Source organism: Pogoniulus pusillus, chromosome 20, assembly GCF_015220805.1.
Source record: "Pogoniulus pusillus isolate bPogPus1 chromosome 20, bPogPus1.pri, whole genome shotgun sequence".
Taxonomy (NCBI): domain Eukaryota; kingdom Metazoa; phylum Chordata; class Aves; order Piciformes; family Lybiidae; genus Pogoniulus; species Pogoniulus pusillus.
In genome coordinates, this window is record NC_087283.1 from 1,551,176 (window position 1) to 2,530,000 (window position 978,825).

Genomic DNA, 978,825 nt, shown 5'->3' on the forward strand with positions numbered 1-978,825 from the left:
AACAGCTCCCGCTGCCCGGGCAGCAGCAGTCCCGGCCAGGCTGGCAGCGCTGCTCGGGACCGTGCACTCCTCTGCCTCCCGCAGGGAGCCGCCCCGGTCACCGCGCCCGCCCTCCGGCCCTGTGCCAGCCTGCAGCACACCCACCCAGGGTGGCTCAGAGCGCACAGATTCAAACAGGTTGGAAGAGACTTCTAGGATCAGGGTCATCGAGTCCAGCCTATCACCTAACCCTTCTAATTAACTAACCCATGGCACTAAGTGCCTTATTCATCCTCCTCTTAAACACCTCCAGGGACGGTGACTCCATCACCTCCCTGGGCAGCCCATTCCAATGGCAATCACTCTGTGAAGAATTTCTTCCTAATGTCCAGCCTAAACCTGCCCTGGCGCAGACTGAGGCTGTGTCCTCATGTTCTGTCCCTGGGAGAACTTCCCCTCTGGCTTTCCGAGCTCTGTCACTCAGAGGCTGGAGGGGTTTAAGTGGCTTTTGAAGCTTTATTCCCCGTCTCCGTTGCACTGCGGTCCTGTGGTGATGGCGTTACGGTAGGGGGCAGTGCCGGTGTTCTCAGCACTATCCGAACGGGAGAAGGAAAATTCAGGGATCAGAACGCCTCAGCAATCAGGACCTCTCTTGGCATGACGAAGTCATCAGCCAGGAAGTTGATCCAGGGCAAAAGGTGGCAAAATAAAAGGGCTCCTAAAGATTTTTACTGGTACATCAAGTAACTTTCAGCACACCTAAATAAATAACAACAGACAATGCAGTTTGGCCTATTTGTATTTTATTACAGAGAAAAGGCAAATAGGACATCAGTTCATAGAGGTGAAAACAGAACCGAATCCAGAAAAAAACAGCTTTCTGTGAAGCTCACAGTGGTGAAACTGCAACACTGGAACTACATTTGTCAACCTAAGAAAACCTTCTTGTACCTAAACTGAAACTGAGCACATGGGAATACAAACTCTTGGAAAGAGAACAGTCAAACAGGTACCACTGGAGCTGTTCTGCTAGTAAAACGGTAATCTTATTTTGCAGCAGCATTCCTTCCTCTGGATCTACCAAAGCTAATCTTCTTGAAAAGAAGAACTGCATCCACAATACAGAGAACAAACAAAATGAGCCCAAACACCTACAAAAACAATCAGCAGGTTAGTTTCCCCAGGCAGTCTCTACCTTCTGCCATACAGACTCATCTACCATTTCAAAGAAGCAGTCAACACATTTTCCTACCTTGTCCCTAGCCTTCTAAATGCAGGTGTGATGAGAGACCTGACCAATTAAATAGCACCCATATTTAAAACACATCAGCAGCTTTGTTTGATGTTTGTGTGAAGCCCTGCAGTGCTGTGTTCTCCTGGAAAGCTAAGCTTTATGCCAGACAGTGCTTTTATCCTAAATGAAACTCTCTTTGTCTCTTTAAGGACTGCCTAATGAATGGTATTGGCCTGGAGGAAAGTCAAAACAAGCCCAGCAGGAAAAGAACAGTGCTGCTGTCCTATGAAGCTCTGAAGGGGAAAACTCTTCCAGAGTGAAGAAAATGTAAGTATTAAAAAGAAACCAAACCACAACTCCAGGCAGACAACTGAAAACTGTCTTTGCGGAACAGTCACACAGTGAGCTTGCTCAGTTCTTACCCTTCAGCCCAATCCCACATGCACACAAGTTTCTTGGATGTTAAGAACAAGTTCTGCACCATGAAGGTGCTAAGACACTGCAGCAGGGTGCCCAGTGATGCAGTTTGGGCCACATCCCTGGAGATATTCAAGCTCAGGCTGAAGAGGGCTCTGAGCAAGCTGCTCTAGTGGAGGATGTTCCCACTGAGTGCAGGGTGGTTGGACTGGATGAGCTTTGGAGGTCCCTTCCAACCCAAACCATTCCATGATTTGGTTTTAAAATGGAGCTGTCCTAATCAGGGGAGCACTGCTGAGGCAAGCTGAAAAGGTGGACGTTCTGCCCAAACTTGTTTTCCAAGCTACTTGCTTAGTCTCCTGCTTTCAACCTCCTTTTTATTAACTTCACTCCTGACATTGCAGCAGAGATGGTCACTTCATTGCTTAGGCTGTCCCTGCCAGAGAAGACAGCAGCTCTCCACCTCACTCTTCTCTTCAGCTGATTCTCAGAATCTCAATGTGGCAAGGTCTGGATTTCTTTGGTTTCCTGGCACATTTGATGTTCTCTTATACTTTGGGAGACTCACACACTTTCAAGACTAAGGGTCTTCTTCCCCTTCTTAATGTTAATTAGCTTTCCCAGGATAAAATATTGCTTAAAGTACTGAAGTGGTTTGCTTTTAGGTACACAAAAAAAAAAATCTTAGAATTATAGTATGAAAAATGTCAGGAAAAATATGGAATCATAGAATTGTTTTGGCTGGAAAAGATCTCTGCAGTCATCAAGTCCAACCATCAATGTTGGGCTCAGCATGTCTGTTAAAAAAGTGTCACCTCTTTTCATTGGGGTTGTAAGCAAAAAAGGGAGCTCCTGGAAGAGCTCTTGCTTAGGTCAGAGAATCTAATTGATTCTCACTCAGAAGTTCAAGCTCTGGAAGCCAATGCAGTTTACTCAAAGGAGGTCTAGGAGTTTCCAGTGTTTCTGTTTACAGATCCTTATAATTTAGTAATACTAAATACAGTACACTGAATGAACTTATATAGTATATTAAACATACTATTAATTAATATGTTTAATATATTAAATCATGTAAGGTATTCTAAGTCTAGTACTAAATTACTAATGATCTGAGGATTCTTATTTTCAGTGCACTACAGTGAATGTGCACTCATCTTTTTTTTCTGCATACATTCCTCCACAAGAGTCAGTTTCATGGCCTTACCAGGATGGAAGCCTACCCAGCAGCTGCTACCCTACCTCCTGTAAGGACTGCAATTTGTTAGTAATGCTCCTACTTACTCCTCCAGCCAGTGTCCCATTGTTGGTCTTGATGATTACTGCAAACAGGCACACAATGAGCAGGAACAACGCTGCAATCACCGAGTTGAACATATCCTGCAACAGCCAGTGGAAGTAAAAGACTTAACTCTGCAGTCCCATCCCGAAGGAAAACCTGAGTAGCTCCCAATATCCTGCGATTCCACCAAAACTGCTGGAATGACAGCCACAGCCATAGTGACACCCACTGGTCCCAGGTCACAACCTGCGTTTGCTGACAACACTTCCTCATTCTGCTTTGGGCTGCAGTTTGGCTGTCACGTTTATGCAGTTTGGCTATGCCTGACAGACTACAGCAGCAGTAAGTTTAGAAGGGAAGGCAGAGAAGAAGGGCAGTAGTGCTTCACGTCAGTCATAGAATGGTTTAGGTTGGAAGTGACCTCAAAGCTCATCCAGTTCCAACACCCTTCATTAGGCAGGGACACCTCCCACTAGAGCAGGTCGCTCAAGGCTTCATCCAACCCGCCCTTGAACACCTCCCTGGGCAACCTGTGCCAGTGTCTCACCACCCTCACTGCACAGAACTTCTTCCTAACATCCAATTAGGAAGAAGTTCTCCCCTCTGCCAGTCCAACCCCATTCCTCCTCATCCTGTCATTACAAGACCTTGTCAATAGTCCCTCCCCAGTCCTTCTGTAGTTCCCTTCAGATACTGCAAGGCCACTCCAAGGTCTCCTGGAAGCCTTCTCTACTCCAGGCTGCAGAGCCCCAACTCTCTCAGCCTGTCCTCAGAGCAGAGCTGCTGCAGCCCTCTGAGCATCTTGGTGGCCACCTCTGGACTGGCTCCAACACTTCCATTTCCTGCTTGTGCTGGGGGCTTCAGAACTGCACCCAGAACTGCAGATGGGGTCTGAGGAGAGCAGAGCCAAGGGGCAGAATCCCCTCCCTTGCCCTGTGCCCACACTGCTCTTGCTGCAGCCCAGCACAGGGTTATGTCTGGGCTGCACTCACACTGCAGGCTCCTGTTGAACTTTGCATCACCCCAGAACTCCAGGGCCTTTTCCTCATGGCTGCTCTCAGCCATTCCCCCCCCAGCCTGGAGCTGTGCTTGGGATTGCACCATTTGATTGTGATGTGAAAAGTGAGAAGTGCAGTACCATGAAGTTATGCAAATGATGCTCCTTAGAGGAAGGCCTGTTAAGGGCTGCCTCTGCAGAAGTCGATGCAGGGGAACAGTCATCGAGTTAGAAGAGTGGGTTCAAAGAGACACTGGGTTTGTCGTTAACGTTACAGAACCAGTATCTGAAGTGATTGACAACTCTCTGGACAGGTCCAGAGGAGGCCACGAAGGTATTAGGAGGGCTGGAGCACCTCTTCTGTGGGGACAGGCTGGGAGAGTTTGGCCTGAAGGAGAAGGCTCTGGGAAGTAGTGCTTCAATAGCTGCAAAGGACCTAACAGGAGGGCTCAGGAGGGACTGCTTAGAAGGGCCTGTGGTGACAGGGGGACAAGGGGACAGGTTTGGCACTAGAGCAGGTTAGATGGAGGCCGGACATTAGGAGTTCTTTACAGTGAGGGTAGTGGAACACCGGCACAGGCTGCCCAGAGACACGATTGAGGCCCTGTCCTGCAGACATTCAGCCCTGGTGTGGCCCTGGGCAGCCTGCTCTAGCTGGAGGTGTCCCTTCCAACCCGCTGCACTCTGTGGCAGGCAGGCAGGGAACGGGTGAGGCCGCCCCGGTACTCACGGCCAGCGGCCAGAAGAACCAGCGCAGCTTTCTATCGAGCTTGAGCAAGTAGAGCAGGAAGAAGAGCGCGGTGATGATCGCCTCCATGGCGGCCAGCGCCGTGAACGCCCTGCGGGACCGGGAGACCACGAAGCACACCAGCGCCACCAAGGCCATCACCTGCAGGGACAGGGCGGCGAGCGTTAACCGGCGGCTAACGGGCGTCAGCGCCGCCCCGCTCCCCGCCCTGCCAGCAGCGGAGGGGCCCCGGAGGGACCCTGCCTACCGTGCGGGTGAGCTTCAGGGCGCCCCGCGCAGAGCAGGGAAAGTTGGTGTTCAACAGCGCCATGGCCCCAGAGCGGGCCCGGCCGCGCCGGGCTGAGCCACCTGCGCAACGGGGGCCGGGCTGAGCCACCTGCGCGCTTGGGGCCGGGCCGGGCCGCGCCGAGCCACCGGCGGACTTGGGGCCGGGCTGAGCCATCGGCGGACTCGGGGCCGTGCCGGTCCGCGCCGAGCCACCTGCGGGCTTGGGGCCGGGCTGAGCCATCTGCGCACTCGGGGCCGGTCCGGTCCGGTCCGTGCCGCGCCCCCTGCGCACTCGGGGCCGGTCCGGTCCGGTCCGCGCCCGACCGCGCCCGCGCCCTGCCCCGGCGGCGGAAGCAGGCGCGCGGCGGGCGGAAGCGGGGCGGGCCGCGCCGGTGGCCGTGGCCGCGGCGGGGATGGGACATGTGGCGGCTGGGGGCCAGCTGGGCGCGGCCCGCGGCGCTGCGCGGGGCCCGGGCTCGGCGGGGAGCGGTAACCGGCGTCCCCGGAGCCGCCTGCGCGGGCGGAGTGGCCGCGGGCTCCTCGGCGAGCGGCCTGGCGCTGCGCTCCCGGCCCGGCCCCAGCGGCGCTGGCGGCTGTAAGTCCGCGGGGGAAGCGGGCCCGGGGGTTCTGGGCAGCGGCAGCCCCAGGTGGACGCAGCGCAGGAGGAGGGCGGACGGGGGGGCGCTGACAGCCGCTCGGTAAGGGCGAGGCGGTGGCGGCGGTGCCGGCCGTGGGTGAGGGGAGCGGAGGGCACTGCCCACGTCGTTTAAAGCTGTGCCACATCGACGGCATCGCTGTGAGGAGCCTGCGAGCCTCTGCGCCAGGCAGAGCAGGGCTCCCCATTCCCTCTTCTCCAGGCTGAGCAAATCTGCAGCTGCCCTGTCGTTTTGTGGCTCGGATAACCCTTGTGGCCCCCCGCCAGCGGCCCAGCCCTGGCCGTTCGGCGCGCCCGTGTGCCCGATAAGCGCCGGGAGCCCCTGCGCTGCTGGCACGGGTTTCACACGGGCGGCTCGGAGACGCGAGGCGTCTCCCATGGCCATCCCGACGGTGCGCTTACCCAGCTGGCTGGCGTAGCCCTTTGAAGTCAGGGGATGGTGCGCTGTGATTTCCCTTCCCAAAGTTCCTTTTTTCCCTGATGGGAACTCGTGGAGGAGCAGCAGTAACAGAAGTCTGCTCAAAGGCAGCAGGCACTCACTGTTTGACTTTTGGTAGTGGCAAAGACAGTGGAGAACTTAAGCTAAACCCATGTCAGTGTGTGCCACAGCCTGTCTGGTGAGGTTACTGTGATGGTTTGGGAGTTACCTGCCCCTCTGCACACCCAGACCAGGCTCAGCCAGCTGGCAGGTAAGGAATGCAGCTTTACCTTCCCAGCTTAGCACAAGATACAGGCAGAGATTTACAACACATCACAAATAGTTACAGCTACAGACAGAAATAGACAAGTTAAAGGTAGTGCAGAAACACAGCAGCCCTCCCAGAAACCAGAGTCCCCAGCAGGGGCTCCCAACCTCCTTCTTCCAACTTTCCACCTTCTTTCCACTCTACCTTATCCCAGAGTCTGCCTTACGTGCAAGGTGGCAAGGAGGGTTAGAAGCAGAGTGATTAGTTGGGTTACACAGATCCAGGCAGAGCAGCAGAAGCCCAGGGAGAACACAGACACCGACTGACAGACAGAGACTCTCTTATCTATATTTGTGTCCTTGATACATCTCAGCAAGCCTATGAGTGCAGTAGACATCAGCATTGTTTCACAGCCTATAATCTATTTTATCTCATTGAAATATTCCAATTAGCTTCAAATCAGCACAGTTACCTACAACGGCTAACTGCTGTTTGTTTCTTTGCTAGATAAACACCTGATAAAAGAAGATGACAGGAAGACAGTTGTAAGTATTTGTGTTTCGCCCAGGGAACTATGTAAAAGCTGCCACCTTTTAGTTGCTGTGAACAGCCCTGCCCCTGAGGTGGATGTGGGTTTTTCTTGGATTTGGAATCTAATTAATTTTCAACTAGAGCAGGGTAGATTTAGGTTGGACATCAGGAGGCAGTTCTTCACAATGAGAGTGGTAAAATACTGCAACAGGTCAAACTTGATGGGACCGTGAGCAATGTGCTCTAGTTGGAGATGTCCTTGCTGACTCAAGGGGCATTGGACAATATGACCTTTGAGGGTCCCTTCCAACCTGATGTGTTCTATGATTCTGTGGTTACTTTGAAATATAAATTATTTTAAGACAGATACAACAAAATTCTCTCAATTTATTTCATTTGCTCAGGCATCTGAAAACAAACAGAATAAGGATTTAGCTGTCTGATGGGTGCTGGAGTTACTAATAGAGTTGGTGCTTACGTTTAAAGTTAAGTTGAAGTCTCTGAGGTGAGTTGAGGTACAGTGCTGGGGAGCCACAGTCCCACAAGTGACCTTCAGAAGCTTTTGGGGCCATGAGAGGGAGCTGGGAGTTTGGAAGCAGTGGCAGGCAGCTGGCTGCAGGAGTACCCAAGAGCAGGCTGCCCTTGCCTGCTGAATTACTGCATGGTTTAGGTTGGAAAGGATCTCAAAGCTCATCTGGTTCTAATCCCCTGCTGTGGGCAGGGACACCTCCCACCAGCCCAGGTTGCTCGAGGCCTCATCCAGCCTGGTCCTGAGCACCTCCAGGGAGGTTGTGGAGCACAGAACCACCCAATGTGATCAAAGATCAAAGATCACATTGGGTGATTCTGCGCTCCACAACCTCCCTGGACAACCTGTGCCAGTGTCTCACCACCCTCACTGCAAAGAATTTCTTCCTAAGCTCCAGTCTCAATCTCTTCTCCTCCAGCTTGAGGAAGGCCATAGGTGAGTTCAGTGGACAGTTCCATCCTGTGTCCAGTCTGTGCTTGAAGAAGAGGCAGTCAGTGTGTGTGAGGGAGGGAAGAAGTGGTGGCCTGCAGGGAGTCTCAGCATCCAAAGGGATCCCTAGCATCTCCCTGTAAAGCAGTTTGTTTCCATTGTGAGGCTGTTGCACATCCACCTGGAAAGAGTGGCCTCTGCAGGTGGCTTTGCTGCTGTCTGCCAGCCCGGTTTGTAAAGGTGCTCCTGTCTGTCCTCAGATCTGCATCGAGGGGAACATTGCAAGTGGAAAAACAACCTGCCTGGATTACTTTGCACAAACCACCAGCATCGAGGTACTGGCTGTGTGCTTTCTCCTCTCCTTACCTGGTCAAGCAGCTGCTTGTCTTCACAGACCTGACAGCTGACTGGGAAATGTTGTCCTTTGCTGGGCTCACCAGGGAGGAGCTGCAGGTTCTGAGGCAGGGCACTGGAGAGTCACAGCTATTTACAGTCACAGAGAGGAAGTTTAGTGCAGGCTTCCTGTACCTCAACCAAAGCTAAGATCAAAGCTCAGTGAGCAACTGTTTGTGTTTCCAGCAGGCCAGGGAGCCTGCTGTGGGGTTCCTCACAGAAATGCTGGGCTGCCAAGTGTGGTTTGGTGATTTAACAGGACTGGTCCTTATGCAGTAAATAATTGCTAACAGAAAGGGTCTGAGCTGGAAGTGCAGCATTTTAAGCAAAGCCAGTTACCTTCCCAGGCCTGGCTGTGCAGCACTGTTGGAGTTTCAGCCCATGTCTGAACCAGAGAAGTCTCTTGTGACTTTAGCTATTCAGAACAGAAGCTTTTCTGGTTAGTTCTGTGGGAATTCTGATGAATGCCTTTGGTGTGTTAGATCTCTAAAGTGCAAAACCACAGTGGGGGCAGTCTGATCCTCTCTTCCTTTGTGGGCAAGTGTTACTTTCTGGGAAGTTAATTTCATGGCCAGGTTGGAAGAGAGCTCCAAGCTCACCCAGTCCAACCTAGCACCCAGCCCTGGCCAACCAACCAGACCATGGCACTAAGTGCCCCGTCCAGGCTTGGCTTCAACACCTCCAGGCACAGCAACTCCACCACCTCCCTGGGCAGCCCATTCCAATGCCAATCACTCTCTCTGCCAACAACTTCCTAACAACATCCAGCCTAGACCTCCCCTGGCACAGCTTGAGACTGTGTCCCCTTGTTCTGTTGCTGGGTGCCTGGCAGCAGAGCCCAACCCCACCTGGCTACAGCCTCCCTTCAGGGAGCTGCAGACAGCAATGAGCTCTGCCCTGAGCCTCCTCTGCTGCAGGCTGCACACCCCCAGCTCCCTCAGCCTCTCCTCACAGGGCTGTGCTCCAGGCCCCTCCCCAGCCTTGCTGCCCTTCTCTGGACACCTTCCAGCACCTCAACATCTCTCTTGAATTGAGGAGCCCAGAACTGGACACAGCACTCCAGGGGTGGCCTGAGCAGTGCTGAGCACAGGGGCAGAAGAACCTCCCTTGTCCTGCTGGCCACACTGCTCCTGAGCCAGGCCAGGATGCCATTGGCTCTCTTGGCCACCTGGGCACACTGCTGGTTCATGTTCAGCTCCTCTCTACCAGCACCCCCAGGTCCCTCTCTGCCTGGCTGCTCTCAGCCACTCTGTCCCCAGCCTGTAGTGCTGCTTGGGGTTGTTGTGGCCAAAGTGTAGAATCCTGCACTTGGCCTTGTTCAGCCTCATCCCATTGGCCTCTGCCCACCCATCCAGCCCCTTTGTGAGGAAATGGACTGGGGGATCTTGAAGGTCTCTTCCAGCCAAATAGATTCTGTGCAGCTGGCACTCAGCTAAGCCATTCTGTCCCTTGTGTTGTACCAGTTCTGACTTGAAGAGGGGAAATTCTGTCCATGTTAACTGGGTAATCAATCAAGAGGTTAAATTTGGCAGTTGAAAGTACAAAATGTATTGTGTGATGCCATTCCTCTGTTTTTTGAGAGTGTTCATCATTATCTCCTTGTATGACAGGATTCAGTTGTTTTTGGTAAGCTTCCTAATACAAGTCCTGAACACTCTGCCTTACTGAGTGAGGATTCATCATAAATAGTTACAGTTTTGGGTTTGGAATCTGCAAGATGATTAACTTGGAGTAATTCTTTTTGCTAAGGTTTTGACAGAACCAGTGGCTAAGTGGAGGAATGTCCGTGGTCATAACATCCTGGTAAGTGGCAGAAACCTCCTCTACAATTACAGTTACTGCATGGGGACTGCTTTCCAGGCAGCAAAACTGTTGGAGAAGGAGTGGTTGTAATCTTAGACAGCAAAAAATAGAACTCTGTGATGCCAAAATGTCTTTTCTTGGGATTAATGCATGCACCAGATAGAAAGGTTGCATGTAACAGAGGGCACTGCCAGGGCAGGTCAATGGAACCTGGGCTGCATCCACAGCAGTGTGGCCAGAGATGGAGAGGGGGGATCCTGCCCCTCTGCTCTGCTCTGGGGAGACCTCACCTGCAGGATTGTATCCAGCTCTGGAGCCCTCAACACAAGAAGGACATGGAGCTGATGGAGCAGGTCCAGAAGAGAGCCATGAAAATGATCAGGGGCTGGAGCACCTCTGCTGTGAGGACAGGCTGAGGGAGCTGGGGGTGTTCAGCCTGCAGAAGAGAAGGCTTCAGGGAGACCTAGTATTGGTCTGCCAGTTCCTGAAGGGGCTGCAGAGGGAGTTTGCAAAGGCCTGCAGGGACAGGATGACAAGCAATGGTTTGAAATGAGAGCAGAGCAGATTAAGATTGGATGTTAGGAGCAGGTTCTGCACCATGAGGGCAGTTTTGATGGGTGCTGCTGCTTGCCTTCCCTTCCCCCAAACACCCTGCTTGCTTTATAGCTTTGTTGCTGCTTGGACTCACAAAACTGTCTGGCTTGTTCTTGCTTCCAGGGCTTAATGTACCAGGATGCATCAAGATGGGGGATAACTCTGCAGACTTACATCCAGCTGACGATGCTGGAGCAGCACACCAAGCCCATGGTGAACAACCTTTTCCTTTTAATGGGAAACAGAGAGTTAGATGCAGTTCTGAGCAATACCAGCAGACACCAGAGGGCTGGAGCACCTCCTCTATGAATACAGGATGAGAGAGTTGGGGCTGTTCAGCCAGGGGAAGAGAAGAAGACCTTAGAGCTGCATTTCACTATCTGAAGGGGGCCTGCAGGAAGGGCCTGTGCAGATAGGATAAGGGCAATGGTTTGAAACTGCAGCAGGGCAGGTTTAAGTTGGACATCAGGAGGAAGTTCTGCACAGTGAGGGTAGTGAAACACTGGAGCAGGTTGCTCAGGGCTGTGGTGGAGGCCTCATTCCTGGAGACATTCAAGATCAGACTCGATACAGCCCTGGGCAGCCTGCTGTAGTTGGAGGTGTCCCTAGTGGCTGCAGGGGGGTTGGACAAGATGCCTGTTGAGGGTCCTTTCCAAGGCAGTGCAATCTGTGAAAGAAGAAAACATGCTGCAGCATGTGGAGTGGTGACTGTGGGCTTTTGCTTTGCAGGTTGCCCCTGTGAGAATGATGGAGAGGTCAATCCACAGTGCCAAGTACATCTTCGTGGAGAATCTGTACCGCAGGTATGGCCTTGCATCTGCTGCTGGGCTTTTGGGGCTCTACCAGATGATAGCTGTCCACAGCTGACTGATTCCTGATTGCCAAACTTGCATCTGAGTGGTCTGGGAAAGCTGTCAGCTCTCTGCTAGGGTGGCTGTGCTGCCCCTTGGTTGAGTAAAACCTGTAGAACGTGAGCCCAGGGAGAGCCTTTTCCAGAAGTGCATTCAGAGAATCCCTTAGAACACCAGGTGCTGAAGTTATCTGCCCTCCAGCTGAATACAGAAGCCTTGCTTAAGGCAAAGCAGACACACACTGAGCAGGTGAAAACCCATGAGACTGTGAAGAGAGACACTAGGAGAGGGAGAACTACATAGTGCTGTCCCACCTAGCATTTCTTACAGCAGGACTTGGAGTGCCAAGCAGGAGCTCAGGTCAGATGGTATTGCCCAGAATCAGGATTCATAGGACCAAAGGAGAGTGCTGAGTACAGAAAGATCAAGAACTGTTGGTCTCTCAGGTTCCAGGCTGCCCAGGGAGGTTGTGGATGCTTCCTCCCTAGAGGTGATCAAAGCCAAGTTGGAGGAGGCCTTGAGCAACCTGGGCTAGTGGGAGGTGTTGCTGTCTGTGGCAGGGGGTTGGAAGTGCATGATCCTTAAGATCCCTTCTAACCCAGACCACTCCACTCTGGGATTCTGTGATCTTTGAGGTCACTTCTGTCCCAGACCACCCTTGGATTCTGTGGTCTTTAAGATCCAACCTAAGCCATTCTATGAATCTATAAAATGTCAATTTTGTGAATGAGGTCCCTGCTCCTAGGTGTGCATGGGACAGAGACCCAACCTGGGCTGTTTTGTCCTGGAGCATAAGACTGAAACAGACCATTTCAGGCTGGAGGAGATGGGGGTGTGCAGCCTGGAGAAGAGGAGGCTCAGGGCAGACCGCATTGCCCTCTACAAGTACCTGAAGGGAGGCTGTAGCCAGGTGGGGTTGGGCTCTGCTGCCAGGCAAGCAGCAACAGAACAAGGAGACACAGCCTCAAGTTGTGCCAAGGGAGGTCTAGGCTGGATGTGAGGAGGAAGTTGTTGTCAGAGAGAGTGATTGGCATTGGAATGGGCTGCCCAGGGAGGTGGTGGAGTCACCGTGCTTGGAGGAGGCACTTAGTGCCATGGTCTGGTTGACTGGATAGGGCTGGGTGCTAGGTTGGGCTGGATGAGCTTGGAGCTCTCTTCCAATTTGGCTGATTCTAGGATTTCCTAGGTGGGTGGTTTGGAACTTGCCCTTCATAGAATCCTAGAATCAACCAGGTCCCTTCCAGCTTAAACCATTGTGTGATTCAGTTTCTGGTGAGACCTTGCTCTAGGGGAAAGCAGAGGATTGCTGAGGGGCAGTCTTTCAAAGGGAGAAGAGTCCCTCTACCTCTCACACAAGCTCTTCTCTCTGAGGAAGCACAGGGGGAAGGAAGAGCTGTGGGACTGCCAGGAGTATCAGCTCTGACCCAGTGCCACTCAGTGTTTGTGTTTGGCTTTGCAGGCTCCTTCCCAGGGAGACAAATAGAGTAAGATTTACGACGCTGTTGGAAGGCTCAAATTGTGAGCAATTGCTGTGAGCGTCTCCTGCAGGAGCGTCCCAGGTCTGCCAGCACTGCAGAGCTGCGATTGGCACTGAGGGAGGCACTCCTGTTAGGGCGAAAACTGTAGGAGGCTGTTAAGTGTGTGCACGTGAGTATGCCTGGCATGTGCTAGGGTAAGCTCTGTGCCCTGGGACTGCAGGGAGCTCTCTGACACGGAGCTTCACTTCTGCACCAACAAACTTCACTTGACAGGAGTCAAATGTCAGCAAAGTTTGGCCATGAAAATAGCTTTCTGTGTCTTTGAGGAGCTTGAGTCTGATCCACAGTCCTCACAGGAGGCCCCCTGGACATGGGGAAGGCACAGGAATGGTGTCTGCAGGGCAGGTCAGTGCAGAAGTGAGCTGGAAGTGGCTTCCAGGAGCAGACTAGCAGGGCTTTTTCTCGTGCCTCGTTCCTTCTGTCTTGCCCAATTCCCTCCTATACCTGGAGAAGGGCAGCAGAGAGTGTTGGGCCTCTGTGTGTGCCTGCTAGCCCGAAACACAACTGCTGCATCAGAGCAACACAGACCTGTCCCATTCGAGAGGCAAGAGATTCAGCTGGAGGGCAGATAGAGAAGGGGTAGTACAGACTGGGGCTGCCTTTCTTGCCTGTTGGGGTGGAAATTGTGTTCTGGATTATCACAGAATCATACAGTGGTGGGAGCTGGAAGGGACCTCTGGAGATCATCCAGGCCAACCCCTCTGCCAGGACAGCATTACCTAGGGCAGGTCACACAGGAACACATCCAGATGAAAGTCTCCAGAGAAGGAGACTCCACAACTGCTCTGGGCAGCCTGCTCCAGGGCTCTGACACTCTTAAATTAGAAGTTTGTTAGAGAAGAGAGAAGGAGAATGAGAAAAAATGAGCTTGCTTCTAGTATCTGTAGGGTCTGCACAACAGATCTTCTTCTCAGGAGGGGCTGGGGGAACTGGAGCTGTTCAACCTGGAGAAGAGAAGGCTGAGGGGAGACCTTATTACTCTTTTCAGCTCCCTGGAAGGTTTGAGCTAGGTGGCAGTTGGTCTCTCTTCCCAAGTAACAAGTGCTGGGATGAGAGGAAATGGCCTCAGGTTAAACCAGGGGAGATTTAGGTTGGACATGAAAAGAAGCTTCTTCCCTGAAAGGGTTCTCAGGCACTGGACCAGGCTGCCCAGGGAGGTGGCTGAATCCCCATCCCTGGAGGTGTTTCTCTAAGAGGCAGAGATGTGCTGCTGAAGGACATGGTTTAGCCCCAGCCTTGGTAGAGTTAGAGACTGGTTGGAGTGCATGATCTGAAAGGTCTCTTCCAACTGAAAGAATTCTGTGATTCATATGTGCTGGAGTAGATTTGGAGTCATTTTAGTCAGCTGAAGACCCTCAGAGTTTGGAACTGATCTCTGCACACCGTTGCCTGTTCTGTTTTCTCAGTGGGAAAATGCCAGAGGTGGATTATGTTGTCCTGAGTGAATGGTTTGACTGGATCCAGAAGAACACTGACATTTCAGTGGATTTGATCGGTAAGGTGTGGGTGGGAGCTGCAGGGGCATGTTCATGGGTGGGAGGAAAAAGAATTGTTTCTTGGGTAAACAATAATCCCATCACTCAGGTAAGAAATCATCACTTTATTCAGGCAGTAAACAATACCACTGCTCGGTGCAAGAGTGGCTGCAGTGTGTGACATCAGAGCACAGATTTGGGGGTGGTTCATGGACTGATGAATGCCAAAGGAGAGGTTCAGTGGTGGGGCTCAGGTCAGGATTCTTCCCTTCTGGATTTTGTGAGCCAATTTGTAGCTGATCTTTATTGTAACTTTTTGTTTTCACAGTTTATCTGCAGACTTCTCCTGAAGTTTGTTATGAGAGGTTAAAGAGGAGATGCAGAGAAGAGGAGAAGATCATTCCTTTGGTACTGCAGTTCTTAAGTACTTCCAAATGTGTAAAACCAAGGTGGTGTGTTTTGTCCCTGGGCATCTCTTACCTGAATCCCTCTTTTGTAGGAGTATTTAGAAGCTATCCATCAGCTGTACGAGGAGTGGCTCATCAAACACACACTGTTTGAAGTTTCCTGCCCAGTGCTTGTGAGTAGTGTTTTGTTTATAAGCAGTTAAGCCTGTGGCAGAGGGCACACTGCAGCTGGAGTTCTGTTTGGGGTGACAGGGAAATCAGCCTGCTCTTCTGATAACCTCTGAAGAAGGAAAAGCTTAGAGAGGAGTTTGCAGCTATCCATGGAGTACAGCATAGAGGCCTGGGCTCCCGTCTCTGGTGGAATTTGAGGGTCTGTTCCCTGTGCAGGGTTAGACATGGAACTCCTCAGGGACAGAAAGCTCTGAGTGTCACAGGGCAGCTTAGGTTGGAAGGGACCTCAGAGCTCATCTGCTCCAATCTCTCCACCATGGGCAGGGACACCTCTCAACTAGACTCAGCTGTTCAAAGCCTCATCCAACCTGGCCTTCAAACACCCCCAGGCAGGAGGCAGCCACAGCCTCCCTGGGCAGCTTGTTCCAGAGTCTCACCACCCTCATCCTGGACAACTTCTTCCTCAGCTCCAGTCTAACCCTGCTCTGCCTCAGCTTCAAAGCATTCCCCTTTGTCCTGTCTCTAGACACCCTGATGAAAATTCCCCTGCAGCCTTCCTGTAGGATTCCTTCAGGCACTGGCTGGCAGCTCTAAGGTCCTCTGGAGCCTTCTCCATGCTGAACACCCCCAGCTGCCTCAGCTTGTACTGACAGCAGAGCTGCTACAGCCCTTGGATCATCTTTGTGGCCTCCTTGGCTCTGTGTCCTTCTCATGTAGAGGACACCAGAACTGGGGACAGTATTGGAGGTGTGATCTGAGCAGAGTAGAGCCAAGGGGCAGAATCCCCTCCCTTGCCCTGCTGCCCACTGATTTCTCTTAGCTGTGACTGGTGTTAGTGCAGCACTGTGCAGAAACAAAGCCCTTGTGCAGCCTGCAGTTCGCCTCTTGCCGTACCAGCCCTGTTCTCTGTGCTCACAACCCCCATTTTGTGTTGGCAAGGACTCCTAAATCCATCTTCTTTCTTCCCAAGGTCATTGGAGCTGACCACAACATGCAGAAAATGATAGAGAAGTATGAAGAAAACCGGGACCAAATCCTGAACCCATCTAACAGGCAACAGCAGTTATAGGAGTCTGCCACTGCTGCATTTTAAACACATCAAGTCTGATCTGGGGACAATTTGGGGTGTTTTTAATATTTATAAATAGTAGTTTGCTGCTTTTCTTCCTTTTCAGTTATGGTTTGTAGAATGTTGTGAACTTGCTGCTCTGAGATGTCCAGACCCAAATCCCTAATAGAATATGAACATCTCTTTTCTGTGATTAGGTTCTCTGCCAGCTTCCCTGTGTCAGTTTTAGCCAGCTAGAATGTGGCTTTCTCTCTCTTTTCCCACTTTGCTGCTTCCTCTAAAGCAACCTAAGTCTCTTCTCACTCTTTCTTTTTCTCCAGACAACCCTATTTTTGTATTTAGAAAGAAATAGCTCCAGCAGAGCCTGATGGGGTGGCAGCAGCAGAATATACAGGAATCATTTCTGGAACTCATTACACATGACAGGTGTGCTGGACACAGCATCTTTATTCAAGGGTTTGCTGTCCCTTCCCATGTGTAGTTTCTGTGCAGAGGAAGGGTGGGGGGGGTATTTAATACTAGAGAATGAAACAACCCCAAAGAGGTTGTTTGTTCTATGTCATAAATGTGAGATGTTTGCAGTCTGCTCTAGCTGTGTAAATTAAAATGAAAAAGAATCCTGCAGTCACCATAAAGAGCTGGGTTGGAGCCTGGCCTTTATTTGCTTCTGTTTCCTGAGTTAAAACACAGAATGGTAATAGCCCCCACAGGGGGAAGAGACAGCTCAGAAAACCCCAAATCTTTAGGAAGAACAGAGAGGTACCTAAAAGAAGATGAAGGAGGTTGTAGTGGGTTGACCTAGCCAACAGCTAGGCACCTCCACAGCTGCTTGCTTCCTCCTTCCTCAGCAGATCAGGGGAGAATATGAAGAGCAAAATTAAGAGATCTTTTTGGGTTAAGACAGAGTGTAAAATAATGAAAGAAGGGAGGAAAACCCAGTGGCAGGAACTTGCCACCTCCCCCAGGCCCGGTGACCTCTGAGCAGTGGCTACCTTGTTGGGCAAAACCCCCTCCGGATGGTCTGGATTGGAAGGGACCTTCAAAATCATCCAGTTCCAAGCCCCTGCACTGGCAGAGACACCCCCCACCACCCCAGGTTGCTCAAGGCCTTATCCAGCCTGGCCTTGAACACCTCCAGGGAGAGGGCATCCGCAGCCTCCCTGGGCAACCTATTGCCGTGTCTTCCGCACTGTAAAGCGGTGCTGAGTGACCCAAACAGCAGCTCCTGGTTAGTTGCCGCTTTTACCTTTAGCTGCTTTCCTGTCCCTTTGGCCTGGGCAGCTCAGCCGCTGGGGCTGGAGTTAGAAAATGAGAAAAACCCTGTGCCAGGCACGACTCAGCAGCAGCCACCACACTGGGGTGTTAGCAGCAGCTGCAGCCACACAGCCCAACCACACTGCCCCAGGGGTTGCTAGTAAGGAAGTGCTCTCAATCCTAACGTTAATCTGTGTGTGCATGTGCAAAACAATCCGTGTCTCCCAGCCCCTCCCAAAGCTGAAGGCACAGCTGAAGCTTAGCTTGCTCCAAGCTTCATTGCTCCTACACTGCTGGAATTAGATGGTGACAAGATTTCAATAATCAGTCATTAAGAAAGCATTTTAGCTCCTGAAGCTTTTCTAGCATCTGCTCCTCTTTTTGAGGGATAAAAGTGAATTGTTTCTAACTTTCACTAAATTAATTCCAGCTAATACTTTACCTATATTAAGTTCATCTAATATATTTAGCTTCATTAATTCCAGCTAATGTTTTACCTGTAGATGAGGGTACAAACCATCCTAACGTTCAAGTGCTACCAGAACAGTCCCTTTGAAGCAAGCAGCATGCAACTGTCTGCCAAGGTAACAAAAAGCACTTTTCTGCCCTTCTAGGTATGAAAACAGCACTGAAGATGGTGCTGAAGTGCATCTGCAGTGACTGTGCTGCTCTAAATTTAATTACATGTTCTGTAGCACAGTTTCTCAGTGCTGAGGCTCCAGCTGACAGCTGATCTGATCTAGCAGTCCTGTTCCCTTTCCTTTTCACCGTGCCCTCAGCCCATCTCTAAAGCTCGCTGCGACCCTTCTCTGAGCTGGTTTCTTTCCTGCCACTAAAACGTCAGAGAAGGCAGGTTTTTCCCTGCGTGTAACCCGTGCTGAGGTAAGTGGCAGGAGCAAGGGGAAGGGGAATGGCAGGAGGAGCTGCAGCTCCCTCTTCTGACATCAGTCGAACCATCGCAGCTCAGTGCTGCTCTCGAAACTCGTGGTAGCCACAAGCAAAACGTCACTGTCGAGAGGAGATGGAGCTAGACCCTGGGGTAAGGTGACTCTGCAGGAGTGAAACTCTTGCAGCTTCAGTTTTGCATCAGCAGTAAGTGGTCGCAGGGCTGGTTCCCTGTGTCCCTAAAGGAATCTTGTGGAAGTTTCTGAACTTCTGCATGATTAGCCGAGAGCACAACTGCACAGGAGTGCAGTGAGAGCACTGCAGCACACTCCATAGCAGTGGTAAAGCTGCAGGGTTGGTGCTGCCAGCTTAGGAGCACTGACCTGATTCTACTGTACAGCACCTTACAGAATGGCAGGGGTTTGAAGGGAACTCTGGAGAGCTGCAGCAAGATCACCCAGGAACGCATTCAGATGGGTCTTGAAAGTCTCCAGAGCAGGAGACTCCACAACCTCTCCTGGCAGCCTGCTCCAGGGCTCCAGCACCCTCACACCAAGGATGTTTTTCCTCATGCTGAGGTGGAACTTCCTGGGTTACAGTTGGTATCCACCACCCATTGTCCTATCACAGGGTACTGCTGATAAAAGCCTGGTTCCTTCTTCTTGACACCCACCCCTCAGATATTTAGACACTGATCAGATCCCCTCTCAGGCTCTCTTCTCCAGACTCAACACCCCCAGGTCTCATCCTCTCCTTGTCAGACAAATTCCAGTCCCTTCATCATCCTCTTAGCCCTCTTACAATCAAAGAACCCTTCAGGAACAGGTCTGTAAAGCAGGGTTTCTTGATGCTGTTTTGACAAAGCTAGTATTGCAAAGATTATCAAGGCCAAGAGGGGAGCAAACCCCAGGCAGCTGAGAACTACAGCACAGCGAGAATCAAGCCTGATGGCATAACATTCCTGTGTCTGTTCTGTCAATAATGACATAAGGCTCCTGGAGTTCACTGGCTTTGGAGTGATGGGTCCCCAGCTTCACCTCACTGGCTTCAGAAGAGTCACCTTCAGGCTGCAAGGGGCTCCTTTTGCCCTGGGCACTCCTTAGGTGTGAGGACTGGACATCAATACTCCGTGGTGGGACATAGGTGAGGTGAGGGGGCTCTCTGATGTGTATGAAGTGCTCAGCAGCTAGATGTGCAGCAGGAGCAGCCACGAAGAGTCTCTTGCCAACATCATCATCATCAGGATCCTCCATGCTCCCAGCAGCACAGCACAGATCTGAAGATGGCTCAGGATGTGCAGCTGCTCTGTTCTGCACCTGAGCACTGCTCGGGTATGTCTGTGGCATCCTGGAGTGGTTCACTTCTGTCGCATGGCTATCACCTGCAGGCACATATGACACCAAGTCGGGCAGGCCAGTTTCCTCTACTGGGTACATGAGGTCTTCCTGAGTGTCCTTGATCTGGAGTTTTGTGAAGGTTAAAGACAGGTCACAAACCTCCTCTTCCCTAGGGAGGCTGCAGTTTTGGACAGATGCAATGTCCCTGTATGGCATAGACTTCAGCTCGCTGGGTTCATCAGCAGGATCTGAGTCTATGCAGTTCATGGCATCGTGAATTGCTGCCTCAATCGATTCTGCAGGGACTTGCTGAGCTCTGTAGGCCAAGGGGGTTTTGCTGCCACAAGAGCCATCAGCAAACACTGCAAAAGCTGGTGGACCACTTGCTCCTGGGGAGAGCGGCACAGGCCTGATCTCATCTGCAGCTGGCTCTGCCGTGGCTGCCAGCACACACTCCTCACTCAGGCTGGCTCCTGGCTTGTTTTCAAAGGCTTCTGGAGAAAGGTTCTCACCAAAGAGAGGTGCTTGCCTTATGAAAATGTCACTGTACTCACTCAGGAAGTCCTCACTCTCTGAGCACTTGCCCGACAAGCGCCGAGAGTCGGTGCCTTGCCTTTGGTGTTCCTGAGGCCTGGTAGTGGATGGAGCAGCTGCTAACTGAGGCACCTCGGCTTGGTTCCTTAGGCTGCTGGCAGTGTCAAAGGACATATGGCTGTGAGCTGCTGGCTGCTGTTGAGTAGCAAGGCACAACTCTGTGTCACTGACTGCTTTATTCTCTCCACTTTCAGCCTCCTCTTTCTGGGATGTCTGATCTTCATGCTGATGATGCTGGTGCACCTTTGTTCTCTTCTGCAGGGTCTTCTCCACGTTGCCATGTTTCTCTTCACTCGTCAGTTCAAGGATGGTTTCACACTCAATCCTTGCCAGGAATATTTCAAATGCAGTCTGCTTTGTTTCCTCATTGTTCCTCTTTCTGACAAGTGAAAACTCTGTTGCTGTTGTTGCAGTGTAACCTATTTTCTCCAGCACTGTTGTGACAATGTCATCTGGGAGCACTGACTGAATGTAGTAGACGAAATTACCGGTGAATGTCTGAAACAGAACACAGCAGAGGAGCACTGAGGGGGTGTGGGTGGGCAAGGGAAGCATGAAAGACATCCTGAAAGGGCTTCAAAAAATCACTTAAATCTTTAAAAATCCCAGGGTCCTAGAGTGACTCCTGAATCAGTGAGGTGCTTCTGTCAGCATTGTTCTATAAGCCTCTCAAGCATTACAGCTTTGCTACCACACAATAATTTTGTGAAGTGATGTCAGTTTAAACCTGCTGAGATACCAGCTGAGAGCATCAATATTCAGAAAGGAAGGGAGAAAATAATTTCAGTCAAACTAGAGGAACTCAGCAGTAAGTCTTAATGTGCTCTGCTGAAGAGTGGAAGCTTTTTTTAAACCACCGAAGCTTCAGGGAAAAAAATCACTGAGGTCTCAGCTTTTCCTAGGCACTCACTGTTGGTTCTATTTCTGAACTGGTGACAAGGCTGGAGCAGTTCCTTTTTCCATGGTTCAGGTGTCCCTGCCCATGGCAGGGGCGTCAGAACTGGATAATCTTTAAGATCCCTTCCAACCTAAACCATTCTGTGAACCTGTCACTTTCTGCATCAGGTCCCTACCCTTAGGTGTGCATGGGACAAAGCCAGAGCACGCAGCACTTCCTCTTTTGAAGGGGATTTTCCTACTCCACCAGCTCCAGCTGTGAGAGCTTGGATAGGTGGTAAAATCAGCAGTGCAGAAAGACACTGCCCAGCTGGCCCCTGGCATCAAACTGTTAGTCAAAGTGACAGCTAACGCTCAAAAGCATCCCGTCCTTACGGGCAGATTAAGGTTAAAGCTCAGAGTAATGCAAGCCTGTCATTGCCCATTTTTACTTCCCTACCATCTCACCACGACAAAAGACGTCTGCTTCCAACCCCCTTAACTGCTCAGCTCTCCCCGGAGGGTCCCTGGAGGAACGGGCTCCTACGAGCAGCCTCGCACCGTTCAGGTCACCCCTAGCACTTCCGAACGGGCTCCTAAGAGCTGCTCCGGGGGCCGCGGGAGTGCAGCACAGGCCCAGCAGAGGCCCGGCCCAGCCTCTCAGGAGCTTGGGCACCACGGCTCTTCCCTACCTTCAGCGACCTGATCTCCTTTCTCCACGGGCAGAGGAGGAGGTTGACGCAGAGCAGCTCCAGCACCTCCAGCGCCCTGAGCAGGTCGCGGAGGACGCTGCTGCCCCGCTCGCCCCGGGCCCGCCTGCACCGCTCCGCCAGGCTGCACACGTCCAGGGCACCGGGCCGCCCCACGCCTAGGAGCCGCCGGGCCCTCGCCTTCAGGGAGGCTTCATGGCACACCACCAGCTCCCCCTGCGCCGCTCGGGCCGCGTAGTAGCCCAGGTAGTCCCGCAGCACCTCCTCCTCGGCCGCCGCCGGGTCCTTCATGGCGGCCTCAGCCCGGCCGGGCAGCCCGCCCGCAGGCGCTGTCCCCGGTCGCCATTGGCCCGTCCGCCGGCGCGCAGGCCGCTCAGTGGCCTTCGGAGGTGTCAATCAGGGCGGGCGGGGGCGGAGCGGGCAGCAGGCAGAACTGAAAGTGAAAGGCGGAGGGGGCGGGGCTGGGCATGCGGCGGTGCGCGCGAGGGAGCGGCTCCCGCGCGAGGGAGGGGGCGTCACGTGGCGGGAGCCGGCCGCGCGCGGCGCTCGAGGCCAGTCCCGGCTCTTCCCGCCCGGGCTGCGCTCGAGCCACCTCTGCGCGCCCGCTGCGCGCTCCGGCGGGGCTCGCGCCCGCCCCCGCCCCTGCCCCTGCCCCTGCCCCTGCCCGCCTGAGGGCTGCGCTCGCGCTGCGCACCTGGGGGTGACCGCAGCCGTTAGAGCTCGCGGCAGCCGTTAGAGCTCGCCGCAGCCGCCTGCACCTTAGTTCTGTGCTGTAGCTGCGCTGGTGCCTTCCGCGGCCGCTCCGCTGCCTTGGCTTGCCCTGGGCCTGCATTTGGCTTCATATGTGGAGGTATTCTGCCTCTCAGCACTGCTCAGGCCACACCTTGAATCCTGTGTCCAGTTTTGGGCTCCTCAATTCAAGAGAGATGTTGAGATACTGGATCGCGTCCAGAGAACTGCGACGAACCTGGTGAGAGGCCTGGAGCACAGCTCTGAGGGAGCTGGGGGGGTGCAGCCTGCAGAAGAGGAGGCTCAGGGCAGAGCTCATTGCTGTCTGCAGCTCCCTGAAGGGAGGCTGTAGCCAGGTGGGGTTGGGCTCTGCTGCCAGGCAAGCAGCAACAGAACAAGGGAACACAGTCTCAAGTTGTGCCAGGGGAGGTCTAGGCTGGATGTTAGGAGGAAGTTGTTGTCAGAGAGAGTGATTGGCATTGAAATGGGCTGCCCAGGGAGGTGGTGGAGTTGCTGTGCCTGGAGGTGCTGAAGCCAGGCCTGGCTGGGACACTTAGTGCCATGGTCTGGTTGATTGACCAGGGCTGGTGCTAGGTTGGGCTGGATGAGCTTAGAGTTCTCTTCCAACCTGATTGCTTCTGTGATTCTATCCGGTGATCTTATTGTAGGTCTTTGTTACATGATGGGGTTTCTGATGAGTTTCTGTCTCACTGTGACATGCCAGGAGCAGTGGATTCTCCTTGCTACGGCAAGCCTTGGGCTTGCATGAATGCAGTCTTCCCCTGTGGAAAGGGGCTCTGGTGTGCTGCAGACAAGCTGAGTTTCTCTCTGACTTGCCAGGCAAGAGGGCTTTCCAAAAGCATATGCTTCTGGTCATCATTCCAAGTGAAAGATCATTGGGAAATACTTCTGTAGAATATGTTTGGATAATTGCTTTATAAAAATTGCTGATCTAGCCGAGAGGGAAGGGGGGACAAATCCCTCTTCTTCCACCACATGTTCAAACGAGGCCATCTGGCCATCTGCTGCCATATCTGAGCTTCCTCCCCTGCCATATGTGCCTGCATATGCAGACAGAGTCTTCGCAGGGTGCCTGCAGGCAATTCAACTCCCTTCTCGCCATATGGGAAACTTTCCTGACCCAAATGAGGGGTTTGGGTTTCAGGTTTCTGCACGCTGGCTCCCACCGGAGGGGACTGGAGTCTTTAAACTCCGACGTTTTCATTAACATATAAATTAGCTGCAGTTTATTAAACCCTTGTATGTTGTAGTAGAGTGATGCAGAGACTCTTGCTTTGTTGTTGGTCCTTCTGAGTGTTTCATATTTGCATAAGCCAGTAAGGCATGAGATCTCTCACTTATCTGCCCCCTCCTGATCTAAGGCCATTTGCTGAGTTTAATAAGTCCTTTTCCCCCCCCAATTCTCTGAAATCTTCAAGATCATCCAGTCTAACCTTTGACTGAACACTGAAGGGTAACCATGTCCCTAAGTGCCAGGTCCATAGGTCTCTTAAACACTTAGCATTGGTGTTAGAATCACAGATCGATGCAATGGTCTGGGTTTGGAGGGACCTTAACAGTCATCTAGTTCCAACCCATTGTGCCACCAGCCCAGCTTGCTCAAGGTCCCATCCAAGCTGGCTCTGAACACCTCCAGGGAGAAGCCATCGACAGCCTCCCAGGGCAATTTGTTCCAATGTCTCCCCACCCTCACTGTGAAGAATTTCTTCCTGATCTTCAGTCTAAATCTCCCCTCTTCCAGCTTAAGGAAAGAGGCAGGTGATCCCTTCTAATGCATCCTTTCACACCAGCTCAGTGCAGCTGATAAGCACTCTATTGTGTGAGAGCTGGGATTTTAATTTACAGGAGTCTATGGTCAGAGTTGTGTGTAGGGAGGATTTCTCCTGTTTAAGGAGGGGAATGCTGTCAGACTGTATCATGAGCAGTTCCATCAGTTAGAGGTGGTTGCCATTCAGGAAGTACACTGTTACCTTGCTGTGCTGGAGTATTTCTGGGAAGACTGGCCTGTTACTTCCTGGCTTTCCCTCTTTTCCCTTGGTGGTATATTGCATTTCCCTGTCTCCTGACTTCAGTAGTTTTCAGAGTGTGTGAGGGTTTCTGATGCTTCTTGAAATGCCTGAGGCTATTTCAAGGGTCACAGTTTTCACTGTAGCAGTGTTGCAGCCTCTTCCCTTCCTGCTCTTGGTGATCTGGGCTGATCCTGATCAGGGCACACTCTGACTCCTCCACTTCAGCAGGAGGGACCTGACTGCTCTGATGGACGCTTGTTCCTTGTACAATCCAAATGTAAGTGCCTGAAGCACAACGTTGCTTAGTCAACAGTTGCTTAGATGCCTGATGAAGAGGAGGCCAAAGGCTGTAGGCAATCCCAGAGCTAGTACCGACACAAAGAGCACAGAAGCTGGTGAATGCAGGAAAGTGCTTTACTAAAAGCTTTGTGTAAGGAGCTGTATACTGAAAATGAAGCAGGAGAGATGACTACAGAAATACAGCATTGTTACCACAGAGGAAGAAACAGCATGGCCAAACAGTTTGCTTTCTGACGGTGATAATGGCATCAATGAAAGCCTGTGTTAAGCCTGTTTTAGGACTGGCAGTAAAACTCTGCAAGAGTTTAGGGTAAAATCTGATGTGAATTTCTTAAGAGGAGCATCAGGAGACATCATGTCAACTTTGCTGAGATTCGCAGACTCGTTCAGGTTGGAAAAGGCTTTTGCCCAGTACCTTAAATATTCTCCAAGCCATGAAAAGATGTTCTTATTGCATCATTACAGCAACACTAGCCCAGGAGTAGCAGCAGAAGCTGCCAGAGCAGCTTTAGAGCTCTGCACTGGTTTTGAATGTTGTGTTTGCAGAGGTACATGGGTTGGATTTATAAACTTTTTTCCCCCCACAGATTTGCTGGCTGTTACCTGGTTGAAAAGATTAACCTGAGTAGAACACTCCAAGCCACTACTGCAAGTGATCAGGGTAAGTTATCACTGAAGGCAGTACATTTACTTTTAATTTGGCCTTTGTTTGTGCTGAACGGCAGAACTTCTGTATTTAGTGGTAACCTGGCCAAATGCTACAGGGTGGCAGTGTATGACTGGGTTGGCTTGCCCATCCGTGTGACAAAGACAGTGGGACGATTCTGATGGACAGGTGCCTGCTTGTAAACTCTGTGTAGATGCTAAGTAGATGCTTTGGCTCCGCGAGGCAGTGTGCCACAAGAGGGAGCAGCCAGCTGCGTGTAAGGATTGCTGCTGCACAGCATCCAGAGGAAAACGCGGTGGGGAGGGCTGACTGCTGGCAAACCAGAGACTCGGGTTAGTTTTCTCTCATCTTAATGATGCATTTCTGTCGTGAGGTAAAATGCAAATCTCTCGTTTTCAGCGGAGGCCTCCTTCAAACGAGTTTCCTTTTTAGCCACAGACAGAAAGTTAGTGGAAGGGCAGGAAATCCCTCCCGGGTTAAGAGCCAAGCAGGTTGAAAGGATTTTCCACAATACACAAAAGATGCAAGCATCTCTAACGCAGCAGAAGCTTGCTTGCCTGCCAGGTGTGAAAAGCCCTCTCTGCCTGTCTTCAGAAGAACCTTCAGGTTTGCCTCAGAAAGAGACTCTTTTCTGGGGGGGAAATCAATTTTGCCTTCTCATAGTTATCAGATCTCCCCTTCCACCTCCCCAGCAGCAGCCTCCATTAAGCTGAATCTGGTCCCAGTGACTTTCCCTGTTCTAGGCAGGTCTCCAAGAGTTGCAGGAAGACTTCAGCTATGAAAGCATGTCCTACTCTGCACAAATAAACCTCTGTGCTCTCTTTCACTTCTCGCTTTACTGCCAATAAAACTGGCACATTTCTGTGGGGGATCTCATTCCTGGCTCCTGAGAGATGCTGCAGAGTTTTGTCTCCCTTATTGCAGGACACTTTACATACCTCAGAAGTCTTTCTGTGCAGAGCAATACCTGTTAAAAACAGACCTGTGAAATGCAGCCTCTGCTGTGGCAGTGCTTGTTTTGGGTAGAGCATGATGAGAATACTGAAAACCTTGAAGAACCGACACAGAATTCTGTTCTGATACTTGAACAAAACAGATATTTACTCATCTACTTAGCCAAAAAAATCCATACTTACCTTATCATGTGCATATGAGTCAGTAATGGAATCATTTATACAGCAGTAAAGAACCATGTAATTACTTCCCATATAAGTATTAATTATCATTGTGTCAGTCTTTGGAGTGGTGAATGATGATTACAGTGGAAAATGATTTAGTATTTACAGAGAACCTAAGTGCAATTTGGAGAATTTGGATGAGGCTTCCTTTCAAACACTCTGATGTGCTTACTGATTTTGACACAGCCTTCAGTGGGGGTAGCAAACTGGAGGCCATGTTACCAGTGTAACAATGAACGCCTGTCAAAACACCTGTAAGGGATTAAGTGGAGCTCAGCCGCTGATAACTCTGCTAACCGCTACTGGCTGAAGATGTAGCTCAGTCCTTGTGTGGAGAAAGGGGGTTCTGTACCATGCAAGGTTAAACTCTCTGCTGTTCCTGCTGCTGTGCATCTGCAACCTCATAGAATCCTGGAATGGCTCAGGTTGGAAGGGACCTCAGAGATCATCTCCTTCAACCTCCCTGCCATGGGCAGGGGCACCTCTCAACTAGACTCAGCTGCTCAAGGCCTCATTTAACCTGTCCTTGAACACCCCCCAAGGAGGAGGCATCCACAACCTCCCTGGGCAGCCTGTTCCAGAATCTCACCACCCTCATACTGAAGAGTTTCTTCCTCAGCTCCAGTCTAACCCTGCTCTGCCTCAGCTCCAAGTCTTTCTCCCTTGTCCTGTCTCTAGACAGCCTGATGAAAAGTTCCTCTGCAGCCTTCCTGCAGGATCTCTTCAGGTACTGTAAGGCAGCTCTGAAGCCCCTCCTGTACATGCTTAGCAAATGGCATTGTGGGGGAGGTCCAGGTTTATGACCTAAGATTTGTGGGTGGCAAGGCTGGTGCCCATTAAAAGGGGTTTCTGCACAAAGTGAGGGTCTCTGTTCCTGTGCATGCCAACGTCACTACATACTACTTGCATCACACTAACATGTTGCTAGAGGTCAAGGGCCTTTGTAACATTACAGGATGCTTGCTGAAGAGACCTGCTAGTGCCAGAAAATGCCATCCTGCACAGGAACTGGCATGAAGCATCTTCTGTGATTCCAGGAGCTGCCCTTCCCTTGGCTGCAGCAAGTGCCCAGGAAGGACATGCAGCTCCCAGGCCTGCACACAGCTGCAGCACAGCTCTCATAAGTAAAGCCAGTTGGTCTCTGGGGACTCACTGCCACTTCTCCATCACTTGCTGCTGGTTTCTCTTGAGGAGGCCTTTGCAGCAGGCTTGGCATGACTGGCACTGACAGACTGGCACTGACAGTTACGTCTGGCAGGCAGAGTGCTGTCTCTGTCTGCTGAAATGGACTTTCAAACAAAGAGTTAGGCAAAAATGCCAACACACTGAATGACATCTACTAGTGACACCTACCAGGACAACACAATGTTCTTCTTTTTCCTTCTGCTCTGCACCATGCAGAGCAGCCTAAAATCAGCAGGTAGACCTACCTGGCTACCATGTATCTGCATCAGGAGTGGCTGATTTCAGCGTGTTCTAAGATGCTTCAAAAAAGTCAGCTGCTTTTGATGCTGTGTGATGCCATGGAACACTTTGAAGCACAAAGAAGGAAGCTTAAGTAAACTTTCAACAGTCACTGTGTAAAAAAAAGGTAAAACCCCATTGCATCCCTGTTTAAAGATATAAAATAGGATAAAGCTTTCAGAGGGTTTATTCTTCCTTGGAAATGTTTGTTTGTTGGTCTGAGTTCTTCAGGGTAACTGAAGGAGAGAGCCACTGACGTTCACATGATTTGGTTCAGAAGGGTCTGGTAGGCAGTGGGAGAGTTTTTCAGTACTTCCACTGGCACAAGTGGGATGGGGATGTTCTGTTCACACACCACGGCCTCGTACCGGGGAGCAGCCTCCAGAGCCAGAGGTGACACAGAGATGGAGGAAATGGGCTGCTGCAGCTCCTGCAGCCTGGCTGCGTGATGTGCAGCCTGTCCTGTAGTCCCAGCTGCTGCTGCTGCTTCTTCCAGGCTACTGTTCAGAGGTATTTCATTTCTTTGGCACGGGTCCGTGAGAGAGTATGGAGGGGGATCATCTGTGGGGATATGGATTTGTGTGGCTCCTGGTCCCACGCATTCATCGTAGCTGAGAAGAAAGAGTTTTTCATTAGACTGCTGTGAAAAATGCCACAGTATCTTACTGACAGCATCACAGGGGCAGGCCCCCATCCTTGCTTAGCCTGCCAGGTGAGACTCCTGAGAACAGAAAGCTGTAACAGCACATCTCTACCTGCCTGAAAATAATCCCTGAGGTGGAAGTTCAGCCCCCATCCTCCTGCACGAAAGTAACCTCTGTGGCAGCACTGCTGAGCTCAGCTCCCTGGGCACAAGCCCAGCTCCTTGCAGCTGGTTATGCAGGAGGAGTGCTGGCTCAGAGAGCTGTGCACACTGCAGCAGTCACCACAGGTGTGACACAGCACGGGCTCCTTCCTCCTCACAGCTGCTTCTAAGGAGCCAAGTTAGAAAATGGCTGGGGAAGAGGAAGTGGCCTTGGCATTCTGCAGTTATGAAATAACCTCTAGAGAGCTCTGGATGGTGTCTAGCAGAGGCTCACAGGGAGTGGGGTCCTGGCTCGCAGGTCTCTGGTGTGCAGTCAGCAGTTACACGAGGTAGGGTCTGGGGTGCACATCTGTGCTGGCAGGGGCAGCAGGATGTTTTCACAGAGTGCCTGGTTGGAAGGAACCCCAAGGATCACCTTGCTCCAACCTTTCTAGGTAACAGTGGAGTTGCAATGAGCTGGTCCAGCACCCTGGCAAGCTGAGTCTTCAAACTGCCCAGTGGAGGGCAATCCACTGCTTCCCTTGGGAGATGATTCCAATGTCTGACTGTGCTCATGGGGAAACATTTTCTTCTGGAGTCCAATGGGAATGTCCACAGCAGTAACTAAACCCCATCACCCCTTGTTTGTTCCATGGGACTCTTTGTCAAAAGGGAGTCTCCATCCTCCTGGTAACCACCCTTTATGTGCTGGTCTGTGGTCACAAGGTCTCCCCTAAAGCTTGCTGAGGTGCAGCGCTGTGATGAACAATGCTGACAGACTCATGCTGGTCATTCAGAGACTCGGAAAAGCCCCATCATGTCCCTCCCCAAATGGAGGCAGACTGCCAGGCAGACTGCTTTGTGGGATCTTCCTGGGAAGCCAGATCAGGTCTGTTTGCTGTAAAAACCCCAAACCAAACAGCAAATCCTCTGCCTACTCAGTTGACCTGAAAAACAGTTTTGTGGAGCCAGGCAAATTAAGAACCCATTTCCTCAACCATGCTAACTGCAGAGCTATTAAGATCTAGGATCCTTCCTGAAACTCAGGATATTTAGCATGTGCCTTACCAGTAGACTGCAGGCAGTTGTTCTGCTCTTGTAACTGCATTACTGCCAGGCTAAATCCAAGCTAATAAACCCTGTTTGTGGGTGATAAGTGGCCTGCAGCAAGGCAGCTTGTATAGGTTGTAGCGAGCACAAATCTACTGCCCTCAACCATGGAGGACTTGCCTTAGAGAAATACTTGGCTCTTCTGCATTGGTTCACACCTTTCCCTTGGAGCACTTTTGGTCATTCCTAGCGTGGGTGATGAAAGTGGGGTTTAGGGAAGGGAAAGGTAAGGAAGTGAAATCCTAGTACTAGATTGCTAAACAGACAGAGTCATAGAACGCATCTGCTTGGAAGGGACCCTCAAAGGTTCAACCCCCTCTGCACTAAGCAGGGACGTCTCCAACCAGATCAGGTTGCTCAGGGCCCTATCAGGTTTGACCTTGAATGTCTCCAGGAATGAGGCCTCAACCACACCTCTGGGCAACCTGTTCCAGGGTTCCACCAGCCCCATGGTAAAGAACTTCCTCCTCCGGTGTTGTTATTTTTACTTCCCTTTTATGCTTTATATTCACGAGGACAATGCTTTTAAATTCAGATGAGAACATTTTGATTTCCCCATTGGGAAGAATGGCATTTAAAACACAAAGCTGCTCTGAAGATCCTCAGCAGGGCTGCTAGGTACTCCAGAAACAAGCCCCAGCGTGCGGGAGGTCAAATTGGTTTTGTATGGGATGTACAGAAGATTTTAGCCCAGCCTCTACCAAACCTGCTGAAGCTTCCAAGCATGCCTGATACTCTTTCCAAAGACCTCAGACCTCCACCCCTCATGAGCTGGGCTGAGGAGAGGAAGAGACAGTCTGTGCAGCAGTACTTACTGTGAACTGCATCTTCACTTGATGTACAGTTTGCTGCCCCAAAGCCCAGTGAATGTATTTAAAATCCAGCCACAGGTTTTGACTGAGGCTACTGAAGAGCACCTACTGGGTCTTGTTACCATAGTAAAAGAGTTTCAGGTTGATAAAGACCACAGTAATACTCAAGATGAGGTCTCACCAGGGCGGAGTAGAGGGGGATCTGCTGAATACACTCTTCCTAATACACTCGAGGATCCCATTGGCCCTCTTGGACACAGGGGCACATTGCTGTCTCATGGATAACTTGTAACCCACCAGCACTCCCAGCTCCTTCTCCACAGGGCTTAGTTAACTGCAGAATGAGCTGAAGAGCTCACAGGAAGCATAGTTCATTTGGTGCTAACCTCTGTCACTCATGGAACTCCACAGAGTGGAAAAATCCTCCTTTGGGCCTGTTTCAAAATGGAAATGGAATTGGTATAATCTTAGACCTGTCTGCTAAAGAAATGTATTCTCAGAGCTGGCTCACAGGAGGCTGAGCTTGTGCTGGGAAGTCTGGCCAGCTGCCCACTCAGGCTGTTGCTTGGGTGTCAGCTGCCTTTTATTAGTAAAGACTGGTGGGTGTGGGTCCAAAAAACAGCCTCGGTTTTCAAGTGGATTTATAGGAAGTTGTACAAATTGAGATGCCAGGATCAGAATCATTTTTCACATGTGAGCTTTCTGCTCAGAACATTTACCCCATCTGTACAGGGCCATTTATTATACAGTGTGACTCTGTCATGCAGGAAGAGCTGCTTGTAGAACGTGCACAGAATAGCAAAAGCAGAGGTGTGTGGGTGGTGTGTTCACACCTGCACTGCACAGGTGTACAAGCAGTCAGACAAGGGCTGGTCTTAATACCAGTTACATCCAAACCAGTCTGCTTAAACAGGAAGAAAAAAAGGGAAGTACTGCATTCAGTTTTGGGCTCCCCAGTTTGGGAGTGACAGGGATCTGCTGGAGAGAGTCCAGCAGATGATGGGTAATGAGGGGACTGGAGCACTGCCTGATGAGGAGAGGCTGAGGGACCTGGGGCTGCTTAGTCTGGAGAAATGAAGACTGAGAGGGGAGTTAATCAATGTCTATAACTACCTGAGTGCTGGGTGTCAGGACAGGGAGACAGGCTCTGCTCACTGCTCCCTGGCATAGGACAAGCAGCAATGGATGGAAGCTGCAGCACAGGAGGTTCCAGCTCAACACAAGGAGGAACTTCTTTCCTGTCAGGGTCCCAGAGTCCTGGCACAGGCTGCCCAGAGAGGCTGTGGAGTCTCCTTCTCTGGAGGCTTTCAAGGCCTGTCTGGATGCGTTCCTGTGTGACCTGAGCTAGATTGTGTGGTCCTGCTCTGGCAGGGGGGGTGGACTTGATGATCTCTTTGGTTTCCTTCCAACCCCTAAAATCCTGTGAGCCTGTGAAAGGAAGCAGAGCTGTTCTACCCTAATCTGCTGGTTGTAAGATGCAGAACTGATGTTCTGCTTCAAGTGGCTTCTGTTGGTTCACTGGAGGGAGTAAGTGAATTCCTTCATCTACTAGCCTCAAGGTATGTGAGGCACACAGAAGAGACACAGATAACCTCAGGTGCAGCTGCTGGCCCTTGTCATGGCTCTTCCTGCAGGCATCCAAATGTGGAAGGAGCTACAGAATTTCTGGAATAACTTTGGCTAGTGTGTTTTCTACCCAAGTTAACCTTCCCATGCAATGACAGCTGGCTGATATTTGAAGGTCACTTCTCCGAAGGTGCCACACAATAATCTAGGCAAGTGTGGCTCTCCAGAGGAGGTGAGTTAGACAGCTGCAATGGCAAGCATCCTCCTTCACAGATGGCTGAGACAGGATGAGCAATCTCCATCCATCTCTCCCCATGCTAACTGCAGTATAGTTACTAGGTATGAGGTGTATCAGAAAGGTGTCCTCTTCAGTTCTGCTGCAGTACCAGGGCTAAGAAAGCTCAGAAAGGAGACTTGCTGAGAACCACAGCTTTAAAGATTTCCTGAAATTTTGTTTCTCTTTGATTTTTCTGTTTACTGTATCTCAAGTTCAGTAATACATGAAAGTTCTTTAAAAACTATCTATTTTTTTTCTGGAAGTGAAAATCTGACTGGTAAAATAGTGTCTTTCAAAGCCATCAAAATCATACATTTTAATGTGAGCAGTGGTAAATAAGAATTTGCTGTACCCGTGCCTGTATTTAGTAAAATATCTGCTAAGGAAAACCTGAATTTATACTTGAACTAACCAAGTTTTGTCTATATTTTGAGTTTGTGTGAGCTGCATATTTGTAGCAGGTATAGGTCTAACAGTTTCTAGGCCTAACAGTTTTGTTTCTTTGCAAGTGCAGGACTAGAACAAACCTTAAGGAAGTGCTTACCACGGAGGTGAATCAGGATACATGACATTGACCTGAGAAAGTGTATCCAGATAGGAACCAAAATCAAAAGCTGGGGGAAACTCCTCCATACAGGTGGATCTCAGCTCTCCAAAAGAGCCACCATAGGAGAAGCCATCTGGAGCTGGAAAACACACAATTAATACTTGCTGGTTTTATCCTGCCTGGTGGATATTCTCAGACATCATCACTCTTCACACCACTGCCATAAATCAGAAAACCAAACCAATCTGAGGCAGAAGAATCAGAGTTCACAGGAGCTTTCTATTCCACTAAAAGCAAGTCAGCATCATCTGTAGTCACAGAATGGTAGAATCCTAGAACAGCTCAGGTTGGAAGGGACCTCAGCTCATCTGCTCCAACCTCCCCACCATGGGCAGAGACACCTCTCAACTGGACTCAGCTGCTCAAGGCCTCACCCAGTCTGGCCTTGAACACGTCCAGGGAGGAAGCAGCCACAGCATCCCTGGGCAGCTTGTTCCAGTGCCTCCCCACCCTCACTGTAAGGAATTTCTTCCAAATCTCCAGTTTCAATCTGCCCTCTTCCAGCTCAAAGCTGTTGGTCCACATCCTATCACTACAAGCCCTTGTAAGAGGTTCCTCCACAGCTTTCTTGCAGGCTCCCACTAATGTACTGACTACATTGATGTCCTCAATGGCATCATTAATGATGATGACAGCTGAAATTATGTTTTGATGCACTGTGGCTGTGCTTATATTATTCTTAAGTTATTAACTTCTGTGGTCAGAACAGAAGTCATTGCCCAGCCCTTGTAGGCTGGTCCCCACTGCAGGAGTGGTACCCCTCCAGGCTTTCCAACACACTGAGGTTACGTTCTATGCTGTAGCAAGGCTCCAGTGGAATATGGAGATAAACTATCAAGAGTCTAGTGATGGAGAAGAACTCCCACAGCCTTCTGAGGGAAAAGAAGCTGTTTATGAAATGCTGTTGGCACTGGCCTTGTTTACATTAACCACTAACTACGGAGCTTGCACCACGTGAATTCAGAGACAGCATGGAGATGCTATTCAACACCAAACCTGCCCCTGATCTGCTTATCCTGGGTTTTATTTTACTTTTTTATCCCTTGCACAGATGCTTTTTGTTGCCCATAGCACCAGATAATAATCGAGCTAAGCATTCTCTTGCTCTAACTAGCTGGCTTACCATAAACAGCATCTCTCCTGGGGTGCGGGTGTCTTAAGCGGCCATCCTTTCGCAGGCTGCCCACGATGATTGTAATGCAGGACAGAAATAGCACAAGTCCAATCACTACTCCAGCCACCAGGAGAGGTGAAACAAGTAAACTGGTATCGTTTCCATTGTCACCATAGCTGGGGAACTCACTGCTTGGGCTGCTCTGGTTCAAGTGAACTTCTGTACAGTAGAGAAGGAGAGAATGTGTCAGTTGTAAAGAGAGACAAAGCGAGGTTATACAGATGCCAACTCAAAGGGCTTCAGAGCCCTAAGAGACAGCCTGAGGCAGATTCACTGTTTGAATTCATGCTCATATGGACACATTTCTTTACAGAAAGGGTTCTCAGCACTGCAACAGGCTGCCCAGGGAAGTGGATATAGTGCTGAGGGATGTGATTTAGTGGTAGTGGCTTAGTGGCAGTGGTGGGATTGAGAGTTCTAGGCAAACAGCTGGACTTGATCTCAAAGGTCTCTTCCAGCCTCAACACTTCATCAAACTTCTGTGAAACTTATTTATTAGACCTGTTTCTGAAGATGGCTCTGTTGAGGAGTCACTCAGCAATCATTTATCTGGGGGATTGCCCTGCTGGCATCAGTAAGGATGTTGTGTAATTTCAATTGCTTCTTTCTGGAAAGATTCTCTGTATCACAAATTGACTGATGCTGAAAGAACTTCAGTGCACCATGTGAAAACTCAAAAATGTGGGCTCTGAGCAGAAGAGAACAACTGCACATTGTCAGTAGGGGTGAAAAGATTCTGGGGCTTTGCAGAGAAAGTTTTGGGCAAGAGTAAAAGAGAGGAGCCTACTCTTGTAGGACAGGGCATGCTCGTGCTTGCGTGATATGCCAGCAGCCAACAAACTGGTTTGGAGCAGAGTGGGAAAGTTTGAACTGGAAGATCTTTAAGGTTCCTTCCAACCCATTCTATGATTTTATGAATTTTACATGGAGGGATGCTGGCAGATAGCTTTCAGCAATCTCTTCCTTTGGGATTTATCACTTTAGTGTCTTCAAGTCACAATAAGCTTAAAAAGAAGATGATGGCTTCAAGGCAATGTGTATTATCGTTGGTTACCACTTGACATTGAGGAAACTGATGAGATACAAATCCTGGGGAATTAGCATGTAGTAGGGCTTTTGTTAATTATTTAGAAGCACTTGGCTGTTGGCTTGGAATTTTTAAGAGCAATTGAGATAACTGAGAAATGAGCTGCTACAAAGCATTTTCTGATTCTTCTGAAAATTAAACTGATTGTAGCATTAAACCAAAAAGGTAGGGAAAGCCTAAATGCTCTTAGCAACAAAGAGCTTTTGGGTACAGATTGGGGTAGATTCTGCTGATCTCATTGCCCTTGCACTAGAGCTAAACTTCCTCCAAGTTCTAATCATGTTTCTCATTTGTACACTTGGATTTTTTAACTCTCTCTGTTATGTGTCCACCAGGTGTCTGCTCCTGCTGTTTGACATATGTGTTCATCTTGTTTATTTTTTTCTTTGCAGATTTTGTCTTTGAAAGATTCAAAACATCCCAGCAGAGCCAGTTAGTTGAAATCACAACTGCAGAGAACTGACACCTGAACTAAAGGCACAGGTGGAGCACATTTTGCTACTTTGGCTAGTGAAGATAAAAGGGAAGAATCAAGGTGTTTGCTGTCATGAAGAGAAGATGGGTCTGGGATGTGAGCTTGCACTTTTGGAGAGCCCTGTGGTGCCAACCCAGTGTGAGTACTGATATTTGGTCTTGTTTTACTTTACAGGTTCTCTCTCTCTCTGGTACTCTTTCTTTGTACTCCAGGTGTTATTTTTTTATTTCAGCCCATTTATCTAGCAAATTTTCAGGGCTGCCTTAGCTGGAGCAGGTTCCCCAAGGAGGCTGTGAATACCTCTTCTCTGGAGGTGTTCAGGACCAGGTAGGATGAGGCCTTGAGCCACCTGGATATAAAAATGCTGTGTTGGTTTCATTCACAATAGAATATGACCCTTATGTAAATCTCCTAAAGAGAAAAGCAAGAGCAGAGTGCTGCTTGGCTGGTGTTTTTTTTGAGGTGAGTTGTATTTTTTCCATGAAAGTGAAAACTGTGACTAATACATGCATAAATCTAAGTAATTTGTAACTCATGTTTAGAGGATTAGCTGTGCTGGATGTACAAACCACTGCTTTTATGCAGGGAAGGGAGCTGTGTAAGCAGGCACAGCACAAATGGAACACGTTGGCTGTTGCAGTCATGGGTACAATGCAAGGGGCACATATGGCTGGGTGAACTCTTAATTTACCATGGCAGTGCTAGCAGAGAGTTGCCTCCTCTCTGCCTTGTGTTGGCCAATGAATTATCAGTCTGCAGACCCCTTTCAGTAGCACCTGATACTATTTTACCTAGCACTCCTGCATCTCAACAGGCTAGCTTGTAAAGTAACTCCAGGGAACTGAGTTGGCAGTTCAGGATATGGTTTGATGGCCGTGGTGGTGTGAGGTTGATGGTTGGACTCTGATCTTAGAGGTTTCTTCTAACTGAAACAACTGTCATAAAACTCTAGAATGATAGAATGGGTTGGGTTGGAAGGGAACTCAACTCAAGCTTTCTGTGGCATATGTTGTGCTTTCTCCTCATTAACCTGTCTTTGAAGGGAGGTTCCTTATGCCTTTCAAACAATGCTGAAGTTTCAGCTAGGTTAGATCTACTCAGAGTGAAATGTTTTGGTGTGCAGATGTGTTACAGGAGTTTGGTTCATCCAGTCCTTTGTTAGGAGTGGCTTCTCCTTCTCTGGCTTTACCTGCTTGTATCCTAGATGAGGCAGAAGGGGAGAGGGGAGCACCTCATGTAAACAAGAGTCACTTCTCTGTGTAGTGAAATAGTTGTGGATATTTTAATTATCTTTTTTTCTAAGGACACATCAGCTCTAGAGAAACTGCAGTGGTTTTTGTAATTGCCCCTTTGATCTTTCTCCCTGCATGTATGTGTTCTAATCATCCTTACAAAAGTGAAAAATCAAATCCTCCCTAGGACATGAGGCTGTGGGGGCACACTTCAGTTTATCTGATGCTCTCGGCTTCAAATGAATGTGGAATGTCCTTACAGGTACAAAAGCTGCTTGTGACCTTGAGCAGCTCAGCCAAGCCAGAAGGGGTGGCCTCTCCTCTGAGATCCCTAACTCTGCCTTTTTATCATGTCTGCTGGCTATCAGATAATGACTTTTCTCTTCTTGCATTGACATCCTTATTATAGAGCCAGAATGAGTAAGATTGGATCACCAGCAGCCTGCAAATTGAGAATGTCAGAAGCAAAGCGAAGGAGGCTGCACAAGGGCTCAGCAAATAAATCTTTTCAACTGCTCTGGCTTTAGGGTATTATGTTGATGTCACAGCAGTGTGTATAGGTGCTGCTTCAAATTAACAGGGAAAAATCTTCCCATTTTCAGATCTGTGCTCTGTTTTATCAACATGATAAATACCCCTGCAGTGAAAGGAATCACTCTAGAGGTGTAACAGCCTACTTAGCAAGGGACAATGTATTTCTTCCCCTATTTTCTCATATACAAACATCGTTGAACTAACACAATTTTATAAGCAGGACCCAAACATATTACTTTTTTCAAGCCCTCTGTGTTAGGGCTTGGAAATAACTATGATGAGAATCCTGTTTCACCCCTTAAAGTAAAGCTGCCTGCACAAACTTGGATCCAGCTTAGGTTGGATGTGGCTTGACTGGAGCAAAAGCAGTAAGCAATTTTGTTTCTTGAGACAAAGTCTGGTGGTGTCCCCAGCATAAGGACATGGAGCTCCTGAAGCAAGCCTGTGCAGAGCCACAAAGATGCTGCAAGGGCTGGAGCACCTCTGCTGTGAGGACAGGCTGAAGGAGCTGGAGTGTTCAGTCTGGAAAAGAAAAGACTCTGGGGGTACCTTAAAGCTGCTTTCCAATACCCAAAGAGATCCTGCAGGAAGGCTGCAGGGGGACTTCATTGGGGTGTCTGGAGACAGGACAAGGGGGAAGCATGTGAGATCGAGGGCAGAGTAGGTTTGCAGAAGAACGATTGACATTAACTGCTTAAAAAATAGTGACAGCTGAAATAGTGATCCAGCTGGTCAGGAGCAGGCTGCTAAGATAGAAACTTGTTAAATGCTCTTTCTTGAAGAGGTGATAGCATATGTGGTATGTCTTAGCCTTTCCTTCAAGGTGACTTAAGTTTTAAAAAGAATTTAAATGGTTTTGCAGTGTTGTTCTGCGCTGCTATATGAATGATGGTGTTGCTATCAGAGAGCACACAAAGCCTGTAGTATGACTTATCATTATCATTTGTATCTGTAAAGGCTTCAGCAGCCTCTGCCTGCATAAATCAAGAGGTTTTCTTACACCATTCAGAACTGATTTTTGTCTAAATAGGACCAGGACTTCAGCTCAGACAGCTGCAGGAATGTCAATAACTGCAAACAGGTATTGATCCTTGTGACAGTTTCAGTCACCTAGTTTCTTAGCTGAAAGGAGCCACCAAAATTCAAGGACAAAGATCTATGGAAATTAAATTACCCAAAGATTACTACTTGAAACCCTTGGGGTGAGGGAATTCCTTTCTTCAAAATCCTTAGTGCTTACTCTAGGAGACCTGTTGGGTAACTGAGTACAGGACTTGCCTTGCAGCCAGACACCATCCCCTGCATCTGCTGTGTCTGCACACCATGGATTCTGCCCTCTCTTACTTATCTTTGGCTGGCAGGCTTGCAGGGGAGACCTACACCACTGAAGGGCTGGGAGAAGTAAGCTCCTCCCAGCTGACAGGTAGTGGTGTTTCTCCTGGAGTATCACAGAATAGTAGGGGCTGGAAGGGACCTCTGAAGATCATCCAGTCCAATGCCCCTGCAGGGTCGTTTACAGAAAGCAACACAGGAATACATCTGGGTGGGTTTGGAATGTCCCCAGAGGTAGAAGCTCCACCACCTCTCTGAGCTCCTGCTGCCTTGCACTTGCAGCTCATTTTGTAGGTTCCACATGATGCCTTCTAATAAATAATATCCTGTTGGTTGCTCTTCCATTTGAGGTGGCAGAGAAGAGGGACTTTAAAAACAAATGAACCAACATCCTAATCTTTAGGTGTAGCCTTTAGAGAAGTCCATTTGTTCACCTTCTTTTGGAAAGCACAGTCTCTGTGTGTGTGTGTGTATTTGCAATATGAGATGCAGTTTCTACTTCAAGGCTAGCTTTAGCATAGGGTAAACATCCCTAGCTGTTAGAAGTGAGGGAGCTGCAGCTGGAAAGTCAAAAAGGGTCCTGGGCTGTTCTCCAAACACTGGCTAAGACAGACTGATACTTACAGATGCCCTGAGAACCACCTTTGTATGCTGCTGCACCATTTCTCTCCAGGCAATGAGATGTCTGTGGCTGTTCTTCTCTGTTCTCAACACTAAGCTATTAATTGTTTTCAAAAGGGATTTAAATAAAGAGAATTTGAAGGAGAGAGAGCTTGCAGTGTGCACTGTTCTGCACTGCTGCCAAATGATGCTGAGTGACAACAGAAAGATGCAGAGTGAGGCTAGAAGAACTGGCTGTTTTCTGAGCACTTTGGTTCTTAAATGAGAGTCCATTTAAATAGTTATTTATATGGGAAAGCTGATCAAATTTTGGTTTGAAGAGGTTCTATAAATCCCCTGCTGAGGAACAGTGTTGCATGTATGTTTGAACCTCTGTGATGTCCACAGAGCGCCCTTGGCAGTGTCTTAACCTGGAGTACTGACTGTTTTCTAAGGGTAGCTACTTCTGATGGCCTTTGGAACAAAAGGGAGCAGAAAATGGTCAGGCCCAGAAAAGAAGTGTGCCCTCCAGGGATGGTGCTGAATGGACTAACTGAAAGCATTCTGGGTCCTGCCCAGAACGACAGGGAAAGGGAAATACCATCCAGCTTCCACCTTCTGGCAGGAGTGGTGCTCGCCTCAGAGATGTGCTGTCTATCTGTAGTCCAGTGTTAAAGGAGCTGCTGTTCTTGCAGTTCATGGCATAACTGTGATTCCAGCCCTGCTCTCTGGGATGAGGCAGAAGGATTTGCCAAAGTCACAAGATGATGATGAAAGGAAGAAGTTGCTTGGATGACTGAAATAATTGATCTGTTCACATTTACTGTGTTAATACTGTCCCGTGAAGGCCCCCTGGGGCTGAGATCACAGATTTTTTCACCTAGCAGTATAGTTTCCTACAACACCAGATTTTAGGGTTGAGCCAAGGAAGACAGGGTTGATGACAAAACCAGATGGCCTCATTTCTAACAATATACCTGAGCCTGTAAGCACTGAATGCTTGTGAAGGTGTGAGCAACCTTGGTGATTTAGAAGAGCTAAGAGTGCTCTGGGAGCTTTTTTGTTCTGAAGGCAATGTTACTGCTCCTATTCCTCTTCTGTGTTTCTTGGAGATAAACCCTGATTGAGAAGACAGATTAGAGACAGCCTAGTAAGGTGCATGTTTACTCCTCGTGCTCCCCTTTAGCGCTGCTTGGTTACCCAGAAACTCTGCAGAGGGAAGCATGGGCAGAAGCTCAGCAAATGACTGTGACTGAGAGAGGAAGTCCTGAGCAGTGTCAAATGCACTAATTTACCAGCTCTGTCAGGATGATTACTGACTGGATAAATGATGGCCCTATTTCCTCTCATTAATTTAGCACAGGGTTTCTTTTCCCTTACTCTCTCACTGATTATGAGGTAGGTGTCTTCTGCACTGCTACTCCTCTGTCCCAGGAAGGCTTCAGCATCACAAGTTCATGAACCATTAGAGGAGGAATCAATACAATGTCCAGTCAAATTATCCTGTGCTCTGGCTCGGCTGCCTGCTCACCTCCCCATTACTCCCACACGAGATGACAAAGAAGCAAGCAGACCCTTCAGCAAGGTGGGATTCCACAGAAGCAAGATGTCAGTGAGATGTTCAGGGGGCTTCCTGACACCATTTTTACACATGCAGGTTTTAATGTACATGCACAATGATTCTGTCTTATGCTGTGTTAAGTCACATTCTAAGCCTCCCACGTTTCCCCTGCACTTGCCATGGCCTGTGGCAGAGGGATGAGTTACCAGCACACTGTTTCCCTAAGCTGAGAAATTACTTCTAATGAATATTGCATGGGTTATGTGCAGTTATAAAACAGGGAAAGAGAGATGTGTCACCTAAACATGCTTTGATGGGGCTTTAATTGATGCTTTCATCTCTTCTGCAGTGCAGATTTATTCCTGATGGCACTGTGGCTGTTACGTTTTTTTTCATCTTCTGCATTATATTCTTTGGGAAATGTAATCTTTACACAGAGGTTTTTTTCAGTCCTGGAGTCATAGACTTGTAGAGTCATAGAATTGTTCTGGTTGGAAAACAGCAACGCTGCTTACGCTCTAAAACAATAGTCTGTTGCATATTTATGTAATCCTAGTGATGTTTCCTTTCTCCAGACAACAGACATTAAGATGCTGCATTCTCTCTGTCTTGTCTGTGGCTTTTTACCATCAAGTAAACTTTCTGTCTTCGTTAACTCGTGTTCCAGGGAGTATTTCCAGAGTGAGTGCTTTGTGAAGTCCACCTTGACTGCTGCCTCCAGCATAGTGCTCAGGGAAAGAAAGCATTTGGAGCCCAACAAAAGCTTGTGGGCTGACCTCTTAGTGACTGTATCTTACCAAAGTGTCTTTTCACAGCCTGATCTCTTTGTTTCTCTACCAGTTATGCCCTTGTGTCTGCTTTTGCTGTGCTATACCACGTAGTATACTCTCACCGTGGAGAATCGGATGCCTGCAGCAAAGCATGTGTGAAAAGGAGTGAGCTGAAAAGCAGAGGGATCCACATTTGATTCTCATGGTATTAAACTAGTTTCAAGACAGAGCAATGCATCTCTGAGCCAACAGTTTCCTTCTGAGGAGAGAACAATGCTATCTGTAATCCCTTGCTAAATGCAAATCAGTTCTGTCTCTCTTCTGGAGACTGTTTCCCTGAGTCAGTGGAGTTCATTTACATTTTGGTGACATCTACAAGAATTTTGCCAACACAGCTCATTACTGCAAACAGTGTGGCAGTTCTGACATTTTCCTATCCTCAGAGAATCCCCACAGTGTCTGCTGTTCTTCTCAGACTCCAGGCTTGGCTGGCAGAGGCATGCAGACAGCAGCACCAGCCTTAACCATGGCCTGAGCCAAGCTACCACAGCTTTTTATAGAATCATGGAATTGTTTGGGCTGGAAAAGCCCTCTCGGATCATTGAGTCCAACCATCAATCCAGTACCACCACAGTCATTAAACCTTGTCCCAAAGTGTCATGGCCACAGGCTTCTTGAACACCTCCAGGTAAGGTGTCTCCACCACCTCCCTGGGCAGCCTATCCCAATCCCTGGCCCTCTTGAACAATGAAATGTTTCCTTATGTCCAACTTAATCCTCCCCTGGCACAATTCCAGGTCCTTTACTCTTGTTCTGCCACCTGATCCTAGGGAGAGGAGACCAACCCCACCTCACTGCAACCTCTTTTCAGGAATCTCTTTATGTTACCAAGCCTCACTGGACACTCTCAAACAACTGTGATTCACAGAAGTAGTGACTGAGACTGGGGAGGAGGAAGAAATTCTTGACAGTGAGGGTGGGGTGGCTCTAGCACAGGTTGTGCAGGGAGGTTGTAGATACCCTCTCCCTGGAGGTGTTCAAGGCCAGGTGGCATGAGGCCTTGAGCAGCCTAGGCTAGTGGGAACTGTCCCTGCCTATGGTGGGGGGCTGGAACTGGATGACTTTGAAGGTCCCTTTGTGACCCAAGCCTTCCTCTGATTCCATGATTCAGTGGCCTGGGAGGAGCCTGGATACAAATGTGCAAAGAGATTGTGAAATGCCAAATTCCCTTTCTTCTGTTGGAGCTGCTTTCATAGGAGATCCAACAGACTTAATGTGAAGTGCGTGGAAACAAAAGAATGCATTCAAAATGTAATGATTTCAGTGGCTGTGGTCACTGAAGAGCTCTTATATTCCTAGTGCAGATGTTTAAACAACAGTACTGTGCCTCCCTTGGAGTCTGCTTTTCTGACAAGAACAGTCCACAGTCGAAGTCTGGGAACTATTCAAATATATCTTCCTCAGCCAGATAATGTCAATCATCCTGGTGGGCTCCAGACAGGATTATCTAGAGAGAACTCTCCTTAGGCAGGATTACCTACAGGACTCTACATAAAGCTGCATAGAGAGAGATGGAGATTATTAATCTAAATGGCCTCTGTGCTTACTAGAAGTGGAATCTGCAGGATTATCTGGGTAGATGCAGCTTTCAGCACAAATATAAACCTGGCTCCTCTTAATAGGGGGCTTAAGTAAAGTCTTCATGATGTGAAGGAGTATCAAGAAGATGGAGCCTCCCTTTTGACAAGGAGCCCCATGGAACAGATAGTGGGTGATGGGGGGTAAGTTACTGCTGGGGACATTCCTATTGGACCCCAGAAGAAAATGTTTCCTCATGGAAACAGTTAAGACACTGGAATCATCTTCTAAGGGAAGCAGTGGAGTCTCCTCCACTGGGCAGTTTGAAGACTCATCTTGCCAGGGTGTTGGACCAGCTCACTGCAACTCCACTGTCACCTAGAAAGGCTGGAGCAGATGATCCCTGGGGTCCCTCCCAACCTGGCATTCTGTGAAGTGGTGTAAGGACACTCGATGCCTCTGGTTCTGAAGACTCCAGTCATGCAAGTCTTGGAAAGAGGGAGCAATGACTGCGTGGGTTATGACCATCTTTGGCTTCAGGGCTGCAAATCCTTTGCTTCCTGAGGGAAATGTGTGTTTTAAAGCTGTGTTATCTAGTGCTGAAGGCTCAAAAACCCAAACCCACAGGTAACCTGATACTGTAAGATACCTAAAATCTTTGTAGGCATCTAAGATTCTGTGCTAAATGTTTGGCTGGAGGAGCAGAAAAAGAGCAGGTGAAGGCAAGTACAGCTGAAGTGCTACAGGTCAGCACTGCTTTGATTGCTTGAGCAATGTATGGCTAACCCTTTAGCAAAGATGCTACCTTTTGATTTCCTCTCATGGCAAGGGAATTGTTAGCTTGGTTTTCATCTGGGACAAATCCATGCATTGCTTCTCAGAGCAGCCTCCCTGGAGTACCTGCAGTACAATACAGAGCTTCTGTTTCTGGTTCAAGAGGCTTTAACAGGGAAAAATAACTTGGTCAAATTAAGAAGAGAGCACAAGGAAAAGAAAAGGGGAGAGAGAGGAAGAAAGGGACAAGAATGTTGTTTTTCCACGTGATGACTGACTGACACAGGAAGGAGTAGGCAAATATAGTCATGCTTGAGACACACTGACTACTTCATCTTCTTTCCCATCAGCCTGAATTTCATAGGAGCTGCATATTGAATGAAATGCTCTTGTCAGAGTTTTGCTGCTTAAATGGTAAAGTTCCCACAATAAGCTAAGGAAGTGATTAATTGTCTCTGATAGCTAAGATAACTCGGGTAAAAAATAACTGAGTTGTGGGGCCTTATAATCCTGCACTATAATTGCTCTGTGTGTGTGTGTCTGGTGGTAAGCAGGTAGTCACAGAATGGTTTGGGTTGGAAGGGACCTCAAGGATCATCCAGTTCCAACCCCCTGCCATAGGCAGGGACACCTCCCACTAGAACAGGTCGCTCAAGGCCTCATCCAACCCAGCCTTGAACACCTGCAGGAAGGGGACATCTTGGGCAACCTGTTCCAGTGCCTCACCACCTTCACTGTAAAGATTTTCTTCCTAAGCTCCAGTCTAAATCTCCCCTCTTCCAACTTAGGGAAGGCCATGTGTGAGTAGAGGGGGACCATTACATCCCTTGACCTGCTGGCCATGCTATTCCTGCTGAAGCCAGGAACCACTGAACGTCTCTGCCACTTGCTCATAACTGGACAAGTAATCATGTAAGAGTTCCAGCGTGGCTGGGCTGCCCACAGTAGTGGTGGATATCCTCCAAACACCATGGCCTCCTTCTTACAGCAGAGGGCCAGGAGGGCTTTTGCCAGGTACTGATGGTGAGGCTGCTGTGGATGAGAAAGAGCTGTCAGTCCTTTTTTTGCTTCCCCTTTTGTAGGGACTTTTGCTGAAATTCTTCCTTAACATCATCTTTTGCCCTTCCCTTTTCTGAGACCCTGCCAACCTGCATAGCTGATCAAAAATCAGTCTCTTCTCCTGAAGGTGCACTGAGCCCACATGGTAGTGGTTGCTGCTACAGGGAGACTCTGTTACAGACATTATTATATCTGGGTTGATAAATGCTGGAACAAAAGGTTCTCATTTTATTCCCTCCCAAAGCCTAAGTACATGAATCCCGAATATTAGGTTAGGCATTAATGACACAGTGGGCAGGAGGTGATTTGGAAGTCATTTCCCTTTCACTCTGTCATTAGTCTGCTTCTGTAGCTGATGAAGTGCCTGTGTTGGGAGAAGCACATCTCACCCATTCCCCTTAGCCGCAGACAAATCCCAAATCCCTTGGGGTGAGTGTGTGCAGAGTGAGCACATACAACAGGCTGAGGCTTTCTCTGACCAAAAAAGAGAGCTGCTTGACAGAAACTTGCAATGGCTGCCCTGTGGGAAGGCTTTTTGTCCTTAAACCTGCACACTGCACAACCTCTCATGCTTTTGCATTCTCTAACCTGAAGCTGTGTGTTTGAAGGCCTGAACACTCACACCAGAGCTGCTAGTTTAGACCTAGGTACCATCAGAAAGAATATAGTTAAGTCCAAAGTGAAACACCAGAAGGAGAAGACTCCAGGAGGACCTTAGAGCTGTGTGCCAGTGCCTCAAAGGAGCCTACAAGAAGGCTGCAGAGGGACTTTTCATCAGGGTGTCTAGAGACAGGCCAAGGGAGAATGGTTTGAAGCTGAGGCAGAGCAGGGTTAGTCTGGAGCTGAGGAAGAAGCTCATCAGTAGGAGGGTGGTGAGACTCTGGAATTGGCTGCCCAGGGAGGCTGTGGCTGCCACCTCCCTGAGGGTGCTGAAGGCCAGGCTGGATGAGGGCTTAAGCAGCTGAGTTTAGTTGAGAGGTGTCCCTGCCTGTGGAGGGGAGGTTGGTGTAGCTGAGCTCTGAGGTTGCTTCCAACCTAATCCATTACAGGGTTCTATGATGACCTAGTCCAGTGCAAAATACAGACCTACCACACTTCTGTGATGCATCCCAGTGCTGGGAGGAGACTGGAGGGCCTGCTACACCAGACTAAACCACACAGTCTTTCTGTGCAGGTTTTCTGATGGTGCTGAGCTTCCAGTAGCTCTTGCTGTGCTCAGCACAACCAACACATGACAGAGGTGGTGTGGCACTTGTCTGAAACTCTTCTGTGTCTGAAGTGTATCTGAGGTGACAGATGTTAGTGCCTCACTGGATGACACTCTGCTCTCAAGCTGATAACAGCAAATCAGTCTTTCCATTGAGTAACACTGCCTTTCCTCCAGGCACTTTCTACTTTGTGTGCCCTTCTGTAACCACTGCATTTAGGGGGAAAAAAAGGAGGTATTTACATGTATTGCAAGGAGTTTGTTGCTACTCACTACTTATTTGATGCACAGCTTTCTAGGGGGGGCAAGAAAAAAAGCACACTTATGTGCAATGTAAATTGCTGAAAGGTTTTTTTGTGATCCAGGCAAGATGCAAGATCACCAAGCCTGAGTTCACTTTAAGTGTTCTGTGACCCCACCCAGTATGTTCTCTCAGATAAAAAACCAAACCACATGTCTGCCTCTTCCTCAGCAGAGATTAATTAGGAGTTAAGAGCATAAGAGCCTAAGGGTCTTGTCCAAATTCAGGTTTTGTGTGTCCTCCCGTGCCTGTTAACTGTAGCCCTTCTGGACTCTCAGTCATAAACTCAGAATTTTTCCTGCCTCATGGATCTGACCTGAATCCTGCTCTGCTTAATGGGCTCAGATCAATTCTGCAGAGTGCCTGCGTAGCCTGGGTGCTTGAACTCCAGTGTGAAGGCAGGTAGCAGGTTGTGACAGTCAGGGATCTGTAGATTAAAGGGTGCTGAGGGCCCTATGCATGTTGCAGAGAGCTTTGGGCTTGGTTCTGTTTTGCCTCAATACATCTGTGTCCGTTAGAGCATGGATTGTCTGAGGCTCACTCCTGTAACTCAGGTCTTGGTTTTTGCTCATCTGACGTGCATTGCCACTGGGTGTCAATCTGCTCTCCCTTTGTAACTTCTGGCCTTTCTGGAAAGTTGTGCCTACCTTCTTCTGTGTCCAGTGTTGTGCTCACTAAAAACCCCAAGGCTGCAAGTTATTTCTGGTGGGTCATTAGTGACAGCAGTGTGTCACCCCTGCAGAATGGAGGGCTAAAAGGAATATGCCCTCTTAGATGCTGCTAGTTACAAAGTGGGTATTTGAAAAGGAAGTTTCAGAGGTAAAGCTCTAGCCTGTAACCACTATGGGAAATGAGCAAAAAGCTGAGCTGGTTACATCACTAAGTTTGCTAGCAAACAGCAATTGTTGAGATGACAACACACTTCTGTTCCTCAGAAATCTGACTTACCAGAGCAGTGAAGCTGGCAAGGAGTTTGGAGAGCATGTCTTAGGAGAGCCTGAGTCATCTGGAATTGTTTAGTCTGAAGAAGAGAGACTGAGAGAAGACCTCATTGCTCTCTGCAACTCCTTTGAAGCAGGATGGAGTGAAGCTGGTGTTGGGCAGGGCAAGAGATAATGGCCTGAGGCTGCCTCAGGAGTTGTGTATGCTGGATATTAGGAAACATTTGCTTGCTGCAGGAGTGGTCAGGCTTTGGAACAGGCTGCCCAGGGAGGTGGTAGCTGCCATCCCTGGAGGTGTTTATGGTCTTGTAGTCCTGGAGAAACTGGGTAGAAGGTTGGACTTGATGGTCTTAGAGGTCTCTTCCAACCTTAATGACTCTGTTCTCTCAACTTGCTTGCATCAAGTCTGGTTCTAAACCAAGTGGCTGGAGCCACCTGCACTGCTTCTATAAGCTCTCCTGTGACTCTGTAAGCACACTAGGTATATCTGACTGGGTGGAATTCCTACCTCTCCCATGCCCAAACATTGTTTTAATCAGCTGGCAGTTCCTTTGTCTACTCACATGAACATTTCCAAATGCAGAGTGCCCAGACAGCAGTCACTGCTCTGCAGAGCTGCCAGTGTCTAATTGTTTCTGGCAATGGTGACTGCTTTTTTTAATCTCCCCCCTCAACTGGCATTTCAGAGCTGCAGCCTTCACAATACATTAGCTTAATGCATTTTGAGCTCAACCATTCCCACCACTGCTGCTATGACAGCTCTTCTACTGGAAATCAGCATGCAGTGGAAACGATTCAGACAGATGAGTAAATAAACCTCTAAACAGGCACAACCCAGATCACATCTCGCATCCAGCACATCGCCGCAAACACCGCCTGGCTGAGCAGAGGGTTCTGCGCCCCGAGGTGGTGCAGGCAGGTGAGGGGTGACTCACTTGAGCATGTCAGTTTGATGGACATGTAGTCTCTGCCACAGTCCTTCCTGTAGCGACAGCGCAGCCAGTTCAGCAGGCAGAGTCCGGCGCCGCACTGCAGCTCCTCTTTCTTACATGGCAGGATGCTCTGCTCAGCTGGAAGGAGGAGAAACAAGAGATGACTTTGTGTGACCAGCAACTCCTTCCTCAGCGCCAGAGCCGTGTGCCTGCTGCATGGCAGCCTTGCTGCTGCTGGAATCCTTGGGTGGATAAGGTCACTCTGCCCTCTTTGTCAGATGTGAGAAGGGTCTCAGGCTCAAACAGGCTCACAGGATATCAGGGGTTGGAAGGGACCCAACAAAATAGAGTCCAACCCCCCTGCCAGAGCAGGACCATACAATCTAGCTCAGGTCACACAGGAACACGTCAGAGAATCAATTAGGTTGGAAGAAACCCTCAAGACAGGCCTTGAAAGGCTCCAGAAAAGGAGACTCCACAACCTCTCTGGGGAGCCTGTGCCAGTACTCTGGGACCCTTACAGGAAAGAAGTTCCCCCTTGTGTTGAGCTGGAACCTCCTGTGCTGCAGCCTCCATCCAATGCTCCTTGTCCTAACCAAGGGAGCAAGTGAGCAGAGCCTGTCCCCCCTCTTCTGACCCCCAGCCTTCAGAGATTTATAGACATGGATTAAATCCCATCTCAGTCTTCTCTTCTCCAGACTAAGCAGCCCCAAGTCCCTCAGCCTCTCCTCCTCATAGCCCTCTTCTGGACCCTCTCCATCAGATCCCTGTCCCTCTTCTACTGGGGAGCTCAAAATTGAAGGCAGTACTCAAGATGAGGTCTCACCAGGGCAGAGTAGAGGGGGAGGAGAACCTCCCTTGATCTGCTGGACACACTCTTCCTGATACCCCTCAGGATCCCATTGGTCCTCCTGGCCACCAGGGCACATTGCTGTGCCATGGATGCTCTCCCCCAGCACTCCCAGCTCCCTCCCCACAGGGCTGCTCTCCAGCAGATCCCCTCCCAGCCTGTACTGCTGCAGTTGATTATTCCTCCCCAGGTACAGGACTCTGCACTTGTCCTTGTTGAACCTCATTAGGATCCTCTGTGCCCAGCTCGCTCTGTCCAGGTTTGCTGCCCTGCTGTTCCCCATCATTGCATGGTGCTTGAGACAGATGAGGCCTGAGTGAAGCACACCAGAGCAATCCTACAGGTGCTATGGCTCTGAGGCCTACTGACTGACAGGCTTTAGCATCCAGAAGAAACCAACCCATCATTGCCCCAGCATAACACACAAAATAGATAGATGAAGGAGGAAAAAAGATCTTGCATAAATGGAGTGGATTAAAGGCTCTAGTCCTTAATATAACTCTCTCACAATCTCCAGTTTGGCAGTTAAGTGTAGGAACTCACTCTGATTGAACTGGGAAGGATTTTTGGAATCATCTTAATAAAGCTCTTTGTAAATTTATGGAAATGCAAACTCAGGTTTGTTTTTTCAGAGATGTGAAATCCTATATAGAAGGGCCTCAGAGCTGAACTCAGGTTGCTTGATGTGAGCAATCTAAACCATTCCAAACACAGGCGAAGGAAACTTCAAGCCCAACTTGATTAACATTTGCTCTTCAAAGGACACAGAGGGCCAGTGTGCAGCAGGTACCTGGCTGAGGACAGACAGTTCTGCTGTATCATGGCTTTGTTTGCTCGCCAGTGTTCTTAATGTGGAGCCTTTTGCTCACCCTTCCTAGCTACAAAATCATGCACTCTGGAGTAATTGTTCCTGATCTCCAGTTCTCCACACAGCTGTTCCAGGAGATGTCACTGCAGTTATAAATACCACTAGCCCCAAAAGCATCCTGTTACAGGAAACCTTGGGCTGCAGGCTTGTACCTGGCAGCTCTGCAATCTAGAGACCAACCATCAGAAGCCCTGTGAGGAGAGGCTGAGGGAGCTGGGGGTGTGCAGCCTGCAGAAGAGGAGGCTCAGGGCAGAGCTCATTGCTGCCTACAGCTACCTGAAGGGAGGCTGTAGCCAGGTGGGGTTGGGTTTTTCTCCTAGGCAAGCAGCAACAGAACAAGGGGACACAGTCTCAAGTTGTGCCAGGGGAGGTCTAGGCTGGATGTTAGGAGGAAGTTGTTGTCAGAGAGAGTGATTGGCATTGGTATGGGCTGCCCAGGGAGGTGGTGGAGTTGCTGTCCCTGGAGGTGTTGAAGCCAAGCCTGGATGAGGCACTTAGTGCCATGGTCTGGTTGATTGGCCAGGGCTGGGTGCTGGGTTGGGCTGGATGAGCTTGGAGGTCTCTTCCAACCTGGCTGATTGTATGATCAGATCATACAGTACAGGTCATAGGTGGTTACTGTATTTTTGGGGCAGTTTTAGGGTGAAATGGCACAGAATTCCAGCAATTAAAATTGTGGGGCTTACTGCCTGGTTTGCTTTGGGTTTTTTAGAGTTATAATTACTGTTTAGCTGCTGCTTCTGTCATATTTTTTTGTTGTACCAAACACAGTCACTGTGTAAATGGGAACAACTTTTGTTAACTCTAGACTGGTTGCAAAGTCATTGCAAGTAGCTAAAAAGAATTCACCTGCAAGAAAATGATATAAAAGGGGAAAAAAACTCCAATGTATTAGAGTCCTGGTATGCATCTTACATTTCTATCTTCAAACTCCATTAGGAACTAAATAGACTTCATGGAAGTGAACTTGATTATTTCAAACCTCTTTGAACTTGCTTTCCACTCTCTCTCATTCACTGTTCCTGTTTGTATTAGTTAGACGCAATCTTCCTCTGTCACTAGTTACGATTTCACCTTTTTTGGATGTAAGGTTTGCTACAGTTCCTGCAACATAAAATCCCTGTTATACTTTTCACTGCTTTGCTGGCTCTGCTCTGAAAGTCACTGGAAGAGAAATGCCTCTCTGCTCTCATCCAGGAAGCAATACCACGCTTTCTGTTGCTGCTAGGTGTTGAGCTGTGTCAGTCATTTTGGGATATGATCTCAATGAGAATGCTAGAAGATCACTGTGATGTTTTATTGTCTTCAAGGACAACCATGAAGATTTTAAACTACAAGAAATTACTTGGGCAGGTCCAAATGTTTTGAATTGAAAAGCACTGGAGGACAATGACCTCAACTACATAATCATATGCAAAAGTAACAGTAGAATATTGCAGTGGTGGAGATTGTCCAGCAGCAAGTCTGTTCCTCCAACCCCAGAACCAAAGATGAAACTGAGATTTGACAAGGATGGGGAAAAAAGGATGGTACAGGAGAAAGCAGCTAGTGCAGTATCTTGTTAACAAGGATCAGTGCCAGACAGCTACCAGCCCAGGGAGGGCTTGCTTTCTGCTTCAATTGCTGGGTAATCTAAAGCAATCCTTTGTGTTTTTTTCCCTGCCAACCTTTCTTCCTTTTTCCCACCCTCAGTGTTGTCCAGACACCTGCAATCTGGAAGGACAAGGCCTGTTGCTTTCTGCAGTATCTACTATGATAAAGTTTCAGCCTTAGGTCTTTTAAGTAGTAGTAATCCTGTAACAATTTCCATTGCCTAGAAAGGTTGGACCAGATGATCCTTCACATCCTTTCTAAGCTGGCATTCTGTAGGTCTATAATTCTGCAGCTGCTAAAAATAAAGCTAGGATACTGAAAACCTGTACAGATGAGATGTTTACAGAACTGCTTCTCTTAAACATGAAACTAAAAAGGGACTAATTAAATAGGAGAGATGTAAAAGTTAACATCACCCACTCCCTTCCATTTCACTACTACTTATACTCACAGAATCATAGAATTGTGATGGAAAGCCCTCTAAGATCATTGAGTCCAAACAGCAACCCAACACTGCTATGAGCACGTCAAACCATATCCCCAGGTGCCATACCCACGGGTTTCTTGAACACCTCCATGGACAGGGACTCCACCCCCTCCCTGAGCAACCTGTTCAACCCCTGATCACTCTTGCAGCAAAGATATTTTTCCTCACCTCCAACCTAACTCTCCCCTGGCACAATTTCAGACCATTTCCTTTCCTCCTATCACCTGATCCTAGGGAGAAGAGCCAAACCTCACCTCACTGCAACCTCCCTTCAGGGAGCTGTAGGGAGCAATGAGGTCTCCCCTCAGCCTCCTCTTCTCCGTGCTAAACCAGCTCAGCTCCCTCAGCTGCTCCTCACCAGCGCTGTTCTCCAGGCCTTTCACCAGTTTTGTTGCCCTCCTCTGAAGAAAGGCAAGATCCTAATTCATTGCTTCTAATGAAAGAAGAAAACAATTGCTGAAAGGAAAGTCCTCACTTTAATGCTAGAAGTAAAAGGATTAGCATGCTTGCCTCTAAAACCAGTAATTAAAAGATAAGAAACTTATAATTGAAGAGGCCAAAGAAGCAAAGTGTCCTAGAAGCACTATTTGCATTAAGAACAGTGCTGAGTGGCTGGAATGTCCTCCAGTGACTTCCTTAGCACAGGTCCTTGGAGACTGCAGTGTTATAGCATGTCAGGATTTCTACAGTCTGAGGGATTTCAGGAGGTTCTAGTAAGATGTGGTTTAAGTCTTGCAGCTAAAATCCCTCTTTGCATAAATGCTGTCAAAACCAGCTCAGTTGCTTCTGCCAGCTCTGAATTTGAGGCCAGATTTTCAAAGCACCTAGAGAGAAAGACTCTTGAGCAGGCCTTACAAAAATGCATAATCGGGTGTCTGCCTCTCCTTGAAAGAGGCTTTGCTTTAAGGTGTTTGGGCATTTACTGCATTTTAGGTGCTTCAGCACCTAGCTCAAATACAGCCATTGTATAATAATGTCAGCCTGCAAGAGTTGCTAGCACCTTACCCCTTCTCTGAGAAATTTCTTAGATCAAGCTTGTATCAGTTGGATCAGATTCCCTTCAAAAACTAAAACATTTATTTGCAAGGACTCTAACCTGTATGTTTGCATAGGAATGAATTCTAATCTATCATTCTTTCCACTAAAAAAATAAGTCAGGAATGAGAAGTTCAAGTCAGGAGAAGCTGCTGAAGCCAGAGCACTAAGTCAGTGGTTACAGTAGAAAGGAACGATTTGGAGTTATTAGTCTACATCCTCATAAAGGAGGATGAGAAGTTGCAAGCTTGGAGAGAAAGTGATGCCTTCCTAGTGCAAATTCCAGTCTAATAAATGAAAAGGTTAAAATATACATACTTTGATGTAACTGAGATTTGAAGCCATCATAAAATAAATTGATTGGCAGATACTGAGCAGGGTACCACTTACTAGGGCAGAAGAGTTCTGAGGTGTGGTTCTGGTGGCATTTGGACTTGGTGATCCTGAGGGTCTTTTCCAACCTAAATGTTTCCGTGATTCTGTGGCCTCTTTTCTGCAAAGAGGGACTCATTCAAGCTTGAAGTGCAAGGTGGAAAAATACAGTGCTGATGTTTTCTGAAGGAACCTAAGGGGAGAGATGGGTTCCTTCAGAAAATATCAACAATTTGAGGGGGAAAAAGTGAAAATCAGTGAAGGAAAATTAGGAGCAGATTATTCTGGGGATTAAACTTTGCTGTGCACTTAGAGATGAGGAGGCAATTGGAGTGTGCTTCTGGTACTGCCTGGCATCACAGGCACATGTGGTTTCCGGCACTGTCTGCTCAGAGAAGAGGGAGGCTGCTAAGGGGTGGTACATGTTGGCGCTTTGATGACTGACACCTCTCAAGACACCCCATAAGTGGCAGGAATGCACTGCTGCAGGGTGCAGAGGTCTTAGTGCACTCTTCTCTCCAGGACACCAGCTCACAGCAGAGCTGCCGTGCACAAGCTTGAGGCAATTCTCTGTCTTGCTGAATGTCTCTTATCTGCTGTAGCCAACAGAACCACTTGCCCAGAACCCAAATCACCCAGTTCCAGCTGTGTGAACTGCAGGTGTGTGTGAACCTGATGTTGCATTGATTTGAGTGCTGGCCTCAGCTGGCTGAGTTTGGAGACCACTCTGGGAAACATGCAGGATTTGCCATCAAGAACAATAGATGTGCAGAGCATTTTGTTCTTGCTGTGCATGGAAAGATTTCCTTTTTTATGGGTAGAAGCTTGTTCAACCTTCCTTTACCATCCTGAGGTCTCAGAGCACAGCTGGCATCCAGCTGTGCCATTACTGTGTATGAGGTGAACACTGAGGGACAGCATCCAAAGCATCTACTCAGGGGCCTGCTGGTTTTAGAATCAGAATCCTCTGTGCTTTTTGTAGTAAGTATGTCCCTGTGCCTAGCTTGAGGGTGGCTTTCATGCAGAAAGAGAAGGCAGTCACACTAAGAACACTTCTGTTCCTTCTTGATTTAGTGAGATAATTCTGTTTAGTGAGCCTAAGTCTGTAAGATCTATAAAGGTTAAACCACAAGAGTTCTAACACTGGATTTTAAAGTGCTATCTGCACATTTTATAGTTTTGGCTTGCCTGCTCCATGCATCAATATGAATCTTCTAGAGATCGTGCTGACTTCTCACTTTCACAATCACAGATACCTGACCAAAAGCTGCACTTTGCAAAGAAAATTCTCAGAAAGAAACAGCTCAAACAACAAATTTTAGTAGCAAATTTCATTTCCTATCAGAAAGTTCCATTAAATACTGGAACTATCAACCTGGCTTGGAACTGTGTGGTTTAAGCCACAGATCTGAGTATTTACTTGCCTGAACTTGGCTTTTCATCTCTGTCCTGTATGAGAGCAATATTCATTAGGCACAGCTGACTCAAGGTGAGGAGAGCTGCAGCCCTGGGCTTCTGCACTTAGAAATTCAGTGTTGGGCAGGTGACCAGCTCTGGTACCTGGCATGCATGAGCTACATGTGCATCACATAGCTCAGGAACGTAGTCTGCAGAGCTCAGCGGGAGTCTGGCGTGATGCTAGTCTGCTGCCATGAGCTCTAGAAAAGCTTTCTGTTGTCGTTGTTATTGGCTGAACTGCAGTCAGTTAAGGCTAAAGTAAAACAAAAGCACTGTCTTAAGAACACTGAATTTTGAAGAGACATAGGTATCCACCTGGCAACTGGGGCAACAATCAGACTATTCCTGCTGCAACAGCTCCATTACAAAACTCCACTGATCTGAAATGAATGCTACACCAAGCTGTCTTGACGTGAAGAAGCTGTCTCTCTGGGACAGGCAACAGCAGGGGAAAACCTGAGCTTGAGACAAGAAATGGATAAGAAATGTTATTTTGATGTGGATCCCCAACCTAAATACATGCTGGCTGCACTGGTGATGTCCAGGTGGTCAGAGAGAGAACAGTTTTCGGCAGCTACTGATTTTGCACTTGCTCTTGAGCCCAGCTTTAGCATGATTTTTTTTTCTGGGGGTTTAAGGCCTTACCAGGCAAATCTGAAAGATCTCATTCTGCATTTACTTGGTTTTGAACTGTCTTCAGCTTTATCAGTCGACTCTGCTCCTAGTCACCATGGCTATCTTAGTGTTAGATCCTCACAGTTGTTGACACAAGCTGGTCCTGACACCCCGAATAACTTCTCCAAGCTAGTAGGTTGTGGCAGCAAACACTGAACTTGAGAATATTTCTTGTCTGTGAATGATGGCAGCTGCCTAACATTGGCCCTTTACGTATACTCCAAAGTAAATCAATCTTTGCCCCTTCTTTCCTTAAACTTCAGGTTTAATCTCATCATTTCTCTCTCACCCAGGATGGGCTTGGAAGTTGTTACCTATGTCATAAGCTGTGCTGAAATGTTGTAAATAGTTTTTTCTTGATCTGAAGTACTTGTTTTGAATAGTTGTGGGTATGTTTTTATCAGCATGCATTCCTTCATCTCAGAGATTGGACACGCTGCTTTGATTCCCTGCATACATGTGGCTTTCTGCCAGAACAGGACCAGTAACAGGAGCAGAAGTGCCTCCTATAATGTTTTATTTCCTTTTTAAAAAAACCCTTCATGTAGTACCTACACAAAGCACTCATAAATAGCAGAGTGAAAGGGAGTCAGATGTCAGGAGTTTTTATGTCAATGATTGGAAGTAATTTTTAGCCACGCTTATTTCAGTGGTACCAAAATGGTATCAATTTTGACTGCTGTCAGTGTGCTCAATTTGTTAGCAGCTATGTGCTAACTTCTTGTTGTGGGAGAAAATGCTGAAAAAGGACTTTCTTTTTCCCCTTTAAAGAAAAAAGGAAATATGGAAGATGTGAAATGTTTTACGTTACTCTATCTCAGGCAATTCTCTCACTTGTGTGAGCTCTGTCTGTATAACAAGCACAAGGTTAAGTCCATTTCTGTTAACTCAGTTGTTTCCTTAGTCAGGAAGCTATTGGCTTTTTAATGGATTGATGTTTATCTGCTAGAGGACTTTAAATATAATATTCCTACAGCTGCACATAGCTGCAAGGCATGACAGTAATGCAGTTAAAAAAAAAAGAGACTACTTACAGAGATTGGAATAATTGCTGCCTAGTCCAATATGGATGGAGCTTCCAGAGATGAGAGGAAGATAGATGAAAAGAACTAAGGGAAAAATGGGGGAGGGAGAAAAAAGGTCCTTAATTGCAGTTTGGTTTTGTTTCTGCTGTCAGCTGAAGACACGTTGTGCTGTCAACCTGCACTCCCTCTCTAGGGCAGGATTACGTGTTTTGGACGGTCACTGCATGCACAGATGTAGCTTGAATAGGGGTGAACGAACCAAACAAATCCTTGCTTGATACTTCCAGGAAATCACTCCCGTTTAGGAAGTGTTTTATAGGGCTCGAATGACTCTTAAGTCCCAAAGCCCGTTCACAAACAACACTGCCTTACGTAAATATGCTAACTATTGCTGATCAGTCGTTTCCCGGTCTCTGACACAGGTTTCTGCCCCTGTGAAACACAACTGTTCCCTCCTGTCCGTGCATCTTGCATGCATTAGGAGCGTGTGTGTGTGTCAAACCGGGCTGGAATAAATTTATTCCACAGTTTGAAACACATCTTCCCCCTATGCATTCAGCTTTAATATTTATAACTTGCACTTCAAAGATTGATAATTGCAGGCACCAGAACGCACGCACGAGTAAAACGTGTCCTACATAACAATACGTTTGGGTTTCTGAGGAGATGGAATCGTTCGCCCCTGCACCCGCACGCAGCCTGGGAGCCCCCGCCACAGCCGGGCGCGGTACGGCATTAGCAGGGACTCTGCCCAGGCTGCAGTGACCCCCGGATGGAGCTGCGGGCTGGCCCTGGGCTCGCTGCCGGCTTCTGCCCCCCAGCCAGCTCCTCCCCAGCGGCTCTTCGCTGCGGGCCTCCCCGGCCGCGCTTGGCTGCGAACCGCGCCGCGGGGCAGCTGCCGCCGCCGCTTTCCCGGAGCGGGTTCCGGAGTAACGCAAACTTTCCGCGGACAGCCGCCCCGGCCCCTCGCCGCCGCAGCCCCCAGGAGCAGAGCCCTGCCCGACAGCCGCCCCCTCTCCGCGCCCGGCCCGCCGCCAGTCGCGCCTTACCCCAGCACACAGGCGCGGCCGTTATCTCCATGCGCCGCGGCTTCCCGGCGGCTGGCGGCGGACAGCGGGCGGCGAGGCGGGCACAGCAGCAGCCGCCGCCGACAGACGCGCCCCGCCGCCTCCTTCTGCCAGCGGGGCCGGAGCGGCGGCGGCTGGACGGAGCCGGCGCCCATGGGCGGAGGGCGGGGGGAGGCGGGTGACCTCCGCCCCGCGGGGGCCGGCCGCAGCTCCCCCTGCCCTGCCCTGCCTCCAGCCGGGGCGAGGAGGGACGGAGTCGGGGCGCCGGCCCGAGGGGAGCGGGGTCCTCGGGGGGCAGCGGGGCTCGGGGCTGGCACAGGCCGCACGGCGGAGCCGCCTCCCCCGGGGCGCTCCGCGCCGCGCATCTTCGGGGGCTTGACTCGGCCGGGGTGGGGGCCCTGGATTCCTGGGGCCTGGAATGACCCCGGCCCCGCGCCTTGTCCTCCCACTGCGGTCGCTAAGGGAAAGGAAGTGTCAGGAGTGCTGCGGGGATTCGCTGCCTGGGTGAGGAGCTGTAGGCGGATAGCGGCTTCCGAAAATTGAGTCCAGCCGCGCACTTGGGCTGGAAGGGAGGGAACTGCCTGGGAATAAACCCGCGGGGATGGACGGGATTATCCCAGCAGTGCGGCGAGGATAAGTCGCTGCGGCTGGGTGGGGGCCAGGAGAGGACTGTAGCACTAGTAAGTGCTAAAAACACTTCCTAACTATGAGAGTTACTTGTTACCGGGAGTCTTGGAAGCTTTTCTCCTTGTGTCTTGTAAACGCACAGCAGTAGAGACAGAGAAAACGGGGTTGCAGAGACTGCTGAAGCCCGTGAGCTTTCCTGAGTGACTCTACCTCTAGGAAAAGTCTGGCACCAGCCGCTGAAGGATGCAAGAAAGAAGACTTTGTGTAGGTGCTGGCAGCAGTTTGGGTGTTTTTTTATAACCAAGTTGCATTGGCAGTTTCTCCTTTGCAAGGCTTAGACCTGCATGTGCTTACAGAGTGGTCACACTGCTCCTGCCTTGAGGGAAATGGAAGCCCCCGGAGCGTGTAGACATCCCTCTTCACTTCCCTGCCCACTGGTGGCTCTAAAGTCTGGAGAACAAATTCTCTGGTATTGAAAGAACTATACCACTAACATCTAGGCTGCTTAATTTCCCTTTGTTTCAGTAGTGATGGACTCAAGACTTGTGACGAAGTTTGGAGTGAATGTAAAATTGGTTAACTCTTCTGTGAGGTTTCCTGCTGTCATTGCTAACTTATTTTCTTGGGGTTTTGGGTGTCTCTCTTTTTCTATTTATTGTTAGATCTAGGTAAGCATTAAGCAAGCCTAAGGCAGCTGAAAGGAACATTTGCTGGAAGTAGTGCAAGCATAGAAACAATAAAATTGTTTCAGTTGGAAAATAAAGATTCTTAGGTCATTGAATCCAAGCATCAGCCCAACACCACCACGGGCATTAAACTACATCCCAAAGTACCATGTTCACAGGTTTCTTGAACACCTCCAGGGGTGGTGACTCCACCACCTCCCTGGGCAGCCTATTCCAATTGCTGGCCACTCTTGCAGCAAAGAAATACTTTCTAATCTCCAATCTAATCCTCCCCTAGCACAGTTTCAGGTTGTTTCTTCTCTTTCTATCACCTGATCCTAGGGAGAAGAGACCAACCCCACCTCACTGCAACCTCCTTTCAGGGAGCTGTAGAGAGCAAAGAGGTCTCCCCTCAGCCACCTGTTCTCTTGACTCAGCAGCCCCGGTTCCATGAGCTGCTCCTCACAATACCAGCTTGTGGTTATGACTCAAAGGTACCTGTACCTGGTGCCAAAACTGTAGTATCATAGAATCAGTCAGGGTTGGAAGGGACCACCAGGATCATCTAGTTACAAACCCCCTGCCATGCCCAGGGACACCCTATCCTAGATCAGGCTGGCCACAGCCTCATCCAGCCTGGCCTTAAAACATCTCCAGGGGTGGGACCTCAACTGCCTCCCTGGGCAACCCATTCCAGCCTCTCGCCACTCTCATGTTGAACAACTTCCTCCTCATGTCCAGTCTGAGCCTATCCATCTCCAGCTTGGCTCCGTTCCCCCCATCCTGTCTCTCCCTGAGAGCCTAAAACATTGCTCCCCAGCTTTTTTGTAGCCCCCCTATGAAAGGCCACAATAAGGTCACCTTGGAGCTGCTGCTTCTCCAGCCTGCACAGCCCCAAATCTTTCAGTCTGTCCTCATAGGAGAGCTGCTGCTGCCCTCTAAGCATCCTCATGGCCCTTCTCTGGGCACGCTCCAGCATGTCCACATCCTTCTTGTAGTGGGGGCTCCAGAACTGGATGCAGTACTCCAGGTGGGGTCTCACCAGACCTGCTGGCCACACTTCTCCTGATGCAGCCCAGGCTTTCTGGGCTGCAAGTGCACACTGCTGGCTTCTTGTCCACCAGCACACCCAAGTCCTCAGGGCTGCTCTCCAGCCGCTCACTGCCCAGGCTGGATTTATGCTTGGCATTGCCTCGACCCAGATCCAGGACCTTGCACTTGGTCTTTTTGAATCTTGTGAGCTTGGCTTGTGCCCACCTCTACAGCCTGTCCAGGTCCCTCTGGATGGATCCCTGCCCTCCAGCCTATCTGCTGTGCCACACAGCTTGGTGTCATCAGCAAACTTGCTGAGGGTGCCCTCAGTGCACTCAGTGCCTGGTCCTTGATTAACATCTGTCCTTCCAAATGCTGTTGCAGCTGTTACCTTGTGATTCATTTCTTCAACAACTCAGAATATTTGACTCCTTGAAAGACTTCTTTATTACTTCAATAAATGGCTTCATTTGGGGTTCTGAGTTGTGCCATAGGGTTGTAGAATGCTTCGGGTTGTTAGGGGCCACTCACAATTCCTGCTGCTGCTATCTTCTCTTTCTACTAATGTCACAGAACAAGGAGGACCAAAGCAGAGGCTCGGCTGGTTGTGGGCCTGTGTGTCCAGTCAGAGTTCTGTCACTTTCTCAAGAACTCTGCCTTTGGAAGCAGGATGTGTGACTGTCCACCCTTTGACACAGGAATCAGGCTCAGCACTAAAAATCCTGTGTTTGTGTGATGAGGTCCACTTGCAGTCCCCACAAAACATGGATACCTGCTCCTAAGTGAAGGGTATCTGTTGTGTCAGGGAGAAGACCATGCCTGAAAGATGGTTCCTCAGTGGGGAGCCCTTACCCTGTACAGGCAGAACTCAGCTAAGGTTCAGAGCCTCACTTATGTGCCTCAGGTATCATTCATAGAGTCACAGATTGCACTGGGTTGGAGAAGGCCCTCAAAAGTTATCTTGTCCAGCGCCATTGCAGTCAGCAGGGACATCTCAACTAGAGCAGGCTGCCCAGAGACACACGTCAAGGCTGATGTTGAATGTTTCCTGAGATGAGACCTCAGCCACAGCCCTGGGTAACCTGTTCCAGTGTTTCACCACTCTCATTGTGAAGAACTTCTCCTGATGTCCAGCCTAAACCTGCCCTGCTCCAATTTCAAACTGTTGCCCCTTGTCCTGTCTCTACAGGCCCTTCTGAACCGTCTCTCCCCAGCCTTCTTCAGGGTCCCCTTTAGATACTGAAATGTAGCTCTAAGGTTCCACCCAGAGCCTTCTCTTCTCCAGGCTGAGCAGCTCCAATTCTTGCATCCTGTCCTCACAGCAGAGGTGATCCAGCCCCCTGATCTTCATTGCCTCCTCTGGATCCTCTCCATCAGGTCCATGTCTGTCTTGTGTTGAGGGGCCCAGAGCTGGACAGAGTACTCCAGGTGAAGTCTCAGCAGCAGAGGGTCAGAATCCCCTCTCTTCTGCTGGCCTTGTTGCTTTGGATGCAGCCCAGGCTGCCATTGGCCTTCTGGCTGCAAGTGCCCATTGCCTGCTCATGTCCAGCTTCTCATCCAGCAGCACCCCCAAGTCGTTTTCTGCAGGGCTACTTTCAATCTCATCATCCCCAAACCTGGATTCATATTGAGGATTGCCCTGACCTAGGTCATGGGGAAGGAGAAAAGAAAGATGAAATTTAAGGCTTCACACTCCCAACTAGTTTCTTGATTACTGGTCAGAGTAACCCTTGTGGAGGTTAGGAGTTGTGTGGTTTATTTCTTACGTTTTTCCATCCAGATGGACACTGAAGCTAAATATTTGGCATTTACTAGCAGTAATGTTTTTAAGAGAGCCTTGTGATGGAGAGCTCTTGTGGAAAAAAGACCTCCCCCGCAGCGTTGTTAGTGTAGGCAAGCATGTGAATCTAGCGGTGCATTTGTTGACCTAAAGCCAAAGCACACGTTGGAGGAAGCCAACATGGCAGCAAAATGTCTGTGTGACCCAAAATAGGCTTTCTCTGTCTGAACCTGTTGTGTGCTGGCAAGCCAGGCTCGGTGTGCTGTGGCAAAGGACAGGCCCTGTCGTTAGGTGTGGTTTGTGCTTTCCCTATGGGTACACAACCCAGGATCTCTCTGCTCTGTTGCTGTTTTATTTATGAAGTGTGTTTGAATCTGCAGGACCTCGAGAAGAGGATAAATAATTTACAGATTTACAAAGGCACAAAGTTCTTCGCTGGAGCTGGGAAGATTTGCCCTAATTGTAAGGAGGAGGTGCAGGCTGGAGAGTAAAATGCTTGGGGACAGCTCTGAGGGTCGCAAAACCCCTGTGCTGCTCAAACCTGTTTTCACTGGCATTGTACATGCAAAAGTGAGGGCAAAATAAATCCCTGAGGCTCCTGCCTGGGGAGAATTGCTGTGAAAGGCAGAAACCAGGGACAAAAAAGAACTTGCACAGGGGGTGATTGTAATGCAGCCAGATTTTTACATGAAATGGCTTAATGAAAATCTATCAGCACCCTCCAGGTTGTGCTCTCCCTTCTATCTTGACAGGCTGGCACCATGAAGGAAGTGTGAGACCTTTTTTAATGGTTACAGGGAGAGTGCAACATATTCTCTTGTTTAGGTTTTCTAACCTGTGGAAAACAAAGTGCAGTAGGCTAAGCAAACTGGCAATTAATTTAAAAGCTCGAGAGCAGAGAAGTTCATTTGCTAAGGAAGAGAAGCAGGGTTTGAGGTGATTTGAAGAGGTGGGAAGGCAGGGCATTGAAATGGCTTTGCAGAGGAATGTGAGGCAGGCCTGGGGACAGAATGAACCAGAGCAAAGCAAAGAAAAAGGAATGGCCCCAGAGAGCATCACGATACAAAAGGATTGGAGCAGGGTTTGGGATAAATGTCGGTCTCTGACAGCTTGGACATGGTGTTTAATGTAGAGCAAAGAGCAAACAACAGTGTGGCTGCCATCAGCTTTTGTGTATCCTTTTGACAAAAACAAGATCTCCTCAAAATTGTGGATAAAATGATAAAGGAGCAGCTGTGAATGACCACTCTGGGCTATAGGTGAGCAAAAAAGCAGGGCAACTGGCTGCTGGATGGAGAGGGAAATGATGATTTAAGTATCAGTGGAGAAAACAGAAAGGAATTGAAGGGGAATGAAGCCACAGGCAGCTGGAGTTAGTGGCTTGTAATCATGAAGGACACTTCTGTGTTCCTTAGTACTTCAAAGGACAGTTGACTTTTGCTGGAAGCCCCGTGGAAAAAATGTCACAGGTACATGCACCTCACTGATGGCTCTGTCCTGCTTGCTCTCATTGCTTCACAAGCTGGAACCATAACCATGGCTTTGCTTCTTCATCTATATTTGCTCCGGGCTTCACTCAAAATGTACTGGCTGTCACACAGGGGCCAAAGGAAGCAGAGGGCAGTCAGGCTTTATTGTCCTGTCTTTTCTTTCTCTGGATACCACTGGTTCTTTGAGATTTAGTCTAAATCCCAGGTAAAGCAGAGGGAGTGCAGCTGAAACACAGGGAGATTTGTGTATTGCTGATCAATTCTCAGGGTGCAGATCACACAACCATACAATCAGCCAGGTTGGAAGAGACCTCCAAGCTCATCCAGCCCAACCCAGCCCTGGCCAGACCATGGCACTAAGTGCCTCATCCAGGCTTTGCTTGAACACCTCTGGAGATGGCAACTCCACCACCTCCCTGGGCAGCCCATTCCAATGCCAATCACTCTCTCTGGGAAGAATTCCCTCCCAACATCCAGCCTAGACCTCCCCTGCCACAACTTGAGACTGAGTCCCCTTGTTCTGTTGCTGCTTGCCTAGGAGAAGAGCCCAACCCCACCTGGCTACAGCCTCCCTTCGGGTACTTGTAGAGAGCAATGAGATCTGCCCTGAGCATCCAGGCTTAACAATCCCAGCTCCCTCCCAGCTCCACTAAAACCTGCACAAAGTGTCTGCCCCTCAGCCATGAAGCTACTGTGGTGTGTTCTCTAAACAAATGTGATGTCTGAAATGATCACATGGCCAGCAAGAGGCACCAGGGAGATACATTATTTAGCACCCTGCCTCCCGCTGAGCTTTGGGCTGGAGCTCAATCCAGCCTCAGTGGCAATTACCTTTGTGTTTTACTGGGGGGGGGTTCCCAGAAATGGGGTGCAAAGCCATGCTGAGGACACTACACTGATTTTTTTTTTTCCTGTCACTTAAAAAATCATTTTGTTTCTGACAGTGTGAACTGACAACAAAATGAAAACCTGTGCCACCCACTTAGGGATTTTGCCCCCTTTGCTGGCTTTCTTTTCATAGATTCATGGAGTGGGTTGGGTTGGAATCGACCATCAAGATCATCCAGTTCCAGCCCCACTGCCATGGGCAGGGACACCTCCAGTCTCATCCAGACTGGCCTTGAACACCTCCAGAGTGGGAACATCTACGACCTTCCTGGGCAACCTGTTCCAGTGTCTCCCCACCCTCACTGGAAAGATTTTTTTCCTAATCTCCAGTCTAAATCTCCCCTCTTCCAGCTTCAATCCATTCCCTCTTGCCCAGGGTCTCGATGTACATCTTAGACTTAGTAGAAACCAATATCCAGCTGCATTTAAATTCCTGCTTCTGTGTGGCAGGAGCTCCAAGATGAGATAAAGAGGAGTATGCCCTTTTATTGATGGGAGGGGATTAGTCTTGCCGTGAAGAGATTTACTTACAGAGCCCATCTATCCTGAAGCAGGCAGGCTGGGCATGAACTTTGGATTGGGAGCTGCATCCTTAGGAAGGCTTGTGATCTGAGGGGATGAAATGGGCATGAGAGACAGGGAAACCCAGAGTAAGTGGGCATGTCACTGCTGAGGGTGGGGCTGGCAGCACTGTTTCTCTAGGTGAGCCCTACTCATGCTGCTTTATTCCTTCCTTTGACTACTTTTGTAGAAATCCATAGTCAGTGTTTAGCCTGCTCAGGTTTCTTGGCAGGGGAAGTGTTGCACTCAGAAAAGAGTGATTTAGGTGTGGCCACATGCAGCAAACCCTTCAGTTTCCTCAAACAAATGAGATGTGCAAAAGATAGGCTTGTTTAGATTGAATCTGAACATCACAACTACCTGCAGGTGGCAGAAGAAAGGCAACTGTGCTCCCTAGAGATAGGGTCAACTGGTGGGTGGAGCAGCGAAACCCTGCTCAGATGAGTGCATTGGAAGGAACAAGATCAACTGCTCTAATGTTTTCTGTGTCACAAGCCTGCTACTGCAGCTTGAACTGTTCCCATTACAGCAAAACATTATTGAGAGGACTCAAATGGCTTGCCCAGCAGGCCAGGGTGGTAATTAGGCTCCCACCAGCATTTCTATGGCAAAGATATCTTCAGGGTCCTATAACCCAGCTTCCAGAGCTTTATTTGGTGCTTGCAGTGTTCCATCTGGCGGTTAGCATTTGTCCATAGATTACAGAGTGGAGCTGTGCTCTTGTGGTCTCTGGGCTTCATCTGAATGCTGCTGTGTGAAGGCTGCTCGTTTTGTGGCTAAAAAGGAAAGCTTTGGGACATTGACTCTTTAATGCTGCCTGCTGTGAGCAAGCCTTAAGTGAGTGCCCTGTAAACAGTGTCTTGTCACTGCAGGGTAGGGACATGTCCCTGGGTAGTTTCTGCAGCCAGAGCTCCTGCCACTTCAGTGATGCCTGGAAGTAGGTCCTGTTTATACTGGTGCAATGTCCTGTTTATAGTGGTGCAGTTCTAGTGTCTTTGAGAAGCATCAGAATAAAAAGCATTACCTAAACACACGGAGTGCAGAACCTTGTGTGTGTGTGTTACCTTTGCTTCTCTGCCTAACTGGAGTCCAGCCTAGCCCAGTTGAAGTGTGTCAGCTCTTAAGTTTAAATTCTGCTTGTGAATACTCCCAAGGTGGATTCTTTGGGCATCAGCCCAGACAGCTACTTTTATGTCTAACTATTTAGCCATCCTTTGGGGTCTTCAGACTGTCCTGGGATGAGCTTTCCATGGTCTAAGGAAATACTAACTAGAGGTGATTGTGTTCCACAAGTCCTTTCGTGTGCTGTGAAAGATTTGAAGCAGAGTGCCTTTGAACCTGGTGACTGAAAGCTTCAGAGGTGGGCTGAAATTTGAAAAGCTACCTTGGAGCTATGCAGGACAAATAACTGCTGTGGCACAGGATAGGGGAGGCAACGGCCAGAGAAGCTTTCAGAAGGGAGTCCCACTTTCTGCACTTGATGTGTACAAGCTAAAATTTACTCCTGCATGGTGCAGCTGAGATGCAGAAGGAAGTCTGTGTCATGGTTAGGATACAAGCCCAGAGCTCTGCTCTTGCAAACAAGCTTTATTAGTGCAGATTGCTTCTAAGCCTGCACCAAAGGCAGGCAGCTTTGCATAGGCTTCTTTGGTGACTGCGTCATTTCTGCCAGCCATCCTTCTCCTGGGAGGCCATGTGGTGCTTCCAGTTGACTCAGAAGTGATGTATGTGACAGCAGATGGATTCTGCACAGCTATGCCCATGGAATGCCATGTCAACATCCCCACAAATCCAGATGCTGCAACAAAATCCAAGAAAGCCCATTCTGACTGGAGTAGAATGAAGCAGTGCTGAAGAGAGCAGCTAGCTAACTCAAAGGCTCTTTAGCACAGGGAGCAGAGGAGGCTGCCCATGTTCACTCTGTTATGGCTCTTCAGCACAGGCCTAACTCTTCTGACAAGCTCAAAGTGATGGCTCTGCCTGGCTTGGAGAGCAGTTGTGCCAGGTCCATGCAGGGACTGAGAGACAGAGCTGAGTGTGTCCAAGATGTGATTGCTCAGTCGGGTGATGAATGGTCACTGCCAAATCAACAGCGTGAGAGAATGATTTTGTGCCAGTAGGGGGCAGCTCTGCTGCCTGGCATTTCTGACTGCCCTTCATCTAGCCCTCTGCTGGCTTCCTAGGTGTGCTCCTTGATGCTAGCTCTTTTGCATGGTTGACTACCTTGGTGGATCCCTGCTAGTCTTGCCTTCTGCTTCTGCTGTCAATTGCTGTTGAGTGCTAGAAGGCAGCACACCTAGGCCTGGCCATCCTGTGTTTCTGACCCTTGTCTGGGCTGCACAAAGCTGGTGGGTTTTGCTGCAACCTCCTTCCAGGGAGCTGTAGAGAGCAATGAGGTCTCCCCTCAGCCTCCTCCAGACTCAGTGGTCCCTCAGCTACTCCTCAAGAGCTCTGCTCTCCAGAGCCTTCCCCAGCTGCCTTACGCCGTGTTGCTCTCAAGCACAGCATGGTCAGGGGGCAGCGCACTGCTGGTGTCCTCTTGCCCCCTGTGTTTCAGTGGCTGCAGGCCCCAGCTCTTGGTACTTGTCACACAGCCAATGCTGGAGTCATTAGTAATGACACTGGGAAGTATCAGCATCCATGTGGATGGCTCTTGCCCAGCTGGGTGACACAAAGGAGGGCTTTGTGGTCTCCCCAGCTGTGTCACGCACTTGTGTAGTCTCCATCTATCCTCTCTCCTCTTCAAACAGTAATCCCCAAGCAGCAGCAACTTCACTGCAGTTGTGCTGGCTGCTGTAAGGGTGCAGAGCTCCTGTCCTTGCTGCCCCTTGACCAGGCCAACACAGTGCAAAGGGGTCTGACTACTGAGCTGGTACTGACTTCAGGTTGTCACTTCTGCTTGGCAGTCTGCCAAGACTGCAGTTCTGGGAGGAAACCCTCAGCTCCTGCCAGCTGCAGGTTCTGGTGCGATGCTCTCTGGCTCTCCAAGGAGAAGGAGGCCTGGCAGGGTGAGAGCTGCAGCCAGTGTGTGGCTTGCTCACAAAGCTCTGGTTGCTGGCTGTGTTGTCCATGGGCATCTGTGGAGGACAGAGGAGCAGATGGCAGCAGGATGGGACCCGTGCGCATGGGGGGAACAGATGTGAGTGGAGCAGGCTGAGGAGCCTCAGCTGCTGCAGAGGCAGGGACAGGCCCTGTTCCTCAGGCTGCTGCCTGCGGCAAGCCTGCCACAGCTGCTGCTGTGCACTGCACAGCTCCATGGGGCAGGAGAAATTACTCCTTTTTCCTCTCCTGTTTCTGCTCTACACATTCATGTGCTGCAAGGTTTCTCTTCCATCCTCTGAGGTTCTCTTTTGTCCTCTCTCCTCCTCCTAACAAGATTTGCTTGCTGTCAAAGAACTGCTCTGGGGCATGTTCTTTTGCAAAGTTTTGCATTCTCCAGGCATTCAGGAGGGTTCCTGGGGTGGGAGTGCAGGGACTGACTGATTGCTTTTTACACATCCTGAATTAAATCCAATTGCAAGATGTCTCCGACTCAAGCCATCCATCTAATTGTGTGACAAGTGATTTCAGGGAGCACTCTCAGCTTTCAGGTGGGCACTGCAAGGTTCTTGGTACTGTGTTGTTTTTTTAACTGTTTTGCTTGTATGGCCCCTTGGGAAGATTTTGCTGCATGTGGGTATCATATAAAAAAGAACAAATAAAGGTTGGTGGATAATGCATGAGTTCACACCCAAATGCCCTCATTCAAGGCAGAGCCCAACTGCTTTACATGGAAAAGAAAACGTCTTCGGTGGTGCATGAGGAACTCCTGATTAGTAGCTGCAGTTTGCTTAGGAAGGAAGAGTATCCTAAAGAAGTAGGCTTGGCCAATGTCCTTCTCATCAAAATCAGTTTTCAGTCTTGGGGGACAAACCTGCAGGACTTTGTCTCCTTCTGGCAAACAGGAAAAGGTGCCCCCCATAGGGAGATCTGGACTGACGTTTGAATAGAGACATCTGGAGCTCGCATCCTTTCCCCAGAGCTGTTTCCCTGCCCTTTGTGCCCTTCAGAACTCTGCCTGAACAAGATCACTGCTTTTGCCGTTAGAAATCCAGGCTTCACAGCCTCTCTGGCTTCTGGAGAGGGCTGAGCTTTCTCATGAAGGCAGCGCTAAAGCCTGCAACCGGTTGAGTTACTTTGTTCGATTATTCAGTGTGTGGAGCGGGTCTGAGATGTTGCTGTGAGCTGCGGGAGCTGAGACTGCTGCGGTCCCTGGCAGCGGAGCAGCAGAGTGGGAGCTGTCCTTGCTCAAGAGCTGGGCTCGAGTGCCACCAGGCGTTGGCTTGTGCCCATGGCAGCCGCCGCTGCCTGCAGCTGGCCGTTTGGCTTCTCCTTGCTCCAGCTGGTGAGATGCCAGAGCACCGACAGCTTGCACTCATCCCAAACTTGCTTCTGCTTTTCTGCTCTGTCTTAATGCATCTGTGCTGTGGGGTACAGCTTGCGGCACTTGGTGCTGCGGTGAAAGCACAGAATGGAAGGGACCTCTGGAGAGCATCCGAGTCCAACCCCCCTGCCAAGCCAGGGTCACCTAGAGAAGGTCATGCAGGAACACATCCAGATGGGTTTGGAATGTCTCCAGAGATGGAGATTCCACCGTCTCTCTGGACAGCCTGCTCCAGGGCTCTGTTACCCTTCCATTAAAAAAGTTCCTCCTGTGTTCAGATGTGTGCCTGTTACCCCTTGTCTGGTCACTGGGCAGCACTCACAACAGCCTGGGCCCACCCTCCTGCCACCCACCCTTCAGGGATTGATCAGCATTGCTGAGATCCCCCTCAGTCTGCTCCAGACTGAGCAGCCCCAACTCTCTCAGCCTTTCCTCATCACAGCCCTTTGCTGTTCTCTCTCCAGCAAGTCTGTGTCCTTGAGCTGGGGAGCCCAGAACTGGATGCAGTACTCCAGATGTGGTCTCACCAGGACTGAGTAGAGGGGGAGGAGAACCTCCCCTGACCTTCTGTTCACACATCTTGATGCACCCCAGGAAGTCATTTGCCTTCTAGTCACAAAGGCACATTGCTGGCTCATGGTTATTGAGTTCCTTTAATGTCTTTGGCACTTCTAAGTTCTTTGGTTTTGTAGGGAGAGCAAAGCAATTGTTCAGGGAAGACGTTTTGGAGTGGTGGGAGCTGGACTCACATTTCAGTGTGTTCTCTCTGCACAAAACTAGTCTTTAGATGTCCCAAGAAATATCTGCAGTGGAGGAGGTTTTCTGCAGGTCAGAGTAGCAGATGGCTACGCTGTGCCTCCTTTTGAACCTCTCCATGTGAGAACCTTCTGCTTTGGAGAGGGCGTTGCAGGTCAGACCCTGAGCTCTGGTGAGGCTGCCAGAGAGCTCTTTGGACCATTTGCAGTCCAGCTGTTATTGACTTGCTGGAGAACTTTACTTGGCTTATTTTCCAGAGACGTTTGCCTGGTGAGCTCTGCTCTGCTCCTTTGGCTAACTTCCTTCAGACACTGCCATTTGAGCAGAGGTTGCTTTCCATGAGAAGAGGAAGAACTGCAGACATTTGAGCTGGGCTGTGGCACTGAGGAAGGGGTTAACTGGAATGAGTCTTGTGAGAGAGCAGGTTGGACAGCTGCTGGCTGGGGAGAAGGGGAAGGAAGTGCTGCTTTTCCCAATTCTTTCAGATCAGGAAGGAACAAAGTCAGGAAGCTGAGGGAGGTCAGTGAGGGGATTTTTGTTGTTCATAACAGAGTTTTGCTTTTCTTTTTTTGCTTTTCTTTTCTTTTTTTCCTGGTGGAGACTAACAGAGTGTATTTGCTGGTTTGTTTTCTGTCATGCTGTTGCTGTGGACTAGAGCTAGGCTAAGTCATCCACTTTGATCTGATCGGGCTCTGATTCAGTTCCTGCTAAGACTCAATGACGTGTTCTGCAAGTTGTGAGGGCTTCTTAAATGGCAAAGATGTTACTTTGGTGCTTTCTTTCATTCCAGGAGGCATGTCAAGGGGAAAAAAAACAAGAGCTTGATTTCTTACTCCCTCCAGTGTGGAACAGTTATTAAACAATAGGAAGGGGGAATAGATCAGGAAAGATGGTGGCTTTAGGTCTGTCCTTCCCTCTCCTGAGATGTGATGGGAATAAGTCTAATTATCATCTCTAGCCAGATGGAGTGGTCTGGCTGCATGGATTTGGTTGGTTGTTTCTTTGCTTTGTTTTTTGGTTGGTTTGTTTGTTAACTTGCATTGGGTATTTTTGTTTGTTGGTTGAGTTTTGTGATTTTTTTGTTAGTTTATTTTTTGTTCTTTGTTTTGGTTGTTCTAAATATTTTTGTTTGTTTTGTTTCATTTTATTTGTTTGGGTTTAGTTTGGTTTTGTTGTTTGGGGTTTTTTTGTTTGCTTGGTTCAGGTTTTATTTGTGGGTTTTTGTGTTGTTGTTGGTTTGGCTTTTTTGTTTGCTTGTTTTGTGGGTTCTGTTTGTTTGTTTTGGTGTGGTGGTGGTGTTAGGGCAATGAAGCTAGTAAGGGGCCTGGAGCACAGCCCTGTGAGGAGAGCCTGAGGGAGCTGGGGGTGTGCAGCCTGCAGAAGAGAAGCCTCAAGGCAAACTTCATTGCTGTCTACAACTACCTGCAGGGAGGCTGTAGCCAGGTGGGGTTGGGCTCTGCTGCCAGGCAAGCAGCAACAGAACAAGGGGACACAGTCTCAAGCTGTGCCAGGGCAGGTCTAGGCTGGATGTTAGGAGGAAGTTCCTGGCAGAGAGAGTGATTGGCATTGGAATGGGCTGCCCAGGGAGGTGGTAGAGTCACTGTCCCTGGAGGTGTTGAAGCCAAGCCTGGCTGGGGCACTTAGTGCCATGGTCTGGTTGATTGTCTAGGGCTGAATGATAGGTTGGACTGGCTGAGCTTGGAGTTCTCTTCCAACCTGGTTGATCCCGGGATTCTGTGTTCTGTGAGTTGTCTGTTGGCTCTCTCTTTGCTCTTTCACTGAACCTGCTGTTGCTGTCTTTCTGACAGTGTATTAGCAGTGCTAGACTAGAATCAGCTAATACCTGCAAGTATTATTCTTCCCTTCAGTGAGCAGTGGAAATCCCTTTTGATAACAGATTCTTATCAGAGAAGTGTGGGAGTGTATCAGATGTTAATATTCAAGCAGCTCTTCATCGCTTCTTTGATCCCTACCAAAGATTCTGATCCTTAAATTTCTGATGGGGTGAGATTGAAAACTTTTATTAATTGGCATGAACTCCTGTGTCTGTATCTAATAAAACAATACTTGAAAATACATTTTTAGGGCAGAGATATTAAAATGCAGATTAATTAAGTGAAGAATAAAAACCTGTGTGAGGCTAATCTCTGCTATGAGCTGCAAGGAGCTGTTTAATCAAATTCTTTCTGTGGAAAACTGCATTTCATTATATCATAATTAGCACATCTATTGTGCTTTTAATACAACCTCTGCTCAAGTGTGTTTGAGGTGGAGTTTGCTCATGGCAATTAATGAGAGAGTTGAGTTTCTTTTTTTTTTTCTTTATTCTAGACTTTGTAAGTTACAAGTGACAAAAATTGGGATTTTTTTTTTAAAGCACTAGAATAATCTTTGGAACATACTGGGATAATCATTACTAATATACCCCAGTTAATATGTAATTAATAGCCACAGGAAATGGTAAGAAACTATGCAAATTTTAGAGGTAATTTGTGTTTTGTTTTTTTTTTGTGGCACAGGTCTGTTCTGTTGTGTCCTATCCTAATTGTGGCAGGAGGGAAGGCTGCAGCTTTCTGTGTGCTGCAGAGCAATCCTGCTGGCGTGTCTGTGGCAGCAGGGCAGATTCTCCCCAAGGTCAGGTGACAGAAGCAGAGGAAATAGCCTGAAGTTGCGCCAGGGGAGGCTTAGATTGGAGATTGGGAAAAATGTTTTTGCTGCGGGAGTGGTCAGGGATTGGAACAGGCTGCCCAGGGAGATGCTGGAGTCACCATGCCTGGAGGTGTTCAAGAAACCTGTGGCCAATGTATGTGGGGACATAGTTTGATGGTCATGGTGGTGTTGGGTTGATGGTTGGACTCAGTGATCCTAGAGGGCTTTTCCAGTCAAAACCATTCAGTGATTCTAAGGTGTCAGACATACTGAGCAGGTGAAAACTCACCAACGTGAGGAGTGACACTAGGAGGGAGAGAACTAGATAGTGTTGTCCCACCTAGCATCCAGGGGTGGCATTTCTTGCAAGCAGGTGCTCAGGTCAGATGGTATTGTCCAGAATCAGGATTCACAGGACCAAAAGAGACTGCTGAGCACAGAAAGATCAAGAGCTCTTTGCCTCTAAGGTCTCAGGCTGCCCAGAAAGGTTGTGGATATCACCACCCTGGAGGTGATCAAGGCCACGTTGGAGGAGGCCTTGAGCAACCTGGGCTAGTGGGAGATGCCCCTGCCCGTGGCACGGGGTTGGAACTGGATGAGCCTTAAGGTCCCTTCTAACCCGAAGTATTCTGTGAATCAGGCCAGCGGCTGGGGTGGGGGTGGGCTGCAATTTCAGCCTTTCCTCCACTGAGGTAGCAGGTGGTGGGCACTTGAGTGGTTTCCCCACAGATGGGTGCCTTGTGCTGAGGCAGGGTGCTGGTACTCTGTCCTGCAGTATGTCCTCTACTATTTGAGAGAAGGACTTTTCCAGTAGGAAAAAGAGGCAGGATCTCAGTAAACATGGTGGTTTAGAATCCCTCTGATGCCTGGCTGCTAAAATGCCAAACATCTGCTGGAAATGGGATGCATCCTGTAGCACTGGCAGACACGAGTCCTCCAAAGTCAGAGGGTTCAACCTCACCAGCTGCTGAAACCAGACTGCACTGTTGGGCTTTTTCTCTTCCATACCCCAGGAGCTTTGCTGAGAGCTTTCCAAAGAGTGGGAGAAAACTTCTCTTTCAAAAAGTCCTTTGGCAAATTTGTGGCTGGTCTGAGTTCTCTTAGATCCAAGGTAGCAGAGGTTGTCTGGCTGAGCTCAGTGGGGTACAAAGCCTGGTGTTGTGAAACTCACTGATGCACAGAAAATCCAGTGTAAGATTGGCTTTTATGTAGTAAAACAAGACACAGCAGTACAGGAATTAAAAAAAACCTTCTTCAGTGCAAACATCTTTATACAGTGGAACTTGGTACAGAGTTCCTTCAAACAGCTTTATAACACAGGCTAAACAACAGTAGTTACAGGCAGTGCTATCTGCCTGGTGCTTACCAAAGTACTCTACCTACTGCTTTAAATGATCCCATAACTAACCTTTACCTTTAGATAGCCAATACCTTAGTTACTGGTAAGATCCCTAAACTGTAAGTATTATTAGTTAGCACTCTTTCTAACATACTAACGTGTGGAACCTCAGCAGAATGCACCTGGTGCTGGATTAAGCAAACCAGAAGTAAGTGAACCCAAGGGAAATAAAATGAAGTCATCCCACAAGGTATTTTTTAAATAAAGAATATATGATCCACAGCTGATCTAACTGGACAGAACTCTGTTTTGCTTTCCTTCAGCTCATAGCTGAATGAGTGATTGCATTGGTGATGATTGTGAGCATCAGTGTCCAGCTGAGGGCTGAGGTGGGCAACTTTTTACAGCAGGGAGAACCGATGTAGTGCAACTACCTCTATATAATATATATAATGTAATCTTATATGTAATATAACATTACATGTATGATAGAATGGTGTGTAGATATAGTTATATATATTATATATGATCTTACAATGTGTTGCTTTTTCCTGCCAAGAAAACATTTTGGGGGGAGGCTCAATCACAGATGACCTAAGTAAGTGAAAAGCAAATTCATGAGGTTCCACTCTACTGATTTAGGAAAGGAAAAAAGTAAAACAAAGGAAGAAAAGATAAAAAAGATTTAGTATTACTTGGTTAGCTACCAAAATTAAATAACCAAATCAACTAAACTAATGCATCCAGCTCCAGCAGGGATCCTGCGCGGCGCGGCTCCCTTCCGCTGAAGGTAGCAGGAATTTGCATTGCCAGAAGCCAGGGACAGGCCATTGTCTCAGGCCTGACGGACAAGTCCAGCACTGCCCGGGGCTCTTTTGACTTCCTGCATGGGAAGTTTCATTCTGTGGCTCTTCATCAGGTGAGAAATGAAAACACAGGCTGACCAGGGACGCGATAGCTGGAGCTCCAAAGCCTTCCTTCTCTTTGCAGTTGTGTTATGCAGACAGATGTGTGGGTGTGTAGCATCCTGGCGTGGAAGCCTCCAATGTTTTCCTGGGAGGGGAATACCCGTTTTACAGTACCTGCTTAGAAAAGAATCACAACAGTTTCACAGTAATGAGGCCCTTTGCTTGTTCCTGAAAAATACACAGTTGCTTCAGTAATGTTGAGTTAGAGAACATCTTCAGCCTCTTTAAGCATCTAGAGAGACCTACATTGCCATCGAGAGAGATTTACAGTGCTGAAGCCTTAATGCTCCCCTGATCTCTGCTTTTCCTGCCCTGCCCTGGGTAGCACATTTCCTGCCCCCATTGGGTAGCACTCAGATCCTATTGACAGAAAGAAAAAACATTTTTTGCTCCTAGCTGGAGCAAATTCTAGGATGGCAGAAAGGTGCCTGAAATCACCATCAGGCTGTGAAAAATGGCAGATGAAACCAGATTGTGCATCTAAAAATCCTGTCTGATTTTATCTGTAGTAACTCAGAGCTGTAGTAGGAGACTATAAAGCAAGAATAATTAATAGGTTGGAAAGAAAGAATAACCCTGTCTCTCTCTGAAAGTGATGGAACAATTCCTGATATCAAGAGATAGCCCATATGTTCCTCCTCTGCTGGCTGAGCAGAAGTGTGCCATGTCAATAAAGATGTTAGGGGGGGGAGGCAGGCAAAGCAACTGGCTGCAGACACTGGGGATTATGCAAAACACTCCTTTCCAATGCCACCAAACCTCTCTGACCCACTGGGTGGTGACCTTCGAGACTCATTGAGGGACACAGTACAGAAGGAGTGAAGGAGGGAGTGGGGACAAAGCCGCTTTTAAAGGAGAAGTCTCTATCCAGACAGGGAGAGGAGCTGTGTCCTAGAAAGCTGGGGCAGGTCCTCGAGTGGCAGTTGTTGGAGGTGTTAGCAAGGACTGCAGTGCTGGGGGAAGTCCACAAGGGATGAGATGTGTATTTCTTTTTAGCCCTGCTGATGGCAGGTTTTTATCCATGTCTGTTTGAAATCCTTGTGTGGCTTAGCTGAAGAGCTGTGAGTTCTTTGGCCATTGGCAGGTTCTTGATGTCTTACCTGTAGTGGGAGGGAGGAAATTCATGGCGAACATGAACTTAATACACAAAATCTTCGTGGGGTTCTGACCCATACAGCTCAGCTAACATTTTAAACCTGGGCCCCCAGTCATTGAGAAAGTCATAATCAATATCTGAGTCTGAGGAGCCTGATCCCAAAGAACTGAGAGATTCTGCAATGGACTCGGCACCTTCATAGCCGTAGATGTGAAGGGTGTCATATGGCAGCAAGTCCCTGTCATTATCAGCTTCGTCCTTCTTGACTTCGATCATCATTTCCATTTCTCCAGCACCAGAAGTTATGTTTCCAGGAGGCTTCTGGACTTGTGCATATGGAGAGGGAACTGCTTCTGGCTTCATACCGTTCTTGCGGACAGAGTTGAGTACAGACACATCATAGCTGGTAGTATCCATTTCACCACCACCTTCTTCATCATAGGTGACAAGCTGCTCATGGATCTCTGCCACGTTCCTCCCCAGGCCACTCAAATCCTTCTTGTGTCTTTTTCTTAGAAGAATTAGCAAGGTGATTACTGCAAAGAGAATTTAGGTGAGCACATGTGAAGGGAGAAGGCAAGGAAGTAAAAAAACAAACTGCATTTAAGATGTGTGACACAGTCTGAAGAATTCTTTTGCTGGAGTGAATTTTGTGTAACACATTTATTTAAAGGATGGCTTAAAATACCGTTCAACTACAGGATTTGTGTGGTCTCACAGCAGTGACGCCTGAACAGGAACTCTACAACTGAACTGGGAGGTGGGGGTTGATCTCCCTAGGATCAGGAGGAGGAAATGGCCTGAAATTGCGCCAGGAGAGGGTTAGGTTGAAGACTGGGGAAAACTTCTTTGCTACAGGAGTGATCAGGGATGGGAACAGGCTGCCCAGGGAGGTGCTCGAGTCACCATCCCTGGAGGGGTTCAAGAAATGTGTGGCCATGTCACATGGGGACAAGGTATAATGGCTGTGGTGATGTTAAGTTGATGGTTGGACTCAGTGATCCTAGAGGGCTTTTCCGACCCAAACAAGTCTATGGTTTTGTGGTCTGGAACTGGAAGCACAAATGCATTGTCAGAAGTTCACTGCATCAGCTGCTGCCTTGGACTGGTAAATCTTTTCATTCCAAGCAATAAATGCTACTGATGTGATGATTACAAAGCAGGCCTCCTCCCAAACAGGAAAAGCTATTGCCCTTCTCTGCTAGATAACAAATACAGCCAATAGCTGTGTTATAGATTCCAGACTAGCTCAGCCTTTGGAAACAGGAATCCCACTGGCACTGCCCCAGCACCAGTTTCCTGTTTTCTAGCTGCACGTGAGCCTGGTAGCAGGAAGCCAAGCATAGATTACAGCTATTATAGAGAGGTGCCAGAACCTTCCCATCAGTGTGAGCAGTTTTGGAGCTGAAACTGTGCTACCAGGCCAGCCAGAAAGAGCAGGTGAGACAAGTCACTAGGTGCAGTATTTCTGCCTTTATGACCATTTGAGAGCCACAAAGCTTTTGTAGATCTTGGCTAGGCAAAAGCAACCCAAATCAATCTCCTCTTTTCATGTCAGACAGGGGAGGTGATTCTGCCCCTCTGCTCTTCTCTGGTCTTGTGAGAGCCCACCTGGAGTACTGTGTCCAGTTTTAGTGCCCCCAGAAGATGGTGGTTATGGAACTGTTGGAGTGGATCCAGAGGAGGCCACCAAGATGGTCGGGGGCTGGAGAACGTCTCCTATGGGGACAGGCTGGGAGAGTTGGGACTGCTCAGCCTGGAGAAGAGAAGGCTCCATGGAGACCTTACAGCAGCCTTCCAGTAGCTGAAGGGGCTACTGGAGAGCTGAGGAGGGACTTTTGACAAGGACTGGGGCTGACAGGATGAGGGACAATGGCTTTGAGATGGGAGAGGGGAGGTGGAAGCTGGAGATGAGGAAGGAATTCTTGTCTGTGACAGTGGTGAGACACTGAAACAATTTGCCTAGGGAGGTGTTCAAAGCCAGGTTGGATAAGACCTGGACCAACCTATTTCAATGTGAGGTGTCCTTGCCCATGGCATGGGGTTGGAACTAGATCATCTGTAGGCTCCCTTCCAATCCAGTCTGTGATTCTATAAATCTGTGAACGTGACAGAAGCCAAATACTTACTGATGATTGTGAAGATGCAGATAAAAATTGCCACCAGTGCTTGTATGCTGACTCCAACTTGTTTAGCTCTTTCCTCACAAAAGGTGAAGTTGCCTTTTTCGTTGCACTTGCAGACACTGACGACAAGAGTGTTTGTGCTGCTGAGCTCGGGGTCACCGTTGTCTGAGATGATGACAGGCAGGTAGTGGATTTTGGCAAGCTCACGATTGAACTGCCCATACCTGACAGTGATATTGGCTGTGTTGTCTGGAAGAAGTAATGACATCTAATTAAGAGCTAATCCCTGCCAGATTTCCCTCATAGATTAGCAGTCACTTGGTCTATTTTCTCCTCAGAGTCAGCCTGCAGGGGACCTGGTGAAGTTCGGGCGGCAACAGTCAACATTTTTGTTCAGGGAATGAAGCCTTTAAATTGGGCTGCATCAAAAGCAGAGTGATCAGCAGGGCTAGGGAGGTGAGTCTGCTCCACTGCTCTGCCCTGACCCCATCTCAAATCCTGCATCCAGTTCTGGTGAGGGATATGAGGTTGCTGGAGCAGATCGAGAGGAGGCCATAAAGATGATCAGAGAGCTGGAGAACCTCCCCTCTGGGGGTAGGCTGAGGGAGCTGAGGCTGTTCAGCCTGGAGAAAAGAGGGTGCCCAGGAGACCTTATAGCAGCTTGCCAGTACCTGAAGGGGCCACAAGAAAGCTGGGAAGGGACTTTTGGCAGGGGCTTGTAGTGATAAGATGAGGAGCAATGGCTCTGAGTTTCAGAAGGGGAGGTTCAGACTGGGGATCAAGAAGAAACTCATTCCAGTGAGAGTGGGGAGACACTGGAACAGGTTGCCTAGGGAGGTGGTGGATGCCCTTCCCTGGAATTGTTCAAGACCTTGAGCATCCTGGGCTAGTGGGAGGCGTCCCTGCCCATGACAGGGAGGTGGAAACTATGTACTTGAAGGTCCCTTCCAACCTAAACCGTTCTGTGGATCTATGAAATTGTTACTTAGCCAAGCCAGAGCAATCATAGGGCATGACTTCAGCTTTTCTCCCCTGTGTCCTAGTCTTGCTTTGGCTAGCTGACAGAATGCACTGTAGGGGTACGCTACCGTAGTTCTCTATCAAGGAGAAGTTGCTGTCTTCTGTGGCCAGGGAGTATTTGAAGAAACCTCTAGGTGATATTTCATCCTTGTCAGTAGCTGAAATCCTGATGATTACCTGCAAAGATGGAAGAGGTCATAATTTTCCATGTACATTGCCTCCAGGGATAAAATTGTATTTATCATCCCTGGGGGTGTGCAAGAAATGTGCGGACATGGCACTTTGGAACACAGCTGAATGGCCATGGTGGTGGAAGTTTGGTAGTTGGACTGGGTGATCCTAGAGATCTTTTTCAACTGAAACAGTTCTATGATTCTAAGCTAAAACTGGGTTTCATGTCTTGTATAACCCTTCAGTGAAGGGCGGGACAAAGCTGTGCTGGAGGCTGGAGCATGCCTGCTATTGAGGACCTGCTACAAGAGTTGGGGCTCTGCAGTCTGGAGAAGAGAGGGCTTTGATAAGACCTTATAGAGGCCTTCCAGTATCTGGAGGGGGCTACAGGAAGGCTGGGGAGAGGCTATTGACAAGGTCTGGTAATGACAAGATGAGAGGTAATGGGTTTAAACTGGCAGTGGGGAGATTCAAACTAGCTGATAGGAAAGGGTTTTTTCCAGTGAGGGTGGTGAGACACTGGCACAGGTTGCCCAGAGAGGCTGTGGAGCACAGAATCACAGAATGTGATTGAAGGTCACATTCTGTGCTTCTGTGCTCCACAACCTCCCTGGAGGTGTTCAAGGCCAGGTTGGTTGAGGCCTTGAGTGACCTGTTCTAGTGGGAGGTGTCCCTGCCTATGGTGGGGGTTTGGAACTGGATGATCTTTCAGGTCCCTTCCAACCTAAACCATTCTATCCTGTGATGCTCCTCTTCAAGGTCTTCCAAGGCAAGTAATTTCCTTCTAGATGTTCATAAAGAGCAGTCTTTCCCCTTCATCCACAGGTGGGGACCAAAGAGGACATATCACCTAGGTAAAGCATAATGTGGGAATGCAGAAGAGTTGTGGGGTGCAGGTGCAGAAGAGCTGTGGGAACAGAGTGAAGAGGAATAAACAGCAGGCAGATCCTTACAATAACAAACCTTGGTTCTCACAAGCAACTGGCTGCCTTATCTCAGAAGAGATAGATAATGGACCCCTTGGTAGTGAGGAAAACAAGGTGTGGTTTGTGCTGATGGAGTGGCTTGCCTCTGACTAATTATGCTAATGTGTAGGCATGTGCTCTCCTGGCCGAGTGTGTATATTCAGGCTGCTACATAAATAAAGTGGTCTCTAGCATAATTCACACTGAATCATCTGGAGTCCTTGGTAGTTAGGCCTTGACCACGTTGGTCCACAACAAGCAGAGATTTACAAGCAGCACCATGCTGCAACAGCATAAAAAGCCATCTGCTCGGAGACATTTGGCTCTTTTGATCCCGAGGATGGCTGCCTTGGAAGAGTTCACTTCAGAAGTGTGGCTGCCATCTCTGAGTGCCATGCTTGTTTTCACAAGCTTCAGCCTGGGCTAGAGTAGATGTAAAACACGTAGCAGAAGTGCATGATTCTGTCCCAAAGAGATATTAAAATCTTAGGTTAAAGGTGAAGCAGTTCCTTCACTGTCCTGAGAGATTCCATCAGGGAGTCAGACTAATGGAGCCTTTTAATTAAACAGGGCTGGGTGTTTGTGTGTGAGGCCAAAGATGTAAACTCCTACCCACCAACACTGTGTGTGCATGGGGATGCTGCACTGTGATGGAGAGCACAGAGGAGTTCTGTGCAGCAGTGCTTCTCTCTGTGTTTGGCAATGCTGTCCTTCTTGGCACTACCTAGGAACGCTTGTGGAGGGGCTGCTGCTGGGCTCTTCTCACGTGTAATGGGAGACAGAACAAGGGGGAATGGCCTCAAGCTGAGGCTGGGGAGGTTTAGATTGGACATTAGGAAAAAGTTTTTAGGAAGAGAGTGGTCGGGGACTGGAATGAGCTGCCCAGGGAGGTAGTGGAGTCATCCACCCTGAATGTGTTTAAGAGTCGTTTGGATGTGGTGCTTAGGGATATAGTTTGAGGTGAATCTTGTAGAGTAGGGTTGTAGGTTGGACTTGGTGATCCTGAGGGCCTTTGCCAGCCTTAATGTTTCTGTGAGTCTGTGATAAAATTCAGCTGCTGGTTCCTGCCCTGCAGGAGCTGGGCACACTTCGTGGTTCAGCTGCTTTTGTCCTGCACATGCAACAGCCTATGGGGAGAGGAACTCTGCAGCCCACCTGTGTGAGCAGAGCAGAGTCAATATGCCCAGGGCGTAAAGTCCTGCACAGAGATTTCTGACCGCTGATGTTTGGGAAAGCAGTGAAATGATCAAGTGCTCGGGTATGAAAGTTGAGACTAGCTTCTAGTGGAAGCCATCTGTCACTTGGAGTTCAGCGGGAAAGCTGCCCTCCTGTCTCACCGTTCCTGCTGCGGCATTTTCACACACGCGGGGCTCTTCGGCATAAACCAGCTCGGGAGCATTGTCGTTCTCATCAGTGACTATGACGTGGACGTGGGCATGTGATTCTCTGTCAGAAAGGCGGCCTGGAATGACAGCAGCAGCACAGCTCTCTTGAGATGGCTGGCACAGAACTGGGGCTGTTCAGCCTGGGGAGCAGAAGGCTCCAGGGAGAGCTGCGTTTCAGGATCTGAAGGGGGCTTACAGGAAGGCCAGAGAGAGACTGTTCAGAAAGGCTTGTAGGGATAGGATGAGGGGCAACAGCTTGAAATTAGAGCAGGGCAGGTTTAGGCTGGACTTCAGAAGGAAGTTCTGCTCAGTGAGAGTGGTGGAACACTGGAACAGATCGCCCAGAGATGTGGTTGAGGCCTCATCCTTGGAGACATTCAAGATCAGTCTTAATGTGGCCCTGGGTAGCCTGATCTAATTGGAGATGTTCCTGCTGACTGCAGGGGAGTTGGATAGGATGAACTGTGAGGATCCCTTCCAACTCAGTGCTCTCTGTGAGTCCCTGTGCTGTCTGCATCCTGCTCTTTCTACTGTGTCCACCTCTGCCTCCTGCTTGATGAACATGGAGAGTTTCTAGCTCCATCATTAAACTGAACTTCTGCTTTGACAGATTCAGTCAGTTTCCTAAAACCTGCCCATATCTGTATTATTGAGTATCTTTCACCCTCTAGAAAAGGCCAACCTGCCCCAGACCAACTGAGGATTGGCCCCTGGGCCTGCCTTGCTCCCTGAACCTGAGCAAAGCTCTGCAGAGCTGCCTGGGCAGCAGCATGTGAGTTGGATCTTGAAAATCCATCTTAGTGGGTGAAGATGGATGGGACATTTCTGCTCTTAACCACAGGCTTGGGCTGTTTCCCAAGCTGCTTCCTCTCCTCATGCCCTTTTTATTCCTTGTAACAAACTGAATGCCTTTCATAACAGCTCGGGGCTGAATCTTTAAAGGGTGCTTGCCCTATTTGCAGGTACTGCCTGGATCTCGAATGTGATTATGCAAAGCCTGCAAGCAGCCTTTTTGCTTGCTGGTGGAAAGAGGTTGCCAGGTTGTTGTCTTTCCGTTCTGATAAGATAGAGCCCTGCTGTAAAGCTGTGCTCTGGTTTCTCTCAAACAGGGAAATGGAGAGCACTTACCATCTTCAAGGATTTCCTGGGCTGCTACAGTGATGTTGTATGAGGAACTGAATTCTCTGTCCAGGGGCTTGGGAAGTTGAATAATTCCTGTGTCAGATACCCTGACGTAGTCTCCGTTAGGACTGGCTCTCCGCCGGGTAAATCTGAGGGTTGTGTGAACAGGGATATGTCAAAGCATGGCTGAGAACACTGCCTTGGCTGCAGCTCTTTGGGCTGCAGGGTCAGAGAGGTCCTGCCTGACAAACTGCATTCATATCTTGACCAGGCAGCCTCAGAATGCTTCCCTTAAATTATGCAAGCTCTGAGGATGAAATATATAGGAAGAAATTCCTTACAGTGAGCGTGTAGAGACACTGGCACAGGTTGCCCAGGGAGGCTGTGGAGCACAGAATGTGATCAGTCACATTCTGTGATTCTGTGATCCATGACTTCCCTGGAGAGGTTCAAGGCCAGCTTGGATGCGAGGCCTTAAGTGACCTGTTCTTGTGGGAGGTGTCCCTGCCTGTGGCAGGGGGTTGGAACTGGATGATCTTTGAGGTCCCTTCCAACTAAACCTTTCTATGATTCTGAAAAGCAGGGCCAAAGTGTCACTTGTTGGTCGAGTTGGATCCCTGAAGGAGCTCCCCACTGCAAAGCAAGATGACTGAAGCTGGTGTCCCGTTACCTGATCTTGCGCTTAGCTGCGTCGGGGTCGTGTGCCCAGACTGATCCCAGTGTCCGTACTTCTGGGTCGTTTTCCTTGACTCTAAATTCGTATGGCAGCTTGGTGAAGACAGGAGGCTCATCCACATCAGTGACTTCAATGGTGACTGTTGAAATGCTCCTGGAGCCACCAGATTTAAAATAGCGGAGGTCAACTGTCGGGTCTGTTGCCTCGATGTCAAACCTGTATTCTGCTACTTTTTCAAAGTCCAGGGCCTAGAAAACAGACAAAAGCAGGATTTATTCCTTTGGAGATGGAGAAGCAAAGTTTGTATTGGGCTAGCTGAAGCTCTGTGCTCCTGATCATGCCTAGAAATATTACCAAGTTGTATCTTAGACAGGGTCTTGGGAGAGCATTTCCAAACAAATTTGCTGCTGGGGCAGCTGGTGAGAAATGACTTCCACTTCCTTGTTTTTCCCATGGGCTGAGATTAGAAAAGGAACCAGACAATGGAAGGAAGGCCAGAAGCTGGGAGAGTAAGCAATGTCCAAGCCATCGCTCCTTTGAAGGCTTGGGTCCCTGGGATGGTAAGAGCCCTGTGAAGCTCACAGTAGCTGTCTAGGGTGACTCTTGTTTAGGTAGGCAGTGTGAGTGGAAGTCATCCTGCTGCTCTAGCAGTTCAAACTTCACCCCAGGTGGCTGTTTACTGAAAACTATGGTACATGCATGGCCAATGGCATGTCATAAAACTATGGAATGACCTCTGCCCACTGCATGCTAAAAGATTAGCTGATTCCAGATGTGTGTGCGTGAGGTCTCTTACTGCTCCTCGTTGGGGTAGGAATTGCAAGCAATGTGTTCCTTGGGTCCTGGACAAACCAGGGAAAGGGTTGAATTTGGGGAAGGGAAAGCTGTTTACACCTGGTGTGACTACAGCTTTACTGCTGATCTTGGAATACTTGTTTCCTTAAAATGTTGTTCTTAATGACATTTCTAGTCCTGCCAGTCAGGCATCTGGGAGAGAAAAGCACATTCCTGTCAATCTGAGGATTGCAGGAGGTGATTCATAATCCTTCTTCCCTTTTCTTTTCTTTTTCTTGCAGTGAATCAAATGAAATCAATGAACTCAGCTTGACAGTACTCTGCATAATGCAGGAATGTCCCTTGGTACAAATCAAGCTGGTCTGATCTGAGAATGAAAACAACCCAAAGAGTAAACCCTAATCAAAGCTTTGGAGAGTCTGTGCTCTCCTGGAGAGTGATAAGGGATTAGTGGGGAAGCTCTGAAAACATTGAGAGGAAAGCAGAGGAGCCGTGGCTCAGGCTGGGGCAAGTGCCAGACTGCGCAGAGCACTCTGCAGTGGTCAGGTGGACTTGTTTACATTTTCTGCTTTGGTTGCACTTGGGCTAAAGAAGGGAAGGATTTTTGGACTTGGTTGTTTCAGCTCTGAAAGTCACTGACTCTTAGAAGCAGACTGAGGGGAGCCTGAGGTGTGTGCCCAGCATATCTGCCACAGTCCCCACTGCTCTCTGCGCACATTCGAGCTTTTCTTGGGAGCTTTTCAGGCGAGATGGACATGTGAATCAGCAGCTGTTTCTCTCACACAGCTTACAGGACAGGATTTTCAGGATGAATGTGTTGAATTCAGACTTCCACTCATTTCCTCCTGCCTCTAGTCACAAAGGGAAGCAAACACTCTTGTTAGGCAGGGCAAACCCCAACCCTATCCTCTTTGTTAGTGGCAGATGTACCTTTTTTGGCCTAATGATTCCTTCATTTGTGAATGGATTTGCCACAATTTCAAAGGTGTCCCTGTAGTCTCCTCTGACAAAACTGTATTTCGTGTTTCTGTGTTGTGGTTCATCAATGTCTTCTACTTTGACTCTGCCAACTTCTCCTCCTACTGAAATGTTTTCAGGAACTTTGAAGTGAAATGATGCTGTTAAACGACAACAAGAAGAGAAAAGGAGTCATAAGGAGTGTGTACATGGAGGTTAGAACTTAGTTAAAAATTGGTTTTAGTGTATAGACACACAGAAAAAGATTTCCTGAAGAGCTCAACATTCTAGGCCTCTACAGTCAGAACTTTGATGTATTTTTTCATATGAGTATAATTAACTCTTCAAATTATCCAAGTGAGGAAACTCATCTTGAGTTTTATCTTCTCCTCTGGGTGCACATCACCCGGGTCTGCAATACAGCAAACCTTCTGAAGAGCTAAGATCCTTTCCTTAGGGAAAGGTGTGCTGAACTCTGCCATCAGGCTGTCACAGCTGTGCTGCCCTGGCAAGGTACTCACGGTGTTTGAACACGGGGAAGTTGTCGTTGATGTCAGTTAAAGTGATAATCACTGTGGCTGTGCTCGAGTCCCCAGAAGACCCTGGAGCATCTTTTGCTTTGACAACGATTTCGTAGGTTGCTTGGTTCTCCCTGTCTAAGTCAGCCCTTGTTGTGAAGATCACCCCTGTGAAAAAAGCCAGGGAACAGAGTCAGGTGTTGTGGATTGTTTTGGTTTAGACAGCAAACTTTGGTCTTATGCCACACGTTCAGCTTTCAGTAGCACTTTCACAGGGGTAGGTTTCTAAGGCTGGCAATGTTGGAAGTCTTGCTGTATGACTGCTTATGGGGGAGATTCTGTACAGTGCATCTCTGTACGCCGAGCTTTGCTGCTTGGAAGCAGTCTGACAATATCTAAACTTAGTTATTACAGTGTACTTTGTAATCAGAGAATCAGGGAATTGTTTGGGTTGCAAAAGACCTCTAAGACCATCCAGTCCAATCAGCAACACAACACCACTGTGGCCGTCAAACCATATCCCCAAGTGCCATGACCACAGGTTTCTTGAACACTTTGAGGGATAGTGACTCCACCACCTGCTCACTCCTGCAGCAAAGAGGTTTTTCCCAATTTGCAACCTAACCCTTCCCTGGCACACTTTCAGGCCATTTCCTCTCACTCTCTCACCTCCTACCAGGAGAAGAGTGCAACACCACCTCACTGCAGCCTCCTTTCAAGTTGTAGAGACCAGTCAGGTCTCCCCTCAGCTTCCTCTTCTCCAGACTCATTAGCCCCAGTTCCCTCAGCCATCCCTCACAGGACTTGTTCTCCAGACCCTTCACCAGCTTCGTAGCCTTTCTCTGGACACCCTTCAGCAACTTGATGTCTTTTTTGTAGTGCGAGGCCCCACACTGAACCCAGTATTGAGCACCTCTTGTCTGAATTGTTTGCTGCAGAGTGCCAGTGTGGTCACAAGAGACACAGTATTTTTAAACCTGGGTGAAATTTAAACAAGGAAATTCAGGAGTCATCGATTATGGGATGCTGCTTCAGAATTGCTGTATTTCCTCTTCCTCTTTGGTCAAAGGGATGGTATCAGTGCTGAACTGGACACACAACCTTGCATTGGCTCTTAGTCTCTTAATCAGGGAGGAAAAAATGAGCTTTTTTATTTCTCATGTACTTCATGGCACCTGATATCCCAGCTTCATTAGCTCCTTTCCGGATGCAGACAGTGGCATTGTATGACCATTTCCAAATTACGCTTGCTGTTTCTATGTTTGAGTTGTTATCCAATGTGCCCAGAACGGAAAAACCTTAAACCATTTCCTTCCAAGGACAACATGGGAAGACATTTGTGCATCTGACCTACCAGAGTCATCCACTGTGAAGTACTCATCTCCTTTAATGACTTGGTAGGTAACTGTAGCGTGGCCTGTAACTGTTGGGTCATCAGCATCTACAGCTGTCACTTTGGTGACCGAGGTTCCTACGAGGAGATGTTCAAACAACTACATTTAGTATCAAATCTGCTTTTTAACCAGAGACACTACGGGAAATAGGTGATGGAAGGACCTACCCACTGGTGACATTTCTGGGACAGATCCATTGAACACTTTTTGTACAAAGACAGGGACGTTGTCGTTAATGTCATAAACCTTGATGATGAATTTAGAGGGGGGCTCCAGGGACTGGTTGTTTCTGCGGTCAATGATGAGAGCTGTCAGCTCATACTCTGCTTTCTTTTCTCTGTCCAGCCTCTCAAATGCATAGACATCACCACTGGTTTCTTCCACTTTGAAGATGGTGTTGGCATATTCACCCTCTATAATATACTTGGCGTTGCTGTTCCGGACGCTTGATGTGATCTAGGAGGAGCAGAGAGAGAGAAGTCAGCTGTGGCATCTGGCTGCAGCAGTGTCACCAGCAGATGCAAACAGGACTTCCAATACCCAAGGGGAGCCTGCAGGAAGGGTGCAGAGGGACTTTCATAAAGGTGTCTAGTGACAGGTCTAGGGGGAATGGTTTAAAGCTGAGGGAGAGCAGGGTTAGACTGGAGCTGAGGAAGAAGTTCTTCAGTGTCACAGTGGTGAGACTCTGGAACAGATTACCCAGAGCCTTTGTGGATGCCTCCTCCCTGGAACTGTTCAAGGCCAGACTGGATGAGGCCTTGGGTAACCATGGCAGGGGTGTTGGAGCAGGTGACCTCTGAGGTACCTTCCAACCTGAGCCATTTTAGGATTCTGTGATTGATTGATTCTTTAGACTCGGGTAGAAACCAGAACAGTCATCAAGACCTTGGATAGTGGCTGGTGTGTTGCTCAACAAACAGCACCACAGCAACTAGAACCATGCAGGGTTATAGGAGATGAAACCTGCATCCAGAGTGGAACCTGCTTGCTTATTTATCAAGAAACATTTTTTTTTTTGAGATCAGGTCTCCTATTTCCAAAAAATAGAAATTTTTCATGCAGTTAACACATATCACTAACCTCATTGTGTCTTATCATCACTTTGAGCTGCTCTTGTTTGAGAGTAGTCTTCTGAGCTGAGCAGAGATTTTGCTTAGACTCCACAGAACTGCAGAACCAAATCTATATTCACAGCTTCTGAATTACAGAATCAAATCTCATTCACAGCCACTGCCATTATTCAGCATTAATCTCTATTGCTTAGCATTCCTTTGGCAGAATTCCTGCCATAGCTGACAGCCTTCTTGTGTTTAGTTGTGTGCAGGGTTTTTTGTAGTCAGTCTTTGGGCTTGTGCAGTGACAGTAAGATTAAATCACCACTCCACAGATTTTAAAGTTCAGGATTAGATGCCATGAAAAGGGATGGGGTGAAAGGAATGAACATGAATCAGTTCTAAAATCTTAATTTAACTCAGTCCTAAATGGTTTTGCACTTTGTTTAACCTGCACATAGTCTGATGATTATTCCCTTCCTATGTTTCACCTGTCTACAGACACCGATAGAATCACGGAATCACAGAATGCCAAGTTGGAAGGGACCCCAAGGACCATCTGGTCCAACATTTCTAGGTGATAGTGGAGTTGAAATGAGTTGGCCCAGCACCCTGGTAAGCTGAGTCTTCAAACTGAACAGTGGAGGGGAAGCTCACAACTGTCCATGCACTGCATCAGCACTTTCTGTTTCTGTCTGCTGGGGCTGCTGGAGAGCAGTTTATAGCTCCGGAGATCATAACATCCTAGGTAGGAAGACATCTCAGAGTTCAGCTACTCCAATCTCCCTGCCATGGGCAGGGACACCTCTCAACTAGACTCAGCTGCTCAGGACCTCATCCAGCTTGGCATTTAATACCCTCAGGGTAGAGACATCCACAACCTCCCTGGGCAGCCTATTCCAGAGTCTCACCACCCTCATACTGAAGAGTTTCTTCCTCAGCTCTGGTCTAACCCTGCTCTGCCTCAGCTTCAATCCATTCCCCCTTTCCCTGTCTCTAGACACGCTGATGAACAGTCCCTCTGCAGCCTTTCTGCAGGCTCCCTTCAGGTACTGGCAGGCAGCTCTGAGGTCCCCCTCCCTTGCTCAAAGGTAGGATTTTCTGTGCCTTCTTTCACCATTTTTATTGATTTACTTAACGGAAAAAGTAGAGACTTGCAGGACTGGGGATGAACATACAAAGGAGAGCATCCAAAGCCATGCAAGATAAAATTGAACTGTATCAGCATGTTCCTGCAGCTGTGGCTCAGCTCTGCCACGCTGCTGCTGCAGCCTCTTGCAAAGAGTTTAGCAAGTGTTCGATCCTGCAAACGCAGTGCACCCAACACAGCCCCTGCAAAAGCAATCAGAAGCATTCCATGGAGCACAAAGGGAATTACTCTTAGTTAGGATGGCTCCAGGAATAGAAGCTTTCTCCTCAATCTGCTGCTGAATTGGTCTGAGATGAAACAGAGATGCCCTGTGTTTGCAGAGAGCACCCTGTGGCCTCTTTCCTCTCCCTCTCGCTTCCTGCTAGTGAGCTGCACCCATCCAGAAAGGTCTGTTTCACTCTGCCCTGGCAGCCTTGACAGATGCTGATTATTGTACATAGGAGGAAAAGGGAGAACTGCATTTATCTGAGAAGTGTCAGAGTAGCTCAGTTTGAAAGACTAGATTGGAAGAGCTTTGTCTGGGTGATATGCATTTAATCACAGGGATCTGAGTGCTGCCCTGAAGAAAATGAGTTTGCCAGCAGGTCAGTGCTTGTTATTAATTAAAAAACATAGTTTCTTTCACTTCACGAAACAATTTATTATGTGACACTGTTTGTAAATGTAGCATTCTTGTTTTGTATCCAGGCTGAGTGAGGTGAACTGCATGTTTTTGGTGCATATGGATTTTATAGCATCATTGAAGAGTTTCGCTTGGGAAAGGCCTCCAAGATCATTGAGTCCAACCCTCAATATAAGCCTGCTGTGGTCATGAAACCATATCCCCAAGTGCCATGGCCAGATATTTCTTGAACACCTCCAGGGATGGGGACTCCACCACCTCCCTGGGCAGCCTGACCACTCTTGCAGCAAAGAAATTTTTCCTCATCTCCAACCTAACTCTCCCCTGGCACAGTTTCAGGCCATTTCCTCTTATTCTATCACTGGATACTAGAGAGAAGAAACCAACCCCACCTGACTCCAACCTCCTCTCAAGGAGCTGTGGAGAGCAATGAGGTCTCCCTTCAGCCTCCTGTTCTCCAGGCTAAACAACTCCTTTCCCTCAGCTGCTCCTCGCCAGCCCTGTTGCCCTTCTCTGGACACACTTCAGCACCTCGGTGTCTTGCAGTGAGGGGCCCCAACCTGAACCCATTGCTGGAGGTGCAGAGGTAGGTTTTTGAGCAAATCTTGACCTCCATCAGCTGCCAGCCTGCCTTCCTAACTGTGACCCTGCAAGCCATGCAGACGTTCCTGCACAGCAGAGGCTCTGCCCTTGCTGCTCTCTGCAATGGATTTGTATTCCCCAGAAGCAGGAGAATCCGTGGGACGTTATCTTTTCTCTTTCCATCTGCTGACTGCGTTTCAGTGCTAGCAGACTGCTGTTTACCTTGCCAACGTGGTGTGGCAGTGGTGTGTCGATCTCCTCTTTGATGTGCATTTGGTTCCATATCCAGTCTCTCTTCAGTCGTTTGTGGCTGGCACTGTTTGAAGAGAAGATTTGGGTTGTTTCCTGGCTTTCTTTGTCAGCAAATACTGGAGTGAGGAACAATGAGAAAAGCAGAATAAGGTGGTTCATCTTCTTCTGGAGCCTAGGCAGTGAGATAAAACATGAAAGCTCTATAAATAACAACATAATAACAGAGCACACATAGAAGTGCCAATGGACTTTTCTTCCACAGGCAAGTTTGGTTCCTTTCTGTGTTTCCTTCCATTGCCTTAGCATCAGTTTGCAACATCAGTTTTCTGACTTCTAGGAAACAATTTTAACTGGATGTCAACTTAAACCCAACAAAACTATTACACTGAAATAAAAACAATGTGCAAGCCTTGAATGACAGCATCAAAGCAACCACCTGAGCTGACCCAAAAATTAGGCTGAGAAGCAAAGATCAGCCTGTGTGCATGGTCTGTTGTCCCAGTCCAGAGGACTCCCAGGTAAGGCAGGTTTGGAATTTCAGGCACAGAATTAAGGCACAAATGGTGTCAAACACATAGGCTAGTTTTATTGCATACACACAAGGATAGGGAGGGATGAGGAGAGGGAAAGAGAAAGAGAGGTGGGGGAAGAAGAGAAAGGAAAGAAAGAAATACCCCCACGCAGAGAGAAGAAAGGTCACTCTGGAGTTATTTGGTGTCCGGAAAGTCCATTTGAAGAGAGTGAGTGGGGAGTGCTCTGCAGGCTGGAGCTTCTCTTCTTTTCCCTGGCTGCCTCATTGAGTGTGCTTGTTTTTCTGAGAGTCACTTAGCATTTTCCAGGAGTGATTTGCTTAGCCAGGCCCACTGTAATGGGCATGCTGGGTGTGGTAGAGCCTTTCCAGAATTGGGCCCTCCTTGTCCGACCGGACAACAGGAAGCCTTCACCTCCTGCGTGTGTTAGGTGACAGAAGCTCAGTTGCAGGTGTGGTGGTCTAGAGTGGTGACTGGCCCATAATGCCTCATTATTCTTTTGGGAGGCCACTCATTTTTCCCCCCATTTTTGTCTTCCACCTATTTCAATCTGGACAGATTGCTTGCATTGTGCGACCCATTCGTTACCCAGGTTGTCACTGAGCCTCACACCTAGTTGGGGACCCTCAGCCTCTGGCAAAAGGAAAAGAGAGGGCTCATGATTCCAGTGTAACAAATCCCTGTCCAGTTTGCTGGTAGTGTTGTGTAAGCTGTGATTCCACAAATCCCATAATGCCCCTTTTTGGCCGTAGCCCCTTCAGCAAAGGGTCCAACTGCAGTCTTCGGACGCTGCAAATACGTTGTTATAATCTCTCAGAGGACTACAAAAGGTACTATTCCTTCTCCCCAAATGACTTCTGTGTTTGCCCAGTACAATACCAAGCTCCTGTATCGTTTTTCCATTCATGAGTTTGAATATAGCCTCAGCCATTTGGGCACCAAGCATCAAAAGATTCATTTTTGTTTGACCAAAATCCCCCAAAATTCCTGCTACAACCAGCTTCACTTCTTGGCTGTGGCTTAAACAATATCTCCCTACGGTGGGGAATTGAACTGTAGTGTCATTAATCTCACTAGAGTTACTCATAAGCTGCCCTGGTGTAAGAGATATGGAGGTCCACAGCCAGCTTGATAGCCCTAGAGGTCCTCCACAAACCCAGCAATTGCTTGGGTGAGGTGGTGAGACACTGGCACAGGTTGAGGGTGGTGAGACACTGGCACAGGTTGCCCAGGAAGGTTGTGGGGCACAGAAGCGCCCAATGTGATCAAAGATCACATTGGGCGCTTCTGTGCCCCACAACCTTCCTGGAGTTGTTCAAGGCCAGGTTGGATGAGGCCTTGGGTGACCTGTTCTAGTGGGAGGTGTCCCTGCCTATGGCAGGGGGTTGGAACTGGATGAGCTTTGAGGTCCCTCCCAACCTAAACCATTGTATGATACCATTCTCAGCTGAAACCATCCTTCTGTATCGCAGGTTAATAATAACAAACTTTAGGCACAACTTCCCTACCAGACAGAGAAGTTATTTTAATGTAGCAAAGCTGATTTATTTTCTTACTAAATTTCCCCTTCCCAATATAAAGGACTGCCAGGGAACTTTACCACTCAGGTAATCAGACTTTAAATTGCACATAAATGACTTTCCATTAGCTTTTAGGAGCTGTCAGCACGTTCATCAAAAATAAAAGCATTAATTGTGATCGAGATGTTGACATCACACAGGTTGCTAGATGTGAGATTAAATTAATATTTTCAGCAGGAAGGTGGCTGAGATGCTTCCAAAATTACTCTTTGGTAACTAGGCAATCAGTGTCATCCTGTGGTGCAGCATCACTGACAGTAAAAAGATTTTATTTACCACAAAATATTGCTTTCCTCTTTCTTGTCTTCTAGCTTGTTGTACATAAACTGAGGAACATTCTTCCACCTTTGTGCTTGCAGGAAATGACTACAAAGGTGGCTTTGAAGTAGCTTTTTAATAGCTAAGTTGTGCTTTGTGCAGTTCATGGGTTTAGCTGAAACGTTTGGGATTAGCTGGTTGTTTGCATTTGAGAGTTGGGGCTCTGCAGCCTGGAGAAGAGAAGGCTTCGAGGAGACTTTGGAGTGGCCTTCCTGTATCTGGAGAGGGCTACAGAAGGGCTGGGGAGGGACTACTGACAAGGTCTTGTAATGACAGGATGAGGAGGAATGGATTTGAACTGGCAGAGGGGAGATTTAAATTGGATGTTAGGAAGAAGTTCTTTCCAGTAAGGGTGGTGAGACACTGGCACAGGTTGCCCAGGAAGGCTGTGGATGACAGAATCAAAGAATGTGATCTTTGTTCATGTTCTCTGATTCTGCGACCCACAACCTCTCTGGAGGTGTTCAAGGCCAGGTTGGGTGAGGCCTTGAGCAACCTGTTCTAGTGGGAGGTGTCCCTGCCTATGCCAGGGGGTTGGAACTGGATGAGCTTTGAGGTCCCTTCCAACCTAAACCATTCTATGATTCTGTGTACTTATTGACACAGTATCATAGAATGCTTTTGGTTGGAAGGGACATTAAAGCTCATCCACTTCCAACCCCCTGCCATGGGGCAGGGGCACCTCCCACCAGCCCAGGTTGCTCAAGGTCTCATCCAGCCTGGCCTTGAATATCTCCCTGGACAACCTGCTCCAGTGTCTCCCCACTCTGGCTGTAAAGAATTCCTTCCTAATCTCCAGTCTAAGTCTCTCCTCTTCCAGCTCAAAGCCACTGCCCCTCACTTTATCATAGAATCATGGAATCAACCAGATTGGAAGAGACCTCCAAGATCATTCCCCAGCTTTCCTGCAGTCCCCTCCAGATCCTGGGACGTTGCTGTAAGGTCTCCCTTGGTTTGCCTCAGAATATTTTGAGGAAAATGAGTAAGATTTAGTTGTTTTGCTCTGGTTTCTTTGAAAACACGAAGAGGCTACAGCTGGAAACTGGGAGGCATTGCTGTGGTTCTGATGTGATGGTGTGAGTCTGTCTTTCATTCATAGAGCTACAAACCAGGATAGCCAAAGGAAACCAGCTGGGTGACTTCAACTGGTCCAGGCTATGCTTCTGGAAAAAGCAAGCTGTAGTGTTTAGAAAGCCCCTTTCTGTTGTAGCTCTGGTACAGTGGAGGTCTCCTGTGCTGCTGTGGTGAAGGGATGAGTTGGGAAAGCTGAAGACAGTGCTGCCCACTTCGCTCCAAGCAATACCTACACAAACCTCCTTGCAGAAGGCATTTTAAATTTAGAGAGTCCAATCTCCCCTGGAGCATACTGGTCTCAGTCCAGTGCTACTTTGTGATGAGACATTTGGTGTCTCCCCAGCAGTATTTTCCTAGTGTTTGCCTCTGTTCCTGCTCAGTTCAGAGCCTCTGTCAAACTCCTCAAGGTACTTCTCTTACTGCTGCTGGGAAGTAACAGCAACTCTGAGACCTCTGGTGTCCTAATACAGGGCCACTGCTTATCAGAAGCCGAAGCCCCAAATTCTTAACCAGTTTATGGTTATCTGTATAGGAGGTCTGGGACTGTGGCAACATCCTGATAACCCCTGAAGATCCACACAGCAAATTCAAACTCTCCTTTGAAGTTGATGGCCTGTCTGTGTCTCACCCTTCAGACCTTGTTTGAAGCTTGGCCACTGGTACAGAAAGTGATAGGCTGAATCTCTTCAAATATATGCACATTTCATCTGAAGCTTAAGCTACCCTTCCCTTCTGCAGCTCCACCTCTGTGTTCTTAGATTTTAAGATGGCTTCACTTCTTCTAGCTCCTCAGAAATGAATTCATGGTGATTGAATGGTTCCTCTGAGCAGTGTGCTGGAGGTCAGTCTGCCTCCTGCTGTGCACTGAGGCAGAAGAGCCTCTTGCAGGAAATGACTTCTGCTTTGCCTTTGGTACCTTTCAAAATGTCTCATCCTGGTAGGAAGAACACTCCACACTCCAGCACCTTGCATGCTGCCCAGGGACATTTGATGTACATTGCTCCATGGGACAGTGTGACTCTGAGAAGACTTCCTCTGTTGTACCATGCAAGTTTTGCCTTCAGCAGCTGGAAGTCCACTGCTGCCCAATCTGTAGCTGAATTGTTCACTATGCTGGAGAGTGCCCTGCTTCGGCAGCATGTATAAGCACTTCAGAAGCAGGACCCTGAGGAGCAGTAACTGGATAAGGGCACTGTCCTGGTGTGAAGGCCACGTTCCATGGATGTTAGCACTTGACAAGCTGTATTAAATGCTCTCTCTTTTGTTTCTGGCCGTGCTAGTTTCTCCCTTGCAGCAGATCTCATTTGAAATGCCAGAGAAAGCAGCAGATTCCCATGCCTGAGCAAGGGAATGCATTCCCATGGAGTCAGAAGCAAGAAGGCTTCAGAGGGATGACAGGTGGATGATGTGTAGGGATTGGCTTTTTGCTTCTCATCTGCTGTGGCAGATAGGGCTAAGAAGAGGAAGTAAGATGCGCCCTTTAAGGAGCCCTGTGAGCACAGGCTGGCAGAGAAGGGGCCAGCACAGCATGCACTGTGGCTGAACCATCCCACACCTGGGTCTTCTGGCACACTGCTGGGAGGTCCCACCACTGCTCTACCTTACCACACAGTCTCCAGTTACACCCCTGTGTCTCCACCAGATTAGAGCAGTAATTCAAACTTCTGTTTCAGCTTAAGCAGGGACCATAAATGTTCTTTGAAGTTAGCAGGAGAATGGTTTATTCAAATAGCTACGTTTCTTGCTTTGCTCTTAAATTTTCCTTTAGCAAGTAATGGGTTTTTCACCAGCATTAGTCATTGTATGTGCTGAATTATTTCAGCAAATAACTCTTTGTCTGCAGGGTACTGCAGGCAGCTAACTGAGGGATTCTGCTATTCACGCCGATTTATGCAGCACATGGCTCACATGATGCAGTTTCTTCCTGCAGACTGGGAGCAGTTATTAAAACAAATGTCAAGTGGTGATACAGACAATACTCTACTAATTAGAAGTTTGCATCCATGGAGTCCTAGAATGGCTCAGGTTGGAAGGCACCTCTGAGCTCATCTGCTTCAACCTCCCCACCATGGGCAGGGACACCTCTCAACTAGACTCAGCCGCTCAAGGCCTCATCCAGCCTGGCATTTAACACCGCCAAGAAGGAGGCAGCCACAACCTCCCTGGGCAGCCTATTCCACAGTCTCACCACCCTCATACTGAAGAGTTTCTTCCTCAGCTTCAGTCTAACCCTGCTCTGCCTCAGCTTCAAACCTTTCTCCCTTGGCCTGTTTCTAGACACCCTGATGAAAAGTCCCTCTGCAGCCTCCCTGTAGGCTCCCTTCAGGTTCTGGCAGGCAGCTCTGAGGACCCCCTGGAGCCTTCTCCAGGCTGCACATCCTCAGCTCCCTCAGCCTGTCCTCACAGCAGAAGTGCTCCAATCCTTGGGATCACTTTTGTGACCTCCTCTGGACTCCCTCCAACAGCTCTGAGTCCTCCTCATGCTGGGGACACCAGAGCTGGCTGCAGTATTGGAGGTGGGGTCTCAGCAGAGCCTCCTCATTCCTCTAAGCAAAGTCCTGCAGCTGGACAAAAAGCAAATATTCCCTTCAAAAGGTACAGCTGAAGCACAGAGGACTTAGATGTGCTTGTCCCCTCCTGACAGTGGACTGGGGTGAGGAGTAGCAGCAGTCCAGGATTTCGCTCTCCCCATTTCTTCATCTGGTTAGCCAGCATTGCTCTTAGCAGCTGCTGGCTAGCCCAGAGAAGGACAGCAGCAAAGCAGTCACCGAGGTGTAATCGTTACCTTCGCTTCAGCTCCAGCTTGGCATCGAAGCTGCACCACTGTGATCCTCCTCCGCTCCCTGGGGCTTACAGTGCCAGAAGAGCTGAGGGCACACAGTGGGATACGGCGAGAAGGGGAACTGGGGAAGGTCTTCAAACTCTGGTAACATTACTTAAAAAAACAGTGATGTGTGCAAGCTGGGTGGTTTTGGGTTGCATTTTCAGGCATGGTTTGTGTCGGGAGGTTATTCAGTGTTCCTTTTGTTTCTTCTTAAGGCCTTCTTGTCACATGTCCTCAGGAGCACACAGTGATTCATTCTGAGCACAGCCCTGCCTGAGGACGCTGGGCTGCCTCTTCATTTCCAGATTATTGAGCTGATTTAAATGGGCCCAGGGCCTGACTACCTGCTATTATAGTTTTGATTGTCCTTATGTCGATTTTATGCATCTGAAAAGTGGTTCCCACTGATGACTAAACAGTCAGGAGTGCAAAAGCCTACCTGAAAACTCAGTATAAATTGACTTTTTATATGCATGGTAGTACCTCTGAGCAAATAGCCACTTTGATGACTAAACAATCTGGAGTGCAAATGCCTGCCTGAAAACTGATTGTGAAATGACATTTTATACCTGTGATAGTAGCTCTGAATGAAGAGCCACTTCAGCAATATCTTAACTAAACCTGCTACTTAAACAGGTCCAGCACATCACTCAGCATTGTGAGAGCACTCCTGAGTGCATTTGGTGCTGTTCAGCTCCTAGTGTTAATGCTGCAGCACTGGATCAATGCAGCTGAGGAGATCACAGAACCATAAATGGTACAGGTTGGAAAGGACCTCAGGAGATGACTGAGGTGCCCAGTGACAGTGGCCACAAACTGAAGGTTTGCTACAGGGATAATGTGTTCAGAGCTTTTCCCACCTGCCCTTTGCTTCTAGATGAAACCTTCATACCAGAGAGGTTTCCCAGTGCAAAGCTTCAGCTGAGGAGTTCTGATGAAGGACAAGTCCCCATCCTTTGAGGAACTGCTTGCAAGAAGTATGAGTTCTTTACATTTCTTTTTTTGTAAGCACAATGGAGCTGTGTTTACAGTAGATAAGATTATTTCTTTTCCCCTGACATTTTCCTTCAACCAAAGCTCAAGAGCACAAGTATCTGTCTTGAGCACAGGTCACAGTAATTGCTATTTACTGTGCTAGAAGTCATCTGGAGCAGGGGACCCACGTCCAGCTGGCTGTGTGCTCTGGCCCTTCTGTCCAGGTGATTCTGCTGGATAACTGAATGCATTTATATTTCCTCTGAACATCCACTTTGAGGCAGATAAGGAAAGCAGTTCCACATACACAGATCTCTTCTGACTGGGCAAGAGGCTAAAAACCCAGGGTGTGTCTGGATCTGGTCTGCTTTGCAATTAGTATTCAGTTCTTTATTGGCTTTTAAAAAGCCAGTAAATACTGAATACTAAAGCCAAATGTCAGTTCATTCTTCTCTATTTCCTGCCCTTATTGACCTAGACTTCCAGACCAGGCTTAATTAACTCTGAGACCTTTTCTGCCCACCCCTCCAGTTAGTCTTTTCCTGGACTGCTTCCTTTGTTACCATCTCCCATATGTTTTGGGGTGATACAAATGATATTATTAGTGCTCTTATGAATTTACAATGAGCCTTTCAATGGTTTTTGCTTGCAGCTTAGATCTTTGTCAAGAAAAATCTTGTTTTGTCTTTCTTGAAATCCAAATAAAAATTAGGGGAGCAAATTCCCAGCTGCTAAAGGGACCTGGGAGGTCTGAAAAGTCAGACCTCAGGCGGAGAGAAACTTAAAAAGCTGAGGGAAGCTGTTGTGTTCCTGACTTCTTTTCTGCATGGAACTGTTCCCATCTGGGAGTGCCTGTGATTTGACAGAGCACAGTGTTGTGTTTTGCTCCACTATCTATGTGCTGTCTTGAGCAGGTCGTTAGGCTGATGAATTTTACAAGCCCAGTTCAGAGTCGCTGGGGGAACCCACACCCGAGTAGAGACTGCTTCATGAAGCAGATTGCAGCCGCAGGCAGCTCAGCATGTGAGAGGAGTGATGCCCTTGCAAGGCAGGCCCTGCTTTTCTTTCCACCTGGTAGGAATGCTTTGTTGAAGTGACACAAGTGAGAGCCAGGGGCTTCTAGCTAGGTGACTGGAGTCATTTCTGCTCACAGGTCTGCTCAAGCCAGCGCCCAGCATCTAGGCTGGTGGCTGCTGCCCTGCTGGGGCTCAGTGCAGTGAGCACAGTCAGGGAGCAGCCTGCAGCCCCCTGGGAGCTGACAGCTTTAAAGCAACCTGATTGTTTGGGAAGTTCTTCTTCACAGCAGTGCTGCACTTGTGGGTTTGCTGCCTAGATCCAAAACACAGCTGGAGATCTTTCTTAAGCTGGAGTGGGATTTTTTTTCCACCGTCCTTAGTTAGTGGCTGTGTAAGTAGAACTTTTAGTTCTCCCACAGCTCGCGTTTTAATCACAGCCACTGAAGCCCCTTTCTTGTGGGGAAGGAGGTCTTCCTCTTCATGTGAGGAAGCCAGAGATCAATCCATACTTCTGTGAGATGGTGACCCAGCTCACCAGCTCAGGGCAGGAAAATGATGCAATCTGTTCCAAAGAGAAACGTGACTCTTTCTTCCTGTGTGAAACTTAGCTCATCTCCCAGTGCAGTTAGTGGAGGGTTCCGTATCTATTCTGATCCCAGACTTTCACCAGGGCAGCTGCTGGCAAACCCAGTGTGCAAAGCAAACGTGGTGCTGCAGGTGACAGAGCCCTGCAGCAGCCTTGTCACTGTCCAGTCCACCTTTGTGTCACTGTAAAACCAACTCAGCACAAAAACCATTTCTGCCTCTTTTTCTTTTTTGGTGCCCTTTGCTTTCTGCCCTCTCTTCTGCATTTCTCTGCTGGCTCCATGTTTTAGGTGGGGTGCACTGCTGGTTTGGGTGATTCTAACCTAAATCAACAACACTGAGCAAACAGCCAACGTGTGGCATTCCGCTGGAGGTTTGGATTCGTTGATTAGATGGTGGGAAGTCTGATACCTCTTTAGTGGTAGTAACTGACTGGACTAACCCTGACATGATTAGTCTGCTCTCCTGCAGACAGATCACACATACCTAAAAGATAACGAGAAGAAAAGCTAGTAAGACACTGAAAGTCTCTTCTGAATTCAGGTCTAGGCCTGCAGGTAGGCCACAAAGAGAATGGAGAAGCTGACCTAAAACTGTGCCAGTGAAGGTTCTGCCAGTGAAGCTGAACCCATCACAGGAACAGCTCCCATCAATGGCAGGATTTCCTATCATTTGCAGGAGAGCAGCCTTAGGCCCTTGGTCTCCTTTAGCAGTATGTTGTAAGGGAGACTTTCCACTCCTGGAGGACTTCCACCACACAGATTCGTAGCAGATAGCATCATAAAAGGAAGGGGAAGAGGAAGACTGATCCTACCAAAGTGTGGCTTAGGAATGTAGACAAAGGCAGGAGAAGCTGAACTGCATCCTCCAGACACACTGTGGCAGTGGAATTTCCCTTTGACACTGTCATACACAATAGGGAGAAGAGTCTGTGTGTACTGTAGATAAACCACCTTGCACCCTGTGAACTTTCCCAGGTGGCAGAAGGACCATTCCAGGTGTTCCTGGTGGGCTTGAGGAGAGAGGAAAATGCAGAGAAATGGCTTAGTACAGCCAGGGCAGAGCCAGATGGGCTGCTGATGTTTTGGGAGTCTGGTGGTGTGCTTCTGACTCCAGTGTGTGACAGAAACAGGGAGCTCTTCCTCCTGACGTTTTGGCAGAAGAGAGGGGTGAAAGCCTGCAGGAACGGGAGGGGTTTTGTGCCAAGAAGGCAGGGAACATAAAAATGATCTCCTTAGATTTTGAAAGATAAAGAATTGAGAGCACTTCTCCTTGTGGCCTATCTGTAACCCAAGTGGTGCTCTGTAACTCTTTGTGTTCCAGCTAACATCAGGATGTTACAGAGAACTTCCTTAAAATACTCAGTGAAATCTTCAATTCAAAACCTGCCTAGTTCCAGAGAATCACAGAATCAGTAAATAATGATGGTTGGAAAACCCCTCTAAGCTCATCCAGTCCAACCACCACCCCACCACCACCAGGGCCACTAAACCATGCCCACAGGTTTCTTGAACACCTCCAGGGATGATGACTCCACCATCTCCCTGGGCAGCCTGTTCCAATGCCTCACCACTCTTGCAGTGAAGAAACATTTCCTAGTATCCAGTCTAAACCTCCCCTGGTGTAGCTTGAGGCCATAACCTCTTGTCCTGTCAGTAGAGACTTGGGAGAAGAGGCTGACACCAGCCTCACTCCAGCTTCCTTTCAGGTAGCAGTAGAGAGGAGGCTTTCTGACACACCTGGTGTTCAGGTGCGAGTTCAGAGAGGAGTGAAGCTCACTGAGTGGCAGGGCTCGTTGTGTTCTGGTGCTGAAGACCTGTAACCAGATTCTTCACAGATTTTTACTCATTTGCTTATGTTCCAAGTCCAAAGTGACTGCAGAATCAGGAGGTGGTTGGCACATGCACATTCCTTTTCCATGTCGTTGTTCCCAGTGCTGTTGGTGGGGTTCCTTGGTTTGCAGTGGGCTCTGTACTTCGAGCAAGGAGAGACCTGGAGCAGGATGCCTCCAAATTTCTTGGCAGCAAAAGTGGTGGCTTCTGCTCAGGAGTGTAGCAGCAGTGTTGTCTGCTCTGTTTGCAGTAGAAATATGCCTGCAGGGGCCCTTCAAAGAGAAGTCTGCAGATGGATCAGGCAAATGCTCAGCTGTCCAGTTCTGGATTTGCTCCTGATCACATTCTGATCAGCTCTTCAAAGGCACGTGTGGGGAATTGCTTTACCTTGGTGCTTGTGAGCTGGGCACCTCTGTCTCAGTCTATCTCCAGCTGACACAAACAATCACTGTCTGCTGTGTTCTGTGGTAGGAGGGGAACCAGTCTTGGCAGGGCTAAACTTTGAGGGATTTTTGATTTGTAAACCCAGAAGGATAACAAAGGGGGAAATGTTTGTTTGTTTGCACACACCAGTGGCCAACGAATTTCCCCCAAGGACAGAGAACCTCTTACTTTCCTTTTGACACTAACGTTTGGACCTCTGATTTAAACTTCTAGAACCTGAGCAATACCCAGACTGGTGAATACCTGATAAAAATAACCAGGAAGGTAGCTTGCAGACAGGAAGCTGCTAGAGATAATCAGGGAACCTCTTCCTTAAGAGAAAATATAAAGTATTAGCGGAGCTGATTCTGGAGTTCTGCAGACAAACCCCCTGACAGGGAGAAAGGCTTTGAAAATAGTGTTTCTGTTTTTCATCTGAAATGTTAATTGGAGCAATGGATTGATGGGTGCACAGTGAAGGTCTTTGTTCCCTGAGCACCCTAAATCAGAGGAGCTTCACAGCCACCCCAGTGCTTTGTACCTGTATCCTGTTTTCAGCTGTTTCTCTCAACAGAGGCAGGATGTGAGGCAAGCCTGGCAACAAACCTGCTCACTGTTCGGGCAGAAGGTCCTGAAGGAGACTGGAACGTCTCTCCCGGAAAGAAAGACTGAGAATTGGGGCTTTTTAGTCTAGAAATGATCAGCCTGAATCACAGAACGTTAGGGGCTGGATGTCATCCAGTCCAAAGCCCCTGCCAGAGCAGGATCACCTAGAGAAGGTCACACGGAAATATATCCAGATGGGTCTTGAAAGTCTCCAGGGAAGGAGACTCCACAACCTGTCCAGGAAGTCTGCTCCAGGGCTCCCTGACCATGAAGAAGTGTGTCCTCAAGTCGAGGTGGAACCTCCTGTCTTCCAGCTTGTACCCGTTGCTCCTTGTCTTATCACAGGGCACCACCAAGAAGAGCCTGGCCCCTTTGTCTTGACACCCACCCCCCAGGTATTTATAGACAATGGTAAGATCCCCTCTCAGCTTTCTGGGACTCAGCAGCCCCAGGGCTCTCCTCAGTGCTGATCAATACTTAAAGGGTGGGTGTCAGGGGGATGGGACCAGGCTGCATTCAGTGGTGCCCAGTGACAGGGCCAGGGGTCACAGGCACAAACTGGAACACCAGAATTAATTTAAGGGTGACAGAGCCCCACAGCAGGCTGCACAGAGAGGTGGTGGACTCTCCATCTCTGTAGACATTCCAAACCTGCCTGGATGTGTTCTTGTGTGACCTTGGCAGGGGGATTGGTCTGGATAATCGCCAGAAGTCCCTTCCAGCCCCTACCACTCTGTGTTTCTGTGGTGCTGTACAAGGCTGCCTCCGTGGCACTGAGCCTGCATTTAGTGCTGTGCAAGCGCAGACTTGTAGCTATTTCATTTGTTTTCAAATGTTTAAGGAACAGTTTAATGATCTTGTGGTAAAGAGCAAAGCTTTGGGGGATGCTTCTTGTTGCACTGCAGTGCAGCTACAGCACTGTGAAAAGCAAAGCCCAGGTCTGTGGGCAAGGCAGGAGTGATTTGTTAATTGTGTTTATCTTTTGCTTTCAAATTAATTTGCTTTATTGGTTGTAAGTTCCCATTCTCCTCTGTAGTATACTAGACTGTTCTATGGCTTTCATACCCTAGATTAATCCTGTGTCCTTTTCTCCTGTTGGCCACCCTTTATTTAAGGATAAAAAGTACCTCCTGGAGGTACCAGAGATAAATTGCAAGTCAGCATTTCTGTGATTTGTTTCTGCTATACTGGTGGTTGTTACAAGGCACAAATTAACCTCAGATGAGGAGCTTCTGTAAATCATTGAAGTATCCTTGCTTTTGTCTCCTATTTTTCTCCTGCCTGAACATCTGTAACACTGTGTGCTTTTACAAATGCTGATGTCATGATTTATAATCAGGAGAGGCAGGCACACATTGATTAACTGCACCTTTGTTAGCTGCAGTAGCAACCAACTTTGAATGTTTTCAGTAGCTAAGAGCAGAGCAGGTTTTCTTACAGAAATTAATCTCCTTCCATATCTTTCTTTCTATTTCCACCCCCCCCTGCATTTCTTCCTTTCCTTTATCTTTATTACAGTGTGACAAGCAGCACAGCAAGGTGCTGTGCACGTTGACAGCTCTGCTATTGCAGGATAGAGTTCTTACAGAAAAAGCAGTATCACTTCATCTCTTATGCATAAATGCTTTGTCTCTGCAAGCTCCACAGCAAACTTGTTAGCTCCAGGGACTTGCTACACAATCTTTAGGATAAGATAAAAGCCTTTTCCACCAACTTCTTGTATCAAGCCACTGCTCATAAAGTACCTTGTCAGGAAAAAAAAAACACCTTCTTTTTGGACCACTGAGATCAAGAAACTCCTAAAATCATAATTGCTGAAGGGGATGTAAAGCCTGGTGGTCTAGGGCTAGAATGCTAAAGTAGAATCACAGAATCAGTCAGGGTTGGAAGGGACCACAAGGATCAACCACTTCTAACCTCCCTGCCGTGGGCAGGGACACCTCACACTAGATCAGGCCTCATCCAGCCTGGCCTTAAACAACTCCAGGGATGAGGCTTCTACCACCTTCCTGGGCAACCCCTTCCAGGCTCCCACCACCCTCATGGTGAAGAATTTCTTCCTAACAGCCATTCTGAATCTCCCCATTTCCAGCTTTGTTCCATTCCCCCCAGTCCTGTCACTACCTGACAGCATAAAAAGTCCCTCCCCAGCTTTCTTGTAGCCCCCTTAAGATACCTAAAGGCTACAATGAGGTAACCTCGGAGCTTTCTCTCTAGATTGAACAGCCCCAACTCCCTCAGTCTCTCCTCATAGCAGAGCAGCTCCAGACCTCTGCTCATCCTCATGGCCCTTCTCTGGACACCTTCCAGCACCTGAGCCACTTTAAACTTGAGATGTAAGAGACAAAGTCCCCCATGTGTTCATGTCCACTGCCCTTGAAGCCTTGACCTGATTTCATAGCAGGAGGGATGTGCCCAGGCTGGCTGCTGGACACGATGGCTTTCACCTCCTCTTGGCACAAGAAAGTCACGGCTTCTTAAAGACAGACACTGAGGCAGCCTCTGCTTTGATCAAACATTGACCCAAGCACATGGCATGCTCCTGCCCATCAAAGCAGCACTGAGCTGTGCCTAAAGGCTTCAGAGATGTCACTTGCAGTATCAGTTCTGTCCCTTTCCCATTGTGAGTGAGCAGCCACAGCATAATCTAACCACTACAAATCAGGACCACAAAAAGAGCAGAGAACAGCTCTGCCTTTAAACAACCTGGGAATATCCTACAGCCCGAGAAAGCCAGAAAGTGGCTCCCTTCCAGTGCCAGCTGCAAGCAGCTCTGCTTTGTCTGCGCTAAGTTTGGTTTAAATGTTGTCAGTGTTAGGCCCAGGTGATTCTGTGGATATGGATAAAATTCATAGTCTGTCTGCTCACATTTCTTAAAGTTAAGGCATTAGAAGAGAGGTTTTGGTCAGGTAAAAAGCCTTTGAAATGAAGTTCATAGGTGAGAGACAGCAAATAACCATTCACCCTTACCTGAGCCAGAGCCAGCGGAGCTTTGTTTCGTTCCCAGGTCAGGCAAACTGAAACCAAGGATATCCCAAAATGTTCAAGCAGGAGGCAGAGAATGAAGATCAAATAGAAAAATCCACTCCAGTCTTCGTTAAGCAATACTGGGAGTGTTCAGCTCTTCAGTCTCCAAGGTTTTCCAGCTGGGAGTCAACCTTTTCCCATCCTGCATCCCGGTATCCTGTTATTGTTCCAAGTCTTAGTAATACAGTGAGAAAAGGGAGTGGAGGAAACAAGATAAACTTAGCCTTATTATTGCCATACCAACTTATTTGTTACTGGTTCTAATGAAGGAGCTGAATGAAAGGAAACTGGCTGAAAGAGAAACACAAAAGTTGGTAGGGTATTTAGGATTGTTTTAGAGAGAGTTTTAGGGGTTGGCAGACATGTGAATGGGGACTTTAAATAGTGTCTGATATTTGAGCAGCACAGGCTCTGCCTGGTTTGCACAAACATCATTTCCAAAGCAGTTTGGAGATTTCCTATCTGTAAGAATATTTTTTATACCTGCAAGCAAAACAAAGTTGGAGCCCTCCTATGAACGAGACCAGGTTCCTGCAAAGCTCTGTCAGTGCTGGCTGCAAAATGAAATTGAGCAGGATCTTTCCCAGGTGCAATTAGAACCCCAGAAGCAAGACGGTGTAAGTCAGCCTTCCAGAAGGAGAAAACGTTTGTAACATCTTGATTATGGTTAGTTTTCAGTCTTGAGCCCACTCAGGGCAGATTTAGCTTTGTGGTCATAGCTGAGGCTGGCACACCAAAGCCCAGGCTGGAGAGTCTCTGGTGGTGTTGCCCACATCAGGCTCACATCAGCACGTTGAGCCCACGCTGCGGAGCCAGTGGGCTTTGTCACAGTCTAGCCAGAGTGCCCAAACCCTTCTGTGAGGCATTCTTCAGTGCCACCTGCTGTATTCTGACCCTGATCTGTGTGCAAAGACTGAATGCAAGCAAAGGTCTTGCCCTGGCCTTGCAGAGGAAGATTTGTACTAAATAATGCCAAAGGAAGCCTGAGGAGTGTGGGACCTAACTACAAACTCCCCTTGTTTGAGACCAGTTGTAATAAATCATAGAATCATAGAATGGTTTAGGTTGGAAGTGACCTCAAAGATCACCCAGTTCCGATCCCCTGCCAACTGGCAGAGGGGAGATTTAAACTAGACGCTAGGAAGAAGTTCTTTCCAGTGAGGGTGGTGAGACACTGGCACAGGTTGCCCAAGGAGGTTGTGGAGCACAGAATCACCCAATGATCTTTGATCACATTGGGTGATTCTGTGCTCTACAGTCTCCCTGGGAGTGTTCAAGGCCAGACTGGATAAGGCCTTGAGCAACCTGGGCTAGTGGGAAGTGTCCCTGCCTATGGCAGGGGGTTGGAACTGGCTGAGCTTTAAGGTCCCTTCCAACCCAAACCATTCTATGATAAATTCTCTCTTGCCTCTGTTTGGCACTCCAGTCCAGCACAGGTGATGGCATCAATTTCCCAGCTGCTGGAAGGCTGAGGCTGGTTAGACTGTTACACCTTTTACGATGTCCAGCAGCAAAGATGAATGGCTTTTAAAAAGTGAGATGTGTTAATTATTCAGCAGAGTAAAGCAACTAATGAGGGGACCTTTCTCAAAGTCTTGTGTGAGGAGAGCAGCCAGGGTGAAGTCTCCTGACAAGAGAAGCCATTCCTGTGCCGTTGCTGAGAGGAGAGCAGGGAGGTTGCTGATAGGGTTTTGCAAGGAACTGGCAGTTATCTGGTAGGATGCAGCTCAGTGATAATCTGAAGTTCACAGCAGATCACTGCCCCAGAGATGATTTACTGTTGCAGATTACTTCACTTGCATTTCCAGCCGTTGGGGAGCCTTTGATGTCCACAGCTGTGGGGTTGGAAACAAGCAAGCTGTTGAGCTCATCTAAACAGAGTGGGAAGCAGGGAGCCCTTCACCTGCACTGCTCAGAAAAGGTAAAGGGCAAACCCCTGTTTTCTCTGTGTGTGCCCCAGGGCAGCAGGCCTGGAGTAGCAAGGGCTGTTTAGATGCCTGCTGAGTGAGCTGTTAGTTGACTTATTTTACCTGAGGAGAAACCCAAGGAAAGCAATGAGAGAGTTTCTCAGGGCTCTTCAGCATGCTGTGTTCCAGAGGCACTGAACACCACTCACAAGCTTCGAGGAAGATATTTTCATTTACATCTAGGAACCTCATTGAGTATCTCAGCACCTTCCAAGTTATGCCTTACAGATTCCATCACTGCTGAATGGATTTATTAATCCTTTCTGGCTACAAGGAAATGTCCATGGACATTTTAACAAATAAAGATTGTTTAGTCTGGAGAAAAGTAGGCTAAGGGGAGAGCTCACTACAACTGCCTGAAAGGAGTTTGCAGTGAGGTAGAGGTTGGTCTCTTTTCCCTAGGATCAGGAGACAGAATGAGAGGAAATGGCCTGTGGTCATGGCACCTGGGGATGTGGTTTAATGGCCATGGTAGTGTTGGGTTGACAGTTGGACTTGATGGTTTTGGAGGTCTTTTCCAACCCAAGCAGTTGTATGACTCTGTGACTCTTCTGACAATAGCTTTTGGTTACATCTTGTTTCAGGGTTCACTGCAGTGCTTGTTTGCTGTCCCATCTATGAAGTTCTCCTCAAAGAGCTGGTGGAAAGCAGAGGTGTAGGAACAAGTTGGTTGCTTTCCCAACTCTCCCAAAGTGCAGCCAAGCTGATCAAAGAGCTCATGCCTCTCTCTGAGCGAGCATGGGGCTTTTCTTTGCAACCACCTCTAGTTACAGTGACTTTCCACATGGTTAAGGGGCACAGCCACCAAGTGCAGCAACAGCTATTGACACAGCTGCAGCACAGGGTGTTTTATTTGCTTAAAAAGTCATCCTGACAGCGGACTCTCACTGGAGAAGGGCTTTGCACTTGGCAGCAGAGCCAAGAATGCTTTTGTAACAGTTCATCCAAGTCAGACCTAGCAGCCTGGCTTGCTGCAGCAGCACGTTACAGGCACAGTGCAAGGCAAGGTCTGCCAAGACGGAGATCCAGTCGCAGCAGCAGTCCTTGTGTCAGGGCTTTTATGACCACCAAAGAACTATGGTAGGGCAGAGCTGAAGCTTTCCTTCAGTTATTAAACCAAACCCAAGCCACTACTTTTGACAAGCTCAGGCCATCATTGTAAAATCTCTCCTGTTTGCAGTGTGCAGTTGTTTCTGTCTGTTGTCTGAAGCCTCTCGGGAAGAAGCTTTGCCTGAAGTTTGAAACCCACCAGTCAGAGCTCCATGTGGGGAGCAGAGTCTCTGCAGGACATGGTGTTGTTATTTCTGGGGCTTTAATCAGGGCAGTGCAGTGCTGTTAGTCATTTCCATTTGGAAGCTGTTTTCCTTTTTGTCACAGATTGAGGTGCGCATCCTGGAGTGGGTCTGACTCAGCTTCCTTTGTCAGGTTTGTTAAACTGAAGAACGTGGCTCTGGATTTGGTGTTTATTAGAAGCTGTCTTTAAGTGACTGCTGAGGAATTTGAGTCGAAGCTGGAGGAATTGGCTGTTTGTGATAGCAATTTTGACAAGTGTTTTCTAGAGTACTGCTATTATAGCATCAAAGAATGGTTTGGGTTGGAAGAGACCTTTAAAGGTCATCTGGTCCAGCCCTCCTGCAGTGAGCAGGGAGGTTCTTTAGAGCTCTTTAACTTGATCAGGTTGCTCAGGCTATACCACACACATTTTATTAAACTGGCTCTCTCAAGGAGGGTTAAATCCCGTGCTACTTAATCAGGCAAATCTCTTCTCATCCAGGAGACCTCTGGCTGCATAAAGACTAATGACTACAGGATTTGCTTCTGAAATGCTCAGCAGGGAATGATCCTAAATGTTTTTTTCTTTTCCTTGTTTGGAAATTGCAGGAAAAAAATAGATGGTAGAAAGTGCACCCATATTGTATTAAACCAGGAGCTGTAGAATGAAACTGCCTCGTCACTGAACTGAGAAAGGAATCCTGGCTCCCTTGGGTTTGTTCCTTGAAAACACAATCCATAGGGATTTCAGCAAGCCTGCAGGCCAGCTCAGGCATGCTGACCTTGCTCTGGGATGGGAGTTTGAAGAGCAAGTCTAGTGCAGAGGTGTGAAGCTGATCAGAATGTTTCCAGAAATGTCTAGCATGAGAAAAAATAATCTTGAGCTCAGTAAAACCTTTTTTCCCTCCCAGAACTTATCTGCTGTGTCCCTGCAAATGGAAAGTCAAAGCAACACAATTTCTTCTTCTCCTTCTTGAACAAAGCTGATGGAATTTGCTCCCTTTTGTTCATTAACACTGCTGATTGCTTGTAGGTATTTATACATCCCACAGCTTTCACCTCTGACCGCTCCTGTGAATGGGAAGCTGGTGTTTGGATGTAGAGAGTTTCCCTCTCTGTGTTATGCCAGGTGTGAAGTGAGAGGGATAACATCCATCTGAAGTTCTGGCACAGTTTGCAGTGCAAACATTCTGTGTCTGTGGCGTTAATGTCCAAAATAAACAGAGCCGGAGTCTGCAGTGGGTGCTGGAGGGTAGTGCTGTGCAGCTGCTGGGGCAGGAGGGACCGAGCAGGTTTCCTTCTGTTTGAGAGCTTGTGGATACTGTGCTCATGTCTTGTGTGCTGTGGTTCCTCACTCTGTAAGGGATGTAGAGCATCAGGAACAGGGAGCTGCAGAGAAGCAGGGACTTGGCCTCCTCTCTTTCCTTCCTGCACTATTTACATCACTGGCACACCCATCCTGATCCTGGCTTTCATGTCACAAGCTCCTCATTAAAAGGTCAGAAGCTGTCAGCTGCAAACTCCTAGCTTCAGTGCTGGGGTGACCAAGGGTGATGGATCATGGTCCCTGCACTCAGCAACACTGGCTCTTGGGGTTGTTTGGGAGAAACAAGTCTGCTAGAGAGCTCTAAATCAGATTTTAGACAGACAAAGACTGAAATAATGCTGGGTTTTCTTTCAAAAAAGACTGACATTTTGGGGGGGGCTTTTTATTGTCCTGTCAGAGCTTCAAGGGAGAGAGCAAGTCAGACTGCTGCTGGAGCTGCAGGCTGCACACCATGTAACTGTCCTAGCCAGTGGAGAGGTGGCACCCCAAAAGCTGCAGCACCTTGTGATGCTGCTATTCATGTGGCTAACCAAGTGGCAGATGAGCTTTATCTTCAGAGTGAGATTTTACAGTTTGGGGTTGAAGAGAGCAAGATGCAACAAAAAGCAGGTCAGAGGCTGGGGGATGCCCACACACATAGGCACACACACACTCTGGCTGCTGGGTGGCCATGGCCCCTCTCGCAGCACAATGTGCCAGCCCCAGCTGGCTGGCAGCTCACAGTTGAGGCTGGCCAGATCTCTCTGGCATATGGTTTCTTGGAGTGGGAGAGAGGCTGTGCCACCCTGCTGTGGATGTATGAGGTGCCAGGGAAGGGATACAGCAGCAGAAGGTGTGGGGTCCAGGCACAGGCTGTCTGTGAGACTCGCAGGTTTCTGCCAGCCTTTGGAGCCGAGCTTCAGTTTGCTGCCACTCGTTAGCCAGGGGCACAGGCTCTCAGCCTGGGGCTCTGTTCTGTAAGGGCAGCGCACGGGCGAAGGGAAGGAGGTGCCTCTGCTTCCTGCACCAGCAGCTGGTGGTACGGAGCTGTCTGCGGGGCTGAGCCTGGCCGGGGAGAGCTGCTCTGCAGGCATTGGTGCTGAGGGGCTGGAGCGAGCAGCCAATGCACTAATGCCTTGGAAATGGCTCCAGTGTCTCTTGCTCATTTGCATGCACTCCTTCCGCACAGCCCCGCACTCAGGCTGCTCGGGGTGTGGTGCTGCTGCCAAGCGCTGTGCGAGCGCAGATGGTCGAAGTGGATCACTGGCAGTCCCCCACGTACCGTCCCTGCTCTGCAGTCTGCATCGTGCCTCTTCTAGCCACAGAGAATATGGGTAGCAGCTCCTAATGGCTTGGAACTCAGTCAGCAGAGATCTTTCCCACACGCACTAAAACTGAGCCACGTGTGGAGACAACATCAGCTACTGCTTTATTTGTTTGAGGTGCTGGAAGGTGTCCAGAGAAGGGCAATGAAGCTGCTGAGGGGCCTGGAGCAGAGCCCTGTGAGGAGAGGCTGAGGGAGCTGGGGGTGTGCAGCCTGCAGCAGAGGAGGCTCAGGGCAGAGCTCATTGCTGTCTGCAGCTACCTGAAGGGAGGCTGTAGCCAGGTGGGGTTGGGCTCTGCTGCCAGGCACCCAGGGACAGAACAAGGGGACACAGCCTCAAACTGTGTCAGGGGAGGTCTAGGCTGGATGTTAGGAGGAAGTTCCTCACGGAGAGAGTGATTGGCATTGGAATGGGCTGCCCAGGGAGGTGGTGGAGTCACCATCCCTGAAGGTGTTGAAGCCAAGCCTGGCTGAGGCACTTAGTGCCATGGTCTGGTTGATTGGCCAGGGCTGGGTGCTAGGTTGGGCTGGATGAGCTTGGAGCTCTCTTCCAACCTGGCTGATTCTATGACTCTAAGCACTGGAAGCTATTCTCTACTATGATGTCTTCTCTGCAATGATGCTGCTCTGCTTTGAACTGGGTTGAATTATGAATCACAGAATGCCAGGTTGGAATGGACCCCAAGGATCATCTGGCCTAACCTTTCTAAGTAATAGTAGAGTTGAAATGAGCTGGCCCAGCACCCTGGCAAGCTGAGTCTTCAAAGGCCACGGCCACATTTTCTGGACCACCTCCAGAACAGACTGCACCATCTCCCTGGGCAGCCTGATCTAATGCCTGACCACTCTTGCAGCAAAGACATTTTTCCTGATATCCAACTTAACCCTCCCCTGGCACAATTTCAGGCCATCCCCTCTCTCTAGGGAGAAGAACCCAACCCCACCTTCCTGCAACCTCTTTTCAAGGAGCTGTAGAGAGCAATGAGGTCTGCCCTCAGCCTCCCCTTCTCCAGACTCAATCTGCCCGGGTCCCTCAGCTGCTCCTCACCAGCTCTGCTCTCCAGCCCCTTCCCCAGTTTTGTTGCCCTTTCCTGGACTGAAGGACTCAGTCTCTAAGATGCCCTATTTCAGTGCCTGTGATCTATGGAGTGCAGTGGAAAAGTGGTTTTTAATTTTCTGGTTCCCTTTGAATGTCTGAGTTTGATAGTGCTGAGGCATGGGACTGGTCTCAGCAGCTCCATCCCACCACTGTAAATACCTCACTGCAGCCCTGCTGGGGGAGTAATGCAAGGTGGAAACCAGGCAATGAATAATGGAGAAACTCAAGCTTTAGGAATTAATGATTCATGCTGAAATATATCTGCCCTGGACACTTTCCCTTTGCTGGTATTTCATCTCCACCATACAAATGGTTCTGCAGTGCCTATTCCTGTGCACTTTAACAGAGATTAAAAAAGAATCAGAGCTGGTTGCTACCATGCAAGCAGACTGTCAGAGCAGAGAATGTGGACATTGAAAAGCACTGTGGAAATCTGCAGGCAGCTGAATCCTTGCTTTGACTTTCCAGGATTTACAGTAACTTTGGAAGTCCAGAGAAAGAGAAAAATGATTGATGTTGCTGGTGTGCAAAGGTTGGGCATGAACACTTGTGTTAGGATCTGTCTCCTGGAGTGTGCTCCTGAAAAATATACTGCTGAATTAACTTGTGTGTGCAGATATATTTACTGTAAACAAGAAGAAAGAGGAATGGTTATGAATCACTGCAAGGAGATTTGCAGCTCTTTTGGCTTGTCAGGAGTTTAATGCAGCAGAAAATTCTCCTGATTTAGCTTTAGAAAAAAATGTTGTTGAAAAGAAGACATAATTTTAAAGCACTTGGCTCTCCAGAGCCAGCCCCTCTTCTGAAGTCTGGTTTGGACAGTTAAGTGCTGGCTTTCTGAACGTGCTTCAAGCATCTGTGGCATGAAATGGCTGGCAACTGATAGAGAACCATAGAACTGTTTGGGTGGGAAAGATCCAGCCCAACCAGCAACCCACATCACCATGGCCATCAAACCATGGCCCCCAGTGCCATGGCCACAGGTTTCTTGAACACCTCCAGGGATGGGGACTCCAGCACCTCCCTGGGCAGCCTGTGCCACTCCCTGACCACTCCTGCAGCAAAGAAATTTTTCCTCATCTCCAACCTAACCCTCCCCTGGCACAATTTCAGGCCATTTCCTCTCCTTCTATCCTGATCCTAGGGAGTAGAGCCCAACTCCCGCCTCACTGCAACCTCCTTTCAGGGAGCTGTAGAGAGCAATGAGGCCTGCCCTCAGCCTCCTCTTCTCCAGACTCAATACCCTTCCCCAGTTTTGTTGCCCTTTCCTGGACTGAAGGACTCAGTCTCTAAAATGCCATATTTCAGTGCCTGTGATCTATGGAGTGCAGTGGAAAAGTGTTTCTTAATCTTCTGGTTCCCTTTCAGGATTTCTCAATTTCAGGACATTTCCTTTCATTCTGTCACCTGATACCAGGGAGAAGAGCCCAACCCCACCTGACTCCAGCCTCCTTTCAGAGAGCTGTAGAGAGCAATGAAGTCTCCCCTCAACCTCCTCTTCTCCAGGCTGAACACCCCCAGCTCCCTCAGCTGCTCTTTCCAGCCCTGTTCTCTGGACCCTTCCCCAGTTCTGTCGCCCTTCTCTGGACAGGTTTCAGCAGCGCAATATTGTTTGTCTTGCAGAATAACTCAGGGCTGCCTTTGAGGCCTGCCTGAAGTTAAACTGGAACAACAGATGCTGAGCTCAGGCCCTTCCTTGGCAGACAGGACAGTTCAGCTAGGGCAGGGATAACTCAAACCTTGCTCCTGCTCTCCCCTTAAAGCAAAGTTGTCTCTTCCCTGAATCAAAGGAACCTCTGTGCAGGTGAGGATCTGGGATGCTGGCATGTTGTGCTGGATGTTGGATGTTAGCACATTTCTTCCTTGGAGCAAGGCTGGGCTAAGATCTCATCAGAAAGCCTCCCCTGTGGCACTTGCAGTGCTTCCTGCCCATGTCCAGATGCCAAAGGAACTGGCTTTCTGGAAGAATGTTGTTGCTGTTTCCTCTGCTGACCTTGGCCCCTGCCTGCAGGTGTAGAGCAGCACAATGAGAAATGCCTTCCATGTGTTTCCTTGAGCATTTTGGGAAGGTTGGCTGAAGGAAGGCCTTGATGAAACAGACCATTATTAATCACCCCTCTGGAGCATTGTCACAGCCAGGGCTGCACGTAGGAGATGAGTGCTGAAGTGTTGTGAAATGTAAACATTAAATAGGAGCAGATTTCCAAATGCTGCCTTGCTGGAAACAGGGAGGTAGCTAACCTCCAGCAGTGCAGTGCAGTGCAGTGAGGCAGCAGGCTGGGATGTGCTGCTGACCCTGAGTGATGCTCTTTGGTGAGGGGAGAAAAACTTCTGCACATGGTATGGCTCTGGAGAAAGGATTTCAGTTGTGTCTCTACATGAGGAAAATCTTCTTTACTGTGAGGGTGAGAGAGACTTGGAGCAGGCTGCCCAGAGAGGCTGTGGAGTCTCCTTCTCTGAAGACTTTCATAGACCTGTCTGGATGTGTTCCTGTGTGACCCTGCTCGGGTGGAGGGTTTGGCTCGATCATCTCCACTGGTCCCTTCCAATCCCTCCCATTCTGTGACTGTATGACAGGCAGGTGTCATAAGCTCAGGAGGGGCACTGAGAGGGCAGAAGATGTCAGATCAGCACACAAAGTGCTTACTGCCATATCCTCCCCCTCAGGAAGGGAATTCAGGTGCAGGCGAGGTGAGACACGGCCCTTACCTGTCATAGGAAGCTGAAACAGCCAGCAAAGGGAGCATGCTTGATTTTTAAATCGAGGCTCTTCTTTCTCCTTCCTCCAGCACCTAAGCTCCTATTTATTAGCATTAAAATACCACCAGAGAAAAAGAATCCTCCCTTGCCTTATATTTTGCTTTGTTTCCCCACCAGCCAGTTTCTGAAGTGTGGGAAGAACAATTGCTGCCCGTGTTAGAGGTGCAGGCGAAACATTTCACTGCAGCCCCTACCTTTGCTTCAGCACAGGTCCCCACACCATGTGCTTCCTGCCCCAGGCTTTGTTACACAACGGAAATCCTTTCAATAGAGGCATAGATGGGCAAAACAAAGCAGGAGTTCTCTATGCAGAAAGAAAGAGAAGTTCCCATTCCCACATATTATTCTACTCATAGTGCATCTGATGGCACTTAGTGGCACTTTCCCTTGCACCACCATACCTGTGTCTAACTGAACGACTTCAAAAAGCTGAGAAATTGGTTGCTTGCTTAAAAAAATCCTCTTCTCCAGACCAAACAGCCCCAGGTCTCTCAGCCTCTCCTCATCAGACAGATGTTCCAGTCCCTTCATCAACTTCATAGCCTCCATTGGACACTCTCTAGTACAGTCCTGTCCATTTGAAACTGAGGAGCCCAGAGCTGGTCACAATGTAGGGGAAAAACCCAACAATCATTAGCATTGTCCCCTTAAAATGAACGGCAGCACTGGCAGGTGAAGTGGCAGCTCATGCAGATTAGTGACACAGGAAAATGCACAGCAGCAGGAAGATCTCAGCCTTAGGGTTTCGTTTTCCTGTGCCCATAGTGCCATGGTGCTTTTAGCTCTCAAGTCAGAAGGTGTCCTGGGCTTTTGCAGAGATCTAGCAGCTGGAGTTTGAAACCAGTCAGTTTGTTTTGTACACACAGAGCAATAGCAGCTACCCTAGAGATGGAAGCTGCATTCCCTGAGCTTTGTGGCCTGTCCCAAAGTCAGAGCTATACACAAAATAGTCCAGTCCTCATGCCCGAGGCCTTTGGTACTGATCATGAATCTCTGTACTGTGCAAAGGCAAACCCTGTTGTTAGTTGCCTCTGATTTGGAGAGGAAGTGACCTCAGGAGTAGTTTTGCTACTTGATGTGTGATTCCTTTTGGTTCTAACAGGAGAAGTAAATAGTGAGAATCGCAGAATCAGTCAGGGTCGGAAGGGACCTCAAGAATCATCCAGTTCCAACACCCCTTGCCATGGGCAGGGACACCTCACACTAGATCAGGTTGTCCAGAGCCTCATCCAGCCTGGCCTTGAACACCTCCAGGGATGAGGCTTTTGCTATCCCGCTGGGCAACCTGTGCCAGTGCCTCACCTCCTGCTTGGTAAAGAACTTCTTCCTAACATCTAATCTAAATCTGCCCTCCTCTTGCTTGGATCCACTGCCCCCCGTCCTGTCACTACCTAAAAAGTCCCTCCCCAGCTTTCTTGTAGCCCCCTTCAGATACTGCAGGGTGAACAACCCCAACTCTCTCAGCCTGTCTTCATAAGGACATGGAGGGGTCCAGCTGCAGTGAAAGGTGCTCCTTCCGTGGCATCTCTATGGGAGACTTAAGAGGAAGAGTGTAGATACCATGAGGTGTGAAAAACATATGGAGAAAAGGCATTGTCTACTTAAAGGTTATGTGGAAAGTACTTGTAATAATTTCTGGTTCTGAAGCTGCCTTATTGTGTGGGCAGTACTGACCCAGGCTGAACACTGAGTTGGTTTCTTTCTGGGATCCTTTCCTAAGCAGGCCTCAAAGATGGGAAAAACCATTGGATTTTTTCGAGGTGATATTCCAGGTTAATATTAGTAGTCCTTAATGCATTGTGGCAGTTAGAACATGAGTCGAGACTACAGTGTTTTGCAGAGGCAGCTGCCGTGAGCCTTGTGCCTGGTGGCAGAGGCTTCTGTGTACTGCTCTGGGCTCTGTTTTCCCAGGTCTGTTTTCACTGCAGTTTATTTTCCCCTCATACTGTTTTGTGCTGACCAACTCTCATTCCAGTGTTTAAAAAATGCACCCCACCTACAGTGATGAATGAAAGAGGAAAAACACATTGAATCCATCACTGCACAGAGTCTCCTGGGGAGCCACAAGTCAGAGAAGGATGCAGGAAGGAGAGCTGAAAGCCAGAGCAATCTTAAACGCACTTTTTGAACCTTGACAGGGCATTTTTGGTTACCTAACGGATGGTTGTCTGTCACCAGAGGCTGCTGAGTTTCTGAGCAGACCACTGTGGCCATGAATCTTATTTCTGGGGTAGGGACTAAAGACAGAAAGATAGGGTTACAGCTTCTGCTGAGCAAGCAGAGCAGGCACTTGAATGCAGCAAGCAAACCTAAACTTGGTTTTGCCTTCCCAGCAACAAAAACGTTTAAATAAGATCATTTTTAATAACTTGCTTTTAAATGATAACTTTATGTCTTTTATAATCCAGATTTAACTATTACTTAAGGTTAAGTAAAACTTAGCCTGTAAGCCCTATAAAATAAAATCACTTATGTAGGAGAAATAAAACTCAGCTTATTCCTGAACGCTTTGGTGTGAAGGCACAGCATGGGGAAGTTGTTAGCTGTACTTGCAGCTATCTCACTGCTGCAGTGGAAGCTGAAATCAGTCCTCAGCTCTTTCCATTCCAGATATTCAGCTGCACAGCAGCTTAAACTCATCTAAGTCTGGGCTACTGTGGTCCCATGTCCTGCCCTCCCTGTTCTCTGGCACTTCTAGGATGAGCACTGAGTTGGTTTAGGGGAGTGGTCTGGTCAAAAGCACTTTTTGATCAGACTGAATTCGCTCTGCTCATACAGCTGAGCCCAAGAAGGGACTCCTGCTTGATGCTGAAATGAGTTGTCTGTATCTAGGCACTGTAAGAGTGACACAGCCACACACAGAATCACATCAAGAGGTTTCTAACCAGAGTTTTACTCTTGCTAGCTTCATCTTCTGGTACCTTGACTGACTTTGGGTAGCCTCAAAACTGGTCCCATTTAGTTGGGACTGCTCAGAAATTTCAAGAGAGTAATTTTCCATAGGAGAAAAGGTCTGAATTGGTCCCACGATGCTGTTCACTGTTGTCACACATAAAGCTCTAATGGTCTGGATTGGTCACTGCTAAATCATTGTAGCTCTGTCATCTTCACTGATAGATTTACTATTAATGTGACACTTCAGTGGCACATTAAATATTATAGCCATTATTTAATCTCCTTTTAAAAATATAGCTTGGCTTATTAAGTGTAATTTGACTTCAGCTCTACTTGTGTAGCACATTATGCTAATACACATGCCTCTGCTGCAGGTGAAACTGAACTCCTCGTGAGGTCAGGATGGAGAAAGTTTTGCTAGCTGCCAGTTTCCATTGGTCTCCTCTGACATCCTCAGGCCCACAGCAAGGCAGCCCTGCAGCAGAGCACAGATCCTACAGCTTTTGTGAAGTGGGACCAGAACCTGGCCATGCTGTCCTTAGCTCTGGGCAGTGAGGAGTCTGAAACTTAAGTAGGGTAGGTTTGCAAAGTGTAACACCATGGTGCTGCTGTAGGGAGAAACTAAACGAGTGTACTAGAACTCTTGTCCTTGGAAAGAAGGACAGCAGCCACAGTGAGAACAGAATAGTCACATCATGTCCTGCCTTCGGGAGTGGCTTGGGGCTTCTGTGGAGGGTGCAGGATAGCTGTTGGCACAAATGCTGCTTCATTTATAGGTAGAAGATAGTAAGTAGGACTCTAACTCAGCAAATCCCATCTAGTCAGGCAATACAACTGTCTGACATCAATTCTTGTCCTCTTCTAGTGATGTCACTCAGGTGGAGTACTGGAGCCCTCAACACTGGAAGGAAAGTGTTGGACCTAATGCAGCAGGCCCAGAAGGAGGGCCATAAAAGTGATCAGGGGTATGGAGTACCTCTCCTGTGAGGACAGGCTGAGGGAGTTGGGGTTGTTCAGCCTGGGGAAGAGAAAGCCTCAGGGAATACCCAACTGCATCCTCCCAGTACCTGAAGGGGCTACAAGCAGGCTGCAGAGGGACTGTCTGCAAAAGCTTGCAGGGACAGGATGAGGACAAGGGATGGAAATGAGAGCAGAGCAGATTGAGACTGGATGTGAGGAAAAAGTTCTGCACCATGAGGGTACTGGAACAGTTGCCCAGGGAGGTGGTTGAGACCCCATCCCTGGAGATATTCAAGGTCAGGCTGGACAAGGCTCTGGGCAACCTGCTCCTAGTGGAGGATGTTCCTGCTGAGTGCAGCAGGGTTGGACTGGATGAGCTTTGGAGGTCCCTTCCAATCCAAACCATTCCATGATTCTGGTGTCTTCACAGCAGCTCCAAAGTGTAGGTATACCAAGAGCTTTTGCCTCACAACACAGGAGGTAAATAGCAGTAGTCTGGAAATCTCTGTTTGGGCTGGAACAAGCACAATATTGATCACAAAATGGCTTGGAAATGACCAGACTGAAAGATTACAGAACAGGCTTCTAAATAATGCTGAACTTGTCTGTTTGGTTGTGGTTTAAGGAAAAATATCCTTATCTCTGCTTCTAAAAGGACAATTAAATGAAATTAAGAAGGGCCTCAAAAGCTCATCCAGTCCAGTCCCCTCTGCAGTCAGCAGGGACATCCTCAACTAGATCAGGTTGCTGAGAGCCCTGTGGATCTTCACCTTGAGTACCTCCAAGCATGAGGCCCCTTTGCCCAAACTGATATTCTAACATGTAAAAGCTTTACCTGCAGTTACCTGATTCTATAAGAGACCAAGCCTACTTTTAGTGAAATGGCATTTTGCTTGAATCCCTTGTTCCATGTTGAGGTCAGGCTGCTTTTACCTTAGCATCACCTCTAAAACATGCAGTGATATACAGGCAGTCACAAATTGCCTCTTGTAACACCAGAAATAAAACCCTAATGGATTTCCATTGGATTATAAATGGCAGTGGTAGGAAGACCTTCGTAATTTTGTGTCTTCTCCTCCTCTGAATTACAGGCATGGTCTGTCCCGAGCAGGGTGCATATAAATATCTCTAATCGTTGTGCATTCCTTTATGTGTTCTCCATTATGCTTGTAATGTGTCTAAGGGCAGAAAATACAGCTCTGGGGATGCCAGCAGAGTGCAGCAGGAAAGCATTGCTGATGTTTCTGTGCCAGAGGGAGGAGCCTTGCAATAGCATCCAGCTGCCCTCTTTGGAGGGGTTGCAGGTTCCTGGATTCATACAATGGTTTGGGACCTTAAAGATGTTCTAGTTCCAGCCCTGCTGCCGTGGGCAGGGACACCTCCCGCTAGATCACATCACCCTGACCTGAGGGGGGCTGTAAACATGGCTGGAAAAACAGGCAGAAAAGAGGGGAGATTTAGACTGGAGACTGGGGAAGAAATCTTGACAGTGAGGGTGGGCAGGCACTGGCGCAGGTTGCCGAGGCAGGCTGTGGGTGCTCCTTCCTTGGAGGTGTTCAGGGCCAGGTTGAATGAGGCTTTGACAGCCTGAAGTGATGGGAGGTGTCCCTGCCCATGGCATTCCTTAGACCTCCTTTAGTGGTGCAGCAATGCTTTAAGGGCTCGTCTTTTTGTCCCGGAGTGGCTGTTGTCTGAGTTACACCTGAGGCCAGAAGACAGGCTTTTGGAAGCTGTCCCCTGCTTGGGGGTTGGTGGGTGCAAAGGCTGAGTGCGTGGGCAGCTGCGGGGCCTGCGGAGTGCACAGCAGGTACTGGAAGGCCACTCCAAGGTCTCCTGGCAGCCTTCTCTTCTCCAGGCTGCAGAGCCTGTCCTCACGGCAGAGCTGCTGCAGCCCTCCGAGCATCGTCGTGGCCCTCGAGAGAACTTTAGAGAGGAGGAACTGTTTCCTCAACAAGTTTTGGTGAGGTTTTTCAGAGCTGATCAAGAAAGGCAGAACTCAGACCCTTAGTGCCCCCTCTTAGGGACCATTTATGTAAATCACTTCCTCACCCTGGGAAACCCCTTAATAAGGGTCAGTTAAACTGTACTGGGCGGATGCAGGCAAGTGTGTGTGCATGTTAATTTGGTATAAACACAGTAGCTGGCATTCAAAGTGGTGAATTTCGATGCATGCAGATCAACATAATGCATTCAATTGACAGTTTGGGGAATCTGAATTTCAGAAATAAATCTGTCATGGGAATGAAATGCTGCTCAGAGACACTTGCCCCTTATTGTAGCCATAACTTAGCTTTCTTTTCTAAACTACAGCTGTTATTCTATTAGCTAAAAAAAAAAGGTTTAAAAAAATCAAGTACTCTGAAAGTAAACTGAAAACCCCTATCAAATAATTCCTCTCTGAGATGTCTGTTACATGCTGGGAGGTTGAGAACTACAGCTGGCAGTGCAGTAAACCTGATGGCAGCTTCACGTGGGCGCTGCTGATGCCAGTGTGGAGGCTCTGCTGTCCACCTTGCATTTCGAGTAGAAAGATTCACTTCCTCTTCTCTCCAGCTTTTTTGAAGCTTCATCATTTTTGTTCCTAACTTTCAAACTTTGCTGTTTCCTTTCTCATGACCTCAAAAAGTATAAGGCATAGCTTTTAGCTGATCAGAATAACGAGAGGGAATTAGACTACAAGAAAGCCAGGGAGGGACTTTTTACTAGGGCTTGTAGTGGTAGGAGGAAGGAGAATGGATTGAAGCTGAAAGAGGAGAAACTGAGACTGGAGATTGGGAAGAAATTATTAACAATGAGGGTGGTGAGACACTGGCACAGGTTGCCCAGGGAGGTTGTAGATGCTCCCTCCCTGGAGGTGTTCAAGGCCAGGTTGGATGAGGCCTTAAGTGAGCTGTTCTAGTGAGAGTTGTCCCTGCCTACGGTGGGGGGTTGGAACTGGATGAGCTTTGGGGTCCCCTCCAACCTAAATCATTCTATGATTCTATACTTAATATTCTGGTTAGAACCTCTTACTCTCCTTCCTTCTCCAGGCAGGGTTGAGAATTTAACATACCACCACCATCCTCTGCATGGTTTTCCAGAACATCCCAGCTTTATTTTGGGAGTAGGAAGCCTGCACAATTTTCCTCCACTTTCCCTCAGGCCTTTTTCCAATTAGAAAAGTGAGATGGGGTAAGTCTGTGTGCTAACTCAAAAGGAGTTTGCCCTTAGAAAGGGTGCAGTGGGACAAACAGGGCATCTGTCAGTAAATCAGAGTGATGGAGCCACTGAAACCCACCAGAGCAGCAGGAATGGCCTTGTTTTCCTGCCTTGCTCACTGGGAAAGGCTGAAGCTGTGATTGATGAGATACCTCAGGAATGCTAACAGTATCAGTCAGTTGGCATTTTGTTCCTGCTGCAAGCCATTCCTGAGACAGCTGAGGACTAAACCCCAGGGAGGCTGACACTTGGTGGAAGCAAGATTTGTTCCTGCATAATTCAACCATGGCTTCGGTGGAGTCCTTTTAGTGCCTTCAAAATGTGTGCTTTGCGCTTCACCCAGTCAGTGCTCATTGTAGGAAGGATGGCATGAGACAGCAGGAGTGAAAAAAGAGAGCAGACATATGGCTCTCCTCAGGAAAAGGAAACCCTAAGCTGCCCTTTTGGTTTCATTTAGCAGAGTTTTCCTTAAAGAACAGTCCAGAATGTGACAGAGTGAAGGAAAGTAGCAGCCGAGCTCCGATCTGCTCATCTGCAGTGGGAATTTAATTACACTTTGTTTTGCTTATGTAATTTCCTTCTTCCTCCCCTCCTGTCAGGCTCTTTTCTTGTCAAGGGATGGCTGACAAGGAAAAGATGTGGATAGGAAGCAGCTGAAAGCATTTGAGCTCTTGGGACTTAGGTAGAGAATGCAGACTTCCATCCAAAGCCTCCTCAATTCTTTGCTGCTTGATTTCTTTCCACCACTTTGAGAGGCAGGAGGGAAGAGGGCTAGGAAGGCAGGGCACACAACCAGGACAGAGGCAGCTGGTTTCGCTGGAGAGAAGGTCTGCCACTTGCCTCTGTGGCCAGAGAGAACAGTCAGCCTGGCACTGCCAGGCCGAGGGGCAGGTGAGCTCCACCTTCCTCCACCGAACCTCTGCATAAGAGAACAGAAATCCTGCTTGTTCTGCCGCCCGTGCCACAGCTCACACCCTGAGGAGAAGGAGGTGATGGTGCTGGGTTGCAGGCTTCCCAGAGGCTTGCACAAGCTGAACTAACAGCATAACATGGTAACTGTTTGCATCAGCTTGCTCATGCTCTCGAAACACTTCCCCCCTGTGCCCACAGCAATGCAGCTGCCTGTGTACTAAGGGCAGGCAGAGGATGTGCTGCTTGGACACATGTCCTGCTGCTGCCTTACCCAACACCTCATTTGCTTTCCCTTTCCCTTCAAACAAGCCCTTTCTCTAACTGGTTTGTGTCCAAACATAACCTTTGCTCCTCACCTACCTACAGTCAAATCACTACTCAGGTACTTCTGATTTTTCTACTGCAGGTGCTCAGCTCACTTGCAAACAAGATACAGTCCCCAGCTCTCTCCAGTGATGGTCCCCAGCTCTCTCCAGTGACGGTCTCCATCTCTCTCCCGTGAGAGTCCCCACTCCTCACATCGTTCACACTATTTTCCTGTCTCTTCAACCCATCTGTCCTTAATTCCCTGTCCTTCTGGCTCTCCATTGCCACTGCTGATTGTCAAGTGAGTGCTTGTTTCCCTGCTTCTCCAGTATATTGTTTCCTCATCAACTCATCTGGGTTTGTTTTTGTGCTGTGTGTAGCAAAACCTTCCTTTTTTGACTTTTCATTCCTTTCCTGATGTTTTCTGCTTTGTTTTGTTTGTTCATTGTGTTGGTTTGGGTTTTTTTTTGTTTTGTTTTAATTCTGCACCTAGTTCCAGCTGTCTCCAGCTCCTGGTCTGTCCTGCTGTCTCCCATTATTTAGCATTTACCTTTTGGAATTTTAACTGTCATCATTCCTGCCCCCCCTAGAGCAAGCTAGAGTAAGTGGGCAAAAAGGGCACAGAGAAAAAACCTTTTCCACGAAACATCTTGACCCTGAAAATCTTTTCCATGAGGTGTCTTTGCTCTACCATATTTTAGGGAAACACACTCAATGGATGTGAGCTTTACTCATGAAGTTAAACTCAGACATATTACCATGCCAGTTAAGGCTGTTCCTGGTTTACCTCCTTGCTGCACTGTACTGGGACATTCTGGCTCTTGGAGAAAACAAACAAACCCAGCTTGTAAACATTTGTAGTGACCCTGGGCAAAATGAGTTTGTTCTTCTTTCAGGGCACTTCTCAGAAAAAGGCAGAAGTGCTTTGGTTGGAAGGTTGACAGAAGTGCCCTAAGTGGCTAAGACCTGATGAGGTTTGCAGCTGAAGATGGTGTTCTGCAGGTCCCAGTGTCAGGCAGGGAGAGCCTGTGCTCTGGCTGTGACTGAAGGGCTCTGCACAGGGTTATGATATGCTTTTGCTTCCCTCCTTCTGCGCTTTAATGGAGCTGCTTTGCTCTGCTCATGCTTCAGGCCTGCCAGCTGGATAGGGATTTGTGTACCATCCAGGCACTCTTCTGCAGCATATTTAAATCCAGCAGCACCAAGAAGCACAAAGGAAATCTGCTGATAGATGTGTTAATTGGTGGTGCATTACGGTGTCTTTAGGAGAAGAGCACCTGGCCTGGCTGGAGTGTGCTGCCAGTTGGCACCACAGAGATACCTGAAAGTCAGGACAAAAACTCTCTGTACTGCCTGCTGTATCACACAGGTTTTAACCGTGCCATGCACAGAACGATGGCATCCAGCAGGAAGAGGCTCTCCACAGCATCTGAAGGGCAAACAAAGGGGAAGGAGCCTTGTTTGTACTGCAGCGGGATCAAAGGAGCTAAAACGCAGTCTATTGCACTGTTTGTAAAATAAAGATTCCAATTACCGAAGGTGGTGCTGCATCTGTGCTGCCCTGACAGCTCTGAGGAGAAGCAAAACAGCAGCTCTCATTGCATTAAGTTATTAATAATTGATTCTTCCTTGGAAATCTGCAGGCTTAGGCGTTGCACACACTTCTTGTGCAGAAGGCTGCTTTGGGTTAAGGCTGACAATTTCAGAAGTGCCCCCTTCCCTCTTCTCGTTTTTGAAGGACATGGAGTGGTCAGGCACTGGAGCAGGCTGCCCAGGGAGGTGGTGGAGTCCTCATCCCTGGAGGTGTTCAAGAAGCCTGTGGCCATGGCACTTAGGGTCACGGTTTGATGGCCATGGTGGTGCTGGGCTTGATGATCTCAGAGCAGGTACAGCAACTCAGGGCAGCTCCCGTGGCAGTACCAGCCTGACAGCTGGGACCATCCCCCCCGTGGCTGGAGCTACCCTTAACCCCCAGGTGCCTAACAGTGGCTGTTCCCCAGCTGCTCTGGGAGATTTCCTGAGGAGAGCTAGGACAGAATTGCTGCTTTGAAGAACACCTGAGCCAGGGAGTTTCTGAGGATTGCTGCATCGAAATGGGAAACATTTCTTCAGCTTGGATGGAGGTCTTCCTTGGGGCCAAACTGCAGTCTGCTGCTGGACTGCCCTCCTTGGGGCCAAACTGCAGCCTGCTGCTGGACTGACCTCCTTGGGGCCAAACTGCAGCCTGCTGCTGGACTGCCCTCCTTGGGGCCAAACTGCAGCCTGCTGCTGGACTGACCTCCTTGGGGCCAAACTGCAGCCTGCTGCTGGACTGCCCTCCTTGGGGCCAAACTGCAGCCTGCTGCTGGACTGACCTCCTTGGGGCCAAACTGCAGCCTGCTGCTGGACTGACCTCCTTGGGGCCAAACTGCAGCCTGCTGCTGGACTGCCCTCCTTGCTGAGGCCAGGCTGCCAGCTGCTGAATGCCCTCCTGCTGCTGAGTTCTGCAAAAAGCCCCGCATTCCAACAACTAATTCCATGCCCTGCTGAAAGTGTAAGGAAGATGTGGATGGATGCTTTTTGATTTCCTTAGTGCTAGGCCAGCCCAGCAGAACCTGCCTGTCTCTGAGAAATGCTTTTATTAGTTGGCTGTGATACGTCGGTGAATTAGGCCAAGCCAAATGTGCTTGCAGCCTCCTGCTGTGAGGATGCTTCACAGAGCCTTTTGCATACCTTAGAGCTGTTTGCACATTACACGCTACTTGCAGCCTATTTGTCCTAGCTTTGATCATGTCCTCGCCGACTGCATTCTGGTTGCATCCCCGCTCTGTCAGCACTGATCCTTTTCCCAGTGTTTTATAACAGCTCGGGTAGGAATTGTCTCGCAGGTCTCTAATTAGCATTCTCTGGTTACACTGCTAAGGCAAACCCTGGCTCTGTAACAGCGATGTGAAGGTATCGCTCAGGCTGTGCTGCCTAATAGGTGTGTGTGTGAGCAGTATGTGCTGCAGGACATGTGGGGCTTGTTCAGTTTGCCGTTTTCTGCTTGCTCATAGGTAAGAAAAGCACTATGTGGAAGGTGTATTTTTGATATTTTAATTAGTTTTTTTCTTATTCTTTGGAGCAGAGAATAGAGTTAGACTTGATGTTAAACTTCAAAAGGCAAAGCTGAATTTTAGGACAGGTGTCTTACTCTAGCAGGAAAGAATCCTTTGGCATGTGAGAGGTTTGATGCCACAGTGATTCAGTATGGACTCATTTCTTGGTGCTGGGCTACCTGCAAAATCCTTCCCCATCCTTCCCAGCTGCTTTCTCTCCTTTCTACTCTTCCTCTTCTAGCGCCTTCATTTTTCTTAGCATTAGATTGGATCTTAAAAGAAACTTCTTCCCTGAAAGGGTTCTCCAAGACAGGACCAGGATCCCCGGGGAGGTAGTTAAATCCTCATGCCTGGAGGTGTTTCAGAGAGGCAGAGATGTGATACTGGGAGACATGGTTTAGCACCACCTTGGCAGCGTTAGAGAGTGGCTGCAATCATTGATCTTGAAGGATTTTTTCCGGCCCAAATCATTCTGTGATTGAAGGTGGGATTCTGCTGCAGCTCTGTGACGAGTGCTGCCCTGCATGTCCAGCGGCAGATCTGTGCCTGGGCTGGCTGTGTGATGGCACAAGGAAGGTAGGGTTTGGCTGCAGCTCTGTGACGAGCCCTGCCATGCATGTCCAGCAGCAGATCTGTGCCTGGGCTGGCTGTGTGGGAGCAGGGCTGGCTCCCGTGCCTGCTGGTGGGGGCAGAGTGGCCGTCTGCTGTGCTTGCCAGAGATTTACAGTGAAAACAGCAAATATCTTTCCTCAAGCTGTGCTGGGAGACTGTGTGTGTTTAGACACATGCTGGATAACAGTGCAGCATCCCATGGATGCTTCCAAGTTCCATAAAATATCCCCTTAGCTTTCATTTCTTTTCCTGGAGAAGTTACCAGATGCCTCATTATTGTTCTGCAAAACAAGCTGCGTATTACCCATATGTTTCCTTCCTTGTTTTTTAGGAGGCAAACTAAATGCTGGTGCCCATTTGAAATGTTCATTAAATACTTTAGATGGGTTGGAAGTGAAGAGGGAGAGCAGAGAAAATCCCTTCAATGTGCAGCCAGGCTGATTGCAGAGTGCCTGGTGGTGCTGGGGTTTGCAGGGGCTGGCTGGAGTGGAAGCTCCTGGGTGGCACAGACATGGTGGGAAAGGATTAATCATCTTCACAGAGTTGCAGGAAAGGGAATATTTCATCAGGGTGTTAGCCAAACCCCCTGGTGAGAGGTAGTAAGAGGGTTTTGATCCTTTAATCTCCTTTCTGAAGAAAAGGAGATAGATTTCTCCCTCCAAGTCTAGGAGGGGTTATCAACAGATGCTGAGGTGGTGCAGGAACCAGTGAGAGCTTGGGGCAGGCTGCGTGTCTTATCTAAAGCTGGAGAAAGGAAGGGAGAGGAGCTGCTGGGGTGGAGAGTGGCTCAGGTGAATGGGGTTAATTACAGGTCTTTGGCTTCTGTTCTGCCACTTGACAGAGTCTCCACTCAGGGCATGAAGCTGTAGTACTGTGCACATCCTGCTAAAATGTGAGCACAGGCTGGGAGTGTCCATGGAGGGGCCAGGAGACTGCTCAGAGGCTTGGCAGCCCTGCCAGCCCTGCTGTATGAAGAAAGGCTGAGAGAGCTGGGGCTGAACAACTGTGAGAAGAGAAGGCTTAGGGCAGACCTTGAGCTATGGACCAGCACATAAAAGGTGGCTGCAGGAGGATGGAGGCTCCCTTTTGACAAGGAGCCCCGTGGAACAGACAAGGGGTGATGGGGACAAGTCACTGCTGGGGACATTCCCACTGGACTCCAGAAGACAGTGTTTCCCCATGAGCGCAGTCAGATGCTGGAATCGTCTCCCCAGGGAAGCAGTGGAGTCCCCTCCACTGGACAGATTCAGGATTCATCTTGCCAGGGTGCTGGGCCAGCTCATTGCAACTCCACTGCCACCTAGAAAGGTTGGAGCAGATGATCCTTGGGGTCCCTCCCAGCCTGGCACTCCGATTCTTGGCATTAATAGGGTGCAGCTATGCAGGTGAGTCTAGCTTGATGCATGGAATGAAGACGTGGCTGAACACTAATGATTGAGCTGTTAAATCCATAGCCGAGAGTAAATGCCAGTCAGAAGCAGGAGCTGGGCTCCCAGCAGTGGTGCCTCACTTCCCAAGCACTCCCTTTGGTGCTGACGCAGCTGCGCTGGTCCTTAGTGCTTCGGAAGAATTGAGGTGGAGCTGACAGGTATCCATGGTTTGCTGTGTTGAATTTTCAGGAAGAAGCTACTGTTTCAAAGTTCCTGACAAATATTTTGCTGTGTAGAACTCAGCCAAATGACACATAGTTCATTTTCCCCTCTTTGAATTCCTCAGCAATTCCTACTGTATTTCATCTTGATCTTGTAAATGGCTTTTTGTTAAACTGCCATGGGGGAAGGGGGACTCCTTTTGCTGGTGTTTTTTCTGGGTCCATTTGCACCTCTTCACCTAATGCAATGCTAAGATAAAAAGTTTGCTTAGCAACCAATGGATGCACTATAAAGAAGAAAGAAAATTATTCATGTCACTTATTGACACAGCCTCAACAATTCAGCTGTCAAAAGGTTGACACTTCAGTGGGTGGCAAGTGTGTGAGATTACTAATAGTGCAGTTTCGTGTCAGAGGGGAATTACCAGTTGCTCAAGAGCTAAATCTTGGCTGCTTTAAGATCAACTCAAGGGACCTGTGTCCAGAGGAGGGCAACAAAGTTGACAAAGGGTCTGGAGAACAAGGCTGGGGAGGAGCAGCTGAGAGAACTGGGGTTGGCTAGTCTGGAGAAGAGGAGGCTGAGGGGAGACCTCAGTGCTCTGCTCTCTGCAGCTCCCTGAAAGCAGGTTGCAGTGAGGTGAGGTTGGGCTCCTCCCTAGGATCAGGTGATAGAACATGAGGACATGGCCTGAAATTGTGTAAGAGAAGGTTTAGGTTGGGTATCAGGAAAAAATTCTGTTTCAAGAGTGGCCAGGGATTGACACAGGCTGCCCAGGGAGGTGGTGGAGTCACCAAGAAACCTGTGGCCATGGCACTTGGAGATGTGGATTAGTGCCCACAGTGGTGTTAGGTTAATGGTTGGACTCAGTGACCTTGGAAGTCTTTTCCAACAGAAACAATTCTGTGATTCCATGACTAGAGGGAAAGTGGAGCCCACGGGTACTTAGTGTACCTGCCTCACTGTCCAGGGAGAGAAGCATGCTCTGCCTGGCATTTCCGTGCAGAAGGAGAAGGAAAGGTGGCTCTGTGAGAAAGCTGGAGGGCTCCCTGGGGTCACACAGGGGTTTGTAGCTGCGATTTGCCTTAGCTGGGAGGGTCTGTGATCTGGTGGCCTCTCTGCCTTTGTAAAGCTACAGACGTTCAGCTTGCAGCACCGTTTAGAGGGGAAGGGCACTGTACATCCTGAGGGATGCTCTGTGACTTCGCTCCAGCTGCCTCTGCTCTGCTGCCGGAGTGCCGCTGTCTGTGTGCTGGTGCCTCCGTGCTGCTTTCTCTGCGGGAGCAGAATGCTCTCTGCGAGCCACCCACGCTTTGCCTGCCCCCTGCGGCCTGGGTCCTGCCTGCTGCCAGCTACAGGGCAGGGACTGCTGCCTCTGCTTTGCGCCGGCTGGCAGCACACATCTGTGACCTCCCTTCCATGCCTGGCGTCATTGTGCTGTTCCAGTCTGGCCCCGTGACACAAGAGAGAGGAAAATGGAAGCGAGGAGCCCTGCTCTGCCCCTGAGCGGCAGCAGGAGCTGTGAGCAGAATGCGGCCGTGAGGATCATCGCATCCCTCCCGTGCTGCCTGCTCCACAGGAGTTATAAAGCAGGCATCAGAGCTGAGGGAAGGGCTCTGCTCTGCCTCTCCTGCCGGGCAAGAGTTTGGCAAGTTAAGGCCACGATATGTGATCCAAATGTGTTGTTGTGGTGTGACTGACTCGGGCAGTGACCACCTGCTCTGGGTACTGCTGCTTTTGGCATGTAAACCCTCCCTGAGCAGCTGGGAGCTAACCATGGCCAGCCAGGACCAACCAAACCAGGAATGTTTGCCTTCCAGTGCTTTCTCTGTGGGCACACAGAACTGGATGGCCTCGGCAGGCCAAGGTCAGTCATCCCCTGGTTTTGTCTGTTCTCCTTCTATAAGGCAATGCTGACCATGGATGGCTTCATCACTTCCAATACTGAGTATAAAACCAGAGATTTGCAATGCCTGTAGCGTGCAGGTCTGCATGGGTGGCTGCACACATGCCAGGACAGTGCACACACAATAAATCTCAGTCCTGCACTGCCTACAAAATAAGCTATTTAATTACAAGCTACTGTGAGTTTGCAGGTGAATTTGATTCATGCCCATCATAACCTGCATGACAATAATGCCTCCACATCAATGAAAACGTTAACATACTTTACTGCATCCTTAATTTGTGCTGGTTTAAGGCAAATTTTAGCTGAACAGGAAAATACCACAGGGATTCTAATCATTAAATATATTGAAAGTATTATTTATGCTGCTTCTTCATCTGAGAGAACTGAGAGGAGACCTCCTTGCTCTCTACAGCTACTTGAAAGCATGCTGGAGCGAGGCCAGTGTTGGCCTCTTCTCCCAGATAACTAATGACAGGACAAGAGGTAGCAGCCTCACATTGCCCCAGAGGGAGTTTAGGCTGGCCGTTAGGAAACATTTCTTCACTGCAAGAGTGGTCAGGCATTGGAACAGGCTGCCCACGGAGATGCTGAACTCCCCGTCCTTGGAGGTGTTCAATAAGTAGATGTGACACTTTGGGACATGGAGGTATGGGGTAAAAGGCAGAACTTGATGATGTTAGAAGTCTTCCAATCTTAATGCTTTTATGGGGCTGGAACTAGATGAGCATTAAGGTCCCTTCCAGCCCAAACCATTCTATGAGTGCCTGAGATGTCTTGTCCTTTTCCTCCCAGCCTGGGAGTGCAGAAGAGCATAACTGGATGCAGGGAAGAGAGAACAGGGACCAACCTAAAAAAAAAAATCAGCAGTTCTTCCATCCCACTGCTTGTCAGCGGCAGGATTGTAGCAGTCTCCTCTCTGCGTGACCGAGTCTGGCTGCAGCCTTTTGCAGCAGCGCTTGCTGAAGGAGGAGTGCAAGACAGCCATCTGCTCCCTGCCCATCAGCCTGCACAGCGAGCTGCAGCCCTGCCTTGGGGTGGGCGCAGAGCTGCTTCTCCCAGAGCCCACAGACACTTGTGAAGGGACCATTTCATTCCTCGCCATGACGTTTATGAGCGAGGTAATTAAAAATGCACCGCCAATGTGCTTTAATTAATACATCAAGAGGAGAATGTAAAGCCCTTAGGGTGCCAGTAGAAGCTTCACCTTTAAATACAAAATGTACCTTACTTGCTTTAAAGTAGGCCTGGGAGAGCAGCAATTGTACTTATCTCAGCTGTTTTAGAAAGTTGCAGTCTCTTTGTAGCAGGTAGATAATGATTTCAGTTGCCTCTTTTCTTTTTTTTTTTGAGGTAGATAAGGAAATAAGAGCCTGGGTTGAAATGGAGCCCTGGTATTCTCAGAGCTGGGAAATGATCCCTGCTACTCTTTTGGTAGATAAATTATCTGAATAATTGCAGGAGAAATCCAGGCTCTGTGTGCAATATAAAACGCCAAAGAGGGCTTTTAAGGAGAAGAATGCTTTGCAAACTTTATTTTCTGGAGGCTGAAGGAAAAGGGAAAATACTTCAACAGGCCTTTCTGTGGAGCAGGCTATATTATTCAGCAAAGCACAATGGCATGGTAAATTAATTCTGCTGCTTATTCCTCTCGAGATCTCAGTCAGAATCTCAGCATTTAATGTGTGCTTCTCAGATTGTCTGATGTGCTCTCTGGGTTTGCTCGAAGCTGTGTTGACATTAAACCTATCTTATGAATATTCACCTGGGGAAGACGTGTACAAAACAGAGACTCGTGGAATGGTTTGGGTTGGAGGGGACCTGCTGCCTTTGCCTCTCCCAGTGCAGACAGTGAGTTCCTGCTTGTTCTTCTGGATGCCTCAGAGTGACCTCTGGGGGATAAACTGGGGCTGAGCCTGGCCTGGCCGTGCCATAGTGCTCAGGTCTGCTTCCTGGCATAGCTCTGGGATGCATCTTCTGCAGCCACTGGCTTGATCTGACCTTGCTGTCTTCAGTGGGCATAGACAAACAAGTTCATAGTTCCATGGAATGGTTGGGTTGGAAGAGATATTGAAGATAGTCCAACTCCAACCTCCTGCTACCTCCCACTTGCCCAGGTTACTCAAGGCCTCTTCCAACCTTGCCTTGAACACCTCCAGGGAGGGAGCATCCACAACCTCCCTGGGCAAAATGATGATAACTCACTTTTTCCCAGACCTGAAAGACATTTTGGTGTATTCCTGTTTTAGCAATGGTGAAATCAAGCTGAATGCTTGATTTTACAGATCTGGTGTTTTTCTTGAGTCACACCTACCTGCCTCCTAGTCCCATGTCCTATTGTCTTTGGCCATGACACAGAGGAAATTATTTTTTAGTTTGAAATTAAGAAATCTTCCGACTCAGCAGTCCCCTCTCCCCTGTTCCTTAATTTAAATGAGGGAAAGTTGATGCTCTGCTGTCTGCAGCAAATGCTAGACAATGAAACAAGCTCCTTGGGGATTCTCAAAAATGCTTTGGACCCACATTTTCCAAGTGGAGACCTTATACTCTTATTGGATAAGATGATACAGCTGATGAATGGCTTTTTAGATTGAGGAGGATGATGATAAGGTGGATTTGATATTGTAGCTATCATTGAGGTAGAAAACTTTATTTTTACTAGGAAATGTGTTTTGAAGAGTCTTGCTTGCCTTTGCTCTTGTGTCAGACATTGATAAAATGTGTACTCAATCAGAAGAAATGGGCTTGACTGGTGAGCAGTCTGCCTCATCCTGTCAGCTCTGAGGGGTGGACATCTCTGGAGAGGGCACTGTGCTGCTGTTTGACACTGAGAGCATCTCACTGAATTCAACAGGCCCAGGGGTTTTTGGTATCCTTTCTGAAACAGAGGTCATTTAAAGTTGCTTTCTTTGTCTCTCACACACAGCACTTGCTCAAGTTCTGCTTGGCCCCATGAGGACAAACAGCCAGAGATGGACCTGCTATGCTGAGGACCTCCCTTGTCCTACTGGCCACACTGCTCCTGAGCCAGGCCGGGATGCCAATGGCTCTCCTGGCCACCTGGGCACACTGCTGGCTCATGTTCAGCTACTATCTACTAGCACCCCTAGGTCCCTTTCTGCCTGGCTGCTCTCCAGCCACTCTGTCCCCAGCCTGTAGCCCTGCTTGGGGCTATAGTGGCCAAAGTGTAGAATATGCTTGTTCACCTGAGGCAGTCTGATTTTCCTGCCCTACCTAAGAATAGCCTTGCAGAATGCAGAGGATGCTGTTCCCATTGAACGCTGCTCCTGACTCATCTCTGGGGCAATGTGTTCAAAGCAAAGTGAGCTAATTAAAGTATGGCTCTGTGTGCATCAGAAACTCTGTGGTGTAATCATGGGATGTCATCTGGGGCCATTAAAGTATGAGATGTGGCTCAGTCTGGTAAGTGCAGAAGAATGATTTGTACTTGCTGCATTTTGTATGCTGTAGAGACAGGGTGAGCTCTGCAGCAGGGGAGTCCTTACAGCCTGAGAGGGTAAATGGTGGTGATGTCTGCAGGCCACTCAGCACCTCTTCCCAAGCTGGCACTCAGCTCACCTGCTTTTGTGAGGGAAAAGTTTTATCTGTAGTAATTTTTCTTAAGGAGAAGTTGTCTGCTGTGGTCACCAGAGGTTGTGGAAGGAGGTGGCTGGTGTGAGAGCAAATGAGAGCTCGGTGGGAGCTGGCTTGATGGCTGCTGCTACGATTAGTTATGTTTAGCATTGGGGCAAATCTTGATGTTTTGAGGAGGGCAAGCTTTGACTGAATTTTAGGAAGAAGCTCTTTACAGTGAGGCTGATGAGACACTGGAACAGGCTGCCCAGGGAGGTCGAGGATGCCCCCTCCCTGGAGATGTTCAAGGCCCGCATGGGTGAGGCCTTGAGCAGCCTGGGCTAGTGGAAGGTGTCCTTGCCCATGGCAGGGGGACTTGGAACTGGATGACCATAAGGTCCCTTCCAACCCTTCCATTCTGTGAATCTGAATATTTGGGTGGAGAATTTGCAGCCCCTGCACACTGCCCCCTCTGACTGTGGGGACGTGAAGTTTGCTCTCTCTGACAGCTAATTAAACCTAGTTCAGTATGCGTGTTGTAATCCGGGGGAAAAAAGAATCATCTTCTCTAATGGCTGGCAAGAGCTGCTGTAGTTAAAAAATACGAAATAATTAACCTTTAGTCCTCAGGAAGAAGTTGGTTAAGAATTCCTTCAGTGCCTGGGATGTCAACAGAGGGCAGTGTGACATTGCCAGCCGCATCTCCGCAGCGCTTGCTGCTGCGATGATTTATGTGAAGGCTCTTCCACTCAGTGTCCTCATTAAGCTTATTATAGGAGTAATAGCACCGCTGAAAGCAGAGGGAAGATGTAAAACAGAAGAGATTTTTACAATAGCTCGATGTGATAAAGGCAGGATAAACTGGAGAGTGTTTTAAGGTAATGGATGGAGTCAATTACAGCAGCATCCCAGGATCCAGGAGAGCAAAAAGGGTTCTGCAGCGAGCCACGGGGAGAGGTTATTGTTATGGAGCAGTTCCTAGTGGGGAATATTTCAGAGTTTGTTTGGTGTGCAGACCTCAGCCAGAAGGTTTTGGGCCATAGATTTTAGTTAGGTTGAGCTGTTTCTGCTCTCCCATTACTTGGCTGTCCTGGATGGCTGTGGTCTCCAGAGCAACAGAGAGCTCTGGCAGGACCAGCTGACATAAGCGGTGCTCCAAAAAGATGCCGCATGTCTCCCGTCAGCATCACCTGCTACTTTACTTGCTTCAGATTGTCCTCTCCCAGCTAGTGTCTTACAGCTGTTAATAACCACTGCCTGGGAAGGAGCATTTTAGCAGCATAGCACCAGAAAGGGCCTTTCTGGGTCACTGAGTTCAGTCTCTTGCTATCACAGCAAACCATATCACATAATCCCCTTCAGAAATGTATCACACTTCATTTCAGAGCACACATTGCCTTACTCCAGGGGTGACCTAGCTCAGCAGGCTCAGAAACACACAACCCAACCTACTTTTCTCTTCATCCACTCCAGCTTGCTGCCTGGCAGAGCTCGGGCAAGGAGACCCTGCCCAAAATACCTGGCAGAAAGTATAACTCTTTAATCTGTGAAGTGAAACAAACTCCAGCAAGAAGTCTTCCATTGGGGCTTTTTTTTTATGCATAAGAAAAATAATAAGGATTTGTGTACACCCTGTAGGAACGCCATGTTTTGTGCTCTGCCTGCTAGCTCTACAGCAGCAGTTAATTAACAAACACAATTCCCAGAGCTGTGTTGACATTAATCATTGTTGCTGGTGCACAAACAAAGATGTTTTGGCAGGAAAAGGTGCTTCGGTAGTCGAAGTTCTTGCTGTTGCTAAACAGAATGGCAGCGGTCGCTTAATCTCAGCTTAAAACATAAGCAATCATAGAACCCATAGCAGGCTGGAAGAGACCTCCAAGCTCATCCAGTCCAACCTAGCACCCAGCCCTGGCCAGTCAACGAGACCATGGCACTAAGTGCCTCATCCAGGCTTTGCTTCAACACCTTCAGGGACAGCAACTCCACCACCTCCCTGGGCAGCCCATTCCAATGCCAATCACTCTCTCTGCCAGGAACTTCCTCCTAACATCCAGCCTAGACCTGCCCTGGCACAGCTTGAGACTGTGTCGCCTTGTTTTGTTGCTGCTTGCCTGGCAGTAGAGCCCAACCCCACCTGGCTTCAGCCTCCCTTCAGGTAGTTGTAGAGAGCAATGAGCTCTGTCGTGAGCCTCCTCTTCTGCAGGCTGCACACCCCCAGCTCCCTCAGCCTCTCCTCACAGGGTTGTGCTCCAGGCCAAGTGGCTAAACCAAGGCTAAAGGGTGCAGGTTACTGCTGGAGTGTTCTGTTTGGACACAAGAGGAAAGTTTTTCACTGCCTCAAGGCAGACTGTTGGCTCCTGCCCTTTTCTGTCTGTTAGCTCTTTCCACTGTAGAAATACTCTTTGTCTCAAACTCAAGCTCTTCAACTTCTTGTGTGTTAGAGCTGCAGCTAAGATTTCTTGGCCAAAAGTTGGCTTATTGTCATTGTGTTCTCCATGCCCTGTGGTTTCTGTCTAAATAAAGTTACAGTGTGTGTCCATTCCACCTCACAGAGCCAGCAAAGGGAAAGGGCAGCCCTAAGATGCAGAGGGAAAAACAAAAATGTGTCCTTAATCATCTGTTCAAACTTGCATTTTCCAAAACTGAAGTGCAAGGTGTATGTCTGTCCTCATGAATCTCTGAAGACAGACAGAAAAGAACTTAGGGAATCACAGAATTGTTTCTGTTGGAAGAGACCTCTAAGATGACTGAGCCCAGCAGTCAACCTAACACTATCATGGGCATTAATCCATGTCCCGAAGTGCCATGGCCACAGGTTTCTTGAACCCCTCCAGGGACGGTCACTCCATGACCTCCCTGAGCAGCCTGTTCCAGTCCCTGACCACTCTTGCAGCAAAGGAATATGTCCTAATCTCCAACCTAACTCTCCCTGGAACATTTTCAAGCCATTTCCTCTCCTTCTATCACCTGATACTAAGGAGAAGAGACCAACCCTCGCTTCCCCCCAGCCTCCTTTCAGGGAGCTACAGAGAGCAATGAGGTTCTCCCCCCAGCCTCCTCTTCTCCAAATGAGAGTTTGCAACCATTTCACTAGGAATGAGCTTGTAAGGCAAGGCTAGGGCTGAAACGGGGAAGTGAAATGAGGGAGATGGGAGAACGTATGAATAGGGAGAATTGAGGGAAAAACTGTTTCAGAAGCTGATTTTATCTTAGACAAAATGAAGATAAGCAGTCAGTTAGCTGGCTGTGCTGCAAACTAAACTGAGATTTAGCCTGCTAAATGGCCAGCATGGCTTTGAAGGGAAATGTGCAGTTTGGATCCAGATCTTTACCACCGAATTCATTGCCTGGCGACTGCTTTCATTGCAGTCACAAGGGTCCTTCTCCCTGGCAGCTGATCCATGTGCTTGTTGGGGCTGTCAGAAATCCCAGATGTGGTTACAGATGTGAATGCAGATGCCCTCCTGCAGTTGGAAAGCAGCCGTGCATTGCTTTAAGTGCCGATCTCCAAAGCTTACTTGCTTGGATAATTCTTGCACTGCTTGCAGTGGTACAGGAGAGCAAAGCTCCCAGTTTGCAGCCCCTGGAGCATGCTGGATAAGCTGTGCTGTGGGAGAGAGGCTTTTCCTGCAGCCTGCTGATTTCTCATCTTGTTTACAAGCAGGTAGCCTGAGACAGCGTCGCTGCTGAACTTCCACCCTCCTGGAAGGACCCCAGCTTCCGAGGGTGGCTGAAACTCCGTGCTTTTGAATTGTAACAGGAGAGAGGGCTGCAGCAGGCAGCGGTTGGTATTGCTGCGTTGGACTCCTCTGCCGCTTCTCAGGGTGGCTGCAGCCCTGCAGAGGTGCTGCTGCGCGCCTGAGCTGCATCTGGAGCAGCTGTGTGTGCCTGCGCTCAGGGCAGGCAGCTTGCGCTGTGCTCTGCCTGCCGACAGCTCGGGAGAGGGCACTGCGGCTCCAGGGCTCGGCGGCTGCTGGGTGCTGGTGCAGGGCCCGTGCCTCCTCTCCTCATCCATCAGCGAGCCTGTGACAATGTCAAACTGTACCATTTCATAAATGTGAACAAAATACAGTTTAACAATCTGATTTCACCCCATCTCCAAACTGCTCGCAGACATCTTTCCCTTGACAGAATGCCTGTTGACTCAGAATTCATTCTGTGGGTTGATTTAACAATATGTTTGTTTGGTTTTTCCCTGCAGTGGAGGGGCAGGAGCCCCCACCCCAGGAGCAGCTCTGTAAATAGTTGTGTTGAGTGACAGATGAGCTGCTCCATGGTGCTGCACTGCGCTGCGCTACTCTGATTTATGGTACCTGAATGCTCCATGCCCGGCGCTGGTATGACGGTTTTATTTCTTAGGCAGATGCAGTCCCTATGCTTTATGCAGGAGCTAAAGGGATGAACAAAGCACCTCTGAAGGTATTATAAAAGCAGTGTCTACTTGCATATTGAGCAGAAGGAGGACAAGCTATTATTAAATGATTGTAGTGAAGAAGAACATTTCCTTCTGCCCTTAGGCTAATATTAAGTATTCTCAAGGTCAATTGTAAGAGGATATAGAGAAAGACAAGCAGCATAGGTGCTGTCAGTTGTATTTTCTGTTTTCATGTAGCTGCAGCCTTAAAATCAGAATTATTTATAGCCATCGTGTAGCTCCCTGTGACCCAGCTCCTCTGGTTCAGGAGTGCCTGTTATTTGCGCTCAAAAAGAAGGTGCAAGTTCCTCTTTGAGTCGCTCCTTTTTGTGCCTGCCAGACAAGAGGAAGTGCCTGAACTTTTCTTGGCTTCCAATTTTAATTGCAGTTTCTCTGCTGCGTATGTATTTCATAGAATCACAGAGCTGCTTTGGCTGGAAGAGACCTCTAAGGTCTTTCAGTCCAACCTTCACCCTGAGACCACCATGGCCATTGATCTTTTCATGGTACCTGGAGAGTCCTCTAAACAGAGACTGCTCAGGTAGAACTGCTCTTGGGCTATTTCTCATGTGCTGGTCGGCACGGATGTATACATAGAAACTCTGGATTTACGTTCAAAGGAAACACCTAGGTGCAAAGATGAGGAATTTGAACTTGAAAGGCAGATTTGCTCTTCTGACAGGCTTGTGCTGAAGATAGAAATGGCTGTGGCAGGGCACTCCCCGAGCTGGCAAGTGGGTGATGATGTTCTGCACACGGTGAAGATGCCTTCTGCCTGAGAGGTGGTGCTGTGAGCTTTAGCACCATGTGTGTAATGCAACACGTGGAGGTTAGGTGATACAGTTTAGCTTTGAATTTTTCAATGCAATTCAGCATCACTGCCACCAGAATCACTTCTAAGTGTTTTACTTTTAGGTATTGCTTTTGTGTGTGTGAAGTTTGCTGCTGGTGGAGGGCCACAGGAAAGACTCATTGCAAACACTGGGAGAGTTGCGGCGAGCGATTTGAAACGGAAAGTCTGTTTGTGCTCCCTTTCAGTGCACCTACTCACAAGCTTTAAACAAGGGTTATTCTGCCACTCTGCTGTTCATCACTCACAAGAGCATCATCTCTAACCTTTCAGCTGTCCTTCAGCAGTCACTTCACCTGCTTTTGCCTCAGTTTCCCGTTTGTGAAGTGCATGGAGATGGTAATTCTTGTCTACTTCACACGAAGCGCAGTAGCTGCTGGAAGCAGAAGTGCTGGCCCTGCTGAAGGCAAGGCGAAGCCAGCTGGGATTTTATACTAGTCTGATCATCCATTTAATTCATTAGTTGCGTGTTCATAGACTCATAGGACAGGTTGGGTTGGAAGGGACATTAAAGCTCATCCAGTTCCAATGCCCTGCCATGGGCAGGGACACCTCCCACCAGCCCAGGTTGCTCAAGGCCTCATCCAACCTGGCCTTGAACACCTCCAGGGAGGAAGCATCCACAGTCTCCCTGGGCAACCTGTGCCAGTGTCTCACCACCCTCACTGTGAAATATTATTCCTTATCTCCAGTCACATTCTCCTCTCTTCCATCTTCAACCTGTTCTCCCTCCTTCTCCCACTACAAGCCCTTGTAAAAAGTCCTTCCCCAGCTTTTTCGTGGCCCCCTGTCAGGTATGTCTTTGAATATGCAGTGGTCTTATGAGTGGCTGTGGCAATGGCAATGTATGTCCATCCACGTAAGAGACTTGGAGGTTTTATGTCACCTGGGTGTCATTACTTAGCAAACAGTTGGCCAATGAATGGATTTTCAGTGCTGGTGAAACTTGAGCAGTTCAGCTGATGGCTTTGTGAGAAAAGTGGCATAGGTAATCCAGCCTGTGAAAAATTACTCCTGTGGACCTTGCTCTGCAACTGAGGAGTTGATTTTTAAATGTCTGAAAGTTTTCAAGCTTTTTAATGAATGAGGCTGGTTTTCAAGCACATCTGAGGCAAGTGAGGCATGGCCTTCTCTTCAGCTCCCTTTGGCCCCTTGGCTTGCTTTTTGTTTGTCTTTTTTACTACTTACCATGTTTCACAATCAGTTTTGAATAGAAAACTGCATCCCAGGCAGCTACCTGGCTGTGCTTGTCATGTTTGTGAGAAGCAGCTCAGCTTCTTTGTGATATGCAGTTTCTGGAAGCTGGAGGTGCCTTGGCTTTTGGCACTGTAATGGTTTAGGAGTTACCTGCTTCTCCTCCTCCCCCAGTGAAATCACCCAGACTGGACTCAGCCAGCTGGCAGGTAAGGAATGCAGCTTTACATTCCCAGCTTAGCACAAGATACAGGCAGAGATTTACAACACATCACAAATAGTTACAGCTACAGACAGAAATAGACAAGTTAAAGGTAATGCAGAAACACAGCAGCCCTCCCAGAAACCAGAGTCCCCAGCAGGGCCTCCCAACCTCCCTTCTACCTTCTTTCCACCCCCTACTCTTATCCCAGAGTCTGCCTTATGTGCAAGGTGAGTTTGGAGGATCAACAAGGGGGATTAGAAGCAGAGTGATTAGTTGGGTTACACAGCAGAAGCCCAGGGAGGAAAACACAGACACCAAATCCATCAGATAGACTCTGTTACCTATGTATGTGTCCTTGCTTTTATCCATCTCAGCAAGCCTATGAGTGCAGCAGACATCAGCATTGTTCCCTTTTCACAGCCTGTCATCTAATTTCTCTCATTAAAATATTCCAATTGGCCTCAAACCAGCACAAGCTCTCACCCCTATGTGGCAGGGTGCTCTGGTGTGTGCTGAACTTGAGCTACCTAGTGAAGCTGCCTCTGCTTTAAAGCCAAGTGTGTGTTGTATGCTTTCCTGAAAACAAATGGATTCCAGAAAAGTAGTGAACACAGCCTTAATTGGAGCTTAATTATTGACTTCCTCTTTATTTGTGTGGAAGGCACTATCAGATGTATCATGGTGATGCATTTCCCTGTCTCAGCCTCATAACTCACCAGTCACTTCCAAACAGCCAAAGCTTGGTTGCAGGCGCATCCCCCCGTGTCCTGTTTTGCCCAGCTCCATCCCTCCTCACATTTTCATGCCAAATAGCTCAGTGAGAAGCAAACAGGGAATGTGACAAATGCTGAGAAGGTTTCTGCCTTCCTTTGCTGCCAATGGAGCACTCATTCTATTTGCAGGATGTCAAATGATGTGTGCAGGCAATAAGCTTGCCTCACTAGCAGTCAGTGGGGGGAAAGAACGAACCAGCAGTGCCTCTTGCCTGTCTTTACAAGGGAAGGAAGCGAGTAGATTCCTCAAATGCTGCTTTCCAAAGGCCACTGGAATTTTCCAAAGCAAACATGATTTGCTTCTTTTTTATTTAGAGGCATTTCTCTTATAATTTCAAAGCCTAATTTTAAGCCATTTGTTTCTTTTGATATACCAAATGATTATGATAGAATCACAGGCTCACAGGAGGTCAGGGGTTGGAAGGGACCCAAAGAGATCACCCAATCCAACCTCCCTGCCAGAGCAGGACCAGACAATCTAGCTTAGGTCATGCTGGAACAGAATCGCAGCATCATCCAGGTTGGAAAAGACCCCTAGGATCATCGAGTCCAACCTGTCACCTAACCCTTCTAATTAACTAACCCATGGCACTAAGTGCCTCATCCAGCCTCCTTTTAAGCACCTCTAAGGATGGTGACTCCACCACCTCCCCCAGGGCAGCCCATTCCAATGCCAATCACTCTCTCTGACAACAACTTCCTCCTAACATCCAGCTTAGGCCTCCCCTGGCACAGCTTGAGACTGTGTCCCCTTGTTTTGTTGCTGGGTGCCTGGCAGAAGAGCCCAACCCCATCTGGCTACAGCCTCCCTTCAGGTAGTTGTAGATAGCAGTGAGCTCTGCCCTGAGCCTCCTCTTCTGCAGGCTGCACCCCCCCAGCTCCCTCAGCCTCTCCTCCCAGGGCTGTGCTCCAGGCCCCTCCCCAGCCTTGCTGCCCTTCTCTGGATGCCTTTCAGTAGCTCAACCTCAATTACAGTATCACAGAATTGTTTGGGTTGGAAAAGCCCTTGTAGAACATCGAGTCCAACCATCAACCCAACCCCACCATGGCCATTAAACCATGCCCCCGGGTGCTGTGGCCACACCTTTGTAGAGCACCTCCACCACCTCCCTGGGCAATTAGGAGGTTATCAGCTGCCTGTTAATCTCACCCCACATATATCAAGGCACATTAAGGTGGCAAGGCAGGGGGTGTGGCAGCACTGGAATGGAGACTCTCCTGGAGTGTGCTATTTCCTATTCAAGACTTGATTTCACAACTCATCATTTATGTAGCCGCAGCTATACTGAGTTCCCTTGGGCTGCTCAGGTTTTCTGCTGGTGCAAGTGAGAGCAGAAGCTTGTCCTCTTGGATATTCTCAGCACAGATCCCACTTTGTGAAAGTGTCTAGTTTATGGATTTGCCTGCACTACTCTTCCCCCATCCCCCCGTCCCTTGCTAGGGCTGGCTTTTCCAAGGGGAGCTTAGTGTCATGCAGTTGTTGTGCTTTGGAGAACAGGTCTTATGAGGAGAGGCTTAGGGAGCTGGGATTGCTTCGCTTGAAGAAGAGAAGGCTGAGAGGAGACTTACTGCTCTCTACAGCTACCTAAAAGGGGGTTGTGGTTGGAGTGCAGTTAGTGTCACCATCAGTAACTTGTCCCCATCAGCCCTTGACTTTTCCATCCTCCTTGATGTGCTGGTCCATGCTGTGAAGGACACCATCATTCTAGCAAGGTAATTTCCATGAGCCAGTTCTTGAAGAGTGATGAGCAGAAGGAGCACAACTCTGGGGGGGCTTCTAAAAGCAAATGTCAGTTGTCTGGCTGTTATACATCTCTGCACCTTAGTTCTTCTACTTGACAGTAGAGAGTTGGGAGAGATGAAATTGGCATTCACTATGGAGCTGGGAAATGCAACATGAGTGATCATCAGGTCTTCCTCATGCTAGCACAAGTCATTTTACAGAGCCCAGCTCCACTCCTCTGCTTTACTATCAGTGTTCTTCCAAGAAACAATCCTCTCTGTGTTACCAGATTAATACATTATTTCCCTGTTTCTTTTTCCCAGCAGCCAGAAACATACCAGAGACATTCCTCAGTATCATGAAGCTTTCCTGTGTTCTATTACAATTTTTGAAGAGAATGTTTCTGTTGTGTAGTTTAAGTTGGACATCATTTTGGGTGAAACTTAGGTAGAAGGAGTAAGGTGTCACATTAGTTCTTTCCATTGCTGGCTCGGATTAAGGAAAGAAGAGAGGTTCTGACTCTGGCCCTGCATAATGGGATGGCAAAGGGAGTGGGGTTTGGAAGGGCAATCACAGATTTATGGAATGCTTAGGGTTGGAAGCGACCTTAAAGACATCTAACTCCAACCCCCCACCATGGGCAGGGACACCTCCCACCAGCCCAGGTTGCCCAAGACCTCACCCAACCTGGCCTTGAACACCTCCAGGGAGAGGGCATCCACAACCTCCCTGGGCAACCTGTTCCAGTGTCTGACCACCCTCACTGTCAAGAATTTCATCCCAATCCCTTCTCTTCCAGCTCCAAGCCATTGCCACTGATCCTGTCCCTACACGTCTTTGTCAGAAGTCCTTCCCCAGCTTTTCTTCTAGCTCCCTCTCAGACACTAGAAGGCCTATCTATTCTGCTTGGCAGCTGCTGTGGTTTCTGCCTCAAAGTGCAACAGAGCAGATTTCATCTCCCTTAAGAGGTGGTGTACCTGAATCCTGTGTTTCTCCTTTGATTTGGGAAAAAAGTTCTCTCTGAAGGGCCCCTCTTGGGCTGCTGGAGTTACACCTTGCCCCTGGAGTTAGACTGGGCAAGCTCTTCTGGCTTAGAAAGTGAATGCCACCTGGATGAACCAACAGTCTGCAAATGCTTCTGAACCAAGAGTTCATTCCTATTCCCCCTCTCATCCAGTAATTTAGACGGGGGAGCTTTTCCCTCTGGTTGTTCTGATCAGCTATCTGGCAGCAGCCCCTGTGTAGTATTGACGTAGAATTGATATACTAAGTTGCATAAAGTTTCCCCCTTGCATCTTAGGAAGAAAATAAATATTCCAAAGAGTAGAGGTTATGAGTCCCAGTGAAAAACAACACTTTGGCCTAACTGCACATGCAGGCTGGGAAATATACTGCCTTCTGTCAAGGAGGGAGAGCTATAAATGCATATTAGCTGAATCTGTGCCAGGCAGTGTGACTGTGCTTGGATCATCTCAGTGATAGAGCAAGCACTACTTCATGTCAACATAAATTTTCAGGTTATTTTCACAGTGGGGGAAAAAAAGAACTTGTTTCAGACCTACTGCTATGTTATAGATCAGAAATAGAAAATGATGATTGTATAAATTTGGAAGCCAGGACACTTTGGGAGGATGAGAGCTGGCAGACACCTCGCGCTACCTGTGGCAATTACGTGCGTCGTGCTTCTGCGAGAGCTTTATTTAAGTTTACGGTCAGCTGCAGAAATGAGGGAAGGAAAGGTGTCATGCCAGGAGTACAGCCTGCCAGAGGGGTGCTAAAAGGACTGTGAGGGCAATTCAACTTCATTAGTTTCTACTGAGACAAGAGCAGAGCAGAGCATTTAGAAAGCTGGTTCTTGTTTCATGTGCGCAGAGGACGAGTGGCTGTGAATCCACCTCCGTGGGGCTTGCCTGTCTGACAAGAAAGCAAACAACACAAACACCTTCAAAACCTGGCCCAGCTGTGGGTGAGACTGGCCTGGTGTGCTCTACACCTGCCCTTCAGCAGCAAGCCCTGAAGATAATCTCACAGCTGCCCTTAATTTAACTTGGAGCAAAATGCTGGGGCAGGTTTTAGGCTAGGATTGTAACTGCTCAACTCATGAAGGTTGCCAGTGGCTGCTGACAGGAGTTGTTCTCCTGTATGACAGCAGCTAGAAACTGCAGCCTGGAGAAGAGAATGCTCAGGGGAGACCTTATTGCTCTCTACAACTACCTGAAAGAAGATTGTAGCTAGGTGGGGTTGGTCTCTTCTGTCAGGCACCCAGGAACAGAACAAGAGGACGCAGTCTCAAACTGCACCAGGGCAGGTTTGGGCTGGACAGTAGGATGAAGTTCTTCATGAAAAGACTGATTTGCATTGGAATGGGCTGCCCTGGGGGAAGGTGGTGGAGTCAGCATCCCCGAAGGTGTTTAAAGGAGGCTGGATGAGGCACTTAGTGTCATGGGTTAGTTAATTAGAAAGGTTAGGTGGTAGTCTGAACTCAGTGATCCCGGAGGTCTCTTCCAACCTGGTTAGCGCTGTGGTTCTGTGATAGCCTTCTATTAGCATCAGCACCCAGAACAGTGATACAAGTACCACTGCTGTGCTTTGTTACCTTCCTGCTGTCATTTAATTGCTTGAGAATAGGTTGTCATAACAGCAGAGGCCCACGGCAACTGACTGGAGCAATCCCAGCTGGTGCAGTAGCCGTAGCAAAGTTCTCTTTAAGGAGGGAGATGATTGGTGAGGTCGTTGAGAACAGGGGTCTGTTATTTAGGGAAAATAGCTGTAGAATTGAGTCTCAGGAGAGAAGCTGAAGTTCCCTTATTTAACAGGAGCTAGGTGGAACAGTAAAAAGGTTCCCAGCACCAGGCAGACAAAAGTGCTTTGTTGTAAAACTCCTTGGTGGAGCCCTTGTGAACAGTAAGTGCACAGAAGGGGAACTGTGGGGCTTTGTTTGGGTTTCAGTGTGGGCAGATATTCTCTTAATGAACTTGACCACAAGCTATCTGGTTTGGTTTCATTTCATGAGGGGGTCTTACATGTTTTGGTTTCAACATGGGCAGATATTCTCTTAATGAGCTAAACCACAAGCCACCTCTTTGGGTTTCATTTAATGATGAGGTTTTGCATGTTTGGGTTTCAGTATGGGCAGATATTCTCTTAATGAGCTTAATCACAAGCTATCTGGGGTGGTTTCATTTCATGAGAGAGTTTTACATGTTTGGGTTTCTATGTGGACAAACAGTCTCCTCTGGTAATGAGCTTAGCCATGAGCCACCAATCTTGGTTTCACTTCATGAGAAGGTGTTATGTGTTTGGGTTTCAATATGGGCAGATATTCTCTTAATGAACTTGACCACAAGCTATCTGGTTTGGTTTCATTTCATGATGAGGTTTTACATGTTTTGGTTTCAATAGGGACAGGTATTCTCTTAATGAGCTTAACCACAAGCCACCTCTTTGGGTTTCATTTCATGATGAGGTTTTGCATGTTTGGGTTGCAGTATGGGCAGATATTCTCTTAATGAGCTTAACCACAAGCCACCTCTTTGGGTTTCATTTCATGATGAGGTTTTGCATGTTTGGGTTTCAGTATGGGCAGATATTCTCTTAATGAGCTTAACCACAAGCCACCTCTTTGGGTTTCATTTCACGAGGGGGTTTTACATGCGTATGTGCCGACCTCCCCGGGAGGCCAGGCAGCCTACTGCCTTTTGAATAATGATGGCATTAATCACTATTAATAATACATAGTGCTGACATGCAAATGTCTGCTTACATATGCAGACATGGGGGTTCAAACATGGAGATGCAAATGTTGGAGTGTTGGTGTTTGTTCCATTTGATGTTGAGGAACTCCAGGGGGAGTTTCTTCTCCTGAAAGAGCTTGTGTCTTATTTGATCACTCTGGGATGTGGCTTTAAGGAAATTAATTAGGTGGAGCAGAGTGGGCTCTGGAATTTATTTTCCGAGGTATTGGGTGAGCTGTTTGGTAATTTAGTTGTAATTTGCAGTAGGAGGATGGGTACACAAGAGGACAGAGTGTCAGCAGCCTGGGCTTGGTGCTGAGACAAAATAAGGATGTTTTCCAGAGGGATTTCTCACACAAATTGAAGTTGTAGCTGCCAGTCAAATCCCTTTTTCATTTGTGACTTGCAGCTTTTGCTCATAAATTTCAATGAATAACAAAGGAGGTTAAAGTCCTGCAAAAGACCATATTGAGCAACAAACTTCTTGTGGGGGAGCCCTTTCCTCTCCCTCACACAGATGGGAAATAAATGCAATCCCAGCTGCCTAAATCAGCCTAAAATTGCCAGACACCCAATTTTCCTCCCATAAGAGGAATCTTAACCTCCTAGAGAAGGCTTATATTACTTTTTGGATTCACTTATTTCTTTTGTATCAACGGAAAAAAATGTCCTCACTGCAAGAGTGGTCAGGCATTGGAACAGGCTGCCCAGGGAGGTGGTGGAGGTCCCTGGAGGTGTTCAAGAAATGTGTGGCCCTGGCAGCTAGGGGCATGGTTTAATGGTCATGGTGGTGTTGGGGTGATGATGATTGGACTTGATGACCTTAGAGAGTTTCTTCAACCCTGAACTGAGTCTTGCTTCTAACCTCCTGGATTTGGCTGCATTTGAAGTGAGCTCGTTTTCTTCATTTGGTTGCCTGATTGCAATCCAAAACTCAGTCTTGTGTTGCACAAAGCTCTGTCTGTTGCATCTAGCAGTGGCTTCAATCAGGTTTTGCTCCAGTGGTGGGGAGTGTGGTTAATGGAATAGAAAAGCTGTTTCATGTAGTTAAAAGTGGGGAAGAAAGTATTATTTTACAGCTATACTGGCAGTCTGCCTTGGATCTTGGGACCTTTGCCGACGTGTATTAGTAGTAGAAACGAATGTTCTCTCGTTGTAACCTCAGAGTAAAGCTATTGTTGTGTTTACTAGGCCAGAACTGCCCTCTGGAAGTGAAGTGTTGTGTTACTTGTACTCCAGAATGGGATCATTTGTTCTTTTAAGCTTTCTTCCCATGTTTTGTTGCTTCTCTGTTATGAAGCTTAATTACCTCAAAGGAAGGATGTGGTAAACCCACAACAGTTTTAACAGATGTCTAAATAATTTCAAAGGTTAAGAAAGTATCAGGGAGCTGGGGCTGCCAGTTTGCAGTGACATTGTGTGGGTGGTGTGTTTGTAGGTGGCTCCACGGTAGCACAGCTCTTTCTGGCTTCCCTGCGTGCCAGCTTTGCTTCAAAGCGAGGACTGTATTTGATAAGAGGATTTGGCCCTTCTTTCCAGGCACTCTGTAGTCAGCTGTAGCTTAATGCACTCTGCAATGTTCTGCTGGTTTGCTATAGAAAGATCAGTGTTTTCAGACTTGGGCATCAAGCAAAGGGCTTACTTATACATTCCTGTGGCTTCTCTTTTCGTCTTCTCTATGGCTCTCTCCTGAGCTATCTCCAGCTTCCTAATGCAGATGTTGGTAGCACAGAACCTTTAGGGACTGGGAGAGAGCTGCAAAAGCTCCTTAAGAAGCTGGATGACCACTCCAGCAGGGGAAGATGTGCTAGCAGCTTGGTGACTTTGAACTGGCTGATGTGTTTGGCCTTGGCTGTGGGTTGCATTACTCCTACATGACCCAGTGCTGACAAGGTGCAGTTTTTTTTCCCAGGGATGCAAGTTTCTGGAAGTGATGCTGCTTGTTTAGGGGTGGCATGACTATTTTACCCAGAGCTTCATGTTAATAGCAGACATGTAGTGGTGATGCAAGTCTTCTTAATCCTCTTTAAGCATTTATCTATTTCTTCTTTAAAAGAGTTGACAGGAAAGCAAATGATGCCCTGCCTGGTTTTCTTGTTCTCCTCTCAAGTTCTTATATAGACTCAGAGGCAGCCTAGGAGTCTGTTTTGAGAGGCATCATTCACGTCATGTCAAGGTTTCCAGAATGCTTGAAAATCTAAATTAAGCAGAATGGCAACACTGCCTGAAAATGATTTTGCTTACAAGTGAAAAGAGACAAAGACTGTGCTCTATGGGTTGTGCACCAGAGGGGAACTGCTGTTTTGGGTGGATGGATGGATTTGAGGTTGGCTCCTGTGTGTGGCTGTGAGTGACTGGATATATGTGAGTGGGAATTGCAGCTGCCTGCCCCAGCTGCACTGTGCCACCCCTGCAAGATCCCCTAAAACAGGTCACAGAGTTTCTGGTGTGGGGCTGGCTGTGAAGATTTTGCATGGCTGTACATGTTCTACTGCTCACCTTGCACGTAAGGCAGACTCTGGGGTAAGGTAGAGGGGTGGAAAGAAGGTGGAAAGGAGGTTGGGAGCCCCTGCTGGGGACTCTGGTTTCTGGGAGGGCTGCTGTGTTTCTGCATTACCTTTAACTTGTCTATTTCTGTCTGTAGCTGTAACTATTTGTGATGTGTTGTAAATCTCTGCCTGTATCTTGTGCTAAGCTGGGAATGTAAAGCTGCATTCCTTACCTGCCAGCTGGCTGAGTCCAGTCTGGGTGACTTCATTGACTCGGGGGGTGGGTAAGTCTCAGACCATCACATCTTTTTTTGGTGCCCCATGTTGGGTAAGGAATGAAGCTTTATATTCCCTGCTTAGCACAATATGGAAACAGATATTTACAATGTAGTATAAAAATATACAGCTATAGACAAGTTAAAAGTAATAGAGAAACACAGCAGCCCTCCCAGAAACCAGAGTCCCCAGGAGGGGCTCCCAACCTCCCTTCCACCTTCTTCCCACCCCTCTGCCTTATCCCAGAGTCTGCCTTACGTGCAAGGTGAGCTGGGAGGATCAGCAAGGAGGGTTAGAAGCAGAATGATTAGTTGGGTTACACAGATCCAGGCAGAGCAGCAGAGGCCCAGGGAGGAAACACAGACTCTGACAGACAGAGACTCTCTTATCTGTGTTTGTGCCCTTGCTTTTGTACATCTCAGCAAGCCTATGAGTGCAGCAGACATCAGCATTGTTTCCCTTTCACAGCCTATCACCTATTTTTACCTCATTAAAATATTCCAGTTAGCCTCAAACCAGCACAACTGCTACCTCCCCACATATTTTCTTGCTTGCTGTCCCGAGCCTTGCCTGTGTGCTCTGCTTCCTACTGAGACCGCACAAGACAAACTCCCCCTTCCTTTGCCAGCCTCCAGATAGCAGCAGCATACCTGCTGTCGAGAGCTCCTTGCTTTGCTTCTCCCCCTCCCATATTTATTGTGTTATTAATTCCCCTTCATAATATTAAAAATGTTAATTCTGTGTTTGCTAAGCCTCCTGTTTCCCAGGGAGGCTAAGCCCAAGCTCTTTAATCTGGCCGCACACCCTGCTGCAGTTCGGGAGCATCGTTACCGGTTTGATTGCTCTGTAAGGCACCTCCCCGAGCAATTACCAGCTGCAGGCTGGAGCTGTGGCAAGCTGCTCTCAGCCCTGCTCAGGAAGCCTTTGTGAGCTGGCCTGCGAGCCAGTGTCTGAGTGCTTGTTTGCTGAGGCCAATCACAGAACCCCAGGGGCTGGAAGGGACCTCCAAAGCTCATCCAGTCCAACCCCCCCTGCCAGCGCAGGGTCGCCTAGAGCAGATCACACAGGAACACATCCAGGCAGGTTTGGAGTATCTCCAGAGAGGGAGATTCCCCAGCCTCCCTGGGCAGCCTCTTCCAGAGTTCTGTCACCCTCACAGTGAAAAAAATCCTCCTCACGTTGACATGAATCTTCCTGTGCCTCAGCTTCCACCCATTGCTCCTTGTCCTGTCCCTGAGCATCACCCAGCAGAGCCTGCCTCCAGCCTCTTGCTCTCACCCTGCACCTCTTTATAACCACTGATGAGGTCACCTCTCAGTCTCCTCTCCTCCAGGCTAAAGAACCTCAATCCTTCAGTCTTCCCTCATGAGAGACTGACAGACAGCTCCTTGGAAGAGGGGTTTGCAGGAGAAAGCAGCTTGGGCAGGGTCTGAGCAGACAGGGAGGTGCTTGAAGGGGAGGGCAGCTCTGGTTGTGTGGAGCAACACAGCCCAGTCAAGGTCCCTGAGCAAAACTTCTCAAAGGTGAAGTTACTCCTAAAAGAGGGGACATGAAAATGTCTCTCTGGGGAAAGCACAGTGGGATGTCCTCTTCCTGCAGGGAGGAAGCTGATAAGTGAATCGTAGAATGGTTTGGGTTGGAAAGAACCTTGAAGCTCATCCAGTTCCACCCCCCTGCCATGGGCAGGGACACCTCCCACCAGCACAGGTTGCTCAGGGCCTCGTCCAGCCTGGTCTTGAACACCTCCAGGAATGAGGTGGTCTCAGCTTCTCTGGACAACCTGTTCCAGTGTCTCCCCACCCTCACTGTAAAGATCTTCCTAACGTCCAGTCGGAATCTGCCTTGCTGTAGCTCGGCACCATTGCTCCTCATCCTATTGCCGCCAGCCTGTATAGATAGAACTCCTCCAGGCCCCTTCCAGCTGCTCAGCCTGTCCTCAGAGCAGAGGTCCTCCAGCCCTCTGATCATGCTCCTCCTCTGGGCGCTCTTCAGCAGATCCGTGGCCTTCTTGTGTTGGGGGCACTGGAACTGGGCACAGTGCTCCAGGTGGGGTCTCATCAGAGAGCAGAAGGGTAGAATCAGACCTGCTGGCCACACTTCTTTTGATGCAAGCCAGGACCCTGTTGGCTTTCTGAGCTGCCAGCTCACATCAAGCACCTCATCCACCAGCGCCCTCAGATCCTCCTCATCACCCAGGTTGTATTTGTGCTTGTGTCTCTGCCTTTCACACTCCCTGCCTCTGCCACCCTTTGCTGTCTGGTGAGCCTGCTCCCAGGGCTATGGTGGCATACAGGAACTCTTTCTTTGCCTTCTGAGCATGAATTGCTCCAGCAAAATCAAAAGGTAGAAAAAGTGAGTTGTAGCTACTTAACCAAGGGGTGAAAGCAGGCTAAAAATAGCAGCATGTTTCTGCTGCAAAGGCAGCACTACAGTGGTGGCTGGCTGTGGGGTGGGCTTGGAGCTGAACAGGTGTGTGGGTGTCTGGAACAGGACATGGGATACTTTGTGTGCCATGAGTTAAAGGATGTAGGTTGCTACCCACAGTGACTTAGTTCAAGTGGCTTATATTTGGCACAGTATGCCTTCAGCTTACAGAAGGAAATGCTAAGCATGGAGCTCTTAGTGCTCTGCTCAGGCTTAGCAATTATGAGGAATAAAAAAAAATTACCAGAGCCTAAGCTCTTAGTTACAAACATGGGGAGAATGAAGGGACAGGAAAATTATAGCAACCCAGCTAAACCACTATAATTAAGGCTGAATTGCTTTTTGTACTACAGCATTCATGGAGTAAAATGTTGAAATAAATGAAAAGCAAAAGCTCAAATACTCTTTCTGACTTAAAATCTGGTTTATCTAACAATGTGTGTGTAACTTCTAGGTTTCTCTCTTCCTTCTCCTCTTCTTACTGATGATGCCCTGCCCTCCAGATGGAAATATGTCTGAGCTGCTCCAGGTGGGAGGACTGGGCTTGTTCTTGCAGAGGTGCAGCCCTCTGGAGTACTCAATGCCATGTATGAAAGGCTCCTAAATCTTTGTGTGGGTTTAAAATCCCCTGTGGTATGGAATCAGAGATGCTCCAACGTCCTTTGTGTTCAGATTAAGAGCCAAACCAGCAGATTTTTGGTGCTGGTTTTGCACAGTTTGTATGCTTGGTGAGTTCTTTAGTGAGGGTGCAGCAGAGGGAGAACAGTGGTTGTTCATACAGACACAGAATGGTAGGGGTTGGAAAAGATCATTGGGTCCAACTCTCCTGCCAGTGCAAGATCAGCCAGGGCAGGTCACACAGGAAAACATTCAGATGGCCTTGAAGGTCTCCAGAGGAGACTCCACAAGCTCTCTGGGCAGCCTGTTCCAGGGCTCCAGCACCCTCACAACAAAGAAGTTTCTCCTCATTTCCTGGGTTCCAGACTGTATCTGTTGCCTCTTGTCCTATCACAGGACACCACTGAAAAGAGCCTGGCCTCTTCTTCTTGTTATCCACCCCTTAGATATTTGCAACCTCTTTCATTCTTCTCCTCTTCATCCTAGACAGCCCCAGCTTTCAGCCTGTCATCATCAGACAGACATTCCAGTCCCTTCATCATCCCCACAGCCTCCATTGGTCATTCTCTGGTATCTCCATGTTCCTCTTAAATTGAGGAGCCCAGAACTGAACATAGGACTCTGCTCACAGTCTCACCAGGGCTGAGTAGAAGGGCAGGAAAACCTCCCTTGGCCTGCTGGCCACACTCTTAGTGCACCCCAGGAGACCATTGTCGCTCTTGGTCACAAGGGCATGTTGCTGACCCGTGGATAACTTACTGTCCACCAGAACTCCAGGGTCCTTTTCCATGGAGCTGCATTCCAGCAGGTCAACCCCTAATGGCTGGTTGGTTTTGTTTGTAGCTAACTTCATCCTTTCTGAACTGCCACACTTCTGCACAGCAGACCTGTCTGGCTGCCTGTGCATCTCCATCAGTCCCCTGCTGATAATGCTGGAGTCCAGGGGCTGAAGCTGACAGTAATGTAGAGGCTTCAGACATACTAAGTTCTGCCAACTTTGGAGAAAATCCTCAGCTGGGGGGTGGGGAAGAGCTATATTAAAGTCCCTGCTGGGGGAAAGTGAGGCAGAACCCAATCCATGTTGGCTTTGAGAGGCAGACCTAACCAGATTGAAGGTGTTATCAGCTGGGCACACAGGGACTGTGGGGAGAGGCTGAAAGTACATAGAGAGGAGGTTAGCAAATGCAGGACATGGGTCTTGCTGTTTGAAAGCTTGTTTGGATCAGCAGTTTTGAAATGGGAATACTTTCCAACGTGTGAGTTTCAAAGGCATCCCCACAGCTGAGGAGCAGAGGCTTTCTTACTGACAGGGAAAAGCACCACACAGAAGTTGGTGGAAGACTTATAAAGTGAGGGGGAAAAAATCCCCACATAGGAGAACAAATTAGTCTTTGTGGGTGCCGTGGAGGCAGAGAATTAATGTGGCTGAGTCAGGAATTATGAAAATAGAACTATTTTCCTGAAAACCCTGCCCTCAGACTCTCTCTCTCTCTATATTGATTTGTGTGTATGTATGCAGAACTAGTTTAGGTTTATTTACAGATTCTAATTGGATCAGGAACTCTTCAAAAGGCTGTTATGGCCAAATGTAGAGGTTTAGGAAGGCTAAGCTCTAAGCCCAGCTGTACCCCACTCTCAGTCAGGCTGAGCAGAGAATCGAGGGAACAGCAGGCTTTACTGGCAGAGGTGAGATAGGTGTTCAGCCATCATCCCTTGCTGGATTTCTCTGCTGTTCAGCTGCCTTCTGAGCTGCAAGCAATACCCAGAAGTCTGGATGCAGGCGGTGGAAGCCCAAGGCCAGTGGCAAAGCTGCCAAGCTCAGCGATGGCTCTGGACATGGCTGCCACAGGACAGGGACTGGTGGGAGCGACGCTGCCTCGGCCCCAGCAGGGGAGAGCCGAACTGCTGGGGTCTCCCCAGTTCGGAATGGCAGCCAGGATATGCTCCTGCCTGTGATATGCTCCAGAGTGGGGGGGTCCAGGTGCCGCTGGCAGCTCTCCCAAAAGCACCCCAGGACTTGCCAAGCTTGCAGGCTTGCACAGAATGGTGCAGCAGTGCAGAGAACCATCCGAAGCAGGGATGGTGTAAAACCGAGAGCCCTGTGAACAGGTAGGAGCTGTCCAAAAGCAGGGACAGTCCAAATGGGAATTCTGTCACGGCAGGAACCTGTGCTGTTGGGAGCTCTTTCAAGGTGGGAACCCCCTCACCTTCTCCCTTGCTCTATCCTTTTCTAGACCAAGTGTCCCTTTGCCACTCTGCACTGGGCAGGCACACCCAGCCGAGCACCAGCCCCACGCCAGCGCAGGCTCCCGCATGGGTCAGCACACCTGCAAAAGGCCTCCTGCCGCTCCCCCTTCAAGCCTGCAAGGCTTGTTCATGCCTCCTCCTCCCCATTCAAACCCCGAGTGGGATTTTGGAGTGCTCTGGAACAGTGGAGAGAATTCCTAGGCCGATGGGGATGTTCTGCAGGTGACACTGTGCCCATCGAGGCTGCAGGAGTTTAAGTACAGCTGCGTCCTGCATGGTTCTGACACGACGAGCCAGCTTTGTGCCTCTGCTTACCCACCTCGCCCCCCCAGCTGATAAACCACCAGGCAGCTCTTTGGAGACTGTAAGAATGACTTCTAGATCTTGCTTACATGAACTTGGGACTCCCTTTAAATTGTATCTCGGGCTGTGAAAGGATGGAAGCTGACGCAGGGCTGACTGCTCCTCATGTTCCTGCTAGATTGATTCTGTGAAGGGCGCAGCGAGGCCACCGATGAGGGCTGCTGTAAGTCCCAGCCAAGCCGAAGCTTGATCTCAGCATGTTCAGGAGAGGGGGGAACCAGGAGCTCACCCTGAATGGGAGCAGCAGTCAGCCTTTTTTCTCTGTTTCTCGATTCCCTTTCATGTAAGCTTTGCTGTCTCTTTGTACCCATCTGCTGCAGCAGCACTGTGCACTCTGAGCTTCTGTAACATTTAAGAGTTGTTCTGTTTGTTTCTGTGGCTGTGGAGGAGAGCTGGAGGAAGGCAGCTCTGAAAGTTCAGAAGCAAAAGAGCAAACGAGGCAAAGGGCATCCCAATTTAAGGGAGTTCAGAATTTGTTGTTAAAAACTTAGCTGGTTGGAAATCCTGAGAACTGAGAACGCAGTGGTCAGGTTGTTGTCTGCACCATCTGCCAGGAGCTTCTTGTAACCCTGAGTGTACCTTTATGGTGTCTCTGGCTTGTTGGCTGCTGGGCCCTCACTACAAGACAGACAGTGAGGTGCTGGAGCATGCCTAGAAAAGGGCAACAAAGCTGGGGAAGGGTCTGGAGAAGAGGGCTGGGGAGGAGCAGCTGAGGGAGCTGGACCTGGTTGGTCTGGAGGAGACCTCATTGCTGTCTACAGCTCCTTGAGAGGAGGTTGCAGCGAGGTGAGGTTGGTCTCTTCTCCCTGGTATCAGCTGAGAGAATGAAAGGAAATGTCCTGAAATTGTGCCAGGGGAGGGTTAGGTTGGAGATGAGGAAATATTTATTTCCTGTAGGTCAGGGTTTGGTTAGGGATTGGAACAGGCTGCCCAGGGGAGGTGGTGGGGTCTCCTCTGGATGCTTTCAAAACCCATCTGGATGTGTTCCCATGCAGCCTGCCTTAGGGTGATCCTGCTTGGGCAGGGAGGTTGGGCTAAATGATCTCTGAAGGTCCCTTCCAACCGCTACCATTCTGTGGTTCTGTGATGTCCTTGTCCTGTTTCACACTGGTCCACAGTTGGATTCAGTGGTCCCACCACAGAATGAAGTGAACACAAGTCCATGTAGAAGCAGCCCTTAGGACTGAGCAATAAGGTCATGTTGCTAATTGAGGGCTTTGCTGGACATGTGATTTCTTACAGCAGATATTTTCTGTGTTAAATTTCCTTAAGCTTAGCATAATTTAACACAGTCTATAAACAGAGATAGTCTGAGCAGCTACACAGCTCTGCACTGCTTTTGCCTTCTAAATTTGTGTGAAATGACCTCTGAAACTCCAGACAGACTTAGCTGAGGATGTGATGTGATAGCTGAGCAGGATAATTCTGAATGATAGCTTATGTTAAAAAATAAAAGAATCCTCCTCAACTGGAAGACAAGAGAGAAAGGGAAGAGATGTGCTGCCTCTCTCCAGGAGCTGTGCTGCATAAGCATCAGTGATTCCATTTGGTTTATAGATTTGCTTGTCAGTTTAATGGTTTATTATCAGGGATCCAGTCAAAGCTGGCAATAAAGAGAACATAGCTTTACTTTGATTCAAAGTCTGCAGCAGATATGCCAGCAGAAAGGATAAATAAGGCATGGAAAATATGCTGTTAATAAGAGGAAATACAAGTAGTGGTAAGAATATTTCACATGCTTTATTTTGGTTTCAAGCAGAGTGTTGAATACACTTAAATTATTAAGTCATAGTGAATAATACCTTGAGCATGGGTTGAAATATTCCCTTCTGGAGCAAACTTGGGTTTGTTCTTGTAAATCTGGTCTTATAAATAATTTGCAGAGAAGAGAAAGCCAAGCCAAACATGGTCCTCTCTGCTTTTGTGTGCTTCACAGAAAGGCAGTGTCTTCTGTGCGAGGACCTCGCTGCTGTTCCCTGCCAATCTCCTCTCCAGGTGGAGGTGTGATGTAGGATTTGTGTCATTCTGTCCTTCCATGGCCAGGCACAGTGTATAGGTGAGAGTGTTATGTGACCAAGTGCTGTCTCTCTCTTTTCATGCCAAAAGCCATGGGCTGGCCAAGCAAGTGGCTGAGGGACGGGCAGCAGGCCCTGGCTCGGGCAGTTAAGTGTGGTGTGCCCTTTTGGGCTTGTGCTCTTCAGCTAACTGCTGTGTGGATGCAGCTGCTGCTTGCTTACCAGGTTTAAAACAATTGCTTCTACTCCACCTTTTTGGGACAGACCAATCTGGAGGCTGGCAGAGAGGAGAAGCCACCTTGTTCTAGTTCACTTGGCAGCCTCACTCAAGCACAATGAGAAAGAATCCATATTCCCTCTAGCCACAGAGCTGCTCTTATGCCCACTGCACCGGAGCTGCGGGTGCCACCAGGGGCTGCCTGTAAGAGCGTCAAACCCTGGGTGCAGCTCCTGTGCTGGTGCTGGGGAGCTGGAGCAGCTGTGTGAGCAACCCCAGGGCTTCCTGAGCCTGCAAGGCAGGTGCTGCTGCGGCTCAGTGATCTCCTCCAGACCCTGGGGAGAGGCAGCCAAAGCGTGGGGAGCACAGTGCTGAACCTCAGAGTGAAGTGCAGAGGTTTTGGAGTTAGAAGATTGCTAATGGGCCAGGAGGGTGCAGTGCATGTTTGGTGCAGCTGGCACAGAAATCCTCTGGGGCAGACCTTGTTGCTACCCCATTGATTTCAGCTGCAGCTGGGAATATTTTGTGCTTGTATAACCAATGCCTGCCTGCAAGTCCTCAGTCAAGGTGGAAAACTTGTTTAATGCAAGAACATAGAAAAGTCAGTTTGTCTTCTCCCAGAGTGCCTGGGTTGAAAGAAATTGGTAACATCTGGGAAGAGCCAGGGACAGGCTTTTGTGAGGAGAAAGAAAGGAGAGCAAAAAGAGAACAAGGGAGCATTTTGGTGACTTCAGCTGAGAGGAAGGAGCTGAGCCAGGCAGCAGTGCAACAGTCAAGCAGGTTAGCAGAGGTGAGGCCTGGTAGTTGATCTCTGGAGTGTCTTCACATGTAGGTACTCAGTCTTGTAGTTGGCAGGTTGGTTACACTACCCTGGTGGAGCTTTTACAGTTGAATTGTGCTTCTCATGCTCTATCCAGATCCCAGACTCTGATCTCCTGTGCTTTTAATCATCCCTTGGCCTCAGTTTGCTGCAGTGGAGGCTTGCTTTGTGGTGGTTCTACTGCACTTGACACCAGCTGTGGGAGCCAAAGCTACATTCTGCCTGATTTTCTTGACCTGCTTCTTTTTGTCTACCTGGAGTCCTGCTCTGGAGAGATTTCCACTTGCTATGGAGTACATCTGTAATGTGACTGAGCGACCTGTGCTGGCACAAAAGCACATTGCTCTATAACTTCAGAGTGTTGTCTTGGGTGAGCATTTGTCTGAATAGGAGTCATCAGCATCTAGTGACCTTCCTTTGTCCCTGTCTGGATAGATGTGACCTGTTCAACTCTTCCATGGGGTTTGGAGACTGCAGTAAGACCTCTGAGTTCTGTGTAGGCAGAATTCCCAGGCTGTTTGAAAAGCTGTTAGGAGGCTGCTCTGAGTTGACTCAAGGGAAGCCTGGTGTGGAACTGTCAGTGCAGTGGGCCCAGAGCAGATGAACTTGTGCTTGTGTGGACACCTCCAGAGCCCTGCCACAGGGCCACTGCCGAGAGAGGAGGTGGTGAATTCAAAGGTGAGAGGCTGTGCATGGGGAAGGAAGATGGCTTTGGGGGTAGATGCAATTCACCACTTCCCTCTGCCTGCTGCAGGGAATATAAAAAGCAGAGATTGTGCTCAGCAGAAGGTGGTTGCTCTTGCTTCACTCCCCATCCTAGATGCCTCCCATTCCTTCCCCCCTCCCCTTTGCCCCAAGAGCTGTTCCTCTCCCGTTCTCTCTATGGCTTGTGAAATCTCCAAGACAGCATGTGTGAGGGAAAATGGAGCATCCAGAGGAAGGGGAACTGGAGCCCATAGCATTGCCTGTGCTCTGGAGCTGCTCCCTTTCCTCCAGCTTTTCCTGGTGCACAGCTGAATGCTTGAGGTGGTCACGCTTGGGTGCTGGTGGTTTATGGCAATTAGTGAAGGGTTGAATGGGATGTACTTGAGCAGGAGAGTCCAGTGCAGCACCCTGTGCAGCCAGAGAGAAACATGTAAGCCTTGGAAACTGGTTAGGTCCTCAGAGCCAAGGAGGAAGTGTAGCTCTGCAGTCTAAGGCTGCTGTTGGTGTGGCTGATAGCATCCTGTGCAAGAGTGGAGACTGGATCCAGTCTCTGAGCAGTGATGCTGGGACTTGGGAATAAGGCAAAACTGTTCCAAGGGAGGTTTAAGTTGGACAGCATGCTCTAGTGGGAGGTATGACTGCACATGGCAGAGACACTGGAACTAGATGATCTTTAGGGTCCTTTCCAAGCCAAACCATTCCATGATGATTTGCAGGCACAGGAGCAAGCCTGTGTTTCACTCCAATGCAGACCTCTGTGACAGGTGCAGATCAGCTCATTAGCTGGAATACACCACCTTAATTAGAGAAAGGCTGTTTGTGGTTGCATTTACTGTATGGAAAACAACATCATGCTAAAGAAGCACCAGCCAAGGTGGGGGTTGCAGGTTTTTAACCTATCAAACTCATGGTCAAAGTGGAGAGTAGAACTTATCTGTGGTGGAGGTTGTTGTTCTGTTTTTCTTTCCACTCCATGGCTAATATCTGTATGATGACCCTGGTGTGACTGTCAGATTGCTGCAATTCTGCACTTGGCACTCTGGTTGTGTGTTTGCCCCATGAGGGTCAAGGATGTACAAGAGCTGCTGGGAGTCTTGGTTGCATCAGGAATACAGGATGAGGCAGATGCTCCACACAGTTTACCTTCTTTATCTGAGAGTGAAAACAGCTACTGAAGAGGGGAGAAAGAAGGTTTTATGAGCCTTGAATGAAAATAGCTGTGCTCTGTCTCCCCATGAATGTGTGATCCTCTTTCTCCCTGCCTCCTTAGCTGTAAGAAGGTGATGTTGCTAATTTGTAATGTAGGAAAAAGCATCATGTGATAGACTCTGCTAATTACAGCATCACTCCTTGTAAAGCAACCATTTCCACAGACTTTATTAAACTGGGGGACAGTGAGTGCAGTGGAGGCAGCTGGCATCTCCTTGGCAGGAGCCCTCTTGAGATGGATTGCTTTTTCCTCTATGCCTCTTACAACCTCCCCTTGTTCTCTTGGCTGCTGATGTTCCCTTCTAATAGGACTCATCCTTTTCCTGCAAGAACACCAGAAGGCTGTGAAGAAGAGTTGATTGGCTCAGCTTCACATTCTTCTTGCTCCCAACTGCCTGTGCCTTTTAGGGCTTTGAAACTGATATGTTTCCCCCTTCCCCATCAGAACATAGCACAGAGTGGTAGAGGTGGAAAGAGACCTCTGGAGGTCATCAAGTCCAACCTCCCTGCCAAGGCAGGATCACTTAGAGAAGGGCTCACAGGAGCACATCCAGGCAGGTTTTGAAAGTCTCCAGAGATGGAGATTCTCCCACCTCTCTTACAAGCCTGCTTCACTAATCCATCATTCCTGAGTTAAAGAAGTTCCTGCTCGTGTTGAGATGTTCAAGTTTGTGCCTGTTACCCCTTGACCTGTCCCTGTGCGCCACTGGTCACATTCTCCTGACACCCACCCTTGAAGCACTGATAAACATTGAGGTGTTTATCTCTTGGTCTCTGTTTTAGACTAAGAAGGGAGTTTCAGAAAGCAATGAGGTCTCCCCTCAGCCTCCTCCAGACCAAACAATCCCAATTCCCTTAGCTGCTCCTCACCAGCCCTGTTCTTCAGACCCTTCACCAGCTTTGTTGCCATTGTCTGGGCAGGCTCCAGCACCTCAATAGCTTTAGGGGGCTTATCAGCTCATTTGAAGTCATATCAAAGCTCAGCCCTGTGCCATAATCCATCACACGTTTCTTTCTTTCAGGGTTCCAAGAAGAACAGACCAGAGGAGGATGGTGCATGAGGAAAGGTCTGACTGGTAAGCAGTGCCTGAGGGTATTTATTTTTGGGGATTTTGGTACAAGACAAAGTCCACTTGGCATACAAAATGGGAGCAGCAAATTTCCTCTAGCTATACCTGTACATTGCCAGGAGTAATTCATCAGACTGGTAGCTCTGGTGGTGGTGGAATGTTCCTGAGCCAGGCACTCAAACTCTGCTGGCTGTTGAGAGCTTGCTCAAAATGAAGCACTGCTGTAGCTGTGAGATACTCTGGCCTTCCATGGTGCAGACTTCTTCACAAAGTTACTAGCATGCTGTCATCTCCCACTCTGAAAAAGCAGTTTACAGAAGAGATCCTTCCTGTCAGTAGGAAGCTCTGCAAGAGCTGCACAAGAAGACAGTAACTAAATGCAGGGCTGGCAATGGTGTGCCTGTGGGTCTGGAGGCAGAGAAGTGGCTGGGGGGCAGCTGAGCCTGCTGAAATGCAGTTCTTCCTGGCTGTGGTGTTACATTAACCAGTTCACCCGAAAAGAGGCTCTGGATCACTTTGTTGCAGCAGATCTGCTCTGCAATGTAGAGCATAATGTCTGCACTGGGTTTTGGGTCTTACTCTTCCTGGTGGCAGCAGTAAACGCAGCAGCAGTGGCTTGCTTTGCTGCTTCTTCAGGCTCTGAATGAGATCTTTGGTTCTAGATCAGAGGGATAAGTTACAAATAAAGAAAAATCACTGTGTAAAACGTATTTTGGGGGGGGGGGGGGGGGGGGGGGGGGGAAGAAGGAGGGAATCAGATACATCTTGAGTTAGTTTATGTAGGAAGCTCTTGGTTAACAAGCCCTGCAGTCTGCTTTGTACAAGAGAGGCTCCCTGCTCATTTGTTTTGTTTGTTCCACCGGTGCCTACCTGCAGGAACAGGAAATTCCTGTGATAATCTTATGGCAATACCTTGGGTTGTATCATTTACTCCCCTTCTGAGGGAACTGTTGTGTTACACAGGGACAAAACAAGCACAGGCTGGGGAGGGAAGAGTGCAAACATGTTTCAGAGAGGGCTGATGGAAACCTTCCTGCCTGAGGCTGAATTATGACAAAGAATACTGAGTATGGGTTCGTGCATGGTGGTGTTGGGTTAGGACTGAAGCAAGTCCCACAACCTTCATGTAAGCCCTGCCTGCAAGTGTTAGGTGTCCAGGAGCAGTAAAGAATTTCTTCCCAATACCCAGCTTAAATCTCCTCTCTTCCAGCTCAAATCCATTGTCCCTCAGCCTGTCACAACAAGCCCTTGTAAAAACTCTTTCCTCAGCTCTTCTGTAGCCTCCTTCACATACTGAAAGGCTGCTCTAGGGTCTCCCCAGAGGTCTCTGCTAAGTTTTAATGACCTCATGATGTACTCCTGTGACATTACAGCTAAGTATTGCTAATTAGCTAGAGGGGCTAAACGTTTTTGATGATGGGCAATTGAGATTGCTGCTTTATTTAGTTCATCATTAGCTCGGAAAAAATACTTTTCCCCAGAGTAATGAACTGGTTGGCTGCATCTGAAAAACTGGATTAGCACTGTGGGTTTTTTGACTCCAAAGTAAATCCTTGTTTGCAGTACTTCTTGAAGTCTGAGGTAGGATGTGAAGCTTGAGGAGGGCAGATTTAGACTGGAGATTAGGAAGAAATTCTTGACAGCGTGCATGGCGAGACACTGGCACAGGCTGCCCAGGGAGGTTGAGGATGCTCCCTCCATGGAGGTGTTCAAGGCCAGGTTGGATGAGGCCTTGAGCAGCCTGGGCTAGTGGGAGGTGTCCCTGCCCATGGCACAGGGTTGGAACTGGAAGAGGTCCAAGGTCCCTTCCAGCTCAAACCATTCTATCTGTGAATGAGCCTGTGCCTAGATTGAGGTTCTTATGTTTGGGAAAGCAACTCTGTGTGTGCCACAACTGATGGCCAAAGTTAGCAGAGTTGAATTGGATGAATTTGAAGTGTTTGGTTGTCTTGGGTTCAAATGCAAGTTCCCAGAGACTCTTATAAATTTAGTAGACCCAATGACAATTTATAGAATTTATAGAGCGCCCTCCCCTCTTCCCCCTCCTTTCCCCAAAAGACAGGGAGAGAGATAAAGGTAGGGACACCCAAATAAATCAATCTCACTCGATTTGGAAGTTAAAAAGGAAAAGTTTAACAATAACTTAGAAAAAGGGATTGGAGGTAGGGGAGTTTACAAAGGATAAGGAAGGGAAAACAGCAAAATACAAACAGGGATGGATACAACCCGAGTAATGTGATGGTGTCTCTGCCTCGTGGCTGCCACGTGTTGTGCTGGTATGCAGTATCAGTGTGTGTGTGATCATGAACGCAGGAAGAGAGAAAGAGCAAGAGACAGGAGAACTCCTGTCTTTTATACCACAGGAAGTGGGGGGAGTGGGCTAACCATCACCTGGAGTGTGGCCCACCCCTGAGGAGGGGCCAAGACCCCTAGGGTCAGGTTCAGGGTCACTCCCCCAGGAGTGTTAACCCTGTACATTGGTGTCTGCCCTAGTTTGTGCTGAAGCTTTCTGTTGGATGAGGGGTTTGTGCTTTAAATAGAGAGTCCTAAGAGCCATTCCCTCCCGCCCCCATTTCACCTGGAAGTTGCCTTATATTGCGACGCCAATTTCCCTGGGTACCTTGGTGCTTCCTGTGGACTATGTAGTGAGGAGCTCCTGATGCATTTGGACAGCTTTTCAAACAGGTTGTCTGTGTGGAACAGAACTGTAGAAAATGTAGCCTTGTAGAAGGGAACTTGTAATTTGTCACTATAGGAATAGGAAAGCAAGCCCTGAACGTTCCTCAGCTTCCCGAGCAGTAAAACACACCCTTTCAACTCTGCCAGGCACTTCTTGCTTCTGGCACAAAGGAGGAAAGTTCAGCCACTGAACGTCCTGAGGGAGAGCTCTGAGCTTCCAGATCTGAGAGCGTGTGGGAATGTGTGTGAGGGGGCTGGTGGAGCAGGGAAAGCATCTCCTGCATCCCTCTCCCGAGGAAGCACATGAGAGAGGAGAACGATGACAGGCTCCTCTGATCTGCTCTCACTAACAGTTCTTACTTGGCCACCTAGCTGACCCGAGATAGCTGCCTCCCTTCTTCTCCTTTTCCCTTGGCTCTTGCACCAAGTTGGAAGTGCTGCTGCTAAGGAGTGGGTTTCAGCAGTAATCATGTCAACAGAAAGCACTGCGATCTGCAGGCAGGCCAACCCCTGCACTGTCCAGAGGCTCCTGCTTTCAATTGCCTGCATCTTGCAGCTCAGGATGGCTGCCACAAAAATCCTGCCTCTGTGGAGTACTGAAAACCTGCCTTGGGACACTTCTGCCCTTTTCCCTGTGCAGGCTGTTCTGTCACTTTATACAGGACAGTGCTATTTTGGAGACAGTCAGTGTGAAGTCTTCACCAATATCAGCCTCAGCATCTGTTGCAGTGTTACACCTGATGCAGCTGGCCTCAGCCCAGCCAGCCTGGGCAGATCCTTCTGCAGACCCAGCTCCAACACTCCCATCCAGCTTAGTGCCATCTGCAGCTATGCTATGGAGCTTTGCTCCAACCCTGGGCAGAGCATGGCTGCCCTAGAAACATTTCTCTGGATTTCTGGTGTATCTGTGGCTGCACCTGAGCACAGTACCCGAGTACAGTACCTGAAGCAGCTCTTGTCAGAGCAGCCAGAAATAGGTAGAAAATGCAAGTGAAGCCAAGTGATGTTGTGCCCTTCTCCTTAAGGAGCTTGCTTCAGAGAAATGGAGTCTGTGCCCTCTCTCCTTTATCTCCTGGGCTTTGGTGCTGTGGGTTTCAGCATGGTTTTAAGCAGCTCTACAGAAGAGCTCTGAGAGCAGAGGCAAACACAGAGAGGCAGATACATCTATGAGGCATGGAGGTTCATGTGATACAGAGAAGGGGACAAAACCTCTCTAGCAGCATGCAGCAATCACAGCAGTAAGAGGTGTACTGGTAGCAACAGTGTGCTCTTGAGGGTTAATAAGAGTGGTGCCAGTGGCATCATCTGACAGAGGAAAAGACCCACTGAAGCCTGGAGTGACAATGGCTGCTGAGACTTTCCTTTACAACTTAAGCTTTTGCAATCCTGTGCAGCAGAGACAGAATGAGAAAAAGAGAACTTAAACAGTTCAAATGCTGCCAGTTGGCATTGCTGACAGAATGCATGTAAATGGCATAAAATTAACAGATTATGTCCTGCCAAGTTGCTTCTTAATTGGTGTCATTCAGACCTCCTTAGCAGGCATTGTAACAGCACAAATTTGGTCTCCCCAAGGTTCTTCACTGCTTAAATAAGACAATGCAATTCCTTAGTAAGCCCCAGATCTGGAGCTACTTTTCCCTGAAATCTTGACTTGATAATAATGCCTTTGGGCTCAATCTTGCAAGGTGCTGAGTGTTTCAGCTCCACTGGCTTCAGAGGTAGATGAGGCTCTCTACCCCCCTTGCATCATCAAACGTCTTCCAGCAGTTCCTCTCAGACAGAAAGGGATTTTCCTCCTGAAGCCTGGGATGGAGAGGTGTGAAGGTAAAGTGTGACAGCTGCCTCTACCTTTCCCTTCTCAGTGGGGGCTGTAGCATCACTTCTGTTACACTGGCACCTTACAAACCCAATGATAGAAACTCTTTGGAAGTTATATGCCAGATCTAGACCTACTTTTCAGCCAATCAATCTAAAAGCAAGGTTAGTACCTGGAATGAGAACTTAATCACAGTTTGGTTTAAAGGGGAAAAAAATAACCCAATCTGCTCTCCATGCTGGCTTGATGGACACCAAGGAAGCCATTGTGGTTTGTTATGTTGCTGACCTGCTAATTAAAGAGGGCTTGGAAAAAACTCCCATCCTGACACTGGGGATGTTTTGTGGCTTATTCTGTGTGAGTCCCTAAATTGCCTTTGCCAGAACTAGCTGTAATAGCTTTAAATGTTAGACAGTGTACTTGGGATTGTATGATTAATGCCCAGGGCTTTGATACCTGCATTTCACTTTGCTATGGACTTGTTTGGCCTCCCTGACTCGATTGTTCTGTCTCCAGAATTAGTGAAACAAACAGGTTTAAAAGCTTTTTAGCTATTTTTAAATGGTTTAAAATCCCTAGGTATGAAATAAAGATCTGTGAAGCTATCTTCTGGGAGCTTAAAGTTCTTTGTGTCCTGGTAGTCGCTGGTACAGGTGTTACTGTAGGACCTAGAAATCTTCATGATGTCTTCCCTGGGCTGGATGCTGTTAATACAAACCAAACAGCACAGGAAATGGGATCTGTTCCTCACCAGCCACAAGAGCATTTCTCTGTATTTGATGTCCTGAAGAAGCAAGTGAACACAGGTGAGGTTATGGGCTTGAGGCATTTGGAAAGCCATCTCAGTACCTACCTCATGCCTTGTAGGATTTCAACTTAGAAGGGACCCACTCCTACTCCAGTCACTTACTGGCTCAGGAGTAAAGGGCATGAAGACCCTGAGAGAGTGCTTGGTGTAGCCCAAATGGCATTCTTTGACCACAAAAGGCTTCAGATTAAGTCCATCAAGAAATTTGTGACTCTCATCCACTGATGGCATCTGAAGGGAAGCAGATTGCCACTTCAAAGGACTCTAGTCGTGGGCAAATTGGTCTCTGCAAAGTAGGGGCCAGCACATGGCCTTTTGCCAGTCTGTGTATTGCTGTAAAACATGACCTAGGAAATATTTTTGGCCTGATTTTCTGAAACCTGTGTTCATCCTGTGCCTGAGAATTGGGATTTGTACTTGGGGAACTACCTGGTTTTTGCATGGAAGATGGATATGCTAAGGAAACTCTCTGAACACAGTTAAAGAGCCCAGTAAAAAAATGAGAGCTATAAACATCCTGCTTTGGCCATCGCCTCACATTGCATCAGTGATGGGAGGTGATTAGGAGCACTTTTAATATTTGCAGATGCCTATTGTACAATGGTTTAGGTTGGAAGGGACCTTGAAGATTGTCCAGTTCCAATCCCCTGCCATGGACAGGGACACCTCCCACTAGTCCAAGTTGCTCAAGGCTCTTTCCAACCTGCCCTGGAACCCTGCAGGGAGGAGACATCCACAACCTCCCTGGTCAAACCTGCTCCAGTGTCTCCCCACCCTCCCTGTAAATCTCTTTCCTTATATCAAGTCTCAATCTCCCTTATTCCAGTTCCAAGCCATTGCCCCTCATCCTTTTTTCTGTAAGCCCTTGCAAAATGTCCCTCCCCAGCTTTCTTGTAGGCCCCTTCAAGAACTGCCAGGCTGCTACCAGGTGTCCCTGGAGCCTTCTCTTCTCCATGCTGAACACTCCCAACTCCCTCAGCCTGTCCTCATAGCAGAGATTCTCCAGCCTCCTGATCATTTCTGTGGCCTTCTCTGGACCACTCCATCAGGTTCATGTTCTTCCTGTGCTGAGGGCTCCATGGTGGACACGGCAGGCAGGTGAGGTCTCACCAGAGCAGGACAGAAGGGCAGATTTCCCCCTCAGTTTGCTGGCCATGCTGCTTCTGATGCAGCCCAGGGTGCCCTTGGCCTTCTGGTCTGCAGCACACCCTGTGGGACAGTATCTCACTCAGTTGTGTGCTGTGCAGAGCTCTAAGAGAGGAAAGTGCCTTTGTTGCCATCACTGAGGTGGCACAAGGAGCTGTCCCAGTTGTCTGTGTCCCATTTGAGATCCATACTTCTTCAGACGTCCAGCAGAAGGCCTCATCTAGATTCAGTTAGCAGTGCTTTAAAACATGCATGCCCAGCTGCAGAGGGAGCAGCGTGGCCATACTGCTGCTGATTTGGCTGCTGGCCTGACTTTCTTGCTTTGCAGACTATTTTTTGGGTAGTTTGGCAAATCTCTACTTCTGGGCAGTTCAGCACATCTCCTAATACAGCATCAATTGAACTGTAAAAACTAATGGAGTGGAATGCATCAGGGCTCTAAAGGCTTGTGGCCAACCCCATATATCCTGTGCAGTGGAAGTGGCCAGCAGCTTTGGGTTTGCCACGCTGGAGCTTAGTCTTGAGCTGCAAAACTGTCCAGGCTGATGAAGCTGAGAGCAGCCTTGCAGAAAAGGACTTGGGGGTGCTGGGCAGGAGGCAGCATTGGGCACTTGCAGCCCAAAAGGCCAATGGCAGCCTGGGCTGCATCAAAAACAGTGTGGCCAGAGATGGAGAGAGAGGGGATGCTGCCCCTCTGCTCTGGGAAGACCTGATGTTTCTTGCCATGTAACACAGGGAAGCTCTGCTTTAAGGCCCCTGTTGTTGAGGGCTGCCCTTGTCCCTTTGCTGGATGGTGCTGCCCTGAGGGGAGGAGAGCACAGAAGGTGCTGGCTTAGTGAGCAATTCAGCAGAAGGGGGCAGGGGGGTTAGGGAGACCTTGACAAGTTTCTCAAGGGCTCAGCAAGTGCTCCTGAAGTTGACTTTAAGCCACCTTTGTTCTGCAGCAGCCCAAACTTTTGGCAAACAGATGTCCTCTTCTTTCTTCTGCTCCACTGCTTGTTGGAAGTGGTGATCTGTCACCATTAAAGAGTGCCACCTTGCTGAGCTATGGTCTGCCCAAATGCCAAGCTGGCTCTGCTGAGCCCTGGTCAGCCATGTCTTTCCAACTTGGTGCTTTGGTGGCAGGAATTCCTTGGGCTGCCTGAGTCTCCAGAATTAGCTGGTGTTCCTTCTTTGTACAGCCAGAGCATGCTGCTTACCTCTGACCTTTGGCTTTGCAAACCACCTGAATGGATCAAGTGAAAGATAACGGGAGAAGAGGGATGTGGGTGCAGTGTGCCTGGAGAATTCTCTGTCAGGAGCTGGCAAGAGGCAGTGCTAGGAGTTGAAGCAGTTGCTACACCAAAAAAGAGGCAGGCCAGCAGCGAGGGCTGCAGAGGGAAGGAAAGAGCTGGCTGGCTAAAGCCTGGGGGTTAGTGGGCTTCTGCAAGGGAAGCTCTAAGCAAGGCTTCCTTTTCCTCCCTATCAAATGAACACTTCTTGCTACCCTCTCCTCTTTGGCTTCCCTGATCAATTGGCCAACGCCACGTGCCTGGCACATCTGGCCAAGATGCTCTCTTCCAAGAGGGGAACATATGCCCTGCACCACGCTCTGCAGCCCTAGAAACTGTGCCTCCTCTACTGTGCCCAATCACCCTCCCTGCATGCCAGAACTGGAGGCAGTTATCCAGTGAGTGACTGCCCTTCGACTGTGCCCTTTCCTAAGCACCTCCAGCGTGGCCTCCTGGAGCATCTGCTGCCTCCAGCCTGAGGTGATAGAGGCCAGGTCAGTGATTGAGGCTTTCCAGTCAGCGTGGCATGGGTGTGAGTGCCATGAGCATTTGCTGGCTCCTGTTAGGAGGCTTCAATTTGTTCAGCAGCCTTTCTTCAGTGTGGGCATTAACACAATCACTCTGTGGCAGCATTTGCAGAGACAAATGTTGCCAGGAGCTCAAGATCCCTATCTAACACCAGCCAGCAGGCACAGATGTTGCGGTAGTAGAGAGGATTGGCAGTCAGCAAGGGATGAGACCGCAAACATCATAGAAAGCAGCCTCTGAATGCTTTGGGCTATGTCTGATCTCTCTCCTAGCCAGCAGCTCCATCCATGTATTCAGGGAGAACCGAGGGAACTGTTTCTTCTAAGTGTTTGTGTTCTTCAGTCATGTTTCACCATGTGGTTTCTACTACAGCTATGTAAATTGTCAACCTCAGCTCCCTCAGCCTGTCCTCACAGTAGAGGTGCTCTAGCCCCCAGTCATCTTCCTGAGCCTCATCTGGACCTGCTCCATCAGCTCCACGTTCTTCCTGTGTTGGGGGCTGTAGAGGTGGACAGAGTACTCCAGGTGAGGTCTCACAGAGCAGAGGGGCAGGATCTTCTCTCTCCATCTCTGGCCATGCTACTTGGGATGCAGCCCAGGCTGCTGTTGGCCTTCTGAGCTGCAAGGGCCCGTTGCTGGCTCACATCCAGCTTCTCATCCACCCCTAAGTCTTCTATGCAGTTCTAACGGCCCTTACTTCAGTGTGAGCATGGCACAGCAAGCTGGAGCCAGGAGTTTTCCTCACCTGTTACAAGGAAGGGAAAGAGTCAACAAAAAAGCAGAAATGAGGGTAGTGGAATGCTGGAACAGGTTGCTCAGGGAAGTGGTTGAGCTCCATCCTTGGAGGTATCAAAGCCCTGCTCACCTCAGAAGGGGTTGGACTGGAGGACCTCTGGAGGTCCCTTCCAAGCCAGCCCATCCTGTGATTCTATGAAATGATGCCCCTAGCTTACAGGTCGAACAGACAGTCTTTAACTAGGGGTGCAGCAGGAATACTTTAATATCCACTTTAATATCTTAATATCTCCAGCACATTTAATCTTCTGTACTCAGCGTGCCAGCCTTGTACTAAGTGTTATGGCTCCTATAAACCACTAAGTGTAGATTGTGCAGTCTATCATCATACTAATACTTGCTGAATTTATTAGTTCTCAGTCTATCCTCAGAGAAGCTGACAATGAATATTAACTAAAGCTGCTGCCACAGAAGCATTTCCCAGCGTGGTCTTGGTTGGTTTGTAATACAGTGAATATGTTGCAGTTAATGAAAAATCATCAAGTTGCATCTAGGAGCTTAAAAATGAGCTTTGAGCTGAGCTAGCCAAGGCATTAAATGACTTCATTGCAGTAAGTACATATGGGTATGGTCTGTATTGTTTCTGGAGGTGTAAATTCTTTCTTTGATGCAATTCAGACATCAGTAACATTTGTGGCAACTCCTTGTGCAATCCTCTTTGTCTTTATGGTCCATGGATTTGTCTCACTTGGAGAGGATGATGATGATGATTTATTCTTTTTATGTGAATAATTCAAGTGATTCTTTTCATTTTAATATGATCTAATCAGTATGTATCATGCATTTTAATGTAATAACAGTTTCTAATTATTTAGAACCATTATTAGTTTTCTGAGATCCACATGGGAATTAAATCAGGATGATTCCACTTGCCCCTAGCATTGCCAAGGAAACTTTTAGGCTGTGTTTTCTGGAGGTATTTTGAAGCCTTGAAACTAAAGCACAAATTTTCCCACATTTTGTCTCTGCTTTTGAGGATGGACACTAAAAAAACTGCTGTTGTTTTTGGTGCCAGTCTGATTACAAGCAATCTTATTTCAATTTGGTTTCTCAAACCAAGGTACCATTAGCTTGCTTCATAGATTACTTCTCCTCCTTTTCTTTTTCTGGCTTCCTTCTTGTGGTTTTAAGTGTTCTGTTTGGTAGGATGGAAGGGGAGGGACTAAAGAGCAGGTGTTTAAGTGAAGCTCTCTTAGTGAGGTGAGCCAACATGAGATGTAAAGTCCTGTTGACAGGCTGAGGCAGAGAAACTTCCTACAAGGGGGTTAAAGTGAGGTGAGGTTGATCTCTTCTGCCTAGGATCAGGTGACAGGATCATATAGAATCAGCCAGGGTTGGAAGGGACCACAAGGATCATCTAGTTCCAACCCCACTGCCATGGACAGGGACACCCTACTCTAGATCAGGCTGGCCAGAGCCTCATCCAGCCCAGCCTTAAACACCTCCAGGGATGGGACCTCAACCATCTCCCTGGGCAACCCATTCCAGTCTCTCACCACTCTCATGCTGAACAACTTCCTCCTCACGGCCAGGCTGAATCTCCCCACCTCCAGCTTTGCTCCATTCCTCCATGTCCTGTCACTCCCTGATAGCCTAAAAAGTCCCTCCCCAGCTTTTGCTGCCACTGAACACTTGGATAGGGATTAAGCAACAAGAATTTAGGCCCACCAGAGAGAGAGTGATTGGCATTGGAATGGGCTGCCCAGGGAGGTGGTGGAGTCACCATCCCTGGAGGTGTTGAAGCAAAGCCTGGCTGGGGCACTTAGTGCCATGGTCTGGTTGATTGGCCAGGGCTGGGTGCTAGGTTGGGCTGGACTGGATGAGCTTGGAGCTCTCTTCCAACCTGGCTGATTCTATGATTCTAAATAAGATCTCCATAAAGGCCTCATCATGCTTTAAAATCAGCACTGGATTGACAAAATACCTTGGCTTGCCCTCACCTAAGTCCTTCTGTAGAAAACCCCTGTGGTGGTTTGGGAGTTACTTACACACACCCCCCAATGAAATCACTCAGGCTAGACTCAGCTGGCTGGAAGGTAAGGAATGAAGCTTTATATTCACAGCTTAGCACAGTACACAAGCAGATAGTTACTCTTTTAGATTCACCCAGACTAGGCTCAGCCAGCTGGCAGGTAAGGAATGCAGCTTTACATTCCCAGCTTAGCACAAGATACAGGCAGAGATTTACAACACATCACAAATAGTTACAGCTACAGACAGAAATAGACAAGTTAAAGGTAGTGCAGAAACACAGCAGCCCTCCCAGAAACCAGAGTCCCCAGGAGGGCCTCCCAACCTCCCTTCCACCCCTCTGCCTTATCCCAGAGTCTGCCTTAGGTGCAAGGTGAGTTTGGAGGATTGGCAAGGGGGGTCAGAAAGCAGGGTTAGACAGAAGCAGCCCAGGGAAGAAAAGCACAGGTACCCACTGCGACAGAGACACACACTCTGTCTTCTCCATGTTTGTGTCCTTGCTTTCATACATCTCAGCAAGCTTCTGAGTGCAGTACTCATCAGCCTTGTTTCCTTTTCACAGCCTAGCATTGTAGCATTGTTTGCCTCAGTAAAGTATAGCAATTAACCTCAAACTACCACAACCCCTTTGGAGGTCCTGTGCTCAGACTTCAATCCCAGAAGGATGCTCCTTAGTTTCCACGTACACAGCAGAATCCAGAGTGTCCCAGGACAGTACTTTCCTACCAGTTTGTTTGCTGTGCTTTGGATGTGGCTGGAATGGCAAGGCAGCCTCTCCACCTGCACTGTTTTTCACTTGTAACAGCCTGGAGCTTTGGGGATTTCAGGAGAATTTGCTGCAGCTTTCTTTTTCATTAGACTTTATTCGCAGTGGAGGGAAACTCCACCAGCAGCCAGCAGCAGCATCCCAGAAACGAATGAGCTGATCCCAGCCTCTGACCTGGCACAGCTCTGAGGCAAACTTGTTAAATCCTGGCAATACAGGTGTGCCTCTGACTGCTGATTTTCCAGTTCAATAATGAGAAACATTGAGGTCATAATTTACAAATGCAAACCACTGATTAGCTGTTTTAATTAAATTAATAACACCTTAATATGCTTTGTGTGCCTTGCTGGGAGGACTCAGACCACTGTATTGCTTCAGGAGGCCTGAGGGATTTCTTCTGGCCTTGAGGCAGTGCTGTGTGCATGTGCCTGGGATGGGAGTGCTTGGGGTCAGGCTGGCAGAATTGTCAGGCTCTTGGAGAGGACTGGTGACTACTTCAGCACTGACCTCCATCATCTTCTCCTTTCCCTCTGCCCTTTGGCATTGTGGTTCTATTGAACTGGTGGAGTGAGGGTTATACCTTCACCCCAGCTGCTCTGCCATGGGTCCCATGCTGCTGACAGGAACATTTCTGGAGGTTTTTGGCACCTTGAGTACTGGATTCAGTTTTAAGCCACTTGGTACAAAGGGGCATTGCAGGCTGGAGTGTGTCCAGAGGAGGGCAGGAAAGTTGGTGATGAGTGTGGAAAACAGGGCTGGTGGGGAGCAGCTGAGGGAGCTGAGGTTGGTTAGTCTGGAGAAGAGGAAGCCGAGGGTAGACCTCATGGGTCTCCATCACTCCCTGAATGGAGGTTGCAGTGAGGTGGGGGCTGGTCTCTTATCCCTGCTACCAACTGATAAAGCAATAGGAAATGGCCTGAAATTGTCTCGGGGAGAGTTAGGTTGGAGATGAGGAAAAATGTCTTTGCTGCAAGAGTGATCAGGGGTTGGAACAGGCTGCCCAGGGAGGTGGTGGAGTCACCATGCTGGGAGGAACTTAAGAAACGTGTGACCATGGCACCTGGGGAGATGGTTTTATGGCCATGGTGGTGTTGGACTGATGCTTGGAATTGATGATCTTAGGAGCCTTTTCCAAACCAAACAGTTGTATGGTGTTGACATCTGTTCAGAGTGCCTGGTGCCCCAGCTGAAGCTACTGGGAAACATCTGAGCAGTCCTTGGGAAATTGCAGGGCTTTCTGCACTCTGCATTTCTTCTGTTTCTTCCAGCAGCCTTCTGCTTTCTTTCTGGAGGGCTTCATCTGCAAACCCTTTGGACTCACAGACCTAAGTATATGGGGCTGGGACCCAAGACATCAAAGTGAGAGAAATGGCAGCAGCAAAGGTCTGTTTGTTTCAAAGAATGGAAAGCTCCTTAGGACTGTTGGAAATCAGAGTCTGTGCAGTAGCAGGCTTTGTTCTACAGGGATGTAAAGCCTGATTTACTGTGTCAGTCTGAAGTGCCAAGGTAGAGTGGGCTGGTTTGACATCTCCACCAAAAGGTTAGGAATTCTTTAGCTCTGAGAGCTTACAGACAGGCATTCTCTGTATATGAACACTTGAGGATGTGCCAGTTGCAGGTCACAGGATCACAGATGTCAGGGGTTGGAAGGGACCCAAAGAGATCTAGTCCAACCCCCCTGCCAGAGCAGGACCACACAATCTAGCTCAGGTCACACAGGAACACATCCAGACAGGCCTGGAAAGGCTCCGCAGAAGGAGACTCCACAACCTCTCTGGGCAGCCTGTGCCAGTGCTCTGGGACCCTTACAGGAAAGAAGTTCCCCCTTGTGTTGAGCTGGAACCTCCTGTGCTGCAGCTTCCATCCATTGCTGCTTGTCCTATCCCAGGGAGCAAGTGAGCAGAACCTATCCCCCTCCTCCTGACCCTCAGCCCTCAGAGAGTTAAACATTGATTAAATCTCCTCTCAGTCTTCTTCAGACTGCACAGTCCCAGGTCCCTCAGCCTCTCCTCATCAGGCAGTGCTGCAGTCCCCTCATCATCCTTGTAGCCCTCCCTTGGACTCTCTCAAGCCCTGTCCCTCCTAAACTGGGTCTTTCAAGAACTCTGCAGTTCCTTGTAGGCCTCTCTGAGGTGCCCAGCAGCAGCCCAGCTCCTCTTCCATGGCAGTGCATTAGACTTTTAAGAACACTGAGCCTTGTCAAAGCCCAGTCACTCTCACAAAGCTCCTCTGCTGCTAGCACGCCGAGGAGGCCGAAGGAACTGGGTTGCATACCCTGGCACTCCATGGCTGCCATTAGCTGAAGGAAATGTCCCCCAGTGCCCAGAGGTAAAGCTGTGATGATTTTTGCCCTTGGCCAGGTGCACACTCTCCTAAGGGTCCGTAGCTGGTTATTGAGACCCTAAGCCATCATGTAGGCATCCCTGCTCAGATCTGTCCTACCCCAAAGTACCAGTGCATGTGTTTGCTGCTGTCACCTGCTTCCTTCCCCCAATCCATGTGTTCTGCAGGCTATTAAAGCAAGCCATGGTGCTCAAGTGAGTCGTAACAAGGAAAGCAATTACATCTCTCTCTTCATTCAGAGCACATAAGGCGCTGGGCTGCTCAGCCAGGGAGGTGGCATTTTCAGGCAGCACTGTTATTGTTCCACACACTCTGCAGCTGAGGGGTTTTAATAAGAGCTTTCTCTTGAAAGCCTTTCTGAAATATTTTTACATCTGTTCAGCTGAGCATCCAAGTGTGGAGGTACAATGCAGGTGAAGAAGGGTGTTAGCCAGAGCAGTGGCTGCTCCTGCCTGTGTGAAAGAGAAGATCTTGGCTTCTGGAGGCGTCGCTTGCAGTGTCCCATGTCCTAGTTACTAGTTATTGACCCAGTGGGCTGGTGATGCAGGGAGAGTTGTTTTAGCAGGGTATATTCTCAGATCCTGATCACCTGGACTTTGTTCACCACTGGAAAGTGTCAGAAATAAAGGATTACTTCTGGGAAAACAATCTAAGTATTTTTTGCAGATACAAATGTGCTTTTCTGAGAGGCATTTGCCACACAGGCTTGATGTCATTGGGACACCTATGCCAGTGTCTCACCACTCTCACTGGGAGAACTTCTTCCTAACATCCAGTTTCAATCTCCCCTCTGCCAGTTCAAACCCATTCCTCCTCATCCTGTCATTACAAGCCCTTGTCAATAGTTCCTCCTCAGCCCTCCTGTAGCCCCCTTCAGATACTGGAAGGCCACTCCAAGGTCTCCTGGAAGCCTTCTCTTCTCCAGGCTGCAGAGCCCCAACTCTTGTAGCCTGTCCTCAGAGCAGAGCTGCTGCAGCCCTCTCATCATCTTGGTGGCCCTCAATCAATCAAGGAAGACTACCAGCTCACAAGAGGGGCAGACCCTCTGGCTGCTTAATCTCCTGCACACTCAAATAGTTCAAATGCAGCTCCTCTAAAGTGGCAGAGGGAGCAGAGGGACTGCTGAGTGATGCAGATCTCTAGTCTGGGAAAGTGAGGAAGTGGCTCTGAAGCTCTCTCTGGGTTGTGCTGACCAGCTGCAGACTGAACACAGGTCTGACAGGGAGGCAAGAATGCTGTGAATGGGACTTCCCCCCCAGTGATGTGAAGCATTTTGAGGGTTTCTGAAGCTGTCTGCTGTCACCTCTCCAGTGACATGTGGGTGTTGTGTGGCTCTGGCTGTAGGAAGGTAAGCGGGTCTCATGTCAGGAAACGCCACCATCCCAGCCTGGTCCCATGAGGAGGAGGCTCTGGTGTGCTTGGCCTCCCTTCCTCCCTGCATCGTGTGCCAGAGCCAAGTTCTTTTGTGTGGGTTTCTTTTTTTTTTTTTTTTCTTTATTTTTCCTTCCTTTCTTCCCCTTCCTTTTGTATTAATCAGCTCAGGAATCCACCACTTCCCTTGGGAGTTGATTCCATTCTCTAACTGTTCTTATGGCTGGATTCTAATGAGAATCTCTGCAGGAGTAACTTGTCCACATCCCCCCTTGTCTTTTCCATGGATAGCTATAAGAAACCAGTAGGAACAATTCTCCAGTGTTCTTTGAGTCCCTGAAGATGAAGGCATTGGGAAGTATTTTGCTGTGTGGCTGAGATACATCAGTCAAAGAGTGTGACACAAGCCTAGAGTTTTTATATATGTTTGGGTCAGTGCAGGTTAAGCCATCAGAGTCTGCTGCTGAACTGTGTCATTACTTACAGCACCAAGGGTTACCAATGTTGGCTCCAGTTGCTGTTAGATGCGGAATTAATAGCAGCAGCTGAAGTTGCTACTTTATCATGCAGACATTAATGGCTTGGTGGGCTCATATTTAAGAATATATGTGAACAAAAAAGCAAGTTTTGAGGCTTTTTGTGCAGTTTTCCAAGCAGCCTGTAGAGATAGAGCCTGTTTGTTTTGGGGAAAAACCCCAAACTTAAGCAGAAGTCGCTTGAATTGTGGTGTTGTATGTGTAAGGATTGACTTCAGCAGGGTATAGTCTGGGAAAAATAGCCTGTATGTATATTTTGCCCTTTGGAGATGAATAAATGAAATGCCTTCCTGCAAGCAGCCTTTGATTCTCTTAGGATTAAAAAGGAGAAAGAGTGGAAAATGAAGCCCAGCATCTGCTTGCTTTGTTCAGCCAAGAATTTGCCTTTGAAGCACAACTGCAGGAAGGAGCCCAAGTGCGAAGGTCAGCAAGCGGCAGAGGCATCGCTGCCCTGCAGACGGGAGGGTGTACTGGTGGCTTAAGGACAAGGAGCTCTGTGTGAGGTCTCTTTCTTTCTGCTCCACACCAAAGGTTTTGAAATGCAGGACGTGTGCTCATGGTTTTCCACGGCAGCTCCCACCATGCTGTGTGTTTCACATGCCTGGGGGACTATCTCTCTGTGCAGTGTCAGGACTGGGGGAAGTGCTTTCCAGGATTTCCTTCCTGTGGCAGGGGGCTGCAACTAGATGATCTTTGATGTGTCTTGCAACCTGAACCATTCTATGGGCCTTCAGGGCACCCTAGATCTCTGTGTGACCACTGTTCAAAATGAGGGGGAGGAAAATAGTCTTGTCCCCAAGTCTAAAATGCTGTGAAATTCCTCTTTGAGTTTACATCTTGCTGCGAGTTGTTCAGGGCCAGGATTATTCAGGCACTGGAGGCATATAAATACTCCAGGTCGTGGAACAGGCTGCTCAGGGAGGTGCTGGAGTCACCGTGCCTGCAGGTGACTAATCTTCAGTCTGTCTCCCCTCTTCCAGCCCAAAGTCATTGCCTCTCATCCCTTCACTACAAGTCCCTGTCAGTTACTGGAAGGCTGCTGTAAGGCCTCCCTGGGACCTTCTCTTGTGCAGGATGAACAGCCCCAGCTCTCAGACTGCATTGCTGTGGTGACCTTACCTGGGTCTTCAGCCTGGAGAGGTGCCCCAGGTTAGGGTGGATCCCTCTTTGGCTTGAGTAAACTCACCACAACATGGATTTTTTTTGGGAAGTCAGGGAAAAGTGAAATTGTATTTCTTAGAGATGAAATATAACAGTGTAAGGAGAAACAAACTACTAAAGAAAAAGAGTGACCTCAACAAAGATGGGCAAGGGGTCAAGCGGCAGCGAAGCAGCAGCAGCCAAAACAGCAGCCGGGGAAGATAGCAGCAGGTGCAGCAGGAGCCAGCAAGGGAAAAGAAGAAGCTGTGCTTCTAGACATAAAGCTCTTGATGCTCCAATGGAATTCTGTTCACTTATCCATTGTTGCCATTGTGTGGCCTATCCCTAGATTCACCTCTCCACTATGCCTGAGCTAGACATCGAGCTCAAACGGACACAAGAAGGCTTTGAGGAGACCTTGTAGTGGCCTTCCAGTATTTGAAGGGGGCTACAGGAGGGCTGGGGAGGGACTATTTGCAAGGTCTTATAATGACAAGATGAGGAGGAATGGGTTTAAACTGGAAGAAAGGAGAGTCAAGCTAGATGTTAGGAAAGGGTTCTTTGCAGTGAGGGTGGTGAGACACTGGCACAGGTTGCCCAAGGAGGATGTGGCTGCTCCCTCCCTGGAGGTGTTCAGGGCCAGGTTGGATGAGGTCTTGGGCAGCTTGTTCTAGTGGGAGGTGTTCCTGCCCTATGGCAGGGCGTTTGAACTGGATTAGCTTTGAGGTCCTTCTAACCTAAACTGTTCTATGGCTCTATCTACTGAGGACTATGAGCAGTTGGAGTCTCCTTCTGGCTCAGTAATACAATGCAGTGGCAATTTTAATGTCTGGTCCACCCTTTGTGTTGGATGTTGCATCCCCAGCTGAGTCAGCTACTGGTGGCACAAAGAGAACAGAGTGGCAGGACCCCCTGAGCCATGAGGAGAGTATTCATATCAACAAAATAACTATTCATATCTAATCACCTCATGAGAATAATTGATGACTTTAATTTAGCTTTCCTTCATTTCTAGTCTCTTAGCAAGAAGCTAGTCTATACATGTTTAATAAAGGTCTAATTCCTATGAATCAGGGAGCCTTGTTTGTTTTAGGATGTCACAAGAACTAAATTTCAAACCAGAGCTCTCCCTTCAGAAAATACCACATTAATAATCCACACACATAAAAGAAGTTGTGTTTGGGGGGAGAATCCAGACAGGTAGATTTTAGGCTTCTAAAACATGGTGCATAAAAATGGCTCCAAATCTGCCATGGAAGCATTTTTTCTATCAGTGAATTGGAAATGTAGTTTCTGAGGGTAAAAACTCTGAATGTGTTTCAAGTCTCTACCAAAATTCCTCCTGCTGTGGGTAGCCTCTCTGAATCTGGGCACCAAACCCTAGCATGCATTTGAATCAGAATCCAGCTCAAATAACTTATTCATGTTGACTAAGGCTTCTTGCTCAAGTCTTGTTAATAGTTTAACAAGGAAGAAAAATGAAGCACAACCTCCTAGTCAATCCTTTGGGAGAGCTCTCTTCACACAGCCCTCATAGGAACCAAAGATAGGAAGATCTAACTGCCCTCCTTCCTTCTCTAGCTTTTATGTCAGATATTGAGGGAAATACCTAGAAGCTACAAATGGAGTGGGCATTTTCCCTCTTTCCAATGACATGCTTTTCCTGAGGTGGCTGCTTCTTGGAATCACAGAATCAAGCAGATCGAAGAGACCTCCAAGCTCATCCAGCCCAACCTAGCACCCAGCCCTGGCCAATCAACCAGACCATGGCACTAAGTGCCCCAGCCAGGCTTGGCTTCAACACCTCCAGGCACAGCCACTCCACCACCTCCCTGGGCAGCCCATTCCAGTGCCAATCACTCTCTCTGGGAAGAACTTACTCCTAATATCCAGCCTAGGCCTGCCCTGGTGCAGCTTGAGACTGTGTCCCCTTGTGCTGTTGAGCCAGATTTCTAGCTCAGACATGAACAAAATTGTTAACAGAGAAACTTAGAATTGGAAGCTCTGAGTGGAGAGGTGAACGTTCTAGGGACAGGCCATAGAATGGCTACAATATGATTTCACTGGAGCATCAAGAGCTTTATGTCTGGAAGCACAGCTGTTGGAGAAGTTGGACTAGGGAGGTTTGAGAGGCCTCTGGGCAACCTGATCTAGCTGAGGATGCCCCTATTTACTGCAGAGGAGGTTGGACTAGATGGCCTTTGGAGACCCCTTCCAACCCAGATGATTCTGTGATCCTTCAGGTCCCTTCCAACCAACCTAAGACAATCTGTGATTCTTTGAAGTATGGAATCTTCTACAGCAATGGCCACACTGAGTGTGGGTGTGCACAGATGCCTATGGGAGTGCAGTCCTGGGGGATGTTTGTGCATGAATCAGTCTCCACATTTAACTAAGCATATGGCACAGTGTTTCCAGCAAGGCAAATGATGTTACAAAGCAAGACCCTGCTCCAAAGCACTGCCACCTGGTCTGCAGCCCACTGAGGGACCCCACTTGGAAATGGCATTGATGGAGTGAATAACAGGCAGCAAGAGAGCAGCATTGTTCTAGTGCAAGGTCTGGGTAATGTGATCTCTGACGTCCTGCTGTCACTCTGTGTACTGCAGCCTGTTGTTGCCTAAATGGTGATCACTTGAGGCAGGACATTAAGACTCAAAAAGAAACACTGGATTTTACAATTAGGTTAGCAAGCAGCAGCAGTGGCATTTCTCCCCGTTGGTAATTACCAATCAATTATCTTATATGTTTTAAAAGATGATACCTCCCAGGGTGGTTCTACAAAGCAGACATCCTCAGAAAGATGTGAGACGTTCAGGGCCGTGCGCTAGAACGCGTGCAGTGGTTAGCAACACAAATGTTTTACCCCTGAAGCAATCCTTCTGTGCAAAATAGATTAAACTAAGGTCAGCTGGAGCAAAGTGCTGCTAAACATGGTTAGTGTAAAAGAGCTAATGGGCATGAAATTTTTATTTCTAATGAACTGAAGATCCAGGCTCTAGCACAGTGTTTTATCATCTGTTTATTCCCCTGCAGAGGGTTTTCCTCAATTCCATAGGCAGCATTGCAAGTGTGAAATAAACTCTTCCCTCATGAAGTGGTGACTGTGTGAGTCTGCTCCCCACAAATCATCATTTCAGCTGCAAGGTATTTGCAGTGAGCAAGAGCACTGCAATGACTTGCTTTAGCATCTGTAGAACTAATTCTCAGATCATCACAGGAAATCCCTTCTCCTGTGTTGCATCTCTCAGTGTAATCGTGGAGAGATGAGAAAAGAGAAATAGCAACTCTGGAAAAGAGAGACCCCTGATTGTACAGCAGTTACACGAGGGGTGTTGACAGGGAGCTGAACAGGCTTGGCTTGCCACTCTCAGAGCATGGCTGAGGAGCTGGTGTGCTTGCTGCTCCCTGGGCAGAGCCAGCTGCCATGCCTCACTGCCTCGCTCTTGGGTTTTTGCTTATGCTCTCTTGGTGCCTTGCATGAAGTGTTCGGGGGGAACAGCACCGTGAGGGGTTGTGATAGGTTGGACTCGTGGCCAGCAGGACAAGGGAGGTTCTTCTGCCCCTGTACTCAGCACTGCTCAGACCACACCTTGAGTGCTGTGTCCAGTTCTGGACCCCTCCATTCGAGAGAGATGTTGAGGTGCTGGAAGGTGTTTGGAGAAGGGCAGCAAGGCTGGGGAGGGGCCTGGAGCACAGCCCTGTGAGGAGAGGAGGTGAGGCTGAGTAAGCTGTGGGTGTGCAGCCTGCAGAAGAGGGGGCTCAGGGCAGAGCTCATTGCTGTCTACAGCTACCTGAAGGGAGGCTGTAGCCAGGTGGGATTGGGTTCTTCTCCCAGGCAAGCAGCAACAGAAGAAGGGGACACAGTCTGGACTTGTTTCAGGGCAGGTCTAGGCTGGATGTTAGGAGGAAGTTGTTGTCAGAGAGAGTGATTGGCATTGGAATGGGCTGCCCAGGGAGGTGGTGGAGTGGCCGTGCCTGGAGGTGTTGAAGCCAAGCCTGGCTGGGGCACTTAGTGCCATAGTCTGGTTGCTTGGCCAGGCCTGGGTGCTAGGTTGGGCTGGATGAGCTTGGAGCTCTCTTCCACCTGGTTGATTCTGTGATCTTTTCTCACTTGCATTTGCCTTGCTGGTAGACAGCTGCAAAGAAGCTGCCAGCAAACTGACGATGGTTTGAGGTGTAGTGCTCCCTAGTGACACCAGAGAGACCTGTTCCCACTTATGAATCCAGAGATGGGTGGGAGCAAGGGTAGCAAAGGTGTCTTTCCAGTTAGTAAGAACTAAGAGGTTGTTCTTAGTAACAAGCACTTGTAGTGAGCAGTTTGTTTTCGGTTTGCTGCTACTGCGAGGTGACTATGGGATGTTAGCGCAGTAAATGATGCCAATTCTGGCTGCAAAGGCTCAGGTCGCCAATTGTTTGGGTGATGGTTTTGCTGTTAACATTCACACTGTTTGGGATGATGTTTTCAGTCCTGCCAAATTGTAGTGCTAGTTGTAGATCAGATTGCTGCCTACAGGCTTCATAATCAATGCTACAGGTTGTTTTATTTCTGGTTGCTGTCAGCACTCAGGAGGTGTCCTAGGTATTAGCTTGGGCAGATGCCAACTACAAACATGTTATTTTGCATTTCATGACCTCAGGCTGAGGCTGGGGAGGTTTAGATTGGACATTAGGAATAAGTTTTTGAGGGAGAGAGTGGTCAGGGACTGGAACGAGCTGCCCAGGGAGGTGGTGGAGTCACCCAGCCTGGATGTGTTTAAGGGTGGTTTGGATGTGGTGCTTAGGGCTATGGTTTAAGGTGAATCTTGTAGAGTAGGGTTGTAGCTTAGACTTGGTGATGCTGAGAGGCTTTGCCAGCCTGCATGTTTCTGTGATTCTGTGATCTTAAAGATCTTTTCCAATCTGGTTAATTCTGTGATTCTGTGACCTGCTGGAAAGTGCCTCCACAGAGAAGAACTTTGGAATCAGCCCTGTTGAGACCACATCTGGAGTATTGTGTCCAGTTCTGGGCTTTGGAATTCAAGAGGGACAGGGATATAATGGAACATCTCCAATAGAGGCTATGAGGATGATGAAAGGACTGGAACATTTGTCTGATGAGGAAAGGCTGAGAGACTTGGGGCTGTTTGGTCTGGAGAAGAGAAGGTGGAGAGGAAACCTTCTCCGTGTCTACAAAAGTCTGGAGCCAGGCTCTTTGCAGTGGTACCCAGTGACAGAGTTTCCTGTGATGGCTCAACAAGAGAAAAGGTTTTTACTGTGAGGGTGCTGGAGCCCTGGAGCAGGCTACTCCTCCTCTGGAGACTTTCAACACCCATCTGGATGCATTCCTGTGTGACCTGTACTAAGTGGTCCTGCTTTGCAGGGGGACTGGACTTGACGATCTCTGGAGGTCCTTTCCCACCCCTAGCATTCTGTGATTCTAGTTACCCATGGGATTGTCTTCTTGCTGTTGCTGTGAGGGCCTGCCGGTAACTTAGCCAAACATTTGGCTTGCTCTGGCACGGAAATAAGCGTGGCCAATGCATTTTAAAAACAAACAAACAGCAAGCAAGCAAACTGTACCCCAGCTTCATTTCTGCATGCAAATACCGTGCTGGCAGGTGCAGATGGGATAATTGTGTGTGGCAATAATCACAGCTCATTTGCATGTGTAATCTCTCTATACAGTGATGGCATAGGTATAGCTACTGGTGCAAAAACTTCTCTGAAATCCAGGTAATTACTTAGAGATTGGTTCATCCCTGGAAGCATTTTCCCCTTTCCTGTGTCTCTTTACCCCAGAGGATCCCGCGGTAACGTGGCGCGGGTCTGATGGCATCTGTGATATTCTGTTGGGATCGGAACAAGGAAAGGTTATGTCTGAACACTTCCCTCACTCTGAATAGTTCCTTTCAGTTTCAGCAGGTGGAGAATGTAGATGAGGAAAGCACACCTCCCAAGCCAGCTCCTGCTTTGGCTGGGGAAGTGAAGGCAAAGAGGGAGGAGAAAAAGGCTCTGAAATGAAAGAGGAGAGAAACCCAAGCTGCTGGGGAAGGTGGCCCTCAGCGAAACAGCATCTGGGTTCAAAATGCAGGCTGCTGAGATTGCAGCTCCATGGCATTGCCCATCAAACCTGACAGGCTTTAGGGCAGCTCCAAATGAGAGCAGGGAGAAAAGTGCAAATGACAGGAAAGCGAGGGCAGTGGGCAATGGCTGGAGAGCTGCTTGTCACGTCTGGTCCTAGTGAAGCCTGAATACCACTTCATTATTGTCCCTTTGCTGGACAGCCCCTGCCAAAGGAACCTACAAGACAGGCTTTTCTTCAACACTGAAGCCTTATCCGTGTTGATTTCCAAGGTTGTGCTGCAAAGGCTGGGTGTAAAACTGTACTTTGATACTGCAGGGTTATTGCACGACCTTGAAGGCCATCTAGTTCCAACCCCCCTGCCCACGGCCATGGCAAGCAACATTTTCCTGTTGCTTGCCTATGAACCTAGGCAACTTCATGGTTTAGATCTATCACAGATTTGTCAGGGTTGGAAGGGACCTCAGAGGTCATCCAGTTCCAATCTCCTGCTGTGGGCAGGGATACTTCCCTCTAGATCAGGTTGCCCAGAGCCACATCCTTAAGTAGTTCTAGGGATGAGACTTCCACCATCTCTTTGTGCAATCTGTTCCAGTGTCTCACCACCCTTGTGGCAGAACTAGATGGTCCTTGTGGTGCCTTTCAGCCCTGACTGATTCTGTGAAACAGTGGAGAGGCTCTTTACATAGTGTATTTAGCTCTCTCTGTGTTATTAGATTTCTCTGCTTAGTGCAGTTTATTGGCTACAGAAAATCTGCTGACCTTTGTGATCCAGCATGAAGTCACTGTGTCAGATCCACGAGCTGGAGATATTCAAGAGCCATCTGGATGTGTTCCAGTGTGATCTGATCTAGGTGATCCTGCCCTGGCAGGGGAGCTGGACAAGATGACCTTTCAAGGTCCCTTCCAGCCCCTGTGATTCTGTGAGGAATTCACAGCATACAGTGGGAGTACCGAGAGAGCAGAACTTACTGTGAAAGGTCTTTCCCTCGGAGTGTGGAAGAACCTGGAAAGCTTGCCAGGTTTGCCATGCTGAGGAATTTCATTCTAATTCACACTGTGGCACTTCTCCCAGCGTGGTTTTGCTGTGCCAGTGGCAGTCTGTGTGCTGGAGAGCGGTGCACAGTGCGAGGTGGCAGCGATGCTTGCGGACGTTCAGGAGCTTTGCAGCCTGTCTTCTGTGCACTTTGTGTTCCGTGGAGGAGGAGTCTGTTTGTTAATAAGTTACTTATCATTTCTAGGTTCCCCAGAGTTCACTCTCAGGAAGCAGAGCAGACAAAAAAAGAGTAGGCCAGCTGGATAGTTTGGCTGTTCATCTTTTCCTGTGTCTTCAGCTGAACAGCAGCGATGACTTGTCCGCAAAACGAAATGTCAGGTTTGATTTATGTTAGTCTCAGAGGTAAAAGCCATCTCTGCCAGCATCTTGCTAGAACAGAACACTTATTTTTTCAGATATGAAAATGAGTCCCTGGGGGTGGCATACATGTGGAAAAGGAAGGCCTGTGGGCAGCCTTTCTTCCTTCTGGGATGCAAGAGCGTTCCTAAATGTGTCTTCTCAGCAGTCAGCTTGGTGGAGGAGAACCCACATCTGGCACCCTGGCACAGCAATGCACTATTAGATTAGGGAGGTACACACAGGCAGCTTAAACTACTACAAGGCAGAAAGCTGATTAGGGGCTCTGTTAATTCATTGGATTAAAATCAAAATGTCTTAGGAGCTACAAGACCTGCTGGAATTGGCACTCTGGATCATGCTGAAGGCTACTGCCAGTGCTGATGTCTGTAATCTGTACCTGTTGTATGGATGCCTGCTTTGATGTTTCCAGAGAAAGGACAAGGAGCTCTAGGAAGAGCTACAGAGTCACAGAACTTTTGGCTTGGAGAAGCCCTCTAAGGTCATTGATTCTTGTACAGGGTTAACCCTCCTGGGGGGAGTGATCTTGAACCTGACCCCTAGGTGGTCTTGACCCCTCCTCAGGTGTGGGTCTGAATGCTACCAGGTGATGGTTAGCCTACTCCCCCTTCCTGTCTAAAGATCCAGGGGGACTGCCTGTTCTCTCTCTCTCTTCCTCCCTGCCTGTCAGCGTCACCATTCCTCTTTTCCTGCTGCTCTTTGTCTTACCACCTGGCCATCACCACCACGAGGCAGGCAAAACCCATTGCCATCAAATCTGGTTGTGTATTTACATGTTTTGTACCTTGTTTCCCCTTCCCTATACCTCTGTAACTTCCCTACCTCATATACCTTGTATTTGTTGTTAAACTTTTCTTCCTTTAACTTCCAAATCACAAGGAGATTATTTATTTGGGGCTGCATACCTTTCCTCTCTCTCCATCTAATTCCTTTCACTTTTGGGAAAGAAGGGGCAAGGGGCATCCTATAAATTGTCATTGGTTCTAGCAACTATATCTGAGTCTCTGGGAAATTTAAATTAGAACCTAGACAAGTCCAACCAGCAACCCAACCCCACCATGGCCATCAAACCTGTTCCTCAAGTGCTATGTCCTCGTGTCTCTGGAACATCTCCAGGGATGGTGACTCCAGCACCTCCCTGGACAGTCTGTTCCAACCCCTGAGCACTCTTGCAGCAAAGAAATATTTCTTCACCTCCAACTTAACCCTTCCCTGGCACACTTTTCAGCACGTTTCCTCTCATTCTGTCGCCTGGTGCTAGGAGGAAGAGACCAACTCCACCTCACTGCAACCTCCTTTCAGGGAGCTGTAGAAAGCAATGAGGTCTCCCCTCTGCCTTCTGAGGCACTGAGGAAATGTCGTGACAGAAGAGCACCACTTACTCCCCATGCTTACTTGGTGAGTGAGTGGAAACTTCTAGGCAAGGAGAAAGTATCAGAAAGACATCAACAGAATCGGTCTGAAGGAAGAGCTGTGTAATCCGTGGAGTTTGCTATTTTAGCCTGCCAAAGAGACAGGTAGTCTTCAAATAGAAATAATTCTTGTTGTGGAGAGCAAAAGCATTCCTGAGAACCATCACTGTAATTTCTGAGGAGCTTTCTCAGGGGCAGCCACCTCTACCCACTGCTATTGGTTCCTTCCCCATTCACTGGTAACCAGTAGTACTCGGGAGGAACCTTGGGATAATACCTCTGGCTCTAAGCTGTATTAAATGTCATGCTTTTATCAAAGAAATTAATCACCCTTACAGTTAGGAATAAATAGGAACATTTTGGAATGCAGCAGCAGTCTTTTGTTCTACCCTGGACTGCACTTTCAACTTGTTTTATATGCTTTGACATTTGATTTTAATCAATATCCTAGGGTGCCCCAAGGTGTTTTAACCTGAAGGCTGCTAAGAAAATAAAGTGATAGATGAAATGCTTCCCCAGGAGCATTTTGGGAAAACTAGGCTATCAGGTCATCAGTATGTGGGGCCAATAATGAAAACACAGAGTAAAAGCAAAAGCAGGTTCAGTAACCCACTGAAAACGCATCATTTATCCTGCCCTATCTGTGGCACTGTGCACACGTCTTGGAACCATCACAACTCCTCTCTCTAAGAATATCCATGGAGACCTTCTGCTTCCTAAAGAGAGAGAGAGAGTTGTTTGAGGGAAACCTAAAAGCAGAAACTATGATTCTTCCACAGCCAACGACTTAAGTTTTGTTCTCTGTACATAAACCGAGGCTAAAGCTGAGTTGAAGAGGCAGTGGTGCAAGGAGAGAGCAACAGGAATCTGTCTCGGAGCCTGAATGATGCCTGCCAGTTCTGTGCAAGCTTCTCAAGCTGTTTTGCTCTTGATTAGAATGATAGTAGTAAAAGCACAGAAAGTCTCAGCGAGGGTGCAGCATGCAAGCTGCATCTGGTGTGGGTGTTGAGGTGGCTTGTGAAGGGTGCGACTGAGACCTGTAGAGCTGCGGTGGGGTGAGATGAGTGCGGCTAACATCCAGCATGCGTACAGGCTGTAGAGCTCTGCAGATGTCCTTTTGCTGTGTCTGTGATCTGAAGCGTGCTTAGGCTTATCTCAGAGCAGCTCTATCTCCTCCTCAGCTCTGTTAACTCCCCACCAGCGCCTCTCCTCTAGTGGTACAGGGCACAGCAGCCTTGCTCAGCAGCCCCACCTGCCCTCCCGCTGAGGGTCTCACTGGGGAAGGGGTCTGAGCAGACTTCTAGCTCTCCAATGTGCTGCTGCACTGGGAAGGGAATGGAAGTGAGAAGGGCAGCTAGTGAACAGAGATGTCTGTCGTTCAGACTTACAGAAACTATATGTTAAAGAGGTGACTCAGAGCCCTGCAGTGCCCTGTAAGAAAGAAAACAGCCTAAATCCATAACCCCTAACCCTAAATAAAGGTTTTTCTAGTGTGTTTTTACAGTTCAGATAATTGCACATCTTTCTCCTTGAGGAGAAAAAAGAATCCATGCAAAACCCAGTCATGAGGAATCCCAAATGCTGTCCTTGTGCCATCGTTGTTGTGTACCTTTGTGCAGTCTCAGAATAGAGGCAGAGCTCTTGTGAGTGCTTTAAGAGCTGATTGTCACTTGTGAGGGAATGGTCACCATGGACATCAGCTGTTCAGCTGCAGGAAAACATTGTTTGTGGAGCTGCAGAAAGAATAATGGCTATTAATTTTGATCTAGAGGCGCTGATGCAACAAGCATCTACTGCCAGGACAGTGCTGAGCTTTGGGCAAGTCCTCTGACATAGGATTAGGTACTCTGCCCTCCTCAACTAAGTTTTCCTCTCTCTGTTTGTGGCACAGTTATGTAGGTGGAGATAAAGCACGTTGTTAGAGCTGGAAGGGTTTAAGGGCTTAAATCATAGTGCCAACTGTCTTCTGTTTTATTAATTCTCCGATCAGTTTGGTAGCATCAGCTGGAAAATTCCTGTGTTTGTACGCTTTCATTTTTTGTTTAGGCCTGCCCAGATTGCTATAAATCACTCCTGGTGTAAGGTTAGCTAATAAAAACCTCATGAAGGCCTGAAAGCTCCAAACAGCTCTTCTTTACTCAAGGCAAAGCATTCGTCTCTTGCATATCTGAAAGCTGAAGGTTTTATTGCCGCTCTGAGAGTTTGCTCCTTTAGATTTTCTTTGCAAAAATAAATTAACAGGAGCGCTGTGGAACACACTTGAGTTTGTTTCACAGTGGTTTTAGCACGCTGTGAAAAATGGCATCCTATTAACTGCCTTTTGTTTTTTTGCCTGGCTCACTCACTTTAAGGTAATAGGACAAAATATGACATAACCTGAACTCCAAGTACATGATCCAGTGAAATCTTTTCTTTCTCCTGTACCAATGGTAGCTGTTGTAAATGCAGAGCACCTTAACACCATGCAGTGGTTAATCTTGAATTCTTAAGGGACAGCTCACAGTGATTGGCTTTCCACATTCCATTCCACACGCTCTGATTCAGAGTTTGCTTTCAGGGTCTTGCCTTTCCACAGTAGCCTATCCCATAGACAGTCAGTCCTGCCTACTGTGACAGCATTGCAAAACTCTGTTTACAGCTATCTGCCCATCGATCCAGAAGCAAAGCAGGGGCTGAAAAACAAGAGCAGCTGTCAAAGCCCCAGCACTTCCTTGCTGATGCTTGTAGTGCACAGGGTGAGATGCAGAAATGCTGGTACCTATTGCAGAGGTAGTACCTGTCAATTCCTATCATGCTGTAATCCATTCAAGAGCAGTATTCATTTCTGCTCTCAGCCTGGAGAAGAGAAGGTGCCGAGGAGACCTTACAGTAGCCTTCCAATATCTGAAAGGGGACTACATGAAGGCTGGGGAGGAACTACTTACAAGATCTTGTAATGACTGGATGAGGAGTAGTGAGTTTGAACTGGAAGAGGGGAGATTCAAACTAGATGTTAGGAGGGGGTTCTTTGCAGTGAGGGTGGTGAGACACTGGCACAGGTTGACCAGGGAGGTGTTCAAGGCCAGGCTGGATGAGGCCTTGAGCGACCTGTTTTAGTGGGAGATGTCCCTGCCTGTGGTGGGGGTTTGGAACTGGATTAGCTTTGAGGTCCCTTCCAACCTAAACCGTTCTGTGGTTCTATAATATGCCTGCAGTTTTAGGATGAGGGGCAATGGCTTCAAACTAGGGAAGATTAGATTTAGATTTGGATGTTAGGAACAAATTCTGCACCATGAGGGTAGTGGAACCCTGGAACAGGTTGCCCAGGGAAGTTGTTGAAGCCTTATCCCTGCCAAGGCGAGGCTTGACAGGGCTCTGGACAACCTGCTCTAGTAGAGGGTGTCCCTGCTGACTGCAGGGGGAGTTGAACTGGATCAGCTTTGGAGGTCCCTTCCAACCCAGAGCATTCTGTGATGCTCTGATTAACATCTCTCTATATGGTATTGCTCGATAAGCTCTTGCTCTGGAGTCTGTAGCCCTGGCTGTACTTTGAGCTACAGTATGGATTGAATTTCACCTATGCTGAGCAAAATATGAATTGTGTGAGCTGAGGTAGCATGGACCTCAGACACTTGGGGAAGCAGTCAGGGATGGAGAATTAGCAGGTCACATTGCTTGTGATTAAGCACACACAATTACGTTCTCCTTCGTTTGCCTAGCGACAGGAATGTGGCTGTGTCAGGAACAATTCCCTTGGAATATCTGGTGCTCCAACCCTTGTTTGGGAAGAAACTTTCCTGGCCTCCTCTTTTCCAGTTGTTATTCCTCATCTTTTCCTATATGGAGATGATGAATTCTGTTCCATGCAGTGGTGCATCCCATACACATAGGAGCACAGAATGGTTTGGGAAGTACCTTCAAAGGTCCAGCCCCACTTGCTGTGAGCAGGGACATCTCCACTAGGATCCTCCACCTCTCTCCATCTCTGGCCACGCTTCTTTTGATGCAGCCCAAGCTGCTATTGGCCTTTTGGGCTCCAAATGCATGCTGCTGGCTTGTGTCCAGCTCCTCATCCCCCAGCCTGGATTGATATCTAGGACTGCCCAGACCTATCTGCAGGACCACATCCTTACAGTGATCCAGCTACAGCAGTGTGTCTTAGATGGAGACCTCAAACCTTTGTGAGAGCTCTATAGCCACTCACCCTTGGGAAATATATTTGTGTGTGTGTGTGTATATGAAAAAGCAGGAAAGACTGAAGCTCAGCATTACATGTCCTTGAAGAAAGCATTTGAATCCTTAACTGAGTGCTACATTAGAGGCATTACAAATATAATCCATGCCTTCTCAGGATAGCTGTGGATTATATTTTGCTCTCAAATTGAATTTGGGAATTAAGGGTGCTGCAGTTGCAAGTGCAAGATAGCAGAATTTTGGCTTTCTGCATTTCAAAGCAGAATATTTCCATGAGAGCCATTCTGACAAATGGGCCAAGACATAGCCCAGCCTTCTGTAAACGCTGCCAGGGCTGGAGCCTCGTCAGGTTTGAGCCTCCTGCTCTTCCCTACAAGCGAGTTGTGAAAACATGTCACTTTATCACTTGTCATCCAGGAGTTTTTAATCTCCCAGAGCATAACCACTTCAGAGGTGTTTGTTTCCTGACTCCGCTGGGAGCGGAGTTGTTGTCTGCTTTGATGTGCCGATCGCTCGGGCTGCCGAGGGACAGCGACGTGCAGGTGAGCTGAGGCATCCCAAGCGCCTGTGGGTGCTGGTGGGGAAGGCTTGGCCGTGGCTGGCGCTGGCGGTGCCCCGTGGCGAGCCCTGCCGAAACCGCCTGCAGAGCTGCCAACGTCGCTGTTTTGGTCATGGTCTGAGTTCTGTGACTGAGTGCAGAGCCTGTTGCTCCTGAGAGGCTGCTGACAAGAGCAGTAAGGGGTTGTGTAACGACATCTGGAGTTGGCTGTTTCCAGCAGATTGCTCTGAACGTTGCTTTCCTTTTCCTGCGAGGTGAGCACTGCTTTGGAGAGGCATCGCTCCTGCAGGCTTCCTATCTGTCAGCATGGGAACCGCTTCACAGAGCGGCAGGGCTTGCAAGGGACCTCTGCAGGCCATTCCGTCTGAGCCCCCGCCCAGGTAGAATCACCTGGGGAAGGTCACACAGGAACACATCCAGGCAGGTTTGGAATGTCTACAGAGATGGAGACTCCACCACCTCTCTGGGCAGCCTGCTCCAGGGCTCTGTCAGCCTCATTGTATTTAGATGGAACTTCTGATGTTCCAGTTTGTGCCTGTGACCCCTTGTCCTGTCACTGGGCACCACAGAAAGCAGCCTGATCCCATCCTCCTGACACCCACCCTTGAGGTACTGATCAAGCATTGCTGAGAGCCCACTCAGACCACTCTTTTCCAGGCTAAGCAGCCCCAGCTCTCTCTTTCCTTATTGCAGAGATGTTCCAGTCCCCAGGCATCACTGTAGCTCTTTCCTGTACTGTGTCAAACAAGTCCCTGTTCTTCTGGAATGGGGAAGTGCAGAACTGGTCACAGTATTCCAGCACTTAGGAATCATCAAGTGCTTAATGTTCTGTGCAGCAAAGAGTGCAGAGGAACAGCTGCTGACATTGTTCTCCCTAGAGTATGAGCACTGGCTGAAGGCAGAGTGCCTGACTGCTGGTTGCTCACTACACCTCTTCTGCCAAACCTTGGCAGCCTTTGCCAAAAATACACCAAACCCACCTTGATGGCACCAGCTTCCTTCCAGGTGTCTTGTGGAGCCTGATTTGACCAATTCCTTGACCACCTGTACTTCTGAAGATTAGTTTGTGTTGTTTGTTTTACACTCTTCTGAAGCTGTTCAGGAGCTGCCGTGCATTTAATGTGACAGCAATCTTAAAGCAAGTCCTGATTGTAAGTCAAAGTATTTGTGTGTATGTGTGTGGAAGTATAAATAGAATGCTCCCAATCACTTATTTATGAAGACTGCCTATGGTGGGAGGTTGGAACTGGCTGAGCTTTCGAGGTCCCTTCCAGCCCCTGACATTCTGTGATTCCATGTAAAGGAAATTGCCTGAAGGCATGTGCTGCTGCCTTGCTTCCTGGGTGTGCTTCAGAAACTAGTCAAAGTGCTGAGAACTTGCTAAAGCACAGGACTTCATGGTGGAGACCATCAGATGCTGGTTGGGAAAGGTTACGACAGCAGGGGGCAAAGCCTTTGCTCTGTATCTTGTCCTGCAGTCACGCTGCCAGACGCCCTGTCACTGCCTTCCTCTGCCTGCTCTCTGTAGGCACAACTGAGACCACAAGCTTAAGACCCAAAGAGCTTGGTGCTTACAGATAAGCAACCTGCAGGATTTGCTGCCTATGAAAGCCTGGGAATAAGCTGAGGACAGTGCTTCTCCCACATACAGTTTAGCAGTAACCTAGATTTTAATGCAGCATGTCTGTGTAGATATTTTACATATAGGCAGATCAGGCTTTGCTGCTTCACTTGAGCAACAAAGCTCAGGGATGCATTTCCCACCAGTTCTGGGTGCTGGTTGTTTTTAGACAGCTGCTAGTGTTTACTTTTTGCGTTGGGTAATCAGCTGGGAGGGGTTTTTTCCCCCCTCCTCTGCTAGTTCATGGTAGTATCTTATAGGACAGCATGCCCTAGAGCCCCTCTAAGCTCTTTGTGATGCACAAACAATCTCAAACCCCGGCAGGCTAACTCAGGCTGCTGTCTAGCTAAGTGCCTGTCCTTTCTCAGAAGCTGCTGCTGTTGTAGTTAGGTTTTGGTTGCGCAGATTCAGAACTGAGCACTGTGTGCTCTGAATGGCTGCTAGGAGAGTTCTGGCTGTATCGACCAAAGATCCTTAGGATTCTGGTGCAGCAGTTAGAAGAGTGTCAGTTTGCTTGTGCACAAGTGCAAAACTTGTGGTCTGGAGCTATGAGCCTCTGTTTCTGTATTCCCCATCTGTAGGGAGGAACAGAAATAGGTACAGTGGTGCCTGTAGGCATTGCTTGAGCATAACTGCCCCTATGAAAGCTCTGTGTCACTTAAAGTTCCCCTGGTGTGGAGGAATGCAGAGTATTTCAGCTACCAGTATGAGAAAAAGTTATTTCATGCAGGGTCCTTTTGTTATCTTCCTGGCTGTTGCTCTGTTAGCTGAGGCTTAAATCAATGTCTGTGAAAAAAAAAATCAGAATCTCTACATCCAACCAGTCTGTGTTGTCCCTATGGGATTTATCACGTCCTGTGGTCACCATTCAGTGAAAATCAAGGACTGGGAATCGTGGCTTCACATCAGTGCAGTCAAACCACTGCCTAAAACTGGAGTTATAATCCTTTAAATTTAATTTGGTGGGCAAATTGCAGCTGCCAACTCCTCAGTTTGATTGGTTGCAAAAAACAACCCAAGGTAAGAAGTTGCAAGTGCCAGGAGGCACCAATCCTGTAAATGTATTAGTACACCATCTGGAGCAGAGTGACCTTGGACGCTGTGCCTGGCCTTACTATCTTCCTGCTGGAAGTAATTCAGCTATTAATACTTGATTGAGTTTCTGCCTCTGACTAGACAGAACTTGTTCTTTCCCTCTCACTCAAGGAGCAGGTGACACCTCGTTTAATAACATATTAAATGTGCATAATAAAACATTTGTTGGTTTTCTCAGGAGGGGGAAAAAAGGAGACCAAATAAATATAGATTGTTTTGAAACTTACTGCGAAGGGAAGGAGCTTTCGAGGGTTGTGACAGCCTCACCTGAAGCATAGCAACTAATTTTAGAGATGTCTGCCTTTGAGCTATTATTTATCAGCTTTAAAAGAAGGGATTTAATTCTAACTTATTGTACCTTAAATCATTAGCAGGTTTTGGGGGGAAACAATGCCTGCCTTCACTTACTTCAGTACCGGTGAAACGTTACATTATCGATACAGAGCTGAACGAAAGGACTGGAAAGAATTCTATGGATTGGCAGGGAGTTAAAAATCAAGTGCTTCACAAGCTAATTTACGTCAGGGAGGTGAAGAGCATCAACCCTTTGGCTCCCTGGAAGTTAAATGCAGTCCCTACGTCACTGCAGCCTGCCTGCAGCTAGCACATGTGGGTAACTGCGTGCGTGAGGATGGGCTCCTTAACGTCACTCATGCTGCTCTTGTAGCAGTACAAGTGCCTCTAAGGGCTGATGCTTTAGGCTCCAAGTGAGGATCAGAAGCTGCCTCCTTACTAATCATGATAGGAGGAGGGTTATCAGCTATGCAGCTGACTGGATAGCAGGGAGAGATTCTTTCCAGGGAGGATGGTGAGACACTGGCACAGGTTGCCCAAGGAGGTTGTGGAGCACAGAATCACAAAATGTGATTTTTGATCACATTCTGTGCTCCACAACCTCCCTGGAGGTGTTCAAGGCCAGGATGGATGAGGTCTTGAGCAACCTGTTCTAGTGGGAGATGTCCCTGCCTATGGCAGGGGGTTGGAACTGGATGTGCTTTAAGGTCCCTTCTTTCTACGATGTCACCATAAAACTCTGAACTTTTCTTGTAGAGGAAGTATTCTGTGGTGATGAAAATGTTCAGTAGTTATACAGAACTCTGCACACAGCACATTTCATAGTTAGCAACACCTCTAGAAATCTCAAAAATGGGCAAAATTCCATGGTTCTGTAGGAAATGGTCTGAAATTGTGCCAGGACAGGTTTAGGTTGGATATTAGGAAAAGTGTCCTTTTCTGCAAAAGCAGGCAGGTAGTGGAAGAGGCTGCCCAGGCAGGAATAGAGCCCAGACTCTGAGCCGTGCCATTGGAACTAGAAAGTAGCATCAATACATGAGAGCTGCAGAAAGTGAAGTGTGAAATGTGAGGTTCTGGTTCTCCCCCAGTGTCATTGATGCTTTCATTCATGGGCTGAGGCACTGTTTGCAGTGCCTCCTGCCAAATCCATTTGGGGATTTTGACTGGGGGCTGTTCAGCCTGGAGAAAAGATGACTGAGGAGACTTTAGAGGTGCATTTCAATATCTAAAGGGGACCTGCAGGAAGACTGAGGAGAGACTGTTCTGAAGGCATTGTAGTGATGGGATGAGGGGTGATGGTTTGAAGGGAGAGCAGAGTAGGTTCAGGTTGGACATTAGGAAGAAGTTGCCCAGGAATGTGGTTGAGGCCCCATCGCTGGAGACATTCAGTATCTGACGTGATCTAGCTGGGGGTGTCCCTGCTGACTTCAGGGGGATTGGACAAGATGACCTTTGGGGGCCCCTTCCGACCCGGTGCATTCTGAGATTCCATTGCAGTGTCTTGTTTCCTGTTCTTGCCACTTGTTCTGGAAGCCGAAGTTAAAGCAGCTTTCAGGACCCCGGGAAGGGCTGTTAATGAACTCCAGCAGAGTGCCTGGGTAATGTGGTCATTCTTGGCACTCTGAGATGTGAGAAACGCAAAGCTGAGCTTAGCGGTGCTGGCTGCAGGCGGTGCCGTGGGAGGCAGGATCCACAGCTGATCCACAGCACGGAAAGGAATGGTTCCAATTAGTGGGGAGCTCCAGTGCTGCCGAGTGACTTCCTCTGCATGTGTGTGTCTGCAGAGCTGTACTTTGTGTTGTGGAAGAGTTGGTGTTTTCATTCTCCAGGTACTTGCTGCAATGGCATGAACACTGAGGCACAGCCACTGCAGTGTTGGCCGAGGGCTGGAGAGCAGCAGTGCAGATTTCCAGCTTGTGTGACTCTTCAGAAATGCCAGTCTGAGGCCTTGCATACAGACAGACAGAACTGGCTAAAAAGTCATTCCTGAGCCACGAGCAGCCCTTGGAAGGGAGGGGAATAGACTGGGCAGACGAAACAAACAATGCTGAGCGTGCTGCAGAGCCCAATGCTTGGCTCTTTGTTCTGTAGCTCTGCTGGAACACTGCTGAGTGATTTATAGCAGGGAGAGATTCATGACTCTCACATCCCCTCCCTGTGCTCCTACAGCCATACCTGAAGCAACCTTTCCCCCCAGCCTGCTTTATCCAAGTTGTTCTATCTGCTGTTGGCGTTCCTGTAGCTGGCACTGATGCTGCACAAATGTGGGGGTTCCTTGGGAACAATTGAGTTTTTAACTCTTAAAGACTTGGCCATGCAGCAAAGTTTACAGAATGCCAGCGTGGAAGGGACCCCAAGGATTTTCTGGTCATGGAATCATAGAGTGGCTTTTGTTGGAAGGGAACTCAGAGATCCATCGACTCCCACATCCCTGCCGTGGGCAGGGACACCGCTCAACTAGACTGGCTTGGCTTGAAAGGGACCTTCAACATCATCCAGTTCCAACCTCCTTGACATGGACAGGAACGCCTCCCACTAGCTCAGGCTGCTCAAGGCCTCATCCAGCCTGGCCTGAAACACCTCTGGGGAGGAGGAAGCCACAACCACTCTGGGCAGCCCATTGTAGAGTCTTACCACCCTCACCCTGAAGAGCTTCTTCCTAAGGTCCAGTCTTAACCGTACCATGATAGTGGAGCTGCAGTGGTCTGGCTCAGTATCCTCTCAAGCTGAGTCTTCAAACTGCCCAGTGGAGGGGAATCTACTGCTCCTCTTGGCAGATGATTCCAGTGTCTGTGCTCTTGGGGGAACATTTGATACCTTGGGGACCTTTCCATCTAGAAACTGTATTCCAGAATAAAAGTGAGTGATTGGCATTGGAATGGGTTGCCCAGGGAGGTGGTGGAGTCATCATCCCTGGAGGTGTTGAAGCAAAGCCTGGCTGGGGCACTTAGTGCCATGGTCTGGTTGATTGGCCAGGGCTGGGTGCTCGGTTGGGCTGGGTGAGCTTGGAGCTCTCTTCCAACCTTGCTGATTCTATGATTAATTCAGACTGGAGTTATGCTAGGAGGAAAAATCAGATTCCTGGTGTGTGCTGTGTTTATCCTGGGAGTTAAACCAGCAGAGCCAAGCAGAGTTGGCAGAAGGGAGTTAGGAGTGAGGGGGAATCTTCCTGTGCAGACAAACCTCAGACATGCGTCCCAGACCGGCAGGTTTTGTAGAGCCTGCTGACGGAGAGAAGCCAGCTCCCTGCCCAGACACTCTGCCAAGTCCCACATACTCTGAAATTTGAGGCTTTTTTTCCTTAAAGAAATCCATTTCCTCTGCCTAAGTTTTCTGCTGAAGAGGCATCTCTTCGGAGCACAGGCAATGGCCTGCTGCTTTTTATATGCCCCATAGGCCATTGAGCATCAAACTGCTGCACAAAGGCTTCAGCATTTGAGTTACAGTTGCTGGAACTCAGGAAGGAGGAAGTTCTTTTGCAATCTCTTAAGTAAAGTGCAGTGCATCAGAGGTTGTTATGTTGATGGTCCTTTACTCTGACATTTTGATTTAGTTTAAAATTCTGTTTAAACTCTACTTCTGGATCGTGGTACTTTAATTTTTTATTGGCAGTCTGTTTAGAAGTAGTCTACCCAATTTATTTTCTTTCTGTGGATTGGCTGACAAAAACACAAAAGTAAACAGTAGCTTGGAAATTGTCTCTGAAACATTAAAGAACTGGAGGACTGTCAGAGGAGGGGATTCACTAGGAGGATCCAGCCTCAGTAACTAAGACTTGGGGGTCTGGGCTGCTGAGAAGCTCAACAGGAGCTGAGTGCAGCCCAGACAGCAACCCTGTGCTGGGCTGCAGCAAGAGCAGTGTGGGCAGCAGGGCAGGGAGGGGATTCTGCCCCTTGGCTCTGCTCTCCTCAGACCCCACCTGCAGTCCTGAGTGCAGTTCTGGAGCCCCCAGCACAAGCAGGACATGGAAGTGTTGGAGCCAGTCCAGAGGAGGCCACCAAGATGCTGAGAGGGCTGCAGCAGCTCTGCTCTGAGGACAGGCTGAGAGAGTTGGGGCTCTGCAGCCTGGAGAAGAGAAGGCTTGGAGGAGACCTTGGAGTGGCCTTCCAGTATCTGAAGGGGGCTCCAGGAGGGCTGGGGAGGGACTACTGACAAGGTCTTGTTATGACAGGACAAGGAGTAATGGGTTTGAACTGGCAGAGGGGAGATTCAAACTAGATGTTAGGAAGAAGTTCGGCACAGTGATCTTCTATCACATTTAGTGCTTCTGTGCTCCACAACCTCCCTGGAGGTGTTCAAGGCCAGGTTGGATGAGGCCTTGAGTGGCCTATTCTAGTGGGAGGTGTCCCTGCCCTATGGCAGGGAGTTGGAACTGGATGATCCTTGAGCTTCCTTCCAACCTAAACCACTCTATAGTTCTGTGATTCTAATTCTACCCTCCTGCTTAGAAGATGAGCCGTCCTGCCAACAGCCATCAAGATTAAATGTCCTCTACTTAAGTAACTGCTTTAATTAAAATGCTACCCTATTGTAAATGTCTTCCTGCTGGTGGTGCATCCGAGCAGGCTTTGCACTGTCATCTCTGAAGAGTCAGCAAAGTGTTGCATCAGTTTTGGTGCTGGTTGTGGTCATTCTTGCTGCCCGCGGTTAGCAAGGAGTCCTCTATTCCATGACGATGATCAAAGACTGCAATTGGTACTTCTGCCTAAGGTGGGTGTGTTAGAACTGTAGTGCTGTGTCCAGTCAGTTTTGTGATTGTCAGGAAGGACACCAGGGTTTAATTTAGGCCCTTCTGAATTGCAGAGTGTGTGATTTTTCTCCCGAGGTGCAGGCCATGTAATCAGATCGCCAGGGAGTTTTGTTGTTCTTCCAGAAACACTTGAAGCCTAAAAATGGAAGCATCCAATCTGATAAAGGGCCAATCTTACAGATCTAGGGTAAGTTGCAGATGTAGGGAAGAAAGGATTGACTGCTCAAAGAAATGCTGCTGATCTTCACAGGCTTGGGTTTTGGTTATCTGAGGAGTTATTAGCTTGACTTTTATTTTGTTAAATAGAGTTTTGGTCTTTAAGCTGCTGCCATGTTTATTCTAAGGAAAAGTATAGTTTTCAAACCTACAAAGTGAAAACCTGCTTGCAGCCCAGATCTGTCCCGAGCCACCCTGTAATCCTGCAGGCAGGGAATTTCTAAAACAAATACCTGAGGCAGGAGCAACCCTTCTTGACAGGCACTGAGGCTTTTGGTTGAGAAATTTCCTCTGAATTAAGTTCAGCTGTTTTCAGTGCAGGGAGATTTCGTTATTCATTTAACTCTTTGGGGAACAAAATCCTTGCCCTGAAAGATGCTGAACTCCCTTGAATGTCTTTGCTGATTATGTACCACCAGATCAGCCCTACAGTTTGAACAGGGAGGACCAAATGCATGCCACATGTGAGCCTTTCAAATCCAGGGGAGCTATGCTGAGGGTGAACTTGGCTATCAACAACTTTTTAGATCTAAATTTCAGGGCCGTTGCTTAGATCCTTTTGTCCTTGATGTATGTGTCTTGTGGTTCATGAATGGAGCAGAGCTATTTAAATATTCAGGGAGCAAGCAGCACCTGTGAGAGCAGCAAGAGGCCTCTTCCTTTAAATGAGTAAAGCACCAAAGAGTTCTAAATGCAGGGAGAAACCTGCTGTGGAAGAGGCAAAATGCACAGACAGATCTTTAGAATCATAGAATCAGGCAGGGCTGGAAGGGACCACCACAAGGATCAGCCAGTTCCAGCCTCCCTGCCATGGCCAGGGGCACCTCACACTAGGTGAGGCTGGCCAGAGCCTCATGCAGCTTGGAGGACAAAAAGCAGGAAGATCTTCAGAACGTCTGTTGCCAAAAACCTAGGAAGGTTACTTTGCAAAATTGATGTTTTTTGAAAATAGCAAACTTGGAATGGAGCAGCAATGCCAAATCCTGTTGCTCTGCCCAGCTGCTGTGGCCCCATCCCTGGTGAGAGACAACCATGACTCATCTGCCTATCACTCAACATTAGTTTGTTTGTTTGGTTTTTTTCTTACTTATTTTTTTCCTTCCCTTCCTTCACAAAGGATGTTTTAAGCTATGGAATTGTTTTTAGTACTTAGGCACAGGAGCAATACCAAAAGACTCAAGGTAATTTTCTTCCTTTCTCTCATCAGCAAATTATTATTCCTGTGGCTTTCTACACATTTAGTTGAGTGGGAAAAGTATCCAAGTCTCCACTGTCTGTGCTTCCTACTAATCCATCATGGTGTGTGGGAGGGAGCAAGTGGCTGTGGTAGAAATGAAGTCCAGACTGAATATATTAAGTAGATTCATATGCCCTTATAAAGGCAACTATCAGAGGCAGGCTTTTAATAGAGTCAGTATTTCCCTTTGTACCAATGCAACTTCAATCCACTCAAGGAACTTCCCTATTTTTTTTTCCTTAAAATAGACCTGTGGTGCCTTGGAGGATATAACATTTAGAGTGAACAGTCTGCCTGCTTCAGAAAATGGGGCAAGCTCTTTGTCTCCTGCTCAGAGACAAGTGGGAATGGCTGCTGCCATGCTGAGGTGTCACTCTGAAGGAGACAGTCTGCTGGCGTAGCTGGGGCAACAAGGACTTAGCACTGCCAAGGATTTAATTTGGTTTGGATCCACTGTAGGGCAGGACTGGGTGATTTGTGTTTAATTTTTTATCTGAAGTATGTAACTTATTGTCACAAAGGCATTTACAGCAGCATTTTTAACTGAAACATTTAAAGGTGCATCATTGAAACTGTCAGACCTCAAGAGCTCCAGGGAGAACTTTTCCTTAAGCAAAGTCTCTCCTACAGCTGGCAGCTCCTTGGAGGTGTAAAATATGACAGATGATCACATTTCCCTCAGACTTCTCCTAGCAGGAGATCTGGAGCTCTTGAGTACATGGAGCAAGGCAGTGGAATACTTGGCTTCCTGAGAAAACACTGATCCTAAGCAGAGCACTGGCTGCAGTGGCTCTGGGCTGTGAAGAGAGCTGCCCAAATGGTGCCCCCATCTATCGTGCTTTTGGTTTCGCACTGCAGCCAGCAAACATCACTTCCTCACCTCGGAAGCGGCAAACAAAGCAGGCTGTGTGAAGGCAAGTCACAGGTACCACTGAGTTGGTGCCAATGACCAGTTTGTAATCACAGTCCAGACTAACCAGGCTGATCTTCTACAGAGAGCAAATTACTTTCCCTTATGATGCAGCTATAAAGCTTCTGTGAGTTAAACACTGTAAAGTCATCAAATTGCTCAGGTCCATCTCTGTTACTGTTGAATATGTTGTTTGGACTGCTTGTAAAGCTCTCTACAATTGCCTCATCTCTCATAAGGGTGTTGTGGAGTGGTGGGATGTATATCAAAGGTGCTCCAAGGGCTGGAGCACCTCTGCCCTGAGGACAGGCTGAGGGATCTGTGAGTGTTCAGCCTGGAGAAGAAGCATCCCCTTCAGGGGGACCTTAGAACTGCCCACCAGTACTTGAAGGGATCCTATGGGAAGGCTGCAGAGGGACTTTTCCTGAGGCTGTCTAGAGACAGGCCAAGGGAGGATGGTTTGAAGCAGAGGCAGAGTAGGTTTAGATCTTAGGAAGAAGCTCTTCAGTATCAAGGTGGTGAGACTCTGCCATAGGCTGCCCAGGGAGGCTTTCAATGCCTCCTTCCTGGAGGTGTTCAAGGCCAGCCTGGATGAGGTCTTGAGCAGCTGAGTCTAGTTGTGTGTTGTCTCTGCCCATCGTAAGGAGCTTGGAGTAGATGATCTCTGTGGTCCCTTGAGCCTAAGCCATTCAGTGCTTTGAAGGGACATAGCTTCCCTAATTCTTTCACAGCAACCATTCCTCTCTGAGCAGACTTAGCATCTACCAGAACAACTGAAACAAAACCCCATCATAATCCTCTAACGCTTGCCATGAATAACAGCAGGGCTGCACACTGATACTGAAACCAGATGTGCAGCACAGAAACTGTCTCTCTGGCCAGCACAGTCTTGTTCTTTCTGTGCATGAGCCCGCCTGAGCCACGCTCTTGACCTCTGAACAAAAATGCAGCCTTTGCTCTTTCTCCAGGCAGCATTCTTTTCCAACCACATCAGGAAAGTTCCCCAAAGTACTTACTTCTGATTGCAATTTCTGCTGACTGCAGCTCTGTCAGACTTTACACACAAAACATATGTTAGTGGAGCCCAGGTTTTAGCATAGAAGCTCTGCTGGAGCAGGATTGGAGAGGGTTGGTTTGTTCTTTAACGGCAGCCATCTCCCAAGACAGAGAGTTGTGCTGGCAGGTGCTGTGCAGCCTCCACAGTTTGTGCTGTCCTGTGACAGCCTGCAGTGTATTGCAATCATGCACCGTACATGTTGTGCTCTGAGGGTGAGGGAGCAGAGTATTCTATCTGTGTAAATTCTGGAGCATGTAAAGCCTGTGCTCCACATGCTTGTGCCTAGTGGCGAGTCAGCAACCTGCTCTCTGTCAGCTTCCCCTGCAGTGAAAGAACCTAAAGGACTTCAGTGCCCAGATCCTAAGATGTCCAAATGGGGCACATTTCTTGCTCTGTTGATGGGCTTTGAGCAACCCCCAAATGATAATCCAGAACTTCACTGAAGTGTGTAAACCTGAGCCTCTGTGTCAGTGGGAGCTCACCAGCCACGTTTCATGAGAGGAACCAGATGCCTGACTGCTTAAGCTCCTTAACCTCGTTGTTTATAGTGAAAAGTGCTTTATGGTCTTGGAGAGATGCTTTTGGAACTTCCAGTTTTTCCACTGCCATATCTGGATGTGAGCAAGATGTGAGTAGATTTGTTTCCTTCTTTAGCCAAGGCTGTGTGATGTTCAGGTGAGAAGTGATGCATGAAGGCAATGCCATCAGACCTTGTCGTCCAGGAGCACAAGAGCTTGGGTTTCACAGGCATTACGCTCATTTATGCTTTCAAACTCTAATCTTTCATCAGTGCCTGCCTGTCTGCTTTCTTTCCCCTGGCTCTCAGAAGCACAGGCAATGTTTTGGAGCGGCCTTCAGTGCAATTTCTTCCACATGTTTTTCTTTCAGGGTGATTATTTTGGCAAATGAGCAAATCAAGAGTTTGTCTGGGAGGGGCTGATCTCTCCACACATCTGTGCAGATGTGGTTATCACTGGAACGGACATCAGGCAGCCTGTATCTCATCAGCAAAGAGTTTTACTCCCTTTTCAGTGCTCATTGATTTCCAGGGAAGTACCTTGAGACTACCCAAAGGCTTTGTTTTCCTGCTCTGCTCCTGTGGGCTCTTTTACTCCCCTGAGCCCCTGGTGTCTGGCCTGCTCAAACTTTGGACCTCAGCTGAGGAAGCCCAGAGTTGTTACTCCTTGGGACAGGATTTTTGGGATGTCAGCACCTGCCCACTCACACTGTGGATGGCTTTAACTTCTGCCAGATGGCAGAATTCTCTTTCCCTGTGAGCTTGATTTGAATCTGCCTTAGCAAGCTAGAGGCTGCAAGCTCACGTCAGACATACCGAGCAGTTCTAAAGATGTGTTTTCCTGGAGCGTCCTTTCGTATTTGGAGTCGTAACTCGTTGTTGTGGCAGCCTAAGCCGGGAGGATACAGCCCATCAGTGCTAACTATTATCATGGGGAGGGGAGTTACCATCCTAGGCTGGGGATTTCTAACAGAGGAAAGAGTGAGTGAGAGGAAGCATTGGAATTAGCCAGGTTAGACCTGCCTGTGCTGAAGTGCTGAACGCCAGGCTTTGCACTCTGCTCTCTGCCATGTCTTCGGCTTTAAAAGCGCCTAAGAAACTTGAGCTTTAGTAAGCAACTAATTGAAAACACTGTTTTGCCTTTCAGCACATTCTAAGCCTACCTGCACAGTTGGGCTTTTTGTGCTGTAGTTCTCTGAGCCCTGCATCAGAAGCAGCTGGCAGAGGCATGGAGACATAAAGTACGTATGCTGTTCCTTTATCCCTCCAGGAGTAGCTCGGAGCTGGAGAGCATTTAGTCCAGTGCCTGTGATAGATTTTAGCTTCACTTGCAACTTCCTGTGAAGTGGAGGACCAGAGTGGAGACTCTTCTGGAGCAGTGGCCTTAACTGTGAGCTGTGACTGTTTAGTCTTTGGGGGTCTCAGGGAAAGCCCAGATAGTAAAACCAAACCCCCTTTTCTGTAAGGCTTTGTCTGGACTGCAAATGGAATTATGATGTATAACTGGGCTAACTTTAAACCACCTTGGCTGGGCACTGAGATCAGCACAGTGGCCTTGGTGATGAAACCCCAAAGCTTTTCAGGTGAGTTGTGCAGCCCATGCTGATGAGCTGCATAGCCTACAGCAAGCCGGTGGGGTGGGCTGCTGGTCAGAGTGTGCCTAGAGAGATGACCTGTGGAGGTTGTGTGTGGTGCTTGTTAGGAGCCGACTGACTTCTTGATGGCTCCCTTGCATCTTTTATAGAATCATAGAATCAAGCAGGTGGGAAGAGAGCTCCAAGCTCATCCAGCCCAACCTAGCACCCAGCCCTAGCCAATCAACCAGACCATGGCACTAAGTGCCCCAGCCAGGCTTGGCTTCAACACCTCCAGGGACAGCAACTCCACCACCTCCCTGGGCAGCCCATTCCAATGCCAATCACTCTCTCTGCCAACAACTTCCTCCTAACATCCAGCGTAGACCTGCCCTGGCACAGCTTGAGACTGTGTCCCCTTCTTCTGGTGCTGGCTGCCTGGCAGCAGAGCCCAACCCCACCTGGCTACAGCCTCCCTGCAGGCAGCTGCAGACAGCAATGAGCTCTGCCCTGAGCCTCCTCTGCTGCAGGCTGCACACCCCCAGCTCCCTCAGCCTCTCCTCACAGGGCTGTGCTCCAGGTCCCTCCCCAGCCTTGCTGCCCTTCTCTGGACACCTTCCAGCACCTCAGCATCTCTCTTGAACTGAGGAGCCCAGAACTGGACACAGCACTCAAGGTGTGGCCTGAGCAGTGCTGAGCACAGGGACAGAATAACCTCCCTTGTCCTGCTGCCCACACTGCTCCTGAGCCAGGCCCGGATGCCATTGGCTCTGCTGCCCACCTGGGCACACTGCTGGCTCGTGTTCAGCCTATTTCCTTTCTGACAAGGGTGTATTTTGTGTATGTTTATGTTTCTTCCTGTGTTTTAAGGTCTGAGGGATTTTTCATCCACTGATTTCAAAGTGTGTCGATATTACGCTGCCAAAACGCAGAGCTTGAAGCAGAGAGTAAGGAAGTGACTTACTGCAGCCTTCTTAAGAGCATTTAACAGCTCGCAGGGCTCCTAAATCCCAAGCCAAAGCTCTGTCTGGTAGGTTACTCTGCGTTTCCAGATTTCCTCCAGATAGAGCAAGTACATATTAAAAAGCCTGCACCAGAACGCGGGATTAGAAGGCGCTGTGCGTAATACAGTGTCCTCCGAGTATCTGAAGGGAGGGAAGCAGTTGGAGGGTGACAGTCTGTTCCCTGGCAGCTCCTGACATTTGTGTTAATTCTTTGCTGGAATGAAAAATAAGCCTTTTGAACTCCTCGTGTAAATCGAACTGGTGAAAAACCTGTTTCCAGCTTCCGACTAGAACACAGGAGCATCTGGGTTCGTGGAGGGCTGTGCCGTTTGGCCTGGGCTGGATGGGAGTTGTGTGGCTCTGGCACTTGAGGTATTCTCACCCAAGTTCCTCTACTGGATTTTCACAGGAGCAGCGCCAGTTCTGCAAGCATCCTCGGTACCACAGCCCCGAGCCCTTCTGCATCTCTGTCACCGCAGCGTCAGAGCCGTTAGGGGGTAGTGCCGGTTGTGCGCTTTACATTTGAGGAAGCTTTCTTGCTTTCATCTCTCTCTGACAGCTCCTTTCTGTCTGGGGAGTGTAACCTTTGCTGCTGCTCTTTGTGCAGCCTGACAATAAACCTCATCATCCGAGTGACTCGGGCCTTCATCTAGGCAGACACTCGTAACTAAGTAGGTACGAATTTCTGTTCAGAACCGGGAGGATTCCGCTCTGTTCACAGGCTTCAAGTAAAGCAGGAGTTGAGTACTCAGTCGGATGGGAGCCGAGGCTGGCTGCTGGTATGGCTGAAAGCTGTCACGCTGCAGGCTGTGTCCCTTGAGAGAAGCATGGGGAGAGCTTTCTCCCTCTCCCTTTGCAGTGCTGCACAGCCTTTGCCAGGCCTGCAGGTCTTGCCGTGCTGCAGGCTGCCTGGCAGGGCTGCCCGAGCTGCGGGGTGAGCCTCTGCCAGCCGCCAGCTGTCTCGCTGTGTTTCCAGACAGCACCTACCTGGCCGGGGCAGAGCAACACACATCCATGTTGGGCCCTTTGGAGAAGGCCTTCCTGCTCTGGAGGAGCTGAAAGCAGAACGGAGTGCTGTGTGGGGTTAAAAGCAGAACGCGTTCTTTCCCAGAGCAGAAACTGCTGATCCCTCCAGATGGCATGCCAAAAAACTTTTATTAGTCTTCCACAGGCTTTTTCACTTTTCCCTGATGCCTGCAAAGTGGAGAGGCCTCTCCCTCGGAGCTGCTTGCCAAGTTTAAATATAGGTCTCCTGTCTACCCGTCGCACGCTGGCTGCAACAAGGGGTTTGTGTTACCTGCCTTCCTTTTGTCCAGAAGATCAGGTTCGGTGCCTGTGGAGCTGCAGCCCGGCCTTGCTGCAGAAGGGCATTTGTTAGGACTGGCACTTTAGGACCTACTTTTGGGAACAGCAGGTAGGAGGAACTGACCCTGTGAAGTGACATCTGTAGACAAAACCCAACAAAGGCTTCTCCTCCCTTCATTTGACCTGCTTGAGTGCTATTTCGGATCATTTGACTGCCACTTCTTGTGCCAGCTGGCAGCTGTCTGAGGAGAACCACTCAGTTTTCTTGTTCCTTATGCACAGGTCCTTTCCCAAGGGGTAGGATGTATCTGCTAGAGATCAGGTGGCAGACCCCAAGTTGAACAAGGTTATGTGACAGCAACTGAAGCGAGACGTTGGCCTCTGCCATATTTAACTGCAAGATTTCAGCTGCTGCTTGTTTGAAAAGCCACTTGGACAGGAGTGAAAATTGAAGCTGGTTATTGATTGGATTCTTCTTTGCCTTGGGTTTAAGGAACAGAGCATTAGTGGAAGAAGTGGTATTATTTCTGGCCTCCTATTTGCATATCAAAAGGTGACATTTCAAACCAGAACCTTTAAAATATGCTGGTGGTTTCCATTCTCTTTGCCATATGTGAAGTTACAGCACTGTGCAGAGCTGTGTTCCATTAGCTGTTGGGGAAGAGTGAGTTGTTTGATGGCCCTTCCTAATGCTGTGGTTCTAAGGGACTTTGTGGTGAGGGTCCAGCAGCAGCAGCAGCAGCCAGTGGCTCACAAGTAGGGGGCATGGTGGCCCCAAACCTGTGGGCATCTGAGTTTTGCCTTTTGGGGTTAATGCTTTTCCCATTACTGGCAAACCCCAGGTAAGTGAGGAGTCCTCTCTCCCAGCTCCTGGCTGAGCTCACTGGGGTTTAAGCAGGGCTTTTCTTATTAGTGTTGCTTTCAACTCTGCTGGGATTATTGTGGTTTTTTTGTCCCATCAAATATTTAAGATTCATTTCAGTTGTAGGATAAGAAAAAGTGGCTTACCCCCAGCCCTCTACAAAAATCAATATATCCTTCTGGAGATTTCTTCTGACTTGTAATGTGAATTTGTGAGTTTGTCAATTTAGACATTGCAGGGAAAAACTGATTATACACACCAGAGATGTGAATCCGAGACAGCTGTGAAGACTCTCTTAACTGGCTTTCCTTTTCCCCTACTTATTTCAGAAGACTGTAGATTGTAAATTTATCCTCCCTTCTTCAGCACACAACCCCCAAGCTGTTTGAGACAGAAATGAACAAACGACTTTGGTGTAGCGCTGTGCACAATGAAGCTTTCCCAAACCCAAGCTAAGTTTCCTTCCGTTCTTTTTATTGATATTTAGAAGTATGTAAAGGGCTCTGCTCTGCTGTGCACTCTGGAGACACAGAATGTTACAAGAGGGGTATGGAGGTGCTGGAAGGGGTCCAGAGAAGGGCCACGAGGATGATCAGAGAGCTGGAGCTGCTCTGCTGTGAGGAGAGACCGAGGCAGTTGGGGCTGTTCAGTCTGGAGAGGAGAAGACTCCCAGGTGACCTCATTGTGGCCTTTCAGTATCTTAAGGAGGCTGCAGGAAAGCTGGGGACACACATACACACTTTTTAAGCTGTCAGATAGTGATAGGACTGGGGAGAATGGAAAAAGCTAGAAAGGGGGAGATTAGATTAAGACTGTATGTTAGGAAGAAGTTCTTCAGCATGAGGGTGGTGGGAGCCTGGAAGGGGTTGCCCAGGAAGGTGTCGGAAGCCTCATCCCTGGAGGTGTTTAAGGCCAGGCTGGATGAGGCTGTGGCCAGCCTGATCTAGTGTGAGGTGTCCTTGCCCATAGCAGAAGGGTTGGAACTGGCTGACTGTTGTGGTCCCTTCCAACTCTGACTGATTCTGTGATTCTAAAAAAAAGAGAGGCTGCATTTCTGAATCCAATGCTTGAAATAGTGATCTGAAAGCACTTAGAGAATAAAGGCAGAAGACTCTCCCCTGATTTGTGCTGGGAAAGAGAAATTAATCCCCAGAAAGGAGGAAAAAAGAAAGCTCTCAAAGGGGTGAAGGTAGAGTATTTATGCTTGGCCTCATTGTAAAGGGTTAACCCTCCTGAGGGTGGTCTGAGCCTGACCCCAGGTGTAGTGGTTAGTCCACTCCCACTTCTTGTCTAGACCCCTATAAAAACAGAGGATCTTCTCTTTGCCCTGCCTGCCTGCCAGCACCACCCATGTTCCTGCTGCTCCTGTTTTGCCACCACAAGGTGGGACCACCCCTTCCTGAACCTACCTCCATCCATTGCCATCAGTCTGGTTTTATATGTATTTTGTACCTTGTTTCCCTTCCCTGTGCCTCTTTGCAACTCCCCTCACCTTAAATACCTTTTATTTATTGTTAAAGTTTTTCTTTTACCTGCCAAATGGAAGCAAGACAATTTTTGGGGTGCCTTTCACTCTACATCTAATTCCTTTCTTTCCAAAGGTGGGGGGAGAGGGGAAGGCATCCTATTAGTGTATTGTTCTTCAATCAGACTAATGCACTGGTAAGAGCAGTGGAATTTGCATCAGGTGGCATTTGGGTGCTACCAAATGACTTGCAGGTTTTAGTGAGCTGAAGTTTGTAGGCTCTGCATGAGGTAGATGTGTTCTCCTCCTGCTTCAGTGGATCTGGACTTCACACATAGCCAATTTTTGCTGCTTGCACACTTTGAATGGGTTCTGCAGGTCCTGGTTGAGCTCTCCCCTGCTATTTTCAGGCAGGAGATGTTCTCCCAGGAGGTGTGATGTCAGATGCTCAGCAGCTCGGGCTGTGATGTCATCCTCAGCACACAGCAACAGCCAGCATAGAATATGCATGAGACCTGCCAAGCTGTTAGCTGGTGGCTCCCAAGCTCCCTTACACTTGGAAGGTCTGAGCTGTGCAACCGTAGGAGAGCTCTTGCCACGAGTGAAAGGAAAAGGCTGTTTGCTTAATACAAAGCATAAGAACCTTACATAACCAGCAAGGTAGCAGAGGGTGGTCCTGTCAGGGGAGTGACTGTGTCTTCATGCGCCTCTGCTTCCCTATGGTAAGGAAATGTCCAGAAGCCTCCCACTGCTTTGTTCTTCCTATCATCCGGAGACATTCACTGTGTCATCACAACACTTCTGCTGCCTCTTCCAGCCCTCCACTTCTACTGCTCAGAAAATGATCTCTCTTGGTCCACTCCACTCCTGGTTTGCTCTGTAATGTCGCTTTACTCTTTCTGAATAAGAGCAGTCCCAAGATTTCCTTGTTTCCTGACTGAGGTGCAGAAGTTCACTCCCCAGGGGGAGCCAATTACCCCTCCTGTGCATGCGTGGCAAGCCAAAGGTGCTTTGTCTCCCATTTCTTCTCTCTCCCTCTTTTCCTTCACTTATGTGGTGTCTGCTCCCTGGTTTTTGACGAGCCCTTAGCCTAGATGCTTTCACCATCAGGCCAGCCTTGTTTTCCCTGCACTGCCTCCAGTAGCTGAGCTCCCTCTCAAATTGAGAAATCCATTCCCAGAAGTGACCTTTAGCAGCAGCAGCAGCAGCATTTTGATCTTCAGGGAAGCCTCCTGTGGCTCCATAACCCAAAGGTTTGATCCTATCAGTCGATGACACCACCAGAGGGGGAGGGAAAGAGGGAAAGAGGGAAAGAGCGTGGGGCTGAGTGAAGTTCACCATGTCACAGTGCATTGACCAGCTCTCTGGCAGTGACAGTGTGAGCTCTTTCTGTTCTGCTAGAGGATAAAGAACTTCTCAGTGTAATTAGTAACCCTAACAGTTTGTTCTGAAAAAAATGGAATAATAATAGGGTTGAGGAATCAAAGCCATCGATTAATGTGTAAGGGCCCTAGACAAGGTGTGCAACAGTTCCAGCACAGAATGTGTAGCCCTTCTGGGCATGGTTCCATGGATTTTTGTACAGTCATTGTCTCCAGAGTGGAAAAATTTATAGGTAGGTGTTTGTTTGTTTGTTTCCCTTTAGAAATTCATCCACCAACCAACCAAAGCCCAAAAATCCCAAACACCAAACGTTTGTGAGCAGTGGCATTGCATCCACCATTCGTTTTGCAGCTGGCCTTAGCTCCCCTGCAGAGCTCCTGCTGGCAGCACTGGTGTTTCTGTGGTGCAGACTAGAGGAGTATTTTGCCCTCAGTAAAATTCCAGAGTCCTCACTGGCTTTTGTTTTTAATGCAAGAATGACTTTTAAATCAGAGCAGAGCAGTTTCAGATTGGATGTTGGGAACGAGTCCTGCACCATGAAGGTAGTGGAACACTGTAACAGGTTACCCAGGGAGGTGGTGGAGGCTCCGTCCCTGACTCAAGGTCAGGCTGGACAAGGCTCTAAGCAACCTGACCTAGTGGAGGGTCAGAGAATGGTTTAGTTTGGAAAGGACCTCAGAGCTCATCCAGCTCCACCCCCCTCATAGGCAGGGACACCTCCCACTAGAGCAGGTCACAGGATGTAGCAAGACACAGCAGGATGTCTCTGCTGACTGCAGGGAGCTGGACTGGACGAGCTTTGGGGGTGCCTTCCAGCCCAACCCATTCCCTGATGATTCTGTGAGTTCCAGAGAGGTACCTACCACCCCTCCCTCTCCTGTGCCTGGATACTTTTTGGTTTGTTTTGCAAAATGGCAGTCTTGGAGCAGGAGGTGTGAAGGGAGGGATTAATTTCCTCAGAGTTTAAAATAATTCTAATAAAGGCTCTGTAAAATGTATCTCATAGGCCTAATAGCCTCTGTAACAAACAATGCTTTGGGGAACAATAAATTGTGTAATGATAGTTCTGCTCAAATTGGCTAAATCATTATGTGTTGCAAAATGTCAGCCACTGAGGAAATCATCACTGAGCACACCGCGAGCCTGCGATCTCCTAACAGCCTGAGATCATAAAAGCAAAACTGGGACTAAAAACATTTCAAAGATGCCAGAAAGAAAAAGCTAACAACTGCCTCTCCTACACTCTCAAATTTACCTGTGCTCCCCAGGAGAGCATGAAGGCATAATCAATCAGAATAAGGCTTTCATAGATCCTCCTGTGATTAATCTAATTATTTTGGAGAGATCAGATGCGTTTGCTGTTGATGTAAACAACAGTTTGATTGAAGTATCAAAGGTAAATCAATAGGCCCAGAATGTGGATCAAAACATTATAAGCTAGGGAGCTTAGAATCAATATTTTCATGAGGAGAGTCAACAACTGGGACTGCTGTGCTTAAGCTCACTGAATAAATGTACTATTTTCAGGAGACAGTTGTCACAAGATGAGGCTCACTGTATCTGAGGCGTTTGCCTTTCCTGCAGATGAGCTTCTCAAAACGTGCAACTAAACTTTCTAACCACAGAAAGCAGCAGCAAAGCTATGCAGGGGAAAACAACTGCTGTTTTCAAACCACTCTTGGCACTTGCAAACCTTTAATCATCAAAGAGCAGCAGCCCAGATAATCCCCACTGCCTCCCTTCCTGCATCCCTGCCCTACAGGTCCTTGCTTAGCAGAAGCCTCCCACTTGCCGCTGCAGAGGAGCCCAGGGGCTGTTGGTAAGGTCTACTCTGGCAGTTGAGTGCTGATGGTGTTCTGGGGTGCTGAGGTCCAGAGGAGGCAAATCCTGGAGTGGGTGGTGGAGCACCCAGCTGCTTCTCAGTACATGTGGCACTGGGGCTGGGCACAGCTTCTACAAGCACTGCCAGGTATCCCTGACTTGTGTACGGGGGAAATGTTTTAGTTCTTGGGGGGGGGCAGGGCCTGGTCATAGAGGAACCAGAGGATTTTCCCCAGACTGCCAGAGATTCAAGAGAGAAGATCACCAGTGGCACTGCCACCCAATTTCAGCTCTGCAGGCTTGCTCTGCTCGGGGTTCTGATGTCTGCATTCATCTTCCCTAGGCAAATGTTGTTGAAAGGATGGCAGGGGAGGGTGCCATAGAGGGGGTAGCTGTAGGAGCAGATTGCTCTCTTAAACTTCACTGGCAATGTGGTATTGGAGACAGCTGTCCTCTCTTTCCCTTCAGCACCTTTTCTCCCTGTCCTCTCCATTACTGTGACTTTAATGATCCTGATGCGAAGAGCAGCATCTTGTTGTAGGTCTTTTGATAGGCAAAGGTGAGCAAAGAATGCTGTTGGGAGCCACTCCTGGTCCTTACTATTGTGCCAACCCTGTCTGTGACTCTGAAACTGCTGCAGCTGATGTGGTGATAGAAAAACCTTCCCGTGAAGCAGAGCTAAACTTGCCAGGAAGCATTTCACACGTGGGTTTTGGAGTTCAGTCTAAGAAACAATGTAATGCTTGTCCCCGAGTTCCTGGGCTTTCCAAAGAGATTGTGAAGAACTTACTGCTTTCAAAAACAGTCTTAACCTCTCTGACACCTCAGTTTTTAAGAAATCTTAGAGGAGAGGTTGTGAGCACAAACAGGAGCTCACCGGCTCCACAGGTGACCAGGGTCAGCTCTCGGCCTCCACGCACAGAATCCTCTCTGGTGCAGGCTCTCTGTGGATGCAGACGTGTTTAAGTGACTGCAAGCAAGGAACACATCTCAAGAAGGTCACTGCAACATAGTCTGTGTCTCAGATGCTTCAGGCTGTATTTCTAGTCTGTCTTTTAATTTTGTCTCACTAGAAAAGCTTTCAGGGCTGCGTTCCAAGATGCAAGGATCCACCCACACGCACTGGCAGCACAGGTTAGCAGGCAGGCTGTGGTGGTGGTGTTGTGTAGCATCTGAAGGCTTTGGAGATGCTGAAGATTCAGCTTGTCACACTTCCACAGAGCTGCTTTCATTCACAGGCTGATGCAATCCATTCAAGCCAGATTTTGAGGTAGAAATAGATGTCTCTGGAGAATTTTTGAAGTGCTTGGGTGTTTCTTCTTGGAAACTAGATGTTCAGATCTTGGTGGAAAGAACACTCAAGGCCTGACTGCATCACAAAGCACACCAGTGGCAACAATCTGCCTGTGGTTCCAAACTGAGAGAGGATGGTTGCAGCTGCTTCTCACCTTGGATTTTAAGTGACAGCCTGGAATTGCTCCTCAGCCAGCCACACATTAAAAATGCTGCCTAAGGACAGTGGCACTTCCACTCTGAATGTCTGACCCTTTTCACAAAGTTCAGTGTTTGAAGTTGTTCGGTATTTTATCAGTCTTGTGCTAGCTGGAAAACTTAAGCAGAATCAGTTTGGAAACAGGTTAGAGATTCCCAGGTGGCATTGGGTTGGAAGGGACCCTCAAAGGTCATCTTGTCCAACCCCCCTGCAGTCACCAGGGACATCTTATAGAATCATAGAATCAATCAGGTTGGAAGAGACCTCCAAGATCATCCAGTCCCACCTATCACCCAACTAGAGCAGGCTGCCCAGGGACACACATCAAGTCTGATTTTGAATGTCTCCAAGGATGAGACCTCAACTACATCCCTGGGCAAACCTGTTCCAGTGTTCCCCTGCTCTCGTTGTGAAGAACTTCTGCTGTCTAGCCTCGCTCTACCTCGTTCCAGTTTCAAACCATTGCCCCTTGCCTTATCGTCACAAACCTTCCCCAGCCTTCCTGTAGCCCCCTTCAGATACGGAAATGTGGCTCCAAAGTCTCCCTGGAGCCTTCTCTCCTGCAGGCTGAGCAGCCCGTGAGTGGGAAGGCATTTTGTGTTCTGAGATGTCAGCTGCTCCTTCAGCCCAGAGCTGGTTTGTATCTGAGTGTAGGACAGCTCCTGGCAGGGATGCTCTGTGCCACTCTGAGTGCTTCCACAGCCCTAAATGAAGCTTGTTTGTTATTACCTTGTGTAAGGATTTTCACTCTCAGGGCATTCTGAGAGCAAAAGATCGCTTTGATCCGGGGCTATGCTGTAGCAGCCATGGTAACATATCTCCCAAGGTATGACTCTTCTTGCTGTGCATTTTTTTTTCTAAGCTGCTTGTAAGCTAGCTGAAGCTTCTGATTGGAATTTTCCAGACAAAAGGATGCTCAGGAGTGAAATCTGTAAATTAGGTGGCATTTTTTCCTTTGGATTTGCCTTAGGGCCCTAAAATAGGAAGTATTATGGTAGGTGCTTGCCTCAGCGGTGAGGGAGATGGGAAAAGATTGATTAGGCATCAGCCAAAGTCTGCCTGAACTGCAAGGAAAGATGCAGCTCATATCCTGAGCAGGATACATGCTGCAACGAAGGCATGTGGTAGAGTCAGGGCCCTGACTAGGCATCAGGCTTCAATAATAAACAGGATTTCAGCAGGGGTTCCACTAAGCCAACACCAACAACCATTTCCCACCTACTTTAAATACTCCTTTGCTGTTGTGTGTAAACTTCTCATTCGAGGTAAAGGTAGATTACATTTTCAGATGTTAACATTAACTGAAGCCAGCTACATTAAAAATAAATCACTGCTGGAGCTTGGTGCTGAAGTAGAAAGTGCATCCTGAGCTCTCAGTGCTTTCAGGGCTGCAGAGTTTGACATTTGAGCAGTAAGTGAAACCTTTCCAGCCCTTTTTTCCCCTCCCTTGCCCCACTTGTCAAGTGTAACCCCAGCAAACATTTTAGCTGAATATCTGATGGCCAACATAATGAAAGAAACTCACTCTACATTTAATCTTATCTCCACGTTTAACATTATCCCTGCCCTGGCTAAAACCAGCCTGCCAGAGGAGAGGTAGCTAAGGATGTTTTCACATGTTTGACTTCAGTGAGCTGTGGATCAGACCCAGCAATATGCTTCCCTGTGAAACTTTGTTGCTCCATTTAGCAGCTGCTTCCAAACACAATGGGAGGCTTTCAAAAATATCTTTGTCTTGAAGTGTTCGGCTGGAGGCATAAAAGAGACTTTGATAACGTTAGGGGGGGAAGATAACAATGTCTATCTCTGTAATGATGTCACCTTATCTTTAATTAATGTGGAGTGCTGTCAGATCTTTTCTGAGATAGGAGCCTCTTCTTTGGGTAAGACTTTTCCTGAAACAAACCCATCAGCCAGCAGAGCTCTTTTAAAGAGGCTTAATGCAGCTTGTTCACCAGGCCTGAAGGCATCCAGGATCAGCTCCTGTCGTTCCCTTTGAGGCAGGAGAAATAAAAAGGCCCCTGACAGAAAGATGGAGCTAGCTATTACTGATAGTGGTTGGGTGGACAAACTGCCCTTACTCCAGAGAATCAGCTGGCCTCAGCTGAGAGTGTTTTAACCAGAAGTGAGCCCAAGTAGTTCCCCTGCATCTGAGCTCTGAGTAGTTTCAGATTCCCAACACTGCCAACATCCAGACACTTCAGACAGCTTTGGTATCTGTAGTTCACACCCACATCCATAGTACCCAAACCTCATGGAGCCCTTATAAAGATTAGAGTCCCTTCCTCACAGCACAGCAGATGTGGTGTCCTGTACTCTCTGACCTGGAGCTCCTTCTATATGCAAACAATGCAGTCTGTCATCCATTGCTTCTTCCACTGGTGCCACCAGTCTGACTTTGATTCCTGGTCTGGTCAGCAGCAAGGGTCTCTGGTATATCCCAGTTTCTAGCTGCTCTCTCCTCTTTGCTTCCAGCTCCACACTTCTGTCACCTCAGCATTCCCCTCATCCTGGCTGCCCTTCCATGGCCTGAGGCTGGCAGAGAGGAGGGGGAGAAGCAGCAGCAAACAGCCTGCTTGTGTTCCCTGGGCTCTTGTGCCCAGCATTTGCATGGCCAGAATCTCCGTTTAAAGACAGGTCCTGATCAAATCAGATCCAGGAACCACAGAGTAACTGGGAAGTGTAGTTGTTTGCTGTGGCATTTCCAGTGTCCCCTTTGCCATGGACCTGGCTGACTCCTGGATCAGGAGTCACAGCTAATATCCCTCGCTTTTGAAAACCAATCACCCACCTGGCTAAGTGTTTCCAGGTGATCCAGAGCTGTGATGAGCAGCAGCAACCAGCCTGTCCTGTGGGTTTGCTGGAGTAAGACATAGGTGTGAATGCAAATACCTCTGGGCTGAAATGGTGAGGAAGAAAAAACTCAGGGCCAAAGCCAGACCACTGCTAAGTATTCTCCCCTGGCACAACTTCAGGCCATTTCCTCTCCTCGAGCCTGATCCTAGGGAGAGGAAACCAACCCCCACCTCACTGCAATCTCCTTTTGGGGAGCTGTAGACAGCAATGAGGTCTCCCCTCAGCCTCCTCTTGTTCAGCCTAAACACCCTCAGCTCCCTTATCTGCTCCTCAAAGGCTTCTGTTGCCCTTCTCTGGGTACTCTTCATCCTCTCGTTGTCTGTCTTGGAACGAGGGGCCCAAAACTGACCCCAGCATTCAAGGTATGGCCTCACCAGTGCCAAGTGCAGGGAAGCAATCACTCCTCTGCTGTCCAGACCTAAAGAACAGGTCTTCTTCTCTAGTTTCCCTTGGAGTGGAGGACCCTGTGTGCAGTGGCTTGAAGCGTTTTCCTGTGTAGAGGAGGCAGACAGTGTGACGTGCTTTCAGCCTACAACACTCTGCTCCCTGTCGTGTAAACACATAACAGCTTGCTTCTACCTGAAATCTCTGCTGATGGCAGACCAGGTTGCCTTGAAAGTAAGAGGGGAAAAAATTAAGGAGCTCACTTTTCTCTCTGGTTAAACAACAGATTTGTCTAGGAGCTGGCAAAATTGTAGGTGTCAAGATAGCTGAGCACACTTTTATGTGTACAATTTCCCGTCCATATGTCTGCTACTCCTTATTTTGGAAAGGCTATAGCAGTTTTAGATCAAACCAGGCCATCTGTGCAGTGATTCAGAAATTGGAGAAGAGCTAAACTTGTCTCTCTGCTCCCCTTGCTGTGGTCCATTCAGACTGCATGACCGACTTCAGCTTTTGCTGGCACCTTTAAAAGTACAGCGCATGGCACTTCTCTGGCTGCTTTGTGTGTCCTGGGAGCTGGACCAGTGAGGGCAGTGAGACTCTGCATTAGGCTGCCCAGGCAGGTTGTGGAACATCTCCTCGCTGGGGGTGTTCAAGGCCAGGTTGGACGAAGCCTTGAGCAGCTGAGGTGTCCCTGCCCATGGTGGGTGATTGAAGTGGATGGCCTCTGAGGTCCTTTCCAACCTGAGCCATTCTGCTGTTCCATGAGTCTATGTCCACGATGGCCTAGTGCCATACAGCATCTGCCTGTCTGAAGAAGGGCAAGTCTGCAAGCCCTTTGTGCATGCCTGTAAAACTCACTCCTACAGAGGGAGCATAAATGAGTGTCAGAGAAGGTGGCAATAGCAGGGACTGAAGGAGTTGGAGCAAGCTGCAGTAGCCTCTGGAAGGGAATTTTCTGGGAATGCTGCTTTCCTGGAGGAGTTGCAGTGCTCTGCAGATGAGTGCTGTCCTGGGTCTTGTGCAGCAGCCACACAGCTGCGGTATGGCTGTAATGGCAAGTGTAAATGACTGAGTTTGTTCCAGCAGAGTAAGCTGGCAGGGAATGTGGTGGTGTGGAGGGTGTGGGTGGTGGGTCAGAGCATGGGGTGGCTGTGTGAATGCTGCCCTGTGCTGTGGCAGGCAGCGATACAGGACAGCAGGAGTAGGGAAGAGATTCTGCTGCTGTACTTGGTGTGGAGGAGGCTGCTCCATGAATACTGGGCTCAGCCTCTGGCCTCTCACCAGAAGGACACTGAGGTGCTGGAGCTGATGAAGGGTCTGGAGAACAGCACTCGTGAGGAGAAGCTGATGGAGTGGGGGCTGTAGAGTCTGGAGAAGAGGAGGCTGAGAGGAGAGCTCATTGCTCTGTACAGCTCCCTGAAAGGAGGCTGAAGTGAGGTCAAGACTGGCCTCTTCTCCCTAGGATCAGGTGGTAGAAGGAGAGGGAATGGCCTGGAATTGTGTCAGGGGAGGGTTAGGTTGGAGATGAGGAAAAATTTCTTTCCTGGAGGAGTGGTCAGGCATTGGAACAGGCTGCCCAAGGAGGCAGAATGTGATAGAATTGTTTTGGTCGGAAAAGGTCTTTAAGATCATCAAGCTGCCAAGACCACCATGGCCATTAAACTGTGTTCCAAACTGCCATCTCCACAGCTTTCTTCAACATCTCCAGGGATGGTGACTCCAGCATTTCCCTGGGCAGCCTGTTCCAATGCCTGACCACTCTTGCAGCAAAGGAATTGTTCCAAATCTCTAACCTGAACCTTCTGGCTGTTTCCTCTCGTTCTCTGGATCAGTGTGGTGCCGTAGAGGTGTCACTCCATCACCAAAGCAAGTGGAAGAGTCTCAGCTGCTTTAGTTTATCTCCTGCTTTTTTGAAGCACCTGATGAAAAAAGGGGCTTGGAGACCCTCTCTGCCTTACCCTTGCCTGTGTTTTTCCCTCCATCAGGCATACCTCTGTTTGATGGAGAACTTTCTGTTCAGTTCCGTGAAGCAAAGGAAGGACTCTGGGTCGTGCTGTTCCTCTAACACTGTCTGGGAAACAGGAGCTAGATTGAAGTGCACCAGCATGGGACAAGCTGTTTAAAGGCTTAACAGTCAGGCACAGAAAGAGTCTCCTTCCTGAGGATCTTAGAATGGAAAAAAGCAGGGGGGGAAAAAGAGAGAACAGAGCATGAGAGGGGAAGAAAAAAGAACAAAGAAGTGCCTGTCCCAGAGACTCATCAGAGGTCAGTGGCAAAGCCGTGGGCAGACACGTGCCCCCGACTGCCTCTCTGGTACCCTCTCAGGCTGAGTCTTCTCTGTTCTAAAACTGGGCAGTGAGATCCTGTTCAAAGGATCTGGATGCAGCTTCTGTGCAAGCCTTTTGCGTGTTTCATCAGGACACTCTGCTGTTGTGTGCACACAGATGTACTCGGAGATGGAAGGGAGAAGGGAGAGCAGAACATCCTGTGGGGCTTCTTTCACCATCTGCTGAGTTCTAGCTGCCATCTGTAAAGTGAGAGTGTTTGTGTTGTTTAGCCTTTGTTCAAAATGAGGGGGTTTTGCCACAGTGGCTTCTGGTATTATCCTGCATGAATGGGGGAAATATTCAACAGTTTGGAGCCAGCGGCTTAAAACAGTGACAATTTAGGGATCTGAAAGACCCAGTTCAGACAGTAGTTTGACAGAAGAGTTTGACATCATGCCTGCTGTAATCACCACTGAGGAGTTCAGCTGTAACCTTTCAGGTTTGTCTGAAAAGGCAGAGGCTTGTTGAGCAGAGCATGGGTGAGGTGCAGGTAACTGGAGTCATGGTTACCTAAGCAATTGCTCTGCTCCCCAGAAGTGCTCTTGCTTATGTGGTCTGTCCATAAGCAATCAGAAATGCAGAGAACCTTTCTGAGCTTGTTCCCAGCTCTGCTAAGCGTGTGCCATGGGACACAACCAAGCACAAGCAGCACAACGGGGGGAGGTGAAAAGCCTGGTTTCAGAAGGCAGAGCACTGACTTAACACTGCTCTCCTGTCTTTCCTGTATGTAGCTTATCTGAAAGATTTCCCAGCCTCAGAGGTGTGATTACTAACAGAATTTGCTAGCCTGAGCTAGTAAATGTGCTGTGGTCAAAAATATTTGGCTTAGGTAAGAACAAAAAGAACTCTCAAATGGACCATCATGACCTAGGCATGTGGTAAGATGTTTAACCCATGATGAGATCACGCTAGAGGACTTCTCACGTGCTGAGTGGCTGTTGAAGGTAGCTTATCCAGCTGCTGGAATACAAACTTTGCTGCTTCACAGCCATAGTGTGAAGACTAAACCTCCCTATAAGATGAGGACTAAATTCTGTCCAATAAATTAAAAGACAGAATCACCTAAGTTTGCAATTCTTCTGTCTCTTAATGCAGTCTGACTCCCTGAAGTACACAGATCAACAAAAATATTGTAGCATCCCCAAGAGCTTTCTCACTCAGAAAGAGCTTTTCCTGTATGGTTCTAAGCAGAATTGTTTTCAAATATTTGAATTAGCTGGAAATTTGTAACCATTCTCACTGTGAGAGAGAAGATGAAGTGGAACATAAAGTGTATAGGCACAGGCTCTCTCCCTGCTTTCAAGGACACAGAAGAATCCAGCAAAGACTTGCTTTATGTTACCTGTTTCTGAGGTAGTTTCAGGTGGTTTCATTTATTGCTAAATCCTAAGGCTTTTGCAGGTGGATGGAGAAAGGAGTATTTGGGGGCTGAAGTTAGCTGGGATGCTACAATTAGCATTGGGAAGGATAAAAGCTCTGCAAGCTCCATTTGTTGCTGTATTCTTTAGGCCTGCAGAGTGAGGAATAGGCTCAGCAGTGCTTTGTTTGCTCTTTCAGTGCAGCAGTTAGATCTGTGGGTCTTGCTACGAGACTGGCCCATATAAACTACTGCTAATTTCTGCCAGGTCTGCAGGCTTAGAAAGCTGCCAGGTGTTGATGTGGTGCTGTTTATTAGTTTCTCTTATGATTATTAAATCAGTCCTCCAAAAGTGACTGCATTTGGCACTGAAGTTAAGTTTAAAGATTAGGAATCCTGAGGGTTGTGTCTAGCTTGATTTTTGTTGTGCACTAGTTCCTGAGTAACCATTTCCTTCTGGAATAAGACAGAAGTTCAGGGTGAGACTCATACATGTACAACAACATTTTTGGATCGAAAATTCTGCTGCAAGCAAGTGGGCATTGGCTGAAAAAGCTCTGCCTGGTCAAGATAATTCCTCACCAGGACTTCAGCAGGTCTTCCATCCAAGGGCTTTGGTTCCTGGCACACACCCTGACAGCATGCTAGGAGAATAAAGCTCTTGGGACTTGTAGTCAAATGGCCACTGAGCTGCAAAAGCTGAAGTAGTAGTAGTTGTTGTTATTTCACTGTGAGGGTGCCAGAGCCCTGGAACAGGCTGCCCACAGAAGTGGTGGAGTCTCCTTCACTGGAGACAATCAAAGCCCTCCTGGATGTGTTCCTGTGTGGCCTATTGTAGGTGGTTCTGCTCTAGCAGGGGGGTTGGACTGGATGATCTTTTGAGATCCTTTCCACTCCTCTAACATTCTGTTGTTGTATCTGGTGGATACAGGACTGACCTTAGTCTGTCAGTGCTTGAAGCCAAGAACTGTGCAGTATGGGTTTGACTGGCCCACCTCAGAGGAATATGGACAGAAGCCAATTCCACGTGGCTTGGCTGGAAGAGCCAGGCTCTCTTCCCAGTTCAGACCATGGGACAGCATAGACACAGCATCTCAGATGCAGCTAAACTGTGGTTCTGACACTAAACCAAATGATCCTGTCTTTGTTGTTGTCTTGGCATGGGTTACCAGAGGAGGTGTTGTGTGGCTTCCCTCAGCTGTTATGGGTGTTGAGAACTGAATCAAACACAGCAACAGTCTCTCCTGGGGAGAGACACTGAAGTGACTGAGAGTGCAAGGATGCAGAATAGGAAGAGAGAAATAAAAGCCTATAAACCAGCCAAAGATTCAGAGAAATCACCACACAATAAAGAGCAAAGAGCAAGAGAACAGAGGTATGAAAAATCTTGAGTGAGTAAAGGAGGATCAATTCTCAAAGCACGCTAGAAGGGATTCTAGCACTGAGCCAGGGAACTCAGGTTCAAAGTGTGGTTATTCCTCTGTGAATAACAGCAGGTTTGCACGGTGTGATGCCAACAGGAGCACCCTGGAGAAAAAGAAACCCTCCACGTCTTAGCAATTAAGCAGGGTGACCTTTTGTAGGCTGAAGCACATTTGTACATCCCATATCTCAGTATTTATTTGCACAGGAACATCTGGTGCTGGCTCATCCTGGAGGCAGGTTTCTGGGCTGGGCTGACTGTGGGTGCAATCCAGCTCCTGTGTAACAGTTTCTCCTCTGATGCAGATCTTCTCCAGAATTGCTGTTAAGAGATGAAGAGGGAATCTTGTGTTCTGAGAAGCTGCCTTTGCTGCAGCAACAGCTGTGAAATTCGATAGCATCACCGTGGCCTCTTCAGATGGGTTTATAGCAGTAGCCTGTAGCTTAACCCTGCATCATTTAACAGCTGGAGGAGTCTTTCAAGAAGAATTAAAATGATGTTTTCAGAGAATTTGATATTTTATACATGAGTTTAATTTTTTTTATCAGATGGGAGCAGTGAAGACAAAGATGCCAAAAATAAAAGCCTGGCACTGGCCACGCAGTTTTGCTCCCTGATGCACCAATTTGCATACCTATTTGGAAAGGAACAATGCCCGATTTAACTAAACAGTGCTCTTGTAGGCCTTCCATCCTTGATGATCAGCCTTGGAAATATTCAAGTGAACAGGCTATTGACAGTCTTGACTAGGCAATTAAACCCCTCACCACTTACTCTGTTACAAATGGATTGCATCAACCGGTAGGAAAATGACTTTGACTGGCCTGTGTGGCTCCACCTGACTTGGAGATAAGTTGCCTCCCAGATGTCTATTCCCTTAACTAGGTTCAGAGTTGTCCTGTTTAGCTTTTTACTGCTAGAATCTGCTGTTCTGATGATTTATTAAGCCTATTTATATGATTACCAATCCTTTTAAGCATGGATAGTTGTGAATGTGTTGGAGTGGGGAGGAATAACTGACATTACGTCTCTCAGCCAGATAATTAATTACCATTACCTGCTGTATGATACATCCCATTCCTTTCACAAAGCCCCCTGATATTCTGTCATTTTATTATTATCATATCTCTCCTTTTGACAAGCTAAAAAAAAAGGCAACCCAAAACATTCCCTGTTGTTGAAGGAAATTCATCTTCCTTTCTACAACAAATAGATTGTCGAGCAAAAGCTGCCAGGTAGCAGCGTAGCAAAGGGCTGAAATTGCAGTGCAAACAAGTGACAGTAATGTAGCTAATCATTCAGAGGTGACATATGTCCAGCTGCTGCTCTCTGCCTCTTAATGCCATGCATGTCTTGTCATTCAATTCAGGCTTGCTCTCAGGACACCTCATTATTAGCTGGATGATCTCCATCTTTAACAACTGTACCTAGCAGAGCCGAGGCTTCAGATCGAGCCCTGAGATGCATTTAGCTGCCAGCCTGCTGTTTGTGCTTCATGGGAGGTGCTTTGCTTACCCATCCTTTTTAATGGATTACAGCACACTCACAGCTGGACTCTATTCCTCCAGCTGGTGCTCTAACTTTGGCCTCACCCTCTCAGCACAGTCATCTTTCTTTCTGTGCTCCAACGTTTGTTCTAAAAGAGAATCATAGGAGTGTTTGGGTTGGAAAAGCCCTCTAAGGCCATCCAGTTCAAGCATCAACCCAGCACCACCATGGCCACAGGTTTCTTGAACACCTCCAAGGATGGGGCCTCCTCCACCTCCCTGGACAGCTTGTTCCAATCCCTGAACACTCTTGCAGGAAACACAGTGTGCTGCTTTGTGGCCAACTGGAATATTTTAATGAGAAAAAATAGATGATAGGCTGTGAAAAGGAAACAGTGCTGATGTCTGCTGCACTCCTAGGCTTGCTGAGATGGATGGAAGCAAGAACACAAACATGGATAAGAGAGTGTGCCTATCTGTGTCTCTTGGAGTGTGTATTTCCCTTCTGCTTGGTCTGTATAACCAATCCTTTTGCTTCTAACCCCCCTGGCTGATCCTCCCAGCTCACCTTGCACGTAGGGCAGACTCTGGGATAAGGTAGAGGGGTGGAAAGAAGGTGGAAGGGAGGTTGGGAGCCCCTCCTGGAGACTCTGGTTTCTGGGAGGGCTGCTGTGTTTCTGCATTACCTTTAACTTGTCTATTTCTGTCTGTAGCTGTAACTATTTGTGATGTGTTGTAAATTTCTGCCTGTATCTTGTGCTAAGCTGGGAATGTAAAGCTGCATTCCTTACCTGCCAGCTGGCTGAGTCCAGTCTGGGTGACTTCATGAGTGTGTGTGTTGGGGGGGAGGGGACAGGTAACTCCCAAACCATCACACACCATTTTCCTGATACCCAACCTAAACCTCCCCAGCACAATTTCAAGCCATTTTCTGGAGGAGAAAGAGGACTTGTATCCAGTGCTGTGTGCTCCCAGCAGTGTTCACTTATTCAGGATGTAAGCAACAACCACTAAAATATTCTAATTAGGTTAATTTTGTCAGACACAGAGGTAAGAAACACATTTGTCACTGAGAGTTCCAAGCCAAATGCCATTTGTCTGCCCCGGCAGAGTTCACGGAATCCGAAGCTGTAGACATTTACTTTTAATGGCAAAAGCTGATTGTTTGCATTCATGATACACTAAAAATAAAGGATTGAGCCATTTTAGTAGAACTTTTCATGAGGTTAACAGCTTATTACCTGTAGCTCTGACTATTGACCATATATATTATATCCCAATGGCCAAGCGAGTCTCACAGTGTAATATCTAATCATAAAATTTAGCATTGAGAGAAGACATAAAAGCATTATCTTATTTTCCTATCTGCAGCTCTGATTTGGCAAAGACTAATAAAAGAAAATGCAATAAAAATGTCCAGGTAAATGCCTGGCTTGTGATGCTCATAAGTCCCTCTAGAAATCACAGTTCTCTTCTCTCCGCAGCCTAAGTAATATCTAGTAAACAGAATTATGGTTTCATTCACTGCTGTCACATAATGCTGTGCTTTACAACAAGTGCAATTGTATTTCTTCAGGAAAAGGTTAAGAACAGTGTGGAAAGTACATTCCCTGAGGGCCCTGGAGGCTAGGATAATAAACTCCTTGTCCCTTATGTGCTAGTGAGGCTGCAAGAATAAATTCCTTGCATTCAGAACAGCAGAATATTTATTTGAGAAGTGCTATGCTAAGAGATTTGTTTGGGGATACATTTAGGGGAGATGTTTTATGCACTGCATAAATACAAGCACCCAATGGCTTGACTGTATGAGTTGAGCATGATTATAAGCCACGAGCCAAGGTCCCTCAGGTTTTTATAGTATGGCAGATGAGAAGGAATCATCATAACCTCTAAGAGTTTGCAATTTCTGCTGAAAAAGGAAGGACTTGGCTGCTTTTCTGTTTATTGTTTTTTGGGAGGGAGTTGTTTCTTTTCCTCCTTTCCTCCTTCTCAAAAATTGTGAGTGATCATGGATCTAGAGTTCTGTGAGCATTGCAGCTGGCAATGATCACCTTAGAGATCTTTTCCAGATGAAACAATTCTGTGATTCTAGAGTAGAAGCAATGATCACCTTAGAGATCTTTTACAGCTGAAACAATTCTGTGATCCTAGAGTAGGAGCAATGATCACCTTAGAGATCTTTTCCACTTGAAACAATTCTGTGATTCTAGAGTAGGAGCAATGATCACCTTAGAGATCTTTTCCAGCTGAAACAATTCTGTGATTCTAGAGTAGGAGCAATGATCACCTTAGAGATCTTTTCCAGCTGAAACAATTCTGTGATTCTAGAGTAGGAGCAATGATCACCTTAGAGATCTTTTCCACTTGAAACAATTCCGTGATGGAGGTGTTCAAGAAAAGACTCTGTGATGCACATAGCCCTAGCCAAACAACCAGGCCATGCTGCTAGGTTGGACTGGATGAGCTTGGAGGTCTCTCCCAACCTGGTTTATTCTATGATTCTGGAGTAGGAGCAATGATGCCCTTGGAGATCTTTTCCAGTTGAAACAGTTCTATGATTCTACAGAAGGAGCAATTTCTTTGCTGCAGGAGAGGACAGGGATTGGAACAGGCTGCCTAGGGAGGTGCTGGAGTCCCCATCCCTGGAGGTGTTCAAGGAACCTGTGGCCATGGCAGTCGGGGCCATGGTGGTGTTGGGTTGTTGGTTGGACTGGATGATCTTAGAGGGCTTTTCCAACCCAAACAACTCAATGGTTCTATAGCCAACTTGACTCAGCATTATGAGCAAAACACTTCATAACGTGCCAAGCACATGTTATGGATTCAGAAATTGGTGGGGTGTTTTTGTTGTTTCTCCATGTTGAGATTCCAGATGGAAAGCCATAAAAAAGTAATGTTAAAGATTTTTGATTTAGTGAGGTTTCATTATTAAACCAAAGAGCACTGTTTTGTGTTTTAGGAAGTAGCTAGAAAATCAAAGCACAAAGCAGAGTGGCACTCTTTGAGCAAAGCAAGCTTGCCTCTTCCAAGCTGTGAGTTCTTTTTGCACTGGGCAATGATGCTCAGCTTTATAACCCATAAAAAACCCCTAACCTAGGTCATTCTACATAGTGAGGGAATGCAGAAAGCAGTTAGAATTAAATGATGTGTTCTATTCTAACAAGCCCTTCTTGAGGTTATTTGTTTTCTGGCACATATTCATCAGCATTTGCCTCTATAAATAGCACTGCAGAACAAACATTTTGGAAAGCTGAATTTGGGGAGATTGACCTTATTTAAAAAACAACAAAAAGTAGCTGATTAGAGAGGCAGATGTGGCACTGAAGTGACAGGCAATAAACAGCAAACATTCTTAGCAACTAATTGCAAGCTTAAATTTCCTTATACCAGGTAATTGTTAAAGGATCAGAAGTAATGAACAAATTAATGGAATTTACAGTTTGTTTGCAAATAACTTGTTTACAGGAAGCACTGTGCTTGTCAGGTGCAATTAGTCATTGCCAGTTCTGTCAGTGGCTGAATCTAACCTGACAGGTTCCTCAGTGATGGTTGGTTTGGATCAGCTCTTCTGCCTTAGCTGCTTTACAGACACTCCTGCCTACAGGATAAATCTGATGAGGAGCGACTGAGGGAGCTGGGGATGGTTAGTGTGAAAAAGAGGAGGCTGAGGGCAGACCTCAGTGCTGTCTACAGCTACCTGAAGGGCCATTGTGGAGAGGCTGCTGCTGGGCTCTGCTCACAGGGAGTTGGAGACAGAACAAGGGGGAATGGCCTCAAGCTGAGGCTGGGGAGGATTAGATTGGACATTAGGAAGAAGTTTTTTCATGGAGAGAGTGGTCAGGGACTGGAATGAGCTGCCCAGAGAGGTGGTGGAGTCACCTAAGGGTGGTTTGGATGTGGTGCTTAGGGCTATGGTTTAAGGTGAACCTTGGGTTCTAGTCTGGCCTTGGTGATGCTGAGGGGCTTTGCCAGCCTGCATGTTGCTGTGATTCATTGCAATAACTAATATAACGAGCTGCTTGCTGGCATTGCTCTCTGCACCAAATGGCACAATGAAAACAGTTGCCTTTGACCCATGCAGAGAGCGATTCCCTCTAACTAGTTGTTTCAGTTGGAAAAGATCTCTAGGATCACCAAGCCCAACCACAGAGCAAACACCACCCTGGCAATTAAACCAGTTGTTAGTCTCGGTGTTTGGTTTACCCAAGCTGATCACCTTCACATGGAATGAATGAGAGGCAAGTCTCCTGGTTTAACAGCTCTGAAGGGTTTTGGCTTTTTAAATCTAAGTCCAGTGGCACCCAATTAATTTGACCTTCTTTCCTCCAATACACTAGTTTCCCTCTAACTTGGCCTTGTGCAGTCTAGCTGAGGAGGATGAAGATTGTGAAGCCTGGAGACAAAAGCCAGCTCCCTGAGAAGCCCTCTCCCTTCAAACAGGAGGGCAGGGCTGACTGACAGATCCTTTTGTAGATACATTCATTCTCATGAGATACGAGGAGCTGTGCACATGGACTCTGACCTGCTGGAGTCACAGGTTTCAGAATGTAATTATTTCTCTCATTGGGCTTTTGGCCAAAGTTTTATAATGCAGCATCCTCTGAAAGCCTTTGTTTAGTTCTCCTTGGTAGCAGTAGTGACTTTCAGCCAGGACTGTGGAGGTGGTGCCAAGATCTCAACATGTCAATAGGTATTTATTGCTGCTGAAAATCAGGACCTTGTCAGGGCATGTGCTCAGGCTCCAGCACATTAACCTTACCTGGGAAGGAGGAAGAGAAGGAAGGGAAGGAAATAATTCAGAAGGAAGAAAGGAGGGAAGAGGAAGAAGGAAGAAGGGAAGGAAGGAAATAATTTAGAAGGAAGAAAGGAGGGAAGGGACAGAAGGAAGAAAGGAGGGAAGAGAAAGAGAGAAGAAGGAAAGGAAGGAAGTAATTCAGAGGAAAGGAGGGAAGGGAAGGGAAAGAAGGGAGAAAGGAGGGAAGAGAAAGAGAAGAAAGAAAGGAAGGAAATAATTCAGAAGGAAGAAGGCAGGGAAGGGAAAGAGAGAAGAAGGAAAGGAAGGAAATAATTTGGAAGGAAGAAAGGAGAGAAGGGAAAGAAGAAAGAAGGGAAGGAAGGAAATAATTCAAAAGGAAGAAAGGAGGGAAGAGAAGGGAAAGAAGGAAGGGAAGAGAAAGAAAGGAAATAATTCAGGAGGAAGAAGGAAGGGAAGGGAAAGAAGGAAATAATTTGGAAGGAAGAAGGAGGGAAGAAAGGTAGCCTTTGCTGCCTCTGAAGGACAAGATGTCTCTTGCTGAGTTGCTGCTATCTCTTCTGTGACTAATACTCTTTATTTTAAAGCAGCTTCTTCAACCCCTTACTATTTTCTTTGTCTTGTGCTTCCCACAGGCATCACAGGTTGTGTGATGGCTTCTGCTTGGTTAGGTGAATAAAGAGACAAACGGTATTTTCCCAAGTATCCCATGAATACCAGTGCCTTTGTTAATTTCCCTGCTGTTAACCGTTGCAGCCAGCAGACAAGTGGCTGAGTTCTAGGCAAGAGCGGTGCAAGCAAAAGGGCATTTCCACCGAATGGGGATTGGTAGTGCACTAAAAAGGCTTACTTCAAATCTTCCTTCTTCCCAGGTGCATTTCTTGCACCTCTTTGCACTGACAGTGTTCTGCTTCACCTTAACTTCGGGGCAGCCCTGGTCTGCTTGCAGAGGGGCAGTAACACAAGAGAGGAAGCTGGCATTTGCCTGCATGAAGGCATGGAATAGTTTTCAGTGAGTGTAAAACTTTTCAAGAGCTCCTGAAGTGAAGAACTTGCAGCAGACTGTGAGCAGAGAGTGACTGAGTGCATCCTAATTGAATTGTAAATTTTGCAACTGCCTAATTTATTTGTCAGAAGAGATGAAATCTACTAACTCTTTTTTTCCTCACCAGGGGAGGTTTTCATGCACGTTCTTCTTCTTTTGATGGGGTAGAGTCACAGAATGGTAGGGATTGGAAGGGACCTCTGAGGATCATCCAGTCTGTCCTCCCTGCCAAGGCAGGGTCACCTACAGCAGTCACACAGGAACATGTCCAGATGGATCTTCAGTGTCTCTAGAGATAGAGGCTCCATGACCTCTCTGGGCAGCCAGTTCCAGTGCTCTGTCACCCTTAAAGAAGCTCCTCCTCATGCTTAGATGTAACCTCCTATGTTCAAGTTTGTGTCACCCCTTGTCACTGAGCACCACTGAAAACAGACTGGTCCCATACTCCTGAGCCCACCCTTTGGGTACTGATCATCACTGCTGAGATCCCCCTCAGCCTGCTCTTTTCCAGGCTAAAATTCTCCATTTCTCTCAGTCTTTCCCCATCACAGAGATGTTCCAGTCCCCTCAGCATCTTTGTAGCCCTCTTGATGTTTCCACCAGCAAGTCCTTGCTTTGCTTTCTGGTAGAGCTGAGTTCTACATCTGCTCCTCTCCTTCTCACAGTAACCCAGAATGGGAGATGGAAGCAGCAAGAGTATAACAGAATGGGCAGGTTTGGTAGCCTTGCAAGAGATGTCACCTCAGCACAAAAGGTGTAGGTGAGGTGTGTGTGGCACATCAGTATGACCACATCCAGCTGCCAGGGGAGCATGAATGCAGCCTCCCTGTGGGGATGAGAGGAGGGAGGTTGCAGAGTGAGAGTTGTGTCTATGCTTCCTACCCTTCTTTTCCTCAGAGTGCCTGGGCACAGACCCCTTTCACATGGCCTGCATTTTCCTGCATGACCAGCACAGGCAGCAAGAAAGGATGAATTGACCTAATAAGTTATTTTGATCTCCTCTGATGTGCTAAAAAGAAAGCTGTAAAAATCAGCACAGGCTGGTTCCAACTTGCAGCCATGTAATAGCTTCTAATGCAGTAATTTGATTAATGCTCTGTGCTCTTTCTTTAGTTTTCTCTAATGCACCCTGCAGAGCTCTCCTAAGCGTTCACAATATACACAGGAAATGAAGTGACAAAGAATATGCTGTGAGCTATTCATACCAAGCAAAGCAGAATGAAATACAGTATTTGTTGGCAGAATAATAAGCATCCACATGCAACTGCTGCATGCTGGCTAACAATTTAACAACTGTTTGAGAAAGGAGATTAACTATATTATGTGCCTCTCCTGACTGTAACTGCTACCTCATTACATAGCAAAATAGGTGCCATCTGAGCCAGGATGAGCCCTTTAAAAATCAATATAACTCTTTAAAAGCAACTTAGAAACTTCTAGACAGCCAGCTCAAATCACAGGATCGGTGCCTGCTCTTTAAGTGAGAATGCAGAGCTAAAACTTTGGAGAGAAGCCCTGTGTGTGGAAGCAAAAAGCATGGCCCAGGTCTCATTATCAGAGAGCAAAGGTCTGTCTTTTCTCATCAAACTCAGATGGATGAAAATCAATCCTCAGTAGAGCTGTTACTGGGGCACTGAGGGACAGCTGTGAGGATCTAATAGAGCCTCTGAGCTGAGGTAAAGAAACAAGATCTACTCTTCCATCTGAAGGCAGACAAAGTGTTTTCAGCTGCTTGCTTCAATCTACCATGTAGTTGTGCGGGTTCACTCCGAGCCAAGCAGCACTGATCTGGCTGCAGTCTTGGTCTGATGCATTGTTAGTGCCGTGCAGTGCCACCAGATAGGTTAGAGAGGATAAACATGTGGGATTGGCTTTTGACTCTGTCCCACGTGACATCCTGGTCACCAAACTGGTGATAAACATGGACTTGCTGGGTGGAGCACTGCTGGATAAGAAATAGGCTGGATGGTGGCAGGCAGAGTGGTGACCAAAGGCACAGTGTCCACCTGGAGACCAGGGCCAAGTGGCTTCCTCAGGGGTCAGTGCTGGGCCCAGTGCTGTTTGACAGCTTTACCAGTGGTAAGGACAGAGCAATCAGTGCACCCTCAGCAAGTGTGCAGCTGGCACCAAGCTGTGTGGCACTGTCGACTTGCTAGAGGGCAGGGAACCATCCAGAGGGACCTGCACAGGCTGCAGAGCTGTGCCCAGGCCAACCTCATGACATTCAACAAGGCCAAGTGTAAGGTCCTGCACCTGGGTGGGTGCAATCCCAAGCACAGCTCCAGGCTGGGTGGGGAATGGCTGAGAGCAGCCCTGAGGACAAGGCCCTGGGGGTCTGGGGTGATGCAAAGCCCAACAGGAGCCTGCAGTGTGAGTGCAGCCCAGACACAACCCTGTGCTGGGCTGCAGCAAGAGCAGTGTGGGCACAGGGCAAGGGAGGGGATTCTGCCCCTTGGCTCTGCTCTCCTCACACCCCACCTGCAGTCCTGGGGGCAGTTCTGGAGCCCCCAGCACAAGCAGGACATGGAGCAGTTGGAGCCAGTCCAGAGGAGGGGTGACAGCCATAAAGGACTTCTTATTTCAGCATCTGAGTAGAAGATCTGCAGACCAAGTATTCCACTCCATCTTTGCTCTTCTTTTCCTTGGTAGTGTCATAACTCCCACAGATCTTTGCAGAGTGCTCTTAGGTGACCTGCAGCTTCTGCTTTTCCAGGAAGAATTCTGTCATGCATCTCAAGAGCATCACAGATTCTCAGTCTATTTGTTTATCTTTTTTTCCTGTGTCTTCTGATGCCATTGGCAGCCCAAATGTTTGTTTGGAATTATCCTTAATATTAGGGAATCAATCTGCTTGATTCTGGTTCCAGGATGTAAAATTGCTCTGGTCAAGAACACACCAAGGCTGGAAACCAGGGCTGATTAGTCTGGAGGAGGCTGAGAGGAGACCTCATTGCTCTCTGCAACTCCCTGAGAAGAGCTTGGAGTGAGGTAGGGTTGGTCTCTTCTCCCTGGTATCAGGTGATAGGACGAGAGGAAATGACCTGAAACTGTGCCAAGAGATGTTTAGGTTGGGTATCAGGAAAAAAACTGTTTGGAATTGGATTGGAGCAGGCTGCCCAGGGAGGTGGTGGAGTCCTCATCCCCGGAGGTGTTCAAGAAACCATGGCAACTGGGGACATGGTGTAGAGGCCATGGTGGTGTTGGGTTGAAGGTTGGACTGGATGATCTCAGCAGCAATTTTGTGATCCTGTGTTTGAGACAGTGGTGTTCACCGAGCCCCTGACACACTGCAGCTGCCTTGCAAAGCTCCTTTTGTCCTGCAGTTTAGAGAAGTGTTAAATATGGATGAGAATTGTCCTCGATTGAAAGATGCTATCAGGGATTAAATCCAGGAGGACTTTTGGTTGGTTTTTTTAAGTGCAGCTCCAGCAAAGTGATAAATCAAGCTCCTAATTGTTGGGGAAACAATAGGAACTCTCTAAGCTGGGTATGTGTCAGCAGGGGCTGCTTCTGAAAAGCATCTTTGCTCCTCTCCCTGCATCTGCTGCATTTGCATGACTGAGCTGTGTCAACTGTTAAAGATAATCTGATTATACAGGTTTACAGAAGTGAAGCAGAGGCCAAGAGAAGTCTTCACTTTTATTAGTGACCTGCTGGAAAAAAGCTGATATCTGAGAAGAGTAAAAGACATAAAGATAACAAAACCTAGAAAGAAGTGCACAGCATCTGGAGAAGGGCTACAAACGGGACTGGAGCAGAGGGGCAGTTCTGTTACCCCACTCGTGGGTTTATGGAGCATCTCTCTCAGGCATCTGTGGGGGAGTTACACCCACAGCATGTCTGGGGGCTGGTGTGAGTTTATTGCTTGTCCCATGGAATTAAAAATAATGATCATGGTCATCATCACAGGTCTTTGGGTTTTGAAGCAAACAAAATGCTGCTACAAAGCATGTAAGGGTCATGGAGTACTGGCACAGGCTGACCAGAGAGGTTGTGGAGTCTCTTCCTTTGTGATCCTCAACCTCCCTGGAGGTGTTCAAGGCCAGGTTGGAAGAGGCCTTGAGTGACCTGTTCTAGTGGGAGGTGTCCCTGCCTATGGCAGGGGTTTGGAACTAGATGATTTTTGAGGTCTCTTCCAGCCTAAACCATTCTATGGTTCTGTGACCTGATGCCAAGGCTGCTGCTGCTGAACAGGGGGCTCCCTGCCTGTCCAGCTCACTAAACCACCAGGAGTGAACTCCATGAGGCAAAATCCTCTGCTGAGATGATGAGCTACTGATGCAGAGGGCTGAGGTGGGGTGCTGGGGGAACCGAGATGGCACATTTGGGGCTCTCAGGCTGCTGAAGCAACACAACATCCTGAGGTACCGAACCAGCAGATCTGCCTCAGACTGTTCAGCACCACGCAGTGCTCTTGGATTGCTTTGGAATGATCTCAGGAAGAAGTTCTTCATGGAAAGAGTGATTGCCCATTGGAATGAGCTGCCCGGGGAGGTGGTGGAGTCCCATCCCTGGAGGTGTTTAAGAGGAGGCTGGATGAGGCACTGAGTGCCATGGGTTAGTTAGTTAGAAGGTGTTAGGTGATGGGTTGGACTGGATGATCTTAGAGGTCTTTTCCAACCTGGATGATTCTGTGATTTGTGAAGTGGTTTTACCCTGATTTCATAGGAAAAGAGCTATTTTCAGTCCCTCTCTTTCCCAGCTATGAGTCATCATTCTCTTGTGGCTTTCCCCATTTGCATTTCACCATTTTCACTCTGATTAGGATTTGAAACCTTGCAGCAGTGCTTTAAGCAGGCTCTGCTCTCCTCAGGTGGCATTTCAGAGTGCCACACACACACTCGGCTGCTCTCTGCAGACTCTAACAAACGCCTTGCACCGTTTTCTTTGCCTAACACCTAGACAGAATTAGTAGTCTCTTTCTTTGCCTTCCCCTCCCTCCAGACTCCAGCAGATGATGGTTAAATTATTACAAACCTTTCAGTGTGGTAGCCCTAGGCAGGGGATGGAAAATGAAAGGGCCCAGAAAGTATCTGGGAACTGATTATCTTTGTTTAAATTTTCAACCAGCAGCTGCAGTGAATTTTTCAGAGTCCATTTAACACTGTAGAGTTTGGGGGTTGTAAGCTGCTGTGTTTTATTGGCCCCAGACAACAATAAATAATACAGTTCTGGTTTCAGTGGTAGGGGAAGCTTTGCCACTTTTAAATTAGGTCTTGGAGTAAATTTTAAGTTAATGAAATTTAAAGCTGTGATTTGTGTGAGGATCCAGAACATTCGCTCCTTCATCTATTCATCAGCTCTTTAATTACCTAGCATGCATGAAACCTGTATTATGTCTCATTATTGAGAGATTAATTTTATGAAAACCTCTGAGTGATACATCATTAGAGTGACTCCTGGATAATGTATAGTCTAACCTTTCCTGCTAATCCCACCACAGAGCAGGAGAGGCGAGCTGGCAGCTCTTCTGCAGGGTTTGAGTCCTTCTGCTCCCTTGCAGTATTATCAGCTCCTGGCAGATAGTTTGTCTCTTCTGCTGGTTTCTAATCCTCGCTTGTGTAGTGCTGTCCATCACCCTGAGCTGCACCTGCCTGTGGCTGCCAAGGGTCCTCCTTGGCCTCCTGCTCTGCCAGGCACTGCAGGCAGGGAGTAAAGGAACCTGCCTGCCTCTGAGGGTGAAACGCTTCCTGCAGGGAAATGAGATGGAGAGACTCTGGCATTAGAACGGGCTGCCCAGGGAGGTGGTGGAGTCCCCATCCCTGGAGGTGTTCAATAAACCCGTGGCTGTGGCACTGTGGCACATCATTTAGTGGCTATGGTGGTATTGGGGTGATGGTTGGACTGGATGATCCAACCCACCCCAGTCTGTGGTTCTGTGACTGCTTGCCAGACCTAAACTGGAGCAGTGAATCTTCAGTAAACAGGAGAGCTTTGATTTAGATGTTCTGAGTCTTACCCTTCTGCCCCAGGGAGGGTTAGGTTAGAGATTAGGAAAAACTTCTTTGCTGCAAGGGTGGTCAGGGATTGGAACAGGCTGCCCAGGGAGGTGGTGGTGTTGTTCCTATCCCTGAAGGGGTTTGAGAAACCCGTGGGCATGGCACATTGGGACATGGCTTGATGACCAGTAGACCAGGGAGCTTTGATTTAGCTGTTCTGAGTCTCACCCTTGTCCCTCAGCCTCAGTAGTAACTTCTCTCCTTGTCCAGTTTGCAGTGTGTGCTCTGCTCACACGTGTCCAAAACAGCTGCTTGGGATACTTGTGCCTGTGCTGGGCCACAGCTTGGGGTGGGTTCAGCACCACTTGTGCCCAGGGCAAGAGTCTGTTTGTGCTCATCCTCCAGCTCCTCAGCCCAGTGGTGCTGGTTCCCCTGGCAAGGACCAGGTCAGAGGCTGCAGTGGATTTCAAGGTACCTGGCCTGAAAAGCAGGGGGAGAGCTTTAAGCTTGCTCAGGGCCCCAGCCTGGCTGGGCTTGCAGCTTGAGCCATGCAGTGCTGTGAGCAGGGAGGCAAAGAGAGGTGAGCTGCTGTTGCAAGAGATGATCATCAGTGGTATACCCAAAGTGCAGTTCCTCAGGGGATGTTTTGCCCTCTCCTGGTCTGAGCTGTCTTCTTTGCTGCCAAGCACACATGGTTTCCCTGTGCTTCCACTCCAGCAGCGCTCCCCTGCCCCCTTCCTGCGGGGGCTTTGTGGCAGCCGCCTCAGAACTGCCTTGCTGCATCACCTCATGGCACAGGCCCACAGGCACACTCTGCTCTGAAGGAGCTGCTGGCAGGGTGCCATGCAGGGTGCCATGCCTGCAGACTGCTTTGGCACCTTCTGAGGACGATGCTCAGAGGGCTGGAGCTGCTCTGCTATGAGGAGAGACTGAGGGAGTTGGGGCAGTTCAGTCTGGAGAGGAGAAGGCTCCCAGGTGACCTTCTTGTGGCCTTTCAGTATCTGAAGGGGACTACAAAAAAGCTGGGGAGGGACTTCTTAGGCTGTCAGGGAGTGATAGGACTGGGGGGGATGGAGCAAAGCTGGAAGTGGGTAGGTTAGATTCAGACTGGATGTGAGAAGAAAGTTGTTCAGCATGAGAGTGGTGAGAGCCTGGAAGAGGTTGCCCAGGAAGGTGTTGGAGGCCTCATCCCTGGAGGTGTTTCAGGCCAGGCTGGATGAGGCTGTGGCCAGCCTGATCTAGAATGAGGTGTCCTTGCCCATGGCAGGGGGGTTGGAACTGGCTGATCCTTGTGGTGCCTTCCAATCCTGACTGTTTTTATGATTGTAACTTCTGCAAAGGCTGCAGCTTGGTGACTGCAGTCTGGGAAATGCTGCCTGCCCAGCATCTTTGCAGTGCTGTGCCCCTGCCAACCAACCTTCCACCTCAGGGGCATTTCATGGATAACTTGATAGGTCCTGATCATTGTCTGCCATATGTGCTTCTCCTCTGTCCCTGCTTGTAAACCAGGAACCTTAAATCAGAGAGAGACTGTTCCTGAGAGAGTCTAGAGACAGGATGAGGGAGAATGGTTTGAAGCTGAGGGGGAGCAGGGTTAGACTGGAGCTGAGGAAGAAGTTCTTCAGTGTGAGGGTGCTGAGACTCTGGCACAGGCTGCCCAGGGAGGCTGTGGCTGCCTCCTTTTTGGGGTGTTCAAGGCCAGATTGGAGCAGAGCCTAGCTGAGAGGTGTCCCTGCCCATGGTGGGGCAGCTGAAGATGATCTCTGAGGTCCTTTCCAACCTGAGCCATTCTGTGATGCAATGATTTAGGACACTGTAAGGTAAGAGAATATTTGTATGCAGTGATCCCTCCTGCTGCGCCTCTGCTGGGCTTGCAATTAGCACTACCTCATGGTAATCAGTGGTGGAGTTGTGGAGCTATAATTAAAACTTCAGATGAGGAACAATGGCTAAAAAGGACTTCTCTTTGCCCTGCTCAGGCTTCCTTAATGGTAGTGTCATTAATGATAAAGAGTAAAGGGGCAAGCTTTGAACTGTAATGTTTTGCAAAGCACGGTCTGTGCTCAGGGGGAGCTTGTAAAGGTAGCTTTCCTTGGGGCTTCACAGAAAGCTCTCTGTGGCCAGCAGGACACTGCATGGAGCACAGTTCCCATCAGACAGGACCTTGTACTTCTAGAAAGACAAAAAGCCCGAGTGGGAATGGATTCAGTTCCAGTGAGTGGATCAGCTAACAGTGCAGAGATCTGGGGTCTGCTTCCAGAGCAGAACTTGGAGTGGTTTTGCATTTGATAGAAACCTTTCTGGCCACTTTCCCAGGATACATGTTAAGAGCAGCTCAGGGGTATTTAATTGCCACTCAGGACATCCTGCTGACAGCTCCACAAGTCCAGTAGCCCACTCTATAGTGTGTCAGGTCAGAAATGTTTCCCACGGAGTGCAGAAGCTCCGTTCTGGTGCAGGGAATGGCTGATCTCCTTGTTGCTTTGATGCCTGGTGGCTGTGGATCGAGTCACTCGTTCAGGTAGTGGCCCCTGCCATGAGTGATAAACCTGTCTGTGGTTGTCACAGAAATTCTTACCATAGACCACCTTGCACCACTCTCTTTTCCTGATGGAGGTGCATTTTACTGAGGACAAGGGACTCACCTTCCTGTGTTTCTCATCTGATCACTGTTACTGGAGATCTGCAATCTAGAAGACCCAACAGAGAGGTGGAGGCTCCTGTGGCAAGCTCAGCAGTTCCTGTCCTCCTGCAGTTTGCTGTCTTAACGGACTGGGCAAGTAGAGGGTGCAGGAGAGGGAAGTGATTTCTCTTTTGCCATGGGTTGAGTTGAATCTTCTGCTGATGCTCAGTGCCATGCTGCTGTCACCCAGGCAATGATGTCATCAATCAGCTGGAAACTTGCAGCCCACCGTGGTCTTTTCCAGAACAAATGATTCTGTGGTTGAATGATTGGCATTGGAATGGGCTGTCTGGGGGGGATTGGAATCACTGTCACTGCAAGTGTTTTTAAAGGGACTGATGTGCACTTGGCCATGGTTTAGTTGATTAGGTGGTGTTGGGTGACGGGTTGGACTTGATGATCTTGAAAGTCTTTTCCAGCCTGATTGATTCTGTGATTCTGTGGCATGGTCTAGTGGCCATGAAGTTGTTGGCTAGAAGGTTGCACTTGATGGTCTTTTCCAATCTTACTGATTCTGTGCTTCTGTGACTCTAGGGGTCAGAGCACACAGACTTGTAGCAAACAGCTCTGAACATCAGAATGCACACAAGTATCTGTGGATGTCTCATGGCCTTCTAAATAACACCCACTGCAATTTCCACTCCAGAAAGACATCTGTTAACAGCAAAAGGAGAAGCACAGTTTTCTCTTTCCCAAGGAGTGCAGCAGATAGGTGAGCCTGGAGTGATTCCTTTTTCTGAATCTTCTCAGTATCTGCCAGCATTGGAGCTGCCTGATTTAGTCATTCAGAACCAGCTCCTGCAGGAAATACTTGCAAAGGGCCTGCTTGATAAATACCAGAGCTAGGATTAACCTGAGTAAAGCTGGACTTTGTGCTGCCTTTAACATGTGAGCTTACAAGATGTGTCCAACCCCCCAGACATCGTGGGATGGGGCAGGGTTTATGGTTACAGAGTTCTGTATTCTAGCACTTTCTATTTCGCTGAACAAAACATTCCTTTCTGAGTACCCAGGAGAGGCTCTAGAGCAAATCTGCAATTCAGAGTGACTGGTTTATGTCATTCTTTTCCAGCACCTTTTCCTCCTTATAAATTGTCACCAACCAGTACATGCCTTTTATTTTTTCCCTCAATCATGTCAACTAACAAATCTTAACCTGTATCTGCAAATTAAAGGCAGAAGAAATCAATTCCAAGTGCTTAGTTTACCTGAACTGAATTGCAATGGCTCTTTTGAGTGAACTTAAGTCATGTGGCTGGTGTTCTGCAGCTTGGTGACTGTGAAAAAAACCAAACCAACCCTACTTTGATTTTCACCATTAATATCTTTCTGAACTTATATTTTTTTCCCCCAAGTGCTCCAGTGTCTACTCAAAATCTGCAGTTTGTGCAGATGTTTCTGGGCAGCATGAATGAGGCTCCCTATTACTGTAGCTGGTACCACAGATAACTCACCTTTAGCAAATCCAGGAGTATAGGCTCTCTGTTTTTACCTTTTTCTTCCTTTTTGTTTTGGTGAGTAGCTACAGATCTTATACTCACAAGTCTGAGAAACTGAAAGGTCTGAAAATCGTGGAGCTGCTGAAGAAAATCCAACAGGGGCTCACAAAGAAGGGATGCTCCAGCCCCCTCATCATAAAAGTAGAGGTTTAGAAGCTTGGGGCTCTTTAACCTGGAAAAGAGAGGACTGAGAAGAGATTTCATTAATGCACATAAATACCTAAAGGGTGGAGGTCATGAGGGTGGGGCTGGGATCCTTTCAGTCGTGCCCAGTGATAGGACAAGGGGCAACAGGCACAGAACACTTAGACTTAAACTTCTTTACTTTGAGGGTAGCAGAGCACTGCTTAGTCTGGAGAAGAGAAGACTGAGAGGGTATTTAATAAATGCTTATAAATATCTGAGGGCTGGGGGTCAGGAGTGGGGGGGACAGGCTCTGCTCACTTGCTCCCTGGGATAGGACAAGCAGCAATGGATGGAAGCTGCAGCACAGGAGGTTCCAGCTCAACACAAGGGGGAACTTCTTTCCAGTAAGGGTCCCAGAGCACTGGCACAGGCTGCCTGGAGAGGTTGTGGAGTCTCCTTCTCTGGAGGCTTTCCAGGCCTGTCTGGATGTGTTCCTGTGTGACCTGAGCTATAGTCCTGCTCTGGCAGGGGGGTTGGACTCGATGATGTCTTTGGGTCCCTTCCAAGCCCTGACATCCTGTGAGCCTGTGATGCTGCTCCAGGTGAAGCTGCTTTAGCAAGGAGGTTGGGCTAGATGATTTGCAGAGCTGCTTTCTGACCCCTACCGCTCTCATTCTGTGAGATTTGTCTCCCAGAGCATTCGTGAGATGTAAATGCAAGAGAGGTGAGCACAGAGTACTGAAATGCAATTGTAGCTTCCAGGAAATATCTCCTGGCTCTCTTCCCCCTTTTGCTTTCACAATCTGCCACTCTGGGCTAAGAAAGGCAGGAACCTGAGTCAGAGCACACTGCTGTCTTCTCCTCACGTGAGACACCTCTGCAGTCATCACCTCTGGTGTTCCTGTCCTGAGCAGAAATAATTGACTGATGTTACAGTGCACTGCCTCAGCTCTGTCTGTACTTGCTAGCTGTGTGTTTAGAGTTCACAGGTTACAAATCTCAAGCTCTGTTTGTTGGCTGAGTTGCAGAGAGCCATTCCTGTATTTGCTATCCTTAATGAACTGAGCCTTCATGGTACATCTTGTGCACCAGAAGAGCAGGCTGTACTGCAAGCTCACATCCTCCTGAAATCCATTTCAGGCTGGGGGAAGACATTAAAATCAATTTAGCAATCAAGGATTTTCAGATCTAGCCCAGCAAAATGACTAGAAGTAGAGAGTTGTAAAGACAGATGGGTACAGAGCCAAAGACCCAAAATGTAACACTCTGTTTTGGTGACAGTGAAAGTTCTTTGAGTCAGCCTGCTGGGCATGGTTACTATGCACTTGAAATGTCTTTCTAGATGCTATGGAGCAGGAAAAGGCTCTGTCTTGAAGTATTAATGAAAGTTACATAGCAAAATATCTCACACCCATCCACCCCACTCATCTCTCTGTCCTAGCAGTGGTTCTGTTGTACCCCCTGGCGTGTAACACAGTTTGCTCTCGGATTGGAGTAGAGCACTGAAGCTTTCTCTCTGGATGCATCTGCACCTGAAAAGAGACTGTAGCGAGGTGGGACTTGGTCTCTTCTCCCTAGGATCAGCTGATTGAATGAGAAGAAATGGCCTAAAATTGTGCCAGGGGAGGGTGTGGAGAGTAATAGAAAATTCTTTGCTGCAAGAGTGGTCAGGGATTGGAACAGGCTGCCCAGGGAGGTGCTGGAGTCACCATGCCTGGGGGGGTTCAAAAGCTGTGTGGCCATGGCAGCTGGGGCCGTGGTTTGATGGTCATGGTGGCATGGACTCGATGGCCTTAGAGGTATTTTCCAAGTGAAACACATCTGTGATTTTGTCTGTGGTGCTCTTTTGCACCCAAGCTGTTCTCCTGCCAAAGGAGGCTGGGCCACCTTCCTGCAGCTTCCAAGCAGCACTTACCTGAGCTCAAAATTGTTGTGTGCCGAGCGTAGAAGACACACCTGAGCTTTTCCACTGCCTTGCTTTGCAGTCCTTACTGGGAGCATTTGTTATCTGAGGGGCACTAATCCGACTCTCCTGTCTCTGTACTCAGAAGTGTGATGTTTGGGGAAGGTTCCCAGGCTATTGCCGAGTTCTTGCAGCGCTGCTGCAGGAAGGGAGCCTGGTGATGAGCTGTGTCATGTGTGGCTCACTAGATAATAGCAAACATTCTTCCTCGCTGTGCTGTGGGATTATCAAAGGCTGTTTTGTTGCTAGTTAGAATTTTTCTGGATTAATGAAACAGATCACAGATCACTGCATAGCAACGTGCCTGAAGTCCATGAAATGTTTTCTGAATAAGGATTGGATCAGGCCCATTGAGAATACAAAGTGCTGGAAAGAACATGGTGTTATTTTACAGCCCCTGCACTTGGTTGTTTCCTTGCAGCAGCCTTATAGCCTAACTAATTAGAAACTTGAGGTTTCTTTAGCTTGCTCTGCTTCTTTCATTCTTCCTAACAAAACACCTGTAAGATCCAAATCCTCTTCTCTACTCGGGCGCTTCTGCCTGGCATTGACTTCGGGGGCAAGCTTGTTTGGATGCAGACTGGTTCAGAGGGGAGCAGGGAAACTGAACAAAGTTTCAGAGCTTCCTGTAGAGATTTGCAGTCTGTACACATCCACACTGAGATTCTGCACCAGCTTTTGGTGCCTTCAACAACAGGATTTAAGATGGAGCCCAGGACGACTACTGCCTGTCTGTGGCATTCAAGTGTGAGAAGCCAAAGGGATGTTGTTAGCAGTTTCAGCTGTCTGTCAGCATTCCACTGAGGTTCTGTAACTCGATAGACAATTGCATTGTTGCTCACAAAGTCCATAGAACCTGGGGGAAGTGTGCATCCCCAGGCCCAGCATGAGCACCCTGAGAGCTGATCTTCATCAGGAGCCAGATCCCTCTCCCAGGCTGTGAATTCAGATCCAGAAATACCTTCTTGTTCTGAAAGTCTCTCTACGAGTCTCTCTTCACTCAAGGGAATACAAATGTGTGACTGCAGCTGGGGCCAGAACCTTCATTTTTAGCTCTTGGAATATGTAACTGCTGTCTGTGGTAAGTGGTGTGACTCTGTCCATGAGCTTATTTTAATCCCTGCCAAAAGATTCTTGCATAAATTTCTCTTTAGTCATACTTTTTTTTGGCTAGAATCTTTACTCATCCTCTGGGTTTGGGTCACAGTAGTTCTGAGATAGGTCTCCGAGATGAGCACGCACAAAACTTGTTAGAAATGCATTGATTTGGCCTCTTTCCCCCCTCATAGATCATTAATATCTGCTTCCATTTGAACTCAGAATCTCTCAAGTGATGCCTTTTCAGAAGCCTTTTCAGAAGTTCTTGTATACAAGCCCTTAGCTTTTCAATTCCTCTTGTGTTCAACCCCCTAGGTATTGAATTTCTCAGCTATGGGAGTTGTTGCTGCTTCTGTTTGGTCCTGAGAAAGTCCAAGTCTCTTAGAAGGGTTTTTTTGTTTATAATGTATGAATAATGAGGTTTGATGTGGAGGTGCCTCCCAATCATTATGTGGGGTGAAGGCACTAAAGAAGGCACTGGAACGAGCTGCCCAGGGAGGTGGTGGAGTCACCTGTCCTAGATGTGTTTCAGGTTGGTTTGGATGTGGTGCTTAGGGCTATGGTTTCAGGTGAATCTTGTGGAGCAGGGTTCTAGGCTGAACTTGGTGATACTGAGGGGCTTTGCCAGCCTGCGTGTTGCTGTGAAACTGGAGTCGATACAGAGAGTGCCATGCAAACACCTAGGGTGGCTTAAACCCACTCACATGTGGAGCAGAACGTGGAGCCTTTGAGCTATGGCATGTGAGGTGTGGGCCAGCAGAAGGGGCTGGAAATAACATCAGGAGAGGCTTTGCTGGCTTGGAAACATGTCTTCATTTCATGGGATGGAAAAACTGAAGCCATAGACATGTTTGCTCAATTAAGTTATTGAACCACTGCTTGAATTATTCCTGCAGTATGTTGTTTATTCCCCTGGTGATAATAGGAGCTGCTAATGCAAGCAGCCAGAGAATAATGGAATCACAGAATGGTTTAGGTTGGAAGGGACCTCAAAGCTCAGCCAGTTTCAACCCCCTGCCATAGGCAAGGACACCTCCCACTAGAACAGGTTGCTCAAGGCCTCATCTAACCTGGTTCTCAACACCTCAAGGGAGGTTGTGGAGCACAGAATCACAGAATGTGGTCTTTGATTCTATCATCCTTGATCACATTCTTTGATTCCGTGCTCCACAACTTCTCTGGGCAACCTGTGCCAGTGTCTCATCACCCTCACTGTGAAGAACCCTTTACCTAACATCCAGTTTGAATCTCCCCTCTGCCAGTTCAAACCCCTTACTTCTTGTCCTGTCATTACAAGACCTTGTCAATAGTCCCTCCCCAGCCTTCCTGTAGCCCCCTTCAGAGACTGGAAGGCTACAATAAAGTCTTCTCTAAGCCTTCTCTTCTCCAGGCTGCACAGCCCCAGCTCTTGTAGCCTGTCCTCAGAGCAGAGCTGCTGCAGCCTTCTCAGCATGTTCATGGCCTCCTCTCGATTCACTCTACCAGTTCCTTGTCCAGCATCCCCTGGTTTGTTTCAGCTTTGGCATTGACATCAACAGTGCAATTCTGGTTTTATACAGTTCCCATTTCCTCTCTAACCCAGATTGTTGCCCAGAACAGCCACACTGTCATTTTATCCAAATGAAATTAATCGAGCTGTCTCCATGCAGCAAGATGTTTAGAGTTAGAACATAAGGAGCTGAACTCCAAGCTCTTAATTTGCTCTGCCAAATTGTGCTGTCCTCCAGAGTGATAGGTTAGGAGGTTTTATAACTGCTCCTTTTGTTTCTGTGAAACACAACTCTCCAGCTCGGCCCGGGGTAATGTGGTGTGGAGCACACCCAAATGCGCTCTGTGTTTTGGTGCCACTCAGCTCACCTGCCTGCTGCCGTGCTGCTGCCAGCTTGCTCTCAAAGCACTGCCTTCTTGACAAGCAGGGCCCTGCTCCTGAAGGGACACCGTGTCCAAAGCTGTGCGTGGCTTTGAGAGCCCAGGACCCTGCGGATGGAGGGGAGCCCTGCAGGCTGCTGCCAGGCTTAGCACAGCAGCCTGGGGAATGCCCAGCCATGGAAATTAGCTGGCATAGCTACCATGCCAAAGCATCTGAGAGGACTGCCAGCTGGCCAGGCTGCTCATCTCTCTCTTTGCTAGGAATCATAGAATCAACCAGGTTGGAAGAGACCTCCAAGATCATCCAGGCCAACCTAGCACCCAGCCCTGGCCAATCAACCAGACCATGGCACTGAGTGCCTCATCCAGTCTTTTCTTGAACACCTCCAGGGACAGCAACTCCACCACCTCCCTGGGCAGCCCATTCCAATGCCAATCACTCTCTCTGCCAGGAACTTCCTCCTAACATGCAGCCTATACTTTCCCCAGCACAACTTGAGGGGTCCTCTCCCTAGAAACTTGCCCTTTCCATAGCTATTGTTTCTTCTCAGTTTGCTGCAGGTGAGGGCAGAATAAGGGAGCTCACCACGCTACACAGCAGGTCAGGAATTCGGCAAGAGGAGGCCTTGTTGGTGTTTATGAGGATCTAAAGGGTAAATGTCAAGGGGTCAGGCTCTTTTCAGTGGTGTCCTGTGGTAGGATGAGCACCCATGGGTACAAACTGGAGCTTGGGAAGCTCCACCTCAACATGAAGAGAAACTTCTTTACTGTCAGGGTGCTGGAGCACACTGCCCAGAAAGTGCCCTCTGGAGCCTTTCAAAACCTACTTGGATGTGTTGTGTGAGTGAATGATCACCAGAGGTCTGACATCCTGTGATTCTATGATCTTGAATCCTGTAGCTAAATGTATGTGTTTTTATAGATATACACAACCTATTGTAAGGTTTATATATGTTATCTATATACTTATGTGTTACTATAGACAAGTCCATGATCTTGACCTCCTAAATCAATTGCATTCTGCCTAGAAGTGTCACTTCTAAGAAAAAAGCCCAGCAACCTTTTTTAGCCAGGAAAAAGTGGGCTCAGTGCTTGTGTTGCACAGCAATTGCCAACCCCCCTTGGTTTTGTTAGAAAGAGACCTTGGGATCTCATGGCATAGGGCTGGAAAATGAAATCCAGCATTGAGTGGCCTACAGTCTAGTGGATTTTATGGGTGTGGACCTCCTCAGTTTTGGAGCAAAGGCACACCAGAGTCCATACCTCCCTCCCTTTTTGGGGTGGTGTTTGTTCCTCCAAGCCAGCTGTTCCAGCAATTGGCAGGGCCTTTTGGTCCTGTTGTATTGGCTTGTAGCACATGCTGGATCCATCTGCCTCTGCTCACTCAGAACAGGTCTGACTGAGGCTATGGTCACAGGATGTTAGGGGCTGGAAGGGACCTCTGGAGATGAGTGGCCTCATAGCAGTGTGGTTTGGTGGTGCCCTTTGGTTTGTAAAGATGTGCAGGAAGTGCAGGGCTGCTCTGTCGTGTTGGACACACGTCTGGGTCACAGATGGAGCACAGACACAGCAGATGCTCTGTGCCCAGGAAGCTTGGAGTATGTGCTGTGTTACTGTGATGGTTTGGGAGTTACCTGCCTCAACACTCAATACAATCACCCAGCCTAGACTCAGCTGGCTGGAAGGTAAGGACTGAAGCTTTATATTCCCACCTTAGCACAATGTGCAAGCAGAGATTTACAATATTTACAGCTGTGGACAGAGATAGACAAGCTAAAGGTAGTGCAGAAACACAGCAGCCCTCCCAGAAATCAGAGTCCACAGGAGGGGCTCCCAACCTTCTTTCCACCCCTCCACGTTATCCCAGAGTCTGCCTTACATGCAAGTTGAGCTGGGAGGGTCAGCAAAGGGCGTTAGAAGCAGAATGATTAGTTGTGTTACACAGATCCAGGCAGAGCAGCAGAGGCCCAGGGAGAGCACAGACACTGACTCTGACAGACAGAGATTCTCTTGTCTGTCTTCCTGCTTTTATGCATCTCAGCAAGCCTATGAGCACAGTGGACATCAGCATTGTTTCATTTTCACAGCCTATAATATCCATCTTCTCTCGTCAAAATACTCCAATTAGCCTCAAACCAGCACAGTACTTCAAGTGTGATGAGTAGCTCAGGGTTCCTGCACAGACTGACCTCTGTCAGCAGCCAGTGGAGCCATGTGTGTGCACTGTGCTATTTCTTGGGTTCTATGAGGAGGTTTAGGTTGGATGGTAACATAGATTTCTGTGCTGCAAGAGTGGTCAGAGATTGAAACAGTCTGCCCAGGGAGGTGGTGGAGTCTGCATCCCTGGAGGTGTTCAAGAAATGTGTGGACATGGCACTTTGAGATGTGGTGTAGTAGCCATGGTGGTGATGGGTCGATGGTTGGACTGGATGGCTTTTCCAACTCAAACAGTTCCATGATTCTAGATGTTCCAGATAGTTGCCTGACTGAGCTGTGGAATGTGAAGACATTAATGGGCAAGGGTCCCAAATTCTTTTTCCACCCAGTCAGGGCTTCTGTGTGAAGAGGAGGAGTATGTCCCCGTGGCTCTGGCTGCTTTAGAGTTGTTTCTAGCAAGAATCTATTCCAAAGTCAGGAGCAAACTCTGTCTGCAGGTGACCTGTGCAGAGCAGTGTGCTTGCTCTTTGGAGGGGAGGAGGAAGTGGTTGGAGGAAGCAAAGCAGGCATGGAATTCTAATGCCAGATTTTATCAATTTGTAAAGTTTAATTACTCATGCTTGTGATACCTCTGAAGAGAAATGGAATCCAGGTTAATCTTTGCAAGACATGCAGTAAAAATTATGTGTTAAAATCAAGCCCATTACTGTGATTACCAGATACATTTTTAATTAAGTCCAAAGTTGCTTGAATAGAGTTTTTCCTTATAGTACCTCAAAATGTTTGGACTTATTCATCTTTCTGAGGTTTATTTCTCTTCTATAAAGATCATGAACTGGGCTTAATTAGAAGTAGTAGTTATAATGTCATAGCAAATTAATTTCAGTCAACTAAACCGTCCCTTTGAGGATCACAGTCTCCACCTGTTGCTCTCATCAGGAGCTTGGAAATAGGCTCTGCTGATGAGTGAGCTCTCATTAACTGCATGATGAGCTGCTCTGCTGCCTCCATCACACTGGTAACACTAATAGCAGTAAGAGAGACTCGGAACAGCACTGGGGCAGGCAGAACACAACTGTGTTCCGTAGAGTCATAGGATGGGTTGGAAGGGACCTTAAAGATCCTCTGCTTCCAGCCCTCTGCCTGCAGGGACACTTCCCACTAGCCCAGGTTGCTTGAGGCCTCATCCAACCTGGCCTTGAACATCTCCATGGATGGGGATGTTTCTCTGTATCTCTGTTTGTTGCCTTTAAAAGTGGCCACTCAAGGCTCTTGAATCAGGTTCATGTTTAAGGCTTTTATGAGACAGTTTCTGACTCTTGCTCCATGTAAGTGTAGGCAGTTTACAAGTGAGAACCACAGAGATGTGTAGAATCATGGAATCACAGAGCTGCTTGGGCTGGAAAAGACCTCTGAGATGAAATTCAACCTTCAACTGTGGCACCATCAAACCATGTCCCCAAGTGCCATGTCCACACATTTCTTGAACCCCTCCAGGCATGGTGACTCCAGCACCTCCCTGGGCAGCCTGTTCCAATCCCTGACCACTCCTGCAGCAAAGACATTTTTCCTCATCTCCAACTTAACTCTCCCCTGGCATGGTTTCAGGTCATTTCCTCTCCTTCTATTGCCTGACACTAGGGAGAAGAGGCCAAGCTCCACTACTACTTTACTCTCCCAACACAGCTAGGCTTACATTCTCAGCCTGCATAAGCAGCATCAGTTTTTACATCAGAGTCTCTGTGAGGTCCCAAGCATAAGAAGCCATTTTTATTCTCAGAGATTTGTCTCAATGTTGGCTTGAAATGTCTTCCTTTCATGAATCTGTTGTAATTAAATGCCTTTCTTTTGAAGGCTACTGCACTAAATTGGTGTCTAAAATGGCAGAGGGAGTTTACTTGCCTAAGAGTAAACACACTGACTTCCTTCTAGATGGTAAAGCCTAAAGTAAGAGATGAGTTAATTGTAAGTCATGGCTCAAAAAATGCCTTTTGCTCCCAAATTCTAGGCTGCTCAGCATTCGTGGTAGGTTGTAATGAGCTGAATTCATTGGTTAAATTAAAAAGCTTTTTCTCAGATTCAGTGGCTGCAGCGTGTGTGCAATTGAACACAACTAAAATTGGAATTTACATTTTCATCAAGTGAATAACCACATGCTGAGGATTGCTCAGCTGCAATTTGTGATTATGCAAATGAAACAGGTTCTGCAGCTCGGCTCTGTACAATAAATGGGAGTGCCATTATGATGGATCAAAAAGCCATTAACCTTGAAAATTATATACAATTGACATGGCCATCTCTAAAACGTGTCTGAAAGCTGCTCATGGTCTCCCTTTCCCTCCCTCATGTGTAGGTGCCTTAGATTAGATTTAGCAAAATAATTCAGGATGAATAATTTATTAAATGAGCTCTGCCACTTTTTTGTTTATGAACTATCTGTAACAACTTGCTGGGTTCTTTATTCATTATTTAGGAATCAGAGAATGCTGCTGAATAATTCCTTGTCTGCTGACAAGGACATGGCTTACAGAAGCTGCTCCTGACTAGTGCTGGCTGTCTTGAAAGCCTGGAGAAGGAGGGGAGGCAGGCAGTGAGCTGAGTGACAGCTTCCCGAGGTGGAAGTCTCTTCCTTTGGCAGGCCTGCTGGTGAAGCTGTGGCGTTTGGTGGTGGCAAAGGACCAAGGGTGCTGGTTGAGAGCTGGCTGAACTTCTTTGTCCTTAGCACTGCTCTGACTTCTTAAGCAACCTCAGCCATTCACTAGAGAACCATAGAATCAGTCAGGGTTGGAAAGGACCTCAAGGATCATCCAGTTCTAGCCCCCCCCATCCAGTTCCAGCCCCCCGGAGCCACATCCTCCAAGGATGGATGGAGTTCCCACCACCCCCCTGGGCAACCTGTTCCAGTTCCTCACCACCCTCCCTGTAAAGGATTTCTTCCTAGTCTGCAGTCTTCCAGCTTCAATCCATTCCCCCCCACCCTATTGCTACAAGCCTTCATGAAAAGTCCCTCCTCAGCTTTCTTGTAGGCTCCCTCAGGTACTGGAAGGCTGCTCTAAGGTCTCTCTAGAGCTGCCTTCTCTTCATCCTCTCTCCTGAGTGTAAGTCAGCAGTGATTTAGATACCACTTCCTTAACATAAAGTATCCTCAGTTGCTGAGGCTGGTACTCTGTTGGAGAGAAGCTCTTTGTTATTCAGGAGTCTTATCTGCTCTAAATGTAATGTTGAGAGTAAGAAGTTGTTCTTTTTAACCTGAAAACTTAGATGCTGAAGCAGAGAATGGCAGCTGTAAAGTAGCTTTGTTTGAGCCTTTCCATAAAAACCCAAGGAGTCTGAGTGAAAAGGCAGAGAGTTCTCACAAACCTTCTCCATGAGGTGCAGGACTGTTGAGCTTTTCATTAGCTGTAGCTCTTCAGCCACTAGATGGTGGGAAAGCCCAATACGAGAGCACTCAGGGACTTGATCTGCCCTCCCAGGGTGAGTCCACAAGCAGGTATAACTGAACGCAGCAGTCTCCAAACCGCTGTGGAATGTCACCGTGAGGTGGCAGCTGGATTGTGGCATTGTTTGGACATCTCTATTCGAATCCACTTTGTGCTGGACAACCTTGCCTGCATCACCAGGGCAGCGGTGGGGACAGGAATTCCCTTCAGTTGCAAGCTTTGCCTAAGAAAGTGAAAAAGCAAAGGCTCAGGAGACCAGTCCATGCTAAATTCCAAACTCCCACAGACACATAGCTGGCAGTGCTGCTTTCCAGCTAGCTTCTCTTCTGCTGTCCTGCCTACAAAACACTCAGCACACCTCAGTGCAACCTGGAGTCATCCACTTTTCTTTTAGGATCTGAAGTATCTTGACTATTTTCTTGCAGTATCTGAAGAGGGCTACAAGAAAGCTGGAGAGGGACTTTTTAGGCTGCCAGGTAGTGATAGGACTGGGGGGAAAGGAACAAAGCTGGAAATGGGGAGATTCAGACTGGAGGTTAGGTTCTTCAGCATGAGGGTGGTGAGAGCCTGGAAGGGATTGCCCAGAGAGGTCATGGAAGCCTCATCCCTGGAGGTGTTTAAGGCCAGGCTGGATGAGGCTGTGGGCAGGCTGATTTAGTAGTGTGAGGTGTCCCTGCCCATGGCACGGGGGTTGGCACTGGCTGATCCTTGTGGTGCCTTCCAGTCCTGGCTGATTCTATGATTCTAGTACCTCCTGTGGTTGATAGTGGGAAGAGGAGCTGTGCATCATCCTCCCCAGGTACTGCAGGCAGAGGGGGCAAATCTTGCTTTCAGAGGGCAATGGCCTTTGCTAAGCTTTTGTGTTGTGTGTGTGTACATCTGGAGAAGAAATGATTTGATTTGATTTGAAAAGAAACTTCCCCAGGTTTATTAGTCTCTGCTTTGTTTTGAGAGACAGCTCCATAAATAACTCCTGTCCCTGAGATCCCTTGCCAGAATCCCTGCTGTAATGTCAGATCCATCACCTCACCAGCCAGCTCACCTCTCTTTTTGATCTTTGGAATAGGTTGTAGTCCCAGCTTCCAATGCAAATGGCTGTGACACCAGCCCTTAATGATTAAGGCAGCCTCAGCGCAGGCTTCAGGAGCATGGGATGCTGCCAGTGCCTTTGATTTATGTGCCCTCTTTCACTCCGAGTGATCTCCAAACACCTCTCATTTCTGGCAACCCTGGGCTGAGTTTAATGGGTTATTTCAGAGCCTATTCAGCAATAACTGTTAAGTGCTGAGAAGAAAGACTGAGGGATGAGTGAGATGGCCCAGAACTTTAATTATCTTAATGAACAGGTTTTTGGATGTAAAAGGAAGTCTGCCTCTAACACAAGTGGAACTTTGAACTTGAATTCCACCACTCTTTATGTTTGACAGTGAGGATGGTGGCAGTTTGCAGACTGGTCTCGTGTTCTGTGTGTTTCTGTGGGAGTCTGCTTAGGCACTACTGGTACAGAATCATACAGCTGTTTGAGTTGGAAGAGACCTCTAAGATCATCAAGTCCCTGAATGGGGACCCAACACCACCGTGGCCATTAAACCCTGTCCCCAGGTGCCATGGCCATGCATTTCTTGGACATCTGCAGGCATGGTGACTCCAGCCCCACCCTGGGCAGCCTCTGCCAACCCCTGACCACTCTTGCAGCAAAGACGTTTTCCCTAATCTCCTGATCTCCCCCTGGCACAATTTGAGTCCAGTTCTTCTCATTCTGTCTCCTGACACTAGGGAGAAGAGACCACCCCTCACACTTCTGCACTGGAACTTAACTGATCAGACAGAGTTGTTTGGGACACTGGGTGCAAAACAGCACCCTACCCCTCTGAGAAAAGCACTACTGTGCAGCTGCTGGACTTTGCCAGGATGCTAGAGGCAAACATGATAGTAGTCACACAATCATGGGGTGCCCCCAAGGATCATCTGCTCCAACCTTTCTAGGTGACAGTGGAGTCACAGTGAGCTGACCCAGCACCCTGGCAAGCTGAGTCTTCAAACTGCCCAGTGGAGGGCAATCCCTTGGGAGATGATTCCAATGTCTGACTTGCTCATGAAAAACATTTTCTTTGGAGTCCAGTGGGAATGTCCCCATCACCATTTGTCTGTTCCATGGGACTCCTTGTCAAAAGGGAGTCTCCATCCTCCTGGCAGCCTCCCTTTATGTGCTGCTCTCGCTTGCAGAAGGATTATTAGTAAGCAGGTATTCAAGACTCTGGTTTTACACCTGGAGTTTCTGTCTTGCCTAGGATAGAAACCAGAAATAGTGGAAAGCCCAACTGGGGAAACAGGAAGCAGAAAACCAGCATGAAAGGCAGATTGCTGTTGAGGAAATGATTGTGACATTATCCAGCGTGGAAGTTGTTCTTAAATGAGCAGTTGTGATCACACATACGTTGCCTCCTGTCATCTGCACCCCCTTGTACTCTTCTCTTGCCTCTTTGTTGTTGTACCTTTAAACCTTAATCATTTTTCCTTAGAAATGAAGATTGTTATTAGCATCTGTTGTGTCTGCATAATTACTGTGCCTGCTAAAAGGCTTATTTCTTTTATTTCCTGAGCTCCTCTACAAATCCTTGCATTGCTAATTAATGTATCTTACAAATAGTGGTGGAGTGAAAAGGATCATAAATTTTCAGCATCAACTAAAAATTGCCTTGTGGTGACTAATGCTGCAGTGGCTACCACACAAAGAAGAGCAGCAGAGGAAAGCAGGAGCTCCAAGCTGTCTTTCGCCCCACTGCCAAGGAGAGCAGGCTTCGGGAGTGTCTTTAGGACCTGCTCTTCTTGTGCCAATGACAGCAGAAATGTCAAGAATGGGTTAGTTTGTGGGTTTCAGTTAGGACAAACTGTTCTCAGCACTGGGGGCTGAGTAAAGGCTCCAGGGAGGCAGCCCTAGGGAGTGCTTCTGCTTTTGGTTGCTCTTCATATGCACTAGCAGGGATCAAACTGTGGGAGACGATCCTAGAGCCCTGGCACTGCAGTGGATGCCTCTGTATTGGTCAGTCTGAAGACTCAGCCTGACAGGGTGCTGGCCCAGCTCTCACCTGCAAAGGTTGGAGAAGAAGTTTTTTTGGGTCTAACCAGGTTTCCAGCCTAGTATGCTGGGAATTCATAGACTGGCTTAGGTCCCTGTGTGACCTGCCCCAGGTGATCCTGCTTGGCAGAGGAACTGGAGTCAATGATCTCTGGAGGTCCCTTCCAGCCTTACCATTATATGATAAACCTGACATGGGTCATATCAGAGGAGCTTAAGGAATGGTTGGAATCTTTCCATTCTCTCTCACCTCTTTTAGCTCTCATCCCACCCAGGCCATTGCCTTTGACTCAAAGGGCTGGTTCTAAAGCCGTGGTTAAGCTTTGGGAAGCTGCAGTCAAAGGAGATGTTAAGGAGGGATTTGAATAGCACCAGGGAGCTGCTCAGGTCAGCAGCAGTGTGCCAGGTATCTGGTGTTAGTCAGGCTCCACCAACTCTGAAGCATGCAGCTTCAGGCTGCAGAGGTCTGCTGGATCTTTGGGTGCAGGTGACCCTGCCATTTGCCTGTTTCTCTTTGCTGTTCCATTTGTGTCTAAAGGTGTGAACCTGTGCTCTGTCTCTGGCTCCATACAACGTTTCCCTGTCACCCCTGACTCGAAGCTAAGCAGCCTTGCCACATTGGACAAATGTCCTTTCATGCAGCTCTTCCCCCCCACCCCTAAAGTAATGTGACCAAAATGATCTCATTCTTTGGAAGTCTGAGCAGTGTAGAAGTTTGAGAGAGACAAAAAAAGAGACCTCTTAAAAGATATTCATTTTTCACAAGTGTAATGGAACCTCATAATTAATTTAAATGGAATTTGTTTTCCATAATGCAGATTTTTGGGTGGAAAGTGTGTCCTCTGAGAGAGGCAAGAGGAAACAACCTCTGTTATTTTTGATTACCTTTGTGTTTTGCTTTTTACTCATTATGCTAATGGTATGCTAATAACCTTCTTACATTAAGTTTCACTTTATGCTGCATAAACTGACAAATAGAGCAATATTTATCAAGCATAAATATTAAAAACACTATGAAGAGTCTGAGGCTTCTAATTATTATGCTAATTTATTTCTAAATTATTCTTGTATTACCACCCTACAGCTCACTGTGGAACATGGCACAAAACCGCTGCTAAAGCACCAACATTCTCTGTCCTGCTGATTAGCCAGTGAGTGGGACAGGGGAGGTGCTTCTGCCCCTGTGCTCAGCACTGCTCAGGCCACTCCTTGAGTGCTGTGTCCAGTTCTGGGCTCCTCAATTGAAGAGAGATGTTGAGGTGCTGGGAGGTGTTTGGAGACCTCATTGCTGTCTACAACTACCTGAGGGGTGGTTGTGGCCAGGAGGAGGTTGCTCTCTTCTCTCAGGTGGCCAGCACCAGAACGAGAGGACACAGCCTCGGGCTGTGCCAGGGGAGATTTAGGCTGGAGGTGAGGAGAAAGTTCTTCCCTGAGAGAGTCATTGGACACTGGAATGGGCTGCCTGGGGAGGTGGTGGAGTCGCCGTCCCTGGAGCTGTTCAAGGCAGGACTGGACGTGGCACTTGGTGCCATGGTCTGGCCTTGAGCTCTGTGGTAAAGGGTTGGACTTGATGATCTATGAGGTCTCTTCCAACCCTGATGATACTGTGTGATACTGTGAGAAGGGCAGCAAGGCTGGGGAGGGGCCTGGAGCACAGCCCTGTGAGGAGAGGCTGAGGGAGCTGGGGGTGTGCAGCCTGCAGCAGAGGAGGCTCAGGGCAGAGCTCATTGCTGTCTGCAGCTGCCTGCAGGGAGGCTGTAGCCAGGTGGGGTTGAGCTCTTCTGCCAGGCACCCAGGGACAGAACAAGGGGACACAGTCTCAAGTTGTGCCAGGGCAGGTCTAGGCTGGATGTTGTTAGGAAGTTGTTGTCAGAGAGAGTGATTGGCATTGGAATGGGCTGCCCAGGGAGGTGGTGGAGTTGCCATGCCTGGAGGTGTTGAAGCCAAGCCTGGCTGGGGCACTTAGTGCCATGGTCTGGTTGATTGGCCAGGGCTGGGTGCTAGGTTGGGCAGGATGAGCTTGGAGCTCCCTTCCCACCTGGCTGATTCAATGATTCATGTAGGAAACCTGCCTCTGAATTAAAAAAAAGCACTTGGTATAGCTGGGAGAAGGTAAAGAACTAATTTCTCTAGGATGTTTCTTCAGGAGCTGTCGAGCCTTCACTTTAAGTGCTGAGCAAATTCAAAGTGCTTTTTGATTTTAAAAGAGCAGGAAAGTTGAATAGGTTGGATGGAAACTGCACATATTGAGCCAAATCCTGTGTATTTCTTTCCATTCCAGAATATTTATTGAAGTCAATGAGGCTGTTCATATGGTTCAAGCGTGTGAGTTTTGGCCTTCCTCCTGCTTTCTTGGTCCATAGATATGGGAGCAGATGGAGTCTGCACATCTCACATCTCATCTTCATTCTGGTGCCATTAGGAGGCTGTGGAGAGGGACAAATCTCTCTCTGATGCAGGGTAGGACTGTGTCTCTGGAGCACATCCAGAGAAGGGCCACAAAGCTGCTGAGGGGTCTGGAGAACAGGGCTGGTGAGGAGCAGCTGAGGGAGCTGGGCGTGTTGAGTCTAGAGGAGGCTGAGAGGGGACCTCATTGCTCCCTGAAAGGAGGTTGCAGTGAGGTGGGATTGGTCTCTTCTCCTTAGGAGAAGGTGATAGGATGAGGGGAAATGGCCTGAAATTGTGCCAGAGGAGAGCTAGGTTGGATATCAGGAAAATTTCCTTTGCTGCAGGGGTGGCCAGGGATTGGCACAGGCTGCCCAGGGAGGTGCTGGAGTCACCTTCTCTGGAGAGTTTCAAGACCTGTCAGGATGCATTCCTGTGTGACTGGCTCTAGGTGATCCTGCTTTGGCAGGGAGGTTGGACTGATCTCCAGTGGTCTCTTCTAACCCCTACCATTCTATGATTCTATGCTGTAACTGCCAATGGAGTGTTTAAAGAACAGCACTGAAAGGTTCCTGATGGAAACATTCCTGGTGAATGTGGGGCAGGCTGTGGATGGAGTCTACCTGGACTGCAGCAAGGCTTTTGCCTGCCTTCTGCCAGGCACCCAGCAACAGAACAAGGGGACACAGTCTCAAGTTGTGCCAGAGGAGGTCTAGGCTGGATGTTAGGAGGAAGTTGTTGTCAGAGAGAGTGATTGGCATTGGAATGGGCTGCCCAGGGAGGTGGTGGAGTCACTGTCCCTGGAGGTGTTGAATCCAAGCCTGGCTGGGGCACTTAGTGCCATGGTCTGGTTGAGAGGATAGGGCTGAACTGGATGATCTTGGTTGGATAGGCTGGGCTGGATGGATGGATTGGACTGGATGATCTTGGGGGTCTCTTCCAATGTGGCTGATTCTAAGAAACACTCAACAGCAATTTTGAGTAACCAGTTGCAGCCTGAAGTCTTGTTTTTCACTGAGAACCAACTTTTCATCTCCCCCAGCCAGGTATTGATCCCTGTGTTCAGCAGAGGAAGTCACACTGACCTTCACTCTCTATCTCCACAGCATCCCTCCTTAGCTCTGCCTGTAATGAGCAGCGCAGAGGCAGAGAGTAATGAGCCACTGGCCACACCCTGGCTCTGCTGGCCTCCTGCCACAGCACTCCCAGGCTGCTGATAGATTTTTCTCTTTCATAAACCAGCATGGTAGGTTTAGATTGGACAGGAGGAAGAAGTTTTTCCTGGAGAGAGTGGTCAGGGACTGGAATGAGCTGCCCAGGAAGGTGGTGGAGTCACCCAGCCTGGATGTGTTTAAGGGTGGTTTGGATGTGGTGCTTAGAGCTAAGGTGAATCTTGTAGAGTAGGGTTGTAGGCTGGACTTGATGATCCTGAGGGGCTTTGCCAGCCTGCATGCTGCTGTGATTCCATGATCAACTCAAGAGGAGCAAAGACTTATAGAGTGGATTGAGCATTGGTGGGGACACCTTCTCCTTGTCGTCATCCCTGCCAAGCTGCAGTGCTGCACTGCAGGCAGGGCCACTTGGCAGGGGTGTACCCTGCCACTGCAGTTTATAGCATGGATTTTATACTTAAGCTTGTTGTTAAGGCTTAATTCCACACAGGGTGGACAAAACTTATCCTAGAACACTGTGACAAGGTGGGTGATGGACAGAGAGAGGGTTTGAGGTCTCTTGTCTGATGGCGAATCTGCTTTTGAAGCCACCTATGAAGCTGGGGGTTTTCCACCCTGGAATTAAATAAACTCTGTCTGCAGAGGTGTGTGAGGGAGGCAGAGGCAAAGGGATTTGTTTTGCCTTTCTTTTAACTTTTTGGATGCTTTATGTTCATTTTGCAATGGAGTCAGTCACACAGATGATAGCAACCCACAGCACAGAGCAATTGTGAAATCAATCAGTAATCCTGCAATTCTGAGCTTTGGAGTAACCTCCCAGGGAGGAAAAGAAAAGATGAAATGAAAGAACACCACAACATATTAAATACAAATCCAGAAAGATAGGTAATGTGCCAAAGAGGTTATTGCATTCAGGAGTCTTGATAAGGATGATTTAGCAGGGTGCAAAGATCACCTCTGCAGATCATGGAGGGAGAGGACTGTGGGGAGGTAAAGAGAGGCCTGCACAAAAAAGAGATAAGTGAGCATTATCTCTTTTAAAGCTTCGAACTTCCCTCATGCTTGTTAGCATTTGGTCTGATTTCCATAATCAGACTTCTGATTCTTCAGGTGCAGGCAGCACTCTGACCCTTGCTCACCTCTGCTGTCCAGCAGAAGCGGAACAAACCAACTGGAACCCTTTGGCTAACTTGGCTCTTGTTTGTCTGACAATGAAACAGTCTGGGACTAAATACTGGGGAGGGGTCTCTGAGTTGTGATCGATTCCAAATGCTTGGGGTGGATGGTTGGTTTCTCTCTACGTGCAGAAATTAACACAACATCTGTAACATTTCTGCATCAGACACACAATAGTCACAGAGTTGTCAGGGCTGGAAGGGCCCTCAAGCATCATGCAGTTCCAGCCCCTCTGCTGTGGGCAGGGACACCTCACACTAGGGCAGGCTGCCCAGAGCCACATCCAGCCTGGCCTTAAAAAGGGCCAGGGATTGGTTGACACCACATTCTCTATGCCACTGTTGAAATGCTGTCTTCTACCTCCCTGCCAGCAATCTGCCTTTCTGATTCTGTTGCTAGAGCATCTGCAACTGCCTGGGTCAAAAAAGGGTTTTTTAACAGCTCCAAAGCATATCATGGACCAGTATAGGTTGGGGGAAGGACCAGGAGGTCCTGGTAGATGTAAGGATGCCTGTGAGCCAGCAATGTGCCCTTATGGCCAAGAAGGGCAATGGCATCCTAGGCTGGATTAGAAGGGCTGCGGTTAGTAGGTTGAGAGAGGTTCTCCTTCCCCTCTCCTCTGCCCTACTGAGGGCACAGCTGAAATACTGTGTCCAGTTCTGTGCCCCTCAGTTCAAGAAGGACCTCAGGGAACTGCTTGAAATAGTCCAGCACAGAGCCACAAAGCTGCTGCAGGCAGTGGAACATCTCCTGTGAGGTCAGGCTGAGGGAGCTGGGGCTGGCAGCAGAGGAGCCTGAGGGCTGCCCTCAGTGCTGTGCTAAAGATGTGCAGGGCAGTGTCAGGAGAATGCAGCCAGGCTCTGCCCAGGGGTGGCCAAGGGCAGCAGAAGGGGCACTGGGGGCAAGCTGCAGCAGAGGAGGTGCCACAGGAACCGGAGGGGAAACTCTGTCACTGTGAGGGTGCTGGAATCCTGGAGCAGGCTGCTCAGAGAGGCTGTGGAGTCTCCATCTCTGGAGATATCCCAAACCCTCCTGGATGTGTTCCTGTGTGCCCTGCTCTGGATGATCTTCTGAGGTCCCTTCCCACCACTGGCATCCTGTGGTTCTGCGCTGTGCCATAAATTGCCTGTGTCACATTCACCATCCTCTACGAGCAGCTGCAATTCTTTGGGAGGTTTTTTCCCCTCTCAGATCAGTTTTTCTGAGCTATTTTGTGAATTTTACTGCCTGGAAATTTTCTCAGGGAACTTTTATTCTTCTTTTACTTTTTTCATCCCTTCCTCTTATTTCCTACCCCCCAGTTTAACTTCCTGTGAGTAATTGGACATGGCTGTTGTTCTTTCTTCAGGACATGCTTTACTAGAAAGACAAGTTTGCTCCCCTCTTAGCTCATTGTATGCCTGTAATTCAAAAGTGTAGGGGCCAGAAAAGAACCATTTAGAGATAGTGATAAAATGAGACAGGTCTGAGCTAAAAAAACAGAGCCCCATTGTGCTTAAATGCAGTAACTGCCTGGAGCTTCATTCTGGGACTAAAAATGGTCATATTTGGAATAGAAGTGAATGTCTTTTTTGGAAATGCAAACCCAAGCCACAGACTGATAATTAAAATATCTGTGAGTGTTGGAATGGTCAGCAAATAACTGCAGCAGTGTTCAGTGGGCAGTGCTGGCAACTAACAAATGCAGTGCCAGTACCAACTTCACCTGAGGCTGCTGCCACCCACATCAGGAAGGTACTGGATGTGACATGTTCATTTTGCATTGAGCTCTCATGCTGTAGGTAAGAGAAGCTTAGGTCAAAGTTGGAGGACAGCAGGAATTGCAGTGTGAGTGCAGCCCAGACAGCAACCCTGTGCTGGGCTGCAGCAAGAGCAGTGTGGGCACAGGGCAAGGGAGGGGATTCTGCCCCTTGGCTCTCCTCAGACCCCATCTGGAGTCCTGGGTGCAGTTCCTGAGCCCTCAGCACAAGCAGGACATGGAACTGTTTGAGCCAGTCCAGAGGAGGCCACCAAGATGCTTAGAGGGCTGCAGCAGCTCTGCTGTGAGGACAGGCTGAGAGAGTTGGGGCTCTGCAGCCTGGAGAAGAGAAAGCGTGGAGGAGACCTTGGAGTGGCCTTCCAGGATCTGACAAGGGCTTGTAATGACAGGATGAGGAGGAATGGGCTTGGACTGGCAGAGGGGAGATGTAGACTGGATGTTAGGAAAGGGTTCTTTTCAGTGAGGATGGTGAGACACTGGCACAGGTTGCCCAGGGAGGTTGTGGAGCACAGAATCACCCAATGTGATCAAGGATCAAAGATCCCACGGGGTGATTCTGTGCTCCACAACCTCCCTGGAGGTGTTCAAGGCCAGGCTGGATGAGTCCTTGAGCAACCTGTTCTAGTGGGAGGTGTCCCTGCCGATGGTGCAGGGGGCTGGAACTGCATGATCTTTGAGGTCCCTTCCAACCTGAACCATTCTTTGATTCTAATCATTTCTGGACAGGCTGGTGGAAAAGATATCTAAAATGCTAGTGAGGATGCAACTCTCATTTAAAGGATCATTTTCTGTGGCACCCACAACTTTCTTCTTTCATCTCACTGGCAGCACAAACATTTCCATCTCTTTCATTTCATCTTCTTCCTTCTCATCTCAGGTATTTATATGTTTGGATGGCCCCATCATGACAAAACCCAGCTGCCTCCCCAGTAGAAATATCATTTACAGTTTCTCTTGCTTTCTGCTCTCAGAGTCTTCAGGGAAATGGTCTGCTTAATTCATGGCTTTCCATCCCTTCATTTGTGTGTTGATGTGCGTGAGTGAGTGGATGTGCTGCGTAAAGATGCCTGTGACTAAATTATTGAGGGGAAGCTAAATCAAAGAGATTAAATTTGCCTTCAGGGTCTATTTAAAGTGCAGGCTGCAATACAGAGCTATGCATGCCTGTGCAGAGGGGCTGGGTGGGGGTACAGGCATCTGAGGTGAAGGGAAGTTCTCGTTCCCTTCTGTCTCAGTCTCTGGAGGAGGGAATCCCTGCCAGCACTGGAAGTCTGAGAGCCTGTCCCAGGTTTCACTGCCAGCCTGGAGCCCAAAGACTTATGCACAACTCTTTTCTTTTTTTGTTTTAAATGCAACTTCCAAAAGCTTAAAAAAAAAGGCCGGGGGGAGGAGAAAAACGTCTGCTTTGAATGAATCTGCCACATCTCTCTCTGGCTTACAGACATTGCCATTCATACTGCCAAGCTCTGGGGAGGGGAGCTAAAAGCAGCAGCCTTGGACTGTTCAAAACCTTTTGAAAGGTTCTTCTTTTTTCTTTTTAGTTTTTTCTTGTTTCCTTTTTTCCCTCCCTTCCTTTTCCCCCCTCCCTTCCTTTCCCCCCCCTTCCTTTTTTCCCCCCTCCCTTCCTTTTCCCCCCTCCCTTCCTTTTCCCCCCTCCCTTCCTTTTCCCCCTCCCTTCCTTCCTTTCCCCCCCCATCCTTTTTTTCCCCCTCCCTTCCTTTTTCCCCCCCTCCCTTCCTTTTCCCCCCCATCCTTTTTTTCCCCCTCCCTTCCTTTTTTCCTCCCTCCCTCCCTCCCTCCCTCCCTCCCTCCCTCCCTCCCTCCCTCCCTCCCTCCCTCCCTCCCTCCCTCCCTCCCTCCCTCCCTCCCTCCCTCCCTCCCTCCCCTCCTTTCCCCCTTCCTTCCTTCCCTCCCCCTTCCTTCCTTTTTTCTCCACTCCCTTCCCTCCCCCCCCTCCTTTATTTCCCCTTCCCTTCCTTTTTTCCTCCCCCCCTTCCTTTTTTCCTCCCCCCCCTTCCCTTTTTCCTCCCCCCCTTCTTTTTTTCCCCCCTCCCTTCATTCCCACTTTGATTCCCAAGAAACCTGTGTCCAGTGGTACCATAAACAAAGGGAAAGAGCTGAGCCCTGCCTTTGCACTGGTAGGAGACCATTTCTCCTCTTGCACTTTAAGAAGGAAGAACTCCTGGGGGAACCTTCCTGTTTTTACTAGGGTACAAAGCAAGGTGGAGAGAGACAGAATGTTGCTAGGTTCTGTGCTTGGGTGAGAAAAGAAGCCTTACAATATTTCTGTCCTCTCACAGCTGGTTTGCCAGCAGAGAGCTGACTGCCATGAAGTACCCTAGACTCTCTAACCTCCCTGACACTACCTGAGTCATCCCTCTTAGTCCTTCTGGTTCATCAGCTTGGGAACAGGCATTAAGTGTTTCAAACTGCTGCCCTCAGAAGCTGAGCCTGCACTTTTATTCTTGGTGAGTCACAGGAGAGCACTGGATGTGCTGGGAGCAGGCACTGGATGTGCTGGAGAGCAGGCACTGGATAGGTTGCAGAGCAGGCACTGGATGTGCTGGAGAGCAGGCACTGGATGGGTTGCAGAGCAGGCACTGGATGGGTTGCAGAGCAGGCACTGGATGGGTTGCAGAGCAGGCACTGCACTGAGGCACTCAGCTGTGCTCCTGACACATCACGTTTGTGCTCTGATAGAGCCCCTTCTCTTTGTCTCCCAAGTGTTACCCTACTAGGACTGATAGTTTTCTCTGTGTGTTGCCTGGGAGAAGATTTAGACTTCTTTTCCTCCAAGATGTTCACCTGGCAGATATTTTTCTCCTGTGGAAGCTGTCAGCCTTCCAAGCTCCTTGTGAGCAGTAGGCCTGAGCAGGGTGGACAGCTGACCGCCCCCACGACTGCTGTAGCCAGTGCCAGAATGTGGTCATCTGTAGCTGCATTTTTCCACAGCCACTTCACTGAACAAAACCTCCCAGGGCTATTTCTACCCTTGAGTAGCCACTGCTTTCTTCCAGGCAGAGAGTGGTTGTGAAACACTCTAATGTGCATGAAATGGTCCTTGCTTTGCCACCCTCATCACATTTATTGAGAGCTGAACGAACACAGAGAGCAAAACTGCCTGCTTAATCAACTCCCTTCCACAATTAGCAGTGCCAGTGAAAAGAAGTGAATGTGTATTATCCTGAGCCTAGGCTTTTACTGTCAGTGGGAGCAGCACTCCAGTAATCTATTTCCACCATCATCACAGGGACCTCTGGATGTGCAAGCAGCAGCTATAATGTGCCATATTCCAGCAGTCCCCAGCTGGAAAATGTTTCCTACCTGGGGAAATTACATTTGTGTACAGATAGATAGTCCCACTAATTACAGTGTCCTATTGATAACAGCACATGGCTTCTGAAAGAATGATGAGGGAAAGCTATCCTGCCTAAGGGAAAGGAAGCAGAGCTGGCAGCCTGCAAGCAGGGCGAGGCGTCACAGAATGGCTTTGGTTGAAAGGGACACTGGAGATCATATAGTTGCAACCCCCCTGCCAGGGGCAGGGACACCTCCCACTAGCCCAGGCTGCTCAAGGTCTCTTCCAACCTTGAATGCTTTCAGGGAAGGGACATCCACAACTGCCCTGGGCAACCTGTTCCAGTGTCTGCCAGCCCTTGCTGTGAAGAATTTCTTCCTGATCATCCCTCTTGCAGCTCCAGTCTATTACCTCTTGTCCCATCACTACAAGTCCTTATAAAAAGTCCCTCCCAAGCTTTTCTGTATCCCCTTCACGTCCTGGAAGGCTGCTCTAAGGTCTTTCTGGAGCTTTCTCTTCTCCAGGCTGAACGGCCCCAACTTTCCCAGCCTGCCCCATAAGGGAGGTTCCCCAGCCTCCTGATCATCCTCATGGCCTCCTCTGCACCCTATCCATGTCCTTCTTGTGCTAGGAGCACCAGAACTCAACACAGTGCTGCAGCAGAGATCTCAGCAGAGCAGAGGGGACAGTTACCTCCCTCCTCTGTCTTCTAGAGAAGCCTCTCTAGGATGTTAGTGCAAGAAATGTACCCGTGGTGGCTGCTGGCCAAGCTTCTACCAAAGCAGGCAGCCTGACCCTCAGCGTCATAGAATCATAGAACCACAGAGTGGTTTAGGTTGGAAGAGACCTCAAAGATCATCTAGTTCCAGCCCCCTGCACCATAGGCAGGGACACCTCCCACTAGAACAGGTTGCTCAAGGACTCATCCAGCCTGGCCTTGAACACCTCCAGGGAGGTTGTGGAGCACAGAATCACCCAATGTGATCTTTGATCTTTGATCCCATTGGGTGATTCTGTGCTCCACAGCCTCCCTGGGCTGCCTGTGCCAGTGTCTCACCACCCTCACTGCAAAGAACCCTTTCCTAACATCCAGTCTACATCTCCCCTCTGCCAGTCCAAGCCCATTCGTCCTCATTCTGTCATTACAAGCCCTTGTCAATAGTCCCTCCCCAGCCTTCCTGTAGCCTCCCTCAGATCCTGGAAGGCCACTCCAAGGTCTCCTGGAAGCTTTCTCTTCTGCAGGCTGCACAGCCCCAACTCTCTCAGCCTGTGCTCACAGCAGAGCTGCTGCAGCCCTCTCAGCATCTTGGTGGCCTCCTCTGGACTGGCTCCAACACTTCCATGTCCTGCTTGTGCTGGGGGCTCCAGAACTGCCCCCAGGACTGCAGGTGGGGTCATGGCACAGAATATGCTGCTGGGATGGGCAAAGTGCAGAGAGCAGAAGGAGGGGGCTGTGGAGTGGCTCTGGCCGCGGTGCAGGCACAGCAGGGCCCCCGCAGAGCAGCGTTAGCCTGCGAGCGCTGCGCTCTCCCTGCTGGGCTGCTCTGTGCTGCCGCGGACGGCTCCGCGCACACCCATGGCTCTGCTCTGCGCACACCCATGGCTCTGCTCCGCGCACACCGATGGCTCTGCTCCGCGCACACCCATGGCTCTGCTCCGCGCACACCCATGGCTCTGCTCCGCGCACACCCATGGCTCTGCTCCGCGCACACCCATGGCTCTGCTCCGCGCACACCCATGGCTCTGCTCTGCTCTGCCTGCCGCAGGACCGAAGGGCTGACAAGCCCAGAAATGATACTTGTAATGGAAAAATGAGACTGTGGCTTCTCTCCTAATGCCCAGGGATCTGAGGCTTCCTCTGATGCATACTAAGGAAGAGAAAAAAGAAGTTTTCAGGAGAGGAAAAGAGGCCTCAGAAAGCAAGAGAAAATCACCAGGAAGAGCTGACCTTGTGCCACGAGCATTTGCAGGGCTGTTGCATAACTTCATTTACTGAATGCTGCTCTTACCAAATGGATTGCTTCATTTTTCTTCAGAGCTGATTTACTGTGGTGTTTTAGCCCACAAGAATGCCTTCTGAAGCATGCAAGCTACTTTGCATGTGCAGTTCTCAAGGCCTTCCACAGCTCTTGTTTGGAATGATCTGATTCCCCTTTTGCCCTCTGTAGGGCTCTGGGTTCAGGCAATGCTTTAGCCAATACTAGTGATGAACTTAGAGAGGAAGTTTAAATGCCTCTGAAGAAGGATGACAAGGTTAACTTGCTTGTCTAGCAACGTGTAGTAACTTTGCCTTATCCAATAACCATTCACTCCCGTCACAGATGTGAGTAGCTGTTCATTGTGCTTAGAGCAGGTGAGATGAATCCTTTAGGATGGACCTGAGCAGCAGATGACTGTAAGTTTCACTGTAAAGCCCTCATCATACAGAGATTTGGACTCCATTTCATCCCTGTGTTCCCTTTTGCTTCCAGTGCAGTAGCAATTTATTGCTGTTCTTGTGCAGAAAGTGGTCAGAAAGCTTCCCCAAGTACTGGCAGAGCAAGGTGGAGTGACAGTGTGTAGTCAGAGCTGTGTCTCTCCTGGAGCATGGCAGTAGCCACACCACCCTGGTCTGTTTGCATTTGGGTGGAAACCCTTCCTTTTTGTGACAGATAACATCTGTTGTGTCAAGTTTCAGGTTTCAGATCCATGCAACCCTATCCTGCTCTTGAGAGATTCCTTTGCTGTAGTTCAGTCATCCTTAGCATCTCAACAGCTACAACTTAGGTTTCCTTCCCTAGCATTGCAAATACGGAGGAGGAAGGTTTCTAGCTTGAGCTGGTGTTTTAATTTAGGTTGGTAGGGACCTCTAGAGGTCACCTAGTCCAGCTCTTACTAGAAGTAGGTCCTAACAGAAAAGGCTGCTCAAGCTTCTCAATTTGTATTTTAGTAACCCATGGATTGGGCCCTACACAGCCTCCCCAGGGCCCTTAATTTTCTCCCCTGGCATTGAATAAAACTTTCTGTGCTGGAGGTTGGAATCAGATTACAAAATAAGTCTTTGGAAATCATCCAGCACCAACAATTGTTTGTTCTTCAAACCAAGAACCAATTTTACCTGCTTGTCATGAACCAGGGCAACTGTGCAACCATGTTGATCAAAAAAGCCTTTGGCTTCTAATGAAACTTTTTCTGTAAGAGCTGGCTGATTGTGAAGCTCTCTGGAAGGCTTTGAAAAGGTCATAGCCTCAATCCTCAGCTTCGAGGAGAATGTCAGAAGGCTTTAAAGGGTCATTTTATATCCAGCAAAACACTAGGTGATAAGGCTACGTAGTTTTAACTTGTCTTGGGCAAATATTTTCTCTGGGCTGCAAAAATGTTGTATTTATACTTTTAATGTATGCTGTGTTATTAAGCTCTGACATTAAACACCTTCATGCCAGTTTGGAGGCACTGAACTTTGCTAATCATACAGTCCAAGAAGGGAAGGGGACACCTGGCAGGCCTTGCAGTTCATTTCTTGCTTGCCATTAACTCCAGAGGTCCCTTCCAACCTCACCCATTCTGTGTCTCCATGACTGCTTAGTGTTGAACTGACCAAAACTTTCAGCAGACAAAACTGAAGACAGAGATAGAGGCTCATGGATTTTAACCTACAATAGCTACATATATCTGTTCTTAGAATCATAGAATCACAGAATCAACCAGGTTGGAAGAGACCTCCGAGCTCATCCAGGCCAACCTAGCACCCAGCCCTAGCCAATCAACCAGACCATGGCACTGAGTGCCTCAGCCAGGCTTGGCTTCAACACCTCCAGGGATGGCAACTCCACCATCTCCCTGGGCAGCCCATTCCAATGCCAATCACTCTCTCTGGCACGAACTTCCTCCTAACATCCAGCCTAGACCTGCCCTGGCCCAACTTGAGACTGTGTCCCCTTCTTCTGTTGCTGGCTGCCATCTTGCTGACCACAATTCCCTAGTGAAATATCTTCCATGTTTCACAGCATCACAGATTGCACTGGGTTGGAAAGGACCCTCAAAGGTCATCTTGCCCAGTCCCTCTGCAGCAAGCAAGGGCACTCCAGATCCATCTTTAAGAGGAAAAGGAGTGGTGTTGGTGATGCCAAAAGAGAGCGAGCCAGTTTTGATGCAAAGCCATGCATGTGAAGCCTTATTGGAAAGAGAAAAAAGAGAGAAGCAAACAGAGACATTTGTCTGACAGTGCCTCCTCCCTGGGTGTGCAGACAGCATTATCCCCAGTGTCCCTGTGGAGACAGCTCTGTCGCTCTGCTGATGGCTGGGCCCTGGCAGGCAAGGTAAACACCCAGAAACTATGCTGGTGACAAAGAACTTTAAGGGCATTGAGTAACAAATCCCTAGAAAAATGAAGTATTGTTTAGCTTCAGACTACTCGAGGCTGCCACATAAATTCAGCTGGGAAAAAAAGATAGTGAGGTCAAGGTTAAGGGGAGAATCCAACAAGTCAGCATTTACGGCACTTCAGCATTTATTGCTCCAGCATTGGTTGCTTAACCCTCCTGACCGTGCATGATATTGGCTCTCGGTACTCCTAAACTCTTCTGTTCAAATTATTTTCCTCTATCAGTTTCATTATAAGTTCAGGGACCTACTGCCCACCCCCGAGGTGTTTTAGGTAATTTGCACTCAAGGGGAAGCTCTGAGGTGATGCAAAGCTCCACAGGAGCCTGCAGTGTGAGTGCAGCCCAGACACAACCCTGTGCTGGGCTGCAGCAAGAGCAGTGTGGGCACAGGGCAAGGGAGGGGATTCTGCCCCTTGGCTCTGCTCTCCTCACACCCCACCTGCAGTCCTGGGTGCGGTTCTGGAGCCCCCAGCACAAGCAGGACATGGAAGTGTTGGAGCCAGCCCAGAGGAGGCCACCAAGGTGCTGAGAGGGCTGCAGCAGCTCTGCTGTGAGGACAGGCTGAGAGAGTTGGGGCTGTGCAGCCTGGAGAAGAGAAGGCTTGGAAGAGACCCTGGAGTGGCCTTGCAGTATCTGAGGGAGTCTACAGGAGGGCTGTGGAGGGACTATTGCCAAGGTCTTGTAAGGACAGGATGAGGAGGAATGGGTTTGGACTGGCAGAGGGGAGAGGTGTCCCTGCCGATGGTGCAGGGGGCTGGAACTGGATGATCTTTGAGGTCCCTTCCAACCTAAACCATTCTTTGATTCTTTAATCTGCTCTACTTCGTGTAGATCACTCATGTGTGCCTGGGTCCAGAGGAGGAATCTTGCAGGTATGTAGTAAAAAATGCAATACTCAGTTGATAGTTTCTGCTCCAGTAAGTGTTTGCCTTTTTTTACCACTATTCTAATCCTTTAAACTAGGAGAGATTCTGATTAGAACACTTTTGTGAAGGTAGAAGCTTTCCCCAGGCACTCAGGATCCAGTTTTCCCCATCAGAGAAAGGAATTGTCATAAGGTTGGTTTGAGCTGTGAATCTGTCTTGTTAGAAAAGAATTCTTCAAGATGAGTTATGCCTTTTTTTTCCCTCCCAACTCGCAGTGTAACTTCCCTCTACAGGCAGGAAAAACGAAACTCAGCAGGAACTCCCATTCTCCTCCTCCTCCTCCTTCTCCAGCTAAATGCCTCTCATACTTCGGAGGAGCCCTTTTGCCTGGCCAGCGGCTCTGACTTTTCCCTGCTGGTCTCCCAAAGACAAGTGTGCAATTAGCCTTTTCCTCGTAGGTTGATTGACCTTCAGCCTTTGTCTTTCCAGCTAATCACCAAAGCAGTCTAGCTGGCTGCCTCTCCAAGAGTGACACAGTGCTAAGGCAATAGGGAGGCTTCAGGCTGACACCCAGATGCAAAAGGACACTTTCCCCACTCTCTGCCTTCTGTCCCTTACGCTGATCACCTTGTCATAGAAATTGATTCTGAGTCTGTATCCTGAGGGTGAGAACTGCTGGACTGGGGGCTAAGAATCTACCAACTTGACAGTTCTGGCATTTTGTTTCCTCTAAGTTGCTCAAATGAACTTTTCAGGATATCTTCCTCTCTCTAGGCAACCAAAATGTTGTGGTTTAGTTTTCAGAAGTGCAACAGTGCTGGTAGAGGGTCTGGAGAACAGTTCTGGAGAGGAGCAGCTGAGGGGACTGAAGAAGAGGAAGCTGAGGGGAGACCTCATTGCTCTAAAGGAAGCTGGAGTGAGGTGGGGGTTGGTCTCTTCTCTCTAGTGCCAGGTAGTAGAACAAGAGGGAATGACCTGGAACTGTACCAGGGGAGGTTTAGTTTGGAGATCAGGAAACATTTCTTTGCTGCAAAGAAAAGGCATTGGGACAGGATGGCCCAGGGAGGTGGTGGAGTCCCAGTCCCTGGAGCTGTTGAGTAAAAGTGTGGATGTGGTGCTTGGGGCACTTGTGGGCTCCATGATCTTGGAGGTCTTTTCCAACCCAAGGCATTGTCTGACTCCCTGATTCCGTGATTAGTTGGGCTAGACTTCTCCCTCTTCTGTTTCGTCTGTCATACGACTCACCTGAACACGGGCGGTTCTCACCACTGCATTCAGCAAGTGCAGTGGTATTCAGCCTTGTGCAAAAGAGGGGATTTTCATCCTGATGACCCAGCCTGCTGGAAAGCAATTCTCCTTTGGGTTTTCCTTGTGCAATGGAAAAGCCTTTTCAGTCTTGCCAGAAAGGTTGGTATGAAGGCAGCACTGGAATCTTTATTGTTATTAGGAGGGGTTTTGCTTCTGGGCCTCCCTGGAAAGGCAGATGGACAGAGAGAGAAGGTGGGAAGTGTTACCCTCTAGTCACTCATGGTCAGGACTGGTTACATCAACACTGTTAGAGCAAAGCAATTACCTGCCATTACTGCAGCTTCCCAGAGCTTTTGTCTCGTGTGGCTAATTCAGGTTGCTGCTGAAGTGCCCCGTGCCGAATACATCTTCCGAATCTTAATAGCTTTGGGTGGCCTCTCCTAGCAGTGAAACAATTACAGGAGTTAGACATATTAAATTTTAAGTAGCAATTTCTCTTGATAGAAGCAGTAAACCTGTTTGACATGTAGGAGATGTTTTACAATGTGTGGCAAGACCCTGTTACGGTGCACCGAGGGCATGCCTGGCCTTTTGGGTTTGTGCGTAGCAGACATGCTGTAAACCCCACTGCTGTCATTGCCACATCTCTTTCTTTTGCACCCATGATGAACTCTCGGTTCCTAACCCTGGCGAAATGAGCTTTCAGGTACCTGCCTGCAGTTTGCAAGTAGCTTCTGCATTTTCCTGTCTCAGAGCTGTAAGCATGCATGCTAACCTGCTGCATAGTTTCGTTGCACGCTGCTTAAGTTGTGGTGAGTTAGCTGAAGAAGCTCTAGTGGGAGACAGTGTTCGAGAGCTGGCTATGGTCTGGTCACTGTGGGGTATGCTCAGTTGCCATGGTTATTTCAGGAAAATACATCTGTAATTAGCTAAGCCCTTGCACAGCTTAACTTGCACAGCAAACACAAATATGTGAGTGTGACACTTGTTGCACAAAATGAAAACTTGCTAATGTCTGATGATGATAAAATTAGAACTGAAATGTCTGTTATGCACAGAGTGGCAGCAAAGGCAACAGCCTTCATCTTCTGACATAAGTGACAAAACAGGTCAGAGAGACAGGTGATGTGAGCATCTGAATTCTGGAAGTGATCTCGTGGCGTTCAGAGTTACACAAGAGTGAACTTGCCTCTCTCTCCCCTCCTCTCGTGCTCTGGGTCACTGACAGGCAGCAGCAGGAGGTGACTGCTCTGGTTGTGCAGGTGAGCACTTTGGGGTTGGTTGTTCAGCTGATGGTCACTTCTCACAAGGTCTCTCCCAGCTCTGCTGTTTGTGTTTCCGTTGAAGCACTGAGGAAGTTGAGAGCAGAATCTGAATAATGCCTGCAAGGGAAGCAATCTGTCTAGTCACTTCTTGCTGCTAGCTGCTTAAAGATAAGGCTACCTTGACTAGGCTGCTGGGCAGAATGCATTAACATGAGATCTCAAGCATGCTTATGAGCCCCTATTTATAACATCTGGTTCTTCCCTGTGCTCTGAAGCCACAGAACAGCTGGTTCTTCCCTGTGCTCTGAAGCCATAAGGCAATCTGTTAAATAGCAGACAAGGAACAACCTTCATCCTCCTCTGCTGCCTCTCCTTTTCAGTACTGTTTGAGGTGCTCATGAGTGTGGAGCCTCACGAGCTAGAGCCCAACTGGAGTTTGTCTGGACTGTGAACAGTTTGGCTCTCAGGAATGATGGTTTTATTCTGGTTTGGAAAGGTCTGCTTGAAGGCAAGTTCCCAGAGTGTGGTGGTCAGCATAAAATAATGCAACAACACAAATTGTCCTGAAGGTGCAAGGGAGTTAAGAATGAGTGACAAATAGAGATAGCATGGCAGAGCTTGATAGTGTCAAGGCTTTTGTCTTTGACCAGTGAACACTTGGAACACAGCTCTAGCATCTCAACTATCAGGCAATGTAGAGCAGGCATAAAAACTTAGTGCTGGTCATTGACTGGATGTGTACAAAAGGCTGTGATGGGCATTAGATGGTAAGTGACTGCAGTGCAGTGTGGCTTTGAGAGGGAATGGACTGAGTAGTGTTCAGTGATTTCAGATCCAGCACCCGTGCAGGAGCAAAGGCAGAGGTGCAGGTGTGAGCTGTGGTGATAATGTGGCTAATGATTCTGTCAAGTCAAATGTGCCTGCTGACCAATATAAATGAGTGATCAAAGCCTTGTGACTAATGGCCTGCTGATGAGCCATAAATCAAGGTGCAATCATCCATCCATCTGGAGAGGGGAGGCCTAGGATAGTTGGGCAGTAGCCCTCAAGTTGGTGCACGTAGTAATATGAAAAATAACGAGCCTGCCAGCTTGAAGCAGTGGTTTGCTTTGGAGGAGCTCTCTGCTGGAATTTGGGCAGGCTGGGAGAGCCGTCTGTGCTGTGAATCCTGTCTCCTTCAGGGCATTGGAACAACTGGCAGCGCCTTGGCAGTGGCAGCAGGGCAGCGTGAGGAGGACTCTGTGATCCCCACAAGTGTCGTGCTCAGCTGTCACTTTGCTAATACAGCTGTTCTCTGCTGATGGAGTGAATGCCCAGTGCTGCTGTCCTGGACATAGGCATGGGTGATTTTGCTCTTACTGCAGAAACAAGTGGGGTAAAAGGCTGATCTCTACCCCAGGGTTTGCAGTCCGAAGCCAGCTGAGGCGAGACAGCAGCCAGGCAAACTGAGCACTCCGAGTTAAAACCGAGGCACTTTTGGTCTGTGAGATAAGCAACGTGCTGGTCTCTCTAGCAAACTAATCATTGTCAGGCTTTTTGTCAGCTTCACAGGAAAGAAGAATGGCAGAGCAGGCTTTGAAGGGAAACAATTCATTACTTGGGCAGGTGTTTATGGAAGCTCCTCTCAGTTGTGGTAGAATGGGAAGACACTTTTTGGTCTTGCCCAGGCTTAAGGAATCACATCTTAGAGCATCTCAGCCTGGGTATGGGGCAAGAGTCAGGGAGGCTGTGTATGCAGTTGGCTAACTTGGACTAAATTTAACAACAGAATAAGACTTAAGCCCCTGCAAGTTGCAGGGAGCTCACAGACGTGGGCAGGGGGCAGCTGAGAAGCCTGTTTAGTGGCACCGTGGAGGCAAAGGCTGAAGCAGGCAGGGCTTCAGGCACGCCAGCCAAGTGGCTGCTTTAGTCAGCAGCAGAGAAGCCAAGCACACAATTCAGGTGTAAGAAACCCAAGGTTCAGTGGTTCTGGTGCTCATGGGATCCCTTCTTCCTGCTGGTAATTTTCCCACAGGAGCTTGTTCCAGTGCAATTTCCTGGCTGTAGAGGATACATTTCAGTTGCACCCAAGCTGTGAAAACCTGAGCTTTCTACTTATTTTTTTTGTATTGCATAGACACAAATGAGTTTCACTGAAGTCAGTTTTGCTTTAAGGCAAAAATAGGTTGATCTTTTCTGCTTTTTGGTGGTGGAGGATAAGAGGTAGAGACAAAATGCTCTGATGCTAATCTCATCTTTGTGTTTTAGTGCCCGGACCTGGGCTGTTGTCTTTTGGCATCCTGTCTAGCCCACCTAGCCCAGTGCCTAGTGGCTGTGGAGTAGCTGCACAGGTTAATTTTCCTTCCTTATCTCCTTCCCAAGGTTTTCATTGGCTCTCAGGGGTAGAATCCCAGAGAAAATGTGCCCACTTAGAAATAAAATAATAGATAATTTTATTTCCAATCATAGTCTGGGAGCTCTTTTTGATGGTTCCTGTGCTGCAGACATTGCTACCAAGCAGATATTTCCACTGAGTGAGTCCTACTCACTCAAACTGTTGTTTTCAGACCCAGAAGTAGCCTTACTGATTTAAACAGCTTGAAAAGGAAACACCAAAAGCCTACAGCGAAGCAAAGCAGAAAGCAAACAACTCTTAGATTCTTGAAATGTAACCAAAGTACAGCCAATCTCCTCAAAAAATCAGAGCTGTTCATCCAGGCAGCATAGAAATATTCCTGCAAATAGCTTTTGTCTTAAAATACCTCCTTCCACTTACACTTTTACTATGAATTAAAGATTTCTGTTGCCTGTGAAGTTTACTCCACTGAGAAAATTACCATCTAGGCACAGGAAGTGTTTTAGGAGAGCACCAAAACAGACTGCTCCACACTGTCTGGACAGAGTGATTGCTGGTGGTTGTGATTTCAGAGTGTGGTAATCTAGCTGTGGCTCTAACTGGAGTGCTCACCCATCCTCCACACTGATTTGTCCAAGCAAATGGTTGAAGTGTTCCAGACTGAGATCTCCTGTAGCTCCACCTTGCTGCCCTTTCTTACAGGCACCCCGTAAACAGGTTGTCCAGGGAGGTAAATGGGGTCCCATTCCTGCAGGTATTTAAGGTGATGCTCAAGAGGACTCTGGGCAACCTGATCTAGTGGAGGATGTCCCTACTGGTGGCTGCAGAGGAGGTTGGGCTGGATGAGCTTTGGAGGACTCTTCCAACCCAGACTATTACTGTGTACAGTTCTGGAGCCCCCAACACAAGAAGGACATGGAACTGCTGGAGCCAGCCCAGAGGAGGCCACCAAGATGCTGAGAGGGCTGCAGCAGCTCTGCTGTAAGGACAGACTGAGAGAGTTGGGGCTCTGCAGCCTGGAGAAGAGAAGGCTTGGAAGAGACCTTGGAGTGGCCTTGCAGGATCTGAAGGAGGCTCCAGGAGGGCTGGGGAGGGACTATTGACAAGGTCTTGTAATGACAGGATGAGGAGGAATGGGTTTGGAGTGGCAGAGGGGAGATTGAAACTGGATGTCAGGAAGAAGCTGTTTGTGGAGCACAGAATCACCCAATGTGATCTTCGATCACAACCTCCCTGGGCAACCTGTGCCAGTGTCTCCCCACCCTCACTCTCAGGAATTTCTTCCTCATCTCCAGCCTAAACCTCCCCTCCTTGAACTACCCTAATGCCACGAGGTGCTGTAGCAACCACTCTGACTTCTGTTAATCATGTGCAAGTGTTGAACTGTCTTCTACTGTTCTTGAACTGTATTTTTAACGTTTAAAACCGAGGTGGTGTGAAACGTGGCCCCAAGCCTTGTCTGCCTGTGGTACATCTTGTTTGAAAACAAGAGGGATATTTGAAACACCAGCTACCCACCAGACAAGACAGAGACGTATATTTTAGCTAGATTTTAATTCCACACACTTGGAATTCCAACTGCAGGGCAGAGCTGTTTGTGTTAAAAGTGTCTTTTGTCCTATGTAAATTGGGAGGTAATTCCAGAGGCCCCTGCAGCTCCTAGCCTGCCACTGAAATATGGGATGCTGCTGCCTCCCTGCTGAAGCTGCAGACTAACAGCACTGAATAAATACCCAGCAAAGCTGCCTGAGCTCTCAGGTGTAATGCACACTTGACCTCCCTCTCTCCAGAAATGAATGAGACAGAGTTTGGATTTCTGTGTCCCATTCTTTCTTACATCTAATTAACCAGGCTGAGCTTTAACTTCCTAACTTCAGTAGTGCACAGCAGACTGGAAGAAGCTGTCTGTGCAGGCTTTGGGGATGGATGGTGATCAGATATTCTCAAGGTCAGACAACAGAATAACAAATCAGCAATATCCATATTGTATTGAGCAGCAGCAAAACACTGCTGCTAGAGTGCCAAGGGACTTGCATGGCAGCTGTAGACGTCCTAGTCTGTGCCAGTCCTTGGAGGGCAAACTTTGTGTAGGTTGGATTTTTGTCTTTCTTTTTACAGTCTGCATGGAAGGCTCTGGGCAGAGCCCAGAGCAGCCTTCCAGGACCTAAAGGGGGGCTACAGGACAGCTGGGGAGGGACTTTTTACAAGAGCCTGTAGTGAGGGGATGAGAGGTGATGGCTTTGAGCTGGAAGAGGGAAGATTAGCCAGGTGGGGTTGGGCTCCTCTGCAGGCAAGCAGCAACAGAACGAGGGGACACAGTCTCAAGCTGTGCCAGGGGAGGTCTAGGCTGGATGTTAGGAGGAAGTTGTTGGCAGAGAGAGTGATTGGCATTGGAATGGGCTGCCCAGGGAGGTGGTGGAGTTGCTGTGACTGGAGGTGTTGAAGCCAAGCCTGGCTGGGGCACTTAGTGCCATGGTCTGGTTGGTTGGCTAGGGCTGGGGGCTAGGTTGGGCTGGCTGAGCTTGGAGCTCTCTTCCAATCTGGTTGATTCTGTGATTTAGGCTGGAGATTAGGAAGAAATTCTTTACAGTGAGGGTGATGAGGCACCAGAACAGGTTGCTCGGGAAGTTAGTGGATGCCCCCTCCCTGGGGGTGTTTGAGGCCAGGTGGGATGAGGCCTGGAACAATCTGGTCTAGCAGAAGGTTTTAATGCTAGGAGGTTGAAACTGAATGATCTTGAAGGTCCCTTCCAAGCCATTCTGTGAATATATGAAACTCCACGAGGTCCTTGTGAGCCCATTTGTGCACCTTGTTCACAGGCTCACAGGATGTCAGGGGTTGGAAGGGACCCAAGGAGCTAATCGAGTCCAGCTGCCCTGCCAGAGCAGGACCATGCAGTCTGGCTCAGGTCACACAGGAACACATCCAGACAGGCTTGTTGGGGTTCCTCTGCCCAGCAGCCCTATTTGCCAGCATATTTCCCTTTTCTCCCAGTTTGGATCTGCTCAGAGCCTGGTGAAGGCTGCTCTCTGCCCTGTGCTCCAAGTGAAGATGTTAACCAGCATGGGGCCATTGTGGAACAGCAGTGCTAAGCTGCTGCTGGCTGGGCTTCAAACCACTGACTGCATGCTTTGAGCCCAGTGATCCTGCCGTAGCCCACTCCACCCACCCAGTCCATCTGGCCCCTACAAGGATACCAGCCTGTCCCAGGAGAGAGGAGAGAAGAGGCCACAGGCAGCACTGGTGGCATTTGCCCTAAGGACGTGGCCTGCTGGGGAAGCAGCACTGTTGATGCCAGGAGGTGCAGTTGGTGACTGGGGGCAGGGGAAGAGCAGTTTGACAGGCAGCTGAGCTGAAGAGGCTTTTCTGTAAGGGGGTTACAGGAGGGTGGCTGTAAATACAGATGTAAATCAGAAGAGAGATAGAAGTTAAAGATCAAAGCAAAGAGCAGGGACTGAGGGAGCCTGGGAAGGCAGACATGGGCTGGAAAACAAGTTAAAGTGGAGAGCTATCAAGGAGTTAGGCAGCTTCGATCTGGGAGAAATAAACAAGGTTCAAGACATACTGAGATGGAGAAATCATTAATTCCACATCTTCTCTATGTAATGCAAATCTGCAGAGACTGCATAAGGACGTTGTGCTACCAAGCTGCCTCTTAGCACCGAGTATGTGAAGCTGGCTGGGATGCCTCCGAGCAGCCGTGGTGCCGCCTGGCGTGTTAGGTGAATTGATATGCACAGCCTCACATTTTCCCGTCCAAATCAGTAAGCAGCAGCTCTGTTTCTTCCCTGCTAATTGAATGTTTAACTTGTTTGTCTGAGGGCAGTGACAGGGCAGTAAGAGGTTAGGAATGGATTTTGCTTGTGCTCTCCAAAGCCCTCAGCCATGGCTGGGTTGGTGCTTCCCCCAGCCTGGCTGGCTGCAGTGCTGCTTTGCAGGCAGATGAAAGGGTTGCTTTCGTTAGTAAAGCAAAAGGAAAGAGTTAGGGAAGTGATAATTATATGCAAACTTCTCCCCCAAGGGCGAAAGAGAGGGAAAAAAATAATCAATGTGTTGCAGGGTTTGTTCCCCCTCCCCCCCCTCAATATAATTAGTGACTTAATGATGAGAAAATTAGTGTACATATTTTCTTTGCAGGACTTAATCGTGGATGGAGTTTGTAGCTAGAGGACACTTTTTATATCATTCCTGCGACTAGCTGGGGCATCTGAGCAACGGGAGATGAGCAAACAGTGCAGCTAAAGAAACTACATTGTTTGGAGACGCATTTCCAGGCTGCTTCATTTGTGAGCTGGCTTTGTTACTGTTGCTTGAATTTCTCCTTTGCTTAGGCTGAAAATTCTTGGAGAGCCAACAGCAAAGCTGTGGCTGCAGTGACTGCTGGAGACACTTAGGAGCGAGCTCTGAAATGTCAAAGCGGTTGTGGTACTGGAGTTGGTTCTCATCACTTCAGGCACCTAAAGCAGTCTTGCATCCTTGTGCACTGGAGAGAGAAGGGAGGGAATCCTTTTGCTAGCAGAATGGGAATTTGGCTTACAGAATGGGAATCAGGTTTGCATCATTTTCTCTTTCTTGACTAGAGAAGTTAGTTCCACAGCCTCCCTGGGCAACCTGTGCCAGCAGCTCGCCACCCTCGCTGCAAACAACTTCCTAACATCCAGTTTCAATCTCTCCCTGCCAGTTCAAACCCATTCCTCCAACTACAACATTCCTTCAACTACAAGACCTTGTCAATAGTCCCTCCACAGCCCTCCTGTAGCCTCCTTCAGGTACTGGAAGGCCACTCCAAGGTCTCCTGGAAGCCTTCTCTTCTCCAGGCTGCAGAGCCCCAACTCTCTCAGCATCTTGGTGGCCTCCTCTGCACTGGCTCCAACACTTCCATGTCCTTCTTGTGCTGGGGGCTCCAGAAGTGCACCCAGGACTGCAGGTGGGGTCTGAGGAGAGCAGAGCCAAGGGGCAGAATCCCCTTCCTTTCCCTGTGCCCACACTGCTCTTGCTGCAGCACAGCACAGGGTTGCTGTCTGGGCTGCACTCACACTGCAGGCTCCTGTTGCCAGCTCCTTAAACATAGTCACAATTCCACCAATGGCTTTACAAAAGTCAGGCTCTGTTGAGGCTGGGCTGATGCAGAAGCATGAGCAGTAGCAGGTCCTGAGCCCTGCCCAGGAAGGCTAGCAGGCATTGTTACAGGGCAGGCAGAGCAAAGTGCTCTTGCTGGAGTAGCTAGAGGTGTGAATACAAAGAGAATGTGCTGCTGGACCTGCTCACTTGCAGGAAGGAAGTTCACCTGAAGGTTGTCTGCTGCCTACAGGACTGGAGGAGGGTAGTGGGCAATGGGCCCTTGGTGTGAGATGAGAGCAGGCAAAGGAGCAGTGCTAAAGTCTGTGTGCAGAGAAATGTTAATGTGGTCTGGAGGCTTGTGACAAGTGCAGCTGGTGCTGCTGCTTGCAGTCACTGAGTCGAGGGAAAGAGAAAGTGCAGTGCTCAGCTCTTCCTGTCATTTCTTCCTTTGTCTCCATCATGGTCACAGCTTTTGGAAGTGAAATGTGCCGAAACACAGAGGGCAATGCTTTGAGGAGAGGTTGCTTTTAAAGGGCAGTTGAGCCAAACCTGAAGGGCAGAGCTGTTTGTGCAGGTTTGATTTACAGGACTCGTGGGGCTGGTGCTTGTGGGGCAGAGTCCCCCCCGAAGGTCCAGTGGCATTTAAATAAACTGAGAGGGGCAGGGGCACTGCTCTGCCTGCAGAGCACAGGAAAGGCAGAGTGACAAATGGGCCTTGGGTGCACTCCTCCAAGAGTGCAGGGAGAGGATTTCATTTGGACAGAGAGCAAACAGCAGACAGCCCAGGAGCTGAGCCGTGGTTCTTTGGATGTTCCTTTCTACAGAAGAGTGGATTATAACTGAAATTAATTCATCTCATGGAGGGCAATGGTAATTGAGACCTCTCTGTATGTTCCATAGTGTGAATACTAATGTAATTAAATGCTGAAAATTAAGGATAGATAAAAACTTGATCTGACAGTAGCAACTCTGTGAAGACAAATTGCAGTGCACATAGCCAGTGCATGAATCTCTGATTAATTTATACAGCCCTTTATAATCCACTAAATAGCAGAATGCCAATTATTATGGAAACAAATTGTGTTTATATTAGCATGTCTGAGGTGATCATTGATCCCAAATAACATTATTTGAAGTCCAGGAGAGAGAATAATGAAGGAATAACATTCTGGCCTGCAGCTGTCCAGTGCATTTCAAAATGGAAAGTGAAAGTGGCACATTTGGGGGTTTGTGGATTCCATCCAGGAGCAAACCAAAAAGCTGGCTCCATGTCCAGCAGTCAGATTTGCTTGTTCTTGTCACAGGCAAATTGCTTCTTTCATCACCACCACCAAGAAAATCTCATGGAGGGGCATGGAAAGGGCAAATTTTTGTACTGAAAGCAGAGCATTAGGCAAGCCCTCACCCACCCAGAAGGTGGAGATGGACTTGATGGGAAATTCTCTTGAAAAACTAAAGAACACTGAAAACTGAGAGCTACAAACTGAGGAATGAGTGATTATTGAAAATAGAGACCCAGAGATGCATAGAGTTGATTGGGTTGGAAGAGACCTTAAAGACTCTCTAGTTCTAACCCCCCTGCCATGGGCAGGGACACTGTCCCAGTCTGGGGCCACGAGCAACCTGGGACTGGAGGACAGAAATGCCTCTTACCCTTTCCACTAGCCCAGGTTGCTCACAGCCTCATCCAGCCTGGCATATTCAAGCTCCCTGGGCAAGGAATTGCTGTGGCAAGTGAAGTTTGCAGATGCCTCTGGTTCTGAAGTAGTGTTGGAAGAAAGCTGGTGTTTTGAAAGATCCTGAGTTAGCTCCTGTGTGTTAGACTGAAACCATGAGGCTGTGGTAGAATCTCTTGGTTCTTCTTCTTCTATTTTTGGGCTTAAATTTCAACACTGGAAGCCTTCAGTCGATGGCAAGAAAGCTGCAGTCAGTGTTATTCCTGATGGGATAAACTCAAGAGTTCAGCAGTGCTGTTGGTGAGTGCAGTGACATCAGCACTGTGATACCTGCAGAATGTATGCAGTAACAGGAGTGTTTCATCATTGCTTGAGAGAAGTGATGAAGCAGCTGCAGCTCTTCCACCGGAGAGAAAAGGAACAATCAGAACACAGCCAGGAAAAAACCCAGCAGATACAATTGCCCTTTCCAAATTGCTCTTCCCCTCCATATGAGCTCCAATGGCCCTAACTGTTTAATGAAATGGCCACATTTGCATTCCAGATTTGAGAGCAGGCCTGAGAACTGCATCAAAATTTAATTTAACAGCTTGTTAATGTCAACCGCAGCTCAACACTGGGGCGGTTGGTGAGACAACTTTAATTAGTGAGCACATGAACCAGAGCTGTGATCCGGTTCCTCCAGAAGCACCACTGGAGGGGAGCTTGGTCTCCAGAGGCAGGGCATGTTAGACTGGCCAGAGAGCTGGGAAACACCTGCCTCGTGGCTTGGCACTGTGTGGGCTGGAGGACACCGAGGCACTTGTGTAAAGATGCAGCCTTTCAGGTCTGGGTGTGTAATCGTGTCCAGGAGTACCTGCACTCCTGAGTCCCTAAGAAAGCAGAGGAGCATGATCAGGTGATTAAGCCATAAATATGATTCTTGGCTTGCAGTAAATAACATCTGTGAGATGAGATGTGCCAGGGGAGGTCTAGGCTGGATGTCAGGAGGAAGTTGTTGTCAGAGAGAGTGATTGGCATTGGAATGGGCTGCCCAGGGAGGTGGTGGAGTCTGTGTGCCTGGAGGTGTTGAAGCCAAGCCTGGCTGGGGCACTCAGTGCCATGGTCTGGTTGATTGGCCAGGCCTGGGTGCTAGGTTGGGCTGGCTGAGCTTGGAGCTCTCTTCCAACCTGGTTGCTTCTATGATTCTAAAATCAAGCCTCCTTATCTGGGCCTCTGCCAGCCTTCTGAACTGCTCCACACTCCTGGGGAGCCTGGGCACTGTATTCTTTATACTTGTCTTTAATGCGTTGGTCAATGCAGCTCTTTCAGTAATATAACATCAGGTTGGCTAAGCACTACCTGGGGACCTGTGCTTAGCTTAATTTATTTCTGATGGCAGCTCCTTGTCCCTCTTCTGGTTGCCTCAATAATGGCTGCTCTTGAACGACCCACAGCTTATCTGTGTTCAGTGATGGGCACAGAGGGAAGAGGCAAACTCTTTTGCAGACTATAATTTCCTGAAATAATTACAAAGACTTGGCTGATTCCAGTTAAGTTTGCCCTGACATTCTGAGAGTGTAGCATGGGAATTAATCCACAAGGGCAAATTTCCCTTTCCCTTAATTTCCTCAGCAGACCTGTGGGTGAGACATCAAAACTGTTTCAGAGCCCCAGTTTCTCACTGCTGAATTTCTTAGCTGGAGAGCAGAAATCCCCTTTTGGGAGTGCCTTTAAATTGTCACCTGCCAAGAATTGTACACTGAGACTTGAGGGCTGCTGGAGCCCAGCTGAAGAGATGTGATAAATGCAAGCTGTTAAACAGCACAGTGAAAGATGGGAGGCTGGAGGGGGAAGAGACTGCAACAATAGGCTATAATCAAAGGCGAGGGGAAAGGCAGTGCCACACAGATACCTCTGAGAAATTTGTTAAACAAACTCAAGCTCTGGTGTAATTAGATGGCAGGATTCATTTCACACTGTGGGGTGTGAGTGTGGCAGCACCATCATTTGCCTTACATGAGTTCTGCACACCCAGCGAGGCGCAGTCTTCAGCCTCCACTCCCCATGCACATGCCTTAAAAGGAAAACCAAGTGGGTTTTATGCCTGAAGTGAGTATGGAAACAGAAATAAAGCAATTTCCTCTTAAGAGTAAAGAGATTCCTAGGCTTAGGGAGGTCATTGCTCATGCTTTGCTACCTGAACGCCTCTAAAATAGTCCTCTTGGCAGCTCCTGGTTTGGTTTTGCCTCGTGGAAGGATGTGGACACGCAGAGCGGGCTTAAACATAGTGGGATGGGGTGGCTGTGGCTGCTTCTCCCTTCAGTTCCTGCCCACAGCAAACGTTCCAGGAGTACAGGGGACAGATAAAGGGAAAGTTTACAAGCAGGATTGCTGCTACTCTCCTTTCCCATTTTCCCTGTTCTGAAAGGGGAAGGAGGGATGTAAGGAATACCATTAGATCTGCTGGCCCTGAACTCTGCCATACCGTTGTTATATCCCAGAATGTTAGGGGTTGGGAAGGACCTCAAAAGATCATCTAGTCCAAGCCCTTTGCTGGAGCAGGGTCACCTGGAGTAGGCCACACAGGATATGCAAAGAGCAGTCCTCCAGCTCCTGCAAGCAGAGCTCCTGCTGCTCACATTCCCTGTCTGAGAGACCAGACCCAAACCTCACCACGATACCTGTTTGTGGTATGTGCTTACTGTTAAAGCTCCCCAAAGCCTTTTGTGAAGGCTGGATGTCAAAATCCATGTTACCCACATCTGTTTTTTTTGCTGTACTTGCTTTAAATTAGATTTCTAGGAGTATCTCATAGTAGCTATGTCTCAGCATGCTTTGGCACTTGCCTGGGCACGGGTGTAAAGTGGTAAGGCACAGCTGGGCTGTGCTCTTGCTGCTGGTGGTGTCTGTGGCAGAGGACTGGGAGTGAGATGTCTGTGTCACATTGTATATTGGTGTGCTGATTCTTCACAATGCAGGGGACATACCCAGGCAGAGGGAATTTAGTTTCCATGGCTCCAAATTGCTTTGTGCAAATATTTGTGCCAGTCTGTGGGGTGCTTATGGCAAGGTGAGTCAGTGTCACCACAGCAAATGTCTATAAATATCAGAGCCAATACTGATGGCAACTTCTGCTCTGTTCCTGCAGCCTAATTATACTGTATACCTACATTGTTCATGACATTTTGAGATCATCTCTTGTACTTCTTATTGTTTCCAGATTCCAGGACATTTTAAGCAAAAATCCTTCCTGTCAGGACAGATCTCCACTGTTTCCAGCCATCCATCTGTCATTTGGAATAGTTTGTTTAGATCATAGAGTCAGGTTGGAAGAGACCTCCAAGCTCTTCCAGGCCAACCTATCGCTCAGCCCTAGCCAACCAACTAGATCATAGGATCAACAAACCATAGAATCAACCAGGTTGGAAGAGACGTCCAAGATCATCCAATCCAACCTATGATGGCACTAAGTGCCTCTTCCAGTCTCTTCTTTAACACTCCACCACCTCCCTGGGCAGCCCATTCCAATGCCAATCACTCTCTCTGCCAACAACTTCCTCCTAACATCCAGCCTAGACCTCCCCTGGCACAGCTTGAGACTGCGTCCCCTTGTTCTGTTGCTGCTTGCCTGGCACAAGTGACCAACCCCAGCTGGCTACAGCCTCCCTTCAAGTAGTTGTAGACAGTAATGAGGTCTGCCCTGAGCCTCACCCCTGAGAAGCTCCATACTGCACACCCCCAGCTCCCTCAGCCTCTCCTCACAGGGCTGTGCTCCAGGCCCCTCCCCAGCCTTGCTGCTGCCCTTCTCTGGACACCTTCCAGTGTCTTAACATCTCTCTTGAATTGAGGAGCCCAGAACTGGGCACAGCACTCAAGGTGTGGCCTGAGCAGTGCTGAGCACGGGGGCAGAATAAGCTCCTTGATGTTGAGTCAGAGACCTCTTCTTTGTGTGCCAGTTTCCCCCCGTTGTGAGGAGCTTTGCCTTTCTCCTTGTGCTCTCGAGTGCCTTCCTCCTTGCCAGCAGGTCTTTCAGCAGCTCTGCATCCAGGGCTGCCGTGTCACGAGGTGTGTGAAGCTTCATTGGAAGGCAGGGTGATCAGCCTTGTGTTGTTTGCTTATGGTTTTGGTCTTTTTTTTACCCTAACTAGAGAGTGCTGCTGTGGAGCAGTGGCAGTCCCAAAGGAAATCAGCTGATCCTTTAGGATGCCATAGCTGGGTAGCCTTCCTGAAAAAATGAAGCGGCAGCGCTCTGTAACTTAGCTCTCTGGAGGTAGCACTCCTGCTTGCGAAGCTGGGCTGTTATATATTCATGAAGCTGTGAATTCATTAACTGTGAAGCTGTTGTCTTGTCAAGCCCCTACTAAGAAATGCTAACATTCAGCCAGATGTCTGCTGTTATCTCCCCTTAAAAAGAACGAAAAAGAAGGAGATAGGAAATCTTTAATCTGTGCAGCAGACAGTCAGGGAAGTTCAGCAGTTAAAAGTCCACTCAGATACCTGGCACTTCTCATGGCTTTGAACATAATTATTGTGGCTGTGTCAGGAGTCTTCACTCAGCAAGTTTTTTGTCTCAGGAAATGATTAGAAGGATGTCTGTCACAGGCTGTTGGCTGAGCCAGGGCTCTGTGACACATTTGCTGCTGCTCTGTCAGTCTCGCTAGCAGAGAGATCCAGCTTCTGGGAGCAGGTCTTATGGGTGTTAGCAGAACATCAGGAGTCAGAATGTTTCTGGATGCAAAGGTGCCTTGATAGATCTTGCTGTGCTCTTTCTCAGAAGTTGCAGCTGGAAGAGGAGATTGGAATAATGCTTGCCCAAGGCTCTTAGTCTTAAGGTTGGCAGTGCATAAGCTGGGGAGCCAGATACTAGTTTTACTTAAGGATTCTGAAGAGCCATGTCTTCATCTTGAGTTTGTTGCTTTGTGACAGTGAGCCCAGCAGCTCTTGAAGCTCAAACTCAAGTTAAAAGCATGCCATTTCCTTCTCCTCAGCAGCAAGCCCCAAGCCTTGGCTTACCACCAGTGTGCTCAGACCAGCTGTGATGGTTTGGGAGTTACCTGCTTCCCTTCACCCCCACTCTTATGAAATCACCCAGACTAGAGTCAGCCAGATGGGAGTTAAGGAATGAAGCTTTATGTTCACAGCTTAGCACAAGATGCAAGCAGAGATTTACAGCTATAGACAGAAATAGACAAGTTAAAGGTAATAGAGAAACACAGCAGCCCTCCCAGAAATCAGAGTCCCCAGGAGGGGCTCCCAACCTCCCTTCCACCTTCTTCTCACCCCTCTACCTTATCCCAGACTTTGCCTTATGTGCAAGGTGAGTTTGGAGGATTGGGCAGGGGGGGCAGGAGGCAGATGGATTAGTTAGGCAGCAAGTTAGAGAGAGAGAGAGAGAAGTGCAGCCTAAAGCCAGAGGGCAAACTCTGTTATCTGTGTTTGTGTTCTTGTGCTTGTCCATCTCAGCAGGCCTGTGAGTGCAGTAGAGATGAGCATTGTTTCCTTCTCACAGCCTGTCATCTAACTCTTCTCACCAAAATATCCCAGCTAGGCTCAAACTAGCACACTGTGTTCAAGTCCTTTTTTTATCCATCTCAGCAAGCCTGTGAGTGCAGCAGACATCAGCATTGTGTCCTTTTCACAGCCTATAATCTTATTTCTCTCATTAAAATATTCCAGTTAGCCTCAAACCAGCACAGCTGCTTGCACCATTGAGTGTGCAGGAGCCATCCCTGGCTGTGGGATTAGCACTCTCAGCTCGCTCCTGTATCTCCAGCACAGCTCCTCACCTTCACATCAAATGGCTGTGACCTTTCTAAGTGGGGAAAAGGGAAAGGAAGTTTTCTTGGTGTTTCTGAAAGTCCTTGTCCTGGGCTCAGCCAGGATGGGGTTAAGTTTTTGCTTTGTTTTCTTTCCCCCTTCACAAGAAGCTGAACCATGACAGTTCTTTTCATTCCCCCCCAGAATCTAAGCAATAAATGATGCAGGATCTAAGCATTTCCAAACATTGCCATTTTCCACTTGAAAGTAATGCTGCTTTCAACTGTACAGGCAGTACCTGGCACTTCCCAGGTCCAGGCTGGAAGCTCCTGTATCAGCAGTGCTACAGAGACCTCGTAGCTTCTGTCGTGCCTGACACCTTCTTCAGTTTTCTCCTAACCGAACTTTTGTCTGAGGGGCAACAGCGGCTAAATGACTAAGAGAGGTTTCCTTAGGAAGCCCTGCTCCTCGAGGGCCCATTGAGATGTTAATCTTCATCCTGCTTCCTTACTTTGGACTCCAGACAGAGAGTGTAAAAGCAAACTGGGATACCTTACTTCAAAAGAGATTTTCAGCACCAGTGGTTGCTTATTGATTCAGCTGTTCATAAATCATTTAGAGATCCTCCTGCTGAACACATCTTTCAGACAGGATCCCTGATGTTGCTAAACTCAGCTCTACAAGCCCTCCCAGGCAATCCAGCCCAACAATGACTTGTTTGATCAAGTGTCTGCTTTAGCTTTGGTTTTTTTTCAGCGTGAAACCTTGATATGTTTTCAACTGAGTTTAGCTAGAGATCCTAGATTTGGGGTTTGAAGTGTTGCATCCAGCTCTGCCTTATTACAAACTACAAAGCAAAGCCAATCTTGCAGTGTTTGGAAGGATGAGGCAGATTGCAAGGAAACCCCAACCAACCCAACCAACCCAAAACTCTTGGAGCCGGGGAAATGCAAGATAAGCAACCTTAGTTCAGTCACTTGTGCTGCTGAATTAGGAACTGGAAGGCTGTGTGCTGTGTCATCACAGTGCCTAGACGCAGAGGAAAGCTGCTGCTTGTTCCTTACCTCTGCCACTCCTGATTCTGATTGCCTCAGTTTGCAGCATTAACAATTTGTTCTTTTTGAAGCATGATATTTGCAATTCTCCCCAAACTCATGAGCTGGATGAATGTGGATACATTTCCCAGCTTTGTCATGCATTCACTTGATGTGAGATATCAGGGCCACTGCTGTGAAACAGACAGGAGCAGAGCTTGATACAACAGCCAAACTGACCAGGGTAAGAGCATGGTAAGAACAGAAATTGTTCTTTAAAGAAGATGAGTTTAATGTTTGTTTCCCCTGGGACTCTTTTTTTTGTTCTAATAATAATAATAAAGCCCTAGGCAGACATCAGCCTGGGATGGAAAATGTCAGTCAGAGCAGTTAAAGTGTAGAAGCCTATTAGCAACTAAGGCAGAGTCTTCTGACAGAACATATCCAGGCAGACCTGGCTGAACATCAGAGCCAGTATCACTTAGCTGTGTTTTAATCCCAGTTCCACAGGCTCAAGCAAAGCAGATGTCAGCTGCTGGAGTGTCTCATGCTCCCAGGGAAGTGATTCCCTGGCTCAAGCTGATGAGTGTGGTATTACTTATTGCCATACCCTCAGCTGCAGTACTGTGTCCAGCTCTGGAGCCCTCAGCACAAGAAGGACCTGGACCTGTTGGAGCAGGTCCAGTGGAGTGCCATAAAGATGGTCAGGGGATGGACACCTCTACTATGAGAGTAGTTGGGGGTCATTCAGCCTGGAGAAGAGCAGGCTCTGGGGAGACCTTAGAGCAGCCATAAGAAGGATGATAGACTGATAGAACGGTTTGGGTTGGAAGGGACCTTTTCCTTCCCCCTGCCCTCGCACAGACACTTCTCACTGCTGCCTAGCACTGCTCTGTGCTTCAGAATAACCCCAGATATTTAAGGCTTTAAAGGTGTTTCCTCTACAAGAACTGCTGAATGTTTTATGCACCAAAGTCTAGTTTATAGCATTGCCCTCAGGCTTAGATCTTCCTAAAGTGCAAACAAGAAGGGATTTTCTTTAAATAATCTCTTAACTCCAGTTTAATAATTAAGCTTTGGAGCCTCTTTTATCCATAGCAGAGACAACTGCACCACTGCCAGCACAGTTCTTTCTCCTGTCTGACTGGAGCTAGTAACAACAGCTCTGTGTCCTCCTTATGCTGGGGGCACCACAGCTGGATGCGGTGTTCAAGGTGGGGTCTCAGCAGAGCCAAGAGGCAGAATCCCCTCTCTTGTGTTGTTCTGGTTTAGTTTGTTTGGGTTTGTTTTGTTTCATTATTATATTTTGTTTGTTTGTTTTCCTTTTATTTTTTCTTTTTTTTTTCTTAATTTTTTTCCACTCCACCTCTTGTTTCTCACAACTTGGAGCATCCTTAGCAAAAAGACTTCAGAGTCTTGAAGTGCCATCATAAGTGGGCTGCCCCCTGCACCTCCATAGTGCTGTGGTTTCAGTAAACAATCAGTCCCCTTCCTTTGGGTCTACCCTTAGTGGAGAGCTGGAGCTTCTGCCATGTCTCTGCAGCCATCACTTGACTAGAAAATGTGCTGTGGGCATCAAGAAATGTTCTTGATCAATGTCCAAAGTTAGAGCCTGTCCCTGACAAGCATAACTTCATCATTATGAGCCCAGGGGGTTATGTTTTGGCTTGTTTCTGTGGTTTGTTTTGCCCCATGAAGTGTATGTATATCTGTCTGTCTCTATCTCTCTGTCTGTCTCTCTCTCTTTCTCTCCATCTCACTCTACCCTTTTCTCTTTCTCTCTCTCTCCATCTCTCTCTACATCTCTACCCTTTTCTCTTTCTCTCTCTCTCCATCTCTCTCTACCCTTTTCTCTCTCTCTCCATCTCTACCCTTTTCTCTTTCTCTCTCTCTCTCTCCATCTCTCTCTACCCTTTTCTCTCTCTCTCCATCTCTACCCTTTTCTCTTTCTCTCTCTCTCTCTCCATCTCTCTACCCTTTTCTCTTTCTCTCTCTCTCCATCTCTCTCTATCCTTTTCTATCCTTCTCTCTCTCTCCATCTCTATACTTTTTTTCTCTCTCTATCTTTCTACCCTTCTCTCTGTCTCTCTCTCCCCCCCTCTCTGTATCTCTCCGTACACACACATGTGTAGATAGGTGAGGTATTGGTTTAGGCTCAGGATTAGGTTTGCTCAAAGTGTAGCTTTGGGACCTTTTTGTGCTGCACCCATCAGACTTGGATGAATTGCCTGTCCTTGCGTGGCTGTGACTTTTGGGTGGCTCTGAAGAGTTGGATGGAGCTGCATTTCTGAGGCTGTTATAAACAGAGACCAGTTTAAAACAAGCATTTTGCCTTTGGAGAGTGTTTTGCCTTCAACGAGTTGTCTTTTGCTGACTCCCATTGCGTTCAGCCTTTGTGGGCAGTGGTGTGGCAGGAGGGGCGAAGCTGAGGCTGTGCAGGCTCACGACAACATCGCTTCCAAGGCACTCTAAGTGCTGTGGAAGATAACTCGAGCAGATATTAGTTCCCCACTGTGCTCAGTTGTTACACAGTAGCTAATTAAAAGGCAGTTGACAAGCACACAAGACAAGCAATGCTTGTTGGAGTCCTTAGCAAGCTGAAAAATAATCTAATCACCCTAGAATTAATTTTGGCTGGGGTGCTTCCCTTGCAAATGGTTACCAGGCTGCTGGCTGGACTGGTGTGCTCAGGCACTTTGCTGCACGAAGCAGTACATGACCAGTTTAACTTTTCTCCCATGTAATGAAATGATACAAATTAAATTATACACACGCTCCCAAGTTCCTAGACTTCATTAAATACTGAGGGATTAAAAACTTGTATAAATTAATCAATGTGCTCTAATCCTAAAAGTTCTAAAATGAGCCCTTGAGGAAGTAATGTAATACCAGCTTTTTAATTAATGTGACACCAGAGATTCATTGTTCTAGAATGGAAGTCATATGTTTATGGGTTGTATTATCAGTGGAAAAGAGGGGGAAAGCACAGCAGCTTTACCCTTGGTGAGGAGGTGGTAGGTGCTTGCAACCTGTAAACACATAGAATGGTTTAGGTGGGAAGGGATCTCAAAGCTCAGCCAGTTCCAAGCCTCTGCCATAGGCAGGGGCACCTCCTGCTAGAACAGGTTGCTCAAGGCCTCATCCAACCTGGTCTTGAACACCTCCAGGGAGGTTGTGGAGCACAGAAGCGCCCAATGTGATCAAAGATCACATTGGGCGCTTCTGTGCTCCACAACCTCCCTGGGCAAGCTGTGCCAGTGTCTCACCACCCTCACTGCAAAGAACTTCCTCCTCATATCTCATCAGCTCTCCTCACCTTGCACGAGGTCACTAATGGAGGTTGCTAGCAGCATCCTGTTTTATTCTGCTAATTTTTGGTTAGCTCAGTTCCCCACCTGGCCAGTGAGGCCATGCTTCCATTATACAGAAGCATTTCTCTTTCTTGCTGGCTTCCTGTTGGAGTATTAAAGCAATTCTGTGTAAGCAAAGTATCCCCAGGACGTGCAAGAATGCTGTTGTTGTGTCTTCTTGCCATTGGGCTGCCCAGGGAAGTGGTGGAGTTGCTGTCCCTGGAGGTGTTGAAGCCAAGCCTGGCTGGGGCACTTAGTGCCATGGTCTGGTTGACTGGCTAGGGCTGGGTGCTAGGTTGGGCTGGCTGAGCTTGGAGCTCTCTTCCAGCCTGGTTGCTTCTATGATTCTTCTGTTTACTATTTCCATTTGCTGGAAATAAACTTTGTGCCTTTAAGAAGGGCAGGGGGGAGGTCGATGATGAGCTCATTTCTGATTCCATCACCTTCCTTGCATGACATTGTATTAAGCAAGGCAGATAGTGCAAAGGTCTTTGCTTTTCAATGGGGTTCCAGAAATTTGATAAATAAAAGTCACATCTAGTGTTGGTTATATTCTACTCACAGAGGCAAATTTTCCTATTAGCTCTCTTTCATGTTCAAATACTTCAGGGGATAGGCTGAGTTTTGAACTACAGGACTAGGTTTTCAGTATAAAAATGTACCTCTTATTGTGAACTGATTGCTAGAAGCAGGGTGGGGGAGTGATTTTTCTGTGATTTTTGGTTTTCTGTACTCTGGAGTAGCCTCTTGACACCGTCTTTTAGATCAGGATGAAAGGCTGCTTGTAGCCTGCTAACTTGTGTCTCTTGTTTCAGGTCAGTGCATCTGGAAGCAGATGGAGCAGTAATTAACGACAAGCAGCTCTCAGAAAAGCAAAGGTGAGTCAGCCTTACAGGTATTGGCATGGCTATGAGCTGGCTTGGCTGTGCCTGGGTTGGGGAAGGTTCAGAGCTGCTCCACAGCTGTTGAATTGACTTGTAAGGGAAGAGGGAGAATGCAGCCCTGCTGAGCCAAGTGCCAGCCTGGACACACCACCTCTGCCCATTTCCCAGCTTTGCTCAGTGTAACTGATAAAGTGTTTGTAGAGCCAATGAAGTATTCTGTTCTAGTTACCTCCCATGAACTCCTTCTGCCAGGCTGGACATTCCATCTCTGTTTCCTGGCTTTGCCTCAGTGTACTCCATCAAGTGTTTATAGATCCAGTGAAACACTTTGGTGTAGTAAGACTCCATGAGCTCTTTCTGTCCTTTTGCATTTGATTTCCATGAAGATGTGGTGAACAGCTGGGAGGTGCATTGGCTGCCTAGCAGTTGTAAGGCAGAGGTGCAGAACAGTACCAGCACCTATGGATGCTGGTTCTGGAAGTTGCATCTCTGCATACTCACAACTTCTGACAAGGACAGTGGCCAAGGAATAGAAATGACCTTCTGAAGCCCCTTCCAACACAAACCATTCTATGACACAGTAAAGCTCTGTGGAAAGATTTTGGCTGTAGAAAACTTCATTTAAGAAACCTTAATTGAAGTAGTGCAGTATTTTTTTTCTTCTGGGCATGACAAAGAATATTAAGTGCAGACAGGCAGATCTGATCGAGGTGGCATGCTTTGTGAGGGGCAAGTGGAGCTGTGCTACAGGCTTGGGGCACTGTGGCTGGAGAGCTGCCTGGCAGAAAGGGCTCTGGGGGCTGTAATAGGCAGGCAGCTGAACGTGAGCCAGCTGTGTGCCCAGGCAGCTGGATACGAGGCAGCAGTGTGCCCAGGCAGCTGGATACAAGGCAACAGTGTGCCCAGGCAACTGGATACGAGGCAGCAGTGTGCCCAGGCAACTGGATACGAGGCAGCAGTGTGCCTAGACAGCTGAATGTGAGCCAGCAGTGTGCACAGGTGGCCAAGAAGGCCAATGGCATCCTGGCTGGGATTAAAAGTGCTGTGGCCAGCAGGAGTGGAGAGGTAATTGTGACCTTGGACTTGGCTTTGGTGAGGCCACACCTCGAGTGTTCAGTTTTGGGCACTGCAATACAAGAGAGATGTGGAGGTGCTGGAGCAGGTCCAGAGGTGGACAACGAAGCTGGGGAAGGGCCTGGAGAATAAATCTGATGAGGAGCAACTGATGGAGCTGGGGATGGTTAATGTGAAGAAGAGGAGGCTGAGGAGAGACCTCATTGCTGTCTACAGCTACCCTAAGGGCCATTGTGGAGAGGCTGCTGCTGGGCTCTGCTTACAGGTAGCTGGAGCCAGAACAAGGTGGAATGGCCTCAAGCTGAGGCTGGGGAGGTTTAGACTGGACATGAGGAAGAATATTTTCCTGGAGAGAATGGTCAGGGACTGGAATGAGCTGCCCAGGGAGGTAGTGGAGTCACCCAGCCTGGATGTGTTTAAGGGTTATTTGGACGTGGTGCTTAGGGATATGGTTTAAGGTGAATCTTGTAGAGTAGAGTTGTAGGTTGGACTTGGTGGCCCTGAGGGGCTTTGCCAGCCTGCAGGTTGCTGTGATTCCGTGGCTGCTGTATCCCCTTCCTCCTATGGGAAGTGCGTGGGGGGAGGAGCAGAGGGGCAGAGGGCTCCCGTTCTGGCTGCTGTCAGCTCGGGCAGCCTGTGCTGCAGGATTGCTGTTAGCACAGTGCACAGACCTGCTTGTAATTCCCTGCTTCACACAGCACCATTTAGTGAAGAATTTGACTCTCTGGCTATCTTCCAAACCAATAATGCTGACCAAATTATTTTGAACATGCAGATGGTAACAAAAGGGCACCAGGTGTTGTTTTATTGTAATAAAGATGTGCAAACTTTTGCATCTCACCAAGTTATTTATCCACATAAATCATCAGGCCCCTCAGCTTCCTGCACTGCTTTAGTGGATTTTGAATAAGAGGCATCAGCTGCTCTGCCAGTGTGCCCTTCTGTGTGTGCCACAGATATTTTGCTTTGGGCTTATCTTCCACACTATGACCCAGAGAGGCATTCAGTGGAGCTTCTTTTTGATTTAAATGATTGCTGAGTGATGGGAGGCCCAGATGTTCAGTGGCTTAATTGCTAAATGTTAGCCTATAAAAGAGAGTAGGCAGTTAGGATCTGAAGGGAGGATTTTACTGCATATAAATGCTATTTGGTACATTAAGTGACATTATTTACATCCAATTTCTCTCTCTGAGGTGGCAACCTGAGGCAGTAAGTTGCCATGATGGGAAAATAGCATTTGGGTTCATATAATTCTGTGTCTGACTTTACAGACAGAGAGAAACAAACAAGCAAAATTAAATGGAGAGCAGAATAGCAGAATCTTAGGGGTTGGAAGGGACCTCAAAAGTCCTCTGAGTCCAACCCACTTGCCAGAGCAGGATCACCTAGAGGAGGTGATGCAGGGATGCATCCAGGTGGGTTTGGAATGTCTCCAGAGAAGGAGACTCCAGCAGTCAGCAGAATAAGGGCACTAACAGCCCAGCAGACCAGTGGTTGCTGAGCTTTTACAGGCTGCACTGTCTCGGATACAGGAACAACTTTAAACACAGCAAAATCACAGAATTCAGTGTCAGAGCCCCCCAAGAAGGTCAGGATCTGGTGAGGTGGCAAGAAGGGAATTTCATTTTCTTTCGATTGTCATGCTGATGTATGAACAAGAACCTGAGCACCTGGCACTGATTCAGTGTCACTCAGAGCTCTGCGCTAGCTGAAATTCCTTTTTGCAAGAGGAGAAATTAAACTGCTACCTTGAGGAGTTTCCAAATGGGGGTGAGCACTCTCTGAGCAGCTCAGCAATGGCTGGTGCAGCACAGCTCATAACTCTTCAATATTCAGGCAAAACTTCCATCTACCTCCTTTGATCCCTGCTCCTGTTCCCGAATGCTCAGGGTCACATCCCCAAACTGATTTTGGTTTTGTAAGTCCCTGTCTCCTGTTGGCAACCTGAGTTGGCACCGACCACTCAGGAAAGGTAGATTTAGATTGGATCTTAGGAACAAGTTCTGTACCATGAGGGTAGTAGAACACTGAACGGGTTGCCCAGGGAGGTGGAAGTGGCCCCATCCCTGCAGGTATTCAAGGTGAGGCTGGACAAGGCTCTGTGCAACCTGATCCTGTTGCTGGATGAGCTTCGGAGGCCCCTTCCAACCCAGACCATTCTGTGATCCTGTGAAGGTAAATTCAGCATTACCAGGAATAAAAAAGTCACCACTGAAACTCATCTGGTGGTGTGCAGGACCTGTGGCATCAGACCCTCTGCACCATGCTGATAGTGTAGCTGGTGGTTCGCACTGTTAGAGCATATTATGGGGTTCGCAAGCGCCTAAACTCTTGTGCCAGTCTCATCTCTTTAAATGCCTTCCCCCCCAAGCTGCATAGTTACTGAGAGCATAGAGCACCTGCAGACAGTGCTCACTGGGGCTCTCTAGCATGGCTTTGGAGCACACTGCTTCTGCTGGGATTTTATTGTGGCATGCATGACAGGCAGTGAAACTGTCAGGGGAGGGAGTGCTAAGGATACTGCTGCTAGCTCTGAAGGACGTGAGCAAAGGGTTAATAATGGGACATTTTTTGCAAGCAGGCCACACACAAACCCAGTTTCAGCTGTAATGATGGTTTTATCTTAGGAAACTAGAGCACTTCCTGACTGAATGCATGGACCAGCCAACCCTTTTTTTTCCCTTCAGTCCAGGTCTTCCATAATCACTGTCACTGGCTTTTCCCCCTGTGGAAAGGAAGGCTGAGGGATGACCCATTGCTAGTCACAGCACGTTGCTCTCACTGATTGGAAAGCAGTCACACACCACCAAGCATTTATTCTGTTTACTGAGATGTAACACCAAGGAACAGCAATTCACACCTGCAGTGAAGTTGTTATACTTCCCATTTCTTTTCTTTAGTCTATTTTTATCCTTCTTCATTTCTCCTGTTTCATTTTCATTTTTCTTCTTCTTCCCTCAATCTTCTCTGCCTCTCCTCCCCTCACTTCTGTGATAGGTGTCAGTGTCACCTCTGACGCCTCCTTCCCTTAAACCTGAAATGAAGGGTAAATGGTCAGTGGTAATTTCTCAGCTCTCAGGTGAGCTGAAATTGATGACTTTTCTGTTAGACAATCAGTGTGAATCTATCTGGCTGACACATGAAGCCTGCACACAACTGTATAGGTACTCACATGTGTGTAGCTCAGACCCAAATCACATCAGAAGCTGTGCAACTTCAAGAGGAGAGCTCCCTTCTTGCACACAGCCTGTTCTGTGAGGTCATAGCCTCCAAGCCGTGACTTATGAGGGGCAATGCCATGAACTAATCCTTGCCTGTGACTCATCAGTTCACCCACAGAAGCAAGTCCCAGAATATTTAAGGCTATTTTAGCAGAGGATCTGCATGAGAGAAAACATAGCTGGAAAACACTGATGTGTTGTGGTCTTTGGAAAGAGAGAAAGGGAAAAAGAAATTGGAGAGAGAGAAAGAAACGAGGGAGAAAGAAACAAAAGTGGGAGATAGAAGAGGAGAGAGGGAGAAAGAAAAAGGAGAGAGAGAGAATGAAATGAGAGGGAGGGAGAAAGAAAAGAAAGGGAGAAAGAAAATTTAAAAGTGAGGGAAAAATGAAAGTAGAAAAAAATGCAAAAGGAAAGGGCAGAGGAGCTCCCTGAGGCAGCATGAACTTTTGTGGGGGCGTTCCAAGCTTATTTTGCTTTGCTTGTAAGGGCCATAACCCGAATAAATAGGAAAGGTCCCACCTGCCCCATACTTAACCCAGCCCTAGAGGGTGAAGATTACTATTCTTACCTCTGCAAACATGACACTTACCAATATAATGTCTCTCAGAGGCACAGGTGAGCACAGAAATGGAATTGCTGAAATGATTCTGCTGTAGAAAGAAATGGAGACCTGGGTGGTTAAAAAACAAGTATTCCATTTGAGTTGGTCTGAAGTGCTGAATAATGGATGTGTGTGGGGGCTATGGAAAGGGTTTTGATTCCTTCTGCTGAAGATTAACATTCCCATTAGTATTCCACCTCTTCAGTTTTGCCTGGGGACTGCTAATTATATTTCTGAACTTGCAACCAAACAAAACCTTGACAGAAAAGCAACACCCAGATAACAGAGGTGGCTGTTTCTCCCTTTCTTCTTCCCTGCAAGCTGTGTGCTGTCCTCTCTGCAGCCCTGGCCTGCCTGCTCTGATTGCTGTGCTCTGCATCTCCCCACCCTGCTCACTGCTAAGCAAGAGCAGCCCCTTCCAGAGCTTTTGCAAGCACTTGCAGCCCAGTGCTGCGGGGCTGGAATGCTACTGCTGGGAACACAGAGTCGTAGAACGATTTGGCCAGCCCCCCTGTCACAGAGGGGACACCTTCCACTAGACCAGGTTGCTCAAGGCCAGCCTGCTTTTGGGCACCTCTGGAGTGGAGGCAACCTGTTCCAGTGCCTCACTGCCCTCATGGTGAAGAATGTTTTTCCTAATGCCTAATCTAAATCCTGCCTTTTCCAGTTTGAAGCCATGCCTCCTCACCCTCCCACTCCATGCACTTACAAGCTGTTCCTCTCCAGCTCTCCTGCAGCCCTCTTCAGGTACTGAAAGGCTGCAGTAGGGTTTCTGGAGCCTTCTCTTCCCTAGACTGAACAGCCTCAACTGCCTCAGCCTGCTGAGAGGATTCTGCAGCTAACGATGAGGTTCTGCTCCATAAGCCAGGACACTCAAAGGCTTTCTAAATAAAGTGTTATTGGAGCTTCACTTCTAATACTTTCCATTTGTGAGGAAGTTTGAAATGTCCTCCTGTTTTCTGCAGGGTTGTAATGATGCTGAGTGTCACGGGGAGATAGGAATGCTCTGTGCTGGCTGGTGCCCCAGGTGGAAGGCTGTGTCTGTTCCAGGACACTTTGCTGCTAAGAGCCTAGGCTCCAGTGGGAGCCAGGTCTTGTACCGTGGTGTTCGCTGCCTTTGTGTTTATGCTGAGCACTTCCATGAATAGTGCCTAAGCAGGGACATGTTGGGGAGGCTTTAGTGGAGAATTTGGTATAAAGCCTTAAAGCATGGGGGTTAAGCCTTTTTGTAATGAGTTGACTGCAGAGCTGGGTTGTGGCACACCCACGACTCCACTGTGTCCCTGCAGTGCCAGTGCACACTGGTGAGTGCCATCTTCCTACCACAGCACAGCAGCAGTGACATTGTCCAGCAGTGACCTAAAAGGCTGCAGAGAGTTGTTACAGTTCCATGGCAGTTGCTGTCAGTAAAAAAAATCTACCTGAAGGTGCTGGACATAACTGTAGACCTCCAAGTACTACTGAATTTCTTTATAGTTTATTTCTGCAACCTTAATTGCAGTAAATTTTGCCAAACTGAAAGTAACTTTCAAGGGTCTACCTCTGCTGCCCTCTTAGGAGCTTTAAATTGTGTTTTTATAATGAAGCTGTAAATTTTAAAGCTACTCCAACTCCACTTTTTACTGTGCCACAGGTTGTCCTCTTGCCGTAACAGTGCTTCGATTGCCCTGGGTCATTTTCTGTGCTGTGCTGCATGGCAAAGCTGCTAACGTGGCAGGAGGAGCTTTTCTTCATGGCATCCCAAGTTCTCTAGGTGTAGGGACATAAGGTATGGAGTCATAGAATCAACCAGGTTGGAAGAGAGCTCCAAGCTCACCCAGCCCTGCCCAATCAACCAGACCATGGCACTAAGTGCCCCAGCCAGGCTTGGCTGCAACACCTCCAGGGACAGTGACTCTACCACCTCCCTGAGCAGCCCATTCCAATGCCAATCACTCTCTCTGCCAACAACTTCCTCATAACATCCAGCCTAGACCTGCCCTGGCACAGCTTGAGACTGTGTCCCCTTGTTCTGTTGCTGCTTGTCTAGGAGAAGAGACCAACACTACCTGGCTACAGCCTCCCTTCAGGTAGTTGTAGACAGCAATGAGCTCTGCCTTGAGCCTCCCTGAGCATGTTTCTACTACAGATGCAAGAGAAAAGGTTTAATAGTGAAGTATTGATGGAGTGAGCAGTGTTTTCTTCTTCCACGTTGCCAAATATGAGCCAGCAGTGTGCCCAGGCAGCTGAGTTAGAGGCAGCAGTGTGCCCAGGTGGCCAAGAAGGCCAATGGCATTGTGGCTGGGATTAGAAATGCTGTGACCAGCAGGAGCAGGGAGGTGGTTGTGCCCTTGGACTCAGCTCTGGTGAGGCCACAGCTTGAGTGTTGTGTTCAGTTTTGGGCACTGCAATACAAGAGAGATGTGGAGGTGATGGAGCAGGTCCAGAGGAGGGCAACAAAGCTGGGGAAGGGCCTGGAGAATAAATCTGATGAGGAGCAACTGATGGAGCTGGGGATGGTTAATGTGAAGAAGAGGAGGCTGAGGAGAGACCTCATTGCTGTCTACAGCTACCCTAAGGGACGGGAGAGGCTGCTGCTGGGCTCTGCTTACAGGTAGCTGGAGCCAGAACAAGGTGGAATGGCCTCAAGCTGAGGCTGGGGAGGCTTAGACTGGACATGAGGAAGAATTTTTTCATGGAGAGAATGGTCAGGGACTGGAATGAGCTGCCCAGAGAGGTGGTGGAGTCACCCAGCCTGGATGTGTTTCAGGGTGGTTTGGATGTGGTGCTTGGGGCTATGGTTTAAGGTGAATCTTGTGGAGTAGGGCTCTAGGTTGGACTTGGTGCTCCTGAGGGGCTTTGCCAGCCTGCATGGTGCTGTGATTCTTGTGATTGATGTCTGCTGTCAGCACAAGTGTTTGAAGGTGGCTGTGAAGGAGTGTGGCCAGCAGGGTCAGAGAGGTGGTTCTTACCCTATTCTCTCCTCTTGTGACACCTCACCTTGAATACTGTCTCCACCCTCCCCACCTTGGGTAGGACACTTTCCACTACATTTGGCTGCTCAAGGCCTCATCCAACTTGGCCTTGAACACCCCCAGGGAGGAGGCAGCCACAGCCTCCCTGGGCAGCCTGTTCCAGAGTCTCAGCACCTTCATACTGAGGAACTTCTTCCTCAGCTCCAGTCTAACCCTGCTCTGCCTCAGCTTCAAACCATTCCCCCTTGGCCTGTCTCCAGGCACCCCGATGAAAAGTCCCTCTGCAGCCTTCCTGCAGGATCCCTTTGGGATCAGCAGGCAGCTCTGAGGCACCCCTGGAGCTTTCTCTTCTGCAGGCTGCACACTCCCAGCCCAGCCTCTCCTCGGAGCAGAGGCTGAATTCTTTGAATTTTCTTTCTTATTGAAGTGGTAGAAAATAAAGTGAGAGAATTTTTTGCTCCTTCCACACACCCCCCCCCCCCCGACCATTTTCTTTTACTCTCATTATGACTAAGGTCATAAAAGGTTGTTTGGATTAGAGTTAGCAGCTGAGCCTTGGTGGCATTGGGCTAGCAGAATGGCTGGGCTGCAGACAAGGCTGCTGCCTGGGTTCCCAGCTTTTGTGTGCTTGAGGGAAGGGAGTTTAGGGACACCTGTGATCTGTCAGCCCCTCCAGTTTCAGCATTGCAGACAGCTGAAGTAGTTTGCTGTTGTAACTACCTCTGGAGAGGCAGCATATGCTGCACTGAATGAAGTGTCTTGAGCTAAGCAAAGACACAAAGACAGCCCTAACTTAACACTTAGTTCAGCTCTGGCACTTGGTTTTCCCTAGGCCTGTGTTTGGTCTTTGCTGGCAGCGACTGCTCAGGGTGCTCAGGGTAGCTGCATTCCACTTTCCTGCTCGCTCTGTGTGTTCTTTAATTACAGTCCACAGCTAAGTGCTTTGGAGGCCAACTCAGCAGAAGTGAGTGCCTGTGGTAGCTGGGGCAGTGTGGATGGCACAGCCAGACTTCAGCCATCTTCAGAACAACAAATCCAAAGGGAAAAGCCAATCATCGTTGGTACTGTGACCTCTGGAGCACGTTTTATGTAGAAACAAGGTGTAAGGCTGCAGAGGAAACTGCAACTGCAGTGCTGGGGAGCACACATGTGCCACTGCTGAGGGAGCTTTTGACAAGGGCTTGTGGTGCCAGGGTGAGAGGCAGTGAATCATAGAATCACAGAGTGCTTTGGCTTGCAAGGGACCTCAAAGCTCATCCAGTTCCACCCCCTGTGCCACAGGCAGGGACATCTCCCACTAGAATGGGTTGCTCAAGACCTCATCCAACTTGGTCCTGAACACAGAGCACAGAATCACCCAATGTGATCAAAGATCACAATAGTCCCTCCTCAGCCTTCCTGCAGCTCCCTTCAGATCCTGCAAGGCCACTCCAAGGTCTCCTGGAAGCCTTCTCTTCTCCAGGCTGCAGAGCCCCAACTCTCTCAGTCTGTCCTCACAGCAGAGCTGCTGCAGCCCTCTGAGCATCTTGGTGGCCTCCTCTGGGCTGGCTCCAACACTTCCATGTCCTGCTTGTGCTGGGGGCTCCAGAACTGCCCCCAGGACTGCAGGTGGGGTGTGAGGAGAGCAGAGCCAAGGGGCAGAATCCCCTCCCTTGCCCTGTGCCCACACTGCTCTGGCTGCAGCCCAGCACAGGGTTGTGTCTGGGCTGCACTCACACTGCAGGCTCCTGTGGAGCTTTGCATCAGCCCAGACCCCCAGGGCCTTGTCCTCAGGGCTGCTCTCAGCCATTCCCCACCCAGCCTGCAGTCCTGCTTGGGATTGCACCCACCTAGGTGCAGGACCTTACACTTGGCTTTGTTGAATGCCATGAGGTTGGCCTGGGCACAGCTCTGCAGCCTGTCCAGGTCCCTCTGGATGGATCCCTGCCCTTTAGCAAGTCGACTGTGCCACACAGCTTGGTGCCAGCTGCACACTTGCTGAGGGTGCACTGATTGCTCTGTCCATGTCAGTGACAGAGATGTTAAACAGCACTGGGCCCAGCACTGACCCCTGAGGGATGCTAATTGGCATAGGTCTTCAGGTGGACATTGAATTTGGAGAGGGCAGATTGAGATGGGAGGTTAGAGATCAGGAAGAAATCCTTTACAGTGAGGGTGAGGAGACACCAGAGCAGGTTGCCTAGGGAGGCAATGGGTGCCCCCTCCCTGGAGGTGTTCAAGACTGGGTCAGAGGCAGCCTCAGCCACAGGTGGTAGTTGGAGGTGTCCATGCCTGTTGCAGGGGGTTGGAACTGGATGATCTTGAAGGTCCCTTCCAACCCAAAGCATTGTGTGATTCTAAGACTTGAGGTTACATGCTCAGACATAAGAAACTGGGAGTTTCTTCCCCCTAAGAGTATTTCATTGTCACACTCAGCTCCTAGCCTTTACATCAGTGCAGCATGCACAGGCTCAATTGCTTTGCATTTGCCTTGTGAGAAGAACAACTGTTTTTTGGGCCAGCCTTGTTTTGTAGAGTTCATCTTTCCCTTCAGCTTCCAAAAGCACTTCTTAGATTGCAGACATTGTGAAGGGCTTGTGCACTTCTCTCATTTAAGCTATAGATGCTCCCAGGTTTTCCTTGAGAATTAATAACTTCCAACAGCACAGGGACTAATAAATCTCTCTTGTGTTGAGAGTGCTGCATTGAGCCTTCAGCCTCACTCTCTGTACATCACTGCTGCAGGAAGGGTGTCAGCTGTGCTCATTCAGCCAAGGATGCTCACGCTGTGGCCCTTGGTCCTTCTGCACTGGGTCTCATTTCTGATGAGGTTCTCTCCATGAGGATGTTTCCAGTGCTTGCTGCTGTGATTATATTTGCCTCCAAACTGGCAACTCAGTGTCCAGCTGACTGGTGGCCACTGACACTGAGTTACCAGTTTGGAGGCAAAATTTTCTTTGTGGATTTCTCAGGCCGTCACCTTCTTAACAGTCAAACTACTTCATCTGGCAACTCCAAAGCAGATCTTCTAGGGGAGGTTATTTTACCCAAAAAGTCAGGCTTGAGGGAGCAGTTTCATCATTTGCTGACTTTCCAATCAGTCTGACTCCGACTGCATAAAAGGCTCCAGATCCTGGTTCCAAGATAGCTCAAAGGGCACTACTTCAGGCTAGGTGACACATCTTGAAGTGCTCCAGAAGGTCTTTACTGTCCCCAGATAGTATCTGTGTTGTCATCAGATGTATGCAGATGAGACTGAACAGTCAGGAGCAGGCAGTCTCTGTTCTGTGGAGTGGGTAAGGGCAATGATCCCCTTCTGAAGTAAGCCTGCAGACAATTGCTTTCCATATTCAAGTCAACATGGGTCCTGGATAAGAACAGTGCAGGGAGATCAGAGCCCTGCAGCTGGTGAGCTTCTCCATCTGTCTGGGAGCTTGGCTGCGTGGCACTGGGGCAGGGCAGCCAGCCTGAGCCTGGCACTTGCTTGCCGTGGGGCAGCTTCCACAGGTGCAGCCACTGAGGTGCCCCCAGAGCAGGCAGAAGTGTTTGCTTCTGCACGGGGAGATGGATTGCCAGAGCAGGCTGAGAGTCTGCAGGCAGCCTCCAAGGTGGCTCTTTGTTAAACGCTGTGAGTTAGGTGCAGTGTCAGAAGAGCCTCTCTCTGCATCTTCAGCCCTCAGTACTTGCTCGTTATCAGCCTGCATTGTGTTCCTGTCCTCACTGGGAGGATGAATCATTTCCAACCTGTGTGTTTGGACCAAGAAGTTTAAATCTGAGCTTTGCTGTAAGCTTGTAGTATTTCAGATTCTTTCCAAGCTGCGTTTGGCCTCAGCTGCACGAGGTGTTTACTGAGACCCAAAAAACCCAAAAGGACCATAATTTTTACCAGAGCACACCTGCAATAATGGCTCCCAGCATTTAATTTTCCCCTTGCTTTCCTAGCAGACTTTGTTTTGACACCTGTGAGCAACCTTCTCCAAATCAAAGGCAGCTTTTTCTCTCCCATGTCGCTGCGCCACCCAAGTTGAACCGACAAAGTCCAACTCAGAAACAGAGCAATTACAAACAGGCTTTCCTCCAGTGCTTGTGCTGGTTTTAGCTTTGCTGCTCTCTCAAGGAGAAATCTCTGCCTGATGTTCACAGCTTAGCATGCAAAATTAATAGAACCTGACAATTAGACTGAGCAAGGTAAAATACAAGGAAGAGATCCTTTCCAGGGTGCTTGGACTCAAAGATATTAAATCAGTTCCTTACTCTATAACTTTTGTTTCAGATCATGTTTTTGTTTAACACAGTGATCCTCAAATGTGCTTCTGGCATGATAAACAATAATTGGCTGTAGGCAGACTTCCCCCAGAGACAAAAGAACAGTCATTATTGCTGTGCTTCCTTCAATACGTACAGCTAGGCTGCCCTGCACAGAGGCACGCTTCAGCAACACAACAGACAGCAGAGTCATGAGGAGGGGGGGCTTGAGGAGCAAGGAAGAAGGAGGGGCTGCATTAAAAGGTATTGTCTGTGCTCCTACCATCTCGACAGGAGAAGATGCAGCTTGAAGTTCATCTTGTAACCTTCTGTGGAAAGCAATGGCTTTAGCATAGATGTAAGTCATAGAGTCACAGAAGGGCTCAGGTTGGAAGGGACCTCAGAGATCATCTGCTCCAACCTCCCCACCATGGGCAGGGACACCTCTGAACTGGACTCATCTGCTCAGGGCTTCATACAACCTGGCCCTGAACTCCCCCAACCACATGGCATCTGCAACCTCCCTGGGCAGCCTATCTCACAGTCTCACTGAAGAGCTCCAGTCTAACCCTGCTCTGCCTCAGCTTCAAACCATTCCCCCTTGGCCTGTCTCTAGACACCCTCAGGAAAGGTTCCTCTGCAGCCTTCCTGTAGGATCCCTTCAGGTACTGGCAGGCAGATCTAAGGTCCTCCTGGAGCCTTCTCTTCAACAGATCCAGCTCTCACAGCAGAGCTGCTCCAGCCCTTGGATCATGTTTGTGGCCTCCTCTGGACTCACTCCAACATCTCTGTGTCCTTCTTATGATGGGGACCCCAGAACTGGATGAATTATTCAAGGTGAAGTCTCAGCAGAGCAGAGTAAATGGGCCAAATGGTCTCTCTCACCCTGCTGGCCACAGTCCTCTCGATGCAGCCCAGCACAAGATTTGCCTTCTGGGCTGCATGAGGGCACTGCTGGCTCGTAGGCAGCTGCACATCAACCTACACCCTCATGTAACCAATATACATACACCAAGGAATGTGTGGCCATGGCACTTCAGGACATGGCTAAATGGCCATGGTGGTCTTAGGTTGATCTTTGGACTTGGTGACCTTTGAGGTCTGTTCAAGCCAAAACAGTTCTGTGACTTCTCTGGTTGCTCACTTGAAATATGAAGTGTTTGGCAGCATTGTGTAGGTGCACCACGATGCTGCATGGCACAGCAGAGTGACCTTTCATTCTAGCTGGCAAATCCCAGCTCCCTGGTGTCCACAGAGGGGTGTGTCACAGAATGGTTTAGGTTGGAAGAGACCTCAAAGTTCATCTAGTTCCAACCCCTCACCATAGGCAGGGACACCTCCCACTAGCCTTGAACACCTTCAGGGAGGTTGTGGAGCACAGAAGCACCCAATGTGATCAAAGATTCTGTGCTCCACAACCTCCCTGGGCAGCCTGTGCCAGTGTCTCACCACCCTCACTGTAAAGAATTCCTTCCTAACATCTAGTTTCAATCTCCCCTCTGCCAGCTTGGCATTCCTCCTTGTCCTGTCATGGTAGAGAGAGCTGAAACTGGTTAAAGGTGAATGTTGAGTCATGTAGCATGTATAAGCAGGCACCTACAGGTGCTCCTTGAACTGGATATTTGGACAGCTGGATCCTGGATAAGTTTTAGCTTAGGCAAGCAAATGAAGATTTCTAATCTTCAGTTGAGAGCAGGAGCTGGAAGTTCAAAACCTGTTTGCTTCCTTGTTGAGTGGGAGCTGAACTTCATCTAAAAATGTGGCTGCTTCTTTAGCATCTGAAAGGGTTTCTAAAAGCTGTCCTGGCACACTCTGTGATTTGATTGTAAAATACAGAGTAATAATAATAATAGCTGGAGCCTTTTTGGTACTGCAGATTAGAGTGTTATGACATTGAAAATCATGTGGCAAATCTTTGTGGTACTGAAGGGAAATTCTGAGGAGGTGGCAGCATGCACTTTCCAGAGCCCTCTGCCATCTTAGACTGCTTTTGCAAACATGTGCCTAACCAGATCATAGAATCAAGCAGGTGGGAAGAGAGCTCCAAGCTCATCCAGCCCAACCTAGTACCCAGCCCTGGCCAATCAACCAGACCATGGCACTAAGTGCCTCATCCAGGCTTTGCTTGAACACCTCCAGGGACAGCAACTCCACCACCTCCCTGGGCAGCCCATTCCAATGCCAATCACTCTCTCTGACAACAACTTCCTCATCACATCCAGCCTGAATCTCCCCTGGCACAACTTGAGGCTGTGTCCCCTTGTTCTGTTGCTGCTTGCCTGGCAGCAGAGCCCAACCCCAACTGGCTACAGCCTCCCTTCAGGCAGCTGCAGGCAGCAATGAGCTCTGCCCTGAGTCTCCTCTGCTGCAGGCTGCACACCCCCAGCTCCCTCAGCCTCTCCTCCCAGGGCTGTGCTCCAGGCCCCTCCCCAGCCTTGCTGCCCTTCTCTGGACACCTTCCAGCACCTCAACATCTCTCTTGAACTGAGGAGCCCAGAACTGGACACAGCACTCAAGGTGTGGCCTGAGCAGTGCTGAGCACAGGGGCAGAAGAACCTCCCTTGTCCTGCTGCCCACACTGCTCCTGAGCCAGCCCAGGATGTCATTGGCTCTGCTGCCCACCTGGGCACACTGCTGGCTCATCTTCAGCTCCTCTCTAGCAGCACCTCCAGCTCCCTCTCTGCCTGGCTGCTCTCAGCCTCTCTGTCCCAGCCTGTAGCACTGCTTGGGGCTGTTGGGGCCAGATCATTACAGCTGTCTGAGGGCTGACAGCTTGCTTTGGCCACACTTCTGAGGTGCTGTTAGCTCATCTTGTTTGAGGTCAGCTTGCATCTTCAGACCAGGCTGTACTTACTGGCCCAACTTCTCTTACATTAAGCTTTAGGGAATGTCTTGTTGTGTGTTCACAGATCTGTGGGCTGGAGCTGTGGTTATCAATATTATGTTTTCTCAGGCAGTGTGGAGCTGGTGCAGAGACATAAGAGCTGTGCTGTGTCCCCCACAGTACAGGTTAGCCCTGTGGGACAGGGACTTTGGAAGCCTTCTGTTCAGAAGAGGTGACAAAATGGGCTCTCTCTCTGGCACAGGGTAGCTTCCAATGTCTTTTTAGCTGAAACAAGGACATAAAAAGCATCTGGGAATAAAATATAGCTGAACAGATGAGATACACAGTCTGTTTTCTGCTCAGTAAAAATAGAGATCACTGTTCATTTGGGGGCTCTGTGATGCAGGAAGGGTTCACTTGCAGTGGAGCTGTAGCTCCACAAGAGTCCCAGAGCCCAGAATGCTGCAGTTACTCCCCAGCTTTGGCAGCTGTATTGCAGGAGTGTGCAGACAGCCAGCAGGTGTGTGTGTGCCAGGATGTCAGCTCAGTGGGAAAGGGGAGGCTGAGGGCAGACCTCAGTGCTGCCTACAGCTACCTGAAGGGCCATTCTGGAGGGTCTGCTGCTGGGCTCTGCTCACTGGTAGCTGGAGACAGAACAAGAGGGAATGGCCTTAGGGTGAGGCTGGGGAGGCTTAGATTGGACATTAGGAAGAAGGTTTTCCTGGAGAGAGTGGTCAGGGACTGGAATGAGCTGCCCAGGGAGGTGGTGGAGTCACCCAGCCTGGATGTGTTTAAGAGTGGTTTGGATGTGGTGCTTGGGGCTATGGATTAAGGTGAATCTTGTAGAGTAGGGTTCTAGGTTGGGCTTGGTGATGCTGAGGGGCTTTGCCAACTGCATGTTGCTGTGATTCTGTGACTTGGTGATGCTGAGGGGTTTAGCCAGCCTGCATGTTGCTGTGATGCTGAGGGGCTTTGCCAGCTGCATGTTGCTGTGATTCTGTGACTTGGGGATCCTGAGGGGCTTTGCCAGCTGCATGTTGCTGTGATTCTGTGACTTGGGGATCCTGAGGGGCTTTGCCAGCCTGGGTGTGTCTGTGATTTTGTGTTTACTAGGGTTCTTTTTCACCAGATGAACTGACAGACTGGTAGAACTTGGTAATGACTCTGAGTTCTGTCCAGCTGGCCAAGACTATGAGGAAAGGGTGAGATACTTGGGGTTGTTCAGCCTAGAGAAGAGAAGGCTCTGGGGAGACCTTATTGTGGCCTTTCAGTACTTAGAGGGGGCTTATACGAAAGGTGGGGACAGACTCTTTAACAGATCCCATTGCAACAGGACAAGAGGTGATGGTTTTGAACTGCAAGAGGGAGATTCAGACTAGATTGAAAGTCATTCTTAGTGTTGCAGGCTGTTAAATGCTAGCACAGGCTGCCCAGAGAGGTGCTGGATGCCACATCCCTGTCAACATTCAACATGCTGGATGGGGCTCTGGGCAGCCTGGTCTAGTTGTGGGTGTCCCTGCTGACAGAAGGGGGTTGCACCAGGTGAGCTGTAAAGGTCCTTCCAACCCAGACTGTCGTGTGATTCTAAGATGATCAAGATTTCCTTCCACACTGGGACTTATGCCTTGAAATCTGCAGAGAGATGCATTCCCAGCTCTCAACTCAGAGCAGGAATCAGCCCTGCAAAGATCACACTAAAAATACCAACTGCAAATCCCAGGAAGTATGGATATGGAAACTGCTTCACCAGCCTACCAATGTGTTAGGCTTAGCAGATGTCCTCCCCCCCAGCTTTGGTAAACATTTACATTTCTAGCTAGGTAGGTGAACACTTACCATTAGTTTCCTGCACTTGCAGCCATGCTTCAGTTGTGATTGCTGTAAGTATCTCTGCATGCCAAGAAACGCTGCCAGAGGAGCACTGGTCAGCTCTTTGGAAACACCTGGAGTGAGAACAAGTCTGCTTTGCACTTTGGGTGCTTTGCCCTTCTCTCTGTTTGCTTCCCTCATCTGAGGTAATGAAGTCTGCTCCTCTTTGGCAAGCAAGCCAATGGCTTTGGCACCTGGCTCAGGTTTACCTTTTACAAGTGTAAGGCAAGTCAGGTTTTATGGGGACACAAACTGTCCTGTGCTTCCCTGGGTCACCCCTGAAGGAATGAAATGCAGCTCAAGCCTTGCCTCAGTTTGGCTGTTCTGGAGGCCCCATGTGTCCTTGCTTCTTCTTCATTGGCACTCCAGAGAAACATAGAAGGGTTTAGGTTGGAAGGGATCTTAAAGGTCATCTAGTTCCAACCTCCCTGCCCAGGGTAAGTAAGGGAGAGTGCTCCTTGACAGGGCACTGATGAGGCTGCATCTCAAATACCGGGTTCAGGTTTGAGCCCCTCACAAGAAGAAGGACATTGAGGTGCTGGAGCCTGACCAGAGAAGGGCAACAAGGCTGGGGAAGGGTCTGGAGAGCAGGGCTGGGGAGGAGCAGCTGAGGAAGGTGGGGGTGTTTAGGCTGGCAAAGAGGAGGCTTAGGGCAGACCTCATTGCTCTCTACAGCTCCTTGAAAGGAGGCTGCAGTGAAGTGGGGTTGAGCTCTTCTCCCCAGGATCAGGTGATAGCACAAAAGGGACTGGCCTGAAATTGTGGAGTTTTGGGAAGATTTTTGTGTGTGTAAGAGTGATCAGGGACTGGAACAGGCTGCCCAGGGAGGTGATGGAGTTACCATGGCTGGAGGTGTTAAGAAACCTGTGGCCATGGCAATTGGAGACATGCCATGGCAGCCTGGCCATGAGGAGGAACTTCTTCAGCAGGAGAGTGGTGAGAGCCTGGCATGGGGTGCCCAGGGAGGTGGCTGAGGCCCCATGGCTGGAGGTGTTTGAGGCCAGGCTGGCTGAGGCTGTGTGCAGCCTGCTCTAGGGTAGGCTGTCCCTGGGCATGGCAGGGGGGTTGGGACTGGCTGATCCTTGTGGTCCCTTCCAACCCTGACTGATTCTGTGATTCTACAATGGCTGTGGTGGTGTTAGGTTGATGTTTTGATCTGATGACCTCAGAGGTTCTTCTCTAACTGAACCAACTCTGTTCTCTGTTTTGCTCAGTGAAGTCTGATTCAGGGTCCAGCTCTGGAGCATGAACACTGAATTAAACGTAGCAGTCTCTGGGTTGTAAAAGCAGTGCTGTTGTGCACACAGAAGGGTTTCAGCCCTTGTCCACGTAACAAAGCACCACCCAGAAACATCTGAAATGACAGCAGGCAGCTTTATTTTCCCAGCGAGCCATAAACATGACTGAGGAGCAGAAGAGTTAACGTTACGAGGTGCAGTTAGATGTTGTGATACTAAATGGAGAACACAGCAATAACTTCTCAGGGTGTCCAACTTATCTGTCAAGTGCACACTTTTCTACACTTGTACACACTTTGCTGTGGTTTATTGCTTTAATATTATCCTGCCAGATAGTTCAAATCATAGCGTGATGAAATGGCTCTCAAAGAAATCTGACAGCATAATGAAGAGCACTGTTTGTACACTGCTTAATGACACATTTCTTCAGCTCAGACTGAACAATTGCACTTTCTCTTTTGTTAGCTGAAAACGTACAGAAGGAGAATAATTTTGGTCAGAAAAAAAAAAAAACCCAGCCCCATGCTCAGCTTGTGTGGTTTTGAGCTACAGACATGCTTGGGGGCAAAAGCAAAATGATTTGAGCTGGAGCACTGTGTGCAGTTCTGGAGCCCACAGCACAAGCAGGACATCGAATCAACCAGGCTGGAAGAGACCTCCAAGATCATCCAGTCCAACCCATCACCCAGCCCCATCCAGTCAACCAGATCATGGCACTCAGTGCCTTGTCCAGTCCTTTCTTGAACACCTCCAGGGATGGTGACTCCACCACCTCCCTGGGCAGCCCATTCCAATGCCAATCACTCTCTCTGCCAACAACTTCCTCCTAACATCCAGCCTAGACCTGCCCTGGCACGACTCCAGACTGTGTCCCCTTGTTTGTTGCTGCTTACCTGGCAGCAGAGCCCAACCTCACCTGGCTACAGCCTCCCTTCAGGCAGTTGTAGGAGAGCAATGAGCTCTGCCCTGAGCCTCCTCTTCTCCAGGCTAAACAATCCTAGCCTCAGAGCCAGACCAGAGGAGGCCACAAAGATGCTCAGAAGGTTGCAGCAGCTCTGCTCTGAGGACAGGCTGGAACTGGCTGAGCTTTGAGGTCTCTTCCAACCTAATCCATTCTGTGACTCTATGATTGGTTTTGACCCTGAGTGTTACAAACAAGACTGAAGAGTTGATGTGGGGAGCAGGAGAGTCTCAATGCAGTGTTGCAGCTCAAATTCCCTTGGTGTGTAATTGCTGACCCAGATGCTTGTTGTATGAGTGATGAGTCTGAATTCACACAGAGATGGGCAGCTTTCCTCAGAGGCCTTTCCCAGCACTATGAGAAAAAACCAAACACCATTTGTTGCACTTGAAAAGTGTATGGGGTAGTCAGAGAGAAATGGTAGCTGTGACTTTGGGCTTTCAGCTGTTTTTTCCCTTGGCTCTGCTCTGGTGACACCCCACCTTGAATGCTACACCCAGCTCTGGTGTTCCCAGCATAATAAGGACACAGAGCTGCTGGAGTGAGTCTAGAGGAGGCCACTAAGATGAGCCAAGGGCTGGAGCAGCTCTGCTGTGAGGACAGGCTGAGGGAGCTGGGGGTGATGAGCATGGAGAAGGCTCCAGGGGGACCTTAGAGCTGCCTGCCAGTGCCTGAAGGGATCCTGCAGGATGGCTGCAGAAGAACTTTTCATCAGGGTGTCTAGAGAGAGGCCAAGGGGGAATGGTTTGAAGCTGAGGCAGAGCAGGGTTAGACTGGAGCTGAGGAAGAAGTTCTTCAGTGTGAGGGTGCTGAGACTCTGGAACAGGTTTCCCAGAGAGGTTGTGGCTGCCTCCTTTGTTGGGGTATTCAAGGCCAGGTTGAATGAGGCCTTGAGCAACTGAGTCTAGTGCAGAGGTGTCCCTGCCCATAGCAGGGCTGTTAGAGCAGATGGTCTCTGAGTTCCCTTCCAACCTAAGCCATTCTATGATTCACGTCATCTCCTCAAGGATGCTCTTGGAATCTCTTTGTAGCTGTTATAAAATCCTGAAAGAAACAGGCACCTTTCTGCACTGCAGCAAAGCCTAACAAATGGTAGACTGAAATCTGTTTGGTTTAATGAATGTTTAATTAAGTTATTTTTGAAGTTATATTGATGGAATTAGATTAAAGAGATCATTCCTTGCTGGAAAGTGGATTGCCCAGGCAACAGAGGAGCATAATGAAGTGAGTTTCTGCAATTTCATTAACAGTTCCCTTGATTACAACAAGGAAAGAATACAAACATTGTTTAAATATTGCAGTTTGTTCCTAATGAACACCCAAATGCAAACAGACATGGGCGTGTTGTGTGTCCTCTCCTGCTTCAGCTGCTCTTCTTTCAGGTATGGAATCAGAACACCATAGAATGCTTTAGGTTGGGAGGGACCTCAAAGCTCAGCCAGTTGCAGGGACGCCTCCTACTCATCCAACCTGGCCTTGAACACCTCCAGGGAGGTTGTGGAGCACAGAATCACCCAACGTGATCAAAGATCACGTTGGGTGATTCTGTGCTCCACAACCTCCCTGGGCAACCTGTGCTAGTGTCTCAGATACTCAGTGCTCAGATACTGGAAGGCCACTCCAAGGTTGCCTCCAAGCCTTCTCCAGGCTGCACAGCCCCAAGTCTCTCAGCCTGTCCTCAGAGCAGAGCTGCTGCAGCCCTCTCAGCATCTTGGTGGCCTCCTCTGCACTGGCTCCAACAGTTTGCCATTGGAATGGGCTGCCCAGGGAGGTGGTGGAGTCACCATCCCTGGAGGGGTTCAAGAAAAGCCAAGCCTGGCTGAGGCACTTAGTGCCATGGTCTGGTTGATTGGCCAAGGCTGGGTGCTAGGTTGGACTGGCTGAGCTTAGAGCTCTCTTCCAACCTGGTTGATTTTATGATTCTATGATTCTAAGAGCTGATTTAGATCGGATGTGAGGAACAAGTTCTGCATCATGAGGGTGCTGGAACACTGCAACAGGTTGCTCAGGAAGGGAGCAGTGAGAGGTGGCTGCTCCTGGTTGTGTTTAGCTGAGCAATGGTCTGTTTCTTACTGCAGAGAGCCTCTGGTGAGCAGTTGTGTCAGATGTTGAGGTTCCAGCTCAACACAAGGGGGAACTTCTTTCCTGTAAGGGTCCCAGAGCACTGGCACAGGCTCCTCAGAGCTGTTGTGGAGTCTCCTTCTCTGGAGACTCTCAAGGCCTGTCTGGATGTTTCCCTGTGTGCCCTGAGCTAGACTGTGTGGTCCTGCTCTGGCAGGGGGGGTGGAACTCAATGTTCTCTTTGGGTTCCTTCCAACCCCTGACACCCTGTGAGCCTGTGATGTGTCAAGGAAAGGAGCAGTACCAAAGCCTGTGGAGACCAGAGGTAGCCTGAAGGTTTTGGGAGGCAACCCAAGAGGTCTTCTTTTGTCATCTGGGTTGGAATCATCCTGAGGTACAAAAGCTGTTTGATCTTTTCAGAAAGGTGGCTCAGGCTTCGCCAGGGCAGGTTCAGGCTGGACATTAGGAAGAAGTTCTTCACAGAAAGAGTGCTTGGCATTGGAATGGGCTGCCTGGGGAGGTGGTGGAGTCCCCATCCCTGGAGGTGTTTAAAGGAGGCTGGGTGAGGCACTGAGTGCCATGGGTTAGGTAATTAGAAGGGTCAGGTGATAGGGCTGGGCTGGATGATCCTAGAGATGTTTTCCAGCCTGGTTAGCTTTGTGGTTCTGTGAAGCAGACCAAATCCCAAGGCTCTGGGCTGTTCCATATACAGACCTGGGTTTGGCTTTTTGCTTTTGATTTGCTCTTGTGTTGGGTTTGGTTTTTCCTTCCATCTGCAGGAGGTGAGCTCTCCCAGGGCTGAGGCAGACACACGTGTTTGAAGGTCAATGTCACTTCTCCTCTAATGCTTGCCAGCTGGCAATCTGCACCTGTAAATCCCTGAATTAACATCCTGGGTTTGAAACAATTAAATTTCAGGAACAATATGTGGCTGATTAACAGTAGTGGAACTTGGTGAAAGGCAAGAACTTGGCTGCTCCCTTTGAATTGCAAGCGTGTCAGACGACGTGACACGGAGGCCTAGCACTGCATGTCAGTGCCAGGCTGTGACAGGGCTGGGAATGGGTTTAACTGGCTGGCTTGGGGGAAAGCAACAGAATTTGCAGTTGTGTATCAAATTATAGCTCAGATTTCAGCTGCAAACAACACTCTTGTCAGGAAAGGTGGCTAAGTGAGAGCAGAGCGCTCCTTGGCTTGGGGTAGAATGGAGGCACTGCCTCGGATGCTCAGCAAGGCACAGCCTGTGCTGCTTATTCATGGAACCACAGAGTCACCCAAGGTGGAAGAGAGCTCCCAGCCCTGCCCAATCAACCAGACCATGGCACTAAGTGCCCCAGCCAGGCTTGGCTTCAGCACCTCCAGGCACAGCAACTCCACCACCTCCCTGGGCAGCCCATTCCAATGCCAATCACTCTCTCTGACAACAACTTCCTCCTAACATCCAGCCTAGACCTGCCCTGGCACAGCTTGAGACTGTGTCCCCTTGTTCTGTTGCTGCTTGCCTGGCAGCAGAGCCCAACCCCACCTGACTGCAGCCTCCCTTCAGGTAGTTGCAGACAGCAATGAGGTCTGCCCTGAGCCTCCTCTTCTGCAGGCTGCACACCCCCAGCTCCCTCAGACTCTCCTCACAGGGCTTGTTTTGGCAAGGTGAAGGCAGTAGAGCAGCTGCCTGTGAGGCCAGGCTGAGGGAGCTGGGGCTGGGAGCCAGGAGCTTGGAGGAGCCTGATGGCTGCCCTCAGTGCTGTGCTAAAGATGTGCAGGGCAGTGTCAGGATGCAGCCAGGCTCTGCTCAGGAGTGGCCAAGGGCAGCACAAAGGACTCTGGGGGCAAGCTGCAGCAGAGGAGGTGCCACGGGAACAGAAGGGGAAGCTCTGTCCCTGTGAGGGTGCTGGAACCCTGGAGCAGGCTGCCCAGAGAGGCTGTGGTATCTCTTCAGGACATATTCTAAACCCATCCGGATGTGTTCCTGGGTGGTCCTCCTCTGGCAGAGAGGTTGGACTGGATGATCTTGGGAGGTCCATTCCAAACCCTACCGTTCTGTGATTGTGTGACATCTCATAGAAGAATTTCTGCACTACCTCTAGACCTCCTCACTGCTTTTCAGGAAGAAGAAACAGCTTTTTAGGACAATTGGAAACCAAATCCTTTGCAACTTCTCAGTTCAGTCAGAAAGTGTTTGCAAGGTCAGCTGTGAACAATGACTTCTGGGTCAGCACTAGAAGGAGGAGCAGGTCAGCTCCTGTTTCTGTGTGATTCCTGTACTGGGCTATACATGGAAGCAGGCTTCAGTCTCCTGCAGGACAACCTGCTGGAGACAGGCTCCTACAGAGGCACTTATTTTTAAAGCATCTTTGTTTTCCTGGCCCTGCTTTCCAGTTGTTGACAGTTAACACTCTTAAAAATCTCTTCCTGCTAATAAAGCCCATAAATAAAATGCAAAATCTGGCTAGAAAAAAAGTGAAACCACTCTTTTGGAGAAAAAAAAAAGTTAATGGAAATAGCTTCTGTGTTTTTCAAGGTAGCCTGTAGAAATTATTACTAATGAAAGAATATTAATGGCTGGATAGCTTTGGAGGGACCTGAGAAAGCAACTTGACTACCTGTGTCACTCAGAGAAAGGAAATACAGCTTCTGACCCTCCCCAGGAACGTGATGGACTTAAGCTGGCCTTAAGCTGGCCATTTATTAATTAGTCTTCTCTCATCAGAGGCAAGTGACCTGCATGAGTTTGAGCAAACAGAAGATAAAAGGCAATTGTTGTCATAAGAAATCAATAATCAAACCCAGAGAGCCACACTTTAGGCTCTGCTGTCTTTGTGCCACTACAACTTCTGGCCTCTGCTCTGTAGGTTCCTTCTTCCCATTCTGGGAAGCCAGCAGCACTGGGTGGCTGCTGAGCTAACCCCCACCTGGGCATGGGCAGCAGCAGCACTGGGTGGCTGATGAGCTAACCCCCACCTGGGCATGGGCACCAGCAGCACTGGGTGGCTGCTGAGCTAACCCTCACCTGGGCATGGGCACCAGCAGCACTGGGTGGCTGCTGAGCTAACCCTCACCTGGGCATGGGCACCAGCAGCACTGGGTGGCTGATGAGCTAACCCCTACCTGGACATGGGCAGCAGCAGCACTGAGTGGCTGCTGAGCTAACCCTCACCTGGGCATGGGCACCAGCAGCACTGGGTGGCTGCTGAGCTAACCCTCACCTGGGCATGGGCACCAGCAGCACTGGGTGGCTGATGAGCTAACCCCTACCTGGACATGGGCAGCAGCAGCACTGAGTGGCTGCTGAGCTAACCCTCACCTGGGCATGGGCAGCAGCAGCACTGAGTGGCTGCTGAGCTAACCCTCACCTGGGCATGGGCAGCAGCAGCACTGAGTGGCTGCTGAGCTAACCCTCACCTGGGCATGGGCAGCAGCAGCACTGAGTGGCTGCTGAGCTAACCCTCACCTGGGCATGGGCAGCAGCAGCACTGAGTGGCTGCTGAGCTAACCCTCACCTGGGCATGGGCAGCAGCAGCACTGAGTGGCTGCTGAGCTAACCCTCACCTGGGCATGGGCAGCAGCAGCACTGGGTGGCTGATGAGCTAACCCTCACCTGGGCATGGGCACCGGCAGCACTGGGTGGCTGATGAGCTAACCCTCACCTGGGCATGGGCAGCAGAAGCACTGAGTGGCTGCTGAGCTAACCCTCACCTGGGCATGGGTGGTGCAAAGCCTCCCCTTTGCTTACAGCCTGAAGACAGAGATGCAGCAGAAGCACTCTGCCTGACACTTGGCTTCTTCAGGCCAAGTTTGCCAAGCATTGCCAGAATGCCAAGGCAGAACAAATAGGAAAATACTGTGTGCATATATCTAGTTATTAATTATAATAATTAACAAACTGGTGAATAGCCTTTCTACATACCATGCTCCTAAAGAGCAGAATTACCTGTCGTAGATAACTGGAGATGAGATAAATCTAGAGCCTGGACTTCCATCAGAGCTCACCCATGGTGATACCCAAACCAAACACCAGGACAGGACATTCGGATTTGAAGTGGTTTATATTTCTCAGAGGGAAAGAGTTCTTGCTGCTGAGGCAGGGCACAGAACACACTCCACTTACTCAGGTGTCCCAAAGCAGTGCTTGCTTCATCTTGCATGCAGGGTGACTAGGGAGGAGAGGATTGACATGTTGTAAGTGGTAAAGGGAGTGTGTGGTGCTGTGACCTGACTCTTGGAGAAGTCTTCTTTGGACATACTCAGCCCAAAGCTCATGGAACCTGCTGGCACTGGCTCGGGCTGGGCTCTTGTTCCTTTTTGTCATTGCAGGTTGGTCAGGGTAGGTCAGGACTGTGAGAAAGGACAAGCCTGCTCTGCATGAGGCTTGGGCATCCCTGGGAGGCATTGCAATTGGAAGGTTAGGTCAGGACTGTGAGAAAGGACAAGCCTGCTCTGCATGAGGCTTGGGCATCCCTGGGAGGCATTGTGTGAAGCTCATCCATCAGTTGTCTGTGGTTTCTAACAGCAGCCTTCATTTCCAACAGCTACCAAAATCCCAGGAGGTTTAGCCAGAGCTCCATGCAGAGACAACCGCAGCTGTTAAAAGAATTTCAGTTGCTTGCTGTGGTACCAATTTGTTGCTTGCTTTCATGAAGGTTTTAGCTTAGAAGCCATTCGAGATTCCATCTACTGTTACCTGAAATGTAGAGTTGTGACACAGTATCACAGTATCATCAGGGTTGGAAGAGACCTCACAGACACCCAAGATGATTTGGGAGAGGCTGCTCATCAGTTCAGCTGGGAGGTTCTGCTGCTCCATTTTTTTTCCATTGCACCAACTCTTCTTCCATGCACATGTTATAAGTTATTGAGACACAAAAAGTGGAAGAGCTCCAGGCCAGGTTGGATGGGGCCTTGAACAGGCTGGGCTAATGGAAGGAGCACTGCCCATGGCAGGGGAGATGGAACTGGGTAATCTTCAAGGTCCCTTTCAACCCGAACCATTCTGTGATGGTTTTATGATTCATTCTAAGCAAGGACTTTTCTGGGACTTACATTGCCCTTCCTGTAGCTCAGTGTGATCAAAAATCTTAGATGCTTGGCCTGAAAAGAAACAGCTACCAAATCCTTAGTTTTCTGCTGTATGCTTCAGTGTAAATGAAAGTTTTCTTCCCTTCTCCCTTTCTTCCTTTCTTCCTTTCTTCCTTTCTTCCTTTCTTCCTTTCTTCCTTTCTTCCTTTCTTCCTTTCTTCCTTTCTTCCTTTCTTCCTTTCTTCCTTTCTTCCTTTCTTCCTTTCTTCCTTTCTTCCTTTCTTCCTTTCTTCCCTTCTCCCTTTCTTCCTTTCTTCCTTTCTTCCTTTCTTCCTTTCTTCCTTTCTTCCTTTCTTCCTTTCTTCCTTTCTTCCTTTCTTCCTTTCTTCCTTTCTTCCTTTCTTCCTTTCTTCCTTTCTTCCTTTCTTCCTTTCTTCCCTTCTCCCTTTCTTCCTTTCTTCCTTTCTTCCTTTCTTCCTTTCTTCCTTTCTTCCTTTCTTCCTTTCTTCCTTTCTTCTCTTAATGCTGTTTCTCTATGAAGGTGAAACTGCAGTAGTGGATTCTCACATTGAACACAACAGCCATGACCAATTCCAAAGGGGTAATTCAAGCTCTGGCAAAACTCAGCCTCAGCTGTGACTTTCCCAGGGAAGGCATCTGGAAGTACCCATCATTTGCCCTTTCTCTGAGGAGAAGATTCTCTTCTAAGTCCCTCCTGTAAAACACATCTTTGCTCTTTGCAGCAGATCTTCCCATGTCTAGCTCACAGCCATTACTCTTGGTCTTTTCACCTCCAGCCACCTCCAGTGGTTCCTCCCTACCCTTGTTTTGTTGTTATATTTACATTCCACTGATACTTCTCCTCTGTGCAGTGTCATTTTCCACTGCCTACTTCTTCAAATGTGATGGCCTCAGACCCTTAGCTTGTGTAAATTAGATTAGCTTTCCTCTGGCGAGGAGTAAATCAATGGGACTGCTGCTGATTTACACCAGCTCAGGATCTATCCTGGTGTGTTTAATCAATTTTATAGCACCTCTCCAAGTAATCAATGGCATGTCTGCACTGTACTGAACTGTGGACTGGCTTTCAGCCTTAGGAGGAATTCTGGTCTTGGCTATGTTGATTGAATTTCGTTTAAAGTGAGAGTCCTGTGTGTGTACCTAGGGGCACAGCTTGGACTTTTCTCACCTAAATAGAGAAGAGTAATCATCCCTCTAAACAGAAGGCTCTATCTCTGTGTCCTCCTTACACGTTGGCTCTCAGGAGTGTTCATTACTGTTCTCTTCGAGTGCATTTAGCCAGAGGAGAATGGTGAAGAAGTAAAAAGGTGGCTTCAGCAGGGGATGAAAGGTAAGAGTTAACTGGGTTTAATTGCTGCCAGATTGCATCTAGTTTTCAAACGTTTTCTGGGGGAGGATACTCAGATTTCCCATCTCCAGCTGGTTTGGGTTTCCAAATCTCTGTCAAACTAAGCCTGTTTCCTTGGTAACTATCTCACTCTCCCACCTAAGTATAAAGACAATTACTTCTTTCTGCTGAGCCTCGATGGTGGAGCCAAAAGAGAAGGAGTAAGGTGAGGCTGCTGCAGAAGAACCCTCTGCCCAGATTCCAAGTGGCTGGGGCTCTGTGGGCTGTGTGAGGACGCCATGGATTAGGTAGGGACAGGGAGAAGGCAGTGCCTGCAGCATGCTTTCCTCCGTCCTTGGTCTGTGTGCTCCATCTGGGTGCAGTTTCACACATGAACAGTTGCAGTGATAAGTGAGAAGTGTGTTTCACATATGTGGATGCTCAGGAGCTCTGGGTTGTTTTGTCTTCTCAAGACGTTTTTCCTTCCTCTGTGGTGGTGCTGGACTGATAATCCCTGCAGCTCTACCTGCAGCCAGCTCTTGCTCTGAGATTAGTGGCCAAGATCACTGCAAAGTGTGACTGTGAGACCAAAGTCATCATTTAGAACTAGCAGCTTCTCCTGTCACTGTTTTCTTCTGGCTCTGGCCAGCCTAACTTAGGGTCCCTGCCCATGGCAGGGGGTTGGAACTGGAATATCCTTGTAGTCCCTTCCAACCCTGACTGATTCTATGATTCTATTGCTGGCTGCAGCTACCTGAAGGGAGGCTGTAGCCAGGTGGGGTTGGTCTCTTCTCCCAGGCAACCTGCAACAGAACAAGGGGACACAGTCTCAGGTTGTGCTGGGGAAGGTATAGGCTGGTTGATTGGCTAGGGCTGGATGAGCTTGGAGGTCTCTTCCAAGCTGGTTGATTCTGTGGTTCTTCCCTGTTGTGCTAAACCATGCAGGCTTCACCACGGGTTTGCGAGGTGGCCCCCAGGGCTTTCCCCTGCTTTTGCTGTAGGTTTCAGATGAGTTTGAGGACACTGCAAATGCCTATCTCAGCAGAAACTAAAGCATCATTTCTTCTGTGCTGTGACAAATTTAGAAGTGAAGTCCTTCTTTATCTCTGCCGTTGAAAATGTGCTTTAATGGCTGTTTGTCACCCACACTGATATGTATGATACACACTGGGGCTCCGTGAATGACTTTTTAATCAGTGTGACAATTCAGTCCCCTTCCACAAACTCCTTCCTTAGTGTACATTGTGTAAAGCAGCTGACACTTCCCTTATCATTTTTGTAAGACACTCATAGACTGTTCAAACAGGAGGAAGGCCTAAAATTTGTTCCCTTCTTCCTTCTCCCAATTATTAATCTTCCCACAAACTGATTTGCTGAATTGATTTTTCATTGCTTTTGTGATAAACTTTTAAACTCTAAGGCCTCTGTAACTCTTTGTGATACTCTTACAGATATTACAGCAATTATTTATTCTAATAGCTTCACCCCCCCCATCAGTCCATCTGCTTCCATGGATCTTTAGTTGTTCTCTTTAGTAGATGGACATTTCTCACACAGAGGTATGATGGAAACTGAGCTTCTACTCATGCAGCTCCCAACTGTCATTTCTTGTGTTTCAAGACTACTCTGAGAGCTTGAGGCAGTGCAAATATTCTAACCAGAGAACCAGAGACTCACAGAATGGTTGGGTTGGAAGGGACCGTAAAGATCATCCAGTTCCCACACCCTTGCCATGGGCAGGGACACCTCCCACTAGCCCAGGTTGCTCCTGGCCCCATCCAGCCTGGCTTCATGACCACCTCCAGGGAGGGGCAATGCTGGTGGTCATTACAACACTTTCAGGGCTCTGAAACTGCCCACAAACATTTGTTAATGAGGTTGGTCACTGCAGGTTGAATCAGGTGAGCAGAGGCCAATGGGATGAGATTGAACAAGGCCAAGTGCAGGGTTCTGCACTTTGGCCACAACAGCCCCAAGCAGTGCTACAGTGTGGGACAGAGAGGCTGAGAGCAGCCAGGCAGAGAGGGACCTGGGGGTGCTGGGAGAGAGGAGCTGATGATGAGGCAGCAGTGTGCCCAGGTGGGCAGCAGAGCCAATGGCATCCTGGGCTGGCTCAGGAGCAGTGTGGGCAGCAGGACAAGGGAGGTTCTTCTGCCCCTGTGCTCAGCACTGCTCAGGCCACATCTTGAGTGGTGTGTCCAGTTCTGGGATCCTCAATACAAGAGAGATGTTGAGGTGCTGGAAGGTGTTTGGAGAAGGGCAGCAAGGCTGGGGAGGGGCCTGGAGCACAGCCCTGTGAGGAGAGGCTGAGGGAGCTGGGGGTGTGCAGCCTGCAGCAGAGGAGGCTCAGGGCAGAGCTCATTGCTGTCTGCAGCTGCCTGCAGGGAGGCTGTAGCCAGGTGGGGTTGGGCTCTGCTGCCAGGCAGCCAGCAACAGAACAAGAGGACAGAGTCTCAAGCTGTGCCAGGGGAGGTCTAGGCTGGATGTTAGGAGGAAGCTGCTGGCAGAGAGAGTGATTGGCATTGGAATGGGCTGCCCAGGGAGGTGCTGGAGTTGCTGTTCCTGGAGGTGTTGAAGCCAAGCCTGGCTGGGGCACTTAGTGCCATGGTCTGGTTGGTTGACCAGGGCTGGGTGCCAGGTTGGGCTGGCTGAGCTTGGAGCTCTCTTCCAACCTGCTTGATTCTATGATTGAAAGTTGGAAGTGAAAACTTCAGCTCCTCCTCTCTAAGGTGATCCAAGGGTTACATCTGTAGGGTGAGCCAACCTATAACCCAGAGAGCAGAGAGGGAGGAAGCAGGAGGAAATTGCACCTCTAGCGAGCACACAATATTTACTTTGACTTTTATAAAGAGGTAATTTGCCAAACTGGAGGTAATCCCACCATGCTGTATAATTTAAATGTCACTCAGAATGTATGCTGACATGCAACTGATTAACAGCAAACTTTGGTGGCAAATTAATTAGTCTTTAATCCAGAGGCTCTATTAAGATGTGATGAGATAAAAATACTTCCCCCCCCCCCCCTTTTCCAGTAGTCATTCAATTAAAATGCACAGAATGATCTCGACCATCTTCTGAGTTTTGCATATTTTATTTAGAAGCCTAATAACCAAGTCTGCCTTCTATGAAAGTTGGCACACAGACAGCTAACTCCCAAGGCACAGCTTGGATTAATGTGAAGTGCTGGTGCTAAAAGAGCAATTGTGCATTTTCTAAAGGAAAGCCACTGCCAGTGAATATGGCTGAGATGAGCCTGGTGATTGTAACATCTTTTGTCTGCTGCTTACTCTGCCCTTATTTTGCTAAGTGCTCTCTCTCTGTAGTTTTTAGACTCCCATTTATCTTTCAGCTCCTCTTTGTTTCTTTCCTGAAATCAACGGCTCAAATAATGTGCCTTTAAAAAAATAAATAAGGAGTTTCTGCTCCTAGATGGAATTCTGTGTAAATAAGTGATCTTCTTGCAGTGCTCTTCTCCCTTCTCTTCTTTCCTTCCTTCCTTCTTTCTCTCCCTCTTTCTCTCTCCCTTCCTCTTTCTTTTTCCCTCCTTCCCTCCCTTCCTCTCTCCTTCTCTCCCTCTTCTCTCCTTCCCTCCTTTCCTCTCTCCTTTCCTCCCTTCCTCTCTCCTTCCCTCCCTCCCTCCCTTCCTCTCTCCTTCTCTCCCTCTTCTCTCCTTCCCTCCCTTCTTCTCTCCTTTCCTCCCTCCCTCCCTCCCTCCCTCCCTCCCTCCCTCCCTCCCTCCCTCCCTTCCTCCTTCACTCCCTTCCCCTCTCTCTCTCTCCCCCCCTCTCCCTCTCCCTGCCTCTCTCTCTTTCCTTCTCTCCCTCCCTTCCCCCTCCCCCCCTCTTTTGCAGACCAGAGTTCCTCTGCTGCCAGCTCTCCGTGGCAGTGGCTGTGCCTTTATGGTGAGAATGTTAATTATAACTTTCATAATAACTTTGATTTTCAGCACTGTGAGATGCATGCATCTTCTCTTTCTCTGAATCTAATGATGTGCTAAGGCTATACCCTTGTAAGGCATAGAATCCTAAAGTGGTTTGGGTTGAAAGGGACCTTCAGGATAATCCAGTTGCAACCCTCTGCCATGGGCAGGGACACCTCCCACTAGCACAGGTTACTCAAAGCCTCATCCAACTCCTTCGTGGAGAGAGCAGTCACAGCCTCCCTGGGCAGCCTGTGCCACTGTCTCCCCACTCCCACTGTAAAGAATTTCTTCCTAATCTCCAGTCTGAATCTCCCCTTTTCCAGCTTCAATCTGTTGTCCCTCATCCTGTCACTGCAAGCCCTTCTCAAGAGTCCCTCCTCAGCTCTCTGGTACTCCCCTTCAGGCACTGGAAGGCTCCTCTAAGGTCTCCCTGGAGCCCTCTCCTCTACAGGCTGAACAGCCCCAACTCTCTTTGCCTGCCTCCATAGTGGAGGTTCCCCAGCCCTCTGATCATCTTTGTGGTCTCTTCTGGATCTGCTTCAGCAGCTCCATGCCTTTGTTGTGTTGGGAGCACCAGAACTGGTGGCAGTGCTGCAGGTGAGGTCCCAGCAGAGCAGAGCAGATGAGGAGAATCACCTCCCTCATCCTGCTGCTCAGACTTGTTCCGATGCAGCCCAAGGTTCACTTAGGACCAGGGCATCACACAAGCTGAGATTCTGATCTACAAATGGCCATGAAAGTACTAAGCAAGGCCATGGGGCCATAGCCTTCATTTGCAGCCTTCCCTTAGAAATGGAAGAAGTTCCCACAGGTACCTTGTTCCCAACTCCCTATCTGCTTGGCATGTGCACAGCAATTGCTGTGTTGCTCTGCTCTCTCTTTGCAGTATTTCTCTGATACTGTAAACTTTCTTCTGAGCCTCTCTGGCTCACTTTCCAGCACTGAGAGTCAGCCTGCCATTGCTAAATGTCAGCAACACAACTGCCCACGCTAGGACTCAACACCTCCCCTCCCTCTGTCTGTCTCCTTTCTCTGTGTGGCGAATGAGGAATCTTCAGGAGAAGCACAGAGCTGCTTGCACTCTTGTGTGTCTCAGCCTACAGGACCTCCTCATACTGAATGCTGACTCTCCTCCTTTACTCTGCTCTCCTCAGACCCCACCTGGACTACTGGGTGCAGTTCTGGGGCCTTCAACACAAGCAGGACATGAAACTGTTGGAGCCAGTCTGGAGGAGGGCCACAAAGATGCTGAGAGGGCTGCAGCAGCTCTGCTCTGAGGACAGGCTGAGAGAGTTGGGATTCTGCAGCCTGGAGAAGAAAAGGCTTGGAGGAGACCTTGAAGAGGCTTTCCAGTATCTGAAGGGAGCTACAGGAAGGCTAAGGAGGGACTATTGACAAGGTCTGGTAATGACAGGATGAGGAGGAATGGGTTTGAACTGGCAGAGGGGAGATTGAAACTGGATGTTAGGAAAGGGTTCTTTGCAGTGAGGGTGGTGAGACTCTGGCACAGGTTGCCCAGGGAGGCTGTGGAGCACAGATCACATTGAGTGATTCTGTGCTCCACAATCTCCCTGGAGGTGTTCAAGGCCAGGTTGGATGTGGCTTTGAGCGACCTGTTCTAGTGGGAGGTGTCCCTGCCTATGGCAGGGGGTTGGGACTGGCTGAGCTTTGAGGTCCCATCCAAGCTAAGTCATTGTGGTTCTATGGTTCTCTGAGGTGACACTGCTCTCTTCACACCATTTCTAATATAAGCTAAGTCAAGAGCTTGACTTCATCAGACAAGACATGATTCCTGTTGGGCCTTTAGCCTCACTGTGCAGCAAAAGTAAGGCACCAAAGTGCCTGAGCTCTCTGTGAGCTTTGATTCCCACAGCAGTTGTCCATTTTAGCATAGGTATGTAATGTGCTATAGTAGGTCTCCATTCTCAGTGGGAAAGATTTCCTTGACCTTTACCTCAAGCTCTCTCCCCATACCACTGTTTTTCCTTTCTGCATTTCCTCCCTCTGCTTTCTGCTCATGTGCAATCTCCTGGACAGCTTCCAGCTGAAAGCAAGGTTGTCAAATGTGAGGGGAATGTCTGCTTTGCTACCACGAAGGCTGCAGCTGAAGTGGAGGAGGCAACCTCGTTGTTGTGGCTTTGTGTCGATTGGTGGCTGATGAGCTGTCTGCTCTGCAGGAGGCAGCTGCTACCACAGTGCTGAGAGGAGCCTTGCAGGACAGCATCCCTGGGAGCTCCCACACCCTTCCACAGGGGCTCAGGGCCACCTCCCACAGCTTCACAGATTGCTTCATGTTGGAAGGGACCCTCAAACATGTTGGAAAGGACCCTCAAAGGTCATCTTGTCTAACCCCCTTGCATTCATCTGGGACACCTCCAAGTAGATCAGAGTGCCCAGGGCCACATCCCCTCCTGCAAAGGAGAAATGGCTTTATTCAAGGGGAACAAGAATGGAGCTCACTGTTGTCACATTGCCTCACTGCACTGCAGATGTAGGAGGGATTAACCTGAGACAGCTTTGGGATTCAGGACCCCTGAACAAAGTGGGGACTGGGAAGCCCATCTGGGATGTGAGCAAGAGGTGTGGGTGGCCTGCTGCTTCTCATGCTTTGTGCTGGGTTTCAACAGTATCTGAACTTGATCATAAAACCCAACGTGGAGAGAGCTGAGCCCTAGCTTGGCCTGCAGCATTGTCTTTCACCTGCAGCTTAATGTTTTAAACAGCAGCTGTTTTACAACCTCTGGATGGGAGCTTAGCAGCCTTAATCTCTCTGGTCACCCTGTTGCTATCTGCTGCATGGCAGTTGGAGGCACAAGGCAATGAATGCTCTGATTGCTCCCTCCCTGGAAGTGTTCAGGGCCATGATGGATGAGGCCTTCAGTGACCTGTTCTAGTGGGAGGTGTCCCTGCCTATGGCAAGGGGTTGGAACTGGCTGAGCTTTGAGGTCCCTTCCAACCTAAACCCTTCTATGGTTCTATGATTATCAAACGTACTAGAAAGCATTACCATTGGCCTGGACTTCCAGGTGGGCAAGGAGAGACATATGAAGCAGTTCCTTTTGCTTTATCTTTGCTCCTCTTACATGCATAACAGTTTCTGTTGACCACTCCAGCAGCATAGGTCTGTGTTTCAGGGACCCTGCTAAAACACTGGTCAGAAATCTCCTGATTTGATAGTGTTTCTTCTTATTCAGGCTCACTGTATTGAGCAGGTACTCAGAATCTAACTGTGTAATCTAAAAACTTTCTGTCACAGGGAGTTCTCCAGACCATTACTTTAGAGGTCTCACCCTTTGATGGAAGAGTGCTGTTTGCTTAAACACTTAGCACAGCAGTTCCTTTTGTAAGAGGAAGAAATGCCTTGATGAGGTGTTCAGGCTTCAGATTCCATCTCATTACCATGCATGTGAGTATGAAGCATGCCACTGCTTCAAGTAAGGTTGCAGTATTCATCATAGCAGGAGTTTATAAAAGGATTTCCACTGAGCTGATCAGATACCTGTCTGACTTTGCTGACAGATTGAGTCAAGTAGCTTTTCACTTGCAGCTTGATTGGAGTGCAAGATTAATTTAGTGTCTCCCAAACCACTTTGCTGCAAATCCTTTTATTTTACCCTCTGTTTGCCCTGGAAAAAAATCTTAGTCTCTTTTTAACACGATGCATAATAGGCTGAGGGAGCTGGGGTTTCTCAGCCTGGAGAAGAGAAGACTCTGAGGGGACCTTAGAGCTGCCTTCCAGCCTGAAGGGATCCTGCAGGAAGGCTGCAGAGGGACTTTTCATCAGGGTGTCTAGAGATAGGCCAAGGCAGAATGGTTTGAAGCTGAAGCAAGGCAGGATGAGACTGGAGCTGAGGAAGAAGTTTTTCAGTACAAGGGTGGTGAGACTGAAACAAGTTTCCCAGTGAGGCTGTGGATGTTTCCTCCCTTGGGGTGCTCAAGTCCAGGTTGGCTGAGGCCTTGGGCAACCTGTTCTAGTGGGAGGTGTCCCTGCTTATGGCAGAGAGTTGGAACTGGATGAGCTTTGAGGTCCCTCCCAACCTAAAGCATTCTGTGATTCTATGCCTCAAGTTGGAAGGGACCTCAGAGATCATCTGCCATGGGCAGGGGCACCTCTCAACTAGACTCAGCTGCTCAAGGCCTCATCCAGCCTGGAATTGAACACCTTCAGGGAGGGAGCATCCACAACCTCCCTGGGCAACCTGTGCCAGGGTCTCACCACCCTCACTCCCAGGGCCTGTTCCTCAGGGCTGCTCTCAGCCATTCCCCACCCAGCCTGGAGTTGCATTTGGGATTGCACCCACCCAGATGCAGGACCTTACACTTGGCCTTGTTGAATGTCATGAGGTTGGCCTGGGCACAGCTCTGCAGCCTGTGCAGGTCCCTCTGGATGGATCCCTGCCCTCTAGCAAGTCAGCTGTGCCACACAGCTTGGTGCCAGCTGCAGACCTGCTGAGGGTGCACTGATTGCTCTGTCCATGTCAATGACAAAGATGTTAAACACTGCTGTGCTCGGCTCTGACCCCTGAGGGATGCCACTTGGCACTGCTCCCCAGGTGCCCTTGATCACCACTCTCTGCCTGCCTCCATCCAGCCAATCCCTTCTCCAGTGAGCGGTTCAGGCAGCCCAGGAGTCTGTGGTTATTGCCTGACAACGCTGTTACAAAGCATGCATTGAAATGCAATCAAGAGATAAGCAGGAGCCAATGTACCAAGGGCAGCGAAGGGTAGAGGAGAGCTGCTGCTCTGTGATGCTCTTGTCTAAAGCAGCTTGGGTAAGAAAGGGAACGTCCAGCAAAGGGTCTGCGAGGGAGCTCTGGAGTTACTCAGTACCACTAAGGGCAAAGGGGCGGCAGAGTCCTGCCCTGAGTTTCCTTCCAGGCTCTGATGCAGCTGACATGAGGAGCTTCTGTGGCAGCTGCTGCAGGCAGAGTCCTGGGCTAGCATGAGGAGGTTGGGCTCTGACAGCACACAGGAGCTGAGTGTGACCACTGGGAATGCAAATGCCCTCCCACAAAGAGTGTGCCTGCCAGGTGGGGCTGTGTTGCACACCACTGTTTGGAATCAGAAAATGACTATTTTTTCCCCCCACTGGCTTGAATGCCTGAAATGTTTAAGATAAAGTTCATTCATTTCAGGAGCTTCAATTACCTGAACTGATACAAGCCTCTTTGTACCTATTTCTCCTCTAGCACTGGCAAATATTATCTTCATTATTCATAGTGAATGGAATTTTCTGGGTTTGAGCCATTTGTTCCAGTATCTGAAATGGTTGTTTGTGCCAGACAAGGAACAAGGGTATTTCATCTGGGATGTTGTGTAGGCTTTTTTGCATGCTATAATTCTCTCATCTGCTTCCATTGTTTCAGTTCTTTCATTGTTTCTGCTAACATTTCTATCCTGCACAACCTCTGCAAAGAGAGGAGCTGCTTTCAGAGTAGACATAAAAGCTGGCAATTACCTTGTCTTAGCAAGTGTTTGCAGCCCAGTAAGTTCTTCAGTTGTTCAGTGGTACTGCAAATGGTCAGGCTCTAGGAATCAGAGTCTAAAACAGGGACCTCTGGTATCTTAGAATCGTAGAATCAACCAGGTTGGAAGAGAGCTCCAAGCTCAGCCAGCCCAACCTGGCACCCAGTCCTGGCCAATCAACCAGACCATGGCACTAAGTGCCCCAGCCAGGCTTGGCTTCAACACCTCCAGGGATGGCAACTCCACCACCTCCCTGGGCAGCCCATTCCAGTGCCAATCACTCTCTCTGACAACAACTTCCTCCTAACATCCAGCCTAGACCTCCCCTGGCACAACTTGAGACTGTGTCCCCTTGTTGTGTTGCTGGCTGCCTGGCAGCAGAGCCCAACCCCACCTGGCTACAGCCTCCCTGCAGGCAGCTGCAGGCAGCAATGAGCTCTGCCCTGAGCCTCCTCTGCTGCAGGCTGCACACCCCCAGCTCCCTCAGCCTCTCCTCACAGGGCTGTGCTCCAGGCCTCTCCCCAGCCTTGCTGCCCTTTTCTGGGCACGTTGCAGTACCTCAACATCTCTCTTGTATTGAGGAGCCCAGAACTGGACACAGCACTCAAGGGGTGACCTGAGCAGTGCTGAGCACAGGGGCAGAAGAACCTCCCTTGTCCTGCTGGCCACACTGCTCCTGAGCCAGCCCAGGATGCCATTTGCTGTGCTGCCCACCTGGGCACCCTGCTGCCTCATCTGCAGCTACTCTTTACCAGCACCCCCAGGTCCTTGAGTTGGGCTGTAAAACACTGCCAAGGAGAGCTACATCAGGGTGGAATTCAAATGTGCAGAGGTTTTCACAGAAGCAAAGCCAACAGGCTGTGGAAGGTGAATGAATACTGGGTGGGGCTCCCCTTTCGTTTGGGAGGTCCCCAAGTAATATCTCTCTGCTCTCTTAAGAAAGAGACAAGTTAGCATCTTCAAGATTCACAGAGTCAGACTTTGCGTTGTGCTGGAAGGGACCCTTGCAAGTCATCCTGTCCAACCCCACTGCAGTCAGCAGGGACAGCTCCGACCAGAGCAGGCTGCCCAGGGCCACATCAAGTCTGATCGTGAATGTCTCCCAGGATGGGTCCTCAACCACAGCCCTGGGCAGACCTGTTCCAGTGCTTTAGTACTCTCGTAAAGCACTTCCTCCTGATGTCCAAGCTACATCTACCCTGCTCCATTTCCAAACCATTGTCCCTCATCCCATCACCACAGGCCCTGGCCAGCCTTCCTGTAGGTCCCCTGCAGGTACTGAAATGTAGTTATGAGGTGTCCCTGGAGCCTTCTCTTCTCCAGGCCGACCAGCCCCAATTCTCTCAGCCCATCTTTATAGGAGAGCTGCTCCAGTCCTCTGATCATCATCGTGGCCTCCTCTAGACCCACTTCAGTAGGTCCATGCCCCTCTCGTATTGGGGGTCCCGTAGCTGGGCACAGTACTCCAGGTGAGGTCTGACCAGAGCAGAGAGGCAGAGTCACCTCTCTTGATGAGTTCCTGTGGCTTCCAGCCAAAGGGCAGTGCAGTCCTTGGCACAATGTGCCAGCAAGAGCCTGTGCCAGCAACGGGAGTGCCTGTACTGCTGTTTTGGGGCGGCAGCAGACTTCAGCAGGCTCTGCTTTGTCTCTGCTTTGTTACCACTAAGGGATTTTGTGGGGGTCACCTGCAAGCAGCAGGTGGAAAGTGGAATAAATGGGAACACTTTTCCAAGGCTACCGAGCTAAAAAAAGAACTTCTTTTCATCAGAAGGTCCCGAGAGAAGCCCTGAAGGGTTAACAATAAAAAGGAGTGATTCGGCTTGCAGGAGACGCTGCCCTCAAAACAGGGAGACCTCTGCGAGCCCTGGAAGTGTGAAGCAGAGCTGTGTTCTGGGGTGATGAGAACAAGAGGTGGCTCTTGGCTGTGGTGGGAGAGAGGACAGCGAGCAGGGCTGCAGGGACAGATGCAGAGCTGTCAGCTGGCCTCACAGCTTTATCAGTGCCTCAGCGGCTTGGAGCTTTGCATCTGCACAGCTCTTGAGCTCCTTTCTGCTCTCTCTCTCCCCCTTTACAGAACGAGAGGAGTCATTTCTGCCAGGTGAATGCTGCTGATCAGTGCTGGGGTGCTGCACAGGCAGGGAAACACTTCTGCGAGGGGCTAGCTCTGGAAGTGTGCAGGGTGCCGAGGAGCTGATCCTGACCCGCTGCAGTCTCCTGCCTGCAGAGGAAAGACTTCACATTTTGTGATGTTCTGATGGCAGAAGAAACCACTCAAGAATTTAGAGCCATATGTTGGACAGCTGCTGCCAGCCAGCCCAGCATGAGGGTGGAGCAGTCTGTGTAGACTCTCAGAGCAGCTATTATGTTGCTGGAGTCCAAAAACTGTTAAAAAGTGGGATATTGGTTTTAGCTGGAAAATTGCTTTGCCAAAATTGGTCCTCCCAGATGCTCCAGGACAATTTGGTGAAGTTAAATAACGTACAGAAGAAAAGGATGCTTTTACAGCTGCCTCCAGCCCTGCTGTCCCCAGCACAAGAAGGACACAGAGCTGCTGGAGTGAGTCCAAGGGCTGGAGCAGCTCTGCTTTGAGGACAGGCTGAGGGAACTGGGGGTGCACAGCCTGGAGAAGAGAAGGCTCCAGGGGGACCTGAGAGCTGCCTGACAGTACCTGAAGGGATCCTACAGGGAGGCTGCAGAGAGGCTTTTCATCAGAGTGTCTGGAGACAGGACAAGGGGGAATGGTTTGAAGCTGAGGCAGAGCAGGGTTAGACTGGAGCTGAGGAAGAAGTTCTTCAGTGTGAGGGTGGTGAGACTCTGGAACAGGCTGCCCAGGGAGGTTGTGGCTGCCTCCTTCCTGTGGATGCCAAAGGCCAGGTCAGATGAGGCCCTCAGCATTTGAGTCTGGTGGAGAGGTGTCCCTGCCCATGGCAGGGAGGTTGGAGCAGGTGGTCCCTGAGGTCCCTTCCAACCTGAGCCATTCCAGGATTCTATGACAAATTCACTTGGCAGTGAATTGCTTTCAAATGTCCATCTCTAAACACAAATAGAAATGAACTGAGCCAAACCTTCTGTGGGCTCCTTTGGAGGGAAGCATTTTTGATCTCTTTTTTCTTGGAGAAACTTTCCTTTTGCTTAATTGTTGTCAAAGCCTGGATCTGGGAAGGCAAACACCTCTGTTGTTGTCTGTCTGTACAACAGCTGATTTTACGTAGTTCCTGAGGACTTACTCTGAGCGTCCCTTTTGGAACTGACAAAAGCTCCCTCTCCCTCTCTCTTTTGGAATAGTCACCAGCTGTGTGATTTGCTTGCTTTCATTCATTCAGCTAATTCCCCCCATGTTGAAATAGCTCCAGAGCTGTGGTTAGGCTTCCTCCTGAGCAGAACTCACATTAGAATCCGGGTTTCTGCAGCGCCTGCCACTTCTGACGAGCGCTTCGGTGTCTGCCTCTGATCTCTTTACTGAGCAGTTTACAAGGCACTTGCAACTTCAGAGGGAAAAGAAAAGTAAGCAACAGCAACAGCTCTGTACTGTGCAGCGTGGTTGTCTTCCTCATCTTCACCTTGTCCTTGGTGAGGGATTGAATCAGACTGTATTTTGTAGACTCATGCTTCCAAGGACCTTTTGTTGCACTGGGGACACAGTCTCAAGCTGTGCCAGGGGAGATCTAGGCTGGATGTTAGGAGGAAGTTGTTGGCAGAGAGTGATTGGCATTGGAATGGGCTGCCCAGGGAGGTGGTGGAGTCCCTGTCCCTGGAAGTGTTGAAGCCAAGCCTGGCTGAGGCACTTAGTGCCATGGTCTGGTTGGTTGGCCAGGGCTGGGTGCTAGGTTGGCACTTAGTGGCATGGTCTGGTTGATTGGCCAGGGCTGGGTGCTAGGTTGGCACTTAGTGGCATGGTCTGGTTGATTGGCCAGGGCTGGGTGCTAGCTTGGCACTTAGTGGCATGGTCTGGTTGATTGGCCAGAGCTGGGTGCTAGGTTGGCATTTAGTGGCATGGTCTGGTTGATTGGCCAGAGCTGGGTGCTAGGTTGGCATTTAGTGGCATGGTCTGGTTGATTGGCCAGGGCTGGGTGCTAGGTTGGCATTTAGTGGCATGGTCTAGTTGATTGGCCAGGGCTGGGTGCTAGGTTGGCACTTAGTGCCATGGTCTGGTTGATTGGCCAGAGCTGGGTGCTAGGTTGGCATTTAGTGGCATGGTCTGGTTGATTGGCCAGGGCTGAGTGCTAGGTTGGCACTTAGTGCCATGGTCTGGTTGATTGGCCAGAGCTGGGTGCTAGGTTGGCACTTAGTGGCATGGTCTGGTTGATTGGCCAGGGCTGAGTGCTAGCTTGGCACTTAGTGCCATGGTCTGGTTGATTGGCCAGAGCTGGGTGCTAGATTGGACTGGCTGAGTTTGGAGCTCTCTTCCAACCTGGTTGATTCTGTGATTCCTTGACTTGCAGCCCACTGAGTCTAGTCTGGGTGACCTCACTGTGTGTGGGGGCAGGTAACTCACATACACATGGGAAAATCTGTCTTTGTTCTCAAAGTAGTTTAAACTCCTGACCCAAGATGTTTGGTCCAAGGTAGTCTGGAGCAGCCCTGAAGATTTGGTGGCCAGTGTTGTTCCTCCTGTCTGTCCCAGCTGTCTGTTAAATCAGGATGGATGCTTTACTCCGTTTGGAGAAAATGAAGTGCTAACAGAGAGTGCACCCAGAGAAGATTTATGTAAAGCACTTGTCCCTCTTTGGAAGACAAAGCAGTAGATTCAGGTTAAAACTGCCAATAAGGATCTTGCTGCAGATAAGCAACAGTGAAACCTGCCCTGTCAGCCTTTTGCAGCCTTGTCCTTGGGCTTGTCTGCAGAGGTGGGGGAGTGGACAAATGGCTCTAGCATCCTTGCTTGGCTTCTGGTTTTCAATTCTGTAGATTTCTCCAGGTGAGGAACTCCAGATAACCTCTAGTATAAACTGTGCCTCAGAAATCTCTTTTGCTTGCACATCTGTATGGTAATTTTAACCAGTACACACTTCTGTCTGTGTTCTTCGTTAAACCCCTGGGACAGTAAAGTCATTTGGAGATTCAGAAGCACATCCCAAATGTCTGTGGGTCAGTCTAAGAAATGAAGTCTACCTTAGCAAAGCCTCTTGATAATTTAATTTTCATCATAGGCTGAACTCATGTCCAAGACTATTCAAGTCACCTGCCTACAAGTGACAACCTTAAGGAGGAAAAGGAAACCATTACATTATCAACAGTCATGAAAAAGAGTACCCAGTGGGTCCCTGAATGATGTGCTTTGGAAATGTGTGCACTGTGCAACCTCCAGCACCATTTGTACTCTTCACAATAAGGATTAGTCAGAAGGTTGTGCTCAGGTTTGTGGGATGCATCTCTGGAGAGGGCAATAGAATCATAGAATCAAGCAGGTTGGAAGAGAGCTCCAAGCTCAGCCAGTCCAACCTAGCACCCAGCCCTGGCCAATCAACCAGACCATGGCACTAAGTGCCTCATCCAGGCTTTGCTTGAACACCTCCAGGGATGGTGACTCCACCACCTCCCTGGGCAGCTCTTTGCTGACCTTGGTTTCTGTGTGCTGAGGCTCATGCTGAAGTGAGGGGCACTGCTTTCACCTTGCTAGATAGAGCAGCTGAGAGAGGATAACTGGCCTAAGAAGGGTATGGGGAGACCTTAGAACAGCCTTCTAGTACATGAGGGGGCCTAGAAGAAGGGTGGGAAGGGACTGCTTACAAGGGCATGTAGTGACTGGATGAGAGGCAATGGCTTTGAGCTGAAAGAGGGAAGATTGAGACTGGAGATTAGGAAGAAAATCTAACTGGATGTTAGGAAGTTCTTTCCAGAGGGGGTGGTGAGACACTGGCACAGGTTGCCCAGGGAGGTTGTGGAGCACAGAAGCACCCAATCAAAGATCACATTGGGTGCTTCTGTGCTTCCCAACCTCCCTGAAGGTGTTCAGCACCAGGTTGGATGAGGCCTTGAACAACCTGTGCTAGTGGGAGGTGTCCCTGCCCATAGCAGAGAGTTGGAACTGGGTGATCTTGAAGGTCCCTTCCAGCCCAAACCATTCCATGATTCCCTGAGGAGGAGAACCTGTAGCACCATGATGGCAGCACAGTGTTAGAAGCAATTTGAGATCACAGAATCACAGATGCTTGTTTCCCACTCTCAGTAGTTCTGCTTTTCCCTAGTGGAATTATCCAAAGAAGGCACAGACATTACACCACCACCTGGCTCTCTTAGGTGGAGCGATGCTGTCAGCCAGGTTGCTCTGACTGATCCCAAGCCCCACAATGCAAGCTGTGACATTTGTTTTAGCAGAGAGAAGGCAGAAACATGAGTGTGTCACCTCTGTGTGCTTTATGATTTCATTTCAAGTTTTTATATGTCACTGCTCCTTTTATGATGTGCTTTTACCAGGAAGAGGAGGATTAAAAGAGAGCACAGAAACTGCTTTGCCTCACGCAGAGCAGACAATGCTTAGTGCTGTTTGCCTTTTAACATCTCACCATTTTATTCCAGCCTCTTCCTAACAGGGTTATTGTATTTTCTGGGGAGAAGTGTTGCCTGCACAAGCACTCAGTGACTCTCCCTGGATCACACTGATTGCTGGCAATGCCAGACTTCTCTAACCCATCGAAGCTACTATGAGGCTTGTCTGAGCAGTAGTAGGAAACGAGTTGTAAGTATGAAAGCATCCCAGGCTCTTGCTTAGCCAGGAGACAGCGTAACAGCTTGCTTTATTCACAACACCCAAGGAAACTCTCTGGATCTTAAATTGGATATTCATTTGGATTGGAGGGAGGCAGCTAAATTGGGCAAGCTGAAAAAAGCCTCAAGTCAAAAGCACCCACTTGTTTGTCCCTGAATGCATTCTCTTCAGGAGACTCTTCCTGCATTAGTTCGTGTTGGGGCTTCTGCCCCAGTCTAAGGTGAAGCATTTCCATGTGGGATTTCTGCCCCCCATCATGACAAAGAGTATCCATTTCCCAAGCACCTCTGATAAAAGCTGTTATTTAATCTGCAGTTCTGATAGGGCCAGAGGGAAAGACTGGAACAAACTCACTCATACATCTTCATTTCCTTGCTGTGATCCATCAGTTCATTATGTCAAGGTCAGAGCTAAATATTTTAAACTCTTTTTCTGTTACAAAATAGAAAATGCCAGGAAATGTCAGGATTAGGAGAGGCATTGGCAGAATCAGTGCCTGTGAGGAGAGGCTGAGGGAGCTGGGGGTGTGCAGCCTGCAGCAGAGGAGGCTCAGGGCAGAGCTCATTGCTGTCTGCAGCTCCCTGAAGGGAGGCTGTAGCCAGGTGGGGTTGGGCTCTGCTGCCGGGCACCCAGGGACAGAACAAGGGGACAGAGTCTCAAGTTGTGCCAGGGGAGGTCTAGGCTGGATGCTAGGAGGAAGTTGTTGGCAGAGAGAGTGATTGGCACACTGCTGCCTCATCTTCAGCTCCTCTCTCCCAGCACCTCCAGCTCCCTCTCTGCCTGGCTGCTCTCAGCCACTCTGTCCCAGCCTGTAGCACTGCTTGGGGCTGCTGTGGCCAATGGGTAGCACCCTGCTCTTATGCACACAATTTGCTTTGGACTTCTTTGTTTTTCTGAATTACAGCCAGGCCTTTGGCAGTGTTAAAATATCTTCCTCAGGTCAATAAGTTAATAAATTGAAACCCAAGGCAGCAGAGGCAGCCCAGAGTGTTCGGCAGCAGACCTCATCCCCTGGCAGCCCTGCTGCAGGAAACCTGCACACCAAACACACACTCAAGCAGATGTCTGCATTCTGAACAAAATATTTTTAAACATGCCTGTCTGGCTGACAGCTGGGAAGGTGGCATCGATCCCAGGAGAGGGGTTTTGGTCCTGTTGGGTTTTTTTCCCCTTTGAATTTCGTCTTGCTTTAATCAGAATTGATTTGCTGAAGCTCAGCTCTTCATTCAGCTACCTCACAGCCCTAACGTATGGCTTTGTCTCCAGACAGTTAATGAGTTAAGCACTTGCTAGGCTCTGCTTTTCCCAGCTGAGGCTTTGGGGGTTTAATACCTTCAGAAATACCTGTATGTTTTTTTTTCTTCTTAGGCAAGTGACAATGTTGTGGCAGTTGAGTTGAAAGCTGTTGTCAAAAGCATCTCTCCATAGACTATTGATCTAATTCAGGTTCCCACTTAGGGATTACAGTGATCAAATTTGACTCTTACTTTTATGTCCTGGAAAAACTTGACTTGATGAATTCACATCTTGCTGTTGGATGGTCTGTACTGCTTCACACGCCCCTGGCTGACCTGACCTGAGGCAGTGTGGCTGGGCAGCTGCCTGGCAGAAGGGGAGCTGGGGGCTGTAATAGAGAGGCAGCTGAACGTGAGCCAGCAGTGCAGTGTCCTGCAGCTGGGTTGAGGCAATGCCAAGCACAAATCCAGGCTGGGCAGTGCCAGGCTGGAGAGCTGCCCTGAGGAGAGGGACTTGGGGGTGCTGCTGGAGGAGAAGCTCAGCAGGAGCCAGCAGTGTGCACTTGCAGCCCAGAGAGCCAAGCAGAGCCTGGGCTGCAGCAGCAGAAGTGTGGCCAGCAGGGCCAGGGAGGGGATTCTCCCCCTCTGCTCTGCTGTGCTGAGAGCCCACCTGGAGTGCTGCATCCAGCTCTGGAGCCCCTGGGACAAGAGGGCTGTGGAGATGCTGGAGTATGTCCAGAGCAGGGCCAGGAGGATGCTCAGAGGCTGCAGCAGCTCTGCTGTGAGCACAGACTGAAAGAGTTGGGGCTGTGCAGGCTGCAGAAGAAGCAGCTCCCAGGTGACCTTCTTGTGGCCTTCCAGGATCTGAAGGGGGCTACAAAAAAGCTGGGGAGGGACTTTTTAGGCTCTCAGGGGGTGCCAGGACTGGGGGCAATGGAGCAAAGCTGGAGGTGGGGAGAGTCAGGCTGGAGGTGAGGAGGAAGTTGTTGAGCATGAGAGTGGTGAGAGGCTGGAATGGGTTGCCCAGGGAGGTGGTTGAGGCCCCATGGCTGGAGGTGTTTGAGGCCAGGCTGGCTGAGGCTGTGGGCAGCCTGCTCTAGGGTAGGGTGTCCTTGGGCATGGCAGGGGGGTTGGAACTGGCTGCTCCTTGTGGTCCCTTCCAACCCTGCCTGATTCTGTGATTCTGTATTTGACTTTGTATTGCCAGATCTTGAGTGTTTATGAAAACTGCCTGCTGCATATGCACAAATAATTTTTTTTCTCACTAAAAGCACATCCTTAAAGCACACCAAAACAACTCTCAGGTCAGTATGGGGGAGGGAGGGGAAATATTGCAGCTTCAGTTGAGGGCTGTGGAAAGTTAGCTTTCACTTGTTGCCCTTGGGTAAAAAATGATGAAGGCCTGCTCTGTAACCAGCCCAAGAAATTCCACATCAACAAAACTACTCGTTAAATAATAATAATAATAATAATAATAATAATAATAATAATAATAATAAATGCTAGCAGAGAAGCACTTGGAAAATAAAAGCAGTTAGCCAGAAAAGTAGGCAATGCAATGTACAGAGGATGTAGTAGGGAAATAAAACCCAGCAGGTATTTTAGTAGTGATGGTTCCATAGTCCTAAAACCTTTAACAGTCAGCTCATCGTGGTGCTTAGAGGAAAAGGGCCACAGGTACATCCAGTCCATCCTGAATGTTCTGAACTAGGGGAAGCTGGGGTGAATTTGGGGCATTTTTGGAGGAAGGAGGGAAAGAAGCATTAAATGTTCAGTGGGAAGTACAAGTAAGAAAGAAACAAGAGCTGTTTCAAGTTGTCTTTTGGTGCAAAATGAAGCCTTGCAGTGGAATGTTCAGAGTACATTCCACAGCTGTAACTCAGCTCAGACAGTCCCAGGTCTCTAGATCCCTTTGCTGTTAACAATTAACAGTGTCAGGATCCAGAGACCTAATTAATAAACTCTCAAAAAGGAAAATAACAGCTTTTTGCTGTTGGCTTCAGTGGGATGAACATTTCCTGCCTGCTTCATCTCTACCAGTGCAGGCAAGATGAAATATTTGAAAGCCATCCCAGAACTATTCTGAAAGCCATCACAGAAATATTCTCTGAGTATTAAAATTGATCAAACAGAAAATTGTCATCATTGATTCCCAGGTTTTGATTTGCACCCTTCATCCTTTCAGCTCCAAGTTGGGGCTGTTATGAAAAGAGAAGCCAGGAGTCTTTCTCAGATGTGCTGAAGTTGGGGAATTGAATCTTTGCCCTTTCAGTTCTGCAGGTTTGGATTGAAGAATGCTTTGAAGTATGCAGGGGGTCTGTTGCAGTCAAAATAGTGTGACCTTGAGTGCTGTGTCCAGTTCTGGGCTCCTCAATACAAGAGAGATGTTGAGGTGCTGGAAGGTGTCCAGAGAAGGGCAGCAAGGCTGGGGAGGGGCCTGGAGCACAGCCCTGTGAGGAGAGGCTGAGGGAGCTGGGGGTGTGCAGCCTGCAGCAGAGGAGGCTCAGGGCAGAGCTCATTGCTGCCTGCAGCTGCCTGCAGGGAGGCTGTAGCCAGGTGGGGTTGGGCTCTGCTGCCAGGCACCTAGGGACAGAAGAAGGGGACACAGCCTCAAGCTGTGCCAGGGGAGGTCTAGGCTGGATGTTGTTAGGAAGTTGTTGTCAGAGAGAGTGATTGGCATTGGAATGGGCTGCCCAGGGAGGTGGTGGAGTGGCTGTGGCTGGAGGTGTTGCAGCCAAGCCTGGCTGGGGCACTTAGTGCCATGGGTTAGGTAATTAGCAGGACTTGATGCTGGAGGTTTCCAGCCTGGTGAATTCAGTGCTTCTGTGAAGAGTGGTTTCTGTCCTCCAGTCCTGGGTTGCTTGTCCCGAACTGGGACAGCTGCCTTGGCTGCTATCCCCAGAAGTTCATGAAAGCCATTGTGGGTTTTGAGGCAGTAACCCCTTTGAGAAGCAGTTTCCCAGGTAAAGTTGTAGAAGCCAAAGCTGGCTTGTGAGGAATGGTTTTTCTCTGCTGGTTCCTTAGGGTTAGGAATTTTTTCCTGCTAAGGCTTGAGTAGCATGAAAAATGAGCAGTCTGGTGCCATCTGATTTCTAAATTTGCTTTGGGAGGAGGCAGAATGAGGCCAACCCCTGAATCATTTGGGCAGGCAGACCCTGACATGAGCAAAGAGGGAGCTTGGTTTGGAAGTCTGATGGCAGTACCTCAAGGAGAACAGGGACAGGGATCTGCTGGAGAGGGTCCCGCAGAGGGCTGTGAGGATGATGAAGGGATTGCAGCACTGCCTGATGAGGAGAGGCTGAGGGACCTGGGGCTGCTTAGTCTGGAGAAGGGATTTAATCAATGTCTATCAATATTTGAGGGCTGGGGGCCAGGAGGGGGGGACAGGCTCTGCTCACTGCTCCCTGGGATAGGACAAGCAGCAATGGATGGAAGCTGCAGCACAGGAGGTTCCAGCTCAACACAAGGGGGAACTTCTTTCCTGTAAGGGTCCCAGAGCACTGGCACAGGCTGCCCAGAGAGGCTGTGGAGTCTCCTTCTCTGGAGGCTTTCAAGGCCTGTCTGGATGTGTTCCTGTGTGCCCTGAGCTGGATTGTGTGGTCCTGCTCTGGCAGGGGGGTTGGACTCGATCTCCTTGGGTCCCTTCCAACCCCTGACACTCTGTGAGCCTGTGATGTTTAGATGGAACTCAGTACAGGTGGCAACAAGAACAAATACTTGATAAAGCTGCTCTGATGCAGCCCTCCTCAAGATCTGCTTTCAGCTTTGGCAGGCTGGTACAGCAGCCTGTGTTTGTGTCCTGGCAGGCTGCAAGGATGCTTTCCAAGGCCATTTGCCTTAAACCGTAGCTGGAGTTGCCTGACTCCATTTGGCTAAAACCCTTTTAAGACAAGTGTGGTGAAGTGCATTGATTTTGTTTTTTCCTGGGGAACCATTTAAAAAGCAAAAGTGCCTTTGTGTTTCATGCAGTCTATGGGAAAACAAAGGGATCCTGTCATCTGGAGAGCATCAGTGCCCTGTCTTCCTGAAGTGCAGTGGAGATCACAGCAGAGTGAACACTTAAAAGATCACCAGCTTGACACTGTCAAGAGAATTAGTCTAACTTTTTGCTTGAACTCGTCCCCACCAGGGGCTGTCTCTGCCTGCCCCTCTCTTTATGTGTGAAACCTGCAGCTGTGGTGCTTCACTTGGGCTGAAAAGCAGAAACCATGCAGCAACAAAGGGAAAAAACCCAAATCAGACCCATTGAAAGAGCACAAAATAGCTGCTGTTGTGCTCCCTGGGCTCTCTGCTTAAGAGCTCTATTCACTTAAAACAGTTTTCAGCTACTGAAACATTTGATTAAAGCCCATTGGGAAAAAGAGAAGCTTTTAAAAGTGCTAATTTGTGACTCAGAAAACTTGAATGAGTCTAACTATGAAATTCTCCCTTGCTCTGTCTCGATAATTATGTGGCTTGTTTGGGAGCATTTTGAGGCTCCTGTGCCCTTTCACTGCACGGCCTCTGCGCCTGCCTCTGCCTCGTGTGCTGAAGGCATTGGTGGGTCCGGAGCCGCCGTTCAGCTGTGAGCTCCCCCCGCCTGCCTTGCAGCCTCCGGAGGTTCGCAGTCTCCCTCAGAGCAGAGCTCAGATGTTCCTCGTCCTTCCTCTCGCTCGGCTCCGGCAGCCCGAGTGGAGCCCTGGCTCGTCCTGGGGCTCTGTTTGACTGCTGTGCACCAGGCTCTTTGTTGCACTGATGTCCTCTCGTTCTTAGGCTGTGCTCATGCCCATGGAATTTAGCACTTGAACCAGAGCGAGCTGCAGAGCGATGGATGTGTGCAAACAAGCAGGCTCTGCCTTGAGAAGGTAAGCGAGGAGGGGGTCAGGCTCTAGAAGGTGACTGTTTGAATCATAGAATCGACCAGGTTGGAAGAGAGCTCCAAGCTCAGCCAGTCCAGCCTAGCACCCAGCCCTGGCCAACCAACCAGACCATGGCACCAAGTGCCTCATCCAGGCTTGGCTTCAACACCTCCAGGGACAGTGACTCCACCACCTCCCTGGGCAGCCCATTCCAATGCCAATCACTCTCTCTGCCAACAACTTCCTCCTGACATCCAGCCTAGACCTCCCCTGGCACAGCTTAAGACTGTGTCCCCTTGTTCTGTTGCTGGGTGCCTGGGGGAAGAGGTCACCTCCCACCTGGCTACAACCTCCCTGTGCCAGATCTAACTGTGCCCCCCAGCAGCATGCTTGCAGCCACTGGAGCAGGATAAAATGGATTTTAGGGAAGGTACCCAGTGTTCCTAGCTTTGCCCCAAGTCAGGCAGCTTAGCCTGCAGTATCTCAGCCACTGCATGTGTCAAACCTCATTTATCCCTCATACTGAGGGCATCTCCTACATCTTCTACTCTTTTCTGCTTTGAAAGTTATTGGATGTCTTCTAATCCACTAAGTCTGAATTCTTCTCTCTTTTTGCAAGAGGAAACTTAGCACTGCATATCTTACAGATAACCCCACGACTTGGCTCTCACACCTCCCTTCTGCACTCAGCTGCTTTTTCTGAGGTCGTATTTCTGAGAACCCTGCTAGAGACAGCAGTTGTATCCTTGCCTTGAGAAGAGAGTTCACCCCCTCAGCTGACAGCTCCTCGTCTGCCCTCTGGCTGCTAAGTTAGTCATGGTGCATGATACACAGACACTTGCACACAGCCCACCAGGTGCATGGCAGCAGGCTTCTGAGCACTCCAATGCCTTCTTAAAACATGGAAAATGTATATTTAGTTACTTGAGGCTTACACCCTACCCCCCAGCCATAAGCAGATCAGGTGTGCATCATATCAAAACCAGAGCTGCTTCTGAACTTGTTCCTGTGCTACAGAATCACAGAATGGGTGGGGGTTGGAAGGAACCTCTGGAGATCAGAGTCATAGAATCAAGCAGGTTGGAAGAGAGCTCCAAGCTCATCCAGCCCAACCTAGCACCCATCCCTGGCCAATCAACCAGACCATGGCACTAAGTGCCCCAGCCAGGCTTCCAGCACCTCAACATCTTCCTTGAATTGAGGAGCCCAGAACTGGACACAGCACTCCAGGTGTGGCCTGAGCAGTGCTGAGTACAGGAGCAGAAGAACCTCCCTTGTCCTGCTGCCCACACTGCTCCTGAGCCAGCCCAGGATGCCATTGGCTCTGCTGCCCACCTGGCCACACTGCTGGCTCATCTTCAGCTCCTCTCTACCAGCACCCCAGGTCCCTCTCTGTCTGTCTGCTCTCAGCCTCTCTGCCCCAGCCTGTAGCACTGCTTGGGATTGTTGTAGCCAAAGTGTAGAACCCTGCACTTGGCCTTGTTCAATCTCATCCCAACCCCTCTGCTAAAGCAGGATCATCTAGAGCAGGCTGACAGGAACACAACCAGATGTGTTTTGAAGGTCTCCAGAGGAGGAGACTCCACAGCCTTTCTGGGCAGCCTGCTCCAGGGCTCTGCCACCTTCAAAGAAAACACTTTTCCCTTCCTGTTGGGACGGCACTTCTAGTCCTGAGAAAGGTTATGTTTGCTGCCTTCTTTCATCCTCTGCTCAGGTATCAGATCTGGTCCTTCAGTGTTGGTGGTGGTTTCAGAAGTGCCTTAAGCCTTTTGTCATTTTAATTCTTGGCAAAGGATTGATGTGGCACTGGTGCAGATGTGTTGGCACTCGAGAGTACCGACAGCTTCGATCCAACTCTTCCAGAGTCCCTGCACTACCTAAACTGATGTGTGCAGCACAAACTCTGCCCCTGCAGATTGGAGCAGCTGCTGGACTCTCCGTGTCTGACTTTTCTCCTGTTTGAAACTGGCAGTACTGCCTCAACTTAGCAGCTCCTCCTCAGACGTTTTCCAAACCCCCCCCAAGGTGCTTGGAAAATCCCAGCTCAGCAAATGCCTGTGTGTTGGCCAGGAGCTGAAAGCAAGTCTGGAGAGTCTTCAGTAGGTGGAGAGGAGTGCTGAGATAAAGATGCCCTCTCACACGTGTGCAGTGGGTAGGGGAGGCAGGAGGAGGGAGGTTGTGGTTGCAGGGCAATCGATTTTCCACAAGCTGCCTCTCTCTGTGTTCAGAGGAAAATGATTTTGCTTTATGTGAAGGAAGTTTTTCTAGAGGCAGGGAATGACTGGAGAGAGCTCAGCAGAGGCTGCGAGGATGATGAAGGGACTGGAGCATCTCTCTTACAAGAAAAGGCTGAGAGACCTGGGGCTGTTCAGTCTGGAGAAGAGAAGGCTGAGAGGGGACCTTAGTGAGGTCTACAGATATCTCAAGGGTGGCTGCCTGGAGAATGGGGCCAGGCTCTTTTCAGTGGTACCCAGTGGTGGGACGAGGGGCAATGGACATGACCACAGGAACTTCCATCTCAGCCTGAGAAAACTCTCCTGTGCTGTGAAGGTGCAGAGCCCTGGAGCAGGCTGCCCAGAGAGGTTGTGGGGTCCCCTTCTCTGCAGACAGTCCAAACCCTCCAGGCTGCATTTCTGTGTGACCTGTCCTAGGTAGGCCTGCTCTGTGGGGACTTGGACTTGGTGATCCCTGGAGGTCCCTTCCAAGCCCTGAGGTCCTGTTGCAGTCGTTGGCTGATGGGCTGGGAGATTGAAGGCCCTTCTCGGTCTTCAGGCATGACAATGCCTAGCAATTAGCTGTTCCAGAGCTCGATTATTAGTAAGCTATAAAAAAGTCTCTTGTTTCCATCAACAAATACGATTTCCAGTCATTATAGTCTGCAAGAATAGCATCAATTTAGGTGAGATTTTCCTCTCCTAAGCATTGGGAGGAAGAGTTATTCCCATATGAATTTAGAAGGATGATTAGGAAGAGACTTTTTCAAGATGGCTTTAGAATGAAGCAGCCAGACATAAGGATGTAAATCATGTTCTATGGGAAGAGAGGAAAAAAAATAGACCAGGCTAAGAATGCAAATCATATTCAAGGGGAAAATTCAGATCAATATTAGAATCTGCCTTGTGTGACTGCAGGAGCATAAAATTATCTGCTGAGCTGCCTGTAAAAATGACAGTGGAGAGGAGAAAAAGATTTCCAGCAAAAGATGGCCTGCTGATAAGTTGGCAGAGTTAAGCTAAATTGTAGCCCCAAATGTGGGTTAAAATGTGACATGAAAACAGCTGTGGAATACTTGTGGACAATGCCAGGTTCTAATTCCATCCTGTACTTTTTGTTTAGGCTGGGGCAAGTTAATTGTCTTCGTAGCTAGCTTGGGGCCATGTTTGGGATCTTTGCTGGGGGCAGAGCTGTGACAGAGATGTGTTTGTTCTTGCCCAGAGCCCAGGCCCTTTCTGTTCCTCACCCCACACCGCCCCACTAATCTAGGAAGGGTTTTCATTGTTATTTGCAGGCTGCCCAGGGAGGTGGTGGAGTCACCATCACTGGAGGTGTTCCAGAAACCTGTCGCCATGGTGGTTGTGATGGTTTGGGGGTTACCTGCTCCCCCACTCTAATGGAGTCACCCAGACTGGGCTCAGCCAGCTGGCAGGTAAGGAATGCAGCTTTACATTCCCAGCTTAGCACAAGATAGATACAGGCAGAGATTTACAACACATCACAAATAGTTGCAGCTACAGACAGAAATAGACAAGTTAAAGGTAATGCAGAAACACAGCAGCCCTCCCAGAAACCAGAGTCCCCAGCAGGGGCTCCCAACCTCCCTTCCACCTTCTTTCCACCCCCTACTCTTATCCCAGAGTCTGCCTTATGTGCAAGGTGAGCTGGGAGGACCAGCAAGGAGGGTTAGAAGCAGAATGATTAGTTGTGTTACACAGATCCAGGCAGAGCAGCAGAAGCCCAGGGAGAACACAGACACCAAGCTCTGACAGACAGAGACTCACTCTGTCTTATCTGTGTTTGCGTCCTTGCTTTTATCCATCTCAGCAAGCCTGTGAGTGCAGCAGACATCAGCATTGTTTCCTTTTCACAGCCCACAATCTAATTTATCTCATGAAAATATTCCAATTGGCCTCAAACCAGCACAGTGGAGTTGGGTTGATGGTTGGACTGGATGACCTCGGAGAGCTTTTCCAACCCACACCATTCTATCATTCTGTGGCTGCTTGGCAGACCTAAACCAGACCAGTAAGTCTACAGCAGACTGGAGAGCTTCGATTTAGATGTTCTGAGCCTCACTCTTGTGCCTCAGAGAGGGTTAGGTTAGAGATTTGGAAACAATTCCGTGCTGCAAGAGTGATTGAGGGTTGGAACAGGCTGCCCAGGGAGCTGGTGGAGTCACCATGCCTGGAGGTGTTCAAGAAACCTGTGACATGGCACTTGGAGACCTGGTGTGATGACCATGGTGGTGTTAGGTTGAATCACCTTGGAGGCCTTTTCCAGTGGAAGCAGTTATGTGATTCTATGCTGGAAGCTGAACCTGCACCACAGCACATTGCTGTTCTTCCTCCTTGCTTGGAGCCTGATGCACTTGGCAGTTTCTCACTATGGCAAGGGCAGTGGCAAGGAACACAGTCCCTGCCCTTTCTTTCCTTGCCAGACCTTTGCTTTTCGAAGACAAAGAGATGCAGATGAGCACAAGCGGGAAAGTGACTTATTGACAGGGAGCTTCATGTAACCCTGGGCTCAGGAAATGCCATGCATGTGAGAGCTGTGGCCATCTAAGCCAAGGCTTCCACCTGCCCTTAGAGAGTCATACAGACTGCCTCAAACTAACCTGCTTTAATTGCTCTGTACAGGAAATAAGGAGTGAAATGGGCGTTTGGGGAAAGGAACCCAGGGAGAGCTGGTCGGGGACTTCGCTTAAGTTCTTTTGATTGCAGCAGAAATCCAATTTCTCTTGCTGGAGGGTGACTTGCCAAGCAAAGCACATTAAATCACTCTGCTTCCAAGGGAGAGTCAAGCAGCAGATAGATACCCATGCTGGAGAGGTAAGATGTCTGTTACATGCTCATTACACATATTTATGTCTCGGCTGAAAACTGAAAAGCCTTCATGAATTTTAGATGCTTTAAAAGTGTTTCCAGGTATGCCTTTAGCTCTGCATGTACAAACTGCAGATTCCCTCTGTGCCTGCCACGTTCTTTAATACTTCACCTGCCCAGGAGTCATGGGAGCTTTGCTGCAAGATGCTAATGTGGATGGCAAGATGCTAATGTGGATGGCAAGATGCAACCAGGCATGTTAAAGGTGCCTGTTTGTGCTAGTGGCACAAGCAGTGACTGTCTGATCTCTGCACCATCAGCCCTGCCAAGGGCCTGGTCTGGTTTTGTGCAAATTGAGGACGTCTTTGTAGGACTTGCTGGCTTGTGTTGTGATGCCTTAGAGTCATAGAACCATGGAATCAACCACGTTGGAAGGGAGCTCCAAGCTCAGCCAGCCCAACCTAGCACCCAGCCCTGGCCAATCAACCAGACCATGGCACTAAGTGCCCCAGCCAGGCTTGGCTTCAACACCTCCAGCCACAGTGACTCCACCACCTCCCTGGGCAGCCCATTCCAATGCCAATCACTCTCTCTGCCAACAACTTCCTCCTAACATCCAGCCTAGACCTCCCCTGGCACAACTTGAGACTGTGTCCCCTTGTTCTGTTGATGGGTAGAACATCCACAGGCACACAGTGCCTGCTTTCTGTCATTGGGAGAAGGGATTAGGCTTTAAAAATCTCTCTGTTTCTCTGTTGCTTCTGCCCCAGGGGAGGCCTGGGTTTGCTGTCAGCAAGCATTTCTTTCCTACAGGACTGGTCAGGCACTGGAGCTGACTGCCCAGGGAGATGGTGGAGCCAGCATCTCTGGAGGTGTTCAGGAGACAGGTAGGTGTGGGACTTCGGAACATGGCTGGGGTGGTCTTGGAGGTGTTGAGTAGAAGGTTGGACTCGATGATCTTAGAGGTCTTTTTCAGTGATTCTCTGCTTCCATTCTGTGCCTTTCCCATGTAATGCAGGCCCTGGGGTGGGGTCAGCACACAGAACTGGATGTCAGAAGCACAGTCCCTTTTCTTTGCAGAAGGAAACGTTACAGACTTCTGATGCTGGGGGGAGAAGCTGCCCCTCCTCTGTCACAGAGCACCCAGCTGGGTAGTCCGTGGCAGTTGGTAAGCAGGTCACTCTGCATGTTTTCTTCAACTGGGTTTTTTTCCCCAATGATTCTATGATTATATTTAATTGTCCATGATAAACAAAGTAATCTTCAGTGAGGCCTCAGACTTGGAGCAGTCTAAAAGAGGAGACCAGAACCTGGGCTCTTGTGAAATCTTTTCTGTCTAATTTTCAGTGAGTATTGAGAAGAGGAAGATTAAACTCTGTGACTGTGGGTAAATCCCACAGCAGCAGCCTCAGGTTGTTTGAAATCAAGGAGCCCTCCTTTCTGTGCTAAGAGGACTGTGTAATGTATTTACAGAGGAGGTGTTACTTTGAAGCTGGGATCTTGTCTTTGATCAAAAGCACCCAGCTTCCCTCATGTCTCTCAGTTAGAGAGCACTGCTGTGAGGGGCTCTTTTAATGTTTTGGACAGCAAAAATGACATTTACATGGAACAGCAACCCAGGGAATGCCTGAGATAAGACAGTTTCAGCCAGGAGCTGAGAGAGTGTCTCCCAAGCAGGCTGTAAATCAAGCAGAGGCAGGAGCACGTCCCAGCCGCGCTGCCTCCCTTACCTGCTGTTCAGTACAGGGCGGATAAAGGAGGGCTGTCGGCGCTAATGTGATGAAAAGGGAAACATGTGTTTGAGTTCTTCTAGATGAAAGTACTGTTAATCAGTGGTACAGGGGGGAAAGGGGGGCAGTAAATGCTCCTAATTCAGCCTGCGAGTTTAAGAAGTACAAATATGCCACAGCAGAGCTGTTGAATCCACAGAGGGAGAGGGCAGAGCGACTGACAGCGCAGCAGCGTGGGGTTTGGTGTCTAAGGAGGAGAGGGAAGGCACAGAATGGTAGGGGCTGGAAGTGACCTGTGGAATCATGGAATCAAGCAGGTTGGAAGAAACCTCCAACTCATCCAGGCCAACCTAGCACCCAGCCCTGGCCAATCAACCAGACCATGGCACTAAGTGCCCCAGCCAGGCTTGGCTTCAACACCTCCAGGGACAGTGACTCCAGCACCTCCCTGGGCAGCCCATTCCAATGCCAATCACTCTCTCTGCCAACAACTTCCTCCTAACATCCAGCCTAGACCTCCCCTGGCACAACTTGAGACTCTGTCCCCTTGTTCTGTTGCTGGGTGCCTGGCAGAAGAGCCCAACCCCACCTGGCTACAGCCTCCCTTCAGGTAGCTGCAGGCAGCAATGAGCTCTGTCCTGAGCCTCCTCTGCTGCGGGCTGCACACCCCCAGCTCCCTCAGCCTCTCCTCACAGGGCTGTGCTCCAGGCCCCTCCCCAGCCTTGCTGCCCTTCTCTGGACACCTTCCAGCACCTCAACTTCTCTCTTGTATTGAGGGGCCCAGAGCTGGACACAGCACTCAAGGTGTGGCCTGAGCAGTGCTGAGCACAGGGGCAGAAGAACCTCCCTTGTCCTGCTGCCCACACTGCTCCTGATCCAGCCCAGGATGCCATTGGCTCTGCTGCCCACCTGGGCACACTGCTGGCTCATCTTCAGCTGCTATCTACCAGCACCCCCAGGTCCTTCCGCGTGGCTGCTCTCAGCCACTCTGTCCCCAGCCTGTAGTCCTGCTTGGGCTTGCTGTGGCCAAAGTAAGAACCCTGCACTTACCCCTTGTTGAATCTCATCCTCTGCCCACCCATGCAGCCTGTCTAGGTCCCTCTGCAGGGCTCTCCTACCCTCCAACAGATCCACAGCTGCTCCTAGCTTGGTGTCATCTGCAAACTTACTGACGCTGGACTCAATCCCCTGGTCCAGATCATCAGTAAAGGTATGAAGACTCAGAATACAGAGCAAGCAGGGTTGACCTCAATTCTGATTGGCAGCAGTAACCATTCACTTCTGCTTTGGTTCACTTGGCTGTGCTTCATGTGTGCTTTTAGTGTTGGAACAGCAGCTACCTGTTGGCCTGGGTCTGTTTTGCTCCTGGCTGAAGGGAGTACTGACCTTAGTTCTTTTGAAGTGACACTACTATATTTTAACTCAGTTGGCAGAGGGGTTGCATCACTGAGAATTCCAAGAAGTGAATAAGGCAGAGTGTAATTCTGTCCAGCCACAAGTGGAAATAATAATGAAAGAGAAAATAGTCTCTGTCTCTACTTATCTTCTAAAGAATCTGAAATAATACACTGCTCCTCTGTCCTACACCACAACCTTCCCTTGAAGGAAACAGAAAGCAAAAAGGAGACAACACTCATGTCAAAAATCAAGCTGCAGTTGAAAAGCCTGGGAGTATGAGGTCTCAGAAACAGAAGGCTTTTGGACCTTCACTTGCACTTCATAAGCACAGCACACAAACTTTTACTCCAAAGTTGTATTCACCTCTACAACTTTGTCATAAGATTTCACAGCTAAGAGAAGCAGCTTTTGATATCCTCTTTTCCCACATCAAGCCTCTGCCTTTGTTTTTTCTTCAAATGCTGCTTTCTTTACAGTCTTGGTGCCCTGAGAAGTGCAGAAAAGCAAGACACGAAAAGAAATCCTTGGAAGTGTTTTAACAAAGCAGCTTTGGTGTCTCACATCCTGCCCAAATGTTTGGGAATATAAACAGTGGCAGTGCAGCCTGTGCATTGTTAACACTGTTATTAGCTGAACAGAATTATGCTTCCTGGCTTTAGAACCTCCTTCCACAATTAGTTCTGAGTCCTGCCAAACTTAAGCCAATCTCAATCTGTGCCCATTCAGCAGACCCCTGTGTGCCAGTGTTTCTTATTTACACCAGTGTCACTTTTCAGGGCCTTTATCATGAAGTTTGTCTTTCATGGAGTCACGAAATACTTTCTGTTTGGAAGAGACCTTCAAGCTCACCCAGTCCAACCTTCAACCCAGCAGTGCAAGGTCACCACCAAGCCCGTGCCTAGACACCAGCTCCTCAGGCTGCTGAAACACCTCTAGAGGTGGTGGTTCCATCGCTGCTCTGGGCAGATCACCTCAATGTTAAAGAAACTTTTCAGCAAAGAAATATTTCTGGCATCCAGCCTGGACCTCCCTTAGCACCACTTAAAGCCATGTCCCTTGGTGCTGTTGCTTGCCATCAAAGACAAGAGGCTGCCCCCTCCTCGCTCCAACCTGCCTTCAGGTAGTTGTAGCGAGCAATGAGGCCTCTCTTCAGCCTCCTCTTCTCCAGACTGAACTGCCCCAGCTCCCTCAGTTGCTCCTTGCAGGACATGTGCAGGAGCTCTGGAGCAGGCTGCCCAGAGAGGCTGTGTGGTCTCCTTCTCTGGAGACTTCCAGACCCCATCTGGATGTGTTTCTGTGTGCCCTGCCCTAGGTGGTTCTGCTCTGGCAGGGGGTTGGACTCGGGGTTGGACTCGATGATCTCTGCAGGTTGCTTCCAGCTCCTACCATCCTGTGATTCTATGGACAGGCCTGCCCATGCCAAGAGGCTTGAGGAGTCTGGGATTTCAGCCCATGGGTCTTTTCTCCTTCTCCTGGTTCCTCTTCTCTGCTGGGGAGGTGACAGAAGCTGCAGTTAGCCCCAGCCAATGCTCTCTGGAGTGATTTGCCACACGTGGTGGGCTCAGAGAAGAGACTCAGTGCACGTCTGTGCGGTAGGGCTGGGCTGATTGTGTTTAATTGCTGGCAAGAGCACACTCGTGCCCTACACACACCTTGAAAATGAGTACAAGGCAAATTAGCAGGGAGCCACAGAATTTGCCAAGGGCATCCCTTCTGAAGTGTTTAGAGACTCAGTGGCAGGAGCTCAGGGTAGGTGCTGCTCGTAGCACATGCAGCCAGCGCTGCCCAGGTGAAGCAGGGCTGTCAGACACAGGGACTCTGGTCACATCTGTAGGCAGCCTGAGAAATGCCTGGGTCTAGACAATAAGCAAAGCTCACCTGCTATGTAAGTCCATGGCTGGCTTTCATTTCTATTTCAGCATCCCAAAGGTTGAAAAAGAACAAATGTTTTGGCCCTTGGGCATTTCCCTGTGCTGCTTATGAGCGCCTACAGCCAACAGTGACTTGCTTGCAAATGTGCAAGTGGCATTTATGTGAACACCACAGATGCTCTGCTGAGGAGAGAGAAGCAATCCTGGGGCCAGTTCTCATGAGGTTGGTTTTAAAATCAGATCAAATATGTAAGAAATGGGGGAGGGGGGGAATTCTACCCTGTGCTGGGCTGCAGCAAGAGCAGTGTGGGCAGCAGGGCAAGGGAGGGGATTCTGCCCTTTGGCTCTGCTCTCCTCAGACCCCACCTGCAGTCCTGGGTGCACTTATGGAGCCCCCAGCACAAGCAGGACCTGGAACTGTTAGAGCCAGTCCAGAGGAGGCCACCAAGATTCTCAGCAGCCTCTGCTGAGTTGGGGCTCTGCAGGGTGGAGAAGAGAAGGCTTTGAGGAGACCTTGGAGTGGCCTTCCAGTATCTGAAGGGGGCTACAGAACGGCTGGGGAGGGACTACTGACAAGGTCTTGTAAGGACAGGATGAAGAGGAATGGGTTTGGACTGGCAGAGGGGAGATTTAGACTGGATGTTAGGAAAGAGTTCTTTGCAGTGAGGGTGGTGAGACACTGGCACAGGTTGCCCAGGGAGGTTGTGGAGCACAGAAGCACCCAATGTGATCTTTGATCACATTGGGTGCTTCTGTGCTCCACAGCCTCCCTGGAGGTGTTCAAGACCAGGTTGGATGAGGCCTCAAGTGACCTGTTCTAGTGGGAGGTGTCCCTGCCTATTGCAGGAGGTTGGAACTGGCTGAGCTTTGAGGTCCCTTCCAACCTAAACCGTTCTGTGGGTCCATTCCATGTCTTTCCTATTTGATCTGGGCTCTGGGGTGTAGCCACCTTCCAGAACTGGATTTCAGAAGCAAGATCCTTTTCTTTGCAGAAGGAAAAGTTATAGACTTATGATACTGGGTGGGGAGCTGGCTCTCCTGTGTCATATGGAGCACTCTGCTGATTAATCTCTGGGAGCTGGTAATCATTTGACTCTGGATATTTCCTTCAACTGGGTTTTTTGCAGTGATTCATGAAGCCCTTATCGGCATTCAAGAAGCACTTCACGAATCAACGAGGAGCTCAGAGGAAAAAAAATTAGCAGTAATGAGCTCATTTCCATAGAAATAGGACTAGGCTCACTGGTGGGTCAAACTGTTTGCTTCACTTGCACGGTGTTTTCCTCACTTCTTCTCCATTTATTTCATGCATCATTATCTTCCATTTTCTGTCTGTCTAAACCATGCCATTTGGCTTTCTCTTCAGTCGCCAGCCACTGCCTCTCCAAGCCATCTCCAAATGGTGGTGGTGGTGGTTGTCATCCATATTTCAGTCCTCAAATTCATTGTCTTCAAACCTTCACGTTCATTTCAAGCTTTCAATTCGTTGTCATCTCAAAAGCCATCATTCATGACAGCTCCCTCCACAGATTACAAATCACAGTTTGAAGTGGTATTGAGCACCAATTCCTAACGCCCTCCCTTCCTGCTGGATTAGTAACGTGTTTTAATGATGTTGCATTTGTATTCTTTCAGTTTCCTTTCAGGAGACATCAAAGCAGCAGCAGAATGTGTCTTTCATATTCCAGACACACAGTGATACTTTAGTGTTTTCCATTCCTTCAGATTCACTGCTAACCAAGATGAAAGCTAAGGTCTTCCGAGCAGAACCTGAGCCACCTGAAAAGAGCTGGAATCCCTTTGAGGTTCTCCATTTGTTGGGACGTGGGAATTACTCACATTATATACCCCACAGATTGAGACTTCTCTTGGCAGGCTCCAGAGAAGCAATGCTGTGGTCATATTCAACAGGCCAGGACAGAAGCCCCTCAGGATCACCAAGTCCAACCTAGAACCCTACTCTGCAAGATTCACCTTAAACCTTATTGTAGAATCATAGAATGGTTTAGGTTGGAAGGGACCTCAAGGATCATCCAGTTCCAATCTGCTGCCACAGGCGGGGACACCTCCCACCAGAACAGGTTGCTCAAGGCCTCATCCAGCCTGGCCCTGAACACCTCCAAGGAGGGAGCATCCACAACCTCCCTGGGCAACCTCTGCCAGTGTCTCACCACCTCTGCAAAGAACCCTTTCCTAACATCTAGTTTGAATCTCTCCTCTGCCAGTTCAAACCCTTTCCTCCTCGTCCTGTCCTTACAAGACCTTGTCAATAGTCCCTCCCCAGCCTTCCTGTAGCCTCCTTCAGATACTGGAAGCCTACAATAAGGTCTTCTTGAATCCTTCTCTTCCCCAGGCTGCAGAACCCCAGTTCTTGTAGCCTGTCCTCATAGCAGAGCTGCTGCAGCCCTCTGAGCATCTTCATTCCTAAGCACCACAATCAAACCACCCTTAAACACATCCAGGGTGGATGACTCCACTACCTCCCTGGGCAGCTCATTCCAGTCCTTGACCACTCTCTCCATGAAAAACTTCTTCCTTATGTCCAATCTAACCCCCCCCAGTCTCAGCTTGAGGCCATTTTCTCTTGTTCTGTCTCCAATCACCTGTGGGAAGAGCCCAGCAGCAGCCTCTCCACAGGTGGAGCTATTCAGGTTGTTTTGTGGGCTCTCATCCAGGTGCTGAAGGAGGAATAAGGAACACCTGAAACACACACAGAGATTACCTACTGAAGTTAAGGAAAAGCACTTTGTGGTCCTGGAAAACTGAGGAGGTTGATTGGAAAAGGGTATGATTGAAATCTTTCTATAAAGGAGATGAAACCTCTTCAGGAAATCTGCCCCTGGAAAGGTCTGCCTTTTGCCAGTGCTGCACCAGCTGAGCCCTCAGCTGAAGGTGAAAGAGCAGTTCTGCATGCACTGAAGTTTTGTACCTCCTAGGATGGGTACTGTTGGGTTACACTGAGGGTAGAAGTGAGCTGGACTTCAGCTGAACCTTGCATCTGGCTGGGTTCTGAAACAGATAGCAGTTGTGTACCAAGAGAAATGGCTCCGAAGAGGGAAACAAAAACTTGTTTTGGCAGCAGAGCTCCTGCCAAACAATTGTGAGCAGAAGTTCTCACAGAGCAGAGACATGCCATGGAGTACCAATAGGAGTCAACCATGCCAGGTTCATCTGCTGAACAGCAGGTCTGCATTGTCTACGTGAACACTACAGGTGGCATCATGCAGCCCCTGCTTCCCTCCAGGAAAGGGGAGAGGTCTCCAAGTCTTTCCTTGTTCTCATTTTTATACATAAGCATACACCAAAGGAAATTTGGAGCTGCTTTCTCCTGGATCATGTCTTCTATGAGAGCAGCACTGCTGGGACCAGTAACATACATATCTTACCACTAGACAAGAGTGCAAATGGCTTTAAAAAGCAGTCAGATGAAAGAAGAGAGCATAAGGTCATTAGTGACTGTTAAGCAAATTGGGCAGGGTGAAGCAACAGGTTTAGTCCTCTCTGATCAGTGATTGCTGGCAGCTGCTTCTCTGCAGAGGGTGTCAAAGCAGGGTCATGCTGTGAACTCCTTGGCACACCTGTGGTGAGTTGCTGCTGGAGAAAGGAGGTCAGCCATAGTGGCTGAGCCCTGTCTTCACTGCGTGGTGAAACACCACAGAATGCTGCTTCCAAGAGCCCTGAGAAATGTCTCTTCTTACAACAGTGGATGTATGTTCAAGGCAGGGTTAAATCTGGGTGCTGGTTTGCACTGCAGGACTTGCATGATGAAAACTGGGAGACCTGTGCTGGAAAAGAAGAGGAAACTTCACAGCAGCAACTAGCTGGCACATTCTCACCTCTTCTTTCTGTAAGAGGCAGCTCTGCTCCTTCTCCTGGTAAGTGGAAGTTTGTGCTGTGAGTGGTGGCAGTGAGAGCCGCAGTGCTGGGGTGTGGTGGGCTGGAAATGAAACCATGCAACGCAGGTAGTGAAGCTTGATGATTTCTTTGTGTCCTGCTCTCTTTAAGCTGTTTTGAAAGTCAGGCTGGTGGTAAGGAACGTGCATGCCTGTTGGAGAGGGAGATTTTTGCTTTGTCTTTGTGCAGGGTTGTCCCTCCTGGGGGTGGTCTGAGCCTGGCCCCAGGTGTAGTGGTCAGCCCACTCCCATTTCCTGCCGAGACCCTCTGTAAAAACAGAGGAACTTTCTCTTTGCCCTGCCTGCCTGCCAGCACCACCCTTGTTCCTGCTGCTCCAGTTTTGCCACCGCATGGTGGGACCACCCCTTCCTCAATCTCCCTCCATCCACTGCCATCAGTTTGTTGTATGTGTGTTTTGTACCTTGTTTCCCTTCCCTATGCCTCTTTGCAACTCCCCTTCCTTAAATACCTTTTATTTATTGTTAAAGTTTTTCTTTTACTTTCCAAATGCAAAAGCAAGACTGTTCTTGGGGTGCTTTATGCCTTTTCCCTCTCTACAGCTAATTCCTTGCTTTCCAAAAGGGAGAGAGGGGAAGGCATCCTATTAGTGTATTGTTCTGTTAGGTATTTGAGTCTCTGGGAAGCTTAAATCAGACCAACACAGTCTTGTAGAAAGCACAATCAGGAGCGTTCAGGATGCAAGCCAGTGGAACAAAGCCAACAAAACCCAAGCCAGAAGATCAGTTTTTGTCTTGCTTATTTCTGTTTTTGCTTCTGGAGGGAAATTCTGTTGGGATGAGATTGATGGTAGAGGCTTGCTGTAGTTCCTCCAGGCTCTTCCTTACTACAAACCATCCTGGGCTTCCTCAGAGAAGCTGAGAACTCTCTTGTTGAAAGTTTGCAGTGATTAGTTTCCTGGTTAATTGTGCTCTGGTTTTCCCGTGCTGATCTGTCATGCCATCCTTCAGAGGAGGAATTATTGAGGATGGCTTACTGAGCACAGATGAAGGAAAGTTTCCTTAGCAACAGGAATAACATGGAATGCTGAAAAGCTCTCTGGTGGCTCTCATTGTTTCTGTACAACAAAAAAAGGGAGATGTTCCCCCCTCCCCTCATTCCCTCTCCCAGTATAAAAGCTCAGATGCACAGCCTGATGTTCTTAGTGCCATGGTCTGGTTGATTGGCCAGGGCTGGGGGCTAGGGTGGACTGGATGAGCTTGGAGGTCTCTTCCAGCCTGGGTGATTCTATGATTCTGTACCTACCTAGACCTTTTCAAGCAAATGAAGGTAAAAAACTAGTAGTCCTTCAGAAGTCAGCCAAGTGGTTCTTTTAGTGTGCTCAACTCCTCCATTCATTTACAAAAGCCTGTTAGCATATATCAAGAACCCCCAAAAGGTGCATGATTATCCTGACTTGTATCCAAGGAAACATGGATATTAGTAACTGAGAGAACACTTTGCACCTCTGCAGTACTCCTCTAGCCATGCCTTGTCAACCTGGAGGACTTCTAAGGCCAGATTCTCCATGCATTTAGACATCTACAGACGCAGAGAAGTATCTGGAGGGTTTTCAGGCTGTAATTTCAGTAATCCACTGGTTATCTGCTAGCTCCCTTGTGAGAGGCAGCAAAATTCTCTTTCCTGTGGTGCAGAGGAGAATAAGGAGAAAAAAAAACCAAACCACAGTAAAGCTTTGAAATAGTTTGAGAGAATCCAACCTTATGATTCCTGCCACTGTTCTTTAATGACTGACTAAGGTATGTCTTTAATGACTGCAAGGCTGGGTTGGGCAAAAGAAGAGAACATCTGGTTTAAAACTCACACCTGGGTGGTAAGGCATCGACTGGCTGTTGTCCTGCAGAGGTAACTCACCTTGAAACTGCCCTCTTTGTCACCCATAGTGACCACTTCATCATTTGGCTCTCCACTGTCATGGTGAGGGACAAATGGAGAGCTAGAAGCGACCTTGTGGGGCGATAAATCTATTTGCTGACAGGAACAAGCAGCCACAGCATCCTGGCTTCTTTCATTGCTCTCCAACCAACCTGGGAGGGTTGGGTTTCCCTTCCAGTGTAAATAACACCCTTAGCCCTTGATTAGCTAGGACTAAGCATGCCAAAGGTTTTCTTCCCTACAGTAGCTCCTCCATCATTCTGGTATTCCTTGTCTCTACTCATTTGTGTTTGAATTCATCTTTCCAGAACGTGGGGTTAAAGTGCATTAAAACCTCAGTACAAAGAGAAGAAGTTGGGTTAGGTCCTTAAAGAAATAACTTTTGTCTCCAGACAAAAATTTCTGCTCCAGCCATAAATTTCTACACATGTAGCACCAGAGCTGTTGGAAAGAAAAGTTTGGTATTGGGTGCAGTGAATGAAGAGTTTTATCTCTTGAAGAGGGAGGTTTTGTCTCAAAATATTGTTGGCTACTTTTCTTTATGTATGTTTCCTGCTTTTTGCAGTACATTAAGAGAAAAGCAGTAGATGATGAAGACAAAAGCAACAGAATGTTAAATGCCATTTGCAAAGCAGCACTGCAGGCTGAGGGTGTGAATTCAGCTCTGCTGTTCTGACAGCACCAGAATTTCATTGATTCTCTCCACTGGGAAATGACAGCTAAAACTTTGCTGCCAAAGCTCAGAATATCTATTAGCTAAATTATCTGGGACTGGAATAGAACTGGAAATCAGTGGGCATATTGGTTGAGGAATACCAACAAGGGTGGAAGGGGTGGGGGGGGAGGAAAGCAGAACTCTTTTTTTCTGGTGTGAAATGTAGCTAGTGCAGATTTTGGTGTCAGTTTGTATTGCCAAAGGACAATATTTAAAAACACTTTAAAAAGTGCCTATCCTTCCTTCCAGAAACCGAGGGAGCAGCCCTCCTCCCATTTTTGTTCTCCTTGCAGGGTATGCATTTCCTTGTCCTGTTCCCTGTGCAGTCAATGGCATAGCAGGAGCAGGGTTAACGGTCAGAGGAGGTTTAATGGGCCAGGGCTGACTCCCAAGCTTATTGTTAACAACACAATGCCTTTGATATTTTTACACCTTTGCAGGGTGTGGGAATAGATTTGCCAGCGGCTGACAAACCAAATCATGGCTCAGAGGCTAGAAAAAGCCATTCCATCTCGCTGTGAGGTGATGGATGCTGAAATATGGGTACCGCTGCAACAGAGCACTGGAGTGCTTTGCGTTGACTCTCTCATAGAATCATAGAATCAGGCAGGTTGGAAGAGAGCTCCAAGCTCATCCAGTCCAACCTAGCACCCAGCCCTATCCAATCAACCAGACCATGGCACTAAGTGCCTCATCCAGTCTTTTCTTGAAGACCCCCAGGGACGGTGCCTCCACCACCTCCCTGGGCAGCCCATTCCAATGCCAATCACTCTCTCTGTGAAGAACTTCTTCCTAACATCCAGCCTATACCTACCCTGGCACAACTTGAGACTGTGTCCCCTTGTTCTGTTGCTGGTTGTCTGGGAGAAGAGGCCACCCCCCACCTGGCTACAATGCCCCTTCAGGTAGTTGTAGACAGTAATAAGATCACCCCTGAGCCTCCTCTTCTCCAGGCTAAACAGGCCCAGCTCCCTCAACCTCTCCTCATAGGATTTGTGCTCCAGGCCCCTCACCAGCTTTGTTGCCCTTCTCTGGACATGTTCCAGCACCTCAACATCTCCCTTGAATTGAGGGGCCCAGAACTGGACACAGCACTCAAGGTGTGGTCTGACCAGTGCTGAGCACAGGGGAAGAATAACCTCCCTTGTCCTACTGGCCACACTGTTCCTGATGCAGGCCAGGATGCCATTGGCTCTCTTGGCCACCTGGGCACACTGCTGGCTCATCTTCAGCCTACTATCTATCAGTACCCCCAGGTCCCTTTCCTCCTGGCTGCTCTCAGCCACTCAGTCCCCAGCCTGTAGTGCTGCTTGGGGTTGTTGTGGCCAAAGTGCAGAACCCTGTACTTGGCCTTGTTAAATCTCATCCCATTGGCCTCTGCCCACCCATCCAGCCTGGCCAGTTCCCTCTGCAGGGCTCTCCTACCTTCCAACAGATCAACTCCTGCTCCGAGCTTGGTGTCATGAGGAGTTGACATCTCCCACCTGTTTAAAGAAAACCCCAACAAACCCAGCACACAAAAGCCCCCAACATAAGAGGGGGTTGCACACCTGCTGCATCCCAGACAAAGGATGCAAGAGTGCAGCATTCTGGTCACGAGTTCACCTTCTGGGCCTGAGGTTGTGTGTAGCTGTGGGGTGTGCACCTGTCTTCGGCAGCAATCCGTAGCTGCTGGCATCTCTGATCTGCTGCCTGCTCACAGGCAGACATCCTGGGATAGGCTTTTGAGGACCCATATATGAGGCCTGGGGAATAAAAATCGAGCTCCAGTGGAATAAAAAGGCTTAGAGCACATGTTCTACGTGGAGCAGCTGGGGTGGTTCAGTCTGGAGAACAGGGGGCTGAGAGGAGACCTCACAGCTCTCTACCACTCCCTGAAAGGGGGCTGCAGTGGGGTGGGGTTGGGCTCTTCTCCTAGTGTCAGGTGAATGAATGGGAGGAAATGGCCTGAAATTGGGCCAGGTGAGGGTTAGGCTGGAGATGAGGACACTAATGAAAGCATTATCAAACGCTGGCATGGTCTGCCAAGGCCTCTTCTCCCTGGTGGCAAGCAACAGGGCTAGGGGCAGTGGTGACAAGCTGCACCAGGGGAGGCTGAGGCTGTATAGCAGGAAATGTTTCTTTGCTGTAAGGATTCTCAAACACTGAAAGGGTGCTGGAGTCACCATCCCTGGAGGCGCCGAAGTGGCGTCTGGACCTGGGGTTTAGGGACATGGCTCAGTGGTGACCCTGCAGTCCTGGGTTAAAGGTTGGACTGGATCACCTTGAAGGCCTCTTCCAAGCAGAGATGCTGTGTGTGATTCTCTGGCTGTGTGAAAATGGAGACGAGCAGGGGCTGCTGGCAGTGCCTGGGCTCCAGCGAGCAGTGCTGGCTGGAGCACCGGGGAGCCCTGCAGCTCCGCCGGCGGTAAGCGTCCCGGGGCTCCTGCTGCACAGCACACTCTGCACTTAACAGTGCTGTTCGGATCTCTGCCCTGGGAAAATGGGAGTGCTGAGCAACCCCCAACCTCCTGGGGAGCTCTCCTGAGGAAATGCACCCCTGAGGAGAAGCTGAAATCTCAGGAACAGTGCAGGGAGCCTTGGAAATGAAATAACAGCACAGCCCCACTGGTCTGAAGCAGCTCTGTGGAAGATTTGTGGGCAAAATTCCTTGAACAGAAACTTGCTGTTGGTATGAATCAGAAGTTAATGCCACTTCTAAGGTGGCCTGACTGTGGAGCTCACCTCGGTACCGATGATTCCACAGCACATGCAGAACTTGGCTTGGGCTCAGCAGGTTTCCCACCTCTGAATCTCTTGGCTGCGTGTCACTGAGGTAGGCAGTCACCACTGGTTTATGATAACCTAGGGGCCAAGTTCACTTGCTTCAGGTGTGCTGAGCCTCACTTAGAATCAGAGGAGCTGTTTCCCTGGGGTGAGGCAGCTGGGCTCTCACCCCACCCACTGATTGCCAGCAGGACTGTAGTCCCAAAGGCCAGCAGCCCCTTCCCTTCCAGATGTGGTGAGCTTTAGACAAAGGCATTGGCAGCAGCCCTCACCCTGCCCTCTAGTAGAGCTGCAGCCTCACGACCAGTCCTTGCTTCTTGTAGTGAGGCACAGGCTGCCCTAGGGCAGGCCCTCAGCCACTCTGGGACTCCCAGACCATGTCCATGATGGTGAGGTGGCTTCTGCGTGTGCTGCTGCTGGGTGACAGCTTCAGGATCTCCAAAGGTGGTAAAAGCAGTTTCTGTTCTTGCCTGAAGCTGGTGTGGGAACCTGTCAGCAGAAGGCCTCCTGTCAGTGGTAACTGCAGAACTGATGGGCTCAGATGCTAGTGCACATGAGTCACGGTGATGGCTGTGGCAGGAGGCTGACAGCTGCGAAGCAGTTTGTCCTGGAGGACACCCGAGGGCATGGAGCAGGTCAGGATTTGTCTCTAGTTCCTAATGCTGACTGCAGCTCCTCGTGTGCATGCTGTGCCAGTCAATCAGCCTGGCACCACAGCCAGAAGCTTCCTTCCTCTCCCCGCTGCGTGACGGCAGCGTGCTCAGAGCGGGCAGGGGACAGACCCTGTCAGGCTGCTGCCTCTCGAGTTGCTTTCCCCACACTGACCCCTCCTGTCTTCATGTCACTGCCTGGTAAGTGTTTGTTAGTAATTATCCTGGCAGTGGCAATGATTCTTTCTTCAGGCTGGAATAGACCAATGTCTCTCTTGGTTTCTGGGATGGATTGGGAGTTACCTGCCCCCCTACTCTTCTGGATTCACCCAGACTAGGCTCAGCCAGCTGGCAGGTAAGGAATGCAGCTTTACATTCCCAGCTTAGCACAAGATACAGGCAGAGATTTACAACACATCACAAATAGTTACAGCTACAGACAGAAATAGACAAGTTAAAGGTAATGCAGAAACACAGCAGCCCTCCCAGAAACCAGAGTCATCAGGAGGGGCTCCCAACCTCCCTTCCACCTTCTTTCCACCCCTCTACCTTACCCCAGAGTCTGCCTTGCATGCAAGGTGAGCTGGGAGGATCGACAAGGGGGGTTAGAAGCAGAATGATTAGTTGTGTTACACAGATCCAGGCAGAGCAGCAGAGGCCCAGAGAGAGCACAGACACTAACAGACAGAGACTCTCTTATCTATGCTTGTGTCCTTGCTTTTATCCATCTCAGCAAGCCTATGAGTGCAGCAGACATCAGCATTTCACAGCCTAGAATCAAATTTCTCTCATTAAAAGATCCCAGTTAGCCTCAAAGCAGCACAGTTTGCACAGACACTTGATGATGTCTATCTCCTGAGCTCTCCACTCTTGTTTAGTGCTCCCAGATCACACAGCCAGTACAGGCAATTCAGCTCCAACTGCTTTTGGTCTATTTCCCCTATATTTGGCTTAGTTTTGCGTGAGGTGTACAGAGAAAGCTCTCCAAAGAGAAGAAAACAGGTGCCATGTAGCAGCTGAGTAAAAAGCTCCTTCTGTATTTGGCTTCACCTGAAGAATCAGTGGATAGGGAAGAGCAACTGGTGTCATCTGCCTGGGCTGGTGTGAAGTGTTTGGCACTGTCCCACATGATGTGCTGGTCACCAGGTTGGAAAAGCATGGCCAGGAGGTGTGGGCCACTGGCTGCATAAGGAACGGGCTGGGTGGCTGCACTCGGAGAGCTGCAGCTGTCTGAGTCCAGCTCTCTGTGCAGATGGAGACCAGTCACAAGTGGTGTTCCTTAGGGGTCTGTGAACAGTCTCTGGCTGGGCCCTTGGTCTTGGGCTCTGACTTGTTAACAGAGGAGTCAAGACCCTTTAGTCAGATTTAAAGCCTCATAGAGGAGAGGAGGAAGCACCAGGACCTACTTTTGCCTTCTGTAAGAAAACCTAAATCCTGGCTGTGGAAATTCTGGCTGCCTCTCATCCCTAGCTCAAGGAAGAATGCACTGCTTTTAGAAGTGAGTCCCCACTTAGAGCCAAATTATCTGCAGGTGTAAACTCAATTCCCTCAGCACAGAAGTGTCACCTTCCTAATCGTCTTCTTGTGTTTACCATTGTTTCCAGGCATTTACCCTCCACAAAGCAGCAGCACTACTCTCCTAGTTCCTCTGGCATCTGAAAGACTTCAGTCCCATCCCTTTTTAACCATCCTTTTCCCTAGTGAGCACAGTGGGGTTTTTTATCTTGAGTTAAAAGAGCCTGTGCTGAGTGCAGTTCAGTAAGCCTGATTCTTCTTCAAAGCTTACAAACCTCCCTCAATGCTGTTAATTATTGTGAGCAGGTCTCTCCAAGATTCAGCATGCATAAGCTCTCTCAAAACGTTTGTTACCCTGTTAGCTGATGGGGAGGCTGCTTTACAGTGAGAGCTGCGTGGGTCTCTGGTGATCCAGCTTCCCCAGATGAATCACAGAATGGGTTGGAAGGGACCTCCCAAGCTCATCCAGTCCAACCCCCCTGCCAGAGCAGGGGCACCTAGAGTGGGTCATGCAGGAGCACATCCAGGTGGGTTTGCAACATGTCTAGGGAAGGAGACTCCATAGGCTCTCTGGGCAGCCTGCTCCAGGGCTCTGCACCCTCACAGGGAGAAAGTTTTCCCTTCTGTTCCTGTGGCACCTCCTCTGCTCCAGCTTGCCCTCGGTGCACCTTGCCCTGTCACTGGATGTCCCTGAGCAGAGCCTGGCTCCCAACACTCACCCTGCCCATCTTCAGCACAGCACTGAGGGCAGCCCTCAGGCTCCTCTGCTGCCAGCTCCAAGTCCCAGCTCCCTCAGCCTGGCCTCACAGGAGATGTCCTACTGCCTGCAGCAGCTTTGTGGCTCTGTGCTGGACTCTTTCAAGCAGTTCCTTGAGGTCCTTCTTGAACTGAGAGACACAGAACTGGACACAGTATTCCAGCTGGGGCCTCAGTAGGGCAGAGTAGAGAGGGGAGGGGAACCTTGCTTGACCTACAAACCAGAGCCTTTCTAATCCAGCCCAGGATGCCATTGGCCTTCTTGGCCATAAGGGCACGTTGCTGGCTAATGGGCATCCTTGTGTCCACCAGGACACTCACACTGCCCTCCAACAGGTCAGTCCCCAGCCTCCACTGGTCCAGGGGGTTGCTCTTTCCCAGCACCTTGGTTTGCTGCGGTTTCAAATGCATTTGAAGCAGACAGTGCTCCTCATTCTGGACATGCTGCTCTGAGCTGTTTGTTTGGTTGAACTACACTGGTATTGCAGAGCTGCCTTCAGCAGGTGGGGATGGGAGCTGTCTCTCTGAAATCACAACTAATGGCACCTGGGGAGTTCCTCCAACTAAATACTGTCCCAGTTTGCTCATCTCTGTGCATCCAATACATATCAGTCAGCTTCGTGCAGCAGCGTTCAAGGTTAACAGTCTGCATGCCCAAGGATAGATGGCCTACTTATTTATTAAGGAAGGAATAAAAATCACTTTCAGTGACTGACAAGAGATTCAGTGATGCTGGAACTTCTGGAGATTAAAAACCAACCACAGAAGGGCTCTGGTTGGTAAAAATGGAAGGGAGTTTATACAACCTTCACAACTTAAAACAGAAAGCTGTGTCTGAAATAGTTTCTTCTAGGTGATATTAGGATGCAAATGTGATTTAAATTAAATCAAGGCAAGTGACCAACAATTATCAAATCCTATTTCTGAGAAATGGAATTGAGGGTTTGCATGATTTCTCTGCCAGACCTTTCTGCTCTCTCTCTGTAATAAAAGGTGAAGAGGTGACTTAGCGCTATTTAACAGGCAGGGTATTGCAGATTGAAGATAGAGCTATAATTGGGTCTCCTGCTGATGCAAGTGAGGGGAAAAAAAACAATTAGTGGAACACTCCAAGTAAAAAGCCTGATCTCCAAGAGTGGTTGGAAAATAGCAAGTTCTTTCCATTGCCATGCTGACACAGATAGTGGCAGAGGAGGTTCTGCTGGGCTGTGTGGCTGCCTTCCCTGGGCCAAGGCACTCCTGCTGCTGTGAGTGTTTGCTGTGCCCCTGGGTCACTCTGAGGGCTTTGCCTTTTTTATTCACTGTGTTTGCAAATGAGGAGTACTGGAATTTTACATCTGGATCTATGTTTCCTCTTTTTCTTTTCAGAGAGGTGGTGTGTTCTGGGGTACAGAATCACTGAGTGATGACTTAGGGCTGAGCTGGCAGCCTGAGGTTGTGCCCAGGGAGGTTCAGGTTGGGTATCAGCAAAAATGTCTTTCCTGCAAGAGTGGTCAGGGACTGGAACAGGCTGCCCAGGGAGGTGTTCCTGGAGGAGTTCAAGAAATGGCACACTGGGACATGGTTTAGTGGCCATGCTGGTCTTAGGTTGAAGGTTGGACTCAGTGATCTTGGAGGCCTTTCCTAACCCAAGCAATTCTGCGACTCTGTCTTCACCGAGCGTCGTCCGAGGTGGTAGGTCCCTTGTGATGCAGAAAATCATAAAATCAAGCAGGTGGGAAGAGACCTCCAAGCTCATCCAGCCCAACCTAGCACCCAGCCCTGGCCACTCAACCAGAGCATGGCACCAGGTGCCCAATCCAGTTTTTGCTTGAACCCCTCCAGGGACAGTGACTCCACCACCTCCCTGGGCAGCCTATTCCAATGCCAGTCACTCTCTCTGGGAAGAACAGAAAGGAGAAGGCTGGCACAGGCAGGCTGGGTTCTGCCTGCAAAAGCTGCTCTCTCCTTACTGGATTTGTACTTAATTGGCCTTACATTTCCAAGGGTTTGCTGAGCTTTTTTGAAGGTCTGCCTTATCAATGTTTTATGGACAATGTTCTTTCCTCGGGTCTCAGGTGAGCAGCAAAGGTCAGGTGCGATGGCACTCTTAAAATCCACATTTTCACTTGACCTTTATGTGCTTAACAAGTGTCTAATTCTCCTCCCAGCCCAGCCCTGAGCCCGTGGGAAGCGTGCTGTGCTGTGCCTTTGATGCTGAGGGTCTCCAATCCCCTGTTCCTGCTTCGGAACCACGTTTGTGGAGTGTGTGTCTCTTGGAGCTGCTGCATCCTGTCGTTGTTGCTGTTTGCTGGGCAGTGCCTGGGTGGGGAGAGCCCTGGGCACCTCCAGCTCGTGTTCTCATTCAGCATGAAATGCTTTCTGAGCCCTGACCTTTGCTGCAGGATGGAACTAGTCGAAACTTTAATATTGAATTAGTGCTTGTGAGAGTTATAAGTGTCAGGGCCACTTGGCAAGCCTGCAAGGCACTCCTGCCTCTTGTCGAGGCTCTGAAATGGCCAGGATTTGACAGACAAAATGACAGCTACCTCCATCTCTGTGCACAGTGGGATGAGGTCGTTTTCCCTTTGGATTGGGAAGCAATACCCTCATGAACCCTGTGTGTCCTGCACTGGGAGGAGAGCCTGCACCCAGAGGGAAAGGGTGAGGAATTAGAGAAGCTGAAGCTCTGGGATGGAGCTTAGAATTGCCCTTCTCTGCACCAGCTTGTCTCACCCAAGTGTTTTGTGACTTATTTGGAGGTGACAGATAAGCCCAGAATTTTTAGAGCATGCATATGTAATGAAGGGAAGAAGAAACCTTTGTGCCTCTTGGTGCAAACTTAGATTGCAGCTCCAGTTTTATTCTGAGGTGTTGGTTTAGATGCAGTCTGTCAGAATATTACAAATATTCAGGCACTTTGCCACTTCTGCATGTGTCAGAGTTTTATTTTTTTTAACTTAAAATCAGGAGTAAACAGACGAGAATTGGAAGTGTAGATAGCAAAAAGCCTAAGTAGTGCTATGGATTCCAGAGAGTCAATCCTTGGACTGCAGAAAAAGCAGTAGTAAAGAGTAACAGTCACAGAATGGTGGGGGTTGGAAGGGGACCTGCCAAGATCATCCAGTCCAATCCCTCTGCCAGAGCAGGATCAGCTAGGGCAGGTCACACAGGAATGCATCCAGGTGGGTTTGGAGTGTCTCTGGAGGAGGAGACTCCTCAGCCTCTCCGGGCAGCCTGCTCCAGAGCTCTGGAAGGCTGCATGTGAAAGAGCATTGGACCTTGCAGTTAAACAAGCATAGGATCACCGAGTGCCAGGTCGGAAAGGACCACGGGCACCATCTGCTCCAACCTTTCTAGGTAACAGTGGAGTTGCAATGAGCTGGCCCAGCACCCTGGCAAGCTGAGTCTTCAAACTGCCCAGTGGAGGGCAATCCACTGCTTCCCTTGGGAGGTGATTCCAATGTCTGACTGTGCTCATGGGGAAACGTTTTTCTTCTGGAGTCCAGTGGGAATGTCCCCAGCAGTAGCTTGTCCTCATCATTCCTTGTCTGTTCCCTGGGGCTCCTTGTCAACAGGGACTCTCCATCCTCCTGGTAGCTTCCCTTTCTGAAGGGTCATCTCTTTCCAAAGCTTTTAAAATGCTCTTTTGCACTCAGATGAAGAGACTTAACATGTCAAATAGCAGTGAAATAAAGCTGCAAGGTCATATGTCTAGAGCATGAGAAAATAAGGGCAGAGAGTAGAGGATGTGATCAGGATTAGCTTTGTTCCATGCTCACCTTAGGGTTGTTTTTAAGCACTGTGTGAGCTGGGTGTAGGGCTGATGTACCAAGAGTCATGGATAAATCTGGCAGTCTGCTGATGTTCTACTTTGGTCTTTCAGATCCTCATAGCTTACTATATATGCATTCCAATAAATCCTCTTCTGTGCAAGTCCTTGTTCTCAGCAGAGATCTAAACAGATCTCATGGGTTGAGTTGGATCTGCTGCTGATGTTCACTACCATACAGCTGTTGGAATTTTCCAGGGCAGTGCTCTGGAATGGACTTGGAGCAGTGTTGCCATTTCTCAGGGAGATGAATGCTTGCTGCTGTCGAGCAATGGACAGAGGATGTCAGATCCAAGTTCACATTTTGGTTGAATCAGATTAATAGTGCAACTCTCCTGCTGCTCAGTCTCACAAGAGGCTCAATCTATTTGTGCTCTCTTCAATTTTCATGGCTATTGAAAATTATCTTTTGTGGGCATGACTAACGAGGCTGCTACATGCATAAGGTAATTCATATGCTCAGCTCTCTGCATGCTTGGAGTCAGAGTGTCTTGCTAATCAGTCCACCTTCTGGAGTCCTTTTCCAGAGGAGTTACTGAGCAAGAGGACCCCTGATTGGCAAACAAAACTGCACATGTGCACCATGCAGTAGTGTGATGCCATCCAGCACTCCAGGTGTGGCCTGAGCAGTGCTGAGCACAGGGGCAGAAGAACCTCCCTTGTCCTGCTGCCCACACTGCTCCTGAGCCAGCCCAGGATGCCATTGGCTCTGCTGCCCACCTGGGCACACCGCTGGTTCATGTTTAGCTACTATCTACCAGCACCCCCAGGTCCCTTTCTGCCTGGCAGCTCTCGGCCACTCTGTGCCCATCGTTGTGACATCATTCTCTCACAAATGAATCCTTGGTTGATGCACACAAAGAAGAAGCTTTCTGCACCCTCCCTGCTGCCTTTCTGGTTTGCTGATGAATGAATGCAGGAACTTCCATGGCAGCAGATACCCAGATTCCAGAAAGAACACAATGAAATGGGCCCTGGGGAGTTTTCCCTGTGTGTCTGTGAGAGATCTCTTCATTCTGCCTGCATTCCCTACAGCCATGGCGTTTCCATCCTTTAGGACCTCAACCTCTCTTCCAGGTTTCCATTATTCTTTTTCCCAGTGCTGGCACAGGGAGAGAGGAAAAACACAAGGAGAATGCAATAAGTCAGAGATTGCTGCAATCTCCAAGGTACAGTGTACAAGAAAGCATGCTAAGGTTTTGCCTGGGTCATGCAGCTGAGATCTGGCAGCTGTTGTGCTGCTATAGCTCTCCTCAGCTGCTGCAGTGTGTTTATTCTCACGTAGCTCTCTTGGAATGTATGTTTCAGACAAAATAGTTTGCTTGGTGAGCTTGTGGTAAAAATAGCATTTTTCTCCTGTATTGAAGTCCAAATGTGGGGGAGAGAAAGGGGGAAAGGGAAGAATGATGATTAAATGCTGTAAGCTAGCCCTCCAGCTGGTGATCTCGCATGAGTCCCGTGGATGTAAACAGTGTGATGCTGATGTATGCAAGGTGCCAGGCTGACCATTTTCTGCCATCAGCTTGGGGTTTGTCATCACCCATGTTTGTTTGTCAACAGCAACAACATGTTACACCTCATTTCAGAGTGAGAGGGGAGTGTATTTGGGAGCTACTGATTAAAAACCAAATGGGGCCAATTGAGATGCCAGCATGCGAGTGCTGGATGGCACAAAACGTTTGTGATAGCAGCTTTGCAGAAGCTTAATGGTATAAAAGAGGCTGTAGTGGCTGCAGGAAAGGAAAGGAAGTAATATGTTCCCCAGCAGTAAGCAGTGGGACTGCTGAGCAAACAGTTCTCTCTGGGAGGTAAGGCCCTGATCTAACAAACACTTGAAAACAGAACTGTGCCCTACTGTCTTCAGTGGCATTTTGCACATGTTCAGTGCTGATAAAGTTTTAGGCTGAAACTTAGTTGAAACAGGTTTGTCCAAGTAATTTCCCCCCCCCTTATGTGTCCATTTGCTTCCTTGATCTGACATATTTCTACCTTCTTTTTCTTCACTGGAACGTGCCCACCAAGGGCAGGTAGCAATAGGAGAAGGGGCAGTGATCTGTGAGTAGAGCAGGGTAGATTAAGTTTGGACATGAGGAGGAAGTTGTGCACAATGAGAGTGGTGAAATACTGGAAGAGGTTGCCCAGGGATGTGGTGAAAGTCCCATCCCTGGAGATGTCCAAAGTAAAACTTGATGGAGCCCTTAGCAACCTGATCTCATCGGAGATGGCTCTGAGCAACCTGACTGTGTTGGAGGTGTCCCTGCTCACTGCAGGCGAGTTGGACAAGATCACCTTCAGGGGTCCCTTTCAACCTGATGCATTCTGTGTGGTAAACACCTTCTATGCTTTCCCTTCCAGCTGTGCCTTTTAATCTCAGGAGGAGTTCCTTTGTCTTCTCAGCTGCTGGAACATCACTTTAAAATACATTTAGTAGCTCAAACATACCTTGAGTAAGTCACACCAGCTGCTTAACCTTATCCTAATTCTCTTAGCCTGTAATCATAAATTACCTCTAGCAAGCATTTCAATTTCCTTTTTAACAATGCCTGTCCCTTGTTGCCTGGAGATGATAGAGAGAGTGAGGAGTGTCCATTACCCAGGGGTCCCTGGCTGCTTCATTCCACTTGCTTGGAAGCTGTGTGACTTAGGTTTGCCAGCAGTGCAGCATGAGACAGCACTTGGCTTGGTAGCGTGGTTCAAGAGCTACAAGCACCATAGTTTTGGTTTGTTCTTCTGTCCATACAAGAAGAGGGAGCAGCAGTGCCTCATTGTGTGCTGTGACTGCTGCAGGCTTCCAGAGCAGCCTCTAGAGTACTTCCAGCTGTGCTGTGGTCCTTGGCTTGGTAGCATAGTTCAGGAGGTACAAGCACCATAGTTTTGGTTCCTTCTTCTGTCCATACAAGATCACATGCTGTGATCCTTGGCTTGGTAGCATAGTTCAAGAGGTACAAGCACCATAGTTTTGCTTCCTTTTTCTGTCCACACAAGAAGAGGGAGCAGCAGTGCTGCTCGCTGTTGTGTGCTGTGACTGTTGCAAGCTTCCAGGGCAGCCTCCAGAGTATTTCCAGCTGTGCTGCGATCCTCAGTGGTGAGAGAAGGAGGCAGAGTAGTAGTTAGCACTTGCCTCCAGCTCCTGCCACCCCAGTAACACTCTGCAAACACACTGGGATTGTTCACTGAGGAAGGTATTAACCTTTGTGTGCTGGGGGAGGCAGGCATTGTACTGCAGCCAGCTGAGAGCTAAAACTGCATCAGGTCACCTTTGTGAGCTTCAGGAGGTATCTCATGGAGAGCGAGCTCCTGGCTGGTGTGCAGAGCTTGGCCTGGCCTGTCTTCTACCTGTCTGAGAGCTGATCTCTTTGCTTGTTTTCTTCTTACTTTGATGGTAGGTGTTAAACTCTCCCCTGGCTTCCTGAGGAATATATTTATGCCTCTTACGGGCTTCTTACAAGCTGAAGCAGCAGAGGTCAGAAGCAGCCTGGGAAGCGCTGCGCGGAGGCAGTAGTAAGCTGTATGTACATGATAGGGGATTTGTTTGTTAAGAAGTGATTTTATGTAGCTCTGAGATGTTTGCTTTGGGGAGCTGCAGATACCTTGCAGCATTACAAACAGAATGCAAAGTCTCTGCCTTTGCAAGGTTGAGTTAAGTTAGCATCAACACTTCAGTGCTCCTCAGCTGCGAGGTGCAGGTTAGTGTCTGGATTGAGTGTCAGGATCGAGGCTCTAGATGTAGCACCAAAACCTGTTGGAAATGAAGTGTGCTTAGAAAGGAGACAGCACTGAAAAGGTTTTGGCTGGAGATAATAAACTCTCCTTTGTGTCAAGAAGAGGAAGAGGCTCCTATATATATTTTTTTTTTCCTGGTGTCTCATTTTATGCAGACCTGAATATCTTTCTGGCTTAATTGAAGTTATTAATGACTTGACTGCCCTTGAAGTGGGCTGAAATGAACATTTCTTCTCAAGAACTTGTTCCTTTGACTAAGAAATAAATGGAGATACAAGGCCTGGAACTACTACTGTGAACAGAAGGTCAGAGCCTGACTTGAGATCTTTTTTGAGAGGTGTGAGGAAATGGGGTGGAAATGTGCTGTTTGAGGAGCTGTTTGCCTGAGGTCCTGTCTACTGTGCAGGGATAAAAGTAGAGAAATCCTCGTTCTCAGCTGCTTATTTTGGGTGGGAAAAGCATTTTCCATCTGCAGTTGTAGCCATTGATGACTGGGAGAGTCGAGGAGTTACTAGAAATAAAGAAAGGGAAAAGAAGTCCCAACCATCATCTAAAAGGTGTTGCAAACAGCCCTCCCCCCCTCCCCCCCCAATCTTGCTCTGCAGTGATCAGAACCTCTGTAGGAGCAGGAGTAAAAAGATGATCTTTGGAGAGAGGGAATTGCCTGGCCCTGGGAATATTGTGCCATACTTGAATTCATAGGATCAGAGAATGGCTTGGGTTGGAAGGGACCTTCAGGATCATCCATTTCCAACCTTCCTGCCATGGACAGGTTGCTCCAGCCCTCATCCAACCTGGCCTTGAACACCTCCAGGGAGGGGACATCCGCAGCCTGCCTGGGCAGTCTGTTCTAGTGTCTGCCTACACTCACTCTCAGGAATCTCTCCCTAATCTCTAGTCTAGATCTGCCCTCTTCCAGCTTTAATCCATTCCCCCTCATCCTGTCACCACAAGCTCTTGCAAAAATTCCATCTCCAGCTCTCCTCTAGCCCCCTTCAGGTCCTGGAAGGCCATTAAAGGCATCTTGGGTGCCTGAGTCGTGGCATTCTGAATCCACCACCCAATCCTTCCTTTGGAAAGTGTCTGCTTAGAAATGGAATGAATCTACAAAGCAGAAACACACCTTGCTCACAGCCTGAGTGTGCTTCCAGCCTGTGTTTGGACTCGCAGAAACAGCTCAGTGAAAACTGTCAAAACTCTTGCTGTAACTCAGTGTTCCTACTCTAGGCTCACTGCTTTAGTCTCAGGGGAGAAAATATCAGTGTAAGTATCTCAAAGATGGAAAATAACTCTTCACTACTGAGAGTTGCAAAGTCTTTGCTAGCAGCCCTCATGGAATTCCTTCAGTTGGAGAGGCCCTCTATGATCATCCAGTCCAACTAGCAACCCTGCACCACCATGGCCCCCAAGTGCCATGGCCACAGGTTTCTTGAACATCTTCAGGGCGCTGGTAGAGAGTAGCTGCAGATGAGGCAGCAGTGTGCCCAGGTGGGCAGCAGAGCCAATGGCATCCTGGGCTGGCTCAGGAGCAGTGTGGGCAGCAGGACAAGGGAGGTTCTTCTGCCCCTGTGCTCAGCACTGCTCAGGCCACCCCTGGAGTGCTGTGTCCAGTTCTGGGCTCCTCAGTTCAAGAGAGATGTTGAGGTGCTGGAAGGTGTCCAGAGAAGGGCAGCAAGGCTGGGGAGGGGCCTGGAGCACAGCCCTGTGAGGAGAGGCTGAGGGAGCTGGGGGTGTGCAGCCTGCAGCAGAGGAGGCTCAGGGCAGAGCTCATTGCTGCCTGCAGCTCCCTGAAGGGAGGCTGTAGCCAGGTGGGGTTGGGCTCTTCTGCCAGGCACCCAGGGACAGAACAAGGGGACAGAGTCTCAAGTTGTGCCAGGGGAGGTCTAGGCTGGATGTTGGGAGGAAGTTGCTGGCAGAGAGAGTGATTGGCATTGGAATGGGCTGCCCAGGGAGGTGGTGGAGTGGCTGTGGCTGGAGGTGTTGAAGCCAAGCCTGGCTGGGGCACTTAGTGCCATGGTCTGGTTGATTGGCCAGGGCTGGGTGCTAGGTTGGACTGGCTGAGCTTGGAGCTCTCTTCCCACCTGGTAGATGCTATGGTGACTCCACCATTTCCCTGGACAACTTATTCCAGTCTCTGACCACTCTTGCAGGAAAGAAATTGTTCCTGATACCCAACCTAAGGCTCCTCTGGCACAATTTCAGGTTGTTTTGTCTCCTTCTGTCATCATGTATCATTGCATCTCTGCCCAGCTCTGATTGATTTTGAAGGGTTAGGCATCTAGAAAGTGTGAGTTTATCATGTATTGGAATCAATCTCTTTCTGCAAGCTGGCTGCCTCCTCCCTGGCAGTCAGCTAGACTCAATCCAAAGCCTGAATGGCTCCAGGCTGCACCATCCCAGCCTTGGTTGCATAACAGCAACAGCCTGAAACGTTGCTGTGCTAGACTGACCTCATCTGACCTGGAAATGCCAATCCATTAGAGAAAGTAGCACTCCCCTCTGACAACAAATAAATGCAAGCCCTGCACTAGGGCAGAGAATCATAGAATCAACCAGGTTGGAAGAGAGCTCCAAGCTCATCCAGTCCAACCTAGCACCCAGCCCTGGCCAATCAACCAGACCATGGCACTAAGTGCCCCAGCCAGGCTTGGCTTCAGCACCTCCAGGGATGGCAACTCCACCACCTCCCTGGGCAGTCCATTCCAATGCCAATCACTCTCTCTGACAACAACTTCCTCCTAACATCCAGCCTGTACTTCCCCCAGCAGAACTTGAGGCTGTGTCCCCTTGTTCTATTGCTGGTTGACTGGCAGCAGAGCCCAACCCCACCTGGCTACAACCTCCCTTCAGGTAGTTGTAGGCAGCAATGAGGTCACCCCTGAGCCTCCTCTGCTGCAGGCTGCACACCCCCAGCTCCCTCAGCCTCTCCTCATAGGGTTTGTGTTCCAGGCCCCTCACCAGCTTTGTTGCCCTTCTCTGGACACCTTCCAGCACCTCAACGTCTCTCTTGAACTGAGGAGCCCAGAACTGGACACAGCACTCAAAGTGAGCAGTGCCTGTACTCCTGCCAGTCTAAGCAGTGCTGAGTACAGGGGCAGAAGAACCTCCCTCATCCTGCTGGCCACACTGCTCCTGATACAGGCCAGGATGCCATTGGCTCTCTTGGCCACCTGGGCATACTGCTGGCTCATCTTCAGCCTACTATCCATCAGTACCCCCAGGTTCCTCTCTGCCTGGCTGCTCTCCAGGCACTCTGTCCCCAGCCTGTAGTGCTGCTATCATTCACTACAAGCTGCACTTTGATGTTTGAGTTCTGGAGGTGTGGTGTGCTTGTCTCTACGTGGAGCCTGCCGTCTGAGAGCATCCATCTGATCTGCACACTGGCCCAAAGGCAGGACCTGTGCTGGATTTCTCCTGCCTGCTGCGTGGGTGTGGTGACTTGGAGCTCTCCCTTCTCAGGAGGGGTTGTGAGCTAGGTGCCTTTATCAGGCATAATACAATTAGCTGGGAAACACAGAGCAATAGAAGGCAAATTTGAACAAGAGATTTAAGTTGAGCCAGGATTATGACAGGGGAAATTGGATTTTTATCCAGTGATTCATATTGACTGTTCTTATAGATTTATGCAGAGAGATTTACTTTAACAGTGTCAGAGAGGTCCCTTTGTGGTCACAGAGGGTCTAATGTTGACTTATCTAGTACTTGATTTGGGCTGGCTTCGTGGGTTTAATTCTGTCTAATCTTAAACTCCTCTACATAAGCTGCTCCAATTAGGGGCTGTGTGATGGTGGTGAGGAGGAGTAAGGTTGGTCAGTAGCTCCCGTGGGCTCAGCTGCCTCTGGGAGAAGATGGCTTCTCTAGGTTAGCTCTGCTGGGAGCCCAAGCTTCTCCCTTTGGCCCCAGACACTTCAGGCATTATGAATATGACTGTAAATTGTGTCAAGACTGCAGGCCAGAGCAGATGGGAAGGCGAGTGAGGGGGAGGATGCGCTGGCCAGAGGAGAAGGCTCTAAGTTCAGCCTCTCTCTTTCTCTTGCTGGCTCTCCCAGCTGACAAACAAACATCTGTTATTTTACAGCAAGTATTTCAGGCAAATGGCAGTAGTACCCCTCTGAGACTGCCCTGGGGCATCAAAATAGCATAAGGGAGCTGTTTGGCCAGCATCTTTCATACTGCAATGAGCAGGATCTAAACACATAGTGCTGTGTGGTTCCTAAAGACAGGCTGCTAGATAGGCACTGCTACTGGAGTGCCACAACAGGAGTGAGGCTGCCTGGCTCTGCTCATCCCAGGCACTCAGTGAGCTAAGTGTTAAGAGATCATAGAATCAACCATGTTGGAAGAGAGCTCCAAGCTCAGCCAGCCCAACCTAGCACCCAGCTCTGGCCAATCAACCAGACCATGGCACTAAGTGCCCCAGCCAGGCTTGGCTTCAACACCTCCAGGGATGGCAACTCTACCACCTCCCTGGGCAGCCCATTCCAATGGCAAATTACTCCCAGGAGTATCTACAGTGCAAGCAGGCAGGGCTTGATCACTGTGGCATAGCACTTTATATGTAGTGGGGGACAGTGACAATATCTTGTCTGACCTGCCAGTCTGCTTCTGAGCAGTTCACTGAATCTGAAGCAGTTGCTACATCTTTTAGAGCAAGAAAAAGACACTTTTTGCCCCACTGTTGGCCTGGCTCAGGAGCAGTGTGGGCAGCAGGACATGGGAGGTTCTTCTGCCCCTGTACTCAGCACTGCTCAGGCCACACCTTGAGTGCTGTGTCCAGTTCTGGGCTCCTCAATTCAAGAGAGATGTTGAGGTGCTGGAAGGTGTCCAGAGAAGGGCAGCAAGGCTGCAAATGGCATTGGAATGGGCTGCCCAGGGAGGTGGTGGAGTTGCTGTCCCAGGCTTTGCTTGGGGCACTTAGTGTCATGGTCTGGTTGATTGGCCAGGGCTGGGTGCTAGGTTGTGCTGGCTGAGCTTGAAGCTCTCTTCCAACCTGGTTGACTCTGTGATTCTGTGGTTTTACTGCATACATCTTGAGGGGCGTTGGCCATAGAAGGCATTCTGGCTGTGCACAATGGAGGGCCTGTTCAGCTCATGAAAATGTTTTCTGTGATCAGCTGAAAAAACTGAAATGACTTTTTGCAGTTTGGAGGACAAGTGAACTATTTGCTGCAGCCTTTAATCCATTGTGCATCGAGGCACCTTACTGATTCAGGTGAGAACCAGAGCTGAGGTGCTGCTGATGTGGCGAGCAGAGTACATGAGGCCCGACTTGGTCTCACTGGCTTTTATTTGTGAGGTGGAAGGAAAGAGGGCTTGAGGTCTTGTGTGTTGATGGGATGGTGAATGCTGTCTGCTGTGGTGCCCTGGCGAGCGGCTGAGCAGCTGGCTGGGTCAGTTTGCTGGCAGAGCAGCAGACTTCCTGAACTTTGCCTGTCTTTGGTGGCACACCTGCAGCAGGCTTGTTCCAGCTGCAGATTGGAAACAACTGCCCTCGCTGCTGTCCTTTCCCCACTCCAGCAGGCCAGCTTCATTAGCAAGAACGGGTGATGAAAACCTTGTTCCAAGGAGCAGCATTAAGCTTCGGCTCCAGCAAACGCTGGGGCAGCGAGGGGAGCGCTCTGCTCTGCGCCTTCATCCGCTTGGGCTCCCCGGAGCTGCTGCTGCTGAATCCCTGCAATCCCAGCACTGTATTTATTTTTCTGGAGACAGTTTGCCCTGCAGGGCCTTGTCTGCTTGGTCACCCCTCAAGGAGAAAGAATGCCTCTCCATATGTCTTCAGCAGAAGGCAGCCTGGGCTGACAGATAGGTATGAGATGATGTATTCCAAGAAATGCTCAACCCGTGGCAATATAAATGAGAGGAGAGAGGGGGGAGCCCAACCAAGCTCCAGCCAGATACGAATGCCAATGAAGGACACAACCCCTGCCTGTCCCCAGAGAAGGAGATCTGCAGGGGAGGCTGTGTCCACAGCAAGAGGATGTTGTTTTTAAAAGAAACAATGAACCCGAGGAACAAGAAGTTGAGCAGTTTGAAGAGGGAAGCTGTAGACAGTTGAGAGGTGTGCAAACTGTCAGTGGTTTTACTGCCTCCTTGTAAAGCAGCTCAGCAACGTGCAGGAAGTGGTCACTGGAGTGGACAAAGAAATCAATACCATTTAAAGGGGTGGGGGAGCAGGATTCCAGCTCTAGATCTAATGAAAAACCTGTTTGGATTCTCATGTAGCAGCTCAGGTGTCTGTGTGAATGGCAGTTTGCTGGCCTACTTTCTGCATAGCAAAAGGACTTTGGGTAATGACATTCTTTCTGTGCTACCAGCCTGTTGCAGATGAGGCAGTGGTTTGCAAATAACTAATCAGCTGTAAGCCCATGTGCAAAAGAAATTAGGTGATTACATCTGCAGACTGACCCAGAGGTGCTGCCCCTCCAGCACGACAGACTGACCCAGAGGTGCTGCCCCTCCAGCACGACAGACTGACCCAGAGGTGCTGCCCCTCCAGCACGACAGACTGACCCAGAGGTGCTGCCCCTCCAGCACGACAGACTGACCCAGAGGTGCTGCCCCTCCAGCACGACAGACTGACCAGAGGTGCTGCCCCTCCAGCACAACAGACTGACCAGAGCTGCTGCCCCTCCAGCACGACAGACTGACCCAGAGGTGCTGCCCCTCCAGCACGACAGACTGACCCAGAGGTGCTGCCCCTCCAGCACGACAGACTGACCCAGAGGTGCTGCCCCTCCAGCACGACAGACTGACCCAGAGGTGCTGCCCCTCCAGCACGACAGACCGACCAGAGCTGCTGCCCCTCCAGCACGACAGACTGACCCAGAGCTGCTGCCCCTCCAGCACAACAGACTGACCAGAGGTGCTGCCCCTCCAGCACGACAGACTGACCAGAGGTGCTGCCCCTCCAGCACGACAGACTGACCCAGAGCTGCTGCCCCTCCAGCACGACAGACTGACCAGAGGTGCTGCCCCTCCAGCACGACAGACTGACCAGAGGTGCTGCCCCTCCAGCACGACAGACTGACCCAGAGGTGCTGCCCCTCCAGCACGACAGACTGACCCAGAGGTGCTGCCCCTCCAGCACGACAGACTGACCCAGAGGTGCTGCCCCTCCAGCACGACAGACTGACCCAGAGGTGCTGCCCCTCCAGCACGACAGACTGACCCAGAGGTGCTGCCCCTCCAGCACGACAGACTGACCAGAGCTGCTGCCCCTCCAGCACGACAGACTGACCCAGAGCTGCTGCCCCTCCAGCACGACAGACTGACCCAGAGCTGCTGCCCCTCCAGCACGACAGACTGACCAGAGCTGCTGCCCCTCCAGCACGAGAGCTGCCATGCTCTGATTAGCACCCTGGTAAGGACACCAGGTGAGGACCTAGGCCTGTTTGGCAGTGAGCAAGAGTCCTCTTCATCAGTTCCCAGTCACCAGCATGTTGTAGAGTAGACTTTAGCTGTAAGCCTGCAACTTATCCCACAAACCTGCAGCTGCTGATGTGTTTCTGGCTCTTCTGTGCCAGCAGCATAATAAAACAAACAGAAACTCTGCTATTTATGTACCTAGAAAGGGTTAGTCTAAGGGTAGTCTGTTTCAAGCATCCTCATTCTTGAGCCAGAGTTGCTCTCCTCTTCCCTGTGTTCTACTGATAAACAATACCTCCCATTCTCCTCTTTGCTTTGATCGTTTTCAGCCTCATCCATTCGTGCAGCCCACTTCATGTGCTGTCAAAAGACTGCTCACCTGCATCTTGGAGAGCCAAAATGACCTGGTACATAATTCATTTGCAAGAATGCATGCCAGTGTTTGGGTTCAGTCTAGCTGAGGGGTGCTCTGGCAGTGTTTGCTCACACACCACCCAAGGAATAGTCTTTTGCTGGGCCTAACAAATGCAGTCAGGTCAATGAAGAGCTGTAGGCAGGCGTGCTGATGTGGGGCAAAGGGCTGAACTGAGATGGTGGGAAGGCAGAGTGCCATGAGGGGCAGAGGAGACAGACCTCTTTTGGTGGCCATGGACTGTTAACAGCTGTCTAGCTGGGTCCCTGCTTTTTGTCCTTAGCAGCAGTGCTGTCATTGCACATTTAGCTGTAGCATGACCTAAGTACTTTGCAACAGCAAATGGCATTTGCAAGCTGTTTGGGCGCATCAGGATTCACTCTGGCTCGGTGGCTACCTGTTAATTTCCTGGTTTCAGATCACTTCAGTCTAGTCAACAGAAGCAGACAGTTCATGCTGAAATGCAGCACAGGCTAAAAAATCCATGTTGTACCTCATGGGGCAGGTTAAGAACACAGGACACGAGGATAAGGTGAAGATCGCAGAATGTCAGGGGCTGGAAGGGACCTCCAAAGCTCATCCAGCCCAACCCCCCTGCCAGAGCAGGAGCACCTAGACCAGATCACACAGCAACACATCCAGGCAGGTCTGGAATATCTCTAGAGAAGTAGACTCCACAAACCTCTTGGGCAGCCTCTTCCAGGGTTCTGTCACCCTCACAGGGAAAAAATTCCTCCTCATGTTTAAAGGAAGCTTCCTATGCCTCAGCTTCCACCCATTGCTCCTTGTCCTGTCACTGAGCATCACCCAGCAGAGCCTGGCTCCAGCCTCTTGCTCTCACCCTGCACATCTTTATAACCATTGATGAGGTCACCTCTCAGTCTCCTCTCCTCCCAGCAGCACAGCCCCAGCTCCCTCGGGCTCTTCTCATAAGAGAGATGTTCCATTCCCTTCAGCATCTTTGTGCTGGACTCTCCCAAGTAGTTCTATGTCCCTCTTGAACTGCGGGGGGCAGAACTGGACACAGTGCTCCAGATGCCACAAAAGGAGGACATTCTCAGGGAAGGAGCCTGCTGCTCTGCACCACTCTGGAGTCTGCCAGTCAGGAGGTCTTCTGCTCTTCTGTTGTGGTCAGTTGTGCAGCAGTCTGGCTCGCAGCAGGGAAGAGAGACACTCTAGCTTCACAGAACACTTTTGCTTAGCCCTCTCTTGCTGTTTCTGGGTGTCTTTGAGGGCTACTTTTACTGAAAGAATAAGGAGAAGGTAATTTTTGCACTTTCAAACCATTTTCTCATCCTTCAGCCTCCCTGATTAACACCACTGGGCGCTGCTGGGCTTCGCAAAAGCAGGTCCTGATCGATCAAACTTTCCATAGGCTAAGCTGGGCATTTTCCTCCAATCAAGGGCAATATCCTTGTGGAAAGAGGATTGAATGTGGCAAGGTCTTGACTTCCTGAGCAGAGCTAGGGAGAGAAATCCATCTTTTCCCAGAAGTCTCCCCGTTATGAAGACTTCCTGCTGTGTTTGTGTGTAGCAGAATTAACAAGCCGGCGGTGCTTTTATTCAGCCTCATCTCTGATAACATTCAGCCCTCGGGCAAATCCTTATACCCAGTAAGCCTCTAGAAATCTTTGTAGTATTAGATTGTAATGAAGATGAAGTCAGTGGCTTCAGGAGTGATTTATTATAAATTACTGTGCAGCAGTTTTGTGTTGTGGTTTTTTTTTCCCTCTCCTCAACAATACTCCTGTACAGTGGAGGAATTGAGTAGAGTCCCTTTGAGGGAAACAAGGAGGGTAAAATAAGTCAACAGTGTCCTCTGCTCTTTGCTGCCTTTCCATGAGGCTTGCTTGGGAGATGGTGGGGTTGGCTGCTTTGAATTCTAGAGGAATACATTACAGTAGCACTCCAGCACAGGATGGTGCAGACCTAGGTTGGAACTGTACATAAGTGGAAGAATACAAATCAGCTTTGAGATGAAAGCTCTTAAATCTGTTCTGTGCTTCTCATGCTGATTATGGTGGCCCTGAGGCATAGTTAGAGAAGAAAGATGCACTCAGGAGGGTTACTTCAGAATTTCCACAAATCATTGCTTGCTTATGTGTCTGTATTTTTAAGTGTTTATAGGTGGATGACTGATACTCTAATGATGTACCTTTCAGAGCTGCAGAAAGGGGAACAAGAGTGGACTTGCAGGTGGATTTTAATTAGTTTACCTTTTACAGTCCGGGTGACTCCTGGTTTACTAACAGCAGCCTTCAAGAAGCTTTCCCTGTGCATGTTTTGGCTAGATAGGCACCTTACAGTTGCCCAGTCACTATTAGGAAGTGCAGTATCCCCTCTAAAGTCATCCTGAAAGGATATCTATAATCAATTAACTGTTTCTCCAGAGCAGTCTCAAGAAGTTGTTCTAATTAATGGCATGCTTGAAAGCAGAGCAAGCAACTGCAGAACTCTAGCAGTAGCTGCTGGCTGTGCTCTGCTCTTTGCAGGCAGCACCTTTCTGTAGATGCAGGAACTCCATGCACTGCTGTTTGACCATCCTAAGTGTAATGGTGTAGGATTAAAAGGGAAAATGAAGAGGATGTTATGTCCAGAAGAAATGAGTGCTGCAGCAAGCTTCCAGGCAAGATGAGAGCTGCTTAATGTTGTTCATAGAATCAACCAGGCTGGAAGAGAGCTCCAAGCTCAGCCAGCACAACCTAGCACCCAGCCCTAGCCAATCAACCAGACCATGGCACTAAGTGTCCCAGCCAGGCTTGGCTTCAACACCTCCAGCCACAGAGACTCCAGCACCTCCCTGGGCAGCCCATTCCAATGCCAATCTCTCTCTCTCTGCCAACAACTTCCTCCTAACATCCAGCCTGAACCTGCCCTGGCACAGCTTGAGACTGTGTCCCCTTGTTCTGTAGCTGCTTGCCTAGCAGCAGAGCCCAACCCCACCTGGCTACAGCCTCCCTTCAGGTAGTTGTAGACAGCAATGAGCTCTGCCCTGAGCCTCCTCTTCTGCAGGCTGCACACCCCCAGCTCCCTCAGCCTCTCTTCACAGGGCTGTGCTCCAGGCCTCTCTTTTGTTATAGCAAAACTGCTGCTGGAGACTTGGAAGTTCTTTGCCTGAGCAGAAATAACTTCCTGCAAAGCTGGAAACAAGACCTGTGCACAGTAAGGGCCCCCATATTCGTTGAGACTGGAAAGTGAAAGCAGCACTGGCATGTAGTTAGAGCAGAGGTGTCTCTTTCCAGCTCCAACATCAGTGCAGTCACTGCTGAGAGAACCCCTTTGATAAAAATAATCCTTCCTCAGCTGTGAGTTGCTAATTCTGCATCCATTGGTGAGCATTTCGGTGGGTGTCAGTTGGCAGAGTGTCCTTGCTCTGAATCTGTTGGCTGCCTGTCGGAGCTCTTCGCTGGAGTCAAGGATTCACAGCAGCAAACTTCCAGCTTGTTGTGTTTCAGACCTCACAGGGGAGTTTAATGCTTCTGGTCTCTTCTCTGTGAGAGATATTTGTGCCATACCCACAGTTCAGTTTCCTTCATTGGGTGAGGTTGGGCAGGACCCTTAGAGGTCATCTTGTCCAACCCTCTGGCAGTCAGCAGGGACATCTCCAACTGGATCAGGCTGCATTGGGTAAGAGCAGTCACTGGTTCAGACCAACCGAGCAGCCTGTGGAGGGAAGATGCATTGAATGGTTTGACCTTAAAGCTCATCTAGTTCCAACCCCCTGCCATGGGCAGAGACACCCCCCACTAGCCCAGGTTGCTAGAGGCCTCATCCAGCCTGGCCTTGAATACCTCCAGGGAGGGGGCACCCATGCTGCAGGATGGGACCTCCTGCTTGCGTGGAAGTGACCCACCAAGTGGTCTGCACAGCCCACGTGTCTCGTGACAGTGATGAAATCCCTGCTGAGGAATAACTGCTGCATTGATAGAAAGAGGGATAAATGAATTTGTGTCCAATCTGGATCAACTTGGAAGAAGGAGGGGGGAAAAAAAAGGAAAAAGAAGTGCTTTGGGACTGAGAACATTTTTGCTCTGGTATTTAATTTGACACCACTCCTGGTAAATGGGTCAGTGATTTGAGGCAGGGTACTTTGGGCATTAAGTGAATCTCTGTAGGCTCTAAAGTCCATGGTTTTCCTGTCAAAATCCCTCCACTTTGTTTCCCCTGCCTTGAAGATGATGAAATCAGTTTGTGGGGGATGAAATCATTTTGGTTTGGCAAAGGCAGGGGGAGAGTGAAGCAACATCCAGGCTGCTCTTTGAGAATGCACAAATGAGTTGGAAGAATAATATGGTATTGAACTGGTTTGATCTTGATGGGGCTCTGGTATGTCTGGCAGAGCCTGGCTTGTGCTCACATGAGCTTTCCAATATCCTGCTCTGCTTCTGCTGGCCACTTCAAAGCGACTTCTGTGGGAGCTGACTTGGAGGCTGATAGATTTTGCTGGCATGAGAGAAAGTTCATTTAATGCTTTTTACATAATTCTGTAGACTGAGGAGTTCAGGAATCTCAAAAATAATTTCCAGACCAGTGCCCCCAAATCTCAGCTTTGCTGAAGTGTCTGAATGCCTTGGGCATTTATCCTACCCGAAAATGAAACCAAGCTGGGTCATTTTTGTGCCAGACACCAGGGAAATTCCTTGCAGGCTCTTAGAGTTAACCTGTTCTGTCAAAGCAAAAATGCTGAGATCACAGAATGTTAGAGGTTGGAAGGGACCTCCAGAGATCAGCCAGTCCAACCCTCCTGCCAAATGCAGGATCACCCAGGGTAGTTGACACAGGAATGCATCCAGGTGGGTTTTGAAAGTCTCCAGAGAAGGAGACTCCACAAGCTCTCTGGGCAGCCTGCCCCAGTGCTCTGTCACCCTACTGTACAGAAGTTTCTCATCATGCTGAGGTGAAGCCTTCTATGTTCCAGTTTGTAGCTGTAGCTGCTTGTCTAACTGCTGCAGGAGCTTGGCTCTAGCCACTCCTCAGGTATTTACAGACACTGAGCCCTCTCAGTCTTCTCTTGACACTAAGCAGCCACAGGTGTCTCAGTTTTTCTTCGCTGGGGAGATGCTCAAGTCCTCCAGTCATCCTCGGGGCTCTCCACTGGACTGTCTCCAGCAGGTTCCTGTCTCTCTCAAACTGAGGGCCCAAAACTGGGCACAATTTTCCAGGTGTGGTCTCTGCAGGGCAGAATAGAGGGGCAGAAGAGCCTCCCTAGCCCTGCTGGACACACTTTTCTTGGTGCAGCCCAGGATGCCATTGACATTGGGCACAGGGGCACATTGCTGGCCCACGCAGAACTTGCTGTCCACCAGGACTCCAAAGTCTTTCTCCATGGAGATGCTGTCCAGCAGGCAGATGATGTGGTTTCTTCCTCTGTGGGACTTGAAAATCCTTTAGAATGAATGGCATAGGGCAGGCAAGAGATCCAAAGCCAAAGGAAACGAGCTGAAGGGTGCCAAAACCTGCTAGTGTTGAGGCAGAATTGTTGTGTGGAGAGATGAGAGGTAAGGGAGGGGCAGGCTGCGTGGTGGAGCCGGCAGCCTGAGCTCACAGCAGCACGGGGAGCAGCCCTGACTGCTTGGCCTTCCGAGCTGCTGCTGCTCCACTGCCTGTCACCCCAGCCTGTCTCCCTCCCCAGCAAGGTGCCTGCTTTGCTGCATAACTGTAAGGCAGCAGAGAAGGGCTGCCTGGGTTTTGACTTGCACTGCCTGCCCCCAGCATTTGCATGGGCAGTAGATTCACGCCGTAAGTAGGGGCTGCCGGTGCGCTAATTATGTAGTGATGGCAGCCTCTGTGTAACAGCAATTTTCACTCAATTACTCAGTGCCCAGTGTCACTATTAGTACCCAATTAATTCTGAAAACATTCTAATTGAAAAGAAGACAATATGTTGCATTTCTGCAAGCTAGCTCTGGTGCCATGGTGGTTAGGCTGGCAAACTCCCCTTGCAGCTGCGTTGTGCAGCGATGCAAACAAACCAGAGAGACGAGGACCACAGAGTTGTTTGGGTTGGGAGAGACCAGCCAGCAATCTGAGACCACCACAGGCATTGAACCACGTCCCAGAGTGCCATCTCCACAGGTTTCTTGACCACCTCCAGAGGTGGTGAACCCTTCCCCACTTCCAGGGAGGGTGAACACTCCACCACCTCTGCCACAGGTCAGCCTGTGCCAATGCCTGACCAAAACACCAAGCAGTGCTACAGGCTGGGGTCAGTGTGGCTGGAGGGCAGCCAGGAAGAAAGGGACCTGGGGGTACTGGTAGATAGCAGCTGAACATGAGCCAGCAGTGTGCCCAGGTGGCTAAGAGAGCCAGTGGCATCCCGGCCTAGATCAGGCCAGCAAGACAAGGGAGGTGCTTCTGCCCCTGTACTCAGCACTGCTCAGGCCACCCCTTGAGTGCTGTGTCCAGTTCTGGGCTCCTCAATTCAAGAGAGATGTTGAGGTGCTGGAAGGTGTTTGGAGAAGGGCAGCAAGGCTGGGGAGGGGCCTGGAGCAGAGCCCTGTGAGGAGAGGCTGAGGGAGCTGGGGGTGTGCAGCCTGCAGCAGAGGAGGCTCAGGGCAGAGCTCATTGCTGCCTGCAGCTCCCTGAAGGGAGGCTGTAGCCAGGTGGGGTTGGGCTCTGCTGCCAGGCAAGCAGCAACATGGGGACACAGTCTCAAGCTGTGCTAGGGGAGGCCTAAGCTGGATGTTAGGAGGAAGTTGTTGTCAGAGAGAGTGATTGGCATTGGAATGGGCTGCCCAGGGAGGTGGTGGAGTTGCTGTGCCTGGAGGTGTTGAATCCAAGCCTGGCTGGGGCACTTAGTGCCATGGTCTGGTTGGTTGGCCAGGGCTGGGTGCTAGGTTGGGCTGGATGAGCTTAGAGGTCTCTTCCATCCTGGCTGATTCTATGACAGAAAATAGCTGCTTTGAAAGTTGGGCATTGTGTGGCTCTCTCTGAGTCTGTCTTGATAAGATGCAGGATTGTAGAGGCCACCTTAAGGCAGCGTTTAAGTGGAGGGTGGTGGTGTGCTGTGCCTGGAGTTGAAGATGCACATAAAAGACAACTACCAGCTAAGGTTAGTAGACCATCAGATGAAAATTCAATATTCAATTTCCACTGGTGATTTAGGATTATGTTTCACTCATAATGATCAGGGGTTTAGCTAAAGGTTTTTGCTGAGGAGAGAACGTGGCCATGATGAATATTAAGAGTAGGCTGCTAATTGGCAGCTTCATTTGGTTGATGGGAATTGCAAGCTCAGGGTGTGACGTGTCAGTAGCTCAAACCAGTGGACTTCCCCTGAATCTAATCAAATCTAGCCACAAAGACAGAAAGAAGTTTGTCTCACTGATGCTCTGTTAGCACTGATAGCAGCTTCCCCATTTGATGAATCAAACAGAATTGGACTTTTGGCCTAAGCACAGCAGCAGCTGAGCAGGCTACACACTGCTGCCTGGCACTTCAGCTGGTGAGGTGCACACCTGGTGAACCCAGATCCCCCAGTGAGCAGCTGCAGAGAGAGGGAGAGGAAGTGTTGGTCTGGGAGGAAAGCTGTTGGGGAACGCAGAGGGTTGCCAGCCTTGGCAGCTCTGGTGTGTCCCTGACTGACAGGTGGCTTTGGGATCAACGCAGGGTGCCCTGGGAGCCTTCCCCTGGGAAGAAGCAGAGCACCTGACAGCCTGTGGCTAGGAAGCAATGAACTGGGAAGTGAGCAAACTGCTAACCTTCTGCCTGCCCTTGATGTAAGCAGCAATGACAACCTCTTTACTCCCAGATTTTGCTGTCACTTGGTGGTGAGGTTTCCATCTGGACTCTGTGAGATGCTTTTAGATTTAAACTGACTGCCTGGAAGAATTTGGTGGAATAACTCCATTTGCAGCACTCTGAATTGCACAGGGCTCTGTACCTAGGAAGCTCCTTCAGAAATGCTTGTGAATGTTATTTGTCATTCTTTGTTTAGCTAGGGGAAACACCTCTGCTGCTCCCCGCCCGCAGGACTGCTCTCCATTAGTGCTTTGCAACTTACGTCCCTCCTATGGCCGCGTCACTTCTCTGTTAGGCTGTGTTGATCCTGCTATCCAAGTTCCCTTCAGCTGGGGAACACAAACCCAAGGGATTTTATGGCTTCTGCACAAAAAAACATGTCTTAGCTGCTAGATGTCTCTTAGGAGGTTCTTCTGTGGCACCCATCGCTGCGCTCCGCTTTCCCCTGCCACCCACCACTGTGCCTTGCTTTCCCATGGCACCCATCACCCGTCCTGGAAATGCTTAGCTGTCATTGTGAGCCTTTGGGCATTCTAAGAGAGGTGTTCAGAGTATACTCAGTGGGCAGAGAGTCAGATACTCATTACCAGTACCCTCAAACCACAGTTGGTTAGCCCTGGAGAACACGCTTTGCCGTGCTCTCAGCCAACCTTTCTGCCCACGAGTGATTTGCACTCCTGCTGAACAAGAAGTTGGGAGCAGAATGGGTTATTACAGGGTTGAAAGTGCTCTGTGGTCTTGAAGGTTTAAAAATCCTAAAGGTAAAGCCAACCAGAATCCCTGGACTCAGGGACAGCAGACCTGGAATTCAGGGAGGAAAGTGAAGAACATTAAAAGGTCAGGGCCATTGAAAGTTACAGCATTAAGATTATGTCATTGGATAATAAATCTTTATTGTCAGAGAAAAGGCAGGAAAAATCTACCTGGGGACCTTCCATTTGCTTTCTCTAATGCAGAAATGTGTTTAACCTGATTACCATCTCTTAATGGTAAAAGGTAGCACACCTGAGTTATTGCTGTGGGGAAACAGTGATGAGAGGGAAATGTGATACACAGTGTGAAGTTCTGCTGCTGTCGTGATGGCAGCGCCACTGCTGCTTGGCTCTGATGGTGTTGGCCGTGCTAGTGCTGCCAGGTGTCTGCACAAAGGAGAGCAGATCGACAGCCTCAGCTCACCCGGTGGGACGTGGCTGTGCAGGATTGTGGTCCTGCTCCTGCTTTGGAAACCCTCTTGGGGCTTGCCCTCCTGCACTCTTGGCCTTCTCACAAAGGAGTGTAAGTTTGGTGCGTTTCAGGATGATTTGGGTTTATCTTGCTGAGGTCCAGCATCAAAAGGGCTCACAGAGCACAGAGTTCTCTCTAACTTGTGTGCTGTCCACAAGGGAATCTTGTGTGGGTGTGCAGCTGCTGGGAAGGGTGCTGGGGCTATAACTTCCCAGCTTACTAGGCAAGAGAGAGGCTGATGTTTTGTGCCTGCTTGTTAGGTTTCCCAGCCCTATGTATCAGGCAGAACTGGCTTTTGGTTACAGAGCTGCATACCTAATCTAGAAGCAGCCCCCTTGATCTCCTTCTCTCCCCAGTTGTGTTCAGTGCACAGTTGGTGTTTGTGTAGTTCTATTTACTCACTAGCATGCTTTAATAACATGCTAACTGCCTGATTTATATCTGCATTGATTAGGTGTGGTAGGGATGGCATGGAATGTTTTGAACAGCCAGCACTTGCTGTCTCTCTGTCCTTAGCTTTGCAATTCAACTCCAGTGTCTTGTTACATTTCCACGAGGAACCTGATGAGAGCACAGCACACTCAACAAAAGCTGCTTGGATTTTGCTATTTAAAGGTTACACTTGAAGAGTTCTGTTTTCCCACTTTAAGTAATGAACAGCAAATGAGGGCACATACATCTTTGTTACATGATGGCTAATTGGCATGGTTATCGAGTTAGCTTTAAAGACAGTTTGTGACAATGTTAGTCATAGTAAGTGGGAGGTGGATTTGTGCTCATAAGCTGTTCTAGAGGGAGGAATAATATCCATCCAGAGTGGAACTGCCCTATCCAGGAGTGAAAGCTGAAAGTTTTCCCGAGGAACATGCTTGGGTTTCACCCAAGGAAGACTGATTCAGGGCAACTCAAAGGCAAGCTGTAAACATGCTGTGCCTAAAGCCTGGGGTCCTGTATTGGTCTGATTTAAGCTTCCCAGAGGCTCTAAATGCCCTACAGAGCCAGAGCAATACCTTACCAGGATGCTTTCCCCTCTCCCCCTTTTGGAAAGCAGGGAATTAGCTGTAGAGGGAGAAAAGGGGTAAAGCACCCCAAGAACAGTCTTGCTTCCATTTGGAAGGTAAAAGAAAAACTTTAACTATAAGGTATTTAAGGTGAGGGGAGTTGCAAAGAGGCACAGGGAAGGGAAACAAGGTACAAAATACATATACAACCAGACTGATGGCAATGGATGGAGGTAGGTTCAGGAAGGGGTGGTCCCACCATGGGGTAGGGTGGCTATGTGGCAAAACAGGAGCAGCAGGAACAAGGGTGGTGCTGGCAGGCAGGCAGGGAGGGCAAGGACAAAGAGAAACAGCAAGTCCCTCTGTTTTTATAGGGGGTCCTCTGACTCCTCCCTGGGGGTGGTCTGAGCCTGACCCCAGGTGTAGTGGTTAGCCCACTCACACTTCCTGTCCAGACTCTCTGTAAAAACAGAGGAACTTCTCTTTCTCTTTGCCCTGCCTGCCTGCCAGCACCACCCTTCTTCCTGCTGCTCCTGTTTTTCCCATTGGCCACCCTACCCCATGGTGGCACCACCCCATTCTGAATCTCCATCCATTGCCATCAGTCTGGTTGTATATATGTTTTGTACCTTGTTTTCTTTCCCTGTACTTCTTTGTAACTCCCCTACCTTAAATACCTTTTAGTTAAACTCTTTCTTTCACCTTCCAAATGGAAGCAAGACTGTCCTTTGGGTGTTTTACCCTTTTCCCTCTCTACAGCTAATTCCTTGCTTTCCAAAAGGGGGAGAGGGGAAAGCATCCTGTTGTTGTATAGTTGTATTAGGTATTTTGGACTCCAGGAAGCTAAATCAGACCAATACATTATTTAAAGGCATAGTTTTGTTCTGTGTCTCAGCCTGAACTGAAACCCTGCAGTTACCGACTTAGCTGTCCCTTCAGTCACCAGCTTTAGGTATTCATGGGAATTAAAATGCATGGTGATGTCCAAGTGGTGAATAGCTACAGTCTCAAATGTCACTTATCCTGTTCTGGATCCATTTGAAAGAATAAACCAATTAATCAAGCCATGAGGCTCCAACTAAACAGGTGTCTGTCATGCAAACGCATAGGGAGAATTAGTGCCATAATTCCTACAAGGATTTCTCAAGCCCCTTAGGATCTCTGTACCTTAGCTCTTAAGTCTGTTAAGGTTTAAGATCTGTGCACAGCAAAAGCAGGTTTGTCTGTGTCTCTGCACGCCAGCATTGCTGTGTGAGGTGTCAGCAGCCTGCTGGGCTCTGGTGCAGGATGCCAAAGGAGAGGCTGCTTTGGTCCTTCAAGCTGCAGGCTCTGGTGTAGGATGCTAAAGGAGAGGCTCCTTTGGTCCTTCAAGCTGCAGGCTGTGGTGTAGGATCCTAAAGGAGAGGCTGCTTTGGTCCTTCAAGCTGCAGGCTCTGGTGTAGGATCCTAAAGGAGAGGCTGCTTTGGTCCTTCAAGCTGCAGGCTCTGGTGTAGGATCCTAAAGGAGAGGCTCCTTTGGTCCTTCAAGCTGCAGGCTCTGGTGTAGGATCCTAAAGGAGAGGCTGCTTTGGTCCTTCAAGCTGCAGGCTCTGGTGTAGGATGCTAAAGGAGAGGCTGCTTTGGTCCTTCGAGCTGCTGCTGGGGCACAGAACCTGGCTGTGTGTTCCAAGTTCAAGCCCCCGTGCTGGAAGGGCGTAGTTGAGGTCTGTGAGTTTGGTTTCTTTTCCAGCTATTGTTCTACGTCAAGTAGCAGGCAGTGCTAATGATGGTCTCCTTTCAGAGTCAAAAGCACTGAAGTGGTTTTAGCATGGCAGAGATGAAAGCCAGCAGGAGCAGGGTTTGAAGTGAGGAAGTTCTCTCTTCTGGTCAGTCTCCAGCAGCAGGCGGGAGGAAGCGCTCCCCCTGCGAGCAGGTTGGGATGCATTTACAGGCATTTGATCTCTGCTCGACTGGTGGAACCATACAAAACCTCTTCTATTATTAACTCTGCCTGCTTCAAATAATTCAAGAGCAGCCATGTCAAGCCACTTTGTGCTACAGCTTGCCTACAAGATTAACTTTTCAGCAGCTGCATTTTAATTGGGTGACAGCTGAAAAGCATGGCGTTGGCTTGTGCTTGGGGATCCAGCGCTGACTGCTGAGGCACTGCCTTGTGCTTGGGAATGCCCCAGCACATCCAGGCAGCCTGGCTGCATGCTCTTGCCTAGCTAATGCACTTCACAGCTTCAACAGCTACAGGTGGGCTGCCTATCTACTGGGCAGCATAAGGATGTGGAACTCTTGGAACAGGTCCAGAGCAGGCCACGGAGATGATGAGAGCACCTGATGGTTTTCCATATTATTTACCTTCCTAACAGTGCTTTGAGGCAGGAAGATGATATAGAGATTAAAGTAGAACCTGGACACCAGCCTGTCCCACCCAGCACGAGAAGGACACAGAGCTGCTGGAGTGAGTACAGGAAAGGCCACAAAGATGCTCCAAGGGCTGGAGCAGCTCTGCTCTGAGGACAGGCTGAAGGAGCTGGGGGTGTGCAGCCTGGAGAAGAGAAGGCTCCAGGGGACCTTAGAGCTGCCTTCTAATAACTGAAGAGATCCTACAGGGAGGCTGCAGAGGGACTTTTCATCAGGGTGTCTAGAGACAGGACAAGGAGGAATGGTTTGAAGCTGAGGCAGAGCAGGGTTAGCCTGGAGCTGAGGAAGAACTTCAGTATGAGGGTGGTGAGACTCTGCAGTAGGCTTCCCAGGGGGGTTGTGGATGCCTTGTGGTTGGGGGTGTTGGATGAGGCCTTGAGCAACTGAGTCTGATTCAGGGGTGTCCCTGCCCATGGCAGGGAGGTTGGAGCAGATGAGCTCTGAGCCATTCTATGCATGTGTGCTTCTGCCGCTGTGCAGACCACATCAGACTGCAAGTTCATGTTGTGCAACGCTGTTATATGTTTTAATATTGTGAGATTATCTGCTAGATACCATCTTTATTAGATAATAGGTAGGGTATTTATCATGCTTAAATGCTTCAGCTACCAACCCTGAGTGCATTTTTATCAATACATACAAGTGATAAGCAATGCAGGGGAGAGCAGGAATTCAGCTGGGAACCACCACCACATCTGTTCCAGAGCACCTAATATTTGTATCCATTGTGAAAGGTGATTAGCTCTGAAATGAAATCTTTATCTTGGGTAGTCTGCCTCACAGCAGGAACCCTTCTTGGAAACACTTCCAGATAGCATCTCACTTATTCCTCCTTCCTCCTCTCCTTCCCCTATTAGACCTGAGGCAGAGATATTTGTTCTGTGCTCACTGCAGGCAGACTGCTGATGTGAAGAATCCCTGTCCTGGCTGCTGCACCAGGCAGGAGGCACCCTGATGTTTTGCTAGCACTGCACTCCATTCAGCACAGCAGTACTGATAGACTGGCTAAAATACCACTGCTGAACCAAGGAAAGAAAAGAGGAGGATGCTTAACAGTTGTGTTTAAACTTGTTTATGCTCAATATTCAGGGAGAGAGAGATTCAACAAACAATCTAAGGAAGCCTCCCGTAACATCTCGCTGGCTTCCTTCTGAGCACTAGACACTGCTTTCATCTGAGCACACAACTTAAACGTGAAAAACAGCCCTGCTGCATTAAGAAAAAGCCTTTCAAAGGCTGTTTGCATTGTTCTGAGGGACTGAAACCTTGCATTTGCAGTGCAAATAGATCTATTCACTCAACACGTGGCTCGGAACACCCACACTTATTAGCTCTTCAGAAAAAAAAAGGGATTATTTTTTCCACACTAAATGATCTATTTGTAGTCTTCCCATTTTGCTGACTACCTTTTGACACGATTTCTCTCCCTGTATCCTTTGCACTGTAAATCCTGGAGCATCCATCTGTAATCCAAACAGCAGAGGGTACACAGGTGATGGGCGAGAGTAACCCTGGCTCATCTTGCACTTAACGTGAATACATCAAGCTGCTGTTTGCCTGATGTACCTTAGGACTTTATATAGCACCACAGGAGAGAACAGAAGTGAGACCAGAGAAATTGAAGTCCCTCCAGATCTATGAAAAGGAGTATTTCAACTTGAGCATAATATGTCATAGAATGGGTTGGGTTGGAAGGGACCTCTAAAGGTCATCCAGTCCAACCCCCACTGCGGTCGGCTGGGACATCCTCCACTAGAGCAGGTTGCTTGGAGGCTTGTTGAGCCTGACTTGGAATATCTGCTACCTACCTGGGCAACCTGCTGCAGTGTTGCAGCACCCTCATGGTGCAGAACCTGTTCCTAACAGTAAAGAGTCTTCTGCCTAGAAGACAGGAGGCTGAAGAAGAACATGAAGCAACTGTACAGAGTTTGGAGAAGCAAAGATCAGTGACTCCTGCCCCTTCAGGTGAAGGAGCAGTGGTTGTAGAGCAGTATCTGGTGTGTTCAGCATTAACATTTAACAGCTTCACACAACAGCCAGCTAAGTGGTACCTTCTGACCCTGTGCTCTAGGAATGCTGCAAAAATAAATAGACATTCAGGAGGCCATTAGATAGCAAAAGAAAGGCCTGTCAAAGGCTGTCCACCTTGAGTGCTCTGTCCAGTTCTGGGCTCCTCAATACAAGAGAGATGTTGAGGTACTGGAAGGTGTCCACAGGAGGGCGACAAAGCTGAGTAGGGGCCTGGAGCACAGCCCTGTGAGGAGAGGCTGAGGGAGCTGGGGGTGTGCAGCCTGCAGCAGAGGAGGCTCAGGGCAGAGCTCATTGCTGTCTGCAGCTGCCTGAAGGGAGGCTGTAGCCAGGTGGGGTTGGGCTCTTCTGCCAGGCAAGCAGCAACAGTCTCAAGCTGTGCCAGGGCAGGTCTGGGCTGGATGTTGTTAGGAAGTTGTTGTCAGAGAGAGTGATTGGCATTGGAATGGGCTGCCCAGGGAGGTGGTGGAGTCTCTGTGCCTGGAGGTGTTGAAGCCAAGCCTGGCTGGGGCACTTAGTGCCATGGTCTGGTTGACTGGCTAGGGCTGGGTGCTAGGTTGGGCTGGATGAGCTTGGAGGTCTCTTTCAACTTGGTTGCTTCTATGACTCTGTGGTTCTATGAACCACATGAGCACATTGCATCTAGTACAGAAAGTCCCCAAGGCACAACTCAAGGGAGTCTGTGAGAACATGGATGTGGCACTTTGGGGCATAGTGTAATGGTGGTGGTGGTCTTAGGTTGAAGGTTGGACTCAGTGGTCTTAGAGGTCTTCTCTAACCAAATTGGTTCTGTGGCTCTGGGGAGTTATCCCTGCATCTCTGTCCTGCTCTTCCATGAGCACCCACCCTACAGGGGCAGGAAGGCTTTGGTGTCAGCACAGCTGCAAGGCTAGAAGGATAGCAGTTTCCCATGTTCAGATCCACCCAACCATTACTCCTTCCCCTTCATGCATTTTGTGAGGCTCCAGACCTCACTTTGTGCAATTAAGCATGGCTTCCCATCCCATATTCTGGGTTTATTTACAGTTCATATGTTCCTAGAGCTGTGTGGGCAGGGCTGCCCACTTCTTACCCAAATAAAGCAGAAAAAGGGAAAGTCTAAAGCAATTAGTCAAGCTAGAGTGCCAGCACTTAAATGAACCATCTGTTCAAAGGTATAGGAGAGCAGAGTGGGTTTGAGCCATAAGGCAGCTCTCTCATTGCTACAACATCTTCCTCTGATCAGATATCCAGCTCTGGCTTGGCAAGTTTATGGCTGCAGCCTTCCGGTAGTTAAACAGAGAAAGGGCTCTCCTGGCATCCTCTGCTGTCACACCAAGACACTGCTGTCTTGGGCTTCCTTTCAATCACAGAATCAGTCAGGGTTGGAAGGGACCACAAGGGTCATCCAGTCCAACCCCCTTGCCCTACCCTAAATCAGGCTGGCCAGAGCCCCATCCAGCCTGGCCTTAAACATCTCAACCACCTCCCTGGGCAACCCATTCCAGGCTCTCACCACTCTCATGCTGAGCAACTTCCTCCTCATGTCCAGTCTGATGGACGTTTGGTTTGTGGGAATCTTGCTTTTGGCAGCATGAGACTGCACCTGGATGCTTTACCTAATGGGGGAAAGCCACCCAGAAAATGCCCAGAATGCACTGGGCAAACTGCCAGGATTAAAATCAAGGTCAAGACAGTGGCTTCACAACATCCCACCGTGGCACAGTGGCATGCTTCCAGAATGAAGAGGCTGGCCCCTGTCCTACTGCTTGTCTGCTGCTTTTATTTCGGATGGACAGAGGAAACAAAGGGCAGGAGATTGCTTTTCTGCCTCCTCCAAAACAGATCTGAAGAATGACTACCTCCAGCACCCAGTTCTAAAAGTATTTCATTAGTACATCACTGACATTTACACATGCCAAGGATGAACATGCTCATTATGACTGTTTATTAGACAAAAGGCTACTAGGAGAATGATAATTAATCAGTTGGCATTGATTGAAATTCTTGATGAAATGAAGCATGAGCTGTTGAAAAATAATTGAATGTAATCATAACAGCCCATGAATCATCCACAGAAAGCACATTTGGTAACCCAGAATTCCTGAGGAAGATATTTTGTCTAGCTGATTTTCTCCCCTTTGGTTCCTCTCCTGTCGAGTGAGAAAGTGCCAGATATTCCTGGAGCAAGTCTGGAAAGAGCAAACCTCAGCTCAGTATCTCCTGGAATAGAAGAATGGGACTTTGGAGATCTCTTTTAGAATCATAGAATCAACCAGGCTGGAAGAGAGCTCCAAGCTCATCCAGCCCAACCTAGCACCCAGCCCTGGCCAAGCAACCAGACCATGGCACTAAGTGCCTCAGCCAGGCTTGGCTTCAACACCTCCAGGCACAGAGACTCCACCACCTCCCTGGGCAGCCCATTCCCATGCCAATCACTCTCTCTGCCAACAACTTCCTCCTAACATCCAGCCTAGACCTCCCCTGGCACAGCCTGAGACTGTGTCCCCTTGTTCTGTTGCTGGGTGCCTGGGGGAAGAGGCCACTCCCCACCTGGCTGCAGCCTCCCTGCAGGTAACTGCAGACAGCAACAAATTAGTGACAAATTCACAGAGCCTTAGAGGTTGGAAGGGACTTTGGAGATCTGAGAGTCCATCCCCCAAGGCAGGATCACCTAGGGTTGTTGGCACAGGAAGGCAGCCAGCTGGGTTTTGGAAGTCTCCAGAGGAGGAGATTCCAGGTGAACCCATGCCCTGAAGTGGGCACTGATAGAATCACTGAACTGTGTTGGCTGACAAAACTCTCTGGGGTCTCTGTGCCCAGCCATCAGCCCAACACCACCGTGGCCCCGAGTGCCACGGCCACAGGTTTCTTGGACACCTCCAGGGATGGGGACTCCAGCACCTCCCTGGGCAGCCTGCTCCAGCCCCTCAGCACTCCTGCAGCATAGAATGTTCCCCTGATCTCCAATCTTATTGTTGTGCTTGTTCAGCCCTCGGCGCCCTCCGCCCGTGAGCTCTGCTGCCGAACTCCAAACGAGTTGGCTTTAGCTTTCCTTCTGAGAGCTTAGTTTATAAATGGGTCACTTGTCCCTGGAGGAAGCTGCAGGAAAGGCAGGGGCTGAGTGCAAAGTGACCTGGGAGGTCAGGGCCCTTTGAGAGGCAGCAGAGAGAAAGCCTTGGGGGCTGAGGTGGTGCTGTTTGATGGGAAAGAGAAAGGGCAGCAAAGGAACTGAGGCCAAGGAAATGGGCTAGGGAACAGTGGAGAGAGGGAGGAAGCAGTGCAGAGTCTTAAGCCTGTCACTGTCTGCCTGTGGCTATCTACCCAGCTGCAGGATGTATGGCAGGAGAAATGAGCTCAGCAGTTGTCTCCCTCTGTACGTTGTTGGGTTTCTGTTTGCAGTGGTCACTGGAAAGCATCTTGAGCAGGTTGATTAGGATGTCAAGTGTGTAGACTCTTCCTACCTACCAGAATTCTTCATGCATTTCTAAGTTAGATTTTTATCTACTGCACTGCTGTGGGCTCACTGCTTGAAAACTCCCAGGAAAGAGATGTTAGCACTTCTGTGTATTGGATTCCTGTGCCTGTGTGTTCTCCCATCCGTACAGAGCACTCCTTCCACAGCATCTAATCACACAATCAGCCAGGTGGGAAGAGACCTCCAAGCTCAGCCAGCCCAACCTAGCACCCAGCCCTGGCCAATCAACCAGGCCATGGCACTAAGTGCCCCAGCCCACAGCAGGGAGGTTGGAGTGATGTCCTGTGAGGTCTCTTCCAACCTGAGCCATTCTAAGATCCTGTGATCTAATGCTTGTGCCTAATCCCATGCACTTAATTCTGTGCTAATTGTTCTCCATCTCTGGGTCCCTGCTTGCCTGAGTGACATTACCATTGTTGGATTTTGGCAGTTGCAGTCAATAGGCTCCTAATGTTTATATTTCCTACCACAGGGCTGTTTGTCTGGGGGAAACTAAAACTTCCAATTCCATTTTCTGCTAAATGGGTTGTTTGTTTAATAGATATGTAGCAAATCTGTCAAAAATAATTGCAATGAGACTTCTTGTTTGGGTTTTTTTTTTGATCTTAAATAAATTTGTTAGAGGATTTGATTGAGGGAGCTGGGGCTGTTCAGCCTGCAGAAGAGAAGGCTCCAGGCAGACCTGGTAATTCTGCCTCTCTGCTCTGGGGAGACCTCACCTGCAGGGCTGTGTCCAGCTCTGGAGCCCTCAACACAAGAAGGACATGGAGCAGATCTAGAGAAGGACCATAAAGATGGTCAGAGGGCTGAGGCACCTCTGCTGTGAGGACAGGCTGAGGGAGCTGGGGGTGTTCAGCCTGCAGAAGAGAAGGCTCCAGGCAGACCTAATAGCATCCTGCCACTACTTGAAGGGGCTCCAAGCAGTCTGCAGAGAAAGACTGTTTGCAAAGGCCTGCAGGGACAGGATGAGGGATAATGGTTTGAAATAAGAGCAGAGCAGATTTAGATGGGATGTGAGGAACAAGTTCTGCACCATGAGGGTGGTGGAGCACTGCAGCAGGTTGCCCAGGGAGGTGGTTGAGGTCCCATCCCTGGACATATTCAAGGTGAGACTGGACAAGGCTCTGAGCAAGCTGCTGTAGTGAAGGATGTCCTTGCTGAGTGCAGGGGGGTTGGACTAGGTGAACTTTGGTTGTCCTTTCCAACCCAAACCATTATGATTCTATAGATGAGTTTGTGATAGGAAAGATCTCAGTGGCTAATACTCTGGGGTGTTTTGATTGGGTGGTAAAATTAAACCAACAAAATATGTATTGCCTTGGATCTAAGCCTTTGGTTTTGCACTGGAAATGTTAAAGGAACTGTAAAATTGCTAATTGGCATCCCTGGGAAGTGGAGAACATCTGAGGGGTTGGGTTATTTTGCTTTGGTAAAAGGTCTTTAGGCCCTTGCTGACGTTGAGAAAGTTGTTTCACAAGACATGCACCGAAGGAGTTGCCACAGGGATGAGGCTTAGGTCAGGTTTGGTTTTAAGACCAGTGCCAGTGTCTCACCACCCTGATTCTAAAGAATCCTTTCCTAACATTCAGTTTCAATCTCCCCTCAGTCAGTTCAAACCCATTCCTCCTTATCCTGTCATTACAAGACCTTGTCAATAGTCCCTCCTCAACCCTCCTGTATCCCCCTTAAGATACTGGAAGGCCACTCCAAGGTCTCCTCATCTTGAGTGGCTCCAGGGATGGAGACTCCACCACGACCCTGGGCAGCCTGTTCCAAAGCTTCACCACTCTCCCACTAAAGAAGTTTTTCCTGATATCTAATCTAAACCTCCCCTGGTACAACTTGAACCCACTTCCTCTCATCCTATCTCTGGTTACTTGAGAGAAGAGACCAACAGCAGCCTCACTCCAACCTCTCTTCAGGTAGCTGTAGAGAGCAATCATAGAATCAACCAGGTTGGAAGAGACCTCCAAGATCATCCAGTCCAACCTTTCACCCAGCCCTATCCAGTCAACTAGACCATGGCACTTAGTGTCTCATCCAGATCACTGTGAAGTTAGTCAAGCTGCCAAAAGTAAACCAGAGGGAGACCATTCTTACACCAAACTTTCCCATTCAAAAGCCTCAGGCAGTTCAGCTCAGTTGGTCCTGTCTGCTTTAACTTCAGGTGTGTATGTGTGGCTAATGGTGATGATCTGGGAAAGGCTGAGAATTGGTCAAAGAAAGGCACCTTGAGCTGTGGGATTAAAGACAGACAAGGGTGGAAGAGCAGCCCCTTTGAAGAAGAGCTCTACAGGCCCTGGAGCTGTGGCTGTTGTCCGTGTAGCTCCTGTTGCAGCAGGTTTTTTGTGGTGGGATAGAAATACAGAGAGGCATCAGGGGTGCTACCAAACTGACTGCTGTGGGTGCACATGAAGGAGAAAGAAAAATGGTGATGATTTCAGTCTTGTTCTGAAGTGTTGTTGCTGTTCCCTTTTTGTCCCTTTCTACACTTCATAATTAAATAGGGAAAAGAAAGGGGGGAAGAAGAAAGAGAGAGAGAGGGGAAAAAAAAATCTCACCAAGACCTTTGGCTCTAATTAGATTTTCATTAAGGTTTTATAAAACCTATTACACAGAGCCTCATAAGGAATGGGAGCACAATTCATAGAGATGATTAACAAATTGGCTTAATGAACTTATCTTCAACCTCTCGGAGCTGCCTTGGAGCTCTCACTACCTGAAGTGTCGGAGTTCAGAAGTCTGCAAGAGGTAAAAATGAGATCAGATGGTCTCAGCCTTGTTCCTGCCTCTTATGAGAGTGCACATCAACAAGCCATGCTGAACTGTCACTAACTTGACAGCTGTAGCAGTGAAGAGCCCCATAAAGCCAGAATAAGGCACTGGGATTTGTGCCAGCTGAAGGCAGTTTTACCTTGAAAAGACTGACTCGGGGTTGTGTGGTTGAACAAGGAGGCTAACAGGGCTGAGCTCTTATCTTGCATTTGCATGGGAACTGAAGAGAAGCAGCTGCTTGGTGGTGTTTTGCTGTTTGTTTGCACTAGTGTAAATGCCACTGCTGTAATAGCAGCCTGAGCTGCACAAGATCTGCCAGCAGACAATCAAAGTGAGGATGGAACTGCCAGAGCAGAAGGCACTGCAGATAGTACAAAAGTCAGGGTGGGAGGGGGGGAATTAAGAAATTGCTGTAACTTTTGTGTCCATAGGATGGTCAGATCACAAGTTTTAAATCTTCCAGTCAGCTATATCAAAGAATCCTGGAAGGACATGGAACTGTTGGAGCCAGTCCAGGGAGGGCCACCGAGATGCTGAGAGGGCTGCAGCAGCTCTGCTCTGAGGACAGGCTGAGAGAGTTGGGGCTCTGCAGCCTGCAGAAGAGAAGGCTTCCAGGAGACCTTGGAGTGGCCTTCCAGGATCTGAAGGGGGCTAGAGGAGGGCTGGGGAGGGACTATTGGCTAGGTCTTGTAATGACAGGATGAGGAGAAATGGGATTGAACTGGCACAGGGAAGACTGAAACTGGATGTTAGGGAAGGGTTCTTTGCAGTGAGGGTGGTGAGACACTGGCACAGGTTGCCCAGGGAGGCTGTGGAGCACAGAATCACCCAATGTGATCAAAGATCCCACTGGGTGATTCTGTGCTCCACAACCTCCCTGGAGGTGTTGAAGGCCAGGTTGGATGAGGCCTTGAGTGACCTGTTCTAGTGGGAGGTGTCCCTGCCCATGGCAAGGGGTTAGAACTGGCTGAGCTTTGAGCTCCCTTCCAACCTAGACGGTTCTATGATTTGGGCTGGAAGAGACCCCAAGGATCATTCAGTTCCAACCCTCCAAGACCTCACCCAGCCTGACCTTCAACAGCTCCAGGGCAGGAGCATCCACAACCTGCCTGGGCAAGCTGTGCCAGTGTCTCCTCACCCTCACTGAAGAATTTCTTCCTAATCTCCAGTCTGTGTCTCTTCTCCTCCAGCCTCATTTGTGCTGTTGTATGTTAAGGCAACCAAGTGCTAACGTTTAGCTGAGAATTATTTTTCTGCCAGATCGTGCCCCTAGCTTGGCTCTCTGCTGTGCTGTGGCTGTGCTGCTAGAGCAGGGAGAGCCACAGGAGTGTGTGGCTGAGGAGAGCTGGAGCCCTGGCAGCTCTCTGGTAGCAGTGCTATCAAATGTTCAATTACACTCAGCTATTTTCAGCCCAAGAATTAAAATTCAGCTATTTTCCCTCACTGAGAGCGAGTAAACACCATAAACTCTCTTCCTGCCTGTGTTTAACTCCAATTCAGCTTGCTGCATGGCATGTCTGTGGTGTCCTTTTCCCACCCATCTGTGCAGCAGCGTGAGGAGCAGCTCCCTCGCCGTTCCCAGCCTGGCATCTGTGCAAGGGAGCTGAGCAGAGTAAAGCAGCTCCTTGTGCAGCCGTACGTCCCCACACGAGCCTGCAGAGCAGCAATCACAGCTTGTACTTGGCGTTGTTGTCTCTTGCCAAGCTCAAAGCATCTCCTTTTCAGTTGCTGGAGGGAGTTGCAAATGCTCCTGTGAAGCAGAAGCTCTGAAAAGCACCCTGTGGAAATGAGGTGTCCTGAAGTGCAGCAGCTAGAAGAGGCTCTGCCCTTTGAGTCTCCAGTCTCTGAGCTGGTGGAGTGGATCCGTGTTTGGCACTTGTCAACACATTGTGTTCCAGCTTCTTTGGGGCACTTTTTTCCTTCTCAGAATGAATCCCATGCTTTGAGAGCTCTTCACAAAGGTTTGTTGTGAAGGGGAATGGGCTCAAAGTTGAGGAGGGGAGATTTAGACTGGAGATGAGGGAGAAACTCTTTACAGTGAGGGTGGTGAGACTCTGGAACAGGTTGCCCAGCAGGGCTGTGGTTGCTCCCTCCCTGGAGGTGTTCAAGGCCAGGTTGGATGAGGGCTTCAGCAAGCTGGGCTAGTGGGAGGTGTCCCTGGCTGTGGCAGAGGGGGTTGGAACTGGATGAGCTTGAAGGTCCCTTCCAACCCAAACTGCTCTGTGACTCTTCACTTTGCCCAGCGTTTCTCTGCAGAAGGCAGTAGCTTGCAGCTAATGCAGAGAGTCTCCTCTCTAACCAGTGCTGGAGAAGATAACTTGAATATAGTTCTTTTTGGAAACTCCAAACACACATTAGGAAAACATTTTTTGCTTCACAGTATCAAGGTCAGAAAGCTGCAGCCTCACAGGTTTGTTTTTTTCTAAAGCTGGGTGTCAGGGGTTAAGAAGTAGAAAAATCTTGGGCTGCCCTTGTAACCTTTAATGCTTCCATGTACATGCAGAGTGTGAAAGCTAATTTAGTGTTATTTTAATTGCAGAATAACAATCTTAGGTTTAAGACTTTGGCACTTGAGAAAGGTTAGGAAATTGCACACAAGGAGGGCACACAACCATGCCACATTGGGACTTCCTTAAATGTGTCTCTGCTGGAAGCAGACTTGGGTAAAGATATCATTTGTTAGTCAAATAAAGCGAGCCTGCCCTCCTAGTGCAGGCTGCCTCTGCTCTGGCACTAAACTGCAGTGTCTGGGAAGAGAGGGCCCTCAAGGTTGTGTTCACTTCACTATTCATCTAATGTTAAACTTTTCTGAAAGTCATTATTTATTTATTGAGGGGAAGGATGAGACTCAGTTGCTGGAGTAAGGCCTGATGCAGAGCTGTGTGCTCTTCTCAGGGTTGCTTTTCCACTGCAGGAAGCACCAGAACATCTGTATGGGCACACAGATGATTTGGCTCACAGCAGGACCATGTGGCTCTGAAAATGATGGTACAAAAATAACCTTGTTCTCATGAAGAATGATGCATCTGAGTGCTCAGGACCAGTCCAAAGGGTTGGTAAAACTTATTGTACAATAGAATCATAGAATGAAGCAGGTGGGAAGAGAGCTCCAAGCTCAGCCAGTCCAACCTTGCACCCAGCCCTGGCCAACCAACCAGACCATGGCACTAAGTGCCCCAGCCAGGCTTGGCTTCAACACCTCCAGGCATGGCCACTCCACCACCTCCCTGGGCAGCCCATTCCAATGCCAATCACTCTCTCTGACAACAACTTCCTCCTAACATCCAGCCTAGACCTGCCCTGGCACAGCATGAGACTGTGTCCCCTTGCTCTGTTGCTGGGTGCCTGGCAGCAGAGCCCAACCCCACCTAGCTACAGCCTCCCTGCAGGGAGCTGCAGACAGCAATGAGCTCTGCCCTGAGCCTCCTCTGCTGCAGGCTGCACACCCCCAGCTCCTCTGGGTGAGCCTCTCCTCACAGGGCTGTGCTCCAGGCCTCTCCCCAGCCTTGCTGCCCTTCTCTGGACACCTTCCAGCATCTCAACATCTCTCTTGAACTGAGGAGCCCAGAACTGCTCAAGGCCTTCTCCAACCTGACCTTGAACACCTTCAGCAAGGGAGTATCCACAGCCTTGCTGGGCAACCTGTGCCAGTGTCCCCCCACCTCATTGTAGAGACTTTCTTTCCAATGTCCAGCCTAAATCTCCCCTCCTGAAGCTCACAGCCATTCCCCTCAGCCTATCCCCATAAGCCTTTTGATAGAAGTCTCTCTCTGGCTTTCTCATAGGCCCCCTCAGGTGCTCTAAATTCTCCCTAGAACTCTACTCTTCTGCAGGCTGAACAGCCCCCATTCTCTCAGCCTGTCTCCATGGAGAAGGTGCTCCAGCCCTCTGGTCATCTTTGTGGCTCTCCTCTGGACCCTCTCCTGCAGTCAGATGTCTTTCCTCTTTTGGGAGCACCAGAACTGGAGGCAGTGCTGCAGGTGGAAGGAGTGAAACGACATTGCCTGCATTGCTTATGGAGGGGTCTCCATTGTAGCATCCAGTTAAGAGAAGCAAGCAGCATCTCTCCTGTAAGCTTAAGAAAGAGCTCTGTTGCTGTGCAAGCTGCCCTCAGCCTACTCAAGTATTCTGCAGAGCAAGGCATTTCAGAGTGGGCTGGGCTGCCCATACCAAGTGAGTCCCACCTAGGAGAGGCTGCGCCTGGAGACCAGGAGCAGAAGAGAACACGCAGCAGGAGTCTGAGAGTGCTCACTGCTCTTGGCAGCTGCACCTGCTCTACTTGAGTATTCTTTTTCATGTCCATCACAGTTAAAGTTCATTGCAAGGAATTAAATGGCAGAAGTTTGAGGTGCAAACAGTTCAAGCTCTGAAGAGGCTAGAAGGTGCTGAAGTAAGAGGTGCCGCCGTGCCTCTTTGAAGTGAGGAACTGCCACACTCAGTCTGAGCTCGCTGGAGGTTAGGATGCAGTCAGTGTTGTTAGAAGAGTGTCTCATTTAGCTGTGTCTCTGCTTGAAGCAGAGCATTGCTTGGCTGACCTCCTGCTGTGTGTGGCAAACGATAGGTGTAGCTCCAGCGATGCACTGCCAGCAGCACGGGGTGAAGGAGTCGTCCTTGCCTGTGGCTGAGCTTATGCTTGGCATGCTGCTACGTCCTCCTGGAGAGGAGGTTAATGCCGTGGCTTAGCAGTGGATGGGTTTGTGCTCTGCCCCTTCTGCTTGCAGCCAAGTGTGTGGGAGCAGAAGCCTGCTTTGGTTTTGCTCGTAAATCCTGCCTCTGCTGAGGTGTTGAAGGCTCCTGGTGCCCGACAGCAGTCGCATTTCAAGCCTTTTTGTTTTCAATTGACTTTCCAGGTGTTGTCTGGGGCTGAGAGAACATTTTTGAGAGCTGTTTCCTTTTTTCCACCTCTCCCCTTTCTTAGTTCCTTCCTCTCTTTTCTCCTCTCCAGTCGTGCTTGTTCTTTACTTCCATGTCAACAGGAGTGGTCACTGCTTACTAATTTCACATTAGACTTCTGCTAACTGTGTTTATTAACTTGATATTAACCTTGAGTGCTGTGCCCAGTTCTGGGCTCCTCAATTCAAGAGAGATGTTGAGATATTGGAATGTGCCCAGAGAAGGGCAACAAAGATGGTAAGAGGCCTGGAGCAGAGCCCTGTGAGGAGAGGCTGAGGGAGCTGGGGGTGTGCAGCCTGCAGCAGAGGAGGCTCAGGGCAGAGCTCATTGCTGTCTGCAGCTCCCTGCAGGGAGGCTGTAGCCAGGTAGGGTTGGGCTCTGCTGGCAAGCAAGCAGCAACAGAACAAGGGGACACAGCCTCAAGCTGTGCCAGGGGAGGTCTGGGCTGGATGTTAGGAGGAAGTTGTTGTCAGAGAGAGTGATTGGCATTGGAGTGGGCTGCCCAGGGAGGTGGTGGAGTCTCTGTGCCTGGAGGTGTTGCAGCCAAGCCTGGCTGGGGCACTTAGTGCCATGGTCTGGTTGGTTGGCCAGGGCTGGGTGCTAGGTTGGACAGGCTGAGCTTGGAGGTCTCTTCCCACCTGGTTGATGATATGTTTCTGTGATAAATAATGAGCTCTTGCTCATTAGCTTTCAAAGTATGAGAATGAACTGGCTGAAAGGGGTGTGCTCAGATTAGCTAACCCCCAGTTTTCTAGTGGCTTATCAAGTCTCAGCAAGATAACTACCACCAGCCAGCCGAGTTGGTTTCTGAGCTGGTGGTTATGAATGTGTCAGCTGAAGCACACGTCCACCAAGTTTCAGCAGTTCTTCCAGCTTCTTTCTCCAAACCAGAAAGCTAATTACAAGAATGTGCTCCTGTTTGAGTCGTGACTGTGGATGACTGATAGAAAACACGTAATTAACCGCTGGAAGAAGTTGGCAGAAGACAGTTGACACCAATTTTTTTTGCAGACATCATTCTGTGAAGGCATGTCGTGAAGCAATTAGTCCTTCATTAGTCCTCAGTTATTTCAAAGGCTTTGCAATACTTGTGTGGTTAATTTTTAATCATCAAGGAAATGTATCTTCTAATGGTGTTAACTTCAGGGACTGGGATTAAGTGCGCTCCCGTGAGACTCAGCCCAGCAAGAGGAACGGCCTCCACGGCTGCTGGCCCGCAGAAGCTTTTATGGGCTCAGCACTTGGAGACTTTCCTCAGCCTCCCCCACTTTCTCCTGGCTGCAGAGTGCTGCCTGAGAAGTGCTGGTGCTGCTCACACTGGAGAGGAGCTGCTGCCGGCACTCCGCTGATGGCTGCTGCGCCGCCTCCGCCGCTTCCAGCTCTGTAGGCATCGGAGCCAGAAGCTGCAAGCCAGGCTTACAGCTTGACACGTGTTTGGCTTCTGCTGCTTTGCCAGTCAGTGTTAAAGCAGGACTGAAATATACCCTGGGTGAGGAGTGGTGGCTGTTGAGCTGTGGGACAGGAGGTTTGCTGCAGATTTCCTTTGGGCCTTTTTCTGTCTCCAGTTTCTTTTCCTGTTCCCTCAGCTGCCTTTTTTTGGTGATAAACTTACTACAAATTTCATCTCTTCCCAGCTTTGGAAAGCTGTTTGCTTTTTTGGGTTTCTTTGAGGGTGAGAGGGAGTGGATTTCAGCTTGAGGAGGGGAGATCTAGACTGAAGATTAGGAAGAAATTCCTTAGAGTGAGGGTGGGCAGACACTGGGACAGGTTGCCCAGCAAGGCTGTAGATGCAGTGGAGCAATGGATGGAAGCTGCAGCACAGGAGGTTCCAGCTCAACACAAGGGGGAACTTCTTCACTGTAAGGGTCCCAGAGCACTGGCACAGGCTGCCCAGAGAGGCTGTGGAGTCTCCTTCTCTGGAGGCTTTCAAGGCCTGTCTGGATGTGTTCCTGTGTGCCCTGAGCTAGATTGTGTGGTCCTGCTCTGGCAGGAGGGTTGGACTGGATGATCTCTTTGGGTCCCTTCCAACCCCTAACATCCTGTGATGCTCCCTCCCTGGAGGTCTTAAAGGCCAGATTGCATGAGGCCTTGAGCAACCTAGGCTAGTGGGATGTGTCTCTGCCCATGGCAGGAGGGTTGGAACTGGATGATCTTGAGGGTCCCTTCCGACCCAAAGCATTCTGTGGTTCTTTAATTCTGTGGCTCCTGGAGAGATGACCTTGTTTGGCTTTCACTGTCACCTTCTTTCCTCTTAAGAGCCTTATAGAAATCTTTCCCTGCCTAGTCTGGAAGGAATAAGTCAGCGCAGATGCTCCTTCCCATCTATCTTGCAGAGGACCCTGGTTGTATGCCAAGTCTTTATGTAGGAGAGAACTTTATAGCCTGTATGCATGTTGTGAAATTATAGATGGCATATACAGAAGAGCAAAACTCTCCCTCCTTGCAGGCAGATGTAGAGAGCAAGGAGGTACCCCCCCGCCCCAGCCTTCTCTTCTTCAGTTGGTAGAGATGAGAGAAATACTTTTGGAAAGCTGATGATCAGTGCCTGCAACTCTTAATTTGTCAAGCAGGTGGGGGGAAAAAAGAAGTCAGGAGGTTGGATGCTTTCCCCTTGTGTGACACAAAAGGTTAGCAATGACACAGGCATTATCCCCCCTTTGTGCTGATAACTAAGCAGCTGGGAATGTGGAGTGTTGTATTTCACAAGGTATCCTGAGCACTACAGGCTTGATGTTATGGAAATGGAAAACTGTCACTCATGCTGGTATTAGAGCAGGGGAAGAAAGAATGATAAGTTCTGTGAAGTGACAAACTCAGTGCTTAACACCAAATGCTGAAGGTTATTGTGTCTTTTTAGCATTTCTCTTATACTGAGCATTCAGCAAGATCTGCTCTTTGAGAGCAGAAATATAGCAGTGGGACTTGATTTGGCTGTCCAAGCTTTATCAGGGTAAGCTGACTGCATAATGATAAAGAGGAATGGTTTGGTTGGATAGGGCTGGGTGCTAGGTTGGGCTGGATGACCTTGGAGGTCTCTTCCAGCCTGGTTGATTCTATGATGAGGCCTTGAGTGACTTGTTCTAGCGGGAGGTGTTCCTGCCTGTGGCAGGGAGTTAGAACTGGATGAGCTTTGAGGTCCCTTCCAGCCTAAACCATTCTATGATTCTAAGCAATACTGTGGTGTGGTGTTTCCTATTTGGATCTTTTATGTTAAATGTCTGTGTTGTGTTTTGTGCTGGAAATGGTCCAGTGAGCAGCAGCTCCCAACACAAGAAGGACATGGGACTATTAGAGCGAGCCCAGAGGAGAGCTCAGAGGGCTGCAGCAGCTCTGCTCTGAGGACAGGCTGAGAGAATTGGGACTCTGCAGCCTGGAGAAGAGAAGGCTTCCAAGAGACCTTGGAGTGGCCTTCTAGAATCTGAAGGGGGCTACAGGAAGGCTGCTTTGGAGTGAGAGCAGAGCAGATTGAAATTGGATGTTAGGAACAAGTGGTGGAGCACTGCAACAGGTTGCCCAGGGAGGTAGTTGCGGTCTCATCCCTGAAGATAGTGGAGGTGAGGCTGGACAAGGCTCTGAGCAACCTGCTCTAGTGGAGGAAGTCCCTGCTAAGTGGAGGGTGGTTGGGCTGGGTGTCCTTTTGAGGTCCCTTCCAACCCAAAGCATCCTGTGATTCTGATGTGTAAGAGCAGTCGCTGTGCAGGATTTCTCAGTGGGCTTTTTAAAGCTCTTGATGTTGTTTGAGCAGAAACCTCAATAATTGTCTGGGCTACTGAATGGAGTCTTTGACTGTCAACTCTTTCTTTTTATAGTTTCAGACCCCCCCAACCCCCTGAAATTCTGTTCATTTTGGTTTGGTTATACTCAGGTCATTAGTTCAGAAGGATGGTTTTTAATTCTCTGCTCTGTAACTGTGACTATTACTGTCCACACTGGAGTCTGTTAATGCTTTAACAGCCTACTTGGTGGGTAACTTTTTAATCCAAATGGAAATTCCTCTCTGTTGGAGAGCAGGCATCTCCTTTCCTTCCTCCTTCAAACACTCTCTGAAAGAGTCTGCAGCTGGGCTTCTGTGCTTTACTCTTCAAACAGTGGCAGAAGGAGAATTCTTCACTTGCAATAGCAAGGACACCTTCTTGTGCTGGGTTGAATAATTAATCAGAGGCTCTGTTAATGGTCATTTATTGGTAATGGTCAGTAGACTCCTGCAGAACTGAATATGGAGCCCATTTTATTGAGCTCTTCTCTAAGTGGTTCCAGGGCTCATTTTAGTTGGTATTTATAGAGACACCTGGGAATAAATGAAGTCCTTCCCTGTGATGACTGAAACTCCAATTTGCCAGAACTTTAAGGTAGAATTGTAGAATGTTTTTTCCTTGATGTTGAGAAACAAAAAACAATGAAACATCTCAGGTTCTAAGCAAGAAGAAAGGGAAAAGGCCAGAAAAAAGCATTCAAAGAACTATTGAAATAGATTGAAGTGAGTCTTCGATGGAAATCATCCTCCCACCTTTGTGCCCTTGTGGAATGGATCATTTCTTCCAGAGCAGTGATTTGGGCCACTGAATCTCTGTAGTTTTCTCTTTTTTGCCTTTCCTGAGAGGTTTTCCCTTTTGATGCACTGTCCCAGGCTCCTGGGGAGCTGCTCAGTGGAGAAGAACCAGTGAGTGTTGGTGGATGGCTGGCTGAGCATGATCCAGCAGTGTGCTCAGGTGGCCAAGCAAGCCAGTGGCATCTTGGCTTGCATCAGGAATAGTGTGGCCAGCAGGTCCAGGAACGTGGTGGTCCCCCTGTACTCAGCACAGGTGAAGCCACACCTCAAACACGGGGTTCAGCTGTGGGCTTCTCACTACATGAAGGACGTGGAGGTGCTGGGGAGTATCCAGAGAAGAGCATAAAGCTGGCAAAGGGTCTAGAGAACAAGCCTTAGGAGGAAAAGCTGAGGGAACTGGGCTGGTGTTGTCTGGAGAGGAGAAGGCTGAGGGGAGACCTCAGTGCTCTCTACAGCTCCCTGAAAGGAGGGAGAGTGGAGCCAGCTCAGGGACATGAGTTAGTGGCAGTAGCTTACCAGCAGTGGTGGGACTGTGGCCTCTAGGTGAGTGATTGGACTTGCTGGTCTGAAAGGTCTCTTCCAGTCTCAACAATTCTAGGATGCTGTGATTTTAGGAAGGGAGAGCAAATACATGAACAGGTACACAAATCAGTACTGCAGCTGCATCCTTTCTGCTCACAGTGTGTATATAACACACAAATCACTTCTGCCTGTGCACACCATCCTAGGTCAGCCAGGCTGGAAGAGCTCAGCCAGGCTGGAAGAGCTCAGCCAGGCTGGAAGAGCTCAGCCAGCCCAACCTAGCACCCAGCCCTAGCCAGTCAACCAGACCATGGCACGAAGTGCCTCAGCCAGTTGTTTTTTGAGGACTGAAGAATGAATCAGACCTTGTGCCCTACTGGAACTGAGTCCCTGTGCAGGGACTGCATAACACTCCTCTGTTTATCTGTGTTGTTGGCTTTGATGCCATCACAGTATAGACACAGTGGGACCTGGGAGCGCTCTCATAGTTCACTCTGGGATCTATGTGAGCAGGAGGAAAATGTGGAACTCCTTGAAAGTGAGGCAAGCACTGTCTAGCAGGCTCAGGCACACAGCCTACACAATGTGTATATTAGGAAAGCTGTAGTGCCTTGCAAGAGGCCCAGGGAGACTACTTAAACATTGATTGCAAATTGGCAGGCAGACACAGCAGCTACTGCTGGAGCAAAGTTTAGGAGTTGTTTATATTTACCTAATCAGAATTTAATTTTTCTACTGTTAGTGCTTAATGCTAAACCAGTTGCTTAACATCAGCAGATCCCCAACAGCTTTAGAAAGATTCCAAGGGAAATTGAATGAACTACAACAAGGCCAAGTGCAGAGTCTTGTATCTGGAAGAGAACAATGCCACAAAGCAGTATAGGTTGGGGGCTGACCTGTTGGAGAGCAGCACAGGGGAAGGGGACAGAGAGATCCTGGAGGACAGAAGGATGCCCATGAGCCAGCAATGCACCCTTGTGCCCAAGAGAGCCAATGGCATAAAATCATAGAATCAGCCAGGTTGGAAGAGAGCTCCAAGCTCATCCAGCCCAACCTAGCACCCAGGCCTGGCCAATCAACCAGCCCATGGCACTAAGTGCCCCAGCCAGGCTTGGCTTCAACACCTCCAGGCATGGTGACTCCAGCACCTCCCTGGGCAGCCCATTCCAATGCCAATCACTCTCTCTGACAACAACTTCCTCCTGACATCCAGCCTAGACCTCCCCTGGCACAGCTTGAGACTGTGTCCCCTTGTTCTGTTGCAAGCAGTGCTACAGGCTGGGGATAGAGTGGCTGAGAGCAGCCAGGCAGAGAGGGAGCTGAGGGTGCTGGGAGAGAGTAGCTGAAGATGAGGCAGCAGTGTGCCCAGGTGGGCAGCAGAGCCAATGGCATCTTGGACTGGCTCAGGAGCAGTGTGGGCAGCAGGACAAGGGAGGTTCTTCTGCCCCTGTGCTCAGCACTGCTCAGGCCACCCCTTGAGTGCTGTGTCCAGTTCTGGGCTCCTCAAGACAGATACTGAAGTGCTGGAAGGTGTCCACAAGAGGGCGACAAAGCTGAGGGGCCTGGAGCACAGCCCTGTGAGGAGAGGCTGAGGGAGCTGGAGGTGTGCAGCCTGCAGCAGAGGAGGCTCAGGGCAGAGCTCATTGCTGCCTGCAGCTGCCTGCAGGGAGGCTGTAGCCAGGTGGGTTTGGGCTCTTCTAGGGGGAGTGGTTCCTCAGCCTCTCCTCATCAGGCAGTGCTCCAGTCCCCTCATCAATCCTCGTGGCCCTCTGCTGGACCCCATTTGCCCTCTTGGTCCCCAGGGCACATTGCTGTGCCATGGATGTTCTCCATCAGCACTCCCAGCTCCCTCTCCACAGGGCTGCTCTCCAGCAGATCCCCTCCCAGCCTGTACTGCTGCAGTCTGTTATTCCTCCCCAGGTGCAGGACTCTGCCCTTGTCCTTAGCTGTGCAGAAGCTGTGTCCTGTAGCTGTGCTGTCCTACACTTCATAGTGAGAGAGCCTCTGCAGTACATTGGCTAGAAACAAGGGGTTTGGGGATCCCTTTTTACCCTTATTTCTTAAAGTGTTTTGTATGATGTTTCTTAGTTGTCATGCCTTGAGTTCTCTTGTTTACTGGTGCTCTGGCTTTTGCAGGGACTGAATAAAACCAGAGCTGGCTTAGGCAGTCTGTAATCTCCAGTAATTAAATTATGAGTTGATTTCACAACAGATGATTAAGGAGTGTGGATGTCTTATGGGATAGATTGATAATGAGTATCTGTGAATACTTAGCTGTGAGAACACACTGCTGCTGCTTTGCCAGCTCAAAGAGTGGGTTTGTGTAGAAGAGGCTTGCACTCAATGTATTCTTTTCACACTGAAAAAATGTCAAGAGATGACTAAGTGTCAAACATTGGGGTCTACAAGTACAGCAGCTGAGTATGGCTCCCTTTGCTCTGCTCTGCTCTGCTGGGGCCTGAACTCCAAAACTGAGTCCAGCTCTGAGTCCACAGAAGGCCACAAAGATGCTGCAAGGGCTGGAGCAGCTCTGCTGTGAGGACAGGCTGAGGGAGCTGGGGGTGTGCAGCCTGGAGAAGAGAAGGCTCCAGGGGACCTGAGAGCTGCCTTCCAATCCCAGAAGGGATTCTGCAGGAAGGCTGCAGAGGGACTTTTCATCAGGGTGTCCAGAGACAGGACAAGGGGGAATGGTTTGAAGCTGAAGGAGAGCAGGGTTAGACTGGAGCTGAGGAAGAAGTTCTTCAGTGTGAGGGTGATGAGACTCTGGAATGGTTTGTTCAGGGAGGCTGTGGCTGCCTCCTCCCTGGGGGTGTTGAAGGCCAGGCTGGATGAGGCCTTGAGCAGCTGAGAGGTGTCCCTGCCCATGGCAGGGAGGTTGGAGCAGATGAGCTCTGAGCAACCTTCTGACCCAAGCCATTCTAAGGTCCTATGGAGTAGCTGTGGTTGTGCAAAGTGAACAAAAGCCTCAGTGAAGCAAGTTCTGTTGAGGTTAAAATAGATCAAGATGACAAAGACTGCAGCCTGAGCTGGAAAGCAAGCTGGTTTTTACTGTGTGAAGCTACATGGTAGCTTTTCCCTTCCTGAGCAGGCCTCCTCCAGCTGGCTGCTAGGGGTTCATTGTCCTGCTTTGCTCCCTGCATCTCTCACGCAGAGATTTCTGAGCAGAGAAGCCATGTGAGTGCACTTGGTCTTGTTTAGCTTTCACAAACACACTGCAAGAGTGGAAAGCTTCTCCAAGCACACCAGCCCCAAGTCAGGGAATTGATTTATTTTGATGGCCTCTCTCTGCTCTGATTACTAAAGAGACCATAGCAGGACTCTGGAAAGCACAGCCAGGTTCTTCTAACCCTTACAAGTAGCATAGATCTGAGTGAAATCCACTGGAGCAAGGGACAATGTAATCTGGGCTGCTCTGATGAAGGATGGCTGGTTGAGGGGCAGACAGCCAGGGGAGAATTTCCAGCCAGAGTCTAAGATGTGAGAGCTGGAGGGAGTGACAAGAAGGATCTCCCTCTGTGCAGCAGGCCTGTGAGGGAGATGGCAGGTTATTAGTTCCAGGCATGTCTCAGCCAGCCTGGGTCAAGCTGCTCATTGGTGTAAGGCCATTAGACTACAGAAGGGATACCCTGGGTTAAACTTGGCCTCGGTGTCTCTCAGACAAGGGAGGAATTCTGCCTTTGAAGAAGGCAAGGCAGAGATTTATTCTCTTTCAAGAGCCTCCTCCTCCACTGTGGTGCCTTTTTCCCTCTGTGTTCAGCCTTCTTTCCCAGCCAGGCTGTTTTTGACAGCAATCTGTCAGCCCTCCCAGAGAAAGAGAAGGGAATTGCTGAAGGCTTTGCTGAAGAGGGTTGCAGAAAGCCTGGGAAAAAAAGAGTTGTCCACTTCTGAGCTGACCTACATTTAATTATATGGTTTAGAGCTTTTAAGTGAGCGCTGGGATTTGAGATTGGATGAAGCCTGCAATTTCTCTAATAGCTTGGAGAATGTGAGCTGGGTGACCTCCTATTTACTGAGAATTGATGTTGCATGTCTGCTGATGCCCAACTGCAGGCAGCCTCCTGCAGCAGAATGCACAATGGCACAAAAAGCAGGTGCTGACAGTCTCAGAGAAGTTTGGAGTCCTCAGCAAGCCATAAGGATAACAAATGTGCTAATAAGAGTGTCTGCAGCTTTTATCTCAGACTCTGCTGCTTGCCCCAGGGCTGAGCAAGGAGCATTACAGTGCTGAGGTCTTTGGACACCAAATCACACCAAATGGTTCAGAAGCTGGTAGAGAGTAGCTGAAGAGGAGCCAGCAGTGTGCCCAGGGGGCCAGGAGAGCTGGTGGCATCCTGGGCTGGCTCAGGAGCAGTGTGGGCAGCAGGACAAGGGAGGTTCTTCTGCCCCTGTACTCAGCACTGCTCAGGCCACATCTTGAGTGCTGTGTCCAGTTCTGGGCTCCTCAGTTCAAGAGAGATGTTGAGGTGCTGGAAGGTGTCCAGAGAAGGGTGACAAAGCTGTGAGGGGCCTGGAGCACAGCCCTGTGAGGAGAGGCTGAGGGAGCTGGGGGTGTGCAGCCTGCAGAAGAGGAGGCTCAGGGCACAGCTCATTGCTGTCTACAACTACCTGCGGGGAGGCTGTAGCCAGGTGGGGTTGGGCTCTGCTGCCAGACAAGCAGCAACAGAAGAAGGGGACACAGTCTCAAGCTGTGCCAGGGCAGGTCTAGGCTGGATGTTAGGAGGAAGTTGTTGGCAGAGAGAGTGATTGGCATTGGAATGGGCTGCCCAGGGAGGTGGTGGAGTCACCATGCCTGGAGGTGTTGAATCCAAGCCTGGCTGGGGCACTTAGTGCCATGGTCTGGTTGGTTGGCCAGGGCTGGGTGCTAGGTTGGATTGGCTGAGCTTGGAGCTCTGTTCCAGCCTGCTTGATTCATTAGAACATCTTCATCTCCTGACCTGTTCATCAGCTCTACTGTGATGGTGACCACCTTTACAGGTCTAAACCTTAAACCATAAAACAGCTTAGGTCAGAAGGGATCTCAGAGATCATCTACTCCAATCTCCCTGGATGGGCAGAGACACCTCTCAACTAGACTCAGCTGCTCAAGGCCTCATCCCCACGCAAGGATACATCCACAACCACCCTGGGCAGCCTAGTCCAGGGTCCTACCACCCTTATCCCCAGTACTACACAGGGATTCCAACTTGTGTTTTTGCTACAGAGCTAAACTATTGGAGGAAGCAGCTCTGTTAAACTCGGTTCTTACCCAGTTTTCAGACATCTGTAAAGCTGGTGCTAAGTCTTCACTTGAGCTAGGCAGAAGGCAGGAAATCTTCAGCCACGGTGTGGCTGCCTTTATTTCATCAGCAGGAGCTTGGTGCTTGTTTGAGGCACAATTCCTTGGCTTCACCTAGAGGACGTATCCTTATCTGGGAGGCAGCAGCTTTCACAACTGCTTGAAGCAAGCAGCCAGGACTTCCTTCATTACCTTGAGTAATTGTGCAGCAGATCAGCTGTGGGAAGATGATAGGGTAGACAACCCTTACTAATGCTACCTTCACACCCATCAGAGGCAGCAGCTCCTGCTTTGTGTTTGGGCACTGCAGCCTGTGAGCAGCTGAGAGCTGTTTCAGAGTGAGTGCTGCAGGATGCCCTCCAGAAAACAGGATGATGTTGGCAGCTGGAGCAGGTCAGAGGTATCCTGTTGGTCACTCAGAGCAGGAAAGCAAAACAGCCTTTTTTTTGGGGGTGCAATCCCAAGCACAGCTCCAGGCTGGGTGGCGAATGGCTGAGAGTAGCCCTAAGGAACAGGACCTGGGGGCCTGGGGTGAGGAAAAGTTCAGCATTGCTGAGGCTTTTTTTTCTTGAGGGATTTAAAACACAGCTGCCTTCTAAGACTTAAGATAAACCACAAACAAGTTGTCAGGAAATCAACTAGAAAAGTCTTTCAAAGCAAAACTCACACAGAGTAAGGGCTTGGGAGGGACCTCTGAAGGTCAGCTAGTTCAGCCTCTCTGCTAGACCAGGATCAACTGGACTAAATCATCCAGGAACACGTCCAGACAGGTTTGGGATACCTCTAGAGACACAGAGTCCACAGCCTGTCTGGGCAGCCTGTTCCAGTGCTCAGTCTCCCTCCAAGCAAAGAGGTTTTTTTTCCTTTCACTCATGTGCAACCTCCTGGGTTCCAGGTTGTGTCCACTGCCCCTTGTCCTGTCACCAAACACCACCTAGAGCCTGGCTCCATGCTCCTGACTCTCTGCCATTAGAACTTTACAGGCATTACTGAGACCATAGAACAGAATCAGTCAGGGTTGGAAGGGACCACAAGGATCAGCCATTTCCAACCCCCCTGCCATGCCCAGGGACACCCTACCCTAGAGCAGGCTGTCCACAGCCTCAGCCAGCCTGGCCTTAAACACCTCCAGCCATGGGGCCTCAACCCCCTCCCTGGGCAACCCATTCCAGCCTCTCACCACTCTCCTGCTCAACAACTTCCTCCTCACATCCACTCTGACTCTCCCCACCTCCAGCTTTGCTCAATCCCCCCGGGTCCTGTCACTCCCTGAGAGCCTGAAAAGTCCCTCCCCAGCTTTTTTGTAGGTCCCCTTCAGATTCTGGAAGGCCACAAGAAGGTCACCTGGGAGCCTCCTCCTCTCCAGCCTGCACAGCCCCAACTCTTTCAGTCTCTCCTCATAGCAGAGCTGCTGCAGCCCTCTGAGCATCCTCGTGGCCCTAGAGATCCTCCCTCAGCCTCCTCTTCTGCAGGCCAAAGAGCCCCAGCCCCTCAGCCTTTGCTGCCTGGGTAGATGTTCCAGTCTACCTCCTGCTTCCCTTCGCACCAATGCACATACCCCTCAGCTGTATGCTCTCCTGCACACCCTCTCTCCATTCTGATCCCTGGATAACCAAAGCTCCCACCATGACATTACCTTAATAAGGCATTTACAGAACACAGATGTGCCAGCCACAGCACTTGGCTAGGATGCTGATTTTGGTAGCTTTTCAATCCCTACACCTTCCTCACCAAAGAAAAAGAGATGACATCAAACTCACAGATCCCATTTAAGACAGACCCGAGGGCAAACTACTGCCTCTGTGCTATTGCCTGTCCAGCCACCATGGCAGCAGGAATAGTCCAGCAGTTGCTGAAATTCTGCAGCCATTATGTGATTCAGACCTTTCTCTGAGCAGGGTGAGATGACAGAGTGAGTGCTGCCATCACTGACAGAGCATCTACGGCAAGAAGATAGCACGAGATGAGCACAGGCTCAGCCTGCACACTACAGATAAAGACAATACAAATGCAAGCTCCAAGAATAACCTCTGGTAGAATTTTATCAGGCAGACTTGGTTCCTATGCATTATTGATCCCCACAGTTCAGCAGCAAATGGTCTCAGTGGAATTAATTGACACTTTCCGATGGGTATTTGTTAGGAGCCAGCACTGGGACATGGACCTGATGGAGCAGATCCAGAGGAGGGCCACAAAAATAGTCAGGGGGTTGAAGCACCTCTGCTATGAGGACAGGCTGAAGGAGCTAGGGGTGCTCAGCCTGCAGAAGAGAAGGCTCCAGGCAGACCTAATAGCAGCCTGCCAGTACCTGAAGGGAGCTACAAGAAGGCTGCAGAGAGAGTGTTTGCAAAGGCCTGCAGGGACAGGACTAGAGCAATGGTTTGAAATGAGAGCAGAGCAGATTTAGATGGGATGTGAGGAACAAGTTCTGCATCATGAGAGTGGTGGAGTACTGCAACAGGTTGCCCAGGGAGTTAGTTGAGGCTCCTTGAGCCTTTCGTCCAGTTCTGGGCTCCTCCATTCAAGAGAGATGTTGAGGTGCTGGAAGGTGTCCAGAGAAGGGCAGCAAGGCTGGGGAGGGGCCTGGAGCAGAGCCCTGTGAGGAGAGGCTGAGGGAGCTGGGGGTGTGCAGCCTGCAGCAGAGGAGGCTCAGGGCAGAGCTCATTGCTGTCTGCAGCTGCCTGCAGGGAGGCTGTAGCCAGGTGGGGTTGGGCTCTGCTGCCAGGCACCCAGCGACAGAACAAGGGGACACAGCCTCAAGCTGTGCCAGGGGAGGTCTAGGCTGGCTGTTAGGAGGAAGTTGCTGGCAGAGAGAGTGATTGGCATTGGAATGGGCTGCCCAGGGAGGTGGTGGAGTCTCTGTGCCTGGAGGTGTTGAAGCCAAGCCTGGCTGGGGCACTTAGTGCCATGGTCTGGTTGATTGGCCAGGGCTGGGTGCTAGGTTGGGCTGGCTGAGCTTGGAGCTCTCTTCCAACCTGGTTGATTCTGTGGTTCTATGATTCCATCCCTGGAGTATTTGAGGTCAGGCTGGACAAGGCTCTGAGCAAGCTGCTCTAGTGGAGGATGTCCCTGCTGACTGCAGGGTGCTTGGACTGGATGAGCTCTGGATGTCCCTTCCAACCCAAACCATTCCAGGCTTCCATGATCTAACAGGGAAATCAGTACCTTGTGTCTTTGTTCACTTCTTCATGGTTGTGACAGATTTGAAGAGGTAAGGCTTTGAGAACCACTGCAGGCAGTGAGCAGAAGCAGGATTTCATTGCCATTCTGTGAAAGCATTGAGCTTTTTGGTTTGCTTCATAGAAGGCTGCATGACTAAAGATGTCTTTTGGTCTAATCTAATGTTTGGGGTTAAGGGGTTGTGATTTGGCTTATAATACAAATGTTTTTAGCTTCTGCCAGGGCAAAGTTCCTGTTTGCTTGAATATCAATCAGTGTCAGGGGGAATTAATTCAACTCCCATAATGGCTGCACTGATCATTACTCAGGACATCTAAAAGCAGCATTTACATAAAATTACTGGATTGTAATCTTCAGAAAACGAGGCTACCTCTGAACTCAGCCCCGGCTCTGAAGCGGCTGCGCCGCCACCGCATGCTCTGCGCTTCTTCACGTGGGAGCCTCACTCATCTTTGCTCCACCAGGGCTCAGTTAATGAGAGTTTAAAAGCAAACCCAGCAGCAACTCAGTTTCTGTCTGCAGAGGGGCACCTTCTGGCAGCGCTTTGGTAACTGTGGCACTGCGCTATGGAAGGAAAACCAGCCAGGGTCATTGGAAGTGGTTGCAGTTGCAGTTGGCTGAAAAACGATGCTGGTGGCTTCTCCTAAGGCTGCTGTGGGTTTACTGCTATTCTTTGGTTTGTTCTTCCCCCCTGTAAGTCTTTGGCTGAGCTGCCATGGTAGAGGTCAGGTATTGCTTTGTGGAACCAAAGAATGGCTCAGGTTGGAAGGGAGCTCAGACATCAGCTGCTCCAACCTCCTCACCGCGGGCAGGGACACCTCTCTCTCAACTAGACTCAGCTGCTCCAGGCCTTATCCACGCTGGCCTTCAACACCCTCAGGCAGGAGGCACCCACAGCCTCCCTGGGCAGCCTATTTCAGAGTCTCACCACCCTTGTACCAAAGAACTTCTTCCATAAAACAGTATCTAAGTCTACTCTCCCTCAGCTTCAAACCATCCCCCCTTGTTCTGTGGCTGGACACCCTCATGGAAGTCCCTCTGTAGGATCCCTTCAGGTACTGGATGGCATCTCTGAAGTCTCCCCTGGAGTCTTCTCTTCTCCAGCTCCCTCAGCCTATCCTCCTAGCAGGTGCTTCAGCCCTTGCTTCATCATTTTGGCCCTTCTCTGGGCTGGCTCTTTGAGACTTACTGCCCAAGGCACAGCAAAGTTATAGCTATGATGGAAGTTAGGTTATTGGCATGGGTGAGCAGAGAACTTCAATCCTGAAAGAGAGAGGAGAGGTTCCTGTAGATGCTGGCTTACTTCTGCTCACCTTTCTACTCAGATGTATAATCACCAAGTACAACAGTGCCTTTCCTCCCTCTGCAAGTTGACATCTGGAATTCAACTTCCCAATTTAAGCAAAGAAGTGATTAGTGGTGGGCAGAAAACACCCAGAGAGGATGCAGAAGAGAGGCAAAGAACCCTTTCCAAACATCCACTTTTAATCTCCCCTCTGCCAGTCCAACCCCATTCCTCCTCCCCCTGTCATGACAAGGCCTTGTCAATAGTCCCTCCACAGCCCTCCTGTAGCCCCCTTCAGATCCTGCAAGGCCACTCCGAGGTCTCCTCCAAGCCTTCTCTTCTGCAGGCTGCACAGCCCCAACTCTCTCAGCCTGTCCTGACAGCAGAGCTGCTGCAGCCCTCTCAGCATCTTGGTGGCCTCCTCTGCACTGGCTCCAACACTTCCATGTCCTGCTTGTGCTGGGGGCTCCAGAAGTGCACCCAGGACTGCAGGTGGGGTGTGAGGAGAGCAGAGCCAAGGGGCAGAATCCCCTCCCTTGCCCTGTGCCCACACTGCTCTTGCTGCAGCCCAGCACAGGGTTGTGTCTGGGCTGCACTCACACTGCAGGCTCCTGTGGAGCTTTGCATCACCCCAGACCCCCAGGGCCTGTTCCTCAGGGCTGCTTTCAGCCATTCCCCACCCAGCCTGGAGCTGTGCTTGGGATCACACTGACCTGCCTTTGAAGACTTTCAAGACCCACCTGGATGTGTTCCTGTGTGCTCTGCCCTAGATGATCCTGCTTTGGCAGGGTGGTTGGACCAGATGATCTCTGAAGATCCCTTCCAACCCCTCTCATTCTGTGAGCCCATGGTCTCTGAATTTCTGCACTCACACCAGCCTGCCCACTACCTTCCACACCTGCTGGCCAGCATGAAGCAATCTAACACTCCATATTAGAGCCATCTTGTTTGTTAAGATAAACACTGCACCTTAAAACCACTTCAAGTGGTAAAGATGCACATCTGCCTGAACTGCTGCTCGGTGCCCTACAGAGATAATAGAGCAAAGAGAAAGAGCTGGAGAGGGGGAAAAATTAAATGCATAATTAATAGCTGAAAGCAATTTCTTGTGCAGAGATGGTTAAGTGCAGAGGAAGGTTTATTGGGAGAAGCTACACCATGGTGATTGAGGAAGGTTTTGGTTTACATTCCATGGTTTAGTGCTAACAGAGAAACTGAGCAGGTAATTAATGGTTCCTTAACAAGCATTTTTTGTGCCTGTGTTCTTATCTATATTTCTTAGGTGCAAAAAAGCCAACCCCAACCCAGCAGTGTTGTTCAAACTTAGCATTTGCATTTCCCAAGCCATACAAGAGATGAGCTGATTCATTATGACAAAGTAGTTAACCATATTTCAAGGAAAATTAAGTTTCTTCCTTCAGACTCTAATAAGAGGTAACTGAAGCATGAAGTGCTGTCAAAACATGCTGACAAAAGCACCCTGGCTTTAAATACTTTCTGCTGCTGCATGATGGCTTCAGTAGAGCTGGACAGTCAGAGTACAGACTAGTCTAGTTTGGCCAGAGGGGAGAGTGCTAACCAGCTGTTGCTCCCTCAAGCTCTGAACAGTCTTCCCATTCCTGCCAATTAAGGTAGGAAGACCAAGAGGGACTAAACTAAATCACAGACTCATAGAATCATAGAATCAACCAGGTTGGCAGAGACCTCCAAGCTCATCCAGTCCAACCTAGCACCCAGCCCTAGCCAGTCAACCAGACCATAGCACCAAGTGCCTCATAGAATGGTTCAGGTCGGAAGGGACCTCAGAGAGCAACCTCCTTGCTGTGGGCAGGGTATGCTGGTTTGAGGCTAATTGGAATATTTTAATGAGAGAAATTAGATGATAGGCTGTGAAAAGGAAACAATGCTGATGTCTGCTGCACTCATAGGCTTGCTGAGATGGATAAAAGCAAGGACACAAACACAGATAAGACAGAGTGAGTCTCTGTCTGTCACAGTTTGGTGTCTGTGTTCTCCCTGGGCCTCTGCTGCTCTGCCTGGATCTGTGTAACCCAACTAATCATTCTGCTTCTAACCCCCCTTGCTGGTCCTCCCAGCTCACCTTGCATGCAAAGCAGACTCTGGGATAAGGCAGAGGGGTGGAAAGGAGGTGGAAGGGAGGTTGGGAGGCCCTGCTGGGGACTCTGGTTTCTGGGAGGGCTGCTGTGTTTCTGCACTACCTTTAACTTGTCTATTTCTGTCTGTAGCTGTAACTATTTGTGATGTGTTGTAAATCTCTGCCTGTATCCACAGCCTCCTTGGGCAGCCTGTTCCAGACTCTTCCCACTCTGGTACTAAAGAACTTAGAATCACAGAATCAGTCAGGGTTGGAAGGGACTACAAGGATCATCTTGTTCAAATCCCCCTGCCATTTTGGGGGGGGGTTCTTCCTCGGCTCCAGCCTAACCCTGCTCTCCGTCTGCTTCCAACTATTCCCCCTTGTCCTCTCACTAGACACCCTGATAAAAAGTCCCTCTGCAGCCTTCCTGCAAGATCCCTCCAGGCACTGGAAGGCAGCTCTAAGGTTCCCCGAGAGTCTTCTCCTTAATTTGATTTCAGTGCAAATACGGAGCTGGGGTAGTCCCTGTCATGTACTCTGGGAAGAGATGTTGAAAAGGCTTTGTCTGACACTAGCAGCAGCACCAGATGCAGTAACTGCTCACTGCCTTTCCCCTGGCATCCCCAGAAGGTCGAGGTTCCCTGCGCTGCATGTCTGCAGCTGTCTGCGCTCTGACTCCTGCTGTGCCACCAACTCGCAGGGCACAGCGAGCAGTGCAGATGTCACCTGTGGCCAGGCTGTGTGTGCCAGATGGTGACACAAGCAGCTTGCCCAGAAAGAGATGACCCCACCCAACAGTGGTATTAGAACATTTTGATTTGTTTCAGCTCTAAGGTGGATTTTTTTCACTAAGCTAAGCTGCCTCCCAGCTCTGGGCTGCTTTTTAGAGCAACTTGAGAGGTGTGGAGAAAAAGAACAGCCCCGAGTGGGTTCCTGTGGTGCCTGACACAACAAGACAAGACCACCTTCGTGGGCAGGAAGCAGATTTGAGTTCTGATGCCCTTATTGAGAGTGGAATGGGTTTGGCCTTTGAGCCTGAAATGGACATAATCCCTCCAGTGATGATCACAGCAGGGCTTTGTCAGGCATGGACCTGCATGGAGTCGTCTCCACTCCTGCATGCCTGGACAGCTAAAGCTTTTGTCCACCTGGATTCCCAGAGCTCTCTCCTTTTGACTGAGAAACTAAACCATGGAAACTTACTTTTTTCTTCCATTCTGGCAAGTCTCTGCATTAGATCTGGGCAGCAGTAGCAGTCTGCCATGAACAGCAGTTCAGCAGCAGGCAGATGCTCCTTCCACCATGCAGCAGAAGTTGGTAGAAGCCTGCTACACCAGAGCTGTGCTAGCTAATGCTGCTGACTTGCCAAGTACAAAACCCAGTGCTTGAAACTGCTTGAGGCACAAAGACATTTCAGTGAGTCAAAGAAAGGTGACAGATGTAAGCACATCCTCCTATGGCCTCAGGAGCCTACTGGCATCTCTTTATTGCTGGTTATTTGAGGCTGCTTGAAAGAACAACTTTGTTAAGAGAACTTTTTCACAACAGGTTAGATTCACTGACACTCTACAATGTTTGGAGCAGAGCTGGGCTGTGCCTGGTAGTCAGCCAACACAGTCATGTCAGATGGTCACAGAATTTGACATCAAGCTGTGGTCCAGCAATGAGAGCAGGCTTTGGGCTGCAGAGGCACATGCAGTCTGTGGGCTCAGCAGCAAGTAAACTGCACAGCTGAAAACGTGGGGATGGATTCTTTGTATGTATTTGCATCAGTGAATGCAAATCAGAGCTCCAGTTGCACACATTAAGGGTGTAAAATCCCAGTTATCCTGTGAGCAGTAGATGATGACCTTATATGCAAAATAAATTGTCTTCATCCCTTTTTAATGAGGCAAAGCAGCCTCTGCACTCTGTGTCACAGGGAGTGCTGGGGGGCACTTTGTCAAGTCCTGGTAGAGGTCAATTAGTTAAAAATCAGACTCTGTCTGTTTTTTTTTTTTTCATGAGTGACTCCTTTTTGGTTGGTTTTTATTGAGATTGTTAAGGAATGAGTGAAATTTATCCCTGCTCTGACTGTTCATGGAAAGAGACACTGAGCCTTTGCATGTAAGTGGATGAGGATGGATGGATGATGCGGTGCAGGCTTCACAGACTCACACTCTGCAGGGGAAGTTCGTCAGCAGGAATCCTTTCCTGCAAAGCAGAGATTTCAGAGCCCTAACAGAAACTTCAGTTGCCTCAATCAGTGACTCCTGGCAGTTGCTTTTTCTCGGGTATCAGACAACAGGACTCAGAGCACGGAAATGAAGCAGGAGAAACCCCTCAGAGCTCAAGTGAGTTTCTGCAGCTGACTTGAGAGCCACCAATATTTTAGACTTCATATGTTCCTGGCAGGATGCTTTTCTTAGAGTACACACTTCCACTTGCTCTTCTCAGTGTCACCTTCCCCTGATTCTCAGCTCCTTCATCTTCCTCACAACTGCAGCATAACTGCATCAGCAGAGGAAGGAGTGGAGTTTTCCCACCTGCTGCTCAAAGCACAACGTTAGACAGAAGGGAGTTTCTCGCCTGTGCACTACATCTTCCACCTGCAGTGCTTTCACCATGCCAGAAAGGGCTTTGTAAACCTAGCAGAGATTTTTGATGAGTCCTACGTGTCATCACAGTGTGGACCTAGCAGTGCTTCTAATGAGCCCTATGTGCAACATGATCTGTATCCAAAGGCACTGGAGTCAAATCTTTCACTACACATTGTACATCTAAGCGTTTTCCAGACCCTGAATGGATAGGAGTGTGTCTGAAAGCCTCTGGAGAAAGAGACAGCCAACCATTTCAACACTTGAAAGCACTCATGGATTTGGAAATGGAATCCTCCTAAAACTAAATCAGCCTGGAAATACTAATTTCCAATCATTATCATTCCTAGCTGGAAGTTGCTTCTGACATCATCTCCCTCATCCCTAAATTCCACAGAATGAGACAGTGCTTTAGTGTATTGATCATATCTATCCAGACGTGCTCATGGAATGGTTTGGGTTGGAAAGGACCTTTGAGATCATCCAGTTCCAACCTCCCTGCCACAGGCAGGGACACCTCCCACTAGCCCAGGTTGCTCAAGGCCTCATCCAACCTGGCCTTGAACACCTGCAGGGAGGGAGCATCCACAACCTCCCTGGATTGCAACCTGTGCCAGTGTCTTCCCACCCTCACTGGACAGAATTTCTTTGTAATCTCCAGTCTAAATCTGCCCTCTTCCAGCTCAAAGCTATTGCCTGTTGTCCTAGCACTACAGCCCCTTGTAAAAAGCCCCTCCCATTCTCCCAGATGTGGATACTTCAGCTTAAAGCAATCACCTTTACCTCTTCATGTTTCCTCACAGAACTGAATCCGTCCCTTGCACACGCGATACTGAGAGCGATGGGGAGTGGAGCAGGGCATTTGGCAGGTGATGTTTGTCTGGAGGAGACTGCTGCACTACAGATGCACCCAGATGGCTTCCTTGGATGGCAGGTAACTTGGTGCCCCTTCTGTGTGACTTGGGTGTCTCTGACATCAGATGTCTCCCTCTCGGGCTGGCTACTAGCATCACATCTAGGTGGTCTCCCTTTGGAGCTGGGTACTGCCATCACATCTAGGATGTCTCCTTCTGGAGCTGGGTACTATCATCACATCTAGAATGTCTCCCTCTGGACCTGGGTACTGCCATCACATCTAGGATGTCTCCTTCTGGAGCTGGGTACTGCCATCACATCTAGGATGTCTCCTTCTGGAGCTGGGTACTATCATCACATCTAGGATGTCTCCTTTTGGAGCTGGGTACTGCCAGCACATCTAGAATGTCTCCCTCTGGAGCTGGATACTGCCATCACATCTAGGATGTCTCCTTCTGGAGCTGGGTACTATCATCACATCTAGAATGTCTCCCTCTGGACCTGGGTACTGCCATCACATCTAGGATGTCTCCTTCTGGAGCTGGGTACTGCCATCACATCTAGGATGTCTCCTTCTGGAGCTGGGTACTATCATCACATCTAGGATGTCTCCTTTTGGAGCTGGGTACTGCCAGCACATCTAGAATGTCTCCCTCTGGAGCTGGATACTGCCATCACATCTAGGATGTCTCCTTCTGGAGCTGGGTACTGTCAGCACATCTAGGGTGTCTCCTTCTCAGGTTGAGTACCCCCTTACCTCTTTACCTCATCCCATTATTCTTACTTGCCTTCCCTCTCCCTTCGGCTGCTGTTTGCAGGCCAAGCACATTTCATGACCAATCCCATTCTCTGTAACAATGTGGGCAAGTCCTAGGAAACAAATAGTTCAGCTGGAAAAAAGAAAGGGAATTGGAGAGGAGTTCCATAACCAGCAACTGTACCACCCTCACTCCCACAGACTGCTGAGAGCTCGGTTGATGAGTGCAATTAAGCATATGGCTAGCTCAGGTTCCGTCATCAGCCCAGAATGGGACAATGTTACTGAGGGAGATTCAATCTAAATCCATAACAGTAAAACTGGTCTAAGATCTTATCCCTTGTATGCTGGGAAATGAGCAGTTGTCAGAGCACTGCTTTGTTTGGCAGTATTTGCTAATGAAAGGATGCAATTGAATGCAGCAGAGAGGGTGACCACTGACAAATCCACCTGCTTGGTGCAGGCTGGTAAATGCCTCACATTCATCACAGCTAAGTGGGGGGAAGCAGGTCAGAGGGGATGGTGCTGTGCTTTCAGTTAAATGACTCTGGAGGGTCAGAGCAGCAAAGGAAGAGAATAATTTTGTTTCCAGGATGAGGTGAGGCTGTTCAGAAAGAACGACTGGAGGGATTGCACCAAAAATGAGTTCGTATTCTGTGCCTTACCAGATGTTTGTTACCACAGCTGTTAAGCTTTGGGTCTCCCCAGGAATGAACAGTTCTGGCCATGGTTACACCCATGCAAGGTGACTGCAAACACTTTTGCCTTTGCTTAAAACAGACAAAGCCCCAGCTGCTGTCTGAGAAGGGTAGAAAGCAATGATCTTAGAGGCCTTTCCCAAGCAAAACAATTCTCTCATGCCATGTGCTGTTCTCAAATGTGACCTAACCAACAGTCTTTCTACTTGTTAATTTAAACAGAGAAGTAGAAACCAGTAAATTGTTTCCAGTACCTGAAGGGGGCCACAGGAGAGCTGGGGAGGGACTTTTTACAAGGGCTTATAGCAACAGGATGAGGGGCAATGGACTGAAGCTTCAGGAGGGCAGATTGGCCAGGGCTGGGTGCTAGGTTGGACTGGATGAGCTTGGAGGTCTCTTCCAACCTGGTTAACTCTATGATTTAGATTGGATATTAGGAAGAAACTCTTGACAGTGAGGGTGAAGAGACAGTGGAACAGGTTGCCAGGGAGGCTGTGGATCCCCCCTCCCTGGAGGTTTTTGAGGTTAGGTTGGACGAGGACTTGAGCAGCCTGGGCTAGTGGTAGGTGTTGTTGTGGGGCACCAAATCAGATGTCCCTGCCCATAGTAGAGGGTTAGAACTGGATGATCTTAAAGGTCCCTTCCAACCCAATCTGTTCTGTGAATGACAGTGCCTCATGTTGCCATTACTGCTGGGTGGGGAGGCAGAAGAAGGAATCACTAGGACTAAACACATTTGCTTAGCATGTTTCTGTTTTCTCCTTGCCTCTCAGGCAGTAATCGCATTTAGCAACTCCTGCCACTGCAGAGCAGATTGTGTCAGGGAACAAACATCTATGGGGGTGGATCTCATAAAATTTTGCTGCTTGCTGAAGCAGAAAATGAGTCTCATCGACAACAGGGCTGTCACAGAGTGGCCTACCCAGAGAGCCATGGCTTCAGCAGGTAGATTCACTCTCCCCAGCACAGCAGATCCACTCATGCTGCTTTTTTCAGCAGCAGTTGTTTTTCTGATCAGCACCACCAATGCAAACAGACTGCTCCTGTCTTCAGCTTGTGCTGTTTAGCTTTTGGCTAGCTACAGGCCAAAGCTCTCTAGTCTGAATCCCCTGATTGGTAGCTGATTAGTGCAATTAGCTCGTTTCTGCTCTGGTAAATGTTGTTTAGTTAGGTAGTTATTTATTTTCCTTGTCATTTGTCTGTTTTCAATTCAAACAGGAGGTAATTTCCCTCAGATCTACAGCTCTGCCAGCATTTGCAGTGAGGGTGGTGAGACACTGGCACAGGTTGCCCAGGGAGGTTGTGGAGCACAGAAGCACCCAATGTGATCGAAGATGTTTGCAGTGAGGGTGGTGAGACACTGGCACAGGTTTCCCAGGGAGGTTGTGGAGCACAGAAGCACCCAATGTGATCAAAGATCAAAGATCACATTGGGTGCTTCTGTGCTCCACAACCTCCCTGGAGGTGTTGAAGGCCAGGTTGGATGAGACCCTGAGTGACCTGTTCTAGTGGGAAGTGACCCTGCCTAGAACTGGCTGAGCTTTGAGGTCCCTTCCAACCTAAACCATTATCAGTTGCACTCATAGGTCAAAACTGGGTTTAAAAGAAGCCAGGTAGCAGCAGGAGTGGTGAACCATCGAGTGTGTCTTGGGGATTTTGTGTGTAAAGCCAGGACAGAATCACAGAACCACAGAACTGTGTTAGCTGATAGAGACCTCAAAGGTCACTGAATCCAACCACCAACCTAAGACCACCATGGCCATCAAACTATGTCCCCAAGTGCCATGTGTTTCTTGAACCATCTCCAGGGATGATGACTTCACCACCTCTCTGGGCAGCCTGTGCCAATCCCTGACCACTCTTGCAGCAAAGATGTTTTCCCTGATCTCCAACCTAACCCTCCCTGGCACAATTGCAGGCCATTTCCTCTCCTATCACCTGATCTTAGAGAGAAGAGACCAATCTCACCTACAACCTCCTTTCAGGGAGCTGCAGAGAGCAATGAGGTCTCTCTTCAGCCTCCTCTTCTCCAGGCTGACCACCCCCAGCTCCCTCAGCTGCTCCTCCCAGCCCGGTTCTCCAGACCCTTCGCCAGCTTTGTCGCCCTCCTGTGCACGGCTCCAGCATTTCAGTGTCTTTCTTGCACTGAGAACAGGCAACTTGTTTCATTCAGTGCTGCTGCTCTGCTTTCAGAGTACTGTCCTTGAAGTCTGTAGGTGACTGGATGAGGCACTCAGTGCCATGGTCTGGTTGATTAGCTAGGTCTGGGTGCTAGGTTGGACTGGATGAGCTTGGTGGTCTCTTCCAACCTGGCTGATTCTATCATCCTATGTAATGTTCCCATTCCAGTGTGACCACTCTGCTGCTGCTGTGAATGCAGAGTCGAGGCACAGTGTTCAGGCTATGAATAAAGTTGATCCATGGTAATAATATGTTAGGTTTTGATTGCATCAATGAAAGAATCACTCAGAATACAGAGGCACTGGTGTGAAAATGAAGTTAAGATGATGCCACATTTTGGCTGGGCTTTGTGCCACCTGGGCTAGTGGAAGGTGTCTCTGCCCATGGCAGAAGGGTTGGAACTAGATCATCTTTCAGGTCCCTTCCAATCCAAAGCAGTCTCTGGTTCTATGATTTTGAAGTGTTTCCTTCATGGCCCTTGTAAGAGCTTCTCCACTCAGGAGTTACTTTAGAATAGCTAATTGGGAGAGGGAGTAGCCAAGGTAAGACAGGCCAAGGGTAGAACCAGCCTGGAGTGGCTTTTACACTGCTGCTGCACTGTTCAGCCTCAATACAATGAATTTTAAGGTATTACTTTCCCAGCAGCTTAAGTACTTTAAGCCCTATGAGGAGAGGCTGAGGGAGCTGGGGGTGTGCAGCCTGCAGCAGAGGAGGCTCAGGGCAGAGCTCATTGCTGTCTGCAGCTGCCTGCAGGGAGGCTGTAGCCAGGTGGGGTTGGGCTCTGCTGCCAGGCACCCAGCAACAGAACAAGGGGACACAGCCTCAAGCTGTGCCAGGGGAGGTCTAGGCTGGATGTTAGGAGGAAGTTGTTGGCAGAGAGAGTGATTGGCATTGGAATGGGCTGCCCAGGGAGGTGGTGGAGTGGCCGTGCCTGGAGGTGTTCTTGCCAAGCCTGCCTGAGGCACTTAGTGCCATGGTCTGGTTGATTGGCCAGGGCTGGGTGCTAGGTTGGACTGGCTGAGCTTGGAGCTCTCTTCCATCCTGGCTGATTCTATGTAGTATTTTTCCCCCTTCTTGGTTCATGTTACCTAGAAGTTAGGAATTCTGAATTCCACTTGGTTAGGAAACTCATTTGCTCTCTGCATTGGCCATGAGCTGTTGTGAGAGCACTGCAGAGTCTGGTCCCTTCCATCTCCTCACAAAGCTACTTTCTTAATTTTTAAGGCTGCTGTTAATGGATTTGTGCTCACGCAGAGCTCCACTGATACCCTTCCTCCTTCTCAATAGCCCTGCTCTGCAAGTGGCTGCATTAGCTTTAATGGAACAACTTGAAGGCAAAAATGCTACTCAATTTGGCTAGACTGCAGGATCTGGTCTTTAGATAGGGCCAAAGCAAATGGTAGCTTTTCCCCTTTCATGTTTCTTATCTAGCTGAGCTGAATGAAGATGAGGCTTTGGGCTGCAGGTGATGCTGATGAAGAGTGAAACCTCCCCATTTTATGTGTGAACACTTTTGCACACCTTCACAGTAGGGATTTTCCCTAATGCCTTTTGCATTAACAGCTGTGACAGGAACTCTGCTTCCAGCAGCTTCAAGTGGTTGAATCAATAATAGAAATAGCTTAAAAATACTAATCCACTGCTGCTATGTGAACATTCCATGCCCAGCCTGCTGACTCTGTATGCAAACAGATAATGGTGGGCATCAATAATTCTTTTTTTTCCATGTTGAATTTCTCCCTATCTAAAACTTCAGTAAATAGCTCCTCAGATGATAATTTTTCAGAGGGCAAAAGTATAGTCAGACACATGGTGTGTAACCATATGCCAATGGGAGTGATTCATTACCACTGATGAAAGGAATTCAACCAGCCTGAGCTGGCAGTTGGTGAGTTGACATTTGCAGCTAGGCACAGAGCAGGCACAGCATTTCTTGTGCCTCAATTATTTGCATTGTGCCAGAGAAACAGGAGCAGCTTAAATTAAGGAGGTGTGGTGCTGTTGTCAGGAACTGTAGATGGAGTATAACTGCTTCCTCCATCTCCAGTGAGTAGAAATGTGTGGTAGGAGAGGGTAATTGACTTGTGACATAGGGTTAGTGTGAGAGTGAAGTGGGGAGCACAGAAGGAACATCTAACAACTACAGCAGCAGCACCAAACCTCTAGCTGCAGCTCTACTCCAGGTAGTGCAGACTTCACCACAGTCTGCATTTGACTGAGAGCTGATTTGCTTTAGAAACATCCTGATGTTCAGCTTGGATGGTAGGTGCTCAAGGAAATGAACACCAAGGGTTTGGTGGCCTCAGATGAATCCAACCTGAGCTGTGCTAGGCACAGCTGTGTGGTTTAGCAGAGAGTGCTGGGATGGGTTGGGAGTTACCTGCCCCCCTACTCTTACGGATTCACCCAGACTAGGCTCAGCCAGCTGGCAGGTAAGGAATGCAGCTTTACATTCCCAGCTTAGCACAAGATACAGGCAGAGATTTACAACACATCACAAATAGTTACAGCTACAGACAGAAATAGACAAGTTAAAGGTAATGCAGAAACACAGCAGCCCTCCCAGAAACCAGAGTCCCCAGCAGGGGCTCCCAACCTCCCTTCCACCTTCTTTCCACCCTTCCACCTTCTTTCCACCCCTCTGCCTTATCCCAGACTCTGCCTTACATGCAAGGTGAGCTGGAAGGATCAGCAATGGGGTTAGAAGCAGAATGATTAGTTAAACAGCTACAAGCAGAAACACACACTCTGCCTTATCTATGTTTGTGCCCTTGCTTTTATCCATCTCAGCAAGCCTATGAGTGCAGCAGACGTCAGCATTGTTTCCTTTTCACAGCCCATCATCTATTTTTTCTCATTAAAATATTCCAGTTAGCCTCAAACCAGCACAATTTCTAAGGTGCTGAGCAGCTTGGGCAGAAAGTGTTGTGTTGTTGGTGCAGATGTGTTGGATCCCACTGCTGCTCTGTTAGCCACAGGGGAGGTAACCTGTAGTTACTGTGCTGCACTAACCTGCCTGTCCTTAGCTGCTTCTAGGCATGGAGGCTCTGGTGAGAGTTTCAACAGCACTGCAACAGCTTTGCCAGTGTGTTCCTTTATTGGAAGGTGTACAGGAAGGCTGCCAGCCTAAAGAAAAGGACATCTGGTTTCTAAGCCAAGGTGTTGAGTCTTCTTTTGCTGTGAGCTAATGAAGATGAAACAAAAAAAAAAGGGCCTATGAGGAGAGGCTGAGGGAGCTGGGGGTGTGCAGCCTGCAGAAGAGGAGGCTCAGGGCAGAGCTCATTGCTATCTACAGCTACCTGAAGGGAGGCTGTAGACATGTGGGGTTGGGCTCTTCTCCCAGGCAAGCAGCAACAGGACAAGGGGACACAGTCTCAAGCTGTGCCAGGGCAGGTCTAGGCTGGATGTTAGGAGGAAGTTGTTGTCAGAGAGAGTGATTGGCATTGGAATGGGCTGCCCAGGGAGGTGGTGGAGTTGCTGTCCCTGGAGGTGTTGAATCCAAGCCTGGCTGAGGCACTTAGTGCCATGGTCTGGTTGATTGGCCAGGGCTGGGTGCTAGGTTGGGCAGGATGAGCTTGGAGCTCTCTTCCAACCTGGCTGATTGTATGATTCTAAAATGATCATTCCCCTCCCCCCTCTAAAAGTGGCTTGTCCTTTGTGGGCTTAATCAGGTGGTCCTCACACTTCAGTGCTGGCCCCGGTAGCAGGGAGGAATGTGCATAAAGTCTCCTCTTCTTCAGCTGCAAGGTACTGTGTAACCTCCCTCTGCCACACTCCTCCTGCCTATTATTTAGGGGCCTAGCTTTGAAAATAGTTTATGCCATAATTTGACTTTGAGTTTAGTGAGTCTACACTTTGATCTAAGAGATGCAGACAAGTGGGGTTTCAGATGTGGTCCCTAGCTGAAGCTCCCAGCGGCTTGACGAGGGCACGGGGAACCACAAATAATTAGGCAGCATGTCAGTGTACAATACAGAAAGGTTAGCTTCTCTGCAGTCAGCACCTCTCAGAGGAGCAGCAAAATGAATCTCAGTCCATGTATTCCCAGTGAATCTCTGCCATGTTAAAGCCCTGGCTGGGAGTTAGAAATGTATAATCAGGCTTACACTACAGGGATTTGAGGCATTGATTCTTCATTCCAGTCCAGGCTTTTTCTCACTGTGAAAAACCATTGCATTTTCAAGGAGCCTAAGCCACGTTTTGCCTTTGCTTCTATCACAAAAATATGTTTTCATATTTATAGGACCCAGCAATCAGATTCCATCAGAGGGAAGTCTCTTTATCATCTGCCTTTTCTATCTGTTAGGTGGTCATGCCTGGCTCTCCTCTGTTCAAGGAATTAGTCAAGCATGTAATAAGTAGATCACTGGCAGTTTAGAGTCATTTCTCTGAAGTGGTGCATTGTCAGCTGACTGCAGACAACTTATTCTGGGGGGGCTTTCTTCCTTCTCTGGCTAAAATTGGCCTCTGCCTTTTAAAGTCCACCACTGTATCTTATTTTGTTTTTCACCACGATGGAAGCTAAGCAACTCATGGAAGCATCTCATGTGTGTGTGTGTGAGATGCTCTTTGCTGCAGTGTTTTCAGCACAGAATCCCAGAATGGCTCAGGTTGGGAGAGGCCTCAGAGCTCATCTGCTCCAACCTCCCTGCCATGGGCAGGGACACCTCTCACCCAAACTCACCTGCTCAAGCCCTCATCCAGCCTGGCCTTCAACACCCCCAGGCAGGAAGCAGCCACAGCCTCCCTGGGCAGCCTATTCCAGAGTCTCACCATCCTTAAACTGAAGAGCTTCTTCCTCAGCTCCAGTCTAACCCTGCTCTGCCTCAGCTTCAAACCATTCCCTCTTGTCCTTGAAACAGCACTGCTGGTGAGAAATTGGGGTTTAACTCCACAACTGGGGGTTATCTCCATGTTTGAAATGCAACCACCTCTTTTCATGGGTTGGGAGGGGGTGTTTTGCCAACGAGGAACTGAGTTATGGGCTCCTGGAGAACACCCCAGAGAGGCAGCGGAAAGGGTGGCAAAAGCAGCAGATAGCCAGTACAGATGCAGCAGTGTTAGGCTATGGGACTGGTGTGTTGGAGAGCATTTTGGCTCCCCAGCTACTTACAGGTGGGCAGAGGCAGCTGATCATGTGTCACTGGTGGCCTGGGCTAGTTGTAGTAGTACCTGAACTGCTCAGCTGTGCAGAAATCCTGAGCTCTGGAGAGCTAACAGTGTTGGGGAAAATCCCTACTGGTTGTGCTGGGACATATGTGCAGAGCTGCTCAGCCCTGCCTGTTCATTATGCCTTCTGACAGTGCCTAGCAGCAGAGAGCTCCAGGACTTTGAAACTTCAGCCTGCTTGCAGCATCCAGACCTGTAACAGGGTCAGAGCCATGGGAACGTGTTTGGTAACAGTGAGCAAATGCAGACTTGCTCCTGGAGTGGCTGCAAAACCAGCAGGTCTGGGAAGAGATTTGTGCTGAGTATTTGTGGCTCAGTTTGGATTGAGATTCTGTGTTATGCTACCACAAAGCCTGAGCTAACAAGCTTTCCTGAGAGTTAGAAATGCATCTTGAATGTTTTCCTGCTTAAACATCACTGTGCTGTTAGTAATTCCTCATAGGAGGATGCTGTTACCTGTGGGCTTACTCTAAGCCGTGGCTCTGCACGGTGGAACTTGTGGGCATCTTGCTGCCAGAGAAGCTCTGTTTCACTGCCATATTTAAAATAGAGTCATAGAATCAAGCAGGTTGCAAGAGACCTCTAAGCATATCCATCCCAACCTAGCACCCAGCCCTAGCCAAGCAACCAGACCATGGCACTAAGTGCCCCAGCCAGGCTTGGCTTCAACACCTCCAGGCACAGCCACTCCACCACCTCCCTGGGCAGCCCATTCCAATGCCAATCACTCTCTCTGACAACAACTTCATCCTAACATCCAGCCTAGACCTCCCCTGGCACAGCTTGAGGCTGTGTCCCCTTGTCCTGTTGCTGCTGTCACATTCCTGCTTCTTTCAGCAGCAGTAAAATAGAACTGTGTCCGTGAGGGGTTGGTTTTGCCTGTCAGCTTCTGATTGCAGGTAATTTTTAGCTGGTGGTTTGAAAATCATTGTAAGAGAACAGAGCTAGATGGATTTAGTCAAGCTGGGGAAGCTGCCTGCAGTTTCTAGGGCAGTATGAGAGAAAACAAGGAAAAGTAAGAAAGTGTTTTGAAGGAGTGCCTCTAAAATTGGGTCTGATTTTCTTACCATTTTATCTGTAACATAATCTCAAGGAAGATTAGTGACTCTACCTGTTCTTTGGATGGGCTCTACTGTGTCCAGTTCTGGGCTCCTCAATTCAAGAGAGATGTTGAAGTGCTGGAATGTGTCCAGAGAAGGGTTATGAAGCTGAGTAGGGGCCTGGAGCACAGCCCTGTGAGCAGAGGCTGAGGGAGCTGGGGGTGTGCAGCCTGGGGAAGACATGGCTCAGGGCAGACCTCACTGCTGTCTACAACCACCTGAAGGGAGGCTGTAGCCAGGTGGGGTTGGGCTCTGCTGCCAGGCACCCAGCAACAGAACGAGGGGACACAGTCTCAAGCTGTGCCAGGGGAGGTCTAGGCTGGATGTTAGGAGGAAGTTGTTGGCAGAGAGAGTGATTGGCATTGGAATGGGCTGCTCAGGGAGGTGGTGGAGAGGCTGTGCCTGGAGGTGTTGAAGCCAAGCCTGGCTGGGGCACTTAGTGCCATGGTCTGGGTGACTGGGCAGGGCTGGGTGCTAGGTTGGACTGGCTGAGCCCTCTAGCAAGTCGACTGTGCCATGCAGCTTGGTGCCACCTGCACACTTGCTGAGGCTGCACTCTATTCCTCTGTCCATGTCACTGACAATGACGTTAAACAGCACTGGTGCCAGCACTGACTCCTGAGGGATGCCACTTGGCACTGGTCTCCAGGTGGGCATTGTGGCCTTGATCACCACTCTCTGTGTGCCACCATCCAGCCAATTCCTTATCCAGCAGTGCTCCCCCCAGCAAGTCTGTGTGTTTCAGTGCAGTGACCAGGATGTTATGTGGGACAGAGTCAGATGCCTTACTCAGGTCCAGGTAAATGATGTCAGTTGCCCTTCCCTTGCCCACTGTTGCTGTGACTTCATCATAAAAAGCCACTAAATTTATCAGGCATGATTTGCCCTTGGTGAAGTCACTGCTGGTTACCATCAGTCACCTCTGCTTTGTTTTCCATTTTCCTTGGCAGAGCCTTCAGGAGGCTGCCAGTGAGCAAAGGCATCAGCCCATCAGCATTCCAGCCTGATGGCCATGTTGAAGTTGCTACTAAAGCTGACTCTTTATGCTTTCTCTGGATTTTCCACACTCAGTGGCTCATTCATATCTTTGTTGCTTGCTACACTTAAAACCCAAGCAGAGTATAGGATATCTCCTAAACACGAACAAACTGAGAGCTGAGGTCAGAATACAGAGGTCTGAACCTCCTTCTCCCACTAGAACAGCAACTCCTGCTCTTATTTTGACAGCTGGTGAGAAATGCTGTTTGGGTTTCTTTTAAACAACTAGATATTTTGGATGTAACCAAACTTCTTGGATCACAGCACCATCTTATCTACCCATCCTTAGCAGCCAGGCTCCTGAAATAACATATTGACCAGCATTCTCACCTCTGACAGATTCAAACCTAACTCTCCTGGAGTGAAAGATTAGGAAGTTAATCCATTCTGAAACCTTGCTGCAAGATATTAATGCCTTAAAAAACAGAAGTGATGGATGAATATTATGCAGGTCAACTAGAAGCAGAGTGCAAAGAAGAGGTAGCCAGGTTTCAGTTCCAATAAACAGAGTATTAAAACCCCACAAACATAAAAGAGGAGATGAGAGATGAATCACAAAGTCAGTTGAAATATCCATATTATTAGTGCCCAGTCTCAGAAATAACAACAATAAAAAGAACACTGATGGTGATGTTATTATCATTACTATTATTATTACTACTACTAGTATGCTCTTGTGAGATCCCCACCTCAAATACTGAGTCCAGCATAAGAAGGACACAGAGCTGCTGGAGGGAGTCCAAAGGAGACCACAAAGATGATCCAAGGGCTGCAGCACTTCTGCTGTGAGGACAGGCTGAGGGAGCTGGGAGTGCACAGCCTGGAAATGAGAAGGCTCCAGGGGACCTTAGAGCTGCCTGCTAATACCTGAAGGGATCCTGCAGGAAGGCTACAGAGAGACTGTTCATCAGGGTGTCCCTAGACAGGACAAGGGGGAGTGCTTTGAAGCTGAGGGAGAGCAGGGTTAGACTGGAGCTGAGGAGGAAGAAGTTCTTTAGTATGAGGGTGGCGAGACTCTGGAATAGGCTGCCCAGGGAGGTTGTGGCTGCCTCCTCCTTGTGTGTGTTTAAGTCCAGGTAGGATGAGACCTTGAGCAGCCAAGTCTAGTTCATAGAATCAGCCAGGCTGGATGACACCTTGAGCAGCTGAGTCTAGTTGATTGGTGTCACTGCCCTGAGTGGGGAGGTTGGAACAGATGAGCTCTGAGGTGCCTTCCAAGCTAACCCATCCTATGATACCATAGTATTAAAGCAGTTGTAAAGTTACACTACAGCTTTTAATAAGGCTATTCATTACCTGCTCTAGTAGGTTTGGCTGAAGACAGCTCTGATCACAGCACTATTTTCACTATCTTTCCATAGTATCATTTTCAGCCGTTTGCAGCTTCTTCTGCCTGTCTCTGGCTGTTTCCACAGCCAGTGTCTGTCTGTCCTGATATACACAGAGATTACTGCAGTACCTTTTTCACCATTAAATCCACCTTATATATAGACATATATATACACACATATATATATGTAAAACTCCAGCCTTATGCAATCCCCTCAGGGGCTGTGTTCAGTATCTGAAGTTCTTAATTCAGGCCCTGCTGGATTTCTGCATTCTGGTTTTGAACTGAAATTGCCTGTGCAGTACTGCTCAAGTGGCTGTGCTTAATTATACACTTGTATTTATGTCATCACTTAGTGTGCACTTGAGCACTCTCATTCAGAGTCACTTAGATTTAGTAGCCCAGCTAAAGGGAGTGAGATTGACTGATAGGTGAAAAGAGTGAGACTTTGACTGGGTAAGATGGGAACTCCTCAAACAGGTATCTCCAGAAAGCATCTCCAGAGGGTTCCAGGATGAGGATTTCTGGCTGAACACATTGTCCAGAGAATATGAAACAGGGGGATGTGGCTCACTGGGGCAAATCACCCAGTTTCACCCCAGGGGCAAGCATTGTTTGTGCTTCTACACATATTCATAGTTTCGTGGTTGGAAAGGACCTCAGAGATCATCCAGTTCCAATCCCCCTGCCATAGGCAGGGACACCTCCCACTAGCCCAGGTTGCTCCAGGCCTTGTCCAACCTGGCCTTGAACACCTCCCAGGGAGGGGACATCCACAGCCTCCCTGGGCAATGTGGAACACAGGAAGTTCCACCTCAACATAAGGAAAACTTTCTGTAGTTTAAGGGTGCTGGAGCCCTGCTGCGAGGTGCTGTGGAATCTCCTGCTCTGGAGACTTTCAAGACCTGCTCTTGGTGGACCTGCTTTGATAGAGGGGTTGGACTTGGTCTCTGGAGGTCCCTTCCAACTCCCTACCATTCTGTGATCCACAACCTTCCTGGGCAACCTGTTCCAGTATCTCCCCACCCTCTCTGGCAAGAATTTCTTCCTAATCCCCAGTCTGATTCTCCCTTCACCTTTGTTCAGATCAGAAGTCTCTCACCATCATGGCAGGAAAAGCCTGCTGAGACTTTATATATATATATATATAAATGAAGTAGTCAAGAAGCTAGTAATGGTTTTTAACAAAAGCAGGAGCATGGCAAAGAAAGAGCAGTCATAGAATCATGGAATCAAGCAGGTTGGAAGAGACCTCTAAGCTCAGCCAGTCCAACCTAGCACCCAGCCCTAGCCAGTCAACCAGACCATGGCACTAAGTGCCTCATCCAGGCTTTGACTCAACACCTCCAGGGACAGCAACTCCACCACCTCCCTGGGCAGCCCATTCCAATGCCAATCACTCTCTCTGGCAACAACTTCCTCCTAACATCCAGCCTAGACCTCCCCTGGCACAGCTTGAGGCTGTGTCCCCTTCTCCTGTTCCTGCTTGCCTGGCAGCAGAGCCCAACCCCAGCTGGCTACAACCTTCCTTCAGGTAGCTGTAGAGAGCAGTAAGCCTCCTCTTCTGCAGGCTGTACACCCCCAGATTCCCCAGCCTCTCCTCATAGGGCTGTGCTCCAGTGAGGTTTCCCTCCAGCTTCCTCTTCTCCCAGTTCCTTGAGCTGCTCCTCATCAGCCCTGTTCTCCAGACCCTTCACCAGCTTGTTTGTGTCCCTCAGATGGCCACTGGAAGGGGTCAGTGAGGGCTGGCTGTGACGCTGGTGATGCTTTCCCCTTTTCCAACGCAGCCCAGATGAGAGCCTTGGTGAGTCAGTTCCATCTGGAAGAGCAGTGAGCAGTCCAGTTTCCAAGAAGCTGCATTTCTTCCACCTCTTCATCTGCTTCTCCTGCAGTGAAACTGTAGCTTGTCATGGACCAAATATCTCTCTCTGTGAGCAGAGTGCATTAATATGCTGTAAGAGTCTACTTAAAACGACAAAGTGTACCTTGTGTGCCTCTGCTAGTTAATCCAAAACAAAGATTAAGTCAGCTTTTTTTTTTTCATACATATATATATATAAGAGGAAAGCTGAATGTGAAATTAAAATGTAAATCAAAAAGTAATTGGCTTTTTGTGCATAGTTTAGATAAGATTTACTTTTGAAGGATGACTTTGTGTTTTAACACAGCGGGCCAGACACCATGTGGCACACTTGCACTTAATAATGGCAACCAATCTAGGCCATAAATATTGCAAACGATGCCATTTGAATGAGGAGCCCTCTGAACCATAATAAACCCCCCTGTGATTAATTCCAGAACTGCTCTGTTCATATTAGACCTGCAGTGGCCTCCCTGATGAGATCAATACAGCGTAGCAGAGTGATTCTAATAGAAGTGTTATTATCTTTTAATCTTGAGGAGAATGCCAACTTGGAGAATTCTTCACCATTCTGGCTGCTTATTTTCTCAGAGCAACCTTGCAGGCAGTTGTTTTGTGAAATGAAGATACATTAGAGCCTTCTCAAGGATTTATCAATAATAGGGCACAGGCACTCTTTGTGGAGCCAGCAGCTAAAAGGCACATTTGTATGCTGAGACTTAGAGTTGGTCACAGTGACCTTCCCTGTCAGCCTCTATTTTCTCAGCAGACAAATGCCTACAGTGCATGAGGAGGAAAGGACAGGGATGGCAGCGGGAGGCTGCGTGTCAGGGGGCATGGGACAAGACAGAGGAGTGTTTTTCCAGCAGCCAGCAGCATCACCTTCCTACAACCTGTGTTCCTACGCCCTCTGCATGCCATAGGCAGTGCTAGCTGAAATGCAGTGGGGAACAGATTTTCCCTGGAGGGCCACAGCATTGTTTGGGTTGGGAAAGCCCTCTAAGATCATCCAGCCCGACCATGGACCCGACACCACCGTGGCCATTAAACCACATTCCCAGGTGCCATGGCCATACCTTTCTTGAACATCTCCAGCGGTGGTGACCTCCCTGGGCAGTCTGTTCAAATGCCTTGCAGCAAAGAAATTGTACCTAACCTTCAACCTAGCCCTCCCCTGGCACAATCTCAGGCCATTTCCTCTCCATGTCACTTCATGCACTGGAGAAGAGACTGACCCCACCTCACTGCGACCTCCTTTCAGGGAGCTGTAGAGAGCAACGAGGTCTCCCTTCAGCCTCCTCTCCTCCAGACTCAACAACCCAGCTCCCTCAGCTGCTCCTCAGCAGCCCTGTTCTCCAGAGCCTTCCCCAGTTTTGCTGCCCTTCTCTGGACATGCTCCAACACCTCCATGCCTTTCTCGTAGCCCAAAACTGAACGTGGTACTGGAGGTTCAGCCTCACTGGTGCCTGCTAACAGGGGCACTGCCATTACCAAAAAGCAGGGGACCTTTTTGGGCTCCATACAATCATAAACTCTGTGATTCTAGGAGCCCAAAACTGAACCCAGTACTTGAGGTGCAGCCTGGCCAGTGCTACAGGGACACTGCCATTACCAAAATAGTCTCCTGCTTGCTTGGATCTGCAAATGAAGAAAGGGTAAAAAAAGCTCTCTGGCAGGCACTGTTAACAATGTGAAATGTCTCTGCAAATGTAATCCTCATCTTTGTTTTGTTCTCATTTAATTGAATTAGGAAGGCATAACAAAGCAGCAAGGTTACTTTCCTGTCCCTAACTTTGCATAATGGCTACGGTGTGATGTGTTCCTCCTGTCACATTTGGCTGTGTGTGCTTAGCAAAGATTGATTCTGCTGCATGTGAATTGTAATTCCTAGTCCTGCTCTTGCTTCTTTTATTCAGTTCTAATCAGTGCTAATTAAAATATATTTTCTTTGAGCTCCCTGCCTTAGTCTTAACCTGCTAATGCTCACCCAAGGTGTTGAACAACGGGAAGAGAGGTTTTTCTGCAGCCATACAATAGATCTGAAAATGAAGATTAAACTGATTGGCTGCCTTCTGAAACACACCTGCTAAACACAGGAGAGAAAAACTGAACAGCTGAAGAACCTTGACTTGCTTCAGGCCTAGGTTTGAGAGTAGAGGCAAAAAACTACCCTTGTGTAAGGCTCATGGGAAGAAGTAACGGTTGGAACCTTCCTTGAGGCACAGCTGCTTACATTTGACTCAGAGAGGGCTCTCTGGCATAACTCTAGCCAGTGTAGGTCATCATTCCTCAATCATTTTAAGGAGCAGACCAGAGTTGTTCCTCACAGTCTGGGTCAGGGGCTGCTGTACACTTATCTCATACAAACTTCAAGGGTCCTGGGCAATATTCAATTTAAGAGTCATCTTCTGTATAGCAAAAGAACATCCATGTTAGTTCTCATCTGCAGGAGAAGCCTTTCTCAAGGTCACAGAAGGCCAGGTTGGAAGAGACTCCAAGGATCATCTGCTCCAACCTTTCTGGGTGAGAGTGGAGTTGCGATGAGCTGGCCTGGCGCCCTGGCAACATGAGTCTTAGAATCACAGCAGAGCCCAACCCCACCTGGCTACAGCCTCCCTTCAGGTAGTTGTAGACAGCAATAAGGCCTGCCCTGAGCCTCCTCTTCCTCAGGCTGCACACCCCCAGCTCCTCTGGGTGAGCCCCTCCTCACAGGGCTGTGCTCCAGGCCCCTCACCATGTCCTTCTCTGGACATGTTCAGTATCTCAACATCTCTCTTCAAACAGTCCATTGTTGCCCTAGGGAGATGATTCCAACGACTGTGCTCATGGGGAGACCTGGCAGCCTCCCTTTATGCTGCTCTGTGGTAATAAGGTCTGCCCTGAGCCTTCCCTTCTGAAGGCTGACCAAAGCCATCTCTCTCAGCCTCTCCTTGCATGGCAGGGAGTTTAATGGGGAGCTGTGTAGAGTGTGTAGCAGCTGTTTAGGCACCTGAACCCACATCTTAACTCTTGACTTACCAAACACAGCTCAGCAATTAGATGGGGAACTCTTTTACCAGAACCAGCCAACAGCAGAAGAAAATCCATTTTTATCCTGAGGTGACTCATGTAACACCCACTGCAAACTAAGAGTGCTGCACTGGCTGTGTGATACCAGAGCAAGCAGAGTGGGAGGTGGGAGTGGGGTTAGAGTGTGTGTTTAGGGGGTCAGAGCATACCTGACTTCTGCTGGCTTGTGCTAACACTGCCTTTTTCTTCTTGTATTTCCAAAGTCTATATGGAACTGAGAAGAAATGTCACTTCACTCTTCTTCTACAAGCCTAGCAAATGACTTTCATTAATTCCCTTCCCTCCTGAATTAGATTTTACACTGCCAAGTCTTGACTCCCTTGCAGCTATGCTGTAGGGTACATCTGTGAGGCACACTAAATATGCTAACAGAAAAGAGGAGTTCAGTGCTTTTTGAGCCAGTGAAATGAAGTTTGTTCTGCAATCTGGCACTGTGATCTCTTCCCAAGTCCTAGACATTTCCATGGCTGCCTGGGGAGGTGGTGAAGTCCCCATCCCTGGAGGTGTTTAAGAGGAGGCTGGATGAGGTACTGAGTGCCATGGGTTAGTTAATTAGAAGGGTTAGGTGATAGGTTTGACTCGATGATCTCAGAGGTCTTTTCCAACCTGGTTAATTCTGCGATTCTTCACCAACTCAGAGAGGGTCTCAATTAACAGCTGTCTGTATGGTGTTACCAGATTAAACTATGAAATTGCTATTTTGGCCATAAAAAAGATAGATTAGTCTATTTTTTTTCTACCTTGTACTCTAACTTGAGTTACAAAATCTCTAACTTGAGTTACAAAATCTCACCTTTCTCAGCAGAGATCACAGGAGTCATAGAATCATAGAATCAGTCAGGGTTGGAAGGGACCACAAGGGTCAGCCAGTTCCAACCCCCCTGCCATGGGCAGGGACACCTCTTACCAGATCAGGCTGTCCACAGCCTCATCCAGCCTGGCCTTAAGCACTTCCAGGGATGAGGCTTCCACCACCTCCCTGGGCAACCCCTTCCAGGCTCTCACCACTCTCATGCTGAAGAACTTCTTCCTAACCTCCATTCTGAATCTACCCATTTCTAGCTTTGTTCCATTCCCTCCAGTCCTATCATTGCCTGACAGCCTAAAAAGGCCCTCTGCAGCTGTCTTGTATCTTAAGATACTGAAAGGCCACAAGAAGTTCACCTTGGAGCCTTCTCCTCTCCAAGCTGAATAGCCTGAGTCAACTGAGTCAATAGGGAGGCTGTAGCCAGGCGGGGTTGGGCTCCTCTGCCAGGCACCCAGCAACAGAACAAGGGGACAGAGTCTCAAGCTGTGCCAGGGGAGGTCTAGGCTGGATGTTAGGAGGAAGTTGTTGTCAGAGAGAGTGATTGGCATTGGAATGGGCTGCCCAGGGAGGTGGTGGAGTTGCTGTGCCTGGAGGTGTTGAAGCCAAGCCTGGCTGGGGCACTTAGTGCCATGGTCTGGTTGGACTGGATAAGCTTGGAAGCTTGGAGCTCTTTTCTAACCTGGCTGATTCTATGAATAGAGTCCAGTCAATGTGAACAGCCTGAGTCAATAGAAATCTTTAATAAGCTACAGTGGAAGAGCCTCTGTCTGTCTGTCTGCTGGACAGAGCAGAGAATTTGATGGTACCTAATGAAATGTATCCATTCCACAAGCTTGTCTTATTAGTTCCTTCAGTCTTTTTCAGTTGTTGTTGGATTTTTGGGCCTTATCCATTTCTTGTCTTGGTTGAACCTTCTTAAAAACACAACTATGGGCATCTGTTGTTTTGGTTTGTTGGTGTTTTTTTTCCCCCCAGAAAATGTTGGTATTTGTCTTTTCCTGAGAAAAAAGCAATATGTCTTTTAGAAAACACCAGCATGACTTTGTTTTGCATCTGTCAGTTCTGTTTCATTACTCCTGAGATGGTGTATTAGTCAGGAGCAAGTTCTCTCCCTCTTCTGCTGTTCAACATTTATAAAATCAGAACATTAAACCACTCCAGTGCTACCCCAAAGCCTCTGAATCTCTCCATTTCAGGGGATTTTGTGTTTGTTTTGAGTTTATTTGCACTTCCCAGTGCCCAGAAGCTATTCTGGATTTATGATGCCTGCTCATGACTGCAGCATCAGGACTTTGGTTTGGTGAGACCTGTAATGATGGTAAACGTCTCCACATTCCAGTGAGATGCTGTCAGATTTCCTAAGGAGATGTTACCAAAAAGAGCTCTCTTTTCTGCACCCTCTGCCTGTGGCACATCAAGAATTACTGAAAAGAAAATGCATCAAGAGGCTCTTAGAACCTGTCCCTCATTGTCTGGCTTAGACTGTGTCCATGTATGGAACTGTGTTCAGCTACGGGACCCTTTTCCCCTTGCCTTCCCCCTGCCTTTTCCCCTTGCCTTTCATCCCTGCCTTATCCCCTTGCCTTCCCCCCTGCCTTTTTCCATTGCCTTCCCCCCTGCCTTTTCCCCTTGCCTTTCATCCCTGCCTTTTTCCCCTTGCCTTTCCCCCTGCCTTTTCCCCTTGCCTTTCATCCCTGCCTTTTCCCCTTGCCTTCCCCCCTGCCTTTTCTCATTGCCTTTCCCCCTGCCTTTTCCCCCTGTCCTTCTCCCTGCCTTTCTGCCTGTCTTTTCCCCCTGCCTTTCCTTTTGCTATTATATGATATAATGAATAGAATAGCAGAGAACAGAATGGAATTAGATGCATCCTTCCCACTCATGGATATGCTGATTTCTTTGGCAAGGTTTTTGTGCTGGAGTGATGTATTCTGGTAAATTCAGAGGACTAAACTGTAGTCTGGTGTTGGGTGAGAAGCAGGGCAGGAGCTATCCTGAGGGAACTCCTCCAGCAAAACATGACACTGCCAGCAAACCAAACGAAGGTCCCAGGAGCTGTATAAAGTATGCCACAACCCTCTTGGCCAGAGTCCTTTCTGGAGGCACAGATGACTAAGCACTGTGCACGGAGTGATGTTCTGAACACAGCTGAAGGCATTTTCAGAGAGGGTGTCTCAGCAATTCTGCTGACTCATAAAGGAATGCTGAATCTGGTGTAGATAAAATTGATGACTGTGTAGGCTTCAGGAGCCATCAGAGCCTTATAATGACTTAAATGCTTAGCAAAGTGATAGTGAAACTTGAAGGCAGATGATCTTTTTATCTTTGCTACAGATGCTTTACTTTCCCAGCAAACTTAATATTTTAAGAAGTCTGCTTGTGCCAGCAATGAATTTGTCCTGGAAATGTGGAAATGTCTCTTTCAGGAGTTATTTTCTTCACACAAGTGACGGTTTTTAATGTGCTCCTTTTTTGTTTCCCTTGAAGCACATTGTCACTGATATTTGTCCAGCTTAAAAAGGCAGCTCAGCATTAAAAAAAGTGTCTATATATATATTTATATATATCCCCCCTTTTGAAGCTGCCTAAAAAGAAAGCCTGGAGCAGTCATCAAATGAAAAGAGGCATGAATTTTAATCCACTACAAAAGTACACCTTCAAACTTCAAGTAATTTCTTTTTACTCAGAGGTCCAGCCAAGCATAGCAAATGATGTGAGGAAATGTTAAGATAAAGCTTCTAGAAGCTCCTTGCTGTCAGTGTGACTCATTTCTTTGCTCCCCAGCTTTTTTTCTGGGCCAGCAATATGGCAAGTAACATGACTTACAAATAATGATGATGATAGTGGCACAAACAAAGGTCTTTTTATGAGATACTGGAGAGATTTTATTTCATTTGTGTTAGTACAATGCCTGAGACTGTCTGCAAATGTTAGGATATGGATACAGGATGCCCACAAATCACATCCTGGGCTGCATCAAAAGTAGCATGGCCAAGCAGTGCTACAGGCTGGGGACAGAGTGGCTGAGAGCAGCCAGGCAGAGAGGGAGCTGGGGGTGCTGGTAGAGAGTAGCTGAAGATGAGCCAGCAGTGTGGCCAGGTGGGCAGCAGAGCCAATGGCATCCTGGGCTGGATCAGGAAGAGTGAGGCCAGCAGGACAGGGGAGGTTCTTCTGTTCCTGTGCTCAGTACTGCTCAGGCCACTTCTTGAGTGCTGTGTCCAGTTCTGGGCTCCTCAATTGAAGAGAGATGTTGAGGTGCTGGAATGTGTCTAGAGAAGGGCAGCAAGGCTGGGGAGGAGCCTGGAGCACAGCCCTGTGAGGAGAGGCTGAGGGAGCTGGGGGTGTGCAGCCTGCAGAAGAGGAGGCTCAGGGCAGACCTATCTGAAGTGGGCTACAGGAGGGCTGGGGGAGCACTATTGACAAGGTCTTGTAATGACAGGACAAGGAGGAATGGGTTTTAACTGGCAGAGGGGAGATTAAACTGGATGCTAGGAAAGGGTTCTCTGCAGTGAGGGTGGTGAGACACTGGCACAGGTTGCCCAGGGAGGTGTTCAAGCCTATGGCAGGGGGCTGGAACTGGCTGATCCTTGAGGTCTCTTCCAACCTAAACCATTCTGTGATTCTAGGATTTTAACTTTATGAGCCTCCAAATGATTCTTGGAGGTTTTGTGTGTTTGATCAGACCTAAATGAGAGAAGATGCCAAGAAGCCCAGTGTTGGCTTGGGTTTATCTTCTGTAAGAAGGGATTATTTCTTTTGTATTTGTGGTGGTACTTTTAACTGGCAAATGCTTTTTAAACATTTGTAAATAGTAGTTTCATAGAATCCTGGGATCACAGAATGGGTTAGGATTACTAAAATATATATATAGGTTTGTATTTTTCAATGCTTATGGCTTGGGCTTTTTTTCCCAGTATTAAAGGCAGCCCAAATCCAGGGATTTGTAGGAAAAAGAGTTTTGTTCTTACAGAAGCATCAAGTGGAGCTCCAGGTTTCAGCTACAGCCCCGCTGCTTTTATTTTTCACATCTGATTAAGTTATTCTGCCTATTTGTAGTTGGCAAACCTCTTCTGAAACCTGGAGCCAAGCTGATGCAAAAGGAAGCAAAAGCACTGTGAAGTTTATTGGAACTAGGCTCTGATTTCTGCTTTATGAGACAGTTCTCTTAGGCTTTAGAACCCTCACTTAACTCACTGGACCAAGTAAACTTTGAATTAGGCAATATGACAAGAACAAGTAAAAGTACATATCACTTGTCACTGATACTCATCACTCTCTGGAGTCTTCATTATGCTCTGTACCATTTGAGATAGACTTATTTGGATCAGCTAAGCTGCATTTTGAGTAACTGCACTGCATTTTAAGTGCTGCCTCCAGCTCGGCTGTCCCCAGCACAAGGAGGACACAGAGCTGCTGGAGAGAGTCCAAAGGAGGCCACAAAGATGCTGCAAGGGCTGGAGCAGCTCTGCTGCGAGGACAGGCTGAGGGAGCTGGGGGTGTGCATCCTGGAGAAGGCTCCAGGGGGACCTTAGAGCTGCCTGCCAGTGCCTGAAGGGAGCCTACAGGGAGGCTGCAGAGGGACTTTTTTTCAACAGGGTGTCTCTAGAGGACAAGGGGGAATGGTTTGAAGCTGAGGCAGAGCAGGGTTAGACTGGAGCTGAAGAATAAGTTCTTCAGTGTGAGGGTGGTGAGACTCTGCAATAGGCTGCCCAGGGAGGCTGTGGCTGCCTCCTCCCTGGGGGTGTTGAAGGCCAGGCTGGATGAGACCTTGAGCAGCCAAGTCCAGTTCCTCCTGCAGAGCCTCATCCCTATCCTGCAAGTGCCCTGCAGGCAGTGTGCTTCTTAAAGCGGTGTGCTTGCTCCCTTCGCATCCGTTCTGTTCCCGCTCACCCTGCCCCTGTGGCTTACTAGGTGGAGGCTGAGGCTTGCTGATGGGAGGGTATCAGACCCTCTGCTCCACTAACAGTTAACCCCAGTGCAGGTTTCGTAGGGACTAGGTCATGGAAGTAGTCCATTTCCCTTTCGCAGTCTCTTACAGTTCTTAGTCTTTCCACCTCTTCTTTTAGTTCAGCCACCAGGTCCATCAGCTCTCGGACCTGCTCGCCCCTAGCGCAGCTGCTGTCCCTGCCATCCTCCGCAGCCAGCTGCCTGAGCTCCTGCATGCTCCTCTGTGGCCTCTTCGGCTGCCCACTGTTTTCTACTGGCCTTAGCCCGAGCAGTGACCGCGTCTCTCGGTAACCGCCCTGCCCTCCCCGCCGGGTTTAGGGTGCTCTTCTTCCCCGCCCGTCAGCGAGCAGCCCCGCGCCGCCGGCTGTGTGCCCTGCCGCCTCACTGCAGGCCCGAGCCTGCCGCCCCTCCTGCTCTCCACACGAGCTCCCCAGCTGGCAGCCTCCGGTCGCCTGGAAAGCAGGGGAAGCCAGGAGCAGGCGCCCCGAGCTGCGCTGCCGCCCCTCCTGCTCGCCTCTGGGCGCCTGGAAAGCAGGGGAAGCCAGCAGCAGGCGCCCCGAGCTGCGCTGCCGCCCCTCCTGCTCGCCTCTGGGCGCCTGGAAAGCAGGGGAAGCCAGCAGCAGGCGCCCCGAGCTGCGCTGCCGCCGCTCCTGCTCGCCTCTGGGCGCCTGGAAAGCAGGGGAGGCCAGCAGCAGGCGCCCCGAGCTGCGCTGCTGCCCCTCCTGCTCGCCTCTGGTCGCCTGGAAAGCAGGGGAGGCCAGCAGCAGGCGCCCCGAGCTGCGCTGCCGCCCCTCCTGCTCGCCTCTGGGCGCCTGGAAAGCAGGGGAAGCCAGCAGCAGGCGCCCCGAGCTGCGCTGCCGCCCCTCCTGCTCGCCTCTGGGCGCCTGGAAAGCAGGGGAGGCCAGCAGCAGGCGCCCCGAGCTGCGCTGCTGCCCCTCCTGCTCGCCTCTGGGCGCCTGGAAAGCAGGGGAAGCCAGCAGCAGGCGCCCCGAGCTGCGCTGCCGCCCCTCCTGCTCGCCTCTGGGCGCCTGGAAAGCAGGGGAAGCCAGCAGCAGGCGCCCCGAGCTGCGCTGCCGCCGCTCCTGCTCGCCTCGGGGCGCCTGGAAAGCAGGGGAAGCCAGGAGCAGGCGCCCCGAGCTGCGCTGCCGCCGCTCCTGCTCGCCTCTGGGCGCCTGGAAAGCAGGGGAAGCCAGCAGCAGGCGCCCCGAGCTGCGCTGCCGCCGCTGCCCGCAGCCACGCGCCGCCGGCGGTTCGGGCCTGGCGCCGTTTCCGCGGCAACGCCTCCCGCTGCTGCGTCACCAAGCGGCCCGAGCCTGCCGCCGCTCCGGCGCGCCTCGGCAGCTCCGCAGCCGGCAGCCTCTGGGCGCCTGAAAAGAAGGGAAGGAACAACCAAAAGCAAGCGCCCCGAGCTGAGCTGCCGCCGCCGCCCCCGCCGCCGCCTCTGCCCACAGCCACCCGCCGCCGGCGGTTCGGTTGTGGCGCGGTTCCTGCCGCAGCCCGTCCCGCTGCGGCCTCACTGCGCCCAGGCCGTAAGCGGCCCGAGCCTGCGACCCTCCTGCGCGCCTCTGGTCGCCTGAAAAGAAGGGAAGGAAAAGCCAAAAGCAGACGCCCCGAGCTGAGCTGCTGCCGCTGCCTCCTCTCCTCACAGCAGAGCAGCTCCAGCCCTCTGCTCATCTTCGTGGCCCTTCTCTGGACACTTCCAGCACCTCCAGAGCCCTCTTGTCCCAGCGGCTCCAGCACTGGATGCAGTGCTCCAGGTAGGGTCTCAGCAGTGCGGAGCAGAGGGGCAGGATCACTTCCCTGGCCCTGCTGCCCACACTGCCCTTGCTGCAGCCCAGGCTCTGGTTGCTCTCAGCTGCCAGAGTGCACCAACAGCTCAGATTGAACTTCTCCTCCACCAAATTCCTCAGGGCTGCTCTCCAGCAGAACAAGGCAGGCATTTGCCCAAGGTGAGATGCTGCACTGCTGGCACAGCCAGGCAGACAACCAAGGCTGTAAGTGCACCAGGCTTGACTCTCAGCACTGAGCCTCCTCTCCTTACTTCAGAGCTTTCTGGATGCTTTGTTCTAAGTTCCTACTACCAAGCTGTAGGGAGGCATTGGCACATTGACTTACTGGTCATGGTGATCTAAGGCTGAAGGTTGGACTCATTGAGGTCTTTTCCAACCAAAGGGATGTGCCAGTTAAGTTTGGACATGGCTGCTAGTGTCACCTTGTCAGATGTGGACTGCACCAGTGGGAAGCCTACACTTCAAAATGCAGTCTGAGGAAATACCTCCTGTGAGTTGTTAGAAACCAGCACTACCTTCTCATTCAAGAAAAGCCCTGAGAGTGGTTTCTTGGCTGAGCTGTAGCCTCATCACACACTACACCATTACAGAACCAACCAGGTCAGAAGTGATCTCCAAGCTCATCCAGTCCCACCTATCACCCTGCCCTATCCAAACAACATAGACCATGGAAATAGCTGTGTAGAGAATTCACCTCTCATAGCCCAAGGTATGAGTGTGGATCAGGATCCAAGTTTGCCTTTAGAATCATAGAATCGTAAAATCAACCAGGTTGGAAGAGACCTCCAAGCTCATCCAGTCCAACCTAGCACCCAGCCCTATCCAGTCAACCAGACCATAGCACCAAGTGCCTCATCCAGGCTTTTCTTGAACACCTCCAGGGACGGTGACTCCACCACCTCCCTGGGCAGCCCTTTCCAATGCCAATCACTCTCTCTGTGAAGAACTTCTCCTGACATCCAGCGTAGACCTTCCCTGGCACAACTTGAGACTGTGTCCCCTTGTTCTATTAGTGCTTGTCTGGGGGAAGAGACCAACCTCACCTGGCTACAGCCTCCCTTCAGGTAGTTGTAGACAGCAATGAGGTCACCCCTGAGCCTCCCCCAGGCTAAACAACCTCAGCTCCCTCAGCCTCTCCTCACAGGGCTGTGCTCCGGGCCCCTCCCCAGCTTTGTTGCCCTTCTCTGGACACCTTCCAGCACCTCAACATTTCTCTTGAATTGAGAGGCCCAGAACTGGACACAGCACTCAAGCTGTGGCCTGAGCAGTGTTGAGTACAGGGGCAGAATAACCTCCCTTGTCCTGCTGCCCACACTGCTCCTGAGCCAGCCCAGGATGCCATTGGCTCTGCTGCCCACCTGGGCATTGCTGCCTCATCTTCAGCTACTCTCTACCAGCACCCCTACCTCCCTTTCCTCCTGGCTGCTATCAGCCACTCAGTCCCCAGCCTGTAGTGCTGCTTGGGGTTTTTGTGGCCAAAGTGCAGAACCCTGCCCTTGTTAAATCTCATCCCATTGGCCTCTGCCCACCCATGCAGCCTGTCCAGGTCCCTCTGCAGGGCTCTCCTACCTTCCAACAGATCAACTCCTGCTCCTAGCTTGATGTCATCTGCAGACTTACTCAATCCCCTCGTCCAGACAGAGGGATGAAGTTTTTCTGTTGGCAGATAAGAGAGGAGTGTTCCTTCCTTTATTGTTACCATTGTTTTGCTAAAAAAGTTTTGATAGAATTATGGAGATCTTTAGTGGTTTTTTTTCCCTGAAAATAATTACATTGTTGCATCCCCAAATAAATTATTTACAGGATTTTAAGAGGCATCTCAGCATTTCATGTTAATGTTCTTTGTCGATTCCCATGGCAGCTTATTTGCTCTAAAGCAACTAATTCTCTGCCTTATGAGATGTTTAATTATGAATTCCCCTGCTTTTTTAAACACCCAAAATGTTGTGGTTAGTCCTCAGCACCAGGGAGTCCTTTATTCTTTTTTTTTTCCTGGTTCTAATTATCTCTGTCTAATGTGAGCTGCTAAACCTACTCAACTGGATAGCGATGCTCTTCAAACTTCTGTGTGTGACTGAGCATCAATATTCCAGTCTAGACACTGAGGTATCATAAGTTTGGTGCTCAGATGAATGAAGTCATCATAGAATCACAGAATGGTTTGAGCTGGAGGGGACCTCAAAGCTCATCCAGTTCCAACGACCCTGTCATAGGCAGTGACACCTCCCATAGCCCAGGTTGCTTGAGGCCTCATCCAACCTGCTCTTGAGCACTTCCAGGGAGGGAGCAGCCACAACCTCCCTGGGCAGCCTGTGCCACTGTCACACCATGCTCTCTGTCAAGAATTTCTTCCTAATCTCCAGTCTTAAATCTCCCTTCTTCCACCTTCAGTCCATTCCCCCTCCTCATATCACTACGAAGTCCTTCCCCAGCTTTCTTTTAGGTACTTTTCAGGCACTGGAAGGGTGCCCTGGGGTCACCTTTATTTCCATTAAGTAGTTCAGTGCTGGATCTCCTTTGAACTATAGAGCTGAGCTCATGAGATTTCAGTGGAAACTTTTGGCATCTATCCCCTCAGAGGATGCTTTATGGAGCTGTAGCTGTAGTGTTGTAATCTTAAAATTATAGAATCACAGAATCAGTCAGGGTTGGAAGGGACCGCAAGGAGCAGCCAGTTCCAACCCACCTGCCATGGGCAGGGACACCTCACACTAGATCAGGCTGGCCAGAGCCTCATCCAGCCTGGCCTTAAGCACTTCTAGGAATGAGGCATCCACCACCTCCTTGGGAAATCCATTCCAGGCTTTTGCCACCCTCATGCTGAAGAACTTCTTCCTAACCTCCACTCTGAATCTCCCCATTTCCAGCTTTGCTCCATTCCCCCCAGTTCTATCACTACCTGGCATCCTAAAAGATCCCTCCCCAGCTTTCTTGTAGCTCACTTCCGATACTGAAAGGTCGCAAGAAGTTCACCTGGGAGCCTTCTCCTCTCCAGACTGAACAGCCCTGTAAGAACCACATATTGAAAGCTTGAAATTTCTCAGTCTAATGGCTGCTTATTTTTGGCTGGATCGTTTCCTCAGCCAGCAGGAGGAGAAACAACCCTTAAGTGCTGTGTATCCAGGCAGTTAAAATAGTTATAATAAAGGAGCCTGTGTCTGTGAGTTAAAATATTAATTATGGGTTGAGTGTAGTTAGATGCTACAAAGCTGATTAAGGAGCACTGCAGAAACTTCTGTCTTGAAATCACAGCAGTCATTTTACAAGTTCAGGAGTTCCTTGGATGTCCATCTGGCATAGTGAACTGTGGAACTCTCCTGTACCATTCAGGTACACTAAGTGTATTATCTTCTCTGTGATTACAGAAACCTCTCGGCAGCAAGAGTGAAAATGCAAAGAAAGACCAAAACCAACAGGAGCTTGAAACATAGAAGGATGTTAGGGGCTGGGATGGAGCTTGAAATCAATCCCCTGCCAGAGCAGGATCACCTATGACAGATACACAGTACTAAAGTCAAGGTCTATCTGGTCTGATTCTGGCAAAGAGAATGTTGGCAGAAAGAAGGTTGCTTATTGCACTAAGGCCTGCAGCTGTGGCTTTTGGGGTTTGGCTTTGGGTTTTATTTCCCAGTGAATCTCATTTTTTTTCTCAGGGCTTTTCTGTAGTGCCAGATGTAATCTACTGTGCCATTTTCTAGCTGGAACAATCCCATCTGTGGCACTATGGGTGGTCATACACCCCCTAGTCGTGGTTGAAACTTCAGCATCAATCATATTCATGCTCTTGCAGCCCAGAGAGCAAGCAGAGCATGTGCTGCAGCAAGAGCAGTGTGGGCAGCAGGGCCAGGGAAGTGATCCTCCCCCTCTGCTCCATGCTGGTGAGACCCCACCTGGAGCACTGTGTCCAGTTCTGGATCCCCTGGGACAAGAGGGCTACGGAGGTGCTGGAAGGTGTTCAGAGAAGGGCCATGAAGATGATCAGAGGGCTGGAGGTGCTCTGCTATGAGGAGAGACAGAGGGAGTTGGGGCTGTTCAGTCTGGAGAGGGGAGGGCTCCCAGGTGACCTTCTTGTGGCCTTTCAGTATCTGAAGTGGACTACAAGAAAGCTGTTGAGGGACTTTTTAGGCTGTCAGGTAGTGATAGGACTGGGGGGAATAGAATCAAGCTAGAAATGGGTAGATTCAAACTGGATGTTAGGAAGAAGTTCTTCAGCATGCAGGTGGTGAGAGCCCTGGAAGGGGTTGCCCAGGGAGGTGGTGGAAACCTTATCCCTGGAGGTGTTTAAGGGCAGGCTGGATGAGGCTGTGGCCAACCTGATCTAGTGTGAGGTGTCCCTGCCCATGACAGGGGGGGGCTGGAACTGGCTGATCCTTGTGGTCCCTTCCAACCCTGACTGATTCTGTGATTCTATATTCCAGAGCTGAAACTCTGCTGGAGCTTTAAAAACTATTTCTCACTCCTCAGTCTGCAATGATGGAATGTATTATATTCAATATTAGTTGAACCCAGGAATTCATATCTGGAGGAACAGGGAAACCTTCTTGCAGAAAGGTTTTAGAGAATTTGTTATGAGATGATTTAATGAGGCAGTTGTGGAAGTGAGGATGTTGGAGCATGAGAGAACAGGATTTTGCAAGGCAGAGTTTTCTGTTATTTCAAATAGGATTAATGGATCAGTTAACAAATGAAAAGTGCCAGCGAGAATGCCTCTCTGAACCAAAAGCTGAGCAGTTCTGCACATCCTAGTCCTGGAAATACTCAGGTCTGGAATTGAAACTCTCTCACCTGCTCCTTGCTATTAGCATTGAGCAAAATGCTGTGCAGAAGGAGCATTGGGCTGATCTTTCTAACTGTCACCTAAAGATAAGCTACATTCAGTGAGTGGAGTTTTGCACTTGCTGCATCGTTACAGACTCACAGCTGTGCTGCTAAGTTCAGTGAGTGGGCACCAATCGTTTGTAGGTAGTCACTAGGGTTAGGACCCTGTGCTGGGTTGCAACAAATTTAGGTTCTGGAGTACAAGGAGCAAACTATCTCACAGAATCCCTCAAGGATTATCTGCTCCAACCTTTCTGGGTGATAGTGGGGTTGAAATGAGCTGGCCCAGCACCCTGGCAAGCTGAGTTTTCTGACTGCAGGGGACTCCACTGCTTCCTTTTGGTAGATGATTCCAGTGTCTGACTGTGCTCATGGAGAAACAACTTCTTCTGAAGTGCAATGGTAATGTCCCCAGCAGTGACTTGTCCCCATCACCCTTTGTCTTCTCTAAGGGACTTCTTGTCAAAAGGGAGTCTCCACTGTCCTGGTAGGCTCCCTTTATGTGCTCGTCCATGGCAATAAGGTCTGCCCTAAGCCACCTTCTCTTCTGAAGGCTGACAATGCCACCGCTCTCAGCCTTTCCTCAAGTGGCGTCTCAGCTGGTGAGACAAAAGGAGGAGAATGATTTGTAGCTCCTTGCTATATCAGGCTTTCAGTTATAAGAGACTGAAGGTTTCTTTCTTCTGTTTTTAAGGGGAGAGAATCATAGAATCAGCCAGGTTGGAAGAGATCTCCAAGCTCATCCAGTCCAACCTAGCACCCAGCCCTGGCCAATCAACCAGACCATGGCACTAAGTGCCCCAGCCAGGCTTGGCTTCAACACCTCCAGGCACAGCCACTCCACCACCTCCCTGGGCAGCCCATTCCAATGCCAATCACTCTCTCTGACAACAACTTCCTCCTAACATCCAGCCTAGACCTCCCCTGGCACAACTTGAGGCTGTGTCCCCTTGTTCTGTTGCTGCTTGCCTGGCAGAAGAGTACAACCCCACCTGGCTACAGCCTCCCTGCAGGTAGTTGTAGACAGCAACAAGCTCTGCCCTGAGCCTCCTCTTCTCCAGGCTGCACACCTCAGCTCCTCTGGCTGAGCCTCTCGTCACAGGGCTGTGCTCCAGGCCTCTCACCAGCCTTGGTGTCCTTCTGTGGACACATTCCAGTACCTCAGTATCTCTCTTGAGCTGAGGAGCCCAGAACTGGACACAGTTTAACACCAACAGGGCAAAAAAGGCAGAGCCAGGCAGCAGTGTAGCAAAGCAGTGCTGTGTGGCTGCTGGAGAAGGCAAGAGGGACGAGGAAGTGTTTATTAGTTTTGTTCCTGTTTGGAGCTGAGTTGCATTGCATTGGTCCAGCCTGCATGCTCTTAGAAACAAAAGTACTGCTTCATGTGGAAGGATCATCTAATTTGTCCCAGCATCATCACTCAAGCTCTGACAAAACCACATTTTGTTTTAATAATGCATGTGTGATTAATGCTCTTGTTTTGGTCATTAACTAATCACAACAACATGCTGAAGCAGACTATTTTCAGTTTGGTATGGGGATTTGGGTACCTTCCTCTTAGGTCCCTTCTGAAACCAGATCAGAGGCTGTGTATCCAGCCCAGTCACTAATATCCCAGACTGTGTTGTTTTGAACAAATCACCTTTTGGCTTGGTACCTTAATTTTGCAAAGCAGACTCAGCTGGTGAGGGATCTGGAAATCAAATCTAACGAGGAGCAGCTGAGGGAGCTGAGCTTATTTAAGATGGAAGAGAAGACGCTGAGAGGAGCTCTCTACAGCTCCCTGAAAGGAGGTTGGAATGAAGTGTGAGTTGGCCTCTTTTCCCTAATATCAGGTGAGAGAATGTGACCTGAAATTGTGCCAGGGCAGATTTAGGTTGGAGATTAGGAAAATTTTCATTGCTGGAAGAGTGGTCAGGGATTGGAACAGGCTGCCCAGAGAGGTGGTGGAGTCAGCATGCTTGTAGGTGTTCAAGAAATGTGTGGGACATGGTTTGATGGCCATGGTGGTGTTAGGTTGATGGTTGGACTCGATGATCCTAGAGGTCTTTTTAACTCCAAACAATTCTGCTCCTTTTCTTGGTTGAATTAACACTGTTTTCATCCTTTCATCCTTCAGCCTTCTACAGTTGGTGCTTGGACCAAAGGATTTAGATGCTGTGTTGCTGTTCCCAAAAACGACTCCACAGTAGCAGTTACAACCAGCACATCAAGCTGAATTCCAGCACCAAGGTAGGTGCATCAGCAAGGAGCTGATTGTTTTCCTGTGCTTATTGAATTTATAAGGAAGGGAACTGACTTGCACTTTATTCATGTTACTGGTGCCAAATCAACTTGCATATGCACACTGTATTGTGTATAGTTCTGGAGCCCCCAGCACAAGAAGGGTATGGAACTGTTAGAGTGAGACAAGATGAGGCCATGATGATGCTCAGAGGGCTGCAGCAGCTCTGCTATGAGGACAAGCTGAGAGAGTTTGGGCTCAGCCTGGAGAAGAGAAAGCTTCTAGGAGACCTTGGAGTGGCCTTCCAGTATCTGAAGGGGGCTACAGGAGGACTGCGGAGGGACTGTTGACAAGGTCTTGTAATGACAGGATGGGGAGGAATGGGTTTGGACTGGCAGAGGGGAGATTTGGACTAGATGTTAGGAAAGGGTTCTTTGCAATGAGGGTGGTGAGACACTGGCACAGGTTGCCCAGGAAGGTTGTGGAGCTGAGGATCACAGAATATGATCAAAAGTCACATTCTGTGATTCTGTGCTCCACAACCTCCCTGGAGGTGCAGAAGGCCAGCCTGGATGAGGCCTTGAGCGACCTGTTCTAGTAGGAGTTGTCCCTGTCTATGGCAGGGGGTTGGAAAGGGGTGATCCTTGAGCTCCTTTCCAACCTAAGCCATTCTATGATTCTGTTCTGTATTTCTGCATTGCTTTAAAGTCAGTTGTGGACCTGCACTCCAGGGCAGGTGGTAAGGCAGTGGTGCTACCAAATCCCAGATGTGTTTGCAGTCATTGCTGCTGTGCATTGGACTTTGTGGGTATCCAAAGAATGAAAACACAGTTCCAGTGTTGAATTAATGGTGGTGCAGGAAAGCCAGTTGCTGAAATATGAGTAATTTCTCACTCTTCTGCTTCTTGGTCATGTTAGGCAAAGCACATTATACATTATAATCTCTGAGTAATAATGTTAATTGCAAGCTGCATGTAATTGGTATGGTTCAAATATCTGCTGTTAATTGTTGCCTGCTATCAGAGTCTTGACTTCTCTGAACAGCCATAGAATTTGATTTTAATTACTTAGTCAATGCAGCCATAAAAGTCCACGAGTGATTTATCAAACACAAAATGCCATACCAGCTCTTGACAGGTTTGGGTTTTGTTTTTTTTTCCTTTCAGCATGATGGGGAAAATAACTTCAGTAGGACCAAAGCAGCACTGTTGTCAAAATATGATGGTCTGAGCCACAGTCATATACTGCAGTTTCTGTGGAAGGAGTTTCTTTATTTGACCCAACTCTTGCATATAGACTCACAGAATGGTTTAGGTTGGAAGGGACCTCAGAGCTCAGCCAGTTCCAACACCCTGCCATAGGCAGGGACACCTCCCACTGGAACAGGTGGCTCAAGGCTTCAGCCAGCCTGGCCTTGAACACCTCCCTGAGCACCCTGTGCTAGTATCTCACCACCCTCACTGAAAAGAGCTTCTTCCTAACATCCAGTTTAACTCTTACCCTCTGCCAGTTCAAACCCGTTTCTCCTCATCTTGTCATTATAAGACCTTGTCAGTAGTCCTTCCCCAGCCCTCCTGCATCCTTTCTTCAGATATGGAAGGGCAAAATGGGCTGCAGCTTGCAGTTTTAAGGGTAGATAAAATGCTGGCTGGATTCCACAGTATGCATTGGTTAACTGCAGACAACAGTGAAGCCTTCCAGTTGCAGGGTAAATATGGCATGAAAGTTTATTAAGCAGTTTTATATTGTTATCTAAGCCTGCAAACCATCTGGACTAAAATAATCAAAATGAGAATGGAGTTTTTCAGCAGCAGAATAGTGAGAATAGATTAGCAACACCACACCTTGAGTACTGTATCCAGTTCTGGGCCCCTCAATTCAAGAGGGATGTTAAGATACTGGAACATGTCCAGAGAAGGGTGGTGAAGCTGGTTAGGGGCCTGGAGCACAGCCCTGTGAGGGAGCTGGGGGTGTGCAGCCTGCAGAAGAGGAGGCTCGGGGCAGACCTCATTGCTGTCCTCAACTACCTGAAGGGAAGTTGTACTCTTCTGCCAGGCAAGCAGCAACAGAACAAGGGGACACAGCCTCAAGTTGTGCCAGGGCAGGTCTAGGCTGGATGTTAGGAGGAAGTTGTTGGCAGAGAGAGTGATTGGCATTGGAATGGGCTGCCCAGGGAGGTGGTGGAGTTGCTGTGCCTGGAGGTGTTCAGGCCTGGCTGGGGCACTTAGTGCCATGGTCTGGTTGATTGGCCAGGGCTGGGTGCTAGATTGGACACTGGATGAGCTTGGATCTCTGTTCCAGCCTGCTTGATTCTATGAAAAAGCAGAAGCTGACACCTTGATGTTCCTAGCACAATGACCAGTTGTTGCTCCCTTGCTTCATTTTTCTTTTTCAGTGGGAAACCTCCAAACTGTAGAACTAAGATCGTTGCAGAAAGAAGTGTTTAAGATGTCTGAGTGGGGATGGATGAAGTGTGATAGAACTCTCCCATCCTGTGGGTTTCTGTGTGTGTGCTCATCATGAGAACTGCACATTTTCTAAGTCTGAAGTTTGAACAGTGCTGGATCTCTGCTGTCTTTGTTTTGCTGTTTGTGGCAGTCTCAGAAACAGGCTCTGTTTGTAGAATTGTTTTGGCTGGAGTCCAGTGGGAGTGTCCCCACCACCCCTTCTCTGTTCCAAGGGACTCCTTGTCAAAAGGGAGTCTCCATCCTCCTGGTAGCCACCCTTTATGTGCTGGTCCATGGCAATAAGGTTTGCCCTGAGCCTTTCCCTTCTTAAGGCTGACCAAAGCCATCTCTCTCAGCCTCTCCACACGTGGCAGGTAGATATGTTGTGTGTAATGCTGCTTTCTAAGGTTGCTTCAAGGCAAGCTTTGTATTTCTCGAGAAGAAATGAGGGGTTCTGTTTTCAGCTGCTTATTGAATGAGTGCTGGTTCTCCTCATGCGAGGAGGGCTGGTGAGAAAAGAGATACTCTTATGATGAAGAGGAATGGAGGATGCTTTTAGATTGCCTTATAATTTTCAGGAGGAATGAGAGGTAAAATTATATACCCTGGAGAGAAAACATTTGCAGCAAGGGAATTCTGATTCAAGCCTCAACGACAAGGCAGCTGATAGCAGCTATTGTAGACAGATTAATGCCATGTGACTGGGGTGATACAAATTTTATTTCAGGAACACTTAAGAAGCATATGCTAATGTTTTGCAAGGGAGAATGATTTTAAAATGTCCTTTGAAATGAGAATCTGTGCAATTGTTTAAAAGGAATGTGTGTTAGCAGTGTTTCTTAATTTATATCTCGTCAAGGCCAGATGAGACAATGCTGCTGCTCTCTAAAGGCGAGATACAGATGGCTGCAGAGAAACTCAAATAAACCAAGTGCTTTAGGTCTGGCTATCACTGCATCCCCAGGCTATCTTTTTCCCTGTCTCCTTCCCTCTGCTGCCTCTGCATGCAGGTACAGCTTGTTGCACAGGCCATTTAATCTGCTACAGTGCTTGTCAAATCCTGAGGATGTCAGGTTTGCAGAATAAAAACAAATGTGCTTCCATTCTGAGATTCTAACGAGCACAGAAGTGTTTTGCTGTTTCTTCGTGCGAGAAGAGCTGGTAAGAATTAGTCCTTTCAAATCCTAATTGTTCCAGAGCTAAGATTCAAATAGGACAGCATCTGTTGGTCCAACCCTGCTTCTCTTAGAAGATGTTTTGCACTACAAGTGCTGCTGTTAGCAGTTAAATTGCCGTCTCTGAGAGTGATTTCTTCTATAAACGAAGTTGTATCTGTGAGATACAACATCAAGAATGCACGTAGGAGTGATGGCAGAGTTGCAGAAAGATTCCTGTCCCTTAGGAGAAGGCAGCATTAGGTTGTTCTGAGCTATGACTGCATGCCAGAGAGTGAGTTTTGATGAGTGGCACGTGTAAGGCTGAGAGCGAAGTGCACATCTTAGCTGTTGCATCAGTGCACCAAGAGGAGGGGGAAGGCCCACTGTGGCTCTCTGGGCTCATGTTTTTCTGCCTGCTAGAAGGAAAAAGGAGTCACAATTATTATCTAGGCTTCCTCATAGTGTTTGTTGCAGGAACACAGAAGAAATGAATGATCCTTCAAATCTGTGACGGCTCTGAAATTCTGGGGAGGCCTCATAGTGACAAGAAAGATGGGAAGGGACTTGGGCTGTAGTCACAGCGTGAGGGCTGATGGCTTTGAGCTGGAAAAGGAGAGATTGAGACTGGAGGTGAGGAAGAAATTCTTTACAGAGTGAAGGTGATGAGACACTGGAACAGGTTGCCCAAAGAGGTGGTGGAAGTCCCATCCCTGGAAGGTTTTAAGGCCAGATTGGATGTGGCTCTGGGCAACCTGATCTAGTGGAAAATGTCCCTGCCTGTGGCAGGGGGCTTGGACCTGTGTGATCCTTCCAACCCTAACAATTCTGTGATCTTAGCTGCAATGATGATACCACACCAGGCATTGTTAAATACATTTAACTTCTATTCATTATTGTAGGCTTTCATGTAGTGATAATTTTCCTTCCTCTTTCAGCTTCCCACATGTATGGAGATCAGAGGAGAGATATTATATTTAGTGGTTGTGCTCTTAACACACATTTCTGTGAAGGCTGCTGGCATATTGATGAGCACCCTCTTATTTAATAGTGATTATAATTGATTTCTCGTAACTCTTAATGCCAGGAAATGATTAGAGGATGAGCTATGGCCAGCTTTTTCTTCTGCTGAGAGGTTTTTATAAGGCACTGTAAGATTTGAGTACAACTGGAGGGTTTTTTTAATGCTAGGAAAGCCTTTATGAGAGAAAAAAAGAGTAAAACATGGTTATTTTAAATGACTCCAGTGACAAAACATTTAGAAATGAATGCTGCTGTTTGCATTATTGAATTATCTCTAAATACCAGACTGGGTTAAAAAAGCAGAAACCTTGCAGTCTGGCCCCTCTTTTGCATTGTTTATTTCCTCCTGCTTTACAGTTTCTTTACTCTTAATATGGCCACACTCATCACTGCTCAGATGCTCTCTTCTCTGAAGAGAGGACACTTGAGAGAGAAACGAGAATGCCACAGACTTGGCTGACTAGGCTGGGGACTTTCTCCCTGAGGACTTCAAAGTCCTTTGACACGTTGTCAGTTCTGGAGTGGTGGATATTGGCAGGTTAATCTGCTCTTCAGTGTTGGGAATGGGCAGAGGTAAAGACATCTCTTTGGAGTAGGAGCCTGAGGAGGAAAACCACCCTTAACCCTGTGTCAGTTACTCATCAGTACAAAGTAGACATGGGCTTGATTTGCTTTGTTCTTAGGTCTTGCAGGTAGTTGTATGCAGAGCTTTTCTTGTACTGTAGGTTAAAAGACTTGAAAGAACTGGAGGGGACTCCAGCCTGGGCTTGCCAGGTTCAGTGTTGGCAGTGTGAAGCAGTCTGCTGCAAGTGAGATAATAAATGGGGAATCAAACATTTGAATCAAGAGTGTAAACCACAGAGGAAATGCAGAGCAGGAGGCAAAACACAGAACTGTGTTCTCTCCTCTTTCCCAGTCACCTTCTGATGCCTCCAGTCTGGTCTGCCAGACTTCCTTGTCTTTCTTTCCTTTTTATTGCCTTTTTTGTCCCTCCTTTATTTTCCTTTATTCCACAGCTTGGGAAAATCTAAATTCTTCTTTTGTCTGAGCTCTGCCTTCTGTATTCTGCTGCTGCTCACAATTCCTTCCTTCTCACAGCCAGTTCTTATCGATATTCCGATCCCACCTTCCCACAGCAAGATCTGCTTGACATGGTTATTTACAGCAGAGTTGCACTTGTAAACACACCAAATTTAATTGTTTTTCTTGTTGGCTGTGCTGCCTTTGGAGCAGGACCGCTGTCTGGCTTTTAAGCCTGATGCCACGGTGCATCTGACAACATAAATGAGAAAAAAAGGGTATCAAATCTGAGGGGTTTGTTCCACATATCATATGGATCTCAGAGACTTTGAAGTGGAAGAGGTTTCTTCTATTATTTAGAGCCTTAGGAAATAGGATTAGAAGTCTGCTTTCCTGCCTCTTTTTTCATTTTTAAGAGGAAAAAAAATAGGTGAAAGTGGGGAGAGTTCTGCAGCATAGGGAACAAACCCAAAGTCTGTTGATCAAAAATTCATTGCCAGGATGTTAAGGAATCAGTCAGCTGCTGGTGTTCAGGTTTGCTTTCCCACTTTGTTCTATCAGAAAGTATGAAACATGCAAAGCAGTGCTGGCTGAACTGCTGACTTCAGTGGGAGCTGAGGCAGGACCAGAAGAGCTCCACAGGAGGACTCTCTAGAACAGAATAAAATCAACCAGGTTGGAAGGGACCTTCAAGCTCATTCAGCCCTATCCTGTCAACCAGACCATGGCACTAAGATGAAGTGAAGAATGAATCATAGAATGAAGGTGATGAAGGGCCTTGAACAGAAGCTCAGTGAGGAATGTCTGAGGGAACTGTGGTGGTTTAGCCTTCAGAAGAGGAGGCTGAGGGGACACCTTATCACCCTCTACAACTCTCTGAAAGGAGCTTGGATCCAGGTGGGGGGTTGGTCTCATATGCAGCAAGAGACAGGACAGGAGGAAATGGCCTCAAGTTGTGCCACAGCAGGTTTGGATTTGACATTAGGGGAAATTCCTTCTCCACAAGAGTTCCTGGGTGTTGGAACAAGTTGCCCAGGGAGGTGGTGGAGTCACCATGCTGGAGGTGTTTAAAGCCTTGTGCATGTTGTGCTGAGGGATGTGGTTTAGTGGTAGCGGTGGAATTGTGAGCTCTAGGTGAGTGGTTGGATTTGATGTTCTCAAAGGTCTCTTCCACCCTCAGCAGTTGGCTCTATGCCTCTTTCCCCTTGTCCATTTGCCCTCCTAAAGTGGAGGGCAGTGCTGCTGACCTGTGGTGCTGATGCAGTGCTCCATACAGCGTTGCCACACCACAGGCTTGCGCGAGAGTAAAGCTGTCACCAGCAAGGAGTCCAGAACTGGCCACTTGAGCTTCAAAAGAGAGCAGTCTCTAGCCCATCTGTCAAGAGAGGGATTTATTTAACACAGCAGATGTAAGATCTTGGTAAGTGATGCTATAATTATCTAGAAGTTACCATGCCAGTGAGCACTTTGCTGTGTCAGATGACCAGTGTCTGCAGTAGCCTGCTGCAAGTCAAACAGATCCAAGGATCTGACAACCTGTATTGTGCAGTAAATACTGGTCCTCTTGAACTCTCCAGCTATTCATCAGTTTTCTCATGTTAAGCTTATTAAATATATATTAATATGCATAGCCAGGAACAAGAAGAAGAAATCATTAATCAGTACTGCTTCATAGAATCAGTCAGGGTTGGAAAGCAACACAGGCATCAGCCAGTTCCAACCCCCCTGCCATGGGCAGGGACACCTCGCACTAGATCAGGTTGTCCACAGCCTCATCCAGTCTGGCCTTAAGCACCTCCAGGAATGAGGCTTCCACCACCCTCCTGGGCAACCCCTTCCAGGCTGTCACCACTCTCATGCTGAAGAACTTCCTCCTCACCTCCAGTCTGAATCTCCCTATTTCTAGCTTGGTTCCATTCCCCCCAGTCATATCACTACCTGACAGCCTAAAAGGTTCCTCCCCAGCTTTCCTGTAGCCCCCTTATTGTGGCCTTTCAGTATCTTAAGGCCACCTGGCTTCGTACATATGCGTCAAGAAATGTGTGGACATGGCACTTTGGGACAAGGTTTGATGGCTGTGTTGGTCTGTTGATGGTTGGACTTGGTGATCTTAAAGGTCTTTTCCAGCCTGAGCAGCTCTGACTGTATGATCTATAAGATACATGTACCTATATTTCTCATCACAACATCAGCAGCTTCACTTTGTTCTCTTTGCCATGCATGTGCCTTTCTGTCTGCCTTGTCAGTGTTGGAGACTTGATCATAAGGTCAGTAGCTCATATGTATTTATCATAACCAATAGCTGAAGAACCCATTTCATAAGAAGGGGACAGAGCTGTTGGAGTGAGTCTAGAGTAGGGTCACAAAGGTGATCCAAAGGCTGCAGCACCTCTGCTATGAGGATAGGCTGAGGGAGTTGTTCAGCCTAGAGAAGAGAAGACTCCAGGGAGGCCTTAGAGCTGCCTTCCAGTACCTGCAGAGAGACTTTTCATCAAGGTGTCTAGAGACAGGCCAGGGAGAAACGATTTGAAGCTGAGGGAGAGCAGAGTTAGACTGGAGCTGAGGAGGAAGTCCTTCAGTACAAGGGTGGTGAGACTCTGGATTAGGTTGCCTGGGGAGGTTGTGGTCCCTTCCAACCTAAGCCAGTCTGTGAGCTGAGCGATGGAGAGCAAGCTGCAGACAAGGCAGTGTCCTGTCTCTGTCCCTGTGATTTCCCTGGGTGCATTCTCTCAGTATGAATAGATGAGCCCTTGAGCAGCTGAGTCTGGATGAGAGGTGTCCCTGTTCATGGTGGGGAGGTTGGTGCCTGTGATCTTGGAGGCCCCTCCCAACCGAAGCCATGCTATGCATATTCTGCTGAGGGACCTGTGGCTGCTTAGTCTGGAGAAGACTGAGAGGGGAGTTAATAAATGTCTATGAATCTCTGAGGGCTGGGGGTTGGGAGGTGGAGGGGGCACAGGCTCTGCTCACTGCTCCCTGGCATAGGACAAGCAGCAATGGATGGAAGCTGCAGCACAGGAGGTTCCAGCTCAACACAAGGGGGAACTTCTTTCCTGTAAGGGTCCCAGAACCCTGGCACAGGCTGCCCAGAGAGGCTGTGGAGTCTCCTTCTCTGGAGGCTTTCAAGGCCTGTCTGGATGTGTTCCTGTGTGCCCTGAGCTAGATTGTGTGGTCCTGCTCTGGCAGGGGGGTTGGACTGGATGATGTCTTTGGGTCCCTTCCAACCCCTGCCATCCTGTGAGCCTGTGAAGGCCAGGCTGGACGAGGGCTTGAGCAGCCTGAAGGCTAGTGGGAGGTGGTTGGAACTGGATGATCTTCAAGGTGCCTTCCAACCCAAACCATTCCATGAACGTGTGAGATGAGCATTTTGAGTTCTGCTGCTATTGAAGTTGAAGGATTTTTTGCCAGGTACTCAAAGTAGTTTAAAATGTGAGCCACTGTAAATCTACAGAAGGCATTCAGACAGACACAAAGATTCAGCAGAACTTCCTGACCTGCTCAAGACTCTTTAAAATGTTCCTTCCCCAGATGAAGATGACTTTGTTGGTGCAAATAAGAGTTAACACAAACCATCTCTCTGTCAGGTTTGTTTTTTTTTCCCCTTTTGAGTTGTTTTTAATGTGTTATTCTAGTCTGACCAGAACAATAATTTAGTGTGAAAATGCAAATTTTCAAGGGGCAGCTGTGGGGTGGGGGAAAGAAATCCTCATTTAATAAACGTTGGAAATTATCAGCATATGAATATCAAGGTCAACAGCAGGACATGGAAGAGAAAAATAACTATGCTGCAGAGGAATGTTTAGCTTCCTACCATTTGCAGAAGGGCTCAGTGGCAAGTTCATTATTAGGATGAATTTATGTAATCCTGAGGATGTTCAAGGCAATGCACAATCTGAAATGAGTTCAATTTAGTCTGGGCCTTCCATATAGTTCTTACTTAGGGCTGTTGTTTTTTTTTTTTCCCTGCAAAGCTGCAGCTAGGAATAACAAGCTGCAAGAGGGAAGGACAAACTTTCATCACTGTTACTGTGTCCTTAGTTTAGACATCTCTATAGCTGAGACAATTGTGCTTTAAGAGGCGTTTCTCCTTCGTGAGGAAAGTTGTGTGTGTATATATATAAAGGAGAGTAGGACAAAGAGAGCAGTGTTGTGTTGTAACTTCTGGCTAGGATCTGTTGTCTTGAGTCCTGGTGACTTACTTGAATCAATTTTCATCTCCAGTGTATGGAGAGGATGCCACAGAGGAGATTGTAGGACAGCCAGGCAGAAGGAAATGAGAAGCTGGTGTGAACTGCTGATGAATTGAGGGAAGAGAGTCATAGAATCAACCAGGTTGGAAGAGACCTCCAAGCTCAGCCAGCCCAACCTAGCACCCAGCCCAATTCAGTCAACTAGACCATGGCACTAAGTGCCTCATCCAGTCTTTGCTTGAACACCTCCAGGGACCTAAACTACCTCCCTGGGCAGCGCATTCCAATGCCAATCACTCTCTCTGTGACTGACTTCCTCCTAACATCCAGCCTATGCCTCCCTGGCACAAGTTGAGACTGTGTCTCCCCTCGTTCTGTTGTGATGTTATCAAAGGTCTGTGAAGGTTGCAGAACTGGCCTCTCTATCTGACCTTCATACCTATAATAGGCTGCCCCTGCTTAAATAGAGGTCATAGCAATATTATTTTGACTCTTCAGTGCCTATTAAACTCTGTTCTGTTAGCTTTGTGTCTGTGAAACAGACTGAAGGCTCTGAGTTGTCTTTATAAATTAGCTTTTGGTTTTCGTTCTCCTTAATAACAATGACTGTGGAAGTTAGTTTCTATGGTAATGTTTGTGATGCTGCTCCTGCTGCTGCTTTTATTTTGCCTAAAATTCTGGAGTGCTTGTATGGATAAACCCTCTCAGAATCCCACGTGAGACTTTTCTGCATGGAGATCACAAGATTTGCTTCCAGAGGATGGAATAAGAAGAGCAGCAGAGCCATTGTCATGCAAAAATATTGTTTGACAGAACTAATGAGGAGGTCAGAGGAATTTAAGTGCTTGGAGAATGAATTGATCAAAGGATGGCTTCAAGGAGGACAGTTACTCCCCCACCCCTCTTAATGTAAGACTCTTTAGAAAGGCATATCCATCACTGCTTTCACAACAGGGATATTTCCCTGCACCCTAGGAGGTATGAATTGAATCACCACTTAGAGGGCACAGATTAGGCAGAAAGTAGCCAGGGAGCTGTGGAAAACATTGGAGCTAAAATTGGTTTGGAAGACAATATTGCCTTTGCTATTTCCAGTCTTCACAGACCACCTCAGAACCAGGGAAGGGACAAAACTGCCTCTGCAGCCACAGCATGGATGTTCCTAGAGATACTGTGAAGAGATGATTTCTTGTGGGCTTTTTCCAAGTCCAGCTCTTTGCATGATAAAGTCATTACTTAGAAGAAAAACTAGTGAAACATTCTGAGCCCAAGCTCAAGAGAGATGTTGAGGTACTGAAGGTGTCCAGAGAAGGGCAGCAAGGCTGGGGAGGGGCCTGGAGCACAGCCATGTGAGGAGAGGCTGAGGGAGCTGGGGGTGTGCAGCCTGCAGAAGAGGAGGCTCAGGGCAGAGCTCATTGCTGTCTACAACTGCCTGCAGGGAGGCTGTAGCCAGGTGGGGTTGGGCTCTTCTCCCAGGCAAGCAGCAACAGAAGAAGGGGACAGAGCCTCAAGCTGTGCCAGGGCAGGTCTAGGCTGGATGTTAGGAGGAAGTTGTTGTCAGAGAGAGTGATTGGCATTGGAATGGGCTGCCCAGGGAGGTGGTGGAGTCGCTGTGGCTGGAGGTGTTGAAGCCAAGCCTGGCTGGGGCACTTAGTTCCATGGTCTGGTTGATTAGCCAGGGCTGGATGATCTTGGAGGTCTCTTCCAGCCTGGTTGATTCTAGGAATGGTCAGTGTGACCTGCTTTTCCTCCCTGACATGCAGTTAGGAACACTTTAATCCTTACTCTGTACAGCCCATTTTGTTGAGCCTTTGACATCCCTGGCCTTAGAAAAGTGACTGAAGAGTTGCAGACACTCATTTCTTTGGACTTATGTTCCATCATTGGTGTCAGCTGATGGAAGCCTGGAATGGGTTGCCTAAGGAGGTGGTTGATGCCCCACCTCTGGAGGTGTTTAAGGCCAGGCTGGATGAGGCTCTGGCCAGCCTGATCTAGGACAGGGTGTTGCTGCCCATGGCAGGGAATTTGGAACTGGAAGATCGTTGTGGTCCCTTCCAACCCTAACTGATTCTATGATTCTAAATCATGGAAGAGATAACAGTGCTCAAGAATAAATACATCTTAGTAGCTGTGCTGTTGGGGATTTTACAAATGCTGATAGTCAGTTTCATGATGGAACACAAATAAAAGACTTATGAGCTTCTTCCTCATTTTCATTAGCACACAGTGTTTGTATTCTGTGGCAAACTCCTGAGCTGGTGCTCCAACCTAAAATATGTGACATTAAAACCAGCACCATTTGCATTTGCACTCTGTAGGCACTCCAAAGCTATGCTTAAAATTGTTATAAATTGTGGTCTGCTTTTGAGAAGCCCTTTAGTGCCCTTTAGTGTAGCAGAAAAACCTTTTATATTGCTTGTCTCTAACGGTGAGTGGATGAGACTGTTGTTACAGACCAATAACTGGATTTGATTTTGCAAAGCAGTCCTTGAACAAGTGGGGAGTTCTTGTTCATTTACCTCTTTGGACTACTTTGTCAGTTAGTGAGCTTAGTTTTTCCCAGTTGGGATCTGTGGGTGTTGGGGAGGGGTTTGCTTTGGTTTTGGTTTGGTTGTTCTGTTGTTCGCAGAACCCATCCATGCTTCCACCCAGTGACAGAAAAAGAGGACACAGTCTCAAGCTGTGCCAGGGCAGGTTTAGGCTGGAGGTTAGAAACTCTTCACAGCATTGGATTGGGCTGCCCAGAGAGGTGGTGGAGTCACCATCCTTGAAGGTGTTTAAGAGGAGGCTGGATGAGGCACTTAGTTCCTTGGGTTAATTAATTTGCAGGTTGGGTAAGTTCATGAATTTGGTGATAGGTTGGGCTTGAGGTCTCTTCTAACCTGGTTAATTCTGTGGTGCCAGCTTCTGAGTCGCTCAGCCGGCTGAGTTATCACCATCTCCTTCTCCCAGAGTTAATGATGGAAGTCTGCTTCTGCTTAGCCATCTGGTGGAAAAGCAGAGGCTCCTATGGACCACTGCTAGAGACTCTGATCTTACAAACTTCCTCAAATGATTCCTAGGTTTGACAATGAAAGACTGAAAACTGAGGTGAATTTTATGTCAGCTGTCACAGTCCTGTTACTTTATATGGACTGTGATGATATACATCAGCTGAAAATCAGGTGTGGATGACATAAGATGCCCAGGTGAGGAAAGGAACTGGGGGATGGAGTGGGGAGGAGAAAAGGCTTAATAGCTAACCAGCTTTTGAAGTGGGTTGCTGTGGGTAAATTGTGCTTTTTGCAGTTGCACAAAATCCCAGATGTCATGACTTGACTCGTGGGTGGAGAAGGAAGGATCTGGTCTTGCGTGAGTTTGGGAAGGCCTTGTCTGGCTTTGGAAAGACACTGTCTCCTCTAATGATTTTGCAAGTGAGAAGGCAAGTCTTTGATCACATTGGGTGCTTCTGTGCTCCACAACCTCCCTGGAGGTGTTCAAGGCCAGATTGGATGAGGCCTTAAGCAACCTGTTCTATTGGGAGGTGTCCCTGCCTATGGCAGGGGTTGGAACTGGGTAAGATTTGAGGTCCCTTCCAACCTAAACCATTCTGTGGTCCTATGATAGTGCTTCAAAGATGTTTGGGGGCTGCGTGGGTCAGGTATGTTTGAGTTTGATCTGTGTCTGTAGTCTGTAGGCAAAGCAGTGTGAGTTTTGCCCTTGCCTGATGGGTAAGGCTGAGTTGGCAAGGTATTCCTGTTTGCAGACTATAAATACCCCCTAATCTATATGTCCTGTGCGTCACCCTGCTCGTGTCACCTCTGCCTTCCCTCCCCACTTCATGCATGCTATATATAGTGTCTGCAATGCAGGGAGGAAAAAAATGCTAGATGTGGCAAGTGCAGAGCTATTTTTAAGTGCTGTGAACATAGTATTGACTTCTGCAGATTACAGAAACAAGGGGATTTCAGCAACAAGAAAGCAAGCAGATCTTTTGGCTAGTTCTAAGCTAACTTTTTAGCTCTTTGAGTGCAGGCTTCTGCTACTGCTGCAGCATACTTGTGGAGGTGGTGATAATGGGGGTAAAAGACATTGCTTTGCTGGCACAGCTGGTTTACTGGTAGTGCAAGAAATCTTGGGTAGCACATCCATCAATCATGGAACTGTATTTGTAGAATGGAGTTGGTTTGAAAGGACTTGGAAGATCATCAAATTGCAGCCTGCCTGCCATGGACAGAGACATTTACTATGCTGGGTTGCTAAAGGCCTCGTCCAACCTGGTTTTCATGACTTGCATGGAGAGGGCATCCTGTGACCTCCCTGGGTGACCTGTTGCAGTGTTTCACCACCCTCACTGCAAATTTCTTCCTCATCTCCAGTCTAAATCTGCCCCCCTCATGTTTATGTTCAGTTTCTTCACATCTCTCACCTACACAACAGGACAAAGCTGAAATACATCTAAGAAACTGCTCCATATCTACTTAAGAGTTTGGCTGCAGCACCATAAAAGTAAATTAATACCCTGCAGAGAAATGCTCCCTGAAAGGTTTACAAAGCATCACAGGATCTAGCTCATGAAAGTTTACAATGGAGTAACTTCTCTTCACCAATGGAGTTTCTAAGTGCAGTTATTCTGGGGTCAATTCCTAAAAGGGTTTCAGGAATTCAGATTATAATTATTAGAATTCTCACTGTGATTATGATTTTTGAGTGGAGAAGATTGTCATAGAATCATAAAATCAACCAGGTTGGGAGAGAGCTCCAAGCTCATCCAGTCCAACCTAGCACCCAGCCCTGGCCAGTCAACCAGATCATGGCACTAAGTGCCCCAGCTAGATTTTTTGAACACTTCCAGGGACAGAGACTTCACCACCTCCCTGGGCAGCCCATTCCAATGCCAATCACTCTCTGCCAACAACTTCCTCCTAACATTGAGCCTGGACCTCCCCTGGCACAACTTGAGACTGTGTGCCCTTGTTCTGCTGCTGGTTGCCTGGCAGCAGAGCCCAACCCCACCTGGCTACAGCCTCCCTTCAGGTAGCTGCAGACAGCAATGAGCTCTGCCCTGAGCCTCCTCTGCTGCAGGCTGCACACCCCCAGCTCCCTCAGCCTCTCCTCACAGGGCTGTGCTCCAGGCCCCTCCCCAGCCTTGCTGCCCTTCTCTGGACACCTTCCAGTATCTCAACATCTCTCTTGAATTGAGGAGTCTAGAACTGGACCCAGCACTAAAGGTGTGGCCTGAGCAGTGCTGAGCACAGGGACACAAGAACCTCCCTTGTCCTGCTGCCCACACTGCTCCTGAGCCAGCCCAGGATGCCATTGGCTCTCCTGCCCACCTGGGCACACTGCTGGCTCACGTTCAGCTGCTCTCTCCCAGCACCCCCAGGTCCCTTTCTGCATGGCTGCTCTCAGCCACTCTGTCCCCAGCCTGTCCCTGCTAATGGATCTAAGTAAGAAACGTTGAGCTAACCACAGTGACATGCACCCCTTTGGCAGGGTGGGAGCATTGCTTGTAGGGAGGTAGAGTCTGCACATCCTAGATGTCTGTCACCTAACCAAACCAGCCATCATCCACTCATGCTGCTTTAGTTCCCCACTCATGCTTGGACACTAGAGCTGTCACTCCTGTCCAGATATGCTCTGCAAAGCCCTTTTTGTCAGATGGTTGTGTTTGTGAACGTGGTGACAACTGATGCTTGTGTATGTTTGTCAGACACATGCTTCTGCTCGTAAGTAGCTCAGACACCCTTGGGGGCTATCAGAAATAAAGCACTTTTCCTTTCTCCAGTTTGAACTTGTGGTTTTCAAGTCCTGCCTGTATAAGCCATGGTGCTTGCAGAGATGATTCAGCTCCACAACCTCCCTAGAGGTGTTGAAGGCCAGGCTGGATGATGCCTTGACTGACCTGTTTTAGTGGGAAGTGTCCCTGCCTATGGCAGGGGGTTGGAACTGGCTGAGCTTTGAGCTCCCTTCCAGCCTAAACCTTTCTGTGATTGGAGCAGAGCTGTGTTTGTGAGGTTGAACTATTGAGGTTTGTTCTTTATAAATATTGATGAATTTCATAATAAATGTCATTACAATACATAATCTGCCTGACCTCTTAGGAGGAGGAGGACTAACAAATTGGGCAGAGGACAAGCTGGGCAGCCAGCCTGCCTGCTTTCCTGCCAGCCTGCCTGGCTCCTAGGCAAGCTTCCAAGCTCTCTATCTGCCAGCCCTCTAGCTGCCTGCCTGCTTTCCATCAGAAGTTTATTGGAATAAACATTCTCACAGAATATTTTGATCCAGAAAATCAGCAGTTTCTGATGGAAAATTGTTCATCAGAAGAGTCTGAGCCTGCTCTATGCAGAACATAAGTCTCCGAAATCGTTAGTCTTGAATGGAAGTGTTGCCAAACAAGTGGATGCGATCGCCTTGGCTGCCTGGGAGGCTCATTCACTTTGTCTCTCTAATAGCTCTTGCTTTGCTTTTTAACACCCCCTGGAAGGGAGTAAAAGTTAATTAAAGTGGGTATTTCTCTGTGTTTGCAGTCTGCTGCCATTGAAACAAGCGTGGAAAGGGTTCAGCGAAAGGGAGCTCAGAGTCGGCTGAACTCAAAGGTGTCAGGAAAACATCTGTACTTTGCAGGCTGAGCTATCAGCCTAATTAGGCTGTGGGATGAGGGAAGATTGCACATCTCCTAGAGAAGTGGAATACTGTGGCGTGGATGGCCCGAACATTTCCGGGCATCACTTGAATGAAGCTATCAGCCTCGTTGAAATGTAGTTCAGAGCTCGGTGCAGCTCCCTCTGCTGTAGCCCTTCTCTCTTTGCGCTGGTGTCAGTGTGAGTCTGCCTTGGGAAGGCTCACGGTTCAGGACACATGCAGACAGATGTGCCAGGTGATAGCAAAACTCGATTCCTGAATATTTAGCTTTAAAGAGTTGGTGTTTTGGAAGTGTTAGCCTCGTTTTCTGCCGTTGCAGACATCCATGTTTAAATGCTCTCCTGAATCTTTGATTAGGACATGAGCCACTGAAGAACTTGCTCTGAAGACTGCCTGACAGATTTTTGGGTGCTGAAAGTGACTTAGACTTTGATACTGTGCCAGAGGACTCCATTAAACAGCAAACCCTGTTTCTCCTCCTCATGTATTCCTTTCCATCCCAATATTTGATGTGAGACTTTGATTAGGTATCACAAAAACAATGACTGCTTCATTTTGGCATGATTTTGAAAAGCCTCATCAATTTCCAGTGAATCAAATGCCCTTTTCTGCTCAGCATCTCTGAGACTGAAGAAGCCTTCAATCAGATCTGCTTGTCACAGCAGAAAATGCCACTGACCCCTCTGATGTCCCCAGCACCAGAAGGGCACGGAGGTGTTGTAGGGAGTTCAGAGGAGGCCATAAAGCTGATCCAAGGGCTGCAGCACCTGTGCTATCAGGACAGGCAGAGGGAGCTGGGGGTGCTCTGTGTGGAGAGGAGAAGGCTTTAGGGGGACCTTAGCACTGCCTTGTAGCACTTGACAGGGTGGATTCTCCAGGAAGGCTGCAGAGGGATTTTTCATCAGGGTGTCTGGAGACAGGACAAGGGGGGAAGGTTTGAAGGCAAGGGAGAGTAGGATTAGGCTGGGGCTAAGGAAGAACTTGGTGAGACTCTGGAATAGGCTGGCCAGGCTGGTTGTGGATGGCTCCTTTTGTGGAGGTGTTCTTGGCCAGGTTGGATGAGGGCTTGAGCAGCTGAGTCTAGTGGAGAGATGTTCCTGCTCCTGGCTGGGATGTTGGAGCATTTCTCAGCAGAAGATTGAGTGATGCAGGGTACTGCTGTGGGGTTTTTTCTTTCTTCTCACAGCTGAGAACTCCATTTCTCTCAGGAAAACACTCCAGTTAGCCTCGAACCAGCACACATGACCATGAGTTTCCTGAACATCTCCAGGGATGGTGACTCCTCCACCACCTCCCTGCACAGCCTGCTCCAATCCCTGACTGCTCTTGCAGCAAAGAAATTGTTCCTAATATCCGTTCTAAGCCTCCCCTGGCACAATTTCAGGCCATTTCCTCTTGTGTGTGACTTTAACAAATACAGAGGACAGCACAGCTGAGTGCCAGGTACTATTGATCACGCAGAGACCAAGTGAAATAACTCATCTTTTTATTTCTCCGAGGTCTGAGCCCAAACTGTTTGTGCTACAAGTTCCACACTGCCTTCAGTACACTTACAAAGCACAATGCCTTGCTAAACTGCAGCTTGTCTAAGAAGCAGCATCCTTCACACAGTGCAGCACACCAGGAGCAAATTTGCTCTTCTCCATGATCTCCCTGCATCATTTCTGCCCCTGTGGATTTTTTCTGTTCACACCTCACGACTGCTTTTTCCTCCTCAATTGCTGCTCTTATTTGACTACTGCTGTACTGAATTGGCACCACCAGGCTTCCTCAGACCACTGTGTCTCTTAAAACAGTTCTTATCACCCCCCCACCTAAAGAGCCTCCCCTGGCAGCCACAGCTTTGTCCCCAGACAAAAGCTTTGTTCGGTTAGTCAGAGGGGAAGGTGATTGCCTGGTTGGAGGGACTTGGTTGTTGAACCTAATTGAAATTACATATGTTGCTAATGAGACAAAAGTGGGACACAAATTATTCCCATTACAGGTAATTTGGAAATAATTAGTGAAAGATAAACATTTAGTCCAGTGGCCAGGTTTGGCCTCTGGTTAGCTGTGGTGCTCTTTAGGATGTGGAACTTGTGGAGGAGCAAATGAGGCTGTGTAGTTTTGTAGCACATTCTTTTATAAATGCACTGTAAGCTCTGACAGCAAGAGTGAGAAAAACCCTAAACTCTGTGTATTGACCTGTGGAATAAAAGGGAGGATTCATGGAATCAGTCGGGGTTGGAGGGACCACAAGGATCATCCACTTCCAACCCCCCTGCCATGGGCAGGGACACCTCACACTAGAGCAGGCTGGCCAGAGCCTCATCCAGCCTGGCCTTAAACACCTCCAGGGATGGAGCTTCCACCACCTCCCTGGGCAACCCCTTCCTGGCTCTCACTGTCTTCATGCTGAAGAACTTCTTGCTAACCTCCAGTCTGAATCTCCCCATTTCCAGCTTTGTTCCATTCCCCCCAGTCCTATCACTACCTGGCAGCCTAAAAAGTCCCTCAAGAGCTATCTTGTAGCCCCCTTAAGATACTGCAAGGCCACAGTAAGGTCATCTGCAGTAGAGTCATAAAGTGAGACCTGAGACAAGATTTCAGCACAGGAAGGGCATGGACTTGATGGAGCTGGTCCAGAGGAGTGCCACAAGATGATCAGGAGGCTGGAGCACCTCTGCTGTGAGGAGAGGCTGAGGGAGCGAGGGCTGCTCAGCCTGGAGATGAGAAGGCTCCAGGGAGACCAAATAGCAGCTTGCCAGTACCTGAAGGGGGCTACAAATAACAAAGACACTGTTTGCAAAGGCCTACAGGGACAGGATGAGGGCAGTGGCTCCAAACTAGAGCAGAGCAGATTCAGACTAGATGTGAGGAACAAGTTCTGCACCATGAGGTTGCTGTGACACTGCAACAGGTTCCTCAGGCTGGGACCCCATCCCTGGAGCTATTAAAGGTGAGGCTGAACAAGGCTCTGAGCAAACTGCTGTAGTGGAGGATGTCCCTGTTGACTGTTGGAGGAGGTTGGACTGGATGAGTTTTGGAGGTCCCTTCCAACTGAGACCATTCTGTGATTCAGAAATATGTATGTGTATAAAAGCATGCTCATAAGAAGAATGAGGAGCAAGTATTATATACATCCTTTATCTTGGAAAGGTTCCTTTGGTCTCCATACAAAAATAAATAGCTGCAGGAGTGTGAGTTTGCCTCTTCTGGAGAACTGAAATCTAAATCTACTGAAATTAACAGAATTCCAAAGCAGCTGCAAACAGCTCTGGCAGAACAGGCCCTGTGCATTTGGAATCTGCAGTCAAACTGCTGTGATAATAAATCATAGATGTTTAGAGGGGAGTTTCAAATTGGCTCACTGGAATCTGAATCACTGGCTAAGTCCTAAAGAGAACATTACTAGGAAGGACTGTAGGATTCAGCCTAGTTAGTTAATTTTGAAGCAGAGAGTGAATGTAGGCACTGAGTGGTAGGAGGCCTTGCCACAAGCTAACCAAAAAGAGGTGTGTTGATGTTTTGCTTGAAATGATCCTCCTGTGTAGGGGGTGAGTGCTTCAGCTAAGGGAGCTTTAGATGCACTTGTTAGAGGATCACAGAATGGCTCGGGTTGGGAGGGACCTCAGGGCTCATCAGCTCCAACCTCCCTGCCATGGGTAGGGACACTTTTCAACTAGACTTAGCTGCTCAAGGCTTCATACAGCCTGGCCTTGAACACCTCCCCAGAGGAGGCAGCCGCAGCCTCCCTGGGGAGCCTATTCCAGAGCCTCATCACCCTTGTACTGAAGAACTTCCTCCTCAGCTCCATTCTAACCCTGCTCTGCCTCAGCTTCAAACCATCCCCCCTTGGCCTGTCCCTGGACACCCTCATAAACAGTTCCTCTGCAGCTTTCCTGTAACTGGAGGGCAGCTCCAAGGACCCCCTGGAGTCTTCTCTGTGCTGAACACCCCCAGCTCCCTCAGCCTGTCCTCACAGCAGAGCTGCTCCAGCCCTTGGAGCATTTTTGTGGCCTCTTCTGGCCTCACTCCATCAGCTCTGAGTCGTCCTAGTGCTGGGACTAGGTGAGATCCTGTGTGTATGTGAACTGCTCTAGAAGCCACTTTGTTCCAAGACTGTAAAAGCACCAAGGTGACAGTAGGAGATGATGTTCTTATGTCATCAAAAGCTCAAACTCTCAACGAGAAAGATCATTCCTGTCTTCATTTGTCCTTAGTGAGCTCATTATTTGTTAGTCTCCTCTTTGGGCTACAAAATTTAGCCCGGGGTTGATTTCCCAGCACTTTTAACTTGTGACCTTGTTCACTGCTGCGTTACTCTGAACAGTACTTGGAGTTCTTTGCAGTGTCCAGCCCAGCCTTTCAAGCTAATAGGTCAATAAACAGTCATCAAGGAAATTCCTTACTCATTACAAGGTTGAATGTACATCCTAGGAGGTCTCTGAATAAAGCAGAGCCTTTCTAAACAGAAACCTCCAACCCAAGGAAGGGCCCTGCCATGCCCCAGGGAAATTCGGGCTTCTCTGGGAGGGGAACTGAATCGTGGCTTGAAAGGTAACCACAGGAATGAGAGCACTGTTATGATGCTGTTAAGGCTGAATATTTTATGTCTGTCCAGATTGAATCATAAGAAAGATCTCTTTGCTGCAGGAGTGCTCAGACATTGGAACAGCTTACCCAGGGAGGTGCTGGAGTCACCATCCCTGGAGGTTTTCAAAGATGTATGGAAGTTTGGGACATGGTTTGGTGGTCGTGATGTTAGGTTGACCGTCTTGAGATGGTCTTTGTGGCCCTTCTCTGCACCCTCTCCAGCAGGTCCATGTCTCTCTTGTACTGGGGGCACAAGAACTGGCCAGAGTACTTCAGGTGAGGTCTGACCAGGCAGAAGAGAGGGACAGAATCATCTCTCTCAATCTCTTGGCCATGCTGGTTTGGATGCAGCCCAGGATGTGATGCATTAAATGTTCTGTATCCATATCCTGATGTTCACAGGCAGTCTAAGGCATTGCAGTAACACAAATGAAATAAAATCTCTCCAGTATCTCATAAAAACCCCACCTTTGTTTGTGCCACTACACAGGTGTTCAGGGAACGTGTGGCCATGGCACTTGGTGACATGGTTTAGTGGCCGTGGTGGGGTTGGGTTGGTGCTTGGACTGGATGATCTCGGAGGGCTTTTCCAACTGAAACACTCCTGTGATTCTGTGTACCTACAGCAGCCTGCAGTGTGGCTGGACCCTGGGATGAGGGGAGCATGTGCCAAGCACCAAAACAATAGTTAAACTCTTTCCTTTCCCCTCCCAGAACACAAAAGCTAGGAGAGCAGATTGAGTGACTGAATGTTAACAAAACAAAGCTCTTAAAAATAATTGCATTTTTCATATTGTGATTCATTTCAATTTCATGAGTCTCAAAACACCACTTCTCAAGTGATTAATGTTTTCTCCATTGATTGCAGCTGTGCTTGAGTGAAGGTCTTTCTTCATAGCTTTAAATACAGGAATATTTAGAGGGTCATAAGATTGATGGTCTATCATTGAGGAGCTTTGCCATGGCTGTACAGGGAAGCAGGTAGAAGGTAAAAGCAAGTTGTGTCTTAATCCAAAATGCTAATCTCTGTTTGGATGTAAAACCTGTCTCACTTGATGCTGTTTTAACACAGGAAAGTCTGTTCTGAAATTGTCTTCATCAGTAGGAGGCTGTTTTTGTAGCAGATCATCTAGCTAAGCCAGTTACGTGTAGACAAAATTCATGCAGCCTCTCATCTTCAGAGTGTTTCTAGGTCCATCCTGTTTGCTCTGCATGCCTTTTATTGCAGAGCTTTCACAATGCCAGCTACTGAAATGTTTTGCTTTCGTGGTAAAAGGACTGCAAATGTGGACATGATGTAACCAATGACTCAACCTAGAGAAGGGATGGGAAGAGAAGTGTACAGGGTTAGCCCTCCTGGGGGTGGTTGGAACCTGTCCCCAGGTGTAGTGGTTAGCCCACTCCCACTTGCTGTCCAGACCCCCCACAAAAGCAGAGGGACTTGCTGTTTCTCTTTGCCCTGCCTGCCAGCACCACCCTTGTTCCTGCTGCTCCTGTTTTGCCATGTGGCCACCCTACCATCTGATGGGACCACCCCATTCTGAATCTCCATCCATTGCCATCAGTCTGGTTGTATATGTATTTTTCCCTTGTTTCCTTTCCCTGTACCTCTTTGCAGCTCCCCTACCTTAAATACCTTTTATTTATTGTTAAAGTGTTTCTTTTACTTTCCAAATGCAAAAGCAAGACTGTTCTTGGGGTGGTTTACCCTTTTCCCTCTCTACAGCTCATTCCTTTCTTTCCAAAAGGGAGAGAGGGGAAGCATCCTATTAATGTATTGCTCTGTTAGGTATTTTGAGGTTCTGGGAAGCTTAAATCAAAGCAATACAGCAAGACTCTGGGGGACCTTAGATCTGCCTCCTAATAGCTGAAGGGATCTTACAGGAAGGCTGCAGAGGGAATTTCCTGAGGGTGTCTAGAGACGGGACAAGGGGGAATGGTTTGAAGCTGAGGCAGAGCAGAGTTAGACTGGAGCTGAGGAAGAAGTTCTTCAGTATGAGGATGCTGGGACTCTGGAATGGGCTGCCCAGGGAGGTGGTAGAGTTGCCGTGCCTGGAGGTGTTGAAGCAAAACCTGGGTGGGGCACTTAGTGCCATGGTCTGGGTGACTGGATAGAGTTGGGTGCTAGGTTGGGCTGGATGAGCTTGGAGGTCTCTTCCAAGCTGGCTGATTCTATGATTCAGAGATAATTCAAGGTGTGTATTTTACTGTTTTGCTGCTAATAATAATAAACCCAAAGGCATTTTGGCATAGGTCACTGATAGATGGCATTCATTCAGTGTCTGTTATCCTGCTTGAGTATCAGAGCTTCTAAGGCTGCTTGTTTCTGTCAACGAGGTGGATGTGTAACAAGATGAACAGCCCAGTCTCCTCTCCACAGTTTTGAGGACAAAAGCTAATCAGTGCTCCCATAAAAGTTCAACATTTTTTTGTGTTCTTTAATTTTGCACATTGTTAGCTGCAAGCTGATCCCTGGTGCTTGTTTTATTTTCATCTGTCAGCAGCACTGCCAAAATATCTTTTGCCTGCCCTGTGTTGGCTCAAGGAATCCTTTGCTGGAACGGTCTCCAATGGGATTTTGTTTGATTGAACAGTTTGATCCAGTAGTGCACAGACCACAGCTTCTGCCCACCCCCAGAAAAAAGTCATTAGCTGTGATCTACAGATTTTAGTAAATCTGTTCCAATGAAATCCAGTGATGTAATTTTTTTTTTACTGTGTGCTGTTTGCAGAGAGGAGGAATGAGTAATAGAATGGCTGAACAGGTACGTGCGCAGCTCTGCTGTCCCCAGCACAAGGGGGACACAGAGCTCTTGGAGTGGGTCCAGAGGAGGCCACAAAGGTGCTGCAAGGGCTGGAGCAGCTCTGCTGTGAGGACAGGCTGAGGGAGCTAGGGGTGTGCAGCCTGCAGAAGAGAAGGCTCCAGGGGACCTTAGAGCTGCCTGCCAGTGCCTGAAGGGGTCCTACAGGAAGGCTGCAGAGGGACTTTTTCTGAGGGTGTCTAGAGATAGGCCAAGGGGGAATGGTTTGAAGCTGAGGGAGAGTGTGTTCTGTGTGTTTTCTGCTCTCCAAATTCTGCATTGTCACTGAAATGGTGACATTTAGGCAGTGCTCCTGCCTGCCTGTACCTCATCCATGGTTTGATTCTATTCTTGTGACAGCAAGGCCTCTTCTAAGGGGACACTGCTGTGCATGTGTTTCTTCTTCCTAACCACAGAATGGCTCAGGTTGGAAGGGACATCAGAGATCATCTCCTCCATCCTCTCTGCCATGGGCAGGGACACCTCTCAACTAGCCTCAGCTGCTCAAGAGCTTGTCCAATCTGGCCTGGAACACCTCCAGGGAAGAGGCATCCACAGCCTCCCTGGGCAGCCCGTTCCAGAGTCTCACCACCATTGTACTGAGGAGCTTCCTCCTGAGATCCAGTCTAGGATCCCTGCTCTCCCTCAGCTTCACACTGTTCCAGATGAGAAACTTCTTCAGTGTGAGTGTACTGGAGACCTGGAGCAGGCTGCCGAGAGAGGCTGAGCAGTCTCCTGCTCTGGAGACTTTGAAAACCCATCTAGATGTATTCATTTGAACCTGCCCTGTGTGATGCTGTTCTGGCACAGGGGTTGGACTGATCTGCCCTGTTTTGGCATGAGGATCCCTGGAGGTTCCTTCCAACCCCTGACGTTCTGTGATTCTATGAAGTTGTGTTAGTAAGAAGTGGTTCAGAACTGATCTCCTCCCAAGGATGCTCTTTGGCTTTCTGCTTTGCACTTGATGCAGAGTGGAAGGGCTGCAGTATTAGCTTGCACTGACATCGCTGCCTTTTGTCAGACAAGAGAGCTGTCCCCTTCCTCTTTTGCAAGAGTGATTGTTAGCCATGGGGAAATTGTCTCAAACAGTAGGTCAATTAATTACTGTGGGGTTTTTTAAGCTGCCCCTTGTAAAACAGCAATTAATTTAACTGCATTTTGGTGCATTTCTTCCTCTAGACTTACCCATTTGAAATGGCTGTAAGTCTAGGCAGAGAACACCTCTTTATTCCATGTGACAGCTCTTGAGAGGATCCTGTTTTCTTCCTTAATGAATGCTGGGACTGAGTTTGTTTTTAATTATCTGTGGCACCTTTTTGTTATTAACAGAATGAGAAAGCAGTAAATGCAGAGCGTGTGAAGTGTCTGGGGACTATTGACCTCCTGAAAGTGGATGTTAAGTTAAATGCATCTGAAAGAGCAAGTTTTTATATGAAGAGAGATAAATATTTGAAGTTCAGGAATTGTGTTGCTCCAAGGACTTCTGCAGTTTGCTTCTGCCATCTTCCTTGATGCTTCAGGAGGGTGGATTTAGGCTGAATGTCAGAAAGAAATCCTTTCCAGTGAGGGTGGGGAGACACTGGAATAGACTACCCAGGGAGGTTGTGGATGCTCCCTCCCTGCAGGTGCTCAAGGCCAGGTTGGATGAGACCTTGAGCAGCCTGAGCTAGTGGATTGGTTTAAATAATTTCCATGGGCCAGTTTAGCCTGGAGAAGAGGAGGCTCAGGGGTGATCTTATTACTGTCTACAACTACCTGAAGGGGCATTGTAGCCAGGTGGGGGGTGGCCTCTTCTCCCAGGTAACCAGCAATAGAACAAGGGGACACAGTCTCAAGTTGTGCCAGGGTAGGTATAGGCTGGATATTAGGAAGAAGTTCTTCACAGAGAGAGTGATTTCCCATTGGAATGGGCTGCCCAGGGAGGTGGTGGAGGCACCATCCCTGGGGTCTTCCAGAAAAGCCTGGATGAGGCACTTAGTGCCATGGTCTGGTTGATTGGATAGGGCAGGGTGATAGTTTGGACTGGATGATCTTGGAGGTCTCTTCCAACCTGGTTGATTCTATGATTCTATGAGAGCTTAAGCAGCAAATCATATCCAAAGTGTTCACTGAAATGCTTGGAAGGTTTGGGCAAAATAGGAGTTAGCTTGAGTGGTGTGTTATGTTTGGAGTATTTACTGGTGTCAATGGCTGTTTGACTCATTAGCATCTCGAATGAGCTATCAAAGGATGCTTCAGACTGAAAAGGGAATAAATACGACACGATCCTTTTGTATTGCCAAATGTAGGGCACCAAATGTTTGCTGCTCTGCTCTGATCACTGGTGTAGCCCTTTTGACTACAGTGGAATTAGACTTGGGATGAGCCTGGCCCCATGACCCTAATCAAACTGAATAAGATGAAAGGTTTTGAGGGGGGGGAAAAAAAAGAGCTCAAGCTCTACATAATAAGATCTTTATAAAGTATTATGGGATTAGACCTTTAAGAGAAGGCAAAAAAAAATAACTGTATAGTGGCATTTTAATCAGGCACATCATGGTAGAGGAGACATAGAGCATGAATTTAATGGCAAGCTTTCCAAAGGCTCACAGTGTGGCTAAAGAATGAAGTATGGCACACAAATGTGAAATGTGAAGTGATTTCTGGTAGAAGAGGATTTGATGCCTTCACTTAGCACAGCAGTTGCATTTTTCTGCCTTCCCAGGGACTTTCAGCTTTTTTTTCTGGCAATGAAATCTCTGCAGTAGAGCACTCGAGCAACTTTGTGTTTTGCTGGTCACACTGAACACATCGAGTACAGTTTGTGTCTTTATTGAGCCGTGGCTGCTGAAGAAATGATTACTGCACTCCCTCAGTTGCTTAGCACAGTGGTGGCTGCTTTGTTTCTCCCCCTCCCCCCCGCCCCAGATTAGTGATGTCCTGTTCCATGTCCATCTCAGTGAGATTAGCACTGAATCCCCTGGTTTACCCTTGTAGGGTTCCTGCTGATTTAATCCACCTGTCAGAGGGTGGAAGTATCGTCCTGAATATGGAGGAGGTAGGGGAATAACCTCAGGGCAGCAGGCTGTTTGTTCTCTGCATGTCTCTGTTTCCCCCTTGGGCACTGGTAGTTCTGTTAGAAATGGCCAAAGCAGTGTCCAGTTCATGTTCCTTGGGCAAACACAGCTGACACTCCACACTTGTCTTTGTTTCTGTGTCTGGCTGTCTTAAGGGGACTGGGAATAAAGTGACAATTCATCTTGATAAGGCTCACATGATTAAATCAGGGATTGAATTCTGAATGCTGGGCAGCCCTTTCATGATGTCATTTTTCCTTTGCAGTGTTGACCTCTTATTCTTTTCACTTGGAAATACCAAATAATAATGAATACTTTTTGTCTGATAAATGATCATCATGGAAGAGTGCAGCATCTTAGGCTGCTTTCCTTCCAGGGCTGGTGGTGATGTGGCAGGTTGAATCCTTACACTCAATGCATACATTGATTGTTTCTGTTAGGTCTTTTCTCTTAATACACTTTCTATCTGTCCCCACCTATCTCCTCAACTCACTATGGAGACTTGGAAGCACAGAATTGCTTTGTTGGAAGAAGTCTTTAAGATCATTGAGCCCAACCTTCTATCTAACACCACCATGGCCATTAAACCATGTCCCCAAGTGCCATGGCACAGTTTTTTTGAACACCTTCAGGGATTGAGGACTCTACCACCTCCCTGAGCAGCCTGTTCCAATCCCTGAGCACACTTGCAGCAAAGAAATTTTTCTCAGTCTCCAAACTAACTTTCCCTTGGCACAATTTCAGGCCATTTCCTTTTGTCCTATCACCTGATCCTAGGGAGAAGAGACCAACCCCACCTCACTGCAACCTCCTTTCAGGGAGCAATGAGGCCTCAGCCTCCTCTTCTCCAGGCTTAACAACCCCAGTTCCCTTGGGTGCGCCTCCCCAGCCCTGTTCTCCAGCCCATCTTTGTTGCCCTTCTCCTCAATGTGTTTTTGTACTGAGTGGCCCCAAACTGAACCTTCTACAGTCAGCATGAAATGCTGCCTTTATGGCTTTCAGTGATAGAGCTGTTCCAAAGCAGAGTAAATCAGGTGTTCCTAGTCCTCCCATCTCTTGGCTGTTTTTATGGCTCCAGCAGAATGGAAGTTGTCTGTTCCCAGTGCATATTGAACTGCCACTCAGCTCTGTGTGCACAGCCTGGCCTGATGGAGGGGTTTTCTGCCCTTCAGTGTCTGTGCAGTAACTCCCTTGGCTTGTTAGCTACTTGGTGAGAGTGCTAGGGAACTGAAATCAATTCTGCTCAGACCAAACTTCTGGGAAGTTAGGTTATGGAAAAGAATAATATGGCAGTGCATGGCAGTGTGGGGTAGGAAGGGGAGAGGGGAAAGGTGAGGAAGGGAATGAGCAGAGGTAAGAGAAGGCTCCTGGGAGACCTAATAGCAGCCTTCCAGTGCATGAAGGGGGCAGCAAGAAGGCTGCAGAGAGACTGTTTGCAAAGGCCTGCAGGAACAGAATGAGGGGCAATGGTTTGGAATGAGAGGATATCTAGACTGGATGTTAGGAACAGGTTCTTTAGCAGTGGAACAGTTGTCCAGGGAGGAGGTAGTTGAGGCCCTATCCCTGGAGATATTCAAGGTCAGACTGGACCAGGCTCTGAGCTTCTTGTCTAGTGGAGGATGTCCCTGGCTGACTGCTGAGGGGTTGGACTGGGTGCCCTTTGGAGGTCCTTTCCTAAGCCAAACCGTTCTAGGATTCTGTGAAGGACAGCAAGTGCAGTAAGATAGCTTTTACTCCCAGGCAATGGGCATTGCATTTGCCTAGAAACAGGGAAGAAGAGCCACTGTTTCCAGCAGCAGTGAGACTGATGTATCTTCTCTATCCTCCATGCATGGCTTCAGGTCATTTGTTAAGGTAATCAGCACCTGCCACAAGGTTCATTATTAGCTTTGCTAGGGATCAGCAAGGTGTTGAAAAGGAATCTGCTTTTTCCTGGCACATAAGAGAGGGTGTGAAGGGAGAGCTAAGCAGCTGCTAAAGCCATTTCATCATCATTTCATTCATTTGCAGGCAGCCACACACAGAGAATTCGTGGAGATCTTATACCCTGTGCCTTAATATCCCTTTTTCCTGAAGGAAGGAACATTCTCATCTTGTAAGCATTTAGCTGCCATAGTTTAATGGTCAGTGAAATGTGGAGTTAAGAGTTGCATTTGTGTGGTCCTGCAGGAGTGTACAGTACAGAATCACAGAGTGCCAAGGCAGTGTCACCTGGAGAAGGTCATACCAGAGCACATCCAGGCGGGTTTGGATTGTTTCCAGAGATGGAGACTCCACCACCTCTCTGGGCAGCCTGTTCCAGTCACCCTAAAAAAAGTTCTCATCCTGTTTAGGTGAGAGTTCTGGTGTTCAAGCTTGTGCCTTTTGCCTCTTCTCCTGTTCTTCTAAGTATGGAAGTTTCCTAGTGCATAAAATCCAAGGCTCTGGGTTGTGTGGGACAGGGGTGGTGTGTCTGGCAGGACACCAGGAACTGTTTTGGAGGTGTGTAGGTGAGGGCATGGGGAAGAGAGTGAAGTTTTCTCCCTTGGGTGACCTGAGGTCAGCACAGTCTTCTAGGGGTGCTTACTTCACTGCTGATGCAGGTATGTGAGCGGAGCTAAGGTGGACTTCACAGTCCTCCAGAGGGGATGGCATAGGCAGGCTGATGTTCTAGCCTGGAGCTTCAGAAACTTGCCAAGGCTGAAAAGCAGGCAAGGAGCCTGGTGTGAGAAACTCTCATGAACCACGTCCAGACAGGCAAGTGTGAGCAGAGTCTTGCAGGGGCCCTCAGAGGGTGGAACTGGTTGTGCTGAACTGACCCCAGCACCTCCCCTGGCAGTGCTGGCTACCTTTAGGTGCTCTTGCCAGAGGAGTGGTGGGTTTCTTTAGGACACTGCTTGTTATTTATAGTGATGGGCACCGTGTGCTAGCTATTTCCATCTGAAGAAGCAGCTTTCAGCTCATCAAAGATCAGCAGAGCAGGTATGGGAAGACAGCAATCAGGTTTATGAATTGCAAATAGAATTGCTTTATAATTGTGATTGTAAAGGGATTTAAGTATCCCTGGGGGTGGGGGGTATGGAATGGCAGAGGCTGGGCCATACCTGGTGCCTGGGCACAGAGCAGTGCCTGGAAAACCTGAAGAGTGAGGGCAGTAAGAGGATAAGGCTTGGATTACTACAAATACCTGCCCAAGTGCTTTATCCTTGTTCTGACTGTTGGTTTACAGTTTTATGAAATTGAAAAAGGATTTTGTTCAACATTGAACAAAGGAGATTAAATGGAAATCTTTCTTGCTCTTTACATCAAAATAATTGCATTTGTGTATCTATCTATCTAGGAGTTTAATTTTTAATTCAATATATAAGCTTCAAGGAGTAGCAAAAGGTTGACTGTTTTAGAGTATGTTTGAGATGTTTTAATTGTTGTTGTTCTTTTTTTCCCCCCTCAAGTAATTGATGTTGAAGAAGTTTATCTACTCTGCTAACCCCCTTAATACTTTGAGACTACTCATAGAATCCCAGAATGGCTCAGGTTGGAAGGGACCTCAGAGCTCATCTGCTTCAACCTCCTTGCCATGGTCAGGGACACCTCTCAACTAGACTCAGCTGCTTAAGCCCTCTTTCAGCCTGGCACTGAACACGACCAGGGATGAGGCAGCCACAGCCTCCCTGGGCAGCCTGTGCCAGAGTCCCAGAATCCTCATACTGAAGAACTTCTTCCTCAGCTCCAGTCTAACCCTGCTCTGCCTCAGCTTCAAACCATTTCCCCTTGTCCTGTCTCTAGACACCCTATGTAGCCTCCCTGTAGGATCCCTTCAGGAACTGGCAGGCAGCTCTAAAGTCCCCCTGGAGCCTTCTTTTCTCCAGGCTGCACACCCCCAGCTTGTCCTCACAGCAGAGCTGCTCTAGCCCTCGGATCATTTTTGTGGTCTTCTCTGGACTTACTCCAAGAGCTCTGTGTCCTTGTGCTGGGGACACCCATCATGACTGGTTCATGTTTGTAAGTTGTTCTTTCTAAGATGTTAAAACACTGCTTGGTAATTCTAAACTAATGTAGTTGTTGGTTTTATTTTAGTCATTTAAGAAGTAACAGCTCAGTAAGGAGTGTGGCAAGATTGCATTTGAGGAGAGGAAAAGGAGAGATGCAATGTGGGATCTTGGTAAAGGGAAAAGCTTCTAGAGGATGGTGGCTTTTGAATCCTGTTCCTCGTTTAAGCAGAAGTGTTGAAAGGCAGCCATGTGTTCAGATATCTGTGAGATGAATTGTTCTTAAGGCTAGTAATTTTTTCCATGGGTGAGGCTTCCCAGATTTCTTGTGAGCCATCTGTCGAGGAAAGAGAGCATTAGAGCATCAGATATTGTTTTCAAAGCTCAGGAAAATATTAGCTGGTTAACCCTTGCATTACTGAGCTTGGGAGAGGACCTCTAGTTATTGTAGGACTTTATTTGATGTTTTTCAACAGCAGGGGAAATAAAGGTTGGGTAACTTACTTGGCAGTTAGGCAATGGAATATGGCAACTGTGGGCTTGTGGTGTAGCAGTGAGAATTGCCTGTAGCCGTCAGGGGACTGTGCTGCTGTGCGCATCTCAGACCAAGTCTATTCTGAATCATCTTCTCCTTCCTTGAGCCAAGGAACACCATGGTGTTCAGTGAGTTCTTTGGGGATCAGGGAACACTCTCACACGTGGGTACCCCCCTCCAGGGACAATTTATTGTGTCTTTAATACTAAAACTATCCTGAGAAAGGTATACTGGAAACCACAATACCTGTGGCTCATGTGCTGCAGCCACAGGGACAGAAAGTACAGTGCTGAATAAGAGATGACAAGCAATCCCAAGCAGCTCTATTGATGGAAGGGCAGGATATACTCACCCTATCCCACTGGCCAGCAAAGCTCCTGAGATGTGCAGGTAGCAGAGCTGGGCAGCTGCTGTCTTGAAGGGTAGGTGTCCCCACTGAGAGCAGCACCTGTTAGCTGGTGAGCCTGGTGCCGCTCACAGCTCAGCCACCTCTGCTCTCACTTTAGATGTGCTCAGAACTCGGTGACGTGTGGCCAGGACCTCCCAGAAGGCTGCCCCAAGCAGAACCCAGCTCCTGCTTTATTTCACAGTTGCTTTCCATACTGCCCATGCACGCTGTTGGCTCTGGTGGCCACACAACACCCCTGCGAGGGGAGCCTTCATCATTCTTCAGCTCCCTCTGCAGCTGCTCGCCCTCTGCAAAGCCTTGCAAGGTCAGTGCTGACACCACATACAGTTTAGCCAACACCACATTCTGGCCTCTGATTCTACAGGGATGGTACTTGCAGGCTCTTGCTTTCCTTAGATTTATCACTTGAGAGCTTGCAGACCCTGTTCTTGTCTCTGGTAACCTGGCAACTGTTGGCCTGTTGCCCCGAAGTCCCATCAGCCACAGTCCAACCCCTCCCTCTTGCACATGGCTTAGAATTGTTGCTTCACTTGCTGAGAGAGGCTTCTTTGCTGCTGCCCCTGTTACTACACTCACATAGCAGAATCACAGTGTCATTAAGGTTGGAAAAGCCCTCCAAGCTGATCAAGAGCAAGCATCAGCCTAAGGCTACCATGGCCATTAAACATTGCATGTATCAAGTAGGAAAGTGAGCAGCTTGTGAAGAACTGATTGCTCCTTCAGAACTCACCCTGCAAAGCAGCTCTGAGGAACTCCTTGCAGCCCTCTTCTGTGGCCATTGTGGGCAGTCAAGTTCTCAAGACCAGCACAAAAGATGGTTCTGCCTCCCTACTCTTTCCCAGCTGCACTAGAGGGTTAGAAATGGACACTCGGAACTCAGCCTCTGTCTTGTTCCTGGTAGCTGGGAGAATTGCCTATAGAGTCATAGCTGTGGTTTGTGTAGCTCTGGAGGTGGCATCATGGAGACATAAAAAGAGAGTTTATTGCCTTGTTCCCCTGATCATATAAATATTGTGGCTGTGCCCTATTGTGGTAGTTTAGGTCTAGTAAAACCCAAGTAATTGCTGTCCATCGGTCTGTGTGTCCTCATAGCAATGATTTCTGAAGGCAAACAGGCACTTCATTCTAGTGTCAGGAAAGAAACACAGCTTTGAGGAGGCAGCAGATGCAATAATTCTGGAATCCCTCGTGGCATATATGGGAGTGTATTGGGTTCTTCCTTCTCCTAACAGGGTCCCTTTCCTTCAGCCCAGCAGTGAATTTGAACCTGCCAGGACGAGTGTGACAGCAGCACTTTCTGAACTGTTCCTTGGGTAATCTAAGGCAAGCCCCTGAACTGCAGCTGGGGTTGTAACTTCAGCCAAGCTGTGCTAGCATTTAGAGGCACAGAGAACAGGAGGTGAAGACCAAACTTGGGCAAAGCCTCTCGAGCTGTGAGGTGTAGGAGAGTTAAGAGCTACGGTAATAAGAATCCATCTCCTCTTCCTGGGGACAGCTCCCGCAGGCAGAGGGAAGTGAGAGTGGCTGGACTCTTTTCCTGGGAGGACGTGCGAGGCAGGCTGGCAAATGATGACTTGCAGCAATTTGATGGCCTGTGGTACAAGAGCAGTGTGCTGTGGCTGTCCTTGGTTGTCACCAGCCCTTGCAGAGGGCTGTATATCACCCCTGCTTTGCCTGGTGAATTGTAAAAACTATCACAGCTTTCATAGGTATCTCAGGGCAAGACAGTAAATTTTCCAGTGTTTTTCCATGAATTTACAGCAGAGTCTAGAAAATACCTTCTTAGGCAGGCAGAAAAAGTAACTGCAGACATGAAGGGCAAGATGTTGTCTTCAGTTTGTGCACACAGCTCCCTCTGACATCAAGGGCGAGGGGTGGCCCATGGAGTAATTACTGGGAAATGAAGGGAAAGATGAAGTGTAATAAGGGAGGCTGAATGCTGGAAGGGCTGGAGGGGAAGACAATTATTTTCCAGTGGCATTTTTTCTTGGTTCATTGTTTACAGGCATAGCACAGAGAATTAGAGCTGCCATCTTCTCTCCTAGTTAATATCATCTCCTGTTTTGCTGATGGCTTCTCTTACACTTCTCATTATGATGGCATCTCACTGTCCATTTGTGAATGGAATTAGTTGTTGGGCCTGTGCAAAGCAGAAATCCTCAAAACAAATTATATATATAAAATGGGGGGGGGGGGGGGGATGGTTAACCTCCTAAGAATAAGGACATAAATCAGCATCTTGCTTAAAAACAGCTGCTGAATTCTTCTAGGGACGTTCTTGGCTTGTGTTAAAAAAGCAAACAACACCCTTGCAGAGAAGCTGAGTGTTACTCTTAAGCTTGTGGGCATCTTCATTTAAAGCTAGTTTAGGTATTGCTTGTGTGTTTGAAGGTGACTCAGGTTGGAAGAGATCTAAGAGATCATCTGCTGAAACCATGGGCAAGGACACCTCTCAACTAGACTCAGCTGCTCAAGGCCTCATCCAGCCTGGCCTCCTACACCCCCAGGCAGGAGGCAGCCACAGCCTCCCTGGGCAGCCTGTGCCAGAGTCCACCCTTGCACTGAGGAACTTCTTCCTGAGCTCCAATCTAGCTCTGCTCTGCCTCAGCTTCAAACCATTCCCCCTTGTCCTGTCTCTAGACACCCTGATGAAAAGTCCCTCTGCAGCCTCCCTGTAGGATCCCTTAGGATACTGACAGACAGCTCTGAGATCCCCTGGACCCTTCTGTTCTGCAGGCTGCACACCCCCAGCTCCCTCAGCCTGTCCTCAGCAGAGGTGCTCCAGCCCTTGGATCATCTTTGTGACCTCCTCTGGACTCACTCCAACAGTTCTGTGTCCTTTTCCTGGGGACACCAGAACTGGACTCAGTATTTGGGTGGGGTCTCAGCAGAGTGGAGTCAAGGGGCAGAATCCCCTCTCTTGCTAGGCTGCCCACATTCCTTTTGATGCAGCCCAGCATACAGCTGCCTCTGGGCTGCATGAGGGCACTGCTGGTTCACAGGGAGCTTCTCTTACCACGAGCACGTTAAAGCGTTGGAGGTCTCTTTCTTGCCTTCCATTCAAATTCTGGTCCTACATAATTGATACAATTCCTGGCTAGAATTGTGTGGCACTGGTATTTCTGCACAGGACCAGATGCACTGTTAACTGCTTGCTGCCATTAGCAGTTTCCCTTCTCTGCAATGAGCATGAGCCCTGGTTTTAGCCCTCTTCACTTGATTCCTTGCAATCTCTTCTTCTTAAGCTTGTCACATTAAAATGACTTTCTAGGAATCATCTGTTCTTTCCCAGAGAGATTGGGCAAACAGAAATACCTGCAAAGGCTGAGATAGACTTCTGCATTCTGCCTTGCTGTAGAGCAGGGAACCACAAGATCAAAGCATGCAAATGTTCACCCTATTTTCTGGGGCAACTCACATCATTTTTACATTCCCCCCACCACTTTTTGTCTCTTCTAGGAACCGTGAGCTTTAGATTTCATGCACAGTCATGGAATATAATAGCATAATTTCCATGCAAGGAAGGAGTGTTGCCAGCTGAAAGCAGTTAGCAGTTTGTATTACAAATATATCTTCTCATTTTCTTTTCCCCTAATTATAAAGCATTCTGTAATGACATTGCACTGAAATATCTGCATTCCACCAGCAGTTACTTGGGGGAAAAAAAGAGAAGTTCTCTGGTGTGGTTCTCCAGTCTCCAGATATTAATGGGGGGAAAAAAAAGGTCTCTAAACTGCAGTGCTCCTGAGGCTTTGAAAAACTTCACTGCATAAAATTGCTGAGTTTTGAGGGGTGTTTTGTTATGAAAGTACCAATTAATATACATGTCTAAGAAGTTAATGGGTTTTTAAGGGCCTAATAGATCTCCAGTAGCTTCCTTTTATTAGATAATTGTCTTTAGCAGGTGAAAGCTGTAATTCACCAATTCAGCTGAAAATAAGACTGCAGCAGAAGAGGAAAAATTGCAGCCTTATGGAGGTGGCTTATTTGATCTGCCTGGCCAGTGGTGGTGTTCTTCAGCACAGGCTCCACTGGGCTTTGTCTTACAGTTCCTTTGCAGTGGAAAGCTTCTCTTCTCTTGCACCTACAGGCCTAAGAGACACCACATCAAACGAAGCATGGTTGTGGTTCTTTTCTGTTTGCTTCTGAAGGGAAGCTCTGTTGAAATGTGCAACTTTAATTAGGGAAGATTAATCTAGGAAAACAATGAGATCAGCAGATGTGAGCAGAGGAGAACCCAGAACCACCTCCTCTGCTGAGGCTTCTGAAAACAGGCTGCTGCCTTTTCAGATGGCTCCCAGTTAGGAAGTAGCTGCAGGGGGAGGTGGTGTGGAGAGGAGGAGACACTGGGAAAAAAAAAACAAAACCAAAATAAATCCTTTTTTTTGCTTCTTTCTTTAAAGTGCCCAAGTGCTAACATCATTACAAAAGGGAACAATAAGATCCTTAATATTTAGTGGCAAGATGGAAGGAAAAATACAGAAGAGAACAGCAGCTGAGCCAGTCTGTAATCAGGGTCCCTTACAAAGTCCCAGAGAAGACACAAGAGGTCTGATGAGACACAGCTGCACTAATCCTGGTAGTGGGGGGGGAGGAATCATAAGGGGGATATGTTAATGAACGATTGATAATGCAAGACACAGTTGACTGGAGGAGATTAATGTGTGGAAACAACAACCACAACAAAGAATCCAGCAAGTGTGCTCTGATCCTGCAGCCACATCCTGCCATGGATTTTTAAATGCAGCCTTGCACAAGGCCACACAAGTCCCAGCAGGAATTTTTGTGGAAGTGTGAGGATGTGAGATGCTTAGAGCTGACCTGCCTGTGGTTTACAGCCATCAGGCCAAGAGGCTCATCCTGCTCCTAGGACTGAACTTAATGCCTGTAGCACTGGCATGAATTTTCCCAGAAAAATCCAGTGTGCATCACTGGGCAAAAAACAAAACCAAACCCAACCTTTTCCCCTGAAAAATGCAGTGAGGAGTAGGAAACCATGTTAGACAGAAAAGTAACCAAAAGCAGTCCACCCTTCTGAAGCATTTCCTCTGAAGCAGCCAGGCTTTGCTCACCAACAGCATTCCCTCTCTGGAGAACGCTCAGCCAGCTTTGCCCTAGTGTGGTGAAGCCACATCTGGAGATGCTGCCCAGTTCTGGGATCTTCAGTTCAAAGAGGACAGGCACTTGCTGGAGAGGGTACAGAAGAGAGCCAGAAAGATGCTGAGGGGGCTGGGACGTCTCTGTGATGAGGAAAGGCTGAGAGAATTTGGGCTTTTTAGTCTGGAAAAGAGCAGTCTGAGGGGGAGCTCAGCAGTGCTGATCAGTGTTTAACGGGTGGATGTCAGGAGGATGGGACCAGGCTGCTTTCAGTGGTGCCCAGGGACAGGACAAGGGGCCACAGGCACAAACTTGAACATCAGAAGTTCCTTCTAAACGTGAGGAGGAACTCCTTTAATTTAAAGGTGCTGAAGCCTGGAGCAGGCTGCCCAGAGAGGAAGTGGAGTCTCCATCTCTGGGGATATTCCAAACCTGCCTGGATGTGTTCTTGTGTGACTTGCTTGAAGTGGTCCTGGCTGGCTGGGCACTTGGACTTGATGTTCCCCAAAGGTCCCTTGCAACCCCTACCCTTGAGTGATTCATGCTGTGCTTCTGCTTTGGGTAGCATTTGATACCCAGTAAGCAGCTGAAACATGAGAAAAGACAATTGCTATTGCTCCTCCTGCAGCTCAGAGGTTGGGTTGGGTTATTTTCCTTCGTGGTACCGATCAGTGCAGTGGAACAGAGCAGGTCCCACACTCGCATGCAGGGCAGGCCCCGCAGAAGCTGGACTGTCCCTGGCTTCTGTCAAGTCTGTAAGCAACTTGGACCGAGTCCCAGACTGAAGTGCGAGAGACGCAGCAGGGGCTCAGAGTATGCCCCCGTTCCACCCGTGTCGATTCAGCAGCCCGGGAGTGATGGATGGTGCTGCAGTGTTCTCTACCCTGTGCCCTTCTCTTCCACCTCTTCATCCACCTCCTGCATCTCTAGAGACCCGAGGGCAGCCTGTGGCCTATCTGCAAATCCTGGGCACGTCTGGAACCTGACCAAAGCAACACTAACTTGGTACTTTAAAAGTTTGAAGCGCTCTGTCTTGCGGAATGCAAACACCTGCTGGCTCCTGCATTGCTTACTTTCCCCTGGTTTGACTCTAATTTACAGCTTCATTTGCTTCTGACACCTTCCTTGTGCAGAGACAGATTTTGATTCACTGAATAGCCCCCCCCACCTTCTGGCAGCTTCATTGGATCCTCGGATTAGTGTAGTTTCCTCTAACACTTCATTCATCTGCAAGACACAATTGCAAATAGCTCAATCCTGCTTGTTTGGTTTTTTTTTAAGGAAGACTTAGAATCACAGAATCAACAGGCTGGAAGAGACCTCCAAGCTTCACCCAGTCTAACCTAGCACCCAGCCCTGGCCAGTCAAACAGACCATGGCACTAAGTGCCCCAGCCAGGCTTTGCTCCGTCCAAGCTTTGCCCCATCCAGGGACAGCAACTCCACCACCTCCCTGGGCAGCCTGTTCCCATGCCAATCACCCTCTCTGTCAGCAACTTCCTCCCACCTGTATCTCCCGTGGCACAACTTCAGGCTGTGTCCTCTTGTTCTGTCCCTGGGTGCCTGGCAGCAGAGCCCAACCCCACCTGGCTACAGCCTCCCTTCAGGTAGCTGCAGACAGCAATGAGCTCTGCCCTGAGCCTCCTCTGCTGCAGGCTGCACACCCCCAGCTCCCTCAGCCTCTCCTCACAGGGCTGTGCTCCAGGCCCCTCCCCAGCCTTGCTGCCCTTCTCTGGACACCTTCCAGCACCTCAACATCTGTCTTGAATTGAGGGGCCCAGAACTGGACACAGGACTCAACTTGGTAACCAAGCTCATCTCCATCTAGTGTTCCAACTAAAACAGACTTCTCACCCCCCTCATGTGCTTCAGGAGATGTTTTCTGTGTTCAGCAAGAAATAGGCTAATGGAAACTAGAGGCTGCTTTAGTCACTGGCTTGATTCACTCTGACCTAAGACCTTCTGGCAAATGTCAGGTGGTGACGTTTGTTTAGAGAAGGAAGCCTGTGGTGTTGGCACTTGATGCATTTCTAACACTCTTCACTTTTGCAGAGCAATTAGAAGCTGTCTAGAGAGTTTCTGGCAAGCTTCACTTGAGAACTCCCCATCTGGAGCAGCACTTTCCTCCCTGACCCTAATGAGAAACCCTTGATTAGCTTTCAGAAACATACAAAAGGAGTGGATGTATGGAATGTCCTGAAGCTAGGCTGTGAGGATACTGCCTGGAGTGCATTAACTCTTCCTTCTGCTTCTGTGGTGTTTAGGGTCTTATCAGGAAACACTTAGCATTCTTTTTACCTCTTCCAAGTGATTTGTGTTGCTGTTCTAAAGAATGAATTTAGTTTATGGAACCACCAGGGTGGTTCATTTTGGTGTCTGTTGGGTGTTTGAATTTACCTTTGAAGAAAAAAAAGCAAATTTCAGATAGTGTTGGGTGCAGCTCTGCTTGGAAATGCTAAGTCTTTAGGACTGTGGCATTAAATCCCATTCATGTCCCTTACTGATTCCCAGCATTCATTATAACTCTAGCTTGTTTTTAGCCTAGTAAAAGGAATCTCCAAACTTCCGTGATGCTTAGAATTGGCTTTGCTAAAAAACATGGACTCCCAGAATGGGAGGGGTTAGAAGGGACCTGCAGAGAGCATCCAGTCCAGTGGCCCTGCCAGAGTGGGGTCATGCAAGGCAGTGCATCCAGAGAGGTCTTGAAAGTCTCCAGAGCTGAATACTCCACAGCCTTCCTGGGCAGCCTGCACCAGGTCTCTAGCACCCTCACAGCAGAGAATTTTCTTCTCATGTGGTGGAATCTCCTGGGTTCCAGTTTATGTCCATTGCTCCCTGTCCTATCACAGGACACCACTGAGAAGAGCCTGACCCCTTCTTGACACCCACTCCTCAGATATTTGTTAACATTGCCTCTCAGCCTCCTCTTTGCCAAGCTCAACAGCCCCAGGTCTCTCAGCCTTTCCTTATCAGACATGTTCCAGCCCCTTCACTGCCCACTCAGCCTCTGTTGGACATTCTCTAGCATCTCCCTGTCCCAGATTGGGAACTATGGGGTTAAAAAAATATCCTTCAGGTCCCTAGAGGACCTAGAGGCTTCATTGCCCTTTTCTCAACACGTTCCAGCACTTCGACATCTCTCTTGAATTGAGGAGCCCAGAACTGGACACAGCACTCAAGGTGTGGCCTGAGCAGTGCTGAGCACAGGGGCAGAAGAACCTCCCTTGTCCTGCTGCCCACACTGCTCCTGAGCCAGCCCAGGATGCCATTGGCTCTCCTGGAATTCTCTTGCCCACCCTCCTGCTTGGAAGAGAGCTCTCACAACCATTAGCTTAGGTCAAACACAGCTTTGTGTAGCTTTTGGCCCTTAGACTTCCATGGATTCTTTACAGTGCAGCTGGTGAGACACTGGCACAGGTTGCCCAGGGAGGTTGGGGAGCACAGAATCACTGAACGTGATCAAAGATCAAAGATCACGTTCGGTGATTCTGTGCTCCACAACCTCCCTAGATGTGCTAAGGCCAGACTGTGTGAGACCTTGAGTGTCCTGGGCTAGTGTGGTGTCCCTGCCCTTTGCAGGGGATGATCTTCAAGGTCCTTTCCAACCCAAACCATTCCATGACTATTCAGCTTCTGAAGAAGCAGGTCTAGTGCTGATGTCCATCAGTTTGTGACGTGACTGATTTCAGAAGTCGGAAGGATGCTCATGCTACCACTGGAAGCTTTTATGGCAAGAAAAACTTAGGGACCAATTGCAGAAAAGAGCCTGATTTTTGTAGGTCTGAGTTTCCTCCCTTTGAAGCTGCAGGTATCGTTCCTGGAGTGCTGAGTGTGAGGCCAGTACTGGAATTTTAGCAGTCGAGGCACAGATCTCTGATGGCTGAGTGCTATGCGTGAGCACGAGTGTTGGGGGACAGATGCTTCCTGAATACATTATCGTGGGAAGGCTGCTTGGCAACTTTCAGTGTTCCTTGCTGCTTAATCAGGAACCTGTGGCTAGGCTTGTCTCGATGGTGAGCTTCTCTGAACACAAATTAATGGAATCTTCATGGGAATTCTTTAAGGGAGATCTGGAGGTTTGAATCCAGAACGTGTTTCTCTGTGCGCACTGATTAATGCGGTTGTGTGAGCCTTGCAGCTTGACAAGGAGGGCTTGCAAGGGCAGTTTGCTGATGTAAGCTGTATACAAATCTCTGCCTGAGCTCAAATCTATTGATCCCCAATGGTGATTTTTAGAATAAGGAGGCCTTGAGGAAAAAAGAAGAGCTGGATTGATGAGGTGGTAGCCTTTCTATCCAACAAACTTCTCCAGACCTAAATGAAGACTCTTCCATTCACTTTATTAATGACCACAGCTACATTTAATGGAGCTGTGGTGGACAACAGTGGTGTTTAAAAAGCAATAAAATCAACTAATGCCTTCATTATAGTAATGATAACTACATCAAAGGGACATACGTGCTCAGCAAAACGCCTCCTGTAGTGCATAAACATCACCACCACAGGAGATGTTTATTGCTTTAGACATGCTGCCTTTGATGTATTTATCAGTTAAATGTATTAGTTCTGCTTCACAGTTGTGTGCAGAAATAGCACTGAGGAAGACCATATTTTACATCTGCTGTACATAGCATCACAACCTTGGAATACCAGGATCAATAAATAAAATGAAGCCAAAATGGTTGACTACATTTAGTCACCAGTGTGGATGTTGCCTGTTCGTAGCACCACTGAAACTCCAGCTGCCTTGGTGTGTCAGCCAGAAGGAATACAAATCCTAACATCTGATTAACATCTTGGCCTGAAAGACTTGGGGCTGTTCAACCTGGAGAAGTGAAGGCTCCAGGGAGACTTTGGAGCTGCATTTCAATATCTGAAAGAGACCTACAGGAAGGCTGGGGAGGGACTGCTTAGAAGGATCTGTGGTGGTAAGAAAAAGAGCAGTGGTTTGAAACTGGAGCAGGGCAGATTGAGGCTGGACATCAGAAAGAAGTTCTGCACAATGAGAGTGGTGAAAGACTGGAACAGATTGCACAGAGATGCGGTGGAGACCCCATCCCTGGAGACATTCAAGGTGAAACTTGATGTGACCCTGGGCAGCCTGACCTACTTGGAGGTGTCCCTGGTGATTGCAGGGGGTTGGACAGGATGACCTTTGATGGTCCCTTCTGACCCAGTACAGTTTGTGATGCTGTGATTGCACAAAGGTGTGGGATTTTTCCTCACAGGAAATAGTTTTTGGTCATTAAGACAGGCTACACGAAGTCATGTCTTTAGAGGAGAAAGTGAAGAGCATCCTTTGATCATGTTGTGCCTGCGTTTATTCTCCCTAAAGGTTATTGTTGCTCCTTCATTGGTTCTGGCGCTGTGGTGTAGATAATTGCATGGTGCACTGCTTATTGTGCGTTAGATCCAGCAGAAATTGCTTCAGCTCCATGGAAGGTGCTTTGTGCATCCTGTCCTTTTGTGTGCATGTGGAAGTGCAGGTGCTGATGCCTTGCATTTGCTTCACCTACTGAAAGAGAAGAATCTCTTGGCTTGAAAATGACCCAAGTTGTGTATACAGAAGCAGTGCACACAGACCATCCGACTTGAAACTCTTTGTTGGATGAATGTGAGGGCGGTGAGACACTGGTACAGGTTGAATCTTTGATCACATTCTGTGACTCTGTGCTCCACAACCTCCCTGGAGGTGTTCAAGGACAGGCTGAATGAGACCTTGAACAATCTGGGCTATCAGGAGGTGTCCCCATAGCCAGGGAGTTGGAACTCTATGATGTTTAAGGTCTCTTCCAACCCAGGCTGCTCTCTGAATCTGTGATGCTCCTACTTTTTATTTTAATGCTGTGCAATTTAGGTGTGGAGCAGGGCAGGCTACCTACTGAATTAGCAGAAGTTAAAGTACTTTTTTTGGTTGTTGTATCTTGTTAGCAGTCATAGAATGGTTTAGGTTGGAAGGGACCACAAAGTTCATAGGCAGGGACACCTCCCACTAGAACAGGTTGCTCAAGGCCTCATCCAACCTGGCCTTGAACACCTCCAGGGAGGTTGTGGAGCAAAGAATCACTCAATGTGATCTTTGATCACATTGGGTGATTCTGTGCTCCACAACCTCCCTGGGCAACCTGTGCCAGTGTCTCACCACCCTCACTGGAAAGAACTTGTCACTCCTGCTGCTGCAGAGTTCAGACAGGTTAGATTTTATCTACCCACATGGTAGTAAAGAGAGGAAGTACAAAGCATCTTCTCTTCCATAGGAAGACTGTAGGGACTTGGAAGCTATTTCAGCAGTGCAGAGGAGTAAGGCTGGTAGGGAGAAGACCAAGGACAGAGGAGTCTGTTGAGAGGATGTGATGGCAGATAAGTTCTTACATCCCAGTTGGGTGCAGGTTACATGTTCTTTGGAGACTTACTAGCAGCACACACTTCCCCACTGCATTCAGTCCAATCAACACATCCACAGCAGCATTTGCTATTCCAAAGCTGAAGTTTTCAGCACCACATCTCCTACCACCATGAGTCACGACATGAAGTCACAGAATCTGAATCATAGGATGGTTAAAGCCATGAACAGGGACACCTCCCACTAGAACAGGTTGCTCAAGATCTCATCCAACCTGGCCTTCAACATTTCCAGGGAGGTTGTGGAGCACAGAATCACCCAACGTGATCTTTGATCACGTTGGGTGATTCTGTGCTCCACAACCTCCCTGGGCAACCTCTGCCAGTGTCTCACCACCCTCACTGTAAAGAACTTCTTCCTAACATCCAGTTTAAATCTGCCCTTTGCCAGTTCAAACCCATTATTCCTAGTCCTGTCTTTGCCAAGTTATGGAAGTACTTAATTGATGCTTTCATCAGTTTCCTTGCAGAAAGAAGGTACCCATTTGTGGTCCATTAGTTGTTTCTTTTTAACCATCCAGCACTGTGCAGATTTCTCTCGTTGAGATCTACTAGATGCTGGAACTCTCTTTTTCAAGACCACTGAACACAACCCACTGTGTGCTACAACACATTAACTATTGTGTGTGCACTCAGCAGTGGAGATTTCTGCATGTGCTCTGCCTGGGAAATAAACACTGACACTGAGCCTTGCCGTCGCAAATGCCTGCAAACACATCAGCAGCAGTGACTTCTGTGCCAGCTGCCTCTGTGACCACGAGTGAGGGAGCACTGAAAACATCTCCAGCCTGTCTGTCAAGCAGGCTTTCCTGAGGAAAACATGTCAGTGCTGCTGGTATGCTTGTGACAGCCACAATTAATAAGAGATGAACCACTTGCATTATTGAGAAATAGGTGGAGTTGGTTGTTTTCAGCACTGAGGTGTTGACTGCTCCAAAGTGCATCCTTTGAGCAAGGGGTTTAGAGGTGTGCATGAGTTGGCACATCAGAGAGTGATTTGCCATTGGAATGGGCTGCCCAGGGAGCTGGTGGAGTCACCGTGCCTGGAAGTGTTCAAGCAAAGCCTGGCTGGGGCACTTAGTGGTCTGGTTGATTGGCCAGGGCTGGGTGCTAGGTTGGATTAGATGAGCTTGGAGGTCTCTTCCAACTTGCTTGATTCTGTGATTCTTTCTACAATGCCCTGAAACGAGGTTACAGTGAGATGAGATTGGTCTCTTTTCCCTAGTGATAGGAACAAAAGAAATGGCCTGAAACTGTGCTAGAGAAGGTTTAGGCTGGAGCTTAGGAAACATTTATCATAGATTCTATGGTTCTTTCCTGCCAGTCTTCACCTGCAGTGTGGGATCAGTTAGCCACTTCTATAGGAATTTATTTAGGAAGTCATACATGGGGTGCAGGACACAGATCACACAAAATAGTAGAAATTCCCTAATTATACCCTTTCAAAAGTGGGTTTTTTTCCCTGTTCAGACTTTGAGTTTAATTACTGTCACGTGCTAAGCTTTCAGTAATTGCTGGTTCAAACTGATAATTGACTGAGTGTGGCTCTTTAAAATATAATATTGTTGATCTTTTATTTATAGCTAATCAGAGAATTATTTATTGGTTACATTTCCTGTCACATTTAATAGGGTGATGTCTGGGCATAGGAGACTTCTGTTAATTATGCAGGAGAATCTTGTTACAAGGCAAATAGCTCGACCCAGGCTATTTCTGGTGAGCTATTATTCTAATCATTTATTAAATAAAAGGAATTAATGAGAGAAATTGTCTTCTGAGATGTCTCTGATTTTTGTGAAGGCAGGAAAAGGCAGCTCTGTTGTTTACCTGTCATTTTCATGAGATGTGATTCTTTGCATACAGATGCTTCATGCTTCTACACTGATTTGAGCTTCCTTAGTGTACCTAAATATGTTGGAATTGTAGGGATTGGAGCAGGCTGCCCGTGGAGGTGGTGGAGTCACCATCCCTAGAAGGTTCAAGAAACCTGTGGACTGCTGAATGCTTGCTCATAGCTTTATGGAGTCATTGCATTCCTGGAAAGGAAGGCTCCTGAAGCACTGAGGTAGTCACAGCAACAGATCTTCCACCAGTGTGAGGGCGGTGAAGCAGGAGACTTGACTCTAGCCAGAGTCCCAGATTTCAGCAGGGTGCCTGGCAGAGGGCTTGTGCTGCCATCTTTGTGACAGGCTTTGCAGTAGTGCTGTGGTTTGGGTATTAGCTGCCCCTCCACTCCTATGAAATCATCCAGACTAGACTCAGCTGAGCTGGAAATTGGACTGAAGCTTTGTATTCACAGCTTAGCACAATAAACAAGCAGAGATTTACTGTATATGCAGCTATAGGCAGAAATAGGCAAGTTTCAAGGTAATGCAGAAACAGCCCTCCCAGAAACCAGAGTCCCCAGGAGGAGCTCCCAACCTCCCTTCCACCTCCTTTCCACCCTTCTGCCTTATCCCAGACTTTGCCTTACATGCAAGGTGAGTTTGGAGAATCAGCCGGGGGGTTAGGAAGCAGAGGCATTAGTTAGACAGCAGGTTAGAGAGAGAAGTGCATGCAGCCAGAGCCAGAGAGCAGCTCTGTTATCTACATTTATGTTCTTGTTCTTATCCATCTCAGCAAGCCTATGAGTGCAGTAGACATCAGCATTGTTTCTGTTTCACAGCCTAGAATCTAATTCTTCTCACCAAAATATTCCAGCTAGCTCCAAACTAGCACAAGTGCTCAGGAAAGAGGCCACAGCTCTGTGAGAGGCATAGGGGAGGGAGATGCCAGCTGGGGGAATGGTATTTCTGAGGGGTCTTTGGGGATCACAGGGCAAGGGGAAGAGCTGGGACCTTGAAATGCATTGAGAAAACACAGCAAAATGGAGTTTTCCAGTTAAAAAACTTGGTGTGAAGGGTCAGGACGTGTCCATATCTTCCTGTTACCTTGCTTTAATTGGAAAACAGCCCAAGCTTTGAATTCACATCACTCCTGGAAGTGAGATCTGATCTAGATTAGTATCAGTGTGCTAAAGCTGCCTGAGAGCTCAAATCTCATTTAGAGATTGCCTTCATGTTCTTGCAAAAATGTCATAGTACTCAGTTGTTATGGTGTTTTCCCAGGTGCTGGAGCCTATAAAACATCCTAGATGTCTTTTCAGTAATGTGGAAAGTGATTTTGATTTTTATTCTCCCCCCTACCCCCCCCCCCAGATTACACTGCAAAGGGAAAACATTGGAGTTGAAAAGAATTTTTAGTAGGAGTACATGAGCCTGCCACGAATAGGATGAAGGGAAATAAACCAAAATGGGTTTGTAAAGCTTAAAATCACTGTCAGGTTTTTAAGCTGCTGTGCTCTCTGCAGGCTTTCAAGCTGTGCAGGGCTTTGTCTCCCCCACTTCTGGGACTCTGTGCTCCTGACAGCACCCGCAGAAACAAGGAGTGCTGCTAATCAGGTTTGTCTGGAGGCATCCAGCTTGTCTTGCTTGTAGAGGGGATTAGCAACACCTAGTCCCAGCGAAGGATGGAGGAGCTATTGCTTTTTGTGTGGACAGAGTGGAACAAGTTGGCTAACTTCATTTGGTGTGGGTAGGTGGTTGTGCTTTCACAGCTCTGGAAGACGTAAGGGACGAGGCAGCCCAGGAGCTGAGCTGCAAACGACTGTCCATAGTAACAACAGCAGCAAGAGTTGTAAAAGCTGGTGGGAAGTTGGTAGGGCAGTTCCCAAACTAAGTAAAACCTGCCTGCTTGTTTGATTTGCCCTTCTGTCACAGCTGTTTCCAGCAGGACTCCAATCAGCAAGAAGTGTGCCCTGGCAGCAGAGTGCTCCATGAGGGTGACCCTCCCCAGGGTGCCTTGTCTCTGCAGAGGGGGCATGGCTGGCTGTAGGCTGCGGTGTTGGCAGCTCCAGGTTACCAGCTGTGCCTTGGGGATGGCAATTACAGAATCATAGGATTGTTTCAGCTGGAAAAGGCCTCTAAGTTCATCGACTCCAATGGCCATCAAACCCTGTCCCCAAGTCCTGTGGCCACAGATTTCTTGAACGCCTCCAGGAATGGTGGCTGCACCTCCCTGGGTAGCCTGTTCCAATGCCTCACCTCTCTCACAGCAAAGAATTTCTTCCTAATCTCCAACCTAACCTTCCAGTTTCCAGCCCTCTTCCAGCTTTAATCCATTCTTTCTCGTTCTATTGCTACAAACCCTTCTCAAAAGTCCCTCCCCATCACTCTTGCAGCCCCCTTCAGGTACTGGCAGGCTGCTCTAAGGTCTTCCTTAGACTGAACAGCTCCAACTCTTGCAGTCTGCTCTACAGGGGAGTTTCTGCAGTCCTCTGAGCATCCTTGTGGCCTCTTCTGGACCTGCTCCAAAAGATCCATTTCCTTCTTCTGTTGGGGCCCCCAGAACTGGGCACAGTGCTCCAGGTGTGGTCTCATAAGAGCAGAGCAGAGGAGAAGAATCACCTCCTTCACCCTACTGATCACACTTCTTTATTATGGGCAGTGATTGATTGCAACTGGTTTAATTAATAACATTAAGTTCTCCTCTTCAGCAGAGCAACTAAGCCATTACATTAATCTTTGGAGGGCAGCACCATGCAGCAGAACTGCAGCTCTGATGAGGGTTTTGTGTGTGTGGGGAGTTGTTTTGTTGGTTGGGTGGGGTTTTCTTTGTTATTGGCTCTTTTTTTTTAACCTGAGGAGAGAACTAAATGCTTCTTAGCCCCAGTGATAGCAGCACAGACTCCACAGAGCAGATGCAGTGGTTTGCAGGGAGTGATCTATTGCAGAGCTCCTGAGATAAACCCCCTCCTGCAAACTCCTCTCGCTGCTCTCCAGGTTGTCAGCCAGGCCTGCGTGGTAGCTGCTGCTGGGAAATGTTTGCCTGGCTGCTCTCCCCTTTTACTGCACAGTTACATTTCAGAAGCTATCTGAGTTCAGCCTTTCTCTTGTATTTTATTAGTGCCTCATCTGGTACGGTACTGAGCCTGGCTCTGGATTTTGGGCTCTGCACACTGCTGCTGTGCTTCATCCAGGGTGAGTTCTCCTGAGCAGTGCCACTTCATAAGGAAGCAGGAGGCTAATCACACCCTCATTAGCTTCAAAGAGAACTACAGATACTCTTTTTCTCTCTGCCGTGGCTGGAGATTTAGTTGAGCTTAAAGGAAACAGAGCCGGTGTTAATGAGAATGCATTGTCTTAATTTGCATATTAGATGAGATAAATATTGAGTTAATTTACACCTAAGAAGGTTTTTATTGCAATCTACAAGTTCCCCAGTCACGTTCAATGTATTTCACCCACCAAGTCTGTATAATTTGGAGGAATGATGTGAAAATGTGCTACTTTGAGGAGGAAAACTAAAGGGGGACTGCTGCTGTTATCCAGAGGAGTTTGCATTTGGCTTGGCAATGGTCATAATAATTTAAAGTAATTTACTCTCCTTCCTTCCCAGTCTGTCTGCTAGAAGCTGCGTGCAGAATCGCCCGTGGAAGTGTGTGCCTGCTCCTAGCCTGCCAGAGCATCCAGCCCCACTGCAGCCTGCAAGCTGTGGGGAGATCTGCTCACCTTAGCTACAGAACTGGGAGGGGTTGGGAGTTACCTGCTCCCCCACTCTAATGGAGCCACCCAGACTAGACTCAGCCAGCTGGCAGGTAAGGAATGCAGCTTTACATTCCCAGCTTAGCACAAGATACAGGCAGAGATTTACAACACATCACAAATAGTTACAGCTACAGACAGAAATAGACAAGTTAAAGGTAATGCAGAAACACAGCAGCCCTCCCAGAAATCAGAATCCCCAGCAGGGGCTCCCAACCTCCCTTCCACCTTCTTTCCACCCCTCTACCTTATTCCAGAGTCTGCCTTAGGTGCAAGATGATTTTGGAGGATCAGCAAGGGGAGTCAGAATCAGAATTAATTGGATTATACAGGGAGAAAAGCACAGGCACCGACTGCAACAGAGACACACACACTGTCTTAATTCGTGTTTTTATCCATCTCAGCAAGCCTATGAGTGCAGCAGACATCAGCATTGTTTCCTTTTCACAGCCTATCATCTACTTTTTCTCATTAAAATATTGCAATTAGCCTCAAGTCAGCACAAAAATGTATAAGGAACTCCAGAGCAGACATGGAGGGTTGTGCTTTTCCTTTGTGTGGAGGGGGCTGCAGGAGCTAAATGTGGGCATGGAAATAAAAAGGCAGATGTTCAAAGTGAACTCTGTGTCCTTGAAGGGCATGGGCAACATCTGAACCACCAAATCTGTGCTTTGGTGGTGCTTAGTTAGAAAAAGAGGAGGCTCAGGGCAGATCTCATTGCTGTCTACTACTACCTGAAGGGACATTGTGGAGAGGCTGCTGCTGGGCTCTGCTCACAGGGAATTGGAGACAGAACAACGGGAATTGGCCTCAGCCTGAAGCTGGGGAGGATTAGATTGGACATTAAGAAAAAGTTTTTGATGGAGAGTGGTCAGGGACTGGAGTGAGCTGCCCAGGGAGGTGGTGGAGTCACCCAGCCTGGATGTGTTTAAGGGTGGTTTGGATGCGGTGCTTAGGGCTATGGTTGAAGGTGAATCTTGCAGAGTAGGGTTCTAGGCTGGACTTGGTGATGCTGAGAGGCTTTGCCAAAGGACATGGAATTATTGAAGTGAGTCCAGAGGAGGCCACAAAGATGCTCAGAGGGCTGCAGGAGCTCTGCTAAGAGGACAGCCTGAGAGAGTTGGAGCTCTGCAGCTTGGGGAAGAGGAGGCTTCAAGGAAACCTTATAGTGGCCTTCCAGTGTCTTAAGGGGGATGCAGGAGGGCTGGGGAGGGACTACTGACAAGGTCTTGTGATGACAGGACAAGGAGGAATGAGTTTAAACTGGCAGAGGAGAGATTGAAACTGGATGTTAGGAAAGAGTTCTTTCTATTTCTGTCCTTGGTCTTCTCCCTAGCAGTCATTTTCTAGCCTTGCTCCTCTGGACTTCTGAAATAGTTTCTCAGTCCCTACAGTCTTCCTATGGAAGAGAAGGGGAAGATGCTTTGTACTTCCTTCCTTTACTGCCACGTGGGTAGATAAAAATTAACCTGTCTGATCCCTGCCGTAGCAGGAGCTGTCATTGCATTCTTGTGCAGACAACAATTGAAGAAGCTTCTGCAGCCTTTACAGAAAGAGAGCAAATATTCCCCCCAGTCTCAGCACAGCCTTTTAAAACAAATCCATCTGCATTTGGGATGATTCAGAGAGTAGTGTGTGAAATAAATCAGGTGTAAAGACTGTAACAAACATCATAAAAGATTCAGAAAGGTATCGAATGGGTCTGGATGAAAAGAAAACAAACATAAATCATTTGGCTTCAATTAATGTTGTGTCAGGATTGTTTCTGGATAGGTTTGGGGTTTTTTTCTTTCTACTTAATAATGTTCCCTGGAAAAAAAAGCATCAAGTTAAAAAGGGGCATGGGGAATTCTTCCAGTGTACATCACAAACGTCACCGATGTCAGAGACGTTCAGGGGCAGCTGAGAGTGATGGCAGAAAGTATGCTAATAGCTTTATGTTGCTGTTCTGTGGCTCCCTGTTCCCTAATGCACTTAGTTGCTGTTCTAGAGCAAAGCTGGCCAAGCCATGCTTGCATCACTCCCTCCCCTTCTGGTGGATGTTCCTGCAGCAAGTAGGGATCATAGAATCGACCAGGTTGGAAGAGAGCTCCAAGCTCATCCAGTCCAACCTAGCACCCAGCCCTGGCCAGTCAACCAGACCATGGCACTAAGTGCCCCAGCCAGGCTTTGCTTTAAGACCTCCAGGCACAGCAACTCCACCACCTCCCTGGGCAGCCCATTCCAATGCCAATCACTCTCTCTGACAACAACTTCCTCCTCACATCCAGCCTAGACCTGCCCTGGCACAGCTTGAGACTGTGTCCCCTTGTTCTGTTGCTGGGTGCCTGGCAGCAGAGCCCAACCCCACCTGGCTACAGCCTCCCTGCAGGCAGCTGCAGACAGCAATGAGCTCTGCCCTGAGCCTCCTCTGCTGCAGGCTGCACCCCCCCAGCTCCCTCAGCCTCTCCTCACAGGGCTGTGCTCCAGGCCCCTCACCAGCTTTGTCTCCCTTCTCTGGACACCTTCCAGCACCTCAACATCTCTCTTGAATTGAGGAGCCCAGAACTGAACCCAGCACTAAAGGAACCTGAACTCCTGAAAGCAACTCAATGACTGTAGTCTCTGCATGTGTTCCTGTTAGGTTTTTCCAAGGGTGGCTCAGATGGGGGTTAATTTTTCAGTGAACCAAAATCTGAGTTGCAGTGGGCAGGTTGTGTGTGCTGTCACTGCTCCAGCACAGCAAGTTAGGGTCTCACTGCTTTGAGCTTTAGCAGTGCAGAAAGGGCTCCTAAAATCCACTTGAATTGAAACAAGTGATAAAGGAGATCAACAGACCCAGCTGAAAAGAAGGAAGTTTATTGCTGTTGCTTTTATCTTTTCAAAAGAAGGAAGTTCTTTTAAAAATAACTTCATTTTTTATGTAAAAAGAGAAGTTATTTTTTAAAAGAAAAGAAGCTTCTTTTTATTGCTTTCCTTTAGAAAGAAGTTCTTTATTTTGGACTGAAGGAAACCCAACCCCTTTTGTTTTGAAAAGAACTGATCTTATTGTTCCAAAGGAAAGTTTATTTTGATTTCTCTTTAAAAGGGAACTTTATTTTCATGTCTTTTATTTATTTTTTGAAGGAAAGGAGCTATTTTTAGCCTGGTTTGCCACAGATAAGGTAGCATCTTTCTAGCTTTGGCTGATGCATTGCTTTAAGAGAATGATCCATTCCTGTGAACCCTTGCAAAATAAAAAAGGAACAGGCTTTGGATTTGATACAATCTGGCTGTGAAAATAAAAGCTGTTGAATATGAAAAGGACACCAAGAGAGTGGGGACAGGTTAGAGAGTGAAGTGGTCATTGGATAAGGCTCATTTTAACCACTGGCATTAAAATTTAAAGGGACAAAATGAGCACGTTATTAATTATCCACATAAATTGCAAGTATGAGCAAAGAACATGGAAGATGGCACTGGGCTGGTGACTGCTTTTGCTCTGCCTCAGACAAAGCAAAGCTTTAAAAAACTTCTGTAGCTTTTAATTTAGAAACTCAGCCCCCCAAAAAAATGAAACTGAGGGATTCAGACCACAGTGCTTCCCCATAATAACTCTCTGCAAGCAGCCAGCTTGACCTTGTGAAAAAAACAAAGAATCATAGAGTCAACCAGGTGGGAAGAGACCTCCAAGCTCAGCCAGCCCAACCTAGCACCCAGCCCTGGCCAATCAACCAGACCATGGCACTAAGTGCCCCAGCCAGGCTTGGCTTCAACACCTCCAGGCACAGCAACTCCACCACCTCCCTGGGCAGCCCATTCCAATGCCAATCACTCTCTCTGCCAACAACTTCCTCCTAACATCCAGCCTTGACCTCCCCTGGCACAGCTTGAGACTGTGTCCCCTTGTTCTGTTGCTGGATGCCTGGCAGTAGAGCCCAACCCCACCTGGCTACAGCCTCCTTTCAGGTAGTGTTAGACAGCAATGAGGTCTGCCCTGAGCCTCCTCTGCTGCAGGCTGCACACCCCCAGCTCCTCTGAGTGAGCCTCTCCTCACAGGGCTGTGCTCCAGGCCCCTCTTCAGCTTTGTCACCCTTCTCTCAACACCTTCCAGCATCTCAACATCTTTCTTGAGTTGAGGAGCCCAGAGCTGGACACAGCACTCAAGGTGTGGCCTGAGCAGTGCTGATCAGATCCACACCAGCTCCTAGCTTGGTGTCATCTGCAGACTTAGTGATGCTGGACTCAATCCCCTTTTCCAGATCAGAAAGAAAGATATTGAACAAGACTGTGCCCAGCACTGATCCTTGGGGAACAGCACTAGTGACAGGTGCCACCTGGATGTGGCACCGTTCACCACCACTCTCTGGGCCCAGTGCAGCTATTTAGCATGCAGATCTAGACCAGCTTAGTCTGTTTATTGCCTGCTTCTTGTGAAGGTTGATAATTGCAATGTCTGCCCTGAACTTTTAATTAGGGTGTCTTTGATTCTCTAGATTTCTAGAGTCAGTGTCTTTGTGCCTCATGAACCATGCCTGCTACAGAAATAGTTCTTACACTTTGTCAGTGCTCTCTTGAAACTTAATATTTTCAGTTTTGTTTCTTGCTTTATAAATATCTCAGTGCCTGAAGCAGCAGATGGGGGGGTGGAAATGGCACAGGAATCTGTCTCAGAGCTCTTGCATTGCTATATCTCTCTCGCACTTTACAAATTCAGAGGTAAAAAGACACACATCACACACCCCCACCTCACTCAGGAGGAGCAGAAGCAAAACCTGGCCACCTTTCCTAACCTTTTGAGCTTTGTAATCCTCTTTAAATAAAAGATAAGATGTTAGGAAAGCAGAGAAACAAACATATGCATCTCTCTTTCAGTCCTGTGTTTTTCCAGAGAAGCTGCTGGTAGCTGTAGTCCTTTGGTTCTAGGCAGGTGTTCATGAGAGATCACTCTAGCAGTCTCACGAGCTGAATCCTGGAATGTATTTTCTCCTAACCATAAAATCAGGCATGGCTTTGCTTTGGCAAAGGTAAAAGATTACAAACTAAATGGATTGGTTTGGCTTGGGTTTTTTTCTGGCCTTTAAGGAAGGAGAGTGATAGGTAATAGAGAGCTTGGCTAGGAAAAGGAAAGGCTTGGTAGTAATGTGTATAAAGGTATGGATGTTGCCATACATGATGTGAAAGCAGAAGGTGGAGGATTTGCTGTTCCTTGGCAGAGGGATTGCTTGGCTATGGGAGACTGCCTGGAGGGACTGGAGATAAAAAAGAGTGATGTAAAGAGCAAACCAGAAGGGTTTAGGCAAGGTATTGGTCATCTGTGATTTTAGGGATTTAATCAAACAGGTTGGAAGAGAGCTCCAACCTCATCCAGTCCAACCTAGCACCCAGTCCTGGCCAATCAACCAGACCATGGCACTAAGTGCCCCATCCAGGCTTTGCTTCAGCATCTCCAGGGAGAGTGACTCCATCTCCCTGGGCAGCCCATTCCAATGCCAATCACTCTCTCTGCCAACAACTTCCTCCTAACACCCAGCCTAGACCTCCCCTGGCACAGCTTGAGACTGTGTCCCCTTGTTCTGTTGCTGGGTGCCTGGCAGCAGAGCCCAACCCCACCTGGCTACAGCCTCCCTTCAGGTAGCTGCAGACAGCAATGAGCTCTGCCCTGAGCCTCCTCTGCTGCAGGCTGCACACCCCCAGCTCCCTCAGCCTCTCCTCCCAGGGCTGTGCTCCAGGCCCCTCCCCAGCCTTGCTGCCCTTCTCCAAACACCTTCCAGCACCTCAACATCTCTCTTGAATGGAGGAGCCCAGAACTGGACACAGCTCTCAAGGGGTGGCCTGAGCAGTGTTACAGCCTTGGAGAAAAAAAGAAAATGTTTGGATGAAAGAAATTGAGGGAAATGAATCCATTTCAGTCTGCTCCTGGGCAGCAATTAAAGAAGAGTTTTACCCCCAAAGCAAACATTCCTGCTGTCTGTCCAGGCTTAGGAAGCTTTATGAGCTTTTACCTAGATTTTCAATTTTTATTGTTATCATTACAACCACCTCCAGTGTCCTGTACAGGAACTCCAAAGTTTCTTGCCATGGGCCAGTTGTGCTTATAAGAGATGCTTGTGTTTGTATGCTCCCAGTCGCCTTGCACCGTGGCTTTTCTTATGTAGTACAGTGAGAGAGCAGCCTGGGGAGTTACTCTTCATGTTTAATGTCAAGAGAAGTATTTCCTTCAGGTCTCCTGTCACTGTCAGCAACAAAGCAGCAAGCAAGAAGCTCTGTAGCTCCTCTCCTCTCTGCGACAGCTGCAGCAGGCAAAATTGTGAACCCCTCAATTCCCAGCCGTGAGTGAGCTCCAGAAGCCCCTCTGTGTCAGAAATGAAAATGCTTCCATCAGAGCTTTCCACACTTCTTTTTGACAAAAGCCAAGCAAGTCTCATGAATACATGTTTTTTTCCCCCCTATTACCTTATACATTATGTATCAGGCTATAGGAGGAGTGCTGGGAATTACATGTCCCTAGTAAAGGCCTTTGAAGATTCATGGTTGGTAAACAAATCCAAAGCCTGGGAGTGGGGGGGACTCTGGACATAGTTTTTGATTATGCTTTGTGAGTAAGGGCAAGGGCATCACTCCAGCACTGTCTGCTGGTGAATCTTCCTGTGTCACAGAATCAGGCTTGGAATGGAGCACAAGGGTCAGCCAGTTCCAACCCCCCTGCCATGGGCACGGACACCTCACACTAAATCAGGCTGGCCACAGCCTCTTCCAGGTGGGGTCTCAGCAGTGCGGAGCAGAGGGGCAGGATCAATTCCCTGGCCCTGCTGCCCACATTGCTCTTGCTGCAGACCAGGCTCTGGTTGCTCTCTGGGCTGCCAGAGCACACTGATAGCTCAGATTGAGCTTCTCCTCCACCAAATCCCTCTCCTCAGGGCTGCTCTTGAGTGCTTGGGATTGCCTCAACCCAAATGCAGGACCTTGCAACAGGATGTGGTAGAGCACTTTCTGTCTTCAAGTGCTGAACAATCATTTCATGCTCCCCTCAAAGCATTGGCACCAGGGGCTGAAGCACTGAGGTTTGCTGCAAGTGTGCTAAGGGCTGGTGTGAGCCTGTGTCAGATATGGTCAGTTGGTGCTGTGTTACCTGGGGGGTTTCAAATGGCAGGCATCCGACCCAGCATGGACACTGCAGCATGTTGGGACACAGCTTTTTGGTCTCAAAACAGAAGCCTCTTAATCCTATGTAAGGATCAGTACTATGAAAGTGTTAGGCCTTGCTGTCTACAACTACTTGTGGAGACATTGTGGAGAGGCTGCTGCTGGGCTCTTCTCACAGGGAATGGGAGATAGAACTCCACTGGGGGAATGGCCTCAAGCTGAGACTGGGGAGGTTTAGATTGGACATTAGGAAGATGTTTTTCGCAGACAGGGTGGTCAGGCATTGAAGTGAGCTGCCCAGGGAGGTGGTGGAGTCTCCCAGCCTGTGTTTAAGGGTGGTTTGGATGTGGTGCTTAGGGCTAGCCTTGAGCTCTGTGGTAAAGGGTTGGACTTGATGATCTGTGAGGTCTCTTCCAACCCTGATGATACTGATACTATGGTTTAAGTTGGATCTTGTGAGAGTAGTGTTCTAGTTTGGACTTGGTGATGCTGAGGGGCTTTGCTAGCCTGCATGCTGCTGTGATTGTGTGAATGATCCTGGAGGGCACCAAGACAGGCATGCAGCAGAGCCCCTCTTTTGTGCCTGGATTGGTCTCTGTCTGTGTGTAAACACTAACAGAGGTACCAGCAGGAAGATGGATTTCCAAGGAGCAGGCAGTGGTAAGCACAGAATGTGGCTCCTAGAGGCTGCATTGCTGTGCCTCCTGTCAAGAGGGCATAAAATCCCAGGGTTATTCCCATTAGAGGAAGTTGCAGGAAATTCCTCATTGCCATTAGTCAATGAAGATTTATGGTGTTTGCCTCTGTAATAATTTACTGATTGGTGCTGCTTGACTAATGCAGACATAAAGCAGCTGAGTTCTCAGTTTAATTGAAATGATAAGGCAGTTTGCAACTGCTTTTAGGTGTCACTGATAATTTACTCCAGTGATTATGATTTAACTTTTCCCTGGCTGCTGCCACCCCAGTGGGAGCCGAGAACGTCACAGAAGTGGAAGTATAAATTAGCTGCAGACAAACAACATATGTTTGTATCTGTGCTGCAGCCACACAAGGGTTTCCAGGCAGGCCCCATCCAGCTTGTTGATCTCTCTTTGGCTGGGGAAAACACTTAAGCTGTTTAAATCAGGAGCTGCTTCTGCCTGTGCGGCTGCTGGATGTGAAATGTGGTCGTGAAGTGTCCTGGAGTCCCAGGATGCTTCCATAACTACTGAAAACAGTTCATGAAATACAGGGTACAAAAAAATCCCAACCAGCCACCAACAAAAAACACCCACCCCGAGACCAAAGCAATTACTCAGATTGGTATAGAATTACAGAGCTGTTTGAGCTGCAAAATCCCTCTAAAGTCAAGTCCAACCTTCAGCCTAAGACCACCATGGCCATCAAACCACATCCTGAAGTGCCATGTCCACAGGTTTCTAGAACATCTCCAGGGACAGTGACTTCACCACCTTCCCCAGCAACATATTTTAATGCCTGACAGCTCTTTTAGCCAAGACATTTTTCTTACTGTCCAACCTAAGTCTCCCCTGGCACAATTTCAGGGCATTTCCTCTCATTCTCTTAGCTGATAGTAGGGAGAGGAGACCAATCCTCACCTCACTGCAGCCTCCTTTCAGGGAGCTGTAGAGAGCAGTGAGGTCTCCCCTCAGCCTCCTCCAGACCAAGCACTCCCAGTTCCCTCAGCTGCTCCCCCCAGCCTTGTTCTCTAGACCCTTCCCCAGCTTTGTTGCCCTTCTCTGGACAAACTGCAGCAGCTCAATGTCTGCCTTAGAATCACAGAATCAGTCAGGTTGGAGGAGGCCTCCAAGTTGATCCAGTGTCCAACCTAGCACCCAGCCCTGGCCAATCACCCAGACCATGGCACTAAGTGCCCCAGCCAGGCTTGGCTTCAACACCTCCAGGCACAGCAACTCCACCACCTCCCTGGGCAGCCCATTCCAATGCCAATCACTCTCTCTGACAACAACTTCCTCCTACCATCCAGCCTAGACCTTCCCTGGCACAGCTTGAAACTGTGTCCCCTTGTTCTGTTGCTGGGTGCCTGGCAGCAGAGCCCAACCCCACCTGGCTACAGCCTCCCTTCAGGTAGTTGTAGTCAGTAATGAGGTCTGCCCTGAGCCTCCTCTGCTGCAGGCTGCATCCCCCCAGCTCCCTCAGCCACTCCTCACAGGGCTGTGCTCCAGGCCCCTCCCCAGCCTTGCTGCCCTTCTCTGGACACCTTTCAGCACCTCAACATCTCTCTTGAATTGAGGAGCCCAGAACTGGGCACAGCACTCAAGGGGTGGCCTGAGCAGTGCTGAGTACAGGGGAAGAATAACCTCCTTTCTCTTGTTAGCCACACTGTTTCTGAGCCAGCCCAGGATACCATTAGCCTTCTTGCCCACCTGGGCACACTGCTGCCTCAACTTCAGCTCCTCTCTACCAGCACCCCCAGGTCCCTCTCTGCCTGGCTGCTCTCAGCCATTCAGTCCCCAGCCTGTAGTGCTGCTTGGGGTTGTTGTGGCCAAAAGTGTAGAACCTTGCACTTGGCCTTGTTCAGTCTTATCCCATTGCCTCTGCCCACCCATACAGCCTGGCCAGGTCCCTCTGCAGGGCTCTCCTACCCTCTCACCTGGTTAGAACATCTCTCTTTGAGGAGCACTGCGTGCAGTAGAGATGTGATAAAGAGTCTGGCCCCGGGTAAGTGCAGAAGTTATTGTTGAGAATGGACTTAGCTCTCCCAGCAAATGCTGCCAGCTTTAAACGTTGTGAAGGAGCTGTCTTTTCTCCTTTGCATTCATATGGCAGTAAAGCAGAACTGTAAGTTGTGCACCAAAGCAAAGCAGAGCCAAACTGAATGTCTACCTTTGTGTCTTCTGAGGCAGTACTGCTGCCTTGCTGTGTTGGCTGCTCAGCAGCACAGCTACCCAGAGCATCAGGAAGTGCTCAGAGGATGGCTGTTTAACTTGCTACAGCAGCAGGTATTTCAGAGATGAGGAAGGCTGTAGAGGTGAGGCTAAGGGGTGTGAAAAGGGGAGAAGTGGTGTCTTTGCCAGCAGCTCTCCGACGTGGCAGGAGCATAACCAACTCTTATTTATCCTTGGTGGAGGTCTTTGGGCTGCCACTGCAGGTTTTTCGTTCTGGCAGAGCATGCATGTGTCAGATAGAGGAAGTTCATTCTTTTGTACACTGAGGCCAAGGAAACAACAAATGCAGCAAGTCCATGTTCTCTAGGCAAACTCCAAGGAGCAATAAATAGGGCATCTGAGCACAGTCATCTTCATTCGCTTGCCCACAGGTACAGGTAGTACTAATAAAGATGATTGCAGCAGACAGGATGATCTGAGCCTCTGTCAGGCCAAGCCTTTGGTTGATTTATGTGGAGTGAGTAGCAGTGTCAGAGCAGGGCATCATTTTGTGCTGAAACAATGCAAAAATTGGACACTTCTCAAGGCCTTGCCCTGGCCCAAGTCAGGAGAGCAGGGAGGGAAACTTACAAGTATGGGGGGGATCAGAGATCTGTGCATGTACCAATCTGCAGTCAAAGGTGTGGGAGTTGGGATTTTTATACATAATGATAACTTCAGCCAGTCCTCTTAACTGACTGAGTCTGTGTATTGCAGTCTTGGGCTGAGCAATCAGTGCACCCTCAGCAAGTGTGCAGCTGGCACCAAGCTGTGTGGCACAGTCGACTTGCTAGAGGGCAGGGATCCATCCAGAGGGACCTGGACAGGCTGCAGAGTTGTGCCCAGGCCAACCTCATGGCATTCAACAAGGCCAAGTGTAAGGCCCTGCACCTGGGTGTGTGCAGTCCCAAGCACAGCTCCAGGCTGGGTGGGGAATGGCTGAGAGCAGCCCTGAGGAACAGGCCCTGGGGATCTGGGCTGATGCAAAGCTCCACAGGAGCCTGCAGTGTGAGTGCAGCCCAGACACAACCCTGTGCTGGGCTGCAGCCAGAGCAGTGTGGGCACAGGGCAAGGGAGGGGATTCTGCCCCTTGGCTCTGCTCTCCTCAGACCCCACCTGCAGTCCTGGGGGCAGTTCTGGAGCCCCCAGCACAAGCAGGACATGGAAGTGTTGGAGCCAGTCCAGAGGAGGCCACCAAGATGCTGAGAGGGCTGCAGCAGCTCTGCTCTGAAGACAGGCTGAGAGAGTTGAGGTTCTGCAGCCTGGAGAAGAGAAGGCTTGGAGGAGATCTTGGAATGGCCTTCCAGTATCTGAAGGGGGCTACAGGAAGGCTGTGGAGGGAGTATTGAGAAGGTGTTGTAATGACAGGAGGAGGAAGAATGAGTTTGGATTGGCAGAGGGGAGATTGAAAGTGGATGTTAGGAAAGAGTTCTTTGCAGTGAGGGTGGTGAGACACTGGCACAGGTTGCCCAGGGAGGCTGTGGCTGCTCCCTCCCTGGAGGTGTTCAAGGCCAGGTTGGATGAGGCTTTGAGTGACCTGTTCTGGTGGGAGGTGTCCCTGCCTGTGGCGAGGGATTGGAACTGGCTGAGCTTTGAGGTCCCTTCCAACCTAAACCATTATGATTCTGTAATAGAGCAGCTTCTTCAGTGCCAGCAGTGAACATTTAGGGGAAGTAGAATCTGTCATGACTTCAGGTAAAGGATTGCTTCAGGTGTGTGAAGCAGGAAGCAAGCTGCAGCAGCTCTGATTCCTCTCTACTGTCCCGTGTGGGTTTCCCTTTTGTTGCAAACAGGGAGTTAAAAAACCCAGTGGTGAAAATGCCTCCAAATGGTTCAGACAAAGGGTTTGCTTCTTCAGGCTCTCAGTCATTCTTTTCACAAGGACACCACACAGCATTTCAGTCCTTCCATTTAACTGTTTCTTAAAAAGCAATACTCTGTTATTCAAAGTTACCTTTCTGTGCTCTGCAATTGGTGTTGGAGAGCTCAAAACATTACTTCTTGCTGCTTTGTTCCAGTGACCTTTGAAAATGTAGAGAAAGTTGTCACACTGATGGCTTCATTCTGTAGGAAATTACTGTTTTCCTTAACAAGCTACTGAAGTCAACCCTTTGATTTAAAGCTCTAAGGCTGAATTTATGGTAGCAGCAAGAGCTTCATCACTCTTCAGTTCAGCTTGAACTGTGACAAATGGAGTTGCTCACTGGCCAGTGCATCAGCTTCTCCACTGGATTTTTTCCTGATTCATGGAATGGTTTGCATTGGATGAGGCCTTGAAGATCATGTTCAGTTCTGGGCTCCTCAATTCAAGAGAGATGTTGAGGTACTGGAATGTGTCCAGAGAAGAGCACCAAGGCTGGCAAGAGGAGCCTGGAGCACAGTCCCATGAGGAGAGGCTGAGGGAGCTGGGGGTGTGCAGCCTGCAGAAGAGGAGGCTCAGGGCAGACCTCACTGCTGTCTGCATCTGCCTGCTGGGAGGCTGTAGCCAGGTGGGGTTGGGCTCTGCTGCCAGGCACCCAGCACCAGAACAAGGGGACACAGCCTCAAGTTATGCTGGGGGAGGTCTAGGCTGGATGTTGTTAGGAAGTTGTTGTCAGAGAGAGTGATTGGCATTGGAATGGGCTGCCCAGGGAGGTGGTGGAGTGGCTGTGCCTGGAGGTGTTGAAGCCAAGCCTGGCTGGGGCACTTAGTGCCATGGTCTGGTTGATTGGCCAGGGCTGGGTGCTAGGTTGGGCTGGCTGAGCTTGGAGCTCTCTTCCAACCTGGTTTGTTCTATGATTGTACGATCATCTCCTTCCAACCCCCCCAGCCATCAAGAGGGACATGTTTCCCTAGCCCAGGTTGCTCAACACCTCATCCACCCTGGCTTTGAACACTTCCATGGAGGGGGCATCCATAGCCTCCCTGGGGAACCTGTTCCAGTGTCTCCCCACCCTTACTGTCAATAATCTCTTCCTCGTCTTCAGTCTAGATCTCCCCTCCTCAAGCTTCAACCCTTTCCAGAATGGATGGATATGGGTTATTAATGAATTCTTTTCTTCCCAGAGAGGGACTGAGGCACACTGTGCTGCCTGGGGAAGCTGCATTCCCAGTGTCCCTGCACACTACTGAGTAGAGGCATTAGCTTCAGCACTCTTTTTCATCTGCTCTCTCTTCAGGTTAAAATGTTGATGTGTTTGCAGTGACTGACATGCTGATGTGGCAGCTGTCACACGTGAAGACATGCTGCCTGAACTGGAGTACAGATCTCACACCGCTCATTATACACTGGGAGAGCCTCTCATGTTTCTGCCTAGGGTAACCTCTGTGCATCTTACAAGACTGACACACACTCAACAAAATGGTTCAGATTGGATGGGGCTCTGACCTCCCCACTGTGGGCTGCTCAAGGCTTCATCCAGCTTGGCCTTGAACACCCCAGGGAGGAGGCAGCCTGTTCCACAGTCTCACCACCCTCCTACTGAAGAGCTTCTTGCTCAGCTCCAGTCTAACCCTGCTCTGCCTCAGTTCCAAACCGTTCCCCCTTGTCCTGTCTCTAGACACCCTGATGAAAATCCCTCTGCAGCCTTCCTCTAGTATCCCTTTGGGTATTGGCAGGCAGCTCTAAGGTCCCCCTGGAGTCTTCTCTAGGCTGAACAGCCTCAGTCTATCTTCATCTGCATAACCTGGTACTTTCTTACTTCCCTGCAGAGTTTCTGAGGGTGTGACTTTCCCCTGGGAGATCTTGGGCAAATGGCTGAATCTTGATGTTCTGGAAGGCCAAAATTTCTAGCTTAGTTAGGAAGATCTGCCTTAGATGTGTGTTAGCCTAACACTAAAGCTACCAGGGGACAGCACTTCCTTAAGCCCTGGCTACATCCCTGGGTGTAACTAATGAGAAAGGAAAAAAAGGGAAAAGCTATGGAGTTCTCTGATTATTAGACAGATTTATCAGCAGTACATATGATAAAACAATCAAGAGATAACACAGCTCAGCCCATGCTGCATGCCCAGAATCCACACAGTTATAATTTATCTGTGTTCCTATGAGCTGATCTGGATGATAGATCATTGAGCAGGTACCAGTCAAGTGTTGCAGTACAAATCTACCACATTAATTGCAGCTCTTATCTAGACACCTTAGCATTTGAAACACACATTTAGCAACTGCTGAAGCAAGTGTGGCTGAGAAGCAAAGCTGTGTCTACAGATCATGCAGAGTAGTTAATGATCAGCCTAATTAATACCCCCCCCAACTCTGTGCACGAGTAATATTCCAGCAAGCTTTTGAAACTAGGTAGGAACCTGTTAAAAGCAGATAGGATACAGAGAAACTTGAATCATAGAATTGTTGGGGTTGGAAGGGACAACAACCTGAGGCTGTGTCCCCTTGTTCTGTTGCTGCTTGCCTGGCAGCAGAGCCCAACCCCACCTGGCTAGAGCCTCCTTTCAGGGAGCTATAGAAAGCAATGAGGTCTCCCCTCAGACTTCTCCAGGCTGAAGAACCTCAATTCCCTCAGCTGCTCCTCATCAGCCCTGTTCTCCAGACCCTTAGAATCATAGAATCAACCAGGTTGGAAGAGACCTCCAAGCTCATCCAGCCCGACCTAGCACCCAGCCCTGGCCAATCAACCAGACCATGGCACTAAGTGCCCCAGCCAGGCTTGGCTTCAACACCTCCAGGCACAGCCACTCCACCACCTCCCTGGGCAGCCCATTCCAGTGCCAATCACTCTCTCTGACAGGAACTTCCTCCTAACATCCAGCCTAGACCTCCCCTGGCATAACTTGAGACTGTGTCCCCTTGTTCTATTGCTGCTTGCCTGGGAGAAGAGCCCAACCCCACCTGGCTACAGTCTCCCCTCAGGTAGTTGTAGTCAGCAATGAGCTCTGCCCTGAGCCTCCTCTTCTGCAGGCTGCACACCCCCAGCTCCCTCAGCCTCTCCTCATAGGGTTTGTGTTCCAGGCCTTTCACCAGCTTTGTTGCCCTTCTCTGGGCACCTTCCAGCACCTCAACATCTCTCTTGAGTTGAGGGGCCCAGAACTGGACACAGTACTCAAGGTGTGGCCTGACCCTTCCCCAGGTCTGTTGTCCTTCTCTAATATAATCCTTCCTTTGTCCTATGTATTAGTGCCTGCCAGATCAGTACTAATGCCTGGCTCTAATTAAAGCCTTGATGTAATGGGGAATTCATCTTGAGATGCTTTTTCTTACTTCCACTATGTAAGGAAATGACATTGCCTGACTCCAAGAGGAAAATGGAGGTGCAGAAAGGGAGCAATAAGCAGCTGCTGTGGCTCAGGTTGAGCCGATCTGCCAGCGTCTGGGCAAGAGCTCCAGCTGCTCTCCTCTCTTGGCAAGGAGAAGGCTTGCTGGACGTTTTCTGCCTGTCTTACATCACCTGAGCTTGCACAGGATGCACAGTTGTTAGCTGCTGTGTTGTCTGTGTTTCAGAGGAGTTCCACAGTACCAGAACTAGAAAAGGCTCTGCTGCTTTAGGTCCAAATCTGGAGCAGGAGAGGATAGGTTCCGCTCTGCTGACCTCAGAATGATTTCTTTAAAGGGGCAGTGCTAAAGACACACAGAGGAGACTTTTTTTCCTGGTTATTTCCCCTTTATCAGACAATCTTTTGTGTCATCAGATGCTGCTTTCTTGGGCTTGTTATTTATTTATTTTGTTTTCACCTGCTGAATTTAGTGACAGGTTGTCAGTGTAACTGCTCTTGGGTGGTGAGGAATGAACTACTGCTTGAGATGTCCTTGCTCTGCTCGTTTAGTTTGATGCAAACAACTGCCATTAAGCTCCCGTTAAGCAGTTCTGATGCTGATTGTTCACAAGTGGCTCTAGCTCTGCGTTTTCCATCTTCATCCGTTGTGTAAGGCTGCAAAGTGTGTTACACTCTTCAGTACCAACCCATTCTGATGCCTGCTTGCTGCTCCCATTTTCCCTTGTGAAAGCTCCAATGAAATGCTTTGGGGATAGAGACAGTGAGCTCAGCTTCAGCTAGAGATGTGATTTTCAGCTGGTGAATAAGAGCAGAGTTGTGCTCAGTGGCAGGAGGAAACTCTGTGGTTTGTTTCAATATGACATTTGCTTCCAGATGCAGTTTCCCACCCCCCTACGTTCTGTTTCTCTGACTGCATTGATGTATTTTTACCTGTTTGACCACATAGGAGTACTTCCTTTAAATAAACTCTACCTGGGAAAATGCCAGAGACAATCATCTGGAATACATCTGAGCACACCCTGGCAGGGTTATCTCCAAGCCTTCCCTTGGCTCAAGCCAGGTGATGTCAGTGTTCCTCAGCAGTGCTGTTGGCAGGCAGGACTTATTGAATTAGCCATGTTACAACATCAGTATTCCTTGATTGCATTATGTTGGCTCAAGGAATGTAACCTGTGAAACATCAGGTAGATTTTCATGTTAATGGATCTGTGGTGCTTGAGAGCAGACCTCTTGTGAACACCAGAATGAAATGTTTTCTTTTACAGGATGTGGCTGTGCTTGAAGTGGGCTCTTGTTAGCTTAATGAACACTCACAGGCTCACAGGACGTTAGGGGTTGGAAGGGACCTCCAGAGATCATCAACTCCAACCCTCCTGACACAAGAGGACCACATAATCTAGTGCAGGCCACACAGGAACACATCCAGTTGGGTCTTGAACATCTCCAGAGAAGGAGGCTCCACAGCCTCTCTGGGGAGCCTGTTCCAGTGCTCCATGACCCTCGAAGTGAAGAAGTTATTTCTGATGTTGAGGTGGCACTTTGTGTGCTGCAGTTTACATCTGTTGCCCCTTGTCCTATCACAGGGCACAAGTGAGAGGAGGCTGTCCCCTCCTTCCCCAGCCCTCACACGCTTAGAAACGTTTACTAAATCCCCTCCCAGTCCACACACTCCTGTGTGATCCCAAGAGGGACCTTTAGGTGCTGGTGAAATGTTAGAGCTAAAGCTCTAGTTCTGTGGTGAGGGCAGATGGAGTGTCTGGGGGAGCTGAGGGTGTTCAGTCTGGAAAAGAGGAGGCTAGGGAGACCTTACTGCTCTCTACAGCTACCTGAAGGGAGTTGGTATGAGGAGGGGGCAGCCTCTTTGGTGGCAAGCGACAGGACCAGAGGAAATGGTTTCAAGCTGTGCCAGGGGAGGTTCAGGCTGGATGCTAGGAGATAACTCTCTCTGTGAAGAATTATCAGGCCCTGGAATGGTCTGCCCAGGGAGTGCTGGAGTCACCATCTCTGACATGAAGCCTAGGGGCAGGGTTTAGTGTTGGGTCGAGGGTTGGACTGGCTGATCTGGGAGGTCTTTTCCAGCTGAGTGTATTCTGTGACCTTGCAAACATTTCTAGACTTGCTTTTTGGAAGGAGAGCTGCTGATGCAGTTATCACATCCAGCATGTAGCCACTCGTTATTCTGCTCAGAGTGAGCTGTTCTTAAAGGTGATAGGGAGCTAAGAATGGGATGTGCTGGCTGCATCTCTGCCAAGTGGACTCGTTTTGAAACCCTGATGTAAAGGTTCTGTGCTTTGGGGTTTTGCAGAGGGCAGTACCAGTAGTCCTGACAGCAACAGCAGCTGACACTAGGTGGTCAAACATGCACACAAAAAAGAGGGGAACCATCAAAGCACTGTAGTCTTTTTGTCCAAATATTGTTCTAGGGCAGAAAAAAAAGTTACTCACAAGCCTGTAGAAGAAAAGTAAACCAAACATTAGTATCCCTGACAAGCTTTGCCACTCCAGTTGGAAACCTTCAAGGCCTGGGCTTTGTAAGCTCTTTGGAAACCAAGACAAACATCTCTGAAATATTTGGTTCTGGGAAATGAAAACTGCAAAACAAACAGATTGGGTTTTAGCCATGTGTCTGCAGAAGGGAGTGCCTGTGCCGTGCACCTCTGCTGCCAGGCCTCAGATTGATGTTAGCTCACCCATCAGCAGCTACCACTTGATATGTTAAAAAACAGCTGAGTGTCTTCTGCCTTCCTGCTCTGGGAGGAAATGCATAAAGATTCCTCAGAGCATTCTTGGCTGCATCAAGATAATGAGGCTTATATGTTGTTTATCAGCTGGGTCATGATCTCCTACAGACTCAGCATCATTCCAGGGAAAAAGGCTTACTTCTTTGTCATTTGGAAGTTCCAATCTGCTCAACACTTACAATGTAGGACTGCAGGCTTTTGCTCTTGCTTTTGCTGGGCTTTGTTGCTGTTTTCCTTGTGGCTGTGTTTTACTTCCCATCCACTCTGCCTCCTCCCCACTTTGTGTACAGTCTCAAGCTGTGCCAGGGCAGGTCTAGGCTGGATGTTAGGAGGAAGTTGTTGTCAGAGAGAGTGATTGGCATTGGAATGGGCTGCCCAGGGAGGTGGTGGAGTGGCTGTGCCCGGAGGTGTTGAAGCCAAGCCTGGCTGGGGCACTTAGTGCCATGGTCTGGTTGATTGGCCAGGGCTGGGTGCTAGGTTGGGCTGGAAGAGCTTGGAGCTCTCTTTCCAACCTGGGTGATTCTATACTGTAGGTCTGAGACCTGATTTTGCCTTTGTGACTAATGAATGCAAAGGTTTTCTGCCACCAGTGTCTTTCCCTTCTCTGGACAGGCTCCAGCACCTCGGCGTCTTTCCCTTCTCTGGACAGGCTCCAGCACCTCGGCGTCTTTCCCTTCTCTGGACAGGCTCCAGCATCTCAATGTCTTTTCCTTCTCTGGAGAGGCTCCAGCACCTCAGTGTCTTTCCTGTCTCTGGAGAGGCTCCAGCACCTCAGTGTCTTTCCCTTCTCTGGAGAGGCTCCAGCACCTCAGTGTCTTTCCCTTCTCTGGACAGGCTCCAGCACCTCAGTGTCTTTCCCTTCTCTGGACAGGCTCCAGCACCTCAGTGTCTTTCCCTTCTCTGGACAGGCTCCAGCACCTCAGTGTCTTTCCCTTTTCTGGAGAGGCTCCAGCATCTTAGTGTCTTTCCCTTCTCTGCACAAGCTCCAGCATCTCAGCGTCTTTCCCGTCTCTGGAGAGGCTCCAGCACCTCAGTGTCTTTCCCTTCTCTGGAGAGGCTCCAGCACCTCAGTACCTTTCCCTTCTCTGGACAGACGCCAGCACCTCAGTGTCTTTCCCTTCTCTGGACTGACTCCAGCACCTCAGTGTCTTTCCCTTCTCTGGACAGACTCCAGCACCTCAGTGTCTTTCCCTTCTCTGGAGAGACTCCAGCACCTCAGTGTCTTTCCCTTCTCTGGAGAGACTCCAGCACCTCAGTACCTTTCCCTTCTCTGGACAGACTCCAGCACCTCAGTGTCTCTCCCTTCTCTGGACAGACTCCAGCACCTCAGTGTCTCTCCCTTCTCTGGACAGGCTCCAGCACCTCAGTACCTTTCCCTTCTCTGGAGAGGCTCCAGCACCTCAGTGTCTTTCCATTTAAAACACTTGGCTGAAAGAAGTTTTTCTCTCTGATTTAGAGAACAATATGGATTACAAAACCAAAGTTGATATTTATGAGTAGGAAGTTTGAGGTGCAGGGGCAAAATCCACTGAATGAATTGTTTGCCCACTTTGTGGTTCCATAATGCATTTTAGTTGTATGTTGAATTATTCTTAGGTTTATGATTATTTTGCTACATGTTTAGCAGTGCTAAAATAGTAATCAATATTCATAACAGCTTCCACTGCATGCTTTGCAGGTTCACCTGAGTTTGGGTGCTCTTGGTTTTCAGAAAGAAAAAAGCCCTCTTAGAGTTGTTTCAGCAGCCTGATTTTCAGTGCATGGCTGATGAATATTTGGTGGAAATCAGGCTTTTTAATGAGCCACAAAACTCAGCTCCCCAAATCACAATAAATTTCAAAGAGATTTTGGCCTTTTCCCTGGCATGATAAATTTGACTTTTCATTTCCCAGCCTGCATTTTGCAGGCTATGGTCAGAAATGTTTTATTGAGACCTTTTAAAGGCAAAATTAATTCTCATCAGTTAAATTTTCCCTTTGCACTTAGGCTTTTTATAGCCCATCCTTCAGCAGCTCTTAAAATGCCAGGCTGGTTGGTGAGTCCTTTGTTAGTGCACCAGCCCGTGTTGTAAAGGGGTCTGTGTGTGGGTTTGTGCAGCACCACACGTTCCTGGTGCAGGAATTAGGGCACCTGTAGCAAACCTCTTGGGCATGTAAAATGCCTGAGCAGTCAGCTTGTTCTCTGCTGCTTAGAGTCATCTCCTCACCACTCCAGGCCCATATTGAGGGAGCAGGTAAGCCTCACTCCTTGCTTACAAACGTTAACAGCATCCCACATAATGCAACAGCAGGACACTCACAGTATCACAGTATCACCAAGGTTGGAAGAGACCTCACAGATCATCCAGTCCAACCCTTCACCACAGAGCTCAAGGCCAGACCATGGCACCAAGTGCCACGTCCAGTCCTGCCTTGAACAGCCCCAGGGACGATGACTCCACCTCCCCGGGCAGCCCATTCCAGTGCCCAATGACTCTCTCAGGGAAGAACTTTCTCCTCACCTCCAGCCTAAATCTCCCCTGGCGCAGCCTGAGGCTGTGTCCTCTTGTTCTGGTGCTGGCCACCTGAGAGAAGAGAGCAACCTCCTCCTGGCCACAACCACCCCTCAGGTAGTTGTAGACAGCAATAAGGTCACCCCTGAGCCTCCTCTTCTCCAGGCTAACCAATCCCAGCTCCCTCAGCCTCTCCTCGTAGGGCTGTGCTCAAGGCCTCTCCCCAGCCTCGTCGCCTTTCTCTGGACACGTTCAAGCATCTCAGTGTCCCTCCTAAACTGGGGGGCCCAGAACTGAACACAGCACTCAAGGTGTGGTCTAACCAGTGCAGAGTACAGGGGCAGAATGACCTCCCTGCTCCTGCTGGCCACCCCATTCCTGATGCAGGCCAGGATGCCACTGGCTCTCCTGGCCACCTGGGCACACTGCTGGCTCATGTTCAGGCGGGTATCAATCAGCACCCCCAGATCCCTCTCTGTTTGGCTGCTCTCAGCCACTCCAACCCCAGCCTGTATCATCAGTCCTTGCCATCTCTGGCATTTCTTGCCTGCTATAATACAGATTTTTGTCCCTGCACTGAAGCTGCTGGAGATTTGCATAAAGGATCATTTTGGTGGACCTTAGACTGGCTGAGGCTCTGGCTGCCATCCAAATTGTCATTTTAATACCAATGTATTGCTCTCTGTAGGGCAGTGTTTTGAAAACTGCCTTCTAAAACCTGGTCCCTAAACCAGGCAGTTGGATGTTTTTTTCCAGTCACTCACTGAAGTCAGTAGGCCTACTAATCAGGTCTGAAGTTAGCTCTACTTTCAAGTCCTTTAATACCTAAAGGAGAACTTCAGATTCTATTTCCTTTGATTATTGCCAGGGTGAAAATAATGGCCATATGTTTTAGGTGGTGAGTGACTACTGAAGGGAAAATTAACACAAGTGATATTATCTTGATGCCATAGTGCTCATAAAACAAGATTAAGATTCTCAAAGTAATGGCAGTGTGTTGGGATAATGGGAGCTCAGCACATTACAAGGGATGGGTAAAACTGTGGGCAAGCAGAGAAAGAATTAAAGTAATGGACCAAACTGTGTCAGAGCCTCTGTGCTCTTCTCTTGGAACCATTTACATCACTTTCCAATCTTCAGGGGCTTGCAGAAGCAAAGCCACAATTCAAGGGCAGATTTAGACTGCAGATTAGGAGGGAATTCTTTCCAGTGAGGATGGTGAGGCACTGGAACAGGCTGCTCAGGGAGGTTGTGGATGCTCTCTCCCTGGAGGTGTTCAAGGCCAGTTTGGACGAGGCCTTGAGCAACCTGGGCTGGTGGGAGGTGTCCCTGCAGAGTTGGTATTAAAAAGTAGGGGCCAGGCTGTTTGTGATGGTTTGGGAGTTACCTGCTCCTCCACTCTTATGAAATCACCCAGACTAGACTCGGTTGGCAGGTGAGGAATGAAGCTGTACTTGCAGCTTAGCACAGCTTGCAAGCAGACATATGCACAATACACATGAATATTTACAGCTATAGACAGAACTAGGCAAGTTAAAGGTAATACAGAAATCAGAGTCCCCAGGAGGGGCTCCCAACCTCCCTTCTACCTTCTTTCCACCCCTCCACCTTATCCCAAAGTCTGCCTTACCTGCAAGGTGAGCTGGGAGGACCAGCAAGGGGGGTTAGAAGCAGAATGATTAGTTGGGTTACACAGATCCAGGCAGGGCAGCAGAGGCCCAGAGAGAGCACAGACACTGACTCTGACAGGTAGAGATTCTCTGATCTGTGTTTGTGCCCTTGCTGTTACACGTCTCAGCAAGCCTCTGAGTGCAGCAGACATCAGCCTTGCTTCCTTCTCACAGCCTATCATCTCGTTTCTCTCATTACAATATCCCATTGGCCTCAAACCAGCACACTCTCTTCAGTGGCAGCTGGTGTCCTGTCACAGGGCAAGGGGCAGTGGACACAGACTAGAACCCAGGAACCTCATGTTGAAGTAAAGGTGCTGGAGTAGGCTGTCCAGAGAGGATGTGGAGCATCCTTCCGTGGAGACTTTCAGAGCCATATGAATGCATTCCTGTGCCACCTGCTGTGGCTGACCCTGCTTTGGCAGAGGGGTTGCACTCGATGATCTCTGCAGGTCCCTTCCAGCCCCTAACATTCTGTGACTCTGTGGACAGCATAAATGACCTTAGAAGAATGGTCTAAATTCGAGGGGGTTCACATTCTAGCTGGATAATGAGTGCCTCACATCCTGCAGTGTTGGGGCCAGGGGCAGTAATGACTCCCAGCTGCTTCCTGGTAGGATTCTGAGCCCTCACTGACTTGGGGACTTTAGGCCAAAGGATTTTTTTCTCTGTCTAAACCCTCAAACGTCTTCCATGCTGGTGCAGAAGCAGACTCCCAGCTCTCTTTGACCCCTAAGCTTTCAGGACCAGAGGAGGCTCTTTTGTTTCTGCTCACATGCAGCTGGCTGCCACCCCTGTAGCCTGGTGTTTTTCCAGCGTGTGGAGAGAATGCCAAAGTGTCCTTGTCTGTCTCTGAAATAACAACCCCCAGGTGGCCGAGTTCAGAGAGCAGAGCTGAAGGATCCTGTTGCAAACGATAAACAGCAATAAATTAGAAACGACCCAGTCCAGACAAAAAGACAAATAAATAAACAACGAAGAATGCTGAGTGGATTTGCTACCAAATTACAGTGGAATCCACCGATGAAGTGTTTTCTTAGGGTGGGTTTCACAACAAAGCAGCTAATAGAAGGGCTGAAAATATGCAGTCTGAGTATGCCTCCAGTCTGAACGCTCAGCACTTTGTACCCTTTCTCCCTCCTCGTGGAAAACAGGCACTGCTCATTCTTCCAGCAGGCAGGGAGAGGGGTGGAGGCAGCCTTAAAAATGTAGTTTCCTTCGTTTCTTATCAGGTTGTGTCCTGCAGAAATGCAACCATCCAGCAGGAGCTTAAGCCTCTAAAAGAGACTTCTCTGAGCATGGATGTCAACTTCCATAAAAACTAATTGTTTTCCAAGCAGAGGAATCCTCCCTAAATGCTAGTGGGGGGGCAGCTGAAAAAGCAGAGTTGGTGCACAGGTCAGGCACCCTGACCTACTTGCAAGGTAAGCACCAGAGATTCTGTGCTGAGGCAGGGAATGGCATGGCTGAGGTCTAGAGGAGCTGGAGAAGCTGCAGTCCTCGCCTGCAGCCCATCCTGCTCCTCTCCCAGCTGCAGAGGAGCCCTGGGGATGCTCAGCCCTGGGGAAAAGCCAAACCCACAGAGCTCACCTGGACACAGTGACAGAATGAGGGGACACAGTCTCAAGCTGCACCAGGGGAGGGTTAGCCTAGATTTTAGGACAAAATTCTTCATAGAATCAGGGTTGGAAGGGACCACAAGGATCAGCCAGTTCCAGCCCCCCTGCCATGGGCAGGGACACCCTACCCTAGAGCAGGCTGCACACAGCCTCAGCCAGCCTGGCCTTAAACACCTCCAGGGATGGGGCCTCAACCACCTCCCTGGGCAACCCATTCCAGCCTCTCACCACTCTCATGCTCAACAACTTCCTCCTCACAGCCAGGCTGACTCTCCCCACCTCCAGCTTTGCTCCATTCCCCCCTGGTTCTGTCACTACCTGAGAGCCTAAAAAGTCCCTCCCCAGCTTTTTTGTAGTCCACTTCAGATCCTGGCAGGCCACAAGAAGGTCACCTGGGAGCCTCCTCTTCTGCAGCCTGCACAGCCCCAACTCTTTCAGTCTGTGCTCACAGCAGAGCTGCTGCAGCCTCTGAGCATCCTCCTGGCCCTGCTCTGGATACACTCCAGCATCTCCACAGCCCTCTTGTAACAGGGGCTCCAGAACTGGATGCAGTAACAGAAAGAGTGATTGGCATTGGAATGGGCTGCTCTGGGGGGTGGTGGAGTCCCCACCCCTGGAAGTGTTTAGAAAGAGACTGGATGTGGCACTTGGTGCCATGATTTAGTTGATTAGATAATGTTGGGTGATAAATTGAAGTCGATGATCTCAAAGGACTTTTCCAGCCTGATAGATTCTGTGATTTTCATGCTGAAGTAGAACCTTTGTTGGGACATCTTGCCAAGCTGCAGGGATTTTCCATGTGCTGGTTCCCAAGGGAAAGGAATCCTGCATCCAAAATAGCTCCTAGTTCTCTGGTGCTGCCTACTGCTTAGTTTTCAGCAATGTTTTATGGTTTTACCTTTATGAAAAGCTGTGTTCTGAAGCTCTGCCTTCTTGTCTGTATGTTGGAGCCCTTGAGTTTGCTCCCAAGCTGAGTGGTGTGGTTGATAAGCCTGAAGGATGGGCTGGGTGCCATCCTGTGGGGCCTGGGCAGGCTGCAAAGGTGGGCTCAGAGGGATCTCATGAGGTTCATTAAGGCAAAGTGTGAGGTCCTGCACCTAGATATCAGTCCAGGCTGGGGGATGGTGACACTGAGAGCAGCCCTGCAGAAAAGGATCTGGAGTCCTGTTGGACAAGAAGCTGGACGTGAGGCAGCAGTGGGCACTTGCAGCTCAGAAGGGCAGCTGCAGCCTGGGCTGCATCCAAAGCAGCGTGGCCAGAGATGGAGAGGGGGGATCCTGCCCCTCTGCTATGGGCAGAGCTCACCTATATTGGTTAGTGTAGGAAGGGACCTCCAAAGTGCATCCAGTCCAACTCCCTGCACTCAGCAGGGACATCCTCTACTAGATCAGATTTCTCAGAGCCTCGTTCCAGCCTCCCCTGGAAATATCTCCAGGGATGGGGCATGCACAACCTCCCTGGGCAGCCTGTTCCAGTGTTCCACCACCCTCGTGCTAAAGAACATGCGTGAAGTTCTCAACAGAGAGCTCCTCAACCAAGTCTGCTGCTCTCATGAGCAAGAAGCAGGCATCATTTACAGAAGTTAACCTCTCCTGTGAGATCTTTTGGGGACACTTCCACCCCCCTCCTCTCAGCCCCAGTCTGTGTGCTGTAGCAGGGCTGCTAATGGCCTCTGCTGTTACATGTGTGCAGGAGCCGTGGCTGTTTTTGCTAATGCTTTGGAAATCCTTGCACTTTCTGTGCCATCCTTAATAATGGAGAATAATAGAAGCTGGAACAAGCTTAAGTCCTTCAGACATGGATCATGTTTCCCAGGCACTGGCCAGAAGCAGCTAAATAAATCACCCTGAAGCCTTCAAAGGAGAAGTGTTTTCCTACCATCTGAATCCGGGCAGGACTCCTCCGCAGCTAAACAAAGAGCAGGTGTGAGTTTCAGTGAGAAGCACATGGTTCAAAAGTTGCATTCTGGGGTGGAGGGGAGCTGAAAGAGGAGGCTTGAACTTATTACAGCCATGTAAGGAGTTTCCTGGCTTTGGCTCCCCAGCTGGCAGCGACCGGGAGGAAGCCGCTCCGTGGGCGAGGAATGCGGCAGGATTAGGAGGCAGGCTAATGGGAACCACATTTCTCATCCTCTGGGGCTGGGCCTTCCCAGGAACTGCCATCTGCCCAGCCACTCCCACAGCCAGCAGCCCCATGGTGAGCTGAGAAACCCTCAGCCCAAGCAGCTCTTGCAGTGGTGCTCCCCAGGAGCATCTCCTCTTCAGAGGCACTTGGCTAGGCTGGATCAATGGGCCAGTGTTAATAGGCTTCAGCAAGGCCAAATGCCAGGTCATGCACTTGGAGCACAACAACCCCAAGCAACAGGCTTGGGGCAGTGTGGCTGGAGAGCTGCTGGCAGAAAGAGGTCTGTAGGTTGTAATAGGCAGGCAGCTGAATGTGAGGCAGCAGTGTGCCCAGGCAGCTGAATGTGAGGCAGCAGTGTGCCCAGGCAGCTGAGAGTGAGCCAGCAGTGTGCCCAGGCAGCTGAGTGTGAACCAGCAGTGTGCCCAGGCAGCTGTGTGCCCAGACAGCTGAGTGTGAGGCAGCTGTGTGCCCAGGCAGCTGAGTGTGAGCCAGCAGTGTGCCCAGGCAGCTGAGAGTGAGCCAGCAGTGTGCCCAGGCAGCTGTGTGCCCAGGCAGCTGAGTGTGAGGCAGCAGTGTGCCCAGGCAGCTGAATGTGAGGCAGCTGTGTGCCCAGGCAGCTGAGTGTGAGGCAGCAGTGTGCCCAGGCAGCTGAATGTGAGGCAGCTGTGTGCCCAGGCAGCTGAGTGTGGGCCAGCAGTGTGCCCAGGCAGCTGAGTGTGAGGCATCAGTGTGCCCAGGTGGCCAAGAAGGCCAATGGCATCCTGGCTGGGATTAGAAATGCTGGGAGGTGATTGTCCCCTTGGACTCTGCTCTGGTGAGGCCACACTTGAGTGTTGTGTTCAGTTTTGGGCACTGCCATACAAGAGAGATGTGGAGGTGCTGGAGCAGGTCCAGAGGAGGGTAACAAAGCTGGAGAACAAATCTTATGAGCAGTGACTGAGGGAGCTGGGGATGGTTAGTGTGAAGAAGAGGAGATTGAGGGCAGATCTCATTGCTGTCTACAGGTGCCTGAAGGGCCATTGTGGAGAGGCTGCTGCTGGGCTCTGCTCACTGGTAGTTGGAGATGGAAGAAGGGGGAATGGCTCTCTCAAGCTGAGACTGGATATTAGGAATAAGTTTTCCATGGGGGGACTGGAATTTGCTGCAAGGCTCCCCAGCACTGGCAGCAGGAATTGCTTCCCTGGGTCATTTGCCTGCAAAAATCCATGCTTTTAGTCTCTGTTTACATTAACTCTCTGGCAAAGCCAGTTCCTGTGGTGTTAACAGCAGTGTGCTTTTGGGAAACTGAATTTTTCACCTATCTTAAGGTTTGGTGGTTTTTTCCCTCTCCTTCCTGTCTATCTGTAGCTTTTGAAGACATGCCCTGTGTGATGGATTGGCAGGAGATTTTTGTGGAGTTTCCAACTCTATTATGCAGCAGTGAGCACTCCTGCAAAGTAAATTTGGAATTCATGATGATGAGTATCACACAAGGATTTGACTCCCTGAGATAGGCTTCTTCAGATCACGTTTCTTAGGTGATAAAACTTACCAGAGGAAATAAAAGGTTTAGAGGAATGAATATGCTCAGAATATATTAAATTAATAAGTGAAAATGAAGACTGCAACTAAACTTTCAGCTGCTCCCTGACAAGCTACCACAAAGTGAAATAAGGCTGTTTATCACAGAATCAGGCAGGGCTGGAAGGGAGCACAAGGAGCAGCCAGTTCCAATCTCCCTGCCATGCCCAGGGACACCCTACCCTAGAGCAGGCTGCACACAGCCTCAGCCAGCCTGGCCTCAAACACCTCCAGCCATGGGGCCTCAACCACCTCCCTGGGCAACCCATTCCAGCCTCTCACCACTCTCCTGCTCAACAACTTCCTTCTCACCTCCAGCCTGACTCTCCCCACCTCCAGCTCTGCTCCATTCCCCCCAGTCCTGTCACTACTGTTGTTTTGATGAAAACATCTCTCATTAGGGGCTTGATGTGATATATGAGTACCTAAATTACGTAGCTCATTCAAATGAGCTCTAATAAAAATCTTAATTACACACTGCACCACTAACTGCTGCCTGTGCTATACATTTCTACCCAACTATCTCAATATTGGAAAGAATTAAAGCAAAGCAAAAACCCCGACCCTCTTTTCCTGGGAAAACAGGCAGCCATAAATGCTCTTCTTGCAAACATTTGCTCTTGCACTGTCTCATAACAGCCTGATGCCAGCCTGCTCTAGGGTGGGGTGTCCCTGCCCATGGCAGGGGGGTTGGAACTACAGGATCCTTGTGGTCCCTTCCAACCCTGGCTGATTCTATAATAACAAATGCCACTGCTCTTAAATCATCCTGGTATGTGCTGAAACCTGAGCAGGTTTGTCTAATCCAGTAGGAAACCTGAGCCCTGGAGAGCCAAGTAGGGAAGCAAAGTATTTAATCTCTGCTGATAAACTTGAGGTTCCTCTGAGCCAGCTTCAGATCTCTCTTGTCCATGTAAATGCAAAATCTCACCTTCTCCTTTTCACAGAACCACAGAATTAACCAGGTTAGAAAAGACCTCAGATCATGGAGTCCAACCTACCACCTAACCCCTCTAACTAGCTAACCCGTGGCACTCAGTGCCTCATTAAACACCTGCCTCCCCAGGCAGCCATTCCAATGCAAATCACTCTTGGCTGAAGAACTTCTTCCTAACGTCCAGCCCAGGTGCAGCTCGAGGCTGTGTCCCCTTGGTGCCTGGCAGCAGAGCCCAACCCCACCTGGCTGCAGCCTCCCTTCAGGGAGTTGTAGGCAGCAATGAGCTCTGCCCTGAGCCTCCTCTTCTGCAGGCTGCACACCCCCAGCTCCCTCAGCCTCTCCTCACAGGGCTGTGCTCCAGGCCCTTCCCCAGCCTTGCTGCCCTTCTCTGGTCACATTAAAGGAGCATTATAAAATAGGGTGGGTTTGGGGTTAAGAAACTACAAAATAATACAGGAAAAATACATCAGAACTATCTGAGGCATGATAAATTGTAGGACACCTTTGAGATATCACAGAATGTTAGGGGTTGGAAGGGCCCTCTGGAGACAATCAACATGTAATGAGCGCTCCAGCTTGCTTCCAGACTCTTCTCTCCTTGTAGCTGTCTGCTGGTGCACCTGGCAGCACTAAAATTGATAGGCTGCCTTCCCTGCCCCTGACAGGTGAAGGCAGTTTGCAATCAGCTGCAGGTGTTATGAGGCTCACTTGGGTGGGAGAGGGTTTCAGTTTTCCTTCAGAGAGCTGAGGGAGCAAGTGGTGTGTGCTGCTGTGGAGGCCATGAGGACAGGAGCTTCTCCCTGTAAGTTGGTTGAGTTGTTATCTCTTTGGTGTCTGTCTGTGCTCTGAATGTGGTGATGTCCATCTGTTTTGTTGGGGGGTGTGTGCATTTGGCTGCAGAGGGTGTTACAGGCAGCTGTGGTGGGTGCTGTGTCAGAGAGAGCAGCTCAAGCTGAATTGTCTTGCCTGTGGAGTTCAAAGTGCTTATACTTTCTGCTTTGGGTTGCTGGAAAGGGCTAGAATGCAGCATTTGAGCTTTCTCTCCCCCTTGTAAATGAAACCCCAGTACAGAAAAAGAAAGTAGAATGGCGTTTTCCTGAAGGAAGGTTTTATTTGTGTTGCTGCTAGCAATTATGGTGGAAATATCCCGGTTATTTGTATCCTAAGAGCCCTGTGTCTGCTAACACAATGCATGCTCTCTGCAGAACCTTAGCCTTAAAATCCGTGGTTGAAATGGGGCCGTTGGGGATGGTGTAAATGAGGCTTTTTCCTTGTTTTTAAAGCAGCAAGGGAAAACTTCTTTGATGCACTTACAGTAAGCAAGCTTGCAGGGCTTCTATAATGAGCCTGAGTCCTAGTGCTCATATATGCTGTTGCTTATAAAATGCTGTTAATTGAAAGCACTAAATGGCAGCTAACTTTGGAGTTGTTTGCTTTAAAGTAACCAAGTGCTAAGTTGGTGTGGAAAAGCCACAGCAGTTACAAATGTGGGTGCTACGGTTTGGCTGCTCATGCACTAAAGGTTTGGCTGCTAGTGGTTCATGCTGAAGGCTTTAAGGCAGAACTTATTGAAGAGGATGACTGGAAGTATCTGAGCTGTTTTCCTGTTTCCTTTGTATCAAGTAATGTGGTTAGCTGGAGTGAGACATCTGAAAGCCACGAGTTTCATGAGGGAGCCCAGGAGGGTGCTGGGTTGTGATGCCCTTGTGCTGCCAAGGGGTGGGCTGCAGGCACACCTTGTGAGGGGAGCTGTAACAGGAGCAAATCTGTCTGTGCTTTGGTGGAGCAGACCCAGAGCTTCTACTCTCTGTTGGCAAATAGGCTTAATGCTCCATGAAACCAAATAAATCTTCAGCTCATGAATGGAACTGAGCTGGGGCTGTGGTTTGATACCTGGGACCTGCTCTTCTGCAGTGACTGAGCTGGGGCTGTGGTTTGATACCTGAGACCTGCTCTTCTGCTGGGGCTGTGGTTTGATACCTGAGACCTGCTCTTCTGCTGGGGCTGTGGTTTGATACCTGAGACCTGCTCTTCTGCTGGGGCTGTGGTTTGATACCTGAGACCTGCTCTTCTGCTGGGGCTGTGGTTTGATACCTGGGACCTGCTCTTGTGCAGTGACTGAGCTGGGGCTGTGGTTTGATACCTGGGACCTGCTCTTGTGCAGTGACTGAGCTGGGGCTGTGGTTTGATACCTGGGACCTGCTCTTGTGCAGTGACTGAACTGGGGCTGTGGTTTGATACCTGGGACCTGCTCTTCTGTGGTGACTGAGCTGGGGATGTGGTTTGATACCTGGGACCTGCTCTTCTGCAGTGACTGAGCTGGGGCTGTGGTTTGATACCTGGAACCTGTTGTTCTGCAGTAGAAGAGCACTACTCAGAACTGCAAGGGAGCTGCAGTTTCTAGCTAGACTTTTGATGAATGCTGTGGTCTCTCCCTTCCCAGTGTTCAAAAGGATGCTTTTCTCATGTTCAGCTCGTGGGAACATACCCAAATCTAGCCAGAGACTGGCAAGTGTGAGGGCTATCAGTTCAGGAGTGGGGTCCTGGCTCTAACCAGCTCAGCATGCTTGATGACCAGATGAACCCAGGGTACTGTGCACCTGAAGCCAGCTGAGGTTTGCTGCTGCTATCAGGAAAAGGAGGAACTGACTCTCAGCCCTCCTCAGTCACCCATCTGGAAAACAGGCTTAAGGAAGGTGGTTGAAGAATGAATATTGAAATGGTTTTGGAGGTTAAACATGGGAAGCTGGTGATTTATTAGCAGGCTGAGAGTTGTCACCATCCTGTTGTTAGCAGAGCAGCTTTTGATAGAGTTTCCTTTTACACCATGGGCCTGCTGTAGTGGTTTCTCTGCTTTGAAGCTGCTGAGGAGTTCCTGCAAGATTGGACTATATTGCACCTCTGGCACTGCCAGATGTGTTAGGATCGTTGTGACTCTGTTGACTTCTGTGTGATAGAAATACAGCAGGGCAGACATTGAGCCAGAGAGGGAGGCTCCGACTCACGGTTAGTGCTGTGGGGTGAGGTTAGCCTGTCCCTGGGAGCCGAAGAAGTTTCCTGGGAAGAACAAAAGCTATGAATTATGTAGCAGAGAGATTTGTGCAGGGGAAAAGCTGGTATTTTCAGAAGGTACATCTGACCTTTTGGAGTTCAAGTGAAGTTCCCATGTCCAGCTCCTAGTCCATAAACTTTAAAGCAGAGGAAGCCCTTGCTCCCTTTTTTTTCCAGGGTAATGAAGATGTTCTCCTCCCTCAGTGTAATTGTATTGTCAAGTGGAGGACTGCTCACATAATCAGCAATGTAATTAGGGAAGCTTTTTTGCTGGCTCTGTCTGCAGCTGAAATGCAATCTTTATTTCTAATGCCCTTTGCAGCAGGGCAGTTTTCTTAAGGGGAAGGGGGAGGGAGATAAGAAAAACACCCAGCCTTTAAAGAACAAGAGAGCCAAGGGAAGCTGATAGGTTAGGGGTTTATAACGAGCTCAAAGGCAGCTGCAGCTTTCTGGTTCTAGCAAATAAAAGCCAGGTTATGGGAGTTACAAAACGTCTGGTAGGCAGCTGATCCGTTCTATTCCTTCCATCCCCCTTTTTATTCCTGTCTTGGGACCTGCAGATTCCCCTACTCTAGCACATCTTGCTTATTTAGAGCTGTGAAACTGAGTAGCCAGAGAAAACTCTGCTTTGGAATTGCACTGGCACAGCTTGGAGAGGTTGGAAATGAGCAGACATGCTCGAAGAGTGTTTGATTCCCTCAGCTAGAGGTTTCTGTTGCATTTCAGGGGAAAGTTGTCAGCTTTAAGATACTATGATTTATTTCTAGACATTGTTAGCTGTGTTTTTTTCTGCCTGTAAGATATCTGAGAGTTACACATGGAGCTGTTGATGAACTAGGAGCTGAAAACAGGCAGTTTTTAGGAGGAGGCTATTGCTGGTGAAAGACTGAGTTTCCATTTTTGCACTCCTTGAAAAAGAATCTAGTAGTAGAAACCAGCAGTGTGCTTGGAAATGTGTGAGGGGAGCTCTGAAACTTGTCCAAGGCTCTGCTCAAGGAGGTGAGCAGTTGGTGAGCTAGAAGAGAAAGCATAGCCCTGAGGCAGCCCTAAATGCGGCAGGTGGTCCTCAGCAGCTGAAAGGAAGGGTTCCAGTCTGTCCTGCCTCTGGGATTTGGGCAGGGCTGGCAAGCAGAATGAGGCTGGGGCAACCTGGAACCCCTCAAACCACAGCACTGCTCCTCAGGTGAGCATCACATCAGGCGTCAGGCTGGAAGGCATCCTCAGAGGTCGCCTGGACAACCTCTGTGGCAGTGAACAGGGACATCCCCACGTAGAACAGGTTGCACAGGGCCCCATGGAGTTTCACCTTGAATGTCTCCAAGGATGAGTCCTCCACCACGGCTCTGGGCAGCCTGCTCCAGTATTTCACCACTCTCATTGGAAGGAGCTTGTCATGTCCAGGCTAAAGCTTCCCTGCACTAGTTTTGTGCTGTTGCTGCAGGCCTTTCTACACAGTTCCTCCTCAGCTTTCCCCTTCAGCTATTGAAATGCATCTCTCAGGCCTCCCTGGAGCTTTCTCTTCTCCAGGTTGAACAGCCCCAACTCTCTCAGCCTGGCATTGTAGTGCTCCAACCTTCTGATAATCTTTGTGGTCTCCTCTCTACCAGCTCTAGCAGGTCCATGCCCTCCTTGTCCTGAGGGCTCCAAAGCTGGACACAGCACTTCAGGTGAGGTCTCACCAGAGCACAACAAAGGGTCAGAATCCCCTCTCTCTGTCTCTGACCATGCTGCTGTGCATGCAGCCCAGGCTGCCACTGGCTTTCTGGGTTTCAAGCATGCACTGCTGGCTCATGTTCAGCTTCTCCTCCACCAGCACCCCCAAGTCCTTTTCTGCAAGGCTGCTCTTGGTGTCCTCATCCCCCCCAAAACCTGGCTTGATCTTGAGCCATTTCATGCAGAAGCATGGTCTGTAGAATCATGCCTGCTCTTAAGCCTGTCAGGTTCCACTGGCACCATTCCTGACACCTAATCTTTCCTAAGTGCAGCTCGAATGTTGTTTCTCCTCATTTCACCCTCACTTTGGCATCCAATTTATTTATGTTGACAGAGACTGATAAACTATTGACTGAGTGTTTTAAGCAGATGAGGGGGGGTGATTGAGGAAGTACCTTCAGTATATTCTTGGACAGAAAAGAGATGGCTGTTTTTACAGGAATAAAAAGCAGCTGCACTTACTACACTTCTTACAGTATCCTGCATAAGGTTTTATTTAATGGCTTATCATAAATGTCTCCTCCAATTCCTTCTTTGTCAGCTTCTCCCTCAGCCTGGTTGCTTTTTGTGTTTCACCTCTCCTTAATATTTTATTGTGGGGTTTTTTTTTGTTCCCTTAGGAATGCAGAGGAGGTGGGAATCAGTGGCTGGTTGCACAAACGTTACAACTTGATCCTCTTTAGGTGTTAGAGTGAATTTTGTGTGGAAGCAGAACTACTTGATCACAGCATTCATATTTCAGTGTGAAACGTTCTGATTCTAGTTGCTCACTGCACTGAAAATCATTTTTTACCCCCCCTTTATTCTGGGAGGATGTGGGCTGAGTTTTTCTTCTGCCTAGAGCATAGAACCAAGTAGGTTGGAAGAGAGCTCCAAGCTCATCCAGGACAACCTAGCACCCAGCCCTGGCCAATCAACCAGACCATTGGCACTAAGTGCCCCAGCCAGGCTTGGCTTCAACACCTCCAGGGACAGCAACTCCACCACCTCCCTGGGCAGCCCATTCCAATGCCAATCACTCTCTATGCCAACAGCTTCCTCCTAACATCCAGCTTAGACCTCCCCCAGCATAACTTGAGACTGTGTCCCCTTGTTCTGTTGCTGCTTGCCTGGCAGAGGAGCCCAACTCCAGCTAGCTACAACCTCCCTCAGGTCCCCCCTGAGCTTTCTCTTCTGCAGGCTGCACACCCCCAGCTCCCTCAGCCTCTCCTCACAGGGCTGTGCTCCAGGCCCCTCCCCAGCCTTGCTGCCCTTCTCCAAACACCTTCCAGCACCTCAACATCCCTCTTGAATTGAGAGGCCCAGAACTGGGCACAGCACTCCAGGTGTGGCCTGAGCAGTGCTGAGCACAGGGGCAGAAGAACCTCCCTTGTCCTGCTGCCCACACTGCTCCTGAGCCAGCCCAGGATGCCATTGCCTCTGCTGCCCACCTGGGCACTGCTGCCTCATCTTCAGCTCCTCTCTCCCAGCACCCTCTCTGCCTGTCTGTTCTCAGCCACTCTGTCCCCAGCCTGTAGCACTGCTTGGGGTTGCTGTGACCCAAATGTAGAACCCTGCACTTGGCCTTGTTCAATCTCATCCCATTGACCTCTGCCCACCCATGCAGCCTGTCTAGGTCCCTCTGCAGGGCTCTCCTACACTCCAAAAGACCAAGCCCTCCTCCCAGGTGTTGCCATTTTGCAAATAGCAGAAAGAGGACTCTTGCAGAATTTCTACCTATTTTTAACTGAAAGTTTTTATTTTCTTGGAAGAAAAAAAAAATCAGCAAATCTGTGTTCTTCTCTGCTATGGAGATAGCAAAATGGTTTTGTCTGTTTCTAAAGCTGCTTTTTATTTTCCCACTGTAAGGGTCAACGAGGGAGCTGAAGTCTCTTGACAAGAGGGAAACAATCTCTGATGTAATTGTTTTGGAGATCAGATGCAGTCTGAAGAAGGTCAGGTGTTGCACAGCTCAGTGTGTTGGGTATAGGAGTTCCTGTTGAGATCTGAGCTGTTCTGATAATCTGGAATATGATGCTAAGAGCTTTGCTGTTTCTGTTTGTGCATCAGAGCATGCAGTTTTGTAGTGCTTCTGCTGAGAAGGAGCTCATCTTCTCCAGCAAGGCCCAAAATATCCAACCCTTTCCTTCTACCACAGAATCGGGCAGGTTTGGAAGGCTCCACAAGCATCATCTAGTTCCAACCCCCCTGCCATAGGCAGGGACACCCTACCCTAGAGCAGGCTGTCCTATCACTCCCAGACAGCCTAAAAAGTCCCTCTGCAGCTTTTTTGTAGCCCACTTCAGATCCTGGAAGGCCACAAGAAGGTGACCTCAGAGTTTTCTCTCCTCCAGCCTGCTCAGCCCCAACTCTTTCAGTCTGTGCTCACAGCAAAGCTGCTGCAGCCCTCTGAGCATCCTCCTGGCCCTGCTCTGGACACACTCCAGCATCTCCACATCCTTCTTGTCATAGGGGCTCCAGAACTGGATGCAGTACTGCAGGTGAGGTTTCAGCAGAGCAGAGTAGAGGGGGAGAATCACCTATTATCATTAGAAGTCTACACCACCAGTACTTGTCAATACCATCTTTCTGCAGCTCTCTCTAGGCAGTGGAGGAATGAGGAAAGCTCAACCTGTGTGCCTTTGCCCCTGCCTGACCACCCCACTTTGGTTTTGCTGCTGCTGAGCTCTAGTGCTAACCTTATCTAGACATGAGTTTCCTTTGTGTGGTGTTTGAAATTGAATTGAGATCTCTGACTTGAGCTTCCTGAGGAGTATACATGAGTAAATCCACCTGGGCAAAGATTTGAACTATGGCTTGTGCTTTGGGATTGAATCGCAGAATCAACCAGATGGGAAGAGAGCTCCAAGCTCATCCAGTCCAACCTAGCACCCAGCCCTGGCCAATCAACCAGACCATGGCACTAAGTGCCCCAGCCAGGCTTGGCTTCAACATCTCCAGGGACAGCAACCCCACCACCTCCCTGGGCAGCCCATTCCAGTGCCAATCACTCTCTCTGACAACAACTTCCTCCTAACATCCAGCCTAGACCTGCCCTTAGCACAGCTTGAGACTGTGTCCCCTTGTTCTGTTGCTGCTTGCCTGGCAGAAGAGACCAACCCCAGACCCTCAGGTCCTTTTCTTTAGTGCTGCTCTCAGCTGTTTGCCATCCAAACTGGATTTGTGCTTGGGATTGCACTGACCCAGGTGCAAGAGGATCTGCTCTGAAATTTGCTGTTGCTGAGAGAGAAAATTTAGCAGTAGCCTGAGTACGGCTTTGGGTTTTTCCCTCCTTGCAAAGCTCTGTGCTGAGATGATGAGGTTCTGAGGAGCAGCCCCTTGTGTGAGGAGAGAAAGAGTCCTAAAGGTGTCAGTCCTCTTCTGAAGTGTTGAAGCGTGGCAGTCTGAATGCTGACTCTGAAGACTGGGGATCTGTAGCAACTCTTCCCTTGAGTGCTGTGACTAGAAAAAGATAACAATTAGAAGGCAGCTTTGATGTATGCATCCCTAATGACTCAGGAGTAGAAGAGATCTCAAACAATCTCCCTTCCTACACAAACCAGGGAAGGTTTTCTTGCAGCTACAGCCAGGCAGCAGGGTGAGTTCTGGTCTCTGTGCTTCTAATGGCAGAAAACAATTGGAGCAGCTGATTGAGCCTCTCCTGTTATGTCTGCACGTGTAGGAGAAAGAATGTGTTGTGGTGCAATCTCTAAGTGAAAAGTGCTGGGGAAGGACCTGCAGGAAAGGAATCCTGAGGGCCTGGAAGCTTTACCTGGTGCACTCCTTCAGCCAGCTGAAGCGTGGTGGCTGCTCTGAGGCGTATGCAGCTCTTGCTGGAGTCAGTGGCAGGATTTGGCTCGAGGTGGCCTGGCAGGATTGTTTTAACCTTGGAGAAGCTCCAGATCTAGCTTGGAAGAATGAAAGAAGTCAACTCTGAAAGGTTGCAGAAACTGGTTATGGCTTCTTATGGTCTTCACCTGCTGAGTGCTGCATATACTGAGTAATGCTTTGGATTTTGAAGCTTGAGGTGGGCAGATTTAGACTGGATATTAGGAGAAACTCTTTACAGTGAGGGTTGGGGACACACTGGCACAGGTTGCCAGGGAGGTTGTGGATGACAGATCAAAGATCCCATTCTGTGATTCTGTCATCCACAACCTCCCTGGAGGCGTTCAAGGCCAGGTTGGGTGAGACCTAGAGCAACCTGCAGTAATGGGAGGTGTGCCTATGGTAGGAGCTAGATGCTCTTGAAGGTCCTTTCCAACCTAAACCACTCCATCAATCTGTGATTATTTTTGGCTGTACACTTTTCTCTCCTTTAAAATGTGACAAGAAAGCAGAAGGAAAGGATTATTTAATCATTGTTTCTCCACATCATTTTAGACACCACTTGAAAATTGTTCCTGCTGAAAAATGCTCCACTTGCTTTTGCAACCCTTTCCTTCCTAGACTATGCTTTTGACAGTAAATAAGGTTTGAGGCACAAAGCTTCACAGTTTCAAACCACCTACTTGGTGAATGAAGAAGAAACAACTTCTTACCTGGCTGGTGTTAAAGTAAGCAGAGAGTAAACACTTAATGGTGCTGATTCAAGAGTAGTCTACAACTACCTGAAGGGACACTGTGGAGAGGCTGCTGCTGGGCTCTGCTCCCATGGAAGTGGAGACAGAGCAAGGGGGAATGGCCTCAAGCTGATACTGGGGGGGGGGGGGGTTAGATTGGACATGAGGAGAAGGTTTGTCAGGGACTGGAATGAGCTGCCCAGGGAGGTGGTGGAGTCACCCAGCCTGGGTGTGTTTAAGGGCAGTTTGGATGCAGTGCTTAGGGCTATGGTTTAAGGTGAGTCTTGTAGAGTAGTGTTCTAGGCTGGACTTGGTGGTCCTGAGGGGCTTTGCCAGCCTGCATGGTGCTGTGATTCTGTAAAGAAGCCTGGAATGGTCTGAGTTGGAAGGGACCTCCAGAGGTCATCTAGTCCCACCCCCTCTGCCCCAAGCAGGGGCATCCTCAGTGTGCAGAGGGCAAGTGTCTCCATGGGTGTGAGGTGTCTAACTGGAAGCAGTGAGTTGCTGCTCTGCTGGAAGGTCTTTGCTGCTCCTGGAGCTGCCGAGTGCCGCTAGTGAGGTGGCAGTCTTGTCCACAGCTTGCAGCAAAGTGCCAGAATCTGTGCTACTTGTAAGCCTGTGCCTTCCTGGAGGCTACCAGTTGTCTGTCACTTCTTCTAGCAGTTGGAAATAATATTGTCACTTGCTCTGTAAACAAGTGGCAGAATCGTTTTGTCTGGCTCTGTGTGTGTCAAAATAGGCTTGAGGTTTCCCTGGAGCATGTGTGATTTTCCAGAGTCTAGAGAGCCTACTGCCAAAAGAAGAGCTTGGGAAGTAAGACTCTTCTCAGGGTGCTTACATGTGAAACAGCTAATGAGAAGAGATAGTAAACCCCTTTCTACTCTGCCCTGGGGAGACCTCATCTTGGGTACTGCTTTCAGTTTTGGGCTCCCCAGTTGAAGAGGGACAGGGATCTGCTGGAGAGGGTCCAGCGGGGGGCTACAAGGATGAGTAGGGGACTGGAGGGCACTGCCTGGTGAAGAGAGGCTGAGGGACCTGGGACTGTGCAGTCTGGAGAAGAGAAGACTGAGAGGAGAGTTAATAAATGTCTATCAATATTTGAGGGCTGGGGGTCAGGAGAGGGGGACAGGCTCTGCTCACTGCTGCCTGGGGTAGGACAAGCAGCAATGGATGGAAGCTGCAGCACAGGAGGTTCCAGCTCAACACAAGGGGCATTTTGAAGCTTGAGGTAGGCAGATTTAGACTGGATATTAGGAGAAACTCTTTACAGTGAGGGTTGGGGACACACTGGCACAGGCTGCCCAGAGAGGCTGTGGAGTCTCCTTCTCTGGAGGCTTTCAAGGCCTGCCTGGATGTGCTCCTGTGTGACCTGAGCTAGATTGTGTGGTCCTGCTCTGGCAGGGGAGTTGGACTTGATGAGCTCCTTGGGTCCCTTCCAACCCCTGACACCTGTGAGCCTGTGATGAGAATGTTAGAGAGAAATTAGCAGTCATTCTATATATATATGATTTTCTTTTTACCATGGTCCAGATCTCACTGTTGTTTGTTGCTGGGTTGTCTAAACACTCCTTTTAAGTTTGCATCCCCCAGCATTTACCAAATTACTTCCTGACCATATTTGCTTAGAGCTAGAGAGCTGATCAAGTTGTGCTCTCTAGGGAAGGAACAGCCACTGGTGCTAAACCCTCTGAGGATTATATTGGCTATCCGGTGTCTGAGGATGCAACCACAGAATGGTTTGGGTTGGAAGGGACCTCCAAAGGGCATCCAGTCCAATGCCCCTGCAGTCAACAGGGACAGGGCATCCTCAACTGGATCAGGCACCTCAGAGCCTCATCCAGCCTCCACCTTGAATATCTCCAGGGATGGAGCCTCGGCTACCTCCCTGGGCAATCTATTGCAGTGTTCCAGCACTCTCACGGTGCAGAACTTGTTCCCCACATCCAATCCAAATTGTGTTTGTCTCATTTCAAACCATTGTCCCTGCAGGCCTTTGCAAACAGTCCCTCTGCAGCCTTGTAGCTCCTTGAGGTACTGGCAGGCTGCTATTGGGTCTCCTTGGAGCTTTCTCTTCTCCAGGCTGAACATCCCCAGCTCTCTCAGCCTGTCCTCATGGCAGAGGTTCTCCAGCTCCCTGAAGATGTTCACAGCCATGTGGCCCATGTGCTTCCTGGTTTCTTAACTGTCTCCCTCTTTTTACCTCCTTTTCCTTCCCATTTTCACTCTGCTCCAGCCCATTACCTAGCACTGTGTGTGTCAGCTGTAAGGCACTGTTTGTATTCCTTGCACAGCAGCTTCCACTGTGCCAGCCTGCACAGGACACAATTGCTTCATTTGCAAACATTTGTAACTAAGTTTGTACCCTATGAGAAGTCAGATATGGAGCTGAGAGAGCACAGGTTGCTTACCTGGTCCCTGGCAGCCCAGAGAGGTGGTGGAGTCTTCATCTCTGGAGACATTCCAAACCTGTCTGGATCTGTTCCTGTGTGCCCTGCACTGCTCTAGGTGGTAGGAGGGTTGGACTTGATGCACTCCAGAGGTGCCTTCCAATCCCTACCATTCTGTGTGGTAGAGTCTTTATAATCAGACTTTAAACCCCAACCCAACCTGCCTCATTAACAACTTTACTGCTTTAAAACAGAACTTGGCCACAGACATTTTTAAGACTCCTGGTTGCTAATTGTTCACTTCCAAGCAAGCTATTGTTCCCAAGTGGCTTTTATTTTTGGGCAAAAAGTGCTTAGTACAGACTTTTAATTGGCCAGCAGGTCAATAATAAAATAACTGAAGAATTTACTTTGGCAGTAGTTGCAACTTTGGAATGTTTGATGTTCCTGCATGTAATCAATCCACCTGCTTAAAACTGCATCTCTTTTTCTGTAACCAGAGTTTGAAGCTGTTTTCAAGTTCCTTTAGGGGATTATCTTTAGAGGGTGGGGGAGGGAAACAAGACTTTTCAACATAATTTCTTTCCCAGTATGGTCTTTGTCTTGAAGTTCATTAAGCAAAAGTAACCAGAATGATGAGGATCCCCCTTTAGTGTCCACTCTCCCTTCTTTTTCAAAGGTGGTCTCTGTTGTACCTCTCTTTTGTCTAAGCTACTGTGTGCAACGTCTTGGTGCAGCCTTAAATTGGATGGCATGCTTCAGGGCTTCTCATTCTTAAAGCTACTGTCTCTCTGTTGTCTAGAAATGGGACCTGCACAGATGGGCACAGTCCAGGAGTTTTGACAAGTCCAAGTGCCAGGTTCTACACTTTGACCACAGCAACCCCAAGCAGCACTACAGGCTGGGGACAGAGTGTCTGAGAGCAGCCAGGCAGAGAGGGACCTGGGGGTGCTGGTAGAGAGGAGCTGAAGATGAGCCAGCAGTGTGCCCAGGTGATCAAGAAGGCTAATGGCATCCTGGGCTGGCTCAGGAGCAGTGTGGGCAGCAGGACAAGGGAGGTTCTTCTGCCCCTGTGCTCAGCACTGCTCAGGGCACACCTTGAGTGCTGTGTCCAGTTCTGGGCTCCTCAGTTCAAGAGAGATGTTGAGGTGCTGGAAGGTGTCCAGAGAAGGGCAGCAAGGCTGGTGAGGGGCCTGGAGCACAGCCCTGTGAGGAGAGGCTGAGGGAGCTGGGGGTGTGCAGCCTGCAGCAGAGGAGGCTCAGGGCAGAGCTCATTGCTGTCTACAACTACCTGAAGGAAGGCTGCAGCCAGGTGGGGTTGGGCTCTGCTGCCAGACAAGCAGCAACAGAACAAGGGGACACAGTTTCAAGCTGTGCCAGGGGAGGTCTAGGCTGGATGTGAGGAGGAAGTTGTTGTCAGAGAGAGTGATTGGCATTGGAATGGGCTGCCCAGGGAGGTGGTGGAGTTGCTGTGCCTGGAGGTGTTTAAAGGGAGGCTGTGTGAGGCAGTGCCAGGGGTTAGTTACTTAGAAGGGTTAGGTGATAGATTGGACTCGATGATCCTAGACCTTTTTTCCAACCTGGTTGATTCTGTGAAATGGTGTCCTAGGGGCAGAACAAATACTGTGAGTTTATTTACCTGTGATAATTGGAGTTTTGATAATGTGATATGAGGAGGAGGGAAAAAAAACCCCAGAGCCTTGTGAACATCTTCATACAACAAAACAACTTCCTTGCAGCCTGAGAATAACCTGTGCACTGTGACTTCAAATGCACAGTGAGGTGATGAAGTTAGCTATGAAATGCCACATTTAGGCTTTGGAGTTCAAAAAAAGCTTTAATTCATTCTGAATCAAGAGGAGAAAATGGAGAGCTTCTCTTGCTTACTATGCATTTAAGGATCTTTCCCCCTCCCTCTTCCTAAGTCCTACTTTTTGTGGGGTGGCTCTCCGATATTTCTCATCTTCAGTTCTCTTTTTCCTTTCTTTTTAATTTTCATAGTAAACCAAAATGCTCAGATGCAGGCCTGTTGTGATGCATGTTTAGTGTCCTCTGAGGCTGTGCAGGGAATCTGTGCTTCAGTGACAGGGCTATGACTGTATCCAGAGCCATCACCGTCTCAGTCTTTGCTTCAGTTTGGCTCGCTCCTGCCTGCAGAGTGCTCTGTCACTGGGTCAGGTGAGAGATGAGAAGCTATTGATTGTGTTTACCACTCTGTGTCTTGAAGAAGAGGCCTGCATTTTCCCTGCAAAATTATGCTGGCTGCCAAGCCTGTTGGATAAGGCAGGATTAAGTATATAAATATCTGGAAGTCACTGCTATGGGCAGGAGTTATTAGGGAGAGAGCAGTTGAATGGTGTTAACTTACAGAGGGTCAAGTCTTTATCCCCTAACTGGCTGGGCTCTCTTTGCTTCAAGGGAAATCATTATATTGACTCCCTTGGCTTTTTGAAGTAGGTCTCCAGTTTGGATTTCTGTAGCAGTCTTTCAGCATTTCACTTTTTCAGAGCAGTTGGTTTCACTTCCTCCCCTAGTTGTGGGGGAGAGAATGAGCTAATGAAGGTGATTTCCACAGCCTCCTGATGTGCTCAGGAGCTGATCAGCTCAAGAGTGGCATTGCAGAAGAATTGAGAAGCTGAGGAATGATAAGGCAAGAGGAGTGAAGACAACCAGTGGCTAAGAACCTAGACTGAATGTGATTAGGAACCAGTGCAAACGTCTTGGGCAAGAATTCTTTTTCAGTGTCTTTAGACTGGATGAGGCACTTAGTGCCATGGTCTGGTTGGTTGGTTAGGGCTGGGTGATAGGTTGGACTGGATGAGCTTGGAGGTCTCTTCCAACCTGGTTGATTCTATGATTCTAACCTGGAAAAAAGGCAAATCCCACAGCTTGGCTCCCCCTCTCCGAGGGGAATGCTGACTCCTTTGCTGTGGATTCTATCTCTTGAAGCAAACAGCCTGCATGAGGGCTGCTAGTGAGGGAGGGCTGATCTTTTTAGTATGTGTTTTTCATTACACTTACTCCCAACTCATTCCATAACCAGCTTAAAGTCTTTTGACCCTGAAACATTTATACACTCCCTCCTGTACCTCTTTGTGCCGACCCCCTGGTGTTACCTGTTGCAGAAGTCTTCTCCTACAGGCATGATTCTTCCCCCCTCACCAAGAGGAGGAATGTGATGTGTGACCAAAATACATTCAGAAGGGTTGCCTGGCAGTACTTCTGGAGGAAGTTAGGTTGGCTTTCCTATGTTGCTAATAATGTTTGGACTCTTGTCTTCTGTCTGCTTCCACGGGAAGAAAAATCTTTCTTTCTTAAGTCTTTTACTGGATATCTGCTTCTCTTCTCCATCTTGATCAAGATGTCCCTGAGAACACATGGGGAATAAAAATGATGGGGGAGTACTGCTAGATAGTAGCTGAACACGAGCCAGCAGTGTGCCCAGGTGGCCAGGAGAGCCAATGGCATCCTGGGCTGGCTCAGGAGCAGTGTGGGCAGCAGGACAAGGGAGGTTCTTCTGCCCCTGTGCTCAGCACTGTTCAGGCCACACCTTGAGTGCTGTGTCCAGTTCTGGGCCCCTCAATTCAGGAAAGATGCTGAGGTGCTGGAAGGTGTTTGGAGAAGGGCAGCAAGGCTGGTGAGAGGCCTGGAGCACAGCCCTGTGAGGAGAGGCTGAGGGAGCTGGGGGTGTGCAGCCTGCAGCAGAGAAGGCTCAGGGCAGAGCTCATTGCTACCTCCATCTCCCTGAGCTAATGAAAAGCACTTCTGGCTGTGGCAGAGGAGTAGGACTATAGATGATCTTCAAAGACTGCTTCCAACCCATTCCATGAGGCTCCTGATCATATACCTCAATATTGTAAGGCTAATTTGTGTGCTTGCTGCTGCATTGGCTAGTGGTTAACAGGACTTGGGGGGTATTCTTCCTGTGTCTGCTTCTAAATCCAGGAATTATTCCTCTGTCTAATGTTTCACCACTTACCATGAGTGTGGTGGAACACTTGAAGAGGTTGCTGGGGGTGGGGGCAGTTGAGGCCCCATCCCTGGAGATACTCAAGTTAGGTCCTGACAAGGCTCTGGGCACCCTGATTTGGTTGTTGATGTCCTGCTTGCTGCAGTGGGGGGTTGCCAAGGTGATCTCTAGAGGTCGAACCCAAACTGTTCTGTGATTCCTATGCTTGGTTTAGTACTTTGCCTGCTGTTTTAAAGGAATGCTTTCAGATCTGTGTGTCAGGCACAAATGTCTCTTCCTAGTCTCCTGAATTATCCATTATACAGGCTCCTGGTGTCAGAAATAGTCAATTAGTTGTTTCTCAGAGTGCTTGGGATCAGTTCCAAGACTTGTCCTTCTTGGTGTGCAGTGGGAAGATAAACCTTCTGGTGAGTAGGAAGTCAACCTGCTGGTGACTTCAGCTCTCTTTTCAGTCCTGGATAAAATACCTTCCCTCCAATTCATTTGCATCAAATATCATCCAGATTTGGATTTAGGAGATTAAGAAGCTCTTTCCAGTGAGGGCAGTGAGACACTGGCGCAGGCTGCCCAGGGAGGTTGTGGATGCCCCCTCCCTGGAGGTGTTGAAGGCCAGGTTGGATGAAACCCTTGGCAACCTTGGGTGGTGGGAGGTGTCCCTGCCCGTGGCAGGGGGTTGTAACTGGATGATCTTTAAGGTCTCTTCCAACTCAACCCATTTCAGGAGTCTGTGAAGTCTCCCTTCTGTGCCACATTGCAGGGAAGCTGGAGACAGATGCTTGTCTGGGTCGGTTCTGGGGCCACTCCTGCAGTTCAGGTTCTCTGGCTGTGTGGTGGCTGATTTTTCTATCCTGCTGCCTTCCATTTTGCATGCAGTGTGTTACCCTTTTGCCAGACAGCTGAGGGTGCTTCCCCACTGTATAACTACGCTTGACATTTAATTTCAAATCAAAGATACCATTCTGCAGTAGTTTGTTAAGCTGTGCTTCAAAACAAGTAATGTAAATAACCTTCTTCCTAGTTAAAGAGGCAATCCATTGCTTGGCTGTGTTTTCAGGCTGGCTCTGCCTCAGAAGAGGAGAGCTGAAAGGTTAGGTGCTGCTCTCCATCACCTAAACAAACTCAAATTGAAGGCTCATCGTTTGTGTGAGCTGTCAGCACAAAACTAATTTCACATCCAATATTTTCATTTCTTGCTGGCATGTGAGCCCTGTGCTGGGCAAGTCTGTGAGCAAACCTGGGATTCCTGATTACCTGTGGCTGTAATTGTCTGCAGAGGAGGTGACTGTGCAAATATTGAATTGCTTGGCACAGAATCACAGAGTGCTAGGTTGGAAGGGACCTCCCAAGGGCCATCTTCCATTTGCCCAGGGATGTGGTGGAGTCACCATCCCTGAAGATGTTGGAGCAAAGCCTGGATGAGGCACTTAGTGCCATGGTCTGGTTGATTGGCCAGGGCTGGGTGCTAGGTTGGACTGGCTGAGCTTGGAGGTCTCTTCCAACCTGCTTGATTCTATGATCTGGTTCAATGTTTCTAGGTGATAGTAGAGTTGAAATGAGCTGGCCCAGCTGGCAAGATGAATCTTTAAGTAGTCCAGTAGGAAGGAATCCACTGCTTGCTTTGGAAACAGGTTGCCCAGGGAGGTGGTTGAGGTCCCATCCCTGGAGCTATTCAAAGTTAGATTTGATGAGGCTCTGAGCAACCTGATCTAGTGAAGGATGTTGCTGCTGAGTGTAGGGAGGGGTTGGGGGATCCCCAAGGACCATCTGGTCCAACCTTTCCAGGTGATAGTAGCATTGAAATGAGCTGGCCCAGCACCCTGTCAAGATGAGTCTTTAAATGGTCTAATGGGAAGGATTCCACTGCTTGCCTTGGGAACAGGTTGCCCAAGGAGTTGGTTGAGGTTCCACCTGTGGAGCTATTGAAGGTTAGGTTTGACAAGGCTCTGAGCAACCTGATCTAGTAGAGGGTGTCCCTGCCGAGTACAGGGGGGGTTGGACTGGGTGATCTTTGGAGATCTCTTCCAACCCAAACCGCTTTGTGATTCCAATGTCTGCCTGCTCTCACAGGGGAAAACTCCTGACTTCCTATTTTCTGCAGAGTAAGGACAAAGCAGGAGGGTGAGAACACACCTGGGGGTCTGCTGGGTGGGATGCTGGTTTTGCTTGTTTGGCTTTCATGTGGCTTTGTGTTTTGCTTTGGTTTTGTTGGTTTGGCCTTTTTTTTTGCTGTGGTTTGAGTTTCTGGTTTGTTTGTGTTTATTTCCCCCCTTTAGTTGAAACTAATGTGGTTTGGTTTCAAAATATTTGGCTATATGTGGATGAGAAATGAGGGGAGCTGGTAATGCCGGGTGCTGGGGGAAAGAGTAAAGCTTCACACAGATGCATCTCTGCTCAAAGAGAGCATTTCAGGGCTGTGATGGCAGTGGAGCTAAATAAATTGACATGCTGTTGGGGGAGACAGTACTGAGAAGTTCAGCTTTTTAGGCTTAAAGGTCAAATCTGCTGCATAAACTCCAGCCAAACAGTTTGCATGAGAATAGATGAAGTATCAACTTGCAGCTGTCTAGAGCAGGCCACTAAATATTTCTTAGTAATTGTGGCTGGTCAATAGTTATTTAATATGATTAATCATCAGAAAGCTTTAACAGCTTCCTGCTAATGAATAGGAATCGTTAATGCTCATTGCTCTGACTTCTCTTGCCCTCCCTTGCTCTGGAAGAATGACTTCCTTTGTGTTGCAATAGGAAGCCTTCAGGAAGTTATTCCTCCTGCTTGCACTGCCCAAGTGCCATGCAAATGGAAATAGAGTTGGTTTGTTCTCAGAGCAATTGGCTTCCTCAGGCCTGATGGGGACTTGGGGACAATCACCACGAGCAGACCTGCCCAGGGTACTTGCTGCAGTTGACATCATGATCCTCACTCTCTACTGAACCAGTGCAGTCTTGCCTTTTCCTGGTGAAGTTGTCCCCTTCAGTGCTGCCTGCCTTCTGCACTCTTCCACTGAAGGGCTGTTCCTTTTTTCCCCACTCAAAACAGGGGCAGAGTTTTGGGCAGCAGTTGGGTAAACCTTGGTGGGAGCTTGGCTCCTTTGCACTCTAGTTTGTATAGTTTTGGATGCTTCTGTGGCCTCTCTGCTGTTGCAGGGACACAACAGCTTACATTTAGGAGGAAGTTCTTCACAGAGAGTGATTTCCTATTGGAATGGGCTGCCCAGGGAGGTGGTGGAGGCACTGTCCCTGGAGGTGTTCTTGCCAAGCCTGGCTGGGGCACTTAGTGCCATGGTCTGGTTGATTGGCCAGGGCTGGGTGCTAGGTTGGGCTGGATGAGCTTGGAGCTCTCTTCCAACCTGCTTGATTCTATGATTCACAGGTTCATAGAATGGTTTAGGTTGGAAGGGATCTTCAAGGTTACCTAGCTCCAAACCCCTGCCATGGGCAGGGACACCTCCCACTAGCCCAGGCTGCTCAAGGCCTCATCCAACCTGTTTTTGAACACCTCCGTGGAGGGAGCATCCACAGCCTCTCTGGGCAGCCTGTGCCAGTGTCTCACCACAAAGAATTTCCTCCTACTATCCAGTGTAAATCTCCTCTGCTTAGGACTCAGTCTGTTCCCTCTTGTCCTGTCACTGCAAGCCCTGTTAAGAAGTCCCTTCCTGGCTTTCATTTAGACTCCACAGCCTCTCTGGGCAGCCTGTGCCAGTGGGTTTTGTTGGATTTATTTCCAGCTCAGCAAAGCAAACCATCAGTGGAGCTGTGTTTGAGCAAGGTAGTACCCTGTTGATGCTCACCGTTCTGCAAGCACAGCTTCCATCACATGAGTGCTTTTCAAAGGGTTGCTCCCATCCCAACAATGTGCAGCTCTTCAAAGGCCCTCCTGCATCAGCATGCAAATCTTCAAAAGGGGAATTAGAGACTAACAAGGAAACTCTCAAAGGGAAAGCAGTTACCCAAAGATGTAAAAATCTTTGTCAGGGACAGCTCCTCTGTGATTTCCCAACTTCTTCAAAGTGGAAATCACCTCAAGCTATGCAAATTCAGAGCATGGGAAATCACTGGGTGAGAACACTTGGCTGTGTAATCTTGAAAGTGGCAGTAAGTGCTCACTGGGAAGCCTCTAAAACTGGCGTTTGAAGGAGTTGGTGCTGTAGGTACAAGCCCAGTGCTGTGGGACACCTGGAGGGTGGCACAGCTGCTCTCTTTGCCAGAGGACTTTTGGTCATGCCTGTATCAGGAATCACAGAATCAACCAGGTTGGAAAAGACCTCTAAGATCATCGAGTCCAACCTATCACCTAACCCTTCTCATTAACCCATGGCACTAAGTGCCTCATCCAGCCTCCTCTTAAACACCTCCATTTCCTCTTGTCTTGTTGTTAATTACGTGGGGAAAGAGGCCAATACTAACCTCATTATTACCTCTTTTTAGCTAGCTCTAGAGAGATAATAGTGAAAATAAAACATAGATGAAAGCTGCATTAACTCTCTCAGCCACGCCAGTTTCTAAGCACAGGATAGAAAGTGCTAGAATATAGAATTCCATAGAATATAGAATACAGAATCAGTCAGGTTGGAAGAGACCTCCAAGATCATCCAGTCCTAACCTATGCCCCAGCCCTATCCAGTCAAATAGACCAAGTGCCTCATCCAGTCTTTTCCCGAGCACCTGCAGGGATGGTGACTCCACCACCTCCCTGGGATGTTTTATGCTAAGCTCTTAGCATGGGGTCGTGAACTGTTGCATTTAGCAACTGCTTAGCCAATCCTTTAATGTGTGCAGCAGGTAGGTTATTTAGGTTTGTTTTTCACAGTCAGCGGCTCCAACTTTGCAGGACCAAGCCCAGAGATAGGACGTGGGGAAAGGAGTACAGGCTGGAGCACAGGAGGTTCCACTTGGGCACAAGGAGTCACTTTTATTGTGGTGAGGGTGACAGAGCCCTGGAGCAGGCTGCCCAGAGAGGTTGTGGAGTCTCCTCCTCTAGAGGAATTCAAAACCCTGCTGAATGCATTTCTCTGTGACCTGCCCTGGGTGATCCTGCTCTGGCAGGGGGGTTGGGCTGGATGAGCTTTCCAGGTCCCTTGCAACCCTTAACATTCTGTGATTCTGTTATAAGATACCTCTCTAAAGGTGATGCTCAGAGGGTCAAGGAGTCATCACTTGCTGGGAGGCATCTTCTTATGTGTATTTTTGCACATAGCAGCCTTGTGGCTTGCTCAGTTCTCTTCCTAAGAGCAGCAGTCAGATTTTATTCTGTAGTTTTGTGCTCCCTAAACTGCAGTGATCACTTCTTTTTCTGTAAAAGCAGCACAACACAGCAATCCTTTCTGCTACCAGTTGCTGAGTACTTGACCTGTTTTGAAGGTTTTGGTTTCATGTAGAAGTGAGATCTAAAGGGTCCTCTGTTGTAGGATCAATGTGCTGTCGTAGGAGCCTTTGTGCAGGTGGCTCTTGGGTGCAGTCCTCACTCGGTGCACTAAGTGCTTGCAGTTCTGTCACTGACATCAATAAAACAGTTCCTGCTGTTTGGGTTGATGTTGGTGTGCTTTGTGAAGTGCTTAATGTGGTGGTCCCTATGAAGAAGAGGATGTCTCTAGTAGCTGTCAAGTCCTGAATTGTTCTGGAACCTTCTGGGGAGGGCCTCTAGTACTGGGACAAGAGGGAATGGATTGAAGCTTGAGGAGGGGAGATTAAGACTGGAAACTAGGAACAAGTTTGTTACAGTGAGGGTGGTGAGACACTGGAACAGTTGCCCAGGGAGGTTGTGGAGCACAGAATCACAGAATGGAGGTGTTCAAGGCCAGGTTGGATGAGGCCTTGAGCAACCTGTTCCAGTGGGAGGTGTCCCTGCCTATGACAGGGGGTTGCAACTGGCTGATCCTTGAGGTCCCTTCCCACCTAAACCATTCAATGAATCATATTTCCAGAGAGCAGCAGAAGCCTGTCAACGATGCCATGACTGCAGCATCTCCCCCTTTTATTCCAGCCTGACTTTTAAATCTCCCCCTGATGATTTGTGTTTGCTGGTAGGGCCATGCTGAAGGAATATAAAGGAAGTCATTATTCTGGCTCTATTTAAGCTGGAGATTTATTCCATTTCCATAAACCCAAGCCGACAGCTTCCTTTCAAGATAATTCACATACTGTGCCTTTTTGCAAGCTTCCTGCATACCATATCTGAAAAGGAAACAGTTATGAACAGAAAAAAGGCAAATCTTTTTTCATTCAGTAAGGAGATTTTTTTTTTTAACCCAAAATAACTGGAAGGCAGTGCCCTTCTTAGATGCTCTCTTGGTCTTGTGGTTTGGTTGCCCTAAAGCAAGCTACTAAATATTTACAAGCAAGTAATTAATGGTGAGGTGAAATAAAGAAGCTTGGGTTTTGGTTTTTTGAGCTAGCAGTTAGTTTATGTCATAGCATTGACATGTTGAGGACATGTCCTGTTGAAGCATCACTTTTGTTATGATTTAACAAGGCCAAATGCAGGGTTCTGCACTTTGGCCACAAGAACCCCAAGCAGTGCTACAGGCTGGGGACAGAGTGGCTGAGAGCAGTCAGGCAGAGAGGGAGCTGAGGGTGCTGGTAGAGAGTAGCTGAAGATGAGGCAGCAGTGTGCCCAGGTGGGCAGCAGAGCCAATGGCATCCTGGGCTGGCTCAGGAGCAGTGTGGGCAGCAGGAATTGGAATTCCCATTGGAATGGGCTGCCCAGGGAGGTGGTGGAGACACCGTCCCTGGAGGTCTTCAAGAAAAGACTGGATGGGGCACTTAGTGCCATGGTCTGGTTGATTGGATAGGGCTGGGTGCTAGGTTGGACTGGATGATCTTGGAGTTCTCTTCCAACCTGGTTGATTCTATGACACAACAGGACAAGGGAGGTTCTTCTGCCCCTGTGCTCAGCACTGCTCAGGCCATTCCTTGAGTGCTGTGTCCAGTTCTGGGCTCCTCAGTTCAAGAGAGATGTTGAGGTGCTGGAAGGTGTTTGGAGAAGGGCAGCAAGGCTGGTGAGGGGCCTGGAGCAGAGCCCTGTGAGGAGAGGCTGAGGGAGCTGGGGGTGTGCAGCCTGCAGCAGAGGAGGCTCAGGGCAGACCTCATTGCTGCATACAGCTGCCTGAAGGGAGGCTGTAGCCAGGTGGGGTTGGGCTCTTCTATCAGGCACCCAGGGACAGAACAAGGGGACACCCTGGAAGTGTTGGAACCAAGCCTGGCTGGGGCACTTAGTGCCATGGTCTGGTTGATTGGCCAGGGCTGGGTGCTAGGTTGGACTGGATGAGCTTGGAGGTCTCTTCCAACATGGTTGGTTCCATGATTCTGGAAAGCAGTTTATGGATTCAATGTAAGCAAGATGACCCAGAGGTTAACCACTGTTAAGGTTTGCTATTGAAAACAGGAGCAGGGCTGTGCTAAAGGAAGCTGTCCTTCTGCATGGGAAATGTGGGCTTCAGGAGTGCTGTGCCTTGTGTGCAGGACAGAAACGGAGCCATCAGGCTTCTGACATGATCCTTTTACCCCTGCACACTAAATGTCTTTTAGCTTAAGCACTGTTAATGTGGCTGTTCCAGAAAAGCAGCCACTCAAGCATTCTTTTCTGAAGTGGGGTCACAAGTGTGACTGTGGGGTTCTTTAGCCTGGAGAGCAGAAGGCTGCAGGAACATCTACCAGCAGCCTCCAGTACAAAAAGGGGGTAGAAAAAGGGTGCAGAGGCACTCTTTTCAAAGGCCTGCAAGGAGAGAATGAGGCACAATGGTTTGAAATGAGAGCAGAGCAGACGGAGGTTGGATATTGGGAACAAGTTCTGCACCGTGAGGGTGCTGGAACACTGCAACAGGTTGACCAGGGGGGTGGCTGGGGCCCCATCCTTGGAAATATTTAAGGTAAGACTGGACAAGAGCCTGAGGAACCTGATCTAGTTGAGGATGTCCCTGCTGAATGCAAGAGGGTTGGACTGGATGTCAGTTGGAGGTCCCTGCCAACCCAAACCAGTGTGATAGGTTGGACTGGATGATCTTGGAGGTCTCTTTCAACCTTGGTTGGTTCTGTGGTTCTATTTAGGGGAGAGAAACGTGTGACTCTTAACACAACCTCCCTCACTGCCCAGGGTTGGTTTAGAGTACCAGGTCATGACACCACATTGGTCATTTTAAGTGCAATAGAATCATAGAATGCTTTGGGTTGGAAAAGACCTCTCCAAGATCATCCAGTCCAACCATCAACCTAACACCACCATGGCCATTGATGTATGGCCACAGTTTCTTGAACACCTTCAGTGGTGGTGGCTCCAGAACCTCCCTGGGCAGCCTGTTCCAATCCCTAACCACTCTTGCAGCAAAGAAATTGTTCCTGATCTCCAAGCTAAATCTCTCCTGGCACAAAGTCAGGCTATTTGCTTTTGTTCTATCACCTGATACAAGGTGGCAGAGACCAACTGCGATCTCCTTTCAGGGAGCTGTACAGAGCATTTAGGTCTCCCCTCAGCCTTCTCTTCTCCAGGTCAGTAATCTATGATAAATCCTTCTGAGTTGTGTGTGAAGTTCAGCAGATCAGACTCTAGATGAGCCTGTGAGAGCAGGGACAACCCCCTACAACCACCTTCCTACCATCCAGGGGTGGCCATTCTGGTTCTCTTGTGCCAGAAAGAAAATTCACCATGTGATGTGATCAAGCAAACAGTGTTTGCTGCAAGATGAAGTGTTGCTGTCTGTGCAAAACCTTTATTAATCATATCTCCTGCTGAAGTGGGAGAACATTGTGAGCATAGGGTTGGAAATGTAGTGACAGCAGTTATTGACTTCTTGTGTTAATGATATGACAGCCTGTTCCAAATTACCAGAGGTTAATGGGATAAAGAGTTGGTATCAAAGCACACACTGATGATGCATTATTTTCTTTACTTCCCCTTCATAAATATGTATTTGAAACTGTGAGGTAGAACTTTGGAGTACAGGCTTCAAAAACAGTGCAGCAAACAGCTTGAGGAAGCTTCTCCTCCCCTTCTACTCTGTCCTGGCCAGGCCACATCGGGAGTGCTGGGTCCAGTTCTGGGTTCAAGAAGGGCAGGGACTTGCTGGAGAGGATACAGAAGAGGGTTACAAAGATGGTTGTGGGACTGGAATGCTGCTGTGATGAGGCAAGGCTGAGAGAACTGGGGCTGTTTAGTCTGGAAAATATAAGGTTCACCAGCATTAGTGGGATCCCCCTCAATGCTTCGAGGGTGGGTGTCAGGAGGATGGGACCAGGCTTTGCTCAGTGGTGCCTGCTGGCAGGGCAAGGGCTGACGGGCACTAGCTTGGACGGTGCCTGCTGGCAGGGCAAGGGCTGACAGGCACTAGCTTGGATGGTGCCTGCTGGCAGAGCAAGGGCTGACAGGCACTAGCTTGGACATCAGAAGCTCCATCTGAACATGAGGAGGAACTCTTGAATGTAGTGGTGCTGGAGCACTGGAGCAGGCTGCCCAGAGAGGTGCTGGCGTCACTGTCCCTGGAGGGGACTTGCAGAAGTGGTGCTGAGGGATATGGGTTAGCAGTGACTGGGTAGTGTTAGTTTAATGGTTGGACCTGAGGACCTGGAACAACTCTTCCAACCAAAACAGGTCTATGATTCTGTAAGTGAGTGTGATTCTGAAACACACTCCTGGCCAGTAGAACAGGAGCAGGCATAGCTTAATGAGGCTTGGATTTGGATTTGGGGGCCAGAGGCACTGCCATGATCCCTGTCAATCTAGAGCAAGTACAACTTGGCTAGTCACAGCTCTAGAATGTGAGCTGAAGTTTACTTTTACCTACATTGTTCTGGTTTGAAGCTTTGCAGTTTTGCTCACCTGCTTTAAATCTAGGGATGTGCTTACTTGTATCCTACTGGGTTTTAGACCTACTAGCAGCAGGTTAGAGCAGCTGTCCAAGCCAGTGCTAGGAACCAAAGCCTCACCTTCAGATCACAGTGTGGCTGCTGGCTCTGGCAGGAAAAGGCTCTTTGCAGCAATCACTTCAGCTTGCACTTGGATGTAGGTACAAAGTGCATAAAATAGGAGCAGCTTCTTGATGAGAAGAACTTCCCTAAAGGAGATGTGGGTTGGGTTTTGTTTTGTCTGTATCTTTCCAGCTTTTCAGATTTTGGGGAGTTTGTGTTTGTTTTTATATTGTCAGGTCTGGGTTGTTTTGTGGTTTTGATTTTCCCTGCTTGGTTGTGGTTTGTTTGTGTTGGGTTTGGCTCTTTGTGTGCTCGGTTTTGGTTTTTTCTGTGGTGATTTCATTCGTTAGGATTTTTCCTGTGTTATTTCTGTTTGAGTTTAAGTTTGTTTTGTGTTCTCTTTGTTCTGCCAGATGTGCTTGTTCACTCTGACATGGGTCAAGAACTGGCTGGAGGCCTGGGCCCAGAGAGTGGTGGTGAATGATGCCACGTCCAGTTGGCTGAAGATGAGGCAGCAGTGTGCCCAGGTGGGCAGCAGAGCCAGTGGCATCCTGGGCTGGCTCAGGAGCAGTGTGGGCAGCAGGACAAGGGAGGTTCTTCTGCCCCTGTGCTCAGCACTGTGAGGAGAGGCTGAGGGAGCTGGGGGTGTGCAGCCTGCAGAAGAGGAGGCTCAGGGCAGAGCTCATTGCTGTCTACAAGGACCTGAAGTAAGGCTGTAGCCAGGTGGGGTTGAGCTCTTCTGCCAGGCAAGCAGCAACAGAAGAAGGGGACACAGTCTCAAGCTGTGCCAGGGGAGCTCTGGGCTGGATGTTAGGAGGAAGTTGTTGTCAGAGAGAGTGATTGGCATTGGAATGGGCTGCCCAGGGAGGTGGTGGAGTTGCTGTGCCTGGAGGTGTTGAAGCCAAGCCTGGCTGGGGCACTTAGTGCCATGGTCTGGTTGCTTGGCCAGGGCTGGGTGCTAGGTTGGACTGGATGAGCTTGGAGCTCTCTTCCAACCTAGTAGTTTGTATGATCCTTTACCATTAGGGAGCTGCTAGTTTCTATCTGTCTGTAACACCAGATCTGTTTTCAGGATGGTGTCTTTTAAGCCCTTCCCTGCTTCAGAGGGTCACATCTGCCAAAACATCATCTGCTACATGTGTTAGCCAGGAGCTTATGTCATCTTAAGACAGGACCACAACAGTCTGCACATTTGTGGCAATGAGAGTGTTTGAATTCAGAAGGTTGCCTGTGGGGAGTCTTTTAATGGTGTGGCTTTGAGAGGTACTCACTTGAGAAACACAGAGCCTATAAACTTCTCCTAGCCTTGTTGCTGATACCTAGTTCTAGCTGCCTGCTTAACCTTTAGTGATGATTGCTGTCACTCCATGTGACAAACTAGTCTTTTCTCTTCATCAGCTTCAAAAATGCATCCATTAGGAACAAAAAGGAAAATAAAACCATTTCTAAACCACCACTGCAGGACAGAGCAAACACCTCAGTTCCAGTGCATGACAAAGTTTGTGGCTGAGTCATACTCCTGGGGATAAAAGTTCATCTCTTTATTTAAATACATTAAACATGGTCTAGTAGGAAGCAGGATGTCAGGTAGTAAAGAACAATCAGAGCACAGCTTGTAAATCACTGCCAGAAACAAGGCAAGCTCACAGAAGTGCTCAGCAGTGCAGAGCTTCCAGGGTTTGCAGAGCAAAAATGTCTTCTGTGTAAGAAGAACCTGAGGAGTTATTTCTGGCAGAATGGGTAGAGAAGAATAAAATATGTCTTGGCAAGAGAGATTGGTATTGACCACAGCTGAAGCTGGAAGTCTGCTGTCCAAAACCCCTCAAATTGTGTCTGTAAAGAGGAAATGTTGTAAATAAACCCCTATAAAAACCCCCACATGGTTCTCAGGAAGTGTAGTGCCATGAGAGGTGTCAAATACCTTCAACACTTCTCAACTTCAATCAGTGTTTCTAAGGTAAATCTTCATCTCTTGTTTTTTTCCCCCTCTGTCACTTGAAATCTTTATTTGAAGCTTTGTATTTTCACTTATTTTTAAATTGCATATCTGGAGTTCAGTGAGGATTGGTGGGTTTTTTTTGTGTGTTCTCAGACAAAACCAATGCCTTCTGCCACTTAGTCTTTACAAGGACAGCCACATAGATCTGTGGGATGGCAAAAAAAGTGAATTAAAACAATTGCAAAGATAAGGTGGGGAGGGGCCTGGAGCACAGCTCTGAGGAGAGGCTGAGGGAGCTGGGGGTGTGCAGCCTGCAGAAGAGGAGGCTCAGGGCAGAGCTCATTGCTGTCTGCAGCTACCTGAAGGGAGGTTGTAGCCAGGTTGGGTTGGGCTCTGCTGCCAGGCAGTCAGGGACAGAACAAGGGGACAGAGTCTCAAGCTGTGCCAGGGGAGCTCTGGGCTGGATGTTAGGAGGAAGTTGTTGTCAGAGAGAGTGATTGGCATTGGAATGGGCTGCCCAGGGAGGTGGTGGAGTTGCCATCCCTGGAGGTGTTGAAGCCAAGCCTGGCTGAGGCACTTAGTGCCATGGTCTGGTTGCTTGGCCAGGGCTGGGTGCTAGGTTGGACTGGCTGAGCTTGGAGGTCTCTTCCAACCTGGCTGATTCTACATGAGGCACAAACAACTTCAGTGCTGTTGATAACTTGATTTCAGTTGAACTTCATGAGGCTGTTTGTAGTGCACTCCTCCAGCCTGTCCAGGTCTTCCTGGAGGCTGCTTCTCCCTTCTAGAGTGTCAGCTCCACTCATTTTGGCTTCACCTGCAAGCTTTGCCAGGGTGCTGTTGATGCCAACACTTGGAGCACAGGTTTCAGGGCTTGGGAGTGCTGCTGGAATGCTCCCTACAGCCAGCCCTCTCAGACCAGCATGGCAGTTCTGTTGCAGCCAGAGCAAGCCCGTTGCAGCGTGTGAGGGATGATCTGCCACAGCAGTTGCAGACAAGTGTTCACAAACTGGCTGTTCTTACTCTGTCAGCATTCAGCACACAATACACTATCAGCTGTAGATCTGCAGCACTGAGGAGTCTGGTTCTTCCCTGTGTCACTGCTCTGGTTTCTTTTAAACACGCTTTTCAGTATGTGAAGGGGGCTGCAAGAAAGCTGGGGAGGGACTTCTTAGGCTGTCAGGTAGTGATAGGACTGGGGGGAATGGAACAAAGCTGGAAATAGGGAGATTCAGACTGGAGGTTAGGAAGAAGTTCTTCAGCATGAGGGTGGTGAGAGCCTGGAAGGGGTTGCCCAGGGAGGAGGTGGAATCCTCATCCCTGGAGTTGTTTAAGGCCAGGCTGGATGAGGCTCTGGTCAGCCTGATCTAGTGTGAGGTGTCCCTGCCATGGCAGGGGGTTGGAACTGGCTGACCCTTGTGCTCCCTCCCAACCCTGACTGGTTGTGTGGTTTGTTTAGGCCTTCAGTGTTTTGTCAGTCTGGAGTAAGAAGAGCAGGCAGGATGGGCTCTGGCTGGTAGGAGTGGAGGTCTCAGACACTGAATATCTCTTCTGCATTCCTGGTGCACTGAAGCCAGAATGCTGTCATGGATCACTTGTGTGCTGTGTGTGGGGGCTGTTTCAGTGGCAGGGCTGGATCCTGCCTAGCAGCTTTCCAAACATCCAGCTCACTGAACCATCAGGCTGTGCAGATGCTGAAAGCTCTGTGTTGGTGAATCATGCTTATGAAATGGAGGGCGAGTTCTACAGCCCTTGGAGTTCTTCCAGTGGGGAGAAGATACAGCAGGCAGCTCTCAAGTTCCTGAGGTTGATTTCTGTTGTGGGAGATGAATGTGCTAAGAATACTTATTCTGGAATCTGAACTTACCCAGGGGCATTATCCCCTCCCTCTATTCAGTTAGTTAAAAAAGAAATGATGGAGACAAACTGGAAGTTGTCTTCTTCCTTCTTGTATTTCAGTTTCTCACCTCAGAATCAGGCAGGGTTGGAAGGGACCACAAGGATCAGCCAGTTCCAACCCCCCTGCCATGGGCAGGGCTGGATCATAGAATCATTTCATTTGGAAGAGACACTTAAGGTGATTGAGTCCAACCTTGATAAGGTGGAGTTCAGATCATTTTCATTGAAATAGTGAGTCATAGAATCAGGCAGGGTTGGAAGGGACCACAAGGATCAGCCAGTTCCACCCCCCCCTGCCATGGGCAGAGACATCCTACCATAGTGCAGGCTGCCCACAGCCTCAGCCAGCCTGGCCTTAAACACCTCTAGGGATGGGGCCTCAACCACCTCCCTGGGCAACCCATTGCAGGCTCTCAGATATATCACATCTCCTACTACATTGGGATGCAGCTGGTGCCACTCTCAGTATGTATCTATACCCAAGAGAAGTCCTCTGGATGGCCCAGACTGATCTGTATCATTCCCCCTTTTAACAGCATTGTATTTTTGTGTACCCCTTCACAGATCACACTTCTGCAGCACATTTGTCTGTTCAACAGATAATGCTGATATTTGGGGTGGTTTTCTTTTCTTTCTTCCTTTTTTTCCCCCCCAGGCTCTTTGTGTAATCTTTTCTTCCTGTTCTAATCTTTCTAATCTTGACCTTATTAATATGCTCCATCCCTCTTCCTAACTTGGGAAATTCTTCTTGCCTTTGGATTGCCTAAGGCCAGGAGAATGGAACAAAAGGGCCAGCACACACCACCAGCCCTGAAAATATTAATTGAGATTTTAGCACTTCTGAATAGCGAAGCCCCAGAAGAATAGATCACAATTCATTAGGCTACTTTCCCATTTTTCAGGCTTGCACAAATCTGTGTCCAAGGAGGATGACAGACACTTGTACAGAGACATATCGCTCACATCAGCCTATCTGACCTACTATTTGGGTGGTTCAGTGATGCTGGAAGCAGTAGTGGACATCCTCCCACTGAAAGCCTCTCCTCAGGGTGTGTTTTTGCTTTAGTGCCTGTCACAGGGACATCACTGACTAACTTAAGAACTGCAGCTCTGACAATGGAGTTGCTCATTTAGGCCTCTAGTCCTGAAAGCATCCCTGGATGAGAGAGAAACTCTGCTTTAGAGGTCTCTTATGCTCTGTCTGGTGTAGAATGGAAGCTTAATCAAGTCTTTTGTTTCAAGAAGAAATGTGCTAAGATTCTGGCAGAGAGAATTGGGAGGGGGAAAAAATTCAAGCCAGGGAATCATGACCTGTATCAGGAGTGGTGTGGCCAGCAGGGGTAGGGAATGGATCACACCCCCGTACTGGACACTGGTGAGGCTGCACCTCAGATCCTGGGCTCAGGTTTGGGCCACCTGTAACAAGAAGGATGTCAAAGTGCTGGGGCAGGTCCAGAGAAGGGCAACAAAGCTGGGGAAGGGTCTGGAGGGCAGGTTTGGGGAGGAGCAGCTGAGAGTGTTTAGTCTGGAGAGGTGGAGGCTGAGGGGAGACCTCATTGCTCCCTGAAAGGAGCTTGCAGTGAGCTGGGGTTTGCCTCCTCTCCTTACTATCAGGTGATAGAAGGAAAACAAATGGCCTGAAATTGTGCCAGGGGAGCTTTAGGTTGAAGATTAAGAAAAGTTTCTTTCCTGCAAGAGTGGTCAGAGACTGGCACAGGCTGCCCAGGGAGGTGCTGGAGTCCCCATCCCTGGAGGTGTTCAAGAAACCTGTGGCCGTGGCACTCGGGGACAGGGTTTACTGGCCATGGTGGTGTTGGGCTGATGATCTTAGAGGTGTCTTATAACCAAAACACTTCTATGAGTGTATGTTGTTCTCTGGAAAAGTGTGCTCAAAGCCTGCCCTTGATTATTCTGAGTGTTACTGAAGGAGTTAGGCTGTAAGTAAACTCAGTTTGTTCTCTTCATGCAAGCTTAGCAAGAAGTTTGAGGGTCCTTTAAAAAACAAAACAGGGATGGAAAGCAGAGCAGCACAGAGGCAGAGAGCAAAACAGTAAAGCTTTGATGAGGGCTTGCTGCTGCTGCTGTGAGAACTGTGTGGAGTCTCCAGGCAGGAGCAGCATTTTGATCATCTGAGCATTTTTCAAAGGGCTTCTTTAGTTTGGTAGCTCCAGCAGCCTTGCAGCATTAACTGCCACTGCCTTTAACGCCCTGCTGCACAGCCTTGCAGCAATAAAAAGTGTGGCTTAATAATGTCCACGGACCTGAGCTTTGGAATTAGCATAATGGAAAGAGATCCTGAAAGCAAAAATCATCTTTCTGTAAGTGACCTATTACCAATCCGATTACATTTTACATAGTCATTTAAATGAGTTCTGTTAGAAGTCTGCCTTGGTAAAGGGGGAAGAAATGGCTTATTGTTCCCTCTGCATAATTGGAAAGGCAGCAACGGGCTGGAGTGTGAGCAAACAAGGCATGGAGCTGCCTGAAGGAAGCTGTGCTTGCACAAAGGGTAGGAGCACAGAGTAGGTGTGGGCAGAAATGCTGAGCAGCGAAGAAAGCCTCTTGAAGATGTGCTGGCAAGCAACAGGACTAGGGGAAATGGTTATGAGCTGCACCAGGGCAGCCTCAGGCTGGGTCATAGGAAATATTGCTTCCCTGAAAGGGGTCTCAAGCACTGAAAGTGTTGGAGTCACCATCTCTGGAGGTGCTCAAGTGGTGTGTGGGCTTCACTGTTGCAGCGAGTCTAGAGAAAGGCCACCAAGATGCTGAGAGGGCTGCAGCAGCTCTGCTCTGAGGACAGGCTGAGAGAGTTGGGGCTCTGCAGCCTGGAGTAGAGAAGGCTTGGAGGAGACCTTGGAGTGGCCTTGCAGTGTCTGAAGGGGGCTACGGGAAGGCTGGGGAGAGACTATTGACAAGGTCTTGTAGTGATAGGAGAAGGAGGAGTGGGTTGAAACTGGCAGAGGGGAGATTGGAAGTGGATGTTAGGGAAGGGTTCTTTGCAGTGAGGGTGGTGAGACACTGGCACAGGTTGCCCAGGGAGGTTGTGGATGAGAGAATAACAGAATGTGATGAGAGATCACATCGAAGATCACATTCTGTGTTCTTTGCTCCACAACCTCCCTGGAGGTGTTCAAGGCCAGGTTGGATGAGTCCTTGAGTGACCTGTTCTAGTGGGAGGTGTCCCTGCCTATGGCAGGGGGTTGGAACCGGCTGAGCTTTGAGGTCCCTTCCAACCTAAACTGTTCTGTGTGGACCTGGTGTTTAGGGACATGGTTTTGTGGTGACCCTGCAGGACTGAATGATCTTGAAGGTTTGTTCCAACTAAGGATACTGTGTGTGTGACTTGAGAAGGCTGCCTGCAGATCAGCTGATGGTAAATGGCAGTGGCTCATGTATGTGTTCTTAGCCCATGAGACCTTGGGAGAGGAAATTGGCAGTTGAGCCTGCCATCTGGGCAGGCATCAGCTTAAGGAAAACTGAAGGCTAACCTCTGTCTTGCAGCCTTAGTATTATCTTTTGGAAAGAAATTCCTGGGAACATTTGAGTTGCCTGCACTCTGTGGGGTTGTCCTCAGAAAATGAACAGCTCTAATTAAAGATGGTCAGACCTGGGGCTGCTGAGTCTTGGGAAGAGAGGGCTGAGAGGGGATCTTATCCACCTCGCTAAGTACCTGAGGGGTGGGTGGCAAGGTGAAGGAGCCAGGCTCACTTTAGTGGTGCCCAGTGCTAGGACAAGGAAGAATGGGTACAAGGTGGAGCACAGGAGGCTGCACCTCAGCATGAGGGTGACAGAGCCCTGGAACAGGCTGCCCAGAGACCTTGCAGAGTCTCCTTGTCTGGAGACTTTCAAACCCCATCTGGATGGGTTCATGTGTGGTCTGCCTTAGGAGATCTTGCTTTGGCAGGGGGATTGGACTCGGTCTCTGCAGGTCTCATCCAACCCCTACCATTCAGTGATGCTGTGAAATCCTTATTTCACAGAACAGCCTGCTGCTACCCACAGCCTTGAAATTCAGGTTCACTCACAGCCATGCCTGGCTTGTGGTGGTCTCTAGGTGCAGTTGTGTGGTACCTGCTGTTCATTCTTGGATCAGAAAGGGCTTTCTTCAGGTTTATACTGTTTCAAGACTAAATTCAAGACTCAATTCAAATTTCAAGACTCAGTTCCTTTATATAGAAGAATCTCAGCTGATACCAAACCAAGAATACAGCATTAACAAAAAGTCAGTCTTATGAATTGGGGCAACAGGAGAAAGGGAGGCATGGTTGATAGCTACCAAGGTTATAACTCTGTAACTGCCCTGGTTTAGGTTGAAGCAATTGTCCCTTTTGCCATGTTTTTAATGATGGGATGGAAATTAAAACATCCTTTGGACAGAACATGCCTGTGTATGTTGACACATTTCACTCTCTAAGCCTGTGTTCTGCAGTAATGGTCATAGAAGGCATCGTGTTGGAAGAGATCTTCAAAGGTCCTCTTGTCTAACCCTCCTGCAGTGAGTAGGGACATCAACTGGAATAGATTGCTCAGGGCCCTATCACATCTGACCTTGATCGCCTCCAGGGCTGGGGCCTCAAACACATCTTGAGGCAGTCTCTTCCAGTATTTCACCGTTCTCACTCTGCAGAACTTCCTCCTAATGTCCAACCTAGATCTACCCTGCTCCAGTTTCAAGCCACTGCTCCTCCAAGCCCTTCTGAACAGTCCCTCCTCAGCCTTCTGGTATTGCCTTCAGATATTGAAATGCAGCTCTAATGATAACCTGTGCTGAACACTTTAAACAGTGCCCTGAAACTGGCCTCATCTCCTGCAAATATGGGTTTGCACTGCCCAGAAGTGTCCTCAAAGGTGGACACAGTTGTAGGTGGGCTTGGGGTTGCAGCTGGCTGTAGGTGGGCTTGGGGTGGTTTTCCCCTAGAATATTGAATTTATTTAACTAGATAAATAGTAAAAGTAAGCTTTCTTGAATTGGGATTCAAAGTTAGAACATTGATGGGTACAAGGGCAGGCACTAGGAAGCAGATGAGCTGAGCACTGCCTTGTGCTAGAGGCTTTTGGAGGCAGCTGCATTCTGGCAGCAGGAACCAGAAGATGCTTGGTGAGCAGATGGCTGAGGCACTACGGTTCACGTCAGCTCAGCACTCTCCTCTCTGCAGTCTGACATCCATCCTCTGTGCTCTCACCATGGCTGTGGCACACTGAGTGTGTGCAACCACTCTGCTGGCAGCTTAACCACTTCTGAAAACCTTCTGTAACCCAAGAGCTTGACTCTTGGCAAATGCCAGGCTGTGAAGAGGAACCTTTTCAGCTAATAGAAGGAAGACTTGTAGGTGTTCAGAGCAGTTGACTGGCCCATTCAGGAATTCTCAAGGAGACAAAGCAAGGCAAAATGGCCCAAGATAGTTTTGTACCTAAACACAGTGGCAGTGCTGGCTAGTAAACCTAGCTAAGAGTGTTGCAGTGCTGCTCTGGAGAGTGCAGCAGGAGAAACTCAAGCCTAACATCTTGGTCTAATCCGGTCAAAAAGAGCCTGACAGCTCTGGTGGAGAGGATGTGAGGGAGTGCTGAGAAATGTTAAAAATCAGTTGAACAGTGTAATTAAAGAATTAAACCCCCCTGCTAGGCTAATTCACTTTTCCTTAGCTGCCTTATCAAGAGTCTGAGAGCTTAACAAATCTAAGTTGCTGTTTTGTTTTGGCCTGCATGCTCACAATAATGTGTCAATGATTACAGTAGCAGGAGTGTGCCCAAATTCTCAGGCATATTGTGCCACACGAGGTCCCCTTGACAAAAACACATTGTCTGCAAAGTGCCACTGATGACTACAGCAAGAGATGGCACAGGAACGACCAAATCATGCTGAACTTCTTGTTTCTTCCCATCTGGTGAAGGGTCAAGAGAACAAGTTTCAGGAGGAGTGGCTGAGGGAACTGGGGTTGTTCAGTGTGTTCATAGAGTCAATCAGGTTAGAAGAGACCTCCAAGCTCATCCAGCCCAACCTAGCATCTAGTCCTGTCCAGTCAACCAGACCATGGCACTAAGTGCCCCAGCCAGGCTTTGCTTCAACACCTCCAGGGACAAGGACTCTCTACAGCTTCCTGAAGGGAGGTTGCAGTGAGGTGGGGTTGGGCTTTTCTCTCTAGGATCAGATGATAGAAGGAGATGAAATGGCCTGAAATTGTGCCAGGGGAGCTTTAGGCTGGGGATTAGGGAAACAATGTCTTTGCTGCAAGAGTGCTCAGGGATTGGAAGAAGCTGCCCAGAGAGGTGGTGGAGTCACCATGCTTGGAGGTGTTCAAGAAACCTGTGGCACTTTGGGACATAAATGATGGTCATGGTGGTGTTAGATTGACAGCTGGACTTGATCTTAGGGATCTTTTCAAGCCAAACAATTCTATGCTCTATAGTTGTATAGTTCTATGCTCAGTTCTGGGCACCTCAATTCAAGAGAGATGATGAGGTACTGCAATGTGCCCAGAGAAGGGCAGCAAGGCTGGGGAGGGGCAGCCCTGTGAGGAGAAGCTGAGGGAGCTGGGGGTGTTCAGCCTGCAGAAGAGGAGGCTCAGGGCAGAGCTCATTGCTGTCTGCAGCTACCTGCAGGGAGGCTGTAGCCAGGTGGGGTTGGGCTCTGCTGCCAGGCACCCAGGGACAGAACAAGGGGACAGTCTCAAGCTGTGCCAGGGCAGGTCTAGGCTGGATGTTAGGAGGAAGTTGTTGTTAGAGAGAGTGATTTGCATTGGAATGGGCTGCCCAGGGAGGTGGTGGAGTTGCTGTGTCTGGAGATGTTGAAGCCAAGCCTGGCTGGGGCACTTAGTGCCATGGTCTGGTTGATTGGCCAGGGCTGGGTGCTAGGTTGGGTTGGATGGGTTTGGAGGTCTCTTCCAACCTGGCTGATGCTGTGATATGTGTTTGTAGAGGTTTTGCTGGAAGCAGCCATCAAGTGCCATGTGCCTTTCTGGAGGCTGCTATTGAGCTGCTGGAGGGTGAAGTTAACCACAGCAACTCGCACTTGTCTGAAACACTTGGGAGGAATACTGGGGGTCTTCTAACCTCAAGTTATGGCCACTGCAAAACCTGGGCTCTCAACTGTACTCAGTCCTGCTGAAAAACAGGCAAGTGCTTAGTGGCACTGTTCATCCTGTCAGTTCCCTTGCACCTAAGCACTGCTGCTTTCCAGTCCCCTTTGCTGTGTCCCATTAGTAGCAGCACACTTTAATTACAGTGAACTTTCCCTGCCTCCTCCTGTGCTGCCTTACAGTTCAGCCAAGTGGTGTGGAGTAGTTTGACTGCTGATATTGTTCTGTTGAGGCTTGTGAGAAACAGGACTGGTGAGGGGGGGGGAAAATCCATTCTTCTGGAAGAATTCTAAACAACTGCCTTTGAAATCCAAAGGAATGAAGACCTGAGCAGCAGCCTTTGGTCTTGCTGGGGGGCTAGGGAAGAGGAGCCAGAAAGAACTCACTCCTTTTATTCTTTCTCTGCTTCCCATGTTTTGGTATCAGAAGGCTCTCCACTCTGATCTCTAGGGTCTGTGCATGGGTTTGGATAAGCTTTTGCTGATTTAGCTCTGGTAATGTTAACCTTTCATTAGCAGTAACTGCTGACTTGGATGGAAGGCAAGAGGTTTTGTTCACAAGGTTTGGTTAGAGCACTCTGCCACGTCAAATAGGAAGCCTATTTTAGCTCTGGGTGCTGTGCTAACAGATGACAATGAGTTAATCTCCCCAAAAATCCTTTCCCATACGTAGAAGACTAAACAAGAAGCAGACTTTAAAGGCTTGGAGTATGGCTGAGTTAACTAGAAGCAGCTGTTGCAAGATAACAGCGTGGCCATTGGAGAAGGGAGCCCCTTGCCCCCATGTACAATGAAACCATTCTGAACCTGGTATTTGGACAGAGTCAGTTCTGTCTGGCAATAATCAGAATGAAGTGGTGGGGGTTGGAGAGGGAGCTGCTGGATCTTTCAGCTCACACTGACATTTATAGAGCAGTTCTATTTCTGCTACTGAAAGCCAAAACATACAAATCCATTTTATCCAGGCTAGGATGAAATGGGGAGCAAGTGATGATTTCTTTTGCCTTCCCATTTTCTTTTCTTTCCTGCCTCTGCTCCACATCAGCATTTGTTTTGAATAATGAGGGAAGAATGTTGTTAGCAAACCTCCATCTGCCTTGTGGGTCTGCTAACATGACGTCTGAATCGCATCCAAACAATACCTGACATGAGAAGGCATCTTTGGAGATTCTTCCTCTTTGCTAAAGCCATCTCATAAGCCATTATAGATGTTCTTATTTCCCTGCTCCTAATGCATTGAAATGTTAGCAAGCCTCTCTTTGAAGAGGCATCCAAAAGCCAATTGGGTCTGTTCCAAATCAAAAGCAAGAAGGGCATGAAAATAAGAGGTCTAATTTGAACGCTTCCTGGCAGTTAGCAATTTGTTAAAGAGTTTGGGCTTAATTGCCTTTGGAAGTGAAGGAAAAGGAGGAATCTTTTGTGACACAGTTTTCTAGAGGAAAGAAAACCCAATCCAACAAAGCACAGAAGTGGGAGCTCAGGCTGTTGATGTTTCTAGAGGAAAAAAGACCCAATCCAACGAAGCACAGAAGTGGGAACTGAGGCTGTTAACATTAGAAGTTACAATGCGACTCGAGCAGCACAGCAGCTCTGCAACAGAACAAGCAGCTGAAACAAAGAAACAGATGTGCAAACTTCCTATTAGTTCAATTCCAGCTACTTAATCAACAGCAGGACCCCATCCTTTGTTTCATATTTCCTAGCTCAGAAGCATCTTAGTAGGAGGACACAAAAAGTAGTGCAAGAGAAGTGCTTTTGCCATCTGTCCAGGGCATACTTGACTAAAGCAGCCTTCACAAGCTTGGTTTGCATCCTTGTAGCCAGGTACAATTAAAATCCAGCAGCCTGGTGAAGAACTTTAATACAGCTGAAGCAGGCAGAGCCTGGTTGTCTGATTTTCTGATAGCTTTCCCCAGATCCAAAGAGCTTTCTGAACTAGAGGCAATAGGGAAGAGTTATGTTCCTCAGAGCAAACCCAACTTGTAGATTATTAATGTAATCTGAGACTGAGGTAATTGCTCTGTGACTTCTTTCAGAGTGGGCTAAATCTCTCTTATTCAGTGGTGGTAGATGGTAACTGCCTTCTGTTAGCAGCTGGGGTTAGGGAACCAAAACTATGTCTCAGTCATAAAGTCAGGAGCCCCACGGCTGAAGTAAAACAAACCCCAACCCATGCTGTTACTGCATGCTGCTCTCTTTTCTGGTGTGCTCTAGGCCTCTGATCATCTTTGTGGTCTCTTCTGGACTTGCTCCAGCAGCTCCACATCCTTTTTGTGTTGGGGATCTCAGACCTGGGTGCCTTTTGGGCTGCAGGTGCGTGCTCATAGAGTCATGGAATGGTCATCCAGTCCAGCCTCTTCTGTGCTAAGCAGGGGCATCTCTTCCAACCTGGTTGATTCTATGATCCTCAACTAGATCAGGACTCTGGGCAGCATTGCTGGCTCATGTTGAGTTTTTCATCAGCTGACACCCCCAAGTCCTTCTCAAGCCCACAATTCATAGCACTGTATGTTAGCAAAGTAACAGTGAAGAGGAGCAGCAAGCCCAAAAGTGGCACCTATTTATTGTGCACGTTTTAGCACTTCTTTGTGGGATTATAGCAGGGGTACAGAAAACTTCTGCTGGAACTTGCAGTTATTTCCCTCACATTACAGCATCCAAATCTGCCAGAAGAGCTTAGCCCTGGTTTAAATGGTTAAGCTGTGTTCTTAAGAGCCTAACCGGTCCCAGGAGCACTTCTGTCATGCTCCAGCTTAGAAGAGAGCTTGGGAAACAGCAGGCTTGATTTACACCGTGGTGCTCAAAGTGTGAACAACTTTCTTACTGATTTAAAACATGTCCCAAGTCACTGTTAGTGATCCATATCACACTTCTGTGACCATTCATCATTTCCTTGTCCCAGCACAAAGAGTCTCTTTCAGGAGTTGTTGTTTCCCATGCACACATGCTGCATCACTCGCTCTTACAGCCGAGGGGCTGCATTTCCTTCACCTCAAGGAGCAAGTCATCCACATGCCTATATCAGGCCAGGAAACCAGACTGGGTTGCACTGATGTGATCAGATCCGTTACACAAATTTGCCCGAGCAGAACATTTGGGTCTTGGTGGTTTGGGCAGAGTTTAATATGCATATATGCATAGCAAACAGCTTATGGCTTGGTTTGTAAATGCACAGAATAGCATCAAGCAGGAGAACTGCTGCAGGAGCATTTGTGACAGTGTATTTTTTGTTTAGTTATGGTGCTAGCCCTTGCAGCATGCCAAATTCCTGCCAGTAGAACTGATTGGAAGTTCCTGCCTATTTCTCCTTGGTAGCTCGATAGAGTTTTGCTAAGTGCTTCCTGCAGTAGTGCAGGACCTGTCTGGGGCAGGTTCTCTTTGACCTTCTCAGAAGTGGTTCCATTGTTAGTGAGAGAGGAGTATGTTAATGGACTTGTAAGGTAAAGGTCAGCATCTTCTAGTCCAGGCTGTGCCATGCCCAGCTGGCCAAAAAGGCCGATGCCATCCTGGCCTGTATCAGGAAGATTATGGCCAGCAGGAGTAGGGAAGTGATTGTCCCCCTGTGCTTAGCACTGGTGATGCCACACCTTGAATAGTGGGCTCAGTTTTAGAGTCCTCCCCACAGGACAGACATTGAGGTGCTGGAACATGTCCAGGGAAGGGCAAGAAAGCTGACGAAGGGCCTGGAGAGCAGGGCTGGTAAGGAGCAGCTGAGGGAGCTGGGAGTGTTTAGTCTGGAAAAGAGGAGACTCAGAGGAGACCTTTTCACTTTCTACAGCTGCTTGAGAGGAGGTGATGGTGAGGTGGATGTTGATCTCTTCTCCCTAGTAACAAGTGATAAGAGCAAGAAAGAGCCTCAAGTTGCCAGGAGAAGTTTTAGGTTGGATATTAGAAGAAACTTCTTCACTGGAAGGGTTCTCAAACACTGGAACAGGCTGCCTGGGGAGCAGGTTGAATCCTTGTCCCTGGAGGACACAGACTGTGAGAGTTGGGGCTCTGCAGCCTGGAGAAAAGAAGGCTTGGAGGAGACCTTATTGTAGCCTGCCAGTATCTGAAGGGGGCTACAAGAGGGCTGGGGAGGGACTATTGACAAGGTCTTGTAAGGACAGGATGAGGAGGAACAGGTTTAAACTGGCAGAGAGGAGATTGAAACTGGATGTTAGGAAAGGGTTGTTTGCAGTGAGGGTGGTGAGACACTGGCACAGGTTGCCCAGGGAGGTGTTCAAGGCCAGGTTAAATGAGGCCTTGAGCAACCTGTTCTAGTGAGAGGTGTCCCTGCCTGTGGCAGGGGCTTGGAACTGGCTGAGCTTTGAGGTCCCTTCCAACCTAAACCATTCTGTGCTGAGCTCAGGGACAGAGTTTAGCACCAGACTTGGGAGTTAGATAATGGTTGGACTTCAAGGTCCTTTCCAAGCAAACCATTTGTATTCTTAGTTGTGCAGAGCCCATCAGAAGGTCTCTTGGGCCGTGACTGGGGCTGCACTGGGTGGCTGTGGACTGCCTGAGGCTGGCCAGCAAGGTGAAGTGGGGGAGTTGCTCCTTTTGTGAGAGCACAACTGGGCTGCGTGAGCTCTGTCCAGGGGTGGGGGAAGAACACATGCACGCTCTCAAACGCCAAGACAGAGGGGAAGAAAACCAACCCCAACTCCCACAGAAATAGTTAGGGACTGAGGAATCTAAAGGAGTGGAGAAACTTTTCTCTGCCAAACTCAACATTTGTGTTCCGTAGCCGCGCGGTGCAGTTCTCGCCCGGCCGCTTGATCTTGGCTTATTGGCAGCAAGGAATGGGCTTTGTGTCACCAAAAGCCATCCTCTAGCCTAAAAATAAACCCCCTGAAAGAACAGAAAGCTTTCTGGAATTAATTGTTGCTTTGTGTGCCGTTTTAGTAACCGTTCAATTACCTCAATAACTCAGAGGGATCATTTTCTGTGCTCTCAACAGTGCAGCATTCCTCTATCAACTTCTTGTTAAAGCTGTTTTCTCCTCTTTTCAGGCTGCCAATCCTTTCTTCTGCTGTTGCTTAAGCAATGCACACACTGCGTGTTTGAATCCTCAGCGAGGCACCAAAGAAGCCTATTTGATAACTTTTGTCCTGTGCATGAACACAGGCAGCTGCCAAAGGAATAAAGACCACATCCTTTGAAGAGGCACGCAGTGGGTTTTCCCCCCTCTCTGCGTTGGGGGATGTGTGATCTTTGTAGGGCTTCTCAGGGCTCCTGTGCAGAGAAAATGCCTGCAGTACTTTTTCCTTTGGTCCTTCCCCCTCCCTTCTCTCTCTTTTTTAGCAAAGATCTCTTTTGTGTTTAAGTTTAAGTGCTCTTGAAAGCCCTCCATGCAGTGCAGAGTGTCACCTAAAGTAAACTTCCAGGCATTTTGGGAGACCTGGCAAAACCCTGGCAAGTTCAAGTTACATTCAGTTATTACCCTCATTAGCTAAAGGCTGTTAACTGTTATTTCCTGCTGGAACTTCTGGGTCATATTAGTAGACTAATGGGAAACAAACAAAGGAATTAGAAGAGCTCTGCTTCCTAACTCCTGGAAGAAATGCTTTGCAGGAGTTAGTAGCTAAAGGAGAATTCATATATTGTGAACAAGCAAAACCCCAAGCCTCTTAGATTTTGTTTTGTTTATCATAGAAGAACTTCACACTCACTTTTGCCACTTCTCAGTCATGAGTATACCCTCGGGTGACAGCTTGGACAGAGGTCATTAATTATGTGGTGTGATATATGTTATTTCCTATTCAGATGTTGGAGTACATCTCTCAGGTCTGTTCAGTCTCAGCTATCAATCCAGGCTGGGGGATGATGATGAGATTGAGAGCAGCTCTGCAGAAAAGGTCTTGGGGGTGCTGGTGGATGAGAAGCTGGACATGAGCAGGCAATGGGCACTTGCAGCCCAGAAGGGCAATGGCAGCCTGGGCTGCATCCAAAGCAGTGTGGCCAGAAATAGGGAGAGGGGATCCTGCCCCTCTGCAATGGGGAGAACTGCATCCAGGCAGGAATCCCACAATGCAGAAAGGACATAGACCTCAGGGGGTGGGTCCAGAGGGGGGCCATGAAGATGACCAGAGTGGTCAGAGCACCTCTGCTACAAGGACAGGTTGGGGGAGCTGGTGGTGTTCAGCCTGGAGAAGAGAAGGCTTCAGGCAGACCTAGTAGCAGTCTGCCAGTACCTGAAGGGGCTACAAGAAGGCTGCAGAGGGACTGCTTGCCCTTGCCATGTCCCTGCAGGCCTTTGCATGGTTTGAAATGAGAGAAGGGAGGATTTAGATGAGGTGTTAGGACAAGTTCTGCACCATGACAGTGGTGGAGCACTGAAACAATTTACCCTGGGAGGTGGTTGAGACCCCATCCCTGGAGATATTCCATGTGAGGCTGGACAAGGCTCTGAGCAAGCTGCTCTAGTGGAGGATGTCCCTGCTGACTGCAGGGGGGATTGGACTGGATGCCCTTCCGAGGTCCTTTCCAACCCAAACCAGTCTGCTATCCTGTGAGCTTTGTTGGTAGCTTGAGAATAAAAATCCCCTTGAAAGAAAGTGATTTTCAAGGCCTGCAGTCATGAGGATGCCAACGCCACTGTGTCTGGCAGCAGAGTTCTCTGGGAAGCTAAGCGCAGGACTCAAATCTAATCACTGTGTTATTACTCAATGAAGCTTTGCTCCATGTGTTTGTCATTACTGACTTAATTTAGTCTGAAAAATGTTTTCTTGTCCCCAGTCATTTTTAGAGAGGGTTGCAGCATTTGGCTGTGCTGGAGACCTGTCTGCTTTAAGCACTGAGATGGGAGGGCGGCCAAAAGAAATGGAGGAAGCTGCTGCTGCTTTGGGTTGTTGGGGTGTTCGGATGTCTTCAGCTTGTTTAGGGGCTGTTGTTGGGGGTTCTGTTGGTTGGGTCTCTTGTTGGGGGGTGTCTGTGTGTGTTTGTCTTCCTTGGGTTGATAATTCTTTCTTTTGCTGGTGTGTTTGGTATTTCTGTACTCTTTCTCCCATCACCGGCCCTGGAGGGGTTCAAGAAACCTGTGGACATGGCACTCTGGGACATCACAGGCTCACAGGATGCCAGGGCTGGAAGAGATCCAAGGAGATCGAGTCCAACCCCCCTGCCAGAGCAGGACCACACAATCTAGCTCAGGGCACACAGGAACACATCCAGACAGGCCTTGAAAGCCTCCAGAGAAGGAGACTCCACAGCCTCTCTGGGCAGCCTGTGCCAGGGCTCTGGGACCCTTACAGGAAAGAAGTTCCCCCTTGTGCTGAGCTGGAACCTCCTGTGCTGCAGCTTCCATCCATTGCTGCTTGTCCTACCCCAGGGAGCAGTGAGCAGAGCCTGTCCCACCCTCCTCCTGACCCCCAGCCCTCAGATATTGATAGACATTTATTAACTCCCCTCTCAGTCTTCTCCAGACTGCACAGCCCCAGGTCCCTCAGTCTCTCCTCATCAGGCAGTACTCCTGTCCCCTACTCATCCTTGTAGCCCTCCACTGGACCCTCTCCAGCAGATCCCTGTCCCTCTGCAACTGGGGAGCCCAAAACTGCAGGCAGTATTCAAGGTGAGGTCTCATTGGGGCAGAGTAGAAGGGAAGGAGAATCTCCCTTGACACACTCTTCGTAATGTCCCCCCAGGATGCCACTGGCCCTCTTGGCCACCAGGACACATTGCTGTGCTATGGATGTTCTCCCCCAGCACTCCCAGCTCCCTCTCCACAGGGCTGCTCTCCAGCAGATCCCCTCCCAGCCTGTACTGCTGCAGTTGATTATTCCTCCCCAGGTGCAGGACTCTGCACTTGTCCTTGCTGAACCTCATCTGGTTCCTCTGTGCCCAGCACGCTCTGTCCAGGTCTCACTGGATGGCCACACAGCCTCCAGCTGTATCACAGTATCACACAGTATCACAGTATCATCAGGGTTGGAAGAGACCTCACAGATCATCAAGTCCAACCCTTTACCACAGAGCTCAAGGCTAGACCATGGCACTAAGTGCCACATCCAACCTTGCCTTGAAGTGCCCCAGGGATGGCGACTCCACCACCTCCCCAGCCAAGCCTCCCAGTTTGTTTGATGGCCATGGGTGGTTGAAGGCTGAAGGTTGGACTCCATGGTCTTAGAGATTTCTTCCAACTGAAACCATTCTGTAAGTCCATAGGAGGCAGCTTGCTGAGGTGCAGCTCAAGCACATCTCTTCCAAAGCCTGGCTGCAGATTCTGCAGCCGAGTTGCAGCAGCTCTGCTCAGCTTCCTCCCAGGAGATTTGACCTTGCTGGTACCCCTCCAACAGCCCAAACATCCTTTCCTCCCCACTAAGGAGCTGCTGCATTTATCTGTCTAATCTCTGGACACCCAACATGTTCTCCTTAACTTCAATCTTTCTGTAGCCTTCTTTTCAGTCTTCTCCTGCTATTGTTGCCATGGAGCATTTTCTTAATCCACCTTTGAAGCTAACAATAGTTTCAATCTTACCCCTTGAAATCTTGGTGCATCCATTACTTTGTGTGCAAATTTCCTGTGCTGCTTTTTGGCTGGGGTGTTTTTTTTTGGTTTGTTTTTAGATAGAACCACTTCCATCACGAGTACAAAGCTGAAGTTGTATGAAATTCTGTGTTATTTTAGCAGGAAGAACTCTTTGTGCCTTTCAGATTTCTTTCAGGCATGGGGCTGGGGTTTTTTTTTTGCCTCCCGTGGTGGGTGTGTTGCTTGCACATTGTTATGCAATTTGAACGAGGCAAAATGTCAAATCCCTGGTGCATTTGGAGGAAAAAAAAAGATATTCTTAGTCTGTGGCCTCACAACTGGAGGATCTAAAAGCTGCTAAACAATTAGCAATGCTTGGTTTAAGTCGTAGGCTGTAGTTAGATGAGGGCGTTCAAAATTGCAAGGAGCTTCCCCTCCCCCTCCCCTCCCCCTTGAAGTCTGACTTCCTACTACTCATAGTTCATGGAATCCCAGAATATTAGGGGTTGGAAGGGACCTCAAAAGCTCATCCAGTCCAACCCCCTGCCAGAGCAGGATCACCTAGAGCAGGTCACACAGGAACACATCCAGGTGGGTTTGGAATGTCTCCTGAAAAAGAGACTCCACAGCCTCCCTGGGCAGCCTGCTCCAGGGCTCTGCACTCTCACGGTGAAAAGGTTTCCCCTCCTGTTCCCGTGACACCTCCTTTGGTCCATCTTGCCCTCAGTGTCCCTTGTGCTGCCCTTGGCCACCCCTGAGCAGAGCCTGGCTGTGTCCTCCTGACACTGCCCTGCACACCTTTAGCACAGCCCTGAGGGCAGCCCTCAGGCTCCTCTGCTCCAAGCTCCAGCCCCAGTTCCCTCAGCCTGACCTCACAGGAGATGTTCCACTGCCTGCAGCAGCTTGGAGGTTTTGTGCTGGACTCTTTCAAGCAGTTCCCTAAGTTCCTTCTTGAACTGAGTGACCCAGAACTGGACACAATATTCCAGCTTGCAACCTCAGCAGGGCAGGATATTGCTGGCTGATGGGCATCCTACTGCCCCTCAGGACCCCTGGATCCCTCTGTTCTGAGCGTTTCAATGGATGAGATCATACTAGATTTCTAAAACACAGCCTCCTCCAGCCAGAAGAATCATAGAATCAGCCAGGTTGGAAGAGAGCTCCAAGCTCAGCCAGTCCAACCTAGCACCCAGCCCTGGCCAATCAACCAGACCATGGCACTAAGTGCCCCAGCCAGGCTTGGCTTCAACAACTCCAGGGATGGTAACTCCACCACCTCTCTGGGCAGCCCATTCCAATGCCAATCACTCTCTCTGCCAGGAACTTCCTCCTAACATCCAGCCTAGACCTCCCCTGGCACAGCTTGAGACTGTGTCCCCTTGTTCTGTCCCTGGGTGCCTGGCAGCAGAGCCCAACCCCACCTGGCTACAGCCTCCCTTCAGGTAGTTGTAGACAGCAATGAGCTCTGCCCTGAGCCTCCTCTTCTGCAGGCTGCACACCCCCAGTAGGTTTTGTTTGGTTGGTTTTATTTTGGTTTGTTTTTTCTCTTTTTCCCCTCTTCTCTTTCTCGTTGGAGGATTCATTTGGAAGCATTTTTCTGAGTCATTTCTGGAGTCTGTAGTTAAAGGTGATAAATGAGAATATGGAGCTAGAATATTTGGGGGCTGAAGAGATCTGGTGCCCTTCTCTTTTGCTACCCTATCACAGAAAGTTTTTGCTGCCTTTATCAAGTTCCATTTTGCAAACCTTGAGATAACACTATCATGAGTTATGTCAACACTCCTCCTCAAATCCCAAATTACCTGACAGAGAATGCACTGCATTTTCTCCTGTCTCTGCATCTCACCTGGCCAGAAAGCTTCACTGGAAAATGATGTTATATTTTGGGTTCCTTGGTTTATTGTGGTTTGGAGATAAGACAAGATTATAACTGACCTTCATCTAATAGCTGCAGCTGTGTGGTCCAAAGAAAATGAGGCTGGTGGCCTCGAGACTGGGGCACTAGAAGAGGAGTGACACATAATGACTGTAACTGAAAATTTTGACTGACTTGGTTAAGTGGAGAAAATTGAACAGCAGAGAGTGCAAAAAGGCATCCAAGAAGTATTTGAGGTCATGGATCCTAATTTAGAAGCAAGTAAGGACAGAAGAGTGTAAGAGAATCCTTTCTGTTTTCTGTGGGGGACCAGCAATATTGTTTCACACTCTTTGAGCTCTCTGAGTTTTATCCCTACTTGTACCTGACCTGTGCTGCAGCTTTTGCCTGCTACCTACCCCTTGCTGTCTGCAGCCTTTCCTCTGACTGAGGTGGACCAGTTTTGAGTCAGATGTTCTGTTTCCTGAGCTTTGCTGTCCACAGACTTTCCTCTGAGGTGGACCAGTTTTGAGTCAGATGTTCTGATCCCTGAACCTTGCTGTTTGCAGCCTTTCCTCTGACTGAGGTGGACCAGTTTTGTGCCAGCTGTTCTGTTTCTGTAGTCCAACAGCCTAGAGATGTGTTCTATTGGATTTGGCCCACTTTGTAGGTGGTAAAAGGCTTAGTGCTTATCAGCCAAGGATTGAACATGATAAAAAGGATTCTTGTTTTGCTTACATTTTGGTCATTAACTATCGTGTGAGTGACCACTATAAAAGGTGTATGCTGACTGGGGCATGCTGATGGAAAGAATAGGTTCAGAAAGCTTTCAGAGTTTTCAGCTGGGCTGTGAGGTTATTACCAGCTGAAATAACAGCAGTTGAGGGGGTTTGGGTTTGGTTCTGGTTTGTGTGTTTGTTTTACTACTTGATGGTTTTCTCTTATGCTGAAAGAAAAGGAAATTGAGGAGGCATAAGAGAACCATTTAGGAGGTTTTGCTGAGACCACCAAGTGCCCAAAAATTTTGTCTTGACTTCAATCTTAATTCTTTTGTGGGAGAGAAGGAGAGGAGGATGCTCATCAGCTGTTTTTCTGGAGAGATAGCTAAGGTCTATTGAACAGTGCCCCATGTTTTTCATTGCACGTTACATATGTGTATATATATATATCATTCACCAAGATTGCCTTCTGGATTTTATTTATTATGTATATTCCATGCAGAAAAGGTTCTTCTTTTCCTGTCTGTTGGTTGTTTTGTAGTGTTTATGTCTAATTTCCTAGTTGAGTAGACAGGATTAGCTCTGCCATCAGTATAGGAAGGGGGCCTACAAGAAAGCTGGGGAGGGACTTCTTTAGGACTGGGGGGAATGGATCCAAGCTAGAGGAAGGGAGATTTAGATTGGATGTTAGGAAGAAGTTCTTCATCATAAGGGTCGTGAGGCACTGGAAAAGGTGTGTGGAAGTCTCATCCTTGGAAGTTTTTAAGGCCAAGCTGGATGTAGCTCTGGGCAACCTGATCTAGTTGAAAGTGTCCCTGCACATGGCAGGGAGGTGGGAACTGTATGATCCTTGGGGTCCTTTCCAGCCCTGCTGGTTCTGTGATCATGGTATTGCAGTCTCAGGAGTGAGGGATGTGCACTGATGCAATAATTTGTTTGTGAATTAAACCTCATTTGTGTTGCATTGTCACAGAAATATCCAGGCTGGATCCTCTAGGATCATTGAGTCCCACCTACCACCTAACCCTTCTATTTAACTAACCCATGGCACTAAGTGCCTCATCCAGCCTCCTGTTAAACACCTCCAGGGATGGGGACTCGTGAAGCTAACTAGGGCTAGATCTTGTCATTGTTACTTTCCATCCAATGGCTAAGCTAGTTTTGCTTGTTGGCAGTTGTAGTGCCAGTCACAGTAGTGGTCCTGGATTTCATGAGCAGCAGCCTGACTTAGATCAGATTGTCTCAGATCTAAGGGAGACCTCCTCTGAACTCTCTTTTCCTGATGATTTTTTCCCTAGGAGCTACACACATGCTGTATGTTGCATGGAAGAGGAGGTGAAACAGCTTGCTTGGAGCAACGCAGAGGAACACTTTGCCTCGTTGGGAAGACTAAAGGTAAGGTGCTGCAAAATATGTCAGTGGATAGTCAGTGTTTTGGTTTGCTTTGCTTTATGGAGATGTTTTCCTCTTGCTACACTGAAAATGCTGATTTCCTGAGGAGCTGCAGGTAAGAAAAGTCTTGCTGTGAGACCCTGACTGCTGGATGAGGATGTGCACTGATGAAGGTCGTTCCATGCCTCTCTCAAATACAATGGTGGGCCAAGTGGTGTTCTGCTTTACTCTGTCTTTGCTCATGTTGGGGAGAGAATGTGCTGGAAGTTCCCACATAAGACAAATATTATGCTGATGGAATCATTCTTGAGGCTGTCCTGGGCCTGTTTATTAGACAAACTCAGAAGGAGAGCTTCCAACAGGGCTTTCAGTAGGCCACTTGGCCAATGTTAGGAGCTCTGAAGCTGTGCAGACTTTGGCTGAAGCTGAAAAGAGCACCAAGAGTTTGTTAGTTTGAGTTCTGTGATCTCTAGGATGGAGTGAAAGCTGCAGTTGAGCTGCACCTGAGGAGTGCAGCCTCTCTGTGCAGGCTCCATTAATATTAATGCAGTGGGTTGTCAGTGTGCTCTTTGTACATCTGTTTCTTTGCAAGTAAAACCATTCCCCAAGCATGGGGTCTGAAGACATACAAATAGGTTGGTTTTTTTCCTTTAGAGTGAAATGGTTGCAGAGGCAGAAATCTAATCCTTCAGTTAATCACTGGCAATATCTGAGAAGAGAGAAGCTTTTGTATACCTGCACAGCCTCACCTCAGATCAGCCCCATCAGGAAATGAAATATCTCTCAATCACTGCAAAGAGAGCTTGACCAAAGCTGCATTTTTAAGGCATTCAAAAAACCCAGGCAAGGTCTTGATGAGAGATGGGGGGGGGGGGGGAAGCTGTTCTGATGCTGAAAAAAACTGGAGAGGAAAGCTTGGTTTGCATTCAAAAGGTGACTCGTGTGCTTTGGTTCCAGGCAGCTTTGTGCAGCCATAATTTCAACCACTTGAGCAGAAACAGCAATAATTCTTGTAAAACTCTGACTCCTGAAAAATATTTGCCCTTCAGACTGACAGGCAAATGTTTCTCTTTCCTCTCTTCTACACTGTGGATAAATACAGGCTGCATTTGCAGTGTTCCTGCAGGGAATCAGCAGTGGTTTGGGCATGGTTTGGCACTGTTGCGTTATGAATCCTTACACTGGAACTGATGAGCTGGTTGGTTGTTGGGGTGTGATGGTTTTTGTTTCCTGATTCTGAGGAGTGCTTGGATCTGTTTGCCTGGTGCCCATCTGTGTGTAATGTGATTTTTAGCTGTCTCACAGGAAAAAGAGTACGTTTCACGTTCCTCTGTGTTGTAGTTTATGATACCAGTTCGTCTCCTGGGGCAGATCTTGGTCTCTGTAGCTTTTGTTTTAAGGGAGTCTGGGATAAGCTGGAAGCCCTCAAACCACAACACTCAGTGATGTATTCCCTGTCCCTGACAAGTTCACTGCTCACGTTCTGGGGTTGGGGATGAGAAGAGACACTTGAAGAGATAAAGGCAGAGAATTGATCACGGGGAGAGGAATTAAAAGGCTGCAGTCGATAGCACTGGCAATTAACATCTCTCCCCTGCTTTTTTGGTGTGCTGGTGTGAAGCATAAATGTGGCCTTTAGTACTTGCTGGTAGATCTACTTTGTGCTGACCCTATAAAGTCTGTATTTCATAACTGCAAGCAACAGAAGTGAGATGAAGTCGGAGCTCTGGTTCTGCATTGGTTTTCATGAGATTGCCAACTGCCTCCTGCATTAGGAGCAGAGAGCCTGCGCTTGCCTTCAGCCTTCCTGTATGGATCAGTTATAGATCTGCAGCTGAAGCTGACTGTACTGCTGCAGGTGGTATTAGACACTTGACAGACAGATATACTCTGGTGGAACAGTCTGAAATGGAGCCCTTGTGGGAACCCTGCTGGGGCAAGCTCCTCTAACCACAGCCACCCTGTCTTGTGCGCCCCTTTTCTCTAAGCAGTCCTTCTGTGTATGGAAAAAGGACTTCAGAGCTGCTGAACACGGAGAGGGAAGGTAGCATGCAGAGAGTGGAGAAGTCACCTTGTACTGATGTCATGAGACACACAAGTGCAAGGGAAATTATGCATGCTCAATGATTCTGTGGTAGAAATAACCTGGATGACCTTGGGTGAAGTTTTAAAGGGCTAGGGTCAGATTCTGCCCCTTGCTGTGGTCATGCATGCTTTGATGCAATAAATTGCACTAAATATTTCATCTGACTGGAGGAAAGACTCTTTCCTGACAAGGATTGTTTAGTTCTGCAATTTAAGCACATGCTAGGCAGAGGGAAAAGAAAATCCTGGGTTTTCTCTTGGGTTTTCCCAAGGAAAGATTCCTATTTCACCTAACTGAGTTGCTGTGAGCTGAATGTGGGAACTTTGCAGACCTGTGCTAAGCAGTTCAGGTTTTAAGAGGAGAAGAAGCCTTTGTGCAAGTGTTAGCTCAAGGAGTGCCTGGGGCAGGGGTTAGGCTTGGGGTGAGAGATGGGAAGGGCTTCTAGGAGGGCTCTTTGCTTTCTGACATGGCTTACACAGACAAATCACCAGCTCCAAGTAAGATATTTCTTACACCTTGGGTGTTACTCTGTGAACTGTCACTGTAATGGCCAAAAAAAGAAAACCCTTATACTTTGCAGTCTTTTGATACTCAGACTGAGAGCATTTTCCTCTCAAGGGTTGGGTGGTGAGAAACCTGTTGAATATATTTAGCTGACTCATTTCCATGTAGGAAAAAGCTCAGTTTTGGCTGGTGGAAGAGTGTCCTGCATCTTCCTGCAGAGGAACAGGAAGGCCAATGGCTCTGTTGCAGGAGCTGGGCTGGAAGAAGGGGACACAGTCTCAAGTTGCGCCAGGGGAGGTCCAGGCTGAATGTTAGGAGGAAGTTGTTGGCAGAGAGAGTGATTGGCATTGCAATGGGCTGCCCAGGTAGGTGCTGGAGTTGCCCCCTCAGGAGGTGTTGAAGCCAAGCCTGGTTGGGGCACTTAGTGCCATGGTCTGGTTGACTGGACAGGGCTGGGTGCTAGGTTGGACTGGCTGAGCTTGGAGCTCTCTTCCCACCTGGCTTGATTCTATGCTTGGATGTTGGGCCTGGTTTGTCCAGTGGCTGTTTTCATGGCAGTCTGCTGCCTTAGTGAGCAGTTTTTCTGTTGCTGATACACAAGTAAATCTCAAGAGATGTTAATGGGCAACAGTAAGGTGTGATGTAACTCAGCTAAGCACTGGCAAATCCATTTGATACAGCCCTGGTTAGATGCTTATTTTCCTGACTGAGGGCTCCTTGCAGTTTTGTGTGCTCCAAAACTGATGTCAAGATAAGTGGGCAGAAGTTATTTTACTTTGCTCTCCTCTCCCCATCTCTCATCAGTGACTAGGAAAGTGAAATAGTGTTAGCTTTTCCTGCAGCTTTGCCGTGTTTTATTGTGGCATCTGTCACACAAAGTTTTATCCTCTTAAGCATCTCACAAAGCACTCCTTTTCTTCATGATGAGGACTTCATCTTTGCTCCTGACACATTTTAACTAAGATGTGTCAGTTAGGTGCTGCATTTTCTCCCCAGCTGAGGAAGTGTTGGAGGTGTTTACTCCTAAACAGAACTTTGGGGAAAAGGAATGGAACTTTGTGTCATGGAGATGATGATGATGCAAGTGGGAGCAATTTCAGCAGAAGCTGAAAAGAGGAGAGGTGTAAAACCTCAATATCTGGGGAATGTGCAAGCTTCCCTTTGTTCCATACTGTATTGATTTTCTTCTGTTTTTTCCCTGACAAAATGGCAACTGCTCTGTGTGCACAAGCTTCACACTAACCAGACTCAGCTGTGTTGCTCGGAAGAGAAATTGTGAGCATCTTTGAGTAACATCCCTCCAGTTGTGAATTGCACTAACATGTGCAAGGGGACTACTTTTCTGTTTCAAGCTGTGTGGCCCCCATTTAGTCAGGATTGCCATCAGGAGTCAGAGTCATTGGATCTCTGAGACAAAAAGCAAAAACCCTTAGAGGAATGATCATAGAATCAACCAGGTTGGAAGCGAGCTCCAAGCTAATCCAATCCAACCTAGCACCCAGCCCTGTCCAATCAACCAGACCATGGCACTAAGTGCCCCAGCCAGGCTTGGCTTGAACACCTCCAGGCACAGCAACTCCACCACCTCCCTGGGCAGCCCATTCCAATGGCAAAGAATATATTAGCAGGAAATGTCAATGTTTCCACCAATAAATTCAGCCAGAACAGCTTGAATCTTGTCCTTTATTTTCAGCATAGTCCTTTGCCTTCAGTGTCCTGTGTCATTGTGCATTTTCTCTGTGTAGTGAAATGAAAAATGAGAATGCAGAGGAAGTGGGGGCACAGTTTGAATGGGTTCTGAAGTGGTGAAAGAATGGACCAAGTACATTTGCAGATGGCACTGAGTTAGGTGGGAGTGTTGATCTGCTCCAGGTTAGGGAGGCTCTCCACAGAGAGACAGATGGGATCAATGGGCTGAGGTCAACAGGATGTGCTTTAACAAGGCCGAGTTCCAAGTGGGTCACAGCAATCCTGTGCAATGCTGCTGGCTTGGAAGCATGGCTGGGAAGTCGTCCAGCAGAAAGGGACCTAGAGATTCTAATCAAAAAGCCACTAAATAAGAGCCAGCAGTGTGCCCATGTGGTAAAGCCCATTGGAATGGGCTGCCCAAGGAGGTGTGGAGACGCCGTTCCTGGAGGTGTTGAAGCAAAGCCTGGATGGGCACTTAGTGCCATGGTCTGGTTGACTGGACAGGGCTGAGTGATGGGTCAGACTGGATGCTCTTGGAGGTCCCTTCCAACCTGGTTGATTCTACAAAGAAAGCTAGTGGCATGCTGGCTTGGGTTAGCAATGGTGTGACCAGCAGGAGTAGGGCAGTGATTGCACTGCATTGGCTTTGAGCGCTGTGGTCAGTTTTGGGCATCTCAATACAAGAAAGGCACCAAGGGGCTGGAGTGGGTGCAAAAAGCAACTAAGGGACTAGAGAATGAGTCTGAGTGAGGGAACTGGGACTATTTAGTTTGAGGAAGAGGAGGCTGAGGGGAGACCTCAGTGCTCTGCAGCTGCCTGATAGGACAATATAGAGAGGTAGGTGCTGGTCTCTTCTCAGGGGTAGTTAGCGATAGAACAAGAGGGAATGGCCTCAAGGTGCACTAAGGGAGGTTTAGGCTAGGTTCACTGCCAGAGGGGTCAGGCATTGGAACAAGCTGCCCAGGGAGGTGGTGGAGTCACCATGCCTGGAGGTGTTTAAAAGTGGTTTAGATATGGTGCTTGGCAGAGGAGCAGGGCGAAGGGTTGGACAAGATCATCTCGAGGGTGTTTTCCCACCTGCATCATCTGATGACTCTAAATCAGTGTAGTGTTTCCTCGTGCTGGTTCAGTTCACTTTTGGCTGTGGTGTGTGCCCTTTCCTGGCAGTGCATACACAATTAAAACCCCTGTTGGAAGGATGAAGCTTGGACTTATTAACAGAGAGGACTGGAGTGCTGGTGGCTTGCTGCTTGCTTTTTCAGACAGAGAAGAGGTGGTAGCAGAGAGATTGTGCATGATTGCTGCAGTAATGGGAGGCTTGTAGGCACGGAGCACGCTGCCTGTATGTTCTCCTCTATCCATCAAATTACATTTTGTGTCACTCAGGTCACTTCTGGAGCTGTGCCTGTAGTATATTATCAGAAAGCACTGGAGAACTTGTAACCTTTAGCGAGCTCCCAGTCCAGTTATACTTCTCCTCCTGAAGTGCTCAGTGCTGCTGCTTAATGACGGCCACAATTCCTCCTTAGACTACCTTGCTGCTCCTTGTTAGCTTTTCCTTCGAAGCACAGCTGCCTTGTCAAGAAGGGAGTGACAAAGACTTGTGCCAGTTTGTACCACTAAATGGATAGAGGCTGCTCTATAAACATACAAACCAAGTGGCTTTTTTCTGCATATCAAACCCTAGGAAGAGAAAATAGAAGGCAAATTACAATAGGAGCAGCGATTCTGCCCCAAAGCACTTGCCCTTGAGGAGTAGTTTGCAACCTCCTGAATTCCACCCTGGCCTTAAACCTTTTTTTTTCTTTTTTTCATTAATTATTTTTTCTGTGTCCTTTCTCTGACCTTACAGCTCCAATCCTCCCATTCCAAACACTACCCACCCCATAACCAGCTTCTGTTCTGGCCATGAGCTGCTTCACAAAGCAGGCTGGAGGGAAATGCAGTCAGGAAAGGATCATCCTTTGCAGAAGCTGCTGTTTCCAGCCAGGGTTTAAAACTCCTGCATTCAAACTTAACACATCCAGAATCCTCCTGGAGAAAACTCTGACAGCAAAACAAGAAAAAGTGAAGGTGATCTGGGGGAAGATGTGGAATCAGATGGTCACCTGTGGAAGCCAAAGCAGCTGTGTTGGTGTGCTGTAGATGAAAAGGGGGTGTGGGAAATGAAAGCCAACCGAGGGATTTCAGATACTTTCAGCCTCATTGCTACACAGACTCATGAAAAGGAAAGCTGTGGTGGATTTAAGGGCATTGAAACTTGCTGTGGGTTCTGCCTGTCTTTCCCTGTAGATTTGTATTTGGAGAGCTGTTGATAGAGGTTTTGTCTCAGCTCCTAAGGTTAATATAGATTCTTTCTTAGTGTCTGGTTATTGATCTGTGCCTCTCTGCTTTATCAGATATTTCAATCGTCTGCCTGCTCCTTCACTCTTAGGCTCCCAAAATAAGGTTGCTGTGTATTGTTCTGTGGCATAGAAGAGTCAAGAATATCCCTTTGCTGCTTCATTTTCATCTTCAAGTCATTTCCATGCTGTGACCTTTTTATTTTACATTTCTTTGTCCTCTCTCTTTATCCTTTTTATTGCTGTGAGAAAGGATTTGAGGGAAGGAGGTATGTGTCGGTGTGTTTAAAAAGCCCCTCGGCGTGAGTTTGCTATTAGCACGGCTGGCTGCAGTTCTTCAGAGCTGCAAGGAGAGTGAGAGCTGAACTAAAGTAACTGATGAAGCATCTGCACAATTTGGAAGGTGCTCGTTTTAGCCAGGGGGGGTGTTCTTCACTTGGGTACCTGCCCGCTCCGGCCGCAGCGCGCCCAGGGAAGGGCACGCACACGTCCCAAGGTTTGGCTGCTGGGGAAAGTGATGTTCCTTGGAATCTGATTTGGCTTTGTGCTTTTGCATTGCTTTTCCCAAGGTGTTCCTTTGTTGATGAGGTGTCAGCTATTTTTATGATGCTGTGGTTTGTGAAGTGATCAGAAGGGAAAGGAGTGGGTGGCTGTGTCTGAAGGACTGAGCTCAGTCTCATTAGCGCGCACTGTGGATTTCCTTCTGAGCTTTACATCTCACTCTCTCAAGCCTATCCACGTGGCAGGTAATTGTCTAATATTAGCAATCCACTTCTTTTCCTGTTTCCAGGGTAAGCTGTTGACAGATCTACCTGAAGGTCTTCTAAAAGAGGGAAATGTCAAATATATATATGCAGTATTTTAGAGTAATGAACCCTTCAGAGAGGGGAACAAAACCCAGTGTCTGTCATAGCGTAGAGTGGTTCAGTTGTATCTAGTTCTGGGCTCCCCAGCTCAGGAGGGGCAGGGATAGCCTAGGCAGTGCCCAACAGAGGCTAGGAGGATGAGCAAGGGACTGGAACATCTGTCTGATGAGGAGTGGCTGAGAGATCTGGGGCTGTGTAGTCAAAAAGAGAAGGCTGAGAGGAGATCTCACTGATACTTACGAATGTCTGCAGGGTGGGTGTCGAGAAGGGGCCAGGCTCTTTTCAGTGCTGTTCTGTGCTTACAGGATGAGGGGCAATGGATACAAAATGGAGCCCAGGAAGTTCCACCTCAACATGAGGGAAAAACTCTGTTGTGAGGGTGCTGGAGCCCTGGAGCAGGCTGCCCAGAGAGATTATGGAGTCTCCTGCTCTTGAGCCTTGCTAGACCTCTCTGGATGTGCTCCTGTGTGACCTGCCCTAGATGATCCTGTGGGTGGTTGGACTCTGTAGGTCTCTTCCAGTCCCACCCTCCTGCTACACATAGAATCACAGAATCAAGCAGGTTGGCAGAGAGCTCCAAGCTCATCCAGTCCAACCTAGCACCCAGCCCTGGCCAATCAACCAGACCCTGGCACTAAGTGCCCCAGCCAGGATTGGCTTCAACACCTCCAGGGACAGAGACTCCACCACCTCCCTGGGCAGCCCATTCCAATGCCAATCACTCTCTCTGACAAGAACTTCCTAACAACATCCAGCCCAGACCTCCCCTGGCACAGCTTGAGACTGTGTCCCCTTGTTCTGTTGCTGGGTGCCTGGCAGCAGAGCCCAACCCCACCTGGCTACAGCCTCCCTGCAGGCAGCTGCAGACAGCAATGAGCTCTGCCCTGAGCCTCCTCTGCTGCAGGCTGCACACCCCCAGCTCCCTCAGCCTCTCCTCACAGGGCTCTGCTCCAGGCTCCTCTTGCCAGCCTTGTTGCTCTTCTCTGGACACCTTCCAGCACCTCAACATCTCTCTTGCATTGAGGAGCCCAGAACTGGACACAGCACTCAAGGTGTGGCCTGAGCAGTGCTGAGCACAGGGGCAGAAGAACCTCCCTTGTCCTGCTGCCCACACTGCTCCTGAGCCAGGCCCACCCTTGATTGCTGAGATCCTCCTTCAGTCTGCTCTTTTCCAGACTGCAAAGCCCCAGTTCTCTCAGTCTTTCCTCATCACAAAACATTCCAGTCCTTTACATCTTTGGAGCCCTTTTCTGTACCCTCTCCAGCACGTTCCTGTTCCAAGAGCAGAGGAGAGCTCTGTGCTCTCTTGGGCTGGTGTGTCTGTGGGGCTCAAGGAGGAGAATGTGGCAGTGTAAGAGTGGGCACTTCCTCAGCTTTTTTGTTGGGCCTGCCAGGATCCATGGATTTTCTGAGTCAGAGATGATATGTTTGTGTTTAGTACTCTTTGATAGTTCTTCTATTGCATTTGTTTCCCAAGTCTCTGTGTGCCTCCAAGAGCCTCTGTGAATTCTGAGAGAGAGAAGGAAGTGCACATCTTGGTTAGAAGTTATTGATTGCTTGGAGGGCTTGGAATGTCACCACTCCTTTCCATATGAATGAGTTGTTAAGTGTCTCTCCATATGTATTAATCATTGATGGAATGCAAACCCTCTATTTTTAGCCTCAGCTGAATTAGTGCTGCTCATAGCATATGTATGCATTCTCCAGAGGCTTGTTCTATTGCATTTCAATTATTAATATTTGCAACAGTGTTATTAGTGTTTACTCTTGCCTTGGATTGGATTTATATGCTAATAATGCAGCTACTTGGGGCACGAGGAGAGCTTGAGGTGCTGTCAGCTCTTGTTTTGAGGCTAGGCTCTTGCTGACCTTTGAGTGTAGCAGTGGAAGTAAGGACCCTGCCTAAAGCCACCATGGCTCCCAAGCTCTTTTCCTGTGCATGGAGAACAGTTCAGTTGGCTCTGCACTTTGCAAACGTGCATGAATGACAGATTGTGGCTTAGACTTTGGCAATTTCAAGTCCAATTGTTCAGTGACCTCTTTCAGGTACTGCAACAAAACATCATTCTCAGGACAAGGCCATGCCAATGTAACATCAGCTTGCACCTGCATCAGTCAAAGGAAAGGAAAAAAGATGCTTCCATGCTGGGCATATAAAGGTGTGGGTTTACTTTTTATCTTCCTTGCTTTCAGCCTGGCCATAGTCTTTTGTGTTCCTCTCTATGGGTCTTGATTCTGTCCCATTTAAAGCTAAGCAAAGTTTTTATGTTAGCTTGACCCGAAATAGTGTAAAATCCTTGAGCTGTGAGGGAAGTGAAGGTCACGAAGGAAAAAACGAACCTTTTGTTAGATGAACTGAGTAGCATGCAGGCATTTAGAGGATTTTTTTCCACTGAAACAATCAATTAGCTTAACAGGAAAAAAAAATACCTATGCATCAGACTTTCCATTCTTAGATGCTGAAGGCATACTGGCTTCTGCAGCGCTCCTCCTGCGCATCAGTCACCGCCAGCACTCTGCAGTGTTCTTCCCGCACTCCTCGGCTGTGTGTTTGCATCTTTAGCTGTCTCTCTGCACTCCTGTTTGTGTGTGTTTGCATTTTCAACTGTCTCTGTGCATCCCTGTTTGTGTGTGAGGGCATTTGTGAGGTGGTGCTGGCGCTGAGAAGAGCGCAGTTGTTGCTCTGAAAGCGTCGGCTGGAGCGGAGTTGGCAGTGCCTGGTTTTGAAGGCAGCTGACACCTTCAAGATGAATTATTTCATTACTGCTTCTAGTTCCCTTCTAAATAGAGTTAAAATAAGACAATCCAAGCCCTGTGTTTTCCACTGCTTATCTGTCCTGTGTTTTGTTTGTCCAAACTGTCCTGGGCTGCATCAAAGGAAGTGTGACCAGCAGGACAAGGGAGGGGATTCTGTCCCTCTGCTCCTATGAGAATGCTCCTAGAGCACTATGTCCAGTTCTGGCAACCCTAGCATGGGGGGGACATGGAGCTGCTGGAGTGGCTCCAGAGGAGCACAGAATGGTGATCAGAGGGCTGGAGAAGCTCCCTTATTGGGAACAGGCTGAGAGAACTGGGGATTTTCACCCTGGAGAAGAGAAGGCTTCCAGGACACCTAATAGTAGCCTTGCAGTACCTGAAGGGGGCTACTGGAGAGCTCTGGAGGGTCTTTTGACAAAGGCTTGTAGTGACAGGGTGAGGGACAGTGGCTTTGAGCTGGAAAGGGGAGACTGAAGCTGGAGATGAGGAAGCAATTCTGTACAGTGAGGGTGGTGAGGCACTGGCACAGGTTGCCCAGCAGGGCCGTGGATGCTCTCTCCCTGCAGGTGTTCAGGACTAGGTGGGATGAGGCTTTGAGCGACCTGTTCTAGTGGGAAGAGTCCCTGCCTGTGGTAGGGGGCATGGAACTGGCTGATCTTCAAGATCCCTTTCAACCTAACCCATTCTGTGCTGGGTGTCCCTAGGAGTTGAAGGCTCTTCCCCTGTAACAGATAGAATATGCAGGCTGCTCCAAAATGTGTTTAACCTTCCCTTCATTGCCTTCCTATTCCAGCCTAAGAGCTGAGCGAGGATTCCTTCCCGAGCAATATTCGGATCGGTTTTTAATGAGCTATTTAATTAAAGGCTAATTGAGGTGAATTCATTAAAGATTTCCAAATTATGCTTATCAGGACAGCCATGTTTTGAGATAAGTTTGGAATATTTGTTTTCTGCTGCATTGTTTGATCGTAAAAGCACCTGGAAAATGAGTTTTAAATGCCTAATTAGAATTTCTCTGCCCTTTTCCTTACTTACTACTCCATGCTGAGGCTACCACTTGTGAGTTTGAGTCTATTGCTGGAGCTGGGTGAAAGTGAGAAGCAATAAAGAAGTTGCATGGTGTTTTTTGGGTGCTGTAGAGTTAAAGAGTGCATTGGGAATTGGGGATGTAATTGGGGTTTTGTTCATCTGGGTCTTATTTCTGCATATTTTCCTGATCTGGGTGAGTTTGCTCCACAGCAGGAGAACTGCAGGGAATGTGACTACATGACCATAGCTGTAAATCTCTCCTTTGTTGGAACAATCAGTCAGTTAATGAATAAGAGCATTAATTAATCAATCTGGTAGCTCTGTCTTGCTGGGAGTACTTGCCATCCTCTGGAATCAGAGTGAATTTGGAAAGCAGACACTCTAGTTTAAAGCCTTCTGTCTTTGTCAGCAGCACCAAAGTAGTTGACTAGAAATATGGGGGCCAGGAAGAGAAAATAGAACAAGAAGTCTGAGGCAGACAATTCCCAGAGTTGAATCTACGTGTCCTGAAGCTTCCATGACTTGCTGCCCAGAAATGGGTCATAGGGAAAAAAAAAGCCTCTGAAGGGAAGTGCTGCAGAGACATCACTGAAGGGAACATAACCATAGAATCAGCCAGGCTGGGAGAGACCTCCAAGCTCATCCAGCCCAACCTAGCACCCAGCCCTGGCCAATCAACCAGTCCAGAGAAGGGTAACAAGGCTGGGGAGGGGCCTGGAGCACAGCCCTGGGAGGAGAGGCTGAGGGAGCTGGGGGTGTGCAGCCTAGAGAAGAGGAGGCTCAGGGCAGGGCTCATTGCTGTCTGCAGCTCCCTGCAGGGAGGTTGTAGCCAGGTGGGGTTGGGCTCTTCTGTCAGGCACCCAGGGACAGAGCAAGGGGACAGAGTCTCAAGCTGTGCCAGGGGAGGTCTAGGCTGGATGTTGTTAGGAAGTTGTTGTCAGAGAGAGTGATTGGCATTGGAATGGGCTGCCCAGGGAGGTGGTGGAGTCGCTGTGGCTGGAGGTGTTGAAGCCAAGCCTGGCTGGGGCACTTAGTGCCATGGTCTGGTTGACTGGCCAGGGCTGGGTGCTAGGTTGGACACTGGATGAGCTTGGAGCTCTCTTCCAAGCTGCTTGATTCTGTGATTTCCATTGCATCCAGGACTTCAGTAGTTTTAAATTAGGATTCAGAGGCAAATCCTTATCTAGGCTCAGTAATTTACTACCATTTTTCCTACCTGTAATACTGCATTTTAATAATGCTCCTCAGACCCCTGTTTTATGCTAATCCAGCCTAATTTCCTGAGCTCTGTGCTTAGATATCTGTGTGTTAGGATAACTCTCTGCCTGTTATAGGTGGCTTGTCAGAGAAATAAAGATGTTTTGCTTTCCACTCCCAGTATGCACACCCGGGTGAGGAGGAGTCGGATGCAATTATGTGCTAAGACATGCTCCGTGGTGTTGAAGACATGAACACAAATAAATGCCTTCATTATGTGGTGAAACACACTGCAAATTACTTTCTCAAAAGCCATTGTTCCCTAGAATGCCTTCTGTGTGCAGCTCCAGCACCTTAACTGTACTGTACCACATTTGGGCTGAATTGCAGCACGAAAGGTCTTGGTGTTTTCACCTTTGTGGCCTTCACTGGTAGAAACATTCTGTTAATTTATTTTTTTCCCCCTTTCTTTCTGAAAACAAACCCCAAAGCTAATGGGAAGGGGGCTGCAATTGAATTAATGTTTTTGTTTTAAAAATGACTTTGGGCTCTAAGGTTGTTAGTGGTGGTAGAATTATCTAAGTTAGCAGTGAAGCACTGCAACTGGAATTGCCTGCTGAGGGAAGAATCCCTCTGAAAGAGCTGATGCAGAGGTTTGCTTTCATGCCTGCTTTGGTAGTAAAGGTTTTCAGAACAGCTCCCAAGCTGAGTAGAGCAGAACATAATCAGAAAACAGCCAAGGTAGCATCTTATTTCAAACTGGTGACCTCAACCCACAGGTTTGACTGCAGCAGTTTGGAGAAGTTCAGGAGAAATCTTGAAGGACTTCTAAACAGATTCTGGAGGAGACCATGGGGATGATCAGAGGGCTGGAGAACCTCCTCTCTCGGGACAGGCTGAGAGTTTAAGGTTGTTCAGCCTGGAGAAGAGAAGGCTCAGGGGGGACCTTAGAACAGCCTTCGAGTATCTGAAGGGGGCTACAAGCTGGGGAGGGAGTTTTGACAAGGGCTTGTAATGGTAGGATGAGAGGAAATGGCTTTGAGCTGGAAGAATGGAGATTGGGACTGGAGATTAGGAAGAAATTCTTTCCAGTGAAGATAGGTAGACATTGGAACAGGTTGCCCAGGGAGGCTGTGGCTGCCCCCTCCCTGGAGGTGTTCAAGGCCAAGTTGGACGTGACCTTGAGCAACCTGAGTGGTGAGATGTGTCCCTGCCCGTGGCAGGGGGTTGGAACTAGATAAGCTTCGAGGTCCCTTCCACCTCAAAGCATTCATGAATCAGTTTCCTCAAAGAAGGACACCTTAAACCACTCACAACTGAGATCATGAGGAGCTGCCCCCCTGCATTATCAGCAAGTGCAGAGGATAGGAAAGGTTGCAGAGCTCAGCACAGAGCTGCAAAGCCACCACATCATTCCTGGGGGCCCTGCTCTCTCAGACCAGAGTCATGTCAGACAAACAGATGCTGCTGCCTCCTCCTAGCTGGAGGCAGAAAAGACTTAGGTAAATGAGGAGCCAGTGTTAGCACAAGAACAAATGGGAGCTGTTGTGAGTACATTATGAATATGTAATGCATGCACGGTGCAGATGGATGTGAATTCTCTCTGAATGCATTTAGTGCAGATTAGGCAGGGACTCCCCAGTGCTGGAGCACTCTGCTTGTTGCACAGCCATGGCCAGATCAGCTCCTCTGCAAAGCATCCACATCACAGAATGCAGCTGCTTGGAAGGGGACCCTCCAAAGTCACCCTGTACAACACCCCTGCAGTCAGCAGGGACATCTCCAGCTAGAGCAGGTTGCTCAGGGCTGCATCAAGGTTCACCTTAGTCCTATCACTACAGGCCCTTCTGAACAGCTCCTCCCCAGCCCCCCTGTAGAATCATAGAATCAACCAGGTTGGAAGAGACCCCCAAGATCATCCAGTCCAACCTATCACCCAGCCCTATCCAGTCAACCAGACCATTGCACTGAGTGCCTCATCCAGTCTTTTCTTGAAGACCTCCAGGGACAGTGACTCCACCACCTCCCTGGGCAGCCCATTCCAATAGAGGTGGTGGAGTCACCTTCTGGCACTGAAATGTTTCCCTGGAGCCATTTTCTCTCCAGGCTGAACAGCCTCAACTCCTTCAGTCTGTCCCTGTAGGGCAGGTGCTTCAGCCCTCTTCATCCTCATGGCCCAGCTCTGGACCCACTCTATCAGGTCCACATCCTTCTTGTATTGGAGGACTCAGAGCTGGAAGTGTCCCTGGAAGATGAGTGTCTCCCTGAATTCTCTCTAATTCCTGCCTGAACTACAGATACCAGAAATATCTCCTGGAGTGACTCAATCTCTCTCTCTTTTTTCCCCTGGTAGCAGTGTCCTGTGTTCTCATTTTCTACCTGCCATGGAAGCTGCTTCAGACAGATAGTTTACATTTACAGATCTTGCACTCCAAAGAGCTGATATTGCTTTAGCACAGCATGCACAATGAAGTGAGAGATGGAAATGTGGATGAGTAAGTGTCAGCTTGCTGATGCCCCCATGGTACACAGCTCTGAAGATGCACATTGCTGCAAGTACACAGAGGTTAGAGATGAGAATGGGCTGGGGGTGAGGAGGAATCAGTGTCGTGGAAGGTACACACACAGGCAGCCAGGCTGAGGTGGAGGAGTGTGACTGTGCTGGTGGCACCAGTGTCCCTGCTTTGTGTCTTGTGCCACGAAGTTGTCCTTCACAGCTTGCACAGGGAAGTGTGGCAGGCACAAGGAGTGAAGTGAAGGAGAGGTCCAAGCAGCTGTCTGAGGCTCACAGAGAGCAGCTGTGCCTGTCTTTCCAGGGCTGCAGTAGCTGTGTGCCTCCAGCTTCCTACGTGACAGTACAAAGTGAGTTCCCATTCCAAAGGTGAGAATTGTCAGTGGCTGGACTTGCCCTCCTCCATTTCCCACTCTGGCTTTCCCAGTCTAGCACTGCTGAGAGTTTAGCCCAACTCTTCAGTACTGTCAGCAGGATTTTCATACTTACAGGCTTGATGGAACAAGGAAACAAAAGGTTTCAAGCTACTTCCACCTCCTATTTTGTTGTCTAATTAGCATTCATTTATCCTGCCATAAAAGTTGTTCTTTACCTGCTTTCTGATTACCTTATGGCTTTTCATTTTATAGCCTTTGGGAATAAATGGAAGTAGCTGTTCTCTGTGTGCCATATCCTTAAAATATCTCCAGTCAACATTTGTGTTTTATTACCCAAATGATCTACCAACCCTCATTTCATAGATGGGAAAATGGTGAAAGTCAGAGAGTTCAGCTAGGTTTGCTGAAGGCAGCAAAACACCACTTCTATTTGGGTGCACTTCTCTGCAGTTTCAAACTTCTCTCCCTCTGGAGGTGACTGGCAGTCAGGGACTTGCTCACAGCTGGTTCAAATACAAATACTGAAGTGTGTGAATATGGAACAACCAAACCAAAACCTACAACAGCAGAAGGCAAAGCATTAAAAACTGCAACGAAGTTGTTATGCTGCTGCCCTATGAGGAAAGGCTGAAAGAATCACAGAATCAAGCAGGTTGGAAGAGAGCTCCAAGCTCATCCAGCCCAACCTAGCACCCAGCCCTGGCCAATCAACCAGACCATGGCACTAAGTGCCCCAGCCAGGCTTGGCTTCAACACCTCCAGGCATGGTGACTCCACCACCTCCCTGGGCAGTCCATTCCAATGCCAATCACTCTCTCTGCCAACAACTTCCTCCTCACATCCAGCCTATACTTCCCCTGGCACAGCTTGAGGCTGTGTCCCCTTCTTCTGTTGCTGTTTGCCTGACAGAAGAGCCCAACCCCACCTGGCTACAACCTCCCTTCAGGTAGAGTGGAGATTGTTCAGCCTGGAGGAGAGGCTTCAGGGAGACCTTAGAGCAGCCTTCCAGCACCTGAAGGGGGCTCCAGATGAGCTAGGAAGGGACAGCTTAGGAGGACCTGTAGGGATGAGATGAAGGTTTTAACCTGGAACAGGCTAAATTTAGATTGGACATCAGGAGGAAGCTCTGCACAATGAGGGTGGTGAAATACTGTGACAGGTTGCCCAGGAATGTGGTGGGGACTCCACTCAAGGTCAGACTTGAGGCCCTGAGCAGCCTGCTCAGTCTGGGGATATGCCTGCTGACTGCAGGAGGGGTCAGGAAGGAACTTTTTGAGGTTCCTTTTCAACCCTGTGCATTCTGTGACTTGCTCTGTGTATTGAACTGTGCAGAGTCTGAGGCATAGAGTCAGCCATGTTGGAAGAGAGCTCCAAGCTCATCCAGCCCAACCTAGCACCCAGCCCTGGCCAATCAACCAGACCATGGCACTAAGTGCCCCAGCCAGGCTTTGCTCAGACACTTCCAAGGACTGTTTGTAACGTGTCAAAACCCATCTCCTGGTTTTCCAAACTGAGGTTGATCCTGAGCACAGCTTCTGATTTTAGAAGTGCCTGGTGGGCTAGGCAGGAGCTGGCAGTGTCTTTGCTGCTTTTGCTGGCAGAGATGAAATTATTTTAAGCCATTGCAGAGCATGGCCTTAACCAACACAAAGTAGTCTGAAGCATCTCTTAGCTCTTTATATAGCTGCTGACACTATTATTTCTTGACATCTCCCCCTCCTAGTGGCATTTTGCCATCTGTTTTGCAGTTGACATTGTAATGCAAAGCAAAAATTTGAGTGTATTCTTCTGAGGGCTTTGCTCCTCTTGCTGTGCCATTTGAATTCTGCACAGGGCCCTGCTGATGTAGTCCTATTTGTCTTGTCTGATAGCTGCTTTATTTTCCTGTTATGTTCTCCTCCTCAGCTCGCACAGAAAACACCAAGATGCCTTCACAATCTCAACACTTGGCTTTTCTTCATTAATAGCAGTGCCTCATCTGCTACCTGGCTCTGCAACTGCTTTTTGCCTTTTACATCTTGGGTTTATATTTACAACCTGCCTTGTCTGTTATTTTGTGTTTGCTGGGATTGATTGCATAGACAGGAAAGAAACTGTGCAGGCTGCCTTCTGCACCAACTAATTGATTTAGCTAATTCAGTGTGTTTGGTAAGGAAGGCACCAAAATAACCCCACTGGGCTGGAAGGGTGGATGGGACAGGGCTTTGCATTCTGGCATAGGAAGATGAATTTCAGCTTTTCATTTTATACATAGAGTCATCAAATCAACCAGGTTGGAAGAGACCTCTAAGCTCGTCCAGCCCAACCTAGCACCCAGTCCTGTCCAGTCAAACAGACCATGGCACTAAGTGCCCCAGCCAGTTTTGGCTTGAACAAAATGGGCTGCCCGGGGAGGTGGTGGAGTCGCCGTCCCTGGGGCTGTTCAAGGCAGGACTGGACGTGGCACTTGGTGCCATGGTCTAGCCTTGAGCTCTGTGGTAAAGGGTTGGACTTGATGATCTATGAGGTCTCTTCCAACCTTGGCAACTCCTCCAACTCCCTGGGCAGCCCATTCCAATGCCACTCACTCTCTCTGCCAACAACTTCCTTCCAACATCCAGCCTAGACCTCCTCCTATCAAGCCTATACCTCTGGCAGTTCTGTGTCCTTTTCCTCTTGTCCTAGTTTTGAGCCAGGAGCTGCCCAGGGCAGGAGGACAGAAAATGGATTTTACTCTTTTCCCTGGAGTAGAATAATGAAGGCTCAGCTCTGATTGGATGCTGAAGTGGGACTTCTATTTGCACATCTGTGCAGAAAGGATGCAGGTGAAAGGAAGACATTCAGAAATCAGGCTCAGTTCTTCATCCTGACACTTAGGGAAAGGCTTTGTAATGGGAGCGAGCAGGATCTGAAGGAGCATTTCTAATCCTAATGTGTGCAACTCTCAGTCAGCCCTCATAGAATCAAGCAGGTTGGAAGAGACCTCCAAGATCATCCAGTCCAACCTAGCACCCAGCCCTATCAATCCTCAGTTTAGTCCTGGTATGTAAATTGAGGTAAAACAACAAAAACACCCCAAAAACCCAAACCAACCCAATGAACAGAAAAAAAATAATCAAATCACTGAAAGAAAAAAGTAAAATAAGGAACAATTATTTAAATTACTTAATTAATGAAAAGAAATATTTCTAAAATGAAAAATTAAGAATCAAAGAATGGAAAATTAAAATTAAAAAATCAAATGAGTGGAGGAAAAGGAATTTAAAAATGGAATAATTATTTAAAGTGAAAAAGGAATAGAATTGTTTTGGAAATGAAAAGTTAAGAATTAAAGAAGGGGGAAAAATGAATGGGAGAAAAAATTAGAGGAATAATTATTTGAAATAAAAATATAGAATTATTTCTAAAATGAAAAGTTAAAGAATGGAAAAAAAACAAATGAATGGAAGAAAAATAAAGGAAAAATATTTAAAATAAAAAATAGAATTATTTCTAAAATGAAAAGTTAAAGAATGGAAAAAAATCAAATGAATGGAAGAAAAATAAAGGGAAAATATTTAAAATAAAAAATAGAATTATTTCTAAAGTGAGAAGTTAAGGATTAAAGAATAGAAAAAAAATCAAATGAATGGAAGAAAAAGAATTAAAAAGGAAAAAATATTTTAATTAAAAAAAGGAATGGAATTATGTCTAAAATGAAAAGTTAAGAATCAAAGAATGGGAAAAAAATCAAATGAATGGAAGAAAAAAAAAGGAAAAAATATTGAAAATAAAAAAATAGAATTATTTTTAAAATGAAAAGTTAAAGAATGGAAAAAAATCAAATGAATGGAAGAAAAATAAAGGGAAAATATTTAAAATAAAAAATAGAATTATTTCTAAAATGAAAAGTTAAGGATTAAAGAATAGAAAAAAAAATCAAATGAATGGAAGAAAAAGAATTAAAAAGGAAAAAATATTTTAAATAAAAAAAGGAATGGAATTATGTCTAAAATGAAAAGTTAAGAATCAACAAATGGAAAAAAATCAAATGAATGAAAGAAAAAAATAGAGGGAAAACGATTTAAAATAAAAAAAAGAATTATTTCTAAAATGAAAAGTTAAAGAATGGAAAAAAATCAAATTATCAGATAAGTGGAACATTTCCCCTAATAAAATACAAATTATCAGAGGAGTGGAATATTTCCCCTAATAAAATACAGATTATCAGAGGAGTGGAATATTTCCCCTAATAAAATACAAATTATCAGAGGAGTGGAACATTTCCCCTAATAAAATACAAATTATCAGAGGAGTGGAATATTTCTCCTAACAAAATACAAATTATCAGAGGAGTGGAATATTTCCCCTTTTAAAATACAAATTATCAGAGGAGTGGAATATTTCCCCTAATAAAATACAAATTATCAGAGGAGTGGAACATTTCCCCTAATAAAATACAAATTATCAGAGGAGTGGAATATTTCTCCTAACAAAATATAAATTATCAGAGGAGTGGAATATTTCCCCTAATAATATACAAATTATCAGATAAGTGGAATATTTCCCCTAATAAAATACAAATGATCAGGTGAGTGGAATATTTCCTCTAATAAAATACAAATTATCAGAGGAGTGGAATATTTCCCCTAATAAAATACAGATTATCAGAGGAGTGGAATATTTCCCCTTATAAAATACAAATTATCAGAGGAGTGGAACATTTCCCCTAATAAAATACAAATTATCAGAGGAGTGGAATATTTCTCCTAACAAAATATAAATTATCAGAGGAGTGGAATATTTCCCCTAATAATATACAAATTATCAGATAAGTGGAATATTTCCCCTAATAAAATACAAATGATCAGGTGAGTGGAATATTTCCTCTAATAAAATACAAATTATCAGAGGAGTGGAATATTTCCCCTAATAAAATACAGATTATCAGAGGAGTGGAATATTTCCCCTTATAAAATACAGATTATCAGAGGAGTGGAATATTTCCCCTAATAAAATACAAATTATCAGAGGAGTGGAATATTTCCCCTAATAAAATACAGATTATCAGAGGAGTGGAATATTTCCCCTAATAAAATGCAGATTATCAGAGGAGTGGAATATTTCCCCTAATACCATACAAATGATCAGATGAGTGGAATGTTTCCCCTAACAAAATACAAATGATCGGAGGAGTGGAATAATACTTTAAATCCAAGGCGCTACTCAAAAGCATGAAGCACCTTTGCAAAGGCAGCGTTCGGAGCAGTGTGTTTAGCTGCCCCTGCCCCCGGGCGGTTCTGCAGGCTGCGGAGCCCCGCTCCCGTGTCACGCCGCTTCCCTAAGCGCCTGCTTTAAGAGGCGCGGAGCAGTCTCTTGCTTCCCGGCCGAGCAAGCGCCCCGGGGCAGCGCTAGCTGCGCTCCCCGTTCCGTTCCCCAGCCACGCTTCTGCTCCTTGGGACCTGATGTGGCATTTATCAACGTCTGCCGGAGCGGCCAAGCGTTCCCTTGCTCCCAGTGCCATGAGCTGATGTCTTGGTGTGGCAGAGGGGCTGGGATGGCAGAGAGCTACCAGCCGTGGGCGTCAGAGCCGCCTGCCGAGGTAAATGCCAGCGTCTGCAAGCTGCGGACGTGAGCCAGCGAGAGCACCGCAGCCATCTGGGGAAGCTGCTCTCGGGGGCCGTGACATCTGGCCTGGCGTTTTGTGCTCTCCCTATCAGGCGAGGCTGGGCTGTGTCATGCACAGGGCTCGTTAGTACAAATTAGGCTCGCTTGGCGTTCCAGGTGGTAATCAATTCCATTGCATCCGAAATGCCTTCTCATCAATCTGAATTACACTGCTCTCGGAGCAGGGTCCAGCCTCTCAGCTGGTAGGGGCTGCCCAGACTTCAAGGGAGCCAGGAAACAGGAGGGGCAATTATGCTCGAGCAGGATAAAATGTTTGGCTTAGAACAATTGTCCCTTGAATAAATAAAACCAACCCCACCAGCCCCCTGCAATCCCAGAGTTACAAGTTTAGAAACACATCTTACCTCCAGGACTTAATCTCTTTCACAGAAAATAAATATTTCAAGGTTTCTAAGTCTCTTCTATGAATCTTATTTACATTTTTATTAAATAAACTCTATTTGCATAGCTGCTTCCTTAATACATCTTCTCCTGCCTCCTCGGAACAAAAAAAGAACACAAAGCACAAGTCACTAAAACCTTGAATTCTGGAGATTACCTTTTAGTGTGCTGGGTCTGGGCAGCAACAAACCTTGGCCACTTGTTTTTATTTCTCCTTTTATGGCATGTGATAATGTGCAGCACAGGATGGCCTTGCAGGCTGTTGTTTGGAAGCAGATCAAGCTTCTTCACAGATCATTTTTTGGACAAACCTGCACCTTAGGAAGTGGTTTCAAATGTTTTCTCTGGGCACCAGACTTGGGTAGTTTCTGGGGTGTGTGCAATCCCAAGCACAGCTCCATGCTGGGTGGGGAATGGCTGAGAGCAGCCCTCAGGAAAAGGACCTGGGGGTCTGGGCTGATGCAAAGCTCAACAGGAGCCTGCAGTGTGAGTGCAGCCCAGACACAACCCTGTGCTGGGCTGCAGCAAGAGCAGTGTGGGCACAGGGCAAGGGAGGGAATTCTGACCCTTGGCTCTTTGGTCACAGTATCAGTCAGAATTGGAAGGGACCATAAGGGTCATCCACTTTCAACCCCCCTGCCATGGGCAGGGACACCTCACCCTAGGTTGTGTCCAGAGTCTCACCCAGCCTGGCCTTAAACATCTCCAGGGATGAGGCTTCCACCACCTCCCTGGGCAACCCCTCCCAGGCTCTCACCACCCTCATGCTGAAGAACTTCCTAACCTCTAGTCTGAATCTACTCATTTCTGGCTTTGTTCCATTCCCCCCAGCCCTGTCACTGCCTGAATTAGATGGTTTGCTCTGTAACTTAGCCCAGGAGGTGCAGATGTGTGTGAAGGAGCTGTGGGTGTTAAAAGCAGTTACTGTTTCTGAGCCTCAACCGGCAGCATTTGTGCGGTGCTGAACTGTTTTCTTAACGTATATTTCACAAGCAACCTGCAAAGTGCCAGCAGTCTACATGGATTAAAATTTGCCTTCATTATTATCTTATTTGATGACTGTCAAACCCTGAAAATCTCCAGGTGTTTGGTGGGTACTTACCAGGCTGACACAGACTCATAATGAACACTGTGAAGCTGCGAGGTAGCTACTGACAAGTCTATAAACTCCAATTGCTACCTTAATTCTGTGGCATTCAGTTCTTACTCAAGACTCCTTTGCGTCAGAGTTCCTTTCAGCTGCAGTGCCTCAGTGTTGCAGGATCAACCCAAACAGTGCATTCATGTCTTTGGTGTCGTGGAATTGAGACTTCAGCACAGCAGTTTGATTTCAGGGTGCATTGAGAGTTGAGTCCTTCCTCTTCTGTGCAGATGTGTAGGGGGAAGAGGGATCATGGAGGGCTTCATGTGTGAGCTTGCAGTGAGCCAGTTGTCACCATGAGGCTCTCCGGGAAGGCTGGATGGTATCTGCTGCAGAATACACTTTGTAAGGGTGGAATTATCCTGCTTGCAGCTGGAACACTTATTTTTCTGCCTAGTAAGTGCTGTGCTTTGGCTATAGCATGAGAATAACATTGCTGATGTGTTGATGGTTTAGTTGTGAAGCAGTGCTTATCTGAAGTCAAGGAGTTCTGAGCTCCCCATGCTCTGCAAGTGAACAGGTGCACAAGAAGCTGGGAAGAGAGCATAGTTTGTAGAGCTGCCCTAAACTAACCAAAGTGGTATTTCATATCCTAGAATGTCCTGTTCAGTAGATAATGGGGAGGAGTAGCCCAGGAGAAGCTGACTGCTGCTCAGGGCCTAAGCCAGTGGGCAGTGAACAATTGCATTCCACATAGGATAAGAGAACTGCTGAGGTTGGATGAGATCATCAAGTCCAGCCACTTCCCTAGAGCTCACAATCCCAGCACCGCTGCTAAGCCACTGCCACTAAAACACATCCTTCAACACCACATCTCTTCCTTTTCATTACCATTACTATAGTTATTAAACTCTTCTTAAGTTTTATTTATTTTGATTTAGTTAGTTTTCATTCTCCTCCATCCAGTGGGGTGAGGGAGAGGAGTGAGCAAGCAGCTGCATGGTGCTTGTTGGGATTAAACCACAAGAGGACTGAGGGATGGGTTTTTTAGCAAGCAGTTACGTGGTGCTGGTTGGGATTAAAGCACAAGAGGACTGAGGGATGGGTTTTTTAGCAAGCAGTTGTGTGGTGCTGGTTGGGATTAAACCCCAAGAAAACTGAGTTTTTTTAGCAAGCAGTTACGTGGTGCTGGTTGGGATTAAACCCCAAGAGGACTGAGGGATGGGTTTTTTAGCAAGCAGCTACATGGTGCTGGTTGGGATTAAAGCACAAGAGGACTGAGGGATGGGTTTTTTAGCAAGCAGCTACATGGTGCTGGTTGGGATTAAAGCACAAGAGGACTGAGGGATGGGTTTTTTAGCAAGCAGTTACGTGGTGCTGGTTGGGATTAAACCCCAAGAGGACTGAGGGATGGGTTTTTTAGCAAGCAGTTACGTGGTGCTGGTTGGGATTAAACCCCAAGAGGACTGAGGGATGGGTTTTTTAGCAAGCAGCTGCATGGTGCTGGTTGGGATTAAACCCCAAGAGGACTGAGGGATGGGTTTTTTAGCAAGCAGCTGCATGGTGCTGGTTGGGATTAAACCCCAAGAGGACTGAGGGATGGGTTTTTTAGCAAGCAGCTGCATGGTGCTGGTTGGGATTAAACCCCAAGAGGACTGAGGGATGGGTTTTTTAGCAAGCAGTTACGTGGTGCTGGTTAAGATTAAACCCCAAGAGGACTGAGGGATGGGTTTTTTAGCAAGCAGCTGCATGGTGCTGGTTGGGATTAAAGCACAAGAGGACTGAGGGATGGGTTTTTTAGCAAGCAGCTACATGGTGCTGGTTGGGATTAAAGCACAAGAGGACTGAGGGATGGCTTTTTCCTACCATCAGAATTGTTCTCTTACCTTAGCTAAAACTAGCTGTGTAGCTGTAAGTCTAATAACTACTGCACAGAAATCAGTATGATCCTTGGTTAAAATGCTTTTCAGATACATGCTAAAATCTGTGTCCTTCTTGGCTGCACTTTTAGAGGTGATGGGGCCATGAGTCACCCACTGCCAGACCGTGGCAGTCCCAGTGGGTTTGACCCAGTGGTGGCTTCCCACAAGGTTCCAAAGCTTTGATAAGCTTTCCTGCCTCAACACTTCTTCACCTGGGCAGTTGGGGCAGGAGGACAGCAGATGTTGTTGGTGTTCAGATGTGCTGTCTCCTCGAGACATGCCAGTGGTGGGAAGGAAGAGTTCTGCATTCCTGCCACGCTGTCAGGAACCTCCAAGCTTCTCTAACAAGTGCTGTTGTCACATTATCTGGGTTAAATGACTAACGATGGAAGCGAGCTCTTATTCATGCAAGCAGCTGCTGAAAAGTGTGCTGTCCTAAAATATACCTTCCTGTCTGTAGGGCTGACAACCATGACATGATGGAATCAAGTTGCTGTCCTTCAGTGGTGCTTACAGTGAAAACTGTCACACAGGTTTTAGGCAAGCCCGTGGCAGGGGGAGACAGAGTTCTGGTACAATGTGTACCACAGGCTTTTGGAGACGTCTGCTGCCCTGCACAGGGTTAAGTGCTGCACCTTGCTATCATTTCACTTTCCATTTGCTTTTCCTACCCTTCATTATTATTGCTTTTCAAAGCCTCTTGGGCATTAAAGGGTAAATTAAAATCAAGTAATACTTATAAAGCAGAAGCCCAAACGCTACAGAACTGTGGAATGATTTGATTTGGAACAGACCTCCTGAGGTCGAGTCCAGCTACCCAGCCATCAACCTAGCACCACCATGGCCACAAGTGCCATTGCCACAGGTTTCTTGAACACCCCCAGGGATGGTGACTTCAGCACCTCCTTGGGCAGCCTGTGCCAACCCCTGACTGCTCTTGCAGCAAAGACTTCTTTCCTAATTTCCAGCCTCACCCTCCCCGGCACAATTTCAGGACATTTCCTCTCCTGCTATCATCTGATACTGAGAAGAGATCAACTCCACCTCACTGCAACCTCCTCTCAGGGAGCTGTAGAGAGGCAGAAGATCTCCTCTCAGCCTCCTTCTGCAGCCTAAACACCCTCAGGTCCCTCAGCTGCTCCTCCCCATCCCTGTTCTCCAGACCCTTTGCCAGCTTCATTGCTCTTCTCTGGACCTGCTCCAGCCCCTCAGTGTTCTTCTCAGAGTGAGGGGCCCAAAGCTGATCAAACTATTCAAGCCCCCAGTAGAGGGGCATGCCTAAGGGGGTAGAAAGAATTCTGTTTGCCTTGTGAATGAAATAAGGATCCCTTGGGGCACCTCTGTCAAGCCTGCTGCCGTGTGGCCCTTGTCCCTTCAGCTTCACCCGTGTTGTTTGCACGGAGAGGCTGCGATGCCATCCAGTTGTGTCCTTGAGCAGGAGCAGGTTGTGCCTGGTGACTGTGGCTAAACTACGGCTGAAATGCAGAAGCAAGAGGACACCTGCTGCTCTGCTACTCTCTCTGTCCCAGCAGTTCTTTATTCCTCCTGTGCCACATGTTTATTGAAACATTGATCTGGCAGAGCATCTCCTGGCTCCTCCTCCTGCTGATGCTTCTGCTCTGTCAAGTCTGATAAAACTGAGCTGTCTCAGGCTAGTTAGAAGCTGAAGGTTCCTGCAGATATCGATGTTCTGCTAGGAGCTGCAAGCAGAGCTGGTGACACAGCCTCTGTCCTGGTGAGCTTTCGTTCTGGAGCTGGTGTAGGAATAATTAGCAAATACCTAATTGGGGTAACAGATAGAGAGATGTGGATATATGTTAAAATAGCACTCAGTAAGAGCTGCCAATGCTTACTGCTAAACACAAGTTGCTGTCTTGTTTAGGATAAAGGTTTTTAGCTTTCATAATTTGCTATCTGGGAACCTATCTCTAGAGCAGGCAAACAAATGATGAATAGATTTTTTTCCCCCTTCCATGCTGAGGATCTACCAGCAGAGAAGTAGAAATACTGGAAGCAGATGTGTGCTAGGAAGTATCTTTTTTCTAACTTGGAGCTGTCTGGTGCCAAAGAGGAACAAGAGTGAGACCTGAAATGTGCAGTCTTGTTAAAATACAAAGTTTTGGGAGCTCCTGGACACCAAAGATTCTCCCAGTACCAGCAGCACTGGAGATGTAAGCCCTGTCTCCATTCAGGTTAAGGAATGTTAGGTTTGTGGTTCAGCAGTGTAGGGAAAAAATCATTCCTAGAGGAGTGGTCAGGCACTGGGAGAGGTTGCCCAGGGAGGTAGTGGAGCAGCCATCCATAGAGGTGTTCAAGAAACCTGTGGATGTGGCACCTGGGGACATGGTTTAGTGGCCGTGGTGGTGATGGGTTGCTGATTGGATTTAATGATCCCAGGAAGCTTTTCCAACCCAGTTTTATGATCCTATGGTTTGAAGCATCACCGAGAAGATGTTCTGTGCTTGCAGCTGCACATCCAACATGTCACACCAAGCCAAAGAAAGACCTTTTCACTCAATGTGCTCAGAAGTAGGATGGTAGAGCAATTACCTAAGATTTGTGTTTGAACAGCATGTGGAAAATGAGGGAACTATAAAACTTAATCTGATTGCCACAACAACCCCAAGCAGCACTACAGGCTGGGGACAGAGTGGCTGAGAGCAGCCAGGCAGAGAGGGACCTGGGGGTGCTGGTAGAGAGTAGCTGAAGATGAGGCAGCAGTGCCCAGGTGGGCAGCAGAGCCAATGGCATCCTGGGCTGGCTCAGGAGCAGTGTGGGCAGCAGGACAAGAGAGGTTCTTCTGCCCCTGTGCTCAGCACTGCTCAGGCCACCCTTGAGTGCTGTGTCCAGTTCTGGGCTCCTCCATTCAAGAGAGATGTTGAGGTGCTGGAAGGTGTCCAGAGAAGGGCAGCAAGGCTGGGGAGGGGCCTGGAGCACAGCCCTGTGAGGAGAGGCTGAGGGAGCTGGGGGTGTGCAGCCTGCAGCAGAGGAGGCTCAGGGCAGAGCTCATTGCTGTCTACAACTACCTGAAGGGAGGCTGTAGCCAGGTGGGGTTGGGCTCTGCTGCCAGGCAAGCAGCAACAGAACAAGGGGACACAGTCTCAAGCTGTGCCAGGGGAGGTCTAGGCTGGATGTTAGGAGGAAGTTGTTGGCAGAGAGAGTGATTGGCATTGGAATGGGCTGCCCAGGGAGGTGGTGGAGTCACCGTGCCTGGAGGTGTTGAAGCCAAGCCTGGCTGGGGCACTTAGTGCCATGGTCTGGTTGCTTGGCCAGGGCTGGGTGCTAGGTTGGACTGGCTGAGCTTGGAGCTCTCTTCTAACCTGCTTGATTCTCTGATTCTAAGCTGGCCCCGTGTCTCTACATAACACACTACAGGCAGTAATTTCTGATGTAATTGATTATTAATTTATATTAAAGCAATATCTGGGTGTGCTCCTCCTGCGTGAGGCTGATTTATGAAGCTGTATTTATTTGGCTTCGGAGATGCTAGAAATTAGATGCCTTAATTGGGTTACTTAACAAATATCAATAAGCATTCTGAGCAGCTAAGGTTACAGACATGTAATATAGCACCAGCTTTTAAAATTTTAATTAACTGTTTAAACATGGCTTGGAAGTTTCAAGTTGTTGAGAGCCTAATTACATTATTGCCTATTCAGTTTTGAGTTAATTATGCTGCATTTCTATAGACTTGATAAACTGCAAAAATGTATCCCCTTAACAATCAATTGGTATTAAATTACTTTCAATTAGTTTTTGCTCAAACCAAATTAGAGCAGCAGAATAAAACACATCTTAGGATTCAGGCACGATTTCTGCCACACTTAGGGATTTGCAGACGTCTAGCAAGGGGCAGTTGGTTTGTGGATGTGGCTTTGAGATTAAAACGAAGTTCAGACCTCCCAGAGTTATTCTGAGTTCTGGTCTGCCAAGGTGCAATAGTTGCTCACACATAAACTCGTGCAAGTTGTCTTCTCCCTGCAGTCAGGTTGATAGAATGAGAGGAAATGTCCTGAAATCGTGGCAGGGGAGGGTTAGGTTGCAGACAGGGACTGGAACAGGCTGCCCAGGGAGGTGCTGGAGTCACCATCCCTGGAAGTGTTGAGGAAACCTGTGGCCATGGTGCTTGGGGCCATGGTGTAATGGCCACGGTGGTGTGGGTTGATGGTTGCTTTTCCAAGCCAGAGAGCTCTCAATCTCACTGATTTGCGTGATCAGGGTGAGGGCAGAGTCTGGGATGCCAAAGCGCTGTAGTCCCGTTAATTGCAGTGGTGTTTTACCCTGCCATTGTGGCTCTGTCTCTAAACCCAAAGGGAATGCCTGTCCTTTATAGTGGTGCAGTGTAGTGGTTGATGAGACTACACACTTGTTTGCTCAGCAGGAGTCAAAACTAATCTCGTAGGCTGAGGGCTTTAAGGAAGCTTTCTTTCAGCTAGTGATTCCCAGATTAGTCAGGGTTTAGATGCTTAAAAGCTCTAATATTTGATAATAAAAGAGATCTAATCTGGCATCAGAAAATATAATACGCTGCTTACTCTAGCATCTTTTTGCAGTTGATGACCCTCTTTGTTTAGCCTGTAGTCTTTGCAGTCTTCATTTTGCCCTGCAGCTCAGCCTTCTGTGTTCTCTGCATGCCCTGTGCCCTTTTCAGTGTTGCAGTGGCTGCAGTCCTTACCTTGTCAGGTTTCAGACAACTGTGTGTTGAGTTGAATCGGTCCGGCAGTAGCAGCACCACAAAGGGAGTTTTAGAAATGCAAATGAAGTGATTAGTAACCTGCTAGGATGCTTACTAGAGACCGTGGGAGAATGGGAAACCAGGGAGTGCCATCTGGGAGCATTCAAACCGTGCATTCCTGTGTGTATCACCTCTCCTCTCCCTCCATCCTCTGTCTATTTTCAAGACATAAACTTCCTTTCTCAGGGGTTATACAGGAGGACCCTTAGCAGTGAGAGGCTTGCTTTGGAAATGTGGGTACGGTGAGTCATTTCTTTGTTTCTACCTGCATGTGTAATCCCTGTAAGCTAAGGACTGCACCAGAAGCCTGTAAGCAGCTCCTTCTCCTGCACATGCTGGCACATGGCTGAGAACAAAGGACAAGAACAGTAATCAAACAGGGGCCAGGCTCTTACATCTCTTTTACAAAGTTTTCCAGCATATCCTTCTAACTGACGTTAACCAAAGTCCTGAGCAACCACTGCTTTCATGAAAATGCGTGCTGAAGGCTTTCTTAGCGCTAGTCACACCCCAAGATGGAAACAGAGACAAGGTGGGATTTATCTGGCTGCCGAGTTATTGGGCAGGTACCTGTCTAGACTGGAAATCAATTTGTCTTAGTGCCAGCCTCCTTCAAATACTCCCTTGTGCCCCCGAGCATCTCTCCGCATCCTTTGGCTTTAAAGTGCCTTTAGAAAGGGAAAGCAGAGCCAGCTGACCTGAAACTAGAACCAGCAGGGTGTAAGGGACATGCTGCCTCTCTGTCCTGGTTCAGGGAGAGAACAAGCCCTGGAAAAGAGGGCGAGAGCATTGACCGGGCTGATGGTGAGACTGGGCAGCTCCTTGGGTGACTCTGGCGGTGCTGTGCAGCCAGCTCTTTGGTGCCAGCTGTTTTGCTTGCGTTGCTTTGCATGTGCCCTCGTCTCTACTTTGTCCTGAGTGTGTGTAAACAGAGAGGCATCCTAGGTGTTGCAGAATTTCGTGGCCAAAATGTTTCTGTCTTCATGCAGATTAAAGTCTGAGTAAATTTAGTCCTAGTCTTCCTTTTCTATTTGCCATGCTGGTTAGCACAGCAACGGACAGATCACATCATCTCTCTTCTACCTGAGTTTTGTGGCAATTGCCTGCTTCACAAGCACCTGAGATTTAATTTGCTGCTTTTTCTTAGGGCCTTCTGTCACAGGCATCGTCCTGTGGATTGTTTTATTGCTGCACTACAGTATTTGAAGGAATCCAAGGTGGGTGGGGAGGGACTCTGACGTTCTGCATGCACCTGAGACTGCACAGAGCTGAGAATTAACAGCTGGAGACAGTAAAGATAACTTCAGTCCACAAGTTGCCTCTAAGAAGTATTAATAATGGCAGTGTTCCATCGTGTGAGAGAGTAAACCAAAGCCTCCCCATGGACACATTTCACTTCAGTCATTAAGAAGAAAATGACTATACTCTTTATTTAGAATAATGAGAGCTAATGCTGACTGCCATTAGAGTATGCTACAATAAAATGTTAATAAGGAGCAGCTTGAGAATCCCACACTAATGCAAGGCTTTTTTTTTTTTTTAATCAAATTTCTGCAATTGATTGCCTGTGGCAAAAGCAGCAAAATCTTTAATATGATATAATGATTTTTATCCCACTCTCCAGAGAGGGACCTTGGCTCTCTCGACTTCATCACCTCTTCTCGGGGTGCAGAGCACAGCATCGTCTTCTGCCGTGGTGCTGAGGAGCTTGAGCAGACCCAGCCGTGTCAAAGGCTTACTGACACCTGTAATCTCTGGTATTTTTTGAGCCACAACATTTCAGGAGCTGCAAGTTCCTTTCTCTAGTGTGACTGTAGTGATTAGCACTAATCTTGATTCTTAGACACAGCGAAAGGAAGATAATTCTCAGCCTGGAGGAGAGGAGGCTTTGGAGTGGCCTTCCAGTATCTGAAGGGATCTGCAAGAGGGCTGGGGAGGGACTATTGACAAGGTCTGGTAATGACAGGACGAGGAGGAATGGGTTTGGACTGGCAGAGGGGAGATTGACGTTAGGAAGAAGTTGTTTGCAGTGAGGGTGGTGAGACACTGGCACAGGTTGCCCAGGGAGGTTTTGGGGCACAGAATCACCCAACGTGATCTTTGATCATATTGAATGATTCTGTGCTCCACAACCTCCCTGGAGGTGTTCAAGGCCAGGTTGGGTGAGACCTTGAGCAACCTGTTCTAGTGGGAGGTGTCCCTGCCTACGGTAGGGGGTTGGAACTGGCTGAGCTTTGAGGTCTCTTCCAAGCTAAACCATTCTATGATTTGAGGAACTGCAAGTTCCTTTCTCAAGTGTGACTGTAGTGATTAGCACTAATCTTAATTCTTAGACACAGCAAAAGGAAGATTATTCTCAGGTGCCACTGAAACATCCATATCTGTTCTGCAGCTTCATGCAGGGCTGACACAGAGCATATTGTTTGCCTCTAATTAGAAGAGAACACAAATGCCACCTAGAAACAAATATGGGAAATGAAATTTGAGGGCTGCAGAGGAGTTTCTCCTTTTGCCTTCAGTTTCAGCTCTGCAACCATTCATCAGTTTATTACTGAGCAGAACTAATACGCTGCCTGGCTGCTGGTCTTGACCTTTCCTAAGTGCATGTATGAGTGCAAAGAGAGAGATCCCTCTCACTACCCATTCCTGCTTGCAAGGAAACGTGAGTGTGAAATGAACTTTGTCTTTTTCACCAGCAGACAGACAAAATGGAATGGAAGGGAAGAGAAAGCTCATTTCAATATGTACAGTGAGAGCATTTCTTATTTCTGCTGATGGCTGCCACATCTTTTCAGTGGGAACAGCTGGTAGCTAAATGGCTTCCTCAGCTGAAGCAGTGCCTATCTAGCTTTAAGATTTCAGCAGGAAGCTGCTGCTTCATCATTTAGTCCTGTCACATATTTATAGTGTTGTCTTTGTGCACAGGGTTTGAGAAAACACAACTGAAAGAGAATTGATGCAGTGTATATCTTGGCACCAGCGAATATAAAGTTATGGTTAGTCATAAAACCTATAATCTATTGCAAAGGGGAGGAACCAGATCCTCAGTGCTGTGGTAAAACGTTTAGAGTTAGAGCAATTAACAAGCTTAAAAGGCAACGTGGCCCCTGCTCAGCAACGTGTTTGTTTGTGTTGGAAGGTAAACACAGCAGCAACCCTGGAGCTTCCTTCCTGGCTAAGCACCCATTGGAGTGCAGGCAGCCCAGGTGAGGTCATGCATGGCTCATTTAGCAGCACTTAATTACATTGTCTTGCAAATGCCAACATGCAAATCAAATGTAGGGAACAGAAGCAAAGCAGCGTGGCCAGCAGGTAGAGAGAGGTGCTTCTGACACTCTGGTGAGACCTCACCTGTGCCCAGCTCTGGAGCCCTCAACACAGGACGTGGATCTGATGGAGTGGGTCCAGAGGAGGTCACAGAGGTGAATGAGGGTCTGGGGCACCTCTGCTGTGAGGACAGGCTGAGGGAGCTGGGGTTGTTCAGCCTGGAGCACAGAAGGCTCTGCGGAGACCTAACATGGCCTGCCAGTACCTGAAGGGGATCCAAAGGTCATCTAGAATCATTGGCTCAAGCAGGTTGGAAGAGAGCCCCAAGCTCATCCAGTCCAACCTAGCACCCAGCCCTATGCAATCAACCAAACCATGGCACCAACACCCCCGCAGTCAGCAGGGGCCTTCTCCCTTAGCTCGGGTTTTGCTTGACTATTGTAATCAAGCTCTGAGCTATTTCATGCTGTAAACGTTTGAAGTACACTCAGCAGTGGGCAGAAATCTGCTGCTCCCCAGCGTGTTTCAGTCAAAAAGAAATGAGTTTGGGGTTTTTTGATTAACTGTTTCTGATGAATTTAAGCAGAGGGGAGAAGTATCTTGATGAGATGGAGATTACCTCTTGGCAATGATTGCCTTGAATTTGACAGCTGCAGACTAGTGGCACTGTCTCTGGAACTTCACCCTCTTACCTGTGCTGTCCTGTTGCTGAAAGTTGTGTGAGCTGCTGGAGCTACTTCCTTAGGCCTTCTTGTGGATGCACAGCTGCAAACGGCCTGAAATTGTCCCAGGGATATTTAGGCTGGAGGTTACAGTATCACAGTATCATCAGGGTTGGAAGAGACCTCACAGATCATCCAGTCCAACCCTTTACCACAGAGCTCAAGGCCAGACCATGGCACCAAGTGCCACGTCCAGTCCTGCCTTGAACAGCTCCAGGGACGGCGACTCCACCACCTCCCCGGGCAGCCCATTCCAGTGTCCAATGACTCTCTCAGGGAAGAACTTTCTCCTCACCTCCAGCCTAAATTTCCCCTGGCACAGCCTGAGGCTGTGTCCTCTTGTTCTGGTGCTGGCCACCTGAGAGAAGAGAGCAACCTCCTCCTGGCCACAACCACCCCTCAGGTAGTTGAAGACAGCAATAAGGTCAATTAGGAACAATTTCTTTGCAAGAGTGGTCAGGGATTGGAGCAGGCAGCCCAGGGAGGTGGTGGAGTCTCCACCCCTGGAGGTGTTGAAGAAACATGAGGACATGGCACTTGGGGACGTGGTTTGATGGCTGTGGTGGCGCAAGGTTGCTGGTTGGGCTTGGCCATCTTAGAAGACTTTTCCCCCTGAAACAGTTGTGTGGCTCTGTGAGAGGCACACAGAGTGTCTCCTGGGCAGGTCACTTGGTGGAGTCAGGGAAGCTGAAGGAGGTGATCTAGCTGTATAAGGAGCAATGCTGCGCCATTACCGTCCATGTGAGAAGCCCAAACTGTGGCAGCGACAGGACCGGCGTTTCCAAATGCCACTGATTCCGTGAGGCAGTCGAATCCCATAACAAGGACAAATTCAACACTGTGTGCAAAAATTGCACTCTGCACAGTGCTGGACGTGAGGTCAGCTCCTGCCACCCTTGTAATAACCAACAAATTCAATTTCAGTTCCTTCTCGGCGCTCAAGGTGAGCTCCGCCGCTCTCGGCACCGTGGCACTCGAGCACCACGGCAGCACCTGATCAGCAAAAGGAATGCACGAAGCAGGACTGTTATTAGGGCAAATTGCTGCCCGAGGAATGATTTCCTGGTGGATATTATTTCCTGAGAGCAGCTCCGAGCTGGTGATAGCCACACAACATAAACAGAACCCTCAAAGTGCCGTGAGAGCTGTGAGGTTCCCACAAGTCGCAGCTCAGGGAGTTTCACAGCGTCTTTGTTTCAGCACTACAGTACCAAACAGCACAGAGCTGTATACACCTGCTATTAGCTCTGTAGTAGGCCAGAGTAACAGGTAGGTATTACATCTCCATTTCAAATCAGTGCTATTCCCTACGTTGTCTTCCTAACTTCTTCAGTGTTTCAGGGGAGGAGGTAATGGCAGAGTTAGAAATCCAAGGTGATATCTAAATGGATTCCTTCCTTTTCTTTTCCTTATCTTCTGCTGCTTTCAGACCAGGAACTGTGTGAGTTGGGTGTTGGCTGTCTGCTCAGGGAGTTTAGTTTTAAAACAGGTGGCTGCATCACACCTGAAATCAAATCATGGAATGCTTTAGGTTGGAAGGGACCCCAAAGCTCACCCAGGGACACCTCCCGCTAGAACAGGTCGCCCAAAGCCTCATCCAGCCAGGCCTTGGACACCTGCAGGGAGGTTGTGGAGTACAGAATCACCCAATGTGGTCAAAGATCACATTCTGTGACTCTGTGCTCCACAGCCTCCCTGGGCAACCTGTGCCAGTGTCTCACCATCCTCACTGCAAACAACCCTTTCCTAACATCCAGGTTCAATCTCCCCTCTGCCAGTTCAAACCCATTCCTCCTCCTCCTGTCATTACCAGACCTTGTCAATAGTCCCTCCCCAGCCTTCCTGTAGCCCCCTTCAGATACTGGAAGGCTACAATAAGGTCTCCTCAAAGCCTTCTGTTCTCCAGGCTGCAGAGCCCCAACTCTCTCAGCCTGTCCTCATAGCAGAGCTACTGCAGCCCTCTGAGCATCTTCATGCCCTCCTCTAGACTTGCTCTAACAGTTCCATGTCCTTCCTGTGTTGGGGGCTCCAGAACTGCACACAGTACCTCTTCTAATACCTTGATTCTTTTAAAGCCCTGAGGAGGGAGGAAGAACAGAGGGCATGTACTCCTGTAATTGTTTTGCTTCTTGAGTAGTAAGTTTCATTCTCCTGAAGTTCACTTCCAGCTCAGAATGGACCTGGTATTAGTGTGCTGTTAAGACTTGGGGGAAGCTCTGGTGCCTGCTCCAGCCAGAAGCAGAAGGAATCCCACTGCTGCTCTGCATTCCCCTTGCTTTGTTTTTCACTTGTTGCTTAACAATGTGGTGTAAAATGTCTAATCCTCAGTTATTCAAAGACAAGGAGAGGATCTATCCAGTTCCTGCCACTGCTCTGGGGACAGAGCCACATTCCTAACTGGTGTTCTCTTCTCCCTCTGAAGTTATGAATGGGGAAGTGTGTACCCATTTCCATGCAGACTGTTTTAGCTGTCACCTGTGCTGTCCTGCTTCTAAGGACAGGAGAGTTCAGAAAGGCCTCTAGGTGAGTTCCAGAAAGAAGGGAAAAGTGCCTTTGTTGCTGAAGGGTCAGAAAGGGTAGATAGCTTAATTGGCAAAGCATAATTGTTTTACTGTGCCCCATAGACACCAAGAAGTTGTTGCTGCTGAGTGAGGCAGACTGCTTCTGAGAGCAGATAACTGGTGCAAGTGTGAGGAGTTCAATAGAGCCATCTGGACTCCGTGACAAGTAGTGAAACCCAGCATCACAAAATCTTAGGGGCTGGAAGGTACCTCCACAGATCCAGGCCAAAGCCCCTGCCAGCTAAAGCAGTAACTGCAGGAGCTCCACTGTTGTGCATGTGCACAGTTTTCGTGCTTTATGAAAGCTTCTGCAGCTGAGAGAAGGGAAAATCAGGGAGAGGTCTGACAAGAAGTGTGGGCAGCAGGCAGAGAGAGGCGATTCTGCCGCTCTGCTCGGGTGGGACCTCGTCTGAAGCGCTGGGTCCAGCCCTGTGGTGGCTCTGGGAAGACCTTAGAGTTGCATTTCATGATCTGAAAGGGACCTGCAGAGAGGCTGGGAGGGACTGTTTAGAAGGGCTTGTGATAGGATGAGGGGCAGTGCTTGGGCTTGGTTGTCTTAGAGGTCTTTTCTGTCCCAGATGATTCTGTCTTTTAAAGAGCAAACCTAAAAAGCAGAATTTAAACCATGAGTATATAAAATGGGACCTGGAGTACATAAAATGGCTTCTGGCTACACTATTGCTCCTAGCTGACCTAGAAACTTCATTGGGTATGTGTTCCATGTTTGAGGCTGTGAAAGCTAGGGGGCTCTGGGAGCCATGTACAGTGCAGTTGGCCAAGGAACAGAGATCTCTGAGTCACAGAATCACTGAGGTTGGAAAAGACCTCAAAAAGGAATTCTACCCAACACCTCCATGACCATTAGACCGTGTTCCCAGGTGCCACATCTGCTCGTTTTTTAACTCCCCCAAGGATGGGGACTCCACTGCCTCCCTGGGCAGCCTATTCCAATGCCTGACCACTCTTGCAGGCAACAAATCTTTCCTAGTACCTTGCAGTTGGCTGATTTGGATATTGGTCACTGTCTAGCTGCCCCAGCGTGGAGTTCAGTTTGCCCAGGTCCTATTTGATTGCACAGCATTGCTTCTCTTTTAGGTATCCAAGGCCAAATGAGAAATCCTGAGCAGCTCTTTCCCTTGTGTATTCTTGCACTTGCTGTCTGGAGGAGTCTGGTGTTTTGCCAAGAAAAGTTGTCTAGGTGTAAAAGCTTTCTCAGGACTCCCAAAGTGTTGACAAAGTGAGACATAAGTGCTGCGGTCCTGCTCAGAACCACAAAATGAGCATCCTCTTCATTATCTGCTCTAGAAGACTCTCTGGAATTGGTCCTGGAGAAGACAGGAAGATTGTTTTGGTTTTTTTCCTTCTCCATTCCTATGCAGTGTCTGAAAATGGACCTAGAAATGGACCTAAAAGGAAATAGCTTGGAAGGAAGCCAGCGGCGAGCATAGCTGAGGGTGCATTTCTTTCCTTAAGGTGCACTGTTACTACAGGGACTGTGTCTGCACAGACATAGCAAATGGCTTCTGTAGATTCCATTCTCAGATGCCTGTCTCCCTGCTGCTGCTGCACCCAGCCACTGTGAACTCACTGCAGGCTGGGCTGATGCAGTGCTCTGTGCTGAGGTGCAGCTCTTAATGCGCTCTGGCAGGTACATTGATTCCAGATAGCTTGCACACGTGGCGGTGACATGTGGCAAAGGATAATTAACAGAAGTTTATCTGGTGCAGCCAGAGCCATTCTTGAAGCCTGTTCTCATCCAACAGTGATTTGTGACTTTGGTGGCATTGATTTTGTAAATGATGTGAAGTTTGGTCATGTTTTATGTGTCTGTCTCTGCATGACTCATGTCACCGTCGTACCTGCTGGATGCAATGTATAATTCAGGGAGGTGTTGCCTTCTCAGGGTGTGATTGGTGGCACTGTGCAGAGTGGAGGCACTGAGGAAGATGCTCTAGCAGTATTCTGAAACTTGGTAGTGGGAAAATATCCTTCTGTCTATTCAAGAACACACCAGATTAGTCTGATATCTTCATGCCTTTACTTCTCACATCCTTTTCTTCAACCAAAAGCTTGTGGAGAGGACAGATGTGGCAGTTCTCGAAATGTTAAGCTCTTTGGTGTTCAGCCTCGTGAGGAAAGGCCCAGACAGCTGGGTTTGCTCAGCCTGCAGAAGAGAAGGCTTAGGGCTGACCTTATTGCCACGGACTAGGACAGAAAGGGTGGCTACCAGGAGGACAGAGGCTCACATGGAAAAGACAAGGGGTGATAGGGGCAAGTTACTGCTGAGGAGATTCCCACTGCGCTCCAGAAGAAAATGTTTCCCCGTGGGCACAGTCAGATGCTGGAACCATCTCCCAGGGGCAGTCCCCTCCACTGGGCAGTTTGAAGACTCAGCTTGCCAGGGTGCTGGGACAGCTCATTGCAACTCCACTGTCCCCTAGAAATGTCAGAGCAGACAGAATCACAGAATCAAGCAGGTTGGAAGAGAGCTCCAAGCTCATCCAGTCCAACCTAGCACCCAGCCCTGGCCAAGCAACCAGACCATGGCACTAAGTGCCCCAGCCAGGCTTGGCTTCAACACCTTCAGGCACAGAGACTCCACCACCTCCCTTGGGGTCCCTTCCAGAGACTCCTCTGGGCAGTCTGTTCCACTGCTCCAGCATGCTCACACCAAATAAGTTTCTCCTCATGTTGAGATGGAACTTCCTGGGTTCTAGCTTGTATCTCTTGGCCCTTGTCCTGTCACAGGACACCACTGAAAAGAGCCTGGCCTCTTCTTGATACCCACCCTGCAGACATTTCCAACCATTAACAAGGTCCCCTCTCAGCCTTCTCTTCTTCAGACTGAACAGCCCTAGGTCACTCAGCCTTCCCTTATCAGACAGATAGATGTTCCAGTGCCTTCATCATCTTGGTAGCCTACATTGGACACTCTTCAGCATATCCCTGCCCCTCTTGAGCTGGGGAGCCTAAAATGGGACACAGTACTCCAGATGTGTTCTCACCAGGGGAGAGAACCTCTCCTGCTGGCTGAGCAGCTCAGATACCTATCATTAAAACACAGTGACAGCAGGCTCTTCCTTCCTCCAAAATATCACTGCCTAAAAAAGGAAAACTCCTACTCTGTCTTAACCATCTTGATTTATTTAGCTGAAGCAGTGGAATTGTCAGGGAACAATTTGACTAGTTAAATGCATATCAAGTCATAACCAGCTCCTGCAAAGACTCCATTCTCTATTACCATGAAAGGAGCTGAATAAGCAGACAGGCAGGGAAAAGTTAATAAAGGTTATGAAACATCTCAACATGGTCAAATCAAGCAGCTACAAGGCAGGAGCTGCAAGCTCATTAAAAGGCTTGTAAGCCTCTCCCCCCACATTTAAGGAAATGACAAAATTGCTGTGGTTCCAGCTGCTTTTAGAGTAATTTGGAGAGACTGCAAGCCTATGAGCTCAGGCTGCACTGGAGAGTTACCACCTGACAGTTCATGTAGGTTAACCCTTCAGCATTCCTGACACACAGCCTCATGTGTCAGTTGCTCTCCTAATGTCCTTCAAGGGCTGCAGCCTTTCCCCAGGAGCATACAGCACACATAGAACCATAGAGTCAGCCAGGTTGGAAGAGACCTCTGAGCTCATCCAGCCTAACCTAGCACCCAGCTCTAGCCAATCAACCAGACCATGGCACTAAGTGCCCCAGCCAGGCTTGGCTTGAACCCCCTCCCTTGTCCTGCTGCCCACACTGCTCCTGAGCCAGGCCAGGATGCCATTGGCTCTGCTGCCCACCTGGCACAGGCTCGTGTTCAGCTACTCTCTTCCAGCACCCCCAGCTCCCTCTCTGCCTGGCTGCTCTCAGCCACTCTGTCCCCAGCCTGTAGTGCTGCTTGGGGTTGCTGTGGCCACAGTGTAGAACCCTGCACTTGGCCTTGTTCAGTCTCATCCCATTGGCCTCTGCCGAAAGAGCAGCGAACAACAAAGAGCTGAGAACTGGGTCTGTGCTGTAAGATTCAATGTGACCTTTTTAATGTATTCTGAGCTTCCCTTCCTGGAGAAAAGAAAAAACAAACCCAACCAGACAGAAAGCCTTTGATTTTGAAATAAAGGGGAAAAAACCCTCATGTTTTTGGAGGGTATCTGTTTTATTTTGAGGAGAACAACCGCACGTTTCTGGCAGAGTGGAAAGGAGGAAGCAGGAGAAATCTGACACACCAAGTGCAAAGGTGCTGAGTTTGTTTGGACTGGTGCTCATTAGCATTAACCAGCATCTGCTCTTACATACACAGAAGTGTTTTCTGTGACTCCCCCAGAAGATGGGGATGTTAAAAGCACGCCCTTGTTTCCTGGCAAAGGTTGAACAAGTGCATGTGAAGCTCAGAAGTGGCGTTTCAAACCCAGCAGCGCTCAGAATCACCTTCAGCTGCGCTGTCGCCTCGAACAGAAGGCATTTCAGTGCCTGTCAGAGGCACTTGGAGCTGAAAACAATATTGTTTTACTGTGCAGTGCACAGCCTCATAAAACAGCTTTAAATGAGAACTAATTTGGAAGGACAGACCTCCCTAAATAGAATCATAGTATTGTTTTGGTTGGAAAAGGCCTCCAGGATTGTGGAGTCTAACTGTTGTGGCCACTGAACGTTGTCTGCAAGGACCACACATTTCCCTGGGTTGCCCAGGGGGGTGGTTGAGGCCCCATCCCTGGAGGTGTTTCAGGCCAGGCTGGATGAGGCTCTGGCCAGCCCGATCTAGGGCAGGGTGATCCTTGTGGTCCCTTCCAACCCTGACTGATTCTATGACTCTATGTTCAGAAGTCCTTAAAAAAGCTATTTCTTTCCACCAGAAATGTGCCATTAGAGAGTCCCAAGAGGCTGAGAGAAAACAAAAAACCCACAAGTCCCAATTTCTGTTCTGTTCCAACTGGAATCAATACATTTGGCTTGTGAAATGTTTTCCAGGATAAAGCAAAAGCTCTCAGAAGCAGACCTGGTTTCATAAGGTTTGTGATGTTTGCTCCACAGGGAGAGCATCCTAAATGCAGCATCCAGGGCCACCTGCTTACTTTCAGGAAATCAGGCTGAATTTCTTTAGCCAGCTCCTCTCCACTCAGCTGAATTCCCTACTTTTGTCCAGTGCCACATCCCTGAAGGGCTGCTTTGCTTCTGTCCCTGTAAGAGATCCCCTGGCTTGTCCAGCTGCGAGGCAGCTCAGGTGGGAGACCCTCCGAAGCAGCTGGATGTGTCCAGAAATGGATTTGTTTTCTCTCCTGATCTGATCTGTCTGCTGGGCTCACCGTGATGCTTGGCTGCAGCTGTGCAGCCCCTGAAATAAATGAGAATTGGAGTTGTGAGACAGAAAGCAGATTTCAGTCCTTTCTCCCTGCTTGGAAGCTGTTAAGGGTTTCATTTAGTGATTGTTTTATGTTTCCATGATAAAAATTACTCTGGTAAAGCTAATCCCTTCTGAACTGCTGCCTTTGCTGCTATCTTGCCATTTCCTGACTCCTGGTGGTGTTGTCTTTGGCATGTGCATGAGTAAAAGCTGTCTGGGGACAGGAGGTGCTATAAATATCCAGTTGGAATAGGGAGGTTTTCAACAAAACAATTGCTTAAGGTAAGGTGGAAGCTGCTGAAGAACAAGGGGAGGGTATCTCATGAGCATCTTGTGTGTAAGCACAGGTGTGTGAGTGTGTAGTTCCACTTGTGTGGGCACTTGCATCTCATCCACTCCATGGTTTGTTTCCAAGCCTTGGAAGCCATCCCAAGCCAAGGTCAGCTGTATGAGGATTAACAAAGCCAAGTGCAAGTCAAGTCCTGCGCTGGGGTTGCAACAACCCCAGTGGGCTTGGGGCAGAGTGTCTCAAAAGTTGTCTGACAGAAAAGGACCTGGAGATGCTGGTTGACAGCAGCTGAACGTGAGGCAGCAGTGTGCTCAGCTGGCCAAGAAGGCCACCAGCACCCTGGCTTGGATCAGGAGTAGTGTGGCTAACAGGAGAAGTGATGGTGCCCCTGTGCTGGGCACTGGTGAGGCCAACCCTCAAACAATGGGTGCAGTTTTGGGCCACTCACTCCAAGAAGGACATTGAGGCTCTGGAAGATGCCCTTCCAGAGGAGGGCAACAAAGCTGGTGAAGGGTCTGGAGAACAGGGCTGGTGAGGAGCAGCTGAGGGAACTGGGGGTGTTTAGTCTGGAGAAGAGGAGGCTGAGGGGAGACCTCATTGCTTTCTACAGCTCCCTGAAAGGAGGTTGGATGAAGTGAGGTTGATCTCTTCCCCCTAGTAGCAGGTGATGGAATGAGAAGAAATGGCCTGGAATTGTGCCAGAGGAGGGATAGATTGGAGATTAGGAACAATGTCCTGCCTGACAGAGTGGTCAGGCATTGGCTCAGGCTGCCCAGGGAGGTGATGGAGCCACCGTGACTGGAGGTAATTGGGAAGTGTGCAGCCACGGCACTTGGGGGCCACGGAGGTGTTGGGTTGAAGATTGGACTCTTTGATCTTGAAGGGCTTTTCCAACAGACACAAACCTTCTGAGCCCTTCAGAATCTTTTTGTGTTGTTGTCCTAGGATCCTCTGGATCATTCCTTCCTTTCATCATTTAAGCATTCCTTTGCAAGACTGAGCCAAGAAGACTGCAGAGCAGCGTTAGGTGTCAGGACAGAACAATGTGCAGCCAGCAAGGGAGCCCAAGCGTGCAACTTAGGTTGGGATATAAACATATTAGTTCAGGGACTGCTGCTTTCAAAGCAAGTATTAAGCTGTCAGAAGTTGAGGTGTGTATTTAATGGCTTCATTATTAGGATTTGGTTACTACTCCAGATCTATGAATCCATCTGTTAGGATAATTTTGAGGAGAAGGAGCACATCATTAATAAAAGTTTTCAGTTCAGCATGCAAAGCAAACATTGTCATTGTGGGCCCAATTTGAAGCAGGGGAATGGCTTTGAGTTGTAATGAAATTATTTTTTTAATGGAACATCTTATTTTCATGTTTTTGTAATGCTCCTTTCTCATCGCCCGGGGCTGATACGCCTGCTTTATCCTCGAAAAGTCAGGATAAATGGAGCTTACTTGGCCACATGGGAGACTTGGGTCTAGACAAAGATTCCAGCTGCATGTTTTTATGTCTCAGGAAAGAGGGGGAAAAAAGGTTGTGGAGATCATGGGTGTGTGCTTATGGGTGTGCCCAGGTGGCCAAGAGAGCCAGTGGCATCCTGGCCTGCATCAGCAATGGTGTGGCCAGCAGGAGCAGGGAGGTCATTCTGCCCCTGTACTCTGCACTGGTTAGACCTCACCTTGAGTGCTGTGTTCAGTTCTGGGCCCCCCAGTTTAGGAGGGACATTGAGATGCTTGAGCGTGTCCAGAGAAGGGCGACGAGGCTGGGGAGAGGCCTTGAGCACAGCCCTACGAGGAGAGACTGAGGGAGCTGGGATTGGTTAGCCTGGAGAAGAGGAGGCTCAGGGCAGAGCTCATTGCTGTCTACAGCTACCTGAGGGGTGGTTGTGGCCAGGAGGAGGTTGCTCTCTTCTCTCAGGTGGCCAGCACCAGAACGAGAGGACACAGCCTCAGGCTGTGCAAGGGGAAATTTAGGCTGGAGGTGAGGAGAAAGTTCTTCCCTGAGAGAGTCATTGGGCACTGGAATGGGCTGCCCGGGGAGGTGGTGGAGTCGCCGTCCCTGGAGCTGTTCAAGGCAGGACTGGACGTGGCACTTGGTGCCATGGTCTGGCCTTGAGCTCTGTGGTAAAGGGTTGGACTTGATGATCTGTGAGGTCTCTTCCAACCTTGGTGATACTGTGTGATACTGTGATACTGAGGGTCATGGAATCTCTAACAGCCTGCTCAAAGAGCAGCGTCAAGGAAGCCCTGAAAGCAGAGCTGTGTGCTGGCCGTGCTGGCAGGGCAACAAATGCTGAACTGGCATCCTGCACTCCATTCTTTCTTTGAGAAGGTCACCAATGGACATGCTGGGCCCCACCTCAGGAGTCTGTGAGGATTAAGGGGGGAAGAAGAAAAAAGACTAGGAAAAAGGGCAAGAGCACTTTGCCAGTGAAGCACTAAATGATGCGGTGCAGAGTGCACTGCTGCTGCTTCCTCCGCGTTCAGGCAGCTGCAAGAGCAAGCTAAACAAATTCCTTCCACCTCATTATGATTTCCTGGTTGGCTCCAAGTGGTGCACCAAGGTCAGTGAGAGGGGACTGGGTCTGCTTCATGCAAAGGCAGTACAAAAGAAGCCTCTCTTGTTAGCACAGCCACAGCCTGAGTTTACATCTACTTTATGAAGTCCCATGGTTTTCACCCACAAGTCACAGGCTTTTACCTTAGGAGAAACTCTGACAAATACAGTATTTTTAGCTAAAGAAGTGCTTTGAATTTGATGAGTAGAGAAGGTTCCTGGGAGACCCTGGAGCAGCCTGCCAGTTCCTGAAGAGGGCTACAAAAAAGCTGGGGAGGGACTTCTGACAAAGGCTTGGTGTGACAGGATGAGAGGGAATGGATTGATGCTGGAAGAGAGGAAATTTAGACTGGAGCTTAGGAAGAAATTCTTGAGAGTGAGTGTGGAGAGACACTGGAACAGGCTGCCCAGGGAGGCTGTGGATGCCCCCTCCGTGGAAGTGTTTAAGGCCAGGCTGGATGAGGCCTTGAGCAGCCTGGTCTGATGTGAGGTGTTCCTGACCATGGCAGGGGGGGCTGGAACTAGATGATCATTAAGGTCCCTTCCAACCCAAACCATTCCACAGTGTGTGCTCTGCAGTGCTTTGGAGACTTCTATGTTTGCACTGGTGTTTGAAGATGTCATCAGCCAGCCAGGGCACCAAGTAGACACAAAGCTTAGTTGTCCTGGAAATAGCAGGCATTTAGCTGCTGGTCTAGCTGACACTTGGGAGTTATCATCCTGCCTCCCTTCTTGAGTCCCTGGGTCTCAGTGCCCCGCAAGATGCTGTGCTGTAGGTGTGGATGGGATTTGTGGCTGTGTCTGTACACCTTACCCCTGCCCAGTAGGGCTGCCTGGGGACTCCTGCAGAGCCTGCATTCACATTTCATAGAATCACAGAATCAGCCAGGCTGGAAGAGACCTCCAAGCTCAGCCAGTCCAACCTAGCACCCAGCCCTGGCCAATCAACCAGACCATGGCACTAAGTGCCCCAGCCAGGCTTGGCTTCAACATCTCCAGGCACAGCCACTCCACCACCTCCCTGGGCAGCCCATTCCAATGCCAATCACTCTCTCTGCCAGGAACTTCCTCCTAACATCCATCCTAGACCTCCTCTGGCACAACTTGAGGCTGTGTCCCCTTGTTCTGTCCCTGGGTGCCTGGCAGCAGAGCCCAACCCCACCTGGCTACAACCTCCCTTCAGGCAGCTGCAGGCAGCAATGAGCTCTGCCCTGAGCCTCCTCTTCTCCAAGCTGATGCTGAAGACAAGGCTGAGTGATGGTGCTGCTGAGTTTCGGGGTCCTTGAATCAACAACCTAGGTTGTAGCACGGGCTGAAAAAAAGCTGTAGGTAGGTTGAAATGATTTCAAACTGCAGATGTTTATTTTATTCCACCCCCTCCCCTGGTCCCCCAAATGAGCAGCTCTTATTTGAGAGCCCAGGTGTTAAAGCCATGCCGAAATACAAATAGACCTCAGGCTCATCTCTGTATCTGAAAGTACATTACCAAACCTGAAAGAACCCAAATCTCACCAGCAGGATTAAGTTCTGTCTGAAAACCAGCAGCATCCCTTCTGAAATCCCTGTGACTCTCTTGGTTAATTGTCCTAAGAAACAATTCAATTGAAAGCTCTTTTCCTTTTTATCACCAGTTCATTTCTCTGGCTGCTGGAAGGGCTCAGGTCATTAAGAGCTGTCATTGGCAGCAGTCAATAGAGAACACTAATCTGTTACAGAATGCTTGTGATCTAAAATCCAGTACAGTGATCTATAGGAGTCTTTATTTCTCTGGTGCTGGGAAGGTGATTTATGCTATAAAGAAAACATTTATAAGGAGTGCAGTGGGAAAGGAAATTAATACCATAAACCTGTCAGGAGGTGTTTTTAGTCAGGAATGGAAGCAGGGCAAAGCTGAGCTCTTTCTGATGGCAAAATCAACTTTTGGGGAGGTTGTAGTTGTGAAACCTTGTTCCTAACTTTCAGCCTTATTAAAAACAGTTAGAGAGGGGTATAGAACTGTGGCAGCAGGCTTTGAGCTGGGGAAAAAAGGGGAGATTTAGACTGGAGATTAGGAAGAAATTGTTTCTATTGAGGGTGGTGAGACAGTGGCACAGGTTGCCCAGGGAGGTTGTGGAGCACAGAATCACCCAACGTGATCAAAGAGGGTGCACTGATTGCTCTGTTCATGTCAGTGACAGAGCTGTCAAACAGCACTGGTGCCATCACTGACCCCTGAGGGAGGCACTTGGCACTGCTCTCCAGGAGGACACTGTGCCCTCGATCACCACTCTCTGCCTGCCACCTTTAGGTCAGATCATTATTACTGGGTTTTTTTGCATTAGGTTAATAATAACCTGTCAGAGGTTGTCACTCCCCAGCCAGCAATGTCACATGGTAAAAAGTATTGTCAGTTTGCTCTGCCTTCTTGCATAGGAGTTTTTTGCTTCACTGATGTCTCATTGGTCTATGCCACCAGATCCATCCCTTGCTTGCTGATGTGTCCTCAAGCACATTATTGCACATTTTTGCCAGCAATATCCCTCCTTGCCTTTGTTCTCCATGGGCCTAATGCCTTATTTGATATTTATGCCTAAATCCCACTGGTGCCTTCTGGAGGAAGGTCTGTTAGGCCTGGAGACACTTAAAGGATCTCCATGTGGGTGTGATCCCTCGTGGTGATCAACCATAGAAGTGTTTGGCTTGGAAAAGCCCTCTGAGGCCATCCAGTCCAACCATCAACCTCACACCACCATGGCCATTAAACCATGGCTCCAAGTGCCATGGCCACAGGTTACCTGAACACCTCCAAGCATGGGGGCTCCAGCACCTCCCTGGGCAGCCTGTGCCAATCCCTGACCACTCTTGCAGGGAAGAAATTGTTGCTACTATCCAACCTAAATCTTCCCTGGCACAGTTTGGTTGTGCTTCCTTTGTCCAGCTGTGTAGTTTTGCTCCAGTTGGTTTCTAGGATTTGCCTGTTCTCAAAGTCGTGGCTCTCATGTTGCATTGCAGAACAAATGCCTGGAAATGTGAGAGGTGCACATGAAAAGCTCTCAGCTGCTTCAGAGGAATAAGCAGCTTGTTCAGGTAGCATACTAACACCAGGTTCATGGGTTAAGAGCATGGTTTGGGGTGGAAGGGACCTTAAAGCTCATCTAGCTTCAACACCCACCGTGAGCAGGGACTCTTTCCACTAGATCAGGCTGCTCAAAGTCTCACCAACCTGGCCTTGAACCCTTGCAGGGAGAAGGCATCCACAAGCAATCTGTGCAAGCTGTTGCAGTGTCTCACCACCCTCACAGCGACTGTCTGATAGACATCTATCCTCTTTCAGACTGAGCCATTCCCCCTCATCCTAGCAGTCACTCCACTCCCATCTCTCCTGTAGGCACCTTTTTAAGCACTCAGAAAGTGCTATGAGGTCAATGTGGAGCCTTCTCCTCACTTCATCTGGCAGGAGAATCCCCATTAAATGCATTGCATATGCTCCTTTCTGGTGATATAATGAGACTATGTGAGATGAGTCATATGCTGGAGAGTTCTGCTCTTAATTGCTCTGCTTTATTCTTTTCTAAGCAGTGCAGCTCTTTATTTCCTTTTATTCCCTTCTATACCAGATCTTTCAGGCTTAGCCACTTACTCCTGTAACTCAACCTTTTCTGGTTTGATTCCTAGGAGTGGAGTTGTGAACATACTGCTGCAGTTGCTGTCTTGTGGGATCAGGTCTCTTGGTCTTGGGTCGTGATTTGGATTGATGTAGAATAAGAAATTGCTGCTTTCTTTGGTCCCACTTTGCTGAATGACCTAAGATCAACACCCTCTAACCTCCTGAGAGGAGCTCACAGTAGTGCATTCATAACCTTGTCCTGCAGAACTCAGACTGGCAGTGACAGGCTGGCGTTGCAAGTCTTTAAAGGCAGAGCTTGCTTGCTGTAAGGCAGAGCAGCAGCAGACGGTGACAGGGGAGGCAGGATAGCCGTATCAAGGCATCCCCTGGTTAGCAGAAGCTCTTTCATTACTTCTTTTTTAGTGCTATCATGCTTTTAGAAACGATGAAACAAAGTTCTGCCTGCTTGTACCTTGACACACAGCAGCTTTCTCCACTGTGTCCCTTCAGTTTGAGTGTCTAGAAGTGCAGCATCCCCACATGAAGCATCAGGGCTTCTTGTGCTGTGCTTATCAAGAGCAGAGGAAGTTTCTTTGTGTACTCCCATTTTTTGCTTCATTTTAGTTGTGCCTAGAATAAAAGAGGGGAGAAGAACCTTCCCAGAGGTAATTTGGAGAGCCAACCAGAGTCTGAGCTGCATCAGAAGTGTAGCCAGTAGGTGGAGGGAGGTGATTCTCCCCCTCTGCTCTGGTCAGACTCCACCTGGAGTACTGCATCCAGTTCTGGAGCCTCTATTCCTAGAAGGCTGTGGAGATGCTGGAGTGTGTCCAGAGCAGGGCCAGGAGGATGCTCAGAGGCTGCAGCAGCTCTGCTGTGAGCACAGACTGAAAGAGTTGGGGCTGTGCAGTCTGGAGGCTCCCAGGTGACCTTGTAGCCTTCCAGGATCTGAAGGGGGCTACAAAAAAAATGGGAAGGGACTTTTGAGGCTGTCAGGGAGTGACAGGACTGGGGGGAATGGAGCAAAGTTGGAGGTGGGGAGAGTCAGAGTGAAGCTGAGGAGGAAGTTGTTGAGCCGGAGAGTGGTGAGAGGCTGGAATGGGTTGCCCAGGAAGGTGGTTGAGGCCCCATGGCTGGAGGTGTTTGAGGCCAGGCTGGCTGAGGCTGTGTGCAGCCTGCTCTAGGGTAGGGTGTCCCTGGGCATGGCAGGGGGGTTAGAACTGGCTGCTCCTTGTGATCAGTCAGGGTCTCTTCCAACCCTGACTGATTCTGTGGTTCTGTGATTCTAATTTTTTGGGGGTCCTTCAGGACAGTCAGTGGTAATTGCCAGGTACTGTGCAGTCTGCCATGCATTTCAGTCACCACTTCCACAACTCCCAGTCAGAAATCCCAGCCAGGTAGCAAACGAAATGCTTCAGAAATGGAGTCAAGCTGCAGTTTAATTTGTAAAAGCCAAACCAAGTAACAGCAAAATAATTGTTTGATGCTGCAGCCACCATTGAAATAATAATAATAATTACAAAAAAACACATCTCTGTTTGCCATTCCTGGAAAAATTCCTGGGGAGGGAAGTGTGCTCCTGCCAGCTCTCAGCTTTTTAGTCTCTGCCCTGCTGAGTGTTGAAGGAAGAGAGTAGTCAGGTTTAAGTCTAAGCACACCAAAGTTAGTCTGCAGTGCAGCGAAACTAGCAGCACAGCATGCTGCTCTTAAACTCCTTTTCTCTTGTTCCCCTCCCACCTTCTTTTCCCAGGTTGGTGCTGTGGTTTGGTTGTTTTTTTTTTCCCCAGACTTTGGGTCTGTAAAGCAAATGACATCACTTTGGATTGTGGCACTTTTAGCTGCTAAGAATCAAACGCTGCAGCCACTGGAGTAGAGGTTCCCTCTCTGAAGCCTCCTCCATTCCACAGGCATTTTGTCAAATGTTTCCCAACATTCATCTGCTGTGTTCTTGACACACATCCCTGCTGTACACACTGCATGCTAGGTGCAGCTGAAGCAGCTGCACTGGCTTAGTGGTGCACTGGAAAGAGGGCAAAGCATGTGATTGGGCAAGAAAAAGGTGAGAGACTTCCTTGGTTGTGTTTCAGACTGGCAGTGGGAAGGTAGATGGTAATAGGTGTGCAATAAAAAGTGAAGGGACTTCAGTGGTCTGCAGGAATCTTCTGGGCCACTCAGTTCAAGAAGGACATCATGGAACTGCTTGCAAGAGTCCAGCACAAAGCTGCTGCAGGCAGTGGAACATCTCCTGTGAGGCCAGGCTGGGGGAGCTGGGGCTGGGAGCTTGGAGCAGAGGAGCCTGAGGGCTGCCCTCAGTGCTGTGCTAAAGATGTGCAGGAGGACACAGCCAAGCTCTGCTCCGGGATAGCCAAAGGCAGCACAAGAGACACTGGGGGCAAGCTGGAGCAGAGGAGGTGCCACAGGAACAGAGGGGGAAAACTTTTTCCCTGTGAGGGTACCAAAGCCCTGGAGCAGACTGCCCAGAGAGGCTGTGAAGTCTCCCTCTCTGGAGACATTCCAAACCTGCCTGGATGCATTCCTGTGTGTCCTGCCCTGGGTGACCCTGCTCTGGCAGGGGGGTTGGACTGGATGACCTTTGGAGGTCTCTTCCAACCTCTACCACTCTGTGGCTCTGAGTGAGCAGTTGCACATGAGCTGCCTCAGGCCTTGGAGCATGTTTTGACACAGTGACATTGTGCTGTCTGTGATGAATTCCTGAGCATCTCAGGGGAAATGTCTGGCTCTCAGTCATTACTACATCTTCTCAGGCTTGGTTTCTGCTGGTGGAGTTAATGATGCCAACCAGGTGTGGTCTGATGGAGTTTCCTTACTGGCACAGGGGCACCTTGATTAGGTGGCAAATTCTAGGTCAGCTGCTTGTGCATCTTTTGGGTGAGATGCAGTGGTGGAGACATTCCTGATCATCTCTGGAGACATTAAAGATCAGACTCACTTTGGCCATGGGCAGTCTGATGTAGTTGGAGGTGCCCCTGCTGACTGCACGGAGGTTGGCCAAGATGTGTCCCTTCCACTCCAGTGCAGTCTGTGAATGTGTGAGGAAAACCAGGACAAGAATAAACTGCCTAGGTGTGAAAGAAAAGCTTTGTGTTCTACTGCCATTTGAGGGATATCATGAATGAAAATTGGTTCCCAAGGGCTGCAGATGCTTCTAATCAACATCTTTATCAATGACCAGGAGAAGGGACGTGTAGCATCTATGTGAAAATGGTTACCTTCAAAAGTAATGAGCTCTTCTGAGTGCTCAAATGTTAGGCTGATGGTGAGCAGCTCCAGGAAGATCTTGTGAAACTATCAGTGTCACCAAACTAAAAGGAGGCAAAGGAGCTTCAGTGTAGGTGCCTGAGCTCCCTAAAAGAGCAATCCAGACCAGGCTAACATGAGTCTGAATTAGCAGCTGACAGTTAAAGTTCAGGGGAGGGCTCTTGGAGTCCTCGTTGGCTTCCTTAAATCTTCCATTCAGTGTGCAGCAGTAGCCAAAAAAAGGGCACCAAAATGTCAAGCATCCTGAGAAAGGGAACTGCAAGAGCCAGGCAGGAGGCATTCTTCTTCTAGCATTTAAGGCTTTGGTGAGGGCTCTGTGCTGCTCTGATTTCCCTGTCCCAAGAAGGATACAGTGGAGTTGAGAAGTAGCAGAAAAGGGCAAGTAAAATGGTCAAGGGCAGAAATCTTTTGCTATACAGAGAGGTGCTGGAGAGGCTGGGATTTGCTGCTTTTGAAGGAAGAAGGCTGAGGGACTGAGCCTGAACTCTGTTAAGTCACAAAAGCAGAAACTAAGGTGAAAGAAGAGCAGCTCCCAGAGAAGAGCTCTGGGAGTACTCAACGAAGCTTTAGGAGGGAGATGTTCCAGAAAGTAATCAGGCAAACTCAAGCATGACATTCAAAGTAGATGCTACCAGGAATGAGCAGGGTTATTCCTCTGACACCTTCAGGCAGAGCTGGGGGCTCTGAGTGGGGTGGCCACGTTTCTGTGTCAGTGGTGAAGGCAGAGTGCTGAGCTCTGGCAGCTGCTGGCGTTGCAGAGTGGAGCGTTCCTTGTTGGGTATGCAAAGCTGTGTAATTACTGCAAGGTGTGCAAACAGGTTAATTAGAAAAGAGATTAGAAGTGCCACATTCAGCTTAGGTCACTCTGCAGCCAATCACTGGTGTAGCTAAAAGGCCACAGAGCTGGCTTCTGGAAGCAGAGGAGATGGGAATAGTGTGAGGGGGGTGGGGAGAAGGAAGCTGGCGTTGAGGAAGTCTGGAAAGGTGTTCACCTTCTCTCTCTCTGGCTTTGGAAGTAAAGAGGTTATGGGAGGCCTGAACAGCTAAGTCAAAGCCTGTGGTTGTTGTCAGTGTCAGGGAGCCATGGATTAGATCTAGTTAAAATGTGTGGTGCATGAAGTTAGTCTGCTGGGGAACTTTAATCATTGGATCCTAGCATGGGTTGGAAGGCACCTGAAAGATCCTCCAGTTCCAACACCCCTGCCATGGCCAGGGACACCTGCCACTAGCCCAGGCTGCTCAAGGCCTCATCCAGCCTGCTCTGGAACACCTCTGTGGAGGGGGCATCCACAGCCTCCCTGGGCAGTGTGGAACACAGGAAGTTCCACCTCAAGAGAAGGAAGAACTTCTGTAGTCTAAGGGTGCTGGAGCCCTGGAACAGGCTGCTGCGAGATCCTGCGGAGTCTCCTGCTCTGGGGACTTTCAAGACCTGTCTGGATTCATTCCTCTGTGACCTGCTCTAGGTAGACCTGCTTTGGTAGAGGGGTTGGCCTTGGTCTCTGGAGGTCACTTCCAGCCCCTTACCATTCTGTGATTTTGTAGGTTGCAATTAGGTGATGCTGTGTTGAGTTGCAAATGGATCTAGGATTGCCCTGGGCTCATTTAAACATCCTTGGGTTGCAGAGTGTCTCTAGGTTAGAAGTCCAGGGACTTGGAGTTTGCCTGCACTTCAGAGTGAAGGTGACAGCAGGCTACTCTGGGAGCATCCAGCAGTTAAGGGGAGCCTTCTTAATGCTACTTCCACTTCTCCACTACTGTTCACATCAAAAATTCATGATGCTCTCTTTTACAGAGTTGGGATACTGTGGGAGCCTCCAGTACTGCAGGCCTGCCAGCAGTCCTGATTAAAGGCCCATTTTGGCCTTGTCTGCTCCAGCAGGTTTTCCCTTGTTAGGAGCAGGGAGTGGAGATGCATTGGTGTTAACAATGGCTGCAGTCTGTGCCAGCCAGAGGGAATTCACTGCTGTCTTATCAAGCTCCTCTTTGAGAGGGGCTTTTAACGCAGGGCAGGCAAGTTGCAGCTCCGGTCTGTGCTGGGCTGCTCATTGTTGCTAACAGCAGTAGAACTGCACTCATAGATAATAAGTAGCATGAGAATCAGCAAAAAACCCTCTTACTAGGCTGTACAGTGCTGGCTGCTCCCCCCCAACCTTCCTGTTGAGAGTGAAGGCTCAGCACAAAGGAGCAGACTTTCAGTTGGTTTGGGTCACTGCAGCTGGGCTGAAGGCAACCAAGCTAAGGTGATTTGTGCTAACAGAGTCTGTCCAGAGGCTCTCTCTCAACTGATGGCATTTTGAGGCAGTGACAGTTCAAGTGAATCAGTGGCACCATGATGGCAGTGCTCTTCATCAAGTCAGGAGTGCAACAGCTTCTCCTAGAAAGCCAGCTCCTGACAAACCTCCTTCCCTTTAACTTTATATTCTCTGGTGAAGAGCCCAAAGTCAGCTTCTAATCGAGTACCTATGCCAGAAGCCAGAGAAAAGAATTCAGTAGGGAAAAGTCTGAACTTTTATGAGAACTGCTCCAAACTTCTGCAACAAAATACTGATTTTTATTTCTTTTACTGTGTCTGATCACAGAATCAAGCAGGTTGGAAGAGACCTCCAAGCTCATCCAGCCCAACCTAGCACCCAGCCCTGGCCAATCAACCAGACCATGGTACTAAGTGCCCCAGCCAGGCTTGGCTTCAACACCTCCAGGGATGGTGACTCCACCACCTCCCTGGGCAGCCCATTCCAATGCCAATCACTCTCTCTGCCAACAACTTCCTCCTAACATCCAGCCTAGACCTCCCGTGGCACAGCTTGAGACTGTCCCCTTGTTCTGTCCCTGGGTGCCTGGCAGCAGAGCCCAACCCCACCTGGCTACAGCCTCCCTGCAGGTAGCTGCAGACAGCAATGAGCTCTGCCCTGAGCCTCCTCTGCTGCAGGCTGCACACCCCCAGCTCCCTCAGCCTCTCCTCACAGGACTGTGCTCCAGGCCCCTCCCCAGCCTTGCTGCCCTTCTCTCAACACCTTCCAGCACCTCAACATCTCTCTTGAACTGAGGAGCCCAGAACTGGACACTGTACTCAAGGTGTGTCCTGAGCAGTGCTGAGCACAGGGGCAGAAGAACCTCCCTTGTCCTGCTGCCCACACTGCTGCCTCATCTTCAGCTAGTATCTACCACCACCCCCAGGTCCCTCTTTGCCTGGCTGCTCCCAGCCACTCTGTAGTACTGCCTGGGGTTGTTGTGACCCAAGTGTAGAACCCTGTGCTTGGCCTTGTTAAAACTCATCCCACAGCCTCTGCCCACCCATGCAGCCTGGCCAGGTCCCTCTGCAGGGCTCTCCTGCCCTCCAGCAGCTCCACAGCTGCTCCTAGCTTGGTGTCATCTGCAGACCTCCTGATGCTGAACTCAACTCCCTGGTTTAGTTCAGCAATAAAGACATTGAACAGGTCTGGTCCTAGCTCTGATCTCTGATGGGAAAAGAGCCTTGGAACCCACCCTTAGCGAGGGAGAGAAGGCCAGAGGCTCAGACTCACACTTCTGTAGTCACAACCTGTGCACTTCACAAATGGTTTGAGTTACTGTGATTTGAAGAAATATTTCTAACTGTGCCTTTGAAACAAAAGATCAACAGAGTGCAACTTAATCACTGTGGCTTTACAGACATTCCAGAATGCTGAAGTCGTGGGTTATGAAGTATGAGCAGTCACTGAACAGCCTGACAGTGGGGAGAACAAAGAAAACTAACCTGGGGCTTGCCATTGTTGAGGCTGTTCAGCCTGGAGAAGAGGAGGCTCCAGGGAGACCTTAGAGCAGTCTTCCAGTGCTGGAAGTGGGCTGCAGGAGAGCTGGAGAGGAGCTTTTCACTAGGACTTCTAGTGACAGGATGAGGAGAAAGAGGTTGAAGCTGGAAGAGGGAAGATTTAAACTGGATATGAGGAAGAAGTTCTTTCCAGTGAGGGTGGTGAAACACTGGGAGAAGTTTCCCAGGAAGGTTGTGGTTGCTGCCTCCCTGGAGACCACAGGATCACAAGATGTGAGGGGTTGGAAGACACCCACAGAGGTCATCCAGTCCAATCCCCCTGCCAGAGCAGGACCATAGGATCTTGCTCAGGTCACACAGGAACACACCCAGACAGGCCTGGAAAGTCATAGAGTCAACCAGAGTGGATGATGTTCCAGGCCAGGTTGGATGGGGCCACAGCAATTTCTTCTAGTGAGGGTGTCCCTGCCTATGGCAGAATGCTTGGAGCTGGATGATTTTTAAGGTCCCTTCCAACCCAAATCATGCTGTGAAGCTTCCTGGCAGAAGCACTGCTACCTCTTGCTCCAGAGTTTGCAGTTTGTGTTAAAGCTCTGGGAGAGATGCTGAAGGAGAAGAGGAAGCTTATCAGTGGAGTCCTGAAACCTTTTGCACCATTGCCCATGAAATCATAGAATCCCCTGGCTTGGAAGGGAGCCTGCAATGAGCAGAGACATCCTCAACTAGATCAGGCCCACAGGCAGCACAAGTACAGCAGCCCACTCTGTCCTGGGTGTTTTTAAGGGGAGAAAGAAGTGTTCAGGGCACCATAAATTGTGCTCTGCAGCAGAGGACAAACTTTGCACGGAGAGCAGCTGGGCATGCTGAGCCTCCAGGTGATTTTATGTACAATAAGTTTCAGAGCTGTGGCTGAAGAGCAGCTCTGCTTTTGTGCCCCCCACCCCTCCTGCTTTCTTTCCTCAGTTCATGCTAACAAGTCTGCCCAGTCCATGCCAGTAGCTTTCCTGCCTCTCAACTCGTACAAGTCATCTTTATCTGTGATGGTTTTGCACAAGTGCCTCTGTGCCTGTAATCAAATCTCATCTATCTTCAGCAGATAAGGCAAGGAAAAATTGAATTATAATGATGCAGAAGCAACTCTTCCAAAGATGAAAGCACAGTGATAACTGCAAGTCTTAACATGCAGAGTTCTGCAGTGCTGCATAACCAGAGTGGATTTCATGCAGCTTCTCTGTGGCCCAACCCAGTGCATTGGGTTTTGTGTGCTCATTTTAATGTATCTCCAGTGTAAAATGCCCCAAACTGGGACTAGAGCAAGTGGAGAAATGCTCACTGTGGGTCATCCAGGGCGGCACTTGTGCAGCTGTCTTAGAATTTGGGTTCATGGAGGTAACAGTTGACACATGAGCTAAAATATTTCAATCCAACAGTGTTTTCTCTTGCCTAAAATGCAGTGCTGCAGTGCACTACACCTTTTGTTTTGTGACTCTTGGAGGCAGGAGGGCTGTTCAATAAAAGGTTCTCCCAGAAGCACATAGGCTGAGGCAGTTACTGCACAAACTGGTTTTGTCTGAATGCCAGGGCACTTCACCCTGCCCCTCTTTCTCTCTCTTTGGTAAAACTAGAGATGAAATTAAGATGCTGATAACCTTTTGAGGGAGGGATAATAAGGTTCTCCTTTCTGAAAGATGGTGTCCCAGGAACATCTTCAAGGCAGCACTTCTCGTTTGATTGAATGAGTGGATGTACAGCTGCCAGAGTCCTGCCTCTTGTACAGGTTTGCCCTTTGGCTGGAGAAGAGGAGGCTAAGGGGAGATCTTCCTGCTCTCTGAAAGGAGGTTGGAGCGAGGCTGGTGCTGGCCTCTTGAGTCTTGAACACCTCCAGGGAGGCTTGTGCTGGCCTCTTGAGTCTTGAACATCTCCAAGGAGGCTGGTGCTGGCCTCTTGAGTCTTGAACACCTCCAGGAAGGCTTGTGCTGGCCTCTTGAGTCTTGAACACCTCCAGGAAGGCTTGTGCTGGCCTCTTGAGTCTTGAACACCTCTAGGAAGGCTTGTGCTGGCCTCTTGAGTCTTGAACACCTCCAGGAAGGCTTGTGCTGGCCTCTTGAGTCTTGAACACCTCCAGGGAGGCTTGTGCTGGCCTCTTGAGTCTTGAAGACTTCCAGGGAGGCTTGTGCTGGCCTCTTGAGTCTTGAACACCTCCAGAGAGGGAGCATCCACAACCTCCCTCAGTAAATAACCAGTGACAGGACAAGAGGAGATGGATTTAAGTCATGCCAGGGAAACTCTACTGAGAGAGGGGTGAGGTGCTGGAACAGGCTGCCCCTGGAGGTGGTGGAGTCACCATCCCTGAAGCTGTTCACAAAGCATGGGTGTGAGGTGCTTGACAGCAGGGTTTAGTGGCCATGGCAGTGGGTTACGGTCGGACTTGCTGATCTTAAAGGTCTTTTTCAACCTTAGTGATCTGTGATCCTATGCATTGTGAGTCAGTATCATAGAATCATAGAATCAACCAGGTTGGAAGAGACCTCCAAGCTCATCCAGTCCAACCTAGCACCCAGCCCTATCCAATCAACCAGACCATGGCACTAAGTGCCTCAGCCAGTCTTTTCTTGAAGACCCCCAGGGACAGCGACTCCACCACCCCCCTGGGCAGCCCATTCCAATGCCAATCACTCTCTCTGTGAAGAACTTCTTCCTAATATCCAGCCTAAACCTACCCTGGCACAACTTGAGACTGTGTCCCCTTGTTCTATTGCTGGTTGCCTGGGAGAAGAGGCCACCCCCCACCTGGCTACAGCCTCCCTTCAGGTAGTTGTAGACAGTAATAAGATCACCCCTGAGCCTCCTCTTCTCCAGGCTAAACAGGCCCAGCTCCCTCAACCTCTCCTCATAGGATTTGTGCTCCAGGCCCCTCCCCAGCTTTGTTGCCCTTCTCTGGACATGTTCCAGCACCTCAACATCTTTCTTGAATTGAGGGGCCCAGAACTGGACACAGCACTCAAGGTGTGGCCTGAGCAGTGCTGAGTACAGGGGAAAAATAACCTCCCTTGTCCCACTGGCCACACTGCTCCTGATGCAGGCCAGGATGCCATTGGCTCTCTTGGCCACCTGGGCACACTGCTGCCTCATCTTCAGCTTACTGTCTATCAGCACCCCCAGCTCCCTTTCCTCCTGGCTGCTCTCAGCCACTCTGTCCCCAGCCTGTAGTGCTGCCTGGGGTTGTTGTGGCCAACCAGAATGGTGCATTTTGTCATCCCCTGTGTCTCTGCAGTGCAGTAAGTAAGTGTGCACAGAGGCAGAAGTATGCAGCAGACTCAGCTGAGTAAACCAGGCTGCGTGTCTGCAGCAGTGCCATGAATCCAAGCAGCGTAGCTGAGACCAGCAGTCTGACTCTCACCTGAGACTCAGTATTGCAATACTTTGGTTCATGTGGTGGAGTGGTCTAAGTGCCTAAGTTCCTCAGCACCAACTGATTTGTTTGCCTGAGACTTCTTTTCCTTCTGAGTCATACCACATCCTACTGTAGTCGTAGCTTTCAGGAGGCTTTTGAGTTGCCTTCAACTACTCATGCCTCATACTTGTCCTATAATCCAATTTCCTCTAGCTGTAAACTCACACAGAGAAAAATAGTTAGCTGTGTTCAGAGGAGCAAAGGTCAGTTCAGAGACAAGCTTTAAGTCTGGCTTTTTTCTCCCCTTACTTATTCAGAGCCTGGAAACTCTTTGACATTGCTGTCTGTTGCTTGAAGCATCATGTTCTTTGATCTTTATGTTGTCTCATCTTTATCCTCCCTGTTACAATTTCTCTTGCTTTTATAGCTTCTCTTTTTTTTCCCTTATGTTAAGTTTTGTAGCATTATAAAATGTCTTCAAGAATTACTTTATTGTTTCAAGCCCTCAAGACATTTCTCTTTATTCCACACCACAGTCTGTCATTACCTTTGGTATTTTTCCTACCCCCTTTACTGTCTCTGTTGCAATCATAGAATAGAGTCATAGAATCAGGCAGGGTTGGAAGGGACCACAAGGAGCAGCCAGTTCCAAGCCCCCTGCCATGCCCAGGGACACCCTACCCTAGAGCAGGCTGCACACAGCCTCAGCCAGCCTGGCCTTAAACACCTCCAGCCATGGGGCCTCAGCCACCTCCCTGGGCAACCCATGCCAGGCTCTCACCACCCTCATGCTGAAGAACTTCCTCTTCATGTCCAGTCTGAACCTCCCCACTTCCAGCTTTCACAGGTTCACAGGATGTAAGGGGTTGGAAGGGACCCAAAGAGATCATCAAGTCCAACCCCCCTGCCAGAGCAGCACAATACAACCTTAACACAGCTCACAGAGGAGCACATCCAGACAGGCCTTGAAAGTCTCCAGAGAAGGAGCTGTGCTCCATTCCCCCCAGTCCTGTCACTGCCTGGTAGCCTAAAAAGTCCCTCCCCAGCTTTTCTGTAGGCCCATTTCAGATCCTGGAAGGACACAAGAAGGTCACCTGGGAGCCTCCAGCCTGCACAGCCCCAACTCTTTCAGTCTGTGCTCACAGCAGAGCTGCTGCAGCCTCTGAGCATCCTCATGGCCCTGCTCTGGACACACTCCAGCATCTTCACATCCCTCTTATAACGGGGGCTCCAGAGCTGGATGCAGTACTGCAGGTGGGGTCTGACCAGAGCTACCCTTCAGTATAGTCACTGTGTCCAGTTCTGGGCTCCCCAATTCGAGAGAGATGTTGAGGTGCTGGAAGGTGCCCAGAGAAGGGCAGCAAGGCTGGGGAGGGGCCTGGAACACAGCCCTGGGAGGAGAGGCTGAGGGAGCTGGGGGTGTGCAGCCTGCAGCAGAGGAGGCTCAGGGCAGAGCTCATTGCTGCCTGCAGCTCCCTGAAGGGAGGCTGTACCCAGGTGGGGTTGGGCTCTGCTGCCAGGCACCTAGAGACAGAACAAGGGGACACAGCCTCAAGCTGTGCCAGGGGAGGTCCAGGCTGGATGTGAGGAGGAAGTTGTTGTCAGAGAGAGTGATTGGCATTGGAATGGGCTGCCCAGGGAGGTGGTGGAGTGGCCGTGCCTGGAGGTGTTGAAGCCAAGCCTGGCTGGGGCACTTAGTGCCATGGTCTGGTTGATTGGGCAGGGCTGGGTGCTAGGTTGGGCTGGCTGAGCTTGGAGCTCTCTTCCCAGCTGTCTGATCTTAGGATTCTGTGAGTCCAAGTTTTGACTGGAGAAAAGGTTGGGTGGCTGTGAGTGGCTGCCAGACAGAGACATTGAGCACTGGATGAAGCAGAGGGGCTGAGACCCACCCGCAGCAGTGCTGCTGTGGAGGGAAGCTGCCCGTGGCTCCTGCCCGTGGCTCCTGCCCGTGGCTCCTGCCCGTGGCTCCTGCCCGTGTGTTGCCAGTGGTGAGACCATGGGGGCTGCAGGCAAGGTGTGCTGTGGAGCAGGCCCTGTTTGCTGCTGGAGGAGAGGCAGACAGGCACTGCCTGTGTCAGAGGGTGAGGGCAGTGGTGCTGGGTGTGCATTGGCATGGGGAGGAGGAGGTTCAGCCCCGCGGAGGCAGCTGCAGGCAGGCTCTGGGGGCATATTGCTCTGCTCAGCTAATAAAGGGGCGCAGGAGTGTTTGTGCTGCTGCAGACAGTAATCAGTTTCACTTGTTTGTTGATAGCAGATTTGTTTCCAGACCTGTCAGTAACACTCCAAATATTGGTTAACATATGGGTATGGTGACTGGAGCCTGGATTTCTTCTGGAGATGCATTAATAGACTCCCAGATTTTAAGAGTTCCATATATTAGTTTTTCCTGCCTGTCCCCTTTCCAGCCTGTGTGACATCAGTATGCTGTGGCTGCACTGAGTGGATTTAAATCTTTATTTAGCTGCATCTCCTGCTCTGTTCAGGGAATTCTGCAGTGAGATATGTCATTTTTTTCTTTTCTTTTTTTTTTTTTTTCCATTAGTGTTGTGCAGATTGAAACACAGATGCTTGCTGTGTGCTGTGATCTAAATCTCTATCAGATGCTCTAATCTGGCTCTGTACTTCACACAGACTTTCAGAGAACCCTTTAGAACTTCTGCTTAGACAGGGCAGCTTTAAGAATCATAGAATCAAGCAGATTCTACGATTGGAAGAGACCTCTGAGCTCATCCAGCCCAACCTAGCACCCAGCCCTGGCCAGTCACCCAGACCATGGCACTAAGTGCCCCAGCCAGGCTTGGCTTCAACACCTCCAGGCACAGCCACTCCACCACCTCCCTGGGCAGCCCATTCCAATGCCAATCACTCTCTCTGGCAACAACTTCCTCCTAACATCCACCCTAGACCTCCCCTGGCACAACTTGAGGCTGTGTCCCCTTGTTCTGTCCCTGGCTGCCTGGCAGCAGAGCCCAACCCCACCTGGCTACAGCCTCCCTGCAGGCAGCTGCAGGCAGCAATGAGCTCTGCCCTGAGCCTCCTCTGCTGCAGGCTGCACACCCCCAGCTCCCTCAGCCTCTCCTCACAGGGCTGTGCTCCAGGCCCCTCCCCAGCCTTGCTGCCCTTCTCCCAACACCTTCCAGCACCTCAACATCTCTCTTGAATTGAGGAGCCCAGAACTGGACACTGCACTCAAGAAGTGGCCTGAGCAGTGCTGAGCACAGGGGCACAAGAACCTCCCTTGTCCTGCTGCCCACACTGCTCCTGAGCCAGCCCAGGATGCCATTGGCTCTGCTGCCCACCTGGGCACACTGCTGCCTCCTCTGCAGCTACTCTCTACCAGCACCCCTAGGTCACTCTCTGCCTGGCTGCTCTCAGCCTCTCTGTCCCCAGCCTGTAGCACTGCATGGGGTTGTTTTTTGGGTTTTTTTTTGGGTTGTTTTTTTGATAAATAAGATTTTTTTAAAAACAAATGAGGTTTATTGAATAGGTTACAAATCTCATGTTCCTAGCAATCACTTAGGCTTTTTCCTTTACATTAAACCAGTGACAATTTGGGGGGGGGGGGAACAAAGAAAAACCCCACAGTTGTGTGCTACAGAGGGAGCAAAGAAGTAAAGTTTAAGATGGCCATAGCCAATGTGGTAGAAAAATCATAGCTGTGTCCTTAACTTGGTCATAGCCCTAGCTCAGCAAATAGCACTGCAGTTTTTCTGCACCACTGATATTGAAACTGCTTCTTGACAAATCCCTTTATGCTCTGCATTGAAAACAGATTCATAAATATGGCTCTTTTCTGGGGAAATCAATACATTTCTTACAAGTCCCACTAAGTCATTCAAATGAAACTGGGAGATGTAGACCAAGAATGTTCTTCCTGTGATATAAATCTGCTGGAGAAGCAACAGCTCAGGGTAGACCTCATTGCTGTCTACAACGACCTGAAGGGAGGCTGTAGGCAGGTGGGGTTGGGCTCTGCTGCCAGGCAAGCAGCAACAGAACAAGGGGACACAGTCTCAAACTGTGCCAGGGGAGGTCTAGGCTGGATGTTGTTAGGAAGTTGTTGTCAGAGAGAGTGATTGGCATTGGAATGGGCTGCCCAGGGAGGTGATGGAGTGGCTGTGCCTGGAGGTGTTGAAGCCAAGCCTGGCTGGGGCACTTAGTGCCATGGTCTGGTTGCTTGGCCAGGGCTGGGTGCTAGGTTGGACTGGATGAGCTTGGAGCTCTCTTCCAACCTGGCTGATTCTGTGATTCTCTGTACCTTTTGCTGATCATTCTGACCTCTCTATGTTATTTTGAGCAAGAAAAACACCAATAAATGTTGGGAGAGCAAACAAAGCATGAAATAGCAGCAGGTTTACCATTGATGCCACTAATGTGTCTGCAGATCTTCTGATGTGAGTATGTTGTTACAGCTGATTGATAGCCTGAATCTATTGTTGCTTTATATCGAGGGACTGATCTGATGTCTGTTTAAAAACAGATGCAGTCAACCTTCTGAAATAACAAAGAATTTGTGGAGTTCAAAGCATTCTGAATTGCAGTTCGAAGAGGAAGCCTCTGAAAATTGGAGAGGATCAATTTGTACCTGTGCTTTGTTATGTTAATGGATGCTTATGGCAGTGTCACAAATTATGGGGTGTCTGTCAGACTCTTGGGGATTGCCTTGAGTGTTTTCTCTGCAGTCTATCCAGATGTTCCTTTCAGCTTATGAAGGCAGCTTTCAGTTCTGCAAGATAGATACCCTGTTTGACAGGAGCTGTGTCTAAAGAGATAAAATCCAAACCCAAAAGCTCCTCACTCAGATTGGTTTTCCTTTTCTTTGTGTTGCATGCTTGTCTTCAGGCCAAGGGGGCAGTGGGTGGGAGCTGAGGCACAGGAGGTTCCACTTCAACCCAAGGAGGAATTTTTTCCCTGTGAGGGTGACAGAGCTCTGGAACAGGCTGCCCAGGGGGGCTCTGGTGTCTCTCTCTCTGGAGATATACAAGAACCCTCTGGATGTGTTCCAGTGTGATCTGCTCTGGTTGGACCAGGTGAGCTTTCCAGGTGCTTTCTGGCCCCTGACATTCTGTGATGCTATGATTCATTCTCCCCTGCACCTCTGAATTGCACCACTACAGATTTTTCAGCTTATGCTCATTCAGCTGATAGACTGAGCAGTGTTTTTGTTTCAATCACACGTGCCACAGTCTCATGTTTGCACTGAAGGGAGGAGGTCAAATCATCCACCACAGTTACCATGTGATGCACCTTGAGGAGAAGTTATGCTCAGCTCTGATTTTAGTTAATTGTGAGGCAGAATTTTGGTCTGTGCCTTGGTTTAAACACTTCTCATATCTGTTGGCTTGTTGGTTTTGACTGAGAGCAGAAGAGTGAGGAGAACATCACCAGATGTTCAGTGACACATGGCAGTGGTCTTACAATCATAGAACCAACCACAATGGAAGAGACCTCCAAGCTCATCCAGTTCAACCTAGCACCCAGCCCTAGACCATGGCACTAAGTGCCCCAGCCAGGCTTTGATTGAACACCTCCAAGGACCTTGATTCTGGCCTAGAGACTGGGGTGGCACATTTTCCTGTCCTGGCAGGCCATTAGTAGGTTACCTGGCAGAAAACTAATTTGACTTGCTAATTAGTTGTGAGATGTTTCAATTATCTTGCAGTCTGCCATTAAGGGCTCCACAGCAGCTATTGCAGTCTGAATTACCCAAAAAGCAAGACAGACTTTGTGACCAAATCCAGGCACTGCTGTAGTGGACTAATTTGTTTTGTAGCTGGTCCCTTTCTAATGAAGAGCAGGAAAAGGAGCAGCACAACTGTGCCAGCAGTGAGGGAACTGGGGGTGCTTGGTCTGGAGAAGAGGAGGCTGAGGGGAGGCCTCATTGCTCTCTACAGCTCCCTGCAAGCAGAGTGCTAAAATGACTCCTGCTGCCTTCTCCCCCTCCTCCTGAAGTGTGAGTGGCAGATGATCGTGCAGGTGGGTTTTTGGTTGGTTGCTGTCGTCGTTGTTGTTAATTTCTCAGCTTCCTTCCCTGTTTTGTGCAGCCTCACTTTGTTTTGATGAGTGATCTTTGGTACAAGGGAGCTTTTGCTTGTCAGGAAGAGTCAGCTGCTGGGAAAGATGTGGGCAAAAGCTAAAGCTTGAGTGGGCTGCTGACTTGTGAAAAGTGAAGCTGGAAGGGATGCTCTCAGTCACTCAGGGTATGGGAAGGTGCTTTTGAAGACAGGCTGCTGTGACAAAGGGGTTTCTAGGACAGTCTGGAGAAGGACATTGAACAGAATGTCTGAATTGTCTCTGAACTTCCAGAAGTGCTCTATGCATAATCCTGCAGTCTTTGAGAGAGGAAGAATTACACAAGAGCAAGTGTACCATATGGTTGGGTGGTTTGCACTGCCTTGCTGCAAGGCAGTTTTTGCTGTAATGCTCCTTACTGCAGGGCTCTCCAACCTTAGAGCAGTGGAGCCTTTCTCATGGCCTTCAAGGGCTGTAGTAAGCTTCCCCCCCACCCCAGAATAGTTTAGTTTCCATGGGACCTGAAAGCTCATCCAGTTCCAATCTCCTGCCATGGGCAGGGACACCTCCCACTAGCCCAGGTTGCTCAAAGCCTCATCCAGCCTGCCCTTGAACACCTCCAGGGAGAGTGCATCCACAGCCTCCCTTGGCAACCTGCTCCAGTGCCTCCCCTCTCACTCTGTAAAGAGTTTCTTCTTAATCTCCACTCTAAATCTCCTCTCTTTCAGCTTTTATCCATTCCCCCTTGTCCTAGCACTGCAAGCCCTTGTAAAAAGTCTCTTCCAAGCTTTCTTGTAGATCTCCTTCAAGTACTGGAAGACCACTGTAAGGCATCTCCCAAAGCCTTCTTTTCTTCAGTCTGAACAGCCTGGAAACAGGCTGCCCTGGGAGGTGATGGAGTTCCCATCCCTGGGAGGTCTTGAAGAAATCATGGACATGAGCCTGCAGCGTGAGTGCAGCCCAGACACAACCCTGTGCTGGGCTGCAGCAAGAGCAGTGTGGGCACAGGGAAAGGGAGGGGATTCTGCCCCGTGGCTCTGCTCTCCTCAGACTCCACCTGGGGTCCTGGGTGCAGTTCTGGAGCCCCCAGCACGAGCAGGACATGGAAGTGTTGGAGCCAGTCCAGAGGAGGCCACCAAGATGCTGAGAGGGCTGCAGCAGCTCTGCTGTGAGGACAGGCTGAGAGAGTTGGGGCTGTGCAGTCTGGAGAGGAGAAGGCTTGGAGGAGACCTTGGAGTGCCCTTGCAGTATCTGAAAAGGGGTACAGGAGGGCTGGGGAGGGACTATTGACAAGGTCTTGTAAGGACAAGACAAGGTTTGGACTGGCAGAGGGGAGATTGCTGTTAGGAAGAAGTTCTTTGCAGTGAGGGTGGTGAGACATTGGCACAGGTTGCCCAGGGAGGCTGTGGAGCACAGAAGCACCCCATGTGATCAAAGATAACATTGGGTGCTTCTGTGCTCCACAACCTCCCTGGAGGTGTTCAAGGCCAGGTTGGATGAGACCTTGAGTGACCTGTTGTAGTGGGAGATGTCCCTGCCTATGGCAGGGGTTGGAACTGGCTGAGCTTTGAGGTCCCTTCCAACCTGAACCATTCTGTGACTCTGGGACATGGCACTCTGGGACATGGTCCAATGGCCAGGGCTGTCTAAGGTTGAGGGTTGGACTCTGTGATCTTAGAGGACTTCTCCAAATGAAACTATTCTCTGATGTTCACATAGCAACTGCAGATAGTCTCTGGCAAGGGATTTGTGATGAAGTTATTGTGCCACTGTCTGTGACATTCTTCCTTTTTCTGTTCTACATGAGCCTGATCCAAGCTACTGAAGTCAAGCTGATGCTTTTTCCCAGCATGTTACTTCTCAAGTCTGAGTTTTTCAGACACTCAGCCTCAATCTCTGAGTTGTAGAGGGCCCAAACTTGTTGCTCTGCCTACGTGGAAACCTTCTGAGCATGGCAAATGTGAGATTCTGTGATGCTGAAGCTCAGGATCAGACAGGAGTGAATTCCAAAACTGGATGGGGCACTTAGTGCCATGGTCTGGTTGACTGGCCAGGGCTGGGTGCTAGGTTGGACTGGATGAGCTTGGAGGTCTCTTCCAATCTGGCTGATTCTGTGATTCCTCCTGCTCTTGATGTCACTTTGCTTCTGTGATGCTGGGTGAGATGAAGCTCTGTTGGCAATTCTTAGTTCAGTAGTGGGACCACATCTGTTTCTCTGAGTACATGAATGCAGTTTAGCATCTCTCCTAAGGGCTGTTTGATTCCTGCTCCATCCCTGCCTTAAGGAGGTGTTTTATCCTGTAGACCAGCAGTTTCTCTTTGCTTCCAGAAAATGCTAAGTAGAGATCATTAGGTACCTTCAGTCTTGCAAGGGGGAGAGCAATTATGATAGGAAATGTTACACTTTCATGTACCTGCTTCATTAAAGAATCTCTGAGCAGCAGACACACAGAACATGTATGCCCTTCACAACAGCAAGAGTTGAAGTGATGCCTCATTAAAGCAGCATTTGTTAAATCACCTGACCTACCTGTTAACATCCTCCTAAGAGTCAGCAATGGAATTTAATCCCTCTCTTCTCCTTGCTGGGAGTATTTCCACAGGAGGTATGCTGGTCTTGCTGCTGGTTAAATTTGCTTCTATCCAGCTCAAAGGCATCCTCCAAAACATGACCACCTTCTTGCCAGTACGTTTTAGCTTCCATTAAGTGTGCTTTGATTTACTCTATAGAATCAGTCAGGGCTGGAAGGGACCACAAGGATCAGCCAGTTCCAACCCCCAGCCGTGGGCAGGAACACCTCACACTAGAGCAGGCTGCCCACAGCCTCAGCCAGCCTGGCCCTAAATATCTCCAGCCATGAGGCCTCAACCACCTCCCTTGGCAGTTTCTCCCTCCTCTCAGAGATGTAGTTCTGCACAACCCATCAGTGCTGCCTCTTGGGGGTTATCTTTTTATGTGTTTTCCACAAAATCACTGGATGTTAGGGGTTGGAAGGCACCTCCAGAGATCATCCACTCCAACCCCCCTGCCAAAGCAGGACCACTTAGCACAGATCATGCAGGAAAGCATCCAGATAGAGGTTTTGAGAGTCCCCAGAGAAGGAGACTCCACAACCTCCCTGAGCAGCCTGCTCCAGGGCTCTGTCACCCTCCCCAAGGAGTGCCACCTCATGTTGAGGTGGAACCTCCTGTGGTCTAGCTTGTAGCTGTTGTTCCTTCTCCTGTCACTGGGCACCACCACCTTCATCCTTGTACTCAGATGTTTATAGACCTCAGAGATACCTGCAGGCTCTCTTCCACAGATTTCTGGCTTGCTTTTTCTCCTGTTCATGAGACAGTTTAAGAGTAAAATCAAACCACTTCAGTGATTCTGGAAGGACTTTTTTCTTTCACCTGAGAAAGAAAAGAGTCTGAATTTTCCAACCAGAAAACCACCCAATGTGTGCAAGCTGTGAAAATCTTCCAAGCTGAAGGAATATTTTTCTCTTAAGACAATATCTTGCCTAGGGGGACATCTCCCTGTCCATGGCAGGGGGCTTGGAACTAGATCATCTTTAGGGTCTCTTCCAACCTAACCCATTCTATGATTCTGTGAATCTTTTTCCCACTTTTTGGTGCAATTTCTATTTTTGTTGAGTGCTGGAAGGTGTCCAGAGAAGGACAGCAAGGCTGGGGAGGGGCCTGGAGCACAGCCCTGTGAGGAGAGGCTGAGGGAGCTGGGGGTGTGCAGCCTGCAGCAGAGGAGGCTCAGGGCAGAGCTCATTGCTGTCTGCAGCTACCTGCAGGGAGGCTGTAGCCAGGTGGGGTTGGGCTCTGCTGCCAGGCACCCAGCAACAGAACAAGGGGACACAGCCTCAAGCTGTGCCAGGGGAGGTCTAGGCTGGATGTGAGGAGGAAGTTGTTGTCAGAGAGAGTGATTGGCATTGGAATGGGCTGCCCAGGGAGGTGGTGGAGTTGCTGTCCCTGGAGGTCTTCAAGAAGTGGCACCTGGTGCCATGGTCTAGTTGGTTGGCCAGGGCTGGGTGCTAGGTTGGGCTGGCTGAGCTTGGAGGTCTCTTCCAACCTTCTTGATTCTGTGATTCTAAGTGCCCCATCCAAGCTTTGCTTGAATCCCTCTGGGGATGACAACTCCACCATCTCCCTGGGCAGCCCATTCCAATGCCAATCTCTCTGGCTGTGAAGAACTTCCTCCCAGTGTCACCTGCCAACAAAAGGAAAGAAAAATGAGAGCCTTTGGATGGAAGGGAGAAGTGTGGAGCACATTTTCAAAGGCAGCTTTGCAACCAAACCAGCTCTGCTTAGGGGACAGCAAATGCAGAAAGATCCATTGCAGAGTGTGAAATAAATACTGCCCTGTATTCCTGCCTGTCCTATAAGTAGCCTGCTCTCATTTGTACTAATCACATTATCCTGTCTGTTTGGGGGAGATGAATGTCTGAATGCAAGGGATTAAATCAGTGATAAATTCAGTTGGAATTGTTCTGGGGTGGGTTGGCTTGGTGGGTTTTTTTGGTTCTTTTTCCCAGCTGTCACTGTTTGTAAGCAGCAGGACTGGTTTTAGTGGGGAAAGAAGAACAGCTTCCAAGTCTTCACTCCTCTTTTCCTTGGTTTTGTGGTTCTTAGGTTAGTTTGGGCCACAGCACAGCAGAAGAAGGTGCAGGAATGAGATGAGGTGGGGTGGTTCAGCTTGGAGAAGAGAAGGCTCTGGTGAGACCTTATAGTGGCCTTCCAGTACCTGAAGGGGGCTGCAAGAAAGCTGGGGAGGGACTTCTGGCAAGGGCTTGTAGTGGTAGGGGGAGGAGGTAATGTACTGAAGCTTGAGGAGGGCATATTGAGACTAGAGATGAGGAAGAAATTCTTTGCAGGGAGGCTGAGGAGACTCTGGCACAGGTTACCCAGGGAGGTTGTGGAGCACAGGATCAGTGTGATCCTTCTGTGTTCTGTCATCCACATCCTCCCTGCAGCTGTTCAAGACCAGGCTGGATGAGACCTTGAGCAGCCTGGGCTGGTGGGGAGGTATCCCTGCCCGTGGAAAGGGGGTTGGAATTGGATGGTCTTTGAGGTCCCTTCCAACCCAACCCATTCTTGTCTATCTCTGGTGCTATGTGTGCTCACATGGATTTCTCTCCCAGCTAGATCAGCTTTGGGTTCCTGCAACTTCCCACAGCCTTATACACAGGGCCTATTCTGGATTTTGTGCTGCAAAATGCTCCTTTCCTTTTCTCTTGCAGTTATTTGTCTGGGTGTGGGATATGAGGGAATCTTTGTCCATTCTCTTCTATTTAACCCCTGCAAATGTAGTTTGCAGCTTTTTTCCCAGCATTTCCAAGAGCAGTTCCTTTACTGTAGCCAGTTAAGAGCGAGTAGAACTTCACCACATGAAGTCCTCTCTCTTACTCGTGGTACCTAATAGCTGGGAAATGCTCAGGTAAATGATGAAACTTTTAAACTGTAATTATCATCAATCACTCTGAGAAGCAGCCTTATGAGGAATTCATAAGCTCAGAATCAATCTGTTCTGCTGGCAAACCAAATTTGTCATTCTCTGATAATAGAGTTGAGTGATTTGCCAAAGAGCTCTTCTGTATAAACTCAGAGTAGATCTTTTTAAGCACCCTAATAAGTTTGCTTACCAAAGGGTTAATCACACTGCTGTGTCACATCACAGAATGCATCATTTAGAGGAGACCCTCAAAGTTGCTCTTGTCCAACCCTTTTGCTTCAAGCAGGGACATCTACAACTAGGTCAGGCTTCTGACCCTGACCTTGAATGTCTGCAGGGATGGGGCTTCAGCCACGTTTGTGGGCAACCTGTTCCTGCCACTACCTCTAACCTACTGTCACTAACCACATCCCTCAGCACCACATGCACATGGTTTTTAAATGCCTCCAGGCACGGTGGCTCCACCACCACCCTGGGCAGGCTGTTCCAGTGCCTGCCTGAAAACCCTTTCTGAGAAGCAAGTTTTCCTAATACCCAACCTGAACCTCCCCTGGCACAACTTGAGGCTGCTTCCCAAGTTTTCCTTATACCCAACCTGAAAATCCCCTGGCACAACTTGAGGCTGCTTCCCAAGTTTTCCTAATACCCAACCTGAACCTCCCCAGCACAACTTGAGGCTGCTTCCCAAGTTTTCCTTATACCCAACCTGAACCTCCCCAGCACGACTTGAGGCTGCTTCCCCTTGTCCTGTCACTTGCTGTGTGTAAGAATGGACTGATCCCCACCTGGCTCCAACCACCTTTCAGAGAGTTGTAGAGGATGAAGCAGAAGGTGACAGCACACAAGGCTGTGCTTGTGGATTAGAGGGGTGAGGAGTGGGTCAGGCCTTGGAAGAGGCTGCCCAGGGAGGTGGTGGAGTCCCATCCCTGCAGGTGTCTGAGGAGTGTGTAGATGTGGTGCTTGAGGACAGGATGCCAGGGACACAAAGGAAGATCTCTGCTAAGGAAGATGCTTTCTCCTTGTTGAACCTCCAAGGCACTTCCTGCCCGCTGTGAGATGGCTGCAGTGCTGCTGCTGTGTGACAGAGGTGTGCTTGTGCTGGGCAGCAGCTGGGAGGCAGCCTGCTAACAGTGGCACAATAATCCATGTGCTGGTTCTTGTCACACCTAGAACGTGCTCCCCTCTGTAGCCAAGCCACAGCATATCCTCAAAACAGGCTGAGGAGCTAAGCAAGGCTTCCTATTTCACAGAATCACAGAATCAGGGTTGGAAGGGACCACAAGGATCAGCCAGTTCCAACCCCCCTGCCATGCCCAGGGACACCCTACCCTAGAGCAGGCTGCACACAGCCTCAGCCAGCCTGGCCTTAAACACCTCCAGCCATGGGGCCTCAACCACCTCCCTGGGCAACCCATTCCAGCCTCTCACCACTCTCCTGCTCAACAACTTCCTCCTCACCTCCAGCCTGAACCTGCCCACCTCCATTTACCAGGTGGTAGTTGCTGCTCATTTCCATGGGCTGTTAGGGTCTGACATTTTATCAGCTCCTGTTGGAGCTGGAGTGACCCAAAATCTAGGTCAGGTCGATTCTCTGCAAGTCTCTTGCCTATTGTCTTCCTACAGGTTGGAATTACAGCCTGCCTCTTCCACAGCAGTAAAATAGCTCTGCTAATGGGGATTTAAAATGCAAAATAGCATCTTGACTAAACTTTCTAGGTCTTTCTCTGCATATCATTGTCTGGAGTCCCAACTCTTGCAGGTGAAGTACAATATAATTTCAGAGATAGTAAATCAGCCAAGGGAAGGTGATCATTAAATACATTAAAATGCAGGAAAATTACCTAAATGGATACCATTAGATTAAATGGAGCAGCTACAGTGGAATATCCTGATGACTCCAGGAACTTCACTCAGAGCAGAACTGTAGTGATGTTGTGCAAATCCCATGATTAGAGAGAATGAAACCTATCTCCCTCTGCCTCCTTTCTTTCAGGGTTTGCACTTTCAATTCCTGCACAGCTTCATAAAAGGATGCCTCAGTAAAGACACTTCCCAGTCTTCTGCACCAGGCTGCATTTTGATGTGGTGCAGCAGGAAAGCTTATCTCAGTGTGGCATGTTTGCAGAGATCACAAGGGTTAAATAAGGCCTGAAATGAAGCATGCAAATCATTTGTGGCTGAAGTGGACACAGTGAGCAACCTTCAGCCTCGGTTCCCATCGCTACTTTGGTATTTCTTCTCTGGGGCTGACACTTGTCCATCATACCTGCCCCAAGGCTGTGCTCCCAAACCCTACACAGATGTTGAGTTTTCCATTTTATCTGTCTTTATAACTTCAGAGAATCACAGAATGGCTTGGGTTGGGAGGGACCTCCAAAGATCATCCAGTCCAACCCCTCTGCAGTCAGCAGGGACATCCTCTGCTGGAGCAGGCTGCACAGAGCCTTGTCCAGCTTTACTCTGAATAGCTCCAGGGAACTACGTCCATGTGCAACCTGTTACAGTGCTCCACCACCCTTATGGTGCAGAACTTGTTCCTCACATCCAATCTAAATCTGCTCTGCTTTCATTTCAAACCATTGCCCCTTGTCCCGTCCCTGCAGGCCTTTACAAACAGTCCCTCTGCAGCCTTCTTGAAGTCCCTTTCGGGTACTGGGAGGTCACTGTTAGCTCTCCCTGGAGTCTTCTCTTCTCCTGACTGAACAGCCCCAACTCTCAACCTGTCCTCATAGAGAGGATGTTCCAGCTCCCTGGTTATCATCATGGCCATGAGCCAGCAGTGTGCCCAGGTTGCCAGGAAAGCCAATGGCATCCTGGCACTGCAGAGCAGTGTGGCCAGCAGGACAAGGGAGGTTCTTGTGCCCCTGTGCTCAGCACTGCTCAGGACACACCTTGAGTGCTGTGTCCAGTTCTGGGCTCCTCAATTCAAGAGAGATGTTGAGGTGTTGGAAGGTGTCCAGAGAAGGGCAGCAAGGCTGGGGAGGGGCCTGGAGCAGAGGCCTGTGAGGAGAGGCTGAGGGAGCTGGGGGTGTGCAGCCTGCAGCAGAGGAGGCTCAGGGCAGAGCTCATTGCTGTCTGCAGCTGCCTGCAGGGAGGCTGTAGCCAGGTGGGGTTGGCCTCTGCTGCCAGGCACCCAGCAAGAGAAGAAGGGGACACAGTCTCAAGCTGTGCCAGGGGAGGTCTGGGCTGGATGTTAGGAGGAAGTTGTTGTCAGAGAGAGTGATTGGCATTGGAATGAGCTGCCCAGGGAGGTGGTGGAGTCTCTGTGCCTGGAGGTGTTGAAGCCAAGCCTGGCTGGGGCACTTAGTGCCATGGTCTGGTTGATTGTCCAGGGCTGGGTGCTAGGTTGGACTGGCTGAGCTTGGAGGTCTCTTCCAACCTGCTTGATTCTATGATTCTGTGACTGTCAGGTTGGGGAGACAGTGGAACAGGTTACTCAGGGAGGTTGTGGAGATGTTCAAGACCAGGTTGGATGAGGCCTTGAGCAACCTGGGCTAGTGGGAGGTGTCTCTGCCCATGGCAGGGGCTTGGAACCAGATGCTCTTTCAGGTGCCCAGACCATTCCATCAGTCTGTGATCATTGTTTGGTAACTCAGCATTCCTTCTGTGCTGCTCCTTCACCTACCCTTCTCTCTCTGCGTGCACACAGACACCGCGTTAGAGCTTTCAGGCAGTTAGAGTGCAACGATGACAGGCAGCAGCAGTTCCTAATGGAGTAACTAATGGCTCCTATTCCATAGCTCATCAGAGTCCAGGAGGCTAATTCTGACTGGTATTAAGAGACCAGTGACCAGCCTTTCACCAGCAGTGGTGATCTGTCATTGGCATCTCGCTGCCTGCAGGCACAAGCGGCTCCAAGCCAAGCATTGCCACTCCGCGGTGCACCAGGAGTCACAGTGCCCGATGGAGCTGGTGTGCCCTGCACGCAGGGGGCAGGCTGCAGTGTGAGAAGGAAGATGGCAAGGGAGGAAGGAGATTAGAGAGCAGTGGCCCAAGGGTGCTTTTAGTTGCAGTGGACTAAATTGACTGCAAACTTGCGATTGCAGTTGACGTCAGTGGAAGCTGCCGGCGCCTGAGTTGTTCTCATCAGCTTAGCAGTGCCCATCTGAAGGCAGGATTAGAAATGTACTCCACACAGTGCCCCTCTGGGAGCTCTGCTTGGCTCTCGGAGGGTGTGGGGAATTCAGGTAGAGATCAGAGAGAGAGGTGTGAACCTTTTACAGACACTTCGCGACTGGCCAGGAGGGCTTGGACCTCCTGAGGCACCCGAATGAAAGAGCCCCTGGGTCTGCCTTCAGAGAAAAGGCTTGGCCGAGCTCCCTTCCTATGGCCCCACACATTTAGCTTTGTCTGCTCTCCTTCTGAGTTAATCCATCCTTTCTGGGGAGGGGAGGCTGCGCCTCTGGCTGGCCGCGGAGCCTCTGGCTGGCCGCGGAGCTGCGCAGGGCTCGGCCAGTGCAATGCCATTAGCGAAAGAAAAGCTTTCGCCTTATTTCGCATGTGGTTTTTTCCTTTCTCCTGGCAGTCTGCAGGGGTTGAGGTCTGCAGGGGTCTGTTGAAGGGGCAGGTGTTGTTTTTTCTGCTCTCTGACCCCCCCGGAGGCATGCAGGGCGGGGTGAGCGTGGCCGAGCTCACGCCGGGGCTTCCCTTGCTCCGTGTCGGGCTGGTTTCGCACGGTGCGCTGCTGGGCTGCTTGCTGCAGGCATCCCAGCGCAGGGCTGCCGGCAGGGCTCCGTGATGTGGTAGTTGGAGTTATTAATAGCATCCTGAGACGTTTTCATTAAAAGCATGATAGCAATAATAGTGGCCCCGCTCGTTTCTGATCCCGGCTGACTCGGGGTAGTGTGCTCGCAGTGTGAGCTGCTGCGGGTGGGCAGCCTCCGCTGAGGAGCAGAGAGGCAATAGCCTGCTCTGCCGGCAGGACCGCGGGGAGGATTATACAGGGGGCTCAGGACGCAGCAGATTAGTAGAGAAGCTTGTTTAACAGCCACACACCGATTGGACCCCTCTTGTAATACTTGCTCAGGGTCCTCTGTAGTGCTGTCAGCCGGTGCTAGGTCTTTTCTGACCAATTACACACGAAGTTTGAATGGACAAAAGCAGCTGTTAATGAACTTTGATGCTGTAATCAAGCACGTTTCTACCAGCGCATAAAACCCCTCTACGGCAGCACTGTGGGTTTGCTTATCCCCTCCCAGTCCCTCTTAGACAAGAGTCATTTCCTGGCTGTAAAGTCAGTGTGCCTAATAATTTTGCTGTTGGGTTATGCTTTGGAATGCTCCCTTTAAACAGTCAGAAGCAGAACTGAAGCCTGTTCTTATTGGGGGATGCTCATTGTCGGCATGCAAAGGCAGGTAAACTTCAACAGCACAGTCACAAGGTCCAGGCGTGTTTTGCTGACAGGGCAGCAGATATTCTGTGAGTCTCAGAAGAGCAACTTGTAGGGAAGTTTTCAAGGGAGCCAAAGCTTGCATAAGCTGCTTCAGTTATGTCTTGTCTGATTTCTCCAACTAAAGTCTGAAAAAAATGTAGAAGCTCAATGTATTTTTTTTTTTTTGTCCTGTGGTTGGGAGAAACAACTTGGATCTGGCTGCTGAGACTGCTGTTTTGATACCTGAAAAGCAGTCTCTGCTGTGCTGGCTTCATTTCAGACTTTGGGAGGATGGGGTGAGACCAGGAGACAAGCAGTTGTTTCCTTGCTTCCCTTTCCTTGCTTCTCTTTCCCTTGCTTCTCTTTCCCTGCTTCCCTTCCCTTGCATCCTTTCCCTTCCCTTGCATCCTTTCCCTTCCCTTGCATCCTTTCCCTTCCCTTGCATCCTTTCCCTTCCCTTGCATCCTTTCCCTTCCCTTGCATCCTTTCCCTTCCCTTGCATCCTTTCCCTTCCCTTGCATCCTTTCCCTTCCCTTGCATCCTTTCCCTTCCCTTGCATCCTTTCCCTTCCCTTGCATCCTTTCCCTTCCCTTGCATCCTTTCCCTTCCCTTGCATCCTTTCCCTTCCCTTGCATCCTTTCCCTTCCCTTGCATCCTTTCCCCTCCCTGGCTTCCCTGCCTTGCCTTCCCTGTTTTCTCTGGTACTTCCCTCCTCTTCCCTTCAGGTGGAAAACTCACAGTAACATGCCAACAGTCCCAATGAAATGAATCTCTTTACTGCCCTGCATTTTGGGGCTGCACTAGAGGTTTGTAGAGCATTGTCACTGATGGGAACGCTGCAGCTAGTGGGGAGAATCTCCAGTAGAGGCTGGAGGGGCAGGCCTGGTCTGGGGGTGCTGCTGGAGTAGAGCTATCAGCACTTGACCCTTGGGAGGAGATGCTCAGCATCCTGCCTTCCCAGGTTGAGCAGAGGTCCCAGTTGACTCTCCCTCAGCCTTACCTTGCAGTGAATCACGCACATGAAAGAGGAGATTTATACATTCTGAGAGGTTTTTGGTCCAGCTGAGGTTTGCAAGGCACTGGCTCCCTCGTTTCCAAGGGCAGCAAGCAGCAGCTTGCAGCCTCTGTATTCGCAGTGCATTGCTCAGGGATTTTTAGTTCATGCATCATTTCTTAGTCACAGCTGTATAATCATATATCACATCTACAGAGCATGGTGTGGCTCTGGGGATGTATTCTGAGCATACACTAAATATTGAATAGAACAACCCAGAGGAAACCTCTTTTTTCCCTTGCTTTTTTCCCTCCCCCTGCAGTTTGCCAGAGCCAAGTTCTCAATTCTTGAAAAACTCAACACACTTCTCTAAGGGCTGCAGGCCATTTGTCAAGCCAACAAAGCTAACCTCTACCTGCACAGATTCAGTGTCTATTTTGGGGCTTCTTTAGGCATTAATGGGCTATTAGGTGTTAATAAATACCCAGCACAAAACCTAAACTATACATAGAAATATTCCTGACCCTAGAACTGTCCTTGGTTGGGGCAGTTCCTGTCAGTGAGTAGCTTCATGCCTACAGAGGAACCCCCTGTCATTAATCATTAGCAAAAGGAGAACCTAAGATATGTAGGAACAAACCCCTGCATCTCAGCTGCAACTGCCTGAGCAGGCAGCACTTTCTGCTAGTCATAGCTTCCTCTGCACAGGCTTCTAGAGAGAAGTCATAGTACTGTAAAGGCTGCCTCAAGGAGACCTTTGAGATGAGGTCTCTTCCAGCCTGGTTGATTCTATATTTAAAGTGGAGATGAGGAAGAAATTCTTTCCTTTGAGGGTGGGGAGACACTGGAACAGGCTGCCCAGGGAGGCTGTGGGTGCTCCCTCTCTGGAGGTGTTCAAGGTCTGGGCTGGTGGGAGGTGGTTGTGGTCCCTGCCCATGGAAAAGGGGTTAGAACTGGATGGTTTTTCAGGTCTGTTCCAAACCAAACCACTCTGTGCTGGTGTCTCACCATCCTCACTGTAAAGAACTTCTTCGTAACATCCAGTTTGAATCCCCCCTCTGCCAGTTCAAACCCATTCCAGAGGTGTCCCTGCCTCTGGCAGGGAGTTGGAACTGGGTGAACTTTGAGGTCCCTTCCAACCTAAACCATTCTGTGATTCTATGATAAAATGTGCTCATATTTCTTACAGACAACTGAGTGCAAAATCCATTTGAGATCCTTTATGATGCGATACTTTATCCTCTTTTCTTACTCAGAGAGCCAAAGAGGTAATTCTGAACTCATTAATCAAGAACTGGAACAGGAGGCTAAGTCAAACCAAGAGCTCAAATGAACCAGAAGCACTTTTGCCTGGGATCTGGCTTGGGCTGTGCTCTGGGAAAATCAGTTTTGACCCAGAGTCAAAATTAGTGACTTGTGTGTTTTTTTTTTAATACAAACCCCGTAAAAACTTATTAAAACCTTGGAGCAAAAGGATGTGAGCAGCTACAAATGTCCATACTCCTCCCCAAAAAGATGATGAATGCTTTGCAGCTGACAATTTTTAGCTGAAAAAAACCCCAATACTCTTCACATCAGAGGTGAGAAGCTTGGATTTGTCCTAAAGGCTGGATGTCAGGAGGAAGTTCTTCACAGGGAGAGTGATTGGCATTGGAATGGGCTGCCCAGGGAGGTGGTGGAGTCACCATCCCTGGAGGTGTTGAAGCCAAGCCTGGCTGGGGCACTTAGTGCCATGGTCTGGTTGATTGGCCAGGGCTGGGTGCTAGGTTGGGCTGGATGAGCTTGGAGCTCTCTTCCAACCTGGCTGATTCTATGATTCTAAAAACTGTATCTTAAGAGTAGCATGATGCCTACTTAGGTACTTTAGAGAGCAGTTTTGAGTTTTATTCCTGCTCCTTTTTTTCCCTAGTACCTTCTTATCTGATATATCTGCAAACAGGAGATCAGAACACAGGAGCTGGAGCGAGCTGAGGTGGAGCTGAAAGGCGAGCAGGGAACAACAGGGACCTGTGGGGACCGAGGAAGGGAGGAGGAATGAAACAGCATGGAGATGAGAAAAACAAGAGGCAGGGAGGGGGTGGGAGGTAGTGGAGAGAGCTGAAGGGGAGAGAGAAGAGCTAGAAGAAACTTGAGCCTGTCTGATCTGTAAGCCTGTCTGCGTTCTGCCTTCGCTGTTAAATATAGATGGCAACATGAGCCGTGCGAGGCGGCAAAGAAAGGAGGCCATGGAAAAGCAACCCAAAGACAAAGGCTGTGGATGAGTCTTTGGGCTTTCCTTTTTTCTAAGGAGGCTTTCAAGTTGCTGCTCGTTTGATTTGTGATGAAGTGAGCGGGCCCGAGCGCTGGCTGCGCAGCTCTGCCTCTGAGCTTGGCGCATCTCTGCAGCAAACAGCACTTCAGTCACCTTTGATGAAGGTTTGGGGCTTTATTTACAGGCAAGGCTGCTTTCCCAGGGAGGGCAACATTTGCCCTGCTGTCCTACTTAGCCTCCCTGTGACCTACTTGCCTGCTCCTTACCCCTCTGGTTGAATTTGTGTCCTCTCCCCTTTGTTCCTCTCCGCCTCCAAGAGCTGCCCCACGCAGGGCTGGATGTGGTTGGCAGAGGAAGTGTTTCCTGGGTGGAAATTGCTCACAGGCTGTAGGATCTTTCTGTTAGATGCTAATTAAATCTCATGTACTACTGCTACTTCTATTGCTATTAAAGTGAAGAGTATTTTTCCTTAGCCCAGCTCCAATTAATGTGTGAGGGGGAAAAAAAGGGAGGAAAAAGGCAATTTTGACAAGGCAATGTTCAAATGTCTTTGTGTTTCCTCTCTTCGTTATGTGTTGATACAAATGTAAATGTCTACCAGAAATGGGGAGAGGAAAACTTAAGGCAAAACACACTTCTTTTTGGCTGGGAATAGCACTACTTCTGAATCAGTTTGGGCTTTCTAGCCAAAAGGACTTGGCAGCTATGGCACCAGCAGCGTTTGCACAGGCTTTATACATTTGCTGTGAGGGATTGATCCTGCAGAATCCTCTAGTCACAGCTTAGGGTGAAATCAATTGAATGTAGGGTGGAATGGGGAAGGCACTAAAGTGACAGAAAGCATGCAGCATCTACCTGCTGCTTGAGAGCTTGCTCACAGGGGCACACACACCTAATTCTCATCTGCCTCTGCTCCTCTGCTGGGCATTCTCCTAGTTCTGCTCTGTCTCTGCTGGGCATTCTCCTAGTTCTGCTCTGTCTCTGCTGGGCATTCTCCTAGTTCTGCTCTGCCTCTGCTGGGCATTCTCCTAGTTCTGCTCTGTCTCTGCTGGGCATTCTCCTAGTTCTGCTCTGTCTCTGCTGGGCATTCTCCTAGTTCTGCTCTGCCTCTGCTCCTCTGCTGAGCATTCTCCTAGTTCTGCTCTGCCTCTGCTGGGCGTTCTCCTAGTTCTGCTCTGTCTCTGCTGGGCATTCTCCTAGTTCTGCTCTGCCTCTGCTGGGCGTTCTCCTAGTTCTGCTCTGTCTCTGCTGGGCATTCTCCTAGTTCTGCTCTGCCTCTGCTGGGCATTCTCCTAGTTCTGCTCTGTCTCTGCTGGGCGTTCTCCTAGTTCTGCTCTGTCTCTGCTGGGCGTTCTCCTAGTTCTGCTCTGTCTCTGCTGGGCATTCTCCTAGTTCTGCTCTGCCTCTGCTGGGCATTCTCCTAGTTCTGCTCTGTCTCTGCTGGGCGTTCTCCTAGTTCTGCTCTGCCTCTGCTGGGCATTCTCCTAGTTCTGCTCTGTCTCTGCTGGGCATTCTCCTAGTTCTGCTCTGCCTCTGCTGGGCATTCTCCTAGCTCTGCCCTGTCTCTGCTGGGCATTCTCCTAGTTCTGCTCTGCCTCTGCTGGGCGTTCTCCTAGTTCTGCTCTGTCTCTGCTGGGCATTCTCCTAGTTCTGCTCTGCCTCTGCTGGGCATTCTCCTAGTTCTGCCCTGTCTCTGCTGGGCATTCTCCTAGTTCTGCTCTGTCTCTGCTGGGCATTCTCCTAGTTCTGCTCTGTCTCTGCTGGGCGTTCTCCTAGTTCTGCTCTGTCTCTGCTGGGCATTCTCCTAGTTCTGCTCTGTCTCTGCTGGGCGTTCTCCTAGTTCTGCTCTGTCTCTGCTGGGCATTCTCCTAGTTCTGCTCTGCCTCTGCTGGGCATTCTCCTAGTTCTGCTCTGTCTCTGCTGGGCATTCTCCTAGTTCTGCTCTGTCTCTGCTGGGCATTCTCCTAGTTCTGCTCTGTCTCTGCTGCTCTGCTGGGCATTCCTCTTTTAGTTTTTTTTTTCCAAAGTAGTTATGCAAGTTGCATCCAAGAATTAATGGAGATGACAAAAAAAAATCTGGAACATGAGCCAGCAGTGTGCCCAGGAGAGCCAGTGGCATCCTGGCATGGGTCAGGAAGCGTGTGGCCAGCAGGACAAGGGAAGTTATTCTGTAGTGGTCAGGCCACAGCTTGAGTGCTGTGTCCAGTTCTGGGCCACTCAGTTCAAGAGAGATGTTGAGGTGCTGGAAGGTGTCCATAGAAGGGCAGCAAGGCTGGGGAGGGGCCTGGAGCACAGCCCTGTGAGGAGAGGCTGAGGGAGCTGGGGGTGTGCAGCCTGCAGCAGAGGAGGCTCAGGGCAGAGCTCATTACTGTCTGCAGCTCCCTGAAGGGAGGCTGTAGCCAGGTGGGGTTGGGCTCTGCTGCCAGGCAAGCAGCAACAGAACAAGGGGACAGAGTCTCAAGCTGTGCCAGGGGAGGTCTAGGCTGGATGTTGTTAGGAAGTTGTTGTCAGAGAGAGTGATTGGCATTGGAATGGGCTGCCCAGGAAGGTGGTGGAGTGGCTGTGCCTGGAGGTGTTGAAGCCAAGCCTGGCTGGGGCACTTAGTGCCATGGTCTGGTTGCTTGGCCAGGGCTGGGTGCTAGGTTGGGCTGGATGAGCTTGGAGCTCTCTTCCAACCTGGTTGGTTCTGTGATTCTGTGTTGACTCATTTGCTTTTGGGCATGGTAAACACTGATGAAGAGCTGTCTGCACCCCTCTGGAAAACCAAAAGCTCCCCAGTTTGTGGGGTACACTATGGACAGATCTACAACTCTTCTCACTCTGACTCCAAGTACTTTATTCCATGAGAGTTTTTTCTTCTGTGCTAGCACTTGATAAAGGTCAGATTAATTGAAAAAAATGAAATGCTTTTTTCTTGAGCTTTGCAAGGTGAATGTAATTCCCAGTGGGGAATACATTTTCTGTTGCAGAATTGTCTTTTGATTTGATTTGATTTTAGTCTCCAAAAGAAAACTCATCCAACTGTCACATAACCTCTAGGGGTGAATAATCATCAGCTGTAAAATATAAATTACTATTTGTAAAATAGAAATTGCTGTTTTCCTGTGTCACTGGCAAAATATTCCTTCCTCCCACCTCTGTTCCCAGTAAACATTCCAGCTGGCAATATAAATCAAATAGAAACAGTTCTTGGTTAGGAGATGATGTTCTGGTTTGTGCTAGCAGAGTGGGATTTAATCTGCTCTTTGCTGGCTGGGGTCTCATCCAGCCTGGCCTTCAACACCTCTAGGGAGGTTGTGGAGCACAGAAGCACCCAATGTGATCAAAGATCACATTGGGTGCTTCTGTGCTCCACAACCTCCCTGGGCAACCTCTGCCAGTGTCTCACCACCCTCACTATAACACCTGTAACCTAACATCTAGTTTGAATCCCCCCCTCTTCCAAAGTCTCTTCTGTGTCTGGAGCTGAAGGGGTAAAGGTTAAAAGCTAAAGTAAGAATGGGAATGTTCTAAAGTTCTTCCATGTCCTTCCTGTGCTGGGGACTCCAGAGCTGGACACAACACTGCAGGTGAGGTCTCAGCAGAGCAGAGGGGCAGAATCTGCTCTCTTCATCTGCTGGCCTTGCTGCTTTTGGTGGTTTGGACTGGATGAGCTTGGAGGTCTCTCCCAACCTGGCTGATGATGATTCTTGATTCTATGAAAGTGGGAAGTGCTGCTCAGTGTTTAAGGTAGACAAGTGTGAGCCCATCAATGTGTAGGCACTGACCCAAAGCAAAGAGTGTGTAGATGATGGGACAGCCATGCAGCATAGTGACAAGGACAGGACTTAAGGGTTGTTACAAACAAATCCATGAAGATGTTAGCCTGCCTGTGTGCATGGAAGAAAAGGAAAGACAACAGGAAATGAGGCTGCACAAATTGAGCAGAAGGCAGAGGAAACCAAGAAATGCTTGATCATGGGCAAGGTTCTTCCTCTGCTTCATTTCATGCAGTTGTGTGAGTTCCATTTGTGAAGCTGAGGATGGTGGTGATAAAGTTGCTTTGTATCTGAGCAGTCATATTGGCTTTATGGAGCTGAGATTCTCATTTGGAAACCCTGGTGCACAGTATTTGCTCCTCTAATTTCTGTTAACTGTTTGCATTTTAAGGGAGCTTCTTCAGTGTACACAGCTCAGTAATTGTATGTACAAAAGACCAATTACATATTTAGCTGGCTTCTTGAGAGGACATTTCCATTAGTGGACCCACACAACTGGAATAGTTGCTTATACAAGTGAGGGCTGAACACACTTAGGGAAATGTGGGACTTCTTTCTTAGAGTCTCTGCTGCAGTCTTTGGTGTGGGCTTGATTTACAACTTGAGAGTGGTTCTCAGATCTTTGCTTCTTTAGTTCAGAGTTGGGTACCTGAAGCAGTTGATTAGGCTGGAGGTGTCTGAACATGAGCCAGCAGTGTGCCCAGGTGGCCAAGAGAGCCAGTGGCATCCTAGCCTGCATCAGGAATGGTGTGGTCAGCAGGAGCAGGGAGGTCATTCTGCCCCTGTACTCTGCACTGGTTAGACCTCACCTTGAGTGCTGTGTTCAGTTCTGGGCCCCCCAGTTTAGGAGGGACATTGAGATGCTTGAGTGTGTCCAGAGAAGGGCAACGAGGCTGGGGAGAGGCCTTGAGCACAGCCCTACGAGGAGAGGCTGAGGGAGCTGGGATTGGTTTGCCTGGAGAAGAGGAGGCTCAGGGCAGACCTTATTGCTGTCTGCAACTACCTGAGGGGTGGTTGTGGCCAGGAGGAGGTTGCTCTCTTCTCTCAGGTGGCCAGCACCAGAACGAGAGGACACAGCCTCAGGCTGTGCCAGGGGAGATTTAGGCTGGAGGTGAGGAGAAAGTTCTTCCCTGAGAGAGTCATTGGACACTGGAATGGGCTGCCCGGGGAGGTGGTGGAGTCGCCGTCCCTGGAGCTGTTCAAGGCAGGACTGGACGTGGCACTTGGTGCCATGGTCTGGCCTTGAGCTCTGTGGTAAAGGGTTGGACTTGATGATCTGTGAGGTCTCTTCCAACCCTGATGATACTGTGATACCTTCAGGGATGGGGACTCCACCACCTCCCTGGGCAGCCTGTTCCAACCCCTGACCACTCTTGCAGCAAAGACATTTTTCCTCATCTCTGACCTAACTCTCCCTGGCATAATTTCAGGCCATTTCCTGATCCTAGGGAGAAGAGCCCAAGTCCACCTCGCTGCAGCCTCCCTCCAGGGAGCTGTAGAGAGCAATGAGATCTCCCCACAGCCTCCTCTTCTCCAGACTAGACAAGCCCAGGTCTGTCAGCTGCTCCTCACCAGCCCTGGTCTCCAGACTCTGCAGCAGCTTTGTTGCCCTTCTCCTTACAAGCTGCCCATGTTTCCATAGCGAGTGGCTCATTAAGATGTGATTGGTAGTGGCCATTAGTGATCTGTCTTAGGAGGTGGTTGAGTCACCAACCCTGCATGTGTTTAAAAGTCATTTGGGTGTGGTGCTTGGGGGCATGGTTTAGGGGCAAACCTTGTAGAGTAGGGGTGGATTGTTTGGACTTGGTGATCCTGAGGGTCGTTTCCAACTGGAATGTTTCTGTGATTCTGAGTGAGTTTCTGGTGATGTGACAACTCAGCAGCACTTCCCTGCTTCCTAGGATGTCCTCAGCAGACCCTTGATTTGTGTGCAAGCTTTCTCCACTTAGCTCTTCCAGTAGAGTATCTTACAAAGAGATAAAGCAACTTTATTTAAAGCTGGCATAATTGTACAGTACATTAGGTCAGGCATCCCCATTAAATCTGAGCATGCCCTATGGGATAGTTGAAGAACTGCATCATTTTAATAGCTTTTGGCTGCTTTTTTTCTGCAGAGAAAACTTCAGTTTTTCTTAGCAGGCAGCCTGTTCCCTTGCTTTCTGCATGTAGGCATCTTCTCTTTGATACAAAGGTCTTAAAAACACCAGTGCTATTTTCTTCAATGGCTAAAGCCACCAAAATATCTCTGCCTGTGCAGCATATGCTTCAGTTTCCATGTGCCCCATATGCAGTCTGCTCAGGCACTGAAGTGTGGCTTTTTAAACAAGGAGTTGGCAGGGTCCTTCAGGTCAAGATACCTGAGAGCAGTGGCTGAGACCCCTGAGGCTGTGCTGCTGTTCAGCCAGGACCTGGGCCAGGCTGGAGAGCTGGCTGGGAAGAAATTGCAGGAAACCCAACAAGGCCAAGTGCAGAGTCTTGCACCTGGGAAAGAACAACCCCAGGGACCAGTACAGGCTGGAGAATGGACTGTTGGAGAGCAGCATAAGGGACAGGGACACAGAGGCCCTGGTGGACAGAAGGATGTCTGTGAGTCATCTTAAGAGGGCTACAGAAAAGCTGGGGAGGGACTTTTTAGGCTGCCAGGTAGTGATAGGACTGGGGAGAATGGAACAAAGCTAGAAATGGGGAGATCCAGACTGGAGGTTAGGAAGAAGTTCTTCAGCATGAGGGTGGTGAGAGCCTGGAAGGGGTTGCCCAGGGAGGTGGTGGAAGCCTCATCCCAGAAGGTGTTTAAGGCCAGGCTGGATGAGGCTGTGGCCAGCCTGATCTAGTGTGAGGTGTCCCTGCCCATGGCAGGGGAGTTGGAACTGGCTGATCCTTGTGGTCTCCTCCACCCCTGACTGATTCTGTGACTATCATCTCCCCATTGACCTCAGCAGTCCTTGAATGACTGATTCTGTCTTGTGTCTGCCCAGCATCACTTTGCAAATAGCCCAAAGTGTGCCCAAGAAGATTGAAAGGAGAAAGATGTTGCTGTGATCTCAGCTGCTGACCCCTCTGTGCTGGTGTGCAGCATGCAGCCATGCTTAGCTAGCACAAAGCTCTGTCTTCATTGAATGCCCACAGCTTGAGAGTGTCAATCTTGCCCAGCAGGTGCCTCGAGTGTCTCAGATTGCTGCTTGTGATGTTTGTGTTTGTCCCCATGCTAAGCAGCCTGAGTTGGAAGTGACTTTAAAGATCATCCACTTCTAACCCCCCTGCCATGAGCAGGGTCACCTTCCTCTAGACCAGGTTGCTCAAAGCCTCATCCTTCCTGATCTTAAGCACTTTCAGGGATGAGGCAACCAGTTCCAGTGTCTCAATAGCCTCATGGTAAAGAACTTCTTCCTAATGTCTAATCTAAATCTAAGCTGCTCTACTTCAAACCACTGTTCCTTGTGTCTGACCCAGTGTGAGGTGTTCCTGCCTGTGGCAAGGGGCTTGGAACTAGATGATCCTTGTGGTCTCTTCCAACCCTGGCTGTTTCTGTGAGTCAGCAATGTGCCCTTGTGCCCAAGAAGGCCAGTGGCATCCTGGGCTGGATAAGGAAGGCTGTGGTTAGTGTCTGTGGTAGTTTAGCCTGGAGAAGAGGAGGCAGAGGGAAGATCTCCTCACTCTGCACTATCTCAGAGGAGGTCGTAGCAAGATGTGGCAGTTATTCTTTTCTCCAAGTATCTGGTGGTAGAAAGAGAGGAGAAGGCCTGGAATTATGCCAGAGGAGGTCTGAGTTGGAGATTAGGAAAACTTTCTTTGCTGCAGGAGTGGCCATCAGAGCAGGCTGCCCAGGGAGCTGCTGGAGTCGCCACGGCTGGAGGTGCTTGAAAGACACATGGATGCGGTGCTGGGGGACATGGCTTAGCAGTGGACTTGGCAGCATTAGGTTTACTCTTGGACTTTGTCTTCTTAGGGGTCTTTTCCAGTGTAACTGATCCCATAAGGAAGTGTAGTAGCTTAGTGGCTGATAAATCACACAGGAGGACAGCTTCCACACCAGCAAGTGTCCACCCTGTGTGTGCACGAGTGAAGCTCATTCTGTAGGCCTGGCAGCAAAAATTCATTTGCTGTAGTTTCAGCTAGAAAAATATGTCTCTTCTAACATTTAACATCAAAACCTGTGTCCTCTGTCTCTGGTAAGTGTGGTGTCTGCTTCCTTTGTCAATGTCACCCTGATGCACCCAGCAGTGCATCACCCTGATACCTCTCACCTGTACCGGGGAAGAACCTGTGTTCTGAGCAGCTCACTGCAATCTGAGCCACTGCTCCCTTACACACTGAGATCATTTATTTGTGTCCTGAAGGTCACAGTGATTTGGAAGGTTAACATTTTAAAGTCCAATTAAGACCAAATGTCATCAAAAACCTTCTGCAAATTGCAATTTGCTGCTGCAAGATGGAAGGAAGCAACTCATCACTTGGCTTCCTCTTTGCAGCTGTAAGCCAGTGGCAAAAGCTGTGGGTATGGTGCTGGGCAGCAGGTTGAAGAGCAGCTGGAGTGGATGGGTGCATGGGAGCTGGGTGAACACTGCTGCTGTGATGACAGGCTGAGGGAGCTGGGGGTGTTCAGCATGGAGGAGACTCCAAGGGGACCTCAGAGCTGCCTTCCAATCCCAAAGGGATCCTACAGGAAGGCTGCAGAGAGACTTTTTGTCAGAGTGTCTGGGGACAGGACAAGGGGGAATGGTTCAAAGCTGAGGCAGAGCAGGGTTAGGCTGGAGCTGGGGAAGAAGTTCTTCAGTACAAGGGTGGTGAGACTCTGGAACAGGCTGTGGCTGCCTTCTCCCTGGGGGTGTCGAAGACCTTGAGCGGCTGAGTCTAGCTGAGAGGTGTCTCTGCCCATGGTGAGGAGGTTGGAATAGCTGAGCTCTGAGGCCCCTTCCAACCTGAGCCATTCTAGGACTCCATAATCACAGGCTTCCTCTCACTTCAGCTTCTGAGTGGTTCTGCTGTTCATTCTTGGTCAGAGAAAGTGCAGATTCAGCTATGGTCATGCTTGTGCCATCAATTCATTGTGGGTGTCCATGAGGGTGGGGTTAGTGTGGCAGGTTACTGTTTACTTGGCTTCATTCCTACCTCAGGAAAAGGGGCAGTGAGGTTCTGTGACTATGCAGCAGTCATTTCTGCCTTTCTCTCTGCATAACTCCAGTGCCTGTGCACCTTTCAAGTGAAAAGGAGCATGCTGCATATTATCTCTTAGTTTGGAGAGCAAATGCTCTGATGAGAGAGATTTTCTGGCTGTATTTCTATCTAAATATTATTGCTGGGATCCACCCCTTCATATTTAAACCAGATGCATAAAATCACACCAGTCTCAGTGTATTTCAAAGCTCAGAGCTGTTTGAAACAGCCATCTTCTAATCCTCTGCCTTAAAAGAACTGCCAGGAGATGCTTAATTATGCTCTGGCAACAGTTACAGCAATGAACCTCTGAAACTTCTGCCATTAGGAATTTGAGGTCTGTTTGTTGGAACTATGTCAAGGTCATGGTGTTAGGAGCCAAAAGCAAATCCCACGAGGAGAAGATAAATATATATATGTATGTCAAAGATCATTTTGGTGTGTGCCAGATAACTGGGGTGTGTTAGAAATGACAACTAGCTTCTCTCCAAATCACACAGACCAAAAGCAAGGCAAAACATGAGCCTGGGAGCTCAGGGGAATTCGATGTCCCCATCTAGGACATGATCAAGTCACTTCCTGCACTCAGACCTATTAAGTAAACAACTGCATTGTGTCTTTTCTCACTTTGCCTTTCACTTCAGCTTGGACTTCAAAATGACATGGGGGAAATCTCCTTCACTTGTCCAAAATGGTCCCTGGGGTGCTTGGAAATCACAGAATCATAGAATCAAGCAGGTTGGAAGAGAGCTCCAAGCTCAGACAGCCCAACCTAGCACCCAGCCCTGGCCAATCAACCAGACCATGGCACTAAGTGCCCCAGCCAGGCTTGGCTTCAACACCTCCAGGGACAGCAACTCCACCACCTCCCTGGGCAGCCCATTCCAATGCCAATCACTCTCTCTGCCAACAACTTCCTAACAACATCCAGCCTAGACCTGCCCTGGCACAGCTTGAGACTGTGTCCCCTTCTTCTGTTGCTGCTTGCTTGGCAGCAGAGCCCAACCCCACCTGGCTACAGCCTCCCTTCAGGGAGCTGCAGACAGCAATGAGCTCTGCCCTGAGCCTCCTCTGCTGCAGGCTGCACACCCCCAGCTCCCTCAGCCTCTCCTCACAGGGCTGTGCTCCAGGCCCCTCCCCAGCCTTGCTGCCCTTCTCTGGACACCTTCCAGCACCTCAACATCTCTCTTGAATTGAGGAGCCCAGAGCTGGACACAGCACTCAAGGTGTGGCCTGAGCAATGCTGAGCACAGGGGCAGAAGAACCTCCCTTGTCCTGCTGCCCACACTGCTCCTGAGCCAGCCCAGGATGCCATTGGCTCTGCTGCCCACCTGGGCACACTGCTGCCTCATCTTCAGCTACTCTCTACCAGTACCCTCAGGTCCCTCTCTGCCTGGCTGCTCTCAGCCACTCTGTCCCCAGCCTGTAGCACTGCTTGGGGTTGTTGTGGCCAAACAGGACACACAGACTCAGCAGGATCAGAATGCTGAGTGGTGCACTGGATTATTCCCTGGCAGGAGCATAGAGCTGCTTCCCCTGGCTCCCAAGGTCTACATGAAGTTGTGAGGATGATAAGGGAGAGTTTTACCCTTCTTGTTTATGATTAGGTAATAGAAGATACAAAGATGATCGGGGGCTGGAGCAACTCTCCTGTGGGAACAGCCTGAAAGAGTTGGGTCTGTTCAGACTGCAGAAGGAAAGGACCCAGGGAGACCTTAGAGCAGCCTTCCAGTACCTTCAGAGATAGAGGAAGGCTGGAGGGAGACGTTTTGCAGGTGATAAGATAAGGCTTATGATAAGCCTTGTGATAAGGCTTGTGGTAAGATAAGGACAAAGTTTCCCAACTAGAGCAGGGCAGGTTTAGTTTGGACATCAGGAGGAAGTTCTCACAATGAGAGTGCTGAAACACTGGAGCAGGTTGCCCAGGGATGTGGTTGAGGCCCCATCCCTGGAGACACTCAGGGTCAAACTGGATGGGTCCCCAAGGTGCTTAGAACAATGAAGCTCCTCACTATTGCAGTAAACAACAGCAAGGCCAAAGGAGCTCTAAGGTCTTCTGTGCTAAAATCTGTTCTCTACAATGAGCATGACAGGTGGGGAGGCAGTGAGTGTGGAGGCATTGCCAGGCCTTGTGTTGCCTGGTTTCAACCAGTGTTCCATCCAGTGCTGCTAAATGGACGTCACGGGGAGCCTGAAAGCCTTGGCTCAATTACTGTCATCCAGCTCCCCTGCAGCCAGCCCCCAATTCCTGCTGAACACCCCCTCACTGACATTCCTGGGCCTGAAATAACATTCTTTCTCTCTCCTATCTCCTCCAAGACTCAATTTGATTCAAACCACCCCCTCAGCCTGGCTCTGAAGTCAGGGATGGAGTGATCTGCCAATGTTTTTCGCCCTGATGGAGCCCTATCCTGGCTCCTCTACCCAGCATGTGCTACTGAAGGGGGTAGAAAGCCTGAAGAGACATCATGCTGTTGGAAAACAACCTCATGGGGATCACCTGAGGCAGTGTGTCCTGATATTAGAGTGGAAGTGTGGTGATGGAATTGCTCTTCATAAAGGAGAATAACATTCATAGTGTTAAGCATTCTTGTTATGCCCAGTTTGAAGTGACCTGAGCCCTTCCTTGCTCTCCTGCAAAGCACCAGGCAGGGAGCTTGCTCCCTTTCAGTGAACTCAGGGGGTTTAAAAAGAGAGCTTTTGCTCATGAGGTCTTTCATTATCATTCCTGCAGTGGCAATATGGAGGGGAACAAAGTCACAGAATGGTAGAGGTTGGAGGGGACCTCCAGCGATCTTTCAGTCCAACTCCCCTGCCAAGGCAGGACTGCCCAGGGCAGGTCACCCAGGAGCACCAGATAGGTCTGGAAAGTCTCCAGAGAAGGAGACTCCACAACCTCTCTGGGCAGCCTGCTCCAGGCCTCCAGCAGCCTCACAGCAAAGAATGTTCTTGCTTACGCTGAGGTGGAGCTTCCTGGGTGTCAGTCTGTGTCCATGGCCACTTGTCCTGTCACAGGACACCACCAACAAGAGCCTGGCCCCTTCTTGACACCACCCTTGAGGTATTTCAGAGGATCACAGAATTAACCAGGTGATTCCAACTAATCACCCTACCCTTCCAGTTAACCAGACCATGGCACTCAGTGCCCAATGCAGCCTCCTCTTAACTCCCCCCCAGGGCATGGCCACTCCACCACCTCCCTGGGCAGCCCATTCCAATGCCAATCACTCTCTCTGCCAACAACTTTCTCCTAACATCCAGCCTAGACCTGCCCTGGCACAGCTTGAGACTGTGTCCCCTTGTTCTATTGCTGTTTGCCTGGCAGCAGAGCCCAACCCCACCTGGCTACAGCCTCCCTTCAGGCAGCTGCAGACAGCAATGAGCTCTGTCCTGAGCCTCCTCTGCTGCAGGCTGCACACCCCCAGCTCCCTCAGCCTCTCCTCACAGGGCTGTGCTCCAGGCCCCTCCCCAGCCTTGCTGCCCTTCTCTGGGCACCTTCCAGCACCTCAACATCTGTCTTGACTTGAGGAGCCCAGAGCTGGACACAGCACTCAAGGTGTGGCCTGAGCAGTGCTGAGCACAGAGACAGAGGGACTGCCCTTACAGACATTAAGGTCTTTTCTGAGCCTTCTCTTCTCCAGATCAAACAGCCCCATGTCTCTCAGCCTTTCCTCATCAGACATGTTCCAGCCCCTTCATCATTCTCACAGCCTCTTGTTGGACTCTCCCTAGTGGCTTTTTAATGTATGTGCTTTCATTTAGAACCACCTCTCTCAGTTAAAACCAGTTTCAGAGCCCTCACCTCCCTTTGCTGAGAGCATCCTCTTCTCAGTTACCAAGAGGCAGTGGCAAGGAGCAGGATTAGTGTGTGTGTGGTTAAACACAACTGCTCCCTGAGCAGGCTGTGGCGTTCCTTCAGCCTCTGCTGAGCCTGGGCAGCGTGAGGCCAGGTATTTCCTAGCTCTGCTTCCCTTTAGGCATCTGCTTGGCAAGGCAGCTCTGGTCTGCATCACAGAGCAGCAGCTTTGGTATGTGCTAATAAATAACAGAATCAGCCCCAAGGAGCACTGATGGGGACTGACTGGCGTCCCCTTCTCCTGCCCCAAACTGCTTTCTGCAGAGCCAGGGCTTGATTGATTGCTGTGCTGGTGACAGTAGGCAGGAGCAGGGGAAAGAAAGCCAACCCAACAAAAGCTGGGTTGGCCTCACTTCTCTTTTCCCACTGGAATTGGAAATGCCATGTTTGCTTTTCTTCTCCTCTCTCTGTTCTTTTCCTGAGCTGGTCATTTTTGTCAGTTGGCATCACTGTTGTTTCCTGGGGAATAATTTGTCCTTTTCCTTGCAAAATTCCTGTTTGGTGGTGATTGTCTTTACATTAGAAGGTAGTTATAGGGCTGGCTTGGTTGTTTTTTCCCACGAGGGGAGCACTGTGAGTGTGTGGCTTTTTTTCTTTTGTGTTTCCTTGAACAGACCATTCCTCTATTTTGGTTAAAGCATTTTCCTCAGAGTGATCCAAAGCTGTGGCCATCTGCTGTTTTGTGGCTTGGGTGGATAATTCCTGAGGAAAGAGTCTGTAGAACTGCCAGATGACTCTGGAGGTTCTCTTGGTGTAGACAATATGTACCCAGCAACCAGACAGCAGAAGGTGCTTCTGTGGCATCCTAGGAATTAGATTGGCATGGGACTGTGGCTCCCTGGGACATCACAAATCACAGAATCATAGAATCAGTCAGGGTTGGAAGGGACCACAAGGATCAGCCAGTTCCAACCCCCCTGCCATGCCCAGGGACACCCTACCCTAGAGCAGGCTGCACACAGCCTAAGCCAGCCTGGCCTCAAACACCTCCAGCCATGGGGCCTCAACCACCTCCCTGGGCAACCCATTCCAGCCTCTCACCACTCTCCTGCTCAACAACTTCCTCCTCACCTCCAGCCTCACTCTCCCCACCTCCAGCTTGGCTCCATTCCCCCCAGTCCTGTCACTCCCTGAGAGCCTAAAAAGTCCCTCCCCAGCTTTTTTGTAGCCCCCTTCAGATCCTGGAAGGCCACAAGAAGGTCCCCTGGGAGCCTCCTCCTCTCCGCAATCTTCCCTTCAGATGAGCCAGGCTTTCACTCTCTGTTGTTACATCCTGCTAACACTGATCTTTATACCAGCAAAGCTGGAAGCAAGAAAAATCATCACCTCCAACCTCTTCTGTCATCAAACAGCTGCATGGTCAATGCTGGTGCACATTTGTTAGGTGCAGCAGTGGAATTGTTAGGTGCATGGATAGGATGCAAACGTTAGGAGCATTTGTTAGGTGCAGCAGTGGAATTGTTAGGTGCATGGATAGGATGCAAATGTTAGGAGCATTTGTTAGGTGCAGCAGTGGAATTGTTAGGTGCATGGATAGGATGCAAATGTTAGGAGCATTTGTTAGGTGCAGCAGTGGAATTGTTAGGTGCATGGATAGGATGCAAATGTTAGGAGCATTTGTTAGCTGCAGCAGTGGAATTGTTAGGTGCATGGATAGGATGCAAATGTTAGGAGCATTTGTTAGGTGCAGCAGTGGAATTGTTAGGTGCATGGATAGGATGCAAATGTAAGGAGCATTTGTTAGCTGCAGCAGTGGAATTGTTAGGTGCATGGATAGGATGCAAATGTTAGGAGCATTTGTTAGGTGCAGCAGAGGAATTGTTAGGTGCATGGATAGGATGCAAATGTAAGGAGCATTTGTTAGGTGCAGCAGAGGAATTGTTAGGTGCATGGATAGGATGCAAATGTTAGGAGCATTTGTTAGGTGCAGCAGTGGAATTGTTAGGTGCATGGATAGGATGCAAATGTTAGGAGCATTTGTTAGGTGCAGCAGTGGAATTGTTAGGTGCATGGATAGGATGCAAATGTTAGGAGCATTTGTTAGGTGCAGCAGAAGTAATAAAAATTGCTCTTTTTATTTTTCTCCCCCTGAAACTATTTAGTTTTAAAGCACTGCATCCAGTAAGTTTAGTACTAGTTAAAGGTAGTTTAGCAACTGAGGGAGCTGGGGCTGGTTAGTGTGAAGAAGAGGAAGCTGAGGGCAGACCTCATTGCTGTCTGCAGCTACCTGGAGGGACACTGTGGAGAGGCTGCTGCTGGGCTTTGCTTACAGGCAACTGGAGACAGAAGAAGGGGGAAAGGCCTCAAGCTGAGCCTGGGACAGGGCTGGGTGCTAGGTTGAACTGGATGAGCTTGGAGGTCTCTTCCATTGTGGTTGGTTCTATGATTGTAAGACCACTGCCATGTGTCACTGAACATCTGGTGATGTTCTCCTCACTCTTCTGCTCTTACTCAAAACCAACAAGCCAACAGATATGAGAAGTGTTTAAACCAAGGCACAGACCAAAATTCTGCCTCACAATTCACTAAAATCAGAGTTGAGCATAACTTCTCCTCATATATGCTGCCCAGGGTGGTGGTGGTGGTGGTGGAGTCACCCAGCCTGGGTGTGTTTAAGGCTGGTTTGGATGTGGTGCTTAGGGCTATGGTTTAAGGTGAGTCCTGTAGAGCAGGGTTCTAGGTTGGACTTGGTGATGCTGAGAGGTTTTGCCAGCCTGCATGTTGCTGTGATTCTGGTAACAGTGTACTAAGGAGGCATGGAAAATTGGTGGCAAGAGAGGACATTGCTGTCTACAACTACCTGAAGGGACATTTTAGCCAAGTGGGGGGTGGCCTCTTGTCCCAGGCAACCAGCAATAGAACAAGGGGGCACAGTCTCAAGTTGTGCCAGGGGAGGTCTAGGCTGGATGTTAGGAGGAAGTTGTTGGCAGAGAGAGTGATTGGCATTGGAATGGGCTGCCCAGGGAGGTGGTGGAGGCACCGTCCCTGGGGGTCTTCAAGAAAAGACTGGATGAGGCACTTAGTGCCATGGTCTGGTTGCTTGGATAGGGCTGGGTGCTAGGTTGGACTGGATGATCTTGGAGATCTCTTCCAACCTGGTTGATTCTATGATTCTATGACTTCCAACCTCTCACACCCAAGTCATGAATGTGGTGTTTGTCCAGTAGCACAGACCCCCTGTAGCTTTTCCCTGCCCAGGACAGACACTGAACTGGCCTCTAGTGCCTTCCCCAGCAGGCTGGAAAGGAAAAGAAATAAATAAATGCATGCTTCTGGCTCCCTTTTTTTTTTTTCCAATGCTCCTATCAACATTCCAAGAAAGAGACTGATAGTTCCAGCTTGAAAAAGAACTCATAATAAACACCATCCACCATAATGTCAGCTCCCAGTGCTCCATCCAGCATGTCTCACGGGCGGCGAGATTGGTTGCTCTGATATCTAGATGGTTGTAAGGGCTTTAATCAAGACATTGCTCCAACTCATAATTCAACAGCACAGAGTGAAATACAGTAAGTAATTGAAAGTGATTGATAAAATATGGATTTCCTCCCCTTAGAAGAGAGTTAAGCATGCTTAGGGGGGGGATAAAAAAAAACCCCAGCAAAGCAGAGCATTAGTAGTTCAAATGAAAAATATGCTGACACATTTCTGCCAGGAAAAAAAACAGAGAGAGATAAAAGCTGCAGGAAAGAGGAGGTGACAATAATTAGTTTGTTGTTTTAAATTAGAAGGTCTCTTGGGCCAGATGTTAGTTGTCAGGGAGTGATGCCCCCTCCTGAGACATGTAATGAAACTGAGATAGCCAGAGGCCCTGGGAGGGGGACACACACACACCAGAAAGAAAAGCTCCCTGTTTGGAGATGTCATTTTCTTACAGTGCTCCTGCCTTTTGCCTCAAGCATCTTGTGACTGGGGATAGAAGGGAAGAGGGAGAGAAAGAGAGCACGCAGGGATTGATAGAAGGGATGTAGGCAGAATTTGTATTCAGTCGTAGTCTGGTCAGCAGAGCATGCATGCTTCTAATTAGCATGAGGAGGAAGGCAAGAAACCTGTCTGTGCCCCAGGAGTCAGAGCAGACAGGCACCATCTCGGGGCTGCCCAGGAGAGAGCTGCCACTGATCTCTGCAGCTCATTGCCATGCAGGTGACAGAACTGAGAGAAAGAGATCAGCAGAATTATCATTATTTTCTCTGCCATTAACTGTCTGCTCTTGTTAAGCAAACACAATGACCAAGGAGCTTTCTGTGGTTTGGAGCACTACATGTATAAGCTACAGCCCTGCAAATTGCTCTCCGTGGGTGAGCTGCTGTCAGCCTTTGCCCCCACTGGGCAGAGCTTTCCAGATGCAAGCCTGCTGAGAGAGGACAGCTCAGCAGCCAGGGTTGTGCTCTGCGGGACCAGGGGATATTTATTAGAGCATCTGAGGTGATAGCTTCACCTTTCTGGTGCCCATGCTGGTGCCAGATGGGGCCTCAGTGGCTCATTAATGCCCTGTGGAAGAGTGGGCTCCTCTCACAACTGTGTTCTGAGCAGGGCAAAACAGCACAGGCATCGCGTGGCACACGGCTGGGGAGCTAAACTGCACCCCAGGTGACCTCTCTAGCAGTAGCTTTTTTGAAGGGCATTCAGGCACAGAATTGGTTTGGTTGGTAGAGACTTTTAGGATCCTCAAGTCCAACCACTAACCCGAGGCTGCCAGGTCAGCACTAAACCATGGCTCTCAGCATCACATCTGCACGCTTTGAAACCTCTCCAGGAATGGGGACTCCACCACCAGTGTCCAGGGCTTGACAACCCTTTTAGGCTGGAAGTTGTTCCCAGCATCTGATTCAGTTGGAGCAGTTAAGGAGGCAGGAATTATAGAATGTGTAGTTGTTTTGTTTCCAGAAAGCCCTGCCCCCAAACTATATGCAAAGCACTTACACTTGGGTTCTAATTCAGTCAGGGAAATCTTCACAAGGATGCTCATGGGCAATTAATTAATTTAGGAGAATCAGAACACTGGAAAGGTTTAGCTACAAAATGGCTCTGCCCCACTTACAAATGAAAGGCAGCCTGGAGCCCGAGGGAACCTCTGTGCTACTCACAGCAGTGGAGTAGGAATTTCAAGAGAGTCCCTGGCTCCTTTGCAGCAGTGTTGGAACTGCTCAGTGTCTTGATAGCCATTGAGAGGCTTCTAGATCTTCCCAGGCAGGGTGCTGGGAAAGAGGCAGACACTCTCTGACCTGACCCTGGTTCCTCTTGGCACGGAGGTTTGCAGAGGTGCAGGCAGGAGCTCTTGCAGCTGTGCAAAGAGCACCATGTTGGTGGCACTTCTCACCATGGTGTGAGGCACTTAATGCCTTCTCCTGGGAAACTTGAGGCACTTAAGTTTCCAGGTAGTTCAAGCCCAAAACATCAGGGCTAAGCTGATCTGAAGCTCCAGGCAGAGAAGATGATATTGTCCAAGCCGAGAGCTGCGAGGCAGAGCACATTGTCTGAGCAGAGCAGCACACAGTGAGGCAGAGGCAGCACAACTGCTTGTAGCTTAGCTCCATTTGTATCACTTGCCCGAGTGCAATGGCTCCTCTGGGCACAGATTCACCAACCAGGGGGCATTTGCAGATCTGACCCTATTAGGTGCAACCAGAGCTTGCTTACCCTTCTTTGGGCAAGACACAAGTATCTAAATGCCTGTGGGTACCTGTTTATCACTTTGGGAGGGGACATAATTGCCCAAGTCTTTGTTTTCCTCCTGCCCTTGCTTTCCCAGTCAGCAGAAGGATGAGGCAAGCCAGGATATGTTTTAGGCTTAATACCCCTTCCAGGACAGCATCCAACAGTTAAAAAGCTGCAGAGCTCCTTAGTCCTTGTAGGTGGAGGGGAAGGAGCTTTGGATTCTGTCGCTTATCTTCTGGGGCCAAGAGCTGCTTCTGTATCTTAAGGAAGTTCTGCAGACTATGACCAAGTTTTGTTTCCCCTTCTGTGTGGACAGCCATGCAGTTAACCAAGTCGAGTGGCCCAGCTTAGCTTTCAGGTGCCTCAGTGCCAGCAGAGTGGCTGTGAGGAGCCGCTGGGGTCTGGGAGATGCAGTGGCGAGTTCCCCGCAGCACAAGCGCGGTTGTTCGTTAGCATTCCGCCTGCTCCGGCTCAGTGTTTGATGTTAACCCAGGTCAGTGAGTGCAAACAGTGCTACAGAATCTGCTTCAGAAGTTAACAGAGTAGTTCATGCTTTGCTACTTAGGGCCTGCAGTAGAGCCAAAACAGCCTAGATAAAGCCATTTCAATTGCAGCAGATCAAAGCTTTCACTCTCTGTCGCTGGCCACATTTACATCATTTATATTTTGCTTTTATTCAAGTCTCTGCATTTTATTCCTGCAGTAGAACAAGGACAAATATTAACCTGATTTCATAGGGGGGTGGATAACACATTTCCCAGTGCTTGCATGCAGCTGCACTAACCTATTAAAGAAGGTTTTTTTATGCCCCACGAGTAAAGGGATGTGATGGATATAGGAAAAAAAAAAGAGAGAAGCAGAAGAAAAAAAGATGCAAAAGTTCTGGCACTCAAAATTACTTTCCCCAACTTAAGTGTTTCAGAGCCAATTAACTTTGAAACCAACATTTGCATTTGCTTTATCTCAGTGGGGTGAGAGGCTTGAATTGGTTTTGATTTATTCTTGTTTATGCCATGATTGCAAAATAAATACTGCTGCTTTTTTTTGGTGGGGTGCGTTGTGTTTGTTTGGTGTTGTTGCTGTGGTTGTTTTCTTCCCTGAAATGACTCATTTGAGGTGCCCACATGATGCATATTTTAATATCTGCTCCATAAAAGGTGTGCCAGCAGCATTCTGTGTTTTTCACAGCTTCTAACTGGTTTAATAAAGTGCAGTTTACATTTGTGAGTTCCCAGCACGGGCCCTGTGTTGGATCAGATGGATGCAGCTGCTGACTTTTAATCAAATGACAATTTAAAAGACATAAAGGACTACCTCCATCTCGCTCCCTTTGGCACACAGGAGTTGAGGAGGGAATGTTACAATAGATGATGGTGCTGCTTTCTGGGGATGTTATGAGATAAACCCACCTGCTGTCCAGAAGTGACAGGATTCTCCCATTAATGGTGGAATCATGGAATCATAAAAGCATAGAATTGTCAGGGCTGGAAGGCACATCCAGTTCCAAGCCCCGTGCTATGGGCAAGGACACCTCGCACTAGATCAGGTTGCTCACAGCTGCATTCGGCCTGGCCTTAAAGACCTCCAGGGACGAGGCTTCCACCACCTCCCTGGGCAACTTGTGCCAGTGTCTCAGCACCCTCATGCTGAAGAATTTCTTCCTGACATCCAGTCTGAAGATTACTTTAGAGTTATCTCGTGGTCTGTTGGGGATGTGCCCTAACTGCGCTCAGACTAGAAGGTGCTTGCCCTGGGTTTGCAGATTTCAGTGACTCAGAGAGGTTAATGAACTCTTCCTGTTCTTATTTAGCTAAAGAAATCCTTAACTACCAGGAGCTGGAGTGTAGCTTCCAGATGCATTCAAACCTCCCAGGTTGCAGCTCATGATGAGTGTTTTGCAATGCTGATAACTGTGTTCCTGTCTTCAGCAAGCAGCTAATTGGCCGAACTAAACCTGCTCCTGTCGTTTTCTGGAGGCCAACCCATGGATGGCTTGGGGCTGGTATTTAACAGTAAGTTTCCATAGAGGACTTTCATGGAGATGGAGTTAAAGTCAGAGTGATGCTTTGGGGGATGCTGGTGTGATTAGAAAGCCTGTATTGCATTCTGAAGATTGACTTGCAAACTCCTAGGAGTCCACAAAGATGATCAGTGGGATGGAGAACCTCCCTTCTTGGGGACAAGCTGGGAGATTTGGGACCGTTCAGCCTGGAGAAGAGAAGGCTCCAGGGAGAACTTAGGGCAGGCTGCCAGTACCTGAAGGAGGCTGCAGGAGACCTGGGGAGGGACTTTTGACAAAGGCTTGTAATGATAGGATGAGGAGAATGGAATGAAGCTTGAGCAGGGCAGATTTGGACTGGATGTTCTTTCTTTGTGTGTTTTGGGTTCTATGAAGTCCACCACAATGAGAGTGATTTCCCACTGGAATGGGCTGCCCAGGGAGGTGGTGGAGGGCACCGTCTCTGGAGGTGTTGAAGCAAAGCCTGGATGAGGCACTTAGTGCCATGGTCTGGTTGACTGGATAGGGCTGGAGGATAGGTTGGACTGGCTGATCTTTGAGGTCTCTTCAGCCTGGTTGATTCTATGAAGAAATCATTGACAGTGAGGCTGGAGAGACACTGACACAGGTTGCCCAGGGAGGCTGTGGATGTCCCCTCCTTGGAGGTGTTCAAGGCCAGGCTGGAAGAGGCCTTGGGCAACCTGGGCTGGTGGAAGGTGCCCCTGCCCATGGCAGGGGGTTGGGACTAGGTGATCTTTGAAGCCCCTTCCAACCCAATCCACTCTCTGAATGTATGAGTGCCTGTGGAAAACAAAGAGCTACAGCCAAAAACTGTCATGCGAGATGCAGTCCATGAGGAGAGGTTGAGGAGCAGAGGCAGAAGCAGGAGCAGCTATTGTAAGCATTCCCACGTATTTTTCAGCACCCTGTGTCACACAGGGTTAAGCAGGAGGCATGGACTCAGGCTGGGCTATATAAATGCATTGTCATCTTTCAGGAGAACAGCATCACCCTAATTCAGCACACCAGGCTGCTCAGCGCTGTGCCAGCACTGCAGCCGAGCATGGCTAAAGGCTGTGTTCTGCCGGGGCTGCTGCTGCTTCCCATTCCTCTTCCATCTCCACATGGCAATGCAGAGGTTCTTGAGACATTCCAGAGGCTTTGGTGATAGTGCTGCGAGTGTCTGCAGCCTTTGATCTGCTCAGATCCTGCGATAAGATGGGTAGAGTCCTTCAGATAAATGAGCTGCCTTGGGTTTGGCTTTCTCCCTGGGCCGTGCGTTGGTTCCCCTGCCGGCTGGAGAGGGACAACAGGCAGCTCCCGGGGGCTCTGCGAGCGTTCCCTCACCCCACGCCGGGGCTCTCCGCCTCAGCTCTCCTCTTGCTTCACACAAAAGGAGACGAGAGGCTTTTGCGCTTCTCGTACAGGAGAGTCTCATCTCGGGCATCCCCTGAGTCTTCTGCGAGGGTCTGGGCTTGGTTTTGCTCCTCCCCCGCCCCACGCACGCTTCTTCGGTCGGTGTTTGCAGGCAGACGAGGATCCTGCCTGCTTGTCCCGCTGCGGGCTGGCTTCGTGCCCACGCCGCATCCGCCTCTTGCGGTGCTCAGCTCGCAGGCTGGACGGCAGCCTTCTTCCTCCTTCCGACTCCCCCTCGCCGCCTCCTATTCGCTTGTTCCCCAAGTGTGGCAGAGCTCAGCAGCTCTGGGTTGCAGCTAAAAGCAAACCCAGGCTTTAAAGGTGCCTGCCTCTGCCTGCTGCTTTAGTTTTGCTGTGCAAATGCAGGGGCTGAACGTTTGCCTGATCAAACTTTTGCGTTCTTTCCAGCAGCCTTGGATTGGTAGCTCCTTCCCCCTGCCCTGCCTGTTCGCTGGGCTGCAGTTGCTCTCAGCTCTTGGCTTTCTGCTGTCTGGTTTCTTTTTCTCCCCCTGCTCTGTCTCCAGAACAGACTCTCTTTGGCGTCAGTATCCCACCCCACCCAGCCAGCCAGCAGCAGCCTCTGCGAATTCCTGAATGGCTTTCATGTGTGTTCTGCCCACTCACTCCTGATCCCACTTTGGTGTGCTCATCATATTGAGTATGTGGCCAGGGACACAAGCCCTGCGAGGAGAGGCTGAGGGACCTCGGACTGCTTAGTCTAGAGAAGACTGAGAGGGGATTTAATCAGTGTTTATGAATAGCTGAGAGGTGGGGGTCAGGAGGGGGGGACAGGCTCTGCTCACTGCTCCCTGGGATAAGACAAGGAGCAATGGATGGAAGCTGCAGCACAGGAGGTTCCAGCTCAACACAAGGGGGAACTTCTTTCCTGTAAGGGTCCCAGAGCACTGGCACAGGCTGCCCAGAGAGGCTGTGGAGTCTCCTTCTCTGGAGGCTTTCAAGGCCTGTCTGGATGTGTTCCTGTGTGCCCTGAGCTAGATTGTGTGGTCCTGCTATAGCAGGAGGGTTGGACTTGATGATCTGCTTGGGTCCCTTCCAACCCCTGACATCTGTGAGCCTGTGAGCTACCTCAAAGGAGGCAGGAGCAAGGTAGGGATGGGTCTCTTCCCACCTGCAACAAGTGACAGGAAAAGAGGAAGCAGCCTCAGGTTGTGCCGGGGGAGGTTCAGATTGGACCTTAAGAGAAATTTCTTCATAGAAAGGGTGCTCAGGCTCTGGGACAGGCTGCCCAGGGAGGTGGTGGAGTCCCTGTGCCTGGAGGTGTCTAAAGGCCGTGTGGATGTGGTGCTGTGGTTTAGTGGCAGTGATGGGGCTGTGAGCTGCTGGGACTTGGTGATCTCAAAGGTCTCTTCCCTCCTGCACAGTGCCTGGATTCTATGGACAAGCACAGAAGCTACCTCTCGTGGTGTCTTTGTGTCACAGTCCTGCTGTGCCAGGAGTAGCAAGATGGGAACCACTCACATTTCTTTCATGATTTAGTTTTTTCAACTGTCCTAGAGCAGTTTTTGCTCTCTAGAGCTGGCCAGAGCCCCATTTTTCCTCACGGACCGTGTCCTCAAATGCAGCCCCCAGTGCAGGAAACACATCCCAGTGCAGAGTATGCTTTTTAAAGAGAAATAACCTTATTAAGTCGTTTCCTGAGGAGGGATGGAGCTAGGAATGTTTTTAATTGCTTTTCTGAACCAGTGCCACAGAGCTTGGCTGCTGAGCTGCATTCCATAGTAAACCCTCAGATTTATTAGCATCTCATTCCTTCACCCCCATCCTGTCTCATTAGCTTCTCCTCTGAGGTTTTCGTGACACAGGACTTGCTGGGGGGGAGGGAAGGAAACTTTTTTGATCTGCTAGCTTTCGGTGGCAGAGAATCCTTGGCTCTCTGCAGCTCTTATTGTACTTCTGGCTCAAGAGCACCTCAGGTGGAAATTTGTAGCAAAGGATCAAGTATTTTGCACGTAGTCAGGATCAGGATGCTGCTCCACCTGCTTGCTTTGCTCTGTGTCGTGGTGGCCATCACAGATTCACCACATTAACCAGGTTGGGAAAGACCTCTAGAATCGTCGAGTTCAGCCTGTCACCTAACCCTTCTAATTAACTAACCCATGGCACTAAGTGCCTCAGCCAGCCTCTTCTTCAACACCTCCAGGCACGGCCACTCCACCACCTCCCTGGGCAGCCCATTCCAGTGCCAATCACTCTCTCTGCCAACAACTTCCTCCTAACATCCATCCCATACCTCCCCTGGCACAGCTTGAGACTGTGTCCCCTTCTTCTGTTGCTGCTTGCCTGGCAGCAGAGCCCAACCCCATCTAGCTACAGCCTCCCAGGAAGGACACAGAGATGTGGAAATCCATAAGGGGATTCATCTTTGCCAGCGGACAAATGTCAGGGCATTGATGTAGACCAGAGAGGAGGAAGACAGTTTTCATGCTGAGAGTGATGTGACACTGCCCCAAGGTTGCCCCAAGAGATAGTGGGTGTCCTGTCTCTGGAAATGCTCCAGTCAGGGTGGTTGGAGCTCTGATAAACCTTCTCCAGTTGCAGATGTTCCTGCTGGCTGTAGAACTAAAAGACTTTGAAAGGTCTCTTCCAACCCAAGCCAGTCTGTGATTCTGTGCTGTTACACCACTGCATCAGAGAGGATAAGAAGAATACATTCTTCCTTTTTCAGTGTCTGAAGTGGCACAGTGGAGATAATGCTTATGTCTCAGAGCCAGCCAGCCAAACCCAGAGCATAAAGAGCAGCTCATGTCTGGCTGCTCATGTAGCAGGCAGGTATCTGACTGGACTGCCAGCTTCCCCATGCAGCCCAGGTCGCTCCTGCCATGATACAAAGTGCTTACTGTGTTTGGTCAGCGATGCTTGACAGCACAGATCATGTCTGAGTGCTGCATTGGTCCAAAGGGAGAAGTTCTGGAGTGTTTTCATAGAAACATAGAATTGTTTCTGTTGGAAAAGATCTCTATAATCATTGAGTCCTGCTGTTGTTTCCCTAAAGACCTTTCCTTCAAGTCCTTTTCCTAAGGGAATTTAGTGTCCAGAGATGAGGCTTGTTCTGCATTCCGCTCTAGTGTTTTGTTCTGCTTGTACCACTTGGAGCAAATGAGGTAGAAGCTTGCAGGAAGGCTGGGGAGGGACTGTTTGCAAGGTCTTGTAGTGACAGGCTGAGGGGTAATAGGTTGGAACTGGCAGAGGAGAGATTCAAACTAGATGTTAGGAAAGGTGAGACACTGGCACAGGTTGCTTAGGGAGGTTGTGAAGCACAGAATCACCCAATGTGATCTTCGATCACATTGGGTGATTCTGTGCTTCACAACCTCCCTCGAGGTGTTTGAGGCCAGCCTGGCTGAGGCCTTGAGCAACCTGTTCTAGTGGGAGGGCTGGGTGATAGGTTGGAACTGGCTGAGCTTCGAGGTCCCTTCCAACCTAAACCATTCTCTGTCGGAGCAGAGAAGCGGCACACGTTTCAATCTGGACTTGTGATGGACCTCGGTGGAAATCTGATTTAAGATAGGATGAAGTGTACAAGGAAGGATCAAAACAAGAGTCAGGAGCAAAATGTTCTGTATCTGTTCATTGGTTCACTTGGCCATAAATCTTGGTGCCTTAAAACCTCAGCTGGACCCCAGTGAATATCACTTTGCAGGCTGATTGCAAGGGCCTTTAGAAGAGGGTAAGAAATGAGGAGGTGACGAGAGGGGGAAAAGTAATACAGGAATGTTGCATCTCAGGGCTGGGCTGTACTAGAAATCATCATCATCATCTCCAATATTTATTCCCTAAGGATAAAGACTATCTCAGGGAAAATCACTTTCCAGTTTGACAATTTCATTGTGATGTTACTCGATCTACTTGGTAGACACTTGGGAAATCACTGTAACGTTTTACCTCTCCCCATGCCAAAATGTGAGCTTTTAGATGACTAATTTGCTCTGCATGCTTTTGAAGATGGATTACACTTAATGCTTATTTAGAGCAGAATTTCTGCATCACCCTGTGGCCAAATCTCCTTTAATGCAGGTACTGGAAGAGTGCAAAGGAGATATCTATCAGAGGTGCTTGGTAATCTCTTTTCTCTGTTTTCCCATCAGTGAGGCCTTATTATACCAAATGAATATCTGTGAGTCCATCTTAAAAGAAATAGAAAAGGGAACTTTTATAGTGCCTGTTTTCTCCAAAATCAATATTCAGAAGGGCTGTGACACTGCTTATGACATGACAGATTTTCACCTAAGGAGAAGCAAATGTGTTCTACTCTAGGGCAAAGCGGTGTCAGTAAAGACTTGCACTGAAAGCAGAAATTGCAGCCACAAACCCTGCACCTGGAAAATCCTTTCTGGACTGTTTTCCAGGCTCATGACCTCCGCCAGGCTCTTCACTTGGCACTGTCCATCAGCTTGTTACACTCATACCACAGCAAACATTTCCCAACTCTTTGATCCAATCTACTTATGAATTCCTGGGGTTTGTGTTTGCAGGTTATGATTTGGAATCTCAGACAAAGCTGTGTTTTAGTGTCCTGTATTGATTATAAATCACCAGAATGGATTTTAGATGCTGGAGCCCTGTTGGATAATGTCTGTTTTTTAGGGGCCAAATTTGACAATCATAGGATCAGTTAGGGTAGGAAAGGACCACAAGGATCACCTAATTCCACACCCCCTGCCATGGGCAGGGACACCCTAACATGAGGCCTGCCTGATGCTTTCCTTATGTAAGCTGAAGATGAGCCAGCAGTGTGCCCAGGTGGGCAGCAGAGCCAATGGCATCCTGGCCTGCATCAGGAGCAGTGTGGGCAGCAGGACAAGGGAGGTTCTTCTTCCCCTGTACTCAGCACTGCTCAGGCCACACCTTGAGTGCTGTGTCCAGTTCTGGGCCCCTCAATTCAGGAAAGATGTTGAGGTGCTGGGAGGTGTCCAGAGAAGGGCAACAAAGCTGGTGAGGGGCCTGGAGCACAAACCCTATGAGGAGAGGTTGAGGGAGCTGGGGGTGTGCAGCCTGGAGAAGAGGAGGCTCAGGGGTGATCTTATTACTGTCTGCAACTACCTGAAGGGGCATTGTAGCCAGGTGGGGGGTGGCCTCTTCTCCCAGGCAACCAGCAATAGAACAAGGGGACAGTCTCAAGTTGTGCCAGGGTAGGTCTAGGCTGGATATTAGGAAGAAGTTCTTCACAGAGAGAGTGATTGGCATTGGAATGGGCTGCCCAGGGAGGTGGTGGAGGCACCGTCCCTGGGGGTCTTCAAGAAAAGCCTGGATGAGGCACTTAGTGCCATGGTCTAATTGATTGGTTAGGGCTGGGTGCTAGGTTGGACTGGATGATCTTGGAGGTCTCTTCCAACCTGGCTGATTCTAAGTGAGGCCTTGACTGGGAGACAACCATAGCTGCATATCAGATGGCAAATTGAGGGTCCCTTAGGCATGTTGTCAGATGTGAGCGTGATGGATTAACATAGAGGGAGCAGAAGCAGATACTCTCCTTCCCCTGTCACATTCCTGAAGAGCTAATTGTGTGCCACAAAGGCAAATGCTGCCCAGTTTCAGCTCTGATCTCTGCCACTGTGTGCAACCACAAAGCTTTCTGCTCTATCCAGGTCTCACGCTAGGAAAAAAAGCTAACAGAAAAGAAACATGCATTTAATCCTCCCCAAGTTCTACTTTGCACCTGTAGCCAGGAGAGCTGTTCAGTTCTTTGGGGTGCAGTTAAGAGGAGCCATCCTTGCTTTGCTTGGCATCTTTCTGCTGTCTCCTCCTGGGGTGCTGGGGTTGGTTTGCTGCTTGGGTGGTGGAACAACTCTTGCCCACGCGCTTTCGTGCTCCGCGTTTCTGTAGCCTCGCTGCCCGTGGTGTGAATCAGTGTTATTTGTGTCAGCAGCTAATCTCACTCTAAAGCCTCTATTGTTATTAATATGTTTCTTCAGTAGTGTTTATTCAAGCCTGAACGTAGGTATTTGCAAGTCGTTTCTCTCTGTGTAGCCGGTGTCCATCAATTCTAACCCTCAGCTGGGATTAGGGGGATGAAGGATTACCCATGTAAAACATCTGTCACTGTGGCTGCTGGGAGAGCTGCATGCCTGAGGACAGAGAGGGCCACAGCTTGGATTAGCAGCTGAACCAAAGATTGGTGGTCCTTCCCACCCTGATTCCACAGCCAGGGCTGCTGTATGCATTTTCACCACCTCTTCTTTGCTGCTGTTAGGCAGGGATGTCTCCTCCTGCCCTGCCTCCAGTCGTTGTTTAACTAGGTAAGACTGCACCAGGAGTGATATTAATTTGCATGCAATTGCTAATGGGTTCATGAAAAAAAGTGACTGAATAATTATGGTAGTTTCTTTCTAACATCATCTGGGTCTAGGAGAAAAAAAAACCCCAAACATTTAAACCCCAGAGAATTTGGGCTTCAGGCCCCAGGGTGCAATTTCCTACAGTTTGAATACAGCTGCAAAGAAAACAAGTGGCATTCCAGAGAACAGAGCCACGGTGCTGGACAGCCCAACCTCAGAGCTGCCTGCACCTCTTAGCAGTCCTCTTGTGATGTAGCCTCATAGTTTCCAGGAGAGCAAACAGTAAGTTTGCAGGTGCCACTAAGCTGTGAGCAGCTGTGGATCTGCTGGAGGGTAGGAGAGCCCTGCAGAGAGACCTGGCCAGGCTGCATGGGTGGGCAGAGGCCAATGGGATGAGATTGAACAAGGCCAAGTGCAGGGTTCTGCAACAACTCCAAGCAGCACTGCAAGCTGGGGACATAGGGACTGGAGAGCAGCCAGCCAGAGAGGGAGCTGGGGGTGCTGGTAGAGAGGAGCTGAAGATGAGCCAGCAGTGTGCCCAGGTGGGCAGCAGAGCCAATGGCATCCTGGGCTGGCTCAGGAGCAGTGTGGGCAGCAGGACAAGGGAGGTTCTTGTGCCCCTGTGCTCAGCACTGCTCAGGCCACACCTTGAGTGCTGTGTCCAGTTCTGGGCTCTTCAGTTCAAGAGAGATGTTGAGGTGCTGGGAGGTGTCCAGAGCAGGGCAGCAAGGCTGGGGAGGGGCCTGGAGCAGAGCCCTGTGAGGGGCAGCTGAGGGAGCTGGGGGTGTGCAGCCTGCAGCAGAGGAGACTCAGGGCAGAGCTCATTGCTGTCTGCAGCTGCCTGAAGGGAGGCTGTAGCCAGGTGGGGTTGGGCTCTGCTGCCAGGCAAGCAGCAACAGAACAAGGGGACACAGTCTCAAGCTGTGCCAGGGGAGGTCTAGGCTGGATGTTAGGAGGAAGTTGTTGTCAGAGAGAGTGATTGGCATTGGAATGGGCTGCCCAGGGAGGTGGTGGAGTTGCTGTACCTTGGAGGTGTTGAAGCCAAGCCTGTCTGGGGCACTTAGTGCCATGGTCTGGTTGCTTGGCCAGGGCTGGGTGCTAGGTTGGCCTGGATGAGCTTGGAGCTCTCTTCCCATCTGGTTGGTACTGTGATTCTATGATGAGAAATTTTCCTTATTTGAAACCTTCATTCAACCTTCAAGAAGCCTAAAACTCAACTATTGATATTGCTCCAATGGAAAGATTGGAACAGGCTGCCCAGGGAAGTGGTGGAGCCACCACCTCTGGAGGTGTTCAAGGAAGGAGTGGATGGGACATGGTGTAGTTAGTGGTGATGGAGGTGTTGGATAGAAGGTTGGACTTGATGGTCTTAGAGGTCTTTTCCAACTTGATTCATTCTGTAAACCTGGATGAGTGTTTTTCCCCCTACCCTGATCTTTATCAAGCAGACTTAAGACCTCAAAGCATCAGTTTCTCCCTGTGTGTCAGCTCATGATGTCACCAAGAGACTGTCAGCAGCATTTACTCCTCCTGTAGTGGAAGGTGGCAGGCACCAACTCATCTTCTGGAGATGTCTGCACTTTGTCTAAAGCTTCATTATGAAAACCTGTGAGGAGCAGCAACTTTTGTCCTCAGTCTTGTGTGAGAATCAGAGCAAACCCAGTGTAGACTCAGACCATTTTTCCTGATCACACTACAGGTATTATTTCAGACCTTTCTTCTCTTGGCTTTTGCCTTCTCTAGCTGTCACTGGAGTCAGAGCAGTCTGCACATGTAGCATGTGTCCCAGCTTAGCTGGTGAAACATCACATTGCATCTGGCATCCTTTGGCTTTATGAAGTCACTCATTGCTAATGCTTCAGCTCCAAGTGGCTCAGAAGGGACTCTTGAAGCATAGAATTATCTCAGTTACCAAAGGTCTGTAAGGTTGAGTCCATCAACCCAATGCCCCCATGGCCACTGTCTCCCCAAGTGCCACCTCCTCAGGTTTCTTGAGCACCCCCAGGCACAGCGACTCCAGCACCCCCCTGGGCAGCCTGCTCCAATCCCTGGCCACTCTTCCAGCAAAGAAATGTTTGCTTATCTGCAACTCAGCCCTCCCTAGGAACAATTTCAGGCCATTGCCTCTCATATCACCTGGCACTAGGGAGAAGAGCCCAACCCCACCTCACTGCAGCCTCCTTTCAGGGTGCTGTAGAGAGCACTGAGGTCTCCCCTTGGCTTCCTCTTCCCCAGCCTAGCCAACCCCAGCTCCCTCGGCTGCTCCTCCCCAGCCCTTTTCTCTGCACCCTTCACCAGCTTTGTTGCCCTAAAGAGTTTTTCAAGAAGCAAAGAGCCTGGTGTGAGTGTTTGTTTTATGAGTGTGGTGCAGCCTACTCGAGGCAGTAAATTCTCTGTGCTCTCCACATAGGAATTATATCAGTTTGACAGAAAATGAATTCTTTGATAGACTCTTGTTTTGGTTTTCCTCCCTTGGGAGCCTTCAGTCTCCTTCCTGTGCCAAGTCATTCTCATGCTTACACATGTTCCTGTGTTACAGGGAAAAGAAAAACCAGCTCTGAGTTAGGCTCCTTTCCTTTTCCTTGCCTCCTGGTTGTCTCTGGCAGAGCTGTTCTTAGAGACTCGTGGCTTGGTGCATAATTAAGGAGATGTATGGGACAATAGCTTCTTATTTTAAAATAAGCCATAAAGATTTAATGAGAATATGGCTTCAGGGCCCTCCTCAATGAGAAGGGGGCAAAAATAACTCAAAGGAGGAAGGCACAGGCACTGCCAGTTCCTAGAGAGCCCTGCTGTAGTGCAATGAAGTGTTTCCAGGCTGCTGTGGGAAGGAGATGCTAGCGGCTTTTGAAGAGGCAGCTAACAACAGGGAGAGAAAAGGACTTAAATGCTCAGAAAAAGTGAGAGTGCTTTGCAGGGGACGTGGTGCAGGCAGAGTAAAGCTGGTATGAGCCAAGAGCCTCTTGCTGAAGGGTGGACCTTGCCGTGTTGGGCTGCAGCAGGAGAAGTGTGGCCAGCAGGTGGAGGGCGGTGATTCTCTGCTCCACTCTGGTCAGACTCCACCTGCAGTACTGCATCCAGTTCTGGAGCCCCTGTTACAAAAGGGATGTGGAGATGCTGGAGTGTGTCCAGAGCAGGGCCATGAGGATGCTGAGAGGCTGCAGCAGCTCTGCTGTGAGCACAGACTGAAAGAGTTGGGGCTGTGCAGGCTGGAGCAGAGGAGGCTCCCAGGTGACCTTCTTGTGGCCTTCCAGGATCTGAAGGGGGCTACAAAAAAGCTGGGAAGGGACTTTTTAGGCTCTCAGGTAGTGACAGGACTGGGAGGAATGGAGCAAAGCTGGAGGTGGGGAGAGTCAGGCTGGAGGTGAGGAGGAAGTTCTGCACCATGAGAGTGGTGAGAGGCTGGAATGGGTTGCCCAGGGAGGTGGTTGAGGCCCCATGGCTGGAGGTGTTTGAGGCCAGGCTGGCTGAGGCTGTGTGCAGCCTGCTCTAGGGTAGGGTGTCCCTGGGCATGGCAGGGGGGTTGGAACTAGATGATCTCCTTGAGTCCCTTCCAACCCCTCATCTCCTGTGATCCTGTGTAATCCTGTGTGAGATCTGCTGCCTGCTCGGTGCCGCATCTGGTTGGTCTGGTTTGTGTCGGGATGACTTCACTGCAGAGACAGACCTTGGCCTTGGTCTGTCTGCCTGCTAATTATTTCTAATTTGCCCATTACAGTGGCATTTCTCTTTGAATTTTTTCTCTGGCAGTGCTTGTGTTTTCTTTCTTTGCTGCCTTGCTGCACATGCACTGTTCTTACATGCACACTCGCACCCCCTCTGTAGTCCTTTTGATCTGAGAGGGGAGCAAACTGAAGCATCATCTGAGGCTCCTGTCTGTGCTACCCATCAGCCTGAGTGCAAGATGGATTCAGAGGAGCAGAGGATGCACTCCTTCCAAAGGCAATACATAGGAACTTCACAGTGCTGAGGACAAAAGGCTCTGAGTCTGAGTGGTGGTGAATGGTGCCACATCCAGCTGGCACTAGTGGTGTCCCCCCAGGACCAGTGCTGGGCCTAGTCCTGTTCAGTAACTTTACTGGTAATCTGGACCAGGAGATTGAAGCCAGCATCAGGAAGTTTGCAGATGACACCAAGCTAGGAGCAGGAGTTGATCTGTTGGAAGGTAGGAGAGCCCTGCAGAGGGACCTTGCCAGCCTGGATGGGTGGGCAGAGGCCAATGGGATGAGACTGAACAAGGCCAAGTGCAGGGTTCTGCACTCTGGCCACAACAACCCCAAGCAGCACTACAGGACAGAGTGGCTGAGAGCAGCCAGACAGAGAGGGAGCTGGGGGTGCTGGTATGGAGCAGCTGAAGATGAGGCAGCAGTGCCCAGGTGGGCAGCAGAGCCAATGGCATCCTGGGCTGGCTCAGGAGCAGTGTGGGCAGCAGGACAAGGGAGGTTCTTCTGCCCCTGTGCTCAGCACTGCTCAGGCCACACCTTGAGTGCTGTGTCCAGTTCTGGGCTCCTCAGTTCAAGAGAGATGTTGAGGTGCTGGAAGGTGTCCAGAGAAGGGCAGCAAGGCTGGGGAGGGGCCTGGAGCACAGCCCTGTGAGGAGAGGCTGAGGGAGCTGGGGGTGTGCAGCCTGCAGCAGAGGAGGCTCAGGGCAGAGCTCATTGCTGCCTGCAGCTCCCTGAAGGGAGGCTGTAGCCAGGTGGGGTTGGGCTCTGCTGCCAGGCAGCCAGCAACAGAAGAAGGGGACACAGTCTCAAGCTGTGCCAGGGGAGGTCTAGTGTCTGTCAGACACAGTGGAGGAGTCTTGAGGTGATGTGGTCACCTTAACGGCGTTCCCTGTCTTGGTGTTTAGTAATGAGCTCTGTGTGTGTGTTAGGTTTGTGTCTGGGCTGTTTCATCTGTGACCAGTCCTAATGGAATTAACTGTGCCATCGAGCCCTGAGCAATGCCTTTCAGCTAAGAGCAGTGTTTCTGGATACCTTTGCAATTAGAAAGAGCCAACTTGCTTGGTTTTCTCTGGAAGCCTTTCCCCTGGCAGTTGCAGCAAGAGCGATGCAAAGCCATTAGAGTGAGTGACATGATTGCAAAGTGGTTATTGCATGAGAGGAGACACAATTGGTCTTTAGCATAATGCTGCTTGCCTTTATGTTTGGAGAACCTCAGATCCAGGGAATACAGTGCAACTTCAATTTCAGCCTAATTGTGGGGATTTAGTGTTGTGCTGAAATGTCAGTTCTCATTTCATAGCAGAACAGAAACTCTACCAAACACCCTGGGATTCCTCTCCAGCCTCAGCTGAAACCTGCACAGCCTTGCCACAGTGTGCACACAAACCTTGCAGAAGGGCAGGGTGGCATCCTGAGAGGCAGAGGGTTTGCTGTGGTCAGAAGCAGAGGGGCTGTAAAATACCTGTGTGTGCATGAGTTGGCAACAGCTGGAGAGGGTCTGTCATTCAAAAAAGCACCCAATGCACCAAAGATTTCTCTCTTTGGGAGAAAACTGCCTGTAGGGTATTGATCAGAAGGGAGCATGACAAGAATCCTTTTTGGCAGGCAGGAGGAAAGAGATGAAGATTTGAAGGTGGGAGTGAAAATGGCAGGAAGCTATGGGGAGGCAGGACAGTGTGCATCCGCTGTTGGAGGGAAGAAAGGGCTGAGGAGGCACAGAGGGAGCCTGAAACAGACCAGGACTTCTTATCTGTCATTGCCAAAAGCTTTTCACTACGTAATTGGAAGCTTTTTCAGAGGAATGGGGGAGAAATGGAAGAGGGGAACGCTGAGGATCATCCCACCTCTCCTTAACGATTGTAATTACCCAGCAGAGGACAACTCAGCCTCTTCTCTTACTCCATCAAGTGGCTAAACGTGACCTATCTGATGTGCTTGGGTAATTACAGCACTTACAGGGTGAAACAAAGCTGGAAATTACCACACATTCAGGTGCAGAAGGATGTAGATATTTTTAAGAGCTCAGTGTTTGATTCCTTTCTCTTTATTCTGAGCCCAAAGGCAACGTGTGGCTTACAGTGGGTCTGAAAATCATGGGTAAGATTTTGCTGAAGCCCTGTTCCTCCAATTTAAAGCTGGATCAGTGTGGGAATGGGGCCATTGTCTTCTGGATTGCAACAAGTGGGGATGAGCATCATGGAATGGGCTGCCCAGGGAGGTGATGGAGTCACTGTCCCTGGAGGTGTTCAAGAAAAGACTGGAAGAGGCACTTGGGGCCATGGTCTGGTTGACTGGCTAGGGCTGGGTGTTAGATTGGACTGGATGAGCTTGGAGGTCTCTTCCAACCTGCTTGATTCTCTGTGAGACTATTCCATCATTCATTTCTGGCAACTTGAGTTCAAAATGCCAGCTTAGAATCAATCATAAGATGGTTTGGGTTGGAAGGGACCTCCTGAGGTCATCCAGTCCAACCCTTTCTGCAGTCAGCAGGGGCATTCTCAACTAGATCAGGTTACCCAGAGCCTTGCCAAGCTTCAGTTTGAATATCTCCAGGGATGGGGCCTCAGTCACCAACCTGTCACAGTGTTCCACCATCCCTGTGGTGCAGAACTTGTTGCTAACATCCTGTCTCAATCTGCTCTTCCCTAGTTTGAAGCCATTGCCCTCATCCTATTCCTGCAGGCCTTTGCAAACAGTCACTCTCCATCTTTCTTATAGTCTCCTTCAGGTGCTGGCAGGCTGCTATTAGGTCTCCCCAGAGCCTTCTCATCTCCAGGCTGAACAACTCCAGCTCTGTCAGCTCTGACTGGAGCTTTCTCTTTTCCAGGCTGAACAGCCCCAGCCCCCTCAGCCTGTCCTCACAGCAGAGCTGCTGCCAGCTTGGTGTTAAGGCAGAAAACCAAACCTAGCAGGAGTGTCATAATGAACACAGTGATGTAACACACACAGAAGGCTTCCAAAATGTGCTGTCCAAGTGCCCTCTCTTCAGACAGAAAAAACAGAAGTCATCTTCTGGCCCTGCAGGGTTTCAGCAATGTCCAGAGGTTAGGTTTACTTACTCCAATATTGATTGGATGATCATGTTATGATGCTGGGATGAAAGTCATGCACTTGGCTGTACCTGCTCTCACTGGAAAGAGGATTATATAATCAGACAGGTTGGAAGTGAGCTCCAAGCTCAGCCAGCCCAACCTAGCACCCAGCCCTGGCCAATCAACCAGACCATGGCACTAAGTGCCCCAGCCAGGCTTGGCTTCAACACCTCCAGGTACAGCCACTCCACCACCTCCCTGGGCAGCCCATTCCAATGCCAATCACTCTCTCTGACAACAACTTCCTCCTAACATCCAGCCTAGACCTCCCCTGGCACAGCTTGAGACTGTGTCCCCTTCTTCTCTTGCTGCTTGCCTGGCAGCAGAGCCCAATCCCACCTGGCTACAGCCTCCCTTCAGGGAGCTGCAGACAGCAATGAGCTCTGCCCTGAGCCTCCTCTGCTGCAGGCTGCACCCCCCCAGCTCCCTCAGCCTCTCCTCATAGGCTTTGTGTTCCAGGCCACTCACCACCTTCATTGCCCTTCTCTGGACATGTTCCAGCACCTCAACATCTCTCTTGAACTGAGGAGCCCAGAACTGGACACAGCACTCAAGGTGTGGCCTGAGCAGCACTGAGCACAGGGGCAGAAGAACCTCCCTTGTCCTGCTGGGCACATTCTGCCAGAAGGAATAAATGTGCTGAGGGAGTTTCCATGCTGGTGTTCAGCTGACTCCTCAGAGCAGCACAGCACTCAGTTTGCAGGTCTGCTATTTCAGTCATGATGAGTTTTCTTCCCATCAGTGCTGTTCAGGTTTTGTTTTTAAAGAATTATACCCTCTGCTCCCTCTGAGTGCTTCTCTCTGAAGGTCTCCCCTAACAGTTGCTTTTAGCTTGATTTCAGAGGAACAAAGCAGTCAGCTCTTGCTAATTCTAAACCCAGGAGACTCTTCTGTACATTTCTTAATTACCTGGGTTATTAAATAGAGGGCAGAAATGCAGCAGATTGTCTGAAAGGGCTGTGCACAATGAAATGAAAGTGCTCCTAGAGGCTGACCCGTGTCCGTGTCGTGAACCCCAGCCTCTGAATGTGAGGAACCCACACAGACGGCTGAAGGCCTTGGTGCCTACCTAATGAATCCCCTGTCAGAGCCTTCAGCAGACTGCCTGCCATGGGAGGTACAGGAGAGCTGTATGCCTGCAGCCTGCAGACACAATGCACTGAGGCTGTGGTTCACTGAGGGTGCACAAATCCTGCAGAGAATGCCCCTAATATCTGGGTGTGCACACACAGAGCATAAACCCCAGCAGCCAACCTCTTCTCCTCAAAGCACAATGCTGCCTCTTCACTTTCTGCTCCAAAAATCCCTCCCCTGTTTCCTTAGCAGAGGGGGAAAATCCACAGGAGGAACAACCCCTCCTACCTGGAGTCCTGTGTGCAGTTCTGCAGCCCCCAGCACAAGGAGGACATGGAACTGTTGGAGCCAGTCCAGAGGAGGGCAACGAAGATGCTCAGAGGGCTGCAGCAGCTCTGCTCTGAGGACAGGATACAAGAGTTGGGGCTCTGCAGCCTGGAGAAGAAAAGGCTTGGAGGAGACCTTATAGTAGCATTTCAGTATCTGAAGGGGGCTACAGGAGGGCTGGGGAGGGACTATTGACAAGGTCTGGTAATGACAGGACGAGGAGGAATGGGTTTGGACTGGCAGAGGGGAGATGTAGACTGGATGTCAGGAAAGGGTTCTTTGCAGTGAGGGTGGTGAGACACTGGCACAGGTTGCCCAGGGAGGTTGCGAGGCACAGAATCACCCAATGTGATCAAAGATCAAAGATCACATTGGGTGATTCTGTGCTCCACAACCTCCCTGGAGATTTTGAAGGCCAGGCTGGATGAGGCCTTGAGTGACCTGTTCTAGTGGGAGGTGTCCCTGCCTATTGCAGGGGGTTGGAACTGGCTGAGCTCTGAGGTCACCTCTTAGTCTCCTCCAAGCAGCACAGCCCCAGCACCCTCAGGCTCTCCTTGTAAGAGAGATGTTCCATTCCCTTCAGCATCTTTGTGGCTGTGCACTGGGCTCTCTCCAGCAGTTCTATGTCCCTCTTGAACTGGAGTGCTCCAGATGCAACTTGGGTTGGAAGCAACCTCAAAAATCATCCAGTTCCAACCCCCTTTCCATGGACTGGGACAGTTTCCACTAGCCCAGGTTGCTCAAGGTCTCATCCAATCTGGACTTGAACACCTCCAGGGAGGGGACATCCACAACCTCCCTCAGTAACAGGCTGCAGTGTTTCACCACCCTCACTGTTACGAATTACTTCCTAATCTCCAGTCTAAATCTGCCCTTGTCAAGCTTCAATCCATTCCCTCTCATCCTACCACTCCAAGCCCTTGTACAAAATCCCCTTTTGCTTGTAGATCTGGCATGGATTAGCAAACAAGGCCATAAGACAGAATTATCCAGCAGGCCTGGGGTGTCTGAGCTGCAGTGGATGCCTTACTCACAAACTCTGGCTCCTTGACTTGAGCACTGATTCTCTTTGCTCTTTCCCCAGAGCCATGGAAATGATGACTCTGTCTTACAGGACTCTTTTCAGCAGGCACTTCACAGTTACCCTAATTGTTGTTCCCCTGTCCTCCTTTCCCTTTAACTTTGTGACTGCTGACTCTGGTGTGGTGGTTGTGTTGCTCCAGAGGCCAGATGCAGCCCCTCTGAGGTCAGCTCTGTGTTATTCTTGCCTGCAGTTCTGTCTCCTTTAGCTCTGTTGATGTGATAACAATCCTCAAAAATCTTAAGACTGTAAACAGTGGAGGAAGCAGGAATGGGTCCAAGGATGTGTGGGAAGAAGCTGACCAAAGAGGCATGCATGTAGGGTGCTGTGATGAGTGTCTTCACAGCTGGGTCTGTGGGAAGGGAACACACTTCAGACCGGCTTGAATAAGTGATGAGCAGTGCTGTGCAGTGTCAGCTCTTGCTGGTGCTGCAGCTCTCTAGCCACACTGTCAGAGCAGATGTGCTGGGCTACAGCCAGGCTATCAGAGCAGATAGTTGTTGCTCCACAACACCAGTCCAAGGGCCTGAAAAGCTTTTACTGCAGCTGCTACTTAGGAAAAAAGTTCCTTGGAGTGGTGTTGCTCCTTGGAAAAGGTAAGGGTTCCTCATGGTCTGAAACATCAGCCCCACTCCTCCTGCTGTTTGAGGGTCTCAGGTAGCAGATTTTGCTCCCTTCCTTGCAAAATCCTCTGTCACTTCCACTGCCAGGAGATCCTCTCCCAACCCCAGAAGAGTTCAGTGAATTCCATGTCCTTTGCTGCTCCTCGCAAGCGCTGTTTGCTAGTGCAGTGTGAGAGTGCTAATGGCACTAATGGATTTGGTGCATTGTCTACCTTCTGTTTCTGTCTATTTCTGTCACTGGCCACGAGAGCCAATGGCATCCTGGCCTGCATCAGGAGCAGTGTGGCCAGTGGGACAAGGGAGGTTATTCTGCCCCTGTGCTCAGCACTGCTCAGGCCACACCTTCAGTCCTGTGTCCAGTTCTGGGCTCCTCAATTCAAGAGAGATGCTGAGGTGCTGGAAGGTGTCCAGAGAAGGGCAGCAAGGCTGGGGAGGGGCCTGGAGCAGAGCCCTGGGAGGTGAGGCTGAGGGAGCTGGGGGTGTGCAGCCTGCAGAAGAGGAGGCTCAAGGCAGAGCTCATTGCTGTCTGATCTGCTGGAGAGCAGCCCCGTGGAGAGGGACCTGGGGGTGCTGGGGGACATCACCTATGGCACAGCAATGTGCCCTGGTGGCCAAGAGGGCCAGTGGGATCCCCAGTTTAAGAGGGACAGAGGTCTGCTGGAGGGGGTCAAGCAGAGAGCTGTGAGGGTGATGGGACTGGAGCACTGCCTGCTGGAGGGTGAGGGACCTGGGGCTGTGCAGTCTGCAGAAGAGAAGAAATAGAGGGGATGTAATCAATGTTTATCAATATCTGAGGGCTGGGGGTCAGGAGGAGGAGACAGGCTCTGCTCCCTGGGGTAGGACAAGCAGCAATGGATGGAAGCTGCAGCACAGGAGGTTCCAGCTCAACACAAGGGGGAACTTCTTTCCTGTAACGGCCCCAGAGCCCTGGCACAGGCTGCCCAGAGAGGCTGTGGAGTCTCCTCCTCTGGAGGCTTTCAAGGCCTGTCTGGATGTGTTCCTGAGCTAGATTGTGTGGTCCTGCTCTGGGGAGGGTTGGACTTGGTGATAGCTTTGAGTCCTTTCCAACCACTGGCATCCTGTGAGCCTGTGATCCTGAGAGATGTTCCTGACCATGATGGGGAGATTGGAGCAGCTGATCTCTGAGGTCCCTTCCAACCTGAGGCATTCTTTGGCAGGCTCTCTGCTGCTGCTTTCAGGTGTGGTCTCAGAGGGCAGAGCCTTGGTCATCCCTCTCTTATTTCCTGCACAGTTGTGAACAGAAAATACACTCTTCAGTGTAAGTGGTCCTGGGGACTCTATTTACTGCAGAGGCAGGCCAGGGCAGTGGTGTTCACTCTGTGTGCATTCCCAATGGCTCTTCTACCAAACACTGTGCTCTTGTCCAGAACCTGGGGGTGAAAACATCAGCAGCACTGTCACAGGAGAGAATCCACTGCAGACTCCTTTTCTCCCCACCTCCCTCTGAACCGCCACTATTGGCTTTCTGTCACTTGACTTCAGGCCTGATTAATGCTATGTAAAACTGAGGATTTCACAGCTATTCTTCACAAGGATTTAAAGTCCCCAGATTTCCCACAGTGAAGTAAGCAATTGCATTATTTCAATGTGAAGGAGAGAAAATTGAGATCAATATCCCACCGTAAATACGACGCTGCAATTCATAACAACAATGGTGATTTCATTTTGCTGGGAGCCCAGAGACCAAGTGGGTGACAGTTGTTGTGTGCTTTCATGGCCACAGATTTAGTGGCTGAGCTGCTCCACTTGGCTGACTCGATGTCACAGGGCTCAAGGAAGATGTCATCTGCATCTGGTCTGGAGATGCTGGCACAGGTTACCCAGGGAGGTTGTGGAGCACAGAAGCACCCAACGTGATCGAAGATCACGTTGGGTGCTTCTGTGCTCCACAACCTCCCTGGAGATGTTGAAGGCCAGGTTGGATGAGGCCTTGAACAACCTGTTCTAGTGGGAGGTGTCCCTGCCTATAGCAGGCTGAGCTTTGAACTCCCTTCTAACCTAAACCGTTCTGTGATTCATCCTACAAAATTTGGGGACAGCATTGTTGTGGTGAAGCTGCTCTTGGTCTCTTTTCCCAGGCAATCATAGAATCATAGAATCAACCAGGTGGGAAGAGAGCTCCAAGCTCATCCAGCCCAACCTAGCACCCAGCCCTGGCCAATCAACCAGACCATGGCACTAAGTGCCCCAGCCAGGCTTGGCTTCAACACCTCCAGGGATGATGACTCCACCACCTCCCTGGGCAGCCCATTCCAATGCCAATCACTCTGTCTGACAACAACTTCCTAACAACATCCAGCCTAGACCTCCCCTGGCACAACTTGAGGCTCTGTCCCCTTGTTCTGTTGCTGCTTGCCTGGCAGAAGAGCCCAACCCCACCTGGCTACAGCCTCCCTTCAGGTAGTTGTAGACAGCAATGAGCTCTGCCCTGAGCCTCCTCTGCTGCAGGCTGCACACCCCCAGCTCCCTCAGCCTCTCCTCACAGGGCTGTGCTCCAGGCCCCTCCTCAGCCTTGCTGCCCTTCTCTGGATACCTTCCAGCACCTCAACATCTCTCTTGAATTGAGGAGCCCAGAACTGGACCAGTGATAGGACAAGAGGAAATGGGTTGAAGTTGTGCCAGGGGAGGCTTGGGCTGGAGGTGAGGAAAAATGTCTTTGTTGTAAGAGTGGTCAAAGATTGGAACAGGCTGCCTGGGGAGAATGGTAGAGTCACCATCCTTAGAGGTAAGAAGCTGAGACTCTTCAGGCTCACAGGATGTCAGGGGTTGGAAGGGACCCAAGGAGATCATCAAGTCCAACCCTCCTGACACAGCAGGACTATGCAGTCTAGCTCAGGGCACACAGGAACACATCCAGACAGGCTTTGAAAGCCTCCAGAGAAGGAGACTCCACAGCCTCTCTGGGCAGCCTGTGCCAGTGCTCTGGGACCCTTACAGGAAAGAAGTTCCCCCTTGTGTTGAGCTGGAACCTCCTGTGCTGCAGCTTCCATCCATTGCTGCTTGTCCTAGCCCAGGGAGCATGCTTTAGCAGCCATGGTGGTTGGGTTATGGTTGAACTTGGTGTTCTTAAAGGTCCTTTCTAGCCTTAGTGCTTCCCTGATTCTGTTTTTGCTGTTTGTAGTGATTCAAGCTTCAGTTTGCCCCTAGGCTACAAAGAGTGGAAGAGATTGCACTACATGTTAGGATGTGATGCAGTGATAGGACCAAGGGGAATGGAACAAAGCTAGAAATGGGTAGGTTCAGACTGGATGTTAGGAAGAAGTTCTTCAGCATGAGGGTGGTGAAAGCCTGGAAGAGGTTGCTCAGGGAGGTGGTGGAAGTTCTGTTGAACAAGGGGATGCAGTCTCAAACTGTGCCAGGGCAGGGTTAGGCTGGGCATTAGGAAAAAGTTCTCCATGGAGAGTGATTGGCATTGGAATGGGCTGCCCGAGGAGGTGGTGGAGTCACCACCCCTGGAGGTGTTCAGGACAAGGCTGGACAAGGCACTCGGTGGCATGAGTTAGTTAATTGGAAGGTGTTGGGTGATTGGTTGGACTTGATGATCTCAGAGGTCTTTTCTAATCTGGTTAATTCTGTGATTCTCTGAAATTGAGTTTGAAGCAGAGAGGAGACCTCACTGCTGTCTGCAGCTCCCTGAAAGGAGGCTGAAGTGAGGTGAGCCTTGGCCTCTTCTCCCTACTACCAGGTGGTAGATGGAGAGGAAATGGCTCAGAATTGTGCCAGGGGAGAGTTATGTTGGAGATGAAGAAAAGAGAAATTCCTGCAGGAGTGGTCAGGTTCTGGAAGAGGCTGCCCAGGGAGGTGGTGGAGTCACCATGCCTGGAGGTGTGAGCATGGACGTGTGGGCTGCGGTTTGATGGCCGTGGTGGTGCTGGGTTGATGCTTGGACTTGATGGCCTTAGAGGGCTTTTCCAGCTGGAACATTTCCATGGTTCTCTGATTTCTTATGTTGCTGAGAAACTGCTGAAAACTTTCTTCTGCCTTTTTTCCCTTTGGGAGAGGAATCAGTTTTCTGTTTGCAGAGCCAGATGGGGAGGGTAATAAACCCTTTTGGAGGTGGAGGGATCGAGCTGCTGAAGTGTTGGGTAGGAGTTGAAATTAATTTCAGACACCAAGATGTTAGAGTTGGTGGTAATTCTGAAAGTCTGCCTGCTGGGCTGGATTTACTTGGAGAGAATCTGTGCTGGAGGAGTGGAGAAAAAAAGGTTAGATGCCCCTCAGAAAGGGAGAGAGAGAGCCCAGGGAAGTGCAGAATGTATGGGTCCACGCCTGGCTGAGATGAGATAGCCAGCAGGAGCAGCCTGGGGCAGGGGGTGTGCCATCATTTGCATGCAGCTAGGTAATTACAAGTTCCTCCATTAAATCTTCCCCTCTTCTTATGGATCTATGGTTTTCTTGGGACAAGTCCAATTACCTTCCAGCTCTCTACGTGGAAATCATCCTGAAGTTGACTCGTTGCAAAAGAAGGCTGCCAATATGTTGTGGTAGCACTGGTTTGATGTGAATGCACTGCAGCAGCTGGAGGAGAGTGGTGTGTTTCCATTTACTGCCATGTATAATTCAGCACGTCCATAAAGAGCAGGAGCAGCCTGGATATCTGAGGGTGCTTTGTGGCCATCATGGGAGCCCAATTGATTAGTTATCAGGGGAGCAGTTGCAGGGAGTTTCACTCCAGCCTGTGAAATAATTTCCTGCTTCCAGCCAGCATAATGCTCAGCCTGTAGCAGAGAGGGAGGAGGAGATGCAAGTGATGGGACCCTGGATTGTTTTATTGGGATCTTCAGTGCAGCTTTGAAGGCAAACACTGAGGTGGCAGCAGTTCTGTGCACGGGGTGTCAGGGGTTGAAAGGGACCCAAGGAGATCATTGAGCCCAACCCCCCTGCCAGAGCAGGACAATCCTATCTAACACAGATCACAGAGGAGCACATCCAGACAGGCCTGGAAAGCCTTCAGAGAAGGAGACTCCACAGCCTCTCTGGGCAGCCTGTGCCAGGGCTCTGGGACCCTTAGAGTAAAGAAGTTCCCCTTTGTGTTGAGCTGGAACCTCCTGTGCTGCAGCTTCCATCCATTGCTGCTTGTCCTGTCCCAGGGAGCAGTGAGCAGAGCCTGTCCCCCCCACTCCTGGCAGCCTTCAGATACTTTTAAACATTTGTCAAATCCTGTCTAAGTCTTCTTTTCTCCAGACTAAGCAGCCCCAGGTCCCTCAGCCTCTCCTCATCAGCCATGCCCTCCTGTCCCCTCATCATCAGGGGTTGTACCCCTGGAAAATGATGCAGAGAGGGAGGAAGAGATGCTAGTAAGGGGACCCTGGATTCTTTTATTGGCATCTCAATCCTTTCACACAGCTTTGAATGCTCATAGCAAGGTGTTAGCAGTTCTGTGCATGGGTTGTACCCCTGGAAAATGCTGCTGCTTCTTGTCTGCTGCTTCCTCTCTGACCTGCTTACCCTGCCAGTTGAGGAAGCTTTTAAACCAAACTGCTTCTGCTTATCCTTTCACAAGATCTTTGCTAAGACAAGGTAGAAACAAGATTAATTTTCTGTCTAACAATACTTTTGAAGTTCAATTTTGCCAATGGTGTTTTTTTTTCCTTCAGTGTGTCTGGGCTATGTCCTTGTCACCTGTGCTCCACTGAGAGGGGACTAATTCATTTTTCATGTTCCTCTGGTTAAGTGATCCTTGGAGAAAAAAAGCAGTCTGATGTCACACTGCTGTCCAGTGAGGGCTGGGAAGGGATGGCTGAGCACATCTCAATCACTCATTTCAGCTTAGTTTTGACTCAGTCATCTAAAAGATTCAGCCTTTGCATTAAACTGCTAGATCTTGCTTGCTCTCCATCTCTTCCTCAGTCTCTCCTTGCCAACAAATGATAGATGCAGAAGAATGAATCAAGCACTAAACTTGTGCCCTTGGGACTGAAGTTTCCATCTAATCAGTGGTCCAGTCCAGTGTGATATCTGTTTGTTGGTTTAGGCTTGGTCCTTCTGGAACAGTGTTCTGAGAATCATAGAATCAGCCAGGGTGGAAGGGACCTCCAAGCTCAGCCAGTCCAACCTAGCACCCAGCCCTGGCCAATCAACCAGACCATGGCACTAAGTGCCCCAGCCAGGCTTTGCTTCAACACCTCCAGGCACAGTGACTCCAGCACCTGCCTGGGCAGCCCATTCCAATGGCAAATGACTCTTCCTGGGAACGTATTCAATGCCAAAGGAAAAATGCAGCACACGAAGCAATTACAGTGTCTGTTTGAGAAAGGCCAAAGATTAAGTTAACATAGAAGCAGATTTACCTCCTACTCACACAGAAGAATGTCTCCAGGTCAGCCTTTAACTGAAATGCTACAAGAGAGTCAGTGTTGTGCCTGCTCACACTCCTTAACTTCTGTTCAGCAGCAAACTTTGTTGGGCTTTTGAGTGCCCATTTATTTAATTCTCTGCAGGCTGCATTTATTTCTCTGCTTATGCTCCTAAGTGTAATTATGTAGACAGAAATACAGGTGCATAAATAAATAGGTGTTTAAATATATGTCTAGACACATCTTACCCTCCCTCACTGTTGGCTCACAGAGGGGAAAACACCCCCTAGGAATGCAAACGTCTAATGCCACTCTGCTGTTCCTGAGGGAGCTTTCTTTGCATGGTGAGAAAGAAATGTACGAGAGGGGAGATTTAAACTGGATGTTGGGAAGAAGCTCTTTACAGTGAGGGAGGTGAAATGCTGGCACAGGTTGCCCAGGGAGGTTGTGGAGCACAGAAGAGGTGCCCCAGCCAGGCTTTGCTTCAACACCTCCAGGCACGGTGACTCCACCACCTCCCTGGGCAGCCCATTCCAATGCCAATCACTCTCTCTGCCAACAACTTCCTCCTAACATCCAGCCTAGACCTCCCCTGGCACAGCTTGAGGCTGTGTCCCCTTGTTCTGTCCCTGGCTGCCTGGCAGCAGAGCCCAACCCCACCTGGCTACAGCCTCCCTGCAGGCAGCTGCAGACAGCAATGAGCTCTGCCCTGAGCCTCCTCTGCTGCAGGCTGCACCCCCCCAGCTCCCTCAGCCTCTCCTCACAGGGCTGTGCTCCAGGCCCCTCCCCAGCCTTGCTGCCCTTCTCTGGACACCTTCCAGCACCTCAACATCTCTCTTGAATGGAGGAGCCCAGAACTGGACACAGCACTCAAGGGGTGGCCTGAGCAGTGCTGAGCACAGGGGCAGAAGAACCTCCCTTGTCCTGCTGCCCACACTGCTCCTGAGCCAGCCCAGGATGCCATTGGCTCTGTTGGCCACCTGGGCACTCTGCTGGCTCATCTTCAGCCTATTATCAGCACCCCCAGGTCCCTCTCTGCCTGGCTGCTCTCAGCCACTCTGTCCCAGTGGTTTCTTCATTGGGAATATTAGGGAAGTTATGAGTAGACTCATCCTGTCCTCTGTACTTCCATCAAAGGCTTGGGGTAGGTGTTGTAATTTCTGGGATTCATCCAGTTCTGCATGATGCTTGCAGAGACACCAGAAGATGTCTGCATGAGGCCAATTAAGGTTAGTGGTGGGTGAGACACAAAGTTTTGCAGTCATGCTTTTATTTGTAGCTACCAGACTGTATAAGGGAGTACAAGATATGCCAGGAGTACAAATTGCTGCTGACACCTCAAGCTTCTCTGGCTTTAAAAAGACTAATAACAAAACAGAGAGATCTTTAACATCTTAACAGTTGCTGGAGCATGTCTAGAGAAGGGCAGTAAAGCTCTGGAAGGGTCTGGAGAACAGGGCTGGTGAGGAGAAACTGGGATTGCTGGGTTTGGTTAGTCTGGAGAAGAGCAGGCTGAGGGGAGACTTCACTGCTCTCTGCAGCTCCCTGAAAGGCAGGTGGGGCTGGGCTCTTCTACCTTGTATCAGGTGGCAAGATGAGGTCAAATGGCCTGAAATTGTGCTGGGGGCATTTAGGTTGGATATCAGGAAACTTTTCCTTGCTGCAGGAGTCGTCAGGGATTGGAACAGGCTGCACAGGGGGGTGATGGAGTCACCATCACAGAATCACAGCACTAACTAGGCTGGAAAAGACCTTTGGAGATTGAGTCCAACCTATCACCTAACACCTTCTAATTAACTAAACCCTGGCACTAGGTGCCTCATCCAGCCTCCTTTTAAACACTTCCAGGGATGGGGACTCCACCACCTCCCCAGGCAGCCCATCCAGTGCCAGTGACTCTTGCTGGGAAGAGCTTCCTAACATCCAGCCTGAACCTGCCCTGACACAGCTTGAGGCTGTGTTCTCTTGTTCAGTCTCTGGGTGTCTGGGGGAAGAGATCAACTTCAAGGTTGGTCTCTTAGTGGACATCTTGGGTGATGAAGCTGGTGAGGGGTCTGGAGTGCAGCCCTATGAGAAGAGGCTGAGGGAGCTGGGGGTGTGCAGCCTGCAGCAGAGGAGGCTCAGGGCAGAGCTCATTGCTGTCTGCAGCAGTGGAAATCCATGTCTCAGTTGTTTGCCTTGACTTCAGGTCTTGCTGAACCTCATGACTATCTCTGAGGGGATGGTTTCAGATGTATCCATGTCAGTAAGATCTTAGGTGGGCTAAGATAAGCCATTTACAGAGTGCAAGACTCAGTCATCTTGTTGACAAGCTGCCTTCATGCTAGATGTATTCCCTTTTATTGATGGCATTTTCAGCAGATCCCAGAATGATGCTAGGTGAGGTCTAAAATTAATATCCTTTTCTCAGGGTTCATTAGCTTGGCTGGGGCTGGATGATAAATAGAGATAAAGAACCACAAACAAGCAAACAAAATGCCACCTTTCATCTCAGATCCAGTCCAAAACTGCAGTGGTTGGGGTGGTTTTGTTGGTTTAATCTGGTTTTGTTTTTAATAGGACATTTGAGCTTTGATTGAGACATCTGTATGAAAATCAGAGCATCAGGCAGGGTTGGAAGGGACCACAAGCATCATCTAATTCCAACCCCCCTGCTATGCCCAGGGACACCTCACACTGTATCAGGCTGGCCAGAGCCTCACCCAGCCTGGCCTTGAACACCTTCTGGGATGAGGCTTCTGCCACCTCCCTGGGCAACCTGTTCCAGGGTCTCACCACCCTCATGGTGAAGAAATTGTACAACTGGTGTGCTCCTTTTGCTTTTCAGCCTCCTGTGCCTGCCTGGTCCCAGGCAGAGTGGTAATTAAAATGCTAAAATGCAAGGAAATAACCTGTGAAGGGTTTCTAAGCAGAGGCAGATCTGCTGTGAGCTTTCCAGCTCAGTTCTGCAGACAGAGAGGATCTAGCTACTTCTGATAAGCCCCTGGATTTCTGAATGCTTATCAGACCTGAACTCAAAACTCTGAGCTTGGTGAAGTTAACTTGTCTCTAGCTTTAATATTGTTTTATCAACTGTCACTGTATAACTTCCCTTCCTTTCCTCTCCCCCCTTCACACCTCCTCAAAAGTCCTACCTGGCACCTCTAACTCAAATCCCACTTAAATGTCATTGACTTCTCCACAATGGCTTTTTGATCCATATGGTTTTAATTGCAGTCTGCAGCCCCTGGCAGAGATTGACAAAGGCATTAAGCAGCATTGGTGTGCAACACCCTCACACAGCTATAAATCTCTGCAACTTTGGACCCCATCACTTCCACCCTGAAGTGTTTAGTTATTAAAGAAGTAGTTCAATGGGAGTTAATGTAGGCTACAGAGGCACTTCCCTTCTTATAAACACCCATTTCTGTCACTGTCCTAAACACAGTCCTCTCTTCTTCCACTTTCTCCAAGACCTCACTCAAAATGTTTGGAAACATTTCTGAGTACTTTAGAACTTTGGTTATGATGTGAGCTAAGCCTACTTAAATAAGCCTAATTATTTCCCAAGCATAATCAGGTAAGTCTAGAATGGCTCAGGTGGGAGGAGACCTTTGACATCATCTTCTCCAACCTCCCCACCACAGGCAGGGACAGCCTCTCACCTAGGCTTGGCTGCTCAAGACCTTCAACACCCCCAGGCAGAAGGCATCCACAGCCTCCCTGGGCAGCCTATTCCAGGGCTTCACCACCCTCCTACTGAAGCGCTTCTTCCTCAGCTCCAGTCTAACCCTGCTCTGCCTCAGCTTCAAACCATTCCTCCTGGGCCTGTCTCTAGACACCCTGAGGAAAAGTTCCTCTGCAGCCTTCCTGTAGGACCCCTTCAGCTATTGGCAGGCAGCTCTAAGGTCCCCCTGGAGCCCACTCTTCCTCTCCCTCTCCCTCTCCCTCTCCCTCTCCCTCTCCCTCTCCCTCTCCCTCTCCCTCTCCCTCTCCCTCTCCCTCTCCCTCTCCCTCTCCCTCTCCCTCTCCCTCTCCCTCTCCCTCTCCCTCTCCCTCTCCCTCTCCCTCTCCCTCTCCCTCTCCCCCCCCCCCTCTCCCCCTGCCCCCCTCTCTCCCCCAGCTCCCTCAGCCTATCCTCACAGCAGAGCTGCTCCAGCCCTTGGATCATAGTTGTGACTCCCCTCTGGACTGCCTCCAACGTTTCTGTCTCATCCTTGTTCTGGGGACGCCAGAAGTGGAGGCAGTATTCGAGGTTGGGCTCTCAGCAGAGCAATCCCTTCTCTTGGCCAGCTGGCCACACTCCTCTTGATGCAGCCTTAATGTATTTAGGGGCAGTATATTGCAATGGTAGAATTATCCTTTCATTTAAGAGAGTAGTTTGTGCTTGCTCCTGAGTATTCTACAGTGCTCATCACTTAAAATTGAGACTTCATTAAAGGTAATTAGGGAACTCTTGGGCTGTAGTGAAAGAGGCATACAATTACAAGTTTGCTTAAGGCCTGGATGGTATTTGTGTTTTGGTTTTAAAGTCTTCATGCTTCAAGGTCTCTGACTGCCCAGGACTGAGCCTGCCTGCCTTTGTTTCCAGAGTTATACTCAGAGATACATGGTGCAGGCAAACACATCCAGAGCTCTCTGCCTGGAGGCTCCTGGAGTTCAAGAGAGCAGCCCTTTAGTTACTGACTCCTAGAGCATCTCATCCCATGCTAGAACTGTCATTCAGGAGCAAACAGTCCAGAGGAGGCCACCAAGATGCTGAGAGGGCTGCAGCAGCTCTGCTCTGAGGACAGGCTGAGAGAGTTGGGGGTGTGCAGCCTGGAGAAGAGAAGGCTTGGAGGAGACCTTGGAGTGGCCTTCCAGTATCTGAAGTTGGCTACAGGAGGGCTGGGAAGGGACTATTGACAAGGTTTTGTAATGACAAGAGGAGGAGGAATGGGTTTGGACTGGCAGAGGGGAGATTGAAACTGGATGTTAGGAAAGGGTTCTTTGCAGTGAGGGTGGTGAGACACTGGCACAGGTTGCCCAGGGAGGTTGTGGAGCACAGAATCACCCAATGTGATCTTTGATCACATTGGGTGATTCTGTGCTCCACAACCTCCCTGGAGATTTTGAAGGCCAGGCTGGATGAGGTCTTGAGTGACCTGTTCTAGTGGGAGGTGTTGGAACTGGATGATCCTTGAGCTCTCTTCCAACCTAAACCATTCTGTGAGATTCTTTACCATGAGGGTAGTGGAACACTGCAACAGGTTGCCAAGGGAGGTGGTTGAGGCTCTGTCCCTGGAGGTATTCAAAGTGAGGCTGAACAGAGCTCTGGGCAGCCTGATCTGGTTGGGGATGTCCCTGCTGACTGCAGAGGGGGTTGGACTGGATGTCCCTGGAGGTGTTGAAGCCAAGCCTGGCTGGGGCACTTAGTGCCATGGTCTGGTTGATTGGCCAGGGCTGGGTGCTAGGTTGGGCTGGATGAGCTTGGAGCTCTCTTCCAACCCAGCTGATTCTATGACTTTTGGAGATCCTTTCCAACCCAGACTGTTCTAGAATTGTCTGGTTTTAATATTTGGTTCCAAAGTTCTGTGCTATTTAACATTGTTATCCTGTTAGTGTGGACATGGCACCTGGGGACATGGTTTAATGGCCATGTTAGTCTTAGGCTGATGGTTGGACTCAATAACCTTAGCAGTGTTGTCTCTCTGAAGCTGTTCTATGAGGAGATGGGTAGAAAAATGATCATTTTTTTCCCCCCCAGGGCAAACCCTCCAAATTCCACTCAGTTTGCTGTTAAGTTGCTGCATTTCCAGACACGAGATAACTCGTGTTGAGTTGCTCTGTCCTTTACAGTGCCCTTTCCCTTCAGCCCAATGTGATTCCCATTCCCTGTTGAATCTCTGGGTCTTTGAAATGTTCTGCTCAAGAGTGGGGAGGAAAAACTCTTCTCAGGAAATGAGAGCCTACATATTGCTACCCAGCAAGGTGCATGTGTAATCTGTTGGATTCTTCATTCAGCTGAAATAGGAACATGGAGTTTATGTAAGCAAACATAAAAAGCTGACCTTTGAAGATGTGATATCACATGCTGAAGGAAATATAAAAGGCATGGGATTATATAACGTTGCAAATTCTAGATTGAGTGTGGAGAAGTGTGCCTTGTCTAAGCAGTGCTAGAAGGAGAAGGTCATGCCTGCTGCCAGGTGCCTCCCTGCCCTCCCATGGTGACAGTGATGCCACACGAGGAGACCTGCATGCCACTGTCTCTCCAAAAGAAGATGAGAGTCACTGGGGTCCTCTGTTTGTTGGGAGCTTGGTAGCTGAGAGCAGCTCTAAGACATAGTGTAAGAGGCAGATGGGTGCTCTGAAAAGTGCAGAAGTTTCTCCTCTGACCCTCAATGCTCTTCCCCAGGGAGCAGTGCTGGGCCCACTCCTGCTCAATATCTGTCTTGATGATCTGGACCAGGAGATTGAAGCCAGCATCAGGAAGTTTGCAGATGACACCAAGCCAGGAGCAGGTATGGATCTATTGCAGGGCAGGAGAGCCCTGCAGAGGGACCTGGACAGGCTGCATGGGTGGGCAGAGGCCAATGGGATGAGATTGAACAAGGCCAAGTGCAAGGTTCTGCACTTGGACCACAGCAACCCCAAGCAGCACTACAGGCTGGGGCCAGAGTGGCTGAGAGCAGCCAGGCAGAGAGGAACCTGGGGGTGCTGGAAGAGAGTAGCTGAACATGAGCCTGTGCCAGGTGGGCAGCAGAGCCAATGGCATCCTGGCCTGGCTCAGGAGCAGTGTGGGCAGCAGGACAAGGGAGGTTCTTCTGCCCCTGTGCTCAGCACTGCTCAGGCCACACCTTGAGTGCTGTGTTCAGTTCTGGGCTCCTCAGTTCAAGAGAGATGTTGAGGTGCTGGAAGGTGTTGAGAGAAGGGCAGCAAGGCTGGGGAGGGTCCTGGAGCACAGCCCTGTGAGGAGAGGCTGAGGGAGCTGGGGGTGTGCAGCCTGCAGCAGAGGAGGCTCAAGGCAGAGCTCATTGCTGTCTGCAGCTGCCTGAAGGGAGGCTACAGCCAGGTGGGGTTGGGCTCTTCTGCCAGGCAAGCAGCAACAGAACAAGGGGACAGAGCTTCAAGTTGTGCCAGGGGAGGTCTGAGCTGGATATTAGGAGGAAGTTGTTGCCAGAGAGAGTGATTGGCATTGGAATGGGCTGCCCAGGGAGGTGGTGGAGTGGCTGTGCCTGGAGGTGTTGCAGCCAAGCCTGGCTGGGGCACTTAGTGCCATGGTCTGGTTGGTTGGCCAGGGCTGGGTGCTAGGTTGGACTGGATGATTTTAGAGGTCTCTTCCAACCTGCTTGATTCTATGATCTTTTTGAGTGAAAGAAGAGGTGAAGCTCCTCTGTCCCCAGGCAGCTCACAGAGCTGTGTCTTCCCCCTTCAAGCTGTGCAGTTAAAGGTCCTTGGGTGACTGTGTAGAGGATGCTGACAGTTTCTGAGCTGCAGGGGTGCTGCAGATTGCTCTGCCACGTAGATGAATCTTTGTCTCTAGCAATTCTCAAGTAACTGTAGTCAGGCAAGCTTAAAATGCCATCGAGTTCTCACTTATTGTGCCTGTTGAGCTGAAGTTACAAATTGAAAACTGAAGTTTCTAGAACTGCCAGCTCAGAAGGGTTGAAGCCACCATTCAGGCTCCTTGGTGAATGATGCTGCTTAAGTACAGAGTGGAGAGGGGTTAGAACTGTGAAGTCAGGGAGTCTTTATTGCAGGTCTGAATCTTTTAGCAGTAAATAACAAACAGAGGGAATAGGATGTGCTTCCCAGTGGAATAAGTAGTAATTAAGTGTGGAACTAAAGCTGTTGGGTGTGGATTTTTCATGGGGGCTCCTGCTTCTGTCATGTTTTTTTCCCCCCTGCAGAATCTTACCTGCATTTTAGATAGGGAAGGGTGAACTCTGTCTCATAGAACCACAAACCCCTCAGGTCATCAAGTCCAATCTTCTGCCTAACGCCTTCATGACCATTAAACTGTGTCCTGAACTTTCACATCTACTCATTTCTTGAACACTTCCAGGGATAGCAACTCCACCACCTCCCTGGGCAGCCTGTTCTGTGCCTGACCACTCTTTCAGTACAGAAATTCTTGCCAATACCCAACCTAAACCCCCTCTGGTGCAGCCTGAGACCATTTCCTCCATCATGAGTCACTTGGGAGAAGAGGCTAACACTGGCTCCACTCCAGCCTCCTTTCAGGTGCCTGTAGAGAGGTCTGTATAGCTACAATTGTTTTCCCTCAGCTTGCATGGCTTTAGAAGGCTGACTCATTGATGCTCAGAATTGTTCAAAGAGCAGGATGGAGGCCAGGAAAAGAAGACTTCTTCCCTGTGCATGGCTTTGAAAGCAGGAGAGAAGTCAGAAGCAAATATAGGGCAGTAGGATTTTTGGAGCACTGCAGCCTCAGGTTAAATTCTTACTCATGTTTAGGCTGGAGAAAACCCTGTTTGTCCTCATTCTCAGAACTGTGCAGCCCTTCTCAAATTCACTGTGAGTGATCTGAGCTCTGCACCTCTCAAAACCTAGGCACTTATTTCACTTTAAATGTGGACAAGAGACCAATTACAGCCCTTGTCTTTTAGGCTGGCCCTAAGTGTACTTTATGCCATCATAGCATATTCAGTCAATCTGTAGCTTGTGGAAGATGTTTTTCTATCCCTTAAGACATTTATCAAGGCAATAAAAAAACCCCAGCCTGGTAAAATGGTTTGAATTACCCAGAGGCAGAGCTTGCTGAGGCAGTTGAGAGCTGAGAGCCTGAGATAGCCTTTGAAAGGTCCCTGCACTATGCAGTCAGGTGTTGAGTGGCTGCTCCCTGGGTAAGCAGTCACTTGGGTGGCAGATGGGCAGTTTAGGCAAGGTGTTGAGTGTGAACTCTCCAGTTTTACTGGGGTTGAGGGTGTCTGTCATTCTCTGGACTTCTGGTATCTTGTGCAAGAGAAGGTCTTGTAATGGCAGGACAAGGGGTAATGGGTTAAAACTGGCAGAGGGGAGGTTGGAACTGGATGTTAGGAAGAAGTTGCTTGCAGGGAGGGTGGTGAGACACTGGCACAGGTCACCCAGGGAGGTTGTGGAGCACAGAATCACCCAATGTGATCTTTGATCACATTGGGTGATTCTGTGCTCCACAACCTCCCTGGAGGTGTCTGAGGCCAGGTTGGATGAGGCCCTGGGTGACTGTTCTAGTGGGATTTGTCCCTTCCAACCTAAAGCATTCTATGATTCTTGAGGGTAGGAAGGCTCTGCAGAGGCACATGAAGAGGCTGGATCGATGGGATGAGGTCAGATGTGTGAGGCTTAACATAAGTGAAGTGCTGGGTCCTGCACTTGGGGTCACAACCACCCCATGAATGCTGCAGACTTGAGGCAGAGTGGCTGGAGTTTAGGTTGGACATAAGGAAGAAGATCTCCACAATGAGGATAGTGGAACACTGGAAGAGGTTGCCTCATCCCTGGAGGCACACAAGGTGAAGCTCAATGATGAGGCTGTAGCCAGGCAGGGGTTGGTCTCCTCTCCCAGGCAACCAGGGGTGAATACTGATATTGAGATGGAGCTTCCTGGGTTCCAGTTTGTATCATCAAAACACTTCCCTAGGATTAATTTCCCAATTTGAGAGGCACTGAAGAGCTTCACCTCTCCTCCTCCTGGTAGCAACAGACCTTGTTTAGCTTGGAAGGCTTTTCACAGGCGTGGTTGACCTGAATTTTTCTCAACCCCTATGGGAAACACTGAGTTCTTCCTTTTACTGACGTGGGATGAGCCTCTTGTAGTTGTACTAAACTTTATCCTCACCTTCAGAACGAGTTGTTATTGTTGTGGGGTAGAGAAAAAGAGAAGGGAGTGGGTAGAGCAAATGACTGTGTTTTTAAAGGAGGCTTTTTACGAGTGCCTTCCAGGAGCGCATTAAGCACCAGGACTTACATCTGTCTCGTGTGGTTTGGTCTCTGACTCCCTCCCCGGGGCAGAACGGTGTGTGCAGGGGAGCATTTTATTTTGGTAGGGTTTGCCATTTGATTTGCTTGGGAAACAAACTGCCTGGGTTTCTGCTTTGGGCAGAAGTGTGCCTTGCATTCGGAGCACAGGCGGTGAAGCTGGCGATGCCCCTTCAGCCGCGCAGGAGTCGGCGCAGGAAGCCCCACGGTGCTGGTCCAGAGGCATCCCTTCAGAGTGTGTCTTAATGAGGCAGTTCTGGGGAGCATTTGAGAAACTCACTTCCTCAGGGGGGCTTCTCTTGGCTTTGTTTTGGGCATTTTAGTTAGTTGCATCACAGGCTCACAGGATGTCAGGGGTTGGAAGGGACCCGAAGAGATCATCGAGTCCAACCCCTTGCCAGAGCTGGACCATACAATCTAGCTCAGGTCACACAGGAACACATCCAGACAGGCCTTGAAAGCCTCCAGAGAAGGAGACTCCACAACCTCTCTGGGCAGCCTGTGCCAGTGCCTTACAGTAAAGAAGTTTCTCCTTATAGAATCATAGAATCAAGCAGGTTGGAAGAGACCTCCAAGCTCCTCCAGCCCAACCTAGCACCCAGCCCTAGCCAGTCAACCAGACCATGGCACTAAGTGCCCAATCCAGCCTTTGTTTGAGCACATCCAGGGACAGTGACTCCACCACCTCCCTGGGCAGCCCATTCCAATCCCAATCACTCTCTCTGCCGACAATTTCCTCCTAACATCCAGCCTAGACCTGCCCTGGCACAGCTTGAGGCTGTGTCCCCTTCTTCTGTTGCTGCTTGCCTGGCAGAAGAGCCCAACCCCACCTGGCTACAACCTCCCTTCGGGTATTGTTGAGCTGGAACCTCCTGTGCTGCAGCTTCCATCCATTGCTCCTTGTCCTATCCCAGGGAGCAGTGAGCAGAGCCTGTCCTGTCCCCCTCCTCCTGACCCCCAGCCCTCAGGTGTAGATAAACATCTGCTTTAGTTGGAGGTGTCCCTGCTCATTTCAGGGGTGGCTTTTGAGGGTCCCTTCCAGCTGGATGCAATGCAGAATCTGTTCTTGCATTGCAGTCACCGCTGTAGAGCAGAGAAGTACAAAACACATCTCTGTCTGAGCTGGGACTGTTCTGTGCTCTGTGTTGTCTGCTAGGCAGCAACAGTAATTAGTCTAAATTTAGAAGGTACACAGTGGAGAATTTGAGTTCTGAAAACAAACTTAGTCTGGAGTTACGCACATGAGAATGCCTTAAATTGGGTATTGAGAGAGAAAGAAAGGGCCTAAATCACTTTTAATTTTCTGTGGGAACAAAAAGGACTCTGAAATATGCTAAAGGATACAAACAGGCAGGGAAAAAAAACCCCAAACGTTGTAGGCTGGGATTTAGAGCTGATCTCATTTCTTGTCCAGCTGTAAGAGAAGAAAGAGGAGAATTTTTATCAGGCGGGCAGGGGCTGGGCTGTGTCACTGTGTTGCTCCTGCTGGAGCAGTGAGATTCTTTCCTCCAGTTAGCCAGAAGGTGCAGAAAGGATGGGCATCCTTCTAAACAGGGTCAGACCTAGAAACATAGAACAGTTTGGGTTGGAAGTGACCTTAAAAACTATCTAGTTCCAAGCCCCTGCTATAGGCAAGGGCATCTCCTACTAGAGCAGGTTGCTCAAGGCCATGTCCAGCCTGGCCTTGAACACCTCCAGAGAGGGAGCAGCCACAACCTCCCTGGGCAACCTGTGCCAGTTTCCCTGCAGTGGGCAGAGATGATGAAAAATAAGCACAGAACAAATGAGTTCTGTGGCCTTGCTTGGTGAAGCAATGCCAGAAGGGTTGCAGCTTTATGGCAGGGACAGGTATCACAGTATCATCAGGATTGGAAAAGACCTCACAGATCATCAAGTCCAACCCTTGCCTTCCCTTGACAGGCAGTTCCTTGCCGTTTGCTATGTTGGCAGATATTAAATCATAGAATCAGCCAGGTTGGAAGAGAGCTCCAAGCTCACCCAGCCCAACCTAGCACCCAGCTCTGGCCAGTCAACCAGACCATGGCACTGACTGCCCCAGCCAGGCTTGGCTTCAACACCTCCAGGGATGGTGACTCCACCACCTCCCTGGGCAGCCCATTCCAATGCCAATCACTCTCTCTGCCAACAACTTCCTCCTCACATCCAGCCTAGACCTCCTCTGGCACAGCTTGAGACTGTGTCCCCTTCCTTCTTTGTTTTATTAGCCATACTTCTTTGGAAGTCCTAAGTTGCTTCAGCCTAAGTAATGATGGTAGGTCTCAAGAAACAGGGATCTGTATTATTTATCCTTTTCTTCTGCTTGTTGCTGTAGATGGAGGGGAAGCCTAATTTATTGTCATTTAATTTTTTACATCTTGTTTCACCTTTTTTAAGAAAGAAAAGTCTACTTTGCTTGGGGAGCTGAGGCTGGGAGGGAAGCATGCAGCGTGTCAGAACAGCAGTGAGGTAATGAGCTCTCATTAACACTGCCTTCCACCCAAAATCTGCCTCACTCTTCCTGATAGCTTTTCATGCCAACACAGGTTTCCCCAGCACAGTTAGAGACCATGCATGGCACCTCACTTGACCATGGCAGATGCATTCAAAGCTGAGATGTGTTTTACTTGCCTGTTAGCTAAGATAAATGCACTTTTCCTTCTGATTTCTGTGGCCAGCAAAATAAAGAGGCACAATTCCATCTTGCTTGAGTGTTAAGGTTAGAACATTTTCCAGTCTACAGATTCCCCAGCCTGTAGATTGTGGTTAAAGATACAATGCTGAGCTCTTGCAGTGGCTTTCTGCAGCATCTCTGTGGCAAAAGCAGGAACTGAAAGGACATTTGAATTTTTGAGTTGGAAAGTAGAGGTTTATAAGTTTGGGGTTTTTTTTTCTTCAGTAGAGTTGTTTTCTTCCAATCCATTTCCCAAACCCACACACAGGGAAGATTTAAAATTATGCTAATGCACAAGACAGAGGGACTGGAGGCTTGTGTGGGTTTACAGAATGGTTTGGCTTGGAAGGGACCTTAAATAAGAGACCCTGCCATAGGCAGAGGCACCTCTCACTGGCCCAGATTGCTCAAGGACTCATCCACCCTGACCTTGAACACTTCCAGGGAGGGAGCACCCACAGCCTCCCTGGGCAACCTGTGCCAGTGTCTCCCCACCCTTACTGTAAAGATTTTCTTCCTATTCTCCAGTCTACATCTCCTCCCTTCCAGCTCAGAGCCATTGCTGCTCATCCTATCACTGCATTTGTCAAGAGTCCCTCCCCAGCTTCCTTGTAGCCCTCTTCAGGTACTAGAAGGCTGCTCTAAGGTCTCCCTAAAGCCTTCTCTTCCCCAGGCTGAACAGCCCCAGCTCTCTCAGCCTGTCCCCACAGATGGGATGCTCCAGACCTCTGATCACCTTTGTGGCTTCCTTTGGACCTGCTCTGACACTTCCACGTCCTTCTCATGCTGGGACCACCAGAATCAGACGCAGTGCTCCAGGTGGGGTCTTAGGAGAGCAGAGTAGAGGAGAAGCATCACCTCCCTTGTCCTGCTGACCATGTGGCAGTGGCCTGTTCACTGAGGGCTCAGAAACTAAAGCAAGTGGAGGCTGTAGGGGGGCAGGCAGCGAGTGTGGGTGCAGCGCAGGAGGAGCGGGTGGCAGCTTGGTGCCTGATAAATGTTTCAGCAGGAGGTATCTGGAGCGGCTCCCTCACTTCCGTGTGGTGCAATCATGAGGGAGTTCTGCTGCATCCCAAATGAGTGCTAATGAAACCTTTATACCAGCACCATCATGCATTCTGCATATGCTGCATATGATGTGGGAAAAGTCAGATGAAAACTGAGGGAGAGAGAGAGAGAGAGAATTTGCGATGGAGTGGCATAAAGGTTTTATCAGCCTGAGCTTGGGAGGAGTTGTCTTACACCCAAAGCAAAGCTGCATTGATTAGTTCACATTTTGCTCCCCCTCTGAGCCTTCAGGCTTGGCACTCACTGTGGAACTTGGCCTTATGGGCAGGGGCTCCAAAAATAGCACCAAGAATCTACTAAACCTCCTTTTTAATCTTTCAGTAAATGCCTGTTCGACAATGCATGCAGTCATAGAAAGGTTTAGGCTGGAAGGGACCTCAAAGCTCAGCCAGTTCCAAGCCCCTGCCATAGGCAAGGACACCTCCCACTAGAACAGGTCATCCAACCTGGTTCTGAACACCTCCAGGGAGGTTGTGGAGCACAGAAGCACAGAATGTGATCAAAGATCACATTCTGTGCTTCTGTGCTCCACAACCTCCCTGGGCAACCTGTGCCAGTGTCTCACCACCTTCACTGCAAAGAACTCTTTCCTAACATGCAGTTTCAGTCTCCCCTCTGTCAGTTTAAACCCATTCCTCCTCGTCCTATCATTACAAGACTCTTGGGGTTCTATTAACCTTGTCAATAGTCCCTCCCCAGCCTTCCTGTAGCTCCCTTCAGATACTGGAAGGCCACTCCAAGGTCTCCTCCAAGCCTTCTCTCCTCCAGGCTGCAGAGCCCCAACTCTCTCAGCCTGTCCTCAAAGCAGAGCTGCTGCAGCCCTCTGAACATCTTTGTGGCCCCTGTATGAGATGGGTCAGGTTACCAAAGTCTTAGCAATGCTTGTTTGTGATGTTCTGTATTTCTCACTCCTGATTTTGCAGTCTGGAGATGTGTGTGTGTGCATTTAAACTCCCACAGCTGAGCTTCAGCCATTAATCCACACTTCTGAAATGAAAACTTCCTTTGCCTTCCTTTGCATTTCTTCCTTTGCCTTTTCTGTCACAAAATTCTTTACTCCTCCTCATCCCTTCCAAGCTCTCAGCATCTGGATGCCAAGCAGTTCTGCAGTAGTGGGATTGGTGTTGTACCCCAAGAGTGATTAAAGGTTGGACATGTAAGCATGTGCTGCACAGGCTCTCCTAGGTGTTCAGTGTCTGCTATTGGAGGTCATTTGGCTAAGAACATAGAATCATAGAATCAGGCAGTTTGGAAGAGAGCTCCAAGCTCATCCAGTCCAACCTAGCACCCAGCCCTGGCCAAGCAACCAGACCATGGCACTAAGTGCCCCAGCCAGGCTTGGCTTCAACACCTCCAGGGACAGCAACTCCACCACCTCCCTGGGCAGCCCATTCCAATGCCAATCACTCTCTCTGACAACAACTTCCTCCTAACATCCAGCCTAGACCTCCTCTGGCACAGCTTGAGACTCTGTCCTCTTGTTCTATTGCTGGGTGCCTGGCAGCAGAGCCCAACCCCACCTGGCTACAGCCTCCCTTCAGGTAGCTGCAGACAGCAATGAGCTCTGCCCTGAGCCTCCTCTTCTGCAGGCTGCACACCCCCAGCTCCCTCAGCCTCTCCTCACAGGGCTGTGCTCCAGGCCCCTCAAACTCCCCTTTCCCAACCTTCCCAAGGTCAGAAGAGCTTTGCCTCATGCTGCCTTTGCAAATCAATAAGCATTTAAAATATCTTAGGGGAAAAAAGCAAGTCTGAGATCCACAGTAATGCATCATTCAGCTTGTAGTGAAGAGGGAGTCATGTGTCCAAAATCAGGCTTTCCAGGGAAGGTAAGCACTGTGAAGTCCTTGTGACCTTAGGCAGCAGCTCCTTAGCTTCACCTTTGGTTTCTGCATCGTTTCTGGTGCCTCTCTCTCCCTCCATGCCGTTTTCTGTGCCCTGTCTCTGACTGCAGCTCTAGAACGACCAGCAGCAGACTTTGTGAATACGTTAGCTGAGGTTGGCTTTTTTTTCCCAACTCAGAATGGGCAGCAGCAGCCTTTAATAAAGATGACCTTTAGTTGCACTGCAAGATAAGCAGTGAGAAAGGGAGGCAAAGTCTTGCTGGAGCATGAAGTGTTTGTGCTTCTTGTTAGCTCCAGGAAAAAGCAAGCAGTGCGAGGCTTTCACTGCTCATTAAGGTCAATCAGTCATTATGCTCTTACATCTATTGACTTGGGATCACGAAGAAAAGAAATCCTTCAGGTTTTACAAGGAGGTAGAGTAGTATGGAGGAGGATTTATCCTCTCAGGGTTTGTCTGGGTTTTTTTTCTCTGGCTTGATGCTTTCTCTCAGCAGGAGAAGCTTCTCCACCACATTTTCCCCTGCTGGCCCAAAACGAGCACCGTAATACGCAGCCCCTGCCCCACTCAACCCCCAGCCCCAGAGTGTGGAACCTACAAAGGAAAACCCAAGCAGGTGGCAGTCTGAGCAAGTGAGAGGTCCAGCAGATTTCTTCTTACCTTTGATAAAGTCTTAATGTTTTTATGTTGCAGTTACTCTTCATGAGTAGATTCTCTCTCATCTGCAGATAACAGGGAGGGGGGGAAATAGGATCGCATAACGCAGAAAGAAATGGGAACTGCTCTTGCCATAAATCTTCCCTTCTTCCCTATTTACTGGAATGGAAAATTGCCTAGGAGCTGAAATGCAGCGTGGCTGTGGCTGTGTGCCTGCTTCTGACCCTGCCTTGCCTATCTAAGGAGTGACAGTTCCCTAATTTCTGTTTGTGTCCAAAAAGGCTTTGCGTGGCTGTGATTTTCATAACGCGAAGGTCAAACAGTGCAGGACACAAACAGTAATATCCTGCAGAAATTGACCCATGGAAATGAATTGAAGCTTGGGAGGTTGGAGTGTGGGCTTTGTCTCTGGAAAACTGCCCTTCAAAGCTCCTTCCCAACTAAACTTGCAGTGACGTTTCTCAAGCCAACACGTGGGTGCTGGGAACTCTGGGGGATCTCTGGGTTGTCTCTGCTGATTTGGTGAGCACACACAAAATACCTGCTAGACAAATGAAACTCCAGCCACTACGATCCAGCTGCCTGGTCTTGGATCAGCCAGCATGATGAGAAAGCCTCTGAGCATATCCAGCTCCCTTTATATATGTTCTGTATTGCTGGTTTTTCCTATGCCTTTGGTTGCTGATCTGGCTTCCCAAGGCCTGTAACACTGAGACAGGTAAAGCTGCTGCACTGTTAAGGCACAAGGAATGGAAGTATCAGAGTAGTTCATAGAATCAGTCAGGTTGGAAGAGACCTCCAAGCTCATCCAGCCCAACCTAGCACCCAGCCCTGGCCAACCAACCAGACCATGGCACTCAGTGCCCCAGCCAGGCTTGGCTTCAACACCTCCAGGGATGGTGACTCCACCACCTCCCTGGGCAGCCCATTCCAATGCCAATCACTCTATCTGACAACAACTTCCTCCTAACATCCAGCCTAGACCTGCCCTGGCACAACTTGAGGCTGTGTCCCCTTGTTCTGTTGCTGGCTACCTGGCAGCAGAGCCCAACCCCACCTGGCTACAGCCTCCCTTCAGGGAGCTGCAGACAGCAATGAGCTCTGCCCTGAGCCTCCTCTGCTGCAGGCTGCACACCCCCAGCTCCCTCAGCCTCTCCTCACAGGGCTGTGCTCCAGGCCCCTCCCCAGCCTTGCTGCCCTTCTCTGGACACCTTCCAGCACCTCAACATCTCTCTTGAATGGAGGAGCCCAGAGCTGGACACAGGACTCAAGGTGTGGCCTGAGCAGTGCTGAGTACAGGGGCAGAAGAACCTCCCTCATCCTGCTGGCCACACTGCTCCTGAGCCAGCCCAGGATGCCATTGGCTCTGCTGCCCACCTGGGCACTGCTGCCTCCTCTTCAGCTACTCTCTACCAGCACCCCCAGCTCCCTCTCTGCCTGGCTGCTCTCAGCCTCTCTGTGCCCAGCCTGTAGCACTGCTTGGGGTTGTTGCAGGCCAAGTGTGGAGCCCTGCACTTGGTCTCGTTCAGTCTCTTCTCATCTGATGTCAGACAGGTCATTAAGAATTGAAGTTCCATCATGGTTTTATGCATTCTTTTTTATTTGTTGGGGGGAGCTCTTTTTGATCAAGAAACAAACTGTGGTGTTGCCTGGCTGGGCTCATGTGTTTGGGTAAGATGAGTGCAGTGACTGTTTAGACAGAACACCCTCATGCCTCTAGCAATAACATGGCCAGGAAGGTTTGCAGAACTGGAAAATCACAAGTCTGGAGTGTCCAGGGATCTGTGCAGCTTCCCATCTCTGTCAGAACTCATAAATGAAGCTTTGCAACAACTTTCAGAGGTAAGCACAGGTCATCCTCCCCTCGCAGAAGGGAAGGCTGAGCTGGAGAGTGATTCTCAGAAACAAAAAGGCAGTGTGTGTGTTCCACCTGAAGACAGACAAATAGCCTGGCAGAGCTGGGAAGCTAGCTCAGAGGCCACCTGCTGTTTGCCACAGAGGGCTCTAGTGGCAAGCAAACCCTTGCTTTCCTGCAGACGTGCAGTGTGAAGTCAGGAGGCTTTGTTTCTATCAGAGGCATTGCAAAAGGCTAAGAAGAGGAGGGGGTTTGGTAGAAAATGTACAAGGAAGAAGCTTTATTTACCCTTCTGTTTATTCAGGGTGGCCTAGATGGTGCTTGAGGTCCCTCCCAACCTGCTGTTCATAGAGTCTGTGGATAGTCTGACCTCTGCCTTTGCCTCTCTGCTTTGTGGCAGAAGGCTACCCAGTAGTTAAGAAGTGTGTAAATACAAGGAACACTTTGTGAGTATGCTAGCTGATGGAGTGAGAAACACACGGGTCACTGCAGGGATGAAGATGTGGTGATGTTTAAAAACTCCTTTCCTTAGGCATGAGAGTGGTGAGAGCCTGGAATGGGTTGCCCAAGGAGGTGGTTGAGGTCCCATCCCTGGAGGTGCTTAAGGCCAGGCTGGATGAGGCTGTGGGCAGCCTGCTCTAGGGCAGGGTAGGAACTAGATGATCCTTGTGGTCCCCTCCAACCCTGACTATGATTCTGTGATTCTAAGTGGAGTTCATGTGCTGAGGAAGCTCTGTCTGGGTCCCCTGTCTTGTGCTGAGAGCACAGGGCTGTATCCCCAAAAGGGCTGACTGCTGGGAGGAATCTTGCTTCATGTCAAGGTAGTTCTGCCTTCCTCAGCACTGCAGCACAGGCCCAGTGATTCTTTTTATGCCTGAATCCTGGAAAGCCATTAGTTGGCAGCAGCCTTCCTTAGTGTAAGTCTAAGTCTTGGATTGAAATTGAAGAAACTCCATAGAATATCTGATGAATGTTGATTTAAATCTTCTTAAAGACTAAGAGTAGCTGTGGATTTGGATGAGGCACCTGGTGCCATGGTCTGGTTGGCTGGATAGGGCTGGGTGCTAGGTTGGACTGGATGAGCTTGGAGCTCTCTTCCAACCTGGTGGGTTCTATGATTCTATGACTGGCTTCTATCATCGGGATGAAGGACTGAGTCCCCTGCCCCTGCAAAGATCCATGCTGTGAGCTGTGCTTGTTACGTTTTTAGCCCTTTGGGAGAGGTAACAGCAGTAGTCAAGAGAAGAAAGGGAAAAGACAAAGAGAAGGCTCAAGGGGAATATCACCAGTGCTGGTGGCCACTTAAGGAAGAGGCGTCAGGAGGATGGGACCAGGCTGTTTTCAGCAGTCAGAATTTGAACACCAGAAGTTCCATCTAAACACGAGCAGGAATTTCTTTAAGGGTGACAGAGCACTGGAGCAGGCTGCCCAGAGAGATGGTGGAGTCTCCATCTCTGGAGCCATGCCAAACTCCACTGGATGTGTGCCTGTCTGACCTTCTCTACCTGACCCTGCCTTGGCAGTGGCTCTGGACTCGGTGGCCTCCAGAGGTCCTTTCCAACCCTTACCATTCTGTGGTGCTGTCATTACCATGTTCTACTCATTGCCCTCTGGCTTCAGTTCTGTAAACTCAGACCTGGCCACGTTTACTTTTCCTCTGTTCATTTTTAAAGCAGAAAAACACCCCAAAACCATCAACATATTTTCAGACTGCAAAGCTTAGCAAATGACTTCTGGAGGAAATACCATGTATTGATCCAGAGCCATGTGGTCTGCTCTGGTTGGCATTGTTTTATTGCCTGGCTTTAATGGTTTTTATTGGGTAAAGCTTTTAGTCTCAAGTCACAACAGTTCCAAGGGAGCATTGTGAATGTCTTGTGGATGTAAGTAGGGTATTAACCTGTCTCGTTGACCTGCTAGCTCATTCCTCTGGAGGCATCATGTTTGTCAGACCATTTTTCAGCTGTGCCACACAGGCCTGTGTGGGATATTCTCCCTGTAACAAGCTCTTTAATTAATTTACAGATGGGGCACAGAGCAGCTCCCTTTTCTTACCAACTGTTCTAATTATTTTAAAATCATAGAATCAGCCTGGTTGGAAGAGACCTCTAAGCTCATCCAGCCCAATCTATCAGCCAGCCTTATCCAGTCAACCAGACCGTGGCACTAAGTGCCCCATCCAAGGCATTTAACACTGAGACAGGTAAAGCTGCTGCACTGTTAAGGCACAAGGAATGGAAATATCAGAGTAGTTCATAGAATCAACCAGGTTGGAAGAGAGCTCCAAGCTCAGCCAGCCCAACCTAGCACCCAGCCCTGGCCAACCAACCAGACCATGGCACTAAGTGCCCCAGCCAGGCTTGGCTTCAGCACCTCCAGGTACAGCCACTCCACCACCTCCCTGGGCAGCCCATTCCAATGCCAATCACTCTCTCTGACAACAACTTCCTCCTAACATCCATCCTAGAGCTCCCCTGGCACAGCTTGAGACTGTGTCCCCTCATTCTGTTGCTGCTTGCCTGGCAGAAGAGGCTGACCCCCAGCATTTCATTGCAGAGATGAAGTTCCTCATTGCTGGCTCTGACCCCTTTTGCAGAGAAACAAAGAGATGGAAACACAGCCAGGTTAGCAAGATCTGATGAACAAGCCCTAGGAGAAGCAAAGGGCAGGGTTAGTGTCTGTAAAGCACATTCCTGAGGTGAAGGTGGAGGAAGTATTTCTTCGTCCTGAAGGAGTTTGCTGCTTTAGCTCCTGTCAGTCACCTTTATCTAGCTGAGGTATTCATAAGGCATCTATCACTGGGGGATCTAAATGGCACAGGCATCCTATGGCAGGCAGTGGAGATAAAATGACTACGTGGAACAACTCAGTGACAGCCTGCAGAGCCTGCTCAGGTGTGAATTCACGTGGGGGAATGGATACAAGCCACAGCTCTTAACTGCTAAGACCCCAGCCCAATTGTAAATATTTATACTCTGCAGCATAGCACAGCCTTGGCACAGTGGCCAGGTACCATTCTTTGGCTGTTAGGAGACTACAGAATTGAGTTTTCATCTATTTCATGCGGCTGTGTTTTTAATCAGCTTTCCCTGGGACTGTAGGGCTGAACTGCAGCAGGAGCAGAGTGAATATTGATGCAAATTCATTTGACATCATCTTTTAATAATGGAGATATACTGAGTAACACCAGAGCATCATACACACACAGAGAAGAAGATACTTGGATTAGTTCTGAAACAGTGCTGCAAGATGAGTTTCCAGAGCCTCAATTGGCAGATGACAAAGGGAGGAGTGATAGATTTGGGTCAGTAGATACTATCCCAGGTAGGAAGGATGATGGATAGAAGTGTTTCTCAGGACGTTGGTTGGGTGTTGCTGAAATGCTGCTTTCTGTGGCAGTAAAATTCAGCATTGGAAATCTGTTGCTCTGTTATGCTTAGCATGAATTGCAAGGGGAAGTACTTCACTCTATCTCTAATAGAATCATAGCACACAGTATCTCGAGTTGGAAGGGACCTGTAAGGATCACCAAATGCAGCTGCCTTCTCCTCGCAGAACCTGGAGCAGAGCAGATGTAGCTGAGCCACTTATTTTGGTGTTAGATTTAATCTGAGCTTTGAATATTTCCAAACCCTCCAAGTTGATAGAATCATAGAATCAAGCAGGTTGGAAGAGAGCTCCAAGATCATCCACTCCAACCTAGCACCCAGCCCTGGCCAATCAACCAGACCATGGCACTAAGTGCCCCAGCCAGGCTTGGCTTCAACACCTCCAGGCACAGCCACTCCACCACCTCCCTGGGCAGCCCATTCCAATGCCAATCACTCTCTCTGCCAACAACTTCCTCCTAACATCCAGCCTCGACCTGCCCTGGCATGGCTCGAGGCTGTGTCCCCTCATTCTCCAGCAGTTCTAGACTGTCTAATGGATAAAGTCTTTCCTCACACCCCACTCGTTTCAGCAGTCTCAGCGAGACAAGGTCAAGACATTTAGTCAAGGAAATTGTTGAGCATCTTTTCTAATATGGTAGGAAACAAAACACAGCAACATAGAATCACAGACTGGCTTAGGCTGGAAGGGACTTCAGAGATCATCTTCTGCAACCTCCCTGTCATAGACAGGGACACCTCTCAGCTAGACTCAGCTGCTCAAGGCTTTATGCAATCTGGCCTCAGATACCCCTAGGGAGCAGGCAGCCACAGCCTCCCTGGGCAGCCTGTCCCAGAGTCTCTCCACCCTGGTACTGAAGAGCTTCTTCCTCAGCTCCAGTCTAACCCTGCTCTGCCTCAGCTTTAAGCCATTCCCCTTGGCCTGTCTCTGGACACTGATGAAAAGTCTCTCTGCAGCCTTCCTGTAGGATCCCTTTGGGATTTGAAGGCAGCTCTGAGATTCCCCTGAAGCCTTCTCTTCTCCAGGCTGAACACCCTCAGATCCTGGAGCCTGTCCTCACAGCAGAGGTGCTGCAGTCCTTGGATCATCTTTGTGGCCTCCTTTGGGCTCACTTCCACATTTCTGTGTCCTCCTTCTGCTGGAGACCCCAGAACTGGTTGCAGTGTTTGAGGTGAGGTGTCAGCAGAGCACAACAAAGGGGCAGAGTCCCCTCTCTTGCCCAGTTTGCCACACTCCTCTGCCTGCAGCCTAGGATATAGTAAGCACACATCCCTTATCCCCACACTCAGTCTGAAATTGCTCCCAGTGAAGCCAGCAAACTCTACAGTAAAATATCTGATAGTCCTTTGAGTGGACAGCAGTGCTGCTGAGAAAATAGATGCTGCTTTAAGGAGAGTGTGCTGCAGCCAGAGGTAATTGAAGGAACTCTCAACACGTTCTAGTTAGAGTGCTTTACAGCCATCTGAATGTGTTTGCATTTCAACTTGAGAGTCTGGCTCCCCATACTCAAAACTTTAGGTCCTGGTAGCGTTGAACCCTGGGCTGATGTACCTGTAATAAATATTCAGTGTAGAAAGAGATGCATTTAGTTAAAAACATCTAGACATCGAGGTAGGAGAAACCAGGTTATGAACTGCCCACTGCTTTGCTGCTGTTAGAAGAGCAAGAGCTGGGGAGGGTTTCTTATTTACACCGAGTCGTAGAATCGGGCAAGGTTGGAAGGGACCACAAGGAGCAGCCAGTTCCAACCCCCTGCCATGCCCAGGGACACCCTACCCTAGAGCAGGCTGCACACAGCCTCAGCCAGCCTGGCCTTAAACACCTCCAGCCATGGGGCCTCAACTACCTCCCTGGGCAACCCATTCCAGCCTCTCACCACTCTCCTGCTCAACAACTTCCTCCTCATGTCTAGGCTGTCCTCCCCACTCCAGCTTTGCTCCATTCCCCCCAGTCCTGGCACTCCCTGAGAGCCTAAAAAGTCCCTCCCCAGCTTTTTTGTAGTCCCCTTCAGATCCTGGAAGGCCACAAGAAGGTCCCCTGGGAGCCTCCTCTTCTGCAGCCTGCACAGCCCCAACTCTTTCAGTCTGTGCTCACAGCAGAGCTGCTGCAGCCCTCTGAGCATCCTCGAGGCCATTTCATGCCTTCAGGTGCTCTGCAGATGAAAATGCTGCCAGGCTTTGAGAGCAAACCTCAGTTTCTCCCTTCTCATGAGCTCTCCATCTGACCAAGGTGACCAAAGTGGCTGGTTTAGGGAGTTCTTCCAGGGTGCCATGCCAGATCTCAACCCCAGAGCGCCTGCAGCACGGGCGCCACGCGTGCAGCTGGTGGAATGCATTCTGCTCTTCCTAGCTGAAGTTCAGTGCTTTTCATCTGGAGTTAGTTTTCTCCTGTCAGCAAAAAAAAAAACAACAACCCACCCCAAACCCAAAACAAAAGCCCATGGATGCAGTTGTGTATTTATGAGCAAGTTTTATCTCTAAACAGATTTGTAACTAAAAACAGAAGTATCTTTTTATGGGAGACAGCTGGTTGGGAGATTAAAGAAACACAGCAAGGGAGGGGAGTTCAAATTAACAAACATTCCTAGCCCAGGAATGCCTGTGAGCATTAGCAAGCTTTTAGCTTGCGACCTAAAAACCTATCTAATCTCATCCAGGAGCCTGGGCTGGTGCCTTCCGCTTGGTTCTGTGCTGGCAGAGGAATGTGTGAGCAGCCCAGTGTGGAGCCCTAACTCTTGCACATCTTTAAGTATCAGACAGACCCCATAAATATTTGCTTGCCTAAAAATGTCCAGTTATGCCAGGAGCTGGGCCTGGAGTGGTGTCAGGCAGTTAGATGGAATAGACCTTCTGCTGGGATAAACTGTTCTGAGTCCTAATCAGCTGTGCAGGAAGCGCCCAGGGCCTCCAGCAGCCTTGCACACATGGAACTTTGGTTCTCTAAGAGCAAAATTCTGGTGTCCTCAGCATGAGAAGGGCAGTGAAATCTTGGAGGGAGTCCAGAGGAGGCCACAAAGATGAGCCAAGGGCTAGAACATCTCTGCTGTAAGGACAGGCTGAGGGAGAGATGGAGGTGTTCAGCCTGGAGAAGACAAGAATCATAGAATTAACCAGGTTGGAAAAGACTTCTAAGATAGAGTCCAACTTACCACCTAACCCTCTTCTAATTAAGTAAACCATGGCACTAAGATAGAGTCCAACTTACCACCTAACCCTCTTCTAATTAAGTAAACCATGGCACTAAGTGCCCCAGCCAGGCTTGGCTTCAACACCTCCAGGCACAGCCACTCCACCACCTCCCTGGGCAGCCCATTCCAATGCCAATCACTCTCTCTGACAACAACTTCCTCCTAACATCCAGCCTAGACCTCCCCTGGCACAGCTTGAGGCTGTGTCCCCTTGTTCTGTTGCTGCTTGCCTGGCAGCAGAGCCCAACCCCCCCTGGCTGGATCAGTGATTTAAACCCCTTCCTGTCTCAAGCATCTCACGGCCATGGCTTATCTCACGTTGATGGTTGGATGCTCTTAGAGGTTCCTTTCTTTTCCCATCCGAAACAACTCTGTGGCTTTATAAGCAAATTTGCATGATGTTGCTGTTGGTATGAAGATGGCAGCCCTCAGATGGGAGCCTGCAAGCACATTTCTGACAGCTGTAGAGAAAGGCAGCACTCAAACAAAGAGGCAGTTGTGCTCAGGCAGCATTTGAACAGCCAGACCTTGAGCCGTCTTTGACAACGCCGCTTGAACTTTCCTGGGAGAGCACACAACAATATGTCATTTAAAAATAGTTGGAGTATGCCTGTGCATATTGTTCTGTCTCTCCTTCTTTAAATATTATTATTGGGAACTCTGCCAATGTCTAACAGAACCATTGTTTGTTTTTACATCGGGGGGGGAAAAAAAAGTGACGTTTGGAATTGTCTTCATCTGTCAGCGCTGGGCTGGTTTTGATAGGATTCCTCCAGCTTGTCTTATAAGGGCACATCTGCTGCTGCAGGCAGCTGGCTCCAGACTGAATGAGCACCATGGCAGAGCCTTAACCTGTGTCCAGAAAGTGGCTAGAAATCATAGAAAGACAGAATGGGTTAGGGTTGGAAGGGACCTCAAAGCTCAGCTGGTTTCAACTTATCACCCAGCCCTCCTACTAGAAGAGGTTGCTCAGAGCCTCATCCAGGCTGGCCTCAAACACCTCCAGGGAGGTTGTGGAGCACAGAATCACCCAATGTGATCTTTGATCACATTGGGTGATTCTGTGCTCCACAACCTCCCTGGGCAACCTGTGCCAGTGTCTCACCACCCTCACTCTATAGACCCCTTTCCTAACATCTTACCATCCAGTTTGAATCTCCCCTCTGCCAGTTCAAACCCATTACCCCTCGTGCTGTCATTCCAAATATCTGAGTGAAGGGGAAAAGCAAAGTGTCATAGAATGCTAAGGTTGGAAGGGACCTCTGGAGATAGAAGCCAAACCCACTGCCAAGGCAGGGTCACCTACAGAAGGGTGCACACAAGGATGCATCCAGGCAGGTCTGGAATGTTCCCAGAGATGGAGACTGCACTACTTCTCTGGGCAGCCTGTGCCAGTGCTCCATCACTCTTAAACTAAACAAGTTCCTCCTCATATTTAGATGGAACCTCTGATGTTGTGACCTCATTGCTCTCTACTGTTACCTGAAGGGAGGCTGTAGCCAGGTGGGGTTGGGCTCTGCTGCCAGGCAAGCAGCAACAGAACAAGAGGACACAGCCTCAAGCTGTGCCAGGGGAGGTCTAGGCTGGATGTCAGGAGGAAGTTCCTGCCAGAGAGAGTGATTGGCATTGGAATGGGCTGCCCAGGGAGGTGGGGGAGTGGCTGTGCCTGGAGGTGTTGAAGCCAAGCCTGGCTGGGGCACTTAGTGCCATGGTCTGGTTGGTTGGGCAGGCCTGGGTGCTAGGTTGGACTGGATGAGCTTGGAACTCACTTCCAACCTGGCTGATTCTATGTTCAAGTTTGTTTGGAGGTGCCCTTGTCCTGTCACTGGGCAGCTCTGAGAACCACCTGGTCCCATCTTCCTGGCACCCACCCTTGAAGTATTGATCAGCGTTGCTGAGATCCTCCTTTAGTCCTCTCTTTTCCAGACTAAGCCAAACCCTTTTCTCTCAGTCTTTCCTCCTCAGAGAGATGTTCCAGTCCCCTCAGCATCTTTGTAGCCCTACAGAATAGATTCCATGGGGTTTGGTTTGGTTTTGTACAGGCAAGTGCTTAGAAAAAGCATATATTGTAGCCACTTAGATACAATAGAAAGGGTTTGGGTTTGTTTTTCTGCAGGATGGTGACTTAAATGTTTTGGAGGTTAAATATGGGATTTGAGAAGTGTCCTGTTAGCTTTTTCCAAGTAGATCTAGTGCAGGTCTTTGTGGCCAGCTTTACTTTTACCTTTGTAGCTGCAGTTATCTCTGAAGGTTCCAAAGTCAGGATCTTATCTCTGCAAGCTCTGTTTCCTTCATTGCTTTTGTGAGAGTATCATCAGTTTAGCTCTTTCCCACACATGCTCATGATTATGTCCTAATGAGGAGATATGTTTTCCAAATTCATCAGTCAAAAAAGAGGGGCAGCTATGTCTCTGGTTCTGCAACCCCAGGAAGTAATGTGAGATTTGCTCTATTTTGACTGGAATTCTTTCTCCATTAAGTGCAAAGCCTAATCCAGAACACATTTTCCTTTCCCTCAGACTGACATTCCTTCAGCATGTGCTTGGATGGAGATCTACAGAAAGCCTGAAACATGGCTGTGAAAGCATCATTTGGTTGCTTGTTATGTAAAAATAGTGCTGGTGGCTCTCTCTTCCATGCCTTTCTGAAGAGAATATTGCCCTTTTGTACTCAGAAGCACCCAGGCTGGCAATGCCCCTCAGCATCACCATCTCCAACCTACAGCCCTACTCTGCAGCATTCACCTTAAACCACAGCCCTAAGCACCACATCCAAACCAGCCTGAAACACATCCAGGCTGGGTGACTCCACCACCTCCCTGGGCAGCTCATTCCTGTCCCTGACCACTCTCTCCATTAAAAACCTTTTCCTAATGTCCAATCTAAACCTCCCCAGCCTCAGTCTGAGGCCATTCCCCTTTGTTCTGTCTCCAGTTCCCTGCAAGAAGAGCCCAGCAGCAGCCTCTCCACAATGTCCCTTCAGGGACAGCAATGAGGTCTGCCCTGAGCCTCCTCTTTTTCAAACTCCTTTCTGCTGGTTTGCCACTGTCATGACCTGGTAGCCTGAGCCAGTCCTGGGCAGCAGGGGAGGTCATGAGAAGATTCAAAAACTCTTTTGGCTTAAACCAGCCAAAATTATCAATTTCTCATCGACAAGATAGTGTAAGCTACATTTCTTGTTTGAGAAGAGGCTGAGGGAGCTGAGGTTCTTCATCCTGGAGAAGAGGAGGCTCAGGGCAGAGCTCATTGCTCTCTGCAGCTACCTGAAAGGAGGCTGTGGCCAGGTGGGGCTGGGCTCTGCTGCCAGGCAAGCAGCAACAGAAGAAGGGGACACAGCCTCAAGCTGTGCCAGGGCAGGTCTAGGCTGGATCTTAGGAGGAAGTTGTTGTCAGAGAGTGTGATTGGCATTGGAATGGGCTGCCCAGGGAGGAGGTGGTGGAGTTGCTGTCCCTGGAGGTGTTGCAGCCAAGCCTGGCTGGGGCACTTAGTGCCATGGTCTGGTTGCTTGGCCAGGGCTGGGTGCTAGGTTGGGCTGGGTGCTAGGTTGGGCTGGCTGAGCTTGGAGCTCTCTTCCAACCTGGTTGATTCTCTGATTCTCTGAAATGTTAATTGGTGTTTTTTCAGTGTGCAGGGGCCTGGTGCCCCCTGTGCTGCACTCACACCCTGGGTTGGTGAGGAATGTTAACGTTGCAGACAGCAGCCTCGAGGGGCTGCCTCTCTAACCTGTATTTAAAACCAATCAAGAGGACAATTAAAAGACTTCTTTAGGTATCCTGTTTCTCCTCTGTTCCATAAATGAAAACTCAGAAGACCTCTGTTGGTATCCTGTTTCTTCTCTAATTACAAGGAGAATTGCAAAGCTAAAATAATCCTGGGGAAGTAACAGCAGCTGCCAGTGGAGGAGCACTGGGAACGATGTTCCTGCTGAAGCCCAGGCACTTGTATCACAGTATCATCAGGGTTGGAAGAGACCTCATAGATCATCAAGTCCAACCCTTTACCACAGAGCTCAAGGCCAGACCATGGCACCAAGTGCCACGTCCAGTCCTGCCTTGAACAGCTCCAGGGACGGCGACTCCACCACCTCCCCGGGCAGCCCATTCCAGTGTCCAATGACTCTCTCAGGGAAGAACTTTCTCCTCACCTCCAGCCTAAATCTCCCCTGGTGCAGCCTGAGGCTGTGTCCTCTTGTTCTGGTGCTGGCCACCTGAGAGAAGAGAGCAACCTCCTCCTGGCCACAACCACCCCTCAGGTAGTTGAAGGCCTGCATGTGTGTGTTGCTCAAGTAATCAAAAAGTGGTTTTAATTTCAGGATAGGATGGAACCATTTGATTCTCTGGGCTGACCTTTTCTGTGCAATAAACCTTGCCCTTTTCCTTTCCTGTGTCAGCCCCACGATGCGAGTGAGGTACCGGCGAGTTAATAAGAGAAGCACCTAGATGGGAAGCGATGAAGACACCACAGGTTATTGCTGTGCTCAATTATCCACTTCCACCAGATGCCTAGGTGGGATTTGTCTGCTTTCAGCATGTTTGCTGTCAGGTGTGTTCAGGATTTCCCCAGCTAAATATGCTGCTTAAGTTTGCTGTGTTTGTTGACAAGACCAAGTGCAAGGTCCTGCAGCTGGGTCGAGGCAATCCCAAGCACCGATCCAGGCTGGGCAGTGAGTGGCTGGAGAGCAGCTCTGAGGAGAGGGACTTGGGGGTGCTGGTGGAGGAGAAACTCATGAGCCAGCAGTGTGCTCTGGCAGCCCAGACAGCAACCAGAGCCTGGGCTGCAGCAAGAGCAGTGTGGGCAGCAGGGCAAGGGAAGTGATCCTGCCCCTCTGCTCTGCTCTGCTGAGCACTGGAGCACTGCATCCAGTGCTGGAGCCACTGTTACAAGAGGGCTCTGGAGGTGCTGGAAGGTGTCCAGAGAAGGGCCATGTGTATGATCAGAGGGCTGGAGAGACTGAGGGAGTTGGAGCTGTTCAGTCTGGAGAGGAGAAGGCTCTGAGGAGACCTCATTGTGGCCTTTCAGTATCTTAAGGGGGCTACAAGAAAGCTGGGGAGGGACTTTTTAGAGTGTCAGGTAGTGATAGGACTTGGGGGGAATGGAACCAAGCTAGAAATGGGGAGATTCAGACTGGATGTTAGGAAGAAGTTCTTCATTGTGAGAGTGGTGAGAGCCTGGAAGGGATTGCCCAAGGAGATGGTGGAAGCCTCATCCCTGAGGTGTTTAAGACCAGACTTGAGGCTCTGGCCAGCCTGATTTAATGTCCCTGCCCATGGCAGTGGAGTTGGAACTGACTGATCCTTGTGGTCCCTTTCAACCCTGACTGATTTTATGGTTCTGTATTACTCTTCTGTAAAGAACATTTGGTCTTCCATGTCCTCCATTTGTCCCTGAAAGTTCCTATTGTCACTGTGACATTACTGAGACAAAGGAACACTTTGTTGGTGCAGTTCTAGCTACAAATCAAACTGTTAAATTCTGGTCTTGCTTGGGTGGCTTTGCCTTTGTGCTGAGAGTCTCATTAAGAGTCGTGTTCCTGAGCCATCTCTGTGCTATCTCATCTTCTGGAGTGCACAGGGAGGTTTAGGTTGGACAGCATGAAAAAAGTTCTGTGCTGAGAGAGTGGTCAGGCATTGGGACAGGCTGCCCAGGAAGGTGGTGGAGTCACCACCCCTGGAGGTGTTCAAGGAGCATGTGGATGTGGTGCTTTAGGACATGATTCAGTGGTCGTGGTAGATGGGTTAGGGTTGGACTTGATCTTGGAAGTCTCTGCCAACCTTAGTGGCTGTATGGGCCTGTGATTCAGCCTGCACAGTCAAATTAACTTCCTAACAGCATTTCTGTGAGTGAAACTGAGCTCTTTCCTTAAAGAGCCAGCAGAAAAGACTCTTATTTACTGTCACAGTTTCATTTATAGGCACTGTTTGCTTTAAACATTAATGTTAATATTGTTAATGCTTTACTTGGGTTTTGCTACTACTTTCCTAGTAACCATAGTACTTATGGCTATTAATTCTGGTAAGATTATGTTTGTACTCTGCAGAACTGAAAGCATAAAGGTTCCTGGAAATAGGTAATAGAAGAGAATCTCCAGAATTACAACAGCACTGAGAAGTGTAGGCATGGTTAGGGTTTTTTCTTCTTCTTTAAGCCTGTGCTTCCCTTTATTGGCAGAGCTGCCTCAGCACCAATATTCTAGTACCTTCCTGCCACCCTATGCATGGGAATTCCAAACACTTGTAATTAATTCTTATTTACATTTTGAAGGAAACTATGGACTGAGCAGTTGCTGTCTTCTCTCTGTCTTTCTTCTCTCTGCTGTCATGCAACCAGATCTGGGGTTCTGCACAGGTCCAAAACAAGTCACTGTGGAGAAGATGAAAATCAGGATCTTAGTTCCTCCTCCTGAGGCCTCTTTCAGATTTTGGAAAGTAGGAAGTAGAGTTGCAGTAGCAATTGAAAACACTGCAAGTAATAGAAACCAGAAACAGAATGCTGAGGGTTGGGAGAGACCTCCAGAGATCACTGAGTCCAACCCCTCTGCCAAAGCAGGGTCACCCAGGGCAAGTCACTCGGGAATGCATCCAGTCAAGACTCCAGAGAAGGAGACTCCACAGCCTCCCTGAGCAGCCTGCTCCAGCACCCCTGCAGCAGTGCTTTACCTCATGGTGGGGTAGAACTTCCTGGGTCCAGTTTGTGTCCATTGCTCCCTGTCCTGTCACAGGACACCACTGGAAGAGCCTGGCCCCTTCCTCTTGAGACACCACCCTGCAGATATTTGTAACCATTCAGTAAGATCTCCTCTCAGTCTTCTCTTTTCCAGGCTAAATGCCACCAGGTCTCTCAGCCTTTCCTCACCACACAGAGGTTCCACTCCATCATATTCATATCCTCTGCTGGACTCTCTCTAGTGTATCCCTGACTCTCTTGAGCTGAGCAGCCCAGAACTGAGTGCAGTGCTCCAGCTGTGATCTCACCTGGGCAGAGTGGAGGGGGAGGAGACCCTCCCTTGACCTGCTGGTCACACTCTTCTTAATGCACCCCAGGGAACCATTTGCCTTCTTGGCCACAAGGGCACATTGCTGTGCCCTGGGTAATTTATTGTCCACCAGGACTCCGAGGTCCTTCTCTATGGAGCTACTTTCCATCAGGTCAACCCTTAGGCTGTACTGGTGCAAGGTGCAGTTCCTCCCCAGGTGCAGGACTCTATACTTATACCTGTTGAGCCTCGATAGGTGGCTTTTTGCCCAGCTTCTCAGCCTGTCCTGTTTTGGTTTTGGTTTTGCAATGCTCTTGGCATTAATGTGAGAATCATAGAATCAACCAGGTTGGATGGTGCATCAGCCAATCCTCCCAGCTTGGTATCACCAGCAAACTTGCTGAGGATGCACTCTTATTGCTTATTTACTGATGAAGATGCTGAATAAGGCTGGACCGAGTAGTGACCTCGAATCATAGAATCAAGACCTCCAAGCTCACCCACTCCAACCTAGCTACCCAGCCCTAACCAGTCAACCAGACCATGGCACTAAGTGCCTCATCCAGGCTCGGCTTCAACACCTGCAGGGATGGCAACTCCACCAACTCAAATACATTCTTACCACACTGGAAACGTGAAGAGTGATGTTAAAGAGCAGACACCCTCCTGACATTAATGCCCAAAGCAAGCAGGTTGTGCACCAGGCTATCAATTGAATACAGTTACTGCTGCTGTTCAGCGCTTACTGAAATGATTAGCTGAAGGTTAAATAAGAGTGGTAGTAGGGTAGAAGGAAGAAAAAGCAGCAGAGGAAAGAGACAGAATGATGGAGTGGAATTATTTTATTGATAGCTTGGATCAATTAGTTGCTTTCCCCAGGAAACTTCTCAAGTTGTCCTATCATCGTCCGTAATGATCTCCTGCTACGGCAATAGCTTTTCCTCTCTCCTAGCAGCCAGACAGCTCTGCATCTACAATGCAGAATCCAATTTATTTTTATGTTGTGTTCTTCATTCAAGGCATAACAAAATGCTTTTCAAATAGAGGCAGCATTACAGGGTTTTTTTTTCCACCCCCCATAAAATTTCCATTGCTGTTTTCCCCAGTGGATTCTCCCAGATGGAAGCAGCGCTCGCTACCGCTGTAGTCCAAGAATCCTAGAATCATCCAGGTTGGAAGAGACCTCCAAGATCATCCAGTCCAACCTATCCTAAAGGGAGGTTGTAGCCAGTTGTGGGGGTTGGTCTCTTCTCCCAGGCACCCACCAATAGAACAAGGGGACACAGTCTCAAGTTGTGCCAGGGGAAGTATAGGCTGGATGTTAGGAGGAAGTTGTTGTCAGAGAGAGTGATTGGCATTGGAATGGGCTGCCCAGGGAGGTGGTGGAGTCACCATCCCTGGAGGTGTTCAAGAGAAGACTGGATGAGGCACTTGGTGCCATGGTCTGGTTGATTGGCTAGGGCTGGGTGCTAGGTTGGAGTGGATGATCTTGGAGGTCTCCTCCAACCTGGTTGATTCTATGATTCTAAGATGTGCAGTGTATAGATGGGTTGGGGTTGAATTGGTTGATGCTGCTGTATCGCAGTGAGCGAGTCAATATAAAGGGGTCAGAGATGGAATTAGACTAACAAGAGATCTAAGTAAGAATGTCTAACCCAAACATTCCTCCCCTGGCTGTTTGAGTGTGTTCTGCTGCATGTTTTGGAATGTATAAATCCCTTAGCACTGGCAAAGTTTGAGGATTGCCTTGGCTTCCTCCAGGTAATCTGTGAATGCTGCGACTTCAATGACTGCAAAAGCTCAGGATGATGTAGAAGGTTTTACTTGTGACTTGTGGAGCCTGTGCTGTTTGTTCTTATCCTAATAAATGAGAGGCTGAGGGAGCTGGGGGTGTGCAGCCTGTAGAAGAGGAGCTTCAGGGCAGAGCTCATTGCTGTCTACAACTACCTGAAGGGAGGCTGTAGCCAGCTGGGGTTGGGCTGACAGGCAAGCAGCAACAGAAAAAGGGGACACAGCCTCAAGTTGTGCCAGGGGAGGTCTAGGCTGGATGTTAAGAGGAAGTTCTTCACAGAGAGAGTGATTGGCATTGGAATGGGCTGCCCAGGGAGGTGGTGGAGTAGCTGTGCCTGGAGGTGTTGAAGCCAAGCCTGGCTGGGGCACTTAGTGCCATGGTCTGGTTGATGGGCAGGGCTGGGTGCTAGGTTGGGCTGGATGAGCCTGGAGCTCTCTTCCAACCTGGCTGATTCTGTGATTCTGTGATTGAGTCCAACCTCCCCTGCCAAAGCAGGATCATCAAGGGTGGGTCACCCAGGAACATGTCCAGAGGGGTTTTGAAAGTCTCTAAAGGAGAAGCCTGCACAACCTCTCTGGGCAGCCTCTTCCAGTGCACCTTTAGAATAAAGTTTTTCCCTGTAATGAGGCTGGAACCTGCTGTGTTGCAGCAGGATTTCATGGGGATCAGGTCACAAAAGGCAAGCTGCAGCCAGGTGCCCCTCACCTTTTCTGCAACAGAGGGCACAGTAAAGGTTAGAAACCAGAAGAGGTAAGAACCAACAACCATGACTTAATCTCCAAAGCCATGCAACATGGGCTGGCACAAAATGCTTGGCCCAACCCCCACCTCCCTGCAGCCTCCTGTCAGGGAGTAAAAGCTGATAGCTCCCATGGTCAGTTTTTACAGTTAAAATGAGGGTTGGTGCAGTTGGCAGCAGAGATCCTGGGTTGTTATTTCTCTTCTTTTGAATTATGCTCTTTTACTTCTTCTTTTTTTTTCTTTTTAACTCATTTTCCCCCTTTTCTCTTTCTTTTTGGCTTTGCATTTGAAGCACTTTACCTGCAATGTTATTTTCCCATGCTAAAAGGCAGAGTAGGGCTAGTTCCAGTGCTTTGGAAACGTGCATGCTTTTAAGAGGAATGCCAATTAGCACCTTCTTCTTTTAGGCATTTTGTAATCCCTCTTTTCTTTCACCTTTGTCTATTGCCTTGTAGCTATTATCCTCCCTTTTTTCCTATGGCATTTGATGTCTTACCTAGTTGGGTTTCTTTTTCCCTGCTGTCTTGTGATTCAAGCAGCAAGTGTTTATGGTTTTCATAGGTCACTTCAATGTTACATTCACACTGGATTCTTTCAGGCAGTCTGGGCTTTGAACAGAAGCAATATCTGGTTTCTTTCCCTTCCCTTTATACTGTTTTATTTGGTTTCCTGAACAGTGTTTCGTGGGTCTCTAAGTTTTACTGGAGGATCAACACTCTACTTGTCAGAACCACGTTGTGAACTGGAGGGGGACAGAGATGAACATGTCAGTAAAGAAAGAGAATATTTCTCTTTGCCAGTGGCATAAATGTAAATGAGTGTAGTGGTGGCTTGAAGAACAGCAGCCTGAGAGATTGTGTTCTGGATCAGAGCAATGATGCAGACAGGTCCTCTTGGAGAGCACATGGCACTTTAAGTCCAGGAACTTTAGCATTGAATCGTAGAATCAAGCAGGTTGGAAGAGACCTCCAAAATCATCCAGTCCAACCTAGCACCAAGCCCTATCCAGTCAACTACACCATGGCACTAAGTGCCTCATGCAGTCTTTTCTTGAACACCTCCAGGGATGGTGACTCCACCACCTCCCTGGGCAGCCCATGCCAATGCCAATCACTCTCTCTGTGAAGAACTTCCTCCTAACATCCAGCCTAGACCTTCCCTGGCACAACTTGGGACTGTGTCCCCTTGTTCTGTTGCTGCTTGCCTGGCAGAAGAGACCAACCCCCACCTGGCTACAACCTCCTTTCAGGTAGTTGTAGACAGCAATGAGGTCACCTTCCCTGTGTGCTCCCTGGCCTTTCTGTAAAGACCTGCTGCTTCTCCAGCCAAGGACCAGTGTTGGCCCTTACACACTGCTACGACAGGAACTGCAAGCACTTGTGGAGCTGGCAGCTCAGCCAGAGCTTCCCAAGATGTTGGTTGTTTGGTCTTCCCTAACTTCTGAACTAGAGAATGTGTCCTTTGTGTTCTTGTGCTGGTTTGAGGCTCATTGGAATATTTTGATGAGACAAAAGTAGATTATAGGCTATGGAAAAAAAAAACCAAAGGTGATGTCTCCTTCACTCATAGGCTTGCTGAGATGGATAAAGACAGGAACACAAACACAAATAAGACAGAGTGTGTGTCTCTGTTGGAGTTGGCCTCTGTCCTTTTCTCCCTGGGCTTCTTTTGTGTAACTAATCCTTCTGCTTTCTAACCCCCCTTGCTGATCCTCCAAACTCACCTTGCATGTAAGGCATACTCTGGGGTAAGGCAGAGGGGTGGAAAGAAGGTGGAAGGGTGGTTGGGAGGCCCTGCTGGGGACTCTGGTGTCTGGGAGAGCTGCTGTGTTTCTGCATTACCTTTAACTTGTCTATTTCTGTCTGTAGCTGTAACTATTTGTGATGTGTTGTAAATCTCTGCCTGTATCTTGTGCTAAGCTGGGAATGTAAAGCTGCATTCCTTACCTGCCAGCTGCCTGAGTCCAGTCTGGGTGAATCCATAGGGGGTGGGTGGGCAGGTAACTCCCAAATCACCGCATCTTTATTTTGGTGCCCAGCGTGGGGCTCGAACCCACGGCCCTGGGATTAAGAGCTCTGCACTGGTCTTCTCAATGGAGAACAGGGTTTGCACGGAGACTCCTCTCTTCCCTGGTCTGTGCTGCTGTGGGGCAGGGAGGGAGCAGGTTGGCTCGTCCAAGCTGTCAGGTTTTTGTGCCGCCTTTGCAAATCACCTTTCAGCCGGCAGGAGGTCGCTGCTCTGTAACGCCACACCTAAGGTAGCAAACAGGTGGCGGCCAGCTTGTGGGGGGCAGATGTATGCCTGTGGCATGGAGATGTGGTGCTGAACCAGCCCAGGACTTCCTCAGCCTGCTGGATTAGCACTGTGCTTATCAGTTAGCTGGCAGGATTAGCACTGTGCTAATCATTCCTCTGAGTGACGAGCGTGGATGTCCAATTTGCTCTGATGGCTGCTCGGGGTCAGCACCAGTGGCAGTGTCATCTGCTTTTCACCCTTTGGACACGGCATATGTTGTCCTTTAATTGCCTCAAACCTTCCTGTGCTAGGAGCTGAGGATGCTGATCATGTTTTCCATCAGGAAAAAAGCAAAAGGAGCTGCTCCCAAACCGATCTCTCTGTTATTCCTATGAAAAGCTGCAAGCGAGTTAGCTTCCAGCCTGCTCTAATGGAAACCTTTCCCTCTATCTGATGTGATGTTTCCACAAGGAATTACCCTTACCTTGAACATTATCAAGGCAAAACCAACCCATCATTCCTTAGAGGAACTGACATTAAAATGGAGCTGTGCCACCCCCACCTTGTAAGTAATACACTAATCTACTCTTTAGAGTCCCTTGGCTTTTTACGCTGTTTCTGACGTGTTGTACAATACAATGCACTTGATTTAGGGGAGAAAAAACCCACCACTGCTTCTTGATACAAACAGGGAGTCTGGGGGAGCTTTTCTGGGATGGTGTGCTACAAATGACAGAGTAGGAGAATGGCTCAGGGCAGAGATTGTCTGCTCCAACCCCTCCCCGCCCTGCCATCCAGGCCACATCCAACCTGGCCTTGAGCACTCCAACAAAGGCATCCACAGCTTCCCTGAGCAGCCTGTTCCAGAGTCTCACCACCCTCCTACTGAAGAACTTCTTCCTCAGATCCACTCTAACCCTGCTCTGCCTCAGCTCCAAACCATTTCCCTTTGGCCTGTCCTTAGACATCTGATCAAAAGTCCCTCTGCAGCCTTCCTGCAGGATCTCCTCAGCTATTGGCAGGCAGCTCTAAGGTCCCCCTGGAGCTCTCCTCTCCTCTCTCCTCTCTCCTCTCTCCTCTCTCCTCTCTCCTCTCTCCTCTCTCCTTTCTCCTCTCTCCTCTCTCCTCTCTCCTCTCTCCTCTCTCCTCTCTCCTCTCTCCTCTCTCCTCTCTCCTCTCTCCTCTCTCCTCTCTCCTCTCTCCTCTCTCCTCTCTCCTCTCTCCTCTCCCCTCTCATCTCCAGGCTGCACACCCCCAGCTCCCTCAGCCTGTCCTCACAGCAGAGCTGCTCCAGCCCTTGGAGCATCTTTGTGGCCTCCTCTGGACTCACTCCAGCAGCTCTATGTCTTTCTTATGCTGAGGACACCAGAGCTGGATGTAGTATCACAGGTGAGATCTCACCAGAGCAGATAAATGAGCAGAATCCCCTCTCTTGCCCTGCTGCCCACACTCCTCTGGCTGCAGCCCAGCACACAGCTGCATGAGAGCACTGCTGGCTCATGGAGAGCTGCTCATCAATCAACATTCCTAAGCCTCTTGCTTTCTCCAGAGCTACTCTCACCCAGCCTGGATTTGTGCCTGGGGTTGGCCCGACCCAGATGGAGGACCTTGTGCTGTGACTTGTCAAACCTGGTGCTGTTGGCACTGGCCCACTTCTCAAGCCTGTCAGGGTCCTTCTGAATGGCATCCCTGCCCTCAGGCCAGCTGGCCACATCATAAGTGTACTACAACTGTAACAAATAGAGAATAAATGTCATAAATACAGTAGAAATAATGGGCAGAACATTCTACACAGGAAAGCTGGCACAACTCCATTGAGCTCAAAAGAGACTTGGGAATTAAGACCAGAATGTTAGCAGCCATAGGCATAAGCTGTGACAGGTCCCATATGTGAAGGCTGGGCAGTAGTGTTGAGGTCAGTAAACTGGTTTAGGTTTAACTGGAGAAGAACAATGACAGCTTAATCCTCTCCAGACAGGAACAAATGGTTTCAGCTACAACCAGTAAGTTCTTTTTATCCAGGCCCAGGATCTCCAGTGCTTCTTTTCTGCTTCAAAACAGTAACAATCAGATGCCAACCAATTCAGGAGAGGAACAAATCAGAAAGAATCATAGAATCAACCAGGTTGGAAGAGACCTCCAAGCTCATCCAGCCCAACCTAGCACCCAGCCCTATCCAGCCATCTAGACCATGGCACTAAGTGCCCCAGCCAGGCTTCTCTTGAACACTTCCAGGGACTCCACCACCTCCCTGGGCAGCCCATTCCAATGCCAATCACTCTCTCTGACAACAACTTCCTAACAACATCCAGCCTAGACCTGCCCTGGCACAACTCGAGACTGTGTCCCCTTCTTCTGTTGCTGCTTGCCTGGCAGCAGAGCCCAACCCCACCTGGCTGCAGCCTCCCTTCAGGTAGTTGCAGACAGCAATGAGCTCTGCCCTGAGCCTCCTCTTCTGCAGGCTGCACACCCCCAGCTCCCTCAGCCTCTCCTCACAGGGCTGTGCTCCAGCCCTCCCCAGCCTTGCACCCAGGCTGTCCAGTAAGACATCTCTCTGCTTACCACACTCAGTATTTTGGTCTGAGAAGTGTCACTCTCCTGCACTCTGAGGTGCAGTTTCCTCTCAGCTCTCATTGCTAACTCTTCTGCGTTTCTGTGGCACAGAGCACAGGCCAGCAGTGAAGTCAGTGCTTGCCTCTGCTTTGCAGGACTCTTTCTGTCTTTGGGGCAAGCATCTCTTTTGGATGTATGGCTTGAGCTCCTGTTTTCTGAGCATCCCTGCACAGATTGCAGAACAATACAAGCAGTACATTATGTAATTATAAGCAATGCTTAATGCAGCCCTAATTTTCCTCTTATTTCTTATGCATTTCCCTGATTTTCTAGTTGTATGACATGCCCCAAGCATAGATTATCTGACCTTGTCTTTTTGCTATCTAGTCAGGTTTGCAAAGATGTGCTTTGAAGCACATTGATTACAACACAATATTTTGATGGCAAATGAGGCTTACCTTTGGATTCCATCCAGAAAGTGCATAATGGTGTAAAGACTTCGTTATCTTAAACACCAGACTGCTTTTAATAGGACTTCACTGAACCATCTTCATCAGTCATCAGATGTCCTACAATCTGCACCATGAGTGACTTGAAATCAATCCTAGAGTGGTTCAGATTGGAAGGGACCTTTACAGATCTTCTACTCCAACCTCCCTGCCATGAGCAGGGACACCTTTCAACTAGACTCAGCTGCTCAAGGCTTCATCCAGCCTGGCCTTGAACATCCCAACAAAGGATCCATAGCTTCCCTGGGCAGCCTATTCCAGAGTCTTTCCCCCCCTTGTACTGAAGAACTTCTTCCTCAGCTCCAGTCTAAACCTGCTCTGCCTCAGCTTCCAACCATTCCCCCTCATCCAGACCCCTGATGAAAAGTCCCTTTGCAGCCTTCCTGTAGGATCCCTTCAACTACTGGAAATCAGCTGCAAGGTGCCTCTGGAGTTTTCTCCAGGCTGAGCACCCCAAGCTCCTTCATCCTGTCCTCATAGCAGAGCTGCTCCAGCCCTTGCAGCATCTTTGTGGCCTCCTCTGGACTGCCTCCAACATGTCTGTGTCGTTATGACAGAGGCACCAGAACTGGAGGCAGTATTGAAGGTAGGGTCTCAGCAGAGCAGAGTAAAGGGGAACTGTTCTCAGGCTTGATTATGGCATTATGAATATTTGAGTTTGCACATTTTAAATGCTCTTCCCTCCCCCATTTCATTGCCTTTTACATCTGTATGAATGATGCAACTGAGCTGTTGTATGGGTTTGGTTTGAGGTTTTTTTCCATGGAAAGATGTGAATTACAGAAAAATCCTGTATTTATCCTACATATGTTGTCAAGGGTCCAAGTGGAGGCCAGTGACAAGCAGAGTGCCTTAGGGATCAGTCCTGGGACCAGACTTGATAAACATCTTTGTGGGTGCCATGGACAGAGGCACTGAGTGCAGCCTCAGCAAGTTTGCTGCCCACACCAAGCTGTGTGGTGCAGCAGGCAGGCTGGAGGGCAGGCATCCATTCAAAGGGACCTGGACAGGCTGCAGAAGTGGGCACAAATCAAGCTCAGGAGGTTCAACAAGAGCAAGTGCAGTGTCCTGCAGCTGGGTTGAGACAATGTCAAGCACAAATCCAGGCTGGGCAGTGAGTGGCTGGAGAGCAGCCCTGAGGACTTGGGGGTGCTGCTGGAGGAGAAGCTCAGCAGGAGCCAGCAGTGTGCACTTGCAGCCCAGAAAGCCAAGCAGAGCCTGGGCTGCAGCAGCAGCAGTGTGGCCAGCAGGGCCAGGGAGGGGATTCTCCCCCTCTGCTGTGCTCTGCTGAGACCCCACCTGGAGTCCTGCATCCAGCTCTGGAGCCCCTGGGACAAGAGGGCTGTGGAAATGCTGGAGTGTGTCCAGAGCAGGGCCAGGAGGATGCTGAGAGCTGCAGCAGCTCTGCTGTGAGCACAGCCTGAAAGAGTTGGGGCTGTGCAGGCTGGAGCAGAGGAGGCTCCCAGGGGACCTTCTTGTGGCCTTCCAGGATCTGAAGGGGGCTACAAAAAAGCTGGGGAGAGACTTTTTAGGCTGTCAGGGGGTGACAGGACTGGGGGGAATGGAGCCAAGCTGGAGGTGGGGAGAGTCAGGCTGGAGGTGAGGAGGAAGTTGTTGAGCAGGAGAGTGGTGAGAGGCTGGAATGGGTTGCCCAGGGAGGTGGTTGAGGCCCCATGGCTGGAGGTGTTTGAGGCCAGGCTGGCTGAGGCTGTGTGCAGCCTGCTCTAGGGTAGGGTGTCCCTGGGCATGGCAGAGGGGTTAGAACTGTCTGCTCCTTGTGGTGCCTTCCAACCCTGTGATTCTATGATTCTAAGAGACCTTAGCCCTAAGCTCCTGGGGAAGAAAGCCATAGAAGGACTTCATTATCAAACCAGTGAACTTTGCAGTTTGAGAGTTCAGCAGAATATTTCTCTGCACACCATTATCTTGTTAATTTGAAGCACTCATAGGTGTTCTCAGAAAACTTATTTAAACCAGAGCAGAGAAATGAACTTTCCCATTTTGTTAGCTGAATGAAACAATTCAAACATTGATTTTTATTTTCTTTTCCCTCTCAATGCAATGGAAATTCAAAATATTTTCACAGCTGAGCTGCATTCTGCTCAAGGAGGGCACTGCAGCTAAGTTTTAACCACACAGGTCTGTCAATTTGTGTTTCACTACGTTTCATTTTGCTTTGCATTTCCAAATGGTTTGTTTCAAATATATATATAAAAAAACCACAACACCAAAACCAAACTTTGGACTTTGCAAAAATCTTTCCCTTCCCTGATTCCTCTTGTTCAAGCCTGCACATTGGATTAAATCATAGAATCAACCAGGCAGGAAGAGACCTCCAAACATATCCAGCCCAACCTAGCACCCAGCCCCAGCCAGTCAACCAGACCATGGCACTAAGTGGCCCATCCAGACTTGGCTTCAACACCTCCAGAGATGGTGACTCCACCACCTCTCTGGGTAGCCCATTCCAATGCCAGTCAGGTTATTCTGCCCCTGTGCTCAGCACTGCTCAGGTCCTTCAGTCCTGTGTCCAGTTCTGGGCTCCTCCATTCAAGAGAGATGTTGAGGTGCTGGGAGGTGTCCAGAGAAGGGCAGCAAGGCTGGGGAGGGGCCTGGAGCACAGCCCTGTGAGGAGAGGCTGAGGGAGCTGGGGGTGTGCAGCCTGCAGCAGAGGAGGCTCAGGGCAGAGCTCATTGCTGTCTGCAGCTACCTGCAGAGAGGCTGTAGCCAGGTGGGGTTGGGCTCTGCTGCCAGGCAAGCAGCAACAGAACAAGAGGACACAATCTCAAGTTGTGCCAGGGCAGGTCTAGGCTGGATGTTAGAAGGAAGTTGTTGTCAGAGAGAGTGATTGGCATTGGAATGGGCTGCCCAGGGAGGTGGTGGAGTGGCTGTGCCTGGAGGTGTTGAAGCCAAGCCTGGCTGGGGCACTTAGTGCCATGGTCTGGTTGCTTGGCCAGGGCTGGGTGCTAGGCTGGGCTGGCTGAGCTTGGAGCTCTCTTCGCACCTGGCTGATTCCTTGATTCTATGAAATGTTTTGGAAGGGGAAAGAGTGAGAGCCATGAGGGCTCTTGGATTTAGAAGCGAGAGGGGAAATGCATGGAGGCCGTGGGTGGAATTTCAGGCTGCACAGAGTGGGAAGATGCTGCTGCAGGAATGTGTTTTATCCCCTGGACTCTGGTGAGGAATGTCATGTAGGACATGCTTCAGTACATGGTGTAATGCAGTTTGGTCTTTCTTTGTTGCCTGCTGCAGTGAATAAAGCCCCAGCAGCATTATATTTCTTAGTGACAACTTCATTTCTAGGAAATGAAATTATGCTGAAATTTGAATACTTCCTCTGGTCTTTTATATCAGAATCTGCAGCCTGGATGGCTGATGTCAGGCTGCAATGGCTGTGGGCAATAAAAATAAACTATTTTGCTCTGTGCATTTCAGTTCCATTGTATTGCCTGAAGAACTGCTGCATGATTGCAGGAAATGTGAGCTTAGAGCATTGGCGCATCATAACTAAATCATAATGCTGATGAAAAGCCTTTCTTCTGAATTAGGGCAGCTTCTCCCTTGAAGGGTTTCTTCTGCCAAATTTCAGGGCAGTAGAATTTGGAGACTCCTTCCAGTTAGCCCAGTGTATGATGTTTCATGTATAATCTGTGTAGTTTGGGTTGTTTGAACTGCCTCTCCTGGTACCTTTAAACTCTTTCTGTTTCACTCACCTGGAGAGGATGGTTTGCAGTGCTTTGGTTTTCAGGGTTAAAGGTGCAACATATATCTGTGTGTGGATTTAGTGAACACTTTGGTGTGCAGAACCATCAGAGTTGTGCTCAGCAAGCTTGTCTTTATCTGCTCAACCCTCTGTCTGTGTGTGAAAGCAAATGGGAAGGACACACAACACAAGGTTTGGGCTCTAGCATCAAGCTCTGTGTACCTGTGGATCAATTCCCTCTTTGGTTATCAGTTCTTTGAGGTTCTCATTTAGTCAGGAAAATTTGCCAGCTTGAGCCTGTGGCTTCCCAGAGTAGAAGGAGATGGATGTTGTGTCACAGAAGGACAGAATGCATTGGGTTGGAAGGGATCTTCAAAGGTCATCTTGCTCAATCTCTCTGCAGTCAGCAGGGACATGTCCAACTAGATCAGGTTGCTCAGGGTCCCATCAAGTTTGACCCTGAGTGGTTCCAATGGTGGGGATCTCAAACACATCTCTGGCCAACTTGTTCCAGCATTTCACCACTGCCCAACCTAAATCTAGGCTACTCCAGGTTCAAACCCTTGTCCTCGTCTTGTCAGATCACATTGGGTGCTTCTGTGCTCCACAGCCTCCCTGGGCAACCTGTGCCAGTGCCTCACCACCCTCATGGCAAAGAACTCTTTCCTAACATTTGGTTTCAATCTCCCCTCTGCCAGGTCAAACCCATTGCTCCTCATCCTGGCATGACAAGACATTGTCAGTAGTCCCTCAGCTAGAAAAGGCTGCTCTCCCACAGCTGTGCTCCCAGCAAAAGGACCCCCCCAGCAGATACTGTGGTGGGCAGTTAACAGCCCTGCATCTGCTGACTGCTTCAGGAACTGAGTCTGCAGCTCCCAGGGCAGGCTACTGAATGCTGCTGGACATGGTGGCAGCTCTGTGCAGGCTGTTGCTCCATACTCCCCTCAGAGCAGTTCCAGAAATTCCCCCAGAACTCAGCTCTGTGCAGGCTGCTTCCTGGAGCCCTCTTCAGATACTGCAAGGCCACTCCAAGGTCTCCTCCAAGCCTTCTCTTCTCCAGGCTGCACAGCCCCAACTCTCTCAGCCTGTGCTCACAGCAGAGCTGCTGCAGCCCTCTGAGCATCTATCGGTGCTTTAAACCTAAAGTGAGGTCTTTTCCAACCAAAACTATTCTATGACTCAAAGTCTGACTGCATGAGTTGCTAGAAAAAAGGCACAAACCCTGTCCAACAGCTAAATCAGATGACTCCAGTACTGTGCTCTCACAAACGGCCTCGGGATTCCCTTCCACTTGCTTAGTCCTGCTTGGTCTTTGGGCTCTGCCACGATGAGCACTTTCCCTGCCAACTCGCAGGTCCTTACAAGAGGTTCTTTTGGCAGCTGCAGCTGCTCTTCTGAGCAACTGCATTTGAAATTTATCCAGCTCTCAGACAGTTGTAAACTCTTGCAAATTGAAAGTCCTTGGATCTCCTGGGATATGGCTGTTTAAGATCATGTTTAATCTCCTTTTAATATCCTCTCAGTACTTTGATCCTGATCTCGCAGCGATGTAAATTCAGAGTAACTCTCCTCCAGTCAGTGCAAAATCTGAGTAAGCCAATGGAGGCCTTCTGGATTTATGGTGTGAGAGCAGGATCTGGTGTAGCATCCTTACCTTTTAGCTCGTTGGTACACCAAGAGTAAAGGTTTCTGGGTCATGTTGCTCCCTTCTTTGTCTTTGCTAACCAAAAGGGTTGGGGTTTGTTCCACTTTGTTTGCACTTAATCTGCAGATTAGTGACATTCATCATTAATCAGTTATGTCCTCTAGTTTCTTTGCCTCACTTCTTGCCTCTTTGTGTTGCAGCTCTCCCATAGTGTCTGTCCACCTTAGATACTGAAGTGATGCAGGAAAAATATTGATTTAGTTGCCTGAATCACTGCAATAAAAGGAAAGAAATAAACCCTCCTTTACCTCCTTTTCTCTGCCTGAGCAGGAAACTTTAAGCATTTGGGATTATAATTGAATTGTCATTTTGGTGAGCTCTTGCTGTCATCACTACTGTTAATTTGAGCATTACAATTAAAGGGATGAAGGTCTATGGAGCCAGTATTGTTTTTAAAGTGTCAGATAGTGATAGGATTGGGGGGGAATAGAACAAAGCTGGAAATGGAGAGATTCAGACTGAAGGTTAGGAAGATCATCAGCATGAGGGTAGTGAAAGCCAGCAATGGGTTGTTCAGAGAGATGGTTGAAGTCTCATCCCTGGAAGTGTTTAAGGCCAGACTGGATGAGGCTGTGGGCAGCCTGATCTAGTGTGAGGTGTCCCTGCCCATGGCAAGGGGGGTTGGAACTGGATGATTCTTGAGGTCCCTTCCAACCCTGACTGATTCTAGCATTCTAAATGTGCAAGATGCCATTGGCTCTGCTGCCCACCTGGCCACACTGCTGCCTCATCTTCAGCTCCTCTCTCCCAGCACCCCCAGGTCCCTCTCTGCCTGGCTGCTCTCAGCCACTCTGTGCCCAGCCTGTAGTGCTGCTTGGGGTTGTTGTGGCCAAAGTGTAGAACCCTGCACTTAGCCTTGTTCAATCTCATCCCAGTGGCCTCTGCCCACCTGTCCAGGTCCCTCTGCAGGGCTCTCCTACCCTCCAGCAGATCAACTCCTGCTCCTAGCTTGGTGTCACCTGCAAACTTCCTGATGCTGGACTCGGTTTAGATGTGTTAAATGGAATGAAAAGCTCATGTGAAGCATTTGTTTTGCATCACCTGAACGTGGTCTGTGTCCAAATTCACATCAGCTTCTCTTTTAAAGAGGCAGTTCTTCTTGCTTTGTGGATTGCATTGGTGGGGATGGTGGATTGGATTTTCAGAGAGAGGAGGTTTTCTCCTTAGCTGCATTTGACAGTGTGGCAGCATAGCTTGAGCATGTTTCCCACGATTTCTTAGCACCCACAATATTTCACTTGGAGGAGAAAAGAATGTTTGGTGCTTTAAGCATCTGTGTTAATCTGTCTTCTGATTTTGAGGAATGGAAGGCAAGCAGTAACACATCTCAGCTATTGAATCAACAGAAGATTTGTGGAGGGATTTGTTGGTTTTTTTTTTTCCTCAGAAGCTACAAAACATTACCAAATTTACTGAACAAATAATCACAGAATCATAGAATTGCAGAACTGTTTCAGTTGGAAACCTCAAAGATCATTCAACTGCTGGAGCAGGTCCAGAGGAGGCCACGAAGATGATCAGAGGGTTAGAACACCTTCCCTGTGGAGACAGGCTGGGAGAGCTGGGGCTGTTCAGCCTGGAGAAGAGAAGGCTCCTGAGAGAGCTTAGAGCAGCCTGCCAGTACCTGAAGGGGCTACAGGAGAGCCAGGGAGGGACTTTTGACAAGGGCTGGGAATGACAGGACAAGGGGGAAATGGTTTTGAGCTGGAGGAGGGGAGAGTGAGAATAGAGATTAGGAAGAAATCCTTTACAGTGAGACACTGGCACAGGCTGCCCAGGGAGGCTGTGGATGCCCCCTCCCTGCAGGTGCTCAAGGCCAGGTTGGACAAGGACTTGAGCAACCTGGGCTGGTGGGAGGTGGCCCTGCCCACGGCAGGCTGTTTGAAACTAGATGATCTTGAAGGACCCTTCCAAGCCAAACCATTCTGTAATTCTGTGTCTAGAGGAGCCTATGTTTTCCTTAGACTCTGGTTAGGTGATCTATCTAGAGACCAGTGAGAGATAAATCTCTCTGGGCATCCTGAAGTGAAGCCCAGCATTCCCAAGCATGTCTCTCATCTCCTTTCCAGGTGTGATCTGTAACCCTTGGCTTACTTATAGATAGAACTAAACCTGCTAAGCAATACTGGCCCTTATGTTACTGAGAAATGCAGCCAAAAAGGTAGCACCAGGCTCCTGGGATGACTGTCTGAACTCGACCCAAACAATGCCTTACTCTACAGAGGAGCCAACAGGTTCAACAGGACCAAGTGCAGTGTCTTGCAGCTGGGTCAGGGCAATGCCAAGCACAAATCCAGGCTGGGCAGTGAGTGGCTGGAGAGCAGCCCTGAGGAGAGGGACTTGGGGGTGCTGCTGGAGGAGAAGCTCAGCAGGAGCCAGCAGTGTGCACTTGTAGGCCAGAAAGCCAAGCAGAGCCTGGGCTGCAGCAGCAGCAGTGTGGCCAGGGAGGGGATTCTCCCCCTCTGCTGTGCTCTGCTGAGAGCCCACCTGGAGCACTGCATCCAGTTCTGGAGCCTCTGGGACAAGAGGGCTGTGGAGATGCTGGAGTGTGTCCAGAGCAGGGCCAGGAGGATGCTGAGAGGCTGCAGCAGCTCTGCTGTGAGCACAGCCTGAAAGAGTTGGGGCTGTGCAGGCTGGAGCAGAGGAGGCTCCCAGGTGACCTTCTTGTGGCCTTCCAGCATCTGCAGGGGGCTCAAAAAAAACTGGGGAGGGACTTTTGAAGCTGTCAGGGAGTGACAGGACTGGGCGGAATGGAGAAAGCTGGAGGTGGGGAGAGTCAGGCTGGAGGTGAGGAGGAAGTTGTTGAGCAGGAGAGTGGTGAGAGGCTGGAATGGGTTGCCCAGGGAGGTGGTTGAGGCCCCATGGCTGGAGGTGTTTGAGGCCAGGCTGGCTGAGGCTGTGTGCAGCCTGCTCTAGGGTAGGGTGTCCTTGGGCATGGCAGGGGGGTTGGAACTGGCTGCTCCTTGTGGTGCCTTCCAACCCTGCCTGATTTTGTGATTCTATGGAAAGAGGAACTACCTTTTCCTTAGCTCTCAGTGCAATTTCAAGGCATGTGGCAGGTCTGTAGTACAGCAGCACCATTTCATTTCCCACTCAGTTTAATAACAGAGATTGTTTCCCTGTTTGGTGATTGATTGATTGATTGATTGATTGTCATGTGAATCACCTCCTGCCTTTCAGTCATGACTCATCTGCCCAACTCCAAAGCCCAGTTGTATTTTTATCCCCTGATAGAAGCCTTGTGAAAGAATGACAGTGTTGTGGACCTTAAATAGTCAAGCCAACCTATATTCCTCTTTATAACTGAGTTTTTACTCCAGCTCGTTAGGGGAAAGTTGCTTAGTGTATTTTTGGGCTATTTTTTTCAGTAGCAGATGGGTGTTACTGCAGTGATAGCACATCATTGGTTCAGCATCCTGTCTGAGTTAAGGGATAATTTATGGCTGAAGGTTTGTAGCTCTGTCAGGATTTTACTAGTTTGTATACAACAGCTCAATTTAGGTGGGGTTGGGCTCTGCTGCCAGGCAAGCAGCAACAGAACAAGGGGACACAGTCTCAAGCTGTGCCAGGGGAGGTCTAGGCTGGATGTTAGGATGAAGTTGTTGGTAGAGAGAGTGATTGGCATTGGAATGGGCTGCCCAGGGAGGTGGTGGAGGTGTTTAAGGGTGGTTTGGATGTGGTGCTTAGGGCTATGGTTTAAGGGGAGTCTTGTAGAGTAGAGTCCTAGGTCAGACTTAGTGATGCTGAGGGGCTTTACCAGCCTGGGTGTTGCTGTGATGCTGTCATCATCATCCTCAGTGATCTGGTTAGGCTGAGACTGTCAGGGGATGTGTGTCATAGAATCATAGAATCAACCAGGTTGGAAGAGACCTCCAAGATCATCCAGTCCAACCTAGCACCCAGCCCTATCCAGTCAACTAGACCATGGCACTAAGTGCCTCATCCAGTCTTTTCTTGTCCATGCTCTCTGGGAAGATGCAGAGACTCTGGTTGTCAATTGGTCAGCAGAGTTGTGATGGGTTGGGAGTTACCTGCCCCTCTGCTCTAATGGAGTCACCCAGACTAGGCTCAGCCAGCTGGCAGGTAAGGAATGCAGCTTTACATTCCCAGCTTAGCACAAGATACAGGCAGAGATTTACAACACATCACAAATAGTTACAGCTACAGACAGAAATAGACAAGTTAAAGGTAATGCAGAAACACAGCAGCCCTCCCAGAAACCAGAGTCCCCAGCAGGGGCTCCCAACCTCCCTTCCACCTTCTTTCCACCCCTCTGCCTTATCCCAGAGTCTGCCCTATGTGCAAGGAGAGCTGGGAGGATCAGCAAGGGGGGTTGGAAGCAGAAGGGCATGGGGAAAAGAGATAACCAAGGCCAAACTATGAGTTCCTCTTTGTTGTACCAAGCACCTTAGTCCTTTATTCAAAAGTGCCCCCTGGGCACGGCGTGGAAGAGGTGCTTCAAGCTGATGCTTTGTCACTGTAGCAAGTGACACTTGCAAGGACCTCCAGGAGCACATTGGGACTATAAAAAACAACTCTCCCCAAACCCTTGCATAGCATTTCTGTACTTCAGTTGTTGTTTTTCCACTGCAATCCTCTTCCCACTTCAGGACTTCCTTTTCCTTCTTGCCTGGTCTAACCTTTCTCAAGCAAACACATGTTGTTCTGTTCCTGCATTTCTACAAGGCAGGCATTTGTTATTGGGAACAAACAAAACAAAACAGCTTTAGACACCAGCTGCTTTGAGCTGCCCATTTTTCATTGTGTAAAAGGCTGCTTCCTTGCCACAAGATGTGCAATTTGCTTAAGATATGCTCCCCTTCTGCACTTAGTCTTCTCACTGTGCTGGTTTCCTCTTTTTTTGGACTCATTAAGAATGATGATTTCTCTCTCCTCCAGTCCTGCTCACTCTTTGCTTTTTCACATAGGAGGCAAGTTTTGCTTTGTTTCATTAGCAAAATGACACTGACATTGAAGGGTATTTGGGGCAAAAAATTCCCTCAGATGATGTGAAATGTGCTTTGTTGTGAATCTCTTATCACAGAATCATAGAATCAAGCAGGTTGGAAGAGAGCTCCAAGCTCATCCAGTCCAACCTAGCACTCAGCCCTGGCCAGTCAACCAGACCATGGCACTAAGTGCCTCAGCCAGGCTTGGTTTCAACACCTCCAGGGATGGCAACTCCACCACCTCCCTGGGCAGCCCATTCCAATGCCAATCACTCTCTCTGACAACAACTTCCTCCTAACATCCAGCCTAGACCTCCCCTAGCACAGCTTGAGGCTGTGTCCCCTTGTTGAAGATTGAGGCAAAGAAAGCGTTAAGTACCTCTGCCTTTTCCTCATCCTTTGTTACTGTTTAACAGAACAAGGGGACACAGACTCAAGCTGTGCCAGGGGAGGTCTACGATGAATGTCAGGAGGAAGTTGCTGGCAGAGAGAGTGATTGGCATTGGAATGGGCTGCCCAGGGAGGTGGTGGAGTCACTGTGCCTGGAGGTGTTGAAGCCAAGCCTGTCTGGGGCACTTAGTGCCATGGTCTGGTTGACTGGCCAGGGCTGGGGGACAGGTTGGACTGGCTGAGCTTGGAGGTCTCTTCCAACCTGCTTGATTCCATGATTCTGTATTCCCCTCTCCATCTAGTAAGGAGTGGAGGTTGTTCTTGGCCCTTCTTTTGCCATTAATATGCTTATAGAAACAGTTTTTATTCTCCTTAGCAGCAGTGGCCACTCTAAGTGGGCTTTTACCTCTCTGTCTTTCTTCCTACAAGACCTAGCAACATCCCTGAACTCTTCCTGGGATACCTCCCCTTTTTCCCAAAGGAGATATATCCTCTTCTTCCCTTTTGCTGTCTCTCCTGCCTCTTTCTAAACTCTGGAGAGCAGTATGCTGTTTATGTGCCTTTTCAATGTCTAATACTTTCCAGGTGAGATGAAAAGTGAAAGAAATTGGAGGTCTCTTAAAGGTAGCTGAGAAGGAAGAGAGTCAATTGGAAGCCATGTGAGGAAAAAAAGAGGCTGTAGGGTCTTGGAGAAAATAGGATCAAAAGATGGAAAGAAGTTTCTTTGATGATTGTGGTGTAGATGTACCCAAGCTAGTAGATCTGTGGCACAGTGATGTATTCTTTAGGGAGTTCACTTTCCAGAGCTGACAGTTCCAGCTTTTTCATGCACCCTAATACAGGTGCCCAGCTTAAATGTACAATCTCCCTGCTGTGCTTAGTGCATGAAGTGGCTGCACCATTTGCTGGAGGAGTGATTCCAGGCAGAAACACCTCTACCCCTCCAGATGCTTCAAAGACAAATCAGCCAGCTTGTTCTCAAATGATAAATGGGTTAACTTCCCAAGCAATGAGCTGGACTCTAACAAACTTGAGATTCTGTAAGCCCACAGGAGATAAAGAAACTTCATTTATTTATTTACAGGTTGGGTGGGGTTTTTTTTTTAGGTTTTGCAAAGTTATCACAGATGTTCTTAACCTAAATACATGGATATGCACAAACAAATGCTGGTTAAAATGTGTGTAAACTTCCTTTATTTATGTCTGATGCTGACTTCATTCTGACACCAGGTTGCCAGCAGCTGTGAATGCTGACGCCGGACCTCACCGTGCTCCCTCCCTGCTCTGCTGTGACTTCCCTGGCAGCAGGATAACTAAGGTTAGTGTTTTTAGTTGCACCTAACACTGAGTTCTGTGTCCAGCTCTGAGGCCCCTGCCACAAGGAGGACGTGGACATGAAGGAGAGGCTCCATAAGAGTGCCACAAATATGATCAGACTGGATGAGGCACTCGGTGCCATGGTCTGGTTGACTGGCTGGGGCTGGGGGATAGGTTGGACTTGGATGATCTTGGAGGTCTCTTCCAACCTGGTTGATTCTATGATTCTATGATTCTCCTATGGTGACAGGCTGAGGGAGTTGGGGTTGTTCAGTCTGGAGAAGAAAAGGCTGCACTTCAATATCTGAAGGGAACCTACAAAAAGCTGGGGAGAGACTGTTTGGAGGGATTGCAGTGATAGGATGAGGGGCAGTGGTTTGAAACTGGAGGAGGGTAGATTTAAGTTGGACATTAGGAAAGAGGAGAGCCGCAAAGGTGATCAGAGGGCTGGAGCACCTCTGATATGAGGCCAGGCTGCAAAAGCTGGGGCTCTTCAGCCTGGAGAAGAGAAGGCTTGGAGGAGACTTTATAGGAGCCTTTCAGTATCTGAAGGGGGCTACAGGAGGGCTGGGAAGATACTGTTGACAAGGTCTGGTAATGACAGGATGAGGAGGAATGGGTTTGAACTGGCAGAGGGGAGATTGAAACTGGATGTTAGGAAAGGGTTCTTTGCAGTGAGGGTGGTGAGACACTGGCACAGGTTGCCCAGGGAGGTTGTGGAGCACAGAATCACCCAATGGGATGGCAGATAAGGTGAGAACTATCTATCTGTAGATCCTAGAGGAAGCTGAAAAAATGAGAGCAAAATCATACAATCATAGAATCAGTCAAGGTTGGAAGGGACCACAAGGATCATCCAGTTCCAATCTGCCTGCCATGGGGTAGGGACACCCTATCCTAGATCAGGCTGGCCAGATCCTCAGCCAGCCTGGCCTCAAACACCTCCAGCTATGGGGCCTCAACCACCTCCCTGGGCAACCCAGTCCAGCCTCTCACCACTCTCAGGCTCAACAACTTCCTCCTCACCTCCAGGCTGACTCTCCCCACCTCCAGCTTTGCTCCATTCCCCCCAGTCCTGTCACTCCCTGATAGCCTAAAAAGTCCCTCCCCAGCTTTTTTGTAGGCCCCTTCAGATCCTGGAAGGCCACAAGAAGGTCACCTGAGAGCCTCCTCTGCTCCAGCCTGCACAGCCCCCACTCTTTCAGGCTGTGCTCACAGCAGAGCTGCTGCAGCCTCTCAGCATCCTCCTGGCCCTGCTCTGGACACTCTCCAGCTTCTCCACATCCCTCTTGTCATAGGGGCTCCAGAACTGGATGCAGTACTCCAGGTGGGGTCTCACCATAATATCAGAATCTGATGAGTTTACACCAAGATTTCAGTGCAGAAGAAAGGAAGGGCAGAAGCCACCGACCAGCTGAGAGTGTGACTACACCCATTTGTTAACGTGCCTCCTTGAATGGAATTAATGAAACCTTTCATTAGAGATCAATACGCTCTTTGACTAGAGAATATTGTGGGTACCTATTGTATATGCTTAATTAGATTGAAATTGCTTTCACATTTCCTTTATATTCCAAAAAATCTGATCTCAGCAGTTTAAAAGAGGGAACTGCAAAAGTCATCCCTTCCACTCTTCTGCTAAAGCCAGCAGGAGAAGGGAAAAAGGGAAAAATCCTCGGCCAGATGCCCAGCTCTGGGCTTCTGCTTAGTGGCAGTTTTGGCAGAGCTACACTAAGTAGTACTCACTACAGTGTATCCATAAAGAAAACAAATGGTAATTCTCATGCTATCATCAGAGGAGACTGATGGTGTCCATTAAAGGCAAGAGGTTTGGACTGGAGCTACGTGGAACTATTTTGAGACCTATTTCCCTTCCTTTCCTATTTTCTGCCCAAACCTCCACTTTTCCTGACAGAACTGTTCCAAATCCATGTGCATCCCTCTCCTTCCTCAGCTGTGTCCCCCAAAAAATCGTTCTCAGAGGCTCCTTTACAAGATTATTTTTTTTTCTTGATGCCAAATAAATGCACCTTGAATTTTCTATCAAAACCCACTCCTGCAGCTAGTTTGCTCAGCACCACAGCCCTTCTCCTACCGAGATAAAGGCCAGTACTAATTAGTTAGCTGCCTCGTTACCTGGTGCTTTCAGCTCAGGCCATGGTGTTTCTGGGTTTGTTCCCTGGTTTCCCTTTGGCTGTCCTAAGCTCTGAGTTTTCCACACCAGGACTGCTCCCTTTGATCCTTGCCTGCACCCTGCTCCAACAGCTGAGACCCACAGAGTGGTCCTGGGTGCTTTGTCACTGCTCCCAGCTCTGGAGCTCTGCCCTGCATCCAGAGCTGAGCCCTCTGCCTGCACCCTTCCTGGTACACACAGGCCTTTCCCTGGCACATTTGTGAACTCTCAGAATACCTCTGAAGCAACTTTTACCCTTAACTCTTCAAGACCCCCACCTCTGCATCCAGAAGGCTCCTGCTCGTTCCCTGGAGCTGACATCAGGCTGGACTTGCTGCTCTGTTGTGCTAACTGCGGTGTCCCTCAGGCTCCTTAGGATGCATTGTTTATCAGCTTTCCTCCTTCCAAATTCTTTGTTTGTACAGTGGCAGTTTTTGTGCCAATCCCCCCCCCCCTCCCCTTCCCCCTTCTTTGCCTGGAGTTATTGGCAGAGCTAATTAACCACAGAATATAAAAGCCTTGTTCTTCGGGGCCAAGTGGTTGGGTCACAGAGCAGCGTGAGTGCTGCCTTGTGGCGTGGGGGTTGAACGGTCGGAAGGGTTGCCCGAGGAAGGGCGAATTATCTTGCCAGAGAGGCACCTAGTTACTGCCCACAGCGAGTGCAAGCCCCGTGCTTGAGGGGCTGAGCTCTGCGTCCTTCCTCACTCTGCTCGGCTCCTCCGCTGCGCAGATGGCACAGGCTGTGCTGACAGCCACCTCTCAGTGCATGGCTCTTGGCCGCGCTGGGGGAAGCTGATGGGTGAGAGGGGACCTGCGAGCTCATGCATGCCCCCGTGGGCAAGACAGGAGGGGATGGTTGGACTTCATCTTGGAAGTGTTTTCCAACCAGAACGATCCTGTGACTGCGTGCTGCCGCTGGGTTTGGATGGGTCTGTCAGCTCTGAGAGCTTCTTCCTGGGCTCAGCTGCTCAGCCCCACCTGGGAATCATGCCCCAGAGTGTCGAATTAGTGAGAGCAGCAGCACCTGGGGCAGGTGTGTTTGAGAAGGAAAGGGTCGTTCCCTCTGCCCCAGCACACCCAGAGCCTTAGCCTGCCTTGGCCTCTGGCTGGGCGCAAGAGCAGACCAAGACTTGCCACGTCCAGAAATGCTTGGGGAACTTAATTATTTTTTTTCCCCTGGACAAATGTCTGATCATGACAGGCAGCACAGCTAGGTCGGGTATAAAATGCCCCTGCTGTTTGTCCAGCTCAGATGATCTGCCTGTGAGCGCCATGAGCCAGGGGTAGCCCCCTGCCGCCACCTCCCCAGCCAGGAGACCTGCAGCAGCGTGGCCGCGGTTGGCCGTGCCCGGGGCTCTGCCGTGAGTTCCACCCCACCCGCGCCGCCGTGGGGTGGTCTTGGACTGCCTGCAGAGGGGAGGTGACAGGGAAGGGACAGGGCATCCCTCCCGCAGCCGGCCAGCACAGCAGGGTGCGTGTCCCTGTCCTCCCCGTGTGGGTGCCTGTGTGGCTGAGGGGTTGCAGGACCGAGCGTAGGGTGGGGACAGCGTACCCTACCCACCCGTGGACTGCCTGGGCAAAGGGAGAGAGTGCCCTGGGCTGCCTGCCCCCTCGCTTTGCCCTTCCAACCCCGATTTCTCCCCCCCACTCCCCCGCCGTAGGCATCGGAGGGCACTCAGGATGAGGAAGGGCAGGCTCTGGGGTCTGCCTTCCTCTGGGGGTGGGGGGAAGGGAGACGAGAATAGAGAAGAAGCAACAGCCTCCAGCTTTTCCCTTCCTCTAATCTTGCTTCACTCCCCCTTGCTCCTTCTCCCTCCCTCTCCCCTTTCCTCTCCCCTTTCCCCTCCCTCCCTCCCTCTTTCTAATTCCTGCCACTAGCTCGGAGCCTCATTCAGCAGCCGCTGCCCGTGGAGTGTAATAGGCTGAAGATGCTGCCGTGTCTGCTCAGCGTTTACTTGTGAATGGGACTTGCCTCCTCTCCCTCCTCCGGAGGCGGCCAAGGGAAGCAGCCAGCCCCGCCGGACCCGCAGGTAAGCGGCGGCTGCAGCAGCACGCCGCAGGGAGCAGCCAGGGCACGCCGGCGCCGGACTTGTCTGGGGCGAGCCGGGCGGCGGGCTGCAGGACGCGCTGCTGCCGGGCGAGGAGGCGGCTCGGCGGGGCGAAAAGGCAACGAGACGGGGGAAACCGAGCCGGAGGATGCTTGCGGTGCGCCTGAAACTTGCAGGCAGCAGTGGGGCTGAGGCTCTGGCGTGTGGCGGGGGCCGAGCAGTTGTGCGGCGGGCAAGCCTCTGGGAGCGGGGCTGCCGGCGAGCGGGGCCGGGGTCGAGCAGCGCCGGGAGCGGGGCTGCCAGCGAGCGGGGCCGGGGTCGAGCAGCGGCGGGCGCGGGGCTGCCGGCGAGCGGGGCCGGGCGAGGTGCGCTGCTCTGCCGCAGCTCCGTGCGGAGGCGGCCGGCGGGCTCCCGGTGGGGCGAGACAGTCTCGCCACAGGGAGAAGGGAAAGGCTGTCGCAAACGGCGTTTTTAAGATGTAATTTATTTTCCCTTCCTATCTCCAGTTCTTCCTCGGAGGGTGGAGGCGGGGAGCGGGGGGGAGGGCGAGCGAGCGGGCGAGCATTTGTCCGTTTTCAAATGTTCCTCCGGAGAGGCAGATATTGAAAGCCACGAACTGACAATCTGCTCCTTGCACTGTCGCTCCCAGGCGTGAAATGGATATGCAGAAATTAGGAGTGCATGAAATGAAGGATATGCTTCCAGAATGAATAAAAAAAGGAGGGGGAGGGGGGGGAAGACTTTGATTTATATATTTCTTTTTATACCCCCCCCCCCCCCCCCCTTCTTTTTATATAATACGTTTTGCTTGCTGGTTTTCAAACACAATTACTATTCACAAGGTACCAAAATGGTATCTGTCTGTAATACGGGCTAGTCCAAAAAGCATTAGGCTGTTGGGTGTTACATGCATAAGCACGTCCCTAAGAGAGGTAAAATAGATCAGGCTGTAGGTCTCCATAAATACCATTAACTTTTAGGATAAAAGTGCTTCCTGTGCAGCCCTTCGGGAACGCATATAGCAGTCTGACATCATGATATGAATGCCTTTACCTCCTAGAGAAGTCCCCCTTTAATGTCTACTCTTTTAAATATTTATCTGGTGAGGAGAGGACCAGTATGTGCTAGGAGAATCTTTGTGCCGTTGCTACAAAGGACAGTGTGACTGTGGAACCCAGAATTTACCTACCGAGATATCTGTGACAAAGGAACCTCTTTAGCAAATGAGGTCACTAATTCAGAAATTGGCCCTTTGTAAGGAGAACGCTCGTTTCTTTTACCAGCCCTTGGAACGTGTTAAACTCCCTGGGAGACACTTTCTTTCTGTTGGTTTGTGATGGTGATACAGTCAGAATTTCGCAGGCTCTGTGCTCCTCTGTTAAGAGATTGAGTGGTTGTAGCTGTTTAAGAGTGGAGCTGTTGACTGAGGGAAGCACTAGCAGATTCAGAAGCAGGGAAGAATGCACTTGGTCGTTACTGAATGTCCCTCTCTTCTCCCTCCTCCTTTGCTCTTATGCTTGCTTTACTGTTTCCAGAGTACTTTGTTCTTTCCCCCTATGCTGGCTAGCATAATACCAATAGCTGCATTTGTTTTCAGTGTAGACCTTCTGCAATTATTGGCCTGACATCTGCCTCAGTCAGGTCTGTCTACCGAGGTTTAGAACACAGATCGATGACTGTACTCAATCCTTTGGATGATTTTGTGTGGTGAGGATCACAGGAGTACATGGAAGTGGAATTGCAGATGCCTGCTTATGAAGAGCATTTTCATAGCAGAGCATGTTGCTGGGGAGGTGGGCAGGAAGAAGAGTAGGGAGGAGATGAAGAGCAGAAGGTCTGGTTTGAGCTTCATACCTTAGCACACAAAACGTTTTTCTTGCCTGTGTCTTAGCCTGCTGTGCTCTAGAAAGGAAAAGTTCCTGCATGTACTTTTAAAGCAGTTCTCCTTCCTCTTGTAGGAGAGCAGCTAAACAAAGTCAGAGAACCAAGAACAAGACCTTCGGTAAAAGAGTGGGAAATTCTTTAGGCAAGCTACCAAAGGGAGATCTTTCTCCTGCAGGCAGGCTCTTGTTCGTGGGCCCTGCAATAAGATTCTTTTGTTGGCTTTTTTAACCTCAGCCTTGTGCTAGACCTTCAGAGGATGAGCATGGGGGCAGAGAATGCTGTTTATTCACTTCTCTGCTTCAGCTTTAACTTTGCTGAATTTTTAAGTGTTGGCTGTCCAAACTATATATATATATATATATATAATCACTGAGCACTCGATTGCTTCATTACCAGAAATGCTGCTACAATAGATTATGTCAAGAGATGAGATAAGTCATTGCAATTTACCATCAGCAGTTTCAGAGGGAAATGTGTATGGAAATGGTTGATGGAGACGACACAGGACAAGCCAAATTCATTTTTGTTTCACATGCCAACGTGGGCAAACTGTGAAGGTTAGAATGATTTCTGTGATTTATCTGATGAAACACTTCAAATGTGGTTTGGGCTTCTATTAATAGGCTGCTCTGGCAACATTTGACATAGTTAGATTTAGTGTAAGGAGCATATGTGAAGTTCAGCCTTCCAGTAGACTGAGGCTGGCATTGTTGTTTCTGCAACGAAGCAAAGCATAACTTGAGAAACAAATCTTTGATTGCTGAAATCTCCACAATGGAAGTTATTTCTGGCTCAGATGTTAGAGAGATTTTTAAGTCATTCCAAACTTTCCAGTCTTTCTTTCTTTTTTTTTCTCCCCTTTTAATGAACACCCTCACCCAACTTGGAATCCATTTTGTGAGCTGGATGCTTAGCAAAATATCTTCAGCCTGTGAGAAAGAGAGGTCACATCTGGAATCAATTATTGGGAAAGAGTTTAGCAGCATAGTTTCTAGACTTTCCCCCCTCCTTTTTAGTTTGGTTGTGTGTCTGAGTTTGGGGTTTTTTTTGAGCTAAAAATCCGTGTAGAATTTCCTATGCTATCCCATTTTTTTTTAATTTGTTTTTAATAGTACTTTCATTTCCATTCTCCCTGATTTGGACCATCCTAAAGCTTAAGGTAATAGATGAAAAATGGATGTTTCAGCGTAGCATTGCTCCCTCCTCTCTTTTTTGGTGTTTGTTTTAATGGTCTTTCAGTTTTCATTGTCTCTTTGTTGGAGCCAACCTCAAGCTCAGGGAACTCCATGGAAAGCTGGCTGTGGATTTAAGTGTCGCTTGGATTTTGCCCGTGTGAATCAGTAGGATTTTCACTTAAGTACTGTCGTTTTACACCACGTTTGTGTATTCTTTTATGCACGTTACGAGTATTTATGTGTCTTTCCCTCTGCTTTGTGCCAGCTGAGGAGCGCTGGCCATTTATTTCCAAAACTTTGAGGAGCAAAGGCGGTCTGGGTTTTGATGCTGAAGGCTAGGACGTTCTCAGGCTGTGAAATGATTGATTCATTTCCGTGCGAGCCTGCGTGTGCCAAATTATTAAACCCATTCATTTTCCGTCCCTGCGCAAGCGAGGACTTTGTAGTCGTTTCAGCGTTACCGGAGGGCAGCGGATTCGCGGGCGGGACTCCCAGGGGAGCGATTGCGCTCGGGGAGACGGCATTTTCTGGGAAGCTTGCTTCTTCTCTCTGCCGCTCCGCCTTGCTCAACAGGTCGGTGGTAGGCGCGGGGCGTTGCGCGGGGCGGGGTGGCGGAGGGCGGGCGGGCGCTAGGGGGCGCTGCTGCTCCGCGCTGGCGCCGCCGCCTGCGTTGCGGGCGGCGATGAAAAGCCGTTTTGTTACCGCCGGCACGGCACGGCCCGGCACGGCCCTCCCCGGGGAGCCGGGGCTCGATCTCGCCGCGGTGCGGGCTGGTGCTCAGGCAGCTTGGCAGGGTTAACGTCTCTGCAGCCCGTGGATCGCCTTACCTTCAGTGTCCCCTTCCCGCCTTGGCGCTCGCTGCCAGGTTTGGGGATGCTCCTACTTGAGAGGGTTTGGAGTGCCGCAGCTGCGGTCCGGGCGGCGGGTGGCCAGCGCCGTCCTCTGCCGGGCAGCCGCTTGGAAGCTCCCTCTCGTCCTTCCAGGCGCGGTCAGGTCCCGCTGTGCCAAGAGAAGGCTTTCAGAAAGAGGCACAAAGTCATAGAATCACTAAAGCAGCAAAAGCCCTCTAAGATCAAGCCCAACTTTCTGCCCAGCACTTCCATGGCCACCAGACCGAGTAATCATGGAGTCAACCCGGCTGGAAGAGAGCTCCAAGCTCATCCAGCCCAGCCTAGCACCCAGCCCTGGCCAAGCAACCAGACCGTGGCACTGAGTGCCTCAGGCAGGCTTGGCTTCAACACCTCCAGGGACGGCAACCACGGAATGGTTTGGGTTAGAAGGGACCTCCAGGGGCCATCTAGTCCAGCCCCCACGCAGTCAGCAGGGACAGCCTCCACTAGAGCAGGTTGCCTTGCTGAGAGTGACTGTGAGTACTTCCAGGGATGGGGCCACAGCTACCTCCCTGGGCAGCCTCTTCAGGTGTTCTGCCACCCTCATGGTGTGGAACTTAACATCCAATTCGAAACTGCTCCTCTAATTTCAAAGCATTGCTCCTTGTCCTGTCACTCCACACCTTTGTAAACAGTCCCTCTGCAGACCCACTCAGATGCTAGAAGACCACAGCTTTCTTTTCTCCAGGCTGATCAACCACAGCTCTCTCTCTGTCCTTGTGGCAGAGGTACTCCAGCCCCCTCATTATTTTTGTGGCTCTCCTCTGGACCTGCTCCATCAGGTCCATGTCCTTACAGAGCTGATTGCAGCATTCCAGGTGAGGTCTTACTAGAGCAGATCAAAGTGGCAGAAGGGGTGGTGACTCCACCACCTCCCTGGGCAACCTCACTGGTGCTGAGTACCGGGGCACAACCACTTCTTTACTCCTGGTGGCTGTGACATACAGGCCTGAGTGATCTTATCAAGACATCCTTGATAGAAGAAAAGAAAAAACAAGAGATATATTAGGCTAAATTGGTCTAATTTTACTCATACACATCTAGGTCAGTGGAGTTTACAGCTGGAGAACTGAAGAAGAATATATTAGTCCAAGTTGTTCCCATGTATCCTATAGCACCCTGGGATAGAAAAGACATTGTTAAAACCCATCAGTGCAAATACTCATCAAAAAGGACATCCATGGCAGTATAGATCCCATAGAATCAACCAGGTTGGAAGAGACCTCCAAGATCATCCAGTCCAACCTAGCACCCAGCCCTGGCCAGTCAACCAGCCCATGGCACTAAGTGCCCCAGCCAGGCTTGGCTTCAACACCTCCAGGCACAGCCACTCCACCACCTCCCTGGGCAGCCCATTCCAATGCCAATCACTCTCTCTGCCAACAACTTCCTCCTAACATCCAGCCTAGACCTGCCCTGGCACAACTTGAAACTGTGTCCCCTTGTTCTCTTGCTGCTTGTCTGGGAGAAGAGGCCAACCCCCACCTGGCTACAGCCTCCCTTCATAGATCTTAAATGTTTCCAGGCTTTTAAGGAGTCTCATTTCCACCTGCCTTGTTCTGATGTTCTTCCCTAGACATCACTTAAGGCAGGATGCTGGGCTGCACAAATCTTTGAGTTGATCCATAGACCAATCATATTCCTGGCTATAAGACATGTATGATATCAATATCAGAGTGCAGAACTTCCTCCTGTTGTGTTGGGTTCACTTGGGCAGATGTGCAGCCAGGTACATTTATGTGTCTAATAGAAACTGTTGCCTGCAACTTCAGCACTAGAAATGGGCAAGAAGATGCCACAAGAGTTGTACAGCTGCCTGTCAATCACACCAGGTTTAGGACCTTAAGAATTGTCTTTTATGAACTGCTCTTGGTGAGTAACTACTGCACTAAAATAGCAGCACTGCCTTGCTGGGGAGGACTGTGTGGTGGGTAGGGAGTGCTCCAGTACCTGTTAACAGCCCATCCTTAGTGCTTCAAGGCAGGCACCATCCCTTAAAGCTTAAGCTGCTAGATGCACTCAAGGTGGGTGGAAAAGTCAGAGCTGCCAGTCCTCTTTAAGACCCTCCAGAGAACATTATGCATGCATGGGGCCTTAGCAGTACCTTGCATGCCAGCAGGAAGTCAGGGACAAAATATCTGGAGCAGCCAGCCCTGCTGCTGAGCAGGGCCCGTGAGGAAGGTGACAGGATGGTTAATTTTGCCTGACAAAAGCATAAGGCCTTCTCCCATAACTGCTTGGGTGGTGTGGTAGCTTTCAGGCATCCCATTCCCACTGATCTCTGCTGGCTCCATGAGCCATAATTTAGCACTTTAATTTTAAAGTGCTGGTTTAAGCAAATTCTAAGGGGTTTTGTGGCAGTGTTTGGTTTTTTTCCTCCAAAGTTTGGCAGTGAGCAAGAGCCCAATTCCCTTCTGAATCAGCAGGAGTTCATCAGAATTCTTAATTGCCATGCAATGGCAGGCAGAGCTGGAGCAGGAGGAATCAATGGAAATGGATTAAAAGGAAAGGCCCCAGTAGCTGAATTCAAAAGAGGAGCCAGGAGTTTCCAGAGTGGCTGGGGAGCAGCCCAACAGTAGGTTGCCAAAGATAGCTCAGTATCATAACAAGCATTTAATAGTTCATCAGCAGATAAGGTTGTAAACCATGTCGTAGATTGACTTAAAGTGCAGGTGTGGAGCATGGAGGGTTATGAACAGGACAGAAGTCAGCAGAGCACATGAAGGTAAGCTTCAGGAAGGTTACACTTAAGCTGTGGTTTAATCATGCTGGTGCTGAGGCACTCTTGCACTGTACTGCCAGTGGTGCTGTGGAGACACAGGCCCACGCAAAGGCTGGAGTGATGAGCAGAAGGAATCCAGTCACCCTGTAAAATGCACTTGGCAGAGTTTCCGTGTTTGTGATCATAGAATCATAGAATGAAACAAGATCTTACCATGTTCTGATGAAACTTAGAATCATAGAACCAACCAGGTTGGAAGAGACCTCCAAGCTCATCCAGTCCAACCTAGCACCCAGTCCTGAGCAGTCAACCAGACCATGGCACTAAATGCTCCATCCAGGCTTTTCTTGAACACCTCCAGGGACAGCAACTCCACCACCTCCCTGGGCAGCCCATTCCAATGCCAATCACTCTCTCTGTGAAGAACTTCCTCCTAACTCTCAGGGAGTCTATGCTAGTTTGGTAAGATAAAACATTCCTTGAGGTCAAACCCCATTGGAATGCTTCTTCTGCACTCATTGTCAGTCCCCTTTATTTTCCAGTGTGTGATCAGCAGATATTCCATGTGAAAGGACTACATTTAAGGTTAAACTGGTGCCATAGAAACTCGGCTTCGACATAATTTCTATCCCAGTGAGGCTGCTGATATATATCTTTAAACAAAATAGAACTTCAGAAGCACATTAATTGGTCTCAGTGGTTAAGTTAAATAGTTAAATACATGCATGCAGATCATTCTGTCGAGGAGAAGTCATTAGTTCAGCAGAAGCCAGAAATGATGGCTCTATTTGAAGCAGGAGGCTAAAGCCTATTGCAATTCCTGCTAGCTGATTTATTAATACATGTATGGGCATTAAATCATACAGAGAGAGTGATTGGCATTGGAATGGGCTGCCCAGGGAGGTAGTGGAGTCACTGTGCCTGGAGGTGTTGAGGCAAAGCCTGGATGGGGCATCTTGCCTTAAGTGATGTCTAGGGAAGAACATCAGAACAAGGCAGGTGGCAATGAGACTCCTTCCAAGCCTGGAAACATTTAAGATCTATGAAGGGAGGTTGTAGCCAGGTGGGGTTGGCCTCTTCTCCCAGACAAGCAGCAACAGAACAGGGGGACACAGTCTCAAGTTGTGCCAGGGGAAGTATAGGCTGGATGTTAGGAGGAAGCTGTTGTCAGAGAGAGTGATTGGCATTGGAATGGGCTGCCCAGAGAGGTGGTGGAGTTGACATCTCTGGAGGTGTTGAAGCCAAGCCTGGCTGAGGTACTTAGTGCCATGGTCTGGTTGACTGGCTAGGGCTGGGTGCTAGGTTGGGCTGGCTGATCTTGGAGATCTCTTCCAACCTGGTTCATTCTATGATCATGTGCCTGTCTGCACCTTCTCTGTACTCTGCACATTGATAAGCATTTTTATTGGTAAAGTTAAAGTCAACTTTTGGCTGCTGGTGGCAAATTTTAATTGGAACAAAAGCCTAAAAAGTAAATACAACTTGGCATTAGCAAAGTTTGTGCCTAAACTTTGGAAGCAATAATTTTAGCTGAGAGAAATGCTGGGGCAAATGCCAGGCTTTGAGTAGCATTTACAGAGTAAGAAGATGCTCTTGTGAGCACTGGTAGACACACTTGAAATTTTAGGGTGAAATGTTCTTTTCAGAGCAGTGCTGCTGACAGGCAGCCCTCCCTTTCAGCAGACTTGACCACCTATTGATGGAGGGAGGGATTCATAAGCATAGAATCACAGAATTGTGAGGGCTGGAAAGGGACTTGAGGGTCATCTGGCTTTCCTTTCCATCAGACTTACTCAGTGTAAGCCTCATCTTTCTCCATTTCCCACTGCTGCAGTCTAGGAATGTGCAGGCAGCCCTCACTAAAATGTGCAGTGGAGTCAGTTCCATGCAAAGCACCAACCCCATCCCTCTCCCATGTAGTAGCCTCTCAGAGGTTCTCTGTAGCTGTTTCCTACTTTCAAGGGTGTATTCATTACTCTGACTCTCCTTAGCCTCTCCAAGCATCTTCTTGGGTAGAGGCTGACTTCAGGAAGAAGCAGATACTCCCCTCCATTGCTGCCTACTTTGTATTCCACAATAAGACCTGTCCCAAATGGCCCAAGGCACTGGTCTAAAATTTCCCAGGCAGACCTGGCAAAATGAGCCAGTAAGATTCCCTCAAAATCCAGTTGTTCCATGGAGCTTCTGCTGGCCTTCTGCACATAAGCTGCCCCTTACAACCTGAGTTTTAGGGTTAAAGTATTACAGCTGAAGCACTTTGCAGTTTGATCTTGTAGTTGGGCATGGTTTTCCTGTTTTACTCAGGTTTCACTGTTCATGGTGGATCCCAGCATCTGGAAATCTTGAGTCAAGAGTGCCAGAAAGAGAGAACTTAAGGACAATATTGATAAACAAGGCCCCTAGGTCCCAGGAGTTACACAGGCTTGCACAGTTAGAGTCCTAGAATCACTCAGGGTTGGAAGGGACCCTAAGGGTCCTCCCCAGTTCCAATCCCCTTGCCATGGGCAGGGAAACCTCACGCTAGATCAGGTTGCTGAGAGCCTTAAACACCTCCAGGGATGGAGCATCTCTGGATTTATTTCAGAGCAGGTTTTGGTGCATTTTTTCACTGCAGGGTATTTTTTGAATGATTTTAAGTTTGGCTGTGGTTTTGCCCCCCTGAGGAATGACCAATACCAAGCCAGAGAAGCTCTGCCAGATCTGTTCAATACCTACAGCACAGTGCTCAGACCCTCCAGTGTCACATTGCATGTGAGCATGGCTGTTTACCCACAGAGATCACCAGGCTGCTGCCTCTGAACAATCAGACATTTATTCCACTGCACACAGCGAGCAGAGCACTTTTAAAGGTAACATCTCCTTCCCACCCTCTTCCAGCACATTCCCCTTGCAATTGAAATCCCAGGGAAGCTCTTTAATATTTTACAAGCTGCTGTTCATTCACAGTTTCAAACCCAATTTCTCCAGACATGAGAAGTCCCAAGGCTTTTGAAAAGCAGTTGAATACTAATTTTACTGGGGGGGAGGGTTCTGATTCAAACAGAAAACTTTGTCCAGCACTGATTGTTGCCTTTTTCTTTGTTAGCCTTGCAGTTATAGCTGGTAGAGCTCGGAGAATGGAGCTGATTAGTATGCATCTGAGTTCCTGCTGGCAATTTACAGAGCATTTCTCTTTTTTTTCCTGAAGCAAGAAGGAAACATAGAAGGCATTGGCATTTACATGCAAACAGTTTGTCATTTGCATACAGAAAGGCTGATTAGGTAGCAGTGCAAGTGACTGCTAGGTCAGACATAGAACTGATAGTTCTTTCTCTTCTTGAAGTTGTCAGTTGTGCAATATTTATATGGGGGGGGGGAAATCATTGTTCCTAAACTCTGAATATGAAGGTCTTGTTTCAAGTACTGTCAGTGACAGTCCTCTTGGAGATCTCTTAGGTTCTCCTCTCTCTCTGCTCTGCCCTGTTGAGACCATGCCTGGAGTACTGTGTCCAGTTTTGAGCTCCCCCAGTTCAAAAAAGACAAGGGTCTGCTGGAGAGTCTAACAGAGAGCTTTGAGCAGGATTGGGGCACTTGAACAGATGTTCTGGAAGAAAGACAGAGAGACCTGGGGCTGTTTAGTCTGGAGAGGAGAAGGCTGAAAGGGGATCTGATATCTGAGGGGTGGGTGTCAGGCTTTTCTTGGTGGTGCCCAGTGATAGGACAAGGAACAGCAGGTACACGCTGGAACACAGGGGGTTCCACCTCAATACGAGGAGACACTTCTATATGGTGAGAGTGCTGGAGCTCTGGGAGCAGGCTGCCCAGAAATGCTGTACAGTCTCCCTCTCTGGAGACTTTCAAAACCCACTTGGATGCATTCCTGTGTGACCTGTCCTAGGGGATCCTGCTTTGTCAGGGGAAGTGTACTGGATGATCTCTGGAGGTCCCTTCCAACCCCTACCGTTCTGTGATCTCTAGTATGTGAATCACAGAATCAACCAAGCTGGAAGAGACCTCAAGACCATCCAGTCTGATGGTTCAGTCCAAGCTCATCCAGCCCATCCTATCACCAATAAACTAGACCATGGCACTAAGTGCCTCATCCAGGTTTTTTTGAACACCTCCAGGGATGGTGACTCCACCTCCCTGGGCAGTCCCCATATGGTTTTTGGTGGTTCAGTCTTTGGCTATACCCTTGTAGTGAAGCTAGTTTAAGATGAGCTCTTCTTCAGTGATCCTTAGCCCTGTGCTTCTATACAGGACTCAGCCCACAGAGGTGACTGGGAGGCTTCAGTGCTAATTGGTGTGGTCTGGGTTAAAATGAAGCTGCAGTATTGAAGGTCACTCTCTCTGTGCCCTTGGTGATGTTCTCTTCTCCTTGGCAGAGTGCTCAGTTTTTAAGGTTCCTGCAGCTGTCTCTTCTTTGTTGAACTTGTTCATGTTTAGGCTGACTGGAGAGCTGGGCACAGAGGAACCAAATGAGGTTCAGCAAGGACAAGTGCAGAGTCCTGCACCTGGGGAGGAATAATCAACTGCAGCAGTAGAGGCTGGGAGGGGATCTGCTGGAGAGCAGCCCTGTGGAGAGGGACCTGGGAGTGCTTGGGGAGAACATCCATGGCACAGCAATGTGCCATTGTGGCCAACAAGGCCAGTGGCATCCTGGGGGGACATTAAGAAGAGTGTGTCCAGCAGATCAAGAGAGGTTCTCCTTCACCTCTACTCTGCCCTGCTGAGACCTCATCTTGAATACTGCCTTCAGTTTTGGGCTCCCCAGTTGAAGAGGGACAGGGATCTGCTGGAGAGGGTCCAGCGGAGAGCTATGAGGATGATGAGGAGACTGGAAGGCACTGCCTGATGAGGAGAGGCTGAGGGACCTGGGGCTGCTTAGTCTGGAGAAGAGAAGACTGAGAGGGAGGGGAGTTAATCAGTGTCTATAAATATCTGAGCAGGGGACAGGCTCTGCTCACTGCTCCCTGGGACAGGACAAGCAGCAATGGATGGAAGCTGCAGCACAGGAGGTTCCAGCTCAACACAAGGGGGAACTTCTTTCCTGTAAGGGTCCCAGAGCCCTGGCACAGGCTGCCCAGAGAGGTTGTAGAGTCTCCTCTGGAGGCTTTCAAAGCCTGTCTGGATGTGTTCCTGTGTGCCCTGAGCTAGACTGTGTGGTCCTGCTCTGGCAGGGGGGTTGGACTGGATGATCTCCTTGGGTCCCTTCCAACCCCTAATATCCTGTGCTCATCTTCTCCTCCTCTGCAGCACAATATTGAACAATCTGTGAACTCCTCACTGAATAGCAGATGAGGGACCTGGGGTTGCTCCTGCTGGAGAAGAGGAGGCTGAGGGGAAACCTGCTACATAACAGAGAAAGCACATTGGAGACCTGGGGGTTATTCAGCTGCCATTGGAGTTATACAATAGCTTTGGTATGGAAATTGGAAGTAATTTTGGTTTAATTTAAAGTAATTAACTCATGTTTTTAAACAGAGATTAGATGGAAGTGTCCATTTCAGGGCTAAGCCACTTTCTAGTCCCGCTAGGAATGCTATCAATACGCCATTGTGTGTATGAAATTGCACTAATATTTGTTTAATTATCCAAACAAATGGCACAAGAAATGAGTTTGGCTGAAATAATCAAGTCTATAGAGAAAGCACCAGCTCTGGTACTTAGCAGGACTTGACAGTTGCTGCTTGTCACGACCTTGGCTGTTTTAATGATGAGCTAGAGGTCAGGAAGTCTGCTCACTGCAATTACTGCCTTCAGAAGATTCTGTAGACCATCCTCTGGAGCAGACTTGAACCAGATTGTCTGCAGGGGTCACATCACTGCTGAACTGGGTGCAGATCTGTATTGTGTTCTCAGAGCTGTTGGATCCTGTTTCTGCCCATCAGAGCTGTTGGATCCTGTTTCTGCCTATCAGCTGCTGAATCCTGTTTCTACCTATCAGAGCTGTTGAATCCTGTTTCTGCCTATCAACCCTACCCAGCCAGTGGAACAACTTGGCTTTTGTGATATTCCACTTCAGAAAAGGAATCACTGGCAAGTTACTTCCTGAAAGCCATTCAAGATGTGAGAGACACCAAAATTGGGACTCTTATTTATTTATTGGGGGGGGAATAGATATAGGAGGTCATTGATAATTGAGTAAGAAAATGAAGCAGTGTAAATGACATTAATAATGAGTACAAAAGGCTTTTCTGTTGATGTTAAATCACTGAGACTACTGGAGGTGGGGCAAAAAGAGGGATGTTTTTTTGCTTAGAGGTATACCCCATTTGGAAATGAAATCCATCTTTACTAGAAATGAAATCACTGAAAATAAACAGTAGAAGAGCTTGTGTTTTAACTGCTTCCACCTGCCTGGAAGTCTTCTCTAACCCAGAAATGCCTTGGGCAGTTGATTACTTCAAGTTAATGAATGCTAATTGCTTCTGCACTTTTGAGAGCAGCAGCTCCTCCCTTCAAGCTTTTGAATGTGTTGGGTTTGCTTTTCTAAGAAGTGCTTTTTTGATCAGATATTGCAACAGGCTGCCCAGGGAGGTGGTGGAGTCACCATCCTTGGAGGAGGTGTTCAAGAAACTTGTGGGCACGAGGAAAAAGCTTTTGATGGAGAGAGTGGTCAGGCACTGGGATGAGCTGCCCAGGGAGGTGGTGGAGTCACCATCCTTGCAGGAGGTGTTCATGAAAGCTGTGGGCATGGGGAAAAAGTTTTTCATGGAGAGAGTGGTCAGGCACTGGGATGAGCTGCCCAGGGAAGTGGTGGAGTCACCCAGCCTGGGTGTGTTTAAAGCTGGTTTGGGTGAGGTGCTTAAGGTGAATCTTGTAGAGTAGGGTTGTGGGTTGGACTTGGTGATGCTGAGGGGCTTTGCCAGCCTGGATGTGTCTGTGACTCTGTGATTGCACTTTGGGACATGTTTTAGTGGCCATGGTGGTGTTGGGTTGAGGTTGGACTTCGGTAGAGGCCTCTTCCAAATGGAACAATTCCACTGCTGTATGGTAACAACGTCACAGTGTGTGTTTTGTGTCACTCAGATGTGAAGGTTTTCTGTTTCACACTTTATGTGCAGCTCCTGTGACTTACTGGAACAGCCCCACAAAATTCTACACATGTGAACTTCCTTCCTCCTCCTTCTCTTCCTCTTCACCAACTGATAATCCACATTGCCCTTTTGGGCTTTATGAAAGGCCTGAATTCTGTTTTCTAACACATTAGAAACACACCCAGATTTTTCAGTAACATATCAAAGGTTTTAAATGTAAAGACCTGAGCTGCTCTCTGCATCTCCAAGGGCAGGAATATTTTGTCTGTTGTCTGGAGTGAGGCAGGGGTAGTCATTATGCATTCTTTAGCCTGTGTCCTTGTGAATGGAGATGTCAGGCTGCATGACATGAGTCCTTTCCACAGCTGTGCCTTGAAGGACAGATGCATTTCTACCAAGAGTGATAGCAGGAACAAAAATCCTGTTGCAGAGCTGATTTTCTCACTTCTCAGCAGCCTGATGAGGTCATTTCCATAAACCATGACACTGTTGCTGAAATTAAGGGGGGATATCTATCTATCTATCTATCTATCTATCTATCTATCTATCTATCTATCTATGTATCTATGAGGCTGCGTTGTGGAAGCTGTGCAGGGAACAGAGTAAGAGATACCTATACATTAATTATGCCTTCTAATTATACTCTTTTACTAACCTCCTCAGTTCCCCTATGGAATCCTAGGGTGAATGAAGAGGAGCATAATTCCTCATTTATGGAGAGGAATTCTTTCAGTAATCACATTCAGATTTACAAACCATGTGGGAGAGCAGCATCTGCACTGACTTCTAATTTCTGTGCTGTCTTGCAGGCAGCACGGCTAGGACTTGGACTTGCTAATCACAGAATCAGGCAGGGTTGGAAGGGACCACAAGGAACAGCCAGTTCCAATCCCCCTGCCATGCCCAGGGACACCCTACCCTAGAGCAGGCTGCACACAGCCTCAGCCAGCCTGGCCTTAAACACCTCCAGCCATGGGGCTTCAATCACCTCCCTGGGCAACCCATTCCAGCCTCTCACCACTCTCATGCTCAACAACTTCCTCCTCACCTCCAGTAATGGCACAGATGCTTGCATGCATCTGAGGAAGAATGAAAGGCTTAAATCTGTCTATTTCTTTCAGTCTGGAGAAAAGAAGGCTGAGGGCAGACCTCATTGCTCACTATAACTCCCTGAAAGGAGTTTGGAGTGATGTGGAAGCTGTCTCTTCAACCTAGGATCAGGTGATAGAAGGAGAGGAAATGACTTGAAATTGTGCCAGGAGAGGTTCGAGTTGGATATTAGGAACAATTTTGTGGCTGCAAGAGTGGTCAGGGGTAGGAGCAGACTGCCCAGGGAGGTGGTGGAGTTCCCATCCCTGGAAGTGTTTAAGAATCATGTGGCCATAACACTTTGGGATGTGGTTTGCTGGCCGTGCTGGTGCTGGGCTGATGGTTGGGCTGGAGGATCTCAGAGGGCTTTTCCAAGCCAAACAGTTCTGGGGTTCTAAAAGCATTCTTTCACCTGACCAGACAAGTGTGTGCCCACTTGTGCTTCTTTAGGGGACGTAGCTGGAGAGCATGGACTGTGATGTGAGCTCTGGTACTGCAAAGAGAACTCCTTCCCTCCTCTGCTCTTCTTCTGTGTCTCAGGGCCATGCCAAAGAGCAGCTTCCAAAGGCTGCTTAACTTGACTGAAAAGTGATTTCAGCTTGTTTAGGAGGAGGAGTTTACACCTTTCAACACCCAACTCATCCAATCTGTGGTGTAGGCAACCTGTTGGACCTTCTCACAGGTAACTGGAAACAGAACAAGGGAGAATGGCCTCCAGCTGAGACTGGGAAGGTTTAGATATGACATTAGGAAAAGGTTTTTCATGGAGAGAGTGGACAGGGACTGGAATGAGCTGCCCAGGGAGGTGGTGGAGTCACCCAGCCTGGATGTGTTTAAGGCTGGTTTGGATGTGGTGCTTAGGGCTGTGGTTTAAGGTGAATCTTGTGGAGTAGGGTTCTAGGTTGGACTTGATGACCCTGAGGGACTTTGCTTGCTGCTGTGCTGCTGTGATGATTCTATACCTTCTATCATAGAATCAGCCAGGTTGGAAGAGACCTCCAAGCTCATCCAGTCCAACCTAGCACCCAGCCCTATCCACTCGACTAAAGCATGGCACTAAGTGCCTCATCCAGGCGTTTTTTAGAGATCATTCCTGTGGGAATCACTTGGAAATGCCAGCACATAAGCATAACAGTGGCTACTGGTGCCAAAAGGGTTAAAAAACATCTGGGCTAGTTATCTGGCTGGAGCTTCAAACAGCCACATTCTACATCAAACAGGGACTAGAGCAGCTCCTTGATCAAAGTTCAGGTAATTTAATTATTTGCCTCCCTGAATCAAGGGGCCCTTGAACGAGCTCAGGATATCTGGATGTTAGAATAAGGGAAATGTATTGTTTCACTCCTTCTAATATCCCAACATCAAAGGGAGCTTTCTCCTATAAACAAAGCAGTCTCAAGTCAAAGAATTGAAGCAAGAGCTAGCGTGGAGAGATCCTGTTTGCCTGCATCTTTGTGAGCTGCAAATTAAGCTGCTTCCTGTGGGGTGAGATATTTACCTCTGAGCTTCTTTTGTGTTTCGTTTATATAACTAAACATCTGTACCAACTCCTGCAAGCTGAACTGCTTAGCTCCTGCCTCTGCACCTTCATTTAGCTGACTCTGGTTTTCCTGCTTCTGAATTTTATGTGATTTCTTTCCCCCTGTTTTGCTTTTGCATATCTCTCGTTCCTCAGGCTCTAAGTACTGGGCCCAGTCCTGTTCAATATCTTTATTGATGATCTGGACGAGGGCATTGAGTCCAGCATCAGTAAGTTTGCAGATGACACCAAGCTAGGAGCAGGTGTTGATCTGTTGGATGGTAGGAGAGCCCTGCAGAGGGACCTGGACAGGCTGCATGGGTGGGCAGAGGCCAATGGGATGAGATTTAACAAGGGCAGGGTTCTACACTTTGGCCACAACAACCCCAAGCAGCACTACAGGCTGGGGACTGAGTGGCTGGGAGCAGCCAGGAGGAAAGGGAGCTGGGAGTACTGATAGATAGTAAGCTGAAGATGAGGCAGCAGTGTGCCCAGGTGGGCAAGAGAGCCAATGGCATCCTGGGCTGGCTCAGGAGCAGTGTGGGCAGCAGGACAAGGGAGGTTCTTGTTCCCCTGTACTCAGCACTGCTCAGGCCACACCTTGAGTACTGTGTCCAGTTCTGAGCCCCTCAATTCAAGAAAGATGTTGAGGTGCTGGAACATGTCCAGAGAAGGGCAACAAAGCTGGTGAGGGGCCTGGAGCACAAATCCTATGAGGAGAGGTTGAGGGAGCTGGGCCTGTTTAGCCTGGAGAAGAGGAGGCTCAGGGGTGATCTTATTACTGTCTATAACTACCTGAAGGGGCATTGTAGCCAGGTGGGGGGTGGCCTCTTCTCCCAGGCAACCAGCAATAGAACAAGGGGACACAGTCTCAAGTTGTGCCAGGGTAGGTATAGGCTGGATGTTAGGAAGAAGTTCTTCACAGAGAGAGTGATTGGCATTGGAATGGGCTGCCCAGGGAGGTGGTGGAGGCACCGTCCCTGGGGGTCTTCAAGAAAAAGCTGTATGAGGCACTTAGTGCCATGGTCTGGTTGACTGGCTAGGGCTGGGTGCTAGGTTGGACTGGATGATCTTGGAGGTCTCTTCCAACCTGGTTGATTCTGTGATTCTAAGTGACTCTGGCTGTGTCCTGCTTTGAGATTCTAATTAGCACGATGTGATGTAGACTCTGCTCTCCAAAGCTGAGGACACTTCATTCATAGCTGATCCCCCCAGCAGCCCCAACCTAAAGTCAGAAGGAAACTGCAGCTGATGAGAGAAGTCACTGCTCTGCAGCAGCAGCCCTCGGTCCTGAGCATCCTCTGTGCTTCTGCCCGTCGGTGGCAGTCAGGTTGTTGTGGGATTCATGAAGCCCAAATTGATTGGCACATTGAAAACCTTAAACACGGCAGAGATCTGCATGCTGATACAGGAGCAGCCTCTCAGCCTGCACAAAGAAATGCCTCTTCATTGCTAGGAAAGCTTAATTCCTTTCTGTCTTTGCCTTTTCTTCTCATCTTTGCTTCTCCTGCTTTTGGTCCATCGGATTTTCTGCCACAGTGGGGACTTAACCCCTAATTTTCCTCCCATGTTTATGGACCACACCTAAAATACTGAATTTTCTTAGGGTAAGTGCCAATCTTAGTGTGTGTGTCTGTTGTGTGTCTGCCTGCTGTGACATTGCTTCATAACAGCTCTCTCATTGCCTGTCTGCTTCTGGTTTTGGGCATGTTATGTTGGTGACCTGCAGCATTCCAGTGTGTCAGAGTGCTGGTGAAGCCAGGGATGTGGCTCTCTGCAGGGTGCTTCCCTAGATCTTAGCAGGGAGAAATAGAAATTAGTGGGAGACAATTCAGCAGACACAGGGAACAAGTGGAGTCACTACATGTGGTGACAGTGTGTTGAGCCAGCAGTGTGCCCAGGTGGGCAGCAGGTTCATTGGCATCCTGGGCTGGCTCAGGAGCAGTGTGGGCAGCAGGACAAGGGAGGTTCTTCTGCCCCTGTGCTCAGCACCTTGAGTGCTGTGTCCAGTTCTGGGCTTCTCCATTCAAGAGAGATGTTGAGGTGCTGGAAGGTGTTGAGAGAAGGGCAGCAAGGCTGGGGAGGGGCCTGGAGCACAGCCCTGTGAGGAGAGGCTCACCCAGAGGCGCTGGGGGTGTGCAGCCTGCAGAAGAGGAGGCTCAGGGCAGAGCTCATTGCTGTCTGCAGCTGCCTGAAGGGAGGCTGTAGCCAGGTGGGGTTGGGCTCTGCTGCCAGGCAAGCAGCAACAGAAGAAGGGGACAGAGTCTCAAGCTGTGCCAGGGCAGGTCTAGGCTGGATGTTGTTAGGAAGTTGTTGTCAGAGAGAGTGATTGGCATTGGAATGGGCTGCCCAGGGAGGTGGTGGAGTGGCTGTGCCTGGAGGTGTTGAAGCCAAGCCTGGCTGGGGCACTTAGTGCCATGGTCTGGTTGATTGGCCAGGGCTGGGTGCTAGGTTGGGCTGGATGAGCTTGGAGCTCTCTTCCAACCTGGTTGATTTTATGATTCTATTTCTCTGGTGTCCTGAGGGGTTCCACTTGCCAGTGTCACTGCACATGCCTGTGCCATTACCAGAGGAGGAGGAGGAGGAGGAGGAATTGATTAGCAATAACACACTTCATTAACGCCGCGCTTTCTCAATCATTGTAATTGTGGCTCTTCCCCTAAAACATTTGAGTGGAACAGGTTTCATTTCAACCAAATCAATCTGATGTGGGGAAATTTACATAATTTCCTCTTGCTGGGTTTATGGAGCAGCAGGAATTTTAATTTGCATTGTCTGCATAGTCTATAATCAAAGTGTTAAGAGCACAGGGTTTATTCATTATGTATGGCGTGTGGCGGCGAATTTACATAAGAGGTTGCATCTTGCTGCAGCATCCCTGCTTTGCCCGTGCCCACCTTTGCAATCTGGGGTATCACTTATTCCTGTAAGCCTTGTTAATTCGATTAGAGAAGCCTTTTGACTGCCACAGAAGGTTTATGAGGGAGAAGTAGCCCTGGAAAACAAGGAGTAAGAGGATAAAGTGTCTCGCTGAGAGATGGGGAGTGCCTTGAATACTGGGCTGTGGTTCCTTAATTCAGCAGTGTGTGCTGGGACTGTGTGCTGAGGGCAAAGGCAGGCTCAATGGAAAGGTGGCTTTTTACTTTGCTCACTCTATAGAGAGCCCATTCTAAGAAAGCTTTCAAAGCTAAATTAGGGGCTGAAAGGCAATTAAGAAATGAAGGTGCTCTAAATGTAAACAGTATCACCAAGGTTGGAAGAGACCTCACAGATCATCAAGTCCAACCCTTTACCACAGAGCTCAAGGCCAGACCATGGCACCAAGTGCCACGTCCAGTCCTGCCTTGAACAGCTCCAGGGACGGCGACTCCACCACCTCCCCGGGCAGCCCATTCCAGTGTCCAATGACTCTCTCAGGGAAGAACTTTCTCCTCACCTCCAGCCTAAATTTCCCCTGGCATAGCTTGAGGCTTCCATCACTGGTCCTGCTAAGGCAAACATTTATGTTAAGAACTCAACAAGGTATATTTTCTGATGGATGATAATTCTTTTTTTGTTTGCATTTTTTTTATCCAATAGAGGGGAAAAAATAGAAGATTTTGGTATCCACAGGTTTAGAGATGGAGGTACTCTATGGACATTCACAGAGCAACCACAGCATCAAGAGTTAGCATTTAGATCCTAGATCTTGGAATTACTGAGTCTTATGTGTGGCATGGAATAGTTCTCTTCTCCCTTGTGCTGCTCAAGTAAGGATATTCAGAATAAAATCTAGGCATATACATTTATTCTAGCAAAGAATCGCAGAATCAAGCAGGTTGGAAGAGACCTCCAAGCTCAGCCAGTCCAACCTAGCACCCAGCCCTAGCCAATCAACCAGACCATGGCACTAAGTGCCCCAGCCAGGCTTGGCTTCAACACCTCCAGGCACAGCCACTCCAGCACCTCCTTGGACAGCCCATTCCAATGCCAATCACTCTCTCTGCCAACAACTTCCTCATCACATCCAGCCTAGACCTCCCCTGGCACAACTTGAGGCTGTGTCCCCTTGTTCTGTTTCTGCTTGCCTGGCAGCAGAGCCCAACCCCACCTGGCTACAGCCTCCCTTCAGGGAGCTGCAGACAGCAATGAGCTCTGCCCTGAGCCTCCTCTTCTGCAGGCTGCACACCCCCAGCTCCCTCAGCCTCTCCTCACAGGGCTGTGGTCCAGGCCCCTCCCCAGCCTTGCTGCCCTTCTCTCAACACCTTCCAGCACCTCAACATCTCTCTTGAATTGAGGAGCCCAGAACTGGACACAGCACTCAAGGTGTGGCCTGACCAGAGCTGAGTACAGGGGAAGAAACATAAGTACTCTATGGACATTCACAGAGCCACCACAGCAGTAAGAGCTATAATTTAGGTCCTAAATCTTGGAATTACTGAATGTTATGTGTGACATGGAATAGTTCTCCTCTGCCTTGTGCTGCCCAAGGAAAGATATTCAGAATAAAATCTAGCATTATACATTTATTGTAGCATACTCTCTTCTTGTGCAACAGTCTAAGCAAATAGAGTCCATGTTCAAAGCTTGAAATGAGTGTGTTAGGAAGAAGTTTTTCAGCATGAGCGTGGTGAGACCCTGGAATGGGTTGCCAAGGGAGGTAGTGGAAGCCTCATCCCTGGAGGTGTTTAAGGCCAGGTTGGATGAGGCTGTGGCCAGCCTGATTAAGTGTGAGGTGTCCCTGGGCATGGCAGGGAGGTTGGAACTGGCTGATCCTTGTGGTCCCTTCCAGCCCTGACTGTTTCTGTGATTCTGTGTTGTACCATGTACTGAAATGTAGACAGTGCAAATTTGTCTGCTTCTGATGAAAGGAAATCTCTGCAGAACCTCTCAGAAGAAATTCAGAATACATTTAGATGCTGACAGTCCTGCTCTTAATAACTTGTGCCATGGACAGGGGTTTCAGCCCTCTGCAGCAGCACTCAGACAAATAGTCTTATTAACACATCATTGAAGCCCTTGCTCTGATGTTAAGTGTTTAAAACCCTTGCAGTGCGTCGTGTCTGAAGTGGATTTGAGTCCATGCCATGAAGAGGGGCTCTGGGGGTGTTCCATCCAGGATGACTTGGGGTTTCAAATTATATAAGCCTTGGAGCAGACACAAATCTGACATTTGTGACTAATTCCATCTCTGTGTGGCAGTGGAGTGAGCCTTGGGTTTATACAGTAACTGTTCACATCCAGCACGTGTCAGGCTATGCAGTGTAGATTCAGTGGAGACCTGGGCCAGGCTGGAGAGCTGGGCAGGGAGGAATTAAATGGCATCCAACAAGGACAAGGGCAGAGCCTTGCATCAGGGAAAGAACAACCCCAGGGACTAGCATGGGTTGGGGACTCACCTGTTGGAGGGCAGTGTGAGGGAAATAGACCTGGGGGTTCTGGTGGACTAAAGGAGCCAGCAATGTGCCCTTGTGGCCAAGAAGGCCAATGGCATCCTGGGCTGCATTCAAAGGGCTGTGGTGAGCAGGTCAAGAGAGCTTCTCCTGTCCCTGTACTCTGCCTTGCTGAGGCCACAGCTGAAATACTGTTCTAGTTCTGGGCCCCTCAGTTCAATAAGGCCTCAGGGAACTGCTTGAAAGGGTCCAGCACAGAGCCACAAAGCAGCTGCAGGCAGTGAGACATCTCCTGTGAGAACAGGCTGAGGGAGCTGGGGCTGGGAGCAGAGGAGCCTGAGGGCTGCCCTCAGTGCTGTGCTAAAGGTGTGCAGGGCAGTGTCAGGAGGATGCAGCCAGGCTCTGCCCAGGGGTGGTCAAGGACAGGACATTAGGAAGAAGTTTTCCACTTGAAGAGTGATTGGCATTGGACTGGGCTGCCCAGGGAAATGGTGGAGTCCCCATCCCTGGAGGTGTTTAAGAGGAGGCTGCATGAGGCACTGAGTGCCATGGGTTAGTTAATTAGAAGGGTTAGGTGACAGGTTGGATGGATGATCCTAGAGGTCTTTTCCAGCCTGGTTCATCCTGTGACAAGGAGCAGTGGGGGCAAGCTGGAGCAGAGGAGGTGCCACGGGAACAGATGGAGAAACTTCTTGCCTGTGAGGGTGCAGAGCCCTGGAGCAGGCTGCCCAGAGGGGCTGTGGTGTCTCCTTCTCTGGTTGCCTTCCTGTGACCTGTCCTAGGTGCTGTTGCTCTGGCGGGGGAGTTGGGCTGGATGATCCTTTAAGGTCACTTCCATCCCCTGCCATTCTGCCATCCCCTGAGACGCAATTAGAAGCACAAACCCAGGAGTGAGCGCTCTGAGTTCTCGGTGCTAAAGCAATCAGATTAATCCAGAGACAGTCAGATACAGCTCAGCAGGTGCAGAGAGGTGCCAAAGACAAATGCAAAGCCAGTTAACCTCTGCCAGGGAGAGGCAATCCAGGGGGAGGGGAGACTCGTTTTGCACCTGCACTCGCCAGTGGGAGCGATTCTGAGCTGTAACACTGTGGTGCCCCTTCTCATTTCCAGCCTTTCTCAGAAGCTACTGCCAGTACTTGAAGATGCTCTCTCCTGCTGCTCCCAGGCTCCTCTGACAGGGGCTGTTTTGCTCACCTTCCAGCTTCTTTCTTCCTTACCTGTTTTCCTCCCCTTTCTCCTCAGCCATTGAATGCTGTTTCAAAACCTGCAAGGAGCTCTCCAGAGGGAAAGGTTTGCAGATAGAGGTTTGTGTGAAGGGCAGGTGGTGTCAGAATGGTTGTCTGTTTGCCCAGACGTGTTCTCAGAGATAAGCAACTTGGCATTCCTGGTGGATCAGTTCCAGCTGTGGGAGGTGAAGAGTGCTACAGCTTTTGGAATCATAGAAGAGTAGGCACTGGAAGGCAGCTCCTGAGATTTGAGTCCAAGTCCCCTGTCAAGGCAGGGTCACCTAAAGAGGGTCATGCAGGAACACATCCAGGCAGGTTTGGAGTGTCTGCAGATACAGAGACTCTACCACCTCTCTAGGCAGCCTGCTCCAGTGCTCCTCCATCACACTTAGATAAGAGGTTCCTCCTCATGTTCAGATGGAACATTTTATCTTCAAGTTTATGGCTCTTAGCCCTTCTCCTGTCGCTGGGCACCGCTGACAGCAGCCTGGTCCCATCCTCCTGACACCCAGCCTATGAGTACTGATCAGCATTGCTGAGATCTCCTTCAGTCTGCTCTTCTCACAACTAAAAAGCCCCAATCCTTACAGTCTTCCCTCATAAAAGATGCATTCTCATCCCCTCATCATCTTTGCAGGCCATTTCTGTACCCTCTCCAGCAAGTCCATGTCCTTCTTGAGCTGGGAATACTGGGTACCATATTCCAGATGTGGCATCAGGGCACTTCAGAGTAGGCTCAGCTCTGCTGTGACCTTTCTATGAGAAAAAGACCTGCTGAAGTCTAACCAGAAATGCACCCAGGTTGCTGTTGCCAGGAGAAAAGACAACAGTTGGAGCAGTGCATCTTTAGCAGCTCTGCCAGCGCCACGTTCAGCAGTGCACCCCTCCTGAAGGTGCTATCCTTTCATATCCTGCTTCATTCCATTTGAGATGCTGCTTGTCTTGTCCCCAGCCTCAGCAGCTGTCATGTAGATCAGACTGCAGCTGCAATCTGTGTTTGTGGCACTCTTTATGAGCAGGGAAAATGTGCTTTACAGCTCGAGATGAGAGAGGAAAGAGAAATCAGATGAGATGTTCCAGGAGTAGAGCAAGTTGTCTCTTTGAGTGGCTGCAGAACTTGGTCAGCCAGTAAAATCAAATCAGAAGTACATGAATGCTCTGAAAGAGCAGAACAAGATATTTCTTGTAAAGACTGTGACACTGAATAAGCAAGAGCACTTTTTTTTCTCCCCCCCCTGCAAACCAGAGTACAGTTTCACTGTTTAGCTCAGTTTGAAAAGGCTACAGCTAATCCAATTAGAGAAATGCATAAGTCATGATAATTAAAAGAGCAACAGCACCAGCAGCACTTCTTTCTGGCCTCCTGAGGGATTCTTTGGTGTCTAGGCAGGAGAACAGGGGAATGGTTCAGCTTTCTCTGAAATACACCTAGGTCAGGGCAGTCTTAGATATCAATCCAGGCTGGGGGATGGTGACACTGAGAGCAGCCCTGCAGAAGAGAACTTGGGGGTGCTGCAGGATGAGAAGCTGAACATGAGGCTGCAGTGGGCACCTGCAGCCCAGAAGGGCAATGGCAGCTTGGGCTGCATCCAAGGCAGCATGACCAGAGATGGGGAGAGGGGATCATGCCCCTCTGCTCAGGTGAGATCTCACCTGCAGGACTGTGTCCAGCTCTGGAGTCTTCAACACAGGAAGGACATGGAGCTGTTGCAGCAGGTCTGGAGGATAGTCACAAAGATGATCAGGGAGCTGGAACACCTCTGCTATGAGGACATGCTGAGAGAGCTGGGGCTGTTTGGGCCTGTGGATGAGAAAGCTTTGGAGAGACCTAATAGCAGCCTGCCTGTACCTGAAGGGGCTACAAGAAGGCTGCAGAGGGACTGTTTGCAAAGGCCTGCAGGGACAGGAGGAGGAGCAATGGGTAGAAATGAGAAGAGAGCTAGATTGGATGTGAGAAACAAGTTGTGCAAGGTGAGGGAAGTGGAGCATTGCAGCAGGTTGCCCAGGTAGTCGAGGCTCCATCTCTGGACATATTTAAGGTAAGAGTGGTTCTGGGCAACCTGATGGATTGGAGAATGTCCAGGGAGGGGATGCCCAGGGAGGTGGTGGAGTCGTCGTGCCTGGAGATGTTGAAGCAAAGCCTGGCTGGGGCACTTAGTGCCATGGTCTAGATGATGGGACAGGGCTGGGTGCTAGGTTGGACTGGCTGAGCTTGGATGTTTCTTCCAACCTGGTTGATTCTGTGATTCCATGTCCCTGCTGAGTGCAGGGGGATTGGACTGCATGACCTTTGGAGGTCTCTTCCAACCCAAACCATTCTGTGATTCTGTGTTGCAGTTTGGGCAGGACTTAGGCTCAGCTCAGGCTCACTGAGATTGTTTTTCCACATGTGCTTTTCTTTCTCTACCATGAAAAATGGCTTTATTTCCTAGCAACATCTGGGGCAGCAGAAACCCCTTGTTCAACTACTGATATTTATGTGGTGCTTTAGAAAGAGCTAAAAATATGAGCATTGACAGCTTGCAAAGGAAACAGATCAGCTGCAAATAGATGAAATATTCCAGTAATTTAGTGGTTCTTTCCCTCCTTGATCCTTTTTCTCAGTTCAGGCACTGTACAAAAATTCAATATTTAATAGCTTTTGGGAAACAGAGTTTTAAATCAGGGCAAGATCAGCACTATGACATTGCCAGCTCCATAGGAAAAATGAAATGTCATGTCACTGAAGTGAGTGCTACAACACTTTGAGAGGCATTTCCAAGAGGGTTTTTTTTCCCTCCCTCCCTTGCATGATTAGATTTATATAAATATCCTGCTGTGTACAGGTATGTTCTCATCTCTCCATCTACCAGTGCAGGCTGAGGGGCTGTCCTCCACTCTTGGATGACAAGCAGCCAGCAGCAGTTAATGACAGCATTGGAAGTCGTTGGCACCTTTTTCACGCTGCCCTGGCTCCCTGCTCCTGGGATAATTATCTTGCAGCTTTGCTTTATGTCCCTGAATGCAGGATGGAAATCAGAGCTCCTTCCAGAAAATTCCAAAGGCTTTATCGGTGAAACTGTTGGCACCTAAAAAAAGGGACCCTTGGCTCCAAATATGACTCACACAGGGGTGATGCTGATATTGGTTTCTTGGTTTTTCTCAAGGCTTATCAATGAATTAGAGTTCCAAAAGTCAAGACTTGTCAATAAGGTGACAAAGAGGTGCTGGAAAGCAGCCAGGCAGAAAGGGAGCTGGGGGTGCTGGTAGATAGTAGCTGAAGATGAGCCAGCAGTGTGCCCAGGTGGCCAAGAGAGCCAATGGCATCTTGGGCTGGCTCAGGAGCAGTGTGGCCAGCAGGGCAGGGGAGGTTCTTGTGCCCCTGTGCTCAGCACTGCTCAGGCCACACCTTGAGTGCTGTGTCCAGTTCTGAGCCCCCCAGTTAAAGAGAGATGTTGAGGTGCTGGAAGGTGTCCAGAGAAGGGCAGCAAGGCTGGGGAGGGGCCTGGAGCACAGCCCTGTGAGGAGAGGCTGAGGGAGCTGGGGGTGTGCAGCCTGCAGCAGAGGAGGCTCAGGGCAGAGCTCATTGCTGCCTGCAGCTGCCTGCAGGGAGGCTGTAGCCAGGTGGGGTTGGGCTCTGCTGCCAGGCACCCAGCACCAGAACAAGGGGACAGAGTCTCAAGCTGTGCCAGGGGAGGTCTAGGCTGGATGTGATGAGGAAGTTGTTGGCAGAGAGAGTGATTGGCACTGGAATGGGCTGCCCAGAGAGGTGGTGGAGTTGCTGTGGCTGGAGGTGTTGAAGCCAAACCTGGCTGGGGCACTTAGTGCCATGGTCTGGTTGATTGGCCAGGGCTGGGTGCTAGGTTGGACTGGATGAGCTTGGAGCTCTCTTCTAACCTGCTTGATTCTATGATTCTTTGCAAGTTACCTGACTAATGCTTTCCTATGTCTAGGGTGGTGAGACACTGGCACAGGTTGCCCAGGGAGGTTGTGGATGCTCCATCCCTGGAGGTGTTCAAGGCTAGATTGGATGCAGCCTTGAGCAGCCTGAGCTAGTAGGAGGTGTCCCTGCCCGTGGGAGGTGTCCCTGCCCATGGCGGGGGGGTTGGAACTGGATGTTCTTGAAGGTCTCTTCCAACCCAAACCCTTCTCTGAATCCATTCTGTTCTGTGTATTTTGGGCAGAGTCATAGAGGATGATAATCAGTTTCCTGTATCCTTGGATATGAAAGGAGTCTTAGCACATATTTGTGTGGAAGGCATCAGTACTCTGGGGGGTGGATTAAATTCCAGTTTCAGGCTCAGTTTTACTCTGCAGCAGGCTCTGTTTATGGGCCCCATTGTAAGGGCTGAAATAAAAGATAGAGTAAGCAGTGCCAGAGCCAGGGGGAACATGGAGCTTCCTTGCTCCACATGCACCCCATCAAATAAAGTTTCTTTTCATCCCTCTTGCATTAAAGAAGACAGCAATAGAATGGAGTTTTAGTTTTGACTTGCCCCCATCCTGCTTAATCTGTCTTCTTTGCCATACCTGCATCCTTCTGCTAAGTTATGTCTCTACTGCCCATTTTTCAGTATACTAATACCACAGGTTCCCTTCCCACGTTCTTGGACTCCTCCAACTCAATGAGACTTTTAGTGCTGAGCTTCAGTGGGTCAGGTCCAAGTGTTCCAAGTGCCACATGCAGTGGATTCCCAAGCTCAGTTCTGGTTTTCCAGCATTCAGAGTTTGAGGGTTCTCCTTATTTATGAATTGAAATCCTAGGCTGGATGAGGTCTTGGGTGACCTGTTCTAGTGGGAGGTGTCCCAGCCTATGGTGGGGGGTTGGAACTGGTTGATATTGAATCATAGAGTCAGCCAGGTTGGGAGAGACCTCCGAGATCATCCAGTCCAACCTATCAAGGTCCCTTCCAACCTAAACCTTTCTGTGATTCTGTTGTAGCTGGAGTTGCCATCCCTGGAGGTGTTCAAGAAAAGACTGGATGAGGCACTTGGTGCCATGGTCTGGTTGACTGGATAGGGCTGGGTGCTAGGTTGGACTGGATGAGCTTGGAGGTCTCTTCCAACCTGGTTGATTCTATGATTTATTTGTCCAGATCTTGGAGGTCTCTTCCAACCTGTTTGATTCTATGATTCTAATTATTGCAACCATGATTCTGTACTACCAAATCTTGTGTGTACTGAGCAAGTTATGAAACACTTTAATAACCCAGGCAGGTCAGATGCTTCTTCTCATGCTCAGAAGCAAACAGTATCAGAAGTCTTTTGAAGAGGCCAAAGATGGGTGCAGGCAAGCTGAGGGAAAAGGACTGAATTGCTTATGCCAGAGTATGTACATGGCACTGAGCCTAAATGGTTGTCAGAAGCATTCCTCCTGTTGAGTGATCAAGATAAAGCTGCTTCAGTGCTTCCAGCTCATTCAACTGTACAAGCTTAATTACCTAAACCTGGGCTGAACCCACTAAATCAGTCTGGCTCCTCTGAATTGCAGTCATTAAGTGACTTACCCCCAGTAGCATCCTGGCGTGAGCTGTTGCTTCTGAAGTCGTTTGGAAGAACCACTGTTGGAGTAGGGATCTTTGGGCAAGGGAACTCCAGCAGTTCTCTGGGAATATTCTGGTAATAGGAAAATAAAGAATGAGATTGGAAATTGTCTGTTACAATCCTCCTTTTCAGATTGAGTTGACAACTTCCAGCTCACAGAAGATGACCTCTGCTTTTGGGGTCAGTTATATATATACATATATATAAAATATAACTCTTGGGCTCTTTTATATTCCATCTTGCAGTGATATTTGTTATACTCTCAAAAAGCCTGAGAACACCAAGGGTCATTGCAGTAGAATCACAGAATCAGGCAGGGTTGGAAGGGACCACAAGGAGCAGCCAGTTCCAACCCCCCTGCCATGCCCAGGGACACCCTACCCTAGAGCAGGCTGCACACAGCCTCAGCCAGCCTGGCCTCAAACACCTCCAGCCATGGGGCCTCAACCACCTCCCTGGGCAACCCATTCCAGCCTCTCACCACTCTCCTGCTCAACAACTTCCTCCTCACCTCCAGCCTGACTCTCCCCACCTCCAGCTTTGCTCCATTCCCCCCAAGTCCTGTCACTCCCTGACAGCCTAAAAAGTCCCTCCCCAGTTTTTTTGTAGTCCCCTTCAGATCCTGGAAGGCCACAAGAAGGTCACCTGGGAACCTTCTCCAGCCTGCACAGCCCCAACTCTTTCACAGTCTGTGCTCACAACAGAGCTGCTGCAGCCTCTGAGCATCCTCCCAGCCCTGCTCTGGACACTCTCCAGCATCCTCACCTCACTCTTGAAATAGAGACTCTGGAGCTGGATGCACTACTCCAGGAGGGGTCTCAGCAGTGTGGAGCAGAGGGGCAGGATCACTTCCCTCACCCTGCTGGCCACACTGCTCTTGTTCTTCTCAAGGGGGAATGATTTGAAGCTGAAGGAGAGGAGGCTTAGGCTGGAGCTGAGGAAGAAGTTCTTCAGTATGAGGGTGGTGAGACTCAGGAATAGGTTGCACAGGGAGGCTGTGGATGCCTCATTCCTTGGAGTTTTCAAGACCAGGTTGGATGAGCCTTGAGCAGCTGAGTCTAGCTGAGAGGTGTCTCTGCCCATGGCAGGGAGGTTGGGGTAGATGATCTCTAAGGTTTCTTTCAACTTGAGCCATTCTGTGGCACTTTGGCCACTCTGAAAGAGTTGTGCTGTTCTTAAAGACCTCTCTCTCTCCTGCCTGCCAGCTGAAACTGCTTTATCCTTAGCTGCCTTTAAACAGGTAGCACTTAGAAGATGTTTTGATTCCATCCAAAAACTACCTGAGAGAAACTTCTGAGCTGAACCTGTTGCTGAAAACATGCTGGCATTTAATGCAAGGCAATGAAAAGGTTAACATCAGCTTATTGAATTGGAGTTCTTCCCAAGAGCAGGAAGAATTTACTCCTGAATTGTATGCAATTTATTTGGGACTGTACTAAATGGTGATGAAGGAGGATGAAGTGCCTGCTAAATACTGCAGAGATGTTCCTAATGAGAACACAGGCATCAGACTGCTGCTGTTATCTTGCCAGGGTAGTACATCAGGGGTGGCTGCAGCTCTTAAAAACTAGCACTGAGTTTTGTGTTTGGCTTATCTGCTTTGTGGGGCTACATTGTGAGTATAAATCAGCTGTCATCTGAGTAGCTCTCATCATCTTTGTTGTTGCAGTGCAGCAAAGCCATTTGTGTTGGTTGATAATAAAAATAGTTGTTGCTGCTGCATTTTATTACATTTCATATCAGTGGAAGGGATCTTGTCTGAGTCTGTGCTCCAGCCCAGGTGGTGGGAATAGCAAAACCTCAGCTGTGATCCCTCTGATAGAAGCAGCCACCAGCTTTGCTAATTATTGCTGAGAGTTGGGCTGCAGTGGGTTTGGATTGGACAGCAGAAGTTATTTGGCACTCCACTGGACACAGATAACCATGATTATTATGGTTTATCCTAGCAAATGATCCTAACTCGCTGTCTACAGCCACCTGAAGGGAGGCTGTTGCCAGGTGAAGGTTGGGCTTTTCTGCCAGGCACCCAGCAACAGGACAAGGGGACACAGTCTCAAGTTATGCCAGGGGAGGTCTAGGCTGGATGTTAGGAGGATGTTCTTGAGAGAGAGTGATTGGCATTGGAATGGGCTGCCCAGGGAGGTGGTGGAGTCTCTGTGCCTGGAGGTGTTGAAGCCAAGCCTGGCTGGGGCACTGAGTGCCATGGTCTGGTTGATTGGCCAGGGCTGGGTGCTAGGTTGGACTGGCTGAGCTTGGAGCTCTCTTCCAACCTGGTTTATCCTATGATAACTTGCCATAAAATCATGGCTATGTAGTCATCCTTCCTTGGGCTGTCACACAGCAACTCTGTTTGATCTGGAACCCCCCAGTTCACAGTACTGTCAGTGTGTGGAGGACAGCAGAAACCATCATACAAGATTTCCTAGCAGCAGCTGAACTGATAAGCTGCTGTTGATTTAAAAATGTGATGTGGACTGAAAAAAATACAATGAGAAAAGCTTGGATCTGGGCCAACCCCCCAAAAAAATGTCAGACCTTTCTGGTGGATTAAAGTGCTTTGCAGCTAGAGCCTGCTTTTTCTCTGCACCAACCCATTCCCTCATGCCTCTAAATGCTGCCATATGTTGGAATTCTCGCAGGCCTCCTAAGGCTGACCCAGAAGAAATGTCAACAAATGTTTGTGAGTCCTCCTGGCCCTGGAACATTTCCTTTTAAAAAGTGAAGAATGGAACAGCAGGAGCTGTAACACTCCCACAGAACAGACATATGAAGGCATATGGCTAACATAGGAGCCTGCTGGCTCTTCAAAGCTTGCTGGCTTCATTCTTAAACTCTGCTCACTCTCTTTAGTTTTTTGCTTTTCTCAGAACAGCTCAACTTGTCTTTGTATTTCACAAGTTGCTCTGTTCTACTCAGAGCTGAGTTTAGCAAGCCTGGGGTCCTCTGCAATCCCTGACCTGCCACAGCAAAGCAGAGGCATCTGCTGCGAGAGGTGGCAGTCTGCTAAATGCAGGTATGGTGCAGTGTGGTACCCCTTGGGCTCTCCTGAGTCTGGCATATCCCTGAAGCATCTTTAGGCAGTCACTCACCCTGTACATGCAAGAGCTTAGATAGCAGTTACACAATCACAGAGCTGTTGAGGCTGCAAGAGACCTTGGAGACCAAGTCCAACCACTTGCCACAATCAGAGACCTTTGAGACCAAGTCCAACCACTTGCCACAATCAGAGACCTTCGAGACCAAGTCCAACCACTTGCCACAATCAGAGACCTTTGAGACCAAGTCCAGCCTCTTGCCACAATCAGAGACCTTTGAGACCAAGTCCAACCACTTGCCACAATCAGAGACCTTCGAGACCAAGTCCAACCACTTGCCACAATCAGAGACCTTCGAGACCAAGTCTAACCACTTGCCACAATCAGAGACCTTCGAGACCAAGTCTAACCACTTGCCACAGTCAGGGGTGAGCTCACTGCTGTCAACTGCCTGAAGGGAGGCTGTAGCCAGGTGGGGTTGGGCTCTGCTGCCAGGCAAGCAGCAACAGAACAAGGGGACACAGCCTCAAGTTGTGCTGGGGGAGGTCTAGACTGGATGTTAGGAGGAAGTTGTTGGCAGAGAGAGTGATTGGCATTGGAATGGGCTGCCCAGGGAGGTGGTGGAGTCACCAACCCTGGAGGTGTTGAAGCAAAGCCTGGCTGAGGCACTTAGTGCCATGGTCTGGTTGACTGGCCAGGGCTGGGTGCTAGGTTGGACTGGCTGAGCTTGGAGCTCTCTTCCAACCTGGTTGATTCTGTGATTCTATGAAATCCTGACTTTTTGAGTCACAGCATTATGTGTTTATTTATGGAGCAAAGCTGCAGGTGGGGAGATTCAGCCTGGATGTGAGGAGGAAGTTCTGCACCATGAGAGTGGTGAGAGGCTGGAATGGGTTGCCCAGGGAGGTGGTTGAGGCCCCATGGCTGGAGGTGTTTGAGGCCAGGCTGGCTGAGGCTGTGTGCAGCCTGCTCTAGGGTAGGGTGTCCCTGGGCATGGCAGGGGGGTTGGAACTGGCTGATCCTTGTGGTCCCTTCCAACCCTGCCTGATGCTATGGTTCTGATGTTATTTAAAGCCAGTGCCTTTCCAGCACATAGGACTCTGCACCAGACAGAGCTCCCTTCGATAGCAGGAGGCATTCTTGGCCAATTCTGCAGCTCCTCCTGCATATGCAGAAGGCTTCCTCTGTTATTATTTAGTTATGCTGATTTCTGTTTCACAATCATTGTTTTGAAGAAACCTCCTAATGCACTCACTCACAGCTTATAATGATTGCACTGCAGAAAATCAAAGCCTCAGTGGTGTTTGGGAGCAGAGTGAATAGCAGGCAAATGCTAAATAGTCACACCCTGGGTGGTTCTGCTGAATGTTGGCTGGGATCTGCATTGTCACGAGCACTTCCTTATGTGATGCAGCTGAAACACCGAAGGGCTGCAGCACTGCTGCTGTGAGGACAGGCTGAGGAGCTGGGGGTGTTCAGCCTGGGGGAGAGAAGGCTCCTGGGGGCACCTTAGAGCTGCTTTCCAGTACCTGAAGAGATCCTACAGGAAGGCTGCAGAAGAACTTTTCATGAGGGTGTCTAGAGACTTAGTGCCATGGTCTGGTTGATTGGCCAGGGCTGAGTGCTAGGTTGGAGTGGATGAGCTTGGAGGTCTCTTCAACCTGGTTGATTGTGTGATGCTGTGGTTTGAAGCTGGAGAGCAGGGTTAGACTGGAGCTGAGGAAGAAATTCTTCAGTGTGAGGGTGGTGAGACTCTGGAATAGGTTGCACAGGGAGGTTGTAGATTCCTGTTCCCTGGAGATGTTCAAGGCCAGGTTTGGCTGAGGCTTTGAGCAGCTGAGTGTAGTTGAGAGGTGTCCCTGCCCGTGACAGGGAGGTTGGAGCAGATGAGCTCTGAGGTCCCTTCTAATCTAAGTTGTTCTCTGGCCTTCCTCAGGAACAGATAGGTTGGACTTGATGATCTTAGAAGTCTTAGCCAGGTGATAGAATTCTGTGATTCTGTATTACCATCTAACAGAGTTATTCCATTAAAAATACATATATACTCAGGAGCAGTGTGGGCAGCAGGACAAGAGAGGTTCTTGTGCCCCTGTGCTCAGCACTGCTCAGGCCACAGCTTGAGTGCTGTGTGCAGTTCTGGACTCCTCCATTCAAGAGAGATGTTGAGGTGCTGGAAGGTGTCCAGAGCAGGGCAGCAAGGCTGGGGAGGGGCCTGGAGCACAGCCCTGTGAGGAGAGGCTGAGGGAGCTGGGGGTGTGCAGCCTGCAGCAGAGGAGGCTCAGGGCAGAGCTCATTGCTGTCTGCAGCTCCCTGCAGGGAGGCTGTAGCCAGGTGGGGTTGGGCTCTGCTGCCAGGCAGGCAGCAAGAGAAGAAGGGGACAGAGTCTCAAGCTGTGCCAGGGGAGGTCTAGGCTGGATGTTGTTAGGAAGTTGTTGTCAGAGAGAGTGCTTGGCATTGGAATGGGCTGCCCAGGGAGGTGGTGGAGTCTGTGTGCCTGGAGGTGTTGAAGCCAAGCCTGGCTGGGGCACTTAGTGCCATGGTCTGGTTGATTGGCCAGGGCTGGGTGCTAGGTTGGACTGGCTGAGCTTGGAGCTCTCTTCCAACCTGCTTGATTCTGTGATTCTTTATATACTGCAATTTTTAGAGGGGAATCTCCTGAAATGCTATCTGGTGGTGGAAAATCCTCTTGTCCCTGTCCTGGAAAGCTGTGTGGGTTGTGAGTAGAAACTGCAGAGCAGGCATCATGAAGTGCCCTTGCTGTTTGCACAGTTTCCAGTTCTATACTTCTTGTTACTTTGCTCTGTCTTTTAATTACTCTTTCTTAAAAATTGTGTGCTGTCCAGCACAGGTTTGAAATCATTTCTGGATCAGGATTTTCAGTCCTGAAGCCTGTCATTTCAAGAGGCTTGGCTTTGGAATCACTGATGTTTAGCTTGCGTGTCTTCACTTTTAAAGCTGTCTTTTGTTAGTGCTTAAAGACTTCCATGAACAAATGGATGTGTTTGACCTTGCCTTGTCCTTGATTGAGAAGCCAACTGTGTAATGCCTCTGGAGAAACCACAGGAGGAAATGAGGGAAGGAACAGGCTGCCCGAGGGGGTGGTGGAGTCACTCAGTGTGGAGGTGTTGAAGTAAAGACTGCATGAGGCACTTAGTGCCATGGTCTGGTTGATTGGCCAGGGCTGGGTGCTAGGTTGGGCTGAATGAGCTTGGAGCTCTCTTCCAACCTGGCTGATTCTATGTGTCTATGACAACTGGGAAAGAGAGAGTGAATGCCTTCTGGTTGACCTAAAATGAGTTTACTCCCCATTTTCCCTTCCTTTTGCCCTCCCTGGATCTAGACAAGCTCTGACCTGTGGGAATTTGAGAGAAGGCTGGAGGGAAATAGGCAAAGAGGTCTGTTTGGTCCAGGAATAAGATTGAATTGAACTTCCCTAAAAAGGATTCCAAATGTTTGAAGAGTTGTTGCTGGGTTTGCAGCAGGCTGCCCAAAATGAATGGTGGATCTTCCTGGGCTGACAGAGACATTCAGTGGGTTGAATGAGGTGCAGAGATGTTCAGAAATGTCAGCCCTCTGTGGTGACTTTGAACAGCTCCTCTCTTCTTTACTTATTAATAAAAGGGAGAAGGTAAGGGGGGGAAAAAAGTGTCCCTAAGACCAAAGAAATTCTCTCTCTCGAGTCTCTTGGACAAATTCTGAGCTGTTCTGCTTTGTAGTCCCTCTGATGTCCCCGAATGATTCTTTCTGGGGTGTCTCCAGCAGGCTGGAAGCAGCAGGATGACTTTGCAGAGCATTTCTGCAAAGAGTTTTTGAAAGGTTAGGGTTTTTCTTTTTGGGTTTTATGCATTTTTGCTTCCTGTGCTGAGTGTCCCCTACAGCTTAACTAATGGGGGCATTCAGCATATACTTCAGTGACTCTCAATTTTTTGGTTCTCTTTTCAGGTCACTAGAAGAGATTAATAAAAGAGAGCAGGAGAAAGCCAGAGGAAAGAAACAGAGAGCAGCCTACTGAAATTGGCAGCAGAGGAGGATGAGATAAATAGAGCACCAAATGCAAGTGAAGACAGTCAGTAGCACTGGCTGTAGAGGAAGGATCTGGCCACATGTGTTTTGGGGGAGGAAAAGCACCACAGAATGTGAATGTGAAAATGGTAATGGGAGGAAGCAAACAAGAGACAAGAAATCTGAAGGGAGAGGTTGCTATAATGATGACTGGATCCCACTCTGGGAGCCTCTGACTCAGTGAAAGCTGAGTTGTAGGATGGCTTAAAAGGCTTTAGAGCAATGATAACAACTGGGTTTGTGTGCTTTGTGTCTGTAGTGTTTACCCACTTCACTGGTGGTCCTTCAGGAGCATGCATTGAAGTTGATTTGTTAGCAAAGTTCTTGGAGGGCAGAGAAAGACTTTTTCCAAGTGCAAAGAAGTCACATTACCTGCAGGGTGGTACACAAAGGTATTGGTGAGTGTCCATACATACATAGGCAGGTATTTCATGCCTGTATATTTGTGTGTGTGTTTGTATGTGCATATGTATGCATGACAAAGCTCCCCATGGGCCAGCAGTGCCCTCCTGCAGCCCAGGAAGCAGTTGTGTGCTGGGCTGCATCCAAAGGAGCGTGGGCAGCAGGGCAAGAGAGGGGGATCTACCTCTTGAGCTGCTCTGGTGAGACCTCACCTCCAAAACTCCATCCAGTTCTGCTGTCCCCAGCATGAGAAGGACACAGAGCTGCTGGAGTGAGTCTGGAGGAGGCCACAACGATGCTCCAAAGGCTGGAGCAGCTTTGCTGAGAGGGCAGGCTGGGGGAGCTGGTGGTGTTCAGCCTGGAGAAGAGAAGGTTCCAGGGGGACCTTAGAGCTGCCTGCCAATAGCTGAAGGGATCCTGCAGGAAGGCTGCAGAGGGACTTTCCAGCAGGGTGTTTAGAGACAGAACAAGGGGAAATGGTTAGAAGCAGAGGCAGAGCAGGGTTAGACTGGAGCTGAGGAAGAAGTTCTTCAGTGTGAGGGTGGTGAGGCTCTGGAACAGGCTGCCCAGGGTGGTTGTGGATGTCTCCTTTTGGGGAGATTTTAAGGCCAGATTTGATGAGGGCTTGAGCAGCTGAGTCTAGCTGAGAGGTGTCCCTGCCCATGCAGGGAGGTTGGAGTAGGTGAATGCTAAGGTCCCTTCTGTGCTGAGCCATTCTGTGATTCATGTTTACTAACAAGCACATGTAGCTAGAGATGTGTGTGTATCTCCTTGCTGTGGGTCCTCTTCTTCCAGATTTAGCTTTCAGAAGGAACTCAGGGAAGCTGGAGCTCCTGAAGTGGTGGGCTGGCTTGGTGATATTGGAAATGACAGAACATACCTGCCTCCAGGCCTCCCAGTCCTCATGCATTCGTGGTACCTGGATGCAATGGGACTGGAGCAGCATGAAGCTGATTAGTACAGACTCTGTCCTCAAGGGCTTGTCAGCTACCTTCAGGCACTTATGAGCCAAAAGCAAGAAAAACCCTGATAAAGTCATCTTGTATTGGGTGAGCACACAGCCTGGGTGCTCTCATGACCTGTCAAGAGATTTTTTTGAGGGGGCCTAATTTATTCCTTGTGAGTCCATGTGAGCCTTTTCTCTGCCTGCTGCTTACTTTGGCCTTGGACAGATGAGTTTTGGGCTTTGATCTGCAGTCTGTTAATAGCCTGAAAAGCATCGAGCTGTGTTTTCATCTCTTGGGAGTGCACAGGTGGACTCACAAGGAATAAATAAGGCCTCCTGAAAAATACCCTTCCTGGTTTGTCAGTTTCTGCCTTCCCATCTTAGCAACGTAGGCTTCAGGACAGCCAACTCTTTGTCAGTGCAGAGTGTTTGGAAGCAGTCAGGCTGACTGTTCCCCTCCTTGTGGCATTGCTGAGTGCTGGGCAACGCTCAGCAGTGTGGTGAAGAGATGGGAAAATAGCTTGATACAGAGAAAATCAGCTAAAATGAGCACAGTCCCTAGGAAAGAGAAACAACATCTACTGCTTAGGTCAGAACTTTGTCTGGAGTCTTCTTTGCAGCTCTTGGGTTTTGTCCTTTTCTCACCTGTCCTCTGCTGGCTCCTTCTTTCCTTCTGGTGGTGCAACTATTTGGTTCAAAATCTCTTTTCAAAGCCTCATTTTGTGCAAATCATGGGCTGAAAATGTAGCTCCTCCAGGACTGTAGGAAACAGATGTGAACCTTTCCAACCTCCGAAGCAGGAGGTGATGAAAACAACCTGGTGCCTTCAAGAGTCGTCTAAAACTGTCTACAGCTACCTGAAGGGACGTTGTGGAGAGGCTGCTGCTGCTAACTGGAGACAGACCAAGGGGGGTTGGCCTTTTGCTGAGACTGGAGAGGTTGGGACTGGACATGAGGGAAAAGATTCTTCATGGAGAGAGTGGTCAGAGACTGGAATGAGCTGCCCAGGGAGGTGGTGGAGTCACCCAGCCTGGGTGTGTTTAAGGCTGGTTTGGATGTGGTGCTTGGGGCTATGGTTTAAGGTGAATCTTGTAGAGTAGGGTTCTAGATTGGAGGTGCTGGAATGTGTCCAGAGAAAGGTGATGAAGGTGGTGAGAAAGGAGGTTGTAGCCAGGTGGGGTTGGGCTCTTCTCCCAGGCAAGCAGCAACAGAATGAGGAGACACAGTCTCAAGCTGTGCCAGGGCAGGTCTAGGCTGGATGTTAGAAGGAAGTTGTTGTCAGAGAGAGTGATTGGCATTGGAATGGGCTGCCCAGGGAGGTGGTGGAGTTGCTGTGCCTGGAGGTGTTGAAGCCAAGCCTGGCTGGGTCTTGCCAAGGGGCCCTGTAGTTGTGTACAAATGTGTTTATTTGGACCTTTCTGTCTGGAAAGTATGGTCAGGCACTGGAACAGCCTGCCCAGGAAACATCTGGACATGGCACTTCAGGTGATAGTTTAATGGCCATGGTGGTGTTGGGTTGATGGTTGGACTGGATGACCTTAGAGGACTTTTCCAACCCAAACAGCTCTATGATTTATAAGGCAGACTATGCAAGATTGCCCTTTTGTGTTCCCTGATGCCATCCTTGCCCATTGTCTTTGTTCCTTTTAAGGAAGCCCTTAAAGAGTTGGTGTCACAGGGAGACCTTGGCCATGCTGCTGACTTCAGCTGTTAACAATAACCAAGTGACAGCCCCAATAACCTAAAGTAACATGGAAATTGGTGCTGCTTTCAGCAAGGGACTTGGACCAGATGACCTCTGGAGGTCACTTCCCACTTTCAGTCACTGGGATTGGTTCCTGCATGTGGGGACTTAGCTGCTTGTAGTAAGTGGAAAAAGAGAGATTCTCCTGGGAGGTGATTCTAAGCATAAGCTTATTTAGATGCTAAGATAATAGCTCAGAGGAACAATTTATGTGCAGGCAAGGACAGAACCATCCTAGTCAAGGCACCCAGATTTGTATTCTCTGGCAGGGTTAAATGCCAGTTTTGCACTGAGAGACTTCAACTTCAGTGCAGATCTAATTTTGTGTTCACCTAGACAGGGACTAGAGACTCTATAAAAGCTCTGGTGTGGCTGGGTGTTGTCTGGTAGGAATTGGAGTAAGACTAGGAGAGAGCTGGCAGGGAGCAGATCTCTGCTGAAGACATCTTTCTGAGCTGGGAATTGCCTGAACCCATCAGAATATTTATGCAAATGATATTGATCCAGATGTTAGCAGCTTAGAATAGAATCAACCAGGTTGGAAGAGCTCATCCAGCCCAACCTAGCACCCAGCCCTAGCCAGTCAACCAGACCATGGCACTAAGTGCCCCAGTCAGGCTTGGCTTCAACACCTCCAGGCACACAGACTCCACCACCTCCCTGGGCAGCCCATTCCAATGCCAATCACTCTCTCTGACAACAACTTCCTAACAACATCCAGCCCAGACCTCCCCTGGCATAGCTTGAGACTGTGTCCCCTTCTTCTGTTGCTGGGTGCCTGGCAGAAGAGCCCAACCCCACCTGGCTACAGCCTCCCTTCAGGGAGCTGCAGACAGCAATGAGCTCTGCCCTGAGCCTCCTCTTCTCCAGGCTAAACTTGGAGAGGGAGGGGAGCTTGGGCAGTCATAGAATCAGTCAGGGTTGGAAGGATCAGCCAGTTCCAACCCCCTTGCCATGCCCAGGGACACCCTACCCTAGAGCAGGCTGCACACAGCCTCAGCCAGCCTGGCCTTAAACACCTCCAGCCATGGGGCCTCAACCACCTCCCTGGGCAACCCATTCCAGCCTCTCACCACTCTCCTGCTCAACAACTTCCTCCTCACCTCCAGCCTGACTCTCCCCACCTCCAGCTTTGCTCCATTTCCCCCACTCCTGGCACTGTTTTTGTAGCCCACTTCAGATGCTGGAAGGCCACAAGAAGGTCACCTGGGAGCCTCCTCTTCTGCAGCCCCAACTCCTTCAGTCTGTGCTCACAGCAGAGCTGCTGCAGCCTCTGAGCATCCTCCCAGCCCTGCTCTGGACACACTCCAGCATCTCCACATCCCTCTTGTAATGGAGGCTCCAGAACTGGATGCAGTACTCCATGTGGGGTCTCAGCAGTGCAGAGTAGAGGCAGAGAATCACCTCCTTATGCCTAGCATGGGATAGCAACCACCCAAAAATGGTAGATGAGAAGTCAAGTCGAAACTTGCTGTTAAATCCCAACTTATGCCTGTGCCATCAGATCAGTTAATTATTCACTGAGGAGAGAAAGTGAGAGAGAAGATGCTGAAGCTCTGCACCCAAACAGTAGAGATACTCAGCTGGCATGTGGGAGGTCTGAATTCTGGCCTCTTTGCTCTGATTTTTTTTTTGTTTCTTTTCCTACCAATTTAAGGCACTCTGGATGCAGTTTTGCACCAAATGCAAAGATCTCTGCACATTTCCATCCCTTTCCAGTGTGTGTAATGTACCTGGGTCTGTATTGACAGAGGCAACTGCGTGGTCAGTGCAATTCCTTGCAATCAGAAGAGGGAAAAGGAGAGAGGGAAATATGCTGGAAAGCTTTGACATGTTTAAGGCACTCTGGATGCAGTTTTGCACCAAATGCAAAGATCTCTGCACATTTCCATCCCTTTCCAGTGTGTGTAATGTACCTGGGTCTGTATTGGCAGAGGCAACTGTGTGGTCAGTGTACCGTCCCTGGGGGTCTTCAGGAAAAGACTGGATGAGGCACTTGGTGCCATGGTCTAGTTGATTGGATAGGGCTGGGTGCTAGGTTGGACTGGATGATCTTGGAGGTCTCTTCCAACCTGGTTGATTCTATGATTCTATGATCAGGAGAAGAGGGAAAGGGAGAGAGGAAAACAGTCTGGAAAGATTTGACTTTTTAAGGCACATTGGATGCAGTTTTGCACCAAATGCAAAGATCTCTGCACATTTCCATCCCTTTCCAGTGTGTGTAATGTACCTGGGTCTGTATTGGCAGAGGCAACTGTGTGGTCAGTGCAATTCCCTGCCATCAGGAGAAGAGGGAAAGGGAGAGAGGAAACCAGTCTGGAAAGATTTGACTTTTTAAGGCACATTGGATGCAGTTTTGCACCAAATGCAAAGATCTCTGCACATTTCCATCCCTTTCCAGTGTGTGTAATGTACCTGGGTCTGTATTGGCAGAGGCAACTGTGTGGTCAGTGCAATTCCCTGCCATCAGGAGAAGAGGGAAAGGGAGAGAGGAAAATAGTCTGGAAAGATTTGACTTTTTAAGGCACTCTGGATGCAGTTTTGCACCAAATGCAAAGATCTCTGCACATTTCCATCCCTTTCCAGTGTGTGTAATGTACCTGGGTCTGTATTGGCAGAGGCAACTGTGTGGTCAGTGCAATTCCCTGCCATCAGGAGAAGAGGGAAAGGGAGAGAGGAAACCAGTCTGGAAAGATTTGACTTTTTAAGGCACATTGGATGCAGTTTTGCACCAAATGCAAAGATCTCTGCACATTTCCATCCCTTTCCAGTGTGTGTAATGTACCTGGGTCTGTATTGGCAGAGGCAACTGTGTGGTCAGTGCAATTCCCTGCCATCAGGAGAAGAGGGAAAGGGAGAGAGGAAAATAGTCTGGAAAGATTTGACTTTTTAAGGCACTCTGGATGCAGTTTTGCACCAAATGCAAAGATCTCTGCACATTTCCATCCCTTTCCAGTGTGTGTAATGTGCCTGGGTCTGTATTGGCAGAGGCAACTGTGTGGTCAGTGTAATTCCCTGCCATCAGGAGAAGAGGGAAGAGGAGAGGGGGAAATCAAGAGGGGTGGTTCTAGGTTTCCTTGCCCGAAATCTCCTCTGCTGCATGCTCCACGATTGTATTGGTTGATTCCTTTTGCCAAGCAGACCTCAAAGCTGTGAATATTTATTTAGTTCTGCTCCTAATAGTATTTTTTCTCCTAATAGGGAATTACTTGGGTACAATGACAGACATTTGTAAATGGAGCAGATAAGCCCTTTGGCAGACAAGGAGTGTTTTGTTGGACACAAGAATTCTATTGTCCCCTGCTTTAGTTGTCAAGTGCCTGGGGAGCCCAGGATTTATGATGATGCTACAATGGCCCTTTCAGAGGGACGCCTAAGGAGCTGTGAGATTCGATTCCTCTGCTTTTCAGACTTTCAGATCTTTTTGTCATGCAAGGACAATGCAGGATTCAGCTGCTCCTGAGGCCACAGGCCTGCCCGTTTAGCATCAGGCATTGTGAAGTAATTGCTGTAGTGACAATGGGCTTGGGCTTGGTTGTTTGCTTGCTTGTTGTTTTTAATCCTTAACCTAACCCCCCCCCCACCTCTAGCTGGCAACGTTGCCACATGGTTGGAGTGGGCTCTAAGCAGAAAGTGCCTCCCAAGCCACAGCCTTCAAAACACTGAAATCAAAACCCTGTGAGCAAATCTCTTTGGTGCACTGCAACTGTTTAATGGTTTGGGGGTTGTTTTTTTTTTGGGGGGGGAGTTCCCTGTAATTGGGCTTGGAGACAGACTTCTTGAGTACTGCTTTTGATTTTGGGCTCCCCAGTTGCAGAGGGACAGGGCTCTGCTGGAGAGGGTCCAATGAAGGGCTAGGAAGATGATGAGGGGACTGCAACAGATGATGAGGAGAGGCTGAGGGACCTGGGGCTGCTTAGTCTGCAGAAGAGAAGGCTGAGTCTATAAATGTCTGGGGGCTGGGGGTCAGGAGTGGGGGACAGGCTCTACTCACTGCTCCCTGGGGTAGGACAAGCAGCAATGGATGGAAGCTGCAGCACAGGAGGTTCCAGCTCAACACAAGGGGGACCTTCTTGACTGGCACAGGCTGCCCAGAGAGGCTGTGGAGTCTCCTTCTCTGGAGGCTTTCAAGGCCTGTCTGGATGTGTTCCTGTGTGCCCTGAGCTAGATTGTGTGGTCCTGCTCTGGCAGGGGGTTTGGACTGGATGATGTCTTTGTGTCCCTTCCACCCCTGACATCCTGTGAGCTGTGATGCTGTGATCCTGTGCAATGCAGCAGGTTGTTTTTCTTGGGGCTTTGCTCCCTTTTTCAAAGGTTGTAGGCTCAGCAGAGCCCTTCCATGGGAGCTGTGTTCAAGTGCAGCAGAAAAGAAGAAAACAGAAGCATGATATGCAGCACAGGTAGTGCCTGATACCCCTCTACCAATCAGCTAAACTGTTCCCTGTGCTGCTGGAAATCAACGATCCTGAAACATGTTTCTGTTCATCAAAGCTGATAGCTGAAGGAGTTTCTCTCTCCTTGCCTGATGTTAATGTAAAGATTTATTTTCTTCAGATGATGATTAGTTCTCTGGAGGGCATTGATTTGTAACCTCTGATGTCCAAGTGCAGTGTAACTGGGAAGGAGAGCCTGTCTTTGGCAGTGCAAGTGTTATGTACTCCCACCCGATTCTGCCTCCTAACTCTGCTCCGGTGAGACCCCACCTCAATTGCTGCACCCAGTTGTGGTGTTCCCAGAGCAAGGAGGACACAGAGCTGCTGGAATCCGGAGGAGGGCCACAAAGATGAGCCAAGGGCTGGAGCAACTCTGCTGTGAGGACAGGCTGAGGGAGCTGGGGGTGTTCAGCCTAGAGAAGACTCCAGTGAGAACTCAGAGCTGCCTTCCAGTACCAAAGAACTTCTTCTTCAGCTCCAGTCTAGCCCTGCTCTCTCTCAGCTTCATACCATTCCTCCTTGTCCTGTCACAGACACCCTTATGAAAATTCCCTCTGCAGCCTTCCTGTAGGATCCCTTCAGGTGCTGGAAGTCAGCTCCAAGGTGCCCCCCAGGGTCTTCTCCTCTCCAGGCTGAACACCCCCAGCTCCCTCAGCCTGTCCTTACAGCAGAGGTGCTGCAGCCCTTGTTCAAGCCAAGCCTGGCTGGGGCACTTAGTGCCATGGTCTGGTTGATTGGCTAGAGCTGGGTGCTAGGTTGGGCTGGGTGAGCTTGGAGCTCTCTTCCAACCTGTCTGATTGTAAGATTCTGAGATCTTAGAGGCCCTCCTGTGAACCAAGTACTTTCTGGCTGTCACTCTGTAGAAGCTTTATGAGTGGCTTGGTCACAGCAGAAGCCACATTATTTCTTCCCCTGATGGAGCAGGAGTGAAATCTGTTGATGCACACAATGAATCTGTAATTTTCAGTCAATGCCTGTTCATTTCTTCTCAACAACTCTGAAATTTGGCCTCTGCTGCTGAACTGTTTTCTGCAATTAAAGCTTGATTGCTTTAAGAGGAGTGAGAAATGGGAATAAAATGGGGGATTGATATAGATGAGACAGCTTCAACAATTAGCTATTGCAGAAAATTGCTGATTGGGATATATCAATTCAAATTACAGAGGTTATTTGGCAATAATTCTTCCTAGAAATCATTGACTAATACATTTTATAGGTCTGGGTAATCCAGCCTGATTTCCTTGGCTAGAGTTAGTCCTAGGATTCAGCAGTCCTGGGATGCAATTGATGGCATCTGCCTGGACCTGAGTAAGGCATTTGACTCTGTCCCACCTGACATCCTGGTCACCACACTGGAAACACACAGACTGGGTGGGGGGAGCAGAATGGGCTGGATGGTGGCAGGCAGAGAGTGGTGATCAAGGGCACACTGTCCACCTGGAGACCAGTGCCAAGTGACTCCTCAGGGGTCAGTGCTGGCACCAGAGGGCAGGTTTTGGCTGGAGATTAAGAAGGAATTCTTGACAATGAGGGTGGTGAGACACTGGCACAGGTTGCCCAAGTAGGTTATGGATTCTCCCTCCCTGAAGGTGTTCAAGGCCAGGTTGGATGAGTCCTTGAGTGACCTGTTCTAGTGGGAGGTGACCCTGCCTGTGGCAGGGGGTTGGAACTGGGTGATCCTTGCAGTGCCTTCCAATCTGAGCCATTCTAGGATTCATTTACTACTCATTGAGGAGGCTGCCCAGGTATGAAATGAGCATCAGAATTAGTGTGTCTACAACAGTACATGAAAAGAGATCACACTGAGTACTTTTTTCCTCTGTTCAATCCCATTTTTTACAGTGTCAGAAGCACAAGGGATGGTGAGGAGCTGCTTGGTAAGCTGTCACCTCCCAGAAGCTGTCACCTTTGCTGTCTTCCTGATTTAAATTCCAGTAAATACTTAACCTCAGCTCATAGGCAGTGGTTCAGCTGCCTGCTTTTTGTCTCTGCTCCCTTCCTACAGACGGTCTCAACTCACTGTCCCATTTGGGAAAAGCATTTTAAGCACCAAAACAGCTGCAGATGAACTTCTGATAGGCAGAGGCACCTCATTTTCTTACTTCAGGTGTTTTATCCTGGATACCTTTCTCCTAATGCAGTGGTAGCTCTGCTTATTGCAATCATCTACTCCTTTCTCCATCATAATGGTGAAAAACCTGATTTTCTCATATGCCTTTAGAGCACTCAGACCTGCTCAAAGCACATCTTGTTGGCTGATGGTATCTGCAGCTATTACTATTTTGCCTATAGCATGTCTTGCATTGGATAATGTTCCCAGAATAACTCTCCCCATAGAACCTTGGGGTTTTGGGAGATGTAAAGGAATTTTGATGTGGCCTCCAGCATTTTAGTTATGGAAACATGCTTGCAGTAGTAAATCTGTTAAAGGAAAAGCTGTCTGTTCATTTTCTCTTTGGACTCCTAAGGTCTCTTCTCCCAGGCATCTTGGAGGTCTCTTCCAACCTGTTTGATTCTGTGATTCCCACCAGCAACAGAACAAGGGGACACAGTCTCAAGCTGTGCCAGGGCAGGTCTAGGCTGGATGTTAGGAGGAAGTTGTTGGCAGAGAGAGTGATTGGCATTGGAATGGGCTGCCCAGGGAGGTGGTGGAGTGGCTGTGCCTGGAGGTGTTGAAGCCAAGCCTGGCTGGGGCACTTAGTGCCATGGTCTGGTTGATTGGGCAGGGCTGGGTGCTAGGTTGGGCTGGGTGAGCTTGGAGCTCTCTTCCAACCTGCTTGATTCTATGATTCTATCCTATTCTAAGTGTAATTTAATTGCCTCTCTTTAAACTCACTCTAGGCTACTGCACTAGTTATTAGTCTGACATTTAGTTTCCTTTGATTCTGGTACTAGGACTGTAATGAGTATTGTGTTCAGTTTTGGGCACTGTGATACAAGAGAGATGTGGAGGTGCTGGAGGAGGTCCAGAGAAGGGCAACAAGGTTAAGGGAGGGCCTGGAGAATAAAGCTTATGAGGAGCAACTGGAGGAGCTGAAGATGGTTAGTGTGAAAAACAGGAGTCTGAGGGCAGACCTTCAGCTACCTGAAGGGACATTGTGGAGAGGCTGCTGCTGAGCTCTTCTCACAGGTAACTGGAGACAGAAGAAAGGGGAATGGCCTTAAGCTGAGGCTGGGGAGGTTTAGGTTGGACATTAGGAAAGAGTCTTTCATGGAGAGAGTGGTCAGGGACTGGAATGAGCTGCCCAGGGAGGTGGTGGAGTCACCCAGACTGGATGTGTTTGAGGGTGGTTTGGATGTGGTGCTTAGGGCTGTGGTTTAAGATGAATCTTATAAAGTAGGGTTGTAGGTTGGACTTGGTGGTCCTGAGGGGCTTTGACCACTTGGACATTTCTGGGATCCTGTGATTGAGATGAGGTTTTTCATTCTTTGCAGCCAGAGCTGAAGTGCTGGAGAAGTGGCAACAGAAAGCTTGCATCTGCTTCGTCATCATAGCCTCCTTCAGTGGCGTTTCAAATGTCTGGAATATGCTACACAAACTGGCAACAAGTTTCCAGTGGGTGAAGGTAAGAAGTGCATCCAAATGTCTGGTCTTGAGTGATGTCAGACTTGGCAATGCTTGCTCTTGTGGTGTCCACAACGTTTGTGCAATGGAGGGCACATTTCTTCAGTGAGAACCTCTCCCTTGCTGTGTGTTACCAGCGGGGTAGCATTTATCCACTGGGTCTTGATTGTCACTCAGGAGAGCTGATGTTGTAGGCCCCTGACCATGCTTCTGTGCCTGGAAAGCATGGTTTGGGGAGGTGCATTTTTTGGGGTCACATTTTAAAATGTCTTGTTTAAAGCATCAGAGAACCTCTTGAAAACTCAGCAAGGTAGCACTGAGGAGTGGAGGTCAGGAGCGCAGAACGGTAGGGGTTGGAGGGGACCTCTGCAGATCATCAAGTCCAACACCCCTGCCAGGGCAGCATCCCCTGGAGCTGGTCACACAGAAATGCACACAGATGAGTCTTGAAAGTGTGCAGAGAAGGAGACTCCACAGCCTCTCTGGGCAGGCTGCTCCAGGGCTCTGCACCCTCACAGCAAAGAAGCTTCTCCTTATGGCAAGATGGAGCTTCTTGGGTTCCAGCTTGTGTTCACTGTTCCTTGTCCTGTAACAAGGCACCTCCCAATGCAAGGCATTTTCTGATATTTGGGTTTCTATCTTGATTTTATCAGTCATAAAGATTCATAGAGTGGTTTAGGTTGAAAGGGACCTCAAAGCTCAGCCAGATGCAACCCCCTACCATGGGCAGGGACACCTCCCACTAGCACAGGTTGCTCAGGGACTCATCCAACCTGCCCTTGAACACCTCCAGGGAGGGAGAATCCACAACCTCCTTGGGCAACCTGTGCCAGCATCTCGCCACCCTCACTGGAAAGAACTTCATCCTAACATCTAGTTTCCATCTCCCCTCTGACAGTTCAAACCCATTTCCTCATCCTGGCATTACAAGACCTTGTCAGTAGTCCCTCCTCAGCCCTCCTGTAGCCCCCTTCAGATACTGGAAGGCCACTATAAGGTCTCCTCCAAGCCTTCTCCAGGCTGCAGAGCCCCAACTCTCTCAGCCTGTCTTCAGAGCAGAGCTGCTGCAGCCCTCTCAGCATCTTGGTGGCCTCCTCTGGGCTGGCTCCAACACTTCCATGCCCTGCTTGTGTTGGGGGCTCCAAAACTGCACACAGCAGCCAGGACTGCAGGTGGGGCCTGAGGAGAGCAGAGCCAAGGGGCAGAATCCCCTCCCTTGCCCTGCTGCCCACACTGCTCTTGCTGCAGCCCAGCCCAGGGTTGCTGTCTGGGCTGCACTCACACTGCAGGCTCAGGTTGAGCTTGTTCCAGGCCTACATGAGTGATTAAATCTATATTTGCTTTATTTCTCCAGTACTTCTGTGCAGTGCCACTGGGCTTAACGTGACTGCTCAGCCTTGGGTTAGAAAAGGAATTTAGTGGTGACCCTCAGGCTTCAGAGCAGGTGGCTGTGGAGAGCAAGGAAACAGAGCAGCATGGGAAAGCTTAGACCTAGAAATAGTTGTATTTGCTCCTCTGATGCTTTGAGTTTTTCATCTCCTCTTTGACTCGAAGTTGTGCTGCTACTGAAAGCAGCGATCCCACAAAGGTGAGAACTGTCCATGTCAAGGAGCATCCATGCTTTAAAAGAAGTTGACACAGGCAGACAGGAAATGTGGTGGCTAACAAACACATGAATACTGCCCTTTTTGCAGAGCCAAAGCTGTGAGCCCACCTGAATTGTCTAGGCTAAGGGGTACAAAGCAAGGATATTGAAGCTCTCTGTCTAGCTGACTCATCCACGGTTTTGACGTGCAGTGCACTCAAGTCCTGCTTGACAGATGTCTGTGGTGATGTCCTTGAATGATGATAATCTCATTTCTGGCAGCCCAATAGGCCCTACCCTTCAACATCCTTGTGAGGAGCTACGTGGGATATGTGTTTGTGGCATCCCCAGGCGTGCTGAAGTAGACTGCAGCAGTTAGTATTGGGCTGAGTCAGCTTGCATTTGACAGTGATGCCAACAGCACCACGCTTAGGTTTGGTGGGAGATGTGTAAGCTCCTTTGCTGCTTAGGAAGAGTTGCAGCTGAGGATGTGAGAGCCTCACCCTGTCATTCACTGAACACCAAGGCCAAATTCTGCAAACTGTCCTCAGCTCTTGCCCAGAATCAGCTTTGCAATAGCAAATGTCCTTAGGTCCTTCTCAAACTAGGGCCCGAGAGTGAAATGTTAAGGAGAGTAATCTGCTTGTGTCAGCCTCATTTCACATGGGCTGTGTAATGAGATGGAGCCTGAATTTGTTACTTCTGCTTTGTTGATGCTCTTTGAGACTTGCTTGAGCTGAAATACCTTTGGAAATCCTGTTAGAATATTTATAAGACATAGATCCTGGTCAGACAGCCACCAAAGAAGCATGACTGTATGAGTAGAAATCACAAAGGCTTCCAAAAGAGACTGAGTGCTCCTTCTCTTACAGTCTCACTGCCTCACAGTGTGGCCATTGGAGATTTGACTATCTGCATTTTAATAGAAGACTCTTTCTGTGAAGTGTGATTGCCTTGAGAGAATCTTGATGTTGGTCAAATCTGGAGGTTGCTGCTCAAAAAAACCTGACTTGCACCTGTACTGAAACTCTGGACTTTCTGCCATGAGGGTAGGCTGAGGGAGCTGGGGGCCTTCAGCCTAAAGAGGGTATTCCAAGGGCATCTCAAAGCTGCCTTAGGATAGCTGAAGGGATCCTGCAGGAAGGCTGCAGAGGGGATTGAGTCCAGCATCAGTAAGTTTGCAGATGACACCAAGCTAGGAGCAGGAGTTGATCTGTTGGAGGGTAGGAGAGCCCTGCAGAGGGACCTGGACAGGATGCATGGGTGGGCAGAGCCCAATGGGATGAGACTGAACAAGGCCAAGTGCAGGGTTCTGCACTTTGGTCACAACAACCCCAAGCAGTGCTACAGACTGGGGACAGAGTGGCTGAGAGCAGCCAGGAAGAAAGGGAGCTGGGGGTGCTGGTAGAGAGGAGCTGAAGATGTGCCAGCAGTGTGCCCAGGTGGGCAGCAGAGCCAATGGCAACCTGGGCTGGCTCAGGAGCAGTGTGGGCAGCAGGACAAGGGAGGTTCTTCTGCCCCTGTGCTCAGCACTGCTCAGGCCACAGCTTGAGTGCTGTGTCCAGTTCTGGGCTCTTCAATTCAAGAGAGATGCTGAGGTGCTGGAATTCTATGATTGTATGCAGAGGAACTTTTCAGCAGACTGTCTAGAGACAGGACAAGGGGGAATGGTTTGAAGCTGAAGGAGTGCAGAGTTAGACTGGAGCTGAGGAAGAAGTTCTTCAGTGTGAGGGTGGTGAGACTCTGGAATAGGTTGCACAGGGAGGTTGTAGATGCCTGTTCCCTGGAGATGTTCAAGGCCAGGTCTGGCTGAGGCCTTGAGCAGCTGAGTGTAGTTGAGAGGTGTCCCTGCCCGTGGCAGGGAGGTTGGAGCAGATGAGCTCTGAGGTCCCTTCCAGCCTGAGCCATTACCTGATCCTATGAACTGTGAACCAGAAACTAGCTCAAAATATTTCAGAAACAGGTTCTAGTGGGATTTTACTGGTAGAAGTGTTGGCAGCTTTATCTATTAATGCTCTCTTTGAGCTTTCATAGTGGTAATTATTATAATTATAGGGTCTGTGAAAACACAGAATCATAGCAACATTATGGCTGGAAAACACCTTGGAGATCATCAAGTCCAACCATAACCCAACCACCAAAGGATCATAGAATCACCCAGGTTGGAAGAGACCTCTGGGCTCATCCAGTCCAACCAGTTTTGGGCACAAGGATGGAGGGGCAAGCACAGCTGGCTGAGCATGTGCATGGAGCCAGGGAGGGACCTGGGGTGGCCAGGCAATGCATCCAGCTTTGCAGGGGCCTCTTCCATAGAATGGTTTAGGTTGGAAGGGACCTCAGAGCTCAGCCAGTTCCAACTCCCTGCCATAGGCAGGGACACTTCCCACTAGAACAGGTCACTCAAGGTCTCATCCAATTTGGCCTTGAAATCCTCCAGGGAGGTTGTGGAGCACAGAATCACCAGTCCAACCTAGCAGTCAACCAGACCATGGCACTAAGTGCCCCATCCAGGCTTTGCTTGAACACCTCCAGGGACGGTGGCCATGCCTATATTGTGTCTCCTAGGACAAACACACATGTTGAGAGCTTGAAAAAAATCAGTGTAAGAGCAAACTAAATTGTGTGTCTTGCTATGATCCTACCTCTCCAGAGACCAGTCTGTATTCTGCCATTCAAGGTTTCCTGCACAGCAAAAACTGTCTCAGGTCTACTCAGAAGCCAGTTTGCTGTCTCAAACGTGGACATATCCTGTCTGCTGTAATGTGACCCCCGACTTAGTGTGTTTAATTAATTTGAGGTGTTTAACTGAAGCAGTTCCTGCATTGTTAGTCACAGCTGAAGGAAAACTGCTTAGGAATGGCTCTGGTACCTTGCAGAGGTAGTTGCTGGTGTCACCGTGCGGACACACAGTTTTGGTGGCTCTGCTAATCTGAATAAACACTAATGAAGCCACCCAAGTTGTGATGGCTCAGACCTAATGCAGAGCAAAGGCTTTTCCCCATTTCACTCCTGACAAACTGCATTTGCCAGCCTTCAGCTACTGCCTTTTAAAATGGCTCTTTCGGTTCCCTTCTAGCGCTGCAGGGGAAAGCCTTTTGACAAAGGCATGACATAAACCATTTCTATTGCAGCTCCATCATCGTTCCCATAGCCAAACTAGACTGGGCAGTTCATTAAAAAGAAAAATTAATAGTACAAGGTTGCAGGGAAACAATAACAGATTATGACTGGCCTGTGGCAGCCCACTGAATTCATGCAGTGGCATAAAAATGATTCCCTTGTCTTGCAAGCGAAGGTTTGTGCCAAGGTTTTAGGCAAAGTCTATCCTTCTCTTCCTTCACAGCAAAAAGCAGTGCAGTTTCTTGTCTCTAAAAGCAGTGATTGGTGATTCCTGCAGCAGCTTAATGTATAGTTTTTTGGAGGTGGATGGAAAGCACACGTTTGGTAGTCTCTGAATGCATAATAACAAGGGTAACACAAAAGGGAGTCGTCATGGTTTGGGTGTTAGCTGCCACACACACACATAAGAAATCACCCAGACCAGACTCACCTGAGCTGGAATTAGGACGAAGCTTTTTATTTACAGCTTAGCACAATATACAAGCAGGTATTTACAATAGATACAGCTATATGTACAGGCTCAGGGCAGAGCTCATTGCTGTCTGTAGCTACCTGAAGGGAGGCTGTAGCCAGGTGGGGTTGGGCTCTGCTGCCAGGCAAGCAGCAAGAGAAGAAGGGGACAGAGTCTCAAGCTGTGCCAGGGCAGGTCTAGGCTGGATGTTAGGAGGAAGTTGTTGGCAGAGAGAGTGATTGGCATTGGAATGGGCTGCCCAGGGAGGTGGTGGAGTTGCTGTGCCTGGAGGTGTTGAAGCCAAGCCTGGCTGGGACACCTGGTGCCATGGTCTGGTTGCTTGGTCAGGGCTGGGTGCTAGGTGATGATCTTGGAGCTCTCCTCCAACCTGCTTGATTCTATGGTTCTATATACAAAAATATCCAAGTTAAAGGTAATGCAGAAACACAGCAGCCCTCCCAGAAAGCAGAGTCCCCAGGAGGGGCTCCCAACCACCCTTCCACTTCCCTTCCACCTCTCTGCCTTATCCCAGACTTTGCCTTATGTGCAAGGTGAGTTTGGAAGATTGGCCGGGGGGGTCAGAAAGCAGAAGGATTAGTTACACAGGCAGCAGGTTAGGAAGAGAAATGCCTGCAGCCAGAGCCAGGGAGCAGCTCTGTTATCTATGGTTGTGTTCTTGTTTTTACCCATCTCAGCAAGCCTCTGAGTGCAGTAGACATCACCACTGCTTCCCTTTCACAGGCTGTAATCTAATTCTTCTCACCACAATATTCCAGCTAGCATCAAACTAGCACAAGACACATTGAACAGCAGACAATTTAACCTTCTCAGGGCTGTCCAGAGGCACAGAGGGGAAGATGTGAGGATGGAGTCAGGACTCAGTCTTTGCTTGGCCAAGGTGGTAACTGCCCTAGTCCAGTCTGAAACCGCTGTACTGCAGTGTGCCGAAAGTAGCGAAGCACTTGTGATTTAGTGACATTTCTGTTAGGGCCACTGCTGCTACCTGTGTAACACCAGATGTGATTTATCTCTTGCACATGGTTGTCCTTCAGGGTGTAACCAAGTCCTGATGGCCTCCTCCTCCATGTTACTGTGTATTTTCCTTCCCCCCCAGGCCTGAGTGGCAAGCACACAGACTTAAACTTTCATCTGGAAATCTGAGTTTTATTACAGCAATGCTGTCAATTCCTGTCTGAGAAGATGTTTCAAGGAATATAGACTCTGGGATGCATTAACCATTTGTTTTGGCTGGTGGCCACAAGCCTGTGATGAATTCAGTGGGCTAAGAGGAGAGGCCAGGCAAGGGGAGCTCTGAGCCAGTGCAGTGTTTGGAATCAAATGTAGGACTGACTCTGCAGGGCGTGCTCAGCTCCTGGTTTTGTTCGTGGTCTTCTTTTAGAAGCAGCAGCCTAAAGCCCTGAAAAGTCATGGTTCTGGCTTCTAATCCCCTTTTACAAGTTGTTACCCTTTGCTTTTAGAATGGAACTTGGGTGCTTGGCCTCCCATTCTCCCTTCTCTGCCCCCAGAGCAGGAAAGCAGGTTACGTAAGCTCCCAAGTCTGGTCACTCAGAGGGGCCTCCTGGCATTCTTGGCTAAGCTTCCTGCTATAAGCTATATTTTGCTGCACTGAAGCAAAAATAACCACCCAACCAAAAGAGTCTCCTCTGACCTCCTGAGCTGTGTTTTCATACTTGGACTGTGGGCAGCATGTATGAGTTGCAGCGTGCTGGAGGGAGGGATATTGCTCTTCGTTTTTCAAGGGGATGAGTTTTGCACATGGAGCACTCACTAATCAGCTGCTCATTGCAGGGCTGCCTACCAACTGCAAGCTTCAGTGCCCTGTCCTCCTGTGCTTTCCCTCCCTCTCTGCCCTGTAAAAAGACACAGGAGAGAGCAGCCCCATCGCAGGGAAGGGTCTTTCAGTGAATCACAATGACTCACTCCAAGGAGAGCTCAACAAAGACTGTGTTGTGCTGTTTCACAGTACAGCTAGTGACCCAGTGGTTGCTGCTGCTCTGCTGCTCCCAGGATAAACACAACAACACAATAGTTCTGTATTCCTGGAACCTCACATCAGATGGAATTAACTTTTTAATCCCCTTCTCTTTGTGGATCTGTAGTGGTTTGGTTTGCCTAAGAAGAGCTTTGATTTGACAAAAGATCTTTCAATGTTGAAGTGGGAAAAAACTTCCCAGCAAAGAAAAGAATGGTGTTGGCTTTCTTTTAGGGGCTGTCAAAACCAACTCCTGAGCAGAGGTTGCTGCTGTATTAGCCCAGTCTGTTAGCCTGGATCTGTAGTGGCTCAGTTGGCCTAAAAAGAGCTTTGATTTAGCAAGAAATAGGATGATCTTGGAGGTCTCTTCCAGCCTGGTTGATTCTATGAGTCTGTTCCCAGCAAAGAAAAGAATGGTGTTGGCTTTCTTTTAGGAGCTGTCAAAACCAACTCCTGAGCAGAGGTTGCTGCTGTATTAGCCCAGTCTGTTAGCCTGGATCTGTAGTGGCTCAGTTGGCCTAAAAAGAGCTTTGATTTAGCAAGAAATAGGATGATCTTGGAGGTCTCTTCCAACCTGGTTGATTCTATGAGTCTGTGCCCAGCAAAGAAAAGAATGGTGTTGGCTTTCTTTTAGGGGCTGTCAAAACCAACTCCTGAGCAGAGGTTGCTGCTCTGGTGGCCCAGTCATTAGCCCAGTCTGCTAGCCTGGATCTGTAGTGGTTCAGTTTGCCTAAAAAGAGCTTTGATTTAGCAAGAAATAAAGATCAATGAAATGTTGAAGTGGGAAAAACTTCCCAGCAAAGAAAATGATGGTGCTGGCTTTTTTTTTAAGGAGCTGTCAAAAGGAGACTCCTAAGCAGAGGTTGCTGCTCTGTTGGCCCAGTCATTATCCTGGTTCCTTCTGCTCCCCACGTGCTGTTGCCTCCTTTCAGCCCAGGCTCCATTGCTTTTAACATAGAATCATAGAATCAAGCAGGTTGGAAGAGACCTCCAAGCTCATCCAGTCCAACCTAGCAGCCAGCCCTATCCAGTCATCCAGACCATGGCACTAAGTGCCTCATCCAGGCTTTGCTTGAGCACCTCCAGGGATGGCAACTCCAGCCTGATGCATTCTGTGATTCTGTGAAAACCAAGCCCCAAGCAGGCTCAGAGAGGTCCCTCAGGGCTAAGAAGTTGCAGTGGATCCTGCGGACTGTGCTGGTGGTCTCACACTCTGCCTTTGGCATGCTGCAAGCAGCAGTAACAGAGTTTTACTGGCTTAGAGAGCTCTGAAATTGGAACAAGTTGATGTTATATATATATATATATATATATATAAATGCTAATTGCACTCCATGATTAAATAGACATTTAGTAAACACTCATAATAGCAATCTTGTGCTTACACAAATATTCATGTCATGTATTAGAGTCAGGTTTAGTTGTAGCTGTTTACAAATGTTCTACTCTAAGTGCCTGCCTATGCCCTTCTGAATGAGTTCTTGCCAGAGAGAGTGATTGGCATTGGAATGGGCTGCCCAGGGAGGTGGTGGAGTGGCTGTGGCTGGAGGTGCTGAAGCCAAGCCTGGCTGGGGCACTTAGTGCCATGGTCTGGTTGCTTGGCCAGGGCTGGGTGCTAGGTTGGACTGGCTGAGCTTGGAGGTCTCTTCCAACCTGCTTGATTCTATGATTCCTGCTTATCCTATAGATTTGTCATTCCTCAGGGCTGATTCTGAGCCCAGTTGCTGAAGCTTAAGCCAAAAGGGGTCCACCAAGTTTGGCAGGAAAGAAGTTTTTTTTGAAAAGTCACATTCTTTTGTGTGTGTGTGAAGGTAGTGTTTAACCTGACAGCCTTTGCATTTGTACCAGAGATGTGTCTGTCTGCTCAGAAAGATGTTCCCAGTTCTTGGATGAATCCCCAGATCCAGTTTCTCCAGCTGGTCCCCGTCTGGTACTTTATCCTCTCTGACTACTGGATTTGCAGGAAGCTATTTTTCAGTGTAGGTGACGTACAAATGGTACCAGATCATTCCTTTGCCTTTTGGCTCACTCTGCTGAGTTCTTAAGCTGACAACACTGTCTTTAGGTCTTCAGTGTGGCAAGAAAATAGAGGCTTAGCATTGTAGAAGAGCATTCTGTCGCCATCCTGGGATGTGACATTGTAAAAGCACTCCAGGGAAATTCAAATAACTAATCCATATGGGTAAGGCTGATGCAACCTTCTATTATTTACCAAAGGGAGTTAGAGGAACAAGACAGATGGAAGTCTTCAGCATTCCACACAGAAGAAAACACAGCCAGGGAAATTTTGTATGGGCTTTTAAATGAGGCACTCCAGGTTCGTGTGATGTGGATGAAACCAGGGAGTTCTCTGTGCTTCAGAGAATCACAGAACATATCTGGTTAGAAGAGACCATCAAGCTCATCCAGCCCAACCTTTGGCCCAGCACTAAACCATGTCCCTAAGTGCCAGGTCCACAGGCTGCTTGAACACCTCCAGGGAGGGGGACACCAGCACTACCCTGAGCAGCCTGTTCCAATGTTTGAGAACCCTTTCAGGGAAGAAATGTTTCCTAGTATCCAGCAGTGACTCTTTCCTCTAGTCTTGGCATGTCATCAAGGGGGACCTTGTCGCTGCCTACAGCTACCTGAAGGGACATTGTGGAGAGGCTGCTGCTGGGCTCTTCTCACAGGTAACTGGAGACAGAATGAGGGGGAACGGCCTCAGGCTGAGGCTGGGGAGGTTTAGATTGGACATAAGGAAAGAGTCTTTCATGGAGAGAGTGGTCAGGCACTGGAATGGCTGCCCAGTCAGCTGCCCAGGTGGAGTCACCCACCTTGGATGTGTTTAAAGCTGGTTTGGATGTGGTGCTTAGGGCTATGGTTTAAGGTGAATCTTGTAGAGTAGAGTTGTAGGTTGGACTTGGTGATGCTGAGGGGCTTTGTGCACGTTGCTGTGATAACTGTGTGAATCTAATCCCTTCTTGCTGCATCCTCCCTTCACCGGTTCTGGTGAAGCCTGAGAGCAGAGAGCAAGGCAGAGGAATGTCAGCCTCTTCTGCTGGTGAAATCTGTGTATGCCACAAGTTGCTTAGCCAAGTATGTGGCAGATACGACAGATGTCAACAAAGAATAAGGCAACCTTTATCAAACTTAAACCCTTAATCCAGAATGAAAACAACAGCCCCACACCATGAACAGAAGTTAAGGTGCACTCAGCACACTGTGACAGAGAACTCAGAGAAACAGAGAACTTTAGAGGTCAGAAGAGACCTCCAGAGATCATCGAGTCCAACCTGCCTGCCAAGGCAGGATCCCCTAGGGTAGGGGTTTGGAAGGTCTGCAGTGAAGGAGACTCCACAACCTCCCTGGGCAGCCTCTTGCAGTGCTCTGCCATCCTCACTGTAGAGAAGTGTCTCCTTATGTTGAGGTGAAACCTTCTAGGTGCCCATTTGTAGCTGCTGACCCTTGTCTTACTGCTGCTGAGCAGCAAGGAGAGATCAGCAGCAATTTTAACCTGACTTGTAAGCAAGAGGGGAAGTACAGAGGAGGCATCAAGCTATACATTTGGCAATTACTTGGCCTGTTGAAAGCTTCATTTCCCTCTATCAGAGGTGGTGAAATTCCCAGAGATGAGAGGTGTTTGATCTGCTGAATTGCCATACTCTGGACCTTCCTAATGGGACCCGAGCAACCTGGGCTGCAAAGCCTCATGCTTTTGCAGACCTTGATATCTTCAGAAGGTGCTGTTTAATACACTGCCATTGCTTATTACTCTTGGGCTTTCAGTCACTTTCATCTCCTCCACCAGCTACTTGCTTCTAACATGGTAATTTGGGCTTCTAGTTCCCAGCAGCTCTCTTGGGCTTTAACATATATGGTCTTTAAAAGCTTTCTATTGACACAACTTCCACTTCCTTTCTCTTTGTGCTCCCAGGACTGTCAGCAAGCATTTCAGTTTGTTTAGTTCAACTCTCAAGTTGGCATTTCCTTCACAAACACTGAAAAGGTTCAGAGTTACTAAGCATTTCATCCTGCTTCCAGCGACTGTAACAGGTACCAGTGTATTTGGAAACATCATGCTTGGTGCCAGACTTTCTCATCTCCCTTTGCCCTAATGGGCAGAAAAATCATCATCAGAGCAAGAGCAAATTTTGGTTTAATTACCTTTATGGGTGACTTCAGAGGTCGGATTGAAATAGTGATACCAATCTGGGAACTTGTTGAGAATAACCTTTAAAGTGAAAAAGTCTCAGTCCCACTCTTTTGGCACCTCCCCCTAGCCCAGGTTGCTCAAAGCCCTGTCCAGCCTGGCCTTGAATGCTGCAGGCAGAGGGCATCCACAACCTCCCTGGGCAACCTGTGCCAGTGTCTGCTCATCCTAACTGGGAAGAATTTCTTCCTAATTCCCGGTCTTAGTCTCCCAGCCCCCAGCTCAAAGCCATTGCCTCTTATCCTGTCACTACAACCAACAACAAAATGAGAGGACACAGTCTCAGGCTGTGCCAGGGGAGGTATAGGCTGGATGTTCACAGGACCACAGGATGTTAGGGGTTGGAAGACACCCAAGTAGCTCATCGAGTCCAACCCCCCTGCCAGAGCAGGAGGGTTAGGAGGAAGTTGTTGGCAGAGAGAGTGATTGGCATTGGAATGGGCTGCCCAGGGAGGTGGAGTCACCGCCTTCAGAGGTGTCCAGGAAAAGCCTGGCTGGGGCACTTAGTGCCATGGTCTGGTTGATTGGCCAGGGCTGGGTGCTAGGTTGGACTGGATGAGCTTGGAGCTCTCTTCCAACCTGGCTGATTCTATGATTCTATGGAATAAAATTTCCCCAATACCCAACCTAAACCTCAGGTATTTTATTTTTGCCTCTTTTGCTTGATATCAAGGTAGCAAAAAAAAACACTCACTTGCAGCAAGGCACTGCCTTAAAACTGTTGTTTTTCCTGGTTTCTGTCAGAAGAAGAGGAAATTGTTTTATTGCAATCATCAGTAATTACAGGTCAGCAGTAGTGCACATCCATAGTCTCTGGGATGTATTAGTGGTTCATCTACTCACTTAGAAACACCTCATGAGCAGATTTAACTGAAAATGAATTATGTCTGTGCAAAATGCACTGAATCATTTGGCAACTCATCTGCCTGCAAAAACAAATCTCAGTTGCAAGCTGAGAAAGCCTGGCTTTGCTGTCCTGTTTATATGCTTAGCATCTAATTGCATCACCTTAGCACCTCTTGGCTTTTTTGGGTTTCTGTCTTAGTATTGGGAACTGCTGTCTTAGTCCTTACAGCTCTCTGGAAATCACAGAGTGTTAGGGGCTGGGAGGAACGTTGAGAGGTCGTCCAGTCCAATTCCCCTGCCAGAGCTGCCTCACCTAGAGCAGGTCACATAGGAATGTATCCACAGCCTCTCTGGGCAGCCTACTGCAGGGCTCCAGCACCCTCACAGGGAAGAAGTTTTCCCCTGTGTTCCTGTGGCACCTCCCCTGTGCCCATCTTGCTGCCCTTGGCCATCCCTGAGCAGAGCCTGGCTGCATCCTCCTGACAATGCCCTGCACATCTTTATCCACATGAATGAGGGCAGCCCTCAGGCTCCTTTTCTCCCAGCCCCAGCTCCCTCAGCCTGGCCTCACAGGAGATGTTCTACTGCCTGCAGCAGCTTTGTGTCTGTGTGCTGGATTTTTTCAGGCAGTTCTCTGAGGTCCTTCTTGAACTGAGGGGCAGAGAACTGGATGCAGTATTCCAGATGCAGCCTCAGCAGGGCAGAGATGACTCTTCAGCTTTGTGCTCAGAGCAGGTCAGGCTGCACAGGAAGCCAAAGAGAAGGCTGTAGTTAATGAAGGTGGTGTTTGTGCTTGCTTGTGTGTTTGAGTTTTAAATGGCAATATTCTCCTTGCAACAGGACATCTATCAGGGGAGGTGTAGCTTGGATATTAGGGAAAAAACTCTTGCCTGCAGGAGTGGGCAGGGATTGGAACAGGCTGCCCAGGGACTGGATAGGGCTGGGTGATAGGTTGGACTGGATGATCTTGGAGGTCTCTTCCAACCTGGTTGATTCTATGAAACCAGAGAGGTGGTGGAGTCATCATCTCTGGAGGCATTCAAGAAATGTGTAGCCATGGCACCTGGGGGCATGGTTTGGTGGCCACGGTGGGTTTGGGTTGCTGGTTGGACTTAATGATCTTAGAGGGCATTTCCAACCCAAACAACTCTATGATTCTATAGTCCCAGAAGATGCATGTGAAAATACTGCTTGAGTTAGAACTTTGTGATTTATTGTATTGAAAGGCTGATTTAAATTTGCAGTGTTGATCCTTTCTGCTGTAGCCTCCCATTAGTCACTTAAGCAGTGATGGTTTCCTTCCTTAGAGGCATCAAAGCTGTCTGAGGAACATGTTTGGGTCCTTAGCTGTCTGGTGCTATCAAGCCAAAATAGGCCTGTTCACAGCAAGCCTCTGCCTGTGAAAGAAACTAATTACTGATTCCATTTTTTATTCCACAAGTCTCAAAGTTGCTTTTATGCTCTTTATGGGAGGAATTTGCACTACATTGGAACTGTTCAGCAAAGTATCTCACACACACACCCCCCAGCCTGACGTGTGTATGGCTGAAGGATCTGAACTCTTTCCTCTCCAGCTCTGAGAAAGCTGAGAAAAGAAGGCTCTTTGATTAGGAATTTTGCTCTCACCTTTCTTGCTCTAGCAAATGTATTTGAGAAAGGGACTTGTAGTAATTCAGTGACCTGCCAAGTTCTATAAAGGTAAATGTTACAGACAACTTAATTATGGGAACCTCTCTAAATGAGAGCTGCAGTGGTTGTTAGACTTGAAGTGCTGCCAGGGTCCTTTGCATGTGCTTCCAAAGAGGCAGTCTTTTATCATGAGCTTTCCTTCTTGAGGGAGAGCAAATTAGGGGACTGGAACACCTTTCTTATGAGGAAAGACAGAGACCTGGGGCTTTCAGTCTAGAGGTTGGAGGTGGGTGTGTTTCATCAGTGCTGGTCAATACTTAAAGGATGGGTGTCAGGAGGATGGGACCAGTCTGTTTTCAGTGATGCTCAGTGGTGGGACAAGGGCTAATGAACACAAACTTGAACACAGGAAGTCCCATGAAGAGGAAATTCTTTCATTTAAGGGTGCTGGAGCACTGGAAGAGGCTGCCCAGAAGGGTGGTGGAGTCTCCATCTCTGCAGGCATTCCAAACCTGTGTGAACCTACATGTTCACGTGTGACTTGTCTAGGTGACCCTGCTTTGGCATCACATTGGGACTCAGTGATCTCCTGAGGTCCCTTCTGACTCCTGCCATTCTGTGCATCTGTAAAAGGGACCAGGGGATCAAACAGCCTAATAGCATTACCTTCCAGATGGAAAAAGCTTTTGCAGAGGAGCACATTTGTTATCTAAAGACCACACAAGATGCTGTAATAGCTTCTGCGTTTCAGCAGCACTGCTGAAGCTCCTCTGGAAATCATAGAATCAACCAGGTTGGAAGAGGCCTCCAAGATCAGCAGCCCAACCTAGCACCCAGCCCTAGCCTAAGTGCCCCAGCCAGGCTTTGCTTCAACACCTCCAGGCACAGCAACTCCACCACCTCCCTGGGCAGCCCATTCCAATGCCAATCACTCTCTCTGTGAAGAGCCTGTCCAGGCAAGACAAAGCATGTATCAGCCTATTTTGAGCCTATGCACCCTCCACCACAGTTAGGTTTTGTTAGGTTTTTGCTTATCAGTCCTTCAGTGCTGATTTTCTGTCTCACTTTTAGGCTAAGCCCAAATGACTGTCAGTCTCAGCAGGAGTGTTGTTTAGCCATTCATAAGCAGAATTCTTATTCAGGGTTGGCTTAGCATGTAAGTATAGAATTAGTAGTTGGAATTAAGTTGACTTTAGCTGTCATTTCTTCCCTCCTCGGGGTGTCACTTACAGCCACTTAGAGAACAGCAAACTGCATTGGCAGTAGCCTAGGCACAGGCTGCAGCTGTATTGGCCTTTAAGTACACATGAAATTAGGAGAATTCCAGTTTGAGATGCACAACAACACAACTACTACTTAAAGTAAACTCCACCAAGAGCTTAGTCATTACTTCCAATGACTCCATCAGTCACCACGTTCTTTAATAAGACTACCTTTCTTTTGCCTCCTTCTTTCCCTCCAGAGTTTATGCTCCCAACCTGACAGCCTCTGTCACATTTATCTTAAGTGGATCTCCCCAGGGCAACAAGTAAATGTAAAACTCTGTTTACAGCCATTTTTCATTTCCCAAGCCTTTTAATATCATTCTCTCAGGCTTGTTTCTATGTCATTCACTTCATGACGTGCTAAGTTGTCTCCCTACTTTCTGCTGCTTTGTATGAGGAGCACTAAATGGCAATTTCACTCTCCTTGAATGAGTACAAATTAAATCAAAGCCTGGTGGAAGTGCTTTCCTTCCTTGATCATTTCAGAGGTGGATACTGAAGGATATATCACATTACATTAGTCAGGAGGTTGTTTTTTCTTCCTCTTTCCTACCAAATGACTTCTAGTTTCAGAGAGGCATCGTTTGGTGGTTTCATCGGTGTCCAGTTCTGGGCTCCTCAGTTCGAGAGAGATGTTGAGGTGCTGGAAGGTGTCCAGAGAAGGGCAGCAAGGCTGGGGAGGGGCCTGGAGCACAGCCCTGTGAGGAGAGGCTGAGGGAGCTGGGGATGTGCAGCCTGCAGCAGAAGAGGCTCAGGGCAGAGCTCATTGCTGTCTGCAGCTGCCTGCAGGGAGGCTGTAGCCAGGTGGGGTTGGGCTCTTCTGCCAGGCACCCAGCAACAGAACAAGGGGACACAGTCTCAAGCTGTGCCAGGGGAGGTCTAGGCTGGATGTTGTTAGGAAGTTGTTGTCAGAGAGAGTGATTGGCATTGGAATGGGCTGCCCAGGGAGGTGGTGGAGTTGCTGTGCCTGGAGGTGTTGAAGCCAAGCCTGGATGAGGCACTTAGTGCCATGGTAAGACTGGATGAGGCATTTAGTGCCATGATCTAGATGATTGGCTAGGGCTGGGTGCTAGGTTGGGCTGGATGATCTTGGAGGTCTCTTCCAACCTGACTAACTCTATGTTTCTATGGTCTGGTTGATTGGCTAGGGCTGGGTGCTAGGTTGGACTGGTGATTCTGTGCTCCACAGCCTCCCTTGAGGGAGGCCAGAGTGGATGAGGCCCTGAGTGACCTGTTCTAGTGAGAGGTGTCCCTGCCTATGGCAGGGGGTTGGAACTGGCTGAGCTTTGAGGTCCCTCCCAACCTAAACCATTCTGTGGAAGAGGCCTCTGCAAATCTGGATGCATTGCCTGACCACCCCAGGTCCCTCCCTGGCTCCATGCACAGGGGGGTCCCTCAGCCATCTGTGCTTGTCCCTCCATCCTTGTGCCCAAAACTCAGCCACTCTTAGCTCCAGAACTAATACGATCCAATATTTATTCTGCCATTAAAAACTGATTCATTTCCTTGCCTGATGATAAAATGATTGTGCAATAAATCATTCATCTTTCCAGCTAATTGTAATTGCAGCTGAAATATCATTTGCATTGGGGCTTGCTATATTTACTTGATACTTTTGCAAACCATTTGAGGCCAGAATCATCCATTCTTATACTGCTGCGCTCTGCTCTTGCCTGCTCTCTGCCAGGCGTGTTCCTGAGAACAATTGCTATTTTAATCTGTCATCCAGAAGGCATGGCCTAGACAAATCAGAAGGATTGTTTAGTCTGCTCTGATTTGGCACATGGGCCTGTAATGGCTCAGAGGAAGTCAGCAGGAATGTTTGGGGTTATAAATATAACGAAGGAGATTTAAAAGCGCCTTCGACTCTGCTTCCGCGACTGCTGCTGTCCTTAACGTGCAACAGGTGACAGGGCAAGAGGAAATAAAGCCAAATGGTTCAGGCCTTAGTTCTGGATCATTTGCAAGCCTTTGTCTGCCAGTGTTGGGAGGGTATTTTTATGCAGCTGTGCAAATGGAGGACATGACCACAAAGCGTTTCGGAAAGTCGTAGAATCTGAGGTTGTTTAGCCTGGAGAAGAGGAGGCTCAGGGCAGAGCTCACTGCTGGCTTACAGCTACCTAAAGGGAGGCTGCAGCCAGGTGGGGTTGGGCTCTTCTGTCAGGCAAGCAGCAACAGAAGAAGGGGACACAGTCTCAAGCTGTGCTGGGGGAAGTTCAGGCTGGATGTTGTTAGGAAGTTGTTGTCAGAGAGAGTGATTGGCATTGGAATGGGCTGCCCAGGGAGGTGGTGGAGTTGCTGTGGCTGGAGGTGTTGAAGCCAAGCCTGGCTGGGGCACTTAGTGCCATGGTCTGGTTGCTTGGCCAGGGCTGGGTGCTGGGTTGGATTGGATGAGCTTGGAGCTCTCTTCCAACCTGGTTTATTCCATGACTGTTTGAAGAAGGGCCACAAAGGTGCATTAGTTCTGCTATGAGGACAGGCTGAGAGAGTTGGAGCTCTGCAGCCTGGAGAAGAGAAGGCTTGGAGGAGACCTTGGAGTGGCCTTCCAGCATTGGAAGGGGACTAGAGGAAGGCTGGGCAAGGGCTACTGACAAGGTCATGTAATGACAGGCTGAGGGGTAATGAGTTTGAACTGGCAGAGGGGAGATTCAGACTAGATGTTAGGAAAGGGTTCTTTGCAGTGAGGGTGGTGAGACACTGGCACAGGTTGCCCAAGGAAGTTGTGGATGCTCCCTCCCTGGAGGTGCTCAAGGCCAGGTTGGATGAGTCCTTGAGTGATCTATTCTAGTGGGAGGTGTCCCTGCCCATGGTAGGGAGTTGGAACTGGCTGAGCTTTGAGGTCCCTTCCAACCCAAACCATTCTACGATTTTATGATTCTCTCCAGAAAGCCTATTCCAGAGTCTCACCACCCTCACACTGAAGAGCTTCTTCCTCAGCTCCAGTCCAACCCTGCTCTCCCTCAGCTTCAACCCATTCCCCCTTGTCCTGTCTCTAGACACCCTGATGCAATGTCCCTCTGCAGCCTTCCTGTAGGATCCTTTCAGGGAGTGGAAGGCAGCTGTAAGGTGCCCTTGGAATATTGTCTTCAGGCTGAACACCCTCAGCTCCCTCAGCCTGTCCTTCCTCTCGACTCACTCCAGCAGCTCTGTGCCTCTGGGACTAGCGAGGCATTTCCCTGTTGCTGGAGGTGCAGAACGTGGTGTAGGCTGCAGCTTTTGCCTGTATTCACATTTTCCCTGCTACAAATAACAACATTTAAGGTCTCTTTGTTTGTCAGAAAGCCTCACTCTGTTTTAAAGGTGCTAACATGTATTTATAGGCCTGCCTGGGTGAACCCCACATTTATTTGTGTCTTAGAGAAGAGTAAAGTGAATTACACTGAAAGCTGAAACAAACAATGGAGGGACCTGGTGAATATTGGCTGTAAAGATTGAAGGAGAATGTATTGTAACCCCCCCCACCAGGGATAAGTCAAAGTAGCTTTTGTGCCAGGCTGTTTGCTGCTGCAGCTTTAGACCTTAGTGCAGGTTTCGCTCTGTGGTGCAGTTTGAGCTTCAGATGTTAATTCTGACCTATAGACTGTAAGAAATCAGTGCAATTCAGGGGGTGTAGATCAAAGGGAAAGCAGGACCTGTGTGGAGAGGCTGAGGGAGCTGGGGTTGTTTAGCCTGGAGAAGAGGAGGCTGAGAGGGGACCTTATTGCCCTCTACGACTACCTAAAAGGAGGTTGTAGTGAGGCTGGAGCTGGTCTCTTCTCCCAAATTACTAATGATAGGACAAGAGGAAATGGCCTCAAGTTGCGTCAGGGGAGGGTGAGGTTGGCTGTTGGGAGGAAGTTCTTTCCTGAGCAGGTGGTCAGGCACTGGAACAGGCTGCCCAGGGAGGTGGTAGAGTCACTATCCCTGGAGGTGTTTAAAAGGAGAGTGGATGTGGTGCTTGGGGCTATGGTCTGGTGCTGAAGGATGCTGGGATGAAGGTTGGACTGGCTGATCCTGGTGGTCCTTTCCAACCATGGCGATTCACAGTCTCAAGCTGTGCCAGGGCAGGTCTAGGCTGGATGTTAGGAGGAAGTTGTTGGCAGAGAGAGTGAGTGGCATTGGAATGGGCTGCCCAGGGAGGTGGTGGAGTGGCTGTGCCTGGAGGTGTTGAAGCCAAGCCTGGCTGGGGCACTTAGTGCCATGGTCTGGTTGATTGGCCAGGGCTGGGTGCTGGGGTGGGCTGGGTGAGCTTGGAGGTCTCTTCCAGCCTGCTTGATTCTCTGATTCATAGTGATTAGATGTTGTGCTGAGGGATTTGGTTTAGTCAAGGACTTGCCAGTGTGAAGCTAATGATTGGACTCGATGATCTTGAAGGTCTTTTCCACTCTAAGGAATTGTGTGATTCTGTGGTAAATAATCAGTTGTTATATCAGAAGTGTCTGAATGTGCTGTTCTGGTTCTGGCATTTGTCATCACCAGCACAAAGACAGCAGAGCTGATAATCAGTGCTGCTTCTCTGCTTTGATGCCTTGACCCTCACAGGTACAAAAGCTACTTCAAAGGTCTGAATCCAAACTCATAGACTTGTAGAATTGTTTTGATTGGAGAAGGTCTCTAAGGTCTTTGGAGTCCAACACCAGCATGGCCATTGAACCATGTCCCCAAGTGCTGCTTGGGGACAGAGCTCCCAGAGCTCCTGGCAGTTCTGTCAGCCACTGCTGCTGCCTTGAAAAATAGAGCTGGTTACTTTCAGCTTGAAAAAGGCCATAAACAGGCCTCTTTTTCCAGGCATGGGTAGAAATAGTCCCTTCCTGATAAACAAGTGTCTTGGTCTCTAGCCTGTATCTAAACATATGGCTTAACAGCTTACATCTAAGGCTTCTATCTAAGCTCCCCAAGAGGACTTTGATATAAATTAGGTGTTTTGACAGTTACCTTGCATCTTGGCCTAAATCCATTTGGAAGGATCATGACAGAATGTGAGTCTCTATCTTTCAGCTTCCACATAAGTGCAAGCTGGGAGATTTCATGAGGTGGCAGATGCAGCAAGACACCAACCGTGCTCATTAGTCAGCACTTCAGATGTATTCGTGGATCTTCTTAGGGGTTTGAATCTTTCCAAGCTATTTCTAAGTTTTCTTTTGCTCAGGAAAAAATGTGTTGCACCTCAACAGGCTCACAGGGTGCCAGGGGTTGGAAGGGACCCAAAGACATCATTGAGTCCAACCCCCCTGCCAGAGCAGGACCATACAATCTGGCTCAGGTGGCACAGGAATGCATCCAGACAGGCCTTCTCCAGAGAAGGAGACTCCACAGCCTCTCTGGGCAGCCTGTGCCAGGGCTCTGGGACCCCTGCAGTAAAGAAGTTGCCCCTTGTGTTGAGCTGGAACCTCCTGTGCTGCAGCTTCCATCCATTGCTGCTTGTCCTATCCCAGGCAGCAGTGAGCAGAGCCTGTCCCCCCTCTCCTGACCTCCAGCCCTCAGATAATTATAGGCATTTATTAACTCCCCTCTCAGTCTTCTCTTCTCCAGACTAAGCAGCCCCAGGTCCCTCAGCCTCTCCTCATCATCTGTTGCAGTCCCCTCATCATCCTCGTAGCCCTCTGCTGGATCTTCTCCAACAGATCCCTGTCCCTCTTCAACTGGGGAGCCCAAAACTGAAGGCAGTAGTCAAGACAGGGCCTCAGCAGGGCAGATAAAAGACGGAGGAAGGATGACAGAACTGACAGCCTTCTCCTTTTCCCTTTCTCTCAGGAACTGAGCTGGGAAGCTGCAGAGCACTAAAGCGATGTGTGGCGGTGGCATCCCGCGTGCAGCGCGCTTGATCTGAAGCTTTTCAGCAGCCCCAGACGTTGCGAGCTCCCAGGTGGAAGGGGTGGATCCGAGGATACTCCTGTGCCTGCACAGTGACCAACCATGAAGGAGGACACTTGTTTGCAGGCTGCTCTCCTCTGCCTGGGCGTGCTCTGCTACAGCCACGCGCTGGCTGCAGAGAAACCCAACCGCACGAGGCCGGCGCTCCACGGGCACCGCGAGAGAGGAAAAGAAGGACAAGTGCTGCATCGCTCCAAGAGAGGCTGGGTGTGGAACCAGTTCTTCGTGATAGAAGAGTACACGGGGCCGGATCCGGTGCTCGTAGGAAGGGTAAGAAAGGTTTTCTTCTTGCTTAGCAGCCCCTGGTATCAGTTTGGAGCATCGCCTAAGCTGGGTTGGTGTTTTCCCCCTTGCCGTTCCTTTTCTCTCCTGTTAGCTTCCTCTTCAGGTGTTCAGGAAAAGACTGGATGAGGCATTGAGTGCCATGGTCTAGTTAATTGGATGTGGCTGGGTGATAGGTTGGACTGAATGAGCTTGGAAGTCTCTTCCAACCTGGTTGATTCTGTGATTCAGCAGCTACTTGGTCACCTAGAATTACTCATTGGCTTGGAAGTCTCTTCCAACCTGGTTGATTCTATGATTCAGCAGCTACTTGTTCACCTAGAATTACTCATTGGCTTGGAAGTCTCTTCCAACCTGGTTGATTCTGTGATTCAGCAGCTACTTGTTCACCTAGAATTTGTCATTGGCTTGGAAGTCTCTTCCAACCTGGTTGATTCTATGATCCAGCATCTACTTGTTCACCTAGAATTAATCATTGGCTTGGAAGTCTCTTCCAAACTGGTTGATTCTATGATTCAGCAGCTACCTGTTCACTTAGAATTAACCATTGGGTTGTAGCTCAGTTAGGGTGCTAAGCAAAATAGTACCTAAGTGAAAGAGGAGAGACTGAGGGAGTTAGGCTGTTCAGTCAGGAGAGGAGAGGGCTCTGAGATTACCTTACTGTGACCTTTCAGAATCTTAAGGGAGCCTACAAGAAAGCTGGGGAGTGACTTCTTAGGCTTTCAGGTAGTGATAGGACTGGGGGGAGTGCAACCAAACTAGAAATGGGTAGATTCAGACTGGAGGTTAGGAAGAAGTTCTTCAGCATGAGGGTGGTGGGAGCCTGGAAGGGGTTGCCCAGGGAGGTGGTGGAAGCCTCATCCCGGGAGGTGTTTAAAGCCAGGCTGGATGAGGCTGTGAGCAGCCTGCTCTAGTGTGAGGTGTCCCTGCCCATGGCAGGAGGGTTGGAACTGGCTGATCCTTGTGGTCCCTTCCAACCCTGACTGACTCTAGGATTCTGTGTGCCACCATGTACTGAAATGTAGACAGTGCAAGTCTGTCTGCTTCTGATCTGATTGATTTGACTGATGCTGTGATTATAATCTTCCCAATGACCTCAGCAGTCTTTGACTGCAGATGTGCAAGCTGTTGTTTAACACAACAGCAAGAATCAAAGCAACCACTTGAGCAGCAACATGTCTCAAGAGTGTCTTGGGTCCATAAAAGTAGTAATTTAAAATGTAAATCATAGAAATCATGGAATCATTTTGGCTGGAGGAGACCCTTCGGATCATGGCCTCCAGCCTTTAACCCAGCACTGCCAGAGCATCACTAAACCATGGCCCTCAGCATCACATCTCCACAGCTTTGAAATCCCTCCAGGGATGGGGACTTCACCACTGCCCTGGATAGCTTGGGCCAGGCCTTGACAGCCTGAATGTTTAGTGAGCATTTATCCCTTCTTTTAGTTTAAAGAGATTGGCATTAAAAACTAATTGGCAGTCACTGATTGGCTCATTCACTGCGTGTCATGTCCCAGCTTTTTACACATGACCTGGTAGAATATGATTGATAGCAAGGCTATAAAATCATTGTAAACAATCACAGAATTCACAAGAAACATCCAGCTGGAAGAGATCTCAAAGGCCATCCAGTCCAACCTCTGACCTTAGTGTCAATCCTAAACCATGTCCCGCAGCGCCAGGTCCACAGGCTGCTTAAACACCTCCAGGGGTAGTCTGGCCAGCAGAACATGGGAGGGGGTTCTGCCCCTTAACTCTACCCCCCTGAGACCTCACCTGGACTACTGTGTACAGTTCTGGAGCCCCCAACACAAGCAGGGCATGGAACTGTTGGAGCCAGTCCAGAGGAGGCCATGAAGATGCTCCGAGGGCTGCAGCAGCTCTGCTCTGAGGACAGGCTGAGAGAGTTGGGGCTGTGCAGCCTGGAGAAGAGAAGGCTTTGAGGAGACCTTGAAGTGACCTTTCAGTATCTGAAGGGGGCTACAGGAGGGCTGGGGAAGGACTATTGACAAGGTCTTGTAATGACAGGTCAAGGAGGAATGGGTTCAAACTGTCAGAGGGGAGATGGAAACTGGATGTTAGGAAGAAGTTGTTTCTAGTGAGGGTGGTGAGATGCTGGAGCAGATTGCCCAGGGAGATTGTGGATCAGAGAATCACCCAATGTGATCTTTGATCACATGTGATTACATCTTTGATCACATTGGGTAATTCTCTGCTCCACAACCTCCCTGGAGGTGTTCAAGGGCAGGTTGGAGGAGTCCTTGAGCAACCAATTCTAGTAGGAGGTGTCCCAACCTAAACCATTCTATAACTCTGATTCTATGGTGACTCCAGCACTGCCCAGGGCAGCCCATTCCAATGTTTGAGAACTCTCACAGTGAAGAAGTATCTTCTAGCATCCAGCCTGAACCTCTTCTGGTGCAGCTTGAAACCATTTCCCCTGGTCCTGTCGTTTGGCACCAAGGAGAAGAGGCTACCCCTTTGCTTCCACTGCATTTGAACGAAGTGCCCAGCTTCTCACCTCCTCTCTTCCTTACATCTCAAAGCTTGGGTCTCAGTAGCACACCAGATGTGATGCCAAGCAAGCCTTTGCAGGCAGCTTCTGTGAGTGCAGAGCAGATGTGTGCACAGCATGGCCCCCAGTGTGGGCTACTGCCTGATGTGAGAGAGGGGTTTTGAAAACAACGAAGTGGCAGTAGCTTAATGAATGTTTTTGTGTCAGAAGGGCATATATGAGATGTACACCTTCTTAGAAGCATAGAATCAACGAGGTTGGAAGAGACCTCCAAGATCACCCAGTCCAACCTAGCACCCAGCCCTAGCCAGTCAACCAGACCATGGCACTGAGTGCCCCAGCCAGGCTTTACCTAAACACCTCCAGGCACAGCGACTCCACCACCTCCCTGGGCAGCCCATTCCAATGCCAATCACTCTCTCTGACAACAACTTCCTCCTAACATCCAGCCTAGACCTCCCCTGGCACAACTTGAGACTCTGTCCCCTTGTTCTGTTGCTGCTTGCCTGGCAGCAGAGCCCAACCCCACCTGGCTACAGCCTCCCTTCAGGGAGCTGCAGACAGCAATGAGCTCTGCCCTGAGCCTCCTCTTCTGCAGGCTGCACACCCCCAGCTCCCTCAGCCTCTCCTCACAGGGCTGTGCTCCAGGCCCCTCCCCAGCCTTGCTGCCCTTCTCTGGACACCTTCCAGCACCTCAACATCTCTCTTGAATGGAGGAGCCCAGAACTGGACACAGCACTCAAGGTGTGGCCTGAGCAGTGCTGAGCACAGGGACAGAAGAGCCTCCCTTGTCCTGCTGCCCACGCTGGTCCTGAGCCAGCCCAGGATGCCATTGGCTCTTTTGCCCACCTGGGCACACTGCTGCCTCATCTTCAGCTACTCTCTACCAGTACCTCCAGCTCTCTCTCTGTCTGGCTGCTCTCAGCCACTCTGTCCCCAGCCTGTAACACTGCTTGGGGTTGTTGTGTAGAACTCCACACTTGGCCTTGTTCAATCTCATCCCATTGGCCTCTGCCCACCCATCCAGCCTGTCCAGGTCCCTCTGCAGGGCTCTTCTACCTTCCAATAGATCAACTCCTGCGCCTAGCTTGGTGTCATCTGCAAACTTACTGATGCTGGACTCAATCCCCTGGTCCAGATGATCAGTAAAGATGTTGAACAGCGCTGGGCCCAGCACTGATAAGCTATGTCTGCTTGTTGTTTTGTAGCTTCATTCAGATATTGATTCTGGAGATGGAAACATTAAATACATTCTCTCAGGTGAAGGAGCAGGAATCATTTTTGTTATTGATGACAAATCAGGGAACATCCATGCAACAAAGACGCTGGACCGGGAGGAGAGAGCTCAGTACACTCTGACGGCACAAGCTGTAGACAGGAACACTAACAGACCCTTGGAACCACCTTCTGAATTCATTGTGAAAGTTCAAGATATAAATGACAACCCACCTGAGTTTCTCCATGAAAACTACCATGCCAATGTGCCAGAGAGATCAAATGTAGGTAAGTACTCATAAACGTTCAGTTCCTGGCCCTGTGAAGATGTTGTCAGGTTGTCTTAGTTCTATTTATTCTCATAACCTAGACATTTGGAAAGGAAAATTTACTTCATGTCTCTGTCAGCTTCCCTCATCTGCTGGCCAAAGCCAGCCCTGCACAGTGTCCTGGGTCAGGGTGGATCCCTTCCCCCCTGGAGTAAACTCACTACAACACAGCTCCTTGGAAAGTCAGGGAAAGTCACTAAACTCACTACAACACAGGTCCTTGGAAAGTCATTAGAGTAAACTCACTACAACACAGGTCCTTGGAAAGTCACTGGAGTAAACTCACTACAACACAGGTCCTTGGAAAGTCACTGGAGTAAACTCACTACAACACAGGTCCTTGGAAAGTCATTAGAGTAAACTCACTACAACACAGGTCCTTGGAAAGTCACTGGAGTAAACTCACTACAACACAGGTCCTTGGAAAGTCACTGGAGTAAACTCACTACAACACAGGTCCTTGGAAAGTCATTAGAGTAAACTCACTACAACACAGGTCCTTGGAAAGTCATTAGAGTAAACTCACTACAACACAGGTCCTTGGAAAGTCACTGGAGTAAACTCACTACAACACAGGTCCTTGGAAAGTCATTAGAGTAAACTCACTACAACACAGGTCCTTGGAAAGTCACTGGAGTAAACTCACTACAACACAGGTCCTTGGAAAGTCACTGGAGTAAACTCACTACAACACAGGTCCTTGGAAAGTCATTAGAGTAAACTCACTACAACACAGGTCCTTGGAAAGTCACTGGAGTAAACTCACTACAACACAGGTCCTTGGAAAGTCATTAGAGTAAACTCACTACAACACAGGTCCTTGGAAAGTCACTGGAGTAAACTCACTACAACACAGGTCCTTGGAAAGTCACTGGAGTAAACTCACTACAACACAGGTCCTTGGAAAGTCAGGGAAAGTGAGATTGTATTTCTTGTAGTCTAAGTATAACAGGATAAAGGGAATAAGCTCCTACAGAAATAGAATAACCTTAAGGAAGATGGGGAGGGGGCAAGTGGCAGCGAAGCAGCAAAAGCAGCAGCAGCCAAAACAGCGGTGGCGGAAGGTAGCAGCAGAGGCAGCAAGGGGAAGGTCCAAGCTGTGCTTCCAGATCTTGATGCTCCAGTGAAATCATATTAACTTATCCCTTGTTGCCATTCTGTGGCCTCTCCCTAGAATGTTCACCTCTCCTCTCAGAGCTCCCACTTGTAAGCTTCTCTGTTCTGAGTGTTTTTCCATGTCTGAGCTAGAAATCTGGCTCAAGCAGCCACACGTCGCTACTGACTGCCATGCTTGAAGCAGTCCTTAGAGCAGGACCATTTCCTCCTGGGAAGCAACGTGAAGGTCCCCTGGAGCTTAGAGAGTGTGGCTCCTCCAGGGTAAACATCAAGATCATTCCTGTGGCAGGGCTGTGCAGTAAAGCTGCAGAGTTACAGCCACGCTATCTGTTGTGTTTTCACCCTCTGTTTGAGCCCGTGTCTGTGTCAGGCACCTCTGCAGGAATCAGTGCTCTGAGACTGGCTGAGGAAAATGCAAGGAGAAAGCTGTTGTGTGGCTGGCTAATGGCAGAAGCAATACACCACTTCAGCTACTGAGGGCACAACCCTGAATGGTGCAGAGAGCTGCTGCCATTTATATCTTTGCTGCTCAGAACATTAATCCACATCACAGCTGGTGGCAAACCTTTTTTGTGTGAGGCTGTTTTGGTGGATAGAAATTGCCAAGTAAATTTCCCCCCCCCCCTTTTTTTCCATTTACTAAACGTGGGAATAAAGAAATTGAGGAGCAGTTATGCTGCGTGACTGAAAGCTGCTCTGCATGCTCCTTACAGAGGTCTTTGACTCTGTGTTCCTTCTGTGTTTGCTTTCCATTTTTAGGCACCTCAGTTATTCAGGTAACAGCTTCAGATGCTGATGATCCTACCTATGGGAACAGTGCCAAATTGGTTTACAGCATCCTTGAAGGTCAGCCCTACTTCTCGGTGGAAGCTCAAACAGGTATTATTGAGCAGTTTATTTGAGGGGGACCTCATCACTGGAATACATTAAGATGAGGAAATGAATGTATTGACTGAGGCAGTACAGTTGGGTGTATTCTAACTATGCCTTTCAGCAAAGCATCCTTCCTTCTGTCTTACAGTCATTGAATGGTAGAGGTTGAAGAAGGTTATGAGGAGTAGCCAGCATGGATTTTCCAAGGGGAAGTCATGCTTAACTAACCTGACAGCATTTTGTGATGCCCTCACTGAATGGGTAGATTCAGGGAAACCAGTTGCTGTAGTCTACCTTGACCTTAGCAAGGCCTTTGACAGCATCTCCCATGACATTTTAGTGAGCAAGCTGAGGCAGTGTGGGATGGAAGAGCTGTGGTCTCACCTGGGCAGAGTAGAGGGGGAGGAGAACCTCCCTGGACTTACTGGCCACACTCTTCTTAATGCATTTGTGCTGCCCAGGGAGGTGGTGGAGTCACCCACCCTGCATGTGCTTAAGGGTGGTTTGGAAGTGGTGCTTAGGGCTATGGTTTAAGGTGAGTCTCGTAGAGTAGGGTTCTAGGTCGGACTTGGTGATGCTGAGGGGCTTTGCCAGTCTGCATGCTGCTGTGATTCTAGCTCAGCTCTTTTGCAGGCTTGCCCCTTCTCTGCTGGGTACACTACACTAGAAGGTGGCATAATTTCTCTTGTGGTGTGGCTTGGTGTGGTAGAGATGGCAGGGGCCGTGCTGAGCTGCCATTCTGCAGGCTTGGTCAGCTCTGTTGAGACTCCATGTGGCCCCGGACAGCCTGATCTAGTTGGAGGGGCCCCTGCTGACTGCAGGGTGGTTGGACAAGGTGACCTTTGGAGGGTACCTTCCCACCCAGTGCACTCTGTGAAGCTGTGCTCTATGGACTACTTTCCTTGCATCGTGTGCTGCACAGTGGTGGGAAAACACAACCTGCACCATCACCACCAACACTTCTGTCTCTCAATGCATGCTAAACCCACAGTATCCAATGATTCCTTCAGTGATGTGAGCCTGTCAGCAGCTGATCTCTGCCATGTTGTCTTTCTCTTTCTAGGAATTATCCGAACTGCCCTTCCAAACATGGACAGAGAAGCTAAGGAAGAGTATCACGTGGTAATACAGGCAAAAGATATGGGAGGACACATGGGAGGCCTCTCAGGGACAACCAAAGTGACAATTACGCTTACAGATGTCAATGACAACCCACCAAAGTTCCCACAGAGTAAGTGACAACAGAATTCTTCCTCACATTGACTACTGAGTCCCAAAGCTTGTGTAGAATTAGATGAACACAGAGATTCAGAGGTTGGACCCCATGATCCTTGGGGTCTCTTACAACCTGGCATTCTGTGATTCAGAAGGCAGCAGTGGAGGAATGATGTTGGTGCACATGTGAACAGAGAACCAAAGTTCCCACAGAGTAAGTGACAGCAGAATCCTTCCTCACATTGACTACTGAGTCCCAAAGCTTGTGTAGAATTAGATGAACACAGAGATTCAGAGGTTGGACGCCATGATCCTTGGGGTCTCTTACAACCTGGCATTCTGTGATTCAGAAGGCAGCAGTGGAGGAATGATGTTGGTACACGTGTGAACAGAGAAAGATAGAGCCATAGAATTAGTCAGGCTTGGAAGGGACCAGCAGGATCAGGCAGTAATATGCAGTTGTAACATCACATACATGCAGCAGAAAGCTTTCCAGATAGATTTAGAGTGTCTGAAGGAAGTCTTCAAGTGACCTCCTCTCATGCCTCTCAGCACTACCAAGTTTGTAGCTACTTGCAGGCATAACTATGATAGTCATTTGCAATGAATCAATCCACTGGACAAAGGAAAGGAGATCTGGTTTTGTTCTTACAGAAAGGTTTCTTATGCTTGAAATCTTTTGGTTTTCTTGGCCCTTCATGAAAGTGTCCAACCTAGCACCCAGCCCTAGCCAGTCATCTAGACCATGGCACTAAGTGCCCCAGCCAGGCTTTGCCCAAACACCTCCAGGCACGGTGCCTCCACCACCTCCCTGGGCAGCCCATTCCAATGCCAATCACTCTCTCTGCCAACAGCTTCCTCCTAGCCTCCAGCCTAGACCTGCCCTGGCACAGCTTGAGACTCTGTCCCCTTCTTCTGTTGCTGGGTGCCTGGCAGAAGAGACCAACCCCACCTGGCTACAGCCTCCCTTCAGGTAGTTGCAGACAGCAATGAGCTCTGCCCTGAGCCTCCTCTTCTGCAGGCTGCACACCCCCAGCTCCCTCAGCCTCTCCTCACAGGGCTGTGCTCCAGGCCCCTACTCAGCCTTGCTGCCCTTCTCTGGACACCTTCCAGCACCTCAACATCTCCCTTGAATTGAGGTGCCCAGAACTGGACACAGCACTCAAGGGGTGGCCTGAGCAGTGCTGAGCACAGGGGCAGAAGAACCTCCCTCGTCCTACTGGTCACTGCCCTTAAGCATTCACCCCCCAACTTAAAACCTTGACTTGGAATGGTTTGTAACTGGAAAGCAGATTTTGACCTTTTTCTGTGAACAGCCAAGTGATTGATTTGAATTTTTTTAGTGGTGTTCTTTTATTTCTTGGGTGTTTTTTCTTTGTTCATTGCTCAAACCCTTAATGAGTTATGTGCTTAAATTTGGGGTGCTTTTTGCCTGGAGTTAATGACCTATTTTGATGACATGTGCTGATTGTTCTTACGGGTAATGAGCCAAGTCCTTGCCTGGTGTAAGTCTCCTGGTGCTCCTGGGGTGTTTGTGTAGCAGCAGAGCAATTATGGAGAGGAGAGTAAATGATTGTATTTTCTCATGTCTGGGTTGGGGTTTTTGGGTTTGTTTGTTGGTGTTCACCCCCACCCCCCCAAGCTTATTAATGATGATGAAGTGTCAGGAAATGCTGACATGGATTTGTACATGGAATCATAGAACCAAAGAATATTTGAGGGTGGAAGGCACCTCAGAGATTGTTTACTCCAACCTCCCTGCCATGGGCAGGGTCACTTCTCGGCTAGATTTGGCTGGTCAAGGCCTCATCCAACCTGGCCCCACAAAGGAGGCATCCACAGCCTCCCTGGGCAGCCTATTCCAGAGTCTCACCACCCTCATACTGAAGAACTCCTTCCTAAGTTCCAATCCAGCTCTGCTTTCCCTCAGCTTCAAACCATTCCCCCTTGTCCCATTGGTAGACACCTTGATGAAAAGTCCCTCTGCAGCCTTCCTGGAGGATCCCTTCCTGGGATAGGTTGGACTGGATGATCTTTGAGGTCTCTTCCAACCTGGTTGATTCTATGATTCTATGATCTCTTCAGCTTTAAGGTCCCCTGGAGCCTTCTCTTCTCCAGGCTGAACATCCTCAGCTCCCTCAGCCTGTCCTCAGAGCAGAGATGGTCCAGCCCTTGTCCCTTGGCCACAAAGATGATCCATTATCTGAATTCTGGAGTTGTTTGAGAAGGTCTTGGGAGCAATGCTGCCTAAAGGACAGCTAGTGGAGAGAGATTTGTCTGGGAGCAGTATTGTTGTCCTCTGGTATCCCTGAATGTGCAAGGAAAATCCTGTATGGCAGCACACCTGTGGGATGTCTGGAGATGGTTTTCCTCCTGGAGTTTGATGAGAGAGGCTTTTGTTTGCTGTGGAATCCTGTACAAATTGGTGGCTGTCTCTGTTGTATTCAGCTTTAGAGATCATTGCTACTATATGGAGGCTGCAGCAGCTCTGCTGTGAGCACAGACTGAAAGAGTTGGAGCTTTGCAAGCTGGAGCAGAGGAGGCTCCCAGGGGACCTTCTTGTGGCCTTCCAGGATCTGAAGGGGGCTACAAAAAAGCTGGGGAGGGACTTTTTAGGCTCTCAGGGAGTGACAAGACTGGGGGGAATGGAGCAAAGCTGGAGATGGGGAGAGTGAGGCTGGAGGTGAGGAGGAAGTTGTTGAGCATGAGAGTGGTGAGAGGCTGGAATGGGTTGCCCAGGGAGGTGGTTGAGGCCCCATGGCTGGAGGTGTTTCAGGCCAGGCTGTGTGCAGCCTGCTCTAGGGTAGGGTGTCCCTGGGCATGGCAGGAGGATTGGAACTGGCTGCTCCTTGTGGTCCCTTCCAACCCTGACTGATCCTATGACATACCCAGACTCCAAATGAAAGCCATGGAAAGCAGAGGCTTTCCTTTTTAGCCATGACAGCAGGGAGATCTTACCCAGTCCATTGCATATCACTTGTGGCTCCTGCATGGATGGGCAGAAACTCTTCTGGACTCAGCACACTTGCAGGTCATACCACAAAAGAGAATCCCCTTCCATTTTCTGACAGCATTTCTGATCTGAGTGAAAACCTTGATGTCCCAGCTCTTCCTGCATTCTGAAAGGTTGTTTGTCCTTCTAAGCCCACTCTGAAGAGAGAGAAAGACAGATGCTAGGCACAGCTTGAGTGAGGAGGTCCTGCCCTTGGGGTCGGCGATGTGGTTTAAGATTTGATGCTTCTCAGAGCTGCCTGTTCCACAGCATTCCTCTGGGGATTTGAACATGTAAAAATAGAAGAAAATGACTCTCTTTACTTGGGACTTACAAGTCCAGTGTGTAAATGTACAACTGGAGAGCAAACTGCACACTTAAATGCTGCTTTTCTCTTCCCTTCACCAGGTGTGTACCAGATGTCAGTGTCAGAAGCAGCTGTCCCAGGAGAGGAAGTAGGAAGAGTGAAGGCCAAAGATCCAGACATTGGGGAAAATGGCTTAGTAGCTTACAGCATCATTGATGGAGATGGCATGGATATGTTTGAAATCACAACAGATTATGAGACTCAGGAAGGTGTTGTAAAGCTTAAGAAGGTGAGCACCACCTGCTGCTGTGCGCTGCTCAGGGTGGCTGGCAGAACCTTGGCTCACAGCGGCTGTACCACCTCAGCTGGAATTGCAGCACATGCAATTTCACTCCTCGTGTTTCTAAAGCTGTGATTAACTCTTGAATATTCCATTTCCCCATTAGCTGAAGTGGAATGGAAGAGAATACCCCAGAAGAGTTACATAAAAACTGTACAGTGGATTAATTGCACAAACTAAATGAATTCATAATAGAAAGTCACGGTAAAGCACAATGCTCTCAGCTTCATTGTTAATGAAGTTTTGCCTAGTGCTGACAAGTAGCAGACATTCACTGTTGCTTTATGTTGGGTCTGAACAGCCTCATGCCCTCTAGTTTGAACTCTTCAGCTGTGCATTGTCCACGATATTGTTCTGAAGGAGTCACAGGCTATGAGAAAAGCAGCAAAAGACCACTGGGGTGATTTCACGTAGAGGTCTGATCGTTGGGAATGCTCTTGCCCACTTTCAAAGTCCAAATTGCAAATCATCTTCATTATTTAAGCATTATTACTTGCTATCTTGATAGCTGGTAGCCCTCTGGGAGATAACCAACACTCAAAGGAGAAGGCAGCATAGCTGCAAAGTTAAGCCTGCCCTGCCCATCAAGAGAATCTCTCAAGGAGAGACTCAGAGATCTCCTCTGGTCAAAACCCTGCTGTGGTTGAGTTCCTGTGTCTGCTCTGTAGATGGGAGTGTACCTTTGGTGTGCTTTAAAACATGGGCAAGCTGCCACACCAGCCAGTCTATAAGGTCAGCACACCTCATGGATTGTGGTTGGCACCTGCACTTGGAGGCTACCAGTACTGCAGCTCACTAGTGGCTTGCTGCCAGTGACACAGCAGATACGCTGTGACTTTGATCAGTCCATCCCCCCCCAGAAGAATTACTCCATGGGGCATTGTTTCACCTCCCTTTGTAAAGCACTGTGAGATCTGGGGATGAAAAGAACTGCAGAAATGAAAGCACTGCAAACCATCTTCGGATTTTCCTAGCTACTTAAATGAGTTCACTTCTCTGTGTCCTGTCTTATGGTGCAGCTCATGGTGGCTCCAGCCCTGCTCAGATCTCCAAAGGAATGCCTGCCAGCTCGGGTCAGACCAAGCCTGGCATTTTGTGGTGACTTCTTTCCATACCATTGCTTGTTTGTGCTGCCTGGAAGGCTGCATGAAGAGAAGGTTGATTTTTCCCAGTAGAGATGACTTCCTGAGTGATTGAGCAAGCAAAGAGCGAGACAAGGACTCTGTTGGGATATTTTGGGTGCCTTCCTGTGCTGCTCCACACATAGAATGTAGCTCCTTCCACTTGAGTCTTTATGTTTTTAAATGCACACATTTCAGTCCAAGCTTGTTGACAGATGCTCACCTTTGTTTTATGTCATTGGATACTAGGGGACTGCTTGCTGCTTTTGCACTCTGATTCTCCTGACTGTGGAATGCTTTGGCTTCTTGTTTTCGTTTTTTGTTTCACAGCTCTTAGATTATGAAACCAAAAAGTCCTACAGTCTGAAGGTAGAGGCAGCCAATGTGCACATTGATCCTAAGTTCATCAGCAATGGGCCCTTCAAGGACACAGTAACAGTGAAGATAGCAGTGGAAGATGCTGATGAGCCACCTGTGTTCTTAAAGCCAGCTTATGTGTTTGAAGTGCAAGAAAATGCAGCATCTGGTACTGTGGTTGGAAAAGTGCATGCCAAAGACCCTGATGCTGCAAACAGTGCTATAAGGTATGCTTCAGCTGGCTGTTACTTTCTAAACCTCAGCTTTTAGGACTAAGTGCAAGTTATGCAGAATCATAGAAACAGGGTTGGGAAGGGCCACAAGGATCAGCCAGTTCCAGCCCCTCTGCCTCACACTAGATCAGGCTGGCCAGAGCCTCATCCAGCCTGGCCTTAAACACCTCCCGGGATGAGGCTTCCAACACCTTCCTGGGCAACCCCTTCCAGGCTCTCACCACACTCATGGTGAAGAATTTTTTCCTTACATCCAGTCTGAATCTCCTCATTTCCAGCTTTGCTCCATTCCCCCCCGTCCTGTCACTCCCTGAGAGCCTAAAAAGTCCCTCCCCAGCTTTCTTGTAACCCTCCTTAAGATACTGAAAGTCCACAATAAGGCCAGGCTGGATGAGGCTCTGGCCAGCCTGCTCTAGGGTAGGGTATCCCTGCCCATGGCAGGGGGCTTGGCTCTAGATGATCCATGTGGCCCCTTCCAACCCTGTCTGATTCTGTGATCTAAATGATTAATGTGAAACAGAAGAAAAGAGAAATCTCTCAGTAGACATTTGGTGATGGTTTGAAAATAGGAGACTGTTGGGAGACTTTAGTGGAGAGACTTCAAAGAATGATGGGTTTCACTTCCTACAAGTGTTCTGATGAAACAGTTGTTCTTCCAAATGCAGAAAGTAAGCAGAGAAATCTCCTTTTAAAAGGAGATCCTTGTTCCCCAAGGATCAGTGCTGGACCCAGTCCTGTTCAATATCTTTATTTGATGATCTGGATGAGGGGATTGAGTCCAGCATCAGTAAGTTTGCAGATGACACCAAGCTAGGAGCAGGAATTGATCTGTTGGAAGGTAGGAGAGCCCTGCAGAGTGACCTGGACAGGCTGCATGGGTGGGCAGAGGCCAATGGGATGAGATTGAACAAGGCCAAGTGCAGGGTTCTGCACTCTGGCCACAACTCCAAGCAGCACTACAGGCTGGGGACAGAGTGCCTGGAGAGCAGCCAAGAAGAAAGGGACCTGAGTGTACTGGTAGATAGTAGCTGAAGATGAGGCAGCAGTGCCCAGGTGGGCAAAAGAGCCAATGGCATCCTGGACTGGCTCAGGAGCAGTGTGGGCAGCAGGACAAGGGAGGTTATTCTTTCCCTGTACTCAGCTCTGGTCAGGCCACACCTTGAGTGCTGTGCCCAGTTCTGGGCTCCTCAGCTCAAGAGAGATGTTGAGGTGCTGGAAGGTGTCCAGAGAAGGGCAGCAAGGCTGGGAGGGTCCTGGAGCAGAGGCCTGTGAGGAGAGGCTGAGGGAGCTGGGGGTGTGCAGCCTGCAGCAGAGGAGGCTCAGGGCCGAGCTCATTGCTGTCTACAACTACCTGAAAGGAGGCTGTAGCCAGGTGGGGTTGGGCTCTGCTGCCAGGCACCCAGCAACAGAAGAAGGGGACACAGTCTCAAGCTGTGCCAGGGGAGGTCTAGGCTGGATGTTGTTAGGAAGTTGTTGTCAGAGAGAGTGATTGGCATTGGAATGGGCTGCCCAGGGAGGTGGTGGAGTCACCATCCCTGGAAATGGTGAAGCCAAGCCTGGCTGGGGCACTTAGTGCCATGGTCTGGTTGCTTGGCCAGGGCTGGGTGCTAGGTTGGACTGGATGATCTTGGAGCTCTCTTCCAGCCTGGCTGATTCTGTGATTCTATGGCTATCATCCCTTTGGCAGTGATGTTAAAGGTAACAGTAAAGTGTGTGACTTACCTAGTAACAATATCAAAGCTGCTCAGTCCTCTTGTCTCATTCCCCACCCTTCACCTTCTTTAGGTACTCAATCGACCGTCACACGGACCTGGAGAGATATTTCAGTATTAATGCAGAAGATGGCAATATCAAGACAATAAAGGCTCTGGACAGGGAAGAAATGGCTTGGCACAACATCTCTGTCTTTGCAGTTGAAGTCTGTGAGTATTCCACCGGGGTGTTCTCTAAGCAGTGCTCTAAATTCTCCAGTCTGCTGATTGTCCTCATCTGCTGAGTGCATTAATGCCAACAGAAATCCTGGTTGGTTTTCACCTGGCTACAGCTGGGGTTTTTTGTTTGTTTTGAGAGGCTTTTCATGTAGCTCTTGCTTATTCCCACAGACAAGCAGCACCAGGAAGCCAAAGTTCCAGTTGCAATTAAGGTCATTGATGTCAATGACAACGCTCCAAAATTCGCAGCAGCCTACGAAGCTTTTGTCTGCGAGAATGCCCGAAGCAACCAGGTATGGCTGTGCCCACCACCTTCCCTGGGCACAAGTGGCTCTCCTCAGGGTGCTGGGAGCCCAGTCCTCTCTTGGCAGCTCGAATCAGTGTTGGCAAACAAAGATTTCCTTGGATATCTTGAGCAGAATGCCTGGAGTGCCCAGAAAGAGACAGCGCTGCGCTTTCCTCTGGAACAGCTACCAGCAGCTGCAGAGCTACCCGCAGGGCAGGGCTGCTGTTGACTGAGGATCCAACATCACCTAGGCAATGAAGCTAGTTTGGAGCAGCTTTCCCAGCTAGGAGCCTGTTTTGAATGTCATAGAGAATGTAGAATAGTTTAGTTTGAGTGACACCTTCAAGCTCTCCCACTTCCAACCCCCTGCCATGGGTAGGGACACCTCCCACTTGCCCAGGTTGCTTCAGGCCTCATCCAACCTGGCCTTGAGCACCACCAAGGAAGGAGCATCCACAGCCTTCCTAGGCAGCCTGTGCCAGTGTCTGCCCACTCTCACTGTAAAGAATATCTTCCTAAGCTCTGGTTTAAATCTGCCTTCTTCCAGCTCAAAGCCATTGTCCCTTGTCCTATCACTACAAGCCCTTGTAGAAAGTCCCTCCCCAGCTTTCTTGTATCCCCCTTCAGGTACTGGAAAGCTTCTCTAAGGTCTCCCCAGAGCCTTCTTTTCTCCATGCTGAACAGCCCCACCTCTCCTAGCCTGTCCCCATAGCAGAGATGCTCCAGCCCTCTGATCATCTGTGTGGCCTCCTATGGACCCACTCCAGCAGTTCCATGCCCTCCTTGTGTTGGGGGGCAGCAGAACTGGACGTGCTACTGCAGGTGAGGTCTCATGGGAGCACACAGTAAAATACTCTGCCTCCTATGGGAAGAGTCACAGTGCAAAGCTTGAGACTTTAGCCTGCAGTTTAATCCCTGAGGGGTAAATCTGGAGGCTTCCCTGTGAGGAAGAGGAAATGTGAGCACACAGATAAACCTGGAGGCTTCCCTGTGAGGAAGAGGAATTGTGAGCACGCAGATAAACCTGGAGGCTTCCCTGTGAGGAAGAGGAATTGTGAGCATACAGAAGTTGCTCTGCAGAAGTCTCTATGCAGGCTCTGCACTTTTGCAGTTAGCATAGCAATTTGAAAAGGACATTGTGCTATAACCCCCTCTGAGCTGCTGAGCTTCCTGCAGGCTTTTGTTTAGTCTATTAAGTTCTGATTAGCAGAGATTGGTCTAGAAGGATGTCTGTGCAGGCATCCACTTCCACATCTAGAACCCTCTGTTGGTTAAATAGCAAATAAAGACTGCCTGTTCTAGGTCGGAGTCTGCTCCATGTTTCTGATTGCATACACTTGTGGAGGCATTCTGGGGGAGCTGGGGAAAGGAGTTTTCTGCTGTTTCCAAGTGCTCTGTGTCTGAGAGGTTTCTCAGAATGTCCTGTCTCTGTGATGTCCCCAGAGAAGGAGCCCTTTGTTTACAGAGTGTTTTTCATTTGCAGCAATTCATTACAATTAGTGCCGATGACAAGGACGACTCTGCCAACGGACCAAGATTCATCTTCAGTTTGCCACCTGAAATTATTCATAATCCAAACTTCACTCTCAGAGACAACAGAGGTTTGTGTGAAGATTCTCTCTCTCTGCTAGACCCCAGTGAAATGACAGGGTGAAAAGAACCAACATCATGTTGTGTGTGCAGCAGCGTTTCCGTTCGCTTTGTTTTCCGGAGGGTTAGGGGAGGAAGGTGGATAAATAGGGCTGGAATACAAGGATTAATGTGCTGCCAGTTAACTCACTTTCATTTTCTTGAGTGCATGCTTTAAATTGCATAGTCATACCTTGGATGAAAAATCCACTGGCATTTGGTCTCCCAGGAATAGGGTAAAAAACCCAGTGGCAAAACCAGTCCCCAAGTATCATTGGCAGACAGCCTCGATTTCGCGCACGCTTACTTGCTAAACTAAACTCAGCTGAAGCAGGAGGAATTGTTAGGTTGCTTGTCCTTGTTCCTGCTGCTCTGCTTGCTGCTTTTTGTAAAGCATGGAGCACAAGAGGCATGGGCTAGGTTCCTAACAGAAGAAAATCCCTGCCACTCTAAGCTTTTGGGAAAGGTGTTCAAGAAAAGACTGGATGAGGCACTTAGTGCCATGGTCTAGATGACTGGATGGGGCTGGGTGCTAGGTTGGACTGGATGAGCTTGGAGGTCTCTTCCAACCTGCTTGATTCTGTGTTTCTGTGGATTTGTGTTGTGGAACAGGCCCAGACTGGCTGGGGGTATCCTGATGCCTGTGTCAATTGTCTGTTCACACCTTGCGTAGAATCACAGATGGAAGGGACCTTAAAGGTTATCCTGTTCCAAATGGGACACCTCCTACTAGCCCAGGTTGCTCAAGATCTCATCCAGCCTGGCTTTGAACACCTCCAGGGAAGGAGCATCCACAACCTCCTGGACAACCTGTGCCAGTGTCTCCCCACCCTCACTGCAAATTCTTCCTATTCTCCACTCTAAATCGCCTCTCTTCCAGCTTTAATCTGTTCCCTCTCATCCTGTCACTACAACCCCTTGTAAAAAGTCACTCCCCAGCTCTTTTGCAGCCCCCCTTTAGCTGCTGGAAGGCTGCTGTAAAGTCTCCCCAGAGCCTTCTCTTCTCCAAACTAAACAGCCCCTGTCCACATAGCAGAGGTTCTCCAGCCCTCTCATCTTCTGGACTCACTCCAACAGTTCCATGTCCTTCTCATGCTGTGGGGTCCAGAACTGGATGCAATTCTCCTTGTCCTCATAGCAGAGGTTCTCCAGCCCTCTCATCTTTTGGACTCACTCCAACAGTTCCATGTCCTTCTCATGCTATGGGGTCCAGAACTGGATGCAGTTCTCCCTGTCCTCATAGCAGAGGTTCTCCAGCCCTTTCATCATCTTTGTGGCCTCTTTTGGACCCTCAGCCTCTTATGGCAAGAGACACAGTACAGTGCTTTAGACTTTACCCTTCAGATTTATCCCTGCTGGCTTCCCTGTGAGGGAGAGGGGTTGTCAGCATAGAGAAGCTGCTCTGCAGATGGATGTTAAGATGTTTGAAACTTGCAGACAAAAAAAACCCAGGCAGAGGTGAGCATCAGAACTTCCTTGATCACTTACCACAAGAGCATCAACAAGCATAACTTGCCAGAGGGGTGTAGATAGAAGGCAGATTTGGCCACTCTGCATAGTTTTCTGTTTACTTAATGATAATCAATACTCCATTGTCATTCAATATTCATTGCTTGGTTTTCTGTGCAGGGAAAATCAAAGCCAGCTTCAGCTTCTAGGAAGTTGGTTTTAATGAGCAAACTTGAAGGTCTGAAGGAAACTTGCCTGTTTTCTGAGGAGCAGCTCTCAGCTGAACTGCTTTAAATGAGGAATCCAAGCGATTTCCTCTCCAGGTTGGCCAAAGTGGAAAAGGCAACATAATGCAGAGCTGTGATTTCAGGAAAAGCTTCTTTTCTCTCAGGTGTTGTGGTTGTGGCACACTTCAGATCTCTATCAACATCTCAAGTGACAGCAATTATCATCAGAGCTCCCCACCAAAATTTCTGCTGCTCTCAAGGCACCGAAGTGCTGCTGTTGCCTGGTGCTTGACACTTGTACACACCTAAGCGGTTCATGAAGCATCCAGTGGAGGGGATGGATTTATTCTCTTTAAAGTAGTAAAACACAATTCTTGAGAGATTGATAGCTGTGTTTTCAGAGAGAAGCAAACACAAATCTGGGTTTTCTTTTTTTTTTTTTTGCTTGAGACTGTGAGGCCAAGTTTCTCTTTCAAAGGTGGTCACCAGCTCAGACTGCAAATGGATTAGGTTTTGTAGTCTGTAACAGAGGTCAGGACTGAGATGCTCCGATACAGCTGCAGGCAAATGGTATTAAGGTTGCTGACTCCAGCCAATTCCACTGCTCCTTCATTTCCATATGCAGTGAATTAATTCTTTTTTGATGACAGAGGTAACCCAGATAAAAATGGTTTCTAATTGAAATGATGAAGTCAGCTGAGTGCAGGGGCTGGACCTGATAAGACTGCAAAAGGTTATTTCAACAAGACACTATTTAAGGGCTGACTCTTCCTGCAGAATTTCTTGTTTGGGGAATGGATTGTGTAATGGAAGCCATCCAGATCCCTCCTTCTTTCTTTTTTGGTCTACACTACAGTGATGTTCACTATTTCTGTGCAGGTGGATGGTAAGCTATGGTAGAGAGGAAGTTATCGTAGTGAGTAAAGTGTAAGTTGTGGTAGAGAGGAAGTGATGGAAGGGAGTGAAGTAAGCTGTGGTAGAGAGGAAGTGCTGGAAGTGAGTGAGAGAAGTCGTGGTAGAGAGGAAGTGATGGAAGTGAGTGAAGTAAGTCATGGTAGAGAGGAAGTGAGTGAAGTAAGTTGTGGTAATGAGGAAGTTATGGTAGTGAAGTAAGTTGTGTTAGGAAGTGATGGAAGTGAGTGAAGTAAGTTGTGGTAGAGAGGAAGTGATGGAAGTGAGTGAAATAAGTTACGGTAGAGAGAAGGTGATGGTAGTGAGTGAAGTAAATTGTGGTAGAGAGGGAGTGCTGGAAGTGAGTGAAGTAAGTCATGATAGAGAGGAAGTGATGGAAGTGAGTGAGAGAAGTCATGGTAGAGAGGGAGTGCTGGAAGTGAGTGAAGTAAGTCATGGTAGAGAGGAAGTGAGTGAAGTAAGTTGTGGTAATGAGGAAGTCATGGTAGTGAGTGAAGTAAGTTGTGGTAGAGAGAAGGTGATGGAAGTGAGTGAAGTAAATTGTGGTAGAGAGGAAGTGCTGGAAGTGAGTGAAGTAAGTCATGATAGAGAGCAAGTGATGGAAGTGAGTGAGAGAAGTCATGGTAGAGAGGGAGTGCTGGAAGTGAGTGAAGTAAGTCATGGTAGAGAGGAAGTGATGGTGGTGAGAGAGAGAAGTCGTGGTAGAGAGGGAAGTTTAAAGTCCTTCTCTGTGCAAAAGGAAAAGCTTGTCAGCTTGCTGCCATTTACAAGTCAAATCATTTCCATGATCATTTAAAGGTGGTTTTCCTTCAGTTGTAAATCTGAGTGGTCTCCATACCATGCCACCACTTTCAGATGAAATTGCTCATTTCAAAGCGAAATGGCTTTATTAACTGTGAAGAACAGCTAATGAGGACTCCAATGTTTGGGTCTATTAGGGAACTTTCAAGTGAATAGAGTCCTCTAATTATCATTTAATAGCGTTTCTTTCTACCACCTCCTAAAAGTAATCACATCTTGCAGTAATCCACAAAATGGGATCACATTTTGCATCCTATTAACAGCCTACTGTGCTACCAAGTTTCTCAGCTGAGGCTGTCTTCCATGGAGGCTATGAGATAATGGCTTATTGCATGCTGTGGTAAAACACTGAGTTACTTTTGTGCTGTTTACTGACATTAGACCACCTAAATAACCAGTGCTGTGTTTGTCCAGCCTTGGCTCAGTTTTACTCCCCTTGAAGTCAGAGCTTCAAAAGAGCAGCAGTAGGCTCATGATGCTTCACAGCAGAGGGATGGATTTGTAGAGAATCATTTCCTGCTTTTAATCCTTGCTCCATCCTAAACTTGAAATGCCCTCAGCTTGGGTTTGCTCACCTTCTGTGGAGGCCTGGCAGCCAGCCAGCGCTGCTGGAAGGGTCACAGCCACCTTACTCCCGACTGCGCCGCACAAGGGCGAGTTGCATGGCAGAAGTGAGCTGGGGGAATGTTCTCAGATATGCAAAACAGTGCTTTCCAAAGGCTGAATTCAGTTTCACAGATCATCAAGTCCAACCCTTTACCACAGAGCTCAAGGCCAGACCATGGCACCAAGTGCCACGTCCAATCCTGCCTTGAACTGCCCCAGGGACAGCGACTCCACCACCTCCCCGGGCAGCCCATTCCAGTGCCCAATGACTCTCTCAGGGAAGAACTTTCTCCTCACCTCCAGCCTAAATCTCCCCTGGCACAGCCTGAGGCTGTGTCCTCTTGTTCTGGTGCTGGCCACCTGAGAGAAGAGAGCAACCTCCTCCTGGCCACAACCTCCCCTCAGGTAGTTGCAGACAGCAATAAGGTCACCCCTGAGCCTCCTCTTCTCCAGGCTAACCAATCCCAGCTCCCTCAGCCTCTCCTCGTAGGGCTGTGCTCAAGGCCTCTCCCCAGCCTCGTCGCCCTTCTCTGGACACGCTCAAGCATCTCAATGTCCCTCCTAAACTGGGGGGCCCAGAACTGAACACAGGACTCAAGGTGAGGTCTAACCAGTGCAGAGTACAGGGGCAGAATGACCTCCCTGCTCCTGCTGGCCACACCATTCCTGATGCAGGCCAGGATGCCACTGGCTCTCTTGGCCACCTGGGCACACTGCTGGCTCATGTTCAGGCGGGTATCAATCAGCACCCCCAGATCCCTTTCTGTCTGGCTGCTCTCCAGCCAATTTGAGTCCCTTCAAATCGGTGACTAAAACTCTTCTTTTTTCAGTAGAATCAGAGAACCACAGAATGGTAGGGGTTGGAAGGGACCTCCAGAGATCGAGTGTGCCAAAGCACATCACACGAAAACACATCCAGATGGGTTTTGAAAGCCTCCAGGGAAGGAGACTCCAAAACCTCTCTGAGCAGCCTGCTCCAGTCCTCTGGCTGTCAATTCCAAATCTTTTAATCAAGGCAATTTGAAACACAGGCACTAAACTTACAGGATTTTGCCATGGATTACTGCCTGGTAATGATTTTAGACAGTTGGACCCCTGAAATTGTTTAGGCTTCCTGCTGAATCAGCACTCACGTTCTGATAGAGGTGATTATGTTCACACTGCAGTCAGCTTCTTTAAGCTTGAAGCCTCCACACACAATACCTGTGTTAACAAGCCCCAGAAGCTAAGATACATTGGCCTGCATGTGGAGGAAAAAATTGAGAAACCATCAATAAAGTAACCCCCACACAAAAAAAACAGATCAGAGGTCAGGAAGATCACTCCAAAGATCACCATAAAGCAATGCAATTTTAACTTGGAATTGTGAAGCTTTCCATGGAGAGTAGAAGTTACCTTCACTTTGGAGTCTTGAATACCCCCCACAGTAACAGCTGGAAAAATGAAAGGGTGTCTGGTTTTTCCCTGGGTGGTGCTGAGGTGGTGACTCTCATTTCTTCTGTCTTGTGTCAACCCCTCTTGGTGTTCCTCAGGACTGCCAGTCAAGTGGCCCCATGTGTGTTAAGTAATAGTTTGAAGCTGGCATTGACATTTAACTACTGCTTCTTGGCTTTAAAAATGCCATTATACCTGGCTTGTAGCTAAGCTCCTGGGACTTGGAAATAATGACAAATAGTAAGAGGGGGAAAAAAAGGATGAGAGTATTAGCTAGGATTATATGTTATCTTTTATCTAACTAGAAGGGTGTTTATTTCTCTCTTATGGATGTTATGTTTCCTCCTGAATGCCAGAAGTGAACATAAACAGACAAAAACTGTAACAATAAATTGCTTTTTAGGGTTGATATATCATAGAATGGCTCAGGATGGAAGGGACCTTAGAGATCATCTACTGGGTCCTTTTTAAAACTTTAGCCAGGCATGTAGATGGGATTTTCCTTTTTAAATGCATACATCTCTGTGTGTGTATATAAATATATATGTCCAGGATTACCTGCATTCCCCTCTCTCTCCTGTGTACATCTTCCCGTGCCATGGAACCAGACTTGTATGAGTGTTAAGAGCCTTTCAGAGTTATAGCCAACTTTCATGTCTCAGAAAGGAGAAGTTCAGCACCTGAGTTATAAATTGCACATCCTTTCTTCTCTTTATGGGCTTTTTAACATATATATATATATATATATATAAATTAAAAGTCATAGAATCATAGAATCAACCAGGTTGGAAGAGACCTCCAAGATCATCCAGTTCAACCTAGCACCGAGCCCCATCCAATCAACCAGACCATGGCACCAAATGCCTCATCCAGGCTTTTCACCTTCAGGCATGGTGACTCCACCACCTCCCTGGGCAGCCCATTCCAATTCCAATCACTCTCTCTGTGAAGAACTTCCTCCTAACATCCAGCCTGTACTTCCCCCAGCATGACTTGAGACTGTGTCCCCTTGTTCTATTGGTGGTTGCCTGGGAGAAGAGCCCAACCCCACCTGGCTGCAACCTCCCTTCAGGTAGTTGCAGCCAGCAATGAGCTCTGCCCTGAGCCTCCTCTTCTGCAGGCTGCACACCCCCAGCTCCCTCAGCCTCTCCTCACCAAATGCATCAACTACTGAGTTAAATTTAGCCTTAATGTCAAGTACTTGATTGCAGTGGTGTTGGCCAGCCTGTGTAAGGAGTGAATTATTTACTATCCTTTTCCTATCTCTAGTTAGGAGACTGTATGTGTGTGTGTATATATATATTCTTCACAGAGAGAGTGATTGGCATTGGAATGGGCTGCCCAGGAAGGTGGTGGCTGCCTCTGGAGGTGTTCAAGACAAGACTGGATGAGGCACTTAGTGCCATGGTCTGGTTGATTGGCTAGGGCTGGGTGATAGATTGGACTGGCTGAGCTTGGAGGTCTCTTCCAACCTGCTTGATTCTATGATACGTATAAAATTAGCAATCACTTCAAGTCAAATCAAATGCATCAACCACTGGGTTACATTCAGCCTTAGTGTCAAGTAATTGATTGCTGTGGTGTTGGCATAAGGAGTGAATGATTTACTGTCTTCTTCCTATCTCTAGTTGGGAGTACTGTTTGAGCTGGAAAAATTCAAGGATGGGATGGAATGCAACTGGATGGAATGGGATGGAGTTGAATGAAATAGAATGGAATGGAATGGAGTAGAATAGGGTGGAATAAAATGAAGTAGAATAGGACGGAATGGAAAGGAAAAGAATGGAATGGAGTAGAATGAAATTGAATGGAATAGGATGGGGTAGAATGGAAAGGAGTAGAACAAAATGGAATGGAAAGAGAAGGAGTGGAATGGAGTAGAATGAAATGGAATGGAGAAGAATGGAGTAAAACAGAATGGAATGGAGTAGAACAAAATGGAATGGAAAGGAAAAGAATGGAATGGAGTAGAATGAAATGGAGTGGAAAAGAATGGAGTAAAATAGACTGGAATGGAGTAGAACAAAATGGAATGGAAAGAGGAGGAGTGGAATGGAGTAGAATGAAATGGAATGGAGAAGAATGGAGTAAAATAGAATGGAATGGAGTAGAACAAAATGGAATGGAAAGGAAAAGAGTGGAATGGAGTAGAATGAAATGGAATGGAAAAGAATGGAGTAAAATAGAATGGAAGGGAGTAAAACGAAATGGAATGGAAAGGAATGGTGTAGAATAGGATGGAATGGAAAAGAATGGAGTATAACAGAATGGAATGGAGTGGAATATGAAATAGAAAAGAAAATAGAACAGAATAAGAGAAGTGAAGAAAATGCAGAGCCAACAGATGAAATATGCTAAGGTATGCTCTTGTCTGTGTTTCTTTCCATATTTCAGCCTCTGGGCAGTGGTAGCTCAGCCTGGTATTAATGTTCCTGTTCTTTAGCACAAGAATCATCTATCCCATTGTGAGATCTTTCATTTAGAGGCTCAGATCTTTGCTCTCATATTGAGGAAATGAATTATTAAATGCATTTTAAAGGACCTTGTAGAATAGTTTTGTTCTCTATCAGTATATATATTAGTTCAAGCATTAGTTGAGGAATTAACAGATATTAGATGTGACATTTCTATTTATACCAAGTTTTTATGAGGCCATTAATTTAAAGTTCTAAAGCAAGGCTTCTGTCATTGCACTCAGTGATATCACTAAGGTCCTTCAAAATTGTGCTCCCAAGCTGCTGTTGCCTGTAAACATGTGATAGGTTAGGCTGAGAAGAGATGAAGGGCACCTTCAAACCCCACAGGTAATAAATAATTCAACCTTTATCAACTTTTCTGGCCTTAGTAAATATGACCATCCTGTAAAGGAGGAGTTAAGAGAATGAGTTTTGTCCAGGTATTATTTTTGTGAGGCCTCAGCATGGGAAAGGCTTCAGTTCTGTGATGCTAAAGTGGCTGCACTGGGCAGCAGGAGTGGTGTAGACATGAGGAGATGAGTTCATTTGGTGTGTAACAAACAGATCATATCTGGGGCAATCCTAAAAAAACAGTAAGGTCATCTTTCCTGGTGGGATGTGCAGCAGATGCCAGAGGCAGAGCCAGACAAGCAGAGCCTGGCAAATTATTCCAGGTGCTTTCTTTGGGTTTGTTCTGTTATGGTTTTGATGTTGTCTTGGTTGTTGTTTCAATTTCCCAGAGACTCAAATATAAGTAATAGAACCAATAAGAGAAGGGCAGCAAGGTTGGTGAAGGGCCTGGAACACAAACCCTATGAGGAGAGGCTGAGGGAGCTGGGGGTGTGCAGCCTGCAGCAGAGGAGGCTCAGGGCAGAGCTCATTGCTGTCTGCAGCTACATGAAGGGAGGCTGTAGCCAGGTGGGGTTGGGCTCTGCTGCCAGGCAAGCAGCAACACAACAAGGGGACACAGTCTCAAGCTGAGGTCTAGGCTGGATGTTAGGAGGAAGTTGTTGGCAGAGAGAGTGATTTCCCATTGGAATGGGCTGCCCAGGGAGGTGGTGGAGTCTCTGTCCCTGGAGGTGTTTAGGAAAAGCCTGGCTGGGGCACTTAGTGCCATGGTCTGGTTGATTGGCCAGGGCTGGGTGCTAGGTTGGACTGGCTGATCTTGGAGGTCTCTTCCAACCTGATTGATTCTTTGATTCTAGCCCTGGGACAAACACCTCTCTCATCCCATAAACTGTCCTGTGTCTGCCCCATATGGGACCAATTTCAGAACTCGCCCTACATTAGAGCTGCTGCTTGCCAGGCTGGTTAATAGAAGGCAAAAATACTTCCCTTTTGGTATAATTTATTCACAAACCTTCATGGAAATAGCAGTGATTAGATCATTAGGAGAGGTTTTATGATTTGCATTATTAAATCCTGGGATTTGTGCTGACTCTTCAAGAGGAAAATGATTAATCCTCTACAGGACCCTGAGGCAGTAGTAAAATGGGGACTGTTGGAGGTGAAGAGCCCTCCCTTCACAGATGAAAGAATCATCCTTTACTGCTATTTCATCTTCACAGATAAAAGAATCATTCTTTTCTTCTGCTTTATCTTAACAGATAACAGCATCATTCTTTTCTTGTAGCCTCTTTCCGTTGCGTAGGAAAGAGTAAAGAACCTGGCAAAGCACAAAGGGTTGTGTGAAGTAAATCCTCTTCCTAACCAAGTCTGTGAAGGTCTGAACCCCACAGATATGATTGTTTCATTTGACTTATTTCAGGATGTTTACACTTGTGTAAACTTTGGTTCAGCCTCGGTGCTGAGACACAGGGACCCCAACAAAGGAGACTGTTTGTGTTTCCTTGGCTTTGTCTGGTGTGGCTAGGAGCAGGAAGTGCTGGTGTCTCAGCCCAGCTTTTCATCTCTCACACTTCCCTTTCCAGTGCTTCTGCCCCAGGAAGGGTGAAGGACTATCCAAAATGACCTGTGCTGAGGTGGGAGGGTTGATTTCCATCCCAGGCACAAGAAGGCTCGTGGAGGTTGGAAATAGAGAGGGACTTTAAGTTGTCTTTGTATCCTCCACAGAATTCAGAAGGTGGCCTGGGTGTGTATGATCCAGCTTTCTGAGTTCTGGCTTTGGGAGGTTGGGTGAAAACCAGGTGCTGCTGAAAACACCCAGTGCCTGAGCATTTCTGACTGGAACAGCAATGCTGAGTTCCAAACCTGCTGCTGACACGGTAGAGGTTGACTTCCATTTTGATGGACATCTCATTAACAGCACATTGTGCTGTCTGCTTTCCATGCCACAGTATCACAGTATCATCAGGGTTGGAAGAGACCTCACAGATCATCAAGTCCAACCCTTTACCACAGAGCTCAAGGCTAGACCCCTGAGTCAGACAGCAATAAAGCAGAGAGATTTGGGGGTTGTTTTTTGGTTTGATGGGGGTTTTATCTGTTTGTTTGTTTCTTGGGTTGGTTTATTTGGGTGTTTTGGGGTTTGTTTTTTTTTGTTTCATTTTGGTTTTTCTTCCCCTCCACTGAAGGCTTTATTTCTGGAAAGGAACCAGAACCAGCTCAAATAGCAATGGAATCAGTCTGAAGTAGTGTGAGTCGCACCAAAAGTTAGTGGGGTGCTAAAAGGGGGCTCTAACAGAGACTCTTTGTATTCCTCATGTGGCTCTCATCACTCTGAAGTGATAGCAGTTCAGCATGGTGCTGTACGAATGAAGCACCACACTGTAATTGCTCATCAAGATAAGACTTTGTACTGGTTTAGAATCATAGAATGGTTTAACTTGAAAGGGACCTCAAAGCTCATTCATTCCAACCCCCTGCCACAGGCAGGGACACCTCATGCTAGATCAGGCTGTCTAGAGCCTCACCCAGCCTGGCTTTAAACACTTGCAGGCGTGAGGCTTCCACCAGTCATCTGGGCAACCCCTTCCAGGCTCTCACCACCCTCATGCTGAAGAACTTCTTCCTAAACTATCCATTTCTAGCTTTGTTCCACTCCCTCCAGTCCTGACAGCCTAAAAAGTCCCTCCTCAGCTTTCTTGTACCCCCCTTAAGACACTGAAGGTCCACAATAAGGTCACCTTAGAGCCTTCTCCTCTCCAGACTGAACAGCCCCAGCTGCCTCAGCCTCTCCTCATTCACTTAGGTAGTATACATAAACAGCCCCTCCTCAGCTTTCTGGTGTGCCCCCTTCAGATACTGATGGATCTCAAGATCAATCAATCAAACTCAAGATTAGTTTGAACTTAGAATGCTGTGGCTGGAGGCAAACTGAATTTAACAAATCCACATCATAAGCACACTACTAAGAGTACTCCTGTATAGATTTGTCTAATCAATAGCTTAGCACCCACCTGCAGATGATAGAAAGGTTTAGGTTGGAAGGGACCTCAAAGCTCAGCCAGTTCCAACCTCCTGAAATAGGCAGGGACACCTTCCACTAGAACAGGTTGCTCAAAGCCTCCTCCAGCCTGGTTCTGAATGCCTACAGGGAGGTTGTGGAGCAAAGAATTACCCAATGTGATCTTTGATCACATTGGGTAATTCTTTGCTCCACAACCTCCCTGGGCAACCTGTGCCAATGTCTCACCACCCTCACTGCAGAGAACCCTTTCCTAACATCCAGTTTAAATTAAACTCCTCAGGTTTGTTGCACCATTACTGCTAAGGCATCTGGAAGCTCCTAGCAGGAGAGCTTTCTTTCCATCTTTACTAGGAGGATGGCTCTGAGGGGCTAAGACTGATCCCTCTCTCTCTCTCTCTCTTCCTCACACAGACAACACAGCCAGCGTCCTCGTGAGGCGCGAAGGCTTTAGTCGCCAGAAGCAGGATCTGTACCTGCTTCCCATTGTCATAAGCGACGGCGGAGTGCCCCCTCTGAGCAGCACCAACACCCTCACCATTCGGGTCTGTGGGTGTGACAGCAACGGCTCCCTGCTCTCCTGCAATGCTGAAGCCTACATCCTCAATGCTGGACTAAGCACCGGAGCTTTAATTGCCATTCTTGCTTGCATCGTCATCTTGTTAGGTAAGGGGGAGAAATATCCCTGCTCTTTCTTGCTGCTCACTACCTGTCTGTGTTAAAGCACTAACCTTAGAATCATAGAATCGACCAGGTTGGAAGAGAGCTCCAAGCTCAGCCAGGCCAACCTAGCACCCAGCCCTAGCCAGTCAACCAGACCATGGCACTGAGTGCCCCAGCCAGGCTTTGCCTAAACATCTCCAGGAACGGTGACTCCACCACCTCCCTGGGCAGCCCATTCCAATGCCAATCACTCTCTCTGACAACAACTTCCTCCTAACATCCAGCCTAGACCTCCCCTGGCACAGCTTGAGACTGTGTCCCCTTGTTGTGTTGCTGGCTGCCTGGCAGCAGAGCCCAATCCCACCTGGCTACAGCCTCCCTGCAGGCAGCTGCAGACAGCAATGAGCTCTGCCCTAAGCCTCCTCTTCTGCAGGCTGCACACCCCCAGCTCCCTCAGCCTCTCCTCATAGGGTTTGTGTTCCAGGCCCCTCCCCAGCCTTGCTGCCCTTCTCTGGGCACCTTCCAGCACCTCAACATCTCTCTTGGATTGAGGGGCCCAGAACTGGACACAGTACTCAAGGTGTGGCCTGAGCAGTGTTGAGTGGAGGGGAAGAATAACCTCCCTTGTCCTACTGGCCACACTGCTCCTGATGCAGGCCAGGATGCCATTGGCTCTCTTGGCCACCTGGGCACTGCTGCCTCATCTTCAGCCTACTATCTATCAGTACCCCCAGCTCCCTTTCCTCCTGGCTGCTTTCCAGCCAACCTGTCCCCAGCCTGTAGTGCTGCTTGGGGTTGTTGTGGCCAAAGTGCAGAACCCTGCACCTTGCCTCCAGCTCTGAGCTGCAGAAATGAATCTTCCTTTATAGCTTTCTTTTTTTTTATTTTATTGGAAGTAGTGCTCTGGCCTGGCTGAAATGCAGTAGCAAACACTGACCAATTTGGGTGTGATCAGGGAGTGTCCTTTCGTGGCCTGATAGGAGTTAGTCAGGGACATTGGAATGGGCTGCCCAGGGAGATGGTGGAGTCTCTGTGCCTGGGGGTGTTGAAGCCAAGCCTGGCTGGGGCACTTAGTGCCATGGTCTGGTTGCTTGGCCAGGGCTGGGTGCTAGGTTGGGCTGGATGAGCTTGGAGCTCTCTTCCAACCTGGTTAATTCTATGATTCTATGTTTGTTGAAAGCAAGGCACGACACACAGCTTGAAGTTTTGTGATCTTCCCTGGATGGCAAGTTCCTTATTGAGGTCAGCCAGGATTAATGGCTCCTGCCAGCTATTTCCCTCTAACTCCTCTTGTGTTGAAGACAAACGAATGACTCAGAGGATCCTGCTTTTAGGGAAGTGCTGGAAAGCATTTCCTGATGATTTGAAAATATTTATATTAAATGGTTTATTTTTTTTGCCCACAGTCAGCTTTAGTCTTTCTTTTCTCATTTGCTGTGAAGTTATTTGAGGGCAATCTGATGTGAGGAGGACTGCAACAACCAAGGGATGTGTTTCAGGGGGCTGCTTAAGAGAAAATCTGTTTTCATGGAGCCGAAACATGGGAGTGGAGTTAAGCTTTGGGCACAGAAGAGAGGGTAAAGATCAGCCTTGCTGTGGATATGTGTGTGACTAGGTGGCTCCAAGGCAGTTCTAAAGTGCTCATGCAGCGCTGGGGGCCCACAGATGCTTTGCTGGAATTAGCCTTGAGTTAGTGAGCAATTAGTAAGAGCAGTGGTGTTCAACCCAGACAGAAAACCTCACGTCCATATGGTCAGCTCTGTGTGCAAACATCAGTGCTTTTGCCAAGCTAGGAATAAAGAGAGTGCAGATGTCAGCAAAGCTGTGTGTGAACCACACCGCAAAAGCATAGAATCACAGAACGGTTTGGGCTGGAAGGGACATTGAAGACCATCCAGTTCCAACTCCCCTGCCATGGGGACTAGACCAGGTTGCTTCAGCCAGCCTGGCCTTGAACACATCTGGGGCATCCATGTTGCACTCAGGGCAATCTGTTCCAGCATCTCCCTACCCTCACGTAGAGAATTTCTTCCTAATCTCCGGTTTAAATCTCCCCTCTTCCAGCTTCAGTACATTCTATTCACCATGAAGGTAGTGAGAGCCTGGAATGTGTTGCCCAGGGAAGTGGTGGAAGCCCCATCCCTGGAGGTGTTTAAGGCCAGGCTGGATGAGGCTCTGGCTAGCCTGATCTAGTGTGAAGTGTCCCTGCCCATGGCAGGGTGAGATTGGAACTGGCTGATCCTTGTGGTCCCTTCCAACCCTGCCTGATTCTACGATTCAGTCTTGTTCTCTCAGAACCTTGTAAAGGTACCTCCTCAGCTCTCCTGTAGGTCCCTCCAGGTGCTGGAAGTGCAGTGTGCAGCTGACGTTTTGGTGGTCAGTCCAGAAAGGAGCTGCTGTTGGGAGTGCAGCTGTAACCTGCTGTTTGTGCTTCTGCTTTGTGTTCCGTAGTCATCGTAGTCTTGTTCGTAACACTGAAAAGGCAGAAAAAAGAGCCCCTGATAGTTTTTGAAGAAGAAGATGTGCGAGAGAACATCATTACCTACGACGATGAGGGTGGAGGAGAGGAAGACACTGAAGCTTTCGACATAGCTACTTTGCAGAACCCCGATGGCATCAACGGCTTTATTCCCCGCAAGGACATCAAACCTGAGTATCAGTACATGCCCAGACCGGGGCTCCGGCCGGCTCCCAACAGTGTTGATGTTGATGACTTCATCAACACGAGAATACAAGAGGCTGATAATGATCCGACTGCTCCTCCTTATGACTCTATTCAGATCTATGGCTACGAAGGCAGAGGCTCAGTGGCTGGTTCACTTAGCTCCTTAGAGTCAGCGACGACAGATTCTGACTTGGACTACGACTATCTACAAAACTGGGGACCTCGGTTTAAGAAACTTGCAGACTTGTATGGCTCCAAAGACACTTTCGACGACGATTCTTAACAATAAAGCTTCAGATTTGGCCTTAAGAACTGTGTCTGATGTTCTGAAGACTCCAGAAGAAACGTAAGCAGGTATTTTTTTAAAAAAAAAAACAAGGGAAAAAAAATAAAGTCTCGCTTAGAAGTTTGCCAGAGAGGATTCCTTTGATAAAAATAAAGGACCAGGAAATAAAGTGGTAAATAAATACTGTGAAGTACCTTTTCCTACCAAGGGTGACCGCGGAAGTTGGCCGCCAACTTCACCGAAGGAAAACAAAACAAACCAACCCACTTAAGGAACACAAAGTATTTAAACGAAGGAAACCACTGAGAGCAAACCTACAAAGAAAGGGGGGGAGGGGAAAAAAAATCCTTTCTGTGTCACCAACGTCTGAAACCTTTTATTTTGTCAAAGAAGCTTCCACGCGGTAGAGAAGAGAACAGTTCCGAGCTGTAATTTCGCCTTAAACTCTGGACACTCTCTATGGTAGTGCATTTTTAAACTTGAAATCTATCCTATCCAGCCAGCTGAAACCCATCTGATGTATGTACAGTACAATGTACCAGGAGCCTGTCTCTTGAGCATCCGACTCGTTACTCGCTGATTCCTGTCAATCCTTTTTGTTGCTTATCCTTTCACCTCGAACTAATCCGTGCCAGATAGAAAGAGAGGAGGCGGAGGGGGGGGGGAAAAAAACCCCACCCAAACCACAAACTCTTTGTCTCGTGGCGGTGGGGAAGGTGCCCAGTTTCTATTGTCATTTTTAATGTATCTATTTGTACAATTTTAAGATTCTTATTTTTTAGTATACATGCGAAATATCAGTACTCTGCCATGTAAGAAACCGTTACGGCATCACACTTATATTTTATGAACATTGTACTGTTTGCTTTAATATGGTGCTTCAGTATAAGAAGCAGACTTTGAAAAATAAACTGATTCTCTCTCTTTTTTTTTTTTCTTTTTTAATATCTATCAATTCTTTTGGTTATTAAGCATTTAAAGGGAGCAAACCACCCACAAACCAAACCGAGCGTCGGGTTTCTAATGCGCTGCTTCTGGCTAACTTGCTACAGTCGTGACCCTTTGGATTGCCTTATTTAGGATGTGTTTGTAGTTGGTTTGTTGCCTTGGGAGGTTAAAAGATGTCAGCAATGTTTTGGGGGTTTTGTTTAGAGTTAAAGAAAGAATAATAATAATGATGTAATGCCTGGTGAACATCTTTTTTGCACCCTCTCTATCTACAGCTTGTGGCTGCTCCCGGAACGCGGCGGCGCTAATCTTCATCGACCGCTGCTGTGTTTTCCCTGGATTCAGTGGAGTGTAATACTTTGCAGTATGTCCCATGTGATAGGATGCATTTAGCTTATATCCTAGCAATTCCAGAGCTTTCCCAAATGACCTTTTTTTTTTTTGGCAGTGGGCAGGAGTGCTCTGGACTTACTGTTTACTCCAGATTTAGGATCATAGGATGTTAAGCGTTGGAAGGGACTCAAAGAGATGATCGAGTCCAACCCCGCTGCCAGAGCAGGACAATACTAACACAGCTCAGAGAGGAACACATCCAGACAGGCCTTGAAAGGCTCCAGAGAAGGAGACTCCACGACCTCCCTGGGGAGCCTGTCCCAGTGCTCTGGGACCCTCTGTGACTTGTGAGTTTCCCTATCTGTGCTAAGCTTCTATGGGTTCTTAATCTGACACGGTTTAGCATTAAGTTCCCTAAAAACTCTTCTACCTGACAATTACCTTAACCTGAGTAGTAATTAAGGTTCTGGCACTTACTTTTTTTTCCCTTTTATTTTTTTTTGTTAGTATTTTGATCCCTCCCCCCTCCATTTACTGCATTATAATAGCATCATCTACTGAGGGAAAGACATTTCAGTTTGTCCTGACAAACACAGAGCGCTTTCAGAGTTGTTCTTTGTGGGGTATGTTTGGGTTGATCTTTTAATTGAAAATTCAGCTCTAACTTTTTATATAGAGAGAAATACAGATTAAAAAGTTCAGAATGAGCAAGGAATTGGCATATGCTCTGCCCATCAACATTTCCAGCACCTGTGGATGGCTGTACTTATGCTGAACTTCATAGACTTTGCTGTTTAGGGTGAGAGATCAGCAGCTGCAATATGGGAAGAGGCAATAAGTAGAAATAAGAGACCTTTTTCTAGCATTGATTTTTACAGACCTTGTTTTTCACTTGCAGTCAGCTACCAAACTGCTTAATCTGAGAGCCAGTGGGCTTGGTTGGTGTGATGCTTTTCTGAAGAACCCCTCCCTCATAGCTGTAGCTAGATTAAAATCTGAACCTTTAAAGATTAGAAATGATGTTTCAGCTCTATATTCATAATGTTTTCCCTTCTCCCATTCTATTCTACAGGTGTTCAAGGCCAGGCTGGATGAGGCTCTGGTCAGCCTACACTAGGGTAGGGTGTCCCTGCCCATGGCAGGGGGGTTGGAACTGGCTGATCCTTGTGGTCCCTTCCAACCCTGACTGATTCTGTGATTCTGTTATTCTATTCCTATGGTCTTGGTTTTGGGTTTTTTTGGTTGTGTTTGTTGTTTTGTTTTTTTTCAGGGCAGAGTTTGCTAAATCAGCAGATTTACTCTCCACTGCTGATTGCAATATTTCACTTTCTTCTAGCTGTATCCATTCTATATAATTCTAGAGTTGGTTATTAGCTCAGTTTAAATTTCTTGGGTCATCCATTTGATTTTTTTCCCCCTCTTTCCTCTGTTTATAATCCAAAGAATATTTTGCTAGATTTGCACATTTCTCCATTACAAGTCTAAAGAAACATTAACAAAAGAAAACAAACCAACAAACCCTAAAGCTGTCATTCAATGAGTCTCAATCCCTAAAACTATCCATTCCATGAGTCTCAATCCCTAAAACTATCCATTCCATGAGTCTCAATCCCTAAAACTATCATTCCATGAGTCTCAATCCCTAAAACTATCCATTCCATGAGTCTCAATCCCTAAAACTATCCATTCCATGAGTCTCAATCCCTAAAACTATCATTCCATGAGTCTCAATCCCTAAAACTATCCATTCCATGAGTCTCAATCCCTAAAACTATCCATTCCATGAGTCTCAATCCCTAAAACTATCCATTCCATGAGTCTCAATCCCTAAAACTATCATTCCATGAGTCTCAATCCCTAAAACTATCCATTCCATGAGTCTCAATCCCTGAAGCTATCATTCAGTGAGTCTCAATGCCTAAAACTATCCATTCAATGAGTCTCAATCCCTGAAGCTATCATTCAGTGAGTCTCAATGCCTAAAACTATCCATTCAGTGAGTCTCAATCCCTGAAGCTATCATTCAGTGAGTCTCAATGCCTAAAACTATCCATTCAGTGAGTCTCAATCCCTGAAGCTATCATTCAGTGAGTCTCAATGCCTAAAACTATCCATTCAGTGAGTCTCAATCCCTAAAACTATCATTCCATGAGTCTCAATCCCTTAAACTATCCATTCCATGAGTCTCAATCCCTAAAACTATCATTCCATGAGTCTCAATCCCTAAAACTATCATTCCATGAGTCTCAATCCCTAAAACTATCATTCAATGAGTCTCAATCCCTAAAACTATCATTCAATGAGTCTCAATCCCTAAAACTATCCATTCAGTGAGTCTCAATTTACAAATGAACACATTGAAACAAAGATAAAAAAAGAAGTAGGATTCCATCCTGATTGATGCTCTCTGGATTTCTTTCCCTTTTGAGCAAGTTTTAGAGGTAGTAACTGCATTTTCTCCAGTTTTCTGTTTAATTTTTAAGGAGGACCTTGTCAACTACCTTCTTCTTTTTTCTTTTAATAGTTTTAAATGCTTTCAGTTTTAGTCTGTGGTTTGTAGCACTCTCGTAGATGTTTGGAAATAAATTTTCTTTCCCTTCTGGTTTTGTCCTTTTTCATTTGGTTGTTTTTTTTTTGCTCCCCCTTTTCCCAGTGACTGTGCAGTTGTCATAGTGCTTTATTAAGTTAGCCTTGCTTAACCTACCTCTGAAATGCTGGGAATTATCCTCATTGTGCCTCATCTGCAGCCTCCCCCCGAATGAACAGCGTGTTTTGGCACATGGACACGACGTTAATTTATGTTGGACTTCACAGCAGTGCTTGCTGGAGTCTCAGGTTTGTAAGCTGAGAGTGCAAAAGCCAGCCCAGAGCAGCAGTGCCAGTCCCTGACACGAAGGCTGCGGGCTGGGGTTGTCGCTCGTCGCGGCGCTCCCAAGGATCCGAGCAAGCTGGGGAGAGATTTCTTTGTACGAGTTGCTGCAGCATGTAATCTCTCCTTCTTCTGGCTGAGCTCAGTGAAGGACTGAGCCTCACATCTGTGGAAGACAACTGAGAGATTCATTACAGCTTCAGTGGGTTTGAAGGCAAGCCCTCGTTAAAAGGAGGAGCATCCTGACTGAGCCTGGTAAGGTAAGGGACAGTGGAAAGGCTCTTTTTTTTTTCATAGATATCATGGAATGGTTTGGGTTGGAAGGAACCTTAAAGATCATCTACTTCCATCCTCCCTGCCATGGGCAGGGACACATCCTTGGGGCCTTGAGCAACCTGTTCTAGTGGGAGGTGACCTTGCCCATGGCAGGGAGGTTGGAGCTGGATGATCTTTGCGGTCCCCTCCAACCAAAACCATTCTATGATCCTGCTAGCCCAGGTTGTTCAAGGGCCTGTCTAACCTGGCCTTGAACTCCTCCAGTGAGGAGGCATCCACAGCCTCCCTGGGTAGCCTGTGCCAGTGTCTCACCACCCTCACTGCAAAGAACCTTTTCCTAACATCTAGTTTGAATCTCCCCACTTGCAGTCTAAACCTGTTACACCTTGTCCTGTCACCCTCACTGGAAAGAATTTCTTCCTCCAGTCTAAATACACCCACACAAAAACCCCTCTAAATAACCAGGAGTGAAGCTTATTTGGTGAGCTGAGTGCATGTATGGCAAGAATGGGCAGCCTCTGGTCTAGCTGCTTTTCACCTGAGCAAGGCTGCCGTACCCTCAGCTCACCTATATCCCCAGTGCATTTGTACCCAATCTCTTTCATCACTGGCAAGAAGCTGTTTAGGAATGCAGCTTCAGTGCTGGTTGTCAAGGGAGCTCTCCAAACTTACACTGATAGGGAAGGGGAGGGTTTGTTTAGGGTTCTGCAGCTTGCCTCTGTCACGTTCTTGCAGGTTTTGATGCTGTGTCAAGGGGTACAAGCTTGCAATCCTGCCACCATTATCTCTGCAGGACCACAACTTAGAAACTGATATCAGCACAGATGAGGAAAGCTTTTAAATCATTTGCATGTTTTCTTGGCTCCCTCTTAGTGACTTACTGAGAAAGTAAAATGCTGAATTTTACCACGGTGGTGCTGAGAAGCTTACAGAAAAAGTGAGCAACAGACTCACAAAGAGGCAGATTTAGCTTTCTTGCACCTCAAAGCTTGGAATTCTTCTCTGTGTTCCTCATCCAAACAGACCCTGTGCAGGCTTCCACCTAAGTGACTGGTTGAAATACTGACCTGGAACAGAAGCTGCACAACCAGCACCAGATTTGCATTCTGAAATAGTAGCAGTCGTAATAATAATGTAAAGTAGTAACAATTGAATCATGGAATCATAGAATCAGCCAGGTTGGAAGAGATCTCCAAGATCATCCAGGCCAACCTAGCACCCAGCCCTAGCCAGTCAACCAGACCATGGCACCAAGTGCCTCATCCAGGCTCCTCTTGAGCACCTCCAGGGTTGGTGACTCCAGCACCTCCCTGGGCAGCCCATTCCAATGGCAGTAATAGTAGTAGTGATGATAATAATGAAGTAGTAATAGTAGCAGTAATAGTAATAATAATCAAAATTAGTGTAAAGTAGTAATAATTGCAATAATGGTAGTGATAATAATGATAATAATAATAAAGTAGTAATAACAGCAGTAATAGTAGTAGTAATAATAGCAACAACAACATAAAACTCTGCTACTGCTTTCACTAATTTGGCCTGAGGCTGAGGCTCAACCAATTTGACTCAGTTCTGTGCCCAGGGGTGATAATGGAGAGATTTTTTTTTCCCCAGTAACTTAATATCCCTAATTTCAGTGTTGGATGAGGTAAGGCTTTTTCAGATCCTGGGCTGGCTACAAATACCCAAGCCAGAAGAACAATTTTGACTCCAATTCTCACAGGGTTTTGAGAAGCACACTTCTGCTAGTTCTGCACAAAGTCCTGGCCCTTGCCTGCTCATCAGCTTCATCTCTGTGCTTATTACTCCCTCTTTTAGTGACTGCAGGCCCTGCTTGCAAAATGCTGTGCCTTGTGAGAGCAGAGGAAGGGTTGGAGTGATGACTTCTTCATGCATCAATAGCAACTTTGCCACGTACAGTGTGGTGCTTTTATGTGTGCACCCAGTGTCCAACCCCTGTCTCCTGGACAGAGGTGGGGGATGTATATGCCCAGGCAAGTGCTTACCCATGGTTAGATGTCTGCAGAGCACAGGGAGCATTTCAAGTTTCTTGTTGCAGAGTCAGCCAGTAAGGATGCCCAAAGAGAGGGAGGCTTGCGTGTGCTGTGTGTGACTCTAAGACCTCTTTGCAGGTCATAGAAGTATCCTTTTCAAGAGGCATTCAGGCTTTCTGTTGAACCCAATTTGTGTTCTGTAAGTAGTTAAATATTAACCAGGGCAGTGACTATCAGAATCCCCGTGCCAAACCCCAAAGCTGATCTTGTTTGGGCTTTTTTCCTGTTTTCTAGTGCTTGCTTAGCCCATTTGCTGTCGCCTGTAACTGCATTGGAACAGCAACAGCCAAGACGCCACCCAGGCTGATGGGCAAAGAACTCCATGACCAGGAGGGAAAACCTGTTTTGGAGCTGCAGCTTGGCACTGGCAAATTCATAGCTGGTAAGGGTGGGGAGTAAAACATCATCTTCTAACCCAGACTGCTAGAGGTGAGAAGGAGCAGGTGCCCCTCTTGGGTTTTTTGTGCTGCCTTTTCCTTTTGTGTTTGCTGTCTCAGGGCCAATATCTAATTGTCTGTCTGAGTCTAGGAGAAGAATTTGTTTTCCCTTGGCTCCTCTTGGCTGGAGCTGCTTGGTATTCTCTTGATGGCAGGAGTGCTCTTTTAAAATAGTTCTAAAGACAATCTTGAGAGTTGGAGCTTTAAAAACAGCTTTAAAGACTACAAAGAGGCAAAACCCACGAAACTGTAGACTGGAATTTTTTGAGCTATGCCCCAAATGTTAAGACAAGCCTAGCACTGATGGTGGTGGTTAGTGAAAGAGACTTGGACTTCAGGACTGCTTTGGACTGAGATGATCTCTCACTTCCTATTTCTTTTGTTTTAAACAAGTGAAAAAACATCTTTGTTTCAGTTGACCAAATCCTCGTGCTGTTCTCCAGGCCTTTCTGCAAGTGAAGGTTTAATTTTGTTGTTGCTGTTGTCTTCCAACCTAAACCATTCCCTGAATCCATGACTCACTCCCTTGGCTGCCAAGGCAAATTTCCTCCAGCTCTCTCAGCAGCAGCTCTGCAGGCACTTCACTCCATTCCCCTCCTGGAGCTACTTTCCAAATGGGAAGCACTTCCCTATTGTTCTCTGTGATGCAGGGAGGTCTAGAGGGGGGCAGGGGATTTGGGTTTGGTTTTGTTTTGGAGCTATGATGTTGTCACTTCCAGCTTTCTGTGCATGCCTGCTCAGTTCCCTGTCTCTGGGTGGTAAGGAGCAATTTTTTTCCAGAGAGCAATAAACTCCTTCAACCTTGGCAGGGAGTCTTGGAAAGCTTCATTGTTCCCCTCCTGCCAAAGAGTCTTCCTTCCAGGACACTCTTCTCCCTGCTGCAGCTCAGGCTCATATTTTCCTCCTCCTTATTAGCAAGCTGAAGAAAGTCATCATTAATCAAATGCAAGCACATTTAGCAAAGTTCAATGCCTATGAAAAATTTATGTCAACCTTTAGGCTCTATGACAGCCCCAAGGCTTCACTTAATAAGTTCTATAATGACTCACTGTTAATGGCCAATTCCCATTATCTCTTTGAGGTCTATTGGGCCTTGCAGTAACATTTTCTATTATTGATTATGGAGCTGCTGCAGGTTGCTCAGATGGAGATGCAGAACTGTTGTTTGCATTCTCTGCTTTCTGAAGAGGAGAGTTGGATGCATTCAACATCCCATTCTAGAACCATTCAACACCCCATTCTGGAACCATTTTTTCCTTGTGTTAATTTATGTCTCTAGTAAAACACAACAGGGAGTGTGAGCTGCTCCTGAGGGGCTGGCAGAAGCTCTTGGAATTCACTAGGGGGTGTCATAGCTTTAAGGACAACAAGGCTGGTGAAGGGTCTTGATTACAAGTCTTACAAAGAGCAGCTGAGGGAAATGGACTTGTTTAGCATGGAGAAGAGGAGGCTGAGACCCCATTGCTCTCTACACTGCCCTCAAAAGAGGTTGCAGTGAGGTGAGGTTGGGCTCTTGTCCCTAGTTTCAGGAGACCAAATCTTATGAGGCACAGCTGAGGGAAATGGGGGTGCTTAGTTTGGAGAAGAGGAGGCTGAGAGGAGACCTCATTGCCCCCTACAACTCTCTGAAAAGAGGTCGCAGGGAGGTGAGGTTGGGCTCTTCTCCCTAGTTTCAGGTGATAGAATGAGAATAAATGGCCTGAAATTGTGCCAGGGGAGCTTTAGGTTGGTTGTTAGGAAAAATGCCTTCACTGCAAGAGCGGTGAGGGCTTGGAAGAGGCTGCCCAGGGAAGTGATGGAGTCAGCATCCCTGGACTTGTTCGAGAAGTATATGGCCATGGCACTTAGGGACATGCTTTGGTGGCCATGGTGCTGTTAGGTTGATGAGTGCACTCGATGATCTCAGAGTGCTTTTCCACTATCTATACTTCAAAAACTCTCATCCTGGCTGACAGCCTCAGAGGAGGTGAACTACTGCATGGCTGACTGCTCTAGGTTCTGCAGGTTTGATTGCTGATCATATTTCACCTCAGACAGTTCACTTATTTCAGAACTTTATCTAGAAGGGGGGAAAAGAAATCAAAGGGAAAGGTTTGTGACAACCAAGCACTGGTTTTTACTTCTGTGGCTTTGCACAGTACTCCCCCAGATGCTTTTCACTGAACAGTCGCCCTCATAATTGTATTATTGTCTGAAGCCTGGACCCTGCAGACATGTACTGTTTAGCACAACATTTACTACTGTGAATAAATGGCAGAACTCATAATAGTAAGTATAATGAGGTAACACTACTGGAATCTAAGTGTTCCTGTATTACTGGAAGCTAATACCTTGCACTGTGTTAAAACATCATTGAATGAAACAATAGAGCTTTTTATGTGCCTACACACAGTGCTGCTGCACTGCAGCCTGCTCTGAAATGCCCAATCTCATGGAAAATTCTTTTCACAGAGAAAAATTCCTCCAATAACACCTAAGCACCTCCCCAAGAGCTGCTGAAACAGCATCGTTTTGTGTCACAGCCACCCAAAGAGACCTGATTGTGTGCTTCAGTCGTGTAAGTAACAATCAGCAACTGTAGCTGAAGGGGAGGGGGGGGGGCAGAAAGGGATAACAAATATTTAATTAAGTAAATGCAGGCATAAGGATTTGCTTTAGAAGAGTTTGAAAAAGCAAGGAGGAAACAGCAGGAATTCATTGTGAGAGGTCAGTGCCTACCAGAGAGCTACTCCAACGTGTAGGTGACAACAGAGCAAGGCTTTCTTTCTTACTGGCCCCTCCTTCCCTTTCCCACCACGCTTGCACAATTCAGCTCACTCCAAGTGCAGCAGTGCAAGGTCAGAAGCCATCCTGCTGGTGATACAGCCACACCAGCACCCACAACATAGCAGCAGAGCATCAAAGAATTGGCTCAGTTGGAAAGCCCTCTAAGAACACCAAGCCTTCTAGGGCCACTCATCAACCTAACACCACCACGGCCATCAAACCATGTCCCCTGGTGCCATGGCCACACATTTCTTGACCATCTCCAGGCATGGTGACTCCACCACTTCCCTGGGCAGCCTCTTCCAAGCCCTCACCACTCTTGCAGCGAAGGCATTTTTCCTAACAGCCAACCTAAAGCTCCCCTGGCACAATTTCAGGCCATTTATTCTCATTCTATCACCTGAAACTAGGGAGAAGAGACCAACCCCACCTCCCTGCGACCTCTTTTCAGGGAGTTGTAGGGGGCAATGAGGTCTCCTCTCAGCCTCCTCTTCCCCAAACCAAGCACCCCCATTTCTCTCAGCTGCTCCTCATAAGATTTGGTCTCTAGATCCTTCACCAGTTTTGTGTCCCCTCTCTGGCCACGCTCCAGCAAGGCAGTGGTAGGTTTTGTGCTGAATAGCTTATAGCTGACAATTCATGCACATGGTTGTGTGTGTGTGTGTGTGTGTGTGTGTGATGCATGAGTGTGTGTGTATTTGTGTCCCCATCCAGGATGGGTCTCTTCTGCAGACCAAACAAGCCTGGTTCCCTCATCTGCTCCTCATAAGACTTGTTCTGCAGAGCCTTCACCAGCCTTTTGGCCCCACACAGGCTCAATGTGCCCTATGGTGCATGGTAAAAAACACCTAATCCCAGCTGGACCCACCTGTCCATGCATGGCATTAGCCTTTTCATTCTCAGCTTCATGTTTCTGGTGCTGAACCAGTGGCTTGCTTGGTAGTGGAAGAAGTGGCCAAGCCCATTCAGAAACCTGCTGGCTGCTGTTCAAGTGAGCTCACAGTATAAACAAGCTCTTTATTTAAAGAATTAAAAGCTGTGCATAACCCTGACTATTCCAAGGAGGATAGTGGTGGTAAACTGCTCTTACCCTGAGCAGATAATCAGGAACTTTAGCAAAGCTTTGCTATTAACTCTGCTTCAAACTAAAAAGGGCATCTGCACTTGACTGTAATAACAAACCTGCTGCAAACTGTCTGCCTGATAATAACAGAGAGAGACCACACTTTTAATGAGAGTTGGAGGGGAAAGGAAAAAAAGGAAAGGCTAGAATTTGTGGATGTTTATTTGCCCTTGGTGGGTGATGAGGCAATATGAAAGTCCCTGTTGTGGCTGGGTGTTTTTTTAGCATGGAGGTCAGTGCAGAGCTGTGCTAATAAAGGAGCATTAAACTCCCCCTGCACCTATAAAAGCCAGAACCTGAACAAACCCTGCCAGGGCAGTGCATGAAGCTGCACACCAGCCATTCATTGCAGCAGTGACCCCTTCCCATCACACCTCCAAGAGGTGAGCCAACTTTCAGCGCTGCTCAGCTCTTCTGTTTGTTTGGCACTGGAGGTTACTGCAATAATCTGTCTCTGAGAGGGCTGTGTCCTTTCTCGTGACCTCCCGCGGTATTGCTCTTTGTTACCAATTTGTGTTGGCTGCAGAGTCCAAGGGCACAGTTTATGAGATGTTCCTGGGAGTCACAAGCTGGGATAATCACCCAGGGACAAGAGGCTGGGCTGCCTGCCCGCCGCAGGGGGCACCTGGGCTGGCCTGGCCTGGCAGCAGTGTGGCTGTGCCAACTGCAGCGCTGCAGCTGCCAGAACAGCATCCTATGATCAAACCACCACCCTTTTGGCCAGGGAAAAAATAAACCAAACCAAACACTTTGCAGGCTGAGGAATCAGGAAACTAATGAAAAGAAGCATTTCTAGGAAGGCTGCCTGTGTATAAAGGCTGGCAGAAGAGGTGCTGGAGCAAAGGCAGCAGGGGAAGGAGGAGGAGCTCACCTTACATCATCCAAGTCTCCTTGTGCTTGCTTTTCTGTTTGTCTTGAAAGCTGTTTCAGGGAAGAGTGGGAGGATAAAAGATTCAGGCAATCTTATGGCTGGTTGGTACAATGGCAGGCAAGAAAGAAATAGAGGTCTGCAGGACAAGCAAGGCAATCTCAGCACGTCTCAAGGGGGAAGAAGGGCTTGGTTCACAATGCTTACCTCAGCCTCCCTGTGCCAGCCGCCGCTTCGGGTGCATCGCAGTGGAGCCTGCGCCAAGGCACGGCCAGGGCAGACAAATCAGCGTGGGGAAAAGGTTTGCTTCTCTACCTTCCAGAGGGCTGCTCTGAAGCCTGCCAGACAGGAACAACTCTGTTTAGAAGGCCCTGCAGATGTGCTGAGTGTGGGACATGTTAAAGAATCTAGACCACCACTGACTTCAAAGGGAACCTTGCAGCTCTTAAAATCCCTTTCTCTTGTAACTCCATTGGTCTTTAAAGATAGTGACAGTGCCACAGTCACAGGTTCCTTGAGCACCTCCAGGCATGGTGACTCCACCACCACCTCCCTGGGCAGCCTCTTCCAATCTCTGCCCACTCTTGCAGCAAAGAATTTTTCCCTACTGTCCAAACTGGCTCTGCCCTGGCACAATTTCAGACCATTTCCTCTCGTTACTTCGTTGCTTGCATTGCTTTGTTAGACCTGAAAGCTGCTCCATGACCTCCTCCTGTCTTTGAGGTTCTCCAAGCAGAGTTCAGCATCCTTCTCTTTTTCAGACTCTCGTCATGCCAATCATAGGAAAGGCTGCATGCTTGATTTGCTCTTTGGGTTTTGGCTTTGTTTTCCTGAAAGATGGTGTTTTCTTTCTTGGTCTCTTTTGGATTGCATGGAAAAATGTGCTCTGTTTGCCACCCTTAATATCCTTGCCACGAGCATCCAGAACTTGCAAAGGGGGAAAAAACCAAACCATGTACTCTGTGGGTTTACTCTGTATCAGTTAAGGATCACTGTTGTCATGGAGGAATCACTCTCACCAGTTTAGTGAATAAAGAGGCTAAATACTAAAGTCATTTCTCACTTCGGCAGGTCCTTCTGGTTCACTTGCAGGAGCTAGAAGTAACAGAGAGGTTGGCTCAGGGGTGACCTAATTGCTGTCTACAACTACCTGAAGGGAGGTTGTAGCCAGGTGGAGTTGGACTCGGGCTCTTCACCCAGATAACCAGCAACAGAACAAGGGGACACAGTCTCAAGCTGTGCCAGGGGAGGTCTAGGCTGGATGTTAGGAGGAAGTTGTTGTCAGAGAGAGTGATTGGCATTGGAATGGGCTGCCCAGGGAGGTGGTGGAGTCACCGTGCCTGGAGGTGTTGAGTCAAAGCCTGGCTGAGGCACTTAGTGCCATGGTCTGGTTGATTGGCCAGGGCTGGGTGCTAGGTTGGGCTGGGTGACCTTGGAGGTCTCTTCCAGCCTGGTTGATTCTATGAGGGCAATGCATAGGGCCCATATGAATCTGGAATGAGGTCAGAGGAATCAGGACCTAGCAGGGTTAGGCTAGGAGGGAAGGTGGCTGCACGCACATGTAGTGCAGAATAGTCTCCCCCTGCCAAAGAAGAACAAAAAGGAGAAGCACAGAGGGCTTAGGGACCGCCAGTGCGTTTTGTTCAACTATTCCTAACAACAAGCCTGGATTTTGGGTTCTTGCTGCAGCATTCAACTGCAGCCCATCTGTTTTCCCTCCCCAACAATGCACAGGCCAGCAGTCATAAAGGAAAAGGTGGGGGGAAGGCAAAGTAAAATACAATGTTGGTGTAGGAGGTGAAGGTTTAAATAGCAGCTCCCTCCAAACCCTGCTGCTTCTCTCTCTCTCCAGAGCTGCGCTTTAGAAGAGCGTTTGCATCCTGTGCTCGAGTCCTGCTTGCAGTGATTCAGGAGCTTTGCTTGACAAACAGTTGCTGTGCTCCAAGGCCCATATGGCTCGTTTTGGAGTGTGGAAAGGTCATTGCTTCTGTTAATACAACTAGTACAAATACTTCCCTGCCATCTGACGACGTTCCTCCTCCCTCAGGTTGGCAGCCGCTTCCCCCCACCAATCTGGAGTTCCCTCCCTCTCGCCGTGGGTTGTTGGAGTGGGGATGATAACAGCTTTAAAAGCAAAGGGTGGATGCTGCTCTTGAGTTAGACTTGGAACCAGCCATGCTCTGTGTGGTGAGAACATCCCATATGGAAAGGACATATGTGTTGGAGACAATCATCCATAAACAGGGTATACAATTGTACCTAACCCCTGCATTCCTCTGGCTGCCCCAGGCACTTCTGGAGTCAGGCAGGTGAAAGAGGTGAGTCTAATACTGAGAGTTGAGTCCATGTGTTGAAAGCTCACACAACAGTTGAAGAGGGACAGGGAGCTGCTGGAGAGTGTCTAGCGTGAGGACTGGAGCACAGCCTGGTGAGGAGAGGCTGAGGGACCTTTTAGTATCTGAAGGGGGCCTATGATAGAGCTGGGGCAGAGCATTTTCTAACCCTCTCCTTGCCCTTCCCAATGCTCAGCACTTGCCCCATGGTTAAGCTTGTCCCTGGAGGTGTTCAAGAAAAGACTGGATGAGGCACTCAGTGCCATGGTCTAGTTGAGTGGCTAGGACTGGGTGTTAGGTTGGACTGGATGAGCTTGGAGGTCTCTTCCAACCTGGTTGATTCTGTGATTCCCCTTTTGTTAATGCATCACTGCATAACATACATCAGTCTTAGTGCTGCAACAGAAAACAGAAGCCCTGAGCTCTCTTGGCTGATTATTCCTCAGCATTTTTTTCCTTAATATCAAGCCTGTTGCCCTGTTCTGGGCAAACTAATTACCAGAGTGATAGCATCACTGTAAAGATGGGCAAGTCCTCTTTTAACTCACGTCTGGTATGTGCTGCTGCCCTTTTCTGTCAAAGCAGTGCTGTGTGTTTTGGCACAAAGAGCTCTGCATTTCTATATCTTCCACCAATTTTTACAAAGGTTTTATAAGGCTCAATGAATGGAAACTGCTTTGAAAAGCTGCAGATAAAAGGCAATTTTGAAGGCAGTCATCAGTTGTAAATACCCTCATCAGAATTACTCTTGCTAATCCTTTCTGCTCTGTCTCTGCAGCCTGTGCCGACAGCACAAAACTTCCATGCCTCCAAGTTTATGCAGTAAGTTTGCAGATGACACCAAGCTAGGAGCAGGTGTGGAGCTGTTGGAAGGTAGGAGAGCACTTCAGAGGGACCTGATCAGGCTGCACGGGTGGGCAGAGGCCAAGGGGATGAGATTGAAGAAGGCCAAGTGCAGGGCTCTGCACTTTGGCCACAACCCCTATACAGGGTGGTGAGACACTGGCACAGGCTGCCCAGGGAGGCTGTAGATGCCTCCTCCCTGGTGGTGTTCAAGACCAGGTTGGATGAGTCCTTGAGCAACCTGGGCTAGTGAGAGGTGTTCCTGCCCATGGCAGGGGGTTTGGAACTAGCTAATCTTTAAGGTCCCTTCCAACATTGTCTGAAGCTATGATTCTGTTTCCTGGAGGCACAGTACTGCAGTCTGCTTTGGTCCTTACAGACTTCACCCAGCTCCCTCCTCGCTAGCTCAGGAGTGTTTTCCCAGCCCACGTATACTTATCTCCTGAGAGGGCTCCTGTTCACCCAACTGCTCAGCATTCCAGCACACTAACCCATATTTCCCACTGTGCTCCCAACCTCCCACACACATCCCTGCTTTAGTCAGGGGCTGTAAGTGCTCTCACACCAGAGAAGCTCAACCAGATACCCACTTTTACCAGATTTCACGTGGTGCAGCCGAGTAAAATCCCTGCAGACAGTCATTAGGCAGTGTTAATTATGGCAGTCAGCCTACCCAGGCTGACCTAATTATAACTAATTAGCTTATCCTTTTATTTCCAAACCTCTCTCCCTAGTGAGGTTGTACTTTAAAGACTTTGAGAGTAGCAAACCCCCCCTCACAGATTTGCTGTTCAGTTGTAGCAACTGCAGTTGTCACTCACCTACATAACTCCATGCCAAACAGTTACATACCTGGCATTGCACCCTTTGCACCTGTAAATCTCTCTCCAAGGCCACCAGTTTGTTGTACAACACCCATGGGATTAGGAGCTTCTGATAACTTTCCTAGGCTCCTGCCACACACAGCCAAGAGGTGCTGTGGAGGTTTGTCCTTGGCAGCCTCCGTGTCGAGCACAAGTTTCTATTGCCACACACTGGTGGTGCCTTTCCCCTTCACCTTTGTCACTGGAAAGGACAGAAGTTAAACCCAGTCAGTGATGTCAGCCCACACTCATTCTGAGGTAATTCCCATCCCAAGGATTTGTGCTCCTGGCTCATTTGTGCTAATGCAAAGTACTCCCAAACGTGGCAGAATTTCCTGGGTTGAATACTAAGTCGAAGCTCATTAAAGCCAAATTATTTCTTCCCTCCACTGATTCCCAGGTTCTCTGAACCAAACTGTTTATAAAACTCTCCCAAGGATGTCTTGTGCCTTTCTTTGCAGGAGACATTTGCCAAGTTTCAGGCCACCTTTATTTCTATGCATGGCATTTACTAACAGTTAGATCAGTAAATAACGAAGCTCTCTGCTTGGTCAGAAGCACAACCTGGGTGATGACATTTCACTCGAGGAAAACATTGCAGTGACTTCAAGTGGAAGCTGATTTCTTGCTTTGTACCATCAATTCGAAGCACAGCCTGGGGACAAGGTGAAGTTAAGCTAAAATGCAGGCTTTCCAGGTTCTTGTGAGGCGTGGGAATCTGACCACTTCCAAAGGCTGGTACTGGGATAAATGGGTGACAGAGCATTGCAGATTCATGGAACCTAGCACCCAGCCCTGGCCAATCAACCAGACCGTGGCACTAAGTGCCTCATCCAGGCTTTGCTTCAACACCTCCAGGCATGGGGACTCCACCACCTCCCTGGGCAGCCCATTCCAATGCCAATCACTCTCTCTGCCAACAACTTCCTCCTTCCGTCCAGCCTAGACCTCCCCTGGCACAACTTGAGACTGTGTCCCCTTGTTCTGTTGCTGTTGTCTGGGAGAAGAGCCCAACCCCACCTGGCTACAGCCTCCCTTCAGGTAGTTGTAGACAGCAATGAGCTCTGCCCTGAGCCTCCTCTTCTGCAGGCTGCACACCCCCAGCTCCCTCAGCATCTCCTCACAGAAAGCCTCAACAAAAGTTGCCATAAAAACCCTCAACAAAACTTGACATAAAAAAACTCCTCAAAAAAAGTGGACATGAAAAACCCTCAACAAAAGTTGCCATAAAAACCCTCAACAAAACCTGACATAAAAACCCTTCAACAAAAATTGACATAAACCCTCAACAAAAGTTGACATCAAAAAAAACCCAAAACTTGAATACTTTAAAGTTCATTTCTCTGTGGATTCTTATTCTTCTTGTGCTCTAACCCTTTAACATCATTTGTCTTCTCTCTTGTTTTTGCCTGAGCAGTACAAAATGATCCTTCACTCTCTTACTCCCCTTTGCAAACCATTACCCTGGCCCAGAGGAAGCTGCATTTCTTGCAGGAACTCCTCTGAGCTGCTAACCTTTGCTTTGCTTGTATAAAGCACTGCTGTCGGGCAGGTGCTGCTGCCTCTTATCTGCCTGATCCAAGCAGAGGTGTCAGAGTATCCCAGGGAGCCATTAATCAACAGCCTCCCTCTGCCTTTCAGCTCTTAGAAGCTCTCCCCTGAACCTGGAGTGGTTTTGGAGGTCTCAGAGCAAAACAGCTCAAGAAGCTTTTACTGCCAATGCCTTTCATAGGTGATCTAAGCTGATTGATGATAATAGTGATTGTTAAATAGTTATGGTTTGGGAAGCCATATTGTGAAGTTTATATAAGAGGAGCAGGAGTGTCAGGGAAAGGGAGAGGAGAGGAGAGGAGAGGGAGAGGAGAGGAGAGGGGAGGGGAGGGGAGGGGAGGGGAGGGGAGGGGAGGGGAGGGGAGGGGAGGGGAGGGGAGGGGAGGGGAGAGGAAAGGAAAGGAAAGGAAAACCCAAAACCTGAAACAGAAGAAATTCTCTGTCTCAAGTCTCTTTGTCTGTTCCACCAATTAAGCTGAAGAAACAAGCTGTGGTGTTTCACATGCCTGAAGCATCACTGTGATGGTTTGGGGGTTACCCCACCTCCACACTTTTGAATTTATCCCAGCTAACTCAGATATACAAAGGATAAACAATACAAAAGCACAAGTCCTCTCCCAGAAACCTGAGTCCACAGGAGGGGCTCTCAAACCAGCCCAACACCTCCCCCGGCCCTCTCAACCTTACCCCAGTTCTCAGGAAGAAGAGAGGTGCAGCCAAGACGTTAGTGAGCAGGGTTAGAAAGCAGTGATGTTAGAAAGGTGTGTCTCTGTCTAAGGCAAAAGCAAGAGTGAGAGACAAAATGGAGAAAGTTTACTTCTTCTTCCCAGAGCTCTCAGCGAGACTGTGAGAGAAGTTGACATCAATTGTTTTCATTTCACTGCCTGTTATCTAGTTCTGTTACCAAAACATTCCAGCTTGCTTCAAACTAACACAGTCACTCAAGGCTCTACATATATCACAGTCATGGATAGTTTGCTGTGACCATATAATTCAGGGCTATGATCTCACTCTTTCCTCCACTTTCCACAAAGGATCTAAGTACCTGAGTACCTAAGTGGTGAAGTCACTGTCCCTGGAGGTCCTCAGGCGAGGTCTGGATGAGGCACTTGGTGCCATGGTCTGGTTGACTGGACAGGGCTGGGTGCTAGGTTGGACTGGATGACCTTTAAGGTCTCTTCCATCCTGGCTGATTCTATGATACCTACCATGTCTGACAGTTTGTGGCTGGAAGAGTCATGGATACAGAGGGAGAAGAAATGGAGAAACCTCTCTGAGCAAATGCAGAATCACAGCAACATGCAGGCTGGCAAAGCCCCTCAACATCACCAAGTCCAGCCTAGAACCCTACCCTACAAGATTCACCTTAAACCATAGCCCTAAGCACCACATCCAAACCACCCTTAAACACATCCAGGGTGGGTGACTCCACCACCTCCCTGGGCAGATCATTCCAATGCTAATCACTCTCTCTGACAAAAACTTCCTCCTCACATCCAGCCTAGACCTCCCCTGGAACAACTCCAGACTCTGTTCCCTTCTTCTGTTGCTGCTTGCCTGGCAGCAGAGCCCAACCCCACCTGGCTACAGCCTCCCTTCAGGCAGCTGCAGACAGCAATGAGCTCTGCCCTGAGCCTCCTCTGCTGCAGGCTGCACACCCCCAGCTCCCTCAGCCTCTCCTCACAGGGCTGTGCTCCAGGCCCCTCCCCAGCCTTGCTGTTCTTCTCTGGACACCTTCCAGCACCTCAACATCTCTCTTGAATTGAGGAGCCCAGAACTTGACACAGCACTCAAGGTCTGTCCTGACCAGTGCTGAGCACAGGGGCACAAGAACCTCCCTTGTCCTGCTGCCCACACTGCTCCTGAGCCAGGCACGGTTTATATTCTGGATAGAGACACCTCAATCTTCAGAAGCTTGCCATCCTCCACTTTCCTTCCTGAGTCTTCACCATCCCCATTTCCTGGCTCTATGCTATTTTAATCAGCACTACTTTTACACATTCTAATTTTCAATTACACTACAATTTTCTACAAGCATAAATTGTTATGGTATAATATAAAACTCCAAAGGTATGTGGAGATGCTGGATCACAAAATTGCATCTGAATTAATTGGTTTATGAAATATATATATACACACACACACACACACCTTTTTATTACAGATATTGAGTATCTAAATATTTGAGGTGAAGAGTAGGTCAGGGGATGGAAAACTGCTGCAAGCAGCCTTTTTAAAAGTCTAAGCATTCTAATTAAGTGAAGGGAAGAACAGGAGATTATCCCAAGCTGCTGTTCACAGTTTGTAAAAGCAGAGAGATAAAGCTCCTGTGTTTTATCTTATGTTCCCAGTGATTCAGTAGCCACACAAAGGAAAAGAAGAAATTCAAGGCAGAGATGGGAAGAGGCACAACAGCTTAAGCCATGTTTTCAATGCTTTAACAACCAGAATAAAGATGAAGAGGGCTCCATAGAATCATAGAATCAAGCAGGTTGGAAGAGACTTCCAAGCTCAGCCAGTCCAACCTAGCACCCAGCCCTGGCCAATCAACCAGACCATGGTACTAAGTGCCCCAGCCAGGCTTGGCTTCAACACCTCCAGGCATGGGGACTCCACCACCTCCCTGGGCAGCCCATTCCAATGCCAATCACTCTCTCTGCCAGTAACTTCCTCCTAATATCCAGCCTAGACCTCCCCTGGAACAACTCCAGGCTGTGTCCCCTTCTTCTGTTGCTGTTGTCTGGGAGAAGAGCCCAACCCCACCTGGCTACAGCCTCCCTTCAGGTAGCTGCAGACAGCAATGAGCTCTGCCCTGAGCCTCCTCTTCTGCAAGCTGCACACCCCCAGCTCCCTCAGCCTCTCCTCATAGGGTTTGTGTTCCAGGCCCCTCACCAGCTTTGTTGCCCTTCTCTAGACACCTTCCAGCACCTCAACATCTCTCTTGAATTGAGGAGCCCAGAACTGGACATAGCACTCAAGGGGTGTCCTGAGCAGTGCTGAGCACAGGGGCACAAGAACCTCCCTTGTCCTGCTGCCCACACTGCTCCGGAGCCAGCCCAGGATGCCATTGGCTCTCTTAGCCACCTGGGCACACTGCTACCTCAACTACAGCTCCTCTCTACCATCACCCCCAGCTCCCTCTCTGCCTGGCTGCTCTCAGCCACTCTGTCCCCAGCTTGTAGTGCTGCATGGGGTTGTTGTGGCCAAAGTGCAGAACCCTGCACTTGACCTTCTTCAATCTCATCCCATTGGCCTCTGCCCATCCATGCAGCCTGTCCAGGTCCCTCTGCAGGGCTCTCCTACCATCCAACAGGTCAACTCCTGCTCCTAGCTTGGTGTCATCTGCAGATTCCTTCCTAAAGGCACAAACTTCATTCCTTCCAAATGCCTGAATAGTAACCCAGGGAGGTAATGGATTCACCATCCCAGGATGTGTGGACATGGCACTGAAGGACAGGATTTAATGGCCACGGTGGTCTTAGGTGGATGGTTGAGCTTGATGATCTTAGAGGTCTTTTCCAACCCAAACGATTCTAGAATGGATCTTTGGAGGACTCATTTTCCATTTTGTCAACTTCCTGTGATTTTTGTGCACTCAAACCTTTGACAGCTCCTCAGCATCTCCTGTTTCATACATGCAGAGGAAATTTAACAGAGCTGTGATTTTAAATGCTTCTCTACATTAATGAGACTCATACACACACATGGTGGGTTTCATTTAAAGGCTCATCATAAAGGTTGTGTTTTCCAAGGTAAAAGCTTGTCACAAAGGTTGCATTTACCAGGGCAAAACTCTGTAGAGCTCATTAAAAATGTCTGGTTTCTGTATGCTGAGAAGATGCTAATACTCTGTCTAGAATAGCTGGGTACCTTGAGCTCACACCAATAAATCCTGATGGAGACTGAGACCTGTAAGAGCACCTTGTGGTTTCAACTGAGAGCGAAGGAAAACAAAGGAGGATCTTGGCAGGGAAGGCAGAAAAGAGGTGTTTAGCAGCCAGACTGGATAGATCCTCAGCCAAAAACCATCATCTTAGTATTCAAACGTTATGAAGCAGCCAGGTGTTTGGGCAGAAAAAAGATGCTGAAGTCTCAAGATGCAGACAGATTTACAGGGTGAGTTTTTTCCCCTCTCTTTCTGGTACTGTGAGGACTTAACAATAGATGTAGTTAATATTCTCTAGCATTCTCAACTGCAAGAGCTCAATCTGAGCTGTGTTGTTTCAGGAAGGAATGGAGTTGAAGCCTTACCACAGATGTGGCTCCTTCAAGAGAGAGCAGCCACACAATGGATCATGTTGCCAAAATCCATAGCTGTATTAGTGACAATCTGTAAGCATCTCCAAGGATAATCATTCTCAACAAAGCTCAGTCCAGGAATCACAGCTGATTGGTTTGATTTCCTTGGATGCTAGGCTGCTTCATTCCTTCACTTTGGAGCTAACAACTAGACAAAACATACCTGATCCCTGTGAGGATGCATGGAATGGACTGGACTCATATCCTTAGTAGAAGACTCCAGGGGATTTCTCTCTAGATCCTTTCTTCTTAAGATCTCTTTAGACATCCAGAGCCAAAAACTTCACTGGACTCCAGCACCTGTGTTTTGCACATAAACTCTTGTAACACATCTCATGAGCTGCGAAGCTGTGCCCAGCACCTCTAGGACCAATCACACATTAATACTTCCCACACTCACACTTCTTTCAAGCCCAGTGTCTCAGATTGCATAAAGCCTTCAAATTATCTGAGCAGCTACATTTAAGAAGGAGGAAACAGATGAGAAGGGTCTTTAAGAGGAAACACTTCTAATTTTGATGCCAGATTTCTCCTAGATGTGCCACACTTTGTACAGATAGATATTGCTTATCAGAAAGACATTACTGACATTCATCTTTCTTTGCTCTTGCCAGTATTGCTCTGCTGTGTGGATTGAAATGAATACTCTACCACTCTGATTCTATGATTCACTGGTTAGTCAGTGCACCTAGGTGGAACAATAAATCTATTTGCAAGGCTGAACAAGGTGATTGGAAGTATTGATGCTAGCTGAGGTCTTTCACTGAACAGGTTTCTCTCCCTGTGCACTGCCACAACAATCTGAGCCAACAGCTCTGATTCCACATTGGGCAAGACTTTCTACCAACTATAATTCTATGTAGGCCAACCAGTTTTAGGTCAATAGGACAACCAACAGGAAGGTTGGTTGTAGACACTTAATTTGAAGGGTGTTATTTTTAGTCCCACTAAGGACTGGTGGCACGAAAACAATTAGGATCTTTTGTCAAGTTAATTAAATTTTACTAAGTGTAGTAATCTCAGTGGGTTTAGTACACCAGAGGAAATGCTAATTAAAACTTAAAGTCTTCCTGGTATAATAAGGAACTCTACTAGCAAATGAATGTTTTGCATACTGATAGATATTCAAATGCTGATTTTTTTCAACTAGATGAGGGTGAACCCTTAAATGATTCAGATCAACTGCAGGCTCGCTGGAGAGCAGCACTAAATGCAGCTAAGGAGCATTAGGCAGTCTGGGAAAGCTGCCTCTTTCTTAGCAGAACTGCTGTCAGCTTTGCAGCAGGGTGCAGACAGAAAGCCATGCAAATGCAAATGTAGTTAAGAATATGGGCAAAAGCAAAGAAAAAGCTTCCAGCAGCTCCCCTTTCCTGTGAGTGGGTTTTTATTGGGGTGACTTGTTAAGCAACCGAGGTGGAATGAGATGTGCTGATCTGTGGCATGCACCTCAAGACTGACTGTGCAAATTTCTTGCTTCATGCCATTTGATTTTCAGTACTCAGCTAATCAGCATTTGATTATTGGTTTTTTTTTCTTTTAACACTGTTTTCTTCAGCATTGTCTCCTCAGAGGAAGACCTCTCCAATCACTTAAAGGTTAAAAACCATAACACTATGCAGCTTTGTGTGCCAGTTTTGGGCTTCTCTTTTACCTGGTTAATTTGCTGAGCAGGCTGGATGAGGCACTTAGTGCCATGGCCTGGATGACTGGATAGGGCTGGGGGATAGGTTGGACTGGATGGGCTTGGAGGTCTCTTCCAACCTGGTTGATTCTATTCTATTCTATTCTATTCTATTCTATTCTATTCTATTCTATTCTATTCTATTCTATTCTATTCTATTCTATTCTATTCCATTCCATTCCATTCCATTCCATTCTGCAGCTTTTTGTGTCAGTTTTGTGCTTCTCTTTTACCTGTTTAACTTACTAAGCAGATTCAGAGACTCCTCCAACATTATGCAGCTTTTTGTGTCAGTTTTATGCTTGTCTTTTACCTGTAATCTACTGAGCAGATTCAGAGACTCCTTCAACATCATGCAGTTTTTTTGTGTCAGTTTTGGGCTTTTCTTTTACCTGTTTAATTTACTGAGCAGATTCAGAAACTCTTTCAACATTATCATAGAATCATAGAATCAACCAGGTTGGAAGAGACCTCCAAGATCACCCAGTCCAACCTAGCACCCAGCCCTGTCCAATCAACCAGACCATGGCACCAAGTGCCTCATCCAGGCTTTTCTTGAACACCCCCAGGGATGGTGACTCATTATGCATCTTTTTGTGTCAGTTTTGTGCTTCTCTTTTACCTGTTGAATTTGTTGAGCAGATTCAGAGACTCCTTCAACATTCTGCAGCTTTTTGTGTCAGTTTTGTGCTTCTCTGTTACCTGTTTAACTTACTGAGCAGATTTAGACACTCCTTCAACATTATGCATTTTTTTCTGTGTCAGTTTTGTGCTTCTCTTTTACCTGTTTAATTTACAGAGAGGATTCAGACACTCCTTCAAAATGACAGTCACCAACCTGGACCAACCCAGAAAATCCTTTGTCTCGAAATCTTATCCCCACACACACACAAAAAATAAGCAAGCAGTGTCCTGGTCTTTTCATTTCCCCCAGAGAATGATGTTTAACAACTGCTTCCACCCTTACCAAGGTTAGGCTGTATATCAGCATGTGCATCCTCAGCCTGAGACAGAAATCACAGCTGGTGGAAAGAGCTTTTTCTTCCAACAACGTTCTGCGCTGCTCTTTGCCAGGACACAGCCTGTAGCACATTGCAAGGCTGCTCTGCTGCACTCCAAGCCCTCTGCATACTTATGAAGCTCTCTTGGTGGGATGGCTGACTGCTTGAACCCATCTGATGTTCTTAGCGTGTTGGCATTTGGGCAATTAATGTTCATCTTGCGAGCGTTCAAAGGCAGGGTCGGGTCCAGGACAGAAGAGCCTGTAAATTATAAGAGATTGCCCCATCAGGAGACATTGCTGCTCCCTGGGAGAAAGAGTGGCTGTAGAGAAAGGGCATGCACCTTGCTTGGCCCTCGCCACCATGATCTATGGGCTGATGCTGCCTCTTTCAGACCTCGTGTCTCTCGTCCATACACCCCAGGGACAGGGCGGTAAAGGTCGGTTGTTTCTCGGTGAGGCATCACTGCTAGCCCCCGTCAATTACCAGTGAGCCTTGTCAGGTAAAAGCAGATTGTTCAGTCTTTGGGGGGGGGGGGGGGGGGGGGGGGAAAGAAAGAAAAGCAAAGAGCTTGTAGAGTGTGTTCTTTGTTTGCTTGATGATCAAAAAGGAATGGTTTCCATAGCCTGGAATACACAGCACACAGCATAGAATCAGTCAGATTTGGAAAGGACCACAAAGATCATCTAGTTCCAACTCCCCTGCCATGGACAGGGACACTTCACACTAGATCAGGTTGCCCAGAGCCTCATCCAGCCTGGTCTCAAACACCTTCAGGGATGGAGCTTCCATCACCTCCCTGGGCAACCTGTTCCAGGCTCTCACCGCCATCATGCTGAAGAACTTCTTCCTAACCTTCAGTCTGAATCTCCCCATTTCTAGCTTGATTCCATTCCCCCCAGTCCTATCACTACCTGACAGCCTAACAAGTCCCTCAACAGCTTTATTGGAGCCCCTTTCAGATACTGAAAGGCCACAATAAGGTCATGTCAGTCTTCTCCTCTCCAGACTGAACAGCCCCAGCTCCCTCAGTCTCTCCTCACAGCAGAGCAGCTTCAGCCCTGTGATTCATCCTCGTGGCCCTTCTCTGGACACCTTCCAGCACATCCATGTATCAGTTAGGTTTAGCTGTGATGAATTATGAATGGAAATGGAAAAGGTTTTATCAAGTTGGAATTCTTCTGTCTCTGGCACACAGTGCTAAGTCTTTGCTTCATAGCCAAGCAATTCCTGTCCATGCTCTAACCCAATAATCTAATCACTACACTCTTGCTATGTAACTTCATTTTTAAAAGGAACACTAGCATCAAACCAAAAATATTAAATGGGTAAATGAATCAAAAGCAAATCACAGTGCAAACAATTGACCAAAAAACCCCTGTGTCACCTTGTACTTTTTAGAAAGCCACCTACCAGCAGGACCATACACGTCCATCCCAGAATAGACAGTGTCCAGGCACTGAAACCTTTCCCTGCTATTCCTTACAGGTATCTCTGTTGCACCCTGAAACCTTTCCCTGCTATTCCTTACAGGTATCTCTGTTGCACACTGAAATCTCTCCCTGCTATTCCTTACAGGTATCTCTGTTGCACACTGAAACCTTTCCCTGCTCTTCCTTACAGGTATCTCTGTTGCACACTGAAACCTTTCCCTGCTATTCCTTACAGGTATCTCTGTTGCACACTGAAATCTCTCCCTGCTGTTCCTTACAGGTATCTCTGTTGCACACTGAAACCTTTCCCTGCTATTCCTTACAGGTATCTCTGTTGCACACTGAAATCTCTCCCTGCTGTTCCTTACAGGTATCTCTGTTGCACACTGAAACCTTTCCCTGCTATTCCTTACAGGTATCTCTGTTGCACACTGAAACCTTTCCCTGCTATTCCTTACAGGTATCTCTGTTGCACACTGAAATCTCTCCCTGCTGTTCCTTACAGGTATCTCTGTTGCACACTGAAACCTTTCCCTGCTGTTCCTTACAGGTATCTCCGTTGCACACTGAAATTTCACAGAGCTCACATTCATGCTTCATTACTCTGCAGCATTTCAGGTACCACCAAGTGAGTGAAGAAATCAAGCAATGGGTATCTGGATAGAACTACACTGGCAACTCCTTTTGTATTTGTTCTCCCTGCCTAGATAGAAATCAGAGTTCATTTTCCTCATAAAAGTGATGCATAATAGCAGGAAGATGAAGAGAACTCTGCTGACGACTGATCACCTTAATATATTGTTTGCAAGGATACTGAGCTGTCTAATGTACTTAGCTATCAGATGGTAACTACTACACTTAAATGCTTTAATTTACCTTGGACTACATCTCATGTGTCATTCTAGCTCCATGGAACCATTGCTTTTAGGGAAAGACATTTCAATAATCAATCAGCAGGAGCACATCCATAAATTCCCTGGGACAGAGAGATTAGAGAACCTTGGTAGCAGTTCAATTCCTTCCCAGTCATATTCAGCTCGGTGTTTTCCACCAGGAATTGTGGCAGGGATCTAGAGAATGGTTTCATTAGCAATCTGTGTTTATGCATTTCAAGAGCAGAGTTTTCCTGAAGCTGCAGTCCAACAGTGGAACTTAGCCAGCAGTCATTTGTTAAACCTATTGGAGGGTTTGAGAGCAGCAATCATTTATCTGAGTGAAGATTGCAAAATGCATTTTTATACTTCTTCAGGCTCCTAATGGTGTGGAAATTGAAATTCTCATTTTTGCTCCAGCAAATGCATGTAACATCATTCCATTCACAGTATCACTTCCATTGCCTTGTTATATCTGCTTCTACCAGCGCTCAACTAGTCCCTCCTGGCCAGGAACCAGCAGTTCCAGTCCAAAGTAGATTTACTAAGCTGTTTTCACTATCAGACTCGGGTGGGAGGAGTAGTTCAGCTCCATTTATAAATGATTCAAAACCTAAACCACGAATATCTGCATCTGCAAACGTCTTAGCACATCAGTGCATGGGAAGAGTTCAGTGAGAACACCAAGACAAGGTTCATGACTGAGAGGATGCTTGCAGGGATGAAGCTGCCAGATGCAAATGAACCCTGACAAAACCAGATTTGTTATCAAATCTCAGAGCAGAGCAGAAAAACCACCAGGCCTGAAGGCTGTTAGAGAAAACTGCTTGAAGAATGAACATTAACCAAAAAATTGAAACCAGCAGGGCCTCTTTAGGGTGCACTTTTGCATTCCTCAAGTTTTCAACACACACTTCCCCCCTTTTCTTCTACACCCAGATAAAACTTTGATGTCTCTTTATCTGCTGGTTGTGCAGGTGACTTCTCATAAAGCAGGCAGCCAAGCAATCATGCTGCTAGGTAATTTGTGCACTTGGAATATCTAACTAGATGCATGGCTCTGGTGATTTGAATTCAAAACAATGTTGTGTGGCATTTCCAGAAGAAAGGGGACACCAGGCTGTGTTATCTCAATGAAACCAGGTACTGGTCCATGCTAGCAATGGAGAAAGGTGACACCCTAAGCCAAAAACTAACTTGTAGTCATAACTTAACACATTTCTTTTGGAGCTAAAATTCAATTTTATCATATATAGAATCATAGAATCAGGCAGGGTTGGAAGGGACCACAAGCATCATCAAGTTCCAACCTCCCTGCTATGGGCAGGGACATCTTACGCTAGATCAGGCTGACCAGAGAGCCTCATCCAGCCTGGCCTTAAACACCTCCAGGGATAGGGCTTGAACCATCTCCCTGGGCAACTCATTCCAGGCTCTCTACAGCTCCCTGAAAGGAGGTCTACAGACTCATTGCTCTCTACAACTCCCTGAAAGGAGGTCTACAGACTCATTGCTCTCTACAGCTCCCTGGAAGGAGGTTGCAGTGAGGTGAGGTTGGTCTCTTCTCCCCAGAATCAGGTTGCAGAATGAGAGGAAAGGGCCTAAAATTGTGCCAGGGGAGGGCTAGCTTGGATATTGCAAAATATGCCTTTGGGGCAAGAGAGGTCAGGGCTTGGAAGAGGCTGCCCAGGGAGAAGATGGTCTTAGAGGTCTTAGATGATCTCAGCAGTCTTTTCAAACTGGTCAATGCTGTGTTTCTGTGGTGGAGTCACCATGCCTGGAGATGTCCAAGAAACCTGTGGCCATGGCTTTTTGGGACATGGTTTAATGGCCACGGTGGTGTTGGGCTAGCAGTTGGATTCAATGACCTTAGATGGCTTTTCCAACTGAAATAGTTCTGTGGCTCTATGATTACAGCAGACAAAATGATGTTGAAATAGTGGCTGTGATCAGAGGTGCCAGCCAGCAAGAGGAAAAATGCACTCCTGCTTCTCTCCTCTGAAAATCTAACTGTAAAAGATACCAGCAGAATGAATTACACAGGAACTGGGCAGACAATAAAATGTAAGTGGGAAACAAATGTTAACATTCTACTTATCAAGCTCTTACAAGCAGAAGAGAGCATGTAGAATGGTAATTAACACCCACTCATCACATTCTTCTAGAAGATTAAAGAACAGGTCCTAGCCTCAGCACTTACCTTTACAAATATAATCTCCCCAATTAATCTAATTCAGAGGAGAATGAGGGCTTTAGTTTAGCTCACTTAGCCAGGTTTTGCTTTATTTTTTTCCCCTTAGACTGGTTTTTTCCTCATTTCACAGAATCATAGAATCAGTCAGGGTTGGAAGGGGCCACAAGGAGCAGCCAGTTCCAACCCCCCTGCCATGCCCAGGGACATCCTACCCTAGAGCAGGCTGCACACAGCCTCAGCCAGCCTGGCCTCAAACACCCCAACCACCTCCCTGGGCATCCCATTCCAGGCTCTCACCACTCTCATGCTGAACAACTTCCTCCTCATCTCTAGCACAAACACTCCCAGTTCCTTCAGCCTCTCCTCACCAGCCCTGTTCTCCAGACCCCTCACCAGCTTTGTTGCCCTTCTCTGGACACAGATGTGTCCTCCTTGCAATGAGAAGGCCACAGCTGAGCACAGTGTTGAAGCTGCAGCATCACCAGTGCCCAGAACAGGGGCATGATTGCTTCCCCACTCCTGCTGGCCACACTATTCCTGATCCAGGCCTTTATGGCCACCTGGGCACACTGCTGACTCATGCCCAGCTGGCAACCAATATCCATGGGGGTCTTTTCCTGCTGGGCATCTGTCCAGTCACTCTGCCCAAGCCTGAAGCATTGCATGGGTTTGTAGTTGTGACCCAAGTGCAGGACACAACACTTTATAGAATCATAGGATCAACCAAGTTGGAAGAGAGCTCCAAGCTCATCCAGTCCAACCTAGCACCCAGCCCTGGCCAATCAACCAGACCATGGCACTAAGTGCCCCAGCCAGGCTTGGCTTCAACACCTCCAGGGATGGCGACTCCACCACCTCCCTGGGCAGCCCATTCCAATGCCAATCACTCTCTCTGACAACAACTTCCTAACAACATCCAGCCTAGACCTCCCCCAGCACAGCTTGAGGCTGGGTCCCCTTCTTCTATTGGTGGTTGCCTGGGAGAAGAGGCCACCCCTCACCTGGCTACAACTTGACTTTGTTAAACCTCATGCAGCTGACCTTGGCTCATCAATGCAGCCTGTCTAGATCCTACCCACAAGCAGATCAACACTCCTACCCAATTCAGTGTCATTTGCACTTAATGAAGTGTAACTGTACTGATAAGTCTCCTTTTCATGTAAATATTTCGACTTCCAGAATTAAAATGCCTCTTTTGCTCATTAGCAGAGCAAATTTTGGTCACAAATAAAATCAGGCTCAATTATAGAGTATATAGATCATATACACTTTAAATAAGGGACAGATCTCTGGGGGGTCTGTAGCTATGCTGATTGCTAGATGAGAGAATCACAGAATGGCAGGGGTTGGAAGGGACCTCTGAAGATCACAGAGTGCACAGGAGAAAGGGAGGGACATAGAGCTGAGATTAAATGATGCAAAGAAGGAAAGGGATCAATCTTCTCATGTCAGCCTGAAGCTGTATCCTGCATTCACAGGCTCACAGGTTGTCAGGGGTTGGAAGGGACACAAAGAAATCCCTGAGTCCAACCCCCCTGCCAGAGCAGGACCACACAATCTAGTTCAGGTCACACAGGAACACATCCAGACAAGCCTTGAAAGGCTCCAGAGAAGGAGACTCCACAGCCTCTCTGGGCAGCCTGTGCCAGTGCTCTGGGACCCTTACAGGAAAGAAGTTCCCCCTTGTGTTGAGCTGGAACCTCCTGTGCTGCAGCTTCCATCCATTGCTGCTTGTCCACCTCAGGACATTCACAAGTGCAGCTGTGATCCCCTTAATCCCTTCCCACTGGTCTCAGCATCACAGGCTGGCAGTGCACAAGGTGGTGCAGCACAGAGCCAGCTGAGACTGCTCAGACTGCCCTGGCAGGGCAGCTGCTGTAGCATTGGGCCAACCATCTGCAAAGTCAGCCCGTGGAGAGCTGCAAAAGCTGAGGGGTAGCCCTAACTCAGCTTCCACCTAGTATTTCCCCTAGGGCATGACCCACCTCATTGACACATCTTCCAGCATCTCTGGCTGTGGAGATAGGAGCTGGATTTTCAACTGAATCATTCCCAGAGTGCTTCCTCTTGCCAGTGGATGCCTTGCAGCAGTTCCCATTTTTAGGAAGCCCTCAGAGAGGCCTTTCTGAAGAGGGCTGGAGCATAGTCAGAATGAATAATGGCTGGTGTCGCTGCAGAGTACGGCTGGAGCCACTGAGTATTAACAAACAGAATTAACATTTACAGGTTAAAGATCTGTTTGGTTAGTGGTTATTTTTCAGCATTAAACATAATTTATAGCTGGCTGATTTATGGGCATGGAGTCACTTAAGATATTAAGCAGTACCTAGTATCTGCTTCATCGCTGCTGAGCAGCTTCAAGTCTTCCGCTCAGCTCCCTCTGCCATCCCTCTTAAACAGAGGGGCCATTAATAAACTGCTCTGCACAGAACTGGAAAGAGCTGAGCACTGCAGCCTCATTTCAGAGGTAATAGACTTAATAATGAACAAATGACACTGGGGTAGTTTTAGGCTATTATTTGTAGTAAAATATGTGCCTTGCTGTAGCTCTCTGTGGTAAGCTCAGCTCAAGAAAAACATTCCACAGTGACTCGCATCACAGCCCTTCTGTTTCGGTTTTAGACTGCTCTGCAAAGAGACCCAGACAAAAGCTTCCAAAGGACTTTGTGCCAAGGCCAGAGCCGGTTATGACTTAGGAAAATATTGCTGAAGTGGATGAGAACTGGGGTGGGACTGGGAGGGAGAAGTGTGGCAGGAGTTTCTCAGGGTTTCACTTCCTGGCTGCCTTTAAGAGATTAAAGACGCAGCTCACAACTCTTAGCTCTTTGTGTGTTGAGTGAGTGGAATGGCTTGGGTTGGTGGAGGGGAGACAGACCTAAACACATATGTGCTTATACCAGGTTTTCTTATAAACCTCACATTCTTGGCACAGTATTGAAAACTCTGAAACCAGCAAATATTTCATGGGAACTGGGGGTAAGCCCTGAGGCCATTTTAAAGCATCTACTGGGACCCACATAAGGATTTATGGCAGCTGTTTGAAACCAAGCTAAATAGAGAGGTTTTTGCATAGCTCCAACCACAACTTGGACCATGCTGGGCAGTTCAAGCTGAGTTCTCCTCTGAGCTCTCAATTTTGTCTCAGTCTGAAACTCTGAGCTAAACTCCAGAGGCAAACACAAGCAGACAGGTTCCCCCGAAGTGCTGACTGACTTGTGGATGAGGCTCAGCTGAGCTCCAGTCTATTTCAAATCTGGCAGGCAAATGCAGCTCAGAACAATTCCTTATTCACTTACACACATAAAAGGAAGTTAAAATGGTAGCAGAGCACCCAATCACACAAGAGTGTATTTAGAGAACAACGAGAAAGTCTCTGTGCTCCACACAATGCACTTGCATGGAAGCTGTCACACCAGCTCCTTGAACATCTCTACCAGCTGTGATTTCAGCTGTGGGTTGCCTCTGAAGAGCAGAGCATACCCAGAATCATTGCTCTGTCCACCTCCATTCCCTGTCCTTCTCTAGGATGACCTAGTTTTAAGGAAATCTTTCTTCAGGAGCATTATAACCATCTTCCTCCTGCTCTTGGCTGCCAGAGCCATGCCTGCCATGGTGCTACCTCAGCTATGAGCATAGCCACAAATGCCATCACGCTGCCGAATCCTGCCTTAGGAAACAAAAACCATGCTCAGAATGAAGTCTTTTCATAGAAGAATGGAACGAGGTGACTTGAAACTGTGACTGTTTCTTTGTGCCTCAACAGTTAGTTACACACAGCCCAATAAACTCAGCTTGCACTACCCACGTGGATGTGGAAGCTAACAAGAGTTAGGCAGCACAAGACTAAAACTACACAAGACAGCATTCCTGGTAGGAAAAAGGTGAGGACCATCAACCTGTGTCTCACCCCAAGGAGGACATCTGACCAGTGATGGTTCAATTCAGGCAAATCCAGCATTCAGGCAAACCCACACAGGTGGGTGTGAGCATTGCCAGTGTGATTAACCACTTACAGGCTGTGTTTTGCTGCCTCTGCATTAAATACTCACTTCTTAGGGCTGATTCCTGCTGTTCTTTGCTCTGCCTCCCGTGGCCCTCCAGATCCCCTTGAGCAGCAGCTCTTGTAGCCAACTTTGCACATCACTCAGAAGTACTCAGATACATTTGACAGCTAAAAATAATGAAGAAAAAGTTAATAATGTAAACAGAGTAAACAACTGCAGCTACAGACATAGGGAACCCTCACAAAACTTGGAAAGCAAGGAAAGGGAGAAGGCAAGAGAAACCCAAAGCCTTGTCTGGGGTGAGCTTCATAAAAGTGTTTAGGTTGGAAGGGACCTTGAAGATCACTTAGTGCCATCTAGAACAGGTCACTCAAGGCCTCACAGAATCTGATAGAATCTCATAGAATCAACCAGGTTGGAAGAGACCTCCAAGCTCATCCAGTCCAACCTATCCCCCAGCCCTATCCAGTCAACCAGACCATGGCACTAAGTGCCTCATCCAGGCTTTTGTTGAACACCTGCAGGGATGGTGCCTCATCCAACCTGGCTTACTGAAGAAAAAGGAATGCTGGCTTAGCAAAGGAAGCAGCAACACAAGGACCATCTCAGCAGACAGAACAGAGAAACCCAGCGTGGGACTTCTGCAAAAGGAGCTCAGCCTCAAAGCTGCTCTGCTCCTGTCATTGCTCAGCAGTCACACTGTGGAATTCACCTGGTCCTCTGCTAACCTCCTCTTGGAGTCTGAAGGGCTACAGTTGGAGCTACACTTCTCCTGCAGGGTCTGCAACCTTAAGCACCATTGCAAAGTGAAATTCATTACCATTCCTGTGTCAACAGATGGGCAGCTGAGATTACAAGTGCTGTTTGCTCAAGGTCACACAGGAGATGTATGGCAGGACCACGGCTTGAACACAAGTCTCCAGAGCCCAAACCAGACGCTTTAACCACAGAGCTATTCTTGTTTCCCCCTCGGAAAGCCCAGCTGGCAATTCACTTGCTGAGTGAAGCAGGTAGGGGCTGACATTCCAAGGTCTTTCAATGGGTGTTATTAGCACAGAGCAACAAAGATGTGTGCTGTGGAGCACTGGCAGCCAAAGGGATAAGTGAGGATTGTAAGATGAAGTGTTTGTGTTTCCAGCCATCTGTTTGCAAATAATTCAGATGATTATTTTTAGGAGTGCTGATTCTTTCATAGCTGTGTTTCTGGTGTTGGGTAGCTCTCTTCCAGCAGAGGATGCCCGAGAAAAAATTGCATTTGCTTCTGGTGGAAAACAGAATCCCAACACTTGAAACACTTCTAACGTGTTCTGCAGGTAAAAGCACAAGAGCTTTGTGCCCACAGGTCTCCTCTGAAACGTAGCCACAAAACCTGGATGCCCCCAAGTCACACAGTGCATTAAGAGAGCAAAGGTGCAGATGACTGCTGAGATCCCACCTGGAGTACTACATCCAGTTCTGGAGCTCCTGTGACAAGAGGGCTGTGGAGATGCTGGAGTATGTCCAGAGCAGGGCCAGGAGGATGCTCAGAGGCTGCAGCAGCTCTGCTGTGAGCACAGACTGAAAGAGTTGGGGCTGTGCAGGCTGCAGAAGAGGAGGCTCCCAGGGGACCTTCTTGTGGCCTTCCAGGATCTGAAGGGGGCTACAAAAAAGCTGGGGAGGGACTTTTTAGGCTCTCGGGGAGTGCCAGGACTGGGGGGAATGGAGCAAAGCTGGAGGTGGGGAAAGTCAGGCTGGAGGTGAGGAGGAAGTTGTTGAGCAGGAGAGTGGTGAGAGGCTGGAATGGGTTGTCCAGGGAGGTGGTTGAGGCCCCATGGCTGGAGGTGTTTGAGGCCAGGCTGGCTGAGGCTGTGTGCAGCCTGCTCTAGGGTAGGGTGTCCCTGGGCATGGCAGGGGGGTTGTAGCTGGCTGCTCCTTGTGCTCCCTTCCAACCCTGACTGATTCTATGACATAGGCAAGACTTTAGGGTGCCAAAGTTTGAAAGCTTCTAAGTATTAACTATCTCCTACTGGAGTTACTGCAAAAGGAAAATGCCTTCACAAGCAGTTCCCCTTCCTTTCCACACGCCAGGTACCTCACAGTGCCTTGCTTCCCCTAACACTCACACAAAGGACAGTTCATTTCCTACCAAAACAAAATACTTGGGTGTCCAAGCAGATACTAGTTGTGGTTTGGGAGTTACCTGCCCCCTCACTCTTATGAAATCACCCAGACTAGACTCATCTGGCTGGAAATGAAGGAATGAAGCTCTATATTCACAGCTTAGCACAAGATACAAGCAGATGCTTACAGTATCTACAGCTATAGACAGAAACAGACAAAGGTAATGCAGAAACACAACAGCCCTCCCAGAAATCAGAGTCCCCAGGAGGGGCTCCCAACCTCCCTTCCACCTCCCTTCCACCTCTCTACCTTGTCCCAGACTTTGCCTTACGTGCAAGGTGAGTTTGAAGGATCGGCCAGGGGGGTTAGAAAGCAGGTTAGGGAGAACAACAACAGAGAGCCACTGCAACTGTGTTATCTGTGTTTGTGTTCTGGTTTTTATCCATCTCAGCAAGCCTATGAGTGCAGTAGGCATCAGCACTGTTTCCTTCCACAGCCTAGAGTCTAATTCTTCTCACCAAAATACTGCAGATAGTCTCAAACTAGCACACTAGTCTCATCTGCTCGTGTGCTGTGGGCCACAATAGCTGCAAGAGAACACCAGGCTAGAGCAAGGAGGGTTTGGCAAGAGAACACCAGGCTAGAGCAAGGAGGGTTTGGCTGCTCAGGAGGAAGCACAAGGCACAGCAGTGGAGTCTTTGCTTTCAGACACACACAAATTCTTTCTCACTTGCAGAAGAAAAATGCACAGGAGAAGGCAGCTCCACTCCACCCAAAGGAACAGAGTGGTGAATGGAAATCATAGCATGGCTTAGGCTGGAAGGGACCTTAGAGATTACCTGCTCCAACCTTCCCTCTGTGCGCAGGGACACATGGTTGTGCAAAGCCTCATCCAACCTGGCCTTGGACACCTCCAGAAAGAAAGGCATCCACAGCCTCCCTGGGCAACCTGTTCCAGCTCTCACCACCTCAGTACTGAAGGACTTCTTCATAAGATCCAGTCTGAACCTGCTGTCCTTCAGCTTAAAACCATTCCCCCTTGTCCTGTGGCTAGACACCCTTATGAACAAGGATAGCTTGTGGCTGAGGACCAAAGCAGGAAGGAGGAGGAGGAGCACCCCTGGCCACTGAGTTTAGTTAGAAACTTTCTGTGAAACAAAACTCAAAGATTAACTCTTCCTTTGGCTATCAGAGGTCTCCTTCTTGGAACTTAGCTCAGTGCTCCCTCACAGTTGCATCAACTCCACGTGGCTGTTTCCTTCTACTAGACGAAGGTAGCCCCTCCATGTTCTACATCCATAAAGTTAGTGGCAAAACAAGTTGTACACTCTGATTTATTGTCTGCTTTGGCTGCAGCCAACAGGACTGTCCATTAAGGGGGGAAAAAAAAACCAACCCATGCTGTTCCCATATTTATAACCTTGTCATTGAAACACTTGGCAGCCTTTCAGCTGCTCCGTGTGTTCCCTGTGCTAAGCTTTCCCATAAAAGGGCCTCAGAGGCAAAGTCGAGAGAAAGCTGATCTGGTATGGTTTAAAAGTCTGGCAGTAAAAATAATAATCAAGGAAAAATTTTCAATAACAGGCATTTGTGGTACCTCTCCTACTTCAAAGGCCTTGTAATGAAACCTTCAGCATCGCTGGCAGACTGTCTTCAGACAAGATTACTTGGAAGCCACACTTCAAAGCTACCGGTAGCCTTGTGCTTAAGATGAAGAGGAAACCTTTTTCTTTTCAGGGGGTGAAACTGGAAGGAGACAAAAATTAGAAGTAAGAAACTGGGGGAAATGTTACATCATGTGAGGGAGGTAATAGAAAAGCAGTGAAGAAGCAGGCACTTTGGGAGCGAAGCTTGGTCACGGATAGCTATGAGTCTTGCACAGGCTGTGTGTGATGATTTAGGCTTAGTGGAATGCTGTGGCTAGAGACAAACTCAGCTTCACAGATCCACATCCTAAACACACTGCTAAGTGGGCTTCTGTAGAGATTTGTCTAATCAAGAGATTAGCAACCATTTTTACATCACAGAATAGTTTAGGTCGGAAGGGAGCTCAAAGCTCAGCCGGTTCCAACCCCCTGCCATAGGCAGGGACACCTCTCACTAGAACAGGTCACTCAAGGCTTCAGCCAACCTGGCCTTGAACACCTCCAGGGAGGTTGTGGAGCACAGAATCACTGAATGTGTAGCCAGGTGAGGCTGGTCTCTGCTGCCAGGCAAGCAGCAACAGAACAAGGGGACACAGTCTCAAGCTGTGCCAGGAGAGGTCCAGGCTGGATGTTAGGGCTGCCCAGGGAGGTGGTGGAGTCACCGTGCCTGGAGGTGTTGAAGCCAAGGCTGGCTGGGGCACTCAGTGCCATGGTCTAGGGCTGGGTGCTAGGTTGGACTGGATGAGCTTGGAGATCTCTGCCAGCCTGGTTGATTCTATTATTCTCTGATTCTATACCCAGCTCTAGTAAGGAATTCAAGCAAATTGCAGCTGCTTTGCCATCTATTGTCTTATTCTCTGCTTCTCAGAATGAGTTTTATTGTGTGAAGTGTCTATCTTTCAGTAAAATCTATGCCATTCCTTTGGCTCATTCAGCAGCTTGTTAAGTGGGGTGATCTTCTGTGAGAGGCTCCTGAATTATTGTCTTAAGTGACCTACATGCAAAAAAGAAAGAGGGGGGAAAAAAAAGATGCATTTTCAACTCTCCAATGGCATTAGTCTGGCTTCCACTAATCAAAGAATCCATTATTTTGTTGACATTCACACTTACTTTTTCAGTGTGATTACAGGATACTATTTAATGAACAAACTGGATCTGATTGGAAAATCATCACCATCATCTCCTAATCACCAAATACATCAGGCAGCAATATGGCAGGGGAAAATAGCACTGATTTAAGGCCTCTGTGAAAACTCCAGAGACATTTGCAGTCTTCTCTGGGTCTGAAAAGGAAAAATCTACCATGTTCTGTTGAACTATTCTTAGCTAAATAGCACTGCAAGGCTTTAGCATGTGATGGGCTATAGAGTGATACAACAGCCTGTGATGGAGGTGACCTCCAGACATCCAGTAGAGTGACAGAACAGCCTGGGATGGAGGTGACCTCCAAAGATCTAGTAGAGTGATAGAACAGCCTGGGATGGAGGTGACCTCCAAAGATCCAGTAGAGTGACAGAACAGCCTGGGATGGAGCTGACCCCCAAAGATCTAGTAGAGTGATAGAACAGCCTGGGATGGAGGTGACCTCCAAAGATCCAGTAGAGTGACAGAACAGCCTGGGATGGAGCTGACCCCCAAAGAGCTAGTAGAGTGATAGAACAGCCTGGGATGGAGGTGACCTCCAAAGATCCAGTAGAGTGATAGAACAGCCTGGGGTGGAGGTGACCTCCAAAGATCTAGTAGAGTGATAGAACAGCCTGGGATGGAGGTGACCTCCAAAGATCTAGTAGAGTGACAGAACAGCCTGGGGTGGAGGTGACCTCCAAAGATCTAGTAGAGTGATAGAACAGCCTGGGATGTGAAATAAGAAGCTACACAACACTAAGATGCTTTCACAGTGTTCTTTGCACTAAGCTTACTGCTGTAGAATGAATTTACACAGTTTTGGCCTTGTGGGAGCTCTAAATGAGACACAGAATTTATTGTTGAAGATGCAATGCAGGATTTCCCTTCCCAAATACTATCTGGAAATATCAGGGCAGTGGCATCAACATAGAATCATGGAATGTCATAGAATCAACCAGGTTGGAAGAGACCTCCAAGCTCATCCAGTCCAACCTAGCACCCAGCCCTATTCAGTCAACCAGACCATGGCACTAAGTGCCTCATCCAGGCTCTGCTTGAACACCTTGTTGGAAAAGCCCTCTAAGATCACTGAGTCCAAGCATCAGCCTAAGACCACCACAGCCATTAAACCATGCCCCAAAGTGTCATGTCCACAGTTTTCACATTTCCAAAACATCAGAATTAATCTTTAACAAAACAAATTGTAGCAGCCAGACTAAGCTCTCCAGTCAGAAAAACACAAAACCTTACTGCTTCAGCTCCTGGGAATTATTGTTGTGGGGCTGGAGACCTCAGGCTAATTAAATAAGCTGATTATAGCATTAGTGGTGTAAAAGCTCCCTTTGAACATGCTTAACAGTCAAACAGTGTTGCCATATATTAACATGCACAGAAGTGGCACATGCCTGTGAATGTGGCATGTCTGGGGAGTTCCAGCTCAGCCCTGTGTGCCCATGGGTGGCCTGCATGCACCCTGTGCTCATGGATTGCTCTTTACATTCAGGCAACCTCACATTTTGTGCCCATGCAGGTTTGCTTATTTCTAACACCTTCCAATCAGTGATGCCTAATACATCAGTGCTGTAGTTGTGAAGTAGCACGAGGTTATCAGATAGACTGAGAATTTGCTTTCCAAAACTGCTTGCCAAAAATGATACTGACTATGTTTGATTCTTAATGGGAAAAAGAACAGAAGAACACTGACCTGCTGGAGCCCTTCTAGGGCTGGTGACTCCACCACCTCCCTGGGTAGCCTATTCCAATGCCTGACCACCCCTTGAGGGAAGAAATTCTCCCTAATATCCAACCTAAATCTTCCCTGCTACAGCTTGAGATTTGCTAAGCATCTGCATACCTTGGTCTAGTTGATTGGCTAGGGCTGGGTGCTAGGTTGGGCTGGATGATCCTGGAGGTCTCTTCCGACCTGGTTGATTCTATGATGGGTGCAGATCATTACTGGACATCCACTCCAGAATGATATCTTCCTATTACCATAAATCAAAGATAAATGAATGCTAAGTGGCCTAAAAGACTTTGAAAAAGCTTCTGATAGGGTAGTGTGGATAGTCTGGGATTTTTTTCTCTCCTCATACTAAACAACCTCTGAATTTGAGACAGTTAAAAGAGTAACACAAAGCGCGATGGGTGCAGGTCATTACTGGACATCCACTCCAGAATGATATCTTTCAGTTACCATTAATCAAACATAAATGAATGCTAAGTGGCCTAAAAGACTTTGAGAAAGCATTTACAGAATAATAGAATCAACCAGGTTGGAAGAGAGCTCCAAGCTCATCCAGTCCAACCTAGCACCCAGCCCTAGCCAGTCAACCAGACCATGGCACTAAGTGCCCCAGCCAGGCTTGGCTTCAACACCTCCAGGCACAGCAACTCCACCACCTCCCTGGGCAGCCCATTCCAATGCCAATCACTCTCTCTGCCAACAACTTCCTCCTAACATCCAGCCTAGACCTCCCCTGGCACAGCTTGAGGCTGTGTCCCCTTGTTCTGTCCCTGGATGCCTGGAAGAAGAGCCCAACCCCACCTGGCTACAACCTCCTTTCAGGTAGTTGTAGACAGCAATAAGGTCACCCCTGAGCCTCCTCTTCTCCAGGCTAAACACCCTCAGCCTCTCCTCACAGGGTTTGTGTTCATGTGGACAGTGGATTTTTTTCTCTCCTGTGGTGCTTCAAGTAAAAGTACTTCTTTTGCAGCTGTCAAAAGCTGAGCACCACACGCTGGTTTCAGTTTGGGTGGTAGAATGCTGGGTAGTCACACTGCTGTAATTGATACCACAGACAGAGCAGAGCAGATGGCAGGCAACTACTATCTTCATATCTCCACCAGTCCTCACAACCAGTTCCTACAAAATGGGTAAATGTCTTCTAGCTATCTCCCCTTGCTCCAACTGGACTCACAGCAATGCATCTGTTAGTCTCTGCTGTCAAATGAACCTTATTCCTTGTGCAGCTGCTTAAAGATAATTTAAATTGCCTGTTAGCCACAGGCACTTAAATGTAATCAATAGCTCCTAACACCATGGGCTATTAATCAAAAAGGGGTGACATGCACTTATCTGACCTTTATAAGAAAACCCTCTTATGATGACACTTTACTGCTCAGCATCACCATTTTGTTCCAACATCATTCAGCCTTGAGGAAATTACAAGCCCACGAAAATCAATGGCACAAAGGACAGAAGTTCATCCTTGAAGCGTGGATTCCAGATGATGCAATGCAAGGTTGCAACACTTCTTCTGTAAATTTGGACACTGCCTTTGTCATAGATCATAGAATCATAGATCATAGAATCAAGCAGGTTGGAAGAGACCTCCAAGATCATCCACTCCAACCTAGCACCCAGCCCTAGCCAGTCAACCAGACCATGGCACTAAGTATCATAGTATAGTATCACAGTATCATCAGGGTTGGAAGAGACCTCACAGATCATCAAGTCCAACCCTTTACCACAGAGCTGAAGGCTAGACCATGGCACCAAGTGCCACGTCCAACCTTGCCTTGAAGTGCCCCAGGGACGGCGACTCCACCACCTCCCCGGGCAGCCCATTCCAGTGCCTCATCCAGGCTTTTTGTGAACACCTCCAGGGATGGTGACTCCAGCACCTCCCTGGGCAGCCCATTCCAATGCCAATCACTCTCTCTGCCAACAACTTCCTCCTAACATCCAGCCTAGACCTCAGCTTGTGACTGCCCCCTTGTTCTGTTGCTGGGTGCCTGGCAGAAGAGCCCAACCCCCACTTGGCTACAACCTCCCTTTAGGTAGTTGTAGACAGCAATGGGGTCCCCCCTGAGCCTCCTCATCTCTAGGCTGCACAGCCCCAGCTCATAAGCAAGAGAACTGCATTTATGTTTTAAGCCAGCAAAGAGGCTAACTTCCAAGCAGCTGTTTCTTATCCATTTTTGACTGAGCCTTACATCCACATCTCCCACAGTCAACCCCACCATCCACGAGGACATTCAAAGTGAGGCTCAACAGGGCAACCTGATGTAGTTGAGGAGGTCCTTGCTTACTGCAGAGGGGGTTGGACTGGTTGACATTTGGAAGTCCCTTCCAAGCCAGACCATTCTATGAGCTTGTTGCAAAACAGAAAGGTGTCACTGAACAGAGAGCTCAAATTCCCTAGAGACAACCATGGCAATTCTTTGCTGTCCCACACTGCTTGCACCAACAGAAAGTGAGAAGTCAAGAGCAGGTTTTGATGATGCTTTGCAATCTTTGCATATGAGAAAACAAAGTAAACTGTCTGTGGCTCTCACAAACACAAGACCAAAGCTGCAAAGTGCTTCATTCTACGAGTGGGGTAGAAGAATTTCTTCAAGGAGCAGCATCTGTCTAACCTAAAATGGATACTATTTCACCACCTATGCCTTGCAAATTTAGGGCCCAGCTGTTTCAGAAGCAGCATGCAGTCGAGGCACATTGCTCTGTGAAAACACAGAATGGAGAAGCAATGTTTTCTCCTCCGTGTAAAAAAGGCATAATAGGAAGTCTTTACTTCACCTGATGATTTAAGGAGAACTTCTACAAGCCATTAGGCCAATTTACACTGGTTGACAGAGCTACTTTGTTTTAGTTTTTTATGATATAATAAGTCTGAGCTGCCCCTTACAGCTAAAGACATATTACCTTGAATTATACTTAACAGCTCAGCATGATGCAATACATTATGTCTCCCCCTATATTATGGACAATGCTTACATTCCACTAAAGTCTGCTCTTTAATTTCCTTGGTGTTACAAGGCATTAGCTTCTGAACAGCAATACCTCTGCTCTTTGCAGATGACACCAAGCTAGGAGCAGGAGTTGATGTGTTGGAAGGTAGGAGAGCTGTGCGGAGGGACCTGGACAGGCTGCATGGGTGGCCAGAGGCCAATGGGATGAGATTTAACAAGGCCAAGTGCAGGGTTCTGCACTTTGGCCACAACAACCCCAAGCAGCACTACAGGCTGGGGACAGAGTGGCTGAGAGCAGCCAGGAAGAAAGGGACCTGGGGGTACTGCTAGATAGTAGCTGAAGATGAGGCAGCAGTGTGCCCAGGTGGGCAGCAGAGCCAATGGCATCCTGGGCTGGCTCAGGACCAGCGTGGGCAGCAGGACAAGGGAGGTTCTTCTGCCCCTGCACTCAGCACTGCTCAGGCCACCTCTGGAGTGCTGTGTCCAGTTCTGGGCTCCTCCATTGCAGAGAGATGTTGAGGTGCTGGAAGGTGCCCAGAGAAGGGCAGCAAGGCTGGGGAGGGGCCTGGAGCACAGCCCTGTGAGGAGAGGCTGAGGGAGCTGGGGGTGTGCAGCCTGCAGCAGAGGAGGCTCAGGGCAGAGCTCATTGCTGTCTACAACTACCTGAAGGGTGATTGTGGCCAGGGGGAGGTTGCTCTCTTCTCTCAGGTGGCCAGCACCAGAACAAGAGGACACAGCCTCAAGCTGTGCCAGGGGAAATTTAGGCTGGAGGTGAGGAGAAAGTTCTTCCCTGAGAGAGTCATTGGACACTGGAATGGGCTGCCTGGGGAGGTGGTGGAGTCGCCGTCCCTGGAGCTGCTCAAGGCAGGATTGGACGTGGCACTTGGTCCCATGGTCTGGCCTTGAGCTCTGTGGTAAAGGGTTGGACTTGATGATCTATGAGGTCTCTTCCAACCTTGGTGATACTCTGATACTGTGACTATTGACAAGGTCTTGTAATGACAGGATGAGGAGGAATGGGTTTGAACTGGCAGAGGAGAGATTGAAAGTGGATGTTAGGAAGAAGTTCTTTGCAGTGAGGGTGGTGAGACACTGGCACAGGTTGCTCAGGGAGGTATTCAAGGCCAGGTTGGATGAGACCTTGAATGACCTGTTCTAGTGGGAGATGTCCTTGCCTATGTCACAGGGGGCTTTGGAACTGGCTGAGCTTTGAGGTCCCTTCCAACCTAACCCATTCTATGGTTCTGTGATTCTGAGTAGCTGAAAAATATGCAACCTGGAAGGAAAAATGACAAACAAGTGGTGTTTTTTTTCCCCTTCTTACTTCCCTTGGCTGTAGCCCTGCTCTACTAAACTCCCTGATGCACAACAAACAACACTCCAGTGCATCTTGACCACAGCTGCAGAGATCTGGCACATAGGTGTTTGTATCTGCTGGATAAGCAGTTGCATATCTGCTGTAGAGATTATCCTCAGCTGCTTCATAGGGAAGTGTTTTTCATGCCCACTGGCACAAATGACCAAAATAAATCCTCTTCCAAAGAGGATCACTGACAGCAGCAGAGGCAACACTGCCATGTCCATCCCCCAGATAAGCACTAAGGAAGTTTGTGCTCCCTGTAGGAATCAGAGGCAGCTTGTTTGGAATGGAGAGACAGAAAGACAATATCTGCTAGTACTGCAAGTGGGTGATCCCCACAGGTGTCTGTGCAGGGGAGAGGCTTAGGGCAGAAAGGCTTCTTGAAATCCTTTGCCACAATTGCTCTCTTCAAGAAGTCATCCCAAACTCTGCCAAAATCCTGCCTTCACTCAGGTGTGTGATGACAAGGGAGTCATTAGCAGCAAAGTAATTAGGCAATTCTGCATTTTGCTTTACAAAGCTGCCTAAAGCTGCAGCAGTCACAGCAACAGTTTCTGCTTGTGTTGTTCAAGTGGGTTTAGAGATGTGGGTTTGGGGGACAGCCTCAAGTTGAGCTGGGGGAAGTACAGGCTGGATGTTGTTAGGAAGTTGTTGGCAGAGAGAGTGATTGGCATTGGAATGGGCTGCCCAGGGAGGTGGTGGAGTCACTGTGCCTGGAGGTGTTCACAAAAAGCCTGGCTGGGGCACTTAGTGCCATGGTCTGGTTGACTGGCCAGGGCTGGGTGCTAGGTTGGACTGGCTGAGCTTGGAGGTCTCTCTTCCAACCTGGTTGATTCTATGATAATAGGCAGGAAAACAACACTAATACTGCTAACAGTATTTCATTCCATCTGTAGGCTGCTTGCTAAACCATATCAAGCAAATAATCTTTGGTAAAAGCCTCCTTGGTCTGTCTCAGGGCTGTATGGGTTTATACAACACTTCTGTAATAAGATTCATAGCTTTAATTGCATTATTGCAAAAGGCATCCCCAAAATGAATGCCATTTTCATAGAATCATAGAATCAACCAGGTTGGAAGAGAGCTCCAAGCTCAGCCAGTCCAACCTTGCACCCAGCCCTGTCCAGTCAACCAGACCATGGCACTAAGTGCCCTATCCAGGCTTTGCTTCAACACCTCCAGGCATGGTGTCTCCACCACCTCCCTGGGCAATTTTACATGCCAGCATCGTGTAGGGATGCAGTATGAAATACTTTTGCCTCTTTGTTTTTTGTTTCTTGATGGACAATTCCAAGGCACCTGAATGCCCCAGGGTCTGATTTTGATTTAATACCTTGAAACAAAGGAGCTGGCCGACAGCATCCCATAAGTCAAATGGCCGTGAGTCATCAAGGACATCAGCTGGAGATTTTCTGGTCTAGCACACACAATGCAGGGGGAAAAAAAGACCAAACCCAAATCCAGACAAAATAAACCAACAACAAATCAGTTAGAGAGAGATGTGAGGGTTTTTTTCTTATCTTTTTCTTCTCAGTGAGATTAATTAACACTAAATTGTGGCTTTTACTCAGTTTAGTGCATGAGTTTCCAGGACTTTTAATGGCAAAAGGTAGCTGAGCACTGTGAGAGCATTCAGCAGGCAAAGAAGTCTGACCCCTAAATCCATGAGCTTTCTGTGATTAACATTTCAGTGCACAGACCATTTCCGCTGGCTCCTTAATATCTCAGCAATTAGCATTTGGTGGCTCTGACCACAAAAGGCAGTGACACATCTGAGGGTCTGAAAAAGGTAATTATGTTTTCTCTGACTTGGAATGCCCACACTGGAAATTCCTGGCAGCACAGTGTGAGGCCTTTTCTAAAGGCTGCAAAATAGTGAGCTTCGTTTTGCTAATGGTGTAAGCAGTGGAAAACAAGCAGAGGGCAAGCTGAGTGCTGCAAGCAGTCACAGTAACCAGTTCAGCACAGGATCAGGAGGGCTTTTTTTAACAGATGCAAAATATACTAAGTAAGAAGAGCTCAGAACTGTGTTCATACTCCTAACTTTTCAGTTGGAAAGAGAGGAGGCTGAAGGGAGACCTCACTGCTGTCTTCCTGAAGGGACGTGGAGAGGCTGCTGCTGGAACACAAACCCTATGAGGAGAGGCTGAGGGAGCTGGGGGTGTGCAGCCTGCAGAAGAGGAGGCTCAGGGCAGAGCTCATTGCTGTCTGCAGCTACCTGAAAGGAGGTTGTAGCCAGGTGGGGATTGGGCTCTTCTGCCAGGCAAGCAGCGACAGAACAAGGGGACACAATCTCAAGTTGTGCCAGGGCAGGTCTAGGCTGGATGTTAGGAGGAAGTTGTTGGAAGAGAGAGTGATTGGCATTGGAATGGGCTGCCCAGGGAGGTGGTGGAGTCACTGTGCCTGGGGCTGTTCAGGAAAAGCCTGACTGGGGCACTTAGTGCCATGGTCTGGTTGATTGGCCAGGGCTGGGTGCTAAGTTGGACTGGATGATCTTGGAGGTCTCTTCCAACCTGCTTGATTCTATGATTCTCACAGGTGATTGGAGACAGAACAAGGGGGAATGGCCTCAGGCTGAGGCTGGGGAGGTTTAGATTGGACATTAGGAAAATATTTTTCCTGAAGAGAGTGGTCAGGCACTGGAATGAGCTACCCAGGGACATGGTGGAGTCACCCACCCTGGCTGTGTTTAAGGCTAGTTTGGATGTGGTGCTTAGGGCTGTGGTTTAAGGCAGATCTTGTAGAGTAGGGTTCTAGGTTGGACTTGGTGACGCTGAGGGGCTTTGCCAGCTTGGATGTTTCTGTGTGTAACTTGCAATCAAAATATTGCTTTCTTAAAAATAAACTGTTAATTATTAAAAAGGGCTCACAGTTAATGTGCAGAGAGATAAGCTGAGCTTTTTGAGTAAAATACTGAGGAGTTCAGGACAGCAGAAGCACTTTCCATAAGGACGTCTAGCGATAGGATGAGGGGGAATGGTTCGAAGCTGAGGGAGAGCTGGCTTAGACTTGGATCTTAGGAAGAAGCTCTTCAGTACATGAGTGGTGAGACTCAGGAATAGGTTGCCCAGAGAGGCTGTGGATGCCTTGTTCCTGGAGGTGTTCAAGGCTGGGGTGGATGAGTCCTTGAACGCTCATTGAGAAGTGTCCCTGCCCATGGCTGGGAGGTTGGAGTAGATGATCTGAGCTCCCTTCCAGCCTAAGCCATTCTGGGAATCTATGTGTTACTGCCATAGAGGAACAACTTAGAACCCTACTTTAGCTTCCATGCTGTATTTCAAGCCCAGTTAATCCAGGTAAACACCACTGTCTACTTTGGTTTATGGTTTTGATGCCTTCTCCTCCAGAAATAAACACTACGTAATCACAGAAACCAAGTTTGGTTTTACTGCCGTCGCTTGCCCCTGTGCAGTCCTGTGGTGCAGGACTCTCTATCATTTCATGCTCACCTGAATTACTGTGACTTACTGTTTTTTCAATAAAAGACTCTCTGAGTGTCCATGGTACCAGCCCAACACAGCTCCAGTTCCTCATGAAGATGTCAGAAGGACAAGTTTCCACTGGAAATGAAAGAGCCTGCAGGGAAATAAAAGGGAATAGAACTCAATTTCTACACTAAGCTATTCTGGCTTTATCTGCTTGCTTGCTTTTCTTTTTTCCTTCCCCCACTTTCATATTCAGAGGTGACCACACAACCATGCCATTAGGCTGCTCTCTGGTGTATATTGCATGCTTAAAATCTTTAGAATCCAGGCACAGAATTGCTGCACAGATGCTGGGACGCGGCGGAGGGTAATATAAAAAGAAAACAGTGCCTGAAAGCAGATGTTTGGATTTCAAAGCACAAATATAGCTGCCACTGGGCAGATAAGCCCAGATTTCACCAACTCTAAGGGATAAGAGACAAATATTCCTCCTTTAATCTGATTTGGTTTACTCACCAGTTTTCAGATAAGATAAAAGCATAAAAGACCGAGGCCCTATCTGTTGAAGGATTAATCAGTGGCTCTTTATTTTCTCCTACAATACTTGGGACATCTCTGTGTGTCCAATAGAAGGCAGATCTCACACAGAATAGGCATTCCAGGGTTTACACCCAGTTGTTCCTTTCAAAAGTAAAGTGGCTGCCTGTACTTAGCTGTAGAGTTGAGTTCTAATGGCTCTCCATGGAAATCATGACAACTGGGGCAGCTGGGGAGTTTCCCCACCCCCAACACTGATTAGAATCATAGAATCACCCAGGTTGGAAGAAACCTCTAACTCATGACATTGTCAACCAGACCATGACACTGAGTGCCCCAGCCAGGCTTTTCCTGAACAGCCCCAGGCACGGTGACTCCAGCACCTCCCTGGGCAGCCCATTCCAATGCCAATCACTCTCTCTGACAACGACTTCCTCCTAACATCCAGCCTAGACCTCCCCTGGCACAGCTTGAGACTGTGTCCCCTTGTTCTGTTGGTGGTTGCGTGGGGGAAGAGCCCAACCCCACCTGGCTACAGCCTCCCTGCAGGGAGTTGCAGACAGCAATGAGCTCTGCCCTGAGCCTCCTCTGCTGCAGGCTGCACACCCCCAGCTCCCTCAGCCTCTCCTCATAGGCTCTGTGTTCCAGGCCCCTCCCCATCCTTGCTGCCCTTCTCTGGACACCTTCCAGCACCTCAACATCTCTCTTGAATTGAGTAGCCCAGAACTGGACACAGCACTCCAGGGGTGGCCTGAGCAGTGCTGAGCACAGAGGCAGAAGATCCTCCCTTGTCCTGCTGCCCACACTGCTCCTGAGCCAGCCCAGGATGCCATTGGCTCTCTTGGCCTCCTGGGCACACTGCTGGCTCATCTTTAGCTACAATCTACCAGTACCCCCAGGCTCCTTTCATGCCAAGTGTGGCAGTTTCCCCTCCCCACCAGCACACACATATGTTCACCAGACTAACTCAGCTGGCTGGAAGCTGAGGAATGAAGCAGGATCTTTACTGCATGGCACAATTTACAAGCATGTGTATAGAATACATACAGATATTTACAGCTGCATATAATAATATACAAGTTAAAAGTAATAGAAAGACACAGACCTCCTCCAGAACAGCAGAATCACCCAGGAGGGCTTTCAAACCAACTTCTCTCCTTCTTTCCAAGACCTCTCTCTTATCTCAGGATCCCACTTCCAGGCAGGGTGAGCTTAAAAAGGTCAGCAAGAGGTGTTAGGAGGAGAAAGATTACAACACGTTACACAGATGCAGGCACAGATAGTGAACTAGCAGCAGCAGCAGCAGCAGCCAGAGACAAACTGATGTTGTGTTTACATTTTTTATGTTCATGTCCCTCAGCAGACCCCAGGAGTGATAGAGACATCACTATTATTTTATTTTCACAGCCAATGATCTAATTTCTCTCACTAAAATACTCCAATTGGCCTGAAACCAGTATGCCAATTAATGAAAACTCCCTAGAATATGTATTCTCCTCTAAAGTTTTGAAGCTGACTTGGCTAAGAGTCCAGACTGGTAGGATGAGACCTTGTTTCAAGTAGCCACTGCATTTGCAAGATGCAAGAGAAAGGCAGCTTGAGAAAGTGAATAATCACCAATGGAAATCAATAGCAATAAACATTATGCTGATGATGTTACCTGTCCCTTTCACATGGAGCATCTTTGCCACTAGCTGAAGCAAAAAAATTCCAACTAACAGTGACTAAGGGTTATGCAAGTGAACACCTCATGATGTCAATACTGATAAGTTTTCAAGATTCACAGAATGCTTTGGATTGGAAGGGACCTCAAAACTCATCCAGTCCCAACCCCCTGCCATAGGCAGGGACACCTCCCACTAGCCCAGGTTGCTCACAGCCTCATCCTACCTGCCCTTGAACACCTCAAGGAAGGGGACATCCACAGCTTCCCTGTGTTCCAGTGTCTCACCACCTCTAAAAATAAGTAGAGAGACATCTTTAATGACACCATCCACAATTCACACAGCCCTGTCCAAGACTGAAGGAGATTTGGACAGCATACTGGAAATCCAGCTCCCTAACGGGGATTAAACAGTGGCTCGCTCATGGTGTGCAGCTTCAAATTCAGTCTTCATGTGAGCACATTAAATTAAATTTCAGGTAATGAGGGAGGAGGAGCTGATTTCTCTCTTGCTCACTTCCAAGTAGCACCTTGGCAGCCTCACTTCTAGTTCTCAACAACGGCCATGCAATTTGCAAAACGATGGTACAGAAAACGACATGACATGGAATTCATAATCTGTGACACTGATAAATAGAGGGACTATCAGTCAGCTGTCTGTGTGCTCAGTGAGTGCTCAGCAGTTGCATTTTCACACCTCCAGCAAAGGGCAGACTTTAAAGAACACTGAAATAATGCAGAAGTGAGATTGCGTTACCTTAATGAAGAAGTGACCTTAATGAAGAAGTCCTCGGTCATCAGCAGGAGAGTGAAGATGGAGGTAAGGTTAAAATGTTTGTGAGACACTTGAGGTGTACTGGTGCTGCAAAGAACCCTTCCAAAATGGGTGGATGAGACAGAGATGTGTTGGCTCAAAGATGTTTGTGCACTGCAGTCATGGCACTGAGGTGCTGGAGCGTGGCCAGAGAAGGGCGATGAAGCTGGTGAAGGGTCTAGAGGAGCAGCTGAAGGAACTGGGAATGTTTAGCCTGGAGAAAAAGAGGCTGAGGGGAGACCTCATTGCTCTCTACAACTCCCTGAAAAGATCTTGGAGTGAGGTGGGGTTGGTTTCTCCTCCTTAGTATCAGGTCGTAGAATGAGAGGAAATAAATGGCCTCAAGCTGCAGCAGGCAATGTTTAGTTGGTTCCTTTCCGGGTCAGGCATTGGAAGAGGCTGCTCATGGAGATGGTGGAGTCCCTGGAGATGTTCAGGGTACGTGTGGGCATGGAACCTGGAGATGTGGTTTAATGGCCATGATGGTCTCAGTTTGATGGTTGGACTCAATGAGGTCTTCTCCAGCCTTAATGATTCTGTTGTGCAGGATGCTGATACTACAAGTAAATAAGGATCAATGAATCACTCCAGGCACTCTATGAATGCAACAGCAATGCCACCACTGCGTGCATAGGTACATAGGAGAGAGTAATTAGTGTTGGACTGAATGTCCTTCAAACTCCACAGATGGCAGTAGGTGAATAAAGAGAATGCCTCAGCACTTTCAGTAGTCTCTATACAATGGTGGTTGGTGGAACACAACAGAGTTTTAGGGGTGGTAAATGCAACTATGGAATGCAAACAACAGGGTTTTAGGGGTGGTAAATGCAACTATGGAATGCAAACAACAGGGTTTTAGGGGTGGTGAATGTGACTGTGGAATACAAACAACAGGGTTTTAGGGGTGGTAAATGTGACTATGGAATGCAAACAACAGGGTTTTAGGGGTGGTAAATGTGACTGTGGAATACAAACAACAGGGTTTTGGGGGTGGTAAATGTGACTATTTCTTTTTGCTATGTTCCATAAGTTACAAGACAGCTAAGAGAGCTCAGGAGTTCAGTCAGGAGTGAATTTGGTCAGCTTTTTCCAGCAACCCTTGTGCTGTTGTGCATGCCACACAGGAAGACAAAGAGGCTGCTGCCAAGGGGATGCCAAGAGCTTTGGCTGGGAAGGATGCAGTGTTTGCTTTTCCTTGGGTTGTGGTGGATAGGGAGACTCTACAGAAAAACACAGGGTGAAGTGATTATTTATTATGCTAAGTGAGTAGCAAATCCACTGGCATGGAGCAGCTAACAGTCAACCACAGCTCAAGAGTCAGTAAGTGCAGTGGTTCTGAATGGAGCAGGGCCCTGGTTTTCTGCCTTTCCAACCTTTCCTTCCCCAGAGCTGTTTCTAAGGAGGTGACAAGAACGGAATCTGTGTCTAACCTAAACCCGTAATAACAATTCCTTGCTTGATGTCTGACCCCAAACCAGCTCTAAGACGTGGCTGGGGTTGAGTGAAGCACTAAGCCTGAGTCAGTAGCTGCCTCTCAGCAGGTTTTGCAGCACAAAGGGAGTGTAAAAGCTGGAGTACCCACCTTCATCTCTGCTCTGCACTGCCTGAAATCACTAACCTAAAAGCCTGGAGTTAAGCTTCTAAATGAGTATTTTGCCACTTGGCTGATGTTGTGATCTGTTTTGTGCCCACTTTATTTATTTAGGTGTCTCCTGCCAGCATTTTTTGTGTCTATCAGGAGCACATTACTGACAGGCAAGGTCAGTCTCTTATATCACACTTGAAATACCAAAGAAATTAATCTTCTAGAAACCTCAGGGTTTCAGGAGCCCACAAAGGCTTTTTATCCACTCAGCTTTCTATAGAGAGTGGAGAGGGAAATGTATAGATAACATTCAGGCCATAAAGAAGAAAAAGAGAGAAGCAGAGCCAAACCCAGAAGAAAATCTGATCTAACAAAAGCAGGAAGATGCCAACAGCTCCCCTACCACTACCCTTCTTCAACCCTTGCTGCTGCAAGCACAGCCCTCAGGCAAACCCAGGGATAAATATAGCTGTTTACTTTGGCCATTTCTCTGCCTAAACTGATTTTAATTAGGCTCTTGGTTGTTTTTTTTTCCTTTTGGTGGATATCACATTTCTCTGCCATTGGCCTTCCCCCCCCCCCTCAGTTTTCACCTGCTCCATCATCATTAAAAGAGGCAGCACATTTTTCCCCCTTTAAAAACAGAAATGAGCTGTTAGAAATTCGCCATCTACAGCATTGCCTCACAGTTGTCTATGCTCTGATAAGAAACCTTCAGTGCCTTTAAGCAGGGGTATAAAATCCAGCAGGAATATTCAGGGTGTGGAGTTCTCTGCTGTATCCTAGTCTGAATTTTAGTCTCATTTTTGTTTCTCTAGAGTAGTCCCAGGACACATTAGAGTAGTCCCAGGACATATAAGACTAGTCCCAGGACATATTTACTGTGAATAGGCAGGAGTGTAGGGATAAGCAACCTCATGAATAACCTCAGCTGGGGCAGGCTGCCCAGAGAGATGGAGTCTCCTTCTCTGGACACTTCCAGGACCAATCTGGATGAGTGCCTGTGTGACCTGCCCTAGGTGGTTTGTAAGTTAAGGATGAAGAAGCACTGGAGCAGGCTGCCCAGACAGGTGGTGGAGTCTCCTTCTCTGGACACTTCCAGGACCAGTCTGGATGAGACATCCCAAACCTGCCTAGATGAAATCCTGTGTGACCTCCTTTAGGTGACTCTGCCTTGGCAGGGGTGTTTGGCTGGATGATCTCTGGAAGCCCCTTCCAAACCCCACCATTCTGTGCATTCAACACAGGCCATGTAATGTTAAAGTTCTAATCCAAAGAATGGCCTGAGAAAAAAAAAAGTAATCTGAGTTTTCTGCATGAACTTTGAATTTTCATGTCTCTGTTTTTAGAAGCAGCTTAATGAGGCATATTACCTAAATGTAGCTTCTGATGTTGCATTCCCCTCAAAATCAAAGAGTGCAAAAATGCATTTGCTCTTCCTATAATATCTGAAGAGCAAACTCAGACTGTTTCTCATTAAAACACTGAGAACTGGAATGCAATTTGGTTTAGAAATGAGATGTAAAGGAAAGAAAAATGGCTTGGGTTGTGTTTTGATATTGGGGGTTTGCATGTGATGAGCAGCATAAAGGAATTTCCAGATCAAATGGGTCAGAATGTAAAGGACATTTAAGATTAAATGGGTCAAAATGCTTGCACAGCCAAGGCCAAAATAGTCTTGGCCTGTGTTCAGGTTAACACAAAGCTATGACAGATAGAGAGGTTAGCCAGATTCAGCATACACTGAAGTACACAAGTGCACTGGAAATTAACTGCAAGCATGCAAGGAAGATTATCCTGGCTTTGCTTTTCTTTGTGCTTTCACATCTGGGTGCAAACTCTCATTACATATATTAATATTTTGAGCCATAATGTTAGTTATTTTTGTTTCCATCTTGAACCTTAGATGTGATAAATCATACTGGAAACTGAATCGTAGAATAACCTGGGTTGGAAGGGACTTCTAAAGGTCATCTACTCCAACCTTCTTGCAATGAGTAGGGGCATCCTCAACTAGATCAGGTCACCCAGAGCCCTGTTGAGCCTCACCTTGAATATCTCCAGGGATGGGGCTTTGACCAGCCTGATCTAGGGCAGGGTGTCCCTGCCCATGGCAGGGGGGGTTGGAACTAGATGATCCTTGTGGTCCCTTCCAACCCTGGCTGATTCTATGATTCTGTTCTATGACCACCTCTCTTTGCAACCTGCTTCAGAGCTCATTATAAAGAACTTTTTCCTAACACACAATCTGAATCTGTTCTTCTCCTCAAACCATTGCCCCTCATCCTACCACTGCAGGCCTTTGGAAACAGCCTCTCTCCAGCCTCTTGCAAGCCCACTTCAGATACGGTCAGGATGCTATTGGGTCTCCCTCGAGCCTTCTCTTCTCCAGGCTGAACAACCCCAGACTCAGGTTCAGAAAGGTATTAACAAACCTTGACTGAACTGTCAAAGTCAGTCCTAGCTGAAAGTTTCCTCCTGTGGTTGTCCCTGTCTGACACTTATCTGACTATTTTGCCTACTTGCTGTGCTAATAGCAGCTTGCAGGCTCGGAGCAGTGGGCTGTGCACCCCGCCATGCAGTACTGGTGCTGCTGGAATTAGAAAGCAACCCTCTGACCTGCATGAAATTAAATGCATTGTTAGTGAAATGCTAACCAAATTCTTTCATCTGGGATAGCAATGAGTGCCTTGACTTCCTTTTGTTTAGCCTCTCCACCTTGCTCACCTTTATCTTTGTCTCATAGAGAAGAACCAGGGTTGCTCAATTGCACATTGCCTGAGATGCTGGCAGTCTCCTTCCTACCTTAAAGTCAAAATCACAGCTCTTTCCTCAGCAACCTTCAGAAATTTCCACCTTGCTACTTAGGTTTTCTCCCTCTAATTTCAAAATCAGATCTGCTTCCAGCTCCTGCTCCTCTCATTTTGATTGCTTCTGTTGAATAGCTTCATGGTACAGCGACTCCGCTGCGTGGAATCAGTTGTGTCCCTCTCAGTTTCTCCCTCCTACAGGCAGTACAAACCCACTGAAATATAGGTGCTGTTTTATTCTGCTCCTCTCCTATTTTGAGACTGCAAGCATCAGGATTTATTGGATGTTGCCAAACACATTTTAGGTGCTACTGTAAAACAAAATGATTCATTGATCCAGCAAACACTTACAGCAAAATGACTTTCCTGAGTGTTTCCAAATGGCTGTCTCTGCATCAAGGTGGACACACACTAGGGAAAGCACTGGAAAATCATGCTAAACGTGGTACACTGCCTCTGCACATGCAGGCAAGCACACAGGCACTGCACACTTAGAGAAGCACAGACAAATGCATGTCCTTATACTGTTGTGTGGCGTCAGAGAAGCATAGGATTATCCTGGTAGGGAAAAGCCCTCTAAGGTGATCCAGTCCAACCATCAACCCAACACCACTATGGCTATTAAACCATGTCATGGGCAGCCTGCTCCAATCCCTGACCACTCTTGCAGCAAAGAGATTTTTCCTAATTTCCAATCTAAACCTTAGCTGGTACAATTTCAGGCCATTTCCTCTCGTCCTATCCTCTGATTCCAGGGAGAAGAGGCTGACCCCCCCCCCTCATTCTGATCTCCTTTCAGGAAGCTATAGAGAGCAAAGAGGTCTCTCCTCAGCCCCCTCTTCTCTAGCATAAGCAACCCCAGGTCACTCAGTTGCTCCTCATAAGCCTTGTTCTCTAACCCATCATCAGCTTTGTTGCCCTCCTCTGGACTGACTCAGCACCTCAATGTCCTCCTTGTAGTGAGGGTCCCAAAAGTGAAGACATATTGGACGTGCAGCCTCACCAGTGCCCAGTACTGGGGCATGATTGCTTCCCCACTCCTGCTGGCCACACTATTTCTGACCCAGGCCAGGATGCTGGTGGCCTTCTTGGCCACCTGGGCATACTGCTGGCTCGTGCTCAGCTGACAACCAGTCCTCCTAGGTCTTTTCCTGCTGGGCATCTATCCAGCCACTCAAGCCTGAGGCATTGCATGGCTTTGTTGTTGTGACCCAAGTGCAGGACCCAACACTTGACTTGGTTAAACCTCATGCTTTCAAGGACAACAGTCTCTGCTTCCCATTTCTTTAAGGTAGGAGCATTCCTAGTTCACCAGGGTTGCTGGTGCTGAACAGAGAGAGAATTGATTTATCTTTTAATAACTGAGCTGGCTGACAGTGATCAGTTTAGTGATCAGCTTTAATGCATGAAAATACGTGGCCTGTGGAAGCGAAACACGAAGCAGAGAGCTTAATGGCTTATGTTTTAAAACCTAGCTGCTTCTTTCTTCAGCACTGTTTGATACACAGCTTGTGCTCCTGTTAACTCCACTCTAGTTAGCTAACAAATGGCTTTCATTATTGCTATCACAGTCCAATGCTACACAAAGAGGATCTGCGGCAAGGGAAGCTGACAGGGACAAGGAGGAATATGGGAATGCAAGTCAAAGGCCATACTTCCAGAAGACAGGAAAATCTTTTATGTGCTCCAGTGTCATCATTTAACTATAAGGCTAAATAGTTACTAATATTTACTAAACTACTACCCTTTTTCTCACACAGTGCCTCCCCCCCCAGATGGAGCTAGCAGTGCCGTAACAGAGCTGCAAAGCAGAATCCATCAGACCACCTAGCCTGCTGAATTTGTCAGTCTCCTTTTCCTGCAATAGCCAGCAGATGAAGGTCTATTTTTGCTAAAGCTGTGTTCAGCCTTTTTCAGAAAGCAGGAGAGGAGCTGCGTGAGGCAGCCTGCAGCCAGCCCCAGAGCAGTGCAGGATGAGCACTGGAGCAGATCATTGCTACTCCGCTCCTGCTAAGGAGCAAAGCAGGTTAGACGCAGTCCTGTTTCCTCACATTCACTCCCTTTCAGGGAAGCAGGCTCCAATACCATGGAATAATTTGAAACACACAGGGAGTCACATTTTGGGCTGCAAAACCTGCAGTAAATGATAGACTGACTATTTTCAGGGCTTTCATAGGAGAGTGAGTGAAGTCAGAGTGAAAACAGTTCAACTCCCGAACCCGATACACGTGCAGGAATACAAATGACATTGAAATGCCTAACTCAGAGCCTGCTCTTTCATAACTCATCTGCACAGTCATGGAGCTGCTAATAAGTAGTTTGTTGGTCATAAAAAATGGCTGTTAACATTGCAGCAATGGATGTTATTAAAGTAATAAATATTCCACTTACAATGCTTGTGTCTCGCCAAAGCTGGGGGCCGCTTTGCAGATCGGATGGTTCGTTCTTCAGGCTGCTGCTGCAGCACAGAGAGCTCTTGGTGGGAAGTCCACTCTGTGAAGGGCAGAACAAGTTACTGCTGGGGAGGTTCCCACTGGGCTCCAGAAGAAAATGTTTCCCCATGAGCACATTGGAATAATCTCCTAAGGGAAGTAGTGCATTGCCTTCCCTTTGACAGTTTGGAGACTCAGCTTGACAGGGTGCTGGAACATTTCATTTCCACTAGACTATTACTGAGAGAACTTGGACCAGATGACCCTGGTGTCCCTTTCAAGCTGGCTCAGGGAAGATCTCATTGCTGTCTACAACTACCTGAAGGGAGGTTGTAAGCAGGTGGGGGGTGGCCTCTTCTCCCAGACAACCACCAATAGAACAAGGGGACACAGTCTCAAGTTGTGCCAGGAGAGGTCTAATCCGGATGTTGGCAGAGAGAGTGATTGGCATTGGAATGGGCTGCCCAGGGAGGTGGTGGAGTCGCTGTGGCTGGAGATGTTGAAGCCAAGACTGGCTGGGGCACTTAGTGCCATGGTCTGGTTGATTGGCCAGGGCTGGGTGCTAGGTTGGACTGGCTGAGCTTGGAGGTCTCTTCCAACCTGGCTGATTCTATGATTCTGTGTTGCTGTTAGAGTTTGACACAACGATAAACCCTACCTCACTGCAACCTCCTTTTCAGGGAGCTCTAGAGAGCAAAGAGGTCTCTCCTCAGTCGTGCTGTCTCCAGACTAAACAACCCCAGTATCCTCACCTGCACATCACAGAGGAGAAGGAACCATAGCCATGGCCCTTCTTATACATTTAAAGTGATGGTTGGCACTGCATTCAGTGAAGAGCTCTGTTTTACAGGCCTGTGGCAGGTAATCCCTGTTTGCAAGTGTCCCTCACTGAAAGCTAAGTTGGAAAGATCACAGCATCACAGTGTCACCAAGGTTGGAAGAGACCTCATAGATCACCAAGTCCAACCCTTTGCCACAGAGCTTAGGGCTAGACCATGGCACCAAGTGCCACGTCCAGGGCTCCTTTTAGTTCAGTTTTGCTTATAGTGTGAGCTGGTCAAAGCCTGTCCAGACCTCTCAAGCCCATAATTCTCTTGTTATACAAAAGCATAACTGCACCTACCCTGAAAATGTTGCTAAAAAGAATTAAAAACACATGGAGTATAGCCAGCATGTGAAGATTGAATCAATTTAAGAATGATTTAGGATTGGGATGGCTGCATTCCTCTTTGGTGGCTTCTGGATTGGATTTTCATATCTAGCCAATAGCAGAAAGAGTATAATTTGTTATGGTAGCCACTGCTAACAGATGGGGAAAATGATGTGTGACAAACACCCCAAAACCTGATCATTTCATCTGCTGCAATAGATTTCACTAACCACAAGCAAGTTGTTCAGCCACAGGCTGCATTTCAGCCACATTAGAAGGCTGTGGAGTTCATCAGTTCTAATTTTTAAAGTAGATTACAGCTGCCACATCGTTAAGACCTCCCAATTATATCTGAACAATAAATTGCATTATTAATAGGATGGTTATGGCCTGAGAGTATTAGATATTGTTGTTTGTGATTTGCACTTAAAGAGGCATTTTAATCAAGTTTACCATTCTCTAAAGTCTGGTTTGCATTTAAATAAGCATCCTTAAAAATTGATCTGTTGTGTTCAATTATACAATGCCTCATTCTGAAGCCTAGAAGTCATTTATTATCCAGGCTCTGAGCAAGGAAGATGTATTGCATTGTGCTTAATCTTATCAAACTTCTGCTGATTTCTGATGACAATATATGTTTATCATAATTATTATGAGGTGTCTGGGTTAATAAAACTTGGGAAAAAAAACCCAACAATGTGGGAATTAAACCAGTGTGGAATATTAAACTTACTACATGTGTAAGGCTATATGATCCCATCTGTCCTTCCTGGGTCTGTGAAGCATTATTGTCCCTTCTACCACTGTTTGTAGAATCAACCAGGTTGGAAGAGAGCTCCAAGCTTACCCAGCCCAACCTAGCACCCAGCCCTGGCCAATCAACCAGACCATGGCACTAAGTGCCTCAGCCAGGCTTTGCTTGAACACCTCCAGGGACGGTGACTCCACCACCTCCCTGGGCAGCCCATTCCAATGCCAATCACTCTCTCTGCCAACAACTTCCTCCTAACATCCAGCCTAGACCTCTCCCAGCACAACTTGAGACTGTGTCCCCTTGTTCCATTGCTGCTTGCCTGGCAGCAGAGCTCAGCCCCACCTGGCTACAACCTCCCTTCAGGGAGCTGCAGACAGCAATGAGGTCTGCCCTGAGCCTTCTCTTCCCCATGCTGCACACCCCCAGCTCCCTCAGCCAGGCCCCTCCCCAGCTAAACAGGCTGAAGTCCTGCTTCTATCATTAGTTTAGGATCCCACGTCCCCTCTTTTTGGTTCTGATTATTTTGTCGCTGTTCTCGCAGCCTTCTGCAGTTCCACATTTATCATTAACAGCACCACTCACCTTTGCAGACGTGGTAAGAGCATCAGTTTCCAGGTTAAAGCACATGAGCTGCCTGCTAATGGGCACAGTGGAAATGCAGCAGAGCATTTGTGCTGCAAGAGTGGCTTTGGCGTTAAAGTGCAGAGACAGCCTCAGCGTTGACTAAGTTCATACCAAAGCCAATAAACTACCTGGTGACAAGAGTCAGTGTTGTTCTCTTTCACAGTTCAATATAAAGTAAGCTTTTGGTGCTTAAAGGAGGACTTTGCTGATGTTTACAGATAGACTTTATGGCTTATTTGTCACCATGAGAGCCTGGATGTGTTCGCCTCAGCTTCTTCTTGGGAGTGCCGAGACCATACACAGTCAATTTTCATACCGAGGAGAAGCAGCTTAAAATTCCTGCTCCCAAACAACTTTAGCTTGTTAAGATAATTATCTTGCAATGATTGATCTAGACATGTCAAGATAATAAGGTTTTTATGGTCCTGAGGAAGATTTAATCTAATTTGTGAGGGGATTCTGATCTCACTGTTGCCGCTTTATCACTTTTAATCTCAACACTTTTATTTGAGTTTGCCCTGCAAAATTCAATCTCCTCTTAGTTGACAGCTGAAAACATAGAAGAGTCTTTTTTTACACTAAGTTTCCCTGTGTTGCCACCGTGTTTTAAATCTTGTTATCATTACTCTGAACAAATCCAATTATGGAGTTATTTTGCTACTTTAGACAGAGGCTCCTCGGTATAATTTCTCTAAGGCAATAGAAGTACCTCTGCAGGAGGAAGTAGTAACCTGATCTTGGGCAGAAGGCAGCTGCTGAGGGTGTCTTCAATTGCTTGGTACAGGCTCGTTTGTGATGTAAAGAAAAGATGTCAAAGACTCTGTCTTATTCTTCAGCAGGATCTTAGTGGCTTATTGGTTCACTCTTCTAACTATGCCAGGGTAAAATAAGGTCTGCATTTAAAAAGCAGAATTGCTTAGCCTCCTCTTCCTCCAGCCTGAGCTGTAAGGATAAGACCATCTTAATAATGAGGCAATTCCCTAAGGCAAAATAGGTGATTACCACAACTCTTAGAATCATAGAATCAACCAGGTTGGAAGACCTCCAAGATGGAGTCACCATCCCTGGAGGTGTTCAAGAGAAGACTGGATGAGGCCCTTAGTGCCATGGTCTAGTTGACTGAATAGGGCTGGGTGCTAGGTTGGACTGGATGATCTTGGAGGTCTCTTCCAACCTGGTTGATTCTATGATTCTATCATCCACTCCAACCTAGCACCCAGCCCTAGCCAGTCAACCAGACCATGACACTAAATGCTTCAGCCAGGCATTGCTTCAACACCTCCAGGGATGGTGACTCCACCACCTCCCTGGGCAGCCCATTCCAATGCCAATCACTCTCTCTGTGCAGAACTTCCTCCCAACATCCAGCCTAGACTTCCCCTGGCACAGCCTGGGACTGTGTCCCCTTGTTCTATTGGTGGTTGTCTGGCAGCAGAGCCCAACCCCACCTGGCTACAGCCTCCCTTCAAGTAGTTGTAGACAGCAATGAGCTCTGCCCTGAGCCTCCTCCTCTGCAGGCTGCACACCCCCAGCTCCCTCAGCCTCTCCTCATAGGGTTTGTGCTCCAGGACCCTCCCCAGCCTTGCTGCCCTTCTCTGAACACCCTCCAGCACCTCAACATCTCTCTTGAATTGAGGGGCCCAGAACTGGACACAGCACTCAAGCTGTGGCCTGAGCAGTGCTGAGCACAGAGGCACAAGAACCTCCCTTGTCCTGCTGGCCACACTGCTCCTGAGCCAGCCCAGGATGCCATTGGCTCTCTTGGCCACCTGGGCACACTACTGGATCATGTTAACAGATAACACACAAACTATTACTTGTTTCCCTGACACAGTGCTTTGGGCACCAAAACAGGACGTGGAAGGGGAGAAAACCACTCACCAAACAGTTGAACTGAAACGAGAATACAAACTCTATGTCAGTTGAGAACAATCTGGGGCAGAGACTGCCAGAGCTACCTCCTGTGTCCTGCATGCTGAGTCCCAGTTCATCCACTGGCACTGCTGCCAGGTACATATTAAGTAATTCAATGCAATCAATCTGCAATTTGTCCATTTCCTCTCCCTGCCAGACAGCAAGTTCTATCTTCTCGTCCCTCAACAGGGAAAAGTACTTAGTCTGCTCTTCTTCTGGGATTGTGTTATTTGTTGTATTTTCTTTTTGGCTCTATCCTCTTTGATTATTTTTAGTTCTTAATCTTATTACTTCACACTTCTGTACAACTGAGCTGAATAAGCTACTTATCCAGGCTCTAAGCTGAATCTACCCAGATCATTTTGCATTTATTTGCTCTGTTCCTCTGTATTTACTTTATCCTCCTTTCTCAATTCTATGTCATTGGCAAATTTAGGTCAGGAAATTATGAAGTAAACAAAAATGGCCCTCATGCTGTGCTGACATTTCTTTTAACTCCTTCCTGAACTCGTTTTTTCCCCACATTTCTAACATTTGCTTCTTCAACCAGAAGTAATTCCTTGGGAATTCGTATGCCTTTCTGCAGGAGGATGCTTGCTTCCTTTGTACATCAATTATCCTGAATTTTGCTTTCAATTAAGCACCACATTTCTCTCCTTTTCATCCCCTGAATGTGAGCTACAGTGGTCTCCAGAAGAAAGACAAAGCCAGCAGTCACAGAACACAACATCCTAAGCTGAACTTCAGTATGGGTCTCTTATTGGTCCAGGCAGAACAATTATCTTCCACTGACAGTGCTCTAGTTGCAAATACTCCCAGTAGAGAGCTTGCTTAATTATAAGGAAAAAAAGGCTTGAGGATTGCTTGCTTATGTGCAGGGGGTTTTATTTGGTCAATGTGTTGGGAGATAGAGTGGAAAATAGAAGCACTGGCGAAGACTAAAAGAAACAGACCTGAGTTTATGCAGCAGCCTTGGAGATGCTAAATCTACTTGCTGCTGGCTTAGACAATCAGGGCAGCAATTCCCCTTCTCTGGCAGACTTCAGATTGCAGCTGGGAGGGTCACAGTCTTTTCTTGGCAGTCTGCAAGCTCGCATTCCCTTCCTTTTCCCTAATGAATCCTCCCTCATTATTTGTTGAAGGACCTGGTTTCTCTCCTGGCATATCCATGTACGGTGTAGGAGGCAGAACAGACACTGGATGTGGGAGGCTTTCCACATAAATGCTAGGGGTTAGTTTGTCTTAAGGAAAGTGAAGGTACAACACTGCATAAAGAGACAAGAGACAGACTTCTGATATCTAAAAGGCAGAAAGGAATTTGTCACAACAGAGCCAGTGAAATGCTTTTGGTGAAAGCATCCTCCCTACCTGGGTTTCCTCTCCAGCTTGCGCCCTTGAAGTAGCTGTTGCTTAGTGGATAAGCTCAGAGTTCATCCCTGCAGACCCTCGGTGCCCCACAGCCATCTCTCAGCTGCCCCTTGCTGCCAGTGGCACGTTCCCAGCAGCAACTGAAAGATGCTTCATGTCTTCTGTGCCTCTGCCCTCCAGGCGCCAATCAGATTGGCAGCAGATGAATGTGTCAGCCTTGGTAGCTTGGCTTCTGGCACAGCACTGGGCACAGGACATCCACCTGGAACTAAAACATCAGACAGAGAAAAAAGGGGGGCAAAATACATTAGTGGTGAGTTGTAGCTATGCTGTGGTGTTCCCAGGTGTTCTATATTTCTAACACTGGGTTTGCCTTGGTGGGATCCCTACAGCCTCATTGTTTTCTTGGCAGAGATATTACAGTATCACAGTATCACCAGGGTTGGAAGAGACCTCATAGATCATCAAGTCCAACCCTTTACCACAGAGCTCAAGGCTAGACCATGGCACCAAGTGCCACGTCCAACCTTTCCTTGAACAGCTCCAGGGGTGGCAACTCCACCACCTCCCCGGGCAGCCCATTCCAGTGTCCAATGACTCTCTCAGGGAAGAACTTTCTCCTCACCTCCAGCCTAAATTTCCCCTGACTTGAGGCTGTGTGCTCTCGTTCTGGTGCTGGCCACCTGAGAGAAGAGAGCAACCTCCTCCTGGCCACAACCACCCCTCAGGTAGTTGTAGACACCAATAAGTCAGTAGCTCCATAAGATAGTGAAGTCATCAAAAGAGAACTACTGGGAGCAGGAAACCTCTTCTCACTAAGAAATCAGCTACTTCCAGCTGTCCTCTTGGTTCATGTTTTTCCTTGTGCAGACATTTTTTGCTTCTCTCCCTCCTCCCCAAAAAAAACAACCAAACACCAACCCTTCTGAGGCTAGCACAACTGCTGCTGAGAATCTGATGTTTCTTATGTGTGAAAGGAGTGTTTAACTCAAAGGGAACACAAAGTGAACACAAAAAGAAGTGCAAGAGGTAGAAAACCCCAGCAAAGGGGTTTAGTTTTTTTGGAGGCTCACTGGGTTACTCTTCTCAGTCTTTTAAAAGTACTTTGTACCTGGAGTTCAGCTTTGCCAGTCTGAGGAGCTGCACTGGGTGATACCCAACATAAAACCGGGCGCATTCAGAGGCAGAGCAGCAGGAGCAGTGTCCAGGGTGATGTTCAGAAGTAGGACATGGGCAAAAGAGAGAGCAATTGCTATAAAGAAAGGGAAGTGGAGGTGCTGGTAGATGGTAGCTGATGATGAGGCAGCAGTGTGCCCAGGTGGCCAAGAGAGCCAATGGCATCCTGGGCTGGCTCAGGAGCAGTGTGGGCAGCAGGACAAGAGAGCTTCTTGTGCCCCTGTGCTCAGCACTGCTCAGGCCACAGCTTGAGTGCTGTGTCCAGTTCTGGGCTCCTCAATTCAAGAGAGATGTTGAGGTGCTGGAATGTTTTATCTTACCAAACTAGCATAGACTCCCTGTGATGTTAGGAGAAAGTTCTTCACAGAGAGAGTGATTGGCATTGGAATGGGCTGCCCAGGGAGGTGGTTGAGTCACCATCCCTGGAGGTGTTGAAGCAAAGCCTGGTTGGGGCACTTAGTGCCATGGTCTGGTTGACTGGCCAGGGCTGGGTGCTAGGTTGGACTGGATGAGCTTGGAGGTCTTTTCCAACCTGGTTGCTTCTATGATTCTATGACAATTGGATGATGAGCAGCTTCAAGTATTAGAGGACAAGCAGTATCTATGAGCTTGTTATGCCACTGAAACACCAGCAGAGATGAGAAGCAGGCGTCTGGCACTCCAGAAAAGAAGAACAGTTTGTCACACTGTCACCAGATACAATTTCTGATCTACAGTAAAATAACCTTTACTTTCATTCCTCCAGTGTAAGAGATTAAAATCTCTGAAGAGTCCCAAAGAAATGTAAATAGAAAGTATTCAGCACTGACATTTCAAAAGGCACTGCCCCACCAGTAGAGATAGCTACTCTCTATTATCAGCTCTCCTGTCACTCATGTTGATTAAGGCTGATAAATACTGCAAGCCACTTGGGGTAGGCTAAAGGACACAAAAGAGAAATGTAACTTGTTTGAAAAGAACCATACCTCTTGGGAAGTCAAGAACAGACCATATTTGCCTGCCTTTCTCAGCTTCAAGAAAAAACAGTTCCCCTAGTTTACTCCCCCCCCCATTTTCCTAGAAAGAGAGGTACTGAGATACTGCAATTAATGTAAGTCACAGAATGGGAGGAGTTGGAATGGACACATCCAGGGGTCACCGAGTCCAGCCCCCCCTGCCAAACCAGGCCACACAGGGACCCATCCAGATGGGTTTTGAAAACCTCCACAGAAGGAGACTGCACAACCTCTCTGTGCAGCCTCCTCCAGAGCTCCAGCACCCTCACAGCAGTCAAACTGGTGTAAATATCACTGATGTCTAACAGTAGATCATGTGAATGTCCAGGACTAAGAACTTCAAGTCACAACTTATTTTCCATGAATGCTGCTCTCCTTATCCTGCCAAATGTTGCAGAACAACAGTTTTTATATCTTGACTGAATATTGTGATCAGATCACTAGAATCATAGATCCCATAGAATCATAGAATCAACCAGGATGGAAGAGAGCTCCAAGCTCAGCCAGTCCAACCTAGCACCCAGCCCTGGCCCAGCAACCAGACCGTGGCACTAAGTGCCCCAGCCAGGCTTGGCTTCAACACCTCCAGGGATTGTAACTCCACCACCTCCCTGGGCAGCCCATTCCAGTGCCAATCACTCTCTCTGACAACAACTTCCTCCTAACAGCCAGCCTAGACCTCTCCTGGCACAACTTGAGGCTTGTTCTGTTGTGGGTGCCTGGCAGAAGAGCCCAACCCTCCCTGGCCACAGCCTCCCTTCAGGTAGCTGTAGACAGCAATGAGCTCTGCCCTGAGCCTCCTCTGCTGCAGGCTGCACCCCCCCAGCTCCCTCAGCCTCTCCTCACAGGGCTGTGCTCCAGGCCCCTCCCCAGCCTTGCTGCCCTTCTCTGGGCACCTTCCAGCATCTCAACATCTCTCTTGAATTGAGGGGCCCAGAACTGGGCACAGCACTCAAGGTGTGGCCTGAGCAGTGCTGAGCACAGGAGCAGAAGAACCTCCCTTGTCCTGCTGCCCACACTGCTCCCGAGCCAGCCCAGGATACCATTGGCTCCTGCAAAATAGTTTTACCAACCATATCAGAGGATTTGTGTGGGTTAGTTGTAGATAAATTTGGGGAAATGTTCTCTTTGTATATATTGATATTCAATAACCTTTACATCAGCCTCATTGTATCTCACCCCAAACCCAGACTCAAGCCTCTCTATAACAACCCACTTATGCTTCAACAAATGGAAAGTTTAATCCTCTATGTGGCCATAAAAGTAGTTGATGACCTCCAGATTGTTTTTGGCTAACGACAAGAACTCTAGTGCCAGTGGAACAGATTGATTTAAACTTGTAGGTGTTCTTAGAAATGCCTACAGAGCCTTTAAAAACCAAGATTGATGTGGGTTTGGAAATTCTGAGCTAAGCCCAGTCTGCATTAGTGTTTTTCAGAATTCTATGCATGCATTATCTTTCTGACCTTATTGTTTAGCTCTGTATTTCCTACAGCAGCTGGAGCACTTCAACATGTAATGCAATAAAGTTACACTAAATTTCTGTCCAAGCATAAAAGAAAGAAATCCACTCTCATGTCTGTATTTCTTTGGCACAAAGCTGAGGGGTTTGGGGGCTTTTCTCTTTTTATAATGAGAGCCTTTTTAAGGGCACAAAATGATTTTGCCTATTTAAGAAGCTCTTGCTCTGCCACAGCACAAATCCAGGGGTTTTCAAGAGAGATGTTGAGGTGCTGGAAGGTGTCCAGAGAAGGGCAGCAAGGCTGGGGAGGGGCCTGGAGCACAGCCCTGTGAAGAGAGGCTGAGGGAGCTGGGGGTGTGCAGCCTGCAGCAGAGGAGGCTCAGGGCAGAGCTCATTGCTGTCTGCAGCTGCCTGAAGGGAGGCTGTAGCCAGGTGGGGCTGAGCTCTGCTGTCAGGCACCCAGCAACACAACAAGGGGACACAGCCTCAAGTTGTGCCAGGGGAGGTCTAGGCTGGATGTTGTTAGGAAGTTGTTGTCAGAGAGTGATTGGCATTGGAATGGGCTGCCCAGGGAGGTGGTGGAGTTGCCATCCTTGAAGGTGTTGAAGCCAAGCCTGGATGAGGCACTTAGTGCCATGGTCTGGTTGCTTGGCCAGGGCTGGGTGCTAGGTTGGACTGGATGATTTTAGAGGTCTCTTCTAACCTGGTTGATTCTAGGACTCTATGAATCATCAGACATTAAGACTGTAGTCTACAGATTTTAGGAGCTTTCATACAATAAATAGATTTTAACACAGTATTCTATAATTCTTAGGGGTTTCATATCATGATCAGCTATTCAGACTGTGGTCTCTAGTTTTTAGGGTTTCTCATACAATAATTAGATTTTAACACAGTAGTCTATAATTTTTAGGGGTTTTCATATCATCATCAGATATTCAGACTGTAGCCTATAATTTTTAGGGGGTTTCATTTAATAATTAGTTGATGATTTTAAGTCAATTTAAAGCAGGACTTGTGACATCTTATGGTCTAGTTATGAAGGATGCTGGGATGAGGGTTGGACTGGATGATCCTGGTGGTCCTTTCCAACCACAGAGATTCAGAGTGGCTAGATGTTGTGCTGAGGGAGTTGGTTTAGTTGAGGACTTGTCAGTGTGGAACTATTGATCTGACTTGATGATCACGAAGGTCTTTTCCAACCTAAGAAACTCTGATTCTGCGATTCTATGAACCTGCAATGCAAAGCCCCCTGTGGCTGCCATGACCTGAAAACAATGCCAGACCTCTGCAGGTTTTAGGTGAGGCAAAAAGCATGACTCTTAAATCATTAGAAGCCACGAGAGACAAAGCTGTTTGAGCCTAGATGATCACTAATTCTTAATATAAACTGACAGGAACACACTTTTAAGATAGATGTAACTGTATACATTCATAATATAAGCAGGAACTATACTAGCAATGGTAACCAGGTTTTATTTGCGGAGGATTTCCTACAGGGAAGTTTGTTTCTAGCAGAAATTGCTCCTACACAGCTCTTTACACTTTATTGTTTGCTTGGCAAACTCACTTTTAACACAAAACCTTAGAGGATGTTTGCTGAATTAGGATACAGATAAAAAAAGGAGGCAGAAAATTTCAGTGCTGCAAGCTGGTAGTCTACCAAAATAGCTTGAGCTGCTCAGATCATAGAAGTAATATGAAGAGCACCTTGAGTGTTCAGAAGCAATTACGACAGTGATAACTGCAGATGAAATGAAGCAAAATGTGAAGAATTTATCTTCATGTACACTTTTCTCCATAGTGGAATGGCCTCCATTTATCTTACTTCTTTTGCTGTTAGACTGATTAGTTAACTGGCTTCAGAAGCAAAATATGAATGAGCTGACAAATTGTCCCCTTTGACTTTTGCACAGTCCAAGAGTAAATACCAGATTCAAAGCCCAATCATTTAAAAGAGCAGATCTGGCTATGAGTTAAGATGTGAATATATTAAGCCAAAGGTGCTGTCACTACACAGAAAGGAGCTTTACCTTTTACATATGCTTTAAATACATTGGAAAGACAAACATGTATCAGCACATTAGTTTTATCCTACACATCGAATCATAGAATCAACCAGGTTGGAAGAGACCTCCAAGCTCATCCAGTCCAACCTAGCACCCAGCCCTAACCAATCAACCAGACCATGGCACTAAGTGCCTCATCCAGGCTTTGTTTCATAGAATCATAGAATCAACCAGGTTGGAAGAGAGCTCCAAGATCACCCAGTCCAACCTAGCACCCAGCCCTAGCCAATCAACCAGACCATGGCACTAAGTGCCTCATCCAGGCTTGGCTTCAACACCTCCAGGGATAGCAACTCCACCACCTCCCTGGGCAGCCCATTCCAATGCCAATCACCACACAATGCTACCCAATTTTATGAGCTATTACATTTACTTTTTTGCATGTGTCCCAGAAACAAGACTAAATATTACACATCTAAACATCTAAACATCTGATCATAATTTTCAACCTTCTCATGTGTCAGTTGAGCATGAAATATGAATACTGCCTTCCCCATGTAGTCTTCAGCTGGTATGGATCCTTAGAATCATAGAATTAGATTAGAAGGGACCTCAAAGCTCATCCAGTTCCAATCCCCTACCATAGGCAGGGATATCTCCCATGAGAACTCTAGCAATGAACACCTCCAGGTTTGACTTTATTGTGTAATTTCACAGAAGCACAGAATGTCAGGAGTTGGTAGCCTTTCTAGTACACCTAAGCTATATTTGGGCTGAATTGCATGGTGGCTTTTGTTATCCTATACTCTGTGAGCCCAGCTGCTTGGTGACACCATTCCTTATTTACCATCCTGAACATCTGAACTACTCAAGAGTTAAACCTCATAAGGCATTTGGGTTTTTTTTTTCCTGGCTTGCTAAGAACCTTTTAAAAAAGGTTTTGGTTTCAACCCTACTCCTCCAATCCCTCATGGGTTGTCAAAAGAGCTATTAAAAGTCTGTTACTGTTATAGACATCTACAGGCTACCTCAAAATGCTCTGGAGCTATGCCTTGAATTGAACTCACCCAAGATGCGTTCCGCTCTGATTGTTCCAGGCTGTGCTTTGCTCTATCATAAACTGAAAATTCACTTTCTGGTTCAGACATTTTAATCTTAACTCCCTTATGAGCTCTGCAAACTGGGCTGACCACTCAGATATTCCCCAGGCCTGTGTTAATTTCCTTCCACTGTTTCTGGCTTGTCCAACTGAATCTGTTTTTGGTTGTTGGGTTGGTTTTTTTCCTGATCTCTGGGTTGTTTTTTCCCCTGATCTCTGGGTTGTTTTTTCCCCTGATCTCTGGGTTGTTTTTTCCCCTGATCTCTGGGTTGTTTTTTCCCCCTGATCTCTGGGTTGGTTTTTTCCTGATCTCTGGGTTGGTTTTTTCCCTGATCTCTGGGTTGGTTTTTTCCCCTGATCTCTGGGTTGGTTTTTTCCCTGATCTCTGGGTTGGTTTTTTCCCCTGATCTCTGGGTTGGTTTTTTCCCTGATCTCTGGGTTGGTTTTTTCCCCTGATCTCTGGGTTGGTTTCTTCCCTGATCTCTGGGTTGGTTTTTTGTCTTGATCTCTGGGTTGGTTTTTTCCCCTGATCTCTGGGTTGGTTTTTTCCCCTGATCTCTGGGTTGGTTTTTTTCCCTGATCTCTGGATTGGTTTTTTCCCCTGATCTCTAGGTTGTTTTTTTTTCCTGATCTCTGGGTTGTTTTTTTCCCCTGATCTCTGGGTTGTTTTTTTCCTGATCTCTGGGTTGTTTTTTTCCCCTGATCTCTGGGTTGGTTTTTTCCCCTGATCTCTGGGTTGGTTTCTTCCCTGATCTCTGGGTTGGTTTTTTGTCTTGATCTCTGGGTTGGTTTTTTCCCCTGATCTCTGGGTTGGTTTTTTCCCCTGATCTCTGGGTTGGTTTTTTTCCCTGATCTCTGGATTGGTTTTTTCCCCTGATCTCTAGGTTGTTTTTTTTTCCTGATCTCTGGGTTGTTTTTTTCCCCTGATCTCTGGGTTGTTTTTTTCCTGATCTCTGGGTTGTTTTTTTCCCCTGATCTCTGGGTTGGTTTTTTCCCCTGATCTCTGGGTTGGTTTTTTCCCCTGATCTCTGGTTTGTTTTTTTCCCCTGATCTCTGGGTTGGTTTTTTCCCCTGATCTCTGGGTTGGTTTTTTTCCTGATCTCTGGGTTGGTTTTTTCCCCTGATCTCTGGGTTGGTTTTTTCCCCTGATCTCTGGGTTGGTTTTTTGTCTTGATCTCTGGGTTGGTTTTTTCCCCTGATCTCTGGGTTGTTTTTTTTCCCTGATCTCTGGGTTGTTTTTTTGTCTTGATCTCCGGGTTGGTTTTTTTCCCCTGATCTCTGGGTTGGTTTTTTTCCCTGATCTCTGGGTTGGTTTTTTCCCTGATCTCTGGGTTGGTTTTTGTCCCCTGATCTCTGGGTTGTTTTTTTTCCCTGATCTCTGGGTTGTTTTTTTTTTCCTGATCTCTGGGTTGTTTTTTTCCCCTGATCTCTGGGTTGGTTTTTTTTTCCTGATCTCTGGGTTGTTTTTTTTTTTCCTGATCTCTGGGTTGTTTTTTTCCCCCCAGATCTCTGGGTTGTTTTTTTTCCTGATCTCTGGGTTGGTTTTTCTCCTGATCTCTGGGTTGGTTTTTCTCCTGATCTCTGGGTTGGTTTTTTTCCCCCTGATCTCTGGGTTGTTTTTTTCCCCTGATCTCTGGGTTGTTTTTTCCCCCTGATCTCCAGGTTGATTTTTCCCCTGATCTCTGGGTTGGTTTTTTTTTTTCCTGATCTCTGGGTTGGTTTTTTCCTGATCTCTGGGTTGTTTTTTTCCCCTGATCTCTGGGTTGTTTTTTTCCCCTGATCTCTGGGTTGTTTTTTTTCCTGATCTCTGGGTTGGTTTTTCCCCTGATCTCTGGATTTTGTTTTTTTTTCCTGATCTCTGGGTTGGTTTTTCCCCTGATCTCTGGGTTGTTTTTTTCCCCTGATCTCTGGGTTGTTTTTTTCCCCTGATCTCTGGGTTGTTTTTTTTTCCCCTGATCTCTGGGTTGTGTTTTTTTTCCTGATCTCTGGGTTGTTGTTTTTTTCCCCTGATCTCTGGTTTGGTTTTTTTTTCCCCTCATCTCTTGCTATTTTCATTTGCTTGCCCTGAAATTCTTTCCTTGACATTTTGAGTTATATAATATGGTATTTAAAACCCCCCAGCCAAACCTGTCTCACGCCCCCTTTGTACAGTCTGACTTCTAATATATGTGTGCAGACTTCTCACTTCCAAAGCTGTTCAGGGGGAAACTCTTCAAGAGGCAGTGTGATCCAGAGACCATCCAGCCATGGTAGGGAGGAGGAGGAGGCTGGAGCTACCTTCCAGCTCCCCTACCCTGCTCTATAAAAATATTTTGCACCCTTCTCACTCCATCCTGCCTTGAGGACCTTTTTGTTGGTCTTCAGGGACCTGTGTTGGTTGCTTCTTTGCTTTTCTCTTCATTAAGAGTTTGTTCCTTGTTTAGCACAGAGGTCCCAGTAAAGGCCTGAAAGTGTCTTGGGCTGAAGCACTGAGGGGACTACAGAGAGGAGATTTCTGTTCTGAAAACAGGCAGAACTCTGTACCAGCTTCAAAAAATACACATAATTCAGGCCATGTTTTTGCACAAATTATCTCTAATTGAAGATATTTGTACCACATTAGCTCAGGAATGAGCTCAAAAGAAAACTATTTCAACACATCTGCATGCACACATGTGTTCAAGATTAGTTTTCTTCCTCCTCCCTTTCCCCTGCACATTACTTTTTGCCTCTTTTAATCAGAGCTTCATTTCTATGCAGATCAGCTTTGCTTTCTGAAGCCAGCAACATGGAAATTAATCATTCATGGGGGTGATGAGACACTGGCCCAGAGTTGTGGAGGCTCCAACCCTGGAAATGTTCAAAGCCAGATGAGATTGGGCCCTAAAAACCTGTCCTGCTAGGAGGTGTCATAGAATCACAGAATGGGCTGGGCTGGAAGGGACCTCTAGAGGTCATCCAGCCCAGCCCCACTGCAGTCAGCAGGGACATCCCCATTAGACCAGATCACACAGGGCCCCATCAAGCCTCACCTTGACTGTCTCATAGAATTACAGAATCAAGCAGGTTGGAAGAGACCTCCAAGCTCATCCAGTCCAACCTAGCACCCAGCCCTAGCCAGTCAACCAGACCATGGCACCGAGTGCCTCATCCAGTCTTCTCTTGAACACCTTCAGGGATGGCAACTCCACCACCTCCCTGTGCAGCCCATTCCAATGCCAATCACTCTCTCTGACAACGACTTCCTCCTACATCCAGCCTAGACCTCCCCTGGCACAGCTTGAGACTGTGTCCCCTTGTTGTGTTGCTTGGTGCCTGGCAGAAGAGACCAACCCCACCTGGCTACAACCTCCCCTCAGGGACTAGAATGATCTCTTAAGGTCCCTTCCAACCCAAACCACTCTGATTCATAGGACAGACAGGAAAGAGATTCCTGTGGAGCCCTGAATTCATCTCCCTGCCCTGCCATCCACCAGCACCACTACTGCATTCTGGAGGCAAACCAGTTCTGCTCCTGCACAAAGTGCTTCTGTACTGGAGCCTTAACGAGGCCACAACTGCCTGCCAGAGCAGGTGACAAAGATATGCAGGCAGATAGTGTGGGTAAAAAGCAGCTCCATTCTGTTCTCCTTCTCCTTTCCTAGTTCCCAGTGTCTGTGAAGAGGTGCTGGGTTATACCAGCAGCAATACTGATAAAGAATGACATACTAAACTATAGTTAAGATACATGAGATTCCCAGTGCCTGCATTTCCATCACTTCCATGTGGATACTGCGACCTCAGACTTCCCCAAGAGCTGACAAGCCCCACACTCTCAAAACCAAGATCACTCTGGCAGCTCAGAGATTGTTGCCTAAATGAAAATGCAGGTTTAAGCACAACATAATTCCTTATGTTTGAACTGTGTGCATTTACTTACAGATTTGTAGCTGGAAAGATACTGACACTGCTGACACTGAGTTACTCTTTACTGAATAGCTCCATACTTTCCAATGAGCCTAAATAGAGGTGAGGATGACAGAAAAAGGGTTGTGTTTATCAGACTTCTTTCAATGACAGACTCTAATTCAGTCAAGAGCTGGATTAAGGTCACACTCAAAAGCTTTAATCACTACATTATCCTTCTCATAAAGTGAAGATGCTGAATGAAATTAGAAGGGTCACTGAAATAATAACCTACTGCTGAGATGCTATGGAAGGAAGAGGATGGTTGGAGTAAATTTTTTCATGATGAGGGAGTTTGGATGTTTAAAGGAGAAACAAAAAAGGAAACATCCCCTTTGCCAAATTCACCAATTCAGTGTCAATACTGCAAATACTAACTCACTGTAAGTAAATTTGAGCCAGCAGTGTGCCCAGGTGGCCAAGAGAGCCAATGGCATCCTGGGCTGGCTCAGGAGCAGTGTGGGCAGCAGGACAAGGGAGGTTCTTCTGCCCCTGTGCTCAGCACTGCTCAGGCCACACCTTGAGTGCTGTGTCCAGTTCTGGGCCCCTCAGTTCAAGAGAAACATTGAGGTGCTGGAAGGTGTTGAGAGAAGGGCAGCAAGGCTGGGGAGGGTCCTGGAGCAGAGCCCTGTGAGGAGAGGCTGAGGGAGCTGGGGGTGTGCAGCCTGCAGCAGAGGAGGCTCAGGGCAGAGCTCATTGCTGTCTGCAGCTCCCTGAAGGGAGGCTGTAGCCAGGTGGGGAATGGTCTCTTCTCCCAGAGAACCAGCAATAGAACAAGGGGACACAGTCTCAAGTTGTGGTGGGGGAAGTCTAGGCTGGATGTTGTTAGGAAGTTGTTGTCAGAGAGAGTGATTGGCATTGGAATGGGCTGCCCAGGGAGGTGTTGAATCCAAGCCTGGCTGGGGCACTTAGTACCATGGTCTGGTTGCTTGGCCAGGGCTGGGTGCTAGGTTGGACTGGATGAGCTTGGAGCTGTCTTCCAACCTGCTTGATTCTATTCTACAATTCTATGATACAATCAGTGAGAAAAATTCTCAAAATGTCAATTCCATCACAACCAGAAAAGATCAGAGATTTTAAGTGGTTTGCAAAAATCATCCCAGTTTTTGCTGCCTAAATCTAGTTTTCTATAACAAAGATTACTTTTTTCCCTCTTGTTGCTAGGAAACAATTTCATAATTATGTTGAGAATACAAAAGAATAATAAATTAAAATTATATTTAGGAGCTGTTTCTTTTTTAATGAGACATTTCCAAATTGCATTTCATAGAATCACAGAATCACCCAGGTTGGAAGAGACTTCCAAGCTCATCCAGCCCAACCTAGCACCCAGCCCTGGCCAATCAACCAGACCATGGCACTAAGTGCCCCAGCCAGGCTTGGCTTCATACCTCCAGGCACAGTGACTCCACCACCTCCCTGGGCAGCCCATTCCAATGCCAATCACTCTCTCTGACAACAACTTCCTAACAACATCCAGCCTAGACCTGCCCTGGCACAGCTTGAGGCTGTGTCCCCTTGTTCTGTTGCTGCTTGCCTGGCAGAAGAGCCCAACCCCACCTGGCTACAGCCTCCCTTCAGGGAGTTGCAGACAGCAATGAGCTCTGCCCTGAGCCTCCTCTTCTGCAGGCTGCACACTCCCAGCTCCCTCAGCCTATCCTCATAGGGTTTGTGTTCCTGGCCCCTCACCAGCTTTTTCACCCCTCTGTGGACACCTTCCAGCACCTCAACATCTCTCTTGAATTGAGGAGCCCAGAACTGGACACAGCACTCATGTGTTGGTCCTGCACTTGGTCATCTTTCTTTACAAATGTCAGAAACAGGATAAAGTTTTCCAGCCCATTGCTATTTGTCTGACATGTTGCACAATGAGGATGTTACATATCAGTAAAATTGGTATGTGTCTTGCTAACAACATCATCTGAGAGCTTCTCTTCACTCACCCAATGCATATTTAACAGGCATTAGAGATCACAGACATGTGATGATATAATGCAGCCAGCTGCAATTACCCACGTTAGGAATTAACTACACCTTTACAGCACAGAGTCCTGAGGTAAAACAACAAAGCAGAATGCATTGTAATGGAGAAACACAATTTTCATACACACTAAGAATGAATAATGTCTTTAATATGCTCTTATATTAATCTAAAATGAGAACAAAGTAAGACATTTTTGCAGAGAGGCTTAACATAATAATTTCCTTGAGAATGCTAAATATATCTTTAACCTCCTTTCTCCAATTATACTCCATGTGAATTGGAAAGGAAAAAAAAAGATTAGCTATTGCAGTATTTCTGTGGTCCCATGCCAAGATAAGCAAGGCAGGATGCTTTCTTGCTTTGTGCTCAAATAAGAAAGGATCTAACTCATGTGTCTGTGTAATGAGTCATAGAATCAACCAGGTTGGAAGAGAGCTCCAAGATCATGCAGCCCAACCTAGCACCCAGCCCTGGCCAACCAGACCATGGCACTAAGTGCCCCAGCCAGGCTTGGCTTCAACACCTCCAGGCACAGCCACTCCACCACCTCCCTGGGCAGCCCATTCCAATGCCAATCACTCTCTCTGACAACAACTTCCTAACAACATCCAGCCTAGACCTCCCCTGGCACAGCTTGAGACTGTGTCCCTTGTTCTGTTGTGGGTTGTCTGGCAGTAGAGCCCAACCCCACCTGGCTACAGCCTCCCTTCAGGTAGACAGCAATGAGCTCTGCCCTGAGCCTCCTCTGCTGCAGGCTGCACACCCCCAGCTCCCTCAGCCTCTCCTCATAGGGTTTGTGTTCCAGGCCCCTCCCCAGCCTTGCTGCCCTTCTCTGGACACCTTCCAGCACCTCAACATCTCTCTTGAATTGAGGAGCCCAGAACTGGACACAGAACTCAAGATGTGACCTGAGCAGTGCTGAGCACAGGGGCAGAATAACCTCCCTCATCCTGCTGGTCACACTGCTCCTGAGCCAGCCCAGATGCCATTGGCTCTCTTGGCCACCTGGGCACACTGCTGCCTCATCTTCAGCCTACTATCTACCAGTACCCCCAGGTCCCTTTCTTCCTGGCTGCTCTCAGCCACTCTTTCCCCAGCCCTGCCCATTTCACTATCTTAACACTGAGGAGAACAAATGGCTGTAGAAAACAGCCCCAGCCCTGCCTATTTCACAGCAGAATGGCTGTTAATGATGCTAAAACCCGAGCACATCTGTTGCAAATTAAAAGAAAATTGTTCATCTAAAACCCCTGTAATTCAAACAAACAAATTGGAGTTTTGATTATTGCTTTAGCTGCCCTAATGCATTTTATTAATAAGCATATGTGACTCTGCTAACTCGATGTAAACTCAGGCTCTGAACTAATGAGGGCACACAAACAATCCACCACAATATTCCACAACCCTCCCTGCACCTGACAGAATTAACCCAAAGCACCAAGCCTTAGTTTTACTGCCATTATCAACTGGAATTAAAGAATCAATCCCAAATTCTCAACATTTTGAGATCATAGAATCACGGAATCATAGAATCAAGCAGGTTGGAAGAGACCTCCAAGATCATCCAAGTCCAACCTAGCACCCAGCCCTATCCAGTCAACTAGATAATGGTACTAAGTGCCTCATCCAGTCTCATCTTGAACACCTCCAGGGATGGTGACTCCACCACCTCCCTGGGTAGCCCATTCCAATGGCAAATCATGACAAGAAAATCTTAAGTTTGTTTCAACCAGGGAAAAAAAACCCCAAACCAACAACAAGCCAACAATTAAATGGAAAAAAGAAAGTCACCATTCAACTTTTGTCTCTGCCAGATTCAAACTGCATTTCTCTGTGACTAACAAAATGTGTGCTTGGCCATAAGCATCTACTCTTTATTTATTACTGCTTGGCAGGCTCAGAGCCATTAATTTATTGCCAGTGTGCAGTTTCATTGGCCTGTGTGCTCCACAATAACGTGGGACTGAAAGTCTGATACGGTCTGAAACCAAAGTTTATTCCTTCAAGAGTATGTAATTAGGGAGCATGATTAAATTAGTTTGTAATTTATTAGAGGGCTTCTAAAGCCAACGAGCATTGGAAAGGTACTACACTGGCATTCTTTCTTAGTGAGCTGTGCATTTTCTCCCAGTGCAAATCTATGTGTCCATGCCAAACATTTTTTTTCCCTCTAGGTGAAAGAGTATTTTTATTAAGAGATGAATATTTTATTCATGTCAAAGCACCACTGCAGATTGTTTGCTTCTATGAAATGCAATCAACACTGAATGAGAACTTCCCTGGCTCTTATTCCACCACTATGCTGTTCAAAACCATTGAGAGGACAGATTCTGGTAGAATCATGGAAAAGTTTGGGTTGGAAAAGACTTCTAAGATCAAGTACAATGACCAGTGTAACACCCCATAGCCATAAAACCATGTCCCCACATGCCAAAGCTGTACGTTTCTTGAACACCTCAGGGTGAGCTCATTGCTGTCTACAACTACCTGAAGGGAGGTTGTAGACAGGTGGGGGTTGGTCTCTTCTCCCAGACAACCAGCAACAGAAGAAGGGGACACAGTCTCAAGTTGTGCCAGGGAAGGTCTAGGCTGGATGTTAGGAGGAAGTTGTTCTCAGAGAGAGTGCTTGGCATTGGAATGGGCTGCCCAGGGAGGTAGTGAGGTCACCATCCCTGGAGGTGTTGAAGCCAAGCCTGGCTGAGGCACTTAGTGCCATGGTCTGATTGATTGGCTAGGGCTGGGTGCTAGGTTGGACTGGCTGAGCTTGGAAGTCTCCTCCAATCTGGTTGATTCTATGATTCTATGGTGACTCCAGCTCCTCCCTGGGCAGCCTGTTCCAATTCTTGACCACTCTTGCAGAATAGAATTTTTTCCTCATCTCCAACCTAACTCTCCCCTGGCACAATTTCAGGCCATTTCACTTCCTATCTCCTGATCCTAGGGACAAGAGACCAACTCCCACCCTACTGCAACCTGCCTCTGGGGAGCTGTAGAGGATGAGGAAGTTCTTTCCAGAGAGAGTGATTGGCATTGGAATGGGCTGCCCAGGGAGGTGGTGGAGTCACCATCCCTGGAGGTGTTCAAGACGAGACTGGATGAGGCACTCAGTGCCATGGTCTGGTTGACTGGCTAGGGCTGGGTGCTAGGTTGGGCTGGATGACCTTTGAGGTGTCTTCCAACTTGTTTGGTCCTATGATGAGGTTTCTCCCCAGCTTCCTTTTCTTCAGACTAAACAACCCTCAGCTGCTCCTTGTAAGACTTGTTTTCCAGACCCTTCTGCTCTGAACAGAACTTTCTCATCCCTGTTGGCAGACTTTCATTCACAGCCCGAGATAAGAGAAAAGGAGCTATATTAGAAGTGTTGCAAACTGTGGTTTACACTAATTTACTTCTCTAATTTCATTTCTGCTATTGCCAAGTTGACAAGAGAGTAGACTGTAAATAAACCTGAATTGTGTTATCCTACTCTGTCAACTCAGTTTGGTAAAAAGATGACACAATAACAGATGAAGCATTAATTTGTGTTCCCTGTTTTGCTCTAATTCCTCTACACACACACACACAAAGCAGAAAGCTGATCTAATTTCTATGTGCTTCTGCAGCCTCATGGTGTGTAACAGATCCCTTTGACACAAGCACCCTGCAGCTTCTGCAGCCTCGTGGTGTGTAACAGATCCCTTTGACACAAGCACCCTGCAGCTTCTGCAGCCGTGTGGTGTGTAACATATACACACACATACACACACAGACACATGTATATATATACATGTACACACAAGCATATATATACATATGCATACACGTACACACATAAACATGTATACACACACCTACACATGTGTACACATATACATGCATATACACACATGTACACACACATATATACATATACAAACATGTATATACATATACACATACACACACAGGTATACAAACACACATATATACACACACACATATACACACATGCATATATACATATATACACACATACACACACATACACACACATATATACATATACAAACACGTATATACATATACACACAAGTACACATGAATGCACACATACACGCACGTAGATACATGCACACATCTATATATACACACATGCACACACACACATGTATACACACACATATACACATGTATATACATAGACACACATACACACATGTATACACACATATACACATGTATATGCATAGACACACATGCACACACATACACACACACACATATACACATGTATATGCATAGACACACATAGACACACATACACACATGCATACACACACATATACACATGTACATAGACACCCATGCACACATACACACATGTGAATATACATGTGTACACATATACACATATGCACACATGCACATACACACATATATACATATACACACACATATAAACATGTAGAGATGTATACACGTGTGTACATATACACACATGTATATACATATATACACACATATATATACATATACACATGTCAACGAATGTCAGCATTTGAAGCAAGAGCAACAGGAGGGTGAAAAGGCAAAGGGAACAAAGGAGAAGCAGGCAGCTCTCATTTCCTCGGGGCAGAACTTGCAAAAGCTCACATTCACTTCCTTAAATGAGCGTTACCCTGTCTGGTGCTAAATGCTTAAGGGTTTAAGTAGATGCAGCAGACAGTCCTGCACACAATTTTACAAGTGTTAGAGTCTATCCAGGCAAGCACTGATTTCAGGAATCCTCCAACCAGATACATCACTTCAAGCATATATTATTGATCCACTTTTGCACTTAAATAGTTGCTTAATTCAGTTTGAATGATACCTACAAAACGGCAAAGAAGAGAGCAATGCAGACTGGTGGTGCAAGCTCATATTTTCCCTATCTGGACGACTCAAATATCACCATCTGTTGCTTCCCCTAAAACAATCCAAAGGTAATAAAGATACTCTTAACTATTCTGCTTATGTGTGATTTGTGTTTTGAGGAGCCAGCAGAGAAATGTGAGCCACTGCAATGTGCCATTCACAGTGAACCTGAATTTATTTCCAAGTGAGAATGAAACTCATTTACAAGTGTTTTTAAATTGAGGGATACAAATATGCAGAGAGCACGAGGTTAATTAGAGTTGCTTGCAGGCTTTTCCTTCAAGCATAACTTCTTCAAATAAAGGAGGGGGGGGAGGTGCTTTAATAAAAAAAAAAGTGTCCATTTTAAGATACTTTGATATTGGAGCTCTCATTTTTCAAAATATTTGGAGATTGAAAAGAATTGTTCAAGCCAAGATATTTGCAAATGCAACTGTATTGATCCCATGGGCTTCTGATTTATTCTGCTGGTTTATTTCTAAGCTGGAGCTTTAAAGAACAGCTTTATAATGAAATAGGATAGAATAGAATCAAGCAGGTTGGAAGAGACCTCCAAGATCATCCAGCCCAACCTAGCACCCAGCCCTGGCCAATCAACCAGACCATGGCACTAAGTGCCTCATCCAGGCTTTTCTTGAACACCTCCAGAGATGGTGCCTCCACCACCTCCCTGGGCAGCCCATTCCAATGCCAATCACTCTCTCTGCCAGCAACTTCCTAACAACATCCAGCCTAGACCCCCCCCGGCACATCTTGAGACTCTGTCCCTTTGTTTTGTTGCTGCTTGCCTGGGAGAAGAGCCCAACCCCACCTGGCTACAGCCTCCGTTCAGGTAGCTGCAGACAGCAATGAGGTCTGCCCTGAGCCTCCTCTTCTGCAGGTTGCACACCCCCAGCTCCCTCAGCCTCTCCTCATAGGGTTTGTGTTCCAGGCCATCTACATACATTAGTTGAGGAAGGGCAGGCTATCTTGAACTCAAACCAAGACCATTAAGTGTGAAGCACACACAATGTTTCAAGTGTCTCAGCAAACTGTTTCCTCATTCCAAGCTTCCCAGCCCTCCTTGTTTCTAATGAACAGATATTGCAGGCTTCTGTCTTTTGTTTCAGTGTGATTTCTTTCAGGAGATAAGAAACAGCCTAGGAGTACAAATGATGACAAGCAGCAGTTAGGGCAGTAAGTGATTCCAGAGCAGCTGTCCTTTTGAGTTTGGGGTGGATAGGACTGCAGACACCTTATAGAATCATAGAATCAGCTGAGTTGGAAGAGACCTGCAAGCTCAGCCAGCCCAACCTAGCACCCAGCCCTGGCCAATCAACCAGACCATGGCACTGAGTGCCTCATCCAGGCTTTGCTTCAACACTTCCAGGGACAGCAACTCCACCACCTCCTGGGCAGCCCATTCCAATGCCAATCACTCTCTCTGCCAACAACTTCATAACAACATCCAGCCTAGACCTCCCCTGGCACAACTTGAGGCTGTGTCCTCTTGTCTGGGAGAAGAGCCCAACCTCACCTGCCTACAGCCTCTCTTCAGGTAGTTGTAAACTACCTCTCTGCTTCCTGCTCCTTCACAGACTCTTGATTTTACACATCTACCAGACCTAATTGGTTTCAACGCTCTCTCTTCCTTCCTTTTTTGACTGCTGCTGGGCAGGAAGCAATTCACCATCACTTCACAGCCTTTTCTCATTCCAAGGTGGAAAGGGTAGAGCCCATTACTCTGAATTTGCTGATTTGCCCACTGCAGATGGCTTTGGCTTTTGCAAAAAGCACTGGTCTGCCACCTTCTAGTTTTCCATGCCTTTTCTCTGCTGTTCAACGTCAATATACACCTATGCTTGAATTTCATGATGTCCAGATCCCCTGCAAATCACAAAAGCCCTTCCTTTAACACATCTTTTTAATTCACTAGGTTAAAAGGATGCCTGCAACACTCTGAATGTATTTTCAGGCAGCTAAGTATCTGAAGATGAGGAGGACATAATGTTGTCTCTATAAACTCTTCCTTGCTTGAAAGGAAAGTGTAAGTGATGCTCATTTCAGTTAAACTACTTAATTTGGGGACACACACACAGACACAGAAAAAAGTAGAAATGATTAAATATTAGGATATGCCCTTTGAGGGGCCTCCTAGGAATGTTACAGCTCCCCAGCTTCCTCCTTGCTCTGTCTAAAATAGGATTTAGAGGTTTTTAATAGAATTTAGATGGGTTTAAAATCTCCATACAGGAGTTGTACTTTTGCTGATTTATTACATGAAATTTCCTGTCAATTCTTTCTTTTTAGGTGACATTTGATCTCCCCAGAGGGACTTGTTCAGCTCTGATTGGATAATGTAAATTTCCAATGGAGATTAAACACAAATGAGTATAAAATTGATTTATTAGAATGAGTGAAATTGAGGTCTGAGGTCCTGCATCTCTTTTCTTCCCCAACCAACCCAAGACTGTCAGATCAAGGTAGGGGGAGGGTTTTTTTTTTGCTTTGGGTAAGCCTGGTTCGGCAAGAGAGCAGGACCCAGGCTAGCTCAGCTGAAACGCGCTTTCTCGCAGCCTTTTTTCTCCTCTTTTCTTGAGGCTCTCTCGCTCTGAGGAGCCCAGAGGGAGGCAGGGAGCGGCAAGCAGGCGCTAAGTGCTCGCAGGAAGGTGAGTCAGAGGGCGGTGCCTGGCGAGCGGCACATTTAAACGAGGAGCGGCAGAGGCGAAGCCACAGCCTGGTTCGGCAAGAGAGCAGGACCCAGGCTAGCTCAGCTGAAACGCGCTTTCTCGCAGCCTTTTTTCTCCTCTTTTCTTGAGGCTCTCTCGCTCTGAGGAGCCCAGAGGGAGGCAGGGAGCGGCAAGCAGGCGCTAAGTGCTCGCAGGAAGGTGAGTCAGAGGGCGGTGCCTGGCGAGCGGCACATTTAAACGAGGAGCGGCAGAGGCGAAGCCACAGCCTGGTTCGGCAAGAGAGCAGGACCCAGGCTAGCTCAGCTGAAACGCGCTTTCTCGCAGCCTTTTTTCTCCTCTTTTCTTGAGGCTCTCTCGCTCTGAGGAGCCCAGAGGGAGGCAGGGAGCGGCAAGCAGGCGCTAAGTGCTCGCAGGAAGGTGAGTCAGAGGGCGGTGCCTGGCGAGCGGCACATTTAAACGAGGAGCGGCAGAGGCGAAGCCACAGCCTGGTTCGGCAAGAGAGCAGGACCCAGGCTAGCTCAGCTGAAACGCGCTTTCTCGCAGCCTTTTTTCTCCTCTTTTCTTGAGGCTCTCTCGCTCTGAGGAGCCCAGAGGGAGGCAGGGAGCGGCAAGCAGGCGCTAAGTGCTCGCAGGAAGGTGAGTCAGAGGGCGGTGCCTGGCGAGCGGCACATTTAAACGAGGAGCGGCAGAGGCGAAGCCACAGCCTGGTTCGGCAAGAGAGCAGGACCCAGGCTAGCTCAGCTGAAACGCGCTTTCTCGCAGCCTTTTTTCTCCTCTTTTCTTGAGGCTCTCTCGCTCTGAGGAGCCCAGAGGGAGGCAGGGAGCGGCAAGCAGGCGCTAAGTGCTCGCAGGAAGGTGAGTCAGAGGGCGGTGCCTGGCGAGCGGCACATTTAAACGAGGAGCGGCAGAGGCGAAGCCACAGCCTGGTTCGGCAAGAGAGCAGGACCCAGGCTAGCTCAGCTGAAACGCGCTTTCTCGCAGCCTTTTTTCTCCTCTTTTCTTGAGGCTCTCTCGCTCTGAGGAGCCCAGAGGGAGGCAGGGAGCGGCAAGCAGGCGCTAAGTGCTCGCAGGAAGGTGAGTCAGAGGGCGGTGCCTGGCGAGCGGCACATTTAAACGAGGAGCGGCAGAGGCGAAGCCACAGCCTGGTTCGGCAAGAGAGCAGGACCCAGGCTAGCTCAGCTGAAACGCGCTTTCTCGCAGCCTTTTTTCTCCTCTTTTCTTGAGGCTCTCTCGCTCTGAGGAGCCCAGAGGGAGGCAGGGAGCGGCAAGCAGGCGCTAAGTGCTCGCAGGAAGGTGAGTCAGAGGGCGGTGCCTGGCGAGCGGCACATTTAAACGAGGAGCGGCAGAGGCGAAGCCACAGCCTGGTTCGGCAAGAGAGCAGGACCCAGGCTAGCTCAGCTGAAACGCGCTTTCTCGCAGCCTTTTTTCTCCTCTTTTCTTGAGGCTCTCTCGCTCTGAGGAGCCCAGAGGGAGGCAGGGAGCGGCAAGCAGGCGCTAAGTGCTCGCAGGAAGGTGAGTCAGAGGGCGGTGCCTGGCGAGCGGCACATTTAAACGAGGAGCGGCAGAGGCGAAGCCACAGCCTGGTTCGGCAAGAGAGCAGGACCCAGGCTAGCTCAGTGTGCTAGTTTGAAGTAAGCTGGAATGTTTTGGTAAAAGAACTAGATAACAGGCAGTGAAATGAAAAACAATTGTGTCTACTTCTCTCACAGTCACGCTGAGAACTCTGGGAAGAAGAAAGACTTTTTTCTCCATTTTGTTTCTCACTCTTGCTCTTGCCTTAGACCTGGTCACATCTCATTAACCCTGCTCCTACTAACCTTGCTCCCTAACCTCTTGGCTGCACCTCTTTTCTTCCTGAGAACTGGGGTAAGGTTGAGAGGGGCCGGGGGGAGGTGTTGGGGTGGTTTGAGAGCCCCTCCTGGGGACTCAGGTTTCTGGGAGGGGAGTTGTGCTTTTGTATTGTTTATCCTTTGTATATTTCTGTATATAATTGTATATAACTGTATATATTGTAAATAGCTGCTTGTAAATTCTGCTAGCTGTAAATAAATTGCTTCATCTATATTCCCAGAGGCCGTCTGAGTTAGCTGGGGCAAATACAAAGTGTGGGAGGGGTGGGGTAACCCCCAAACCATCACATTTTTAATTGGCGCCCAACGTGGGGCTAGATATTTCAGTGAGTGGAAATTAGCTCTGGGAATTAAGATGAAGCTAATCAAGCAGCTATTGTACTTGGTGGGGATTGCTGTGTGGCCTGTTTTCTGGTTTTTTGTGTACAACTGGATCAAAGATCAAATTGGTTATTTCTTACTTCATGTAGTTTTTAAGAAGGCTAAAGTTAAGCTTTCAAACATGTTCTGGAGCTGGGGTGATTTTATTCTTGGTTATGCTGGTTTTAGTGTCACTGAGAATATTACTAGTGATATTACAAGAGTTTTTGTCAATAATGTTACAATCAATCGAGAGTCTGCTTTATCTACTGCTCTCATGAGGGTCATCCAGCCCCAAACTGAAATGCCAAATCCATGCAAGGATTTCTACTCGAAACAGAGCATGGCAGGGATGCTGGGCATTATACTGGCTCTTGTAGTTTTAAATTTCATATTAATTTTGGCATTATGTGTGAAAAATTCAAAACCAGCTTCTGCAAGAGCTAGGAAAATTTCTGTGTCTCAGAAGCAGTCTCTTTCACAGCAAAACAAGGGAACACAGTTGTCGGCTTCCCCCTTGCCAGCCTCTGCCCCTCCTTCTCCAAGTGCTGGGAACACGGCCAATGTTCCCGCCACTAACGTAAACAATGATAGCAAAAACAAAAATAATGGTCAGAGTTTAGCAGGAGCCTCAGGAGCACAGACAGGTACCCAAAATCAGAATGTTCCCAGCAAAAATGATAACACCTCAGGGTTGGCAGGCATCCCAGGAGGACAGGCAAATAATCCCACTAATGCTAATGCTAATGCTGGTAACGCTAGCCCAGTCAGTCCAAATCCTAATGACACCAGCTCAGCCAATTCGAACCCCCAGCCAGCAGACCAGAACCAAAATCCTCCTGTTAAAAGCAAGGCAGATTTGAACTCACAAGTTCCAAGTCAGACCTCCAATAATTCAAATGCTCCAGGTCAGACTCCTAAGGATTCAAACCCTCCAAGTCAGACTCCTAAAGTTTCAAATCCTCCAGCAGACACATCCAAGTCTGTTGCTGCTCAGGCCCTTCTGGCACCTGCTAAGGCAAAAGCTAAGACAAAGAGTGGTTCACAGGAGGATGTAAGAGATGGAACCTCTGGTGATCAGCAGCAAGAGGAGGAAGAGGAGGCAGTTAGTCTGCGAGACCTTGTAGATGTGCTGAGACAACAATACTCAAGTGAGAGGAGTGCTGTGAGGTTAGCTGCCAGGAGAGAGGATGGTTCCAATGAGTTTAGGAATGCTATGAGGAAGATTGTGTTAGGCCCGGCACCACCAGAACAACAGGAGGAAGAGGAGGAAGATGACATCCAAGGCTCCAAGGATCCACTCAGAGAGGTCAGGGAAGTTAGGAAGGAATACACAAGGGAATCAGGTGAGCCAATCCTAAGCTGGCTAGTGAGATGCCGTGGCATTGGTGCTAATGCCCTGCAGGTAGGAGACAAGTCTGCCAAGCAGCTGGGACCACTCACTAAGGAGAGTGGAGTGGACAAACACCTGGCAAGTCCTCTTGGTAGGGTTAGCTTGTGGACACGCCTTCTGTTGGCTGTGGCTATGAGATATCCTTCCCGAGATGATTTGCCATGGGCTGCCAAGAAGTGGAACACTGTTGAGCAGGGAATTAAGCTTCTGAAGGAGTTTGCTGTGAAGGAAGTGCTTTATGGAGATCATGGTACTCATGAGCCTGACGATATTCCTTTGGGAACAGGTCTCATGAAGAAGCTTATTAAGCTTGCTCCTTCATCCTATGCTAACATCTTGGCCAGTAAGTTTCTAGCAAGGAGTGACAATGGAAGATCTTTCACTGTTGGTGAATTCACTGACCAGCTCAGGCAGATTGAGGATAGCTTGTCACATTCTGGTATAATCTGTGCCATAAAGACTATGACTACAGAGATGAAGGATAGCATTGAGAATGGCATTAGAAATGGCATGAAAGAACTGAAGGAGGATCTTACAACCTCAATTTCCAATCTGGTAAAGGATACCATTCCTGCATCATCTGAATGGGTGAATGTTTCTGCAATCAGGAACAGACGCCCACCTCCTGCAAGGCAATTCCAGCCCAGGAGGAGACAAATTCCACCCAGACAGCAGCAATCACGTGCGTCACTGTGGATACTTCTGCGTGACACATACGGTGAGAACATGAACAAGTGGGATGGTAAACCTACTTCAGCTCTTTCAAAGAGAGTCAGGGATCTGCAGAGTGGCAGAAACAGAGGCAATAATGCCAGGAAAGTAGCTGTCACTTCTTCAGCTCCTGAGAGCAATTGCAATTGTTCCAACAGTTGCAGTTCCTCTCACAACAACACCAATCACTGTGTACACCCTACATGCCATGTTCAGCATTAGGGGTGCCCTGCCTCCAGCCAGGAGGAGGAAAGGGATAGTGGAGAAAACCGAATCTATTGGAATGTATTCATTAGGTGGCCTGGCAGTTCAAGAGTTCGGAAATACAGGGCTTTAGTTGACACAGGTGCTCAGTGTACTTTATTGCCATCTAATTGTAAAGGGACAGAGTCCATTTCTATCTTTGGAATCACTGGTGGATCTCAAGAGTTAACTAAGGTACAGGCTGAGATCAGTTTAACTGGTAAAGAGTGGAAGAAACATACTATTGTAACTGGTCCTGATGCGCCTCGCATTCTGGGAATTGACTTTTTGAGACAAGGTTGTTTCAAAGATCCTAAGGGTCACAAATGGGCTTTTGGAATAGCATCTGTAGAGATTGAGGATGATAAATTGAAATTGTCCATTAGACCTGAACTTTCTGATGAATCTGCAGTTGTGGGACATCATGACATAGAGGACCTGGAAGTGCCAATTGCAACTCAAACTGTTCATCATAGGCAGTACAGAACTAACCGTGACTCTTTGTTGCCCATTCATCAGCTGATTCGTCAATTGGAGGATCAGGCTGTCATCGAGAAAGCTCATTCACCTTTCAACAGTCCCATCTGGCCTGTGCGCAAACCTACGGGCGACTGGAGACTGACAGTTGACTTTCGTGCCCTCAACGAGGTGACGCCACCCATGAGCGCAGCTGTGCCAGACATGCTGGAACTCCAGTACGAGCTGGAATCGAAGAAGGCTAAATGGTATGCAACCATAGACATTGCTAATGCTTTCTTCTCTATTCCCATAGCAAAGGAGTGCAGGCCTCAGTTTGCATTCACCTGGAGAGGAATCCAGTACCAGTTCAATCGTTTGCCTCAGGGGTGGAAACACAGCTCAACCATCTGTCACTCAGTCATCCACAATGCACTGGAGAAAGGTAAAGCTCCAGAGCACATCCAGTACATCGACGACATCATTGTGTGGGGCCAAACTGCTGAGGAAGTCTTCGAGAAAGGTAACAAAATCATTGACATTCTGTTGCAAGCAGGTTTTGCCATTAAGAGAGACAAGGTCAAAGGACCTGCCAAAGAAATTCAGTTTCTGGGAGTGCGGTGGCAGGATGGTCGCCGTTACATTCCTCAGGATGTGATTGACAAAGTCTCTACCATGGCAGTTCCCACCAGTAAGAAGGACACACTTTCTTTTCTTGGTGTGGTGGGATTTTGGAGACTACACATTCCTGGTTTCAGTCAGATTGTCAAACCTCTGCATGATGTGACTCGTAAGAGAAACAATTTCGAGTGGGGACCTGAACAACAAGCAGCCTTTGATCAAATTAAACGAGAAGTAGTCCATGCAGTGGGCCTGGGACCTGTGAGATCTGGTCCGGACATTAAAAACATTCTGTACACGGCTGCCAGTGACAATGGTCCAACTTGGAGTCTCTGGCAGAGAGCTCCAAATGAGACACGTGGTCGTCCACTTGGTTTCTGGGGACGTTGTTACAGAGGTTCAGAGACAAATTACACTGCAACTGAGAAAGAGATTCTAGCAGCCTATGAGGGAGTGAAAGCAGCTTCTGAAGTGATTGGAACTGAGTCACAATTGCTTTTAGCTCCTAGACTGCCAGTTCTTAACTGGATGTTCAAGGGCAAAGGTTCATCACCTCATCATGCCACAGATGCAACCTGGTCTAAATGGATGGCTTTGATAACCCAGCGAGCACGAATGGGTAATCTTGACCGACCTGGTCTGGTGGAGGTGATCACCAACTGGCCGGAAGGCACAGACTGTTCTAAACCTCCAGAGAAGAAAATAACTCGTGCTGAGGAAGCTCCTCCCTATGGTGATCTCTCTGATCAGGAAAAGAACTATGCTTTGTTCACAGATGGTTCCTGTCGTCTTGTTGGGAACAAGCGAATATGGAAGTCAGCGGTTTGGAGTCCAACCAGGAGAGTTACCGAAACGAAAGATGGCGAAGGAGAATCCAGTCAGTTCGCTGAGGTAAAAGCTGTTCAACTTGCTCTTGATGTGGCTGAACGTGAGAATTGGCCTATCCTTTACCTCTACACCGACTCGTGGATGGTAGCCAATGCTCTATGGGGTTGGCTAAAGGACTGGAAGAAGAATGGTTGGCAGAGGAAAGGAAAGCCTATTTGGTGTGCTGATCTATGGCAGGACATTGATGCACGGCTGGAGAAAACTCCAGTGAAGGTGCGGCACGTAGATGCACACATGCCTAAGAGCAGAGCTACTGAGGAACATCAACATAACCAGAAGGCAGATCAAGCTGCTAAGATTGCTCAAGTTGATACTAACTCTGAACTTGACATTGACCTTGATTGGAAACACCGAGGTGAACTGTTCTTAGCTCGGTGGGCCCATGACTCATCTGGACATCAAGGCAGAGATGGAACATACCGATGGGCTCGTGATAGGTCAATTGACTTGTCTATGGACGCTATCACCCAAGTCATCTATGACTGCGACATTTGTGCTGCTATTAAGCAGGCTAAGCGAATCAAACCCTTATGGTATGGTGAGAGATGGTCAAAGTACAAGTATGGTGAAGCCTGGCAGATTGACTACATCACTTTACCTCGATCTCGTTCTGGCAAGCAGTATGTGCTAACGATGGTAGAAGCCAGCACCGGATGGTTGGAAACCTATCCAGTTCCACATGCTACTGCACGTAACACCATTGTTGGTTTGGAGAGACAGATCTTGTGGAGACATGGAACTCCAGAGAGAATAGAGTCAGACAATGGTACTCATTTCAAGAATAATCTTGTAAAAAATTGGGCCAAAGAGCATGGTATTGAATGGATCTATCACATACCCTACTATGCACCAGCTTCAGGGAAGATTGAACGCTACAATGGTTTGCTGAAAACCACCCTAAAAGCCATGGGGGGTGGAACTCTGAAAAACTGGGACAAACATTTAGCAGAAGCTACCTGGTTGGTAAATAGTAGAGGTTCAGTAAATAGAGCAGGACCTGCACAATCAGATTTGGTCCAAACAGTAGACGGTGATAAAGTTCCTGTTGTACGTGAAAAGAATCTGTTAGGGAAAACTGTTTGGGTATTTTCTCCTTCGGGCAAAGGGAAACCTGTCCGAGGGGTGGTTTCTGCTGAAGGTCCTGGTCATACATACTGGGTAATGCAGGAGAATGGTGAAATCCAGTGTATTCCACAGAGAAATTTAACCTTAGCTGAGAGAGTTTAAATTCAAGCTGTTAGGAGTTTTCTGTTCTAGGTAACATCGGCGCCCAACACTGAGAGAATCTACGATAGAATCTACAGTACGTGAGCACGAACCCAACATCACCTGGGAGTCCCTGTTCTGAGCTTTTGAATCACCTACATCTGATTGAAGTGTGAACTGAATTTGTATATATTGTTTTAGTGTAAATATTGGTTTAGGTTAGATTGGATAATTCTCAGCGATACTCTGAGCGAAGTAGACAAGGGGTGGATTGTGCTAGTTTGAAGTAAGCTGGAATGTTTTGGTAAAAGAACTAGATAACAGGCAGTGAAATGAAAAACAATTGTGTCTACTTCTCTCACAGTCACGCTGAGAACTCTGGGAAGAAGAAAGACTTTTTTCTCCATTTTGTTTCTCACTCTTGCTCTTGCCTTAGACCTGGTCACATCTCATTAACCCTGCTCCTACTAACCTTGCTCCCTAACCTCTTGGCTGCACCTCTTTTCTTCCTGAGAACTGGGGTAAGGTTGAGAGGGGCCGGGGGGAGGTGTTGGGGTGGTTTGAGAGCCCCTCCTGGGGACTCAGGTTTCTGGGAGGGGAGTTGTGCTTTTGTATTGTTTATCCTTTGTATATTTCTGTATATAATTGTATATAACTGTATATATTGTAAATAGCTGCTTGTAAATTCTGCTAGCTGTAAATAAATTGCTTCATCTATATTCCCAGAGGCCGTCTGAGTTAGCTGGGGCAAATACAAAGTGTGGGAGGGGTGGGGTAACCCCCAAACCATCACACTCAGCTGAAACGCGCTTTCTCGCAGCCTTTTTTCTCCTCTTTTCTTGAGGCTCTCTCGCTCTGAGGAGCCCAGAGGGAGGCAGGGAGCGGCAAGCAGGCGCTAAGTGCTCGCAGGAAGGTGAGTCAGAGGGCGGTGCCTGGCGAGCGGCACATTTAAACGAGGAGCGGCAGAGGCGAAGCCACAGCCTGGTTCGGCAAGAGAGCAGGACCCAGGCTAGCTCAGCTGAAACGCGCTTTCTCGCAGCCTTTTTTCTCCTCTTTTCTTGAGGCTCTCTCGCTCTGAGGAGCCCAGAGGGAGGCAGGGAGCGGCAAGCAGGCGCTAAGTGCTCGCAGGAAGGTGAGTCAGAGGGCGGTGCCTGGCGAGCGGCACATTTAAACGAGGAGCGGCAGAGGCGAAGCCACAGCCTGGTTCGGCAAGAGAGCAGGACCCAGGCTAGCTCAGCTGAAACGCGCTTTCTCGCAGCCTTTTTTCTCCTCTTTTCTTGAGGCTCTCTCGCTCTGAGGAGCCCAGAGGGAGGCAGGGAGCGGCAAGCAGGCGCTAAGTGCTCGCAGGAAGGTGAGTCAGAGGGCGGTGCCTGGCGAGCGGCACATTTAAACGAGGAGCGGCAGAGGCGAAGCCACAGCCTGGTTCGGCAAGAGAGCAGGACCCAGGCTAGCTCAGCTGAAACGCGCTTTCTCGCAGCCTTTTTTCTCCTCTTTTCTTGAGGCTCTCTCGCTCTGAGGAGCCCAGAGGGAGGCAGGGAGCGGCAAGCAGGCGCTAAGTGCTCGCAGGAAGGTGAGTCAGAGGGCGGTGCCTGGCGAGCGGCACATTTAAACGAGGAGCGGCAGAGGCGAAGCCACAGCCTGGTTCGGCAAGAGAGCAGGACCCAGGCTAGCTCAGCTGAAACGCGCTTTCTCGCAGCCTTTTTTCTCCTCTTTTCTTGAGGCTCTCTCGCTCTGAGGAGCCCAGAGGGAGGCAGGGAGCGGCAAGCAGGCGCTAAGTGCTCGCAGGAAGGTGAGTCAGAGGGCGGTGCCTGGCGAGCGGCACATTTAAACGAGGAGCGGCAGAGGCGAAGCCACAGCCTGGTTCGGCAAGAGAGCAGGACCCAGGCTAGCTCAGCTGAAACGCGCTTTCTCGCAGCCTTTTTTCTCCTCTTTTCTTGAGGCTCTCTCGCTCTGAGGAGCCCAGAGGGAGGCAGGGAGCGGCAAGCAGGCGCTAAGTGCTCGCAGGAAGGTGAGTCAGAGGGCGGTGCCTGGCGAGCGGCACATTTAAACGAGGAGCGGCAGAGGCGAAGCTAGTTGTCTCTGCTGAGCCCAGCGCGCGCCGCTGGTAAAAAAAAAAAAAAAAAAAAAAAAAACCCACCACAGCTAACAACTCGCAGCAGACCTTCAAGATAGCAGACATGGTTCGAACTAGGTCCAAGCTGTATAATACTTGTAAAACTGTGGGCACCCAAACAGAGCCCACCTGTAGGAGTGCAGGCGTCCAGACGTCTGGATGTGAGGAGTGCTGGAGCCTGGCACTCGACACAGGCAATGGCTGCATTGGGTGTGAGCAGATTGATTGTCTGCTTACCCTGGTGGCTGAACTCAAGGGAGAGGTGGAACGACTGAAGGCTGAAAGGGAAGGTACAAAAGAGCAACATGCTCTGCAGTCCCCCTTGCCAGAGGGAGACGAACAGAGCAACCAAGAAGAATGGATGCAGGTGCCTGCCAGAAGGGGCAAGGGAAAACCCTTCCAGCCATCTTCACATCCCCAGCTGCCCTTACATAACAGATATAGGGCACTAGAGGTTGAGGATGAGGTGATCCTGGAGCAGGCAGAAGCATCACCAGCTGGGAGGGCAACTCAGTTGCCCCCTCGCATCAGAACAAGTACCCAGAAGAAAAAGAGGAGGGTAATTGTTATTGGTGATTCCCTTCTGCAGGGAACAGAGGGCCCCATATGCCGGCCAGACCCCTTCCACAGGGAGGTCTGCTGCCTCCCTGGAGCCCAGGTCAGGGATGTTACCAGGAGGCTGCCTACTGTAGTGCAGCCCTCTGATTACTATCCCTTATTAGTTATACAGGCAGGGAATGATGAGATTAATAACAGAGGGCTAAAAGCTATCAAAAGGGACTTTAAGACACTGGGGAAAGCAGTTGAGGGAGCAGGGGCACAGGTAATCTTTTCCTCTATACCCTTAGTCACAGGCTGGAATACAGAGAAGAATAAGAAAGCATATTTGATGAACAAGTGGCTCAGAGGTTGGTGCATCCAACATAACTTTGGATTCTTTGATATTGGGGAACTTCATCTTGCCACAGGTCTGCAATCAGCAGATGGGACACAACTATCACAGAAGGGGAGAAGGACCCTGGCACATGAGCTGGCTGGGCTTGTTGAGAGGGCTTTAAACTAGAATGGAAGGGGGAGGGGGTTAAACATGACAGCACCAGAGATAAATCAAAGGGAATTGAGGAAGGTAGGCTAGAGCTAGGAGTAAAAGCAGCAGCCCAGCTGAAGTGCATGTACACTAATGCACGCAGTATGGGTAACAAACAAGAGGAGCTGGAAGCTCTGGTGCTGGAGGGAAACTATGATATTGTCGCCATCACTGAAACGTGGTGGGATGGCTCACATGATTGGTGTGCTGTAATCAATGGCTACAGACTCTTCAGGAGAGACAGGCAAGGGAGAAAGGGCGGGGGAGTGGCTCTGTATATTAGGGATGCTCTGGATGTCATGGAGGTAGAAATCAGGGATGATCAAGTTGAGTCATTATGGGTGAGACTTAAGGCGAAGGCCAACAAGGCTGATATCCTGGTTGGAGTCTGTTACAGACCACCCAACCAGGAAGAAGAGGTTGATTTATTACTCTTTAAGCAACTGGAGGCTGCCTCAAGATCACCTGCCCTTGTTCTGGTGGGCGACTTTAACCTACCAGACATCTGCTGGGACTTAAACACTGCAGAGAAGAAGCAGTCTAGAAGGTTTCTGCAATGTGTGGAAGACAACTTCCTATCCCAGCTGTTACGTGAGCCTACCAGGGGGGCAGCCCTGCTTGACCTGCTGCTCACAAATAGAGAGGGGCTGGTAGGGGATGTGGTGGTTGGAGGCTGCCTGGGGTCCAGTGACCATGAAATTATAGAGTTTTCAATACGTGGAGAAACCAGGAGGGGCATCAACAGAACCTCCACACTGGACTTCCGAAGGGCAGACTTCAGCCTATTTAAGGAACTAATTCAGAAAGTTCCTTGGGAAATAGCCCTTAGAAACAAAGGGGTCCAGGAAGGTTGGACCTGCTTCAAGAAAGAACTCCTGAAGGCACAGGAGCAGGCAGTGCCACTGAGCCGGAAGATGAGCCGACGAGGGAGGCAGCCAGGCTGGATGGGCAGGGAGCTGCTGAAGGAATTAAAGATTAAAAAGAGAGTGTATCACCTTTGGAAAAGAGGGGAGGTGTCCCAGGAGAAGTTCAAGGAGGTTGCTAGGTCTTGTAGAGGAAAAATTAGAGAGGCAAAAGCCCACTTGGAGCTCAGGCTGGCCACAGCTGCCAAGGAAAATAAAAAGTGTTTCTTTAAATATATGAATAGCAAGAGAAGGGCCAAGGACAACCTCCAGTCCTTGTTAGATAGAGAGGGGAATAGAGTGACAAAGGATGAGGAAAAGGCAGAGGTGCTTAACACCTTCTTTGCCTCAATCTTCACTAGTGGGACAGGTTGTCTCCAGGACAGCTGGACTCCTGAAGTGGTGGATGGAGTCAGGGACCAGTACAGTCCCCCTCTAATCCATGAGGAAGCAGTAAGGGATCTGCTAAGTCACTTGGATCCTCACAAGTCCATGGGACCGGATGGGATCCACCCTAGGGTGCTGAGAGAGCTGGCAGCTGAGCTGGCCAAGCCACTCTCCATCATTTATCAGCAGTCCTGGCTCACTGGAGAGGTCCCTGAAGACTGGAAGCTGGCCAATGTGATTCCCATACACAAGAAGGGTCGTAAGGAGGAGCCAGAAAACTACAGACCTGTGAGCCTGACCTCAGTGCCAGGCAAGGTCATGGAACAGGTCATCTTGGGTGCCATCACAAAGCACCTACAGGATAGCCAAGGGATCAGGCCCAGCCAGCATGGGTTTAGGAAGGGCAGGTCCTGCCTCACCAACCTGATCTCCTTTTATGATCAGGTTACCCGCCTGGTGAATGTGGGGAAGGCTGTGGATGTAGTCTACTTGGACTTCAGCAAAGCCTTTGACACTGTCTGCCACAAGAAGCTCCTAGCCAAGCTGGCAGCTCATGGTTTGGACAGATTCACTCTGTGCTGGATCAAGAACTGGCTGGATGGCAGAGCTCAGAGAGTGGTGGTGAATGGTGCCACGTCCAGTTGGCAGCCAGTCACAAGTGGTGTTCCCCAAGGATCAGTGCTGGGCCCAGTCCTGTTCAATATCTTTATTGATGATCTGGACGAGGGCATTGAGTCCAGCATCAGTAAGTTTGCAGATGACACCAAGCTAGGAGCAGGTGTTGATCTGTTGGAAGGTAGGAGAGCCCTGCAGAGGGACCTGGACAGGCTGGATGGGTGGGCAGAGGCCAATGAGATGAGATTTAACAAGGCCAAGTGCAGGGTTCTGCACTTTGGCCACAATAACCCCAAGCAGCGCTATAGGCTGGGGACTGAGTGGCTGGAGAGCAGCCAGGAGGAAAGGGACCTGGGGGTACTGATAGATAGTAAGCTGAAGATGAGCCAGCAGTGTGCCCAGGTGGCCAAGAGAGCCAATGGCATCCTGGCCTGCATCAGGAATAGTGTGGCCAGCAGGACAAGGGAGGTTATTCTTCCCCTGTACTCAGCACTGGTCAGGCCACACCTTGAGTACTGTGTCCAGTTCTGGGCCCCTCAATTCAAGAAAGATGTTGAGGTACTGGAACATGTCCAGAGAAGGGCAACGAAGCTGGTGAGGGGCCTGGAACACAAATCCTATGAGGAGAGGTTGAGAGAACTGGGCCTGTTTAGCCTGGAGAAGAGGAGGCTCAGAGGTGATCTTATTACTGTCTACAACTACCTGAAGGGACATTGTAGCCAGGTGGGGGTTGGCCTCTTCTCCCAGGTAACCAGCAATAGAACAAGGGGACACAGTCTCAAGTTGTGCCAGGGTAGGTATAGGCTGGATGTTAGGAAGAAGTTTTTCACAGAGAGAGTGATTTCCCATTGGAATGGGCTGCCCAGGGAGGTGGTGGAGGCACCGTCCCTGGGGGTCTTCAAGAAAAGACTGGATGAGGCACTCAGTGCCATGGTCTAGTTGACTGGCTAGGGCTGGGTGATAGGTTGGACTGGATGATCTTTGAGGTCTCTTCCAACCTGGTTGATTCTATGATTCTATGATTCTATGATTTGGCCAACAAAGAACAAAGACAATTAAGAGCATGTTTCTCAATTACACATGGAAAATTAGATGAACTATTGCTCCAAGCTCACTTGATTTCATGTGCACAAGAGGATTGTTGGAGCAGTTGAATGCAGCTGTAAGTTGCATTGTTGTGGGGCCAGCATATTGTCTTACATGATTCCTGCAGAATTCAAACCCATTAGCAGTTCAACAGAGGAAATGGAAAATGGTTGTCAAAACCTTGGGTTTGCATCTCCAGGTTGAACTGCTAATTCTTAATGCTGCACCATTCTGAGTGTAGGTGGATTGCTGGCAATAAAGACGTATTTTGGGGTCACTTTCAGGCAGGCAGAGGTAGGGTCATCCACAAAATACACATTTTAGCTTCACAATCTGGTGCAATTCAACAGAACCTGTGCTGTCCAGTGCCAGTGCTCTTTGACACACACACAAAAGCTGGCTCTGCAGAAGCCAAGCTCCTGTACACACAGACCACTTTCTTCTGCGTGGATCGACGCATCACAAAAAGTGAGAGAACTGTGATTTGTCTAAAGCAGTTTTGAAGACAGAGTCATTGCCAGCAATCTCAGGTGATGAAAGGTCATTTCTAGAATGGCAGAGACCTTCAGTGCCTGCCCCACACAGCAAAAGTGCATTTCATAGATTCATGAAACGGGTTGGATTTGCAAGGGAACGTAAAAATTGACCAGTTCCAACCTCCCTGCCATGGGCAGGGACACCTTCCACTAGACCAGGCTGCTTATGGCCTTGTCCACCTCCAGAGATCATCCATGACCCCTCATTCCACCAGCAGCATAGCTTGCACATGCACATGGAGTTATGCACACTAAGCCAACTGTCAGTTGTATGCCCCTACCAGTGGCAATTCATTGTGTAAAACACTTGGTCAGAGGAGTTGAATCAGAAATCCCATCAACTCCACAGCACTCAGGAGGCACTGTACTGTTAGCTGAAGTGAACAAACACAAAACATTCAGTGTCATGAGAATGGCTGATCAACTAAGTTTTTTAGTTGTTGGAGGGCCTTGAATGCAAGTCTTATGAGGAGCAGCTGAAGGAATTCAGGTTGTTTAGGCTGGAGAAAAGGAGGCTAAGGGGAGACCTCATTGCTCTCTACGATTCCCTGAAAGAAGGTTGGAATGAGGTGGAGGATTGGTATCTTCTCCCTAGTGACAGAATGAGAGGAAATGACCCAAAATTGTGCCAGGAGAAGTTTAGGTTGGATATGAGGAAAAAACTTCATTGTTGCAAGGGTGGTCAGGGATTGGAACAGGCTGCCCAGGGAGGTGGTGGAGTCACCATCCCTGCAGCTGTTCCAGACATCTGTGGCCATGGCACTTTGAGACATTGTTTAATGGCTGTGCTGGTCTTAGGCTGAACGTTGGACTGCCTGATCCTAGAGGGCTTTTCTGACCAAAACAATTCTATGAATCACAGAATTAACAGGGTTGGAAAAGACCTCCAGGATCATCGAGTCCAACCTATCACCTAACCCTTCTGATTAACCAACCCCTGGCACCAAGTGCCTCATGCAGCCTCCAATGATTCTACAGAGAGCCAGCCCAGCAAATCTGTGTTTGATACAGCTAATTTATTTGTGTATAGGGTTAACATTCATGGGGGAGTAACCCTGAACCTGACCCTAGGTGGTCTTGACAACTCCCCAGGGGTGGGTCTGAACACCAGCAGGTGATAGTTAGCCCACTCACCCTTCCTGTCCCATAAAAGCAGGGGGACTTTCTGCTCTCTCTGCCTCATTCTCTGCATCACTCTGCTCCCTACATACCACCATTACCTGGGTTCTCTTTGCTCCACCACGTGGCCATCACCCACGAGGGGGACAAATCCATCACCATCACAACCTGGTTGTATTTATACATTTTGTGTTTGCTTTCCCTTCCCTATATCCTTTGTTAACTTCCCTACCTCAGACACCTCTTTTAAGTTATTGTTAAACTTTTCTTTTTAACTTCCAAATGGAGTGAGATTCATTTATTTGAGTGTGCTTACCTTTCCTCTCCCTCTACTTCTGATTCCTTTCTTTGGGAAAGGAGGGGGAAGAGGGAAGGGCACTCTACAAATTGTTATTGGTGCTATCAAATTTATTTGAGTCTCTGGAAATTTAATTTAGAATTGGTTTTCCTTGGTTTAACTTCATTTACTTAAACACTAGTAGGCCACTGGTAGGTACAATGGTGAAGTTCATATAGTCCTCATCCCTTCAAATGCAATCCATGCAAATTGGGAAAGGCTGCATAAGTAGCATAGAGTAAAATGGCTTCTGCTCCAAAATCATCTGGCAATAGAACAAGGGGACACAGTCTCAAGTTGTGCCAGGGTAAGGTATAGGCTGGATATTAGGAAGAAGTTCTTCACAGAGAGAGTGATTGCCATTGGAATGGGCTGCCCAGGGAGGTGGTGGAGGCACCGTCCCTGGGGGTCTTCAAGAAAAGCCTGGATGGGGCACTTAGTGCCATGGTCTAGTTGATTGGTTAGGGCTGGGTGATAGGTTGGACTGGATGATCTTGGAGGTCTCTTCCAACCTGGTTGATTCTATGATTCTATGGTCTAGTTGATTGGTTAGGGCTGGGTGCTAGGTTGGACTGGATGATCTTGGAGGTCTCTTCCAATCTGGTTGATTCTATGATTCTATGATTTACCCCTGCAGTTAACTCCTTTGCCTATTGCTCGAGCAAAAAATTGCTGTTTGGAAATATGAAGCTTTAGCAGGAGCTGTGGCAGTGGGCACAATAAATCTGCCTCTTGTAACAATGTCCTGGAATCAATACTGTCATTTCTAAATGTAAAAGCCTTGTATTGAAAGAGAGATGCGAATGCCAGCACAGACCTCCCAGAATAGAACCCCTGATCTCCTTAGCGGGTTTTAAAGGAGTTCCAGAACCTCTCTTGAAACGTTTCACCAAAGTTCGACCAGAAGGAGTCAAAGTAATTTAGATCCAATCTCTTTTTGGGAAAATGAAATGAACAGAAGTTTTATTAAAAGGAAATGAAGAGGAAATTGAACTTTTGTGTTTGGTGGTGCAGTCGCGGTGACAGACTGCAATATTCGTCGGCAGAGAGTTTAGAAGGTGGTTGTTTAGGAGTCTGTGCTGCTGTGCTGTGGGAGCTGTGTCACAACAGAGGGCAGGTGATTTTTAAATGTGTAAAAAGGTGTAGCACAATTTCTTGTTGGCAATTCCACGCAAGTTCAGCAGGCACAGCTCTTTGCATTCTCATGAGCGAGAATCAGGAGTGCTAATTGAAATCTGCACTCGGTGAGGAATCTTGACCAGAGGTGATTTTGGGTAATGGAAATTCACCCACATAAGAGCTGCATGGTTTTGTGTTTCTGTGTCATGGAGAACTAAAGCACTTCAGCTGAGATCACAGGCTCACAGGATGTCAAGGACTGGAAGGGACCGAAGAGATCATTGAGTCCAACCCCCCTGCCAGAGCAGGACCACACAATCTAGCTCAGGTCACTCAGGAACACAACCAGACAGGCCTTGAAAGCCTCCAGAGAAGGAGACTCCACAACCTCTCTGGGCAGCCTGTGCCAGTGCTCTGGGACCCTTACGGTAAAGAGGTTCCCCCTTGTGTTGAGGTACAAAACCCTGTGCTGCAGCTTATATCCATTGCTCCTTGTCCTATCCCAGTGAGCAGAGCCTGTCCCCCTGTCCTGACCACTAGTCCTCAGATATTTATAAACATTAAATCCCCTCTTAGTCTTCTCTTCTCCAGACTAAGCAGCCCCAGGTCTCTCAGCCTCTCCTCATCAGGCATTGTTCCAGTCCTCTAAGCATCCTTGTGGCCCTCCGCTGGACCTTCTCCGGCAGATCTCTGCCTCTCTTAAACTGGGATCATGGGAAAGAAGAAGATTGGTGATATAGTGGAAACATCTCCAGAATGAAAAGGAGAGAACACAGGGACAGACACAAGTGTGCATCACAGCATGCTGCCACAGTAGGAAAAGGAGGGCCATTTCCATTTAATCCTAAAATCCAATGGTTCCATAACTAATGTAATGATCATAGAATCATAGAATGGTAGGGGTTGGAATGCACCACTGGAGTTCGTCTAGGCTGATGCAGATTCACCTGGATCAGCTGAAAGATCATAGAATCAACCAGGTTGGAAGAGACCTCCAAACTCTTCCAGTCCAACCTCTCACCTAGTCCGATCCAATCAACTAAACCACGGCACTAAGTGTCTCATTCAGTCTTTGTTTGATCTCTAGATAGGGATCTAGACCTGGATCCCTAGATAGGGAGAGCAATGGCTTGAGCAGTTGATTTGATGATCATGAACTCCACCTCCTCCTCTGCCTGGGGACACAGTTAAGTTAACAGCCGTTTACACACTCTACCAGCCACTGCTGGGCATGATCCTTCTCACACACTATGGTGGATGTTTGGGCACCGATCTTCAGAAACATCCAACAGTTTTATCTCTGCCACTTCAGGCTACTTAGTGAAGTGCTTTCAAATGTGGCACATCAAGGTAGGTGATTGTGAGAAAGTGGTCTGGATGACTCAGTCTGGAGTTCTTTGAAGGAAACAGCTGGAAAGATTGTCACCCCTCAGACTAATGTGAGCTGCTGATTTTGTCTCTTACAGCCAAGAAACGCAGCAGTTTTAAAAGGCAGCACTCCAGGTGAAAGGAATGAAGTTTGTATGAAGGAAAAGCACTCTGGTCACAAATGAATTCTTTTACATTTCCTAACTGTGGATAAAAAAACCCAAAGAAAAAATCCACAAGCCATTCAAAGCTAAACCTTTTCCACAGCTCAAACACTACAATGTGGCCCAACAAAATTACCCAAAATACTCTTTAACAGAAAAAAAAAAAAGAAAAAAGAGCTAAATCTATTCCATCTCACCCAACTCAGCATAAACTGGTGCACTTCCTCTAACACATCGTTCCAGCTGACATCCCTCGGTACCACATCCACACAGCTCCCTGAGCAGCCTGTTTCAGGCTGTGAGAATCCTTTCTGGGAAGAAAAAAATCCTTAATATCCACCCTAAACCTCCCTTGGCACAACTTGAGGCTGTCACCTATTGTGTGTGAGAAGAGACCAACCCAAGCCTCACTGCAACCTCCTTTAAGGCAGTTGTAGAGGATGATGAGGTCTCCCCTCAGCCTTCACTTCTGAAGACCATGCACACACACACACAGTATCACCAACGTTGGAAGAGGCCTCATAGATCATCAGGTCCAACCCTTTACCACAGAGCTCAAGGCTAGACCATGGCACCAAGTGCCACATCCAGCCTTGCCTTGAACAGCCCCAGGGAGGGCGACTCCACCACCTCCCCGGGCAGCCCATTCCAGTGTGTCCAATGACTCTCTCAGTGAAGAACTTTCTCCTCACCTCAAGCCTAAATCTGTTCCTTGTGTTCAAGGCCTTTCAGCTGCTTGGTTGCTCCTCTTTGAACAAACTTCAGCACTTCAATGTCCTTCTGTAGTGTGGGTTTCAAAATCAAACACACCATTCAAGATGTGGCCTCACCAGTGCCAGGTAGAGGTGATAGGAAGAGAACAAATGTATAATGCCTCTGTGAAATGGCAGGACCCTGGAGTAAGCTGCCCAGAGAGGCTGTGGATGCCTCCTTCCTGAGGGTGTTCAAGAGCAGGCTGGATGAGACTTTGAGCAGCTGAGTCTAGCTGGGAGAGGTCCCTGCCTATGGCAGGGAGATTGGAGCAGATGATCTGTGATACTGTGATCTCTAAGCCATTCTATGGTTCTATGACTCTTACTAGATCTTTTTTCATGTAGAGCTGCCACAATATTCAAATACACTCAGAAGGAGAAAGTAAAAATAAACCCACAGCATTTCACAGAGACTCAATCATTCCCTACATCCTTGAGAAAAAGGTCTCATTTTCAACTCCCTTAATATCAAATTAATTCCAAGCATGAGGAATGTGTTTAACACCTCAGTCATGGCTTTTTCTGTCTGTAAATTATGAGGTGTTCACCACTCTCTGGGGATGGAGCTTTTAATCACACAGATGTCCATTATAAATTCTCTGTTTGCTTAGTAGTATAATAGGTGAACTCACAGCATCTTTGCACTCTAATAAATCTGCAGGCTCAGACAGAATGCTCATGATTGCCTTCTAGATTCTTTCAAGGGCATTCTACATGATTTCATGCCACATAACATCCTTTCTCAGTCCATTTCACTCTGAGAAAAGATCATGATAAACATTGATTTTTCCCTGCTGGTCCACCTGAATCCCATCACATCCCCCCCGCCACACATGCATGTGAATGCTCCCATACAGCATCTTTCAGTCATTTGGGTTTCAGTTATTATGCAGAACCTTGTTGTGGCAGGCTTAAACAGACCCAAATAGACTTCTACACATCCTGGCTTGCCCAGACATGTTTTCTGCTCTCATCTTTTGGGAGAAGCAGATGTGGGAAAGAGGACAAAGAACTTGGAGCTGCTGAGTCCAAGGACTCTGGTTTGCCCAGACTTGTTTTGCTCCCATTTACACCCTGTGGTAAAAAAGGTACAAACACACTTAGCTTGTGCCTGCCTTGTGCAAGGCCTATGCTATTCCCAAACTTGGGTAAAGCAAGTCTATGGTTTCACCTAATATGGTCAAGCTTGGCTAACTGCCATTCTGATTGGCTATTCCATGTCCAAAGGCCCTTTAGTCTTGGGCTGTATTGTGTTACCTACTCATCTCTTTTTATCAATGTGCTTTGCCTTTGTACATGTGCTTGCTGCTGCCTGCAGCCATTGCTCTCTGTTTCTGGCAGTCATTCTGCCATTGCCTTCTGCAGCATTATGCTAAGCTTAAGTTGGCTCTGCTGAACTGCCTGGGAACTGCCTGCTTCAAGTTTACTAGGAACAAGCTCTAAATGTCCCCATATGATTGGCCTGCACAGCCAGCATGACATTGTGCTAAGACTGCACATTGAAAGACATCCTGCCTGCACCTGAAAGTCTCCTGCCAAGACAAGGAGTCCTGGAAGGGACACACAGATCATCCAGAGAAATCAGGAGCAGGGCAGAGATTGTCTGCCTCCTTTCCCCAACACCCTGTGAAGAATCAGAAGCCTCAGCAGCTGACAAGACAGTAATAGAACAGTATTTTGGTTATTGTCTGAAGCTGTAGCTAGCCCAGCCAGTCAGGAGATAATTTTTGTGAGCAAATACTTAAAGCACCTTGTAATTCACCATTGCCTTCTGCCATAAGCAGAAAGATGCTCCTTGAGTCCATCTAGTGGACAAGCAGTGTATTGACCACAAGCAGTGTATTGACTGCAGGAACCTTCTCTCCCAGTTCAATTCATGTTTATACTTTTTGCTAGTTACTTCTAGATCCTATGTTATTATTTGCATAATGTTTCCACAACCACTTGAACACCTCCAGGGGCGGTGACTCCACCACCTCCCTGGGCAGCCCATTCCAATGCCAATCACTCTCTCTGCCAACAACTTCCTCCTCACATCCAGCCTAGACTTCCCCCACCACAATTTGAGACTGTGCCCCCTTGTTCTATTGCTAGTTGTCTGGCAGAAGAGACCATCCCCCACCTGGCTACAACGTCCCTTCAGGTAGTTGTAGACAGCAAGGAGGTCCCCTCTGAGCCTCCTCTTCTCCAGGCTAAACAACCTGGAGGTATTATTAGCACTGAAGGTGCTGATAAAGACTGGATGAGGCACTTAGTGCCATGGTCTGGTTGGCTAGGGATGGGTGCTAGGTTGGGCTGGATGATCTTGGAGGTCTTTTCCAACCTGGTTGATTCTATGATTCTATTCTATGAATACTTCTCTCAAGAGGAGGTGGTAGGATTCCTGAAAGAGATATTCACAGGCACAGACAAAAATTAGCTGCTTGATTCCTACTGAATCTTATTGCCTCAGGTGACTCATTAGCTCAATGACTTCTTGTCTGTGCAGAGGTTTAAGATTAATGGATTAAATTCTCTGGATTGGGGGATAATTTCTCAGCTAATATGACACTGCTGTTTGCCATTTGAGGAAAAACTCTTGAAAGTCCACCTTTACCCTTGTATAAAGACCAGGATTTTCTTCTTTTGCTGCAAACACCATCTCAGGACCAGCAGGGATAGCATCAAGCCTCTCATGATTCCTGGAAACAGCTGTAAAATTCAGCTCCACACAACTGTCTGTGTTTGTAGCAATGTCCTGTGCTGTAGGGTAGCAGCAGAGATGCTGGTGGGATCCTGGCTTATTTTATTTCTCACAGTTAAGAAGATGTGTAACATTATATAAATGACACCTCATTGGCTCTTAAATCACTTTGCTGTCTATAATGGATGTAAGGAATGTGTCTTGTACCAGTGCTACAAAACCTGGTGGAGGCATTTTAATCCATTTGGTAGTGGGACTCACTTGCCCTTGATGTATAGCACACTTGCTATTTATTTGCAGAGGCTAAAAGGCAAATGCACCATACAAGAATAGTTCTTTAATGCAAAGCATTAAATTAACAGCTCAGCCTCAGGACTTTGACTGCAAATAGTAGTAAATGGATGCCCAAGACAACACAGGATCTGTTACTACTTAGAAATATCTTGTTTCATACTAGCCTTCTTTATTTAGCAACAGATTTCCACTCTGCCCCCCTTCCTTCAGCATCACCTTGAGTACTGTGTCCGGTTCTGGGCTCCTCAAGAGAGAGGTGTTGAGGTGCTGGAAGGTGTCCAGAGAAGGGCAATGGAGCTGGGGAGGGGCCTGGAGCACAGCCCTGTGAGGAGAGGCTGAGGGAGCTGGGGGTGTGCAGCCTGCAGCAGAGGAGGCTCAGGGCAGAGCTCATTGCTGTCTACAGCTACCTGAAGGGAGGCTGTAGCCAGGCGCGGTTGAGCTCTGCTGCCAGGCAAGCAGCAACAGAACAAGGGGACACAGTCTCAAGTTGTGCCAGGGGAGGTCTAGGCTGGATGTTGTTAGGAAGTTGTTGTCAGAGAGAGTGATTGGCATTGGAATGGGCTGCCCAGGGAGGTGGTGGAGTCACCATCCCTGGAGGTGTTCAGGAGAAGCCTGGCTGGGGCACTGAGTGCCATGGTCTGGTTGCTTGGCCAGGGCTGGGTGCTAGGTTGGACTGGATGATCTTGGAGATCTCTTCCAACCTGGCTGATTCTATGATTGAACAAGGAAGAGTGGGTAGAAGCTAGAACAAAGGAGGTTCCACCTCAACATGAGGAGATGCTGTTTCACTGTGAGGGTGACAGAGCACTGGAATAGGCTGCCCAGAATTTTGTGACCATTTTGTGGTCTTTTAAAACTGTTTTAAAAAAGGGCAAGCAAACAACCACCACTACCAACAACAAAAAACCAACAAAAAACCCCACAACAAACCAAACAAGAATCCCAAAAGAAACAGACAACAAAACACCACAACAAAAAACCAAACTAACTAAAATCAGACATGAAATGAAAATGCTTTTAGTAACTTTTTTTTTGTTCTCTGACTAATATAAAAACAAAGCAAACAAACAAACAACAACAAAAAAAAAAAAAACCCACACCAAGAAATAATCAAAATTGGTAGCTAAAATTCACAGCAGCCTATTTCTGAACTCAATTATCTGGTCTTGTTATCATCTAATATTTATCACCAAGCAGTGCTCCAGATAGGATTCTGAAGCAAACCTAACCAGCAATTACCACTCTGCTATGATGATATATGTGCATCAACAGAAAGCCTGCAACATTAACACAATGCCACTGCCTCCCAAAGCCTGTCAGCTGAACAACTTCAGTTCCATATTAATTTTCCCTTGTAAATAAAAAAAAGCTGCAAGAAAATGATGGATGTTTTTGTGCTCCTGCTCAGAAAGAAGCAGCTGCAGAAGTTTCGCCTCTGCCAATTTGTTCTGTACCTGCTGTAACTCTGAACGTTAAAATGAGACTGGGTTTGAGATGCCTGTGTGGGTAGGTTAGGAGTTTTAGGCTGTCTGGCTGCACTTGGAAATGCAGCAAATGCCTGATATTAGCCAAGGAAGTTTTCAAGAGAGCAGAGGAAGAAAGGAAAACAAGAAAAAGGCAGCCCTCTCCTCCCAAAAGGCTCAATTTTGTTACTATTAGAGTGAGTAATAGCAACCCCAGGAAGACTTGAAGGAAGGAGATAATTTTCTGCAAGGTCAAGTTTCAAGATTGCCTGGAAGAGCATCAGCCAACAGTATGGATTACAATCCTTGGGGAGTTATTTATTGTCCTAACAGAAGCTCAGACAACAGAGACAAATGAAGGCAAACATGACATTTATGCCACTTGGGGGCTGAAAGGAAGACTCGCTATTTAAATTTCACAGCATCCTCTTGCTCCTAGGTCCTATATCCCGGGGCTAGTGATACACCACGGCATGAGCTGTAGGGGGAGAGTCCTGACGTGCCCTGGTGCAGGGCAGCTGTGTGCCATGGTCTGGATTTGGGCAGGAGGAGTGGAGGGACTCAGTTATAATCACAGAACCACAAGCAGAGGATGAAACTGAAGCAATACTAAGTCTCGCGGACGTGAGACAAGAGGAAACTTCTTTACTGTCAGGTCCCAGAGCACTGGCACAGGCTGCCCAGAGATGTTCTGGAGTCTCCTGCTCTGGAGACTCTCAAGGCCTTCCTGGATGTGCTCCTATGTGACCTGAGCTAGATTGTATGGTCCTGCTCTGGCAGGGGGCTTGGACTGGATGATCTCTTTGGGTCCCATCCACCCCTAACATCCTGTGACCCTGTGACACAAATCTCACCAAAGACAAGGCAAACCATGCTGAGATTAACAGAGATTGGATGGCAGCTGCAGGCATAGCAGGAACAACTGAGGTAATAAAGCAGACAAAGCCCAGAACACAAAGAACAGAAGAGAAAGCAACCAGTGATCAGAGAGATCACTTGTCTGGAAGCTCTTCTGTACTGTCTGTCAGTGAAAGATCGAAAGCACATCAGAGTTTGCCTTGCTGAGGGTTTGCTGTTCCTAGAGATTATCTCACTTGGAGGTTGTGAAGTGAATTTCTTAATTATACCCTAAATCATGGAATCATGGAGGTTGGAAGGGACCTCAGAGTTCATCTGCTCCAACCTCTCCACCATGGGCAGGGACACCTCTCAACTAGACTCAGCTGCTCCAGGCATCATCCAACCTGGCCTTGAGCACCCCCAGGAAGGAGATATCCACAGCCTCCCTGGGCAGCCTATTCTAAAGTCCCCCCACTTAATACTGAAGAACTCAATTCAAGAGAGATGTTGAGGTGCTGGGACGTGTCTAGAGAAGGGCAACAAGGCTCATGAAAGGCCTGGAACACAAACCCTATGAGGAGAGGCTGAGGGAGCTGGGGGTGTGCAGCCTGCAGCAGAGGAGGCTCAGGTCAGAGCTCATTGCTGGCTACAACTACCTGAAGGGAGGCTGTAGCCAGATGGGGGATGGTCTCTTCTCCCAGACAACCAGCAATAGAAGAAGGGGACACAGTCTCAAGTTGTGGTGGGGGAAGTCTAGGCTGGATGTTAGGAGGAAGTTGTTGTCAGAGAGAGTGATTGGCATTGGAATGGGCTGCCCAGGGAGGTGGTGGAGTCACTGTCGCTGGAGGTGTTGAAGCCAAGCCTGGCTGGGGCACTTAGTGCCATGGTCTAGAGGACTGGCTAGGGCTGGGTGCTAGGTTGGACTGGCTGATCTTGGAGGTCTCTTCCAACCTGGCTGATTCTATGATTTTAAGATCCAGTCTAACCCTACTCTCCCTCACCCTTTGTCCTATGTCTAGACATCATTATGAGAAGTGCCTCCTTTATTTTGGCAGGACACAGAACAAAATCCAGACAGAAAAATCCATACTGAAAGTATTTTACCCTCCCCCATGCCCTTTGTTTTGTCAGAAAGGGTGGAAAGGTGTTGATAACATTCAGAATAGCTTAGGGTAAGGTTAAGTTTAAGCCTGACTCATGGATTGATTTCAGTGGTGCAATGATCCCTCGAGCAGTTCCCACTCAGATACTCCAACATTGACACTTGCTGGTAATCACATTACTTAAGTCCATATCTAACAACATTTCTGCTGCAAATAATGGGAAAATGAAGTTAGGAAGCAGCTGATCTTGTAATACATTGCTCAAATTGAATGTCAGAAAGCTGGGGGGGGAAGTTTGAGCATTCCCTCAAATTCTGCCAAGTTCTGCAAGTTTTCCTCTTCTTGTAAATGTAGAGAAGAGACTTAGAGTCCCAGCCAGACTTAGCCACAGTTAAATTTAGGGGTGAAAATGTAATCCATGCAATTTATAACACTTCCACTTAGTTGCCTGTTACTCCTTTAAATTTCTATCATCTCAATGTAGCTGAGGACCTATACACACAGTGGAGTTTGCTTTGCTGTGCTATATCTGACTGCATTGGTTTGAGGCTAATTGGAATATATTAATGAGAGAAATTAGATCATTGGCTATGACAAGAAAATAACAGTGATGTGTAGATCACTCATTTGTTCTGCTGAGAGGTATAAAACCAAGAAACATAAACAAGGTCAGTCAGTCTTTCTCTGGCTGCCTCTTGCTTCATTAATTCCTCTGCCTGGACCTGTATAACTCAAACTAATCATTCTTCCTCTAACTCCTTATCTGGCAATTTCACCCCTGCATGTAAGACTTCTGATATCAGAGTGGGGGTGGAAGGAAGGAAGGGAGGTGGTTTGAAAGCCCTCCTGGGTGGTTCTGCTGTTCAGGAGGGGTTTTGTAGTTCTGTAGAATAGAATAGAATCAACCAGGTTGGAAGAGAGCTCCAAGATCATCCAGTCCAACCTAGCACCCAGCCCTAGCCAGTCAACCAGACCATGGCACTCAGTGCCCCAGCCAGTCTTCTCTTGAACACCTCCAGGGATGGTGACTCCAGCACCTCCCTGGGCAGCCCATTCCAATGCCAATCACTCTCTCTGACAACAACTTCCTAACAACATCCAGCCTAGACTTCTCCTGACACAACTTGAGACTGTGTCCCCTTCTTCTATTGCTGGTTGTCTGGGAGAAGAGACCAACCCCACCTGGCTACAGCCTCCCTTCAGGGAGCTGCAGACAGCAATGAGCTCTGCCCTGAGCCTCCTCTGCTGCAGGCTGCACACCCCCAGCTCCCTCAGCATCTCCTCATAGGGTTTGTGTTCCAGGCCCCTCCCCAGCTCCATTGCCCTTCTCTGGGCACCTTCCAGCACCTCAACATCTCTCTTGAATTGAGGAGCCCAGAACTGGTCACAGCACTCAAGGTGTGGCCTTAGCAGTGCTGAGCACAGGGGCAGAATGACCTCCCTTGTCCTGCTGCCCACACTGCTCCTGAGCCAGCCCAGGATGCCATTGGCTCTCTTGGCCACCTGGGCACACTGCTGGCTCATCTTCAGCTACTACCCACCACATCCCCCAGCTCCCTTTCTTCCTGACTGCTCTCAGCCACTCTGTCCCCAGCCTGTAGCGCTGCTTGGGGTAAAGCATTATGCAAACAGCACAATGCACTCATTAGAGTCTTCCCTTAAAAAGAATTCCTTTGAACTAGCTTAAAAGGTGAAATATTGGCTGATAATTAAAGGATGTGGGAAAAGGTTTTCTTTGTCATTGTCCATACTGCTGTTATGTTCTGGAAAACCAGGCTAAAAATCAGTGTCTCCAACTCACAAGGAAAACACACTTAAAGAAGTGGTGCTGTTGAATGCAGGCATAGCTACAACTTAAACCTCTTTCACACCCACAATGATTTGCTTGCAAATGACAAACTTGTCCAGTTTGCTTTTTCTAGCAGTGTGAAACTAAACAAATATTTCTCATCAGGAGTGAATTGAAGTGAAGTGTACTTACAGCTCATTTCTAAATTGCATTTAATGGAGCCCCAAGCTTTGAGTTTCATTTCTGCAGGAAATGCCTTCAATGAGAGAAAAGTGTGCTGGGATGATGCACCTTATTTAGTTCTAATTTGGCAATATTAACATGTCCAGAACTATGAGAGACTACAATTTAATATCAAAGATAAAAATAATATGAGTGTCACCCACCATGGTGGGACCTGAGTCACTTCAGTACACTTAAAAACCTTATGTGCACTGAGAAATGTCTTCTAGATCCAGCCTGACTTGTTCCTCCTCAAAAAACCCAGAAAGCTTTTACAGCTAAATGCTCATCAGCCCCTCACAATATTAAAAGCAAACAAACAAGCAAACACAAATCAAAGAATGGTTTAGGTTGAAGGGACCTCAAAGCTCATCCTGCCACAGGCAAGGACATCTCCCACTAGAACAGGTCACTCAAGGCCTCATCCAACCTGGCCTTGAACACCTCCAGGGAGGTTGTGGAGCACAGAATCACCCAATGTGATCACATTGAGTTATTCTGTGCTCTACAACCTCCCTGGGCAACCTGTGCCAGTGTCTCACCACCCTCACTGCAAAGAACTCTTTCCTAACACCCAGTTTCAATCTCCCCTCTGCCAGTTCAAACCCATTTCCTCATCCTGTCATTACAAGACCTTATCAATAGTCCCTCCCCAGCCCTCCTGTAGCCCCCTTCAGATACTGAAAGGCCACTCCAAGGTCTCCTCCAAGCCTTCTCTTCTCCAGGCTGCAGAGCCCAAACTCTCTCAGCCTCTCCTCACAGCAGAGCTGCTGCAGCCCTCTGAGCGTTTTCATAGCCTCCTCCGGACTGGCTCCAACAGTTCCATGTCCTTCTTGTGTTGGAGAAGGACATGGAACATGGAACTGCACACAGACAGTAATGAATAAAGAGGTTTTTATCTTCAAAAAGTAACCCTTCCCACCTACAGTGTTCTTGGAGGTATGGATTCCAAGGCTGCTTGCAATTAAAACTTACCTGAACTGCAGCGAATCTCCTCCTCTCTGGTGCATGAAAGGCTCTTTCCATTCCCTTAAGGACCATCCAGCAGTTTACTTCATCACCCCAAGAGCAGCTGCCTCTTGTCACCATCCTTTTTTTCACAGAGTGCAGTCCTTTCATCCCTCCAGGGACATCTGCTTCACCCTAGCCTCAGAAAAGTGAGGGACTGTGAAGAAGAGTTTAAAGCAAAAGCAAATAACTTGCAGACACCTGCAGCCTTTTGACAATGTTATAGAACTCAGCAAAGTATTGGCAGGAATGAGATCAAAATGGCTTAGATGCTTGGTACAGAAATTCATTCAAATTAAGGCTAAGTTGTCCCAAACACTGCATCTCAGGAACTGGAATTGGAAACAAGGTGGAATCACTTCACTAGGGTGATGTGCTGTGATGAAAAACTCCAGATGGAATAGAGGTTTAATAAAAGAAGAGGCAGTTACCCTGCAGTAACTAGTGAAGGAATGAGGCAGGTGTGAGGTATCTGCCTTCCTTCCCAGGTGAAAGATATTAATTATCACAGTATCACAGTATCATCAGGGGTGGAAGAGATCTCACAGGTCATCAAGTCCAACCCTTTACCACAGAGCTCAAGGCCAGACCATGGCACCAAGTGCCACGTCCAATCCTGCCTTGAACAGCTCCAGGGACGGCGACTCCACCACCTCCCCGGGCAGCCCATTCCAGTGCCCAATGACTCTCTCAGGGAAGAACTTTCTCCTCACCTCCAGCCTAAATCTCCCCTGGCACAGCCTGAGGCTGTGTCCTCTTGTTCTGGTGCTGGCCACCTGAGAGAAGAGAACAACCTCCTCCTGGCCACAACCTCCCCTCAGGTAGTTGTAGACAGCAATAAGGTCACCCCTGAGCCTCCTCTTCTCCAGGCTAACCAATCCCAGCTCCCTCAGCCTCTCCTCGTAGGGCTGTGCTCAAGGCCTCTCCCCAGCCTCGTTGCCCTTCTCTGGACATGCTCAAGCATCTCAGATTAGATTGGTGGGAAAATTTATCTCCTAACCAGTATCTTATTTTGATCACTTGGGGTCCAAATTTACCCACTAAACACACACGAAAAACTGCCCAAAACTGAACACAACACTCGAGATGTGGCCCTACCAGAGCCTAGTTCAAGGGGACTATCACCACCCTGCTCCTGCTGGAAACAGCATTTCTAATCCCAGCCAGGATACCATTGGCCTTCTTGGCTGCCTGAGCACACTGCTGGCTCACATTCAGCTGCTTGGGCACACTGCTGGCTCACGTTCAGCTGCCTGGGCACACTGCTGGCTCACATTCAGCTGCCTGGGCACACTGCTGGCTCATGTTCAGCTGCCTGGGCACACTGCTGGCTCACGCTCAGCTGCCTGGGCACACTGCTGGCTCATGTTCAGCTGCCTGGGCACACTGCTGGCTCATGTTCAGCTGCCTGGGCACACTGCTGGCTCACGCTCAGCTGCCTGGGCACACTGCTGGCTCATGTTCAGCTGCCTGGGCACACTGCTGGCTCATGTTCAGCTGCCTGGGCACACTGCTGGCTCACGCTCAGCTGCCTGGGCACACTGCTGGCTCATGTTCAGCTGCCTGGGCACACTGCTGGCTCATGTTCAGATGCCTATCTACTACAACCCCCAGATGCCTTTCTGCCAGGCAGCTCTCCTTGATGGTCTGCAAAGGTCATGGAACCTTAGAATCAACCAGGTTGGAAGAGACCTCCAAGATCATCCAGCCCAACCTAGCACCCAGCCCTGGCCAATGAACCAGACCATGGCACTAAGTGCCCCAGCCAGGCTTGGCTTCAACACCTCCAGGGATGGTGACTCCAGCACCTCCCTGGGCAGCCCATTCCAATGCCAATCACTCTCTCTGACAACAACTTCCTCCTAACATCCAGCCCATGCTTCCCCCAGCACAACTTGAGACTGTCCCCCCTACCATCCTGTGATTCTGTGACCTGCCAGAGCTCTCTGGCTTCTGCAGGCTGAACAGCAGCAAAATACAAACGTTTAGCTTCATGACAAATGATGGCAAATAGAACTGACTCCACCTGAGCAGCTGATCTGCTAGAGAGCTATTGCTTACGGTAGGACTCCGCTTCAAGCTGTCAAACCATCAATGCAGCTCTTCTTTATCTCAAAGAGCCTCCCATACTGATAATACTTATCTTCTGCTTGCAACTGTTGATCTTACTTAATGAATATTTATCTTACATACTTCAGGAGAAAGTCTTTGTGATTATTCACACAATGCACTTTATTTTATTGCATTAGAAAAAGTAGTGTCCTTATCTGCACAACTGCTTCACGTGGTTACTAATTAAAACCCACTACTTCTTGAGTAGCTTCAAACATTACAAAGGCATTAGGTTGGGATTGTTCATGAGAAGGTGTAAATTAGCTATAAATCCAGATTGTTAGATGAACACAAACTATGGCAAAACTCTTCCCAAATCTCTGGACCAAAAGCAAGAAATGAAAAATCTGTCTCAATTATTTACTTGCTGTGATGAACTTTTCAAGTAGAAACCTGAGTTTCTAATTCAATCCTCAGTGAGTAAAAGCACTCTACTGGAACAGTTGCTTCTTTGCACAGTGGATTGCACATTTTAAGCAATCATAGAATCAACCATGCTGGAAGAGACCTCCAAGCTCATCCAGTCCAACCTAGCACCCAGCCCTATCCAGCCAACCAGACCATGGCACCAAGTGCCTCATCCAGGCTTTTCTTGAACACCTCCAGGGATGGTGACTCCACCACCTCCCTGGGCAGCCCATTTCAATGTTTTATTATTCTAAAGACATGTTGGAGAAGAGGAGGCTCAGGGGTGATCTTATTACTGTCTACAACTACCTGAAGGGGCATTGTAGCCAGGTGGGGGGTGGCCTCTTCTCCCAGGCAACCAGCAATAGAACAAGGGGACACAGTCTCAAGTTGTGCCAGGGTAGGTATAGGCTGGATGTTAGGAAGAAGTTCTTCACAGAGAGAGTGATTTCCCATTGGAATGGGCTGCCCAGGGAGGTGGTGGAGGCACCGTCCCTGGGGGTCTTCAAGAAAAGCCTGGCTGGGGCACTTAGTGCCATGGTCTGGTTGACTGGCTAGGGCTGGGTGCTAGGTTGGACTGGCTGATTTTGGAGGTCTCTTCCAACCTGGTTGATTCTATGATTCTATGTTCTGATGTCTTTTGAAGCTGCCTTCAGATGGGCCACAAGCACATGCCCTCCTTCAAGTGCTAAGCCCCAGACATGACACATTCCTTCAGTCTGCTCTCAGTCATGCTAAACAGATCTGAAATATCTCTTCCCACCTTACTCTGAGTCCCTGTAACTACAGGAATTTATACCTCAGTGCAGCTGAGGCAGGATATAAACGGCTGAAAAACTTGTTCTGCAGTCACTGACTCACCTGCTGGTTTGCTGAGATGTCTCTCTTTGATTCCAAAGATCAAAATACATTTTCCTTTCCTCAGATCTAGAACTGTTTGGGATTTGTTGCAAAAATGGCTTTTGCTGACTTTGACACAGAATGTGAATGGTACTTTTCCTTGATGTTTGTTTTAATCCTCCTCCAAAAGGGCTATGAACAAGCTTAGATGAATGAATTTCAAGCATAACCTACCAGATCCTTCCAAAATATTGTAATTATTTAAGCATAGTGATTTATTTGTCCTTTTTTTTCTTCTTTTCCTAGCTTGCTCTTTCCTTATTTTGCTCATAGAAAGTGAAAACGAAAAATCAAACCAATATTTGATTGATTTCATTTGGTTTTAAATGATAAGGCTTAGAGGAGATCATTGAGCCCAAACCCCCTGCCAAGGCAGGGTCACCTATAGAAGGTGACACAGGAACATATCCAGGTGGGTTTTGGATCTCTCCAGAGATGGAGACTCCACCACCTGTCTGGGCAGCCTGCTCTGGTCCTCTGTCACCTTTAAATTAAAGAAGGTCATCCTCATCTTTAGATGGAATTTCTTAAGCACACGTTTGTGGCTGTCACTCCCTGTCCTGTCATTGGGCACCACTGGAACAAGTCTAGTCCCATCCTCCTGAAATCCACCCTTCAATTATTGATCAAAATTGATGATAACCTCAATAATCCCAGGCAGCCCTATAGGCTGGGGCCACAGTGGCTGGAGAGCACCCAGGCAGAGAGGCATCTGGGGCTACTGGTAGATAGTAGCTGAAGATGAGCCAGCAGTGTGCCCAGGTGGCCAAGAGAACCAATGGCATCCTGGGCTGGGCTCAGGAGCAGTGTGGCCAGCAGGACAAGGGAGGTTATTCTTCCCCTGTGCTCAGCACTGCTCAGGCCACCCCTGGAGTGCTGTGCCCAGTTCTGGGCTCCTCAATTCAAGAGAGATGTTGAGGTGCTGGAAGGTGTTGAGAGAAGGGCAGCAAGGCTGGGGAGGGGCCTGGAGCATAGCCCTGTGAGGAGAGGCTGAGGGAGCTGGGGGTGTGCAACCTGCAGAAGAGGAGGCTCAGGGCAGACCTCATTGCTGTCTACAGCTACCTGAAGGGAGGCTGTAGCCGGGTGGGGTTGGGCTCTGCTGCCAGGCACCCAGGGACAGAAGAAGGGAACACAGTCTCAAGCTGTGCCAGGAGAGGTCTAGGCTGGATGTTGTTAGGAAGTTGTTGTCAGAGAGAGTGATTGGCATTGGAATGGGCTGCCCAGGGAGGTGGTGGAGTTGCCATCCCTGGAAGTATTGAGGCAAAGCCTGGCTGGGGCACTTAGTGCCACGGTTTAGTTGAATGGCCTGGGCTGGGTGCTAGGTTGGGCTGGATGATCTTGGAAGTCTCTTCCAACCTGCTTGATTCAGATTCTATGAAATCCCCCTTCAGTGCTCTTTTTCCCAGACTAAAAAGCCCCCATTCTCTCTTTCCTCACCCAAGGGATGTCCCAGTGCCTTAATCATCTTTGTAGCCCTGAGTTAAGAGTCACCTGAGGATTTCTAACAAAACCTAGCCTACTTTCCTGAGAAAGACTTACTGAAATACTTTACTTTAGGTGTGTGAAACATTAGAAAGCATACATCTGGAAATCTGCAAGGCAGTCCTTAGCTTTTGATTAGCTGTACCACAACAGAGCCATTTGCACTTTAAATAAGGGGCAAGAAAAGTCTACCCTTTGCTCTAAAGTGGCTTCCACTCTTCAGGTATCTGAAATATTCCAGCTCAAATGTATGAATTAAAATGTTTTCCCTCTTACACTAGCATCTGTTTCCAAACAAGTGATCACCATTTAAAAGGGCAGCAACAACAACCACCACGACAAGGAAATCATGGTTTTACTATAGCAGGGAAAAAAATAGCCCTCTGCACAGCTATAATGCAACCCAAAAGTGCTCACACTGCAATCATCTGAAAGGCTGAATTAGGCTGCAGAGTGGAGCTGTTAAAGGAAGCCATGCAGAAATCTGCCCTTTAGCATGATACTTGTTCTAAATTACACTACTCTTTTAAGTGCTTATTCTACCACCTGAACCTTTAAATTAAAACCAAGGCACTTTGGGGTGTGTCCTGCAATGGTTTGTTTGCAGCCTGCTAACCTGGGGCATTCTCCCAAACAAGACCAGCTAAGTTCACTCACCACCTGTGCCAAACAGCTCTGTTTGAGCTCCATCACCTCTGCTCTTATTTATTTTTCCCTTTTATAGTTTTGGGTTTTTGTTTTAACTCTAAGCCGCAGGTTGCTTCCTGCACACCATCAGCCCAGGAGATCAAGAGGACCTTCCTGCACACCATCAACCCAGGAGATCAAGAGGACCTTCCTGCACACCATCACCCCAGAAGATCAAGAGGACCTTCCTGCACACCATCAACCCAGGAGATCAAGAGGACCTTCCTGCACACCATCACCCCAGGAGATCAAGAGGACCTTCCTGCACACCATCACCCCAGGAGACCAAGAGGAGTGGGAGCACAATGTGGGGAGGAATAATCAACTGCAGCAGTAGAGGCTGGGAGGGGATCTGCTAGAGAGCAGCCCTGTGGAGAGGGACCTGGGAGTGCTGATGGAGAACATCCATGGCACAGCAATGTGCCCTGGTGGCCAAGAAAGCCATTGGGATCTTGGGGTGTATTAGGAGGAGCGTGTCCAGCAGATCAAGGGAGGTTCTTCTCTCCCTCTACTCCGGCTTTGACTACTGCCTTCAGTTTTGGGCTCCCCAGTTGAAGAGGGACAGGGATCTGATGGAGAGGGTACAGCAGAGGGCTACAAGGATGACGATGGGACTGGAGCACTGCCTGATGAGGAGAGGCTGAGGGACCTGGGACTGTGCAGTCTGCAGAAGAGAAGTCTGAGAGGGGATTT

The 978,825-nt window shown here is 48.7% G+C and overlaps 6 protein-coding genes and 1 long non-coding RNA gene across 18 annotated transcripts; 3 read left to right on the forward strand and 4 right to left on the reverse strand.

Annotated features, from left to right (window-relative positions):
- Positions 1 to 765: 765 nt before the first annotated feature.
- On the reverse strand, positions 766 to 5,162 carry CKLF (chemokine like factor). Its single transcript, XM_064159924.1, has 4 exons — positions 4,902 to 5,162; positions 4,637 to 4,795; positions 2,912 to 3,007; positions 766 to 1,130 (listed from the first exon to the last, which is right to left on the reverse strand). The coding sequence occupies exons 1-4, from the start codon at positions 5,160 to 5,162 to the stop codon at positions 1,026 to 1,028; spliced, it is 621 nt and encodes a 206-aa protein (XP_064015994.1). The 3' UTR covers positions 766 to 1,025.
- TK2 (thymidine kinase 2) lies at positions 4,773 to 16,687 on the forward strand. Of its 3 annotated transcripts, none has more exons than XM_064159921.1 (10): positions 4,773 to 4,908; positions 6,770 to 6,807; positions 8,012 to 8,086; positions 9,894 to 9,947; positions 10,665 to 10,754; positions 11,271 to 11,344; positions 14,337 to 14,425; positions 14,734 to 14,813; positions 14,905 to 14,985; positions 15,954 to 16,687. In XM_064159921.1, the coding sequence occupies exons 5-10, from the start codon at positions 10,671 to 10,673 to the stop codon at positions 16,050 to 16,052; spliced, it is 507 nt and encodes a 168-aa protein (XP_064015991.1). In that variant the 5' UTR covers positions 4,773 to 4,908; positions 6,770 to 6,807; positions 8,012 to 8,086; positions 9,894 to 9,947; positions 10,665 to 10,670; the 3' UTR covers positions 16,053 to 16,687. The 3 variants fall into 3 exon arrangements, with proteins under 3 accessions (XP_064015991.1, XP_064015993.1, XP_064015992.1); XM_064159923.1 differs by lacking the exon at positions 4,773 to 4,908 and adding an exon at positions 5,281 to 5,516; XM_064159922.1 differs by lacking the exon at positions 4,773 to 4,908 and adding an exon at positions 6,193 to 6,265.
- Positions 16,688 to 16,691: 4 nt separating this feature from the next.
- LOC135184306 (uncharacterized) lies at positions 16,692 to 22,006 on the reverse strand. The gene is made up of 2 exons (XM_064159920.1): positions 21,691 to 22,006; positions 16,692 to 20,620 (listed from the first exon to the last, which is right to left on the reverse strand). The coding sequence occupies exons 1-2, from the start codon at positions 21,997 to 21,999 to the stop codon at positions 19,130 to 19,132; spliced, it is 1,800 nt and encodes a 599-aa protein (XP_064015990.1). The 5' UTR covers positions 22,000 to 22,006; the 3' UTR covers positions 16,692 to 19,129.
- A 6,239-nt stretch (positions 22,007 to 28,245) lies between these two features.
- BEAN1 (brain expressed associated with NEDD4 1) lies at positions 28,246 to 58,324 on the reverse strand. Of its 2 annotated transcripts, XM_064159925.1 has the most exons (6): positions 58,202 to 58,324; positions 57,162 to 57,236; positions 48,793 to 48,927; positions 34,356 to 34,565; positions 33,170 to 33,311; positions 28,246 to 28,687 (listed from the first exon to the last, which is right to left on the reverse strand). In XM_064159925.1, the coding sequence occupies exons 1-6, from the start codon at positions 58,230 to 58,232 to the stop codon at positions 28,336 to 28,338; spliced, it is 945 nt and encodes a 314-aa protein (XP_064015995.1). In that variant the 5' UTR covers positions 58,233 to 58,324; the 3' UTR covers positions 28,246 to 28,335. The 2 variants fall into 2 exon arrangements, with proteins under 2 accessions (XP_064015995.1, XP_064015996.1); XM_064159926.1 differs by lacking the exon at positions 57,162 to 57,236.
- Positions 58,325 to 74,275: 15,951 nt separating this feature from the next.
- On the reverse strand, positions 74,276 to 106,139 carry CDH5 (cadherin 5). Of its 3 annotated transcripts, none has more exons than XM_064159931.1 (13): positions 106,014 to 106,139; positions 91,251 to 91,452; positions 87,790 to 88,078; positions 87,583 to 87,699; positions 86,232 to 86,396; positions 85,684 to 85,871; positions 83,953 to 84,206; positions 83,289 to 83,431; positions 82,113 to 82,237; positions 79,708 to 79,816; positions 78,623 to 78,868; positions 76,498 to 77,029; positions 74,276 to 75,511 (listed from the first exon to the last, which is right to left on the reverse strand). In XM_064159931.1, exons 2-12 carry the CDS (start codon positions 91,437 to 91,439, stop codon positions 76,536 to 76,538), a joined length of 2,319 nt encoding a protein of 772 aa, XP_064016001.1. In that variant the 5' UTR covers positions 91,440 to 91,452; positions 106,014 to 106,139; the 3' UTR covers positions 74,276 to 75,511; positions 76,498 to 76,535. The 3 variants fall into 3 exon arrangements, with proteins under 3 accessions (XP_064016001.1, XP_064016000.1, XP_064015999.1); XM_064159930.1 differs by having other exon boundaries at positions 74,276 to 75,514; XM_064159929.1 differs by having other exon boundaries at positions 74,276 to 77,029.
- Positions 106,140 to 141,479: 35,340 nt separating this feature from the next.
- CDH11 (cadherin 11) lies at positions 141,480 to 861,815 on the forward strand. Of its 7 annotated transcripts, XM_064159935.1 has the most exons (19): positions 456,968 to 457,034; positions 457,319 to 457,431; positions 505,668 to 505,741; positions 506,160 to 506,358; positions 583,443 to 583,539; positions 757,432 to 757,519; positions 761,570 to 761,721; positions 808,216 to 808,346; positions 829,160 to 829,549; positions 833,287 to 833,581; positions 835,498 to 835,617; positions 836,675 to 836,842; positions 840,227 to 840,414; positions 841,917 to 842,170; positions 843,962 to 844,098; positions 844,279 to 844,400; positions 845,877 to 845,994; positions 857,689 to 857,940; positions 860,389 to 861,815. In XM_064159935.1, the coding sequence occupies exons 9-19, from the start codon at positions 829,322 to 829,324 to the stop codon at positions 860,883 to 860,885; spliced, it is 2,379 nt and encodes a 792-aa protein (XP_064016005.1). In that variant the 5' UTR covers positions 456,968 to 457,034; positions 457,319 to 457,431; positions 505,668 to 505,741; positions 506,160 to 506,358; positions 583,443 to 583,539; positions 757,432 to 757,519; positions 761,570 to 761,721; positions 808,216 to 808,346; positions 829,160 to 829,321; the 3' UTR covers positions 860,886 to 861,815. The 7 variants fall into 7 exon arrangements, with proteins under 7 accessions (XP_064016006.1, XP_064016005.1, XP_064016003.1 ...); XM_064159933.1 differs by lacking the exon at positions 505,668 to 505,741; XM_064159934.1 differs by lacking the exon at positions 505,668 to 505,741 and having other exon boundaries at positions 457,329 to 457,431.
- On the forward strand, positions 146,786 to 167,966 carry LOC135184183 (uncharacterized). Its single transcript, XR_010305881.1, has 3 exons — positions 146,786 to 146,892; positions 162,128 to 162,181; positions 167,253 to 167,966. It is a non-coding gene; the product is annotated as an uncharacterized LOC135184183 (long non-coding RNA).
- Positions 861,816 to 978,825: the final 117,010 nt, after the last annotated feature.

Excerpts from the sequence above, each read along its gene's own strand:
- CDH5 (XM_064159931.1), bottom strand. The coding sequence starts at position 91,439 with ATGAACCACCTTATTCTGCTTTTCTCATTGTTCCTCACTCCAGTATTT. Across the intron at positions 88,079-91,250 it reads TGCCACACCACGTTGGCAAG|ATCACATCAAGCGTCCGGAA; the intron begins GTAAACAGCAGT and ends TGCTCCTCCTAG. Across the intron at positions 82,238-83,288 it reads CCAGGAAATCCTTGAAGATG|GCCGCCTTTCTGACAGAGAA; the intron begins GTAAGTGCTCTC and ends CTGTCATTCCAG.
- BEAN1 (XM_064159925.1), bottom strand. The coding sequence starts at position 58,232 with ATGGAGATAACGGCCGCGCCTGTGTGCTGGG. Across the intron at positions 48,928-57,161 it reads CAGCAATTATTCCAATCTCT|CTGAGCAGAGCATCCTGCCA; the intron begins GTAAGTAGTCTC and ends TCCTCCTTCCAG. Across the intron at positions 34,566-48,792 it reads CATCAAACTGACATGCTCAA|AAGTTCACTTGAACCAGAGC; the intron begins GTGAGTCACCCC and ends TCTACTGTACAG.
- LOC135184306 (XM_064159920.1), bottom strand. The coding sequence starts at position 21,999 with ATGAAGGACCCGGCGGCGGCCGAGGAGGAGGTGCTGCGGGACTACCTG. Across the intron at positions 20,621-21,690 it reads AGGAGATCAGGTCGCTGAAG|ACATTCACCGGTAATTTCGT; the intron begins GTAGGGAAGAGC and ends GTTCTGTTTCAG.
- CKLF (XM_064159924.1), bottom strand. The coding sequence starts at position 5,162 with ATGGCTCAGCCCGGCCCCAAGCCCGCAGGTGGCTCGGCGCGGACCGGC. Across the intron at positions 4,796-4,901 it reads CCCTGAAGCTCACCCGCACG|GTGATGGCCTTGGTGGCGCT; the intron begins GTAGGCAGGGTC and ends CTGTCCCTGCAG. Across the intron at positions 1,131-2,911 it reads ATGGGACACTGGCTGGAGGA|GTGTTTGGGCTCATTTTGTT; the intron begins GTAAGTAGGAGC and ends TTGTTTTTGTAG.
- TK2 (XM_064159923.1), top strand. The coding sequence starts at position 5,342 with ATGTGGCGGCTGGGGGCCAGCTGGGCGCGGCCCGCGGCGCTGCGCGGG. Across the intron at positions 8,087-9,893 it reads CACAAACCACCAGCATCGAG|GTTTTGACAGAACCAGTGGC; the intron begins GTACTGGCTGTG and ends CTTTTTGCTAAG. Across the intron at positions 14,986-15,953 it reads AAGTTTCCTGCCCAGTGCTT|GTCATTGGAGCTGACCACAA; the intron begins GTGAGTAGTGTT and ends TTTCTTCCCAAG.
- CDH11 (XM_064159936.1), top strand. The coding sequence starts at position 829,322 with ATGAAGGAGGACACTTGTTTGCAGGCTGCTCTCCTCTGCCTGGGCGTG. Across the intron at positions 842,171-843,961 it reads GCTGCAAACAGTGCTATAAG|GTACTCAATCGACCGTCACA; the intron begins GTATGCTTCAGC and ends CACCTTCTTTAG. Across the intron at positions 844,099-844,278 it reads TGTCTTTGCAGTTGAAGTCT|ACAAGCAGCACCAGGAAGCC; the intron begins GTGAGTATTCCA and ends TTATTCCCACAG.